We start from the raw sequence: 957650 nt of genomic DNA, 5'->3' as shown, positions 1-957650 counted from the left end.
AATTTCACAGTTAGTCCTATGATACAATTTTATAAACACATTGAAAGAATAATTCTGATTTTAAATCGATACATGAAGTGATTTATCCACTGTCCATTTGGCTTAAAGGAATTCAAGTTTTCTGAAGTGAGGATTTGGTCATTTGGACTGTAGTTAAATCTTCTAAATGTGCTTCCTTTATAGCTAACCCAACATGAGGAGATCACATAGTCTCTCAAGATCCAATAAAAAGTAACTTCTTACTTTTTACTTTCAAGTCAGACTAAAACATGTTACAGAAATTTTCCCAGAAGATTTTCTTTACAATTGAAAGATTGACTAATTAGATATCCTCTGCTTTATATAAACTATACATACATTTTCCTGAAAAAGGAATGATCACTCGTTAAAACCCTGGTTATTCTTCCTCCTTGTTCTCTACCTCTCTGGTTCCTTAATCTCAGGTTCTTTTTCTGCCTTCCCTGTAGATGGAATTTTAAAGGGATGCATTCTCAGCCTTTGCAGTTAACTTCCCTGTGGGAAATCTCAGTTTTGGCCATGGCTTTATCTAACACTTATTTGCGCATGACTCTAATGTTTACATCTAGCCAAGCTCTCCCATCAGAACACCAGAGCCAAATATCCAACTGCTAACTAGACAGCTCCATGTGGATGTCTTACTGGCATCTCAAACTTGAAATGCTCTGAAATGAATTCCCTATCTTCTCCAAACCTATTTCTATATTCCTGTCTCAAAGAATGTCTAATCAGGCATTATAATCTCACATTTGAGAATTGTGATTGCCACTAGTGAGTATCCTGCCTCCCATCTTGAACTGTTTTGACTGTAATTCATATTCCATGTGGCTTCTCTTCATTTACTCAAGAAATACTAAAAGAACACCAGCTATGTGCTGGGCAATATTTTAGGCATTGTGGATGCCTCCGTGAGTTATAACAACAAAAAGCCCCTTCTCTGATGAAATGTGTATTTTAAGATGGTAGACAATAAAATGCATATAGAATATGTCACATTCTGACAAGTCCTGTGAAAAATAATAAAGAGAGTATATTAGTTTGTTAGCACTAGCATAACTAAGTACCACAGACTGGTTTAAACAATAGAAAGTTATTTTCTCACAGTTCTGGAGCCCCTAAGATCAGGATGCCAGCAAGGCTAGTTCTTTCTAAGGCCTTTCTCCTTGGCCTGCAGATAGCTGCTTCTTGCTGTGTCCCCACAGGCCCTTTTTCTGTGGACATCCCCTTCCTGGTGTCTCTCTTCTGAAAAGGACATAAGTCCTAATGGATTAGAGGGCCACTCCTATGACCTCATTTAACTTTAATTGCTTCTTTATATAAAGGCTCTGTCTCCAAATGAAGTCAAATCAAAATGTAAATTTTAGGGGGATGCACTTTGGTCCGCAATAGAAGAATACATAGCATGTGACTCTGCTTCTCAAAATCCTTTAATTACTCCTTGTTGCCCTCCAGAAAAAATTAAGTGTTCTTTCCTTGGCATACAACATTAGCAGACCTATTCAGCTTCTTCCCTGGGTGGCATAGCTTGAGCTACATTAAATAAATTCTGCCAATGTGCTGTTTTCAATGCCTGAAATCTCTTCTTGCTCTTATCTTTCTAGAAAAGTATTTCCATACTCCATAACTAAGAGGAATCCTCTGTAAAAGCTCTTTCTCCTAGGCAGAATTAGATGTTCAATTGTCCAATAGCTCTTGTTGTATATCCTTATTATAATACTTAGGAATTCATATTTATATGCTCACTTAAATGTCTATCTCTCCACTAAACTTTCATTTATCTGAAGGCAGGAATGATGCTACTTTTTATTCATAGCACTTACTAGAGAACTTTGCACCTAATATGCTTTATTTTTTATTTTTTTGTTTTACCCTCATCTTGTGATTATACTAATATGCTTTAATTAAAAGACAAAAGAATTTTTGAATAAAGCATAAATCACATGTTAAAAAATCAAATGTTAGTTTTATTGTCCAAAAAGTAATTTAAAAATCCTATTGTCTTTTTGTAAACCCAAAAATTACAGCATATATTTCATCCTATTTGGGAATAGATATAAAATACATCTGTCATTTGAGAACAGATATAGATCTTTATCTATCTATCTTTAGATATAGATAGATATCTATCTATCTATCTTTAGATATAGATAGATATCTATCTATCTTTAGATATAGATAGATATCTATCTATCTTTAGATATAGATTGATATCTATCTATCTTTAGATATAGATAGATATCTATCTATCTTTAGATATAGATAGATATCTATCTATCTTTAGATATAGATAGATATCTATCTATCTTTAGATATAGATAGATATCTATCTATCTTTAGATATAGATGGATATCTGTCTATCTTTAGATATAGATGGATATCTGTCTATCTTTAGATATAGATGGATATCTGTCTATCTTTAGATATAGATGGATATCTGTCTATCTTTAGATATAGATGGATATCTGTCTATCTTTAGATATAGATGGATATCTGTCTATCTTTAGATATAGATGGATATCTATCTATCTATCTTTAGATATAGATAGATATCTATCTTTAGATATAGATAGATATCTATCTATCTTTAGATATAGATAGATATCTATCTATCTTTAGATATAGATATCTATCTATCTTTAGATATAGATAGATATCTATCTATCTTTAGATATAGATAGATATCTATCTATCTTTAGATATAGATATCTATCTATCTTTAGATATAGATAGATATCTATCTATCTTTAGATATAGATAGATATCTATCTATCTTTAGATATAGATAGATATCTATCTATCTTTAGATATAGATAGATATCTATCTTTAGATATAGATAGATATCTATCTTTAGATATAGATAGATATCTATCTATCTTTAGATATAGATAGATATCTATCTATCTTTAGATATAGATAGATATCTATCTATCTTTAGATATAGATAGATATCTATCTATCTTTAGATATAGATAGATATCTATCTTTAGATATAGATAGATATCTATCTTTAGATATAGATAGATATCTATCTTTAGATATAGATAGATATCTATCTGTCTTTAGAGATAGATAGATATCCAGATATGGATATACATATTGTTAGTTTTCAGATGGGGTAAAAAAATTTCAGATCATACAGATATATATTATATCTCATGATGTTCAATCTATTCCCATCTGTCATGAAATATAATGTAGAATCTCTGATTTTATTATTCTACTTACAAACCTGCCACAATGTTTTGGATGCTGGAGAAAAGCAGGAGACTCTTGGGACAGATACAAAGGTGATGCAAAAGGGCAGGTGATGCCTGTGCATGAGGTGGGTCACATTACAGAAGGAAAACCCTGAGTTTAAGAAGTCCTAATCTTTTATAATGGGCAGTAAGCAAGCTTGCCTGACTTTTGCCTTGAAGGAAGACATTATCTTTATTACACTAAAGAGTAAACAAACCTGCCTTTTGCTGCATCTTCCAAGGCTGTTTGCTGTACAAACATCCTTGGAAATATCATTGAGAAAAAGGTATAAAATACTACTCTCCAGGTGCTCACAAGAAGCGCAGGAGTGTGAGAGACCAATGAAGAATTGTCTCACACCAATAGTAAATAACTTCGCTTGTTGATTAGGTTATTTAAAAATGTTATTAATTAAGGTAGGTAGACAGGAATACTGACATAGATAAATGGCTTCAGAAGAGAACTTCCTACGATGTTATCCTAAGTTGCCTTCTTTACAAATCAGAACAGAGCCTGTTCTTTTCAAAGCAAAGACGCTCATCTATTTTCGTGCTGCTAATAAAGACATACCTGAGACTGGGAAATTTACAAAAGAAAGATTTGTAATGGACTTAGAGTTCCACATGGCTGGGGAGGCCTCACAATCATGGCAGAAGGCAAGGAGGAGCAAGTCACATCTTACATAGATGGCGGCAGGTACAGAGAGAGCTTGTGCAAAAACTCCCATTTTTAAAGCCATCAAATCTCATGAGACTTATTCATTATCACAAGAACAACATGGGAAAGACCTGACCCCATGATTCAGTTATCTCACACTGGGTCCCTCCCACAATATGTGGGGATTATGGGAGCTACAAGATAAGATTTGGGTGGGGACACAGAGCCAAACCATATCAAACATCTTTCAGGAGAGTTTTCTGAAGGACTCTATTGCCACTCTTGCTAAATGATTTAAGTGACCAAACATTAAAAAAAAAACCCAATAAACTGTCTATGATGGTTAATTATCATTGTTAAGTGTAGTGGCCAGTAATCAGGGCCCTGTAATTTAGTTCAGCTTCTTCCCTGGGTGGCATAGCTTGAGCTCTATTAAATAAATTCTGCCAGTGTGATGTTTTCAATGCCTGAAATCTCTTCTTGCTCTTATCTTTCTAGAAAAGTATTTCCATACTCCATTATCTAAGAGGAGTCCTCTGTAAACGCTCTTTCTCCTAGGCAGAATTAGACGTTCAATTGTCCAATAGTTCTTATTACATACCCTTATTATAATACTAAGAAATTCATATTTATGTGCTCACTTAAACGTCTATCTCTCCACTAAACTTTCATTTATCTGAAGGTAGGAATGATGCTACTTTTTATTTATAGCACTTAGTATGTTATGTTAGTGCAGACACATTAATAAATATTTAATTTAATTATTAAATCATGTTAAGATAAGTCTTAAGATACTGTAATCATATGACGTAATTAAGCATTACAGACTTGCAATAGAAACCCCAATCTTTGTTTCAAAAACTTGATTCTTTTAAAATTACGTAACAATCTTGTTTCTTAAACTTACAGTACCATATCCTCAATGGTTCTCATAATCCTTGTTTATATAGCATGCTACTAGTATACTTATAGAGATAGCATACCCATAAAATTGAAATTGTCATCTAATTATTATGTCGTTATTTTAAAAATTCAAAGTAATCTTTTTATATAAGAATGTACTGGCATCTATGTTTCCCCATTCAAAGATAAATTATATTTTTAAAAGAATTTTAGAAATTGTATTTCTGCTATAAAAGAGAGACTGCCTTTTATAAACTCATAAGCTAAACACTTATTTTAAGAGTTAGAAGTAGAGTAGCATAATTAATAATCTCAACATGGGACTAAGTCTTAGAAAGGTTACAACATTGTTAGGGTTACCAAATGTTGATCAAAGAGAAGGCAGGGATGGATGCAGTTGGATGGCATAATTTCAATCAACAGATTCAATGAGTCCTGTCTACTATAAGATATCTTATAAACATAGCAAAGTTGACATTCACAAGCTACAACCTGCAGGCCAAATCTAGTTCATTGCCTTTTTTTTTTACATAAAGTTTTATTAGAACATACTGTGCTCATTTGTTTATTATTGTAAACTGTTTTTGCAGTGCAATGGCAGAGTTGAGTAGTTGCAATAAAGGCCATATTACCTGAAAATGCCAACATATTTACTATCTGGCCCTTTACAGGAAATGTTCGCTGAGCCCTGGAGTAGAGAATAGTCACTCCAAATGTTTTATAAAGACTGAGACCAGTTAGCCAAGTTTCTAACAGTACTAAGCAGAAAAGAAGTTTATTAATGGCTACCGAGTAGCTTACAGACTCATCAGGAGGGTTAGAGAACTGATGTGAGGTACTCACACCAGGAACAATGTCTACAGTTAGGTTGTGGAACTGGCCCAGTGACAATACCACTGCTAAACATTAAATGCTGTGGCTTGTACCTCCAATACCATTAACACTGGTTGCTGGACCCCACACTTAACATCACTCCTTCTGTCCCAGGATTCAGTCCATCCCTGACTACTGCTGTTGTCAGTGAATCTCTGAGGCAGGACTGAGGAAATTTAGTTCATTTGCTTGTACATCAGCTGCAGGGAATCCCTGAGCAATAGTATCTAGCACTTTCTACTCCTGCCTTCCATGAAGATCATAAGATGGGGCATTCCACAAAGAAGGTATTCAAATATTGGATGGCCTAAATTAACGGCTTTAACTATAATACTCACTTGAAACCAACTGGAAATACTATAGCATTGAGTCAATTAGTAAACATTTATCATTGAATGGTATTACATGAAACAAATTAGAATTATTTAAAAAATGAGTAACGACTCAAAAGATTTATAAGAGCCAGACAGGTAAGATAGAGTAATGAGATAGAACAGGTTAAAAATTAAAATTGAGAGTGCTGATGACACTGGCAAACAGGAGACCATTAAGACCAGATTAAAGACAACTAGTGGCAATTGTTATTTTTTTAAAAACTTATATAAATGTAAAGGCTACAAGTGCAATTTTTGCTACATGGATGTATTTTGCAGAGGTGAATCCTGGGCTTTTAGTGGCGTCCATCACCCAAATAATGTACATTGTATCCATTAAGTAATTTCTCATCATCCACCCCACTTCCACCCTCCCACCCTTCTGAGTCTCCAATATATATCAGTTCATACTCGATGTCCACATGTACACATTATGTAGCTCCCACTTATGAGTGAAAACATGCAGTATTTGTCTATCTCTTTCTGAGTTGTTTCACTTAAAGGCCTCCAGTTTCATCTATGTTGCTGCAAGGCATGATTTCATCCTTTTTTATGGTTGAATAGTATTCCACTGTGTATATATACCACATTTTCTTTATCCAATCATCTGTCAAAGGACAATTAGATTGATTCTATATCTTTGCCATTGTGAATAGAGTTGTGATAAATATACAGGTACAGGTATCTTTTTTATACACTGGTTTCTTTTCTTTTAAGTATACACCCTGTAGTGGGATTGCTGGATCAAATAGTAGCTCTATTTTTATTTATTTGAGTAATCGCCATAAGTTTTCCATAGAGGTTGTACTAATTTAAACCCCCACCAACAATGTGAAGGCATTCTTTTTTCTCCACATCCTCACCAATATCTGTTATTTTTCATCTTTTTAATAATAGCCATTCTGACTGGTGTAAGATGATATCTCATTGTGGTTTTAATTTGCATTTCTCTGACAATTAGTGATAATAAGCATTTTTTTCATAGGCTTATTGGCCATTTGTATTTCTTCTTTTGAAAAAAATGTTTATTCATCTATCCATGTTCTTTGCCCACTTTTTAATGAGGTTGTTTGTTGTTGTTGAGTTTTTTGAGTTCCTTGTATCTGAGTATCAGTCCCTTGTCAGATGCAAAGTTTGTAAGTATTCTATCCCATTCTGTAGGTTGCCTATTCATTCTGTTGATTATTTGTTTTGCTTTACAGAAGCTTTTTGGCTTAATTAAGTCCTATTTGCCTATTTTTTAATTTTACTTATGCTTTTGAGGTCTTAGTCATAAATTCCTTGCTTAGAACAATGTCTGGAAGAGTTTTCCCTAGGTTTTCTTCTAATATTGTTGTAATTTAAGGTGTGACATTTAAGTCTTTAATCAATCTTGAGTCGATTTTTGTGTATGGTGAGAGATAGAGGTCCAGTTTTTAATTCCTCTGCATGTGGCAATTCAGTTTTCCCAGCACCACTTATTGAAAAGGGTGACCTTTCCCCAGTGTATAAATTATTTTGCACAATATTGCTATGTAATTTCTTCTGAGGGAATCAATTCTTTGAAACACAGAATTTGAAGTATAAGTCTGTAATGTGTAAGAACTAAATGACATAATTTGTGGAGGCTTATGGATTTGAATTTTTATTAATATGTCTACACTAATACACTTAAATAGAAGAGTTGTAAATATCAGCCAACGTGACTTATTGTGACTGTTTGCATTCATTCATTTATGCCCCTGAACTAGGAAGACCTACACTGAATGGACCCCTATGGACTTGGATTCTTTCAGGAAGAAATAAAAATATAACTAGAATATAGAGTTATTGAAAATTTATAAGTTAGCTATGAGTTTGCATATGGCATTCTCTAGCCATAAAGTTGAAACCAAAATTATAAAAATTAAAAGATCAATATAATCCAGATGTTTCCATAATCTAATATTTGATATTCTCAAGTGCGGCTCTTCTGTGTTTCCTTGTCTATGAAGCCAACGGATAAGAAGCTAATAAATGCTTGTTATATCCTATGGTCTCTATCTGATGATAATATACAGATAATTCAACTATGAACCTGAAAGCAGGCTAATAAACAAATGCTTCAATTCCATAATATAAATTTACTAAGTATTTTGAGAAAAATCACAGCCATCTGTAATCTGACATAAACAATAAAATCAAAGGTAGAAGAAACATATAAAACTAAAAAATCAGCTGAAAAGTTAGAGGGCTCATACCTATCACAGTCACCATGAATAAGGTTAGGTGAAGTTTACGTAGATTTAAAATGTTCCAGAATTCATTTAAAATAAATGTGAATTTTGGCAAAGCCTAACTCCACATGCAGTTTTTAAAAAATAAATTTGTCTTTTCCAGATTTTTTTCTGAAATCCATCTAAATTTATAAAGAGTTATCTCTATTCTGCAGTAAGTTTCTATTTGGAGTTTTGGTCTTTTGTTTTGTTTTGAAAATTACTGGAGAAAAACGTGATATAAAATATAGAAAACATTCTAGGTTGGAATGATAGCAATAAAACAGAAAAAAATGAAAAATCATTACACCATGTTAGTTAATGGAATCTTCAAGATAAACCTTGTTCCATTGATAATAAAGAGTATATCATCTATTTTTATATTTTCGAAACTAACATTTAAAGCTTATATTTCCCTGAGTAGCATGGGGGATATGAGAACTTTTTCTTCATTGCTTTCAAAACCAAACAGAAATCTTGTCTTGGGAACTTGTAGGTTTAACTATCTGGCATTAGGTATAGTCTACCTAATGAACATCTCTCACTGTTATAACCATTCCCAAGCCATGTGATACTAGGAAGTGTACACTGAGACCTGAGACCTGAATGAGATGTCACGTTTAGGATCTTAGAGGGCCCATGGCATGAGGCTTGAATGTCTCACCCTATGCCTCTATGATATCACATGAAGGGTGCTTTGACAGCTCCATAGAAAAGTAATATGTACCAAGTTCTCGGCTGATTATTGATCGACAAAGTTTCTTTTTGTTGTGTATCTCTCATCTGTCTGTTTTCTTCCTATTGATCCCATGAATTTTATAATTATTGCCTTTTATTACACTTGAGATGTTTTGATTCTTATAATTAAGACAGTTTTAAAGTATTCACATTTAAAAGGAGATTACAGGTTTATAAATAAAGCTTCAGCTTTATTTATAATGATATAAAATTAGAAACAAAAGAAGTCTGTCAATAGGGGACATTAACTAGGTAAATTAGAGAACATTAATACAGTAATATACTAAGTAGTTACCTCAGTGATATAACTTTAGATGTGTGGACTTAAAAGGTGTACATATTACCTTAAAAAAAACTTGCAAATCAATGTGTTTGGCATGCCCCTTCCCTTTTTTAAAAGATATATACATTTGTGTGTGTATGTTTGCATAAGCACAGAGAAAAAATATTAGAATTAAAGAGGACAAAGAGACTTTTACTTCAGAGCCCACATAAATTTTAAAGGGCTATGAGTGATTTATACTTTCTATTACATTTGTTTTTCTCTATTTTTCAAGTCAAACACCCATTAATTAAATGGTTGTATGCAAATAACTTTGCCAACCACTGTAAAATGCAACATCTATTGGGGAGTTTTAAATCTCTGCCTCAGGATCCTTTGACCCAAGTCAAAAGAAAATATGTTTCCTGTTCAGTTTTCATTTCAATATATGAGGCCTTGTGATTAAAAATAACAAACCTCCTATAAAAACATTGAATTACCCAGCCATCCCACATCACTAGATGATGTTCTATTCATTCTTGTTCAGATCTATGGTTTTTTAAAAAACTTGAATGCATTTTTTCTCTTCAATTTCTGTGGCTTTTTAAAAACTATTTTCTACACAAAAGTAAGAGCAGTAAATTGGCGTGTTCTTCTACCTTGAGGATACAACACTGTTATGAGAGGGTATGGAAGAAATGACCTCAAATTTTCTTGTGGTGCTTACGTATTAGTAAGAGAATGTGCTCTTTACATTTTCCTTTGCTCGTAATGTTAACAGGTTAATGTTATATAACATGTATTGGTTATGTACTTTCAAGGATAATACTTTTGAGTACTGCATTGCTCCAGGAAAGAAAATGTTTCAGAAAATTGGCTCTTCTTTCATTCATTCTCAAATCTCCATTGAGGACCTATTGTGTTCTTAGCATCCACACTATGTATTGCAGACCACCTCTTTTGCATAGTAGTGGCACAAAATCGTCTGTCATACTAAGAATTTTAACAATTGGGGTGAAAATGTGGTAACTTTAGTTAATATTAAATATCCATTCTGTTACTAGCCGGACCTGTTGTGACCCTATTTTTGGGCTCAGAGTAAGTGTGTGGCTGTGGAGCAATACTTCCTATAGGTAATGTTCAATGGCTTATAATGGAGATAATAATATGATGTGATGTTTAATAAGCAGACTCAACGAATAGAGTGCTGTTGGCCCTCCTTATCTGTGGGTTTCACCTCTGTGAATTTAACCAAACTTGGATGGGAAATATTGGGTAAAAAATGGATGGTTATGCCTGTATTAACATGTACAGAATTTTTTCTCATCATTATTCCCTAAACATGACAATATAGCAACTATTTACACAGCATTTACATTGTGTTAAGTACTATAAGAAACCTAGAGAGGATTTAAAGTATAAGGGAGGATGTGTGTAGGTTATATGCAAATACTACATCATTTTATATAAGGGACTTGAGCATCCATGAATGTTGGTATCTGCAGGGCTCCTGGAACCAATCCCTTGTGGATACTGATGGATGCCTGTAGGTGTTGATGAGGATGTGGAGAAATTGGAAATCTCACACACTGCCAGTGAGAATGTAAAATGGTGCAGCCACTGTGGTATATATAATTTTCATTTTATATAAGAGATTCGAGCATCTGTGGATTTCAGTATCTCAGGGAGTCCTGGAACCAATCCCCTGAAGATAATGAAAATGACTATATAGTTGTTATGTTAGTTGTAATTTAGTTTAGCTTTAATCACTTAGACCTGGCTACAATTACCACTCCTAACACAATGAGAATAATTTATTCTCATAAGAGTGATTTGTGCAAGGCAAAATGTCTAAGGGCTTTCTCCTCTCTACTGAAATACACGCCTCAAACCAATTTCAGAAAATTTTATAAAAATATTTGTTAGGGCAATACCAATTGCCCTAACCAATACCAATTGCCCAATACCAATTGCTTTGAGAACCACTTTCTTCTTTTCAATTAGAAATCATAGTAACTCCTGATGACAAGACTAACTGCAAATGATATATACCACAGAGGACATTGCAATTTATAATAGTGTTTCTTTTCTAATAAACGGCCTCATTGAAGAAACTGAAGTAAATCATTGAGAGTAAAACTGATTGTCTCTTTAAAAGGTGATCAATTAGCTCTCCAACAAATCATTCCTTGACTATAATTTATAATGCTATTTAAGTTATTGGTGATGTTTATCTTCACTCTTTTCTGGCCCTTTTACCATTTATTTCTGGTTCTCTCACTTTGGGCACAGGGTAGATCCATACTTCCCCACCTTCTTTGAAGTTAGGCATGGCCAAGAGAGTTGCTTTGGCCAATGAAATCTAAGCAGAAGTTGTTAAGAACCCAGTTGAAATTTGCCACACCTTCCTCCCCACTGTTGCAGTATAGTTACATCAGGAAGAAGCCTTTGTCATCCTGGGTCACTGAGTAACCAAGATGAGTGGAATCCCCCATAGACCTACATTGGATGGGTAATGTGCATGAGAACCAAACTTTTTGTTGTGTTAATCCGCTAAAATTTGTTGTTTTTTTTTTCTTAAGACAGCAAAATCTAATCCATTCTGACTAATACAACACCTAGATAGAGCATCCTCCTTTCAATTCTAGCACCTGTTTCTCCCTTTCTTTTATTCTAATTCCTTTTCATTAATAACATCTGTTAGGTCACATCCATGAAGACATAATATCCTTTGTGAATTTATGAATTTAAAGAATCATCAGGATACAGCCAACTCCAGTATTATCTTCTAGGAGAATGAGAATGATAGAGTGCAACACATATTTAAAAACAGTTCACTAGATGAAGTATTGTACCCTGAAGAAAATAGATACAATATACTTTCATTTCGTTCTCTTCTAAAATACTTAACAAACAATGTCTTATCATCCTATCTCATTCAATTTATGTGCATGAATACATTCCTGGCAAAATTAAACTCCTGTAATTCTTAAAAGTCTACCTCTGGGCAAAATATATAACAAACCAGAAGAATAAATCCTAGATTTTAAAAATGTCATTTATATCTTCAGTATTTGCAAAGCAATTACTAACTTCCCCTAGACTTAAGACAGCTAGAGTCTAATGTTGATTAAACTTGCCAAAATATTTTGCTGTAAGCTTAGAGAAAGTAATAAAACATTGAAGGAGAATACCCAACATAGCTGCAGTCTGTTCTGTTAGTTAACATTTTAAAGACCTAAGAAAAAGCTTAGATGGAGCCAAAAACCTGTATAATATCCTATGTTACCTCACCATTTGTCTTTCACCAAATGACTTCCCAAATGCTGTGAAGTAAAATTAAGTTTTGAAATTTTCTGAATCCTTTCAGTGTTTCATGTAAGAAAATGTTTATTATTCATAAGCCATCTTTAAGAATTTAATTAATTCCAATAAAAATGTATGCTTTGATCCTAATGATTGCATCTTAGTCACAGATAAGTAAGTAAGTCACAGAATCCTCTACAGACTAGACTACATGATTTGAAAATACAATACACACTATATAATTTGAAAATATAAGGAACAATATTTTCCTAGAAATAAATTTCCTGAAATTGTACTCATGTTTCCGCAAGTCTTCTTTTACCTTCTTTTGATATTTTGAACCCTAAACACCAATAGATTCATTTCTAAGACTAGAAGGCACATTTGAATCCAATGATTGGATGATTGGGAGCAGTGTTGGCAGGAATTAAAATGTTTTTCTTTAACTGTATTAAAACGTGTTTCTCTGCAACATGGACTTCCCTACTTGCAATTTTGAGTTTCTTACTGTTCAAGTAAGTAAATACTGTAGTATGTTCTTCTTGCAGCCTGATTTATAAAATCAAATAGAATAATGCAATAGAAAAAATCCAAAGCAGATTAATTAATTAAGATTATGAATACCAGGCAAAGTTTTTCTCAACTTGTATGCTTAATATAAGTCCTTGTATATTAAGAGGGTAAAAGTCTATTTATTTGACTTGGTAAAAAATGAAGAGGGGAGGCATAGATGAGTCTTGGAGAACATGGAAACCATTAGGTTTCTGCTTTCTGCTTTTTAGCTACATAGAAATTAAGGTCACAGGAAGGTCACCTGAGGAATTGGCAAAGGCCCATAAGAAAGATGGAACTGATATGTTCAAGTTGTTATTAACCGTTAATCGATCTAATTACTCAAGAGTCTATGTAAGGCATGTTTTTCTAACTACATGATAAAAACATAATTGTGATGGCAACTGCCAAGACCAGCTCAGTCGTGGAGACCCTAACCCAGCAGCGCTAGAGGAATTAAAGACACACACACAAAAGTATAGGGTGTGGAGTGGGAAATCAGGGGTCTCACAGACTTCAGAGCTGAGAGCCTCGAACAGAGATTTACCCACATATTTACTGACAGCAAGCCAGTGATAAGCATTGTTTCTGTAGATTATAGATTAACTAAAAGTATTTCTTATGGGAAACAAAGGGATGGGCTGAAATAAAGGCATGGGTCTGGCTAGTTACCTGTAGCAGGAACGTCCTTAAGGCACAGATCACTCAAGTTGTTGTTTGTGGTTTAAGAACACCTTAAGCGGTTTTTCACCCTGGGTGGGCGAGGTGTTCCTTGCCCTCATTCCAGTAAACTCACAACCTTCAGCATGGGCATCATGGCCATCATGAACATGTCACTGCTGCAGAGATTTTGTTTATGGCCAGTTTGGGGGCCAATTTATGGCCAGGTTTGGGGGCCTGTACCCTGCATGTCCCCCTTCTTTGTTTTGCAAAGCGATAAAAGCAAAGGCAGTTTTGTCACGTGAGCTACTTCTCACAGGAGTCAGGATCCGCATCTACAGACTATACAAAGACAAACAACACAGATTGAAAGCACAATCATCATTGAAATCACAGAGCCTCCAAGTGTTTTTATCCATTTTAATGGGTTACTAGCTGCTAATCTGTCTGCAGCTCCTTCAGGCACTCCAGTTCCTGGCATGAAGGTCAGGTGTGCCTGGGATGCTTTAAATATTTGTTCTTTTAATTTTGCAATGTCCAAATACAAGTTTGTAAAGTGTCCTTCTAGATGCCTTTTTATTCTTTCTTAAATTTTGCTCTCATTAAGAGCTATTAATAGCTTCCATATGTTTAGCTCCTAGAGCAGGCCATATCATTTGAGGTTCAGATGCCACTATACCACCATGGTTCCAGATAATAGGAACTCTTGCCATACTTCTTACAATTTCTACCATCTGACCGTTTTGTTCAGACCAGCTGAACATAGTGTGGCCATGGCATGCAGACTGAGAGGTGCAATTCAAGCCAAACATCCCCTTAGGGGACCAATTAACAGTGATTCCACAGGAATCGTATGCAGCACCTCTGCCTGTTCTACAATGCAAGCTTCCCAAACAAGTACACTCATTTTTTCTGGCCAGGTTCAATTTTGTTTACAAATAGGTTTTTGATGGCAGTATGCCTCAATTATAGGAGCAGATTCATTATGGTAAATACTGAGATCAGAAAGCATGTGTAACTGTGTCATAGAGTGATTACATCCAGGCATTATTGCCAGCCAAGATTGATAAATATGCCCAGTAAGTATAATTGTTCTCTGTGTCAGCCCTTGTTGAAGGAATACACATGGAATGGTGATCATCACCATCATAGCTATCATTAAATTATTCATTGTGATATAATGAATAATTATATCACATTCCAGTAAACTCATTCCAGTAAACTCATTCCAGGACAACCAGTTGTCCTGCTTTCCTCAGGTTTTCTTCCACCATCTGTGACAGCTTCTTGATCTGTCCCCAGGTGGGTGGCTGTTTTTGACAAGTGTTGCTTGTGACAGTTGGGGTCCTCCTCAGCATCAGTCTTGACATGGCTGCAACCGGGTTGTCCTCGGGATCCTCCTGGAATCTCTTCCTCAGCATCTGGCTCATGATAAGGTTTCAGATGTTTTGATAGTATCCAAATCGGCTGTTGATTCAGTCCTGCAGAAACACAAGCATAACCTCTAACCCAAGTTATTATTTTACCTATTTCCCAACTTTTTGTTATCGGATCTCTCTATCAAACAAGTTGTTCTGCTTCTGTCTTTGCAGCTGGTTTCTGTAGATGCTGTTCAGCTGCTGATAACATCTGGCCTTTAGGTAGGCTAAAAAAATTTAAAGTTAATAATGCTAGATTCAGTTGCATATGGGGTGTCCCATAGTCCCTATTTCTCCCCCTTTTTTGTTTTTGCAACTGCTGTTTCAGGGAGAGTTTCATTCTTTCCACTATGGCTTGTCCTTGAGAATTATATGGGATACCAGTAATGTGTTAAATATTCCATATGGAGAAAAATGTAGCTAGAGCTTGGCTAGTATAGCCTGGGGCATTGTCTGTTTTAATAGAAGCTGGAATGCCCATCACAACAAAACACTGCAAAAGTTGACGTTTAACATAGCAGAAGACTCTCCTGATTGGCATGTAGCCCAGACAAATTGAGAAAAGTTGTCCACAGTACACTTACATAATTAGTCTCCCAAATGAGGGAATATGTTTGACATACATTTGCCAAAGAGAATTAGGTTCCAATCCTCGAGGATTAACTCCTCCTGTAAAAGACGAGGAATGCACCATTTGGCAAGTTGGGCATTGCTGGATAATAGCTTTAGCTTCTTTCCAGGTAATGCTGTATCTGCGTTTGAGACCAGAGGCATTAATATGGGTTAAATTGTGAAAGTGTCTGTCATTAGATATTGCATTAGCAACTAGGCAAATAGCCATTTGATTCCCTGCAGTCAAAGGTCCTGGAAGATGTGTATGAGCCCTAATGTGAGTGATGAACTGCACATTTTCATTAATTGTTTGGAATGAACCACATATGAAGAATCAGAAATCACATTAATAGGCATATTAAAAGCAGTCAATACCTCAATTACAGCTACAAGCTCTGCTTTTTGAGCTGAAGTATAGGGCGCCTAGAAAACTTTACTTTTTGAAGCAGAATAAGAAGCTTTACCATTACTAGACCCATCTGTAAAAACATTCTCAGCACCTTCAATTGGTTTAAATTTAGTTATTCTAGGGAGGATCCAATTAGTTAATTTCAAAAATTGAAACAGTTTCATTTTAGGAAAATGATTATTGAGAATACCCACAAAGTCAGCCAAATGGGTTTGCTAAGTAAGACTATTTATAAAAGCTTGCTGTATTTGTGCTTTTGTGGGAGGGACAATAATTTTTCCAGGATCATATCCATCTAATTTAACAATCTGAGTTCTCCCATTACCTATCATAGTAGTAACTTGATCCAAATAAGGAGTTAGAATTTGTGAATTAGTATGTGGAAGAAAAAGCTGCTCTACAAGATCTTGCTCTTGAACAATAATACCAGTAGGTGAATGCTGAGTTGGAAAAATTAGCAAATCTAGAGTCTTCTCTGGATCTATTCTATTTATTTGAGCTTTATGGACTTGCATTTCTATTAGCTGCAGCTTTGTCTTAGCTTCTTTTGTTAATTGCCCAGGGCTAGTGAGACTAGCATCTCCTCTAAGAATAGAAAGTAGATCACTCATGGCATAGGTAGAAATGCCTAGAGCAGGCCATATCCAATTAATATCTGCTAGTAATTTTTGAAAGTCATTTAATGTTTTCAATTGATCCTTATGTATGGTTACTTTCTGTGGCACAATGGTAATGTCATTTACTAAGGTCCCCGAGTAGGAGTAAAGAGTAGTAGTCTGAATTTTGTCAGAAGCTATAATTAAACCAGCATGAGAAATCGAATTTTGCAAGTGATCATAACATTGGAGTAATATTTCTCAAGTAGGGGCAGCACAAATATATCGTCCATATAATGAATAATGTAACACCGAAAATTTTTTTATGAGTAGGTTCAATTGCTTGCCCTACATATGTCTGGCAAATTGTTGGACAGTTTAACATGCCCTGTGGCAACACTTTCCAGTGAAAGCACTTACCAGGCTGCAGGTTGTTTACTGCAGGAATTGTAAATGGAAACCGTTCACAGTCTTGCTCAGCTAAGGGGATAGTAAAGAAACAGTCTTTTAAATCTATGACTATTAAAGTCCAATTTTTTAGAATCATAGCAGGAGAAGGTAATCCTGGCTGTAATACTCCCATAGGTTGTATAACAGAATTAATGGCTCTTAAATCAACATTCTCCATTTACCTGATTTTTTCTTAATTACAAAAACTGGAGAATTCCAAGTGGGAAATGTTGGAGCTATGTGTCCGTTTTCTAATTGTTCAGTAACTAATTCCTCTAAAGCCTCCAGTTTCTCTTTACTCAGCAGCCATTGTTCTATCCCAATTGGCTTATCTGTTAACCATTTTAAAGGTATAGGTTCTGGAGGCTTAACAATGGCCGCCATCAAAAATAATATCCTAAACCTTGGTGGGAACTTTGTCTTTCTGCTTGAAGCTGTTCCTTCAAACCTTGCAAATGTTTTCCTAGTCTCATACCAGGGACATACCCATTTCATGCATCATATGTTGACTTTGAGGGCTATATAACTGCTCTGGAATTAGAACTTGTGCTCCCCATTGTTGTAATAAATCTCTTCCTCATAAATTTATAGGTACAGAAGTTATAATTGGTTGAATAGTCCCAGATTGCCCATCAGGCCCTTCACAATGCAAAATATAACTACTTTGATATACTTCAGGGGCTTTACCAACTCCAACTATATTAAATTGAGTGGGTTGCATTGGCCACATGGACGGCCAGTGCTGTAGAGAAATGATTGAATGTCCACTCCAGTATCTACGAAACCTTTAAATTTCTTTCCCTGAATAGTTATTTCCCAGGTAGGGGTTTATCAGTAATTTGATTCACCCAATAAGCTACTTTGCCTTGTTTATTTGTGCTTCCAAATCCTCCTGTTCATTTAATTTCACTTTTCCCCATTTCCACATACGGCACAATCAGGAGCTGTGCTATACACTCTCCTGGCTCTGCTTTCCAGGGAACAGTAGGTATAACAATTTGAATTTCCTCATTGTAATCTGAATCGATGACTCCTGTTTCTACTTGTAACCCTTTTAAATTTAAACTAGACCTGCCTAGAAGTAGTCCTATCGTCCTCATTGGCAAGGGTCCACAGACTCCTGTTGGACTTTTTTGTGGGGGTTCCCCAGGCAGAAGGCTCACAGCTTTTGTGCAGCATAAATCTACTGCAGCACTACCAGCTGTGGCAGGGGACAGACATTGTACAGGGGTGAGGGAATGGCCTGATCTGGAAATGCCCCAGTTTGGAATGGGTCCCAGGACGGGCCCCTCATGGCGTTTCCCGAAATGAGGTTCCCATCTTTATCAGACTTAGAGTGACACTGATTAGCCCAGTGTTTTCCTTTTTTACATTTTGGACATATTTCAGGCTTAGCAGTTTTCTTTTTTCCCCTACCTGGTGGCCTGACTCGCTGATTTTTTCTACATTCTTTTTTAGTATGACCATGCTTCCCATAGTTAAAACAAGCTCCAGGAAACCGAGTATTTCCTTTACTCACTTTCAGTCCTGCTATAGCCTGTGCCAACAAAGTAGCTTTATGCAGATTGCCTCTGATACTGTCACAGGCCTTGATATAATCAACTAAATGTGCTTTCCTTCTAATAGGTCGCAGAGCAGCCTGGCAATTGGGATTAGCATTGTTGAAAGCTAATAATGGCAACACGATATCCTGAGCAGCTGAATCTGCAATCACCTTATTAAGAGACTCCTGTAACCGAGCTATAAAATCTGCGTACGGTTCTTTTGGTCACTGCCTTACAGCACTAAAGGAAGGGTATTGCTGTCCTCCTGAAGTGATTTTTTCCCGTGCTCTAATGCACACTCCTCTAAGCTGTTCTATGGCTTCATCCTGCATGACCACTTGTGCATCTAAACCAGCCCAGCTGCCAGCCCCCAAAAGTTGGTCTGCAGTTATATTAATTTGAGGTTGGGCCTGGGTATTGCAAGCAGCGTGAATGGAAGCTTCATCTGCCCACCAAGTTTTAAATTATAATAGCTGAGCAGGAGTTAGACAAGCTCGAGTAAGAGCATCTCAGTCAGTAGGAATCATCCGACTGGAAACAGCAACATTCTTTAACTCCCATTACAAAAGGAGAACCTGGTCCATATTGATTAATAGCCTATTTAAACTCTTTAAGTAATTTAAAAGGAAAAGGCTCAAATGTAGCTATAATATTTCCCTGTTGATCTGGGGGGTGTATTCTAACAGGGAACTGCCAAGTCTCTAAATCACCCTCTCATCTAGCTTGCTGAATTCCTGCCTGATAGAACTGAGAGTGGCCGCTCGAGGCGCTGCTCAAACAGTCACTGGGGCAACTACTTTTTGCCCAGTGTCTCCAGAAAAGAAAGATCTGGAGGCTCAGGCCACTCTTTTTCTTCAAAATAAGGAGGGGGTGCAGAAGAGTAGGGATGAACCTCTTCCTCCTTTGCTGCTTTAGTTTTAGCTGGCAAACAAAACTGCTCTGTCACCTCTTCTGTTACTTCATTATACTTTCCTTCCTCCTCATCATCAGTGTGAAAAGTCTCCAAGGTGGAATGAACCAGAGCCCACACTTGTCTCATTGTTACTCTGATGCTTCCAAGCTCCCCTTCTTACTCACCACAGGGACTGCTTAAGAGTACTCGGGTGTCCTCCAGCTTAGTTCCACGTTCTCCAACCATCGCTCCAGAAGCCCTTCAACCTGGGTTCGAGCCTCCAGCTCAGTCGTGGAGACCCTAACCCAGCAGCGCTAGAGGAATTAAAGACACACACACAGAAATATAGGGTGTGGAGTGGGAAATCAGGGGTCTCACAGCTTTCAGAGCCAAGAGCCTCGAACAGAGATTCACCCACATATTTATTCACAGCAAGCCAGTGATAACCATTGTTTCTATAGATTATAGAGTAAAAGTATTTCTTATGGGAAACAAAGGGATGGGGTGAAATAAAGGGATGGGTCTGGCTAGTTACCTGCAGCAGGAACATGTCCTTAAGGCACAGATCGCTCATGCTATTGTTTGTGGTTTAAGAATGCCTTAAGCAGTTTTTCTGCCCTGGATGGGCCAGGTGTTCCTTGCCCTCATTCTGGTAAACCCACAACCTTCAGCATGGGCATCATGGCCAATGAACATGTTACAGTGCTGCAGAGATTTTGTTTATGGCCAGTTTGGGGGCCAGTTTATGGCCAGATTTGGGGCCTGTTCCCAACAGGCAACTTCAACAAATTATGTCCCAACGTAACTCTTAAATTTTCATTGAAAAGGTAATCAAAAGCAAAATGATTTACATAAGTGTACTCATCATTTATCCTCAATAGATTTCTCTCAAGCAATACAGAGTCATTTTACAATGGAATTTTGCACATTTTGAAACATGATTATGGAAACACCAAAAGTAACATTAAGACTCCATGAAATTGTATTTACTAGACTCCATCCCCAATTTACAGACATTCCCACTGAAACAATACCCAGTTTCTTCCAGAAGACCGAGTCTGTTGCAAGGCCCCTATTTTGCAGCCATCCTTGCTCCCTTAAAATACAGTGTTCAGAGGTGAGCGTTCCCTACTGTGAACTTCAGCCACAGACTTTGGAACTCATGCTTCCTCAACTCAATATTCCCATCCCTAGCAGTTCCACCAGGTTATATCCCAAAACTGAAACATTTTCATAAGACAATTATTTCATTCTCTTCTATGGATTCTTTGCTGACCAAAGCTTTCTTGGCACTAGTTCACTTTTTCTCAACCAGAGTATGATATAATTAAACACAGAGTAACCTATACTACACTGTCTTTGAGTTTCCATGAACACTAAGTTGAACTGAATTTCAAGAAACTTTGATTAATTAAAATCAAATAAAGAAAGTGAAATGATCATTTGATAAAAGATATGACAAAATGAGAACCTGATACTTTAAAATGGATCTAGTTTGTTTTACTCAATTAAGATAGGTAAATAAAGCAACAGGGCAATAAATCAATAATGAAACATCCTAAAACAAAATAAGTTGCATTCCTTATTGTTGACTATTATGCAAACTATCCTTCTCTCTCTGCTTCCTTTCCTGACATCTGCGTTGATATATCCTTTACTAGAATGAGTTGAATAGATAATGTAGAATCTGACAAGAAAAAAACATTATTTCTTTCTGAGCTTGATCTTTATACTTTTTTATAAAACTGGGATTTAGACTGATCCTCTCTAGTCTTCATTCAAAATTCTTCAGCAATTTATGTGGAGGTTATTTTCATATAGCACTTCAATAACAGTTTTTGAAAGATAAAAATAATTATTGGTACAGGACACTAAGAAGAAAAAAAAACCTCATTAATTGTATAAATTGCTTGATTTACTGTGGAAATTTACAAAGAAACCAGAGTATGGACAATGTTCCTTGAATTAGCTTATGTGAAAATAGTTCCCTGAGGTTCACTTGCTGTCTGTTAGGAAACAGTGACAACATTAGACTGAAATCATTTTTACAGGCAGAAGTAAATCACACACCCTTCTCTATAAACATTATGTTCCTAACAGGCATCAATGTTTGCTTATTCTTCAGAGTATGAAAAAATATGTTATTATAGACTTGCCTTCCACATACTTTAAACAAATTTAATATTTTTATTAGGGTATAATTTATGCACCATAAACTTCACCAATTGTAAGTATAACAGTTGGTGATTTTTATGAAATTTATACAAATGTGCAACCACTACCACAATATAATTTTAGAACATTTGTAGCATCCCCAAGGGTTCCCTTATGCCAATTGGAAGTCAATCCTGCTCCCTCTGCCGTCCTCAGGTAACTGCTGATGTGCTGTCTCTATAAATTTACCTTTCCTAAAAATTTTATATAAACAAATACACACAATATGTTTCCTTTTAGATCTGGCTTATTTCACTCAGCATAGTGTTCTTGAGGTTCATCCATGTTGTTGTATGAATCAGTAGTTCATTTCTCTTCGTTGCTAAATAATATTGCATTTTATGGATACATAATATTTTGTGTATTTATTCACCAGTTAATAGACATCAGAATTGGTTCCAGATTAGTGCCATTATCAATTATGTTGCTAGGAACATCCACATACATGTCTTTGTGTGGTCTTATGTTTTCAATTCTCTTGGGTAGGCAGGCTGCATCATATGATTAAGTACATGCTTAATTTTTAAGAAACTGTCAAAAGTATTTTCCAAAGTGATTAGAGTGTTTTCCATTCCCAACAGAGGGAATGTATGAGGGTTCAAATTTCTCCATATTCTTACCAACATTTGATGTTTTCAATATTTTGGATTATAATCATTCTAGTGGATGTGTGAAGTGGTATCTTGTGATTTTAATTTGCATTTTTAAGTGACTAATAATATTAAACATCTTCTCAGATCCTTGGTGGCCTTTTGATATCTTTTTAGTAAAATGTCTATGAAAATATTTTGATCATTTTTAAATTATTTTCTTGTTATTGAATTATAAGAGTTCTTTTATATTCTGAATATAAGTCCTCAAATATATGATTTATAAATATGATATCCAAGTGTATGTTTTGCCTTTTAATTTTTAATTATATTTTTGGAAGAGCAAAAGTTTTAATTTAGATAAAGTCTAATTGAGCAATCGTTTTCTTTTTTTTTTTTTTTTTTTTTTTGAGACGGAGTCTCGCTCTGTCGCCCAGGCTGGAGTGCAGTGGCGGGATCTCGGCTCACTGCAAGCTCCGCCTCCCGGGTTAACGCCATTCTCCTGCCTCAGCCTCCCAAGTAGCTGGGACTACAGGCGCCCGCCACTACGCCCGGCTAATTTTTTGTATTTTTAGTAGAGACGGGGTTTCACCGTTTTAGCCGGGATGGTCTCGATCTCCTGACCTCGTGATCCGCCCGCCTCGGCCTCCCAAAGTGCTGGGACTACAGGCGTGAGCCACCGCGCCCGGCCGCAATCGTTTTCTTTTAAGTAATTTGTTTTGGGTGTTATAACTAAAATATCTTAACCCAACCTATGGTTACAATACTTTCTTTTATGTTTTCTTCTAGGAAGTTTTACAGTTTCAGCCCTTACATTTAGGTTTGTAGTCCATTTTGAATTAATATCTGTGTACAGTGTAGGGTAAGGGTCTAGGTAACTTTTCTTTTATACATGGATATTCAATAGCCCCAGCAGTCTTTATTTAAAAGACTGCTCTATTGTTATGGAATTGTCTATGTACTCTTGTCAAAAAAAAATCAGTAAATGTAAGGGGCTTATTTCTACATTTTCTATTTCCACCTACTTTTAATAAGAAAAGTTCCAAAGCATTTGGTACACATAGAAAGGGACACATAAACATGGTGAATTGGTCATTGGTGCTAAATTATAGATAGTTTTCAAATTACAACGTTACCTCTGCTCATATAAATTTCCTTTTCTCTTAAGATGCCTTTGGGTTTTTCTTCTACTTTGCTACCAACTTTGCTTTTTGTTTTTTAACTACCTACTTTATTTAATCTCAATTCTTCATTGCTGAGAAACATCGCAATAGGTTAAGAGTGAGCTAGTAAATCAGTTTTCAGAGAAAGGAAGGGCATGAGTCAGCAAAGCCAAGAGCCTTTAGAAATCTAGATTCCAAAATAGCCTGGAACCTCACAGTACAGACCATTGCCTCGGAGTCCTGCCTTATTGATAGAAACAGGGGGCAGAGAAATTCTAGGCAGAAGAGGGCAGGTTCCCGGTGAAACTCCACCCTCAGGCCAAAAAGCCTGAAACTGCAGCCCGAAGTGAGAACTTATATCCCTGCTTACCTGCTTGAATGTTGCCTTTTCATAAAGCACCCATGGCCCTGCCCTACCCCATCCTGTATATATAGAAACCCCAGACTCAGCCAGTAGACAGAACTAGGGCTGGACATCAGAGAGAGGTGGCTTGACATTAGAAGGACAGCTTGAGGGCATAGTTTCAGAGTAGAATCCAACCAGAGATGACCGTACTTCAGGGGAAGATTACCTACCTGCCCCATCACCTTTTCAGCTCTCCTTCAGCTCCTCAGTGCTGAGAGCCACTTTCATTGGCAATAAAATCTCCTGCATTTACCATCCTTCAATTCATTCATGCAACCTCGTTTTTCCTGGATGCTTGATAAGAGCTTGGTTGCCAAGAGTGCAGATACAAAAGGCTGTCACACTGGCCCTTTGTCCTTACTGGCAGAGGGCAGCTGCCCACACAAAAGGCAAAGGGCTCACTGAGCTGGTCACACTTATGCTATCCTCAGACAGCAGAGCTAAAAGAGCACTGTAACACACCCTCTGGGGCTTTGGGAATCCCAGGCACCCCTGCCAGGACACTGCCACAGGGCCTGCATGGAGTTCTCCTGCCGGTGCTAAAGCATCTGGCCAGTTCCTGCACCTGCTCACCTGCATTCTCTCTCCCACGAGGGGTAGAATGCAGCGGGTCCAAGTCAGTGGAGTTTGATCCCGCTCCGCCAAAGCAGCCAGCTGGTTCCAGCGCTCCTTCACCCCAGTTCCCATACTTGTTTGCTTGAGCACTCTCTCCCACAAGGAGTTGAGACTGCGGGCTGAGTAAACAAGGCACCCCTGTCATCCCATGAAGGGGTCAGGGAAATATCCTGCTTCACTATTAGCAAATTTTCACTGACTAACATCGCTTTTACATGATCCGTTTGTGTGTTCTTAAATGACTAATAATGCCAACATGGGACCTAAGGCTTTTTGCTCAACAGGAAAAGACACTGTCACATCTGGAAATAAGATTTTGACTCAATTACTTTGGCTTTCAATTTAATCCCCACATTCTTTGTTATTTTCTTATAAGATTGTTCCAAATATGTAAAATCTTCATTGTATTTCACCTATAGCAATCCCAAAACGTAGTATCCCAGGAGGCTATTTTTGTTCAAATTTTTAAAATAACTTTTCTCAATAATTTTAGCACCTATAAATCTTTATTATTTCTCAGTTATAAGGTCTAGTTTGTGTAAAAGAAAATAGAATCTTGAGACCCCAAACTCACTATGCTAAAAGGAAAATTAAGCTTGGGAACTGAGTCATGCAATGCTGCCTCCCTTTTGTTCCCTAACAGAGAGATGTAATTTGACAACCCTGCGGCATAGCCCCTAAATTTTTCAGGAAACATATTTCACCCCCCATAAACTAGTGAGTTCCATTGAATCTCACCCTGACAATGTCAATTATCAGCTTATCTTCCCAGGTACAGGTTAAAGTCAAGACCAGAAATCATCCCTCCACCTACCCTAAGACGAATACATACTAGATTTTTTTCCTCTACTCCCTCTTTTCACATGTAAAATGTAGATTTACTGAGGCTCATCAGAACCTCACAACAATGCAACCACTTTCCTCACTACCTACCCTCCATCCCTTTTTTCCCTCCTGCTTGCTCTTTCCCTTTTAAATAACAAAGTTCCCAAAAGCCCCTTTGAAAAATGCACAGGTCACAGATGATCCTGTGACTTGTGTTTTTCTTCTCTCCCCTGGCTAAATAAACCTCTGCTAATTGAGACCTGCCTCAGTCACTTTCTTGTTATCATTGGTTTTTAGTTTTCCCTTCTGTCAATTTAGAATTTTTACATAAAAATACTTACTTCAAAATACTTTATTTATTTAGAAACTATTTTTATTTAAAAACTGTCTCGCTCTGTGACCCAGGCTGGAGTGCAGTGGCTTGATAATAGCCCACTGCAGCCTCAAACTCCTGGGCTCAAGCAATCTTCCTGCCTCAGCCTCACAACTAGCTAGGACTAGAAGCGTTGGCTACCGCACCCTGCTAATGTTATCATTTGTATTTTTATATTTATGTAATTATTTTTAAGTATTCTGAAATATACCATAGGAATTTATTTACCCCTATGATTTTGTATTTTTTATTTGGTCTAAGCTGAGCATTTAACACCATATAACAGTATAGGATTCATTTATATTAAAGTGGTGTCAGGAAATTGGCAACGTCTGTTCAGGTTGTGCATGCTCATGGTAAAGCCACAGTTAGAGCAAATGAAGCTAAAGAGAGGGAACGAAGGCGAAATTGCAGCAGCTTAACTCACTTAACCAAATCAGCAGACTTTTCTAACTGATCAAATGCCAACAGTACTTACAGCATTCTCCAGTTGCAAAAAAAAAAATAGAGACAGAAAGTAAAAGAAAGAGAGAAATGTTAGCAAATTTCTGATAGCCTTTTTGATTTTTAGTTCATAAGCCAAATGGAACAATTGAATCAGGGGAGGATATTCAGAAGTCAATAGGTCAGAGACAAATACTAAATGCAAAGGAGTGATTGCTCATAGCTAGGGTGCCTGAAAAATAGGCTCTGTGAACCCTTGCTTGAAAGTATGCGAAACTACCATGCCCTGCCCTTGGTGCTGGAGGTAAGATAAAGCAGCACCTAAACAGCATCTTTCAAAGGTCTTCATTTGACAGCATAGCTCTCCCTGAGCATTCTATCCTATGGCACTAATGGCCCTGGAGACTCTGCTAATATTTCTTTCCCCTTCAAAATTCACAGCCCAATATCATGTCTGGTTTATATTTCAATCTGAGCAATGAGTAGGGAGCAACCCACAGCCACATTGAGAGCCAGCCTTGAAAATCAGAGGGACCTCTTGATTTTGGACACGACTTTTCAGGATCCTTTTGAGAAAGTGCTGGGCACTGCAAGCAACATGTGAGACACCACGACGTCTGTTTTATCCATCGTGTGCCCTGTGCCTGGCATGGAGCCTGTCCCACAGTAAGCAGGCAAGAAATGATTTTAAGTGAAAGATTGATTGGGCTGACTGGACTCTTTCTCCATTCAAAATAACCTTTCATATTTATGCAACACATAGTTTACCAACTTCACAGAAATGAAAAACTTTGTGTGACGTGTTGGGGCTAACAAGATGAAGATGGACTCCTGCCATCATAAGGTTCCTGATCTAGGCACAGGTAAGAGCAATGTCCCATTCAAATTACATTACAATTCTGAAAATGAGTTTAAGGTTTCCCCAAAACAGTCTTATAGGCTGGAAAAACACCTTTGAGGCAGAAACCAATCCCAAATATAGCCATCTGGACATACAAGATAATTGGGTCTCTCCTCCCTATTGGATGTTACTGGCTGCCCAGGCAGAAACATGTTTTGATACAGATGCTGTCTCACAGACATCCTGAGATTTAACCTAGATAGCTGGAAACCAGACAAACATTCTCAATTTTACTATGATTACTAAAGTTTTTTTCTTTGGCAAATCTTAGAATAATGTCACAATTGAGCAAAAGCAGTCCGGTAGAATGCTGGTTTATGTTTGTAACACTTCAGCCCTAATACGCAGAACAAAGTCTATATTCCACAAGGAAAGACTGACTGCTCTATTAAACTGCATTCATATGTAATATAGACTAAGTAGAAACAGAACCATTTAATGAGATTTCTATATTCTCGATCTTCTCGGGACTATAGATAATCCTCTTCAAGTTAGTTGTTAAAATCTACTTTCAATATTTTTTTAACAAGAAAGACCATAAAGACAACTGGAATCTTGCCTAGATTCCACAGCTGATAAAGGTAGACTTGGACATTATTTCAAGAGATATTAGAAAATATTTAGAAATGTCAAGACTAAAAAGATGACTCCATAATTAATAATAATCAACTATTTTATTATAATCTATTATAGTTTAACGGAAAAAAATTAATAACCATTAACAAGGTTCTGTTAAACATCACACCATTTTTCCTAACATATTAGTTCAAGTATCATTTGTAGTTAGACAGAATCGCTATAATAAAATAGACAAAAACTAATATGTTGCATTTCATCACAATTCAATATATACTGTGAAATTTCACGGCTGAGTTTGATTTTGGGTGTAGTGTTGACCACTTGTGCCTGTGATTAAAACTATAGCATGTTTAGAGTACGTGGACAGCTAAGGGGTCTGTGAGTCACCCACTGTAACATTGAATGGAGCAACAGATGCAGAATAATTAAAGCACTGATTCTGTGATGCCTATTTAAGTTCCTCCTAGTTGATTTGGGCTGGACTTTGAGAAACCTCACATAAAATTAAGATATCTAAATATTAAAGACATATAGCAAGGACATCACAGTTGGCCCTCTGTATTTATGGGTTCTGCATCCGTGGATTCAACTAAATGGCAACCAAAAATATGTGGAAAAATATTGTGTCTGTACCGAACATGTACAGACTTCTTGTCTTTATTCTCTAAACAATACAGCATAACAACTGTGTACATAGCATTTACATGGTGTTATGCATTGGAAATAGTCTAGAGATGATTAAAGTATACGTATGGGAGGATGTGTGTGGATTATATGCAAATACTACACCATTTTATATCAGGAACTTGAGCATCCATGGATTTTTATATCCACAGGGATTCCTGGAAACAATTCCCCACAGATATCAAGGGATGATTGTATTCGGCCAGAAAGTACATCTCAAAGAGTAAGAATTAGGCAAGACATAGTTGGATGTTGGCACTCCGTCTAGCCTGAAAGCAGTTATAGAAGAAGGCTTTCTGAGAAGCGGTGCCACACGTCTTTTCAATGTCATCACAAGAGTGCCTGGTCTAACTCTCAGGGGATACGTGCTTTTTGCCTGCTCATTTATTGGGGAGTGTCTGGAAAGAATCTATTGTTCGTGACGTCGCCTATGTTCTCCTTTACTTCCCTATTCAGTCATTGGGTTGGAGCTACATTTTAAGGCAAATAAATAAATAAATAATTTTAGTAAAAGTTAAAGCATCTTGGAATTTTCCACTTCAGAAAGTTTATTAAAATTATATTTCTCTGGTGATGGCAACTCTTCTTCAGGGAACATGACGCCCCATTAGTTTCCTTTTATAACAAAATCAGAAAGAGCTGAGGAAGTTAGACAGTCAGATAGGCAGCTTATAGATTTGAATCAAATGCATTAATAGGTAAGAAAAAGTGATTAATGCCAGGTGAACTTTCAACACAGGTTAAGCAGTCATGTGTGAAAGTGTTGTTACATTATTTTCAATCTACTGCACTGAAAGAATAGTGAGGGATAGAAATGCATAGCGGGAAGTACTTAGGTTTTAGTATCAAATAAAGTTGAGTTCAAATTCTCGATCCACTAGTATGTAACCCAGAATAAATTATCTAGTTATTCTGAACTTTGGTTATTATACCTATTAAAAAATTAAAAATAAATACAAAATTTGAAAAAATAGTAAAACTGCATAGCATGATTGTGAGGATTGAATCAGTAAATATATGACTGATATATCATTAGTTACACTAAAGTACAATTATTATATTGAGTTATTATATAATTATCTTTATAAAGTATAAATATTATTGTATCTGCTTTCATTTTATTAAAATTATCATTTATTTTGTTTATAATCAGCAATGCATTATATTTTTGAACTATGCAATATTTACTTTATTTTTTTAGCAACTCCTTTTCAAGAAACTTTTTTTAACAATCAAAATACACAATATTTTAAATAGCAACTGTTATTCCAATATTCTATATAAAATATGTCACGTACACAAAAAGTCAGGTTTGTCAGATATTATGAAATCTGTATATAAAATATACACATATACATATATGTATACATATACAAGCATAAGTACTTATTTATTATAGCAATCTATGCTTTTTGAAAGACAGTATGGAAACAAGTGAAGCATTCAAGTGACATGGTATAAAAATTTCTGATAGTTGCCAGGCGTGGTGGCTCTCACCTGTAATCTCACCACTTTGAGAGGCCGAGACGGGTGGATCACAAGGTCAGGAGTTCGAGACCAGCCTGGCCAATATGGTAAAATCCCGTCTCTACTAAAAATACAAAAATTACCTGGGTGTGGTGGCGGGAGCATGTAATCTCAGCTACTCAGGAGGCTGAGGCAGGAGAATCGCTTGAATCCGGGAGGCGGAGGTTGCAGTGAGCCCAGATCATGCCACTGTACTCCAGCCTGGGCAACAGAGTGACTCCATCTCGAAATTAAAAAAAAAATTCTTATGCCATTATGACCAGTCAATTAATTTATTTATCTCTGAATTTAACACAGCTCTTGTAAAAGGGTTTTGGCAGTAGATTGCAAGATTATTCTAAGATTATATCCCAAATTAGATACTCTTAAGAAAGATCTGTGCTCCTTTGCACAACATCTTTTGGGATGACTTTATAGAGTGAAGTTTTTTAATCATGAAAAAAAAAACACCAAAATGAGAAATGTTATTTCATTTATGGACATACTTTTATACATATTAAGCTTTTCTGCCTAAAATTTCTTCAAACTTTGAGTGAGTTCATGATACCAAATAAAGAAAGATTAATTAAATTCATTCTTAACCTTTGTTATGTAATGAAATTCATGCAATATTATGTGTTTCATGTTTTGTCTCAATTGGAGGAAGTTTACAATTAAATTTTGTAAATAATGGCAATAGTTTACTCAACATAATTTTTTCTGTTAATGAGAAGAAGGAAAGATTAATTAAGCTTTGTCCTTTTATATATTGAAATTTATTATATCTGTGACTTTAGTATAAAGTGCTTCATACCAGCCTATGTAAGTGAAGCAAAAGTTATTTACTGAACTATCATTCACTGGCTACTCCATTTATTTCTTCTGGTCATGGTGATATAATCCAACTGAAAGATCTAAAATGTTTAGCCTGCTCTTCTGACATATCTGTTATACAAGTTGCCTGAGTTATGGGACAGTCTGAAACCACAGAACAGAATGAAGGAATCATAAGTGTCTATGAGTGACAAAACTTATAAACACAGAATCTTCTATCCAGCGGTCCAATTGACTGTTTTCACCAAATCAGTAGAATGGGGCTCTGGGACTTTTTGTCAGACAATAAAGAGAGTGCAGTTGGCCCTCCATATCTGCAGGTGAAAGATTCATAGATTCAACCAACCACAGATGAAAAATATTTGAAAAAAAATAGCAATACAACAATTTAAAAATATACAAATAAAAAAGCAATACAATGACAACAATTTACATGACATTTACATCGAATTAGGTACTATAAGTAACTTAGAGATGATTTAAAGTACACAGGAGGGCATGTATAGGTGATATGCAAATATTACACCACTTTTCACTTTTTTTTTTTTTTTTTAAAGATGCAGCTTTGCTGTTACCCAGGCTGGCCTCTCACTCCTGGGCTCAAGTGATCCTTCCTGCCCCTGCCTCCAGAATAATGGGACTACAAATAGTCCCATTGTGGAACTACAGCAAGCCATTTTTGCCTGGCTTACTACCATTTTATATAAGGGATTTGAGCATCCACAGATTTTGGTATCTGAGAAGGTTCCTGGACCTAATTTCCCCAGGGACACTGTTGGGGGGACTGTAGTTTATTTCCTGTGGGAGAGTCTAGGTTTTGCATACTTTATTTTCTCCAAATAAAACAAAAGTGGCATAGATAACCTAGTTAATAGACATTTACAAAGTTCTGATAAAATCCCTTAACCTAAATTTTGAAGAACTATTAATAGAAAAGTTACATTTTCCTTCTTGTTGCACAGCAGTTGAAGCTGCAAACTTTCAAGTCCTTAAGAATTCATATCAAAGAAGTTTCATGAGTAAAGTTATTCAGTAGGTCATCTTGCCCTTTGATGATTTGTATTTATATTAGACCTGGAATCATGCTTGCCTATTAAATAAATCAGTAGAGAGTGCCATTGTCCGCCAAGAAAAATGTCAGCCTGAATTATTCCATTGTATTCCTAATGCATAGAGAGCTATTAATTCAAAATATGATCCACAAAACAAAAACTAGACATGTTGGATATCTCTATGAAATAAATTAAGAGGCATAGTTATGTACAAAAGAAAATGAGAACAAATTGTTAACAGGAACTCCAAATGAGGGCTTTTTAAAAAAATACTGAAAACCCAACACTTTCTTGTCTGCACCCAGGTTTCATCAGCAACCGCCATTAGCTTCCATTACCTTTGAGTGGACATTCATATAATAGAAATCTGAGTCCAAGAGTTCATATCTACTCAAATATTGGAAGGCAAAGTACAATGAACCAACTGCTGAATGTGCCAAATTTCCACAGGAATTAAGCTTAATCCTTGTAAGCTTGCTTGTTGAAAAAGAAGAAACCCACCAAATTATGTGTTTAGAAAATTAATTTACACTTGGCAACATTTACCACCACATGTTACTTTTCTTGTTTCATTTGTTTTCCATTCTGCATAAGCCGATCCAGATACTTTTGCATGCACCATATTTTCAAATAAAAATAAATACATAAGTAAGATAGGCATTTCTTTATAGCATTTGTAGACAGCCTACAAACTAAAATTCCATTGTTTTTCCTTTTTGTTTTCTAGAAAACATTTTTAACAAAGTTTTATAATAAGCACAGTCATTGAAAACACAGTGTACATATATTTCCATGTGTATGTATAGTTTGTACGTATCTATTTCTTTGTAATACTTCATATATTTTCAAAAAGAGACCGGGTGCGGTGGTTCACACCTGTAATCCCAGCACTTTGGGAGGCCGAGGCGGATGGATCATTTGAGGTCAGGAGTTCGTGATCAGCCTGGCCAACACGGTGAAACCCCATCTCTACTAAAAGTACAAAAATTAGCCAGACGTGCTGGCACACGCCTGTAGTCCCAGGTACTCGGGAGGCTGAGGCAGGAGAATTGCTTGGACCCAGGAGGCGGAGGTTGCATTGAGCCGAGATCGCCCCACTGTACTCCAGCGTGGGTGACAGAGCAAGACTCTGACTCAAAAAAAATAAATACAAACCATTCAGAATTGCCAGTCTGTTTTAATGCTCCAAATTGTACTGCAGAACTTGAGAAAATGTACCACGTAGAGACAAGAACTGAGGGGCCATGTGTCATGCTGCTCTGAAAGCATCCAGAATGATACACAACAAATGATACAAACTGTGCTCAGAGACTAACGAGAACATTCGTGTGTTGGGTATAGGTCACATTGCTTTCCAACTAAATCTTCCAAAAGAAAATGCATTAAATTTAGTGACATTTAATCAATAAAATAAGCCATTTGATTTTCTAAGTTGTGAATTCACATCAGGTTGTGAGGTAGACAATGCCTTCCTTCACAGAGGAGCTTTGGGAAGACATAGAGCATTTATTACATTAGAAAATGATTATTTTGTAAAACAACGACAACTTACCCCACATATACAAATTTGTGCATTTTTCTTACCTACTGGGAAATATATCATTTGACTTTTACCTGTGACTAATATAGAACATGTTTTACAAATGAAATATTAGTCTGTTTTATCTTTTATTTACACCCGCTTGGTGGTGTTCTTGATTAAGATCTATGCCAGCAAAGGGACAGTGTGTCTCATAATATTGATTACTGGGGAGAAGTATGTGAGAGAAATAGCTGTAATCCTGGATATTTTTCATTTGGAGTTGGTTAAAAAATGTTATTTAATAAATGAATAGATGCAGATATGATATGGAAAAGAACTGGCAACTTTTTGTTTTCTTTGACCAAAGGCAAGTATTGCTCAAGCAAGAATTTGGACTTGAAAACTCAGGAGTGGTACTCGGTGTCCTGTTACTAAAAGGGAAGTGGCTGTTAATAAGTCAACCCATTTTTTTCCCATTAAAGCAGTATCCGTAATGTAGAAATTAAACATGTTTATGTTATCTGTCTTTGAAGCAATTACAAATGACTTCAGCATAAAATATCAGAAGCAGAAGATTTTAGTATAAAATATCAGAAGCAAAAGATTTTGGAATTAAGTTATTGTATACAGCCTTCAAATTTCAATGAAAGTATCTAGACTTTGAAATATTTCTTTTATTCCCCTTGAGATAGAAGTAAATGTAAAAGTACTTTACCTGTTTGCCAATCAGCTGAATAACTTCATAACATATGTTTACTTCAAAAACCTTTTCATGGGCTGAAAGACTAACTAAAAGATTCCCTGGATAGTCTCCAGTTATTTGAAATATCACAACCAGTTTTTAATACAACTTTGAAATAGTCCTCATATGAAACATTCTACATGCAAGCACATAATTTTTAAACTTGTTTCTTGTGTCATGAAAATATAACTGTCACCAGAGAACTGCTTTAAAAATCCCTGAGATTATAATGGTAGAAAATTTTGTAGTCTACTGGTTATCTATACTTTCTATGTATATTATTTTCAAGCTATTGAAAAATGAGATGGCTGGGTCAAATCAAACGAAGTCAGTTTTCATTCTCTTTCCCATAAGGCTACTTGTTTATTAATTTTCCTCTTAAGTTATCCTATTGATGTTTCACTGTTAGCTTCCTGACATTTTATAAACATTTGTCAAGGTGTTATTAAGTTTCAGGTAGTAGGCTCATTATCTGAAGCACAGAGCATATTAATTTCAAATGAGTATTTTCAGAGCAGAAGATTTTTTTCTGGGCTACCAACTTTACTAAGTCTTCCAGGTTTGATTTCTGAACTCCTTACAGAGCATATGAGCAACATCTATTCCCTCCCACTACTCACTTACCATGTGTTTCCTGTGTGGGAAAAAAGTGTACATTAACTTCTCAACATCAGTCCAATAGACATGGGTACTTTGTGACTCTTCATGAGCTGATTTTCCAAACCTGTGCTTTTCTTCCTCTATTTCTGGACTGTGGTCATTATGATCTGATACAGGTCTGAAGTGTCAAACTTAAGGGCAGTGGCTCTTAACCTGGGTCTGAAGTGTTTCTCACTTGGAGATCTGACAAGTCCGTGGACAGGATTTAGAAATTTCATGAACTTGAATGCAGGCAACAAACAACGATATTATAAGCGATAGTTTGTTATTATTGGAATTATTATTATTATATCATTACAGTGTTGTAGATCTATTGCCATATAGTTAGAAATTATTTGACCCGTCACTGACTTTTTTTATTTAATGTTGATGAAAGCACATATTTTACCACATTACAAATGAGTTTTTTTTTATTATTTTGATAACTGTATTTCAATGTAGTTGGTTTTCTTTTGTAGTCTTGGGTATTTCACTTTGTCAATTTAGGAACTTATTTTGAAAAGGGGCTTGTAGTTTTCACCAAAGTGCCAAAGGGGTTCATGGCATCAAAGTGTAAAACCTCCTGAGTTAGTCATTTAGAAGAAGAATTCTGGGAACAGACTGATGCAGATTTCTGTTTGCTGGTGGTGGCCCATTTCATTCAACAAATGTTTAATGAGCAAAGCACTATACTTGGCTTTGTGGGAATATCAAACTACTCTCAAAGAATAGTATTTCTGCTTTCCAGGATAGAATATTTGGAGGACAAGAAAAACTAATTCATTGTGTAGTCACATCAGGATACATACAGGGTGTGTGTTAAGATCCAAGATCGTGTATCAATTTAGACAAACTTATATACAGCTGAAGGCCTTAACAGAATACAGATACACCCATAATCCTATTATAATGATAGCAAATTGGTCCTTCTGCACGACTGTCTAAGAGTTCCAGCCCTTGCGATGGCATCCGAAAGCTCTCTCCTGCCATAGTGTCTCTTTTCCCCTCTGCACATTTGGTGCTCCTTTCCCCGAAAGACAACAGCAACAAATAAAACAAAAATTGAAGTGTGGTATGCAAAATACTACAAGGGCACTTGGCCACTGTAATTGTATTTCTGAAGGAAAGTAAACCATGATCATGAAATTAAAATTTTAGTCTTAGGTATTCAGTGACATCCTTTGCTTCAAAGCATTCACTGAATAAGGGCCCTAATAGCAACTGACAAAAGCAAAGAACTTCTACTTAATTATAGTACAGGTATGTCATATATCTACTGAGTATCTTCATATAATAGTCATAAATATATTTGTTCCAAATGAAGAAATGGATTTCAGTTGCTTATATTGCATTTCTGGGCCATGGACAAATTTGCTGCTTATAATAAAATTGAGTGCTTACCACATCAGTTACTATACCAAGAACAGATTATCTCATCCAATCTTCACTACAGCCCTATGAGAACAGGTATCATTATCTCCATTTTACAGAACAGGAATGTGACTCAGAGGAGGAGAGTAAGTTGCCTAAGGTCATACATCTAGCAAGAGACTTCAGCTGAGGATGTGTGTGTGATATTGCTATGTAAACAAATTATGAAAAACTTACTGATTTGAACAACACCCTTTTATCAGATCACAGTTCCGTGTGGCTAGGCTGAGTTCTCTGCTGAGGGACTCGCAGGCTGCCCTAGGGTGTTGGTGAGATTATGTTCCTATCTGGAGGCTCTGGGAACAGAATCGCTCCCAAGATCATTGGTTGCTAGCAGAATTCATTTCACTGGGGTTGTAGGGCTGAGGCCCCTGTGGTCTTGCTAGCTATCCACCAGGCACCACTTCCAGCTTTTAGAGGTCACTCTCAGGTCCTTGCCAGGTGGCCCCACCATCTCAGCAACAGAAAAATTTTCATATCACATCCCCATCATACTTTGAATTTCTCTCGCTTCCCTTTCTTTGACCATCGGGAGAAAACTCTCTGCTTTTAAAGAGCTCGGGTGATTAGGTCAGGCCCACCTTGATTATCTCTGTGTCTTTAGGTCTTTGAGATTTTAATGACATCTGAAAAATCCATCCACAGCAGTACCTAGATTAGAGTTTGATTCAATAACTAGGGGTTGGAAATCAGGGGGCCTTCTTAGTATTTCAGGGCTGGGCAAGGTAGCTCACATCTGTAATTCCAGCACTTTGAGAAGCTGAGGCAGGAGGATGACTTGAGCCCTGGAGTTCAAGACTAGCCTAGGCAACACAGTGAGAGCTCATCTTTACTACAAATGTTAAAAAATAAAAATAATAATGAAAAAAGTTAGCCAGGCATGGGCACATGTAGTCACAGCTACTTCAGGGGCTGAGGCAGGAGGATCACTTGTGCTGTGGGGGTCCAGGTTGCAGTGATCTGAGACTGCGCCACTCCACTCCAGCCTGGGTGACATAAAAACAAAAGAAAAAGAAAAAGAATTCTACCCACCACAGGTTGTACTGCATGAAACTTCCTGCCTCCTGCAGGAGAGAAGCCAGTGTAGGCCTCGTTTTCTGTTGGTGATATGTCTTCTACGTTTTACACAGAAGGGCAGCATAACGGCAGGACAAAAGCCACACTAAATGGAGATCCCCAAACAGGGTTCATGCTTAGTTTAGTTTGATTCTGATATTTGCTTATATCCTCACACCTTTGCCTGTGGCTGCCCATGGCTCTCAGGAATACAACCCAGATTTTACCATTGTTAATCAGCCTTGCATAATATATTCCCTGCTTATCTATCAAGTCTATTCTGGAACTTTTCTTTTTGTTCTCTGATTCTTTTGATTTCAGGAATATTCTATGATACATTCTGCCTCAGGGCTGTTGCATAGATTATTTCCTCTGGCTCAAACTCTCCTGTCTATACCCAGTCATGAAATAAATTATCTTTCAGAGAAGGGAAGTTTGTATGCTGCTACCTTAGATTTTTCTACTTAATGGATTCAGACACTACCCTCTTTTAGGTTGTAAGCAAGCAGAAAACAAAGATGGAGGTAGGCAATGAAAAATAGTGTTTAGCACCCATCCCACCCCTGATGCTAACAGCTATGGGGACAGGAAAGCTGGAGAAGGAATGCAGCCACCAATCGTGGTGTGGTGACAATGGTGAGAAAACCACCCCTGAGGGAAGCCAACTGAACTAGCCAGGAAACAGGGGGCAGTGTCCTAGACTTACTTTGGGAACCACACCTATGGCTATCCTTTCACAGGCCCATCCTAAATACTTGTTCTACTTCCTAGCCATTATTTTAAGGATTTACCCTGGAATGCTGTCTATTTGTGGTGACACTTGAGCTGAGCTAAAGGGATCCTGACAGCTGGCTCTCGGCCCAGCTTCCAGGCATTTGCCTCAAAGTAAAAGCCTCGTCGGCCCACATCATAGAAACTATGGGATCATCTTAGGTTCTAATACACAGATTGTCAGAGTTCGCCTGTACAAAAAGCTCTTGCCTACTGTGAAAGCTTACTTAGATGGGGCAAAATTTTATTTTTCTACTCATTTTAGCAAATACAACTGAACCTGCCTTTGTGAGGATTATGACAGGGAAAGAAGTCTAGCATGGCTGACTTCATCTGGCTTCCAGCCTCACAGGCTGGCTGTCCTCACTCATTCCTGCGCCTAGGCCAAGATAATCAGGAGAAGAATTTAACTATGAAGTAAGCATGATAGTAGTCTCTGCCTAAATCTAACCCCCTTGGCTCAGGGATCAAAAACCCCTTTTGTAAAACTAATGAAAGGCCACAAGATTAGGATTATAGGAGGGGCCTGAGTTCTATTAAGATGTAGGTGTAATGAAACGATAACCAGCCATTGTTCCTTAGGTTACTCTTCTATAATCCTCTACTGCCCAGAAGTCATATGGCCAGAGGTCGCAAGATTTGTGACTTCCCCAGTTGCTCCTATAGATACTATCACTATACTAGAACCTAAGATTGGTCTTTTGAGATGTTTTTGAGATTTTCGCATTCTGGCATCTGACTGACTCCACCCAGACCCTAGACTCATGACTCAACCAGTCCTGTGCCCTCCCATACTGGAGGTGAACTCAGCACATGAAGACCATTTTCCACACCCCTATGATTTCATCCCCAACCAATCAGCAGCACCCATTCCCCAGCCCTCACCCACCAAATTATTCATGAAAACCCTAGCCTCTGAGTTAGGAAGGCTGATTTGAGTAATAAATTTCACTTCTGCATGACTAGCCTTACATTAATTAAACTCTTTTTCTACTGCAATACCACATTCTCAGTAAATTGGTTATGTCTGTGCAGAGGGCGAGACAAACCCATCAGGTGATTACACAACCTTTTAATTTTATACTCAATGCATCTCTAACTTTTATTCATAATAGTCTTCAGACATAAATAATATTTTCACAATTCTATTAAACTAAAAGTTGAAGTATTGTATAACTCCATCAGTGAGATATTGGAAGTATGTGACAAATGGCAGTTTTCCTCAATAACCCTTCCCATTCATGGACCTCTCACTTGACCTTCAGATCTAAGCTTAAACATAATTTCCTCATAGGAAATCTTTGATAAGATTATCCTTGTGAACTATATTCTCCTAGTGATAGTTACTTTATCTTCATACAAAATACATTTATTTGGAAGTTTACTCTGCAAACGCCCATCCTTATCATATTGCAAGCTTCATACAGGCAAGAATGGTGTTTTTATTCATCACTGAATCCCTATACTAAGCAAAGTATCTACGGCATAGCTCACTCTGAATAAATATTTTTGAGTAAATAAGTGAACAGAACATGCATCTGCATTTTAAATTCAATGTTACTTTTGTCTGATGATCTCTTCAGTTCAACATGCTTTAGTTTACCTAGAGAGTATTTTGAAATATTATATTGACTGATTTTTTGCATCCATAAGTGGAATAGTGTCAACAAATTTAAATCAAAGCCTTATAATTCGGTAATTTCCATCATGCACAGTAGACTGAAATTGTAAAGTTATATTTACAAAAAGTACAACTGTCAATTAGACTTGAGTGACCAAAAGCCACAAAGTCAAGAAAATTCAAGTTTAGAAAAGAGTTTGCTAAGTAAGGATTCTTATTGGATTCTAAGCTGGAAAAGAAAGAAGTGGAGAAAGGGGAAGGGCTAAAGGATTCGGAAGAAATAAGAACTTTTTAGATGGAGATCTCAATATTCTCAAAGAAAGTTAGTTAAGGGGACAAATAAACAAAGAAACCATAAGTAAAGTTTCACTGTGGAGCAGTTACAGGCCTGGTGTGACTGTAGGACTGTTTGGCAAAACTGATCTGTACAGTGTGCAGAACTGGGGATCATAGGTGGGTCACGCATATGGAAATTGAAGTCACACATGGTGATAGAAGCATGTGAGTGGTAACAAAGACACTGCAAATGAGGGAGAAAATTGGAAAAGGAGATTGAGAATATAGTCAAATGACTTGTTGGGCTTCAAAGGCAAAGGGTTTTCGAAAGAGGATACAGTAATAAAAGTATATTGTTTAAGGAAATATGACATGGAATTTCATTGTGAAATGGTGTTGCTCGTCTGGGATGATACCTGAGGTTTGTTGTCTCACACTGAGGAAATTAAGAATGCAGATACACAAGGAGTGAGGTTAAGAGCAGAGGTTTAATATACAAAAGAAAGAGAAGAGCTCTCTCCTGCAGAGAGAGGGCTCCTGAACAGGTTTCTGGTCTGTGGCAAAATGCAAGGGGTTTTTATAGATGAGCTTGAGGAGGCAGTGTCTGATTTACATGGAACAGGAAAGATTGGTCAGACCGGGTGTGCCATTTGCATAAGGCATGAAAAACTGGTTAGGGCTAAGTGTACCATTTGCAAAGAGCATGAAAAGCTGGCCACCCCCCAATCATTTATGATGCAGATGGATTCTCCACCTGGTTGGTGCCATGTTGCCTGTTTCTTCACTGTACATGTGGTAACAAAGAAATGGGAAGAAGATAAGAGCCTCCATGCTGGACATGCCTGGCCCCAAGGTAGTCTTTTTCTATTGGCACAGTTGCCAGCATTCTCCCAAGCAAGCTTCCAGCTTGTTTATCTATGTTTGCAGCTCAATATTTCAGCCTACTCTTTGTTAGAAAAGAATAATTTCTTGGGCTGCATTTTTTTTAGAAGGGAAATTCCACCGAGGACTCCGTTGCCTGTACTATCTGCCTAAATTGTTTCTTTCTGTCTGCAGTATCAATTCCACATAGGGGGGATGAGGATGAAAGGGGTGTGAAGTAACACTGTGGGTAGTGTTTGAAGGCCCTAAAAAGGCCAGTTGAGGAGTTTTTTCATTTAATAAGCTTGGCCACTTGGCTCTGGAAGTGAGAAAAAGAGTAAGGAAGAGTATGAGCAACACATACTATGCTCTGCTCCTGGAGAGTCTTCACCTAAAAGGACTACATGTGATACTGGGTTTCCAAAGAATAAAATGCTTCTCACGTTTTCAAAATATAGATTTTCCAAGATACAACCAGAGGATAACATAATGGCAAGAGTATTTAAAAAAATTAGCATAAAAGTCCTGAAAATTTCAAATTCCAGGTATCACATGTGTCAAAATGATTTATAGATAACAAGAACTCTTCTAACAAATCCACCAACTACTGATTAAGTATTGTCTTTCTTGAGAGACAACTTCACATTATGCCTGTGTATGCAAACTAGTCCATATTTTACTTTTCTTACTTTGAGGAACAATCCATTGGCAGCACTTTTAAAAACTAGCCGTAGGTCCTTATGACCCAGCAATAAACGTGCCATCAGTCTGGGGAGAACTTTCTTGTCTGAAGAGGACAGAGTAAAATAAGTGCCTCCTAGTGGTCCCCAAACCTTTAGTAGAGTGAGGTCAATCGTATTCCTAGCTTAGGAAGACGATCTAAATGATAGCAACTTTTACTCAGCAATCAGAATCCATCACACACTCTAAACACTCATTTGGCAGCAATGAAGGACCTTATATTTATATTTATGGTTTAAAATGCTTATATTTCTTGTAGTTTATTCTAACCACATAAGATTATTAACACCAAGAACCATATCTTATAATTCTTTTGTAACCTGCATCAACATCTAACTCAGTGCTAGAAACGTACTCAGAACTCATGAAACCACTATCTGATTAAAAGTTACAAAGTCCCAGGTTAGAAAACCAATGATCATTCTTGCTTTATACAGCCAGAACTCCCAGGCCCCTTTAGCTTACATTGGATCTCCTGTTCTCTTGTAAAGGCTGCCTATCAAAGCTAACCAAATGCACACAGGAACCCCATTATTCCCAGCAAGGTTTTCCATTGCCTAATTAATTCAACCTTACTCTTTCAAGATTTCCCAGTGAGTAGCACTATTGAGTCCGGATGACTTAAGAGGCTGGCTCCCACAACAAGTAATTTTATGAACTGAGGGTGAACTAGAAGGAGTGATAAAATATTACCCGTCCCTATTGCTCTATTTGAACTAAAGCTGTTATTTTGAAATTGGCTATCCTTTCTAAATACCATTCACATAGAACTAGGTTTTAAATCAGGCAGACTTTCTAAGAAGCCAGACCTGTTAGATGGGAGAAGGGTAGTGATGAAGTAGAAACTGGTATTAAAATATCCACAATGCTTCTCCCTCACCCCAACACACACACCACACACACACACACACACACACACACACACACACACACACACAAAGGTTTAGAGGCTGTTCAATGTGGTGCTTCGTATGAGTTTAATTCTTGAAAGGCAAACCAGTGCTTTCTTATAAGAATAATAAGGAAGCAAACAAGGCTTTTCTTTTAGTGCATGGACTAAATCTGGAGCATTTACAGGTCCCCAGAGCCCAATATCCTGCTTGGCCAACAATTATCAATCCAATCCTCTGGAGAAGTTTCAACAGACTTCCTCTCTGAGATGATATTTATATCTTGATTCTCTTAGTCTCCTCTTTATCACATGTTGGCTGTTCATCTTCCTTCTCTCAAACACCCAGATTATAATACTTGGAAAATTACTTGTCTTTCCTAGTGGATTTATTATGCCTCTCCCTATTAATACTGGAAACAGTTAAGTCTAAGACTACGGTCATCCACTGATCTAGAATAGGCTGGAAGTTCTTCAAGAGGAGGTATTTATGTAGAAAGTAAACCAGTGAACAAAGAATAAGCAACCTCAGTTTGTTTTGTTTAGGTGTAGGAACAGGGACTATGGAATATAGTTACACATAAAGACATTTGAGAGCTAAAGAAAAACCTCTGGCTTAAATCGAAATGTTGAGTAAGATTTTCCAAAGCTCAAAACCAAACCTATTTCAATTTCACTGCTTGTTAAACTCTTTCATTTGAAATCCCTCTCAGTTGCTGAATTGTCTGCTTTTGTAGGAAGAAATTGTGATATTTTTTCCTTCTTGTCCTAGGTCAGTTTTAAAAATCAACTTTATTGAAGTATAATTGACATACAATAAATGACATCCATTTAAAGTGTGTAGTTCAATAAGCTTTCACAGATGCATACACCACAATCAAAATACAAAATATTTATATTCATCACCCCAAAAAGTTTTCTCATGCACCTTATTATCTATCCCTTTTGCTGTCCCTAGCACTGTGGGCCACCACTGATTTGCTTTTTGCTTCACAGAATAGTTTGTATTTTTAGTATTTTATATTAATGGAGTTATGCAGTATGTACATTTTTGTTTCTGACTTCTTTCACTCAGCTTAAAGATTTTAGATTCAGCCATGTTTTTGCATATATTCATAGTTTGCTCTGTTTTATGGGTGAGTGGAATTCTATTCTATAGATATATCACATTTTGTTTATTTATTCAACTGCTGATATGTGTTGGAGTTATTTCTAGCTTTTGAGTATAGTAAATAAAGGTTTGGGTGGACATGTTTTTATTTTTCTTGGTTAAATACCTAGAGGTGGGATTCTGGGTCATAAGGTAAGTACATGTTTTACTTTTTGAAAATCTGCCACAGAGATTTCCAAAGTGGCTGTACAATTTCACATTCTCACCAGTGATTTGTGAGTGTCAGTTGCTCCAATTCTTTATTCGCACTTGGCATTACCATTTTTAGTCTTTTTAGTTTTAGACATTCTAATGGGTAGGAAGTGACATTTTATGTGGTTTTAATTTGCATTTCCCCATGAGTACTTGATGTTGAGCATCTTTTCATGTGCTTTTTGGCCATTAATATATCTTCTTTTGAGAAGTCTGTTCAAATCTTTTATTCATTTTCATGGGGTGTAAGCCTTCTTATGATTGAGTTGTGAGAGTTCTCCATATATTCTGGATGTCATTCCTTTGTCAGAGATATGTATTGTAAATATTATTTCCCATTTGTAGCTAAACATTTCATTTCCTATTTCTGTCTTTAAAAGACCAAACTTTATTATTTTCATAGTCTAATTTATGAATTGTTTATTGTTTTATGATTCATATCTATTATGCTCTGTCTAAGCATTCTTGACCCTCTCCAAAGTTGCAGAGATTTTCTCGTGTGTGTGGTTTTTTTTCTTCTAGTCTTATTCAAAGTAAATCCCTTCTAGAATAATATAGTTTTGAGAATATCTCAAATACTATTTATTCAGTTTACAAATTTTGATATGTGTATCGGTAATGTCAGGGATCCTCAGCATTCCCAAATGGAATAAATGGTCCATAGAGTAATGCTGAACAGAAAATCAGGTTTTGGTGTAGAGCCATTTTTTTCATTTTCTTTCTTTTTTTCTTTCTCTCTTTCTCTCCTTCCTTCCTTCCTTTCTTCCTTTTCTTTCTTGCTTTCATGCTTTCTTTCTTCTTTCGTTTTTTCTTTCTTTTTTTTTTTTTGTAACTCTAGAAGCAGCTAAGATTCATCCATAGAATTTACAGCCAGAAGATTAGAGAATAGCGATATTTTCGTCTGATTGCCACCAGTTTGTAGATAGAAAAACTGAAGAGTCTAAAGGTTATGTGATTTTCACATGAACACATGATTAGTTCTTTTTTTTTTTTTTTTCTTTTTAAAAAAGACCAGGTCTCACTGTGTTGCCTAGGTTGGTTTCAAACTCCTGGGGTCAAGCAATCCTCCATCCTCAGCCTCCCAAAAGGGCTAGGATTACAGGCATGAGAAACGACGCCCAGCCCGAGTTCTTTGCTTTTTCTACAAAGTTGTCTTCCTTCCATGAGCAATAATCTGAACCCTCACATGCAGTTCTGAAGTAAGAGTCTTCATATTTCAACAAATATTGATTATGAACAGGAGATCATTACTGAGAATATGCCTTAATTGAAGTTCCAATCTCAAATATGCCTCAGAAGAACTACCTGAAAGTTGCTAATTTGAAATGAGAATTTCGTTATTCCCCAGGTAGCACCTTTCTAAATGATAGGATGTCAGAAAAACTCTTTCTCCAAATATTCCCTATTTATCCACTATATTTAGTTAACTATTGCTGTATTGCACATTACCACCAAAACTCAGTGGCAACATCTGGGAAAGAAAAGAGAAGGGCAAAATGGGGTGGTAGGAATGTCACTTTCTGGGATCCTTTGTCTGGAAGCAGCCCCACCCTCAAGAGGTATTAGGAAATACCTGTACTTGAAACAAAATTGTGAAATCCACTGAATTTGTTCTATTGAGTCCAGCTTGTAGAATGGTTATTTCGTAGACTGAAATTGCCACACTGACCCTCAAAGTTCCTACTCATGTGGGACTTTTCTATGGAGAGCAGGAATTCTGCTAATCTGTTCAGTCCTTTTGATGAGAAAAAACGCACCCCCTCTGGGAAAAAGCAGCCTCTGGGATTGTGGCTGGGTGCATTTTGAGACGAAATAGTCATCTTTGTCTCCTGTTGAAACAATCCTCTGGCACAAAGCTTAGAAAGGGGAGGATGCAGTGCCTTTCAGCCTAACTCATCTCCCTAGTTGGGAGCTTTTGCGCAGGGTACATACCACCTATCTGGATTCAGCAGCATAGATTTCTAGAAAGGAGTAAATTCAGCATTCTTTGTTGTCTTTGCAGTCAAAAGTTGAGCTTAAATTTGGAGGTAGAAGACCTGAATTTGTGTTTCAGTATTGCTCCTTACTTAGATAACAATCTAGGGCAAATATCTCTCAAAGTTTCAGTTTCCTCTTCTTACATGAGGCTCTATGTGACAGATGAAAGTGTACATGACATAATCCTTGTGGTAATTAAAGATAATAATATTTTGATGTTTTATAAAGTATAAGTTTTATGTGACAGAGCCAGTTTGGTTATCTTTTGAATGAGTCTATGATATGGATTCTCTATTCTTCAAAAGAGTTAGGGAGGCTGCAGAGTTCACGGCTGGCCCATAGACTAAAATTGTGGACCAAGTGATCTTCAAATCTATGTGTGTCCACAGAAATTCTCATTATCATAAACTTACTGGTATGCATAAATGAATACCATTTCTTGCATATATTAGTGGCCCATTTCTTGCATATATTAGTAAAGCTGTGTTTTAAAAAAAACACTTAATGGAGAAAGAAACAAAAGGATTACAAACACAAGTTAGAAGCGTGGCTGAAAATCATAGACATTTAATCTCTGTCTAAAAAATACAATAAAATTGTATGTGTGTTTTTTAATTTCTTAAATCTCCCCCGAGAGTAGAGAGCTATGGGGGAGTATTAAATGACAGGACTCCTTCAGTCTCCATTTTCTCACATAAATAAGTCCACCCCCTCAGTTATCTTTCTTATTTCTTCTTAAACATCTCCCCCAATCTTACCATTATCTTTACGGTACCAAAAAAAAAAAAAAAAAAAAGAAGAAGAAGCGGCAGCAGCAGCAGCAGGTGGGGGTGAGGAGGGAAGGACAAGCTATTGCAATTATGGCAACAACATGAAAAGGAAACCAGACACAGAAAGAAAGACTGCAAAGGGAAAAATTTAGTGTAGATGCAAGATAAGATTAAATACTTAAGTATTGACAAACTTGGCCCTGTTTATGGGTCTCGAAAAATTTATATGCTGGATCTTAGGGAGCAACAGAGGGCCGTGAAAGGCTTGAACTTTTTGCAAAGCAAGAACATCTGGCTCTGAGGAAGTGGCCCAGGCAGGAAAGGCTCTGCCTGTCTGGTCCTCCCTGGTTCCCACATCAATGTTGGACTGTTTTCCCCAGCTCAGGACCTTCCTGAGACTTCCTGTAAATAGGCCAGCCAGTCACAGCCAGGGAAACTGATCTCCCTCCCCACCCCAAAGACGTTGTGAGAAAACCCATTTTCAACCCACAGTAGCCATGAAATTGCAGTAAAAAACAGTTCTAAAGAAAAACAAAACAAAAAGCCCATAAAATCTTGTCGAACCGACCTTTCCTGAAAGGAAGCAAGTAGGAGAAACAGTGGGGTGTTTCTAAAACTTGAATCAAGTCCAGGCTTATTTTAAGGGAAAATATAATTCTTTCTGATCCCTGATGGTGTTTTAGGACACTTTCTTCTCCCATCAGCACTTCTCAGACCCCAGTCACAAAACAGTGACTTACAAAAAGACATATCCATCAGGGAGTGGTGGTTCAAGCCTGTAATCTCAACACTTTGGGAGGCAGAGGTGGGAGGATTGCTTGAGCCCTAGAGTTCAAGACCAGCCTGGGCAACATTGTGAGACTCTGTTTCAATAAATTAAATGAAATTAATAAAAAGATATTCAATGGAAACAGCTTTCGATTGTGAGTTGTTATTGTAGTTGGTATTTATAACTTACATGTTTTTGGAGTTCCAGAACATATCTGTGGCTCCCAGGGTTGAGAATTAACATTACAATGGAAAAGATGCAACTTAAATATGCCTGGTATTGAATCTCAGCACAAATACTTATCAGGTATATGATATTGAAGAACTTACTTAAATATTCTGTGCCTAATGAGGTTAATACAGGGCCTGGCACATAGCAGAAGCAAAACACGTGTTCCTAGTCTGTATTCACAAACGATGCAGAGTATGGGTTTTCTATTGTCCCTTGCTCTATAATCTAGAAAAACATTCATTGGCTGCCTCAGTTTGTAAGATATTTATTTCTTGGCTCTTTTTTTCCTTTTTTTTCTGGCTTTTATCATTACAAATTAGATTTCAGAAAAACATACTCAAACTTCTGTCTTAAGGAAAATTGGTGGTGCTACCATTTCCAGATCTCAGAGGAGCTTCACCTCTTGATTTATTTCCAGGCACTGTGGAAGTTAGGAACACATAGTTTAGCATCCCCTCCACACTCATAGAAATGTTGGATAAAATATAATAAGAAAGTAATTTTAAATACATTGTCAATTTTTAAAAAGAAAAGAAAAATCTCATTAATATACAAATAAAGAGTGTTTGCAAACCTAAAGCTAAAGCTGCAGAGGAATGGGATCTGGATAAAGTCCTCAGAAGAGCAGAGTTTTATGGCCTAAGCTGAGATAGAAGAGGTCTCATGGTTGTGTGAAGAGGGATAGGATAAATCACAGAGAGACCTGAATCAAGCCGGCAGGCCTCGGGGAACACACTTTCCATAATGCTGGAGCTGGAAAATTCTGCTTCCTGTCTAAAGAACCGGATATTTTAGGGGATTGCAGAGAGCAGAAAGAAGCACAAAGAGAAATTAAAAACCCAGGTCAATAACACATGCAGGAGTGCAATGTGAATTTATACTACCTTCGTGGTATGGGAGCCTATAACAGATAGAGAAAATAACACAACTGGTTTGGATCTTAGGGCCCAAGAAGTAAATGCAAAACTTAAAAAAAAGGATAGAGGACTGCTTTAATATCTCAGAGTTATGGGAGTTCTACAATAAGTAAACTCCACCAAAGTTAAACTCACAGTTAAAAAAATTATTAGCCATAGAAGAAAATGTACCATCAACAGGGAGAGACGACATATGCAACCAATAAGAAAATTTAAACCCCAACGTCAAGAAAAAATGCTAGAGCAACTGATATATAACTGTTTAAAAAATAATTTTTGACAAAATATCATCACATTGAAGTTGTTAAATATCATAGACAAAGGACTAATATCCAAAGTCCATGTTGATATATGTGTGTGTGTGTGTACTGAGTGTATGTGTGCATGTGTGTATATATGTGTGTTATTCTGATGTAGACTGGAGTAATATTGGAAGGAGATACACTTTATGGTTTGGGGTTAGAGTTTTATTAAGGCTGACAGACCAATCTTAGGAAGGAAACTTTTGCAGGAAACTCTGCATAGAGGTGGGGCCTCAGAAGATTTCCTTGGTTTTATTTAAGAGGAATTAGAAAAAATCCATACATCAGCTCAGGACAGCAGCAAAGGAATCTTGCCATCCACCTGAGACTTGCCTGAGACAAGTGAAACCCGGAGGCCCTAGTAGAATCAAAAGCAAAACTGCCTTTTGAGAACACAGTCAGAATCCAAGGGACACAAGCAACTCCTGCAGGAGGTTAGTTCCCAACCTAAATTCACAACCACAGAAGAAAACATGAGGTCAAATGAAAATGTGCTACAAGAGAATTAATGCCCCAAGGTCTGGCCATAAGAACAGTTTAATTTATACCATAACTATCTTTAGAACATTGAGAGTTGAAAAGGAAGATGAGGAAGCTGTAATGATTGCTGTCATGTGTACTAAAATACTTGTATGTTGGGAAAAGTGTAGAGATAATTCTAGACCAACTGAGATTTTAAGAAAAGCTTCAAAGGACAGAAATAGAATGGATAACTTCCAAACTCATGGAGGAGGGGAGAAGTAATAATAATAACAATAAATCTAGAATAACCCAATAGAGAAATGAAGAAGGGGAAAAAAGAAGCAAGGGGCAACTGTGGAAAAAAAACTGGTATAAGTAAGTCCAAATATATCAGTAATTACAAGTTCTTAAAGCTATATAATATCCTATTGTATGTATTTGTACATATAATACATATTAGGGACTTCTGAACTATGCCAACATTTTTGACACATGGTTGCAATCAATATCTTTGGGTCATTAATTGTCAGTGACTTCCCTTTGGCATCCTCCTTTGTCAATTCCACTCAACAAGCTTTTCCTTTTACTCACAGTACCGTATATTACTTAATAGTCATATCACCATACGCTATATAATTTACTACTTAACAAGTAGTGAATTTCTCCTCCTTGCCTCTCTACTATCTTCCCGTTCTTTATTATTTTTCTTGATCAAATTGTTACTTATTTGCATATTGATTTATAGAGCATTTTTATAATGAAAAGTATCATTTGATTGTTAAATGTATATCAGATTTTTTTTCTGAATTAGTCCCTTGGATTGTCATTTTTTAATGTAGTTATCTTTTGGTTTCTTTTTCAGTTTAGGACCAAATTTATTGATCTCATGGTTTCTGTTTTTTAAGTCATATTTTAAGAGGTCTTCCCACACATACACAAACACACACACTCACTCGTGCATAAATGTGCATATAGTGCCTATGCCTATGTAAGGGTGTATGTATATGTGTATATATAATGCATATAGACTTACATATATAATATCGCCTCTAATGTTGGTATGTTCAAATGTTTTCTCCTCATGGAATTTATGTTTGTGTAAGAGTTAAGATAGGAAATTGTCTTTTTTTCCTAAATATTTACCATAAATTTAAAAATACAACTCTCATCTACGGATATGCAGTGCCAGCTTTACCAAATGGTAAGTCCTTGTATATCTCTGAGTCTATTTCTGGGTTTTCTATTATGCTGTGCTATTCTGTATATCTATCATGTAATTCTACCCACTATTAAGTTACTGTAAATTTATAATATGTTTTAATATCTGAGCATTCAACTCAAAAACTTCTATGCCACTTTTATATGTATATTTTTCTACATGATCTTTAGCACCACCTTGGAGGGTTTAAAACACACACTACAAATATATAACACCCTTCATTCTTATTGATATAGCAGCTTTTATTTTTATTGATATTTATAGATAGATTTAGAGAAAAACTACTTCTTTGTAATTTTGATTTTTACTGTTTTAAAACAGGGTATGCTTCACTCTATATTTATCAAACTATATTTTTATACTCATGAATCAATCTTCTCCCCCTACCCTGGTGATATGGTTTGGTTGTGTCCCCATTCAAATATCAACTTGAATTGTATCTCCCGGAATTCCCACATGTTATGGGAGGCACCCAGGGGGAGGTAATTGAATCATGGGGGCTGGTCTTCCCTGTGCTATTCTCGTGATAGTGAGTAAGTCTCACAACATCTGATGGGTTTATCAGGGGTTTCTGCTTTTGCTTCTTCCTCATTTTCTCTTGCCTCTGCTATGTAAGAAAACCTTTCACCTCCCACCATGATTTTGAGACCTCCCCAGCCAAGTGGAACTGTAAGTCCAATTAAACCTCTTTTTCTTCTCAGTCTCAGGTATGTCTTTATCAGCAGCATGAAAATGGACTAATAACCTGGTAACCACCAATCTACTCTGTCTTCATGAGATACACTTTCTTAGCTCCCACATATAAGTGACAACATGCGCTATACATTTAATCTTCTTTTGTGTAAATTGGGTACATTTAAAGGATTTGGAAAGGTTTAAAAATGATGTAGATATTGCTTATTTCTTCTTCAGCATATTTCCAGATAATTTATACACTAAGTTGCTATTAAGAATGAGATTTTTCTTCCATTGTCTTTGCTACTGGATGTTATTAAGACATAAAAAAAACTTGATTTATATATGTTAATTTTAATTCAATCAAGTTCAAAAACCTTATTGAATTCACCGATTTTAATAAGGTTTAAGATTTGATGTTTTCTAGGTATTGCGTCATATTATTGGCAGTGATATTTCTTACTTTCTCTTGGGTTTTTCCTCCTTTTCTCTCTTGTCAGATATATCACTTACTATTTCCAAAACAACGTTACATAATAGTAATGATAATGAAATTCTTATTTGATTTTTGGTTATCATGGAAAGGCTTCCAATGTCTTCGGGTTGAGTTAAAGTATATATTTCATTATTTTAAAGTAGTTATATGTAAAGCATATATTTTGTCATATTAGTTTGCTTCTATTCCTATTTTACTTAGAGACATTTAAAAATATATATACATTTTTTAATGGAAAAAATGCCTTTCAGTATCTTTGGAGATCATGATATTAATAGATTTTTTAATATTGAGTCGTAGTAAAAATCTTTTTTTTTTTTAGGCGGAGTTTCACTCTTGTTGCCTGGGCTGGAGTGCAATGGCGCGATCTCAGCTCACCGCAACCTCTGCCTCCCAGGTTCAAGCAATTCTCCTGCCTCAGCCTCCCGGGTAGCAAGTAGCTGGGATTACAGGCAGGCTCCACCACACCCGGATAATTTTGTATTTTTAGCAGAGACGGGGTTTCTCTATGTTGGTCAGGCTGATCTTGAACTCCCGACCTCAGGTGATCTGCCCGCCTCGGCCTCCCAAAGTGCTGGGATTACAGGCGTGAGCCACTGCACCTGGCCATAAAATCTTTTTATGGCTTTCTCTTGGTCAGGTGCTATTCTCTTTGCTTATATTTTAAAATTTTAACTTAATATTGACAAATATTTCCCATGTGCTACTTTTTAAAAATTTGGGGATCAACATTGCACTGGTTTCAAAAAGAAGAACCAGAAATTGTCTTTTTTTGTCCATGTTCTACAACAGTTTATAAGGCTGTCTTTTTTCTGTTCTTTAAAAGTTTTATGTAAGTTTCTGAGCTAACTCTCTGGTTCTAATGCCTTAGGGGAGGCAAGTGGGTACCTTGTAACATTATTTCCTGTTTGGAAATTGGTCCTTTTGTGTCAGTTTCAATTTGTTACTTTTTCCTAGAAAATCATCTATTTTATGATTTTCAAATTTATTTTTTTGAGTTGAGCAAAGTTTTCATTCATAATTCCTTTTATTCTTCTGTGTCTGTGGCTATTTTCCCATTCTCATTTTTTACTTTTATATTTCCCCCTTTTCATAATTATATTTGCTAATAATTTTTTTACTATATGGATAATTATTTTTCAAAAAGATGACTCTTAGTTGTATTAGTTCTACCATTTTTCAGTTTTCTTATTTATTAATGTCTGTTTTTACTTTTTTAACTTATTTTCTCTTGTTTTTATTTTTCATCTTGTTTCAAATGTTTTTAGTTGTATGCATGATCTGTTAATTTTTAATCTTATTTGTTAATATAATTACTTAGGGCTTTTCTCTCAACACTGCTTACAGTGCAGCCACAGCTCTGATTTATTTTTATGCCATTTCTATCTTCTTTATATCTTTGTTATGAGTTCTTTATTTATTAGAGGTTTTTTCTTGCTTTTTTATTAGTATGCAGATATTTGAATTATTATCAGATTATATTTACAGTGCCATAAATCTTTAGAATTTACTGAGATCTCCTTGGTGGCCTAATATTTGTTTGATATGTGTTAATAGTCCTTGAAAATTTGAGAAGAAGGTACATTCTAAATTATAAAATGATATATATTATATGTAATTATATTTAATTTTAAAATCTAACATATTACTTAGGTCTTCTCTATCTTCATTCGTTCTTCACTTGACTTGTCAAAATTAAGAAGCAAAAGTCTTCTGCTCTTCATATGTTCAGTCTATTTATCTGTCTCTCTGCCTCCACCTCCCTATCTGTGTCTCTCTCTCTCTGTTTTACATATTTATATTTTAGATAATTTATATCTTAGATACTAATGAAATTTGGACGATCTGCATAAATTCTGCCCATTATTATTATAAAAAAAATCCTACTTGTTTTGTTCAGTCTTTTTACTCTGAATTCTACTTATCTAATATTAAATGTTATGACTACTAGTTTCTTTCCTCTTCAATTCTTGAAATGTTTTTTCCTTTTAAAAACAATTTTCCACTCTTTTTAGTCACTTTGTTTTAGATGTGTTCCTTATTTATGCTTTGTGAATTTGTACGATGACCTTTGTTATTATTCAGGAGGTTTGCCTTCTGCTTTTAGAAATGTTAGCAGTTACTTCTATTAATATAACTAGAACTTATTATAACATATTTAATTTTCTATGTCTATGAATAGTATCAACTAACTCTTAATATGAAGACACAAGAAATTAACATATTCCACAGCCTTTCAGTTCTTTCTTTCCTTTCTTCTCAGCATTGCCAATATAATACTTGATTATATGATTTCCATGGTTCTTGTAGTCTTTGCCTTTCTGACATTAAGAAGACAAACTTTAATTATCTGGTTTATCAGCTTTTAAATTAATAAATTAACTTGGCTATAAAGTGAAAAGTCAGTTTTATTTATACTACAAACTTCTTTAAATAATTTGTGTTTCTGTTGTGGGTATATATTCCAATGGTAGAACTACCTACACATCACATTCTTAACATTGGAAATCCAATAAGATTTTTATGTCTCTCTAAAAATAATTATAATTTTAAAAGCAAAGATTTTTTCCTATAGTCAACTGAGAGTTAGCTAGCAATTTTAAGAAGAAATTTAGATAGGACAAAGGCATATACAGCATAGAAAAGAATAAATCCAATGGCACAAGAGTAGTATAACTCAAGTTTGTTACCGAATATTTTAAGTACATAAATTTAAATCACATCACTATAGTACTATTTTGCATGTAATAATGTTGCAATAAAATATTGCAAGACAAAGATAATATTTGTGAAGTGAAATAAAAATGCTTTGTCTTAGCTTCACCTGCATGGTGCCTTATGTAAACACACTGCTGTTTGCTCACTAGAAAGAATTAGTTGAATATACATTCTCAGGACAGCTTGACATACAGTCAAGAGGTACAGACTGTACTACTTGTCTAACTATGCAAACTTTTCATTTTGAGTTAAGTAGAAGAGGCAGTTTCCAATGTGTTTGTCTTTTGCCTGAGAACCTCTTTACATCTCGTGTAACCCCAGGAGAAAATACCACTGGGGTTACTTAGAGGAATTCGGACTACTAGAATTGGATCTGAGTTTTATTTGCTGTGTCAGGAAAAGCCTACTTGTCTACAGGGTGACTGTTGCTATCTCAGAAGAAGTTCGGTCTTAGTTGTTTAGGAAGTCACATATGGGCAGTCTTCACATTGACTTTTTTATATGCCCTTAATCAGTTGCGTCTACCTTATACTGCCCCCTAGAGTACACAAAGTCCATTGACAAGCGTTATCTTCCACACATTTTGAGTGTGCCAATCACAAACTGCATCTTTAAGTCATTTCTCTATTGTTCATTCATACATGTATAACCGTAAATAAGATTTACAACTGACCTTTATTGTGAAGTACACATGCTATATCGTACTGCTTCTCTAACACTGCTCAAAAAGAATGTTAGATGTCAGTAGATAGACTCAACATACCTATCATCAGAGAGATAGACATAGTTGCATTAACTTTCATAGCATTGACAAACCTCAGCCTCCTTGCTTGAAATGTTACCAATACTAATGCTATTTACCCCAATCATAATCATCATCGTAAGACAGCAAGCCTCCCTCCTACACATTTGTAACTAAACTCAGTGCTTCCAACTCAGAGATGGTTTTCAATCAATATATCCATTGTGTGAAAGTAAATGCGACTTGGCCTTCAGCCAAGACTATGCCCAAGACATTAGTTCTGTGTTCCCTGAGTGAATTCAGCCTTTCTTATAGGATTCAGGTATTTAATCACTCCATGTCTACACAATATCACTGCGAGCCCTGGGAAGCATTACCACATTGCTGTTTTTATTTTGTCACTCACTCCCCTTACTGGTTTGTTTTTAGAGGTTTAACTGAGCCTTTAGCCTAAAGGCTATTTCCTTTACATGTGTTATACAGAAGTATGTAGGAATTTCGCCAAGAGGCAATATAATGAGTGTTGGAAATGGGACAGGTTTTGGGGTCAGATGGACCTGCATTTGAGATCTGGCACTGTCACTCACTTATTGAGCAACCTGGGAAAGTTTACTTAACGTCTGAAAATCTTATTTTTTCATCTGTAAGAATGCATACTACACTCCAAATTGCATAATTATTTTGAAAATTAGAAATAAAGCCATGTATCTAACAGATTTTTAAAAAGTAAATAGCTCAGGGGTATGTAATGTATTTAAAAGAAAGGATTCACAGGAAAATATGTGACTTCTTATCTCTACTATCAAAGAAAAGAAAAAAAAAGAAACATTACCCTAAGAAAATAAGATATCCTTGGGTTTTTTTAGTTCTAATGTTTAAATTAATATGTTTCACATAAAAAATCTTCTACCAGTTTTCGATTACAGATGACTTAATCTAACAACCACCATCCAGTAAGTGTGAGGACTGTGCTAAGTGCCATGAGAAACTCAGGACACACTGCAAGAGCCTGGCACTTACTGAGGCTCAGAAAACAATACCCCAAAGTCTGGCACTTTGGCATGCTGGGTACTTTGAACTAAAGGAGATTGGAAGGCCTGAAAAGCAGTCTCAGAAGCAGTATCTCTCTGACCTGTTCCTGCCTGCCTATCTCCCACCCCTCGTTTCCTCACAAAGCAAGCCATAGAGACTAGAATTCCTCTTTCTCAACCTAAAAAATACGTCTGTAACTTTCCCCTGCCTTTCTGTGTAAGATCTGGCCATCAAGACATTTTTTGACCTACCTTCCCTCATTCCAGGAAGGGTCCTGTCCTGTACCCGGGAGGAAGAAATGCTACACAGAGAAGCCAAGATGAATCTGAACAGACAGCCTTTGGTGAGTTTCTCCCCTCAGTTTATTACTATTAGATTATTCCCTTTTTGTCTGATCACATTTCTCCATGTCTGTCTATTCTTCCTGGAGCCTAACCATGAACAATAGACACTTTTCCCAAACTCTTTGGATATGTGTCTCTTCATTTGGCAATTTTGATTCATGTCATTCATAATAAAATTGTAGCTGTTAAGTGTAGCATTTTCCTATGTTGTCTCAGTCATTTTAGTTAGTTATCAACCTGATAAAGTCATGGGAACCTCTTAATTTGCAGCCAGTTGGAAAGACATGTGGGTGGTATGTGGGCCCTGAAGTGTGGCTGGTGTTTGCAGTAAGGACAGCCTTGTTGAGGGTCCATGACCTTTAACCTGTGGGTCTGGTGCTGACTCCAGGTGATTAATATTAGAATTGTATTACAGTATACCAGTTGGTATCAGAAGACTTGCTCAGAAAGTTCAAACTCAACTGGGGAGAAGATAATGATAAAACCAATACCAAAAATATAGAAATTATCTGGAATTGCACTAGGAGGTATTTGAGATACTCAGAAGATTTCCTGAAATAAAACACTGTATTAGTTTGCAGAGCTTCTAAAACAAAATACCACAGACTGGGTAGCTTAAACAACAGAAATTTATTTTTTCACAGTTCTGAAGACTGGAAGTGCAAGATTAGGATGTCAGCAGGTTTTGTTTCTTCCTGAAGCCTTTCTCCTTGGCCTCTAGATAGCCTCCTTCTTGCTGGGCCTCATGGACTTTTTTCTGTGTGTATGCACCCTATTTCTTCATTTTCTTATAAGGACACCATTTATATTGGATGAGGATCCAATCCTAAGAATCTCATTTTATCTTAATCACCTTTTTAAGGACCTTATCTTCAAATACAATTGCATTCTGAGATTCTGGGGGTTAGGAGTTCACATATAAATTCTGCCCAAAACATGTAGTATTTGGACTCATCTAATAAGGTGTCAGTCAAAAACATGGTAGTGGAGGAAACTGCTAAGGGAATGAGTATAAAGAGAATATAGATAAGAGCTAATAACAAAGTACTTGGGAATAGCACATAACAAAATTATAGAAAGTCAAAAGTTAGAAATCTAAAATACTTAAAGATCAAAGTGGAAAGAATGATGATAAATCATTCAACTATTATAATGCCACAAGTAGCTAATGCAATTAGTTTGCTGGTTACTCAACTAATAGGACTATATCACTGTGGCTACTGCAACAATTAATTAACTGGGGGAAGAGGAGAACCTGGAAGGCAATCTCCAAAACAAGTGGATGAGGACGGATAAAAGGAATAATGAATGTGGGCAGAAAAAGAAAAAAGAATAAATTACCAGCAGAATATCTGTGTCATGAAGCCTTTTATTAAAAACTAACCTCTGATCCATACTTGGAGGATAAGCTGATTTCCTCTTTGAGTATCTCTGATATCCTAGGCATGTAAAAAAAAAATGCAAAATCTTCCTCCCCTTCCTCCAAGACTGGGAAAAAAATCTCACTAATTTTGCCTGAACTCAACGACATTGCAAAGGAGGATAAAAATGAAATTTCTAATAGGTTAATCAGTTATATAAATTAATAGAAGTACTACTGACTTTTTAATATTTTAGTATAATATATATAGCAAACAATCTAGGAAGAAATGATTCTTTCATTTACTCCCTAGATGTTAGAAGACACTGAGGCATCAACAGGGTTTAATTCCATACTCTGTCATCGAATATAGCAATTGTAATTGCACCAATCAGCACTTTGTGTCAAGCTCAAGATTTGTAAATGCACCGATCAGCACTCTGTGTCTAGCTCAAGGTTTGTAAACGTAACTGTGTCTAGCTCAAGGTTTGTAAATGCACCAATCAGTGCTCTGTGTCTAGCTAATCTACTGGGGACTTGGAGAACTTTTGCGGCTAGGTAAAGGATTGTAAACGGACCAATCAGCTCTCTGTAAAACGGACCAATCAGCTCTCTGTAAAATGGACCAATCAGCTCTCTGTAAAATGGACCAATCAGCAGGATGTGGGTGGAGTCAGACAAGGGAATAAAAGCATACTGCCTGAGTCAGCAGGGGTGAGCAAGCAGAGGTGAGCCAGCAGGGGTAACCTGCTCGCATCCCCTTCCACGCTGTGGAAGCTTTGTTCTTCTGCTTTTTGCTATAAATCTTGCTGCAGCTCACTCTCTGGGTGGGGCTGCCTTTATGAGCTGTGAGTTGTAACACTCACCGCAGAGGTCTGCAGCTTCACTCCTGAGGCCAGTGAGACCATGAACCCACCGGAGGGAATGAGCAACTCCAGACACACTGCCTTTAAGAACTGTAACACTCGGTTTGAGAGTCCGTGGCTTCATTCTTGAAGTCAGCAAGACCAAGAACCCACAAATTCCAGACACATAATGACCATAGCAACTTAATCAGAACTCAGTGAGTAGTAGATTTGAACTTAAGAAAATGCAACAAAAACTAAAGTAGGTTTTACTAAAATATATGATTTAATAAACTCTAAATCTACAGATTTTGCTGAAGTTCTTATAATTGGGTCATAGCAGTAAATTCAATAAACGACTTCTAAAATGCTTTAATGGTGTTTGTGTCCTGGACATGATTTTCCCCAAGAAGAACTGTTGTATTCACCCTACCTTTAACTGTTTCTAGTCAGTTCCACAGATTCCATAAAAGTTAACTCCAGAGCAGAGAATGATGCCACAGTCGGGATAACATCCAATATTTGCAATCAGAAGAAATATGAGGTAACACCACCAAATAAATAATGTATTAACACTACAGAATTTCTTCACAACTAAAAAGAATGGACGTTGTTTATTGTACTCTACCAAAATACCTAGTGTTCTCTTTGAAAATAAGGAAAATAATCAAGACTCTCAGTTACTATTCAATTGTGTTGGTTAAGACTATTGCTAGAACACTACATATTCATTTCTATAGGTAAGAATATCATGATGAGGTAAAAACATCGAAGAGAGCCTGTATTCTAAGTTAGCTAGGAGATTAGACTTTTATTTTCTTCTTTGATAGATTATATAATTTTCCACAGCAGTGTACATAGAAACCCTAATATGTTACTACTTATAAAAATGAGACTTTTTGGCTGGATGCAGGCTCATGCCTGTAATCCCAACACTTTGGGAGGCCAAGGTGGGAGAATTTCTTGAGCCTAGGAGTTTGCCCAGCCTGGGAAACATAGGGATATTCTGTTTCTACAAAAGTAAAATACAAAATTAGCTAGGCATGGTGGTGCAAGCCTGTGGTTCCAGGTACTTGGGTGGCTGAGGTGGGAGGATCACTTGAGTCTGCAAGATTGAAGCTGCAGTGAACCATGATTGAGCCACTGCACTCCAGCCTCGGTGACAGTGAAATCCTGTCTCAAAAAAAAAAAAAAATTAATTAATTAATTAAATTAAAAAGAAAGATACTTTAGAAAAATGTCTCTAGTCCCTTCTATCTGGGGCATTTTATTCTTTGCCAAAAGCTGTAGCTCTTTGTATCGTTTTATATCCATAATCTGTCATCTGTCATGTACCGTGTTTATCCATGTACTTGATTTGTATTTATTCTCTCTTTTTTTTTTTTTTTTGAGACAGAGTCTTGCTCCATCACCCAGGCTGCAGTGCAGTGGCACGATCTTGGCTCACTGCAAGCTCCACCTCCCGGGTTCACGCCATTCTCCTGCCTCAGCCTCCCAAGTAGCTGGGACTACAGGCGCCCACCACCACGCCCAGCTAAATTTTTTTGTATTTTTAGTAGAGATGGGGTTTCACTGTGTTAGCCAGGATGGTCTCGATTTCCTGACCTCGTGATCTGCCTGCCTCGGCCTCCCAAAGTGCTGGGATTACAGGCGTGAGCCACTGTGCCCGGCCGTAATTATTCTTTTCGTGTTAAGCAATGGTAAAAGAACTGACTGAAAATAAGAATATTAAAAAGTTTCTCTGCTAAAAACAGAAAATTATGTTTGTTACCATTCCTACTATAACCCCAGTGATATGGCTCCGATGAGTGGAGGAACACCAGGGTTCTTGGTCTTCATGCCAGTTTAGATAAAACAACACAGACATACGTGGAGTGGTTTTAAGGAGCAGACAGTTTAATAGGCAAGAAGAAAAGAGAAGGCAGAAGGAAAAGGCTCCCCGATACAAAGACAGAGGGAGGGGGCCTCCAAAGCCAAAAGAGGAAATCCCAAGTGCAGTGGATACCAGCCAGGTATATGTAGAGGCTGGAGGAGGTGGTGTCTGATTTGCATAGGGCTCAGGGGATTGGTTTGACCAGGCCTGTAATTCACGGGGCCTGAAAAAGCTGGCCCTCCCACCCTAGCATTTAATATGCAAATGCAGGGCGCCACGATGTTCTACAAATGGTGGGTATATGTGGGAGCGGCCATGTTGCCAGGAACATGTGGGGCAAGGGCAAGAAGGCCACGGGAATCACCATGTTTGGGTAGACGCAGTTTCTAATGGCTTGCATTTGCCTATCAAAGGTTGCCAGCCGCTCTAAGAGCCAGGGCATTCCAATTCTGGAGCTGCTTTAAAAATGAAAACTTCCCAAGGATCCCTTTTCTTTTCTATCTGCCTAAAATAATTTCTTAATAACTCCTACAACACAATGATTTTCAGTGAAACAAAAGCTGCTGTTTTATTTTTGTTAAATTGTTTTTCTTAGCTAAAGAGATAAAAGTGAGGATGAGGGATTCAAAATGTGGTTTACTTTATAGAGCTTGCAAAACTCACAGCATTTAAAGCAGTTTTTAACAGGAGTATGGGGATAGGGCTTGAATGAACTTGGAAATGCCATTCAATTGCTAAAATCATATGCATCACATTGTGTTCGTCTGCACATACGTGCACTTTTCTGGTAAGAAGTTTCAAACTTACAACAAATTTTCAAAAGAGGTCTATACTTTTGAAAGTATAAGAAATCACTTAGTTTACTGACTTTCCTTATTTCAGGCCACATCCAAAAGTACAAAACAGCACATTTACATTTTGTATTTCACATTTTTTTCAATACTTACCTTGGGAGCCATAGGCCCTGCTAAAGTTTTGCTGAAAAATCATGGACATGATGCAGATTAATTAAGAGGAGAAAAGGCATATAGATTTATTTAACATGTATACACAGGAGCATTCAAAATGAAGACCCAGCTTCTCCATGAGTTACAGAAACTTATATACCATCTTGAGTTTGCAGAACGAATGGGGGCTTGCATCCTGGTAAGACAGGATATAGGAAGAAGGAGAAGAGAAATTCTATTGAGGGGCAATAAATGACTGTGAAGGAGAATGATTGGATCAGGGAACAGAGATTAACTTTGTAAATAGTTTTCTTTGAAATTTAAATGATCCTTGGAGACAATCATTGTTCTTATTAAAAGGTCTGTTCAGGTATTGGTCACATCTTGGCCTTCTTTTCTGCAATAGATAATGAGATAACAGAGATGGGAAGAAAACACAATAGTTCTCATTGGTAGGTCTGGATCCTAAGCAGATAAAGGAACTTCAGTTTATTTGGGAGAGACAGTGGTGGTGAGAGGCCAAAGAGATCTTCAGGCTTCTTCAGCTCAGCATGTCAAAATGCCATATTTTGGTATATGAATTTCTGAGCCCCAACATTCTCCCATCTGAAACTTCCCTAGGAGTTTCACAAACTAAAAGCTGAGTTAGTGGCTGTGGAAGAGAAAAGTTAAGCTAAAATATGAATGGCAAATAATTCTATTTAACCAATCTGTGAATAGGTCAATTAAACACCTCTTTCATTTTAGGAGATAGCATTGCAGATGGGCTTTCAAACAGAAGAAAAACAGGTTAATTTTGGAAACAGTCTATAAACCAGTTTCCTTACAGTCTGCAGGGCAGTCAGTTGAGGTGTCCAGATGTTAGACTCAAAGCCCAGTTAAAGAGGAAGCCAGCAATGGCAATCTGACAAGATTTTTTTTGCCTGTTTCAAAAAGTTTAAGCTTTAGCTTATAGGGCCTCAGGAAAAAGGTAGTAGCAATTCCATTGAGTCCAAGTAAGAAAAATCCTTTTGAATTTTTTATTACCAGATTTTAGTGAGGATAAACAGCTGATATTTCTGGCTTTTAAACATTTTTTTTTTTAACCAATGACATCCTCCCAAGTACCATAATCGAGGTTATAACTTAAGCATAAGGTGTCTTCAAAGAGGTGGCAAACACTTTTTACAAGATATAAAATTACCCCAAAGATAGCTCAAAGAAAGGAAAATTTTGGTAGCCATAAATGGAGTGTGACTCACATTTCTGTTTGGCCAGTCTCTGGAGTCTCAGCTGCTCAGCTCATTTTCTACATACAGAAGCCAAAATGCCTCATATGCCCCCACAGATGAAAGACAGGAAATCAAAATCTGTCCATGGAAGGGAAAATAATCAATAAATTTTGGGAAGGTAACACAAACGTCAATCCAGAAAGCACTAAGTCCCTTGCCAGAAGTTTAATCCAGGCTGCTGTGGTAAAAGGGCAGACCTTGGCTACTAGGTTACAACATGAGGTGGTCTTTATTGTTCTTCCCAGAAGAAATCCAGAGCAGACAGTTTCAATTTGCAAAGGATTTTAACTTTGTTTTAGGTCAGATTTTTTTTTCTCTTTTAATTTAGTCAGAGAATTCTCAAGGCTAACTGTGACACCATTATGTGTCCTTTTAAAATGTATTTTCCCATTAATTCTTTCCAATTAAAAAAAATCTCTAAAATCTTTTAAAATTTATCTTTTGGCCACTGACAATTAGAATTTTCAATGACATACTTAATTCCAATAGTGACTTTATCCAAAAGCCTCTTCATGTAAAGCCCAGGTGGTAATTTTCCAGGTTTTTACCATGTAAGCAACAGTTGTTCCCGGAGAGGGTGTAGAGGAGGCGATCCCCATGATCTCCACAAATTCATTCTCGGAAATAGACTCAACATAGCAAAGATGACAAAAACCCCATAGGGTTGGGACTTTTTAAGACAAAACTCACCTAAAAGCTTCATACATTCAGAATGAAGAGTGTGCTGCTTAAAATATTACATGCCTCGGTTTGCAATCTTTCAGACTGGCTGCCTAATGTGAACCTGAAAAATCACACCCTTTGGATGATGGAGACTAAGAGAGGACCCCCACTTAGTCAGTCATGCTCTCAAGGACATAAGACAGGATAAAAGGAAAACCTCATCTGTATTACAGGGACCCATAGCAAAGTTTGTTTTAATAGACACCCATCTAGCCAGAACCACCAAACCAGCCAATCTTCAGGGCTGGCTGAAACAATGGGCTTATAGGGGTTCTAGGCCTATGTTCTACACTATGGTACCCATCTTCACGACAGAACAACACAGAAAGACAAAGACAAAGGAAAATGGCAACAACAACAACAACAACAAATCACCTATTTCTGAGAGGAAAGGGGGGGTCGAAGAATGTGAATATTCATACCTCACAGTACTGAAAGTACACTGGAGTCACTATAACCCAAGACTCATCACACAAATCCTTTTTTCTCATTAATAAAATCATTGCAGATGAGACAAACAATGATTTTTTCCCATCCACTCAACTGGAATGCAAAGAGAGAGAGAGGTCAGGAGACTGGCTGGTAAGAAATTCTTATCCCTTTGCTGGCAGGTCAGGTTCCTGGGTTCTCTTTACTGCAGCTTATAGAAGAGAAGAGCAGCTTTGATTACCCTGCTCACTGCACTATACTGTGGTGGCCATAGGCTCTTGGTCCCTTGAAGTTTCACTGAAAAAAAAATCACTGACATGAAGCAGATAAATTAATAGGGGAAAAGGCATGTAAATCTATTTAGCATGTATACACAGGAGCCTTCAGAATGAAGACCCAACTTCTTCATGAGTTACAGAAACTTGAGGTTACAAAAGAATGGGGGCTCGCATCCTGGTAAAACAGGTTATGGGAACGGTGGAGGGGGAAGAGGAATTTTACTGATGGGCAATAAATGATTGCAAGGGAGAATGACTGGATTGGGGAACAGAGATTAACTGATCTGTAGAGACAGTAATTATCCTCATAAAAAGGTCTGTGCAGGTATGGTCACAGCTTCTTTTCTGCAGTAGATAATGAGATAATGGGGAGGGAAAGAAAAAGACAAATTATTCTCCTTGGTGGGTCTGGATTTTAGGCAGATAAAGGAACTTCAGCTTCTTTGGGTGAGATCATGTGGAGATTAGGTCAGAGAGACCTTGAAGCTTCTTCAGCTTAGCATGTCAAAACATCATATTTTGGGGTAACAATTTCTGAGCCCAACATTATTATGTCAACCCCTCCAGGAAACTGCAATTGAGCAGAATAGATAGTAATGATACTAAGGTTATAAGGGTGTTAAAAGATAACATTTTTTAAGGGTAAAAGCATTCTTCTCAAAAAATATAAAACACATGAAGATTCTATTAAATTCATTAATTAATAATGGAATCAAATGTTAGAACCAGTTCAGAGTAGTTCTTTTTAATGACACAAATGTAGGGAATAAGGAATGCTAAAACAAAATTTTAAATAAAGACAGAAGTGATCTATCTACAGGACAATAACCAACTGCATTCCACAAGGACCCAATTTGTTTGTATTTCAACTGAAAAGAATCATTCACATTATTATGAGTTTTAAATCCTTCAAAAACAATGACAAGCACAGAGATTGCAGATGGGTACACTATAAAGGCTGCCAGCGATCTCCCCCTCCCTCATTTCGAATCTGTCACAATTTTTCTGACATGCATTTGCAGAGAAATTGTGATGAAGTTTTTTTCTGTCACACAAAAGGCAAGCATCCAATTTGACTGAGGGAGTCAAAGGTAGTCCCCACAGAAGTGGTATTTAAATGAATGTTGAATGAATGTGCATTAAGTAAAGAATATCTATGGGGACTTAACATTTGAAAGGTTCTGGGGCATCTGAAAAAACAGAGCAAAGCTGTTGGATGACAATGGAATGCTAATTTAGAGTCGTGTTTGGAAGAACTGAGGTCCCAGTGGTGGAATTTGAGTTTATGATTTCCCAAAGTACGCCTCCTAGAGGAGGAAGTATACATCAGTGCTTGATGGCTTTGAGAGAGTCTTGAGAGTGTAGCCTGCAGCTTCTCAATGAAAAATGTCAAATTTATCTGCAATCATGTTTTATCTTAAAATTTCGCTTGGTTTTTAATATAACAATCTATGAGATTACAACTTATTGAGTAAAATTTATTGTGCTTAGTACATGAGAGGAAAGAAGTATATATTGGTTTTGAATTTTGGCTGAACTGACATTCCACAAAGTCATCCCAGGCTCTTAGCCAGACTCTCTGGGTACACTCACTTTGTCTCCGGAGATATGCAAGCTCCTCAAATTAAGGTGCAAAACATGCATTGACTACAGGTTACTAAAAGCTTTTATTGGTCAGTGAAGTCACACGGTTAGTTTTATTATGTTTGGGGAAAATTACTGCCAATTCCATGAAAGAAGATTTGACCCAGCACCAGTGGGAAGCAGTGATCAGAAAATGGGCTGCCGAAACAGGCTTGGACTGAGGGTGTGAATGGGAAGAAAAACGCTATCTTACAGAGGTAATTAAAATGTTCTGACCAATTATCTACAGGCGAGAAAAGAGAAGGGTCAGGTATAACATTTCTGGTTGTATTCCTGCAGACAGTTTGCTGGTAGAACTGGAGTTAGCAACTATGCCACTGATAGAAACAGGAGACAGCCAAGGGTCCCCGGAGAAACCCTGCCTTCAAGCCTAAAACGCCCTGCAGGCTGAAAAACCAGCTGCTGGTCCTGGATGAAACCCACAACCCAGAGGGAGAACTGCCCCTGTTTGCCCGCCCTTTCCCAGCCGATTCTTTCAGAATAAGGCCCACATGCGCACCGGGGAAACGGGGTCGAGCCACAGAAAGTTGCGCCTTGTTCAATGGGGAGGAGTCTGGTCTCTTCAGTTTTCCTGTGCGTGGCCTGGAATCAATCTGTGAGGTGGGGGCCTATTGGCAGGATCCCCTCTCGCTTTCTTGAGAGTTTTTTTCTTTTTTTCCTTTTTGCCCAGTAAATTCTGTTCCCCACACCCTTCAATGTGTCCACGTGCCTAAATTTTCCAGTTCTTGATATAAGAACCTGGATTTAGCTGAACTAAGGAGCAAAAATTCTCCTTAGAATTTTTGGAAGGTTGGTGTAAAGTTAACAGTTGCAGCCACCTGACGGTTTCTAAATCCCAGGTTTCTTGTATTACCCATTGCTCTTTTTCTCTAGCCTTTTAAAGCAGACCTGTAAGAGACCAGGCCAGCTTTAGCATTTCTTTTGTCTTTTAATCTGTAAGTTTTGTGCTTGAGCAGGAAGCAGACAGGTTACCTTTTTAAGACACTAAAGGAGATGAGATGAAATTATTTGTATGATCAAAATGCATATTTAGAATGTGCATCTGTAAGTTTTCCATGATTAAGTTCTTGGGAAAAAATTTTCATTTTCCTACTTGGGATTAAAGAAAATTCATCATAATAGCGTAGTTAGAAGAGTGAATGTGAGGATGCAAAGCCAAGCAATATTTAAATTTACCAATCTAAGAAGAAATCTTTAATCTGGCATTATGGCCAATGAATCTCATGTAAAATTTTCTTCCAGATGCCCACACAGCTTAACTTTTAGAAACACAACACAGGATATTTCAGAGATAAGCTGTGATGAGTTCAGGACACGCTACCCCCAAAATATGACACAGTGGCATATGTAATATTTTAGGTGGAAGGAATTTGAGAAATATCATGAGTGGGAAGTGTCTTCTGACCTTCCCATGAAGCAGATCATAACAACCTCATGTGAAAGGTGCCCTCCCTATACCCAGATGAAAGGAGCAGCCTTCTCTCTGAAGACACAGGGACACAGACAAGAACTGAATGAAGGGATTTTGCTCAGTTTTCCCCAGTTTACTCATACCCTTTATGCTATCACATTTTCCCATAACTTTCCACTTTTCATTAAACCTAGAATAAAAACTCTCAGGTTAAACTGTTTCTTTGCGTCTTCATTTCCTTATGAAAACTCCCATGTCACATAAAACTTAAATAAATGTGCATGCTTTTCTCTTGTTAATCTCTTTTGTTACAGGAGTACCAGCCAATGCACGTTAAGATGAGTAGAAGGAAAAGATGTTTTTCCTCCTCTATAGCTACATAGTCACAAACAAGGCTGTACCTGTATAAGGTTTCTTTGGATAGCAGTGAGTAAAACCTACGCGGAGAGGTTCTATGCCGAAGGAATTTTGCTTACTGGAGGACCAGAAACACACGCGCGCGCGCGCGCACACACACACACACACACACACGGGCAGGGGACAAGGGCGTGGCAAAGGGCTCAGAGTGATTAGGGAACATGAGCCTTATGGAAACCAAAGGATCCTGGAAAGCAGTAATAGTCATTGCTGACATTCATTAATAGCTTATTATGAGTGTGTGTGTGCAACACACACACACACACAGAGAAAGAGAGAGAGATTGATTCTGCTTTTTCTGGAACTAGAGCTAGAAATGTGGTTTAGGAGGGTTAGGATACAAATCCTATTCCTTTGGGATTGCATCCTTCAAAGGGTGTATGAGGAGAATTATCATTTCTTTAATAGTGCTTGGCCCTAAACTTTCCCACAAGTCTGGTCATGGAAAGCTTTCCCAAGGAGTTCTGCTTTGAGTATTTATATCCGTCTGACTTCTAGGAAAAAGCCAAGAAATAGACAGAGAGACAAAGAATACCCTAAAGACACTTAGAGATGTACCAGATTGTAATGTTGCAAATTTCTTAGGACAATATCATATATCAGAAGAGAGTGGGTTTACTTGGATAGGAGTCAGAAATTTGGGGAAATAATGGCTGTGTTAGCAAATGCGCCTTCACCCTACCAAGAAGGCTTGTTTTTCTTAGCACACAGTGGATTTAAAGTTACAGCCTGAGTGGATATTCCCAGCTCAGTTGATTTCTCATGAGCCACATATATTCACATGCCCCAGACAAGATTATTTCCAGTTTTCAGCACTCGTAGTTCTGGGAAGGGAGAGCTAAATTATGTGAGAGCACTCTCAGTGGGGGGACACATAGAGAGAGTTGTTCTAGCAGCAATAAAACTAGGGCAATAAGGGGAATTGAAGGTTAGGCAAGTCTGAGGCCTCAGACATGGTGTTCAATCAATTATAACAGAAGGACCTGCATTGATTCCAGCTGAAATCTTAAGTAGGTAGCAGCTAGATTAGCCTCAACAGAGAAAACAATTATTTTGGGGGCTACCTGTGGAGATGAACTCCCTAAAAAGCTCTAATTTTTAGAAAATATTTCTTATCGTTTCAACAAACATTATGAAGTATATTCTGGACACTGGGAATAGAAAAGTGAGTACGAAGACCCTTTCCTCAAAGGTTTTCTAGTCTTTTCACAAATTTCTTATGGGTTTGACAACAGAAATGATACTTGAGAATATTTATACCTATAATTAATAAATTAATTTTTGCCATGAAGAAGGAAGACAAAAGAACATCCAAAAATTCATAAAATACTCTCAACAAAGTAAAAGTTTATTCCACATTGAATCAAAGTATTAATTTCATTTTCTGCAGATTTTTCAAATTGGCACTTGCCGTTAATAAGAAACTTTTACTTTGTTTCCATGATTTATATAAGGTAATTTATATCATTCAACTTGCTGTAAAAGTTGAGACTGTTGGAATTTCTTCAGTAGTTCCACTTCCAACCTTGTGCAGGAACTATTTCTAACTTCCTATTTTCAGTCTCCCCATCTGCAAAATGGATTTAATGACACATTCACCCAATAGATTTTTAAATAAGTATTTAAAAAGCAAATATAGGGCTGGGTGCGGGGGCTCATGCCTATAATCCCAGCACTTTGGGAGGCTCAGGCGGGCAGATCATTTGAAGCCAGGAGTTTGAGAACAGCCCAGGCAACGTGGCGAAACCTATCTCTACTAAAAATATGAAAATTAGCCTGGCGTGGTGACACATGCCTGTAATCCCAGCTACTCAGGAGCCTGAGGTGGGAGAATCCCTTGAACCCGAGACGAGGAGGTTGCTGAGATTGTGCCACTGTACTCCAGCCTGGATGACAGAGTGAGACTGTATCTAAAAAAATTAGAATTAAAATTAAAAAGTAAATATATATATAAAGCACAAAAAAGAGTAACTTACTCATAGTAAGCTATTAATGAATGTCAGCAACGACTATTACTACTTTCCAGGGTCCTTTGGTTTCCATAAGGCTCATGTTCCCTAATCACTCTGAGTCCTTTGCCACGCCCTTGTCCCCTGCCCGTAGTGTGAAGTGCTATTCCCTATTTAGAGAGCAATAGCCACTGCTTTATGTTCTTCACCTGGGAAGGGCTGATCCAGCAACGATCCCCAACAGAGGGATTGGATCTTTTTCTTCTTCTTTCTCACAAAGACCAATGGGAGGCGGAGACCTAGGTAAGTGGGTCTGCTCTGTGTACTGGAATTTTCACTCAGGTGGGCAGTTCCAAGGTCTATATGGGAGGGGAGGGGAGGAACAAGCATATTTTCACTTTCATTCTCACTCTGGGCTAGGTCTCTTTTATACTTGATTTTGGTGCTCCATGTTCTCATGCTGTTGTCATATTTCTCACATTAAACAGAACCTGGGAGCAGGAAGCAGCCAAGGGAAGAGGTGATTTTTATTCAACCCTTCAAAATGCCAATGTTGTTAATAATATTGTAGCACTACTAATAATGCAGGTGAGCAAAGAATTAAGCTTTCCTATTTGTCAATATAATATTTGATCATATTATATATGAGGCAGACCAGCTTTTGTTTCCATAGGAAGCTTCCTCTAGCTGTATCCTGTGTCCTAGTTCCTGCAAGGTCTCTGCTGGTTGGCTATTAAATGGACTTACTTAAGGTTTAGTAGAAGCCATGACAAGTCTCTCTCTCTCTCTCTCTCTCTCTCTCTGTGTATGTGTGAGAGAGAGTGTGTGTGTGTTTATGTCTGTGTTGGGAGGAGTAGGAAGAAGCATGGAAGAAGGTATTTGTATCAATTTTTGCAGAAGAATGGATTCAAACCTTAGCATACATCAGAATCACCTGGGTTGGATCACTAGGATTCAACCTCAAAGTTGCTGACTCTGTAAGTCTTGTCAAGTATTGTGTGTGAATTTGAAATGAGAATAGTGTAATTTTTTCTCTATACTTTAAGGCTCAGTAAAATAGAAATTTTAGGATCAGAAAACACAATAACCAAATTTAAAAGCTCAGTGAATGGGCTCAAAAGTGGAATGGAGGGAACCAAAGAAAAAGAATCAGTGAACTGGAAAATAGAACGGAAATTGCCCACTCTAAACAAAGAGAGAAAATGGAAAAGATATTGAACAGCACCTCCAGGACATATAGTACTATAATGAAAATTTTTATGTTCATACCATCAGAATTCAAAAGGAGAGGAGAAAATAGACAAGGCTGAAAAAGTAGCCAAAAATTATTGACTGAAAGTTTTCTTCTTTTTTCTTAATATGTTTTGAAGCTCTGTTACTAAGTCCATAAACATTTTAGCATTGTTATATCCTCTTGATGAACTGACTGCTTTGTCATTATGAAAGGATCCTTTTCACCATTGGTAATTTTCTTTCTTCTGGAAGCTACTTTATCTGATATGAATATTACCATCCTGGCATTTGTTAAATTTAGGGTCAGCATAACAGATCTTTTTCCAACTTTTACTTGTAACTTATCATCTTTGTATTTTAAAGATTCTCTTGTAAGGAGCATGTACTCGGAGCTTGGCTTTTTGCCTAATCTGCAATCTAGCCCTTTTAAATCAGTTGTTGAGACATCTACGTTTAACGTAATTTCAATATGATTTATTTCAAATGTACCATCTTGCTATTTTGTGACCTATTGTCAATGTGTTGTCCATGTATTCCTCTCGTTGTGCCTTATTAGCGTTTGACTTTTTCTTTTAATGATTACATTTGCTCTCCTTGATTGATTGATTAATTGTAAGTCTTTTATTTTAGTGGGTCATTTTGGATTTATAGTATACATCTGTAACTGACCACTGCATATATTCAAGTTATTTTATATCACTCACATATAAGAACCTTAAAATTATATGCATTCCTTCTCTTTTTCCATGCTTTGTGCTATTGTTTTCCTTTTTTAGTAGACTTGTAAAGAACCGTTTTAGATTTACAGAAAATTAAAAAGAGAGTATAGACTTTTTAATACCCTGCATCCAATTTCCCCTATCATTAACATCTTACATTCATATGAGACATTTTCTATAATTAATGAACCAATATTCATACATTACTATTAACTAAGGTCTATAACTTTTGTTTATTTAGTTTTTAACTAATGCACTACCCAGAATTTCACATCACATTTAGCTGTCATGCTTCCTTAGGCTTCTCTTGGCTGTTGTAGTTTCTTAGATTTTTCTTGTTTTTGATGATCTTGACAGTTTTGTGTACTGCTGGCCAGATGTTTTGTAGAATGGGAAGATATTTTGTAGAATGTTTTCTATATGGGAGGGTAGTCTATTGAAGTTTGTCTAATGTTCTTCACATGATGAAACTAGAATTACAGGTTATTAGGACGAGGACCACACAGGTATAGTGCCATTTTCATTATATTATATCAACATATTATTAATATGATTTATGAGTATTGACATTGGCCTTGATCACCTGGAATCCTGGATAGTGTGTGAGTTTAAAAACTACAGATATACAAACTATAGACTTTATTAATAATATATTGATATTGATTCATTAGTTATAGAAAATATTTCATATGAATGTAGGATATTAATGATGATTGTGAAGTTTATTTACTGTAAAGTTACTCTATTTTTCCTCCTTTCCATACTGTACACTTTGAAAGAAAGTCACTCTGTGAGCCCACACCTAAGGAGTTGGGGAGCTATGCTAGTTGGGCAGTAAATTATCTGGAACTCATCTGCATGGTAGATTTGCCTCTTCTCTTCCATTTGTCATTGTATTCACTTGTATTAGTATGGACTCATGGATACTTATTTTATACTTTTGGCAATACTCCAGTACTTGTTGGTCGAGTTCTTCTTCTTATGTAGTTTGTTCTTCAAGTTCTTTGGCCAGTGCAAACTCTTTCAGCTGTCTTCTGGATTTCTTTGACATACCCCATCAGTGTGTGTGATTTTTTTTTTTTTTTAGCATGTCCTTACTCTCTGACATTACACAACGCTCCAGTTTCATCCTGCATGTAGTCAGCTTTATAATAGAATCAGCCATTTCTTCATAAAGCCCTCGTTTCTTTTGTTAGAAAATAGTATTAGAGACTAAGATCAGGTAATAAGTGTGCTCTTTGCTATTGGGATGTCACCTCTTTTAGGTCTTCTCAGCTGACAGAGCAAAAAAAATGTGTTTATACAAATATGTGTATATACACATATCTACAAATATTTCTATGTGTAACCCTATGTATACATCTATAGTAAATGACATGATTAGGCTTTGTATCTTCACACAAATCTCATCTTGAATTGTAATGTCCATAATACCCATGTAGTTTCCCTCATGCTGTTCTCATGATAGTGAGTGAGGTCTCATGAGATCTGATGGCTTTATAAGACAGTTTTCCCTGCTCTTGCTCACTTTCTGTCACCTGCTGCTATGTAAGACATGCCTCTTCCCCTTTTGCCATGATTGCAAGTTTGCTGAGGCCTCCCCAGCCATGCAGAACTATGAGTCAATTAAACCTCTTTTCTGTATAAATTACCTAGTCTCAGATATATCTTTACAGTAGTGCAAAAATGGACTAATACAGTAAGCTAAACATGAGTTCACACTAATGTCTCCAACTTGAATCCACTGCCATAGACATCATTCAGCCTCTTCCATTGCTTACCTGTAACTTCCCACTCTGCAGTGAGAAACCTGGATCTCGCCATTTGCCATTTATTTACTTAATTGTCCCATTTCATTATATGTGTATAACAGTATAAGGATTGTCAACCCATACTCTTATGGGAAACATCTTTATCAAGTAGAATACTCATGAGCAGTTCCTTTTGACTTTAGTCCCACAGACTGTACTCATTTCCACAGATACTTAGATTAGCATCTTTTCCCCTCATTCCCTAAGTGAGGTTGTTTCATACATTTGTAAAACAGATTTTGTTGGCACCATCTGAATTCCTTCCTGAATCCCCTAAACTCCTAAAAGAAACTTTTAAGTGTGTATACATTAAGGTTCATTATAATTGTATAGGATTAGAAAAATATATAATGATTTATATTTATAATTGTAGTACCATACAGAATAATTTTACTGCGCCCCAAATCTCTGGAGCTTCATGTATTCTTCCCTTCCTCCTCTCCCCTAACTCCTGGCAACCAATGATCATTTTTCTTTCTCTATAGCTTTGAGTTTTCTATAATATTATATGTTATTATATGCATCACATAATTGGAATTATACAATACGTCGTTTTTTCATACTGGCTTCTTTCACTTAGCAATATGCACTAAGTTTTCTCCGTATATCTTCTTGGCTGGATAGCTTATCTTTTTTGATTTCTGAATAATATTCCATTGTGTGGAAATATCACACTTTATCCATTCACTAATTGAAGGACATCTTGGTTGCTCCCAGTTTTGTTGATTATAAATAAAGCTGTTATCAACATTCACATGCAGGTTTTTGTGTGATCATAGGTTTCCAAATCAACTGGGTTTTTTAATGTTTAGTTTTTTAATAGGCTATGAAATTGTCTTCCAGTGTGGTTGTAGCACTTTGCATTCCTCCAGCAATGAATAGATTTCCATCTGCTGTGCTTCCTCACTAACATTTTTAGTATTGCCAGCTTTTTGCATTTTACCCATTCTAATAGGTGTGTAGTGGCATCTGCTTGTTTTAATTTGAAATTTGTGCCATTATTTACATATATTTAATTCTACAAATGGTATAAACACCGTGATACTTTGTTTTTATTTTGGTTTTAACAGTTGATTAACTGTTAAAGAGATCTAAGTAAGAAAATATATATATATATTACCCTTAATAGTTACCTGTTTTGATGAATTTTTCATTTGCATAAATCAAGATTTATATCTGCAAGCATTTTTTTTCTGCTTAAAGGACTTCCTTTAATATTTGTTTTAGTAAGAGTTTGCGGGCATTGAGTAATTTCAGCTTTTTTAGGTCTGAAAATATTTTTGTTTTGACCTTATTTTTGAAAGATATTTTTGTTGGTTATAAAATTATAGGTTGACAGACTGTTGGTTATAAAATTATAGGTTGACAGATTGGTTTGGGGTTTTATATTTCTTTTTTGTTGTTGTTCATTTTATTTGGTTTGATTTTTCAGTAAATCATATTGATCCACATTCTTCTGGCTTGCATTATTTCTCACAAGAAGTCTGCTGTCTTCCTTATCTTTGTTCTTCTATGTATATGTCTTTTTTCCCTGTGGCTTCCTTTAAGAGTTTTCCTTTACCACTCGTTTTCATCAATTTGACATACCTTGGTGTAGTTTTTTTGTTTGTTTTTTTTTTACGTTTCTAGTGCTTGGAGTTTATTAAACTTCTTAGATCTGTGGGTTTATAGTTTTTATACAACTTGGAAAATTTTCAACTAGTATTATTTAAATATTTTTCCTTCCACTTTTTCCTCTCTCTTTTTTCTTAGGGACTGCAATTATGCATATAAAAGCTGTTAAAATTGTCCCATAACTCAATACTTCTTTCTCCTTCTTTTTCTTATTTCTGTTTTCCTTTTTTTCTCTTCCTTTCCTTTTTCTTTGTTAATTCTTTTTTACTCTTTGTATTTCATTTGAAATTGTTCCTATTGCTATGTATTCAAGTTTATGAATCTTAATTTCTGTGAGTTTTCAAACAGCTATTAATCCTATTGTGTATTTTTTAATCTCAAACATTGTCATTTTCTCATCCAGAAGTTTGATTTTGGTCAGTTTCTGTATTTTCTAAGCCTCTATTTAACATTTCTATCTTCCCTCTAGCTTCTATTAGGTTTGTGCAAAAGTAATTTTGATTCTTGACATTGCAAGTAGTGGCAAAAACCCCAATTGCTTTTGCATCAATCTAATATGACATATGAGATAGTTATAATAATGGTTTTTATATCTTTGTCTATTAAATCTATAATTCTTCACTCAGTTTCTATTGATTGATTTTACTTCTCATTGTGGGTCACATTTTCCTGCTTCTCAGACATTCTGATAATTTTTAACTGGATAATAAATACTGTAAATTGTACCTTACTAAGTCCTGATATATTTGTACCCTTTAAATATTCTTAAACTTTGTTCTGAGACACAGTTATTTCCAAATAATTTGATCCTTTCACGTCTTGATTTTAAGCTTCAGCAAAAAGGATAATAGCAGTAGTCTTATCTTAATTTTTCCCCTCTAAAGAGGTAAAACCCTTCTGAGTGCTCTACTAATGCAGTGAATTATGAAATTTGGCACTCTGACTGGTGGGAACAGGAAGTATTCAAAGCCATATGGGAGCTCCAAATAATGCTCCTCTTAATCCTTTTGGATGGCTCTTTTCTTGGTCTTAGGTAGTTTCTTTACATGAATGTGCCGATAAGTACTCAGCTGATGACTTGAGAGAAGTATTCTGAAAATATCTGGAGTTCTCTCTTTCAAATTCTTCTGTCTGTTGTCCTTTGCCCTGTAAACTCTATCTTCCTTGACCTTGCTAGACTCTCAGCTCTGTCTCCTCAGTCCAGAGAAATGAGAAAATTCTGCCTAGGTTCTCCTTTCCTAGGCCACTGTCTAAAAACTAGAAACTTTTTTAGGCAACAGACTGAGACAATTGTAGGGCTCCCCCTGTTTGTTTCTGGCCCTCAGTGATCAGTATGTTTCATTGTCTAATGTCTAATAGCTTGAAAACTGTTTTGTTATATAATTCGTCCCTGTTTAGTCCTCCCACCTAAAAAATTAAAACAATGGGCAAAGTATATGAGCTCAACATTGGCCAGAAGTGAAAGTCTTATTACTCATTTTTAAATGGATGTAGTTCTATTTCTGCTATTTGCTCAAGAATAATTTACAGAGTAGCAGGAGAACTAATCTGGGGCTGTAGGCAATTTTAAATGAGATGTGTTTCCACAAACTCTTCATCATCATAAACTTTTCATCCTGTGCCTAGAGGGCACATTTCTACTGAGGTGAACAGATTATCCAGACAGGTTGCATAGTTCAAAATTAAGCACTGTGTTTTATTTCTACTAGGCTATTGAATTGATTTAATTTATGCTTCATTGATGTTGATCAGGAGCTAGTATTTTCTGTTTCTTGTTAACTTGACTTCACATTCAGATGATTTCTCCCATTTGGTAGCAAGGATTTAAAAGAAATCTACATCCCACAGGGATGTTTATTACTTCAGGCCACCCACACTCCCTTAGGACTCTCACTTTTAAAGAATTCTATACCTGACTTAAGATGTGAAGCTATTTGTTTATTTTGGCTTTTAGCAACCTTTTTCAATTCATCTGAATTACAGAGTATATGGCATACTCTTTACAGACCGTGGTTTGGAGAAGTAGCTATTTTCCATGTTCACTGCAAATAGAATTTTCTTTTTATATGTTTCTTGTTGTTGTTGTTGTTGTTGTTCTTTTGAGTTGGTTTCAGCAAGGGTCATAGATTTCACCATTACACTACCATCATTCACTACAAGCCCTGCTAATGAAGCTATATGTCTCTCATTCATCAAAGTGTGAAACCTCAGCCACCTTTCTAAATATGGGGAGCAAAAAAAAAAGAAGGATGTTAATCATTTATCTGCCAATAATTTTTAACAATTTTTCTTACATTTATCTCTTTTCACTGCCACTAAACACTAGTGTAGACCTTTATCATTGAATGCTCATCTACAGAAATCTTCCTTTTATGTGTTATTTAAAACCTTCATCTTTAAAAAGAATGTTCGTTTCGACTTACAATATGAGATGAAGGTATAAGTCTTGGCTTAGATGTTACCTTTTCTGTAAGGCCTACCCTGACTACCATATTAAAATCTTTTAAATTGTAATCTACTCTCTCCTGGCACTACCTAACTCCCTTTATCTTGCTCTACTTTTTCATTTTTTTCATAGAAATTATGAAAAAGCTCTGAAATATATATTAGAGGCATATTATAGTTATATGATATATAAGTCATATTATAGAGAGTCTATCATATGGTGTATAATTTTATATACTTCTAATATATGATATAGCTTATTTTTTATTATGTTTATTGTCTCTCTTTGTTGGAATATAAGCTCATAGAAGCAGGCTTTTTTGTTTACCTAGAATAGAGTTTGACATGTAGAAAGTTTTAATACACATTCATTGAATTAATTAATAGAACTATTAAAAAAGAGATAAGCTGTGAGAAACAAATGAAAAAAGGGAGCTAATTGCTGCATTTGTTGAGTTTCTTGGCAGAAAGGCAAAAATGTTACAAGCTACAAGGCTCACTTTTGATATAAATTGAAAATGTACATGGTTTGGCCTAAATTTGGGGTGTATAGCACATGTGTGGCCACAGGAGTTACTTACATCTAAGAGTTATTATTTCTGCTACCCTCTGGACTAGGGAACAAACCATAAATTAGCCCTGTTTTAACTTTACATGGTTCACTTTCACTGGAAATGTTTAACCAGCTTTTTAATAGTCATCCAAAGAAAGGAGTAAAGGCATATATTTTGATTTTCCTTTCATTTTCTATAAGCTGCAACTGTTAACCAAGAGACCACTGTGTTTGTAAGTGATCCCACAGATAAAATGTAGGTTGCATAGAGTCATGATGTTCTCCTCCCTTTTTTAGTTCTCCCCATTTGTCTGGTGAGAGGGGAAAGGAACCTAGTGTCTCTGTGTATCAGCCACACAAAGCCAGGGGCAATGTGAACAGTGTGCTGAAGCCAGCTCAGAGTACCTGGTAAGAGCCTATTATGCACATCTCTTGCCAATTGTATGGTCAGTGATAACCTCTTGGTAGCTTGGAATCAGCAATAGTTAAGATTACTTACACCATGAGAATGGGCATATACTACAAATCAGGGCTTTATATTAGGGGAGATAAGGTTGCTAAATATTTACTAACAAACCACTAAAACTGACCTTAACACATCCTTACCCCCTGGTACTTTTATCAGTCTAAGGATATTTAACAGACACGAATCTCAAATATAGACTGATTATGATTGAACTTTGATATCTATTAGAGGGAAAAGAACTAGTATGATATTCCACACTTTGTAATGCTATAGCTCTTGGATTATTGGAAGTATATTTACTTAACAGCTCTGAAAAAAAAAGAAAGGTTAACCCAAAAAATCAATGTCGCTGACAGATGAGTGAAATAATAAACACAAACTCTGCAAAGCTTCATGCTGAGAAGGCGCACACGTCACTCCAAACCTCTTTGGTCTGGCTATCAGGCTGGAAATCTCACAAACTTGAGCTGGCGAGGGAGATTTCCAATGTTTCTTGGGTTTGGCTCAATCAGGGACGCCAAAGGCTGGGTTCACTTTCTTCTGTGGTATTGCTTTACTTCCGATTCCACAAGAACCATGAAGTGAAAGGATCAGGCAAACAAAACAAAGTACATGAAAAGGAAAGCAGGAAGGGAATTTGACCAGTAACTTCAACTCTCAGCAAGGATCTGGTTTGATTTTTATGGCAAAGGCTCTTGTGTAGTTCAGACCAACTCGAGCTCCCCTGCGCCTTCTCATCCCCTCACATTCCACTCAGCAAGATTTCAACGCAGAGATACAGGGCCGATGCCATGAATTTATTGCTTTGGCTTGTGCCAGCTCTTATGAGGATCTCTGGCAAGAAATGAGAAACCTGCTTTTGGCACCAATCAACTTGGCAGATGAAGATCTTCAACTTGTCGTGAAAGCAAAGTTGGTGTGTTTCCCATACCTTGTATCAGAACATACACAGCATTTTATTTGTTCTCTGAAGATTATCTGCTCTGTTGAAATGAAGCTAAAAAATTAAAGGGACAACTTGATTATCCTGTCTTTGCCAAAGATGTTCATTCCAGAGCGGAAGCCCATCCAACAAAACAGAATGCCATTCCCTCTTCTCAGTTAAAGGTTCTTTCTAATGCAGCATTAACTTCCACATGGAAACAGAAGCACAGGAGGATTTTACTACAATTTTCAAAAGAAAAAAAAAATGAGGTGTGACTGAATAGAGAAAGCCAGGAATGTCAGGGAATGAGGTACTACGTTGGGAGGGGTGCCAGGATTAGCCATGGTCTCTCTTTCCTTAGACCCATCAATGTTCAAAGCTGCCTGCTATGGCTCCACGTGGGAACTCCCCTGCCCAGCAATGAGTTTGGCCTGTTGGCTTCCAGGAAGGCACCTGCCACACCTTTATCCATGGCTGGCCTTTGAATACCTGTGCAACTTTGGCCTCCCTGGAATTGTACATATATTTAAAGTCTGTTGAAAAGTCTGAATTAAGGAATTTAAAAAGGCCAGGAATTCTCTCTCTAAAGACCAGAGAACAATCATAAATATTTATTTTGAATCCTCTACTACCCAGCTTCGGCCTGATCAAAGGGAAAAATGGTGTAGTAGGCTCTTACAGAAGGGTGGAAAAACTGGGACCAGACATTTGTTTGCTATACATCAGATCACTTACTCTTTCTGGCCAAGCCAAGGCACTTACATGCACTAATGAAGGGGGCTAGACTTTAGTGGCCACATCCCTGGCTTCACACATCAGACAATTGGGATTCAAATTCCGGCTCCATCACTTCTTGGCTTGGGCATTACTGAGAAAGTGAAGTCTCAATTCCTTCATTCATCATATAAGGACAATTATAACAGATTGATTTTCTACAAGGAAATAAGTGAGTCAGTGCATATAAAACACCCAGTAAAAGCCTTGTCTCACAGTAAGCACTAAATATATGGGTAGCTTTTATTATTACTAAGCATATCAAATTAAGCCTCTCCCAACTTATTTTATAAAACAAAATGCCCCCAGGCTACAATGGAGGGTACAAGTCAGTAGAGGCCCTGGTTTCAGGTTGCCTGGCTGGACTCCTCTGTTTATGGACATCAGAGCAGCTTTCTCAGCATCATAGCCTGTTCCTTTTCTTGGTGCTCCGTTTGCTATACTGCCCAACTGACAAAGAGCAGCATCCCCCAGCACCACTTTGCAACTCTGACCCTTTGGTTTAATGTTATTTGTTTTTAATTAATGCCCAGAGTATTATGATTGTTATTAATATCCTTTTGTTTGTTCTGGTTGTCTCCAGTCTTTTTAACATCAGAGGTTGGGGAATTCCCTGGAACCGGTTGTTGGATTTTCAAGGTGGGAGGTTGAGGTAACCTCTCTTCCAAGAAGGGGAAACTCTTTCTTAATTGCTTCCCCAGGAAAGAGCCAGGCTTGGATATTCACCCAAAGTAGCTGGTTCTCTTTCCTATATATTTGTTTATTTACTGAGAGCCTACTATGTGAAAACATAGACCTACCCCTAAGGATACAAAAATAAGTTAGAATCCATCACGGAAGAGGTTTCTCAGAGCCAAGTGGCTGAGACTATCAGTTTATCATTGTATGTTACCCAAGGGAAGGGACAAGGAGCTAGAAACATAACTACTATGATAAGAGCAGCACAACATACTCTCCAAGTTCATGTCCTGAATCATCAGGTCATAAATCCCTCCATGACTACACATCATGAAGTTATAATAAAGTCAGCTCACTCTGGAAGACACACACCTGCCAGGTTAAAACACAGTACAAAGGCCTTTCAGTCTCTAGGTTCATGGATCTACCCTGAAAACTACTGCACCATCCCAGATAAGTTAATTCACATTTCTTTTTGACTGACGTGTCTCATCTATATAATGGAGATAATCATAGTGCTACCTCCAAGGGCCACCATAAAAATTAGATGAAATAATGCATATAGAGTACTCAGGGAAGTTGCTGATATTTGAAAAACCCTCAATACATATTACTAGCAAAGAAATAGTAATTTCACTAAAGGTTATTTAACAATGTGCAATTGCAAATTTGTTTCACAAAGAAAATTATAGGTATGTTTAACTTTTGCTTATAAAGCAAATGGAGTCTTTGAAACTCTTTAACTCACTGTATCACCATTAACAGAACTTCAAGTTGTGGTGTTTCTCATCCTTGGTTGCATATAAGAACCTCCTGAGAGGAATTTACAAGTACCCATGCCTAGGCTTCACCCCTAGATATTCTGGTTGATTACTCTGGGATTGGACCCCAGCTTTGGAAATGTTTAAAAAATCTCCCCAAGTGATTAGATGGTACAGTTAGTTTCTAGAACAACCTGAATTAGAAGAATGACAAGTAGAAGTTGATTCTTGTTAAGTTGAACCTGCATGCTCCAGTGTTATGTTGCTTTTGTAGTTTAGCTGCTATGGAGGACAGTAGGAAGTCACAGTCAAGTAGGGTATTTTGGAAAATGTGACACTTAAACCGAATTCCAATTTTCTGGTTAAAATGGTCATGTCTAATTGTTAGACCCTCAGAGAATGCTGAAGACCCAAGTTTCTAGATATCTGCATTTCTACAGTCATTTCTTAAGAGTATTAGGTACAAACACACTTCATTTTATTGCACTTTGCAGATATTGTGTGTTTTTATGAATTGAAGGTCTATGGCAACCCTACTTCAAAGCAAGTCTGTTGTCACTATTTTTCTAACAGCATGTGCTCATGTCCTATCTCAGTATCACATTTTAGTAATTCTAGCAATATTTCAAACTTTTTCATTATTATCTGTTTTGATGAGCTGTGATCTTTGACATTACTATTGTAATTGTTTTAGGGCACCATGGACCACACTCATATAAGACAGTGAACTTAATAAATGCTGTGTGTGTTCTGACTGCTCTGCTGAGCAGCTGTTTCCCCATCTCTCTCTCTCTCTCTCTCTCTCTGTCTCTCCTAAGACTTCTCTATTCCCTGAGACACAGCAGTATCGAAAATAGGTCAACTAATGACCCTACGATGGCCCCTACGTGTTCAAGTGAAAGGTAGAGTCACAAGTCTCTCAGTTTAAATCAAACGCTACAAATGATTAAGCTCGGTGAGGAAGGCATGTCGGAAGACAAGATAGGACAACATCTAGGCCTCTTGCACCAAACAACCAAGATGTTCATGCAAAGGAAAACATCTTGAAGGAAATTAAAAGTGCTACTCCAGTGAACACATGAATGATAAGAAAGAGAAACAGCCTCGTTGCTGACATAGAGAAAGTTTTAATGGTCTGGATAGTTGATCAAACCAACTATAACATTTCCTTAAGCCAGAACTCAACCCAGAAAACAGCCCTAACATTTCAATACTGCGAAGGCTGAGAAAGATAAGGAAGCTGCAGGAAAAAAAGTTGGATGCTAGCTGAAGTTGGTTTATGAGGTTAAAGGAAGGAGCTGTCTTTATAACATAAAAGTGCAAAGTGAAATAGCAAGTGCTGATGCAGACGGTGCAGCAAGTTATCCAGAAGATCAAGCTAAAATAATTGATGATGGTTGCTACACTAAATGACAGATTTTCCACGTAGATGAGACAGACTTCTATTGGAAGAAGATGCCATATAGAACTTTCATAGCGAGAGAGAAGTCAATGGCTGGCTTCAAAGCATCAAAGGAATGAAGCAACTGCTCAAACGTACATCTGTGGCAACAAACCACATGGTCTTATTGCTATAACACACTACCTCTGCTTTTCCCCTTCAAGTGATCTATGTCTTGGCACAATGACATTCCTTCTAATATGAAGGCTATATGTTTAAATTTGGCTATAATTGGGAAAGATTTCCTATGTAGACTTCATTTTCCAATGATTTTTACAACTGTCAGTACCAAAAGAGTTTCCTGAGATGTACAGTTCTGTTTTTGGAACACAAATAAACCAAAGATAGAAAATAAGTTAAAAACATATCAGTAATGCATATGAAATTATATAATTTGTTCCATAAAATGTAGGAGATATAATATCCTCTTTATTCCACTTGATAAACTTCACAGCCTTGAGAAGCTAACTCCCTTCTTTTCCATCTGAAACTTTCTTCTATCTTGAGGCTCTAGCATCATTCAAACCCAAACTTACAGATAGATTATGAAATATAATCCTAAATAAAATAATTGGACTATCTTGCCTAGATGTTAAGTACACAAGTGCTAAATTCCTTGAGATCATAAATAAAAAATCTAGACTAGGTATAATAAAGTCAAGGTGAGTCTTATTTTAGATGAACATTTTAATCTACCTTACAAATGTATCTAATTGCAAACTAGTTTTCTCAATGTACAACAGACAGTTTTTTAAAAAGGATCATGATCAGTTATATTTTCTCTAAACTCAAGAGTGTCTACAAAGCCTAAATTACATGACCTAGAATTGCCCTTTTTTGGATCCATCATTTAAATCAAGGAGAGAATTTGATCCAATATTACTCAAAATAAGCCATATTATGCTGCAGTAACAAATAAACCCTTAACCTTAGGGGTGGAATAAAGGTTTATTTCTCACTCATATTACCTGTTTAATACAGGTCAGCAGAGCTCTATTCTACACAACCATGAACCCAAACATCTTTAGATATTGCCATCTCAATTGGTAACATCCAGGATCACTGCAATAGAAAAAAAGAGATACAGAGAACTCACACTTCTCCTAAATGCCTTGGACTGGAAGTGATATATATGACTTCCACTGATGGCTATTGGCCAGAACTAGTAATGTATAGTTGCAGCAGACTGAGAAATCTTTCATGTATCCAGGAAGAAGAGGAGAATGAGATAGAGTGAACAATACTGATCTTCAGCACAAAATATTTCACAGTGAATTCAAACAACAAATATATAAAAGATGTTATAACCTTGGCTTATAACCTACTCAAGCTATACGAGATAACTATACAAGATGTATACTTTCCACACTGAAGCACACATTTTTGTGGCTCAATGTAATCTATTGATAACGTGATCCTGATTATGCTCTAAGGAAGTTTTCCTATATATGCTAATTACCTATAGCCTAAAATATTTTGCAATATCTAGTAAAAAGATTTCCACAAGCACAATTTTCCTCTTTTTCTAAGAATCCAAATGGTGAGGTAAACTTTGGGCTAATCATTACATCAAATACCTACTTATAAAGGGCCCTTCAGATATGGTTATAATGTCGGAAAACTGCAAGTTTACCAGATGAGATGCAAGCTCTTTTAGAGCTTCCATGTTTAAGCTGTAGGTTGGCTGTTTCCCCACAAGAAGCCATGTACACTGCACAGCCTCAAAGCCATGTGCTCCTGCTACCATTTGCTAGGCAATATTTTAGAGCAAATGTCTCTGTAATAATTATAGTTTTCAGACATGGGGTCACATTATTATTGTAGTTTTGCATGTAGCACTTGGAGTTTTTCAGGCATATTTTAAATAATTATAATAGTGAGAAGAGTTGCCAAATCATAACTTCCACCAATACCCAAATCCACTTATGTTAGCTCTCCAGAGACAGACTCTGTAAACATCAAAGACACAAATGGACAAAAAGCCACCATAGAAATTTTACAAAAACAAACAATCGGCAAGAGCAGTGGTAAGAGGGCCAAATGCATGTTGAAAAGCTAACACATATTTATAGTGTGGGCAAGCCACAATCTGCAGCATAAGAAGAGCTCTGTGCCTAGGACCAAGGGGATGCTCGATGCTCCTTCCTCTCCTGAAAAGTAGTGTCTTACAGGACTCCAAGTTCAGCAGCTAATAATAGTTATTGTCTTTATAACCAAACGAAAACATGTTTGATTAGTTGTAGACAAAAGGGAAGATAGATAAAAATGTTGCAAATTAAAACTACACTGAGATAAACTAGCAGGAGTCATTTGTAAGCTTAATCCTAAATGTGTTAGTTGTCCCTTAAACACTAATAACTAAAGAAAAAGGAATTCTCAAGCAGGTGCTTCCACACACTGACTGAAAAGACCCCAAATTGACAATTCTTTAGCTTTACTTTCTAAATAAGGGAAGTTCTAAGTTCTTTACATCCCCCTCTCCTACTCATGTATAGTTTTTTAAATTTCATCCACCCACAGGAAATTTCTACAGCCTCATTAAACCAGACTACTAAAGGTTGTTGAACAAACGAACATGCCTGTCTTTCCCCTGAAACCCAGCTGTGCTTACAGGAACCGGGGACCTCAAAGTGCAAGGATTTTGACCTTCCACTTACTAGAAACAGTGTGTGGGCCACCCACTCTATCAAGTGTACATAAAATCTTTACTCTTGAAATCACTTTTTCGGTCTCTTAAGTGCTGGTATGTTCATGAGACATCTCTTCACTGCAGACTCTCATTGGGTGATGTTAGCTATTGCCTTGATTTCTATTATGCACTGTTTGACTGTCTTTATGTTGATGACATTCAGAATCTTGGATATGGCTCCAGTCTCTTTAAATTTGAAATGTCCCAAATGAACTCAACATTTCCCCCTCATTCTAAATAGATTTCACTGCCAGGTGTCCTGGCCAGAAATCTGACCATTATCTGTGACTCCTCCCTTCTATCTTTAATCAATTCACTGCCTAAATTTCTCTATCTATGCAGTTCTGTGTCTCCAACATTGATTACTGCAAGAGTGTCCTAGCCATTCACCCTGCCTCTGATTTTGTTCCTTTACAATTCATTTTCCACCATGGAGCCAAGAATTGTCTTTCTAAAATGCAATTCTTGCTATTTACTTGCTTAAAACTTCCATGTGTTTCTCTTACCCTCTGAATGTAATATATCTTTTAACAGCCTTTATGGTTTGGCTGCTACTAACTTCTCACTGCATCATTTGGCAGCAGTGTGCATCTCCCTGTGTTCCAACCATATTCAAATGTTCATTTCAGCTGATATGCCATGCTCATCTATGTAACTGAATCTTGATATAGTCTGCTCTCTCAAAATATTCTTCATCTCCTTTCTTCAAACCTATTCCCAACTCTCCTCAATCTTCCTGAATTTCACCTGAATAAACCTCATTCTTTAGATTGAACAGGGTAACCAAAGCCCAAGATTCTTTATCTGCAATGCAGACTAGATGGTCCTCAGGTGTGGGTCCTCAGCATCCTGTATTTTGTTCTTAAGATTTACTGTAACTGACTGTCAGTGTTGTTCCCACACTAGCCACCTAGCTCCATGAATGCAAGGACTGTGTATGTCCTACTACTGCTGGGTCCCCAGAATCTAATACAATAGTAGACATATAGTGGCTGTTCAGTAAGTATTTGTTGAATAAGTGTTATATGAAGCAGGGTGGGGGATCTGACATTCTGTGGATGAGATATTCCCTTATTCTAAGGAAATGAAGGGCAATAGTCAGTTCATAAGACCTTTCTCTTTTCTCTGTCTGGGTGTACCCTGGTGGTGAAATCATACAAGGATAGTTATGGTTCCTGCCTGTCTCATTCCTAGAGGCTCCATCCAAGGTGAATATTTTCTTGGCCTTCCAGCTAAAGGAAGAACAAGCCACTTTTTTATGGGAGTATATTCTAGGAAGAATATAGTGCATATAGTGTCGGATGGAGATTTGAATCTAACTGGGAAAATTTCTATGAAAACAGCATAAAATCATGATTTTCTATTGTCTTACCAGCTGTGACAACCTCTCTTTTCTCTATTTTTCTGGAGATGTTTTTATTGGCTCTTTTCTGCCATTTCTTTTTGCCTGACCTCTAAACCTAGGTATTCCTTAGAGAGGCTAGATCTGTTCAAGCCATAGGCTTTCCTCAGGCAATGTGCATAATTTCATCATTTTCACAAACCCATATATGCATATGAATGACATGTCTGTATCTTCAGCATTGCACTTTGGCCCCCATATTTGCTGAACATTTTAGATCAAATGTCCTATAGGTAGCTCCATCTCAACATCCCTACATGGAAGTTAACATCTCCGGCACCAAATCTCCCTTTTTTTTCTTTTTTTCCTATTGTCCTACTGCCACTCCCAGTCCCAAGCCACAGACTGAAGAGGCACTATTGAAAACTACCTTACCCTTCCCTTCTATGTGCAACAATTCCACAAGAACCACTCTTAAATAGATTTTGGTTCTATCAGCTCCCTGTTTCTGGAATATCCCAACAACCATTAGACCTTTACTATCGTTTGCCCTAATAAAAACCTAAATAGACCTTCATCATTTTATGTTAACTCTTGCAATAGACTCCTAACTAGTTTCCCATTTCCAGGCTTGCCTATTTCTAGGCTTGCCCACTTCCTGTTTCACCTACTCCTGCATTTTTACTTGCAGCTACCAAGGTGAGCTCATCTAACTGTTTATCCAATAGTGTCACTCTCCCCTCCCCTGCTGAAAATCTTCAGTAGCTCTCTTCAGCTATGGCTCTCATCCTTGGCTATTCATTAGAATCAAGTGAGAAGCTTTTTCATAAATATGGATGATTGGCATCCCTCTCAGTCCAACTGAATTCTCAATCCCGGAGTGTGGGGCCTGAGCATTTGGGATTCTGCTGAACAGCCAGTGTTGAAGACTACAGGTGGCATATGAGAATTTTCTCATCCCAATCCCTGCCCATTTCTCTACCCATCAACTACCACATCGTATCACACTCTATCTGCACTAGTAATAAATATCATGCATTTATTGCACTCATTGCCATGCACACTCTGCCCACTCAGACTTCCGTACTGGGTTTATTCTGTTGCTCCCACTAAGACCTTCCTACCTACCTTTATTGCTCCATTGACTCTGTCTCATCTTTAAAGGACTTGCTGAGGCATCATCTCTTCCAGGAAGACTTCTTTGACTTCCTACACACCCCACAACTTACCCACTTCCAAGTCCAGGTCTCAGATATATTCACAACTGTTCTTTCATGCTCCCACAGTAGTCTGGCCTGTAAATGTTTTTGTCATTGCACACTACAACATGTTATTTAAATTATATGCTCATATGTGTGTTTCCCCTACTAGACTGTGATGGCCTCTATGTCCAGAAGGTCAGAAGTTACCTCAGCCCGCTCCAGGGACACACGGAGGCCATAGCATAACGTGGGGCCCAAAGCCATCTGTTCACAGCAGTGATACTGACGTATGGAATCTGAGGAGCATTTTGAGAAGCTCTTTTGGTGCAGGTTTTTCAAGCCTCATCATTGCAGTAACTCTGGAGCTATGTTAAGAAACCCAAAAGAGGCAAAAAGAGTAATGAGAGCCAAGAGGGGTGCCAAGAGATTCAGGTTTCATGTGTGACATTTGAAACAAAAGATTGGGAAGCGACCTGGAGAAATTTCCTGATTTGGTATTTAGCTGTTCACTGGCCTTGACCTCTGGCCTTGGCCATGAGGAAATGGTTAAAGTCATTGACAAAGAAAAGAGAGCAGAGAATGGTGTGTGTGTGTGTGTGTGTGTGTGTGTGTGTGTGTGTGTGTGTCTGTGTCCTGCCTCATAGCCGTTGATGAAGATTTTCTCCTTGACTAAACACCAGCCAAGCTCCTCTGAGTCCTCTTCTCAACTAACCCTCAACCTTGGCCTAAAACCACAAAATGTCAGCATAAACAATTTCATCCACCCCTGTCCCCCACTTTAAAAGACATGAACAAATACTAACATAGTTTCTAACAGCTCAAGGGCATATCCTTAGGATGATGACTCCAGCGCCATAAGTTCCTGACTGAGAAAGCTCAGGGTTGCAAAACAATTTACTGTTTTGTACCAGCCAACACCTGAATAGGGTCCCTGTCTCCCAGTCTTGGAGGGGGAGTAGGAATCTAACTTTGATAAATGCCAGTTTGCAAACCAAGGTAGCTCCACATGGACCAACCCCACTTTCTCACATTTTGTAAATGTCCACTTCCCTGATTCTGCTCAAGCCCCTGCTGTTCCCTGTCCCTAGCTCCTCATCCTTCCTCTATAAGGCCTAGCCACCTCTGCACAAATCGTAGTTCAGTTCAGTTCACACTGGACCTACTTCTCTATTGCAATTATTTATGACTAATGAAAATTTGTCTTTACCACTTCCCTCGGTGTCTGGTTTTCTTTATCTTTGACAGCACCTTCAGCAATACACATTCTGATATCCTGGGGGATCTGATTTTTGAGGCTGATGAGGCACTTAGTAGGGTAACTATTTCCAGGAAAAGCTCAGTGAGCAAGAAGAGGATGAAAACCAACCAGGCAATGGTTGGAGGAAAGCGCGGCTCAGATGAAAACATTAGGAGTGACATTTTTTAAAGAAAGAATATTTCTAATAGAAAAAGCATTTGGATCCTCAGTTAAACAATTTCGAAGAAATATTCCTCATGGCAAGGAGTTTTAAATAGAAGAACGTTCTGGTCCCCTAAACTTACTCTCTTGCCTTCTCTCCTTTCTGATTAAAAAATTTACTGTTTCTAAACCTTCCTTTTTTCTACCTATAAAACATACAAATTTTATTAAAATGAGTCACATGAGTTTCTATACACAAGAAAATGTTAATGTAAGAAAAATTATTATATTATTTGATTTAGGGAATTGACTTAATTTATACAATCTGAATTATTTTTATTCTTTATCCATGTTCTGGCCTTTAACAACATTTGTTTCCTTGATATAGTTCCTTGTTATATAGTTTTGTAATTTAACTTTATGTCTTAAAGGTCCAGAAAGCAAACTTAGATTAAGACAAATAAAATAAAACAGACAGTAGAGATATCAATAGATTTACTTAGATCCATTCACTTAACATCAATGCATAACACATTCCAAAAGCGAGCATATATTAAATTTAAAATGGATCATCTTAATTGGGTTCAATAATTGGATAAATGGTCAAACGATTTTCATTTTCTATGTTTTGGGCCATGCATTTCATTCCTTATTGATTTGCTTTACTTAATTAACATATCAATTATTCATTTTAATAGGAATAGAGAAAATAATCATGAGAAAGAGCAGTGGTAGAGAATATACTTCTCACTGCTGCACACAACATGTATGGCAGGTGATGATACCAAACAGCTAATTTCTGCAGAGACCTAAATGGCACATCTTGGCACATGTGGATAAGTAGAATGTTTAGTAATCTAAAAAATGAGAAAATATTATAAAAATAGAAGAAGTAGAAAACCCTAGACAAGTTAAAATACAGAAAAATTTTAAGCAAAGTTATTTGAATCAGGCAATATTTAATATATCAAATATTAATCTTAATAACTATTTATAAAGTAATCTAAACCCAGGACTCTAACCATGTCAAAAGGCAGCCGGCCTCCTGACCACCCCACAATCCTTTGCCAGGATTAGTGTTCTCTGATTACATACTTGGGCACCCCCTGGCTACGATAGTACTTGTTTATTATTGAGATTATAAAAATAACCATTCTCTAAATGATTACACATAGTAAATAAAATTAGAACTATACATAAGGATTTGAATAACTGCATTTCTTTAAGGACCACTTGCAACTTCTTCTCTCTGTTTCACAAACCTGCAGAGGAGAAATGAAACAGAAGAAAATGTGCTTAATAACATGTTTACATTATAGCATATTAAAAAGAAAAATTGTGATTTTAATGCTTTCCTCTATTCCAATGAACTTTTGAAAGGATATTGACATTAGAATACTACCTCTATTAATCATATTTGCAGCCAATATATCAATTTCTGATATCTGTGTAAAATTCTAATCACATTAGATGGTGATATGGTTAGGCTTTGTGTCCTCACCCGAATCTCGTTGAATTACAATCCCCATAATCTCAAGGGAGATACCAGGTGGAGGTAATTGAATCATGGGTATGATTTCCCCCATGCTGTTCTCAGGATAGTGAGGTCTCACAAGATCTGATGGTTTTATAAGGGGTTCCTCCCCCTTCACTTGGCATTTCTCCTTCCTGATGCCTTGTGAAGGTGTCTTGCCTCCCTTTTGCCTTCTGCCATGATTGTAAGTTTCCTGAGGTCTCCCCAGCCATGCTGAACTGTGAGGCACTTAAACCTCTTTTCTTTGTAAATTACCCAGTCTCAGGTATGTCTTTATAGCAGTGTGAAAATGGACTAATACAGATGGCAAGGGAAAATATTCATGTTTCTAGAATATTTTACATGTTTTTTCTGCTTTGTATCATAGTTATATTTAATATTTTTGATTCGCCAATTAGACCATAAACATTTTGAAGGAAGACCTTCAATCTCCATCTTACTCACATTACCTGAAGTAATGCTTTGTGTGTGGCATTGGCTTCGGAAATATTTATTTGATGAAAGAGAGGGAGAAAAGTTAGAGAGGAAGAGAAAGAGAGGGAGAGTCTGGTTGTTTTTGCACACACTTTTTATTTATCTGGAATGCTTTACTTACTCCAACTAACCCCAGCTAACTCTTTTATCAACTGCATATTACATTCCTTTAGGCCTTACCCTTAGACATTACTTTCTCTTGACCCTTTGACTACTAGTCAAGATAGAACTCTCCTGATATGCATACTTATCCTCATGCTTCTATAATCACCATCAGCGCATTTTCTGTAAATAGCTGTTCACTGTGTTTCTTCTCCACAATTTAGTAAGTTCCATGATAAGAAAACCTATGATAGGTGCTGTATCACCCATGATAATGACTTGTGCTATTCTCTGACAGTAGTTCCTGATCCATTATAGGTTTTAAATATGAATCATATGAGTGATTTACTTGGTTAGAGCTCTTGAACAGAACAGCAGTATGCCTGTATGTCATACAAAGCACACTTGATGGGCTGAGGAAGAGAACCACGTGATAGTTGTGTACCTATATCCTTAATATATATCTCATCCTTCATAATGGATTCATAGCTTTCTAATATACAGATTGCTATAGTTTTTCTAATCAGTCTCTTTTTTGGTTATTAGGTTGTTTCTATTTTTTACATGCTTTCCGTGTTCTCTTGTAAAACATTTTTCATGCTTTATTATAAAATGTATGGCAATGAACATAATATTCTGATAGCTATATCATAGTACATTGAAGAAATTATTTATTTAGATAATGTCCTAATGCAGAATTATTGACTCAAGAGCAATTACAGCAGAGCAAAATTAAATGAGCAGACAAGGGTAACAGTAAACTCCCCATTACTCAAGGTGTTTATGTAGAGTCTGGGTGACCATTTGGTAGGGGTATTGCAGAGAAAAGGCTAGCATTAAATTAGGGAAGGAGTAGCTGGTTCTAAGTTCTTTCCAGTTTGATATTCTGTGATTCTATAAGTGGTAAGGACAATCTCAACACCTTTGCTTTTCTCTGGAACATACTTAAGAGATGACAAAGTGTTTTATTTTTTATCTTTGTGTATCCAGTTCATAAAGTAGCCTCATATTCATGGACACGAAATTGTTCTGAGATCCTATAACTGCAGGGGATATATAATAGCATCATAGAGTCCATGGCCTGCATGTGGGAGAATATGTTTTTCAGCTCATATCTATCTAGAAGATATTATTTTTCCTGTCAAGGAGAAAGGGTTTAAAATCCCCATCCTCCCACCTTAGCAAGGGAGAGTGCAGACTAAATGAGAACTCCAAAACCTATAGAACATGCACACACACACACACACACACAGAGAAACACACACACACACACACACACACACACTCTTAGGAAATCTTATAATCTTATGCAGGATACTTGGAGAAAAACCTATTCTCATTAGAGGTCATGAGGACTACGTACTTTTTTAATACAAATCCTGAGCAGTTTTAGAAGGTACCCGCCATTACCCGACATCGATATTAAGTGCCCTGAGCAAACATACCAGAGTAGACCAGCGTAGGACAAGAAGAGCATGGAACGCAAAGAAGAAGATCAGCGGAACCTGCACAACAAAAGAAACAGAGATAATATGCCAGGCCAGGAAAAATCATCGATTAAATACCATTCCCTAGCGCTTTAGCCAATTTCTAGTGAAGATTAATTGAAATTAATATTAAAACTACATTTATAGTATGTACTGTGCTGCCATTCTGTATTTTAACTCCTTAGAAGTGTGTATATCTTCATTCCATTATTCAGTCATTTTCCACTTAAACCTCCGGTAATTTTTCCAATAAAATGTAAGGCAAAATGCCCCTCCAGATAGTGTTCTGGATATGTATGTAGTCTGTGTGAAGATCCCATATGAATTGCAGTCATAATTGTGATGCCCAAGGTGGATTAGGCAGGAAAGCCATGGTCTGCTCTGCAGACTGCTCCCCTAACACAGCTTATTCAGCCCCAGACAGGTACACGCTACTTATTGTGATGCTACAAAATTATAAATTAGTACCATATTATCAAGAAATATGATTTCATGAGGTAGTATATATATGTGTGTGTCTGTGTATGTGTATATGTGTATATATATATATGTGTGTACCCATATATATGCACACACACTATATTGTCTGGTTCATAGCATTATAGGCTAAATGTGATTCCTCTAAACCCAGCCCTGAGGCAGAAGAATATAAGACTATCTTTGAAGGAAGGGAAAAGTAGTACCTAGTGGGGAAATGGGGCATGACTATTCTAGTTCAAAAGAGTGACAAAATAAAACAGAGGGTGAAAGCAGATGAAATAAGAAAGATAAGCATTTCCACATGTCTCGAAAAGAATGGAAATAGATTAAGTCCAAATTTTCCACAGCATCTCTTGGAACACTAGCCCTACAAGATGTTAATCTAGATGATTCACAAACAAATGGTTCATTGGTCAAATAATTTTGGACAACATCATACTATATCTGATTTTTGAAGCATCGAAATATACAACAGCACATTTAAGATTCTTAGAAGTCCTACACTAAGGAAAATGATTTAACCTGATATTTAGCAAAGTTATTTTATAGTAGATTTTTATAGAACAATCACTTTTAAAAATCCTATAAAGCATTCATTGGTTAAGTGCTACTTCAACTCGAATGAAATGGCTTATTGATTTGGTTGTCATTTCATACATTCTGCAGAAAAATGGAAAAAAAGCATGGATTTTATATTAAGCTAGAACTGAGTTTAAATCTTATCTTCACCCTTTCCTATATATGTCACTTTGAGTAAGTTAGCATTGCTCAGCATCCTTCACAGAGGATGGTTCTAAGCAAAACACCTTTGGAAGTATCAAGTAATGGGTATTTAACATTTTTCGGTATTAAAATTTAGATGAATAGGAACTACAAAAAAATATTTGGATTGAAGGTGGAGGTTGTATATGGAAGGTAGATGCTGGATACAGCTGGAGAACTTGGTGAATTGTTAGAAATCTTATACATGGAAGGGTTTGAAATAAAATAATGATGTATTTTTGTTCTAGTGTTCTTTGCCACCCAAAGACATTAAAGGTGCTGGCAAGGGAGTGGTTGAATTCATGCTCTGTATTAGTAGTTCTTAAATTTTAGAGTGTATAAGAATCAGCCAGAGGGCTTTTTAAAACACAGGTTGCTGGGCTCCAACATCAGAGTTTCTGATTCAGTAGATCTGGGATGGAGCCCAAAGAAACTGTGCTTCTAGTAATTCCCAAGAGATGTTGATGCTGATACTGCTTGTTTGAGAACTTCACTTTGAGCATCACTGTTCAGTGTAGCACAGACCTTAGAGTGAAGGATGAAGCTAGCTGTGGTCTTACATACTTGGAGATAGATGAGTAATCAAGTGTCTGGGTACCAAAACAAGACTGAAGTGCAGGTTTAGTAGAAAATGAGGAATTGTAAGGGAAGGAGGTTTGTGACAGATAGCAGATTACAGTAATGTAAGACTTTAGAGTTGGATGCTATTTCACATTTGATAAGAAAAAAGTATATACAGCCTATGAGAATAACTAGATTTGAGAAGCAAGGAATTATAATGGCAGGATATTGGGTAAGTCACCCAAGTAGCAGTTAAAATTTTCTGATGAAAATAGTTGCGGTAGAGAGGAAAACAGTGAGCCCGATGGAAGCATCTCACAGGAATGAAGAAAAGTGATTGGTAAGACTATAGTGACCAGGATGAGAACAGAACAACAACAAATGTTAGGAGCCTTAAAAAAGGAATTTCAGGTAGAATGTTGATGCTATCTCATGGTGCTTGGCACAGGGCAATGGAGAGAAGCAACAGCTTCCTCTGGAGGAGGCTAACAGGGACCCAATGTTTTCCAGGAGGAAACCATTTCAAATAAGACCAAAAAAAAAGCATGTAAAGTATTATTTTAATACCACTGAAGAACAATCAATTTGCCAATCAAGTTCCAGTCCCATAGAGCATGGTGCAAAGATCTGGAAAATATTCAACAGTACAAGTGCAGGAGAAGACTTTATTTTGATTAGAGTGTGGGGCAAGGGAGGGTGGCCAAGGATAACAGAGAATAAAAAAAAAAAAACAGAATTATCTGATTTCAAGTTTCTGAAATAACCTTTGACATAATGCTTTTCTTGCATGGAAATCACTTAGGCATTCAGCCTGGTACTGCTTCCTTTTCTTTTGAAGTAGGACTCCCCCTATACTAGGGATAGCCCATTATTTCCTATACTTGTGGGAATGTAAGAAATGAAGCAGCTTTGATGGGGAAAACAAATAAGAGAGTGGCCATCAACTCTGAAAATAAACATAATATTATGGATTAGAACACTATTTCTTCTTGAGGATAACGCCATATGCTACAAGTTTTTTCAGAGAGAAACAGCAAAACAAATCACCTAAGGCAATACATGACAAAGCACGTGTTGGGATTAAAGTGAATTCTATGTTGATGCACCATGTTCATTGCAACTCTGATGAACTATGATTACTACAGAAGAACAGCACATTGAACATATGATATGTCATTAAACACATCCTGTTTTCTATCAGATATCAACAAACCACTTATTACACGCATGTATCTGTGTTTCTAGAGGTTATGACCTCCCTGAATAAACAGAAGATAAAGATAGAGACTGAGGTGTGGCCCCTTCTCAAGTGATCTTTAAAAGTTACGTAACCAATTTGAACTAAATTTATTCATTTATTCATTCATGAAGTTGATTCAATAAATATTTGTTAAGTAAAAAAATTATGAACGCATAAATATCTATTAAGTATATGTTGAACATTTACAATGAAAAATAGGGATTTTAAGATTAAACTTTTCTTAATAGGCTAATTTTTTATAATTAGGTAGAAGTGATGTATAAACTATAAAGCCTTATATAAGTGGTAGAAACCTTAAAAAAAATTTTAAAGTTTTAAAATGGATAATCCTATGTGTCCTAATATGGAAGAGAAAGTCACATATAATTTATGTCTAAGAACACAAGAAAAAGCTATGTTTTTGGTCTGAAGAATGTTTAATTATACTAAAGACGATATACAGTTTTGAGATACTTAGTCAACATTTCAAAACAAGTCATTTTGAAGTAATTTGGCAGCATGCTTTGAACAGTTGTTGTACTTTTAATAGCTTACCATGGGATTGAAAACATACTTAATGTAATTACTAAATGCTATTTATTTTATTCTGTCAAAATTCTAATTTTTATGTTTATCATATATGGCTCCCTTAATTTTCTGGATGACTTTGCTTGTAGATAATAATTTGGAACACTGTAAATATAACTACATCAAGTTGAAGTTTCTATTAAAAGCAGATTTTCTACTCAAATGTATTACTGCTTCAGTTTCTTTATATGTTGTTTTCCCTTATGTTCTTATTTTATAGTGTTTTCTTTATGTTAAAACTCTTTCAGTGCAGAGTGAGATCATTCCTCTCTTGATGTTATCTTTACACACATCCCTCCCACCCTGAAAGGATTATTTAGCTTTTAGGGACACAGTGAAATTTCGGAGTGGAGGATCTGGTCTTGGGTTAGATTCGAATTTAAATTGCACTTACTAATTCTGTATTCTTGGGAAAAAATATTTAACAAATCTGAGTTTGTAAAATCATATTAATAATACCCATACAATACATTGTCACAGGGATTAAATAAGATACCACTACATGGCACATAACAATCAAAATTTAATAAATGTTACTTCTGTCCCATTTCCTCCTCCTTCAGAAATGCATTTGTTTCTGTATAAGCTTTAAAACGTCAATGGCTCATAATAGGCTTTAAGGAGAAATGGAATGCTATGATTCTAAATATCTCTCCAAAAGAGATTTGGCGGATCTATTTAATGTTAGTGATTGCAGCAGTGGACCATCTGGAGCGGCTGCTGCGAAGACACCAGCTGTAGTAGGGGAGGCGTGGCCAGGGATGTGCACTCCATGGAGCCAATGGGAGCTGGGAAAAGGTGGAAGCTGCCTGCGTCTGAGTTGGCAGGGTGGGAGCCCCGCCCAAAGGGCACAGGTGCAGCTGTTCAGTCACGGCTTTGGACCCAGGCATCCTTGTGCTCTTGGGGGCCCAGGAAGATCACCTGCCCCTGCAGGCTCGGAAGTGACTGCTCCCGCTGCCTGGCCTCTCCCCTACTCCTGATGCCCACTCCGACCTCGGAGCAAAGTTGTGGCTCAGTTCAGGCACTGTCACAACCCAGCTGGGTGTGCATGCACTTGGGGCAGAGCTGACATGTCAGCCCCCTGCTGCCTCAGCCCCCTCCAGATTTTGAGCACCGACAAGCACGGGAGAAGGGTCGAGGGGGTGCTGAGGGCAGCTCAGAGCAGGCCTACAGGCGCCCTATGGCACAAACAACCTGGGCACCATGGGCACCGTGAATGGCAGGTTGATGGCGGCAGGAGGTAGACAGGCTCCAGGGCAGAAAGTGCTGGGTCCCCAGTAAAGCTCTACCTTTAAGCTGTGCATGGACTGAAGCCTGGGGGCTGGGCTGCCAGTTCTGCAGACCAGAGTGAGAACTTATGATGCTTCTCCTAGGCGCACGCATGGACCAGTCAGTACACACTTCCTCCCTTCTGAAGCCCATAAAAACCTGGATTCAGCCAGACTTGGTCAAATGTCGGGACCACCTGTCTGTGGAGAGGAGCTACCCACTGTGGGTCTCCTCTCAGGCGAGAGCTGAGCAGATGTCAGGATGACCTGCCTATAGAGAGGAGCTACCCAGTTGGAGTCTCTGGAGAGCTATCCTGGCACTCCATAAAGCACTTCTTGACCTTACTCACCCTCCAGTTGTATGCGTACCTCATTTTTCCTGGATGGAGGACAAGAACTTGCAACCCCCCAAACAGCAGGACTGAAAGAGCTTTAACACAAACAGGGTTGAGACATGCCCCTCACTCACCACCTTGCGGGCTACGAGAAGTAGAGAAGAGAGAAGGAGAGAAGAGCTGTGGCCCTTCAGGGACCCCAGAAGTAGGAGCTCCCTGAGCCAGAGCTTTGACACCCTCTTTGGGGCTCTGTGGTTCCTGGCATCTCCAAGATTACAGGCACCACCACATTCTTCACTGCCAGCAGCAGAAGCTGCTTGCAGTATGCCTAGTCCAGCCGCAGCCTCAAAGGAGACAATGTCCGTGCTGGCACCTGGAGCTGCCTGCCCTGCCGCAGCCAGCATGCCTGGCTGTGTGTAGTAGCCAGACCCTGTGCCCGCTCACTCACGCACCCCTTACTACTCTGTGCCTGGCTTGCCCTTGGCAGGCATGGGATCTGGGAGGGTAGCACGAGCCAAGCACAGCCTGCCAGGCCAAGCAGGCAGGATGAGACCAGCAGGCTCAAGCAAAACTAGGCAAAGATGCCACTGGCCACAGAGGTTTCCAGCTGGTGAAGCAATACCCCAAAGATCCCCAAAGATTGACATTAGGCTAGTGTCACTTTTCTCAATTTATTATTCAGTTAGCTCTCCATTAAAATATATGCTAACTCAGTAAGAAAAAAGTATTATGTCACACTTTTGGAGCTCTGTGCTTAGAGCTCTTCTTTTTAATCGTCACATGCCATCTTTATTATGCCTACACAAGTAGTTTCTTCAGCCACCATATCTATCCTCAGACTACCTCCAATGAGACCATGCCAGTCAACTTCTATACTAGCTCAAACAATGGAAATACAGTATAACATCTGCTCGAGGGAATAGTTTATTCATTGGTTTTCTTCACTTAAGTCTGAAGTGGAGGAAAAAGGAGGTAGGTTGGGATTAATGATGGTATAACACTGGGTCCCCCATTTAGGAGTATGAAATATTTACATGATGAAAATCCTGAGTAATGGGTTCTTTTTTGTTTTGGAGTCTCACTTGCTAAATTGCTCAAGCTGGACTCCAACTCCTGGGCTCTTGCCTCAGCCTCTCAGTAGCTGGGACCACAGGCATGCACCATGGCTGGCTCCAAAACCCTTTCCTCCAGCTTGGGAGAGCACCTAAGAGCATTGCATAAGACAAATATATCACCTATGAACTCATCTAATAGAGAGGTCACTCTTTTTGCCCCAAATTAGGACTATAAAACCTTTCCCCTGTAGTGCTAAATTGTATCAGAGGCATAAATTGAATGTAGAAGCCATAGAATAATTAAGAGACACAGAAAAATGAGCTCTAGTTTTACAGGTGAAAGAGAAATCATTTCTAGTTAGTAAGTAAAAGGCAGAAAGTATTTAGCAGAGAACCCTAGAGGAGAGCATTTGCCTTTACTATCATGTAGTTAGTATATCCCTTATAGTTAAAATCTGACAATTGGGCAACTGTAGATGCACTTGAGTGCAAGCCCTTTCTCTGCAATTTACTAGTCTGGGACCACCGGGAAGAAGCAAGACCTTAGCTGAGTCTTCTGACTTCCAGGTTTTTTTCCACTTCATGATAGCCTCCAGAAAAAGGAAATGAGCCTCCCACTGAGAAAGTTAAGTGGCAGATGTGTATGCTCACAAAAAAGGGTGAATCATTAGTAATTACAGTGAACACTTAAGTGGCTGGCAACAAAACTATATAAAGGAGTAAGAATATTATGTCAATAATTACATCAGTAAAAGTAAATAGAAACCTAATAATAAGCAAAAGACTGAAGTCCTTGTAGGAGAGCAGATAAACTAAATATAGTTGTCCTATGGGTTCCAAGACCCCTGCGGATATTAAAATCCAAGTCCCTTATAAAAAATGGCACAGTCCCTTATAAAAAATGCTCAAGTCCCTCATAAAAAATGGCACAGTATTTGCAAATAACCTATGCATATTCTCTCATATATTTTAAATAATCTCTACATTACTTATAATAACTAATACAGTATAAATGTTATGCAAATGTTTTTATTTTTTATTTCTTTATATATATATATATTATTTTTTGATCTACGGTTGGTTGAATCTGCAGATGCAAAACCCAGTAGATACAGCAGGCTGATTGCATTGACGCTCTTTTCATAAATAGAAACCATTTTATATGGTACATACTTAAAAGTAAAAACTTAGAACTAATATTTATCAAGCACATACTATGTTTGGCAAAAATAAAAACCATTAGAAAGTAAATATTTTCCTACTGCATGAAAACAAAATGCAATAATCTGAATATTTAATGGTTCTGCCCAAATTTATTGAACTATATTAGAGTGTAAAAATCCCTATCCAGTAACAGCAGGATAAATTATTTGGATAAAGCATTTCACTGAAAGTGCATAGAATAGCTGGATAAAATATTTTTTAAAAACCTGTGTGAAGGCACCAAACATCTATCAAAGCAGTAAAGTATTAAATGGCCAATATCCCAGATAATGAAGAAATAAAAAGAAATGAGCACAGAATTTGGAGACATGCTTCCTCTAAAGGTATCTACCAATTCCAGAGAGACTCCTGAGAGGCTGAGACCCTAAAGAAGGGTTGTAAAATCCTCCCAGGCTAAAGGAAAAAAAAAAGTGGAGTTGTAATCTTACTGAGAAATGTTACCCAAATAAATTCCCTAGGTTTTAAGCTTCTAGGCCGAAAGGCCACACTGGAGGAGTAAGGGTAAAATGGAAATATACCAGCCCTCTCAAGGAATAAAGCCCAACTTAAAATCTTTTTTCTTTTTTATTTAATTCAAATAATCTCAGATTGTTAGTTTCCCTGCACCTCTGCTAGAAGCAAGATAAAATACTCTCTAGAAGAAGATAACATCATCCTAGGCCTCAAATTATCTTTGCAACATATCATATATAATGCTCAACACTTAATCAAAAATAAGCAGACACACATGATGACAAGGCCATGTGTTCTAAAGCCAAGAAAAAACACCAAAGAATAGAAACACCCACAGGAATCACATAATGAACTTATCAAACATGGATTTTAAAATAAATATGCTTAATAAGAAAATTAAAGATAATATCTAGAATTTTAGAAAGAAGTAGAAACTACAAATGAACCAAATAAAAATGCCAAAATATAAAAAAACTACAAGTCAATGTATATATTAAACAGCAGATTTGATAGCATTTAAAGAGGGAAACACACTACATTTATTCAGAATTATACTCAGAGTTAAATGGATGAAAATATGTGAGCAGGAACTAAGGGGAATTATTTTGCATATAGTTAGAATGTCTAGCATATGTGTAATTGAAGGCTTTGGTGATTTTAAAACATAGTCTTCAAATTCTTTTGTTTTCCCAAGTGGTAGAACCATGTCCATTGACCTTGACTGTATTACCTACAACTGCTTGACCAAACAAAGATGGCAGAAGTGGTGCTGTGAGTTTCCAAGCTTAGGACTTAAGGAACAGGACTTTTCCACTTCCTGTCTTTATTCTTATAATCTAGCTACAATCATGTGAAAAAGTCCAAATATTTCATGGAGAGGTGCATGAGGAAATGTCTACAGGAGAGAAATCAAGGTCTTTGGCCTGCAGCCTTGAATAAACTCTCAGCCAACAGTAACCACCAATTCACTAGACATGAGAGTTAACCATCTTGCAAGTGTATCTCCAGCCCCAGGTAAATCACTGCAGCTGACACGTCATGGAAAAGGCATGAGCCTCCTTGTTGAGCCCCGCCCAAATTGCAGATATATGTACTAAATGAGTGAGTATTGTTTTAGACCACTAAGGTTTGGGGTGATTTGTTAGGCAGCAATAGCTGAATGGAAAAGGAACCAAAACAAGACTCAAAAGAGAACAAGGCACAATCCACAGCTACCAAACATATAAAAACGATAGATTTAGAAGCACTTTGCTCATCCAAGTCTAATACAAAGAACCTAGGATTAAACTGAGCTTAATAACATGTAGGCACACTATGATAAAACTGCTGCAAAAATAAAAGACAAATGGAAAATGTTAACATTTGAAGACGTAATAATCTAACAGGTGACTAAAAATATTATTAGTAGTAATAATCTACAGGTGAAAATAAAATGACAGATATCATTTTATCTTCTCAACACAAAGAAAAAATGATATCTTTGACGTGCTGAAAGAAAAAAAACTTTCTTGATTTTTATACTCAGTGAAAATATCCTTTAAAAGGAGAAATTGAGAAATTTCAGGCAAAGATAATTCACCACCAGTAATTACAAACTAAAACAAATCTTTTTTTTTATTTAGGCAGAAGAAAGGTGATCCAATATGGAATTTCAGAGATATTGAAAAAAAGGAATAGTGACAAACAGAATAAAACTGGGAAAATATAAATGGATATTGGCAATATTTAAAAATAATAATAAAGCCTTATGGTGTTTTAAAATATACAGGGGATTTAAATACATGCCAATACTCCTATAAAATTCGGGATGAAGAGATACAAAGCTAAACATTTTTTAAGTTTTACAAAGCTAAAATATAAAAGGACCAATTGACATGAGACTTTTCTACATTAAACAATACATTGTTGCAATCTCAAGAACAACTATCGAAAGAATCTTAAAAGAGTATATAACCTTCAAGCTAAAATAGAATAAAAGAGCAATAACAAAAAAATTATCCCAAAAAAGGCAAGAAAGAAGGAAAATGAAAACATAATATAGTGGAGAAAATAAAATATAAAGTATAAAGTAAGTTGGTAATATAGTAAATTCAAAAATAAGTATAATAATAATTACACTACGCACAAGTAAACTAAATGAGTTAAACAGAAAGGACTGCTAGAATTGATTAAACAAATAGCCTAACTACATGTTGTTTTTGAAGAGAATTGTCTGATATATGTGATTACAGAAATAATGAAAAGTTAGAGAATAAAAATCATATACCATACAAACCAATTTTTAAAAAGCTGGGGTACCAATGTCATAGAATGTGGAATTTAATGCAGAATTATTTGCTAGGGATACAAGGAAATATCTCCTAATAATAAAAAGTTCAATTCACCAGGAAGATACACTTTTAAATTTATATAAAACTAATATAGCACCAAAATTTATAAAGCAGGAACTGATACAAAGAGAAACAGTTAAATCCATAGTCATAGCAGGAGGTGTTGACACACAGCTCTTGCTAACTGATAAAACAACACCCCCCAAAACATACAGTAAGAAGACGGAATATTTGAACAACACAATCAGCCACCTCTACCTAATGGACACATAAAGAAAACTCCACCCAACAACAGCAAAATACATTTTACCATTGTTTTCCTAGAACTTGGTGCTTCTAAACATTTGCCCAAAGCTGGTCATTTACTGGATCATTAAGGAAGTCTCAACACATTTCAAATGATTTAAACCATCCATACAGAGCTTGTTCTTTCAACAAAATAAATGCAGGATGAAAACAAAGCTGGACTTAGAGGAAACATTTAAAACTTAAACCTACATATCAGAAAAAAAATGCAAGCCTGAAATTCAATGAGGCAGGCATCTGCCTTGTGCCAGATATCTTCTATTTTTCTGCCAGATATAATTTCTGTCTTTAATACCAAGTTCTTTGCTTCAGGGGACTGACGTTTGTGGTCTATATCAACAGAATTCCCAAACCCTCTCCTTATATGTAGGTTTTGCCATAAGGAGCCTCAGCTAAGAAGGAAGGAATGGAAGAGAGTAAAAATTGAGGGTATTTATTCTGCCTGAATCCTTCCTCATCTTAATCTAGCTTGTCTTTTAATATTTATTTATTTATTTGTTTGTTTGTTTATTTATTTATTTTGAGGCAGGGTCTTACTCTTGTCATCCAGGCTGGAGTGCCCTGGTGCAATCACAGCTCACTGCAGCATCGACCTCCCCGGCTCAGGTGATCCTCTTGCCTCAGCCTCCCAAGTACCAAGTAGCTAGGAATACAGATATGCACCTAATTTTAAAAGTACTTTTAGTAGAGATGGGGTTTCGCCATGTTGCCCAGGCTGGTCTCAAACTCCTGGGCTCAAGCAATCTGTCTGCCTTGGCCTCTCAATTGAAGGTTATAGTTAAAGTTAAATAGATGAATTAAACCCAGTTGTTTTTCTGAAATTCTATATGCAATTAATAAAGGGGATACTTAGCTCTACCATATTGACTGATGAAAATAATATTATATTTCTTCAAGGGTATTTATAAAATTCTTGCATCTGATTTGATTTATAAAAGCATGTTATTTAGCACTTAGGTATTAAATCTCTAGCCAAGATGCTCCGAAAAGTACAGAATAAGTAACATCTGCTATCTGTCCTCAGGGGTATTTTATTTTAATTGAGGGGAAAACATGAGCATTATAAAACAATTGCAAAAGTTTGAAGATGGCAGATTTGGCTCTTAATTGTTAAGTTTCAATACATAGGGCCTTAAATGAGAAAATGACAGCAAAGTTGAGGAAAATTGATTTGCAGTGGCATCAGTAAGGATGCTTTGTTAGACTGCAATTATTCTGAAACTAGATTCATTACCACTGCAGATACATTGAAGATGTTACTGATGATTTTTTTTTAAAAATTGTCAGTTGACAGTGAACCTTTCACGAACTACCAAACTAAATTCTCTACATAGAAATGTTTGTAATAAGTGTTCATAAGCAACACAAAAATATTATTCTAAGCTATTAGAAAATCAAGAACACTTTCAACACTGCCTATTTTTTAATTTGTGAAATGTAATATGCAAAAAAGTACTACAAAAAGTATAATTCAGTTAAAAAAAAATGACCCACTGATCACCATCTAAGTTAAGAAATATAATTCTGACAGCCCTGAAGCTCAATCATTATTACCTGCACAAAACTATCTATTATCTTATATGTACGCATTTACTTGCTTTTCTGTATATTTTAACAAGGTATCAAAGCATATTTAAAAACAATTGTTTAGATTTTTCCTGATTATCGTAGAAATTTTGGTCTCATTTGATTATCGTAGAAATTTTGGTCTTTTAGGTCATCCCTGACCTAAAAGAGAAATGCTTCAGTAATTCATCAAGTATGATGTTTGCTGTAGGATTTTTGGAAATACGCTTTTTTTTTAGATTAAGAAATTTTTCTTACGTTTCAAAGCCACTGAATTTTTTGTCATGATTAGATGTCAATATTTATCAAACACTTTTTATGCATTATTGACATTATTTATCTCATTTATTATGCTAGTGTGGCTAATTTCCTGATTAATTTTCAAAAATTAATCTGGTAATACATTTCTGCAATAAACTCAATGTAGTAGGGATGTATTACCCTTTATACATGATAGGAATTGGTTTAGTACCAATTTGTTTAGAATTTTTATATCTATGTTCATAAGTCAATTGGCTTATTTGGCAAAAAGTTTTTCTTTCTTATAATTCTTCTGTTATGTATTGGAATCGAGGTTAGCTAGTCTCATAAAATGGATTGGGAAGTGTTTCCTCTTGTATTCTATGGAAGTGTTTGCATAATATTAGAATTATTTCTTAAAAGTTTAAAAGAATTCAGGCCCCATATGGGCCTGAATATATTTTAATATGAGGTTTTTAAATTATTAATTTAATTTTTAATAGATATACGACTACTCAGATTTTCTATTTCCTGTGTGTCAGCTTTGGTAAATTGTATTTTCTAGAAAGTTCTGTGTTACATTTGAATTTTCAGGTTTGTCTAACAAACTTTGAAAATATGTATCACTAATACATGTAAAATTGAATGCACAAATATATTCTTCATGGTATTATTTAAAATGATTTTAGGCTGGACACGGTGGTGCATGCCTGTAGCCCGAAAACTTTGGCAGGCCCATTGCCTCCTAAAGAGGCAGATTGCTTGAGCTCATGAGTTTGAGACCAGCCTGGGCAACATGGGGAAACCTTGTCTCCACAAAAACTACAAAAATTATCTGGCATGGTGGCATACCCCTGTAGTCCCAGCTACTCGGGAGGCTGAGGTGAGAGGATGGTGTGAGCCCGGGAGGCAGAGGTTGCAATGAGCTGAGATCACACCACAGCTCTCCAGCCTCAGCAAGAGACAGAACTTGTCTCAAATAATAATCGTAATTAAGTTTTAAATGGCATATGAACTGTAGAAGAGTGATTAAATAAGTTATAGTACATCCAGATAATAAAATGCTATGTACTTATTTTAAAAATCATCTTACACCAGCTGGGCATGGTGGCTCACGCCTGTAATCCCAGCATTTTGGGAGGTCGAGGCAGGTGGATCACCTGAGGTCGGGAGTTCAAGACCAGCCTGACCAACATGGAGAAACCCCTTCTCTACTAAAAATACAAAATTAGCCAGGCATGGTGGTGCATGCCTGTAATCCCAGCTACTCGGGAGGCTGAGGCAGGAGAATCACTTGAACTTGGGAGGGAGAGGTTGTGGTATGCCAAGATTGCACCATTCCATTCCAGCCTGGGCAACAAGAGCAAAACTCCATCTCAAAAAAAATAAAAAATAAAGAAATTATCTTACAGAGGACTATTTGACAATATGGAAAATATTTATAATATAATGCTAAAGCCACTTTATAAAGCTGTATATAGAATGTATATTATCATATATTATTGTATGAATGATTGTATAGATGATCTCAGGTGTGGATATGTATGTACGCACATGCCTGTGTGAGAGAGAATGCACATGAGAATCTTTTTTTTTTTTTAATTACTGCATTAAAAACAACACAGTAATCACAGAGGGTATTTTGGGATGGTGAGATTATAGGTGATTTTAATTTTACTATTTATTATTTTTCCTTATTAAACATATCCCCTTCAAATTAAAGCATCGTATTTCCTCTTTCCATTAGATAGATTCTGAGAATTACCTAAATGCCATCAGACAAAACTAATTTACCTTAAGTTCTGAATGTGAATCTTTGTGGACTTAATCCTATCAACACTATAGAGTATATTTGTGAAAGAAGCTGCTGGTTAGCAGGAAGGATTCAGACACTGTTAACATTTTTTAAATGCAGTATGACAGTATGAATTGAAAACCCTTGGGCAGCTAGAGGGAAACAATTTTGGCTAACAAGGAAAACTTATTACCTTATCAGAGGGTAGAGATAGCAACCTTAAATTCTGACCAAGGTAGGAATGGAAGGTAAATGAATGAAACAAATTGGTTGGAGAACATTCTGGATTGGGAGAAACCATGGCAAACTGGACAGTATGTTCGGCTCAAGCTAATTCTTACTATGAGAGAAGGCAAGCCTAGTATTGCCGTATCTTCTGTTTTTCAAAGAGAGTATCCAAACTTTTTGAGATCTCCTAATTTTTAAATGTTAAATTTATTTTTGTTAAAAGATTGTTCTGGCCAAACAAAGCACATCTGCAGACACACCCAGCCCATGGGCTGGTAATTCATAGTCTCTTCTTCTTAAACATTACAATACAAAGATAAACAATCACTTAGTGCCTTTTGAAACCCCAGCCTTAGCTATCAGCTTGAGCCCTGGGAGAGGCTTTTAACAAAAGCAGTAAGCCATTCCAAAATAGCAGTTTTTCTCAAAAGTTATATCTAAAATTAAGAAAGAAATCTCAATTAGAAGAGAAAATATGTAAACATAGCCTCATAGACAATAAATTCCCTGAATATCCCTCCTCTGCATATGCATTTATTTTTCATTTAAAGAGGCCTAATCTGAATTCTTTATTTTGGATTCAGAACACCAACACTGAAGCAAAAGAAAAGCCGAAGAACGTAGAAAGCAGAGTGTGCTAACTTCTGTAGAATTTTATTTATTTCTGACCTCTTATCAACAAAGTAGCTAAAGAGCCCTGAAAAGTCACTGTCATTCTTTTGGGCTTCAGTTTCCTCACTTGTAAAATTAAGAGGTTGGGTGGATATTTCCTATCTTTAAAATTTTATGAGTCAATGAGACTACCTATACAGTGAGAAAACAGCCACATAAAATTTGCAATCCATTTATAGGAAGTAGTCATGTATACTTTGGAACTTCAGGTAAGGGCTTACTCTGAAAATTAATCAAGTTTTACAGAATTAAAAATATAACCCAGTTACATATATTTACTGTTGTTTAGATTAATAACTATACTCAGTAAAAGCAAAGTTTTAAAAAGCACTTCTTAAATTATTTGTTTCATCCTCCTATGAGCTAGGCTGCACTATTGGTCTAACTTTACTCTCTGCCTAATAAAGAAGATAGATAGCTTTCTTAAAAAAAACCCAAATTACTCTACAGTCTTTTGTACAAAAAATGTGTCTCAGGGAGGTGCTTACTCTTTGAGATAGGACTAGTGCAGAGGTAGTTTAGAACCCAGTTTTCTTCTCATCAATTCATGACATATGCAAAGAGCCAGACACCTGGGCCTCCTCAAGTTTTGAATTATTTGAATCCAAAGCTACAGATATAAATGCTCTCATTAGAGTTCTTCCCTATGCAAAGGTTTTCCTGCTATCTACTTAATCAATTCACACTTCTTATCTTTACAACCTGGACCCTCTCTGCTCTTCTCATGACTTAGTTTTCCAGGCATATTTCCTTCTCACCCCCTGTGTCTAATGTGTCTCCCCAAACAGTATTAATTGCTATGTTTCCTGGGCCATCAAGTGTAACCAGTATTCTTCCTGTCTTTGTGTCCTTGCCCATGCTGTGGTTCTTGCCTATATGACCTTCTTGTCCATCCCTGCCCTTCAAAATATTATGCATCCCTCAGTTCAAACACCATTTGCCTCATGAAGATCTCTCCAATCTCTCCAATCTCGTGTTTCTACTGTCAACTCTGTGATATTTCCTTCCTATGGTTTCTTTAACATTTTACTTCTCTTAAGAAACAGTGTGCCTAATGCTTCAGATGCTTATGGACTTCTCTATAACTTGATAGGGGAAACACACAAGAAAGCCCAACATATGGTAGCTTCTCAGTATATGTATGTTGACTTTTCAAGATCCACAAATATGATTGCTTTAAGGGGGTAATCTGGCCCATAGGGTTTATGAGACTCATTGGAAAATCTTAACTAAATTCCTGGTTTGGGATAAAAATCTCAGATCTGTTTAATTTGAGGAGGTGAAGCAGGTCAATGCTTCAAAAAGAGCCAAAGAAAATCATGAAACACCTTGGCTGGTATGAATATGCTCAAGTTCTTGCAGTGACAAAAAATATACAAAACAATCCATAGAGAAAAACAATAGGCTTTGCTTGCAGTCAGCCAATACATTCCTACTTGTGAAAGATATGCTCCATCTGATATAAGGCTGACCTATAACCTACGTCCATCAAGGTTAAAGAATGAAGTAGATTTTCTTTTATTTTGTAGTTGTAGGCCACACCTGGAGCAAATATAAGAATATTCCAAGACAAATAAAAAGTGTTTAATAAAATAATTAAAAACATGTGCCGCTCCTTTATAACTCTGATTTTTAAAAATAACAAAAATTTGGGCCATGCATCCCCTATTCTAACTTTTAAAGACTTCAACTCCACGCATTGCTCCAATCCAAATAATTATGCATTGTAAAAGAATAGTTCTATCATCTCATTGTTTAAATACAGCCTTCTCTGATGCTTGTTATGACATTTTCTGGTGAGTATTGCACATGACAAAGACATGTTAATAAACAAAGCAGGTAGTCTGAAGCATGTAACCTTATATATTGTTGAGCAACTTGACACATTTTTCCATTACACTTAATAATACTTTATGTGGTGAGATTAAGTTTTATATGTTACTAAATGTTACTCTTTAAATTTTTTTCTAGGGCCTTAGGAATCAATTGGACCTTTCATAATATCACAGTTTTACCACAAACATGGGGAACATTTCAAAATAAGAATAGCACACAAATGATTCAGAGGCATTTGCCCTCTAGAAACTGTAAAGAAGTTATTCAGATCCAAATAATTCTCTACAACCAGTATTATAATGAAAAATTGCAATTTGGCATTGGAATGTTTTGCTTTTAACAAATAATTGACAGTAATTGTTTTTACCTTATTTTTATATTTATGGGTTAAAGATCAATCCTAAAATATTTATGATAGTAGCATAACAAATATGCAGATATCTGATATACCTAATTTAGAGATTTATCATCTGATAAGAGTTTAGATGCCCTGAACTTTTTAGACGCTTTAGAACTTTCTGAAGCTCATAATATGTTGAAAATGAAGATGTAGGATTAAAAAATTATCAAGCCTGGGAAGGTCCAGGCTGCAGTGAGCTGTGATCACGCCACTGCACACTGCACTTCAGCCTGGGTGACAGAATGAGACTCTGTTTAAAAAAAAAAAAAAAAAAAAGCCAGACATAATGCTTCACACCTGTAATCCTAACACTTTGCAAGGCCAAGGCAGGAGGAGCACTTGAGCTCAAGGAGTTTGAGACCAGCTTGGGCAACATAGCAAGACCTTGTCTCTATTTAAAAGCTAAATATATAAATAAATAAACAAATAAATAAAATTTTTAAAAAGGAAAAATTATCAAGATTTCTTTTGATCTTCTGAAAGAACCTACTACAGACTACTAGAAAGTTTTGTCTTTTTTTCTTTAAGAGCTCATTTTTCTAGCTGTCTTCATGTGTTTTTATTGTACTACTATTGTTGTTTTATTCTTAGTTGTTTCCAGTGAGTGTTATGTCTTTTCTCTACAAATATTTGTGTTGTGTGAGATACCCTAGCTGACCTTTAAATACTAACAAAGCACCAAAGTCCTGTCTCACTTTTTTCCTGAGAAATGTATACCCAAATCTCTAGTGCCTATTTCTGATGCCACAATCCTCATGAAGCCCTGACACTTATCTGACCTAATTGACTATTAACTCATTTTAGCCTTTATATTCCATACAGTGCACACTTTCTGACCCATCCCTTTCATGTCGTCATTAGCTAGATCAATCTGTTAGTACCTTATCTTGAGCCTGGTGACATAATCAACTCTAACACCCCAGTACCACTATCTCAAATATTGCTCAAATACAAATCTTGGGAGACTGCCTGGAAACAAGTAACCTGAGGTTAGGTGAAGGAGAAGAAACTTTTTTTTTTTTAAAGGTGAAAAACCTGGCCACATTCTGGGTGGCCAATGGAATATGGTAGCTCCACTTATTGTACTAAGCTCTTCTGCTCTCAGGAGTCATAGCATCAACTGTGTCACTCCTAGTAATGAGAGGGGAAGTCATGAGTGAAGCATGGGTCAATGAAAATGAATAGGACTGAGCCCAATCAGGAGACCTTCATTCTAGTCCTGCCTCTGCCACTAATTAAGTGACATGAACAGGTCCACAGTCTCTTGGAACTTCAATTTCCCCATCACTAAATTGAGAGAATTAAGACTGAGATGATTAGATTAGATTAGCCTCTCCTAAGCGCTTAGAGCACTTCTTCTTCCAAAAATTAATAGATTCTGCAAATTATAGGCATTCTGAAAATAGACGTGCATAGGCATTCTACAAGAACTCAAATAGGCTGGGTGCGGTGGCTCACGCCAGTAATCCCAGCACTTTGGGAGGCCAAGGTGGGTGGATCACCTAAGATCAGGAGTTTGAGGCCAGCCTGACCAACATGGTGAAACCCCATCTCTACTAAAAATACAAAAATTAGCCAGGCGTGGTGGCATGTGCCTGTAATCCCAGCTACTCGGCAGGCTGAGGCAAGAGAATTGCTTGAATGCAAGAGGCAGAGGTTGCAGTGAGCCGAGTTAGCGCCACTGCACTCCAGCCTCAGCGACAGAGCAAGACACTGTCTCAAAAAAAAAAAAAAAAAAAAAAGAAGAACTCAAATATATTTTTCAAAAGCTGAACTAATCAAAGTCATGCAGATCTCATTGCCACAGGACTACCCAGTGATTGGATTATGTAAATATTTTAGAAGAGTCTCTGTGCCATTTCCTCAAGTCCAATAATGGACAACATTTCCCCCATTTTAAACCAGGATGCTTATTATATTTGATCTGTTCATTTAAAATTATAGAGTTGCTTTGCTCCTCTTGAAAAGCTGTTGTTATATCAATGATATGGTCTTACAATTATGAATTTCTCAAATATTGTAATATGCAGACTTTACCAAAACTTATTTTTCCACAGAATTGTTTTTAATAGCTTCTCATGAAACTAGGGCCCAAAGAGGCAGATTTAATCTGGTTCTATACCCGATTTTGAAAATATCATACTTCCATTCCTCAAATAAAGAGAAAACTAAGCTGATGAAATCAAGGACTATAGGAGTAGAGAAACACTTGCAGAAAGGTGGTATAGGAATCTCCAAAAATCAGGGGCTCCTGAAAAGCAATAAGAACAATGGCAAAAATAATCATCAAAATTAACTTTTTTCAGAACTCTGGCAATAAACCAAAGGCTTACAACAACCCATAGAACATTAACTCAAGAAAAACGGCTGAATCTCAATAAGAACAAGTGAGTTATGTGGGGTTTTAACTTGCCGTATGTCAATACACTTCTCTCTAGCTCTGCAGTAGCCTTAAAAATCAGCAGACTCACAATGACAGTGGCTGTGAACCAGGCAGCCTAGCAACTGTTAGAGAGGGAAGGATGTATTTGACGTTTTCCCAAATGCGGCACCCTCAGACAATTGTCACTCCTTGACTTATATGGAAGCTGCCTTAAAGGGCTGTTCTTTATTTCACTTGAATTAAAGCTCACTCAGTGAGAACCTCTGCCCTTAGGATGTTTGTCAAAAACAATCAGGGACAGTAGGGTTACATCACAGCTGTCTAAGGGAGTGATACCAGCTGGGCTAAACAAGAAGCTTACCAAAAAAGTTTAGAAGAAAATCTGGTAAATGAGACTTCCATGGAAGGCCACAGAGATGTGTAGTGCTGTGCACCTATTAGGAAAGACTCCATAAAGCTCTACATAAGGCTCTATCTCTCACCTCTGGTTGACATAGAGGCTCTGTGGAAGCAGAGTTAAAAACTACTTGAGTGTTCATAAAATGCCTTGACACCTGTCCAGTCATTAGCTGACCACTATGCTACTTAGCAGAGACTTCAATGGCTGAGTACAACAGGTAACATAGACTTGACCTGCATTACTTCACAGAAGTTGCTAGATAAAGAAACAGCAGCAGCAGCAGCAACAGCAAAACAAACAGCAGCAATAACAAACCCTAGGAGAAAGGGTCTGAAGTCCAGAGTTTCCACATTATGTTATATTACATGTCCAGTTTTCAACAACAAAACAAAAATAATAAATGACATGCCAAGAAACAAGAAATTGTGGCCCATAAATAGGAAAAAAAAAAAAAAAAGCAGTCAATAAAAACTGTCCATGAGGAAGTCCAGATGATTAACTTACCAGACAAAGACTTTTAATCGGGGCTACTATAATATATTCAAACAACTAAAGGCAATTATGTCAAATAAATTACAGTATGAGAATGATGGGTCACCAAATGGAGACCAGCAGTAAAGAGATACAAATTATAAAGGGAACAAACTAGAAATTCTGAAATGGAAATAAAAATCCACTAGAAGGGCTCAACAGCAGATTTTAACAGTCATAATGGAAAAAATAACTTGAAGATAGGTCAATGTACATTATGCAATCTGAGGAACAGAATAAAAATAGAACAAATAAAAATTAACAGTTACCTATAGAGTATATGAATATACATATACAGAGTATCCCTTATCCAAAAATCTGAAAATCCAAACTCCAAAATGTTCCCAAATCTAAAACATTTTGAGCATTGACATGACGTACAAAGGAAATGCTGATTTCAGATTTTAGATTTAGGATGTTTATGGGTCCTCAACTGGTATGTATAATACAAACATTCCAAAATCTGGCTAGGCATGTGGCTCATGTCTGTAATCCTAGCACTTTGGGAAGCTGAGGCAGACAGATCACTTGAACCAAGGGGTTCAAGACCAACCTGGGCAACATGGTGAAATATTGTCACTACAAAAAGTACAAAAACTAGCCAGGTGTGGTGGTGTAAACCTGTAGTCCCAGTGGGAGAATCACTTGGCCCCAGAAGGTTGAGGCTGCAGTGAGCTATGATTGTGCCACTGCAGTCCAGCCTGGGTGACAGAGCAAGAGCCTGTCTAAAAAAAAAAAAAAAAAATATATATATATATATATATATATTTATATTTATATACTGGGCACAATGATTCATGCCAGTAATCCCAGCACTTTGGGAGGGCAGGGAGGGGAGGATTGCTTGAGCCCAGGAGTTCGAGACCAGCCTGGGCAATATAGCGAGACCTTGTTTCTACAAAAATAAAAAGAATAGCCAAGTGTGGTGGTGCACATCTGTAGTCCCAGCTACTTGGGAGGCTGAGGTGGGAGGATCGCTTGAGCCCTGGAGGCAGAGGTTTCAGTGAGCTGTGATTGCCCCCCTGCACTCCAGTCTGGGTGACAGAGTGAGACCCTGTCACATTGTCTCAAAGAAATTTTTAAAAACAGAAAAAAAATTCCGAAATCAAAAATATCAAAAATCTGAAACACTTCTGGTTCCAATAATTTCAGATAAGAGATACTCAACCTGCATGCACCTATAAGTTTAAAGACCCTCATAGCTTATGAATATAACATTTGTTATGTTAATAATAAATGAAACTAGATTAAGCAGCACTTTCACATCACCATTTATTTATTATACCAGGTTTTTGTAATTATGAACTATTTAGACTTATTTATACCAATACATTTTTATACGTACCATATTTTTCTCCCCCTCATTTCCTGTTTTCTATTGGAAATTAATACTTTTTTTAATTTTTGCCAGTAATTTTTTTAATCTTCAACTTTTATTTTATTTCAAGTTCAGGGTGCATGGGCAGGACGTGCAGGTTTGTTACATAGGTAAATGTGTGCCATGGTGGTTTGCTGCATAGATTATCCCACCACCTATAGGTATTAAGCCCAGCATCCATTAGCTATTCTTCCTGATGCTCTGCCCTACTTCAGACAGGCCCCAGTGTTGTTCCCCTGCATGTGTCCATGTGTTCTCATCATTCAGCTCCCACTTATAAGTGAGAACACTTGGTGTTTGGTTTTCTGTCTTTGCGTTGGTTTGCTGAGGATAATGGCCTCCACCTTCATCCATGTCCCTGCAAAGAATATGATCTTGTTCCTTTTTATGTTTGCCAGTAATTCTTAAAGGTTGACAACATGTTTACCAGTTTTTCTTCTAATATTTGCTTTTTTAATACTTGAAAATCCTTCTGGAATCAACTATTTTTCTACTGAAATATAACCTAGAACAATTTCTTCAGTAAAGATCTGTGAGTAGTGATCACTCATACACAGTAGTTTCTCTGGGCACAAGATTTACTCTCAGCCTTTTGGAAGTATGTAGTTTTAACTGAAGAAAATTCCACTGTTTAACTTTACTATTTTTATACAATCTATGTGCTTTTTCTTGTTGTTTTTTAGATTTTCTTTCTTTGTGATATTCTGTATTTTTACAATGTGAATATCAAAATAAATAGAGTTTGTTATGCTTTCCAATTTGAGAATTAAAACTTTCCATTAATTCTGGAAAATTTTTTAGTCACTGTATCTTTCACTATTGCCTTTCTTCTATTTTCTCTTGTGGAGATTGTACTATATGCAGCTTATAATATATATGTATGTTTGTGTATGTATACATATACACATATATATTAAAAGCTGTATCTATATATGTTTGTAAGTACATGTATGTATTTTTATATATGCATACATACACACATACACACACACACTCATACACACACATATCACATGCCACTTAACCTGAAATTTCAATTTTCCATCTCTTTATATTTTTTATTGCTTTCTGGCAAACTTTCTATTTTTCTTTCATCTAATTCTATCTTCAGAATTTTTTAATGAGATATTTAAAACATTAAGTTTTTAATTTCAGTAACTATTTTTTTACTTGGAGAAGTTCTTGATAATCTTTTAAATATCTCTTTGTCTTTTTCCTTACTTTAGAATTCTTTCAGTATGGTTCCTTTTCCTTTTCTATCTTTAAATATCTTTTTTTTTTTTTTTTTTTTTTTTTTTTTTGAGATGGAGTCTCACTCTGTCACCCAGGCTGGAGTGCAGTGGTGTGATCTCGGCTCACTGCAACCTCCACCTCCCGGGTTCAAACGATTCTCCTGCCTCAGCCTCCCGAGTAGCTGGGATTACAGGCGTGTGCCACCACGCCCGACTAATTTTTTGTATTTTTAGTAGAGACGGCGTTTCACCGTGTTAGCCAGGATGGTCTCGATCTCCTGACCTCGTGATCTGCCCGCCTTGGCCTCCGAAAGTGCTGGGATTACAGACGTGAGCCATTGCGCCTGATCTATATCTTTAAATATCTTAAGCATACTTTTAATATGGTCTCTTTCTGATTGTCTTATTTCTTTCCTTTCTCATCATTCTAATTCTAGTGTTTTTAGCATTTGCTGACTCTGTTGTTTTACTATAACTTTTCAGGCAGCTTGTAATTTGATTGAGAGCTCGTCTTCAGCAGGAGTTGATATTTAAATCTTTGGGAGTTCTAAATGCCCCAGTTCTTACATTTACACATGAGAGGACCCTGTGAATTTTAATGAAGCTGGCCAATTGTTATTATAATGTGGGGTTTCTGACAATACAGATAGTTTAAGTTTGAACCGAATAACCAAAGTACAGAGCTGAGAGTTTGATTCCCTATGTGTATCTTTACATTTTTCGTTCAAAGTCTAATACCAATAGCAAATTTCATGGCTTGTTCCACAGTTAGAGAGTACAGGTATTTTATTTCCCTTTTTATACCTGAGTCAGTCCTTGCAGGTGACAGGCTCTATACCGTGTCATCATCTCAATCTCCCTGCCTTAAGGAGACCCAGGGCCAAATTACCTATTGTTACAGACATTAAGACCTCAGGAAGAACTAGGACCCAAACCCAAGTGGGGAAGTCTTAATGTTTTATGACAGCATTAGCTTTCATCTGTGACTTTGGCTATTATTTCTTTATTTGGGACATTTGTGTTGTTTTGTTGGTTTGGTTTGGTTTGGTTGTTTGTTTGCTTGTGTGTTTTTAGCTTATTTATTTGTGTTTTTAAAAATCTAAAATGTAATTAGAGGGTACTGGCTAAATTGATTCTAAATGTTTTGTGTTTTGATTTTGTAAGCATTGAACCCACAGTCTGGAGGACCTGTCTGATATTATTTGGCTCAGTGTCCCCACCCAAATCTCATGTCAAATTGTAATCCCCATGTGTCAGAAGAGGGGCCTGGTGGGAGGTAGTTGGATCATGGGGGCAGATATCCCCCTTGTTGTTCTCTTGATAATGAGTTCTCACGAGAGCTGATGGTTTAAAAATGTGTGGCTTTCACTGCTCTCTCTCTCTCCTTAGAAGAAAGTGCTTGCTTCTCCTTTTCCTTCTGCCATGACTGTAAGTTTCCTGAGGCCTCCCCAGACATGGGGAACTGTGAGTCAATTAAACCTTTTTTCTTTACAATTACCCAGTCTCAGGCAGTTCTTTATAGCAGTGTGAAAACCGACTAATACACTGTCTTGCATGTCTTCTCCATGTATATTTCTTCAAATTTTAGCCTTCCTTTTTCTCCAGACTCACATTTTATATTCAAACTTATTTATAGATGAGGAAAGAAGCCTAGAAAAAGAAGACCCAAAGTTTAACAATACTATGAAGCTGATTCAGAAAACATAACCCTCTGACTCATTGAAATTTTTCTTCTAGTTCTCAACTTTTAGAATAAGCAAATATTACCAAAGTATGAAAAATGCAGAATTCAGAGTCCCAGCCACAGAGATTCTGATTTAGTAGGTCTGAAATAGAGTCCCAGAATATGAGTGTTAAACAAGTACCCCAGTAGATTCAAATATTTGGAATTTGATTTGTTTAGTGACTTCAGACCATAATCTGAGAGATTAGAAAGAAACACAACCCTGACACAAGTTTTTTCACACTTGAATTTATACTTTTTAATTAAAAGCAAAGAAAAAAATCTATTTAATCAAGGGTTTTGCTTATCTTGCTTATAAAAAGTTTATAAAGCTCCCTATTTAATTGTTCACAATATCTTTTCCTAAAGGTGCTGATTTATAAAAATTTATTTGAGCTAAGTCTTATTTTTAAATGGTGCAATAAGAAATATGCATTACCCCTGACGTTATTTGGAAGCTATCTGCCAAGATGATCTTGTCTCAAGAGAAATTAGACAATCCCATAAAATTACCTAGGCATAATTTATAGAAAGCTGAGTCAAGAAACAGGTGTTGTTGAAATGATAAACTTGTCATCTTCCTCACTCATAAGTTTCTAGGATATGAGCCTGTAAATTCTAAATCAGATACTGGGCTCACAAAGATTTATGTCATTTATTTCCTTTTCCTGAGACAGAGGCAGATGATCTATGCATATCTAGCCAGCTGTTCTGCAAACCACATGCGTTGACTGAAAGTATCAGTGGAGATACCAATGCTTCAGTGGCTCCAATGTATACATGTCCCAGCACCTGGTTGATGGAAGCTACTCTTATTTGCATCTCTGTGCTGGGAGCTTGGCTACAATGCTAACTAGCATTCCATTTCCAGATGGCTCCCATTACTACCCAATTACTTTAAACCCTGATTTTATTTCAAGCAATTTACCATTGTCAAGGGTCATCTCCCAGTACAACATTGCTAAGATCAAATATTTTTGGTTCTAGTTCTATGGTTACAAGAGTTCAGGAATGGACTTTCTTAGAGTGATTGATGGACCATTTAGCAAAACCCATGGATAAACTATAAATCCAATATTAAAATTTTAATAAAAGTATAAATAACTTTTATAACAGTTATTCATAGTTATAATAGTTATTTTGTTTTATTTTTTAATTTCTAGCTGTCCTGATAAACAAGTTGGAAAAAAATAAATCCATTCATTTTCTCATTCATTTACTAATTCTTCTGATATTTATTGAAGGCTTATTTTGTGTCTCAATAAGATGAAAAAGGGAATGGACCCTTTCCCTCAAATAACTTGTACCCTAGTAGAAGAGAAGAAAATTAAAACTTATTGCCAAAATATTGTAAAAATATAAGCAGAAAGGCAATGCGTATTAGGTGACAAGGGTTGAAGAAAGTTCTGGGGATTTGCATATCCTTTACATGATTAGGCTATGTTTTCTACTCTTAATATTGATTGGAGATATATGGATTTAAGGAAAAGAAAAGAAGACTAAATTTGAAACTGGATATAATATACTATTTTGATGGATTATTTTCTTGTCTAAGTTTTAGTTTATTATAAAATATAGCACACTCATATAATTAACATGCTCTGCATTCTATAAGGATGTTGTTTACCAGTTTTGCCCACTTTGGGCACCTCTTGTAGGATCTAACAGTAAAACTAGCACACTTTCCCATATTGTGTTTATACAATACACACCCACAGTGCTTGAAGGTTTTTTTTAACATGAAATTTTCGAAGGCCTCAAAAGAATTGGTGAAAAACCACTACAGCCAAAATCTAGAATGAGAGATTATGTATATTTAAATATGTGGGAAGATGGGGGGATGTGGATATGTTTGCATTTTTTCATAAAACTTTTGGAGCACTATTAATACTTTCACATTTGGGGATTATTTTCTCTGTATCCCACAGTATTATATTTTCTAAACCATTTTACTTAGGATTCCTTGCATTAAGGGACTTCCAAAATACTCTTTGCTTTTGTACTTGCTTAAAGTACATTCTACTTTCTCCATCTTTATCAGTTGTTATCTTTTTTTTTTTTAGACGGAGTCTCGCTCTGTCGCCAGGCGGGAGTGCAGTGGCGCGATCTCGGCTTACTGCAACCTCCGCCTCCCAGTTTCAAGCAATTCTCCTGCCTCAGCCTCCCAAGGAGCTGGGACTACAGGTGAGCACCACCATGGCCAGCTAATTTTTGCATTTTTAGTAGTGACGGGGTTTCACCATGTTGGCCTGGATGGTCTCCATCTCTTGACCTGGTGATCTGCCCACCTTGGCCTCCCAAAATGCTGGGATTACAGGGGTGAGCCACCATGCCCAGCCTATCAGTTGTTTTCTATAGAAGATGGTTGCTGTTTTCCTTCAATAGAATCTATAAAGTACCACTGTGTTTTTTACTCTATTCCTGAATGTGACAGCTGAGTGAACCTTGGCCTCCATCCTCCTCCTCTAACCTGAGCACTCACTCTCATGCCTGTGCTCCCTCTGACCACATAAACCCACAGTATGGAAGTGGGGAAGTGGGATAAGAACATTTTAAAATGGCTTTTAACCTGGAAGTGTAATTTCCTGGATTCTCCAGATTCATGATTATAATGCTACCTATGTAACATATCAGTATTTCTCATGGTTATGGCTCAGGAGAATTATTTATTCATCACATCACACCAATTATCATGAGGGCTACATTATCACATACAATTGTTATTTTTCTCTGAGGGCTACCACTAGAAAAATAAATAAATAAAATTTGATACTAACTTCTCAACCAGATTTCTGGGCCCATATGTCTTACAATTTCAACAAACCCTGGAGAGCATGCACTGAGCCATGGCATTAGTATAGTGATTCATTCCTCATTATTATTAGAATATGGTGACTTGAACCAAGAGCCATTAGTCTACTTGTTTTCAGTTATCTTATAATATTAACTTGTTTTGTGAACTTAGAACAGTGTCTACATATGTAAATATCTTCATTTAACTAATGAGTATAATTTCATATATAATAATCAGCTGATCCTGACATACTTTGAAATTTTGAAAATAATTATAAATTATCACTGATGTAATCGTAGACTATTCATAGAAGATTCATATTCCAACTAGACAGTCTATGTTGGTCTTTAGAAAGAATTGCTTTTTTTTTCTAGAAAGTTAGTCTATGAGTCTCTGTACCATAATTAAGATGTTACTGAATGAAGACATAGACCTGAAGGATAGCTTGTCTTTACATGTTCTTCCTAACAGAGTCTGGATTTTTTTTTTTTTACAGAAGTTGTTTATTGCTATGAAAGTGAAATAGCTTTATTGTGGATTTCCTTCTGGTAAAAGAAATTTGTCAATAAACAATAGTGTCTACTCACGTTTCTCTTGTTCTGCTTCCACTCCTTCACTTTCTGTGTCACTTGGCAAGATCCATGGTTGATGAACTACCTGCAATTGCTTTAAGGATTCATCCTGCAAAAGAACACATTTATTTTAGATTAAACTCTGTTTTGATATCATGAACATTAATGTGGATAATCACTTCAATCTTTATGAACTGCATCTTCAAAAACCATCAGAATAATTTCCTCATTAAAAAAAGGAGAGCTCTAACTTTAAATTCATTTTCATGTCATAGACATACTACAAACTCTGAACTCATTTTTTACATTCTTCTTTTAATAACATTTAGAGTCAAGAAACACCTGAACTGTATTCCTTATGAATTAATATTTTTATGGAAATGTTGACACTCATTCTTGGAAACATAATCATGAAATATTCAATATAAAATGGCATAAAATGTGCCTCTTTGCCATCAAGGTTTCAAATTCCCTTTAATGAGAATGAAGATGAATGGGATTTAGAGAACATCTTCGATTTTACTCTCCTAGTATTACTTCACTGCCTCCTTCCTCTTCTCACTTTCTAAAGTTTGTTAACATATTTCTCATATACTTCCTTGCTGCTCTTTCCCTTCTGTCATTGAACTAAAGCAGACCCTCATTATCTCCCACCCTGACTGTAGTAATAGCCATCTGGGAAGTTTTCCAGGATCATGTATCATATCCTGTCTAATTCTCCCACCAGTCATCTGCCAGAGCACGCTTTTTAAGTTGCCATATGATGTAATCACTATGTTGCTTATAATTTTTCAGTGGCTCTATTCATTATTCCCTGGGTAAGATTTAAACTCAAAGCCCTGCATGATCCATACTTGTCTAACATGTTCTATCATACTATTCTCTCAATCCCACCTTGACCACTCCAGCTATAATTAACTGGTAGCTCTACAATGCATTTCCTTATCTGTCTTAAACATTAACACTCCTCTTCCAAGGCTCGGGAGTCACTTCTACTGGAAGTCTTCCCTGATCCTGCAAGGCAGAGTTACTCCTCTATTCCTTTATGTGCCTATTATACCAATAGAATCATACCATGTAATAATTATACTTTCATCTTTTCCGTCCTTAAAAATAATAAAAAAGGTCCTTGAGGTCATAAATAACTTTTTTCACCTATGCATTCCTAGCATCTACTATATCCCTTGCACAAGATAGGGACTTACTAGGTAAACATTCATATAGGAGGAGGTAACGAAGAAAAGAAAGGAGAGGACGAAGGGTAAAAAGGAAGGAGAGGGGAAAGATGGTTCTCCTCTAGAACAAAATAACGACTTTAAATTTATTGAGCCACGACTCAAGAACATGTTTTCAAACATATTTGGAAAATTAAAAACATAAAATCAGTATGATCTGTCAATTCACTCTTTATCTCTCAAATTCACTCATCATCTCTACCCCCTTTCAATTATATTTTTCTCCAATATGAGATATTGTGCTTTATTTTTATTCAGACAAATACTAACAAGGTAAAAATAAAGTTCCACAACCCTTGATACTTAAGAAACATGACACCACCAGTCATTAAATGTCCACTTTGCTTAAAACAGTTCCTTTATGAGATAAATATTCTATCTGCCACGGCTTTCATTTTGATGTCAAATTCTGGAGAAGTTCAGCCCCAATCTAGAGTTTCAAAACAGCACAATTTTCCAGAAGTTTGGAAGTGGAGTGGTGGGTTGGTTGTGTGATGCACAGGATATATTTTAGGGCAGTAAAACTATTCTGTGTGATATCATCATGGCAAATGCAAGACACTAAGCATTTGTCAAAATCCATAGAATTTTATACCATAAGCTTTAATGTATGCAAATGAAAAAAAATCAATTAGGAAGTTGGGGAATCCAAGAATGAATGGCAATATATCAAAAAAGAAAGAACATAAATGTGTTACAGATGTATGAAACAACCTCACTGAAGGGGGAGGAAATAAGGTGCTAACCTAACTAACTTTGAAAATGAGTGGAGTTTGTAAGACCAAAGGCTAAAGGAACTCTACATATGCACTGTACTCGAGATGATAAACTTGCTTTCCATAGGAGTACGGGTTAACAATTCTGAAACCACTATATATGTACTCTGGAAATGAACAAACAGTAAAGTAAATGGATGAGGGGAGCCAGGTTTCTCACTGCTGGTGTGGCAATTTACAGATAAGCAGGGGAAAGAGACTGGAATGATCCGTGCATAATGTATTAGAGTTAAAGACGTCGGTATGAATTTGTGTTTACCTTACTATATATACAGATGGCTACACACAGAAATGTTGATATGTATTTCTTTATTTATTTATTTTCTTTTTTTTTTCTGAGACAGACTCTCACTTTGTTGCCCGGGCTGGAGTGTAGTGGTGAGATAATGACTCACCTTAACCTCCAGGGCCCAAGTGATCCTCCTGCCTCAGCCTCCCAAGTAGCTGAGATTACAGGTGTGAGCAACCATGCCTGGCCCATATTCATATATACACATATGTTTCTCTACTCTGGCACCTGAGAAGACTTAGAAGCAATGACACTCAGTAGCAATTAACACACCTACGACCCCAATCTTGGTTTCTAAAATCATTCTCCAATGAAAGAACCAGGGTTTCTGGATAAATGATTGGACTCCCTAGGACTGAGGGAGGAAATGTACAAGATAAGCCGAACCATCTGGTAGTGCCAAAAAGCAAGAAAGTACTCGAAAACACACACACACACACACACACACATACACACACATACACAATGATGGAAGTATGTCAAAAAGATAAGGGACTAACTGAAAAAGCTGTCATTAGCCAAAGCTAGAACAATTTGAGTAACAAAACACATAAGCCAGTATTGGGTCATTATCCAAAATATGCAATAAATATCTGTAAGTCCATATAGATAAAAATAAATGTTCAAATAAATAAATGAATGGATGAGAATAGACAAATGTATATACAGGAGCATTTCAAATAATTTATGTAAATTCTCCACCCTTAAGGATGTGGGGAATAACTTCCCACTTTTTAAGTGTGGGCTGTGTTTAGTGACCTTCTTTCAAATAGTTCAGGAGGGATAGGGAAAGGATAAAAGTAACTTTACAGTGAAGAAACCTGACAAACCCTATCTCTAGCCAGGTGACCAAGGTCAACAGCAATACAGCATATTGATAGGATGTACCCTTGACAGGATGTGATGAAAATTAAATTTTACCTCTGTGGTCTTCCTCCTAAAAACACGTTAACCCAATCTAATTATGATGAAAATATCACATAAATATCAACGGAGGAACAATTTGCAAAATATCTGAGCTGTACTCCTGATAGCCATTGCGGTCTTTAAACACAGGGAAAGCTTGGTTGTGAGAAAGGGTCACAACCAAGAAAAGCCTAAGGAGACACAATGACTAAATGTAATGTGGATCCTGGATGCGATCATGGAAGAGAAAATGACAGGGAAAACCTGTGGAAAGCTGCACACAGTACAGATATGGTTACTAATAATGTATCAATACTGGTCTGTTAACTGTGACCAGTGCCCCATACTAACATAAAGTATCAGTAATAGTTAAAACTGAATAAGAGGCATAGCAACCTCTGTATTATCTATCTAATAATTCTGTACATCAAAAACTGTTCTAAAAAAGTTTATTTTTAATATTGAAAGTGTGAACCCCAAATATCTGAGATGGTTTCGGTTAATTTAGAAAGTTTTTTTTGCCAAAGTTGAGGATGCATACCTGTGACACAGCCTCAGTAAGTCCTGACGACATGTGCCCGAGGTGGTTGGGGCACAGCTTGGTTTTCTACATTTTAGGGAGACATGAGACATCAATCAATATATGTAAGAAGTACATTGGTTCCGCCCAGAAAAGTGGGGACAGCTCCAGCTTGAAGTAGGGAGGGACTTCCAGATCTCAGGTAGGTGAGAGACAAAAGGTTGCATTCTTTTGAGTTTCTGATAAGGCTTTCCAAAGGAGGCCGTCAGATATGCTTCCTTTTTTTTTTTTTTTTTTTTTTTGAGATGAAGTCTCGCCCTGTTGCCCAGGCCGGAGTGCAATTGCAATGGCACCATCTTGGCTCACTGCAACCTCCGCCTCCCAGGTTCAAGCAATTCTCCTGCCTCAGCCTCCCGAGTAGCTGGGATTGCAGGCACACGCCTCCATGCTCAGATAATTTTTGCATTTTTAGTAGAGACGGGGTTTCACCATGTTGGCCAGGCTGGTCTCGATCTCCTGACCTCGTGATCCACCCGCCTTGGCCTCCCAAAGTGCTGGGATTACAGGCGTGCGCCTCTATTTCAGTGAGCAGCAGCATGGCTTTGAACAGAGTGGGAGGCAGGTTGCCTTCAGCAGTCCCCAGCTTGACTTTTCCCTTTAGGTTAGTAATTTTGGGGCCCTCACGTTTTCCTTTTACAAAAGAAAGCAAAACCAAATTTCAAAATGATTTTCTTTTTCTTTTTTCTTTTTTTTTTTTTGAGACATGTTCTCTATTGCCCAGACTGGAGTGCAGTGACACAAACATGGCACACTGCAGCCTCGACCTCCTGAACTCAAGCCATTCTCCCCTCTCAGCCTCAGGAGTAGCTGGAACTACAGGCACGTGCCACTATGCCTCAATAACTTTTTCTTTTTTTTTTCTTTAACTCATTGTAGAGACTGGGTCTCTCTCCGTTGCCCAGACTGGTCTTCAATTCCTGGGATTAAGCCATCCTCTGCCTCTGCCTCCTAAAGTGATGGGATTACAGGCGTGAGCCACCACGCCCAGCCTCAAAAGTGATTTTCATTTTAAAAATAAAAGCACAAGATTTTTAGCACAAGCAGCTCTTGAAAATGGCCTTTTAATTGGATTAAAACTTAAACTCCTATCATAGGAGAGATGGGCTCCACAGCAGAAACTCACTGCCCCAGGGGTCAGAAGGCACAGCTTTTTATCCTGGTGAATCCAAGGCATGCTAAAGTCTCTTTTGGGATAGAATGGGATAGTTACTGGATTAGATGATCTCTTGTACTCATAAGTAGTATCTATCTAGGTCTAGATTCCTTTAGAGAGTAGAATGTGAGAGGCACTAGATGGCCTATTGCAGGGAAAGTCAGCAAAAAAAAAAAAAAAAGACACTCAATCTTGGAATATACCATTTAGGTATAAACCAGTGTTTATTGTAAGGACTTTAACTTGCTTTTTTTTAAATTTATGAATTATTAAATTTGATCTTGCTGAGCTACACCGAAAAACAGCATAAATGTAAAAAATTGTAGATTTAAAACTCCATAACTATGTAGAAGATAACAGAAGTAAAATTTCAGAGAGGGAAATCACACTGCTGCAGTTTTTAAAAAATGTGACATAGTCTCTGATGTTCAAAGAAGAAATATGAAAAATAGACATTTTGGATACATAAGGGAAAATGAAATTGCGGAAGTGATTCCTTTAAAACAGAAAAATTTAAAGTGATCATGAAAAAGTGTTTTTAATTTAAAAATATTTTGGTTATTTAGCTTTTTGATTGAAATACTAAAATTTGTTTTCATGAAAAAGATATGAGTAGTAAGTCAATTGTGTTATTATTTTCCCACAATAGTTCAGCATATCAAGCAATACTACTGATTGGTTTTTGGTTTTAATGGCTTTATTCCTGAACAGATAAGCAGCATTCAACTATTCTCTAATTAATGCAAATTGCCTAAAGTACAAATGGAACATTAGCTTGGTAAAATATGTAGTTTGGGAAGAACTTTAAAATGTTGAATTATTGTAATCATAAAGATAGTACAAATATTACTGTTAATAGATGATTTAAATGTTTTACTTTGGTTTTCCCTGGAATAGAGCTAGTAATATAACGCACCTGTTCACTTTATCAGTGCCAACAAGCACCACTATGTATGTCTAAAGCTCAACCCATAAGGCTACATATAATTCTTTTTGATGGGGTCAAAGAGCTAAAATCTTGAACATTTTAAAATACAAAAGCTGACGTGTCCCTCTTTGCCAACTTATTCAGATATACATTTTCCACAAGAATATTAAACTGTATCTGAGTGTAGTACAAACTTTTTCATATTCCCAAGAGCAACTTCTTTGTGTTACTTTTAGAAGAAATCCTATTCATTCTTTTTCTAAAACACTTTCACCATAATTACAGCAAATGTACAGGGACTAGGAGTGGTGGGAAATAGTGATATTTATCACATGGAACATGGTTGCTAGCTCTGAATCAATATATTATTCTATCTGCTAACAGAATAAGTGCTTTACAAACTTCAGCAGCATTGTTGATCCACATGAAGAGCTTATTTTTAGATTCTCTAAATGCAACCAATCAGTGATTTATCATATGTGGCCCTGAAAGTTCAGTGTATTTCAAGAAAAAAAAATTACTTCTTTGCTCAAACTTCTACCATTGGCTGTTTTAATTCTGAATCAACTAAGTATTTCTTTTCATTTGGTATTAATATGTCACTAACGCACAAAACATCAGTTTCTATCTTTCAAAATGGTTTAATCACTTTAATTTTACTTCCATAACCATGGAATCCCTGTAAAATAAGATTCCCTGAAGCATATTATAAAACAAACAAAGTCACACTCCACTCTGGATACATGTAATGGACTGCTTCCACTGACAAAGAATTAATCCTTCCGTTAAAAATCACTTCCGTTAAAATGAAATTCCCTTTATGTACACAGCTAAATTTGTAAAGTTTGTAAATAACTTTCTTGTTGCATTTGTTAATGAAATGGTTCATACTATCCATGTGGGGTGTGTATGTGTGTGTATGTGTGTGTGTTTAGCGATGGGGTTTCACCATGTTGCCCAGTCTGGTCTCTAACTCCTGGACTGCAATCTGCCCACCTCGGCCTCCCAAAGTGCTGGGATTACAGGCATGAGCTGGGCCAAAATCCACAATTTTTAAGTGAATTATACTTATGAAGCCCATTTATTTTGGGAATTGTAAAAGTTACTTAAGATTAAGAGCTATTAGTATAAATTAATAGAATCTGGGAAAATGAAAGAGAGAGAGTAATAACAAAGTCAGAAAAGTACAGTAGGTTGTGAAAAACATTACAAAGTAAATGCAAAATATTTAAATAAATGTACATGACTATTTTGCCATCCTACACTATACTTTGGGATTGTACTTCATCTTCTTTTCCAACTCATTCCACTTGGTGGCTTTTCTTTCCAAGGAAATTGTAGTATGAATTTGTAAAAGACTTAGGAAAAAAAACAAAAGATGATTGGGTGTATCAATGAAAAACAAGTCATTTTTCGAGCATGCCTGATTTTACAGAAGCTCTGGGACTTCATTGACTTCAGCTATTTTACAATTATGGAATTTGTAGAAAGTGGTAGCAGTGCAAATGCCTCTTGTCCATATAAGTGTAAATTGTGTCCATTAGAATGCGATAGAGTGTTATCCTATGGATAGTGATTAAATTTGCCAATTTTTCCATCGATTTATAATGTCATTTCAGCATTCCTTTATGACTATGTAAGTGAGGGTTTAATTCTTTGAAATCATTGGAATGCTTTATTTGTTCCCTCATTAATTTATCAGTTAAATAAATCTTTCACATGTGTTCATTTTACATCTGTCTGAGTGCCATGATTACAACTTTTTTAAAAATTATGATTTAGCATGTTTCTGTTCTTAATGAATGTTAATGATAAAATAGGATTTTCTTGAAAAAAGATCTTCATTTCCTAGTTTTCTAAGTGAAATAAAACTATGATAATTAATAATTATTTAAATTTTTAGAAAGTAAACCTTCGTGAATGATAAAACGTAAACTTTCTCTTATTGATTATAGGGAATAATGTCATACACTCTCCATCAGAAGTAGAATTGAAACTTCTTTACACCACAGAGAGCAGAATACTACACAGGAGAAACAAGACAAGCTGGCCAAAACTGGCATCCAAAGTGATTCCAGGATATTGTGTTGCATAGAATTGATCCCCTTTCTGGTTCAGATGGCACATCTGGCAAAGCCAACCTCAACAGATTTGAAAAGACCTGTCTCGTGCTTTTAATTCTGTTTGACACCCTAAGAGATTGTGAAGCTGCCACACTGCCAGTAAGTTCGCACTCCCATGTATGTTGCCTCTGGCCCTCACCAACTAACTTCCTAAGGGTGTTAGGAATCTCAAATGAAATCACTGACTTCAGTCTAGTTCTTTACGGCTTCTCAATCATTTGAATTGACAATACTTACCTGATGCATATATACTTAAATTACTACATTTCACTAATGATAAAGGGATTTTTAACCAGTATACTACGCTGCTTCCCAGTTATTCGTCTGGGTAGTGTGTGTGTGTGTGTGTGTGTGTGTGTGTGTGTGTGTGTGTGTGTGTGTTTCAGAGACAGGATCTTATACTGTCACGCAGGCTGGAGTGCAGTGGCGAGATCACAGCTCAATGCAGACTCAAACTCCTGGGCTCAAGCAATCCTCCTGCCTCAGCTTCCTGAAGAGCTGAGACTATAGGTGTGTGCCACTATGCCTGCCTAATTTTTTGATTTTTTGTAGAGACAGGGTCTCACTATGTTGCCCAGGCTGGTTTTGAATTTCTGGCCTCTAGCAATCCTCCTGCCTCAGCCTCCCAAAGTTCTAGGATTACAGGCATGAGCCACAAGCTTGAGCCTGGTAATGTGATATTGTAAATGGATTAAATTTGCTACAAAAATTATGATAATCCAGATTTGGAACTGATTGAATTTGATAAGTTATTTTAAATTATACTCTTTCTAAATGAACGTTAATATAATCCAAAAACTAAGATTTCTGTGATGTAAAATTATTCCCACCTTGAGTTATCAAGTATCTTAGATGTAAAAAGCATGTAATATTTTTAAAAATTTAACTATCAGAGCTATTTTGAGGACAAAGAAATGTAGGCAATTATAAAATATTTCATTTTTTATTTGGTCAAAACCACAAATCTTAGTCAAATAATACATTGAAAAATAGAAGATGTTGAATAAAAGCTCCATTTTAGCTTTACTTTTGAGAAGACCATATCATCTCTGTAGTTTTGATTCAGATCTAAACAAAATTGTCTAATTGCATGTGGTTATGATTCTGTCTCATTATAAAACTAGATGAAAAAAAGAGCATTTGATCTGCAAAGAGCTGTTCAAACTTTAGTAAGAAATGTTAAATATATTAAAAATGTAAACACTATGGTTTGAGTTTTATTGTGTACTAAATAAAAGCAAATGTTTGCTAGTTCAGTTTTAGCCTCAATGCTTCTAACATTTATAAATACTATTTTTTATTGTTTACCAATTCTACTAACATGAAGAAAAAAGAAAAAGTGAAATAAAAGCCTAAGTGAGAAAAGACAAAAGACTATCATTTTATGGCTCACATTCTAAACATGTTCTCAATGGAGAAGAGTTTAAGTACATATATATTTTCTAATACATAAATGGATTGTCTGTGAGAAAAGCCAACTAGTCATAAGTTAATAGTTTACTAATTAAGATCTTAGTTTTATTGTAAAGAATGGTCATCTGTTGGCTTAAGAAAGAGCTAAAATCTCACTATAAGTCAATAATAAATGAAAGTACTGAGTAATACTAAACCCCTAAGAAAGGCAGTTCACATGTTTTGCAAAATTCAGACTGAAAGTCAGTAATGGATCTCATAAACTGGAGAGATTTTATATATTTTATTTCAGACAAAAAATTATTATTGAGAGCAGATGAATAAGCAAGATATAAATTTATAAATAAAGGTTTTCTCTTTACCTATTTTATATAAAATTGGAGATTTTTAAACAAAATTGGGATTTTTCATGATGCACACAGTTACTCCCTAGAAAGAACGTTGGAAAAGACACTTTATGGCAGAGCATCTTGGCACTTTTAAGATGCATATAAATCAAATGGAGATCATGTTAGGATGTTGATTTTGATTATGTGGGTCTGGGCTGAGCCCCAAGATTTTGTATTTCTTACAAGCCCCCGATGATGGCAGTGTTGTAGTCAGAGGACCACAGTCTGAGGAACAATAGCCTTTAAGTACTTTAAGTGAAAAGGCATAAATTCTCCACCTTCTTGCCACATTGAGCATTTACACTTGTGTACAACATGTACATTTACATTGCACGTTAGTAATTATGAAGAAAACAAGCCTATTTTTCTTGGATGAGAACTACAAAATTAGAAGACTTATTCTTAAGTTCTATCATCAGCAGGCAGCCCATGTCTTGGCCCAGCACCTCAGTTCTCTCCAGGTGGGAACATGGGGTTAGACCTAGACAGGACATATTACAAGAGGCATCAGCTATCCCTCTTGTGGAGGTGGCCTATCACCCACAGATCCACTGTTAAGTGGGGAATGCTGAACCAAGAGCTTGGGCAACCACAAAATCCTTTTAGGCGGTTCTTAACATCACCAAACTGTTTCCCAGTTCCCTCCACCTGCAGTGGATTTAGACAGCTAATTTAGTGGCCACGGTGGTCTGGCTTCAGGCCAAGTTTTATGGGCTCTGCCCACTGGTTTATCTGAGAGTTCTGCAATAGTTTGCCATCAGTCCAAAGTTCCATGGCACAGAACACCCTTGGATATCTCCAAAAATAATAAATCTAGAAGTCTAAAAAGTTTCCAAGTGAAATCTACTATATATTTAATTGTTGGGATAGCCCTTTGCATAATGGCATGTATGAATATCATCCCTGATGACCATTTGTCCCATGAATGAATCCAGACCTAGTATAGATTGTTCTTTCAGTAGGAAGAGCGGTTGTGTCTTTTTTTGTGCACACTCCAATGTAAACCATGTTATTCTCATTTATTTGAATATCAACAAATATTTGTGTATAAAAATATATATTAGTACCAGGTTTACGCAGTTTTACTTTCATGTTCAGGATCACTGAACTGATACACAGTATCTTTCTCCCAATGAGGACCAAAACCTGTCTTGCTAACCTATTATTTATTATCCTGTTTTTGTGGACATGACCATTGAACACATACAGACTAGAAACCCTACAAGTAGATGGAGAAAGCCTAAGTGAGTGCTTCATCCTGTATCATAAACTGATTTCAGACTACATTATAAAGCAACCTTAAAACTCACTTCTTCCATGTAGTTTTTCAGTGAGTGTCCTACTCCACTGGAGGCTTCTCCCTAGAAGTAAAGAGGAAGAGAGGTTGAAAAGGTCAGGAGAAGGAGAGAAAAAGAATGAAAGAATCGTGGAGAGTGGGATCTGAGAGCAACACCAAATATTTGCTATTCTCCCACCTTTTCAGTTGATACTTGTGGGATTGTTAGTTTGCCAACTTCTTACTCTTTGAAAAAAAAGAAAAGAGTTTTTGCAAAACAACAATATAGCTTTCAAGTGGATTTTTAAAATATATTTTATTTTATTTTAAGTTCTGGAATACATGTGCAGGACGTGCAGGTTTGTTACATAGGTAAACATGTGCCATGGTGGTTTGCTGCACCCATCAACCCATCACCTAGGTATTAAGCTCTGCATGCATTAGCTATTTATCCTGATGCTTACCCTCCCTCCACCACCACAGCAGGTCCCAGGGTGTGTTATTCCCCTCCCTGTGTCCATGTGTTCTCATTGTTCAGCTCCCACTTATGAGTGAGAACATGCTGTGTTTGGTTTTCTGTTCCTGTGTTAGTTTGCTGAGGATAATGGCTTCCAGCTCCATCCATGTCCCTGCAAAGGACATGATCTCGTATAGATCTTAATTCATGTTAACAAATGAGCAGCTAGAGTAACTAACTAAATCTTGGAACAGAATGCTAAACAAATTGTGTAACATTTTCTGTTGTTAATGTTATAAATATAGTCTCATAATTAGGCTAAGGAAAGAAGTCGCAAATTCTATATTCTATAAATTTGTGTGACGATCTAAAACATGGACTTAAAAATATTTTTTACATAGAGGACAGACAATTAACCTTTATATCCAGACTTTACATTAAGTCTTTCTTAACCTATTAGTATGTAATTAGTAAATTCTCCGTCATCTGTGTCTTTACTAGCACTTCACTGAGCACTAGTAATCACAGATTCAAATTGTTGAAATTTATAAAATCAAATTAAACATATATCCCAAACTCATCTAAACATTGGTGGTCAAAATTGTCAAACAACTTGGTGCTTTGGATAAGTTATGCTTTTATACTCCATGACGAGAGACATTTGGAAATAAATTCTGAAATATCATGAAATTATAAATCCTAGGACACCATATGTGTTTAAAACATAATTAAATAAGTGTGCTAAAAGCTTACATTTGTTTCTACAGAATCTTTTTAACTTTCCCATGACCAACACATATATTATCTCATTGAGGGCAAGACAACCTCACGCCAATTTAATACTTGGGGAAACTGAGGCCAAGAGGGGTAGAGTGAAGTGCCCTAAGTCAAGGAGCAAGGAGAAGCATCGCTTGGACTGGATTCTAGTCTGATACTCTTCTTTTTTTTTTTTTTTTCCTGGGCTTACTGCAACTTCCGCCTCCCAGGTTCAAGTGATTCTCCTGCCTCAGCCTCCCCGAGTAGTTGGGACTACAGACATGTGCCACCCCGCCCAGCTAATTTTTTTTTTTTTTTTTTTTTTTAGTGGAGACAGGGTTTCATCATGTTGGAAAGGGTGGTCTCGAACTCCTGACTTCAGGTAATCTGCCTGCCTTAGCCTCCCAAAGTGCCGGAATTACGGGCGTGAGCCACCACACCCGGCCCAGGGTGACACTCTTCTATGTCACTGAGATACAACAATTTAAAACATACAAAATTAAATTCATTTTAGTTTTTTTTAAAAAAAATTGTGATGTATTCTTGCAAGTACTTGGGGAAAACATGAGGCATGCTCATGTCAAAACAAAAATTGAGCTAGAAATAGAATGCTGGTATTCCCCAAAACTTAGAAATCACAGGTTAAATCACAAAGGTGGTAATATTTCTTCCTAAATCATATTTCCACTGGCAAAACATTAATATGCCGTAGTTTAAATGTTTCCAAATGCTTCCAAACTTGTAGGATTTTCAATGGATAAGATAGTGAAAGAGATAAGGTAGTTCTATTTGCTTAAAGCATAAACTACTGGGAAAAATTAAGTTCATATAAATCCCTCAAGCTGTGAGGAATTTAACTCAAAGCACACAGAGAAAGCTGAGAACTTATTTCAGATAAACTGTTTATTTTTTTGTTTATTTTATATATATATATATATACACACACACCCATATTTTTATACATAGATAAACTGTTTCTTAGAGGTGAACTTCCCACACTATCTTACCCTCATTCGGACACTAACCTGGGAGTGCTATGGGCTGTTCCAATTTGGCTCTTTCATGACAGAACCAGTCAGTCCTTTATGTGCTAATCATCCTTTCTCCTTTGCCTGGGTGGTTAGGAGTAAGAGAACAATGTGGCAAATTGCTCAGAGTTACAAATGTGCTTTCTGGAGCAGCCAGCATGGGAGGCTTGCCTGGTTGGCCTCTGCACATTTGAGGGTTAACAGTGAGAGATGCTGGAGAGCAGTTTCTGGGCGCTCACTGAAGAGGGCGATGTGTTTCCTTGGAGCTGGAGTGTGTGGTTTTTCCCGTTTGTCTGGACATTTGCAGTCTTCTGCTAAGACCTGGTGATGACCGTGGGTTTTCTTAATGATCGAATATAAATAAAGCAAGCTTCTTGACAGCCTTGCTTCTTTCCTTAGTGTCAGTGTCATATCTACACCACAGGAAAGGAGAAACCTACACAATACCATTTGTTTCAAGGGCCATACAACGGGAGTTTGGTTGTAACTGCCATTTGTAAGTCACTGCAATGGGTGACACCAGTGAATGAGGAGCATAAAGCAAAAGACTCTCGGAGGGGCCGGTGTGGCGGCTCACACCTGTAATCCCAGCACTTTGGGATGCCGAGGCAGGTGGATTACTTGAGGTCAGCCTGGCCAACATGGTGAAACCTCGTCTTTACCAAAAAATACAACAATTAGCCAGGCTTGGTGGTGTACCTGTAATCCTAGCTACTCGGGAGGCTGAGGCAGGAGAATCACTTGAACCTGGGAGGCAGAGGTTGCAGTGAGCCGAGATCATGCCACTGCACTCCAACCTGGGCGACGGAGCAAGACTCCGTCCCAGAAGAAAAAGTAAAATAAAAATAAAAATAAAAAGATTCTTGGAGGAAAATACAGAGGAAACTAACATTTTGAAGAATGCAAGTGTGGTACAAGGCCAAGTGGACACAACGAAGAATAAGGCATCAGTATCTCTGATTCTGATGGGTCAGAAAAGATGGCCCAAGTCAAGAGGCTTGATCCAATACATCTATCTCGGGTTCCCCATTTCCAACACCAGACCAGTGAAATGCCAGCATTCCCTCCTCCCTCTCACTGGGATCGCTAATGAAATAAAATCCCCTTCAAAGCACAAACCTATGAGTTTCAGATGTCCTTTTCTTAATTTTAAAGAATTGGCATTTTAAATATCAAGTCATTCTAGCAACATAGTATTTTGGTAATTACCTGGGAATGAATAAAAAATGCCATAATGCAATTTCCCTTGAAAAACAAAGAGGGGGAGAGGATACAAGGAGAGGCAGACAGGAGCATGTGAAGGAGGAAAAGGAAAGAAAACATGGAAATTATGTCTTAGAAAAAAAAGAAAGAAGGAAGGAAGGAAGGAAGGAAAGAAGGAAGGAAGGAGAGAAAGAGAGAAAGAAAGAAAAGAAAGACAGACAGAAAGAAAGAAAGAAAGGAGGGAGGGAGGGAAAGAAAGAAAGAAGGAAGGAAGGAAAGAAGGAAGGAGAGAAAGAGAGAAAGAAAGAAAGAAAAAGAAAGAAAGAAAGAAAGAGAGGGAGGGAGGGAGGGAGGGAAAGAAAGAAAGAAGGAAGAAAGAAAGAAAAGGCCTTTCTGAAATGTGGTTTCACTTATTGTGAGTTTTTAATATAACCGCAGTTGAGATAAGTGTTTAAATGTAAATTAGAAAATTTAATATATTATAAACTCAGGGAAAGGGGCACAAAGAGGCTGATGTGATTACTGCTTAACGTATGGCATGGGACTATGCCTGTCAGAGATGAAGGCTCTTGTCGGTCCCCTGGTTATTTTATAGTTAAGGAAACATTCTCAGTGAGATGGAAAATCGTAGAGAGTGAGGTAGGACTAGAACCACACTGTCCTCAATCCATTGCCATTTTTATTATGCCATGCTTCTCTTGTTTCAATCAATAAGTATTTTCTATTCATCTTTCATTAATCCTTAGACAAAATGCAAACAGACTGGCACTTGTGTGTAGGGTACATTTATTCACAAACAGTATCTGTCTAAGACCTCTGATGTTAATTTTCTTTTAAAAAATTCCATGAGAAACCTACTTCTACCAGAATAATTTTTCTTCTCATCTTTTTCAAAGGAAACTAAACAATAATTCTAACCTACAGAGCATTCTCTTAAGAACTACCTGAGGTATTTGGAACCCATGGAAGAATGGGAGCTCGATATGAATGGCCAGGGCATTTCTAACCCAAGGGGCCCATAAAACTTCACCCATCATTTTTTCCATAGGTATTTATTAAGCACTTCTCATGTGCCATATACTGTGTTAGGTGTTGGGACAAAGAGCTGAACAAGAGTTAATTACTACTATAAAAAAGTTTACCTTGAAAAAACATATACAAGTGATTAGAATACAAAGCAAAAGTTATTTGCCACACGTAAGATCAAGATGCTATGGGAAAAAGTCAGAGGAAAGGCATCTAGTCTTTCATTTTTTTTTAAACAAACATGTATTGAGCACTCCCATGTGCTGGGAACTGTTGTAGCCTCTGCATACATGTGATGAAGGAGACGAAGTGGAAAGAATAGTGCTTGAGCAAAAAAATTAAAAAAACAATTTTTTTGTTTAGTCCTGAAATCTTAGTCATTAGTCCGGATAAAGGAGCTGCTTAAGGAGGAAGACTCATATTAGGAAGAAGGAAAATTTGGGGTAAGGGCCCAGACACAACAGAGGAAATATGTGAAACCACAAGCATTGCAATGAAGAGCACCAATTATACCACGCACTGAAATGTGTGCTGTATCTTCAGATACAGAGATATCAACATCATATATCACTTCCTAATTTCATACTATAATTTCCTGTAATGCAGCTGCTAATATGATGGCTACATGTTGTGTTTTCTCACTGCATTATTACACAGAGTTACCACATTTATGATAGTTGATGAAGAGATCGAAATTCAGCTTTCTGAACTCGACAACCTCTATAGGCAGCAACTACTATTCATGTCCAAAAGAACAGGCAGTGATTTATCCCCAATTAATGAAAAACTAGGTACAGTGGTTTAGAAACTCAAAAATTTTTAGAAAGCTCAAGTCTTTGAAATTATTGATGTATCCAATAAATTGTTATGTTTGTTTTCAGACCTACATATATGCCAGATGCTATTTCTGTTTAGTTACCTCCAATGCTTTTTCATATTGTTTACAGTATTTTTGAAAATTTGCCCACAATCTTCCAAATAAATACAGCATCAATGCAGACCACATTTCTCTGGAAATGACCCCTTTTACTGGTAGAGAAAATACTTGATAAATTTAGCATTGCTAAGGACAAAAACACAGTGGCATTTTAAGATAAAATGTTATGATTCACTCTGCAGTATCATTTTTTCCAAGATTTTTATGTTAAGATAAACAGTTCCTTTAGAGGTTAATGCCTTTGCCTTAAAAGGATGAAAATGAGAAGGAGCAATTATGTGACTAATGACTAAAATTTAACACTAAGAATGTTAAATTTTAAATGACTTAAAACATTTTAGTGTTCTTTCCTATTTTCTGAAAAGTGACTATTAGCTGAAAAAAAATAAAGCCGTTTTTATTTTTCTCTTTCCTTCACTGCCATGTGAAAAAGTGAGAGGGCAAAGCCAGGAAAAAGGGGCTCCATATTTGGAAGAGTGGTGACTTTTATCAGTGGATGTTGGACAAGAAAAGGGACAGAAGGAGAGAATGTAACTGTAAGAATGAATGGCTAGTATTAATTGTTTGTAATTGCATGGACTTAGAAATAGACTAAAGCATACATTATTGGTCAATTGACTCTAGAAAGATCCATTTACCATTGAACTAGTCATTGTGCCAACATGTATGTTCCCTAATATTTGTTGATTATGTCAATAAATAATATTATTTCACTATTACGTACAAAAAATAGTATTCATTCATTCTTTCTAAAATGCTTTAATGTGTTAACACAGCAAATTATTAGGCATGGTATCTTAGAGAGTTACAACTTTTCTTCTGAAGCTGAGTTTCTTTAGCTATGAGGTATTGACAATAGAACCAGAGGGTTGTGTTTTATATGACATAATGAATTAAAAAGAGTATTAAAAACTTGAAAGATTTTGGCAACTGGAAAGTATGGTATTATTATTTGGTAAATATGTGTATCTCTATTGACCTACTCATCACTGGTTTTTCTGTCTCCTGCCTTGGCAAACTATGTATAGCTCTGCAAACTTGCCAGATTTCTCTCTTGTCCCCCATCTACTTGGGAACTTCTTCCTTGTACTTCTACCTTGTCTTTCAAGTCAGAAAGCCATCCCCGGCTCCCCTCACTCAAATCTTCATGTGCTCCCTTGAGACTACGCCTATCCTTACCAAAGCACGTATCGCGCTCACTGGTTACTTTCTACATCTTTTCTACTTAACTGTGAGTTGTTAGAGGGCAAAAATTGTTTTTAATTAATATTTGTTTTCCAAATCCTGGAACAGGGTCTGGCAATATAGATAAAAAGTAAACGTCTGAAAAATAAATAAATGAAGGAAAACAAATTCTAGATCTTAGCTGACTCTGGATGTACACAGAATCTATACAAATCATAAAGTTTGTAAATAGTAGGAAAAAAGAGCTAAGTCACTTTTAAAACTGGTGAATAGATATTGTTGCTGAATGTGCAATAAACTCACTGAATTAACTGCTGATTACTTCGAGTTTGTAAGTAATTATTGATTATAACTTTCACCTTGAGCTGAGAAAAATACACATGAATAAGTATATTTTTATTATTTTTTGGAAATTTAGTGCTATGAATGAGTATTACCTTTGTAATACTAAAATATGAAAAGATTCAAAATGGCCTTTTAAAAAAAATAATAAAATATAGACTAAAAGCAAAAACCATAAGGAGAAACAAACAAAAATAATGCCTTAAAATCACTAGAAAGTGAAAAAGAGGGAAAGTTTAAAAATAAAAAAAAATTAAGAGATTTTTCTTTAGAAAAAATCTTAGGAAAGTGACAAACATTGAAGATTGGCAGAGGAGATCAAATATAAGGATAATAGCAGATCTTAAGGAAGAAAACAAAAAGCAAGGGAAAAGAATTATGCAAAAAGTTCTAATTCAAGAAAACTTTCCTGAAATTAAAAAAAAAGAAATTACACATTGCACTGCATGCCTGACAATAATGAATCAAAATGACTACCACATGATATATTCTAGCAAATTGATTGTATTTTTTAAATAAGAAAAATGTCTTTTAAGGATCTAGACAAAAAAGACCACACGATTTTTAAAGAGAAAATATTTATATTACCATCAGACTTTTATAGCAGTGCTTTATGCTAAAAGAAGAATGAAGTAATATACTTAAGATACTAAAAAAAAAAAGTGTGAACCCAGTGATCTAGTAGAGAAAACTCTAGAAAGCCAAAATGCCTAGGTATGGGAACTGGTGGTATTAACATGCAGTTGCCGGCACAAAGACCACGTGGCAGCTGAAGAGAATGTAGTATGCAGAGGCTATATCCTATGACATTGTGGATTTCATATGACTCTTACAAATTGCAAGAGAATGGTGAAAGCATGTGCAAATAATTTGTTTTCAGTATCCCTATTGTTAGATGTATCAGTATTTTTGTTCTGAGACTACCATGCATGTAATATGGAATAAAACAAATGAGTTATTATGAGATATTCTAATTCTAGAGTCACTTTTCATTGAGAACCAGAATTGTTGGTATGGAAAAAAGAGGAGATAAAGATACAAGAAACGAGGTTAAATGAAAGTCTTAGTATTTTCTAATTTGAATTAAAAGTGTTGATGAGAACTAACTGTCCACTGAAAAGAGATAGAAATAATGACAAACTCAGGGGCAATGAGCAGCCCTGGGGACCAGACTTGTCTTGAAATATCACTTCTCACTAAAATAAGCCAAGACTTTTAAAAAAATCAGCTATTTTCAAAACACGGCTGATTCCATGTGTAGGGCAGGAAATATACAATGTAAGCTTGGCACATCCTGTACCACCCAATAGCAAGGAAGCTATCAGAGACTACCAGGGGCATTGCAAAATGACTCATAAACAAACTTGAAGGAGCTCTCATGAGCCAAAGATGGGACAATTTGAGCTTAGCAATGATCATAATTGTCATGTGTTGCTATGTATCAAATACGTTTAACAAAAGTAAGGGTTATCTTCAGGAGCTATTAGAGAAATGATTCATTGTCTTGAACACTCATAAATAAAAAGGACAAATCAAGCAAGTACCCTACTTTCCTATCAGAACTGTATTACTGGCTCACCAAATAGTAAGTGAGGGAAAGGATTTCTTAACAAAAGTATTCCACCTAATAAATAAAAAATAAATGATAGGATAGAATATCATCAAATAAATAGATATCAGTATTTAGTATCACTGGCTGCTAAGATGATAAAATGAGAAACAATCAGATATTAAATAGCCACGCCAGCTAGGTGTGGTGGCACATACCTGTAGTCCCAGCTACTTGGGAGACTGAGGTGGGAGAATTGCTTGAGCCCAGGAGTTAGGGTTCAAAGTTACAGTGAGTTATGATTGTGCCCTTGCACTCCAGCCTGAATAACAGTGAGATCCCATTTCTATGAATGAATGCATGCATGAATGAATGAATGAATGGTCATACCAAAGAGGAGCTTTATCTTATTTCTGGATAATTTTCAGAAAAATATAGAGAACTGAAGGAGCATGTTGAATTGCACCAAGAATATGATGTTAGTAAAAGCCAGACTGTGGAAAATATTACAGGTCAAATGTCCTGCATTCTTTAACAGATAAACTGAAAGCAAATGCAAGGGATGGAGGAGGCACCTATAGACTGAAAAACTTAAAGGATGTGCCAGATTTTTTAAAGTTGGCAAGGTTAACTTTGGGGGACAATGAATGCATATTTAGGTGATAAAACTATTTTTTAAATGCAAGTAGTTTATTTCTGTAAAAGAATAGTTTTTATTTGCAGTGGGAAGTAGAGGTTGTGACTGGAATACTGATGGGTTTTCTTAGTTGTCTGGCAAAGTGCTATTTATTTATTTATTTATTTGGAGACAGAGTCTTGCTCTGTTGCCTAGGCTGGAGTGCAGTGGCGTGAGATCTCATCTCACTGCAACCTCCGCTTCCCAGGTTCAATTGATTCTCCTGCCTTAGCCTCCCGAGTAGCTGGGATTACAGGCACATGCCATCAATGCCATCACACCTGGCTAATTTTTGGTATTTTTAGTAGAGACAGGGTTTCTCCATGTTGACCAGGCTGGTCTCGAACTCCCGACCTCAGGTCATCCGCACACCTCAGCCTCCCAAAGTGCCAGGATTACAGACATGAGCCACTGTGCCCAGCCTCAAAATACCATTTCTTGGCATCAGTGGTGTTCTCATTATATTAAGTAATTAACCCATACATTTTATTTGAGTGATTTTCACTATTTGTGTTTAATCTTGCAATAAAAGATATTTAAATATAAACAGACAACTATTTCTAATATTAAACTACAGTTTTACCAGCATAATTGTAAAGTCCAAGTGAAATTTTAAAAAATTAGAGTGAAATTTTACAAATCTCCATTTGTTGTTGGCTATATCTCCAAGATATGTGCCTATTCCCTTTGATCCAAAGCTTTCGGTCTAGATAAAGTGGTATTCCTTATTGGTTACATATCAGCAGAAGTAGTTAAATGACATTCTTATTGTTTTGATTTAATCTTAAACTAATCTAATTATAACACTGACCTCATAAAAATCAGTTAGCAATTTTGATTTTTACTTTTTGAAATAAGCCTTTAAATTCTCCTCCATTAAGCTCTTTAAAAAAATCAATAGATTTCACTTTGGAATTTGTAAAGTACCTGTATAAATTCTCTAAGGTCCGTGAAATATGAATATGAGTCACATAATTTAAACCAAACATGTAATGTATTCTTTTAAAATTAAATCAACCTGTGTCTTTGCAAAATGACTAAACGGCTAAGGTGACCAACCTCCTGAACTGTGACTCAGATAGGAGCATGGAAAAAAAACTGATACCCAATGCCCATGCAATACCAAGGACTTTACGTCTCTCATGTTTTTGGCTCATATTTCCTTAACTTAAAAAAGTGATTGATTTTTCAGATAAGCGGTATTACTAGGAATTTCTCTATATTTAGGGAAACATTTCTCTAACTGATGCATGGACACAAGTAATTACGTGTTTGTTTCTTTTAAGATGTGTCTCTAATTTTTTTTTCATTCAACAACCAAAAAACCAGTTTCACATTTCAGAAACCTTTGCATTATTTAATACACATTAAAAGGTTATAGAACAATGTAAACTTCGTGAGAAAAATTATTTTTCACTGACTTGTAAACAAATTCAGGTCATATAATAGAGAAGTGCATTTAAATTCAAAATTATATTTTTAATCCTTAACATATTTAATTGAAGGGGCCTAAATTTCTATTTTTTAATTAATTACACAAGTGATTTAGAGAAAATGCTATCTGCAGAATTAAGGTTCCAACCAAATTAGCAAAATGCATGAATGAGCATCATCTAGTCTGTCATAAACTTGGCAGCTGATACCATTAACAGCGTCACTAGTAAAGTTGTGTCTTGCTGGTAGTAAATGTGTAGAAGCATAACCAATCGTCTAAGAAAAAGAAGTGACCTCCAAATATATAAGAGAGTGACTTGGAATCAGAAAATAGTGGGGGTTTTAATTTATTCAAATTATTATGATTACTAACTCTGGAGTTTTACCTACAGTCTCTAGGACACTTTGAAAGGTGATTTCCATTGGTGGGTCCAAACTCACCACCTGTGTTTATGTACATTATTTCTTTTGCTTAATGGGTGCTGGTCATTAGACTAAGACTTGGCCTAGACTCTACGTACTGTCAGAAGGTGCAAAGGTGTTACCTAGAAAAGTAAGAGGACAGGCTTTGGAGTCAAACAAAGGTGTTTAAACTCCAGTTTTGCCACTTATGCTTACGCACATTGGGCAAATTTACATAACTTCCCTGATTTCCATTTTCTCATCTGTAAATGGCGATAACACCACTTTCCTCAGGGGTTATTCTGAGAATGAAATGAAATACTGTCTATAAAGCAATGAGGACAAGGACAAATCCCTGGCTGTCATTATTATAAATCACTGTGATAAACGTTAGTACTAGTGTTTAGTTTATAATGAAAGGCAGGAAAAAACAACCTAATATTGTGAAAGGTACAAAAATGAGGGATATGCTTAAGACTTTAATAATATAGGTAGGAAGGAAATCAGATGCTACTTCTTCGTTTATCTCTTATTTTTGTGTTACTTTCATTAGAAGAATCTTGTACTTTCAGTGATAGGAAATTATCAAATGGCTTCATATACAAATAAGTTTTCAGGAGTAAATTCATGGATGAATGGAAGATTGATTAATAAAGGAACACTTTGCGAAATTGTTGAGACAAGGGAGTAAGACGGCATCCTTAGCAAGTCCTTGTTCCCGACTATCTATTCATCTCCATCTCAGGAAGCTCCCGGTGCTCTAGTCATACTGAATAAACCTGAGGCCCCCAAAGGCAGTGTCTCTTCTGTCTCTTTGTCTCCTTCCCCTCAACCTTTGGCATTCCTTTCCTCTTCCAGACATTCCTTTCCACATTCCATGCCCTTTTCCTGATGTCACATGGCAAGATTTTACACTTGGCAGGTCTCAGCTCCAATGCTACTTGTTCGAGGAAGACTCCCCCAGCCCACATATTTGTGTGGTCTTCACCCCACTCTGCTATGTGCTGTCTTGACTCCCCACTATTAGAAAACCTGCCCACTGACTGCACTGGTAGAAGTGCTCTCTCCTACATTGTTGACTCCACAGACCCAACCTTAATATTTGCAAGGCCTGGGCCAAGAGGTCAAACAGAGGTCTGCACCGCCAACAAACTATCACATAAACTGTATCTTGACTTTCCATCAGACTTAGAAGGCCGGTTTCAAATTTAGAATTCCTGTATTCCTTCAAGTTCTGCACCAGAATTTGGCAGAAAAAAGAAAGCAGCAGGTAGGTGCTAACCTCTAACTCTATCTCCCTGTCCCCTCTCCTCACACCCTGCACTGTACCACAAGGGGCTCTATGAGGACATTATGTGGATATCTGTACCTGTATGTCCAAGCTCGTCCACATATCCCCAAAACAGCTGCCTCTTGCCCACTCCTCAGACCTAGAGTTAGCTGTAGGGAATGATGGACTGAGGAAAGAGGCCAATGCAGGTCCAGAGAGCAGGCTTGGGATCTCTAGTGAAAGGGATTCTAGGATTCTAGTGCCTAGCACATATTCAGGCTCCAGAGAGATACATCTTGGTCCCATGGACTCCTCATCCATGGGGAGGGATACAGCCTTGGGCTAGTCTAAGGCAACCAGTGAAGCTCTTTTATGGTGGACATATCTATCTCTTTACCATTAATAGCACTTAGTGCAGGGCTTGGTACCTGAATCTCTCCAAAACAGTTCTTGAATGAATGAGGATTATTACAAGAAGCACAAATTTCTAATTTAATATACAAAAGATAGAAGATGTCATCAGAAGACATAAAGACAAAGACTTTTTGTAACAATGTTGAATATTTCAAAATGACGGGATCGGGGATATTCTAGTAGCAAGAGATGGGGGAAAAGTCATATTTTAGATCTATATAGGATCAACAGGAAATTGAGTATGAATATGAAGTAGAGAAAGACATTTTCAAAATTGACTACATTTGTTTTGAGTTGGAGAGTAACCCAAAAACACAGGTGAACAAAAATAAACTGAAGGTAGAATAGAAGAAGAAGAAAAAGGGAGTAAGATCCAGTTGAATTGCCTACCACAAAGACACTGTCAGACCCATCAGAGTAAATGGTCTTTTTGAGAAGAAATAAAAGTCAAAAGCTCTCTCCAGGGAAGGCAGCATCATTATCAAGGAAAATGGATAAAACTTAGAAAGGAAACAAAGTTAGGGAAGGATGTGAAATTACCTGCTTGCAGAAGATATCACTGCAATCACATTCCACTAACGAAAGATTATACCATTGTCTAAACCCCTTCAGCCTAGTCTTAAATTTTTGTTTACAAATTCATTCATTGGGAGTTTAGTCCAAGACTATTGTAGCATGAACTGAAAAAAAATAAGTCCATCTTACTCCAAGGAGAATTTATCCAGTAGGAATCTGTTTCACTGATGCCTAGGACAGACTTTATAGACCAATCAGTTAGGGCAAAACCACAAAGTGATACCAGACCCAGCAACTTAATGAACCACAATTCCAATGCTTCATTACATCTAAGACAGGGCACAGAGTGTGGGCCCTGCGATGATGTTCCTAGTCTCTTTGATGCAATACAGTCATTCCTTCGTGGTCTAAAACCCTTGCCCCTTTGGGGACTAGAAGAGCCCCAAGATGTTCTATAGGAAGAAATTTCTCTGTTAATTCTTAGTCCAAAAAGTGAATATAATGTGCCTTACAGAACAAAGCTTACTTTGAGACCCTGAGAAGGCCAAACCACATCATAGAGAGTAAGAGGATATCTTCTATTCTTACGAAGGTATGCCCATCTTTAGAACCCAGTTCAAAGCAAACATCTTTTGAGGTCTTACTGAACATGACTGAACACTGAGGTTTATTACAATGTTTTTGCATGTGTTTGCATTTTGTGAAAACAGCTAAAATCAGAAACAGAGGAGCCAAAAAGATTTCCTGCCAAGTCTGGGAATCTAAAAGCCAGAAATTTCAAGAAAACAGAATAATTCTTGTAACATGTATAGTGTAATTTTATGGACTTTCAATGTTAATTGAGATAAACACTTAAAATCTTGGGTACTTTTTGACAATAAACTTCAGAGCCAAACTATTTAGCCCCATCTGAAACCCATACCAATATTGCAGGTTGAAAGTTAAATGTAAATCATCTTATGGTCACTGCCAGTTAGTTAAATATATCAGTTTAATAAAGTCAAGTTATGAAACGGCAACCTCAATATTCTTAAAGATTACAAGTCTCTTGGGAGTTTTCTTTACTCTGGTAGGATACTCTTTGAAGCTCCGAGATGACACAAATCGAGCTAATCAAGGCCCCTTCCATACTTAATGTTACTTTAGAAAATTAAGAGAATCTTTAATCACTGACTTGGCCAAGCACCAGACTTATCACTGGCCACCACATGCAATTATGCAGTGTGCCACAGCCAAGGGGGTGAGTGAGAGCAGTGTTGGCCACTTTTATAAGAGCTCCAACAGTGATGGTGAGATTTAAAAAGTGTACAACAACACATTTTCAAAGTTATCAAGAAGCTGAAACTAGCCCAGTGAAATTAATTGCAAAATACTCTACTATGCTTTTTATTTTTTTTTAAATCACATAGACACGGGATTATAAAAACACAGCCACACTGTAGTGTTAAAGAAAAAAGGAGGCAGGGGAGAATTTTAGCTGACTACAACTTTGGTGTGCACCAGAAATGCAGTGGAAGCTACTAAAAAAGCTATTTCAAAATTAGACATCATTAGTAAAGGTACAGCAGACTTCTCCAGGCTGTTAGTGGGTGAACTGGACTTTGTTGATCAGGTTAGAGCACTGTGGTTCCATTTGGTGTGTTGGTGGCAAATAGAGAGGGGTCTAGAAATAAGGTCACATAAAGAATCGTTGAAGAAGTTATTTATTTTTCATCCGAAGGACAGAAGACCTAAAGAAAGAGTATTGTGTTTAACTGAAGATTTAAAAGATGGAAAGGAAATTAGACGGTTTTTTGTTTGTTTCAGAGAGTCAAATTGGGGCTTATAGATGAAAGTTTCAGGGAGACAATTTTTTTTTCCTCAAAATAAGGGAGCACTGCTCTAGAGGAGTAATAAAATATGAGTGGGAGCAGGAAGTTTCAGGAAAGAACTGTTGCCTGAAATCCTGAGGGCAAGGTACAGTAGTGAGCTACAGAAGGGGTTCCCCACTGGGGAAGAAGTGGCTCCATATTCTGATACCAAATTTCTGTTGTGGTCTCTTCCTAAAGTTCTAAAGCTGGGCCACCACATTGAGGCAGATTGGTAGTGAGGGGATAGAATTAGATTGTCCCTTGTTTCTCATAATTATAACCTTGTTGCATTTAATTTGGGAGAAGAAGGTGGAAAAGTATTCAGATAGCCTTGCTTTTGACTGTGTCATCATCTGAATCAAGGTAAGGAAATTGGCCTTTATCCAGTACCGGCTATAGACCAGGCATATGTACTGCTACTCTCAATATTCCTGCCAAGGAAATACTTCTATTTTACAGCTGTAGAAGCTGAGACGAAAAAGATTCCAAGGTAGAGCTAGGAATCCATAGCCTATGGTCTTCTAGAAGACAGGAAATGAAACCAACCATTGTATTAGTCAAATTAAATATTTAAACAGTGATAGAGGCTGATTTAAACTCACACACTGGACTCCTAATCCAGTTCTCCTTCCATTATCTCAGGTAGATATTTTCCACTTCTTAGTTTTGCTACTCCAGGGTCAACCCAACAAATTATTTACATTAAACCTCAGTGTAAATTATTATGGACAAATGAACTCCTTGAAAATATACATAAAGTCATTTAAAGGAAAAAAAACCTACTGTGAGTTATGAAATCCTTTGTTAGGCTCTTATGAGAATTTAATAAGTAATATTGCAAAGAGTCTCATGCTCAGATAAATTAGTTCATTTCTGCCAGGAGGAAGAAGTAGGCACAAGGGTTTGAATCATTCAGTGTCTCCTCCAAGCTTCCAGAATATAAACACATTATTCAACACTCCCTGGAAATCAAGCTCCAAATTGGATTTGGACATGAGATTGGGTCTGAATCCTTTTTTTCTGACACTCATTTATTAGGTATGTGTGGCCTCTGAGGCAAGTCACTTCAATTTTCCAAGTCTCTCTTTCTCAGTTGTAAAGACACTACAACTAAGAATGCTTTCGATTGAAAGAATTAGAGGCAATACCTATAAATCACAGAGCTAGGCACTGGAGAAATGATTCTCATTTTCATTATGACCTGCCACTCCAACATCACGGCCCCCCATCACCTAATTCTCCAGCTGTGCTGACCTGTGGGTGGCCTCCGCAGGCTGTCCTCCGCCTGTGTTGTAATGACTCTTCCCAGCAACTCCCTTCACTATCAAGCCACAGGCCAACTTCTCCAGGAAGCTATTTCTGATCATGCTCCACCCTGCAGCCTACTTTGTGTGCCTCTGCCTCTCCTAGGCATGCCATGCATACTTCTGTCACAGCACTTCCGTACTCTCACAAACATCTGTTCATTCAGCTGCCCTTCCTGTCATACTGTAAGTGCTTTAATGGCAATGAGTATATCTTTCATTTCCAGATTCCCAGTACCTCACAGGATTTCACCATAGAAAATGCTTAATAGATGTTTGTGGAATGAATGGATGCACTAAGCCTAGAAAGTGAATATAGCATGTTCTTTCAATGCTATACTAAATTATTTTTTGAAAATAGTTTTATCCATCAATCCATTCAAAATCCTACTTAAGAATTCAGTGAATTTTAAACAAACATGCATCCTGCAAGATAATCTGAAAGGTAGTCAGAAAAATCAAGGATAACTTTCTTTACATTTTTGACTAATATTCAAACAAACACACCACTTATTCATTCCCACATGTATATGTAAATTCAGTAGACCCCGACAAGGTACTTCTTGGCATTCTGTAATTCTTTCACAGCTAAGAAATCTTTTGAGAGTTCACTGTTGAGAAAGCTCTCACTTTTGGCAGGCTGGAAATATAAGTCCCACACCAGGAGAAACTGAAACAATGAGGATGAATGGGGTGGGTGTGTGAAGAAACAAGAAAACACAAAATTGCATTTTGCTAATTTCTGATCCTTCAGCATAAAGAAAGACTAGATCCTCTACTGTTGTTTTTATTTGAATGAGGATGGAATAACTTCTAGTTAACAGATGTTAACTTTAAATTAAATTGTAGTTAAATTTAACTTTAAAGTTAAATAGATGTTAACTTTAAATTAAGTTGATAATTTAATATTTTTTTCTTCCTGTAAGTAAAATGAATGTCTATATAATGGGTAAAAAATGTGACTTGGATATACATGTGCAAAGATTTGGTTAGAATGATTAAGAGGAATATGGTCTGTGTGTATATATTTCATATGTGTGTGTGTTTGTGTATATGTATGTATGTGTCTACGTATAATTTTTTAAGATCATTTCCTTTGAAAGTTCAGGTGCTCTTTTTGGAAATGCAAATAGTTAAAGCTAAACTAACTAGTTCTTATCTTTATCATAATTGTAAGAAATGACAGTAAGATCACAGCTGTGCCAGTTGCTAAGAATGATTATAGGAAAAATAAGTATAAATCCAATTGCTTTTACTGCTGAGTTTAGAACAATTTTTATCCATTGAGGAAAGTCCGGACCATTTAGTAAGGAAGTCTACTTATTAGATATAATACACTATTTAAATGGATATGCCTATAAGAATCATAAAAAAATAAAAACAAAGTCCAAGGGAATAATGTACAGTCTCTATATCATCTCTGCTTGAGATGTAAGAAGTGCAGTTCTGCAAAGCCCCCAGGTTCCCACGCAGAAAGCAAGCCGCCACGATCCCTTATAACTCTTCCTGCCAGAGTTTGGACTAAAGTTAGCTGACTTGAAAAGCTTAATTAGAGATAGATAGTCCTTAATGATGGGACTATACTCCCTGATTTCTCAGAACAAATGTAAATATGTTCATATATCACTTGTTTCTAGAGAGGATATTTTGGCCTGGTGTTCCCAGCCAAGACCACTGCAGACTAAGGAGTACGGCTTGACCTTAACTTCATAAAAGAACCATCCTGTGCTACTGACCTGATTCTGGCTTAGCTTGAGAATTTGCTGTTATACTACTATGGGGTGGACTACCAAAATCTACTGACCCACAGAAACAAAATAAACAATTCCACATGAGATGAGGAGAAGTTACTCAATTTTACTGTTTGTATAAAGCAGAGAAAATTTTTAAAAATATATGAGCCATTTGTTTTGCCTTCTTTGCTGCTGTCCTAGCAGTGGGCATCCTAGACTGGCCAAATTTCATGTTTATGTCATTATTTCCTCAAACAGAGTGGAAACTCATTATGGACAAAGGCGGAGTCTCATTGTAATTGCATCCCCGATGCCATCAGTGTGCCTGGCACACAGCAGGCACGCAGTAAATATTTGCTGACTGACTGAACGTGTACTTTGTTGGGCTATTCCAATCCAAGAATCCAGGAGAATCTGGAACAATTGTGAATGAGTTACATACCTGCCATTTTAAGCACTTTACATATCTCAATTAATCCTTCCTAGAACCATATAAAGTTGATGTTATATGTTTTATGAGTAAAAATAGTAAGCTCAGAGAGACTGTATTACTTGCCCAACATCTTAGAGCTAAAAAACCAAGCCAGATTTGACCATGGGTCTCTGGAACTCCACAGTCCACATTCTATCCATTGTACGTTATGTTTACTTCTCAGAAGAGAATCAAAATTCAGCTTGGCCTAAATGTAAATTTTGCACCTACTCTTTACATGTTCACCACAATATTCCCTATAAGCAACATTTTTGTGCTTTATTTATTTATTTATTTATTTATTTTTTTGAGACGGAGTCTCACTCTATTGCCCAGGCTGGAGTGCAGTGGCGTGATCTCGGCTCACTGCAGCTTCCGCCTCCCCGGTTCAAGTGATTCACCTGCCTCAGAAGCTGGGACTACAGGCGCCCGCCATCATACCCGGCTAATTTTTGTATTTTTAGTAGAGACGGGGTTTCACCATGTTGGCCTGGCTGGTCTTGAACTCCTGACCTCAGGTGATCCGCCCGCCTCAGCCTCCCAAAGTGCTGGGATTACAGGCATGAGCCACTGCGCCCGGCTAACATTTTTGTTTTTAATCTTTCGCACTTGTTAAAGTGAGCTGGTTAACATCCGTCACTGACCCACTGCCTCCAGAGTCCTCCATTAGATAATCTGGAGGGACACAGGACCTGCAGAGCTCTCTTGTTGAAAGCACATGGTTTAATCTTCATTTTGAAAGTTGGCTTGAAGGATCCTGATCATAAAAAAAAAATAAATAATTTTTAAAGTTGTGTCTTTTCTCAGTTGCACAGCAAGACTTTAAAACGGAATCAAATTTATTTTCAATCTAACAATGCCATTCAACTATGAAATGCAAGTGTGCTAAGATACCTTTTTTTATCTTGTGAAGGAGGAATTGTTTTAATTCATGAATAGTATACTTGGTAGGCATCTAATCACCCTATGTGTAAATCATTTATTAACCCATCTGTCAACTGTGTTTAACTAAATAAGAGTTCTCTTTCATCTTTAAGAAGAAATATCCATATGGGAAGCTCTAGATTTTCATAGAGCAACAAGCTAGTCCTGTTTAAAATCATATCAATCAACACAATCTAAATTATTGAAAATATTGATCAGAATATTTATTTACTGATACAGTTTTTGGCATGTTTTCGTGTACAGATTTACTCCCTTACCAGTCTTCTTTTGATGAACATACTTTAACATTTTTCCAATTTATAAATCAGTGATTTATAAATTGGAAATTAAATAAATTGGAAATTAAAAAGCAAAACTAAACAAACTCAGAGTACTTAAGTAACATATTATTTAAGCTTTCATACTTTTTTCTTTCTTTTCTTTGAGTACCTCCTTTCCATCCTTAAAGTTTCCATTTATAATTAAAATTGTCCTCCCACCCCCTACCCGTTACTTCAGAAGTATACACTTCCGATCAACAGAATGCCCAGCAGAGGTGCTTAGCAAATGCTGGTTGGATGAAAAATGAATGAATGAGTTAGTGTCACAGTGCATTTTCTAGAATCATAGGCCAGAAGTTCAGTAGAGTTACACTTTTCAAAATAGAGTGAATTAGTACATAATGGAATTAATTCTGTGTAAGTGATCTATAGCATCAGAGCATTTATATCCCTTTGAGGCTGCAAATGTAGGAAAAATAAAGTCCCTGAATCCTGTTTCCTCATTCAAGCACACATTCTGTGCCAGGGTACTGTATTCAGCACAGGGGCCATCAGACATAATTTAAAGAGCAAGGCCACTGGCGGCTCTCATATGCACTGTCCATCTACATTTGGGAGTCACTCTGGTTTTTTTTTTTGTTTTTTTGTTTGTTTTTTTTAGATAGAGTCTCACTCTGTCGCCCAGGCTGGAGTGCAGTGGCGCAATCTCGGCTCACTGCAAGCTCCGCCTCCCGGGTTCACGCCATTCTCCTGCCTCAGCCTCCCGAGTAGCTGGGACTACAGGCGCCCGCCATCACGCCCGGCTAATTTTTTTTTTTTTGTATTTTTAGTAGAGACGGGGTTTCACCTGTTAGCCAGGATGGTCTCGACCTCCTGACCTCGTGATCCACCTGCTTCGGCCTCCCAAAGTGCTGGGATTACAGGCGTGAGCCACCGCGCCTGGCCAGTTACTCTTAGTTTTAAGCCACAAATATATTTGTACACGAAGTGACTTCTTAGAATGTGAAGGATACAGTTCCCCCTAGTTACCTAGGTGGCTTGGACAACCATAGGAGGTTGGACGTCTACACAAGAGAAGGCAAGGTATTAGAATTAAGAGTGGAGGTTGTAGCACCATGTGACCTGGTGTCAAAACCTGGCTCTGCTCTTCCCTGGCTGTGTAATCTTCAAAGATTACTGAGCCTCCCGGCAGCAGTTTCTACAACTGTAAAATTGGTATCAGATATCTACTACATAGGATTGGTATGAAGATGTTACAAAATATCTATGAAGAACATAGCATAGTCATGAGCAAATAATAAATTTTCCATATATAAAAGGCAACACCTTTATAATGCTGGCTTATTACTCTATTACTATTATTACTGAAACTGCCATTATGCCAGTTTCTTCTGTTGGAGTCCACAGGGAATTAGAGCAGACTCAAAATTTTCAGTGTCAGGAAGACACTCACATAATCCGGAATACAACTTTCCCTCATCACTGAATCTTGACAGTTCTTCTAAGGTTGAACTTGGGCTTTAGTTTGAATGCAGTGGCCCTGTTGTCTTCTAGAAAGATCTTATACATGCTTAGTACAAAATATTTACTGCAAGTCGAAAGGAAGAAATTTGAAATAGTGTGAATATTTATAATGACATAGGACACATTATTTCATCAGAATAAGCAACCAAAAAAATGTGTCCTAGTTGTGCTATAAAATTTTCAGTTTTGTAGTGTCCAGAAATTTCCTACAAGGCTAAATATTTCTAAGCTTTTGAATACAGAAAAATATATAAGTATACTATTTACTAATCAAAGGTTACATGGCCACTAAAAAAAATTCCAATGTGTCTATCCTATGTTTAACCAAAGTTAATAGATATATATAGTACAGTTGCCCTGAAAAATTTGTTCTACCTCAGCTTTTCATATACAGGTAGACATTTTATATAAACAATTCTAAGTGTACTTTTTCCGTGACTGGTAATAGACTATGATACCCATGTCACCTTCAAAGTTTTATAAAGTAGAATTTCAGAGGTAGAGACTTTTAGAGTGGTCATCGTATTTCTGTCTTCTTAAAAATCCCAGAAGTCATTCATGCAAATAGTACAGCTTCATTTAGCTCAGACGTTAATTCACTGTGGCTGGGACAGCCTTGGGTATTCTTCCCAGGCTCTAGATTTATTCAAGGCCCAGGGAAATTTGGATGGGTTCAGTTTACTTAATGTCTTCTTTGGCCTCAAGCTTCCAACCTTCACCTGCTGTTTAACATTCCTTTCTAGATTCTTAAAAACCCTGTTTACATCGAAAAGGAATGTTATGCCTCAATACAAAGTAATCATGAAAGAACATACTTGTCAACTTCATTCCTGGTAGCAGATTTTGGCTTCTTTTCTCCACTTTGAACTAAGGTAGCAATTTTGCATAGCTTTAGAAGAAATGTAAAAGTAACGCTTTCAGGATACACTTTTTCAGGATTTTACTTTTTCTAAGGTCAACAGTATGTTTTATTAGTTTACAGTCTGATTTATTAGTTTGGTTTTTCTCATACCATAATGTGATCCATGTAGCTCTGCATTTTTTAAACACTTTGTTGAACTAAATTGCTCCCGGCCCTTTTTTATTTTTTAAGTGATTTTTTTTTCCAGTTAATCCATTCACAAAATTGCTTGAAAGAACATGGTAACCAAATGCTAGACATCAACTACAGATACTGGTACTTGCACAGAATGTGGGAGGTTCATTCTCAGAGCTTCTTGCTCCTGACTAGAGCATGACTTGACCTCTCCAGCAGCCACTGAAAGGGCTTGGCACCAATGACTGTGACTCTATTCCTGGCCAGGAGCAGAACACACACCAAGAAATGTCATGCAGGGGCCATGCATGACAGATCAAAGTGATTAGTCAATTTCAACAATATGGAGGATGTTATTCACACATCAGAATTCTCTTTATCATGTTTGAAACCACATTCCTCAATGAAAAACGGTTTTCAAAACATAATTTGTAGGACAGGGCCTATCTCAGTAAACTACATTAAATTCTAAAAGAGGGTCACATAAAATGTAACTGAGGCTGGACTCCTAGTTTCCTGTTTTCCTTATGCTGTTACTTTGTAAATCTAGAAGGAGATACTGTGCTACATTAACTAGTGAAACAAATGCTAAAAACAATTTCTGTGATAACAAAGATCAAGTTCAATCCTCCCTTGAAATCTTATCTAACTCTTCCAATCTATGGAAAGCTCTCCTATCTCTAAACTGACATTATGTATACAGTCTACATCATACAATTTACTTAATGGTTTTCATCTTAGTGCATTTAGATAATTTTCCTTAGAGAACCATTATGTTTTTAAGGCTAAAACCATTTCACTTTCCACTTTTTTTCTACAAGGCTTCATGCAATCGGTTTAGTGAGAGGGGCCATGTTAGCAACTTAATATTTATTATCTCAGTTGATTAAAAAAGCAGGGTCAAGTTGTGTATTAAATTTAATATTCAGCACTCACAATCACATTTATATGATCCAAGAGTGCTCATTATTTACAAAACAGTGATCATTTCCTTTATCTACGAGAACATGTTTTCAATATTGCTGTGTTATGACCATAAAATATGCTGTCATTTTCTTTTAAGCTTTCCTTCAAGGACAAAATAATGTGTGGCAATACAGAGCTTCACAAGATACTGCCTGTCATTTTTAAAAATCAACAACATTTTCTGGTGGATTGGGAGGAAATTAGAACCATACGATTCTCAAAAAGACCTACCTACAAATATATGGATGGTTTCTTGATATTCAAAAAAACACAATTCAAGAGCTAACTAGAGAGAAATCCTGGCCTAAACATAAAAAATAAAGTTAAAATTAAGAAACATTTTTCCAACTCAACCAGCTGGTCTCTGATCTATGAAGTATAGAATTCCACCGCTATTTTATACAAGAATGGGAGAAAAATTCCCCACATTAATTCAAGTCGGAAAATACCAGTCACCCATTATATACACAACCCTATGGAAAACTCTCGAAGGACACAAATTCCCAGTACTTCCACTGCGCATCCACAACGAAGCTTGCTGGTGAGGCCCTAAAAGAAGTCACTTGTCAGTTTTTATAGCATCATTTTCTATATTTCCTATCTGAATTCTTAGTATCAGTGGGACATGGTAAAAGTTTAACAACCAGTTCTCCAGAAGAAAATTAAGGCTCTTAAAGCATTTGTTGATTTCTGTGGAATAAATCCTCCCATAGGGCTGATTTCAAGGTACCAATGTGATGTCATTGTATAAAGTTGGGGAAAGATGGCCCTACCCAGCCAGGGAGCCATACCGCCTGGTTCCAGCACAGTAGAACCAGGTCAAAGGGAAGGTCCCACAGGATGAGCAATGAACTTACAAGTATAAGTCATGCCAGGGGACTAATTAGAAAAGTTTAAGGAGTTGTTGGCTCATAGAATTTGAAGGCAGGGAAATTTAATTTAATGAGACATCAGCACAATCTGTGGAAGGTAAAAGGAATCAAATTTTGATCACTCTAAATGAGGAAGAACTGGAAGAACTCTCTTACAAGTTTAACAGAGATACGTTCCCTCTCTTAAAGGAAGTCTTAGTTTCTTTTAACCTGGAGAAGTTAAGGAAATGTTGGAAGACTTCTTAATATTAGATGGTTGAGAATTCAACTGCTGTTAGAGTTCTCCACATTCTCTGAGCCTATGAGGCTGAAACTGCAATTAAACTAAAACATAAAAATCTTAATGCTTTCATCTTATGATCTGAAGAAAGTTCATGCACTGTGGGTATGTATATATAGATGAACTTATACAAGAGATTTTGAGTTTATTTGTAATATAATAATTTTTTAAAATTCAAATATATATTTTATATTTTATAAATATAAATTTTACTATTAATTTCCCAAACGTCATAATAAAATAATTCATATATTTCTTATAACCCCTATAGTCTATCTGCAGGCTTAGAAGTGGTTTTCATTAGTTTGTTTGTCATATTTTTTGTTTACTTCACTTAGTATGGCCAAATACTTCTCAAAGTAATTTCATGTTTTTCTAACAACTATTGGTAAATCTGTATTTCAAATAAATCCTAACCCACAGCATAAGAGGCTGACTGTAATTTAAGCCTCTTATCCCTCAATACTGTGTGGTGTATAAGAGTTTTAACTTACTATTGAGATTCTATAAAAAACCACTTCACGCAACCTACATTTTTCTATTAAGACTCACCAAGTATTAAGTCCTTTAGCCTTTGCAGTCTTTTCAAGCACAGGGGTGAGCTGGTCCACTTGGTCCTTAAAGTAATTTAAAAATAACAATCCTTCTCTGAAACTTGTTGCTGTCCTGGCAGTCAACTCTAATGCCACCCTTCAATATTAAGACAAGGTTCTACTTGAAATACCATGTAATTGAAATTACAAGCTCTGCGTTCTTCCTGGCAGTAAGCCAAAATATTTGAAATCAGCTTATAGTAAGCATATATTGAGCTAAGAACTGTCATGTTACAATATGGGATTCATTATGGTCATTGTTCCAGTTTACCCAGGGGTCCACTAGCGTTAAACACAACGTGAATTTCCTAAAACTCTGAGATATTCAATAATAGAGTCCCTCTCCAGGTCCTTCTGCCTTCTTTGATAATAATGCTTTGTTTTGCTATTCTTTTGTGCACGGTGCCTTCCAGCTAGAATACGCTCAAACAATTTTGGAACAACAAAATACAGTGTAAAATCCACAGGCTTTAGAGTAAAAGAGAATATCTCTTAACTCCCGGTTTCAGCATTTATGAGCTCTGTGACTATGAATGTGTTAATCTTTTAGAGCTTGTGTTTCCTAGTCTTAAAAATGGAATTAACAACACCTGCCTAGTTGGAGTACTATAAAAATTAGAAATAATGTCTGTAAAGCTCCTAGAACAATGCATGGACATGGTAGACACTGAATTCAGGAACTATGAGGATGACTAATTGATTCTAAGAAAGCATCATTTCCCTAAGCATTCTGATTCTCCAAAAGCAGTGTACCAAAGCAAATTAATCTCTATTCATGTGGATTTTAGACTTTCTGTTTGCGGATCACACACAGCTTTTTTTATTATGGTAAAATGCACGTAACATAACATTTACCGTTTTATATTTTAAAGTTAAGATTGAATGGCATTAGGTACATTCACAATGCTGTGCAACCATCACAACTATCTAACTATAGAAATTTTTCATCACCCCAAAAGAAAACCTCAAATCCATTAAATACTCACTTCCCTTTTTTCTTTCCTCCCTGGCCCCTAGAAAACCCTAATCTACTTTCTGTCTCCGTGAATTAGCCAATTCTGGATATTTCATGTAAATGAAATCATAGAATATGTAAGCTTTTATGTCTGGCCTCTTTTACTTAGTGTAATGTTTTCAATGTTCTTCCATGTTGCAGCATGCAATAGAACTCTATTTCTTATGACTGAATAACGTTCTCTCATATAGTTTATCCATTCATTAGTTCATGTATGTTGGGTTATTTACAGCTCTTGTTTATTATGAATAGTGTTGCTATGAACAGTTTTGTAAAGGTTTTTCCTCAAATACCTGTTTTCAATTTGTTTGGATATATTCCTAGGAGTGGACTTGGTAGACTATTTGGTAATTCTATGTTTCACAACATTAATTTTGTTCCCTTAAGAATTGCAAACTAGAAATGTTAAGTTAAATATAAATCTGTCATATGACCCAGCAATTCCACTCCTAGGAATCTCTCATGAGAAACAAAAACATGTCCACAGAAAGATTTGCATAAAAATCTTTATAGCCACACTATTAATACTAGCCCAGTATTAAAAACAATCCAAATGTCCACCAACTCATGAACAGACGTACAAAATGTAGTGAATCCAAACAGGGAGTACTAGTATTCATCAATAAAAAGCAATAAACTACTTTTTCCTATGTAACATGGTCATACTGCAACATGGCTGCAACATGGATGAACCACAAAAACATTATTTAAGTGAAAGAGGCCAGACCTAAAATAACATATACAGTATTATTCCATTTATATGAAATTTCTAGAATAGGCAAATGTATAGGAACAGAAAGTATATCAGTGGCTTCCTGGGTCTAAGAGCAGACATGGATATTATTAACTATAAATAGGCATGAGGAATCTTGCTGGGGTGATGACAGTGTCTTCAAACTGCATTATGATGATGGTTTCACAACTCAGAAATTTAAAAATGTTTATTATATACTTAAAATGGGTAAATTTTATTTTATTTTATTATTTGCTTTTATTTTGTGCTTTCTATTTGTCCTTTCTGTTCTGTGTTTCTTTCTGTCTTTTTTTTATTATTATATTTTAAGTTTTAGGGTACATGTACACAATGTGCACGTTAGTTACATATGTATACATGTGCCATGCTGGTGCACTGCACCCTCTAACTCGTCATCTCGCATTAGGTATATCTCCCAATGCAATCCCTCCCCGCTCCCCCCACCCCACAACAGTCCCCAGAGTGTGATGTTCCCCTTCCTGTGTCCATGTGTTCTCATTGTTCAATTCCCACCTATGAGTGAGAATATGCGGTGTTTGGTTTTTTGTTCTTGCGATAGTTTACTGAGAATGATGATTTCCAATTTCATCCATGTCCCTACAAAGGACGTGAACTCATCATTTTTTATGGCTGCATAGTATTCCATGGTGTATATGTGCCACATTTTCTTAATCCAGTCTATCATTGTTGGACATTTGGGTTGGTTCCAAGTCTTTGCTATTGTGAATAATGCCGCAATAAACATACGTGTGCATGTGTCGTTATAGCAGCATGATTTACAGTCCTTTGGGTGTATACCCAGTAATGGGATGGCTGGGTCAAATGGTATTTCTAGTTCTAGATCCCTGAGGAATTGCCACACTGACTTCCACAATGGTTTAACTAGTTTACAGTCCCACCAACAGTGTAGAAGTGTTCCTATTTCTCCACATTCTCTCCAGCACCTGTTGTTTCCTGACTTTTTAATGATTGCCATTCTAACTGGTGTGAGATGGTATCTCATTGTGGTTTTGATTTGCATTTCTCTGATGGCCAGTGATGGTGAGCATTTTTTCATGTGTTTTTTGGCTGCATAAATGTCTTCTTTTGTGAAGTGCCTCTTCATGTCCTTCGCCTACTTCTTGATGGGGTTGTTTGTTTTTTTCTTGTAAATTTATTTGAGTTCATTGTAGATTCTGGATATTAGCCCTTTGTCAGATGAGTAGGTTGCAAAAATTTTCTCCCATTTTGTAGGTTGCCTGTTCACTCTGATGGTAGTTTCTTTTGCTGTGCAGAAGCTCTTTAGTTTAATTAGATCCCATTTGTCAATTTTGGCTTTTGTTGCCATTGCTTTTGGTGTTTTAGACATGAAGTCCTTGCCCGTGCCTATGTCCTGAATGGTGATGCCTAGGTTTTCTTCTAGGGTTTTTATGGTTTTAGGTCTAATGTTTAAATCTTTAATCCATCTTGAATTGATTTTTGTATAAGGTTTAAGGAAGGGATCCAGTTTCAGCTTTCTACATATGGCTAGCCAGTTTTCCCAGCACCATTTATTAAATAGGGAATCCTTTCCCCATTGCTTGTTTTTCTCAGGTTTGTCAAAGATCAGATAGTTGTAGATATGCGGTGTTATTTCTGAGGGCTCTGTTGTGTTCCATTGATCTATATCTCTGTTTTGGTACCAGTACCATGCTGTTTTGGTTACTGTAGCCTTGTAGTATAGTTTGAAGTCAGGTAGTGTGATGTCTCCAGCTTTGTTCTTTTGGCTTAGGATTGACTTGGCGATGCGGGCTCTTTTTTGATTCCATATGAACATTAAAGTAGTTTTTTCCAATTCTGTGAAGAAAGTCATTGGTAGCTTGATGGGGATGGCATTGAATCTATAAATTACCTTGGGCAGTATGGCCATTTTCACGATATTGATTCTTCCTACCCATGAGCATGGAATGTTCTTCCATTTGTTTGTATCCTCTTTTATTTCCTTGAGCAGTGGTTTGCAGTTCTCCTTGAAGAGGTCCTTCACATCCCTTGAAAGTTGGATTCCTAGGTATTTTATTCTCTTTGAAGCAATTGTGAATGGGAGTTCCCTCATAATTTGGTTCTCTGTTTGTCTGTTATTGGTGTATAAGAATGCTTGTGATTTTTGTACATTGATTTTGTATCCTGAGACTTTGCTGAAGTTGCTTATCAGCTTAAGGAGATTTTGGGCTGAGACAATGGGGTTTTCTAGATATACAATCATGTCGTCTACAAACAGGGACAATTTGACTTCCTCTTTTCCTATTTGAATACCCTTTATTTCCTTCTCCTGCCTAATTGCCCTGGCCAGAACTTCCAACACTATGTTGAATAGGAGTGGTGAGAGAGGGCATCCCTGTCTTGTGCCAGTTTTCAAAGGGAATGCTTCCAGTTTTTGCCCATTCAGTATGATATTGGCTGTGGATTTGTCATAGATAGCTCTTATTATTTTGAAATACGTCCCATCAATACCTAATTTATTGAGAGTTTTTAGCATGAAGTGTTGTTGAATTTTGTCAAAGGCCTTTTCTGCATCTATTGAGATAATCATGTGGTTTTTGTCTTTGGTTCTGTTTACATGCTGGATTACATTTATTGATTTGTGTATATTGAACCAGCCTTGCATCCCAGGGATGAAGCCCACTTGATCATGGTGGATAAGCTTTTTGATGTGCTGCTGGATTCGGTTTGCCAGTATTTTATTGAGGATTTTTGCATCAATGTTCATCAAGGATATTGGTCTAAAATTCTCTTTTTTGGTTGTGTCTCTGTCCGGCTTTGGTATCAGGATGATGCTGGCCTCATAAAATGAGTTAGGGAGGATTCCCTCTTTTTCTGTTGATTGGAATAGTTTCAGAAGGAATGGTACCAGTTCCTCCTTGTACCTCTGGTAGAATTCAGCTGTGAATCCATCTGGTCCTGGACTCTTTTTGGTTGGTAAGCTATTGATTATTGCCACAATTTCAGATCCTGTTATTGGTCTATTCAGAGATTCAACTTCTTCCTGGTTTAGTCTTGGGAGGGTGTATGTGTCGAGGAATTTATCCATTTCTTCTAGATTTTCTAGTTTATTTGCGTAGAGGTGTTTGTAGTATTCTCTGATAGTAGTTTGTATTTCTGTGGGATCGGTGGTGATATCCCCTTTATCATTTTTTATTGCATCTATTTGATTCTTCTCTCTTTTTTTCTTTATTAGCTTGCTAGCGGTCTATCAATTTTGTTGATCCTTTCAAAAAACCAGCTCCTGGATTCATTAATTTTTTGAAGGGTTTTTTGTGTCTCTATTTCCTTCAGTTCTGCTCTGATTTTAGTTATTTCTTGTCTTCTGCTAGCTTTTGAATGTGTTTGCTCTGCTTTTCTAGTTCTTTTAATTGTGATGTTAGGGTGTCAATTTTGGATCTTTCCTGCTTTCTCTTGTGGGCATTTAGTGCTATAAATTTCCCTCTACACACTGCTTTGAATGTGTCCGAGAGATTCTGGTATGTTGTGTGTTTGTTCTCATTGGTTTCAAAGAACATCTTTATTTCTGCCTTCATTTCGTTATGTACCCAGTAGTCATTCAGGAGCAGGTTGTTCAGCTTCCATGTAATTGAGTGGTTTTGAGTGAGATTCTTAATCCTGAGTTCTAGTTTGATTGCACTGTGGTCTGAGAGATAGTTTGTTATAATTTCTGTTCTTTTACATTTGCTGAGAAGAGCTTTACTTCCAAGTATGTGGTCAATTTTGGAATAGGTGTGGTGTGGTGCTGAAAAAAATGTATATTCTGTTGATCTGGGGTGGAGAGTTCTGTAGATGCCTATTAGGTCCACTTGGTGCAGACCTGAGTTCAATTCCTGGGTATCCTTGTTGACTTTCTGTCTCGTTGATCTGTCTAATGTTGATAGTGGGGTGTTAAAGTCTCCCATTATTAATGTGTGGGAGTCTAAGTCTCTTTGTAGGTCACTCAGAACTTGCTTTATGAATCTGGGTGCTCCTGTATTGGGTGCATATATATTTAGGATAGTTAGCTCTTCTTGTTGAATTGATCCCTTTACCATTATGTAATGGCCTTCTTTGTCTCTTTTGATCTTTGTTGGTTTAAAGTCTGTTTTATCAGAGACTAGGATTGCAACCCCTGCCTTTTTTTGTTTTCCTTTTGCTTGGTAGACCTTCCTCCATTCTTTTATTTTGAGCCTATGTGTGTCTCTGCACGTGAGATGGGTTTCCTGAATACAGCACACTGATGGGTCTTGACTCTTTATCCAATTTGCCAGTGTGTGTCTTTTAATTGGAGCATTTAGTCCATTTACATTTAAAGGTAATATTATTATATGTGAATTTGATCCTGTCATTATGATGTTAGCTGGTTATTTTGCTCATTAGTTGATGCAGTTTCTTCCTAGTCTCGATGGTCTTTACATTTTGGCATGAGTTTGCAGCGGCTGGCACCAGTTGTTCCTTTCCATGTTTAGCGCTTCCTTCAGGAGCTCTTGTAGGGCAGGCCTGGTGGTGACAAAATCTTTCAGCATTTGCTTGTCTGGAAAAGATTTTATTTCTCCTTCACTTATGAAGCTTAGTTTGGCTGGATATGAAATTCTGGGTTGAAAATTCTTTTCTTTAAGAATGTTGAATATTGGCCCCCACTCTCTTCTGGCTTGTAGGGTTTCTGCCGAGAGATCCGCTGTTAGTCTGATGGGCTTCCCTTTCAGGGTAACCCGACCTTTCTCTCTGGCTGCCCTTAACATTTTTTCCTTCATTTCAACTTTGGTGAATCTGACAATTATGTGTCTTGGAGTTGCTCTTCTCGAGGAGTATCTTTGTGGAGTTCTCAGTATTTCCTGAATCTGAATGTTGGCCTGCCTTGCTAGATTGGGGAAGTTCTCCTGGATAATATCGTGCAGAGTGTTTTCCAACTTGATTCCATTCTCCCCGTCACTTTCAGGTACACCAATCAGACATAGATTTGGTCTTTTCACATAGTCCCATATTTCTTGGAGGCTTTGCTCGTTTCTTTTTATTCTTTTTTCTCTAAACTTCCCTTCTCACTTCATTTCATTCATTTCATCTTCCATCGCTGATACTCTTTCTTCCAGTTGATCGCATCGGCTCCTGAGGCTTCTGCATTCTTCACGTAGTTCTCGAGCCTTGGTTTTCAGCTCCATCAGCTCCTTTAAGCACTTCTCTGTATTGGTTATTCTAGTTATACATTCTTCTAAATTTTTTTCAAAGTTTTCAACTTCTTTGCCTTTGGTTTGAATGTCCTCCCATAGCTCAGAGTAATTTGATCATCTGAAGCCTTCTTCTCTCAGCTCGTCAAAGTCATTCTCCGTCCAGCTTTGTTCCGTTGCTGGTGAGAAACTGCATTCCTTTGGAGGAGGAGAGGTGCTCTGCTTTTTAGAGTTTCCAGTTTTTCTGCTCTGTTTTTTCCCCATCTTTGTGGTTTTATCTACTTTTGGTCTTTGATGATGGTGATGTACAGATGGGTTTTTGGTGTGGATGTCCTTTCTGTTTGTTAGTTTTCCTTCTAACAGACAGGACCCTCAGCTGAAGGTCTGTTGGAGTACCCAGCCGTGTGAGGTGTCAGTCTGCCCCTGCTGGGTGGTACCTCCCAGTTAGGCTGCTTGGGGGTCAGGGGTCAGGGACCCACTTGAGGAGGCAGTCTGCCCGTTCTCAGATCTCCAGCTGCATGCTGGGAGAACCACTGCTCTCTTCAAAGCTGTCAGACAGGGACATTTAAGTCTGCAGAGGTTACTGCTGTCTTTTTGTTTGTCTGTGCCCTGCCCCCAGAGGTGGAGCCTACAGAGGCAGGCAGGCCTCCTTGAGCTGTGGTGGGCTCCACTCAGTTCCAGCTCCGGGGCTGCTTTGTTTACCTAAGCAAGCCTGGGCAATGGTGGGCGCCCCTCCCCCAGCCTTGCTGCCGCCTTGCAGTTTGATCTCAGACTGCTGTGCTAGCAATCAGCGAGACTCCGTGGGCGTAGGACCCTCCGAGCCAGGTGCGGGTTTTAATCTCCTGGTGTGCCATTTTTTAAGCCCGTCGGGAAAGCGCAGTATTCGGGTGGGAGTGACACAATTTTTCAGGTGCCATCTGTCACCCCTTTCTTTGACTAGGAAAGGGAACTCCCTGACCCCTTGCGCTTCCCGAGTGAGGCAATGCCTCGCCCTGGTTCGGCTTGCGCACGGTGTGCGCACCCACTGACCTGCACCCACCCACTGACCTGCACCCACTGTCTGGCATTCCCTAGTGAGATGAACCTGGTACCTCAGATGGAAATGCAGAAATCACCCGTCTTCTGCGTCGCTCATGCTGGGAGCTGTAGACCAGAGCTGTTCCTATTCGGCCATCTTGGCTCCTCCCTTGTAAATCTTATAATACCTAAATTATGCCTCAACAAAGTTGTAAAAGCAATTACATAGGAGAAAATGAAAAATAAAAAAACATGCTATTCCTCCTTCTTATCCATTGCTACTCTAAGTCCATAAATTCATCATCATACTCAAGAAAAACAGGTTTCTAACAGGTGTCCTTGTCATCTTTCGAATTGTTCTCCACTCAAATTTAACTACCTCAAGTCACCACCAGATTATTCCTCCTAATAATAGGAGAGCTGGACTTAAATTCAATAGAAATCATGGCTGTGAATGGAATTAGTCAGAGAGAGTGTGCAAGATGAGAATAAAATAGGGACCAGAAGTATTGGTTAACGTCAAAATTTCAGGGGAAGACAGGAAGATGTCTAGCAAAGAAGACTAAGATGGATGGTCAGGAAGCCAGATGATCAGAAGGGAATGGGGTCTAAGAAGACAAAAGAAGCAGGAACTTCAGGAAGAAAAAGTGGTAATTAACCTTATCAATTTCCACAGAAGGATGAAATAAAATGAAGGCTGTAAGGAGTTCACTGGATTTTGATATGTAGAAATATATTTTCACTTTTGCAATGAATTAACTCATTAGTGAGAAAGAAGCTGTGTCTTTCTTTTCTAAGATGTTGGTGAAAGGGCAGAAGACAGGTAAGGGCAATAGTAGCTAAAGGTGGAAAATGAAATCATTTGTACATTTGTTTGCCATTGAAAAATGCTTGAGAATGTCCATAGCCTGCAGGAAAGTCGAAAGAGAAGTGTTAAAAATACAGCAAAAGACAAAGAAGTACATTTTTAGAAATGGGGAGAAAGGATTCTATCAAGAGCCAACCTGGAACACGATAATTTAAACCTCTTCTGAGACTGGATGAAAACAAATGAGAGGGGCTGCTTACACAGATGAATACAGGCTTATGGATGTTAAAGGACTTTACACCTGAGGGACCCAAGTTTTGTTTGTTTGGTTTTACTTGCTTGATAGTTTTATTTTTTCTTGAGAAGTAGGAGGCTAGGATCAGGTTTGGAATAATTGGTAGGGAGAATAAGATACATATTGAGGGCAGATTAAAACTGGACATTAGCAGCAAAGGAAGGCTAAATGGAGAGTCATTGATGAAATGCACTGTTCAGGGACTGGCCGGATAAGGCAGCCATAAGGAGGCAATGGCTTAGGGCCTGGAGTTCTTAGGGAAATCAAAGAAGAGGAAGAGTGGGACTGATGGAGTTAGAAAATGAAAAGGAGGGTATTACCACTGACACGCTGGAGTTCAAGTCCAGAAGAAGAATAAAACTAGGTTATGATAAGGTTACAGGTATGGCCACAGGCATGAAGTATTGGGTGGAAGGTATGGTAGAAAAACTTTGGAGATAGAATGTTGGATAGAATGTTGGATAGATTGGTTATGTCATGTCAAAATTCTCAGTGACTGAGGAGTGTGAGTGCTAAATTGAAATTCTATAAACCTAAATGTCAATCAACAGATGAATGGATAAAGAAAACGTGGTACATATAAACAATGGAGTACTATTCATCTATACAAAAGAATGAGATCCAGTCATTTACAACAACATGGATGGATCTGGAGGAGATAATGTTGAGTAAAATAAGCCAGGCACCAAAAGACAAACTTGGCATGTTCTCACTTATTTGTGGGAGCTAAAAATTAAAACAACTGAACCCATGGAGATAAAAGAGTTGAAGGATGGTTGCCAGAGGCTAGGAAAGTTAGTATGGGGTGGGGTGGAGGGAACTGAAGATAATTTAATGGGTTCAAAAATATAGTTCAAAAGAATAAGACCTAGTATTTGCTAGCACAACAGGGTGACTACAGTCAAATAATTTAACTGTACATTTAAAAATAACTAAAAGAGTATAATTGAATTATTTGTAACATGAAGAATAAGTGCTTGAGGTTATGAATACCCCATTTACCCTGATGGTATTAAGATGCAGTGCACACCCATATGAAAACATCTTATGTATCCCATAAATATATCCACCAATGTACCCACAAAAATATAAACAATTTAAACAATTTAAAATGAAATAAAATTGTTTATTTTTATTGGAAAAAAATTATATAAGGTAATATGAATGTCGGAAGAATTTTTTTATTTAACTTTTATTTTAAGTTCAGGGGTACATGTGCAGGTTTGTTATATAAGTAAACTTGTGTCACAGGGGTTTGTCGAACACGTTATTTCGTCATCCAGCTATTCAGCCCAGTACCCATTTTTACTGATCCTCTCCCCCCTCCCTCCCTTCACCCTCTGATAGGTCCCAGTGAGTGTTGTTCCCCCTCTATGTGTCCATGTCTTCTCATCATTTAGCTCCCATTTATAAGTGAGAACACACAATATTTGGCTTTCTGTTCCTGTATTAGTATGCTAAGGATAATAGCCTCCAGCTCCATCCATGTTTGCACAAAGGACATGATCTCATTCTTCTTTAGGACTGCATAGTATTCCATAGTGTATATGTACCACATTTGCTTTATCCAGTCTACCGTTGGTGGGCATTTAGGTTGATTCCATGTCTTTGCTATTGTAAATATTGCTGCAATGAACATATGTGTTTTTATGACAGAACAATTTATATTCCATTGAGAATATACCCAGTAATGGGATTGCTGGGTCAAATGATATTTCTGTTTCTAGGTCTTTGAGTAACTGACATGCTGTTTTCCACAGTAGTTGAACTAATTTACACTCCCACCAACAGCATATAAGCATTCCTTTTTCTCTGCAACCCCACCAGTATCTGTTAATTTTTGACTTTTTAATCATAGCCATTCTGACTGGTGTGAGATGGTATCTCATTGTGATTTTGATTTGCATTTCTCTAATGATCAGTCATATTGAGCTTTTTTTTCGTATGCTTATTGGCTGCATGTAGGTCTTCTTTTGAAAAGTGTCTGTTCATGCCCACTTTATAATGGTTTTTTTTCTTGTAAATTTGTTTAAGTTCCCTATAGATGCTGAATATTAGACCTTTGTCAGATACATAGTATGCAAAAAACTTTCTCCCATTCTGTAAGTTGTCTGTTTGCTGATAGTTTCTTTTGCTATGCAGAAGCTCTTTACTTTAATTAGATCCCATTTATCAATTTTTGCTTTTGTTGCAATTGCTTTTGGCATCTTTATCGTGAAATTTTTGCTGGTTTCTGTGTCGAGAATGGTATTGCCTAGGTTGTCTTCCAGAATTTTTATAATTTTGAGTGTCACATTTAAGTCTTTAATTCATCTTGAGTTAATTTTTGCAGATGGTATAAGGAAAGGATCCAGTTTCAATCTTCCGCATATGGCTATCCAGTTATCCCAGCATCATTTACTGAATAGGAAGTCTTTTCCCCATTGTTTGTTTTTGTCAGCTTTGTTGAAGATCAGATAGTTGTAGGTGTGCAGCTTTATTTCTGGGCTCTCTATTCTGGTCTATGTGTCTGTTTTTGTACCAGTACCATGCTGTTTTGGTTACTGTAGCCCTATAGTATAGTTTGAAGTCAGGTAGCATGATGCCTCCAGCTTTGTGGGGTTTTTGTTCGTTTGTTTGTTTGTTTCTTAGGATTGCCTTGGGTATTTGGGCTCTTTCTTGGTTCCATGTGGATTTTAAAGTATTATTTTCTAGTTCTGTGAATAATGTCATTGGTTGTTTAATAGGAACAGCATTGAATCTACAAATTGCTTTGGGCAGTAGAGCTATTTTAATGACACTGATTCTTCCTATCTATGAGCTTGGGGTGTTGTTTCATTTGTTTGTGTCATCTCTGATTTCTTTGAGCAGTGTTTTGTAATTCTCATTGTAAAGATCTTTCACCTCCCTAGTTAGCTGTATTCTTAGGTATTTTATTTTTTTTTGTGGCAACTGTGAATGGGATTTTGTTGCTGATTGGGCTCTTGCCTTGACTTTTTTTGGTTTAGGAGTGCTACTGACTTTTGTACATTGATTTTGTATCCTGAGACTTTGCTGAAATTGTTTCTCAGCTGAAGGAGCTCTTCCAGCTTTTATCCGTTTGGTATGACGTTGGCTGTGGGTTTGTCAGATATGGCTTTTATTATTTTGAGGTATGTTACTTCCAAACCTAGGTTATTGAGAGTTTTTAACATAAAGGGGTGTTGAATTTTATTGAAAGCCTTTTCTGTATCTATTGAGATAATCATGTAGTTTCTTGTTTAGTTCTGTTTATGTGATGAACCACATTTATTGATTTGCATATGTTGAACCAACCATGCGTCCCAGGGATAAAGCCCACTTGATTGTGGTAAGCTTTTTGATGTGCTGCTGGTTTCAGTTTGCCAGTATTTTGTTGAGGATTTTTGCATCAACATTCATTAAGAATATTGGCCTAATGTTTTCTTTTTTTGCTTTCTTTTTTTGTTGTGTCTCTGCAAGGTTTTGCTATGAGGATGATGCTGGCCTCATAGAATGTTAGGGAGGAGCCCCTCCTCATTAATTTTTTAGAATACTTTCACCAGGAATGGTATGAGATTTTCTTTGTACATCTGGTAGAATTCAGCTGTGAATCCATCTGATCCTGGCCTTTTTTTGGTTGGTAGGTTATTTATTACTGATTCAATATCAGAGCTTGTTATTGGTCTATACAGAGATTCAATTTCTTCTTGGTTTATTCTTGGGAGGATGTATGTATACAGGAATTTATCCATTTCCTCTAGATTTTCTAGCTTATCTGCATAGATGTGCTTATATTATTATCTGATGGTTATTTGTATTTCTGTGGGGTGAGTGATAACATCCCCTTTGTTGTTTCTGATTGTGTTTGTTTGGGTCTCTTTTCTTCATTAGTCTAGCTAGCCATCTATGTAATTTATTAATTTTTTCAAAAAACCAACTCCTGAATTCACTGATCTTTTGAATGGTTTTTCATGCCTGTGTTTCCTTCCTCTGATTTTTGTTATTTCTTGTCTTCTGCTAGCTTTGGGGTTGGTTTTCTCTTGGTTCTCTAGTTGTTCTATTTGCAAGGTTAGATTGCTAAATTGAGATCTTTCTAACTTTTCAATGTGGGCATTTAGTGGTATGATTTCCCTCTTAACACTGCCTTAGCTGTGTCCCAGAAATTCTGGAACATTTTATCTTTGTTCTCATTAGTTTCCAAAAACTTCTTGATTTCTGCCTTAATTTCATTATTTACCCAAAAGTCATTCTGGAGCAGGTTATTCAATTTCCAAGTAATTGTACTGTTTTGATTGAATTTCTTAGTTTGGATTTCTAAATTTGTTGTGCTATGGTCCGAGAAACTGGACCATATAAAAACCAAGAAACTGGTTTTTATGATTGCTGCTCTTTTGCATTTGCTGAGCAGTGTTTTATTTCTGATTATGTGATCAATGTTAAAGTATGTGCCATGTGGCAATAAGAAGAATGTATATTCTGTTGTTTTGGGATGGAGAGTATTGTAAGCGTCTCTCAGGTCCATTTGATCCAGTGCTGAGTGAGTTCAGGTCCTAAATATCTTTGTTAATTTTCTGCTTTGATGATCTATTTACAACTGTCAGTGCAATGTTGAGGTATCCCACTATTATTGTGTGGAAGTCTAAGTTGCTTTGAAGGTCTCTCAGAACTTGCTTTATGAATGTGGCTGCTCCTATGTTAGGTGCATGTATATATAGGATATTTCAGTCTTCTTGAATTGAACTCTTTACCATTATGTAATGCCTTTCTTTGTCTTTTTTTTTAATCTTTGTTGATTTAAAGTTTGTTTCGTCTGAAAGTAAGGTTGCTACCCCTGCTTTTTTCTGTTTTCCATTTGTTTGGTAGATTTTTCTCCATGCCTTTATTTTGAGTGTATGGGTGGCATTGCATATGAGATGGGTCTCTTCAAGACAGCATACCAATGGGCCTTGGTTCTTTATTCAGCTGACCATTCTGTGCCTTTTAATTGAGGCATTTAGCCTGTTACCAAAGGATTTTTATTTAGAGATGAAAATGAATGATCAGGAAGTTGCAGTGGAGAGCTATGATAAACAATACTGCCTCTCATAACTGTGGCATGAAAAAGTAATGAATATTTGCATAAAAGAACAAGTGATAAATGCCTGGGAAAAAGGTTTCTATTAAGGACAGAAAATGGAAGCAGCAATGGACAAAGAAGTTGAAGATATGGAGCAATTTATTTTCCTTCAAATAAGAATTTAAACTAAGAGTTTTAAGGGCATACTGCCTTAGGCAGAGCTTTCCAACCCTGTTCTAGAAGCATGTTTTAGCCATGCCTTGGAGATACTAAGACCTTATAGTTTCCAAAGCCATCCTGAGTTAAACTAAATCCTATTACTTATAGTTGTACTGACACTATGGCCACAATGATGATAATAATATTACAGCATACTCAAACATTTAATTTGGAGCTACTGTTATTTAGTTAGATAAAAACTTAAATTTCTAAAGAGATTAAAGGTCAAAAAATGAAAATTACTCAGATCCACATTACCCAATAACCTCAGCCTAATAATTGGACTCATGGGAGGTACCTAAGACACAGGACCTCCCTCTTTAAGTGCAGTTAAAAGAACTATAATGTGACGTTTGAAGTATACCATTATATTCTACTTATGACACTAACCATTTGGAAAAAGTGGCCAATGAATAAAAGGACACCTAAAAGTTCTCAGGATGATTTTTCCTCCTTCAGTTCAATCTACCAAGCATTTATTGAGTATCTCTTCTTCTTGACACTGGGCTAGGTACTGAATATCCTGAGATGAACATGACTTGTTACGATAAAAATTATGTTTCATTTTATTGTATTATATTGATTTATTATAAATATATTCTAGTGTTAATAATCACAGAATCTACATCATGGAACTCTCTGAACTCATATCAAACAAGGGTAAAGTAATTTGATTGAAGATTTTGCAAGCTACACTGCCACCTATTTGCTAAAATTCTGAAGGACATTCAGAATAAACCTAAAGGAATTCTAGTTCTATATGATTGGGGGTACCATTCTCTCTGTGCTTCATTTCACATCTTTAAAATGGAGATGATAATAATACTAACTTCTAGGTTTGTTGAAATAATAAAAAGCATTTTAGCAATGCACTTACAAATGTTAGTTATTGATTTTTGAAAACCAGCCACAGACCTGGACAGTTTGCCTTGCTACAGTCTATTTTACTGACAGTATGAAAACACATCAAAAGTCGACCATTTGACATTTGCACATCATGGCTGAGCAAAGGCTTAAAACCACAGATAAAATGAGGATGTTATGCTTTAACTTGTAATATACAAAAGATGATTTATTTTCTTTGCTTTCCTTTTATGTCAACAGCTGTATGAAAAAGCCATTGGTCTAAGAAATGTAGAACATCAGCTTTCTGTTGTCTAGCAGGAAACCAGTCAACAGTGGAATAAGGAGGCTTTCTGAAATGTTACTGGGGTGTTGTTGAACCTAAAGTCACAAACGAACTACATTCTTTAGAATCAGCCTTCAAAGACAGAATTTAAATTGGGCAGTTTCACAAAAAGAGGGAAAGAGGAAATTTGGTGTTTTACAAATTTGGGTCAGGACAAATATAGTTAAGATTTAATGTTCATTAAAAGAATAAGTGATAGAATTGGCTAGGGTTCACTCCTGAGTATGAAACAGTTTCTGATAAATTTCTGACTATTTTTACGTATTAATGACATTGGATTTATGTTTTTTTCTTTTCTTTCTCAAGTTAGACACACTTGCAAATCATTTAAAGTATAAAAAGTTATAACTGTGGCCTCCTCTATCAATTTTATGAGTCTTGAAAAAGTTTAATGACATTATTTAACATAAGTAAATGTTTTGTTACTTGACCAAAGCAAACATGATTTTTAGGCCCTTAAAGGCACTCAACATCTCCAATATAAATGTCTTTGCAAAGAAAATACTTTTATAATTCTCTAAATCATCAAGCCCCAAAAATGCTTACTAGAAAAGACAAAACATTCACATGATGCAGCTACGTGTTATCGTTAATGCTCCATAAGAAAATAGGATAAACATTGAAATTTCAGAACAGTTTGAATGGGTAATTTCAAAGTTTGTTTACAGCAGGGCAATTCTTATGTTCAAAGCAAACCTTACAAATAAATCTTGTGTATAAGACAGATACCATTGAAACTGCTCCCTGAAGTCCAGGTACATACTCCCTGGCCTCCAGAAACTAGTGGGAAAGTGATTATTTGAATCCCATTAGTGCCCCAAGATGGGCCACCAGGGCTTTGGAATGTGACAGATAGGTTCCAATCATACCTACACCATTAACTGTAGTTACTTACCTTCTCTAAAACTAAGTTTTTCCATCTAAAAATTAAGATAAACTTACCTCACAAAGGGGTTGTGTAATTTTAAATAAGTTAATGTAAGTAAGGCCTTAATTTCAATTATTTCATGTGATTATAGCAGAGTTCCTGCTCTTTCAGGGGAAGTATATAGTCTAGGAGAGCTGTGGGCCATTCACAATTAGTTTCCCCACCTGTATCTCTATCAATATCTACAGCAGTAAATCTCAAGAAAGGTCTGGCCGCCCAGAGTGGCATGTATCCCACTACCCGCCAGATGGGAACTCCTGGGTTGGACAGTCATGTGGACAAATAAGAGTGCAGCAGAGATGTTAACATGATGAGTGTGACCGCCTTAACCCAGGCTGGAAGCAGAAGGAGGGATGAAGGATGGTGTGCAGCTTCCTAGGTTATTAACTAGGAGAAACAGTGGTGATATCCTGTAGGAAGAGGTTTCTACAATAATGGCAATGAGGTGGGGCACTGGCCAGAAGACAGGAATGGAAACTGAAAGGGATCTGGAGGTGGAAGTTTTGTTGGGAATAGAAAAGACTACAAGCAAAATTTGAATTGAGCATGTTCATTCATATTGTCATCTCCCAGGAATGCAGTCTAGTGAGGCAAATCCACCAAAGTATTATTGATTTCCCCACGTTGATCACTGACTTGGCCTCAAGTGGTGGGGCCACAGGAACATACAGGTGTCAGGAAATGCACCCCTGGCAGAGGTTAATGACTTCCACTTCCAAGGTCTCCCTACTGTCTGCTTGCATTTGACTGTCCTTAGGCTGCAGGTTCTTCAGGCTGAGATATTCTTGTCACTTTCTCCTGGAACAACAGACCCTACATGGCCATTTCTCAACTTTTGTGATCTCCAAGTACAGATGTCTACTAGTTCTTGATTACCTTTTCTTGATATTATTTGAAGTTTGTCTCCTTAGCTAATAAACCCTTTATATTTCTTCTTCGATTAGGTGATCTTTCCAGAAATTTCTTTTTTAAAATATGCTTGTATTCTTACTACTGGAATGCAAATACTTTCTTGATAAACATAAAAAAAATTAGTGAAACTTGAAAATGACAAGTTTCAGAAATTCAGATTTAAGTAAAATAAATACAGACATCTGATTCACAATTCTTGAGAAATACTAATACATTTTTGTAGTTGTGACATCGTGGAGAGATATTTACTTACTTACTTACAAATTACTCAGCTTCCTTTTTTCCCAAGCAGTTTGTGTTATCTCTGAATCTAGATGTCCCAATATTCTGAACAAAATAACTGGAAGTTAAGATTTCAATTCTGTCTTCTAATTTATAAGATTCTTGTGAATATGATTTAAGCTTTATTTAAGAAACTCTATAAAAATCACTAGATGAAATACTTTCTGTATAAGCAAACTAAATAATCTCTAGAAGCTGATGAATAGTTTTTTGTATTCTGGGAAAAGGTCTCCCAAGCTTTTCTTGAAATATTGAAACGCTAAACCTGTTCTTAAAAAAAAAATCATATAAGAAGGCATGCTTTAGAACAGCTAGTTATTGTATGATGTAGTTAAACTCTTTGATTTTGCAAAAGAAGAACAAAAGGAAGGACTTTATCTACTTTAAACATGTAAAACTACAATAACTAAAACAGAAATAACATATGTTAATGGAGGCTAACTCTCCATTGCCTAGATGAGAATCGTTAACTTAGTGCAGCCTACATTTGGCGAACGTGGAGTAGGTACAATCCTGGCTCCCCAGGCTTACAAACTGAGGGATTTAAAGCAATCTATTACATCTCCCTCAATATTAGTTTTCTCATGTATAAGTTGGTTAATAATTACAATCTGCTTGCAAACAAAATGGGATGTTTGTACAATGCCTGGTAAAAATTAAAGATTTAATAAATATTAGCTGTGACAATATTATACATAGTAATTAAGATGAAAAGAAAAAGTTCAAATTAATAAAGAAGGGATGAATTATCAAAAACAAATGACACTAGCAAACTGTTTCTTTTTTTTTGTTGAGACAGAGTCTCACTCTGTTGCCCAGGCTGGAGCACAGTGGGGTGATCTCAGCTCACTGCAACCTCCGCCTCCAAGGTTCAAACAGTTCTCCTGTCTCAGCCTCCCAAGTAACTGGGGTTACAGGTGCCTGCCACCATGCCCAGCTAATTTTTTGTATTTTTAGTAGAGATGGGGTTTTGCCATATTGGCCAGGCTGATCGCAAACTCCTGACCTCAGGTGATCTGTCTGCCTCGGCATCCCAAAGTGCTGGGATTACACGCCCAGCTTCTAACAAATTTTATTTGGAAATACCTTGTTAAACACTTGCCTCACAATAACCACCAAAATAAACTCAAAATTGATTGAAGAATTCCAAGAGGAAAATGTGAAGAACTTTTAGGTAATATTTGTCTAATATTGGAGAGAAAAAACTGTATAAAATGAATGGAAGAAATTGGAAAGAGAAAAATATAGCTTCTCTGTAATAAAAAAGCTATTATAACATTAAAAGACAAGAGAAAAATTGCTAAAAATTATTTGCCACAATATGAAATGATACAAGTCATTATTTTTAATACATAATAAATATCAACAAGTCAATAGGAAAATAAACTCTCCGAAAGAAATATGGCCAGGAACACAAAAAAATCATTAAAAAGTCTAATAAATATATGTAAAAATTATTTATTAGTGATTAAAGAAATTCACTGGTAAACCAGGAAATCCAACTTCAAGGACAAAAAGTTTCATTTTATATTTATCAATATGATGAAATAATTTTGTGGGATTTTTACTTTTCATTTATAGATTTTAAGAGAATACTTAATTCTGGCAAGAGTTTAGGAGATTCCTGGTAAATATGCCTAATGGCCTTCCTCTGGAATGTATTAAGAACTTTAAAATAGTTCATATACTTTAACCCTTTAAGGACTTTAGCCTGAGGAAAACATTGAGACACTGACTGTGATTTTTGTTCTCCAAAGCATTACTCTCAAGCCTCAAATCTCAGACGCAATCTTAACCAGTGTGTCCCAACACCTTCACATCAAAACAAATAAAGGAAATAACAATATTTGTACAGTACACAGTGAACCCAGAATAGGCTGCTTGCACGGAATGAAAGTTCAACCAGTTACCAGAAGGACTGGAACGCTGAGGTCCCAGCATTTCTGTCACCAATCCCAATGATCAGTAGCCTGGGACAAACTATTTGGGAATATCCAACCTAAAAGCCTAACATTAAATCACGTATGGCAACTCTATGTTATGATTTAACACCAAAATTAAAGTCTTAAACTTTTAAAAGGTGAATAATAAGAGGCTACTTGGTCTAATTGGTACTAAAACAGATAAGGCTGCAATAATGCACAGCCATTAGAATTAGACTAATAGATAGTTTTATGTAAGAATATGCTTATTGCGTTTAGCTTGTAAGATAGATGTAATTTTTTTTTTAACTTTCAGAATAACAAAACCATAGTGGGAAAAAAGAATATGCTTATGATATAATGTAAATTAAAGAAAAGCAGAATGTAAGGCTTTTCATATTCAATTTTAAAGAGTTTAATTTCTGAAAAAGGAATTTTCATTCGATATAACCTAACAGTCAACATCCTTTCAATATAAACATATAAACATAATCATTTTCCAAATGTTCTTTTAATATACATATTAGGTCAACATAATATCAGGAATATAAAGTATTTTTTTGGTTTGTTTGAGTCAGCACACTTTTCAGATTCAGAACACAAATATGGTCACTTTTTACAATAAGCAGAAATATGATCTTGATTAGATGAATGTGGTTAAAAGGTAAAAAAGAACCCTGCAAATGTGTAAGCTTCTGTAGGGAAGCACTCAAAATCCACCATTTTATGTAATCTATGTAGTTTTCGTAGCTGAAGAAGGAGAGGAACATGTAAAGGAAATGCCCTTGTGGGTAATTTAATGTTTTTCCATTTCCACAAGGGATTGGATATTAATGTGTTTCCCAGCACACATCCTGCACAAGTCATAGTCAGAGCTATAAGGCTTTACCTCGAAACACAAACATAATCCATATTACTTTTTTTCTCTTCAGCCCATTTCTACTGCAATCTAATGAAATTTGCAGGAGGTGACAATCACTTTAGTAAAGAATTAGCAATAACTTCAAAATACCGAAAATGTAAAAATATAGTTTCCTTTCTGCTCATCACGTTCAGAACAGACTCATGACTGGGATCTCATGCTGTCATACATCTCCTTGGGTATTATTTGCCTAGAAATTAATTATACTTGCTCTGCATCAATGTATATTAGGCCACACTCCCTTCCCATTATTTTAAAAATTAAAGGCAGAATTTAACTGATACCACAAAATAATGTCATACTTTTATTAATGGAGAAACAGTAAAATTATGTTAAGGGATTGAATTAATTACCAAAACCATAATCAATGTTTAAACATTTATTAGATCACACTTTATCATCTCAGGCCATTTTTTCCCTATGCAAATGTAACATTTAGAAGTTACATTTTCAAACTCATAGATGTTTTAAAAAATAATATTTGCATAGGTCTGGGCAAATATTTTCATCCTTAACATGTCAGAAATCAACAGACCTGAAATGTCAAAAGGAAAAATCCCACCAGATCCCAAAATTTGGTTAGATAACTTGCCTACTATGGCACTTAATTTTGAGCAGCTTTATTGGCATCTTAGCTGATGAGTCATAAAAGCCAAGGGAAATTCCACAGGCCAGAAGGAAAAAGAAATAGCAAAAACCTTTAGGACTGAGCAAAATATGTACTAGTCACTGTTCTTTAACATAAATTTCATTGCTACAATTAGCCGCCAGCAATTTGCCAACACTATCTTTCAAGGGACAAAATTCATCATAATTTATTACTTCTATTTGGTGAGATTATAATGAACATTCATTTCTTTTTCATTTTGCAAGAGTCCAAGTTGAAACATGTTTAATCTTAATTCCATAAATGCTAGCTGTGTGCCTAGTTTTCCATTATAGATGGACATTGCAAGAAAAATTGCAAGTTGTTCATTAATTCATTCACTCAACTTTGCTTCTATTGCTCAACTATTTAAACCAATTTACATAAAATCACAAGCCCTCTAAAATATGTGCAACAATTTATGTACCATAAAATTATACTTGAGTATGAAAAATAATCTGGAACATGTTTTATTGGAAACATTTAAAATGTTAAGTTGTGAGTATAATGAAACAGACAAAATGTTTCTGTGGGCAGGGTTGCGTGTACAGTGTAGCAATATTAATAAGAAAGGAGATATAAAGCAGGAATATGTATAGGTAAATACATAATGTAAAGGTCCACTAAAGAACTATTCCTCACCCATGTTTTATACAAGAATTATATGAGTACAATTTTTTATGCTTCCTGTCAAGCCTAAGTGTGATTTTATAATTTTCTTTCAAGTGTATAGATTTTTAAAAATTATTTTTGACAAATCTCACCTGGAATCAAATGTATAGATCTTTTTATGCATGCCTTACAACAGAAGAGGTAAAGATCTGGGAAAGAAGAAATGCGATAGAGGAATGAATCTCCAAGAAGACACAGTATTTGGCCTGAAAGTAGTATGTATGTTTCTGGAGGAAAGAAATAAAAGGCATTTGTGCAACTTGCATATTGAGAAATGTCATATGACTTCAGCAGATTGCCAAAGTTTCTTTAAGTCTTAGCAGGCAATGTTCATTGTGTATAATTGAATTCCTCTTTTAACATAATTCCCAAAAGCATCCAGGATTTATTATAAGAGGATTCCACTCTGCTAATTAACATTCAGTCAGTGAATAGAAATACAGGAGGGACTCTGCTGACTTATGTACTGCATTGGCCAAATAAAAAAATTAAAAATTAACAAAAAGTAATTATCTAATTCTTTCTTGTAAAAAGAAATTCATTTAGGAGCAATGCTCTTGCTGTCCAATCTTTCTGAAATTATACATCAGTTGTATGTGTTAGAGAAGATATATGCATAGATGCTTCATCTTCATGTTTTCCAATTATAGTTGTGAAAAGAGTATATTTGCATCTTATCCAAATTCATTATTTTTTAAGTTTCTATCCATGGGACCTTGGGAAATATGGCATATGTGAGAAATTTCAATGTCACACAATCAGATCCAAACTTCACTACTTGTGAGTAGAAGTAGAAAGAATCAGGAAGAGTGAAAAGGGTAAAAGCCATTCATTTGTTCCTACAGCAACAATAAACAGAATGTTGCATATACTAATCAACAAAACACAATGATATGGTTTGGCAGTGTCCCCACTGAAATCTCAACTTGAATTGTATCTCTCAGAATTCCCACATGTTGTTGAAGGGATCAAGGGGGTGGTTATTGAAACATGGGGGCTGGTCTTTCCCATGCTATCCTTGTGATAGTGAATAAGTCTCATGAGATCTGATGGGTTTATCAGAGGTTTCCACTTTTGCTTCTTCCTTATTTTCTCTTGCCACTGCCATGTAAGAAGTGTATTTCACCACCTGCTATCATTCTGTTCCCAGCCTTGGTTATGTTTTTATCAGCAGCGTGAAAACAGACTAATACAGTAAATTGGTACCAGTAGAGTGGGGCATTGCTGAAAAGATACCTGAAAATATGGAAGCGACTTTGGAACTGGGTAGCAGGCAGAGGTTGGAACAGTTTGAAGGGCTCAGAAGAAGACAGGAAAATGTGGGAAAGTTTGGAACTTTCTAGACACTTGTTGAATGGCTTTGCCCAAAATGCTGATAGCGACATGGAAAATAAAATTCAGTGTGAGATGGTCTCAGATGGAGAAGAGAAACTTGTTGGGAACTGGAGCAAAGGTGACTCTTGTTATGTTTTAGCTAAGAGACTGGCAGCATTTTACCCCTGTCCTAGAGATTTGTGGTACTTTGAACTTGAGAGAGACTATTTAGGGTATCTGGAGGAGGAAATTTCAAAGCAGCAAAGTATTCAAGATGTAACCTGGGTGCTGTTAAAGGCATTCAGTTTTATAAGAGAAGCAGAGCATAGAAGTTTGGAAAATTTTGCAGCCTGACTATGTGATAGAAAATAAAAACCCATTTTCTGGGGAGAAATTCAAGTTGGCTGCAGAAATTTGCATAAGTAGCAAGGATCCTAATGTTAATCCTCAAGACAAAATGTCTCCAGGCCATGTCAGAGAACTTCTCGGCAGCCCCTCCCATCACAGGCCCCACAGGCCCAGGAGGATGGGCTGGGCCTAGGGTCCCTATGCTGTGTGCAGCTTAGGGACTTGGTGCCCTGTGTCCCACCTGCTCCAGCCATGGCTGAAAGGGGCTGATGCACAGCTCAGGCTGTGGCTTCAGAGGGTGGAAGCCCCAAGCCTTTGCACCTTTGTGGTGTTGAGCATGTGGGTGCACAGAAGTCAAGAATTGAGGTTTGGGAACTTCTGCCTAGATTTCGGAAGATATATGGAAACGCCTGGATGCCTAGGCAAAAGTTTGCTGCAGGAGCAGGGCCTGTATGGAGAACCTCTGCTAGGGCAGTGCAGAAGGGAAATGTAGGGGTGGAGCCCCCACACAGAGTCCCTACTGGGGCACCACATAGTGGAGCTGTGAGAAGAGGGCCACGGTCCTCCAGATCCGAGCATGGTAGATCCACTGACAGCTTGCGCCATGCTCCTGGAAAAGCCACAGCCACTCAATACCAGCCCATGAAAGCAGCCAGGAGAGAGGGTGTGCCCTGCAAAGCCATAGGGGTGGAACTGCCCAAGACCGTGGGAACCCACCTCTTGCATCAGTGTGACTTGGATGTGAGACCTGGAGTCAAAGGAGATCATTTTGGAACTTTAAAATTTGACTGCCCCGCTGGATTTTGGACTTGCATGGGCCCTGTAACCCCTTTGTTTTGACCAATTTCTCTCATTTGGAATAGCTGTATTTACCCAATACCTGTACCCCCATTGTATCTAGGAAGTAACTAGCTTGCTTTTGATTTTACAAGCTCATAGACAGAAAGGACTTGCTTTGTCTCAGATGAGACTTTGGACTGTGGGCCATCAGATTATTGCTGAAATTAGTTAAGACTTTGGGGCACTGCTGGGAAGGTGTGATGATTGGTTTTGAAATGTGAGGACATGAGATTTGGAGGGGCCAGGGGTAGAATGATATGGTTTGGCTGTGTCCTCACCCAAATCTCAACTTGAATTGTAAATCCCAGAATTCCCGTGTGTTGTGGGAGGGACCCGGGGGAGGTTATTGAATCATGGGGGCCAATCTTTACTGTGCTATTCTCGTGATAGTGAACAAGTCTCATGAGATCTGATGGGTTTATCAGGGGTTTCCGCTTTTGCTTCTTCATTTTCTCTCTCTGCTGCCATGCAAGAAGTGTCTTTCACCTCCCACCATGATTCGGAGCTCTCCCCACCCATGTGGAGCTGTAAGTCCAATTAAACCTCTTTTTCTTCCCAGCCTTGGATATGTTTTTATCAGCAGCATGAAAATGAACTAATACACACAACATCTGGCAAGATTAAAAATAACCAAATTTACCTCCAATCTAGCTCAGCAGACACTTTATCAAGGTAATTCCAGAATTACCAGAGTCTCTAACTTTTGGATTAAGCTTGTCACAGATATTTTTTTCTTAGACACATACATTTTTCCCTTTTGCTTTCTTTCTCAGTAGTTTCCCCATCCCAGGACCTCTTTCCATACTGCTCTGGTTTCTCAGAGTCCTCCAATTCCGAAAAACCTGAGCAAGGCTTATCTCTTATGCTGAAATGTACGGATCCCTTTCTCTCATGAAAAACTACCTGTTCTGATCCAGTCCCCTCAAGACTGTTGCTTTTCACTATCTACTTAATCTGGCGAATAATTCTACCTTTGATATTGGTGACCAGGCATGGTGGCTCAGCCTGTAATCTCAGCACTTTGGGAGGCCGAGGCGGGCGGATCACTTGAGGCTAGGAGTTTAAGTCCAGCCTGACCAACATGGTGAAACCTGGTCTCTACTAAAAATACAAAAATTAGCTGGGTGTGGCGGCGTGCGCCTGTAATCCCAGACACTAGGGAGCCAGAGCCATGAGAATTGCTTGAACCCAGGAGGCGGAGGTTGCAGTGAGCTGAGATCACACCACTGCACTCCAGCTTGGGTGACAGAGTGAGACTCCAACTTAAAAAAATAAAAAATAAAAATAAAAAAATAAAAAAAGATATTGGCTACTGATAATAGCCTAATACTTATCTCCTTTTCATTACAGGTGTTAACAGTGACTCAGTGCCTAAATACAAATTTGCAAATAAGTACCAATTGTACGGATCCCAACAAGTTCTATGAAAGACAGTTTGGGCACTGGGAACCATGAGTTTTTGTCCTGCCCTGTCTATGTGACCTGGGACAAATCACAAGATCTTTTGGAAGCTCAGTATGCTCATCTGAAGCTAAGTAAGCACTACTTCACAGCAAAGTGGTCAGGATAAAGTGATAAGCCACGGAAATGACAAAATTCAGACACCATTGGTATAAAATATGTGAAGCACTTAATAATTAAAAAGTGCTGTACAAATATGTGATATCATCCTAGTCAATTTTATGTATTTCCTCAAGTAGATAAAACTCTCCAGGAGGATAATATACCAAAAGCATAACTTTTAGTAAACCCTGGGCATTTTAGGAAACCTTTTTTACAGAAGACTTTTTAATTTTCTTTTCTACTTTAAGTAAGAAATGATGACCAGTTACATAAAATCTTATGAGAGTCAGATTATAATGAGCTAGTCATTACTGACTAATGAATACAATAACTTAAAAAATTTACAAGGAAAAAAGAAAAAAGTCAGTAAGACATTTACTATCAATGGTCTTTCTTAATTATCTTCATCTTCCCTTAACACCCATATGTTTATTTAATACTTTTACAGCAAAATAGATTTTTTTAAGATAAAGGAAGCTCATTCCTGTAATCCCAGCATTTTAGGTGGCCGAGGAAGGAGGATTGCCTGAATCCAGGAGTTCAAGAGCAGCCTGGGCAACATAGCTAGATTCTGTCTCTACAAAAAAATAAAATTTTGCCAGGTGTGTTGGTGCACACCTGTAGTCCCAGCTACCCAGGAGGCTGAGGTGCTGAGGTGGGAGGAATGCTGGAGCCCAGAAGGTCAAGGCTGCAGTGAGCTGTGATAGCACCACTGAATTCAGCCTGGGCAACAGAGCTAGACTCTGTCTCAAAAAAGAAAAAAAATAAGAAAGCCATAGAAATTATGCAATCCAAAATCATCGACATTAAGTGTTCATCAATCATTGATCTAAAATAATGTATTATATTTATGAAGCTAAGAGGTCATAATCAATACCTGCCTATTTGGTATTTTCTTTTCATGGTTGTCTTTTTGTTGGTTTACTAAATGGCTTTACCTGACAAATACAGTTTTAACCTGCATAGGCTGTATATATACCAAGAGGCAGTCCAGAAAAGAGAGAGCAGAGAGGGAGAGGGAAATTCCAGAAGAACGACTTGCTTATTTGGAGGAGGATAAAACTTCAAATATAAATGTTGCCTCCACGTCACTTAAATATTCACAAAATATTCAAGAAATATTCCAAGCACAGGGTAAGCCACTAGGAAAAAACAGTTTCCAAGAGTCTGTTCCTCACTTATTAATATACAATATTCAACATGGAAAGTTAGCAAATAGAGACAGCCTGTGTTGAAACTACCTTAAATGGTTTTCAACATTTGTGGCATATTTATATTTGTACAGGATATGACTCAAAATTTGCTTTGAAGTATTTTGTATTTCTTACGGTAATAAAGAAAAAGAGTTTCTTTGTTCCAATTCTTCATAATATTTAGATAAAATCACAATTTTCTTCTTGATTTACTAAAAATACTATCCCAAGAAATACTACAGAAGTTTTTTTTAGAAACTCTATATCTAAAATATCTTCATTTTAACAAAATTAACTTTTAATTTAACCCATGCTTTCCTCATAATAAAAGCAGCTACCATCTAGAAATTGTCTGCTTCAGGGTCCTGACATTCACTCATTTATTCATGTATTGTTTTATTCCACTTAATTCCAAAAAGATTTAAATGTGTAATATGATATTAACTGGAATTGGATAATTTTTAATGCAAAATCTAATGAATGTAAATAAAAACAAACAAAGTTGACCTATAACAAACTTTTGCATTGGGGAAGCAGTATGTGAACACAGTGGAAAAAAGCAAAGATCTCTAAGAACCCATTTGAAATCACTCATGAAAACTTCGGTCAAATAAAGCTAATTTCTTTTTTCTTTGCATTTTTATGTATTATTAAGGAAGCCAAATACTAAAGACAGGATATATCTTGATGGGAGAAAATGATTAGAAGAAGAATCTAATGGTATATGTTTAGGCCTGAGGGACAAATATGGACTTTGTGGAATTCACAGCTGATAAACCTTTGCAAAAAGTGAAGAATGACAGATTATTACAACCTGAAGGACAACATAACATCATGAGGTTATGGAGAAATACTAAAGTTTATAAATGGCAGAACATTTCTTAAAAAATAAAATTAATGCAACAGTAGGTTATAATCACCAAATAATATTTTTTCCAACCACATACTTCATTGTACTCTATGTGAGAACATTATTTGGAACCCTAGCTTTGGTTGTGGCATAACTCACATGTTACAGGGGACTTGGCAAACAAGGATATGTTCAGAGAAAGCATCAAGGTACTGAAATTTTTTGAAACTACACAATGTAAGCATTGGTTAAAAGAATGGACTATGCTTTGACTTAAAAATTTAAGTCTCATTTGGGACATGCTCGTAGCTTCTAATATCTGAACATCAGTTAATTGTAAAAAGGATTAGGTTTAAGCTATCACTCCACGAGTAAAACTAGGACCAATGTTTGTGAGGAATGGAAGACAACATCTAACAAACAGGAATAAACTGTTTCTACAAGAAACAGACAAGCACTAAAAATATTAAGGATGTACAGTAGAAGGAAAATTGACTAGTCCCCAACTCCTGATATCACTGTTTTTTAACTTTAGGACCTTGGTTTAGTTCCTTAGCTTCTCTGAATTTCTGTTTCCTTATCTATAGGTTAGATATCTCTGCATTGAATAGAGGAGTGAAAATATCCTGTTGAAAATGCCAAGGTAAGAGATGGGAAATGCTGAACTGGATGGTTACCATGGTTTTTTCTATTTCTAAGATTTTACCATTTTACAGTAAAGGAAAATATAATAGTTTTCATCTCATGGTGAGGAATTATTGCTAAACTATGCATTCAACATACATATATATGTATGTGTGTGTTTCATATTATGGGCCTACTGTGTGTAGGTACTCCTCTAGAGATGTGGAAGTGAAAAAAATGTACAAAAATTCTTGCCCTGCTAGACCTTATATTATAGTGGAAAGAAATGGACAGTAAAACAAATAAGTAAATTGTATCACACAGTAGAAATCATAAGTACTGTATAAAAAATAAAGAAGGGAAATGCAAAATTTTAAATAGGGTCTGGGAAAATAACATCTGAGCAACGATACATTGATTTTGTCAGTAATTTTAAAAATTAATTTTATTATGAAGTTCATTGGAAAACTTGGTGCCTTTTACCAAATCCTATGATCTGAATAATGTTTTAAATCATGTAATCTCGTCACAGAGTGTTATGGGTTGAACTGTGTCCTCCTAAAATTTCATATGTCGAATTCCTAGCCCAAGTACCTCAGAATGCATTTGGAGATAAGGTCTTTAAAGAGGTAATTAAGTTAAAGGAGGTTATTAGGGAGTCCCTCATCCAATATCACTGGTGACATTTGTGATGTATCACTGGTGTTAAGTGCTTAGGACATAGACATGTACAAAGGGAAGAAGCTGTGAAGACTCAGGGAGAAGACATTTATCTGCAAGGTAAAAAGGGAGACCTCAGAAGCAAGCAGCCCTGCCAACACTTTGATCTTTGATTTCTGCCTCCACAACTTTGAGAAAATAACTTTTTGTTATTTAAGCTACCCAGTCTTTGCTACTTTGTTATGGCAGCCCTAGCAAATTAATACAGAGAATATAGACACATACAAACCCAGTCCAAATATTACATTTAAGATAAAGCGATTGCATTAGCTATTTTTATAGAAACTAAAAAATTTTATGAACTTTAGAATTTGTAAAAAATTTATTTTTATTTAGAATTTATATAGAATTTCAGGTTTTTTCTATTTATTCTTTTAACCTTAAATTGCATTAAAAATCTTAAACCTAATGGTTCTCTCCCAAAATACTGTATTGAAGATATATAGTTTAACAAACATATTACAAGGACTTCACTACTAAGAATAGCATAAGTCACATATAAACTTTCAGGATATGCAAAATATTTGTTTTACTACCAAGGTAAGTATAGTTAAACTTATTGAAGTTTCACATGGCAGCTCATAACCTTTTAGCATGCTCACATGCACAAGCAAGCAGTTAATAACACCAGAACTTCACTTTTCCCATCTAGTTCAAGTCTTCTTCCCCAACTGTTGAAACAACTTAGAACAGCCTAATTAATCAGTAAGAAAGCTGGCTTTATTATATTTTATTTAGATTTACCTACTAGTAATTTAAATTAGTTTTAGCAATTAAAAAAAATAAGTCAATGAATATACTTACAGGTCCTGTTAGTTTAGATGCTTTCTCAAATTCGTCACCCTCCTCCATTAGTGCTTCTTCAGTCCCAGGCAAGGAATCTATTTTTATTTTTAAAAAATGAATAAATTATACTCACATATTGCTTATTAATTCTCTGATATATAAACCTGTTGTGAGAAGAATAAAATGATGGAATTGGGTGTTGAAAAAATCATAGTGTTTGTGAGTTAAAATAGAACGTGAAATAATATTTAGCTTAAAAACAACTTGTGAAAAATGATAAGTATTTTTAATTTAGAAGGGCACAATAATGTCAGGAATGGGCAAGAGCCACAGTTATCTTAGTTATACAAATAAAGCAAGATATTTTGGCATATTATCCAGCTAATTGTTGGAACATAATTATATTTAATGCCCTGTTTCTCTTTTATAATTTCATGATTATTTCTTTTATCTATCAATTGTCTCCTTTTGGGGGGTTACACAATTTGAGTAATATTTTGTGCTCTCTCTTTTAGATGGAATGGAACATTCTGAAAAAAGTTCAGAGAGGGGCGCATATTATTAAATGGTGATTGGTTTTCCATTTCAACGTATGAAGGAAGAAGTTGCAATTAGCCTGAATTGAATATATTGAGGGGTGGGTGAGTAGTGGCTTTCAAATATGTGAAAACAATGATGCAACCTTTTTCATATGTCTTCTGACATTATAACAACCACCAGAACAACAAGGATTTCTATGGGTTATAAAGAATTCTGTGATAGGGATAGGTAAATGGAGCAACTAGAAATAATCTGTGCTGAAGAATGTTGACTTCCTTAGTTGAGTTTGAACTCCTTCTTTTCAAATTAAAAAAAAAAATCAGTTAAGAGAAAGGTATTTTAAACCACTGGATTTAAAAATTAATTTCTTATATTTATTAATACTTGAGGGAGTCATATAAAGCCCTAAATATTTTCCTTTAGCTTTATGTACATATGGAGACAGATTTTTCTGTTGCATAAAATGTATACTCTGTAAAGAGAATTAGAGCATGAAATCTTTCAAACCCTTAATGGCCACTGAACACCAGGGAGATAATGGAAAGCTTAGCCCAAATCCATAATAAATCATAGCTTTTGAATCATGGAGTGCTCTCTATCTCTGATAACTCAGAATTTTACATTCAAGAAGACAAGTTTCTAAATTCTGGGGCACACAGTTTATGTAGATGTAAATGTGGATTTTGTTTTAAAACACAGAATACCTTCCACCATAAAACTGACTTCGGGAGAGACATATCATTCTCAAATTATAGGTGAATTTAAAGATTTTACTTACTACTTTTCCTGACAGAACATAGATATTAAAAATAAGCAAGTTTTAGTGGATAAAATCAGGAGAATTATACCAAATGCAAAACTATTAATCCACTTGTAAAGAATACTTGAAGCTCTAGCTCCCAAAACCCAATTGTAAAGCTGACAATAAATTTGTTAAATTAGGTTGTAAATTAAGCATAATTTAAGTCCTCCAAAACTGAATTATATTCTGCAGAACTGTGAGCAAATGCTACTATAATTTTAGTATTCACTCAGTATGTTTCTTGTTTTGCTTGTGTATTGAAGTTCTTATTTCAGTAATCTATTGACTTAATAAATAAATAACATTAAAATGTTCTATTCTACATTACACAGCAAATTATTTTCATATATAGGACAGTAAAATCCACCTTCTCATGGATTTGCTAATTTTTTCAAAGTTAGAAATACTATAAATAAGTTCTCAAGCTCTTCTCCATGAGTAGTTAATGGTTTTTAATAGATGTCATTCTGCTTGATTATTTATGTATTCATTCATTCATACATTTATTGTATTGTATATTTGTGTATTCATTTATTCAACAAATACTATATGGCAAGCACTGTATTAGGTGCTTTTAAAATAAGTTGAATATTTTCTATGACACTTTCTTTCATGAAATTTACTTGAACACATTTACAGGGCAGTATTAACTTTTTAACAAAGATGAACATTTATAAAGCAAAAGTATTAGTAACTTTGTATGATTTACATTTTGTTTGGTTTCATTTTTGTTGAATTCTCCCTGGTTATTGGTACCATATCCAGAAAGATCTATAATATAGTAATGCCCATTGAGCTTAGGATGAAGGGACAACTATAAGTACTGCCAGAACATTTGAGAGTTTACATAACTACCGTTTTTAAAAGTTATGAAGTCAAATGGATACTGCCAAATAGCCCAAATCTAATAATAGGGTACCAATCTAACAAGCTAGTAGGGACCAGAGACACCATGAAGGTAAAACCTTAGTGTTTAATGCTTAGAGCAGTAAATGCCATTGTTTATGTGTTCTAAGTACATCACTCATTAACAGTAACAGGTGAGTATATATGTGCAAGCTATTTTGCTCTGTCTATTCCAGAGCAATTTCTTTTATATATGATTTTCAAATGTAAGTAATTTTTTTAGCTATTTAAAATCACCTATGGATGGGTGGGAAATGAGTCCCTAAATTTGTCAAATATTACAGTTTATCTTATATCCTCATTTTAGAGAAGAAGAAACTGAAGCATGGAAAGATAAAGTAATTTTACCAGAAACCTAATAATCTGTGGCAGGAGTAGGACTAGAAATTCAGCCTGTGTGGTTGATTGGACATGTTGGTGGGAACCTAAAAATCTGTAGTTTATTGCAGTGCTTAGCTACATCCAACTTTTTTCAGCCATTATTTTTACTTTTGCTGCTTGTGTCACAACAGACTTTTTTATGCACAGTTATACCAATTTATAGAAATGTTTACGCTTCCCGAGCCAAGTTCAATGTGGATGCACAGTTGACATAAACTCACAATAGCACTTTTGGATACTATTCAATTATTGGATCTAGTCATTTGACTAATTTAAGTAGAAAAGAATGTACTAAATCAGAAACTCATATTCTGGAATTTGCAGATTAGGTATACTAATAATTGAATGTGAAGAATGCAGGATTAGGCATTTCAAGAAAGGAGCTTAAAGTATAATCTGCAACACATTTTTGATATATTATTTAATTTCCCAGGAAATTTGAGTCCTTATAATACTCAGTAATTATGTAAATGAGAAGCTGAAGGATATATATAGGTAAAGATTGGTAGGTTGGAGTTATTTTGATAAAATTTAAAAAATTAATGGCAAGTAATTAAACAGTATCTGTCTTGTGCCTGGTTTTGTATTGGGCACGATGGGTAACATAAGAAAACTTCAAGCAGCATATAATCCAATGGAAGTAGGAGAAACACACAGAAGAAGCAATTCAAAAACAATTTGGAAATGAGAGAAAGAAAACATCAGAGAGACTTTACATGATCTTAGAACAGGTGATCTAAATAGGCAGAGAAGGGAGGGAAAAGGCCTTATTGCTAGGCAGGGAAGGATGGCATAAGTGAAGGTACACATGCAAGAATATCTATGAGCAGAAACCAGGCTGACTCCAGAAACTATGCGAGTGTCAACGAATGGCCAGCCTGGGGCTTCCATGTTGCTAGTGACACATTACTTAATGTTCATTGTCAGGGTTAAAGGTCGATCATAAGAACATGCCATGTCATCACCATTATAATAGATTTGAGTATGCATTAACTATGGTCATTTCTTTCTATTATGCTACATTAACATTGGTTTATGTTCCCTTAGCAGTTTTTTTAATATTTATTACCTAATATTTGACTTATAAAAATGCAACATCTGTAAAACATTTATATAAATATAACATGTAAAATATATCACATCTATTAGTATATATGATCTATTTAAATTACAAATTACAAAGACAAAATAAACACCCCAAACCCACCACTTAATAATTAGGGCATTTTCAATAACCTTCATATATCCGTGGGCTCCTTCCTTATCCCATCACCCAGCCTCCTCTTACCTTGAGAATAACCAATATTTTGTGTTTGTCATTTTTTTTTTTTTTTGAGACAGAGTCTCGCTCTGTCGCCCAGGCTGTAGGGCAGTGGCACGAAATTGGCTCACTGCAAGCTCCTCCTTCCGGGTTCATGCCATTCTCCTGCCTCAGCCTCCCGAGTAGCTGGGACTACAGGCACCTGCCACCGCAGGTCGAACCCGGGCCCCGCCTGGGTGAAAAACCAGGAATCCTAACCGCTAGCCCGTGTGGGAGACAACTCCTGTCTTTAAATATAGTTTTGTCACTTATGTTTTCCTAAAGAACATATTATTTAGATTTGCTTTTTGGAGCTTTATAAAAATGGCATTCTGTGACTTGCTTTTGTTTAAGAAGCATTAGGCTTTTAAGACTCATTTAATGGTGAGCTGCAACTTGCTATACCAGAGTGGGAGAACCAACTGCCATTTCAGTTTGGCTGCTTGAAATCAGCCACGGTGGGAGTATTCACACCACGGAAATCTTCAATCTCTACAAATCAGGGCTTCCTTTTTTCAGGAAAACAATTGTTGTACATTTACACAGTAGAAATCTGAATGCCTTTCAACTACATACAGGGGATGTATTTGTACATCACTGATTTTATCCATCGCCTGTATGTAGTTGAAAGGCATTCAGGTTTCTACTGCATAAAAAAATTTCACAATTTATCCATTTCCCTATCCATGAACATACTAACAAGGGTTGTTCATATTTCATGCTATATGATACTTATTTCTCTAAGGCATTTACCTAGAAATGGAGTTTCTAGGTTTTAGATTATATAAATGCTCAAGATTTTAAGATAATGGAAAACTTTTCCAAAACTCATATACCTGCCTTATACGAGTTTCTTTTCATCTATGACTTCACCAGCACTTAGTTTTGTCAGCTTTCTTCATCAATGCCAATCAAAAGGTTGTAAAAGAAAAAAGATTGTATCTCTCCATGGTCTTAATTTGCTTTTCCCTGATAACTAAGATAATTTAAGTATTTTTCATCTGCTTGTTGGACTTTTGTGTTTCCTCTCTGTAAAATGTATATTCATACTTGTTACTTATTTTTCTGTTGATGTATTGATTTTTTATTTATTAAATTGTAGGTGTTCTTCATATTCTGAATATTAATCTTTGATCAGTGGCAATTACATTGCAAATATGTTTCCCTATTTGTGGCTTTTCTTTGGGCATCTGTTTTTTGATTTTTAATTTTTTTCAATAGGTTTTTGGGGAAAAGGTGGTGTTTGGTTACATGAATAAGTTATTTAATGGTGATTTCTGAGATTTTGGTGCACCCATCACTGGAGCAGTGTACACTGTACCTAATGTGTAGTCTTTTATCCTTCACCACCCCCACCCTTTCCCCCAAGTCCGCAAAGTCCAATATATCAATCTTATGCCTTTTCGTCCTCATAGCTTAGCTCCCACATATGAGTGAGAACATATGATATTTGGTTTTCCATTCCTGAGTTACTCTCCTTAGAATAATAGTCTCCAATTCTGTCCAGGTTGCTGTAAATGTCATTATTTTGTTCCTTTTTAAAGTTGAGTAGTATTTCATGGTGTATATATATCATATTTTCTTTATCTACTCATGGATTGATGAGCATTTGGGCTGGTTCCATATTTTTGCAATTGCAAATTATGCTGTTATAAACATTTATGTGCAAATATCTTTTTCATATAATGGCTTCTTTTCATCTGGATAGATACCTAGTAACAGGATTGCTGGATCAAATGGTAGATCTTCTTTTAGTTATTTAAGGAATCTCCACACTGTTTTCCAGAGTGGTTGTACTGGTTTACATTCCCACCAGCCCTGTAAAAGTGTTCCTTTTTCACCACATCCACACCAACATCTTTTTTTTTTTTATTTTTTATAGTAAAAAAATAAAAATGGCCATAGTAGGCCATTGTTGCAGGAGTGAGGTGGTATTGCAGGAGTGAGGTGGTATCACATTGTGGTTTCTATTTGCATTTCCCTGATCATTAGTGATGTTGAGCATTTTTCCATATGCTTTTTGGCCACTCATATATCCTCTTTTGAGAAATGTCTATTCGTGTCCTTAGCCCACTTTTTGATAGGATTGTTAGTTTTTTTCTTGCTGATTTGAGTTCTTTGTATTATAGATTCTGGATATTAGTCATTGTCATAAGTATAGATTATGAAGAATTTCTCCCACTCTGTGCATTTTCTGTTTACTCTGTTGATTATTTCTTTGGCTGTGCAGAAGCTTTTTAGTTCAATTAAGTCCCATCTATTTATCTTTGTTTTTGTTGCACTTGCTTTTGGGTTCTTGGTCATGACGTCTTTAAGCTAATGTCTGGAAGGGTTTTTCTGACATTATCTTCTAGAACTTTTATGGTTTCAGGTCTTAGATTTAAGTCCTTGATCCATTTTGAGTTGATTTTTGTATAAGATGAGAGATGAGGATCCAGTTTCATTCTTCTACATGTGGCTTGCCAATTATCCCAGCACCATTTATTGAATAGGGTGTCCCTTCCCCACTTTATGTTTTTGTTTGCTTTGTCAAAGATCAGTTGGCTGTTAAGTATTTGGGTTTATTTCTGGGTTCTCTATTCTGTTCCAGTGGTTTACGTGCCTATTTTTATAATACTACTATGCTGTTTTGGTAACTATGGCCTTATAGTATACTTTGAACTCAGGTAATGTGATGCCTCCAGATTTGTTCTTTTCACCTAGGATAGCTTTAGCTATGCAGTCTCTTTTTCGGTTCCATATGAATTTTAGGATTGTCTTTCCTAGTTCTGTGAAGAATGATGGTGATATTTTGATGGGAATTTCATTGAATTTGTAGATTGCTTTTGGCAGTGTGGTCATTCTCACAATATTGATTCTACCCATCCATGAATATGGAAAGTGTTTCCATTTGTTTGTGTTGTCTATAATTTCTTTCAGCAGTGTTTTGTGGTTTTCCTTGTAGAGGTCTTTCACTTCCTTGTTTAGTTATATTCCTAAGTATTTTTTTTTACAGCTATTATGAAAAGGGTTGAGTTCTCGATTTGATTGTCCAGCTTGGTCGCTGTTGGTGTACAGCAGAGCTACTGATATGCGTACATTAATTTTGTATCCTGAAACTTTGCTGAATTCATTTACCAGTTCTAGGAGCTTTTTGGATGAGTCTTTAGAGTTTTCTAGGTATACAATCATATCATCAGCAAACAGTGACAGTTTGACTTCCTCTGGATGCCCTTTACTCCGTCTCTTGTCAGACTGCTCTGGCTAGGACTTCCAGTACTATGTGAATAGAAGTGGTGAAAGTAGGCATCTTTGTCTTCTTCCGGTCTCAGGGAGAATGCTTTCAATTTTTCCCTGTTCAGTATAATGTTGGCCATGGGTTTGTCATAGATGGCTTTTTTACCTTAAGGTATGAACCTTCTATACCAATTTTGCTGAGGGTTTTAATGTTAAAGGGATGCTGGATTTTGTCAGATGCTTTTTCTGCCTTTACTGAGATGATTATGTGAATTTGTTTTTAATTCTGTTTACGTGGTATGCTATATTTATTGACTTGCATATGTTAAACCATCCCTGCATCCCTGATATGAAACCCACTTGATCATGGTGAATTATCTTTTTGATATTCTGCTGGATTTGGTTTACTAGTATTTTGTGAGGATGTTTGCATGTATGTTCATCAAGGATACTGGTCTGTAGTTTTCTTTTCGTGTTATGTCCTTCCCTGGTTTTGGCATTAAGGTAATATTGGCTTCATAAAATGATTTAGAAAGGATTACCCTTTTCTCTACCTTTTGATATAGTGCCAATTCTTCTTTGAATTGTCTGATAGAATTCAGCTGTGGATTCATCTGGCCCCTAACTTATTTTTATTGGCAATTTTTTTTATTACTATTTCAATCTCACTGCTTGTTGTGGGTCTGTTCAGAGATTCTATATCTTCCTGGTTTAATCTAGGAGGGTTGTATATTTCCAGGAATTTATCCATCTCCTCTAGGTTTTCCAATTTATGTGTGTAAAGGTGTTCATAGTGGCCTTGAATAATCTTTTGCGTTTCTGTGGTATCAGCAGTAACATCTGTTTCATTTCTAATTTGGCTTGTTTGCATCTTCTCTCTTCTTTTCTTGGTTAATCTTGCTATATTTATGTTTTCAAAAACCAGTTTTTTGTTTCATCTATCTTTTGTATTTTTTTTGTTCTTTCAGTTTGTTTTAGTTCTCCTCTGATCTTCGTTATCTCTTTTCTTCTTCTGGGATGGATAGTTCTTGTTTCTCCAGTTCCAGGAGGTAGGAGGTATGACCTTAGATTATCTATTTGTGCTCTTTCAGACTTCTTGATATAGGCATTTAATGCTATGAACTTTCCTCTTAGCGCTACTTTTACTGTATCCCAGAGGTTTTGATAGGTTATGTTACTATTATCGTTCAGTTCAAAGAACTTTTTAATTTCCATCTTGATTTCCTTGTTGACCCAATGATCATTGAGGAGCAGGTTATTTAATTTCCATGTATTTGCATGGTTTTGTGGCTTCCTTTTGGAGTTGATTTCCAATTTTATTCCAGTGTGGTCTGAGAGAGTACTTGATATAATTTTGATTTTCTTAAATTTACTGATACTTGTTGTGTGGCCTATCATATGGTCTATTTTGGGGAATATTTCATGTGCTGATGAACAGAATGTATATCCTGCAGTTGTTGGGTACACTGTTTTGTAAATATCTGTCAAGTTTAGGTCTATTGTTTCTTTGTTGACTTTCTGTCTTGATGACCTGTCTAGTGCTGTCAGTGGGGTATTAAAGTCCCCCACTATTACTGTGTTGCTATCTGTCTCATTTCTTAGATCTAGTGGTAACTGTTTTATAAATTTGGGAGCTCCAGTATTAGGCACATATATATTTAGGATTGTGATATTTTCCTATTGAACTAATCCTTTTAACATTATATAATGTTCCACTTTGTTTATTTTTAACTGCTGTTGCTTTAAAGTTTGTTTTGTCTGATATAAAAATACCTACTCCTGCTCACTTTTGGTGTCCATTTGCATGGAATACCTTTTTCTACCCCTTTACCTTAAGTTTATATGAGTCCTTATGTGTTAGATGAGTCTCCTGAAGACAGCAGAAACTTGGTTGGTGAATTCTTATCCATTTTGCCATTTTGTATATTTTAAGTGGAGCATTTAAGACATTTACATTCAATGTTAGTATAGAGATGTGAGGTAGTATTCTATTCGTTGTGCTGTTTGTTGCCTGAATACCCAAGTTTTTTTTCATTGTGTTATTGTTATACAGGTCCTGTGAGATTTATGCTTTAAGGAGGTTCTACTTTGGTGTATTTCAGGGATTTGTTTCAGGACTTAGAGTTCCTTTTAGAAATTCTTGTAGTGCTGACTTGGGAGTGACACATTCTTTCAGCATTTATTTGTCTGGAAAATACTGTATCTTTCCTTCATTTATGAAGCTTAGTTTCTCTGAATATAACATTCTTGGGTAATAATTGTTTTGTTTAAGGAGGCTAAAAATGGGTCCCCAATCCCTTCTGGGTTGTAGGGTTTCTGCTGAGAAATCTGCTATTAATCTGATAGGTTTTCCTTTATAGGTTACCTGATGCTTTTGCCTCACAGCTCTTAAGATTTTTTCCTTCATCTTGACTTTAGATAACCTGATGACTATGTGTGCAGGTAATGATCTTTTTGCAATAAATTTCCCAGGTGTTCTTTGAGCTTCTTGTATTCGGAGTTCTAGATCTCTAGCAAGGCCAGGGAAGTTTTCCTTGATTATTCCCTCAAATATGTTTTCTGAACTTTTAGATTTCTCTTCTTCCTCAGGAACACCAACTATTCTTAGGTTTGGACATGTAACACAGTCCCAAACTTCTTGGAGACTTTGTTCATTGGAGGCTTTGTTCATGTTTTTAAAATTCTTTTTTCTTTGTCTTTGATGGATTGGGTTAATTGAAAAGCCTTGTCTTTGAGCTCTGGAGTTCTTTCTTCTGCTTGTTTAATTTGATTGCTGATACTTTCCAGTGTATTTTGCATTTCTCTAAGTGTGTCCTAGATTGCCAGAAGTTCTGATTATTTTTTATTTATGCTACCTATTTCACTGAAGAATTTTCCTTCCATATCCTGAATTATGTTTTTGATTTATGTAAGTTGGACTTACCTTTCTGTGATGCCTGCTTAATTAGCTTAATATTCAACTTTCTGAATTCTTTTTCTGGCAATTCAGATTTCCTCTTGACTTGGATCCATTGCTTGTGAGCTCGTATGATCTTTTGAGGGTGTTAAAGAACCTCATTTTCTCATATTACCAGAATTGTTTTACTGGTTCCTTATAATTTGCGCAGACTATGTTAGAAGGAAGATGTAGGATTCAAGAACTGCTGTTCAGATTCTTTTGTCCCTTAGTGTGTTCCCCTGATGTTGTGTTCTCCCCCTTCCCCTAGGAATGAGGCTTCCTGAGAGCTGAACTGTAGTGAGTGTTTTTGCTCTTCTGGTTCTAGCCATCCAGTGGAGCTACCGGGCTCTGGGCTGGTACTGGGGAGTGTCTGCAAAGAGTCCTGTGATGTGATCAGTCTTCAGGTCTTGCAGCTGTGGATACCAGCACCTTCCCCGGGGGAGGTAGCAGGGGAGTGAAGTGGACCCTGTAAGGGACTTTGGTTATGTTTTTGTTTAGTGTGCTGGTTCTGTGTTGGTTGGCCTCCAGCCAGAAAGTAGTGCTTTCAAGAGCTCATTGGCCCTATGAGGATGCAAACTTGCCCTAGGAACACCTGGTTAAGTATTCAGGTTTCTCAGGTGGTGGGCAGGGCCATAGAGCTCCCAAGAAACTGTGCCCTTTGTCTTTGGCTACCACAGCAGGTAAAGAAAGACCACCAGTTGGGAGCAGAGATAGGTGCGTCTGAGCTCAGCCTCTTCTTATATGGGGCTTGCTGTTTCTGCTGTGGTGGATGGGGGTGTGGTTCTCAGTCCAATGGAGTTATATTCCCAGGGAGATTATGGCTGCCTCTGCTGAGTCATACAGGTCGCCAAGGAAGTGGGGGAAAGCCAGCAGTCACAGGATTCACCCAGCTCCAAGGCAGCCCATAGTCCTAAAGGCTGGTACACCCACCGTGCCCCCTCAACAGCAATGAGTTTATTTCCAGGCACACCCACTGTGCCCCCTCAACAGCAATGAGTTTATTTCCAGGCAGCAAGTGATCAGGGCTGAGAACTTGCCCCAGACCATGAGCCTCCTCATCTAGAAAGCAAAAAGACTCACAAATTTTCGCATCTCAGGGAGCCTGCAGCGGTGATCCATTTCCTTCAAATAGTCTGTGGATTCTCTCACCTTTCCTGTTATGTTCCTGCGGTACTTCTTGGAGCAAAAGTTCACGATGTGAGTTTCTACATGCTGCTCTGTCTGTCCGAGTGGGAGCCGCAATCTAGTCCTGCCTCCTGTCCACCATCTTAATCCTGAGCTTCTTTGGGCATATTTTGATAAACAGGAGTTTTTAATTTTCTACGGCTGAAGGTTTCAATTATTTCTTTTATGGCTGGAGATGTTTTTTTCCTGTTGAAGATGTCCTTCTCAATCCAGGTGTAAGAAAAATACTTTCCTATAGTTTATCTTCTAACTATCCAGGTTGAATGTATGGACTGTGTTTTGCTATTATGCTGACTGATGAAGACGTGATGTACCTTAGATGGCATTGGAGTGGCATTACCTGTACTTATTTACATATACAACAAACATTTTGAATTGCTCTGATATTGTTTGTTTGCTAAGTTAAGGAATTTCCATTTTATACTATAGAAAATGGAAATTAAATAAGCAGCTTTATTTTCAGAAAAACAATGAACAAAAGAGGGGTGAGATAGTCCGAGGAGGGCCAAGAAGGGAGTTGATGGAGAAAGAGGGAAAACACATAGACCAGGCAGTATTAGGGCAAATACAAAAGAGGCTGACTCAGGGAGGAAATTCTGAAGTGACATTGACATAATTGGAGACCAATTTAATACAGGGCTGGGAGAGAGGGAGTATGATATTGTCAAGTATGATATTGACATTTCTGCCCAAGAAGAATGACTGGATCAATGACGTGAGAATGGGAGCAGCACGTATAGCAAGTGACAAGGGGCAGAGAAACAGTTCCATTTTCTAGAAATCCAGCTGACAATGTGGGTTTCTAAAGACAAGTTTGAATTAGTGACATAGTTTAGGGAGTAGCCAACTTATAGTTGATCTGTTTGGACCTTAAACAGAACAGGCCTAAAGAGATTACTCCTCAGAATCCACACTTCTCAATTCCTTCTCTCCTTTGCTCTTATCCTGACACAAACAGCCCCAAGGAGTGTGCCAGCGGTAGATATGTGACGTGCAGCTGCAGTGAATTCATGCAAGGCAAGATGTTTGGTTTAGTTTTTTTCCTTTACTTCTTTAATCTTTAAGTGCCACTAGAACTGCAATAAATATTGTTGGACTTAAAACTTACCGAATGAATCTGGGATTTTTTCATCTGGAGAATGGAGTATTGGTAGTGACTCTTCTGTCCTTTCTTCCAGGTTGTCTCCTTGAAGCCTAAATAATTAAAAATGATCATTGAAACATCTCATAATGTTAAATTGTGAAATGTGAACTATGCACCATGGGGGACATGGCTGTGAACTTCTAGACTCTAAACTCAGATATGCATGTTCAAAATAGAAATACAAGTTCACTAAAGCCATTTTAATATAGGATTTTTGCTGTTCTAACCATTAAGGAAAAGTCTTCTATACTTCCTGTTACATACATACCAGGATTTATCTAGGTAGAATCTGCTTTTCTTCTCAGACTGACCGTAGAAAGGTTTAGAAGCACGTATTTTCACTTAAACACCAAAGGGGAATTGAGTGGAAGGAAAACAAGAGGCCAACACAGTGTGCTCACCTAACATCAGGGTCTGGGAGTCATAAAAGGATTTTCCTAATTCCACTGAGGTTTATCAAGCACAATCTTGCAAATCAACCAACCTAAGCTTCAAGGCCTGTGGGTCGAGATATGTCTCAGCAGTGGAGGTAAAGTTTCCTAATGTGTGACTGCCCAGACTTCTCATAGACACTGAGCCTTCTTCAGGAGAGAACAATAAATACAGGCATAATTTATAACTATACTGGGTTCAAATGTTATACTGTTATATAAGTTGTAATTTTTATAAATGTTATAATTCTCAGCCATTTTATGTCTTTGCTTTTATATACCACAGCAGAATCTCATATAATTTGCTTTTTGACTTCTACAAATTCAAGCATATATGCATATCTCTTGATCTTTTGTATAATTACAAACAATGTAAATTATATGTGCACCATAATTTTTATAATATTAAATTCTGCACATCCCTCTATTATACATTTATACTTACTTATTACCTTCTGTATATGAAATCACATTTACTGTATTGTATAAGAAAATTAAAGAATTCTCAAGGGGAATTTCCTGAAACTTGTAACATTTTTTGCTAAGCTTTGTGTGGTTTTGTACTTTTAATTAATTTTTTAAATTTTTTCTTGGGAAAAAGACCACTTTAAATAAATTAGCTACATATTTTTCAAATATTCTCTACTATTTCCTTTTTATTGTATTCACTTTGGATAAACAATTTTAATATTCAGCAATAGCAAATATTCTGTTTTGAGCTCTCTTTGTCCAGGACCATTCTATCAAAATCATATCAAAGAGAGAAGGTACAGAGGTGCATTAAATATTTAAAGGTATAAGTAAAAATTATTATTGAAAATTCACAATGAGCTCCAACACATTGGGATATTTAACATTAAGTTAAAACCCTAGGCCAGGTGTGGTGGCTCACTCCTGTAATCTCAGCACTTCGGGAGGCTAAGGCAGGTGGATCACTTGAGGCCAGGAGTTTGAGTCTGCAGTGAGCCATGATCACGCCACTGCACTCCAACTGGGGTGACAGAGTGAGCCCCTGTCTCTAAAAAAAGTAAATTTTTTTTAAACCTAAAAAGAAAATAAATCTCCAACAAAGACAGAAAGAAGCAAGATCTTAAAATAGTGCTGTAATTTTTGTTTGCTTGTTGTATGCATCAATAAAACTTTTGTTTTATTTAGCACTTATTAATATGCTCAAGCATAAACCAAATGTCATAGAGATGCAAAGAAATTATAACTGTTCCTGACAGGCTTTAATATAGCTCAGTTGAAGAGACCAATGGCTATGGATTAAAAACGCAACAAATTGGGTGGCCTTGCAGCTGGCTCGTCCTTGTCCACACGGTGCCCTCCAGATACCTTAAGAGCTGAGTTTACTGTGACTTGGCACCAATTCCATTGCGGAATGCTTCACAGTCCTGCCATCCTCGAGTACTCTGCCAATGTTTCCCAAGCTGTAACCCACACAGCACCACTTCTGTAAGAGGTTAATGGGTGCTATGCAAACAAGGGGTGTATGGGCAAGTCCGGGAAATACAGTCTAAATAAAAGTTAAATTGCTTTTTGTTTTTTTACCATAAGAGTTTTACTCCTACTCCCAAAGCTTTTTGCTTTGCTTTCTAAAACTCCTTTTCCATATTAAACAGACTCCCTTATATTTTCAGCCCCTAAACAGAATGTTGGCTGCTCCTCCTTTTCATATTGGAAAGTCTCACCTAAGAATATCACATCCCTTTTCTCTAAGGGTCTTCCAGGACCTCCTCTCCCAGGGAGGCTGCCTGACCCACCAAACTGAGATAGCACAGGATTATGTATAACTTTCTTCTCTCTGCCTGCAACAACTTGGGTCAGGCTCAGAATTTTCTTCTTCAACTCAAGTGTTATTTTTATCCTGAGTGATTTTGATATTCATGTGTATCTACCTACTAATCTTAAAGTCCCTTGACCTCCTCACATTTGGAGATCTTCCCTTCCACTTCACCTTCCTTAACCCAAGGACAGACAACTTGGAATTGTTTCATGGCAGATATCTGTAAGTCCAGTGTTCTGGTCTCCGAAAACAAATTCACCTCCTTCAGGCTCTTTCACAGTGTCACTCTCCTTAACACTTTCTACGCAACCAAATATTAACAAATCTCCATTTCCCTCTTCTTTCTCCTAGGTATCAGGGAGTGTCCCCTCCTGCTTCCCTGTCTCCGAAAACAAATTCACCTCCTTCAGCCTCTTTCACAGTGTCACTCTCCTTAACACTTTCTACGCAACCAAATATTAACAAATCTCCATTTCCCTCTTCTTTCTCCTAGGTATAAGGGAGTGTCCCCTCCTGCTTCCCTGCCTTCCCTGCTCAGTTGGGACTCATTGTCTCAGCTCCTCTGCACCCCTGTCCTCTGTCACTCCTGCGAAGGCAGACTCCAAACCTATATTAACCCACCATTTTCCCGCACATGTGCCACTGAACAATAATCGAGAAAATCATCATTCTAGGATTGGTGACTATAAATCAGTGGTCTCTAACTTTAAACTTGAACTTCTTGATTGTCTTTCTTTTTTCCATTCCTTTCAAAGTATTTTCAAAAATCTCACCATCAGCTCTCCTCTGTGTCACCCAGAACAATTATGTAATCAGGAGTACAGACCTCATCTTGCCCTCACACACCACCTCCAGAATTATTTTCACCCTAATCTGTATTCACTACCTTTCCAACGCGCAGAGCGCAAGAGGCCCTGTCTCCTGTGTAAGGCTGAGACTATCCATTATGCTGGAAAGATTTGGATCTCAATGTCTCATCAACCTATTTTATCCACTATCACCCCCCAACCAGTATTTTTTCTGTTTTTTTTTCCCACTATCATTTCCCACAGCATATGAACAAGCTCACTTCTCTTTCAGTCTTAAAAAAAAACCCACAAAAATTAAATACCTCCCTTAATTATATAAAATAACTAGCTGTTTCCTTTTCATGTTCAATCTTCTTTGAGCCAAACTCCCATATTCTTCATTCAATGCCTTTACGTCCACAGTTTTTATTCACTCCTACTCCTCAACCTGTTTTAATTTGGTTTCTGCCTCTACCACTGAGAAAACAGCTTATGCTGACTGTATGACCTCCTAATTGCCTTGCACAATGGGAAATTTGCATCTGTTGTCTTTATTTGACCTTGCGTTAACCTCTATTTGTTCTTAAGGCTGTCATTGCTTTTCTTCTGTGGCCCTTCTCTCTCCTGCATATCTGACTACCATTTCTCAGTCTCTTTTAAAGGCTTTCTCTCTTTGTAAACCCATAAATATTATATTTTCCCTCAGCTCTATCCAAGGCCCTCCTTTTCCCATTCTAATCATCCCCCTGAATCATCTCAACCACTTTGATAGTTTTATTAAGTTCATATAGGTTGAGATATTTTAAACCTTTATCTTAAACCATCAGCTCAAGATTGGTGTACCCAAATCCTTATAGGACATATTACTTGTATGCAAGATAAGCACCTCAAAGGCAACATGTCCAAAAGCAAACTCATCTTCCGAATCACTCTGCCTCTCATTGCACATGGCTAACCAATCTGTCTTGCTGAATCTACTTCTTAAAGAAATGTCTCGAATCTATCACTTCTTTATAGTACCACCATAGTGTGATTTCTCATCTTGATTTGTCTGGATTATTGTGTAGTTTCCTTACAGACAGCCATACTTAGAAACCCCTTTTCCATAAGGCTATCAGAATGTTCAAAACACAAATCCAGCCATATTTTTCTCATGCTTTAAATATTTTAGAGCAAGAGGTCTTCACATTATATTCATGTTAACATTATACTCATGTTAAGACATAAGTATACTCATGTTGCTCTCAATATTTTAGGAGTATAATGTCAAGACCTCTTGCTCTAAAATAAAGTATGAGAATAATATGGCTAGATTTGTGAGTAAGCAGTCTTAACATGAGTATATAATCACAATAATTCACAGTGGGTGGAATGAAGAGTTGTGGGTGGATGTGATCTTTTTTGGAGAGAGAGACAGTAATTTTAGCCAGCTTCTCAAAATAATCCTTGACTCACAAGGATTTTAGAACTACCATTTTTATTGGCTTCTCATTACCTACAAGATGAGTTATGGCTTCCTTCGTAAGTCATTTGAGTCTCTATATTGCATAATCCCTACCTGTGTCTGCAAATTCATCCTCTTGGATCCTCCACCATGGATTTTATACTCCATAAACTCCAAACCGCTTTTGCTTTTTTCAGGTGTTTTGTTATTAAGCCTCTGTGTCATTATACTATTACCTCTGGCAGAATATATCTACCCCTCCCCACCACGCCATCCCTCTGCATTTTACTATTTGGCTTATTTCTAGCTTTTCCTTCTAGATTCTCCTCTTTTCTGAAGGTTTTCTTCCAAAAGTCTTAGCACCTGTGCAAATCTTTACCATAGCTCTTACTTCAACTGTGACTGAATTATTTATGTAGATGTCTGTGTTTGCCAAAACACTGCAAGTGTCTTAAAGGAAAGGATTTTGTTTTTCCTATTTTTATGTAATTAAAGTCTAGCTTAGATAGAGCTTGGTATATTTTAAACTCTAAAAGAGATTTCTTAAGGTACTTCTTAGTGATTATTTCATCTTGGAGATAAAGAAAAGAAAATATGGCCCAGCCCTATATTGGGGATTTTGTATAGAATACTATAGTATACTTATAATTATATTCCCTTGAAAAGTGGTAAAAATCATGCTGCATATAGTTAAGGTTAAGTAGCTCTTAGCTTGGTCCTCCCCAATGCAGGGTGTGAGGCAGAGGCTTATGTGTGAGTGGTTGTTTGACCCGGGAGGCAGGAGTGAGGGACATGAGTATAAAACATGAAAGGAGGAAAGGCAACACAGCATGAGTCATTGAGCCAACCCTGGACAGGTGGCTGTTGCTCAACCCCACAAGAATTTTTGAGGAGCCTAATGAGGTGTGCCCACTGAAGGATGAAAGGACAAAGCATTTATTCATAGGCTTCTGGTCAAGGGTGGGCCTTGGGCACTAAAATCCCTGAGCATTTGAGTTGCACATATATATGTATTGAATGATTCCCATTGGCCATCCTGGGGCAGGAAATAAGATCTGGAAGAAACCTGGATGAGGCAAAATGCTGAACTTTGCATTTGCACAAAGTTGCTTGTCCCACCTTGAAGCATGGGAAGAAATAGTTGTCAAGAAGAGGTGAGGCAGAGAGTATTTGAAGTGGGATACAAGTGGGGCTGATAAAGATAGTAAATGTGATTGAATTTAAAATAACTGACTGAGATTTGATTTTATACTGGCCAGTGAGATCTTGCTAGAGGAAATGCTGTTATAAATATTAGTAAATTCTGTTCCAAGGTTTGTGTCATTAATCACCTTCTATTGACTTAGTCTTAACAGTGAATGAGGCAATGAAAGTTTGTATCCACAGAGATTATTGTACCTATCACAGAGCCTATGATAGTACCTAGTACATGTGCGTGATCAATAAATATTTGTTAAATAAATGTTGCTGAAAAGTCTCTGGCACTTACAAAATAGACTTAAGGAAGATGGACTAGTCAAGAGAAAAGAGGTCAGAGCTCATTAAGGGGATTGGTTGCGATAGCAGTAGTTACAATTTTGCTTGCTTGGTGATGTTATGAGATCCAACTGATCCTGATGTTTCACTCTGTAAGAAAAAGCAAGGAGACTGAAAATAGGACCAAGTAGCAGCCAATTACTGGGCTAAAAGGATCAGTAAAGATACACTCACAACAGCCGAATCCATAATGAGGAGGGAGTTTTAAATAATACAAACAGTAAGAGAATGGATGGTGATTTGTGCTATTTTTTATACTTTAAAAAACCAAAACACCCAATAAGGTGATATAATTCCCTTAAAAAATTCCCTGATGTCGAATGTCCATTCAGTTAAACCATGTAATGGATGAGAGAAGATTTAAATAAGCAAATTAACAATTTTTTCATGTTGGACTGGAATGGCATTCAGATTTCAGGTTCATGGGCAGTCATCCTTCTGTACATTATCATGGAAAAGCACACACACTCATACACATACATAAAATATTTTTAATCTTCCCTGAATACTTTCTGGAAGAAAACAGTATCTAACTAAAGAGTAGACATTTGTCAAATGTTTTTTTGAATTGAATAAGAATTGAATACGTTGCAAGTAACAAACAATATATCCAGATAGGTAAGATAAATTCAGATGCAGTCTTGCAAATCAAACAAGAGGAACTAAACTTCATGTAGAAGGAAGCTTTGAAAGTTTTCATTCATATGCCTCATAGGGTAAATGCACTACTAAAAACATAATATTCATCTTTGGATTGGTAAAATCTAGGAGGGTATTTGGGGAGCTTTTGCGATAATCCAGCAAGAGAAGAGCAGAAGCACGGAGTAAGGAGTATCTATGGAGAGTGCCCATGGTGGCTGGAGCTGTTTCAGGTGCTAAGGAGAGAGTAATAGGTAAAGCTGGCCAGCTTCCATTCTCATGGAGATTACATTATGCCGACTGGAGATGATGAACAAACAAGTAAAATATACAGAATCAGATGTTGATAAGAAATCTAGTTAAAATTAAAGGAAGGAAATGTAAAGCACAGAAGACATATAAGGAGGGTCTGGGGGAGGGGCAGTGTACAACTTCATAGTGTGTGTCTGGGGAAGGCCTTCCCTGAAGGTGATCTGTGAGCCTAAACTTGAAGAAGTGAGGGATTAAGTGACTTAGACCTCTGGGAAAGAGCATTACAGGGAGTGGGAATAGCAAAGAAAAATATATGGAGGCCAATGACCGGAGTGGCTTGAATGAGGGGAGGAATGGGAGAATATGCCATCAGTGTGATAGCTGCAACATTTGATGATGAATAATCTAGTCTTCTGATGACAATGGGAAGCCACTGGAGAGTTTTGAAACATAGAAGTGACATGATGGGACTTTTGCTTTAACCTGCTGTATTGATAATAGACTGTAGGAGCAAGCATAGGATCCAGGAGACACTTTAGGGGCTCTTGCACCAATCATAGTGAAAGACGAGTGTGGTCAACAAAAGGGCTGGAGGTGCTCAGAAATGGACTGGCTTAATTAGACTTCGGGGGTGAAAGAGCGGGGAAAAAAAAATGTGAATATTTCTGACCTGAGCAACAGAACTAATCCTGTTGTCATTTAGCAAAATAAGGAAAACAGAGAAATTTGGTAGGGATTAAGTGGAATTTTGTTTGGGATATGGTAAGTTTAAAATGCATTTCAAGGAACATTTATTTTACTTTATGGAATAAAGTATTATCTGATTCTAGAATCGCAATGAAGATAATTGAGATCTCTTTAAGCTAAAAATAAATAAGTAAACCAATAAAATGCATTTCAGACAGGTAGGTAGAGGTGTAGAGAGGTAGGTGGAAATCTGTGTGAAGATATCGAACAGGCTGTTTGAAGTGGTGGGGAGAGTTTTGCCTTCCCTGGATTCCAAAATTTCTACAAAGAACTTTAGAATATGATATATTACTATTTAATCCAGCTACTTAGAATATTATGATATTATATTTCACTGCAAAATAAATAGTAGATCCTGATAAATGTCAATTAGATCAGGGGAACCACATTAAACAGTTTTGGTTTTAAGAGATTTTGAGCCATTTGCTTCAAAGGGTTAGAAAATTAACCTATCTTTCTCGTCTAAAGTCGGCTTTTAATTCACAAAGCCTCTTTCATAACAACATTCATCAAGTTACTTCTAAGTCTCTTTCAAAATGTTAAATTTCCATTTTTAGAATTCCAGTATGTTTCTCCAGATTTATTTTTTTGAGGGAAATTCTAACAACTTATTGTCACTCACTCAATTTTGAAGCCTTAAAAAAGTCAAAACTGTCACCAACATCAAAAATTTATGGGGGACTTTCAAAGGCAGTGCTCTGCCTCAAGCCCTGAGTCTGTAATTTGGCATGAGACCACTTGTATTTGCATGATCTCCCCAATTACTTTGCAGGCTTCCTGAAGCCAGACACCAAGGTCTGATACTGTCCACAACATCAGGGCCTTGCACATTAATTTACACTTGTGGTCCCCAGAATAACTGTCTAATTCAAATGCTGTCTATCTGAATTCCCTCAGCATTTGAATGGTTCCCTTTTACCCCAGAAAAAAAGTCACTGCTGCCCTACAAAACCTTGCCTCTATCCTCCCCAAGTCCCAGTTCTTCAGCATGTTCTTCCTCCCATTCTCTTTGCCGAACCCATTTAACTCCGTCTCGCTCTTCGCTTTCATCCTTGATCATTCCAACTTGACACCTTGGTGAGCAACCTGCTTACCTTGATTCTGGCCCTTTCACACCATCTCTCAGATCCCTCCCAGATATCCCTGCATCCCAGACACAGCTCTACCTCCCCAAATCTTCTTTTCCAAGAAAAATTTCCAACACTACCTAGATTTCCTTTCTTATTTTAGTATATTCTTTTCTAGTTTTTTTGTTTGTTTGTTTTTGGGTTTTTGGTATTTGTCGGTAGGCACTCTTGCTGTGGCCTGATTCTTGCTATTGATGTCACACAGGAGGATAAGTAGCAATGCATGAAGATGATAGTAGAATGAAGTAGAATAGCAGAGGACTGCCCTTACATTCTGCTTCTTCAATTCTCTCTCATTCGCAAGAACCTCTGAACATTTGCCTCTAAAGTATAATGATTAATGGTGACATAGAGATAGAAACCATCCTCTTTCCTGTTAAATTTTCCTTGTAACTTCCTATCTCCTGAAAGTGAGATATGGGCCTGCAAACTATCTGTAACTTTCTAATCAAATTTATAGTTCCTTTTATATATGCATGGTGGCAGACATGTAGTTGGCATAGGTGCTGTCTTATCTGGACTGCTAATTACTTTCCTGGCAGAGGCTTAAGAATTTTAAAAACAAATCTAGAGAAAGAACACTTGGAGAATAGATATGTTTTGTGTTTGGTCTCTTCTGCTTTACCTCAACTCAAATGTAAAAATGTCAACACTAAATAAGGTAGAGAAGATGAAGTCTGGAGCAGGATTGATTCACGACAAAACCAGATTTTCCAGGCAGATATGACCAGAATGTGGGCCTCTGACTCACATACCTTGGCCAGGTTATTATGTGCACAAAGGACAACCCTGGGGACATTCCAATCTCCCTGAAACCTGAGGCAGCCCAAAGAAAGGATTATGTTCATATGGCCAGCATGCTCTGGAGCTAAGGAAACTCCAGGAGAAAGCAGCCAAACAGAATATCTGAGCTAGAGGCAGCCCTGGGCATTGGAATCAGCACACTTCGTTCAGAACAATTATTCATGTTCATTTTTAACAGGGTTTCATGTCTATAAAAGGATCTGGTGAAGTGTGAGTGTGCTTTCAGCCTGCTTTTATTCCTAGAGCCAACCTTTTAAAAAACCAATCTAAATGGACATAAGCAGTTAAGGCCTCCGTGGACTCTCGGTGGTTCTCAAATTTTAGGACACCTTGAAATCTCCAACAGGACTTCTAGAACACAGATTGCTGGGCTCCATCATAGACTTTCTGATTCAGAAGGTCTGAAGTAGAGCCCAAGAATTTGTGTTTCTAGTAAGTTTCCAGATGATACTGATATTGCCGACAGGGTATATTGCCTTCCGTGGTGCCTAATCTTTACAGCTTTATAGCTATGGAAGGAGGCCTTTCCCTTCCCATCCATCCTCATTGTGGTAGTTGTATTGCAACATGCCCAGAATTTCAAAAATGGGGAAGACTCTACCAGGGGATGCTGGTGTTTTTCTTTCTCTAACTTGCTGGGTATTGAATTTTTGCTGAACACTAAATTTTCTTCCCAAATATGAGGCTCAAAATCTGAGTGTGACTCCACTTGAGCCCAGGATCCTGCATACTTAGCCTAACAGAGAATTGCTTGGTCAGCAGACATCAAGTTCAGCAGCTGTAAGGAATCTTTTTAAAGCACTGATTTCTAGCAGGTTGAAAAATGGGATTGTGTGGGAAGCTAAAACATCCTTTTGAAAAATCGCCAAAACCTGATTTCTTCTTTTAATCATAGATCCCTTTATGGTGCTGAAACTGAAGGCTGCCTCACATATGTACGTGGTGAAAAACCAGCCCCTCTTCTGTATATTCCTTGGAAGCATCTGTTAGATAGCTGACTTCTTTTGTATATAGCCAGTCTCTCTCCTTCTCTCTGGTGGCTAAAAGCAAACTCAGCACTTCCAGGCTTTTCTGTGCTATAACATTGAAAGTGACAGTAGGTTTTGCTGCCTTGGTAAGACGGTTTAAGTTCCCTTCTTTGCTTTTTCCTTTTGATAAGATTTAGAATACTTAAAAATAAATTGTGATAACTAGTAAAATTAGAAGGTATACTGAAATGTTCAAGTATACTGAACATTCCAAAGTAATATTACTTTGTACCAGAGAAAGACAATATTTTAGTAGGGTTCTATCTGTCCGCAAATGGCAATTGGGATGTCACCAGTGATATACAGTATCACAAACATTGAGCAATTGCTACTAGACATGGAACCAGCAAGAAGAAATGAATCAGGGGTAGCCTCATAGCAACCTTCTTTAGAAAGTTGTAAATTGTTTTGAAGAGTAAATAAAGGAACTCCGGAAAACCCCACTGAGTTGTTTCTAACTAGGAAGGATGGGGAACAGAAGACAGGAAAAATCTGAGATTCCCGTAGAGTTCTAAAACAACTGTGTCCTGAGGTTGCAGCCTAAGGAAAGTGAGCTGTCGTGCAACACCAACAAACAGAAAGGCTCCCCCGAGGGGGAATTTTATAACTCATTTATCTGTGAAGGTTTAGGATCATGCCATGCAGGGATCACTTTCCTAAATTGGACGAAAGTTCCCCTAATCTGGAGCAGTGAGAGCAGTCCATGGGCTGGGAACTGCTTCACTAGGAGATACTCTGCCAAGAGTCAGGAAATCAGTAGCTCCAATACTGTACTCAGGAAATTAGTTCAAAATTCTACATCCTCCATCTGCCCTTACTAAAACCTTCCCTGTGGTGGCCCAAAGAGAAAGAATCAAAATGCAAAACTCATTCATAAGCAAGCATAACATTAGGGATGACTAGCAAGTATTGAGGTCATTTGAGTAATAGAAATAAGACTAAGTCTATCATTCTAACAACTATGGTTAAAGATCAGAATGCTCACACTAAGATTCTACGCAGAGAAGACACATGAGGGGAAAAAAATTCAATAGTCATTTAGCAATATTAAACTGCAAAAATCCTGAAAGTAATGGGAGGAAGCTGCGAGGAGTCTAGGTATATACCAATTCCTATATCTTACAGAAGTAAGAGATACTGCTTCTGATAATTCAATAAAGGTAAACTTAAATATATTCTCAATAGTGTAACAATAACTATCTGTGAAAATAAGCTATATAGCTTACAAATTATAAGAAGAAATACAGCAAATAAAAGGAAATATCAAGAAATATTAAAGTACCAAAAATGACTAGCAATTTACAAAATATACCCGATATAAAAATAAATTAGGTCATTTGTTTATTTAATATGCAGTGTGGGACAAAAATCTACCATATAGTCACTAAAAGAGGTATCTAGCACAGAGTTATAAAAAAAAGTTAAAAGTTAAAGGATGGAGAAAAATACGCATGAAAATGCAAAGTAATTAATCTGTCATAGGAGTAGAGTTGAAACAAAAGACAATGCAAAGTAAAGTTTAGCCATAGTTAATATTAATACTAGGAAAATCAAAATTAGAGGGGAAAAGAGATTAAATAGCAGTGAGGTCGTTAATTGTAATGGATTTCTATTAGCGAAATTATATAGCACTAAATTATATAAAGCAAATCAATTATAGCTAAAGGAAATTATAACTAATTTTAGTAAAAAGTGAAGCAAAGCAATTACAGCTAAGAACATTTTGAGAAAAAGTAAATGATGTAGAACTTTTTTATGTAGCAGCTTGGTAAAGATTTAAAAACATGATTTGGGGACAGATGAGTGCTTGTGAAATGGTGATGGAAGAGAATATGTACCACACTTTAAAAGCGTAATTTGGCTATCACTATAGATATAAACTATATATAGATATTGATTCATTAGATTTTGTATCTCTTCTGAATCATCAATTCCTTTTGAGGAATTTATCTGAAGTAGAAAATTTAGCAGTGTCAGAAAAATGCTCAGTACTGTGTTGTTTAAGGAACAAACTAAATATGAACAGTAAAGGACCGGTAATAAAAAATAGGGACTATGTATATATAAAATCTAGTTATATATAATCTCTCTATATAATCTATATATATAATCAATATATAATATAATCTATTATGTGTTTTGATTGTATGATATATATATAGTCCCTATTTTTTATTACCAATCCTTTACTGTTCATATTTATTATATGAACAGTATTTTATTATATATTTATTATATATTTTACTATATATAACATAAAGTATATACACATATTAGTGTCTTTTTTTTTCTCCCCTTGAGACAGGATCTCACTGTCACACAGGCTCAAGTATAGTTGCGCAATCACCGCTCATTGAAGTCCTGACCTCTTGGGATCAGGTGATCCCCTAACCTCAGCCTTTTGGTAGCTGGGAATACAGGCGTGAGCCACCAGGCCCAGCCTATAATAGTGTCTTAAACAATGAGAAAAGACAATGCAGGTAAATATCTATTGATGTGCCAGATGAGTCACAACAAATTAACTGAAAGAGCAAGCAGCAAAACAACATATATTTTTCTTTTACTTTTGGAAAACAATCAAAACACATGATAGATTAATGAATGAATAAATGGATGGATAGATGATAGATAGATAGATAGATTATATAGATGACAGAAAAAAGTACAAAGGAAATTACACTGGATTCAGTGCAAAGTGTGTCTCCCAAGCTCATGAGACATATGATAATTCTCCCATCCAAGTACTAAACAGGCTCAACCTTGCTTAGCTTCCAAGATCAGATGAGATTGGGTATGTTAAAAGTGTGATAATTCTGATTTCAGAATACAGAGCAACAATATTACCACGAAATCTGTACCTGTTTTCCAAATGCATGGTTCTATGTAACACTCTCTGTATTTCAGTAGCCCAGAGTAGAATGTCAGAAATTTAAGCATACAAAGTTAATTTGTTCTCCTTTTCCCCTGTGTTTTAATGTAGCATTGAAGATGTACTTATAAAAAGGAATAAACAGGCTGGGTGGGGTGGCCCATGCCTGTAATCCCAGCACTTTTGGATGCCAAGGTGGGTGGATCACTTGAGGTCAGAGGTTCAAGACCAGCCTGGCCAACAAGGTGAAACCCTGTCTCTACTAAAAATACAAAAATTTAGCCAGACGTGGTGGCGGGTTCCTGTAATCCCAGCTACTCGGGTAGGTTGAGGCAGGAGAATCGGTTGAATCCAGGAGGCAGAGGTTGCAGTGAGTTGAGATCACGCCATTGCACTCCAGCTTGGGCAACAAGAAAGAAACTCCATCTCAAAAAAAAAAAAAAAGGAATAAACAGTTGCTAATTGAGTAATTCTTACTTTAGCATTACCTGCCTGTGAGCTTAATATATTTTCTAGATATTAAGTTTGTTGTATGGCAGGAAACTTGGCTTGTTTAACTTTGTGTTTAACATAACCCTGCGAAATAAATATAAATTCGGATAGTAAATCGTTTTTTGAATGATCCAATATTAAATTGCTTCCGTTATTGGTATTTGGACATCATACTGAAATTTGTTAATAACAAATAAAATAAATAAAAATAAAATAAATAAAATCTTATGTTTGCTAGGGCTTATGCTCACCATTTAGGCACTGTGATCAAATTATAAGGATAATTACCATAGCAAGTAATTAAAAGTAATGGAAATTCCAATTTTACTAAAAAGTGAACCAGGGAGATCCAGAATGTTAAACAAATGAATAACTAAGAAGCCCCCAGATGTGGATAAAAAAGTGAAATATAAGCTTTCACTATTCGTTCCTATTCATTACATAATATATCTCATTTATGACAATAGGGAAATAAAAATGAGAAAACAAATAGGAAAAGTATTTAAATCAACATTTTCTTATTGTGACAACAAAATAAACTCTAACAGTGCTATTGCTGTTAAATTGTTAGAAAGGTTTTTAAGCAAGAATAGATATTAGGACATTTTCAAAAATTGTATTTTTTTTACTTCATAATTTATATTCTGGATATTTATAGAAAAACACACAAAACTGAGGAACTTAGACTTTTCTGTCATGGCAATTTCTATGATTATTTTATCTATAGAAGTAGCATATAAAGCAAACACTCTTTTTCAACCAAATTGTCATCATTTCCCAAATCACTAAATAATGTGTTTTTATTGTGTGTCATTCTGTCAAACACTTTTTAAAAAATATTCCCAAGGGGGGCATAGGGAAGCCAGATGCACTTAAGGCCTATTTGTTTCATTTTCCTAGGATTTTTGAAGGCAGCTTGTTTTCCTGGATAATTAATTTCCTGGATCAATCGCCCTCCTATTTTTAAAAGTAGAGCCCTTAGAAAACATTCCATAGAAATCCTAATAAGAGGTGCTTAGAGAAAGGGCCTTATAAAAGTTATATTTTTCGGAGCATCCACGTAGCAAATAAGTAGGTATTTGGGGATATTGCTTACATTGAGGAAGATTATTCATTTGAAAAGAAAATAGCAACTGGCACATTGCAATATTCCTCCACCCTTTTTGTGGTACCCCTTTCCTGTTTGCACCTCATTCTTAATTTATTATTAAAAGCCATCCACAACAGATGGGAGCTGCAACACATCCAGGGCTTACTTTGTACCAGACGCTGCAGGATTAAACAACCTGTCCAAGGACCCTAAGCTAGGAAGTGGCAGAACTGGGTCACTGTTAGATGCTGAAACTCAAATTCTTAACCATTGTGCTGTACTTGTTTTCACAGGCTCAACTGGTTAGATGGAAATGTCATTTTATTGGGTCACTTATCAAAACAAAGCAATTCAGTATGAAAATATGTTTTGGGTATCAAACCAGTACCTATGCATTTATTTTTAGTCTCCAGCATAATTAAATACTCTGTGCAAAACACTGCTTGCCTTTTCCTACTCCAGGAAAGTCTTTTGCTTTTATTCCACCTGATATTCCTCTCATGCACAAGAAACTTTCAAATCTATTTCACCTACTTTTCACGAGAACAATTTTCAGATTTTGAAAAAGCTGAGAGTAAGGAAGGTAAAGAAATTGTCCCCAAGTTATATACCTAGTAAGTAGTAAAATCAGAATGCATCCACATACATGTGTTTTGACTTTAGGGCTACTAAATCCTTCTATGGCATCACTTCCACTGGGCCCTACCAACAGAAGTCTTCCAGGCATTCTTCCTTAGTCACTTTCCACTATGCCTACCCAAGTCATTACCAACAGTACTTTTAATGCTGAGACCCACAGCCTTCCTTTACAGACTGATGCGTCTTCAAAACAGCAAGTACTTAATCGTTAAGATAGACAGCAAGATTCCTTGATCAGAAATTTAGGAAGGACAATTCATAAATTTGGGGGAAATCTAAGACTACAGGAAATGAAGAAATTATCATAAACCATGTCATTATTCTTTTTGACTTGGAGAAATTTAGCTCATTTATTCAGGTAAAGTTTTTAGGTAAAAAGTCTCTCTCTAGGTTTCTGCCTTATCTCTTTCTAGATGTCTGGCTCAATTAGTTAGCTCTTTATCTTTAAATCATATGCTGATAGTTTTATAGTCTAAGTAAAAATTTCTCCCTAAAACCCACTGTAGGGGACCAGAATATGCCACCCAAAATATAAGATTGTACACTGAAGGCAGTTAAGCAGCAGCAGATACAGAAAAGCTCTCTGACTTCCTTCTATTTGCCTAGTAGCAAGACAGATACACAAAGACAAAAGGTATCCTGCCTTCCTTCTACTAGAGAGAACAAAGGTAACACTAAAGACTTTAGATCCTTATTTTCTGGAGATGATGCAGAGGAATCTATATTAACAAGTTTTACTTATGAGCCTTTACCTGTCATTTATTTGCCTTTCCGTAAGTTTTTTTTCCCTTAGAAACTCGAAGTCTTTTTTTGTTATAACTTTTCTAATAAATGTGTCATTCTTTGTTGAAGACACTATATAAGCTGGAATTCAAAGCCACTTCTTTGTGAACTACTCATTCCCTGGGTGTCTCCCATGTACATATGAAATATACATGTTCATAAATGACTGTGACTGTTTTTCTCCTGTTAATCTGTCTTGTGATACAAGGGTTTGGTATTATTACAAAAAACTTATTATTGAAGAAAAAATTATGAATTTTCCCCTATACCACAGTCTAGTTATTTCTCATGTTTGATTTTTGTACTCAGCAGTCATCCTGAACCTATCTCCTATTCATTCACACAAGACGGTATACGTGTCCAAGAAAATCTTCTCTGCCTCCTTGTAGTTCCTTCTCTTCTGTTCTTTGTCCATTCAGCCATTCCAGATGGACAGTCCACTCATCATCTGCCAGCTTATCCTACCCTCTGATCTAATTTCAACAAACCTGGATCATCCCCGGGCTTTCTCATATTGCAAACATGAGTGTTTCTTGCCTTTTTTGCTACATAACCCTCCTCTCAAATATTTAATATTTGTCACATCAGTTGTTCTCTGAATCTCCACTCACAGAAAGAGTCTCCCCTCACATTTTATTCCGAGTTGCTCAGCTTTGTCTCATGTAATTCTTAACACAAACTTATAACCTAAAATATTATTACCATTATTTTTGCTAAAACCAAGTATGCTCAGAAAATACACAGTCATTTGACATTGATGTTGGTTTAGGAAGGATAAGAAAAAGGCACACATTTACCATTAAAAAGAAAAGGAGGACTCACCTTTATCTTTCAAGTAAATATTCTTTTGATAAGCTAATGCTCATGAGGACAAACCTAAATAGAATTTGAACTTTGAATAAATTCAGTAAAAATTATGAACAAGGATTATTTTCCCTAACATGAACCACAGTGATAACTAAAATCAATGTATTTTTGAAAATTCATAATGCTTTGAACTCCACAAAAACAACTAAACAATTTTACCTTTAAACATAGTTAGAAAAAAGATATTTAAATAATTCACTTATCAGTTTGAAGTCATTTGTTTAATAGGAATATTTTGTAGATAATGTGGGTTCTGTTCCAGACCATCACAAAACGAAAATCACAATAAAGGTAGTCACAAAAATTGTATTGTTTTCCAGTGCATATAAAAGTTATGTTTATACTATACTGTAGTCTATTAAGTGTGCGATAGCATTATGTCCCCAAAATGTACATACCTTAATTCAAATACTTTATTACTAAAAAATGCTGACACAGAGACATGAAGTGAGCACATGCTGTTGGAAAAATGGCACAGACAGACTTGCTCCAAGCAGGGCTCACACAAACCTTCAATTTGCAAACAATGCAGTATCTTCACAGCTCAATAAAGCAAAGTCACTAAAACAAAGTATGCCTGAACTACATTGAGAAGGGTAGCAGAATGTGCTACTCCAAAATATGTCACTTTAGTATAAAGATTAATTTGAGCTAAAAGTACTTAAAAGAAACCAGCAGGTGCAAAAAGGATACACTGACCTGGCCCCCTTTCTTCCTGAAAGCAGGAGTTAAAACTTCCATATGGAAGATGTTCTCCCTAGACCAGAAGGAAAGTAGCATTCTTCTTATCAAGGCTGGGAATTTGAGACTGAGAGAGTTCTATACAAACAGGCCTTGTTAAGTTAACTCATCTTTCTTTAGCCTCCCCACATAGTTAAGTTATATTTTCACAATTGCCTCTATTTGTTCAAGCTAACGTAAAAGCATTTAGGTTTTGATACTTCTTTGAGTCTTCATTTCCTAATGAGGGTTACCATTTCATTTTGCTGTGGTCTGAATGTTTCCCCCTGATAAAATTTATATGCTGAAATTTAGTCTCTACTTTGACAGTAATAAGAAATGGGCCTTTATGAGGTGATTATGTCATGAGGGCAGAGCTCTCATACATGAGTTCAGTGACCTTATAGAAGAGGTGGAAGGGAACTGTTGACCCCATTCATCATGTGAGTACTCTGCTAGAAGCTGTCTATGACAAATGGGCCCTCCCTAGACATTGAATCTCCTGGCGCCTTGATTTTGGACTCTCCAACCTCCAGAACAGTAAGAAATAAATATCTGTTATTTACAAATTACCCAGTCTAAGATATTTTGTTACAGCAGCCCAAACAGGCTAAGACATATGTCAAACTTATATTAAATAAATTTGTATGCTTTTCTCCTGCTAATTTTTCTTATGCCAGTTTAATTCTGATGTCCAGCTGAAAAATTCTAGGAAGGTAGAGGTGAAATGTTGCCTCCCCTACAATAGTTTTCAAATGTCCATTGTATTATCTGAACGCTAACACTCATATAAAAAAAAACTATAAAAACAGGATAATTATTTCACTCCAATAATATAGGCAGAAATGTATCTGTTTGCTTCATTTGAACTTTTATAGCCTAACACATGTTTTTAATTTCTTATAACAGGCCTGACCCCACCATATCAGTCCTTTATTCCAAAAAATGGATGAGGCAATATGATAAATTTGGAAAATGTGTCAAATTCCAAAATAAGACCAGCAATTTGACTACTTTAAAACTAGGAGGCAGCATTGCACAGTAGCAATTGGGGCTTTGAAGTCAGTCTAAGCCAGGGTTTAAATTTCCACCAGTGGCACCTGATAGGCTTTTGACCTTAAGCAGCTTACTTAGCCTCTCTAAACCTCACTTCTCATTTGCAAAATAAGACTAGGGAAGGCACCCAATTGGAAGAGTTTTTTTGTAAGGATTAGAGATAACTGAAACTTCAAGGAAGCAGATAGAACCCAAAACAGACCACTCAGGTAACATAATGCCTCCAGCTTTGTTCTTATTTTCTCTCTCTTTCATATATTTATTGCCAAATGCCTCTTGGGAGGCAGGACCACAACTAGATGAGGCCCACCTTTTAAAAATTGCATAGTATTCTATATTAAGTAAGTTCATTTATACTGATGATGAACATTTAAGTTATTTCTGGTGTGTTGAATGATATACCATACTTCAGGGAGCTTCTTGCAGAAAGGCGATATTGCAGAGAAGTTCAGAGCATGGGCTGTGAGGCCACATTACCTGGGTTAAATGCTGGCTCTGCTACTTAATTTTTTTAAGCGTTATTTTTCAATTTTTTTATTTCAATTGCTTTTGGGGTACAAGTAGTTTTTGGTTACATGGATGAATTCTACAGTGGTGATTTCTGAGATTTTAGTTTCCCCCATCACCAAAGCAGTGTACACTGTATCCAATATGTTGTCTTTTATCCTTCACCCACCTGCATTGTTCCCCAACACTCCCCCTCCATCGAGTCCACAAAGTCCATTATATCTCTCTGTATGTCTTTGAATCCTCATAGCTTAACTCCCACATACATTGGGAACATTGAGTATTTGGTTTTCCATTCCTGAGTTATTTCACTTAGAACAATGACCTCCAGCTCCATCTGAGTGGCTGCAAAAGACGTTATTCCATTCCTTTTTACGGCTGAGTAGTATTTCATGGTGTATTTATACCACATTTTCTTTTTTGTTGTTTGTTTTGTTTTGTTTTGTATTTTACTTTAAGTTCCAGGATACATGTGCAGAACTTGCAGGTTCATTACATAGGTAAATGTGTGTCATGATGGTTTGCTGCACCTATCAACCCATCACGTAGGTATTAAGCCCCAACTGCATTAGCTATTTGTCTTGATGCTTTCCCTCTCCTCATCCCCCAACAGGCCCCAGTATGTGTTGTTCCCCTTTCTATGTCCACGTTCTCGTTGTTCAGCTCCCACTTATGAGTGAGAACATGCAGTGTTTGGTTTTCTGCTCCTGTGTTAGTTTGCTGAGTATGACGGCTTCCAGCTTCATCTATGTCCCTGCAAAGGACATGATCTCATTCCTTTTTATGGCTGCATAGTATTCCATGGTGTATATGTACCACGTTTTCTTAATCCAGGCTATCATTAACGAGCATTTGGGTTGGTTCCATGTCTTTGCAATTGTAAATTGCAATTGTAAATATTGCTGCAATAAACATACGTGCGCATGTATCTTTATAACATACTGATTTATATTCCTTTGGGTATATACCCAGTAATGGGATTGCTGGGTCAAGTGGTATTTCTGGTTCTAGATCCTTGAGGAATTGCCATACTGTCTTCCACAATACCACATTTTCTTTATCCATTCATTGGTAGATGGGCTTTTAGGTTGGTTCCATATTTTTGCAATTGCGAATTGTGCTGCAATAAACGTGAGTGTATGTGTCTTCTTCATATAATTACTTATTTTCCTTTGAATAGATACCCAGTAGTGGGATTGCTGGGATCTGCTTTTACTTATTTAAGGAATCTCCATACTATTTTCCATAGTAATTTACATTCCTGCCAGCAGTGTAACTGTTCCCTTTTCATCACATCCATGCCAACATCTATTGTTTTTTGACTTTTTAAATATGGCCATTCTTGCAGGAGTAAGGTGGTGTCCCATCATAGCTTTAATTTGCATTTCCCTGATGATTAGTTATGTTGACCATTTTTCATGTTTGTTGCCCAAGTGTGTATCTTCTTTTGAGAAATGTCTATTCCTGTCCTTTGCCCACTTTTTGATGGAATTATTATTTTTTTGTTTTGCTTTGTTTTGTTTTTGCTGATTTGTTTGAGTCCCTTGTAGATTCTGGATACTAGTCCTTTGTCAGATGCATAGTTTGTGAATATTTTCTCTATTCTGTGGGTTGTCTATTTACTCTGTTGATTATTTCTTTTGGTGTACAGAAGCTTTTTAGCTTAATTAGGTCCTATTTATTTATTTTTGTTTTCTTTGCATTTGCTTTTAGGGTCTTAGTCATGAATTCTTTGCCTAGGCCAATATCCCGAAGAGTTTTTTCAATGTCATCTTCTAGAATTTTTATGGTTTTAGGTCTTAGATTTAAGCCTTTTATCCATCTTGAGTTGATTTTTTTATAAGGTGAGAGATGGGGATCAAGTTTCATTCTTCTACACGTGGCTTGCCAGTTTTCCCAGCACCATTTTTTGAATACGGTGTCCTTTCCCTAATTTATGGTTTTGTATGCTTTGTCAAAGATCAGTTGGCTTTAAGTATTTGGCTTTATTTCTGGGTTCTCTATTCTGTTCCATTGGTCTAAGATCCTATTTTTATACCAGTATCGTGCTATTTTGGGAGCTATAGCCTTGTAGAAAAATTTGAAGTCCAGTAATGTGATGCCTCCAAATTTGTCCTTTTTGCTTAGGATAGCTTTGGCTATTCAGGCTCTTTTTTTGGTTCCATATAAATTTTAGGATTTTTTATTCTAGTTCTATGAAAAATAATATATTTGAATAGGAATTGCATTGAATCTGTAGATTACTTTGGGACATATTGTCATTTTTACAGTATTGATTCTATCCATCTATTAGCATGGGATGTGTTTCCATTTATTAGTGTCATCATATTTTCTTTTTGGCAGTGTTTTGTAGTTTTGTTTGTACAGCTCTTTCACCTCCTTGGTTAAGTATATTCCTAGGTATTTTATTTTTCTTGAAGCTGTTGGTAAAGGGGGTTGAGTCCTCGATTTGATTCTTAGCTTGGTTGTTGTCGAGTGCTATTGACTTGTGTACATTGATTTTGTAACCTGAGACTACTGAATTTGTTTATCAGATCTAGAAGTCTTTTGGATGAGTCTTTAGGGTTTTCTAGGTATAGGATAATATCATTGGTGAACAGCACTAGTTTTACTTCCTCTTTTCCAATTTGAATGCCTTTTATTTCTTTCTCTTGCCTGATTGCCCTGGCTAGGACTTCCAGTACTACGTTGAATAGAAGTGGTGAAAGTGGACATCCTTGTCTTGTTCCAGTTCTCAAGGAAAACGATTTCAGCATTTCCCCATTTAGTATGATGTTGACTGGGTGTTTCATATATAAATTCTATTATTTTGAGGTAAGTCCCTTCTATGCCTAGTTTATTGAGAGCTTTTGATCATAAAAGGATGCTGGATTTTATCAAATGCTTTTATTGCATCTATTGAGATGATCATACGGTTCTTTAATTCTGTTTTTGTAATGTGTCACATTTATTGACTCTCATATGTTAAGCCATTCCTGAATGTCTGCATGAACCCACTTGATCATGATGTATTGCCTTTTTTATGTGCTCTTGGATTTGGTTAGTTGGTATTTTGTTGAGGATTTTTGCATCTATGTTCATCAAGGGTATTGGTAATTAGTTTTCTTTTTTTGTAAAGTCCTTTCCTGGTTTCAGTATTAGGGTGATAGTGGCCTCATAGAATGATTTAAGGAGGATTCTCTCTCAATCATCTGGAAGTTTCAGTACGATTGGTATCAATTCTTCTTTGAATATCTGGTAGAATTCAGCCGTGAATCCATCTGGTCCTGGGCTTTTCTGTTGTTGGTGGTGGTGGTAATCTTTTTTTATTACTGATTCAATCTTACTGCTTGTTATTTGTCTGTCTATTTCTTCCTGATTTAATCTAGGAGGGTTGTATGTTTCCAGGAATTTACCCATTTCCTCTGGATTGTCTAGTTTGTGCACATAAATGTGTTCATAGTAGTCTCGAATGATCTTTTGCATTTCTATGGTATTGGTTATAATGTCTCTAGTTTTACTTCTAATTGATCAGCATTTATTTATTTATTTATTTATTTATTTATTTATTTATTTATTTACTGAGATAGGGTCTCACTCTGTCACCCAGGCTGGAGTGTAGTGGCATGATCATGGCTCACTGCAGCCTCAACCTCCCCAGGCTCAGTTTATCCTTTCACCTCAGCCTCCTGAGTAGCTGGAAGTACAGGCACATATGTCCACGCCTGGCTAATTTTTGCTTTTGGGGGTTTCTTTTTGTATTTTTGGTAGAGATGGGGTTTCACCATGTTACCCAGGCTGGTCTCAAACTCGTGGGCTCAAGCAATCCACCTGCCTTGGCCTCCCAAAGTGCTGAAATTACAGGCATGAGCCACCACATCCAAACCCTGGATCAACATGCTTTTTAAAGCAATTTCCAAACTCATACCTCAACTTGGAAATTGTTTGAGTATTACATGTAAGGACGTTGGGTTGATCAATTTGGCAGGATTTATACACGGACAATTTTAACTGAATTGATTATGTTTTAGCATTTTGAAGACATATTACTTTGAGTCTTAGTTGTTCAGTTAATATTAATTTGGGCTGTGAATTTCTACATCCTTTATCTCCTTCTCCTCACCTTATTTATTTGTTTTTAATCATTTCACTTTGAGAAGTTAAAAGGTTACTGAATTTAACCTACTTGTTATGCCTCTGAATGCTATGGTGAACCCTTGTCTAAAGAGATAATGAAGAGGAGCTCTAGTTATCAAAAAGTAATAAATGATAGAGAAAGAGGAAAGTTTGAAATAACAATAGGTTCAAGCATTAAGTACATATATGTTACCGTAGTATGAAAGAGTTAAAACATACCTTAGTATGAAAGAGTTATACCTTAGTATAAGAGTTAAAACATCTGGTACAAATTTTTTATTTCCTTGAGATTTACTAATATTACCTATGTAAAGATTATGTTCTAATTTTACCTGTTGTATATTAATGAAACATAATTTATAATAAACCAAAACTAATTATTCTAAATTCTTATCACTTATTTCACCAAATTTAACTCCAACATAATTTTCCTTTTACCACACAAAAAGTTTTTTGCACTCCAGCCTGGGTGACGGAGTAAGACCCAGTCTCAAATAAAACCAAAAAGGGAAATTTTAAAAAAAATATTTTTTTTTTAATAAGCAGCCTATAATTTTTTTTCTAAAATTCTTCCAGAAAGCTATGTGAAATTAGATGAGTGTCTTAAAGAAATGAGCTCGATTTACATGCTTATAGCAGGATTCTTATAGAATATTAAAGGCTAAATATTATGCTAATTTAAAAATTATTCTCAGAAATCATATATAATGTCAGAGATTAAAGTCAGACAATTAATGTGGCACAAATTATTCATTGCCAACCCATTGTTAGAAAAGTTTAGAAAGATGTAATGACAATTAGTGATAAAAGGAGAATGGCTAGCTATCTAAATGGCTTGTCTCTTGTTTGCAGTACTTTGTACTCTACAGAATTTATAAATATTTCTTACAACTAGAATTTGTTGTGATCCCAATGTCCATCCAAACTGGCTCCTAAATCCTAATACTTTATGCCTGTTTAAGATTTCTTTTCTGTGATGTGAAACCTTTTCCATAGAATGTATTTAGGTCCTGTCTCGTTTTCTTCCTTTTCTGAACTGGGGATCCTGTGCTTCATGTTTGTCTTGAAGCAGACATCCCAGGCCCACAGTGATGCATGCTGGCTCTCAGAAGGAAGCCCCATCACACTCTGTATTTTTATGAGTTCATTAAACATTTTTAAATAAACAGGGTCCAGTTGGTGTCATGAGGCTTCATTCAGATGATGAAAGAAAAAGAAAGTAGAACAAACAAGATAGAGGAAGTAAAAGAAACAGAAGGAGAAATAAGCAAACTTAACCTCCTTTGGATGTTACACATAATGCTTACTATTTTTATAGGTTTTTTGTTTTAAAATCTGTTTAAAAACATGAGCCTATCTTGAGAAGAGTTTTGTGGGTGAGCACAATGTAGCTCCTTGTTGGCCATTACCATCTGGGAGTTACACTCACTGGGAACACAGTCAGCCAGATGCTGACTTCTATACATGCGGTCTGCCTCTTCCAACCCTTATGGGCATGGACTATTTTTCTGATTTGAATGTGAAAAATATCTCTAAAGGCCAGGTATTCCAAAAAATAATAAATGTGACTTTTTTTATTGTTATCTAGCTACCACCTTTTTTTCACATGATTTTTGGAAAGACTATGTACAGGTTCTGATATTTTACTCTCATGTATATTTAAAAGTTGTTGAGATACGTTTTTTCTTTCTGAAACTTATACCTTTTTCCAGACATCAAATTTGTCATTTTCATTTCTACCCATGTTTCAAATGTGTATATATCACAGTTATTTGTTTCTTTTTCTGTTTGGAATCAAGAGGAGTAAAGCAAAATAGAGTTACACCCCCACCAACCCTTCATGTTAGTTCTTCTGCAAGCACTTGAGACATAGGTAGTTGGTACAGAAACAGATCAGTACTCCCCGTTAGGTCAAGATGAAATCTTTGTTCCTCTTCACGGGAATCAATTTTAAGTTCCTCACCATCTAGTATAGGCTGACTATTGATTCTGTTTCTAAAACTTTAACAGTGAGCAAGACTGATAGTCTTATATGAATTCTAAGCCATAATTTTGTTAGAATCATATAAATATCTTTTTAAATAAAATCTGAGTTCCCAAAGCAATATTCTATATGACTTAATTGAAATTATTTGACACCAGTCAACTAAATAAGCCTGCAGTACAGGAGTCTGGGGGGTCCAGATTTCTCACTGTTCTCATGATTCTCAAATTCAACTATAAATCATCTCATTTCCTTCTGTTCAATATGACGAAACTCAAAAGCTTACTTGGGTCCAAAATCAGTGATAAATCTCAACAGCCACACTTGGCAGTCAATCTGCCTTGCTGTCACTTGGCAACAATGAGTCTGTGAGATGTGGAATCTCTAGGAGTGTCCTTCCAAGTACAGCCGCGCGAAACATTTTTTTCCTCCTAAAAACTCAATCGAAATGTAATAGTTTGCTTCCTAATTTGGAAAAAAGTAAACAAAATTTGAAAAGAATCCAATAAAGTTATTGTAAAATTCCTTTAGCCAGAAAATAATGTGACTATTTCTATGTTCTAAAGTTAATTTTTAAATTTGGAAATAACACTTTGGTGCACATTGATTGAATTCAACAAGAACTACTGTTGAAGAGGAACCAAAATATGTCACTCTGAAATATAACTTTAGGAGACAGGAATACACCACCACAAAATAAGATCGTAAGAGGTCAGAATATGGCACCTGAAAATGTGCCTCTTTGACATAGTATTATTTTAAGCTGATTACTTTAGTAATTGTAGACACAGGAGAATTCTGAAAACAAAGTATAAGTTGCCCTTTTATGAGGAAAATTTACACTTATAAAGAAATGTAAGGGAGTCTCCCTGTCTGCACCAGGAAGAGAAGGATAACTAAATTACGAGACTCATCAATGGAGAAGGCACCAATCTAAATCTGCATAACAAATCTTACCCTTAAAAAAATATCTTTTTAACTTTTGTGGGCACATAGCAGGTGTACATATTTATGGGGTACATGAGATATTTTGATACAAGCATAAAATGCACAATAATTACATCAGGTAAATGGAGTACCCATCACCTCAAGCAGTTATCCTTTCTTTGTGTTACCAAAATATCCAATTATACTATTTTAGCTATTTTTAAATGTACAACAAATCATTGTTGTACTACAGTCTACAGCAGTACTACAGTACTACAGACTACAGCACTACAGTCATCTTGTTATGCTGTTGAAAGCTAAATCCTATTTGTTCTATCTAATTATATTTTTATACCTATTAGCCATCCCCACTTCCCCCACCCACTTACCCTTTAGTCTCTGGCAACCATCCTTCTACTTTCTATCTCTTCATGAATTCAATTATTTTAATTTTTAGCTCCCACAAATAAGTGAGAATATGTAAAGTTTGTCTTTCTAAGCCTGGCTTATCTCACTTAACATAGTGACCTCCAGTTCCATCCATATTGTTGCAGATGATTGGCTCTCATTCCTTTTTATAGCTTAATAGTACTGCATTGTGTACATGTGCACTTTCTTTATCCATTCATCTGTTGATGGACACCTAGGTTGCTTCCAAATCTTGGTTCTTGTAAACAGTGCTGCAATAAACATGAGAATGCAGATATCTCTTTGACATACTGATTTCCTTTTTGTGAGGGGGTGGTATATGCCTAGCAGTAAAATTGCTGAATCACTTGGTAGTTTTATTTTTAGTTTTTCGAGGAACTTCCAAACTGTTCTCCATAGTGGTTGTACCAATTTACATTCCACCAACAGTGTGCAAATGCTCCCTTTTCTCCACATTCTCACCAGCATCTGTTGCTGGTATCTTTGGGATAAAAGTCATTTTAACTGGGGTAAGATAACATCTCATTGTAGATTGACTCACATTTCTCTGGTGATCAATTGTTGCGGGAAGTCAGGGAGCCTGAATGGAGGGACCGGCTGGAGCCACGGCAGAGGAACATAAATTGTGAAGATTTCATTTTAATATGGACATTTATCAGTTCCCAAATAATACTTTTATAATTTCTTATGCCTGTTTTACTTTAATCTCTTAATCCTGTTATCTTCGTAAGCTGAGGATATACATCACCTCAGGACCACTGTGATAATTGTGTTAACTATACAAATTGATTGTAAAATATGTGTGTTTGAACAATATGAAATCATTGCACCTTGAAAAAGAACAGAACAACAGTGATTTTTAGGGAACAAGGGAAGACAACCATAAGGTCTGACTGCCTGCGGGGTCAAGCAAAAACAGCCATATTTTTCTTCTTGCAGAGAGCCTATAAATGGACATGCAAGTAGGGAAGATATCACTAAATTCTTTTCCTAGCAAGGAATATTAATATTAATACCCTGGGAAAGGAATGCATTCCTGGGGGGAGGTCTATACACGGCCGCTCTGGGAGTGTCTGTCTTATGCCATTGAGATAAGGACTGAGATACGCCCTGGTCTCCTGCAGTACCCTCAGGCTTAGTAGGGTGGGGAAAAACTCCACCCTGGTAAATTTGTGGTCAGACTGGTTCTCTGCTCTCGAACCCTGTTTTCTGTTGTTTAAGATGTTTATCAAGACAATAGGTGCACTGCTGAACATAGACCCTTATCAGTAGTTCTGCTTTTGCCCTTTGCCTTGTGATCTTTGTTGGACCCTTATCAGTGGTTTTGCTTTTTCCCTTTGTCCTGTTCCCTCAGAAGTATGTGATCTTTGTTAGACCCTTATTAGTAGTTCTGCTTTTTGCCTTTTGAAGCATGTGATCTTTGTAGCTACTCCCTGTTTTACACCCCCTCCCCTTTTGAAACCCTTAATAAAAAACTTGCTGGTTTGAGGCTCAGGGGGGCATCACGGTCTTACCAATATGTGATGTCACCCCCAGTGGCCCAGCTGTAAAATTCCTCTCTTTGCACTCTTTCTCTTTATTTCTCAGCTGGCTGACACTTATAGAAAATAGAAAGAACCTACATTGAAATATTGGGGGTGGTTTCCCCTGATAATCAGTGTTGTTAAGCACTTTTTCATATGCTTGTTTGCCATTTGTATGTCTTCTTTTGAGAAATATCTATTCAGATCTTTTGCCCCATTATTAGATTTTTTTCCTATAGAGTCATATGAGCTCCTTATATATTCTGTTTATTAATCACTTGTCAAGTGGATAGTTTTCAAATATGGCCTCCTATTCTGTGGGTTTTCTCTTCACTTTGTTGATTGTTTCCTTTGCTGTGCAGAAGGTTTTTAACTTGATGTGATCTCATTTGTCCATTTTTGCTTTGGTAGCTTGTGCTTGTAGAGATAACTCAAGATATTTTTGCCCAGTCCAGTGTCCTGGAGAACTTCCCTAATGTTTTAGTAGTTTTATAGATTGAGGCCTTATATTTGAATCATAATTCATTTTGATTTGATTTTTGTATATGGCAAGAAATAGGGGTCTAGTTTCATTCTTCTGAATGTAGATATCCAGTTTTCCCAGCACCATTTATTGAAAAGATTGTTCTTTCCCCTGTGCATGTTCTTGGCACCTTTGTTGAAAACGAGTTCACTTTAAATGTATGAATTTCTTTCTGGGTTCTCTATTCTGCTCCATTGGTCTATGTGTCTGTTTTTATGCCAGTACCATGTTGTTTTATTTATTATAGCCCTGTAGTATAATTTGGAGTTAGGTAATAGGTAATATGATTCTTCCACTTTTATTCTTTTTGCTCAGGATACATTTGGCTATTCTGGGTCTTTTGTGGTTCCATATAAAAGATAGTGGTTTTTTTCTATATCTGTGAAGAATATCATTGGTATTATGATAGAGATTGCATTGAATCTATAGATTGCCTTGGGTAGAATGGACATTTTGCCAATTTGATTCTTCTAATCCATGAATATGGAATACCTTTCCATTTTTGTGTCCTCTTAAATTTTTTTCATCAGTGTTTTATAGTTTTTATTGTAGAGACCTTTCACTTCTTTGGTTAAGTTAATTCCTGGGTATTTTATTTTATTTTATTTTATTAATAGCTTTTGTTTTTTGTTTTTGTTTTGTTTTGTTTTTAGACAAAGTCTCGTTCTGTCACCCAGGCTGGAGTGCAGTGGTGGGATCTTGGCTCACTGCAACCTCTGCCTCCCAGATACAAGCGATTCTCCTGCCTCAGCCCCCTCAGTAGCTGGGACTATAGGTGCGTGCCACCATGCCTGGCTAATTTTTTGTATTTTTAGTAGAGACAGGGTTTCACTGTGTTTCGATCTCCTGACCTTGTGATCAGCCCACCTCGGCCTCCCAAAGTGCTGAGATTACAGGCAGGAGCCACCGTGCCTGGCCTATTAGTAGCTATTGTAAATGGGATAACTTTCTTGATTTCTTTTTCAGATTGTTCACCACAGGCCCATAGAAATGCAACTGATTTTTGTTTGTTGATTTTGTATCCTGCAATTTTACTGACTTTGTTTATCAGTTCTAACAGTTTTTTTTTTTTTTTTTCAGTTGTGGTCTTTAGGTTTTTCCAAATATAAGATCATATCATCAGCAAAAAAGGATAATTTAACTTTTTCCTTTCCAATTCAGATTCCCTTTGTGTCTTTTTCTTATCTGATTGCTCTAGCTAGGACTTCCAGTATGATGTTGAATAACAGTGGTGAAACTGGGCATCCTTGCTGTGTTCCAGATCTTAGAGAAAAGCCTTTCAGTTTTTCCCCATTCAGTATACTACTAGCTGTGGGTCTGTCAAATATGGCTTTTGTTTAGTTGAGGTATGTTCTTTCTATATTCAATTAATTTTTTCAGGATTTTTATCATGAAGAAAGATGTTGAATTTTATCAAATGCTTTCTTTATCATCAATTGAAATGATCGTATGGTTTCTGACTTTCATTATCTTGATATGGTGTATCAAACTGATTCATTTGCATATATTGAACCATCCTTGCATCCCTGATATAATTCCCATCTGATTGTGATGAATGATCTTTCTAATGTGTTGTTGAAGTTTTGCTATCACATTGTTGAGAATTTTTGCATCAATGTTCATCAGAGATATTGGTGTATAGTTGTTGTCATTGTTTTTTGTAGTTGTTGCTGTTTTCCTGATGTGTCTTTGTCTGATTTGGGTTTCAGGGTAATATGGACCATAGAATGAGTTTGGAAGTATTCCATCGTCTATTTTTTAGAACAGTTTGAGTAGGTATTAGTTCTTCTTCAAATGTTTGGTAAAATTCAGCAGTGAAGCCATCAGGTGCCAGGCTAGGAGATTTTTATTACAGCTTAAATCTCATTACTCACTATTGGTCTGTTTAGGTTCTGAATTTCTGCATGGTTCAATCTTGGTATGTTGTATGTGTCTAGGAGTTTATCCACTTCTTTTAGGTTTTCCAGTTTAAGGCATATAGTTTCTCTTAGTAGCCTCTAATAATCCTTTGAATTTCTGCAATATTGGTTGTAATGTCTCCTTTTTCATCTCTGATTTCATTTATTTGGGTTGTCACTCCTTTTGTTCTTAGTCTGGCTAAAGGTCTGTCAATTTCATTTTTGTTTTCAAACTGCCAATTTTTTGTTTTGTTGAACTTTTGTATTATTTTCTTCATTTCAATTTCATTTATTTGTACTCTGATCATTATTATTTCTTTTCTTCTACTATTTTTGGGTTTGGTTTGCTCTTGCCTTTCTAGTTCTTTAAGATGCATTGTTAGGGCCAGGCATGGTGGCTCATGCCTGCAATCCCAGCACTTTGTTAGGCAAGGCAGGTGGATCTCTTGAGCCCAGGAGTTTGAGACCAGCCTAGGCAAAATGATGAAAACTTGTCTACAAAAAAAATAAGACTTAGCTGTGTGTGGTGACACATGCTTGTAGTCTCAGTTACTTGGAAAGCTGAGGTGGGAGGATTGTTTGAGTTTGGGAGGCAGAGGTTGCAATGAGCCAATATCACACCACTGCACTCCACCCTGAGTGACACAGTGAGACCCTGTCTTAAAAAAAGAAAAAAAAAGATGCATCATTAGGTTGTTTATTTGAAGTTTTTCTACTTTTTTGATGTAGGTGCTTATAGCTATAAACTTCCCTCTTAGTACCACTTTCACTTTATCCCATAGGTTCTGGTATGTGTGTTTCCATTATCATTTCTTTCAAGACATTTTTCAATTTTCTTCTTAATTCCTTTATTGACCCACTGGTCAGTCAGGAGCATATTGTTTAATTTTCATGTGTTTGTATAGGTTCCAAAATTCGTCTTGTTATTGATTTCCCGTTTTATTCCATGAAATCTGATATAGTTTGGCTCTGTGTCCCAACCCATATCTCATCTTGTAGCTCCCATGATTCTCAGGTGTTGTGGGAGGGACCCAGTGGGAAATGACTGAATCATGGGGGTGGGTCTTTCCCGTGCTCTTCTCATGATAGTGAATGGGTCTCAAGACAGCTGATGGTTTTAAAAATGGGAGTTTCTCTGCACAAACTCTCTCTTTGCCTGCCACCATCCACATAAGATGTGACTTGCTCCTTCTTGCCTTCTGTCATGATTATGAGGCCTCTCAGCCACGTGGAACTGTGAGTCCAGTTAAATCTCTTTCTTTTGTAAATTGCCTAGTCTCAGGTATGTCTTTATCAGCAGCATGAAAACGAACTAATACAAAGTCAGAGAAGATACTTGATATTACTTCAATATTTTAAAAATTTATAGATTTTTTGTGGCCTAACATATGTCTATCCTTGAACTGAGGAAGGATATTTGGCCTAACATATGTCTTTTCCATGTGCTGAGGAAAAGAATATGTATTGGGCTGTTGTTGGATGAAATGTTCTGTAAATATCTATATTAGGTCCATTTGGTTTATAATGCAGATTAAGCCTGATGTTTCTTTGTTGATTTTCTGTCTGAATGATCTGTGCAATGCTGAAAGTAGGGTGTTGAAATCTCCAGTTATTATTGTATTGGGGTCTATCCCTTTATTTAGCTCTAATAATTTTGCTTTATATATCTGGTGCTCTAGAGTTAGGTGCATTTTTTTTTTCTTTTTGGAGAGGGTCTCACTGTGTCACCCAAACTGAAATGCAGTGGCAAGATCACAGCTTAGTGCAGACTCAACCTCCCTGGCTGAAGCAATTCTCCCACCCCAGCCTTCCAAGTAGCTGGGACTACAGGTGTATGCCTCCACACCTGGATAATTTTTCTGTTTTTTGTAGAGATGGGGTTTCACCATGTTGCCCACCTGGTCTTAAACTCCTGAGCTCAAGCAAGCAGCTAGCCTCAGCCTCCCAAAGTTCCGGGATTATATGCATGCTCCGCCATGCCAGGTGCGTGCATATTTATTTACAATTGTTATATCCTCTTGCTGAACTGACCCCATTATTATATAATCATCTTTGTCTCTTTTTATAGGCCTTGTCCTGAGATCGATTTTGTCTAAGTATAGCTACTCCTGCTCTTTTTTGGTCTCCATTTGCATGGAATATCTTTTTCCATTCGTTTATTTTCAGTCTGTGTGTCTTTACAGGTGAAATGTGTTGTAGGCAATACATCACTGAGTTTGTATTTTTATCCATTCAGCAATTGGATATCTTTTGACTGAAGAGTTTAGTCCATTTACATTCAATGCTATTATTGATAAGTAAGGACTTACTCCTGCTATTTTTTATTTGTTTTCTAGTTATTTTGTGGGTATTTTGTGTGTTTCTTTCTTCTTTCTTTCATTCCTATATGTCTTCCTTTTAGTGAAGGTGATTTTCTCTGGTGGTATGTTTTATTTCTTGCTTTTTATATTTTGTGTGTGTTTTTTTTTTATTTGAGATTACTATGAGGCTTGCAAATTCTAACTTAGAACCATTATTTTAAACTTTCGACAATTTGACACTGATTGCAGAAGAAAAGAAACAACCTAACAAACAAGCAAAGCAAAAACTAATAAAAGCTCTACATTTTAACTTTGTCTCTCCACTTTTTAACTTTTTCTTGTTTCTATTTATATCTTTTTATACTGTCTGTCTTGAAAAGTTGTTGTAATTATTTTTGATCAGTTCACTTTTTAGTTTTTCTACTCAAGATATGAATAGTTTACAAACCACCATTACAGTATTATAATATTATGTGTTTTTCTGTGTACTTACTATTACCAGTGAAGTTTTGTACCTTCAGATTTTTTGTTTGTTTGTTTGTTTTGTTTATTAACATCTTTTTCTTTCAGATTGAAGAACTCTCTGTAGCATTTCTTGTGGAACAGGTCTGGTGTTGATGAAATCTTTCAACTTTTCTTTGTCTATGAAAGTACTTATTTCTCCTTCATGTTTGAATGATATATTTGCCAGATATATTATTCTAGGGTAAAAGTTTTCACTTCAGCACTTTAAATATGTCATGCCATGGTCTCCTGGCCTGTAAAGTTCCCACTGAAAAGTCTACTGCCAGGGGTATTGGAGCTCCATTGCATGCTATTTGTTCCTTTTCTCTTGCTGCTTTTGGGATCCTTTCTTTATCCTTTGGGAGTTTGGGACCTTTGGGAGTTTGACTATTAAATGTCTTGAGATACTTTACTTTGGGTTAAACCTACTTGGGATTCTATAACCTTCTTGTACGTGGACATTGATATCTTTATCTAGGTTTGAAAAGTTCTCTGATATTATCCCTTTGAATAAACTTTCTACCTCTCTCTACCTCCTCTTTAAGTTCAATAACTCTTGGATTTGCCATTTTAGACCTATTTTCTAGATCTTGTAGGCATACTTCATTCTTTTTTTTTCTTTCATCTCCTCTGACCGCGTATTTTCAAATAGCCTGCCTTCAAGCTCACTAATTCTTTTTTCTGCTTGATCAATTCTGCTGTTAAGAGACTCTGATGTATGTTTCAGTATGTCAACTGCATTTTTCAACTCCAGAATTTTTGCTTGATTCATTTTATTTCAATCTCTTTGTTAAATTTATTTGATAGGGTTCTAAATTCCCTCTGTGTTATCTTGAATTTCACTGAGTTTTCTCAAAATGGCTATTTTAAATTCTTTGTCTGAAAGATCATATCTCTCTCTCTCTCCAAGATTGCTCATTGGTGACTTATTTAGTTCATCTGGTGAGGTCATTTTTCTTTTCTGGATGGTCTTGATGCTTGTGGACATTCATCAGTGTCTGGGCATTGAAGAATTAGATATTTATTGTAATCTTTACGGTCTGGGCTTGTTTGTATATGTCCTTCTTGGGAAGGGTTTCCAGGTATTTGAGGGGACTTGGGTGTTGTCATCTACATTTTTGGTCACTGCAGCCATATTTGCATTTAGGGGCACCCCAATCCCAGTAACACTGCAGCTCTTGCAGACTCATAGAGGTACCACCTTAATGGTTTTGGATAAGATCCAGAAGAATTCTCTGGATTACCAGGCAGACTCTTGTTCTCTTCCCTTAATTTCTCCCAAACAAACAAAGTCGCTTGCTGTGTGTTGAGCTGCCTGGAGCTGGGGGAGGAGTAACACAAGTACCCCTGTGGTCACCACAGCTGGGACTGTGCCGAGTCAGACGAAACCACTACAGCCCTAGGTCTTGCCCAAGGCCCAGGGTTACCACTGTCTTGCTACCATCTATGTTCATTCAGAGCTGTGGGGCTCTATAATCAACAGATGGTGAAGCCAGCCAGGCTTGTGTCCTTCCCTTTAGGGTGATGAGTTACTGCCAGTCCCATGAGGATCCACAGATGTTTTCTAGGAGCCAGAGCCTAGGGTTGAATAGGAATCTACTTGGTGCTGTATTCTACTGTGGATGAGCTAGCACCCAAGTCACAAGACAAAGTCCTTCCCAATCTTCTCTTCTGTTTTCACAAGCAGAGGAGTCTCTCCCTGTGGCCACCATTGCTCCAGGCTCGTAGCAAATACTGCCTGGCTACTGCTGATGTTCATTCAAGGCCCAAGGTCTCCTCCATCAGCTTGTGGTGAATGGTGTCAGGGCTGGACCCTCCTTTAAGGACAGTGGGCTCTCCTCTGACCCCAGGCAGGTCCAGAAATGCCATCCAAGAGCACACGCCTGGAATTGTGGACCCCAAGAGTCCACTTAGGGGTCTACTTGGGGTCCACAATTAGGTGTGGCTGAGCTGGTACTTAAGCTGAAAAACAAAGTCTCCTTTACTCTTCCCTCTCCTTTTCTTAAGTAGAAGTCCCTCCCATAGCACCATAGCTGGCAATATGCTGGTTCACAGCTGAAGCCCACACATATCTGAGTTTCATCTAAGGCCCACAGAGAGTACTGCCTGGGTACCACTGCTGGTTATGCAGGGCCCAAGAGCTCTTTAGTCAGCAGATGATTAATCCTACCAGAAGTAAGTACTTACCTTCAAGGCAGTGAGTTCTCTCCTGGTCCCAGGGTATTTCTAGAAATGTCATCTGAGAGCTAGGGCCTGGAATGGGGGCCTCAAAACCCTACCCAATGCCCTATCCTACTGTGACTGAGCTGGTATCCAAGATACAAGACAAATTATTCTTTATTCTTCCCTCTTCTCTCCTCAAGTGGAGGGGAGGTGTCTTTCCAAGAGCTGCAAGCTGCACTGCTTGAGGTTGGGAGAGGAATAGTGCAAGCACTCCTTTAGCCACCTGTGCTGGTGTCTCACTAGATTGCATGCCCCCCAAGTCCACTGCCTCTGAACCCAGCACAGCACAAGGACTTGCCCAGGAATTGTCATTCTTGTAGCCTAGACTGCCTTTCAACTTTATTTATGACCCTCGAGAAATTTAGCCCATGGAGGCAAGGCTTGCTGGAACTCAGGTTCTGATAGCTGGTATGAGTGATTTCCCTCTAGCTAGGGCTGGTCTAAATGCTCCGTCTGTGGGCACAGGCTGAGTTCTACCTGGTGTTGCTTTCCATTGTGACCGGGCAGCACTGAGTTTCAATGCAAAGTCCCAAAATCTCTTGAGTTCTCCCTCCCTAAGCCCACAGATTCTCTCTTTGTGCCACATGGCTACTGCCAAGGGATGGGTGTAGGGTGGCCTTGGCAATTGAAGACTCTTTCCTTCCCTCTTCAGTGCCCCTTTCAGTGATATGAAGTTAAAACCAGGTACTGTGATTGCTCACCTGATTTTTAGTTCTCATGAAGGTGTTCTTTTGTGTGTGGATAGTTGTCAAATTTGGTGTCCCTATGAGGAGGATGATCAGTGGAGGCTTATATTCAACCATCTTGCACTGTCTCTTAAACCCTAAATCCTTCCCCCTTGCCTCCATAACCAGACTTCCCTACACTCCTCTTTCTTTGTTTCAGCAGTCATAGTATTTAAGGTGGAATTCAAAGTAATATCTTTGAGATCTACTCCTTTCTCTGGGTATTTCTCATATATTTTATACATATATGGTTCACTTGTTAATAAACTTTTGGTTTTTTCCTCTTGTTAATCTGTCTTCTGTTACAGGAGTCCCAGCTGAGAACTCAAAAAGGATAGAGTGAACATTATTTTTCCTCCCCTATAATGACTTATACTGTATCTAGCACAAAGATTCTGTTTACTAAATGCACTAATCTACCTAAATTGCAAACCTCAGGAAACCCTTTTCGTTAAAGGAAAATAGTTCTTTAGAAGCCCCATATTGACTTATATTAGTTTTAGTGTTAATTTAATAAGAAATAAACCACAATTTTATACATAAATTCCTCAGACAACTCTTACCCGATTATAAAACTTTAAATTATAAATTAAATAAAAGCAAAATTATAAAATAAGAAAACTTAATTTTTTAGCAACAATTTAACACAACTACAAATTGAAACCAATTGCTAAGGTAAATGTGGTGCTGACAATTGCAATGTGGGCTCTTCTGAATTCAGCATTCCCATGCTAGTATTGTATTCTAAAATGTCGCTCTACTTCTCTCCATTAGAACTATTGAGACAACTTAGTTCTCAGAGTGAACCAAGACTTCTGTTGGCCTTTACTATTTACTTAGCTCTAACATGCCATTAAAGTATTAGATACAGCTGTTTCTCGTCTCAGTAACTTGCAACTAAGTGGCACCAGCACAATTTTCAACATCTGTGGGCACTAAAATCACATGATCGTTCTCAGTGATCAGATGGTTGTTCATATAATCCAGAATATGCTCATATTTTTCAGTTCATCTTTAACATGAAAATACAGATTTTGTAAAGCAATTATTAATAAAAATATGTGGATTCAAAAGGTCAAATTGAGTTTGAAAAATGCTGGATTAGTCCCTGAAACTTAACAGCTATCATATTTTCCGCCTTAACTCATTACCACTCATTATTTTAGAGATGGAGCCAGCAGTGAGCCCAGACACAGAAATTCAAATTTGAAAAGAATCAGTGTAATTATCTAGTTAACTATTCAAAACTATATTGAGTGCATAATATTCACATTAAGTTGTGCTAGATAGGGAGGATAAGACAGAGATTACAAGAAGCTCAGTCTATTTGTTACATGGACCTGTTGTCTAAAAGAGGAGAAAAATCAGATAATTAAATCACACAATTTATAATAATTTTCATAAGTGCTATAAGAAGTATTAGTGCCTTAGGGGCAGGGTGAAAGCTTCCTTTCTACTCATTGAAGGTTTACTGAAATAAATGACAATAGACAGATAAATAGAGAAAGAAGCCATAACAAATTAATGTGCATATGTATATTGGAGTCCTGCAAATATGAGACTCAAAGAAGGGCCAGATGGTTGAGGGTTGAATGCCTTCTTCACAAGGGAGAGGGAAATGGGGGGTGAGACAATTGCAAGGGGACAGTAAATGATTTTTAGAGGAATTAAATGAACCCAAAGAACAATGGTCTGGGACAAGTTTCCTCTGAGCTTTGCAGGAAATGGCAGGAAGGTGAGGGGTAGAACTTCACTGTGAATAAAGTTTGCCTTATTACACAGAGAAGGTCTTCCAGGTAATCTCTCAAAGTTGCCCTCAAAAGAATAGATGGAAAGGTTATCTGTGTATGGTGGCAGATTTTTAGTTTTTTATCTTCTCTGGTTGTTAAACGTTCTTGGTTATTTGATGAAATTCCTAGGGAAGGGATTTAAGATAATTCATTTCTTTTGGAAATAAGTTTCCTTGGTCAGATAAGGAAATTCCAGAGGGAGTCCTTCCCTGCATTTACTGAGGATTGGGGGGACATGAGAAGATTAGAAAGTCTTTCATTCTGAAGCCACTTCTGAGGCCTTCTTGTTTTAGTTCAAAGTGTTCAGAATACCAAAATGCCAAAATTTGGGATATCATTTTATGAGGCCCAAACAGTGCCAAGTCACCTAATATATCTAGGGATCTAACCTATCAGTATACTAAGATGAAAAGGCAGAATGCAGAGCTGCTGACCAGGGAGGCTAGCAGCATGCTGTTCATATAGAAACTCCATCATCATGAATGAGCCAAAGAAGAAAGATCAAATCTTGTGTCTGGGAGGTATAATTGCTGAGTGAGTAGGTTATTCAGCCATTCATGTTACTGTCTTCAACAACAAAAAAACATTTGGTCAATTATTTGGGAAATCAGAAATTCATCCCAGAGTTAGACAAAGGGGGCCTGAAATGACAGTGGCCTGAGATGAAAATTCACCTTGATGTAAAACTCCATCACTCCAATTTTCTGTTTGTAGCTCTTCCTTGGAACTCTGAAAAACTCCATTGACATACTACAAAGACCAGCTGATTGGACTGGAAGAATCAGCTTGGCAAGTAGTAGGTGTATGAATCCATCTGTGAGCTCAGAACTTTATTCATAGCTCAGAAAGATGGATGAAATATCAATATGAACATTACAATGGCTTACTTGCAAAAGCTGCTGGCATCATGCCCAATATTATTGTTTTCCTGATAATTTCCCATTTGTTCACCTCATGGGATTTTTATACTGCAACACAATAACATTCTTGTGAGCCATCCTACTCTCCTTTTGAAATAAAGTAGAATACGAATAAGTAAATGGGTACATAAAAACATATGAATATGTTGTTACTAATATCAAGTGAGAGCTCATTCCTGCTTAACCATTTTTGTTCTTGCTAAAGGATCATTTTTTTAAGACTCTAATATTTTTAGAGCAGCTTTGAGTTCACAGCAAAATTGAAAAGGAGGTACAGAGATTTCCCATATACTCCTGCTCTCCCCTCCAACATACATCACAGCCTCCCCCATTATCAACATCCCCCACCAAAGTAGCATATTTGTTACAATCAATGAAACTACATTGGCATTATCATCATCGAAAGCAGGATGAGTTTTTAAAATTTCAGAGTTGAAATGGATATTTAAGGTGAGTTATTCGTTTTTTATTCCTATATAACAAATTACCACAAATTTAATGGCTTAAAAAACACTCATTTATTATCTCACAGTTCTGTAAGTCAGGAGTCCTGGTGAACTTGGCTAGGTTCTCTGCTTAGCATCTAACAAGCCCAAAATCAAGTCATTGGCTGGGCTGGGGTCTTATCTGGAGACTCTAAGGAAGAATCTGCTTTCAAGCTCATTGGAGGTATTGGTTGAATCCAGTTCCTCCTAAGGACTCCTCTCCTTGCTGGCTGTCAGTCAAGAACTGCTCACAGGTCACAGAGGCTGCCTCCTTTCCTTCCCACAGGCCCCCTCCATCTTCAAAGCCAGTAATGACACCTTGAGCCCTTCTCTGCCTTCCTCTCTGCCCATCAACAGGAGAATGCTCTCTATTTGTAAAGGCTCATAGATTCAGTCTGGCTCATTAGGATACTCTTTCCATCTTAATGTCAGCTCTGTCATATAACACAACACATTTTGGGAAATTCTGCTTCTAGAAATTCTGCCTACCAGGTCATCTTGTCCGATCTTTTACTCAACACCAACTCTCCACCAGATAGTTACTTGGCATCTACTTGAATATTTCAAACAACAGAGCCTCACATTTGCTAGGAATCAGACTTTCCATTTTTCTACCATGTCAGTTGTCCCAGTGTCCCTTCTGAAGTTGAAGGAAAGCCTGTGTATTCTCTACTTTAGTGCCAGTCCTGCTTTTTTGAGCAACAAAAATAAGTATATTTTTTCTTCCATGGAATTGCCCTTCAAATATGCATAACTCTATTTATTCTTTTCCAATATAAACTCCCCTAAATCCTCCTATTTTCCTAAATCATTGAGCTAAGGAAAATTTTGTATTTCTCCTGTGTTATACAACTTGGTACTTAGAACCAAAGGCAATTTTGAATGGAGGCTCAAAATAAAAATATAATAATACGTTTTTAAGGTTAAATGTAGTAGCTATATATTGATACTTATAGAAGAAATTGATTTTTATATAAATTTATACTTTCAAAAGGATTTTTCTTGATTATTTAATATCTATATTATTTTCTAGAATTTCTGAGCTGTCAATTATTTCTAAATTATTAGATATCTGTCTTCCAAGATTTTCTGCTTTGCATTGTTGGATGTTTCATGGCAGAATTTTATTTTCTCCTCTGATTTTATTTTTCTGAATTAAAGCTGTTGGAAAATGATTCAGTTTCATATTTTTATGAAAACTCTTCCAAAGTGTGCTGATCAGTTGTGACAGACAATTCAGTTTCCTTCATCCTAAGCAGAAACATTTACCCTGAACTGTTTTATTTTTAGTCACTCGCTTAACCCTCTAGTGACTAGAAATTGGCTTAAATACAAGTATCTATTCACTTGTTAGGATAATTGACTAAAATATTGGTGTAAAATGCCTTGCAGTAATAACTAAAATGAGTTAAAATAGATCTAGAATACAGAATCTTAGGCCAGTTTTGGAATTATAGTCATTGACGTATTTATAACATCTAGCCTCTGGGAATGCAGCTTAGATGAAGTCTTATTTCTTTTGTTGCCCTGAGTTAGCACCACAGATCCTTGCACAGGGTAGGAATTCAAAAAATATTGATTGAATTTCATCAAGTTTCCATAACAGCTGCTGCTGGACTTAACAGGAAAATCTGGTACAGAAGTGAAAAACAATCTGTAGCCACTGAGATAATAATTAAACTGTTGACATTAATCTTTGGTTTAACGTGTCACTTCCTAAAACTTAAATTAAGGGTTTGGAAATCAGAGAAGATACCTAATTTGAGAACCTTTGATTCTTGTTTGATTTGATTCATTTTAAAAAGAAAAGGTAAAAAATATCTCCATGAAGCCTTTACTTTTCTAGCATACAGGCATTTGATAAACATTAAGTAATATACACATTTTGATGGACCAAGGGAATATAAACTCTTTGACTTCATTGTTTCAAAACTAACAAGGCTTTAAATAAATAGGGAGTGTCCTTTAATTTTCTTTATTTGCAAAAAAAATTAATCAAATTTTGGCTGTAGAAGGTTTTTCATATTTTGTAATAACTATCAGGGTAAGTTCTGTGAGTTCTCTCCTTCAGCGATTAGAATAATTTTGTTCTGCATGTAAAAGCAAATCTCTAAAAAATAGCAGTGTGTACATATTATAGTGATATAATAATCCATTTCATAAAAAAGATGCATTTTTATATGCAAGATGATAAGAAAATATTAATGAGGATAAAAATAGCACTTTGCTGATCAAATTTAAGCCACATCATTTGAAAAACTTTAAAAGGGCACTTGTGCTTTTAAATGCAAAAGAAGGAAAAATCAATTCATTTTTTCTAAATTGTTTCTTTTTGTATGTAAACAAAAATATAATTTGGAGTACACCTACACAAGAAAAATACACGCAAGCAAATTTTATTGCAAATCTAAATGAGACAAAAACAGTTCTGCAGGAGGGTCGATTTGTTATGATTTCCTACTCAGTTCATGAATGGCAGGCCACTTCCTTATGTTGTGTGGCTACCAAAACAATGTCTAGCATATTGAATTTGCAGATCAAAATGTGTTTTGTTTGTTTTTTGTATACACATCATTTGCTAAAGCAATTACAGTGAAGTAGTTACTTGGTTGGAAGAATTTCTGCCTTTTTAATAACTCTGAAAATCCTTTCATTCTCCTTTAAACAGCAATATCTACTTAGGTTGTCCACTCCAAAAGGGCAGACATAGCCACAAATTTATTCTCACTGCTTGTTAATGACAATGATAACAAAGACATGGGGTACTTTCTTATGGAAAATTCAGCTCATTATGCTAATATAATAGCCAGATATCACACAGCCACTTTCTTGGCCTCCTCCCCATCCCTACCTTACCCTAACATTGTTGTTAGCAGCAGAGAAGAAAAGAGCACGTGTTCTGGAGCAAGACTTCCTGGTTAATTTCCTCCCCCTGCTACTTACAGCTTGTGTGGCACTGAGTACCCAACCTCTCTGATGCTGTCAGGATTAAATGAGTTAATACATATAAAGTGTTTACAAAAATACCGGCCATGGGACACACTCAATAAAAATTAGCTATTATTCCTAATTTTTAAATTTTTAATTTTCCTAATGTGCCTCATACACTTGCCATTAATTTGTTCAATGATTTGGTAATTATATGTGTTTTGGGCACTGTCCTCAGTGCTGGAATTATAGCAGTGAACAAAACAGACAAGATCCCTGACCTCATGGAGCTAGTATTCTAGCAGCGGGGAGATCCAGGAGCATGGAGTGAAATCAATAATAAGTGACGATACTTTGAGAAAAAAGTGTGGTAAAGAGAAGGAGTGTAACAGGGTTGGGGTCATGAAAGGTCTCTCTGATGAGGTGACACTTGAAATGAAGGAACAGGACCTGAATAAATAGGTCTGTGTGGAGCCCACATCAGTCAGGAGAAACAGCAAGTGATGAAGAAAAGCAAGACTGGAATCTAGTTGACATGTTAGAGGAAGAGCTTGAAGGTCATTGTGATTGCTGGTCAGGTCCACGAGGAGAATGGTACGAAATGATGTAAGAGAAGAAAAGGGGCAGCATCAGCACCTACAGTCAGTTAAGCAGGATTCAGTGCTCTTGGTAAATGTGGGATGGGATCTTGGCTGCAAAAATCACACCCAACCACCCGTATGCAACAATACAGGAAAGCTGCAGCTGGAGGTGAGGTAGTTGTTGGGAAAGGAATGTTGCATATCTCATGAATTCCTTTAGGTAACGTAATTATAGCAGTGAACAAAACAGACATACACATACACAATAGCTACTTCTCTAAAATATTCACATAATTCTCATTGCTGCCTACTGCCTGTATACACAATTTAAAGTTGCCAATATTTCCATCTGTATTTTGAATCAAAATTGATCTATGAAGACATACTGTAAATATTTTTATATTGACTCACTCAAATAAATGGACTGTTCATTACACAAATGTGAATTTCATTTTGATGATTTTTTTCCCAAACTTCTGTCATCAATAAATTGAACCCAGATTTTTCTAGCTAAATCCATGGGAGAAGAGAATTAGCGTTTGCAACATAACCTGTTTCTTGAGTATCATGTAGTTGGATAATTCTTTTATAAATCTTTCCAAGTTCTAGGTATTCTTTCCACTCTAAAACATGGGATAATCTAAAATCTATATTAGAAAGTCTCTAATTCTAACTTTATCTAAACCATCTAAAATATGAATTGTCTCTCATCATATATTTTTATAGCAGATGGGAATCATGAACTGTAGTGAAATATGAATCTCCCAGGGCAGCAGCTACTCTGTCACCAGCCCATCCCTCTCATGAATGCAGCCAGACTTGCTGTGCTGTGGCTTCCCTGGTGTTCTCTCTGTGGATGAACTAGGGCACACTAAGGAAGGGGCATCTGATTAAACTTGTTACAAATGAATAGCAGATTACAGATGTTCCTCAGTGTTCAATGGGGTGACATCCTGATAATTTAGCTTCGCCTACCTTAAACATATTCAGAACACTTACATTAACCTACAGTTTGACAAAATCATCTATCACAAGGCCTACTTTATAATAAAGTGTTGAATAGCTCACCCAATTTATTGAATACTATACTGAAAGTGAAAAATAGAATGGATGTATGGGTACTTGAAGTATGGTTTTTACTAAATTTGTATTGCTTTTGCATCATCTCATGGCAGTGAAAAGGAGGCCTAGCATGACTAACTCCATTTTGCTCTTAACCCCCTTACTCCTTATGCCATTTAGGTTAACTGCTTTTCCTGATCTCTGCATATAGGCCAAGCTAACTACTGGAGGAATTCAGCCTATAGTTTAACTTTAAGGCAAGGATGATAATAGTATCTTCCCAAAACTAACCCCTGAGGAGACAAGGAGTGTACACACACAAGTGACAATATTATGTTAAAGATTTATAGGAGCTCTGTGACCTGACCAAGGAAAAGGAAGTTTCATAAACTCCATAGACCCTCACTGCCACCCAAATGTCTGTGCTCATTGGCTGTCTCTTGACCTCAACCCCACTCCTCTTTCCCCTTCCAGTAACAAAAGAGGCCTAAAATTCAACCCCACTCCTTTTTCCCCTTCCGGTGACATAAAAGAAGCCTAAAATTCACATTACAATGTTTTTTTAGGACACTGGTCCACCATCTTCTCAATTTGTGGGCTGAGTAAAAGTCACTTTCTTTGCCCCAAACACTTTGTCTCTAAACTTATTGTCTATTTTGCAGTGAGCATTATGAATTTTGGACTTGGTTACAATCATAAAATCAGAAACTCATAAGCTGAACCATCTTAAGTCAGGGACCATCTATCAAACAGTAATGCAATCTTTCATTTATGCTGAACAAAGAAATCTAAAAACCCTATGGTCCTAGTTATAAAACTTCAATTATCTGCTCTCACAAGGCACTTGTGAGGCTCCTGACACCTAAGTATCCTGATTTCAAACAACATAGCAGGGGTCCTCTGGCTCCAGAAGATTGTACCAGGGATGATGCCTGACTCAAATTCAAGGCACTGATGTCAAGGTGATAGAAAATAAGAACTTTGCTCAAGTTCAGACATGATATTGAATGTAACTGGTGGACTCCACTGGATTTTTTCTCCGGGATTTTTTAGATAAGATTTAGTGAGATACCAAGATGTGTAGAGGGGGAAAAATAATCTCTTCTACCTTTCATGAGTTCTGGGTCTTTTGCTAATTTGTAAGAAAACAAATTAACAAGAGAAAAACAAACAGAAGTTTAATAACATGTGTATCTTCTGTATAAATGGGAGCTAACCCAGATAAATGAGCAAATCACTTGAGCAGATCTCAGAGAGTTGTCTTAGACTTCAGGATTAAACAATATTCTTCTCTGAAACAAACAAAAAAATAAGGATGTAAGGAAAAGCCTAAGTTATGATGAGGTGGTCTGGACAAACAAGAATAAGCTTTGTTATGCAGATTGATGTAAATTCCATCTCTAGTAAGAGTTTCTATGATTTAGTCATATCCCTCTCTTTCTGGTACAGAGAGCAAGAAAAAGAGAGAGACCCTCACAAATGGAGATTTTCTTTATAAATGAAAATTTCAGTCAAAAAGGGTAACTTCCATTGTTTTCAGAACTCCTATGTTTACACTTTGTCAAAACAATCAGCTCAAAATAATCTCTATGCCAAAGAGGCATATTTGGGTGACATACTGTTAAGACTCAGAAAATGGTACTCCAAAGTATGGTGCTTTGACATGATGAGTGCTTTGAACTAAAAATGAACCAAGGTCCTCTGACCTCTTGTGCTATTGACTCTTGTTCCTCTTTCTACCCAAAAGTGAAAAAAAGGGGATTCCTATGAAGTTCCCTTATCTGTCTAAAGACAGATTTCCTCCTGTATCATCTGTTCTCATGCTGCTAATAAAGACATACCTGAGATTGGGTAATTTATAAAGAAAAGAGGTTAAATTTACTCACGGTTCCACATAGCTGGAGAGGCTGCACAATCATGGTTGAAGGTAAAGGGGAAGCAAGACACATCGTACATGGCAGCAGGCAAGAGAGCTTGTGCAGGGGAAAAACCATCAGATCTTCTGAGACTTATTCACCACAACGAGAACAGTATGGGGGAAACTTCCCCCATGATTCAATTACCTCCACCTGGCCCTGCCCTTGACAAGTGGGGATTATTATAACTCAAGGTGAGATTTCGATGAGGACACAGCCAAACCATATCACTTCCTAAAGGAATTCAATGTCTTGTACCCCCTTTCTAGGACTCTCATCAACTAGGAAAGACTAACTGTATCATAGCAGAGGAGACTAAAGGTTGACACACAGATTGTCAACAGCATCACCTGTTCTTCTGAGGGCTTCACCCAGACAACTTTTATTACCTGAGAGATTTTTTATCTACATAACAAAACAACTTTTGTTTGCTGTGCATTTCCTCCCAGCACCCTCCCATAACCCATTGCCACTTTCCCGCCAAAGCCCCAAGCCCTATTCCTGTCTGCAGCTCAGCATGTTGTAAAAACTTCAATCGTCTGGCTCTTCTTTGAGTTTCATATTTTGCGGGACTCCCAGGTATTTGCATATAATTAACATGGTTTTTCTCCTGTTAATCTTTCACTGTCAATTTATTTTATAGACTCAACTATTAAGCCTTCAGAGGGTAGAGAGAAAGTCTTCCTTCTCTCCTATAATAGTTTTTGTTCTCCTACAGTCATATTTTTGGGTGGTATGTCCTGAGCCCTTCACATTGAAAGGAATTAGCCAGCTTGCTTTAGGCAGACAGTAAGGAAAGGGTCCCCCGAGAACCTCCAACTACCCCACAAGTGCTTACACCAGATATTTTTTGCAGATAAGGGTTCTTGCACAACGGGCTTACCTAAACATGCCTGCAGCAGACTAAGGGCTCACATGAGCCCTAGGGGAATGGGGTAGAGTGACCAGGAATTCAAACTTTATACAAATAGGGAACCTAGTCCCATCAGCTTATATATAAAAGCCCTGGTATTCAGCTGGTAAGGGGGCAACCGGCAGCCTGCTTTTAGGACTCCTCTCTTTGCTAAGATCTTTCGTTTCCTTAGACCTTGTCTTCGTTTCACTTAATAAATTCTATTCCATTCACTCTTCAAGTGTCTGCATGCCTAATTCTTCCTGGTTGTGAGACAAGAACCCGGAACTAGCTGAGCTAAGGAGAAAAATCTTGTATCATTTTGGTGGCCCATATGGGGACCTAAGAAAAGGTGAGTAAAATGCAGACCCAAGAAGAAACCTCTTTCACTTTTTCATTTCCGAGCCTTCCTCTCAGACTTTTTCTGAAAACAAATGGAGCACCAGGTCTCTGTTAGCCAATTAAGAATGAATGGTACAGCTGCAGAGACTGCCATCTGCTCCCCATGTCTGCTACATGTGCATGCTGCGTCCAATGACCACGCTGGGTGGGAATGCACACTGGTAGCTGCCCATGCCCCAGGGCAGTCTCAGGGATCAAGGCCCCGGCGTGGCCAGCTGGCTAGCAATTCTCGCTCACTGTCTCCTCGCACCACATGCCCAGAGTCTTTCCTCCCCCAGCCAAGCCAAAAGGAGGGTACAACAGTTAAGAGTTTCTCTCCCTGTTGGAAGAAACTATTTGCATAATGCTATATATTTTCTCCCCCAGGCAGCTTCCCCACCCTGCACTGTAGCTGTTGTTTTTCCCCCCCCTTTTTGTAGCTATGTCAGGAGTTAACACATAGCCCTGTGAATACAGGGAATTTTTCTATGTGAGTGACTTTTCTTTTCCTTTTGGAAGGTGTCTTGCAAGGCCAGGACCCCGATTCATAGGACTCCCTTTTCTCTCCGTTGTTTGAGGAGGGCCACTTGGGACTTAATGAGTCCATGAACCCTCCTGAAGCACATTTTTGTCCCAAACACAACTCCTACCTTTGGCTTGAAGCCCTAAAAAGAAAAATTAGATCTGAGGGATCCAGAGGCAGGCAACAATGGAAGAAAAGGGGCACAGCACAGGTGAGCATGACTAATTTCTGCCAATTAGCCCTCCCCCCATTACGTGGGTAGGGGTCATGCTAGTATCCATGGCATAGACAAGGTCTAAGGAACTCAAAGGTTACGAGCAGCAGGGGAAAGACAGTGTGTGGGTAAATGTGGATAATTCTCACCCTCCAGACCCCCTGTTAACATGAGTGAAAAGCTGCATTGGCACCCATGGGCAGTACTCTGCTGAGGCCTCTGGGACTTAGGGATATAAGAATAAAATAAAGGAAGATGGACATTTCTTCTTTCTCTCCCTCACATACCCCTGGTATTCACTGGGAAGATAAAGTAACTAGGGACAGCTTGTTCCCCTCTTTCTAGGTGGGTAACAATAATCTTCAGTCTGTATTTCTCTTGAATGCCTCCTGAATCACTGGGATTCCTTTGAGGGAAAAAATGGCTTCTTTCTCCTTTTTCCTCCTCTGTCCTCTCTTCACAGATGGGTAACTGTGTCCCTGTACCACAGACACTCCCCTTGGATGAATCCCCCAGACTGGGAAAAGTTAATTTCCCCAAAACTTAAACTGCATGGCTTAAAATTGAGCTTGGGGGAAGGTTATTATGTTAAGCTACTGTAAACTACAAGAATAAAAAAATTTATTTGTCAATTGTGTTTTTGACTGTAACTACATTGGATATTTTGTCATTCGCAATTGTTGTCTTAGATCCTTTTCAAAGGTTGGTTTATAATCAGCTATAAGACTTTGACAGGTGCTCTTAAAGGTAGGTTTCTGATATCTTTGATGATTGTAACATTGGAATAGAGGAAAAATGTACAGGACTCATGAAGAGCTGAAATGTTCATGAATATCAAGCAGAACTAGAGTTAATGGAGTGGACTGAACTAATAGAAAACTGAAGTAATCTTTTAAGCTTTTTGCTTAAAATGTTGCTGATCCTTGTTCTGTTTTTCAGAGTCAAGGAAACTTATTTTGAGCTATTTATACTCTTTAGCAGTGGAGTAAGGTATACTCCTGTGAACAAAATTTGGAGCATATTTGTTTCTCTCTGCCTGGCTTCTCCAGAATTTGGAAACTATTTGTGAGTATGATATAAAATACACTGTAAAATGTACTTTAAAAGACATAACTATGATCAATTCAAGAAAAAACAGTCTTATGAACTGAAATAGACTCAAAATGGATTGACAAACAGGAGATTAAAAACACCACAACCTATTAAGTTCCCAGCATCAGAAGGAGGCAAAAGAGGCTGGAAAGAGTAGGAAATACCCTGTTCTTGAAACCAGGCTCACTGTGTGAGATGAGCCAAAATTAAGTGCTCCAATATTAAATCAAGGCTGGAAAAGAGAAAAAAATACTGTATATCTATAAAACCCAGGGATGGCTCAATGACACAGAAATAATCATCAACCAGAAACCCAAGCAAGCTATCTGCTGGCTGGGACTTTCAGGTCTCCAATATAAAATCTAGTATTATACTGGAAATCCCAGAGTGTCCTGGGTGAAATAAACTGAAAAGCCAGGAGACAGAAGGGGTTGAGGAAGGAAGGGAGGGAGGGAATCGAGGGAAATATCTCCCTTCCTGATGAGTTTACAAAAATTGTAAAGTACATGAAGAAAATACATGCCATGAAAGATAGCTAACCAACTGAAAGTAAAACGGTAAGATTACACCTATAAGGAGGTTATGATAGGTGAGCTAGCTTAAAAATGACTTTAAAGCAATATATTTTAAAACTTTAAGGAAAGAGAAAACAATGTTTTTCTAAACAAAATGGTATTGCATGGGGAAAACAAGATTTTACATAATTTAAGAACATAGAGATATTTAATCAAAATTGGACATAAAGGGATAATTTGGTTACTTGAAAGTAAGGTCCAGAATTTAAAACAGAACTTAGAAAAAAAAGATTCAAAACTATCAAAGACAATTTAGGAGACATGGAAAATAGATTGAGAAGCTCAATATTCATCTAAGAGAAAAGAATGAATATGTCGAGAAAAGAAGAAATAGAAGGGAATAAATTTTCAAAGAGAAAGTGGCAGGACACCTTACTAAAAATAGAATAGCTATGAGTCTCTGGTGGACAATAGTCATTTTGCTGCGCTTACATTAAGTGGGAATTTAAGAGCTGAATATCAAGCAAAAATAAAAGAACTTAAGAGTTTGCAGAAATAAAGGAAACATTACATATTAATGGCAAAGACATTGGGAATCCACCAGCAACAATGATGGCCAAAAAACAAAGGAGTAACCTCTTCAAATTGAATGGAACAGTAATGGATAGCTCAGTCATTATTCAAAGGGGAGGGAAATTTCAAGACATTTTCAGACATGCAAGATCTAAAAGTTTACTACCCATGGAGTATTTAAGAAACTACTGAATGGTGTATTACAGAAAAAACAAGTAAATTGTAATAAAAATATAGGTCTTAAGAAGCAATTTTTTAAAAAATGATAAAACCTCTTAACTCATTGAGGTCCCAAGAAAAGTGATTTGATATTGTTGATATGGAAAAAGTATATGTGGGGAAGAGGAGAAGGATTGTGTTGGCTGGATAACATGATCAAAATGCCCTTCTTGCTCATAAAGAAAAAACTGCTGAAAGCAGATAAATAAAAATGGTAAATATTTGAGACCATAATAAAAAAAAATTTAAAACCATCAGAGTAGAAATTTGTAATCACTAGGCCATCGAGCCAGGAAAACTGCTCAGCTTTCTGACTGCATAACCAATTTTTATTTTTTCCTGCCCTTAACCTTGGCAATAACTTCCCTATTCCCACCTTTATTAACCAGGCAGGCAATGAGGCAGGAATGATTTCAAAATATCCTGTAAAGTGTCAATGCCTTGAATTAGATACAAAGGAAGCAACAGATATGTTGTTGCCTTTTTATCTAGAAGAGGAAAGTAAATAACAGTGAGAAAGTAAACAAGGGTAGAAAGCAGAAAAAGATAAAAAATGAAGCTGAAAAGTAAAAGAAGCAATTGCTTTTCATTTAAAAGCATGGAGAAAACTGTCTTAGTCCATTCAGGCTGCCCTATAACAAAATACCTTAGACTGGGTAATTTATCAACAACAGAAATTTATTGCTCACAGTTCCGTAGACTGGGAAGTCTAAATCAAGGTGGCAGCAGATTTGGTGTCCAGTGAGGATCTGTTCCTTATAGAGAGTGCCTTCTGTATGTCCTCACATGGAAGGGTGGGCAAGCAAGCTTCCTTAGGCCTCTTTTATAAGGACACTAATTCCATGCATGAGAGCTCCACCCTTATGACCTAATTACCTCCCAAAGGCCCCACCTCTTAATATATACTGGGAAATAGATTTCAACGTGAATTTTGGAAGAATACAAACATTCAGACTATTGCAAGAACTTTACAGAAAAGGAAGCGAATGTGAACTGTGCTTAAACAGTGAGTATTTGGATACGTTTGTGGAGTTATAAGTAAGGAAGAAGTCCTTCCAGGCAGAATGAGGTAAGTTCATTTCAGAAAGGAAACCATAGGGCATATGAGGGACATTCATAGGAACTTTGTAAGGAAAAGGGAGAAGCTCAATTTACCTAGGGTTCAGGGCAGAAGATAAAAAATAAAAATACATCAGGACAAAATTATCACTATATGTGTATTCTCAAGCTGTTCTCCCAAACGACCTTTTACTCCTATTACCAAAATCTAAAAGAATTTCAACTTTTCAGGACTTAGCTTCTATCTCTTTATTATGTTGACTGGATAAATTATAGAAAATATCAGGACTGAAAGAATCTAGAATCACAGTTGAATACTTACATTGGAAAGGGAGAAACCTACTTGGGGTGAAGATTGGATCCAGGAAGGCAGAGGGATCCAGGGTCTCCAGGGACTGGGTTGGAGTAAAGGGGATAGGCATTGTGAGAGGAGGAGGAAAGGTGTCACCAAGGCAGCTGTGGGGCTGCAACTTCAGTGTTTGTTGGATGCACAACTGGAACCTATAAGAAAGGACTTATGCTTATTGATAATGCAATATTAATGGAAAGAAAATCATAAAGGACTTTTAATTCCAAACTAGAAAATTGAAGATTATGAATAGTAAGTTTCAGAATGAGTTATGGATACAGTGTGCTATGGCTGAAAGAACACTGAATTTTTATCAGAAGCACTGGGTTCATGCCTACCTCAGCCATTTATTACCTGTATGTAGACATTATTTAATTGGATCATATTTCTTCATACATACAGTTGATGTGAAAATTACAAGGACTGGAATTACATGAATTAATGTCTGTGAAAGTACTTTGTCTAATTTATTCTATAAATAAAACATTATATTTTTATTGTGGTGGTCATGCCATTATTATTTTCTGTGTTGAATCTCTTAAATGATCTTCACCAACTTCTTGGGATTCTGTTAAAATTATCAATTAAGGGGGTCTCTTTTGCTAGCATATGGTTGAGTCCATGACCAAAGATTAGTTAGAGATCTCATCTCTCATATGCAATACCTGATTTCTGGTAGGCACATAACCTGGAAGAGGAGAGCAGCATCACCAAGCACAGGGACCTTCAACATGGTTCTGTCTGAATACAATTTCTCAAACCAATAATTATATTTTACCGCTAGAATTTTTAAGGTCCAAAAGAACAATTTAACTTTGGGTTAATAAGAAAAAGTCACAGGCCAAGGAATTGAAAAGCAGTTTCCACCTAAAGTTTAGGGGCCTAAGGCTAGATATTCAGCATAATTACCAGTGCCTACATTCTAGAAAGATGGAAATAGGATGACTACCATCCTCCTTATAATTGATAAACACAGGGTTTTAAATCTTGCTATTGTTGTTGTGGGTTTCCCCCATCCCCTAAACAGATGCTCCTCGACTTACGGATGGGGTTACATACCTATTAACCCATCGTAAATGGAAAATATTGTAAGTCAAAAATGCATTTAATACACCTAACTGCTCGAACAAGCTTAGACTCACCTATCTTAATTGTACTCAGATCGCTTAGTGTGGCTGACAGGGAGCTAAAGCTTGCTGCCACTGCCCAGCATTGCAAGAAAGCATCATTGTACCATAAATCTCTAGCCTAGGAAAAAAATCAGAATTTAAAATTCAAAGTACAGTTTCTACTGAATGTGTGTGGCTTTCACACCATTCTAAAGTGAAAAATGGTAAGTTGAACCATCGTAAGTTAGGGAACTTCTTTACTCAAAATCAAAGATTTTGTATTAAATGCTTTCTAATTCATGACAGGAAAAAGTTAATATTTTATACTAAAACTGAGAGATTTATTGCCTTATTTTAATTTTAAAAAATAGTTATATGTTTTACCTTTTAGTAGCTGGTACAGCTATTACCGAATGTAATACTGAGAATGTGGGCATGTAATATGATTATTGTAAGAGTTTAGATTTTTGCACCAAAATTAAATCCAAAGCTAATTTATAGAATATGTAAATACCTAATTACATCTAAAGCTATTTACATATTCTATAAATATGATATAAATCCTGAGTTTTGAATGACATGTATTGCAACAAAATGGGTATTAAATGTAAATAAACGCCAGTGATTTTTATTAAAGCCTCTAGAAAATCCAGACAATCTAGAAATTAGATATTTGGAGGATTTTCCATGTAAATTTTTTGGATATGCACTAAAGGTATTATAGCTGACGCATTTCCCCATTATCTTTCAAAAGTGTAATTTTATTCTAGTTTATATATACTAGTTTCAAAATATTCTTGACACTAAGATACTTGAATTTATATTTGCTTTACAAAATAAAGAATGGCTTTTGACCTAGCAGTCAAAAGAATTTTTCAGGCAAAACTTCAAGTGCTTCAACATATTTTGTTTTGTTCTTTGTTATTTATATTAAAATGTAGAAATCATGTAGAAGTTGAGGTATTTCCTTTTTATATCCCCATGGAAGAATAGGAAGCTTTCATATGCAGGGCTCAAATAAAATTGAAAATAAATTAGATTAAATACTATGTATGTAAATCAATATATTTGATTATAATATACGATGTATTTGTAGGTCAAAAAAAGCAATAAAATTATAAATTTTGAAGATTATACCTGGATTTAGCAATGTTGAGGCCCTGAATTAGATACAAATGAATCAATACATATGTTGTTACCCTTTTATCTAGAGGAGGAAAGTAAATAACAGTGAGAAAGTGAACAAGGGCAGAAAGCAGAAAAAGATAAAAAATGAAGCTGAAAAATAAAAGAAGCAATCGCTTTTCATCTAAAAGTACTGAGAAAACTGTCTTAGTCTGTTCAGGCTGCCCTATAACAAAATACCTTGGACTGGGTAATTTATCAACAACAGAAATTTATTGCTCACACTTCTGTAGGCTGGGAAGTCTAAATCAAGGTGGCGGCAGATTTGGTGTCCAGTGATGTTCTGTTCCTTATAGAGAGTGCCTTCTGTATATCCTCACATGGAAGGGTGGGCAAGCATGCTTCCTTAGGCCTCTTTTATAAGGGCACCGATTTCATCTGTACTGAATGAATGCAGGTATCTTTATTCAAAATTATTAGAAATTAATAGTAGTATGAATAATAATATAAAGCAGAATTGTTTTAACCCAAACAAAATTATATATATGTTCTTGTCATATAAATATGTATTAAAACATTGTGGTTGGACCAGACAGTGCTGAAATAAAACCATAATATATAATTTTGGAGTATTTTTTGGTCATTTCTATTTAAAATCAGGCCCTTCTCTCAGTAGTTGGCAATATGCACCAAGAGAAAATTAGTAGCTATTATAGACGAAATGTATGTGTCAGCCCATTATGTGTGTGTCTCCCCTGAATTCATATGTTGAAATCTAATCTATAATGTGATGCTATTTCGAGGTGGGGCCTTTGGGAGGTATGTAGGCCATGAGGGAAGATCCCTCATGAACGCAATTAGTACTCCTACAAGAAGAGTTTAGAGAGCTATCCAGCTGTCTTTCCACCATGTGAGGATACACAAAGAAGTTTGCATTCTGCACCCTGGAAGAAAGTCCTCACCAGAGCCATGCTGGCACCCCAATCTCAGACTTCCAGCCTCTAGAGCTATGAGAAATAAATTTCCCTCGTTTATAAGCCACCAGTCTATAGTACTTTTTTTATAGCAGGCAAACAGATTAAGACAGTAGCTAAAAACAGGAGCCTTTCAGGATTTTAGAATGTAAATTAGCATTGGTCTCAAATTGAAGGTAAACTAAAATACAGGAACCGATTATTTACCAGACAAGTGTAGAAATTATATTGCTATACAGAGTAAGATACTGTGAATGACTCTATAAACTCTGAAACGAGTAACCTTGGCTACAAATCATTGGTGAAATCAATGTAATCTAAAAACAAAAGGAACCACATAGGATTTTAAAAAATTAATTCAGGAGTTTTATTGTTTGCATAATTTTCTATAAGGTATCCCAAAAGTTTACTGCGGTTTTAAATTTTAGTAACCTTAAACTGCACTAAGAATCTTGGGACCTCTTATGTTTTACTTATTACATATTTTCTTGACTTGAAAACAAATAAATAATTGTATTTTGTCAGAAATAAAGATCTTTAGTAGAAAAAGAATTTTCTGTTACAGAACCAAGAAGTTAAGTAGGAACACAACACTGTTATAATTTGAGTGGAAATATCAATATAAAGCCATGCCTTACATACATATTTATCTAATAAAGTGTATTTTTGCCCTGATCTTTTTCACTAAAGTAGATGAAAAGCAATGCCATTCCCACAATCCACCCTAATAAGCAGATTTTATTCTCTACTGTACATTTTTGCTAGTAGGAACCAGGGATCCTTGGAGAAATGTCTAATTCCAAGTTTGGCACTGTAAGGCATAAGATAAGCAGAAATTTATTATATTAGAAAGCACTTAAGATAAACCTGATTTCAAAAAAGGGTACCAAGACAATTCAAGGTGGAAGGAATAATCTTTTCAACAAATGGTGCTAGAACATGCAATGGATATCATGCAAAAGAATGAAAATGAATCCCTGTCTCACATCATAGACAAAAATTAAGTCAAAATACATCATAGAACTGAATATAAGTGGTAAATTTACAAAACTCTTAGAAGATCACATAGGAATAAATCTTTGGGAACTTGAATGAAGCAATAGTTTCTTAGATATGACACCACATGCCTAAGTGATAGCAGAAAACACAGATAAATGGGACTTGATCAAAATGAAAAAGCTTTGTGCTTCAAAAGACACCATCAAAAAAGTGAAAACCCTCAGAATGTGAGAAAATATTTGCAAACCATGTATCTGATAAAGGTCTAGATACATAATGTATAAATAATTCTTACAACTCAACCATTAAAAGACAATAGCCCAAATTAAAAATGAGTAAGGAATTGAAATAGATACTTCTCCAAAGAAGGTATCAACATGGCCAAATGTCAATAAACTAATAAGGAATAGGCATGGAGTACTGGCTCACCTTCCTCTCCTCTGTCAGGCATCTTGCTTAAGGATGTATTTTGTAAAGGAGGTGTGGGGGATCAACAACCTTATTGGTTCCTTGATTTTCCAATATGGTTATTTCTCATTTTGTGTGTGACTCTGTCTATTATAATGCACGGAACTCAGTCCATAGATATCACTTAGCACCCACTGGAAGGTTAAGACTCTGCCCCTACCTGAAAATTGAGTGCATAGACTTTCTCAAGACAATATACTATTTTATTTTATTTTAGATTCAGGGGTACATGTACAGGTTTGTTACATAGGTATACTGCATAATAGAGGGGTTTCGGCTTCTAGTGTACTCATCACTCAAATGGTGACTATTGTACCCAATAGGTAATTTTTCATCCCTCACCCTCGCCAAACCTCCCCACTTTTGGAATCCCCAGGGTCTATTGTTTCCATCCTTATGTCCATGTGTACCCAGTGTTTAGCTCCCACTTATAAGCAAGAACATGTGGTATTTTATTTTCTGTTTCTTAGCTATTTCACTTAAAATAATAGCCTCCAGCTCATCCATGCTGCTGCAAAGGACGAAAAGGATTTTATTCTTTTTCATAGCGGCCAGTATACTGTTTTCATTCCCTAATTGTAGGATGCTTATTCTCTGGGTGGCCTTAGGCTTTTCCTGAATTTCTCTTCCACATATCACAGATATTCTCGAACGTCCAAAAATCCTGGAAGAGAAAAGGAGTTTACCCTGAATGAAGGCCACAGCAAAGTCTTGAGGAACTAAATGGAGAAGTGAAAATATATCCTCAGGTCTGCTGGTATGAACTGGAAACCCAGTGGACTAGTACAGACTGCAGGATTCATAAACAGGCTTTCTTGCTGTCGTTTGAGCCGGCTGCTGTGACTAGGAAGATCACCTTTCCCTGCCTCTCACATCATCCATTTCCTTCACATCACAGTCTTGGGAAAAGGTTTTATGGAATAGATGGATGGATGAATAGGTAGATAAAGTAAACACATAGATTTGTACATCCATAGGGAGAATGATAAGGAAATCCGCCTCTCGATAATCAAGGTGATAGAGGAGCTAGAAAGAAATTTAGGCAGATAGAGAGGGTAAAAGGAGTCCTCAGCAAGGCTTCCTTTTAACAAAAAGCAGAAACCATTTCTTTTCTAACAAAGAGCAGCCTGTAAAATTGAGCTGCAAACATAGATAAGCAAGCTGGAAGCTCGCCCTGGTAAATGCTGGCAGCTGTGCCAATAGAACAGGGCTACCTGGAAGCCAGGTATGTTCAACATGGAGGCTCCCTTTTGTCACCACGTATATAGTGAAGAACCAGGCAACATGATGCCAGCCAGGTAGGGAACCCATCTGCATAATAAAAGACTAGGGTGGGCCGGGTGCGGTGGCTCACGCCTGTAATCCCAGCACTTTGGGAGGCCGAGGCGGGCGGATCACGAGGTCAGGAGATCGAGACCATCCCGGCTAAAACGGTGAAACCCCATCTCTACTAAAAATACAAAAAATTAGCCGGGCGTGGTGGCGGGCGCCTGTAGTCCCAGCTACTTGGGAGGCTGAGGCAGGAGAATGGCGTGAACCCGGGAGGCGGAGCTTGCAGTGAGCCGAGATCCTGCCACTGCACTCCAGCCTGGGCGACAGAGCGAGACTCCGTCTCAAAAAAAAAAAAAAAAAAAAGACTAGGGTGGGGCGGCCAGCCTTTTCCCGCTCGATGCAAATGACACACCTGGTCCGACCAATCTTTTGTGCCCTATGTAAATCAGACACCGCCCCCTCAAACTCATTTATAAAACCTCTGCATTTCACCAAGGAACTGGTAATGCATTTTCTCCAGGACCCCTCTCTGGACCCCTCTCTCCTCTTCCTTTTGCTTGTTAAACAAACTTCTGCTCTGATCCTCACTCTGGTGTGTCGGCATCCTAATTTTCCACGGCCATGGGACAACGAACCTCGGGTATCACCTCAGACAAACGATGCTGCTTCAAAAGTACTTCTATTTATTTAGTTAAAACCCAATCAGAATTATTCTTAATATTTTACTCGAACAACCCTTATGACTGTTTCACAGACCTTCAATTTAATATTTCTTTTTTTTTTCTAAAATATACTGTGACTTCTCTGAATTTAAATGTATATTTGATTTCTTTTGAGATGTATATCGCCAGTTTTTTCTCTTGAAATAGACTTTTTTTCAGAGTAGATTCTCTGCTAAAAACTGAAGTAACCACTCCATTCCACTATAACCCCATAGGCAAAAATTATCATCCCCAGGTTCATACAGAAAATTGAAGTCTACAGAGGTTTTTTTTTCCATACGTTGTACAGTGGCCAAGCTGAGATTTCAACCCTGATATCACTTGCTCTGAAGCACCAGCTCTTTGTCATGTAACAAGAAAGGCTTTGAGATGGTGTGTGTGAGTGTGCACACATATGCATAAAAGGCCCTCCCTCCCCTATGAATCACAAAACAGCTACCAGAAGGAGTGAGGTTAAGGAGAATTTTGCATTGATTTACAAGCAAAAGAAAAACCATGAAATTGATGTGGCCCCAGTTTCTGGCTGGCATTTGTTATTCTCATGTCTTCCTTCATGCAGATCTTGAATGAACAATGAGGGCAGTATACCAATATTTCTGAAGGTGAGGCTTTTTTCCACAGCAACAGCCCTCATGAAATTGCAACCAATCACATCTGGGATGACGTAGCCATTCTAATATGTTTTATTTTCTCCCATGGCACTATCGTCATCTGACATTTTGGGTTGCACTTGTTTGCATGTCTGATTCTAGCTGGTATACAAGTAAGTTCCTAGAAATCAGAGGTATTCATTTGTATTTCTAGAGCATATCACAGTATCTGACACAGAGTAATGCTAGATAAATGCATTTGGATTCAAATTAAATGTTTATATCTCTTGAAACATGGCAGTAGATGGTGCATTGTATACATGACTCAAATGGAATCTTTTACACCTCTAGGCCTGGGAGGTCAGCTTTATGAAAAACTTCAAAATTTAAACAAGTGATAGTAATCCTTTTTTGTCCTTATCCATTTTCCTTCATGTTTGTTTTGCTCACCATTCCTTCCCATGGGAAGCTGCTGAATATAAACGTGTAAAATAGTTAAGAAAAAAAATCATAAACAAAATGAAACCAAATACAATGTATGGTTATTTACATAGGTTTTCTCAAGTCAACTAATAAATAATATAGACAATTTGAAATGAGTTCACATTGATAAGACTTGACATTCATCTTTTTTTCCAGCTGTCACCAACAGTGATCTACTTGTGCTTTATCAAGACCACATATAACTAGACTCAATATATTAATCCCATGATATTTAGGAGAAATGAAGAACAATCTTTGGTTGAATTACATGAGACAAATCAGTTCAAAAACAACAAGCTATTTAGGAACAAGTTTCTCCTGGGATTCTCATGCTGTAGTTTCTGAGCCAGTATCAGTGTATGTTCTCTATAATCCAATTTCTTTTAAAATGGCTTTCGGCTCCCTTTTTTGTGCACTATTGATGTTAAGCATGAAGGAATGCAAACACTTGCACCATCAAAAGCAAATAGCATCTTACCACCCGGAATGCCCTGGCATGAGTCCACGCAAACAAGATTTAACTCTTGAGAATGGCAGTGGGTAGATAGAATTAGTGGGTGGTCTTTCCAGAAAAATGGCTTATAAACTTTATTGAAATAGTAATTTAGTGCCTTGGTATCAGCAGTTGTCTGCCAGTTATTGGTATCTTAACTGTTATATTAAAACAAAATTCAAGACATTAAATAGATAATCTTAATGCAATGCTCACAATTTTTCAAATTATAATTTTGTTAAGCCAGGAAAATTTTGATAATTACTGACAATTTGCATTACTGACCTACCAACACTTTACTTTTTTGATATGGCTTACTTTGTAGTGTGACTCCTAGGCAAGAAATGCAGCTTGTTTGGCCCATATCATTCGAGGATATCTAACTGTATTTGTGGAATCTTCTATAAGTCCAGCCAAGACACTCATTGACTATTTTAAACATCTACCTGATAACAAATAAACTCACCAATTATAAGAACCACTACTATATCCTACATAGTCAATGCTCTACTCAAAATTGCTGTTTTATAAAGGCTTATTTTACTCATGATCTAAGGGCGAAAATAAAATGTTCTGGATTAGATTCTTTATAAATTTTGATGGTGAGTTATCTATTAGCCATACATTTTCCCACTTGCCAAACAATGTCATTTCTCTGTTTAAATCACACAAATTGCAGCAATGTTCACAGCAGACTAAGTCTGTCAAGTGATATGAAAGTAACAGGATAATTTCCAGCTTAAAAACACAAGCTATTTTGCATTTTTCTAACGTCATGTGATATATTTATGAAAAAAAAGCTTCTATTTTTCTTTATTTCTTATAACTATGCTAAACAACAAACCTTGTGTTATATTCTCGATCCTTTAATCACTTTTTGGCACAGAACACTCTACAGAGCTATTTAACGTAGCCCTAATTTCTCTCTCCCTGATGCCTGGAAAAGTAGAAGTTCCTCCAGTGGTTGTGTATCTCTCAAATCCCTCAGTCATTCCCAGTACAATGTGTCAGTCCCATTACTGATCACATCTTCCAGTCAGGCTCTGAATGAGAAGAATTCTTTGCAGATATTTCTTTGGCATAATGATTTCAATTCCTTTAAATATATACCCAGAAGTGGGATTGCTGGAACATATAGTAATTCTATTTTGACTTTTCTACAGAAACTCCACGCTTTTCAATAATGGCTATATTATTTTTCCTCCAACAGTGCACAATTGTTCCCTTTTCTCTACATCCTCACGGGTACTTGTTATCTTTCCTCTTTCATCTTTTTGATGACGGCCATTCTATCAGGTGTTAGGCAATATCTTTTTGCGGTTTTAAATTGCATTTCCCTGATGATTAGTGATGACTAGCATTTTTTCATGTTATCTGTTGGCCATGTGTATGTCTTTTTCTGAGATATGTTTATTTCAATCCTTTGCCCATTTTTAAATTGGGTTCTTTGCTTTCTAGTTATTGAGTTGTTTGAGTTCCTTATATATTCTGGATATTAGCCCCCTATCAGAGTATGGTTTACAAATATTTTCTCCCAGTCTGTGGGTTGGCTCTATTCAGTGTTGCCTTTGCTGTGCAGAAGCTTTAGAATTAAAAACAGCATGTCACAGTGATATCTGCATTCCCAAGTTCATTGCAGCATTATTCATAATAGCTAAGTTATGGAACCACTGCAGGTGTCCATCATTGGATCAATGCATAAACAAAATGTGGTATATATATACACAATGGAATACTATTTAGCCTTTAAAAAGAAGAAAATTCTGTCATTTGCAACAATGAACCTGGAGGATATTATGCTGAAATAAATAAGCAGGCACAGAAAGACAAATAGTGCACAATCTCACCTATATTTGAAATCTAAAAAAGTCAAACTCATAGAAGTAAAGAATAGAATGGTGGTTACCAGAGGCTGGGGGAAGGGGGACTAATGAAGAAAGAGAATATGTTGGTCAAAATGTACAAAATTTCAGTTAGACAGAAGGAATACATATGTTTCAGTGATCTATTGCACAAAACAGTGACTATAATAAATAATAATGCATTGTATATTTCAATAACTAAAAAAGTAGATTTTAAGTGTTTTTACCACAAAAAAAGTATGATTGGTGGTGGATTTGTTAACTTGCTTGATTTAATCATTCCATAAAATAAAAATATATCAAAACATCATATTGTACCCCATAAATATACAATATATACAATTATTATTTGTTATTTAAAACATTTTTTAAATTAAATTTTAAAAATTAAATTGTATTTAAAATTAATTTAAATTAAAATTTTTGCTCTTATTGCTTGATAAAAGCAATAAGGTTCTGGATATACCATATGCAAACTCACTTTCAGACACTGTGACAGTAGGGGTCAAAAGATGTGCTACCTTTCCTCACCCATCATAAGGGCCACAGATGACACTCCTATAACAAAAGACAAGGTAACAAGAGAAAAGCATAACAGATGTATTAACTAAAATTTTAAGTGACACAGGAGCCTCCAGGAATAGAGGCCTAAAGACCCAGGAAGAGGAATTCTGGTTTCTGTGTCTTGCTTCAAGGGAGAAAGAATGGCAGAAGACAGGAGGAGGAGACAAGGTCAGAGAGACATTGCTTCTGAGGTTCTACCAGTCTCCTTCAGTTCAAAGTACCCAACATGCCAAAGCGCCCTATTTAGGGTAGCATGATCTGAGTCCCTATAACCCTATGAGTAGTTTACAACCAGTGGAGTATTTGAAAAAAAGATTAAGGAAAATAAAAATCTGAAGAGTGGACTCCACTTTTTACATTAACTAGGTCGTTGATGGGCTCTTTGGAGAAACCCTCAACATCACTTGAGTCTTATTGATTCTATATCAAGACGGTTGATAATATCTTAGCATTATAGTATTGTTTCAATTTCACAACACATTCATTAAGCTCACTTATTAAGTTCTATGAGAAAATGATTTCTTGACCTTGAAACTCTTAAGAAACAACAACAACAACGAGAAACAAACAAACAAAAACATTGCCACTTCACACGTTTCACTGAACACAGAAATCCTGAAAGATGGACCAGAGATTTCTCCCTTAGCCAGGCAGAAGTCTTAGGCAGAGAGAAAACACTCAATGTCAGGAAAATGAGGCTCTTTTTTCCTTAATATCTTAGCATTTTAATGTGAGTTTCTCAAAAAGATGAGGAAAAAAAGCTCAAAGCATTTTAAAATGCTCAAGTATTTACACAGTAATTATTCCAGCATGCGAGAAAAAGAGAAAACTGTGTTGTTTCTAGTTATTGTATCCAGCCTTCCCACTCGCCCTTGGAAATTATCTCCAAGGCGATATGAACTCCGTTTCACAGCTAAAAACCCAGCTTTTAAGAGCTTTCCCTAAAATGACATACCAGGTAATTTAGAGTGTGGATGTCAGATCCCTTTTGTCACACTCCAAAGCAGATCGTCTTTCTATTCTACCTTTGTGTAAACTCTTGAAAGGTATTGGTAAGTAAAGTGACATAATTTAACACTAATTATCCTAAACTGTCTTACTCATCTGCACCACACTGTCTCCAATCCTGCAATATTTGGAATTAAATCCTGATTCCAAGGCTAAAATCCAATGTATGGTTTTGCTCTATGAATTCTGCATTCTCCTCTCATCTGCGTCTTCCCCACAAAATACAGATGCCCAAAAAGAAAGCAGTGGAGATGGGCATAGTTCTCTAATTGAAGCAGTCATTTCTCTACATGTTGGTCTGATCTACAGCACTGAATTTCTGACTGGCTCACTCTGTCTGGATTCTGAGGGATTACCTGGCTCTCAAGACTGCAGGCTGCTTGCCTTAAACTCATGCCCATAACCTGGCCCTCAGAGACATTAGAATGCTGTCTGTATCTTCTTGGCACTGGATCCTTCTCCCACTGGCCTGGCCAGCCTCTTTCACCTGCATTCTTCCAGACCTGATTCATTGCTTATCCTTGTTCTAGCTGAAGGAGTTTAGAACATGCCACCCCAAAATATGCTGTTTTGGTATACTTATTACTTTGAGCTGAAGGCACTAGAAAACAGCAAATGCAACAAGAGGCTTTCTTTGAACTTCCCTCATCCACCTAAAGACAGATTCTCCAAAAAGAACTTCATCATTACCATCAGTCACCTCCCTGGAAGTTTCATTAACCAAGGAAGATGAACTTTTATCACAGGAGAGGGAGACTAGGAATTGACACCATGCCCAGGTAAACTTTCTCACAAACTATCATTGATTATCCTAAAGACCCATTCTTCTTTCCCCAAAATCATTCCCTCTCCCCTAAGTTGCCTCCATTCCCCTTACCCTCTCCCCTATGAAGAGGGTATATAAGCTCCTAAATCTCACTGGGTTTTTGAGTATTTACTTTTCTTTCCTGTGATGCCACTTAGTTCATAATTAATTTGTAGACCTTTTCTCCTGTTAAACTGCCTGTTGTGAGTTTATTTCATAGATTCACTTACCAAATGTTTAGAAGGTAAAGGGAGAGTCTTCACTCCTTTACACAATGTTTCTACAATTCAGAGGTTACAAACGCCTCTAGACTTTAGACAGATAGTATAAATGAATGAAGCTAAGCAGACAGACCAAAGTGCACTGGAGCATGACTGCTGGCCTCAGAGTCTAGAGCAGGAGGAAGCTACTACTGTGAAGTATTTCCAGAATATAGACCCAGTGTTATCAGCTGCACTGATTTTTAAGAGAAGATAGATATCCTGATTTTTTTTTATGTGAAATTGGTAACTAATTGGTATGGTCTGAATGTTTGTGCCCCTCCCAAATTCATATGTTGAAACATAACCCCCTGTGTGGTAGTATAAGGAGGTAGGGATATTGGGAGGTGATTAGGTCACAAGGGTGGAACCCTCATGAATGGAATTAGTGCCCTTATAAAAAAGACCCCAGAAAGCTAGCTCACCCTCCCACCATGGGAGGACACCATGAGAAGACAGCCATCTATGAGGAAGCAGGTCCTCCCCAGACACTGAATCAGCCAGCACCTTGATCTTGGACTTCTCAGTCTCCTGAAGTGGGAGACATAAATACTTGTCATTTATAAGACACAGTTTTTGGTATTTCTGTGTTATTTTATAGCATCCCAAATAGACTAAGACACTAATCAAGTGGTATTTCAAAGCATTATGTGGACACACAATACAACCAGACATTCCCCACCGTGATTCTGTTTATGACTTCTGCCTCTGATAATTGCTCAGCCCTGCTTAGAAAGTATAATTCTCACAATTTTAAATGCCTTACTTGCAAAAAGAGAGGTGAGACAATGACATGGATTGGTGTTGGAGAATTAATGATGGAAAGCTTTGATAATCACATCAACGTATGACAAAAGTAATCTACCCAAAGTAGCAATGGGAGACAGTTCTCCATGTGTCTCTCATATTTAAAGACATTAACAGCCTTTTTTGCAGATCACCTGTTCAAGAATATTTGTATAGCATGGGGGTCCCCAACCCCCAGGCCATGAACCGGTACTGGTCTGTGGCCTGTTAGGAACCTCCTGGCACAGCAGGAGGTTAGCGGCAGGCAAGGGAGCATTACTACCTGAGCTCCGCCTCCTGTCAGATCAGCCATAGATTCTCACAGGGGCATGAACCCTATTGTGAGCCATGCATGAAGGGATCTAGGTTGCTTGCTCCTTATGAGAACCTAATGCCTGATGATCTGAAGTGGAACAGTTCTATCTCAAAATCCACCCTATCAACCATCCATGGAAAAATTGTCTTCCATGAAACCAGTCCCTGGTGCCAAAACGGTTGAAGACTGCTGATCTAACACACAGCCTTGGAGGATACAGATGGAGGCCCTCCCTGGAGCAACACACAGGAGTGCTAATGGTCTGTTATGGAATAGTCACATTTTCTAAGTTCAGTTTCCTCTTACATAATATAACCTTTTGCACTATTTGTGTTACTCTGAGAACTGTGGCTCAGGAAACCAGTGAAGATGCTAATACCCTGGTTATTGTTATTGCTGTAAGTAGTAAAGTCCTTGGTCTCTGACCCAGGTGTTTCATGAGTTTTCCTAGTATGCATAAAACAGTGGTAGACTAATATATAAAGCTCCAAATGGGAAAAAATCTCAGATTCTCTATAGTTCTCGACAACTGATACTTGTTTTTTCTTTAAATTCTAGCTATAGTAGCTGCTCTAAAATGAACAGTCTAGAATCTTCTTCCATACTGTTTACCACATTTATCTGAATCAATATATTTCTCCTTTGCTTTTGAAAGTACAACAATGCCTTATTCTCCATCAAAACAGTCATGAACTTTCATCATTTCAAACACCTAAATCTCTTTCTATCTCATTGTTTTTATCTATTTTAGGCCTCCATCTTCACCTTCAGACAATAACTTGGTGCTTACCAATAAAGCAGAATGACTAGTAGGTAGACTGTCAACCTATGCTGCCTGAGTTTCAAACTGTGTTTTTCTACCTATTGGTTGTATTACTCTGGACAAGTTATTCAATCAATACATGCCTCAGTTTTCTTATCTATAAAATGGGGATAGTAATAGTAATTAACTCCGAGAATGATCTGCAAATTAAATCAGTTTACACATTTCATGTCTTTAGACTAGTATGTGGTTTATAGTAAGAAAGTAATACATGCCACCAATGATTATTCCGTTGAATATTTTTTGAAAAATTCTGTTAAGTTCTGACTTTAAATGCAGGTTGTTTGTGATTTACAGTCTATATATTAGGAAGCTGAATGATAATTTAGGGCTAAAAATGTGCTTGGTCCTTTCACAGTTCAAATCCTCAATAGATTAGAAAAACATTTTTTATAAACTTTCTGTTTTGAAAAAACAAACACCTCATATCCCAGTCTTCTACAAATGACATGAACCAAGCATCGACCCCTCTCCAGTCAAAATGTAAATATACAACTGTACTACAAAGTTTAAAACAAAGTATCGTATAACTCTTCCACTGATGACTGTGTTCACTCAGGATGCTTAAATATTATCACATAAATATTAGAAGTTCTCTTCACAGCCCTACTAAAAAAAGTCAATCCACCAAATATTACTTGTCTGAAGCAATGTTTCCATTGCGGTTTTCACTATGCTATGCCATGCCATTTCTCTTAGTGGCCTCAGATAACATCCCCTGATTTTCTAAGAGCTGTCCTTTCTATTTTTCTAAGCCTGTGAAAATTAAAATAAAACTTCCAAAGGGGTAAAGCAAAAGAGAAAAAGCTACAAAAATCTGGTTTGATTTTCCTACGCTTTCCTCCCTCCCTATATCCAAGCAGCTAATCTCCTCTCAAACACTACAATAGAGCAGCTAGACATAAAGAAAAGGAGATAAAATTGGCCAGCCAGTACATTGTTCTTGCTAATCTGGACCATTTACATAAGGGTTAGAAGGCTTGTTTCATCATTTAAACAGGCTTAAAAGCCTCTTTGCAAATGAGATTTAGTTCCTACAAAGGAATGAATTCTAGCTATTTGGTGAGTTTCTGCTAGACCAGCACTGGGAGCTGACTTGGCAGTAACTACAAGCTACTTCTTTGGCCACATACAGTATATGCAAAGATTGCTTCCAGCTGCCAAAACTGAAAGTGTCAAGCTGATTAAATTCTTTCCAGGAGGTGAACAGGATAAGGGGCAGGTTAAGAGGTCAATAATATCAGATCTTAAACTGTACCTGGCCAAACTCTTCCTCTATGCAGGTGCTTTAAAAGTGGCTTTGAATGTTCAGAGCTGTTAAATTTTCTTTGAAAGAGAACGGAATGGTGGACAGTGAATGAAATTCAGAGACAGAAGACATAAAATAGTCTCAAGCTGTGAAGTGAAGACAATCTAAACTCTTTGATTCATTGTTGGTCTGAGTGGCACTGGGCACAGGATAAACTGCATAACTAACTCCCTTGCCAATATTAGCACAAAAGATCGCTGGAAGGAAAAGATGTTCTTAACACAGAAGAGTACAATCTTTGTATCAAAATCTTAGATTTTAAAAATCAAGATCATGTTTATATATACTATACCTATTATGTCTTTTACCTGGCACACCTTGAACAGATGTTCAGTGTGACCTTGGCCTGAGGCTCAGCAGGGTAAGTAGGACGGCCTTGGTTAAATTTGCTCCCAGAAGGTACCAGGGTTGTTACTCCCTCCATTCTTAAATCATTAAGATCCTCTGTAACAACACAAACAATTACAGAGAAAAAAATTAACTCTAGTGGAATTAAGGAGAAAAATTCATATTTTCAGGTATCTGCCATTAGTTTGTTAAGCAAAACAATATATATCCCCTTTGCAAAAATCTAACTACATATATCAATTATTTTTCAAATTATTTCTAGACGTAGTTGGAGACAAATTATGTGTGAAGATTTACAAGAGACAAAACGGTGACAGACTGAATATATGGAGAGTGGGCAGAGCACTTATGACCACAGACCACTGACACACAAACTCTGCCATACCCACTGGGGAAGCCAAACTATAACCTCTGCAGCAATCAGCCCTAAATGGTCAGGACTTGGTCAATGACTGCCAGCTCTCCTATATTTTTCCTTTGTTCTCAACTCAGAACCAACCACACAAAACCAAATATGTTTCAAAACCAATTGCATAAATCCTCCGTTTCTAACGAGTCTGCTTCCAGCTTCCCCATCAACAACCTCCAATCAAAATATAACTGATGTCTTCCCCTTTTTCACTCTCAATGTTTGCTTTCTACCTTCACCTGGGGAGGAAAACAGTAAACCTGAATAGTCATGCTCCAAAGGTTTACTGAAGCCCACTTCTATTTTTCCCAGGTCCTTAATCAAGAATGAAAAGAACTAAATTTTCTCTTGAGATTCAGCTCTGTTACAATATGTATATGATCTCCTACTTTTTCAGAGAACAAGGAAGCTTGTAAAAAGGATTCCAATTACTTGCTCTCAGCTTTAGCACTAAAGATACATAAAGTTTCAAAAGATAAATCATAATTTTTACAAAAATCTAATTCATTATTGAAGGCATAACATATGTGAGGAGGAAAATCACCATCTTCTGATGACTAAAGATCATAAAAACATCCTAGATACCTCAAAAAACAATCAGGAGGATTGCACGTTTTAATTGGATATTACAAATGAGTGTCAAATAAATTGTTCCTGGGATGGTGACAACTCAGTCTAAATCATGAACCGGCCTTCTGGAATCTGAAGAAGCCTTGTCAACAGGCTTCTTCCATAGGCATCCCAAGTGAAAGCCTTGTTGTCCACTTGTACATAAGCAAACTGGAAAAACACTTAGGGTTTTAACTCAACTTCATGGGAGTCATCAAAAACTTATCACCTTGACCTGGTTACCAAGGCTTATTCCCCTTGTTTAAGAGCCTAGGTGCCAATTCAAAACCTGGTGCTTCTGCAGAGCTAATTACAGGCTCCTCCCTCTTGATCTCATGATTCCTCATGCAATACAGCCATTACTACTCCCTCTGAACACACACTTTTCAGCCAGCATTAAACACTCATGAGAGTCTGTTACTCTCTTCCTCTCACATTACTGTTCACCACTAGAACACCCTATTTTTGCTACTCTCCTGCCCCTACCAGAAGAAGTGAACCCGTGATTTCCCTACCGCAGTTAGGAAACTTTCTGCACTTCAGTATTTTTAAGAACTGCCATTGAAAACCGTGACCCAATATTATTTGTTGCTGGATCATATTTCAGAACTTTAAACTAGAGGTTATCAAGCAGAGTATGCTACCACTAATTTGTGTGACTATGAAATATAGTCCTCTATTGGAGGTAAAATTAGTCCAGATGGCAGAAATATTGTACGTACTCAACTTCATGGGAGTCATCAAAAACTTGTCCAGTTTGTTAACTGGACAACGACCTCAGAGTAAATATATATACAGGTACAATTAAAAAAAAATACATGACTTTGGCGTGCTCTGAAAACAAAGGGTTTCCTAACTCTGCTAGAACCTCCATCAAACATAGAGAAGATGTTTAAAACACTTTTAGATATACTCCTGCTCCATACAGAGGTAGTTTATTATAAAGATTGAAGCTAATGAAAATATAAACAATACAGAAGCTAAAAGAAATGTTCTAATGGAATATTTTGCTAAAGAAGCAGCCTTAATCAAGGTTATGAACCTATCTAAAATTTTAGAGAATAAATCTCTAGAGTACTTATAAGACACCATTATAAAATATCAATATTTAGCCCCTAATTCTGAAAAAAAAAAAGAAAAAAAAAAGTTCTAGCTTTACTCAGATAATCTCTGGCATTTTTGGTGGCACCAGATGGCTTCAAATGAATACTAATTAAATTCCTCCATGAAATGACTCATCATGGTACAGATAAACTGGTTACAATCTTAAATCTTCAGAGTAGACAGCTGACTGGAGACTTTCAGAGGGAGATAATGACCTCAGAGAGTAGACAGCTTCTGCCCACCATATTGGATCAAGATCCCTGGTGTAACTGCTATTATGTTTTTTATCTACTTAATTACAGCCATTCTCATTTTCTAAAGACCCCTGGTAGTTACCTACCCACAATGACTCTTTTTCTCTTTCATTTTATTCTTATTAAAATTTCGGATCAGAGCATAATCACTTTCTAACACTAATCTTGGATTATCCTAAATAGTAACCTTCAAGCTCATTGATTGCTGGATATGCTATCCCTCATGAGACTACCATAATCAAAAACCCTTGGAAAATTTCGGTCTCATCAAATGAGACCACAGGGAATTAAAGCCAAAGCATTTCCACTTGAACTTACATGGATAAATCAACCTGCGATTTTGCTAGTGTCCCTTTCTCACAAAAAAACCCTATTATTATAATCTACTAATTAGAATCTATGTAATTCTAAATTTGAATTCAACAGCCTTCATAGGAGGATGAGCCAATTACTTGTCACCTGGAAGAGATTAATAGAGATTCACATGTGTAACCCAACTAATGAACAGCCTTGATCCAACCTCAGGTCATGAACAATTTCTTTTTTCTGGATCCCTGTGTGTTCCTACCAGATACTACTTTCCTTGCATCTAGATAGCTAGTCCTGCTTGCTTCATGCACACATACATCATGCACTTTAAAAATAGCATTAGAAATCTTACTGGTACACAGACACCCTAATTCTATAGATCATCAAGGCTGGAAATTTTAACTCTGATGCAAGCTCCTAAATGAGGCCTCCCTTTAATATTCAGGCACTCTACTTGGAGGAGTTACTGATTCATTGTTTATACAAACAACCAAAGCAGTTTCCAGCAATAGGAACCATGCAAACAGAAGACTATAAGACATGTATCACTAATGCTGGCAGAAACTATAAGTGATACTACTTCTACCCTAGATAGAATACAGATCCATCTCAACTGTTGGCAAGAGAGTTGAACAATCTCATTCTTCTGGATTTTCTTTTCACTAGTCATGGTGGTATATGTACCATTGCTGATACTTCTTGCTATACTTGGATCAGTGAAACAGGTAAGGTAGAAAAGTCTACATGTCAGCTTGACAAAAGGCTACTTGGTTCTCTAAGTTTGGTCCTCATGACCTGTGAGATTTGTTTTTCTAGCCTGGGTTGGACAATTCAAGTTCTTGGTTCTGAAGAACAAAGTCAGTCACGCCATTGGCTCTGAAGAACCAGGTCAATATTAAATTGACTTAAATTGTTTTTGTTTTTATCACAGTGTCCATGATGCTGGTACATTGAATTCCATGTGGAGGCTTAAATGCTTGTATGTGGCCACTCTCTCAGCAGATGATTGCAATGATGATGCAACAAAAAAGATGAAAAAGATCTTGTGATATGATTGACTAAGGATACAACAGAACAATCATCAAGTAGTGAAGCTCGGGATCTCTCACCTTACCTTTTGACTAACATCCTTTTGGCAAAAAAGAGAGTGACCAAAGGAAGGGAGATTGAATATACATGCAGACAATCATTTATTTTTTATTGAGACAGAGTCTCGCTCTGTCACCCAGGTAAGAGTGCAGTGGTGCGATCTCGGCTCACTGCAACCTCCTCCTCCCAGGTTCAAGCAATTCTCATGCCTCAGCCTCCTAAGTAGCTGGGATTACAAGCACATACCACGACACCTGGCTAATTTTTTGTATTTTTTTTTTTTTTTAGTAGAGGCAGGGTTTCACTGTGTTAGCTGGGATGTTCTCGATCTCCTGACCTTGTGATCTGCCCACCTTGCCCTCACAAAGTTCTGGGATTATAGGCGTGAGCCACTGCACCTGCCCAGATCATATGCAGCATTAGAACGTTGACCCACAGTCTCTGCAGCCATTGCCTCAAAACATTCAGGACTTCATCAATAAAGATCAGTTTCCCTCGTTTCACCCCTATTTCCAACTCAGAACCAACTGGAGAAAGCCAAATGCACTCCCAAAACCAATTGCATAAGATAGTTTCTAGTCAGCCCTTCTTCAGTTTTCCCATGCCAACAACTTCCAATCAGAACATATTCAAAGCCTTCCCTTTAAAAATTATTATTATAAAGTTTTCCTACTCCCCCCGCATGCCTTTGGGTCTCTGGTAAATGCAAGTGATAGTGGCTAACTCCCGTTCTATAACCAGCTCTGAATAAATAGATAAATATTCTCTGCTTGTTTTCATTTGTGTAGTCTTCATTTATTTCCACAATGGCAACCTTCAAATATCTAAAGGTTTGTCATAGAGAAGAGATATTAGAGTTCCCCCTGTGCCTGCAGAGAAGAAATGTGCATAAGAGGAGAGTGTGTTTCTCATCAATATAACAACCTTTTAACATTTATAGTTGCTCAAAGGCATACTGTACAGTGCTGTGTAGGAGATGTGATTACCCCATTCCTGGAAATGTTAAAAGCAGAGGCTAAATAATTGTTTATAGTGGGCAAATTAGAGTTTTGCAGAAGCATTGTACTAAATGGCTTAATCCAAATCTAAGTTTCCCATACCTTCTCATCATACTTCTATGATTTAGGGTACATCTGTTAAAAAGAATATGTTGATTATGTAAAAGAAGAATGTTTGTTTAAATGAAGCAATCACCTTTTGGGGGCCATTTTGTTATGAATTAGAACTAAAAGTTGCTTTCTCTTTTTTTATCTTGGAGCCACAAAGCACACCACACTGACTTATTAATGTCTTTCATACTGATATGAAGAAATTGTGTGGTTAATTCTGGGCTAGGGAGCCCAGACATGCTGGCCCCTCATTACCTTTGAGGATATGTTCAAAGGCCAAAATCTTCAACTATCTACTTGCTTCTGTACCATTTTTCAACTAATAAGACACAGAATCCTGGTATGGAGTGCCATGGCAATTATCTAAGCATTTTTAGATTGTTTGACATATGTAAAGAAGGTAATAAGACATGAATTTTATGACTGCATTTTGATGAACAGTAAAAACTCCCTGCCAGAACTCTCCTTTCATGTGCAAATTTGAGTGTATTTAATGAGAATTTTTGAGGATTTCCTAGCAGATCCTCACACCCCATCTGGATAGCACCTCTTTTTTCCAGTTCAGAATAACTATCACAGTGTGGGAGAACAGAGAACCCTAGAGTCAGAAGCCTTCTGGAATTCATTTGCTGGTTCACTGGAGACTTCAGAGTGCTGTAAGCTGAAACTGCTTCAACAACTGCTATGGTTCTTGTAGTGTCAGATGTGACTGTGGTGATGGCAGTGAAATTGGCTCCTGCAGTCTTAGAAGAGGCCTCACTCTGAAAAGTATCCATTCACTTTTTCTTTCTTTACAAATACTCATTATTTTAAAGAAGATCAATGAGCTCCTAATAACTACTGAATACTTACCAAGCTCTAAAAGGTGACAGAACCATAAAAAATTTGGTTTGGTCATGGAAGGATACTAATAATCTATGCTAAATATACAAAGAACAAAAATAAAATAAAATACAATCTAGGTCTCACTAGTTCCATTTCCTTGACAACATTATTTAAGGGAGCAGGTGTCTAGGATTAAGTAATTAAGAAAAGTAAAACCCCAAAAATGCCTAAACCGAGGAAAATTTGGAAAGTTTATGATAATAGAAAGGGAGAAAAACAAATTAAGTAATTTAAGTAAGATTCTGTCTAAGGACTTTTCAATACTGCATAAGTCGAGGGAGGAAATACCAGGAACATATCCTAGATGTAGAAAACTGAGAATCTTTGAATACCAATGGTATTGAAGGAGGTAAAAATATGCCATTCTGGCATGTTGACTATTTTGAGTTAAAGGCATTTGAAATACAGCAGGTGCAAGAAAATTACTCTGACCTTCATTCTATTTCTTAAAAACACAAAAAATGAAATTCCAATGTGAAAGATGCCCACTTATGCCACAAGAAAAGCAACATTCTTATCATCAAGGACAAAAAAATTGAGACAGAGAGAATTCTGTACAGATCTTTAAAAATATCTCAACCTGTAAGCCTTCCCATATTATTTATTAGATTCTTCACAATTTACCATTCTTTGTCTGATTCAGTATATAAGTGATTGCCTCTGTTTTTTGGATCTTCATTTCCTTTTGAGGGCTCCCATGCCATGTAAAACTGTATTAAGTATTAAATAAATTCATAGGATTTTCTTCTGTTAATTTCTATTGTGTCAATTTAATTCTCAGGCTCAGCCAAAAACCAAAAAACAAAACCAAACAAAAATAAAAAAAAAAAACTCCTACAAGGGAAAAGGTAAAGTACTGCCTCTCCTATAGTATCAGAACCTTTCTGTCTTTTCTTCCTTCTTTTTTCTTTCTTCCTCTCTTTTTTCTACTCTTTCTTTCTTCCTTCCTATTTTGGGACTTCTTTCCTAAGATATTCTCCAAAATATTCTCTACAATATCCAGCCCAGTGCCATAGATATGGGAGATATACCATCTTTGGTTGCAAGTAGATAAAAATTTAGTTTGTTAAGAAGAAATTTGGTAAGCTGGAAATTTCTTAGAAGCAATTAGGAATAGTTTCCACAACAAAGAAATTTGTGATTCTTAAGATAACAGTGGTAAAGAAGGATAATATAAAAATCAACCGATGGGAATTTTAAAAAATATACTTGCCCTATTTTGATGCTTTGAAATTGAACTGTCTAGTAAGTGAGAGAAGAATGTTAAGAAGATAGATAACAAAATATTATGTGATCAACCCCATCCCAGAAGAAAAATAAATGTTTTAACTCTTATAAGAAATACATAAGAAAGCAACTGAGGTTGGGGGGAAAATGCCAGATATTGTTTTTTGGCACTTGGCCCTATTCTTACTAGCTTCCGTGCTCCCCTCTATTGGAGAGGCTAGAAAACTAAGAATTGCATTGATTATATTCTTTTACTATCTAGTTCGTCACATAAGTTTTAGGATTTGTCAAGCAGCTGCAGTAACTAGAAGATTTAACAGGTAGAAAAGAGGTAGAAACACTCATTTTCCTCTAGCAGCAACTCCAATTGGGTGGGCTGTGTAGGTACAAGGGCTGTTGGTTGATTATTTTTTAAAACTCTCTGTACTTCTATTAATATTACAGAAGATTTATGAAATCTGAAGCCATTTCCTGCAGTTTTCTAACTTCTGGGTAGCAATAGCCAATACCTGCACTGCTGTAGCAGAGGTTCTCCTTGAGGGCTCTGACCTGCAGCAGATTTCTGCTTGGACATTCAGACATCTCCATACATTCTCTGAAATCTAGATGGAGGCTCCCAAAGCTGAACTCTCGTCTTTTGCACAGCAGCAGGCCCAACACCACGTGGAAGCTGTAAGACTTGGGGATTGCATCCTCTTAAGCCATAGTTTGAGCTGTACCTTGGCCCCTTTTAGCCACGGCTGGAGCTGGAGTGGCTGGGATGCAGGGTACAATGTCCCAAGGCTGAACAGAGGAGCAGGGCCCTGGCCTGACCCATAAAACCATTTTTCCCTACTAGGCTGCCAGGCTTGCGATGGGAGGGGCTGCTGTGAAGATCTCTGACATGCCCTGGAGGTACTTTCCTCATTGTCTTTGCCATTAACATTGGGCTCCTCATTACTTATGCAAATATCTGCAGCCAGCTTGAATTTATTGCCAGAAGATAGGTTTTTCTTTTTTACTGCATGGTCAGGCTGCAAATTTTTCAAACTTTTACGGTCTGCTTCCCTTTAACTTCCAATTTCTGATTTTTTCTTTGTGAACGAATATGGGCATACACTTTTACCAAAAGCCAGGTCACTTCTTGAATGCTTTGCTGCTTAGAAATTTCTTCTGCCAGATACCCTAAATCATCTTTCTCAAGTTCAAAATTCCACAGACCTCTAGGGTGGGAGCAAAATGCCACCAGTCTCTTTGCTAAGATATAACAAGAGTGACCTCTGCTCCAGTTCCCAAAAAGTTCCTCATCTCCATCTGACACCACCTCAGCCTAGACTTCATTGTCCATGTCACTATCAGAATTTTGGTCAAAACTATTCAACAAGTCTCTAGGAAGTTCCAAACTTTCCCACATCTTCCTATCTTCTTCTGAGCCCTCCAAACTGTTCCAGCCACTGCCCATTACCCAGTTCCAAAATTGCTTCCACATTTTTAGGTATCTTTAGGCAGTACCTCATTCCTGGTACCAATTTTATGTATTAGCCCTTTTTCACACTGTATAAAAAACTTCCCGAGACTAGGCAATTTATAAAAGAAAGAGGTCTAACTGACTCACAGTTCCACATAGCTGAGGAGGTCTCAAGAAACTTACAATCATGGCAGATGGTGAAGGGGAAGCAAGACACTTCTTACATAGTGGCAGGAGAGAGAGAGCAAAGAGGGAACTTCCGAACACCTCTAAACCATCAGATCTCCAGAGAACTCCCTCACTATCAGGAGAACAGCATGGTGTAAACCACTCCCATGATTTAATCACCTCCCACCAGGTCCTTCCCTCCACACATGGGGATTACAATTCAAGATGAGATTTGGGTGGGGACACAGAGCCAAACAATATCAATAGTACTTTCTGAAATATTATGCATCTAATATGATGTAGCCTGAGATGTATAGGGATAGCAGAATGGAATATTAAAACAGAGTTTAGTCTTAGATGATAAAGGGAGATAATCAATGATTATAATAATTATGATATTATTATAATAATCATGCAGGAACATATCAATTCTGTGTTTCAGAAAGATAACTAGCTGGGCACAGTGGTTCCTGATTGTAATCCCAACACTTCTGGACGGAGGTCAAGGTGGGAGGATCACTTGAGCCCAGAAGTTTGAGACAAGCCTGGCAACATAGTGGGGACTTGTCTTTATTTACTTATTTATTTATTTTTATTTTTGAGATAGAGTCTTGCTCTCTTGCCCAGGCTGGAGTGCAGTGGCATGATCTCGGCTCACTGCAACCTCCATCTCCCAGGTTCAAGTGATTCTCCTGCCTCAGCCTCCTGAGTAGCTGCAGGTGCATGCCACCACCATGCCTGGCTAATGTTTGTATTTTTAGTAGAGATGGGGTTTCCCTATGTTGGCCTGCCTGGTCTCCAACTCCTGACCTCAAGTGATCTGCCCGCTTCAGCCTCTCAAAGTGCTGGGATTACAGGCATGAGCCATGAACCTTGGCTGGGGCCCTGTTTTTTAAAAAAAAAAAAAAAAAAAAAATAGCTGGGCATGTTGGGGCATGCCTGTGGTCCCAGCTACTCAGGAGGCTGAGGTGGGAGGATCACTTGAGCCCATGAGGTTGAGGCTGCAGTGAGCTCTGATTGTGCCACTGCACTCCAGCCTAAGAGACAGAGTGAGATCCTGTCTGCAAAAAAAACTGAAATATAATTGTAGGTATATTTATTAAAAACCAATTAAATAAATAAATAATTTGCTAAATTTATAAACATTAATTGTAGGACTTTTTTGGAATATAGTCAATATTACCAATAATATAACCACTATAAAATATTCCTCAATGACATAAATATATTCAACTAAAATATTCAGTGAATGAATTAATAAATATATTACCTATAAGTGCATTTCTTATTAAGATATTTGTACTTAAGACTATAAAATTATATATTCAACTAAATATCATGGATATAGTGTATATGTTGAATATATTCAATATACTGTAGAACTGTACTGTTGAATTCATGAGTCACTAGTTACATGTTATTACTGAGTGCTTGAAATGTGGCTAGTCTGAACTGAGTTATGCTGCAAGAGTTAAATATACACAGAATTTCAAAGAAATAATACAAATAAAATAATGCAAAATATCTAATTTGTAACTTTTCTGTTGACTACATGTTGAAATGATAATATTATGGATATTCCAGTTTAAATAAAATGTGCTATTAAAATTAATTTTACCTGTTTCTTTTTCCTTTTTTAATGTGAGTACTAGAAAATTTAAAATTATTACATTGTTTCAATTATATTTCAATTTGTAACTCATTATTTTTCTATTGGACAGTGCTATTTTATGATATATGTCATGAATATATTAATAAAAGTTATATTTTAAAATAAACTCTCCTATGTTCTATTGCTTTATACTAAATAAATATTCCTTAAATTGATACAAAGAAGAATACATTTATTGACAATATTTAAGAATAATATTCATGAGGTAAATGCAATCATATTATTGATTCTATTCAAAAGAATATTTTAAAATTATTTGCTATACTCTTATCTGGCTCTATTTTCTTTCTAAAGCCCTTATCATTACTTCACTTTGTACACACATACACACATACGCACGCCCTTATCATTACTTCACTTTGTACACACATACACACATGCACTCACTTAAACATAAACACACATTTACATACAGACACATATACACACACACACCTATTACATTTATTTTAAAATATCTTTTTCTTTTCTGACACCTTAGAATAGAAACTTGATCTTTCTCATTTATTATTATAATCTCAGTTTCTTAGAAGTATGTCTAGCACAGAGTAGGCATTCATTGATATTTGTTGACCATAAGATTTTGTATAATTTGATAATTAATTAATTGATCATCTGATAAATTATTCTTTACATAGGATTGACTTTTGGAATGTTAGTTTTTGGAGGAATACATTTGTTGCACTAAACAGCCACTGGAAAAACTTTAAAAACTGGAAAAGGGAGATGTGGCAGGAAGCAGTGACCAGGAGTAAGAAGAGAAAGAAATGTATTGAAACGTAATTTCAGAGGAAGATTCAGTAGGGTGTAGTGAACAACTGAATGTGCCATCTGAACAGGCTTCTCCATCTTACCACTTTTAGGGAATACAGGAAGAGATGGTGTTTTTGGTTTCACGCATGCTGAGATACAGCTATCTTCAAGATATACATATGGACGTCTGGTAGACACTCAGAGGGACAAGTCTGGATCTAGTGAAGGAGTTTGGAATGGAGCTATAGACCATCTGGCTGAGAAAACCTGGTATAATTATCATCCCAGTAGTTAAAGTTGAGTAGTGACACTCCTTGCAACTATTTTTACAAGTAAAATGTGTGCATTATATGAATGTTATATTTAAGAACTTATAAAGAAGAGAGTACTACATTTTTTTTTCTTTTTGTACTAGGAAGCTCAAAGCAGTAATTTGTTTTTAAACATACCCTTTAAAAGTGTGTTGTATTGAGGAAAATGAACCAATTTATGACCAAAGATATGTGAGCTTTTCATCTTTACACAATAGCAAATAACCAAGAATTAATCAAACAAAAAAAGTGTTTTGATTTAATTTAAGGAAATAACAGCTGCCTAGATGAAATAATCCCAGGACATTCATTCAAATGTAATCCATGAAATAATTTGCAGCTGCTTGAACTAGACAATGTGGGAGATGAGTGAATTTTCACATCTGTTTCAAGGAACTTTTTAACTAAAATTAAAAGCTTTCCAAACATTAGTCCCTTCACAGTGATTCAGCAATGGGTTACACAAGAATTTTATGGCAGTTTTTCCCTGAATTGCAATTGGTTTGTTGATTTATATCAATAAAGCTGATTTGGTCAAAGGTTTTAAGCAGATGTTATATATTCTGAGTGAATTATTAAAAATAAAGCAAATGTTAAGAAAACAGATCGGGACTTAGACAAGTTTAAAATAAAACGTGTATGAAAACATTTTTGTTATGTGAGACAGCTATAGTTCCTAAAAAGGGGAAAAGAAAAAAAGGAGAACGAAACATAATTCACTTTGTTGGGACATATTCTGGTTGAAAGACGAAGGAAAGATGTTCAGGCCATGTTTCTGTTGGTTCTCTATTTTTACACTCATACCTTAAATATGAATTCAGCATTCTTCTTTAGTACCTCAGAATAGTACAACTTCAAGCTCATAAATAATCAAGCTTATAAATAATAAGAACAAAATACATGTCAGAAATTATAGGTTTTAACTTTTTAGGTTAACCTTAGTTTAAAAACAATTTAAGTTAGAATTGCATTTGGAAAAAGAGGGTCTGGTGGAATTTAAGTGCTGCGTTGAAATTTTCCATTTTAATAACATAAGAGTAAGTAGGTTACAGAATATTTACTCTTCTTGACCACATGAGATCAATAAAGAAAGAAAGTGATTAGACTAATTAAGTTAGGGAAAATGTTTATATACATTTAAATTTACATATATTCCATGTCTTCTCTTGTTAACTGAAAAGAGTAAAAAACTTTCTGAGATTTTCTTTGTTACTTACCAGTTCCTTTTTAATTTCTTTGAATGTAACCATCAATAGCCAAACTCAATAGCCAAACCCAGGATGACCACAGAGTTTTGTAAAAATTAGTAGACTAGAATTTGTTTGCTTAGATTGCAAATGAATCACAAGACTTCTGCTAATTGAACCCCTCATTATTTAAATTGTGAAGGCTCTTCTGTTAGAAAAATAAAGACATCTGGGAGTGGTTTCCTTCTTCCAATCTGGAAGAAAATACCAGTTCAAGCAAATTCAAATCCAAACACTCCCCAAAACTGGGTTTCTGCATCAGAGTGCATCTTTATTATTCTCAGTTTTCACACACCACAAATACAAAAGATTATATTGCATACACTTTGTTTCCTGTAACTTTTGTCACCCTGTGAAGGTTTGACAGACAGAGGTTAGAGATTGTGAACAATTCTCTTTCATAAAAATCACAGAAATTCCTGGCATGTGAACTCATGTCAGGGGAGGGTTATGCCTTGCCTGGTGTAACTGAAAGCCCAGTAATAGCTTTAATTGAAGTGCAACACATTGTAAGCAACACAAAAATCTAGAGACAACGTCAGAGGAGGAGTTGTTGTCTCAGGGACCAGATTTTGAGGGGCAGTAGGAGAAGGCCATGGAAAGGAGACCAGCACAGAGGGTAGAAGGGTTCAGGAATACAACTGGAAATCAGAGTGAGGAAAGTCAGGCAGAACGTTCAGAGTGTCGACCTGGAGAAGGCAAGGATGGTACCTAGGTAGTCATCAGGAGAGGTTGGTTAACCTAAAAGACTAGGATTATGTAAATTATTGATTATTGTAAGATGATGGGTAAAAATGTGTAATTTTTTTCAAATATGAAAAACACTGCAAAATCTTGCAAAAGCTCATCATTTTAATTACCATTTTAAAGTATATTTATTCAATTCGAATTCTCCCAGGACACTTCTCTGGATAAAAAAATCTTATATATTTAATATTTCTTGAGAGTTAAGTCAGTCTTTTTGAAAAGCTTTTCTCACCCCAGCATTTTATTTATGGAATTTTTGCTGGCCCTTTTAGGTACCACTATATTACAGAAAGCATTATTTCAGTCACTATAAATGATACATCAAACATATTTATTCTTTTTAGTTTCTAAACTAATTGCTGACCCTATTTAATAGAATTTTTACACTTCTACAGCCCCTGTGTCAATAAATAAGATCCTATGTTGAGAACTTCCTATGTGTACTTTATTAATGTGTTGACTGCTCATGCATTTTGGCCATAAACCTAATAATCGAACCTTGTATCATAGTTGATGATATTTTGATTCTTAATCCAAACTACAAATATTAATTGAGCTCATTTTTATAAGTGCTTCTGCATTGGGTTACATAATATGCTAACTCAAAAAAGCCATTTGGAGAGACAAATGTATTATGTACTAATTGTTACAGTCCCTATTTTAGCAGTTAACTTTTCTGCATCCACGCTCTAAATTTGTCATTAGTAAAGTTGACTCTGTCTGAAGTCAGTTTACTTTATATACAACACAAATGCACAAAACTAAATTGACATATTAGTGGATTTCAGTTCAGGATTTAATTTTAGTTTATTTTGTCTTTGATTTCAAATGGAACAAGATTTGGATGGTGAACATCTCCCACTCTCCCATTCCTTTCTTTCCTTGTATTCTGTCTTTGTATTTGCTTAAGTCCTAAGCTCTGATACTACTGTTCCTTCACTAAACCCTTAATTTTGCATACCTCTTTTGCTTCAATTTTCCTCCATTTGATGTCCTTTCTACTTCACTTCCCTTCCTCTCTCTCATCTCCACATGGATTTTAAACATTGCTCTCTTGCAAAAAAATCAAACTAATATTTATAAAAGGTAAGTTGAACTTTGTGTTATTAATATTGAGATTTTCAATGCATCAAGCAACATTCTTAATGAAGCAAATTTTAACCAACTAATGCTCATAAAGTAAAAAATATATCATTACACCAGTCACATTTGTCAAGGTTCTAAATCCAATGTGGTTAATCTGAAATGACATTAAGTTTCATAGCTATCCTTATCATCTCCCCTCCAAACTTCCTTTATTTCTATCTCATGCTCAGCACTTTGGAATAAATTAAAAAAGAATCAAATTTGGAGACAAATTCAAAAGAAGACCCTTGCTGGCCATATACTAAAATTGCTGTTGATGTATATTGGCCATAGTTGCCAACTCACACTCCCTTGTGGTGTGCCACAGGGAGGAGCAGGCACATGACATACCTTTCCCACCGCTGAGATGCAAGCCACATGCCACAGGATGTTGCCTCCCTGTCTGACACATTGTAAATCCATTTTCCATTCTGTGTTGCTTTCTTGGAATTCACATGCTGTTCTCATCCCTTACACTTCAAGCCACAAAGCATCGCCACCCCAAGTGGAATTTTACAAGACCATTTTCAATTCTGTTTCATTTTCTTGGAGAGTTGCCTCTGTGAGCTCTTCCTTAATAACATCTCATGCAGCATTCTGTCACCTCACAACCTCATCTCACTTCCCACATTAGATACATATTTTGAATTTCCTAAAAGTGAGTATTTGGTGATAAGAGAAAACTTAAAAATTAAAAATATAAAAAGGTATCAATTAGCTACATAATATATTCCTTTTATCCAGCAGCCCTAGCCTCTTTCTATACTGGGAGCAGGCCAAGAATATTACGGCCCTGAGGTCTCTTGTACTTGCTCCCTTCTCAACCCCAGAAGCCTTTACCTAGCTAACCCATACTGTGTTCTCTCCCTACATTCATGTCTGCTCAAAGTTCACCTTCTAAGAGATCTCCTTGACTATTTTATGTAAGAGAGCAACCTCTATCATTCTTTATTCTGTTATACTTCTTTATCCCCATAGCATTTATTATCTCCTGAAATTACATTATAAATTTATTGTTCATTGTCTATTTACTAATAAGTTATCAGGAGGCAGCCTGGGCAATGTAGTAAATACCAGCTACACAAAAAAAAAAAAAGCAAGAAATTAGCTGAGCATGGTGGCACATGCCTGTGGTCCCCACTACTCGGGAGGCTGAGGCAGAAGGACCATTTGATTCCCAGAGGTCGAGGCTGCAGTGAGCTGTGATCGTGCCATTGCATTTTTTGTGACAGAGTGAAACCCTGTTTCAAAAAATAATAAATAAATAAATAAATTCCCAGGAGGGCAGGAACTGTCTATATTCGCTGCTGTATCGCTATTTCCTAGAATTGTCCTTGAAATATCAAAGCACACTAGTTATATATTGAATGAATGAGTGAATGATCACAACACCATGATATACATGTCATTATTGTCTCCATTTTATAGATAAGGCATATTATAGATAAGATCCCTTAGAAAGTCTAAAGGGTTTGCCTAAGGCACCCAAGTATTAACTGGAAGAGACAAGAATTGAAGTTTGATCTGTCTAAATTTAGAGCTAAGGGTCAGCTTTTATGTACATACCGCTGAAGTGTTATACATGCACCTTCTACAGATGATTTCTCAAACTAGTGTTTTTGTTAGTTAACATAATATTATTTGTCTTCTGTGTTTCAATTCATACCAAGTTATATCTACTTAACTCTGTGTGTGAGAAACTACTCTCCAATTTCAATTTTTTTTTTTTTTTTTTGAGACAGAGCCTCCCTCTGTCCCCCAGGCTGGAGTGCAATGGCGTGATCTCGGCTCATTGCAAGCTCCGCCTCCCAGATTCAAGTGATTCTCCTACCTCAGCCTCCCAATTAGCTGGGATTACAGGCGTGCACCACCACGCCCAGCTAATTTTTTGCATCTTTAGTAGAGACCCGGTTTCACCATGTTGACCAGGCTAGTCTCGAACTCCTGACCTCGTGATCCACCTGCCTCAGCCTCCCAAAGTGCTGGGATTACAGGTGTGAGCTGCTGCGCACAGCCCAATTTCACATTTTTAGAGGAAAAATATCATTTGTTGAGTGTCTACTGTGTTTCAATCACTCTCTTAGGTACTGCAATGGACTGAACATTTCTGTCCCTACCAAAATTCAGAGGTTGAAATCCTAAGCCCTGATGTGAAGGTATTAGGAGGTGGGCCCTTTGGGAATAATTAGGTCATGTGAGTGGAACACTCATGAATAGGATTAGTGTCCTTATAGGAGGGACCCCAGTGAGCTCTCTCCCCTTCTTTCTGCCACCCAAGGATTAAAAAAAAAGACAGTGGTCCACAACCCAGAAGAGGGCCTTCATCAGACCCCAACCATGCTGGCACCCTGATCTCAAACTTCCAGCCTCCACAACTGTAAGAAATAAATTTCTCCTGTTGATAAGCCACCCAGTCCATGGTACTTTGTTCAGCCAAATGGACTAAATGCTTTCAAATGTTACACCTTATTTTCTCCCATAAAACAACATCCAAGGCAGTGGTTGTCAACCACGGGTGATTTTTCCCTCCCCTTAAAACAAGGGAACATTGGGACAATGTCTGGAGACATTTTCTATTGTCATAACTGAGGGTGGGGTGGGGAGTGCTACTGTGATCTAGTTGGTAGAGGCCAGCCCCCCACAAGTAAGAATTATCCAGCCTAAAATGTAAACGGTGCTAGGTTGAGAACCACTGCTGATTGTCAAATGCCCTATTTATTGCATTACAGGCAGGTACTATATACGAATAAAATACATAGGTATAAGACAATAAAGAGTGTAAGCTGAGGACTGGGCAACTCTTTTGAAAGTGTTTAATGTGTGGGACAAACAACTGTGTAGGCCAGGTTCGGCTAAGCAATCTGACATTTGGTTAATAGAGTTTAATCTGATCAAGTTACACAGCTAGTATGTGGTACAGTCTGGATTTGAACACAAAGGCAATGTTCTTCCAACCATAACACAATAACCTGTTCACACTACGTTGCTGATTCACTCTACCTTACACAAAGAAGACTTGCTCCGCAAGGGTCTCTGCTTTTACCATAACACCAGTCCAGTATTTCATCAGATACCCCATCACAAATGATATATACGAACATTTTATGGAAAATGTCATGACACTATGAAAGAGACAGTTAAATTGAATTTTGCATAGCAAAACTTCCCCCAAATCATCTTTAAACATCTTTGCTCTTTCACCAATTTTTGTTCCCTGTGGCTACTCCATATTTTGCATCTCATCTTTTTTATTTTTTTGTTCTCTCAACTTTCCTAACTTCAGTTTCATCTCCAGTCCTTTTGAACTACAATTGATCTCACTCTGTTTACGCAGCCACTAAATACCATGACTAACAAAACAAAGATGCTATCTTGATATTTATCTTCTTTATGAAATATTGTCTCTTATGCTCACTTACTGCAATGCCTTTGCTATTATGAAAGTCTCAAGCTCATTGCCATACCATCGACCTACCACACTGCTATATAAGCAACACAAAAAGCACATATGTTCTGGTCCCTTTCTCACTTACAACTTTTATTTTTTTTTTCCTTTAAGAGCGTCATATGTCAGAAAGAAAACAAGAGGAAGAGGTTAGTAGATATTAATATGCTGAACACACTTGTGTCAGGATGACTTTAACATGGCCCCATGATCCCTGCTTTCCTCCCTCATTGAAAGTCATCTGGATGTAGTGATTTGCTTTTAACTGAAGAATGCTGTCAAGTTGATTGGACTTCACTTCTGTGATTCAGTTACAAGACACTGACTTCCATTTCTGCTGGCATACTTTATTGCTTTCTTGGCTTGCACACTTGTGTGAAACAAGTTGCAATACTGGGGAGGCCACACCACAAGGAACTGAAGGTGGCCTCTGGCCAATGATCAGCTAGGAACTGACACCCACAGTTCAACAACACTTAATGAACTGAATTCTGTCAACAACTGTGTGACCTTGGAGACAGATCCTTCCCCAGCTGAGTTTCAAAAGAGACCTCATGAGCCCTGGCTGGAATCTTGATCACAACCATGTGAGATGGCCTGAAGTAGAAGACCCAGTTAAGCTGTGCCTAGAGTCCTGACCCACAGACACTGTGGGATAATAAATGGGTGTTGTTTTAAGCTGCTAAGTATATGATCATTTATTACACAGCTATAAATAATGAATGCAACACTCAAGCAATTTTTCTTTTCCCCAAATTACTTAGAAGAAAATTCTTAGTGAAGTCTTGAAGAATTACTTCAGTGAGCAGTTTTGCCTTGACTAACCGAAGTTGAAGATCAGGTGAGACTTACATATAGAAGAAAAACAGTTAAGATTCCAAACCATCTTAAGACACCTGGGCATTCAAATTATTCCCTAAAATATTTTTCCTAGTTATAAAATGGCAAGCAAAATTATGAATTAAAGACTGACAGCTATCAAATGTTAATATTTGGCCAAATTTATGACATAACCAAGTTGACCGTAGAATATTTTATATAGAGTTTACAGTTTTGCTATTTTAAATTATTTATAAAAGTCTAAATTATTTATAAAGGCTGAAATTTTCTCTTTTGTGTTGTAGTGTTTATTACAGCTATGTTGTATTGATGCTGTGTCTTAAATTCAAACCACAATTATAACATCATTTGGGTAGGAAAAATATGATCCAGTTTGTGAGTCTCTGATCCAACATGTGGTTTTTACAAACATATTCTGACAAAAAGTGGAGTCAGCTTGTAGCAGCTTTTCATAGAAGACACACACACACACAAAGACTGCTGGAGCACCAAAGCACCACGTGCCCCACTTTGTCCCCACTGTCCCAGCTCAACATTTCTGGATGGACTCCAGCCATGGCTTAGATAAAGCCACAGCCAGAGGAGTACACATCTTGTACTTCTTCTGGGGTACATCTCCTAGAACTTTTGAAATTATGAAGAACACTTTTCATATAAAACATATTGAATAGATTTCCAGATCCAATTTCAATATATTGGTGTTCCCACATCTGGGCAAATATTTATATATTTCTAACTCTATGGATCACTATTTCCGCATATAAACAACTCCCTCCATTCCAGGAGGCTTGACTTATTTACAATCTCTAAAATACTTTCAGAGTGCCCCAAAACAAACTACAATTAGGATGGATAAAAAATCTAATTTATTTTCTAGAAATAATCTGACCTTGCTCTCAAACCTCCATCTTATTGGGTAATGGGGGAAAAAAAAAAAGCTAAAACTAAATTAATGGACACTTATATCTGCCATCTACAGTTATCTTCTTTTTCCTCTGGCTTAAACATTTTCTTTTTCTTTTTTTTTTTCCCAGTAAACTTAGTCTTTTTTTTTTTTGACACAGATATAGTTGAATTTAGGTTCAAAATCCCTAAAAAGACTCCTTTTCTGTTTTCAAGTTTCATTTTTCCTTCTTGCCACTCTAGGTGGCATCTGGCTGTAAGGGGAAGCGATGTGTCCTCAAGGCAGTAGACAGCAAGGGAGCTCCTCTCCGTGCAGGACCTGAGGCCATCTTTTGTGTTCCTTGCTCACTCTGGTAATACAGCTCTTCTCCCTGGTGACTAGACCCGGCCTGTCCTCAGCATGGCCAGGAGCCTGGTACGCATCCCTCTACCACTGACTCAGCTCCACCTTCACTCCCAGACCCTCTGAATGCCAACCCCAACCTCTTCCTGGACTCTGGCCTAGGCTGGGATGCCACACCCTCTGGTGTGAGGTCCCTTTGCGCCTCATTAAGTCAGTCCCATTATTCTCAATTTCCAGTTATCCTCCAGGTCCCGCTCAGAGCACACAGGAACTGGGGGCTCCTCCCTGTCACATAGGAGCTCAGGAAATGTTGGAAGTGCTATCCCTACCCCATCTGGCTAGTCTCTTTCTCTTCACCCCATTTCACCCTGCACTTCCGTGATGTGTGAATACTGAATGGAAATCAATGGCCCAAGAGCTCCCATATTTTCCATCAATCAGTCTGAGGTTTTTGAGTAAAGATTCTGTCACCTTCCTCTTCACTTCTAATCCTCTTCACTCTGACTATTTCTATACCCTACACACCCAGGTTTTCTATTCTGAGGAGTAAATGAGAACATTTATCTGTGACCTAATTTTGTCTTTTTACCTTTTTTCCTACTGGCCAGAAATTATAAGGGCTTTTGTCTTTCATTGTATCAGCTGGGTACCTTCCTTATATCCGTATTTTGCTAAATTGTGACTATGATTTATAATTAAACCTCTGAGGAGCTTTGCATTAGAGATACAAAGGGAGAACATGTGGAATTAGGAAAATTCCAAAATTCTCTCTCCACAGGTCTTTCTTTAAGATGAATATGTACCTGTGCCCTCAAAGAAGTTAGCTTTGAAACATAAAACTGACCAGTAAGTAACCTCCTTATTTTAGATGGTACCTTTTCTTCCTGGAGGTGATAGCTTCATTGTGGTCAAAATCAGCAGAGAAACATAATATAAAATTAAAACATGATTCAAAATTTAGAAAAATACATTGGTTCAAGGGCAAAATATTATCCCTATGGTTCACGATAACCAGGTTCCCTGCATGCCTTGTTTATTACAGCCTGCCTGTCCGTGCTCAGGTTTCCCTCTCATCTGCAAAAGCCTCTCATGATTTATCTGCCAATAAAAATTCAACCTCTCCTTTATTTATGTATTTATTTTTATTTATTTGATATAAGGTCTGTCTCTCACTCAGGCTGGAGTGCAGTGGCGTGATCTTGGCTCACTGAAACCTCTGTCTCCCAGGCTCAAGTGATCCTCCCACCTCAGCTTTTCAAGTAGCTGGGACTATAGGCACATGCCACCATGCCCAGATAATTTCTGTATTTGTAGTAAATGAGATTTCACCATGTTGCCCAGGCTGGTCTCAAACTCCTGAGCTCAAGTGATCCCCAGGCCTCAGCCTCCCAAAGTGCTGGGATTACAGGTGGAGTCACAGTGCCCAGCCCAACCTCTCCTTTAAAGTTCAGCTCAAACATCAGCCCTCCATGAAGACTTTTCCATCCCCCTAGCTCTCAGTAACTATCTCTTTCCATTGGTCTTCAGTAACACATTATCCATGGTATTTAAAACTTAATTAGATATTATATCTTTAACTATATATTAAAATATTTCATTTTAAATGTTTGTCTATTATTCTTTTACTCAAACATCCATTATTGAAGGCTGACACAAATGTGAGGACCATCTGCCTTTTGTCTGCTCCCCTCTAGATCCATTTGAACTCTCACTAGTTTGAGAAAAAGCTTTTAAGCTATTTGCTGATTTTATAGTTCTTAGATTCATTCACATTATTTTGATTTGTAAAAATAAAGTACTAGATAAAAGGCCAGGTAGAGTGGTGCATGCTTATAATCCCAGCACTTTGGGAAGCTGAGGCAGGAGGATTACTTGAGCCCAGGAGTTTCACTTGAGCCCAGGAGTTTCAGACCACCTGAGCAAAATAGAGAGGCCCTGTCTCTACAGAAAATTTAAAAATTAGTAGAGCGTTGTGTTGTGCATCTGTGGTTCCAGCTACTTGGGAAGCTGAGGTGGGAGGATCTGTTGAGCCTGGGAAGCAGGTTTCAGTGAGCCAAGATCACACCACTGCACTCCAGCCTGGGTGACAGAGAAAGACCCTATCTTCAAAATAATAATAAGATGTTCAACCTTTGGCAAAAGTAAAGAACTATATTTAGATAAAGAAATGGGAAAGAGGAAAATGGGAGAGCAAAATATCTAAAGAATAAACTAATGTTATTCTTACCATGGAATGAAAGGCCTTAAGTATTTATGTCAGTGGCATAACTTTTATCATTACTTTTGCAATTTTACTAAGAAAAAAGAGAGAGACCATGAGTTTAAACATCCCTTAAAATTATTTTAAGAAAATTGATATCCATTTGAGACATTCAAGACAAGATGATAGTAAGATTTGAAGATGAATTTTAAATTGGTAAATAGGAAGGGTATAGATGGTCCAAATAAAAAAACACAATAGAAAAAGGCATAAAAGAAAAAAGAATAAAAAGAAACGAACAAAGCCTCCAAGAAATATGGGACTATGTGAAAAGACCAAATCTACATCTGATTGGTGTACCTGAAAGTGACGGGGAGAATGGAATCAAGTTGGAAAACACTCTGCAGGATATTATCCAGGAGAACTTCCCCAATCTAGCAAGGCAGGCCAACATTCAGATTCAGGAAATACAGAGAACTCCACAAAGATACTCCTCGAGAAGAACAACTCCAAGACACATAATTGTCAGATTCACCAAAGTTGAAATGAAGGAAAAAATGTTAAGGGCAGCCAGAGAGAAAGGTCGGGTTACCCACAAAGGGAAGCCCATCAGACTAACAGCGGATCTCTCAGCAGAAACTCTACAAGCCAGAACAGAGTGAGGGCCAATATTCAACATTCTTAAAGAAAAGAATTTTCAACCCAGAATTTCATATCCAGCCAAACTAAGCTTCATAAGTGAAGGAGAAATAAAATACTTTACAGACAAGCAAATGCTGAGAGATTTTGTCACCACAAGGCCTGCCCTACAAGAGCTCCTGAAGGAAGCACTAAATATGGAAAGGAACAACCAGTACCAGCCACTGCAAAATCATGCCAAATTGTAAAGACCATCGAGGCTAGGAAGAAACTGCATCAACTAACGAGCAAAATAACAGCTAACATCATAATGACATGATCAAATTCACACATAACACTATTAACTTTAAATGTAAATGGACTAAATGCTCCAATTAAAAACACAGACTGGCAAATTGGATAGAGTCAAGACCCATCAGTGTGCTGTACTCAGGAAACCCTTCTCACGTGCAGAGACACACATAGGCTCAAAATAAAAGGATGGAGGAAGATCTACCAAGCAAATGGAAAACAAAAAAAGGCAGGAGTTGCAATCCTAGTCTCTGATAAAACAGACTTTAAACCAACAAAGATCAAAAGAGACAAAGAAGGCCATTACATAATGGTAAAGAGATCAATTCAACAAGAAGAGCTAACTATCCTAAATATATATGCACCCAATACAGGAACACCCAGATTCATAAAGCAAGTCCTGAGTGACCTACAAACAGACTTAGACTCCCACACAATAATAATGGGAGACTTTAACACCCCACTGTCAACATTAGACAGATCAATGAGACAAAGTTAACAAGGATACCCAGGAATTGAACTCAGCTCTGCACCAAGCGGACCTAATAGACATCTACAGAACTCTCCACCCCAGATCAACAGAATATACATTTTTTTCAGCACCACACCACACCTATTCCAAAATTGACCACATAGTTGGAAGTAAAGCTCTCCTCAGCAAATGTAAAAGAACAGAAATTATAACAAACTGTCTCTCAGACCACAGTGCAATCAAACTAGAACTCAGGATTAAGAAACTCACTCAAAACTGCTCAACTACATGGAAACTGAACAACCTGCTCCTGAATGACTACCAGGTACATAACGAAATGAAGGCAGAAATAAAGATGTTCTTTGAAACCAATGAGGACAAAGACACAACATGCCAGAATCTCTGGGACACATTCAAAGCAGTGTGTATAGGGAAATTTATAGCACTAAATGCCCACAAGAGAAAGCAGGAAAGATCCAAAATTGACACCCTAACATCACAATTAAAAGACTAGAAAAGCAAGAGCAAACACATTCAAAAGCTAGCAGAAGGCAAGAAATAAGTAAAATCAGAGCAGAACTGAAGGAAATAGAGAAACAGAAAACTCTTCAAAAAATTAATGAATCCAGGAGTTGGTTTTTTGAAAGGATCAACAAAATTGATAGACCGCTAGCAAGACTAATAAAGAAGAAAAGAGAGAAGAATCAAATAGACGCAATAAAAAACAATAAAGGGGATATCACCACCGATCCCACAGAAATACAAACTACCATCAGAGAATACTACAAACACCTCTACACAAATAAACTAGAAAATCTAGAAGAAATGGATAAATTCCTCGACACGTACACCCTCCCAAGACTAAACCAGGAAGAAGTTTAATCTCTGAATAGACCAATAACAGGCTCTGAAATTGTGGCAATAATCAATAGCTTACCAACCAAAAAGAGTCCAGGACCAGATGGATTCACAGCCGAATTCTACCAGAGGTACAAGGAGGAACTGGTACCATTCCTTCTGAAACTATTCCAATCAATAGAAAAAGAGGGAATCCTCCCTAACTCATTTTATGAGGCCAGCATCATCCTGATACCAAAGCTGGGCAGAGACAAAACCAAAAGAGAGAATTTTAGACCAATATCCTTGATGAATATTGATGCAAAAATCCTCAATAAAATACTGGCAAACTAAATCCAGCAGCACATCAAAAAGCTTATCCACCATGATCAAGTGGGCTTCATCCCTGGGATGCAAGACTGGTTCAATATACGCAAATCAATAAATGTAATCCATCATATAAACAGAACCAAAGTCAAAAACCACATGATTATCTCAATAGATGCAGAAAAGGCCTTTGACAAAATTCAGCAACCCTTCATGCTAAAAACTCTCAATAAATTAGGTATTGATGGGACGTATCTCAAAATAACAAGAACTATCTATGACAAACCCACAGCCAATATCATACTGAATGGGCAAAAACTGGAAGCATTCCCTTTGAAAACTGGCACAAGACAGGGATGCCCTCTCTCACCACTCCTATTCAACATAGTGTTGGAAGTTCTGGCCAGGGCAATTAGGCAGGAGAAGGAAATAAAGGGTATTCAATTAGGAAAAGAGGAAGTCAAATTGTCCCTGTTTGCAGATGACATGATTGTATATCTAGAAAACCCCATTGTCTCAGCCCAAAATCTCCTTAAGCTGATAAGCAACTTCAGCAAAGTCTCAGGATACAAAATCAATGTACAAAAATCACAAGCATTCTTATACACCAATAACAGACAAACAGAGAGCCAAATCATGAGTGAACTCCCATTCACAATTGCTTCAAAGAGAATAAAATACCTAGGAATCCAACTTTCAAGGGATGTGAAGGACCTCTTCAAGGAGAACTGCAAACCACTGCTCAATGAAATAAAAGAGGATACAAAGAAATGGAAGAACATTCCATGCTCATGGGTAGGAAGAATCAATATCGTGAAAATGGCCATACTGCCCAAGGTAATTTATAGATTCAATGTCATCCCCATCAAGCTACCAATGACTTTCTTCACAGAATTGGAAAAAACTACTTTAAAGTTCATGTGGAACCAAAAAAGAGCCCACATTGCCAAGTCAATCCTAAGCCAAAAGAACAAAGCTGGAGGCATCAGGCTTCCTGACTTCAAACTATACTACAAGGCTACAGTAACCAAAACAGCATGGTACTGGTACAAAAACAGAGATATAGATCAATGGAACACAACAGAGCCCTCAGAAATAACACCGCATATCTACAACTATCTGATCTTTGACAAACCTGAGAAAAACAAGCAATGGGGAAAGGATTCCCTATTTAATAAATGTGCTGGGAAAACTGGCTAGCCGTATGTAGAAAGCTGAAACTGGATCCCTTCCTTATACCTTATACAAAAATTAATTCAAGATGGATTAAAGACTTAAATGTTAGTCCTAAAACCATAAAAACCCTAGAAGAAAACCTAGGCATTACCATTCAGGACATAGGCATGGGCAAGGACTTCATTTCTAAAACACCAAAAGCAATGGCAACAAAAGCCAAAATTGACAAATGCGATCTAATTAAACTAAAGAGCTTCTGCACAGCAAAAGAAACTACCATCAGAGTGAACAGGCAACCTACAAAATGGGAGAAAATTTTCGCAACCTACTCATCTGACAAAGGGCTAATATCCAGAATCTACAATGAACTCAAACAAATTTACAAGAAAAAAACAAACAATCCCATCAAAAAGTGGGCGAAGGACATGAACAGACACTTCTCAAAAGAAGAATTTATGCAGCCAAAAAACACATGAAAAAATGCTCACCATCACTGGCCATCAGAGAAATGCAAATCAAAACCTCAATGACATACCATCTCACACCAGTTAGAATGCCAATCATTAAAAAGTCAGGAAACAACAGGTGCTGGAGAGGATGTGGAGAAATAGGAACACTTCTACACTGTTGGTGGGACTGTAAACTAGTTCAACCATTGTGGAAGTCAGTGTGGCGATTCCTCAGGGATCTAGAACTAGAAATACCATTTGACCCAGCCATTCCATTACTGGGTATATACCCAAAAGACTATAAATCATGCTGCTATAAAGACACATGCACATGTATATTTATTGCAGCACTATTCACAATAGCAAAGACTTGGAACCAACCCAAATGTCCAACAATGATAGACTGGATTAAGAAAATGTGGCACATATACACCATGGAATACTATGCAGCCATAAAAAATGATGAGTTCATGTCCTTTGTAGGGACACGGATGAAATTGGAAATCATCATTCTCAGTAAACTATCACAAGGACAAAAAGTCAAACACTGCATGTTCTCACTCATAGATGGGAATTGAACGATGAGAACACATGGACACAGGAAGGGGAATATCACACTCTGGGGACTGTTGTGTGGGGGGAGGGGGAGGGATGGAATTGGGAGATATACCTAATGCTAAATGACGAGTTAATTGGTGCAACACACCAGCATGGCACATGTATACATATGTAACTAACCTGCACATTGTGCACATGTACCCTAAAACTTAAAGTATAATAAAATAAAATAAAAAGAAAAAGGCATAAAATAAAAGATATTATAAAAGTCTTCTCCACAAGATAAATTCAGACCACAGGGCAAGAATTCCCATTACTGTCTCCTCTTGTACCATCAAGTTTAATTTCAACAATGTATGTTATTTCCACTTTCCTTTAATCTCACTGAAACCCACCAGCTATGTGTGTTCAGTAATACTGCATCTTTCTAGAAGAAAAATACATATTCTCAATGTTCCCATATGAGAAAATAGCCATACTTTGTATACTGCAAAACCACCAATATATATTCAAGTGGATGGAGCATTAATGGTGCTAGAAACAAAGCCAGCCAATTCTCGACTGGTCAGCACCTTATAAGATAACTAGAAATTACGTTTTTCTAAGCATGGGAATTTTAACCTGGATGTTGATTTATCATTTATCACTGTTATTATTTAAATTTATTAATTCAAACAGATCTATAAGATTCTCAAAAAGAACCATGTCAGCAAACAGTTCAGACACACATAGAGAAAAAATACATAAGTAATGAGGTAATGAGGTGAGGAAAGGACTAACATAATAATTGATCTATATGTCCATGTTTTCATTGATATTTTATTTTCTAAAAATCAGTAACTATAGCATATTTGTATGCCTAGTGCCATATTATAGGTCTTGGCATATGATAGATGTTTAATAAATGTTCATTGAATGTATAAATATGTAAAAGGTCCTGATGAGAAATACAATTGGATGAGTAAAGTGATATTTAACTATAAACAATCTTAAATGGCAATATAGTTTGAAATAATCAATCAAAAGGTTTTTCTTGAGCCGGGGCAAGATATTATTTCTATATTATGTCAGAATACTGGAAAGGTGATATGGTCTAGTGGTTCAGAGTGTCACCTCTGGAGCTAGACTACTGAGATTCAAATTCTGTTTACCCTTCTTGTTAGCTGTGTGATTTGGGGCAAGTTGTTTAACATCTCAGAGTCTCAGCTTGCCCATAAACAAAATGTGGAAAAGAACTGGCTAACTCAAGATTGTTATGTTGGTTGAGTGAGCCAGTGCATAAGAGGTGTGAAGTAGTGTCTGGCACATAGATAGCAGCCCATAAATGTTAGTGATATTAGTTTGGGAAGTGATAATGAATGAGAGGTGGAGGCAGTTGCAGATAATGATACGAGATGACCGTCCTACCTCCCTAAAGCTATGGGAAGAGCGTTCCATCATCCTGCATGTTCATTTCACAGATACCCTGCCCAGCATGCTTCATGTCCCAAGTGATCTTTCACAAGTTTGATTTTCTGAACTTTCCAGGAAAAGGCAACAGACATTAAACTTGGCATATGGTATTTGAAAACAAAGCCACATTAATCTAAAGTTAATGTGAAAAACAAAGCTTTTCTCTTCTGACTCACTGAGGTACAAGATTTCACTGTAGGTGTTTTCCCTCTTGGGGGCCACTGCTCACTGCTTGTTGTTTGTAAGTACATGGACAATTGAAGCTGGAGACTTAACTAACATGCATTTTCACTTTACCCCTTAATCAAAATTGTTAGCAGATTTAAACTCTATAAACAGTAGTTACCAACCATATGACAATCTATCTCAGAAGTGGAGGTTTCTATAAACTAGTTGATACTGACATAAGTTCATATCACTACAAAATAAAAGCTTATAAAACTTGAGGGAAAAGAGCATAATCTTTCAGCTTAATTTTGAAGACTAGCAACTACAAGGAGTGGTTTTTCTTCCTATCTGACTTAAATAATGCTGTGTATTAATTTCTATGACATGAATGCTTTATGGTTACAATATTAACTGACTCTAAAGGTATAAAAGTATTTATGAAATGCATCCATTTCTTGTGGGCTAACAATCCTAGAGAGGACCTCTTGAAATCAAAGTATTTTACCCAAGCCTAAGGATTTCTCTGATTTCCCTTTTTCCAAAAGAAATGCAGTTGAACTGAATTGACAACCAAGGAGAACAAATATAGCAGTCAGTCCTATGTTTCATGTAAAAAGCTCATCAGTTTTCATATTTCTGCCAAAACATTTCTTGCTTCCATCTCTACACCTTTGCTCATACGATTTCCCTAATGTCTATCTGAATAGTCATCCCCTTGAAAACTCATCTTAAGATTCACTGTAGGCTGGGCACAGTGGCTCACGCCTGTAATCCCAGCACTTTGGGAGGCTAAAGTGTGATCACCTGAGGTCGGGAGTTCGAGACCAGCCTGACCAACATGGAGAAACCCTGTCTCTACTAAAAATACAAAATTAGCTGGGCGTGGTGATGGCACATGCCTATATTACCAGCTACTTGGAAGGCTGAGGCAGGAGAATAGCTTGACCCTGGTAGGCGGAGGTTGCAGTGAGCTGAGATAGCACCATTGCACTCCAGCCTGGGCAACAAGAGTAAAACTCTGTCTCAAAAAAAAAAAAAAAAAAAACCAAAGATTCACTGTAACCAGAAAACATGAATTAATCCAATTTTTTTTCTAGTTAATCCTTGTTTTTCATCATTGGAATACATAAATAAAATGTACTTGACACTAACATTCCCTCATTAGTTACTTTTACTTAGTCCCTGACTGTTTTTTTATAGTTTTCAGGTGTTCCCAACTAACTTAAAAACGGAGAAAGGCATAATAATATCTTCCACCTCCTTCTATGGCTCTGGCTTAGTGGCTGCACTTCCTAAAGCTTAGTAGATACCTAAGACTTGTTGCTGAGTATGCAAATGAAGCCAAGAATTTATGAAAGTTTGCCTGTCTTTAATTATCTAAGTTCAAATATGATTACATTAGATTTTAATATCATGCAGATTTCTAAGGTCTTAATATAGGTTTACTATACTAACATGCATTCGATTATCCCCTAGGAATGAATCAGAGAGCCAGGTAGTACCTCATTTGAGAGAATCACTACATAAATAATATAACCACTGTTTATATAGAAGTGTCAACACTAACTCTTGGTACATGTAGTGCCACAAACAGTACATTCTCCAGTGCACTGCTCCACATAATTAGCTTCATGAATTACTCTTTTCCTGCCCACCTCCATTTCTCATGCATCCGCTCTTCCAGAGCTCCTAGAAATAACTGAACTGCATACTAAAAACTCTTGCAAAAAATTATGTTGAGGCTTATTTCTGTAAATTAAAAAATTCCATATTGCATATATCTCAAAATTACATAAGTATACTGCTGCAGACATCAGAAATTCACATGTGAGACTGGTCTTCAATTCTATATTCATTAGTTTTTCCTGAGTGAATGTGAGAGATAACGATGCACTTGATCCATGCTCAGCCTCAGCCCTTATCTATCCCTAATTGCATTTGGGTGAATCTTGGAATTGGCAGAAACTCCCTTCTGTTCCACGTCTTTTGCTTCATTCTTTATCTCCACCTGGCTCCACTTGCCTGGCTTTGTTGTGTTTGAACTCATCACCTCCCACCTTCCTGGAAACTAGTGGCTGGACCATAACTAGTACTTATCTGACTTGTTTCTCCCTTGAGGCCCACAGGCCTCCAAAACTAAGGAAGGATATTAATGGTACATGGAGAACTTCAGCATTTTCCCTGGAAAAGTCATCCAGGCTATCCAATGGAGTTTTCTCCATTTTCTTACCCACTATCAATTTTTCTATCTACTGCAAACTGAATACTGCCTTCAGCACACTGTGTTCTCAATAGAGCTAGTAATTTACCAAATGCCAAACCCAATGAGACTACTCAGACTCCATCTTAGTTTGACACCAATGATTACCAACTTCTCTTAAAACTCTTTATACCCTTGGCTTCTGTGACCACACCAATTTCTTGATTTCCTTGTAGCTCTTTGTGAATTCTCTTTCATGAAGTTCATTTCGAGATTCTTCAAGTTTACATTCTTAGTTTTCTTATTCTCTGTTCTCTCCTGGAAGATCATTTTCATTACCAAGGGTTTCAACTATCACGTGCATACTAGTAACCCCTAGATACACCTCCAGGGAGCTTAGCCCCATACAGTCACTGGGCACTTGAATATATAACACAGAAGTTAGGGATTGTTTTGACTCCTATTCCACTCTCAACTCTCCTCTCTCTTACTTCCAACCTATATGTCCAAAGTTTTTGTTTGTTTGTTTGTTTGAGATGGAATCTCTCTCTGTCATCCAGGCTGGAGTTCAGTGGTGCAATCAAAGTTCACTGCAACCTCAAACTCCTGGGCTCAAGCAATCCTCCTGCTTCAGACTTCAGAATAGTTAAGACTACAGGCCAGTACCACTGCACCCAGCTAATGTTTTATTTTTATACTTTTGTCAAGATGGGAATCTCACTATGTTGCCCAGGCAGATTTGAAGTCCTGAACTCAAGTGATCTTCCTCCCTTGGCCCCCCAAAATGCTGGGATTACAAGTGTGAGCCACTGTGCTCAGCTCCAAGTATTTCTTATAGTCACTTGTTTCACTTCATCCGTACTATTAACATTTTGGGTTGAAACATTCATCCTTCCTCTGTTGGATTGCTGCAAATGCCTTCAACTCTTCTCCTTATTTCTTATCTCATCCCCCCCATCAGACCTATCTTTGAGACAGCTGCCACATGATCCAAGGTATATGTGCATCTGACCATGTCATACCCAGACCTTCCTTGCCTACAGAACACATCTTAACTCCTTCAAATGTCATAGGAGGTGCTGCATGTTTCATACCCTGCCTGATTCTCAATTTCTTTCCCTGCTTCGGCCTATGATCTAGTATCATGGAGTGGCTACTTCCAATTTCCGTCCACACATCATGCTGTTCCTTAGCATTATGCCTTTGCTCACACTGTTCCCTCCACTTAAGAATTCTCTCTCCATCCTCTCATCATCTGCATCTTTGCCATCAGAGAAATTCTATCCAAAATTCAAGGCTCTTTAACCCTCTCCCCATAGCTCTAGAGTGGTTTGGCTCACTTGAGGTTCCTCAAGTTTACATGCTTAGTTTTCTCTTTTTACCCTCTGTCTCTCCTAGAAGATCGCTTTTATTACCACAGCCTTCATCTCTACATAGCTCTAGAGTGGTTTGGCTAATTTTCTCAATGTTTCTATTATACTCATTTCTTTCACATGGTATTATAATTTTTGCTTGACACATCTTTCTTTCCCACATACAGAGTACAGAACTTGAAGACAGAGTCCAAGTTTTATTGTTTTTTTTTCTGCATTTGGTGTCTACTTCTCTGCCCAGCACACAGTAAAAGCTTGTTGAATGAATGAGAGTGAATAAATTAATAAAAACTACTATATTGTTTCCTACTATCTGTTCATTTTTTGACCAGAAAGTTCTGTTTACCTCACTTTTAGGAACTTCACTGGCCTCTCTGACCACACAGACTTCCAAAGTCGCTCTATAATTCATCTTCATTAGAGTCTTGTTGAACATCTCAACCACATCCTTTTGAACGTATCTTAGCTATGACCTTTGCCAAAACATAATCAAGACTACACACATATGCTACCTTCTAAATGACATTAATCATTGCTCTTGTTGATGACAAAAGCAGCGGGTAAGAAATAATAGGACAGATTTCTCCAGATTCCAGATTTTGATATTCAACAGTCTTGTAGGTTCATTTACAAGGTACAAGAAATGATTTAACTTTACAATAAATCTGGATTTTTCAGGCCTCAAAGTGAACGTCAAGTAGGTGTCATGGGCTGAAAAATTTTTCCCCAAATTTCATATGTTGAAGTCCTAACTCCCAGTACCTTAGAATGTGACTGTATTTGGAGATAGGGGTCTTTGAGAAAGTAAAGATAAAATTAGGTCCATTAGAGTAGGCCCTAACCCAGTGTCACTGGTGTCCTTAGAAGAAGAAATGTGGACACAGACATCTGCAGAGAGAACACCATGTAAAGATATAGTGAAAAGGCGGCCACCTGTGGCCATCTGTGAGACAGGCTCCAGGAGAAACCAACCCTGCCGACACCTTGATCTTGGATGTTTATCCTCCAGAAATGTTGTTTAAACCACCCACCCTACAGTACGTTATTATGGCAGCCTTAGTGAACATATATAATAGATAATAATGTTAGTCTTGAATATTTTATTATTCATTGCAGGGAAACATAAAACTTGCTGCCAATGAAGCAAAGAAGAAGAAAATAATAATCCTTTTCTTCTTTGTCTTTTTTCGATGAACAAAGCCTTAGGAGACTAGCCTCGGGATACCTTCAGCTGTTGGCGATAGACTCTGATTGACGATAAGAAACACAGATGGGAGTTTTCATTTTTAAAACACTCACAAATGGTAAACATCTGGAGATATGTAGTATGTTGGTGAATGTTTCCTGAGAGATATCACTGTGCAACATTTTACTCCTGTGGCCAGAGTGCTTTGAGGATAGACACATGGAGATCTTAAATTAGTTTCACTAGTTTATTTGCATGTCAAAATATCCAATAAACAAGGAAAATCCAACCAAAAATATATCTTAATGCCAAGGATTAATTAAGTGCTATGGTACCAGAGAATTTTTAGTTTAATAGATTTTATGCATGACCTCAACTATGCCCTCCTTCACTCCCTTTCTGCCCTCCCACCCATTCCACAAAAAAAAATCCAGTGATCATTGCCTTTCCATTACAGCATTTTCCCAAAAAATAGTAAAGATTAGGAGGCAGGGTATCATGTTGCCTGTGTTGATTTAGCTACAAATTTATTGGATGACATTAATCTCACTAGATCCAAACCTAATACCAACAAGTACAATTTAGCTTCTGAGGTAATACAGTATGTGACATCAAATCTCTTAAAATACAGCAACCTCTGATTATTAGAAAGCCAATTAGTAGATTATAATATCCTTTATTCCATTACCTCTCTCTGTAAGTTATGGGCCAACTTTTATCCATAAATATTTTGTTCATTTATGATTTTCTTAATATTCAGTCAGGATATATGAGGGAATATCTTTTCCACCAACAAATATTTGTTGGATACATTATTCCAGGCACTGGGATGTAAAATAAAGTAAGACACAATTCCTGCACCCAGTTAGTAAGGCTATTTTTCTTCACAATATTAATATAAGCCATGTTACCAAATACTTATTAATTATGATAGTTTGCTTCCTAGATTTTTCTTAATGTATAAGAGAATTAATTACAAATGATCATGGTTTGGTTTTCCTCAATCCATCATTTATGCGTCATATTGCATTGGTTGAAAGTTGCAGAAAGCATAACAATTTTGCTTTATCCCTGACTTCATGAGGAATTTCACGTTTTTCATAGAATTTGTTTTTTAGAGCAGTATTATGTTCACAGCGAAACTGAGCAGAAAGTACAGAGATTCCCTGTGTACCTCCTGCCCCCCACACACACCACCTCTGCCATTATCAACATCCCCCAGGGGTTCATCTGTTACAACTGATGGACCTACATTAACACATCATCATCACCCAAAGTCCATAGTTTGCATTAGGGCACATTCTTTGTGCTTTTACATTCTAAGAATTTGGACAAATGTATAATGACATATATCCACTATTACAGTATTGAACAGAATTGTTTCACTGTCCTAACAATCCTCTGTGCTCCAGGGATTGATTCCTCCCTCCTCAAGCCCTGGCAAACACTGATTCTTTCACATTCTTTGTAGTTTTGCCTTTTCTAGTGTCATGTAGTTAGAATCATACAGTACCTAGTCTTTTCAGATTGGTTTATTTCACCTAGTAATATGCACTTAAGGTGTCTCCTCCTCTTCGCTGCCTCTCATCTTTTCAGGGCTTGCTAGTTCACTTTTTATAGTGCTAAAAAATACTCAGTTTCATGGCTGCACCATAATTTATTTATCCATTAACCTACTGAAGAACATCTTAGTTTCTTCCGAGGTTTGAAAATTATGAATAAAGCTGCTATAAACATCCATGTGCAGGTTTTTGTGTAGACATACATTTTCAGTTCATTTGGGTAAATACCAAGGAGTGCAATTGCCGAATTATATGGTAAAAGTATATTTAGTTTTATAAGAAACTGCCAAACTGTTTTCCAAAGTGACTGTACTATTTCGCATTCCTACCAGGAATGAATGAGAGCTGCTGTTGCTCCAAATCCTTGCCAGCATTTGGTGCTGTCAGTGTTCTGGATTTTGGCCCTTCTAACAGGTGTGTAGTAACATCTCATTGCTGTTTTAATTTGCAATTTTCTGAATGACAAATGATGTGGAGCACATTTTCAAGTGCTTATTTTCTATCTGTATGTCTTCCTTGGTGAGGTATCTGTTAAGATCTTTGGTCCAATTTTTAATTGGATCCTTTGTTTTCTTATTGTTGAATTTTAAGGGTTCTTTATATATTTTGGATGATAGTCTTTAATCAGATATGCCTTTTGCAAATATTTTTACCCAGTCAGTGCCTCTTGTCTTTATGTTCTCTTGACAATGCCTTTTGCAGAGCAGAAGTTTTTAATTTTCATTAAGTTTAGCTTCTTTTTCTTCTTTTCATAGATTGTGCCTTTGGTATTGTATCAAAACGTTATCACCAAACTCGAGGTGATCTAGATTTTCTACTATGTTATTTTCTAGTTTTACAGTTTTGCCTTTTACATTTAGGTCTCTGACCCATTTTGAATTAATTGTTATGAAGGGCATAAGGTATGTACCTAGATTTATTATTTTTAAATGAGGATGCCCAGTTGTTCCAGCATATTTCGGTGAAACTATGTCATACTATAATTCCATTATAGTGCCTTCACATCTTTGTCAAAGATCAGTTGATTATGTGGGTAAATTCCATATTTTTAAGCACATGAAAATTGTTGTCATTAAAAATATCTGCACTTATTGCTATAACTAATTTGTTGTTCATCTAGAACTTGTTTGTACTTTATTTTACTTGTTTTCTTACAGAATGATTTGCTGTCTATCTTTTGCTGATAAAGTAAACATTGTTTATCTTTTGTCATTTAAATCTTTTATTCCTGAATTTTATTTTAAAATGTTATTAAAATTTGACTTTTGGCTTAAAAAAAAAACAACTCAATGTTGAATGGTACATAGACAGCCCATTCATGTCTAAAGCTTATCCCAGCACCCCTGGATCTTTGATTCTTCTCTTCCATTTGTTTCTGGTCTCTTCTTCATGTCATATATCCTCTATCTTTACTTCTTCTATGACATCAGCTCTTTCATTGTGTTCAGTTCTTTTCTCATTTCCGCTTCATCTTGTGAAAAGCTTCTAAATAGTGCTTTCCATACAATAATTTGAATTTCCATGGTGTTTTTATCTTTATCTATTTCCAAGGCAAACTTTAATTTTGTAGGTTTACTTGTTAACTCTCATAAATTATATCTTAATCTTCTTTCACTTTCTGCCTTCTAATTTGATTATTAGTCAGAAGGATGCAGAAATATTTTTCTGTAAATTTTAGACCATGGATATTACTGTGTTGTGACTTCTTTTATTGAGGTTATACACAGTGAAATGCACAGATCTTTAGTGTAATTTGAAAAGTTTGGCAATTTATTCTCTAGCCAACAGTTCAATGAAAGTATACAACTTTTCTATCCCCTAAGGAAGTTCCTTCAGCCAATACCTATACTCATATCCCCACTGTGGTTTTTTTCGTCCACAGATTAGTTTTGTCTCTTCTTGAAATTTATGTAAATGAAACCATACAGTATGATTTCTTTTGTATCTGGCTTATTTTACTTAATATTCTGAGATTCAGCCATAATGCTGTATGTACCAGTAAGCAGATCAAAGATAGATAGATAGATAGATAGATAGATAGATAGATAGATAGATAGATAGATATATGTATATATACATATACATACACACTGAGTAGTATTCCACTTATAAATATACCATGATCTGGGTATATTCCAGATGAACAACTGGATTATTTCAGTTTGGGACAGTTATAAATGAAGATATTATGAATATAGTCAGGAGCATCTCATTTATTTCTTTTGGGCATATACCTGGGAGAGGAATAGCCTTGCCAAGTGCAAGTTTAGTTGTCAGGGTGATAGGGTAAGTATATATTTAACTTTATGAGAAACTATTAAGCTTTTTTCCAAAGTGGTTGCACCCTTGTACACTTTCAGCAGCAATGAGAGTTTTGGTCCTAGCCAAGGGGGAGTAGCTGCCTTCCTCCCAGGTGCTTCTTCTTGCAACAACAACAACAACAAACCCTGGACATAATCCCACGAACAAACTTAGGAAGATTTGAAAGATGAACAGAAGAGAATGGACTGATTAGGAACCTGAAGAATTAAGGGTGGCAAGGCTGTGATTTCCCTGGGTTTTCTTATTGCCTGCTATACATGCTGAATAGGGTGTTGCAGAAGCCTTGAACCCAGAACTGCCAACATGTGGAAAGAAAATAAGTTCCAAGAAAATCTTTCTTGCTCTAGCAAAAAGTACAGGAAAAGGGTGGTCTCATGAACAGAAAACATGGGGGGCAATACCTGCCCTACCTCAGCAAAAAGCCAACAGAACGACTTCCCCTCTCTGCATGGTTTCAGTGGGGCCAACGGGGAAATGGTCTTCCATTTCCCATTCAGCACCAGAGTGATGTCAACGATCTAGTACGAGCTGAGCCTCCATCCCACACATCTGGCAGCAATTAGACTTAATAAGGTGGTGTGAGACAAGGCTAGTCACCACTCTGCTTTACTTCCTCATATGGTTTGGCTGTTTCCCCACCCAAATCTCATCTTGAATTGTAGTTCCCATAATCCCCATGTGTTGTGGGAGGGACCTGGTGGGAGGTAATTTAATCATGGGGGTGGTTACCCTCATGCTATTCTCGTGATGGTGAGTAAGTTCTCAAGAGATCTGATGGTTTTATAAGGGGCTTCCCCCTTCACTCAGCTCTCATTTCTCTCTCCTGCCACCATGTGAAGATGGATGTGTTTGCTTCCCTTTCTACCATGATTGTAAGTTTCCTGAGGCCATGTAAAACTGTGAATCAATTAAACCTTTTTCATTTACAAATTACCCATTCTCTTTACAGCAGTGAGAGAATAGACTAATACACTCCCCAACAATGGTGTCAGCAGGGGCTGGGAGGAAACTGAACCTCCACCCCCATCGATATCAATGATTAGAAGGAGGTGGTGGGAGGTGGGATTAGTTGGCACTCCACTTCCACCCTTCCCTCTCCCGGTGTTAGCAACACATGGCAGTGGATTAACTCACTGCTCCCATCGTGTGGCAACAAGGCTTTTAAAGTCAGCATTCTGCTTCTCCCCTCCCTGGTGTCAGTAGGCCCCACGAGGCAGTGAGCTGGCTCTCCTCATTGGAGGCAATGAGATGACCTGATGGTGGGGGAGGGAGCTGAACTTCCATCCGTGAGGCCGTGTGAGAGAGTGCTCTAGTTTTCATCAAGGCCCAGTGGGAAATGGAACATCCACATCCACCTGGATCATGTGCTATTCCTAAACAGGGAGACTGCCTACCAGAGAAAGAAGATAAAATTCCACCTCAAATATTTTAATATAATATACAAAATGTGCAGTACACAATAGAAAATCAGTCTTCATACCAAGAATCAGGAAAATCACAACTTGAATGAGAAAAGACACCCAAGAGATGCCAATACCAAGATGAATTGGATGGATATTGCAGTTATCTGACAAAGATTTTAAAGTAGCCATCCTAGAAGTGACTCAATAAGAAATCAAGAATTGAATTGAATCAAATGAAAAGGATAAAATGAATCTCAGCAGAGAAATAGTAGTCAAAAGAGACTCAAGCACAAATTATAAAAGTTAAAAATATAATAACTGAAAATAATTTTTAAAAACTTACAGGATGGATTCAACAGTAGAGTGGAGATGACAGAGAATAAAATCAGTAAACTTGAGGACAGAGCAATAAAATTTAACTAATCTGAACAACAAAGAGAAAAATAAGACAAAAAAAACAGTCTTAGGGACATGTAGAACAATCACAAAAAAGTTAACATGTGTACCGTTGGAGTCTCAGAAAAAAAGAGAATGGGACTGAATAAAGTATTTGAAGAAATAATGCTTGAGAAACATAAACCTATGGATTCAAGAATATGAGCAATCCCAAATAGTGTAAACCCCAAGAAATCCATACCAAGACACAAAATAATTATATTTATAAAAACTAAAAAAAAGTATTGAAAGCACCACATGAAAGAGGAAGAAACAGCGCATGATTTATAGGGAAACACCAATTCAAATGATAGTGGATTTCAACATGAAGGCTAGAAGAATGGGACATACATTTGTCAAGTGATGAAAGCAAAGAATTGCCAACTATCAGCCAGGCATGGAAAGGCAAAAAATGCATGTTTTCACTTATATGTGGGAGCTAAAAAAGTTAATCTCGTGAAGATAGACAGTAGAATGATGATTACCCAGAGGCTGGGAAGTGTGTGTGCGAGGAGGAGAATTCACAGGTTGGTGAATGGGTACAAACATACAATTAGATGGAAGGAGCAAGTTCTAAGGTTTGATAGCAGAGTAGAGTGACTATGGTTAACAATAACATATTGTATATTTCAAAACAGCTAGAACAGAGGACTTAAAATGTTCCCAACACATAAAAATTACAAATGCTCAAGGTGATAAATACCCCAAATATTGTGGCTTGATCATTACACATTATTTGCATGTAGCGAAATATCACATATACCCCATAAATATGCACAAATATTATGTATCAACAAAAAATGTTTTTAAACCTGTCAACTGTAAAGCTATATCTATCAAAAATATGCTTTAGGAATAGAGGGCAAATAAAGACATTCTCAGGCAAAGAAAATTAAGAGAGTTTGTTGCTAACAAACCTATCCTAACAGAATGGCTAAAGAGATTTATTAAAACAGGAAGTAAATGATAACAAAGGGAACATTAGAACTTCAGATAAGAACTCTGGAATAGGTAAAAATGGAAGTACATGTAAAAAAATATTTTCATGAGTTTTAAAAATCATATATGATGTTTGAACTAAAAATTACAACACCATCTGATGTGGTGCTCAGTGCCGCAAGGGGAATTAAGTTAAGGCAATTATATTTTAAAGGTTGAAAGGATAAAGGGCTTGAATGAGAGTACAATTTCTACACTTGACTCAAAGTGGTAAAACATCAATACCTGTAGACTGTGATAAATTACATATGTATATTGTAATACCTAGAGCAACCGCTGAGAAGTCCACAAAAACAGATATGCTAAAAACCAATAACGATGGGAGTTCTAGTTACTCCACATACTTGTCATAATTTGGTATTGTAGTTATACTTTGCACTTTTGATGATTATATTGATCACATTTTTGTGTCTTTCTTATTGGCCATAGATGTATCTTCTTTTGTGAAGTGTCTAAGTTTTTTCCCACTTTTGTGGATTGTTTCAATTATAAAGTTTTCTAGAAATTCTTTTGACATATAGGTATGTATGTGTTTGTGTGTGTTTGTGTGTGTGTCTGTATACACACACATATACTTTTTTGTCTTTTCATCTTTTCAAATGTGACATTTGGTAAGCAAAACTTTAATTTTGATGATTTTCAACTTTCCAGTTTTTTACAACAGGTATATTTCACATCCTCTCTAATAAATCTTTGTTTTCTCCAAAACCTTGCATATATTATCCTCTGTTTTCACCTAGAAATTTTAGAGTTTTAGCATTTATATCTGGGGGTATAATACATTTTCATTTCATTTTTGTGTATTCTGTGAGGGAGGAATACAATTTAATTCTTATCAAGCAAAATTTATTTAACAGACTTTCCTTTCAGACTATGTATGTAAAGGTCCACTTCTAGACTTTTTTTTTCACATTGGCCTATTTTTATGTTCTTAGTTCAATACAACACTGTTTTGGTTACTGTAGCTTGTAAATTTTGATTTCAATTAGTATGAATCTTCCACTTTGTTCTTCCTCTATAAGATTACTTTCGGCTAAGATTTTTGTGTTTTCATACAAATTTTAGCAACTCCTTAGCATTTTTTATTTTTAAAAGCATGTTAGGATTTTCACTGGAACTGCATTATAACTATATTGAAATCTTGACAGGATTCATTTATCAAATTCATAAGCATGATATATATTATTTAAGTCCTCTTTAATATCTCTCAGAAACGTATATTTAGCATTTATGTAGACCCTCAATTTTGTTAAATTTATTTCTAAGTATTTTATGTCTTTAATGCTATGTTAAGTAGTATTTTGGGATTGTTTTATTCTGTTAATTCTGCTAATAGATGAAAGAAATATTGAATTTCTATATTAACTTAATCTTGTTTAACTTCTATTTTTTTTTCTTTTTCTACTAGAATTCCACTTAAATCTCACCATATTGTCATTTTCTATTCTCTTTTACCTCTGGTTTCATAAACTCCATATTTTCTCAATGTTGACAATACAAAACAAATGTCTGAAATTTACCTGTCTTTTATAGAGCACATCTTGTCCTCTCATAACAGAAAATCCTCTTCCTCGTCCTCTGTATCTTCTATTTATTTTACAATCTACAACATTTTCATTTTTCTTTAAGTTAACATCTTACAAATTTTCTATTCAGATCTGATATTTTTTCCTGAAAGAGAACTGACAAATTTTCAATGGATTCCTTCACTCTTCACCTAATTACTATTAGAATCTCTTCTCATGTCTGAAAAGGAAGATCTTACAAATGAAAATTTCTATTATCTATTCAACGAACGGTCTTCTTAGAATGGGGCAGAAGACAGAACAAGTAGTCATAATAGAGAAATCTATTTTTCATTTGGTTTCTGGTCTCTTCTTGATGTTTGTTGATACCCTAAAGCCATGATCCAGATTTCTGTCTCCATGTCAGCAAAGTTAGCTGTGCCACGGCCTCTTCCCACTGGTGCGCTTTGCTGTCTGAGGAACTGGACTTGCCACACCAGGCATAACATATAAACCTTGGGTCCCCAAGAACCCTCGGTACCCGTAGCTTTTGATCTCCATAAGCAAAAGTAGTCTCAAATGTTATGTCTAGAATATCGTATATCTCACAGTTCCTTTAGACATTTGGGGGATATGAATAGGGTAATGTATTGCTGACTACAAAGGAGAGTGGAAGCCCATCTGTACTGTCTTCATTTTGATCTGTGCTGCATTATTTCTAGCAGAAATGCATCAAGGATTATGAAAATTGGCCCATCTTCCTTGATTGTCACTAGTAAGGCATTGTTCATTTTCATTGATATGGGTAGGAGTGAGGAAGGAGGAAGTTATCCAAATATGTCCAAGCAGTCACCTTAGCTTAACATTACTTTTTAATTTTTAAAAACAATGATTAACATTGTTTTGAATTTGTAAATTATCATAGTTTCATCAAAATATTAATGTTCTTGAATGTAGTATCAAAAACAAGGTCACAATTCAAAAGTACTTTAAATCTAGCTAGTTGTAAGAAGGAAAAAACTTTCTAGTTTTAAAATAAACTATTCACCACCTTCATTTTTTTATCAGTATAAACAAAGTTACAACTAAGACATATGTGCTACTGGCTGTCAGACCATGACAAGAAGCAGGAATAAAGTTACTCTTTCCTAGTAGTTATATTACTTTAAGGCTTAACCTGGGTTTAAAAGTATTATCTGAAACATGAGAAAAACTTCTCTTACAGTATCAATTTTCTAGTAAAGATAGTCCCTTTGGGGTTCTTCCTTGGTCGCCAAAATAATGAGGGAAATAACCCACTTAAATTTCCTTCGTCCGTGCACACACACACACACACACACACACACCACCACAATGTGGCAGATGTATTACCTGAACTGCAGGATGAATGTATTTAAGTTCCTCTAATTTTCTAGGATTTGTTTTTAGAAAAATAGATGAGTTTTCAATGTAAAGTTCATGCTTTCTAATTTAAACACTTTTCTAAAAAAACACAGATGAGGTCCTTTGTTAAGAAGATGAAGACATTCCCTACAAAATCATTTTTAAAAATAAGTAACACCTTACTTCATACATATTTTAAAAATCCCAGCCATAAGAACAGTCTGAACACCAATCTGTAGGACACATGAGAATGCGCATGTGACCCACCCTTGCACATGAGACACAGGTGACTCTTGGTGTCATCTTCGCTGCTTGTTCCAAGGGGGTATCCTGCCTTCAGGAGCATGCTCAGGAGCATGAGAGGAGATTCGTCTGACATCCTGTCAAAAACCAGAAACTTCCCACCACCATGTGAAGTGTGGCTTTGAACATGCAAATGTTTCCCAGGGGCAATGTGACTGCATAACATTACTTTAATTAAAAATAAAGAAATCAAGTTTCAACACTCAGCTAAAAAGTAGAAAATTTTAAAAGTCTTTAATGATTCAAAGAAACCGCATGTACATGGAAGATCCATACTATATATACTTTGAGAAGTTCTTTAAATTATTAAAATAGTTTATCTTCCCATAACAGGAAACAGTTCTCTGTAGGTCTCTTGTGTTTCTGCATGCCTTGTCAGCCTTTTGTTCTGGACTATCTCTACATGAATGTTTGCAGAGTGGACAGCTTTGGAACTTAGAGTATCTTGCTAAGGTGCAGAAGGCAGGATTGTTTGGAGATAATGTCTACCTCCATGACAAAAGTTGTGCAGGTTTACTTCCAGCCCCTTATGAAAGACTGAGGTTTCCTAGGCTTGTGGTTAATATACTGCACTAACCCACAGATATGCAGGTGTCACCTGGCCCCATCGTGTACCCATTGGAATGGAGGTATGAGTAACCTGCCTAAGAAAAAGCTGATACTCTGGCTATGGCTGTTGCTGTGAGTAAAGAATTGGCCTTTGTCTCTAATACAGGAGTCTCATGTGTTCTGCGAGAACACACAACATTGTAGCAGACTATCTTATTGTCTTGCAAGTAGAGTAAAAATCTCATACTGTTCATAGTTCTTGACACCCATATATGCATTTAAAAATAATATATTAATTTCTAAAGGTAAATGTGTTCAGAGTAAGCATTATACTATTTAATCACAATGTGAAAGAGGCCCTAGGAAATGAAGTATCTGAGGAATATGATTATCCAATGGAGACGGAGAGAAAGGGTAGTAGTTGAGCTCACATTACTCCGCCAGAGGTTCTCTGTCTCACCTCCATCTCCAAGTTCCTAAACTTACCTGGAGATGAGAACTAGCCTTTTCCCTTTGCCCAGGGATCAGTCAAACTCACCAAAGGGAATATACACTAATAGAGAAAGAAATCCTAAGGCACTCGAGGGGCAAAAGTACAATAAAAAGAAACGCACAAACAGAATAGTCTGTACCAAAGGAAGTAGGCTTAAAAGACCAATTGAACAATAATCATAATGGATATCTTCAGAGACATAAAGGGTGATATTGGAAACATACAGCAAAAATGAGTAATTAGAAGAAAAAAGACCACTTGAAGATATTGGATAAGAAAACAAAACAGGCATTATTTGAAATAAATAACTGAAATTGTTAAATATAAGCATAGATACAAGCAAAAAAAATCACCTCACATTCTGGAAAATAATTTTAAGCATTTCTGCCTGAACATAGCAGGGAGGAATGAAGAGATGAAAATAATTTTTAAAAATTAAGAGAAAGATATACAGAAAAAATACACAAAAGTATTAATTTCTGTATGATAGATGTCTCAGGTGAAGAGAAAAGAATAAAAAATGGAGCCAATATTTGAAGAAATAATGCCTGAAATATCCCTTAAACATACAAGTCCTCAGATTCAAATGATTTATCAGGGGAATATCTAAAGAATGGATTAAAAGAAAGAAATTCCCCCCACATCCCAGAAGAAACATTACAGGGAAATATAAGAATCCTGAGAGCAAAGAAAATTCTAAAAGCATTGAGAGACAAAAAATAGATTATCTATAAAAACCAACCAAAACAACATCAGACTTTTCAATAGCAACAATATTTACATATTTTTGAAGAAAAATATTTCAAACTAGAATTTTATTCATCACTGCCTTAATGCAAGGGGAAAATTTTAAAATGATATTTTTAGACATATAAATAAGCCCTTACACTTGTATCAAAGATCAATTGACAATTGTTTAAAGATCAACAACTTTGAAAGAACTATTAGAGAAAATAGCCCATAAAGAGAAAAATGAATCAAAGAGGATGCTAAAAGTATTTGGGGGGTAAGTGTCAGTATATTACTTAGAAAAGTTTATTATTGTAAAAAAAAAAATTTTTTTTTTTTTTTTTACCATTTTTAACTGTAAAACCCCAGAACTAAAACTCTGGATGAAGTCAGCCAATGAATGCTGTTGGGCACTCAAAGGGGAGCGAGAGCAAGCAAAAACACTTGCCTTAGCTCAAAAGTGATAGGAAAAGATAAAAATATGCACTGATCTTAAAAAAGTAGGAGAAAATACCATAAAGTAAAAATAAATCTGTAAATTTTAAACCAGAAAGCCAGCAGGATTAAAATTGATCTATCCTATTAAAGGTATGAAAGCAGAAAAAAATGAAGCAATAAAGAACAGAACATTTAAAACAGAATAGCAGAAATAGTCCCTTATGGGAGAGTAATTTCCATAAAGTTACATGGGTTAAGTTCACTGTTCAAAAGTCCAAGACTGTCAGATTTAATTTTTAAAATACCCAGAATTATAATGTCTAAAAGCAATAAATATAAAACAGAAAAATGTAGAATAGTAGAACATAGAAATATAAAACTGATGAACCATGAAGATATAAACAATGAATTCTAGAACAGTTGTTTTAATATTTTTAGGGAGGGTTGAAAAACTACCTATTGGGTGCTATGCTCACTACCTGGGTGATGGGATCATCTGTACCCCAAACCTCAGTATCACATAATATATGCATGTAACAAATCTGGACATCTATCTGCTGAATCGAAAAAATGTTGGAGTAAAAATACATATTTTTTAGATAAAAGACAATTTAATATAGAAAAACATCGTAAGAGGAAAGTAGGAATCATATTTAAATAAAGGGAACACTAAATCAAGAAGCTATAACCATCATTCCCATATATGGATCTAACCTTGTCTTTAAAAATATAAAGCAACACCAGACAATTATAGGAAGAGTTAGATAAATGCAGATATCCATGGGCCAAGGGGACGAAAAATAAACAGAGTGCATTTGAGAACACCTTTACTATACCCAAGATCCAGCTATATAGAACTTTAGATGACCAATCAGAGACAGGCACAGTTTAACCATTCTAAAAAATATCCCAAGACCACAAGACTTTCACTAAATACCAATGAATACTCTATGGCCCCCAAAAAAGTATAACTAAAAAATTATTTTTAAAAAAACTTCTGTCTGTACACAAAATGAGTCAGTATTAAATAATCTCTTACCTTAAAAAGAACATTTGGGGAAATTTAAATAATAGCTAGGACTAAATTAAAATGAAAAACATATATCAAAATTTGTGGGACACAACTAAATCAGCACTGAAGGAATATTAGAGAGCTGAACATGCTTATTAAAAAACAAGAACTTTAAGGTAATATAGCCATGAATACTAAAGAAATAAAATGACAAAGGCTAGATCAGAAATAACTGAATAAAAACAGCAAACAATAAAAAAGAAATGATTAATAAAACTAAAAGGTACTTTTTTGAAAAGATTAATAGATAGCTAAATCTTTGGCAAGACAGAAAAAGAAAAATAAGAGAAAAGCTGTAAATGAACAAAATACAAAATGTGAACAGGAAAATATAAAAATACCAGAGGATTTATTAGCAAATATACACCACCAGTGAAAACATTTTTTAAAAAATTAGTAGAAAAAATTTTTGCTAGACCAGTAAGTGCTAAAAGATTGAAAAATATATTAATAAAAAAGTCCTCCATGCAAATGAGAACAAAAACCCCTAGACTAAGTTTTAAAGATGGACCCGGCATATTTTGATGGAACAATAAATAGCCTCTGTATTAAAAAACTGTCTCCAAAAATAGGAGAAAAAATTTTCATTTCAAGACCAATACTTAAAAACAGTGTCAAATGTACAATCTTTCACATATAGATATAAAAATACTCAATAAGTTAATTGATTATAACACTATACTAAGACAACCATAAATACATGATCAAATAAGGTTTAATTTCAATACTCTTACACCACAAAAATCTATTAGTGCAATTGATTTAATTAATAGACTAATAAGAGAAGATCACATCATCAATAAAGCAGACATAGTAAAAGCATTTGATAACATTTAGCAAATATTTCCAATTGATGAATCTCAGGAAAATGTAACGATAGATGAGGACTTCATGTCTTGATAAAGGTTAAACACCAAAAACTTACAGCAAGCTTCACATTTAACAGAGGTAACTTGAGATGCATTCCCTTTGTGACTAGGAGCAAGACAATGAAGCCCACCACAAAAGCCACTGCTCAACACATCGAATAAAAGAAGAAAAAGAACAAAAGATGGAAGGATTAAAAAAGAAGAGATACTTAGCACTTTGGAAGGCCAAAGTGGGCAAATCACAAGGTCAGAAGTTCGAGACCAGCCTGACCAACATGGTGAAACCCCATCTCTACTGAAAATACAAAATTTAGCCGGGTGTGGTGGCACATGACTGTAATTCTAGCTACTCAGGAGGCTGAGGCAGGAGAATCACTTGAACCTGGGAGGCAGAGGTTGCAGTGAACCGAGATCACGCCACATGCCACTGCACTCCAGCCTGGGCGACAGAGCGAGACTCCATCTCAAAAAAAAAAAAAAAAAAAAAAAGAAGAGATAAATTGATAAACTGCAGTTATTCAGCTGATATGCTACAGAAAAAAACTAACAGAAGTAACACAAAATTAGAATAAATAATAGAATTCAGAAAGCTTATAAGATAAAATATTAACTTATAAAACTCAAAACCATCCCTCTATGCTGGCAATAACCAACCAGATTTCTGAAAATAAGATACAATCACAATAAAAGCCCAAACAATACAATATCCAGGAATTAACCTAATGAAAAAGCCCAAGATCTTTATGAAGAAACATGTAAGAAGTCATTAAAAGTTATACATGAAGTTGAATAAATAGATATGCTAAATTGATTTACGGATTAAATATAATTCCAATCAAAATGCCATAAGGAATAAAAAATTAAATATATTACCATAGATGTCTATATGGAGAGTATGGAGAAAGAAAATGTGAATAGAGGATGAAAGAAAAAATATCTCTATAAAATAAATGGAGACATTGCAGGGACCAATGTTATGAGTGTGTTATAAACTGAAGCCAAAGGTCAACTTGTAAGTTTATACACTTGTAAGTTTATAAATTTTTTTAAAAGCGCAAATAGCTGTGATTTTACTCATAAAAAGATTATCTTATTTGGGGGGTTCCTTTTAATAATAATGTCACCCAGTGCATATATATAATTTCAATTTAAGAACAAACAAAATATCTTACTCATGAAAGACAGCGGAGTTCATGAAATTATACAGCATCTGAGGCCAGCCGTTAGTAATAGTCTGATCATGGGCAATTCATTTTAAGTCTTAAATTCCCCAAATCACATTTAATTTATCTGAGAAATGCAAAATATAGCATGTATTTTAAAAGTTAGTGAGAATATCACAAGCACATACATGTCATGTAAGAGCAGTTAAAGTTGTGCCTGTCACATGACATGTGTTTGGGAAATAGTATTTTCTCATAGACAATAGAATCATTCATAACGTCGAACGAGATAGAGTTTTAGTCAACTCAATTATCTCTGAGAATACATTATAATGTGTAGAGAAAGTATGTTACATTAGCCTGTAGTTTAGCTGCTTCTTCTCCCTCCCTACCAATTTTACAGGACCTACTGTTTATGAAATATTAAGCACGCTTAAACATTCCTTTTTCGTTGTCTTCTTTGTCTCACTACGAAGGTGAAACTAATTCCATGAGTAACATTAATGAGGTGGGGCTCAGTTACCTTTAAAGCAGCAATAAGAGATCTTTTCAGATTCCTATTAAATGGTTAAAATTTGACTTGATATTGCCCAAATATGCAAAGAAAATGTAGCTTCTGAATATTCTCTTAAATCTAATCTTCCTCTTATGGTCTCTACCCTACTAATGGAAGAAGCAAAGAAGCTATCAATAACATTATTTTGCCAAATAAAAGAGTTAGGACCTTTAGTTTGGCGATTTTCTTCTGAATGACTTAGACCCTTTCATGCCATATCTCAGCTTATCAGATTTTCCTCCCTTCCAAGATGGTGGCAGGGTATGCAGAGGAGTTCTCAAGACCTGACGACCTTGTGGCAGCAATAGAGGAAGGGCCTCAAATCGACATAGGTTTCTCATGCAGTGTGGCTGGCCTGATTCTGGCCTCCTTGGTGGTGAGATAGTCTCATCTGGGTTCTTCGGAATGCCATAATGGTGCCCATGGCCTCCAAGGAGAGCTCCCCCACGATATAGCATCTTCTCCTAACTCTGGGTCTTTGCTAGTCCATGTGTGGTCTCAGCTGGTCCAAGGCCCATCCCTGATATCGCTGGCCAGGGGAAGCCTCAGAGCTGTCTCAGTTCTCAGTAGACACTTGCCTCTGCCAGCGTAGCTCTGCTGCTCTCATATGACATTGATAAAGCTCTGAGCTAAACGCTGTGCGTCTCCTAGAGGCCTCAAGCTTCATACTGATTAGATAGACTCAGACTCAAATCTTGGGGGACTTCCACATGTAGTTAGATATTTTAAGAACTTCAACGATTTCATTTTTAAAAGTTTAATGATTTTAATATCTTGCAGTTGGCTTCGACAGGGGATAAAAATTAGGACTCTTTCGTCTACCCACTCTCTTCTCCTTTCCACCATCCTCCTCTGCCAAACATATTTAAATTTTCCTCCTGTTCCCGTACAACAGGAATTATCACTAGTTAATATCCTGAGTTCTCTGTACTTTGGGCTTAAAGTAAAACCCTATGACCTGCTTCAAAGGTCAGATTTGTTAGGTTAATGAAAATAAAAGGGACTAAGAAATATCTCTTTCTTAATATAATTGTTTCTGAAAAATTGAAAAGTTGTACTATAGATTTTTAAAGGTTTTCCTTTCCTCCTTTCTTTCCTTCCTCCATCTTTTGCTTTTCCCTCTCTCCCTCCTTTTGTTTCCCTCCTTCCTTCCTGCCCTCCCTCCCCCTTTCTCTCTTCCTTTCTTCCTGTCTTTCCTCCTTCCTTCTTTCCTTTCCTTTCCTTTTCCTTCCTTCCTTTCTCTTCCTTTCTCTTTTCTTTTTCTTCTTTCGTTCCTTCTTTCATTCTTTCCTTTCTTTCTTTTCTTGTTTTCTCCCTCCTTCCCTTCTCCCTCTTTCCTCATCCTTTTTTAAAAATTTTTTCTTATTTTTTATACCATGGATGCTGCTAAATGTCCTCCTTTTTTCTTTCTTCCTTTCCTCCTTCCTTCCTTCTTTCCCTCCCTCCCCCATCTTTTTCTTACTTCCTTTCCTTCTTCTTCCTTCCTTTCCTCTCTCCCTCCCTCACTCATTTCTCTCTTTTTCTTTTTACTTCCTTCCTTCCTTCCCCTTCCCTCCCTCCTTCCTGATTCCCTTCTCTCTCCACCTTCCTTATTTCTCTCTCTCCTTCCTTCCTTTCCTCTTCTCTCCCTTCTCTCTCCCTTCCTTCCTTTCCTCCTTTCTCTTTCCCTTGTTCTTTCTTCTTCCTTCCTCCCTTCTCCTTTCCTCCTTTCCTTCCTCCTCTCTTCTTCTCTCCTCCTTCTTTCTTCTTCTCTCCTTCTTTCTTTCCTTCCTTCCTTCATCCTTCCTTCCCCCACCTTTCTCTCTCCCTTCCTTCATTCCTTTCCTTTCTCTTCTTTCTCTCTCTCCCTTTCTCTCTCTCGTTCTCTCTCTTTCTTTCTTCTTTCTTTTCCTCTTTCTTCTTTCTTTCTCTTTCATTCTTTCCCCCTTCCTTCTTTTATTTTCTCTCCCACCTCTTATTTTCTCTCTTCCTTCCTTCCCCTCTTTCTTTTTCTCCCGTTCTTTCTTTCTCTGTATTCTTACTATATTAATCTTAGTATCCTTAATATAAACAAATATTTCTGGCTAAATAGAAGAGAAGTCAAACACAATGAAATATGAAAGAAAGGAATAGCTGAATGAACACACGGATGGATGGATAGACAGAAAGATAATATTAAATTAACTGTTGTTACTTCATCCTTGATTTTGAAGGAATCTTATGTCATATTCTCTAGTTTATCCTCAAAATCCCTGGTCAATGTGATTGATTGGTAGCCGATTTATTTGTGCCTGGCCGTTTGCTGTTCATAGCCTTGGGAATTAGCCTAGTCCAAGGGTGAGCAAATTGTGGCTTGCAGTTTAAAATTAACCTGTTGCCTGTTTTCGCCAATAAAATATTTTGGGAACACATTCACACCCACTCATTTACATACTGTCTGTGGCTACTCTGAACGATAGTAACAGGGTTGAGGAGTCTGCAACAGAAACCATATGGCCTGCTAAGGAGAAAATATTTAACTGATCCATTACAGAAAAAGTTTACTGACTTCTGACCTAGCCCATTGTTAGAGAGGACTAACTTTTAGTCTTGCTGAATTGTTCTTTGTGAGGAGATGGGATCGATATTTTACCAATTTTCTGTCATCAGTGTTAATTATGAGTGCCATGTAAAATGAAACTATCCAATTTTCCACTTCAAATGCATGAAGACCTATCTAATGACCCTAATGACCACACATTGGACTTTTGTCACATGAACTTAATACCTACAGTTCTTTTGGTCTTTCCTCATTCGACTGGGTTGCTAGACTTTTCAGTGTCCTGTTCTCCTTTCATTTTCCTGTAAATTTCTTTTCCCCAACATTCACAGAATATTTGTTTACCACTACATCTCCATGACATTAAATAGTGTCTGATGCAAATGCAATACATATTATTGATTAAAAGAATACAAGAAGATTTGTGTTGAAAATGTTAATATTTTAATGCATATTCCTTTATTCTTTAATCATGCATCAACACCACCCTATATACTATATGCTTTATACTATCTGCTTTATACTATTTGCTTTTTATCCTGATTTTTGCTGCAATATATTCATCTTTACATCATAATTATCTTTCCACATGAAATTCAGTGTCTTAACATGTAAAAGAAAAACAATAATACTTACTTCAGATAAATACACAGGTTCGAGCTAACAGACAACTAGATTTCCCTTAAATGCGCTCAAAATTTTGGATGGGGAAGGGCAGCTATTGTAGTCACCACATGTAAAGGCTATTAGTACAATTACCGGCATATGTAGGTATAGCTATAAGCATAAAAGTGATCTGAATAAATATAATTTGACTTTTCCTATTGTAGGTAAATGTCTCTTTAAAAATATGGCATCTAAAATTAAACAGAAATACCTAAAATATGAACTGGCCAGATTTGCATCCTTTGATCTGTACATACACTTTATGCTTTGAATGCAGTCTGAGACTGCATTCACATCTGCATTCACATTCTCTCTCTCTGTCTCATGACCTTTCTCACATTCTTCTCTCTTTCTCCTATTTAAACAGCCATGCTATTCTGATAGTTCTTTGTCCATGTAGCCATGTTGTTCAGTTAGTTATTCTTTGTCACACAAGCAGCAGTTGAATGTTGTTGTTATTAAATAAATCTTGTCAAAGAATAAAGGAATATGCATTAAAATATTAACATTTTCAACATAAATCTTGTTATTAAATATACTTTTTAATATATCTGTTAATTTCATTTTCTTAGTTTTATTTTATTAAGTTTTCTTGAATCTATATTTTTTATACAATGCTTATCTATCTTTCCTATCTTTGTGTCACTCAAAAAGATACTAAACTTGTCATCTGTCATTCAAATTTTGGCAAAATGTTCAAAAAGGGCCAGAGCCAATCCCTGAGAGCTCCACTTGAGGTCTAGATTGAAATCTATTAACCAACACAGATTCTATAAACTCATAACATAACAAGATGAAAAAGCAAGTTCAATGCTAATGCTCAAAGGTATTTGCATTGAATTTATTTATTTATTTCTATTACTTATAGATTATCTGTTCAGTAATATGTCTTAAAGCTTTGCCATTATTTAGTGCCTAAATATGGCACTGAATTTGGCAGTTTGACACATGACATTTCATCCTCAAAAAAGAAATCCTATGATAGATTACTGGAGAAGTGTGACCCCAAGAAATGAGTAATTGTCCCAAGGTCATCAAACCAGAGATGATGAGAAAAAGAGATGTGACTAACCAAAGTCTGTGCCTTTAATCACTAAGCTTTCCTGTCATCAAATTTACCTGAGTCTGAGGATTCATTTAAAGCCCCTAAAACAGGGGCTGTAAACTTTTTCTGTAGGGTTATGTAGTAGATATTTCTACTTAGCAGACCATAGAGAGTATTGCAATTAGTCATAGCATGGAAGTAGCCATAGAAAATTTGTTAACAAATGTCTGTGGCTTAGTTGAATAAAACTTTATTTGTAAAAACAGACAAAGAACTTAATTTGGTCCTTGGGCTATAGCTTGCTGACTCCTGATCTAGGTGGCATGTTCCTATTTCTTTGCTCATCAAAACAAAAGAAGTTTTGAGAAACTCCTTAGCCATCAAATAGAAGAAAATATTAAGCTTGCTATTTGTTTTCAAAAAAGGAAAGAAGTCGATCTTTATTTCATTTACAAACCAACATTGGTGCTCTCAATTTATCCCTGTATCTTATAGTCACATTTCAGGGAAAGAATGTGAGGTGCCTGAAGGGTTGAGTAGGATTTCCAGGAAACAGAGCAGTGTGTCTTTGTTCATCTGTTCTCAGTGAGCCGCACTGCATTACAGTTTATCTGGACTGATTAAATGGATTAATAGATTTTATTCTCCAGTTTTAACTAACTAGCCCTCACAAAGTAGAGAGATGGCTTAAGAGATTTCTGAATAGAAGCTACAGATTAAAGATAATACTAATAATGAAATCATAAGCAAACAACAAGGAAGTGGCCAAACTGGCCCTTCTTCATATATACAAGATCTTTGTCAACCACATTAAGCAGTAAAGAAAGAATCGAAATCACATAGAACAATAAATGCAGATTTTTGATGTAAGTGCATATTTTCTTTGAAATATTGATGATGGAAGATGTAGATAAGTTGTTAATACATACTAAATAAATATACATGTATTGAGGCTTTTTCTCCCCCTCTAATGTAGAAAGGTGTGTAATCAAAGCCAGATGTAGACTATATCTTCCTCTGTTTTCTGCTCATTTTTACATATATATACTTAGAATCAAAATCTCATCCTTCCTCAGTTCTTACTATTATACTTTGTATTAATAGGTGGTAACCAGCCTCCAAGATGGTCCCAAAGGTCCCCATCTTGGTATTTACACTCCCATGTAATCCCCACCTGCATTGTACCAGGGCTGGATTGGGTGACTGATAGAATATGGCAGAAGTGATGGTATGTTACTTCTGAGGCTAACTCATAAAAGACATTGTGGCCTCCGCTTGGGTCTGTCTGCCTCTCTTTCTCTTTCTGTCTCTCTCCTCCTCGATTGCTTGTTCTGGGAGTAGTTAGCTGCCATATCATGAGGACACTTCTGCAGCTTTAGGGAGAGGCCCATGCAGTGAGGAACTAAGGCCTCCTGTTAGCAGCCATGTGAGTGACCCTTCTTGGAAATAGACTCTCCAGCCCTGCCACGCCTGGCTGACCCACTGACTGCAAACTCACATGAGACCCTAAACCAAAGCTGCCCAGATAAGCTGCTCCCAAATTCCTGACCCACCCAAGCTGTGAAATAATAAGTATTATTTTAAGCCACTAGGCTTTAGAATAATTTGTTATGCAGCATAGATAACTAATATCATAAGTGACAGCAAAATAAACTACAAACTATTGCATAACTATCTCAATATTTTACCAAATATATGCCTCTTATCCAACATGAGAATCCAATCTTTTATTTAACTATATACTGAAAATGTCTTTTAAGCCATTCTTCACCAAACTAATTTGTAAATTATCCCATAAAATTCCTTCCTACCTTTCAAAGCTTTTTTTTGGTTTTTGGTTTTTGGTTTTGTTTTACTGTTTCATCACGCTGTCACTTCCAAGAAGCTATGTTTGTGGTTTTCTTTCTCTCTGTTCTACAGATGTGCTCACCATACTTCTAATTTTTTAACATTTTGCTCAGTGGATTGAAATGTAAGCATCCTAGGGGCAATCAAAGTTCACTTCTCAGACTGCCCAGTGCTGAGCATCAGCATTCAGTGACAGAATTTTATAACTAAAAAGGGCCTTAGTTTACAAGTCCTAATATTTGAGGTTCACAGAGAACAAGCAATTTCCCCAAGCCCACGCAGTGACCAGCCTGCCTTAGAGTCCAGGAATTCTAGTACTTCACATAGTCATATCACTACATTTCCATGGTAAAACAACACATGATATTGGTTCAACAGTTAATAGGCTGTGGAGCCAGAGGGAGAAGGGCTGTATCTAAGTCCATGTTCTTTATGGAATCCTTTCAGTCTCATCAAAACTCAATTCATGTTTATTATTTTTATCATGCCAAATATTCCATTTCTATGCAATAAGAACCAGGTTTTAGAAAAAGAAAATAAAGAAAACCAAGACCAGAGGAAGTTACAGTCATGATTTATTTTAAGAGCCATGTTTTAAACAATGTTTCTCTTTCCAGATTTCTGGACAATTTTGTTAACGAGAACACTCCACCTGCCGGGTTTTCCCTTGATCCTGGCTATGATTATGACTAATGATTCCCAGCTGTTCCCTTTGTGGTGCATTTGCTCTTTATGTGCATTTGGGGCCTAAGAGATACAACATTGAAGGTATGGACATGTATATATGAATATATTTCAAATATACATATCAAAATGGATATTTATATGCATACAAGACGGATTTCCGTAGAAAGCTATGTATCTCAGATGGTGGGACAAAACACTCACCTACTGAGGAGAGTGGATATCCATATGGAATGGAATACTGTTTTATTCATTTCTCCTTGTTTATAGTCATTCTTTGATCAGGTTCCATCCAACTTTTTTTTTCTCAGAGAACGCTATCAGGATGGAGGGCTTTTTGCAAAAATCTCAGTTGAGTTTGGGGGCAAAATGGAGTGGATCATTCTGAAGGTACCATTTCAAAGTTAGGGACAGATATTCTAATACTACCTGTGCAATGCATTATGAACAGTAGGCACATAAAAGTAAATATGTGTTGAAAAATAAAGAGAATTAATGCATCCATAACCTGTGAACCCACAGCTAGAGAGGAATTGTCCTCAATACTCTACATTAACAATTTTCAAACATTTTTCTTCCATGATAAAAATGTAATTTTTCACATGGCAGATAACATATATAGATATAACCAGACTTTTTTGAAAATTTTTGTGATTGCATAACATGCTTTAAGATTCATAACCATCAGTAAAATCCACTCACAAGGAGTACGGATTGGTTCAATAGGTGACAGTGTTCATGCAGCAGTCCCATGACGTCTATTTTAATTCTCCCTCACAAGAATATAAATTGAAATGAAAATGAGACCACGATATTATTTTAGGAAAACTTCAAATTTGCTCTAATTTGAAAAAAAAGCATTGTTTATACTCTTTCGCCATTTAAATATTTGTAGTTGAAAATTACAAGTCTTCACAGCTGTTGATGACATGAGTGTAGATTTACACCCTTGGTGAGAACAATTTATCTACATGACCTATTGACTTTTAAAGAAATGGAGGTGGATTAACGCAATGAAATATATCAGTCCGGGGATTTGAAAATGGGTAATAATTTAAGTAGGTATCTGGGTCATTACTTACCTGAAGAATTTGTTGAGATTAGCACCATAGAGTGAATAGGGAATACGTTTTAGATTCAGAGAGAATTGGATTCAAATATTAAATATTTGCTCTGTCATACAGTAGTTATGTGAAGTTGAACAAGTTACTTAAATTCTCTAAGCTTCAGTATAAGTGGAGATATTAATTAGTTGTTAGAAACATTAAATTAAATAAATAGAGCCCAATGAAGTTTTTCATGCATGGTAGTCATCTAATATATGTACTATTTATCTTCCTGCAAATCATTTCTTTTCTCTCCATGTTTGGCTATTATCTATTTCTGCTGTAGGAGATAAGAATATGGTACCCCAAAATATAACTGTAAAAGACCAAAATATACCACCCTAAATATGGCTCTTTTGCATAAGGATTATTTTGAGCTGATTATTTTGAGAAACAGCAGACACAGGAAAAGCTCTAAAAACAGTATACATTACCCTTTTGTAAAGGAAACTTACATTTATAATGAAAATTTCCATTTGTAAGAGTATCTCCCACTCTGTACAAAGAAGAAAAGAAGGATGAAATTACAAAAGACTCTTATCAATGGAGAAGGCACCAAAACCTTTATACCAAATATTACTTTTATCTACCCTGATTTTCCCAGTTATCTTTCCATAATCTGCCTCCTCACAGCCTTTCCTTGTTTTAGTTGAAGATGCTATGTAAGTCCAAGTTGGGTGTCTCCTATGGATGTATGTGACATGCATGTTAATCAACTTCTGTTTGTTTTTGTCTTGTTAGTCTGTCTTTTTTCACAGGGGCCCCAGCAGAGAGTTTAGAAATGTTGAGAGTATTGGAGCTCAAAAAACGAGTAATACCTAAAATATGGTGCTTTGGTATACTGAGTACTTTGAACTAAAGGACATTGGAAGGGCCTTGGAAGCAGCCTCAGAACCAAGGTCACTCTGACCTTCTCCTGCCTTTCTGCCTCTCACCCCTCAATCTTCCCTAAAGCAAGTCATAAAAACCAGAATTCTACTTCTCCAAGGTGGGTCATAGAAACTGGAAAGCCTTTTCCCCAAAGCCCACCATAAAAACTAGAATTATTCCTCTAACCTTCCCCACATTTCTGTCTAGGAGCTGGCCATAAAGAAATTCTCTAACCTACCCTTGTCCTATAGTAGATTATAAGACTCTTTTCCAGAGGGGTAATATCCTATACCTGGAGGGAAGGAAGGCCACACTGAGAGGCCAAGAAGAATCTGAACAGATGGGCCTTGCTGGGTTCCCCCACTTCAGTCTGTTGCATTAGGTCATTCCCTCTTTGTCTGATCATATTTCTACATAGCTCTCCGTTCTTCATTGAGTCTAACCATACAAATGAAGTTTTCCCTTGGGTCTTTGGGTGTTCATTCTGAAGGTTCCTGGGTCACATAAAACTCTGATTAAGTAAGATATGCCTTTCTCCGGTTACCCTGACTTTTGTTATAGGAGTGCCAGCTGTAACTCTTATGACTGATGGAAGGTATCACAACCTTTCCACCTCTACAGGGGAAAACAATTTTGTTTTTACCTCCTCTACACTGCTGAGTGCCAATTCCTATCCTTTTGTGTGTGTGTGCTTTCCCAAATATCACAGGAGTTGGAAGACTTAGAACTACTTTACTGAGACTCTCTTGCATCTAGAATTCTGGATGAAATTTGGTTCTGCCAACGAGATGTACTGGCAAGAAATTTGGAAGGTGAGACAATGATAAAGGATTCTTGCCCCTGCAACAGAAATGCCGGACAGCCTGTTTCAGGAATGTGAACTGTGGCAGTGGCTGTACTCCACTGCCTGCGACCAGCTTTGGGACCGCAGGACAGCTCTAACTTGGCAGTAGTTTCATGATGCTTCCTGATCATAGCAGAAGCTTCAAGAAGTCTGCACCACAGCAGTATGAGCAAAAATAAAAATACAAATAGACCTTGACACCCTGACTTTTGCTTTTCCATCTTTTCCAATAATTTTTGTTAGCACTCAATGGAGTTCAAGATGTACTACCCTAAAATATGGTCCCTTGTCATTGGAGAAAACAGCAGATTCAGAAAGGATACTCTCACCTTTCACTCACTCTTCTCCCCTGAAGCAGGCCATAAAACCTAAACAACATTTTTCTGACCTTCCCCTGAAGCAGGTCATAAGACCCTCATTCAAGAGTTGCCCTCCCAGTACCCAGAAGAAAGGAACATCTTTATTTCTAAAGACACATGGACACAGAGACAAATGTAAACAAATAGGCCTTGCTAAGTTCTCCCAAATTTATGACCATTAGATTATATTTTTTTATCCAATCATACTTCTCCACAACTACATCCACTTCGCCATTTCATCAAAACTTGCATAAGAAATACGCAAGTTTACCAGTTTCTTTGGGTCTTATTATGAAGGCCCTCGTGTCCCATAACACTTATTAAATAAATGTATATGCATTTCTCTTGTTAATCTGTCTCTGTCAGTTTTCCTTTCAGACGTAGCCAACACCCCTAAGAGATTTGAGGAAGACTTTTTCTTCCACCACACACTTAATTCCTGTATTAAATCACCCTGTACTTGAAATAGCTAGGGGATTTTCCATACTGAACCTTGAGTAATCTACCATGATGGGTTCCAGGCATGTTCTAGACACTGGGAATTAAAGTAGAAAAAGATTTCCTTTCTGATCTCAACAAAGTCAAATCCTAGGGTATAGGGAACTGCCATCATGAGAAAATCAGCATCTTTTCACTGTTCACAAGAAGAGCTATCTCTCTGGAGAATATTATACTTCATACTAAGTTAATAACTTTGGTACAAATTCTTTACTTTCTCATTTTCTCAGAAGTAATTGAGCTTATCTCCTATCTCCTTATGATTAGTAATAGGCATTGATTATACTTGTAGACAGAAGCTAACAACTAGAATTTTCTACCACTTAACAGTCTTATGACCTCCGTCCTCTACTGCAATCTACTTGTTACAGCTAGAACACACTTTGGACTTGGATCAACCTGATAGGGGCCATAAGTGTAATGTTATCATTGTACTGAGAGCATTCACTATAAAGTTTCCTGGGTTTTTAAATGACTTCCAATTAAGTTAAAAAACCCAAATCTAATGATTAAAGATTAGTATAATATAAACAACTATAACTACTAACACATTAAATAAGCATTTTAGGTCTCCTTTCCTTTTCTTCTTCTTTTACTCCTCTCTTCCTCCCCATCTCCTTCACCCCTGCCCCTTTCACTTCATCTTCTTTTCTTTTTATATATTTAAAAGACAGGGCTTTAAAAATGTATACCCCTTAAAGCTCTGACATTCTGTTCCTCTATTTAAGAAGAGAAATGCTCTTGTTCTGCAGAGATTTTGTCCAAAATCATCTTTATGGTTCTGCGAATGAATAATTCTCTCATTTACTATATATATGTATACTTTATTACTCATTATGTTTATTCTGTTTCTGTCCTTACTATGAATTTGCATTGTAATACCCCTATGAGCAGCCTTTTATAAAGTAATTCATTTGTCTTAGGTTTCTTTAAGAGTGAACAAAATTGATAACCTGAGCCCGGATGGCTTAGATAAGGTATAATGAATAGATTTAATCTGAATCTAGAGTAGAGATTACTCAGAGTGCTAAGTTGAGAATGTGTTTCAGGCAGTCTGAGATCAAGAAAGAAAAGTGACATTCTCATTTAACGATGACTGTTAAAACTATAGTTTGCAGTATAAGAAAGTAGCCGCACATATGCCATACATTTGGCATCCTTAGTCTAAAATTCATGCATTCTGTTACCCTCCCTTAGAAGGCACTTGCAGCTAGGCATAGCCTTTGGACCACAAATGGTGATGGGATGAAAGTGTGCAGATTTAGCAAGCTCCCAGGTGCTACTGATACTGCTGATCTGCAGAGCGCACTTGGAATAGGAAGGTAGGGAACATTTAAATAAAAAGAAATACAAAGTTTACTTTGCAGGTTTTCTCTACAGGGGTAAGATAAACCATCAGACTAGTTCCTTAAAGCAATAAAGGACAAAATAGTAGTCAAGGTTTAGTTGGCCAAGAGACAGGTATTGTCTGGGGAGCAGCAAAGCCAAGAGGGCCAAATCTAAAGGAGGATGAAATCCTTTGGAATTAATGTTTCTTTATATCACAATAAGAAAAATTAAGTTAGGTCTAAAAGTACCTGTTTGGTGTTTCTATCTGCATTTTAAAGAATGAAAGTGCTTTAGAAAAGCAAATTTTTAAATTCTGCTCCATCAATTATTTTCATTTTGTGCTTCTATAGAATTTGATAAAGGTCTTTTAGAAATATCGACTTCTCTCACTTATGTCAAGATGAACCGAGGAAAAGCAGTTTCTGTACCTGGGAGTATCAGGGCATTGTGCACAACTGTGGCCATTAAAAAAAAATTTTCAAAACTTTACAAGGACAAGAACTCAGAGGGACAGAGTCTAAAACAGCAACCATTTAAGTAGGTGTCACTCCTTAATTCTCATTTGGAAAATATGAAAAATTATTTTCTACTCAATTTTGGATAAGTTGTGCTGTGTTGAGCCTTATTTATTTTGCATGCTAAATCGCCGAGGATTGATACTTGTAAATTCTCCAAATTGGAAAGCAAAAGGAGTATGGCTAGGAATTGTCATTGTTTACTTTTAACTCTTAAACAATATAGTATTGTTTCCTTTTCAGCAAAGTTTTTGCCATAATTACAAGTGTAATAGACCACATTTTGATTAGAAATGGAACTGTTTGAAATTCACATATACTAGTTGCATTCAAGTATGTGTTATGTACTAGTGGCAAAATAATGGCAAATGAAGAGAAAACCTGCTAACTACCAGTTAATTTCCTCAGAATATAGATCAATATTGAAATATATATATATATAGTATTTAATCTGCAATGAACTATAGATATCTTTCACTAAATATTTTGCTGTAATTGGTTTTTATCTCCCTGGCCTCAATTGCTTATAAGCATATTAATGAATCTTCTTAAGAAACCCATCTCTATGGGCCACCAAGGCTGTTCTATATATAACAAGGCAACCCCATCAATGGTACCCTCCTGATCTAAAAGAATTTGTGTATTTTGCCAGAGGAACACATTTGTAGTAGTTTAGGCTCAGTTTCAATCAATAAGAAGTTCCTACTGAAATAATGTCTGATGTTAGACTGATTTAAGCAGGAAACAGAAATGAAGTCATGTTACTTTCCTTATAGCCTCATTATGAACTACATGAAGAAAGGAGGTTTAGAGTGTATCTTGGCATCATAAATATTATTTAATCCTATTCACAAGACATCAAATTCCATGTTTCTTGTACCCTAATATTTTAAAATCATTTTTAAGTCTATAGTAAAATGTATTAGCCCCAAAAATCTTGGCAAGTGAGTGCCTATTCCTTTCCTTCTCTCGCTTCGTTCCTTTCCTTCTTCCTTCCTTTATTTTTTTACCTACTTCTTGCCTCCTTCTTTTTTAAAGTTTTTTTTTAACTTATTATAAATGAAATCCCCCAAGACTATGGTGGAAAATGAAATGGAAAATACACATAAGTACACAGAAGAGGACAACAATCTCTTATAATGTTAGTCTCATGAGAGAGCCACTGTTCACATTTCAGCATTTTTTTTTTCGTGTTTGTATGCTAAATATTTTCTTTAAATTTCACAGAAAGTTTTTTTTTAAGCAGAAATACAAAAGTAAGGTTTTTAGAATTATTGTCTTTACATAAAAACATATTGTATACCACGTTTATTTTACAATCCAAGTTTTCATTTTAATAGCCTACATCATTTTTTTCTTGTGTGGGGTTTACTTATATGTTACTCATATTCATTTCTTTTCAAAAACTTAATTGTATCTAGATTTAATTTTTTGAAATTGCAAATCAAAGGCATTAGCACCCCCTAGTGGTATAACAAATTTTAAGCACAAATGAGTGCTATCTACATTTGGGTCAATTTTTCTTTCATTCATTCTCTTTTTAATAATGCATATAATAATTTTAAATATCCTACTGTAACATGTAATTTCAAATATATTCTGGCAATTTCCAAGTGCAAATTGGTAACGTAAGGCAATTAAAAAATGGTAAAAGTAATATGCAGATTTAAAGAGAACTTTAATACTTTTGTTACATATTTTAAATATCAGCACCTATATGATAATTCCTCTCTCTCCCTTATGATGATAACAGTCTATGTCTAAATCACTTAAATTAAATTTTAAGAAGCATATAGAACTCATTGAATATATGTATGAATCAGATGGGGTTTTGATAAAATGCTAGTTTTGGTTCAATGTGTTTGGGTGGGGCTCGAGAGTCTGTATTTCTTATTTTTTCTCAATTAGCAATACCTGCGCCTTGGAGAAACCTCATTGACTAGGTTACTGCCACGGCACAAAGCTAAGAGAGTCTGTATTTCTAATAAACGTCCTGAAGATATTGATATTGCTGATCGAAAAAAGCACACTTTGAGGAGGAGTAGTTAGGTGGAGAGGTATTTAAATATATTGTTTAAAGCATTTTCCAATATTTACAAATATTATACATAATCAGCTAAGTAATAAATATAAGGATATAAATGTTTTGGAAATAATTGCACTTTAAGAAGAGAAATATGTTAGCAAATTAATTGGTTTGTGTGCATTTCAATATGCTATTTTATATTAATAAATTCACTCTTAAATTTAATCTGTTTCTTTTATTCCCTTTTGATTTACAAATGTGGAAAGAAAAAGTTATGGTTATATATATTTTAAATTTAAATGTTTCTTACCTGACAGATTTTCACAGAAATCTTTGCTGTGTTAAAAATCAATTAGAAGAATGAATTTTGACCACAGAACTTTCATCAGCACCAAATTCCAAGGAGCAATGCATTTAGCAATGTGCTTGGCACAGAATAAGAACTGTAAATTTTCACCATTAATATATCATTCCATCAAATACAAATCCAAAGAAAGCCTTTACCTATAATAAATTTATTAATGATTTTATAGACAATAATATTGAAAGAATTGTAGCTGAGAAAAAGTAACTAAGAACTGGCGCTTCCTTCTGCAAAGGGGGCACTCTGCCTATTATCTGTGACATTAAACAGACTCTAGGTTTTGATAACTTTCCATTCCTAATTTTGCACCATAGTTGAAGGAAAAATCTGCTTGAATGTTAGCTGAATACGTTTATTGTTTGTGTTTTATTCCTTACCACAGAGTATTTGAAGTCCCAAATCCTCAGGGAAAGGTTGCTATTTTTTTAAAATACATCTACATAATTACAATGTTAGTCTAATAATCATTATTTCTAGATAAGCAGATGGATAACATACAGAATGATGATGATGATGTGTTTGTGTGGGTGTGTATGTGTGTGTGTGTGTGTGTAAAAAGAATATTTAATTGGTGGTAAGTAAATGATCTAGCATCTTGAATGTTGGGATAGGAATAAAAGCAAGACTATTGTACAGGTCCTAGAAAACTTTGTGATTGGCAGCCATTTCTGACGTCCAAATAACACAATTGTATTAAAAAAGGTAAGTAGCAAAGGCAAAAAAAAAAAAAAAAAAAAACAACCATCTACTAGCATTATGTCAGCTCATCATACCAAAAAGTAAGCATATATTATGATTCAACTTGTCCAAATTAGGAAATCAATCAAAGTTTAAACAGGTAAATAATTTACTTTGTCACTAGGAGCCAATGATAATACTTGATTAAATCTCAACAAAAATGATATGCTACTGAAAACCAGGAACCACAGCTCTTCAATGCAGGTAAGCCCCTTAGATCAAACAGAATACTGGCCCTGTTCACTCTCAACACAGGACTCCATTAAAAGCAGGGTCCATAGTAAGGGCTGCGGATATCAGCCTCCAAACAGGTTTAGGATGAGTTATCATTGTGTATGAGCTGTAGAGATTATACACCCTTATACTGACAAAATATATTTATTTTTACTTCAATTATTTTAGAAGATGAAAATCAAGTATCCATCTCTAATGGCAAACTCAACTTCTTACCCAATGTACCACTGCAATCTGTAGCACATACGGGTTTGAAAACACGAGTAGGCAGTAATGTAACACAAATACGTCAGGAAGTGACAGTATGAAGGATTAGAAAACTAGACGGTTTATAGAGCTAAATGTTGCAATATAAACTGAAGAATAACAGCCTGACAAAAAGAATGATTAGGAAATAGCTGGTATAAATTACTTTTAGCTTTAGATAATTATTTTTACACTGACTTAGGTATACAACAATTTTATTGGCGTTTTAATATAATTCACCCAGAATATGAATGCATCACGTTAGCTAAGTACAAGGTATATGTATAAGCAAAAATTATAAACTTATGACATCCTTGTGCTTTTCTCCTAATGACATTTCCAACTTTTAATGGTTTGTATTTCTTCCTCTGCAGACATAGGATAATTAATATAGATATGTCATTTTTGAGTTTATATTTTATATAAACTTATTATTTTACTTTAAAATAGTTTCTAGCCATGGCATTAATATTTATTAAAATTTCTGTACATATACAAAAAGGAATTTATTTCTATACATATGAAAGAAAGGAATAGGGAGTGTCTATAAATGAATGATTTTATAGACACTCCCTATTTGCTTTTTTTTAAAGAAGACATGTTTACTGAGAAAGCCCTAGCAAGCACAGAAAATCTTCCAATGTGGACTAATTTGGATTATTTTCTACTTTTGAAGAAACTACACTGCTATTAGATTTTTGACAAATAAAGCTATAAAATCTAGTAGAACTTCAAATAAGATCTTCCATAAGTAGAATAGTAACCTCTTATGCATGTGTTTCAAGTTTCTATGAAATGGAAGACAAATACATGCATTAAGTTACTACTACATGTGAGACAAAAACAGCAACTAGTGTCCTATTATGCTGGTTTCCATTATGGGTAAGATAATGCTTAACTAATTCTATATAATCTATAAGAAGTATTGTCTATTCTGCAGTTCCAAAAATTTTAAAGCACAATGAAGTACAGCAGAGATGACCTTTTCTATATGCTAAATTTTTAAAAATGGGAACATATACTGGTTTCAAGATACTAATCTTATGCTAATTTTGTGAGCAAAGTGAAATAAGGTAGAATAGATAATATGTCAGGTAGGTGAATAATTTCTGATTGAACAATGAGGTTCAGAGCATATCACATAGTCATGAGATAGACAATAAGCTAAGGTAAAATCTCTTGTAGTATCATAATACTCACAAAAGTTAATATTTTTGTCATTTTTTCTCAGTATTTGAATTAAGATAATTATTTCACCTATCAAATATTAATACTTACATATGTATACAGATGTTGAAATAGCAGCTAATATTATTAAAAAATTGAGTCAAAATCAAAAAGATCTGATAGACTAAGTTAACAATTCATAACATATGATAGTTTTATGGTGTGTCACTAGTATTACTTGAAAAATAATTTGGTAGTCAAATAAATTTGGGAAATGGGTAAAGTTTAAATCAGTTTCTTAACTGTAGAACTTCGCAAAACTTTTGATCATCTAATGCTCATTGAAAATGTGCAAGATAAGAATATGCATAAATACTTTCACAAATTTATTTCACCATAGATATTTTTTAAGGAACATCACATAGGACTAACATTTCATGAGATGTACTTTTGATAGTCTAATACAAATGCCAAATGACTAAACTTGAACAAAGAAAAAGCTAAATGCAACACTAAACAACATCCAAGATATGAACTCCACAATCCTGCTGCATTGAACAATTCCAGGGGAATTCACATTGTTGTATTCTATGTGGAAGCATGCCCTTAGATATTGTAAAAATGTGGTTATGCAATACCAGCCCTATGTGTTCAAAGAATAGAAGTAGATGCATTATATTGCTCAGGCCATCACGTTTTTTCCTGGACGCCACTTTTAACTAGAGTAGGCCTGTACCAGTCATCTATTATCATAACAAACAACCGCAAAATCTTATTAGTACAACGAATAAATCTCTCTCATGCATCTGCAGATCCATTGGGACAACTCTGCTGATCTCAGTTGGGCATAGCTGGGAGCCTGGCTCTAAGCTGCAGACTGGATCTGGGTTGGTTCCGTATATTTCTCATTCCTCCTTGGACCAGCAGTCTAGCTGGTGCACATTCTGCTTATGGGAATGACAGAGATGCACAAGAGAAGTAGAAACATGGTGACTTCAAAGGCCTCATCTCAGAACTGGCACCCTGTCATTTCCACCCACATTTCATCAAGTGAAGCAAGTGACAAGGCACAACTGAAATTCAAGTGTTGGGGGAGCAGTATACTCTGTTCAGTAGGAGGCACTATACAATAACACAGCTAAGGGTATGGATACAGCAGAGGGTAAAGACCCAAAATCAATGTTCAATAGACTACAATGTTTAACTAGAGTCGGTCATGAAGAGAGGCCAGGGATAGACAGAGCCTGAAAAACCAGGGCACTGTGGAGTAGTTGAAGAAAATGAGGATGTTTAGCAGGAGGAATGAAGATGGGAGAGCCATGATAACTCTACTCAAGTATTTGAAGAGCTGAGTGTGAAAGAGAGCTCACAATTATTGAGGGATGCCTCAGGACACTGAAATAATAGAAAGACAAATTCCAGCTCTAACACAAAAATAAGCCATGCCTTATCATTATCCATAATGATTTGAAACACATAAAATCTGTCTGTCAGATTCAAAGCAATGACCATCACACTCCAATCCTGCTAAACTTAGCACTTTCAAGAACTAAACACCAGGCATAAAACCCAAACATACTGTTTATGGGACACTAAAGCACAGCAACCAAATCTCGGCAAATAGGAGTAAAATACATTTAAGAGTCCCCCTAGGTATAGCTTCAAGCAGTGCAATACTTCTGAAACTTTATAAGAAACAAAAATACCATACACACTGATCAAAATGATATGGAATTTTATTTCTGGATCATCAGTATCAAGATTATAAATACTTGAGTATTATATATATATTCTGATAATTATATCATAAATTATATTAAAATATATATATTCTGGAAATAATAATTACAATAAAACTGCAACACAGTTCCAAAAATGCTTATGTATTCATGGAGTGTGAATGTCATATGGAGTGTGTAATATGCATAGGTAGTATGTAGTGTTAATAATGTCTTCAATAGAAAACATTAAAATGACAAGTAATTTCATTTAAGAAGACCAATTATTGAAAAACGTAGTTTGACAAATTTTTTGCTTGAAATACTGTGTGTGTGTGTGTGTGTGTGTGTGTGTGTCTATACAGTCATGCACCACATCCACATAACGTTTCAGTCAGCAATAGACCATATATACAGTGGTCCCATAAGATTATAATAATATATTTTTACTGCAGCTTTTCTATGTTTAGGTGTGTTTAGATACACAAATATTATACTTGCCATTATATTACAATTGTCTATGGTATTCAGCATGGTAACGTGCTATGCAAGTCTGTAGCCTAGAGGCAATAAGCTACACCTTATAGCCTACATACACAGTAGTAGACTGTAACATGTAGGTTCGTGTAAGTACACTCTATGATATTTGCATAATGATCAGATCACCTAATGACACATTTCTCAGAATGCATCCCCATTGTTAAGCAACACATAACTATATATATTATTTTACGTGTGTCATTATTGTTAGTCTTCAAAAATTCACATTTGGTTTTCATAGCAAATAGAAGGCTCAGTCACCGTGTTCATATTCTGAAATCAATGAAAGCAATGTAACTAAACTCCTATTTATCTTTGGCATTAAAATATAAAAAGAAGGCCATTTGCAATTTCTCTATGCTTCTTCCTACTTTTCTGTAAGTGCCACTTGTTTATAAGCCATAATATATAAGCTTGCACACCAAAAGAATTTTTCCTCCTCTTTTTTATACTTATTCACAGGCACCCACCTACAGTGAACTCAACCCACCAACAACACAATAAGCACAGCAGGCTTAAGAACAACTTTAAAAGTATCTTACAGACTGTGGGTTCTCAATACCTATTTTTGGATGAAAGGAATGATAGTTCCTGCTAGACTTGACCTTGTATCCTCTCTGAAGTTGTCTTGCTCCAAGTCATCTTCAACTTTGGAGCAAGAAGACTGAAATGGAATCTGCCTTGACTACAAAGTTCTCAATGGGTAATTTCCTTCTGGGGATTTACTTATGAACAAATTAAGCAGAGATTTTAAAAAGTGCCTTATTATGCAGGAAGGAGACAGGCCAGCAAATGAATTTGACACTGTAACTAAATGGCCTAGGAGTAGCTACAGGCAAAGAGCATTCCCTTTCCATGGAGGGAAAGGCTCACTGGCATGGCTTTCTTGAGATTGCTGAGGTTGGCTGTATGCGTGTTCTAGATGTTTTATTTCCAAGAATAGACAAGCTCCTTCCTCCAGGGTCCTACTCTCCTCCACGGAGGAATAGTGCCATTTCCCAGTGATTTCTTTCAATGGTCAAAGCTCCTTCCATCAGCTTCATGATAAGAGAGGAACAAAAGTGCCTATTCCATTTTCTTTAATAGAGGACACTCCTCTTACTCCAAGTGTCTGTACCAGACCCTTAACATGCACCATCTTATTTGTACTTTAGACCATTTGTATAAGTATTACACTATGATTTCCAATTTAATTAGAAGACTCTAGGAATTAAGTTGGTGCTTCTCGTACCTTAATGTGCACACTTATGACAATGGGATCTTGTTAAAATTTAGATTACAATTCAGCAGCTCTGGGGTTGGCACTGAGATTCCACATTGCTTGCAAGCTCCCAGATGATGGCTGTGCTGCTGGTTCTGGAACACCCTTTGAGTAGCAGGAGGTTAATGACTTATTTCACAGGGCTTTTACTTAGCAGGGGAAATATCGGAACCAATGTACTAGTTTTGAAATTTGTGCCAACGATACTAGGCCAAGTACATTTCAAGTTTGTAGAAATTAGATAGGGGAACTGCAACTATTATGATATTGGATACATCATACTCACAATGAGATTGGTTTACAATGTTTTATTAGCATAAGGAGTGCCTTTCTAACCACAGGAGAGCACCAAGTCTATGTTGTTGAATACTGACAATCACAATCACTGCATTACTCTATCTAGGTTGAACACGAGTTTCCTGTGATTGTTCCCATGGTTGACTGTGTTTGCACATTAGCTAGATTCATGAGAACAAGTGAGGAAGCTTTCTCAGGATGAGTAGGAAAGAGTAATTGCAAATATATATGGAAACAAAGATAAACAACGAAGATTATCCCCAAACTTAAATTTTCTTAATCCAGATTCGGCTTCAGATCTATATGCACTGGCTGGTAACTCAATGTTCAGGTCATGTTCAGGTGTGCCCTGTAGGAATGGTTTTGATACTCTGAAGAGAGAAAACTGTCTTCAGTATAGAAAAGTATGGGCTTCCAGCAAATTATTTTGAGGCTACTAGGGAATATAAGAGCATGAAAAAGAGAGGGAGTGTGCAATGAGAAGAGACTCAGTCTGGGGAAGGCTGAAATCAAAGAGCAGCCTGAAGAGAGACTTTGGTGCTGGGACTTCATCGATCACTTCACTTTTTCTTTTCTAGCAGTTCATTCAATTCTTCAGATAGGTTGTGAGTATGGGAAGAATGTAGGCACTCTACAGAGGTGGCTTCTAAAATATTAGTCCATAGTATTTGTCCTCAAGGCAATTTTAGAAGCTGAGGTAAACGTAGTATGTTTAAACTTTAATGACAGTGACATTGTCCTGTGAATTCCTTGACAGATGATACTCTAATTCAGCACAGAGTTTGTAGTACTCTGACAACTTAGCTAAACTATTTCCCTGAATTCCTTTTCCTGTAGCACTCAGGGTTAAGGATGACAAGGGAATTTTGCAGGTGATTTGGGAAGAGGATATGAAGCAGTAGTCATGTTTAGGCTGGGAGGTCAGGCAGTCACAGGTATGGTTTTGGTTGTCTGGGATCCACGCAGCTCCTGCAGATGTCTGCCATGGGGCAGTGTCCCAGCTACTGGGAGTCCCGGGCATCAATGAAGGTGGAGGCCTGGAGGTGGGGAGGGGCCGACAAGTGTTCCCTTGGTCTCTGTGGGTTCCTGTTTGTGTTTGCTGTCTCCTACTTCTTGGTCCCCTTTGCTTCTTCATTTCCTGCTCTGTGGACTTGAGCCTAACACCAGATGTAGAGGCGACAGCCTCACTCAAACTATTTAATTAGCTCCCACCACGTGCGTGGTGAATTCCCATAATAAATCCTTTATTCTGTATCACACAATATTTTGTTTCTTTAAGCAAATTTTTAGAGATGCTGGCTCAATTTTAAGGTTTCTTTTCTTAGTAAGGGAAAGTGTGTGAAGATTCAAGATTTTATCATAGAAACCCACACCTTACCTCTATAAGAGTCAATAAATCAGGAGGTTATTTATTTGGAAAGACACATGGGTGAAAAGAAGAGAAAACAGACAGTCTACAACGGGAGTTGACAAACAAAAGCCAAATTTCTAAGTTTGATCCAATGTCTGTTTTTGAAATAAAGTTTTATTGGAACAAAGCCATGCTTACTTGTTTCCTTATTATCTGTGACTAATTTCAAGTTTACGATGGCAGAGTTGTGCAGCGCAAGAGAGACGGTATGGCCCACAAAGTCTAAAATATTTATTATCTGGCTCTTGCCAGAAACAATTTTGCTTATCCTATTCTAGAACTTAAAGACAGGATCCTTTTTAGTGGCTCAGTTTTAAAATTTATCGATTTCTATTTTAAGAAGCCTTATATCATTAGAATTTCTTATATAAATATGTTTCAACAAAGGGTTATGAAAACTTATGGGCCTTCATAAAATCTACTGATCTAGTTATAATGTCAGTTACCATATATTAGTCATCTATAAGTATAGCTTACTTTATTGTGCTTTATTTTATTGCACTTCACAGATTTTTTTTTTTTCTAATTGAAGCTTTGTGGCAGCCCTGCATCCAGCAAGTCTATCAGCAGCATTTTTCCAACAGCATGGGCTCACTTCGTGTCTGTGTCACATTTTGGTAATTCTCACAACATTTCAAACTTTTTCAGCGTTCAAAAATACTGAAGTGTTCAAGTGAAAGGATGAGTTGCAAGTCTCTCACTTGCAAAAGCTGGAAATGATTAAGCTTAGTGAGAGAGACACAGGGAAAGCCAAGACAGGCAGAAAATTAGGCCTCTTCACCAGTTAGCCAAGTTGTGAATATAAAGAAAAAGTTCCTGAAGGAAATTTTAAGTCCTACTCTAGTGAACACATGAATGATAAGAAAGCACCACAGCCTTATTGCTGATCTGCGATCAGTGATGTGTGATCAGTGATGTGTGGTGTTCCTATTGTAATTGCTTTGGGGCACCATGAACTCTGTCCATATAAGATGGTGAACTTAACCAATAAATGTTTATGTGTTCCAACTGCTCCCCCAAACTAGCCATCCCCCTATCTCTCTGCTTCTTCTCAGTCCTCCCTATTCCCTGAGACACAGCAATACTGAAATTAGGCCAATTAATAATCCCCCAATGGCCTCTAAGTATTCAAGTGAAAGGAAGGGTTGCATGTCTCTCACTTTCAAAAGCTAGAAATGATTTAGCTTAGTGAGGAAGGCATGTAGAAAGCCAAGACAGGCTGAAAACTAGGCCTCTTCACCAGTTAGCCAAGTTGCGAATGCAAGAACAAACCAAACCCAAACCCAGCAGAAGAAAGCAAATAACCAAGATCAGAGAAGAACTAAATGAAATTGAAACCAAAAAAAAAAAATACAAAAGACTCGGGAGGCTGAGGCAGGAGAATGGCAAGAACCCGGGAGGCGGAATTTGCAGTGAGCCGAGATTGCACGACTGCACTCCAGCCTGGGCGACAGAGCAAGACTCCTCCTCAAAAAAAAAAAAAAAAAAAAAAAAAAAAAAAAAAAGATAAATGAAACAAAATTTGAAAAGATAAAATTGATACATCATTAGCAAGATTAACCACAAAAAGAAGGGAGAAAATTCAAATAAGCTCAATAAGAAACAAAATGGGAGATATTACAACTGACAACACAGAAATACAAAACATCATTCGAGGCTACCATGAACTCCTTTGCACACATAAGCTAGAAAAGCCAGAAGAGATGGACAAATTCCTGGAAAGGTACAACCTTCCTAGCTTGGAAGAATTAGATACTCTGAACAGACCAATAACAAGCAGTGAGATTGAAATGGTAATTTAAAAATTACCAACAAAAAAAAGTCCAGCACCAGATAGATTCACAGCAGAATTGTACAAGACATTCAAAGAAGAATTGGTACCAATCCTATTAACATTATTCCACAAGACAGAGAAAGAGGGAACCCTCCCTAAATCGTTGTATGAAGCCAGTATCACTCTAATACCAAAACGAGAAAAGGAACACAACCAAAAAAGAAAACTACAGACCAACATAGATGAACATAGATGCTAAAATCATTAACAAAAACTAGCTAACTGAATCCAACAACATATGAAAAAGATAATTCACCATGATCAAGTGAGTTTCATACCAGGGATGCAGGGATGGTTTAACATACGCAAGTCAATAAGTGTGATACACCACATAAACAGAATTAAAAACAAAAATCACATGATCATCTCAACAGATGCAGAAAAAGCCTTCAACAAAATCCAGCATCCCTTTATGATGAAAACTCTTGGCAAAGAAAAAATTCTTGAAGGAAATTTAAAGTCCTACTCCAGTGAACACATGAATGATAAGAAAGCACAACGCCTTATTGCTGATATGAAGAAAATTTGAATGGCCTGGAAAGAAGATCAAAGCAGTCACAACATTCCCTGAAGCCAATGCCTGGTTCAGAGCAAGGACCTGGTTCTCTTCAATTCTATAAAGGCCTAACTCTCTTCAATTCTATGAGGAAGCAGCTAAAGAAAAGCTGAAAGCTAGCGGGGGTTGGTTCATGAGGTTTAAGGAAAGAAGCCATCTCCATAATAGAAAGGTGCAAGGTGAAGCAGCAAGTGCTCATGTAGAAGCTGCAGCAAGTTATCCAGAAGATCTAGCTAAGATCATTGAAGAAGGTGGCTACACTGAACAACAGAAAACCAAATACCACATGTTCTCTCTTATAAGTGGGAGCTAAATGATGAGAACCTATGAACACAAAGAACGGAACAACAGACACTGGGTTCTACTTGAGGGTGGAGGCTGGGAGATGGGAGAGGAGCAGAAAAGACAACTACTGGGTACTGGGCTTAATACCTGGGTGATGAAATAATCTGTACAACAAGGCCCTGTGACATGACTTAACCTATGTAACAAACCTTCACATGTACCCCCAAACCTAAAATAGAAGTTTTTAAAAAGTGTTTGATATAATTATATCCAAAATTAAAAACACAACTTTACAACTAATTAACCATGGATGTATAATTGTAAATATCTGAAATGCTTAACATAGGAAATAAAAATATAATCAAAAGCCAGGCTTTACAAAAACAATGCTGTGATGTTTAATAACAGCATCTTGAGTAAAACTCTTGTTTAGCCAACTTCATTCTTACCTATTTTTGTATAATTTGTATCTTCCTTCAAGCGATTCCTGTTTCTTAAATGATTACCCATTTTGGATACATCTACATCTCTATTAAAATAAACCCTGTAGCTACATAGCTATGTTCCATTTAGAAAAATTTCTAGGAAGTCTAGAATTAGACTAGACTAGAATTAGGCAAACTCTCTAAATCTCATTTCAAACATTCTATTTAGAGGTGAAATAAAAGGATAAATCTAGACACACTGCCAGATCATATAATGTAATACCTTAAGCAACGTTATGATGAATTTTGCACACTCCATCACTACTTTTCACTGAGGTTAGAAAACTCTCAGCATCGCGACACAAAAGATGGACTCATTCTGCTGTCACCATTATTTTAGCTTCTAAAGGGCACACTGCATTCCTACGTTGTCTTTTAAATGCTCATTCCCTTTCTCTCTTCTCTTCCAGCACTGCTCTTTGCTTTTTCCTTCCCTCTCTTCCTTGGAAACAGGGGTGAAAAAAGGCCTGCTTTGCATATCCTCAGAGACAGCTGGGGAATAAGAGCACTGACTCATTTTAGCTTTACCCTAACCTGTAACCATTGGACAAGCAGCTTTATCTTCGGGAGGGATTGATTTGCTTCCTAACATGTAGTGAGAATAAGTTAACCAAGTGTGATCTAAGAAAGGCCTACACTGACAAAAGCCCATCCTTCAGGAGAACAACGATCCAATTCTGAAAACATCACGACTACAGTGCTAGAGACAAACCCAAAAAGACAGGAGCAATGATGCCAATCTGGGCAAAAAAGAACGAAGTAGAAAGGGGTTAGACATGATATAAAGCAGAGAAAAAGGTGTCTGAAAACTCAAAAAGAACTTAAGGAGGAAAAAAAGAGCAGTTCACTGCAATTGTTTCTACCTGCTCCTATGGGGCCAAATGGAAGAAAGAAGACACTTCAGATATTTTTATGGGAATAATTCTGATGCCTGGAAATGGCAGGCACCCTATTCTCAACCCAGCTCCAAGAGTATATGCACAGCAGAGTCGGCTTCCTCCTCCAGTAGTGGGCAGAGGGAGGATACCCTCATTTGTTCCTTGGCACTTTTGTCTTTTGATGTTCCTACTAAAATTTAACTCTCTCTCTCACTTCAGAAGAACAATCCAACCCTATAGATTCCATTAAATCCAAATATCTGGCTTATATTTTATAGCATCCACGAAATTGACATCTGGGAAATTGACAAACCTCTCTGTTATCTTTCCCGTCACCTGACATTGGCTCTCTTTTGCTCTCTGCCTTTGCCCTGGTGCCTGCAGATCACAAACCAGGAGGAAGGACAAGTGAGGTGGTTGAAAGTTGCTGCCACCCCGGATCTGTGCTGTGCTTGGGTAGAAATCTTCCAAAAAGCAGCAACCTAGTCCAGGGTGAGCCTTCTGTGTCCTACCCACATAGGACCAGGAGCAAAGAAGTTTATGCAAAAAGGGTGCAATATCCAGTTCTTCATTATATAAGGCCACCCATTTCAGGCTTGAATAGAGAAATAAATATGAACAACTCAAAATTATTTGCCAATGATATGACTAAGTATCCAAGTTGGCCTGACTAGAAAATTCCTCTCAGAGTTTCTCTCCCATCTTATCTGTTTCAATAAGCTGAAGTTACAATGATCAACTATATTTTGTTTCATTTTTGTTCTTTTAAAATAATATGGTCACTCTTTTTGGAGAAATATGTTGTTTGCAAATGCCGTTTTGCAAGATTTACAAAAACTGGAGGTTTTGTTCAATTGTAAATGTTAAAAATTTCAGAAATAAAGAGGTATATGGCATTTTTATCATGTTAGCAAATTTAGGGCATAAAGATATCTCCTTACTGAGAAACTATTGACAGCAAACTAATGTAGTTAAGGATATGCAGACTCTATAGTTATATAACATAGCATTTTTTATTTTGAAATTTAAATAAAGTACAGATATTTCTTTTTCAGACATGCTTTTGTCTTATCCAGTCATACTGAATATTGTGCAAAAGCTCCTAGTGATTTTCTGAAGCTAAATTGTGTTCAGTAATTCCTTTTCTTTTGCCTGATTTTGTTTCAATGTTATTTGCTCCTTTCTTTATTCTCCCTAGAAATTTGCACATGCTTCTGTTATGTCACTCAATAGAAATGTCACTTTTCGATTATATATCTCTTTCCTCACTAATCTATGAAAATTTTGAGGACAGAAACTTTGCTTTATTTATCTAAGTACCACTGCAACATAATACAACATGAGGGACAAACTGAGTGTTGATGGAGTTCATGTCTTTTTTTTTTTTAATCTTAACTCTTTCAAGCAGATAATCCCAAACTTGAAACATGAGCCCTCCAAAATCTGCTAGCTGGCTTTTATTTGAGCTCTCCTTCTCCCTTTGTAGCACTGGGATCTGTGGGTCATTCCATTTGAGAAAGAAGAAAACACCTTTTAAAAACCCTTTAAAAGTTGTGTTTTTATTTTAAACTTCCACTGGCTTTTGTTAAGGCCACTCACCATTTCTTATGATGATTCCAATGCACATAGCTTTCTGTTAATGCTTTATTTTCCTGACTCAGTCTGAACCTCTCTTTGCTAAACAGAGCTAGATATATTTAGAGTTATCACAACTGTAAAATCTGAAAGGACAGCTTTTCAAAATACAGAGAGTTAAGGCCCTAGGACACGCTTCATGTATCTTTGCATACATCCTTACTTTGAATAAGAAATCAATATTTTAATTACTGTTTTAAAAAAAATTGTAAGCATTTTCCTGGCTATCTAACCAGGTTAAGCAATTTCTCTGAAACTTTGTTAATTACTGAAAGTATCAAGGATGTGACAGTGTTAGTAATATTAGGAGGTTAATGGTGGTAGAATAAGGAAAAGAGTCACTGTAGCCTGAGATGGTGCATTCACATTCTATGTAGTAAACTGTGCCATTTAGATGTGTGTTTTAAAAAATTATAGTGCTGTGCCACAAAATATAGCTTTGGATACAGATCCAGGAATTATGGACAACTACCAAGGTTAAGGTATGAATAGAAATTCTAATTTCTTCAGGAAATATTAATGTTTCAACATTTGATAGACATTAGGAACATCAGCAACATTTTACATGTCATGTTAAATTACTGGGTATAAAAATAGCAAAGAACAAGTCGTACCACTTAAGGATCGCCCAATCTGATGAGAGACAGGTGCCTGTACATGTGAACCAGTAAGTTATGCAATATAGTTATGCATCAAGGGATTTTGCCCAAAATGCTTTTCTCTTCCTCTTCTTTGCCTTCATGCAATAAGTCCTTTTACAAACAACAACAACAACAAAATTGCTTACAATGTATCTCTATGATAATGTGTCTTTAGGACAAATCAGGCTGCATTTTCCTCCCATTACCCCTCCAACACTGTTCTAAGTAACTGTGCTTGTTGGAACTGTTGGAACACTTTCTTTCTAACTTCCAAATAATCTCAGAGGTTGATAAATGGTGTCTAACACAATGCCAGCTGTAGAGTCAAACTGCAGAAATGATTTGCTCAATGCTGAATGAAAATAAATCCCTTCTTAGACTTAGAGAGCAGCTAAAACAGATGAAAAGTCATACAAGATAATGAGTTTCCCAAGTATCAGATTCATTTTAGAATCATGATCTCACCCTACCAAATACAGATGCTTTGGTCAATGAGGGACCACATATACAACAGTGGTCTCATAAGATTATAATGAAGATGAAAAATTCCTATTGCCTAGTGACATCATAGCTGTCCTGACATTGTGCCACAACACAGTACTCACGTGTTTGTGGTGATGCTGGTGTGAACAAACCTACTGTATTGCCAATTGTATAAAAGTTTAGCACATACAGTCATGTATAGTACATATTAGATAATAAGAATAAATATTACTGGGTTATGTATCTACCATACTATACTTTTTATTATAATTCTAGAGCATACTCCTTCTACTAGTTAAAAAAAATTTACTGTAAAATAGCCCCAAGGTGGGATTTATTCCAAAAGAAGGCATTGTTATCATAGGAGATGGCAGCTCCATGTACCCACCTTCCAGTGGGACAAGATGTGGAGGTGGAAGAAAGTGACATTGATGATGCTGACCCTGTGTAGGCCCAGGCTAATGTGTGTGTTTGTGCCCTTGTTTTTTTGTTTGTTTTTTTGGTTTTGGTTTCTTTTCTTTTTCTTTTGAGATGAAGTCTTGCCCTGTCGTCCAGGCTGGAATGCAGTGTCGCAGTCTTGGCTCACTGCAACCTCCACTTCCCAGGTTCAAGTGATTCTCCTGCCTCAGCCTCCCAAGTAGCTGGGAATACAGGTGTCTGCCACCACGTCCAGCTAATTTTTTGTATTTTTAGTAGAGACAGGATTCCACCATGTTGGCCAGGCTGATCTTGAACTACTGACCTCAGGAGATCCCCCCATGTTGGCCTCCCAAAGTGCTGGGATTACAAGCGTGAGCTGCTGCGCCCGGACTTGTGCCTTAGTTTTTAACAGAAAAGTTTTAAAAATTTTTAAAAAGTTAAAAATTTTGTAAATAGAAAAAAAGCTTATAGAATAAGGATATACAAAGGAAAGATTTTTTTTTGTATAGCTGTATAATGTGTTTGCGTTTTAAGTTCAGTGCTATTAAAAAAGAGTCAAAGAGTTAACAAAAATTAAAAGTTGGGTTGGGTGTGGTGGCTCATGCCTGTAATCCTAGCACTTTGGAAGGCTGAAGCTGGCAGATTCCTTGATCCCAGGAGTTCAAGACCAGTCTGGGAAACATGGGGAAACCCTGCCTCCACAAAAAATACAAAAATTAGCCCGGTGTGGTGGCATGCACCTGTAATCCCAGCTACTCAGGAGACTACACTGGAAGGATCACCTGAACCCTGGAGGTGGAAGCTGCAGTGAGCTGTGATCACACGATCACACCACTGCACCCAGCCTGGGAGACAGAGTGAGACCCTGTCTCAAAAAAAAAAAAAAAATTAAATTAAAAGTGTATGAAGTTAAAAAAAAAAGTTATAGTAAGCTAAGGTTAATTTATTAATGAAGAAAGAAAAATTTTAAGATAAATCTAATGTAGCCAAAATGTAGAGTGTTTACAGAGTCTACAGTAGTGTACAGTGATGTCCTAGGCCTTCACGTTTACTCACCACTCACTTGACTCACCCAGAGCAACTTTCAGTCCTGCAAGCTCCATCTATGTTAAGTGTCCTGTACAGGAGTACCATTTTTTATCTTGCATACCATTTTTTACTGTACTTTTCTACGTTTAGATAAGTTTAGATGCACAAATACTTACCATTGCATTACAATTGCCTACAGTATTCAGTAGAATAACATGTTGTACAGGTTTATAGGAGCAATAGGCTCTGCCATCTAACCTAGGTTTGTAGTAGGCTGTACCGTCTAGGTTCGTGTAAGTACACTCTATGATGTTCACACAAAGACTAAATCTGGTAAGGATGCATTTCTTAGAAAGTGTCCCCATCGTTAAGTGAAGCATGACTGTAACCAAATGAAGGTAAATCTGTTGTCACTAATTTAAGTCCTGGTTTTAGAGCAAACTACGAAACAGCACAAGACAATGGAAGGCAAATACTTAGAGTAAAATGTTCAGGATGTGTAACTATAAGATAGTACATTCTTGATATGAAACTAAGTGAACAATAAAAAATGATCAGAAATGAAAACTCCTCCTTCTTTCCCTACTGCATGTGTGTGAACTGTCTCTCGGCACCTCTGTAGGTGCATAATGCTCTCCAATACATCTTCCAGTCTGCCACTCCGACACTGTTTCATTCAAAAAAAAAAAAAACACCAGAATCAGGTGACTCCCTTGCTTATCCTCTTCCATAGTTTTCCACTGATTTCCAAACCATTTAATATGGAATGCAAAGTCCCATTCTGACCTCAGCAGATCTTCCCAGCTTCATCACCCTCAGTATTCCGCCTCTGTCTGGTGAACCACCTAGTAGGAATGCTTCCATGTTCTCTGTTGTCCCCATCTGAAACCCAATGTTCCTCTCTGTACCTACTTGACTTTCAGGGACTGTGTTCCATCAACTCCATGGATCTTCTATTCACAGCCCACACTTCTACATTCAGGTGGAGCCCACCCACATGTCCCTAGGAGTCACATTCTTGCTACATCATAGCATGTACCACTGAGTATATTTTAACTGTTCATCTAACCGACTCCCTTCTCAAATTTTGAAGTTCCTGGCTACATGCTAATTTCATACCTACATCATGTTCAGATTTAATTTTTTAGGCTGAGGTGTTTTTCGACATCTATAAACAAAAGCAAATCCAGGTAATTTCTCCATGTAGATGAGTCTTCTGTATTAAAACAGGTCACACGTATTCTTATGACAACAAAAGAAAATGTTTTTTTGCCATAGACTCATGTGCCATTTCTCAAGTTTCCATCAGTATCCCTTCTGATCTTATTTTAAAGTTCTCTTTAATCAGTTTTAATTTGCAAAACTAAAATTCCTGTCCTGCCTTCTTCAGAAACTCCACCCTCAATTTACAGACTTACTCATACGTCTTATCATTTACAGGACATGTAAAAAAACACTCGCACTTTAAAAACTATACTAATATAAAGTCGTTTCTTATCCCAAAGCTGAAAATTATTTTTCCTGAATTCCTTGTCTATGTTGATGATACCAGCCTTCACTCAGGCTGGACACATAGAAATTACTTTAGGCTCCTCCATCTGTTACTTCCATAGCATAGTCATCATCTTCCACCTGTATTCCTGCAATCAGTGACCTCTGGTCTCCAAATCTAGGGATAACTCCCTTTCATCATTCCTACAACCAGCAGAATAACTTTTTAAAATGTAAATATGATCTTACCTTGTTTTATGTTCATGTTCACTCTCATTGGTTTCCTGCATCCCACTAAATCATCTCACAAGAAAACCCACCTTTCTAACTCAAGATCTTGTTAATCATGTCTTCTGTGATGCCTTCTGTGATTCTCCCAGTAATAGAATTAATCACCTATTCTCTCCCCTGCATGTCTTACTTTGTACATACTTTTAATGTTGTTTATACAACATGGATTTGTATTCGGTTTTTTTCTTCTTTGTTTCTTGTCTTTTTCTCTACTATTTGGGTAGTGACTGTACCTCATTTGGCTCTGTATTTTCCTAGTACAGGGCATAGCATAATCAATGACCTCAACAGCTAATCAGAAATGGAATCATAAGCCTCCACTAGCACTGATATCCTTCTACAATCACAAAAATAATTAGCCCATTTTTATATCTAAACATATTTTTTGCTAGAAGACCAGAAATTTCTTCCTGTGCTTGTGATCTCTCTCTCTCTCTTTCTCTCTCTCTTTCCCACTCGCCCTATCTCTTTCTCTCTTTCATCCTTTTCCTATTAGCATATTACTAACAATTATAGACATTTCTCAATTAATTAAATCCTCCATATTGGTACACTTTATGAGAAAAAAAAGAAACTATATAGTTAGAGATTTTCTTTTCTGTTTGGTAAAAACAATTTAATTTATTGTAAGAGAGGTATATTTCATTAATTTAAAAAATCAACATATATTTACTTTCCAACATTTTTAATGGAAAAATTTAAAATTATTTCTATTTAAGATTAGTAATCAAAGTTAGATTCAAAACCTAAAATGAGGTGAAGAATAGTTCGTTCTCCAATGCTATTCTTAAAATGGTGTTCACACAAGCTAGCTTCACTGCCTAATAGACCATTTTATTATGGCCTGTGTTGACTCAGAATAAAAATGCTGAGGGTTAATATAATAGTTTTCACCTATTATCCTATAACTTTTATCTATAAAAAGTTCAGAACTAATAAATGAGGATCAGCAGATGAAAGCCAGATGAAGTACCTTCTGAACCACAGGCGTTTGAGCATCTTTTCATATTTTAGGTGGAACATTTCCACGTTTTCTTTCTCCAGTTATAAAGGCATTTTTGGCCAAAAATCAGGGTAGAGAATGTTCTAAACTATTTCATTACTAACTCACATCTGTTCTAATTCTCAGCCTCTTATCTCTGACTGCCAATAACTGTGGCTGTCCATTATTCTGATGTTTATGCTATGGGCACCTGGTCTGGAAAGACTCCATCAGTCATATCCCTTATAATTAAACAGCATATAGAAAAACATCTTTGTTATTACAGAGTGAATGTTAAGTAGAAACCACAGTGAAAATCACCATATTCTCAGAATACCAAAACATCTCAACTACTCTTTGGGAAGGATGTTTATTCCCCATTGGTGTAGGGAGCTGATTTGATAAAGGCACATTTTTTGTTACAAGGTTGTTCTATGGCAGGCAATTTGTAGGGAAACCAAAGCACATTCTGATAGCTTACATGCAAGGTGGAGGTTTTGCTACTTACCTGCAAGATCTGGGTGGGCAGACAGCAAAGAAATAGCAATGAAATATAATAATGGTTTTGTTTGATGAGTCACTTAATTCCTGGGATAAGTAGCCTCATTATTGTCTAATAAACAGTAATTTGAATCTGGTATCTTTAGGAAGCAATTTGTAAGAGTTTATTTTAAAACTACAAACAGTTTTGTTAAGCTTTTGGGGCTCAAGTTTAGGATCAGTTTTCCAAAGGATTAGCTAATTAGAAAATTTAATTTACAAGAAAATCATTCCCCCACGGAGAAGGTTAATGGATTTTTCAGTGTAAAATTATTTGCCTAGAACTAAGTGCCAACTAAAATGCCAAATATAAATAGGTAACAAGTTAATTACAAAACACAGGAGCTAACAAACTTTATTTTACCCTCCAGGAAAATAATGTAGTCTGAAGCAATACTCAATCACTATGTAGATCCAGCAAGAATTTTTTCTGCTGTTCTTTTCATATACCAAAATTCAATAAAATACATATATTTTCACTGGCAATGTGAATAACTCAGGTTGTATGTATGGTAGAAATGATGGTCTGTAAGTAGACTCAGAAATAGGTTAAGAAAATTCAGGTTTAAAAAAATTTATTATAAGCATTCTTATTTCTTATTTTATGAGAAAGCAAATATGGTTTGTGAAAGAATGAAAAATTTAAAAAGGGAGTATATATGGCTACTAGAATCAACATTTGTGTTAGCTGTTAAAGGGAAATTCAATCACCATTAACTGCCATTTGTGGATGAAATCTATCATACCTACAACCTACATTACTACCAATGTTTTAAAATCCACAAGAACTTTGCAGTTCTTTCTAACAAACTTAAAATGCCATAAGGTCGACACCAGGGAGTACATCGGCCGAGGATCCCTGGGTAATGGTCTGATTCGCAGGGTCGTCCTCTCCAGCAGGCCTCAGAGGTGCCCTCGGCTCTTTATCACTTCCACACCTGCTCCTGTGCCCGGATCCTGGGGTTTGCTGAGTCAGGCTATGCCTCCTGACTTGTGCGCTACATACAGTCTTCAAAACAAGCTCACAATCTGCATTTCAAGCCTACAGAGTTTGCACTGTTAGCAAAATTATCAAGATACTAATCAGGGAAATGACAGAATAATCACAAAAAATTATTTAGAATAAATAATTTCATCCTAAAATTCATAGTAGTTTTAGTATCTTCTTCTTGTTTAAAATGGCTGTGTACAAAATCAAACAATAAGGAAGTATATAAAGCAAAAAAAAAAAAAAAAAAGATTCCCTCCTTCCTTAATACTGCTCCCCAAATTTAACTATAGATAGTAGCTTGGTTTACTAGATAGAGATTGAGATAAATATAAATATTTATATATCTATAGCTAATGAAATTTATATACTTTTTGGCCATAATTTTTTTTTCAAAAATGAGGTGACATACATAAGGTTTGCTACTTGTTTTTCAAAGCTAATAATTTGGATGTATTTCATGTACTAGTATGTGGATTTGATTAAATTACACAATGTAAGTTGCTACTAATGTGGCTGACTGACTGTCACAAAATGCTTTCTGCCATTTCAAATACAAAAGTGCTAGACACTCTCAGGTGTGAACCCAAAAGAAACTCAAACAAAGTTGCCCAAGAAAATAGGACAGGGATATTCATAGTGGTACCTAGGGTAATAGTGTAAATCTGGAAATTGATGAATAGAGAAATGGATAAATGCATTTTGGCATATTGATACAAGAGAATGCTAAGTAGCAGGTAAAGTAAATGAACTATACCTACATATACCTACATGAATAAATTTCTAAAACACAAAATTAATTGAAAAAGAAACTTTGAATTGTATGCATAGTACAATATTGCAGACGTAAATTTAAAAAATATATACATTATTATTGATACATCCCTGAGCATGTAAAACTGTGAAATAATAGAATAAAAACCAAAACCAACATCAGCATAATAATTACCTCTAGAGAAGGGAGGGAACTGGAATGATGGAGATAGAAGACTGAAATTAGGGAAAGGCAGAAAATTAATAGTATAAGAGTTTTCTAAAATCTTAGTCTTGCTAAGGAGAAGCCTAAAGCTGCAAGACATGTACGTTAAAAAAGTTAAAGAATGTAAGTAGAATGCATGAATCTCACCAGGGTAAAAGATAAAAGAACAAAAGAGAGGTGGAAAATAGCCAACACTCATAAAATGCTTCTTATTGCTATGCATCAAGCACTATTCTACATATATTTACTCTCTTAATCCTCACAACAATCCTCCAAATGGTATCCCAGTTTTGCAGATGAGGAAACTAAGAGAGAAGCTAAAATAATTGGCTCAAGGTTGTACAATTAGTAATGAACTTGAGAGGCTGAAACAATGGCTTTCTGTCTCCAATGCTTGTTCTCTTTACTATACCACACTATCCCTTTGGGCTTATTCAATAAAACTTGCAAAACAATAGAAATCAGTAAAGGAAAGGAAATAGGGTATGAAAACAAACAGAAACTTTTTAAAACATAAAAAAGTATTAAAAGTGTAAACATAAAAAAGTGGCAAAATAAAGCCAAGTATTTTCAGATCCACAATAAATGTAAACAGAGTAAAGCTACCAAATAGAGAGCATGTCTCTGAGGTTAATTTTGAAAAATACAAGAGCAATCTAAGGTTGTTTAACAAGGGACAAAACTAAAATATAATGGCACATAAAGTAATTTTTTTAAAAAAGATATGTGGGTGTGTATACACAATTCCATGCCATGTTTTGTTACACTGCATTTGAATTTTAGATCTGCCAATGACTAGACATTTGCCTTTGTCCAAGTCATTAAATGTCTTTGAGCCTCATTTGCCTTGTCTTTAAATGGGAGTGATATCAATCACACTATAGGGTTATTATGAAAATTAAATGTGATAATGCATATAAAACACTTACTATGGTGGCTTAACCTGTAGCAATGCTTAATAAACTATGAAGAAAACTAAAATCTCAAAGTTATTCTTTTAAACTATTGTATAATTATATTAAGGACCATGAATAGCAGCTGAGATAGGAAAAAAAGAGTGACTGTACCTCATATACAAAAAAGTCATTTAATCACATTTAACAAGTTTCTTTCTTTTGACTAAATTTAATCAAATATGATTCTCTGTTTAGATACAGGTTAATTCCATAATAGCTAAAAGAATTAAAGAAACTGTTAGAAATCAAATAAAGCCAGGGTCATCCACTAAACTTAATTCAAAGCAAAATTTCTCACAGAAGATCAGCTGCTACCACCACCTATGCATTAATAAATGGCTGCTTTACCTTATATTGTCAATAAAGGTAGGAATTTCAAGGAAGAACTTACTGAAAAATATAAACTAGAGTTGTAAGTATAACATACATCTCAAACTTTTGCTATATGAATGTGAACTTTATATAACAAGACTATAAAACCTTTAAAAGGTTAAATTTCAGATGATAAACCTGTAGATATTTTTATTGGATTTTTTTCAATTTGCTAACCAATTTGACTTGAGGCACACAGAGAAAAGAGCACATTTAAAAGTTTCTTGAAATATGATGTGTTATTAATTATACTATCTCATTTTTTGATTTTCATTGAATTTGAATTCCCCTCATTATTTCAACTTATTAAACTCAGAAGAGTTTTCCACAACTTCAAACTTCTCATTTTTTTTCATAAAACTTTTGTTGTGGCATAGAATAAACATATTTATTACTTCACAGTCAAGAATGTGAGAAGAGAAAAATCAACAAACCCAAAAGTTAGTTCTTTGAAATATTGACAAAAGTTACAAATCTTTAGCTAGTCTGACCAAGAAAAAGAGAGAGAGAGGAGGCTTAAATTACTAAAATCAGAAATAAAAAAGGGGGCTACTGACCATACGGATATAAAAAAGGAATGCTCTGAACAAGTGTACGCCGACAAATTAAATAACAGATGAAATGGACAGATTCCTAGGAATAAATAAATTATCAAAACTAACCCAATTAAAAAATATAAAATCTGAATAGGCCTTTGACAAGCAAAGGGATTGAATCGCAATTTAAAACTCCAGATACAGATGGCTTCATTGGAGAATTCTGCCAAACATTTAAAGAATTTGTACTGGTGTTTCATAAACTCTTCCAAAAAATGAGTGGAGGATATGTTTTTTTTTTTTTTTTTTTTTTTTTTGAGATGGAGTCTCGCTCTGTCGCCCAGGCTGGAGTGCAGTGGCTCCATCTCAGCTCATTGCAAGCTCCGCCTCCCGGGTTCACACTATTCTCCTGCCTCAGCCTCCCAAGTAGCTAGGACTACAGGCACATGCCACCATGCCCGGCTAATTGTTTGTATTTTTAGTAGAGACAGGATTTCACGGTGTTAGCCAGGACGGTCTCGATCTCCTGACCTCATGATCTGCCTGTCTCGGCCTCCCAAAGTGCTGGGATTACAGGTGTGAGCCACCATGCCTGGCCCCAGTGGAGGATATGTTTTCAGGCTCATGCTATGGGACCAGTTTTACATAATTCCAAAACCAGATAAAGGCATTAAAATAAAATAAAACAAAACAACAATATCTCTTATAGACGTAGATACAAAAGTCCTCAACAAAACACTAGTAAACTGAATTCAGCAACATATAAAAGGAATTATAGAAACAACAAATAAGGATTTATCCCTGAAATACAAGGTTGAGGTAACATATAAATAAAATATTAATACAAGATACCATATTAATAAAGAATAAAAACCACATGATCATCTCGTAGATGCCAAAATTTTGACAAAAATCCAACATCTTTATGATTCAACAACAACTTAACAAACTAGAAATAAAAGAGAACTTTCTCAAGTTAACAGAGAATCTACAAAAAATCCACAGCCAACATATACTTAATGTTGAAAGACTCAATGCTTCCCCCTAAATTACAGTACAAGGATGTCCACTCTGTTCACTTCTATTTTGGTCTTGTATATAGAAAATCCTAAATAACCACTAAAAAACCTATGATAACTGACAAACATTAAGTAAGACTGCAAAATAAAAAAATTAGTGTACAAAATGAATTATGTTCTACACACTGTCAATGAAGAATCCAAAAAGGAAATTAAGAAACAACTTCATTGACAATAGCATGGAAAAAACACTTAGGACTAAATTTAACAAAGGAAGTATAAAATTTGTACTCTGACAAACTAAAAAATATTCTTAAAAAATTAAAGATCTAAATAATTGGAAAGATATTGCATGTTAATGAATTAGAATAGTTAATATAGGTAATACTTCCCAAATTGATTTACAGATTTAATGAAATTTGTATTAAAATTCGAGGTGATGTTTTTGAGGAAGTTAAGTTGACTCTAAAATTTAGATAGAAATGCAAGGGAAATAAATTTGAAAAAGCACAGAGTTGGAGGACTTACTCATTTCCAAACATATCACATAGCTAGAGTAATTAGGATAGTGTGGTATTGTCATAAAGACAGACATGTACGTCACTGGAATAAAATTGAGAGTCCAGAAATAAACTCAAACATGTATGGTCAATTGATTTTCAACAAGAATACCAAGCAAATTCAATGGAAAAAATTCATCTTTTGACAAATTGGTGTTTTGCATGTGGGACTCCTGAATATCCACATGCAAAACAATGAAATTGGATTCATATTTCACACCATAAATAAAAATGAACTCAACAGAAATCATGGGCATAAATGTAAGAGTTAAAACTTTAAAACCTTTAGAAGAAAACATGAGTTTATTTTTAGACATTCTGACTTAGCTAAGGTGGGGCAGAGGGGAGTGGAGAGTACATATGAAGTTCAAAGTCTAGAAGCACAGACTCACTAAAAGACAGAGATGCAATCATGAGACTATAGAACACTTCTTCCCCCATCCCCATCTTACACATTGCTAAAGGCATATCTACAGCAGTTTCTCTTAACCAGTCCATCATGTCTGCCTATCAGGAAAGAACTACAAGACATAATAAAAGGCACAAAAAAGCCCCAAACAAACAAACAAAAAACCTCCTATAGCCTGAAGAGAGAGGAAACAAGAAGTAACCAGATTCAGATATAGTGTGGATGTTGAAATGATCAGTCTGAAATTTTTTAAAACCATGATTAATACAGTAAAGTCTCTAATGGATAAAGTAGATAGCATGAAAGAAAAGATGAGCAATGAAAGCATAGAGAGCAAAATTCTAAGAAAGAATTAAAAAAGAAATGTTACAGATAAAAAACATGGTAAGAAAAATGAAGAATACCTTTGATAGCTCATTAGTAGACTGGACATGGCTGAAAAAAGAATCTCTGAGCTTCAGATTATGTCAATAAAACTTTCAAAACAAAAAAGCAAAGAGAAAAAAAGAAATAAAAAAATCACATCAGCATATTCAAGAACTGTGGGGCAATTGTATAAAATGTAACATATGCATAATGAAAATACCAGGAAGAGAGGAAAGAGAGAAAAGAGAAGTAATATTTCAAGAAATTTTGACTGAGAATTTCCCCTAAGTTACTGTCAGACACGAAGCCACAGATCCAAGAAGCTCAGAGAACATTAAGTAGGAAAATGTCAGTAGAACTATACCTAGGCATACTATGTGCAAACTGAAGAAAATTGAAGATGAAGAAACTTTGAAAGAAACCAGAGGGGGGGAAGCAGAACAAACAAAACAAAAAAAAAAACTTTACCATTAGGGAGGAAACATAAGAATTACATTTGACTTCTCCTCAGAAATGATGCAAGCAAGAAGAGAGTAGGGTGAAATAGTTAAAGCACTGAGGGGGAAAAAAAAAACACAAAAACACCAACTTAGATTCCTGTACCATATGAAAATATCAAATCTCCTTTAAAACTGAAGGAGAAAAAAAGACTTTCTTAGACCAATTAAAATTGAGGAAATTTGTTGCCAGTAGACCTCTCTTTCAGCAAATGTTAAAAGAAGTTCTTCAGAGAGATAGAAAATGATGTAGGTCAGAAACTTGGATCTGTATAAAGAAAAAATGAGCATTAGAAAATAAACAAGTGAAGGTGAAATCAAAACTTTTGTTTTTCTTAATCTTAATTGATCTAACAGATAGCTGTTCAAAATAATAGCAACAATGTATTAAATTACACATGTGTGTATGCATATGTATATATGAAGTAAATGATGGCAATAATACAAGGAATATTAGGGAAGAATTAGGAGTATTTTGATATTACAAGGTATTTGAACTACCCATGAAGCAATATAGTATAATTTAAACATGGACTTGGAATAGCTATAAATATATATATTCCAAACTCCATAGCAACCACTAAAAAAAGTAAGAAGTATGACAGATATACTAAGAAGGGAGAGAAAGTTGAATTATATAAAATGCTCAGTTAAAACCATAAAGGCAGAAACAGGGTGGAAGACAACAGTAGGAACAAAGAACAAGAATAATACATAGAAAACAAGAAAAAATGGTAGATATTAATCCAGTTACATCAATAATTACTTTAAATGTTAATGGTTTAAATATGCTTATTAAAAGAGTTTGCCAAAGTGATCAAAGCCAAAATACGTACTGTCTACAAGAAACTCTCTTTAAATATAAACATGTATAAAGACTAAATTAAATGGATAGAGAAAGATATACCATGCTAACACTAATCAAGAGAGATGAAGTAGCTATATTATTTTCAGACAGAGCAAACTTCAGAGCAACAAAAACTATCAGGGATAAAAGAGGGGCTTAGAACAATAAAGGAGTTGATTAGTCAAGAATATATCACAATCCTTAATATTTATGTGCCTAACAACAAAGCATCAAAATACACAAGATGAGAACTGACAGAACTGTGAGGAAATATAGATAAATCTACTATTATAATTAGAGATCTCAATATCATCATTATCATTTCACTTCAGAAGCAAGACCAAATTTCAAGTTTAATTTTGACTCCTCAGATATTCTCATGATGTAACATTATGCAGACATGATTTTTATATATAAAAATCACTATTTTATTTTTTAGAAGTAAAATGTGCAGTGAAATGCACAGATACTAAGTGTATAATATTATGAGTTTTGGTAAATGTATGTATCAATATAAAATATTTCCATCACCATAGAAAGTTTCCTTATGCTAATATCAAGTCAATCCCTCACTCCCCACCTGTTCTGATTTCTATCACTATAGATTATTTTGGCCTGTTCTTAAATTTCTTATGATTAAATTAATATAGGATATAATAATCTGTGTCTAGTTTCCTTTGTGAACAAACATATTTATGAGTGTCTTAGTTAGCTAAAGGTGACAAAATAAAATACTGTAGATTGCCATAGATTGGGTGGCTTAAATGGAGAAACTTATTTTCTCACAGTTCTGGAGGCTGGAAGTTTCAAAATCAAGGTGCCAAAATGGTCAGTTTTTAATGAGGACTCTCTCCTTGGGTTATTGATGGCTGCCTTCTAACTGTGTCCTCACATCCTTTTATCTGTGTCCTCACTCCTTTTATCTCTATGTGTGCATGAAGAGAATTTCTCTCTGTTGCTCTTCTTTTAAAGGCTAACAACTCTATCAGATTAGGACCCCACTCTTATAACCTTATTTAACCTTAATTACCTCCTAAAAGCCCTGTCTCCAAATACAATCCCATTGGGGTTAGGGCATCAACATGAATTGTGGGAGGACAAAATTTAGTCAATAGCAATAGGATTCATCCATATTGTTACACGTATCAGTATGTAATTGATTTTTATTGTTAAACAGTATTCTATTGTATGAATATACAACAATTTGTTTACATATTCTCCTGATGATTGACATTTGTATTGTGTTCTGTTTGGGTTATTTTGAATAAAATTGTTTTCTTATGCAAATATTTTTGTGAACATATATTTTATCACCTTTTGGGAAAATATCTAGGAATGACTATGTCATAGAGCAAGTAGATATTAAACTTTATGAGACACTGCTAAACACATCATACAAAGTGATTGTAAAATTTTGCATTCCCATTAGCAATGTTTGAGAATTCCAGCTGCTCCACGTACTTAGCAACATTTAGTGTTGAGAATCTTTCATTTTACCAATTCTAGCTGGTAGGAAGTGGCATCTCAATGTTGTTTTAATTTTTATTTCCCTGATGGTTAATTATGTTAAACATTCTTCAAGTGCTTATTTCCCATTTGTTTATCTCTTTTGAGAAGTGCCTATTACATTTCCTTGCCTATTTTAATTAGGTTGTCTTTTTAAAAAACTGATTTGCAGGAGTTCTGTATATATTTTAGATACACATTTGTCAGATTTTAATATGTTGTATATATTTTATCTAAATCAGTGAGTGGAATGCATTTACAATTTTTCTTTTTATTTTTTGAGAAGCAATCTGTCATTTAATGAAGTTTAATTTATCCATTTTTTCTTTCATCTTTAGTGATTTTTGTTATTTCTAAACAATTTTTGCCAGGCCAATGTTTTGAATATATTATACATTTTCTCTGGAAGTTTCATAGTCTCTGCTTTTATGTTTGGGCTATAATTCATCTCAAAGTAATGTTTGTTGTGGCGTAGAGGGTCAAAGTTCATTCTCTTTCTTTACATTTATTCAATTGTTCCAGCACCAATGGTTGAAAATATTTTCCTTTCTGTATCAAATTGCCTTGGTGGCTTTGTTAAAAACTAATTGACCACATATGTGTGGATCTATTTCTGGACTGTAATCCATTCCACTAATCTGTTATTCTAGCCTTATGTCAATACCACATTGTCTTGATTATTATAGCCTTAGGGTAAGTCTTGCAATCAGATCCTATAATTCCACTGATGACATTGTTCTTTCTTCAGATGATTTTGGCCATTCAAGGTCATTATTTCCATATAAACTTTAGAATTTGAATGTCAACTTTCTAAGCCTATTAGAAATTCATTTGAGACTGTACTGTGTCATAGAGATTTAACAATATTTTTAAGTGTATATACTTATGTGTATAAGGGGTATTCATCTGTAATTTTCTTTTTTCTTTTTAATGTCTTTGCCAGGTTTTGGTATCAGCTATGGTGGTTTTCAAACAATCCGAGAAGTGTTCCCTCTGTTCTATTTTCTGAAAGAATTTGTTACATTTGGCATTATTTCTTCTCTAAATATGTGATTGAATTTACCAATGAAATCATGTGAACTGGAAGTCTTCTTTTTGGGAAGCATTTTGCTTACAAATTTAACTTCTTTAACCTACATGGGACTATTTAGACATACTTTTCTTCTTGTTTTACATCTGCTGTGATGTGTTTTGTCAGAATATTTTTCCTTATATCTAAGTTGGCAAATTTGCTGGCATACATTTGTTTGTAATAGTCTTTTGTTATCCTTTGTGTCTGTAAGATCTGTAGTAAAATCAGTTCCCGTCTTTCATTTCCAATACTGGTAATTTGTGGTTCTCTACTTTTTTCTTTGCCAGTACTACTAAGAATTATTCAGTGTTGGCATTGCTAATATTCTGTATGTTCACATATTTTGATTTCATTGATTCATTTCATCTGTATTTTTCATTTTTTCTACTTATTTGGATACAATTTGAATTTATTTTCTAGCTTTTTAAGATAGGAACTTATATCAATAATTTTAAAACTTTCTTGTTTAAAGCTCTGGGTTTCTCATTAACCACTGTTTTGGCTATATCTCCAGAGATTTTATGTGTTGTATTTTTATCATTTAGTTTGAATTATTTTCTAAGTTTTCTTTTTATTTTTCTTTGACCCATTTGTTATTAAAACTGTCTGATTTCCAAATATTTTGAAATTTTCTTAAATGTCCATGATGGATTTCTAATTTAATCATGTTGTTATAAAAGTACAGAAAGTTGACCCTGTATATGGACTATTTCTATAAACATTTCATCTGCACTTGAAAATAATTTGTATTCTGTAGCTGTTTGGCATATTGTACTATAAATTTCAATCTACTGTAAATGTTGATACTGTTATTCCAATCTTCTATATCTCTACTGATTTTTCTCTACTTTTCTATGAATTATTTAGAGAAATATGTTTAAATATCCATCTATGATATCCCATTTGTCTCTTTTTTTTTAGTTTTGTCAGTTTTTACTTTATGTATTTTGAAACTGTTTTAAATGCATATACATTTAGAATTGTTTTGTCTTCCTATTGAATATACTTTTTATCATTAAGCTATAACTCTCTTTTGCCTACTTTTTGCATATAATTCTTTTGCTAACTTTATACTTTGAACCTCTCTGGCCTTCAGAGTGTGAATCTTATAGTGAGCTTACAAGTTTTGCTCGTTTATCCAGTCTGACAACCTCTGCCTTTTAATTGGTGTGTGTAATTCATTTATACTTAATGTAATTATTAATGTGTTCAGGTTTAAGTTTACCATTCTGCTATTTTCTATTTGCCCCAACTGCTTTGTGTGCATTAGTTCCTCCTTAGTCAAATATATTTTAGTATTCTATGTGATGTTTTATATTAGCTTTTTAGGGAAAACTCTTTGTACTTTTTTTAACATTTTTAAGTGACTGCTCTTGGAATTAAAGAAATGCATTCCCAATTTATTATGTTCTACTTACAAAAAATATTATATCACCTCTTATAATAATGTAGAAGCTTTAGCACTGTAATTTCATTTACTATCATTCTTTGTGCTGTTTTATCACATAATTTTAATGCTGTGTTTATTATAAACTCTATACTACATTGTTTGTATTTTTGCTTTAAGCAGTCAATTGTCTTTGAAAATTAATGAAAAGTAAGATAGTCTTACATATTCACCATTTCAGCTAATCTTCATTCTTTTCTATAGATCTGATTTTCCCTCTGGTATCATTTCCTTCTAGCCTGAGGGATGCTTTAACAGTTCTTATAATGCAGGTCTGCTGATAACATGTTCTCTCAGCTTTTGCTTAACTATCTTTATTTTGCCATCATTTTGAACAATATTTTTACTGGATGTAAAATTTTGGAAGGCATTTTTTTGAGCACTTCAAAGCTATTATCCCATTGTGTTTTGGCCGTAGTTATTCCTGATAAAGTATCAGCTGATATTTCATCATTGTTCCACCACTGTACTATCTTTTTTTTCTCTGAATGCTATTGAGTTTTTCTATCTATAACTGAATTTTAGCAGTTTGACTATAATATGTATATTAGTCTGTTTTCATGCTGCTAATAAAGACACACCTGTGACTAGGTAATTTATAAAAAGAAAAAAAGAAGTTTAATGACTCACAGTGTCACCTGGCTTGGGAGGCCTCACAATCATGGAGGAAGGCAAAATACATGTCTTACATGGTGGCACACAAGACAGAATGAGAGCCAAGTGAAAGGGGAAACCCCTTATAAAATAATCAGCTCTCATGAGACTTATTCACTACCACGGGAACAGTATGGGGAAAACCGCCCCCAGGATTCAATTATCTCCCACTGGGTCCCTCCCACAACAGATGGGAATTATGGGAGCTACAATTCAAGTTGAGATTTGGTTGGGGACACAGCCAAACCATATCAATATGGCTAGGTGTATTTTTCTGATCCTGTTTTATCCAGAACTTCTTATGGATTCATGCTCGTAACCAAATTTGGGGATAAAATGGACATTATTTCTTAAAATGTTTTTTTCCATTATTTTTCTTTCATTATCTGCATAATTCTGATAAAATTTCTTATTATTTTGTATGTTGCACTGACCAATGAAGCTTGTTTTATTTTTTCTTTAATCTTTGCTTTTCAATTTGAATTATTTCTGTTGACGTATCTTCAAATTTGCTGATTTTTTTTCCGAATTATTTGATAAGCTATCAATCTTACAAAATGGTTTTTAAAATTTTGGATACTAAACTTTTCAATTCTAGACTCTTCTTTGGTTCTGTTTCTAGTTTCAATTTCTCTGCTGAGATTTTCCATCTATTTACTCCTTATGTTCTTTTCCATTAAATGCATACAATATGTACAATAATTCCTTTTTACAAGTCTTTGTTAGCTAATTACAACAGTTGCATATATTGAGGTCTGTTTCTATTGTTTACTTTCTGTTGATTCTTTTTAAGGATGCTGGCTTATGTGGTCTTCTCTAAAGGATGTTGAGTTTTGAGTTTTGTTCTGTCAGGAATTAAATTATGGACAGATCAACTTCACCTTTGTACTCATGGGTTTAGTTGGGTCTATTTAAACGCTTTCCTCATTCTTAGGCATGGCTGTCAATTCAGTGTGTGTCCCTAATATTTGACTTTTCCAAGGTTTCCTTTGAGTGACCAAGAAATTCAGGGAGATTTATTCTTTCTTGCTGGGTAAAAGCTCTACGATGTGTCCCAGCTCAGTTTGGTTTCTGTTTCTCTATTCACTTCTCAGACACAATAAGCATTCTCTCAGGTCTTGAGTGGTCCTGCTCTTGTAAGAGCATCCCAGTATTGAGCTACGAACCCAAGAGGAGCACCCCTGTAGACTATGTCCATACCCTCTTCTCAGCTTTCTTCTTTTGGTGTTCAACAAACACCAGTCACCTCAGCAATCCCAAATGCCAGTCTCTTGCTCCTTAGGTCTGTGGGATCACCACTCTTCATTCTACACCTGAGTTCCACTTTCAAACAAGTTGGCCAGGGGAGTGTCACCATGAGGAAAGCCGGGGTGAAACACAGAGCTCACCTTGTTTATTTCCCTACTCTCAAGAACCAAACACCTGTGCTGCCTTTTGTTCAGAGTCTAAAGAGTCAAGTTCAGATATTTTGTCCAGTTTTATAACTGTTCAATGTGGAGGGTTACAGCCAGTTATTACCAGTTATTCTGTTATGACTGGAAACAGAGCCCCTATATTAAATTCAAAAACTTTATCAGAAGAAAACTACATATATACTCATGTAAATATAAAATATTAATATGAATTTGGATTTTAATGTTTACGTGTTGCATAGTTAGTGTTTAATTGCAGGTTTTGGAATCTGACTCCTGAGTACCAACTATGTAATCTGGGTAAATTTTGTTTATCAAGAATCTGTGTCCTTTTCTGTGGTGAGAATAATATTGCCTGATCCACTGTATGTTTGTGATTGTTAAGTAATATACAGAAATCATTTAGCACAGTACATTGTATATTGTAAATGTACATAAATGTTAATGTTATTCTACACGCACTATATGCAAAAGCATCTAGAAAGCACATCACTAAAACATCAACAGTAATTATTCCAAGGTAATATTTATTTATTCATTTTGACTTCTGTATTTCTGTGCTTTCTACATTAAATATCTTTTCATAATCAAAATTAATATTATTTAAAAGGAAATTTGAATCTCAGATGATTTCACATTAAAAGGCCCTGAAATTAGCCTATATTGAATTACAAATGCCAATAGTTTTTTCAGAAAGCATCATTCTTTGTTCAAATGTCTAAACTTTTTTGCTTATTAGGAAGGTATTAAACCATGAAAGCATATTAATAATATGCATATTTGAATATCGAAGTGGCAGAAAGAACTAAGAATATTAAGATCCTGAAACAATTTTAAGATCAGTAATGACCATATATGGCTTTTCTCACTTGGTTTTCTTTGTTTATGGAAAAATTACTTAAACTGCTGCTTACTAGAGAAAGCAATAATACAACTTGGAAAATAAAGAATAAGTTTTTAAATATGTATAGTATGATGGTATTACTCTTTATGATTAGAGAGTATGTTTTAAACAAAATGGCATTTTCTAAAGGAACAATCAGGTTTGCTACTTGGCAGAAAAAGAAATAGCTCCATGAGCAAATAATCTAAACCTTATTGTAAAAGAAATGCTTTTGTGATTTTGGTGGGTTTTTAAAAAACGTATGTTCTTGGATAAGCAGAGACTGATTATAAAAATAAATAAATAAAATGTATGTTTTCAAGACTTTCTATCTCTCAGTTGAAAGCTTTATGTTGGAAAATAACTCCACTCACATTCTCAATTTTCCTTATCAAAATAGAGTTGCACAGAACTTGCTTGGCCCTTTTGTGTTTAGACTATATATATGAATAAAGATATCTTTCCTATCTTAAACTACTTTCTATAAAAGATGCCCTTAACTCAGCCACCAAGATGTAGAACTCAGATGGTATCAAAATATTACCAATGCTAACTGTGAAAGTTTCAGATCATAAATGCGAAAAAGTCCGTAAAGAAAAGATAAGCAAATCAGATGTAACCTGGGAGAAAAAAAGAAAAGAAAGGAAAAGTTTTGTCCCTTTTCCCTGACATCTCTTGATATATTTCTTATATTATTAGATGTGGATTCTCTGTATTGTGAGAAGATAAGAGAATGCATTGTAATACAAAGGTAGTGTATAGCCTGTATAAGCTTTGGAAAATGTTTATTTCTTTGAGGCAGGCTTGGAATTCTGCACATTCCATTCCCACTGTAAGTTGGAATTCATGGGGGCCAATCAAGTTGTACGTTTCTACAAGCCCAATACCATCTTTTCCATGCTACAGGAAAACCCCAGAGTGTCTATGACTATAAATCAGGGAGACAAGTAACCTTGTATTAGGTTGGTGCAAAAGTAATTGCCATTAAAAGTAGTGGCAAAACTGCAATTTCTTTTGCACCCACCTAATAACAAAAACAAATGCATATACATATAATAGAAAACCAGATATATCATTTTACCTTTTGATACTTTTTAAATAAAAAGCTTGAATATTTCAAATTGTTTAAAATAATTGGTTCAGTCAAACTACATGAAAAATTTGAACATGATAATGTTCTTTTATAATGAGTGTACTGTCTTTAAATAAGTGAATAGGCCAAGATTCATTCTAACACATTAGGGAAAATTCAAGTTCTATGCCATGATCTTTTCAGAAAGTTGTCTGTGATCTTTAAAAGAAGGGAAGAAATTAGAAGTAAGACTTAACTATCAAGAAGATGGTACTTGTTGAAATAATTTCTAACTATGTGGAGCATTTCTAACTGAGATATTTAGGATAAGACTAAGCATTTAAACCCCTAAGGCCAAACTTCTATGGTCTTACTTTATAACATGCACGAAACTTACATGCTAAAGACAGGAGAGGCGTTGGTATTAAAATGATATGAATTATAGTAACAAGTCTTTTCTCTATCTCTAATTCTTCTTTTTTTTTTCTTTCTGAGACAAAATCTCACTCTATTGCCCAGGCTGGAGTGCAGCGGTGCCATCATAGCTCACCACAGCCTCAACCTCCTGGGCTCAAGTGATCCTCTCCCCTCAGCTTCCCAAGTAGCTGGGACTACAGACGTACACCACCACACCTAAGTAATTTTTTTTAAATTTTTAATAAATATGAAGTCTCTCTATGCTGCCCAGGCTGGTCTTGAACTCCTGAACTCAAGCAATCATCCCACCTATGCCTCCTAAAGTGTTAGGATTACAGGTGTGAGCCAGCATGCCTGGAACTAGCTCTAATTCTTTATCAGATATACTGAGTACCTTCCATGCATGATTTTACTTCATCCTCACGAAACCCTAAGATATGAGTATTGTTATTAATTCCATTTTTCTGATAATGGACTGATACTTGAAGGAAAAAAGTTACTTTCCCTAAATCATATAATTAGGGTCGGTGGCGAAGCTTCAAACAAGGGCTATCTGAACACAAAGGTCACGCTATTATTACTTCTAATATTATGCTATTTTCTCTTCCATATAATTAATTTCCTGCAATAAATTTAAACTTTGTTTTACCATATTAATAATACTCTATTTTAAATTCTTTCTTTCTTTTTTTTTTGTTTGAGACGCAGTCTCGCTCTGTCGCCCAGGCTGGAGTGCAGTGGCGTGATCTTGGCTCACTGCAACCTCCGCCTCCTGGGTTCAAGCAATTCTCCTGCTTCAGCTTCCCGAGTAGCTGGGATTACAGGCATGCACCACCACGCCTGGCTAATTTTTTTGCGTTTATGGTGGAGACAGGGTTTCACCATACTAGCCAGGCTCGTCTCAAACTCTGACCTTGTGATCTGCCTGCCTTGGCCTCCCAAAGTGCTGGGATTACTGGAGTGAGCCACCGCACCTGGCCTCTATTTTAAACTCTTTAAATACAGAGTCCTCTCAAAATGTCTGTAATCAAAAAGTAACTATGACAGCATATGAGAGCACTTAAGAAGTGAAAAAGCGCTAGTCCAACAAATCCTCTTTTGACAATTCTTGAAAAAGTTTTAAAGAAATTAAAACTATATATGAAATTTTTTCTGTCATTAAGTGCCAGAGATAAAAAATAAATACATAAAATTGTATATGAAATTTTAAGTTCATACTAGATATAAGAAATACATCATTTATTAAAATAAGACCTTCAACTGTCTTTTGCAGACATAAACCAAAAAATTGAAAAGTAAAATAAAATCACTAGATTTTGATTTACCTTAATTAGAACACTTATATTTTTTCCATTTTGTTCTTTAGTGCTCCTCTATTTAATAGTTTCAGAGCAATTTAAAAAAATATTTAATATTGTTATGATTATTTTCTCTCTGAAATTGTTGAACATAAGACATTTTTAAAAGAAAAATCATAAGATTTTCATTTCAAAAATAATTCACACATAGGACTAGTTTACCATTTGGGATTTTGAAAATGTGTTTATAATATTCTTTTTAAAAATACTTGAATAAAACCTCATAAAAGCTGCCATTTTTTCAGATGTTGAAAATAATTGACAAGTTTTGTGCCCACTCTTCCGTTAACATGTATTTAGTATTAAACTTCAATAATTTTTTTTTTTTTTAGACGGAGTTTCACTCTGTTGCCCAGGGTGGAGTGCAATGGCATAATCTCGGCTCACTGCAACCTCTGCCTCCCAGGTTCTAGTGATTCTCCTGCCTCAGTGTCCCGAGTAGCTGGGATTACGGGCATGTGCCACCATGCCTGGCTAATTTTTTGTATTTTTAGTAGAGATGGGATTTTTGCCATGTTGGCCAGGCTGGTCTCGAACTCCTGACCTCAGGTGATCCACCTGCCTCGGCCTCCCAAAGTGCTGGGATTACAGGCGTGAGCCACCGTGCTTGGCCAACTACAATAATTTTAAGGTTTCTATTTAGAGATATTTTAATAAGTTGTTGGGAATATTGTGATATATGAAAATTTAAATGGATTCCTATAGTTATACATTTGATTTTTAATAAGTTCATCAAGAGTTTTAATGCTTCTTTAATATCTGTTGGTTTTGATGTTAAAATGCAACCAAGTGCTGAATTAATTACACTTCTTTGCACATTTTCAACCACGAATAAAACTACAATAAAGTTATGATTTTGCACTGCTTTCAAATGACTTTTAAATAGAGTACAAAATTTAAACTCAGTCAAGTTAGATGAAAATTACTACTATGGCTAAACAAATGATCTTGAAATATAGCATCACCATTTTATAAAGCATTTGAAGTGGGCAAGTTTATTTCAAAAGCAACAATACCTTAATAATATGTAACACTGCTTTTCAATTTAGTTTAGGTTTGTTTACACAGTGAATTAATGTGAAACCATCAAATTGTGCTGCTTCAAACATTTTCATATTTATAAATATAATTCAAGAAATTTTTAAGAACAGATTTTCAACACTTTTATAATTTTATTTACATAAGCATGTAAACATATAGTACAAATTTCTAATTTCTCTATATCTCCTTGTCTTTCCACCTTATTCCTACCCTAAGCCCAACTTTTGCTACTAGAGATACATATGTAGGCAGAAAACATTTTTCTTTTCCTCCTAGGAATTATACATTTACACAGAGGAAAATGAAAGACAGTAGAATAATTTTCTATACATCCTTAACCAAATCATCTATCCTTGCTTTAATATCCAAGTTAAAAATGAAAAATTTAGTGCTTTGTGTTGGTATAGCCAACATTTTGGCTTGCAAAAACATATAGCTTTACCTCTTATCTTTTCAAGCCTTTAATTTTATTGTGTTGTGGGAAACATACATTTTTGCTGTTTTTAGGCAACTTCCCAAAGCTAAAGAAAGCTTTTTTTTTCCTTTGTCTGTAGCATACAAAATGTATCTGGGTTCAAGGATATAAATTTATCTAGAAGAAAAGTTTTGTATAGAAATTCTATTGTCTTTTGTCAAATATTCCTGTTAGCCATGACAAAAAGAAAAAAAAAAAGCACTTTAGAGAAATATCTCATTTTTTTTTTATCCTCTCAACATCCCTGTTGAGTAGGAAGGTCATATGTAGTCACCAGCACTTTACAATTAATTACGTGTACCTGAGGGGACAATATTAGCAAGAGGTAGCATGAGGTCTAGACCTGGGTCATTAGAGTATAAGCTGGTGCTTTGGCCATATACCACTAACACCACCACATATGCCAATCACACTGTGTCTCATGCCTTTACAAGGTACTCAGTGAAAAGCTATAACATAAACAAGAAAAAATATATTATTCTATGTTATTGGTATGTGTCAAAAAACGTGGAACTTATTCAAAGTGATAAATAGGTTTTAAACAACTCTTTTCACAAATATATTGGAAATGGCTGTGTCTTATAAAGAAATTTTCCAATAGGTGTATAATTGAGATAAAAGGCATTTGTCAATAATTTGTTTATGGGTTTAGATTTCATTTTCAAACTATTGACGTTTATTCTACTATGTTGATTTATTTTTACCACTGGAAATTTTTTACAAGAAAATAAAGCAATATTTCTTACTAAACACCATAAAAGTAAATCACATAGGATGATGTATATATTTTGGTGGCATGCAGATTTGTATTTATTTAAAGGATAATCTCTACGATTTGCAAATGTTTTGATATTTTGCTGAAAAAAACAAAAGTGAAGAATGAAGGGTATGAAAAACAAAACAATTCTAAACACAAAACAAGTAAATCTAGAAGGTAATAAAAGGGACTGAGATACATTTAGCAAAAGCAAAGAAAGAATCCTAAATAAAGCTTTTTAACATGATAATATGATGAAAATGAATCATAAAGAAACCATTTTCTCAAGTCTATGCTAGAATTACTTTATAATTTATGTGATTTTTTCTACTCTAAGCAGTTCATTTTTCAAGTGCTCCTATAAAATATATCAGGAAGGAGGACATAAGAAAGTGATACAAACTGCATTAGCCAAAGCAAGACTTGATCTCTTTAAAAAAAAAAAGAAAATAAAAAGAAAGTCCTTAGATTTCTTATGAATAATCTTTTTTATGAAGAACATTCATTTTAAGGTGATAACTTTTCTGTTATCCTGATTACTTCCAATGAGCAATATTCTAAAGATCAAAAGAAACAAAGAGATAAAAAGAGTTTCTATGTATAGTCCCTTGTGTTTTAGATTATTTTACATACTTTATTAAAATATAGGTACATGGATAGGTAGGTAGATTTTTCTTTAAACATTTAGTGCTCCCTCTCTCTCCTTTTTAAAGAAATTTTACATCATTCAGTGACAGCATTCATTTCTCATTAGGCAAAATGCTTGTTCTTATTTTGCCAATGTGGGCACATTCTTCTTTAAGAAGCCTCCAATTTAAAAAACAGAACAAAGAGTGAATATTTACTTTATAAAAGTTGATCAGAATATAAGAAAGAAAGTGTCAAATGATCACCTTAATGTATTAACTCCTTCTAGTAAATTGTTTTTATTTTACAAAATTTGGTAACATATTGAGGTAATAGAAACTCAATGACTATATTCAGCAAAGAATCCCAGTATAATTACACTTGTTCTTGATTATTCATTTTAAAACAGATAAAATGTACTTGCAATCACCTTGTCGCAATGTAATTTTACTTTTGATTTTGGATTTTATATAATTATAGGCTAAGACCAAAAAGTATAAAACATAATTAATATTGTTTTCCTTTTTAGCATCTTTGGAATTTGATTTTTATATACTTGCCTCATCATCAATTCTGAGAAAGCATAATACATTTTTTATAAACTTTTACAAATTGTATGGGATAGTAATACCCATATTAGAATGTATAAGAAAAGTAGTTATATCTTTCAAATAATACTGATATTTTTAAATGAATATCAATCATAAAGAGAATAATCAAAAACGTGACTGAAACTCGCCTTTCAACAAGAATAAGATTAAAATGCATCTAATGTAAGAAAAATGGGCACATGTTTCCAAGGTGAAATATCTTTTAAACTAACGAAGTTCCTCAAATGTTCTCTGATAATTAATGTAGTAAAATATACAGGGATTTTTATAGATCTTTTCTTTTTCTTCTTTTTTTTTTTTTTTTTTTTTTTTTGAGATAGGGTCTCCCTCTGTCACCCAGGCTGGACTACAGTGGCATGACCACAGCTCACTGCAGACTCGACCTTCCAGACTCAGTCCAGTAGCTGGGACTATAGGTGCATGCAACCACACTTGACTAATATAAGTATTTTTTGTAGAGACGAGGTTTCGTCATGTTTCCCAGGCTGGTCTCAAATTCCTGGGCTCAAGCAATCCACCCACCTCAGCCTCCCAAAGTGCTGGTATTACAGGCTTAAGCCACTATGCCCAGCAATAAATCTCTCATTCTACCATTGTAACTTGTCATTCCATTTTTGAAAATCATTTATTTTATTAATTTTAAAAAATATGTGAAGATTTTCTATAACCTTTTTTTCATAGTGGTCATTAATTGCCAGAACGATTACTAAAATATTTGTACTAAAATATTTGAAAATATCTTATATTTGAGCATGAGATGACTTGGCAGATACTTTACTCAGTATCTTCTATAATTACAGCACCAATTTCAGAGGTGCTTAAAATGATTATATCTTAAAAATTCACAAGTTTGGCTGTTTTATTATCTGACAAGTGTTAATTCCATATTAAGTTACTTTTGCAATGTGAATTTATAAGGAGCATTTAAAGCAATCTTACAGAAAATATTTGATCTACTTAAAAATTACAGGTGTTGTACTATAATATTTTCATATGCCTAAAACATTTAGAAAAGAAATCCACAAATATATAATTAAACAACTGTGAATAATTAAATATTAATCAGTATATATTAACAATGCTAGTTTCCTTAATAAACAAAACAAGAGTCAATAGTTATTACTAACTTCTACTAGTTCAACTAAAAGGATTTTTTCCCTTCAAATCAACCAATTTTATTGAAGAATAATCCTTTTTTATATTAATGTCAACTAACAATTATACCTTTCACTTATTTATCACTTCACAAGGTTTACAGAGTGCTTTCCATGCATAATAAATATTTTTCAGCCAGTTATATCTTGGTATAGATAACAAAGACAAGTTAAACATTTACAAACACATAAGCTATAGCACACACATCTACAAAATGTAGATTCAAAAAGATTTTAAATACCAGATGTCTCTATTGCATCTTACAATGATTCTATATAAACTCTATAAAATTAGATTTCACATAAATTTCCAAGAACTTAGCATTTATATTTTTCTGAAATAGACACAATCACATACATTTTGCTGGAATCCATTTCAAAAACAAGAAATTGAATATGGCATTATTTTAAGATAAAGTCCAGTGGACTTGTAACATTCCAAGCTATAAGAGGATAATCTCATGACCTAGAGACCAACATTATTACACTGCTTGCCACCTGTGCTGAGATATGTGGAATTACATGAAGAAAGTCCAAACCTTCAACTATCTCTTATTATTAAACTTGCTCAGACCACAGGCTAAAATGTCTAAAAAAAGAATTAATGAGGACTAGTTATTAATTGCTCATCATTAGATAGTCTCCAAGACTCAATCCTCGGTCTTCAGCTTGGGAGACTAGAACCTTCAGTCAGGGCAGCTGAGATCTAGGGAGTACCAGCATGGAGTGGACAACTGCATCTCCTGAAAGAAACCCTGGATCTCAGTTGCCCCTTCCCTGTTACTGTCCAAAGCAGAGGAACCATTTACAGGTATAGTTATGGAGCACAATCGCAAAACAGCCCATACCTACGTGAGCAAACCTACAATGACCACACCCCACCTGCTGAGCTTACATCTATTTGCTTTTCAGGACTAGCCAGAGTAATCGGCTTCTCTAGGAAACATTCCTGGGTCACTGTCCCTTACCTCTGCTTTAGGTGTTACCCCTATACACAACTGTGTGCTTCATCCAATTAGCGCAGTTAGCACAGGTAGTGACGTATTGTATCTTGAACATTACAATGTAAAATTCCTTCAAACACAGATCACAATGATTTTATTTTTATGTTCCCAGACCCCAGCCAAGTGCTTAGCATAGAGTAAGTGCTCAGTAAATGTTTGTTGAATGAAGCTACCACTGCCACATAGGGCACGTCTGCCATGTTAATGATTTGGAGGTGAGGAAAAGACCCAATTGGAAGGGACCAACAGCATGTAATGAAAACGCCATGATACAATCTCCTTAATGTTAGCATGAATGCAGTTTTTACAGCATCAGAAAACATCTTTCAAACCTGTCACCATTGACCAAATAACACCTTTGTAGGCCTATGCAAAAATGATAAGCAATATATCATTTTTTATAATGATAGTATTTTACTGCCATAAACACTTAAAACCAAGGAATCTCATTTTTAACAAAAACTTCAGAAAATGGCCTATATTTTTCTGAGATTCCATATTCTATATGTAAAACGTGTTTAAGGCTTTCAAATAATTATATTATTTATTCTCTTTCTAAATAAAATACAACAGCATATTGTTATAAAGTATTTGAAAATCATACTCTTTATTTGTAGCAGAATAATTGATACCACTGACTTCAAAACTCATTGTTTTATATGTGGATCACTCTGAAATAACATTTCATTTTCTTTCTTCAGAAAAATGATGTTCCAAAGAGAAGTTCAGTTTAAAAATTTATATGAAGAGATTTCTGATGAAGCAAAAACATACATATACTACATTAAAAAATATAAAAAGATATCCTACATATACAAGATTAATAAGGTTTCATGAAAGTAACAGGCCTGAAGAAACTTTGAAATCTCTGCAAACTTTCCCGTCATTTACGGAAAACATAAAACCTGAATTTACTATCTGCCCCTTTCAACTTTATTCTATTTTTCTAAAGCATCCTCAAAATAAAAGGTAGACATTTTGGAGTGAGGGCTGAAATATGTACTTTGGGTATATTTTATAGACAATAGATGTAAACAAGGCAATTATTATCAGAGAATAAAGCAGACAGACTTGAATTTTGATCACAGTTGCACACAGAATAACGCTTCATTACGTAGTCAGAAGGTAAAGTGCAGCATACACAAAGCACAAAATACAGTCTAATAAATATTCATATGCTTAGGGTATTTCAATTTAGTTCTTACATGCAACTTTATGTGAGTCTAATGTAAATAAAATATGTACTAAATGGTTTCTTTTCCCTAAGACAAGGCTATTCAAAACTTTTAAAATCTCTTAATCACCACACGTTTTTTTTACAATGTCAAAGAAGAAAATGAGAAATTATTAATTTTTAAAATTACCCAGCAATTCCATTGCATCATCTTCATTATCAATATCTTCTTCTGTTACAGATGGGGTAGGGCTGTGGATGGACTCAAAAGAATCTTGAGAGAGCATTGCGGCCAGGAGTTTCTTATGTTGCTGTTGCTGCTGTTTTAATCCTTTGTTCTTAGGCTCCATCTTTAAGCTGAAGAAATATTTAAATGTTAATTAGCTGTGATAAGTAAAGAAAATCTACAAATAAATTTCCATTTGGTTATTTTATTACACACGTATGTGGACATGTTACTAAAGTTTTCCCCAAGGATAATGGAAATATCATCTTTCTTGGACACCCATCCGTACCTCACTAAGGAATTCCCAAGTGAGTATGGGGAAACTGAAATTTGGCTCACTTAAGAGGGAAGGTGCTAATTTACTCCTACCTATTGTTGCCATGTGGAAATTAAAGTCTACTCGATGAATTTTCTGATTTTTAAAGAAGAGCTAGAAGGTCCAGATTATTAGTCCCTGATTTACAAAGCAAATGCATGTTAAGGAAAACACATTCGATGGAATAAATATTTTATAATATTACATTAAGATGTTTTAAAATACTCAACTTTAATTTCTTTTGCATATGTGTATATAGTTGTCTGAACACCATTTGTTAAAAAGACTATTCTCTCCCTCATTGAATTGTCTTGCTTTTATTTATAGTGCTTTTGAGTCTATCTCTTTGTATAGTTTTATTAGTGACTGATCTTCCTGTTACAATATGTATATGTATATTGTACCACATTCAGCAGACTGTTTTATTAATATCAACATTTACCACTTGGAGTAAAGTATAGATACCTTACTTCCATTTTGGACCCTTTAGTTTCCCTACTTTTAAATATTATTGAGTATCAGATGGTGCTATAACTTTTGTTTCAATAGTTAAATAGCATTTCTAAAGCTCGTGAGGATAGTCCATTGTATATACCCATATTTCTGTTCTTTCTGTTTTTCTGTGTTCCTTCCTGATGTTTTGAAGTAGATTCTTTCTTGCCGCTGAGGTAGATTCATTGTCGCCACTCAGTTCTCCTAGCATCTTTAGTGGAGAAAGGGAGTCTCAAGTCTGGCAGGGAAGGAAAGCATGTCCCCTAACCATGTATTGCCAGTGAGAATCGTCAATTCCCCTGGCCTATGTCTCTGGCTTCTCTTGGTGTTGTTGGTGTAGCTACTGTTCAATCAGGGGAAGAAATAACCTACATGGGCCACCTTCTCTTGCTACTTTGGGAGTGAAGAAATGCTCCTTATTCTGTTAAGTGTGGAATTGCAAGGAGCCCTGCTGCTAAGCTGTTCCTCCAGCCCTCAGGTTCCTAACCATTCCACCTTCCTATGTACCCTTTTCACAGTTCTCTTTTGGTTCCTCTTGCTTTATTTCAGGGTTTATAGGGGTATGTATGAGGGACAGCAGAAAGTAATTAGTCCATGCCATCTTGTCCAAGCAGAAGTGACACGACTTGTTAATTAGAAAGGGCAACTGATACCTTTACACTGGAAAAATCTGGTGGACATCACCTTAACCAAGTGATCAAACTTAGCATCACCAATAATACTGGACAAATTGACATTATGTACTTCCTAATATGATATAATAAGAAAGTACATCCCATCAACTATGTAGAATTTTTTTCCAAAAATATCTAATCTGAATTTAATCAGAGAACAATCAGACAAACGCAGATTGGGAGAAATTTTTGAAGATAACTGGCCCATAGTCTTCAAGAATGTAAATGTCATAAAAAAGAAACAAAAGGCAGAGGACTGTTGTAGATTATAGAAGACTAAAAAGATTTGACAACTAGATTCCACACATGATCTTTTATTAGATGCTAGATAAAAAATAAATAAACAAGTATACAAAAATCCATAAAGGACTTTACTGGAAAAATTGAAGACATTTGAAAGTGGACTCTACATTAGATAACTTTATGGTGGGATTGGTTTGATATGATGATTATATTATGGGTACATAAGAAAATATCTTTATTCCTAAGAAATACACGCTGAAGAATAACAGAATTAACATTTTATAAAATCTGTAATTTATTTTCAGATGGTTCAGCAAAAAATAGAATATGATAATATGATAGATATATAGATAATAGGTCATAGATAAAGATGGTAAAATGTTCATTGGTGAATACAGGTGGAGGGTATGTGGATCTTGATATTACTACTTTTAAATATTCTGTGGTTTGAAACTTTTAAAAGTAAAAAGGTGAGGGAAAAAATAAGAACAAATATATGAAAACATACACATGTTGGCAATATTTATTTTAATTTTATCTTCTATCCCAACTTAGGTTCCCAACAGAAATAGGATTGTTGCTAAGATGTCGTAAAAATGCACCCCTTTTTAAGTAATTTTTTAATTTGACTAACCCTCGATATCATTCCAAATACTTAAAGAAAATCATGTTTACTCTTTAATAGTGGAAATAAAACATAAATATTCACTTGAAAATGGAAGGAAGAAGTTTATTTAGCTTCAGTCTCTTGCCATGGCATCTGTCCTCTGCATCATTGCATTACGTGTCTTCTAAACTGAGAAACAATGTAACAATGTTAAAGTCTTCCTTGACCAACTTTATTCATTGAGAAGTAAACAAAACCAATCAAAACAAAATTTTAATTTGGATTTCTTAGCTGATAGATCTAACATGTTAAGCTGAATTAACACCTAAATTATTTTATCTAAATTAAATTCATTTAAAATAACAATATTCATGTATTATTTTAGCCCCATTCGCTTTTGATTTTGACTACTAGAAGGGATATAGATACTGCTATGAATGACAATTGAACATAGTTTATTTACAAGATGAATAATTTGGGGCAAGTTACTTCTTTCTTTTCCTCAGTTTTGTTATCCATAATGCAGCTTACTGTAGTACTTCCAATATATTTAATAATCCAGTGGTTGGACTATTAAAAAGGGTTAATAAATGTAGAATAGTGCCTGGCAAATAGCTCTACTTAGGTCTGTTTAATAAATCAATTAAATTTTCCTTCATAACTTTAAATTTTATATTGTAAATTTAACAAAATGTAATAGAATATTATACTTTATAATATTCTATGCTTACCAAATATATTTTATGTTTTCATGTAAAAAGACAGTTACGGCTTTAAGGCGATTTTCCCCCTTAGGAGTTAAATAATAATTCACAAAGTATAACTGTTTGAAGCAGATGTTATATGTACATTCTGACTACTGCTTGTGCTTACTATGTACCTAAATATATATATAGGATGGTTAGATATTAAATATTTTATGCAAAATTAATATATACTGTATCTTGAAATGTTATTTTATATGAATAAGCATAAATCAAATGTCAGTTTATAAAACATAATATAATTATTTCTAAAAGGCAAACATATTATCAAAACATGCCTACTTACAGAAAAAGAGTGTTATCTAACCAATTGTAAGCTTAGAATTTTATTCCAGGTCCATAACTGTTTTTCTAGAATCCTTGAGGCTGGATGTGTTCTGTTGCATAAACTCTATATTATATAATACATTCCAGAGGGTCTGTGGCCTCACCCTGTTATCAAATACTTCAGTATTTCTACATCATTATGTATCAGCATTCCCACTGAGTGGGATAAATAAAGAATCTGCAGGGTTCAGATCAGGTTTTGCTATAATGAATTATGAAAACAACTTTCATTGTCAGAGCATTTTGAATTTCACAATTACAGATACGGATTGCGAGGAAAATATTTGAATAAATAACTGAGAGATGAAATCTCAAACACTGCTGTTTGGTCAAGTAAGATGGGGGCTGAGACTTGAGGTTGGAATTTCAGAAGGCAGAGGTCATTTGACTGACACTGGGTAACTTGGACAAGAGGTCGTCCTGTGACATTGACAAGGTTGCTTTCAATAGGTGGTGGGAATAACATTCTATTTGGAAAAGATTGCAAAATGAGGGGTCAGTGCACACAAGTAAACTACTTTGAGGAGCTTCTTTGTAAATTGAATGAAAGACAGAGAACAATTAATTGCTGGGGCCAGGGAGGCTTCACTTTTTAGAGAGAAGTTCCATCGTACTTTCATGCTGAGGGGAATGAGCTAGGAGAAAGGAATGGTGCAGGGAATGAAGAGAAGTGATGAGCTTACATGGGTGATTTAGAGTAAGGACCTAGCGCTGAGTGGAGGAGCTTGCCCTAGGCGGAGCATGAGTGACTCACCCATAGCCATAGGGAAGAGCAGAAAACCTGAGCACAGATAAGCCAGGTGCACAGAGAGTCTGCTGGAGGAAGCTTATGGAGGTTTTCTTTATGACTGCAGCTATTTTCTCTTTGAAATGGGAAACAGAGTCATTAGTTAAGAATAAGGATGATGGGGAAAAGTTTTGGAGATTGGGGGAGAGCAGGAAAAATGTGAAGTCATCATTGAGGAGAGTGAATATGTGAATGGCAGAGGCAGGTGCAGCTGCATTGCCGGGTAGCACCAGTGTGCCCCTGGAGTTTGGTGGTCGTGAATTCAGTGATACTGGCCAGTGTGGCCATGTGTCCTTCTCTAGCCTAGGTTGGTTCAGCCACAGAATAGGGAAACAATTAGATGTAAACATGGTAGAGTTTTTCCAGGAGAGTAAAACAGGAAAAGAGGAGCAGAAGACTTGAGGGCATATCCAAGGGACAAATTACCATGATGGGGCAGAGATAAACCTGACTAAGGAGAAAAATTAAGAACAAGGTGGGTGAGAAACAAGAAAACTTTGGCAGTCTCAGTGTTTTTGGGGTCCCAGTTAAAGCTGAGTGTCAGAGGCAATAAACTAGAAAGACGACAGGTGGTAGTCAGAAAGTGAGATGCCTGAAATTGACATCATGGATTTGCAGATAATGAGAATGAGAAGGTCTAGGATATGACAGAGGGAGTGATGGGGAGGTAGGGTGGAATTCAAGATACATGGCGAAGAGTAGGTAAAGAAAGTGAGAGGCCAGGTTTGGGGAAGGATCACCGATGATGTTGACGCTGACTTAACCAATGCAGCAAAGCTACTGGGGAGAGTTACAGGAGCCGGACATTTGAATGTTCAGAGAAAGGGGAATGGCTGGCAGTTAGCAAATTATTGCTAGAAGATGATGTGGGAAATTAACACACTGGGAAATTCAGAACAAGATGCAGAACTGGGGATTGTTTTAGGGAGGAGACAGCAAGATCTGGAAGCAGCAGACGATAAAGGATGACACCACCCTCTTCTCCAGCCCCACAGCCTGTGGATCCTACAACCATTAAGAAAAAATAGCTGCCTGCTGCAGGGATGCAGGAGTGTTCATACAGATGGTGTTGAGTGAGATCAGAACAAGAGGGGTTTTTCTAAGAGCACTTAGGGTTCCGAGGCCCCTCTTTCCCAGATTTGAACCTAAAGCTTAATAACAGGATTCTTAGAACAGCTTTCTGAAGAGAGACTGTAGAGCAAAGGATTTAAATGCACAGAATTTGAAGCAAGGCAGCCTAGCTCAGTGACCTAACGGCTATCAATCTTGGGATGGGGATGTAGCCACTCTGGGACTTAGTTTCCTCATTAATTTTTTATTTTTTATTTTTTTGAGACGGAGTCTTGCTCTGTCACCCAGCCTGGAGTGCAGTGGCACGATCTCAGCTCACTGCAAGCTCCACCTCCCGGGTTCACGCCATTCTCCTGCCTCAGCCTCCCGAGTAGCTGGGACTACAGGCGCCCACCACCACGCCCGGCTAATTTTTTGTATTTTTAGTAGAGACGGGGTTTCACCGTGTTAGCCAGGATGGTTTCGACCTCCTGACCTTGTGATCCGCCCGCCTCGGCCTCCCAGAGCGCTTACAGGCGTGAGCCACTGCGCCGGGCCTCTCATTTCTGAATAATAGTGTTTTCATAAGGATGAAATGGGTTACAATATGCAAAGCACATAGAGCAGCCTCTAAGTGGTAATTAATATCATTATGTGTTCAAAGAACACAAAGGGGGCATCCTGGACATGTGAACGCCTCCTCTTGAGCCATAATATCCCACATCAAGAGAAAGTGTACAAAAAGAGGCCTGATGAGAAAGACTAGCAGTTAATATTTCAATTTGGTGTTCATATACTCAAGGAATCCATTTTGCTTTGGTTTAGAAGAGTGATTTCTAAACCAGGATCAAATGGAAAGGAACAGTTTAAAGAGGTCACCCCACAGAACCTCCCCTGTGGGCCTGCCTGAGCAGGTGGAGCCTCCTGAGCCTTCATTCTGACCACTGGCCCTCCTCCTCCTGACTCCTGTCTCACTCGTGGGCCTGAGCTTGCTCCGTTTAGTTTCACGCTTTCTTTCTGAGCATAGGTTGGTAAACATTTAGTTTGATCTGATTCCATGCGTTCTTTTTGGTGAAAAATTGGATGATTTCTTGGACTATCTCCTAAGCTTGTTGAGTTCACCCTCACAGTCTTGTAGGCTGAACCTGTGTCCTTTTTTTTTTTTTTGACTCCAGTCATTAATTAAAGGGTGCCCTTTGCACTAAGGCCTTGGAAGTTGAAGAGGTCATGAAAAGTTTCACACTCAATTGTTGCATATAGATTTTTATGCGTAAGAGCTATTTTTAAGAATATATAAATATGATGTTTTAGAATCAGTTTAGCAGACACTTAAGTGCTTGTCATATACCTAGTACTGTGAACTGAGCAGTAACAAAATTTTTAAAAATCATTCTCCTCCACTTTTAAGCAATTCCTTTGAGTCTAGGATTTTTTGTCATGTCAGTCTTATCCAGTATCTAGCACATTACCTGGTATTAACATAAGCAAATGAATACTAAATAAATAAAAAGAAAACTTTCAACCTGTCCAGATGACTTCATCAATGATCTGAAATTAAATGCATGCTCTTTTGGCTTTAAAAAGAAATTTATCTTAAACAGGCATGGTGGCTCATACCTGTAATCCCAGCACTTTGGGGCCAAGATGGGTGGATTGCTTGAATCCAGGAATACAAGACCTGCCTGGGCAACATAGTGAAACCCCATCTCTACAAAAAATTTAAAAGAAATTAGCTGGGCATGGTGGGGCACACCTGTAGTCCCAGCTTCTCAGGAGGCTAAGGTGGGAGGCTCACTTGAACTGGGAGGGAGAGTCTGCAGTGAGCCAAGATAACACCACTGCACTCCAGTCTGTGTGACAGAGTGAGACTCTGTCTCAAAAAAAAAAAAAAAAAAAAGAAAGAAAGAAATTTGTCTCTTTCAGCTGCCATCTTTCCATGCTGCCACAATGGTGCACATGAATGTCTTGGTTGATATTCTCAGGAACATCCACAATGCTAAAAAGAGAGACAAACACCAGGTTCTTATCAAGCCATGCTCCAGAGTTATCATCCTGTTTCTCACTGTGATGAAGCATGGCTACACTGGTGAATCTAAAATCATTGATGATCACAGAGCTGGGAAGATTGTTGTGAACCTCACAGGCAGGCTAAACAAATATGGAGTGATCAGCCCCAGGTTTCATGTGCAACTCAAAGATCTAGAAAAATGGCAGCATAATCTGCTCCCATCTGACCAGTTCGGTTTCATTGTACTGACAACCTCAGCTGGCATCATGGACCACAAAGAAGTAAGACGAAGACACACAGGAGGGAAAATCCTGGGATTCTTTTTCTAGGGATGTAATACATACTTACAAATAAAATGCCTCAGAGGGAAACCAAAAAGAAATTTGTTTTGGATTGAACTTGTACTAAAAAAGAAATTAAGAAATTTATAAGTTATGAGGTATAATTTTTGTGTGTTTTAGATATTTCAAGCCTTCTGTTCTTTGATTTCTTGGGCAGATTACATATTAATCAATTACAATTATTTATGCTTAAAATTTCCATGTTAGATTATTTCTAAATTACTAAATTTGATTTATATTCCATCATACCTATCACTACTTGAATTTATGGCATATATTTGTATATTCACTTGTTTACTGCTTGTCTCTTTCTGCCAATAGAAAAAATTCTAAGAGGAAGGGGACCATTTCCAGGTTTTATTCACAGGTATGTTAGAAGCAATTATGAGCTTTAATGGAAAGAAAACTTCCTAATGGGAAGTGAATTTAGCTCTTATTTTAATATTTCATACACATTTCTAAATTATAAAATTTTCTCTTTATTTTGTGACCTATTTTCAATCTAACAGTGTTCACTTAAGAAAGAAAGCCAATTCACCAGATCTACAGTATTTATGGATATTATTTTTGTTTTAATAAGGTGATTCAGCTTTAGAGGAACTTCATTAGGCTTCAAGGCTTAATGAGCATATTTACAAATTCACATTACAATTTAATAAGTAATTTTAGAAAATCCATTACTCAGCTATTGCAAAGTTTAATTAAAATGGCTTAAAATAAGAGTATATAGGCTTATTAAATTCAATTTTTGTTTACATTTATATTATAAACATGGGATTATTTTTAATAACTCTAAATGTGCAATGAATGTATATGTTTTCCCACTAAATAGCTAGGCAAGTCATAGCAATTGATACCAATTGGTAGGATCTGACACTCACAGAAAGACTTCAATCATTTCCCAACACATTCACCTCTCTGTTCGGTGAATTCCTCTCACTTTTCTTACTCAAATGCTTTAATTTCTTTCTTAAGCACTCTTAATTCTGAACTGCTTTGAGAATCTAAGAAAGATGTGGCAGGACTCCATGTTAGTATCTCTTGTCTTAGTCTGCTAGTTTCCATTTATCACCCTCACAGTTTCTTTTCTAACCAGCACTTAATGCTTCAGGTGTCATTTGTATCAAACTATTTGTAACATACTTATTAACCTCTTCATACAATGTCATATTTGGGGGACCTAGGGAAAGAAGTTCACATACAGTACATCATTAAAAAAGGGGGTAAGCTTCTACGCATAAGACTCTCAAGGTTTATTATGCCATTTATTTAATTCCCTCTAATCTAATGGTGAAACTCTAGCCTATCATGTATCTATTATTCTGCATGAAAAGGAAAGCTGGCTATGTAACAAAGATGGAGTGTTGTAGTAGCCATTTGAGTAAGACTTAATGCACAATAGAGAAAAATTGAGATAGGAAAGGCTGCAAGAAATAAAGATAAGACTATAAATGGTTCTTCTCATCAATAAGCTTTATTTAGCAGATGCCTAGCGTCAGCCTGTGCCTTTGTCACTCATGTAACAGATGTCAAACGACAACAAAAATGTGCCAGCCCCAGTGGAGAGGGTGAGGTGAAAAATGGATGGAGTCATGCTTGAAAATTAAGTTTTCTCTTTCAGGAGTCTAGGATACGATTTTGTCAGTTGGTCATTAAAGTATAGTACAGGTTCATTTCTATTTAAGGGTAAAAGCTAATACTATAGTTACGGACTCTGGAGCCATTAAAAAATTTTCTCCAACCCTTTCTGCTTGATCCAAATCAAATCTAATGCGGTGTGAGTTGCTGGTATCAATTCAAAAATCCTATTTTGTATTAGAAGATGGAGAAAATATAGTTTCTAGCCCATGGTTTACTGCTGTTCCTGAAATTTAATTCAGATATGCATGTATTCTTTCTACTCTAATGGGGGCACCTGGGCAGAATTTCACCAGCTCTTTCTTGTCACAGTGTAATACCTCAATTTATAATTTAAAGACAGAGCAAAATAAAGCTGAAAAAAATTAAGACAAACATTTAAGAGACAGGTTCATGGACTGAGTTTTCTAGATAAGGGAGTCCGCTAGGATTAGAGAAGAGGTTCTCCCTTATTGAGTATTCAGGTGGGAATAAGAGCTCACTGAAGCTAGGAAGAAAATAGACTGACACTTGAGATAAATAGTTCTGATTATTATTATGACTAAATGAAAGTACAATGAAAGTTGACATTTCTCTATTTTACATTTAAGAACTAAAGATCTACCAATGAATAAAGATAAAAGTCTAGTAGGTTTTATAAGCCTGGTATTAAAAAAATTACCCTCATTGACAGATGAAATTGATCTGGCATTTCACAAAGAAGGTAAATGGATCTTTATAAATGGTTTTCCTCTCCTCACACAGGACACTTCAACTATTTAAATAATTTAAAAGTTATTTCTCATGGAAATAGAATCAATTTTCTGTAGGCCTGAAGCACATTAATGAGTATTCTGAATTTCCTTCCCTCCAGCCAAGTGATAAGTCACCGCAAAGAACCCCTGAAAGCTATTACATTGTAGAAAATACAATTTTCTCCTTGAGAAAGAACAGTTATTGGTTGCTGCTAAATTTAACATAGAAAATGCCAAGTTACTGTGGCTATGCTATGCACAGGAAAAACTCTTCTGTGACGGGCAGCTGGTAACACTCACAGAAAGCTTAAACTCCTGTCACATTTCCATTCATGAATATTTGTTTTTGCAATCTTGTCTAAGCCATGCCTCCCGTGATATTTTTCACCCCAGATACTTTGCAGAAATTTTCATTTTTGTTTTGAGTTTTACTCGTTGCAACTGGTATTACAAAAAAAAATTACTCTGAATATAGTTTTTCCAATAAATAAGATCTGGACATTTCAACATTAATTCACTATTACCAGCACATGGGCACGTAAAGTAAATCTCCTGCCACCATTTTGAGCATTAGGGGTCTAAGTAAAATCAAAGTATGGACTTTCACATTTACAAATAATAGCAGTTTCAAAAATTAAACAAAGAATATATATGTTAATAAATATATTCAATCATAGTTATCAACTCTAAACTTAAATGGTTCTAACTAAGGCTTCTCTTTCTTTATGGTCAATATTAACTTTGCCTCCTATGGTCTATTATACATTTAATAATTTTATTATCCCTGATGATTAACAATATCTTTCTGGTACATCAGAAGTCCCTCCTCTCCAATTCTTAACAGCCAGCCACTCTCTGTCCAATATTATAGTAGGTCTTGACTGGCAGCATATCTTGAAATTAATTCTCTATTTGGTTTTAGTAGCAAAGATATGGTGATCTAGATTTGAAGAAAACAAATCAACACCAAAACTCCAAAGCAGGTCTGAAACTCTCATTTTAAGAGACAGCAATTGATGTTTTTATCCTATGTATAGACTAACATAATTTTCTATAAAAAATTACTAAAACGGATTTCATAAAAACCATGAACTTGGGTTTATTTTCCCTTTACCTTTTAATGACTAGTAATATAGAATCTCAGCAGACAGCTCATCTCACCTTCCTGCAGGACTAGAGCCACTATCTTCACTTTCCCATTGGTCATTTTTGCTTCTTGGAATTGGAGGCTGTAGCATTTCAGCAGCTAGGGGATCAGCATCATTTTCTTCTCTACCAATCCATTCTCCAATCACACGGGGCCTCAGAAGAGAAGAATTAAATGTCACTGTTTCCTGAAGAGAAGAAAAGAATATGCTGTCTTAGATGGCTTTTTCTTATTAACAGGACAACAGGGAAATAAAGTTGCCTAGATATTTGACTGTCAAATGCTTTTTGTCTTTCTGAATTGATACAAAACTTCAGTTTCCTCCAACTCTACTAGATAGCTTGTTCTAGTGATTTATGCTAATTCCTAAGGTCACTGTGATAAAGGACCCAGGAGTGAAATCTTTGCTTTGAATTTGGAAGGCTGCAAGTGTGCTCTCAGGAAAGAGGTGTGGGATGAGCATTCAAGGCAGAAGGAAGAGTGTGTTGTAAACAGGGCGGCCCACATAGGCAGAGAGCTTGGTGTCACTGCTGGGAAATAGTAAATAATTGCCCAGGTAGAAACTGGGTTGGGGTCAGGGGATAGGGACAAGAAGAGATAGGGCTCGAAGGGTGTATTGCCTCCAACTGCAAAGCATTTTAGACATTTCAGGATCCAGTAGAAATTCGAAACACAGCACTATCAATGGCAGATATGTTATGCTAATTCAACAAATGTTAGTAATCTGTTTTCATGGACTCGGATATGATACAGCTATTAAAATACTATTGTAGTAGAATACTGAATACATGTATTGCTAGGGATTTTTTGTTATGTGAAAAAAGGGCAAGTTAAAAAGCAATACTTATAATCTAGATTTTGTTTAAAAAATTCATATCAGTGTATATCCGTTTCTTGTTCACTAATTCATTCATTTCTTCACTCTCTAATATTTATTAAGACTTGCTACAGGCAAAGAACTGCTTGATATGCTGAGGAAAACAATGGTAAAATAAAATCAAAATTTAATAGTGCCTTTATCTGAATGAAGGAACTACAGGTAATTTTAGTTTCTTCTTTTTGCATTGCAACATCATTTCTATTTGCTACAGTAAATATGTAATGAGAAAAATATATTTTTAATGCCTCTTCAGCTGAAAAATATAAGCCTTGCTTAAATATGTTTAGTGATAAATTTTACTATTACAATAGTCTTGAACAATTCTTTAAAAATTCAGAAGGTGGGCTGGGCGCGGTGGCTCACGCCTGTAAGCCCAGCACTTTGGGAGGCCGAGGTGTGCAGATAACGAGGTCAGGAGATCAAGACCATCCTGGCTAACACGGTGAAACCCCGTCTCTACTAAAAATACAAAAAAAAAAAAAAAAAAATTAGCCGGGCGTGATGGCGGGCACCTGTAGTCCCAGCTACTCGGGAGGCTGAGGCAGGAGAATGGTGTGAACCCGGGAGGTGGAGCTTGCAGTGAGCCGAGATCGTGCCACTGCACTCCAGCCTGGGCAACAGAGCAAGACTGCGTCTTAAAAATAAAAATAAAATTTAAAAAAAACAATAAAAATTCAGATGGTGTTCTGAGTCTTCAGACTTCACAACATATTCTACATTTCAGTACAGAATATAATACAATATAATCTTACAGTACATACAATGTAATATATAATCAACATACAAATATAATACCAAAAGCAACACATGAAATATGATTTAGAACATATTTGATGAGCATTTCTTCAAGTAATAGCAAGTGACAGAAAGGAATTAGATATCTTAATATTGATCCAGCCTACATGAAAATACAGCAGGTACATTTTAGGACCAGTGTTTGTAAAACTTAGCAAGTAATCTGAACTCTTTCTATACTTATATCCCTCACATCAGAAAATTAAAGCACTACAATGGATTTCAGCTGTAAAATAATGCAATCAAATGAATGTTTTCAAACAATCAGAAGGGCATATGCATCTGCCACAATTTAATATTATTTGAAGAACAGAAACTAAAGTTAACGATACTGTTCAATTTTAAATCTGTATTTACTTTTTAAAGCAGATGACTGTGAAGACATGTTTTTGAATTTAAAAATCTATAAACATTTACAACTTCAGAATACTTTTCCATCTGTGAGACTTTACAATGTTACTTATTCCTTGAATTTCATTTTCTCCAACTATAAAATGGGGATGATAAGAATTATAAAGCCTATTGTATCAAATGAATTAGTAAATAACATAGTTAAACCATAAAATTCTTCCCCCCCACCCCCAGGTGAAAGACCATTTTTTAAAAAATTTGTTTTGCTTTAATTTTCAAACCCTCAGGACTAATATTTTCATAAAAGACCATGAAAATCAATAATCATAAACAACAATCTTTACAAAACAAAGTCATATAAAATATAAGCCAAGGGTTATATTGAATGAAATGTTTTCATTCAACAAATATCAGATTGCTATAAAATTCACTAAATTATCTCAATTCCTATACTTCTTTTATTGGAGAATAACAAAAACAATTCAACTGGCTCTGCTTTGCAGGCTTTTAAAATAGAATTGCTGTGTGTCACTGTGTCTTAAATGTGTGTGGATGTATTCTTAGTGAGCTATGAGGTCTCTGAGAAAAAATGATTATATATACACACATATGTATACGAAATTTGTATTTTAATTTTCATAACTTTCCAAAAGTAATACAGGTGTGTTCTGCATCTCCTGACTGACCAGAAAGTAGAGTTGCATGATGTAAGTGCCCAAGTTTGTGTTTATGTTTACAATTAAGTTGACAATGAGCACTATTACTTTAAATGTCAAGGTCTCATACATAAAGACCAAAGGAAGCTAAAGAATCTGATACTTCGAACAGTCACTTCTATTAAATGGGAAAGCTAAGCCTTAGATCTGTGTCTTTTAATTCTTACTTTAATACGCTTGATCGTAGTTTTACAATAAATTTTTCATTTTGAAGCACATTTTATCATCGTACAATGTATGAGAAAAGAATAAAACTAGACCCTTGATTGCCACTGTTCTTTCAATCACAATTTATGTAACATATTCCCCTGTATCTACCACTTTTTTTTGCATACTTGCCTTTTTTTTTTTTTTTTTGAGTCTTGCTCTGTCGCCAGGCTGGAGTGTAGTGGCACGATCTTGGCTCACTGCAACCTCCACCTCCTGGGTTCAAGCAATTCCCCTGCCTCAGCCTCCCAAATAGCTGGGTACAGGTGTACACCACCATGCCCAGCTAATTTTTGTAGTTTTAGTAGAGATGGGCTTTCACCATGTTGGCCAGGATGGTCTCAATCTCTTGACCTTGTGATCCACGCACCTTGGCCTCCCAAAGTGCTGGGATTACATTCATGAACCACCGCACCCGGCCACAAATTTTAAGGCTAAATCAAAAGCCAACAACAGAATGTTCACAAAATCTACCTTGGACTATGAGTTTGGAGAGTTGGCGTCTTTTTCTGGCTTGATATACTAGAGGCTGTCTGTTATTTAGGGCCCTAAAGGGAGGGTCAGAGGAAGCACATTAAATGTATTAAGTCTATGATCCATATTCTAAAGGTTTTTCATTGCTATTCTGTTTATTTTGAGGGAAGAGATACAAACATGTAAAGTACAAAATAAGATTATATACAAATTTATATATATATAAATGGCCCCACATGTGTGTTTTGTAATTAAATATACTAGTTCAGAGAAGAGGAAGCTGAAGCTCAACATGGACTGGATTCAGCAGTGGTAGTCTCACCAAGGGACATGACCAAACTTCAGTATAAATTGTGCCTTCTTCCTTTTTTAAAATTTGGATTCAGGAGGTGCACATGTAGGGTTGTTTCATGGGTATATTGGGTGATGCTGAGGTTTGGGATACAGATAAACCATAAAATTCTGTGTATAAGCCAGATACAATTATTTAAGAGTGTGAACTGTATTCAAGTCATTTCTATATATTTGATGTATCACTGTGGAATGGACAAATTGAGTAAGAATAGATACATGGTAGTCAATAAGGGCAGAGAAACAGAACAGGGAATTGACAGTGCAGATTTTCATCCTATAAAGTTTCATTTTATAGATGTTATATTTAAAAGGTTGAATAATTAATTCAATGTTATTAATCTCATTTACATATGGGGCAGAATTGGGCTTGGAGATTTGTCTAGCTATAGGCTCAAAGTAGATGGTACTTGAAACAAAGAAATGAACAAAGAAATTGACCACTGGAACAACAGAAATAGATGAGTTTAGGCACTGTAAGCCAAAGAGTGAAAAAGGTTTTAGAGTTGGGTATAATCAGAAAGTGGAGAGCAGTAGAGAATCAGAACTAACTCCCTGGTTGCTTACTAGGAAATCAAATGCAATGGTAGATGTATTGCTATTGAAAAGTAGAGCACAGAGAGAGAATAAACAGTGTGATATTCAGGATGTTTAACTCCACCTGGTGTAGAAATTTAGTGAGAAATAGCTGACAAGCAAAGCAATACTAAGAGCTGCAAACAGAGTCAGAGGAGTTAGGAAGTGAATATTTTACAGGTGAAAAATGGGGCTCTACTATATTTTTCTAAATTCACAAAGCTCTTTATATTCCTCCCATTCTAGTGTTGATGAAAAAATGGAAGCAAAGAGCACTTTCTCCTTTTAAAAATGTATATATTTCTGAAAAATTTTGAATATAGCCTTTTTACACATAGTAGATCAAAGTAGCAGAGTTTTGGTTATATTATTTATATTTGATTAAGCTAAGTAAACATCCTTCCATAGATCTTTATGAAAGGGTTTTAGTGAAGACAGCAGTTCTAAACACTTCATATAACATAACACAGCAATCCATGGCAAAAGTAATTTAAAAATGTAAACGAATTAAAAATTATTTTGAAAATATTTTAAATACATGGGTAAAAAAACATTTAAAATTTCAGAGATAAACTTTTAAAATCCTAATTATTCTTTAGTAATGTAAAAATGCATGTTCCTTTGCCCTTTCAAGTATAGAGGTCCCTAGGTTTTGACGTTCTTAAGCAAGTCAGCGTAACTTTAATAAGAAAAGCAGGCAGGGTGTGGTGGCTCACACCTGTAATCCCAGCACTTTGGAAGGCCAAAGTGGGCAGATGACAAGGTCAGGAGTTCGAGACCAGCCTGACCAACATTGTGAAACCCCATCTCTACTAAAAATAAAAAAAATTAGCTGGGCGTGGTGGCACACGCCTATAATCTCAGCTACTCGGGAGGCAGATGCAGGAGAATCACTTGAATCTGGGAGGAGGAGGTTGCAATGAGCCAAGATCATGCCACTGCACTCCAGCCTGGGTGACAAAGAGACTCCATCTCAAATAAATAAAAAATAAATAAATAAATAAATAAATAAATAGCATTCCCAGTCAAAAATTCTCTCAAAGCTTACCAATTTCTGCAGTATGGCTTATCAGCAAGAAGCTCACCTATCCAGGAAGTAGTTACCTTGTCCTAGGCTCTCTCTCCAAGAAGTCTGCTTTCAGTGGTTATTCCAAGAGTTCAACTACTATGACCACTGGTTCTCAGCACAGCACTTGATTATACTCCAAGTTATGTGACTCTATTTCCTCTTGTTAATAAAACTGGATGTTTATGGAAGGCTGAGATCATATCTTAAACTCCTTTGCTCCCCTCATAATAAATAGCATAATTCTGATTTCATGAAAATAAACACGAAAAGATGTGTTGAACGAATTTTTAAAATCCTCAAGAATGAAAAACAGTGCATATGCAGTGAATTACGAAGTATCTCTACGTCTAACCAAAATCATGTAAATGATTCCCAGACAACACTGATTAATGTGCTTTTTAAGCCATATAAGAAGAATGTCTACAAGATGGTCATTTTTTTAAATGAAATATTTCTTATGAACTCTTAAGGTTTGGATAAATTATTTTGATCCTGCTATTTCAAAAAAGGAAGTTTTTGGAACACAATTCTGTTACACAAACACATTAGATGTTTGGAATAGATAATAAACATCTATGCACATTGATCTATACACATCAATATACACACTGAATTCAAGTTAGGGATTAAAGATGGTAATGTAAGCGGACTGTTAGCTCTTTTCCCACTAGCTCTTATTCTTTGTAATAATTAGTGTGAACTGATTCATACATAGTACAATTTGTGTGTACTGGCTGAAGGCCAGTACATCACATCAGCTGTTGAAAAGAGTATTCAAAGAATTTTTAATCTTTAATGATATTTACTTAACAGAATACATTCTTCCCAAAAACTTTATATTACATTCAGTGAAAAACCTGGAACCATCTGCATCTTACTAGTCAATACATTAAAACTGTAATATGAATAATGTAAAAGGAGAAAATTGCTTTTATTTTACTCAGAACATATTAATGAGATGATTGTGGCTCTCGAGTTTTGTTACTAAGTTTCAACTTTGTTTGCATATACTTTTCACAATATCAATTATAAATGGAGTGCAAGGACATAAGATCATTTGGGTTTACACTGCTTTAAGATGGTTAACGTTGGAAAGTTTATGAAACACAGGCCAATCTTGCTGATTTGTATCTACCCACACTTAAGTGGTGAAGATGAGAAATTAACTTCTATAAAAAAAAAAAGAAAAAAAAGAGAAATTATCTTCTATATCTCATAGCATGTAATTTACATAGAGCAGCTGGAGAAAGAAGGAAAAAAGGGAGGGCTGTAGGCATTACAGGAAAAAGACAAAAAAAAAAACTAAATAAGTGAGGTCAGATCTCAGAACTCAGGTTCTATTCCTACATTGTTTAGAAAGGCTTCCCAAATAATTAAACTACTTTTTGAAAATCGTATGACTGACAAAAATTGTATATATTTAAGGTGTACAAAGTGATTTTTTAAATGTACATATATAGCATGAAATGATTACAATAATCTAGCTAATTAAAATAAACTACTTTTTATCATGTGCACTTAGTATATTGAACACGTATACACTATTCAATTGTTTCAATGCCAGCTTTCTCATTCTGACTCATATCTGTTCCATTCCCCCCTGTTCATTTTGTTTGCTGATTCCCATAATCTCTTCCTTAAAATTATCTCCTACTATAAAATTGCACTCCCCTCCTTGATGAACTTCTATTTTCTTATATTTCTCTTATTGTGTTTCTGCCTGATCCACAAATACCCCAACTCCAACTATTTGGGTAACTGTTACACTGTTGAATGAAAATAAGACCAATTATAGAAAAAATTTTATGGACTACAAAAGCCCAGTCACAAAAGCCAGGTAGCCATGTCCTATAGGCTAGAAAAGCAAATTATACGCTATCTTAATAAATAATTTTAATAATTTTTGCACTGCTATTTCTCCTCATATTATGGGCTGGATATTCTGAAAACACTCACTCTTCAAAATATTTAATACTTCTAGCTGAAATGGAACAAGACATCATTTGAATGCAAAGCTTAGGAGAAAATAACCTGTGGGAAAAGAAGAGAAACCATCAGAAGGGAAATCCAAGTCCAGACTAAAAATGAGAGGGAGCTGATGCAAGCAGCTGCCCTGTACACGTTGACAGATCCCTGGTTGCCTTGCATGATAATACCATTAGTGGGTGGTAGAATGATAGACTTAATGGCCCTGATTCTTCACCTTCCTGCATCTGAGACAGCCAGGTGGGAGGGTATCCTTAGAGAAACCTCAACCAGCCTGAGCACTGAGGTGGAGACACAGAGGTTCACAACATTTGCAGCAGGGAGGAGCCTGTCCCCTCCTCATCCTGTGTGGAAGCTGGGATCTGAACTGTGAGGTGGGAAGCACTCTAGCAGGGACTCTGGCCTAGCGAGAGTCCCTGTTTCCACCTTTTACTCCTTTTTCACCCAATAAAACCATGTCTTACTCACCATTCAAATTGTCTGCGAGCCTGAATTTTCGTGGCTGTGGGACAAAGAACCTCATCTTTAACTGAACTAAGGAAAAGTCCTGCAACATTTTTGATGCCCAACATGGGGCTTGAGAAATGGTGAGTAAAATGGGGATTCAAAATCTCTTCCTGTTGCTTCTAAGCCTTTTCATCCTCAGACTTCTGAGGATAGCGGAAACCATACCCCCACCCCTCATCACTCCCGGGCTTTTTCATGGCCTTTTCCTTCCTTTTCTGGGACAGACCGGCAAGCAGCAGCTCCCTGCCACTCCCTGCTCCCTGCTAGGGCTGGGATCACATGGCCCAAAGGTCCCACACAGCCAACTGGCTGGTTCCCAGCCATGTGCTGCCACTGCGTTCCCCTTCCCTGGACAAGGGGTTCAGCTTCATTGGACAGTAATTAAGCATTTCTCCTGGTGGAGGAACCACTTGCATAAGAATAAAAGGTTCTTCACCAGGCATATTTAAGCTGTTTTTTTCTTCTTCTCTACCCCGTCAGCAGTTAACTTTTATTTTTTATTCCTTTTAGAAGACGTTTTTACTAGGCCAGGCCCCACAAGTATCACTGTTTATATTCTCTGCAAAGTTTTGATTGTGAAATCAAGCCTCTGTCTTGTTTTACATCCTGAGGGCATGGCTTGTAACTCCGGTGGCAAGGCTTTGTTTAGCAACCCTACCTTAGAGAATAAGTTCCTTTCTGGTTTGACATCTGCAGGTACCCCTAGCCCTGTCTTTTCAAGGATCCCACCCAGCAACTAGGTTTTCTTCTTCCTGTCTGTGTCTGTGCTGTGTATGATGTCTGTAATAAGAGCTCCTAATTAATTTGGCCTAAAGAAAGACAAGTGCTTGGATCAAGTATTTTTTCAAGGGAAGCTAAAAGCTGTGGTACCTTTCAGTTCATGTGACTTTAATCTTTCAGAAATAAAAACAGCCTTAAAGGTTATTGGTAAAATGCAGGGATCATTAAAATGTAACGTAGGTGAACTAAAATATGCAGGTCAGATGAAAGGTTTGCTAAGTGTTTTGAGGTTACAAACTGCTTTTTTGGTTTTGAAACTATTTGATGTGCCGGCTTCACAATTGGTAAGGCCTGGGGACATATGGAACTAATCACGCCCTTAATTATGCTGGAGTCAAACCTTGGCTGCACTTAGCACACAGTTAAAGCAACTTACCAAGTTTTACCTTGAAGTGAGAAATTGCTAGGAGTTACAATTATAACATGTAATTGAGACTACTGGAAATAGATTTACATGCAAGGTGTGTAAGAACAGTAAAATTTGTTGTTGGTGGTTTTTTTTTTTTTTGGTAAAAGGTTATAAGGAGGTATGGAAATGTAAATTTTTGCCTAGGGTTAAAGGACTGCTTTAAATTAGATAGGAAAAGCTAAAAGTTCAAACAAGTGGTGGAAGAATTCTGAAAATTAATCTTGCAGAAGAGGTTCTCTGTGTGAACATATTGACTAAATATGTTATATTTAGTTATAAAAGGTTATAAAAGGTTTTTACTTATTTAAAATTTCTGATTCATCATTTTGGCAAAATAAATAATTTATGATAATGTGGAATTCTATTTCATAATATCAGGTGTTTTAAATCTCGAACATATTTGACAGCCTTCCCCAAATCAAACTTCATTTTCAAAATTGTTTTCCCTGACACCTGGCTTTTTGAATGGTTCAAAGGGCCCCTGAAACATCCAGAAAGAAAGGTAAACAGGATTATTTAACATGTTTAGGTACACGGGATTGCCAAAATGATGTTCAATTCTTCTTTAGGTTATATTTTTGTGAATAACGCTAATGTATGTTCCAAAATTGTATGGGATTTCTAAAATTCTATTGTCTAAGTATATGCTATCAATCATAATTAACGTTGTTATGTTAAGTTATGGTAAACCACAAAGATAACCAAACTTCTTTGTCAGTTGTGTTTCTAACTGTAACTATCCTGGACATTTTGCTATTCACAGACAATTATTGTCTTGTTTTAATCCTTTTCAAAAGATGGTTGAGAATAAGCCATAGAAATTTAACAGGTGCTCCCAAATACAGGCTTCTGATAACTTTGAAGATTGTGACATTTGAATAAAGAAAAAAAACACTTCATAAAGAGCTGAAGTGTTCCCAAATATCAAGCAAAACCAGAGTTAACTAAATGGACTAAAATCAGAAAGCTGAAGCAACCTTTTTGACTTTTGCTTGGAATATTGCTGATCCATATTTTGTTTTTCAGAGTCAAGGAAGCTTATTTTGAACTATTTACAGCCTTTAATAATTGAGTAAGTTATACTCTTACAAACAAAATTTGGAGCATGTTTGTTTCTCTCTGCCTGGTTCTTCTAGAATTTGGAAACTATCCATGAGTATTCTTAACTTATGGCATTGTTAAATTTAGTGAACCCCAAGTTTCTCTTCAAAGAATCAGCATGTCAGTATGTTCAGCCCTCTTATTTTCTGTTCTCCATTTTAAAATTTAACTTCCTGGTTCTCTTCGCCCCTTGCCTCTAGTTTCAGTAAAAAAACTTTCCTGCCAGTTCTAATTAGTAATTCACATATGTTCCCCTGGTCATCTGCTTTGACCTGAGTCACCGCTGGTCACCTGCTCCATCCTGACTCATCCTGAGTCACCTGTTCTGTAACTGTCCTTCCCGCCAAACTACTCACTGCCCCCACTCCAACTAGTACCCCTGCTCTCTTTAAAATAGCCAGTGGAAATTAGCTTAGACTGTGCAGCCCAACCCTAGTCAATAGGGGAATGACACAGCAGTAGGGGCTACTTGCATCAGGAATAAAAACCCCTTCCCCTCCCTTGTTCAGGTGTGCTCTCACCATTGCTCCATCCACGAGGCGCACCATTCTATAGAAGTAAAAATTGCCTTGCTGAGAAAATTAAATTTATGTTTGAGTGCTATTTCTTTGGCAGCACCAAAAAATTTATTTATAACAGCAATATAGTTGTTTGCATCAGTGCCATAAGAATCCATTTTTCTTTTGCAACAGGACACAATTGGAGAAAGTGGTTATTTTACCAAGGCTTTGACTGGAAGAGTATGCTTCCCTTTAAGGAGTCAATCTCAACTTGCAGAGCCAATATAAGCCCACTGGGGAGACTGGCCTCATACCCTCATCTATGCAGTCCCTGTACAGGGTTCCTGACATATGGTCAGTGAAGAATGTCACTTTCTAACAGGCCGAGGAGATCCAAGTTTATCTTCAGACCTTAAGAGAAGAGGATCACACAACTCACAGGTATTGGAGAATACCCAACCCATGGCTTGGATGGGTTTTTAAGGCCTTATCTGAGATTCCTTGGGGGGAACAGAGTTCCCTCAAAGCCAATCCAAAAGGCCAATGTAGAAATAATTATTCTTGCTGTACTTTATGCAAATAATCAGGCCAAGTATAAGATTAAAGTCTATTTTGCAAACAACTCGGTCCTATTATGATTTTTTTTCTCAACATAAATGAGTACAGGAAAGACAGAAATCATGTTTCAAAACTTATCATACGTTTGTCATTAAATTCTAAACTCACTAGTTGTTTTTCAGTTTTTGCCTACATTTTAGACTAACCCTGCTTGTTCCTGTGAACCAACCAGCAATCTCTGGTGGCAGCTCCAAAAGAACAAGAGGAATAGCTAATGTAAAAACCTGGGTTAATATTCTAGTTCTGAGCAATTATCCTGCAAATCCTGCCAGGTGATGGGATAAATAGGATGCCTATCCCTCAGAGGTTTCCTTTTGGGAAAGTAAGACCAAGGGAGCTAACCAAAGCCAAGCACCATCCACCCAAATCCTACAAGCATAACTATAGTTACCAGTTTTCTGGGTATATCATAAGACATCCTTTCCTCTCCCTTGCAGGAGGAGGACTCAGTTCTGCAATTTCACCTTGGTATTTGGCTTACGATAGGGAGTGCATGCAACTCCCCAAGGCACATTTTGTCCCAGACTCAATTCCAAGCTTTGGGTCAAAGCCCTAAGAAAAAAACTGGATTTACAGGATCCAGAGGCAGACAACGACAGATGTTAAAAGGCACAGCACAGGTAAGCATGGCTGATTCCTGCCAATTAAGCCAAGCCCAAGCTTCCTGTTCCATGGATAAAGGCCACGTTAGTATCCATGGCATAAATGAGTCCTAGGAAATTTGAGCCTACCGACAGCAGGGGAGATAGGATGTATGTGGATAAAAGCAGATGATTCCACCCCTTTGGCCCCCTGCTTCATGGGTGCAAGTCACTTTGACACCCATGACAGCATCTGCCATGGTCTCCAGGATTCAGGCATGCAAGGATGAAAGAGGGAAAGAGGATGCTCTTCCTTCTCTCCCTCACTTACCCCAGGTATCTGCTAGGAAGAGAAGGGAACCAGGGATGCCTGCTCCCCTCTTTCTAGATGGGTTAGCCATTCATCTTCAGTCTGTACCCCTTTCAAATGCATCCCAAATCCCTGGGACTCCTTTAAAAAATGCCTTCTTTTTTATTTCTCCTCCGTGGTTCTCTCTTCACAAACAGGTAATTGTGTCTCTGTACTATGAGAACACACACCTCAGTGCATCCTCCAAACTGGGAGAAGTTAATTTCCCAAGTCTTAAATTGGTTGGCTTAGGATTGAGCTCAGGGGAAGGGAACCCAGAAGCCCAACATGCCAGCAAAAGGATAAAGCTTTTTTTTGCCAGAAGGGCTTTTGGCTTCCCTCTCCCTGTGCACACTGCTAAAAGGCCTTGGGATTTTTGAGCTGTCCTTAGCTCCCCTTGTTTTGCTTTGATACATGCTTTCTAATAACCCAGTTTGTCTGCTCTTGCCTTCAGGCAATCAAACTCCAGGCAGTCATGCAGCCAGAGCCTTTGACAATGGCCCCTTCTGCTGGAACCCTTAGATTGGCCTCTGAGGGAGCTCTCACTGCCATTTTCCCCCAACACAGTGCCCCCTGTCAGCAGGAAGCAGTTAAGATTGGTCTTTATCCTTATCCTTATTTTAACAGCAGTTAGATGTACTTCTTTAGAGGGGGGAATGAGAAAGCCAGGTGGGAGAGGGGTCCCCAGAAAAACTCCAACTGACCTGAGCACTGGGGTGGAGACCCAGAAGTTCACAACATTTGCAGCAGGGAGGAACCTGGCCCCTCCTCTTCCTGTGTGGAAACTGCAATTCGAACTGAGAGGCAGGAAGCACTCTAGCAGGGACTCTGGCCTAGCGAGAGTCCCTGTTTCCCCCTTTTCTTCCTTTTTCACCCAATAAAACCCTGTCTTATTCACCATTCAAATTGTCTGCAAGTCTGAATTTTTGTCGCCATGGCTTCCAGATGCCTTGCATTTTTTGACTTGCTCTCTTGCATTTCTGTCATCCCCTTGAGAAAGACACACCTATGCTTGTCCGCCAGTCTCAAAAGGCAGATGCAAAACATTTGGAACAGACTGAAGTCACTCTGGACAAGCCCAGGTTATATCAACTGACAGCCAGCCAACCTCTGGACACATGAGAGGGCCCAAATGAGACCTGTTGAGCTCATCCAGCCAAGAACCAGCCTAAATCAGCCAAACCCCAGGAAAGTAGGAGAAATATTTATTGTATTCAGCCACTGAGTTTTGGAGTAAATTAGTACGTAGCTATGGCTAAATGAGGTAGAAATTTATCCTAGAAGTAGAGTGTTGACTAATAAAAGCCCAAAATATATGCCATTGATTTTGGGATATAGTTGCAAGGGAGGCTATAAAAATGTAAGAAAATTATTATGAAAGTTTGGAAAAATGGAGACCAGTGTTATGTGCCATTAAAGTGTTTGGTAAAATGGTCATCTATGATAACTTGGAAGATAGAAAGAGAACCTAATAAATTTTCAGAATTGGGCAAGAAGGAGAAGTATTGCAAATATTATCCACTTGATTTTAGCTACATATGATGAGTGTCTTCAATAAATAGATGAGCTTAGAAAATAACTGGCCAATTTGCAAGCAAAACTCAGAAAAAAACATTAAGAGTCTGGATGAGTTTCTTATCTCTGGTCTTTCCAGACAAATAGTTTAAGATTAATATATATCTTTGTGAAAATATTAAATTCACGGCCTTGCCAGAAAGATAAGGCCTTAGGGTAAAGAAGAGATCAAGGATGTAACTATAAGACCCTTTATTAAGACCTCTGAAAAAAATTGAAATGGTGCCTATTCAAGGTGTTTCACAACACCTAAACTACCAGTAATTAAATCTAGAAAAATAGGCTTGTCTTAAAAATAATTACGGATATAGTTTTTCACATAAGAAGAAGAGAGGAATCAAACTATATAAAGGAAATCCATAAATTATTTGGGACAATTTGATTGACAAAAGCATCAGCCTGGAGTTAAAGGGGCTGAAACTGTTTCAGATATAAAAAGCCCTCTGGGCCCCCAGTTTTCTACAGTAAGTAAGTAAGCTGAGGAAGTTGCTCAAAGGCATATTTTCCAATGCCCTCTTAGAAGTGGCCAAAGAGGTTAACAAAAAGGAAAGAAACTTCCAGAGGGTAAAGCCAAGAGCTGCGGAGAACAATAAATGGAGACTCTCAGGGAATCCAGTTCCCACTCTCTAGGTGCAATTAAGAAATACCCCCACACTCCTGGGTAAAAAGATCTGATGACATTTGCCCAGCAAGATTTCAGAATTTCTATGAGCCAGTGGTTTGTATGAACCTCCCCTTTTCTAATGGTAGTGTTTAATCTGATTATCTCATGTCAGTCTCATCATCTAATGGAAACAAACAAACAAAAAACTGTCTTTTTTAATATAGAGAAATTAAGAGAATTCAGAGACAAGTAATAAATCAATGGGTTCAGAAAGTTTACTGGATTTAAGATAAAATTACAAAAATCATTTTTATTCCTATTTGCCAATAAATGTAACTTTTAAAACAGATAGCAAATTTATAATAATAGCCAAAAATACAAGATGCCAAGGAATCAATTCAATAAAAATTTGCATGACTTTATTGTCAAATCTTGTAAAATTTAATTAAATGGAATTATGGCATATTCATAGGTAGGATGACTCAGAAAGGTGAAGATGTCAATTCTCCCATAACAGTCTAAAACACAATGTAACTCCAAACTCAGTAGAATAACAGAAATAAGCAATTAGGCCAATGGAAGAAAACAGAGGGCTCAGAAACAATGTAAGTGGCAGAAAAAGCATGCGTATCAATGGACAAATGACAAACTTCAAAAACGGCTCTAGAAAACTTATCATCCATGTGAGGAAAAATATATTCCAACTTCTCACCATATTAAAAAAGAGATGTGGTAGATTAAAGACCAAAATGTGAAAAACAAACTTCTAGAAGAAAAGAAAAAACAGTATTTTTATGACTCCAAGTAGGAAAGGATTTCTAAAACAAAGCGTCAATACCACAAGTTAATGTTAAACATTTATATTAATAGAAGGCACTATTTAAAAAGTGATGACAATCCTCCAAATTAGGAAATAATTGAGACATGTATACTAACAAAGGTTGGCATCCAGGATCTATAACAAACTCACACAAACTCAAAGAAAAGAAATGAGCAATAAAAATGGGCAAAAAAAAATCAGGCATTTAACTTTGTTGTTAAAAATTAAGAAACTGCATAGCCAGATGCAGTGGCATGTGACTGTAGTCCCAGCTACTCAGGAGGCTGGGGCAGCATGATTGCTTAAACTCAGGAATTCAAGTCCAACTTGGGTAATATAGTGAGACCTCATCTCATAAAATAATTATAAAATTACTAATTAAATCTATGAGAAGCAATTTTCATTAAAATGTTGGATAACAGATAATGTTGGCCAGGATCAGGAGTTAAAAAAATTATGAACTGTTGGTGGGAGTATACACTGATACAATCTCTTTAGAGAGAAATTTTGCATTATCTAATAATAAAATGTACATGATGTAAATGCCATATTGCTGAGAAAGTCATCTTCTAATTTTGTATCTGAGTGTGTGTGTGTGCATGTGCATGTGTGTGTGTGTGTATGTGTGTGTAGTAACATAACAAAACCAAAAACAAAAAAAACAAAAACACTCCAAGGGGTTAAAGTTAAAATTCAGAATAGAGATGGAGTTGGCTACCATGCAATAGAGGTTGGTTTCACTGATGAGTTATTTTTAGCTACATGGTAGTTACCTAGGTGTTCATTATATTATTCTTTATATATTTTGATGCATGATACAGTCATAACAACTTTTGAAAGTAAAAAAATATATATTTGCTAGATTAATTGAATTCCAACTAGTTCAGTTTTTCAGTTTTGGTTCAGATATATTTTTATTCCTCAGTTAACTTCAATACCTCTCCCTTGCCTGATTCTCAGCCAGTCATGTTGCTCATTCTTTTTTTTTTTTTTTTTTTGGAGACGGAGTCTCGCTCTGTCGCCCAGGCCGGACTGCGGACTGCAGTGGCGCAATCTCGGCTCACGGCAAGCTCCGCTTCCCGGGTTCACGCCATTCTCCTGCCTCAGCCTCCCGAGTAGCTGGGACTACAGGCGCCCGCCACCGCGCCCGGCTAATTTTTTGTATTTTTGGTAGAGACGGGGTTTCACCTTGTTAGCCAGGATGGTCTCGATCTCCTGACCTCATGATCCACCCGCCTCGGCCTCCCAAAGTGCTGGGATTACAGGTGTGAGCCACCGCGCCCGGCCCATGTTGCTCATTCTTTCAGTGAGAAAATGAAAGCAATCAAAAGAGAATTTGTTCAACTTCTTACCACCAAACCCACCAGCTACTGGCATTCTTTGAGTGAATGAAAGAATGATACAAAATTCAAGTAATAATGATCTAATATTCAATAATACATTATCGACATAATTAGTCATTTAAAAATGTAAATAAAAAGTACAATGAAATACTACTTCACTCTCATGAAGATGGCTATAATTTCAAAGACAAACCATAACAAATGATGGCCAAGATGTGAAGAAATTGGAACCCTCCATACTTGCTGGTGGGAATGTAAAGTGGCACAACCCCTGTGAAAATCAATTTGGGGCTAGGCATGGTGGCTCACCATGCACTTTGGGAGGCCAAGGCAGGCAGATCACCTAAGGTCAAGAGTTCGAGACTAGCCTGACCAACATGGTGAAACCCCGTCTCTACTAAAAATACAAAACTTAGGCCAGGCATGGTGGCTCACGCCTGTAATCCCAGCACTTTGGGAGGCTGAGGCAGGTGGATCACCTGAGGTCAGGAGTTTGAGACCAGCCTGGCCAGCATGGTGAAACACCATCTCTACTAAAATACAAAAATTAGCTGGGCATGGTGGCAGGCACCTGTAATCTCAGCTACTTGGGAGGCTGAGGCACGAGAATCGCTTGAATGCAGAAGGTGGAGGTTGCAGTGAGCTGAGATCACACCACTCCACTCCAGCCTCGGCGACAGAGCAAGACTGTCTCAAAAAAAAAAAAAAAAATTAGGCATGGTGACACATGCATGTAATGCCAGCTATTCGGGAGGCTGAGGCAGGAGAATCGCTGGAACCCAGAAGATGGAGGTTGCAGTGAGCCAAGATCGTGCCATTGCACTCCAGCCTGGGTGACAGAGCAAGACTGTCTCAAAAGAAAGAAAAAAGAAAAAAAAGAAAATCAATTTGGCAGTTCCTCAAAAGTTTAAACACAGAGTTACCATATGACCTAGCATTCCCTATCCTCTGTATATACCTCAAAGAAATGAAACGACATGTCCATACAAAAACCTGTACACAGATATTCATAGAAACATTATTTATAATGGCTGAAAAGTAGAAACAACTCAAAGATCCGTCAACTGATGAATAAGAAAATGTGGCATACCCCTACAATGGAATATTATTCATCAATAAAAAGAAATGAAGTACTGAGACACAACAACATAGACAAACCTTGAAAACATTATTCTAAGTAAAAGAAAACAGTCACAAAAGGTCACATACTATATGATTACATTTATATGAAATTTCCAGAATAGAAAAATTTATAGAAACAGAAAATAGATTAGTGGTCGTCTAGGGCTGAGGAGTTGGAGGGACTGGGGAGTGAGAGTAACTGCAATGGATAGAGTTTCTTTTGGGGATGATGAAATTGTTCTAAATTTAGGTTGTGGTGATGATTGCACAACTCTGTGAATATCCTAAAAACTACTAAACCATATACTTTAAAAGGATGTATTTTATGATATGTGAATTATATTTCAATAAAGCTGTTAAAATAATACATGAAATTCATTTTCCCTTTTACAGTAGACTAATTAACTAAATCCAGATCTAACTGGGTCTAACACTATAGTATGGACTTGGAATGACACAAATGAAGGATCAGAACCCAAGAGGTGAACGTTTATTCCATGTCTATGAAGTACTAGTTTTGAGATCTTGAGCAAATCACTGAGTCACTTTGGCCTCAGTTTTCTTATTTGGAAAAAAAAAAAAAAAGAAAAAGAAAAGAGAATAACTACTCCATTGGACCGTTTTGAGAACTAAATTTAATAGCACATCCAAAAAGCACCTCATATGTTTCCCAACAGGTGCCCAATATTCTCTCTTCTCCCCTTCTTTCCTATCTTCTGCATCCTACCTATGATCTAAAACTTTTTACTCTTTATTATGAAAATGTTCATACAAATACAAAAGTGGAAAGATAAATGAATGCCTTTGTACCCACACACATTTTCATCAATCATTAATTCAAGGGTAAACTCACTTCATTTTTATCTGTGACCCCCACCCCACCTGGCACATCGCTTCTACATTCCCCCTTCCTTGCCCAGATTATGTCAAAGCAAATCTCATTCATCATATCATTTGTAAATATTCTGGTATGTACTTTTTTTTGGTAAACAAATGTAATAGTATTAACATAGATAACAATAATACTCTAATATAAACAAATATTTAATTAGTTTTCCAATATCCCTGTTTATCTAGGAAAATTATCTCTGGACAAGTCAGGCTAAGCAAGACTCCATACACTGCAACTGATGGACAGTCTTTTACATTTCTCTTAATTATTACATTTCTCTTAATCTATAGCTTCTATTCCTCTGCTTCCATTTTTCTCTTATGCTTTTTGTTGTTCAGAAAACCTGGGCCTTTTGAGCTTTTCATCTTGTAAGTTTTCCACAGTCTGTATTTTCCCCTTCACATTCTTGTGATGTGGTTTGAAACGTTCCTCTGCTCCTTGTAATTTCCATAAACTGGTAGTTAGATCTGGATTAAAGTTTTCTGTTGTTTTTGTTTTTGCCAATACTACTTGAGAGAGAATGGTTATCGTTTCATCTGGAGGCACATAATGTCCCACTGATTCTTCAGTGATGTTGGCAGCATTGATAATTATTGCTAGATCCATTAATGTACTACCATTGCCAAATGGTAATTGTCTAATTTCATAATTCTACATTCATTTATATACTGGAATACTTCCGTAAAGAGAAATTTCCTGTCCTCAAATATTTGGCTACCTTTAAGTGTAATTTGTATAGGAAAAGCAGATCAAATGTTTGATTTTTTTCCCTCCACTTTTACTAATTTTTAAAAATAAGAACTTGGTCCCCTAACCTCCCCCAAAAATGACTAACGATGGCTTTTTTTATGAACATGTGGATTTTAAAATATTTGCTATAACTCACTATATTGGGGTTATTATATCTTACTCATCTTTAAATCCTCAACTCTTCCCAGTGGAAGATTACTTATGCTAGCTCCGAGCTTTTTTGACAAAATCTTAGTGATCTTTGGTAGTGTTTTTGCCTTCTGGTACAAGATAGAGCTATTTCAGGCACTTTTTGTATATTCCTTGCTCCAGACCTGGAATCAACCATTATTCTAAGGGAACCTGATTCCTCTCAATGTGAAATGGTGAAACCCCATCTCTACTAAAAATACAAAAATTAGCCGGGCATGGTGGCGTGCGCCTGTAATCCCAGCTATTCAGGAGGCTGAAGCAGGAGAATCGCTTGAACCTGGGAGGCGGAGGTTACAGTGAGCTGAGATCACGCCACTGCACTCCAGCCTGGGGACAGAGCGAGACTGTCAAAAAACGAATAAACAATCAAACAAACAAAAAACATCCTTAAAGACGAGAATCTGAACACACACACACACGGAGTACTAATTCTATTGGGTTGGTAATAAGTGGATAAACTAAGAAATATCTTTTTTTTTGAAATGTCAAAATATTTACTTATTGAAGAAAGCAACATGACAACAAAATTGACTGATCTTTCCCTTCTACCCTTTGTACCTATGTGTATCTAGCAGAAAATTCTTAGCTCTGGCTATGGGCATACAGAAACTTCCTATTGATGATTATATTCAAATGTTTATTTACTTTCCCCAGAATAAATTGGGGGACTGGCATTGTCTGGATTGATCACGGGACAGATACTCACAAAGCTCCATCTTGAGTTTCATGTTTATGAGCAAAAAATGGACACAGTGGCTAAAAGAAATTTTGTTGTGTGTGTAGATATGGCACCTATCACTAACATTATTTAAAAAATGAAACCCATACCTATATCCAGGAAAATTCCCACTCTGTGCAACTGGGGACTCACCTCTAGAGAACAGGCAAAGGCATAGTGCTGGCAGCAAAGACCTTTCCTTTTCTGGAACCTACAGTCCAGAAGCCTTGTTCTGAAGAAAGTACAATGTCCCCTGTTGATTCACAGATTCCTTACAAATGCCCACATCCCATACTTTGCTGGTGCCCACATCCACCTCCCAGTAACAGTGGCTGGAAGTGAAGCCGGGGCGCCCAGGACACACAGTGCAGAGTTGAACCTCTCAGCTTGCTCCTTCCTATTCTGGCTGAAATTCCCAAATGGACACTACTTAGGTCTTCAGAAATGGTGAGATGGTTGTTGGCTGTGTCCACATCCAAGGTCATATCCACTTGAAACTTCCTCATCCTTGGGTTCATTGTTAGAATAGATTTCAGCTTGAGCTCTAGTTCCTTGATCATGGAAACCAGCGCCCTCAGCTTGAACTTGGGCTTGATATTACTCTTAGGAGAGACCACAGAGCAGAAGGGGCACAGTAAACCTTCCCCATGGGCTCCTTCTGCAGTGAATTGATGCATTGGAGGCAGAAGGCATATCCACATTTCAGTTGCACAGGTTCTTCAAGATCATTTGGACAGATGGGACATCTAATTATTTCTTTGAAGTGTTCAGCCATGGCAAATGTCTCTTATTCCCAAGCTTCTTCTGCCTCCCTGTCTGCAGTGGTTTGTGCAGACAGCTCAGATCGAGAAGTATCTATTTTAAAAATTTTTTAATATAATTCAGACTTCCAGAAAAGTTGCAAAAAGAAAAAAAAATTCTGTATACCCTTCCCCTGATTTGCCCGAATGTTAATGGTTAATGTAATAATGTCAACACTGTTGGTTCGTATTTTGAATTACTATTTTGGTTGACACTTTGCCCTACCATTTTTTTCTCTCTCATCTGTGTGTGTGTGTTGAGGGCTGGGTGGGTGTGAGTGTGGATGTGTGTGGGTGAGGGTTCTCTTCTTTACATATAAAATTTCCTCAGAACCACTGGAAAGTAAGTTGCAGATATGATGCTCCTTTGTCCCTAAACACTTTAGCATATAGGACATTTTCTTATATGGTCAAAGTATAATAATACAATACTAATGCACCAACCTTGTTTAAATTTCCCCAATTATCAGAATACTGTTGTTCATGGTAAAAGAATATCCTGGATCCCACGTGGCATTCAACTGTCATTTTAAAAAATCTCCTTTAACCTGAAAGTTTTCAGGCTTTCTTTGATCTATGACCTTCATGTTTTTGAAAAGTATGGGCCAGTTATTTTTTAGAAGGTCCCTCAACTGGTGTTTTCCAATGTTTCCTTATGATTATATTCAAGTATGCACTTTGGAAAGAATAACACAGAAGTGATATATTTCTGTTAGGCCATTTTTGTTACTATAAAGGTATACCTGAGTCTAGGTAATTTATTTTAAGAAGAGGTTTAATTGGCTCATGGTTCTGCAGGCTGCATAGGAACCATGGTGCTGGCATCTGCTTCTGGTGAAGTCTTCAGGAGTCATGGCTGAAGGCTATGCAGAGCCACCATTTCACATGGCCAGAGTGGGAGAAAGAGAGTGAGGAGGATGGTCGCACATACTTTTAAACAACCAGATCTCACATGAACTAACTGAACAAGAACTAACATCATCAAGGGAACGGTGCTAAACCATTCATGAGGGATCCGCCCCCAATCCAATCACCTCCCACCAGGCCCCACCTCCAACACTGGGGATTACATTTCAACATGAGATTTGGAGGAGACAAACATCCTATATCAATATTCTTTTCACATCAAAAGACACATGATGTTGATTTTTCCTCTCACTGAAGGTATTAACCTTGATCACCTGGTTCAGGTGGTATCTTCCAGGTTTCTCCAGTGAAAAGTTGCTCCTTTTGTTAATTAACAAGTATCTTCTGGGGAATATCCTGGAATTCACCAAAATTTTACCTACGAATTTTAACATCCTTTGCTGACACCTGACTGCATCAACTACTATGACGGTTGCCAATTTGTGGCTTTCTAATTCCATCATTCCTTCTAAATTTACTTGTTGGTAGTGTACTATGCATCCTCCTTCACCTAATGCATGGATGTACGGCTGTATGTATATCAGTATGGACATACGGATTATTATTGTATTTAATGGGCTATAACACATTTCCATTATTATTTATTTTTATGCTTGAATTTTCCCAGATTTTGCCAGGAGAAGCCAGGATAATCTGGCCCCTGTGTCCTTTTGACAAGTCCCATCATTATTTGAATGTATCTTTGATTTCTGGCACTAAAAAATATTCCAACTATGCAGCCATATAAAAGAACAAAATCTTGTCCTTTGCAACAACATGGATGCAGCTGGAGGCCATTATCCTAAGCGAATCAATGCAGGAACAGATAACCAAATACCACATGTTCTCACTTACAAGTGGGAGCTAAGCATTAGTCACACATGGCCATAAAGATGGGAACAACAGATACTGGGGACTATTAGAGTGGGGAGAGAAAGAGAGGGGCAAGGGCTGAAAAACTACTCATTGGATACTATGTTCACTACCTGGTTGATGGGATCTTTCATACCCCAAACCTCAGTTTCACGCAATACACTCACATAACAAACCTGCACATGTACCCCCTGAAGTGATTTTTAAAAAAAGATATTCCAGACTCAACTTGTGCTTTCTTAGTACAGTCCCAGATTCAGCCATTTCTCCAGGGAGACTTGATTCCTTTTAAAAGCAAATGCTATTTAGAAAACAATCTCTGGGCTCTAGTTGTGCTGACAGCCACTAGAATGTGCATTTTATTTTTTAAAAGAAAAAATACTGGGTTCTTAATGATATTTCTGATTTGAAATCAGGATTATAATATTTTTACTTAAATTTATGGACCTTACATTATATATATTTCTTTTCCCCATGCCAAAAATTCTAGTTCTTAAAGATACCAACATAATTACTTCTTCTGTATATCACGCAAAGCACACACAACAGTCTCATTATAATTATATCAGCACTATCATTAACAACACGATTACTAAAAACACTTTCAGACTGTGGTGCTGTTCTCCCTGTCCTTAGAGTACCTCCCACTAGAGACAATCAAATCACTATCGATAATGGCTTAGAGTAATTCATCTCAGCATGTTTATGCCAAAAAATTGAAATGCAGTTGTGCTCACTTGTTTCATTTTGTTTTGGATAATAATAAATTACTGTTTTAAGATTTAATATTTAAGTTGTTCCAAAGTCAAATATTCAAAATTCTAAGAGGGCAAGCTTCTATCCCTATCTTCTCCTCTCTTTACCTTTCTTTATTTCTACCCCCATACCATCTCTTCTGCCATAGGCAACTTTTAAAAACAATTTGATGTGTGTGCATATGCATGTGGGTGTGTGTATTTTACAATAGGGCAGGTTTTGCTATTGTTGTTTTAGTTTTCACAGAAGCAAATGTGAGCTGGGCACCGTGGCTCATGCCTGTAATCCCAGCACTTTGGGAGGCTGAGGCAGGTGGATCACCTGCGGTCGGGAGGTCGAGAGCAGCCTGACCAACATGGAGAAACCCCATCTCTACTAAAAATACAAAATTAGCTGGGCATGGTGGTGCATGTCTGTAATCCCAGTTACACGGGAGGCTGAGGCAGGAAAATCGCTTGAACCCGGGAGGCGGAGGTTGCGGTGATCCAACATCGCACCATTCCACTCCAGCCTGGGCAACAAGAGCGAAACTCCATTCCCCCCATCTCCCCCCAAAAATAGAAGCAAATATGTATCTATATTTTCATTGCACTTACTTAGATGAATGGTAGCATACTAAGAACACATTTCTCTCCCTTCCTTTTTTCATTTAGCAATATATTATCCCAGGGGTCATTCCTTAATCCATAGAGATATCCTTTCATTTGTATAGCTGTATAGTACTGTCTTGTATGGTTATACTGTAATTATCCAGTATTTTTATTTTAATGGACATTTTGGTTTTTCTACTCTTTTGTTATTAAAATAGTATGACAAGGTACAGCCACACATATAGGTCTTTTTGTATTTTTGCTAGTGTGTCTTTGGAATAGATTCATAGAAATAGGATCATTTCATCAAAGAATAATTGCACATATAATGTACTAGATATTGTAAAATTTCCCTGCATAGTGTTTGTAGCATTTTGCATTCCCACTAGCAATGTGTGAAATTGTCTGTGTTTCCAGTGCCTCACCAACAGAGTATCTGACAAATGGGGATTTTTGTTAATCTGCCAGGTAAGCAGTAATGTTTAATTTGCATTTATCTCATTTTGAGCAAAGCTGAGCATCTTTTTATGTAGTTAAGAGGATTTTTTTCTATAAACAACCTCCTTATATGGCTCATTTGGAATTTATATGGCTTATATGGAATTTAGGTCTTTTATTCTCTGTTTTTAGAAGCTCCCTACAATTAGAAATATTAAGTTCTGTCTGTGATATAAACTGCAAATATTTTTCTTGGGTTGTCACTTTCCAAGTTTTATTTTTGAGAGACAAACATGGGCCACATTTTTAAGACAAACATGGACCACAACCATGCTGAGAGAACTTAGAGTGAAGTTTACATGGCTATCTTTCTTAGTATTAGAAATTTTACCTGATAAACATCAAACATACGACCAACATAGCATATAAAGCAGCTCTACAGATATTTTCCTACTGCCCAAAATATCATATAATGCACATGTAGGTCACATGTGAGTAGGCAAGAGATTCTGGAACACAGAAGCAAGACAACAGGATCACAGCAATTTCAGTATGCTCTGCTTGTTATAGGAAATCCCCAGAACATTCTCCAATTACTGACCAAAAAAAGCAATAAAACTCAGATTTGTCTGCCTGGGGAGAAATAAACAGAAATAGAAAGTGAATAGCAAAACAAAGCTATCTGGTGAAAAGACATTCTTACTTGGAAGGAGTTAAGATTTTGCCCCTTCCATGGGTGTACTTAGTGAGGCAAGCGTCAAGCGGCCTGACAGCCCGTGGCACACTGTCTACAGCTGATGTCAATGGTACACATATAGCCAGTGTGAAGCAACTTAAAATAGGCCCTCCTTGAGCTTCCTAACTTTTTAGAAAGGCAAGATTACATAGCAATTAAGTAAATGAGTTTTGAAGGTAAATTTATGCTCAAATTTGAATTGTGCATTATATTACCTCTCTCTTAAATTTGCTCAACTCAGCAAAATCTCTGGGCTTTCATTTTCTTATGTGTAAAATGGAGATCATGAGAGCTTTCTCATGGGGTTGTTATGAGTATAAGTGAGAATGTGTCCTCAAAGCACTTAGCACACTGCCTGTCACACTACGTGCTTGATAAATACAGTCTTCATGAACTGTCTATTGAGTCTATTACATGGTCTCATATATATTTATCTTGCGTGGTAAAGCAATTTTTGTGAGCATGAACATTATACTATCTGAAGTCTATTTCTTAAGAGGAAAAAGTCTTCTTTTTAAGACATTATTCTGTCTTAACTCTCTTAACTACTTTATAAAAACAACCAGAGCTCTTAATGTAATAGAATAACAAAGAAAATGTCTTGTGGTAGGAAAACCAGCAAAAGGCCACAAAAGACAGAACAACATAAACAGAAAAATAAACTTTTAGTAATTTCTGGCTAGTTATTTACCCAGTAATTATTTACCAAAAGCTTAGCATGGGCTATACAATAGTACCCATTGTGGACAAAAAGTTTCTAGTAATAAACATAGCAATTATTAATTGAATAATTACTCTGCACTAGGCACAAAGATAGGAAATGTAATGACATAACCAATTGCACAGATTGAGAGTGTAGACTCTGGTCTGTTAAACTGCCTGGGTTTCAGTTCTAGCTCCTCCACTTACTATGTGACAAAGAGGAGTTTATAAAACTCCAAGTGCTTCTGTTATTCCATCTGTTAAACTGGTGAATAATAGCACCTGTCTCATAAATATGATATAATTGTTAAGAGCCATAGGCTCTGGAGCTAACTGGCTTTGATTTGTGCTCCACTTCTATTTTCTTTTTATGTGACTTCTGCTAAGTTTATTAACCTCTGGATCTTAATTTCCTCACCTGTCAAATGTGGATAATACTCCCTATTTCCCAAGATATTAGTAAATACTAAATGAGATAATGCAAGCAAATAATGTAGAATGCTATCTGGCATATAGTAAGTTCTCAATAAATGTTAACTATGTTTATTAAGATAAAATGGCATAATCTATATAAAATGCTTAGTCCAAGGTCTAGAATTTAGTATGCACTAAATAGTACATTGTTATTATATATATATATATATTATTGTTACATGTCTATTTAAAGTTTCAAGGACTAGAAACAGACTCACTACCACTCAACATGTAATAAGAGCTAAAGATAGCAGTATTTCTGATGAGTTATCTAAAAGATATACAGACTGCCTATTGCTCTAAGTACTCTAAAATATACCCCACACTAAAGCTAGAACATCAGGGAGGACTGTCCTGTACTTCGCTATTGAGACCTCCGGGGGAATTGTTCTAACTGAAGTTTACTTTTGCTTTATGACATCTGCCTAGGTCAGTAGACACTATTCTAAGAGCTCCTGTGAATGTACTGATGTTATAAAGAATATATACATATACACGCACACAAATATATATATATTTTTTGAGATATATATATATTTTTTGAGAGAGATATATATTTTTTGAGATATATATAATATATATATATTTTGAGATGGAGTCTCACTCTGTCACCCAGGCTGGAGTGTAGTAGCGTGATCTCAGCTCACTGCAACCTCCGCCTCCCGTGTTCAAGTGGTTCTCCTGCCTCAGCCTCCCAAGTAGCTGATATTACAAGTGCCCGCCACCATGCCCGACTCATTTTTTGTATTTTTAGTAGATACAGGGTTTCACCATGTTGGCCAAGCTGGTCTCGAACTCCTGACCTCAAGTGATCCACCTCCTCGGCCTACCAAAGTGCTGGGATTACAGGCGTGAGCGACTGCACCCAGACTAAAAGACTATATTTTTTAGTTACAGAAAAATCATAACATAAAATTCACCATCTTAACCATTTTTAGTGTACAGTTCAACTATGTTAAGTTTATTTATGTTGTTGTGCAGCCAATCTCTGTGCGAACCAATGTTGGGCAGACATCTTTCACCTTGCAAAATGAAACTCTACACTCATTAAACAATAACTTCCCATTTCCCCTTCCCCTCAGCTCATGACAACCACTGTTACACTGTTTCTGTAAATCGGATTACTCTAAATACTTCATATAAGTAGAATCATGCAGTATTTGTCTTTTTATGACTGGCTTATTTCACTTAGCATAAGTTCCTCAAGGTTCATCCATGTTGTAGTATGGAACACTATTACCTTCTTTTTGAAGGCTGAACACTATTCCATTGTATGTATATATGTATATACTGCATTTTGTTTATCCATTCATCTGTCAGTGAACATTGGGTTGCTTTCACCTCTTGGTCATTGTGAATAATGCTGCTATGAACATGGGTGTCCAATTATTTCCTATAAATCTTGCTCTTAGTTCTTTTGGATATATACTTAGAAGTGGGATGGCTTCATAATATGGTATCTTAGTTCATTCCTGCTGCTATAACAAAATAACTTGAACTAGGTCATGTATAAATAACATAAATTTATTTGTTACAATTTTGGAAACTGGGAAGTCCAGATCAAGGTGCTAGCAGATTCAGTGTCTGAATCTGAAGGTAAGAGCACGCCCTTTGTCTCTGAGTTGGTGCCATCTTGCTACATGCTCACATGGTGGAGAGGAAGCAGAAAAACCAAACAGGTTTCCTCAAGCCCTTTCATAAAGGCACTAATCTCATTTATGAGGGTGGATCCCTCATGGCCTAATCGCCTCCTAAAGACCCTGCTTCTTAATGCTCTTACATTGGGGATTACATGTCAATATGAATTTTGGAAAGATACAAACATTCAAACCATAACAGATGGTATTTTATTTTTAACTTTTTAAGGAACTGCTATACTATTTTCCATAGTAGCTGCACCATTTTACATTCCCACAAACAGTGCACAAAGTCCCACTTTCTCCATATCCTCACAAACACTTGCTATTTTTTCATTTTGTTTGTTTGTTTTCTGATAGTGGCCATCCTAATGGGTCTCAGAGGGTATCTCATCGTGTTTTTTTCCCTCTGGTGATTAGTGATATGGAGCATCTTTTCAGATGCTTGTTGGTCATCTGTACATCATCTTTGGAGAAATGTCTACTCAATCCTTTGCCCATTTTTAATTGAGTAATTAGTTTTTGTTGTTGAGTTATAGGAGTTATTCATATATTCTGGACACTAACTTCTTATCAGATGTGTAATTTGTGAGTGTTGTGTCCTTTGATGCACGGAAGTGTAATGATATTTTGAGGGTATCAATGCCTACATTATACAGCATCTTTTTCAGCAGGAGGTTATAGTGATCCTCCATTCTCTTCCCTTTGAAATACTTTCCCATATACTTCTTGGAAATATTTTATATTGTGGATATTTTAGTTTAAATTACTTTCCATGGGAAATTAACGTTAGTTTTAATAGTCACTAAAACCATCTACATTTTACAGAGAAGGTAACTAAATTTCAGCATCTGGAAGTAACCTCCTGAAGGCTATGTAGTTAGTAAATGGCAGGTGCCGACATTCAATCCAAAGCCTTTCTGTGGATTTTTTCAGAATACTGGGCTACTTCTTGAAGCAGTGAACAAAAACTCTGTCATTTGTGATGCAGTCACTGTGCTCGCTAAAGGATCTCGGTGGGTGAGCACACTTTCTGCAGGGCTGACTAGGGAGGCTGGAACTTAAAGGAGGGATCACAGCCAGAGAAAGAAAAGGGAATGACATGAACAAAAATGTGAAAATAAATAAAACTATGACCTAGAAGTACTGTCTTCTGGCTACTTTACCCTATTTCTTGTGGAGTGCAATACAGTTTGGATGGAAAAAAGAAGGAAATCAAGCATAAGAGATAGATGTCAGCCACAACATGGAGACTGTTAATTCTAGTCTTAGAAATCTGGACTTGAGCCTGGCATGGTGGCTCATGCACAAAATCCCTTGGGAGGCTGAGAAGGAAGGATTGCTTAAGGCCGGGAGTTTGAGACAAGCTTGAGCAACATAGTAAGACCCTGTCTCTAAAAAAATTAAAAAATTAGCCAGGCATGGTGGCACACGTTTGTAGTCCCAGCTACTCAAGAGGCTGAGGTGGGAGGGTCATTTGAGCCCAGGAGATCGAGATTGCAGTGAGCTATGATCGCAGCACTGCACACCAGCCTGGGTGACAAAGCGAGACCCCATCTCCATTAAAAATAAAATAAATAAAAGAAAAATGGCTAAAAAAGAAATTTGGGCTTAATTTGGTAGATACTAGAGAGTCAAGAAAAAAATTTCAATAAGATTTTGCTTTAGGAAGAATCTTCTTGTGGCATGTCTTAGGTAGGGTTCCCTAGAATGAGATGCTGAGAAAGTGATTTATTGAGGAGTTCTCTCAAGTGAAACCTATAAAAGAATGAGGGAGCCAGGAGAAGATGAGGAAAGAAGCGTGTAAACACCCAACACTCATAGCAGCTGAAGGATAGGTCACACCACCCTACTGGAGGGAAACTGGGCAGGCACCAATCATGTCTACTATGTGGCATTTTGAAGGATGAATTGGAATCATGGGAGCTTGAAGAACCACATACAGATATAAAAGGTACTACCATTTGAACTTGGATAGTGGCAGTGTGGGCAGAATCACGACTTCCCAGAGATGTTCATGTCCTAATACCCGAAACCTGTGAATATGTTCCATTACAAATGAATTAATATTTACATTTCTATATGTAATTAGTTTCATAATTACATTTGCATGAATATGCAAAAGGACTTTGCATGATTAAGATTAAAGATCTTGAGATGAAGAGATTATCTGCATTAGCCAGGTGGCCTCAACCTAACATAATTCCATAAATAGGGAGAGTTGTTCCTGGCTGAAGTTAGAGACAGAAGAGATGTTGCTGGTTTTAAAGGGATAACAAGGGGGCCATGCACTAAAGGAATACAGGCAGCCCTAGAAGCTTGAAAAGGTGAGCAAACAGATTTCCCCTGGAATGGAAGGAAGGCAGCCCTGATTACACCTTGACTTTGTTTAGCTCAGGGAAACTCATGTTCAACTTTGAAACTACAGAGCTGTAAGATAATAAATTTGTGTTGCTTTAAAGTGTCACAGCAGCAATCGAAAGCCAATACAGTAGTCATCGAAGAGAAAGAAAAACGTTAGTGACAAAGGAATTGATGGAATTCCCACAACTTAAAAAAAAAAAAGCTTAAAAAATAATAACCTCTGTTTCATTTTATTTCTTTATTTTAAATAGAATTAATGATTCTTATTACCTTTCTCAGAGTTCACAAAGTAATGTAAAAGGCCATGAAGAAATGATTTCAATGAAATTATAACTGAATTAGAAAATGATGGTTAAAAAATTCCATATTTTATAAAGGTTGGGAAAAACATATATTTAGTGAATCCCCAAAATTGTTAAGGGAAAAGTAAAAGGAAGAAGCTATATTTACTGTTACATTAAAGACATAGGTACCAGGTGAATACTAACTGCAAACCATTCCGATTGGCTGTTTTTCAGTGGCTGCCTCCCTGAGATTCACTTTTTCTTATTCAGGAAAATTCAGGACTGTGAGCTTCATGGTCACCAGAGGGTGCTATGGGACAGGCTCTCCTGCTCCTCCAAGGGTGACTGCCAGACAGGCAAAGAATGGTGGCAATGGCTCTGGAAGCCTGTGACTCCTTTCTGTTATCTAGCACTCCAAAAATCAGATGCAAAAGTGGGGTCGATTTTTTTTTTCACTGAAATTTTTTTTAAGTGAAAAGTTATTTATGACAACTTTTGGCATCTTCCTCAATAAAAATGAAAAATAATAAATGTGCAATAAAATTCAGCAGTTTCCACAAAGTCTTCAAAAAACAGGAATATTAGGTAAGTAAATGAAAATCAGCAGTGTCATACAATTTAGTTAAATGGATATTCCCCTGAGCTACTGCCGGGAAGAGAGAGGGTGTGAGGGAGAAGGCCATGTCCTGAGGCTGACACTTAACTGGGTGTCAGGGCATCCATAATTTATCCTGTGAGGGTTATATCTGTTTCAGTTCCAAGAACAGTTAAAATTCTTTAGCTCATCAACAAAGGTGTGGACACCAAAGCCGCTGCAAGTCAGAGCTCAGAAAAAAAGAGAAGGACAAGAGCCAAGCACAGTAACAACCGCATACGAGCTAATTTATGGCTCAGGCAGCCAGGGTTTTGCAGAATGTATTAGAAAGAGCAAATGAACCTAGAAATGGTGATGGTTATATCTTAGTACTTAAAATGAACATAGACCATAACTGCAAGAGGAGGAATTATTACATTTCTGCAAACTGTAAGGAAACTCATGGCATAAGAAGGAGACCAGCTGGGGTGAGACAATGACAGGCACACAGAGGGGGGACTAGAAAAGCAGAACAAGGCCGGAAAGCCATGCCTACCACTTATGCACTTGCCATTGAGTATGGTCAACATGGAGTTCTGCCTGGAGTCGGTACAGATGACAATGAAACTAATTCTAAAATATTATGATGGTTTGTTTATTAAAGGAAATAGATATTTAAGAATATATTCATAAATTATATTTTTTTAGTGAGTCAGAAATACATTCTTCTGGTACAAAATCCAAAAGGTGTTGTATTATATTTGGAATAGGATACTAGCTTTGTGGTTTTTGTAAAAATAATACAATTATTACAGAGTAGCTTATTGTTTTAAAATGTCAGGATTTATATGATACCATTTTTTGTAGAGGTTGAGCATCCCTAATTTGAAAATCTGAAATGCTCCAAAATCTGAAACTTTTTGAGCATCGACACGATGTCACAAATAGAACATTTTATACTTGACCTCGTGTGATGAGTCGCAGTCAAAATCCAGTCAAGACTTTGTTTCATGCACAAAATTACTAAGAATATTGCATAAAATTATCTCCAGGTGATGTGTATAAAATGTATATGAAACACAAATGAATTTTGTTTTAGACTTTGGTCCCAGCCCCATGATATCTCTTTGTGTATATATGAGTGTTCCAAAATCCAAAAAAACACCTGAAATTCAAAACATTTCTTGCCCCAAGTATTTTGGATGAGGTGTATGCAACCTGTACAATACTTTCTATCATTTTTTATGTATCTATCTAGCCCCCAAGCCAAATTTCAATATATTTTCTGTCTCAAAAGATATCTAGAGCAGTATTCACCAAATATTGATGATGGCTATTTCTATGTGCTTCTCTCTTTCCAGCTACACATCTGATGTTAGAGATTTTTCAGCCAAAACAACATATCACAACAGATTGAATGCAGAAGCAGATATGAAAATGTAGCAGTTTTCAATTAAGCCATACATTAAAGAGATTTTCAAAATGTAAACAATGCAAATTTCTTACTAACATCTTGTTTTAGAAAATAAAAGTATTTTTCCTAAAACTGTTATTTGTGTTAAGGTAATGGTTTAATCACTGCTATTTTAAAAAAAAACGTAAATTCGTTATCAGTTTAAATTTTTAACGTTTAGATATCTAATATCAATATATTATCAACACAAGAATCTAATATTGATAGATATAATCTTTATAAATCAAGACTCTTTGGGGTCCTCTCCAATTTTTAACAATGTAAAGGGCTTTTGAGACTAGAAAAATGAGAATATGTTTAGTTATAAATCAAATCTCTCTCATAAGCAACAACTCATATAAACATGTTTAATAGGCAATTCAAAATAAACAATCTAAATGAGAACTCTTAATGTTATCCAAACCTGACAAATTTGATTTTTTCCTAGTTTTTCTAATTTTAGTAAGCAGTACCACAATTGACCTAGTTGCTCATCTCCCAAACCTAGCAATCCATCATTGACTGATTTGTTCTGCAATTCCCCACATCCAATCCATTAGCAAGTTCCAGTGACACAACTATAGAAATATATTTCTAACCACACCACTTCTCACCACCATCATAACTACTACCCCACTTCAAAGTACCATCATAGTCTCTTGGCATCTCGGAAAATTAAAATAAACAAACAAAAAGCTTTATTGGTAAGGTTTCCAAAGAGGAGCTATCAAAAAATACAATGTTTTCCATATCATTATCATTTAGATACAAGTGGAATAAAATAATTTACATAATATAGTGTTATGAAGTTATTTTGCAATATAGTGATTCAGTGATTACAGTGATTCCATTTTCTCTAACCAAATTCTAAAGGCCTTGACTCAAAAGAGTAGGTGATATATATATTTAATGGAATAGCTTTCATAAAACAATATGCATTTAACTTTCAAAGTTTTAAAATGTTAGCCCAAATAAATTATACTTGAACATTTTATGTTTCAGAAAATTTATTTATGTTGAGACAGTGGAATAAAAGGTAAGTTCTACATTTTCTTTTCACCAGATGTATAGTTCAACTTACCTTATCGAGTTCATCTGAAATTGCAATACCTGGGATTTAAAAGAGATTTATAAAAAAAAGTTTTAGAAGCAATCTTTAGTAACCTAATGTTCAAAACAAACTTTCTATTTGTAAAAGTAGTGCATTTCCTATTCTATTTGTTTTCTTTTTATTAGTGCTTCAAAATAATGTGGCACATCCTTTTACCAATGAAAACAAATTAGGAATTTAAGTCAATTATGACAGCCATGAACTGCTGAAGCAATGCAAATGATGCAACAAAAACAAAGCAGCGCCATATTCCTTGCAGGTGGTTAAAGGCAGAACAAACTTGCGAATGTAATTGTAGAGATATCATTTTTATGTTATGATGACAATAAAGTATAATTTAGCCTGTTACTATTTTGCTCCTTGTTAAGAATTTAGATTCCCAGAATAATTAGATATTAAGGCAGAATGGTGGTCCAAGATGACTTATTCTAATGTCTTTAGTTTGTGGATGAGGAAATAGATGAGAAAGTTTAAGGAATTTTCCCACAGTCCCTCAGATTGACAGCTCCTCGAGCCAATGCGTAAATGATTCTTCATCACAAGTTCCTTCCCCCACCATCCACATATTTCTCACTGCACATCAGTATAATTTCTATCTTTATCCTTTCTCCAAAATTATTCTAAGTCAGCAATGTAAAAAGTTTAGTCCTTAACTTATTTCTCTGTGATGATACACTATCAATTCCACTTTACTGAAATGCTGTCCTCTCTTTTCTGTTCTCCTTTGTCTCCTTCACAGGAATTCCCTTTTTTGCAGGGATAGGGGTCCTTTCCTGAAATGGCAAGGGCTCTTTGTTGAGCTGTCTTTTCTTCTCATTTGATATACTTCTCTTGATAATCTACCCCATACCTTTGATATTTTTATTTCTCTATATGGCACATCTTTACTGCCAGCACAGACTTTCTTCCTGAGCTAATTGTTGAATTCTTGTGGGCATTCCATTATCAACTTGTCAGACTAAAGACATCATCCTCCTCAACTCACTCTGCGTTTTATTCTTTTGAACAATGGGGCTAAACTTCAGCACTGTGGCAGGGCGCTGGAGCAGGTGTGGCCAGCTCTCACATTCAGGGCACAGAGCAAAGGGGGGTTGGTGTCAAACCCCTGTAGGGAACGAGCCAAGAGATAAGGAAAGGTCTAAAGTTTGAAGCCCAGGAGAACTTGGAGAAAATAAGAATAGGAATTGAAGCTGAAGTTCAGCAGACTACAAAGAACAAGAAAGAATGAGCTGGGTTGGAAGAAAGAACCTGAAAGCAGCCTCAGGACAATGAACCTCAGTAGAAAGAGTGAGTTACAGGGTTCAGATCCCCTGCCTGCCTCGGGTATAGATGTGGAGGGTATAAATGATATTTCATTAGTTCTTATATCATCTCCCACACCACTAACCTAATGAATCAATTATACACAAAGCTGAAAAAGTACGCACAACTTCATCTCAGTAAATGACACCATTGTAGATCCCCTTGTAGATGACACTAGAAACACAGGTACATTTGGGGCTTATTCTTCAATATTTTATAAAATTCTTTTTTTGGTAGAAGTCATTGGTAACTAAGAATTTTTATGTGTCACATCAAAAGAGAGTCTAACTACCATTTCAGGGATTTGGGGTGACCAAAGCTTAACAATTATTCAAGGACTTGCTGTATTATGAAGGTAGTGCCTTCAAACAGTTAAAGGAGAAAAAGCTTTAAGGAGGGCTGGCATTGGAGCTGGGCTGTATCACTGCTGAGTGAACCGTGATGGAGAACTCAGATATGACAGCACCACAGTCAAGGGGAAGATGTGAGACTAAGAGATCTCAGAGTGCAATTATAAACATTTGTGAAGACCTAACATAAATCATACATTTGTGGAATTTTTGGGCTTAAAAAATATAGAGAATTACAAATGGTCATTTAGAATAACTCAGATGTTAAGAAAAGATAGGACATTTATGGGATACTAAATGGCTTATGTCACATTCTATAGATTTAAAATACATTATTACAATTTATAAAAATCCAAACATGTCTTTTAAATGCTTATATTTACATGTAATATAATTCTACAAAAAAAGTTCCTTTCCAATATGAATTCAAGATTAAGACTGAATATCTTAAATATAAAATTTTAAAGAGCTTAGTCTATTTTAAGAGAGCATAGATAATATGAAACAGAATTCTGTTTCTCACCCAAAGTCATAAAGCTTAGATATCTGAAATTAAATAATCCATAATTCAATTATTTGGGATTTTTTAAACTCTCTTAACCTCTTGATTTATTTTTATTTATTTATTTATTTATTTATTTATTTTTTATTTTTTTTTGAGACAGAGTCTTGCCTTGTCTCCTAGGCTGGAGTACAATGGCTGGATCTCGGCTCACTGCAACCCCCACCTCCTGGGTTCAAACGATTCTCCTGCCTCAGCCTCATGAGTAGCTGGGATTACAGGCACCCGCCACCATGCCCAGCTAATTTTTGTATTTTTAGTAGAGACGGGGTTTCACCATGTTGACCAGGCTGGTCTCAAACTCCTGACCTCGTGATCCGCCTGCCTGGGCCTCCCAAAGTGCTGGGATTATAGCGGTGAGTCACTGCACCTGGCCCGATCTCTTAATTTTTTTTTTAACTTCCTGCATCATGCTCTCGGGCTTACAAAACGAGTTTTCTCATTTAACTTTTAGAAAGCTACCAGTTGATCTTTAAGTTTCTTTTAGGCCTCATATTTATGAATCCATTATTCATAAAGATAGTGGCAATATATCACTGTTCCAGAAAGAAGCAAGAACTGGCAAGTAAGTAAAAAAGCCCTGTGAATAGTCAAAATGTGTGTCACACAGAACTGGCACATTACTCATGGGCTACCTCCTCTCAATTTTAGCAAACATATGAGCTGTTTTTCAGGGCTGGAAAATTTTAGCAGTTGAAAATGGAGATGAAGAGAAACATTGCTTTGAAGATGTATTTCAGTACTAAGAAGTAATGGACCCCAGAATACAACTCAAACTAGCTAAATGGAAAACTTGGTTTGGAGAAAGAATTATGCCTTTAATTATGCCAACTCTTTGGTCTGACCATATTTTGTTCAAATACTTATTATCATATTTTCTTAAAATTTACATATTTTGATGACTTTGCCTGAGAAATTATCCAAATAAATCTCCACTCTATTATCTGTAATTCTTTCAGCTTTCTATTATCAATGTCAAATTGCCTAGGGCATTTTTTTTAACTTCTTATTTCATTTTTAATCAAAGCTTATACAGATTAAAAGCAGATGAAAGAATTTTAATGAAACGCTTCACAGAGGCATGAAGCTCTAATGGGAACCATTTATACTGAGTGGCCAGGATATCTCTCCCAGTGTCTAGCAGAATATCCACAGCTATTCCCTGAGAAGAGATTAACAACTTTTAGGCATTTTATTAACTTTTAAAAGGTATCATATTTTAAATTGAGACTCTTTTTTAAGTTAATGAAGACTGGGGATCTTCAGAAAACAGAAAATATGCAAGAGAAAATGAAGTGGGTTGCGAAGATATGTTGGAAGAAAGAAAAGCCCAGGACTTGAGGGTAGGACTCTTAATGAGCACTGGAACACATGGTCCTTGTAAAAGTCAAACTAGAGCTTAAAGGAAATATCCTATCAGGGTGATATAGTTTGGATTTGTGTCCTGCCCAAATCTCATGTTGAATTGTAATCCCCAATGTTAGAGGTGAGGGCTGGTGGGAGGTGACTGGATCATGGGGGTGGATTTCTCATGAATGGTCCAGTACCATGTCTTTGTTGCCGCTCTCATGATAGTGAGTGAGTTCTCAAATGATGTGGTCCTTTGAAAATGTATAGAAAATGTGTAGCACCTTCCCCAACCTTGCTCTTGCTTTTGCTTTCGCCATTTGACTGCTAGTTCCTGCTTGGCCTTGTGCCATGATTGTAAGCCTCCAGAGGCCTCCCCAAAGGCAGATGCTGGTTTTATGCTTCCTGTACAGCCTGCAAAACCATAAGCCAATTAAACCCCCTTTCTTATAAATTACTCAGACTCAGGTATTTCTTCACAGCAATGCAAGAATGGCCTAATACACAAAGTAACCATTGCTTAGGGTAGCAATAATGTCTAGCTGTAGGAGTGAGCTGCCTGGAAGTGAAGGGAAAAATTAGTTCTTTCAGAAACTGAGCTTCTCTTCTGGATAAAGAAGCAGTGGCTCCCACAGGCATGTCAGAGGTAGACATGAATCAGGTAAAACTTTCTGATTCACTGTGGAGCAAACCTATCTAGATGGCCTCCATCTGTGTCATTTAATTTATAGGCCTTTCCATTTATTCTCAACTCCAAAGAGGTCTCACTGTGCGCAGGCTAAAGCAACTCCATCTTTGATGCTAATCTGCCATGTTGACTTCTGATCAACCCAGTTCTGGGAATGCCTCTAAGATTTCCCATTTATCTATTATTCCTTGTTTAAGAGCAGGTACTTACCATAAATCCTGCCATTAGGTCAAAACAACCTTGATGCTATCGTACTTCAGTTGTCCTACATATCCCTTCTAAATCACGTATGCCCTTTCCCTATGATATATAAGCCCTGGGTCTGGAAGATAACGGTGCAGGGAGTCACCTTGTCTTGCAACCTCCCCAGGCACACACGGCTTCTGATCATTAGTCCCTATTAAATGTTTCTTTCTAAATTCAACTTGCAGCCTCTTTCTTCAGCCTTTCAGCTTCCTCAGACTTTTGGGGGTACATTTGCATAAACCAGCACAGCACAAAACACATTAGTATCAGAAACTTATTTCAAAACACAGTTCTCATATTCTCATATTTGAGTTGCCTCCTATAAGCGAAATAAGAGCAATAGGTTTCTTCAAGACTTCCATCTTTCCAGGCATCTGCTCAGCCACAGAGTTAGAATTAGGTTGTAGTTATAGGAAACGGAAGTAGCAACTTTTCAAAATTCTCTATACCTTAGTGTAATTCATTTCACAAAAGTAGGTTCGATTCATATAGTATAAAATAGTACTATTTCTCCAAAATCTACTTCCCTACTGGAAAAAAATGCCAATTGTATTATAATGTAGAAAATTAGACTCCCCAATTCTTTCTTGTTTTAAGCCTTTTTTCAACTGTGAAATAAAATTCAATACAAAAATAGAGCATATAACTTGGAAATATTAGTTTTATGCTAGAGCTGGCCCATACTGGCTTCTGAAAACCAACTCCCCACATTCCTTCCCAACACCTCATTCAGTGATGTCACATAGGTAGCTTGAAATTAGCCATAGTGGGAATATTTACATCATGGAAATTGACAAATGCTGAAAATCAGGGCTTATTTTCAGAGTTAGCTTACTGGCATGCCACTGAGTATAAAGAGTAATGTTAAAGAAAATACCTGTGTAAGTAAAACTTTTATCAATAAATGGGTGATCAACAACCTCTGACAATTAGTCAACTAAAACACCCTTTAGACTGGGCACAGTGGCTCATACCTGTAATCTTAACACTTTGGGAAGCCGAGGTGGGAGGATCACTTGAACTCAGGAGTTCGAGACCAGCCTGGGCAACATAGTGAGACCTTGTCTCTACTTATATTTTAAAATAAATTTTAAAAAACACCCTTTATATAGACTGCTAATTGCTTTTAGAGCAAAGAGCATTCCTGCTAGAAGTTGAGGAATTCAATCCTCAACTGGTGTATTAGTTTGTTTTCACATGGCTGATAAAGACATACCTGAAACTGGGAACAAAAAGAGGTTTAATTGGACTTACAGTTCCACACACGTGGGGAGGCCCCAGAATCATGGTGGGAGACAAAAGGCAATTCTTAGAAGGCAGAGGCAAGAGGAAATGAGAAAGAAGCAAAAACAGAAACTCCTGATAAACCTATTAGATCTCATGAGACTTATTCACTAGCATGAGAATAGCACAGGATAATCTGGTCCCCATGATTCAATTACCTCCCCCTGGGTTCCTCCCACAACACGTGGGAATTCTGGAAGATACAATTCAAGTTGAGATGTGGGTGAGGACACAGCCAATCCATATCAATCCTTCCCTGGCCCCTCCAAATCTCATGTCCTCACATTTCAAAACAAATCATGCCTTCCCAACAGTCCCCCAAAATCTTAACTCATTTCAGCATTAACCCAAAAGTCCACAGTCCAGAGTCTTATCTGAGACAAGGCAAGTCCCTTCTACATATGAGCCTGTAAAATCAAAAGCAAGCTAGTTACTTCCTAGACACAATGGGGGTACAGGTATTGGGGTATAGGTATTGGTTAAATACAGCCATTCCAAAAGGGAGAAATTGGCCAAAACAAAGGGCTTACAGGGTCCATGCAAGTCCAAAATCCAGCAGGGTAGTCAAATTTTAAAGCTCCAAAATGATCTCCTTTAACTCCAGGTCTCATATCCAGTTCACGCTGATGTAAGAGGTGGGTGCACACAGTCTTAGGCAGCCCCGCCCCTGTGGCTTTGTAGGGTATGCCTCTCTCCTGGCTGCTGCCATGGGCTGGCTTTGAGTGTCTGTGGCTTTTCCAGGCACACAGTGCAAGCTGTTGGTGGATCTACCATTCTGGGGTCTGGAGGATGGTGGTCCTCTTCTCACAGCTCCACTAGGTGGTGCCCCAGTAGGGACTCAGTGTGGGGGCTCTGACCCCACATTTCCCTTCCACACTGCCCTAGTAGAGTTATCCATGAGGGCCCCGCCATGGAAGCAATCTTTGCCTGGGCATCCAGGCATTTCCATGCATCCTCTAAAATCTAGGCAGAGGTTCCCAAACCTCAGTTCTTGACTTCTGTGCACGTGCAGGCTCAACACCACATGAAAGCTGCCAAGGCTTGGGGCTTATACCCTCTGAAGCCACAGCCCACATTGTACATTGGCCCCTTTCAGCTATGGCTGGGACACAGGGCACCCCGTGCACACAATATGGGAACCCTGGACCTGGCCCATGAAATTACATTTTCCTCCTGGGCCTCTAGGCCTGTGATGGGAGGGGCTGTCATGAAAGTCTCTGACATAGCCTGGAGACATTTTGCCCATGGTCTTGGGGATTAACATTAGGTTCCTGGCTACTTATGCAAATTTCTACAGCCAGCTTGAATGTCTCCCCAGAAAATGGGTTTTTCTTTTCTATTGCAAAGTCAGGCTGCAAATTTTCCAAACTTTTATGCTCTACTCCCCTTATAAAAAACAGAATGCCTTTAACAGTACCCAAGTCACCTCTTGAATGCTTTGCTGCTTAGAAATTTCTTCTGCCAGATACACTAAATCATCTTTCTCAAGTTCAAAGTTCCACAAATCTCTAGGGCAGGGATAAAATGCTGCCAGTCTCTTTGCTAAAATATAACAAGAGTCACCTCTGCTCCAGTTCCCAACAAGTTCCTCATCTCCATCTGAGATCACCTCGGTCTGGACCTTATTGTTCATATCACTATCGGTATTTTTGTCAAAGCCATTCAACAAGTTTCTAGGAAGTTTCAAACTTTCACACATTTTCCTGTCTTCTTCTGAGGCCTCCAAATTGTTCCAACCTCTACGTGTTACCCAGTTCCAAAGTTGCTTCAACATTTTGAGGTATCTTTTTGGCAACACCCCACTCTCAGTAACAATTTACTGTATTAGTTTTCACACTGCTGATAAAGACATACCCAAAACTGGGAACAAAAAGAGGTTTAATTGGACTTACATCTCCACATGGCTGGAGAGGCCTCAGAACCATGGCAGGAGGTGAAAGACATTTCTTATATGGCAGAGGCAAGAGAAAATGAGGAAGAACCAAAAGCAGAACCCCCTGATAAACCCATCAGATCTTGTGAGACTTATTCACTAGCATGAGAATAGCACAGGAAAAGCTGGCCCCTGTGATTCCATTACCTCCCCCTGGGTCCCTCCCACAACATGTGGGAATTCTGGGAGATACAATTCAAGTTGAGATTTTGGTGAGGATATAGCCAAACCATATTAATTGGTTATCCTAGAACAAAAGTTGAAAACATTTTCTGTTACGGGCTAAATAGTAAATATTCTAGATATAGATCATATCATACTCACACATTCTTGTTCTTGCTTTATAAATAACTCTTTTAAAATGTAAAAATCATGCTTAGAACATGAGCCACAAAAACAAGCCACAGGTTAGATTTGGCCCATGGGCGAGAGTTTGCTGAGCCCTGCTCTAGAAGCACATACCAATTTTCATCCTTGATTAACCAGCGCATTCATTTCTCCAAGAATAGTTTCAAATGGTGTTGGTTTTCATCAGGCCCCTCTACCCATCTCTTCCTCCTTCTTACTGTATAGGACCTCAAAGTTTAATATCCTGAAAACTTGAAAACTATAAGATTTGAACTTCCTGGACTTCCTGACCCTTCATCCCCCTCAAAAAGCCATGGATGCTGTTCTCTTCAGTCTCAGAGGACAAAGTGCACTTATATCCATTTGTTTTTTTGGCTCCATCCCCAACCTCCATCTCTGGTATTTACTCCAACTATTATCTTCTCTCCCTCTCCTGAATCTGCAAGTTCTTTATCTTGGTTTCCACTAATACCCTAAAAACCATTAATTGTACACACAGACACATATTCTCTCTCTCTGTTGCTTTCTCTCTCTCTCTCTCTCTCTCTCTCTCTCACTGTTTCTCTGTGTCTCTCTGATACATGCACAGAAGAAACTAAAGGAAATCAGACCAAAATGATGAAAAAATTCCAAATTTCCCCACTAATTGCTGCCCCTTTTCACATCTTCTCTTCCATCATAACTTTTTGCAGGACGTACTCCTCCTTTCTCTACTCCTCATCTCTCTTCACTGCTGTCCATTCCTTCTTCCGTCCACTGCATACCAGCTTCTGCTTCCAGTAGTCTCTAAAAATTATTCTTTAATTATTCTTAAAATTATTCTTTATAAAGTAACTATACACATCCTGATTATCAAGTCAAATTGCATCTTTTCTCTTCTATTGCAAATATACACCCTTTATATTTCATTTTATCAAATGAAGACATGTTTAGCATTAAAAAATAGGGAAAAATAAAATAAGCCCCCAGTCACAGACAACTAATGACAATAACTTATTCAGTGTTCTTTCAAATAATATTGTATGCATATGATATGGTTTGGCTCTGTGTCCCCAACCAAATCTCATCTCAAATTGTAATTTCCACTTGTTGAGGGAGAAACCTGTAATCCTTATACGTTGGCAAAGGGAGGTGATTGGATCATGGGGGCAGTGTTCCACATGCTGTTCTCATGATAGTGAGTTCTCACAAGATCTGATGGTTTTATAAGAGGCTCATCCCCCTTCACTTTCATTCTCTCTCCTGCCATCTTGTGAAGAAGGTGCCTGCTTCTCCTTCTGCCATAATTGTAAGTTTCCTGAGGCCTCTTCAGCCATGTAGGACTGTGAATCAATTAAACCACTTTCCTTTATAAATTACCCAGTCTCAGGCATTTCTTTATAGCAGTGTGAAAACAGACTAACAGCAAATTGATACTGGGAGTTTGGGGCACTGCTATAAAGATACTTGAAAATGTGGAAATGACTTTGAAACTGGGTAACAGGCAGAGGTTGGAACAGTTTGGAGGGCTCAGAAGAAGATAGGAAGATGTGGGAAAGTTTGGAAATTCCTAGAGACTTGTTGAATAGCTTTGACTAAAATGATGATAGTGATATGGACAATGAAGCCCAGGCTGACGTGGTCTCAGATGGAGATGAGAAACTTGAGCAACTGGGAACTGGAGCAAAGGTCACTCTTGCTATGCTTTAGTAAAGAGACTGATGGCATCTCTAGGGCAGATCTGTGGATCTTTGAACTTGAGAGAGATTATCTGAAATTGAAACTTATGTTTAAAAGGGAAGCAGAGCATAAAAACTTGAAAATTTTGCAGGCTGACTATGTGGTAGAAAAGAAAAACCCATTTTCTGGGAAGAAATTCAAACCAGCTGCAGACATTTGCATAAGTAACAAGGAGCTGAATGCTATTCACCAAGACAATGGGGAAAATGTCTCCAGGGCATGTCAGAGGTATTCATGGCAGCCCCTCCCATCAAAGGTCCAGAGACCTAGGAGGAAAAATGGTTTCCTGGGCCAGGCTCATGGTCCCTGCTGCTCTGTGCAGCCTCAGGACATGGCATCCTGCGTCCCAGCCGTTTCAGCTCCAGTGGTGGCTATAAGGGACCAAAGGCTGTTGCTTCAGAGGGTGCAAGCCCCAAGTCTTGGTGGCTTCCATGTGGTGTTGGGCCTGTGGGTGCACATAAGTCAAGAATTGAAGTTTGGGAAACTCCACCTAGATTTCAGAGGATGTATGGAAATGCCTGAATGTCCAGGCAGAAGTCTGCTACACGGGTGGAGCCCTCATGGAGAGCCTATGCTAGGGCAGTGCAAAGGGGAAATGCAGGGTTGGCTCCCACAGCCTCAGGTATCCCTCCTTCATGGCTGGCATTGAGTGTCTGTGGCTTTTCCAGGAGCACAGTTCAAGCTGTCAGTAGATCTACCATTCTGGGATCTGAATGATGGTGGCCTTCTTCTCATAATGCCACTAGGCAGTGCTCCAGTGGGAACTGTGTGTGGAGGCTCCAACCCTACATTTCCCTTTTGCACTGCCCTCGCAGAGGTTCTCCATGAGGAGTCTCTGCTTTGTTTCAGGCTCTATTCATTTCTGTCCTTGCCTCCAGGCATGGGCCATGTCAACTCTGTCCCCATGTTGCCTCCAAGAGTGATTGGTAAAATAAAAATGCAAACTTGCTTAGGATCATAATCTACTGACAAGATTCCTGTAGCATAGAAGTCCCTACCCCTGATTCCTGACTTCTCTGTAACCCAGACTTCTAGCTTCATTCCCTTTATTATTTGCTTCACCCTTCATGCACCAATAATATGACATGTGATCTGAGAGATCAAAATAGACACCCCTTTATCAACTAGGATGGACCTTAAGGTTAAGGAAACAAAGGTTACCTAGGAGTTGAGATTTCAAGGCCCAGCTGACATGGCAACTTCCTAAATTCCTATGGCTACAAGAAAATCCATACACTTGCTAAACTCTCTAGGAATAAGGGCTATCAGGAAAATTATCATACTCCCTCCCTAACTCTGAATTACAACCCAGACCACTAAAGTAACAGGACCAGCCTTACAAACATTCTTTTGTGATAAGCAACTGCAGACTTTAAGCCAGTTTCAGCCAACTTATAGAGATTGTGAATAAACTGTCTTTATATCCTATGATTCACCTTTTGACATAGTGATATTCCACTTCATTTTAATGCTAAAACCACACCCCAAAGTGAACATAGGATATATGTTACATATATCTTTGCCCATTGTGCATGTACTCAACTGCCCACATAAATATGTATGGTTTTCCCCCAAATCTACTGAATATGTATGACATCTTTGTAATACAGACCCTGTAGGGCATAAAACCCAACTCGCCCTTTCCCTCTTCAAAAAGAGCACTTTTAGTTCATACCAGACTATCTCTTACTGGTTTGCAAACTGGTATCAGCAATAAAACTATCCTTTTTACTATTTAGTCATCCTTTTGGCCTTTTCAATGATAAAACTTCCTCTTTCTTTGAAATACATCCTTACACACATGCTTCTCTCTTCCAGGAATATCTGTCTCCACGACACATCTTGACTCTCCTCCTACTGTACCTTGACCTTTGGATACTTCCAAATTTGATTTGGATAACTTTTCTATCAAGTTGTCCCTAAACCCCTTTGGAGATTCTTCTATGACTCCTCAGCTCTTTTAAAGTACTTTGTACAAGACTTTGAAACTATGATTTCCAAACCTGTCTCCACTACTAAAATGTAAGCTTGAAGTCTAGTTCCACGTGTTAGTCATCTTTGCATTCCTGCATACATTCAATGAATGTGGGAATGAATGAACAAGTAATTGCCACATTATCCATCTCTATTTTCTCTCATGCATAGTTATTCTATCACTCCTTAGTCTGTTTGTCAGAAAAGACTTCTTGGGTACATTCCTGACTGACTCACTAAAAAAGTCCTTTGCTATTTTTTTCTCTTGGCTGAGTGCAGGTTGCTATTAGCAGTCACAGAGCATAAATATCTGTCCTCTGTTCCCCCAGCAGCTGGGCTCTCTTTTCCTTGGAAAGGCTCCAGCCAGTGTTTTCATATGAACTGAAATCCATGGACCAATGTCTGGATGGCCTAAAGATACTCATCCCACCACTACCTCACATCACAGGGAGCTGTCAGAAGCAGCAAAAGCATTAGACCCAGAGAACACTGGAAACCCTGCCACCCTGGGAATAGTGCCTCACGAAGTAGAAGGTTTTGTTGGCCAATTGCATGAAATAAAAAACTGCTGGTCTTTAGCTTTTAGGATGTTTATTTATTTGTTTACGTGCTTACTTAGCTATCTATTTATTTTTAAGCATCACAGTCAAAGCCAAAGATCCCAGCAAACAAGTCAAATCTACTAACAGCCAAACCCATGTCATCTTATCCCAAAGGCTCACATTTTAAAAAGCAGAAGGCTTGTTTAAGTGAAGAAAGCCTGACTAGGGGGAGGTCTCAGAAAAGAGGGATCAGGATGAAATGGAACCAGAGGTAGCCCTCTTCAAGCAAACCATAACCAAGTTATGTGCTAATCTTTGTGCCAAGTCCTAGGGAGTGCAAGAGCAAAGTGGCTCTGCCCTCAGGAAACTCAAGGTCCAGAGGAGATAAATAAAAACAGATCATAGCATATAAGTGTGTTCAGAGAAAAGTATAGAAGCACAAAGAGAGGGGATGCAAATCTACCCCAGAAGAGGACAGCAACAGAGAAATAATCTTGGAGGAAATGGTATTTGAGCTGAAGCTGAAGAGAAAAGTAAATATGGCTTGCTGAAGAGGGAAGCAGTGGAAGGAGCTGATGGTGAGACTTCAGGGCATGAGGACAACATAAGCAAAAGCATGGAAAGGGGGAACCTCGAGGGAGTGCGGTGCATAAAGAAAGTCATAAGCAATGGTACTGGAGACCCAATAAACGGCCAGATCCTGGAGCACTTTCTCTGAAGTTCTATGGAGGCACTGAATACCCGAAACAAGTGAATGTCAGGCTTTCACTTTAGAGCCACTACACTTATAGTGAAGGCTGATTGGCAGAATGGAGAAGCGAATCAATAGTGTGTGTTCCTTGCTTCTCCTGGGCACCAAGCTAGCCTACTTTTTCCAGCTCCCTTGTAGTTAGCTGTAGAATATAGAAAGATAATGTATGTCACTTCCATGATTTGCATTAGAAACCTGCCCCATGATCTTTTACAGGCTCTTTCTGCTTCCGCAGTGACCTTAAAAGTCAGTGTTGAAGATGGTAGAATGACAGGATGGAAAGCGTCTGCATTCCCAGAACATCACATGAAACTATTCGCTGAGTGAGAATATATTGACGTTGTATCAAGCCACAGAGATTTTGGCCATGAAACTCTCCTAAACATAAATTTATGACAGTCCAGACAGCCATAAGCTCAATAAGGGCAGAGGCTGTCCTCTTTTTTTTTCTAACACAGGGCAGGAATGAAATATCTTAAATGGATAAACCAATAATCTGGTCAGAGATGTTGAGAGAGTGAACTAGAAGATATTGATAGGAGTGAAGATATAAACTAGACTCAAAACATATCTTAGAGGAAAAATTAGCAAGATTTGATAACTAATCAGTTATGAACAATAAGGAAGAAAGAGGAATCTAGAAGGGTTCCAGTTTGGAAGGATAGGTAAGTTATGGTACCACCACCTAACACACAGCATGCAGCCGAAAGGTCACATTTGAAGAGGGAGGTGTGGTCCACTTAGATACATTGAGTTTAACATGGCATTGGGATAGCCAAGTGGAGATACGCTTTGGGCATGTTGTAAAAACACATAAAAGGTGTGGATGGAAATACACTCATTTGAGTTAGCTGCGTAGGGGTGATAAATGAGGAGGGTGAATGAGGTTGAATGGAGAGAGCACTTGAAAGAACAAAGGCAAAGGATCAATCACGAACCATAGGAACAGCATTAAGAGTGGCAAGGAAGAAAGATAAACTCCTGAATGAGGCCTACAGGAAGTGATGCAAAGGGCATCCAAAGAGGATGGAGGGCCAGCACCCAGAAAGGAGGTGAGCAGGGAGTCAGAAGAATGACAGCGTAATCAACAGGGTTACAACTACCAGAGAAATTTTGTAACATGAAGACTGGAAAACTGCTCATTCCATTTGGCAATTTGGAAATCACCTGGTGACCAGTGTGAGATAAGTTTCAGAAGTATAGGTGCGATTTTATAATTAGTTTGAGGAGTAGAAAGAAGATGAGCAAGTAGAGACAGTGAGCACTAACTGACATATGAGTTAAAAAGAAATTATTTAGGCAGGTAGTGAGGGTAAGGAAGCCCTCAGTAAGGTTTTCCTTTTAATGAAAAGCAGCCCCCAAATCATTTTCTTTTCTAGCAAAGAGCAGACTGTAAAATCGAGTTGCAGACATAGACAAGCAACCTGGAAGCTTGCATGGCTGAATGCTGGCAGTTGTGGCAATAGGAAAAGGCTATCTGGGACTAGGGATGTTCAAAATGGTGGCTCTGTCTTCCCTTTTCCTTTCAAACCACGTGTGCGGTAGGGAGCAGACAACATGGCACCTGCCAAGTGGAAAGCCTATCTGCATAATAAGATTAGGGTGGGGCAGCCAGCTTCCTGGTATGTTATGTAAACATCACACCTGGTCCAACCAGTCTTTGGGCCCTATGTAAGTCAGATACCACCTCCTCAAGCCTGTCTATAAAATCTGATGCACTCGGCAGTGGGCCAGAAGTCCCATTTGGGCACCCCTCTCTCTTACAAGAGAGAGAACTGTTCTCCTTTTTCTTTCTTTTGCCTGTTAAATCTCCACTCCTAAACCCACTTCTTGTTGTGTCTGTGCCCTCAGTGCCCTTGGTGTAAGACAATGAACCTCGGGTATTTACCCCAGACAACGATGCCGCTTCACAACTACTCTTTCAAACATTGTATGAAGGAGGAAGAAGGAAAACCAATGATGTCTGGAGTTAATCTCAAGGGAAGAGATTTTGTGGGGGTTTTTTTGTTAACATTAGTTAGAGCAGTGATGTCCAGTATGGTAGCCACTTGTCCTGTGGCTACTGACCAGTTGAAATGTGGCTAGTTCCAAAACGAGAGGTGCTGTGAATTAAAATTTACACTAGAGTTTGAAGACTTAGAATGAGAGAAAAAGAATATAAAATATCTCGAAAATTTTTTATATGGAATACAATGAAACATAATAATTGGATATATTGGGTTAAATACAACATTTTATTCCAATTGTTTTCACGTTTCCTTTTGCCTTTTTTAAATGTGCCTGTTTGAAAATACAAAACGTATACCTGGCAAACATTACTTTTCTACTGGAAAATGCTTAGCTGAAGCATGCTATAAGTGAATAAGTAGTACTAGCAATAATAATATCTATGGCAGGCAGAATTCTAAGATGGCCTTCAGGATTCACTTTTGTTGCATCTTTTCCTCTTTGAGTGTGAGTGGGCCTCCTGAGCATGAAGGGTTTTCACACCCTCAAATAGAATACTAACCAGGAGACTTTGAGTAAATCAGAATGGGGATTACTCTATATGGCTCTGACCTAATCAGGTGTGCCCTTTAAAGGAAGGTAAAGAATCAGACAGCTACTCCATCATGGCCTCAAAGAAGAAGCAGTAAATGACTATTGAGATGGGGGCAAACACTTGAAGGAATGGGTAAGAGCCCAGGCTCCTGGGAAGAAAAAAGTAATGTTTGAGGAAAGTATAGAAATGCTACAAAGTGAGGGCTCAAGGCACCAAAAACCCACTATGCCTACTTCGTCATGACTATGTGGCAATACAAGCCACTGTTGGAATCATTCTAACACGTCTGCCTTTCCAAGAGAGCAATATCATGCAGATTGCCACAGTTTATGATTGACTTTAAGATAAAATGTTACATTGAAAGGTTTGAAAAAAAGCCAGAAAAAGAGCATGGTACAGTTGTTACTGAAACAGAAATCATGTTTGCAAACTGAAGAGACTATCTAGTCTTTCCTGGTATTATTTGAGTTGTGTGTGTGTGTGTGTGTGTGTGTGTGTGTGTGTGTGTTCATTTAAGTCTCTAAAAGCTGGCAGTAGATAAGCTGAAATAACTATCATTTTGAGAGATATAAATGATTATTTGCTGTCAATCTCAACTAAAAAAATAATACTTCTAAAACATGTAGGATTTTTTTAGACCGTACAACCAAGATAAAGTGAATTCTCATCAGTGACTACATTAAAATTAGATCACTAAAAACTTTCAGCCTTTTGCATCAATGATTATGCCACTGGAAAGAAAGGTCCACAGTGTCAAAACATGGAATATTCCTTATGAAGGTACCTGGAGGAAAATCCCATCCCCTATGTCTTCCTAGTAATTAAAACAATGGGTAATAAAGTTACTATCATAGAAAAAGAGTTAACAAGCTGAAACTATTATAAGAGTCAAATAAAAATGAATTACATCCTGGTTCCAGTTGGAGGAAGTAGGAATGCCATTACATAGCTAAACTCTGGGCAACTAGACTGATAAACAATCATCAGCAAACAGTAAAGCTGCATTTGTATTCATGTGTACTGACCAGGGCAGGCATGTTGATAACTTGGTAGTAAACATGTTGTGCCTAAGACAATTCAATAATAAAGCTCAGATTCAGAAAATCATAGAAACTCAAGTCATTCCAAGAAAGTATAATTTTGCTCAGAAAAATAGTCAAAGAGCAATTCTTCCCTATGTAACCAACCATCCTCTTAACTCACATAAATCCCACCAGAATACCCTAAAACAGTAGAGTCCCTTAAAACCATTAAGTGAAGCCAAAAACAACCTTCTACTATATCTATAGGAGTTGACTATGACACTTCATTCTGGCCTCACTATGGAGTCACATATAGCTTTTCTGGCCCTTATTTTATCCCAAGAGTAATGTCCTATACCTGTATCTCTTCTACTCTGATGACCAAGGTCTGTCTTTATTGTTTTACTAGGCTGGCCTGCAAGTATTAAACATGGCCCCCATTAGCTTCTGATCATTGGACTCAGTTGTGAGGCTCCACCTGTGTTATGATCTGAATGTTGGTGTCCTCCCAAAACTCATAAGCTAAACTCTAATCCGCAATGTGATGGTGTTAGGAGGTGGAGCCTGGGAGGTAATTAGGACATGTGGGCTCCTTTCTCATGATTGGGATTACTGCCCTTATAAAAGAGGCCTCTGAGAGCTCCCTTGCCCCTTCCACCATGTGAGGACACAGCTAGGATATACAATCTGTGGAACCAAGAAACAGGTCCTCATCAGATACCAAAGGTGTCAGCACCTGGATTTTAGACCATCCACCCTCCAGAATTATAAGAAACAAATTTCTGTTGTTAATAAGTCACTCAGGCTACAGTATTTTGCTATAGCAGCCCAAACAGGGTAAGACAACCTGGAAGGCCACAGCCAGGTTTTCTTGGTCCACAGCTTGAACTCTGACACTTCTGCTACAAAAGTGGGCAACTACATAATTGAAATGCAGTCAAATCCCTATATTAAAAATTTGGGGGAACACAGCAAATACTATTTTACAAATTAAAAACAGTATAACAAGTGAAAGGCAGGTGTCACATTTTAAAGGACAAAAGTTGATTGACCATGTATTTGAAAATCTTTACAATGATCAGACACATTCTTCAATCATCCTTCTTTTAGTTCATGTTATTAGGTAAATTGAGAGACTATAAAGAGCCCTGAAGCTCTGCCCCAAATGGTAAGATTCATAAATACGAATATGTGCCTTTGCCATATGAAGAGAATCAGGCTCTTTTCATAAACATAATATAATCATAAGCCAAAAACTCACTTTACTCTTATTTTCTACAAAAGGAAATTTAACCAAACGTGGAGCTTCCTTGAATCCCATTCAGAGGGTTTTTACTAATGGCAAAGCATAAGATCCTGTGATAAGGTAGCTTAACTTCTGAAAGGGGTTCACTGCACAAAAATATAGAAGGGTCTAATGAAGAGCTGTGAAAAAACTAAAGCTGTACACACATACACACACACACACACACACACACAAAATACCAAATGTAAATATGTATAATTATAATTACATATATAAGCATATATATATATATAAACTTCTTTCAAAATATACCAAGACAATGTTTGCCTTTGATAAAAATAATGAAATTAGTAAGATTCTGCAATCTAAAATAAAAATAGAGATCCTAAAATATAATCCACTAGAATTTGCTAGTGTTCTAACTACTTTCCACTGAAAATTCTGTAGTATTCCATGGCAATAAAAGAAAATTTTGGTGAGGCCATGGCATTAATGTGCTTCTAAAGGAGCCCAATTTTTAAAATTGAGAAAAACTTAAGGGAACCAAAAAAATGTAGGAATACTTTTAACTCACTACTAAAACCATATAGTGTATACGTATGGCTGCATATATAAATGAATTTATTAAACCAAAATAATCATTTTATTGCCTACTCTTACAACAATAGCAGTTATTTAAAAGGTTTTACTTGAAATGTATCATTTTTAAACCTTCACACCTAGCAGAGGAAGGCGGCATAATCATGTCTTTCTGCTTTGGAGATGAGCGGACCAAGGCACATGGAGGGTAAATGATTTATCTGATTTATTATGAATTATGTCATAGATGGCAGAGAAAAACCATAACCTAGGCCCTCAGATTACAGAGATGTTGCTTTCATTAAAAAAAATAATCACTAGGCATTGTGCTAGGCTCTGAAAAGATTCTAAGAAGAATTTGGTCCAGTTACCATCCTTAAGAAGTTTAGAGACATCAAAAACTCACAGAGGCAATGGGTATGTTTATTAATTAGAAAGATGCAAAACAGTATGTTTCCAAAGAAAAGAATGAAGAAGCTACTATTAGGCACATATTTAAACTGGATAACAGAAACCATGTACAAGTGTTGGAGCCAAACAGCTATGAGGGGTTCTACAGCTCTTTCTACTCCATGTGATCAGTCTACCCAAGAATCTGTATAATATGCAAAATCAAGTTCCTTTCCAATCTCATGCCCTTAGAACTACTCAGCCTCTTGCAGAATTAGAATGAGGATGTTAGAAATGGGTTATTGGCACAAGTAATGAATGCTTCGGCTTTAATATTGGTTAGGAGTTTCAATTATAATCAAGTAAATGAACTTACTTCGAGAGAGATTCTCAAGGGCTTTCCCCAGCTTCTTGCTCTCCTGAAGGATGTGATTCAATTCATCAAAATCACGGCTTTGTGGTTTAGTCCTCCAGTTCCACTTTGGATGCTCTACTGACCTTGGCACTATGTTTAAAAAAAATGGTAATTTCATAAGCATGCTACATAATGACACAAACTGACTATTCATCATCACGTGAAAGACTGTACCAAGATCAATGTATAGAATAAAAAGTGTTTATCTTGAAGATGGTTTGCTTGTGAGAAAAAAGAGGGGAAGATATGAAGCCAGGCTTAAAGAAAATATTTTAACTGAAAAAGTAAAGGGAAGTGTGGTGGAGTTTATAGAAAAAAGAAAATTCAGGTATTAACTTAAAACTAATCATTTCTATAACACAGGGAGAAACACACAGGCAAAGTGTATTTTGTATTATGTCATCAGCCTAAAAAAAGCACTAACTCCCTCAACAGCAACTGGTAATTATTAAGTAAATATTTTTAGGACATTCATAGAAGGCTAAATATACGTATTTATCTTCATGTCCTCCTCAAATTCCCATTAAAATTACATTACAGTGAAGGGATTTTTTTCCTCAAAGAATTAGTTGAACAAGTGTAGAAGACATTATTAGGCAAGAAATAGCAATATATTTTGAGAGAAGATGCAAAATGGATGGATGAGTGGTAACTGGATTTTGCAAGGCAAAGAAAACTGAAACCTAAGTCTCTGAACAGAGGAATGCCAAGAAAATCAACATGTCACACTATTTAAATATTAAAGCTTCAATCCAGGAGAACAATGTCAAAGTAATAATAATATAAGAACTTAATTGCTTTTCAGATTTAAAGGGCCCATTAAATGTCGGGCACAGGTCGAGGCATATTTTTTTTAAAAAATGGTTTAATAGTGGCAATAAAGAAAACATTGTAAAACTTTTCAGGGGCAAAAATAGCAAATCAAATTGACACCAGACTTCTCAAAGGCAACACTTGGCCTAAGAAGACAAGAAGCAATTCCTTCTAAATTCCAACTATAGAGTACTTCTTAGAACTGTATACCCAACTAGGGAACAAATTAGGATACTTTGAAGGACTGAAAAATTTATCTTGCAAAAGCATTGTTTTTCAGAAAGCTCCTACTGGAGTTGCTCTACCAAAATGAACAAGTAAATCAAAAAATGGCAAGACTTGGATTTCAGGAAACAGGTGACCTCCCATTCTCCCAATATGGAAAAGGAACAGGGAATTCTCGGGAAGATAGTGAAAGACAGTCTCAAAAGGCAGTTGAGAAAAAGTCTAGAAACCAATGAGTCAAGCAGGGAGCAAGAGGACAGAGGGCTACAGAAGAGAAGTCTCTAAAAATTTTTAAAATAAAGGATAACTATAAAATAGAAGTTAAGTTTACTTGTCTCTGATCATATTGAGAAGGTTTAATTCTTTGGGCAGGGTTTGGCAAAGCATTAGTGATGGGTACATAGTAAACAAAGCAAACAGAAAAGCAAGAGAACTGTCAATTCTAGAATAGTTGGACATCTTATGGCTCAACCATGAACAATATTAATTAATTAGTCATAATAATACCAATGTAGAGTACATATTTAATCAACATTTGAAATAACTGCATTACTATAGGGCCAGGATGAGATGGGGGTTAGAGTTTGGAGCACAAGGTATGAAGGATGTCAAGAGATAATGCCTCAAATTTAAAAAGGAAGAGAACCTTATGTTTGATTGTGTAGATTTAGGAACCAGAAGCAACATCTAAAAGAGGTGAAAGTGATTGCAGGTTAGGAGCCGAGTTGGGTAGAAATCTCATAGTACTACTTAAACTTTTTTAAACCATGTACCATTATGTTTTGATAAAAATAAAATAAATTTTAAAAATATTTATATGGTAAGGACATAGGAAATAGTCTCCAACTAATGAAATATGTCATTCTGTCACCTTTTTAAAAAGTAATCTGGCAATATCTATTATGATGAAAAATGCACCGACCCTGTGACCTAGCAATCTTATGTCTGGTAAAGTCATCATAAAGAAATGAAAGCATCTATATATATATATATATATATATATATGTACAACGTTGTTTATTTTCACAGAAAGTGTAAGACTTTGTTTATTTTAGCAAATATTTCATGGCCGCAAAACCCTGTTAGTAATCTAAATGTCCTTCAACAAAGGAATGGCTGAATAAATTATCTCCCATTCACATTGTATACAATTATTTAAAAGGGCAAGTTAAATCTAAGTATATTACCATAAAGATACTTCCATGGTGCATTTTATTTTTATTTTTATTTCTACAAATATATAAGGTATACATGAAATTTTGTTACATGTATATAACACGTAGTGATCAAGTCACTGTATGGCTTGTGAACAATGTTAATTAATTAATCATAATAATATCAACATAGAGAACATATTTAATCAACACTTAGGGTGTGCATCTACTGAGTACAGTACACTCGTGTTAACTATAGTCACCCTACTCTTCTATCAAACATTGAGTTTATTCCTTCTATCTTACCGTATGCTTATGCTACCCTTTAGCCCACTTCTCTCATTTTCCCCCATGCCCCAATCACCCTTCCCAGTCACTGTTATCTATCTTTCAATCCCTTACCTCCATGTGATTAGTTTTATTGGCTCCCACATATAACTGAGGGCATGCAATATTAGTCTTTTTGTGCCTGGCTTATTTCACTTAAGATAATAACCTCCAGTTTCACCGTGTTGCTGAGAATGACATGATTTCATTGTTTTTTTTTTTAAATGACCAAATAGTATTTCATTGTGTATACGCACCAAATTTTCTTTTTTTATTAGAATTTCTTATTTTATTTTATTTTATTTTATTTTATTATACTTTAAGTTTTAGGGTACATGTGCACAATGTGCAGGTCAGTTACATATGTATACATGTGCCATGTTGGTGTGCTGCACCCATTAACTCGTCATTTAGCATTAGGTATATCTCCTAATGCTATCCCTCCCCCCTGCCCCCACCCCACAACAGGCCCCAGAGTGTGATGTTCCCCTTCCTGTGTCCATGTGTTCTCATTGTTCAATTCCCACCTATGAGTGAGAACATGCGGTGTTTGGTTTTTTGTCCTTGCGATAGTTTACTGAGAATGATGATTTCCAATTTCATCCGTGTCCCTACAAAGGACATGAACTCATCATTTTTTATGGCTGCATAGTATTCCATGGTGTGTATGTGCCACATTTTCTTAAACCAGTCTATCATTGTTGGACATTTGGGTTGGTTCCAAGACTTTGCTATTGTGAATAGTGCTGCAATAAACATACGTGTGCATGTGTCTTTATAGCAGTATGATTTATAGTCCTTTGGGTATATACCCAGTAATGGGATGGCTGGGTCAAATGGTATTTCTAGTTCTAGATCCCTGAGGAATCGCCACACTGACTTCCACAATGGTTGAACTAGTTTAGAGTCCCACCAACAGTGTAAAAGTGTTCCTATTTCTCCACATCCTCTCCAGCACCTGTTGTTTCCTGACTTTTTAATGATTGCCATTCTAACTGGTGTGAGATGGTATCTCATTGTAGTTTTGATTTGCATTTCTCTGATGGCCAGTGATGGTGAGCATTTTTTCATGTGTTTTTTGGCTGCATAATTGTCTTCTTTTGTGACGTGTCGGTTCATGTCCTTTGCCCACTTTTTGATGGAGTTGTTTGTTTTTTTCTTGTAAATTTGTTTGAGTTCATTGTAGATTCTGGATATTAGCCCTTTGTCAGATGAGCAGGTTGCGAAAATTTTCTCCCATTTTGTAGGTTGCCTGTTCACTCTGATGGTAGTTTCTTTTGCTGTGCAGAAGCTCTTTAGTTTAATTAGATCCCATTTGTCAATTTTGGCTTTTGTTGCCATTGCTTTTGGTGTTTTAGACATGAAGTCCTTGCACATGCCTATGTCCTGAATGGTATTGCCTAGGTTTTCTTCTAGGGTTTTTATGGTTTTAGGTCTAACATTTAAGTCTTTAATCCATCTTGAATTGATTTTTGTATAAGGTGTAAGGAAGGGATCCAGTTTCAGCTTTCTCCATATGGCTAGCCAGTTTTCCCAGCACCATTTATTAAATAGGGAATCCTTTCCCCATTGCTTGTTTTTCTCAGGTTTGTCAAAGATCAGATAGTTGTAGATATGCAGTGTTATTTCTGAGGGCTCTGTTCTGTTCCATTGATCAATATCTCTGTTTTGGTACCAGTACCATGCTGTTTTGGTTACTGTAGGCTTGTAGTATAGTTTGAAGTCAGGTAGCGTGATGCCTCCAGCTTTGTTCTTTTGGCTTAGGATTGACTTGGCGATGCGGGCTCTTTTTTGGTTCCATATGAACTTTAAAGTAGTTTTTTCCAATTCTGTGAAGAAAGTCATTGGTAGCTTGATGGGGATGGCATTGAATCTATAAATTACCTTGGGCAGTATGGCCATTTTCACGATCTTGATTCTTCCTACCCATGAGCATGGAATATTCTTCCATTTGTTTGTATCCTCTTTTATTTCATTGAGCAGTGGTTTGTAGTTCTCCTTGAAGAGGTCCTTCACATCCCTTGTAAGTTGGATTCCTAGGTATTTTATTCTCTTTGAAGCAAATATTCTCTTTGAATGGGAGTTCACTCATGATTTGGCTCTCGGTTTGTCTGTTATTGGTGTATAAGAATGCTTGTGATTTTTGTACATTGATTTTGTATCCTGAGACTTTGCTGAAGTTGCTTATCAGCTTAAGGAGATTTTGGGCTGAGACAATGGGGTTTTCTAGATATACAATCATGTCATCTGCAAATGGGGACAATTTGACTTCCTCTTTTCCTAATTGAATACCCTTTATTTCCTTCTCCTGCCTAATTGCCCTGGCCAGAACTTCCAACACTATGTTGAATAGGAGTAGTGAAAGAGGGCATCCCTGTCTTGTGCCAGTTTTCAAAGGGAATGCTTCCAGTTTTTGCCCATTCAGTATGATATCAGCTGTGGGTTTGTCATAAATAGCTCTTATTATTTTGAGATACGTCCCATCAATACCTAATTTGTTGAGAGCTTTTAGCATGAAGCGTTGTTGAATTTTTTCAAAGGCCTTTTCTGCATCTATTGAGATAATCATGTGGTTTTTGTCTTTGATTCTGTTTATATGCTGGATTACATTTATTGATTTGTGTATATTGAACCAGCCTTGCATCCCAGGGATGAAGCCCAGTTGATCATGGTGGATAAGCTTTTTGATATGCTGCTGGATTCAGTTTGCCAGTATTTTATTGAGGATTTTTGCATCAATGTTCATCAAGGATATTGGTCTAAAATTCTCTTTTTTGGTTTTGTCTCTGCCCGGCTTTGGTATCAGGATGATGCTGGCCTCATAAAATGAGTTAGGGAGGATTCCCTCTTTTTCTGTTGATTGGAATAGTTTCAGAAGGAATGGTACCAGTTCCTCCTTGTACCTCTGGTAGAATTCGGCTGTGAATCCATCTGGTCCTGGACTCTTTTTGGTTGGTAAGCTATTGATTATTGCCACAATTTCAGAGCCTGTTATTGGTCTATTCAGAGATTCAACTTCTTCCTGGTTTAGTCTTGGGAGGGTGTATGTGTCAAGGAATTTATCCATTTCTTCTAGATTTTCTAGTTTATTTGCGCAGAGGTGTTTGTAGCATTCTCTCATGGTAGTTTGCATTTCTGTGGGATCAGTGGTGATATCCCCTTTATCATTTTTTATTGTGTCTATTTGATTCTTCTCTCTTTTTTTCTTTATTAGTCTTGCTAGCGGTCTATCAATTTTGTTGATCCTTCAAAAAACCAGCTCCTGGATTCATTAATTTTTTGAAGGGTTTTCTGTGTCTCTATTTCCTTCAGTTCTGCTCTGATTTTAGTTATTTCTTGTCTTCTGTTAGCTTTTGAATGTGTTTGCTCTTGCTTTTCTAGTTCTTTTAATTGTGATGTTAGGGTGTCAATTTTGGATCTTTCCTGCTTTCTTTTGTGGGCATTTAGTGTTATACATTTCCCTCTACACACTGCTTTGAATGTGTCCCAGAGATTCTGGTATGTTGTGTCTTTGTTCTTGTTGGTTTCAAAGAACAGCTTTATTTCTGCCTTCATTTTGTTATGTACCCAGTAGTCATTCAGGAGCAGGTTGTTCAGTTTCCATGTAGTTGAGTGGTTTTGAGTGAGTTTCTTAATCCTGAGTTCTAGTTTGATTGCACTGTGGTCTGAGAGACAGTGTGTTATAATTTCTGTTCTTTTACATTTGCTGAGGAGAGCTTTACTTCCAACTATGTGGTCAATTTTGGAATAGGTGTGGTGTGGTGCTGAAAAAAATGTATATTCTGTTGATTTGGGGTGGAGAGTTCTGTAGATGTCTATTAGGTCCGCTTGGTGCAGAGCTGAGTTCAATTCCTGGGTATCCTTGTTAACTTTCTGTCTCATTGATGTGTCTAATGTTGACAGTGGGGTATTAGATTCTCCCATTATTATTGTGTGGGAGTCTAAGTCCCTTTGTAGGTCATTCAGGACTTGCTTTATGAATCTGGGTGTTCCTGTATTGGGTGCATATATATTTAGGATAGTTAGCTCTTCTTGTTGAATTGATCCCTTTACCATTATGTAATGGCCTTCTTTGTCTCTTTTGATCTTTGTTGGTTTAAAGTCTGTTTTATCAGAGACCAGGATTGCAACCCCTGCCTTTTTTTGTTTTCCATTTGCTTGGTAGATCTTCCTCCATCCTTTTATTTTGAGCCTATGTGTGTCTCTGCACGTGAGATGGGTTTCCTGAATACAGCACACTGATGGGTCTTGACTCTTTATCCAATTTGCTAGTCTGTGTCTTTTAATTGGAGCATTTAGTCCACTTACATTTAAAGGTAATATTGTTATGTGTGAATTTGATCCTGTCATTATGATGTTAGCTGTTATTTTGCTCGTTAGTTGATGCAGTTTCTTCCTAGCCTTGATGGTCTTTACAATTTGGCATGATTTTGCAGTGGCTGGTACTGGTTGTTCCTTTCCATGTTTAGTGCTTCCTTCAGGAGCTCTTGTAGGGCAGGCCTGGTGGTGACAAAATCTTTCAGCATTTGCTTGTCTGTAAAGGATTTTATTTCTCCTTCACTTACGAAGCTTAGTTTGGCTGGATAGGAAATTCTGGGTTGAAAATTCTTTTCTTTAACAATGTTGAATATTGGCCCCCACTCTCTTCTGGCTTGTAGAGTTTCTGCCGAGAGATCCGCTCTTAGTCTGATGGGCTCCCCTTTGAGGGTAACCCGACCTTTCTCTCTGGCTGCCCTTAACATTTTTTCCTTCATTTCAACTTTGGTGAATCTGACAATTATATGTCTTGGAGTTGCTCTTCTCGAGGAATATCTTTGTGGCGTTCTCAGTATTTCCTGAATCTGAATGTTGGCCTGCCTTGCTAGATTGGGGAAGTTCTCCTGGATAATATCCTGCAGAGTGTTTTCCAACCTGGTTCCATTCTCCCTGTCACTTTCAGGTACACCAATCAGATGTAGATTTGGTCTTTTCACATAGTCCCATATTTCCTGGAGGCTTTGTTCATTTCTTTTTATTCGTTTTTCTCTAAATTTCCCTTCTCACTTCATTTCATTCATTTCGTCTTCCATCACTGATACGCTTTCTTCCAGTTGATCGCATTGGCTCCTGAGGCTTCTGCATTCTTCACGTAGTTCTCCAGCCTTGGCTTTCAGCTCCATCAGCTCCTTTAAGCACTTCTCTGTATTGGTTATTCTAGTTATACATTCGTCTAAATTTTTTCAAAGTTTTTAAGTTCTTTGCCTTTGGTTTGAATTTCTTCCTGTAGCTCGGAGTAGTTTGATCATCTGAAGCCTTCTTCTCACAACTCGTCATGTCATTCTCTGTCCAGCTTTGTTCCGTTGCTGGTGAGGAACTGCGTTCCTTTGGAGGAGGAGAGGCACTCTGCTTTTTAGAGTTTCCAGTTTTTCTGCTCTGTTTTTTCCCCATCTTTGTGGTTTTATCTACTTTTGGTCTTTGATGATGGTGATGTACAGATGGGTTTTTGGTGTGGATGTCCTTTCTGTTTGTTAGTTTTCCTTCTAACAGACAGGACCCTCAGCTGCAGGTCTTTTGGAGTTTGCTAGAGGTCCACTCCAGACCCTGTTTGCCTGGGTATCAGCAGTCGTGGCTGTAGAACAGCGGATTTTCATGAACTGCAAATGCTGCTGTCTGATCGTTCCTCTGGAAGTTTTGTCTCAGAGGGGTACCTGGCCATGTGAGGTGTCAGTCTGCCGCTACTGGGGGGTGCCTCCCAGTTAGGCTGCTCAGGGGTCAGGGGTCAGGGACCCACTTGAGGAGGCAGTCTGCCCATTCTCTGATCTCCAGCTGCGTGCTGGGAGAACCACTGCTCTCTTCAAAGCTGTCAGACAGGGATATTTAAGTCTGCAGAGGTTACTGCTGTCTTTTTGTTTGTCTGTGCCCTGCCCCCAGAGGTGGAGCCTACAGAGGCAGGCAGGCCTCCTTGAGCTGTGGTGGGCTCCAAGCAGTTCGAGCTTCCTGGCTGTTTTGTTTACCTAAGCAAGCCTGGGCAATGGCGGGCGCCCCTCCCCCAGCCTCGCTGCTGCCTTGCAGTTTGATCTCAGACTGCTGTGCTAGCAATCAGCGAGACTCCGTGGGTGTAGGACCCTCCGAGCCAGGTGCAGGATATAATCTCCTGGTACTCCGTTTTTTAAGCTTGTCGGAAAAGCACAGTATTAGGGTGGGAGTGACCCGATTTTCCAGGTGCCGTCTGTCACCCCTTTCTTTGACTAGGAAAGGGAACTCCCTGACCCCTTGTGTTTCCCGAGTGAGGCAATGCCTTGTCCTGCTTCGGCTCGCGCATAGTGCACTGCACCCACTGTCCTGCGCCCACTGTCTGATACTCCCTAGTGAGGTGAACCCGGTACCTCTGATGGAAATGCAGAAATCACCTGTCTTCTGCGTCACTCACACTGGGAGCTGTAGACCGGAGCTGTTCCTATTTGGCCATCTTGGCTCTCACCCTGCACCAAGTTTTTATTATCCATTTATCTGCTGATGGACACTTAGGTTGATTCCACATCTTTTCTATTGTGAATAGTGCTGCAATAGACATGTGAATGCAGGTATCTTTTGGATATATTGTTTGTTTTTCTTTGGGTAGATACCCAGTAGTGGGATTGCTGGATTCAATAGTGGTTCTATTTTAAGTTTTTTGAGAAATCTCCGTACTGTTCTCCATAGTTGCTGTACTAGTTTACCTTCCTACTAACAGTGTATAAGAGTTCCCTTTTCAGCCGGGCACGGTGGCTCACGCCTGTAATCCCAACACTTTGGGAGGCCAAGGAGGGTGGATCACGAGGTCAGGAGCTCGAGACCAGCCTGGCCAACATGGAGAAACCCCATCTCTACTAAAAAAAATACAAAAATTAGCTGGACGTGGTGGCACGCACCTGTAGTCCCAGCTACTCGGGAGGCTGAGGCAGGAGAATCACTTGAACCTGGGAGACGGAGGTTGCAGTGAACTGAGACCATGCCACTGCACTCCAGCCTGGGTGACAGAGTGAGACTCCATCTCAGAAAAAAAAGAAAAAAAGAAAATGAAAGAGTTCCCTGAGTTCCCTTTTCTCTGCATCCTTGCTAACATCTATTATTTTTCTTTTTAATGATAGCCAGACAATGCATTTAAAAATAATAAAAACACATTGCTTAAGAATAGGTACAGTTTAAGGTCACTTTTATACAGCAAACCAACCCATCCATATCATATCTGCTAATGTGTACAAAGGAAAGAATATACAAAGACACAAACTATTTCTAGGGGAGTAGAATTTGATGGGAGACAAGTGAAGGAGACTATTTCTCTTTCTACAGGTCTGTATATTTTACATTGTCAAAATAAATAAATATTACTTCTGTGATTTAAATAAATCTAGAAATTAAAAATAAAAAAATGAACGCAGCTGCCTCATCTGAGCTTCTTGGTTTAAGGGAACCTGGGACAGGGATATCAGCTAAAATTACTAACATGCCAGTGTGCTAGCAGCAGAGAGTAGACACAGTAACCGTGATCAATCCAGAAAACACTTCGAGGCCCATGACCGCTACCTCACAGACCATTCCCCAGGGGAAGCCTATGGAGGAACCTAGGTTTAAGAGAGAGAAGTTCAGATGAGGGAGTGGAAAAAACAATATTTGTATCAGATTCTTCAAAACTTTGGCACTTTTGTTAACCCTCTTTGAATAATTTCTTTAATCTGCAATCTGTATCACTACATTATCTGATTTTCTGCTAATCACTATATGTTATCAAGGTCTCTCTTCATATTTTCTTTTTAATTTACAAAATAAGAACTCAGGTTTTTTGGTTTTTTTTAAATTCTAGTCAATATCCCTGGATATCTACCAGACACAGCCTAGGTTCCCATCATCCCAGCTGAGCCCAGCATCTGCAGACCTACCCACTGAATGCACCACATGGGCACGTCAGGTGAGGCCAGCAGGAGAACTGGCCAGTCTACATACAGAATCATGAGAAACCACAAATTGTTGCTGTTTTCAGCCACTGAGTTTTGGGAAAATTATATGCTGCACAATAGAGAACTAATTAATACCATACCCAAGAACATTTCCTTGGCGACTTTTGAGAGGAACTGAGACCAATTTCTTTTGATGTTTTTGTAGCTTGTGACAATTTGATACATGTAATAAATCTTGCCTAACTTATCATGGGAATCAAACGAGGACAATCAAAGCCATGGTATAATCAGGATCTAATCACCCATGCTGGGTGATTTCAAAAGCTGTTTTTATAAGTAATGGAAATAAATTTGGGAAGTCATTTGTCTGGTATGCCGTCTTTGGATGAGAACATCTCTAAAATTTTCTGATAGATTGAAAACATTATTTAAGTCATACTACACTAAAAAGTAAAGGGTTAACATTTAAAAATGTTTTAAAAAATATCCACAGGGAAAATGAAAAATAGAAGAACAGTGTCAACTACCTAATAAAACCTATAGAAGAAGATGACAGAATCTGAGATTAGGAAGAGTCTTTGGGGTCACTGACGCAGAGCTCACTCTAGTGCAGGTGCAAGGTACCCACAGCACCTTGCAAATAGCTTTTCCTCAGTCTTCGCTGAGGACACTATGTTACAAAGCAGCCTATTGTATATTAAGGAGTGCTAATTTTTGAGCAATTCTTTATTATAGTCATCAAATTCTAATTCAATATGACCTCCACCAATCGTTTTTATGAGTTTAAAATAAATTTACTGTTTCCTCCACATAACATTTGAGATACTGCCTATATATTTCCTTTGAACCAAAATAACTTTCAACCCTGTTTTCTAAAATTTAATAAATGCTAATGTTCTTATCTGAAAGTTCTCCCCAAGTACTCTACTTTCGTTTTAAATATGCCAGGAAATATCCCCAGTACTACAGTTATAATATACTGAAAACTGATTATAATGAGATAATTACTTCATGTCTTCTGCCTTCTGTATTTCCATATCATGATTTTTCAGCTATTGTACTTCTGTCTTCATTTTTTTATATTTATGTAGTTTATACTTTCTATACATATATGTACATATATACTCTCAATGACAGTCTATAAATATGCAGCTATTTATCTTTATATATTCTGTGCTAAATGCATCATTTAAAAAAATACCCTGAGAAAGCCTCCCTTAAATGCAGGAGCATAAACAAAACAACTGAGAGTTGATATCAATTTTTGGTTTTAACCTAAACCAACATATTTACCTCAATTTTCTCATCTGGATTATAAATTTGAAATGGTTATAAAGGATCAGCATTCACTATCATGCACAGAATATTGATAGACAATGTCTTTCTTGTCATTTCTGCCAAAATTCTGCTCATGATCTGCAACCATTCCATACAATAGGTAACCAGTGGAAATAGTTAATATTACAAGGCAAAACCTTCATCAAATCATGCTTATCTTATCTATGACACATAACTATTGAAGACTGATACTATAACGCTACCTTGCAGATCTTTGTCCCTATGCCAGCTTGCATTGTATAAGTGCTATTTTTTGGTTATTTGAAAATGCCAAAACATTACAAGGCAAAACCTTCATCAAAACCTACTTATCTTATCTATGACACATAACTATTGAAGATTGATAATATAATGTTACCTTGCAGATCTTTGTCCCTATGCCAGTTTGAATTGTATAAGTGCTATTTTTTGGTTTGTATGAGTGCATTTGAAAATGCACAATTTCTAAATTAATATTACATAAGGGCTAGAATACATTTTAGTAAAAATCCATCTTTACATTATCCTCATTTATTCATTTATTCATTCAACCTTTTATGCACTCATTCACATAGCATAAATTATGTGTTTGTCACTGTTCTATATAAATGGGGATTAAGGTAACAAAACACTCTGCACTGAAGATATTACATTCTACCAAGCTCACAATCTTTTGAATGGGCTAAGAAGTTGCTTTTTTCTTCAGAAAGTTCTTCTGATTAATATATAGTAGCTATTTTAAGTAAATTTTAGACAGAAAATTTTTTTTTTTTTCAGACAGAGTGTCGCTCTGTCACCCAGGCTGGAGTGCAGTGGTGCGGTCTCAGCTCACTGCAAGTTCTGCCTCCTGGGTTCAAGTGATTCTCCTGCCTCAGCCTCCCGAGTAGGTGGGACTACAGGCACCCACCACCACGCCCTGCTAATTTTTTTTTTTTTTTTTGGATTTTTAGTAGAGGCTGTGTTTCACTGTGTTAGCCAGGATGGTCTCAATCTCCTGACCTCGTGATCCACCTGCCTCCACCTCCCAAAGTGCTGGAATTACAGGCGTGAGCCACCACGCCCGGCTAGACAGAAATTTTTTTTTAATGAATTGATAACTGTTTTTTTCTACCCACAGAAGTTAATTACTATTAAAATATTTATGTCTTTTTCCTTTTTTCTTTAAAACATATGAACAATACTCAGAAATTTTTTTGGTTTTATTCTATAAATATTTATTCCAGGCAATATTTTAGTTAAGAAAATATCCTTCTATTCCTAAAGAGTTTTAACCTCATTATATTTACAATAAGAAATAGATGTAAATTTGTATCGAATAGCATTCAGTTATTGATTGAGTCAATAGTTTTTTTACTTGATCTACATGTATAATGTGCTGACATATAATGGTAATACTAAAAGAACAGAAGAGAAAGAATAATAAAGGAATAATGATCAAAAGATATTCCATGCAAATATTAATGAAAAGAGAGCTGGGTGGCTGCCCTAATATCAAACAAAATAGATTTTAGGACAAAAATCATTATAGGAGGCAAAGAAGGGCATTATATAGTGATAAAAAGGATAATCTATCAAGAAGATATAATAATTATAAACATATAAACACCTAGCTGCAGAGCCTTAAAATATAGGAAGGAAATATTGACATAATTTAAGGAGTTAGAGGGCACTATAATAAGAATAGTGGACTTTAAAATCCCCACTTTCGATAACGGAGCAAATAGAAGGAAGACCAATAAAGACATGAAGGACTTGAACAACACTGTAAACCAGTAAGACCTAACAGATGTACACAGAACATTCCACTTAACAAGAATACACATTCTTCTCAAGTGTGCATGGAACATTCTCTAGGAGAGATCTTATGTTAGGCAACAAAATAATCTCAAAAATTTTAAAGGATTGAAATCATACCAAGTATCTTCTCTGACAACAAAAGAATAAAACTAGAAGTCAAAGGAAAAAGAAAAATGGGAAATTCACAAATATGGGAAAATTAAACAATATTCTCATTTATAATGAATGAGACAAAGAAGAAATCACAAGATAAATTAGAAAATACTTTGTGACAAAAAAAAATATGAAAACAACATACCGAACCTTAAGGTATGCAGTGGAAGCAGTGCTCAGATAGAAATTTATAGCAGTAAATGTCCCCATTAATAAAGAAGAAAGATGTCAAATCAATAATCTAACTTTACACCTTAAGGAAGTAGAAAAAGAAGAGCGTAATAAACCCAAGCTACCAAAAGGATGAAAATAGTAAAGGTTAAAGCAGAGATCAATGAAACAGAATATAGAAAAACAATAGAGAAAATCAGCAAAACCAAAAGTTGGTTCTTTAGAAAGATGAAAAAGTTAAGAAAACTTTAGCTAGATTGATTGAAAAAGAAAACTCAAATTATTAAAATTAGAAACAAAAGTGAGACATTACTACAAACTTTAAGAAAATTAAAAAGTATTGTAAGAGAATACTATAAACAATTGTATGCCAACAAACTGGATGACTTAGAAAATTTCTAGAAACATGCAAACTACCAATACTGACTCAAGAGGAAATAGAATATCAGAATAGACTTATAACAAGTAAAGATTTTGACTCGGTAATAAAGAAATCTCCCAACAAGGACAAGGCCAGGATAAAGCGGCTTCCCTGGTAAATTCAACCCAGCATTTAAAGAAGAATTAACACCAAGTTTTATCTATTCTTCCAAAAAAATCTGAAGAACAGGGAACACATTCTGATTTATTCTAAGAGGCCAGCATTGGCCCAGTACCACAGATAAAGACATTACCAGAAAAGAAGATTACAGACCAATATCTTTTATGAATGTAGATGTAAAATCCTCAATAAAAGACTAACAAACTAAATCCAGCAGCATATTAAAAGGATTATACATCACGACCAAGTATTTATCCTAGGAATTCAAGGGTTACTTAAGAAAATTATAAAATGTAACACATCATATTAACGGAATGATAAGAAAAACTGCATGATTATCTCAATTGATCGAGAAAAAGCACTGGAAAAAAATGCGACACACTTCCATCATAAAAATATCCAACAAACTAGGAATAGAAGAGAACTTTCTCAACATGATAAAAGGCATTTTGGAAAAACTCACAGCTAACACCACACCCCATGATACAAGACCAAAAGTATTTCCCTTAAGATGAATAATGAGAAAAGGATACCTTCCTGCTTTCATCACTTCTGTTCAACCTTGTATTGGAATTTCTAGCTGGGGCAATTAGGCAAGAAAAGAAAAATAAAAGGCAACCAAATTGGAAAGGAAGAAGTTAAACTATCTCTATATTCAGATGGCATAATCTGATCTTTTGAGAGTCCTAAAGAATTCACAATAAAGTGTTAGAACTAATAAACTAGTTCAGCAAAATTTTGGGAAATAAAATCAAAATACAAAAATCAGTTTTATTTCTACACCCTGGCAATGACAATCTAAAAATGAAAATAAGAAACAATTCCATTTACGATAGCATCTGAAGGAATAAGATCCTCTGGAATAAATTTAACCAAGGACATGCCAGTCTTGTACACCAAAAACTACAAAACATTGTTTAACAAAATTAAAGGGGATCTAAATAAATGAAGACATTACATGCTCATGAATTGGAAACCTTGTTATGTTCCCAGTACTCTCCAAAGTGATCCACAGATTCAACGCATTTCCTAAGAAAATCCAAATGGCCTTTATGCAGAAATATTTTAAACAACTGACTCTAAAATTCATATAGAACTTCAGGGCACTCAGAGTAGCCTAAACAATCCTGAGAGAGAAAAAGAGAAAAATAAAGTCAGAGGACTCATACTTCCCAATTTCAAAACTTATCACAAAACTACAGTTATCAAAACAGTGTGTGTGGTACTCACAAAAGGATAAACATATAGCTTAATGGAATGGAATTGAGAGTCTAAAAATAAACCCTCGTATTCATGGTTAATCGATTTTCAATGGGGTGACAAGATTATTCAATGAGGAAAGAATAGTATTTTCAAAAAATTGGTACTGAGACAACTGATTATCCACATGGCAAAAAATGGAGTTGGACACCCATCATCTGCTATATGCAAAAATTAACTCAAAATGGAACAACTACCCACATGTAAGAGCATAAACTATAACTCTTAGAAGAAATTATAGAGATAAGTCATTATGACCTTGGATTTGGCAAGAGTTTCTTAGATATGACACCAAAAACACAAGCCAAAAAAAAAAGGAAAATAGATCAATTGAGCTTCATCAAAATTAAAAACTGATGTACATAAAATGACACTGTTAATGAAGTAAAAACATAATCCCCCCAAGTGGAAAAAATATTCATAAATCATATCTCTGATAAGGATCTAGTAGCCAGAATACAAAAAACTCTCATAACTCAAGAATAAAGAGTAACAACCCCCTTAAAAATGAGCTAAGTGTATGAATAGTCATTTTTCCAGAGAAGATATTCAAATGGCCAAGAAACACTTGAAAAGATGCTCAAAACTATTAACCTTTAGGGAAATGCAAATCAAGACAACAATGAGATACCACTTAACATCCAACTGGATGGCTGTAAATTTTTTTAAAAAAGGAAAGGAAAGAAAGGAAAATAACAAGATTTGGTAAATACATGAAGAATTGAAACCCTTGTATATTGCTAGTAAGCATGTGAAATGGTGCAGCTTCTTTGAAAAAAAGTTGGCAGCTCCTCGAAGTTACACATAGAATTATCATATAACCCAGCAAATCAAGTACACAGTAATATAAATTATTATATTATTTATATTATATAATATCAATTATTATCCAAATAATGAAAAAGGTAATAAAAATGCTTGTATATGAACACTCATAGCAATATGATTCAAGATAGCTAAAAGATAGAAGCAAACAAAATACCCATCAGCAGATGAATGGATAAACAAAATGTGGTTTAACCACACAATGGAATATTATTCAGCCACGAAAAGGACTGAAGTAGTGTGCATACCACCACAATGTAGATAAACCACAAAAACATGCTAAGTAAATAAGTCAGAGACAAAAGGTCATACATTGTGATTTCACTCGTATGATATACAGGAATACCTTGCTTTACTGTATTTCACTTTATAATGCTTTGCAGATAATTTTTTTGTTGTTTTTTTTACAAAGTAAACATTCGTGGGGACCCTGCATTGAACAAGTCTATCAGCTTAATTTTTCCAACAGCATGTGCTCGTTTTGTGCCTCTGTGTAATATTTTGGTAAATCTCACAATATTTTAAATTTTTTCCATTATTATTATATCTGTGATGGTGACCAGTGATCAGTGATCTTTGATATTACTATTGTAATTGTTTTCAGGTGCCACAAACCACACCCATGTAAGATGGTGAACTTAATCAATAAATGTGTGTGTTCTCTCTACTCCACTGACTAGCCATTCCCTCACCTCTCTCCTTCACCTTGGGCTTCCCTATTCCCTGAAACACAACAATTTTGAAATTAGGCCAATCTAAAACCGTACAATGGCCTCTAAGTGTTCAAGTGAAAGGAAGAGTTGCAGGTCTCTGCAAAAGATAGAAATGATTAAGCTTAGTGAGGAAAGCATGTTGAAAGACATGGTAGGCTGAAAGCTAGGCCTCTGGTGCCGAACATTTAGCCAAGTAGCGAATGCAAATGAAAAGTTCTTGAAGAAAATTATAAGTGCTATTCCAGTAAACACACGAATGATAAGAAAGTGAAAGAAGCTTATTGCTGATATGGAGAAAGTCTGAGTGGTCTGGATAGAAGATCAAATCAGCCACAACATTCCATTAAGCCAAGGTCTAATCCAAAGCAAGGTCCTAACTCTCCTCAATTCCACGAAAGCTGAGGAATCTGCAGAAGAAAATTTGAAAGCTAGCAGATGTTGGTTCATGTGGTTTAAGGAAATAAGCCATCTCCATAACACAAACGTGTAAGATGAAGTAGCAAGTGCTGATGGAAAAGCCACACCAATCGAGAAGATCTAGCTAAGATAGTTGATGAAGGTGGCTACACTAAAAAACAGATTGTCAATGTAGACAAAACAGTCTCATGTTGGAACAAGATGCCATTTAGGACTTTCATAGCTAGAGAGAAGTCAATGCCTGGCTTCAAGTTTCAAAGGATAGGCTGACTCTCTTATCAGGGGCTAATGCAGCTGGTGACTTTAAGTTGAAGTCAATGCTTATTCACCATTCCAAAAATCCTGGGGACCTTAAGAATTATGCTATATCTACTCTGTCTGTGCTCTACAGATAAAACAACAAAGCCTGGATGACAGCACATCCGTTTCCAGCATGGTTTACTGATCATTTTAAGCCCGATCTTGAGACCTACTGCTAAGAAGAAAAGCTTCCTTTCAAAATGTTACTGCTCATTGAAAATGCACCCAGTCACTCCAGAGTGCTGATGGCAATGTACAAGGAGATTAATATTTTCGTGTCTGTTAACACAATATCTATTCTGCAGTCCATGAATCAAGAAGTTATCTGGACTTTCAAGTCTTATTACCTAAGAAATATATTTTATACAGGTATATCTGCCATAGATATTGATTCCTCTGACGGATCTGGGGGCAAATAACTTGAAAAACTTCATTAAAAAGATTTACCATTCTAGATGCCATTAAGAACATTTGTGATTCATGGGAGGAGATCAAAATATTTATATTAACAGGAGTTTGGAAGAAGTTAATGTCAACCCTCATGGATGACTTTGAAGTGTCCAAGACTTCAGTGAAGGAAGTAACTGAATATATGGTGGAAATAGCAAGAGAACTAGAAATAGAAGTGGCATCTGAAGATGTGACTGAATTGCCACAATCTCATGATAGACATTGAATGGATGAGGAGATGCTTCTTATGGATGAGTGGAAAAAAAGTGGTTTCTTCAAATAGAATCTACTCTAGGTGAAGATGTTGTGAATATTGTTAAAATGTTACATCAGCTTAGTTGATAAAGCAGTGACTTAAAATACTGCATCAACTTAAAATATTGCATCAACTTAGTTGATAAAGCAGTGACAGGGTTTAAGAGGATTGACTCCAATTCTGAAAGAAGTTCTACTCTGTGTACAATGCTACCAAATAGCATCACATATTATGAATAACTTTTTCATGAAAAGAAGAGTCTATTGGCTCCATGAGTCCATTGGCAAACTTCATTGTTGTCTCATTTTAGGAAATTGCTAAAGATACCTCAACCTTCAGTAGCCAACACCCTGATCTGTCCACAGCCATCAATGTCAAGGCAAGGGTCTTCACCAGCAAAATGATTATGACTCATTGAAAGCTCAGATGATTGTTCGAATCTTTGGCAATAAAGTATTTTATTTAAAATATGTACATTGTTTTCTTATACATAATGTTGTTTCACACTAGACTACAGTAGAGTAGAATATAAATATAACTTTTTTATGTGCTGGGAAACAAAAAAAATTGTGCGACTGATATTGTGATATTCACTTTATTGCAGTGGCCTGGAACTGAACCCACAATATCTCCAAGTTATGCCAGTATCCAGAATAGATACATTCATAGAGACAAAAAGCAGGTTGCCAGGGGCTGGTAGGAGGTGGGAACGTTGAGTCACTACTTACTGGGTACATGATTTCCTTTTGGGATGATGAAAATGTTTTCAAACTAGATAGGGGCTAGGTAGCATAATATTGTGAATGTACTGAATGCCACTGAATTGTACATTTTAGGATGGTTAATCTTATGTTAATTTTATGTAAAAAAAAGTCTTGGCGTGATTTGTTATAAACCATAGTAACTGGAACATCTCTAAAAAGTTTTTGCCTCTCTTCAGGTATGATTTAAGGTAAGGATCAAAGTTGTGTTTGTTTGTTTGTTTGTTTTTCCATGTGACTAACTTTGTTGAGCATAGTGTTTATAAATATTAATTAAGTCAATGCAGTTGATAGTCTTGTTCAAATTGTCTATATTCTTACTAAATTTTTTCAGTCAATTTATTCTGTTTATATCTTCCTTTAGTTCTATAAATTTTTGTGTCATGTATTGAGAAACTTCTGTTATTGGGTGCATAACGCTTTAGTATTATGATGTCTTCTTAATTAAATAACCTTTTATGATTATGATATGGTCTCTTTATCTCTGGTAATATCCTTTATCTTAAATTTTTATTTGGTTTGATATTACTTTAGCCATATAGGCTTCTTTTTGTTGGAGTTTCAAACTGTTTGTATCTGCATGTTTTAAGTATGTTTCTTATATTTTAAAAAATCTATACTCTTTATTCAGTCTGACAATATTTGCTTTAATTGGAATGTTTAGTACATTTATATTTACTATAATTGTGGGCACGTCTGTACTTCAACTTACAATATTGGTGTCCAATTTCTATTTTTCCAATCTGTTCTTTGTTTCCCTGTTACTTTTCTCCTGCCTTTGTTTTGTGAGGATGAATACTTTTTTCACATCCTATTCTAATGTGTCTACTAATTTTTAATTTGAGCATTTTGTGCTAGTTCTTAGTGATGCTTTAGAGATGAAAAATGCATCTTTAACTCATCACAATCTACGTACAGAGATATTTTACTACTTCAGAAATAATTTGTTTTAACAAGTATTTCCAAAGAATAACCCTAAATCTGTTGTATTCTTATTGTCATATATATTAATTCTACATATGCTATTTTTTAAAAAAAAGTATGCTATTTTATTATTATTTTTGCTTTAAAAAGCTTGGTAACAGTCTAGTGAAACTAGAGGTTGGGAGTAGGTTACCTGAGTAAAAAGGAATATATTCAGACTCCAGACCACCAGCAGCACCCTGTGGCTACATAGCATCCTACAAAGAACACAGGACCTGCACAATGAGTGGACCTTTAGGCATTCTCCCTGTAATGATGAAGTGGTCAAATTCAGAACTGATTCTGTAATTTACTAATCTCCTAAGGTTTTGAACTTATCATTGGAAGAAAGCAAGAATAAAAAGAGAGAGAGGTAGGGATCCATGATGAAAAGGGATACTGAGACTTTATTCATTTTTTATTTCTTCCTTTATTCATTTTTATCATTTAGCATTTATTAATTGAAACAGGCACTGTGCTGGATATTACTGGCTATACTGTTGTAAAAAAGACATGCAAATTTTAAACTTGTATATTTTTTAAAATGTTGGGACCTAATTCTATATACCAAACTGATGAAGCAGGACAATTTGGTTACAATCACAATTTCTGAAGAACATTTTAAGTTGTTAACACTTCATATAATTCTCACAAGAACTTGGTGTGGTTAATGCAATACTTTTTATGAGTACCACTATGTAAATGAAGCTGCTCACAAAGTTAAATTTAGTTGCTTTCACAAATGACCCAGATGCAGATTCCAGTTAGCACATAGTGGTTTTTCAAACATTTTCAAACAAAGATAAATATTTTCTGCCTACTCCTTTCTCTGTTGAAACTAAAATCAAACATCTCACCCTGTAACAAGCACAAGGAATTGATGTATAAGAAGAACAGCTTGCAAGTTCTCTTTTCTTCCAAGAATAGCTGTGATTTGCTAGAGGCTCCTGAGATTTTTGACATGTTTATACATATGTGGGGATAGCAGAGCACTGGAGAATCCCAGTAGCTACCAAAGCAGTAGGCCATTGAGAGAGAAGGGATACTTAGGTGGTATAGCTTGGATATTTGTCCTCTCCAAATCACATGGTAAATTTGATCACCAATATCGGAGGTGGGGCCTGGTGGAAGGTATTTGGGTTATGGGGGTCAATCCCTCATGAGTGGCTTGGTGCTGTCCTCATGGTAAGGAGTGACTTCTCACTCTGTTGGTTCTTACAAGATCTGACTGTTAAAAAGAGCCTGGCACCTCCCTCTGCTATCTCTTTCTCCTTCCTCTCGCCATATGATGCGTGCACCCCTTCACCTTCTGCCATGAGTGGAAGCTTCCTGCGGCTCTCACAAGAAGCAGATGCTAGTGTCATGCTTCTTGTACAGTCTGCAGAACCGTAAGCCAAATAAACCTTTTTTCTTTATAAAATACCCAACCTCAGTCATTCCTTTGTAGTAACATAAAAACAAAGATATTACAGTAGTAGTGAAGAGAATATAGGGACTTCCATCACAAATTAATGAGTAGGACTTCAGGAAAATCCCAGATGAAATATTTTTTAAGAAATTTTATGAAATGTTTTGAATAGAAATCTTCTTTGCTTCTATTCTAAGAGATTTAATTTGCTTTTACATACTTCATTAAATATAGGTAGCTACTGCTTTCAATATGATGTAATGCTACAATTGGCTATGAGAAACAAGAGACCCGCTCCATGCAGTTTATATTCTTCAAGGAATATTATACTCAAAAGGGTCCAAGTGAATTACACATGTTTGAGAATATAAGCAAGCAAATACATACGTATGAATGAAGATCAATGTAAATGCGGAGTAAAAGTGAAATTCACTAAGATTAAAGGCCAGAAATATCAGATGAAAAGTTGGGCTTCAATTAATACCTTTTCTTCATTTTCTTAACAACATAAACTTACATGCTTTGAATAGCATTTGAATAAGAGACTTCCTTACATGATTTGGAGTCCGGTGATGGTGGAGAAATATTAGACACAGCAAGGTCACTTTTTGATTTTTTAGGCTTCTTTGCATTTAATTGCCAAGGTTTATCATAGCTTCTGAAATCCCTTCTTGTTCCTTTGGATTCTGTTAAAACAAAATATATATAAAATGGCAACAAAGTGATTTCAAGATTGAGCAAAAACCAAGTCCACGAAGTCATTAAATATACTTGACAAAACATATAGGTCACCTCATATCAAAAATAATGTACCCACGCAAAGGTATTACTTGTTTAATTTCATCTGTAAATTAGACTTTTAAATCTGATATGAATCAGTTTATATATGCATATGATTAAGATTATATCATATAAAACTATGAAATTGGCTGGGCGCAGTGGTTCATGCCTGTAATCCCAGCACTTTGGGAGGCCAAGGTGGATCACCTGAGGTCAGGAGTTCGAGACCAACCTGACCAGTATGGTGAAACCCGTCGTCTCCACTAAAAACACAAAAATTAGCCGGGCATGATGGCGGGCGTCTGTAATTACAGCTACTCAGGAGGCTGAGACAGGAGAATTACTTGAACCCGGAAGGCAGAAGTTGCAGTGAGCCGAGACTGTGCCACTGCACTCCAGCCTGAGTGATAGAGACTCTGTCAAAAAGAAAAAACAGGAAATTAATTTGAAATGTTTTTCAGGCGGGGGTTCCGATCAATTAAAATAACATTCTATGAATGTCATGGAATAAAGCATGGTATTCTGTTGTAAATAAAAATAAACATTTCAGTAAATTTCACTCACTTGATGCCACCTTATCTATCATGACAAGTAAAATCATTGATATTCACCCAAATCAATTTATCTTCTCTTGCAAGAAAGATAAATTTAAATCAACCAACATTGTTACTTTGAAATTCCCCTTAGAAGGTGGTCACTGTCTTGCCCATTCCACAATTAAAGGGTGTTTCAAGAGTTCATCCCTCTTGACTTCTTTTACAAGAATTTCATGTTTTTATACAGAACAATCTTTTTCCTCATCCCCATATCACCTGATAACTCTTTCTTCAACTCATTTATTCCTTCTTCATCTTCCATTCCTCTAATCTATGTGGCATTCTGTAGGGTTTCTTTATGCCTTCTTGTCTTAATTTACAAATTTAAAAACCACCCTAGCTTTATGGATGCCTCATAAGTCTTTTCTCTGGCTACTCACTTATAAATAACTAACATACACCATTACACATTAATGGATTCCTCAAACTTTCATGTTAAGGTTGTACTTAACTAGCTGTTACCCAATTTGTCCACCTCCAAAATCCCATTAAATACCAAAAAGGCATGAAAATTCTAAAGCATTAGGAACATAAATATTTGTCCACGGTCTGCTAGAACCCAGGAAGTATTTCCATAGATAAGGTTAAGACAGGATATAGGCCATTCAAAAAGAGAATGGAAGATTTCTAGGTGTCCACCTCAACCTTGGAGTCATCTCCTTATGTTGTTTTACAGTCTTTCAGAATTTGTCTTTCTATATCCATTCTTGGACTATAAATTCTTCTAATGCAACATAGGTAATGGGAGAAAAAAACCTTGGTCATAAAATATAGCATCTCTTTATATAAAGGAATATTAAAAGGAGCCAGAGAGGAATGAAATGAATGTTGTGACTTTCTTTATTCTCTGCTTCTAGCAAGAAAAAATCCATATTAATTCAAATAATTTAGCAATGATATTTTTATCCAGTTCATTGAAAAGAGATAAGAGATAGTAAGTCATGCATCAATTTTGCAGAAACTTAAAGGATTCAACTAATATTGAAAATTTTAATAGTAAACATGATTTCACCTCTCTAAAATTTTGAAAAGAATCCAAATAGTTCCAAGCTATATGGAGAGAGAACAAAGAAGAGTCCACCTACACTATTTGTTGATAAATCTAGAACTAGATAGAACATTCCTCATTGAAGTTTGAATAAAAAGAGAAAATATTATTTTAAGAATCATTTAATAAAAAACAAGAATACAGTATTCACAATGGAGAGGTAATCATAGTTTTAAAAAATATTTATAATGGAAAGCTATTAAATGTTGGAATGTGACTGTGACTATTTTGTCTTCTCAACAAAAATAAAAGAAAGTGGACTCAATGAAGCAAAAAGAAATTAGAGAGGAGATAGGCTAACCAACCTATGAATAAAAATATAACTGTGTACAGAAATAATAAAAAGAAGATGAGATAAAGAAGTAGCAACAGGAAACTAAAATGCAATACCAATATTTAAATTTGCATTCAAAGCCAGAAAGAGAAAACTGATAGTGTAGAAAATTGTATCAGTGACACAGAGAAAACACTTTGCTTGATACACCTCTCTAAAAGAGAGTCAACAAAGAAAAGCAAACACAATGCCAAATGAAATGAGAAAAACAGAGAACAGTAAATAAGACTCAACTTACACATAATAGATTTTCCCGAAAAATCATAGTTGACATTCCAGTAAAATTTGGAATATCAGAAGTAAAAAAAAATTCATAAGTATTCAAGAAAAATAATTTGTCTTTTATTCCCACAAAGGAATAAAAATAAGGCTGTTTTCAAGATTCTCCTCCACAATATTAAATGATAGACTTTTAAGGAGAAAATGTTGTGTCCCATGTTGCTAAATATATTTAAAGGCAACAAGAGGATATCTTCAGATATTTCTGAAAAGTATGATACCCATGTACTTTGAATATTGAGACGTTTTCTGGCTAATTAAAAGATGCACCAGGCTGGGTGTGGAGGCTCATGCCTGTAATCCCAGCACTTTGGGAGGCCGAGGTGGGCAGATCACGAGGTCAAGAGATCGAGACCATCCTGACCAACATGGTGAAACCCCATCTCTACTAAAAATACAAAAAAAAAAAAAGTTAGCTCGGCATGGTGGCTGGCGTGTGCCTGTAGTCCCAGCTACTTGGGTGGCTGAGGCAGGAGAATTGCTTGAACCCAGGAGGCAGAGGTTGCAGTGAGCCGAGATCATGCCACTGCACTCCAGCCTGGTGACAGAGCGAGACTCCATCTCAAAAACAAAAACAAAGAAAAGATTCACCAAAATCAAGAATTCAAAATTACAGTCAGGGTTTAAATTGGCATTATTTACCATCATTCAATTATAACCCCTTCAGTTTCATTAGTATCCAAAAATTCATCTATGCTTTTCTCTTCCTTCCTGCCATACGTTCCCTCTAAAATTTTTCCTCTTCCTCTGGGCCATTTCCTTCCACATAAACACTCTTCCATCCTCAAATATCCCGTTTCATGTCTTAGCACAGCCCCCATTCTTCCCACAATAGCGTTCCCTCCTCTGCAGCTTCCTGGGATGGTGGATGCTCTTGCCCCATGTCCCATGTTCCACCAACCACAGGCTGTGGAAGCAGGGCTGGATCTCCTGGTTCAGTGTTGCTTCTATGATAGAAGCCTCAACAGTAAAGTAAAAGTGTCTGTTCTCTTATGGGAAATGTCACTTAGCTATACTGCTCATTTCTCTTCATTATCACTCATTATCACCATCTTTTTGCCTCTGATTAATCTCACAGCCTTACTTCAGACAGTGGCATAGTCTTTTCCTGTCTCTTGTCCTTTCAACAACTTGAAAGAAACTATAGTGACCTCTTTATTCTTAGACAAACCATGCATTAAGCTTCATACTTCCTTGCCCTGCTCAACTCTGAAGAGCTTCGTTTCCCTGATATTGCTGCTACCTGCAAACTAAAGCTGCCCACAGGATTTTCTCATAATATGGAATCATTCCACATCAAACATCTTGATCTCAAATATCACAATCTCTCAGCACAGCTTGTATCCTTCTATATTGCTCATATTTTCACTATATTGATCTCCTGAAAGTTTTGATTGGCTTTCTCTGTCTGAACCTCTCCATCCACTTGCTCTCTGCTTCTCAGACAGCTTGATCACCTGCAGTTTGCTCACAAATACCCTCAACTCCTTTGGCAAAACTGTTCTCCCACCCTTGAGGTAGTAACACAACCACAATTCTCAAAGTCCCTCAAACTGTTTTCTCTCTTCCTTCCCAGAACTTCTGGGAACTGCTAGAGTAAATTAACAATCTTATTCATAGTTTCCATGATTAATTAATAATAATTAATTCATGTCCTTGACTTCTGTTAGGCCCCAGAACTGCGTGACAATCTTTTCTTAAATTTTCCTTTGCCAACTCTTTTTTCCTTTCTCTTGGTGACTTTCCATAATTGGTGCCCTTACTTCAATCTTCCCTATCTGACCCCCCAACCACTTGTCTTGGCAAATATCCTCACCACATAATAAATAGACAAAATTTAGGGCACCTGAAGTCATCTCACACTTGCCTTCTCCCAGTCCATCCTACACTCTAACTATAAATTTTACCCACATCTTCCTTTATTCTTTCACTCTTATTATTATCTGTATGATATTGAAGGTAACATCTGGGACTCCTGCTTTGACCCATCCCCAAAGCTTTAGACTCACATCCAATAGCCTGCTGTAATTATCTACTAAAGTGTGCCACAAGAAATTAAAATCATCAATAGGTACTAAGAGAACTGATAGAATAACATGGTAGTTCTTAAACATGATCTCTTTCCCATGGTGTTTCCTCCCACATTATCCCTACTCCTCAAATGCAGACAGGACTTTTAACTTGCTTTGAAACAGTAGAATATAGCAAAGGTGATGAGGTGTCAGTGTTATGATTACATTCTAGTATATAAGATCCATCTTAGTAGATTGGAATGAGAGAAATGCCCTTGTTGACTTTAAAGAAGTGAGTTGCCAGCAGGGCGTGGTGATTCACAACTGTAATCCCAGCACTTTGGGAGGCTGAAGCAGGAGGATCACTTGAGCTCAGGAGTTCACGGTTATAGTGAACTATGATCATGCCACTGCACTGAAGCCTGGACAATAGAGCTAGACCCCAACTCCATTTTAAAGAAGAAGAAAGAAGGAAGAAGGAAGATGAAGAAGATGGAGGAGGAGGAGGAGAATAAGAAGAGGAAAAAGAACAGGAGGAAGAATTAGTAAACTGCTGCTATGTGAGAGACATGTGGCAGGAACTCTGGGTTGCACCTAGGAGATGAGAGTAGCTCCTGGCTGAAAGTCAGTCAGAAAATAGGGACCTCAGCCATATAGCTGCAGAAAATTAGTTCTGCCAACAACCCAAATGAGCTTGGAAGCAGATTCTTTCCTAGTCCAGCCTCCAGATGAGAATGTAACCCAGCCAACACCTTGATTTGTAGCCTTGTGAGACTGGGCAGAAGACTCAGCTAAACCGTGCACAGACTTCTGACACATAAACACTGAGGTACTTAATGTGTGCGATTTAAAATGAAGAGTTGGCAGGGCATGGTGGCTCATGCCTGTAATCCCAGCACTTTGGGAGGCCAAGGAGGGCGGATCACGAGGTCAGGAGATCGAGACCATCCTGGCTAACACAGTGAAACCCCGTCTCTACTAAAAATACAAAAAACTAGCTGGGTATGGTGGCGGGTGCCTGTAGTTCCAGCTACTCGGGAGGCTGAAGCAGGAGAATGGCGTGAACCCAGGAAGCGGAGCTTGCAGTGAGCAGAGATCAGGCCACTGCACTCCAGCCTGGGTGACAGAGCAAGACTCCATCTCAAAAAAAAAAAAATGCAGAGTTTAATATGTTCCTTTCTCTCCAGATACTGATTTATAAAATATGGACTCACATGAGCTACAGTAAATTCACAGATGCTCAACTGATCTGCGTTTATGTGGTGGGTACCATCTTAGTACCTACAAACCAAAGCCCCTGCCTACCTACCCATTCTACTTAGAATCTAAACCCAAGAAAGTTAAGGCCAAGAAAAAGTAAGACAAGTAAGAGTTTCTTCTTTTTGTGCCAAAAGTTCATATTCTAACTTCCTATATGACGCAAATAACTTTTGTGTGGATAAATGACATCATAGATGTCTACATTCTTCAGAGGACACCCTACTCTCTACACACTTTAGTGTAGCTTTGGGACCTGGTATCAAGAAGGCATTCATATGAGATACAGCCAAAGAAGACCAAAATCCTTTCATGGGATCCCATAAAGCATGAAGAGGTGGAGAGAAGTGATAATGCCATCCAAGGAAAGTCATTTGGAGTACAGTTGGATTTCTACGGGAATCAGACAAGAAGTTAGTTACCCAAGCAATGGGCATGAGGGGATTTGGATTTGAAAGTAAATGTCAAACTAACAGACCAATGTGTAAACACATTTTATGAGCAAAGATTGAGTTCAAGTCTACTCAATTCTTTCACTAGTGTTTACTGGGGAGAGGAGGCTATGATACACTCGAAAAACTAGTTCCCTGATGTAAAGAGTCAGTGAATCTTCCTAAGGTTTACTACACAGGATAAAATTGGGGCATGGAGAAATAAAGAACAATCATCAGTTTGGGCAACAAGAAAAGTAATCCTGTAGAACTCTACTATTGTCTTTCTATATAGATAAGCTATAAGCATTTAATTCAAATTATTCATTAAAAAATAAGTTTAGGATAACTACTCTGAATTTATACAGGATAAAATCTTTTGATGCAAATCTGAATCTTATCTGTATTAAAATGCAAAATGCTGATTCTTGTATTTTGAGACATAATACATTACGATATATTCAAATTTAATAATTTATGACAAATTTTAGCATCTAGGTAAGGTCAGAGATGAACACATGAAACCTTTGGTAACTATCTATCTAGATTTATCTTATTAGTATCAAAAAGAGTTTTGAAATTTTGACATTAAATGAATCCCAAATTAACTGCATAGACATTCTTCATTTACCTGATTTTTCACTTTCTGCCCATAGAGCTGCAGATCCAGACAAAGTTCTTTGAAGTTGTCCACGGTTCCCTTGTTTAGACTGAAGATGGTCAATGAGAAATGGGATTGGCTGGTCAGGTGTCTCAGTTATTAACTTGGTCATTAATTCCTGAAGGCAGAATAGAGCACACAATTATAATTAATAATAACAGCAACAGTAATAGCAAGCACTTACTTAGCATGTAATATTGTCAGGTACTGGTCTAACTGCTTTATATACAGCAACTAACTCCATGCTTATAACAATCTTTTCAGACGGCTACAAGTTACTGCCCTCATTCTGAGGAAACAATAACAGAGAAGTAAATTGTCTATATTACACAGCTAATATGTGGCAAAACCAAGATTTATTTAGTTTTTATTTTGTATTATACTTAGCCAACAACATATTAAAAGTTTAATCTAAATTCCTTTAAAATTATAGCTTAAGAATTTTAAACTTCAGTTTGCTATTTTGAGAGATATCATTATAAACTAAACTTTTGCTAAACTTCACCATCTACCTTATATCAATATCATTTTTTTCTTCTTAATGTTTTAAAAATAACAAAAATGAAGAAAATTTTATTGGAATTAAAGGAACAAGTAATAAGTCACAGACTTACAGAAACCAAAAACTGTCTTAAAGTAGTCTCCAAGAAATACCGAATTCTGTTTTTGTAAAAATCCCTGTTACGTGTCCTTCCTTCTTCCTTCCTTCTGCTCTTTTTTGAGTTGAGCAATGTGAGTTCTCTATGTGCAAAGCAGGCTGTTCCATTTTGGACAGCTCTAATGATACTTTAAGTTGGGCTGAAATCTGCCCAAGGGTAATATCTACATATTTTTTTTTCCAGTCAGGAACAGCAAAGAGCAATCTCCAATATGTAGTCCATTAGAATCCCTAGATTTTTCTAATATGAACAGCTGTCAAGCCACGTGGATATCATTTTGTGCTGTGTAATTGGGTTTGTGAACTTATGTGCACCATTTATATTCATATCAGTCACATTTCATCTTGTTGGTTTTAGCCTAGAATTCTAGTCTGTTCATTGCTGTTTTAAGCTAGGATTCTGTGAGAGGCAGTGTTCTAGTGCTCAAAAAATCAGATATTAAGAGAGCTAACAAAAGTGTTACTGGAAATTCCCCAGTGCATCTTTTTTTGTTGGTGGTGGTCTGTTTCCTTTGCCTTGAATGATGTTCTCTCATGGTCAGATGGCTGGTGTGTCATCCTTCGGTCTCCAATGATACTTCTACAAGAGGTTACCCTAACCAATCTTCAGAAGTCTTTATTATTTTATCATTTTATCTTCCTCACAGTATTTAGCACTCTCTAGAATCATTTTGTTTAACATTTGCTCACCAGTTTGTTATCTCTCTCCTCCCCCACCCCTACTGTAGCACTTGGAAAAAGACTTTCTTAGTTTGATATCAGTTTTCTCTGTAGGGCCTAGAACTCTGCCTAGCTCATAGCTGGTGCTGAATCAATACCTATTGAATGAATCAATGATTCGATCAACCAATCAATGTTTGCTTTATTGACTACAGGTAGATATTAGTAACTAGAATCCCTTATTGTACCAATAAACAACAATTAAACCTTTTATAGCCCAGCAAAATATAGTGCTCAGACATGCTATATAAGAAACTGCTGTCCAGATTATCTAAGGGATATTTATTTACATTTTTAAGTGTAGGAAAACATGGCTTTACCTGGGCAGAGGATAAATGGATTTTGCAGATAACAAGATCCCAAGTTGATCATAGAGTCATGGATTAAATATTTCTGCATATTTAAAAAATGCGTTGATGGAACACAGAGTTAGAAGTAAAAAGATCAAAGGATTTTTACCATAAATACATTATGATGCAAGATATTTATTAGACAAGTGTAATACTTTTTATATTCTGAAAAACAAGTAAGCAAACAATCAGTTGTCACAGGTATTATTCATTTGTGCTATTTAATATTTCAATTATAATAATAAATTAAAAAAGGCCATCTGCTACTGTTGTGAAGGTAATTGTAAAGTAATGTAGAGTTCAGTTAAATCATAAGTATACATCTGTGGAATGCAATCTAAAACATTTTGGATTTTACCTCTATTATGTATTATGCTTTATTTGAACTAATTTTACATTATAAAGGGTTCCAGAAAATAAAAAGAAAAATAAATAGAAGGTACAACTGGATTGCTATTGTCACAGAATGTCTGGACACTCAGGTAAAGCAAAATTAAGTCAGGTAATGGAACTTTAAAGCCACAGCCATTTCTATCCTGACACCTCTGAAAATCTCATGGTTTTGTTTTGTTTTTGAATTTACCTTTCAGAGTAGATGGAAAGTTTCTAGATTTCTTTTTTAATAAACTGAAGTATTCCTACATTTTTCTTTAGAAGATGGATTATTTAGTCATAATAAACCAAGTAATTACTATTAAGTTTTAAAAATAGTATCAGTCTATTAACTATTTTGGATAAATTTGTATTGTATTAATGAATATATGAGATTAAAGACACAGGACAAGTTCAATCGTGAGCGAAATGATCATAGTCGATGTTTGCAATAGGGCATGTTGGGTGTCTTGGTTGGACAAGAGTCTAGTTTTAAATGATTGTATTTGCAAGAGTAATTACCCTGCTTCTCACTTAATCCATGTATCTGCTGGACTTGAATGATTCTGAGGACTTGAACTTGACAGAAACCCCTTTCCCAGACATGAAAATTTAAATCCTTAGATTTGCCAATCATGGCAATAAAAAGATTGATTTCTTTCCACCACTAGAAATTAGAGCCGCAGAGGTAGACCTGAGGGACTGATAGATTTGGAAAGGTGAGAATCAAGTTGCACAGCTAGTATGTTAATTTGGAGTAGAAATCAATTGCAGAAAGTTTTACAGGAATCATTCACCATAGGAAAAAAGTATTCTAGAACATCAAGTCAGTTTCAGGTACATAAGCTGAACACCAGTAGGAAACGGCACTTCCAGGGAGACAGAAGAGCCTCACCTTCAATTCTTACCATCAGTGCAAGGGTTGTGACATGAGATTCCCTGGGAGAAAAGGAATTTTTCAGGCTGTGGGTGTATATAAATTAATAGAACAACAAAGTGATAAGAGCACTCCTGCCCTGAAACAAAATGTTTGTGGACATTTTAGACTAAGTACTCAGGGATTGATAAAATGTAGGTGTTAATTTTAATACGATACTCTGTGCACTCACAGGCTAGTTAAACTGGGACATACAAGTCGCAAACAAAATATATTAGCAGCTGTCACCAACAGGAGATTTAGTTCATACTTATATCAATAAAATTAATATAAACAACATGCAGTTGAAGATACAGGAAACTAGTGATTAGACACTCAGTCTTTGAAATCTGATAGCCACTATTTTTCTTTTCTTTTCTTTTTTTTGATAGGGAGTCTCACTCTGTCACCCAGGGTGAGGATAGAGTGCAGTGGCACAGTCTCAGCTCACTGCAACTTCTGCCTCCTGGGTTCAAGCAATTCTTCCACCTCAGCCTCCTGAGTACCTGGGACTACAGGTGTGCACCACCACACACGACTAATTTTTGTATTTTTTGGTAGAGATAGGGTTTTCCATGTTGGCCAGGCTGGTCTCAAACTTCTGACCTCAAGTTATCCACCTGCCTTGGCCTACCAAAGTGCTGTGATTATAGGCGTGAGCCACCATGCCCAGCCTAATAGCCACTATTTGAATCCTTCATCTCCTACTTTAACATTCATATTCCATCTATTAGATGTGAAAAACAATAGTAGCTACATCATACGGTTGCCATGGAGATTAAATAAGATAACGACTACAAAGCACTCATTAAGTGCTTGAGCTATATGTAGCCTTCTGTGATGGACTAACACCCTTTCTAAGGCTGGGAATGAATTCTCAGAATCTCCATATGATCTGAGTTAGAGTTTCCCAGTGAAAGAAATGTGTAGGAGATTCAGAAAGCAGAGTGAAGCACAAAAATACTAATCTTCGGAGTTGAATGCAGGCAGATGTGAGAACAGATGAGAGATTCACAGCAGCTTCCTAGCAAGCTTGTGGAAACCTCCACTGCTGACTGAGATAGCTATGAGGGTTCCACAAAGACACCGAAGAATTGCCGCAGCTTCCAGGCAAGCATCTGAGAACCACATGCTTCCCTGCTGCAGGCTGGTATATTCAGGGTCAGCCCCTCTGACTTTTGGTGATACCCCCTCAAACTTCAGCAGCATTTCCATGTCCTCTGTGGCCCAACCTTCTAACTCTCTATCATAAACCCATTTTTAATAAACCCTATTTAGCACAGCTACATAGAGTGGTTTCCATTTTCCTGACTTAACTCTTAGTGATATACTCCCAAAAAGTCTTAGCCAATATTTTTATTTTTACTATTGTTTTTCTACATTTATATATCATATATTTATATATTTTTATTATATATTTATGTTTATTATTACTATGATTACAATATTTATCAATATACACTTGTAATATTATATATGAATAATACATATTTTATTGGGCTTATATTTTCTGATAATAAAATGAATCAATATTCTCTTTTTTTTTTTTTTGAGATGGAGTCTCGCTCTGTCACCCAGGCTGGAGTGCAATGGAGCTATCTCAGCTCACTGCAAACCTCTGCTTCCTGGGTTCAAGTGATTCTCCTGCCTCAGCCTCCTGAGTAGCTGGGATTACAGGCACATGCCACCATGCCCAGCTAATTATTTTTTGTATTTTTAGTAGAGATGGGGTTTCACCATGTTGGTCAGGCTGGTCTTGAACTCCTGACCTTGTGATCCGCCTACCTCGGCCTCCCAGAGTGCTGGGATTACAGGCATGAGCCACTGCGCCCAGCCTCAATGTTCTCTTAATATTGTTTTTTATCAACTAGAATCTTTAACTTCATGAGTATACTACATAGTGAGACAACTCCCTGCACTAATACCTGTTTCCTTTATTGTTAATTATAATTTTGTTGCTGGAACAAATACTTTTATTTTAAAATTATAAATGCATACAATTACAGCACTATTTACGATAGCAAAGACTCGGAACCAATGCAAATGCCCATCAGTGATAGACTAGATAAAGAAAATATGGCACATACCATGGAATACTATGCAGCCATAAAATAGTATGAGTTCATGTCCTTTGCAGTGACATGTACGAAGCTGGAAGTCATAATTGTCAGCAAACTAACACAGGAACAGAAAACCAAATACCACATGTTCTCACTCATAAGTGGGAGTTGAACAATGAGAACACATGGACACAGGGAGGGGAACACCACACACTGGGACCTCACATCACACACTGGGGGTAAGGGGAGGGAGAGCATTAGGACAAATACCTAATGTATGCTATGCGGGACTTAAAACCTACATGATGGGTTGATAGGTACAGCAAATCACCACGGCACATGAATACCTATGTAACAAACCTGCACGTTCTGTACATGTACCCCAGAACTTAAAGTAAAAGAAGAAAAAGGAAAGAAATGCATACAAAGACAAAATTCCTTTTTACAAATTTTGAAAAGAACTTAGAGAACATAAATCATTATGTAATTATTGAGTGAAAATGTATATTATGCAACATGTAAGGGCTACTGGAATTTAAGAGTCTAATAACCAGTAACAGATAACCTTGTAGTGCTATTTAGAAAATTAGCATGATTGAGCTGGAAAATGAATACTAACTAGTAACAATGATCGTCTCAAAATGCATTTTAATGTTAATTTTCATTAGATAAAAGCAAAGCCATAAGTAAGTTGGTAACTCATCATAGACTCACTTATTATTAAAACTGGAATGAGTCATTAAGCAACAGTAGAAATTATTAGTAAAAGATCCATTTCATTTGATAGAACATGTAAGATCCCTTGATTATAAAACAAAAGAGCACTTGGGCGCACAGAAACTTCGATTTGTACACAATATTCCTGGTGTTTACCCATTCGTGTACTGAGCCTCTAAGGTTTCAATGACTTCAGGTTAAAAACCCTGGCTCTGGGTACCACAGCACACACCCAGCATGGCACTCTGCCTAAAAATTTGTGACTTGGGACTAACTTACTTTTTGCTTCATTTCCCTAACAGGAAAGTAATGCTTGTATCCTTTTTAACCTCAGGGGAAAGTTATTAGGAAACAAAGTTAAAACCATTTCCAAATTCCCAGGAAGTTTTTACTACATGGCCTTTTTTGTTAAATCAATACATATGCAGGGCATTGTACTCTATTAATGATGGAGGTGGTACCAATCAGATATGTTTTTTATTCAGCACCCATAAATTATCTCAAATATTAATAGCATATGGCATGTTATCAGCTGTAGAATGTTATTTAGTTCACAACTAGCATTAAAATCTGATGACTGAATTTATTTACTCTAAATCTGCATCTGTTTCAATTTTCTGTTTTTATCAGGTCTCTATTAAAAATTTGCATTTGAGATCACGGCCTTCCAAACATTCACCCCCACCACCACTACCCAACAGTATTTCATAAATAAGCAGGTAATGAGCGTGGAATTGACAATGAATACATGAGAAATTATCCACTTGATGTTTGGTTGCCTCCAAAAATGTATTTTATTCTCAAATTGCCCCCATTTAAAATTGATGTCACCATTCCCAGTGAATGAAATTCTACTTGGTTTCCACCCGCACTCATAGCCCATGCATGCCTTTTCTCTCATTCTATTTTTTTTGAATGGCAGTAGAATGGTAAGCATGTTTTTCCTGCCTCATTACACCCCTAAGCTCTGTTACAAGTTTTGGCTTTGGTAAGAAACAGGTTCTAATGCAGTATCTAGGTTTCCATGCACAGTGAGAACAGGACAGACATCTCTCTGATCTCTTTCTGTCAGAGTCTTCCCTGACATTCAGAGATCTCAGACTGTCCCCTAGTGGTTCAACCTTCCTCCACCTCAGATCCACACCTGCCCTAAATCTACTTATCTTATTCCCAGTCAAAACTGTGATTTCAATGGAAGGCAGGAAAGCAATGTGAATAGTAATGATTTAAAATATCAGTCTTTTATTGAGCACTACTGGAGGCCAAGATAGGCAGATCACTTGAGTTCAGGAGTTCAACACCAGCCTGACCAACATGGTGAAACCCTGTCTACTAAAAATACAAAATTAGCTGGCCATGGTGGTGTGCATCTGTAACCCCAGCTATGTGGGAAGCTGAGGCAGGAAGATCACTTGAACCCAGGAAGCAAAGGTTGCAGTGAGCCAAGATCCTGCCTCTGCACTCCAGCCCGGGGCAACAGAGAGATACTCTGTTTCAAAAAATAAATAAAATAAAATATCAGTCATTTATTGAGTCTGATAGGCACAAGTATCAGGTATTTTACATAGATTTAATAATTCACTATACATTTAAGAATTGCATACAAGATGCATAATCCAGACAACATATATGCACTTTTACAACGGTGCTTGTTAAAAGTTGTTTCTGAACTCCTTGCTTATTCCAGATCACATCTGACCCTCACCAACAACCCACCAATGCACACAGTCATAGCCACACATCCACAGCTCTATAGGCCTCAGGAGTAAGATCTTTTGCATTCCTGATTTGAAAGACTCTTGGCTTTCTTAAACATGATTTAATGTAAAATTACGTTTATCATATCCATTTGTCATAAATTTTAAAAGCATAATTAGCCTTGTTGTATACTATGGAATAAAATCCAGAGATAAAGGTAGGAAAAATAAAAGAATAAATTGCTTGAATAATGAAGATTAGGAATGATGAAAATACCACAACTAAAAACTAAACATTCTAAATTGTAAAGCTGAATCATAGACACTGAATTCTCTCTACTTTCAATAATACAGGCAAGTAATAAATCTAACCAGCAGAACTATCCAATTATGACAAATGATGCAATATTTTGTCTGATGCCTACTAATACAGAGATGTCTTCTCAGGTTAATAATTGAACATTTAGTATGCAGTTTTAAACAGTCTTCATATAAAAGCACAAGCTTGTAGTTAAATTTCCAGGCAAACACCAAGGTTTCCAGTGAGAAATTAGCATATCCTACGGAAATACTTTCAGTTAAGGATTACACTCCTCAACTAATAGTCTATGGAAGCAACTGATTTAGTGTTAGGTAGGACTTCACACAGTCTTACTTGAAAATACCTCTGTAGGAGTACAATATAGGTGACAGTGGAAAGAGCAAAGCAGTTCAAAAAACTCAAATACATTAAATAAATTTGTGATGCAAGTAGCAGATGTATATAGAAGTTCCCATAAAAAAGAAAATGTCTTTCAGTTCAATAAAAATTACTTTATTTTAGCCTTTTATCATTTATAAAAAATGTGTACCTAAAATGAGGTGCTCAGAATGACAGAATAATGAGAAACTGGTGATGGATACACTGTACCATCAGAGCTGAACACTAGTACATACACAGACCTAAGTTTGATTCCATGCACCTTAAAAGAGAATTTGGGGTGACAATGTGGTTTAATAGGAAGGTACAGATTTTGGTGTTTGACCTGGATTTATAGCCTGGCTCTATCCCTTACTGTCCATATGAGTTTAAGCTACTCATTTAGTTCTCTGAGCCTCCATTTTATCATCCCTAAAGTTGGTAGGACAATATCTCCCTTATCAGTTTGTGGTAAGGAGTAGAAAAACTGCATAAAACATATCATGTGGGGTATATGAACTAGATTTCATAGCAATGTGTCTTCCTATTTTGTTTCCTATAAGGAAAAAAAATGTTTAGAGAAGAGGGGTTGCCTGTTTGGTCTCTCTCAATGTTATATTTCTCAAGATAAGGAAACGACTTGTCACATTGTCTTGCAAGTCATCCCCCAAGAGAATATTCAGCTACAGGCAATTGCATGATCAAATCTTTAGAGCTGCTAAGCTGGAAATAGCATGCCCTTCCTCATTCACAAGGACCATTTTAGTCTAAAATTCATCACTCTCCAGTTACGGTGGTCACGTTTTTTGCTTTGCATCCAGCATCAAAAACTAATTATCTGGTTTTCTGGATACCAATCATATGTCCAACAGTTCAATTCTGATACTGTGTATGTGTTGGCATCAAATCCTGCAAATTAAAGACTCAGTCTCACAAGATTCAGATGCCACTGAAAAGTCCTAGGCCACCCATATTTCTGACCAATTGGCTATAAGTAAGCAGTCCCTATGATCTCCTCAGGTTTGACAATTTGCTAGAATAGCTCACAGTACTCCAGAAAACACTTTACTTTCTATTACAGGTTTATTATAAAGGATACAAGTGAACATCCAGATAAAGAGATACATAGGGTGAAGTCTGGAAGGATCCCAAGTACAGGAGCTTCTGTCCCTGTGGGGTCGGGGTGCACCATCCTCACAGCATGTGAAATGTGTTCCCCAACTAAGAAGCTCTCTGAATCCCATCATTTAGGTTTTTTTTAATTTTTTTATTTTTTAATGGAGGTTTCATTACACAGTCATGATTGATTAAATCATTGGCCATTGGTGATTGGCTCAATCTCCAGCCTCTCTCCCATCTTAGGAGCTTTTGGGTTGGGACTGAAAGTTCTGAGCTTCTAATCAAGGTTTGGTCTGTCTGGCAAGCAGCCCTCCACCTGAGGCTATCTAGAGGCCTGACAAGTCACCTCATTCGAACAAAAGAAGCTCCTCTCACCCTTATCATGAGAAAATTCCAAGGGTTTTAGGTTCTACGTGTCAGGAACTAGGGACAAAGACCAACTATTTTTCTATGATACCATACCACTAAGCACCACAGTTCACTTTTGCCTGTTGTCAATGTTAAAATAAACAGGCACATACAATATCTATTACCTAAATCTTATTTGTTTTGCTCATTCCTGTGTTTGTGAGATTTACTCATTACTCCATATTTGCCCATGATATGTGCATATACTGCATATAGCTCTAGTCTGATTCATTTTCATTGCTGTTTAGTTTTCACTGTATGAATACACCGCAATTTATTCATCCACTCTACTATTAAAGGTATTTGAGTATTTCCATTTCTTGGTAATTGTGAATAGGGCTGCTATGATCAGTCTTGTGTGCACATGTGCACAAGTTTCTGTTGGACTTATCCCTAGCAGAGGGATTCATGAGTAATAACATGTTTGTCTTCAACTTTATTAAATAATTTCAGATAGTTTTATAAACGTGATTGTAAACAATTGTCTCCCACCCGCATTCCCATTTCTCTACATCTTCACCAACATGTTGTCACTTTAATTTTTAAACTATTCTGGTGGTATAAAAGAATCCCTATGATTTTAATTTGCATGTCCATGATTACCAATGGAATTTAGCAACTTTTCATATATTCAATGGTCCTTCAGATACCCTCTTTTTTGAAAGCACCTGTCTAAATTTATTTGCCATTTTTCTACTTAATGCCTTTCTTTTTCATAATGGTCTGTTGAAGTTCTTTGTGTATTTTGGATATAAGATCTGTATGGGGGGATTGCCTTTTCATTCACTTAATAGTTTCTTTTGATAAACAAAAGTTCTTTATTTTAATGAAGTCAAACTTAATTCTTCATTTTATGCTTTGTGCTTTTGGGTCCTATTTTTTAAAATCCTCTATCTCATGTTCATGCAAATATTATCCTACGTTATTTTCTAAAGTTTCACTGTTTTTGCCTTGCACAGGTAGGTCTGCAAAGCATCTAAAGTCAACATTTATTATGGGGTGAGGTAGGTGTTATTTAATTTTTCTTCATATGAATTTCCAATCATCCCACACTCATTCGTTTAAAAGCATTAACTTTTAGCTACAAGGACTGCCTTTGTCATGAATCAAGTGGCCATATATTCACAGGCCTATTTTTAGACTTTATAGCCTGTTTCATTAATCTATTTGTCAGTCTTATGCCATCATTACAACATCTTCATGACCACAGCTATACAATGAATTCTGGTACCTTGAGGAAAAAATTCATCCTAATCTTGTTTCTATCATTTTCTTATTTATTCTGCCAAGATTATGTTCATTTTTCTCTTATCTTTTTTGACTGAAATTTTTTCTGTTTTCTCTCATTAGTCTTAAAGTCAGACAGACTCTTTAATATTCTTTTAATGGTTATCCAGAGATTATAGACTAACACTTCATTTACCTACATGAAGTGTTTATTACTACTTTACCACCATCTCAGATTTTATAAGGATTTTAGAATACTTTGATTCCAGTTATCACGCATGGCTTGTATTTTTATTGTTGTGTCTTGTAACTCTCTCTATATATTTTAAACTCTGCAAAATATTTTTAATTTTTATCTTATACCATTAGCATGCATTTAGATGTACCCACGTATTTGCCATTTTTACTGCTCTTATTTTTTCCTTGATCTCCAACCATCCATCTGGGATCATTTTCAGCAGCATAAGGAAACCTTTTATTTTAGTGGTGACAAATTCTCTGTATTTCAGTTTGCACAGAAATATCTTTATTTGCTTTTTAAGCTTGAAGATATTTTCATTGTATCTAATTATATATTGAGATTACATTCTCTCCATTTTCTTTTGTTTCCTTTTTTTGAGAAATCAGCTATATTTCTTTAAAGAACATCTGACTTTTTCTAGGGAATATTATGATTTTTATTTTTTAAAATCTCATTTTTAATAATAGAACATAATTATATGAATACATTTTATATATTATATATTATATATAATAAGGATGAAATAATCTTTCTTATTTTGTTTGCATATAATAAAAAAACTTAGAAATTTTTAAAACATTTTAATTTTGAAATAACTATACAATCACAAGAAATTGCAAAGAAATGTGCAAAGGGGTTCCATATACATTTCAGCCAGCTTCTTTCAATGTTGATATCTTGAAAAATTATAATATGATATGAAAATTAAGAAACTGACATTGGTACAATCTGTAGAGCTTATTCAGATTTCCCAGTTTATATGCATTCGTGTGTGTGTGTGTATAGTTCCATGCAATTTTATTGTAGTGTGACTACCTGTAACCACTGCCACAGTCAAGATGATTAATTGTACTATCATCCAAAGACTCTCATGCTATCACTCTATAGTCACATCCACCCATTCTTCCCTCTATATCTAACCCCTAGCAACTGCTACTCTATTCTCCATCTCTATAGCTAGATAACATATAGTTATGTCATATCTTATATATTGAAGTATATATCTTTTTGATATTTGCTTTTAATATTAAGAATAATTTCCTTGAGGTTTGTCCACGTTGTTATGCATATAAATGGTTTATTCCTTTTTATTGCTGAGTATTATTCATGATATAGGTGTACCATAGTGTGTTTAACCATTCATTAATAACCTTTAAAGGACCTTTGGTTAGTTTCTCTGTTTTTAGTATTATGAATAATGTTGCTATAAACATTTCTGTATAGGTTTTTTTGTACACATGAGGTTTCATTTCTTTAGGATAAGTACCTAAGAGTACAATTACTGCATTACATGTTAGGGCCATTTTTAGTTTTAAAAGAAACCACCAAATTATTTTCAGAGTCACTATGCAATTTTACATTCACATCTGCAATATATACGTAATTTTGCCCATTCTTACATCTTTACAGTGATATCTCATTGTAATTTTAATTCCATTTCTCTAATGGATAATGATATTGAATGCCCCCTGATGTGCTTATCTGCCATCTATAAATCTTCTTCAGTAAAATGTCTATACTTACTTTGTCTATTTTCTAATAGGATTTTGTTTGGTTTGGTTTGGTTTGGTTTGGTTTTTTTTTAGACGGAGTTTCACTCTTGTTGCCTAGGCTGGAGTGCAATGGCGCGACCTCAGCTCACTGCAACGTCTACCTCCTGGGTTCAAGGGATTCTCCTGCCTCAACCTCCCGAGAAGCTGGGATTGCAGGTGCCCACCACCACACCCAGCTAATTTTTTGTGTTTTTAGTAGAGATAGGGTTTCACCATTTTGGTCAGGCTGGAATTGCTTTTCTTTTTTTTAATATGTTTTGAGAGTTCATTTGCATTATACTACTGCTTTGTTGGATATGTAATTTGGAAATATTTTTATTCATTTTGTAGTTTTCTTTTTTGCTTTTTTTCTGTTTTCTTTTTTTTTTTTTTTTTTTTTTTGAGACAAGGTCTTATTCTGTCACTCAGACTGGAGTGCAGCAGCAAGATCTCCGCTCACTACAACCTCCGCCTCCTAGGTTGAAGCGATTTTCCCACCTTGGGCCCCCGAGCATTTGGGACTACAGGAGTGCACCATCATGCCCAGGCAATTTTTGCATTTTTTGGTAGAGATGGGCTTTCACCATGTTGGCCAGGCTGGTCTTCAACTCCTGACCTCAAGTGATCCACCAGCATCAGGCTCCCAAAGTGCTGGGATTACAGGTGTGAGCCACGCACCCGGCCATTTTTTGCCCCCTTAACAGGATTTTTCATAAAGCTGAAGTTTTAAATTTTGATGTGGTCTTATTTATCAATTTTATTTATTAGTCATACTTTGGTAGCATATACAAGAGATATGAAGATATGTCATCTTCAGCAAGTCCTAGGTCCTGAAAATTTTCTTCCTAGTTATCTTTTAAAGTTTTATAATTTTATACTTTAAAGTCAATGACCCATTTTGAGTTAATTTTTGCATAAGACGCAATGTTTAAGGTCAAGAGTCAATTTTTCCCTACAAATGCTCTTTATCCAGTATCATTTATGCAGAAGAGTATCCTTTCTCCATTGAATTACTTTTGTGTCTTTGTCAAAAATTAATTCACATATCGGGTATGTATATCTATTATGTTTTGTTCCATTGACCTATGTATTTATCCATCTGCCAGCACCACTATGTCTTGATTTCTGTAGTCATATCTTATCCTTTGAAATCAGGAAGAGTGGTTTCTCCTACTTCCTTTTTTTTTTTTTCCTTCCAAAACTGTTTTGGCTATTCTAGGCTCTTTTCATATAAAGTATAGAGTAAGTTTGACTATGTCTACAAAAAGCCTTGATGAAATTATGATAAGAATGCTTTATACACATCAATTTATGGAGATGCTAAATGTTTTAACCAGCATTTTGTACTTTTCATCGTAAAGATCTGGTACATGATTTTTCTTTAGTTTTATAATGATTTTATTTTGTTTGAAACAATTGTAAGTTATATTATATTTCTAGTCTGGCTTTCACTTTTGTCAGTATACAGAAATTCAATTGATTTTATGTATCGATCATGTATCTATATTGAACTCACTTAGTTGTAGGAGTTTGTTGGGATCATCTCTGTAGACAATCATGTCATTTGCAAATAGAAATAGTTTTATTTATCCCATTCAAATCTGTATGCCTTCTATTACTTTTTATTGCCTTACTATAATGGCAAGAACTCCCAGAAATATGTTGAATAGCAATGGTTAGAGTGAACATCCTTGTCTAGAACTCAAACTTAGAGGAAAAGCATTCAGTTTTTCACAATTAAGTATAATGTTAGCTGTAGGATTTCTGTAGATGCATTTATGAGGTTAAGGAAGTTCCCCTCTATTTTGAATGTACTGATAGTTTTCCTCATTAATGGCTATTGGGTACTGTCCAATGATTTTATTTTTGCATCAATTAATATGATGTGACTTTTCTGCCTTAGCCTATTGATATGTTGAATTATATTAAATGATTTTCAAATATTGAACCAGCCTTACATGTCTGAAATAAATTTCACTCAATCATGGTGTATGATTATAATTATTATTATTATTATTTTTGGGATGGAGTCTCACTCTGTCACCCAGGCTGGAGTGCAGTGGCGCAATCTCAGCTCACTGCAAGCTCCGCCTCCCAGGTTCACACCATTCTACTGCCTCAGCCTCCCAAGTAGCTGGGACTACAGGCGCCCACCACCACGCCCAGCTAATTTTTTGTATTTTTAGTAGAGACAGGGTTACACCGTGTTAGCCAGGATGTTCCAGATCTCCTGACCTCGTGATCTGCCCGCCTCAGCCTCCCAGAGTGCTGGGATTACAGGTGGCTCTTTTTTACAATCTCTATTTCTTAGCTAAGATTTTCTATTTTGTATTTATCTCAAGAATATTTGTAATTGATTGTTTAACCACTTTTATGACAGCTGCTTTAAAATCCTTGCCTGATAATTTCAACATCCAATTCTTCTTGATACTGGTTTTTGTTGATTGTCCTTTTCTCATCCAAATTGTGGTTTTCCTATTTCTTGGTATGATAAGTGATATTTTTAAATATCCTGGGCATTCTGGTTAATATGTTAGTAGACTCAAAATCCTATTTAGTTATATCCTATCATTTATTTTAGTAGTCAGTTGCCCCGTTTAGGTTGAGCATGTAGGTTCTGGCCTACTTTTGTGGGCTTTAGTTTCAATGACAGCTTGGTTTTTAAAGCCCTTGCAATGCTATTCTGGTCTGCTTCACTTTTCTAGTACTGTTGGAACTCCCACTCAATATCTGCTGTTGGAATCACTGGGACTTAAAGTCCATTCCTGGGCAACTGGTATCAGTGGGTGAACATGGGCAGGGGGGAGGGAAGAAGCCTCTGGCCCTTGGTCTTCTTATGTCATTTCATGGAAGGCAGGGGCACAGGTGATATGGTGTGGCTCTGTGTCCCCACCCAAATCTCACCTTGAATTATAAACCCCATGTGTCAAGGGCAGGACTAGGTGGAGGTAATCAGATCATGGGGGCAGTTTCCTCCCTGCTATTCTTGTGATACTGAATGAGTTTCACATGATCTGATGGTTTTAAAAGCATCTGGCATTGCCCCTGTTTCCACTCATTCTGTTTCCTGCTGCCCTGTGAAGAGATTCCTTCTGCCATGATTGTAAGTTTCCTGAGGCCTCCCCAGTCATGTTGAACTGTGAGCCAATTAAACCTCCTTTCTTTATAAATTACCCAGTCTTGGGTATTTCTTCATAGCAGTGTTAGAGCAGCCTAATACAGTAAATTCATACCGAGATAGTGGGGTGCTGCTGTAAAGATACCCGAAAATGTGGAAGCAACTTTGGAATTGGGTAACAGGCAGAGGTTGGAACAGTTTGGAGGACTCATAAGAAGACAGGAAAATGTGGGAATGTTTGGAGCTTCCTAGAGACTTGGTGGCTCAGAAGATAGGAAGATGTGGGAAAATTTGGAACTTCCTAGATTCTCTTGTTGAATGGCTTTGACCAAAATGCTGATAGTGATATGGACACTGAAGTCCAGGCTGAGATGGTCTCAGGTGGAGGTGAGGAACTTGTTGGAAACTGGAGTAAAGTTCCCATCTTGCTATGCTTTGGCAAAGAGGCTGGCAGCATTTTGTCCCTGAATTAGAGGTCTGTGGAACTCTGAACTTGAGAGAGATGATTTAGGGTATCTGGCAGAAGAAATTTTTAAGCAGCAAAGCATTCAAGAGGAAACAGAACATAAAAAGCTTAGAAAATTTGCAGACTGACAATGTGATAGAAGGGAAAAACTCATTTTCTGGGGAAAAATTCAAGCCCGCTGCAGAAATTTGCATAAGTAGTGAGAAGCTGAATGTTAATCTCCAAGACAATGGGAAAAAATATCTCTGCGCATGTCAGAGACTTTCATGGCAGCCACTCCTATGGGAGAGAAAAATGTTTTCCTTGGCCAGGCTCAGGGTCTCCCTGCTCTGTGCTGCCTCAGGACATGGTGCCCTGAATCCCAGCTGCTTTGGCTCCAGCCACGGCTAAAAGGGGCCAAGGTATAGCTCGGGGCTTTGTTTCAGAGGGTGTAAGCCCCAAGCCTTGGCAGTTTCCATGTAGTGTTGAGCCTGTAGGTGCACAGAAGACAAGAACTGAGGTTTGGGAACCTCTGCCCAGATTTCAGAGGAGGTATGGAAGGGCCTGGATGTCCAGGCAGAAGTTTGCTGCAGTAGCAGAGGCCTCATGGAGAACCTCTGCTAGGGCAGTGTGGAAGGGAAATGTGGGGTCGGAGCCTCCATGCAAAGTCCCCATTGGGGCACTGCCTAGTGGAGCTGTGAGAAGAGGGCTACCATCCACCAGACCCCAGAATGGTAGATCCACCAACAGTTGGCACTGTGTTCCTGGCAAAGCTGGAGGAACTCAACACCAGCCTGTGAAAGCAGCTGGGAGGTGGGCTGTACCCTGCAAAACCACAGGAGTAGAGCTGCCCAAGGTCATGGGAGTCTACCTCTTGGATCAGCATGACCTTGATGTGAGACATGGAGTCAAAGGAGATTATTTTGGAACTTTAAGTTTTAATGACTTCCCTATTGGATTTCGGACTTGCATGGGGCCTGTAGCCCCTCTGTTTTGGCCAATTTCTCCCATTTGGAATGGGTGTATTTACCCAATACCGTATCTCCATTGCATCAAGGAAGTAACTAACTTGCTTTTGATTTTCCAGGCTGATAGATGGAAGGGACTTGCCTTGTCTCACATGAGACTTTGGACTTGGACTTTTGGGTTAATGCTGGAATAAGTTAAAACATTACAGAACTGTTGGACACACATGATTGTGTTTTGAAATGTGAGGACATGAGATTTGGGAGGGGCCAGCAGCAGAATGACATGGTTTGGCTCTGTGTCCCCACCCAAATCTCACCTTGAATTGTAATCCCCATAATCCCCATGTGTCAAGGGTGGAACCAGGTGGAGGTAATCAGGTCATGGGGGTGGTTTCCTGCATTCTGTTTTCATGATAGTGAATGAGTCTCAAAAGATCTGATGGTTTTATAAGCATCTGCCATTTCCCCTGTTTGCATTTATTCTCTCTCCTCCTACCTTGTGAAGAGGTGCCTTCTGCCATGAATGTAAGTTACTTGAGGACTCCCCATCCATGCAGGCTGTAAGTCAATTAAGGCTCTTTTCTTTATAAATTACCCAGTCTCATGTATTTCTTCATAGCAGTATGAGAACAGACCAATACAACAGGTCTTTGCTTCTGTTGCCACTGCAGACAGATGACTTCCTGCTGGTGCCCTATTTGTAGAGCCAGGGTTTGTTCAGCCTCAGGCCTTGCTGTTGCCACTGTGGAAACATCAGACCACCCACCAGTTCCCCAATTGTGTAGAAGGGGCTGAGTAGCCTAGGGTTTTTATGATAATACTACTGACATATCAAATGGCTCATGATGATGATACTACTGACATATCAAATGGCTTACATGTTCTCTGGATGTACAGTAGGAGTTGGGGCTTGCCACTAGGTTTTTTCTAGGGTTTCCTGGTCCTTTGGCAAGAGAAAGCAAGCTTTTGCTCTTGTTTCATTTTGTTTTGTTTTGTTTATCTATACCTGTTGGTAGTTCCAGGTTGTAAGCCTCTTTGGCTCCCAATCTGAGGTATAAGAGATATAAAAAGAAAATTCAGGAAATTCATCACATAGTTATTCTTTCTAGTCAGTCTACCTTCTTCTTTCTAGATTTCAGAGCTCTTTGTCATTTCCTGTTGAATAATGCCCAAGGTCTTTCGTTTTATTTAGAATAGAGGAACAGGGAAAGTGAGTCTATGCCATCTTGTTCAGAACTTGAAACACAGTTTTGTCTTGTTTTTGTAATTTGCAATTTTACCATATGTTTACATGTGGTTTTTTTAAGTTCCTTACTTATGGCTTATTAGGCTTTTAAATCTATGGGTTAACACCTTTCACAATTTGGGGATATCCTCAGCTAGTATCTCTTCAAATCATTATTCTGCTCCTTTCTCTTTGCTTTCTACTTCTGGGACCTCAGTTAAATTTTCTTACTGCATTAGACTTTCTCACTGCATCAACTCTGCTTCTATTTCTATTCTTTTTTTTTTTTCCATGATTTTGTTTCTATCTGCTTCATTCTGAATATTTTCTTCTGGTCTATGATACAGTTTCCATGTTTTGTCTTCAGCTATGTTTAATCCTGCTATTAAGCCCGTATTTTGAGTTCTTGATTTCTGTTAATGTATTTTTTATTTTAGATTTTATACAGAAATTATCTGTTGAAGTTTTAATATTGCCTCTATCCCCTGAACATAGTAAGCTGACTTATTTTAATGTCTGTGTCTGATAATTCTTATATCCCTAGACTGTCCTTGTTTAATTCTATTGTTTATTATTTCTACTGGCTTCTCTTGATGTTGTACCTGGTTTTGTGTATGTGTGTGTGTGTGTGTGCCACATGTTGCATTTCATAATTAGTTTTGGGGAATGATTTGTGGCCTAGGAGGATGCTACCTTCCTCCAGAAAGTAGAAAGTAGCGCCTGGTACCTGTGGATGCTAACAATCCACAAAATCTACAATCATTTTGAATCAATTTCAAAAAATTTACATTTTTTTTTCTGGAATTCCAGATGACCCAAATATAGAATGTAGCTTTTGTGAGAATTAATGTACTGTATCTTTATTATTAGTCTGATGTTCTTCTGGGTCCCAGTCCAAAGAGCAGGGCAGTTGCTGGTATCCTTACTCCTGACAGTCCCTAGTCTCCAACTGTTGCCCTTCTCCCTGGGAAGCTATAAAAAGCATCACTTTGCCTCTCGGTGGTCTCTTTAAAAAGGGTTAATTCTCTCAAGGAAAAAGTAGCCCCAAATGCAATGCTCGCTTTCCTGAATTTCTATCTTCTCCTGGATCTCAGGCCAGTCATCCTTCACTAACCTGTTAGCTCTTTGAAGCTCTCAGATAATTTCTTTTCTTTTTTTTTTGTCTTTTTTCTTTTTTTTTTTTATTATTATACTTTAAGTTTTAGGGTACATGTGCACAATGTGCAGGTTAGTTACATATGTATACATGTGCCATGCTGGTGTGCTGCACCCACTAACTCGTCATCTCGCATTAGGTATATCTCCCAATGCCATCCCTCCCCCCTTCCCCCACCCCACAACAGTCCCCAGAGTGTGATGTTCCCCTTCCTGTGTCCATGTGTTCTCACTGTTCAATTCCCACTTGTGAGCGAGAATATGCGGTGTTTGGTTTTTTGTTCTTGCGATAGTTTACTGAGAATGATGATTTCCAATTTCATCCATGTCCCTACAAAGGACATGAACTCATCATTTTTCATGGCTGCATAGTATTCCATGGTGTATATGTGCCACATTTTCTTAATCCAGTCTATCATTGTTGGACATTTGGGTTGGTTCCAAGTCTTTGCTATTGTGAATAATGCTGCAATAAACATATGTGTGCAAGTGTCTTTATAGCAGCATGATTTATAGTCCTTTGGGTATATACCCAGTAATGGGATGGCTGGGTCAAATGGTATTTCTAGTTCTAGATCCCTGAGGAATCACCACACTGACTTCCACAATGGTTGAACTAGTTTAGAGTCCCACCAACAGTGTAAAAGTGTTCCTATTTCTCCACATCCTCTCCAGCACCTGTTGTTTCCTGACTTTTTAATGATTGCCATTCTAACTGGTGTGAGATGGTATCTCATTGTGGTTTTGATTTGCATTTCTCTGATGGCCAGTGATGGTGAGCATTTTTTCATGTGTTTTTTGGCTGCATAAATGTCTTCTTTTGAGAAGTGTCTGTTCATGTCCTTCGCCCACTTCTTGATGGGGTTGTTTTTTTCTTGTAAATTTGTTTGAGTTCATTGTAGATTCTGGATATTAGCCCTTTGTCAGATGAGCAGGTTGCGAAAATTTTCTCCCATTTTGTAGGTTGCCTGTTCACTCTGATGGTAGTTTCTTTTGCTGTGCAGAAGCTCTTTAGTTTAATTAGATCCCATTTGTCAATTTTGGCTTTTGTTGCCATTGCTTTTGGTGTTTTAGACATGAAGTCCTTGCCCATGCCTATGTCCTGAATGGTAATGCCTAGGTTTTCTTCTAGGGTTTTTATGGTTTTAGGTCTAACGTTTAAGTCTTTAATCCATCTTGAACTGATTTTTGTATAAGGTGTAAGGAAGGGATCCAGTTTCAACTTTCTACATATGGCTAGCCAGTTTTCCCAGCACCATTTATTAAATAGGGAATCCTTTCCCCATTGCTTGTTTTTCTCAGGTTTGTCAAAGATCAGATAGTTGTAGATATGCGGTGTTATTCCTGAGGGCTCTGTTCTGTTCCGTTGATCTATATCTCTGTTTTGGTACCAGTACCATGCTGTTTTGGTTACTGTAATCCAGCATATAAACAGAACCAAAGACAAAAACCACATGATTATCTCAACAGATGCAGAAAAGGCCTTTGACAAAATTCAACAACCCTTCATGCTAAAAACTCTCAATAAATTAGGTATTGATGGGACGTATTTCAAAATAATAAGAGCTAACTATGACAAACCCACAGCCAATATCATACTGAATGGGCAAAATCTAGAAGCATTCCCTTTGAAAACTGGCACAAGACAGGGATGCCCTCTCTCACCACTCCTATTCAACATAGTGTTGGAAGTTCTGGCCAGGGCAATTAGGCAGGAGAAGGAAATAAAGGGTATTCAATTAGGAAAAGAGGAAGTCAAATTGTCCCTGTTTGCAGATGACATGATTGTATATCTAGAAAACCCCATTGTCTCAGCCCAAAATCTCCTTAAGCTGATAAGCAACTTCAGCAAAGTCTCAGGATACAAAATCAATGTACAAAAATCACAAGCATTCTTATACACCAATAACAGACAAACCAAGAGCCAAATCATGAGTGAACTCCCATTCACAATTGCTTCAAAGAGAATAAAATACCTAGGAATCCAACTTACAAGGGATGTGAAGGACCTCTTCAAGGAGAACTACAAACCACTGCTCAAGGAAATAAAAGAGGATACAAACAAATGGAAGACCATTCCATGCTCATGGGTAGGAAGAATCAATATCTTGAAAATGGCCATACTGCCCAAGGTAATTTACAGATTCAATGCCATCCCCATCAAGCTACCAATGACTTTCTTCACAGAATTGGAAAAAACTACTTTAATGTTCATATGGAACCAAAAAAGAGCCCGCATCGCCAAGTCAATCCTAAGCCAAAAGAACAAAGCTGGAGGCATCACACTACCTGACTTCAAACTGAACAGATATTTTCTTTATTTTGACCAGGTATTCTAGTTTTTCTTAGTTTCATTCTTGGTCCAAAGTTTCCAGTCCACCAATACTAAACTCTTCCAGTATTATTTATAAAAATGTGTTCAAGAATAATATAGGTTCTTATTTTCTCCTCTCGTTTTCATAAAAGTAATAATTTTATATACTTTACTTGTTCATTTAATAACATATCCTTTAGATATTTTTATATCAGGACATACAGTGAAAACCAGCAGTATAATATTCAATATTCTCCTGGGTGCTGTACAAGTTTATTTAATCAGTCTGACTGATAGACACTAAAATTAGTGTCTATCAGTAGGCACTAATTTGCTATTACAAACGGCAATATATGGTCCATTTTGCATATGTGCCAATATATTTGTAGAATGAGTTCCCTGGAGACTTAAAAGTAAACTTAAAATTTAATTTAAAAAGAGTATATGAGAATTTCTGTAATTTTTAATCTTTTTAGAAACCTAAAAATGCTCTAAGAAATAAAGCCCATTAACTTCTTAAAAATAACTTTATTTAGAAATATTTCAATTAAAGTATTTTGGTATCTTTAAAATGATGTTATGAATTGCAAGGTATATTGAAACTCTACACAATAGTTTTAATAGCAGTTGCTGAGAATCATGGGTCATTTTTATCAAGAGAGAAGCTCAACCCATATAATACCTAAATCTTCACTCCATCCTTTTCTCTTCCTGGGTTTTAAGAGGTGCTAGAATGTTTACTCAGAGGAAAGTAATGGTGTAATACTTAAATACAAAGGAGGAACATTTATAAATAATTGTTTTAGAAGTTTATGTGAATAAATATTTACAGATAATAGACATAATATTTAAAGATACTAATTCAGGTCAGGCATGATGCATCATGCCTGTAATCCCAGCATTTTGGGAGGCTGAGATGGGCGGGTCACGTGAAGTCAGGAGTTTGAGACAAGCCTGGCCAACATGGTGAAACCCCACCTCTACTGAAAATAGAAAAATTAGGCAGGCATGGTGACATCTACCTGTAATCCCAGCTAATCAGAGGCTGAAGCAGAAGAATCACTCAAACCTGGTAGGAGGAGGTTGCAGTGAGCTGAGATCGTGCCACTGCACTCCAGCCTGGGCAAAAGAGAGAGACTTCGTCTCTAAATAAATAAATAAATAAATAAATAAATAAATAAATGTATGTTTAATAAAATAAAATACTAATTCATATGTTTATTCAATAAATGTTTGCTGAGCATCTACTATATGCCAGTTTCTGTTCCAGGATCTTGGAATATGAATGAGAACAAAATAGAATTTTTAAAAATCTCTGTTCTAGAAAGGTTGTATTCTAGTGGTAGTGAGAATACATAAAATAATATGCAAATTATAGAACATATTGATAAATGATGAGTCCTATGGAGAGAAATAAATCAGGGAAGGGGATCAGATGCTGCCACGAGTGAGGATTGTTAAACATTGAAAACACTGGAAATTAATTAATTTTTAACCAGCTGGGAGTTGTTTAAAGATTACTTGTAAACCTAACATTGTTCTTCTTCCTAGTAGAACCCAAAGTCTATAAAACACCACCTTCTGCTCACATAGTTTGGTTAAGAGAAGAAAGTAAAATAATTAATCTATGACGCATAGTCCTAGGTGCTTTCAATACATTTTTTTCATGCTCACAACAACAATCTGTGAAGCAGGTATTCTTTTCTCATTTTAGAATAAGGAAATTGGGGTAAATAAATCTTAAGTAACTTTCCCAAGATCCACAAAATTGCCAAGTTCCTTCCATAAGATTTTAAATTTTAAAAAAGCAAGTCTTCTTAAACATAATCCAGGACTCCCTACGTATATAACAGCACAAATAGAGAAGCCATTTGGGGCAGACTTGGTGGCTGTAGACAGCATTTGCTGAACAAGTCTTCTTACTATCCCTGAAAGGAAGACAGATCAAGTCTCGGATTTGAGCATCACTCTGTGTGAAGTACAAACTAGAGAGGTGGAGAATTTTCAGTAGCTAATATTTTAATATGAATGGCTAAGTAATCTTCAGCTTAGGCAAAAATGGCACTATTGGCTTCTGGATTCCAGAGTGGGTTAAATAACTAATCTACACACAGTGGAGCAATGAGGCTGGATTTCAGAAACTACTGCATGCAATCTCCTGAACCCCATGTCTGTCTTTTATCTCTCCATACACTTTTTTTTTCTTTTTTTTCCTGAGATGGAATTTCACTCTCGTTGCCCAGGCTGGAGTGCAATGGCACAATCTCAGCTCACTGCAACTTCTGCCTCCTGGGTTCAAATGATTCTCCTGCCTCAGCCTGCTGAGTAGCTGGGATTACAGGCATGTACCGCCACACCCAGCTAATTTTTGTCCTTTTAGTAGAGACAGGGTTTTGACATGTTGGCCAGGCTTGTCTCAAACTCCTGACCTCAGGTGATCCACCCGCCTGGCCTCCCAAAGTGCTGGGATTATAGGCGTGACCCACCGTGCCCAGCCTCTCCATACACTTTTATCTTTCTTTATATCCAGTTTTCTCCATACGATGGAAAACATGATTCCTGTGGCTTCTGAACAAACCAGTCTCCAGGGCCACATTGCTGTCTGACCACACATGGCTGACCTACTTAGCTTCCACACCTCAGGTCAACAGGCAGAAATGAACTTTGACACTGTGGGTCTCAAATTTTAAGTTTCCCAGGGAGAAGACATAGTGAACATACTGATCAGGTGCCCAGCTGGAGCCATTGGCTGTAACTCAGGCAGTGATGCCATGAGGAACATCACAGCTTCTCAAGAGCCACATGAATGTTGGAATTGGCAGTTTATTAGAAGAAGAGGGAATGGTGGACAAGTTGATATCACAGGTGCCAACTATACAGAGCTTCACAAAAGAGATCATCACCATAGGAACCACACCTAATAAAACATAACTCTGATCATCTTCAATATTCTCAAGCAGAGTTAGTTAGGCATAATAAGTGTTTGAATAACATCATGAATAATTCTAGACAACCCTCATCCTACTGTAGGAAATCATTTTATTTTACCCGTGCAGTTCTCTGAGGAGTTCTTGAGGTCAGGAAGCATGTCTTAGACATCTCTGTTTCCCAAGATCAAAAAACAATTCCTGGCACATTTGATAAACGAAAGAATGAATAAATTATGTCAATAGTGTTACTAAAAGCTTTTTATAGATGTATATTACCTGAAAAAATTTCCTCCTATCATGGCATTTGAAACTAACTAAAAATTGTTCTCAACCTGCAGTTTCATTTCGTATGATAATATGCTGTACACTCTACAGATAGCAAAGGTTCCCTTGATACATCTTTCACTTTCATACAACATATTTATAGTAGTCTCTCATCTCATAATAAACAAGGCTGGCATGGTCTAGAGTTTAAGGAGCTCACATTCTTGGGAGGAAGCAGACAATAAATATATAATCAAATCAATCAGTAAAATAAATACATATTCTGGAAAGCACTATGGGAAAGAAGGCAGAGTAATACATTAGAGAAAAATGTGGATGGAATATATTACATAGGGTGATCAAGATAGCATCTCTGAGGGGGTGATATTTAATCTGAGGCCTCAAGGTAAAAACTAGAATCAGACATTCAAAAATTTGGCATTCCAGACAGAGAGAATAGTCCATGCAAAGGCTCCAGGGTATTGGAGAGGTTGATACATTAAAAAGAATTGTTAAAGTGCTCACAGGGATGAAATAGCATGTGAGCTAAAGAGGTAGGAGGATGTCTAACCTTGCAGAGCAAAGGTGTAGAGTCCAATTGTTGCTTTAAATGGAGTGCAAAGCCAATGAATGGTGTGAAGGAAGAGCTAGTGACATACATTTGCCCTTTTAAAGATGTGTCCAGGCTACTATATAAAGGTCAAGAGAGGAAGAAGGAAGAACTCTTCAGAAACTAGTGAACTATAGTGGTGGTGTAAGTGAGGGTGGAAAGCAGTGGCCTGACTTTACAAAAATTACAGAAGTAAACTTGACTGGGGAAAGAGTCAATAAAAGCAAGCTAAAGAATGACACCACCTAGGTGTCAGGCTTGAATGACTGGGCTGATGTTGATGCCATTCACCATAGCATGGGACAATGAGCAAGGGATTGTTTAGGGATGGGTACCAAGAGCTCCAATTTGGGCATGATAAGAAGAGCTGTAAAGTAGCCAGATAGATGAGAGATAAAGTGCCTACAGTAATTATTAAATTAATGTGTTTTAATGCTTCCTTTAGAATAACTGGTGCTTTTATTTGTTCAGTAGATATGTACTGAACACTCACATTATATAACTCAAGCACTCTGTGCTGCAGATAGTCAGTGAACAAAATAGAAAGATACTTCTGCTCTGCAGTTGGCAGTGTTTGTCTGCAGATTTCCTCTTCAGATTGCTTTGATTATCTCAGTAAAGTAGGAAACAATGGCAACAGCAGAAATAGTAGATGAGAGATGAGGACTGGGGGTTTTGAGAAAAGGGAAACGTGAAATAGTGATCCAGGGGTCTGCAAGAGCAATTGAACTAAGAATCTGATGATTGTCTGGCCACTTGAGATTTGTGGTCACAATTTTAAAGCAAGACAAGTTGTTATAGTAGGTAGTGTATTTTCCTCCCAACCGTGTTCAGCTGCACAGGTGTAGGAATGAAAAAGGCAGAAATGTGTATTTAGGTAGGGCTATGGATTAGCTAATTGAGTAGGATGAACTGAGAGAGGGGCAAGGAAGCTATTATAATGACTGGTCACTGACCACAGAGTTTAAGCTTGATAGGACACAGAGTGAGGACACTAAGGTGATAAGGGACAACGAAGAAGTGGTGGGATCAATGGGTGGGATGTCCAGGTAGGGTCGAAAAGTCGTTGGGGTTGGGATATTCAAGGCAGAGAGCTAGAGATAGGCCAAGATAGTCAGAGAGAAGGATGGCTGAAAGCGAGACTACAGAGGGTGAGAAAATGGAGAGAGTTATTGGTAACAGTAACAGGAGTGGCTGAGACAGGAAATAAGGTAAAAATCGCTGTATAAGAGGAGTTCAATAAAGAGGACAGGATGTTGGAAAGGTCATCTACCTGTATGCAAAAACTGCCAAGAATGAATATAGGTGTAGTATTAGCGGGTGAAGAGGGCAATAATTCAGAGTTAAAACTACTGAGGAATTTTGGAGAATGACCCAGGAGCCTGTAGAGAAAAGTAAAAATGAGGAGTGGTGGGAAATGTAATCTGATGGCATGGAGTTCAAAGACAGGTCTATTTTTAAAATATCTCTTACATCTAGCAAGTCTAAAATGTTTAAGAAGTAACCTTTCCTCTATATTAGAACTATTTCTCAGCTAGGAAAACTATACTACTATTACTAAAATAAAAAATTATAAAACATTACATTAATATTTAAATTTGCATATTCCTTTTCAAAGAGAAATTATCCCAAATATGCAGAGCACCAAGTCAGTGTGCGTAAATGGTTAACTGATGAGGTAGCTAGTCCTGTCTTAGTCTGTTCCGGCTACTATAAAAAATAACAGACTACCTAATTTATAAACACAGAATTTATTGTTCACAGTTCTGGAGGCTGAGAAGTCCAAGATCAAGGCGCCAGCAAGTTCAGTGTCTGGTAAGGACCTATGCCTCATAGATGGCACCTTCTATGTGTCCTCACATGGCAGGACAAAGGGGTTAAAGCTACTTCAGGTCCTTTTTAAGGGGACTCACTAATCCCATTCATTTGGGCACTGTCCTCATGACTTAATCACCTCCCAAAGGCTTCACATTCTAATACCATCACCTTGGTGACTAGCTTTCAACATATGAATTTTGGAGGGATACAAACATTCAGTCAACAGCAAGCCCTAAACACACATGAAAATAAAAGCCATAGCATTAGGCATAGAAAAAAATCTGTATAATTTAGCAGCATGCTGACCTCACATAGTCCTAGTGGTTTATTGAAAGTAAAAGAACATGTTGATGTAATTGCTGGTAATACAGTTCTAATTCACAGACAATGAATACCTCCTATTTGCAGAAGCTATATGCTGAACTCTGTTTGTATACACTTTACATAAGGTTTTGAAGATTTATATATGTTTGATAAAAACACAGTATCTGCTTAGTACCAAAATTATTCAATGGACAATACACAGCAATCACTTTAATTCTTTGATGGACAATAAATAGGAATCACTTTCTACAAACCCTTGCTGAGTCCAAATTGAGTTCACTGCAGCTAGTAAACCACAAGATGATTTAGAAAGATTCACAATCATTCAATAAAATCTAATTTCTGCTGAGGCAATGGACAATCCTATCTGCTTGTTTTCATGACTAGTTTTACATATGAAATATATTATATATGCTTATATTTGTTATTTGACCAAAAATATTTTTCTTCAACACTAAATAAAGACCAGAAATACTACTTAGAAACCATGCAGTTCATGATTCTTTAACATTTGTGCAACAAGCTGAATAGATATTGGCTTCTTATGTAATATAGTGGAATGATCTTACACATATATACATTGAATAGCCCTTCCTTCATGCTCCAAACTTCTACTAAAATAACAGAAAATGTATTACTTAAAGAATGAAAACACAATAGCATGGGAAAACAAGAAATTCTGACAAATTCTGGAAGTATGAAGAATGAAGCAGGTGAGGTAAGACTGACAGTTACATCAGAGCAGAAGAGCTGATACAGCCTAAGACACCAAAATTAGTTCTATTCTTACTACAAGGGTCAGAGAGAACATTCAGGCTAAGGAGCAGAACCAAGGGGAAGCCATCAGTGTTATTCATTGAAGAACTGCATTCTGAGAAGCTGGACTAGTTGGGATCCTATCTCCCTCTAGGAAGGGGTGCTGTTGGCAGTTGCGGCTTTTACCCACAGGAGAAAGTCAAAGAACCTTTCTCCAATGCCATCTGCCTGAGAATTCTTCTGGAATGGTATTGAACTCCAAGAAGCAGTAAAGCAGAAATTGTAATGCTGGACACCACATCTCCTGAAAGATGAGGACAGGTGCCTATGACTGAACTATAGTAAAGCGCTCTACCTCCAGAGGAAGGCCTTCCTTACTTTGGCACTTAGACTTTCTACCTGTGTACAGCTATCCCCCAGTATCCACACAGCATTGGTTCCAGCACTCCTGCCCCTTCCCAAATACCACAGTTTGAGGATGCTCAAGTCCTTGATATAAAACATTGTAGTATTTTTATATAACTTATGCACATCCTCCCATATACTTTAAATGATCTCTAGATTACTTGTAATGGCTAATACAATGTAAATTCTCTGTAAATAGATATAATACTGTTTTCATTTGTATTATTTTTATTGTTGTACTGTTATTTTTTATTGTTTTGGGTTTTCTTCTAAATACTTTTGGTCTGCTGATGCAGAGCCCACAGGTACAGAGGGCCAACTGTATTGTACAAGGAAGCCTGATTGCTAACCTCTCTACCCAACTCACCCAGCTTTCCCAGTCAAGGAAGACTTCAAATGAGGGTATCTATTCAAGTAGAGAGAAACCTAAACAAGCTACCTATAAATATATGCAACCTTATATTATATTTCTATGCAGTCACGTCTCACTTAGTAATAGGGATACATTCTGAGAAATGTGTTGTTGGGCAATTTTGTCATTGTGGGAACATCACAGTGTGCACTTACACAAACCTACGTGGTCTAGCCTACTACACACCTAGGCTGTATGGCATGGCCTACTGCTGCTAGGCTACTAACCTGCACAGCATGTTACTGTACTGAATACTTCAGGCAATTATTACACAGTGGTAAGTATTTGTGTATCTAAATCTATCTAAACATTAAAAAGGTACAGTAAAAATATGATATAAAAGATTTTTCAAATGTTCTCTTATATAGGGCACATACTATGAATGGAGGCTGCAGGACTGGAAGTTGCTCTGGGTGAGTCAGTGAGTGAGTGGCGAGTGAATGTGAAGGCCTAGGACATGACTGTGCACTGCTGTAGACTTCATCAACACTGTACATTTAGGCTATGCTAAATTGACAAAAAGGCATTCCTTTCTTCAAGAATTAAGGAACCTTAGCTTACTGTAACATTTTTACTTTATAAACCTTTAAGGATTTTTTAACTTTTTGACTCTTCTCTCATAACACTTAGCTTAGAAACAGATTGTAGAGCTGTACAAAAATATTTTCTTTATACCCTTATTCTATAAGCTTCTATTTTTAAACTTTTTAATTTCTCATGTTTTAAAATTTTGTTAAAAAACTAAGGCACAAACACACACATTAGCCTAGGCCTACACAGGGTCAGGATCATCAATATCACTGTCTTCCAACTCCACATCTTGTCCCACTGGAAGGTCTTCAGGGGCAATAACATACATGGGGCTGTCATCTCCTTTGACAACAATGCTTTCTTCTGGAATACCTCCTGAAGGACCTGCCTAAGAGTGTTTTCCAGTTAACTTTTTAAAAATAAGTAAAAGTACACTCTAAAATAATTATTCAAATATAGAAAATACATAAACTAGTAACATAGCCATTTATGATCATTATCAAGTATTATGCACCGTACAGAATGGTATGTGCTATACTTTTATAAGACTGGCAGCTCAGGCCGGGCACAGTGGCTCACGCCTGTAATCCCAGCACTTTGGGAGGCCAAGGCGGGTGTATCATGAGGTCAGGAGTTCAAGATCAGGCTGGCCAACATGGTGAAACCGCGTCTCTACTAAAAATACAAAAATTAGCCAGGTATGGTGGCGTGTGCCTGTAATCCTAGCTACTGGGGAGACTGAGGCAGGAGAATCGCTTGAACGCAGGAGGCAGAAGTTGCAGTGAACCGAGATTGCACCACTGCACTCTAGCCTGGGTGACAGAGCAAGACTCCGTCTCAAAAAACAAAACAAAACAAAAAACAAACAAAAGACTGGCAGCTCAGTAGGTTTGTTCACACCAGCATCACCACAAACACATGCATAATGGATGTTATGAGGGCTATGTCACTAGGAAACAGGAATTTCTGAGCTCTACGGGACCACTGTCATATGTGCAGTTCATCATGACTGAAACGTCACTATGTGGTGCATGACAATTTATGAATGGACAACCAGAAATCTGAGGAAAAGTTGTATGAGTGTATAAACAAAAAGAACACCTGAGCCAAGAAAAACATAGAGCTATTTCAGGAAAGTAATGAAAACTATGAAAATTGGGATCCTCAGTGGCAGCAGTCCCCAACCTTTTTGGCACCAGGGAGCAGTTTTGCAGAAGACAATTTTTCCAAGGACTGGGGGTGTGTGGCGGGGATGGTTTCAGGATGATTCAAGAGCATTACATTTATTGTGTACTTTATTTATATTATTATTACATTATAATATATAATACAATAATTATACAACCCATCATAATATAGCTGAACTTGTTTTCCTGCAACTAGATGGTCCCATCTGGGGGTGATGGGAGACAGTGACAGATCATCAGGCATTAGATTCTCATAAGGAGCATGTAACCTAGATCCCTCACATGCACAGTTCACAATAGGGTTCCTGCTCCTGGGAGAATCTAATGCTGCTGCTGACCTGACAGGAGGCAGAGCTCAGGAGGTAATGAGAGCAATGGGGACCAACTGTAAATACAGATGAAGCTTTGCTCGTTTGCCCACCACTCACCTCCTGCTGTGCAGCCCGGTTCCTAACAGGTCATGGACCTGTAACAGTCCATGGCCCGGGGATGGGGACACCAGCTCAGTGGGATGGGAATGAATGTTCCTTTTATAAAACAGGAACTTGTTGTCATGAAAAATAAGAAATCTTAGGAAAATAAGTAATCCATGAGGTTTAAAATATATTGCCAAAATCAAGATATAAGTGGAAGGACTGAGTAATAAATTCAAAGGATCTTAAAAATTTAAGCTGAATAAATCTGTTGACAAATGAAAATAACAAAAAAAATGGGAAAGTATAAATTAAGAGAAATGTTAGTGAGATACAAAAGGCCTAACATTTTTAAGAAGGATGTGAGATAAATTCAGTTGCCAACGCAGATGAGAAAATAAAAAGTAATAATAATTCCCTAAGCTGAAGAGATAGACCCACAGCAACAGACTGAAAGGGCTCAGAATTCACGAACAGACCCATGAGTAAACATCCTGAAGAAATGTTGTGAGTTCAAAGACAAAATAATATAATAAAATATTTCAGAGGGGAAAAATGCTACCTACAGAGTAAAAAGAATCTGATATATCAAATTTCTCATCAGTAAAACTGGATGTTAAAAAAACAAACAGCAGGACCTTTACTGTAGATCTTAGCCTGTAGGGAGCAGGCAAAATTATCTTACAGTTTTACGAATATGCCCCATTGTAAATCAAATGGGGGGCCAGGGAATTAGGATATTTTCAGACATGAACTTCGAAGACTTTATCTCCCTTACATTCTACTTGAAAAAAATATTTAGAAGAGATATTTTATAACGATAAAAAAAAAAGGAACCTTAGAAAAAGTAGCCAGGTATATGAAAATGTGGTGAAATGCTAGAAAAAAAATTGTAATATAGAACCTGACATTTTGTAAGTCCTTCAAGTGATAATACTTTAATAAAATGTTATTACTTTTCCAGTTCTATGGGTATGATTCCTCTATGTAGATCCATAGTTGCAAAGCTGAGGCAGATCGTATGCGTGTAGCTCATGCTCCAGCCACCTCAGCATCCTGCTTCTGAGACAGCTCCTGGCTTCATGCTCCTGGTTTACTCTCCTCTCTGTGAGCCATGCAGAGCACAACCCCACCAGTAATAAGAGGCTCTCACAGCATCACCTGTGCTTCAGTTTACTCAAGATAGCAGTCCTTTGTAATCCATTTAGGATCTGTTGGGGGAATAATGCTGCCTTAGAAGCTACTGGTCTAGGTCGGACGTGGTGGCTCATGCCTGTAATCCCAGCAATTTGGGAGGCCGAGGTGAGTGGGTCACTTGAGGTCAGGAGCTTGAGACCAGCCTGGCAACATGGCGAAACCCTGTCTCTACTAAAAATATAAAAATTACCTGGGTGTGGTGGCCGGTGCCTATAGTCCCAGCTACTTGAAAGGCTGGGGCCCGAGAATCACTAGAACCTGGAGGCAGAGATTGCAGTGTGCTGAGATCACGCCACTGCACTCTAGCCTGGGTGACAGAGCAAGACTCTCTCTCTCTCTCAATAATAATAATAATTAATTAATTAAAATCAATAAAAATTTAAAAAAGAGAAGAAACTACCGGTCCAGGGTGAGCTGATCAGCTCCCTTCACCCAACACACTCTTAGGAGGCTCCCAGAATGCCTCTTATCTCTCCCAACTGGGTCATCAACAGAAACAAAAGCCTTCTAGTACATCACTCAGACCCTAAAGCCCACAGTTCACAAATCCAATCTATCTTCAACTCTTGATAATTCCAAACCCTTCCTTCATATAAGAAAGACCAAAACTACGTGTATGTTTACTGAAACCAAAGCCCCCAGAGGACCAGCAGATCAACTGTCTGTCTACCGTAAGCCCTTCCATTTGTTTCCTCTCTGTTTCCCCTGCAGGCTTTTAGCCCCATGTTGGGTCCCCAGGCCAAATCCTGCTTCACATTTCAGGACCACACAACCCACCTCCTGACACTCAACTCTCCACCCTATAAATGAAAATTCCTTGTGAAAATCTTAATCTGTGCCTTTTATTTGGCGACATGGTTTTTGAATGTTCCCATACCTTTGTTTTCTTCCTCTAATAGCAAACTCTTTTTGTATGCTTTGTGATACTTTTTCATGGCCTAAAACACCAGAAAAATTCAGGAAATCTAAAAGTTGAGATTCAATAATAAAAGCGCTAAGTTTCATTATAAAGGAAAATAGTACAGAGCCTTTTAAGTAGTTTATTCATCTTTAGTTTCTCACAGAATTACGGGAGGGAGGTAGATTAGAAACAAAAATTAAGTGTGTATTTTCTTCTTAGTTAGTTTTTTAATAGTGGTAAATAGATTTTATCTTGTGTGTTTTACCTGTTCTTCTGTATGTCTGACACAGGCATTGTTTACCAGGAAGAGGAAAATAATTCACAACCATGTGAAATGGTGATAAAATGGATGCTGTCCGATATAAGACATAAGTGGATACTCCCTGGACAAAATCTTAAGTGACACAGTAACTGTAACCTATCCCACAGCTATGAGCTGTCTGCCAGTCCAGCTGAATCCACCATTTCTGGTGGGGAGTCCATGAGAACTGTCTTAATATGCAATGGTCAGCCTGGTCCACACCTATAAAATTACAATATCCTAGGGAGATCTGGCTGGGTAACAGATATAACAATATTTTATTTTAGGACTTAGATGAGTCCAGTGATCTGAGAATAAACCAAACTCTTAGCATTTGAGGTGGCTTCTAATATCTAAGGATTCAAGTACCCTAAAAGGCCCAGAATTCCTTTACTGTCTGTAAAGATCCAACGTAAGAGCCCTATGCCAAAAATGCTAAATCTAAGCTAACATTGATATCAGGCTCCAATCAACAAATGATCATCAAACCATCTTAAGAATGTACTCCCATTCACATTTGCTACAAAAAGAATAAAATACCTAGGAATACAACATACAAGGGATGTGAAGGACCTCTTCAAGGAGAGCTACAAACAACTGCTCAAGGAAATAAGAGAGGACACAAACAAATGGAAAAACATTACACGCTCATGGATAGGAAGAATCTATATTGTGAAAATGGCCATACTGCCCAAAGTAATTTATAGATTCAATGCTATCCCCATCAAGTTACCATTGACTTTCTTCACAGAATTAGAAAAAAAACTACTTTAAATTTCAAAAAAAGAGCCCACATAGCCAAGACAATCCTAAGCAAAAAGAACAAAGCTGGAGGCATCACACTACCTGACTTCAAACTATACTACAAGCCTACAGTAACCAAAACAGCAGATCCTGGTACCAAAACAGATTTCTAGACCAATGGAAAAGAACAGAGGCCTTAGAAATAATGCCACACATCTACAACAATCTGATCTTTGACAAACCTGACAAAAACAAGCAATGGGGAAAGGATTCCCTATTTAATAAATGGTGTTGGGAAAACTGGCTAGTCATATGCAGAAAACTGAAACTGAGCCCCTTCCTTACACCGTATACAAAAATTAACTCAAGATGGATTAAAGACTTAAACATAAGACCTAAAACCATAAAAACCCTAGAAGAAAACCGAGGCAATACCATTCAGGACATAGGCATGGGCAAGGACTTCATGACTAAAATACCAAAAGCAATGGCAACAAAAGCCAAGATTGACAAAGGAGATCTAATTAAACTAAAGAGCTTCTGCACAGCAAAAGAAACTATCATCAGAGTGAACAGGCAACTTACAGAACGGGAGAAACTTTTTGCAATCTATCCATCTGACAAAGGGCTAATATCCAGAATCTATGAGGAAAGTAAACAAATTCCAAGAAAAAACAAACGACCCTATCAAAAAGTGGGCAAAGGATATGAACAGACTCTTCTCAAAAGAAGACATTTATACGGCCAACAAACATATGAAAAAAAGCTCATCATCACTGGTCATTAGAGAAATGCAAATCAAAACCACAATGAGATACCATCTCACGCCAGTAAGAATGGCAATCATTAAAAAGTCAGGAAACAACAGATGTTGGAGAGGATGTGGAGAAATAGGAACGCTTTTACACTGTTGGTGGGAGTGTTAAACCATTGTGGAAGACAGTGTAGCCATTCCTCAAGGATCTAGAACCAGAAATACCATTTGACCCAGTAATCCCATTACTGGGTATATACCCAAAGGGTTATAAATCATTCTGCCATAAAGACACATGCACATGTATGTTTATTGTGGCACTGTTCACAATAGTAAAGACTTAGAACCAACCCAAATGCCCATTAATGATAGATGGGATAAAGAAAATGTGGCACATATACACCATGGAATACTATGCAGCCATAAAAAAGATGAGTTCATGTCCTTTGCAGGGATATGGATGAAGCTGGAAACCATCATTCTCAGCAAACTAACACAGGAACAGAAAACCAAACACCACATGTTCTCACTCATAAGTGGGAGTTGAACAATGAGAACACATGGACACAGGGAAGGGAACATCACACACCAAGGCCTGTCAGGGGGTGGGGGGCTAGGGGAGGGATAGCATTAGGAGAAATACCTAATGTAGGTGATGGGTTGATGGGTGCAGCAAACCACCATGGCACGTGTATACCTATGTAACAAACCTGCACGTTTTGCACGTGTACCCCAGAACTTAAACTATAATAATAATAAAAAGAATGTACAGAGACAAAAGGTAAACTGAATCACTCATGTGTAGTAACTCAAGGTTTCCAAGAGATGGGAGAAGAAAGCACAGAAGGTCAAGAGGAAGAGCCACAAATGGCAAGAATGAGCAAGACAGTAAGGGATGGAGCATGACACAGGAATCACTGCCAGTCCTCAGGCACCCCTGCCTTCCACTGGCCTCCCCTATGGGCATAAGTGTACATTATGGAAGAGTTGTCATATCCACTACTATCAACTTAACATCATAAAGCTCCTGCTGATGTCTGTTCTAGGTCAAGTTGGAATCCTCAAGAAGTAATTTGATATTTGGAAGCACAGCACTGCATGAATTTGAAACTCCAGTAACAGCAGGAAACATCAACAAGGAGTTTCCCTGCCTGCTGCTTCCCAGTGACTGGGGAGGGGTACAGTCACTGGGATGCATGGGGCTTCCTCTCACAGCACCTGTGGTAATGAAGATTTTATTTGCAATCATATTCATTGGCCATTGTTATCAAATGGAAAAGACTTATTCATATGGAGTTCTCACCAGCACATGAAACATTCTCCAAGATAGACCTCAAAATAAGTCACATTTTTAAAAATCAAAATCATATCAAATATCTTCCCAGACCACAACAGAATAAAACTGTAACTCAATATCAAGAGGAACTTTGGAAACTATACAAATATTGGAAATTAATAAATGGAAATTAAACAACATGCTCCTGAATAATCTTCGGGTAAACAAAGATACAAATGTTTAAAATTTTGAAACAAATGAAAATAGAAATGCAATATAACAAAAGCCGTGCAATACAGTCAAATCAGTGCTAAGAGGGAAGTTTATCACATTAAATGCCTACATCAAAAAAGTAGGAAGATCACAAATTAACAACCTAATGTTGCACTTCAAGGAACTAGAAAAACAACAGATCAAACCCAGAGTTAGCAGAAGAAAACAAATAACAATGATCAGAGCAGAACTAAATGAAATTGAGATGAAAAAACAATACAAAGGATCAATGAAAGAAAAAATTAGTTCCTCGAAAAGATAAACAAAATTGACAAACTGCTAGCCAGACTAACCAAGAAAAGAAGAGCGATGATTCAAATATACAAAATCAGAAATGAAAAATGAGACATTACAACTGATACCCTGCAAATACAAAAGATCATCAGAGATTGATATGAAACAACTATATGCTCACAAATTAGAGAACCCACAGGAAAGAAATAAATTCCTGGAAACGTACATCCCAGGATTGAAGCAACAAGAAACAGAAATCCTGAATAGTCCAATAACAAGTAACGAAATTGGAGTAATAAAAATCTCCCACAACAACATAAAAGCCCAAAACCAGGTGAATTTGTAGCCAAATTTTACCAAACCTACAAATAGCTAATACAAGTCATCCTGAAACTGTTCCAAAAATCAAGGAGGAGGGAATTCTCTCTAACTCATTCTATGATGCCAGTATCACCCTGGCACCAAAACCAGATACGAACACACACACACACACACACACACACAAAAGAGAACTGTAGACCAATATCCCTGATGAACATAGACGCAAAAAGTCCTCAATAAAACATTAGCAAACTGAATCACAACAGAATGTTAAAAAGATAACACACCATGATCAAGTGGGTTTTATATTAGGGGTGCCAAGATGGTTCCACATACATGAATCAATACATGTTAAACATCACATAAAACAGAATTAAGAAGAAAAACAAATGGCCATTTCAAGAGATGAAGAAAAGGCTTCATTTCAAGAGATGAAGAAAAGATAAAAATTCAGCATCCCCTTATGACAAAAACTCTCAACGAATGGGCATAGAAGGAACACACATCCAAATAATCAAGGCCATATATGAGAAACCCAAAGCCAACATTATAGTGAATAGGGAAAAGGTGAAAGTATTCTCTCTATGAATTAGAATAAGACGAGGATGTCCATTCTGACCACTCCTATTCAACATTGTACTGGAAGTCCTAGCCAAAACAATTAGGCAAGAGACAGGAATAAAAGGCATCCAAATTGGAAATGAGGAAGTCAAATTATTCCTGTTGGCTGATGATATACTCTTATTTTTAGAAGATCCTAAAGACTCCACCAAAAAACTCTTAGTTTTGATGAATACATTCAGTACAGTTTCATGATATAAAATCAACATACACAAATTAGTGGTGTTCCTATACATCAGTAATAATTCAGCTGAGAACCAAATCAAGAAGGCATTCACATTTACAATAGCTACAAAAAAAAAAAAAAACTAGGAATATGTTTAACCAAGGAGGTGAAAGATCTCTATAAGGAAAACTGCAAAACACTGATGAAAGAAACCGAAGATAACATGAAGAAATGGAAAAACAACCTATGCTCATGGACCAAAAGAATCAATATCATTGAAATGACCACACTGCCCAAGCAATCTACAGAGTCAATGCAAACTCTATGAAAACACCAACATCATTTTCATTTTTTAATAGAATTAGACAAAACTATCCTAAAATTCACATAGAATCAAAAAGGAGGCCAAATAGCCAAAGCAATCCTAAGCAAAAAGAACAAAGCTGAAGGCATCACATTGCTTCACTTCAAATTATGTTGCAAGGGTATAGTAACCAAAACAGCATGGTACTGACACAAAAATAGACACATAAGCTGGGCATGGTGGTGCACACTTGTAGTCCTAGCTACTCAGAAGGCTGAGGCAGGAGGATCACCTAAGCCCAGGAGTTGGAGGCTGCTGTGAGCTAAGATCGCACCATTGCACCCTAGCCTAGATGACAGAGCAAGATTCTGCCTCTAAAAAATAAAAATAAACAGACAAACAGACACATAGATCAACAGAACTGAAAAGAGGATTCCAGAAATGAAGCCACATACAACCAACTAATTTTTGACAAAGCTGAGAAGAACATACACTAGGGAAAGGATATCCTTTTCAGTAAATAGTGCTGGGGAACTTTGCAATAAATAGTGCTGGGGAAATTGGATAGCCACATGCAGAAGAATGAAACTAGATTCTTATCTCCTACCAGATACAAAAATCAACTCTAGATGGACTAGAACTTAAATTTGAGACCTGAAACTATAAAAATATTAAAAGAAAGCCTAGGGAAAACTCTTTTGCACATTGGTCTTGGCAAAGAATTTATGACTAAGACCTCAAAAGCACAGGCAACAAAAACAAAAATAGACAAATGGGACTTCATTAAACTAAAAAGCTTCTGCATAGCAAAGGAAAGAATCAACAGAGTGAATAGACAGCTTGCCAAATGGGAGAAAATATTTGCAAACCATGCATCCAACAGTAAACTAATACCTAGAGTTTACATGGAACTCAAGCAACTCAACCGCAACAACAAAAACCCCAAATAATTCCAGTAAAAAGTGGCAAAGGACATGAATATACATTTTTCAAAAGAAGACATACAAGTGGCCAATAAGCATATGAAAAAATGCTCATCATCAATCATCAGGGAAATGCAAATTAAAACTACAATAAGATATCATCTTACACCACTCAGAATGGTTATTAAATGAAGTAAAAAAATAAATAACAGATGTTGGTGAGGATGCAGAGAAAAGGGAACGCTTACACACTGTTGGTGGTGATGTAATTACTACAACTTCTATGGAAAAGAGTATGCAGATTTCTGAAAGAACTGAAAATAGAATTACCATTTGATCCAGCAATCCCACTACTGGGAATCTACCCAAAGGAAAAGAAATTATTATATCAAGAAGGTACCTGCTCTCATATGTTTATTGTAGCACAATTCACAATAGCAAAAATATAAAATCAACCTCAATGTCCATCAACAGATGACTGAATAAAGAAAACATGATATGTATACACAGTGGAATACTATTTGGCCATAAAAGAATGAAACCATGTCTTTTGCAGTGACATAGATGGAACTGGGGGCCATTATCTTCAGTGAAACAACTCAGAAACAGAAAGAGAAATACTGTATGTTCTTACTTTTAAGTGGGAGTTAAATAATCTGTACACATGGACATAAAGTGTGGAATGATAGACAACGGAGGCATGGAAAGGTGGGAGGGTAGAACGGGGGGTTGATGATGAGAAATTAATGGATGCAATGTATGCTGTTCTGGTGACAGATATATAAAAGCCCTGACTTCAACACAGCACAAACTATCCATGTAACAAAATTACAATTGTACCCCCATAAACTTATAGAAATGAAATAAACTCATATAAATAAATAAATTTTCACTATTATTAGGACTAACTGGCACTGACTTAAGGCATTCTAATAAATACAGTTTCATCCTGAAAAATATTAAAGATAGGATGGGTGACATAATTTCCTGGGTTCAGTACAAAATGAAGATGGGAGGTCCCTTGTTCGAAAATGATTAGGAATTTCAAGACAATAACAGCAGAGTATTAAATCAAGAAGGAGACCCTCTGAGAATAGTGGCCCGAGGGACAGCACAGGTCACACACCCATGAGACAGCCCTGACAAAAGGAATGTGAAGAGTTGCTGAGTAAGACACTGCTGCGCTGTCACCTGCTTTTTCAGTAAATTTCTCCAATGTTAAAATTGCATATTTAGCAAAACAATCCAAATATAGCATGAATATCTCAAGAGTACTTGAAACTTTTTCAAACTGCTATAAAATCATGTCTTTGATAAGGAGGCTGAGTTATATATGTGAATTCTTCTCTGTCCAAATAATTAGTTTTTTAGTGTATAAGTTAAAGTGTACAACATAATATGTACCACATAATACTTTGATATACTTATATTAATACATAGTGAAATGGTTACTATTGTCACTCAAATTAACATATCTATCATTTCAAATAGCTACCTTTTGTGTGTGTTTTTTTACCACACCAAAAAAAATACTTTATTTTATAACACTACTGAGTTTTCAAAATATTATGTTAGTAAACTGTATTTTGTCCCTGATAACTGTTTCATTACAAATTCCTTTCAGGCTTATGTAAATCAACCTATGAGCATATATTTAATAAAAGTGGGATAGCCTTCACAGATATTAATCACAGGTTCAAGTGTAAGAGAAATTTAATTAGCTTTATTTTAGCATACTTAGTAGGCTTTTAAATTAAGAGGCCCTGAAGACTTCTGTTGGCTAAAAGACTAAATAAAAACCATAGGATATATTTTAGTATCTTTGTGTTTCTATAATCTATGCCTCAGGTTGTTACATTGCTTTACTTGTGTTATGTATATTTTGCCCATCCTGAGAAGATATGTCATGAATGAAAGGAAAAAATAGACTAAAACAAATCAATAGAAAATAAAATAGAGACAGGCCAGGTGCAGTGGCTCACGCTTGTAATCTCAGCACTTTGGGAGCCCAAGGCAGGTGGATCTCTTAAGGCCAGGAGTTCGAGACCAGCCTGGCCAACATGGTAAAACCCCGTCTCTACTGAAAAGAAAAAAATTGGCTGGGTGTGTTGGTGCACACCTGTAATCCCAGCTACTTAGGAGGCTGAGGCAGGAGAATCATTTGATCCCAGGAGGTGGAGGTTGCAGTGAGCTGACATAATGCCATTGCACTTAAGACTGGGCAACAGAGTGAGACTTTGTCTCAAAAAATAAAAATTAAAAAAATAGGGTCAGTTCACAGGACAAAAGGAATGGCTTTCATGCAGTGCAGCACAATTCAACAGATTGTTTCAAACGTAAAAATGTGCATCCCAATCTAGCCACTCTAAAATGATAAATGCACAAGGATATAGTCAAGTGCTATTTATAATAACCAAGATTGGTAACCACCTAAAAGTTCAATGATAATATTTTGGCTGAATAAATTATTATACCATATACTTTGGAATATTTTACAATTATTAAACAAAATAAAGAAATTTATATATACTCATATAGATTTCTCTCCACATTAAATTGCTAAATGTAAAAATATACTTAAATAGTTAATTTATTAGTTTATGATTTTTAAGGTAATTGTTCACTAAAGTGGAAGTTGGGAGCCTAGTTAGGATAGCGTTTAGGAAAACATGGGAATTGAAACAAGAATGGAGAAATATTTTGGAGACTAGGAGAAGAAAGATTGCTTCAATGTAAAAACAATGAATGCCTGTAATCCCAGCACTTTGGGAAGCTGAGAGGGGTGGATCACCTGAGGTCAGGAGTTTGAGACCAGCCTGGCCAACATGGAAACCTTGTCTCTAATAAAAATACAAAAGTTAGTCAGGTGTGGTGGCAGGCTCCTATAATCCCAGCTACTCAAGAGGCTGAGGCAGACAATTGCTTGAACTTGGGAGATGGAGGATGCGGTGAGCCAAGATCGTGCCACTGCACTCCAGCCTGAGCAACAGAGTGAGACTCTACCTCAAAAAAAAAGAAAATAAATAAAATAAAAATTTTTTAAAAACAAAAACAATGAAGGGGTGTCTTAGTCCATTTGTGTTGCTATAAAGGAATACATGAAGCTGGGTATTTATAAGAGTTCAGTTGGCTCACAGTTCTGCAGGCTGTATAAGATACATGGTGTTAGCATCTGCTTCTCATGAAGGCCTCAAGCTGCTTCCCCTCATGGCAGAAGGTGAAGGGGAGCTGGCTGTGCAGAGATCACATGGCAGGAGAGGAAGCGAGAGAGAGAGAGGAGGCACCAGGCTTTTTTTTTTTTTTTTTTTTTTTTTTTTTGACAAGCAGCTTTTGCAGGAACTAATAGAATGAGAATTCACTCATTACTGGAAGGACAGCATGAAGCCCTTCATGAGGGATCCACTTCTATTGCCCAAACACCTCCCACTAAGCTCCACCTCCAATATTGGGGGTCAAATCGTAACAGGAGGTTGGAAGGGGACAGATATTGAAACTATAACCAGGGGTACAGGTGTGGGGAACAAGAGTGACAGTCTAAGACTGCTAGAACTGGAAGGGCCTTCAAAATGATGTGGTAGAGCTTTCTTGCTTTACAGGTGAGGGGGCTGAAGACCATAGGAATAAACTGACTTGCCCAAGTTTACAAAGCCTTAAGAGTTGTGCTACATATGGTACAAGATGGGCTTTATAATTAATTATAATGATCATTAATAATTAATTCCTCATTAAAATTTCAGGAAATATTATAAATTTTAAAACATGCTGGTAAGTTCAATAAACAAGCATTTAGCCATTTTTTAAAATCGTATGTCAAACTCAATGCTAGAGTCTAGGAGATACTAGGATGAATAAAATATGTCTTCTATTGTTTGGAGGTGGGGTCACAGTGTGCAGGGGTTGAGAAAAAAATATGCCAAAATATGCTTGAAGTGCTATAAATAAATGACTTTATTTTCTTTAATAACTGTAAAATATTCCAAAGTATGGGGTATAATAATATGCCATTTGGTGTAAGAGTTGCTAAACTTCTATATCTACTGCCTCCTTAGGAATAAGTTTAGAAAAAAAGTATTTGATTTTATCACATGTAAAGTGCCATCACTATGTACACTTACTTCCTCTCCCTGCCTTCAGGTTCTATAGGTTTTCTTACCATTGAACACTTCAGATAGAATATAGATGTTAGTCTTCTACCCCACAACGTCACAACTCCAGCATAGACACTTGAAGTTGATTTCGTTTCCTACTTGGCCCTCCCCAGTACCCATCTCCCATCAACCTTGACTGCCTTCTAGTTGTTCTTATAATATAGTTCTAATGTAACAGTTGTCTACGTGCCACTTTCTTCATAGACTATGAACTCCTAAACCACAAGGATCTTAGCTTTCATACATTCTAAACTTTCTATTGCCCATATTAATGATATCTATTGATGAAGTCAGTATATTTTCAATTTTATTTTTCATTGTTATTTGACATGGTGAGGCAGAAATAAGAAGTATAAAACAGAACATGTCCTTTGACATCAAGGATTTCACAATTAGTACTGACCAGTGATTCTCAATAGAAACAGGGGGCCCCATTCCAGATGTTTGGAATCTTGGACTAATGACAGCCAGAATGTGTGTGTGTTTGTGTGTGTGTGTGTGTGTGTGTGTGTGTGTGTGTGAGAGACACACAGAGAGAAAGAGAGAGTGCATGTGTGTAGCTTGCATTCAGAGAGGGGTGGAAACAAACATAATATATTTTGTGACCTTTCCCCAATAGTTATATGTCCAGGAAAAAAAAAACCCTTGTTCTATTCTTCATTTATGTCTCCCAGAATGTGACAATATTAATCCCTAGGCATGTCAAAGTTGCTCACTAGGGATTTCCATACTGATAGTTGTTTAAAAAAAATACTTTTTGTACTTTTTCCACATATTTGACATTTAGGAATGTTCTGTTACTTGACTTGGTATGGAGACATTCATATTACTGATAAATTTCTTGCTAAATTCCTTCCAAAGCTGCCAAAATAAACTGCTTAAAGTCATACTCTAGGAAAACTGTAGAATTTAAACTGCAAACATTGAACAGTATCCTCTCATCACTAGCACTCTACAAGGTATGATTCATTAAGTTAGAACTATCTCTAGAATTACCACATTTTTAAAGGAAGTGGTTTTATTCCTTAGTATTTTCTACAGTATAGTCTTTTGGAGTGAAATCTTGAGCACAAAATTAAATGAAACGCACCATCACTAATGGTGGCCACTAGATGGCAACAGCAGAAATGTCACTATTTTTAGTACTAAATTACGGAACTAGCTTCCTTCACTTAAGAAATTATGTGCTTATTATAAACCATATGACTCCAAATCAAGATGAAATTCATCATTAAAATCATAGAAAATAGTATAAGTTTAGAAACAAATTACTTTGTAAAATATTTGGCACTCAAAAACAAGTCAACAATTGCCAAAGGATGTATGTTTCCTCCCTTTTTATTGCAGCACTATTCACAATAGCAAAGACTTGGAACCAACCCAAATGTCCAACAATGATAGACTGGATTAAGAAAATGTGGCACATATACACCATGGAATACTGTGCAGCCATAAAAAATGATGAGTTCATGTCCTTTGTAGGGACATGGATGAAATTGGAAATCATCATTCTCAGTAAACTATCGCAAGAACAAAAAAACAAACACCGCATATTCTCACTCACAGGTGGGAATTGAACAATGAGAACATATGGACACAGGAAGGGGAACATCACACTCTGGGGACTGTTGTGGGGTGGGGGGAGGGGGGAGGGATAGCATTGGGAGATATACCTAATGTTAGATGACGAGTTAGTGGGTGCAGCGCACCAGCATGGCACATGTATACATATGTAACTAACCTGCACATTGTGCACATGTACCCTAAAACTTAAAGTATAATAATAAAAAAAAAATGGCATGCCTACCCACTCAATTTTGCTGCCTGTGGCATTATTCTTGAATTCTCCTCCACTCGAAGCCCCCAAAGGTATTTGATTGCTAAGTCTTACTGGTAACATTTCATTATTTAGTTTTGAATGTAGCCAGTCCTCTCTTCAGTTTTCACTCCCTGGTCTCAGCCACCATCATCTCTCCCCTAGATTACTGTAAGGCCCTGCTAACAGGTGTTAACTATCGTCAACCTTGTTTCTCTCCAATCCATTTTTCAAACTGAAGCAAGAGTGTATTTGTGAAGCTCTCACAACTTATTTCACTCCCCTGTTCAAAGCCCTTCAATGATTCGCTATCACCTTCAGAATCAAGTCCAAACTCCTAAAGATGATTATATGGACCTGCATGAACTGATGCTTGCTGAATTCTCTAATTTCATCGCTTGTCAGTTCTCTTTTCTCAAGTTCTATGTTTCCTTTAGTAAATCTTCTTCTAAAGCCTCCTCTTTCTCTATTTTTTTGCCATGGTGTCATTTTCTTTCCCCATGCCATTCTTAGGAAGCCCAGTGCAGAAAAAGCAATGCTAAAGCCTGACCTGGTGACAGAGTTTCCCCATCTGTCACTGCAGCCTAGTGCTGTTGCACTACACTGCTAGGAAGGTTGACTGTCAAATTCCTCATTATTCACTGATCTGTTCACATTCCTGTGCTTTGTTCTACCAAAATTATGGAATGTCCTCTATTTTTTTTGCTTCACAATGTCCTCCATCCATTTCCTGCAGCAGTGAACAACTCTGCCAAGAAGAGTGTGTCGATTCTCTACATTTTTATATTTAATCAAATCATATGAACATAGCCAACATTTTTTGTAATGTGTGGAAAATATTAGAAAAAGATTAAGACTTTAAGATAGTCTCACAGATTAAAACTCTCCCCTGGTTTCAGACCATCTAGACTTGACCAATCCTGCTTACACCTGAATTCACGTTATTCACAAAAAGCCTATTCAGTTTTATGAAATTCACCAAATACAAGCTATACATCCATTTCAGTCTTCAGCATTTCCTTCCTTCATCAGCCCCAAATAACTCATTTAAAGTATGAGTGAGAAGTACAGCACTGTTTTACAAATGAAATAAAATGTTGGCTAATGGATTAAACAAAATTCAAAAGAGAATGTGTTTTTCTAATACATTCCATTAGGAAACATTTCCAAGGTCAACATTCAATCCTTAGGCTTTTTCCAAAACATAGCCTTTATTACCTGAAGCCAAGAACATGATATTATCACTTTTCAAAATCATAATAACCTATGAAAGAAGAAAATAGGACTCTAGTCCCTACCATAAGCATATTCTTCAAACCAAGAATAGATTGAGAATGAACTGGGGTCACTCTCGTTTCAAGTGGATTCTTGGAGGCTATCCATTTTTTATATATTTAATCTGAATATTCTTTTATTAATATTTGTTAAAGCATATGTGGGTATAAAAATTATTTGGAAAGCAAAATTATTTTATAATAGAATTTTATCTGTAGTATCTACAAAAACTTTAAGAAAAAAATAATAGTCTAGGCAGAACATTTTTTTTATATTCTGAGAAAATATAAAAAAGTTACTAAGAATAATCCAGTAAACATTCTTGTATGTGCAACTCAAGGGTAACATATTATTTTGCTTCCAGAGTTTTTAAATTATAAAATAAATAGGACATTGCTAAGAAAATAGAAATCCTCTATGCTCCCAGTAAATACAGGAACTTGATATATATTAGCAACAGCTTTATATATCAAAGGAGAAGAGTAGACTATTTTATTAAGGGCATTTGGATGATTTTCTCTATAGACAGAAATAAAATAAAATTAGGTTCTTAATTCAAACCCATTGGAAAGTAAACTCCAGATTTATTAAAGGCCTAAATGAAAAAAAATTATAAAAAGAATATATAAGAGAAAACATTTTTGACCTCAGGGAAACAAAATATTTTGTAGATAAGAATAAAATTCATGGCAAAAAATGAAAAGTAATTTCAAAATCAGAATTTATATTCTCATAAAGTCAGCTACCCTTTACCAACAAAGGCATCAAAAGTATTTCCCAGGAGTGAAAAGTTGTATGAACAATTCAGCATTCATTAGCGATGTTCATTGGTTTTCCTAATGGTCCTCTTTCTGGGCATGTGGTGGAATTGCATTTTCCCAGTTCCTTAAATGTCTGAGTGACCATGTGATTTCTTTGGCTGATGAAATGTGTGCAAAAGTGATTTATGTCACTCTCGGCAGGAGTCTTTAAGAGCCAGAGCACGATCTGTCATATTCCGGTCCCTCTGCTGTGGTGGCTGGCCACATTTTAGATATGTTCTGATAAGACCAGAACTTACCACTGACTCAGATGGACATGGAGTGTGAGTGAGAAATAAACCTTGTGGTTTAAGCTACTGAGATTTTATGGGTTGTTTGCTGTCTGTCACTTGACAGCAATGTGACAGTATCTTGCTGGACTCTGATAGCAGTGACAGAACCTCAACACAAAATTGCTTAAGGAAAGAAGATAAATAATTAGTTAACAAGAACAAATCGCAGAAGAGGAAAGATATCTTGGACCATTCATGGTTACATCTATCCAACTTTCATTACAGCTTCTCTGAGCATGTTGGCTTCATGCTCTTAAACCAGCCTCCTTCATGGGGTGGGAGACATGGCCACCAGCATGTCAGTATAGCCTTGGGATCTGAGCTAGTAAAAAAAGGACAATCTCCTTCCAATTTGAATTTGTAAACTTTTGTGACAGAACTCTGGTTGTCCTACACATGGCTTGGCTCTTGGGCTTGTGTAAGTTACTGTGGGACATTGGCAAGTATCATCCTTTTTAGGATTATAATATCACCTCCTATGGTTTTATTAATGTTAAATGAAAGAATCCATGTGAGCATCTACTTACTACTCATGGAGTAAGTAAATACCAGCTATGATTAATATGATGACTATCTGATGGTTAGTTTTATGTGTCAATTTGGCTAAACCATAGTACCCAGTTATTTAATCAAACACTAATCTATGTGTTGCTAAAGACATTTTGTAGCTATGGTTAACAACTACAATCAGTTGACTTTAAGAAAAGTATATTTCCCTTAATACTGCAGGTGGGCATCATCCTACTAGTTGAAGGCCTTAAAAGCAAAAACTGAGCTTTCCTGAAGAAGAAGAAAGTCTGTCTCCAGGCAGCAACACCAACTCCTGCCTGAGCAGTTGCCGACCTGCCCTGCAGATTTCAGACTTGCCAGCCTCCAAAATCACATGAGCCAATTCCTTAAAATAACTCTCTATTGGCTCTGTTTCTCTGGAGAACCCTGACTGATACAGACTGTGACTACCCTCAAAGGTAACCTTCATCTCCATTTTATAGATAAAAATCTGAGCTTCTAAGAGATGGAACTTGATTCCACAGTCAGATCCCCTGTGTTCCAAAACCCATGCCTGGGGAATGTACACAGCCTGCACCATCCAAACTTGATAAAATTCCCATAGCCAAAGAAAAAAGGATAGAAGTAACAGAGATGGAAAGAAAGAGTCTGTTCTAGTTTTAATGAATTGTATGTGATACATAAACCATACATAGTCTGTCCTGATATGTACTAACTTCCACTTCCAAGGCATTTGTCATTACATACATTATCTTATTGCTAGCTACTTCCTCTTGACCCCTTTATGATATATTTAGAAAGCAAGTGGCCACTACCCTTTTGTTCAAAAGATTTCGTGAATTTAAACAGTTAATTTGATTCTCTCTCAAACTTTTCTTTTCTCAGGAAACGAAACTCAGTTCATGGAATTCAACTCAGACATGCAACCCAAGGCACTAACACATTAAGGGGCTGTCCAGGGCACAGAATGGTGGGCTGGACAGGGGCCCTCACGTCCTTCAGCCCCAATTAAGTGTATGCCCACTGCATCCTGCTTCTTTCTCCTTCTTTCCATGGCAAAACATCCCACACCAAAAGATACAACAGTGAGGGGAAAAGCAAAACACATTCAAATTTGAAATACGATTCACAAATCCAGGGTAATGGAAGAGTCACCTTTCTTCCAATAGTGATGGTGGTGGTGACCCCTTCAAGAGTAACTGCAGCTCACCAAAATGCTTACTCACATGCTTAATACATAACACCTTAGAAAAGAGGTCAAAAGAAAAGTGGTCATCGTTAGGATTATGTAAGCCTAAACATAATTTTCATCTAAAGAAACCGTCCTTGAACTAGATTTTGCTTTCTGTGAAAAGCAAATATATTTCTCCCCAGATAAGTTCACTAAGGCTTTCAAAAGTAAATAGAAAAGAAATCGTCAAATCATCTCATATATATCAAAAAATCACCTTCTTTTATTTGCTCGCACCTTCAGGTTTTTAATTTGTAACCTCTTGGCTGAAGAAGTGTCCAAGTGTCTAATAAATTCTGAGTTCCTAAGCAACAATTTGAAAAGATAGTCACCCATGCCCTTTACAATATGATAATTACAAATTAAATCCCTGCCTCTTAACAAGGGAGGCTAATGTACCATGTGGATAACAAGTATACTTAGGTGTTGTAGGTGCTTAAAATGTGCCCATAAGTAATCATCGCAATGCCTTCCAATCATCTATTTCATTCCATCTACCATGATCTCTCCTACATGCACTGGGATGATTCTTATTTTTTTGTACCTCACATTTGAGTAGCACTTAATAGCATACATAGCACTTATATATATGATGCCCCATTTAACTCTTGGCAACTATGCAAGTATTATTCTCATCACCACATCACAGATGTGGAAAGTAAGAGCCTGTCCAAGAACATAGATCATGAAGCAAAACTGACATGGAAACCAGGTCTTTGAACTTTATAATTGCCCACTTACTGTGCTTTTTATTCAATATATAACAGGCTCCATGAGGACAATATTTTGCTCACTATTCTATCTACATTTTCTAGCAGAGACAGGAGATTTAATGAATCTCTGCAAAATGAATGCATACAAAAATACGAATGCCAGACCCTACTAGCAATAATAAAGCTTCAATTCACTGAATACTTCCTGGGTAGCATACCTTGTAATCCATATTTTTGCACACATTCTTCATCAACTGACAATACAAAAGAGTTGCAGTACAGTTATGTGACAGAAAAGGCTAACGAGAAACTTATATCACTCATGTAAAACTCAGCTTAGGGCAGTTGTTCTCAAAATGTGATCCCTGGACCAGCAGCATCAGCATGTTGGGAAACAGAAATGCAAATTTTGGGGTACCACTTTACATCTACCAAATTATTTTTACTACTCTAAATAGTCTTAAACACGGTCTTGTTATTTTACCCCTCTATAACATGGCTTTGACTACTTTGTGTTTTGGCACTGGGCAACTGATCTGTATCAAGAAAGATCAACTTACAAAAGTAACTTGATGAATATCCACTTGTTCATTTCTTTTGATGAATATCCACTTGTTCATTTCTCATCAGATGAGTATCATGATGCCATATTGCCTCAGGCTGGCTAAACTATGTGTGTGAGTTGAAGGGGTGGGGGAAAAGTGGAGGAGAAGGGGAGATAAAAGTCCATATTCCTAAGGAGCTTAAGACTAATAGGAGATTTTTTAATAGAAGAGAAATTTTTGTATCAAAATGCATACCATAATGACATAGAAAGTGGTTACATGTACTTTACATGTCAGAAAAGGGGTGATTCTCAGCTAGCTGAGGTGATCAGGCAAGAATTTTCATGAACTCTAGAGAAGGAAAGCTATGTCAGACTCCACTGGGGCTCTGCAGAAATACACAGAGACTAAACAGCTTAAGGACTGAGTTTGCCAAATACAAAATATTAGTAATTGCACTTTATCCTAAAACTCTTCATACAGGCTTTGTGAAGAATATTTCCATGGAAAACAGTGAGTAAAGAGTGGGTAAACGGTAAATTGAATGTCTGTTTTATCTGGAATAAGACCAAAATTGGTCTTGGGAACAAAAACCAGAAGCAATCTTCATGGAATTCATAATTGGAAAAGATCAGTGGAAAATTACCACCAACAACAGAAGGCAATCAAGAACCACTGTAACACAACTACCATGAAATGCACACTCAGTGCTAATCAGTAAGTAGCTCCCTAAGCAGCAGTGAAGTCCTGCAACAAGAGAAGACAGCTCAAGTTTGAAAGCAAGTAAATACCTTTTACTAACTCAGGTGGATGAAGGGAAATAACATTATTTATCAAAATTTACATATATGCTAAATAAAGAAAAAAACACTGTAGAGTTGTCACATTCATGCTCTATTACCTATTTTGTATTTGTTTTAGATTTCAATAAATGATGAGATAGGTAGATCAAAGAATGAGCTATTTTGACTACTTTTGGCTCTGCACAAACATTAAGAATGGTTTTCTACGAGGTTTTTTTCTTTTTTTCAGACACACAGTGCTATGAAGGAAACTCTTTTGCCTATGGTAAATCTCCATCCATTTCTGTATCTTCTTCCTTAGGAACTTGGTGTCTATTCATGACTCTATCATCCTCTCCACCAGCATGGCTGCTCCTTCTTCCTCTATTTGTAAGGAAATTAACTTTATCTTTTTAATCCATATTTGAAACTTCAGGATCATCCTTGCCCATACCTCACACTCTATAACTATTCAATTATACTTCCTATTTAATAGTCCTCACCTGCTGCCTCCTTTCCCAGGTCCACTTAACCATCACCCTAGGTTAGGTCATCATCATTTCTCTGCTAGTAATAAATGCTAACTAATACCTTACACATCCCAGTCACCCCACACACCACCATAAGATGTATCTTCCCAAAGTGGCAATTTGACATGCACTCTCCTACCCAAATGTCATTAGTGATACTCACTTGCCTAACAAAGTTAGTACCCACTTCCTGCCTGACACTGAAGTCGGTCCATGTGCAGAATAAGGCTACTGCCCATCACCACCTTTCACCTTCCTCCCACACATGCACCATGAGCCAGATACACCAAACTACTTCTCCAAGAAAACACTGCATGTGGGTCTCCATCATGCCCATCTTTGTATCATGCCATCCTTCAGCTTGGAATACCTCAGTTAAAATACATTTGCATTTTAGCAAGAAACTTAATGCCTTTCCCTAAAGCAGTAGTTATTAATTTGTGGTGATTTTGTCCTTCAGGGCACTTTTGGCAATGTCTGGAGACTTCTTTCATTGTCACGGCTGGGGGAGGGCTATTTCTGGCATCTAGTTGGTAAAAGCCAGCAATGCTGCCAAACATCCTACAGTGCCCAGGACAGCTCCCACAGCAAAGAATGATCTGGTCCAAAATGTCAGCAGAGCTGAGGTTGAGCAACCCTGCTCTAATGCTGTACACAGCGTGGGCGTCTAAAGGTCTGCAGAAGTCCTAGTGGTAAAAGGTATTTTGAAAGAAGAAGAAAATCCCTTAATATTTCTCAAATCATAACACAGATCTAAGCAGAACTAGCAGTTACCCAAGGACAGCTTCTTATGTCATAGACACTTAGGAGGTTATAGAAGAAAAGACAACCCATGCAATGTTTAAACAGTTAATATCATTAGGATGGTATTACGTTGTTTCCACCTATAGATTCTAGCTTTGTCTCCTGAACAGATACAGAATAAATATATGTTTTATACAACAGCCTTTCATATATTTGAAATATATGTGCTATTCCCCTTAAGTCTTCCTTCTTAAGGTTAATATTGCTAAATACTTCAAAGCTTTTTTATTATGCTAGTCATTGTAGAAATGACCATTGCATTTGGAATATTCTAAATTAAATGCTGAACTTCAGATTTATCCCTATAAAGCTTCATATTATTCATGCCAAGTTCAGGCTCTGTTTTGTTTTGTTTTAATGTATTTCAAAATAAATAGGCCGGGTATGGGTGGCTCACACCTGTAATCCCAGAATTTTAGGAGGCCGAGGTGTGAGGAATGCTTAAGCCCAGGCATTCAAGATCAGCCTGGGCAACACAACAAGACCTCATCTCTATAGAAAGTCAAAACCTTAACCAAGTGTGGTGGACTAGTGGGCCATGCCTGTGGTCCCAGCTACTCTGGAGGTAAAGTAGGAGGGTCACTTGAGCCCAGGAGGTTGAGACCACAAAGAGCTATTACCACGCCACTACACTCCAGTCTGGGCAACAGTGAGAAATCCTGTCTCAAAAATAAGTAAATAAGTAAAATAAAGCTGATTTTTCATCATCTAGGTTTTTGGTAAAAATACTGAACAGGCCATGTTCTGGCACTAGCAAACAACTAGGGACAGTCCTCCAGGCTCATACCAATCATCAATCCATCCTCATGGGCAGGGGGATTCAATAAGATCCAAATGGCTGCACTATCACTAATTCCACATTTCTCCATCTTATACAAATCTGTGTTGTGTATATGAAAGGCTTTTCCAATTGTCTGGAAAAAAAATCTCAGATAAGCTATGTTTCCTACATGGATCTTATCTGTGAGCCTGGTTATCTTATCAGAAGCAAAGATTAAGCTGGTGTAGAATGATTTGTTCTCATTAAACTCACACTGGATTCAATGGAGCATATATCTCACTCACTGTTTTTTATTATTCAACATTTAATCACAAATTGTATAATTTTATTATAGGTCAATTAATCTTATCTTCTGTTGATTCCAGAATATACCTAGTTTTCTATGTTGAAAACTAAAAATGCTATTCCTGTTTCCAGTGTTTAGGCACATCTGTCAGCTTGGCAAGTATAGTGTGGGGATTGAGAGCATGAATACTGGTATCAAAGTATGTGGGTTTGCTACTTTGTTCCTCCATTTGTTTGGTGTGTGACCTTGGACAAGTTTCTTAACCTCTCTGTGCCTCCATGTCCTTATCACTAAAATGAGGCTGACAAAATTACCACATAAGGTTGAGGTAAGGATCAAATAATACCCAGTGCTTAGACCGTGACTGTCACATAGTAATTGTGGTGAGGTATTGGCTTATTAATTAAAGAGGACACTCCATGGTTCTGTGACCTCAATTCAAGTTGTTTACATTCACAAGGATATAACCACACTGAGCCAAGAGACTTTAAACTCATTAAAAGCATATTGCATATTTTTTTCGTTCCTTCGTTTTCAGCTTCTTCTTAATCAAGAACACCCTATTTTCTGGTGTGTAAAGTTAATCCTCTTTGATAGAAAATCTATCAGCAAAATAAAGGTTGAATCACTCTACACTCTCATGTCATCTGTTAAAATTTCACCATCTGCTCCCACCATGAGCTTGGTTCCATCATGTTATTATTAGAACCTACATTTCCAATCTTTCAAAATATATGCAGAGTGCAAGAGAGAACAAAACCTTTGGCTGAGTGGAGATAACAGTTAAGCCTGCACGTACCAACTGGATCACTTTTCTTGTCAAAGCATTTTATGTATTTAAACAACCAGTTTTAGCCTGATTAATCTGAGAGCAATCAGCAACAGCAGAGGGCAAACCATGCCCTTATGGAATAAACTCACCCTGGCTTTTACTATGCATCTCCTCACTTCTTAAAAACACAATGTTTGTTGTTGTACAATATTTAATCATACAGCCTAGAGTTTTACTATTAACCAATTAATCTTGTCTTCTTTTATTTAACAAGTAAAGCAATATCTTGGCAACAAAAGCGCAGACCCAGAAGCAGAGGCCAGCGCCATATATATCAAACAGACTGCCCTGCATTCCAAACATATTGTTGGGCCAGACAGCAAATCAAGAAGTGATGCAAACAGCAAGATATTAGTACTTTCAACACTAAACTGGCAAAAGCCATTGATACATGTTCTTTTGACCTACTGTTTTTGCTGTTGCTGTCATTTTACTCTCGAAGGAACCTATTGAAACTTCAAAGGAGAGGGTTGAGAACTCTATATTGACATTGACTTTAGATGTAAACAAAATTTAAAAATAATAGTCTTAGAAAATAGAATTGGAAAGAGCCAAATTTTCACCTCTAAAGCATTTCATTTTAGTTCATTTTGTTAAAAGGGTAAAACTTTCCTTCCTATCATGTCTTCTGAGAAAGGGTAGTGTGGTTAAGTATCTCCTAAATAGGACACACATCTGAATGGCAGACAGTTTGAAATTCACCAGCATCTATACCAAAATCCTGTATGTTTCTTTTGGCAGAACAGAAATCCTCTTCCTCCCACCCTATTAGGGAGATTACATTGTCTCATTTAGACTGCTTAATGATACAAACATGGGTTCTTTAGCTCAAGGAGTATTTTTTCAGCACCTGGCCAGTGCCAGGCTATTCTCCTGGACACATTGGCACAAGACAGTCATGGAGATGCCAGTGACTGCAGAGAGGAAATGAGCAATTCTCAGCACAAGTCAAAATAAATAATCAGGATGGGCTGCAGTCGAGGATGTAGTTTTTTTCTAATATTTTTCCAGAAGGGTGCACTATTGCACACTGTACAGCTCGAAGCACAAATTAGGATGTGATAACTTAGAAGCTTATTCATCATTCTTACACTGTAGATGCAGATGTATATACTGGACCTGAAACCTTAGAGAAACATTCTAGACCCGAGTATACTTTCTCCCAGCAGGGACCTTGAAGGGAATATGTATTTCAATCACATGAAAACTATGAACTTTAAATATTAATGCTGGAAGAAAAATTTCATGATGGGGAAATTGTCTGAACAAGCAAGACAGACCTATGGAACAGCTCATACATTACCAGTCACCATCACAGGGATCTGAAGTAGGAAATGGGGAAATGGGGCTAGAGGACACAGTTTTATGGTTAACATCATGGCCCAAATTTAGGCAAATGTTTCCCCTCTTAATGTGCTCTACATCGTACAGTTGAAGTAAATTCAGAATTTTCAATAAAATTTTACTAGAAACTAGGATGTAAATAAAGAATATAAACATGGCCATGATAATGACCCCAGATAATTTCACTCTCAAGTGTGTGCTGGACCTAGGATGACGGTCACATCTTCCTGACTTTCAGATTTCCTAATTCTTGGTCTGACATTATCTTTAACCTATGCTACAATATATAACCTCCTAGATATGCAGACTCAATGTCTAGGCCAAAAGAAAGACAGCACTCTTCTGATCATGAGAGTGGAGCTTTCATTTTCTAGCTCCTGTCTGAGGAACCCCCTTTCTCCCAGGAGGATGAAACTGGCATGGATGCCAGTGCACGGATGCAAAGTAGACCTATCAGAAGATATGATATAAATATAAATATAAATTTCAGAATTGCCAAATAGAATTCTATTCCAACCAAATAGAAAGTGTTGGAATCCATAGAATCTTTCTAAAGGAAAGTATAAAATAAAAAAAGAGGAGATCTAGGACTGAGTCCTGAGAATGTTCAACTTTTAAAGAGCAGGTGGAGGTGGAGGAGTTCCTAAGGGAGACTGAGAAGAAATGGCCTGAAGAGGCTGGAAGAAAACTAAGGGAGCATGGTGTCACAGGGGCCAAGGGATGGCAGCATCTTACTGTGTGGAATAGATGGGAGGCCAGGAATGATGGGAAATAGAAATGCTTCTGAACCTAAGGCCCATTGGTCCAGCAAAAGTATTCTGCAATGAGAGCAGTACTCTAGGTCTGCTGTGTTCAACACAGTAGGTACACGTTACTTTTGAACTCTTGAAATCTGGCTAGTGAGAATGAAGACTGAATTTCTAATTTAATTTACTTTAGTTCATTGTATAATTATTTCTGTATCACAGATGAGGAAACAGAGGCAAAAATACAGAGAAAAAAGCAACCTATAACACTGTCAAGATTGTAAACTGTAAAAATCTCTCTGGAAAGCATTTTGGCAATATATGTGAAATGTCTTAAATTGTGCACATCATTTTATATGCAATTTAATCAACAAGAATTACTAGGAAGTAATCAGATCTACGTATTTATCCACCACTACAATGGTTATAACTGCAAAGATGCAAAATATAAATATTCAATACAATAGGAAATAGATAAAATATGTTATCATGTACTTATGGAATACATCATGAATGGAAAACCACTAAACTTATCAATGAAATTTCTTATGTCCGCTATGTTTCTAATTGAAAATTTCAGGTTGCAATACTATTTGTATATGATTGAATTTTGTTAAGTACCAAATATATATGTGCATTAAAAGACTGGAAAATATGTATCAAAATGTTAACAAAAGTTATGTCTATGAAGGAGCACTGGAGAACTTTTACATTTTTCTTGATTATTTTTACTTTCTGTTTTTAATCTATAGGTATTTAAGTCATTTTAAAAGAAAAAATAAATGGAATGCACACACATCATCCTCAATTTGTAAGCCATTTAATATACCTATTTTTTTTTTTTTTTTTTTTTTTTGAGACGGAGTCTCGCTCTGTCGCCCAGGCCGGACTGCGGACTGCAGTGGCGCAATCTCGGCTCACTGCAAGCTCCGCTTCCCGGGTTCACGCCATTCTCCTGCCTCAGCCTCCCGAGTAGCTGGGACTACAGGCGCCCGCCACCGCGCCCGGCTAATTTTTTGTATTTTTAGTAGAGACGGGGTTTCACCTTGTTAGCCAGGATGGTCTCGATCTCCTGACCTCATGATCCACCCGCCTCGGCCTCCCAAAGTGCTGGGATTACAGGCGTGAGCCACCGCGCCCGGCCTTAATATACCTATTTTAAATGATGTGTGTTGTAAACATTAGATACAAGTGGTGGGAATCTTGTAATGATAACAGAGTACTCCAAAAGCAACATTTGCAAACCCGAAAATACAATACTAGCCATATATGAGATGTAAGCATCTAGTGGATTAACTAGAACATGCTTGAGTTAACCTCTATAGGTTCTTTGGAATAAACTTAGAGTAGAGCACTTGAATGCAGATCAATGAAGTTTACTGGTTTCCCTTTTTAAAGAAAAATAGTCTAGTCTTCCTGCTTCAGATAATACAATAGTCAAGCTTCTTGTACTTCTTAAAATATTCATGAAAAAATACTGAACACTGAAGTATTCCTTCATTAACCTTATTTTGTACAAAATAATTCAAGCTGTGCTTTCTGATGATTTCCTCTAGTATTCTTAATTGTAAATTCTGTCACCTCAAAGCTTCTTTTCTCTAGGACAACTTATCTCACTGTCATTTTTTTGCTTATATTTTATCATCTAACTTATTAATATGGACTCTCAATTAGAATAAAGCCTCAGGGCATAATGGAACACATAGAAAGGAGTTAATGTTTTCCCAAAACAATCTTCTGAGATACATGAATGTGTGGTAAATTTGATTGCCTTGAGTTGAATGTAATATATATATTAGCTCTTCTAAGCCTGAGTTTCAATCCTGAAGTTCTTTCCAAATTGTCTGCACACATAAAATATTTGCTGAGCTCATCATTGTCTTATGTATGTCTACCAAGTTGTACAATTGAATTCAGGTAGTGTAGCATAAAGAGTTTTTTAATGTCAATGCAATATTGATGCATTCAATAAATTCCAGCTAAGAACCAAGACATCTTGGGCCTGCATTCATCCAATCTAAAAAAACCTGTCAACAGTTTTGCTGGCTTGACAGCCATGGAGCCAAATACTGATAAAAGTGTATTACATTGGAAGCAGGAAATTATCCTAATCAAAATGTCACCTCTAAAAATATCTTTTTTAAAAATGACAATACTGTAAACAGTAATTTCCACAGTGACAATTAAGCATAATTAAATGCTAGGTTTCTCTTCAAGCCTCTTTTATTCCCTCCAATTAATTTTTCTGGCTGAACTCAGTTTCTCTTTCAAGTACATCTTGTTCCTGTCATGGCAAAATGGAGCTACCATTTCTTTTTAACTTATCAACTGAATTTAATTTAAAGGCATATTCAGCCATATTTAGAGTCTTAATGGCTTCAAAGACATTTTCTCTAACCATAAGCAGAGCCTGGGATTAACATGCAACAAGAAGGCTGGGTGTGGTGGCTCACGCCTATAATTCCAGCACTTTGGGAGGTGAAGGCAGGAAAATTACTTGAGTCCAAGAGTTTGAGATCCACCTGGGCAACACGGGGAGATCCTATCTCTACAAAAAAATTAAAAAATAAAATTAGAAGGGGGGTGTAGTGATGCACTCCTGTAGTCCCAGCTACTTGGGAGGTTCCAGTTGGGAGAATCACTTGAGCCTGGGAGGTTGACCCTACAGTGAGCCATAATTGTGCCACTGCACTCCAGCTTGGGTAACAGAGTGAGACTCTGTCTCGAAAAACAAACAAATAAACAAAAACCATGCAACAAGAAGCGTGACGATGTATACACATGTGACCAGAGGGTGTCCTGGCACATCTTTATCCGAGACAATGACATGATCCTGACTTTTTTCTTTTCTACAAAGTGGCCTACACTGGACAAGGTTTATTTTATTTGAGCTTTTTGTACACGTTTGCTTGTTTGAATAGGAATCAGTGACTTGTTGTAGGAATGAGATAATATTGCAAAGAGAAACAAAAGGAAAGTTAAAGCCATGGAAGCAATGAAAGGAATGAGAGATGAAGTTGTAACAACAGCAAGAGAGGAACCAAGTCAGAAAGAAAAACAAGAGTAGCAACAATAAATAAAATGGTATTTCAGATCATCTAAATGTCATCTCAGTCAGCGCTGCTGTGGAGCGGGGCATGAAGATAGATAAACTTCATGCTTGGTTAATGTACCTGTAGGAATGTGAAACTACATTAGACATTCTTTCTTTGTGGGAAAGGAAACAGATCCTTCATGGAATTTGTTCAGAAGACGGCCTGATTCTTGCCACCAGGAAGGAAGTGGACCTGAAATTAACAACCGAAGTAACACTGGAATTTCTTAAAGGTGCAAAAATCTTCGACTCTCAAATATCTACCAGTTGCTAAAGCATTCCATCATCTTTTCTCTCTTCAAACAATGATCTGTTATAGGTTGTTTACAAATAAATGCCATGTCCAATTGTAATTAATTGATTTATATATGTAGTTTATTAATATAAGTAATGTGCATGTAAATGTTCATTTTGTTCACATAGTAAGTCTTCTCTCTTCGAGATCCTAAAGAATGAGTTTGAAAAGCATTTAATAATATACAAATAATTCATATAAATGTTTGATGTTTCATTTTCCCTTTTCATTTCAAAGATATTCCTTCACTTTTTGGAAGTTATAATATTAGGCCTTTCTTCTTAACCGGATGTTTTTAATGTCAGACTTTATATATTGATTCAAATTTCATACTTTAAAAATAAAGTTACAATAGAGGCATTCAACCCTTCTATCATTTATCCTTAAATTTATGTATCTCATATATGTATTGTTTCAAGATGCTCAGGCTTACAAGTAACAGGAAACTCAATTCTAACTAGCTTAAATAAAAAAGAATTAATGGCTTATTTAGCTAGAAATTTCTCAGCTTGGACAGACTTCAAGTTGATTGGTTAAATTGCTCAGGAACATCACCAAGGACTTGGTTATTTCTGCTCTGTTATTCATGCTTTGGATCTCATCCTAAAATAAGCTCTGGGCCACACACAGTGGCTCACGCACGTAATCCCAGCACTTTGGGAGGCTGAGGCAGGAGAATCAGTTGAGCCCAGGAGTTCGAGACAAGCCTGGGCAACATGTCGACACCCCATATCTACAAAAATTAGCTGGACGTGGTAGCATGTGCCTATAGTTCCAGCTACTTGGAAGGTTGAGTCCAGGAGGCCAAGGCTGCAATGAGCCTAGATTGTACCACTCCACTCCAATCTGGAGTGAGACTCTGTCTCAAAAATAAGAAAGAAATAAAATAAAATAAGCTCCTTACATTCTTGTAGGAGAAACTTAAATTTAACCCTGCCAACAAATCAAGGCATGGGCAAGGAATTTTTTCTGAAGTTCATCATTCAGGCACAGAACATGGAAAATGGGGTTTTCAATATACATTTCTTGAACAAATTAATCAAGAAATAAATTAATATGATTCCAAGTGAGTTTTGTCAGGTCTCTGCCTGATACGGTTTGGCTGTGTCCCCACCCAAACTTTCATCTTGAATTATCTCCATAATCCCCCCATGTCGAGGGTGGGACCAGGTAGAGGTATTTGGATCATGGGGCAGTTTCCCCACACTTCTCTTGTCATAGTGAGTAAGTCTCATGAGATCTGATGGTTTCTGATGGTTTCATAAGCATCTGGCATTTCCCCTGCTTGCACTTATTCTGTCCTGCCACCCTGTGAAGAAGGTGCCTGCTTATCCTTTGCCTTCCACCGTGATTGTAAGTTTCCTGAGGCCTCCCCAGCCATGCTGAACTGAGTCAATTAAACCTTTTTCCTTTATTAATTACTCAGTCTTGGATATGTTTTCATAGCAGCGTGAGAACAAACTAATAAACTGCTTTAGCATACTCACACATATGACCTAGAAAAAAAATGAGATTGCCAAACCTTGAAAAAAAACTTTTGTTAAATTGCTTTACCCAAAAAAGTGGTCATGTGAATTGTTTCCTAATGATTCACATTTAATATAGGATATTGTCCAATGATGCTCAAAACATTTGATATTACTGAGAGTAGCAGAATCCTGCAAAATTCTTACTAAGATTATAACTGAAACCTCCACCTCTACCTTAACTCCTAACAGTAGGCTTACCACAATTCCCTTTTCTTCCTCCTCCCCCTCCTCCTCTTCTTCCTTCTTTTTTCTTCCTTCTCCTTCTCCTTCTCCTTAATTTGAGACAGGGTCTCCCTTTGTCACCAGGCTGGAGTGCAGTGGCATGAATATGGCTCACTGCAGCCTCAACGTCCTGGGCTCAAGCGATCCTCTCTCCTCAGCCCCCTGAATAGCTGAGACACCACAGGTGCATGCCACCACATCCAGCTCATTTTTTTTATTTCTTTTTATAGAGACCAGGTTTTGCCATGTTGCCCAGGCTAGTCTTGAACTCCTGAGTTCAAGTGATCCTCCTATCTCAGCCTTCCAAAGAGCTAGGATTACAGCTGTGGGCCACCATGCCCAGCCCCTTCTTGCTTCTTACTTCTGCTCTTCTCACATTCAGGGCTCCATGAAGGTTCCTCCTCTCAGCACTTACTGCCGACATTTTAAACAAAAACAAAACAAAACTAAACAGTGTATTTCCTGCATCCGTTGCTCCACTGGGAAATTTGGAACTCTGAGATCCAAATCCCTAGATTACAGACAACTTTTCCACTAGGCCTCTGTCCCTAAGGCAATGGCCCTTCTGTTGATATTTTCTCACTAGAAATTGGAAACAGAGGACTCTGTATAAAATGTCATGAGCCAGGTTGATCAGATTCTAGATGAAGGGTAGTTATCCACTGACTACTCAATGTCAGTGGATACAAGAAGTAACGAAGAACTCAGTATGGGTTTCCTTCAAAAGGCATACAACATACTGGACATAAAACAAAACTTTGTTTTGTTTTGATCTATTAAGTTTAAATATAGTTGAATAAATGGGCCTGGAGAGAGAGAAGTAAAATGATTTAAAAAAAAAAAAGGAGAAAGATGCACAGAACATAAAAGAAAAGGGAGGCAGGCAGGCCCAAGAGGAAGGAGTATAATGACTCTACAGGTTTCGGATTATCTGGGTCCGACTACAGTCCAGCCACATCCTATATCATTTCTCCCTTCATTCTCTACTTTCAAGGAACACTAATCTTATTCCCATTTCAATTAGGCCAAACATCTCCCCATATTAGGGAATTCTTCTTATGTTATTCCTTTGCCCAAATCCTGTGCTCAGCTTCCATCATTCTAAACCTATTTGTATCCATGCTCTGTTGGACTGCTTTCCTAGCCTATGTGGGTTTCATAAGACCCCCCATTTATAAGCTTTCAGAAGAGCTGCACTTTTTCTTTCTCTTCTCAATACAATCAACATTATTTATCAACTTTTATTTTATTTTATTTTATTTTATTTTATGTCTGCCTTTTCTGACAGGCCATATGATTATTCCTTCCTTCACTCATACAACAAATACATGCATTGTTCTAGGCCATGGAGATACAAATATGAAAGAACAGGAAAAGGACAGGGACATTGACCTTACCTCCCTCAGCATCATGTGTCCTTAGCATCTCAGTACCTAACCCAGTCATGGTATATTGTAGGCACTCCATGAAAGTTGAAGAATAGACAAACGGTTGGGTTGATGGAAGGAAGTAGAGATACTGCTTCCATTTCTTGACTTGATTCAAACCTATATACATGCCTGAGTCTAAAGCCTATATTTTAATGATTTTGGCTTCACTGCAATATGCATCTACGTCTTCAAGTCTAATCATACTTTTGGTACCACAAAACACCTAGCCCAGTTCTAGGCATATAAGTACTCCCTAAATAAATGCTGACTAATTGCTAGAGTACAGTAGGTCAAGGTAAGACACACACATATTTTAAGTAGTTTGTGTTTTGTTTTTCTAAACAAGGTAATATTCCCAAGGACCCATTCTCTAACAAATACTTCATGAATTGGTCTGTCATGATTGAAAGATTGTCTTGTCTTGGCTCATGCCATTGCTTTTTTCTGAGGTTTGAAAAAATTGTGAAAGGTGCCAGTATATGAATAAAAGCAGAAATACTTGAACATTCTATATGAGTTTCTATTGCAACGATGCTTGTGCATGTCCATTTAATGGTTGTGGCTGTGGTTTCTCAATGGGGTGTACATGACTATTTGTTAGGGATTATCAGAACTTTTACTTAGATTAATTTTTGTTTCAGCTTTTGAACATGCCCTTGTTTACATGTGTTTTATTATGTGTAAAATTTATTAATAGATTTATGCATGCATATAATTTATACATGCACCTAAATATTGTGAATAACAAAATGTTTTATAAATAGGACTGCACAATCAAAACATTTGGAAACTACTGAGCTAGAACATAATACAGCAAAGCCCATGTCAAAAAGTCAACTTTCTATGTCACTTTATTGCACATAAATTAGATGCCTCTTATATAGGGCATAAAATTGAGCTAGTCCAATAAGAGGATGTGGATAAGTAATCACAGATCCATCTCTGCTAAAGAATTAGGAAAACATCTCAGAGAATATTATTAATGTTGATTCTATCACATCTTTTCCTACATGAAGAAAGAAGTAAAAACTACCATTTATTGCCATCTTATTTTGCAGTAGTTGCTATGTCAAAACATAAATCCCTATTTAATCTTCACAACAACACATTAAGGTAGAGAATATTTACCTTACTTTATCATTGAGTAAATCAAAGTTCAGAGAGTTATAGAACTCCCTAATGTTACACTTCTAATAAAAAGAGAAACTGGTATTTGAATAATTTTTAATTGCATATTCCAAGCATTTTCCCCTAAGACAAAATAATAATTTTAGTACTTGGATGCAACCTTGGGCCAATTATTTAAACTGTTTACATTTTTTTATTTTTTGAAAGGAAATGATAATAATAACTACTTTCTGGTTGGTTAGTATATTTTACTTAGAGACTCTGTAGCACTGGGAGAAATACGTTAATGTTTTAGGAGCTATATGGTATCCACAAGGGTTCACTCTCCTAATTTCAAAGCTTGCGTTGAATAATTACAATGAAGTTCAAATATTTTCATTTGTGTTTGGTGAACAGCTGAAACCTCAAACAATATCTGTGTCTGGTAAGTTTGAACTACAATGAATCCTGTCAAATGCAAATAATAAAATTAATTTGCACCTACTGTGCCCTAGTCAGCATTGGGGAAAACTTTAAACTGGATTTAATGAGAGGAGAAGCTGAATATGAAGGGTTAAAAGCTCCCATCTTACCTTAGCTGTAGATGTATCCAAAACACACCATACGGGATACAAACATATTTTAATATAAGCTTCACATTAAAAAAAATTCTAAAGTACAATCATAGTAAGAAAGAATTATAGGCCAGGTGTGGTGGCTCGTGCCTGCAATCCTAGCACTTTGGGAGGTCGAGGTGGAAGAATTACTTGAGGCCAGTAGCGCAAGACCATCCTGGGAAAAATAGCGAGACTGCATCTCTACAAAAATTAAAAGATTAGGTGGGCATGATGGTGCACGCCTGTAGTACTAGCTATTCAACAGGCTAAGGCAGGAGGATGGCTTGAGCCCAGGAGTTCAAAGTTACAGTGAGCTATAATCATGCCATTGTGCTTTAGCCTGGGCAACAGATAAGACCCTATCTGAGAAATAAACAAACAAAAAAACATAAGAAAGGAAAGAACTAGAATATATCCTTTAGTTTTTGAAAATAATCAGGATGCCTTGTGGTTATATTTATTTTAACCACTTGTGATATGTAGTTACCAAGTCTTGGTATATGATATATCAAGTCTTAGTATGTGATGTACCAAGAGTCTAATTTGATAATAAACTCCAAAGTATTCACTTATTTCAAAATCAACATAGAGAAAACATACTTTATTTTTTTGGCCATATGCTGCTATAAATAAATATATAGTAACTTAAAGAAATAAATTTTACCATTAAGTTAACCATAGTAATGGGAAACAGAATGAGACAGTTCTGGCTGTCTCAGAACTCTTGGCTACAGCATTAAAGCTGAGAACAGAGGATGAGAAATAAACCCCATTAAATATGAGGCTCTACATACATCTGCACAGGGCTTGTTGGTTAAGGGGGACAAACCGGTTCAATCATCATTTCCACAGTAGCCGATATAAGAGAAAGAGAGGAAAATGCTTTGGAGAGAATTCCTATGAGTAGAGAGAGCTGGATTATTTCATCTCTTCCCTTTTCCCCCATCTGTGGTCATCTGCAAGTCAAGATGAATGTCTTTTTGACAGTTATGAAATTACCATTTCTGGCCAGGAGCAATGGCTCATGCCTGTAATTCCAGCAATTTGGGAGGCTGAGGCAGGCAGATCACCTGAGGTCAGGAGTCCGAGACCAGCCTGGCCAACATAGCGAAACCCTGTCTCTATTAAAAATACTAAAATTAGCCAGGCGTGGTGACGCACACCTGAATCCCAGCTACTTGGGAGGCTGATGCAGGAGAATTGATTGAATGCAGGAGGTGGAGGTTGCAGTGAGCTGAGATTGCGCCATTGCACTCCAGGCTGGGCAACAAGAGCAAAACTCTGTCTCAAAAACAAAACAGAAACAAAAACAAAAAAGTAAAAAGAAATGATCATTTCTTAACAAACCCATTCTTCTATGCTGTGCTTTGCAAGGAAGGGGCTGGTACTCTGCACGTTCATTTCCTTTGTCAGCTGACTTCCTGTTAAAGTTACATTCAGAAAACCAAACATCGCATGTTCTCACTCATCAGTGGGAGTTGAACAATGAGAACACATGGACACAGGGAGGGGAACATCACACACTGGGGCCTGTCGGAGGGTGGAGGACTAGGGGAGGGACAGCATTAGGAGAAATACTTAATGTAGATGACGGGTTGATGGGTGCAGCAAACCACCACAGCACGTGTATACCTATGTAACAAACCTGCACATTCTGCACATGTATCCCAGAACTTAAAGTATAATAATAGTAAGTTATGCTCCTAGGGAGAGTTGCAAAAATGGGAAAACAGGAAGAGGAGAGGAGGGACTTACTCCCTCTTGATTGCTTGCTATTCCTATTAATATAACCCCTTGGCCCACCAGAGAACCATCTCTAGCTTCTTTGGCATTGGAGAACCATTCTCATTACAAGTCCTCAGAGGGACCAGCAACATCTAGGCTAAGCTTTCTTCTCAGCAGGAGGGACTGGGTCTCTGAGATTTAAGTTCTGACAACCTCAGTTTCTTTCCTGTGTTTCCCTGGGCTTTAGGGGTAGCTGCTTCCTGAAGTTATTAATAACCTCATGTTATCCCAGTTTTTCCCTGTTTGCTTTTTCAGTCTTCCAACTCCTATGCCATCAATTCTCTGTAATGAATTATGTCTTTTGAACTACCAAATGTGGTTTCCGTTTTCTAACTGACTCCTGATTGATAAAGTATTTAGGATCAAGAACCTCAGAGATGGAACTTCATGATTAGCTTGGCCATGTTTGGCCTTGAATCACAATGTGAAACTCTTTGCCAGTGGAAATTATAATACTAACAATTATGTGACATGCAGAGGCTTCTTCATTAAAAATATTATAGCCTGTGTTTGATTGTGATGAAGTTCTTACAGAAGCCAGTATTTTGGAGAACCAAGTGGCTGTTACATTTGACCATTACTGTAGCATTGGTGACCATAAAGACTGTGAGGTAGGGTAGCTTATAGAAATAAGTGGTGCCTGTAATCCCAGCACTTTGGGAGGCTGAGGCAGGCTGATCATGAGGTCAGGAGTTCGAGACCAGCCTGACCAACATGGTGAAATCACCTCTCTACTAAAAATACAAAAATTAGCTGGGTGTGGTGGTGCATGCCTGTAATCCCAGCTACTCAGGAGGCTGAAGGAGGAGAATAGCTTGAACGCAGGAGGCAGAGGTTGCAGTGAGCCGAGATCATGCCATTGCACTCTAGCCAGGGCAACAGAGCGAGACTCCGTATCAAAAAAAAAAAAAAAAGAAAGAAATGAAGTAAGTGGCAAGCTCAGATCCTTAAACTCTCAGCCCAAGTCATAGTCAGAGAATTACAAAGCTTCAACACTAGTCATAAAATAATCTTTTGTTTCTTATAGTTGTCATATAGGATGTCATAAATAAAATAATCTTTTGTTTCTTATAAGATGTCATATAGAATGTCATAAAATATCTAACTTAAATTTTCAATTTGTGAGTTTGTGAATTCAAATTATGCTGCAATTCTATAATTTGCCAAAACTATGGAATTATTAAAAATTGTCAAATTATAGAATTGTAACATAATTTGAAATCACAAATTACATTGCAAGATTGTACCATTACAATGAAATTTGAATTCACAGGCTTCCCAAATATAAAAGTTATGGCATTGAGTGAGAAAGAATGGGAACCTGTTATTTGAATGAGGACAGCTAAATGGAAGTAAAAGAAACTGAAAATCTTGGACCCCAAGCTTCTTTGGGCTTCTCTTGCCAGCAGAAGCAGCTTGCTCTCCTATGTTGGAGGAGAATCACCTTCCCTTGATCAAGGGCCCTGATTAACCTCATCTGGGCCGTTGTTTGCAATGGGATACCTCTTTCCCTTAAGACCCACCCCCAGCCACCACTTTTTTTAAGAGTCAGATACCAGCTTGCTCCTGGAAGACATGTAAAAAATGTGACCCTGTAGGAGATAGCTTATACTCCGTAAAATTCCTCCAATTTTATTTTGACTTAAATCTGGGAAATATGTGCAGAAATGGATTCTAAGGATGTTAGACCAAAGTGAATGGAATATAACATTATATTGAGCTGGATATTAATATGGGAGAAGTTAGAGATTCTTCATGTAAAGTGTTAGCTCTCAGGTACTAACAGTTTGCTGTGTTGGAGGACTGAAACCTAGCCTCAGCAGAGTCCTGCAAACAATGAGGCTGACATGCCACAGTAAATCATGATACAAAGGAAAGAATCCAAAGACTTGGAAAGATAAGCATAGTGAAGTGAATTTATCATGTGCACACTGGACATTCACCCACTCCGCACTCTAGAAAGGCCCAGAGCACATTTCCCTCATGAAAGAATTTAAAAATACATTAGTGAGGAGAGCAAGACAGTCTCCTTGATAGGCTCCATACTAGCTGCCTTCTGAAGACCAGGGAGGGCAGTAAGAAATGTTGCCACTGGGATTGGCTCTTCTTTCAGCTGGGATGATGGATTCCAGAGAAGCAAAGTCCAGGTGGCAGTGCTTAATTTCCATAGGCAAAATGGACATATTTACTATCATGGGCAACAGAGACAAAATAATAAGCAAAATGTTTTGACCAACAGGAATATTTCATATTGCCTGATAATCAGTCAGGGTGTCTGTAGAAGGGGAATAGATGGGCAGCCTACAGAAATATAACTTAATCCATATCACAGGAAAAAAGCTAGGTCTGGTAGGCTAAAACCTGAATTGAATTACCACAAATGGAGAGTCTGCCCCAGGGAAAATTTAGGGGTCAGCCAAGTTGGTAAAGTTTCCAAGGGCCCATTAATCAGGATATCTTTCCCAAAGTTGCTGCATTTATGCCACCTAACACCACAAAGGAGCATGCCCTCTTTGGATTTTGGAGGCATTCTATATCACAATGTCCTGGACAACCCATAAAGCTTCCCTGCGTGAGAGGGGTCCAAAGCAAGAGAAGACTCTGCAGGCAGTACAGCTCAGCACATGCTGCTCTAGTGCTCAACCCTTATGCTCCAGTAGATCCAATGATACTCGAAGTGCCTGTGCCAAGGGGAATGCTACATTGAGTGGCTGGCAAGTGTGCAGAGAATTACAGTGCAGACCCCTGGGGGCTTTTAGTAAAGTCCTGTCTGCTTCTCCAGATGACTAGTTTTCTTCTGAGACACAGCTTCTGGTTTGCTGTTGGGCCCTGGTACAATGCCTTACTATGGGACATCAGTTGCTCATGAGACTGAAGTGGCTCACCAAACCATAAGATTGGATATGCAGAGAGGCAATCCAGAATGCACAGGTAAGTTACATGTCAGGTAGCTCAAACTCCTTCAGTACCAACTTCTGATACATTATATTCTTTCCTTCAATCCACACCTATGTCCTTCATGGAAAATTGATTACGACCAGTGACTAAAAAGAAAGAAGAGGCAAACAGAAAATGTGGGACTGGTTTAGACCTAGTCCGGCATGGCATTCTGTCATAAAATAGAGGTGGACTATTACAGCATTACAGTTCCACTCAGGCATCTGCTAAAATGGCATGTAGAAAGGCTCCCAAGAAGCAAACCTGTAAGCATATTTGGTTGTCCACTTGAGTGGCCTGTTGCCAAACGCAGGAATACAGTGATTTACGGGCAGTGAATAATGGAATGGTTCAGAGATTTGAAAAGAACAGAACTGGAAGATTGGTTTCAAGGATGTCTAGGAATAGTGATGTGGAAGCACTGTTTAAAATGTGCATAAAGGATAAAAATATTTATTACTTGTCTGCTTTTGAATCTGAACCAAAAGAAGATAGAATTGAAAATAATGAATAACAGCATATAAACTAGAAAAAGTGTCAGCTAGAGGCAAAGCGCTCTAAAATCCTTGCATTATCCAGGAGAAAGGTGAAGATAATGCTCAACTTCAGATTTTAAGTTACATATACATCTTACTATTTCTGGGATAACAACAAAAGAAAGAATTGAGTTTGAACCCTCCAAAAGTAGAGGGAAAAAAATCTTAAACCAAATGTTAGCAATCCAAATCTAGCAATGCAAAAACTAGATTATACATCTTAACCTGAATCAATTTCTTCCAGAAATGCAAAGTTGGTTTAACATTTAATAACTCCAGTAACATAATCTTTCCCATTAGCAGAATAAAGGGAAAAAAATCATATGGTAATCTCAATACATAGAGAAAAACCTTTAAATATTACTGGACTCAACTTTTAATTAAAAGTTTTAGCCAACTATTGAGAGAAGAAAACTTTCCTAACTTTATAAAGGTACCTAACACAAAAAAGCTAATATTGCAATGATCATTCTTCTTAAAATCAGGACCCACACAAAAAATATGAAGTTTACCACTCTCTTCAGCATAATATTAAAGGTCTTAACTAGCAAAGTAAGACTGGAACATAAATAAATAAAATCTGTAGAGAGTGAAAAGAAACAAAAACTGTCATTTTTCATATTTTTCATGAATAATAGCCATAATACAGAGCCATAATACAGAGCCAAAGAGGAAATAAAAGCTATAGCAACTAGACAGAAAGAAACAAAACTGCCATTTCTGCAAACAATATGCCTCTTTACACTGAAAATTCAAAATAATGTCTATCTAAGGAAGAATAAATAAGGGAATATAGCATGGTTCTAGGTGCACATTTAAAATCATTGAAAAACTTTCCTGCATCATAATTAAATCTACTTTCCGGTGCAATTTCAGAGGATAATCTGTGGTAAAACTTCCCTACAAACTGTGTTCACCTAGGAGGCTGGCATAATGACTTTGCTGAGCTGAAAGATCCTCCAACATCACACTTTTAAATACTTTAAAATACAGAAGAAAGTAAACTAATAGACATAGTTAATAGATTCTATAGCACCTTCACTAGTGCAGAGCAGAGTAGAAATTACCAGTTTATCTTTCTTCAGCTCAGTGATGTACTTTTTTCTTTTTTTTTTTTTTTTTTTTTTTTTCTTTTCTTTTTTTATTATACTTTAGGTTTTAGGGTACATGTGCACATTGTGCAGGTTAGTTACATATGTATACATGTGCCATGCTGGTGCGCTGCACCCACTAACTCGTCATCTAGCATTAGGTATATCTCCCAATGCTATCCATCCCCCCTCCCCCCACCCCACCACAGTCCCCAGAGTGTGGTATTCCCTTTCTTGTGTCCATGTGATCTCATTGTTCAATTCCCACCTATGAGTGAGAATATGTGGTGTTTGGTTTTTTGTTCTTGTGATAGTTTACTGAGAATGATGATTTCCAATTTCATCCATGTCCCTACAAAGGACATGAACTCATCATTTTTTATGGCTGCATAGTATTCCATGGTGTATATGTGCCACATTTTCTTAATCCAGTCTATCATTGTTGGACATTTGGGTTGGTTCCAAGTCTTTGCTATTGTGAATAATGCCACAATAAACATACATGTGCATGTGTCTTTATAGCAGCATGATTTATAGTCCTTTGGGTATATACCCAGTAATGGGATGGCTGGGTCAAATGGTATTTCTAGTTCTAGATCCCTGAGGAATCGCCACACTGACTTCCACAATGGTTGAACTAGTTTACAGTCCCACCAACAATGTAAAAGTGTTCCTATTTCTCCACATCCTCTCCAGCACCTGTTGTTTCCTGACTTTTTAATGATTGCCATTCTAACTGGTGTGAGATGGTATCTCATTGTGGTTTTGATTTGCATTTCTCTGATGGCCAGTGATGATGAGCATTTTTTCATGTGTTTTTTGGCTGCATAAATGTCTTCTTTTGAGAAGTGTCTGTTCATGTCCTTCGCCCACTTTTTGATGGGGTTGTTTGTTTTTTTCTTGTAAATTTGTTTGAGTTCATTGTAGATTCTGGATATTAGCCCTTTGTCAGATGAGTAGGTTGCGAAAATTTTCTCCCATTTTGTAGGTTGCCTGTTCACTCTGATGGTAGTTTCTTTTGCTGTGCAGAAGCTCTTTAGTTTAATTAGATCCCATTTGTCAATTTTGTCTTTTGTTGCCATTGCTTTTGGTGTTTTAGACATGAAGTCCTTGCCCATGCCTATGTCCTGAATGGTAATGCCTAAGTTTTCTTCTAGGGTTTTTATGGTTTTAGGTCTAACGTTTAAATCTTTAATCCATCTTGAATTGATTTTTGTATAAGGTGTAAGGAAGGGATCCAGTTTCAGCTTTCTACATATGGCTAGCCAGTTTTCCCAGCACCATTTATTAAATAGGGAATCCTTTCCCCATTTCTTGTTTTTCTCAGGTTTATCAAAGATCAGACAGTTGTAGGTATGCGGTGTTATTTCTGAGGGCTCTGTTCTGTTCCATTAATCTATATCTCTGTTTTGGTACCAGTACCATGCTGTTTTGGTTACTGTAGCCTTGTAGTAAAGTTTGAAGTCAGGTAGTGTGATGCCTCCAGCTTTGTTCTTTTGGCTTAGGATTGACTTGGCGATGCGGGCTCTTTTTTGGTTCCATATGAACTTTAAAGTAGTTTTTTTCAATTCTGTGAAGAAAGTCATTGGTAGCTTGATGGGGATGACATTGAATCTATAAATTACCTTGGGCAGTATGGCCATTTTCACAATATTGATTCTTCCTACCCATGAGCATGGAATGTTCTTCCATTTGTTTGTATCCTCTTTTATTTCCTTGAGCAGTGGTTTGTAGTTCTCCTTGAAGAGGTCCTTCACATCCCTTGTAAGTTGGATTCCTAGGTATTTTATTCTCTTTGAAGCAATTGTGAATGGGAGTTCACTCATGATTTGGCTCTCTGTTTGTGTGTTGTTGGTGTATAAGAATGCTTGTGATTTTTGTACATTGATTTTGTATCCTGAGACTTTGCTGAAGTTGCTTATCAGCTTAAGGAGATTTTGGGCTGAGACAATGGGGTTTTCTAGATATACAATCATGTCATCTGCAAACAGGGACAATTTGACTTCCTCTTTTCCTAATTGAATACCCTTTATTTCCTTCTCCTGCCTAATTGCCCTGGCCAGAACTTCCAACACTATGTTGAATAGGAGTGGTGAGAGAGGGCATCCCTGTCTTGTGCCAGTTTTCAAAGGGAATGCTTCCAGTTTTTGCACATTCAGTATGATATTGGCTGTGGGTTTGTCATAGATAGCTCTTATTATTTTGAAATACGTCCCATCAATACCTAATTTATTGAGAGTTTTTAGCATGAAGGGTTGTTGAATTTTGTCAAAGGTTTTTTCTGCATCTATTGAGATAATCATGTGGTTTTTGACTTTGGTTCTGTTTATATGCTGGATTACATTTATTGATTTGCGTATATTGAACCAGCCTTGCATCCCAGGGATGAAGCCCACTTGATCATGGTGGATAAGCTTTTTGATGTGCTGCTGGATTCGGTTTGCCAGTATTTTATTGAGGATTTTTGCATCAATGTTCATCAAGGATATTGGTCTAAAATTCTCTTTTTTGGTTGTGTCTCTGCCCGGCTTTGGTATCAGAATGATGCTGGCCTCATAAAATGAGTTAGGGAGGATTCCCTCTTTTTCTATTGATTGGAATAGTTTCAGAAGGAATGGTACCAGTTCCTCCTTGTACCTCTGGTAGAATTCGGCTGTGAATCCATCTGGTCCTGGACTCTTTTTGGTTGGTAAGCTATTGATTATTGCCACAATTTCAGCTCCTGTTATTGGTCTATTAAGAGATTCAACTTCTTCCTGGTTTAGTCTTGGGAGAGTGTATGTGTCGAGGAATTTATCCATTTCTTCTAGATTTTCTAGTTTATTTGCGTAGAGGTGTTTGTAGTATTCTCTGATGGTAGTTTGTATTTCTGTGGGATCGGTGGTGATATTCCCTTTATCATTTTTTATTGTGTCTATTTGATTCTTCTCTCTTTTTTTCTTTATTAATCTTGCTAGCGGTCTATCAATTTTGTTGATCCTTTCAAAAAACCAGCTCCTGGATTCATTGATTTTTTGAAGGGTTTTTTGTGTCTCTATTTCCTTCAGTTCTTCTCTGATTTTAGTTATTTCTTGCCTTCTGCCTGCTTTTGAATGTGTTTGCTCTTGCTTTTCTAGTTCTTTTAATTGTGATGTTAGGGTGTCAATTTTGGATCTTTCCTGCTTTCTCTTGTGGGCATTTAGTGCTATAAATTTCCCTCTACACACTGCTTTGAATGCATCCCAGAGATTCTGGTATGTTGTGTCTTTGTTCTCGTTGGTTTCAAAGAACATCTTTATTTCTGCCTTCATTTCGTTATGTACCCAGTAGTCATTCAGGAGCAGGTTGTTCAGTTTCCATGTAGTTGAGCAGCTTTGAGTGAGATTCTTAATCCTGAGTTCTAGTTTGATTGCACTGTGGTCTGAGAGATAGTTTGTTATAATTTCTGTTCTTTTACATTTGCTGAGGAGAGCTTTACTTCCAACTATGTGGTCAATTTTGGAATAGGTGTGGTGTGGTGCTGAAAAAAATGTATATTCTGTTGATTTGGGGTGGAGAGTTCTGTAGATGTCTATTAGGTCCGCTTGGTGCAGAGCTGAGTTCAATTCCTGGGTATCCTTGTTGACTTTCTGTCTCGTTGATCTGTCTAATGTTGACAGTGGGGTGTTAAAGTCTCCCATTATTATTGTGTGGGAGTCTAAGTCTCTTTGTAGGTCACTCAGGACTTGCTTTATGAATCTGGGTGCTCCTGTATTGGGTGCATATATATTTAGGATAGTTAGCTCTTCTTGTTGAATTGATCCCTTTACCATTATGTAATGGCCTTCTTTGTCTCTTTTGATCTTTGTTGGTTTAAAGTCTGTTTTATCAGAGACTAGGATTGCAACCCCTGCCTTTTTTTGTTTTCCATTTGCTTGGTAGATCTTCCTCCATCCTTTTATTTTGAGCCTATGTGTGTCTCCGCACGTGAGATGGGTTTCCTGAATACAGCACACTGATGGGTCTTGACTCTTTATCCAATTTGCCAGTCTGTGTCTTTTAATTGGAGCATTTAGTCCATTTACATTTAAAGTTAATATTGTTATGTGTGAATTTGATCCTGTCATTATGATGTTAGCTGGTGATTTTGCTCGTTAGTTGATGCAGTTTCTTCCTAGTCTCGATGGTCTTTACATTTTGGCATGATTTTGCAGCGGCTGGTACTGGTTGTTCCTTTCCATGTTTAGCGCTTCCTTCAGGAGCTCTTTTAGGGCAGGTCTGGTGGTGACAAAATCTCTCAGCATTTGCTTGTCTGTAAAGTATTTTATTTCTCCTTCACTTATGAAGCTTAGCTTGGCTGGATATGAAATTCTGGGTTGAAAATTCTTTTCTTTAAGAATGTTGAATATTGGCCCCCACTCTCTTCTGGCTTGTAGGGTTTCTGCCGAGAGATCCGCTGTTAGTCTGATGGGCTTCCCTTTGAGGGTAACCCGACCTTTCTCTCTGGCTGCCCTTAACATTTTTTCCTTCATTTCAACTTTGGTGAATCTGACAATTATGTGTCTTGGAGTTGCTCTTCTCGAGGAGTATCTTTGTGGCGTTCTCTGTATTTCCTGAATCTGAACGTTGGCCTGCCTTGCTAGATTGGGGAAGTTCTCCTGGATAATATCCTGCAGAGTGTTTTCCAACTTGGTTCCATTCTCCCCATCACTTTCAGGTACACCAATCAGACGTAGATTTGGTCTTTTCACATAGTCCCATATTTCTTGGAGGTTTTGCTCATTTCTTTTTATTCTTTTTTCTCTAAACTTCCCTTCTCGCTTCATTTCATTCATTTCATCTTCCATTGCTGACACCCTTTCTTCCAGTTGATCGCATCGGCTCCTGAGGCTTCTGCATTCTTCACGTAGTTCTCGAGCCTTGGTTTTCAGCTCCATCAGCTCCTTTAAGCACTTCTCTGTATTGGTTATTCTAGTTATACATTCTTCTAAATTTTTTTCAAAGTTTTCAACTTCTTTGCCTTTGGTTTGAATGTCCTCCCGTAGCTCAGAGTAATTTGATCGTCTGAAGCCTTCTTCTCTCAGCTCGTCAAAGTCATTCTCCATCCAGCTTTGTTCTGTTGCTGGTGAGGAGCTGCGTTCCTTTGGAGGAGGAGAGGCGCTCTGATTTTTAGAGCTTCCAGTTTTTCTGTTCTGTTTTTTCCCCATCTTTGTGGTTTTATCTACTTTTGGTCTTTGATGATGGTGATGTACAGATGGGTTTTTGGTGTGGTTGTCCTTTCTGTTTGTTAGTTTTCCTTCTAACAGACAGGACCCTCAGCTGCAGGTCTGTTGGAATATCCTGCCGTGTGAGGTGTCAGTGTGCCCCTGCTGGGGGGTGCCTCCCAGTTAGGCTGCTCGGGGGTCAGGGACCCACTTGAAGAGGCAGTCTGCCCGTTCTCAGATCTCCAGCCGCGTGCTGGGAGAACCACTGCTCTCTTCAAAGCTCAGATGGAAATGCAGAAATCACCCGTCTTCTGCGTCGCTCACGCTGGGAGCTGTAGACTGGAGCTGTTCCTATTCGGCCATCTTGGCTCCTCCCTCCATGGCCTTTGGAATTAATCGATGTACTTTTTTCATTGACAGTGGACTCTGCTAAATATTAAGCAAATATAATCTTGGTTTTAATGATGAAAACATCAAATTGAGAATGTGTATAAACTCTATGAGTTTAATAAATAATCTTCATTACTTAGCCAATAGTAGCCAACATGAAAAAGATCCCTTCATTGAAGAACCTCAAATTTATAATCTTTATAAGAAAGAAAGCAATCAATCAATTAAACAAGGAAATGCCATTCATTTTAACTACATCTTTCTTATTCTTGCCTGAATTGAATGGAGTCACATAAATTTGTACAATTCAAGAGCTCATTTTACACAGATCACATTTGCAACTACACAGATAACTTGGGACTCTTACGTTACAAATAAAAAATCCAAATCAGTTTGGCTTACACCTAAAAGAAGATCCATCAACTCACATAACTGACTATAGAGATTGTAGTTCCATGTACGTTAGTAGATCTTTAACCTTCTTTGAGTTCTTTGCCTATTTTTCTTTTGTAAAGCTTAGAAATCATGGAAAGGTTCAGCCTGCTTTGTGTACAAAACAAAAATTATTTCACAGTTCTGTAGACCATGCTATTTTGTATGCCTTTATTCACCCAACAAGTACTCAGTTAAATTCTTATGATGCATACATTTACTATAAATTAAATATTTGGGAGAAGTAGTAGAAAAAAGCCAACAATATAGTTAGAAAGACAATCCATAACCCAGAAAGTAGTTAAGTAACAATGTGGTTAACCACAGAAATGGGTGCAATAGCTCATAAGCACAACAGAAATGGAAAATGTAAGGAAGCTAGAGCAGTCAAAACATATTTAATTCAACAGGCAAAACATGAATTTTCCCCTAATGAGCGATAGTTGGATAGAGTAATGTGGTAGATATAGTGGCACATGTCCAGATCCTTCCTTCAGAGCTCATTGTGCCAGCTGCCAGGAATATTGGCTGTTGAAGACTCTCAGAGGCCTCCTCTAGAATCCTCCTCCCACAAAAGCTGCCTCCTCCGAGGTTACAGTCTCTCTCTGGAGGAAGCCTGCCTCTAAAGACTGGTCCATGCAGCGTACAAAGGCCTTACTCCATCTTCTGTTGGAGCAACCCTTCAGTGCTTTCCAGTTGCAGTGCTCCCTAGGTGAGCCTCTCTATGTAAATGGCTGTGGACACAACTGCAACTGCCTTATAGTTCAACATATTCTACCGAAACCTTCTTCCCTCACTCCTTTCAAGGTGCTATTCTCATGGGCACTCCACAATTAACCCTCTGCCTGCAAATCTCCATCTCAAAGTCTGTATCCCAAGAAACTTTTTCTAGGACATTATAGAAAAAAGGGGAGGCCGGATGCGGTGGCTCACACCTGTAATCCCAGCACTTTCAGAGGCCAAGGTGGGTGGATGACCTGAGGTCAGGAGTTTGAGACCAGCCTGGCCAACATGGTGAAACCCCGTCTCTATTAAAAATACAAAAATTCGCAGGGGGTGGGGTGGTGCACGTCTGTAATGCCAGCTACTCGGGAGGCTAAGGCATGAGAATCACTCAAATCTGGGAGATGGAGGTTGCAGTGAGCCAGGATCACACCACTGCACTCCAGACTGGGTGACAGAGCGAGGCTCAAGAAAAAAAAAAAAAAAAAGAAAGGAAGAAAAGGAAAAGGGAAATATTCCATGTAGAGACATTACCAAGCAAAAAGATGACATTATATATATTGGGAAGAACTGGACAAGCTGGTCTGGCTGACACTAAAGGCAGTGTGTGAGGACAATGTATAGTTAAGTAGATTTTGAAGGTCCAAGAATGCTGCCCTAGTTTGGAATTAATCCCATGATTCAGTGCATTCTCAGTGGCCCAAGGCTGTGAATTCCAGATGTCTGGAGGCAGGACTAAAAGTGATAAAATGCAACCATGAAAGTTTGATTATCTTTAAAATTTACATGAACTCTGCATTTTGTCTACAAGTATTGGCATGTGTCAAATAATGTATGCAGACTCCTGTTTAAAAAGTATAGCCACAGGAAGTGGCCAAACAGTGTATGATTATTTTTTTAGTAGAGACATGACATGATAAATATCACTGTTTGGAATGGTCAATGTATCAACCACACATAAAATGAATGGGGTTGGGACCATTTCATGGGGTTGGTTGAGTGTCAGGACTAATTTGGCAAAGACGAGAAAAGCAAGGGAAGGACACAAAAGACATTTCACAGAACTCATTAGAAGGATCTGATAATTTACCAGACAGAATTTTTGTTTAAGGAGAGAAAAGAAAGAATGGTAACTGGGCCCTGGGAAGAATTAAGCCACAGCTGAAACAAAGAGGTAAGGGAAGTGGAACATCTTGTGTTATTTTGGTTCCTTTTTGTCATTTTGAGTTTTGGGTACCTATAAGATCACCTCCATGAAATGTCCTTCAAATACTATTCACTCAAAAATATTTGTGAAATAGGCATGCTGTGAAGGCAGCTGCTGATACAATGATATTAGAGTAGATTCCAGCTTGGCTTTAGACATGTATGAATGAGGCTCAACATAATTCCTTCATAATTCTTTCAGTCACCTTCTTGAGATCACCTCAATTTTCATGTCCCTTTGTGCTTATGGTATTTCATTCCTTTACATTCCTACAAAGACCGAGGGTGCAGGATGAAATAATGCAAAACTTTGTGAACCCAGGTAGCACGCACTATCCACAATTCTCAATGTTTTTTCAGCTCTTTAAAAGAGAGCCTTAAAAAGAGAGAGGGGTGGGTATAGAGTGACAGGAGAAATGTATCTGAAAATGTTGGCTCACTCGTTCCACTTCCCCACCTGGCACTGTCTCAACTCACCTGATGCTCATTTCTATTCTACATACTACTGCCCTCTTATCACCAGCACTTCTGGGTTGGTCTCTTCAATTAGGGTTCTTCTCTCACCCTCTGCCAGAAATCCCCATTAAGGTTTTAATTGACAAGAGATTCAGTATTAGTATGCAAATACAGTACCCATGTAGGAGTCAGTAGGGGCCTCTCGAAGACTAAATCATCTAAAACAATGACTTAACAATACTAAAAGCAACAGTGCAGCAATACAGGCAGCTTGGAAAATTGAATGGGTTGCTCAGGAGCATAAATAGCTCATTATACAGTACGTTACATAAAAAATAGCTTGCTAACATAGTATATCACATAAAAGCTATAAATCATTCTTGTTTTCTGTTCTTTTTGCATACTTTACACAGCAATAATAATATTGTGCATATAATTTTGCACTCTGTCTTTCCACATTTTTAATGACTTCATTATCTCTCATCTGGGGAAACGTTTACTCCTTTTTAATGTTTGGTAAGAGAAATAAGAATGAATAGCAATATAATTTTTACTTGTCAATTTTTTTAAAAAATAAATATATAGGCCAGTTGTGGGAGTGCACGCCTATAATCCCAGCACTTTGGGAGGCCGAAGTGGGTGGATCACTTGAGGCCAGGCGTTTGATGCCAGAGTGACCAACAACAGTGAAACCGTGCCTCTCCTAAAACTACAAAAATTAGCCAGATGTGGTGGCGCACACCTGTACACTCAGGAGGCTGAGGCACAAGAATCACTTGAACCCGAGAGGCAGAGGCTGCAGTGAGCTAAGATCATGCCACTGCACTCCAGCCCAAGTGACAGAGCGAGACTCTGTCTCAAAAAAAAAATAAATAAATATGAATAAATCAATCTGTTAATAAACACCCCCCCTCCAAAAAAAAAAGAATAAATTGCCAATTGTAGAAATTGGCCTATGGTCCATGATGAAGATGTGTCAGAAACAAAGCTGGCAAAGTCCTGTTCTTAGTGGAGGCTCTTTTTAAGGAGGCAGAGCCAGACACTGAACAAATAAACATGGAAATGTCAGTGACTGATGAGAGATGTGGTGAAAATAAACTATTGTGGCATGAAGGAGGCTATTGGGATTGAGTCATCTGTGCGGGTCTATCTAGTATATATTTAACCTGAGATCCAAATGGCAAGCTGGAGCCGGCAACACAATGGGGAAAACTTTCAAGAGAAGAAAACAGACTGTGCAAAGTCTCTAAGGCTCAAATCTTGCCTTTTTTGGTGCTTCATCTTTGCTGTTCATAAGACTAATCCAGGGAGACATCATGTACAAATAAATTCTCACTAAGCAATCCAGAATGAGCCAAACAAATCTTTTTAGTAAGAAAGCCAGTTATAGCATGGATCAACAGGAAACAGATTATAGCTCATAATGTACCAAAATGATGTGGGCCGAAAGTGTGTTGCTTTACGATTTATTTAAAATATTTATATTTGTCCTTATTTCAGAAAGAATTTAAGGCATTTTCCAAGGAAGCATAAATTACGTTCAAATAGCATAAATAAACAAAGGAGTGAAAAAGATAAAGTAAAACAATGTGAAGACAATGTGGGAAAAAGAATGGGGGTATAAATGCCCATGATAATGGGCTAGAGTCTGGCTATGTCAGGGCCGTGAGTTTTCCAGAAGCCCAAGCAAAAAAAGTGGGGAGGAGCCTATTAGTTGCACAATTCAAAATATCTACGTAAATATTTTTGACAGTATCAAATTATGCAGTAGTTCTCATAAGTGTTTGCTACCAAATGTAATAAACATGTCCCTCAACATTCTTCCTTAGACAAAACTGCCATTTTAATCAGTGTGGTTCTTGTAATAAAGAATCATTCGAGAGGCTTCTTCAATCGCTCCACTGTACAACTCAGTGAAAGTAATTCCTCAACAGGCCAGCCTTATGCAGAATAGATATCCAGCTCATTGTTTCACAAAATTTATCCAAAAATATACTTTTTAATAACTTAGAAGTTGATGTAAATGAACCTCATAAATTCTTCCCTGAATATTATTTTTTAAAACTGAACCACTGATGAACCTAGTAATGTTGATCTCTGTGTTCCCTACTAATCTGAAGATTATAGGAGTGGAATGTTGCCAGTTGCACACAAACTTCAATGTCTTAGCCAAACATTTCATAAAGGTTATAATTAAAATCGAAAGCTGAAACTTTTTGTGAAGCTATGGAAAGTCTGAGAGCTTCCTCAGAGTAGAGTATTTATCATCTGCTTAACATTGTCACCTACTTAACATTATTGCATATTATATCATTACTATACAACTAAGAGCAAAGATACTAGAGAATGTCTCAATAAATATTTTCAGCAGAATAGAATATTGTATACCTAATAGGCTGTAGCTGATTTTAATTACCATTTTATATAATACTAAGACGATTATATTTTTTATACAAAACATATAACAGGAAAAAAATAAAATGACCAAAACAATTCCAACTTTTCTAGAGAGAATTCTTAGAAATAAAAGAAAATTAAAGATAATATCTCAAAAACATACAATTATGATAAATCTTATGAAATTCACTTCATACGAATAGATATATTGTTTCAATGTACAGACAAATAAAATGTCTTCTCACTGCAATCTAGCTTGTCACTATGAATTAGATCAATATCTCCAAACAGTGAAGGAACAGCAGGCGTTATATGCTCCTATATTCGCTGGGCTATACCTCAAAAGGAATCTTTTTTATATTAAAGGGAAAACTTCCAATCTAAAATTATCAGTATATTTCATGTAGAATACTACATATACCAATGAGATCATTTACATAATTTTAGTAATTTATCTTTAAATGTTTTTATTGTTGCTAAGAACTTCCAGGAACAAAACAACAGAAACTGGTTTATTTAATAAATCTTTTACCTTATCCAATTCACATACTTAATTTCATGGCAAATTTCTCAAAAATTAATCTCTGAATCTCTGAAAACTAATCTCCAAATCTAAATCATAATTTAAATATGAATTTCTTGCTTCTAATATTACAATGATGAAATGTATTGATGAGTATGAAAATTGAGCAGGCATATAAACAGAAAATCAAGGCAGGCTTTTGTGAAATTGTCAGGATATAATAGTAGGGAATGTCCCAAATATACCAGTAGTTTCTACATACATATGAGTTTTTGTGTTTATTTTTCTCGGTAGATAATATAGTACCCAATAAATATGTACCAATTGGTGTAAATGAAGTCTCCAATACCATGCACCAAAGAACTTAATAGCTGTTGAAAAGATATCCAAGTCTGAATGAATTTTCCAGAAAATAAAGTCTCCCATAAACTGCTAAGAATATTCTCAGACTTGTAGTGACAAATGATATTCACACATAAACCATACATTTCAGATTTGACAGGCTTGCCCTGATATTTTTCATTCATAAACGCATTTGACAACTCTTTAGAAGAACATCTACTGTGTAGCAGACATTTTCTGGTCATGAAGATACAAGCAATTTAAAAGACTGGCAAAATATCCACCTTGAAGGAGTTTATATTCAAGCAGGAATAAACAGAATATAAACTGTAATCAAAGGAATACATCCAACAAGATGATTTTAGATGATGATGTGAAGAAAAACAAAGACAATTATACTACAGAGAAACAGGGGAGTTGGAGTTGTGTGTGCTATTTAAGGGTGATCCAAGTTGCCTCTCTGAGATGATAGGACATATTCTGGATTGTTTTCTAATTATATGACATGTTTCCAAAGTTTGCCAAAGCATATTGTCACTGTGGAGATGCAGGAGCAAGCTAGGCTTCCTCTGCTCCCACTGACGAACACAGACACGTACACTTTGCCCTGCCCAGTACTGCTCTCTTTTACACCATCACCAAGATCTTTTCTATAGATACCAGAGCTACAACCTAAAAGAACAGATGCACACTCTGAGTTCTAATCTCAGGATACCAGAAGGCAGCCTTCAAAAGATCTCTCCACCTGTTCTGTCACTGGGCCATTAATATTAATAGAAGAGAAGCAACAGCATCTACTGTGTTGCTGGCCAAAATGTATTGGGTGTCCACCAAATGCCAGTCACAGAATTAGGCTCTTCAAACTGTTTTCACCTCATAAATTCCTCACAGTGTCCCCATTAGGTATTATTTTGCAGATGAAGACTCCAATGTTAACAGAGATTAAATCACTTGCTCAGGGTCAAGCAGACAGATTGCCAAACCTGAGTCATTCCCAAAGATTATCTCCCAGATATAGCTGTGTCATGCAACTTCCTCCCTATTAAAGGCAAATGCACTTGTTGTGTGTGTGTTTGGTGGTGGGGCAGGGGGGTTATACATTACACTTTGAGCTTCAGTTCAGTGTGAATTTATTTCTCAGCCCCTCTCTTGAAAGCAAATATTAAAAGAGAAAAAGACGGCTGAAAGCTAATTGTGTATTTAAGTATATAATTAAAACATATCCACTGTACATAAAGGTAACTTAATGGGATGGGGGTTATTTTTCTCTAGATCTTAAAAGAATAAATATTAAGATGCTATTTGCTAACTGGTTCTATTTTCAATGTTTTTTTTTTCCAAATAAGATGAAAGCATACACAAGTCAATGCTTGGTTTACTTCAACAGATATTTGCTGAGCTCCTGCTTTATGGCCCATGCTCCCCTAGACGCTACAGTATCTGTACACTGTGCATCTGTACAGGGCTATTGCACAGATGCACAATGAAGCACGAAGCAAAACACCTGTTTTCCACCCTCAAGACTTTACGATCTACTTTGAGATACAGGGCATGATATAATGTATGACCAAATATCTTTTGTCCGCAGATACCTGGTAATCACACACCCTTGATGGTAGGTAAGCCCTCTCTATCTCAATAGACTGTGACCTCTAGGAGACACAGAGAAATGGCATAGAAAGAGAAGCCCTACTTAGATCAGTCATATCCATCCACTAAACTCTGGCAGTCAATCAGGGAAGGATGATGCAGCCCCATCACTCTGAAGCCCAAGTGCCTTTAGCATTATTTTATTTCAAAATAAAAATATTCTCAGCTGGGTGCTGTGGGTCACACCTGCAATCCCAGTGCTTTGAGAGGCTGAGGCAAGAGAATTGCTTGAGCACAGGAATTCTAGTCTGTGGTAAGCTATTATCACACCACTGCACCCCGGTCTGGGCAACAGAATAAGATCCTGTCTCTAAAAACAAAAAAAGTCTGTAAGAATAAATTGCCTAGAATAGTACTATGATTATTAGGTCTGTTATCTTTCAAATAAAATTGGGTATAAGTTTTCTACAACAGTGAGTTCTACAGAATTGAACTATACTATATTATGGATAAAATATCTGTAATTCTAACTAATCTCATACTTTTGTTTTATTGAAAAATATACATGTAATATATAAATATTATAAAACATTGAAATAATTTAGCGCACAAATTAAAGTCACCCTCTGACTACTCCTCTCTCTCCTTACGTATGAGTAAACACTATAAACAACTTGATGTTAATTCCCCAAACAACAAGCACATACACAAATACAAGCACATATAGACATCTTGTTTTGATATATACAGTTGTCCCTCAGATGCAGAAGGGGATTGGTTCCAGGACCTCACTTGAATATCAAACCCACAGATCTCAAGTTCCTTATATAAAATGGCATAGTATTTGCATATAAACTATGCACATCCTCCTGTATGCTTTTAATCACCTCTAGATTACTTATATCAAACAGAATGTAAATGCTCTGTAAATAGATATTATACTATATTCTTTAGAGACTAATGACAAAGAAAAAAGTCTGTACATGTTCATTACAGATGCAATTTTTTTTGCAATATTTTCATTCCACAGTTGGTTGAATCCACAGATGCAGAACCCAAGAATATGGATCAACTATATATATATATATATATAATATATATATAATCAACTGTATATATATATGTGTGTGTATATATATACATCAACTGTGTATATATATATATGCACACACACATATGTGTATATATACATACACATAAGCATACAATACACATATATATACACACAATACATACATCCACACATCCATAACTTTTTATTATATTTGAGACATAAAAATATATAAATAATAATGTAACAATCATCTATGCATCACTCATAAAACTACTGGAAAATATTACCAAAATAGTTAAACTTCCCCCATCCCTCCAAAACATTATCACTTTCTTTAGCTGTATTATAGTGCTCATCCATTTATTTAGACTTTTATTATATATGTGGGCATCCCTTGTGGGGGAGTGCAGTTCTAATACTTCATTGTTTAGGTCCAAGGCCACATTTTCTGTCCCTTACATAGCCATTAAGACCCTATGCTCAAAATTCAAGAGATGAAGCACACATGCTCAGCAGGTGTGGATTCAGTGTCAAACTCCCAGGCTCATGACCCATTTCCTACTTATGTCTAGCCCATGGGTTTCCCTACTCTATTTTAAACTTCTGTACTTTCAAAAGGAGGTAATTTCTAAGTGATTTAATAAGGAATTGTTGTCAGTTATCTACTTCATTATGTTGCAAGAGATATAAGCATTCCAAGATTCAGTCCCTTAAAAATATAGACACCATTCCATGTCAATATAGGCATTGAGTATATGGATATTTATCTGATTCTTTTTAACAGCTATTTGTGTTCAAAAAGATGCTATTTTACTATCTGTACATACTTATTGTTCACAACTTCTGACCATCTTGTATAATTTGCAATTAATGTCCTTGTAAATGTTTTGCATGTGTGCAAATATTTCTCTAAAATACATTCCTACAATGAAATTGCTGGTTTAAAGAGTTCTTTTTCACTTTGATATATTTTAACACATTTCGAACCCAAAAGGCTCTTTCAATTTGCAATATTACCAAATTTGAATGAAAGTCCAGAATAAAAAATTGTAGGAAGGGTCCCTGAGACAATCATGTGCGTAAAGGAGTGCATTCATGAAAGCTGGATCACTTTTCCCCAGCAACTTGACAGCCAGGAGTGGAGGCTGCCTAACACAGCAAGTAAATGGAGCAGTTTCTGACTGAAATTTGAGGATAACTTTGCATAATGTCTATAAAAATTATTGTTTAGCAAATGTCTACATTTTCTAAAAAGAAAAAGTGACCAAAACAACATCTCTGCCTTAGCAAGAGCACATGTTTCCAGTTTCCGTGATTTGCTTTCAAAATGACATATCAGACATAGTTTTCACGTCTCTGAACTCTCAGTAGGCCCACATTTTAATATAATAATGTAACTTTTTTCAGTGAATTGAATAAAGAGTTACATATATGCTTCCTCTTCAAGCTCTGTTAATTCAGATTTCCTAATATTTTGAATACCAAAAATTATTCTTAAATGTTTGGTAGAATATTCAAGAGAATGAATAGCCAAGCCACAGAGTAGGAGAAAATATTTGCAAAAAAATGTATCTGAGAAAGGAATGTTATTCAAAACATACAAAGAACCCTTAAAACTCGACAGTAAAAAAAAAGTCTGATTCAAAAATGTTCCAAAGACCTTAACAAACAGCTCACCAAAGAAGATATACAGATGGCAAATAAGCAGATGAAAAGATGTTCAACATCATATGCCATTAGGGAATTATAAATTAAAACAATGAGATTCCACTACACACCTATCAGAATGGTCAAAATACAGAACACTGACAACACCAAATGTTGGCAAGGATGTGAAGCAACAGGACTCATTCTTTGCTGGTGGAAATTCAAAATGGCACAGTTACTTTGGAAGACAATTTGGCAGTTTCTTACAAAATTAAACCTATTCTTACCATATAGTCCAGCAGTCATGCTACCTGGTATTTACCCAAAGGAATTGAAAACTTATGTCCACAAAAATAAAGAAAAAAGAATGAGAGGAGTGAACAAAACCTTTGAGAAGTATGGGATTATTTAAAGAGGCCAAATCTATGAGTCACTGGCATCCCTGAAAGGGAGGGAGAGAAAACAAGCAATTTTGAAAACATATTTCAGGATATTGTTCATGAAAACTTCCACAACTTTGCTAGAGAGGTCAGTAGTCAAATTCAGGAAATACAGAGAATTCTTGCAAGATTCTACACAAGAAGATCATCTCCAAGATGCATCATCATCAGATTTTCCAAGGTCAAAATGAAAGAAATAATGTTAAAGGCAGCTGGAGAGAAAAGGCAGTTCACATACAAAGGGAACCTTATCAAGCTAATTGGATCTCTCAGCTGAAACCCTACAAGCCAGAATAAATAGGAGGCCTATATTCAACATTCTTAAAGAAAAAATTATTCAACCAAGAATCCTATATCCAGCCAAACTAAGGTTTTTAAGTGAAGGAAAAATAAGATTCTTTTCAGGTAAGCAAAAGTTGTGGTAATTCATTCCCACCAGACCTGCCTTACAAGAGACCTTGAAAGGAGCACTTAATATAGAAAGAAAAGACTGCTACCAGCTAATATAAAAACATATTTAAACACGCAGACCAGTGTCACTGTAAAGCAACCACACAAACAAGCCAACATAATAACCAGCTAACAGAAAAATGACAGAATCAAATCCACACATATCAATGCTAACCTTGAATGTAAACGGACTATATGTCCCACTTAAAAGGCATAGAGTGGCAAACTGGATAAAAAAGCAAGACCTAACGGTATACTGTCTTCAAGAGACCCATCTCAAGTGTAATGACATTCATAGGCTCAAAATAAAGGGACGGAGGAAAATCTACCAAGCAAATGGAAAACAGAATAAAAGCAGAAGTTACAATTTCAGACAAAACAGATTTCAGACAAAACTAATTTCAGACAAAACAGATTTCAAACCAACAAACATCAAAAAAGACAAAGAAGGGCATTACATAATTGTAAAGGGTTCAATTCAACAAGAAAACCTAACTATCCTAAATATATATGCACACAACACAGGAGTACCTAGATTCATAAAGCAAGTTCTTAGAGACCTACAAGGAGACATAGGCTCCCACACAATAATAGTGGGAGACTTCAGCACTCCACTAACAGTATTAGACAGATCATGAAGGTAGAATATTAACAAAGATATTCAGAACCTAAATTCAATATTGGACCAAATGGATCTGATAGACATTTATAGAAGTGTTCACACCCAAACAACAGAATATACATTTTTCTCGTCACCACATGGCACATACTCTAAAATCAGCTACATAATTGAACATAAAACAATCCTCAAAAAATGCAAAATAACCAAAATCATACCAAACACACTCTATGACCACAGCACAATAAAAAAAAAAGCAAGACTATGAAAATCACTCAAAATCATGCAGTTACATGGATAAGTAATGAAATTAAGGCAGTAATCTAGAAGTTCTTTGAAAATAATGAGGACAAACATACAACATACCAGAATCTCTGGGACACAGCTAAGGCAGTATTAAGAGCGAAATTCATAGCTCTAAATATCCACATCAAAAAATTGGAAAGATCTGAAATTAACAACCTAACTTCATAACTGAAAGAATTAGAGAAGCAAGAACAAGTCAACCCCAAAGCTAGGAGAAGATGAGAAATAACAAAACTCAGAGCTGAACTGAAGGAAAATGACTCAGAAAAAAACCTTTCAAAAGATCAACCAAACCAGGAGTTGATTTTTTTGAAAAAAATTAATAAAATATATAGGCCACTAGCTAGACTAATGAAGAAGAAAAGAGAGAAGATCCAAACAAACATAATAAGAAATGATGAAGGGAATGTTACTACTCACCCCACAGAAATAAAAACAACCATCAGAAACTATTACACACAAACTCGAAAACCTAAAAGAGATAGATAAATTTCTGGGCACATACACCCTCACAAGACTGAGCAAGGGAGAAATCGATTCCCTGAACAGACCAATAACAAGCTCCGAAATTGAATCCATAATAAACAGCCTACCAACTAAAAAAAGCCTGGACCCTGATAGAAACACAACCAAATTCTACCAGATATACAAAGAAAAGCTGGTGCCATTCCTACTGGAATATTTCCCAACAATTGAGGAGGAGAGAGTCCTCCCCAACCTATTATATGAGGTTAGCATTATCTTGATACTAAAACCTGGCAAAGACACAATAAAAAAAGAAAAAGTTCAAGCCAATATCCTTGATGAATATCAGTGCAAAAATTCTCAACAAAATACCTGCAAATTGAATCCAGCAGCACATCAAAGTCTAATCCACCATGATCAAGTAGGCTTCATCCCTAGGATGCAAAGCTGGTTCAACATATGCAAATCAATAAATGTGATTCATCACATAAACAGAACTAAAGACAAAAACCACATGATTATGTCAATAGACACAGAAAAGGCTTTTGATAAAATTCAATACTCCTTCCTGTTAAAAACTCCCAGTAAATCAGGTATTGAAGAAACATACCTCAAAATAATAAGAGCCTAAGAGCCATCTATGAAAAATGCACAGCCAACATTATACTGACTGGGCAAAATCTGGAAGCATCCACCTTTAAAACTGTCAAACGACAAGGATATCCTCTCTCACCACTTCTATTCAACATAGTATTGGAAGCCCTGGCCAGGGCAATCAGGAAAGAGAAAGAAATAAAATGCATTCAAATAGGAAGAGAGGAAGTCACACTCTGTCTCTTTGCAGATGACATGATTCTATATCTATAAAATGCCATAATCTCAGCCCCAAAGCTCCTTCAACTGATAAACAACTCCAGCAAAGTTGCAGGATACAAAATCAATGTACTAAAGTCACTAGCATTCCTGTACACCAACAACAGCCAAACTGATAATCAAATCAGAAAGGCAACCCCATTCACAATTGCCACAAAAAAAACAATAAAATACTTAGGAATACAGCTAACCAGGGAGGAGAAAGATCTCTGCAACAAGCATTACAAAACACTGCTCAAAGAAATCAGAGAAGACACAAACAAATGAAAAAACATCCCATGCTCATGGATAGGAAGAATCAATATAATTAAAATGACTAGACTGCCCAAGGCAATTTATAGATTCAATGCTATTCCTATCAAACTGCCAACAATGTTCTTCATAGAAATAGAAAAAACTATTTTAAAATTCATATGGAACGATAAACAAGCCTGAATAGTCAAGGCAATGCTAAGCAAAAAGAACAAAGCTGGAGACATCACATAACCCAACTTCAAACTATACTGCAAGGGTACAGTAACCAAAACAGCATGATACTGGTATAAAAACAGGCACGTAGACCAGTGGAACAGAATAGAGAGCCCAGAAATAAAGCTACATATCTATGACCATTTTATCTTTGACAAAGCTGACAAAAGCAAGCAATGGGGAAAAAAACTCCCTATTCAACAAATGGTACTGGGATAACTGGCTAGCCCTATACAGATGATTGAAGATGGACTCCTGCCTTACATCATACACAAAAATCAACTCAAGATGGATTAAAGATGTAAATGTAAAACCCAAAATTATAAAAATCCTAGAAGACAACATAGGTAATACCACCGTGGACACAGGAATGGGCAAAGATTTCATAACAAAGACACCAAAAGCAATCAGAACAAAAGCAAAACTTGACAAATGAAATCTAATTAAACTTAAGAGCTTCTGCACAGCAAAAGAAAATATCCACAGAGTAAACAGACAACCTACAGAGCGGGGAGAAAATATTTCAAAATTATGCATCTGACAAAGGCCTAATATCCAGCATCTATGAGGAAGTTGAACAAATTTACAAGAGAAAAATAACTCCATTAAAAAGTGGGCAAAGGACATGAACAGACACTTCTCAAAAGAAGACATAAATGTGGCCAACACATGTATGAAAAAAAAAGCTCAACATCACTGATCATTAGATAAATGCAAATCAAAACCACAGTGAGATACCATCTCACACCAGTCAGAATGGCTATTACTAAAATGTCAAAAAACAACAGATGCTGGTGAGGTTGTGGAGAAAAGGGAACACTTATACACTGTTGGGAGTGTAAATTAGTTCAACCGTTGTGGAAAGCAGTGTGGTGATTCTTCAAAGACCTAAGAAGAGAACTACCATTTGACCCAGCAATCCCTTGAGTGGGAATATGGCCAGAGGAATAGAAATCATTCTACCATAAAGACACATACACAAGAATGTTCATTGCAGCACTATTCATAATAGCAAAGACATGGAATCAACCTAAATACCTGTCAATGACTGACTGGATTAAAAAAATGTAGTACGTATACACCATGGAATGCTATGCAGCCGTAAGAAAAGAATGAGATCATGTCTTTTGCAGTAACATGAACAGAGCTGGAGCCTATTATCCTTAGCAAACTCAAACAGGAACAGAAAACCAAATACCACATGTTCTCATCTATAAGTGGGAGCTAAATAATAAGAACTTATGAACACAAAGAAAGAAACAACAAACACTGGGGTCTACTTGAGAGTGGAGGGTGGGAGGGGGAAGAGGAGCAGAAATGATAACTGTTGGGTACTAGGCTTAATATAGGCTGATGAAATAATATTTATAACAGCCCCCCATGAAAGATGTTTACCTATATAATAATCCTTAACAGGTGCCCCCAAACCTAAAATAAAAGTTAAAAATAAAATAAATAAAATGTAAAAAGCTTATGTCCATGTAGAAGCCTGCATATGGATGTTTATAGCAGCTTTATTTATAACTGCCAAAACTTGGAAGGAACTAAAATCTCCTTCATTCAGCAGGGAAATGGATAAACTATGGTATATCCAAACAATGAAATATTATTCAAAACTAAAAAAGAAATAAGCTATCAAGCCATGAAAAGACATGGAGGAACCTTAACTGCAAGTTACTAAGTGAAAGAAGCCAATCTGAAAAGGCTACATATTGTATGATTCCAACTATGTAACATTTGAGAAAAGGCAAAAATATGGAGATAGTAAAAAGATCAGAGGTTGCCAGGATTTATGGGGGAGGGAGAGACAGATAGGCAAAAACACAGAGGATTTTAGGACAGTGAAAATACTCTGTATGACACTATAATGGTGAATATACATCATTGTATATTTGTCCAAACCCATGGAATGTACACCAAGAGTGAACCCTACTGTAAACTACAGACTTTGGGTAATAAGGATGTGTCAATGTAGGTTCATCAATTGTAATAAATGTTACACTCTGGTGGAGGATGTTGTGATGGGGGAGGTTGGTGCCTGCATGGGGCAGGTGGCATATGAGACACTTCTGTAGCTTCCTGTTAATTTTGCTGTGAACCTAAATCCTAACAATATGATCTTTCTAAAAAAAAAAAAAAAAGGTAGGGAGATTATTAAAATATGTTTATTTCAATGCAGAGATTTGGGATTCTCAGAAAGTCTCTAATATGGGAAATTAGTATGTAAAATATATCATATTTCCAATCAACTAAGAAAGAATACACATTCAATCAGTGGTATTGAGGCAGTTCTACATACATATTGAAATAAATAACATATTCTATTTCATTCAATACAATTTCAAAACAATTGATTTCTTTACCAACATAGGACAATGTTAACATAGATGTGGGGGACAGGGTGGAGCAAGATGTGTTATTCAGGAAGGTGTGCTTTGGTTGTTAAATACAACTGGGCATTGTGGTCAGAAAATGTGGCCTGTACAGTTTTCTAAGTTAATACATTTGTTAGTATTTTCTTTGTGGCTTAAATCATGGTAAATTTTTTTCTAAATGCTATTGTGTATTTTTTAAATGTATAAATTTACTTGATGAAAATGTTTCTGTACCTTGACACATACACCACACACATATATATAATACACAAAAAATATATATATACCCACTTATATGTATATATGTATAAATACACACATGTATGTATATATGTATATATATGTATGTATGTATAATCAAGCTTCTAAATTGGTTATTCAATTCCTTTCTGTATTAATTACTTGCTCTACCAATTTGATAGGTGTACTCCTGAAAGGAATATTTTAAATTTTCCTACTATGAATATTGATTCTTCCTTGTATTTTTAAGCTTATATAGTTAACTGTCAGGCCTATAAATTGGTTATTCAGTTCCTCCTTATTTTACCAATTTAATGTGTACTCCTAAGGGAAATATTTTAAGTCTGCCTACTATGAATTCTTGCACTTTTTGGCTTTTCTATACATATTTCAAAGCTTTACTTTATGGGCATAAAAGTTTTTAAAGTATATCATGGAGTACTTATATATAATAAATATTTTTAAATCTCTGTAACAAATACAATGTACCTCACTTTAAATTCTATTGTTTCAGATACTAGCAATGCAATATCAATTGTCTCATTGTTATTTTATTAGTAAATATTTTTCCATTTTCCTTTGTGTTCACCATTCTGTATCATCTTGTTCCTGGTGTGTCTTTTATACAGATTACGCAAAGATTTTTAAGCCAATCTAGGAATCTTTGATTTGATAAAATAATTTAATACATTTATATTTATTAAAATTCCTGCTCTGTCTGGACTTGCTTTTGGTATCTCCTTTTGTTTTCCATTTCTCTTGCTCTCTCATGTGATGTCTTTAATGTGCTATTCTTGACTTGTTAATTTAACTAAATATTACTTACTTTTGGTATTATGTTTCTAATTATTTGGAAGCAACACACTTATATTCTAGAGATTACTCTTAAATTTTCAACACGTATGTTAATATTTTTCTATCAATATCACAGATCACTACCCATGTTACTCCCCCCCAATAAAAATTACAAAAAGTTTGCTTAACACATATTTTGCTCTTAGATTTTTCACTTCTTTATCTTTATCCAATCTATCTGTATATTCAAATTACTTTACCTTCCAATTAACTAATTCTCTAATTTGCTCTATTCTTTCTATTATGCAACCCTGTCTACTTTCTTGAAAGTTAAAAAACTATATTTTGGGCTGGGAACATTTTTCATTAAACTTTATATTTTGAAGTAATTGTAGACTCATATTCAGCTGTTAGAAATAATATAAAGAAATCCCATGTACATTTTATTCATGTTCCTCCATTGGTAATATTTTGCAAAACTATAGAAGAATATCATAACTGGGGTATTTATATTGACAAAATCAGGATATAGAACATTTTGATCACAATAAGAATCCCTGATGTTGTTACATTGTTTCATTCACTTTCCTCATTTCCCTACTCCATCCCTGACACCCAGAAATCACAAATAAAAATTTTGTCACTATTTTATAAATGTAATCACACAATCATATAATACGTAAACTTTTCATTTGGCTTTTTTCACTCAGCATATTTCTCTGGAAATTCACCTAGATTTTTGCATGCATTAATAGCTTATTTTTTTTAACTGCTGAATAGTATTCCATGTCATGGATGCCCCACATTTGTTTAATGATTCAGCCATATTTGGGTTGTTCCTAGTTTTTTTACTACTGTAAATAATACTTCTAGAAACATAATGTACCAGTTTTTGTGTTAACATAAATCTTCATTTCTCTGGGATAAATGTTCAGGAGTATGAACACTGATATTTGGTAGTTGCATATCTACTTTAAACAATATTGGCTCACACCTGTAATCTCAGAACTTTGGGAGGCCGAGACAGGCAGATTGCTTAAGCCCAGGAGTTCGAGACCAGCCTGAGCAACATGGTGAAACCCTATCTCTACAAAAAATACAAAAATTGGCCTGGCATGGTGGCTCACGCCTGTAATCCCAGCACTTTGGGAGGCCAAGGCAGGCGGATCATGAGGTCAGGAGTTCGAGACTAGCCTAACCAACATGGTGAAACCCTGTCTCTACCAAAAATACAAAAATTAGCTGGGCATGATGGTGCATACCTGTAATGCCAGCTACTCGTGAGGCTGAGGCAGAAGGATCGTTTGAACCCAGGAGGCAGAGGTTGCAGTGAGCTGAGATTGTGCCACTGCACTCCAGCCTGGGCGGCAGAGCGAGACTCTGTCTTAAAAAAAAAAAAAAAAAATTAGCTAGGCATACAGCATCATCTGCCTGCAGTCCCAGCTACTTGGGAGGCTAAGTTGGGAGGATCTCTTGAGTCCAGGGAGGTAGAAGCTGCAGTGAACCAAGATCATGCCACTGCACTCCAACCTGGGACACAGAGTGAGACCCTGTCAAATAAATAAATAAATAAATGTAAAAATAAAATAGAATAATTTGTCAAAGTGTTTTCCAGAGTGATTGGACCATTTTATATTCTCACCTGCAAAGCACGAGTGATTCAGTCTCTCTTCATCCTCACCATCATTTGGTGGTCTCAGTTTCATTTTAGCCATTCGGATAGGTGTGTAGTGATTTCTCATTGTGGTTTTAATTTGTATTTCTCTAATAGCAAATGGTTTTGAACATCTTTTCATGTGCTTATTTACCATCAGTATAGACCCTTATGTGAAATGTCTCTTCTTGTCTTTTACCCATTTTCTAATTGCATTTAGATTATTAGAGGGAGTGTTGGTTAATTTGTTTTGTTTTGTTTATACAAGTAGTCTCCCCTTATCTTGCAGGTATTCATTCCAAGACCCCAAATGGATGCCTGAAACTATATACAGTACCAAACTCTACTTATACACAAATTTCTTCTTTTCCTCTTCACAATTTCATGAAGCTTCATTATTACTGTATATTTTAGCAACCTCAGCCTATGACTTTTTTCTTTCCCTATTAAGGAGAGCACTTTCGCCTTTTCACTTAAGCACATTAAGGCTTCTCTTTGGCATATCTGAATTGCCAGAATCACTACTTTTGCATTTGGGGGCCAGTATTAAGTCAAATAAGGGGTACCTGAACTCAAGCACTGAGATACCACAAGAGTCAATCTGATAACTGAGACTGCTACTAAGTGACTGACAGGTGGGTGGGTGGAATAGACAGTGTGGGGACGCTGGACAAAGGAATGATTCACACCTCACCCAAATCGAGTGGGACAGGGTTAGACTTAACAATGCTACTCAGAATGATATGCAATTTAAAACTTATGAATTGTTTATTTCTGGAATTTTCTGTTTTGTATTTTTGGGCCATGGTTGACCATGAGTAACTGAAACCACAGATAAGAGGGGGCTACTACACTGCTGAGTTTGAGAGCTCTGTATTCTATAAATAGATCTTATCCATTTGTTAGATGTGTGCTTTGAAAATATTTTCTCCTAACCGGTAACTTATCTTCTAATCTTTTTAATACAGTCTTTCACAGAGCAAAAGTTTTTAATTTTGCTGAGGTCCAATTTATCAATATGTCCTCCTATAGACTGTGCTTATGGTGTCAAGTCTAAGTGTAACTCTAGATCTCTAAGAACTTTCCTTAGAATTTCCTTGTTTTTAAGTTTTGTTTTTTAAAATTTACATCTATAACTTTTATTGACAAATATTATGTTTATGATGTACAATGTGATATTTTGATATATTATACACTATGAAATGACAAAATCATGCTGATTAACATATCTGTTACCTCACATACTTATCATTTTTGTTTGTGGTAAAAATCTAAAATCTACTCCATTAGGAATTTTCAAGTATACAATACATAATTGTTAACTACAGCCACTGTGCTATAAAATAGAGCCCAGAGTTTATTCCTTCTGTCTAACTGAAACCTCATATTGTTTGACCAACATCTTCCAATCTTTCTCCTCACACACTCCACCCTCAACCCCTGATGTGTTAGGCCATTCTTGCATTGCTATAAAGAAATACCTGAAACTGGATAATTTATAAAGAAAAGAGATTTAATTGGCTTATAGTTCTGCAGGCTATACAAGAAGCATGGCACTGGCATCGGCTCAGCTTCTGGGACGGCCTCAGGGAGTTTTACTCATGACAGAAGGTGACGTGGGAGCAGGCATGTTTCATGGCAAAAGCAGGATGGGCAGAGGGGCACAGGAGTAGGTGCCACACCACTTAAACAGATCTCATGAGAACTCACTCCTATCGTGAGGCCAGCACCAAGCCATGAGGGATCTGCCACCAGGACCCAAACACTTCCCACCAGGCCCCACCTTCAACACTAGGGATTACATCTCAACATGAGATATGGAGGGGACATCCACACTATATTATCTGGTACCCAGTATTCCATTAATATTCTCTGCTTTTATGAGTTCAGTTTTTTTAGATTTCCCATATATGTGACATCATTAAATCTGTGGTATACTTTAAGTTAATTTTTGTACAAGGTGTAAGACTGAGGTCGAGCTTTGGTTTTCTGCCAATGGATATCCAAATGCTCCAGGAGCACTGATAATTGAAAAAGCTATCCTCCCTCCATTGAACTACTTCTGTACTTTGACAACCCTCATGAACGGGATTGGCATCCTTAGAAGAGTCCCAAGAGAGCTCCTTTGCCCTTTCCATGTGAAGACACACAGAGAAGCCACCATCTACAAATTAGAAAGTGGGCCCTCACCAGACACCAAATCTGCCAGGCACCTTGATCTTGGACTTCCAGCCTCCAGAACTATGAGAAATAAATTTCTATGGTTTATAAGTCATCTAATTTATGGTATTTTCATTATAGCAGCTGGAAGGTACAAAGACAGTTGATTACATTGATTTTCTAATTGGATTATCCTTGCACCTCTGTAAGAAACCTGACTTGGTCATAGTGCATAAGTTTGTTTGTTGTTTTTTTATTTCTGAATTCTGTTTGTTAATTTTGTTAAGGTTTTTTGTGTCTATATTCATAATGTAATGAATTTTATCTGTAGTTTTCCTTTTTTGTACAGTTTTTGTCTGGTTTTGGCAAAAGGGTAAAACTAGCTTCATAAAATAAACTGGGAAGTATTTCCTCCTCTTCTGGAAGACAGTGTATAGAATTAGTATTGATTATTTTTAAAATATTTGATGATAATCTTCATTGAATTGGTTTGGGCTGGAAGATCTTTTCTTGGGGAGTTTTCAAAATGTAAATTCAATTCAATTATATACTTCATGTTCCATGAATTGTCCAATTTGTATTTTCAAAGACTTTGTCTATTTCAATTAAGTTGTCAATTATGTGCATAGAGTCATCCCTAGTATTTCCTTATTATTCTTTTGATGTCTGCAGTCCATAGTGATCTCTCATTTCATTCCTGTTTTTGAATTGAGATTTCTCTCTTTTTCCTTTGTCAGTCTTGCTAAAGCTTGGTCAATTTTATTAATCTTTCAGAAAATAAATTTCTGCTTATTTCATCTCATTTTCCTCTGGCTTTGTTCACTCAGCATAATTCAGGATTCATTTGTGTTACTGCGTGCATCATTAATTCATGTTTTTATTTAAGAATAGTATTATATTATATGTATGTATGCAAATTTTTTATCCAATAACGTATCAATCCACCTATTTTCAATTTGGGGCTACTAGAAATAAACCTCACTTGCCAAACTTTTTTCCAAAGTGGTTGGACCATTTTGCATTCCCACTGTCAGTATATAAAAGTTCTAATTGCTTCAAATCTTCACCAATGCTTATTAAAGTCAGTCTTTTTAACTTCAGACATTCTAATAAATGGGTAGTGGGTTTAGCTATATTTCCCTAATGATATTGAGCAGCTATTCATTCCCTTACTTTGCCACCTATACATCTTCTTATGAAAAGTTTTTATTCAATTATGTTGTTTATTTATTGAATTGTTTTTTCTCTTCTTATCATAGTGTTTTAAGAAAAGTATTGTTTATATATAATAGGCAGGAGTCCTTTTTCAGATATATAGTCTATCTTTGGTTTGCCTTTTCATTTTCTTAACAATTGCCTTTTGAAGAACAAATGTTTAATTTTAAATAAGTCCATTTTATTGATTTTTTTACAGTTTATATATTTCTGTCATATTTAAGAAATATTTTCCAAACCCAAGCTCACAAAAATTATCTCCTACACTCTCTTTGAGAAGAAAAAAGGTTTTACATTTAGGTAATAATCCATTTCAATTTACACCAATACTGCACTGCCTTTTCTTTTACTTATAACTGATTTAATGACTGTTGAAGTCAGGTAGCATATATAATTCAACATATTAATAGTATTGAGTTTTCCTATGCATAAATAAGAATACAACTCTTCATTTATTTAGATATTCTTTAACTTTTTTTTAAGAGTTTTTATACTTTTTAGTGTAGGGGTCTTACATATCTTTTTAAAATTTAATTCCTAAGTATTTCATATTTTAATACCATTATAAATGGTACTTTTACTATTTTAACTTCTGATGGTTGTTTGCTTGAACATAAATATGTAATTGATTACCTATTACATAAACAGGTAATTGTAAAAGATACCTTGCATCTAAAACCTTAATAAACTTACTTATTATTTATTGTCTCTTTTTTGTAGATACCCTCTAATTTTCTACGTAGACTAAAAGTTGTTAAGATGTCAATTCTGCCTAACAGCACCTATAAATTCAACACAATCTGAATCAAAATTCCAGCAGGTATTTTTATATGAAAATTAACAAAATGATCCTAAAATTTATATGAAAATGAAAAGGATCTAGAACATATAATTCTTAAACCCCCAAAACAACCCAAATAAAAATGGGCAACATATTTGGACAGACACATCACCAAAGATATACGGAAGGCAAATAATCACAAGAAAAGAAAATTCATTGCATTAGAGATCAGAGAAGTATAAATTAATATAACAATGAGATATCATTACAAACCTATTAGAATGGCTAATGGGTTTCTGGCTAAAAAGACTGACAATACCAAGATTAGGTGAGGATATGGAACAACTGGAACTCCTATACACTGTTCACAGAAATGTAGAATTGTACATCCACTTTAATAACTAGTTTATTTAAAAATTTAACATATACCTACCATATGGTTCAGTCAATCCACTCCAGGTATTTACATAAGAAAAATGAAAGCACATAGCCATACGGAATACAACTCAGCAATAAAAGGAAATAAAAATTGGTAACATGCTGCAACATGGATGAATATTAAAATAATTAGGTTAATAATTATTAACTTAAAGATGTTAAAGAGGATATACCAAAAAATTTGCATAGTGTGTGATTTCATATACATGAAACTCTAAAAAATGAAACCTAATCCATAGTGACAAAAAGGAGATCAGTCATTGCCTGAAGATGCAGAAGGAGTAAGGAGAAGAGGAGTTACAAACAGGCTTCTAGACAGTAGGAAGGGCATATGAGGAGCCTGTTCCAACTGAGACAATGCATTTTAAGGTAATTTCCAGGAAATTCCAAACAACGTTTTCACTACATATGCTGTGGTTTGAATGTGGCCCCTTCAGAATTCATATGTTGCCAATCTGAAGGGGTTTATAAGTGAGGTCTTTAAGTGATGATTAGACCAAGAAAGCTGCTCCCTCATTAATGGGATTAGAGACCTTTTAAAAGAGGCTTCATACAGTGTTGGGCTAGCTTGCCTTCTGCCTTCTGCCATATGAGGACAAAGTAAGAGGGCCCTCACCAGACCAAATGCCAGCACCATGATCTTGGACTTCCCAGCCTCCAGATCTGTGAGAAATAAAGGCATTGTGTAATAGCAGCAGAAAAACTAAGAAAACACATCATTGACTCTGTGTCACTGACTATATATAGGTGCAAAGAAGATGCCACCATTTGTAATAAAGAAATTCTGTACACAAAGGAGAAAGTGTCTCCCTCAGCACTCTTTCTTATGTTCCAGCACTCTTGTGCATTTATTGTTTAAATATTTTTTTCAGATATTTCAAAATGATTTTGAGAGGGAGAAGAGGAAAATGCATATGCTTAGTTAACCAGAATTGCAAATTGTCTTTACTCAGATTTGTAGCTATTTATTGTATAAGCCATTTCCTCGTATAAACATTGATGAAATTCTGAACTACATTCACATAATTTACTGTTTAAAGAAACCCAATAGGTGAACTATTTTGCAAATACTGATTCCCTAGGTGCTCTTTAAAATTATTTTTAGTAATTTTTCTTTTAAGGTAATTTTAAATTATAGAAAAAGTATAGGAACAATACAAACAATTCCTTATTCCATTCACATAGAGACCACATTCAAATTTTGTCAACTTTCCCAATAATCTCTTTCATAACAGAAGTATTATATCTAGAACCATATTTTGCACTTAGTTGCCATGTCCCTTCAGTCTGAGGCCTCTCTTGACCCTCATGACTTTAACATTTTTGAAAACTCTAGAAAAGTTACTTTGTAGATTTTCTCTATTAGCTTTATAAGATATTTTCTCATTATTCAGTTCAGGTTATACATGATTGTCAGGAAAATCACAAAACAATGCTGTGTTGTTTTAAATGCATCCTATCATGGGCATACAATATTGCTTTATCCCATCACTTGAACGAAGTAGTGTCTGCCAGGTTTCTTTACTGTAAAGTCACTTTTTCCCTTTATAATTTACAAGTATTTTGTAGGAAGATACTTAGAGATTATGTAACATCTTATTGTTTATCCAACTTTTACCCATTAATTTTAGTACTGATTAATGTTTCTTGCCTGAATTATCTTTCAGATGGTTGCCAAGTAGTAATTTTCTAATTCCATCATCCTTCTACTTTTATTAGTTGGCATTCTACTATAAGGTAAAGTTTTCTCTTCTCCCCATGAATTAAGCACATTCCACATTCCATTAGATCCCAGTGAAGTAAAATATTCCTATTTTATTCAGTAAAATAATCTGTTACTATCATTCTTTATTTTGACCCTCAAGTTGTCTTAGGGGTAGGCACATCCTCTGTGTCCTTTGATACATACCTACTATTCTTTGAGCTCTTCCTTACTTTTTGACATATGATACTCCAAACCTTGCTTAGCCCCAAACCTGGAATCAACCATTTCTTCAAGGACACCTGGTTCTACTTAATGGAGAATGGTATTTAGAAACCAAAATGTGGATGCTAGGTGTGCTCATTGCTACCAGGATGTTGTTATTCCCAGGCCCTTCCAGTAGACAGAGTTGGGAAGTAAATGTAGGTATATGCACTTAAGTATATGTAAATACATACAAATCTATATTTGTTTCTATTACATCTATACCTGTTTCTATTATTGAAAGTCATGAGATCACACCAACACCTCCAATTTCAATCCAACACAACAAGGTTCATTCTAGCTTTCCCTATACTATCTCTGTGACTCCTATGTCCATCAGTAAGAAGGCTGACTTGAATATATATTTTTTCAATATATTTAATTATTTTCTGAATACCCTGCCCCCACCTTGTACGTAACAAATCTTCTGACCCTGCCAGGCCACTGCCCACTCAGCCCCTTTCTTTAATTGTGCTCTGATACTTTCCAGGTGAACTCCCAACTTAGCTCTCCTTGTCATATGGGTCTTAGCTGTAGTCTTAGCTGTTCTCTTTGTATGGTTCATGGCTTCTTAATTGAATTATGAAAAAAAAAAGGGAGGAAAGCCTATGTTATTTTTGTAGTCTCATATTTCCATTGATCACATTCTCTTAAGAGAGACCCACAAATATTAAAATACTATTTTTTTTCTTTTTTTTGTAATGGGGTCTCCCTCTGTTGCCCAGGCTGGAGTGCAATGGCATAATCTTGGCTCACTGCAACCTCCACTTCCTGGGTTCAAGCAATTCTCCTGCCTCAGCCTCCCGAGGAGCTGGGATTACAGGTGTGCATCACCATGCCTGGTTAATTTTTGAATTTTTAGTAGAGATGTGGTTTCACTGTGTTGGCCAGGCTGGTCTTTGGTCTCAAACTCCTGACCTCAAGTGATCCAGCTGCCTCAGCCTCCCAATGTGCTGGGACTACAGGCATGAACCACCATGCCTGCCCAAAATATTATTTCTTTTTTCAAATTTATTGATGCCATATTGGTATATGTACATATTACTATTTCTAAGGTTATATAGTGATTTATTGAATTGAATTTTGGGTCACTTTATTAAGCTATTTAAAAGCTGCATGAAAATAAAATACATTAAGGCAGAAATGAAAAATAAATGGGCTGGTAATAGAAACATGTTAATTAAAGTAACATTTTAAAAAACTGTTTTGAAGTAAGTCAATGACAACACTTAACTTGGACTCTAGGCAAAATTTTATAAAATGGAACTGCTTTGTCTTCTGCCTCCTCTAAATGCTCTGAGATTATAAAGATTAATGCAAATTTTGATATAGGAAAAGTCTTCATAACTTTGAGCACTGGGGAAGATCACCTGACAATCATTACTCCAAAAAATATATTTACAATATTTAAGTTGAACATATTATAACTACCAAGCTTATATTTTATTACTTCTCTAATAAAAGCATTTTCCTAATCATTTTTATTAAAATGACACTTTTACCTTTATTAACGACAAATTATTTTTAAACATTAAAATATCTTTCTGGAGGGGTATTTTACCTCTGGCCATAAGTGAGTAACTAGTATCCTTCTTATCCCCAAACAACTGCCCTAAACAATCATAAGCCTGCCTAAATTAGACAAAAATATTTCTTTTCATGTATTAAATAACAGGTAGCCCACGGCTGTGATCCTTATGAGAGGGGGAACAACGAAAGGAGATCTCCGCAGACACTACAGCTCTCTGATAAACGCAAGGAGCATTTTTTAGATATGATCAGGGAGGTCAATAAAGTGAAATAATGGGCTTGCTGAGGGTTGGCAGCAAATTGGAGTTCAGGGTTGCATACATGGCTGGAAGAAGTGCCGTGGGGTACCAGAGAAGAGCAAGCTGGGCAACAGCAAAATATATAAGTGATGCAGGCTTTGATCATAAGTTTGATAAGTCCATTTTATAACATATATGCCAAATCAGTTAATGCAAATTTACACCATGTGAGTAGAAGCACTTTGAGTGGAACAGAGAAGGTGATAGTGATTCCATTCTATTTGGAGTGGGTCATACCATACTTAGAGAAATGTAGTGACTTTTGTTTGCCACATCTTCAGTACACAAATTTAAAAATTCCATGGTGATTTTATGAAGATCCCCACTATTTGGCTTCTTAGTAACTTAAGATTTCACACTCTTGTGAGTGTGATCAGGCCTGAACCAAGATATATAACTGCCCTGAGCACTCTTCCAATCAATAATGGGAGAAACTCAAAAGTTTCTATTTCTTTATATAAAATGTGTGTGTACACAAACATACATGGAATATATATATTCCACTATATATAATATTTATATATATTACAAATATTTATCTTGTAAGATGTAAACCATTACATCTTACAAAAATTAGAAAGTTTGTGAAATGTATTTTTCATCTTACACCTTCATATTATCTAATCAGAATATCATTGTCCAGAATTCTAATGCAATGATTTTTAGGCATAGTTTTGTAATGCTCCAAAACATCTTCAATGAAATTTAAAAGTAGTACAAATTTATTCACCTGAGTCAGCTGGAAACAAAATTAATTTCAATTTAAAATAAATTTTGAAACACCATACTGCATGTAACACTTTAATAAGCATCTCAAATCATAAAATATTAGCAATAAACTAAGTAAGAAATAAACTAAGTGAACAAACTAGGTAAATAAGCCCTACAGGTAAAAAAGAGGATCAAGTATTCTCAATATCAGTGAATAGGTTACTTTTTGCTATTGTTTTAAAAAACATTCATAGATTATCTTTAAAGTATCTCATACCAATTAAGTTTTCTTAAAACATTCCTAACTTAAACTATCCACAAGGGGGACATATTATCAGATACCGCATATTTTCCAAACTGAAAGAAGCCTGTGTCAGCTACACTGACTCAACACAACAAAGCATAGATGACAAGACATGAAGCGGCCAATTTCAATTTGTGAGTGGTAAAAGGAGATTTTAGCTCAGTTTCTCAAAATGTGGCCCAGAAATTAAAATTGTAGCAAACATTTGTGCTGCTTCTAAATATGTTCAGATTGCTGGGCACCTCCTCTGACCCAAATCAATTCCTGTGAAAACTATTGAGTAAGGTCCTAGAAGAGAATGGACGGTCTCTAGGTCAACAATGTCCATTTCACAGGTGGCACTGGTTTTCTAACATGAAACAAGTAGGCTACACGCTAGTAAAATCTTCCAATTTTGTGAAATACGTATAATTGTACTCTCAAAGTCAAGCTCTATCATGATCAAAATTGTTGCATAAGGAACTGTGTTACATCCAGCTTTTATTAAAAGAGAATTTATTATCCATTTTTCTCCCTTCAATTATTTAAAGTGGACATCAAACCTTAAAAAATGCACTACTCATCACTGCAATCTAAGCTAATGCCAGTGTATGTCATATGTATTCAATAAAATACGAAGCATGGTGGTGCTTGTTTTTTGGTGAGGGGACCTAAAGCTTTTATGAGACACGTTGCTATCACTTAAAATTCTTCAGCGCATAACTTGCTGGTGAGCATCAAAAGGTGGGGGTTAGGGGGCACTTCATAAATATCCATTTGAGTTTATTTTCTAATTCTGCAGAAAGTTTACATATATTCCTAATTTTATTATTATTAAAATCTTGGGGATTTTAAGATAACAAATTAAAACAGTATTTATTAAAAACAATTCATTTATTCTCCCAGGCTAATTGTACTTTATACTCCAGGAGAGTAGAGAGAAAACACACACTCTAAATGTATGTATTTTATGATTCTTTCGATGCAATTAATACACTGCGTTGCAGAAGGTTTTAGGCTTCTGCCTTTAAAAAAATTATATAGGATTATGTATAATCAATAATCATTAAACTAAAGGCAAAGAAAAGAAATCTGGTAGTTCCATCAATTTTATTTCGCTCTTGCATGGATTGCCTTTGTTAACATTTTTGGCAGAAAAAAGAATCAAAGCAATTGTAGGACTCTGCACCCCACAATGCGAGCTTCAATTGAAACAATGGTCTTATCGTCTAAGACAGATCAACGTTAAAGTTGGGCAAAAAAACTTAGGAGATCTTGCAAATCTTGTTATGTGAAACCCGTCCTCCCAAAAGACCTATTGGACCACACCTTTGTCCTCCGCGCCCTTTTTTTGCAGGGTCATTAACTCGCATTATTTTTTTGTTCTCCACAGTTCTCACTTGCTTCTCTTCAGTCTTTGCTAGGTTTTCCGCGATCTCCAGTGCAGCCCCTTCCACTTGCCGCGATTCTGCCTCTCTCAGACACTGACACGTAACCTCCTCCCCATACCAAGCCCTCACCCCAAACCAAGCTGTTAAGAACAGCTACAACTGCTTCTGGGAGACGTGGGGGGCGGGGGCAAGGCGGGGGCAAGGCGGGGGCAAGGCGGGAGCACCTCGACCCTCCCGCGAACTCTCGCCGCCGGTCAGTGCCCCCTGAACTGGATGGGACCAAGGGAGTCCCTCCGCAAGGGCCTCCACTTCTGACTACGGTCCGCACGCCCCACCCCTGCTCAGCACCCTGGCAACCCGCGGGACGCTTTGCTGGTGCCAGGCTTCAATCTCTTGTTCTCATTTTCTCGTGTCCTCGCGCTCTTCCTTCTACTGTATTTTTGTCTTAAATTCTTTAATGGCGAGAGAGAGAAAAAAAAACAAAACCAGCTCAGAGCTATAGTCTTCTTCCACAAATACGTGTGTGCTTTTCAGAACCTTTCTCCGTCCCTTTCTCCTGCTAACACATGTGGGGTCTGCAGTGCAAAGGACTCTCCTTTCGTCCAGTGACCAAATGGCAGTCTCTCAGTTTGCCAATTTCATTCATCACGCCCGCACCGACTGAAGCCTACTCCTCACCAGTTCAGCTGTCTTCCAGTTAATTGTATTAACTGCTAAGCACCTCCTCCACCTTTTCGGGTTCTATTACCGCCCTCATTAAAAAAAAAAAAAAAAAAAAAAAAAAAAAGAAGGAAAGAAAAGAAAAGAAAAAAGAAAATCCAACACGAACACTCAAGATAGCGTGAATTCAAAAAAGAAAGTGTGCGTGTGCAACACAGTCTGAGTGTGTGCATCCGTATGCGTCGCCTGCCTCAGCCTGCCCGGGTCCTGAACATGTAGCTGAGAGGTGCAGGACAGTCAGAGGGCCAAAACTTCCCCTGCCAGGCTGAGGCTGGGCCCTCCCGAGCTCACCTGTCCGCGTTCAGGTAACTGGCTAAGTGCCCGCCCGGCCGCGTTCCAGGACACCTGGCCGGGACAGAGCGAATGCCAGTGAATCCCAGGGCGCCCTCTCCCGCGCGTTGGTTCTCTAGCCCTCCTTCCCTGGGAGGGGTGGGATTGGGAGTGTTCTGTTTTCATTACTGCACCCCTTCCCCTAAAGACAACGGGACTGCCCTCCTCCACAGCGCCTTACCTCAAACAGGGGACCGATCTTGTTCTTCTCCAGGTAAGCCTGGATCCGGGTTTGCGGATGAGACGCCATGGGGAACAGATGGGACCGCGAAGAGAGTGCAGGGAGAACGCGCGGCTGTGCGCCTCCGCTGGGGACAACCCTCCTTTTACCCGGACTGGGGCCGGGACAGGAGCTCCGGAGCCTCGGCTGCCCTGCGTGGCTGGCTCGGCCCCGGCCGCGGGCGTGGGTGGCAGCCCGGGGAGCCACGCGCGCGTGGGGCGCTGAGAGCCGGAAGCCTGGGCGCAGCGCCGCCAACTCAGACAACTCCGAGGCGAGGGGAGAACTCATTCATCGCGTTCTCCGCCTCGCGCCCACCCTCGCCGCTCTCCGCAGCGCCCGGCGCAGTGGGGAAATTCGAGGCAGAGGTTCCTTTCTCCTCTGGGCGGCAGCAGCAGGAATCAGGGGGCGGGAGGCGAGCTGTGTCGAGGGGCGCACGCGGGCGGACAGGGGCCGCGGGGCTCGAACTCGCCACCGGTGTGTGTGCGTGCGTGCGTGTGTGTGTGTGTCCGTGCGCGCGCGACTGTGTGTACCTCCTTTCCCCGGTGACGGAACAAACAGCCCGGGCTGCTCCCCGAGGCTGCTCGCCCTACCAGCCGCTCCCTAGCGACAGCGCCGCTTAAAAAGCCAATGGTGAAGGTGCTTCTTTCAAAGTGCACATAAATCTGGTGCTTGTTGGCTACTCCTTGGCAGCTACAAATGCAGTTCGAAAGGGGATCGTCCCCACCGCCCCTTCTGAGCCTCTCCTCAGCACCTTCTGCCCTGCCTACTCTAGCGCAGGGGTTGAGAAGGGCAGAGTTTTGAGAAGGTGCGTGGGTTTAAGGGTTTGCCGCGAAAAAGAAGTTGCCTTCCTTTTCAAAATCTGGTTTGGCCTGGAGCAAGTCGACGGGTGAACGCAGCCTGAGAACCCAGCTGAAAACTCTCAAAGTGCAGGAGCTCAAAGGCTGGAACCAGCCTTTCAGCATTTGACAGGGAGAAGAGAAATGAGCGAGCCAGCCCTCCCCTCCAAAGTTGGCCTTCCTAATCCACGCCTTGAGTCATGTCTGTATACCTATAACTGCATCTCAGACACCACACTATCCCACTTCATAATGTTTCCTCTAGATACTGCGTGAGCTGCTCAAATTTAGCCAATACCTTTCTTATTATGCAGGGATTTCCGAGTCGAAGGTTTGCAGATAGCCCAGGCTTCCTCACAGAGCTCTCTTTCTTGTGAAATACAATACTAAGGTCCCAATGACAATTTCCCTGGCTCCTAACCATGATGTGCTGCCAAAATTAGATTTATTTCTAATAAATATAAATTTTCAGAATGATGGAAACAGTTTTCCTAAAAGCTGACTGCAGCAGTATATATTTTTTTCTTTCTTTCTTCACTGTGTTCTGGATTTCTGTTACTCATAGTTTCTTTATTGGTGTTCATGTTTTCCTTCTGTATTTTAAATATGTGGAAACATGTAATAGATAAGTGTGGAATATCCCAGGAACTATTATTAATTTCATGCATTAAGACATAAGAAATCTGCTAGAATAGCTAGGAGCTTAACCATCCCTGATAACCTGAAATGGACTTGATCCAGAGTGGAAAGATGTCCACATTAATACTTTTACAATCGGACTCATATGATCTGCCTAGGGAGGGTTAAGTTAAATAGCAGTGAGGTGTCCAGGGTTGCCTCGTGCTTTCCATTTTGGTTCGAAGGTATATTTACTTATGTATTTTTTAATGTGTCCAGGAGAAATTAAATACACAGAGTGAATACCAACATTTCTATTTGCTAAAAGGTATAGCGTAGAGCCATAAGGAAGGCCATCTATGACCCAGCTAAAAAGCCTACTATTTTTGATACCACATAAGGTACCAAGATGGTACGCTTCCTGAAATCAAGAGTCTTTCTCTTTTAAGAGGCATCAGGAGGATGCTTCTTTAAATGAAATAAAGACACTTATTAAGTCTTCACCATGCTCAGACTATTGCACTTAGGGCTTTGAATAGAAGAGACAAAGCTTCAGCTGGCAAAATGTGTATGTTTTAAAGAGAGAATGAAGCCAAGTACAAAGGCTCACGTCTGTAATCCCAATTATGTGGAAGGATCACTTGAGGCCAGCAGTTCAAGACTGGGCAACATAAAAAGACCCCATTTCTAAAACAAATTGTTTTTTTTAATTAGCTGGGCATAGTGGTGCACACTTATAGTTCCAGCTACTGGGAAAACTGAGACAGCAGGACCCTTGAGCTGCAGTTTGAGGCTGCAGTGAACTATGAGTGTGCCACTGCATCTAGGCTGGGCCATACAACAAGACTCAGTCAAAAGAAAGAAAGGAAGAAAGAGAGCAAGAGACAAAGAAAGAAGAGCAACATGAGGATATGCATACCCATTTATGTATGTTAAAACTCTGAGCATCCCAAAATTGCACATTTAAAATTCAGGGAGTATTTTCAAAGCTTTTCAAGGCCAACATTAAATATCACCTCCTTCATAAAGCACTTCTTGGTTCTTTCTATTTATCCCTAAACATGGCTTCATTACTACAATAAACATTTATTGCATAGCTTCTCAGTGACAGACATTATGTTAAGACTGGGAATTCAAAGGTGAAAGGCTTTGTCTTTGTCCTCAGTTGCTTCGTCTTGTTGAGGCAATCGGCATATATATAAATAATGGCATCAGATGCTGGGCTTGGTGGCTCACACCTGTAACCCCAGCACTTTGGTAGACCAAGACAGAAGGATCACTTGAGCCCAGTAATTTGAGACCAGCCCGGGCAGGATAGCGAGACTTTGTCTCTATTAACAATAAAATAGTAGTCTCAGCTACTCATGAGGCTGAGGTAGGAGGATCTGTTGAGCCCAGGAGTTTGAGGTTGCAGTAATTGCACCACTGCACTCCAGCCTAAACAAAGCAAGATTCTATTTCTTTTTTAAAAAAGATAGCATGTACAGAGGCACAGAGACACCCAACAGGCTGGTAGTTAAAGATATGTAAAGTATATGTGGAGGAGTATTATTTTCATGTGAGGTTAAAAATGTAAGCAGAGTTCAGCTCATTGAAAGTCCTAAATGCCTTGTTAAGAACAATAGACTTACATCTTGTGGATAATGAGAAGTGACTTGTTAGGCTACAGAATCTGTAACAAATCATGGGGTTATTGTTAGGACTTAAGATATAGGGTTAACGGGGATGGGATGGATTCCAGACATAGTAAAGGACTAATGTTGATTAACTAAATGAAGGATGAAGTTAGAGGAGGAAATCAAAGATGACACTCTGATATCTGACATGAAGCTAAGAGATGACAAATTATTTACCCAAGTCACCCAATGTATCATTGGTAGGGCAAGGTTTTAGTTCAGGTTTTTCTAACTCTAAAGCTGAAGCTATTTCTGCTCTCTACCCTGTAACCTGGAAACTAGTCAAAAATTGAGTTTATAGATATTAGCACCCCTTTGTGGGAACAGCTATGTCTCATGACTTGGCACATAGTAGATACTCCAGAAATAGCAATTAAATGAATGAATTGAATTTTAGAATATCAATTCAGTCCAGCTATGTTCTTTCAGTCTAAACTTTGCCTCTGACTCATGGCATTTATACTCTGTTTTGTTTCCTTTAGTCAATTGCATGCATATTTTGGTCTCTCTTTTAAACTGCAAACTCTCTAAAATCATGAACTGTATCTTAATAATTTTCTTTTACTTTACAGTGTGTAACACAGTATATTTTCGCATAGTAGGTTCTTCATAAAATATCTTTAATTAAGGTACTATTACTATAAGTTTTAAGATTTGTATTAGGTAGTCCCTTTAAAATTGGCTGAAAGGTAACCATTGTCTTGGATTGAATTTATCAACTTTTTCTGCACATATGCCATGGTACCTTTAGGATCCTTTCGCCGTTTTTGGGTTGGATACAGCATGAAAAGACCATTTTCGGTGAGACTGTTTTGACCTCATTGTGTTATAGAAGTGCCTGTCAGCATAATTTACAGATGTACAGAATCCAATTTATAGAATTCACTAAAGCCATTGTCCAACTCCATTTGTAAGACACCTTGCACAGTTCCTTACACAAATAGGTTTCGGAGAGATGAGGGAACAGTGGTGAAGTCCAGTTGACCCAATTAGGAAGTATTAGCAATGTAATCCATTGAAATTAATTAAATGTTGAAGTCAGAGAGCAGAGATGTTCTATATGGATTTCTTGAATTTAGACTTCTATCCCTGAAGCATACTTATCCTCTTTCTGTTTTGGTTTCACCTTGCCACTTTGTAACAAAAAGGGAAAAATATCTTTCCAAGGAACCCAGCACATATGAATAATCTGGCCATAAAAGGGAGGTGCACATAGAGAGTTTTCTTCATTTTTGCCCGAAATGCCTCCCACAACTAATGCAAATGAGCTCACATACAGCATTTACTATGTACTAGGTATTGATAACAGCACTTTATACACTCCCTCAACTCATTTAATTCTCAAAACAACATCATGAAGTAGGTACTACTATTATTCCCATTTTTTTAGATGAGGAAACTGAGACACTTACCAGGTAAGTAACTTGCCCAAGGTCATAGCTAGTAAGTAGCAGAGTATCTTGAACCCCAGTGATGTATTAAACCCCCACTGTCAAGGTTGCAAGAGTACCAATTCAAGTACAAATCAGTCTGATTCCCTTTGCTTTGGATTAGTTCTGACCAAGCTGTGTTTTGATGACTAGTTTGACTTCCCCAGTGTGTGGGTATGGGAAGGGAAGTAGTATGGGTAGCAGATAACGGGGTAACTTTCTGGCTCCATACTAAATGAATATGTTGTCTCTTGTGAGTTTGAATAATAGCTAATCAACCACGTTGGAACTGATTTTTTTTTTCTTTTTTGAGATAGGGTCTCACTCTGTCCCCCAGGCTGGAGTGCAGTGGCACGATTATAGTTCACTGCAGCCTCGACATCCCAGGCTCTTGCAATCCTCCCACCTCAGCCTCCTGAGTAGCTGGGACTATAGGTGCATATCACCAAACCCAGCTAATTTTTGTATTTTTTGTAGATACAGGATTTCACCATATTGCCCAGGCTGGTCTCGAACCCCTGGCCTCAACTGATTGTCCTGCCTAGGCCTCCCAAAGTGCTAGGATTACAGGCATGAGGCTCTGAGCCTTGCCCTGGTTCTAACTGTGTGGAAAATATCAACTTACTGGATCTACTAAATTGACAACTCAAATGATGGTGCCAGCTTGTGAAATCCTGCCATTCAGCCTTCTGAAATTACATTTCTATCTCTTTAATTTCTGCCTTTACTCATTAGGTTTTAATATTTATTTTTTAATTTTTTAATATGTGGACTGTATATAAGCAATCTCCATCTAAAAGACTTTATGTAAATGCATTTTATAACATGTTAATTTTTGTTGTTATGAATCATTTAAAGGAAATCTATAGATATCAGACTATGTAGATACCCTTGATGTTAATTGCCCATAGTCTGTTAAACCTGATATGCTTTTTGCTTATAATTTCCGAGAGCGTATTGTCTTGATTTTTCAAGAGTCTTTGTTGGAAGGAAAAAACAAAACCTTGAGCCATGAAAACTGTTATAGGATACTGTAACATGATACTGAATTTATTGGAAAGGAGGAGGAAATAAGAGCAACTAAGCAAACAAAAGACGATGTCATAAGGCAAAACAATTCTACTCGGTGTGCACCCTGGGGAGCCCGACACTCTGCCTAGGACAGGATATACTATTGCTCTAGTCTCACTATCAAGGAATAAGCAACATGGGACCTATTTCTCAAACTCGGATATCTGTAAATGTCAGCTAATGCTTGTTCATAAGGAAGCACATTACAACAACCTCTGCACTAAGGGTTAAAGGTACTTTTAGCAGAATTAGTGGAACCACCATTACCTAGAGGAAATTTAAATTTTAAAAATAAAATAAAATAGAAGGATGACTTAGCTTTCTGCAAAAACACCCTGGAAACTATAATACTCAAAGTAGTCAGCAAAGCTCTTCTTCCAAAGCAGATGTCGTTAGCCCATTACCTATGGATAAGACCCACCCCTCAACCCTCAGATGGTCTCAGTCCTGGGAGAGAGATAATTTACTGATGTCTAAGGATACGCTAAGTTTCCACAAAGGTCAGGGAAATACACTTACTTATCATATATCTGCCACAAAAGATTTATGATGGGGTCATAAAGACCGGGAACTAAACTTACTAGCTTTGTCTGGGAGGATTAGGAAACCAAATATTCAATGAATGAATGATGAATGAGTGGAGAGATAGAAGAATAAACAAAGAAAGAATGAATGAGTAAAATGCTGGTAACTTATTAGGTAACTCAGAGGCATAGTCAAGTTCTCAGTCATTTATACTTAAGTTCCTTTTATATATGCATAATGAAGTATAATTAATTTTGTTTAAAAAAACCTAAGTATTTTTGAAGTACTTAAATATAGTAAATGTTTCAGTAAGATAACAGCATTGATTTGTCTTTATGTCTTTCTCTGAGCCTCTCCTCTTCAATTTGTCACTTTTCTCTTTCCTTCTCTTCCTTTATTACTTCCTTCCTGTCTTTTTTAAAGGAAGTTTCACTTACCTTGCAGCCTAAGCCTGAAACATTTGTGCACAATTGTGATGTCTAAAGACAAACTAAGGTTCCTACTGAAGTTGAAAAATGTTTTCTGCGACATTCAGTTTCTAAAACATATTCTAACATTCTTTTGTCTGTAATAGCTTACCCTTGACCCTTCATATTCCTAGGCATATTTTTATATCAAATCATTGTCACCAAACCCAAGATTTTATATACCTTAGGATGGGTATTTTCCACTCTCAACATATATTAACTCATATGATGTGATTTGCCAAAAGTATTATCAAAAGAAAATCATTTTTTCTCCTTTTCAATCATTAGCTTTCATAAAATGACATCACATTAAACATGTGTCTTTAATAAAACAATGACAGTAAGGATATTTCAGGATTCAAACAGGACAAGGTAATATGGTAAATCTTATACATTTCATTGATATTTAATTTCAAAAGTCTCCCTCCAATGATAAATTAAAATTAGGCAGCAATAGAATGGCATCCCATGGAATGAAATATATGAGAAAAGTTTTCTAAAGTGTGTTCTCTCTGCTCCCCACAACAAATTATCTTTCTTTACATTTGTTCAGAACTTGTGCTGATATTTAGGTGCCCTTTGACATTTTTAATCTCGCTTGGAGTGTAATTTTCTCTAAGACAGCTGAAATGGCTTTGGTGTGAAACTTGAGATTGAAATACGGGTCAGTTACTTGCTGACAAGTGTGTGACCCATGACTGCCTACAGTTCATTCTGCATTTTACAGATGAGAAAACTGAGGTCAATAGCATTCGATAACATATCAAACTAGTTGATGGAAAAGCCAAAATTCAAATACAAATCAGTCTGATTCCAAAATATATGTTATCTTATTACACAGGGCCAATTTCAATTGCTACTGTTTTGAATACTGTTTAAAACATTATTCATGACGCTTGTTAAAATGTAAAGTAGATTTTATTCAGGACTATTGCAATAAGTATGGGGACTACTGCTATGGGGTTTTGCAGTAAGGGACAGAGATTGGGCTCAACTCAAAACACAACAAGAAAAAGTGAGACTTCATAGCCAAAATAAAGAGTAGAAGTCATTGGATGAAAAATTATTAAGAGGAAACATTAGGGATAAGCGGGGGATTGTGGCTAAACCAATTTAGCAGAATTTTTGTTAAAACTGGGCGATGCAAAGGTGGACAAAGCAGCCCAAAAGTTGATATATAGTTGAGAAGAGTATTAAGAGGAGCCTGACTAAAGTATAGTCAAGGAGAGACTTTTTGTCAGGATCCAGTAACACTTCAATTTCTTTATATTATTGTTGTAATGTTTTTACATTCAAAGCTATTTGCATCTAGAAGCATAGTTAATAATGTTGTTTAATGGACTTGTAAAGCAACTGATCAATCTCATACATTTCAACAACATGAAAAGGTGTTTGCACATTGTAATATATTTTTTGTTACTAATTTCTCACTGACAATTTTTTTAGAATACAAGAAGTGATATTGGAGAATACTTAAAACTTATAGACTCTGGAATATAATGTTTTAACATCTTAAAACCTTTCTGGCTATGGAGACTGCCCCTTCCAGAGCTAGTCAATTTTTTTTTTTTTTTGAGACGGAGTCTTGCTCTGTCGCCCAGGCTGGAGTGCAGTGGCGCGATCTCGGCTTACTGCAACCTCTTCCTCCCAGGTTCACGCCATTCTCCTGTCTCAACCTCCCGAGTAGCCGGGACAACAGGCGCCCGCCACCACGCTGGGCTAATTTTTTGTATTTTCAGTAGAGACAGGGTCTCACCAGGTTAGCCAGGATGGTCTCAATCTCCTGACCTCGTGATCCGCCCGCCTCGGCCTCCCAAAGTGCTGGGATTACAGGCGTGAGCCACCACGCTCGGCCTAGTCAATTCTTAGAGACAACAAACAGCTCAGGAAGCATCGTCTTTGATGTAAAAAATAACCAGTCCAGGGTCACATCTCGTCTATCTGACCGGCACACTCCAGGAGACAATATTCCTCTGCCTCGATCATCCCAGGTTCAGATGCTAGGCTACTAGAGCCTACCCATATAAAGTAGGGTCCACTGATGAGTAAACATTACACAAAAGAACACAGAATAGACTTCCATGGATTTGAATCCTGGTTCTAGTACATACCAGCTTTGAATTTTGGCAAGTTCCTCTCTAAGCTTCATTTCTCTCTGACAGAAAATTAAACAATACTAATAGGCCTATACCAAGGAGTTGTTGTGAGGTTTGCTTGAGAATATGTCAACACGTAGCTCGATGCCTACCGAGGAGTAAATGCTCAGTAAATATTACCTATGTCATTGTTGACTACATTGGAAGATATTTCAGAAGTTATTCATATTTCCTCCTCTTCCTTTCCCCCAATTTAAAGGGAAGCAAAGTCTGGCCACAAAAACATTGGTCTGACTCTCTCATTTGTCTTATCTCTAGTCTAAAATAGCTTCCATTTCACCATTCTGCCACTCAAGAAAAACTGGAGATTTAAATGACCAGTTGAATAAAAGGTTATTATTTAATAAGCTGATGGCCTTCAAATGCCAATATCAAAAAAAGGAGAAGAAAAACAGAAAAAAAAACTAGTTTGAAAGTAATTGTTGACATGATAATACATTTAAAAGTGATGATACATATTTATTTCCAAACTCAAGAAAAAGACATTAACATATCACAAACTTCCTAAGCCTGGTTTAAAGAAATATATTCTTATAATTAAGATCATTTAATACCCAATATTGATGAATTTGATTTTTGATGTCCGTGGATTACATAAAAACAACCAACAAAAGTTTGAGGGTTTTTAATGATGTTTTTTCTCCAGCCCAAACTTCTGTGATCTAAACACCCTTGGTTGTGTGGTAATCCTGTATAAGTTGGTGCATATTCTAGAAAGAATCAGCTTTACACTTTAAAAAGGAACTGACACAAACTTTCATATTGTTAATTCTCAAGACCATACTTCAGGCTCAACCAGTCTCTGCACTCCTGTTGGTTTCTGAAAGAGGAGCCAGAGCCCCAGTTTGCTTTCCTTGCTTTCCTGTTGCTCATGGTGACCATTTACTCTTTCTCCCTTTTAACTTTTCTCAGACAGCGGCTGTAGAGCAGTGTGTGGTTTGCCACACTCATTCTTCTTTTACTGCTCCTAAGAAAAGAAGAAACAGCTCTTTTATTTTACTACCTTACAGCAAATCATAAGCAAGAAAATAATCTGGGAGAAACACAGGCTTAAAATGACATCTTACCACTTCTATTCAACATTGTATTAGAGGTTCTAGCCAGGGCAATTAGGAAAGAAAAGGAAATAAAAATCATCCTGATTGCAAAGGAAGAAGTTAAACTATCTCTATTTGCAAATGACATGATCTTGTGTATATATAATCCTAAAAAATCCATCAAAAAAAAAAAAACTATTGGAACCAATAAAGGAGTTTAGAAAAGTTGCAGGCTACAAGATAACATGCAAAAAGCAACCATATCTCTATACATCTTCAATGAACAAAAATATCCCATGAAATTAACAAAATGATTCTATTTACAACAGCATCAAAAACAAGTGAAAAACTTAGAAATATATTTAACAAAAGTAGCATGGACCGGATGCGGTGGTTTATGACTGTAATCCCAGCAATTTGGGAGGCCAAGGCAGGAGGATTGCTTGAGATCAGGAGTTCAAGACCAGACCAGACAATATGGCAAAACCTTGTGTCTACAAAAAATACAAAAAATTAGCCAGGTGTGGTAGGGCATGCCTGGAGTCCTAGCTACCTGGGAGCAGGGGTGGGGTGGTGGGAGATGAGGAAGGGTGAAGGGGACAGGGCACAGTGCTGAGGTGGGAGTATCGTCTGAGCCTGCAAGGTCAAGGCTGCAGTGAGCCATGTTTGTGTCACCGCACTCCAGCCTGGGCAACAGAGTAACATCTTGTCTCAAAAAAAAAAAAAAAAAAAAAGTAGTATAAAACTTATTCTCCGAAAACTACAAAACATTGGTGAAATAAATGAAAGAAGATCTAAATGAAAGATAAAATGTAGCCCTGTGTGGTGGCAGATGCCTGTAGTCCCAGCTAATTGGGAGGCTGGGGCAAGGCAATCACTTAAACGGGGAGGCAGAGGCTGCAGTGAGCCGAGATTGTGCCACTGCACTCCAGCCTGGGTGACAGAGCAAGACTCTGTCTCAAGAAAAAGATAAAATGAAAGATATTATGTGTTCATGAATTGGAAGACTTACTATTGTTAAGATGGCAACGCTCCCCAAGTTGATCTACATATTTAATACAATTCTCTTAAAAATTCCAACTGGATTTTTTTTTGCAGAAATTGGCAAGCTAATCCTGAAATCATATGGAAATGCAAAGACCCAGAATAACCAAAACAATCTTGAACAAAATTGGAAGACTCACACTTCCAATTTCAAAACTTACTACCAAGTTCTACAGCAATTAAAGCAGTGTGGTACTGGCATAGAGACAGACATATATATCGATGGAATAGAATTGAGAGTCTAGAAATAAAGTCTCACATGTGTGGTCAAATGATTTTAGATATGAGTATCAAGACAATTCAATAGAGAAAGAATAATATTTTCATCAAATTGTGCTCAGACAACTGGATATCTACATGTAAAAGAATGAAATTGAACCTGTACCTCACATTAGATACAAAAATTAACTCAAAATGGATCAAAGACTTAAATCTAAGAGCTAAAGCTATAACTCTTTTATAGGAAAAAAGAGGCATACATCATGGTGACATTGGGTTAAATAATGTTTTCTTAGATATAATACCAAAAGAACAAATGACAAAAACATAAATTGGATATCATCAAAATAAACACCTTTTTATGCAAAGAACACCATCAAGAAAGTGAAAAGAAAATCAAAAAATGGGAGAAAATATTTTCAAATCATGTATCTGATAAGGAACTTGTTTCTCCAATATATAAATAATTCTTATCACTCAATAATAAAAATGACAAATGGCCCAATTAAAAAAGTCAACGTGGCTGAATAGTTACTTCTCCAAAGAAGATATACACATGGCCAATAAACACAGAAATGCATGCCTAACACCATTATCCATTAGGGAAATGCAGATCAAAACCACAATGTTATACCACTTCACACTCACTAGGACAGCGCTACATAATAAAAAAGACAGCACTGGCAAAGTGTCCAAAAACTGGAACTCTCATAAACTGCTGGTGGAACTGCTTTGAAAAAGTCTGGTAGTTTCTCAAAAGGTTAAATGTCGACTGACTGAGTGATCCAGCAATTCCACCCCTAGGTTTATACCCAAGAAAAATGAAAATGCGTGACCACATGAAAACTTATCCATGAGTGTTGGTAGCAGCAATATTCATAACAGCCAAAAAGTGAAAACAATCCAAATACCCAAATATCTATCACTTGATAAAAGGCTATATAAAATGTGGTATGTCCATATAATGAAATATTATTTTGTGATTCAAATGAATGTAGTACCAATACATGCTACACCATGGATGAACCTTGAAAACATTATACCAAGTCAAAGAAACCAGTCACAAAAACACCATGTATTGTATGATTCCATTGATATAAAATAACCACAGTAGGCAAGTCTGCAGAGACAGAAAGTAGATTAGTGGTTGCCTAGGGCTGGTAGGAAGGCAGGAAAGTGTTGCAGGGTGACAGGTGTGAGGGCAGGACAGTAACAGGGGGAGGAATGGAAATGACCACTAATGGGCTTACAGTTTCTTTTTGGTGTGATGAAAATGTTCTAAAATTTATTTTGCTGAAGGTTGCACAACTCTGTGAATATACTAAAAGCTATTCAATTGTACACTTTAAATAGGTGACTTGTCTGGTATGTGAAGTATATCTCAACAAAGATGTTATTTTAAGAATTAACAAGGATGGGCATGATGGCCCATACCTATAATCCCAGCAGTTTGGGAGGCCGAGGTGGGAGAATCACTTGATCCCAGGAGTTTGAGACCAGCCTGGGCAACATAGCAAGATTTTGTCTCCACATAAAAGAAAAATTTAGCCAGTTGTAGTGGTACACACCTGCAGTCCCAGCTACTCAGGAGGCTTATATGGAAGGATCACATGAACCCAGGAGGTTGAGGCTCCAGTGAGCCATGATTGTGCCACCGCACTTCAGCTTGGGTGACACAGTGAGACCCTGTCTCAAAAAAAAAAAGAAAAGGAAAAAAAAAAGAATTAACAGTAATTGTTAATTTTTGTTGATTCTAAGGTCCTCTTGGATCCTAGATTTTTTTTTTAAACTGTGAAAAAAATATGTTGTTATGAAACACACACACACACACACACAATTATAAAAAGATTTCAAAAAGGAGCTTTCATTTAGTGAGCCACAAAATGGAGCAAAAATGCAAGTTTAAAAGCAAAGGGGAGTTTAATAACTATGCATTAGTTTGGAGCTATGTGCATCTGTGTGGCTTTAGAAAATGAGACACTGGGTGAGGCCAGAAAGCAGCAAAAATGCACTGTGAAGAGAAAGAGAGCTATGTTGAGTTGATTTGAATTTCGGTGAACTAAACAAGATATATAAACACAATTTTGTGTAATTTTTGCCTTAGTTTACTTCCCCCCTGTACTTGGGAAATATTCAGTAAGAACTCCTTCTGTCTTTCTTGCTATGCGTGGGCTCTGTGTTGAGGGTCTGCCCGTGTGCAGAGTGGGAGCTGGGCCAAAAGGAAGCCAATTACATCTGCAACACTGGTGTTGCTTTCATTTTTGAGAGGAGTAATTAAAAGTCCTTTTTGTTTTGTCCTTTCTTCCTTTCTTGAGGTTAAGGATTACATTTTTTAAAATTTCTTTCTGATCCTCTACAGTTCAGCATTAGGCTTTGTTGGGGTTCAAAAAATGATAATCCAAAGTATAGCACTTTGGCCTGCTGAGCACTTCCAACTAAAGCAGGGGCCCCCAACCCCCAGGCGACAGACCAGCACCAGTCCATGACCTGTTGGTGATCGCGCCTCACAGGAGGAGGTGAGCGGCAGTAAGCAAGCAAAGCTTCATCTGTATTTATAGCCACTTCCCGTCACTCGCATTACCGCCTGAGCTCTGCCTCCTGTCAGATCAGTGGTGGCATTAGATTCTCATAGGAGCATAAACCCTGTTATGAACTGCACATGTGGAAGGGTCTAGGGTGCAAGGTTCTTATGAGAATCTAATGCCTGATGATCTGTCACTGTCTCCCACCATCCCTAGATGGGACCATCTAGTTGCAGGAAAACAAGCTCAGGGATCCCACTGATTCTACATTATGGTGAGTTGTATACTTATTTTATTATATATTATAATGTAATAATCATAGAAATAAAGTGCACAGTAAGTGTAATGCTCTTGAATTATCCTGAAACCACCCCCTCCCCAGTCCATGGAAAAATTGTCTTCAACAAAACCAGTCCCTGGTCCCAAAAAGGAGAGGGACTACTGATCTAAAGGACATCTGAAGGGCCTCAGAAGCAGTCTCAGGACCAGGGTCACTCTGACCTTCTCCTGCCCTCCTGTCTCTCATCCTTGAGTCTCCCTGGAAGCAAGTCACAGAAACCAGAATTCCTCTTCCCCAAGGCAGGTCATAGAAACTAGAACCCCTATTGCCCAAGTCAGCCATGAATACAAGGAATAACCTACAAGGAATACAAGGCTAACCTTCTCACCTCCTACCTTTCTGTCTAGGAGCTGGCCATAAAGGAATTCTCTGACCTACCCTTGTCTGATAATAGGTCATAAGACTCCTACTGTAGAGGGTTCTTGCTTCATACCCAGGTGGAGGGAATGCCACTGAGAGGCCAAGAAGAATCTGGACATGCCTTACTGGGTTTTCTCATCTCAGTCTGCTGGATCACACCCTTTTTTCCAATGAAGTTTTTATACAGCTATTCATTCTTCATTCAACCTAAGCATAAAAATGGATATTTTTTCTTGTACCTTTGGATCTTCATTCCAAAGGCTTCCATGTCACATAAAACTTTAAGTAAGTCATTTTTGTATGTGCTTTTCTCCTGTTAAGTTGTCTTTTGTTATAGCAGTGTTGACTGGGACCCTTATGAGGGGTGAAGAAAGATATCACACGCTTTTTACCTCTACAGCTCAGTTCTGCAAATATCCTGCAGCTTGCCTTGCTTTTTCCATGAAAGTGAAGCTTTGAGAATTATCCCTGATGATACATGTCTATGGTACATTGATTTTCACTGCTCTGCATATTCCATTGTGTGATTAGAGCACAACTCATTTATCCATTCTCCTGTTCCAAGTTTTTACTAATGCAAACAATGCTGCAATAAAATTCTTGTTCATGTCTGAATTTTTGCACGGCCTAGAATTTCTCGGGGGTATTAATCTGCCAAAGGAATTGTTTGGTCATAAGGATGGGCATGTTCAAATTCATCAGGCATTGTCACATTGCTCTTCAAAGCAGTTGTATAAATTTATCATTCTTCCCACAACTTTTGAGGGTTCCTGTTGCTCAAATCCTCATACCAAAGAAAGAACACTCTAGAAGATGCGAGCCTCAGTCCCAATTCTCCCCATCTGTACACTGGTATTGTTTCAGCACCTATGTTACTTAGAGCAATAAATATCCCAGAGCAGACACAGCATCAGCTTTGCAGTTTGCTGTCCTGATTTTTAGTTTCTTCTTCATTTCTGGCCGAAGGCAATTTTTCTGCTTTTCTTAGCAGCTCAGCCCTGTATTTATAAGGATGTTAGTTATAATTTATTGAGCAATTCTTGGTGTTGGTAGCTGGAGGGTCTTCAAGTTATCTGTACTGCCAGGCCCTTAAATCCCTACCAGTGTTTTCAGCAGCTGACCACTCTTTAAACACTCCCCAAATGTTGGATACCATGAAGTAAGTGGAATCAAATTAGCAGCTACGATGAGCTATGAAACTCTTTTCCCAAATATTCGTTAGTCACCATTACAGCAGCATGGCATAACAATTAATGGTAAGGACTCTGCAGCCAGGTTGTATGGATCTGAGTCCCAACTCTGTTTGACTTTGGGCAATATACTTCATCTCTCTGGACCTCAGTTTCTTCATATGCAAGATGAGGATGATGACAACAGTACCTATTCGGTAGGGTTGATGTAAAGACTCAATGAGTTACTAGTGATAAAAATGCCTAGAATTGTATCTGACACACAGCGTATGCTATGTAATCAATTGATGCATGAATAAAATCGAATAATGAATATTAGACATACATTTTTGTATGGCCTGTATTATATATTATGTGAATATTTTAATAATGATTTTTCCTTCAATCCCCAGCATCAGCGATCTAAGGTTGGTAACATCATAGAACTACTTTTCACGTTTAATGATTCTAATGATAAATCACTTTTACCTAAAAGCATCTCTGTGTCCTTGAATACAAGCAAAATGGCTGATGTCCGTTGCAGAAGATTCTTTCCATTGTGGGAAGAATTCCCTGCTCAAACCAAGCTGTTATACAGCCTGGAAGCAAGAGTATTAGGAATGTAAGAGGGAGAAATGAATAAATATGAGGAAGAAGGACAAGAGAAAATACAGACTTGTTCTTCCTCCTAACCGAGTGGTGTCCAGTTGCCAGTGGCAGAATGCTGCCCAAGGAGCCTCTTCCCTCCCTTACTCTTCCCAGCTCCGCGCTTCAGTCACAGCAACTCTGCGCTCGCCACATGTGCCCCGCTGCTTCTCTAGGTTCAAAGAGACAATTGGGGCAAAATACTGCAAAAAGCTTTCTTTTTGTCTACAGTAGACAATTTCCATATTTGAGGATGTCCAGGCTGTGAGAAACCCATGCCTCAGGGATCTGACCCATCACAATAATGAAATATTGGAAAATAATCCATATGACTGTTTATTCTGCTATTGTGTCATGTATTGTCATTATCCTCTTTCCACCCTTTCAGGCCATACACACCTTAATATTTTGTACTTCACAGGTGTACAACATACTTTATTTAAACTGAAATGAACTTATTAAGGTTCACTACACAGCCCATACAGCAAACTTGATAATGCCTCACAATAATATGAATTTAGATATAACATGATAAGAAATTAGCTCCCTCCTCAGCCAGCACCCATTCTCAAACCAGGAAGGCCAAGCTCATTTCTCTTCCTGGGGCTGTGGAGGATGAAGTGATTACCTCATGACTGTTTTGGACTTTCTCATACACAGAGAGATGGGTATTATTCTAATAATATGCAAGTTTAACAAATATCATTTTCTTTCTTTTTTCACACCATACCTGGAAAACTGACTAGAAAATTTTGTTTGCAAAAATGGTTTGCAAACTGGGCTGGGTGTGGTGGCTGAACACTAATCCCAGCACTTTGGGAGGACCAGGTGGCAGATCACTTGAGGTCAGGAGTTTGAGACCAGCCTAACCAACATGGCGAAACCCCTTCTCTACTAAAAATCCAAAACAAAACAAAACAAAACAAAAAGCCAGGTGTGGTGGTGCACACCTGTAATCCCAGCTACTCAGGAGGCTGAGGCAGGAGACTCTTTTGAGCCCCATAGGAAAAAGTTGCAGTGAGCTGAGATCATGCCATTGCACTCCAGCCTGGGGAACACAGTGAGACTCTGCCTTGAAAAAAATATGTTTTCTTGCAAACATTGTTAGTCATTTTCCTTGACTAAACTTTTGGACCTCGCTTATAGTTTTACAGAGGGGTGGGGAGTGTTACTCTATTTCTTTATGAAGAGAAAAAAGAAAACTCTTACCAAGCAAAACAGAAACCTGTTTTGATTTATACGGTGGACCTATCAACCTCTTTTTCTATAGTTTTTCTGTAACTGCCCCAAAGGTTCTTCTTGCTCACTGCACAAACAAAATCATTTCACAGAGATCATGGCGTTGCAATAAAGGTAGAGTTTAATTGACGTGAGGCTGGCCATGCCACGTGTATTACTCAAATCAATCTCTTCGAAGGCTTGGAGGTTAGGGGTTTTTCAAAGATAGTTTGGTGAGCAGCAGGCTAGGGTATGAGTGTTGATTGGTCGGGTCAGGGATGAAGTCATAGGGAGTAGAAGCTATTCTCTTGCACTGAGTGGGTTGCTGGGTGAGGCCACAGGACTGATTGGTGGGTCTCAGTGGAGCCACTAGTCATTAAAGGTGCAAAAACCTGAAAAGACATCTCAAAAAGCCAATTTTAAGTTCTACAATAGTGATGTTATCTGCAGGAGTAATTGGGGACGTTGCATATCTTGTGACCTCCTGAATAATGAATGGCTGGCAATCATTTATGTCTACACCTTAGCAGAATTCAGGCCCCTCTAATCCTCCTAGCCCCGGTGGTCTCTCACTAGCTTTACAAGGTGGCTGAATTTTGGGGAAAGGCTATTATCACTTAAGCTATAAACTAAACATCTCCCACAGTTAGCTTGACCCACGCCCAGGAATATTCAAGGGCGGCTTGAATGCTAAAGGCAAGATGGGGGTTGGCTAGATCAGATCTCCTCCACTGCCATAGTTTTCTTGCTGTTGTAACTTTTGCAAAGTCAGTTTCATTTCTACCACACAGCATTCAGGATTCAGAAATACTTGGTTTCCCTATTATTCTAGGCACACAAGAACCTTGTGAGTCCTGGCCCTTTTATTATTTATTCATTTATTCATTTATTTAGATGGAGTCTCACTCTGTTGCCCAGGCTGGAGTACAGTGGCGCCATCTTGGCTCACAGCAACCTCTGCCTTCACCTCCGGAGTTCAAGCAATTCTCCTGCCCCAGCCTCCCTAGTAGCTGGGATTACAGGCGTGAGCCACCTGGCCTGGGATCCTGGCCCTTTTAAATCAAGTATGGGCATATGACTAGTTCTGGCCAGTGGTTTGTGGGAGGATGTGTTATGTGTCGATTCCAGGGTGGAACACTTAATTGTGGGAGCAAGATCTTTGAATTGTGCTCTTTATCTGCAGTAGTGATTGTAGATGGACAGGCGGAGATAGAACCTCCTTCATCTGCATCCCTGAAAGACTAAAATGAGGGGAGTCCTCACCCACACCCTATAGGTATGCAGATTACATAGAAAAGAAAAAGGTTATTTGGGGCTGTTTTTTTAAGCACAGCATAACTTAGCCTATGCTGTTAATAATCATGCTAGCTCATACATGTGGGAAATACTTTCCCTGTGATGTTGACCTGTCAGAGTGAAAATAATACTCTACATGTGAATCTCAAAACCTGAATTATATTCTCAGGTGTGCTTCTTATTACAGACACAGCCTTGAGCAAGTTAATAATTCATCAAAAAATGTGTTGAGCACCTACTGTGTCCCAGGTGTGTCTTTGTCACATTTGTCTCTGCGCCTTGGTTTTAGCAATTATAGAATTAGAGAATTTGACTAGATTTTTAATTTTGTGATTTTAACATTATTATAGTATTACTTTGTGCTCACTTGGCTTATTTCTTGGGCTCAAGTGTGTTTTCCAATGACACCTGTGCTCCAGATCTCCTTTTTTCTAATCTTTTCTTCTGGGAGAAGATAGTGCCTCTTATGCTTATGCTGCAATTAAGCAACTTGTGGAAGAGGCTTATGTGGTGACATTAGGAAAAAAGGTAAGCAGACTGTATCCTTTAAGCCAAATCTGTGTTTTACTGGTATACAACTGTGCTGTGCTATTTATTTATGTATTGTGCATGGCTGTTTTCACTGTATGCTGGCAGAGTTGACTAATTATGAAAGAAGTAGAATTCCCCACAAAGCCAGAAAGAAAGAAAGCAAGGAAGGAGGGAGGGAGGGAGACAGGGAAGGAGGAAGGGAAAGAAGGAAGGAGGGAAAAAGAGAAGGAAGAAGGGAAGGAAGGAAGGGAGGGAGGGAGACAGGGAAGGGGGAAGGGAAAGAAGGAAGGAAGGAAACAAGGAAGGAGGGAAAGAGAGAAGGAAGAAGAGGAGGGGGGAAGGAAGGAAGGAAGGAAAGAGGGAAGGAAAGAGGGAAGGAAGGAGGGAGCCTACCTAAAATCTGGCCCTTTACAGAAACGTGCTGACTGCTAGCCTGGAAATATCTGCATGTGTTTACTCTAATTTCTTATTTATCTCTTGTTACCTGTATAAATTTCTAGAACTCCAATGATACTGCTTTTGCTAAGGTGGCCTCAGACCTCCTAACTAAACCTAATAAACCTCCTAACTAAACCTAATAAACCTAACTAAACCTAATAAACATCTTTCAGTCCATTTGATATAGGAGTTAGAAAGAAATTATTTAGGCAGATAGTGAGGGTAAAGAAGTCCTCGGTAAGGTTTTCCTTTTAATGAAAAGCAGCCCCAAAATAATTTCTTTTCTAACAAACAGCAGCCTGTAAAATCAAGCTGCAGACATAGATAAGCAAGCTGGAAGCTTGCACAGGTGAATGCTGGCAGCTGTGCCAATGGGAAAAAGCTAACCTGGGGGCCAGGTATGTTCAACATGGGGGCTCCACCTTCCCTTTTCCTTGCCAACCATGTGTACAATAAGGAGAAGACAACATGGCGCCAGCCCGGTAGAAAACACATTTGCATAATAAAAGATTAGGGTGGGGTGGCCAGCTTCTTCATGAGCTATTACAAAAGAAATAGAATGCCCCACAATCCAGAAAGAAAGAAAGGAAGGAAGGAGGGAAGGAGACAGGGAAGGAGGAAGGAAAATAAGGAAGGAAGGAAAGAAGAAGGGAGGGAGAGAGAGAGAAGGAAGAAGGGAAGGAAGGAAGAAAGAAAGGAAGGAAGGAAGGAAGGAAGGGAAAGAGGGAGGGAGGGAGGGAAGAATGGAAGGAAGGAAAACGGAGGGAGGGAAGAAAGGAAGGAAGGAAAGGAAGGGAAGGAAGGAAGGAAGAAAGGGAGGGAGGGAGGAAGGGAAAGAAAGAAAGAAAGAAAACGTCACACCTGGTCCAACCAATCTCTGGGCCCTGTGTAAATCAGACACCACCTCCTCAAGCCAGTCTATAAAACCCAGTGCACTCTGCCATGACTGAAGTCTCATTTGGGCGCCCCTCTCTTTCCCAGGAGAGAGAGCTATTCTCCATTCTCTTTCTTTTGCCTATTAAACCTCTGCTCCTAAAACCATTTCTTGTGTGTCCATATCCTTGATTCCCCTGGTGTGAGACAGTGAACCTTGGGTATTTACCCCAGACAGTGACGCCGCTTCACTTTCAAGAAGGTATCTCTAAAAGATAAAAGATCAGATTATGGCTAAAAAGAGATGTAAAGTTAATGGACAGTTGATTTTTAATTCTTTTTAATTTTTAAAATAATTTTAAGACTAATTTCAAATACAGACAAAATATATTTAAATTTGATTTTACTTAATACTTTAAATATAAAATAATTTTAAGATACATTATGTTTTATGATAAAAGAATTTTTTAAATTATAATAGGAAAAAAGAAAAGTCCTGGAGGAGAGAAACAAAGTTTTGATTATGAGGAACTGCTGCAATCTCACTTTGATTCTATTGAAGGGTACAGCAAGGGAGAATGGCAATAAATTATTTAGGAAATATGTGTTCAGGGTAGAGCACAGATAGCATCATACATCAAGGAAAGAAGTTTAAGCTTTATTTTGTAGGCAGCGGGACAGAGTGATGTTTTTCAGCTTAAGGTGACCTGCTCAGACTAGAGTTTTATGGAAATCAATCCTGTAACAACTAATGTCCCTGATATATTTTGTTTGATCTATACACAACACAATATAGCACATTTACATTTCATTTCTTCTAAATAAATTCAGTACTCCATAAAAATTTATTCTATACTTACTTGTGTACTTTTCATATTTTCACTACTCTCAAGTCAATTCCTTGAGGAGAAAGAGATCTAGAAAATATCACTGAGTTTTCTTACATGAAAAAAATTATTATAAAATATACATTGCTTCACTTAACTTTATGCTTACAAGTTTATGACTAGTAGGCTTAACTTTTCCGTTGGAAAAAAATCAAGATTATTATATTTTATGACATGAATTTTGTAACTGCCCAATGGGTTCTTCCTCCCCACTGCACACACAAAATCAGCTCACTGAGACTATGGCATTGCGGTAAAAAAAAGAGTTTCATTGATGCAAGGCCAGCTGTGCCACACGGGAGATGGAGTTATTACTCAAATCGATTTCCCCAAAGGCTTGGAGGTTAGGGGTTTTTCAAAGATAGTCTGGTGGGCAGGGGGCTAGGATAGGGTGCATGCTGATTGGTTGGGTTGGAGATAAAATCAAAGGAATGGAAGCTGTCCTCTTGTGCTGAGTCAGTTCTTGGGTGGGGGCCACAGGGCTGGTTGGTGGGTCTAGGTGGGGCCGTCCAGTTGTCAGAATTGCAAAATTCTGAAAAGATATCTCAAAAGGCCAATCTTAGGTTCTATAACAGTGATGTTATCCGCAGGATTAACTGGAGAAAGTGCAAATCTTATGACCTCCAGAATAACGGCTGGTAATTATTGAGAATTTAAGCCCCTCTTATCCTCCTAACTTGGTAGTCTTTCATTTGTTTTATAAGAACAGTTTAGTTTCGGGAAGGGCTATTATCATTTAAACTATAAACTAAATTTCTCACAAAGTTAGCTTTGCCCACATGCAGAAATGGACAAAGAGAACCAATCTCTAAGGCTAGAAGCAAGATGGAGTCAGATGTCTCTTTCCATCATAATTTTGCAGAGACAGTTTCAATTTGAGCTAGAAGAATGAATGTTCTTTCTCAACAATAGAGAACATGCTTGATGGTATTCTTTAATATAACTACACTTAAATTTTATTTTCTTATTCATTAAACAGTTAAACAGCTTTATAAGACATGATGAAAGCAGCCATCCCCTAGTTCCTTCTTCACCCTGATCTGTGATCTCCAGAGGAAATGATGTTCAACTCATTTTTTTCTGGTATTTATTATCAAATTCCTCAACGATAATATAGAATATTGTTTCTTAGTTTTTTCAATAGTAGTATCTACTGACTTCATACTATGGAAGATGAGGATTGAGTTCTATAATGTACCCTTTCCTATAGTCACCCACTGTAGTTATTGATCTTTTTTATTAATATTCAATTTGACATTATGATTTGCATATAATAATCCATAGCTGAACCACACACTCATTAATGAAGGAGCCTTTTTTGTGTAACACTTTTGTTGCTTCACTTTAATCAAGTCCTATTGCTTGTTTAATTCCTTTCTTATGTACCTTCCACTGATTTTTGCCCAAACTCCCACCCATTCATCTAAATAAAACTCCCCACAACCTGTTCATAAACAACAAGCAAATGTGATTGTTTTGTTTCTTAGAACAATCCTTCTAGAGTCCTTGGATACCCTTGCTCTAATTGGGAAAATTTGCTTCCTGGGACAGCTCCTCTTCATTATACTAGGATTTCCTTTCACCATCATCTCAGGAATTCACTTCACTCCACTCTAAAGTCAGATTTCCTGTTTCCCAGAAAACAGTTCATATTTCTTTCTTTATTGGTTTACAAGTTTACTTCAGGTGAGCATCACAGTAAATTACTGACAAAGTGTGCATGAAAGATCAATTTTTTTGAGACTTTTGCATCTTTTTAAATGTTTTATTATTATAATCCCACCACTTGACTATTTGATAATACAATGCTAAATTGGAAATAATTCAGAATTTGAAAGGCATAATTCCATCATCTTTTGACAATAGTGCTGTAACACCATTCCAATCCCCAGTTTTTTGTTGACAACTTGCTTCCACCCCCTCCTCACCCACCCTCCCCACTCTGCCCTACTTCATCTTTCCATCCCCTACTCCATGTTCTGGAAGCTTTCCAAATAAAGTCTCTGTCCCTGGGTTCTGAAATGTCTTGGTAGGGGTAATATCTTTCCTCAATCACTGTGATAGTGTTAGAGTAGGTAGTTAGCCAGACATGAGCAGGACAGGAGAGGGCCCCCCACCTCACCAGGAATGTCAGGTGACTATCAGGTTATAGTCAGGTGGTTATTAAACTCTAAAATAATAAGTGGTAGCGGCCAGCACCAGGAAGAGCTGTCTCCCAATAGACAAAAAACACCTGAAGCTGGTGATCAGCAGCTTCCCATTAAGATCTTAGGAGTTGGGTGATTGGGCTCAAGCATGCGCACTAAGAGGCACAGTAGTAGAGTTTAACTGGTATATGACCTTCCTCTAGGAACACTTGACTGGTAAGGGAAAAACACCTCAAGTGAGCATGCGCACAACTTCAGTAAACACACTGCATATGTGGTGCCTCCCAAGTGCTGGCAGGCCACTGCACATGCAGACAGCCCATCCCAAGGGAAGAATCAGAGAGAAGAGACATAAAACCCTGGAAGCATGCCAACATATAAAACCCCACGTCAAGGACTAAATGGCACACTTGGATCTCTCAAGTCACCTCCATGGTCCTCTTCCAAGTATACTTAACTCTCTTTCATTCCTGCTCTAAAACTTTTTAATAAATATTCACTCCTGCTCTAAAACTTGCCTTGGTCTCTCACTTTGCTTTATGGTTCTCATATGAATTCTTTCCTCTGAAAAGGCAAAAATCAAGTTACTGCAGACAAATATGGATTCATCCCTGCTTACATACTTTGGTGCTGTTGTTACCAAAACACCAGGGGTTCGGTCTAGGTCCTGCTACTTGCCACACAGAAAGCCAAGCCCTAAGATGACAACTATTGACAAGGAAGAAGGCTTTAATCAGGTGCTGCAGCTGAGGAGATGGGAGCTCAGTCTAAATCCATCTCCCTGACCCACTAAAACTAGGGGTTTATATAGAAGGGAAGAAATGTAACAATGTAAGAGAACAGGAACTAGGGAGGGGCAAGGAAGCAATAATGTTGAATGATAGGTCCTGGCATCTGATTGTCTGGATGTGGTAATCTGGTGAATTTTAGTTCCTTGATATTTTTTTTTTGAGAGGCCTGAAAGTTGTTTCCTGAGGAAGGAACTCAGATAAAACAAATATAAGTTTTAAGTTTTAAGACCAAAAGTGTCAATTCCTATGTTTATCAAGAAGAACTGTCTATGGGACAATTGGGTCAGGTTCACCATGACTGGGATACTGCATGGGATGGGTTTGTGAGAGCACCAGGTATCCTAAGGGAAACTTTGGAGGGAACCAGCTACCAGATGGTTTGATTAGTCTTTTTTCCTATACCCAGGTTGGACACCTAATTTGCACATCAGGACTGCCATGGACCATGGTGCAATGAAGGTGAAGACTGGAGCACTCATCACCCACGGTGGGTTCCCAAGGACTCTCCACTCTACTGAGGGAATACCACCAGTCTACCACTGGTCTGTATCTCCTGCCACGCTGGGGAGGTGGAGCATGAGCACAGGTGTTAGGAAATGAAAGATTGTGAACTATGCCTGGGCAAGATGAAGCCAGAGGAAACTGGTGGAGGTCCGCAATGGTCCTGATGGGCAAATCGATTGTCCAACCTGGATATAGGGATGAAAGACTAATTGAATCATCTAGTAGCTGGTTCCCTCCAAAGTTTCCCTCAGTATAGCTGGTGCTCTCACAAAACCCATCCCATACAGTTTTATCCAAGTCACAGCACCAAAGTATGTTAGCAGTGGTGAATCCATATGAGTCTGCAGCAACTCAATTCTTCCCTAGTCAGAAGAAAGAATTCATCCGCAGAGCATAAGTCAGAGTGAGAGATGAAGGCAATTTTTACAGCAGGAGCGAAAGTTTATTTAAAAGTTTTAAAGCAGGAAAGAAAGGAAGTAAAGTACACTTGGAAGAGGGCCCACTGGGCAACTCCAGAGTTCAAGTGTGCCATTTAGTCCTTGACTTGGGCTTTTTATATGTTGGCATGCTTGTAGGGTTTTGCATTTCTTCTTTCCTGATTCTTCCTTGGGGTGGGCTGTTTGCATGTACATGCCAGCACTTGGGAGGGGCCCCATGAGTAGTATGTTTACTGGAAGTTGTGTGTATGCTCACTTGAAGTGTTTTCCCCCTTATCAGCTGAGTGTTCCTGGAGGAAGGTTATATGCCAGTTAAACTCCACCATTATGCCTCTTAATGTGCATGCTTGAGCACACTGAACTAACTCCTGAGATCTTATTGGGAAACTGCTGACCACCACCTTCAGGTGTTTTCTATCTATTGGGAGACTGCCTTTCCCCGGTGCCAGCAGCAACCAATTATTATTTTAGAGAAACAGTTTAACAACCACCTGACTAGCACCTGATGGTCATCTGACATTCCTGGTGGGGTGGGGGGCTTCTCCTGCCCTGCTCATGTCTGTCTGGCTGTCCACTCTAATAATAGACACATAGTCCTTTCAGTCTAGGAAAGTACATTCTTTCCTACCTGTTGTGGGACATTTTCTTCTGTTATTTCTTTGGTAATTTCCTCAGAAACATTTTTTCAATTCTCATCGTCTAGATTACTACTTAGATGATGTTGAATCCTTTTGCCTAATGCTATATTTTCTTATCTTCACTCTTCTATTTTTCCATCTCTTTGTCTTTTGGGCAGATTGTCTCAACCTAAACTTCCCATCCTCCTGTTGATTTTATGTGTATTTAGGAGATGGGATTTACTATTTGAGAGCATTTTGTTGTCATAAGGTTCCTTATTTATTTTGCCTTTTCTTTTGTAAATTGACAAATAAAAATTGTACATATTTATGATATATAGCATGATATTTTGATATATGTATACACTGTGGAATGACTAGTCAAGTGAATTAACATATCTATTACCACACATACTTACCATTTTTTGTAGTGAAAGAACATTTAAAATCTACTCTCTTAGCAATTTTCAAGTATACAATACATTCTTATTAATTTTACTCACTGTGATGTAGAATAGCTCTCTTCTACTTACTTCTGCTAACTGAAACTTTGGATCTGTTGACCAACATCTCCTCAACTCCTTCGTCCTTCAGCTCCTGGTAACCATAATTCTACTCTCTATTTCTTGTTTCTTTTTGAGACAGGGTCTCACTTTGTTGCCCAGGCTGGAGTATAGTGCCCTGATCACAGCTTGCTGCAACCTCAAGCTCCCATGCTCAAGCAAGCTTCCTGCCTCAACTTCCCAAGTAGCTGAGACCACAGGCATGCTCCATGACACCTGAACTCCTGAACTCAAGCGATCCTCCTGCCTCAGCCTTCCAAAGTGCTGGGATTACAGGCATGAGCCCCTGAACCCTGCCTACCCTCTGTTTCTATGTGGTGTTTGTCTTTCTAAGCCTGGCCTATTTCGTGTAACATAATTTCCTCCAGATTTATCCATATTGTCTCAAATGACCAGATTTCTTTCTTTTTTAAGGCTGAATAGTATTCCATTGTACATATATACTACATTTTATTTATCCATTCATCTGTTGATGGACACTTAGGTTGATTCCATATCTTGGCTATTGTGAATAAGCTGCAATGAACATAGGAGTGCAGATACTGCTTTGACATATTCATTTCATTTTCTTTGGATATGTATCCAGAAGTGGAATTGGGCTGGAATATAGGCAGTTCTATTTTTAATATTTTGAGGAAACTCCATATTACTTTCCATAATAGCTGTGCTAATTTACATTCCCACCGCCAATGTATAAGGGCTTCCTTTTCTCCACATCCTCTCCAACACTGGTTATCTCTTGTCTTTTTGATATGTTTTCTCTTCTCTGTAAAGCTATTGGTTGTAGCATTTTACTTTTTCCAAATTTTTTTAATCAAACTTTTGAAATGTATAGCTGAAATGAAAGAATTTTAGCATGAATGCTAATATACACTCAGCACCTATATTCTTGCTTTTTCATGTATTTACTCCTGAATTAATATATTACTTGTTATATGCTTTTGAAAGTAAACTGCAAACAAGTGCATGCTTCTCCTAGATCTTTCCACATGCTCTGCCATTAATTAGAGTTCAATGTTCAATTTTTTCCTTTTGATGTACAATTAATACACAATTAATTTACACACACATTTTACTTAGTTCTGAAAAATGTATATACTTTTATAACTCAAAGCCCATCATTATACAACATTACTATCACCCTAGCAAAATCTTTTGTGTCCCTTCTCAATCACCAATCCTGACCACACCCCAAGAAAACTACTGTTCAAATTTTTCTCCATCATTGATTGGCTTTGTCTGTTTTAGAACTTCATAAAACTAAAATACTGTAGTAAATTATGTACAATTTTATGACTAGCTTCCTTTGCTCAATATAATGTTTTCGAGATTTATTCATATTGCTGCATGTCAGTAGTTGGTTCTTTTTATTGCTGCATATTTCATTGAATAAAAATGCCAAAGCTTGTTTATTCATTCTTGTCTCACATCAAAGTATCTGGGGGATGTTTTCCACTTTTGGCTATTAGAAATGAAACAGATTTGAATATTGTCGTACAGGCTTTTTATGCATATATATGCCTTCTTTGAGTAAATACCCAGAAATTATGTTACTGGATCATAGGTTAATATATGTTTAGTTTTAGAAGAAAATGCTACCTCTTTTTTCCAAAATATTGTCCCATTTTACACTCCCAGCAGTAATGTATGAGATTTCCAGTTGCTGCACATCCTTACCAAAAATTAGCTTTTCTAATTTTAGTCATTGTAAGGGGTGTGTAGTGGTGGCTCTATGTAGTTCTAATTTGCATTTCTCTAATGACTAACGATGTTAAACATATTTTTATGTACTTGTTTCATGTACTTGTTGATATGTCTATTCAATTCCTTTCACCATTTTTATGGAGCTGTTTTTTTATTATTGAGTTGTAGGATTTCTTTATATATGCTGCATACCAGGCCTTTGTTATATACATGCTTTGCAATGTACATTGTCTTAAAATCTGTGGCTTGCCTGTTCAATTCATTAGTGGTGTTTTGTTAAGCAGTTTTTAATTTTGATGAAGTGTAACTTATTCATTTTTTATTATGGTTATTGCTTTATGTTTCAGGTCCCAAATTTTGCCTTCTCACAAATCACAAACATTATCCTATGTTTTCCTTCAAAAATTATATGGTTTTATGTATTTTCAATCTCAAAATATTCTCTAATTTTTTTGCTGATTTATTTACTAAAGAAATTTGAGGGATTTGCTATAATGTTAGGGATTTTTCTAGATGCCACATTGTTATTGATTTCTAATTTAATTATATTATGCTCAGAAAACATATTCTGTATGCTTTCAACACTTTTAAATTTATTGAGACTTGTTGGAGGGTCCAGCATATAATCTATCTCAGTGAACACACTGTATTTACTTGAAAAGATGTATATTCTGCAGTTATTCAGTGTAGTGTTCTATAAAATCATTTAGGTCAAGGTGGTTGATAGTTTGTTCAAATCCATCTACGTCTTCATTAATTTTATTTATCTGGCTCTATCAATTGCTAAAAGAATGTTGTTAAAAATTGTCAACTATGATTTTAGAATCATTTATTTCTCCCTTTGATTAATGAATGTTGTTTCATGAATTTTGAAGCTATTCAGAGACAAAAAAAAACTATTTATGAATATTGTCTTCCTAAATGAACTGATGATTCTTTTGGCATTATGAAATGTGTGTCTTTATTTCCAGTGTTAATTCCTTCCTGAAGATCAGCAGGGTGATATGTTATCATTTACCTAAAACGTGAAGAATTTCCGTTAGCATTTCTCAAGGAGATAGTCTACTGGTAAAGAATTCTCTTTTTCTTTTTCTAAAAATGCCTTTATTTTGCCTTCTTCATCTTTGCTGGTTGAGAATTGGTTGTTAGATTTTTTTTTCTGTTCTTTCAGGACTGTAATTATGGTGTATTGCTATACTGTTCACCTTTATTGAATGTGTTGTTTTTCTCTGGATGCTTTCAAGATTTCCTCTTTATTTTTTGGTATTCAGTGCTTTCATTAGGATGAGCCAAAATTTAGTTTTATTTTTAATTTTTCAACTTGAAGTTTGCTAATTTTTTAAAAAGCCTATTGAGAGGTAGATTTGACATACAATAAGCATCACATATTCAAAATGTATATTTGGATCATTTTGATACATATACACTCAGGAGATCATCACCACAATGAAAGCAATGAACGTATCTATTACCCTAGAATGTTTCCTTCTGCCTTTTAGTAATTCCTCCCACATTCCATCTGATTCACAGGCTCCCACTGATCTCCTTTCTGACACTATACATTTGCATTTCCTAGAATTTTATAGAAATGAACTCATACATTATGTATACTTTTTGTCTAGCTACTTGCACTGAGACTCAATTATTTCAAGAGTCATACATTATTGTGTGTATCAATAGTTCGTTCCTTTTCATTGCTGAGTAGTATTCTGTTGTATGGATGTACTACAATATATTTATCCACCTGCTGATGGACACTGAGATTGTGTCCACTTTGAGACCACTACAGACAAAGTTGCCATGAACATTCGTATACACTCTTTCTATTTTTCTTGGGTAAATGCCTACAAGTGGAATGGCTGGGCCATATTGTAGAAGTATGTTTAACTGTTTAAGAAATTACCAAACTGCTTCTAAACAGATTGTACCATTTTACATTCCCAAGAAAAGTGTTTAAGAGTTCCAGTAATTTCATATCCTTACCAGCATTTGGTATGGGCAGTCTTTCTCTTCACCTTGGTAAGGAAAAAATGAATTTAATAGTACTTAACAGTTCTATATGATTTTATCGCCAATGTAGTTTCATGTATTAAAATTGTTTTGTTTTCTGAGACAGGGTCTCATATTGTTGCCAAGGCTGGAGTGCAGTGGTGTAATCTTGGCTCACTGCAACATCTGCCTCCCAGGCTCAAGCAATTCTCCCACCTCAGCCTCCCAAGAAGCTGGGACTACAGGTGTGCACACCATGCTTGGCTGATTTTTGTATTTTTTGTAGAGAGAAGGCTTTGCCATGTGGCCCAGGTTAATCTTGAACTCCTAGACTCAAGTGATCCACCTGTCTCAGCCTCCCAAAGTGCTGGGGTTACAGGTGTGAGCCACTGTGCCCAGCCTAAAATTGTTTTTAATAACTTTAAAATTTGATCACAAAAATAATGTATTATAGAAAATTTCAAAAATATCAAATGATGCAAAAATACCTGTAATTGTGTCACTTAGTCATAATGCTTGTGAACATTCTAGACTTCTTATTTAGATATACATGTTTTTAAAAAGTGGATTCTAGTTCACACGCTGTTTTATAATCCTACTTTTTTCTTAATACTAAATCATGGACTCTTGAAGTCATGAAATATTATTCCACTATGCCTTATCTTTAGAGGACATAGAGTTTTCTGTCACATGGCAATGCCGTGTTTTATAATATCAGGTTCCTGTTTTCAGACATTTAGGTTGTTTCTGGGTTTTCACTTAAAAAAATATGGTAAAATACACATACCATAGTATTTACCATATTAACCATTTTTAAGTATAAAATTCAGTGTTAAGTATATTCACATTGTTGTGTAACCAATCTCCAGAATTTTTTCATCTTGCAAAACTGAAACTCTTTCCTTATTGAACAACTCCCCCTGTCCTCCTCTCCCCTGCAACTTAGGAAGACCACTGGGCCCAAATGGGTCACTTCTCCTTCACTGTAGCCTGGAAGTGCTCTCAAGTCAGTAAGCTGGAGCAATCATAGTACTGACCTCATTTCTTTTCTGTTATCATTGCCTGATTTTCAGTGTCTTAAAAAGTGTTGCCTTGCATATTTTATCTAATTTCGGGGGTTGCTTTAAATAAGAGGTAAATCTGGTCTCTGTTACTCCATCTTGGCCAGAAGTAGCAGTCACAGCCATTATTTTCCACATATTCTTTTCCCTGATTCTCTTTCCGTTCTTCTTCTGAGACACAACAATATACATATCTAAGACCTTTTGCTATTGTTTCATAGGTCCCTGAAATGCTAATCCTCTTTTTCTTCTATCTTTATCCTTTTCCTTCTTCTGATTAGATAAATTATACTGATTTATCTTCAGGGGTTACTTACCCTTTATTCTGCCATCTCCTTTCTGCTGCTAAACTTGCCCAGTAAATTTGAATTTCAAATATATTTTCAATTCTAGAATTTCCATTTGGTTCTATCTCTCTTCTAACAATTCCTATCTTTTTATTTATCGTGAGTGAGTGGATTTCCCTTCGTTTCATTCAGTGTAGTTGTGCATCCATTCTAAAATCCTATCTACCATTTCCAACATCTTGGTCACTTTGGGGTTCAATCCTTTTTACTGCCTTTTCTTTTGAAAATGGGTCATATTTTCCTATTTTGCTTTGGTAATTCTGGATTGCATTCTGGACATCATGAATTCTGTAATTTAGAAACTCTGGGTTCTTCTAAATTTCTCCAAAAGGTGTTGAGTTTTTATTTGCAGGGAATTGACTTGGTTTGTCTCAAACTGAACATATGCTGCTTACAGTTTTCTTTATGTATGCATGGATAGGGTGACCATAATTTTTTTTCAAAATTTATGTATGTAGAATTTGGGGTTCCCCTCCTTTACTCACACATTTCCAGGATTTTTCCTTCACTTTCCATTATCTCTCATATATCTGAACTCTGTTCTTTGTTTCTTCAAGCCAGAAAAATGTTTTTTTTTCTGATGTTTTAGCCACTCAGTATGTTGCCAACTTCTGATTACCCTTAAGTAAAAAACATTTTTAAAAAGGTAGAGAGGAGAGTCCCTTCTTCCAAATGTCATTTCTCCTGTGGAATCCACCTACTTCTGTTCACTCTCTACTGTTTTCAGGTAGTTGTTTTCCATATATTGTCCAAGGATTATAGGTATCATATGATACCTATCAACTACATTAACACATATAAATTATATATTATATGTGCTCAGCCTAGTAGTAAATTCCTTGGGCCCACACTGGAAGTGGTATCTCTAGTAATTTATTTTTAAAGTTTTCCACTACTCTGCATTCTCTCTCTTTCCTTTGAAAAATTTACCATATTTATTACTTTTGGACCCTCTTTCATATTAAAAACTTGATCCTGAGTTACCCTTTCATTTTCAAAATTAATGAACTAAGAGGCAGATTAGAAGGTCTGCCATGGTGACTAACCTGTTAAGTAAGTAATAAATGCAGTTCTGCTAAGACTTTCTGATTATTTTGATGGAAGGCCCTCAAATGTGCATACCTAGAAGTCCTTGGGTGGCTGGTCAGTACCTGGTCATGTATTTCCTGATACCATGCTTATACTGAAAATATATTAACTAAGGTGATTGCCAATCACATAGATACAGATCTTTAATGAAGTTCCTTCTTCAAATGTATTGCATATGCTTTGAGTACATATGTTTTTCTCTGTGAATACTTACTGTCGACTAAATTAGATATTTCAGTTTAAATATAAATCCTTCAAGTCCTTAAAAGTTGTTTTAAGTCTTAGGTGATGGCATGATACTCCAATCACCTTTATTTTCACTGGAACTTCATTTATCCTTGGTAAGAGAGGCTTCTTTCTTATATATATATCCGATGTTACAGTCATACCAAGTGACATCTACTTTGTCACATAGATCTTAGTTTTTCACACTTTCATTACATGACACAGAATATTCTTTCTTCCTAAAATGTCCCTTTCTTTCTCTATTTATTTACTTTCCCTACACTCATCTCCTCTTCTGTGAGTGGTTCTGACTTTTCCAGACAAACTCACTCTGACTCACCCCTTCTGTGCTTACCTCAAATAGTACATTTACCTCCAACAAGTATTTACTTGTTGTTTTGCCTTCTAATATTTTATATATATCTATCTCCCTTGCTAGCTTGTGAATTCTGTAAAGGCAGGGGCTAACACATTTTATGAAACTGCTTTACCAACTGAAAAAATCTTCAGTTATGACCAAAAAGATCCATACCAGTCACATTCCACATTCAATCTATCTGTTGCAAGAGTCAGATTGCCCCATTTCAAAACTTATACTTTTATTATTATAGAATAGCATTTAGTTGAAAAGTGTGTGTGTGTGTGTGTGTGTGTGTGTGTGTGTGTGTGTAGAGGGGTGCTCCTTATCAACATCTTGGGAAAGTAGTAACTAAAGTTATTTTATATTCAAGTATTTAAAATTCTAAGTTATGATAATTTAGAGCCTCATTCTGTAAACTCAAATGCATTCATTATAGGTAACACAGAGTCTGTTACCCTTTATGCTACAGTGATTTCTGTTGTGAAATTTAATATGAGTGAGATGCTTGTTTCTATAATGAATTTGCAAATATGTGTTTCTATTTCAAAAAGTAGTGTATTCATGTGTGCAGGTGTCAGCTGGATAAATATATATAACAGCTTTTTAAGTATTATAGATTTTACTTAATGATGGAGATGGAAGGAGTACTGTAATATGGGGAAGCTTATGCTTCAATTATAAGTGACAAACTCTGGGCCTGTTATATAGAGTAAGCCCAAATCTCTTCCAGATCTTCATGTTACTGAACTATTTGAAGGAGAATCCAGCAGCTGTTGTGTGAATCTGCTGAAGCATTAGAAAAAAAAATATTCTCCATGTAAATTTAACTTAAAATTCTATAGAATTCTTTAGGGATTGCAAATAGATACAATAAATCATAGCTATAAGAAACAACAAAATAAAGAAGTGCTCTTATGGCTATCATGAGATTGCCCTATGCAACAACTTCAGAGATCTGAAAATACATGCAAGTGTAATTATATGTGTCTGTCTTTATTTTAAATATGTCTAGTGTAAGTTTCATCACACTCAAATAAAATACATCTCCCAAAATTAGATGACACCAATTTCCTGAGAATTCTTACAAATTTACTCACCCAAAAAGTGAAGAAAATAAAAATTTAACCTTGAGAATGTTTCCTTAAACCAAATGGAGTCTGGAGAATCAAAGAATAAAGAATAAAGGGTGAAGCAGAATCAAAACAATGCTAGTATAATAAAGGTTTTGCTGGCAAACTTAATAAATTTTATGACAATTTAATAAATTGAAGGCAGGAAGACCAGGATACTTACTGTAAACCTTTTTTCACCTTCAAGTCTGGCCAGGATTACCAAACTTCTTTGATGACTAGAATGAGCCCAGGCACTTAACTATAATAACTCCCCTGGAAACCCTTACTTCAGTTGGCTTGGTGGCCCCTAGTGTAACCAGCAGTGAATCAGTACAGGTCTGTGGCAAACTCAATCCCTGCCATCTTAGAGGAAAGAACTCGGCTGAGGGGCAGAAGTAGGGTATAAGGTAGAGGGAGAAACTGAGGCAAGTTTTATAGCAGGCGTGAGAGTTTATTTTAAAAGTTTTAGAGCAGGAGCGAAAGGAATCAAAGTGGACTTGGAAGAGGACCAAGCAGGTGACTTGAGAGATCCAAGTGCCCTGTTCAGCCCTGGACTTGGGGTTTTACATTGGCATGGTTCCAGGGTTTGTGTTTCTCCTCCCTTGAGCCTTCCCTTGGGGCAGGTTGTTGCTTAACTGCCACTCGCACAGTGTTGGTCAGCATTTGGGAGGATGACTGTATGTGTAGTGCATTTACTGAGGTTGTGCACATGCTGTCTACGGGTGATTCACCTTTACTGGTCAAACACTCCCAGAGAAGGTCATACATCCACTATTTTGCCTGTTAGTGTGAATGCTTAAGCCCACTTGCCCAACTCCTGAGATCTTATCAGGAAGCCGCTGATCACCACCTCCAAGTGTTTTCCATCTATTGGGAGACTGCCTTTCCATGGCACTGGCTATGACCAATGATCATTTCAGAGACATAGTTTAACAACTGCCTGACCATCACCTAATGGTCACCTAACATTCCTGGGTGAGGAGCCCTCTCCTGCCCTGCTCATGTCTGACTAGCTACCTACTCCAGAGCCAGGAATCTGATTTTAATTAGTAATCCTGATACAAATTTACTCACCTGAAAAGTGAAGAAAATAAAAACCTAACCATTAGAGAAGTTAAGAAACATTGTGACATGCACCATAATTCTAGATGAAATTTAGTGGATGCCCATCATCTTTTCTTAAGCCAATTTAGTAAGTACAGCTCTCATGACTATCACAATAATGACATTTTGGACTTTAAAAGTTGAAAGTGGTCATTTATTTTCAGATGTGGAAGGTCCTAGATTTCAGTGCTCCTGGAAGCTCTCAGACTGTGGTCCCATCTTCTAGCCATAATCCATAAAACTAATTAAAATATCTTGTAGATAGACAGAGTGATAGGTGGATGTACAGATAGATAGATAGACATATAAAAGATTACTGGGAGGAACTGAGGACTCTATTTAAGTGTCAGGAAAGAACTGTAATAAGTGCTGTAGAGAGCCGTAGGTGTCAGGATGGTCAAATAGGTAACAATGAAGCCTTTAATCCCTTACTCTGACAGTGTAAGGACTAGATCAAAAGCAGAAAGTAGACAGTGGCTTTCCCAGTCTTCCATTTTTCCCCCCATGGAACAGCACCAACAGAGGAAGAGATGTATTGGCACAGGTGGGAGGAGTGGGAGCAGGATCCTTTCACTGCCCAGGAAGTTCTGGAAAAAAGGCTCCTGCCATTTTACAAATCCTGAGAAGGGAGGGCTAGGAGTACAAAAGTACTGAGTCAGAATAGAGAAAAGTTTCTTCAGGGCCTTCCCATAAGTAGGTCTCAACAGAGGTGCCTAATCAGTTTCAGTTGAGTATCCCTGCTGCCCCAAGTAATGTCTTAGAATGGAGACACCTAGGCTAGGAATGCAGATATAGTAAGGTTATGGTCAGCGGGAGGCAGGGGAAAGGGTGTTAAAAGGAGAGAGGGGAGTTGAACAGGAGCTGAGTCTCTGACTGCAACTCTCTCCAGAGGCTGCAATGCACTGGCTGTGCAGAAAGCCTAGGGTGAGAGGGGCAGCTTGCCCCAATGAGGAAGCCAGGTAAAACCTTTGTCATTGCCCATGGTTAGATCTGAATGATCACACATAAGATTTTGGCCTGGAGGCTGACTCCCAAAATGCCAAAATAAATCATTGGCATTTTCCTCAAATTGAAATGTTCTCTTCTAAGAAATAGATCTGTCTGACCTCATCTAGAAAAAAAATCAAATGATTTAATGAGTCATACAGATCACTTTATAGCCTTGTAGTTAATATTAAGCTAAATGAATCGTTGCCTTATTTGGAAGTAATACTGTTTTAAATATTAATTCACATGCACTCATCTAAATAATAAAAGAATAATAATGCTATACAAATATAGTCAACTGATCTTTAATAAAATTGCAAAAGTACTTCAATGGAAAAAGACAGCCTCTTTAATAATTTGTACTGCTAAAATTCCACATCTATATGCAAAAACTATAAAGCTTCTTGAAGAAAACATAGAAGAAAAACTTTGAAACCTTGCGTATTAGTTTGCTCAGGCTGGCATAACAAAATACCACAAACTTGGTGGCTTAAATAATAGATATTTATTTTCACACAGTTCTGGAGGCTGAAAGTCCAAGATCGAGGTGTTGGCAGATTTGGTTTCTCCTGAGGACTCTCTCTTTGGTTTGTACATGGCTGCCTTCTTGCTGTATTCTCATAGGGTCCTTTCTCAGTGTGCATTCATCTCTGATGTCTCTTCCTTTTCTTATAAGAACACCAGTCACATTGGATTAGTGCCTACCCTAAAGTTCATTAAAACTGGCTATACCAATTGCTAGAGAAGATCAGAGCAACAGATCTTTCATTCATTACTACTGGAAATACAAAACAGTATAGCCACTTTGAAGACCATTTGGCAGTATTTTTTACAAAGTTAAACACAGTCTTATCATATGATTCACCAATTGCACTCTTAGTTATTTACCCAAGTGATTTGAAAACATATCCACACAAAAACCTGCACACAAATGTTTATAGCAACTTATAGCTGCCAAAAACTGGAAGCAACCAAGATATCCTTCAATAGATGAAAGGATAAACAAATTGTAGCATATCCAAACAAAGGAATACTATCTGATGATAAAAAGAAATGCACTATGGCCTTTCCAACTTGGGCCCAGCAGAATGACTCCCACAAAGAAGGGTGGCTGGAAGAAAAAGGGCCGTTCCCCCATCAACGATGTGGTGACAAGAATACATCATCAACATTCACAAACACATCCATGGAGTGGGCTTGAAGAAGCATGCCCCTCCAGCACTCAAAGAGATCTGGAAATTTGCCATGAAGAAGACATGAACTCCAGATGTGTGCATTGATACCAGGCTTAACTAAGCTGTCTGGGCCAAAGGAATAAAGAATGTCCCATATCGTATCCATGTGTGGTTGTCCGGGAAAAGTAACAAATACTTTTGTTACCTATGTACCTGTGTACTGGGATCTTTGGGGTGTTGATTTTCTTCCCAGAAACCTCTGTGGCTGATGGCACCCTTGCCTGAGTTCTTGTCCTGTGTTCCGGAAGAATGAGGTATACAGACAAATGAAGGGTAAACAGGATGAAGATAAGCTTTATTAAGTGTTACAACAACTCGGAGGAGACATGCAGTGGGTAGCTCATCTCTGTAGGCAGGTCATCCGTCCAAGGTTCAGTTCTCAGCAGAGAGGAGGCCCTGGAGAGGGTGGCTCCTGTCCACAGGTAAGTCATTTGGACATCTCTGCAGGTCTCTGAAACTCTCAGCAGAGAGTAGCTCGTCTCTGCAGGTCTCTGAAGTTCTCAGCAGAGACAGTAGCTCCTCTCTACTGGTCTCTGAAGCTCTCAGCAGGGAAAGTAGCTCCTCCCTACCATCAGGTCATCTCTGTAGCTCTCAGCGAGAGGGTACTCCTCTTTGCATCTGGTTCTACTGTCATCTCTCTGCTGTCCTCTCCTCCGGCCATTGTCCTCTGCCCTGGACCTCAGAGGGGAGGAAGTGCCTGCCAATTGGTCCCTGGGCAGCCATAGGGAGCCCAGAAGAGGCACCATGAGTCCCCACTCAGGTCCACGGGACTGGCAGCCTAGCCCGCAGCCTGCAGGCCCTCCCTGGCCTGAAGGTGGGGCTTTACTGGGGACCTGCCCCCTTCATCCCAGGACTCTGTCTGCCTCCCGCTGCCAGTCAAGGCCCTGTGGCTCAGCCCAAGCCCTGCTAGGAGATTGGAGCAGGCACCAGAAGTGGAGAGAGGCCAGACAGTGGGAGCAGACACCCCTGAACCTGCAGGGATGGCGGGGCATCCTTCCTGGGGCCATTGAGAGTGCCGGCTGCAGAGACGCCCGGCTCCTCCGCCTGGGAGGGTGGCCGCAGCAGCACCGGTAGCGGGGCAGATCCTGCCTGCTCCTGCCCCTCCCATGAGAACACAGGGAGGCTCGGAGCCGTGGCTGCAGTTTGGGTGGTTGTAGCCCGCCCAGGAGGATGGGACTCCTGCCTCCTCCATAGAGCAAGACACCTGGGTCTGCAGCTGTGTTTCGGGTGGCTGCAGCGTCACCCGGGGAGCTCTCATCCCAACTGAGAAGGGGCGGGGCTCCCACCGGCTCCATGGAGTGTCCAGCCCCAGCCCCGCCTCTCTCCTGCAGCCAGAATGATGGCAGTGGTCACTTCCATCACGGGTAACCACTTTCAAAAATCTACAGTTAGTGTGGATGAGAACTAACTGCTGATCCTCAAATACATCAAATAAAGTTCTAAAATTACCTTAAAAAAAAAAGCGCACCATCAAGCCACACAAAGACTTGAATGAGTTGAAATATATTTTACTAAATAAAAGAAGCCAGTCTGAAAAGGTTACACACTTTGTGACTTCAACTGTATGATATGCTGGAAAAGATAAAAATATAGAGACAGCTAATAGATCAGTAGTTGGGTTGGATTAAGGGTTGGCAGGGTAGAATAGGTGAAAAACAGGATGTGTGTAAGGCAGTAAAACTATTTATTGTGGTGAATACATGATGCTCTGCATTTGCTAAAACCCATAGAACTTAGCTCAAAGAATGAACCTTAATGCATTCAAATTTTCGTTTTTTTCTTTTTTCCCCCGAGACAAAGTCTTACTCTGTCACCCAGGATGGAGTGCAGTGGTATGATCTCGGCTCACTGCAACCTCTGCCTCCCTGGTTCAAGTGATTCTCCTGCCTCAGCATCCTGAGTAGCTGAGATTACAGGTGCCCACCACCGCGCCCAGCTGATTTTTCTATTTTTAGTAGAGACAGGGTTTCACCATGTTGGCCAGGCTGATCTCGAACTCCTGACCTCATGATCTGCCCGCCTCAGCCTCCTAATGTGCTGGGATTACAGGCGTGAGCCACCATGCCCAGCCACATGCAATTTTTAATGAAATATTTTAGAAGGTTTAGGGATCACGGGATAAAATGCAGAACATGACAAAATAATCTAACTGCATTACATGTATATGAAACAACTTCCCTGATAGAGACAGGGTAAAGTTTCTGACCTAAGTAGCTGGAAACAGGGTGTCAGACCAAAGGCAAACGAACCTCTAGGAAAGCATTGTACTCTAGTTGATCACGTTATTTCCCACAGAGATACAGGTTATCAATTCTACAACATGTATAGATACTTGAACAGGTATATCACCAAAAAAAGATATAGCAAAGACAGTTACACACTTGAAACAATGTTCAACATCACCAGCTATGAGAGAAATAAACCATATCACACACAATAGAATGGCTAAAATAAAAGTTACTCACCATACCAAGTGCTGGTGAGAATACAGAGCAACTGGAACTCTCATATATTGCAGGTGGGAATGCAAAATAGTACAACTACTCCAGAAAACAGTTTGACAGTTTTTTTTATAACATTAAATATAGACTTACCTTATGACCCAGAATTCCCACTCTTTGACATTTACTAGAGGAGTGAAACATTATGTCCATATAAAAACCTACACAGAAATATTCATAGCAGCTCTATTACAATTACCAAGAACTAGAAACAGCTCAAACACACTTCATTGGGTGAATGGATAAACCAACCGTGGTCCATCCATACAGTGGAATACCATTCAGCAATTAAAAAATGGGGAATTTTAAAATACAATTTTAATTAGTGTAAATTTAACTCTAAAAACTGACATTTGATTTAATTATTGGAAAAATGTTAAGGTGTGTTTGGAACAAGTTGGATATGTAAATCTTCTTTCAACTGTACATCTTATAAAATCTAAATACAGATTAAGTGTATCTGATAAAATTTAACTTTCAAATTGAGATGCACTGTAAGTGTAAAATTATACACTAAATTTTGAAGACAGTTTAAAGCAAGCGTATAAAATATCTTTTTTCACCATTTTATGTGGATTATATTTTGAAATGACAATGTTTAAATTCATTTGGAAAAATTAAAATATTAAAATTTTTTAAAATGACATGAACAGTGTAAGTTGTAATGTAGCAAATATAAAGATGCAAGGAAGAATGAATAACAATGGAAATCACAGAATGCTAAAAAGCTTTGGGAAATACAGGAGACGAGAAAAGGATTTAAATGCGAAGATGATTCTGACTAGTCAATCACCGCGATGAAGTTGGTGCTGAACTGATTAGGCTCTGAGGTTCTACTCACCAAATATTAAACCATTTTATCTTTTAACAAATTGGCCTGTGTAGATCATTGAGATTAGCATCTTTTTAAAACTAATGAAAGGGAGTAATCTGAATGTTTCTGTATGCTCATTCAATAATTGCAAGGGGGCCGGGCGCAGTGGCTCACGCCTGTAATCCCAACACTTTGGGAGGCTGAGGCGGGCAGATCACGAGGTCAGGAGATGGAAAACATCCTGGTTAACACGGTGAAACCCCATCTCTACTAAAAAAATACAAAAAATTAGCCGGGTATGGTGGCGGGCGCCTGTAGTCCCAGCTACTCGGGAGGCTGAGGCAGGAGAATGGCGTGAACCCGGGAGGCGGAGCTTGCAGTGAGCCAAGATCGCAACACTGCACTCCAGCCTGAGCAACAGAGGGAGACCAGGTCTCAGAAAAAAAAAAAAAAAAAAAAAAAAAAAATTGCAAGGTCTCTTCAGAAGTTTTATTAGTTGAGATAATCAATTAATATTTTAAAGGCATAAAACCAATTCTTAAGGTGAATCCTTTGTTTTACATTGGTGGGTTCAATTTTTTTAATGTAAGAGAAAGAAAGAAATTAAGGTTACTACAATAAAAGTCTTAATACCATATTTGCATTTTCATTATATGAAATGTTATTTCTCATATGAAATGCAAATTCATATCATGAAAATGCAAATATGGTATGAAGATTTTTATTGTAGTAACCTTAATTTTATCTATATGTTCATCCCATTATCTCTTTATTTTCCTCGAAAGAGGCATTTGTGCTATTTGATAGGAGAATACACAATAGTGCAATACTGAAATCTCTTTTCGTGTATTACTTAAGTCAGAATGACATTCTGATAACTCAATTATTACGGGCATTCTTTTCCAGTGTATACAGTGTATCCAATGAGATTCCACGTTCAAGTCAAATAATAAAACGTGTGTCTTGGTCTATTTCTATAACAATAAGATAATAATTCTTTCAGATCTTTTTTTTAAATCAATGATTAAATCTATCTTACTTTTTCAGGTTCTGATAAAAGACATTCTGTGTCCCAGTCAATAGTGCTGGGAAAAAAGGAACGAAGAGAGTCCAAGTAGTGGATTCAGTATTTATTAGCCTTGTTTTCTCTATAACAAAATGATGCTTCTGCCTTACTTTCTCTTCAATGCCTCCTAGATCAGAACAAGGTTGAGGAGGGAGTAATACATATGAGGGAGCCTTAGAATGATTTATTTATGAGCATGTAATGTGACCCTGCCATTCTTGTGATTATATACGCCACATAAAAAATTTACTGGTTGTTTTTATTTTCCCCTGTAGAAAAGAGAGAGCCAAAGAGGCAAGCTCCAAGGATTACATGGCCAAAATATACTATTTTTTCTTTCATTCATTGAATATTGATAATAAGTTGCAATCTGATTTTATGAGAACATGTATTGCTAAAATAAATGAAAGAATTTGTGCATTTTGAGCGTTTTAAATTTTAATGCTGCTTGTTAAAGGCTGATGATTCACTGGGTTTCTAAAACTAAACTTCTAAAATTTAGTTAAATTAATTAAATAACAATGAAAAGGGAGATGACAGAAAAATAATATTCACAAATGTTTTATTGTTATTATTGTAACTGTAATAGCTTCGTTGACTGCACATGGCAAGTCAATATGCTGAGACACGGGATTGCAGCAGAGAAAGAGGATCAATCATAGGGCTGCCAAATGAGGAGATAGGAGAGAACCTCAGATTTGTCTCCCCCAAGAGTTTGAGGCTAGGGTTGTTAAGGGTTTTGGAGTAGGCCGAAGTGTGAAGATCCTTGATTGATCAAAGAGTGCAGGTGAAGCTGTGGGACAGGGAGTTGAAGAAACTATATTTACTGGAATTCAGAATCTTAAAAACACCTTAAGCAACTCTTAAACAAAAGCCTTATGATTCTAATGTCGGAAATCATATCTATTATAGGAACAATGAGGATGCAAATGGTAAATATCTAGTGCTACATGACTTCTGTGGTCAAGGTGCACCCTGTGAAGTCAAGGTGCACCCTGATTAATGATCAATTATAGCTATATTTCTGTCCAGAATTCTTGTTAACCCTGTGAGGACAGCTTCCTCATTCTTTTGGAGACATACACACACACACACACACACACACACACACACACACACACACACACACGGCAACGATACATGAGAGTACAAAATGAGCACAAAAGGAGAGTACAAATATCAGACCCTGCAATATCTGGACTCTAAACGACTTGTAAAAACTTCTCGTCTCCGATTAAACCAGATTGTTCTGCTTACTATTCTCCAGAATTCTCACCTCTGTACTTTTACTCAAATTATTTGCCGCAGTTAAATACCATCCTCCTCCCTCACCCCAACCTGAAATCCACAAATCTTTCAAGCCTGGATCAAGTGGCACCTCCCCTAACTACACAACTCTCTCTCCCTCTCCTGCCTCTGCACTCATGCCTCATAATCACTGGTGCACACTAATGCAACACCCCAGACAGTGCCCATTCTGATTGGTTAGCTATACTTTTCTTTCTTGTTGGTTAGCTACACTTTCTCACACTATACCAAATGTAACTTTTAACATATTCCTTGTGTGATTAATTTTTAATTCAATGAATATTCACTGAGCCTTTGCTCTGGACACTGAGGATAAAATGGAATAAAAAATCAGACATAGGGCATGATAGCTCATATCTGTAATCCTAGCACTTTGAGAGGCCAAAGTGGGCAGATAGCTTGAGCCCAGCAGTTCAAGAGCAGCCTGGGCAACACAGCAAAACCCTGTCTCTACAAAAATATAAAAAAAATTAGCCAGGCATGGTGGCACACACCTGTAGTCCCAGCTACTCAGGAGGCTGAAGAGGGAGGATCACCTAAGCCCAGGAGGTCGAGACTGCAGTGAGCTGTGATCATGTCACTGCACTCCAGCCTGGGCCAAAGAGTGAGACCCTGTCTCAAAAATATAAAAAATAAAAAAATAAAAATCAATCCAGTTTTTTCCCTCATACAGCTTACAGTCTAGCAAGCTTTTGTTCACATCATTTGACTATGATTCTATTCCAATAATATGCTTTGGATAATTATATTTATACATGTATTGATCTTATGTCTGTAATTATATTTCAGGCAGTTATAGTACAATCTCAACTTTTGCATCAGACATAACGCCCAGAATAGGACTTACAAAACACAGAGTTAAAGAAAACTGGAAGAACAATTACAGAACCATGAAAAAATAGTTGAATTATAAAGTAGGAAATTGACAGGGAGAAGATTGAAGGGTCAAGCCTAAAGTCACAGGGTGAGATATTCTGAGTAAGTGTTTATTGATTTGATGAACTTGAAGAGACCTCTGTTCAAAATCTCATGAGAATCTTTGCCAAACTATTTCCCTCATTTGCTAGTTTATATTTTCCATGTCATTGGTGGTTTATTTAGTAACAGATTTCAGAAACAAATTTTTGATGAATCTCCCTATTTTTACACATGGAAAAATAAGCCATAAAATATCATGAAATATCAGCTGAATATAGACAAGCAATAGCAGCAGCACCAGCAAAACTATACCTAAACTATAACTTGTTTTTTTATGGTGCAGTGAGCAGAGTTATAGTTTACACTGAAGATCAGAGACACACTTGATTAATCAAAACATAGAATCATGAAACAGAATAGAAGCCAGAAACAGACGCACACATGTAAAGTCATCTGATTTTTGAAGCATAGCACCCTCTAAGTTATAAAAATCATGTTTTTAGTTAGTTTAGGATTTCTAGCCTAGGCAAGATGTCATAGACTTCATTTCTCTCTACTCCTCCCAGCTAAGTATGACTACAAATGCTGGAAATAATACACTAGGCAACCAAAGGCAGGATTCTGAAAGGCAGTAAGAGGAAGGAGAACTGAATTGTGACCCCAGGAATGGAGGAACAACAGAGCTGCAAGGCATTTACATCTCCTGACCGCACCCCAACAGAAGAAAGTAACCTGTATTTTCTGACACACAACCTAGCAACAGAAGAGACAGCTCAGGTAGTTTCATTCCTCCCCTAAATCAAATGGGAGTCTCTCCAACAAAACCGGGAAAACTAGTCAAGCCCTGTGTCACTGGCAAATGAAATTCATTAGGAGCCTGGCGAATGAGAGTGGCCAGTGGGAGGACTCATTCCCTGACAGGCCTGGTTCTCTCTCACTCTCGCTGAGAGATTCTGGGTCAGTGGGGTGTCACCTGCAAGAAGAACCCCACCACAAGAAGTGTCCCAGCCCCAGGAGCCTCTTTGTTCCAAGGGACTCAAAACTCCCATTTCCAATCCAGACTCAGTAGGAGGCCCTGAGAGAATATATCTATCACAACAAACACCTGGCCCAGCAAACAACTTCATCATCAAGGGCCTAACACTTCCTTCTCCCATAAAAAGACACCAGGCATCTGGCCTGAGGCAACTCATTTTGTCCTACCAGGCAACACCAGCAGGGGCAAGTGGGGGCCCTAGTGGTACCAAAAGACCAAAAGAACACCACAAAGGCTCTGAAAATTAAAGTGTCATTGGAACCATAGCCTACAAAATTAGACTAGGACCTGCATGCTAAACCCAAACAAGATGACTGCCTGCTAGAAGAAAATATTTAAGGCCGGGCGCAGTGGCTCACGCCTGTAATCCCAGCACTTTGGGAGGCCAAGGAGGGCGGATCATGAGGTCAGGAGATCGAGACCATCCTGGCTAACGCGGTGAAACCCCATCTCTATTAAAAATACAAAAAATTAGCCGGGCGTACTGGCTGGAGCCTGTAGTCCCAGCTACTTGGGAGGCTGAGGCAGGAGAATGGCGTGAACCTGGGAGGCGGAGCTTGCAGTGAGCCGAGATTGTACCACTGCACTCCAGCCTGGGCAACAGAGCGAGACTCCATCTCAAAAAGAAAAAAAAAGTATATATATATATACTATATATATATATAATGTATGTATATATAATATATATATAATGTGTGTGTATATAATATATATATAATGTGTGTGTATATATACATTAAATATATATATATTTAGATAGGATCCAGAATCTTCTAACATAACCAAAATGTCAAAGATACAATAAAAAAATCACAACTTGAATAAGTAAAACTGTCAATGATGTAAATGTTGAGAAGAGTCAGATGTTGGAATTATCTGACCAAGGATTTTATTTATTTATTTATTTTGAGATGGAGTCTCACTCTGTCACCCAGGCTGGAGTTCAGTGGCGCACTCTCGGCTGACTGCAACCTCCCCCTCCTGGGTTCAAGCAATCCTCCTGCCTCAGCCTCCCAAGTAGTGGAGATTACAAGCATGTGCCACCACGCGGGCTAATTTTTATATTTTTAGTAGAGATAGGGTTTCACCATATTGGCCAGGCTGATCTCAAACTCCTGACTTCAACTAATCAGCCCACCTCGGCCTCTCAAAGTGCTGGGATTACAGGCATGAGCCACCGTGCCTGGCCTGACCAAAGCAGCCATCATAAAATCTCAGTGAAATAAAAGAAGTAAAAACAGAAACAAATGGAAATTATAGAAAAAAATAACAAATTAGTAAAAAAACTTATTGGATGGGTTCTATAGCACAGGAGAGATGACAAAGGATAAAGCCAATAAAGTTGAGGGCAGATCACTAGAATTTACTCCATAAGAACAACAGTGAGAAAATAGACTGAAGAACCAACCAACCAGAACCTTACAACCTGTAGGACAATAACGAAATTTCCTGTAGGACAATAACGAAATTACAACCTGTAGGACAATAACGAAATTTCCCACGTCTGTATCATCAAAGTCTCAGAATGAAAGAAAAAACGGAGTGAGGCTAAAAGAGTATTTGAGAATAAAATGACTGAACTTTGCCCAAATTTGGTGAAATAAACAAAACTACAGATTCCAGAAGCTGAATGAACCTTAATCAGGATAAACCCAAAGATTTCAAACAAAGATACATTGGAAAAAATTAAACAGAAGGAAGTGGCACATTTTTCAAGTTCTGGAAAAAAAGAACTGTAAACCACAAAATCTATATCCAATGAAACTGTCTTTCAGGAATGTAGGGGAAATAAAGACATTCTCAGAAAAAGGAAAACTAAAAGAGCTTTTGCCTGTAGACCTACCTTAAAAGGTGGCCCTAAATGAAGTTCTTCATACAGAAGGAAAGTGATAAAAAAGGAAATCTGGAGAATCTGGAAAGAAAGAACAATGAAAAGAACAGAAACATGGGTACATACTATATACTATCCCTTTCAAGAGTTATAGAAATCATGTTTAATGATTGAAACAAAAATTTTAACAGCATCTGATACTCAAGACAATGATATTTAAAAGTGAGGAAGGGAAATAGAAGTAAGGTTTCCATGCACTTAAAGTGGAAAATGTTCATCCAAGTTGACTGTGGTAAGTCACTAATGCATATTGTAATGCCCAAAGCAACCACTAGAAAAATTATACAAAGAGATGCTCTGAAAAACACTATAAATAAATAAAGGTGGAATTCTAAAAAATGTTTAAGTAATTCACAAAATGGCAAAAAAAGATAAAGAAGTGAGAATCAGAATGAACAAATAGAAAACAAATAATAAAATGACAGACTTCAGCTCTAACATCTTAATAATTAACTTAAATGTAAAAGATCTAAATATACCAATTAAAAGACAGAAATTGGCAGGATATATAATAAAATATGACCCAAGGATATGCACTTTACAAGAAACTCACTTTAAATTCAATGACACGGGTAGATTTAAAGTAAAGGGCTGGAAAGAATATACCATGCAAATATTAACTGAACAGAAGGAGAAGTGTCTATATCAATAGCATATTAAGTAGAAATTAGAACAAGGACAATTACCAGAGATAAAGAAAAATATCACATAATGATAAAAATATAAATTCACCATGAAGACATAAGAATCCTAAATGTGTACACATCTAACAACAGAGCTTCAAAATGCAGGAAACAAAATTGACAAAGCAGAAAAGAGAAATAGACAAAATCACAATTAAAATTAGGGGCCAATTATCCATCTTAGCAACTGATAAAACTACAAGGTGGAATATAGGCACAATTATAGGAGCTCTGAACCAACAGAATTCAATTCATATTTATAGAAGAATGCTCAATCCAACAAACACAGAATATAGATTTTCTCAAGTGTCCATAGAGCATTCGCCAAGACAGACCCTATCTTAGGCCATAAAGCAAAGCTCCACGAATTCAAGATTGAAATCAAACAGTGTTCTCTGGTCCTAATGGAATCAAACTAGAAATCACTAAGACACAATAGGAAAATCTCTGAACACAGTTGTATTAGTCCTTTCTCACATTGCTGCAAAGAAATAGCTGAGTCTGGGTAATTTATAAAGAAAAGAGGTTTAATTGGCTCACAGATCTGAAGTTTATACAGGAAGCATATACAGAACCAGCTTCAGCTTCTGCTTCTGGGGAGGCCTCAGGAAACTTACAATCAGGGCAGAAGGGGAAGTGGGAACATCTTACATGGTGCTAGAGTGGGAGCAAGAGGTGGGGGGAGGTGCCACATACTTTTACATGACCAGATCTCATAGGAATTCACTCGCTATCATGAGAACTGCACCAAGAGCAAAATCTTCCCCATGATCCAATCACCTCCCACCAGGCCCCCCCGCTCCAACATAGAGGATAACAATTTGGCATGAGATTTGGGAGGGGATACAGATCCAAACCATATCAACACTAAAATTAAACAACATGCTTCTAAATAATCTATAGGTCAAAGAGTAAGTCTCAAAGAAAATTTTACAATGTAGACCTGATCAAAAATAACAATACAACATATCAAAATATTGAGGATGCAGCTAAAACAGTCCTGAGGGGAAAATTTATGGCATGAAATCAGTACATTCGATATTAGAAAAACCTCAAATCAATAATCTAAGTTTGTACCTCAAGAAACTAGAAAAACAAAGAGCAAACTAAGCCCAAAACAAGTACAAGCTAGGGAATAATAAAGGCAAGAATAACAATTAATAATGTTGAAAATTGAAAGTAAAAGAAAAAAACCTGTTTTAAAAGTTCCTCAAAAAAATCAACAAGATTTATAAACCTCATGCAAGATTTACAAAAATAAAGAGAGAAGACACAAATCATCAATATCAGGAATAAACCGGGAGTATCACTGCAGATCCTAAAATTATTATACGAATTGTAAAGTAATATTACAAACAGTTTTACAATTGCAAATCTGACAATTTAATAGAAATAGACCATTCCTCAAAAACTATGAACTGCTTGTGGTAGTCCTAAAACTAAGGCCTAATATGTTGGCCTTAACATCTGCTGAAATTGGGAGGGCCCTGAGTGACCTACTTGCAATTTCCCCTCTACATTCTGATCCTGTGGATAAGGTCCTCTAACCAAACAACGCTTCTTATTAAAAGGACCAGGCATTGTACCTGTTTATCCCTGAGTTGCAGGTTTCCGTTTCCTGCCAGGCCACAGATTGTTCAAATGAGTCCATCACATCTTCTTGTGGGAACCAAGAAGTGCCTCATCCTCTTGAAATTATAAAGCCTGCCTTCCACGGCCCCTGGTTGTTCACTCTGTTCCTGAGTTCTATCCTGAGTCTCTGTGTGGCATGTGATATCCCCGTCCCACAGGCTGTGAGTATGTGTGACTAATGAACTGTTGTCAATCTCATCTTTCCAGTGTTGGGTGTTGTGTGGTTGGCCATCCCCATAACACTGGGGGGGAAATCTCCCTTTACCAATGGGGCAAATGGGAAGTGATGAAAACATTACCAAATCTCAACCAAAATGAAATAATCTATATATTCCCATAACCATGAAATAAGTTAAAATAATAATTTAAAAGCTCCCAAAAAAGAAAATCACAGGCCCAGATGGTTTCAATGGAGAATACTACCAAACATTTAATGAAGAATTAGCATCAGTTTTACACAATCTCTTCCAAAGAACAAAAGAAGACACGCTTCCCAATTTATTTTATGAGACTAGTATTACCTTGACACCAAAAATACAGAACTATCATGAGAGAAAGAAACTACAGGTAAATATATCTCATGAACTTAATCACAAAACCCTCAACAAAATTTTAGCAAGCTAAGTCCAGCAATGTATTAAAAGAATAATATAACATAACGAAGTGGACTTTTTCCACATGTGCAAGGTTAACTCCACATTGAAAAATCAATCCATGTAATCCACTATAGCAATAGGCTAAAGAAGAAAAAAATTTTTTGGAGTTTTCTTAAGATTTATATAAATTATATTTAGTCATAATGCATGAGAATAACGCATCGTGGCAGACATCTTGGCTGGTATATGTGGGAATTGGTGTTCTACTTGATTTATACCATACTTAATTCCATTTGGTAGATAATTACACATTTTATTTGCAGGTAATATCTGTTGCATAATTAAATTATTTTATTTGCATTTTATTTATTTATTTAATTTGAGATAGTGTCTTTTTTTAATTTTTATTATACTTTAAGTTGTAGGGCACATGTGCACAACGTGCAGGTTTGTTATATATGTATACATGCACCACGTTGGTGTGGTGCACCCATTAACTCGTCATTTACATTAGGTATATCTCCTAATGCTATCCCTCCCCCCAGTTGTGAATGGGAGTTCACTCATGATTTGGCTGTTTGTCTGCTATTGGTGTATAAGGATGCCTGTGATTTTTGCACATTGATTTTGTATCCTGAGACTTTGCTGAAGTTGCTTGTCAGCTTAAGGAGATTTTGGGCTGAGACAATGGGGTTTTCTAAATATACAATCATGTCATCTGCAAACAGGGACAATTTGACTTCCTCTTTTCCTAATTGAATACCGTTTATTTCTTTCTCCTACCTGATTGCCCTGGCCAGAACTTCCAACACAAGGTTGAATAGGAGTGGAGAGAGAGGGCATCCCTGTCTTGTGCCAGTTTTCAAAGGGAATGCTTCCAGTTTTTGCCCATTCAGTATGATATTGGCTGTGGGTTTGTCATAAATAGCTCTTATTATTTTGAGATACGTCCCATGAATACCGAATTTATTGAGAGTTTTTAGCATGCAGCGCTGTTGAATTTTGTCAAAGGCCTTTTCTGCATCTATTGAGATAATCATGTGGTTTTTGTCTTTGGTTCTGTTTATATGCTGGATTACGTTTAATGATTTGCGTATGTTGAACCAGCCTTGCATCCCAGGGATGAAGCCCACTTGATCATGGTGGATAAGCTTTTTGATGTGCTGCTGGCTTCAGTTTGCCAGTATTTTATGGAGGATTTTTGCATCAATGTTCATCAGGGATATTGGTCTAAAATTCTCTTTTTTTGTTGTGTCTCTGCCAGGCTTTGGTATCAGGATGATGCTGGCCTGATAAAATGAGTTAGGGAGGATTCCTTCTTTTTCTATTGATTGGAATGGTTTCACAAGGAATGGTACCAGCTCCTCCTTGTACCTCTGGTAGAATTTGGCTGTGAATCCGTCTGGTCCTAGACTTTTTTTTGGTTGGTAGGCTATTAATTATTGCCTCAATTTCAGAGCCTGTTATTGGTCTATTCAGGAATTCAACTTCTTCCTGGTTTAGTCTTGGGAGGGTGTATGTGTCAAGGAATTTATCCATTTCTTCTAGGTTTTCTAGTTTATTTGCATAGAGGTGTTTATAGTATTCTCTGATGGTGGTTTGTATTTCTGTGGGATCGGTGGTGATATCCCCTTTATCATTTTTTATTACATCTATTTGATTCTTCTCTCTTTTCTTCTTTATTAGTCTTGCTAGTGGTCTATCAATTTTGTTGATCTTTTCAAAAAACCAGCTCCTGGATTCATTAATTTTTTGAAGGGTTTTTTGTGTCTCTATTTCCTTCAGTTCTGCTCTGATCTTAGTTATTTCTTGCCTTCTGCTAGCTTTTGAATGTGTTTGCTCTTGCTTCTCTAGTTCTTTTAATTGTGATGTTAGGGTGTCAATTTTGGATCTTTCCTGCTTTCTCTTGTGGGCATTTAGTGCTATAAATTTCCTTCTACACACTGCTTTGAATGTGTCCCAGAGATTCTGGTATGTTGTATCTTTGTTCTCACTGGTTTCAAAGAACATCTTTATTTCTGCCTTCATTTTGTTATGTACCCAGTAGTCATTCAGAAGCAGGTTGTTCAGTTTCCATGTAGTTGAGAGGTTTTGAGTGAGTTTCTTAATCCTGAGTTCTAGTTTGATTGCACTGTGGTCTGAGAGATAGTTTGTTATAATTTCTGTTCTTTTACATTTGCTGAGGAGTGCTTTACTTCCAACTATGTGGTCAATTTTGGAATAGGTGTGGTGTGGTGCTGAAAAAAATGTATATTCTGTTGATTTGGTGTGGAGAGTTCTGTAGATGTCTGTTAGGTCCACTTGGTGCAGAGTGGAGTTCAATTCCTGGATATCCTTGTTAACTTTCTGCCTTATTGATGTGTCTAATGTTGACAGTGGGGTGTTAAAGTCTCCCATTATTATTGTGTGGGAGTCTCTTTTTGTAGGTCTCTAAGGACTTGCTTTATGAATCGGGTTGCTGCTGTATTGGGTGCATATATGTTTAGGATAGTTAGCACTTCTTGTTGAATTGATCCCTTTACCGTTATGTAATGGCCTTCTTTGTCTCTTTTGATCTTTGTTGGTTTAAAGTCTGTTTTATCAGAGACTAGGCTTGCAACCCCTGCCTTTTTTTGTTTTCCATTTGCTTGGTAGATCTTCCTCCATCCTTTTATTTTGAGCCTATGTGTGTCTGCACGTGAGATGGGTTTCCTGAATACAGCACACTGATGGGTCTTGACTCTTTATCCAACTTGCCAGTCTGTGTCTTTTAATTGGAGCATTTAGTCCATTTACATTTAAAGTTAATATTGTTATGTGTGAATTTGATCCTGTCATTATGATGCTAGCTGGTTATTTTGCTCGTTAGTTAATGCAGTTTCTTCCTAGTCTCTATGGTCTTTACATTTTGGCATGATTTTGCAGCGGCTGGTACTGGTTGTGCCTTTCCATGTTTAGTGCTTCCTTCAGGAGCTCTTGTAGGGCAGGCCTGGTGGTGACAAAATCTCTCAGCATTTGCTTGTCTATAAAGATTTTATTTCTCCTTCACTCATGAAGCTTAGTTTGGCTGGATAGGAAATTCTGGGTTGAAAATTCTTTTCTTTAAGAATGTTGAATATTGGCCCCCACTCTCTTCTGGCTTGTAGAGTTCCTGCCAAGAGATCCGCTGTTAGTCTGATGGGCTTCCCTTTGTGGGTAACCCGACCTTTCTCTCTGGCTGCCCTTAACATTTTTTCCTTCATTTCAACTTTGGTGAATCTGACAATTATGTGTCTTGGAGTTGCTCTTCTTGAGGAGTATCTTTGTGGCGTTCTCTGTATTTCCTGAATTTGAATGTTGGCCTGTCTTGCTAGGTTGGGGAAGTTCTCCTGGATAATATGCTGCAGAGTGTTTTCCATCTTGGTTCCATTCTCCCCATCACTTTCAGGTACACCAATCAGACGTAGATTTGGTCTTTTCACATAGTCCCATATTTCTTGGAGGCTTTGTAGTTTCTTTTTACTCTTTTTTCTCTAAACTTCTCTTCTCGCTTCATTTCATTCATTTGATCTTCAATCACTGATACCCTTTCTTCCAGTTGATCGAATCGGCTACTGAAGCTTGTGCATTCATCACATAGTTCTCGTGCCATGTTTTTCAGCTCCATCAGGTCATTTAAGGACTTCTCTACATTGGTTATTCTAGTTAGCCATTCATCTAATCTTTTTTCAAGGTTTTTAGCTTCTTTGCGATGGGTTCGAACTTCTTCCTTTAGCTTGGAGGAGTTTGATCTTCTGAAGCCTTCTTCTCTCAACTCATCAAAGTCATTCTCCATCCAGCTTTATTCCATTGCTGGCGAGGAGCTGTGTTCCTTTGGAGGGGGAGAGGTGCTCTGATTTTTAGAATTTTCAGCTTTTCTGCTCTGTTTTTTCCCCATCTTTGTGGTTTTATCTACCTTTGGTCTTTTATGATGGGGATGTATAGATGGGGTTTTGGTGTGGATGTCCTTTCTGTTTGTTAGTTTTCCTTCTAACAGTCAGGACTCTCAGCTGCAGGTCTGTTGGAGTTTGCTGGAGGTCCACTCCAGACCCTGTTTGCCTGGGTATCAGCAGCGGAGGCTGCAGAACAGCTAATATTGCTGAACAGCAAATGTTGCTGCCTGATCATTCCTCTGGAAGCTTTGTCTCAGAGGGGTACCTGGCCGTGTGAGGTGTCTGTCTGCCCCTACTGGAGGGTGCCTCCCAGTTAGGCTATTCCGGGGTCAGGGACCCACTTGAGGGGGCCGTCTGTCCGTTCTCAGGTCTCAAACTCCATGCTGGGAGAACCACTGCTCTCTTCAAAGCTGTCAGACAAGGACATTTAAGTCTGCAGAGGTTTCTGCTGCCATTTGTTCAGCTATGCCCTGCCCCCAGAGGTCGAGTCTACAAAGGCAGGCAGGCCTCCTTGAGCTGCGGTGGGCTCCACCAAGTTCGAGCTTCCTGGCCACTTTGTTTACCTATTCAAGCCTCAACAATGGCGGACGCCCCTCCCCCAGCCTTGCTGCCACCTTGCAGATTGATCTCAGACTGCTGTGCTAGCAATGAGCGAGGCTCCATGGGTGTGGGACCCTTTGAGCCAGGCACAGGATATAATCTCCTGGTGTGCCGTTTGCTAAGACTGTTGGAAAAGCACAGTATTAGGGTGGGAGGGACCTGATTTTCCAGTTGCCATCCGTCACTGCTTCCCTGGCTAGGAAAGGGAATTCCCTGACCCCTTGTGCTTCCCAGGTGAGGCAATGCCTTGCCCTGCTTCAGCTCTCGCTCAGTGGGCTGCACCCACTGTCCTGCCCCCACTGTCCTACAAGCCCCAGTGAGATGAACTCGGTACCTCAGTTGGAAATGCAGAAATCACCTGTCTTCTGAGTCACTCATGCTGGGAGCTGTAGACTGGAGCTATTCCTATTTGGCCATCTTGGGACCACCCCAAGAAGAAAATTTTTGTGATACTATCAGTTGATGTAGAAAAGCATTGACAAAAGTCAACCTTCATGACAAAAACTCTCAGCAAACTAGATATAGAGAGTAACTACCATCACAAAAACCCTACAGCTAGCATCAGACTTAATAGTAAAGCACTGATTGCTTTTCTCTTAAGAACAGGAACAAGACAAAAATATTTGATATCACCATCAGGAATCAAGCAAGGAGTATCACAGAAAGATCCTAAAGCTATTATAAGAATAATATGGGACTGCCACAAACAGCTTTTCACTTCGAAATCTGGCAATTGAGTAGAAATGGATGATTCTATTCACCATAGTGCTCTAAGTTTTAGATAGTGCAATAAAGTAAGAAAAATAAGTAAAAGGCATACCAATTGGAAAGAAAGAAAGAAAATTGTCCCTATTTGAAGATGACATCATTGGCTATATAGAATACTCTAAGAAATCTACAAATAAAGACATAGGGCTAATAAGTGAGTTCAGTAATGCTGCATGATACAAGATTAACACACAAACATTAAACACTTTTCTATATAGTAAAAATGAACATGCAGAAACTGTCATGAAAAGCATAAAATTACTTACAATCACTCCAAAGAAAATGAGATACTTAGGTATACACTTAAGAAAACATGTATTAGATCTGTATGCTGAAAATTACAAAATCCTGATGAAAGAAATAAAAGACCTAAATGAACAGAGATACAAATCATGTTCATGGAATAGAAGACTCAATGTAGTTAAGGCATCTATTCTCCCCAAATTAGTTTCTAGGTTTAATGTAATTGCTATAAAAATTCCAGCAGGGTTTTTTGTAGACATGGACAAGTTATTATAAAATTTAGTGATGCATGGTGGCGTGAGCCTGTAATCCCAGTTACTTAGGATGCTGAACTGGGAGGATCATCGGAGCCCCAAAGTTTGAGAGCAGCCTGGGCAACATAACAAGACTCAATTGCTAAAAAAAAAAGGAGAAAATTTGTATGGCAAAATATAGACTCAACAATAGCTAAAATAATCTTGAAAAATAATAAAATGGGCAAAGTCCCTATCCTGGATATAAAGTCTTACTATATAGCTATGGTAAACAAGACAGAGTGATATTGTTGAAGGAATAGACCCATAGATCAATAGAACAGAAAGGAGAACCCAGAAATAAATCCATACAAATATGCACAACTGAGTTTTGGCAAAATTGCACAAACAGTTCAATGGAGGAAGGATTTAAAAAAGAACTTTGACCAAAACTTCACACTTTATACAAAAGTCAACTCAAAATAGGTCATGAATTTAAGTATAAAATATAAGAGTATCTTGGGAAAAAGGGAGAAAATCCTCAGAATCTAGAGCAAGACAAAGAATTCAAAGACAAAGGGAAACATAATAAATTAGACTTTATAAAAATGTAAAGCTTTTGCTTGACAAAAGACCTTGTTAAGAGGATGAAAAGACAAACCACAGACTGAAAGAAACTGCTTATAAACCACATATCCTGCAAAAGACTAGTATATAGAACATAGAAAAGATTCTCAAAACTCAACAGTAAGAAAATAATCAACTAAGAAATAGGCAAAAGTCATGAAAAGAAAACAATTCTCCCAAATGATGTATAGATGGTAAATAAGATATTCAATATCAACAGCCATCAAGGAATTGCAAATTAAAACCACAATAAGATATCACTACATACCTATAAGAATGGGTAAAATTAAAAATGGTGGTAACATCAAACGCTGGTGATGATGCAGAGGAACTGGATCACACATACATTGCTTATCAGAATGGAAAATGCCACAGCCACTCTGGCAAATAGCTTGACAATTATAATATGATCCAGCAATTGCACTTCTGGGCATCTACCCCACAGAAATGAAAACTTATGTTCTCATAAATAATAAATACTTGTACATGAATGCTCATAACAGCTTTATTCATAATAGCCAAAAGCTGGAATCAACTCAAAAGTCCTTCAGCACTTGAATGGTTAAGCGAACTCTAAGTATCTCATGGGTAATACTACTCAGAAATAAAAAGTAATTCCTGATACAAACAACTTTGGTGAATTTCTGGGGAATTATCCTAAGTGAAAAATGCCAAACCTAAAATGTTGCATATTGTATGGTTCTATTTATGTAACATTTTTGAGATGACAAAAATTGGAAATGTAGAACACATTAGTGATAGAGCAGGGTACTAATTTCAAAATATTGGAATATGAGAAATCTTTACCCCCAAAACTATGAACTAAATAACTTTAAATAGCTCTTCATATAATTTACACAGCTTAGTCATATCCATTGTATCATCTGATTCTTATTGGCCCTTTGAGATAATGCTATTATTAATTCAGTTTTATAGTTGAGAAAACTTAGGCACAGAAAGATGAAAAGGCTGGACCGTCACAGCATTGTCAGTGAGTGGCCCAGTCAGTACTCTAAAACAACTCTTCTGGTTCCACATTCTATCCACTGTATCTCAATAACTTAATCACTTCTTGATGATTCAGAAAGACTTTCAGATCTTACATTGTGCCAGGCTCATCAATAATCACATTACTCATCATGAATAATATTATAGATGGAGAGGCTGTAAGAGACTTAGTTTGGATTTGTAGTGACACTTTTTTGATGTCAACATCCCCTTTGTCAATAAGACAGAGAATTAAAGTAAAACTTCTTTGAGCTTCCTGCCAGTTCGAATAAATAGGATTTTCCTAACTTTAAACCTTTATATGAAAAAGCTACCCAAATAAAACATACTATTGTAAAAGAATGAACAATTTTTTAAAGAAAAGGAAAGAAACATTACTGACCAATTATGTATGAAGGGATGCAGACTGACTGTGCAAAAATATTCTTATTCCTGTTCATTTGTATACTTGAACCTTTGAGTCAAAGGTGCTAATTTAATAAAAATGCACAATAATCAGTGAGTCCTCTTTGGATGTTATACATTCTGATAAAGGGTAATGAGCTTTTCACTATACTAACCACTGTTAGGATGTTATACTGTATAACATTCAGTCAAAATATTACAAACAAATGTCATCTAAATTTAACCCTGAGCCAGATGACATGATTTGATTTCACCCTTGATTGCTTTAGCTAGCAGAGATATCATAGTTTTGGAGAAACAAAACTCGAATTATGGCATTGAAAAGAAAATGACCACTATCAGCAACAATCTGAGTTATTTCACATTTGAATGGAATTCACACCTATTGACATCCAATAGAATAAAAAGTATAAAAATACTTTTATTGATTTGCGTATATTGAACCAGCCTTGCATCCCAGGGATGAAGCACACTTGATCATGGTGGATAAGCTTTTTGATGTGCTGCTGGATTCGGTTTGCCAGTATTTTATTGAGGATTTTTGCATCAATGTTCATCAAGGATATTGGTCTAAAATTCTCTTTTTTGGTTGTGTCTCTGCCCGGCTTTGGTATCAGGATGATGCTGGCCTCATAAAATGAGTTAGGGAGGATTCCCTCTTTTTCTATTGATTGGAATACTTTCAGAAGGAATGGTACCAGTTCCTCCTTGTACCTCTGGTAGAATTCGGCTGTGAATCGATCTGGTCCTGGACTCTTTTTGGTTGGTAAGCTATTGATTATTGCCACAATTTCAGAGCCTGTTATTGGTCTATTCAGAGAGTCAACTTCTTCCTGGTTTAGTCTTGGGAGGGTGTATGTGTTGAGGAATTTATCCGTTTCTTCTAGATTTTCTAGTTTATTTGCATAGAGGTGTTTGTAGTATTCTCTGATGGTAGTTTGTATTTCTGTGGGATCGGTGGTGATATCCCCTTTATCATTTTTTATTGCGTCTATTTGATTCTTCTCTCTTTTCTTCTTTATTAGTCTTGCTAGCAGTCTATCAATTTTGTTGATCCTTTCAAAAAACCAGCTCCTGCATTCATTAATTTTTTTGAAGGGTTTTTTGTGTCTCTATTTCCTTCAGTTCTGCTCTGATTTTAATTATTTCTTGTCTTCTGCTAGCTTTTGAATGTGTTTGCTCTTCCTTTTCTAGTTCTTTTAATTGTGATGTTAGGGTGTCAATTTTGGATCTTTCCTGCTTTCTCTTGTGGGCATTTAGTGCTATAAATTTCCTTCTACACACTGCTTTGAATGTGTCCCAGAGATTCTGGTAAGTTGTGTCTTTGTCCTCGTTGGTTTCAAAGAACATCTTTATTTCTGCCTTCATTTCGTTATGTACCCAGTAGTCATTCAGGAGCAGGTTGTTCAGTTGCCACGTAGTTGAGTGGTTTTGAGTGAGTTTCTTAATCCTGAGTTCTAGTTTGATTGCACTGTGGTCTGAGAGACAGTTTGTTATAATTTCTGATCTTTTACATTTGCTGAGGAGAGCTTTACTTCCAACTATGTGGTCAATTTTGGAATAGGTGTGGTGTGGTGCTGAAAAAAAATGTATATTCTGTTGATTTGGTGTGGAGAGTTCTGTAGATGTCTATTAGGTCCGCTTGGTGCAGAGCTGAGTTCAATTCCTGGGTATCCTTGTTAATTTTCTGTCTCGTTGATCTGTCTAATGTTGACAGTGGGGTGTTAAAATCTCCCATTATTATTGTGTGGGAGTCTTTTTTGAAATATGTTAGTAAACTGTGTATTAGCTAAAAGATAAAAGCAACATGGTCTCCTTTATTAGAAAATTTCTGTGGACTTAAAACTGAAGAGTGGTGTCATAAACTAGAAGTTTCAGTTCAACATATCAAAACCAAACTTCTTTCTATTCTACAAAATAGAAGTCAGTGCAACTATGTTTATTTTTGCTTACTGAAACCCAGCTCCTTCCAGAGGCATCTGAAGCTATTAGGTCTAAATAACATCTTTGCCTTTCAAGGGGCATTCAACCTCTTGAACTGAATAGATTTGAGCAGAGTAATAAAATAGGGTCCATGCCTGAGTTTACCAAATTAAAGTAGCTTTACTTGGCTACATTAGTACTTCATGTACTCGTGAAGCAAAACAATTTTAAATTTCATAAAAGTTTCAGTGGTTTCATTGCCATTGAAACCACAGATTTTGAATCTCAATCTTTTTTCTATAAATGCCCAAGTTAATCTACTCATCTCAATCACACCTTCTTCATAAATACTCACCCACCTTCCTGCCCTCTGCCGAGCTTTGTCTTCAATCTTTTCCTCAGCTCTACCAGCTCAACACTAGATCAACTTTAATAAAAATGAATTGCATTTTTTGCAGTTTATGTGCCAAGCACCATATTCACTTATTTTATTTAATTCTCAAAAGAATCAGATAAAGTACATATTGCAATTTTCAATATTTTGCTGATTAGCTAACAAAGCCAGTAGAGGTAAAGTGACTTTCCCAAAATCACGTGGAGAGCTTCATGTCTAGATTGGAACCCAGGAATATTTGTTCTTCAAACTTTGTTCTTAATTTCTGTCTCCTGAGCACAAGAATCTGTTCATCCATTGGTGTCTGGCAGGTATTCTAGTTTCCCTAGGTGTAGGGTCTGGTCTTTCAACTTCTTTTTTCACTGAGGTCTTTCTAGGAATTAGAGCCCTGCTACCTACTGCCAGATACCCCTAACAATAACTGCCCCCTTCCGGAACCACCCTACATGTCCATTTATAGAAACAGGGGCTTGTGGACCTCTGTGAAAGGCCAGAACCATATGGGTTCCTTGTAAATGAATCAGCACTGAGCTTTAGGGATTTGCATAAAGATTAAATATTCTTATTTTCCTTAGGTATACAAATTCAATCCCTAAATTTTTATTTAAGAATTATAGTTAGCTTAGTGAGTAGTTTCAGACACCATTGCTTTTTAGCAATTGCCTTAACATTGCTATTTGTTATATTGGATTACTTTTTAAAAAGTTGTCATATATGATTATTGCTGAAACATTAACATTCCTCTCTGGAATACCCAGGTGGAAAACTGGCTTCTTGATGATATTGTGTTCTACTCAGTCTCCTCATACTGTTCCAGCAGATCTGTCTTTTGAAATCTGCTCCTTCATCCTGTTCATTCATATTCTTTTAGCAGGAAAATCTGATCTGTTTTTTTATTAATATCCCAAGTCCAATTTTAAAAAATTCACAACTAGTATCAGGGCATATATTTTTGTTCATGTCTGTAAACAAGTAGCTTAACTGTTCAAGCTCAGAGACTATGTAATATTGCCTATTGAGCCTAAAATGAAATTTTTTTGTAAACGCAACAGCACCTACTTTAAGGATCAACATATAGCAAGGTTTTGGAATTGAGTCATAATGATTTATAATTGAATGCATGCTCTGTCAAATATCTTTTACTGCTCTGGGAATTTTAAAAACAGATATTATTTCAGGTGATGCCTCACATAAAATCACACGCATAATTTCAGATGAAAATATTTTTTAAATAATTGTATGTAATGGAATCTCATTGAAAAACTCAGAAGTTTTAATAACTACATATATTTAAAAAAACAGTTTAATTTAAGCTATTATCTCTAATTAAAAAGAATAGGTAATAGTTACTTAAAAATAAAACAAAACAAAAAGATTACTGAAAAAAAACAACAACAACACTAGACTAGGTGGTTAACCTCACAAATTTCCCAACTGTAAGAAAATCAACCAAAAAGCCTTAATGGTTTTGTAACATTTTTCCAAATTCACATGGCCATGATTCCTCTCACTGTATATCAGAAATAAATTATTTTATTGGAGGTTATTGAATGAGTACTCTACTTTTCTTTCCATATTTTAAGGCCTGTTTTGCTCTGGCTTTACTTGGGGGCAGCTGTAAACTACATTACAGATTTCGAAAACCAGTGGATTAAATCACCAATGATTGCTCAACAGGGAAGCCTCTCCCCACTCTCTCAGGGTACTCCTATATGGTGACTACCAGCACATGGAGCAAAGTATTGGATTTGCTTCTGTTGACTGCTGTGTTTCCAACATCATTATTTTATGAAACTGATGATTTGTATCACCACTATGAAATGCTGGCATAAAACTCTAAACTCTGTTGAGCCTACATTACATCTTATTGCATATAACAGAGGGATTGGCACTGTGACGGAGGACCATGGCAGGAATCAAAACTCGTGTGTTTCAAGATGTTCTTCCAGTGACTATGTGAAACTAACAGTTCCAAAGTCTTACTATCGGTAAGTGAACTTCTGTTAAATTTGGAGCGCATGTCCCTATCTTTAAAATTATTCTGAAAAAAAAAAAAAAAAAGAAAAGAAATGATGTGATTGTGTTTTACCTAAGTAATCCTAGAACTAGAAATGTATTATGTTGTGTGTATGTGTGTTCCAAGGATGCATATTGAAATGCATATCCAAGGATAACCACTAAAAAGCATGCAGTGTAGACCTAAAAACTTAAAAGAGAAAAAAAAGCCATAATAAGAAATATTTGACTAATACAAAAGAAGTTGGGAAACGGGAAAAAAAGAACACCACATAAAGAACAGATGGAACTAGTAGAAAACAAATAGTAAGGTAATAGAATTAAACCTACTGCAGCAGTAACTAATTTAAGTGTAAATAGACTAAACACTCAAAAGACGAAAATTACCACACTGGAAAGAAAAAAACAAAAAACAAAAAACCAAGATCCAACTATGCATTTTAAATACAAAGACACAGATGGTTAAAAGTAAACACATCACACAGCACTGGCATGAGGATGGGCAAGAAGGGGAACTTGAGGAGATCGTAATATTCAGAAAAAACATTTCTGAGGAGTAAGAGAGGGAATTTTCAAGAAACAAACAGAAGATTTCCACTTAATTGAAGGCCAGTTTGAACTTGGAGTTCACAAATTTTCAGAACTCAAGTCTTTAATAATAAGCCCAGTAGAAAAAAATATTATTATAAAGAAAAAGTGGCCAGGCACGGTGGCTCACGCCTGTAATCTCCGCACTTTGGGAGGCCAAGGCGGGCAGATCACCTGAGGTCAGGAGTTCGAGGAGAGCCTGGCCAACATGGTGAAACCCTCATCTCTACTAAAAATACAAAAATAAGCTGGGTAAGTGGTGTGCGCCTGTGATTCCAGTTACTTGAGAGGCTGAGGCAGAGTTGCTTGAACCCAGGAGGCGGAGGTTGCAGTGAGCTGAGATCTGCCACTGCACTCCAGGCTGGGCGACAGAGTGACTCTGAACAAAAAAAAGAGAGAGAGAGAAAGAAAGAGAAGAAAGAAGGAAGGAAGGAAAAGAAAGAAAGAAAGAAAGAAAGAAAGAAAGAAAGAAAGAAAGAAAGAAAGAAAGAAAGAAAGAAAGACAGACAGACAGACAGACAGAAAGAAAGAAAGAAAGAAAGAAAGAAAAAAAGAAAGAAAGAAAGGGAAGGAAAGAAAGAAAAGGCAAAGTTAAGACAGCAAAAATATTTTTGCTAAAAATCTAAAAGTGGAAGCTCAGGCTTCTAACTGATATAGAAGAACTTCTCCCAAATTCTCTCAATCCAAAAATGCTGTTCAAATATTTTATGATTTAAATGCAGAAACATTTCTGATCACATCTTCACACAATGCAACTTGTTTTTGTTTTTTTGTGGTTTTTTTTTTGTTGGGGGGAGGTGGAGTCTCATTTTGTCACCCAGGCTGGAGTGCAATGGTGTGATCTCGGCTCACTGCAACCTCAGCCTCCTGGGTTCAAGTGATTCTCATGCTGCAGCCTCCCAAGTAGCTGGGATTACAGGCGCATGCCACCAGCCCAGCTAATTTTTGTATTTTTAGTAGAGTCAGGGTCTCACTGTTGCCCAGGCTGGTCTTGAACTCCTGACCTCAGATGATCCACCTGCCTCAGCCTCGCAAAGTGCTGGGATTACAGGCTGTAAGCCACTGCGCCCAGCCCAACTGTTCTTAATGAAACTGTCTTCATGAGAAAACATAAAACAATGAGCAATTTATTCAATCTAGTTTTATAACTGCCACATCATTAAACACATAAAAGGGTTTTGCAGTTGCTTGATAATAAGAAATTTATACTTTCCTAGAGATAAAACCATTATCTGGATTTACATTCAGTTTTCCATTCTTCATTTTGTAAACAATAAAATATAATTGAATTATATTTCAGAAAATAGTTTAGTCTCGACTGCATTTTAAAACCTTCCAGCTAAAAGACATTACAAATTTTATAGTTTATACATGTAAGTTGCTAGAATTTATCCACATATCATATATTAATTAAATGATCATAGTCACATGGATTTTTGTATTGGTTGGAGGGAATAATACTGTTATATTTTCTAAAAGCTTTACATTCCTCAAATGAAGTGAGAAATTAGATAACTAAATCATTGTTTCCAGGAGCTTCAGATACATCTTACATGGAGAAGTAACGAAGAGAACATACTGAAAACTATCTCTATGTCGGACACTCTCTGTGTGCCATTTACTGAAAACCCTGACTCACCATCAGCTCAATTTAGGCTAATACCAAAAATTGACCTTGACCTAGGCTTTCTGTCATAAGAAAATGCCAAACACTCCTTCACTTCAGAGCATTTAAGAATGTTGCTTCTTTTTGTGTTTGGAAATGGCTTTTGACAGCAAAGTCAAAAGAACAGCTATAAGCACTATTTGTACATAGAGACTGTCTTCTGATTGGTGGCTAATGTACTTAGAGACTACCTTTTTTATTTTATCAGTTCTCAGTGCTGAACACAGTACAAATGGTAATAGTACACTAATTTCTGACTCTATAGTTTAGGATTATCTCCCTGAATTTGTTTTCTAGAACCCCATAGCTATGCCTCATTGATTACTTTTCTCCCTAAGATTCAGTCTCATCATCTATGAAATAGAAAAGTAATGCTGATTTCACAGAAAATTGCAAAGATTAAATATATTACTATATCTAAAATGCCAAGTGTAGATCAGAACTTGGCACATAGAAAAGAATCATTAAAAAGCAAATGATTTATTTGTTAAAAAATTGTTAGGAATATCTATATCACTTCTGGCTCCCAAATATTAAACTCTCCACTCCAACTCTTTGTCTCTATCCACCCTGTCTCCCTCAGTTTCTCCTTGGGATCCCATTCCTTCCTGAAGTGAACCTCTAGAATCCTTTCCCTAGGACTGAAAAATAAGGAACTGCTTAACATATATAAATGAAATTGAATAAAACATCCAAAGCAAATATTCAGCAGTAAAAGAAGGGCCTTATTGTCACAGCTGATAATCTGAAAGAGCAGCTCCAAGTGCCCTGGGAAAAGCTGCATTTGTGGGATTAGGGTCTGATATGGTTTGGCTGTGTCCCCACCCAAGTCTCATCTTGAATTGTAGTTCCCATAATCCCCATGTGTCCTGGGAGGGACCCGGTGGGAAGTAATTGAATCACAGGGATGGGTTTTCCCATGCTGTTCTCATGATAGTGAATAAGTCTCACAAGATCTGATGGTTTGATAAAGGACAGTTCCCCTGCACAAGCTCTCTTGCCTGATGCCAGGTAAGCTGTGATTTCTTCCTTCTTTACCTTCTGCCATGATTGTGAGGCCTCCCCAGCTATATGGAACTGTGAGTCCATTAAACCTCTTTTTCTTTATAAATTACTCAATCTCAGGTATTTCTTCATAGCAGTATGAAAATGGACTAATACAGTGTCCAGAGCACAACATAGTGATGGGTGCTTCTGGAGCTGCCAAATGAGGAAAGCAACTCTGACCCTCCAAGGCCTTACAATGTAGTAGTGTTATGGGATGTATGTAGCAATACATTTAAGGGAAGAGCATATAGTAGTGCTATGAAGAGTCTCAAACACAAAGCCATGGGAATTCAGAAGAGAAAATGACTGAAGGGAATTAGGAAGGCTTTGTGGAGATCGTGTCATCAACATGGTAGTATTATTTTAGGCAGAGAGCATGGGAAACACATAATGCCTAAGGGAATGAGGGTGGGAAAGCATAGAGCACATGCATCAAAAGACAGTCGACTTTGGTATCAGCATAGGATTTCTATAGAGGAGCAGTAGGAGATTAACCAAGGTAAAGCCAGTTAAGGATTAGAGAATGAAGGCCTTGAATGTCAGCATAAGTACTTTGATTAACTCAAAAGGAAAACAGAGAGCCATGGAAAATTTTTTACATAAGGACTACCAAGTGATCTTATGTGTTTTAGGAAAATCTTTTTGATAGCAATGTTTAAGTTTTAAAAAGGAAAATGACTCCAAATTGGAGATTTTAATAACTTAGGCAGAAACCATGAAGAGATTACACATGGAACCATGACAGGAGATAGAAAAGACATGGCTGAGACTTGGAGCTACATCTGTATCTGTTTTTGTACAGGTGGAGTTTGACTTGTTAAAGAGAAAAGTAAAGGAAGCAATTGGACTGAACATGAGGAAAGAATCATCTTGGAAATTGATTTGAATGTTTTCACTTAGGCAAAAGTTGAAGCTAAATACCTGGAAAGATTGGTGACAAAGTAATTTCAAAAAAGAAGCCACTCCACAGGGTCCTATGCCACAAATATCAGGATCAATGAAGACAAAGGCTGAAGTGGGATCAGGACAGTAGGGGTCACCTCAGAATGGGGAAAACCAGATTGCTATGGCAACATGGGACCCTCTCTGAGGACCTTGGGTTGAGCTTCATTTGGTTTCCATGGTGGTGCCATGCTCTGTGTCTCGGACTTTCGTGAAGGTCATGGTGTTCTTTGCAATTTGATTCCCAGCTCAGAGGAACTCTGAGCATTTCACAAACTGAGTAACAGTAATCAGTGTTGCTGCCCTTCACCCTCTTTCTAAGAAGAGAAGGCATAAGAAAGAGACCACCTCCTCACAAAGCGGCAAGGCTGAAGGAAAGTAACATCAGGCTGAACTCACAAAAGGAACATCCGCTGAACTGTCAGAAGACAAAATTACAACAAATTTAGTTATAAATCTAACTGGCTTTTATTTGCAATTCATGAATCGGGGTAGCCTTCATTCTACAAAATAGAATGAGAACTCCCACTGGGCAATTTCAGAACAGTGAGTTTGGAAGGTGGGAACAAGGAAACTAACAAAAGAAAAAAAGCTGATTGGTAAACGTCAAGTTACTTCAGGTTACTTTATGGTAAGGGTTTAAGCAGAGGGGACTTCCTTATTACACCTATTCAGGTAAACTGGGGTCTCCTGTTTCCAGACAAAAATTGATGTGTTTAGGGATCGATTTGATTCCTTGAAGTTTCCATTTGATTATGTGGCATTTAGCGTGAGTGACTCCATTTTGCTTCAGTTTGGTCTGTTGAGGCCTAGTGCAGGAGCTCAGTCCAAATGCCATGAATAAAATGAAACATCGGTTGGAAGTATTTATGGAAAAAGTTCTACTTGGCAATATCTTTAGGTGAAAACCAAGTGCCATTTCTTTTGTTCACCAGTTAGAGGTAAGTACATACTATGTGAGTTTAACAGTGATTTTAAAATAAATTCAAATTAACATGTGCATATATACAATAAATAAAGTGATTTTCCAGCAATGGATGCCCACGGAAAGATTCTTAGTTATGATACATTTTGGTTTTAAATTTGGTAAGTGTATTTTCAAACATTTCAAACATAAATTCAGTGTTTGAATTATATATGAAATATAATCACCACAGCTTTTTTTTTGAGACAGGGTCTCACTCTGTTGCCCAGGCTGAAGTGCAGTGATGCATTCATAACTCACTGCAGCCTCAGACACCTGAGCTCAAGTGATCCTTCCATTTCGGCCTCACAAGTAGCTGGGACTGCAGGCACACACATCCATGCCCGGATAATTTTTTAAATTTTTTGTAGAGACAGGTTCTCGCTATGTTGCCCAGGCTGATCTTGAACTCCTGGATTCAAGTGATCCTCCTGCCCCCCAAATTGTTGGGATCACAAGGGCTAGCCACTACACCCAGCCGTTTTTTTTTTCTGTTTTTTAAAGAAATCATTTTGTGAACCAATTAAATCAGATTTGTAATGCCTTAATAGAGAAAAATTACCTTTTAAAAAAATTCAAAAAGAAACAAACAGGCCTTCCAGTTTGCTAAATGTCTGACTCTGGATATGAAATTGAGAAGATGACAACAGCTAGAATATACAAACCATTGAATTACAGCATTACCAAATATTTTTAATAAAGTCGACATTCCCTTTCCCTTCCTAAAAATTTCTGAATGCTTATCTACTTTTTTTCTGAATAAATATAGTTTTTGGAAATGTAGTATCCTGAAAGATCAACTTTTATTTGCATATCACAGAAGATACAAGAACTAGACACTTTTTGCAGAGCACGATGCTAAAAACCCATGCTTGCTCAACTATTTCAAAAACAGATACTTACGTAATGCCTTATGGTTTTAAGCACTTTCATGTAAACTCTTATTTGACCCTTATATTAATCTTATATGCCAGTTCCTGTTGCAGATCTCTTCTAAAGATGAGAAAACTAAGATTCAAACACTCGTCCATGATCACAAAGCTCCGAAATATAATAGTTGAGATTTGGATTCAGTTTTTCTATTAACTCTAGTGCTCTTCAGGGAGAGTGACTGTTATGATGGAAATTTTTTGAGAAATTCCAATCTGTATTATGGAGCAGACATCAGTTCATATTGCATTCTTTACTTTGAAAAATGGAGAGATGTGCACCTGAAGTCGAATACATCTTAATAAAGAGAAATACAGTATCTTTCTACAGCTAAATTTGAATGCACAGACCCGTTATTAGTCTTGAACTATGAAGAAACATATTCTTTTGTCATCATTATCTTGCACACTGTAATTAGGATGGAGAATTCATTTATTTGTAAATTCCATGCTACATGAATCAGTAGTAAGGCTTTTCTGTATTGTGTAAGTGGATAACTAGAACATGAAGTGATAGATGCTGTAGGTGACTTGTGTATAAAGCAATAAAAGCATACAGGCACAGAAACAGAATATTCTGTTATGGAGACAAGGAAGAAAATTCAGGAAAGCCTATGGAATAGCTTGGCCTACACGCTCCAAAATAAACAAATGAAACCATCACTACTACAGACAATGTGCCTGAATCTGAAGCTGTGGCCCTCCTTTTCACTCTGCACTGAAGTGTCTGAAGGGAAAAATAAACAATGCCTAGCTATGCTGCTGTCAAGTATTTTTCAGAGAATCCTGAGAAACAGAAGATTTTGTGTGAAATATTATCCACAAAGTATTTTAAATGGAAGGGACCTGGGCTCCGTCACCCAGGAAACTAAACTGTCCTAGCAGCACTCTTCATACAATCCTAGGCCATTACCCTAGAGAAGGAACAAAGGAAGCAAACACACTCTGTTTTCAAAGCTATAACTTGCCTGTTGAGGCTTCCCTAGCTAGGTTCCACTAGAGCAGAATTTGGTGTCACTTGTATGAGACAGGTGACTAAAAACCAGGGTTTAGAAAATAATTGTCTCTTGCTCATGGCCAAGATAAATCACAGTTCAATTCAAACCCATTTCTACTAATGAAATCTTTATTTATTTACTTATTTTTTTTCTCATTTTTCCATTCAGCCAGTAAACATGAACTATTTCACAGTTCAAACAGGCTAATAAATTTAGGCAGAACTGGGTGATGGCTTTCATAAATGAAGGAAGGCATGAATAAATAAATACATAAAGTGGTCTTTTCTGAACCCCGCAGTTACACTTCATAAGAATGAAAATCTAAAGTGGCCAGAGTTGCACTCTCCAACTAGTCTCAGGGGACCAGCAGCATTGTTTTGAGACACAGAAAACATTTTCTTGTCACTTCAGAAATGAGAGGAATCAAAACTTGCCTGTGGTTCAGGGCCCACATTTATTCCACTAAAGTAAACACACAGCAATCAAGGCACCATCTGCAGGCAACATGACCATCCTGGGAAGTGGCCATGCAACTGCAGGCAGCTGTCTCTGATCTCTGGACTCAATCCCTTTGCTGGAGGATTTCCCTATGAAGCATAACATGTTTTGCATGGATTTAAATCAGCATTTCAAGTCCAAACTTGATTTCAAGTCCAAATGATTTTTAATAGACTTTTGTAAATGACATGGGAAATGGTTGCATCTGAGTATGGTAGAAGACTATAGAGGTTAGAAAGAAGTGGGAACGGAACTTATGGGGCAGAGAAATCTTTGGGGGTTTAAATGAGAGCAAAAGTCTTCAAAAGGGAAAAAGCCATAGGGAGAGACGGGAGGAAATACAGTAATGATGAGAAAATGAAACTAAGATCCCCTCGTGCTCACAACATAGAAATCGGCAACATTCTGTGGTATGTTAAAGTATTGGATGGATACTGCTGAAATCGATTAGAAACTGAATAGCTGTGTGTCTCAGGGGTCAGCGCCCTGGAGATCAGAGCCCAATACAACACAGGTAGATAACAGAAAGCCTGCAAAAGTTTAATAGAAAGCTGATCCTCATTTTCAGGAACCCCATATGATTGACAGGGCACCACAAAACCAAAAATCTTACTTCAAGGGAAAGGAGGAACAAAGAAAACACTATATAAACTTTGCTGAATTAATATTAAATGGCATATTGTGTTGATTATTTTTCTTTCTAGGTTTCTCTGCTCATGGCATTGATACTTGTATATGGGGCATATGCAATACCTGGTCATAGTGTAACACCACAAAATCTTGGCTTTTGAACTCCAACCAGGAAGGAGAGCAGTTAGGCAAAGCATGTAAAAGACAAAATATTCCACAGTTATTGAATGTGTCTTTAAGAATTATAAAAAATAAATCAGATAAATCAGATAAATCAGATAATCAGATAAATCAGAAATTCCTATATCCAACCAGTTGCCAATCTATTCCAATTCTGCTTTCAAGATGAATTTCCTTATTTTTTCTTCTTTTTCAGTTCTATATTTACTTCCCCAATTCAGGCTTTCATGCCTTCTGTCTTGAATTGTTACTTCTAGCTAATGAAGCGTGGCCTTACATTGAGCCTATATCTTATTGCCAAATGAATGTTTCTAAAGTTCTGATCTCATGTCCTCTTGCTCAAGACTTACTTTGTGTGTGCATTTCAATTGTGACAGAATAAAACTCAAATTCTTTATTGTCTACTTTTAAAACAGACCAATATGCCTATACACCATGCAGTTAATGTCCAATAAACATTTTTATTTAAAAAGAAGAAAAAATGAAAAAGCAACATGCCTTCCAGTCTACTTGTAGCAAATGAACCTGCTAGACTGAATTTGCTAGATTCAAACCAGCTTTGCTCATTGCCGTATTCCTGGTGCGCCATTGCCAACCCTCATCAGACTTTGCGTCTTCTTTGGCTTGCATTTCACCCTTTGGATTTGATTGTAGATTCTGCTTTTCTTAGCTCCGCCCTCATCATTTCCTAATAGAGCTCTTATAAATATTCTATTCTTTGGATTTGTCATTTTACAGAGTCACTTTTTCTATTCTGTGTTCATTTCTAAAGTTCTTACTGCATGGGGCTAGTTTTATAAGTGAAACTAAAAAAGAAAAAAAAAGTAATGATTACAACTGAACCAATATGACTCAATTGACATAAAGAGTTACCATCTGTTAAATGCTCACTGTGCTGCTGGGCTAAGTATTTTATATACTTTATGGTATTTTTTTCCTTGCCAGCACCATTGGATTTCCAATATTCTTTCATTTCTTTGATGAAGGAAGTTAAGATCAGGCAGCTTAGTAAATGAAAGAGAAAATATTCAAACCTTCTGAATGCAAAACCCCATGCTCTTAACTAATCCTTATCTGTATTTGTCTGTATAATTATTTTCTAAGTCCAAATGTGGAAAGATGTTTTATAATTGTGGAATCATCTTTAGAAAAGAGGTTAAGTGAGGATGGTGCTTCATTGGTTTGAATTACCCCCCTCTGTAGTAATAAATGGTTATAAAGTTCCCGGTATATTATTGAATGATTTTTATTGGGAAAAGTATTTCATGATTACTGTTTCATGGAGAAAATAATTCTTGGATAAAAACCAGGGTTTAGAAAATAATTGTTCTCCAAAAATCAACGCTTTTGCAATCCTAGCTTTAGGGCCTGGAAAACAGATGTCTGAGATCTCCAAAGACTTCAAAATAACTAGTGCTGTAAAAGGCAGATGAAAAACAAAAATGTATTATATAAAGTTTTGTGTCTGGTATGAAAATGGTTGATAAGAATCAACTACTTTTGAATATGGATAGTCACAATACTAGCTTAAATGGACTTTAACACACCAACCTTGAGAGCTGATAGAAATTGGAATTTATTTTCATTATTAAATTCCTAATTGACAGTATAAAAATGGAGACAGAGTAAGGCATCAAAGATAAATCAAGGTTTATGCAATAATATTTCATGTTGGCTAAGTTTCTCATTTGAGTTTTCATTCACATTACCATATAACTAATAACAACGAAAAGTTGCACAGCCTAGGAAAGAAATATTGTCAGGTGTTCCCTTTGTTTACTAATTACCAAAGTAGATGAAATGGGCTTTAATTGCATCTGGAAGGATTAAGTTAAAATGATCAAGAATAAGAGAAAAGAAGTCTATTAAATTAAATATAAGGAAAAATTTCCATATTAGATAAAATATATTTAACTTTATATATATAGTATATTTAAAACATTTCCATGGAAATGTTTTGAAACAGGTCATAATTTTGGTAATTGTGATTCTTTTAGATAAAATTGAAAATTCTGAAGTTAGACATTCACTGAATTTGGTGGCCAAGGACGTTTCTTGACCCAGATTCTCACTTCACTTTACTAAAATCCTCTCCTTTTTTCTTGTGAGAACCCATCTTAAAGGTGGCAGACGGGGGCTGTGTGCCATCTATCTTACAAGATGAGAGGACCTGGAAAATATGACATCTCCTTTAAGTGGTTTTCTTTGAGCACTTTCTCTTTCAGGTATTATTTTTAAAAGGAACAATATAAAATACTAAATACATTTTTATTATCATTGAAAAAACAAGCTTCATGCAGCTGTAATTTGAATTGAAATAAAAAAGCTATAAATAGACCCCAAAATGGGGACAATAACTTTATTCTGATATCAAATTTTGGAGTTTTACCATTACATTTTCTCGCCTACCTTTACGTACACTGTTTGAATAATACCTGAATAGATTACCACGCTAAATAACTGAATAGGTTTGGGAGAAAAGGCTACCATTGAGAAACAGAATTATGTACTCATCTTCTTGCAGTATGAAAGCCAAGGAAAAATCACTCCCTGCAAAGAAAACCTGCCCTATGTTCCCAGTCTGTTATGTGTATTATTAATGTCATGATGCCATTGTCCTCTAGAGGGTAACATTTGGTTGCTATTTGCATTGTTATTATTTAGCCTTTATACAGCACAGTCATCTTTTCTTAGTTTAAAAGGTCAATTGTGATCTGAGGTTTTTCCAGGTTTCGTTTTCTTATCTTTTGTTGAATTCAGTGAGACATTTGTTTGGTTTGCTGTAGTCTGAAAGATTCCATGCTGAGAGGAAAACTGAACACTAAGGATTCTTCAAGGATACATGTCTTGTTGGCTTGCTGTTTTATATGTTGAAAATACGTGCTTTGGCCAGGGGCCATGACACACACTTGTAATTCCAGCACTTTGAGAGGCTGAGGCAGGCAGATCACTTGAGGCCAGGAGTTCAAGACCAGCCTGGCCAAAATGTTGAAACCCCATCTCTACTGAAAATACAAAAATTAGCCCAGCATGGTGGTCTGCGCCTGTAATTCCAGCTACTCGGGAGGCTGAGGCATGAGAATCCCTTGAACCCTGGAGGTGCAGGTTGCAGTGAGCCGAGATCGTGCCACTGCACTCCAGCCTAGATGACAGAGCGAGACTCTGTCTCAAAAAAGAAAGAAAGAAAGAAAAGGAAATACATGTCTTCATCTATTCAGGACATGGCTCTCCCCTTTAGCGACTCACCACCAGCCTCTTCAGATTGCTGTTCTAAGGAGAGAGGAGAAACAGGTAGAATGTGTTCACTCTAGGTTTTGCGTTTGGCTGCGGTCAAGGGGGTTTGCTTCTCTTGAGTAGTTACAATAGTTTGTTGCTGACATTCATACACTGGTTAATAACTAATCTTTAAAGGACATGCACCTAAGTGGCTTAAGTTCTCAATGTGAATGTAGTCATGATTGTATCAGTTCATACCACTCTTTGTCCTGCTGCCTTAATCACATCCAGTTATGCAATCAAAGGACTGGGTAATGTTTTAGGAATTCTCGCCAAAAGTGACAGGGATCTGGTCCCAGTATTATGGCTTTTCATGGCTACACAGAATTCTTGTGCCCTGTGTGTGCAACAAATTGTAGGATGATTTATCTTCTCTTTCTACACACACCCAGCTCTCCCTTCACCACCTCCTGGTCCATTTGGCTTCCACTCTAGCTGCATGCTAAGAATGGCATCTGATCCTGAATCCGAGCCCAGAAAAACACATTCATTCCAGCTGATCCAGTGAATGCCAAACTGACCCCACTTAGTATTCTTAAATAAGGTGCCACTTCTTTATCCACAAACTTGTTTGTGTCTCCATAGACCTCTGAGTCACCGTGACTCTTGCCCGGCCATGTCCACCTTACCACATGAGGCAGCTCATCTTTTAAGACAGGAAGTCGGCCACAGGGCAGAGATCATTGTCTGGCTTCAGCCATAACTCAGTGTTCCTGTCTGGATCAACTGAGAAATATTTTTACCTCCAAATTCTAACAAGAGTTTTAAAATCAGCTAATTAACACCAAGACCTCTATCCCTGCCATCCTTCACCACTGTCGTTAGCTCAAGCTTTGCAGTTTTTCTTCTATTTCTGCATTACCATTCTAGTCTCTGGGTTCCCAAACCCATCTTTGTGCTTTTGAGTCTCTAGTCATTTATTTCCATTGTTCCCACCTTACCCTTTCAAGCCCTTCACTCCATATTCAGAAGATCTTTCCTTAAGTAGAACCCACCTCTTCCTCAGGACTCTGCCTCATCTTACCTCTTCGCCTCTACACATCTTCATCCTGGAAACAAGTGCCTATATTTCTAACACTCTCTATTCTTATTTCTAGACAATCTTCTTCTCCCTTCCCCAGGGGATTTTAGGCTGATTATCACATCTGATTCTTGCATCCTCCCTATTGCTGGGATTTGCTTACTTACTTTTTGGTTTCCAGTTGGAAGAAAATTGCCAGCATCCTTTGAAAATTCTCACATATGGCTTAAAGCTTTGACCCCACCCCTATTTCCACCATCATCTTGGATGACCTATTTATCCATGTAAGGATTCAGTAACATCACATCCTTAAAGCTACTTGCTGTTTGTCATTGTTTTCGGCCACCCACTCCCATGGCTTCACCCTAAACTTTGCCATCCCCAAGAAATGTCCCCTTCCTGACACTTTAAAGCTTAACATCCCACTTCTCGGCCACCTTCTCTGTTTATGCTTGTTTCTTATTCCTCTTGCTCTCTCTCCAACTCAATCTTCTCTCATTGAAATTGTTCGCTCCTGGATATCTCCTATTTCTCCCATGATATCAGCAACTCTCTGCCTTCCATCCTTTTCTATTTAGCCTAGATCCCTTCTTGCAATTGCCATCAATTCGATTTTTCCTGTAAAACTTTAATCTTAGATGAAACCAACCATCAGACTTTTCTCATTAGATACCCCAACTCTTAAATCTTGCTAAAGAAACTCACAACGTAAAATGGATAGCCTTCTACCTCTGGGCTCTCATTATGCACTGAAAACATAGTTAGAAGCTGCTTCACCACATAAGTTCCATATGTTAGTTTAAAAAACAAACTCATTTTATTAAAAATTGGCTAAGCTTAAAGAATTTGTTGTTGGCATTCTATTTGTTAACTTTAACAAGTACTGTTGGTGAGCCTTTTTAAAACCATAATTGTATGTTTTTGTGTATTTAAAAATAAAGAAATAACATGCTGTATCTGGCATAGTATCTCCTAGACAAGGGATGGTAAATACACTTCTTTTGCATGCCAATTTCAATTATTTGAAGGGCCAGAGACTCATTTTTACTGGCTACTTCTATTAGTCCATTTTCATGCTGCTGATAAAGACATACCTGAGACTGGGTAATTTTTAAAGAAAAAAAGGTTTAACGGACTCACAGTTCCACGTGGTTAGTAAGGCCTCACAATCATGGCAGAAGGTGAAAGGCACTTCTTACATGGCAGCGGCCAGAGAGAAAATGAGAACCAAGTGAAAGGGGTTTTCCCTTATAAAACCAACAGATCTCATGAGACTTATTCACTACCACAAGAATAGTATGGGGAAAACTACCCCCATGATTCAGTGAATTCCCACCAGGTCCCTCCCACAACATGTGGGAATTATGGGAGCTACAATTCAAGATGAGATTTGGGTGAGGACACAGCCAAACTATATCACTACTGGACATAAGGTGCAAAATTTGGTTAACAATATTTAGATATAAAGGGTTAAGTAAGGCAGATACTTCACTGCTTGGAATAGCTTTTTAAATAGTACCTGCTGACATGCATTCAACCTTTAGGTTTCAGTTTAAACAGGACTTCTTCAACGGCTGCCCACCTCCAGGCTTGATTAGATGTTCTTGCTGTATGTTCCTATCAGGGCTGTTAAACAGCCTTTCTTCTCCAATAGACTATGAACTCCCCTAAGAGACCTGCCTGTCATGCCCACCATGGTATCCTACGCTTAGGAGAGTGTTGGCACCAAACAAGTGCTTCATAAATATTTGCTGAGTAAATGAACGGTGTGGTCCCAACCTGCATGTCCACACCTGTTCTCTGCATATTCTTCCTGTTCTAGCCAAACTAGGTCACTTGCTGTTCCCCTAAAGGCTCCACGTTTCCCAACTTTCAGAGTTGTAGACTTACAGTAGATTGAACTGCTCTCCTGGAACACAAACTCAACATACCCATTTTGAGGATGTATCCTCCAATGTCCATTTCCAATTCTACTCTCTCCAGGAGGTGGTTCCTAATCTTCTTTTTCCATTTGGAACTCCTGAACATTTAGTCACTTCCTTGTATGTATTTTTTGAACTGGAAGAAACCTGGCATTTCATTTGGTCCAACTCTAATTCAACATATGAAAAAACAGAGTCTTACAGCATGTAGGACCCTCCCCAAGCTGATTCTACTCAGTTGAGGACCTGAGCTTAGAAATAATCTCCTGTGTTCTTTCCACTGCACAATGCCACCTTCCTAAAGTAGATGGTCCACCTTACCACTATTAGCCAAGAGCTCTAATTCATCTGATGGATGCATGGGTATCTAATACGTGTAAGTGATCACAGTAGGGATTCTCACAATTTAAAAAATGCTTTCCAACTTTTAGGAAACAATTACGTATGCTCCCTCAATATAATTTTTTGGTAAATTGAGATATTCGTATGTCAACATCTCATTTCATATATCAGAAATTTTCACAATAAAATGCATCCGTATTAATGAGTATAACATTTGAAGAGTATTTCTTACCTTCATGCAAGCTGAATATATTCACCCAGACTCTAGATTTTCTTTTTTAAAGAAGCACTTTAAAGCCAAATACATCATGGTGATATTAATCTCCAAAGAGAAGCTTTTATGAGCCCTTCAGCTAGAATCTAGAATTGCAATTATTTTCTAAACTAAACTACAGCTTTCAGCTTTTATGGTTGAAACATTTACCAAAGGTTGAAGAGGCGCTTGTGCTGTAGTAGATTTTGTCCATGACCTCCACAGTGCTCTGCTCATTCCCATTGCCATCCCGCTGCCTGATCTTTTGGTTTAACCTATTAATATGTGTTGTGGTCCCCATGCCCATTATTAGTAAAGACTGATTTGGGGCCTTTCGTAAAAGAGAACATAGTAACAATAGTCAATGTAGCATTGCTCTAGCAAAGCCCTGTTTTTTTTTTAATATATAATTTCTGGCCATCTTAGCACACACCCTGCCTGTTCTTCCTTACTAGCTCTATTTTGCAGAATCATACTCATCTTTCAAGGCCCAGCCAAGTTCATGGCCAGCTCGAGAGTTCTTACATCTGTCAGCAGTGATTACTCCATCTGCTGGATCCTAGAGACAGATAGACCTTTGGATCAAGAGCAGCATGAATACACATAAATATTTGGAGACTGGTGGAATCTGCTTTTGCTGCTACCTAGTTTGCTGAAATAGTAAGTGGAAAAAATAGAAGAAAATCTACTAATGCTGTATAACCAGCATTCCAAGATGAGAATGGTTGATAATCTGGAAATTTCTAATAATTATGAAGTTGGCAAGTAGCTGATATTAGATAAAAGTATGAGCTAAGAAAACGTAAAAACTAAATTTTGTAAAAACACCAGATACACAAGCAGGCCAACACAAGGATAAAGTAACATAAGGATGAGGGTTATTTTCCCAGAAGTTGACAGAAATGAAATTATCATGGAAAAAGGGAAAGGAGATATATCAGAGAAAATTAGCATGTATTAAATGCTACTGTGTGTAAGGAATTATGTTAAGAACTTTATGTCATTTTATTTAATTCATACAACCATAGGTGAAAGAGGGTGACTTGGCCGGAGTATCTGGCTAGCTGTCATTTGTGCCAACTATTTTTGTTATAGATATGTATGTTTATTGTGTCCACTACTCCCCACTGGCTGCATGAAGATGCAAAATGCACTACTTTTCTAGAAAACCAACAGAGACTATGTGGGAATTGGAGTGATGTGCAGGGCTTTTGCTATATGTTTGAACAAGTAGAGCAGTCACAACACAAGATTGTTACCCTGATGAAGAAGAATTGTTGGAATAATTTCACAAGCTTTTCGTTTAGTATTGATAGTAATAGTAACTAGCCTTTATTGCTTTATAATACCAACACTATTATTAAGCCAGTGTAAGCATAAAAGTAAATCAAAATTTATTTCTAATAGTAAATATAAAGTTCTGGAATTAAAACCTATCAAATGAAATACCAAGTAAGGCTATGAAGAACACATAGTTTTATTTGATGTGATTATAACTCCAAAAACCCAGAACATTTTATATGAAATAGTGGTTTAGGATAAATGGACACTGAGCAAATGTTAGAAGTATGTGGATGTCAGAGACTTCAATAGGTTATTACATTCATCTTCTTGTTTGGGGGAAGAGCTTATTTAAACTTATCCCAATAAACCTTTTCTCTGGGTTCTTCAGAGTCTCTAGAAAAAAGAAAGGAAAGAAAGAAAGAAAATGAAAGAAGAAAAGGAAGGAAGGAAGGGAAGGAAAAGAAAGAAAGAAAAAGAGAGAGAGAAAGAAAGAAAGGGAGGGAGGGAGGGAGGAAGGAAGGAAGGAAGGAAGAAAAGAAGAAAAGAAGATGTGTTTCCTTAGCAAAGCATTGATATACTTGATAAAGACTTAGAAATGGAAAATTTTCTATCATTTGGGCAAGAATTCACTTTTTGGGGCTGTTTCCAATCCCCATAATATTTTATTACTTGCTATGCATCTTTAGCACTTTGTAATCCTCTGCATTTGGAGGCTAAACCATGCAGAACCACATAGATTGCAGAACCCAGCAGCTCAGAGAGCTTGCTAAGCCCAGTGTATTCTACTGTTGGCCTTTGCTGGCTCTATACACCCTACCCCTCCCAGCAGCATGAAGTGACGATGTTGCCTCGGCCCAGTGCTAGAACCAGTCTGGTTGCAGATGAGCAGGGGACCACGATATCATGTATTGCCCCAAGACGTGTCTTCACGCTGGCTAATCTGGGTCCCAGCTCCAGTTCACTAAGTCTAGAATTGTATGTTTCCTATGGCCTCTGTAACAAATTATCACAAACTTGGTGGCTTAAAACAACAGAAATTTATTCTCTGACAGTTCTGGAGGACCGAAGTCCAAAATCAAAGTGCTAGCAGGGACTCACTTCCTCAGAAGTCTCTAGGGGAGAATCTTTCTTTGTCTCCTCCAGTCTCCAGTGGCTGCAGACCTTCCTTGACTAGCAGTTGCAAAACTCTGATCTCTGCTTCTTTGTCTCTTTATTCTTTCCAGCTTTGTTGAGGTGTAGTTGACAAAAGTATATATTTAAGGTAGAAAGCATGATGTTTTAATACATGTATACATTGTGAACCGATGACCACAATCAAGCCAATTAACATATTCATGACCTCATATACATGTTTTTTTAAATGGTAAGAACACTTAAAATCTACTCACTTGGCACATTTCATGGTACAATACACTGTTATTAACTACAGTTACCATGTTGTACATTAAATTTTCAGAACTTACCTATCTTATGACTGAAACTTTGTACCCTTTGACTGAAAGCCCATTTTCCCCATCCCCTTCCCACAGCCCCTGGCAACCACCCTTCTATTCTCTGTTTCTGAATTTGATTTCTTTAGATTCCACATACAAGTGAGATTATGCAGTATTTGTCTGTGACTGATTTATTTCACTTAGCATAAAGTCTTCCAGGTTCGTTCATGTTGTCTGTCTTCACATGGCCTCCTCTATGTCTCAAATCTCCTTTAGCCTTTTACTTATAATATAATAATCATTTCTTAAAAGAAGATATACAAATGGCCAGTAAACATATCAAAAAATATTGCAAATCATTAATCATTATAATACGTATAAGGGCATCTGTCATTGGATTTAGGTTCCATCCAGATAATCCAGGACAGTCTCATCTCAAAATCTTGAACTTAATTACATCTTCAAAGATCCTTTTCTAAGGTAATATTCATAGCTTCCAGGTGTTAGTGCAAGGACATATCTCTTGGGGGCTATTGTTCAACCCACTATAAGGATATTGTTTCAGTTGTGATTTCTTATGCCTGTAACTTGTTCCACTTACCTTCAGAGTTTGGTTAAGACTTTTGGGACTTCATCTCTGATACCACCCATCCCAACCACAAGTTTTTCTCCAACTATAAGACAGGGTGGCATTTTTGCAGGGGTTTTAAAAGCAGAAGGCCTAGATTCAAATAAAAATTTTACCACTTCATTCATTCATTCATTCATTCATTCATTCATTCATACGTATTTACACCTACTTATTGCCAGGCACTGTCCCAGGCATTGACAATAGAGCATTATAGAAACAGGCCAAGTCTGTCTTCTTAAAGGTAACATTTGAAAGAAGGAGGGGACAGGCAATAAATACATGCAGTATATCATATGATTTCAGGTACTGACAAGGTAAGGGGCACACAGGTATCACAAGGTAAGGGGCACAGAGAGCCATGGCTGGGGATAGAGTTGAAAAGGAGGGCTTCTCCTAGGTGGTCATGTTTGAGCAGACTTGAGCAAAGTGTCATACTAAACCACGAGAATATCTGGGGAAGTACCTAACTGGAAGAGGAAAGAGTAATAACGCCCTGGGACAAGAAAGACCTTGATGAGTTTGGTGCATTTGACAGTAGGCAAGAAGACCAGTTATGACACCCATGTTCATAACAACATTATTTGTAATGGCCAAAATGTGGAAGCAACCCAAATGTGCATCGACAGATAAGTGAATGCACAAAATGTGGTGTTATTCTTACAGTGGACTATTATTCAGCCTTAAAAAGGAAAGAAAATCTGACCCATGCTCAACATGGATGAACCCTGAAGTCACTGTGCTAAATGAAATAAGCCAACACAAGAAGTCAAGTACTGTGTGATTCCATTTAAATGACGTAATTTGAGTGATGGGGCTGAAAGGAGGGAGGAATAGGGAGTTGTTTAATGAGTATGTACTGTTAGTTTTGTGAGATGAAAAGAGTTCTGAAGATTGGTTACACAATAGTGTGAATGTACTTAACACCACTGAACTGCACACTTAAAAACGGTTAAGATGGTAAATTTTATGGTACGTATATTTTACCACAACTACAACTAAAATTTTAAAAAACACAGTTGTTAAATCTCTGCAAGCCTCAGTTTCTCCACTGTAGAATGAAGATAGCAATAGTAAATAGATCATACATTTGCTGTAAGAAGAAACAGGGTCATCCAAGTAAGAGGTATCCACATGGCTTGTAAAAACTGCTCCTCCCAATGTAACTGTTCTATTATCACCATTGCTGTTGTTGTTCTTACTGTTCTCCTCATCAGCAGTTCTCTCAGACACTATCTCTTTACTCTGCTTTATATTGTTTAAAGCGCTAATCAGCTGGGTGCAGTGCCTCATGCCTGCAATCCCAGCACTTTGGGAGGCCGAGACAGGTGGATCACCTGAGGTCAGAAGTTCAAGACCAGCCTGGCCAACATAGTGAAACCCTGTCTCTACTAAAAATACTGGGCGTGGTGGTGCATGCCTGTAATCCCAGCTACTCATGAGGCTGAGGCAGGAGAATCGCTTGAACCCAGAAGGCGGAGGTTGCAGTGAGCTGAAATCACACCATTGCACTCCAGCCTGGGTGACAAGAGCAAGGCTCCATCTTAAAAATAAATAAATAAATGAAGTGCTAATCTTCTATGAAGTATTTTATATACCATAAAGTTTATTATTTCATTTGCTATCTCCCTCATGAGAGCAATAATTCCTGTTTTAATTTATCACCGTGGCCCCAGGGCTGAGAACAGTGCTGGCACATAGTAGGTGCTAATATGCCAGTACATACCACTTGAATAAATCAATTCTATTATTGTTATTGTTAGTATTATATGAGAGTTGGGTATATTCCAGCACAACGAGTTAAGGACTCTGAAGTACAAGAGATAATGCTGATGAGCCCAGATGACCCCTATGGAAGTTTCTTCAAGCAGTTGAAAATGAGAGTCTTTCCCTAGGATGGTCACAAATTAGCTTCAGAGGTGATCTGACCATCCAATGTAACTTTATTGTTATATTCACAGATATTCTTAGAAGAAATTTACTCCTGCCCCCTTTTGCCCAGCCATCTGTGTTTTAAAATAGGTTTCATTATTTTTTGGTATGGTGGGGACAAAAGATCAGGAAACAACTGCCATTGAAAAGATGTTTGTTATGTACTCGCAGAGCCCAAGAGAAAGGGGCATGCCACACATAAAGGGCCCCACAAGTAAGCACCAGGTCAGGCAGGAGGCCAAGGGAGACGTGGGAAATGTGGACAGGAAGCTTGATTGTGGTTTCCATGGAGGGGAAATGGTGAGGTATGGTAAGCAGGCTTAAGATTAGCCAGTTTGTTTAGAGCAATCGGGCAAGAGAAAGAAATAAAGAGCATCCAAATTGGAAAAGAGGAAGTCGAACTATCACTGTTTGCCTATGATATGATTGTATAGCTAGAAAACCCTAAAGACTCATCCAAAAGGCTCCTAGATTTGATGAACAAATTTAGTAAAGTCTCAGGTTACAAAATCAATGTACACAAATCAGTAGCTCTGTTATACACCAACAAAGACCAATCTGAGAATCAAATCAAGAACTCAATCCCTTTTACATCAGCTGGAAATAAAATAAAATACCTAGTAATATATACTTAACCAAGGAGGCAAAAGATGTCTACAAGGAAAACTACAAAACACTACTGAAAGAAATAATAAGTGACACAAAAAAATGGAAACACATCCCATGCTTATGGATGGGAAGAATCAATATTGTGAAAACGACCATATTACCCAAGCAATCTATAGATTCAGTGCAATTCCCATAAAAATACCATCATCATTTTTCACAGAATGAGAAAAACATCCTAAAATTCATATGGAACCAAAAAAGAGCCCACATACCCAAAGCAATTCTAAGAAAAAAGAACAAATCTGGAAGCATCACATTACTGGACTTCAAATTATACTACAAGGCTGTATTAACCAAAAGAGCATGGTACTGGTATAAAAATATTCACTTAGACCATTGGAACAGAATACAGAACCCACAAATACTAAATACCACAAAAGCTAAATACTTACAGTCAACTGATCTTCAAGAAAGTATACAAAAACATGAATTGGGGAAAGGACACCCTATTCAATAAATGGTGCTGGGAAAATTGGCAAGCCATAGGTAGGAGAATGAAACTGGATACCCTTTTCTCACCTTATACAAAAATCAGCTCAAGATGGATTGTACACTTATACCTAAGACCTGAAACCATAAAAATTCTAGAAGACAACACTGGAGAAACTCTTCCGAACATTGACTTAGGCAAAGACATCATGACTAAGACCCCAAAAGCAAATGCATCCAAAACAAAAATAAATAAATGGGACTCACTTAAACTAACAAGCTTCTACACAGCAAAATAAATAATCAGCAGAGCAAAGAGATAACCCACAGAGTGGGAGAAAATATTCACGAAATATGCATCTGACAACGGACTAGTAGCCAGAATCTACAAGGAGCTCAAATCAGCAAGAAAAAAAAAATCCCATCAAAAAGTGGGCAAAGGATATGAATAATCATTTCTTAAAAGAAGATACACAAATGGCCAGTAAACATATCAAAAAATGTTCAAAATCACTAATCATCAGGGAAACGCAAATTAAAACCACAATGAAATATCAAGATATCATCTTACTCCTGCAAGAATGGCCATAATTAGAAAGTCAAAAAACAATAGATGTTGGAGTGGATCTGGTGCAAAGAGAACATTTTACACTGTTAGGGGGAATTTAAATTAGTACGACCACTATGCAAAACAGTACAGAGTTTCCTTAAAGAACTAAAAATATCTAAGCTATCCCACTACTGGGTATCTACCCAAAGGAAAAGGAGTCATTATGTGAAAAAGGCACATGCACACACATGTTTATAGCAGCACAATTTGCAATTACAAGAATATGGAAACAGCCTAAGAGTCCACCGAATAATGAGAAGATAAAGAAAATGTGATATATATACACCATGGAATACTACTCAGTTATAAAAAGGAAAAAAAAATGTCTTTTGCAGCAACTTGGATGAAACCGGAGGCCATTATTCTAAGTAACTCGGGAATGGAAAACCAAATACTGTACGTTCTCACTTTTAAGTGCGAGCTAAGCTATGAAGATGCAACAACAAACTGAGTGATATAATGGACTGTGGGGTGTGAGGTGGGGGTGATTGGGAAGGGGGTGATAGATAAAAAACAACATATTGGGTACAGCGTACACTGCTCAGGTGACAGGTGCACTAAAATCTCAGAATTCACTATGAAAGAACTCATTCAATAGTTTTGTATACCCCCAAAACTATTAAAATAAAAAATAAATTAATTATTTTTAAAAAAGATTAGACAGTTTGAGTAATTTCAGTGGGCTCTGGAGCAGAGGGACTGCCCCCTGTCATTTGGTAAGTGGCCCTGAGTAGGGCATCTGGACAGTGGCCTGGAGTGTGAGAGCCCAATAGAGGAGGTAGCCAGGAGTGTGGGCTCTGGATTGGTTGATTTCCATATGAAAATCACACTTGGGGGTGAGCTGTTTACTATCTCTATGGATAAGGTAGCCCTGGGAGTCCCTCCAAGATCAGCAATGGCCAGATGTCAAAGCATCAGAATACACAAAATAAAAGCCATGGTTAATACAACTCCCCCAGGCGCCATCACACTCTGCCAGAATCAGGAACATTTCTTTTGCCAATCATAGGATTGGTCCTGCCTTTTATAAAGAAAATACATCTCCTAGCTACTGCCTTTTATAAAGAAAATACATCTCCTAGCTACTGCCTTTTATGAAGAAAATACATCTCCTTGCTAATACCACCTCCTTCCTACTGGCACGCCGTTTTCCACTGTGTCCATATTTAACATAATGATAATTATGATTTTGTAAAGAGAGATGTGATTCAACTGTGACATTTCAGAAAATGCCACTCCCATGACTATTGGCAGGCGTTACAATCAAGGCTCTGTTTTTTAAGTTTTTTCAAAGAATAGACTTTTCCCAATCTATTCTCACTGATGCATGTCCATATACATGTTCATGTAAACAGATATTTCAGATCACTCTTCACTCTGCCTCTTCTCTAAAGGCAAAGTTGGCCTCACTTGTGATCCAGGGCAATCTGCTGCCTTGGACTTGGGCATCCAATAGGTGCCTGGTTTATGTCACCAACTTGGATGAAATGGTCCCGAGTAAAATGAAACTTAATCACAGTCCTTTCCCTTTTCCCCTCTGGTTGAGGACTAAAATAACAGTGGGCTAAAATCATGCTTGAAAAGTATGCTTCAAAAGATGCTTGAAATGTATCCTAGAAGCTCTAGAAAAGCCACAGGCAATGCTTCTTGCTTGTCTTTGCTGATTTATAGTGTCAGATGTGCAAACACTGAGTAATGGCTTTTGATCATCTCCTTTTACTCAGAATGGCACAAGACATTCTTTTAAGATTTCAGCTTTAAAGCTGAAGTTCAAAGCCACTGATATTTATTTTTTAATTTATGCAGCAATTACTATACTGTTAATAATGATCTAGTTAACAAGTTCTTCTACCTCTGAATTTTAACTTTATCCCAAAAGGAATGGTCAGGAAATAAGTTCAGAATTACACACTCCATTCATTGCTTAAATGTGAATTCAAAATAAATTTGCGAAAGACTTTTACTCTGCTTATTAAGAATACTTTTATTACATGTACAATAGTGGGTGCAACTTAAATATAAAAGCCTGCATCATTTCAATCATCTGCTTTTCTTTTCTATTTATTTATTTATTTATTTGTTTGTTTATTTTTTTGAGACAGAGTCTTGCTCTGTTGTCCAGGCTGGAGTGCAATGGCACAATCTTGGCTCACTGCAACCTCCGCCTCCTGGGTTCAAGCAGTTCTCCTTCCTCAGCCTCCTGAGTAGCTGGGATTACAGGCATGAGCCACCACACCCAGCTAATTTTTTTTTTTTTTTTGTATTTTCAGAAGAGATGAGAGTTCACCATGTTGGCCAGGCTGGTCTTGAACTCCTGACCTCAGGTGATCCACCCACCTCAGCCTCCCAAAGTGCTGGGATTATAGGCATGAGCCACCGTGCCTAGCCTGCTTTTCTATTCTTGAAGGATGCCTCATATAAAACATGAAACTCATGTTTGGATTGTCACTCTGCCAAATATGCACTGAAACCCTTAAACCCATTTTCCCACAAAATAATGGCCTCTACCAACGTTAACATCACATGGAAATCTACAGTTGTGTGATACATCTCCAAGGACCAAAGTCAAATACAACCGGGCAGGAAAAGAAATCTAAGACGTAAATATTTACATACCTTTATCATGAAAAGCATTTTAGGTAAAATAGCTACATGAAAAAAATATCTAAGTATTTTCATTCTTAACCGAGAAATCAATCTTCATTGATCCCTATCTGTAAGGTTAAAAAAAAAATCCTTTACAATGCCTTCTACTCAGACTACAGCTCCAGTTCTCTCCTTTTCAGGCAACTTTATAAGAAAAGTGATCTATAGTTGCTTTGCCTTCCTCTTCTCCAGCTCCATTTATAACCTACGGTAACCTGGCCTCTGGACCAAGTATCTTGTGTAAAGATAACAACTTTCCTGTTTGAGTTTTTAAAGATCAGAAAATTTGCAGAAGAGAAAATACACTGATTAGCATGTCAATGCAAGATAAAGGAGGTAATTAAGATTGGCACATAAATACACTGGTGCTACTCTCTTGGCCATCTGTTGTTTATGCCTGCTCAGAATCCATTCCTGCTTCTGGTAATACCACCCTGATTTTTTTTGAGAAACTTCTGACAGCCCCATGGTTAACTGGGCGATAGTGTAATCCAGGTCTGGCCAATAAGATACAGCTTGGCTCTAGTGATGATTGCTTAAGGGAAAAATCGCATGACTCAAGCTAGACCAATTAAAGCAATGCAGAGATTTTGCCACAACTCTTGGGACATTCTCTTTCATTGCACTTGGTGTATGAAATGTAAGTTTAGTGATGCTGGTTATGAATTTGCTACAAAAACAGAAGGTAGGAAAGTCAAGAGATAAGAAATGTCTAATGACATCATTTTAACCAAAGGAGCTGATCTTGCCCAGGAGATCCACTGACAGCATCTTATAGCTTTGTTACATATTTTTACCTTTTGTTCTGGTTGTTAAAGCCAGTCAGACTTTGGTTTCTAGCTTTCATTTATACTGAAAGAACTGAATGAACAGAGATATCATCCAGTGTTGAGCAATAGACAATCTAGTGGGATTGTTAACTGTTATTTTTTTAAGTTTTTAATCTTACAAAATGTAAAACTTTTGCATCTAAAAATTAGAGAAAATACAAAAAAAAGAAAAAAAAAAGCAATTCGAGGGTCAAATGTGCTTTTTACTTCTCAGTCTACTAACAATCACTGAATCATTATACGTTTCCCACTTTGAACTCTACTTTGTTGACTTCTATGACCACACAATTTCATGGATCTCCTCCCAACCACTTCCAATACTTCTTCTGGATTTCATTTACAGCTTCTTTTCGTTTGCTTAATTTTAGTGTTCCAGAACATTATCCTCAGCACTCTAGTCTTTTAACTCCATGTGCTTTTTGTGGGTGGCCTTAATTATTCATGTACATTTCCTAGATCTCCAGTCCCCATTTTTTACTTAAAGTTCAGACAGGATTTTCCTATAGGGTAGGCCTATTGGCTCCCTCCATCTGGATGTGCTCAAATTCAACATGCCCCAAAGGGCATCTATTGTCTTTTCTTCCTAGACTACAACTTCCTCTGCCATCCCTTTTTAATTGAACCAATTGTCCAAGCTAAAAACTTTGGCAGCATCCTGATTTTTTTCCTATAATTCACTTCCCCACATCCTATGGATTAACAAATTTTGTTAATTTACCTCCTAAATATTTCTTAAAACTCCTCCTCCTCTTTTTTCTGATACTCTTTTAAGAATTCTATTACTTCTCTTCTAGACCAGCAATTCCCAAACCCAAGTGTGCAAAAGAATCACCTAGAAAGTTTATTAAAAATAAAATCTCTAATTATAATTTTTCAAGAGACTGTGGTGGACTTGGTCTGAGAGATAGACTTGGTCTGAGAATCCCATTTTGAGAACACTATTTGGATTATTGCAACAGCCTTCTAACTATGCTGCTGTGGATGTTAACTATTCTGATAATTTGTTCACCTGCTTGAAACTTTGTTCATCTGCCCACAAAGATAAATTACAAACTCCTTAATATGGCATACCATGCTTTCAAACTGCAGCTCCAATCCCATCTCTCTACCCCTTAAGTAAGCCATCTGAAGAAAATGTCTCTGGAGAATAGGTCTTTTCTTCTACCTTTAATTCAGTTCAACTTCATAAGAACACAATGTGTTATTATCTAACGAACATTATAAAGTCCTTCTAGCTGCCAAGTTCAGTATTAAATTCTTATCTATATTATCTTATTTAATTGATGCTACAGCCCTATGAAGTAGGCAGCATTGTTATTACAATTTTACAGCTCAGAGGATCTGAGGCTCAATAACTTGTCTGTGGTCACACAGCTATTAAGTCCTGGAGTGGACTTTAAATCAGAGTATGGACATCTTGTTACAGGCTTGCCACTGCCTCTGAACTATGAGCTCCTCAGGAGCCCAACTGTCAGGCAGGGCCCAACTGTCAGACAGGGTTCAACATCAAGCCTTCTATACAGTGGTTGCCTAACTAACTTTGGCTAGTTAGGATAACTTTGGTTAGGATAACTAATGGTTATCCTAACTTTCCAATCAATGTTTTATATAATTCAAATAAGTTTTTCAGGAAATAATACGCACTGGAGTCTCAGAAAGATGGGAGGGTGGAAGGGAGATGAGGGATGAGAAATTACTTCATGAGGGATGAGAAATTACTAAATGTGATTTCATTTTCAGGAAGATATTTTCCTTATTAATAAAGCTACCTTTAAAACTTCCACTTTGAAAGGCATTAAAACTCATTCTATATTTTCAATTGATCTTCATTGACATAATTATAGATTCACATGCAGATATAAGAAATAATACAGAGAGATCCTGTATAACCTTTGTCTAGTTTCCCCAAAGGGTAACGTCTTGCAAAACTATAGGACAGTTTCACAACGAGAATGCAGTACTGACATGAATACCATCAAGATACAGAACATTTCCATCCCCACAAGAATCACTTCTGTTTCTCTTATGTAGACACACCCACTTTCTCTCCTGTCTCCTTCTCCCTAATCTGTTCTCAATTTCTATAATTTTGCAATTTCAAGAATGTTATGTAAAAGGAAGCAGACAGCATGAAACCTTTTGCAACTTTTTTTCTGAGTTCTTTACATGTTCTATGATGCTAATAATTTATGGGGTAAATAGTTTCAACTATTTTCTCCCAGTCTATAACTTATCTTCATTGTCTTCACATAGGCTTTAAAACAGAAAAAGTTTTAAATTTTTAATAAAGTCCAATTTATCAACTTTGCCTTTTATGGATCATGGTCTTTGTGTAAAGTCTAAGAACTCTGCCTAGCCCTAGCTTCTGAAGAATTTTAAAATATTTTTTCCTAAAAGTTTTGTAATAGTATGTTTTGTTTTATGTCTAAGTCCATGATCCTTTTTTTTTTTGGGTTTTGTTTGTTTGTTTGTTTGTTTTTGAGACGGAGTTTCACTCTGTCACCCAGGTTGGAGTGCAGTGGCACGATCTCAGCTCACTCCAACCTCCCCATCCTGGGTTCAAGTGATTCTTCTGCCTCAGCCTCCTGAGTAGTTGGGATTACAGGCGCCCGCCACCACACCCAGCAAATTTTTGTATTTTTAGTAGAAACGGGGTTTCACCATGCTGGCCAGGATGGTCTCAAACTCCTGACCTCGTGATCTGCCTGCCTTGGCCTCCCAAAGTGCTGGGATTACAGGCGTGAGCCACCGCGCCCAGCCCATGATCCATTTGGAGCTGATTTTTGTATAAGGAGCAATCTTTAGTTTGAGTATCATTTTTATGCCTATGGTTGTCCAGTGGCATCAGCACCAGTTATTGAAATTCTATCCTTCCCCCATTGAATTATTTTTGTACCTTTGTCAAAAACGGGAATCTACAATTGTCTCAAAATGAAAGTTTCATTAAAAAAAAAACTGAGGGTGATGAAAATTTCTCAGAACTTGATAAAGATGATAGTCACACAACATTGTGATTTTATTAAATGCCACTTAATTGCATACTTTAAAATGGTTAATTTTATGTTATATGAATTTCATCTCATTAAAAGAGTGGAAAAGCTTATCCTAACTTTCCAATTGATGTTTTATATAATTCAAATAAGTTTTTCAGGAAATAATACACATTGGAGACTCAGAAAGGTGGGAGGGTGGGAGGGAAATGAGGGATGAAAAATTACTTAATGGGCACAAGGTATACTATTCAGGTGATCGTTACACTAAAAGCCCCAACTTCACCACTACTTCACTACTGCATGTAATAAAACTGCACAGTAGCCCCTAAAGCTATTTTAAAAAAAGTTTTTCAAAGATCTTGTCTAAAATCCTCTAATATACTTTGGCTGTGCTCCCATCCAAATCTCATCTTGAATTCCCACGTGTTGTGGGAGGGACCTGGTGGGAGGTAATCATGGGGGCAGGTCTTTCCTGTGCTGTTCTTGTGATAGTGAGTAAGTCTCATGAGATGTGATGGTTTTATAAGGAAGAGTTTCCCTGCACAAGCTCTCTCTTTGCCTGCCACCATCCACATAAGATGTGACTTGCTCCTCCTTGCCTTCCACCATGATTGTGAGGCCTCCCCAACCACGTGGAAGTGTAAGTCCTTTCATTAAACCTCTTTCTTTTGTAAATTGCCAAGTCTCAGATATGTCTTTATCAGCAGAGTAAAAACAAACTAATACAGCCATTTTTTATATCATCATACAGCCTATTTTTTTCCTCCGTATTCACTTACAGCTTCCAGATCCCTCATTGCTAAAGTGAGGTAACATCCTAATGTCTAATCTCTGGGGTAAACATTTTTAAGTGAATCAACATGTGGGCAGTTAAGAGCAGCAGCAGTTTTTAGCAGACCTAACATTTCCTGGCAATCAATTCCTGCATGTCCTTAGTCATCCTCTGACCATTATTTATATCCTCACTTGTCTTCATCCCTCTGAATTAAAGTGCCCTAAACAGAACACTCTCTTATATCATGTGATGATCACTGCCTTCTTTCTCGGAGCACACAGCTCTGGAATAATTTATTTTATCACTTTCTGGCAAAGAGTTCACAGGCCTCTTCTGAATGAGAGCAACATAGTGAGTCAAGGGCAGCAAGTCTAAGAAGCCTCTGACTTGATGAATATCTAGAGAGTCTTGTACTGAAACTTCCTCCCATATATTCACTTTGATTAATAGCAAATGGGTCCACATTTCGATCTGGAAATGTCCTATCTCAAGGAATCTTGAGGCTGACCCTAGGTGAGACAAATACCTTTCCAGACCTGGAGGTCCATATCATCAACTGGCTTCGAGAAATCAATGAGCTGTTTATACCACTGCATTCAGATCATCTTAAAATGCCCAACCAGTGTCAGGCTAGAAAACTCCACACTTAGCATATATCTTTTTAATACTTTTTGTGAAGAAAAATCAGTCTTTTACCTTCAAGTTGTCTAACTCATGACACCCTGGTCATGGCCATCAAGCCTTACAAATTTAGTCCAGAAATCATGGTAAATTGGAGCCAAGTTTTGACACAATAAAGTGTCTTCTAATCCAATATGTCATCATATTAGAAGGCTGAAGTGATTAAAAAGGAGAGGAAACATTTCCATTTTTCTATGGAATATGCTTTTTGTGGCCTCTAATACCCTGAACCTAGATGAATGGTGAGAGAATAAAACTTACAGTATCACAATCTGCTTTTAATTCTATTTCACTGTTACTGTTCATTTATGCAAGTATTTGTCACTTCTTCCTTTAAGCCCAAATGGCACCTCCATCAGGTAAATACCCCACCATCTGTCAATGTGCTTACCATTTTTTTCTTCATGTTATGCAGTTTCTAGCATAGTTTTCCCATATTGTGCTTTGATGAATATTTGTATACCAAGGAAATCATAACAAATCTTCCATAAAACATGTCCTATATTCTAGTGCATTTGGGAAACATTGCATACCATCATTGTCCTCCAAAGTCACCATGGTTATTAGTATATTAGCAGGTTGGAAAAGTCCTATAATAGAGAAACCTGCTTGATTCTGTGTTTCTTAAACTCATTTTCACCACAAAATACTTGTATGGGGTATGTGTGTGTGTGTGTATGTGTGTGTGTATCTCACTGAATAACAACTCTGGAACATAAATGTCTGGAATGCTGTTCTGAAATAAAGAAGCTACACCTGCTGATTCTATTTTCTCACTCATATTACTGTATTAAATCTGCAATCTCGAAGTATACCAGCAATCTCCAAAAAGTAAAACCAGTTATTGATTTTGGTTTCCTCCAATTATTATTTGATTTGACTTTTTTGAAGTAGCCTGCACAATCAACAACGTATACATTCTTCAAACTCCCCACTTGGATTTCATAATTTTTATCATTATTATCAACTATTTATCTCATTTTTTGAATGCTCATAATGTCCAGTGTCCTGACTTCTTAGCCTGGCATTCCAGATCCAGCTGTATTTTCTATCCATGTCTCTTTCTAAGCACATCCACTGATGTTTATCATCTGTCCGGACTGAGCCACTCACCATCCCACCAAAATATCTGGTGCTTTTTCATCTCAGTGCATGTATTCATCCTGTTTTTGTTAACAAGGTTGCTGTTCCCTTCTTCTGTTGCTTAATCTTACTCATCTTGAATGCTGATGACCTTTCCTGACCCAGGCTTCTCTCATCATTTTTGTAGTTTTTTTTTTTTAATCAGTTTTCCTCATTTAGACTGTAAATTTCATAAAGGTAATGACTATACATGTGTTCCTACATACTAAATATCCATCTTAGTTCAGTGCATGACAAGTAATCTGTAGATGTTCCATAAACAGATGTTGGATTCAATCTAAATTTTTTGAATTCTATAGTCCATGTTTCTCATTGCCTTCTCTCTCATTTTGCATTAGTGTCCACTGCTTTGTCTTGGTAGTTGCCATTTTGGATTGTGTACTGCATTAATCATCTTAAATATACCACCCTCTATGACCCTAGAGTTTGGGAATTATGTGCATTTTTATACCGTTAGCAACTAGGATAGTGGCTGATACATAATAAGTACTAAATAAACCTTGATAGGTTGGCTAGTTAATTCAGGGGACAGTGTAAGTCTCTTTTCTCTCGTGAAGTTTTCCTATGCTGTGGCCCATATTAAGCTTCTCTCTCATTCCTTCCTAGCAGTTACTGTCCCTCCAGCTCATATTTGTAGAATTTGTTTCATACGTGTGTCAAGTTTCTTCTATCGAGCTTGTGAATGCTTGAAGGGTGAAAATCTGTGTTTAACGGTTTTTGTCCTCCAAATAGGTAAGAACATAATAGGAATTAAGTTTAAATGGAAAGAAGCTGAATTGGTCATACTACATTTCACTTTATTATTATTAACATTTATCATACACGGTTACTATTCCAATCTTTCATGCAGACAAAAATAAACAATATAAAATACATAATGCACTTTGATAATTTTAACCATACATAAAATATGGAGTAATGGAAGCTATGTTACATGGATATTTTACAAAGGAAAAAAAGATGACTTTTATAATAACACATCCAGATGAAATTTATCATTAAATTTTGGATTTCATATGATGTTAAGTATGGATATATTCAAAACAATTACTATTTATAGAACCAATTTGATATTTTGTCATTTAAAATAATGAATACTATGTAAATGAGTACTTATAAAAATATTTTTAGGCAAAAAGCTCTGTTCTACTCATTTACTTGCCAGTTACAAAAATATATATTCATCTGAAACTCTAATAAATTTGCTTGAGGCATTAGATATTCAAATTCAAATGCATATTTTCTAAAGCGTCTTACCAATTTAGTGTTCTTGGCTACATACAGTATATTTGTATATATGATATTAGGTTTGTGTTACAAATAATGCCATTTTAAGCAAAAGACACAGATGATCAATAACACACAGAGACACCACGAAGGTTTTCAAATCAAACATGTCCACACATATACCAGCCCCAACAGCTGTGCCTTGCACAAAGTGAATTCTCAAAAACATTTTTCGGATGAATGCTTGATCAGATAGCATTTATCCTGTTATTCGCACCTAAAATTAACTCTCCAAAGCTATTTCTAGTAGAAATGCAATTTTAAAATTTAACAATTTTGTTCTAAATTAGTTATTTCTCAATGGCAGAGCCAGGTCAGTTGATTCCAGATTGAACAGCAAAGTAGTGTCAGTGATCAAAAGACCAGGTACATTTACACATGGTTGGACAGCTCTGATGCTTACAGTAAGACATTCATTCAATACATTGAACAACTCGATTTGTCGTACATTCATACAAAACAAAACAATCTTATTAATTTTTATAACATTATCACAAACACTAGTAAATATAATAATATATATAGGCATATACATACACATATATATCTCATTTAGTAGACTTAGTAGACTTCAGGTATCTCTTCTCAGCGAGAGGAGCAAGCTATCCTGAGTGAAGCAGGCCTTGTGTCTACATAACAATTGCTCAATGATGCACAGACCACACTTTAACAGTCTTCCATGTATGACCAGCAGACTGTTGGCAGTATGAATGCTGACATCACTGTTAATGCCAAGCCTTTGAAGCAGTAACATTTTTGTGAAACCAAAGACTAACTGTAATGACTAGTATGGAGTTGTAGCACCTAGGAAGATAATGGTCAATATTTGTTCAATGGAATATCCTGGGGCCATTTTTGGTACAGACCCCTCTTGTAATTTTCCCCCACCTGTTCTGCTTCATGCAGGGTGAAACTTTGCTGAGGCTCATCACTAAAAGTTCAAACATTCGATAGAAGACAGATTATTTTTCTCAATCAAAATTCAGATCACTTTAAGTCATTTCAAAGCTTGGCCCTAGTACTTAAGCAGGACAACCGACAATTCATTTAGCAAATTGGTTAGTATATATATGTGTTAATGAAATTACTGCTATGAGAGAGTTCTTAAGTGATAATTTAGTAAGATAATTCACATAACAATGTCTTTAAAAATTAAACATAGTTTCCAAAAATTCACAAGCAATTTAGTCAAATATTAAAGGTTAGTTTCAATACCACTAGTGCATAAAGTCTAAAAACGACCTTTAAAGTAAAATGTAAAGTAAAAGTGACCTTAAAGTAAGACTATTCATTTTAAATTTCAATATTATGGCTTTTCAGAAGTATAAGTGAATAACTGCTCTGCATTAAATCATGCTACACAGGAAAAGATCTACTTCAACTAACAAAATAATACTTCAGTATTTTAAATGCAAAGGTATTAGTTTCAAAACACAGAGTCATTTACTCTCAATTGAACACTTCCAAATCAATAAATGCTAATTTTGTCTATAAAATGTACAAGCCCAAAGGACTGAAAATAGTGTGTTTTGTTAAATTAATTAACATGACCCTTAGGCTTTGTTTACCCATTCATTTTTTTGGCTCTCAAAGTTAGTATCAAGGTCAATTTCATTTCATTCTGAATGTAATGATCCCAAAATTTAAATTAATAGACTCAGAACCAATGTCATTTCAACGTCATATATATTATAGTATCATAAAAAGTTTACCTAATTTTAAATTGATTTAAAATTTGCTGCAAGAAGAGTGGCCAATGAATGCACAATGAACCCAAGCCACCAGAAGAATGTGTTTTAAAGAGACAGAAAACAGTATGAGACTTCAGATTTGCGAACTGATAAAATAAAGCTTATACTATAAATTCAATATTATATATCCAATATAAGTAAAACTAGCACAGAAATTATCTCCCCATTTTCTCTCTTTAAATAGGAATGGAAATACATGTAAAATTCTAATCTTCTCAAATTTTTCATACTTTAATATCACATTAAATTTTGTAATATTTGGAATTAATATTAGAAAAAATTATAGGAGATAATAGAATGCTTAAAAAGTATTGACTATGAATTTTTAGTTCACAATTATTTTTGAGTCAGGCTCTAAGTTAAAATCCAAACTTTCTATGCATGACCTTCCCTTTTAGGTTGGGGGGCGGTGGGAGTTGTCCATGCTCAGAACCTGGAAGAAGTTAGCAGGTTTTAGCAGTATTTGAAGGTGCACTGGTTATAGAGGAGCATGTAGCATTAAGGTAAACACATCCTAAAACCTCAAGGCCATTTAATGCCCAATGTCACATGGAGGTACATATGGCATTGAAAAAATTGTCATTATTCATTCATCCATTAGGTATGTTTTTTACTCTTACCACTGTGTTGGAATTATAATAAAGTTGTATGAGATGTACTATCTAAAACTGTTATTTTTGATGAGGAGGAACATGATACAAAATAGTTTTTCAGATTGCAACACTGTTGAGTTACCTCAAAATGTGCATCCAGAGTTGTAAAATGTCCAGGAAACACTATAATTTTCATATAATTAAAGCATTTACATATTTCCATTCACCGTTTTTTAATACAAGATGTATAATTTAATGACAACACATGCCGCATAACTCCAAATTTACTTACAAATCATCGTAATATTACAATAGTTCTTATATTGATAAGGAAAAGTAGCATAATGCATTAAGAAGGCAGACTTCCTGGGTTCAAATTTTGGTTCTACCCCTTGTCAATCATGTGACTTTGTGCAAGTCACTGGGTTATTCTTTGCTTTGGTTCCTCAACTCTAAAAATGGGCGCGATAAAAAGAGTACCATGTCACGTCATTATTATGAGGATTAAGTGAAGCAATAACAACAGAATACAGGCAAAGCATTTGGAGGTATTACTGGGCATGTAGTAATCCCTTAATAAGTGTTAGCTACAATTTTTATTACGATCAGAAGTTAGAGTGACTGATGTTAATATAAACCATTACTAATTTTTGAGCATTTAGTAAGTACCAAGCATGATAGACGACACACTTATGTTTAACCCTAAAAATAATATGAAGCACATTCTATTATGAAGAAAGTAGATCCTTAAAAATATAAAATATGTTAGCTTATAAATACCACAATATAGCTGATAATTTGCCCCATGAAATATGGCAAAGTACAACTGAAATCATTTTAATGACCCTTGCATGCCTCTAATGAGGATTACTGCTTCCAGGATGGTGATGAGAAAACAGTCATGACAATATGAAAGGACTTGCTAGCTAATCAGCTGTGTTCCTTTATTAGTCCTACAAATGTTAAATCCTTGAAGGTTATTTTTGTAAAGATATCTTTATTAAATTCAAAATGTTCAACTTTTTCTTGAAAACTCTGATGTTAGGTTCCTTGTTTTTCATTGTATATGGACTTCTCACAAAAGTCTCTAGAGCTTCTGTGCCAAATAACAATTATTATTACCTTACCTAGTAGTATACACATATTGCCTACACATGTAACATGGTATTTTTGTTATTCAATACATAATGGTTAATGATAAAGGTTTTAATAATAGTTTGAAAACCATGATCAAATTTCATAAATTAAAATTTAATAATGGGCCGGGAGCAGCGGCTCACGCCTGTAATCCTAGCACTTTGGGAGGCTGAGGTGGGTGGATCACTTGATGTCAGGAGTTCAAGACCAGCCTGGCCAACATGGTGAAAACACGTCTCTACTAAAAATACAAAAATTAGCTGAGCATGGTGGTGCACACCTGTAGTCCCAGCTCCTGGGAGGCTGAGGCAAGAGAATGGCTTGAACCCAGGAGGTGGAGGTTGCAGTGAGCCAAGATTGCACCACCGCACTCCAGTCTGGGTAACAGAGTGAGACTCAGTTTCAAAAAATAAAAAAAAAATTAATAATAGTTTGCACATAATTTAGATATGAAAAGCATTTCACATACTAAATTAGTGTAAACCCATATAATTATCACAATCATGAGTGTTTTGTTTGAAAATTATGGATTTAAAATAAATATTACTGTATTTACTATGCTAAAAACAATGTTATTGCATCAATGTAGAAATGATAAACATTACATATACTTTAGAATAAGGATAGAATACACCTTGTGCATCCATAAATTACAAGTCCCCTAATGGTCCTTTTAAAGTACAAATAAAGCCTTATTTTCATATCTTATACATATATCTTAACAGAAAAATTCTCATGATGGTGTATTCTTTGAAGAGTCTGACCTCTCATATGAGAGCCTTCATAAAATTAAGAGTTTTAGGTATCTAACTTAAAGGTTTAGTTTTAAAATAGGCTTACAGTCCCCTTCTTCATCCTGGTTCCCCTCCCTGATCCCCAGGGCACTTCCCTGATCCCCAGGGCCATTATGGCACAGCACCCAGTATTCATGGCCCAAGGAAGCCATGCCCATTGCAGACACCAAAAATAGCATTGATTTGCTAGAGCTGTCCACAAGAATAAAGGATGCCCAAAGGCAGCTAGAAGAAAGTGAGTCCTGCTGGAGGCCTTAGTCAGCTTTCTTCTCCTCTAATAAGAAATAAGCCCTTAGGAGAAAGAGTAAAGCATGCTTTTCCACCTTTTACACATTAATGACTTTCTCTCTTGCAAATGGGGGACTGAAAATGTATAGCACACAGTCTATATTGTCCTTAACATTTCTCATGATGATTTGCAAGATGTCGCCAGGTTTCTTCAATAATGGCCTTCTTCAAGAGGAACTCTCCATTATTACATGTGTCCACTTGGGAAAGATGAAAACAAGCATAATAAAACCATTTTAATGAATGGGAGAGGAGGCATGGTGGTTAATTTTTAAATCTCTAATATTTTTTTCTTTATGTCCCAGGGATGGATTTTACTCTAAAAGTGAATACTTAATGTCAATACAGAGAGACATCAGTTCGTGAAGCTGAACTGTCTGATTGAACTTCTATCCATTTCCAGCATAAATATCAAAGTATAAACTGATCACTACTTGTTTGCAATGGGAAGAAAGATTTACAGAAAAAAAAAAAAAAAAAAGCATTGATGTATCTTCAGTGGAGAATGTTTAGCCAGCATGTAGTTTGTCTAGTCCAGCATTCAGGAGCTTCTGCCTGCCTGGTTTCTTGGGAGTTCTTTTCATTCTTCTCCAGCTGGGGGAGGTGGCTCGCACAGCTTGTACAGCCTAGAAAAGGCATGGTAAAGTTTGACAGTGACTTAGTGTATTACCATTACATGAGGTGTCTTTATTGGTAGAACAAATACATTGATGATAATTTCTTGTTTCGTGAGTCATGATCGGATTGTCTATTTCACTAAAAATAACATATGAATTGGCAAACTCCAAAAATTAGATTCTATGATTTAGAAAACACCAGTGCCCCTCTGCATAGCTTGATGGCTGTGGATGAAGCAATCCTGAATTTTTTAAACCTGCTGCTTTTTCTCCAGTGCCAACCGCCCAGGCTGTTCACCACACTTGTGGTAAAACCTACTCTCTGGATTCCAGGAAATGATATTATTACGATAATTACCATCATGTCTATCATGATTATTTTGTAGCAAGATGGCACCTATCTCATAGGGGTCTACTGATTTTCTGACTTGTTTTAGAAATGTGCTTCATTTTGTACTATCCCCAGAGTGCAGGCAGTTGGCTGTGGATAGGCTGACATGGCAAGATTCCTGAGACCTAAATCTCAAAGGCACAATTGGCTAGAGTTTCCTAAGGATAAATTACCCAGCTCTGCCCAGGGCCCACTCACCCGACTGTGGGCTCTCCAAGTGGGTCAAGGATCCACTTAAACCATGGAGATGCCTGGAAATGCTTCCCATTGCAGCCCAGGTCTAGTTGTTCAAGACTATACAGCATTCAAGGAAAACTCAGGGGGTTTAACTACAGTCACACAAGTTCTGGTGCTCCACATTCTCCTCAGTGGTTAAATGATAACAGCAGAACCAAAGTAAAAGGGAACATAATAGCTGCTTGATAGCCCTAGTGATCTCAAGGCCATATGCATTACTTACAGCATATCCTGAGAGATTGATTGGCTGAACTAAAATGCTGGATTGGACTATGCCTGTTCTCTAAACAGCACCCATGGCCACACTGGTCCCACTGCAGAGCTTGGACTAATGATGTCAAAATATAAGCTGCAGATTTCCACATGGCATCTTTTCATAAAAGCACTACAACCCAGGACTAGCTGTGGTGATTCAATCCCTTTTACCGACTAAATTGAAAACAGCTTCAATGTTGTTGATCAATTTAGCAAATTATAAATTTCCTCTCCCTTTGACATTTAATCCCATGCTAATTATAGATCAAAGGAGAAGAATGAGCAAGATTTAATATTGAGTTATAACTCCTGGTTAACAAAATGAGCTTTCCTAGTATGAGAACACGTAGAAGAAGCTATTGACTTTGGAGGTTTGCAAAACGTATTTCAAGTCCGGAAGGTGGTTGATGCACTACATGTTATCTCCATGCAAGAGGCGAATACTGAAATAAAGACATCTCACATCAGAAGAAGCTTATTTCATCCTTCCCAGAGAAAAGAATACATTCAATTGACCCGATGTACTTCAAAGGTTCTTTTGCAGCTGAAGAATATGGTGTTACTTCAAATTGCATTCCCAGGGCTGGGATAATGAAAGAATAAGGAGGCTCTTTTTCTTCTTAATTTCCTTCCTCTTATTTCCCTGACAGTGCTGCCTAATGATTGAAAAGGCACAATGGGCTTAGTCACGTAGGACAGGAATGGGAAGATGGGTGGCGAATGTCCTGCCCCATGAGATCTGGGCTGAGCCATCACATTCCATTACCTTGCTCAGCACGTTTCCACATAATGTAACTAATAGCACTGGGTAGACGAGTCTTTGAAATGTCTGCCTTGCAAATTGAAGAAAAGGCTACTCCCTGTGATCACCTAATGAAATAGTAGCTCTGGGTATTGTGGAACTGGGCAGATTCAGCTTCTGTGAGGCTTCTTGGAAGTGACTCAGGGTTATTTGAGTTCAAACACATTTGTAATGGAAATTGCAGAGCTTTGGGAATTCAGAACAGGCAGATGAAATTTCTAAGTGAAATGTAATAGATAAGAGTTGGACTCTCATCCTGCACTGAAGCATTTATTTTTTGGCAGATAAATTGTTGGGCAGAGTGAGGCCTTGGTCTGCCCATCATTTGGGGCCCTTTTGTATACTCATTCCACTCACATCAGTGGCCCTGCACGAAAAAGGTTTGGTTTTGGCCTTCTTTCTCCTATTCTTGTTTGAGCTTAGGTAGCCCAAATTTCCTGACCAAATGCAAATCTGCCAAGAGCAGAACTTTCCAACTTCATGCTATAGATGGTGCCTTTCACCTTTCTACACAGCAACAATAAAAGTTATGTGAAAGGAGACCACAAAGTAAACGCCTCTTTCAAGGTTAAAGCATCAATCATACTCTGTCCCAAGGCAATTCTCCCCATCTCACAAATGAGAAAACTGAGTCTCAGACAGGAAAAAACTCCTGACTAAATAAGGTCACATAGCCATTTTTTTCTTTCTTTTTTTTTTTTTTTTTTTTTTTAAAGAGACAAGGTCTCACTCTGTCTCCCAGGCTGGAGTGCAGTGGTACAACCATAGCTCACTGCAGCCTCAACCTCCTAGGCTCAAGCTATCCTTCCATCTGTCTCCTGAGTAGGTGGGACCACAGGCTGACAGCCCGGCTTATTTATTTATTTATTTATTTATTTATTTATTTATTTAGAGACGGAGTCTCGCTCTGTCGTCCAGGCTGGAGTGCAGTGGCGCAGTCTCGGCTCACTGCAACCTCCACCTCCTGGGTTCAGGAGATTCTCCTGTCTCAGCCTCCCGAGTAGCTGGGACTACAGGAGCATGCCACCATGCCCAGCTAATTTTTTTTTTATATTTTTAGTAGAGATGGGGTTTCACCATGTTAGCCAGGATGGTCTTGATCTCCTGACCGCATGATCCGCCTGCCTCGGCCTCCCAAAGTGCTGGGATTGCAGGCGTGAGCCTATGCACCCGGCCATTTTTTATTTTTTATTTTATGTAAAGACAGGGTCTTGCTTTGTTGCCCAGGCTGGTCTTGAACTCCCAGTATCAAGCAATCCTCTCACCTCAGCCTCCCAAAGTGCAGGGATTACACATATGAGCCACCATGCTCGGCCAATTTTTTTCACTTTTAACCACCATAGAATGCCCCCTCCTGGTTAAGCAACTAAAGAAAATCAGGTTTTCATAGCACAAGAGTTCCAGATTTTGTGACATAACAAAAACTTTATTTTGTGAATAAAGCCAGTGTGCTGGATGTGCAATCCGACATCTGGAATGTAATATTTGGTTCCTGAGGAAGAGGGGCTTATTGCCCTGAAGAGCCAATGTATGAAACTGGGAGGGGGAAGGTCCTTTGTACTCCCTCCTCACATACCCATTCTATCCTATCACAATACCCATTCACTTGATTCTCTAAATTTATTTTGTCTTTGTATTCTACTAGGCTGCAAGCTCTTTGTGTGCATGAAGCATTTCTCATCCATCTTAATACCCCAATGCCAAAAGCAGTTCTGGACACATCTTTTAGACACAGATTGCTAAAGGGGAGAATGCAAAATGCACTGGAGCCAAGGGTGTCCAAGAAACATCCCTCCCCAGAGCAGGCTTTACCTACCTCAGAATTATTAAACTCTGATACTCTGCTTTCTAGCTTTCTGATTTCCTAAATTATTATATTCACTCTCCCAGTAGTGTGACTATGGCTGATTGCTCCTTTTTGAATGCCAGAACAACCATCTCCAGTCCATAGCTCACTTTAGATTCTGTAGCCCCGCTTCCTCTGCTTTCTCTTCAGTGCTGACATCCCCTGAGGGTGTCCTGACCTCCTCTCATCTCTCTTACCCATACATTGTGGTAACGAAATTGATTTCTGTGTCTTCACCTACCTCCTAAATATCGAAGACTCATAGGACTATAGTGCCACCTATTCTTTTCTCCTTGGCTTTTGACCAGTGTATTCCACTGTCCACAATGTCCTCTCCAGGGATGAGGATTGATGCTCAATCTCAGTACTACCAAGCTGAGCTCCCCATCTCCTCCCTGTGCGTGTGCTTCCCTTCTGCACCCACTGTCTCAGAGGAAAGAACCACCAGCACCTCATTATCCAAGCCAAAGATTTGGTGGTCATCCTAGAATCTTCCTTTTCCCTAAACTCCTTTATCCAATTCGTGTCCAAAGACTATTGATTCTGTCTTCTAAACATCTCTCTAACCCATCCTCTCATCTTGGCCTCAATACTACCATAATTTTTTTTAAGCTCCTGCTTCAGTCTTAGCTGTCCTCAAATGGGCCATCCTGATGTTGCCAGAGATAAATTCTAAAATTCAAATCATCCAGATAAGAAGATTGCTTATGCATGCCTCCCTATTGTCTTCAAGTTAAAATCAAAACTCTTCTGTACTCCTACAAGTCTCTCTGATCTGGCTCTGCCTATATCTCCAGTCTCACTTCACATCATACTTGAATCACATTCAACCACCAGTCATTGAGGTCTAGGCATAGTTCTCAAAACATCACTTCTTCTGTGGTCCTTGGTACTATTGCATCCCCAGTATGGGACATGCATTACAATGCTGACAGGCCCAGGAGTATTCTGTGACCTCTTCTCTCTGTCCTTAGGCTGCATTATGTCCCTTCTCTGTGTTCTCATGACAATCTATGCCTATTTCCATCACACACTGTGTACTATTTTCATTCTATTCCATTGTTACTCTACTACACTTCAACAACTGGTGGAGGACACTATGTCTTTAGTCCTCTAGCTTTTAGCAAGGGGCCTGACACCTATAGACACACAGCAGAAATTCAATATATATTGCTCTGAGTAAATTTTTTAAAACATCAAGAGGATGGTAAGAGGAAAACTCTGATAAGGATGGGTTGAGGATTTGAATCAAATAGTATCTCAGACAGAGATAGCAAACTTCAGCTCCATGAAGATGTTTCCAGAAATATTATCCCAGCTTTGCTCATGGATGGCCTTACCTTGACTGCCAAATGTGTTCTTCAACTCACTGTCTTTGGGGCTGGAGTCCAGGTTCTCAGCTGGGAGAGATCCCAGCCCCTCTGTGCTCCTTGGCATTCTCTCTGCACCTCCACAGGGTGATTCCTGTTTTCTACCTTTCCTTGTAATTATGCCTTCTTCACCTCATCTTTTTAATTGAAAACTGTGTGAAGGCCAGGGCTATTTCTAATTCAGGTTTATACTCTCCTTGGGGCATAGCAGAGTGCTTTGCCTTTCTGAGGTCCTCAATAAATATTTGCAGAATGAATGAAAGAATAAATAAAATAAATTTTAAAAATTACTCTTGCTTTCTCTCTCAGGCCTATTACTCCCTTGTAGATAATGTCAACTTTATGGCTGGCTCATTTTATTGCGTTTCGTTTCGAGTGTTTTTAACATCACCCAATAAAGAAAAAAAAAGCAAATTCATTGGTTTCTTTTCTTGTGTTCAGCTTGCACACTGGTTTATTGATCAGGGTGCTGAAGTCTGATCCCCACCCCACTGTTTATTAGTGTTTATAGGTCTAGCTAAGAACACCTTGCTGAGCCATGGTCTTGTTTTCTTATTGGAATTTTAACACTTCACTGTGTCTATTATCCAAATATACCATGCTTCCCAAGGTGCTGGATGGAGAATGCGTATGTAAAAATAATCCTTTAGCAATATAAAGCCTTAGATTCTAACCTAATCAACTGTGAAAGACGACATTAACAAAACTTCAGGATTAAATAGAGTTAGGAGTCAGCACTAAAAATAAGTGCAATTAGAACATGAGTGCTCCAACCATTTTCAGGGGGAAAGTTTGTTTTCCCTTTGAAAGCACTTTCACTACCCACATGGTTTTTCAGAATGAAATATTACTTCACAAATGCTGCAGCCATCATTCCCACTCTGGTAACTGCTCTGTGAAGAGAAATAGTGTTTTGTCTGTGGCAGTGTTTGGAAGAACCTATTTTTTGTTAAAATACAAATGTGTAAAAGCAATCAAATGTAAAAGAAATTATTTAGCTTTTCCCCCCTTCAAGATAGATGGTTGCCTACCCTCATCACCATGGAAATCAAAACCAGAGCATTTCTCTGATGGCTATTATTTATGTTCATTTATTTTAAAGTCAATGGGAGTCCTTTCTTATGATGCTGTGTGAACTGTAAATATTTGAGATAACAAACAAAAAAATCATTCATTTCTTCATTCAGACATTCTTGAAATCTGTTCAGATATTTGATGTTTACTATGATGAGTAATAAATAAAATCCAAAGAAATATGTCTGCCTCCAGAAAACTCATATTCAGGTTGGGCAAAGGAACATGTGACAATATATTGCAACAAGATATGATAAAGTTTATCATAGGTCAATATGACAAGATGCTAAGGGAGTACAGAGAGGAAGGAAACTCAAGCAAGACTCCAAGGAGAAAATGACATCTAAGCTAGGTTTTGCAGTGAAATAGGAGTTTCCCATACAAACACATATGGGAAAGGCAATCATGCTAGAAGGAACAGCATGTACAGTCACAGAAGTATAAATGAAAATGGGATTTTGGTTGTTTGTCACAGCTGGATTTCAAATTTTAGTAGTGCCTGTGTGAGCTTTTCTTTTTGAATTCATGATAGAACTTGCAAAATAGAATAATATCCATTTATTTCTGAGAGCATTTATGTGTAATCACACTTAGCCATTGGGTGTTTCAAGGGCAATCTCCGTAATTACAATCAGTACGACACGGGGCACATCCTAGATCAGTTGCATTAGCGGAGGGACACTGCCGGGGAAAATGCTGGCAAATCTTTCGGGCAAGGGCAGAGCAGGGGATGCACTTACCTTGGTGCAGACTGTGGAGTCCGGTCTCTGACTCCCAAATTCTTCGCTGTGTTCTGAACTCTTGCTCCCTGAAAGTCAGGAAAATCACTTTTATCCCTACAGTGTGTTAGTAATAATTTAACATACCATTAACATTTGTGTGTAGGATACTTATTCAAACAATGTCTTTAACATCAAGGGAGATTAGCTAAGAGAAAGACAGACATCGCTGTCTGAGCATTTTCAAAATCAATGCTTTTAATAAAAATGTGCTGTTATGTTGCTTTGTCTTTATTCCTAGAAGCGATCAATACTTCAGATGTTGAAAACAGGCCAGGCACAGTGGCTCATGCCTGTAATTCCAGTACTTTGAGGGGCCAACGTGGAAGGGTTACTAAAGCCTGGGAGTTCAAGACCAGCCTGGGAAACATAGTGAGACTGTCTCTACAAAAAATAGAAAAATTAGCCTGGCATGGTGGCACGCAATTGTGGTCCCAGCTACTCGAAAGGCTAAAGTGGGAGGATTGTTTGAGGCTAGGAGGTTGAGGCTGCAGTGAGCCATATTTGTGCCACTGCACTCCAGCCTGGGAGACAGAATGAGACCCTCTCTCACAAAAAAAGAAAAATAATAAAAATAAATAAAAATTTTAAAAAGATGTTGAAAATAGTAAATGAGCAGACTATAAATACCTGCTCTGTGTTACCACTTTTCTGGAACAGAAATCACAGTTTTATCACACCTGTGCACTTGTTTTTCTCTTACGTGAATCATTAAGTTTACTAGTATTTAGCAAAAAAATATTTTCTTAACTAATTCTAAAGCAATTTTTGGACAAGCTATGTCCATGTGGATCTATGAAATCTAGTAATTCTGCCTCAGAGTTTATAATAAAATCTACTTTGGCAATGAAAAATTCTTCACAGTCTGTCAAGTTCATGAATGAAGTTATAATCACTTTAGTTCCTCATGAAAATTACTTACTACATAGGACCAAAGACCAGAGTTTGGGGTTTGGAAAAGGTTAAGGAGAGTTGTTCAAAAACTCTGAAACTCTCTCTCCAGCTACTACATTCTGAACTAAGGAAAGAAACAAGATAAAAAGAAGGAAAAAAAGGACGTAAAATAGGAAAACAAAAAGGGAAGGGGGTGTGGCATCAAAAAGAAAGGTGGGAAGAAATTTAGGAATTGCAATTAAGGACTTAAGAAAAACTATTTTGGCTAATCCAAAAGCAGTTATCTCAATTGACTGTTCATAGGCAGTTACAGATCAATTGAACTCATTATTCTGCTCTTTCCCCACTTTTCACCACTGCACTTAACCAGTCTTTAAAAACAAAAACAAAAACAAAACAAACAAAGAAAACTTTTTATTTTGAAGTAATTTTACAGTTAGAGGAAAATACAGACAGAACTGAGACTTCACATACTCCATGTGGCTTCCCCTAACGTTAACCCTTCACTTAACCACAGTGTGATTACTAAAACCAAGAATTAACATTGGTACAATATTATTAACTAAACTGCGCATCTTGTTCAAATTTCTCCATTTTCTCCCACTAAGGTTTCTTTTCTGTTCCAAGATCCAACCTAGGATCCCATATTGCCTTTCGCTTACCTGTCTCCTCACTCCCCTCCAATCTGTGACAGTTCCTGAGGTCCTTCCTGCCATTCATGACCTTAACACTCTTGATAAGTATTGGTCATTACTTTGCAGAATGTCTCAGTTTGGGTGTGTCTGATGTTTGCTCACGATTAGATTCAGGAAATGCATTTTGGGCAAGAAAATCACAGAAGTGATGTCATGCCCTTCTCAGTGCATCCTATCAGGGGATACAGGATATTGGCATATCTTATCACTGCTGACATTAACTTTGATCACTCTGGTGTCTGCCAGATTTTGGAACTGTAAAGTTACTCATTGCTTTTTTTTTTTTTTTGGTAGTTAATAAATATATTTAGGGACATACTATGAGACTATGCAATATCCTGTTTCTCTTCAAACTTTCACTCACTGATTTTAGCCTCTGTTGGTGTATCTTGTCTACAACAATAATATTGTTTTGTTTATGGACTGGAATTCTGTTAAAAAGAGTAATCTCTTCTCCCCAAATTATTTATTTATTCAAGTATATATTTAAATCAGTGTGGACTCATAATTATTTTATTCCATGAGCTATAATCTAATACTTATATACATTTTTTTTTTTTTTTTGCTAAAATTGTTTCAGTTTTGGCCACTGGGAGCTCTTTCTGGTTGTTTCTTGTGCCTTTTTAATATGCTGCCATCATTGTTTAGTACTCCTTTATTTTCTGGCACCTCAAGATGTTCCAGACTTGTCTTCCTTTTCTCGTCTGGTAATTTACCAATTCTCCAAGGGGCCCTGGCTATTTTTATTGGAGAATGGTATTTAGAAGCCAGGATTTGGACACTGAGTGTGCTCTTTACTACTGGGAGAATAACTGCAACTAGGCCTTTCCAGCAGGCAGGGCTAATTTACAAATACAAACATACTCATACATCTATATTCATTTCTACATCTATCCATATTTGTATGTGTCTGTGTGTGTGTTTATCAGTTCATACTGATACATGTGATTTCAATCCAGTAGCATAGGGTTCATTCCAGATTCCAGCCTTCTTCCTTTCCTTATTTGTAACTTTTTTCTCAGACAGTGAGAAATCAGCCTCTCGTTATTTACAATATCTTATTTGTTCATTCTTAGTAACACATAAATTAGTTTTAGAATTCCCAAATCATACCCTATGAAAAATAGATTTACTAACTAGTGTGACGTATTTGTGTACAATGCTTTTTGTCTATAGTCTTATAATATTTCCATTAAGTAATTCCATTAAGAAAAATGTTTGCTTTCTTAAAAGGTTTCAAATAAAACTGATGCCTGTCATGCTGAAGACATCTATTGGCACATTTCACTTTAAATTCATCTATATTGTTCATAAACTCAACACTCCAGCTACTTGCATTTTTACACTCTGGCTTATATTGCCATTGCTCCCTCTACTTAAATACTCTTCCTGCCCCCTTCCCTTCCTGTCTGCATCATATTTATCTTCCAAGTTCCAAATCAAATATCATCTTAGTTAATAATTGATTGGTCACTCACCATATCAGGTACTGTTTTAAGTGCATTAAGTATATTTACTTACTTAATCCTCACAACAACACTATGAAACAAGTACTATTATTATCCTTGTTTTAATACTGAGGAAACTAAGTACCAAAGAGGCTAAGAATATTTCCCTGAATCACCCAGATAGCCAACACTGAAGTTGGGACTCAAACTGTGGCTGCTTGGCTCAAGAGTCTGTTCTCTTTTATTCACAATAGCAAAGTCATGGAATCAACCTAAGTGCCCATCAACAGTGGGCTGGATAAAAAACATGTGGTACATATACACCATGGAATATTATATGCCATAAAAAGGATAAAATCATGTTCTTTGCAGCAGCCTGAATGCAGCTGGAGGCCGTTATCCTAAGTGAATTAACACTTGAATAGAAAATCAAATATTGCATGCTCTCACTTTTAAGTGGGGACGAAACAATGAGTACACATGGACATAAAGATGGAAACAACAGATACTGCGGACTCCAAAAGGGGAGAGGAAGGAAGGGGGATAGGATTAAAAAATTACCTATTGGGTATTATGTTTACTGTTTGGGTGATGGGTTCAATGGAAGCCCAAACCCCAGCATTATGCAACGTATCCATGTAACAAACCTGCACACGTACCCCTTAAATCTAAAACAAAACAAAAACTTGTTCTGTGCTTTTAATCGCTATCATAAATTCATCTTCTGCATGAAGCCCTTCGCCAGCTATCCTAGTTAGAATGACATCATTGAACAAGTATCTTTTGGCATTTACTTTGTACTAGGTACTATTTTGGGAAACTGTGATACAAAAATGAGTAAGACTTATCCCAGCCAGGGAGGGGCTCAGTCTACTCATTTGCTCCCTGTTCTGAGTCTTGATACACTGAGGTTGGTTACCCTGGAGAAACTTGCTTGCTTGTGCCCGTGGCATGGTGATTTTCCTTTGGATGTGTCCACCATGAGATAAGGCAAGGAGCATGTCAACCTCATGTCTTTGTTCTTTGTGTCCAGTGTGATGCTTTGATACTGAAGGTAAGGGGTCAGGGTACTTTGGAATCCCAGTTTTTATTAAAAAGGTTGAGAAGACATTTCTTTCTAGGCTGCCAACAAAGAACACTAGGAATATATAATTATGGCATAGAAAACTTTAAATTTATAATGTAAATGACAGTTTCTACTGCAAGCCTTTTATTAATCAAATCAGCTGGTTACATAAAGTGCTGCCCAAGGTTGTTACAATCATTAGCAAAACATCATGAAAACATAGTACCCTTCTCTTCTGTCTTTTATCTTTCCTTCAAACTCAAGCAGTGAATTAAAATAACAACTGTATGAAAAGTATATACACAAAATCTGCAGAGGAAAACAATATTGAAATTATAAATAAGAACAATAAATCATGCCAAAAAGTTTCTTATTCCCAAAAAAATTAAAAAATCTTAGTTTTTTCATTATATTATTCATTTATATATTATAAAACTTTAATAGTAAATATTATTCTCTAATATATCATAATACAAATTCGATAATGCAATAATGCAAATACTTCAATATATACTGAAGATGACAAATATCTAACCACTTGGTCTCTAAAAAGCTGAGTCTAAATGGTTAAGTAATTGTCCCTGAGGCTGAAAGGTAAAAAGGAGAGAAAACCCAGGCTAGACCTTTGATTCAGACTTGCATTCTAACTGCTCAAATCATAGGTAGGTAAGAGTTGGCTTGTGGATCGGCCCTCAGCCACAAATCTCACTGTCTGCTACTGCTGAATACTGGAAGGAGAATCCGCGACAGGGGACTGTTGAAGAAATCTCTGGGGCCACCAGTCTGCCCAGTTTCCTTAAAGAGGGTCCCAGGCTCTATGATCTTTCACAAAGAAGTTAAACCTTATTTCTTTGCCTCTCATAGCCATTGGGACGTCACAACTTGGGGCAGAGGAACAAATAACAAAGGAAGAAAGCTACCTATTCCAAATGTATTCATTTTTTAAAAAAATTCGGGGGAAGAACAAGTGATATATACTGACAAAATAGTGCAGTTTATATACCAACAGGAATTTTATAAGGAACCCATGACTTTTGAGTTTTAAAATTATACTATACTTACATAATACACATCAATATAGTAATACTATATAAATATAATTTACATTGTATTTTAAAGAGCTTTACACCAGTTAAGTGAGTCATCGGGGCCTGCATAATATCAATATTACTTTTTCTCTATTTTCTCTATTTCCACTTTTAGTTTTAAGAAGTTAACGTATTTGATATAATTATGACTATTCAAATCTATACAGTAGAAATGGATATGTCACCAACTCATAACTACCTCCTTAGTGGAATATTCTAAAAGAAAGTAAATTCCAGTCTCTTTTGCTTGTTATAAGCTATAATTTTGAGATGGCGCTTCCCAAGTCTTCCTACAAACCTACTCTAATAAGCAACATAATCAAACAGAAAGGCAATTAATTTCTTTCTGTATTTCTTAGCAACCTAAATCTCAACTCTGATATGGATAATCATAAGTTTACCTGGATCTACTTTTTAAAACATAATTTGTATATATATCCAAAAAGTCCTTCCTAAACCTGCTGGCAAATCACATCTGTGTTTACCCTTTCCAGCTGGCCCACAGTATGTCACATGCTTCTTAGCTCTAAACTTTACTTAACAAATCTCTCTTGGACCTTCTAAGATCTTGGTTTTCAATCTTCAGCTCCTGAGCCCTAACCAGAAGTACCAATGTATATGCTCTCTCTGTGCCTGATCTTCGCATTGCAGACACCAGCTTGATGTTGGCCTCTTCATTTGACTTTTTCATGGGCTTTGTTGGCATTCTGCAATGCAGTCTTGGGAGCAAGCCCAGAGGGATTTATACGTTTGCCTGCGAGTTAGATACTAAGCTTCCAATAAACAAAGTAGTCATAATTACAAAGCATATCTTAAAAATTAAATCACTCACTGTCACTGGGCAACTCAAACCAAGTCAGCAAGTAGAGAAATTTGTTAAATCAATTTCTTGTGGTAGCCCAAAGAAAAGGTGGTAGAATAAAATATAAAATTTGTCTTTTGATTTCTTTTGTCTTTCTGTGGGTTAAGTATCTTTTCTGCTAGATTAAGCACATTTTTGTAATTAGTAAATTGGAGCTTAGTGCATTTTTTAAAATAACTTTAAGGGGTAAAAACTAAACCGCCACACTTAGAATACTATTGGGCTACTGTATAGAATAAAGTTCATTCTATTTATAAGAGAGTATATTCTCGCCTATAAGTACTCCAGTGACCCGAAGACAGTCCAAAGACTGCTATTTATCCCCTAAAGGAAAATTTGAGGTAAGTGCTTTATCCTCAGAAAAATGTACACACTGAGTATGGCATGAATGTCCCTTGGCAGTCACCAGGAACCAGCAGGACCCTCAATTCTTTCCTCTTCTTCCTTGCTGCTGTGCCTCTCCGTCCCAAGCTTTACCACTAACAATTGCCAAAAAATGCCATATGTCCTTTTACTTGTTCCTTACATAAACGCCAAATTCACTGCTGCCTTATTCCACTTAATCAAGTCCCTTTCTGCCTGCAGATTACTCCGTAGACTTCCCTTTTTCCAGAGTTGTCTAAGATTCTTGCAGAACCTCAGACTGGTGCCTGCAGCATCTTCTCCCTGGGAGCATTTCTCATTCATGAGTTACCTCTGAGCCTAGTAAACTGTCCATCACATCCAGGCACCTGTCAAACCCCTGATAAATGAACAAAGGAATCTTCAAGTCCAGGGCCTACAAAACAACTATTCCCAAGTCTGCATGAGACCTACCTGCTTCCGCATCACATCTGTAGCCTGCATGATGTAACGAGGTGGCAGTCCGTGGCTTCTGGCCAGAATGATGGCTTGCTCCAGCGTCACGCTCAGGGTGCACCTGTGGGCCAAGGCAAGGGCAAGTCAGACCCCATGGTTCCTGATACACCCTTTGAGATGATGTGGATTACTAATCACAAAATCAGAAAGCACCAGCCAAAATAAAAGCAGCTAGACAATGAACCGCTGATTTTTCTACATAAAATACCAGTTTAAAAATAGATTATAAAGGTACATTACTGGGGTCAGAAATTAAGTATTTAAATTTAAAACAATCCCATGATGAACTGTTTATAAGAGCACTTATCTACAGAAAATTAAATAACCAGAATTAGAACAAGTTTTATTACTAAATATTATTCTTTAATGATATTTCATGTAATTTAGAAGAAATGACTAAAGAATATTTATCATTAACTTCTACATATTGATAGTTAATAGATTTATACTGATTTGTGCACAAATATAGCAGAAGAATAAATGGTGAAATTACTATTTACTGAGGTCAGAATTGATTTTTTAAAATGTGTTTATTGGACTCAATCTAAAAGAGTATTTGTAAAAGTTCCAAAAGGAACTCATAACTGGTTATATAGAAATGTGATACCCAGAGTAGCCCTGAGAAAAGTGTTCTAACCAGCATTTAGTGACTGGTGAGCCTTTGTTCTTTTCCTTCTCTCTCTCTCTCTCATTTTTTTTTTTTTTTTTGTTTTTTTGAGATGGAGTCTTGCTCTGTTGCCAGGCTGGAGTGCAGTGGCGCATCCTCAGCTCACTGCAACCTCTGCCTCCCAGGTTCAAGCAATTCTCCTGCCTCAGTCTCCCAAGTAGCAGTAGCTGGGATTACAGGTGCATGCCACCACACCCAGCTAATTTTTGTATTTTTAGTAGATATGGGGTTTCACCATGTTGGCCAGGATGGTCTCAATCTCCTGACCTCGTGATCCACCAGTCTTGGCCTCCCAAGTGCTGGGATTACACTGTGCCCGGCTGTTCTTTTCCTTTTCTTTAAGGCATTCTTTTATGTTCTTCCACATTGATCTCTACAGTACCCCTGAAAGCCTATGTTTATTTGTTAACATTTTCAGGTGCTGGTCTCTGAATTGTTCTTTTAAAAGTTCTTTTGCATGCACTAAAAAGAACATTAAAAAAATGTTCTTTTGCATACATTTCATAAAAATTGTCAATTTTAGATGCTTCTCCTAAAATTGTATTAATGGATTTTGTTTTGTTTTTTCCAACATATTTGTATTTTAATTAGCCTTTTCCTTATTTTGCATTTACCTCCCTGTAGTTTGTTGTTGATTTGTGTATTTTCCTAGATCTGTCTAGTATTTTTCCCTGCAAATAAAAGTAAGTTCTACAATGCAATTGTTCCTATGGGAGAAAAATCTAACTCATTAGCTATGTGGCTGTAACACAGAAGTTCTTGGTTATGAGGCTCTAACACAGAAGTCCAATGCATTTGGTAGGTTTTGATACTGATAATTAAGAAAAAGAGGAGAGAGGGATTTAAAACATTCTTGTTGTAATATTAGAACCTCACAAAGTGCAACTGTGTGATTACATATAACTGCATTCTAAGGAGAAATATGTAAGTTCCACTGGCTGTTAAATGACTTGAGAGGCAGCTTTCTCATTACAGAGAATTCATTATTATTATTAACACATGTTCAAGTTTCATCATTAAGTTCTAGTTGTACATGATGTTCACAAACTTTTAGTGTGTGAGTCCGATAACAATGCATATTGTCTTACATGTACATGCAAGCTGCAGAACAGCCTATGCCAATGAAGGCCAAGCAGTAATAACTAATAGTTCATGTTTAAAAAATCAGTTTTCAGCCGGGCACGGTGGCTCACGCCTGTAATCCCAGCATTTTGGGAGGCCGAGGCGGGCGGATCACAAGGTCAGAAGATTGAGACCATCCTGGTTAACACGGTGAAACCTCGTCTCTACTAAAAATAAAAAAAAAATCAGCCAGGTGGTGGTGGTGGGTGCCTGTAGTCCCAGCTACTTGGGAGGCTGAGGCAGGAGAAGGGCGTGAACTCAGGAGGCGGAGCTTGCAGTGAGCAGAGATCGCACCACTGCATTCAAGCCTGGGCGACAGCGAGACTCTGTCTCAAAAAAAAGAAAAAAAAAATCAGTTTTCTACAAAGCATTTAACTGCCAGCTTACTCAACAGACCATAACCTTTTTCTCCTCATTAAGGTCTCCTCCACTGCGATTTTAAATCTTTATTGATCCTAACATTTTAATCAATAATGTTCATTACACCAGCTGAATGAAGCCAAGGGGAGGAAAAAAAAAATCTTTATCTGTTTCTAATCATGCTGAAATATGTCTGTGCTTTACTGATAAAGCAGAACTTGCTTTATCTCTCGTGTACTCACTTATAAACAAGACTTACACACTGTGAAGGGTTTTTAACAGACAGCCTACAATTACTACTCATTTTCTTAATCCTTTTAAACTGATCTCTTTCTCCCTACCTCAAGTTGTAGTAAGCAGCAGTACAGCAGCAAATTACCCGCCAGAGATTTTAAAAGATTTTACTGCAATCAGGAAGCGAATGTGCCCAGGAACATGCTCTCTGAAAGGATACCTCCAAGTGTGATTTGCAACCAATCACACAATACCTAAGAGAAAAATCTACCTTCAAATGGATATGTGTATTTTCTTTCCCCAGCATTTCCAAAACAGATGGCTGCACCTTTATTTGTCTTTTCATGCTAACCATTATGTATCTTCCAATTAGGAATCAAAATTAATTTGAAATTTTAAAAAAGTAAAAAGTGTTAAAAAGAGGCAATCACATAAAGGTGGGAAATATTGCCTGTAATTTGATTCATGGTTGATGGGTCCAACCAAGGCCTTGTATTTCCACTCACAGCATCACAGAATTCTATTTTCCTAAACTAAGCATGCGAAAGAAAGCCTCTCAGGAATGCTGCCACTTTTCTGTCACTTTTATTTGCCCCATAGCTTTTCATCTTCTCCCAACTATCTCAATTTGAATGTCAAGTGGAAAAAATCAGCATCTGCAAGAAACATTCTGATGCTGGCATTCTCTGATGGACTCCAGGTCCAGGAAGGTGGCACACAGTTTTTCAGTGGTACATAAATATATACTCAGAGTCAGGTTTACGAGAGCTCATTTGATTTTACAGGCACTTTCTGATGACCAGAGAGATTGATATGCTAGCCCTGGGCAAAAGAAAGAAAGGAGCATATTAAAGGCCAGGAACCCTCATTCAATAGGAGGTTTCTCTTTTTTTGGAGATAGGGTCTCACTCTGTTGCCCAGGCTGGAATGCAGTGGCGCCATCCCAACTCGCTGCAGCTTCGACTTCCTGGGCTCAGGTGATCCTCCCTCCTCAGCCTTCCAAGTAGCTGGGACTACAGGAATACACCACCACATGCAGCCAACTTTTGTATTTTTTGTGGAGATGGGTTCTCACTATTTTGCCCAGGTTGTCTTGAACTCCTTGTCTCAAGCGATTCACCTGCTTCAGCCTCCCAAAGTACTGGAATTACAGGTGTGAGCCACCATGCCCAGCCCAATATGGAGTTTCTTACCTGATGCCCCAATCTTCTTTCTAACATGAACTCTGTTTTACAATTAAATTAAAATGTGAATAAATCTGTATTTTTACCCCACCTGGAAAATATAGGCCTTCAATTTTTCAGCTCCTTCTACTACAACATCACTTAAAAAATATTCACACAATTCTTTCCCTAGAAGCCACAAAATAACAAAATAAATGTCACAGAGTAGTATTTGTCCTTCATAAAAAGGCAATTGTAACATAGGCAATGAAGAAAATTTGTCCTTAATTTTAGTAATAAGACATTCCAAGTAATGGCTCTGCTTAGAGTATACATGTGAGGAAGCACACTTGATAAGGTAGCAAAGTTATACAGAAATGTTTAATTTCCCCATAGGAAGAAAAAGGAAAAGGTCAATATATCTGTGCTTATAATTAATAAATCTCCTTGACATATTTTGTACTGAGAATAGATCCCAAATCACTCAGATATTTAGCACAGTTTTAATATGATAAATGTAACCTGCAGCTAATGGGTCCCATTTAATTTGAAGGACACTTTGATTTGGCAATGCTAAGGAAGATGTATTAAAATATATTTTATTGCATGATTCTTTCTTTCATTTATTCTTTTGCCAAACATTTTTTGCCTGTCTACTTTGTACCTACAAATACCACAAGTTGCTGGCAGGAGTGGATTTACTGTGGAGCTACAAAAGCTTGAGTTTCAAGGCCCCTTACTTGTACGAATCCCTTTCCAGGTTCTGGGAGGGGCCTTAGCACTGTGTTCACATAGTCACATACCTTTACAAATGTGCAAAAGCAAAGTGTTTTAACTGCAAATGATATGGCTGCTGTCTTCTTTACATCCCAGCTTCCTTCTGTCATGTTGGGTAGCGTTCAATTCGCTGTGGTTATTTTTGAAACTGAGCTAAAGAAAGTTGAGTTGGGATGCAGTCAGGCTAGGTTTGCTGGGATGTATTTATTGGACAATAATTACTTTCATTTATGGCTGGGTTATTGTAGTATCCTGTGTAGAAATGGCATCCAGAGTATTCCTACTGCCCATTGTACACAGTCATCCAATGCTGGAAAAGAGGTGCAGGGCCAGAGGTCATGATGTAATACGTCCATATCCTGAGGCCCCCAGGATGGGAAATATATATGTTTTGGAGGACAAAAAGGTTGGAACTGTATACAGCCAGAAACTACTCTGTGGCATATTCTCTCAAATTTATGGTTCATATGCTAAAGAAACTTAGAGAAGTTTTTTCTTTTTTTGCATTTGACAGCAATTTAAAAATGTATAAGACATTAGTAATAACTCATTTTGATGTTGGAAAGCTTTGATAAACTCTTAATAATTTAAATTTGATCATCCATGCTAGAGAAGAGACAAAATAATTGTTCTATTCTCTCTATAGAAAATTATATTGCAAAGTTGTTATAATTTGAAGAGGCAAAGAGTATGTTACAAAAATTGTGGAGAAAAAATGTACAGAAGTGGGGCAGTTCATAAAGTAACAAAAATTATTGTTTTGTGGATTTTATAATGCTTGTGTTACTTATCAGATTTTAAACATTGCAATTTATTTTTCTTACATTCTGAATATTAACTTTCATTCCTATTTTGTTTTGTAATTTTCTAAATTCTTTCTGACTTTATTTTACTTAACTTCAGACCCCCAAGTCTCCATTACTCCAGTGTGTAGGAGATGCAACAGTGAACAAAGCCAAGTCCCATCTCTTTTGATGATCAAATTTTAGTGAGAGGACAAAGAAAATAAAGAAGCAGATGAATAATATCAGGTGGGAATGAATTACCCATAAAAATAAATGTTGTGGCAGATTAGAAAGTGGAATGGTACTAGCGAAGGGTGTAATGGCAGAAGGAGGTACTGTTTTGGGGAAGACCATTTCAAGGAGAGTTAAGTGCAAAGGCCCTGAGGTTAATGCTGGTTCAGTCTGCTCATGAACAAGTGTGGAGCTCAATATGCTGGTGCACACAGGGAGAAGGAGATGAGGGTGGAGAAACAGCCTGGGCTCAAACATGCAGAGCCTTGGGCATCAGAGTTTAGGAGTCAGTGGGTTTAGTTACTTCTCTGGTTGACATGAAACAATTTCTATATTTACATTACATGATATCAAAGAACAATTTGTTACGTAAATTACCAAAGTAATTTACTAAATACCCAACCATAACAGTTTATCAACACTGTATTCAAAGCATCTTCAGTTGCTTTCCAGTGGCAACATTTTCAAAGGCAAACTCTTCATCCTCTCCCACTTTCCACTTCCTTGTCCCAGTATCCTACTTACTCCCCACAACCCACAACTTCTTTACGCTTTCAGTCAGCATCTTAGTACCATTGTACAAACCCCTCCCCCAATCCCGTGTCCATTTTTACTCTGTCTTTCACTACTTTCAAACTATCTTGGAACCTCTTTCTGAATGCAAAATGGCAGCTGACAACAGAAGGGTTTGAAGACAATCTTATGGAGCTGTACCCAGGTTACTTCGACTCTCAGGCTGCATCTCCTCTGTGAATTGAGGAAAGCAGGTGTACTGACCTCATAAAGTGCAGCAAGAATGACCTGAAGTGATGAGTGTGATACCTGGCCATGGTAAGTCTGTGTAGAGGAGCCTCCTCTTTATGGGCAGTACATTATTTGGAAAAACTTATGGAACACAAGTAAATCCCAGTTTCTCAGATCTCATCATATTTCAACTATTTAAAAGGTTTATACTTTTATAGTCCTTTTTATTCTAAAGAGATGTTCATTAAAGTAAACCTGGAGTAAATTATGATGTTATAAGATTATAATAATTACATGAAGCTAAAGACAAATGTATGCCAATATTTGTTTTATAAACTGAGTTCAGTTAAAGTAGAGTCCACCTGACTATAATTTGGGCATTTGCTGATAACATTCTTTGTGATTGTTTTTTCAGGTGTTTGTCCCAGTTGATCTTAGATATCAGATCTTGAGTTTATTTTACACAGCAAACTGTAGAACTAAAGGAAGGTCAGGAAAAGCATGTGAACTGGTCTCCTCTTTCCCAACTGTATTTCTAGATGCCAGAGGTGTGTCTCTCGTCCCCTCCTCAACTAAGTCTCAGAAGAGAGACAAAGCTTCGTTTCCTAAATTGGCTTACATGCAAAATATTGTATTTCAACCATTTCTAACTTAGGTTCATTACACTATATTTAGTTCACTTTTTAAGATATCAGTTCTTACCTAAAGTGGATATTGTTTACATGTTAACCCTCCCCTTTAAGATGACTCAACATTTCTATAATAAATTAGATGGAAGAGTCTCCCGAAAACTACGGGCCTCCTACAGTTGGTCATTTACCATGATTGCAGACAAAAACAACCATTTTATTCTAAAATCACTTCTATATTTCAAAACCTCCAGAAGCCTACTACTGCCTCATTTAATATTGATTCAAACTGTACTGAGCAAGGAAGCCAATCTCTCAAGGACTGAAATGCATTTTATTGAGCACTTGGGGAGATGTAACACCCCTTTTGGGCCACAAGGGTGATTCAGTAACTCACAATGAAATGACATGGGAAACCAGAACAATTCGAGGTTTATGGTTCTGAGCTCTGTTTTCCTACTGTGGATTTATTTGCTAGCTCTCAGCATGCCCACTGTCAGGAACACTGATATTTTGCTTGGTAGCCAATCATTATATTGCTATTTCCTGAGGGCAACCCCAAACGTTTGTATTACTAGTAGAGGAGGGTTACTCAGACCCTAACACATTAAATAAAACACATGAAAATCTAGGGTGATGATCTCTGAATTTGTAGTCATGACAATTTGCCATAAATTGACATTATGTAGATGTTGCAGTAAAAAAATTTTTTAAAGTAATTACAAATGGGAAATGTAAACTTTAGTAGGGGATGCTTTTTATTTCCCCACATTTTTAAAATCGAGGGTGGGATTAAACATTAATTTGAAAACTTCTATAGTTCTCAATAATGCTACCTACAAAGGTACCACTAAAAATTATCCCTGAAAGAAAAATACACTGAAATCACTGAATTTAGGGATACACGTTTAGACTTTGAAAGTTACTTGAGCGGCAATTTTTAACTCTTTTGTACAGTAATAACATAACTGAATCACTTGGATAAATATGATCTTGTTTTGTGTTAGTGCAGTTTTATAATTAGCAGAAGAATTTCCTGTTAGTAAACTATGATATTTGGCAAACACACTACAGGCATATGTCAGGGTTTTCTGAGTTGAAGGGATCATGGTCCAAACAATAGTTTGATCAGCTGTAGAAAGCGTGTACTAGCCACAACCCCTTGAAACTCATTTTGATTCACTTGCATTCTTATCGAGGTTAGTTTGATTTTGTACTAAATATAAAGGGAAATCAATATTTGTTAACGAATTTGAAATCAGTAAGTTTTTCCCCAATGTAGAATTGGGGAAATCAGATCACAATCTGATTTTGTTTTTTAGTTTGGACTTCCACGTACATTACCTCATTTTCACTGTTCTTTATAACTATGAGGCTACTTTTAGTCATGGAAACAAGAAGGATTCAATTCCCCTGGGGAAAATGCATGCTTCAGAGATTATGTATATAAGGACAGTCTGAGAAACCTACTAGTGTGATAATATTCTTCACATGAATTATGTCTTTATATAGCTATAGATTTATATTTAGAATCTTACAGATTTAGTTCTTAGAACATAAAATCATTTCCCCTACTTTATGAGGGTTCTCCTTTTTCCTTCTTTAATTAAAAGCCAGGTCATTATCTTTCTTCAAATGACTATAGCAAACAAGTTATTAGTAATCTAATCAGATGTGGTTGTCTATGATACTTTACTAAGCTGAAGTTACCTGGGCAGCATTCAAATTTTAGAAAGGAATAATGACTATCTATTTCAACCCCAAGAGAACTAAGTAAATGCAATAAGCTGGAACATAGCACAGAGCAGCTACTCCTCCTATTTGTACACCACTCTTTTTATAAGCAGAAGCTTCCTTTTTTTCTTTTTTCTTTCTTTTTTTTTTTTTTTTTTTTAAATGAGTCCAGGTCTTGCTCTGTCGCTAAGGCTGGAGTGCAGTGGCAGGATCATGGCTCACTGCAGCAAATTCTTGCGCTTAAGTGATCCTCCTGCCTTGGGCTCCTGACTACAGGTGCCTGCCATTAATTTTTTAAATTTTTTGTGGAGATAGGGTCTCGCTATGTTGTCCAGGCTGATCTCAAACTCCTGGGCTCAAGTGATCCTCCTACCTTAGCCTCGCAAAGTGCTGGGATTACAGGTGTGAGCCACTATGCCCAGCTCAGAAGTTTCTTTTGACAGATGCAAGACACTGCTGATCATGTGATTTTATGCACTCCAAAGCAACATCTGAACACCCATCCTGGAAAGCCTGAGGCAGATTAGTTTCAGCAATCTTTGAACTAAAGATACATTTCTACATGTCGGAAGAATGTAAATGATTCTGCTCAGTTTCCAAATGCTTTTTACCTCTTCCTCTGCTTTTCTCGTGGTCCCATTTTATTCAGCTATTAAAAAATAAGCATCTGCATGAAACAGATGTGTTAGAAATTCACTGAACCTGATAAGAGAGAAGTTAAAAGAAATGAGACATAGAAGTTATTTAATTTCTTACAAATTTCTGTACCATGATTTTTTTTTTCAGTGGCCTCAACCTTCCCATTTTTTAAAACCTTGCCAGAGTGGGTGTGGTCAGGATTAAAATTATTGCTTTCCAAAAATCTTTGTTTCGTGATTTATGACTTATTTCATGTCTAGAGTAAGAAATGTTATAAACCTCCAAGTTATCAAATTAAACTCATCCATTACAAGAGATTAATGCATGTGTACAGTTCAGTGTGTTAATGTATTCACTACAGCACATTTCATGCCTATTAATTTCATATTTTATACTATCTCTCAAATATCTCCTCTCTAGCTGCACTAATATCATCTCCTGCCTAGATTGGTGCAACCTCACTCTAACCTTTCCTGTCTGGCCTCTTTCCATTGGTCTTCCTCCATAGTGAAGGTGACCTTTTTAAAATGCAGATATAAATACAAACACAGGAATGGCTTCCCATTTCTTCACATGAAATACAAGATCTTCACAATATGGTCCCTGTTTTCCTCACTTCTACTCCATACTTAAATGATTTTGTAGTTTTCTGCAATCATCAACTATTATAGTTCCCATATTTGTATGATCTCATATGCCCTGGTTGAAGTCACACACAGTATCTCTTACCCCACTGTTTCATACTCATCTGGAAGGTGTAGGGATTAAGAACATGGGCAAGAGAGAGAATTTCCTGAGTTGGACCCTGGCTTTGCTAATAACTGTGTGACCTTGGGCAAGTTACTGAAGCTCCTCAAACTCTGTTTCCTCCTCTGTAAATTGAATTTAATAATAATATACAACACACAGTGTTGTTTTCAGGATTGTATGAAATAATTCATGCCTAATACTTAGTATGAAGTATAGCGTGTCATTTATTCTCAATAAACGTTCAAAATTTTCATTACTATTACCACCACCACCACCAGGCTGTACTGGTGTCTATATTGACTGTAGCTTTTCTAGACCCTAGCATACTTCCTAGGACTCAGTAAGCATTCAATACATACTTATTTTAAAAATTACATGAATTCCTAATGTGTGCCAATGATATTATATCCATGCCCCTAAAAGACTAGATTTATTTATTTATACTCTGTGCTTTCCAAGTATTTGCTCAAGAAGTGTTCACTAATTAAATATATTCTGGGAAGTGATCAATGCATTATGGAGATAACAAATATTAGCAAAAAGAAATCACAGATTCTCTTATGGCTTCTAAATGGGATATGATTCTTCTTTCACAACCATTGCCTTGCATTTCCCTTTCTCTGGATTTTAACAATTGCTCCTACCACATCTGCTGGTTAACAACTCTGTTTGAATTATGGTAATACTTGAAATATATATATATTAGAGCATACTGATTAGTCTTATAGTAATTATATTATTAATTGTTATATCATCAAAATTGTCCATTTATTTATCGATATTTTCCTAAGCCAGAAGAACATTTTTGAAACCTCAAGAGAATTGTCAAACTGACAAGTATATATTCTTCCTCTCCATTGTAGTTTGAAAAGTATGTATGCTCTCCTTTGGGTCACTTAAAACCCAATCCTTGGACTATATTTTCTTGTTTTCATTTTCATTATTAAAAAGAACTGACGCTACATACTACGGCTGTCTGGCTTCCCAATGCGGCTCCACTGTCAAGACATCAGACTCTAAGAGCAATGAGGCAGGCATCCTGGGGTCTCCCAGGCTGGGGTAGCAAAGTGCTTGACACATAGCAGTGCTCCACAGTTTTTTCTTGCTCAACAAATAAATGGATGAGCAAATAGATGAATAAACGTCTAATTCTTTTTAAATCCTAAACATTTGTCTTCTGCCATACGCTCTTGGGTTTTGATACTAGGAAATAAAACCCTAGTCTTGAATTCAAGGGTAGCTCTTCTGCTGCTCTTGAATGCCTTTTTCAAAGCTCTAATAGGACCCAGCACTTTGTGTACTCCATTTCTTACAGATCAGAAGAGGTAACTTTTGTATTTTTCATAGTCCTCCCTATCATTCTCTCTGGTGACCCATTACTGTGATTTTTAATAGCTCTTACAGGGGTTATCCTATTTTTAGTAGCTACAATCTCATTTAAAACAGATGTGCTTCATATTTCTAGCTCTGCAACGAGAAGATGGATTCGCTATCAAAAGCACAGATTTCAACTGAACATTCTGAGTAGTCAGGAATGCTAGAACTGTACTAGCTGTTTTCACATACGCTGCTCTTTTAATCCTCAAGCCATCATTGTGAGAAAGAAATCATTATTCCCATTTCACCGATAAGTCCCTGAGAGACGAGGTGATATAATCACTCACTCCCTTGCACAGCGAGTAAACAACAGGATTCAAAACCCATTTTTGGACTCAAAATCTAGGACTCTTTCTACTCTACCAAATTCGAATCACGTAGATTAATATATTTAGAGAATTCCAGCTCCCAACATCCATAATTCAACAATCACAAGCTTGGTCTCAGCATTTATATTTTAAATGCATTGTTTAGGTAGACATCAATTCAGGCGGTCCAAATTACTTCACTGTGAATGTAGACTTCATCATACTAAAATGAGTTCATGATTAAAAAGAAACTAGGTTTGAAGCATGCTAAGTAAGTATATTGATTGTAAAGTGATCAAGTAGTAAAAATAAATTGAAGGGAGAATGTGTTCCTTCTTGACTAAAGATTTGCGTTTTTCTGCATAAAATGCACCGTTCTGTGTAAAGTGTGTTCATTCCTGTAATGATCACATTTATTCTGGCTTCTAATTACTTTTACAGAGCACGACTGTGAAAAGTCTATTGACAGCTAGAATGAAGCACCTGATTGAAGAAACTAATTCTCTAAGGTTTTGCAGTTATATTTTCCCTGATCCCTTTCATTACCTTCCATGGAGGAAGAATTGTACATCTGAGGACTAATGCAGTCTGTTAAATAGTGATCAATCCCCACGTTGCTGGTACGGTTCTACATAGGCAGAGACTGCAAAATAAATACGGAAAAGCCTGCAGCTGACCTATTGACTTTCCCACCTTATTCACCCTGAGCAAGGCTTTGGTGACAAGCGAAAGTCTTGAGAAAATTGCTACAAGTCAGTGAGAATGTGAAAAACCCAAACACTTAAGTTATTATTTTCCTGTAGGACAGAAGCAGCTTTTAAATGAAACACATAAATACTTTTATGTGGAGAAAAAAAGGACAAACAGACTATTTGTTTCAGCAACAAGTTCTCTTATCTAAATTATTAAATATTGATACTCTCTTTTTAGGAAACTTTGAATGACAGGCTAACAACTGCAATTCAAAAGCCAGTAGTTACTCAGGCAAGTTTTTAGTATAATTTATAGAAATAACCTCCCAATATTTATTGATACTTTCAATATGATTGATCATTTGACTCTTGTTAAAAGGACAGCCCTGGTGAAATCTTCCTATGACCATACTGGGTTTCTATGAGTCATAGCCCGAGAGCTGGAAGACAAGGGTTTCCGAGTAGCTTAAAAGAAAGCAGAGGGGGCCGGGCGTGGTGGCTCATGCCTGTAATCCCAGCACTTTGGGAGGCCGAGGCGGGCGGATCACGAGGTCAGGAGATCGAGACCATCCTGGCTAACACGGTGAAACCCCGTCTCTACTAAAAATACAAAAAATTAGCCGGGTGTGGTGGCAGGCGCCTGTAGTCCCAGCTACTCGGGAGGCTGAGGCAGAATGGTGTAAACCCGGGAGACGGAGCTTGCAGTGAGCCGAGATCACGCCATTGCACTCTAGCCTGGGCAACAGAGCTAGACTGTGTCTCAAAAAAAAAAAAAAAAAAAAAAAAGAAAGAAGAAAGAAAAAAGAAAAGAAAGCAGAGGGAAAGCAGGCAGAAAGTAGCCCTGTGGAAAACAACTGAACAGAATGCAGCAGAGATGGGTAACAGCTGGGTAAGATCTGATCCTGGCCGCAGACAGAGAACTTGATTGAATACTCCACTCACTCCATCTATCTTAGGGCAAAAAAGCAATCGAATTGAAGGGATGCATTTTCAGCGCTGCACAGGGAATTAGCCATGAAATTCTCATTAAAGATAATGGGACTTTCTGTTACCACTTTCAGTACATTCTCTGAAAGTTCTCAGCATTTATCTTTAAACTAAGCTTAAAAATCAACTGCCAAGCAAAAACATTCCACATCCCTCGTTACTTTCTATGCAAGCCCAGTAAGGTATGTTTTTCTTTGACACAGTTTCATTGTGGAGGTTAGCATAGAGGTGATTAGGGACCTTCTGGGGTTGGGTAATGAGCATTTAGGCACTTGGAGAAGTATTTGCCATGCCAGGAATGTATATGACTATGAAACAGCAGTGTGTTAGGACCTTAAATACTGCAGCCACCAGGTTTGAATCTGCTTCTCCACATTTTAGATTCTTCAGCCTGGATTTAACTCACCAATTTATTTCATTTCTATTTTGGTGGGTGGGGCGGGGGGAATTTAACTGAATAGGTTGGGTACCTATCCCAGCTACCCGAAGTTCCTTAACATTCTTATTCGTTCTCTAGATCTCAAATTTGACTTTTGTCCTTACTCCTCATAGGTTCTCTGATGACATAAATACTTTAAAGAGATGTCTAGTATGTGGTTTTCATCCATATCTCTAGTTCTTTGACACTGGACCATCATTGTTTTCTCTTTGGCCTGTTTATCTGAGACACTGAACAGAACTTTGTGCATTTGACACCTTTGAGTGGATCCTTCTGTTTTACCCTGAGGCTCCTCATCAGGGTGCACAGAGGACGGGGATGTGAGGCACCAGGGAATATTAATACTCTATATGTGCTGCCTGGGGATCTTTCTTCTTTTCTCAACTTCTATAGTTGGCAGCTGATTATTCTTTTCTCACATTTCCATGCCTGCTCCTGGAATACCTGCTCCTAAAACCCAAAGTGTGTTCCCTAAAAATTCTTAGTAATGTTTTAAACCCAGCTCAAATATATCTCTGTAAAGCCTTCTCTGCCATGATCCCCCTTTCTCTCTCTGTACTAATCACCTCCACATTTGTTTTTCCATAGCCTCCTGATGGCTGTCCTTGTCAACTGTGAACCCATCAAAGGACATCTAAAATTCAACATGGGACAGTGTAACAGATTAATTCAACACCCTCTCCACAATCCCCTCAAAGATGAATGCATATTTTCTTCCTGTAGCAGCCCTCCATCCTGATTTATTTCCAAGCTGGTGAGTCAGAATCATCGATACTCCTCTGTGATGGTTGACTCAGGGTGTCAATTTGGCTGGATTCAGAGATACCCAGACAGCTGGTAAAGCACTAATTCTTTTCAGTGCTTCAGTAGGCACTGAGCCCGTTCTGCTGAGAGGGAAAACCATGTAGTGTGGCATTTGATTAGAATGATTGAGCTGTCCCAGGGGTGTCTGTGAGGGTGTTTCTGAAGGAGACTGGCATATGGGTCCATGGACTGAGTGGGGAAGATTCACCCTCAATGTGAGTGGGCACTGTGCTGTTGGCTGGGGACCCACGTGGAACAAAAAGGAAGAGGAAGGGTAAATTTTATGCTTTATCTCCAAGGAGTGTGACCGGTAGTTGGACCAGGAGTTTCACAGCATTGGCTTCCTTGGTTCTCAGACCTTCTGACTTGCACTGAGCCACACTACTGGCTTCCCTGGTTCTCCAGCTTGCAGACACCCTACCTGGGACTTCTCAGCCTCCACAGTGCAGTGAACCAAATCCCCTAGTAAGTCCCTTCTTCGTCTCTCTGTCTCTCTCTGTCCTATCAGTTCTGTCCCTTGGCAGAACTGTGACTGAACATTCTACCTCTCCCCTATTCTTTATTTCTCACCAATCACCAAGTCCTGTTGACTGCCATTTAATACCTTTCACAACTAGCCTTTCCCTTCTAACCTCTGTGCCAGTGCTTCGGTGCTAGGTCTCATCTTCTCTTGCTGTAATACTGTAAAATCCTGCTGTCTCCCTGCCTCCGTCCTTGTCCCATTACAGACCATGATAGTAATCTTTATTTTTGTTGATATTTTAAAAAATATCTAATCATGTTATTCTTTAGCTGAAAACCCTTCATTGGCTTCCTAAGTCCTCCAGGAGAGAGTCACAAATCCTTCACCCAGCAGCCAGAGCCTTCCACTCTCCAATCCTGTCCAGTCGCTACCCTTTCCTCTCAGCGCTGCTTCGCTCTCACTTGACCACCCAGCAAGAGCACAGGATTTCCTGTGTCCTCCAGCCATGTAATTACTTCTCCACTTTCATTGCCTGGTGAGGGCTGGTTATGCTTTAAAAATATGTGCTACCTGGCTGGGGGCAGTGGCTCACCCCTGTAATCCCAGCACTTTGGGAGGCCGAGGTGGGTGGATCACGAGTTCAGGAGTTCAAGACCCGTCTGGCCACGATGGTGAAACCCTGTCTCTACGAAAAATACAAAAAATAGGCAGGGTGGTGGGCGCCTGTAATCCCAGCTACTCGGGAGGCTGAGGAAGAGAACTGCTTGAACCCAGGAGGTGGAGGTTGCAGTGAGCTGAGATCGTGCCACTGCACTTCAGCCTGGGTGACAGAGCGAGACTCCATCTCAAAAAAAAAAAAAAAAAAAAAAAATAGGTGTTACCTTACTCCCTTCCTGGGTATTTAAATCTCACCCCTCTATACTCTTCCTGAATATGTTAGAAGACCTGGTGCCAGTTTACGATCAACATCACAAAGGCAGGAATGCTGCTTCCTTCCTTCAGCCCTATGATGGTTAATACTGAATGTCAACTTGATTGGACTGAAGGATGCAAAGTATTATTCCTGGGTGTGTTTGTGAGGGTGTTGCCAAAAGAGATTAACATTTGAGTCAGTGGACTGGGAAAGGCAGATCTACCCTCAATATGGGTGGGCCCCATCCAATCAGCTGCCAGCACAGCCAGAATAAATAAAAGCAGGCAGAAGAACGTGGAGAGATTAGACTGGCTTAGCCTCCCAGACTACATCTTTCTCTCATGCTGGATGCTTCCTACCTTCAAACATTGGACTCCAAGTTCTTCAGCTTTGGGACTTGAACTGGCTTCCTTGCTCCTCAGCTTGCAGACGGCCTATTGTGGGACCTCACCTAGTCGTGTGAGTCAATACTCCTTAATAAACTCCCCTTTATATATACATCTACCCTATTAGTTCTGTCCCTCTAGAGAACCCTAATACAAACACCCTCCATACTACCTGCTCTCCTGCTCTCTTAACATGCAAAAAAAAGAGAATCATTTACATCGGTGAGATACTCATATTTCTTCCCTCCTCTGGAAGATGGAAAATTTATCTTACGTCACTTATTAGAGTAGTTAAAAAACCCCTAACCACAGAGATCTCAGTAATATATTCCAGAAAATGACTGGAATTTTTATTTATAATATAATTTGGTAGACTTAGAAAAGACAATAACTTCAGTTTATTTGAAACAAATACAAAGAACTATGCTCTGTTTAATCGTTTTTAAAGTAGATACTGTATTTATCCCTATATCTATGCAAATAAAATGTAGTAATGTAAATACATTTTATTAATATGCTCAAATAGTAAAATTAGGTTTGGCAGATACAGATGAAATATAACTAATATTTATGTATTCATATGTTTGACATATTAGGACCTAGGTTTTTCCTATTCTAATAATGAAAGGCAGTCACATCCTCTCCTTTTATATGCACCAAAAGCAAGGCCTGTTTGGCCAATATCACCTGATTCCTAGATGTCAGAACTAGAAAACACTGCAGTAAGATGTCACCCTTTCATATACTGATTTATTAATCCTTGCTCACCATACATCTAATTTTAAGAAAATTATGTACATTTTAAAATAAAATGATTCAAGATACTAATTTATTAGGGTACATATTAATCAAGCAAAAAAAAAAGAGACAATGATATCACATGCAAATATGACCACCTTTTTAAGGATAAAGAACTTTTATTACAGATAATGGAAAAAAGTAATACAATGAAACCTTTTCATATTTACAATATTTGATTTCTTCCTATAATTTTAACAATTTACCTGTATTATTTATCTAGTTGACTAAATTAGAATAAATTTTAATGTTTATTTGCCTATTTTACAATTCAGTAAAATTTCAAATTCTGTACTTATTTATAATGAAGGGAACATCTGAGAGTAATTAAGATTTATCTTTATGAAAAGATAGTGGTACCAATTTATCATGAGTAGGATATATTTTGTCTTTCTGCCAGGCCCCTGTTATTGTAGTATTTTCTTTTTTCCATTCCAAAGGGAAATTAAAGCATATATTTTATAACTTCTTTTGGGGACTATATAATATCCTTGGGTCATAAGCTAGAAAAAATATTTCTTCTGATCTATTTAGCCATCTCTCTAGTGATATAAAATTCAGGTGTCTCCTCTAATCTTGTTACTGGGTCTTTCAAAACTTTTTTGCACAAAAAGTAAATAAATACATTTGAAAGCTTTATTGGCTTATTGAAGTTATTTTTTCTGTCCCATACATAGAATCTAACCTACATATAGAAATCCCCAGAGTAAACCTATTCCTTTTACTTAATACGTCTTCATTGTGCAGTAGAGAAAAGATGCAGCTTCATCGTCTGCCCTATGGGAACTCTTTGATTACCTAAGACAGGTTACCTTGAATGCTCTACTTTAAAAAGATTCTGCATTACCTAATCTGGGCCTATTTGTCAATTTGTCCTTTGATGTCAGGGTAATGACAGAGTAAAGTATTACAAAGAAAGAGTCCTTTAAAAGTTCCAACAAAAGTGGGTTTTTAAATTGTTAATTGGTAGTTACCTGAATAAGATTTTTTACATTGCTTATATGAAGTGAGAGTCATTATACTGTTCATCTTCATTTGAAATAAAAACTGTTCCATTAACCATATTGGTAATACAAATTTCTTGTTAGTTGTTTTTATATTTTCCCTTATAAATTTCACTTTTTTAACAAAGGCTTATAATCATATTTTAGGTCCTGTGTTCTAGTTAGAAGACAGTTTACATTAGTTTCTGTTAGTGGGAGAAGGCTCGGTAGAGCCTTGGTAATTCAACCCCAGTCTGCAGCATTGTTAAATGTGAAAATATACCCAGCATTGTTAAATGTGAATTTCCAAATCATCAACTAATAAGTGCATTTTGGGGAAAAAACTTTACATATGTTAAAGCTAACTTCTACTACATATTCAAGTAGCTGACACTGGATTACATGGACAGTAGCTAGCTTGATGGTCATCACTATTATGTGTTTTACCAATGGTAATGGGCTGGTCTTGCCAGACTTTCTCTCACACCTGTGTGGGGCTCTGCACACAGGATATTTATGATGCCACCTGGAACTGGGTGCTGGTGAACCCCCCCATGCCAATGCAGCAAGGCCTTCTTGATGGTGCCACTAACAACCCCCACCAGATGATGGACCACAGGGTATGCTAGTTAAAAATCCAGGACCCTGTTTCCTGGAATAGATTCACCCTCGTAACAAAGCACGAACATAAAAGGTAACTCATATATACAGATCTCCAGTGTTTTGATTTGAAGACATCACACACTATTCAGAGCATGAGGCCTGCACTCAAGTCACCCACCTTCCCACATGGCCAGACCAAGACTCTGACACCACTGATAACCTATTATTTAAAAATATAGAGTGAAGAGAATATGAAGACAAAAACTCTCTGGAACAAGTCATTACAGGGGAAAACTGTGATTCCAGATTTCTCACCTTCACTAGAAATTTCTTACACATATCCTTTATTCTTTCAGGTAGACTCTGCAAATTTCTACTCACTTGTTCCTACTGGCTAAGGAGGCCGAAATTAATGTGGAGGGAGGAAAATGGCATTTTTGTTTTTGGACTCAGTCAGACTCATGCTTCGGGCTTTATAACGTTTGCTGTATACTGATTTATATTGGTTAAAGAAAAACAGTCAGCTATTAAGCAAGGTGGGAATAAAGAACCAAAACAAATTAAAACACCACATTGAATGGAAGGATGCTGCAATAAGAAATAAAAGAAATTTAGAAATCCCGGTAGCAAGCTTTTTGATTGCCTGCCACAATAACTGGCATGGGTACAAAAGCAAATTTGAAAAGCCACAGTGCTGACTCAATATCTTAAAAAGATTCAATTTGGCAAAAAGTAACTCTGCCTACAAAGCAGGTATATAAATATAAATAGCACAAGTCTTAGTAGAGAAACAAATTCAAAAGATATTAAATACTTTTATTTGTTCATCAAAAAAGGACAAATTAAAGAACAAAGGAAATATAATTGTAAACCTAGTAAAGAAGTACAATATATAAATGGATTCTAATACCTTCTGCAGACATGGCAAGGGTGAAAGTGCCTCACAACTATCTATTCCACTGGTGTACTGTACATAAGGACAACTCTTTTGGGAACTTGAACAATATATTAACCAAGAAGGTTTAAACTCTTTGACACAGTGATTTTATCTAAGCGTTTGGCTTTTTTCTTTTAGATTAATGGAAAATAAAACTGAAATTTGAACAGTAACATATAGAAAGATGCCGCTCTGTAGTTTCTTATATACAATTGAGAAAGAAGATAAATCACCAAACTAATAGTTCAGTTAACTGTGGTATAAAACTGGTTGACATATTATGCAGCAAAAAAAAGAGAATAAGAAAGTCTATGTGCTCATTTTATATGTATATATGTAGCATATATATAGCATATATATAATATAGCATATATATAGCATATATATAATATAGCATATATATATAGCATATATATTATGTATATATAGCATAGATTATATATATATTGTATATATATAATCTGCCACAAGTATAAGGCAGATTATTAAACTATATGCTCTGGTCCAAATGTGTCCTTCCAAATACATACATTGAAACTTGACCACCAATGTGGTAATATTAAGAGATGGGGCCTTTAGGAGGTTGTATTAGTCCCTTCTCACACTGCTATGAGGAAATACCTGAGACTGGGTGATTTATAAAAGACAGAGGTTTAATTGACTCACAGTTCCACATTGCTGGGGAGGGCTTAGAAAACTTACAATCATGGCAGGAGGCAAAAGAGAAGCAGGCACCTTTTGCATAGGGAAGCAGAACAAAGTCAGTGCAAGCAGGGGAAATGCCAGATACTTATAAAAGCATCAGATCTCATGAGAACTCACTCACTATCATGAGAACAGCATGGGGGAAACTGCCCCCATGATCCAATTACCTCCACCTGGTCCTGCCCTTGACATGTGGGGTTTATGGGGATTATAATTTGAGGTGAGATTTGGGTGGGGACTCAGAGCCAAACCGTATCAGAGGTGATTTAGTCATGAGAGTGGGGGTCTTGTGAATGGATTAACACCCTTATAAAATAGGTTTGGGGAGCTCTTCCCTCCCTTTTGCTCTTCTGTAATGTGAGAATATAGGGTTCAAGGTACTATCTTGGAAGCAGAAACCAGGACTCTCACCAGACACCGAATCTGCCAGTACTTTGATCTTGAACTTCCCTATCTCCAGAACTATGAGAAAATACATTTCTGCTCTTTATAAATTACTCAGTGTGTTAGTCCGTTCTTGCACTGCTATAAAGAAATACCTGAGACTAGGTAATTTATAAAGAAAAGAGCTTTAATTGGCACATGGTTCTGTAGGCTGCATGGGAAACGTGGTTTCTGCCTCTGGGGAGGCCTCAGGAAACTTACAATCATGGTGGAAGGTGAAGGGGAAGCAGGCGCCTCTTACACGGCTGGAGCAGGAGGAAGAGAGAGTTGGGGGGGGGAGGTGCCATACATCTTTAAAGAAGCAGATCTCATGAAAACTGGGGATGGTGCTAAATCATTCATGGAGGATCCACCCCCACGATCCAATCACCTCCCACCAGGCCCCACCTTCAACATTGCGGTTTACATTTCAACATGAGATTTGGGTGGGGACATAGATCCAAACCCTATCACTCAGTATCACATATTTTCTTAAAGCAGCACAAGTAAACGAAGACACTATATATATGTACATATATATATATGTACATATATATAGTGTCTCCATTTTATTAAATATATAAAAAAATATATAATTCATATATATAATATATAAAGCTATGTTCAGATGTGTGTTGTTGATAGAAGTTACTAGAGATAATGCAAAATGAAAATGAAAAAGGATGTCAGAATAGAATGTTTTTCTATATATTTAACTACCTTTTAATCGTATTTATACGATTAAAAAGCAAAAATTAAATTATATTATATTAATTAAAAGGCAAAAATCTGATCAACTCAAAAGAGTCCAGCCTACTCCTCTGCCACTATTTAATAGCAATGATGACATTAAACTTAAGCGAAGTTGAACAGAGTACAGACAAGGAAGTCCCTCAGGAGACTTGTCATTCACACAAAAGAGTACTCCAGAAAAGATAATTTACTAAAAACAAAACCAGGCTAAATGCTTTGGGAAGATTTTAATAATTCATCCTGAATTCTATTCCTACTAATCTCATATTCACTGTTGTATGTAGCTCTGCCATCTGATTCAGATTGGCATTAAAACATCTAGACATTAATGTTAATTAAATCTGCCTTTTCGTTCCAAAAAGCCACATTCTTCCCTTTAATATCAAACACATACAATATAATTCAATAGTTTTAAAAAACATTTTAGATCCTATTTCTGTCCAGTGAAATCAGAAAAGGCAGGAAATTGACTATCTAATGTAGATACCACATTGTTGACTTTTTTCATCTTGATTTTAAAAGTAAATGATAAAAATGGCTTGTGTAATATTTATTCTGATTCATGCTGTGAATTTCTCCCCTCTGTCAGAACCTGAGGGTAAACCTCCGTGTTTAATGTTGCTTGCAGGTGTGGATCTGGCTTGGGTTCCTCTCTAGCTGTCTAAATTAGAATTACTAAAGGACTATTTTAGGAACAGCCTTCTGTGGGGTTTTGGATCCTAATATAAATTAACACATATCTTATCATCATGAAAAATCTAAGCATAGCCTTCACTGAAAAATTAAAGAGTATTTTACATTCCCCATTTTATTCTGCATAATGGAAAAATAAAACTATACAATTTTCAAATAGTTTTGACCTTAAATTCAGCCCGTTATGGGGCATTGGTGTCTACAGCTTGGTAAATGTCTCGTGAAGTGAATTAACTAAAGCTATATTTATTTTGAATTGTAGAAATCAAGAAAGTTAAAGTATTTTAAAATGTCAATGTCCCTTGTAATTCTAACACACTAATCAATGCATATAGTAAGTAATAGCTGTGGAACATCAAACTATTTCTCTTATACAATACCAGTCTAATTCTAAAATTGCTCGTGAAACATCTGAGAGAATAATTTGGACAACTTAGTCATGGTCTCTAGGGTTAAATGGCAGATTTAACTGAATTACCTTTCAGTAAATTAATGTGGAGTTAAGAGTAGGTGCTTATAGTTTCAAAGTCTGAAGGACCCCCTTGGTTCCAGTGTATCCAGACCTCTGATAACTATGATCTTGTACCAGGGTAAGAGAAGAGCACAAATACTCAAGGCAATGATGCTTTGTTGAGGCCACAATGGACTCCTTGTTGTTGCTTGAACACACTGGGCACTTTCCCACTTGAGGACACTCAAGCTGCTGGTCCCTATGGTCTCAAAGCTCTTTCTCTGAGATATCTGCATGACCCACTCCTTCATATTTTTTTTTTTTTTGAGACACAGTCTCGCTCTGTTGCCCAGGCTGGAGTGCAGTGACATGATCTCCGCTCACTGCGACCTCCGCCTCCCAGATTCAAGCGATTCTCCTGCCTCAGCCTCCCGAGTAGCTGGGACTACAGGCATTTGCCACCATGCCCGGCTAATTTTTGTATTTTTTTTTTTTTTTAGTAGAGATGAGGTTTCACCATGTTGATGAGTTTGCTCTCGAACTCCTGACCTCCTCAAGTGATCCACCCACCTGAGCTTCCGGAAGTGCCAGGATTATAGGCATGAGCCACTGCGCCCGGCCACTCCTTCATTTTATACCAGTATCTTATGAAATCCCCCATCACAAATCTCCCCATCTGATTCAGGTTGGCATTAAAATATCTAGATATTAATGCTAATTCAATCTGCCTATCTTTTCTCTACCCTATCTTCCTTTATTCCTTTGAATTCTGTTCTTTTTTGGATTTATTCCACTTGCCACATTACATATTTATTTGTTTACTTTATCAACCGTTTCCCCCCAATGCAGTACGTACTATATGAAAGTAGGGACTTTATTTTCTCAATGCTGTATCCCCAGCAACTAGAACAGTGCTGGCACATGATTGGTGCTCAATGCATATTTATTGAATGAATGAATAATGAATGAATGAATAGGAACAGACCATATGAACATAAGCTTATCAGAAGGAAGATATTATTTCTTTGCTAGCAAAAAAACTTTCAAAGCTTTGATCCACTCAGATACAGATGATATTTTCAATTAAGCTTTTAATAAGCTTGCAATAGAGAGCAAAGTACACAGCAATGAAAATTAAAGTGAAAAATTCTGCATATTTTGCCAACCACAAAAAATTAATGTTCTTTTAAGAGAAATACTCTTGCCATTTTTCATAAGCACATTCATGCTGCATAGGGCCTGAAAACTAGAATGTGGCCATCTCAAGGCAAAATGGAGTTTCCCAGATGGAGAGGCTGCTGCCTTCAATGACCTTTCTTTCTTTTCTGCCTCTATAACCTGATCCATGAAAACCCAATTCAAACATAACTTCCTCCATGAAGAGTTCCCATATCTAACCATCTCAAAATCTATTCTCCCTCTGAATCCTACTCTTTAGCTGTAACTTTCCTAGACCATTTATGTCTTCTTGTTCTTGAGTTGTGTGGGTTGTATGTGTGTGTACTTTTATCATTATGTTATTTTTGTTAATATTTTTGAAATTTTTTTTGCTTGCTCTTCATCCTTTATGTCTCTGACATGAACACTTTATGATATTACACAGCCAACAGCACTGACTGCAATCCTTTGCATGGATTCAGTGCCAAGTAAATTTGAATAAATAAGTAAACACCATCCTCAAAATCAAACCGACCTAATGTAGGTGACGGGTTGATGGGTGCAGCAAACCACCATGGCACATGTATACCTATGTAACAAAACTGCATGTTCTGTGCATGTACCCCAGAACTTAAAGTATGATAAAAATAAATAAATAGAAGAAGAGGCTGTCTCATGACAGACTAGCTCCCTACTTAGGTTAAAACAAGGACTAAAATTCTCTTCTATTATTTCCATTTACTTGATTCTATTTCCTTGTGGCAATGGAGAGGCGAAAGCATATGATTATGAAGAGGGACTTGACTCAGGGATTCCCACTCGCACTTTTGAGTCTAAGTCTGATGTATCTACAGGAATTTTTATGCCTGTCATCTTGGCTGCCTCAGACAGACCACAGTTGCCTAAGATAAACCACCTGAAAAGAACCCATCAAATATTTCCCCTTACATTTTCTGGAATAGCACATTGTGTGAGCTCCTGGACCATAATTTCACCAGTAGTTAGAAAGCAGTTGCAACTCCAAGCAGCATCTAGCTCACAACACTTGGGTTGTAAGGATTGGAACCACTGAATAGTGGAATGTCTATCAAAGGCAGTGAGAAAACCAGTTTTGTTGAGCTAGTTGAGTCAGCTCCTACTAATTTCTCTAGTGAATAAAATGAATGCACATTTTTCCTAAAATGTAAGTATGTTAATATAAATGCAACTATGATAAGATTTTGGGCCACAATGATATAAACGTGGGATTGCCTTCATGTGTATGACTAAATAGTCACTGAAAATACAAGAATTAAAACCAGAAAACGTCCAAAATCTTATTCCAAATACACCTGAGTCTTTGAATGTTTCCAGTTTTAATTTTGTGAAGCCAAAATGTAAACAAAAACCATCAAATAAAGTGTGATCTAACAAAGAGGCAAGCAAGGCGGGAGGGTCACATACCGATGCACACCGCTGCTGCACATGATGATGTGGCAGGCGCCCAGCCTGTTGCACAGCTCCGAGGAAACTGACAGCAGTCCAACCCCAGAAGCACTGCAAGCTGTGTTTGCACAGGCAGCTGTGCGCTTGGATCTGATAAACGAGGCTACCAGTCGGTAAAGTTCATCCAAAGCGTTGAGAGGCCTCATTAGCTGCAGAAAAAAAGTGATGAACGTCAAGTTCAACATGTTTAGTAAAATTCTTTTAGATAGGTTGGTATAGCTGTTAAAGAATAGTCTAAAATTTTATTTCATTTTGGTGGTAATGGAATTAGAGACTACTAATATTTATAATTACTCATATGTCTCTGACATGAACACTTTATGATATTATACAGCCAATAGCACTAACTGCAATCCTTTGCATGGATTCAGTGCCAAGTAAATTTGAATAAATAAGTAAACACCATCCTCAAAATCAAACTGACCTAATGTAGGTGATGGGTTGATGGGTGCAGCAAACCACCATGGCACATGTATACCTATGTAACAAAACTGCATGTTCTGTGCATGTACCCCAGAACTTAAAGTATGATAAAAATAAATAAATGAATAAAGAAGAGACTGTCTCATGACAGACTAGCTCCCTACTTAGATTAAAACTACTTAGATTAATTTTTCTGCAGAACAACAGCAGAAAATTAAAAAGGGAGATATTTAAATTAAAAAGCACCAATAAATATAATCATCTGTTTTTACCTTATCTACATAGGCAGCTTTGGATGTGGAGTTTGGTGGTGAATTTGACTTGTCCAAGTAGAATGCCCTGTAAGAATCCAAGAAATAAATTATCATTTGTTGTTAGGAAAAGACATAATATGCATGAAGATGTTCAAGAATCACTGACTTTTTTTTAAAAACAAGTGAATAAACAAAAGCATTGAACATTAGAAGGTTGGGGTTGCACAAATGTCAAAAGGTTTCCATTTTAAAAAGATGGATAAAATTACCACCGGGTCTATTAGAAACTGTGTGGTCTTGGAGAAATCACTTGTCTATGCTTAGTTTTCTCATTTATAATTTGAGGAAAGCATTAGCTTCTACTTCATAAGACTGCCAAGATTAAATGAGTTAATGCAGATAAAATATGTAGAACAGTGCACAGCACAGAATAAGTGCTTATTAATATTTATAATGATCAATATTATTAAAAAGTTGAAGAAATACATTTTTGTGACTATTGAAGAACGTTATCCAATTTTCATTTATTGTGAGAAAGATTATGGAACGAAGGCTCATAAAAACCTAACTTTAAACAACACTGAGGCGATTCTTTCCAGCACCAAGTTATGCTCCGATTAGAAGTGAAACTCTCTCTAAGGGTTCAATGGCTCTTTTTTATTACCAGGATACAATATGGTAATGACTATTTCAACACACAAAGTGGAATCCTAGTGGCCTAATACACTTTGTGCAAAAAACAAAGGACACACTGCAAAGGATATGATCTCATTCTATTTTATGGCTGTATAGTATTTCATGCCATTTTGTGTATTAAAATAGCCATTTTAATATGCAAAGTGGAATCCTAGTGGCCTGCAATAATTACAGCAATTTCCAAATAATTATCGCTGTGTTTGCTTTGCTTGTGGCTCGATACTAAACAGAAATTTTAAGGGAATCATCTATGGAGATAAAATAGTTACATTTTATTTGATCTAGTATCTATTTTTTTTAGTGATGGTAAAATGTATACAGTATAATACAAAATTTAGCATTTTAACCATTCTTTTAATTTATTTTAGATTCAGAGGGTATACATACATGTTTTTTACATGGATATATTACATAATGGTGGGATTTGGGCTTCTACTGTACCCATCACTCAAATAGTGACCATTGTACCCAATAGGTAAGTTTTCAACCCTCATCCCCTTCCTACCTCTCCACAAGTGGGAAGAGGTGGGAAGGGGGTTGTGAAAAGTGTGTATTGCTTTTCAACCCTCAGTATCTATTGCTTCTATCTCTGTGTAAGTGGGAACATATGGTATTAAATTTTCTGTTTCTGAGTTATTTCACTTAGGATAATGCCTCCAGCTCCATCCATGTTGCTACAAGGCACATAATCTCATTGTTTTTTACAGCTGCATATTATGCCGTTTTGAGCATTCTCAAGCATACAGTTCAATGGCATTAAATACATTCAAATTCACCATCTAGTATCTATTTTTGATGAGGTGACAAACTTCACATTTCTAGAATGTGACATTTTAATGTCGGTGGAACAAAATAAGTCCCATGATATTAGAGTGAGTTGTCATATTAGATATTCAAATAAAAGCTGATTATATTGTTGTTTCAGAGCATCTGTAGGACTTCAAAGTGTTGGTAAATTATTATCAAATTCACAGTATAATTGGGCAAAATCAGTGAGCGACAACGCTATACCCTGTGTGGGATTTTTGAGTCCCACTGAACATATGTGTTCACACCCACACACAGTGATATTCCCATTACTAGCAATAGTGTTTTGTCTTTTTAAAATAAAGTAACATGGATTATTCAAGCTTTACACTTTAAATTATGAATGCTTTAGCTCTAAAGACTAATTTCCAAAATGACAATTATGCTCATCTTTATTGAGAAGCAGTTCCTTCTTGTCTAAAATACATATTGAATCCTCCTCAAAAAGTTTTGTAAACAACTCAGCATCCAAGATTGGCTGTTACTCATTATAACTCTCTTTGCATTCCTAAGAGATTTCCAGGTACCATCTGCAGTTCCCTCAGCCTAAGCACATAACACTGATGGGAGTGTGGGGGCTACAGCAACCCCAGGCAGCAACCCACCAGACTGGGTCATGGTGACATGAGCCACTGCAAAGTGGAACATCCATCAAGTGCCATGAAATACAGTTCTAACTAGCTGAGTGAATTAGTGTCTATAAAAGCACTAGATCAAGAGCAAAATAAAAGACTGAGGGATTATTTCCATGATGAAAATCAAAGGTCTCATTTGAGACATCATTTTAAAATTTTCAAGATTTTCCCCAGTATCTGAAAGAGATATAATCTGAGAGGAGTGCTGTCATCATAAAAGGAAATGAGCTTGAATTGTGTGAGGAACATGCAATGGGGCAGGAGCTGGGGCAGAGTGAAAGAGCAAGTTAGGCCAGAGAGGTAGACCCCAGGACCTTACAGGCCCTGATAAGGTTTTACCCTAAGCAAGTTGGGAGCCACAGAGGTAAATGGCCATGGAACTTGCCTCATTGCCAGAAGACTGGACGTTTTAAATATTATTGCTATGTCCAACAATTCATGTTCTACTGAAAGGTCTGTGTGTCCTTTCACGTCAATTGTACAGGTACTTATGTAGGATTAAACTGTGAAAACCCACTTATGCACCATGCTTTAACAAGTCTGAGCATTTTGTTCTTTTGCTTCACCTTTTAAATAAATAAAATATTACAAATACAGTGGAAGCCTCCTGTTCACCTATTCTTATTTCATTTCTGCCACTAAAATGTAAACTCCCCACTAGAATGCAAATCCTCTAGTAGCTAAGGATTTTATTTATTTTTATTCATTTCTGCATCTCTAGCACCTGTAATAGTATGTGGAACATAGTATGATCTTAATAAATATTTGTAAATAAATAATAACTTGACATTTTTGTTTCTTTATGGATGGCTGATATGGTTTGGCTGTGTCCCCATCCAAGTCTCACTGAATTGTTATAATCCTCACGTGTCAAGGGTGGGGCCAGATGGAGATAATTGAATCATGGGGGTTGTTTCCCCCATACTGTTCTCCTGGTAGTGAGCAAGTCTCACAAGATCTGATGGTTTTGTATATGAGAGTTCCCCTGCACAAGCTCTCTTGCCTGCCTCCATGTAAGATGTGACCTTGCTCCTCATTTGCCTTCAGCCATGATTGTGAGGCCTCCCCAGCCACGTGGAACTATGAGTCCATTAAACCTTTTTCCTTTATAAATTACCCAGTCTCAAGTATGTCTTTATTAGCAACATGAGAACAGACTAATACAATGGCATTCCTTTGGGCATCCAAAATAGACTTTGCAAGCCTGTTTCGATCTATTAAATCTTCTGGGGAAAATTCATTTTAATGGTCCATTTTGTTGGCTGTCTTTCTTACTGCTAGGTTTCCTCATGTGCTTTGGAATTATGTTTTGTAAGTTCATTTGAAGTGGGATGGTTTTTAAATTATTTTTATTTAGTTTTTTTGATATAGCTCCATCCTCTCTCTCTCTCATCATCCTCTTAAAAATGGTTTTGTGCCCAGGATCACACATTTGTAAGCAGTTGCATATCTGATCTATGACATTGTTTTGACATCTGGATTATCACCAGTCATGTCCCCAAACTAGTGAGTGATTTGGTTGAGTTTGGTTCAGTAGTTCAGGGCCATGCCTAAAACAACTTCCTCTTCCCATCTTAAACACCAAGCATCACAAAAGCTAGTCTCAAGCAACAGTGATCAGCAGATTTTTCATACTTTCATATTTCATTCAGAAGTGGAGTCCTCTACTACCTGGTTTCAAATGGTGAGGCTAGCTCTGGATTTCCACCTAGTGTACAATAACATTCATGTCCTATTGCTCTGCAAACGCTGTCCCAGCCCCCTCTGTCCACCTCCAGAGTCCAGCAGGCCAGAGGCCTCAGTGTAGCCCACAACTCATCACTTGCATTTCATCTCCATTCTTGGGCCACAGAGATAACAAACTGTTTTTGAGCCCAGCTGTGATTTTTGCATTTCCTATCCTCATATTTTATCTAGCATTTGTTACATGCTTGGAACAGAGGCGGCATCTCAAAGCTGGAACGCACAGAAGTACCTCGATCAGATGTCTTCATGCCTTTTCTCAAGTAAACTTGGTAGAAAAAGCAATGTGGTAAAAAATAGTATACAAGTCACAGTCAAATTATTTAGCCTGTCATAGGGTCAGTTTTCTTATTTTCAAAATGGATATTAGAATTGCCTGACATAGCATGATGTTGAAGATTAAATTAATGCATATGAAATGATCATTAGTGTGATAAGCATATAGGACTCATTCAATAGACAATAATAACTATAACTCAAGTACACACAGTGGGAAGCATCATTGGACAATTTTTAGCCATGATAAGGCATAATATTAAGGCCAAAGCCTTCCTGCTTTCCGTGGAGGTAATCTAAAATATTTTATGACACATGTTAAGAAATAAAAATTAAGTAGATATTTGGAATCTATGTAATTTCATGATCAGTGTGCAAGTAGAATTTAGGCCTAAAAAGAAAAGAATGTTTTTCAGGGTAAAGGAAAGAAGACTGTCATTTAAACGGCTTAACTAGGTGCAGCTCTTCTAAACCTTGAATTATCTGGGAAGAAAACTATTCTGTAAAAGCAGCCCATAGCTCATCAGTACCACCTAAGGGAAGCATTGCTACAGAAACAGCTGGTTGCATGGAGCACTCTGTTCTTTCTGAAAAAGATGTTCCTTAAAAAAAAAAAAAAGTTGTCATTGATTCAGCCAGTTAAGAGCTGTTTAGATCATGTTGATCTGATTCTGCGACATTCACTTAAATTGACTTGATACAAGTCTTCAACTATTCAATGGTGCGAATGTTTAAAGGAAAAAAATAAGTTACAGAAATAACTTTTAAAGGTCTAAAATGTAGCCCACATCAAGTGAAACTTTATTTAGCAACAATCTGCCTTTTTAAAACTGCTATAGGCTGGGCACGGTGGCTCACACCTGTAATCCCAGCACTTTGGGAGGCTGAGGTGGGTGGATCACGAGGTCAGGAGTTTGAAACCAACCTGACCAACATGGTGAAACCCTGTCTCTACTAAAAATACGAAAATTAGCTAGGCGTGGTGGCGAGTGCCTGTAATCCCAGCTACTCAGGAGGCTGAGGCAGGAGAATTGCTTGAACCCAGGAGGCAGAGGTTGCAGTGAGCTGAGATCACACCATTGCACTCCAGCCTGGGCAACAGAGCAAGACTCCATCTAAAAAAACAAAACAAAACAAAAAAACCCTGCTATATAGCAGAACTAAGATAGAAAAACATCCAGTGTTTCTTAAGCTTTTTTTACACATTTTTTAAAACATTTAAAATACTCTTAAAAGACAAACGTTTACTGAAAATTTAGAATTAGATATATTGGCTCATCCAGACTTGTGCTAGCAGTTAAGATTTGTTAATCCATGGTAATGGAAAGCAATAAAATATTATAAAGCATATCTATGCATGGATGAAGTCCAGAGAAATAACCAGAAAATAAAGCCACTTTGATACTCCTATGTAATATAAATAGCCAATAATTTTTTAATTCAATTATTTTTTAAAATAAGAATTTATACTTGAGGCTACAACTAATTTCAGGTATTTCTCATCAGAAAAAATTGTTCAGATATTTTACCAATCATAATGTTTACAGGTATCTGAAGAACTTCAGTATCTTTCAGAATTTGACAAACTGTGGACAGGACATAAATATCCAAAGCACTTTCCTTAATTAAAAAAGTCTTGCAATGCTCCTTAATCAAATTTTATGGGAAAAGTTAATGGCAAAATTTGATGAATGCCAAAACTAACCATATTTTATTATGCTTCTGAGGTTAGTAAGAATGACATCATGGTCCTTTGTCTGAGTATAGAAAATCTTATTAAGACATTTTGAAAGTATGGCTACTATTTTATATGGGCTGCAGAGTATGTTTCCTTTCATGCTGGCATACAGCAGGCCTCACTGTCATAACTTCGTCAGTTAACTCTGCCATGTAAAATAAATATATTATGACACTATTTCTTTCATTTAGTCCCTATAGGATAAAATACCAATGAGAGAGGTGGTAAAATGTAAGTTATAGTAAGCAGTGGTATAAATATATCCAGTCAAAAAACTACAATGAAAGAAATCTTGGCATTTATTGCATACCATCTAATCAAGAAGACAAATACACAGGTATTTATAATGCAAGACAGGGAAGTGATAGGTGAAATTAAAGGTATAAAGAGTCATTGGGTCTACAGAAGGAAGGCCACATAAGAATATGGCATAGGAGTTAGACTTTGACGCATGGGTAGAATTCTGACAGGTCAAACTGGGAAAGCTGTATTTCAAGTGGAAGCAATGCCCTAAACAACAGAGCAGGTACAGAATGAGTGGAGCCAATGTGACTGAAGACTGGGTTCATGTAAGGTAGAGAGAGAGAGAAGGCTGGCTAAGTAGGCTGAATCCACATTATAAGGAAATTAAATATCAAACCAAAGATTTGTAATTAACTTGGTAAGCAGTGAAGAAGCACTACAAAATTAACACTTAGCTATCAGCAGAAAAAGGAAAAACAAAAGGATGAACGAGAGGAAATACATGACTCATCAAATATGAAAATTGAGAGAACTGAATGCTGCGAGAGACCCTAAAAAGGAAAGAATCATTCAGCATTCAAAACAAGACTGTGGTAATATAAATAGGGAACTGATGTTTGCCGTGAGACAGAGTAAAGGAGTCTGAGGAACGCTGAGATTGGTTTAGACAGTTATGTAAGTTAACATACTAATTTAAGAATCAGGAAAGTGCTTTATCAAATGGGTAAGTAATGAGAATCCTAGCTCAATAGGGTTAAGCTGGTGCTCCAGGGATGCTCACTTTTTCACACAAGGAAAGATAATGCAATTGCCTTATTTAAAATATTTAAACCAATTTATTTTGTCATAGGAAATATACAGAGGTTAAATCAGTGACAAAAATGGCATTCTTCTCATCTGGCAAACTTTTTCCCCCCGTTTCTTGGCATGATGGAGGATATCCAATTCTTAAGAGAGATGATTAAGGCCTAAGAGCCTCGTGCTTTGTAAATAAGAAGGAACTATACTATTCAGCCCAGATTTCTGCTATACTCTTGCTTCTTCTCCAGACCATTGCTTATGAGATATTCTCCATATTTATAATCATTTACAGAAAGTTCTCACTTGGTCAGACAGATATATACTTCTCCTGATATTGCTTCCTATCCCAAAATATTCTAAACGGTATTAGGTTGCTTTTATGCATTTTACAAGTATTTTGGATTTGATCAAGTGTTCTGCATTTCAGAAAAGAATGGTAACAGTGTTTAATCAATTACAGATATCATTTATAGACATGATTAGATATGTCATTATAATGGTACAGCAGTTGACTACAGGTGTGACTGGGTATCTCTATGAGTTTCACTGTTAAACTGAACTTTACTACTACAGCACCTAAATTAGGAAAATATAAATCTATAAAAAATTCTCATGAAGAGACACTGATCTCTTGTATAAATGAAAATCACCAGACAGGTTCAACCTGCGGCCACATGTGGTTAAAGAATACACGACGATGAGTGGAAAGGTGGGAGAATATTAATTTGCACCTCTATCCCACCTACCTTCCCCATGCCCATAAGCATCAGCATTGACTTCTCTGGTATGCATTTTACTTAAAGTTACGTGAAGAGAAATTCTGAATAATGAGATAATCTTCTATTTGCCTGGATGTCTTTTGGCCTGACAAAAATGGAGCACCTAGGGTCACAGTTGTCATTGAACTGCCTATTACCAATTAACAGCTTCATTTCTACTTGAGTGTTTAAAAAACCTGCTAGAATATTAACAAGACAAGACAATAAATGTGACTATAGAAAGTAAGACTTTACCATATTTTTTAAAAAAGCATTTCCCTGACTTCTTTTATCCCCTGAAAATGTAATGATGTTGTGAGAGGTAGTGGAGACACACCTCTCTACTCTTCACTGCTGTCAATACTCTCACTCTTCTCCTTTTTGAGAAGCCTCCATTAGTGACCTGACTAGGTTGAAATCCTATTCTCTGCTTTCCAAATGCTCCGTCACTCCACTTTGATTTTTGCTCTCTTTTTTATGATTCTGCTAAGGTGACATTCCTTCTCCTGCTCCTGCGATATGTACATATCACTGTGGATGCCACCTACTGTTAAAATACTGCATATACACATATTTTCGAATGGCAACACAATGTCCTGCCATTAGGGAATATTATCTCCATGGAAATGGACAGGAAAAGAAGCAAATCCTTTCAAAACATCTCATTATACCTAGGAAAAACATTAAAGGCAAGTCATATACAAAAACATTAAAGTCAAGCCAATTATTTCAAAATAATTCTATTTCATTTGATAATTGTGTTTCAAGATAATTCTGCATTTTCATACCAAAGAATAACTTTTTAGGTTCAAAATAATAAAATTCTTACAATGACACTATGAATAGCAAGTTCATGGGTTGGATCTTTTTCCACCATGTCCTTTCTCTGTATACCCTATTTAACTCCAATCTATCTCTAAAAATACCTTTGTAAAGCATAAATACAATCATTTCATTACCTTGCTTTAATATCATTTAAATTTCTCCGGTGCCAAAAGCCTCACATTTTAGCCAAGCATTCAAGGGCCTTCCTAATTATTTGCCAACAAACTTCCCATTCCATCTCTCAACACCGTGCCTTGCCATGTCCTTACTTGATCTCCCCCAACACACCATCCACATGCAAGTTTTCCCACCTTTTTGCATATGGTTCTCTCCTGCCTGGAATTCCCTCTCACCTCCTTCTGCTTGGCAAAACTCTACTGATTCTTCAAAACTTAGCTCAAATGTGACATCTTGAGAACTTCTCCACTGAAACAAATTTATCCAGCTCTATTATACTGAGTTGCACTCATCCTGTTCCTTGTGCTAAATTATGCACTCTCAGTGGGCAGAGACCCATTTTTTAAATTTGCAATCCCATAATGCAAGGCAATGAGTGCCTGAAACATGGCATGTACCTAATACTTCTTAATGTAGTATTGAACTGAATCGAACTTTATTTCATGAGAGCTAGAAAGGGTTGAAGTTACTATACTTACACTATGAAACTATATATATACATAAAATCTAACAGAGGAAAATGTATTACAGAGTTTAATTTTAAAGACAGATTAAATCATTATGTACATTTTTAAGAGGATTCTTTATATGCAGGAGGAATTACTCTTAAGCTTATAAATATTAGCTACAACTCCATTAACATTGAAACATAATACTTAAAGGAAAGTATTTAACAATCATCAGAACTTAAAATTAGAGAGTGAGTATGCTTACCAATCTCTCCTTCAGTGAGAGACAACTATAGTCAAGAGAAAAATATTCTCAGGGTCTCCCTTGCAAGTCACACAATAAGTGTGATGACAATAGCACCGTTTTACCTATAAATTACTCTAGCAAGAAATGACACAGCAAAATTCTTGTTCAGTTCTAAGAAAAGACTAAACATGGTTGCATGCTATTATACTGAGATTTTAAGTGCTTAACTCTTAGCTTATATACTTTTGCACTAGAATCAATAAGAGGCTGAGCTTTCCTTTATTTGGCAAAATTCAAGATCCTTAAGTACAGTAAGTCACTCAACATTGCTTATTATTATTATTCATTCTTCCAGACTCATCTTCCACATCACCTCCTCACTCAAACTTTGCCTGTATCTTTCAAGTCAGTAGTTTTTCCCTATACCCCAGCACCTGGCACATCCCTTAACTTCAGTATCTGCTGCTTCAGTATCTGCTGTGACGTAAGGATTTGTTGACATTTTTATTTCCCCACTAAACCATAAGTACCTTGAAAACAGAGACAATGTACAGTTTCTCTTTTATCCCAACACACAGCACCAGGTACACAGTGAGTGGTCAACATATTTTGGTTGAATAAATAAATGTATAATTAATTTCCAAAATTTATTGATGAATAATAGCTCCAAACAATTTCCAAGGACAATGTATCTTCTTTCAAGTAAGATTTCATATCAAAAAATACTGAAAATTATCCATCATGGATGGTAGCTGTTGCTCAAGAAAAAAACCTGCCAAGCATAATAAATTTTCTCCATCACAAAACATACATCCCTTTTCACTATTTATCTTATAAATTGTAGTTATAATAGGAAAAAGATAGCTGACTGAGAAAGACAAACCAGGTCTCTACCCTATTTTAAACTTCCAAAGTGCTTAATTCAAATCAACTGAAGCAGTATGGAATTGTCACCATCTTCTAAGATATTAAGGCAGACAATTCAGGAATGAGTCTCATCTTATAAATAGCTGTAGACATCTGCTACAGAGGGAAGGCCAGGAAAAATGGAATATGGCTAGAATTATAGATATACAGACATTAGAAAGATGTCACTAGCAGTATTTAGAGACATTGTGAATACCGTAAGAGAAATATATCAAATAATTGAAGCTTCCTTTTGATACCCGTTTGGTAACTTCACTCCTCAGATGAACAGACCGATCAAAGGTGAATCTTAAGGAAATAGCTGGAATTGAACATACTCTGCATGAGGACATGGACTTTGTCATGTTTATCGCCTTAAGCTCAATACCTAGGCAACTAACCGACAGAGAGCAGTTGCTCAGTAAATATTGTTAATGAATCAAAAGTAAATAATTTAAAGACAAAATGAAAATTAATAATGAATAACAAGGGACAATCTCATGCAATATTGAATCTTCCCTGCAAAGAAATGTAAGCTTGACCAAGTTCATTCTAGTGAAGAAATAAATATTCATTCACTCCCTGCCCCTTCTAGACATAGTCCAATAACTCCTCTCCTTTTCCATTCAAATTTCTCCTGAAGAAGTCCAATCTGCTAATCCCACTTCCAAATCTTCAACCCACTCTCCTCAGCGGACTGTCATCCTACGAGAACCATTCCCTCTAAGGACGCCAATGACTGCATTGGTCCAATCCAGTGGATACTTTCTAGATATCAAGTCCTGAATCTCTTCTTAAATGTAGCACCCACTCCTTCAAATTCTCTATTCCCTTGCCCTTTTGACTTTGCCCTGGCACCTTGTTGGTGCTCACCTACTTTCCCTGCTTTACCTACTCTGTGTCCTCTTCACTGCCTATCCCATAAGCATCTGTTTTCTTAGGTTCTGCTTGCCTCACTATTCACACTTTGAAACTTTTCCCAGGCCATCTTGTTTTCCTCTTAGGGACCCAAATCTGTAAACTCATAACTCTGAACTCCAGATTTGTGTATTCACTTATTTGTTCATAAACAAATAATTCATAAATCAGGCAGCACCAAGTGCTAGGGATAAAAAGGTAAAAATAAGACAATATTCATCTGTAAAGAACCAATGGTGTGGTTTAGAAAAGAGGAAAATAAAGATATAATTATAATCCAGTGCAGTGAGTGATCTACAAAGGTTTAGCAGAGTGCTGGAAAAACACACTAGGACAAGGATGTATTAGAGAGGCAAAGTGAATGAAGAGTCTTTAAGACATAAGGAGAATCTTAAGGGTGAGAAAAGGAATGTCCCATTTTGATCATAGAATTTAAGTCTGGAAAGGTATTTAATTCCCTGAAAAGAGGGGGAGGTATGAACAATAGAAATAGCAGTTGGGAGATTACTCAGCAGATATGAATAGTAATTGAATGAAGGAAACAATTGATGAAAGAAGAAAACAGAGGAGGAGAAAATAGACAAAAGGTGGGAAGAGGAGAAATAGAGACAATCTTATTTATCATTGATTCTGCCAGCAGTGAGGAGGTAAATGATATGAGACTTAAGAGATTTTTTTTCACTTGTTCTTATTGTTGATAAACTATGTAAAATCTGTCTAACCTTCCTGAAACCCTGTGGCATTCAACAATAGAAACATGAGAATAACAAAAAATACTAATCACACATTATGAATTCTGGACATAAGGATGTGTTCTTAATACTTTCAGTCAATTATTTCAACAAATATATTTTGAGCATCTATTAAGGTACAAAGCAATATTCTGTAGAGCAGCAGACAAGAGACAAAGCTCCTTCCTGCAGGAAATATGCATCTAGTACTCAGGAGTCAGGGGCGTGTCCTTCTTTGCCTGGCAAGTGTTGGATGAACCCAACTTGTGCAGCCTTTCCTTTATGGGAAAACAGAAACTGCTAACACTGGCTCTTTCTGAACCTGCTTTTCTACTATAGGGTGACCCCTTCCCCAGTGTTGTTTTCAATGACATTTTTTCACCTGGGCGTAAAGCAAACTTGCTCTCCCTCTTTCAGAATCTGCTCTCAGCTCAATTTCCAATTTCCTTCCCTGTTTAAAGAACACACACAGATATATAATAGGCCAAAGCTACATCTCTCAGCAGCTTTAAAAAAAAAATCCCAACCTATGTCCCCTAGCTCATTGTCACTCAAAATACAGCTTGCAGCCTTCAGTAAAGAAATTGTAAGTGAGAATTTAGAAATTAGATTTCTAAAAAAGTCTAAAATTGAATTTAAAAACTAGATTTGGTCAATGCAAACTGTGTAACAATTTATACTGCCCTGACACACAAACATTCAAAAGCCTTTGTCTTATTCACCAGAGGAGAGACTAGAGCAACAAGTCACATGCGGTTGCACCATCATCATGCACAGTAGGGCCACATCACAAGAAGTAATGTTTGTTAATTATAAACCAAAAGTGTATAAAAACTGAAAAAAAACTTAAGTAGCCATCTTTATTTAAAATCTGTCATCTCTGCAATATTTTAATTTTTAATCAGACTTTTAAAAATGATAGTTTAACATTATTAACTAAATTAGAGAAATAAAATTGATGTTTTTATATGTAATTTATTGATTGCAATACAACTTCACTGGGATTTTATGGAGAAATTGCTTTGAAATCTCTTCCTTCCTTACTGTAAGCATATCTCTATGAGATTTGTTTTCTTCTACCAAGAGCGTTATTAAAGCAAACACAAAAGTTTAAATGTCAACTTTTCCCTGTAAACTATGTTGTCATTCCAACCTGGATTAGATATATTACCAAGCAAGAAACTAGCTATTAGTTTCTCATATTAAAAACTTTAAATATTGGCATATGCAGTGTTTATTAAAATACATGGAAAGAGCTTCCACACAGCAAAAGAAATGATCATCAGAGCAGACAACCTGCAGAATGGAAGAAAAATTTTGCAATCTATCCAACTGCCAAAGGTCTAATATCCAGAGTCTACAAATTTAAAAGAAAAAAAAACAAGCAACCCCATTTAAAAATGGGCAAAGGACATGAACAGATAGTTCTCAAAAGAAGACATACATATGGACAACAAGCCTATGAAAAAAAGCTCAACATCACTGATCATTAGATAAATGCAAATCAAAACCACAATGAGATACCATCTCATACCAGTCAAAATGGCAATTAAAAAGTCAAAAAATAACAGACGCTGACGAGGTTGCAGAGAAAAAGGAAACACTTTTACACTGTTGGTGAGAGTGTAAATTAGTTCAACCATTGCGGAAGACAGTATGGCAATTCCTCATAGACCTAGAGGCAGAAATACCATTTGACCCAGCAATCCCATTACTGGGTATACACCCAAAGGTATTATAAAGATGCATGCACATATATGTTCATTGCAGCACTATTCACAATAGCAAAGACATGGAATCAACTCAAATGTCCATCAGTGATAGACTGGATAAAGAAAATGTGGTATATATAAACCATGGAATACTATGCAGCCATAAAGAGGAATGAGATCATGTCCTTTGCAGGGACATGGATGACGGTGGAAGCCATTAGCCTCAGCAAACTAATGCCAGAACAGAAAACCAAACACTGCATGTTCTCACTTGTAAGTGGAAGCTAAACGCTGAGAACACATAGAGCAAGGGGGTGGGGGGAACAACACACATTGGAGCCTGTTGTATGGTGTTGTGGGAGGGAGAACAGCAGGAAGAATAGCTAATGGATCCTGGGCTTAATACCTAGGTGATGGGATGATCTGTACAGTAAACCACCATGGCACACATTTACCTATGTAACAAACCTGCATATCCTGCACATGTATCCCAGAATTTAAAATAAAAGTTGAAGGAAAAAAAAGTACATGGAAAGATGTTGAGTTTGGGGAATTACTATTTCATTTACAACTTCTTTAAGAGACAGGGCCTTACTGTGTCATTCAGGCTGGAGTGCAATGATGCAATCATAGCTCGCTATAACCTCAAACTCCTGGGCTCAGGTGATCCTCCCACCTCACCTACCTGAGTAGTTGGGACTATAGGCATGTGCCCCCATGGGGCTAATTTTTAAAACATTTTGTAGAGATGAGGGGTGAGGGTCTCTCTATGTTGCCCAGGCAGGTCTCAAACTCCTGCCCTCAAGTGATCCTATTGCCTTAGTCTCCCAAAGCTCTGGGATTACAGGTGTGAGCCACCGCACCTGGCCACAACTTTTATTTTTGATTGCAAAATAACAGAAATGACTTAATAGCCATTCTTTATTAACTGCCTACAGAATCTGGTAGCATTCAAGGCATAGTAAAACAGACCTGACTGTGATACTTTTCAAATAGCTTTCAATTACACATTGCATAAAAAGTTCCTACTTCAAATACTCCCATTGGAGGTACTTGTAGGCCTTTTGTATCATTGTTCTCAGCAGATCTGGGCAATTATCTTTTCTGTCTTTGGGCTAAATCCAGGACTGGAAGCACAGCTGAAGCTGTACATTCTTCTGGATAGTTTTTTTTTTTTTAACAATTGTCTCTATCTTTATAATGTTTACTAGTGTGAAATCAAATGCAGTATCTACATTATTCTCAGGAACATGTCTGCGTGCAAACAAGGCTCTTCCAGTTGCATTTTGCATAGCTATTTCATGCAAGTTACTTCTACGTCTTTTCTACTCAGTGGGGCCTGTTGCCTCAACACCAAGCACCCTGGAGAAACTCTTGATGTTAATTTTGTTCTCTGAATAAGTTGCTCTGCCGAAAAACTCACGAAAGCTACCTTCCATGAAACCCATCTTCAGATACAAATCTCTGTGGTTAGCCATTCTATAGGTTAGGCAAATACTGAGGATAATACATACCTCTTCTCAGCTAATGCTCATGACAGTCTGTGAAGCATCAGTAGCCTGAATGGACAGATTAGAAAACAGGCTTGAAAATATTAATATCAAGCCTGTTGGGGGCAATTTCTTAATATTTTCAAGCTAGTCAATGGAAGGGTGGGGATTGGAATCCAAGTTTGGCCAACTCTCCATCTTCCAGTATATTAATGCAGCAAATTCCACATCATTAACTTTCTGTGTCTTCTCACTCACCCCACTGCAGAAATTTCATATTTACCCAAAACAAACTGAAAACTTTCTCCCCATAACCTAAATGTCATTTGGTCTATTAAGCATATTTCTATATTTTTTCATACCTGGCTCAGAAGATATGCAATGAATGTCATATTAGATCTACTGAAAATACTTCTCCTTAAGACTAGAAAGGGATTTGTTCCTCTGTCATCTCTCATTGTGTTTTCTGAATGCATCTAATTTTACATCTGAGTTCACTGGTATCTCAAGTACATGAAGTTCAAAGTTTACAGAAACTGAAGCACATCCCAGACTTTTTTCAAATATTAATGTGTACACAATCTCCCAAGTTCTGGGATTATGAATTAATGTGTATACAATCTCATAAAGTTCTGGGATTTCCTTTACAATCATATGAAATATATTATGAATGGAATAGAACTATAGGCTTTCAATTCTGCTTGACTGAAATGTCTTAATATTTAAATAGACAAAAGAAAATATACTAAGCTCTGCTTTATTCTATTAAAACATTTTATATTTAAAGATATATATTTATCATTATACAGTTAAAATTATATGTTACCATATATAATATTATGTACTATATATTTTGATACTTTTTTGGAATTTGATACAAAGAATATGGCTGCTAATGCATTTTGATGGCATTTAAAATTGATACAGATGAATCCTTCTTCCCTGACCATGTGAAATATTGCATGAGGAACATTCATTATGAGAGCAGGAACACTTTAGTGGGCCTGATTCACAGTCTCACACCAGAAATACTTTCTTTTGTTTTCAAGTAACAGTAAGACTCCAACTATTTCAGTTCCTTCTGCCTTTTTCTTCCACTCCATCTCCATTTGTATCTACTTAGGGTTCTCATTATCGCTTGCCTGAAATAGTTTATGTTTCCTAACCAGTATCTCTGGCTCATCTTCTCCTCACCCCTAATTTGTCCTCAATGGTACCACAGGGTGCACAGTAGAATATGCATCCTCTCCGACCCCGGCCTGCCCCACTTAGAAGTCACAAGCCAGTTGCCTCACTTACAGGCTTCTGCTGAAGTGTCTCAGCTGGCATCTGAGGTCCTCTGTGGCCAGCTCCTGCCCCTCAATCCCCCAACTTCACTTTCAGCCCCTTCCCACATATTATAGTCCCACAATGCCTTGGATTGTATTGTTTTCTCTCTCTGAAACAGCTTCTCCACTGCTCTCCGCCTGGCCCACCGGTAGTCATCTGTCAGAACTGCCCCCAGTCCCTGGACTCCTCAGTGTTTCCTAAATGCTCCTGTTCTGTGCTCCTCGGGCATCTCAGGCATCCTGTTACACCAGCCATGGCGTTCGGTAGAGTATTTCAAAATAACCTGTTGGTTTCATTGACTCTTCCTTTTAAAATTCTCAAGAGCATATTGTCCGGTTCATCTCTGTATCCTCAGTGCTGTGCACATTCCTGCGCTTGCATACAGGTGCACAATATTGTTAAGCCATAAAGAATAGTTCACAAAACAGAATGGAAGGAGCTAGGAAGACCCGTCTGCTAAGTCATCATGATGTGAGTCAAGAACCTGCCTCTGTTTATATCTTGTGTCCTGGTTTGGTTGCTCTGGCTTTTGAGCATTCACGTACATACAAACATTTATTAATAATCATCTATTAGTAGCTGCTTTGTCAACAAGCAACAAACAACAACAACAAAAAAGACAAGGTGAAAGGAGAAACAGACACAAAAAGTATATAAAGCATAATGGGTTAAGTGTTACCATAGAATCATGGAATAGGATTATTTTTAAAAGACTGATATAGGGGAGTAGGAAGACCTCAGTGGGGAAAGTGGTGGCAAATTTAGGGGCATGTGAGAAAAGATGGGTAGGAATTGGCCAAGGAAAGTGAAATGGATGTCATTCTAACTAAAATTATGAAAAGCCAAGCCAAGCCAAAATGTGTTGATTCTTTTCCTAAATGACTGACAGAATTTCAGAAACTTGAATCTACATAACAGAGAACTGTGCCCCTACTTGAAGTTTGGTGTTGGGGGGAGGTAGGGCAGCATTTAACCAGGCAGCTAATTTTATAAATCTAAAGATCTATTCTTTACACAAATCATGAGTTTCAGTAAATCCATATTAATTTCTTCTAAGTTAAAATCATGGCTTTTCTATCAAAAGTTCTGGCTGCAAGCTAAATTTCCTGACAGGTGCAGGGATAAAGCTTTGAAAGTATAATTTTTAATCACTCATTCACCTGCATGGTACATCCACAAAACAAAAGAAGTCTGAAATGTCAGCAAAAAGGAGCTGAGCAAAAGCAATAGGAAAAAAATCACTGAAGGAGCTTGACTAAGATGCCTTGAATATATTTTTAAGATGGATTGTCCTTGTGATCAGATAGAAAAGTCAACAGAGTTAAAAATAAAAATCAATCTTGCTTCCATAAGCACTGACAATTTTTCCTCACTGAGTATATTTCCCTAACTATCTTTTTGGGGTATGCTTATTTTTCCTTTGACACTTCCAACTTTCATTTATTTCCAAAGGAAATTCAGAGCACAAATACTTTGATCTTCCCTTTGCTTTGGTGAAAACAATAGCTTGTATTAGCTTTGAGACAGAGGAGGTTCTCTTCAAAGAATTCTTTTTGAAGATGATTTCATCTGCTCCTACTTGTCAGCCAGAATATCTATTCATCCTTAAAAATATTATCACAACGAAGGACTTATCACAAAAATAAAAAACCCATAGGTAAACAATTCTAATCTCATTTGTTGCCCTTACCTAAAAATTGCATTAAAAATTTCTAACATGAAAGTAAAATAGATATTAGTTATAATTACAACTTCTTAAGGTCAAATGAATTAGTCTGAATTAAAATAAGAATAAGTCCAGTCCAGGTAAGTTACATAATACTACATGCATAAATGTACGTGCAGTTATATCACATTCTCAGTAAAGCAATGGTGGCAAGGTTTCATAGAATTATACTATTTTTCAAATTAAGACGATATATATTGTTTTCAAAGTGTCACTACAATTTCAACTTTATCTGATCTTGCCTCATGTGAAATTTATGAACCTTGGCTATGCTGATGAATTTTCTTGAGATGTCTCCAACAGAGTCAGCATCTGCACCTTTCAAATGGCCTGGAATTTTTTGGATATAAAACAAAGTAGGCTGGATACTGGAATAAATTCAATAAAATGATAATACCACAGAAAAGATGGCCAATGTGTTATGACTAATCTGGTTTCCAATTCAATTCAACTATTTTTATGGTACTAACTTTGTACCAAGCACAGTGAGGAACTAGGACATGGTTGCCTTCAATATGTATTGAGGAAGTCAGACAAATAACCAACAAGTCCAATTAAAACACATGAAATCAAAGAGGTTATTAGGTTTTAAAGAAGAGAGTGATTGATTAATTCCAGCTGAAGCTATAACTAAAGGCATTCTGCAAGAAGATACATTTGAAATCAGTCGTAAATAATCACACTATTTGAGCAAATAGAAATGGAGCTGAAGCATGTCCTGGGTGAAGGCTGGGTTAAAAGGAGTTGAGGAAGAGCTGGATGCAAAGAAGGTAAAAGAAAATATGTTGATTCTGGTCACAAGTATGTTCCAGGTCCCTCTTCCTCTTGAATCCCAGCTTCCATAACTACAATTTCTCCTTTCCCCTTTAGGATTTTCCCTCCATGCTGTTCCCTCTGCTAGAAAATATCCCTTCTCCCCCAAATACTATAACCTTAACTCCTCTTTCAGATCTCAGATTAAAGATTGGTTCCTCTAATTCATTCCTGAAACCTTCAAACATCACCACATCCCCAATGGCTTAAGATTGATTATCTTCTTGTACTCATGCATAGCACTTTACACTTCCCCTACATAATTTGTTTCACATATTGCTATAAATTATTAGTTAAAATTTTGTTTAATATTTATCATAACCTACAGACAAAATGTTCTTGGCAAGCAGCAATTTAACTCTTGTGAGGCTCTCGGGCACGAGGTGCTGTCCTTGGTACTTGACAGGAGCACAGTATTTGTTGAATACATGCAAGTACCCGCAGTTCTTTAGTTTTACTTTGTGCAAGAATTTGGCATTTGAGTATAACATATTTTGTAAATGGTAGATCTTTCATAAATTTCATGTGTAGGAAAGACATCCACAAAACTTTCAAGCATTATAAACTAATTCAAATACTTTGTAGATTTAGTTGTTTTCTCCTGCCAGGGGAGAATCACTTCTCAAATAAAACAAAACATACAACTATGACAACTCTGATTTCCAAGTCTGCACACAGAAATGAATTGAATATGAATATACACATTTGATTTACAGCTAGTCCTAAAGAAAGCAAAATATGAATGCATCTTAAGATATTAAAAAATGAAATTCTGCTAAAAGAGAGAACAAAAATAAAACTGCTATAGAGGAGATAAATATGCATCTGGAATGTTTCTCGTTAATTTAAAAAGAAATCACATCACGTAATATCTCTAATAGCTGTAGCTCTATAAATAAAAAAAATTTAAGGACAAAGGCATTCTTTACATGCTAATTAATATTCTCTTTCTCCCTCTCTCTTTCTCTCTCTCTTGTTCTTGCTCTCAGATTTTAAGCTATACTCTTGTGGTTTCAGGTAGTTTCCAAGATTCTTATGAATAGAACACAAAATCTTCTATTTCTATATACTGTTTGTTGTCAGACAAGGGATGTGACACACAGCTGAGGGCTCAGGGAAGAAAGAGAAAGGGATGGGGAGATGTGCCGACACTCAGAGACAGGGCATGGAAGCTGAAGTCCCACTGTCCCTTCACTTTCTCATGCTGTTCCTCAGCTGTACTTAAAGACATGAAATGGCAGTAAGTCCATGGCATTCTTCATATTCATCGCATTTCAGGGGAGCATAGCTACCGATTTTTTTTTTTCCTGCAGAAGTAGTGAGAAGTGACACATTTCATAGATACACTATCATACGAACAGTGAAAACACACTTCTGGCCAGACATTTCTCAGTTGAAAAAATTGTCCAAAATACATGGTTCTCAGATTAGTATTTGTGTAGCACTTCTTGTTAACATGAATAAAATATCTATCTTCCTTCTACTTATTACATAAAATATATTTGGCTTTTAAAACTTTCTTTAAAGAAAATGTGCCATTCTTCATTGATGAAGGCACACCATCAGAGAATACTTGCTTTGAAAAAGTTTCTTCTTTCCTTTCAGTAAAGATGATGAATTTACATTCAGATATGCCAAATCATAAGCCCCCAAAATTCATTATAAAGTTGTCACTTCATGCAAAAATAATCTCAGTAGCTAACATATAACTTGTTTCTCTTTTTGATTTTTATCTCATTTTACTATTTTATACTGAAAATAATATTCTAAACATAATAATCTAAACCCTTCAAATCTGAAAGGAATACTTTGACACGAAGAACACTGTTCACATTTACATTTTATCTGTAAATGTAAATGCAGTTGTGCTTTTACCATGCATTGATGCTTCCTGCCAATAAGCAGAATACATTAAAATGAATGGGTTTGGTAAAGATATATTACCTTTAAGTGGGGCAGGGAAAAATGAGGCTGATAGGGATGATAGCTCATGGCCAGAGAGACTAAAAAGGAAAGACTTAGGTAAGAGAGAAAAGAGAAAACAAAACAGGGTGAGAATGGTGAATGGAGGGGATAAAAATGCCCCATCCCCTGAATTTCTTCGTCAGAATTCCAGAGTTAAACACTTTACATGCTGTTACTCTTCAATAAATAGAAAGAAATCAATCAACTGACTTGGCCCAGGAGGAGGTTATATTGTGGAAACAGCTGTTAAGCATTTCTGCTAGCTCAGTTTATTCACTGGGGTCAAAAAGTAAACCAGGTTTTCTCCAGGCAACTAGGATGAAGGCTATAATGCATGTGGCAAAGGCTCTCCAGGTGCCTGTCTCTGTTCGTGTTTCCACAGGAGACCGGGGGAAAATGGTCAGGCCAGCCATGTGGCCTTGGCCGGCTTCACTACTGCCTTGTGCAAACTTTAACTATTTTCATGACTACTGATAATCGATGCATGAAATACAAAGGGACAGCAATAACTCAATAAAACCCTTCAGTGGCCTCTCCATTCTGTTTACAATAAAATAGCAGCTTCCTACAATGGCCTACATACAGCCCTACATGACTGGGGCTCTGTCCATCCCTCTCAACACACACCCTTCTACTCAATGTGCTGGACTCCCACTGGCCTTCTCTGTCTTCCTCAAACATGACAAGCTTATTCCTATGACTTGAGTGCATCCATTCACTGGCTCTGGGAAGATCTTACCCAAGATTTTAGAAAAGCTGTCTCCTTATGATTCAGGCTAATGTTCAAATATCACCTAGTATTTAAGTCATCCTTAACCACCTCCTCTGAATTACTAACCTCCTAGTAGATCAGCTTGTTTTATATTTTCTTCACTGCATTTTCCACCATCTAAAAGACTTTGTTTATGGACTTGTTTACTTGTTCATTTTCTGTCTTTCTCATTCTCACAAGAATGAAGATCTCCTGAACATCGACTGGATAAATAAATACCTGATGGAACGGAATCAGGGCAGTTGGGGGCAACTGATAATATCTGACACCAAAGGTTAGTAACACAGAATTTGTTCTCACCGTCTACTGTTCACTCCATTGACTCAGATGGCCTAATACAGTGTAAACAATATGGATAATAAAGAGAAAATGTCTTTGATTTAAATTCTGATTTTCCCACTGATTATCTGGGTAACCTTAAATTCCCCTTAAAAATGGAAATAATAATATGGAATTCACTGGGTTTTCAAACAATCCATATAACTCACCTAACATTGTGACTGATTCTTAATATGTTCTTAAAATTTGGTAGGTATTGTGGTTATCTTTTTCTTTTAAGTATAAAATGACTTCTACCTCTTTGCTGTTCTGGAACAGCGTGCCTGTTCCACGTCTGTTCCATCTCCAATTATGGAGTTTGTTCCACATCTCTGGAACAAACTCCATAATTGTAGTGAAATTCATTGACTTTGCTTGTCCAGCATTCTGACCCTCACTCTTGGTGACAGTCCCTTGGTGTTATCTAGTGCCAAGCCCACCCAGGAATGGGTGCGTGGCCTGGGTCTGGCTGATTGCCTCCCCAGGTCCTTCACTGGGGCTCTCAGAAAGGAATGGTGGTTTCACCTTCTCTTCTTCTTCTGAGAATAGAACACTCGTTTGTAGGAACCATCTTTACCCCAAAAGGAAGGCCACACAGAGGAAAGAAACTTCAGCAGATGGAGAGAGAAATGGTATCTTCAGGACCTGTAATCCCCCTGGATAGAGCTGTGCCTGAAGTGGCCACAGCCTGGATATCTCTGTTAGACGAGCCAAGTCAGTATTTTACTTATGCCAGTTTGAGTTTGGTTTCTGAAACTTATAATCTAAACAATGCTTTCTAAGACAATGATAAAGAGTTTGTTGTAAGTTAAAAAAAAAAAAGTCATCTTCTGAGGTCCAACTAGTAAGTAAACAAATTACTTTCCAGAATGAAATGGTTTGAAGTAAAAGTGTGAAAAAGGCACTCGGTTATTAAGGAAAGACTGACACCTCAGGGTGACTTTTTAACACAGGCAGTAAGAGCCCCTATAAAGAATTGGTCAGTGTGGGCTTGTGGCCCGTAAAACCAAGAGCAGATTGCCCAAAAGCAATTTAGGAGTATTTGTGGTTACAGATTAACAGGAAAAATAAAGGAAGAAATCAACACCTTACCCAAGAAGCAAGCAAAATGAGAAGGCATTATTGAAAGTCAAAAGGAAGATAATTGTCTTCCTGTGCAAAGGAAATCTAATACACAACAAGGAGGATATACAGCAGGTAATTCTGACAAAGGCACCTAATTTGTACTGGAGATTGTACATTTAAAAATGCTTTCTCCAAGAAAGAGACATTAAAATGTTTTCTTAGGAGAACAGGGTATCATGTAATTAATGCTCATGCTATTTTCTTAATAAAGTATAATTATTAAAAACATCTTGTCAGCTGTCTGTTTGATATGAGTATATATTACATTTCTGTTTTTTAATAAAAGATCCACAGGAGTGTGACTGGTATGTCACATTCCCATTTCTCCCTGCTAGTTATACCTAAAAGCTTTAATGCACTACACATATATTTGTGGAGAGATTCTTAGGCAAAATACTTTGATAAACACAATGGGTGATACCAAGATAAACGTAGTACATGTATCAAAGAGCTTATACTAGAATAAAAAGATGAGAAATCCGTACACGTAGCTGTATCATTTTCGAGGAACACTGAATTCTGTAATAACCATAAATAAAGCACATTTAAAGACTAGTAGAATGATCTGATATTCATTTTGGCCAAGGGCAATGGTTCTGAAATTTGAATGTGCATAAGAATCACCCACCAAGTTTATTAAAACAAAGGCTGCTGGGCCCATCCAAGAGCTTTTAGCAAGTCTGCAGATGATACAGATGATGCTTGTCTCGGGATCATATTTTAAGAACCACTTTAGGGGATTTGTTTCCAATTTGGGGTGCACAGTAGAATCTCCTAAGAAGCTTTCTAAAATTCTAGTGCTCAGCTTTTATTCCAGTCCAATACTAAAAGAAAAATATTTTACAAAGGGAACTATACTAGAACTGGACATTGATTTACACCAAGAGTAGTTTTATAAACAGTTGGAAGCAGATGCTAAGTGAGAGGTGAAAAGTCATGGAAGAAGGCAAGTACAGCACATGATTAGAAATGAGGGTCAGACAAGGTGTCTCATGCCTGTAATCCCAGCACTTCGGGAGGCCAAGGTGGGCAGATCACCTGAGGTCAGGAGTTCAGGACCCATCTGGCCAACATGGTGAAACTCCGTCTCTACCAAAAAATACAAAAATTAGCTGGGCATGGTGGCATGCCTATAGTCCCAGCTACTGGGGAGGCTGGGACAGGAGAATAGCTTGAACCTGGGAGGCAGAGGTTATAGCGAGCCAAGATTGCACCACTGCACTGCACTCCAGCCTGGGTGACAGAGTGAGACTCTGTCTCCAAAAAAAAAAAAAAAGAAGAGAACACATCATTGCTGATGCATCCATAGACAGTAGACAAAAGCAATCTTGGGCCAAGTCATGAAAGATCCCAACTGCCATGCTGAGGAGTTTGTGACTTTTTTAGGAGGTGGGAATAAGACATCACTAAAGCGCTTTGAGCAGGACAGTGACACAGTGTGAATCGTGGCTTAAAATTATTATTTGGAAGCAAAATTCTCAGTAAATTCAAACAACTCTGGTTCTTCCCAACAAGGAGATTAAATTGCTACAGCAATGATGTAGACCCATTTTCTTAAACTGGAGTCAAGAGTTATATTCTCAGAGCTACAAGTTCTCTACAAATGCTTTAATTTTGCATTTTGTTTAAAACTAACGCAAGAATAAATTTTTAACTTTGATTTTTTTTCTCTGTCACCCAGGCTGGAGTGCTGCACTGTATGATCACAGTTCACTGCAGCCTTGACCTCCACAGCTCAAGGCATCCACCCACCTCAGCCTCTGGAATAACTGGGCTATCACACCTGGCTATTAAAAAAAAAATGTAGAGACAGGGTCTCTCTATTTGCCCAAGCTGGTCTTGAACTCCTGGGCTGAAGTGATCCTTCTACCTCAGCCTCCCAAAGTGCTGGGATTATAGGCACAAATCACTGCATCCAGCCACAGAAGAATATATTTTGTCAGATATCAAGGCAAAATTTCTCTTGTGATGACAATTGACAATTGAAAGATTTTTGCAAGATTGGACTTAAACTTCTTAAATCAATGTTTCTTAGTCAGTAGACATACTTCTTAAGAAGTCAAGATTAACTCCCCATCCCCCTTTCTTCCCTTTAAAAATCCACTCCTAACTGCTGCTAATCAAAGTGTTTATTCAGGGCAACTTGAATCCATGCTCCTAGGTTGCAATCCTCAAGCTTGGCCCAAATAAACTCTCTACTTATATTAATTTTGCTTTCGTTTCTTCCTTTTAGGTCGACATATTTGGCATAACTTGGCAGATTTCAGAGTGACTCCCCCGGACCACCTGGTGTTTTTCTCTGAAAGCAGGGCTTGGTACCAGCACAAACATTCCATCTTCAGAAGTCCTATTGGGTGTTTCAGGTGAGTTCACCTGAATTCAGACCTCCCAGTCTTTGGTCAAAGGTCTATACTTTATTTGGGCTGTTTTTCAAACCCTCTCTCTTTCCTTTACGAATGAGGGCTTCAGTCTCTGTCTTTAGACAGATGATTCAGGCAAAGAGCTCTGCAGAGAACTGCCTCCTTCAGCCTGTCTCAGGACCAGGGTCTTCAGGTCAAAGTTTTCCTGCCCCTGTCTATAGCAGAGGTTTGGGTAAGGATTGCCAGTTAGGCACCAGTGGTCTGGTTTTACACAGCATGCTTTAAAACATTGCAGATACTTTCCTATTTTTGAAATTTGGGCTTCATTTTTCATCTGTGACCAACTCCTATTAAACATCAGCTGAATTTATATATAACACTATGGACATCTTCTTGTAAATATCTAGGAAAGTGGACCCACCTAACATAGAATAGTCAAACAATAAACCTTGCCAAAACTGGGGATCTTTTGAAATACCTAAAATAATTTATTTTTGTGCACAATAAGAAAAAGCTGGTTTTGGAACCAGATAATTAAAGACCTACTTCCAATGGTACTGAAAAAAAAACTTCTAAAAGAAATCCTGAGACAATTGCCTCCATTCAGGAGGTAAACAGTACATACCCATCACCACCACCACAGGGAATTCCCTAGGTGTTTGACTCCCTCCCTGAAACTCCTCTTGTGACATAGTGACTCCAGTCCTGGAGTCGCTGTGAGCAACTTCTGGTTCTGGGGAATGCCTGGTTCTCAAACTATTCTTTGCTCAACTAAAAAACCCGTCCGTGAAAACACCGAGGGGATGGGGGATAAAAAAAGAGAAACTTAAGTAAATAAATAAATGAATAAAAACACCACCCAATGAACAAGATGGGTCTCCAAAATACACCTTTGTTGCCTAGCTGACAATTGCTTAGGTCGATATAACAGGTAATTAAAAGACTAATAGTCTAAAATGGGGAAATGAATGAAAATAAAAGTACTGAGATTATAAACATGTAGATCCGACCATTTTCTTTAAACCAAGACGAATTATTGATGCTGATGTTGAAATGCTAACATCCAGGGAATGAGCTGAGGCAGCACTCCTGCTGAGATTACATCTGAATCAAGTTAAAATCCTCTAAATGCTCAAACAGGCTGCTTTGAATACCCAGCAAGATTTAAAAACCAAAAAAAAAAAAGGCAAAAGTAAGAAAGCCTTGTACTCTGTGGTCTAGTGGCTATGATTTTGTGCTTTTACCACCAGGGCCTGGGTTTTACTCCTGATTAGGGAATTAGCTCCTTTTGGTTTAATATTTTTGTGACTTTTGACTTTGCTACTCAGGAGAGTGCCTTTGGTAAAAAAAAAAAAAAAAAGGTTTGGCCGGGCTCAGTGGCTCACACCTGTAATCCCAGAATTTTGGGAGGCCAAGGCGGGCAGATCACCTGAGGTTGGGAGTTCGAGACCAGCCTGACCAACATGGAGAAACCCTGCCTCTACTAAAAATACAAAATTAGCCTGGCGTGGTGGCACATGCCTGTAATCCCAGCTACTCGGGAGGCTGAGGCAGGAGAATCATTTGAACCCAGGAGGTGGAGGTTGAGGTGAGCCAAGATCGTGCCACTGCACTCCCGCCTGGGCAACAAGAGTGAAACTCTGTCTCAAAAAAAAAAAAAAGAAAAAAGAAAAAAAGAAAGAAAAAAAAGCCAGATCACCAGCTGTTTTTCTTGGCTATAATCTGATAATAAAAGATTTATTAAAATGTATTTTTTAAAAGGATGCTATGGTCAGAAGTCAGCTTGACTAAAAGCTGATATTCAAGTACACACACACACAAACACATTATATACATATATTAATATATATAGTGTGTGTGTATATATATGTGTGTGTGTGTATATATATATATATAATACATATTAAGGCCTTTCTGCTTTTTCTCTTTGGATCCTGTTTTGGGGACTACTATTTTCCTGTGGATGGAAATCCTTCATTAATTATCTGCTGGTTCCCTCTGCTTACTTTCTTTCTTAAAAATTGTTCTATTGTTTACTTCTATTCTTTCCTGACTCCTTTTTCCTCTTTGCCATCTTAGGTACCACATAAAATGATCTGGGAGAGATATCTAATGACTCAGACTGTTTAAGAAACACAGAAAAAGGTGCCACTGACCCCTTTTTTGGGTCATCTGTCTTCCTGTAAAGTCTAGAGAGTCATGGACAGATTCGTCTGAGGTCTCATACCCTACCGCCGTCTTTTGTACTGTGTTACCTGATCTCGTTGGCTTTCAGGACTACCAGAGATTACTTTGTACTAAGAGAGAACTTGACCTTGGTGTATGTGATGACTGGAGAGTCACTGGCAGAACTGCAGTTTTGGAGGTGGCTGAGGGCTATTGTTTACAATAAATGGTTATTGCTACAGGACACTACTCATTTCCTTGGGAGTTTAGATGAGACAGGTGAGGTTTAAACCTTGGAGAAATGTCTTTGTAGCACAGTGCACTGTAGAAGCATTGCTTGGCCTGGTCCCATGGTGTTTCCCTTTCTTTGTGAGGGGAGAATCCAGGATTCAGTGCAAAATTAGAATGCTTGATTTAAAAAAATCTAATTGCTCTGCCTTCCAACTGTGACTGCTTTTCACGTATTTAAATTATTCAGCTTTAAAAACTGCAAATACTTTGTTGACCCTGTTCCTTAATGGGCTCCACCTTAAGCCCATTTGGAAAACAGACACTAAATTAAAAGCTACCTATCTAAATGAAATTGGCCTCCTTATGAAATTCTATGGTAAATTCCTATGATTTTGTGTTACCTTGAAATTCATTTTTAACCTTCCTCTAACATACCCAAATTCATTCTTTAAAAATATTACATTTTCTATCTTTGATTTGAGATGCAAATTTGCTACCCTGTTTCTCTAAAATTCAGTAAGGGCTTCAGCCACATGAAACAGATAAACTTTAACCTTTTCCATTTACAAAGACACAGTTTGAATACAACTGTCCTTTTAAACTAGAGAGTTTTATCTGACTCATGGCTAAAGTTTTAAAACTAAACCTATAAGATCTTTATGACTGCCTGTATTTTTGTGTATACATGTGTACACATCTTTTTTTTGTATGTTGTCTATAACACCAAACTGGCTTGTACATAAGTGTACCCATAAATTAAATAACTAGACCAAATGCTTTTCAAATTCACACGATTTTAGTAATCTTTGGTAAATAAAGATAATTTAAAAATTGTTGGTAAAATAAAATAGGAAGAGCTTCATAATTTGGACATTTTTGTCTGTGTTTGCTGGTCAGACAAGTTTATACTATCTCTGCTAGATATTTTAAGGTCATAAAACTGTAGCTTGTATGATATTTTAAAATATTTGCTTAATTTGTCTGTGAGCTTATGTCTTTGGATTTGAGCATGTAGATCTGGGATCTGGACAGATGGCCACAGTGAGGTCTGGGGACAAGTCCTCAGAGCCTAGACCACCAACTAAAATGCAAAATAAAGCTTAACATGGCCTCTTTCTCCCTGGCCCAGCTTTTCCTCCTGGCCATGCTGGGAGGGGTCCGATCCTCCAATCATACTCTTCACAGCTCTCTCCTCTGTTCTGAGCTCTGTACTTGGTGTGGAAATTCAGGAACCAGGTGAGCCATTCTCTTCATTGCCATCTTTGGATGCCATGTAAATATTAGGGACCTAGGACAACTGGGGAAGACATTATAGAGGGTACCTGTTTCATAATTTCCTAATTCTTTTCAGTAATTTAAAAGTCTTAAGATTGTGTTATGTTAAATTAAGTAATAGCTAATCATAAAATGTCTGAGTCATTTCTAAGTAAGTTAAAATACTGAAACATTAATTGTTAAACATAAATTCACATTTATATACTTTAATATCATATTTCTATATGGCATAGTAAAACTAAATATATTTAGATCTGTTAGTAAACAGAAATTGAGAAAACCTCTTTCTAAGGAATTATAAAATGGTTTTCATCAAAAAATACTAGTATAAAATCGTTCAAAATTACTTACTTTTTAGGTTTTTCACTGAAAATTAGTGACTAGGTTAAAACTGTGATATGGTTTGGCTGTGTCCCAACCTAAATCTGGAATTCTAGCTCCCATAATCCCCACATGTTGTGGGAGGGACCAAGTGGGAGGTAATTGAATTATGGGGGTGAGTCTTTCCCATGCTGTCCTCATGATATTGAATAAATCTCAAGAGATCTGATGGTTTTCTAAATGGGGGTTCCCCTGCACATGCTCTCTCTCACTTGCCTGCTGCCATGTAAGATGTGACTTGCTCCTTCTTGCCTTCCACCAGGATTGTGAGGCTTCCCCAGCCATATGGAACTGTGAGTCAATTAAACCTCATTCCTTTATAATTACCCAGTCCTGGGTATGTCTTTATTAGCAGTATGAGAACAAACTAATGCAAACTGTAATCAGTATGTGTAACTAAAACTACCAGATATAAGAGAAACATGTCTATATACAGAACATATAAAGAAAATACGATGTAAAGAAAGTTGAAAAGATAGAGTAATTTTTTTTTTTTACTTGAGAGAGAACTTTATATGGTCACAATAAGGGAGAAGGGAAAGTAAATTTTTGTCCTATGGTAAAATGTAGGATACAACTGATGTTTTAAGCAAGCTGTAGAAGGTTTGCGGAAGATGGATCTTGTGAAAGAAATTTTGTGTGTGATCAAGTTGGCTGAAATTAAAAGGGGATTATTTAGTTTTTCTAAAAACTTAACATTAATATTAAAAGCACACTGATGCAGGGTCAGGATCTGGGGCGTGCTATTAGAATAACAGGGTTTTCTTAGAGCATTGTTCTGCTCTCTAATAGAAAATTTTAGGCCAGGCATGGTGGCTCACGCTTGTAATCCCAACACTTTAGGAGGCTGAGGTGGGCAGATCACGAGGTCAGGAGTTCGAGACCAGCCTGGCCAACATAGTGAAACCCCATCTCTACTAAAAATACAAAAATTAGCCGGGCGTGGTGGCAAGTGCCTGTAGTCCCAGCTACTTGGTAGGCTGAGGCAGGAGAATCATTTGAATCCAGGAGGCAGAGGTTGCAGTGAGCCAAGACTATGCCATTGCACTCTAGCCTGGGCAACAAAGGGAGACTCTGTCCCCCCCCCAAAAAAAAAGAAAGAAAGAAAGAAAAGAAAAGAAAATTTTAAAAGGTTATAAAAGGTTTATGAAAATCTTATCTTGTGTGGTCAAAGCTGATTAAGATTGGATGGATTTGTTTATAAGGTTTTATTAAAATAACTTTACCATTAATAATACACTGATGCAAAGGTAGAACTTGGTATTTTCTTTTGAATAGGATTTTTACACAATATTAATGAGATAATAAAAATCTTTTGTTTACCTTTTGAGTAAACTGTCAAAAAAGAGAAAGATTCTGTTGGTCTCATACTGTCTTTATTAGGTATTTTGATTTTTTGAAAAACTAAGTCTTCTCTCTATCAAAGAATAAAGATTTTTGCCTTTTGAAATCTTGGAATTATCATTTTGGCTAAATGAATCTCATTTTGTAGTTACTTATGATCCTATTTTGAACAAATGTTTTAAACCTTTAATATTTGACATACTTCCTCAAATCACATTTCAAATTCTAAAACTGTGTTTCCCAAAGTAACCCCTGTAAGTCCAAGACAGACATATTAGGCTTATTTGGTATATTACATTCATACAGGAAGTACTATCAAATAAGAAATGGTGTTTAGCATTCTTTGGGTATATTTATATAAATGTGTTAGTAATATGTGTCCTAAAATTATATGAGCTTTCTAAAATTCTGGTTTGCCTTGATATATGTTATCAGTGATAATTATGCTTATTATGTTAAATTATTATAGGCCACAGACATAAACAAATTTACTTTTCAATTGTATATATAACTATGATGATTTTAAGTCATTTGCACAGTTAATTACTTAATTCTGATGCATCTTCTAAAAGATCTCTACAAGCAAGTAAAATTCTAAAGTGTTGTGTCTTCAAAGAAGTTCATGCAAGGATGGAAAAGACTGATGTGAATATAGGTTTCTGATTACTTGGAGATCATACCATTGGACTAAGAAAAAACTTCCAGGATTCTAACTGAAGAGCTGATATGTTCATGAGAATTGCTAACCCAACATCAAGTGGAACAAGAATTAATTCCATGAGACTAAACTAATAGAGGACTAAAATAATTTTTAATGATTTTTTTGTTTGAGATATTGCTGATGCTTTTTATGTTTTATTTTCTAGAGTCAAGAAAACTATTTTTTTTCTTTGTGAGCCATTTACAGCTTATAGCAATTGGGTGAAGTATACTTTTGTGAGTAAAGCCAAAACAATTGACTTTCTCTGTATCACATTTCTCCAAAATTTGGGAACTATTTGTGAGTACTCTTAATTTCTAGCAATGTAGTTGTTTATATAAATTCAACAAAAATCTGTATTCTTTTTTAAGATACATAATTAGATATACTGGTTCTTTTACTGAAACTTTGACTGGAATGGCATAGTTTCAGATATAATCAGACTGCTTTGAGGAATTGATGTGGACTTTATAGAGCCAATTAAAAAAACCCTTGGAAAGACTGGTCTGGTACTTTGTCTGCACAATTCCTTTATAAGGTTTCTGTCCTCATGGTAACTAAAGAATGTCACTTTCTGACAGGACCAGGAACTCAGGTTATTTTGGGATCTCAAGAAGAGCAGAGTTCACCCATTTTTTACAAGTACTGCAGACAGTCTGAGGGCAAATCCTTGGATTGGCTGGCCTTGGGGCTTTTAAAAGCTGAATCTAAAGCTACTGTGGAAGTCCCGGTAAAGCCAACTTAAAAGAGACTATATGGCCATTCACTATTCTTCTTGCACTTTATGCAAATAAGTAGGCAAAGCATCATAACACTAAAACTTATTTTGCAAATAAATTGGTTCAACTAAGATTTGTCTTTGGTAAAAATGGAGAACTGGATAAAGAAAAAATGTTTCAGAAAAAAACTATAGTATGCCGGTTATTAGATTCTAGTCTTGTCCATTGTTTTTGAGTTTTATTATTTGCCTACAATTTGGATTAAATCTTGAATTACTTCCCAGCTATGAGTCTCTAAAGAAGAACCTGGATTTAATTTTCTTCATGATATTTTTAGTTGACTGCCTAATGGAATAGTTCTGTCTTTGTTGCTGTTCTGGCATTCAAATTTTATTTTTAGTTATAATCCTTACATGGATTATATTTCCACTATCTCTTGTTGTTTTCCTTCTTCTGATGAAACTAAATTGACGATACTCTGAAGTCTAGCTACGATTCAACAAGCAACAGCAGCCATAAATCAATGACTTTGACAGAACTACTTGGGAATGAGCCTTCCTGATGATGGACACCTTGAAACTCAAATTTTGATCATCAATGCTGTTAAGAAGAAAGATTTTTGATCAAAAGGGGGAAATGAGAGAAGAAAATAACTTTCATCTGAGGAATGCAAGCTATTTTAATTAACAGGCCCAGAGAGACATTAAAATGAAACAGCAATTACATCCTCCTAGTCCCTTTGCGCTATGTATTTATCTCTTGAAACTGCTGGCTATCACCATAAGTAGCTGTAACTTAACATAAAGATGCCACACTTGATGCTACAACCCACACCCTAGAGCTTAACAATGCATAGCCAACCACTTGTCAATGTTATTTCTGTAAATCAGTGAGAATGCCTGACAAACAACTTTGTATCAGCTCACTCCTTGTCTCCCATTTTTTCCTTTAAAAATCTATTTGTAATTGCTGCTAATTTGAGTGAACATTCAGAGCAATTTGAATCTATGCTCCTGGCTTGCAATTCTCAAGCTTGGCCCAAATAAACTCTCTACTTATACTAATTTTGTCTCAGGTTCTTCCTTTTAAGTTGACAGGACAAAAAATTAAAAATGTCAAAATAGTATTTTTGATTTATTAAGGCTCAAGATAGAACAAAAATATTTTTTCTTTTAAAAATAAAAGCCTTAATTTGTTAAGTTTTTAAAAGTGATCTGTCAACAGGGTAATTCATAAGATAAGAAGGAGATATGTGTGTGTGAATATATATACACATATATATTCATATATGTGTGTATATATATATACATATATATACACACATATATATACACATATATATGTGAATATATATATACATATATATATTCACACACACATACACTAATAATTTGTTGACAAATAAAGCTTTTGAATTATAACACATTTCTTTTCACTTACTGTGGTTAATTTTCCCTGTCATTTATCATTGTACCAGTAACACTATTTTTTGGGGGGAAAAAGACAGTAAAATGCAAGCATTAAGGGACACATTTGAAAGTACATATTTTTCCAATACCAAGCACATGATCAATCATATCTTCCATGCTGAACACATATTCTTCTCTCTGTGTGGGGGTGCCAGCTATTTGGTGGTACATAGAGAAACCTGTTTTACCCTTAATCCAATAAATCTTATAGGGGACACCACTATAACATATGTCAGTGATTTTCTTTCTTGGAAACGGTCTACTACATATTTAACCCCTTCTCTTTATCTCTTCAGAAATTTTTAAATTTGCATAAAAATGCCAACACACTTTTACTTAATTATTTTTACTGGGAAAAAGTATAACAAATTAGAATATTTAAAATATTAAACCCTAAATCCGAGGAATTTATATCAAAAGAAATGTCATTAATAATCTAATATGATAAATAGCATCAAAAGTCCTATTAATACATTTCTATCAAAATATAGACACTCATTATTTTTCAGTTGGATTGTTACATACCTGAGCTTCTGGTTGTACTGTTTGACCTTTTCCAGTGAGGCTGCATTTATCTGAGCTTGAAATTCTTCCACAGAAACATTGTCTCTGTAATAATATCCTTCCATGCTCTCTAGTGCTGTGTAAACAAGTAAACATATTTTACAAGCAACTTTATAACTCAATTTCTCCACGTGTAGTATAATTTTATTGATTATTAGTAAATTTAGCAAATAGGACCAATTATCAACATATATGCAAAAAAACTATGTTAGGTCCAAAAATGAATGAAAACTGTTCTGCTCTCAAAATAAATATCAAACATTTGGTGATTTTTCTGTCCAATGGGCAAAGAAAATTTCTGGTTTAACTGTCCTCTATTTTTAAAACATTTTGTATATGTTGTGGGAGCCCAAAATATGCCGCTCCAAAATATAACTGTAGGAGACCAGAATATATCACCCCAAAATATGCCTCATTGGCATAAGGATTATTTTGATCTGGTTATTTTGAGAAACTGCACGCAGACACAGGAGAAACTCTGAAAACCGAGTAGAAGTTTCCCTTTGATAAGGAAAATTTACATCCATAAAGGAAACCTCTACTTGTAACAGTGTCTCCCCCTCTGTACTAGGAAGAGAAGGAAGATGATCACAGATAGTTTTATCTGCACAACAAATCTTACCCTTTTTTTTATGGTGCTTTCCTGGTCACCTCCCCATAACTGGGCCTTCCCTAGACCCTTCTTCTCAGTAGAAAATGGTTATATTTAAGCCTAAGTTCAAAGCTACCTCTTTCAGATTTAGTCACTATTCCTTAGGTATCTCCCATGTATACATGAGGTATACCTGTTATTAAACTTCTGTTTGTTTTTCTCTTGTTAACTTGTCTTTTGCTATGGGGACCATCCCAACGAAGAACTATGAAAGGTAGAGAGAAAATTATTTTTCCTCCCCTACAACATTCTTTGTGAAGCTAAACTCACACTTCCAATGTATTTGATATTTATACACACACGTCTATTACATATGACACATATATGTACATATTCGCAACATATGTATGAGAGGCAGAACTGTGCATTAACGTATGTCAGAGGCCTGGCACAGTGGCTCATGCCTATAATTCCAGCACTTTGAGAGCCAAGGCTGGTGGATCATTTGAGGTCAGAAGTTCAAAACTAGCCTAGGCAACATAGCGAGACCCTGTCTCTAAAAAAACAAAGTTAAAAAATTAGCCTGGCATGGTGGCATGCACCCGTAGTCCTAGTTACTCAGGAGGCTGAAGTGGGAAGATAACTTGAGCCCAGGATTTTGAAGCTGCAGTAAGCTAGGATCGTGCCACTGGACTCCAGTCTGGGGGACAGAGTAAGACTCTGTCTTCTAAAACAACAGTAACAACAACAAAAACATGTCAGAGTAAAAAAATGGAAATTTTCACTCCCCATGCATATTCACATTCTTGTATAACCTTCATTAAGAAATATTAATGTAATAAAAAGTATAAATTGAAATCTTAGAAAATCACCTCTACTCAAATTGTCAATTTAGTTATAATATCTCACTAATTTTAAATGTATTTTGAAAAGCATATAAATTTCCTTTTTAATAACATTTTTGATTCAGTATTTTTCCTTTAACCCTTATGAGGTATCATTTAAAAAATTTTGGAGAGGAAATAAATCACAGGACAAGGGCCCAGATATACAAGATTTCCTGTGGAAAGGTTGCCAGTAACAGGAATGGCTATGGATCCAAGTTGGAAATGTAAATTATTTTCCCTTGAAATGCATCACTACTTATGAGCCTCAATTTTTAATAAACAATTTCAAAATTCAAAACAATCTTCTTTCAAGACTGCTAAATGCACTAGTTTCTAAACTAAATCACGAGATTTCTTTAAAGTGAAAGAAACTATCACCATTTTGAGGGGGGGAAATAGGAAACTGACTGCTCATTTTAGCTGTGCTATAGTTTTATTAAACTAGTCAGAATTCCAGAACACTGAAGAAAAACAATAAAATTTTAAAGATCCATGTCAAATTTGCAGATTTTTTTTAAATGGAAATTTAAAAAACCAGTTTATACTTGAGAAAAGCAATTGTGGAAGATTAGGGAGAAAACATACTACATTTACTTCAGTACAGAAAATGAAATTTGTGTGCTTGTTTCACAGATTTTTAATTTGTTTATTTCTTATGGCTTCTGGGAAGGAGCCCAGGAAACTTTACCCTTAAAATATGACACTTTGGTATACTGATTACTTTAAATTAAAGGCTTCTGCAAGTCAGCAGATATTGGATGAGGCTTTTCTCTGATATGCCCTATCTACCTTAAGACTAGACCTGCAAAAGAAAACACAATTGCTTTCCCTACCCTCCCTGGAAATCTCATTATCTATCCTAGAAAAGAAGACTGTGGAATGTAACCCACCTAGAAGGACTTTTCCCACAAGATAATATCTATTTCTCCAGCTCATTCAAATTCCAAGACAATCATTTACAAGTTAATTTCTGTCTCTTGGGCCCATTCATTCTCCCTAATAAACATTTTACTGCCTCCTACATTCCCCACCTCTCCCATCGCCTATGAAGAAGGGTATATAAGTATCTGGACCTCACTGAATTATTGGGTAATCACTCTCCCATGATTTTGCCCCGTGCACATTCAATAAATTTTGTATGCTTTGTCTCCTTATTAATCTGCCTATTGCAAGTTCATTTTCAGCAACCCTTCAAAGGGAAAAGGACAGGCTTTCTCTCTTAGAGCCTACATCTTCGTTAATTAGAATAGTTGTAACTGGCTCAACGAAATTCTGGTCCTGAATACACACAGGAAATAAAAGAAACTCTCCCTGATAAAATAATCCTTAAATACATGCCATGTTCACAAGCTGCTATTTAGGAAAGGTAAATATCCCAGGAGGATTCAGTCTGTCAATAGTCATACTTCAAGATAAATTACTCTTAACAGCTGGAAAGCTGATGTATTAGAGTAAAATTCCAGTTTCTGCTGTGTGACTTTGGTCAAGGTAATTAATATCTGAGATTCTCAGGTTCTGCATTTTTGACTTGCAACATAAAAGTACCTACTAATTATGGTTAATGAGAAAGAATTTAATTAAATACTAGTATTAAGACAGCTCATGAGTATTCTTACTTATTGAATGAGTTTTATTTACTAGGCAACATGCCAAATGCTGTACAGGTATTACCTAATTTAATTCCAAAGAGATACTGATTATGCAGAGTGTGCTTAGCCAAACACAAAGTTTGTAGGACTAAGAGAAGGGTCCATGCAAAAACACTTTGATTTGTGACTTAAAACCAGAAAGACAGGAAGGAGAACAGTGGGATGGCACAGCAGTGGAACTGTGAGGGGAGAGGGCTTGGGGGAAACCACCTGGGAACTAATTTTTGTAAAGATCTTGATGGTTCAACTTTGGCCAGAATGGCCAGTCCTGTCCCAAATTTTATATAAGAACAAGTATGTAAACATAATTTAATATAATTTTAATGAATACTTCTACAATCTCATAAATTTCCATTTTCATTACATTTTTGACAATATTATTCCAAATTAACAAGGCAGTTAAAATTCACAATCACATAACATTTTTTAAAAATTGGAAAAGTGCCTAACAATTTTGCCAAGAGTCTTAGTAAGAATTCTGTGTCACATGTATAGGGTTGTGGGGAATGAACAAAAAAAGATGAGTTTTATATTTAAAAACTAAAATTTGTATGACAGAGAAGAGGAAAGATGACAACATTCCCTATTTTAGCTAAACAACTTGTTTATTTATTGTTATAAAAAACCCAGAATGACATTCTACCAAATTAAATAACATGTTAATTTCAAACATGTTAAATTTGGCATTTCCTTGTCTAATTTCCTTAGTTCTCATCCATAAAATAATATATTTCTCAAAAGCAGTATCAACATACTTGGTTGAATATTTAGTTTATTTACTTCTACTACTTTTCAAGTAGAGGAAGAAAAACATTCCATTAAATTTAGGTAGTCAGCAAAAAAGGAAAACCTAATGAATGTTAGAGAAAATTAAAGATTAAATTATTCTTAGACTGAAGCGGGCTACATTTCCACTTACTCAAAATACCTTTCAAGGCTTTCCCAAGAAAGAGATTAATCAGGAAAAACATAGAATCTCTGAAGAATAATTTTAAGAACAGTGTCAGTCTGCTAACATTCTCTTTTGATAGCACACTTGTTTGGTTAAATAAGACACAGCACACGCACTGCTAGAATTCCCCAGAAATGGTCACCATGGGTCATAATTCCTCAGAATTGGTCCCAGTTATTGGGAGAGAAGCAAGATTTGTTGATCCCATTATGACATGTGAGAATGGCCGTGTGATACATAATAATGTTTTGTGATTCTAAATGTCTTGAAATGGAGTCATTTATGACAAGTCACTCAGCCCACAGTGAAACTGCTGACCCTTCAAAGTGATAAGCACATGTATGGTGGACTGAGGTGATAAGATGACACCTCCCATGGCCAGGCACCTCAGAGACACCACAGGAAAGTGAAGCTAAAGGGGCTGAGATGATGACTACGGACACACTCCTGTGGAGATCCATAAAAACAGCAAGAAACTGACAATAGTTGAGATGCCTGCAGAAGCTTTGCCAGGAGAACTCTGAGGCCTCCTCGCCATTGGTAGTGGCTGCTAGAAGCTCTGCCAGGAGATGAGCAGGGACCCCCATCCCCTTGCTGGTCAGTGTTTCCAGGGAAATCCAGGCCTTCCTTGTGCCTCAGTCAGCCTGCGGGCCTCCTGAGCTACTCACCATGGTTTGTTCCCCCTCTCTTTTATGTCTGCCTGTGTGCATTGAGTATATTTGCATGATTGTTGGTGTGTGAAATCCTTGCAATAAACTATGAATTTGAAAGCATTTAATTGGCCATTGAGTCGTCGTGAAACCTCCCATCCTCCTCCAATAGGAGCTGGCACAACTAGGCTGATTGGAACCGTGCTGTCTGAAGAGAGGTGGGTTTACACCTTCCCACAGACTCCTAACATTTTGGAAATCTCCATCCTGGAAACGATTTCTTCTTTTGTAAAAAAGCTATATTGTTTCAATTATAAATATTGTGTAAAACCCAAATGGAAAACTAAAAGATTTATCTTTTTTTTTTTTTTTTTTTTTCTCTGAGAGGGAGTCTCGCTCTGTCGCCCAGGCTGGAGTGCAGTGGCGTGATCTCGACTCACTGCAAGCTCTGCCTCCCGGGACACCATTCTCCTGCCTCAGCCTCCCCAGTAGCTGGGACTACAGATGCCCGCCACCAGGCCTGGCTAATTTTTTGTATTTTTAGTAGAGACGGGGTTTCATCGTGTTAGCCAGGATGGCTACGATTTCCTGACCTCGTGATCCACCCACCTCAGCCTCCCAAAGTGCTGGGATTACAGGCGTGAGCCACCACGCCTGGCCAAGATTTATCTTTTAAAGAGCCTTAAGAAGAGTTTAGGAGAAAAAAAATTGAATAAAGGGCACTTAGAAAATGACAATGTTTATAACAAAACGTCCCCTTTCATTTAAAAGAGAAAGCACTCAAGTTTCTATGTGATTTTTATTATTCTCAGAGCAAAGAAAGATACCTTGTCAAGAGGTAAGACTTAGGGGTGGTTGGTTTGGGTGGCAGCTTTTTTTTTTTTCATAGGAGGTTAAAAAAAAGAGAATACTCAAGAGCATGCTGGCAGAGAAAAGACCAGCATCACATATCCTATTTGGTTTAAGGCAAACTACCATCAGGAGACCCAGGAAATAGGTATTTAACAACACTTTACAAGGAAGGGATGCTATACTTCAGGACACTTTATATTCACTATATATATTCAAAGACCTGTATATGATGCCACATTCCTGAGAGGTAGAATACCCAGGTCCAGGAACCAAGGGTGAAAGCAGAAATGACCGTGCTTAACATCTGTCGAGGTTTGTATGTGCCCACAAAAAGAGATGACAAAGTCCTAACCCCTTGGGGCCTACAAATGTGGCCTTATTTTTGGTTTTGTTTGTTTTGAGATAGGGTCCCACTCTGTTGCCCAGGTTGGTGTGCAGTAGTGCTATCATAATTCACTACAGCCTCGGCCTCTTAGACTCAAGTGATCCTTCCACCTCAGTCTCCCGAATACGTAGGACTACAGGTGTGTGCCACCAGAACCAGCTAATTTTTTTTTTTAAGAGATGAGGTCTCACTATGTTGCCCAGGCTGGTCTCAAGTTCCTGCGCTCAAGTGATCCTTCCATCTTGGCCTCAGAAAGTTCTGGGATTACAAGTGTGAGCCATCACATTCAGCCCTGACCTTATTTTGAAATAGGGTTTTTGCAGATGTAGCCAAATTAAAATGAGGTCCTACTGAATTATGATAGGCCCAAATCCAATGATTGGTGCCCCTATAAGAAGAGGGCAATTTGTATGTAGAAACACAGAGACAGACACACACAGAGGGAAGAAGACCGTGTGAGGATAGGGGCAGAGATTGTAGTTATGCTGCCACAAACCAAGGAATGCCAAGGACTGCTGGAAGACACCAAAGGCCAAAAGAGGAAGGAGGAGGCATGGCCTGACAACATCCTGATTTCCAACTTCTGACCTTCAGAACTGTGGCAGAATACATTTCTGTTGTTTTAAGCCACCGAGCTTGTGGTAACTTGCTAGGGCAGCACTGGGAAATGAACGCATCATTTCCAATGACTCACTTGGGTAATGTGAGCTTCCAATCCCTGAAACACTTGGTCTGTGGGTTTCCAAGGCACCCACAGCCAAGAAGATCAATCGCCACCTTGGCAAAGCTGCTCCACCCTAATCATCAGAAGCAGGTAGGGCTATTGTTACACAATGGGAGCCAGAAGGAATACGTTTGGCACCCAGGTATCTACTGGGGTCCCTCTTAGTACTTCCTTGCACAAATTTGATGATAAATGGACAACTGCAATAATCCTGGTCTGAGAAGGGTAGAGTAATCAGAGGATCAAGCCCCTCCGGGATGAAGGTATTGGTCATGCCACAGCTTAGCCACAGAGACCAGCAGAGGTTCAGACAGAGGGTGAGGCTAATCTACAATGGGTAGCAGAAGAGGGAAAGTGAGACTCTGTGGCAGCTGTAGACAAGCTGGGGCTGCAAGGGCTATAGCGAATCCTTTTAATTTTTCTCTCCTAAATTATCCCCTCCCCCATCCAGAAAGGAGGCCCAGGGGAGTCCTGGAAAAGCCTCTCCCAGTCCCTACACAAAGACATGGGTCTGACAGGTGCAAAGCATGGACTACAGAGGATGCTCAAAGAGCCACTGGCTCAGATCCTCTCTCAGAAATGATGGGCTCATTGCCCGGCTGCTGTGATAGCCGCAGCAGACATCTCTCAGCTGTTCACTCTCCAGCCTTTGCTGGAGAAAACTATCCCACTAAGATCACACCTCCTCCTAAGGACAGCCTGCATCCTAACAACCTAACATGCAGAAATATTTTATATTGTTCCTGGACCCTTTGCTTCAGCTCCCCAGAATCTAGACATGCTGAACATTTGTAAGATGAATTAGTCTAATTAAATAAAGATTAGCTGGATAATTGCACAGCGTTTCATAATCCACACAGACCTAGAGTGGTTTCTCACTTTTGGTGGACTCCAGAATCACCTGGAAAGCTTCTAAAATATCCTGGTATTTGGGCTCCACTTCTCAGAGATTCTGCCTTAATTGATTTTGCATGGGGCAGAGCCTGGGTATTCTCTAAAACCTTTCCAAGATCATTAATGTGCAGCTAAGTACTGAAAACCACTGACAGATCAGGAAATTTAGTCAGTGGGGAGCGTGTAGAGAAGTGGCCCTGAATATTTATCCTCTTTGTACTCTCATTTTCTGCCAACTTATAGTTGCTTGCTTTATCTCACCAAGGGCTGAGGGATCCCAACAGCATTCCCTGTCCTGTAGGAAGCACTTAGGAATACCAGCCAGAAGATTGTTTTAGTGTGATTGGCACACTCTAGCAGTTTGGTTGGTTATGCTTTGCACTTACTTTCCTGACCAGCTGTTTCTGTGTTCCTTACCTTGAAAATCTGTATCACTTTTGTCTGCCTAGGTTCCTGTTCTTCCGCAGTTCTTGCCTTCAGCAATACACATTGGCCGCCAACCCTGCTCACTTCCAACCCTGAAATTCCTGATCTAATAGCTGGTCCCATCTCTGAAGGATGCCCCATCAACTACTGTGCCCTCCTTTTCCCAGTGATCCATGGAGGCAAGGAAAATGAGAAAGGGGTGACGCATTTGCTTCCTGTTCTACTCTGAGTATATGGTACCACAGACAACTTTAGGAGGGTTGACTTTAGTAAATTTCCTAGGAAAATTTCAAATTCATCCATTTCTTCTATTTTTTTGCTAGCAAAGAGTCATGTATATACAAAACTAAAATGCTTTAAATAAACTTTCATTCCAGGAAGAGATGACATTTGGAATCTCTTTCATTTACCACTGCCTTCAATTACCAGATGGTAATCTCTACTCAAACTAGGTCTGATTTTCCTGTACTTCTCTCAATCTATGAATACTAAGCTACTAATGATTCCTCATGGGAGTTTTATAAAGGCAGAAGAACTTCTGCACCCCCGTTAAATAAACAACTTTATCACTGACAGATTTTTAATGGTACAGAATGTTTTCCATCTTGTTTACCTATCTGTGACCTCAACTGTAGAAGTATTTCTACTGTTACTTATTCAAATCATTTTTCATATTTTGCTGCTGTGAGCATACCAAAACCTAATGTTTGCTATAGCTTTTCTTTAAATTACATTTTAAAAGCTATAGTATATTCACTGAAATAAGACATATTTAGGGATTATTTTTAAATTGGCTTTTGCCAAAGTTATAAAATAGAGGTTGCTTGCAAAATAATTTTTTGCCTATGTGTACATTTGCTGTTGGATATGATTATTCAGCTATTTATGGCTGATGTGTCATAGATGCAATAATTTTTTTAAAGATGCTTAGTGCCATCTGTCATCTCAGTAATAATTTCAAAGTCAAAATTTTTAAGAAGAGAGAAATAAAGGAAAAGAGAGAAATAAAGGAAAAGAGTCTTTAACAATTGTAAGTCCTGGCTAAACCCTGTAAAAGTTAACATTCCAGACCAACGTCCATCCCTATCTTCTCAAACTATCTATCCCTGTAGTGGCTATTTATTTATTTATTTATTTATTGAAGCAGAGTCTCACCCTATTGCCCAGGCTGGAGTGCAGTGGCATGATCTCGGCTCACTGCAACTTCTGCCTCCCAGGTTCAAGCAATTCTTGTGCCTCAGCCTCCCGAGTAGCTGGGATTACAGGCGCATACCAACACACCTGGCTAATTTTTGTATTTTTAGTAGACACAGGTTTCCACCATGTTGCCTGGGCTTGTCTCTAACTCCTGACCTCAGGTGATTCACCTGCCTCGGCCTCCCAAAGTGCTAGGATTACATGCGTGAGCCACCGCAACTAGCCCAACATATTTTAGATTAAATTATTCTTCTAACTTGTCTCCAAAGGTCCATTTTTGCCCACTGCTTCTTTTTTTGTTCTCTTCCTTTTCATTATAGAATCTGGATTACCTACACTGACCCTGTCTATAAATCACAGTCCTCCAAAGAGAAATGAAAATACCTTCTAGTAACTCCTAAAATCATCTCTTCACTGCAATCTTCATCTGTTAAAATGTATTCCTGCCAAGTATATTTGAGGTACTCACAGTTTTTAAACTATGGTAATTGAATTCAGGGTTTTAAAATAATATGCACGTGGTATGTATTAGTCTGTTTTCATGCTGCTGATAAAGACATATCCAAGACTGAGCAATTTACAAAAGAAAGAGGTCTAATGGACTTACAGTTCCCCATGGCTGGGGAGGCCTCACAATCATAGTGGAAGGTGAAGGGCAAGTCTCACATGGTGGCAGATAAGAGGAGAGGGCTTGTGCATGGAAACTTCCATTTTTAAAGCCATCAGATCTCGTGAGACTTATTCACTATCACAAGAAGAGCATGGGAAAGACCCACCCCCATTATTCAATTACCTCCCACCAGGTCCCTCCCACAACACACGGGAATTCAAGATGAGATTTGGGTGGGGACACAGCCAAACCATATCATGGTATAATGCAAAATTTTCATTTAGTAGTGAATTTAGATTTCATATGCCTGTCCATTCTTTAGTTATATAGATAGATACATTTTATTCCCTCTACTCTTCTCATTTTTTATTAGAGCATTGAAATTCCACAGCAAAACCAATGTAGTTCTTGAAAACTCAAAAGAAGAAAAAAATAAAATTCCCTATGGTATCATTCAGAGAAACTGATACAATCTTGTGACATGACACACATTTTTTTTAGAATGTGGAGGGAAATAATAGACTAGAGGACACGCCACAATAATCAAGACTTCTGATCTTTTTTAGGTAGCATTTTATGACCCCAAAATAAGAAAGATTCAAGACCTTCCCTCAGAAACAGAGCTCACTACAAGAATTTTCTTGCTCATGCTAACCTTAATTTATTCTACTGCAGATGTTGATAGTCACTCTTGGAAAAAACAAAATGACAAAGGAATATATATTTTCTGACCAAAAAGAAAAGTTGACATAAAGAATTTTAAAAGCATCAATTTAACCACCCATTGATACTGAAAACATTTAACATACATATATGTAGGTATAGACATACATGTGTGATATAATTGAGACTAAAGTATAAATTCTGTTTAATAATCTGCATGCATATATTAACTTTTTCTATCTCATAAAATATTTTAACCATGAAACTGTAATGATTTTACCATAATTTAACTTACTTAAGCAGTTTATTTAACCCAAATTATTTTATCTTTATCTACACCACTCATGTCTTATTTCTCCACTATAAATAATGCTGCAACTGTATTTGGTAAATATTTAAATCATGCATTATTTCCTTAATAAACATTCCCAGAAGCAAATATATTGGCTAAATAATATTTTCAAATTAATTTAAAAATCCCAACTGTTAAAATCACATTTATAAAAGCATTAATAAAGATAAAATAATTAAAGTATAGCAGCCATCAAAAGAGAAACAGTTTACCTTGTGCAAAAAGAACAGGATGAATTTTAAACCCTCCTCCATTTTTCAGCCGTTGAGGAAGTTGTTCAAAATGATAACTATCAATGTAGAAGTAAACTTTCAGAGCTTGCCGACTTCCTTCTGCTTGATATGTAAGAGGAACATCTAAAATGATATTTAATAGTATATTACTTCCTAAAATAAGGATATGCTAGATGGTACTTTTGTTAACTTTCAGAAAGAATCCTGAGAATTACTCGACACCAATATATTAAACGTGATCATGTTTATCAAGTTGGGATTCGACATACAGTGCTATTCAGTGAAAGTATTAAATCAGTTCTCAATAGTTAAAGCAATGGATGTGTTACTATATTATAAAAATTCCATAATAGGAAACTTTGTTACACTTTGACATATCAGATGTCTCACTTAACTAAATGAGGTGTTTAGCTACACATAGTTTGGAATCAAAATCTCCCAGGGCAGCTGCTTCATTCACATTTTAGTCAGAATGAGTCCTTGGGGTATACTTCTTAAGTAGTGTGCAAGAAATTGAGTACATAGCAACCACTATCAAAATTAGCATGGGTTCTGCAAGCTCTATTCCCTGAGCACCAGATCGGAAATATATTAGCCTTTGTTGATGCCCCACAGTCATTAAAAATTGTCCCAAGTCTTGTAGCTATTTTCAAAGATCCTAAATTTAATTACTTAAAAAAAAACCAATCAACTTGAAAACTAAATTTCAGTCGGAGTATTTCACAATGCTACCATAAATCCTCTCCATTTGATGATACTTATCCATGACAAATATTTCTGTCTCACTAGAAAAGAATGTAAAATCATCCTAAAAGGCTGAATAGTCATAATAACCAGTTAAAAATTAAGGACAAACAAATGTAATCGGCATTTAATACATGTTCCTCACTCAGTATTTATAACTTCTGACCTGCTTCTTGAAATAAAACTGTATATAAAAGTAGAGTTCAAGGTTAAATGGCATTTATGATCACAGATTCCAGGCTCCTTATTAAATCTATCTATTTAATTCTGCATACCAATATGGGAAACATGACATTAACATCTATTTATCTCCTTTATGCCATATAAAGTACTTATTTTATTTTTGTTACTATTTTTTAAATGAAGACATGAAGCATTCGATTTAGAAAAGAGAATGAACAGATTTCTCACCCAAAGGGTTGAAAATTAATAGCATTTGAATAATTGGGAAAATCTTTTTTTTCTGATTTCTAAAATAAAGACTAAAAGAACTATGGACACTAAAGAAAATACAGATTTATACCTACTAAATATCCGTATCCTCTAGTTCCCCTTTTCACACACTGTCTCACATATATATTTTAATTTGTGTTAAATTCCATACCCTTCATCTTTGGCATCAATATAGGCAACCTCTATGCTAACAAATGGATAATGTTATTGAAAGAAAAATAGTGATAATGATACAACAGTTGGAGTTTCATATTATAGAACTAACATAGAACAAATAAAGATGTTATATTAGGAATCAAGGAACTAAAACTTAATGAAAATTATAAAGTATATTAATTTAAAGTGAAGTTCAAACTAAGAGCACTAAAACTCCTGGGATCAAGTGATCCTCCAGCCTTGGCCTCCCAGAGTGTTGAGATTACAGGCATAAGCCACCACACCCAGCCCATTACCACTCCTCTCAACATCATACTGGAAGTCCTAGCTATTGCAATAAAACAAGACAAGAGAAAAGAAACTATAATGATTGGGAAAGGAAAATATCAACAAAAAACTGCTCCTGGAACTAATAAGCAATTATAGCTAGGTTTCAGGATACAGGTTAATATAAAAAAGTCAATTCCTTTCTTATATACCAGCAGTGAACAAGTGGAATTTGAAATTAACAACATAATACCATTTATATTAGCACCTCCCCAAAATAAAATACTTAGGTATAACTTTAATAAAATATTACAAGATCTATATAAGGAAAACTGAAAAACTGATGAAAAAAATTTTTAAGAACTCAGTAAATGGAAAGACATTTTATGTTCATGGATAGGAAGACTCACTATTGTCAAGGTGTCATTTCTTCCCAGCTTGATGAACAATGTCAGTGAAACACCAAGTAAAATCCCAACAGGTTATTTCTTGGATAGTGACAAACTAATTCTAAAGTTTATATGAAAAGGCAAAAGACCCAAAATAGCCAACATAACATAGAAAAAGAAGAACAAAGTTGGAAGACTGATACTCCTTTAATTTAAGACTTACTATAAAACTACAGTAATGAAGACAGCATGGTATTGGCCAAAGAGCAGACAAATAGATCAATGAAATAGAACAGAGAGCTCAGAAGCAGTCCAACATATATATAGTCAACTGATCTCTGACAAAGGAGCAAAGATAATACAATGGAGCAAAGATAAGTCTTTTCAACAAATGTTTCTGGAAGAACTGGGCATCTACATGCAAAAACATAAATCTAGATACTCACATTATATCCTCCACAAAAATTAACCCAAAATGAATTATAGACTTAAATATAAAATGAAAAACCATACAATTCCTGCCAGATTATGTAAGAGAAAACTTAGATGACCTTGGAAATACTGATGACTTTCAGAAAGAACACCAAAGGCACAATCCATGAAAGAAATAATAAGCTATATCCCATCAAATGTAAAACTTCTGTTCTGCAAAAGACATTGTCAAAAGAATGAGAAAACAAGCAACAGACTGGGAGAAAATATTTGCAAAAGACACATCTGATAAAAACTGTCTTCCAAAATACACAGATAACTCTTCAAACTCAACAATAAGAAAACAAACAATCAAAGTGTGTTAATCCATAAAAATGTCTGAGTGAGTAATTTTTAAAGAAAAGAGGTTTAATTGGTTCATGGTTCTGCAGGCTGTACAGGAAGCAAGATGCTCACATCTGCTCAGCTTCTGAGGAGGCCTCAGGAAACTTATAACCATGGCAGAAGACGAAAGGGGTAGCAGGCACATCATATGGCAAGAGCAAGAGAGCAAGCTGGGACATGCTACACACTTTTAAACAACCAGATCTCATGAGAACTCATTATCATGAAGACAGTACCAGGGGGAAGGCACAACATCATTCATGAGAAATCCACCCCCATGATCCAATCACCTCCACCAGGCCCCATCTCCAACACTGGGGATTACAATTAAGCATGAGATTTGGGTAAGGACACACATCCAAACTATATCACCAATTTTAAAAATAGGCTAAAGACCTCAACAGACAACTCTTTCAAGAAGATATAGAGATGGCAAATAATCATATGAAATGATGCTCTTATCATTTGTTATAAGGGAAATGCAAATTAAAACCGTACTGAGCTACCACTATACACTCATAGAGGGGCCAAAATCCAGAACACTGACAACACCAAATGCTGACAAGGATGTGGAGTGATAGGAGCACTCATTCATCACTGGAGGGAAAAATGCAGATTTTCCACAAAATAAATTTCATGATATAAAATTTAATCCTTTAGCTAGTTTAGTCCTCTCTCACTAATTAAATAATATGATATGGGAGTACCTTGTAGTTTCCTTATCACTAAAGTGGTTAAATTGCCCATTTATGCCTTTGTATTTCTCACCAGTCTCCATGCACATAGCCACTCTGGAAAACAGTTTGGCACTTTCTTGCCAAACTAAGAAGCTCTTAACATACGATCCAGGAATCATGGTCCTTGGTATCTACCCAAAAGAGCTGAAAACTTATATCCACAGAAAAACCTGCACATGTGTGTTTATAGCCACTCTTCATAATTGCCAAAACTTAAAAGCAACCAAGATGTCCTTTGAATGGATAAACTGTGGTACATCCAGCCAATGGAATTTTCTTCTGTACTAAAAAGAAATGAACTATCAAGCCATGAAAAGACATGAAGGAAGCTTAAATGCATATTCCTAAGTGAGAGAAGACAATCTGAAAAGCTACCTACTGTACGATCCCAACTATATGATGTTCTGAAAAAGGCAAAACTATGGAGAAAGTAGAGAAAATCAGTGGATGCCAGGGGTTGGGTGCAGAGTGGGAGGGAGGAGGAATGAACAGGCAATCCATATGGGATTTTAGGGCAGTAAAAATACTCTGTATGATACTATAATGGTGGATACATGTCATTACACATTTGTCCAGATCCAGGGAATGTAGAGCTCCAAGAGTGAATCCTAATGTAAACTATGAACTTTGAGTGATTTTGATGTGCTAATATAGGTTCACTGATTTTAAGAAATGTGCCTCTATCGTGAGGGCTATTGATAGCTGGGGAGGCTGTACATGTGTAGGGACAGGGGTATGGAAAATCTCTGTACCTTCCTCTCAATTTTGCTGTGAACCTAAAACTGCTCTAAAAATATAAAGGCTTTTTAAAAAGTGCATAATACTAATGTGGAGTTGAAAATTGTTGCCTTTTATTTGTGGAAATTTATTAGCTATAAAAAACAAACTTGATAATTAGGACTATATAATATTTAAAAGTTTCAAAAAATTGCAAGAGGAAAAGGTCTCTGGTAGCATCCTATAGAGGGATTCATCCCACAGAGGAGTTTCAACAGTGCCATCCCATCCTTGTAAACATAGCCTCTAATCATTGAATGGGCCCGTGAGTTTCAAAATAAGTCTTTGACTAAGAAGCTGTTAGTTCCCTCTGCCTTGGTTGCTCTTCCCTGACTTTCTGCAGGGTTGGGTCTTTCTTATGCTTCAGATCTCAGCTTAAAAGCTACTTCTGCAGAGAATCCTCCACCAGTCACCCCTTGAAGGGCTGCCTCGCCTTTTTTCTTTATGCATCTGCTTATTTCCTTCATAGGATTTATCACAGTTTTATTTTTATATTGATTTCTTATTGATTGTTGATTATTCATTCCTCATTCATTATTGATTCCTAATTCCTTATTCCCAACTAGGCTGTCAGCTCCATGAAGACAGGAACCATGCATGTCTCATCCATGATGGCACCCACACCTCCAGGCACAATGCCTGGCCCATATAAGGATAGTGGGGACTCAAACATATTCATTCTCCTAATAATGAACTACTATAAAATGACCCATATGACCATTGAAAAGGAGAAGACCTGCTGTCATTACATTATTCTCCTAAACTGATGCAGATTTTCCACAAAATAAATGTAATTATAGACAAACTTACCATTTAGCTAGTTTATTACTCCTTCACATTGTGTGAAGCACCTCGTATTTCCCTTATTACGAAGTGGTCAAATTGCCCATTTACTTCCTTGTATCTCTCATTAGTGTCTAAGTTCCATGCCAAAAAAGCCTTGTTTAATTTGCACACCATGATATCCCTAGAACTTGGTTCAGTACTTAGCATGTTATATATATTTAATAATTATTTCTTCAATGAAAATGAACTGTCTTTAATCAAGATATTTGACTTCTACTTGCTTGGCATGCCATAATTCTTCAGAATCTCATTATTCTTTTCATGCAAAAGTGAGATTATAGGCGATGCTATAAATATAGCTTTTGAGAAGAATGCAAAGTAATAAAGTAAGAAGGATGAATTCAAATACTTACTGAATACTAGTATAGCCATATGTAATGCTAGAGTCTTTCAAATACATTATCTTATTTAAGTCCCTCAACCCTGTGAGTTAGGGAAAGCTATAGTTCTCATGCTTAAAGATAAGAATGAAGCCAAGATTCGGACCTGGATTTCTTGACTTCAAAGCCAATGGTGTCTTTACACCTTCATGCTTCCCCATCTCTGTGCTTAGTCCTCCCTCAAAGGCATGCAGCCAACTAGTCTCCATCCCAGTGATACAGGATTAGTGAATCTGACTTCTCCACATCTAAGTAACAGAAAGATCAAACTACATGCAATGCATAATAAAGCTTCATTTTCTTACACCACTTAAATAAGATGTGATGACCTCTGAATACAGAATAATTCTCTTATTTCCTGCATCAACTTAAAATAAGAATTATATTCCTATCTTCGCTGTTTTTAGTGTTCAATAGTGCAGCATTGGAACCAGCCCCTCACTAGAGAACTATTTTCAGAAGTTGAGGTTACGCTTTGAAGAGACACATTAAAATGTATTGCCAAATATATTCAGAATGCCTGTATCTGTTATAGTGACATCTACATTTACATACTATTATTGCTTACATGGTCCCAATTATTTTTTATATTTAGTGTGTGTTCCAAAGTTAAGTCTTTCACAGTAGATATGCAGTAAGGAAGTATTTTATCAAGCTTATGATATTGGTTCTTCTCCTACTTGTTCAACAGACCATTTGCCAATAATGTCATAGGAGAACCATGGAAAACAGTACTCCTATGAACTTACAGTTCCTCAGGCAAAACTTTAAACAACATATCAGGTTATATCACAAAAATAGAGTTCTCTCTGCCTTCAGCAAAACTATGCCCACATTATTCAAGTAAATGAAAATATATCCTATTCTATACATATCCACAGAAAACCACACAATTTGTTCAAATAATATTATCCTTATCAAATACCCTCTGCCAGAAAAATTCTTGAATAAATATAACCTAAATTTCTAACTTTGTGCTTCTTGTTCTCTTCCTCATTCATCAGAGGAAATGAAACTTTAATAATATTCTGTTCTATTTTCATAAATTAAACAGCATTGACATTGCTTTATTTTTAAATAATCTCCACAGCTACCCTCCAGGCCAAGTCACCATCCTCTCCCACCTGGGAGAGGTAGCTTTCTAACTGATCACTGGGCTTCTGCCCTTGGTCCTAGAATAGTCTATTTAACACAGCAGTCAGAGACAGCCTTTTAATATGGAACACACATCCCGTAATTCATCAGTTCAATGTCATGGTTAGGAAGCAAAGCTCTTTCAACAGCTGGCATGCCCTTCATAGTCTGGCCTCCTTGCTGTTTCCATCTCTTTTTCTGTTCCCCTCACTTGCTCCACTCCACCTATGCAGGCCAACTTCCTATCCTGAGAGCATGCCATGTCTGCTCCCAGCCTCAGAGTCCAGTGAGCCTGGGACACTGCTCCTCCGATATCGCCATTACTCCCTCAACCTTTTCAGGGCCTGCTCTCCTTTTAGGTAAAGATTCCTTGCTACCCCATTCATTATCTGCAACCTTCCATCTGCCCCTTCATTGGTATCCTTTGCTCTCTTTTGTTTCCCTATATATCTTTCACATAATTGCCTTCTAATTTATTATAAAATTATTTTGCCTATTATTTATCTCTCCTCACCTTAACTTAAGCCCCATAAGAGATATCTATCTGTTTAGTTCTCTACTGAATCCAACACCAAGAATAGTCTTGGCAAGAAGTAGGCATTTAAGGAGCTTTTGATACATGAATAAATGAGTGATTATCATCTTAAGTCAGATCATGGATCAAATGAAAATGTATGGAGTCCTTATTTATTGTACTGGACATTAGGAATGTGAGAAATAAAACCTGAAGAAGCTTACACCTTCTAGCCTAATACACACGATACTCATACTTTTGAAAAAACAAGAGACATATAAAAATAATAACAAACTACTGAAGATTTCTTAGACTGATAGATATATTTTAACTATATTTATGGGAATGTGGAAATAGTAGATAATGATAACTTGCAGAAAGTAAAAGATATGGACATTAAACCATACATATTGCTACTTATCTGAATATATAACTTTTAAAATACTGCCTTTGTCAGATTAGTGATGGAAAATTTCTAAATCAAAAGGATACATTTCAATCATTCAGTTCATAAAATACTTATCAAATATATTAATACCAAAGTTATATCATATATAATTATTTGATGCCAAATAAATTTTGTAAATACCTAATTACTTACTTGCAACCAGAGGTTCCTCTTCTGATGGTTTAAAGTAAAAGGAAACCTTTTCCAAATCAAATAGTGCAACCAGTGTATCTTCTAACATGGCTTGTTCATCTGTCTACAAAGAAAGAAAAACAATATATAATACAAGATGATATAAAGCAATATAACGTAACATGACATAATGTAAATTCAGACCAAAACAACTTTGCTGTGTTTTATTTATATACAGGTACAAAACAAAATTATAAAGACTTCTGTAATAATTTACTGCCCAAAATGAAATGAACAAATCTCTTAAAGTTACAAGTTTCTTTTATGGTTTTATATTTTCCCTTTTCTCTATTGTTTAAATGGTTATGTTATACACACATTTTTCAGTCTATTATGTAGCTGGATTCTAATCATATTGATTTCATTTATTATTTACAGAACACAAAAAGCATGCTATTTGCATCTAAACTTCTAAAATCTTATAACATCTGAAAAGCAAAAATGTTGTTTTATTTAAAAGACAAACTACATAATAGCTATCCTATTTTATAATGAGATAACTTATTCATATTCATTTGCTATATTTAGTAACTGTGATTAAAATCAATTTTAATGTGTGATTATTTGGCTTCCAACGAGCTTGGGAGCAAGAATCATTTTCACCTCACTTGGCTTTATGGCGTCTTAGTCTAGAATCTTGTGAGTAACAGATCTGGTTTGTTTTAATCATTCGTCTCATTCTTATAGCATATAGTTTTATAGCTAAGGCAAGTAAGGCCCAGACATTAAAAAAGTTAGTGTGTGTCTCAGTGATGTCATCTTTCTGGTACTAGCTTCTGGCCTTCCTATTAGGAGTTTAATGCATTATTTACAGGGTCTTTTAATAGTTTTATCATGAAAATATAATTAACTTTGTCATACATAGCTTATCTTCTAAAGGTAATATTTGTTTCCTTAAGAATGTCAATGGTCAGGCACGGTGGCTCACACCTGTAACCCCAGCACTTTGGGAGGCCGAGGCAGGAGGATCACTTGAGCCCAGGAGTTCAAGACCAGCTTGAGCAACATAGTGAGACACTATCTCTCAAAAAATCAAAAAATTATCTGGGTATGGTGGCATGCACCTATGTAACCTCCCAGTTACTTGGGAGGCTGAAGTGGGAAGATCACTTGAGCGCAGGAGGTTGAGGCTGCAGTGAGCCAAGATTGCACTGCTACACTCCAGCCTGGGCGACAGAGCAAGACCCCATCTCTTAAAAAAAATAAAATGTCAATGATCCTTTTAAACAGTTAGTTTAACATGTTGTATACAGCATTTGTAAAAGTTGCTGTAGGCCAGGCATGGTGGCTCACGCCTGTAAGCCCAACAGTTTGCGGGGCTGAGATGGGTGGATCACCTGAGGTCAGGAGTTCAAGACCAGCCTGACAAAAATGGTGAAACCCTGTCTCTACTAAAAATACAAAAATTAGCTGAGCATCGTGGTGCACACCTATAATCCCAGCTACTTGGGAGGCTGAGACAGGAGAATCACTTGAACCTGGGAGCCAGAGGTCGCAGTGAGCTGAGATTGCGCCACTGCACTCCAGCCTGGGTGACAGAGTGAGACTCTGTCTCAAAAAAAAAAAAAAGTTGCTGTAACCTCGTAGCCAAATCTGGGGGCAGCATCAGTAGAAGATGAAGGAGGTGGTAAAGAATTTCCATTCTGTGAAAAAGAATCAGTGGAGGTAGCCCCAGACCCCAAAGGAGGGCAGCGTGGAGACACAAAGAGGTTGGAAGAACTGTCACCTTTGTACCTTGGTGTGATGTTTAATATAGTGCACAGTACACAGTAAGTACTGGAAAAATGTTTATTAAACCATTATCTTAAAAAAATCCTTTTGAAGCAGCAAAAAAATGTCATGACCCTAGAAAGAAAGGACAGGACTGAAGAATCAGTGCATTTTCCGGTAGACAGAAATTCACAAAGCAAGAAATGTTCCAGACAGTGTGGCCTTTGAGAGCTACAGCACAAGCCATGGTGTTCCAGCAAACATTGCCAAAGCCAGGCCCAAGTGACCACTGGCTGTGCCTCGCACTCAGGGGCACACAGACCACCAGAGCGCTGCTCCTAGAGCCATTCACATTCCTGGGTGGATGTTTTCTTTCTGCCTTTGTGACAGAAGCAGAAAGACTATGGGTTTCTTGAATTTTTCTTTCCTTAGCAACCTCTCTATTTTCTTTTTAAAATCAATTCCTTAAATAAATTTAAGGGTTTCACAAGACCAGTTGAAAAAAAACCACACCGCTTCATTGAGATATAACTCACATACTGTAAAATTCACCCATTTAAAATGTATAGCTCAGGGGTTTTACTATATTCACAGAGCTGTCCAGCTAGCACCATTGTCTAACTTTAGAATATTTTTATCAACCCCCAAAGATAACCAATACCCAATAGTATTCACTCCTCATTTTCCTGCCCCCAACCATCAGCTGTAGGCAACCACTAGTCTACTTTCTGCCTCTAAAATGTACCTAGTTAGTACATTTCACCATAATGGAATCAAACTATATGAGGTCTTTTGTGACTGGCTTATTTCACTTAGTATAATGCTTTCAGTGTTTATCCATGTTGTAGCATGTATCAGTACTCCATTCCATTTTATTGCTGAATAATATTCCATTATATGGACACATCACATTTTGTTTATCCATTCATCAGTTGATGGACATATAAGTTGTTTCCATTTTTTAGCTACTATGAATAATCTTGCTAGGAATGTTTGCATACAAGATTTTGTGTGAATGTAAGTTTTCATTTATTTTAGATATTATCTAGAAATCCTATTTCTAGGTAATATGGAAACTCTGTGGTTCATATTTTGAAGAACTGCCAAACCAGTTTCCAAAATGGCTGTGCCACTTCCCACAAGCAACTTAGGAGGGTGACAAAATTTCTCCACATCCTCCCCAAAACTTATTACTATCTGTCTTTTGTATTACAGCCATCCATATCACATGCATTGTGGTATTTCACTGTGGTTTTGAGTTGCATTTCTCTAATGGCTAATGATGTTGATCATCTTTTCATGTGCTTTTTGGACATTTTTATATCTTTGGAGAAATATCTATTCAAATCCTTTGTCTACTTTTTAATTGGTTATTTGTCATTTTACTGTTGAATTTTAAGGGTTCTTTATATATTCTGCATATGTCACTCATCAAATATATGATTTGTAAATATTTTCTCATATTCTTTGAGATTTCCAATAAAATTAAAGTAAAAGCACCGGCACTTGATTAGACAATGGCAGTTTAAAAGTAAGGAAAATAGAATAGAAATAAAATAAAGCCTTACTCATTTACACATTCATTCAACAGATAATTGATGCCTACCATGTGTTAAAAAGTAGGCTTCCTATCATATGTAATTCACACACACACACACACACACACACAAAATTTGTTTTTAAGCTCAAACATGTTACTTGGTAGCTACATTTTCTATGTGTACTTTAACAGATGAAATAGGCTCTCATGTTTAAAATCACAGTTCTATTCAGTGATCACCTAACATTTATATATTAAAGTGAACACATTTGCTTTTAAACATGATGATAACTATCCAAACCACAGGAGGTATACGTGAAAAAACTCTTAAGTTCACCACAGTTTTATTTTTCAAATATTTCAAGATGCTTTCATCATATCCACTGTGGAAACCCAATGCATAAACATAGAATATTCTACAGTAATTAAGGCAATGCTCTTCGATTTAACAGGACAAACATGCATACAAAGAAAAGAACTAAAATTATTTAACATATGCAAATTTTAAACAGATTGTCAGGCAGTATGGTATTTGAGCTCTCCAAGCTTGGCTCTCAAGCCTGCTCCAGGACATCCATCTCAATAGGAGCTTTGGTTTCACAGCAGCCTGTGTCCTTCGACTGGGAATAAGGAACAGCAGCAGAAAGACCCTTTTTCTTCTGATGACCTTCTCCAGTCAGCGTGTAGGGATACAAGAATTAGTAACAGATGGAGGCTTTCTCAGCTTTTAGCAGCCACAGAGAAGAGATACAAATCAGGAAAGAAGGAATACATTCTACATACTTATTAAAATTTGAAGGACCACAGAAAAATGTATATTTTTAAAGTAGCTGAATGCACGCACATTCATAGAGATAACCAGCGGGAAAGAAATAACTACTTCTTATTTCAAAACATGTTACAGTGCAGGTTACAGTTGACACAGACAGTGGGAGTCATGTGATTTCCTTACCAAGTTTGGTGACAGAAGTGACTGAAAGTGAAAAAGAACACCTGCATTCGCTATCTGGTCCAGCCACCTCCTGCTGGCTTCCCAAGTTTCCATCTCATTTTCCTTGCTGTTGTCAAACATCTGGTTCAAGGCCGCCATGAGCTGCTCAGAGAAGGCACAGACAGTGGCCACAAGAGTCTGGCAGAAAACCATGTCTCTACGGAGCTGTGTCTCACTATCTGTGATCAAAGAGAACATAGAGAATGCTTCGAAAAATGTTGCAGATGGTGAAAACCAATGCGTTCAGCATCTACATTCACTAGCATTTCATCTTTTCACTAAACTCACGCATGTGAAAAATGTGAATTTGAGCTCTATAAATGACCACACACATTCTAGCAAATATGCTTTACAGAAAACACTAAACACCAAAAAACGTTAGAAATATTAAAATATTTTTTCCTAATCAATATTGTGACTCTATTCTAGAATCATTAAATTGTTTGATAAAATCTGAGGGAGAAAAATAAGGCTTCATTTATTTATATTTTCTATACCTGATGGGACACAATTTGCATTTGCTGCAATGACATTTTCCTAAACAAAACTCAAAGTCCAATTCGTCAGTTTTTGTTGGCAAATTAGATACAATATTATTAATACAATTTTAAAAATTAACAACTAAACCTACTCAAATACTAATGTGAAATACACATGGGGAAAAAGAGTATACGATGTTCAATTGTTTGCAATTATAAGCAAATCTGTCTCTCCTGAATGGAGTTATTAAATTTCATGAGCTATAAGTATGTTCTAATATATAAGAATATGAATTCCTATAATTCTTTCAAATAAGTAATATATTTATAGTTTTAGTATGAATTGATTTGTATATGTTTACCAGGATTCTTATCCTGCAATTGACTGGAGTTTTGGTTAACCCACTGATATGGTTAGGCTTTATGTCCCCACCCAAATCTCATCTTGAATTGTAATCCCCAGGTGTTGAGGAAGAGACCGGGCGGAAAGTGATTGGATTATGGGGGTGGTTTCTCCCATGCTGTTCTTGTGATAGTGAGTGAATTTTCACGAGATCTGATGGTTTTATACATGGCAGTTTTTCCTGTGTTCTGACACACACGCTCTCTGCTCTCTCTTGCCTGCCGCCATGTAAGACATGCCTCCTTCCCCTTCTGCCTTCTCCCATTCTAAGTTTTCTGAGGCCTTCCTGGCTATGCATAACTGTGAGTCAATTAAACTTCTTTCCTTTATAAAGTACCCACAATCTCAGGTATTTCTTTATAGCAGTGAGAAAATAGACCAATACACCCACTTTGAAGATATGTTTACACTGTGAAATTCTGAACTAGAGATTTTTCAAACGGAAAGAAGCTAACACACAGAGTTCATTTCTTCAGGTGGTTGGATATATACAAACTACAGAAACACAAAGCCACACATTCCACATATTGGAAAATCACTTCCACTAGAAGTGGAAACAACAAAGGGAAAAATAACCTCCTCTCAAATGTGTACTAAATATTTCAAGGGTTCATAGACTCTTCTGGAATAAAGAAGCATTGTCAATATTAGTGTATAACACAGAGATAAATGCTGACTTTATTCAGTGGTGAGCTCCTGTTTTATTGACAAAAAAGGCATAATTTTTAAGATTTACCAAGAACACTGAACATCTGTTTTTAATAACCATCAAAGGCATGTGTACACATAATTTAGTTTCTATGATACTCGGTTTCACTGTAAAACCTACTCTTGAAAATTTTATTAGAAAGATAATTAAATATTTAAAATATTTAATTTTGTATCTGAATATTCACTTATTAGGCTCAACTATAGAAACATGCTGCTTTGGTAGGTTAAAATGGTGGAATGTGGCCATTCCATATGGCTCAATTTACTAACTTAACCAACAACATGTGCCCCATGCTACTAGATAGGAAAGGGCATTTATAGATAACTATAAAATCTCTAAACTGGAAATGAACTTTGTCCAATCCTCAAGAAAAAAAACTAAACACCTATTTTGTTGTGCACAATTTCTATCACAGTAGACATTGAACAAATGTTTACTAAGTCAATGATTAAAATAAAGAGTCAGTGGCACTAAAAATAAATAAAAAAGTGAAATGAAAAGACATGAGTTCATTCTCTGGTTTCTTGAAATATCTGGATTTAATTTTACTTAAGAGGCTAATTCAGATAGCTTGTTAGCTCCAGTGTGCACCTAGGGTACTGAGGTTCACGACAGAAACTAAATAAGTAAAATAAATTGCCCTACATCTTTGTTGAAAATTATTACTTTGTTTTTCATATGTTCTATAGTGAAGCAGAAAATCTGGGTGAATTTTTAAAAATACTTCAGTAGATTTGGCAGAAATACTCCCACCCATACCTTGAAAATGATTTAATAAAAATCTAATTGGAAAGAAATTATGGATATTGAGTGAAAAGCAAAAATCTAGAGAAAGAAGGATCTGCACTGTAAGCTTTCACAAAAATCACCAGGATTAATAACTTTGCCACTGGTAGAAATAATTATTTCCAAGTTTCTTTTGTGAAAAAGTTCTTTTCTATTTTTATCCTAAAAAGAATACTTAGATGTTTATTCTATACTCTGCTACTATATACTATTTGCATTTAAGCCAAAATAAGATTTTTCCTTCAACCTCTTTATCAAATCAGAACTGATTGCAATTAACGTCAACTTTTCAGTGTGCAAAACCAAAGCCTGTTGATAACTTGTAGTTATTTTCATTCACCAATTCAAATGTTTAACACTGAATGAATACCCTACAGGAATTGACAGCTGCAACAACTACTAGAGGATCCAAGCTGGGGCCTCAGCCATATTGAATAAAAATTCATATTTCATGAGATAATTTTCTGTTGCCACCTTCCTATTTTCAGCAGAGAGTAGATGAATTGTTCGCACAGATTCAAAATGTACATATTATATCAAGAGCTTTTCAAGTTAACTTTTTACAAACCATCATCTCACAGTGAATAACAAAGTTAGAAAACAGTGGCATAAGCGGGACCTTGTGACCTATCCCCTATTTATATTTACAGCTTCTCAACATACCACTTCCCTCCATTCATTCCACACTACAGCAACAATGTTCACAGAATTATTGGGAGAGCACATTAAAACAACATATCTGAAAGCAGTCAGAAGTGTGGGGTACACAGACCTGTCCTCTTTGAGCCACACAGTACCGCTCAGCAGTCCTCAAATACCAAATGCCCTATGGCGTACACTGGGCCTATACCTTTCTTCCAGATGCATTGCATGCCCTTGTCCTTCTCCTCTGCCTAGCAAACTTTAAATCAATCTTTAAGAGTCAACTCATCAAACTATTGAAACTCATTGAAAGATTATCTCCCCTTGTGAAATTCCCCTCTCCCCAAGGAAGTACTGGGGCTCTTCTTCTGGTCACCATAGACCTGGGGGTATCCTTCTACTGGAGGGCTAATTATATAGCACAGTGGGCATTCATTTATGAGTCTGTGTTCCCAAGCAACCATCAGTACATCAAGGCCAGAGAAGTGGCCTGTGACTTAGGCTCACCCTCCTTAGAGGCATATCATCTGCTTTCAACCAACCATTCTAAGCCATATTTTAGGTATCAGATCCCCATGTGGAAAATGGGGTTCATTCCTCCTTCTTAGGTCTACAGTAAAGATAAATGAGATAAAAAGTATTTAAAGCACTTAACAAAGTAAAGTGGTGTAGCATTATCATTGTGATTCTTCTTTTTGTTTAGCATCTAGCACCGTGTCTGGCACTGAGTAGGTGCTCAGCTTTATTGCTCATGGAGAAGGAGCAATTTGTTACATAAATACAACAAAATCTACTAACTCTCAGCAAAAATATCCAGGTCTTTTTCTTTCAATTATGCAACCATTCAAAATTTACAAGTATCCATCCTTTACCAAAGGTATTTTTGGGTTTTTTGTGTGTTTTTGTTTCGTTTTGTTTTGTTTTTTAAGAGAGCATCTTGCTCTGTCACCCAGGCTGGAGTACAGTGGCACGATCATAGCTCACTGCAGGTTCAAACTCCCAGGCTCAAGAGATCCTCCTACCTTGGCCTCCCAAATAGCTGGGACTGCAGGTGTGTGCCATCACATCTGGCTAATTTTTAATTTTTTTTTTTTTTTTTTTGCAGAGGCAGGGCCTCACTATGATATCCAGGCTGGTCTCAAACTCCTAACCTCAAATAATCCTCCATCCTCAGCCTCCCAAAGTGCTGGGATTATAAACATGGACCAGGGCACACTGCCTTCATTTCCTATTTTTTATGAATAAGAAAGAACTACAGCAAAAATCACATCTGCTTTCAGCTACTAGCAAAAGAAGAAAAACAGAGAATTTGAGGGTTTTTTTTTTTTTGCTTACTATTGTTGTAGAGTAAGATTTTTATTATTTATTTTTATCATAGAGTAATATTTTTCTTATAGTGAGAGTACACTCAAAAGAAATGGTTTTTGTACCTATCAAAGGCTTCGGTTTCATTTCAGTATTTAAGCACCTATTTAAACTCATCTTCTAACACATGTTTTAAATTACACTATTTAATCTTGGCTGTTTAGAAGTTTAAGATCTGTAATTAGCTAGCTGGTCTAAAAAGAATGAGATGGTTTCTAGACACACAAAAGCAATCTCAGAAATTATTCTAGCACAGAGATTGCAGGGAAAATAAAGCAAAATAAACAACAAAAAAGGAGATTAGAAAAAGAGAAAGGTAGAAATAAAAGGAGGTTAAGAATATTTAAAAGACACAGTCTACCCTTTTCAAATAAACATAATTTCGCAGCCAAAAATATAAAGTATTTTGGCTCCTGTTTTGGTGTCATCCTATATAGAAGAGGGGAGAGAGGGTGAGCAAATAAAGCAGGAAAATAAAGAATCATAAGAGGAATAGAAAAATAAAATTGAAATCAAAATAAAAATCTACCAGAGCATCCATTTGAGCATTAATGAATAAAACGAAGCATCCCAGAATCACCTCCGGAATTGGCAAACCTAAGTTTGAATTTCAAAACTGCCACCTACTATTTATTCATTTATTCAATAAGGCATCAATATGCCTAACCTTCTAGATGCTCCAACGTCAGTGTTGACTGTATACTATGTGCTGGTTATTATTAATCTGCCAGAATGTCAATTTCTTCACCTTTAAAACTGTGGAAACAATAATATTCTCACATAGTGGGTTGTGGGGATCCAGTGAAATCCAAGAAAATGAGGTCCATGAATTGTGTTATTAGTAAAGCTCAGAAACTCTCAGATATTTTTGTCATTATTATTACTCAGTCAAAAAGCAAGGCAAAACCTTTTTTCATTAGGGCAAAAAACCAATGGACAAATAAAAAAGCCTTGTTGGTTAACTCGGTCCATTCATAATTTAAAATTTCCAAGTGTGGTACTTTGGAAAAGTGGTCACAAATTCTTTCCCTGCCTGTATCCACACTCTTGTAATGTAATTTTGAGACCCTTTCCTTCAAAAGTAGAATCTATGTCTCTACCCCTTAAGTCTGGCCTTGCCAGTTACATGCTGGGGCCAGTAGAAGGTGGCAAGCTCTTCGACATTCCCACTGTCTTCCTGGAACCCTGCAAATCCACCATGTGAACAAGAACAGGCTAGCCTCATAGATGATGAGAGACAGGCAGTCCAGGCAGCCCTGTTACCTCAGCTAACAGCCAGCCAAATGTTACATATGTGAGCAAGGCCACCCTAGATCACCTGTGCCTAGCCAACCCACCACCTGACTGCAGACACATGTGCAAACCCAGCCAAGATCAATAAAACCTGGCACAGACCACCAGAAATGGCCAGATGACACTAGACAGGTAAGCAATAAGAAATGGTCATTGTTTTATGCCAGAAAGTTTGGGGAATTTTTTTAAACACAACAAAAGCTAACTGCTATCACAAGTAATCATTCAGGTTATATTTTTTAGGAACAAATCCCTATCAACATCTAGTTAATGTAATAGAATTTCTGTGTATACACATACACATACTTTATGGGAAATAGATTAAAATAATAAAAGTAACTCATTCAACATATCTATATATCTCTGAATCTACAGAAAGAGACGCACAGCAGGCTAACATCAAACTGTTCACTGTAATTAAATGGCATGTAGTTGAGTTTTCCCAATCTTTACGATCTATTTCCTTGTAAATGCATTTTGAATGAAAACCTTGTTGAAATATTTCATACATTTTTCCTTTTTTCATTCATATAATTTTTCATTCATTTTTGCCATAAATATTTGTTGAATATCTATATGCCAGCCACTATTTTAGGCATTTGCTGATGAACAAAATAGACATAGTGCCTGCCTTTATGACATTTACAGTCTATCATCTGCAATTTAGAATCTCATCAAATATTTAATTGTCCTTTAGTGTCATTTTCCATTACCAATATTTTTTGAGCTCCCACTAAGTGCATGGTAAAAGTGTTTTAATGTAAGATTTGTAAAATGTTTACATACATTCATTCTTGCTCATAAACAAAATTTAGACACAATTAACTTTAGCAAAACCTACTCCCTTTCTCCTGTTTAATAATATTTTGTTTAAATCTATATTCATATATGTTTTCATGGTTTTGCTTATAAGAGAATACAAGTATGTGTGTATATATATATATGTATATATATATATTTGCATTTTTATTAAAATGATGTGAGTACTTTTTCTAATCTTTCCAAAGCTTTGGAGAAGGTAGGGATCATATTTCTATTTTGTAAATGGTTGAAGGCGTTGTCCTCAAATTTCAAGGCCTTTATGATCCTGGGCCACAATCACTTAAATAGTAAAAAAAAATAAAATGCAAAATGTTACCTGAATATTCAAGAAGAGCCAGGAGTAGCCTACACTTTACCTCTGCAGAGAAAGAAAACACATCAGTTAATTGTTCACTCTTTCTGTCACAAATACCATATTTTAACTGTGTAGTCAAAATTAGTATGATCTTATTGGACTAGGTTCATGCAAAAGTAGTTGTGGTTTTGCCATTACTTTCAATGGATGGCAAAAACAGCAATTACTTTTGCACCAACCTAATATTAGATAATAAAAATCAATTCACTTGACATGCTACGCTTGCCTGTTTGCCTACACAAATTCTATCCATTGTTCAAGATCCTGAAATGTCTCTGAATTATATCAGTCAATGAAACACCATTCAAATCCTGGCAGCTTTTTAGGTCATCCTTAGCTGTTTTAGCCTGCTTGGTGTTCTGCAAGCTACAACTGTTGTAATCACTAGCAATAAACTGTCAAACAATATTTTTGCTACTGTTATTTAAACTTTCAAAGTTTACACATGTGTGTATATATATATACACACACACGTATATATGTATATATATATTACACACATATATATACACACACACATACGTGTGTGTATATATATACTCTTCTTCCAACTCCAACCCACACAGGGTCAATCACAGATGTTTGATAAATGTGTATGAATTTCATACGAATTGCTAGGTGTCCAATGAGTTACATGTCCATTTGTTTCCAACTAACAAATAATTATAGTTTATGTGCAATAGGTAAATTTAAAAACTTACAAAGTTCCTGCTAAATGCCCAAGATTATGGGAAAAAAAAGATTAAGTTATATCCTATTCTAGACAGATTCACAGTAGAGTCAGAAAGACAGAATTGACTGAAAAGAAATGCAGGAAATACTTCAAAGGGCACCACATTTTACAAGTGAGACTGAAAGCAGAAAAGGATTTCAGAGGCAGCAAAGTACAATAAGCTAAGAGTCAGAAGACTGCTGTTATATACTAGCTTTGTGGCTTTAGAAAATTGCTAAATTACTTTGAGTCTCAATTAACTCATTCATAAATGAAGATAACATCTGCCTTATCTATTTTACAGGTCTGTGTAAAATATAAGTGAGAATATGTGTGAAAAGTCTTTGAAATTTGTTTAAAATCCTATATACAGGTGAAGACTGTTATTATTGTAATCTGAATCTGGCCAAAGTTGGTATAGAATTCTAAATGAGACTAGAAAATATTTCATAAAACTTTAAATTATCACTGTCAAGAAAAGAGATACATATTCTAAGATTGAGAGATTTTGCTAGCAAAGGAATATAGTAGAGAATGAATAACAATTATCTAACAATCTAGCCTACAGAGATTTTATTATATCATTAAGAGACTGAGATTGGGATATGATTAGAAAGCCCCACTGAAAAATGGCTTCTAACAGATCAATGTGTTTAGTCTTACCTAATAGAAAATCACCGCAAGACTCTGTGACACAGTAGTGAAATTATGAACACGATATTTTAGGAAGATGAATCTCGTAATGGTTTTAAGAATCATAAAAAGATAGGGAGAGGGACGTTAGCCAGAAAAATCATTGTAATTACTGAAGTGTGATGAAAAAGGGAAAAACTGAAGAGACACTCTTTAGAATATTGGGACAAATGCAGGGAAAAAACTTTCTAAAATATAGGTTGCTAAAAAAAATATGAGATTTAGAATAAAGCATTTTTCTTTATAGGGAACAGAAAGTTGAAAATGTGTTCACTAATAAACATCTGAATTTAAGGTGATGGTGGGCTACTCAAATAAAAATCTCTTCATTCAGCTGATAATATGAGGCCATAACTTACCTCAGAGGTTAAGCAGGAGATAGGCATCGTCTTAGGGACACCATATAATTAATCTGTCCTCACTTAATTCACTATCTTCTCTGCTCTCTTCTACACACAGTTTAATCTGCTATGAATGGGTGAGTATATAATGATACAATTTTTGAATAGCACTGCAACAGTTCTAAATAAAGATCATAGAATTATGACACCTTGATATCACCTGTGGTATATAACAGATGGGGTATTTTGAAATCGGAGACTAGGAAAAACATTAGAAATGGGGTCATCCCAGCTGCTTATATAAACCAAGAAATTCTGGCCTGGTAGCACCAGGTTAAATTAAGTTCCAAGATCTAACCTTTCATTAAGTCATTCACTATATAAAGACAGTCTAGGAAGTAGAATGAAAATGACTTAAGTTGAATAGGATAAATTCATGCTGAACTAGCAAAGTTACTCAGAGTGCCTCCACATAACAAGCAACTGATTTCAATGATCCTAATGCTTTTTTAACTCCTAACAGGACCGGACATCACACAGATTACCAGGAAATGGTAGCATGCCCTCTCGCTTGCATAGTCCATTGAGATGAAGCAAAATGTAATCATTTTTAAAGACTCACTTAACATGGTGACAATCACAGCTGTTACCCAAACAGCTCACTGAAACTCACTGAAATTTGCAACCAGAGATGCAACTAAATTCTACAGAGAGCCCTCCCCACACCATTGACTATAAGACTCTCAGCCCATCCAACCACACTCAACTAGCCATTGGACTCCCATGACCAAGAGTGGCACCCAAATTCACAACACATATCAATCAATCCATCAATCAGTATGTATATAGTTATCATTCCTATAGCTGCTTATTGTGACATGAGTTACAGAGAATACAAAAGCAGGTCTTGAAATGAAAATGTAAGATTCTTAAAATGAGTACTTTTTGAAAAATTAAACTTTTTATCCTGCATTAGAAATATATTTTTTTAAACTTTTAAGTTCAAGGGTACATGTGCAGGTTTCTTATATAGGTACACTTGTGTCATGGGGGTTTGTTGTACAGATTATTTCATCACCCAGGTATTAAGCCTAATACCCATTAAGTATTTTTTCTGATCCTCTCCCTCCTCCTACCCTTCACCTTCTGATAGGCCCCAGTATGTGTTGTTCCTCTCTTTGTGTCCATGTGTTCTCATCATTTAGCTTCCACTTATAAATGAGAACATGTGGTATTTGGTTTTCTCTTCCTGTGTTAGTTTGCTAAGGATAATGGACTCCAGCTCCATTCATGTTTCTGCAAAGGACATTAGCTCATTCTTTTTTATGGCTGCATAGTATTCCCTGGAATACAGGTACCACATTTTCTTTATCCAGTCTACCACTGATGGGCATTTGAGCTGATTTCATGTCTTTGGTATTGTGAGCAGTCCTGCAACGAACATACGTGTGCACATATCTTTATGATAGAATGATTTATATTCCTTTGTTTATATGATGAACCACATTTGTTGATTTGAGTATGTTGAACCAACTTTGCGTCCCAAGGATAAAGACTACTTGATCATGGTAGGTAAGCTTTTTGATGTGATGCTGGATTTGGTTTGCCAGGATTTTGTTGAAGATTTCTGCATTGATGTTCATAAAGAATACTGGCCTGAAGTTTTCTTTTTGTTGTTGTATCTCTGCCAGTTTTTGGTATCAGGATAGTGCTGGCCTCCTAGAATAAGTTAGGGAGGAGTCCCTCCTCCTCAATTCTTTGAAATAGTTTTGATAGAAACTGTACCAGCTCTTCTGTGTACATCTGGTAGAATTTGGCTGTTAATCTCTCTGGTTCCAGGCTTTTTTTTTTGGTTGGCAGGCTATTTATTACTGATTCAACTTTGGAGCTTGTTATGGAGGTCTGTTCAGGGATTCAATTTCTTTCTGGTTCAGTCTTGGGAGGGTGCATGTGTCCAGGAATTTATCCATTTCTTTTAGATTTTGTAGTTTATGTGCATAGAGGTGTCCATAGTTATGGTATTTATGTGTAAATGCACATAACATGATAGTTATGTGTATTTCTGTGGGGTCAGTGGTAATATCTCCTTTGTCATTTCTAATGTGTTTGTTTGGATCTTCTCTCTTTTCTTCTTTACTAGCCCAGCTAGTGGTCTATCTACTTTATTAATTTTTTCAAAAATCAACTCCTAGATTCATTGATCTTTTAAATGGTTTTTTGTATCTCAATCTCTTTCAGTTCAGCTCTGATTTTAGTTATTTCTTGTCCTCTGGCACCTTTGGGTTTGATTTTCTCTTGCTTCTATAGTTCTTTTGGTTGTGGTGTTAGGTTTATAAATCAAGATCTTTCTAACTTTTGGATATGGGCATTTAGTGCGACAAATTTTCCTCTTAACATTGCCTTAGCTGTGTCCCAGAGAGTCTGGTATGCTTTACCTTTGCTCTCATTAATTTCCCAGATTTATAAAGCAAGTTCTTAGAGAACTTCAGAGAGTCTTAGACTCCCACACAATAATAGTTGGAGACTTCAACAACCCACTGTCAGTATTAGACAGATCATCAAGGCAGAAGATTAACAAAGATATTCAGGACCTGAACTCAGCACTGATCAAATGGTCCTGATAGACATCTACAGATATCTCTATCCCAATACAACAGAATATACATTCTTCCCATCACCACATGGCACATACACTAAAATCGATGACATAATCAGACATAAAACGCTTCTCAGCAAATGCAAAAGAAGTGAAATCATAACAACCACTCTCTCAGACAATAACACAATCAAATTAGAAATAAAGATTAAGAAATTCACTCAAAACCATACAATTACATGGATATTGAATAACCTGCCCTTGAATAACTTTTGGATAAATAGTAAAATTAACGCAGAAGCCAAGAAGTTCTTTGAATCTAATGAGAGCATTAGAAATTTCTATCTGAAAGATAAAATTGTTCAAAACAAAAAAGTGGGGGAGATGATTTAAGGATTTCTCCATTCCTAGCCAATATGCATTTACCTTAAAACAAATATAAAATCTCAAAGATGATGAGAACAACTGCAGAATTATAGTTTCTAGTAGTGTCATAATACTGGCATCTATTCAGCAGAAATGTCTTTTACTCAGTAAAGTATATACTTAAATTTCTAAAACATAATAGTTTTTCAAAAATGCATTTAACATTTATGCTATTCATATTTTGGGGAATTTTAAATTCAGACTTTTCATTAAATATTATGTTATAAAGTATCACAGATAAACATTACATTAGGCCATAAAATAAAAATATAGCCAAGAAAACCAGCTGTCAAATACACGATTTTATCGCAAGATAGAATCACTATGATTTATTTGGGGAAGTATTCCATATCTGTACAAATTTCCTTTCTACTAATCTCTAAACATAAGTTGTTATATTTGAGTATAAGTCTATGCAGAAGACTTAGTAATCACAGAACATTTAAGCCATCTCTGTCATTTAATAAATGTGGAAGTTGAAGCCTAAAAGAGTTAAGTGACTAACTCAGACTCCATTTGATATAAGGGGTTGTCTTTTGTCAGCAAAATTTACAGCTCTCTTTAATTTACCCCACTTAAGGTAATAACTGCAGTTACACTGTAATTCTGTTAAATACCATTGAATACTATTGACCACAACCAACTGACAAACAAATGACTGAAGAATAAAAATGTAAACACAGGAATAGTATTTATTGTGTGGGTTTCTCGACCTTAGCACTATTAACATTTTGTATCAGAGAATTCTTCCTTGTAAGGAACTGTCTCATACATTCTAGAATGTTCAGCAGCATCCCTGGCCTCTATCTAGAGGTCAGTAGCACACCCACAATTGTGACAACCAATACCTCCAGATGTTGCCAACCACTGTTCTAATCACTGGGAAGAAAATTTCTGAGTTATATATTTTTACAACTAGGTGAATTCTCATTTTATCTTTTCCACCATAATCATTTTTGAAACTCTCAGAATTTTCACTTAATCACACTGATTCTAAACAACATGCAATCTATCTCAATGAAGTCGTCTCAAAGTCATATATCTCCAATTTACAGGTTTTACCAATTATAGAATGTCATGTAAATAATGTTATGGTAGTTAATAGCAATCAACTTAGACAAACACTTCTGATATAAAAACTTAAAAATCAATGATGCAACCTATGTGATTATTTTGATTCTCATACAGCTTCACAACTGATTTTTTTTTTGTGGATAAACTTTTGCTTCATGCCTTTTTGTAAATCCTTCAGAATTTGTTTATGATATTGTCTCCTTTTATAGAGTCTTAAATTCTCTTCACGTTCTATTTGTCTTCATAACTTTGAGCCCTTATTTTATTCACTGAGAATATTCTCCATGATGTTTATAACCTTGGGACACAAGACCCTATAATCTTATTCCTTCTTGCCCTCTTCCTCCCTCACCATTTTCAGTACTTTTATTTTCTTCACAAAAGGAAACACTGCAAAAAATAATCAGGCATTACCAAACTTTTGGTTTTAGTGGGTTTTAAATTGATTATTGCTAATATCATGCAATGTTCTTTGCTTTTCATGCTGACCTTCAACAAATTTCCTGATGTTCTGAGCAAGAGTCCGGACGCTGCTGGGAAGATTCCAAGGATCTTGCTTGATATGAAGCCGTAGCCTTTTTGGACAACTCAGCTTTGGTTCCATTTCCTGTTGAAATTCTAAATAAACACAGAAAATCTCTCTTAAGTCTCAAATAATTCCTAAACAATGAAGCCTTTAGGCTTCAAAACCTTCTTCTGTCACTGTTGTCCTAGACTATTGACATGGTGGTCATTTCTTTTGCCACACCATCAGAAAATCCGTTAAATGTAAAAAGTCAAACCTTCATGTTATTTTCTTATAAATGTTTAAACGAAGCAAATTTAGATGAAAACTCTACTTTCATTATCCCAAACTAGTTACTTGTCAGAGTGGCAGCTCCATCCTTTCCATTCATCAACTCTCATTCCCCACACCCTTTCCTCACCACTGGGAAACAGCCAAGAAGACATTACGCTTGGTTTCAGCAAAATCAACTTCATGTTTATGTATCTTCAATTAACTTATTTTTGCTCAGCCTGGCCCCTATAGGCATTAAACATTTTAAACTTTCAAAGAAACAGACATGTAAAAATTCCTATGCTGACTTTTTTACATATTCAAAAATTATCAGAATAGAAGTAGTGTTTGGTGAATTATGAAACATGAGTAACTGGAATTGTTCCTCTTATGCAATCTGCTTGCTTCATGACTATATTGTCTACCACCTTGTTTTTCTCAATTGCTTCTACTAGTTAATTTTTCAAGGCTTACCTTGCAATCCTCGGCCTGGAGTGAGATACTTGGTTTGGTCAAAGGCCCTCACAACAGCCTGCCCTTTTAGGAGATTGGTAATTGAATCCACCTATCAATAGTAGAGATTTCCGAGTTACATATTTCTCATAGTACATGATACGTATTTCTAAAAGTAAATCTTATAAAATATTTTTTCTTAAAGCAACAATTATTTTTGAAACCCCATGATGCTTGTGAAATCGATCTTTACATAAAATATTGAAATAAATGCACCTGATAACATTTGCAATGACATTTCTTACTATCTTACCATATATTAACACAAAATATAAATTTACTGTATAAGTTATTGGAATCCTTTTCAAAGTGGTAAAATCTTCTACTACAAATTTTGGTTATGGCTATAAATTTTGTTAATGTAAAACAACAAAATTAGCATCCAAGGCAATATCTTGTGCTTTTTAAAATTAGAAATAATATTGAGCAAGAAATATCATAAAGCTTTCTGAAAACAAAAAAACAAAAAAAAATACTAAAAAGGGTAACTCCTATGTGTATAACAGTAATTTTCCCAGGACTGTAAAATACTTGATATTCACAAAAATCCTTTAGGTTAGTTGGCTGAAGGAATGTTGATTCCTAGTTTAAATGTCAGAAATTGAGGTAAAGGAGGTGGAAGGACAGATTGAGGCCTTTCTGTTCTAACTCTGAGCTCCTTTTACTGCATATGAAAAAGGGACTCCTCACAGTTTAGTTGTGGAACAAAAGCCCCACAAATGCCCGATTGTACCTGGCTGAAAAGATGCTCAAGGCAACTATGTATCTTGTCCTGTTTATCATGAGATATGCGAACACTTAAGGGAAGTTCATCACCTAGATGTCAAAACAAAAACAAAACCAAAAACCAAAATCACTCATCTTATGTTTAACGTACCAAAATATTGTAATATTCAATAAAATGTAAAAATTAAACACAAGCTGTTATTCCATGCACAGTTCTCATGTTCAGAGAAAGAGTTCCAAAAGATTTCATAGCTCCTGGGATGTTACTATTTCTTCTGAAGGCGGAGTGCCTCCCAGAAAAGATACTTGTTAAAGACTCTTTCAAATGATGTTCCTCCAGTGGTTGAAGAGTTGACATAAACTGCATAATCAAAAATTAAGATTTTCCCTAATTGGAATGAAAGGTCTTTGTTCTTAACACACACAAGATAATATATTTATAAGATAATTATATCAATCTGTTTCTCTCATTACCCTCAATCCTCAACATCCACATATAAAGCTAGCTCAGGTGAACCTGCTGTCTTAAATGCTTCAAACTCCACACCTGCCCATCCCCATCAACCATGCCTAATACTTCCAGTATATTTCCTGTGTACCTATAATCCTTCATAGAACCATACAGAGATAATGGAGCATATCTGAAGATTACAATTAGTTTGCTTATTTCATTGCTTTTTAACTCACTCCCTTTAAAATGGGATTGGGAAATAGACTATCAAGCTCATAAAACTGAAATGCAGTATGTGTGGCCACAGAGAGTGACTGATAAAAGGTAAAAATAAAAATTCATATGGATCTACGAAATTAAAACCTTAAAGTTATCTCCTATAGGACTAATATCAAAAAGCCCACAGGCCTTCACCAACGAACACACCTGAGTCCATTTCATCACTGTGGAAATACGAGCTGCACTGGCTGCTGCAGATGCTGGTGAAGGAGGCGATGGAATTCCTATTGCTGTTGCAGTCACTGAAAACAACAGGTTTCATGTTACTGTAAGAGTGCATCTGCCCAGGTGTCCCTGCAATTTCTTATGACATAAACTTATATCAGTTATATTTATTAGTATGTTTTAGAGAAAACTATGAGAAAGATAAACTTGTTCAACTCAGTCTATCTTACTTTTTAAAGACGGCATATTTTCTGTCTTTTTTTTTTTTTTTGGAGACGGAGTTTCGCTCTGTCTCCCAGACTGGAGTGCAGTGGTGCGATCTCGGCTCACTGCAAGCTCCGCCTGCAGGGTTCACGCCATTCTCCTGCCTCAGCCTCCCGAGTAGCTGGGACTACAGGCGCCCGCCACCACACCAGGCTAATTTTTTGTATTTTTAGTAGAGACAGGGTTTCACCATGTTAGCCAGGATGGTCTCCATCTCCTGACCTTGTGATCCGCCCACCTCGGCCTCCCAAAGTGCTGGGATTACAGGCGTGAGCCACCACGCCCGGCCAAAGATGGCATATTTTTGATTCAATTATATTTCAAATTTTCTTGTATCATATAATCTAATCCTAAATGATTTTTTAAGGGCAGTTAGCTATAAAACTAGGAGTCATGCCAAACTTAAAATTCTTTATAATCTGTTTCATGATACATGCCAGTAATTAGATAACTTGCTAATAGAGACAAAATACTGTTCTGTGATTTCTGTCCCTTTCTGGTGGCTTAAATCATAACTTATTGGTTACACTCTGAGCTTCCTTAGGGAGGACAGGAAACTTGTCTGTCTCCACCTCAGAGCTTTTAGCACAGGGAAGTGCTTGATAATGATGAATGCCCAAGGAAAGAAAGGTTCAATATGTTTGTGTGTGAACAGGGACAAATTTCAGAAATAGTGCAGGAGATAAAGTATTTTCTTTCCTCTCAGAATAAGTAAAAAGGACGTCCTTAACTTTAAATTTACATTTAAAATTTCTATCTTAGCCTAGAGGGAAACTGTCAGGGTAATTTTAATTATCTGATAACTAGAACTTGAGGTAAGAAAGTATTTTTAGACATGTAATTTCCCACTGGGAAAAACTCTACAGATTCCTATTAAAGAGCAGGTTGGGATGCTTAGAAGTGAAAAGTAAATGAAGTGATAAAAGTGGTTAATCTGTCTGATCTATTATTAAATCTCTAGAATAATTCTTATGTGTTCATTAAGATCCTTTTTGGAAACATAGAAATTGGAATAGTAGAGTGGTTAAGAGACAAACTGGGAAGCCAGACCACCTGGTCTCATAGGTAAATGATATCAGCCCTCTGGGCTTCAGCTTCCTGATATGTAAAATGGAATTCCTATCAGAACCTGCCACCGAGGCTTGCGGTGAGGATTATGTAAAATCTTCCTCTTTCCCCCATGTGTTTGATAAAAGTATATTTTTAATGTTAGCTCCTAGTTTGTAGCTAGTTATACTCTGATGAGAACTTTGATTACTATTTAATCAATATCTTTTCATTGCAAAACACTGCATAATAAATGAGTGAAGAAGATAGTTTCTGCTTTCAATTAATATAAATGAAAAATATGTTGAAGTTGTATACACAGCTTATGTGGCTGGTTATGACAGTCCTCAGTGAGGTATCAGGTGATACATGGATTCAAGGAACAAAAAGTAGTTTGAATTAAGGAAGTTCACGTGAGGAGACATCATTTGGAAGTCTAGTAGGAAGACAATAACAGAGTTTGGAGGGAAAGTATTTTGGGTTGAACTAGGTCTCCCAATAAAATTCATATGTTTGAAAAGTGATCCCTAGTACCTCAGAATGTGACTTTATTTGGAGATAGGGTCTTTACAAAGGTAATCAAGTTAAAATGAGGTCATTAGGGCGTGACCTTAAGCCACCCTATAAAATGTCCTCATAAGAAGGGAAACTTTGGACACAAGACACATATGGAGGGAAGATGACGTGCAGAGACACAGGGAGAAGATGGCCGTTTACGCGTCAAGGAGCCACGCCTGGCACGGATCCTTCCTCCACAGCCTTCAGAAGGAGCCAACACAGCCCACACCTTGGTTTCAGATTTTTGGCCTCCAGAACTGTGTGATAATAAATTTCTGTTTTTTAAGCTGCCCAGTTTGTAGTAATCTGTTACAGCAGCCCTACAAAACTAATACAGAAGGTATCCAAGAGAGTAAAAACCACAAGCCTTGTCTCCGAGGTAGGCAAGGAACATTAGTCCAATTAGGTTGGAACATAGACAATGAAAAGAAAAGAGAGAAAAAAGAGCCAAAAGAACTCCTATTCACTACCCAATAAACCAGTGACAGAAACAGATAGTTGAAAACAATGTTAATCCTGTATAGGCACAATTTTCTTACCAGCTATCTGTGTTACACAATCCATATACAGAACAACTCTCCCAAATTAGGCTCACACAACCAGCGAAAAAATGCTTTTTCCAAGCTACTCATATTAGAAAAGGGAAGGATTTGAAATATTACATTGTCCCACTATGCTTTGTCTGAGGTCGGTAGTAACAGGTGATTATTGTGAAAGACCAATTAAAAGAAAAACAATCAAAAACTTTTTTCAAGATCTTTGTGGAAAATCCAGCATCATATTTGACTTTGTTAAGAAAATGAGTTTGAGGAATTAGTGAATTACCTGTAAGAGTCTCTGTTGCTGATGGTGTCATGACCAGAATCTTCCTGTTCATCTCCTGCTACATTAAAACATACCCGTTTGCTGTTTCTTTCTCCCTTCTCATTGTCACTGTCTGTTGGTATTATGCCCTCTGATGTCTTACGTTCTAATTTAGGAGAATATGTTATTGAAGACAGAAGGCTGCAATGTAATATTAAAAAAAAATGCACATTTTCAAACTGTCTGCTATATATAACTACCTTATTTGCTGAATACAATAGGCTTACAAATATTTCTAGAGTGCTTCAATGTTTCATATCAAGTAAATATTCTATTGCATAAAAAGCATGTCATTCAAAGTTCTCTTGTTCTTCACAAAATAAGTCATACAAACAACATACAATTTAGACCAGAAAGCTTCATTGAAATACAGGTTGTGCCATGTATGACTATAGCTAAAACAAAGCTGTGATAGTTTTGTTTGACACTTGTGAAATGGAGATAATGAGAATAACTGGCTTCCATGACTGCTGTGAGAATGAATATTCCTGGTGCATAATGGGTGTCACCTCTAGCCCCTGGCCATTAGCACAACCATCACCACCTTATGAAAATACTCGGTAATCAGCCGGGTGTTGTGGCTCATGCCTGTAATCCCAGCACTTTGGGAGGCCAAGGCAGGCGGATCACCTAAGGTCGGAAGTTCGAGACCAGCCTGACCAACTTGGAGAAACCCCGTCTCTACTAAAAAATACAAAATTAGCCGGGCGTGGTGGCGCATGCTTGTAATCCCAACTACTCAGGAGGCTAAGGCAGGAGAATTGCTTGAACCCAGGAGGCGGAGGTTGTGGTGAGCCGAGATCGTGCCATTGTACTCCAGCCTGGGCAACAAGAGCGAAACTCCAACTCAAAAAAAAAAAAAAAAAAAAAAAGAAAGAAAAGAAAAGAAAGAAAAGAAAAACAGAAAATACTCAGTAATCTTTAAAGTGCTAGCCAAATATTAAACCCAAACTATAAATGGGCCTTCATGTCCTCACTGGCTCATATTCAGTATTAAAAACCCACCTACCCTCTATCTATGCCTTGGGTTTTGCCCAGGCATTCCCTATTTGGCAGGGAGAATATTGGATTGTCTATCCGTCTCCCTGCTCGTACAAACAGGAGTCTTGGCCTTGGGGATTACAAGACACTAAACAGAGTTACATACAATGTGAGGATGGGGTAAATCTGCAAGCCAGCCAGGATGAAATGTCCCAAATCTGCCCACAGAAAGAGCTCCTCCACCTGGCTCCAGGCTAAAATGCCGCAGTCAGACTGAACTGTGTGAAACCTGCTGAGGACTTTGAGTAGCTGCTGACTCCAACACTCTAGGCTTGAACATTTGGCTGTGGCATGTTTCTGTTACAACTAACTCAAAATTAGGCAAAAATGGAATTGAACTTTATTATCAAAGAGCATGCTAAAAAACTTGCAAAATGAATTAAACCATGTATAAACAAAGGACCCATATAGGGCTTCTCAAGCCAGCAGCCATCTTCGCATTTACTAAATACCTGTGATTTTCAGTTCCAATCAGTAGCACATATCTTGATTCTCATTTTTCCATAGCAATGTAATGTTTGTTATTTCAAGACGGTGACGATATCTTATACCTCTTACGCATATTCCATAATGTCAAACCCAATGCTGTGCATTGAATAAATACCTATTAAGTGATTTCACTAAACACATTTATTATACCATGCACTGTTCTTGGTGCTGTGGATATAGTAGTTTATAAAACACACAAAAGGGCCGGGCGCGGTGGCTCATGCCTGTAATCCCAGCGCTTTGGGAGGCCGAGGTGGGTGGATCACGTGAGGTCAGGAGTTCGAGACCAGCCTGGCCAACATGGTGAAATCCCGTCTCTACTAAAAATACAAAAATTAGCTGGGTGTGGTGGTGGAAGCCTGTAGTCCCAGCTACTCAGGAGACTGAGGCAGGAGAATCGCTTGAACCCTGGAGATGGAGGTTGCAGTGAGCATAGATCACACCACTGCACTCCAGCCTGGGCAACAGAGTGAGACTGTCTCAAAAACCAACCAAACAAGCAACAACAACAACAAAAACAAAATACAAAAGCCCCTGCCTTCTTGGAGCTCAAATTCTACTGAGAGAAGACAAGTAAAAACAAGTAAACTTTCTAGTATATCAAATGGCAGCAAATGGTAAGGAGAAAAAGAAAGCAGGGAAGGAAGCGTGAAGCTGCCACTTCAAACAGTGGTGCAGTCAGGTCAGGTCTCACAGCGAGGTGAGATTTGAACAATATTTTGACATTTTATAGGTTTTAGACACCAGTGAAAAATTGAAGGAGCTATGTTACATTGCTTGAGGCCCTGTGAACATTTTTAATAACCAAAAGCTATGGATGATTTTAAACACAGTTTTTCTCTTTGGAAAGATACTTTTATGTCCTGTAAGACAGATTGTCTATTTATTCACCCTCTCCACCCAAAAGATTAAAACATTAGACTAACTCCAATTATCCAAGCTCCATGCTGCACAGACAGATGAACTCTGAATACCAAAGAGGGAAAAAATGCAGGAGTTCTCATTTTGCCAAGAGGCCTCTGTGCTTATGTATCTTTTAAATTAGAAGTCATGGGGCTAAGCATAATTTTTTTCAAAGTTATATGAATTGTATTCAGATATTTGCTTTTTATTTAAAACAGCTGCAATCATGCTTGCATTGACCCCGTGGGACAAGTGTTAGGCTTACAAACAAATGATAGAAAAACTGTATTTTTAACACCATGTTTTGCATAAAATTTCTAGATTCTGAAAAGCAACAAGGCATCAAACCATAATATTTGTGCTTGCAGAAATCCCTTCACTTTCATTGGTATAAAATATTAAGTTACCTACTAGAGGTCCATTAATTAAAACCTTCAGCAGCATGCAATTCCAGGTGAATCTTCTCCTTGTGCCATTGATAAGAAAGATTTTTGTATACAGTATGTTGCAATGACCTGTGTGTTTTTAAACATCATCATCATTGCTAACATCTGTTCAGCTTTCATGACAGTCACGATGCTAAGTCCTTAACAGGTATGAATTCATTTAATCTCTAAAACCACCTTATGAAGTAGGTATTATTATTTTCCCCATTTTAGAGGTGGGGTAGGCAAGACATATTGTTACATACATATCCTGTGCAAATTAAGCAGGATTTCCTCTCCCTGCATCTAACTTGCACACTCTGGAGGGAGTAGGGTGCATCCCGGTGTTTCATAACTCAACTCACAGAAGTACTGTGAGAATGAAATAAGCCAATGTATATAATAATGTAATCTTGCCTGGCAAATAAGCATCTATAAAAAAGTTGGCTTTTATGGTGTGCCCCTCTTGTTGTACATTTAGTAGCAAAATGCTTGGGGAAACCTCAGTGATTACTCTACCACCACCACCACCACCACCACCATTCCTATCTGTAACCCCCGGGTTACTAACTGTCTTAAAGTGTGGTTTGTTCACCACTCAATCCTGAGGCGTCTGGCACCTGCAAAATGAAGTCTGTTCTCAAATCCCCTATGTCTACCAGTCCCCTTTCCTCCCTGTGAGAATACACAAATCCTCTATTTAAAAACCCTGTCAAAGGTTTTGGACATTAATTATTTTTCCTTTTACTTATTTCTTGTACCTAAGTGTCATTACCCAGTAAATAGCCCATTGCAGGGCAAAAGTCTTTAACTTTCCAAAGTGAAATTGGAATCACAAATCCTTGATTAAATTCATTACATCATCTTACCTCATGTTACTAGACAGCAAATTCATCTCTAATTCCATCTTTGGCTCTGAAGCTAAGTAGGAGGATTTAGTGAAATGCCTATGTGTTAAAGGAAATTTCATTTCTAAGAGAGGTATTCCCAGGTGACAGAACAACCAGACTTTATGATAAGACAAGCTCAACCCCAGGACCTTTCACAGGGATGAATAACTTCTAGAAAAGCTAACACTGAGGTGTTATCAGGCAGTTTCTCTTAAAAGTTGGCAACACATCCGAGATCTGCTTCTTCACTTGCAAAGACATCTCTGACCAGGAACAATTACTATAGGGTGAGAAAATTGTTCAGATACTAGATTTTTAAATAATGTGTTAACCTCGACTGCATGGCAGCATCTCTGAATATTAAAGGCAAGGGGGAATCCAGGCACTTAAAATAATTGTACTGTTTTACAGGGATTATATTGCACATTAAGTTGTGTGGAACCTATTTATACTTAGAATTACATGATGTGGTGTACCCAAAGAAGACCAAGGTGGTTTCTCCAATCATTTGCTCACTGTGTGCCACTTTTCTAATAAACACACTCAGTTGGGTAGAGGTTTTTAGAATAACAGGGTGGGGAAATCTTCAGTGAAAAACAATCATTTTAAGTAGTTTTAGTTAATAAAAAATAACTAGTCTGAAACTAGTGTCTTAAATATAAATATTTTAAACCAAGTAAAAGGAGCTCCTTGGGTTTACATATTTTTCCTAAAAATATTTCTACATTACCTGAACCTTAAAAAAAAAAGTCAATAAATTAACAAAGACAAAGTCTGGAGGATTGTGAGGCAGTGCTAGATCGTCAATGCAGTAAAGATTAGTCCCTGAGCAGTGTCAGCTGAGGCACATCAATAATCTTGCCACTGACAAGACTCATCCCAAAATAGCAATAACAACTCTTGGAACTGGAAGTATGGGATTGGTCCAGATGTTTTCTTAAAATCCCTTTGAAGCCTAGGAGCTATGATTCAATGCCACTATTTATTGCCTTATTAATAAAAATTCTATATACTTCATAAATACCTCTGGGAGACAATAACTGGTTTCTAAAATATATCATGCAATAAAATCTCATTTATTAAATGAAGTAAAATATCATATCCTAAAATATAAACTGCTGTCACAAGGATTCCAACACAATTCAAAGATGTCATGCAATTGCTTAAAAAAATACTCTCCTTTTCTCTTAGCAATCTTGAACGGTTTAATTCATCTGTAAATGGGAAAAGTCACAGTATAATATACAAAACTAGCATATTAGAAATAGAAAAACAAAATCTTAATTCTAAATCACTCATAAAACTTCAGAAAATTAGCAAAGTAAATACTAAATATTGAGGATAATTTTTAAAATATGATGCATCTAATGTGATTTTGATCTCTAAATTTCAAAAATGTGTAAAATGAGAGATCGTGTCAATTATGACTTCATCCGTATAATGTCTAATTACAACAAAGGCTTGGAATAAGTTCTAAATATTTTGTGTCAAAACTGAATTATCCATGAAGTACAGGATGATAGGTGTGTGTGTGAAGTTAAAAGAGTTCACATCCGTAGCCATTTAAATCAACAACTTCACGAAGAGAGTACAATAAAAAGAAGATAACAGTATTTCTATTATTTTCAGAATCTGCCAATTTGGGATATATTCAATAATTTCCATCCCTTGAATGGATGAGCAAGCACTATATTAGGCAGTGTGCTGATTACTTTCTATATTAATTTGTATAATTTTCATGACCACAAACTTGTAATTCATTATTATTACTCAGTCACTTCTGTAGATGAGAAACTGAGCTACCTCAAACCCCATGCTGTTCTGACTATACAGAGCTGTCTGGACTAGATGTGAAGCATCGTCCTATACCATGATATGACAAACCATCCTACCAAGCTCAGGCAATTCTCCAACCATCATATTCTTACATAAGAATTAGAACTGATTTATTTGGAAAAGTGCTCATTAACTGCCTCCACCTTCTCTTGGTTAAAAATACTGGCACAGGTATTTGGGTTATTGCTTAGCAGGCTGTCAATTCAATCAGAACAGAAAAAAAAATTCGTCCTAGAGATACATAATTTTGCATTTACTCATTTAACAAGTATGTTAAGCATTTATTATACTTTATGTCTTTTATAAATATCTATTGAGTGCATATTCACCAAAATTTGCACCCTGAACTACAAAGAATACAAGGAAATCCTCATACAAAACTGGTATTCTTTCAAATATATCTTTCAAGGTAATATTTTTACACTGAGACTCATTTAGTATCCTTGTATAAGACAGAATTTTGTCATTCTCTTCCCTAGTATTAAATGCTTACTTAAAATATATACCTATATGTATTTTTTCCATTAAAAAACATTTTTAAGGTTTTGGAATGAAGAGGATCTATATAATCAGCACAAATCTCCTAAATTTCCAATAACTAAAGAGAGAATGATTGAATTTTTCTAAGCCACATTTTTATGGCTATTTTATTTGGCAAACTTAAAAGTGTAGTACAAAACACTTACTCATCTATTTGACAAACACACATCTCCACCTCTTTCAGTGCAGTCTGAAGTTTGCCCAGCAGTTTCTGATAGATGTCTTGGGTTTCTAAGTCTTCTTCTTTTAGCAGATACCTGAGACCATGGCCATCCTGCTGTCCCAGAGACAGACCTGAAGGGGCCGCCATGGTTGTGATGGTGTGCTGAATGTACACCATAGGGCTCAGTTTCCCTGAGGAATTAAAGTCATTCCTTAGTAATATGTATCACCTTTAACTTGCGATAACAACCCAGTCCAATTAATTTCATTTATTTTTTAATTGACAGATAAAATTATATGTATTACATGTACAACCTGATGTTTTGACGTATATATGCATTATGCAATGACTAAATCTAGGTAATTAACATATGTATTACTTCACATAGTTATCATGTTGGTGCTGAGAGCACTTTATACCCACTCTCTTAGGATTTATCAAGAATACAATATGTTAACTATACTCAGCATGTTATACAATATATCTCTTGAACTTATTCCTCTTATCTGATTGAAATTTTATATCCTTTGACCTTCATCTTCTCAATCCCCCACCCAACCACCCCAGGCCCTGCTACTCACCATTCTACTCTCTACTTCTATGAGATCAACTTTTTTATATTTCTCATATAAATGAGATCATATAGTATTTGTCTTTCTGTGTCTGGCTTATTTCACTTTAACATAATATCTTCCAGGTTCATTTATGTTGTCACAAATGACAGGATTTACTTCTTTTTATGGCTGAGTGGTATTCCATTGTGTTTATATACCCCATTTTCTTTATCCAGTTAAATTAAATTTGAGATTCCATAAAATAAAATGCTGATCCAATGCTGAATTTAGTTCAGAAATTAGAGCCCGTGGGGAGCTGTAATTAAAAACTAGAGGATAGTTTGATCCCTTGTCCTACTGTGATGGTACAGAATGGCACTGTGCATTGCTGCAGCTGTTCCTCAGGTATTGTCCTCAAAGTTTCAGGGCCATTTCAGATCAGCAGCTTTCACAGCAAGATGAGCTGTGCCTATCATATGCATAAGGAAAGCAAGAGCAATCATCCTTCTTAGAAGAAAAATAACAAAAATGCCTAACTCCATTTTCATTCAGTATACACTTAGGCATAATTATCCAAATGATTACAGCAAGAAATCCTTCCTTTATAAAAGTTCATGCTTGTTTGCACACCAGGTATCTATTGAATTTCAGGGATGCATGAATAGCTATGATTGCCTAAATTGCTTTTCATGATTTGATAAAGTTGCAAAAGCTAGCATACCTTGCTCCGAAGATTTGTTTTCTTTATCATGAGAATTATGCTTCCTGCTATCCAACTGAACACCAAATGCACTTCCCAAAGAGGTTGATGTTTTGGGATAAGAAACTTCCATCACATTGACATGGCAGTTGGTAGGGCAGAAATCACTGCTGTGCAGTGGGGAGATTTTAGATTTGGCCTGTTTAAAAGTAGGCCAGGCCCTATTCTTCAGTACACGAGAAAACTGCAAATTAAAGAAAACATAAAAAGCAGTTGAACACACAGTAATAACTCAGGCATCTTTTTTTCACTTGCATCATTCACAACAAAATCAAAGGCAAATTAAATCATGTCAACTGGAATGAGTGAAATAAATTATATGTTGTTAGAAATTCCATTGTGATTTCAAAACTGAAGCATTCTTAATAAAGCCAAGCAATATAAGCAGCAAATGCATATGATTCCTTTGAAACTGTGATTGCAACTTAGGTGTTAAAAGAAATGAATTTCTGTGGCCAGCACAATATACTTGGACTCAAATCCACAGGCTCCCAGCAGCTGAAAGAGCCTGACAGGGCAAGTGGCATCCCAGGACACCAGGAGAGAATGGAGATCTTCCAAACAAGGCAAAATGGCAAAACAGGGTAGCTGCCAGGTCAAGGGTGGAGGAAGATGGGATGTCCCAAACACAAGCATAAAGCTAATCCAAAGCACTAGTCTGTGTACAGGTCAGACAGTAGGGTGTGGAGGCTGAGGCCCAGAATGGCAGGACAAGTCTGTTTCCCATGCCTCCTGCTAATCATTGAGTCAGGATCAAACTGAAGACTAGTGTGCACTCTGCCTTTATGGTTTGAGAATAAAGTGATACTCACATGATTTATATGACTTCCAAGGTAGCCACTCCACTGCTTCAAACCTTGCCATGGGTTTCCATTCAAATGCATCTACTCCTCGCCAAGGTCTCCAAAGCAGCCCAAGTCAGATCCTCACCTAACTTCTCTATCTCAAGCTTTCTTCCCCTTGCTCCCTAAGCTCCTTCTGGCCCTCACTTAGTTCGTCTCACACACTATCTACTCACTCTGACCCTTTCTACAGGCTGTTCAGTGGGCCTAGAATGTTCTTCTTCCTTCATTGCCGAACTGTTTCCTTTGCAACTTCAATTTCTATCAAATCATCAGGAGGCCTTCCCTGACTCATAGTCTAGGTTCAATTTCCCTGACTACTGCTAAGTTCCAGCACGCTGTAACCTTCCTATTATATAGGTATAAATAATTGTCTTATTTCTAGCTCCCCCGGCAGATGGTAAACCCCATGAGGCTAATACATAGGTCTGTTCTGTGTACCATCAGTAAGAGTCTCATAGAGTTAGACTGAATTGTAGTCTCAAAAGCAAAGGATTCAGAGTCACTAGCTACCATGTTTTAGTTACAGCTGTCACAATAACTGATATGATGTTAGGCAAGTCAGTGTCTTTTTTGCATTCTTCGTAACACAATGGACATGGATTAAATAATGTCTATATTCTCTTCTCCCTTGAAAACTATAACCATGATCCTATCTATTTACTCTACTAGTAGAGTAATAATTTTGGCATGAATAAGAATAAAAATTAAGACTATGACTGGTCATTATCTAACTTTTCTAGATTAAATTCAAGAATAAATATCAAAATTGACATTGCATAAATATAAGCTCACCATTAGAACAGGGACTCTCTTATATGTATACGTGTAGATTATATATATATGTGATATATATACATACGCATGTATAATGTGTGTATTAAACTATGTCTTCAATTCACATGTCAGAAGCTATGTAGTTCAGCCATGTGCCAGCGCACAGTAGGAATCTAAATGGAACTGAATTGAAATGCAGGAAATTATTAACAAAATGATGAGCAAATTTAATAATAATGGATAGTGAAAATTTATCCTAAACATTTTTTGAAGAAAGGAATTTAGAGAAATCCTGACCTATCCCATCACTTTACTAATAAAGAAACGGTGACTTGGAGGCTTATATGGGACATAGAGTTTAAGGCTAGATGCAAAAAACTTTCAGTCAAAAGTTCTTTCCCACTGTTATTGCAGGATAAAAGTCTCACAAGGCACCCATGGCACAAATAAAGGCACTGAAATCAATGTTATTAGGTAACAGCATCCACCATAATAGGAAGTTATGCTTCTCTTGCCTTCTTCCATTTTAAACAATTATCCATCCATTCAAAAGCAAGAAGAGAGGCATCTATTCCAGACTCTGTGCTCAATGCTGGAGATATAGCCCTTGCCCTCCTGGAGTTCATGGTCTAGTAGGCACCACAGGAAAAACAATGCAATAGTATTGCTATATACAACAATTGTTTATTGCAATTACTAGGTTGGAGCAAAAGTGATTGCGGTTTTTGCCATTAAAAGTAACGGCAATGTGCCATATATATAATACATGTGCCATATATATAATACAGTAATGCATTGCTTAACAACGGGGATGTATTCTGAAAAATACACCAATAGGTGCATCTATCTGAACATAGAAAAAGTAGAGCCAAAATGTAGTAGTATAATCTTATGGGACCACCATTTTATATATATATACATATATATGTATATATATATATATGTGTGTGTATATATATGTGTATATATATCCATATATATATATATATATAATCCATATATATATGGTCTGTCATTTACTGAAATGTTATGCAGTGCATGACTGTATATATACAATTATATAATGCACGTAAAAGCCAGATAGTTAGAAATTTTGGTACAAGCTGAAAAGGAAATGAATAGGGTGATGTCAAGAAGTGTTAATGGAGTAATCGGGGAGAGCTGGCAGAAGATTCTCTTGCTAGGGGGACTGGCTTTCCAACTTGTAGCTCAATACAAATGCCTGTGAATACAGGATGTCCCCCTGCCCACATGCTAGGAAGGGCTGTGTACTGTGTCTAAGGGTGCCTGAACTGTTCCAAAGGGTAAGAATCAGACAGGGGCCCTCTCTGCTAAGAGCATTTCTTGAGAAGGAAGGTCCTCAGGAATGCAGTGCTGTCTTCCATCCTGGGATATTCCTAAGAGAGGAGGAGGCAGCAGGAGGAACTCCATAGTCACAGGTACTGGAAATGTGCTGCTTACACTGTGAAGATCAAAACTGTGCTCCCAGACAGCATGCCGTGCTGTGAAATTGTAAAACCTTTCTGAAGCTTGAACCTAAAATATGGAAGGTACAGTTCTTGAATTGATGGTGGTTCATGCATGAGAACATCCTGATTGTGCAAATGGCCCTGTAAACATCAATCTGCCTATCTTTTTAGCAACATCAAAGGAAACACTGAACTCATTAATCTGCTTTGGAGAAACTCCCAGGGAAAGGTTAACAAAACAAAAAGGTCTTATCCCCAAATAAAAACTGCAATTTTGCAATAAAGAAATGCACAGGGTGGGTGTGGAGAGAGGTGTATTGGGAGGGACAGGACTTTAGATCTACTATGGATACCACAAGCCCAAACTTACTGCCACCTTTATTCATTTACCCAACAATGACTTGTGGAAGGCTCTCTGTGCATCAGGTACTGCCCTCAGCATGTTGGGGAACATCAGTAAACAAAACAAAGATTCCTGTCTTCCGGGAGGTTACATTCCAGTGAGAGGAGAGGTCAACAGTGAATACAGTAAGTCAATTATGTAATGTTGATAGATGGTAAATGTAACTGAAAACAAAATTGAGCAGTGTAAGAGGGTTGGAAGTTTCAGAGGTGAACTGAAGAATGGATTACCAGTTGTAACCAGGATGATCAGAACAGGCCTCACTGAAGCTGGCATTTAAGCAGTCTGGAAGGAGTGGAAAGTTAGAAATGTGAGCATCTGGAAAGGGGTCATTTTTGGCAGAGGGAAGAGCCAGTGCAAAGCCACAGGGCTGGTGTGTCCAAGGAACATCAAGAAAACCAGTGTGACCAGAGCGGCAGTGAGAGGGAGGCAGAGGAGGCAGGATTGGAGAAGCAATGCAGGCAGGGAGGGCACAGATCCTGAAGGCCATTGAAAGGATTTGGCTTTGACCATGAGTGAAGTGTACAGCCACTCAGGACAACTGTGGGTTGGTCGGTAGCAGCAAAGATACCACTTACAGGAGAGATGGCAGTGGCTCACCCAAGGCCACCAGCAGTAGAGGTAGGGAGGAAAGGCTGCATGTTTGAAGGTAAAGCCACAAGAATGGTGTGAGAGAAAGGGAAGTGAAGAGTGTATTCGAGGTTTTAGGCTGAGCAATGGGGAGGATGGGCATAAGCCCGAGATAGAGAAGACAGCAGAAAAGCAAACTGCAGGAGCACTGGGGTGGGGCAGGGGAAGGATCAAGAGCTGATTTGGAACATGTGAAGCGTGAGATATGGATTAAACCCAGTTGCAGAGGTCAAACAGGCCAGGACCCTGAATGAGATCGCCAGAGGATTGAAAATGGAGAGAGAAAAGGAGAAGATGGAGTCCTGAGTCCTGGAGCTTTACCAAGGAAAGGGAAGGGGAGAAAAGGCGGAGTCAGCATAGGATACCACAGAGGAGCCCCCACAAGAAAGGACAAAAACCAGGCATATGTGGGGTCACGGAGAACCACCAAGTAGAGGTTTACGGTCAACTGCATCAGATCCCACTAAGACAAGGAATGCTATCAGGATAGTCAATAGACTTTGGCAAAATACAGCCATTTCAGTTACACAGAGGGAAGAAGAGGCCCACTGGAGTGTGTTGAGGGTAATGAAGGTGAGAAAGCAGGTATAGACAGCCTTTTCCAGGAGAAAGATCAAAGAAAGGGAACAGTGTGGGGTAGGGGAGGGCTATTTCTTTTTAATGTAGGTGATATAAAACATATTTGTACGCTGACACGAATAAACAATTTCTGAAGATGCAACTTCAGGTTTTTAATGCATTGGTAGCTAATTCGTGAATTATTGACTATAGCAGCACATTTTAATCCAACTATAGTCACTTAACTAAATGAAATAATACAATGGTAAGCTACTATTTTGCAGATAGCTTCCTATTTCAATTAAGCATAAAATCTTTTTGGCATGGGGTTATAGAAGTTTTGTATTGTACCCTTTTGAGGGAAGGGGACACGGGGAAGATTTTTTCCTGCAATTTTCCCAGTCCATATATCAGTGTGAGAATTACATGGCATTAATAAGTAAGGAGGGACTTCAGACATTCAAAGGAAGACTTCCAGTTCCTGCAGGTAATATTTTTGTGTAAACAGGAACTATCTCTTGAATATATGTTAAATATTTCTATCTAGGAAGTACTCCCAATACCCAAAATAAGCCCAATTATGGAATTATTCTAAAGCAGAAGAACAAATGTAAAACAAAGAAGCGTTTCCAGGACAATTTAAGGAGAAAGTGTTCCTCCCAACAGGGCATAATTTTACTTCCGAATTGTCCCCAAATCCTGCTCCACAGAGAAAAACATCTCGCTTAAGATTCATCCAGGTCATCAGTAAGGTCTGACCAGGTTTCACACATGTGCCAAAAAACATCTGTGGCCTGTACAACCAGCCAGGAAATCTATTATAATTGCAGCAGTCTTACTACAGAAACTATAGCAATCAACTGGTTTCTATTTTTAAAACCTAAAACTTTCAGAGTCAAAATAAGGTAAAGCCAGCATCTTTGAGATTTTAGTTTCTATGGATACATTTTATTTCACAAAAAGAAGAGTGTTAAAGCCTTCATCAGGAAGAAAAATATGTTGCTAATAATAGTTTTAAAGTATATGTGTGAAAATTAAAAATCTATATTCGCAAATGCTATGGGTTCTGTTGACATGCATTTGATACATAAATGGAGCTAATCTTACATGACCTATTAGGGCTACCATCTTAGACACCTAAATCTTATTCAAATTGAAAAGATCCTTGCAGTGTTTTCTTGCTAACCTTGCTTCTCTATCTAATGAGAAAACCAGTTATTTTAAATATGTTTATGGCCAAATGGTATGATGACAAGGAGAGCTTTTAAAGCACATAGGCCCTAGGTGACTACATGTCTCTTTTTTATTTCTAAATTAAATTAAACACAAGTGAGACTACATTCCATAGGAACCTAGTCTGTTAGTTGCCACCTACGTGACCTTAAGCAAATTCTTAATCTCCCGAAGAAAGAGGCAGGATGAGAGAAGAGTCCATACACATGGCTGTTTTGAGACTCAACTAACAATAATGTACATAAAAGAGCTTTCCATAATTGGGTGACATTATTTTTATCATCTAACATCATTGCCCATTAGCCTGCCCATCTGCGCCTTAAAAGCTTCTAGGATCTCAGTTACCTATGAGTAAATGGAACATACTTCTCACCTTCCAAGGTGACTATTGAGGATCTCCGACATTTATTTAAGCCTGTGTTCTCTTGGTCCTTATTCTTAAAGCAGCTGCATCAATTTGCTACCTAATATACCCTGATCCTAAGATTATGTTTGTTTATATAGTTTACCATTTTCCATGTATACTTCTTTAAGCTACTTCCACTTTTTTGTTGTGTGAAAGAATGAAGAGAGGAAAGCAGGAAGAAAGCAAAAGAGAAATGTCCCAGGCACGGTGACCAGTTTGACACCCAGAATCTGCCTGAACCTGTATCACACCTTCTTGTACAGATCCATTTCTAAAGTAGAACAACTCTCTTTTTCAAAACTTCTTCGAAAGGAGAATACTGATTTGCATTTGTTTAGCATTTTCGTTTGCATTTGTTTAGACCTTTTACTTCAATTTTACTTCAAAGCACGGTCATGTTTTATAGAGAAAGGAGAAGTAAGAAAAGAATCTTCTGTCCTTCAACTCCAACAAGGTACATTCATGGAATCTTCCCCAAACTCAAGTAGGTGAACTGAACTCAGCAGTCATGAAAAGCAGATTAACAAATGTGGCAGGTAACCAGCAACCCTGAATATTAGTTTTCTTCATGTGAGTAACTTTTTAAAAGATACAATAGTAATGCAAACTCAACTCAACAACCCAAACATTACAGGAATTGTTTAAAGGAAAAAATCATGATCTCTTTTCCCTTGACTCATTTAGTTTAGGTAACCAATGTTGTGAGTCCCTTGGGTATTAATTTACACACATCCCTATTCTCATGCAGCCAAATATAGACATATATGGGCTTATTTTAATTACCATATCAAGAACATAAAACACATATACTTAACACATATTCATATATATTGAGATAAAGAATATTATCTAGTACGGCTGCACCAAATTTTAAGCAACCAACTTCATTTGGATGGAAATAATTTAATCAATTAGTCTTCTATTGGTATAAATAGAAACAATTTTTAAACTTGTTTTAGCATGTGTTTTGGAGATGAATTCCCATTAATTCTACCTTTAAAATACGTCCCCAAATTCATCTAATGTTTTTTGTCTCCTTCATCTTCAATGTAGTCCAAGCCATCAACATCATTCAACTGGGCCATTGCAACAGCTTCCTACCAGTCTCTATTTCTCCATTTCTGCCCCCTTGCAATCCATTCCTACAAAAGCATGATCTTTCAAAAGCCTAAATCAGATGAAGTCATCCCCCTGCTTAAAACCTTCCAACTGGTTTTCATTAATATAAGAATAAAATCCAAACTCCTTCCCAAGTCCCAAAATGTACAGGAGCTGCCACAGCTCTTCACAGTTGGCCCCACCTAAGCCTCTGACCTTAAGCCCGGCCACCAACCTCTGGCCACCCTGGCCTTCTTTCTGCTTTGGGGCTTCAGTACCAGCTGTTCCTTCTCCCTGGAGGCTTCTCTCTCCAATTGAAAGGGAGAGTTCTACTTGTCAAGCCTTCTCAAAGGGGCTTTCTCTAGCCACAGAGTCAAAAGGATCAACCTGGCACTTAAACCATACTTCCCTATTTTGATTTCCTCATAATTCTTCTCAATATTTGATTCCCCTCACTTTGCAGGGATTTATTTACTTACTTGCTGTCTCTCCCACTTGAATGTGAGCACCATGAGAGGAGAGAAATTGTCTCCTTCCCTGCTATATTCCTGGAACCTAGAACAGTACTTGGCACATAGAGGGTGCCTAATAAATATATGTCAAATGAATGACTTAATCAATTAATTTTTAAAAGCCCACAGTCTATGTACTTTCTGATTGAGAGTTTTCATTCTCTTAGTTGGGAGAAAAGAAAAGAAGAACTATAGTATAATTTTAAATTTTGACTTCAGAATTAGGTGGTCTGCACTCAATGCCCAGCTCTATCTTTTACTAGAAAATAATTTAATTCTTTAGGCCTCAGTTACTATATTTTGAAGATGTGGGACAGTAACATAACTTACAAGTTTGCAAAGATCAAATGAGGTAATGGATGTTAAGCCATTTCAAAAACTCTAAAATGTTATATAATGTTATCATCTCAGTAAAATGGTACCTAACAAATATGTAAAGAAAATATCAAAAATTGATTTAAATTTGACATTCAAATAATAATTTCAACAATAATTGTGTATAAAATCAATAGAACACTTACCTTTTTATAACTGGATATTCTCTGACATAGGTGTTCAATTCTTTCACTGCAAAGGGCACTGAATTTACTCTGAAGGTCAGTAGGAATCACTTCATTTAGAGAATTTAGGCTGGTACAGTTTTGTACAAAATGCTCATCACTTTTAGCCAGGGCTTCAAGAATCTGCAATGACAAACACACACGCACACCCACACACACAAACACACATACAGACACACACATAGAAAAACAAAACGAAACAAGAAGAAAAACTTCAAAAGTAGCCATATCAAATTTTCATTAAGTTAACAATACAGGGCAACTTTCCTATTTTGTTCTCTGGGTAGCTGCCAGGGAATTTCTACCTTCAGTCAGGAGGCGCTGTCAGTGAAGTGATCTGACTTGTCTGTTTGAAATTTCAGGTTTTCCTTCTGCTAACTATAGGAGCCTGCTTGGTGAGGTAACTGGACTTCAAAGACTCCCTGCTGGATACATCAGTACATTCTGCTGTGGGACACTTCTATATTTTAGTCAGAGTCACTCAGAACATTTTTTTTTCTCAATTTGGTAGAACAAAAAAACATAAAGGAATCCAATATCATTCTTACTTGTTTCTTAGAGTCTGGCAAGTGCAAAAAGAATATATTTGACAACTGCTTGCTGAAGAAATGAATAAATGAAAAGTTATTTCAGTAAGGTAGAAATTAATGTTACTTGCAGCATCTGAGCTCTTGCTGATAAAAGCATTAGATAAAAGTATTTATGTGATGTTTTCAATTAGTAAGTTCTTTTGACTATTTGAATCAATTGTAATAATATGTGTTGATGGGGAAGGTGTACCATCAATCACTAAGAATTTCCAATGACCTGAGAATTAATTATGTGAGATATATATATATATATATATATATATATATATATATATACACATATATATGTAGCATTTCTGATTAATCAGACATTGCAAGAATTGATTATACCCATAATCAATATTTTATAATATTCTGTGAAACATAAAATGTATATATGTTCTGGTTATCTGAGCTCCCTCACCACCTCCACTTCCCTTTTATGCAGACTATGGAGTATGAGTTTTTATTTAATCACTAGTCTAGAACTTAGAGTTAACTTTATCATTAGCAGGGTGACCTTGGCTACATTTCTTTCTTGACTGTTTTTTCTTCATGTGTAAAATCCAAGTGATATTTGTAATACTAGTTCATATGCTGTCATATATAGAATAATCCATGTAATTCTGCAAACTTGAAATAGCTGGAAAATGAGAAAATAATTATAATAACCTGGTTCCAAACTTTTACATGGATCCCATGAATACTATAATGTAGACGGGAAGAGACTGCATTTTAAAAATATATATTTTAGATATCAGTAGATATATAGAGAGGTACAACATCATCAGAATGATGAGATTTTTAAAAAGCTAACTTTCAGAATATAAAACCAAAAGATAAAATAATTACTTTTAAAATAGTTCATTTAGATGTCTATATTACTTCCTCCCACTAAAATTTTAAAAATACATGTTAGAAATGCTACATCTATCTCAACTATTCATATTTTAAACAACAATTCAAACAGAGACATAAAGGTAGGAAAGCTACATCTCATTTTTCTTACTTGTGATATCTGAATTCTCATAGAATATAGAGCAGTATGAAACACTAAATCCAACACCTGTGGAGGATACAGTAGGAGTCTGATGGATTTACCTTGTAGGCAGGCCATGAAAAGCCAGCAGTTGCCTCTTTACCATGTATTTTATTAATTTGGATAAAGGCTCCCTTCCTTCCTCTCCATCTTGTTTCAGCCTAAAGACCTCTGCAAAGGTGATGTCCTTTCCAAATGAGAATTACATAAATATCAGAGGATCTATTCATAAACTGATCTCTACAGTTCCCGAAATTTTATGAAATAAACATGGCACTTGCCAAATTTGAAATTTCTTATAATGTATTTCACGACTTTGAATACTCTTCAGAGGATTATGTACATTTAAGAAAAAGTAGCATCTGTCATGAAAACCATCTGAATTGGATTCACAATAATGAATTCACAGACACAGCAAACTTAAATGCTGTGAAGTCTTTGCCATATCAATGAACACCTGCCTAAGCAAGGGTTTCATCTAACTTAACACTGTGCTCCAAAAGGATCAATAAAAGGAAGTTGTATGCATACCAAATAGTGGAGGAGGGGGAGAAAAATAAGAAATTGAATGAGGCTGGGCACAGCGGCTCACGCCTGCAATCCCAGCACTTTGGAATGCCAAAGTAGCTGGATCACTTGAGGTCAGGAGTTTGAGACCAGCCTGGGCAACATGGTGAAACCTCATCTCTACTAAAAATACAAAAATTAGCTGGGCATGGTGGTGCATGCCTGTAATCCCAGCTACTTGGGAGACTGAGGCATGAGAATTGCTTGAACCCGGGAGGCAGATGTTGCAGTGAGCCGAGATCACGCCACTGCACTCTCACCTGGGTGACAGAGTGATATTCTGTCTCAAGAAAAAAAAAAAAAGAAGTTTGAATGAGCTGACAGCTGCAACATGTATAGCTATTTTTATTTTTTTAAGTGAAGGAGAGGGAGGATTTCAGTTCCTTTATTTAGAACAAAAAATCTTATTTCTTCAGCATCGCTCCTACCTTGGCAGTTAAGCTGAAGAAACCTTTGGGCTCAATCATCTTTTCCACCACATTGCACTTGATGCCAGCTGTGCTGTCGTACTCATACACGACACCATATTCCAGGTGGACATTGTCCACTGTCAGACTCACATGCTCCTTCTTCCCATCAATGATGGCCATAGTGTTGAATTTGTCAATAACCTCTGGAACAAAGACAACTGTAACTCAGTAAATTCATGAAGGATTTGTTAATCTCCTCAAATAATTTTGTGTCTCTTTAAATAATTTTTAAAGAGTTCTTTAAGGGATGGTTAAATCTGATGTGTTAAATGAAGCATCTATTCTTGTTAACATTTTAAAAAATAACATTTCGAGAAAAGCATATGCTTGAGTGATCCAAACCTCAGCACTCTAACATGACTAGTCTTATCTTTGCATATCTACTTCAATCTGTGGACCATATGTCTACCTATTTATATCAGTATAAATACTATACCTAAATTTTTTTTATTAAAGACATGTATGACTTAAAGTCAGGATTTCTAAAACTGCCTCGAATGTTGTATGAATATTTTCTTAAAGCAGGAAAAAAATCCATAAAGAAGGCCATATTGAAGAAGCAGAAAGGAGATGCAAGAATCATTTTATTTTGGCAGACAGGGTGCCTGCAGTTTCCCAAACAGCAACTTACAGAGAGGGCTCATTGAGAAAATTTCTCATTGTTCACTATAATAAAATTTCCATCTAAAATGTCTGCCTATAGTTTTTTAGCCTACATATGGTACGTCAGCTGGTGAAAAATACCTAAAATCTCAAGTAAGAAACTCCTGGGAAACCTAATAGTAATTAAATAAACAAAACTAGAATATTAGTTTACTTAGAACAACAAAGCCCAAAAATAGCATAAACAGTAAATATTAAATAGGCAAAAGTAGAATATTGATTTATCTTAAAGTAACTAAGTCCTAGAATAGCTACAAATCAATTTCCAGAGCATTATAGGAACCAATCTACCTTTCAATGTGGCACCAACGTTGATTTATTCCAAATTAGGAATACAAACCTCAGAATAAGGTCCTGAGATTTGTCCTGTTTTGGATAAATATTATGTATTACCATAACAACCTTATTGCTCCAATGAGTTGAGATGTTTCTGATATTACCCATGATTTGGGTAGCATCCAACCAAGTGGCCTTCCAGGAGTGCAGAGAAAACAGCTTTTCCTAAGTACCCCCCATACGATCAGTGTGTATAGGGAATATACAGTAAGAAATACAGGCTAGGCGCCATGACTCATGCCTGTAATCCCAACAGTCAGGGAGGCCAAATGGGAGGATCACTTAAGCTCAAGAGTTTGAAACCAGCCTGGGCAACATGGCAAGACCTTGTCTCTATCAAAAATTTAAAAAATTAGCTGGGCATGGTGGCATGTGCATGTAGTCCCAGCTACTGGAAGGGGTAGGGAACTGACGGCGGATCACTTCAGCCCAGAAATTAGAGGTTGCAGTAAACTATAATAGTACCACTACACTACCGCACTCTAGCCTGGGTGACAAAGAAAGACTCTGAAAAAAAAAAAATGGAAAGGAAAGGAAAGGAAGGGAAGAAAGAAAGATATATATATACACACACATATACACACACACACACACACATAGATACACACACACACACACACACATATATGTATGTATGTATGTATGTATGTATGTATGTATTTGGCCCCGTTCCTGAAAAAAAGCTTTTAAATCCTTGTGATTTACTGAGTGATAGAGGTGACAGGAATGTCTTTTGTTATTTATAACAAGCCCCTTTAGAACATAACGGAGTTTATGTGAATGAGGTGGCACTTGGTGAGCCCACAGCTAGTGTCAGGATGGGGGCTGGTTGTCAGGGGAACCAACCATGCGATTAGGGGGTAGGAGCTTTCAGACCCACCCCTGGACCTCTGGGGAGGGGAGAGAGGCTAGAGTTCAAGTTTAGTCACCAATGGCTGATGATTTAATGAATCACGTCTAAGGAATGGAACCTCCATAAAAATCCCTAAATGACAGGAATTGGAGAGCTTCTGAGTGAGTGAACACACCCACGTGTCTGGAGGGTGGCACACCCCAACCCCTCACAGAGCTTCCCACTACACAGCTCGGTGCTCAGCACTCTTCCAGACATCGCCCTATTTATCTCTTCATCAGGCTTTTCACTTCTTATCCTTTATAATAAACCAGTGATTGTAAGTTTCTGGGTTCCCTGAGCTGTTCTAGCAAATAACTGAACCCAAGGAAGGGATGTGGGAACCCGCTGAATATATAGCCAGTTGGTCAGAAATACAGGTGAAAGCCTGGGACATGTGACAGGCGCCTGAAATGGGGGCAACCTTGTGGGGCTGATCCCCTAACCTGTGTGTCTGTGCTAACACCTGGCTTTACAACTAAATTGAATTGTAGGACACCCAGTTGGTGTTAGGAGATTTGGGGAATTGGTTGGTATGGGGGAAAACCCCACACATACAGGATGTCAGAAGGGTTTTGAATGAAAACACCTCAGAATAGGGAATTATTCTCCAGCTGTGCTGGTTGGGAGGAACCTAATAGTGTAACAAAGATATCCAGAGACATCCACCAATAATATGAGTGGAAAGACACCAAGAAAATATAAGAGGTGATTCATGGGCTTCTGTGAAAACGTTTTGAAACAATAATTTAAGGTATTTGTCAATTGCAGACATAAATGTAATTGCCTCTGTCGCCCTTGGCAAAGAAGCCACTGAACAGAGCCATTTGCTGGTTTACTCCATTGAGGAAACAGAAATGATAACCGTCCTTATCAAAAGATCTCTCTCTCCCTCTCTCTCTGTTTCTCTCTCATTTTCACACTACTAGTTTGCTCCTTTCCTTACTGTCAATGTTAGAATACAGTAAAAGTAAAAAAGAATCTTCTAGAGCAGGGCTTCTCGAATTTTAATATGCATACAAATCAAATCTAGTTAAAATGAGAATTCTGACTCAGTAGATCTGGGGTACAGCTGAGATTCTGTATTTCAGTCTAGCTCTCAGGTGATGTTGATACTGCTGCTCTGTGAGGCACACTGGAGGCCAGGTCTAAACAACACTGAAACTCCAAACAAGGAAACACATTATAACCTGGGTTTGAATCCTCACTCTACTACTTAACTAGTTTGAGCAAGTCCCTTAACCTATATAGGCTTTAGTGTTTTCTCCACTCAAAAAAGAATGATGATATTCATTTCCATTTTAGGAGATTTTCTTTTTTGATGACTAAGTGAGATAGTCCACAAAAACACTTCATAAAATGCCTAACAAATAGAATTTGCCAGCTACTAGCTATTATTACTTATGCATTTGACAGACATCTGTTTGGTGATAACGACTTAAGAATGTGGCTTCAACATGTACAGGACCTTCAATATTTGGGAGTAGGCACATGCACAGTGGAAAAGAATACTATAAGCACATGAAGAAGAAAATAAGAAACCTACCTTCTACTTTACAGTCAAAAGCATCCCCTGCTTCATCTCCAGGGGGCTTGGAGTGAGATTTTTGAAGGTCTTCTTGAGCACTCTCAATGCTATTATAAACCCATTGTATGGAATCTTGCTGGAAATGAGGGGGGAAAGAAACCTCAGAGGTATTAGTGCTTCCTAAAATACATGCCCATTTGGAGACTTGGCCTTATTTATTCCTCTAGATTCTTTAAAATTAGTAAAATTTGAAAGAGAGATACAATTAACATCAGAAACTAATAAAAACTCAAGGACAATTATATTGTTTAACAAACACTCTTTCTTTCTTTTTTTTTTTTTTTTTTTTTGAGATGGAGTTTCCCTCTTGTTGCCCAGGCTGGAGTGCAATGGTGCAGTCTCGACTCACCAAAACCTCCGCCTCCCTGATTCAAGCGATTCTCCTGCCTCAACCAACTGAGTAGCTGGCATTACAGGCATGCACTACCATACCTGGCTAATTTTGTATTTTTAGTAAAGACAGGGTTTCTCCATGTTGGTCAGGCTGGTCTCGAACTCCCGACCTCAGGTGATCTGCCTGCCTCGGCCTCCCAAAGTGCTGGGATTACAGGCAGGAGCTACTGCGCCTGGCCTAACAAACTGACTTTTTAAAGCTTCAAGTTTTATCTTCTAAGATATGTTCCAAAGATGTATGTTTTTAAATAGGATATATTCCAAAATATCTTACTTAAATGCTTCAAGTATATCGTAAGTAAGTTATAAATCACATTTTAAAATAATCAAATGTGGCTGGGCATGGTGACTCACACTTATAATCTCAGCACTTTGGGAGGCTGAGGTGGGAGGATCGCTTGAGCCCAGAAGTTCAAGACCAACCTGAGCAACGTAGTGAGACCCCATCTCTTTTTAATAAGACAACAAAATAAAACAATTGTGAGAGGGACACTTGTCTGATGAATCAATTATCTATAATTGTACAAATCATTTACATGTTCCCCTAATAGTCAGATATATTCTAATACATTTACTGCTATTTTAGAATCAAACAAATATGAAAATTGGAAGGACATCATTCATCTCATTGGTCTCCCAAGTAATGTAACTATCTTTTAATCCCTCCAAATAAAAAACATCCTATTTTTAAGGGCGATTTCCTTAAAAATTATCCTATATTTTAACAGCAGTTCCAGTCTTATTTAGAGAAATGAGAGAGATGAGATGACTACCAAACAAATGCTTCAAGGGTTGCATTACTTTAAGGGTTATAGATTTTCTAGATAAGATGTTAAATCAAATTAAACTGCATTATTGAAGTATGATACAATATGTATTATCTATTTTTTGTATTCGATTCTCAAGTGTGTCTAATTAATATATTGCTACAAATCATTAAAATGCTAATTAACATTTGATCATTCCATTACATCTTGGTGCCCTGTTGTGGCCACCAATGAGCCGCACCGCTTAGTTTCCCACATTGACCCTGGGCTTGGCCACGTGATTTGGTTTGTCCAAAGGGATACTAGCAAGTACAATCTAAGTAGAACATTTATCACTTGTAATGTTCCCTCTTAAAATTCAGACACACACTGAAAAGAAAACCCCGTTAGAGACTGGAAAGAGAGGCCATGCAAAGGTGCTCTGGAGGGTGACCTGCCACATGGAAACAGAGGCCACGAACAGGGGAAGCAAAAGTCGGGTCCCAGCAGAATGCAGCCACGTCAGTAACCTCATAGGAACCACCCCACGGCCGCCCCATAGAATCAAGACAAATAGTCAATTATCATTGTTTTAAGCCACTAAGTTTTGCAGTGGTCTATTTTGTGGCAATGGATATCTGGTAGAGCATGTTAGTGGATTTTTCTGCCCATTTATTGCTTTTCTTTAATTATTTCACTGATCAACACCTCTATAAGAGGGTAGGCAGGGAAAATAAAAAGAAATGAAACTCAAATCGATTTCTCTGCTTATTAACATTCTGGTAGAAGAGAAAAGATTTGATCATTTCCGATGAGACTTTAAACATTCATTCAATAATACAGTTCAACAAATATTTATCAAGCTTCTATCAACCAGAGTAACCTATGAGCCTATATATAACTTCCAATTTGCTATGCTAGGTCTGACCTTCTCATTAAGTAAAACTGATCAGTTATTTTCATGTAGATTCAGCATTTTGCAGGCCATCAGCCCTGGCTTATGAGAAAATGGCCATTCATCTTCCAGGTTTGGACATAGTTGCATCCTCAAATCCAATCCAGAAATGAGTACTTCATTATCCATGACAGGAAAATACAAGGCTTCTCCTGTAAAGTTCTGCCTGCATCTAGCTAATTACATTGCAGGAGTTTTCTTTTATATGCCAATACTCACATTTTCTTCATAATAGCTTTGCTTATGAATTATGATTCTAATTTTAGTTTTTTGTGGCACTTGTAGATCAAAGGATAGTGTTCTACAATTTTAGATAACGCCGAGTACATTTTGGTATTTTCTTTTAAGACCTAAATGCAGTTACCTAAATACATTTTGGTATTTTCCTTTAAGAGCTAAATCCAGTTACCTAAATAAATATACCTCAAAATCAATCATGGACCTTATAAAACCCACAATTTTTGCTTTTTCACAGAAGTTTTCTAATAAAGAATATAGGTATTTATAGTTCATACATACAGACACAGACACAATGATCATTACATATTCTAAAGCAATCACAAGGGCCAAGAAAACAGTTCAAACCTTTGGATTTCAATTTGATAGAACTTGTATCTCAATGAAAATGAAAATACCCCAGATCACTTTTTAAACAGATGGCGGTACTGTAATACTAAAATGTAACCATTTAAACACAATCAATTATAATTAATTATGCAGATAAAGCAATCATTATGAGATTTATAATGCTGTGTTTAATTTTAAACTTAAAATTGGAAACCACAAATATCTCTGGCACTATCCCACCTCAACCCCTTAGGTCTTTATGCAAGTAGTCACTCAGATCCAGATTATCTGAAGGGCCACTTACCTTCGTTGGCCGCCTGTACTTCCTGCAGGCTGTAACGTGTGCAATGACACTGGCATGTGTCTCTTTGCTGACATTGATTCCATTCACCTTGATAATGCACTGTCCAGGGTGAAGACCAGCTGCTGCAGCCACAGTTCCTATAAATACAAATGAGAAAATAACCAAAAACAAATTTCAGGAATAAGATTCATTTGTATGATATATACAATTATGGAAGCAATTTTAAAATATGATCAAAGTCTAGCTAGTATAATCTTGATAAACTTGGTTCTGAGAGCAATGCCCACTCAACACTTTTCTGCTTTTTAACTTAACTTTCAAACTGTGATCAATAGAATATTTCTCACCTCCCTAAGAATTAGTTTGAAGGGATGTTGCAAAGTGACCTTTATAATACTAATCAGTTCTTTTTCCTTCCAAATGTCTAGTCAGTCTTTCTAAATATGCATATATAATGGCAAAATGAGAAGACCAGAAACATATGCCTTACTTACCTTCCTTTATTCTACAACATTTCTAAATATTCAAATAGTATTCACTTCTGTTTTTTAAAATGACAACAATTTAACATGCACATAAAAAAGAAAATCCTTAAGAGAAAAATCAAGTCAATGAGCAACTATGATTGGACTGGTTTTTCCAAGAAAAATAAGAGTTTGACATATATACAAAAAGTCAGAAAGATGGGAATTTGTAGAGAACAGAATTAATGAGATAGCATCACTCATCCTGTCATTTTGTTTGCATTGATATAGATTTAAATATGAAAGTAACATATCCTAACCAGTGAGCTAAGATTTCTCACAACCTTCCAATTATTGTTATTTGATAGTGTGATCAAATCAATATTAACAAAATACCATTAATAAATACATGTAATGAATACAATGCAAATAATTAATACAAATGATTATAAACTTGTAAATATATTAGAGGAGACTTCTTTTGTGACCAATGTCTCTCATAAAGAAATTATTAAACATCTTTAAGAAAATAATTTACATTCAAGAATATATCTTTGCATTTCTTCTTAATCCCCATAAAATTCACTCCTAGAAATGTTAAGTGGCTTTCTGCATTGAATTGAGTCTTAGGGGAAAATGGAAAATTATCAGCAGAAAGAACAGCCTGAAAAATGGCCTTGCTTCAAGAAATCACCTGGCCACTTGGAAGCATCCAAGCTGTTCTGTTTGTGTGAGCTTAGAATGGGAGTGGATGGAAGAGACAGGATTGGAGAGTTGAATAGAGCCAACTGTGAAGTCTTTGCCTTGACTAAGAGTCTCAACCTTGCTATAAATGGAAGACTCCGAGGGCTTCCTGTCTGAAAGGCTGAATTTGTCTGTAACGTAGGAACAAGTTCATCTTGGGATATAGGAAGCAATTTTGAGGAGCAAAAAAAACTGATCAAGGACACATTTTTAAAAATGCTGAGTAGTAATACGGGCCCAGTAGAAGACAGTCAATTGGGAGACACTAATTCAATAACCATGACAGTCTTTTCCAGCTACAAGGGAAAAAGAGAGAAGATGTGGTTAGGTTGATCCAAGGCTGAAGTGCAGTAGCTAGAATGCAGCTGAGGGTGGGAGGCAGGGGAGCCTGGGGATGCTGGCAAGCGTGACTGCAGTGACCCACACGAGAAATCTCTTTTTCTTGTGGCAAAATTACAGTGCCAAAAAATAACCAAATATCTTTCCATTTCATACACATCTGAGAGAGAAAGCACTTGAGCATTTCTGTCTTTTACTCTTCAGAAGCAAAAAGCACAGAAACCAGACGTAGGCCAACCCCACCACTAAGCTCCAAAGATAGAACCTTGCTCTTTAAATGACATTGTAATAAGGGAAGAGGTACAGCTTGATTCACTCAGGCTTTAAGCTATTTTATAGCACTATTAATGTGAATTATTCCTTTTTGTCTTCATGAAAATGCAGAAGATATTTGGTGCCTCAATATCCCATTTTAGTTTGACAATATTTAATGAGTTATTGGGAAGATTTTAACTGTCTATCCATCTATATGTTTTAGAAATCTGAGAGAAACACAGCTTTCTGAAATCAGATGTTTTTATCATACATACAATAATGAAAGTAATGTTATAATAAAGGTCTAGCTAGTATGTCCTTGATAAATTTGATTCTGATAAAAATGCCCTCTTAAAATTTTCTTGCCAAATTTTTGGGTGATCACATCAAGATACTTTACATTCTTTAGTAATAAAAAGCATGTATGTCTCTTGTTAGATAAACACATGACTTCTTATGCTAATAGTGACACTTCTTGCTATAGGCGCAAGTTACTTACTATGTTTAGTAATGTGGGATCTGACAGTTATTTCCTTCAATTGTTGCTAGTGTCAATTTAAAATTTAAAAAATACATATGATAAGAAGAGATGTCAATAATCAAACAAAAAAGAATAAGTGTAAACATAACTTTTTAGTCACTAAAATTATTGAATTTAAAATGCATCTTATGATGGGATTTAACCACGGTTTATAAAAGTACCCGAAGGAAGTATATAGCAATAGGTTATAAAGTCCACAGATCAACTTTAAACCTAAAAACTCACAACTTTGGATTACTGACAAAGAAATACAATTACTTGAAATCAAGAAAAATACAAATAGAAAATCTTAAATTTATTATATTCTTTGGATAAACTGAAGGATGCAGAAAAGTGAGATTTAGGCATAATTCTTATATCAATTTTTTAACAATGATAAATATGGCTTAGAATTTTTTCGTTTTTTTAATGTTTCTGGAATGTGCTACCATTGAGTTAATACAGTGAAAATATAATTGAGAATCATCACAGCATGGTTCTGCCTATTTTAAACACATTCCTGTTCCATCGGGCACATCCCAAACCTGCTGGAAAGCTGTTTCCCTGCAAGACGAATTTCCTACCTCTTCCTACAGCATGCACAACAGAAGGGCCAAATCCCCGGATCTGGAAGCCAAGTCCATCAGCTGAATCTGGAATTTTCACTGTCCTAAATCAATCAGAAAATAAGGTAAGATGAAGCGTAAGAATCAAAACTGGTTGAAATAATCGTCGTGTACAGCTTTACACCTCTCAATAAATACATATTGAGGATCTACAGTGTGAAAGATGTTGGGCTAGAAATCCTTGGAGACGAACATGGTCCCCAACCTCATGCAATACAGTGTTTCTAAACTGAACACAGTCGTTACACAGTAAAGCCTGAAAAAGGAACATTGGAGTGTAGTGGCTTGATTACTGCTCACTGCAGCCTCAATCTCTCTGTCCCAGTGATCCTCACATCTCAGCCTCCCAAGTGGCTGGGACTACAGGCACAAGGTGACACCATGCTTGGTTATTTTACCTTATTTTTTTCATAAACACAGGGTTTCCTACATTGCTCAAGCTCATCTTAAATTACTGAACTCAAGTGATCCTCCTACCTCAGTCTCCCAAAGTGCTGGGATTACAGGTGTGAGCCACCATACCTGCTTAAACGTAGCCTTGAATCTTCAAGTAGTCAGTTTGTAGGTGGATAACTTAGATAAGCTCCTTAACTACTCTGACACAGAAAGATAACATTGTTAAAAGTTATTTTGCAGGGTATCTGTGGCAATTAAAAAGAAATAACCTTGGTAAGTTGCCCTGTACTGTGCTATGAGCTATACAGGTACTTAATAAAACAGAAACTTTTCTCCTTAGTTTACTGTTACAAAGAAAACAATGAGGGACCTATGAAATTCTTTATAAAAATTAATGTAACAGAAATACAGAGTTAATACATTTCTACCTATTGGGAGCTTTATCAAAGAACAACAAAGAGCTAGTTATAAAGAACAGATCTGTCAAACGTGGTATCAAAATATTTTAAGAAAATGATTCACTTTAGTATTTATGCAATGAAGGTTTAAAAGAATAATACATCAGAAGGCAAACCTGAATAAGAGAAGAAATCATTCCAATGAATCTACATTAAAAAAAGAAAAAAGATTATGAAGAGATGGGAAACTTGAGCAAGCTGTCACGGCAAACCAGTCAGGGGTGTCCAATTTGGCACTCATAAATAAGATACTCCACTGAAGAAAGCCAGAAATCAGATAGCAACAATGAAAAGCAGAGAGTGCAAGATGCGAGGGAACATCATAACAATACAAGTATGATATCGCAGCCGGGAACAAAAACAAATGAATACAACGCAATAAATTGTGATAGATAGCCCTTGACGCCCAAGAAACAAAAGTGTTTCCCAAAAGATGAGTTAATCACAAAGCAAATGTCAGCAGCACTTCAAGGGCATATTAAACAGAGTCTGAAGGTAGATACAGCAGGACTTATCTGCAGTTTATGAAATTGCTGTGGGAGAGTTTGAGCAAAACTAAGGGCTCAAACACTTCAGAAAGCCATAGGCTACATTTAGGCCTAAGGCAGAGAGGCTGGCACTGCAATCTCAAATATAACCTAGGCAGGCATTCAGGGATAGAAATGAAGATTTTCTGCTCTCGGAAAACTTGAAAGTATTATTATAAATTAGGTTATACACTATGAAGTTATCTGTATGTATGTGGGATAGAGGTCACAGAATTAATGTATCCTTTATCCTTAATTAAACAGTTTTTGGTGTACAGGGCTGTATTCATTTCCTTTGAATAACACATAGTTATCAGTGTTTGTCAAAGTTTCACTTGAAAATGAAAGATAACTGACCAAAGAAAGAAAAAGGGAATGAATACATATTTTGGTGAGCCTGAAACAAAATCAGAAGAAGTTCATGCTTCTATATATTACGAATGAGAGTTCACTTCTGCTGAAACAACATAGAACTTTCAGGCCATGGTGAATTATTGTTGCTTTTGGATTTTGAGTAATTCACAGTGGCCTCTCAATCTTACTGAGCAAGGCTTTTCTATCCTTCTAACACTGCTATGGAAGGTTGACTCTAATCTTTAAGAGAATTATTTTTTCCTTAATCGAAATTGTACAAAACACCATGACATGCATTTTGGTCCAAATGTTGGAAGCCCCTTAGTAAAATGATCTTTAGAAAACATGTTTCCCTGGTGAGAACATTATATTCCCTATTAAAAAAGAATTACGTTTATACAAGACGGATGTTCTATTTCCTACAGAAAATAAGTGTACTAAATTATCTGCTACAAAGTCTTTTGAAAAATCCCTTGATGCTATCAAGTATGAAATATAGCTAGAATCAAAAGAAAATTCTTTTGCATTTATCTCTCATATTTTTCCCTTTTCCTCAAAATGGGATACTACTTAAATTCCAAGAAGCTATTGTAAGAAAATATGACAGTGATTTATAGAACTCATACATTAGAATAAGGACATAAAGGAAAAGTCATTTATTTCAAACAAGTTTTTTAAAAATGAGTATGCCATCTTCAAAAAAATGAGTATGCTATACAATGTAAAATATGCTCTTGATATAATAAAGTAGCAATGAAACATAATAAAATGAGAAGACAACAGCATCATATATAACATCACTGGGTACTTACTATGTACTGGATACTTCACTAAGTTCTTTACAAACCTAGTTTTATTCAACATTCTTTGCAGTTCCATGGCACAGGTACTCTTATCCCCATTTTATGGATGAGGACGTGAAGTTATACACTTAGCTAGCAAGTAGTGGAAGAGAGGCTTGAACCTGTAATCTAGAGTTCTAGACACAGCGCAACGAACACTAAGAAGAGTCAGAAGACACAGATTGCTATTCTGCTCATCTAGCAACTAAGTCTATGACTGAGGATTTGCTCCTATTTATTCAGTTTTGAAGTTGATGACCTCAAAGTCTCTAACAGTTGGAATGTCTCTGATCAGTAGATCAGTATTTGTAGGGTTAAATCAGGGGGCCCTAGGGAGGACGTAATGATTGCTTTCAATACTACTCCCTTATTCCTTTCCAGTCTGTCTTCTTCCTTTTAAATGCCCTCAAAGTGTCAGGAGGTGGGCAAGCAGGACAGTCTTCTCCTAGACAGAGTTGAATAAAGGGAGAGGAACAGACCATAATTAGGTTTAGAGGGAAGACATTGCTGTGCTTCTTTCCTGCCCTCTAGCCCCGTCTTCCTACATTAGTAAAAAGTGAGTGTCAGGCTCACTCTTTCAGACCTCTTGGTAAACTATTGGTAGAAGCTAAAGCATCTAATTTAATGAATTCGCACTGCCTTGAAGAGACTCACTAGGGAGAACCCAGCCCACTGCACTGCACTTTGACTCTTAAGATACTTAACACTGCAGAAGTACATCCAGCTATTCCTGAATATATATAACATATAAACATATTACATATAAATATGTATTTTTACATATTAAAATATATTTAAGGCAGGGAAGAATACTGCATGTACTTTTAATAGGTAGTTAAAATTTAAAAAATCTTATTTTTGAAGTGCTAAATTTCATTTGCTTTAAAACTAATGAAGTTGCTTATCATGATTGACAAATGATACAAGTAAAATTTAAACAATAATTTTGATATATTATGCTAAATAGTTTGTACAAATTATCTCAATTAATTAAGTGGTTAAACAATTCAAGGTAAATATGATAAGGAAATACTAAACCATTGATGGAAATGATTTGCACAAGAAAAGCCCATGTCTTGCAAGTATATGCATGGTATGTTATTAAAAAGTAGCATACAGAGCATGCTCTCATTTTGTGGGTACCTGATTGTGTATATGTGTACCAATACTTTAAAAACTTTAGTTAATACTTAATTTCAAAGGAATAACAATGGCTATTTATGGGTGATATTGCAAGAAAAAAAGTCTCCCTTTAGAAACATTTGTATTCTCTACATTTTCTATAATAAACATAACTTTTTTTCTAATCATAGGTAGATAGTTAATAGAATTTTTTAAAGAAATGGACAAATTACTAAGCACATGCAAGTATGGATTATCTTTCAGTCTTTTTTGCATCTCTTATGAGTGTTAAATTATAAATGGTATCTGGTATCTAATCATCTGATAGCACCAGAAATTCTTATAGCCGAACATGGAGAAACACAGTTCCTTATTCTCAAATGTTCTACTAGTTTTCTTCACTCATAGTAAAACCCAATTCAACCCAGACCAGGAAAATGTGGGCAGCAAAAGAAAAGCATTGTTTCCACTAAAACTACATGATTCAAGTAACAAGTATGTCAGCATCACAAGCGATGTAGCTTCTCCCATCATCTGTAAACCAGTATTAATGATACCGGTGAGGTTCAAGCGTTCCAAGCAATGAGATGCTTAATTCTAAGCATTTACTTAGTTATCTTTTCTGTGTTACTTATCTATGTATAACTTTTAAAAAATCACACATAAATCATACAACTTACTCTCTTGGCTTTGTGCTCACAAGAACTCTTAGAGGTTTTCTGCTGTTTAAACACGATTTCAGGAAGCAATCCACTTCATTGAAAGGTCTCATAAAAACTAGGTCACCATTAATAGCAAAAATCTTTTTCCCGACTTCCATGCCAGCCATCTAAGAGAGAAATTACAAAAAATAAGTCAAAGTATATTTTAATAAGAAATTTTGAGTTTTTCACAAAATTGGAATATGAAAAGTTTCAGAGCTTATAGATATTGACATTTTAACACACCTGCCGTGTTTTTATACAAATTCACAAAGCAGAACTGTAGATAACACAGTTATCATTCTCTTTGGCATAGTTTTAAATTTGAACACAGAACTTTACCAAAATTATCCCCATTTCCCTCCCTGACTTAACATCCTACTCCCCTCTTCTGTTATATTTTACTGTTCTTTAGCTTATTTCATCCTTTTAACTATAATCAAATCCAAAGTTAATTTTTTTTACTGTGTTTTCCACCTATAGCCAATTAACTCAGAAAGTGTCAACTTCTGTATCTACATCAATGACACCCAAATATGTATCTCTAGCCTGACATAGCTCAAGCGGCTCCAGTGCAGGAGACAGAGGGAGCCTGGAATCCAAAGAAGAGAGCTCCAACCAGCATAGAGTTGTCAACAGTGCAAGCTGCTGAAAAGAGGACAAGGAAGATATTATCCCTCCACGCCAACCAGCATGCACTTCTCAACCAGCCTTACTGCCTATAAACTACCGCTGTTTTGACTGTCAGCTAAATGATGAAAGCCTGAGAGAGGGCATTTTATTAGTGGCATAGTCAGATGCAGCTGTGCTCTAAGACCATCCTCTGAAAATGCCTGGGAGAAACTATTTCCTTCTCATTGACAATTACTAAAAATGGTCATTCGTTGGCCAGGTCCACTAAACAGTGCATACGTTGATCAGAGTTATTTTGTTTGAAATTAGTGTGCTGTACAGAAAGCTTTGTCTTGCATGAACCTGTGTTTTGATAAAACAGAGACCTTGGGCATTAGCAGATAGGAGGATGGGTGACAGTTTACCACTAACTTTAAACAGGTTCAAAGGTAAATACCATATTTTGTTAATTTTCATATTCATTAAAGATCTAAATATTGAGAAGTTTGCTTGAGGATTAAGTATCTTCCAACCAGGGGCACCAAGGTGAGGACACTTTAAACTAGATATACCTGGGCTACAGCACTGAAAAGTAGGGCCTATGAGGGTGGGGGATTTTGTGTCTTGTTTGTTGCTGTATTCCCAGAGCCTGGAACACTGCTGAGTATATAACAGGCACTAAATAAATACTTCTAAATGAATGAATGAATGAATGAATGAATGATCAGAAGTTTTTTTTGTTTGAAAGGCTGGTAAAGTTGCTGGGTGCAGTGTCTCATGCCTGTAATCCCAGAACTTTGGGAGGCTGAGGTGGGCAGATCACTTAAGGTCAGGAGTTTGAGACCAGCCTGGCCAACATGGTAAAACCTGTCTCTATTAAAAAAAAAAAAAAAATCAGCTGGGCCTGGTGGCATGGGCCTGTAATCCCAGCTACTCTGGAGGCTGAGGCAGGAGAATCACTTGAACCCAGAAGGCAGAGGTTGCAGTGAGCCGAGATCATGCCACTGGACTCTAGCCTGGGCAACAGAGGGAGACTTTGTCTCAAAAAGGCTGATGAAGTGAGAGAACATCAGGAGCATTAATCCAATGAGAAAATAGTTAAAGCATGTCCTTTGGTGATGAAAGTTATACTCATATAAAACACTATCAACGGTGATGGGAAAACAGAAGACACAGCTCTTGACAGAAAGGAAGAACCATCTGCCGTGCATAATACAGTGCTACCCTATGCAGTCTCCACGGGGCTCCAGGTTGCAGTCTGTGATTAGTGAAGCTCCAGGGACAAAGAATGAGCCACTTGGCCTCCCAGAAGGTCAAGAAGTTCACAGTTGAAGGACTCTAGGACAGGGGTCCCCAATCCCAGGCTGCGGACCAGTATGGGTCCAAGGCCTGACAGGAACCAGACGCACAAAAGGAGGTGAGCGGCGGGCGAGTGAGCACAAACCCTGAGCTCCACCTCCTGTCAAGTCAGCCGTGGCATTACATTCTCATAGGAGCGCGAACCCAATTGTGAACCGAGCATGCGGGGGATCTATGTTGACCATACCTTATGACACTCTAATGCCTGATGATCTGAGGTGGTACAGTTTCATCCCAAAACCATCCCCCACCCTCCGCCTGTGGAAAAATTGTCTTCCACAAAACCAGTCCCTGGTACCAAGAAGGTTGGGGACGGCTGCTATAGAATACCCACCACCTCCCGGCCCCTATTATCCCTGAGTGGCCAGACAGGACTCAGCTGCTGCTAATCCCAAAGGTATTCAGTAGAACCTGTGAGTAAGATTATCCAGAGACATTATGTTTGATAAAGATAATTTCAAGGCTGATTATCTTTAAAGGCAGATTTCAGTTTGTTTAGAATTTCTCTATTTTTATGTCATGATAACAAATTTAAATTAAAACGCTAATTTACATTACCTCAGCATTAGATCCCTTTTCTACCAACTTTATTATTGGAACTTTATTTTTGTCTTCTAATCCAAAGCCATAGCTGCCTTCATTGGATTTAATCTGAAATGCAAAATATTAACATTATTGATAAAGCAACTATGAAAAAAATTACAAGTCAAACAGAACGAAGTAATGTGCATCACCGTCAAACATGTTTAACGCAGTCTTCTGCTAGTGTCTAATCAAGAAGAAAACTTATATAACATATCAATAAACTTACCAATAATGACTTAGCTATAACATTTTCCACAACTTTTAAGTCATGTTTCATAAGTCGATGTTTCATATTTGATCCCTCCATTTCCTCATCCGAAAAAAAACGGAAAAGTAGGGGTTCATCTTTGAATTCGCTTTTTTCAAGGACTACAGAAAAAGACAGATGCAAATTATTTCAGCTAATTCAAAAATCGCACTCATTTTCAATAGCAGTGACATTTACAAATTAATACCTGCACCCATAACCTCAACTTTATACTCCTAGGACTAGTTACATTCACAAGTAGCCCCGGGTTTTGTTTTTTTTCTCTTTCTATAATTTCGAGCCAATGTCTCCTTTCAATTACTTTTACCCACAGGATTTTGAATTTTTTAAAACAAATAGTATTTCTTCTAAGGCTAACTTTTTAAAATTTAACCAAGTCCTTCGCTTTCCAGATTAAAATCCAAATTTAAATAAAAGATTATAATGAATCCAAAAATGCGTGCCTCCAAAACATAGAAATTTATGGTGTTTTCAATTTGTAGTAAACACTTTAAACATGTTTTTAATATCCCACACAATTATGGGAAAATTCAAATGGGTTAAGTGTTGCCTTCTTGTGTGAACAACTCTCATTGTGTTCACTTTTGTTCCAATACTTCAAACCAGAAATATGCCTTCTGGGTTAAATGTGATTTCAGTTTCCACGAATTCCTGTTTCTTTTCTGTTTAAAAGCAATATTCTCAAATAACCTTATTTCTAGAAAGGTCTGTTTCTTCCCCCTTATCTGAACATTAGCATTTCCCCCCAAATCCCCTAAGATTCTTGGAATGCACTGATGAAATAAAGTTTATGTTTTGTTAGTATTTTTAAAAATAAGGCTAAATACTGATATGAAGAATTTGTATTCAGTGAGATCCTGACAGCTGTCAAAATACTTTACAAAAAAAAGTTATCTATTTCTTATTTCTCTGTCCTTAATACCTTGAAGGTTGATTCATTAAGCCAGAGACTAAAAGAAAGTGATCCCAGGGCACAGCAGAAAAAGTTAGGTTTTGTGATGAGACAGGCCTGAATTTAACTTCCAGGTCTGGAAATGAGATAAGAAAGTTACTTAATCCCTCTGAGTTTCAGTTTCCTCATCTGTAAAGTGGGGGCAATAAAACCTTCTACATATTGTTGCTTAAAACCAAAATGAGGTAATAAATATAAATAACTTGGCATATAGTAAGCAGTCAAAAGGGATAGCTATTTGGTTTCATTATTTTTACAGAGCTCCAACAAATAATTGTTGACTGGATGAATGGCTTTATTGATCTTTGGTTGAAAGACTGGATGGCAACTTGAGTTAACAAACGAAACTATCAACCACAAATTTGAAAAACAACGGAAGCCATAATTAGCAACAGAAGTGAGAATCTATTTTATTGTTACTATTTTAAATTTCTGTAGAGACGGGGTCTTGCTATGTTGTCCAGGCTGGTCTCGAACTCCTAGGCTCAAGCAATACCTCCCACCTTGGCCTCTCGAAGTGCTGGGATTACAGGCATGAGCCACTGCGCCTAGCTCAGAACCTATTTTAGATTGACTTAATGATCTAAGCAGTTTCCCAAAGTTCACACAATATTTCTGCTACAGCTGTTTCCCTCCACCAAATTGTCTTTTAAAAGGAGCATGATAGGGCATCAATAAAGCCAGGCATGAGCTACACTGTTCATGCTTTACTGTCAGACTTTGGTATGAAAAACTTTTGATGTAACTCAATATTTTATAATAAACGCTTAGATAAAATTACTGTGTTGGTGCTTTACTTTAAAGAAAAAAAATTGAAACTTTTGAAGGTTTTCAGCTTTATATTACAGGTTTAATCCCCTAACATGATGTAATTTCTTCCGTTCATAGTTTGTTCTTCAAGGACCAATATTTCTCCACGACAACTCACAGAGTGATCTGGAGATAGGGAAACAGGATGGAATTTCCCCCAAAAAAATGATAACCAAGGACCTTCTCAAAATCACTGTAACCTTTGCTGTACTTCCTTCTTCATAAAAATGTAAAGATATTCTGAAAAAGTAACTGACAAACAGGTATAAGTGCTATCAAATATATGTTTATAAGCATATTATATTAATAATTAAAAAGAGGCCAGGCATAGTGGCTCACGCCTATAATCCCAGCACTTTGGGAGGCTGGGGCAGGCAAATTACTTGAGGTCAGGAGTTCGAGATCAGCCTAGCTTGGTGAAACTCCATCTCTACCAAGAAAAGCAAAAGTTAGTTAGACGTGGTGGCATGCACTTGTAGTCCCAGCTACTCCGGAGGCTGAGGTGGGAGAATCGCTTCAACCCACGAGGCAAAGGTTGTGGTGAGCTGAGATCATGCCACTGCACTCTAGCCTGGGTGACAGAGTGAGACCCTGTCTCAAAAAATAAATAAATAAATAAAAAGAGAGAGACTACTGTTTGGGTTTATGGATTCTATATGATGTTACGAACAGGAAAAGCTTGCTATCATTACCCTGATAAATCTAAGAACTTTATTTAAAAATTATTGTTTGATGACTTACTTGAAGTCATCCCAGGGCACAGCAGAAAGAGGTTTTGTGGTGACTTACTTGAAATCATCAGACAAGAAAAAAAATTAACATTTAATGATTAAAAATAATTTTTTTCTAGAGATCTATAATTTTGTTCTCTGAGGTAATTTTAAAAACATTTTTCTTAAAAATAACAGTAGTCAACCACATATGCTGTCATTTATTCATTCTAATATATACTGGCATTCAAAATAAAACCATAAGTCTAATCTGAAATAGTCTCAAAGAGGTTTATGAGCTTAAAAACAAGACAAAACAGAAAAACTTCTAGCTCAAGCCATTGTTCTTCTAGAATCAGCATAGTCTAGAAAAATAGGATAGTAGTCATGGCAATTGGTAGGTAACAGCAATTAGACATAGGGATGGCACCAGCAGTAAAACTGAATGCAGTTGTGGTGACCCAACCTGAACCCATGGCAAGACCCAGACAGTCTTGCTGGCTCATCCCTAAATGACCTCACTGCAGCACTGGGTGTTGCAGTATCCTAAGAACCAACGTGATGAAATACATCTGTAAGCTCCCAGGGTAAAAAATCCCTACCATGGTGCATAAATCCATTGTCACAGAGTCCAACGCCAAATATCATTGCCTCTTCTCTGGTGCGGCAATCTCCCTGTTAACCAAAAAAGCACTGTGGGAGTTAATAGGCAACTAAAGGCTTTGTGGCAGCTTTGCTCCATTTAACATTCCCAGCACCAAATTCAGACAAAGCTTCGCTTATAAAGCATGCATTGCTTTATAAGACAGAATGCATCTAATTGTTACAAAACATTCAGTTGATTATGAAAACATTTTCTTTTGGCATTAAGTAAAACAAAGATTTAATATTTCTTGAGAAACAAACATACTTTATTGTACACAAAACTATGTAACAAAAATTTATTGCTACCATAAATGATGCCTGTTATTTCTTAGATTAGATTTCTTAGATTTTATATTCCAATTATGCAACAGGGAAATATCCTGTAAATTGACAACACTCTAATTAAACAATCATTATGTATGACCTCAGTCACTAACTATTCCCTTCCACCAAATGGCCTTGCCCTGTGAGGACCCCTGAAGAAACCTATTAATCTACGATGACTTGTAAGACCTTACAAGTAAATCGTTTGGCTGAGCTAGCAAATACAAGCTTCTCTTTCATTATTTTGCCAAAAAAAAAAATCAGATCATTTAACTGAATCCAACAAAAGCGCCCAAAGCAACCTTTTTCTTTTGGTTTTCATTTAGAAAACACCTATTTTATGCCTTTAAGTATGGATCCATGTATATGAACATGCATGTGTGTGTGTGTGTGTGTGTGTGTGTGTGTGTGTGTGTGACCTTAGAGTTGTATTGTTACAGTTCAAGCAGCTTTTTTCTCACATATTATCTCATTTTTCCCCAGTCCTATCTTTTAGCACTTAGGTATGTTACCAAATCTACTCTCTCCTCTCTGGCTTCTATTCCATTTCTACTGTCAATACCTTCATATGGTGTTTCTTCTTCTCCCTTCTAAATTACCATAATTTTTTCTGGACTCTTTCTAACAATTAAGCTATTTTTTTTTTAAGATGGAGTCTCACTCTGTCGCTCAGGCTGGAATGCAGTGGCTTGATCTCAGCTCACCGCAACGTCCGCCTCCCTGGTTCAAGCGATTCTCCCACCTCAGCCTCCCGAGTAGCTGAGACTGCAGGTGCATGCCAACACACCCGGCTAATTTTTGTATTTTTAGTAGAGACGGGCTTTCATCATGTTGGCCAGGCTGGTCTCAAACTCCTAACCTCAGGTGATCCACTCGCCTCAACCTCCCAAAGTGCTGGGATTACAGGCGTGAACCACTGTGCCTGGCCAGAATTAAACTTTCTTACACAGAAACTCGGTTCCAAAACTAAACAGACTGTTCTTTTAGAATCATAATGTATCAAAATTCTCTGTTGGGCTTTTGAAACTTTCCATATCTTGGTTTTATGCTATCTCTCCAGCTTCACTCTCCAAAGCTCAATACCATACCTCTTGCTGTAGGCAACTTGGCCTCCCTGCTGTTGCCTGAAGTCTGTGCTCGTTCTTCTCCTGCTTTCACTCATGTAATTGTTCATAGCTGCAATGCCCTTCTCTTTACCCTCCACTCACTCACATTCTACCTGTCTATAAAGGAGCAAAATAAGGGTCCTACCTCATGCTGTGACAAATCCAACCCTCATTAATCCTCCTAAGAACTACTAAACACATAATCTGTAACTTCAGACTCTGCATCTGGCCCTCTTCAAAAATCGAGCTGTTTTGTAATTTTTATGCATTCATTCAAAAGATACTTATTTTTTCTACATATTGTGCCAAGTGATAGAAAAAATATATTAAACCACTCAAGCACAAAATAATTCCCTGCTCTGAGGTAATGCAAATCTAGGGTAGGATTTGGTCATTAAAAGGTAAGTACTTTACCAATAACCAATTTAATCCATATTCCCAATGAGGCAGATATACCTGGGGATCTGGGACCACAGAAGGTGACCCTGAGCCTAGGCTAGAGGATCTGGCGAGGCTTCCTGGGGGTGATGACGCTGCAGCAGAGCTTTAGAGGGTACATGAAAATTAGCCCAATTGACCAACATCACTTCAAGGCAGAAATCATGATTGCTTCCTGCTTTGTTTGTGTATTCTATCATCAAAGCACTTGCTTGAACATTAAGCTTACAAGAAAAGCTTGTTTAATAATCACTGACATTTGATTGCTTTATTTGATTGATTATTCAAATGAAACACTGGCCAGACTAATATTATTGAACATAATGGTGTAAAAAACATAGCCTAACATGTTCTGGGTTTCCTATGCTCTTTTAAAATCCTCCTTGTGCCATATGCACCTGGTGAGCATTTAGAAAAAGCACAGTAAGACCGCATGGATGTGAAGAAGCAAGGCATTATTTAATTATGAACTATGAGTGATCCATACCCAAATCACAACGTACAGGAATTGAATGATGTTTTAAAGGTATATTACTGCACATGCCAAATAAGAATTTAACTTTGTGAAACAGGGTATTTTATTACAAACCATTATACTATAATAGAAGCAGCACAACAACAGTGAATGAAAAATGTACTCAGAAGAACACAACACTCATTTTGTCTTCCAAGATGACATCGCACAATATATTGCAGAATAAGAGAAAAACTATAGGCTCTAGAATATACTCCAATCATAGTAGAGCCAGTTTTTTTACTCTGTGTTCTAAAACCGTCCAAATCAATTCAGTGTCTCAGTCCATACTGGACATTCAATATTATCATTTCAGAGTCTTGGAAGAAAGAGACCCTTACATGAAAAACAAAAAACAAACAAACAAACAAAAACCTCTTCTTCATGTTAGATTAAGAACTTTAACTTGTTGTTCTCTTATCCTTCCATTACTATTTCTGCCTTTTCCAAGGCAGCCTATGTGGTCCTAATCAGAAGTTAAGCAATCAGAGTTGATTATGTTGATACTTACATTAGGATGTTTTACAATATCAGAATCATAAAGTTTCGGTGATAGAAAAGAGACGGCATGTACAGCTATTGCAGTAAGCAGTAAACAGTTGTAAAAACTAAAATCTATAGAGATTGAGTGACTTGTCTAAGTTTATATAACTAGTTACTAGCACAGCTGGCATCAGACACTAGGTTGTGAGTCCCAGCCAATGCAATTCCTATTATGTACAATTTCTGCAGACATTGTCATAATAAACCACGAAGAAAAACTGAAGAAAAAAAAATTGCGGCTGGGCGTGGTAGCTCACACCTGTAATCCGAGCCCTTTGGGAGGCTGAGGCAGGTGGATCACTTGAGGTCAGAGGTTCGAGCTGCCTGGCCAACACAGTGAAACCCTGTCTCTACTGAAAATACAAAAATTAGCCAGGTGTAGCGGTGCACACCTGTAATCCCAGGTACTTGAGAAGCTGAGGCAGGAGAATTACTTGAACCCCAGAGGCGAAAGTTGCAGTGAGCCGAGATTGAGCCACTGCACTCCAGCCCAGGCAACCAAGTGAGACTCGTCTAAAAAAAAAAAGGCAACTTGGCCGTTTTTGAGCACCTTAATATATTCTTCTAATGTTAACCCTTGGAAAGTAAAAGTGCCAAAAAAAAAAGTTGATACCTGATTTCCTGAGCTAGAACTTTAAAGGTTTACTCAGCATCAGTTTTTGCTTCAGATAAATTTTCTTTAAGTTTCTCACGTAATCAACACATCATACAAGTTCACATGAATTCTAGAACTGTATAATTTCTATGTGAAAGTCCAACTCCAATAATGAACATAGAAATCAGCTCGAATGACACACATTGCCCACAGTGTTATGAAAGGCTCTGATGCTAGAAAAGCCACTGAAAATATAAATTGATGTTTTATCTAAAGGTAATTGTTTAGTTTCATCTAAAAACTTCTAAATGTAATAAATGTAAGTGCTATGAAATATAAAAATAGGTGTTCTTGAACAGCCTAAAAATAATATTAACTAATATAAATTATCAAAATATGTGTGTACAGATGAACCAAATGTGGATTAAGTATTAACAACTGAAACAAAAAATAAACATTTTATGACAAACTATCAACTATTATCTACTTGAAACAAAGAAAGCAAGCCACCCTTAAGAAAAAGTAAAGGTGTGTATGAAATTGACTCACATAGCTAAACATAGTGACTTGCATTTCAACCAAGCAATATCCCCTCCCCCAAAATAGTAAGTTCAGTTACAGTGGGTATCAGTTTTCTTCATCTTTTCTTTAATCAGTGAAACACATTTTATCATTTACTAGTTGATCTAGTATGATAAAACATTTAAATATTTGAATACCAATACTTAAACTTTTGAATATTGGAATAATTTATGGTTGAATGTCTCTTATGATGGAAAGGATGCCCTAATTTTTTTTACTTATAAGCGAATGACATTTTCTCAATTCTAGCAGTCAGCATCTAAATCTTGAGAAGCAGGTCAACAATAACAACAATAAATTCCTTTCTTTTTTAAAATGGACACAGGCAGACATTAAAGCTCATTATCAAAACACAATTATTTTCTAAAAGGGAAAAAGGCACAGGGAGATTAGAATAACTTGCTAGCATTAATAAACAGATACTTTAAAACAAAGTGTAAAAAACATAAAAATATTTTAGTAAATGAGCATAGCTATTCTTCAGATTCTCAAATTAGTGTTTTTTGATGGATCATCTGATATTTTAAAAATAGGAACATCTTCCTTTTGAGAAACAGGATAACACAAAAGTGAAGTTTGAGGACTCTAAAATTGATCATCTAGGTTCAAATCCTAACTCTGCTTCCTATTAGTTGTATGTACTTCTTTTTTTAAATGCCTGCTACAGATGAAAAAGAATAAAGGTCCTAATTCACACACTCAGAGTTTAAAGCAGCAGCAAGTGAAACTCAGCAACTTCTATTTGTCTATTTACCTGTGCAATTAACCAGTCTATCAGTTTGTTGGCCATGACCACAGATTTGTAGGTCCTTAAATGGTAATCTTTATCTCTATAAAGGAAAAAATAAAAACAAACAAACAAAAAACAAAAATTAAGCAAGAGGGTAGGTAAGCACAAGAAAATATTTTCATTTAGTATCAATATGCAACAGAGAAGTTTACCACTGTAACCTGAGTTAGTTGCCCAAATTACATGCAAATAAGAGAAGTTTATTATGCATGTAAAACACCTGAAAAATCCTCCACCAGCTTATACCAAGGGAAGAGACTCACAATGTTACCAAAACAGGACATCTCTTCTTTCACATTGTCTTATATCCAAATAGATTATTACTGCTATATTAGCTGGAAATATAGTAAGTCCACACTTAACATTGTGGATAGGTTCTTGGAAACTGCGACTTTAAGTGAAATGAAATACTGGATGCTGTTGGAACTTAACTCTTATTTATGTCAATTAGCCTATGGCAAAATTGGTTTCATTATATGTCATTTCATTTAAAGTTGCAGGTTCCAGGAACCTATTGATGACATTAAGTGAGAACTTACTGTACATCGTATTAATAAAATAATAAAATAGAATTTCTTCTCTTTAAATCACAATAGATTATACTAAAAATCTCAAAATCTGTAGAGTAAAGAAATGCCTTTTATTCCTGCTCCTGAATGCTCCAGGAAGGCTGGATTTGCACTACAGTATTATTCTCACAGCTCTGCCCTAGTGGAAAACAAGCAGGTCTGTCCTGAAGTAGACACACTAAGAACCTGTTATTCTTTTTGCCTGATTAGATCATGGACATAGTGATACTACATCCCCAGAGAACCAAGAGGATCAACTGGCTCTCCACCTCAGACTCTCCGTTCAGTAGATTTCCCAGAACTGAGAAACCATTCAAAGTTCTGTTGGATACCAACCAAATTTCATGATCAGAACTGAATACCCAAGGGCAGAAACCTATAATTCATTTATTTTCCAAACCTGGATCATAAAAAAATGAAAAAGTGGCAGTCTTTATAAAATGTCAAAAATTCTAAACTGCAAAAGACTTGAAGTGACTAATAATTACTAGCTATATTCATTGTTCTTTAAATCTATCTCCATGTTTCTGACACCTCATCACCCATTTCATCTTGTTTTCCATAAGCATCGTAAGAAGAAAAAGCGTAGTCTATTACAGACCATATGCAAGTCTACGGCTCTTCATGCTAAGTAACTTTTCTTTTTATAAGCTGAGTTCACACATATTAAAAGCCTGACTATCATACATTCCTTCTGTTTTATGGTTTTTTCCCATAAATTCTCTCTTGACAACTCAAAAACAATTGTCATTTTTAGCCAAAGAAAAATTCCTTATCAGCTCTTACAGATGCAGCTTTCTTGATAAGAAACCTCACATGACTAAAATATATTTTCAGAACACATTTTTGCCCATATAAAACCTACATATACACAGGTTACATGGTACATTAAACATTATTGTTTTATCTTAGTTTAGCAGAAAAGAATATTTAAGTACCCAATTGCTATTAAGTACTTAATATCAAGTTATCCAAAATATTTATGGGTATCTGTGAAAGAATTATGGCAGAGTCAACAAATATTTATTCTTTTTCATCTTTTTCCACTTTGTGAAGTCTACTTGTGAAAGTAAATAGGGCACTTTCAGGATTGTGGGTAAGATCCTGCTTTCTCCTCCAGGACCTGCAAACAGTGTGTTCTCTTTGCAGTATAAGTGGGCATTCCAATATACTTAGCAATATCTGCAATCTTTATTTTTTTAAGCTTCGCATTTTCTTGGAATTACAAACCAAAGTGAAAAATAGAAACACTAAACATTTGGATTTTATAGCCAAGATTGAAAAGCATTTTTATTTATTTTGAAAATGGTACAGGCATATTTTGTTGCGGACTATGATTTAGTCAGTAAATTCCAAATAATATCTGACCATTTCAAATTAGTTTAACATTCTATCAGTTAAGGTATATCAGTGTATATTGCAAAAGTACAATTTCCTGAAGATCTACTCTGTTAGTAATCATAATACAAACCTCAAAGTTTTCTATTGCCTTTCTAAAGAGATAAACTAAAAATTAATCCTGATTCCTCTTTTAAAACAAGTGTGCCTCTTCAGAAGGAAAAACATGATAAAGAATAAAATTATAAAATTATACTTATTAACTTCAAAATAATTCTTAATTTCCAAGTACAAAATCTTTTCTTGGGAAAAAAGATTATGAGAAGAAAAATTATAAAATAAAATACATATTCAATATTTGATTATACAATTTAATGTAGAAAGTTAATATACAAGTAATAATAATGGCAAATATGTAAACAGTATTTCCAAATCCTCTCCCAATCAATCAACTATAATTTATTAAATATTAACTGAAAGTGGATTATTTCAAGTGTATAATTTACTATGAACTAATGGCAAAATAATTTTAGAAATCATAATAAAGAGTGGAAAACACTATATAATTAGAATCTTAAGAAAATGTAGGGATATTTTACAATAAATTATTCCTTAAAATAATATTTTAAAGTAAAGTGAAAAAAAACAAAATAAGCCAACAAGTTCTGGCTGAATAATATTTACCTAAAACATAGTACAAATATTTCCATTTAAGTTTCCCAGAACTTAAAAACCAGACTCACCTTATCACTGGAGTAAAAAGGCTATGAAGACGACAATATAATCTTACACCCTACGTAAAATAGAGATATATCAAAAACAAGTGAGATTACCCAAGGGACATTTCAATGAAATTTTGAAGTAACAAATTAATTCACTGTCAATATTTTAGAATCATCACAAAATCTAAACCAATTTAAAAATTATTCAAATATCATGATATATCATAAAAATAATATGATTTAAATCATTAAAGAATAGGATTAAAATTGTGCTATAAATTCCTCATATATGACATACACACATACAAAGATTTTTCTAAATTATGTTTCTTAAAATATAAAATTTCTAACGTAAATTAAACAAAATATACCAATACAGTAATACATCTATAATACTTGTTCATCATATATCAACAAAGTATTGTCAACTGTACAAAATCTGACATTACATTTATTTTACACATTTGTATTTTTTTTAATTCAAGTATTTTGACAACATGTTGCTACATGTAAAAGGGTTTTCCATGGATATAACCTGGTGAGTGATGCAGCAGTACTACTACCATTTAGAATTAGGTAAGAGAATGAGAAAACAATTGAACGTTAGAATTCTTGAAATACCAAAAATAAATAAAGAGGCTTGCTTGTATATATAGTCGAAGAATTTTCTAAACTAGAAAAATCTTTTATGTTTCTCAACTACCTTTTATCTTCTGAAGAATGACAACATGCATTCTACTATTGGAGAGGTTGTGGGAGAGGTCGTTACCTTTGAAATCACGTCCTGCATCTCATTTCTTGGATAAAATGTTCCATCATCATAGCGAAATCTATATAACATCTGTTCTGGTTTGAATTGATGTTTATCAGTAACTAAGAACATAGAAATACTATATTAAAATAACGATACTCTAAAAGGGGGCAGATAAACAGCAAATAAATTTATTAAATACTTATTCCCAAATACTAAAACTTTTAGTTTTACAAAAGGCATTTGCTTTTCTAACACAGCAATACCAATTGAGTATTTTAACAGCAAGATTCATGATAATATTTTATTTAAAAATATTACAGTTTCCATATAACGATTTGAGAAATAAACTGACGTTTGCAACATTCAGCTAGCATAATATATGTATTTATATATGTACATGAGTATATAGTATGTATAAAGGTATACACAATGTGTACATTTATATAAATATATGATTTTGTGTTTTCTGTTTCTTCACAATGCTACAAAGCTGAGCAAAAAGTGCCCCTCAAAGAGCAGATACTCAAACTAGTGCATTGTGATTTGATTCTCGGTCTTGGAAATGAATTTTACCACGTATCTGTTTTATCACACTGTGATCAGGCCAAGACCACACATACACCAATCTTGACCACTTATCCTGTGTTTGGACCTCCAGAGTAGCTTAAATCAATTTAGTATCTAACTGATGCCAAAATTGTAACTGTTCTTACATTAAGAATTGCTTTTTTACATGTCAGTTAATTTTTTTTCTTATTGGAAAACAAGACCGTTCATTCTTTATTACCATCCTCAAGATAAGACTTTCATATTAATAAAGACTCCTATTCCCAGGACCTGATGCCTTCACTGATGAATTCTACCAAATATTTAAAGAAGAATTAATGCCAATCCTTCTCAGACTCTTCCAAAAATAAAAGATAAAGGAACACTTCCAAAACTTATTTTACAAGGCCAGATATGAATACTACAAGAAAAGAAAATTACAGACCAATATCACTGATGAACATGGATGCCAAAATCCTAAACAAAATACTACCAAATCAAGTTCAATATCACAATAAAATGATCATATGCCATGATCAAGTGGGATTTATCCTTGAGAACTAAGGGTGGTTCAACACATGCAAATGAAAAATTATGATGCATCACATTAACAGAATAAAAGACAAAAATCATACGATGATCTCAATAGAAGCAGAAAAAGCATTAGTCAAAATTCAACATCCTTTCATAATGAAAGCTCTCAACAAATTTGGCATAGACAAAATGCACCTCAACATAATAAAGATCATATATGACAAGCCCACAGCTAACATAATACTCAATGGTCAAAAGCTGAAAGCTTTTTCTCTAGAATAAGACAAAGATGCCTACTTTCTCTACTTCTGTTCAACATAGTACAAGAAGTCCTAACCAGAGCAATTAGGGGAGAAAAAGAAATAAAAGACATTCAATTGGAAAGAAGTAAAATTGTCTCTATTTGTAGATGGCATGAACTTATATATAGAAAACCATATAACTTCCACCAAAAACTAATTCAGTAAACTTGCAGGATACAAAGTCAACATTAAAAAAATCAGTAGTGTCTCCATATACTAACAATGCACTATGGAAAAAAGAAATGTTAAAAATGATCACATTTAAAATAGAATAAAAAAATAAGATGTAACACTTAGGAATAACACAAGAAGGTGAACGATCTGTACACTGAAAACTATAAACCATGAAAGAAATAATAAACTACAAACTATGAAAGAAATTAAAGAAAACACAAATAAATGGTAAGAAATCCCATGTTCATGGAAGGGAAGAATTAATATTGTTAAAATGTCCCTGCTACTCAAAGCTGTCTACAGATTCAATGTGATTTCTATCAAGATTCCAAAGGCATTTTTCACAGAAATAGAAAAAACAATCCTAAAATCTGTGTAGAAGCACAAAAGACCCACAATAGCCAAAGCAACCTTGAACAAAAGGAACAAAGCTGAAGGCATGACATTACTGACTTCAGACTCTACTACAAAGCCACACTGATAAAAACAGCATGGTACTGGACATATAGACCAATGGAACAGAATAGAGATCAGATCCCAGAAATAAATTCACAGATTTATGGTCATTGCTCTTCCACAAAGGTGCCAAGAACACACAATGGAGGAAGATAGTCTCTTCAATAAATGATGCTGGGAAAACTGGATATCTACATGCAAAATAATTAAATGGGACCCTTTATCTCACACCACATATAAAAATAAACTCAAGTAGACTAAAGATTTAAACATATGATGTAACACTATAAAACTACTGGAAGAAAAGATTAGGGAACAGCTACTTGACATTTGTCTTGGCAATAATTTTTGGAGAGGACCCCAAAAGTACGGGCAACAAAGGCAAAAATAGACAAATAAAAATAGACAAATGCAATTGCATCAAACTAAAAAGTGTATGCACAGCAACTGAAAGAATCAATAAAATTAAAAGACAATCTATGGAATAGGAAAAATATTTACAAACCATATATTCAGTAGGAGGCAAATATTCAAAACATATAAGAAATTAATTCAATGCAATACCAAAAATACAAATAACCCAATTAAAAATGGGTGAAGAACCTAAATAAATACTTCTCAAAAAAAGAAATAAAGATGGCCAACAGGCATATGAAAAGTTGTTCAACATCTCTAATCATCAGGGAAATGCAAATCGAAACTATAATCAGATATAATCTCACACCTCTTAGGATGGCTATTATCAAAAAGACAGAAGTGTTGGTGAGGATGTGGAGAAAAGGAAACCCTTGTACACTGTTGGTGGAGATGTAAATTCATATAGCCATTTTGGAAAACAGTATGAAAGTTCCTCAAAAAGCTAAAAATAGAACTACCATATGATCCAGCAATTTTACTTCTGGGTGTGTAACTCAAAGGAAATAAAATCAATATGTCAAAGAGATATCTGTACCCCCATGTTCACTGCAGCATTACTCACAATAGCAAGATAAGAAATCAGCCTAAGTTTCCATGGATGGATGAATGGATAGGTACAGAAAATATGATATAATGTATTCCATACTTGAAAATTGCTAAGAGAGTAGATCTTAAATGTTCTCACCACAAAAAAGTGATAACTATGTGAAGCGATTAATACACTAATTAGCTTGATTGTGGTGATCATTTCACAATTTACACATATTTCAAAACATGTTGTATACCATAAATATTTGTCAATTATACCTCCATAAAGCTGGAGGGAAGGGGAGGGAATCTCCTACTAAATCTCTACGCTTTCTCTTTTTCAGGCTAAGTTGTTTTATACACAGTCTAATAAAAAATGTCTGTTTTAGAAAGTAAAAACCTCAAAGTAAAAGTCAAAGAGTTTATATTTAAATATTTTCTTTACAGGGAATGCAACATTTGTAGAAGAGATAATTTGCTGCAAAGAGCTATATTTTTATGATTAGATGAAAGACTTTGACCTTTATTTTTTTGCTAGAAATGTTGAAAGAGGAAAGAAAGTTGTCAGAATTCTCATTAACTACATTTGATGCATCCAGAAGAAAGTCAAAAGACTTGTTAATACACATAAACACACACATACATATGTGAAGTTTCAGCTCTTTTACCCCAGCCTATTCAAACGTTCTACATGGCTTATGACCAAAAATTGTTCTTTTTAAAAAAAGATAGACAATACAGCTTTTTGGTATCTTTTCCCCAAGCCAAGTCATACGTAAAAAAGCCTGTATGAAAGAAATATAAAATCAAGAGAAATAACGTGAAACTCTACAACTTGTTTTAAGATGACAATTTTTTTCTCCTATGCAATCTACCTATTCCCATTTTTATACCTTAATAATCATTGAAATAGATTGTCTTGATATTCCAAAACTCAAGAAGTTGAGCCCAAATGTTTTTGCCACAATGAAACAAGTGGTAGTCTAACCTATTCGACAGGGAGAGCCTAGCTGTAAGGCAAATGCTTCTGCCTTTGATAATGAACCTTGGGTTAATCTGCAACTCTTAGCTGTTGCCTTAGAAAAACGCTGAACTGTTCTGCATTCAAATTTGCTCTCCCAATTTATCTAGCATGGAAAATGGGTGTATAAACTACAGTTCGGGTCCTCTAGTGAAGAAAGCTGCTTAATGCAATCTTTTAAATAACTGTGTGAGAGAACCAGGAACATAGTGCAAATGTTTAACAACTGGCTCTCTAGGTGGTGAAGGTAGGGGGTGTAGAGGAGAAGTTCTGATTTGTAGCATTTGCCCATTTCTGTTGTATAAATATTCCCACTCTGGCCAATTTCAAGTTTCCAACCTAAAGTCACTGAACACGGAGTTAAAGGTGCGGTGGCACTCATTACACAGTATTTCCACTATACACAAGCAATAGATACAAATAACCTCGACAGCATAGATAATAGTAAAACATTGTAAAATAATGAGAAGGTGACACATTTTAAGAATGTTTTACAGGTCCGGCATGGTGGCTCATGCCTGTAATCCCAGCACTTTGGGAGGTTGAGGTGGAAGGACTGCTTGAGCCCAGGAGTTCAAGACCAACCTGGTCAACATAACAAGACCTCATTTCTACAAATTAAAAAAAAAAAAAACAAATTAGCTGGGTATGGTGGCGTGCACCTGTGGTCCCAACTACTCACAAGGCTAAGGTAGGAGGATCGCTTGAGCCCAGGAGGTTGAAGCTACAGTGAGCCATGATCGCACCACTGGCTGGGTACTCTAGCCCGGGCAACAGAGCAAGACCCTGCCCCCCAACCCCCCAAAAGAGTGTTTTACCCTTTTTGCAACATAATTTATGCACTTACATGTTTATATAATTGAATTAATAATAATTGTGTTTAAAAACTAATCAGCCTACAAAATGTATTTAATTATCAGCTCTCAGGAGCTTGTATGAGCCAACTTCAGCACACCATGGGATATAATATTAATAAGATATGAGGTCTCTGAATTCTCACATAAGCATTCCTACTACAAAAAGTAGCACTAGACAACATGTATATTGTCAGCATACCACAGAGAAAGCATACGCTGCTTTCTCTCAACCTAGAGTTCCTCAACGCTAGAGTTCCTGCTATAGCAAGGCTTTGCTGATGGTGAAGTTCTCAATCATATTTGCAATGTCAATAATAGCAATAATAGCCAACTTCTTTTTTGCTTGCTCTGTTTAAAACAGATGGTTCATTCAACTTTATTTTAGGAATTCTATTTTCACCAAAATGCAGCTGGAACCTCATACTAATGATACTAGCACATTTGGCTCATACCTCTTCATTCTAATAGAATTATTCTATTAATGTGAAATTGCATAATATGTTCTCTCACCCCTAGTTTGTATGTCAACATGAACCAGCAACCTTTATTTCTTGGTAGTTTAAGTCTGTCTTTTTACGCTGTCCATCAAGAAACCCAGCTGCTCTCATACTTCCTTCTAGAAAGGCAGAAATACGCTAGGATAGGATGGGATAAGTCATTTTTGCAGGAAATATTGGGAAGAAAACCTAGCTGGTTTTCCACTAGTTAACACTAGCTACTGTAACAAACAAACCTCCCTAATATAGTGACTTGTGTTGTAGAAGCTAATTTTTCACTGAGGTAAAATCCAATCCGTGGCAGAGGATGAGTGATGGTGCTCTCCTCATGCAGGGTCTAGGGTCTGACAGAGGCTCAGCCATCCTTAATGCATGGCTCCCAGGGTCACCTTGTGTTTTGTGTTTTTTTAATAGCCTGTACACTTCCCTTGTGCACCACTTTTGTGTACATGTCCTTGGCTGCAACTCAGTTTCACAGCCTCCCCTTGACTGCAAGGAAAACTAAGAAATGCCATGTATGCACACCCACGAAAAACAAAAGCTAAACCAATTTGGTAAACAACTACTCAATTTCTGCCACTGAGGCACAGTTCCCTGGTCAATATAAGATCTATGCGATCCTATTAAAGACAGGGTAATTATTATATATGCTTGTTAGCATTTTATGATGTTAGTATATAATAGTCATAATGTTATTTTTACTTTTAAGTTTTTAAATGATGCTTTTAGCCTACCAGATGCTAAAAGCAGCCGTATAATGCTTTTAGATGTTTTAATGATGCTAATGAAACAAGCGCAAAATCATATACAATTTATAAGTATCATCTGTTCACTCAAAATATAATTATTCATTCATTCAGCAAATATTTATTGAGCACCTGTATGGGATGGGAATGCCAGGCATTTGCTATATAATAACAAGTGAGGCTCTTGTTTGGATGGTGCTTATATTTTTATTGGAGGCCAGGGAAGGGATAGGGAGATAAAGAGGTAATAAACAAAGACACAAGTAAAACAACATAATAATTTCAGAGTGATAAATACATGAAGAAAGATTTCAAAGTAAAAAAAAAAAATAGGACATTGGAATCACAGGACAGGATGGGCTTCTAAAAGTCAAAGGGTCATGGAAGACATGAGTAATGAATACAAAGATTTTTGTCTTTTCATTCACAGCTCTGTCTCTACCACTTAGAAAGGCTCCTGGCATGTATTAGGGATTAATAAATAACTGTTGAATGAGAAGAGCAAAAGCTAAGGTCCTAAATAGGAAGTCATCTTGGAGCGTTGAAGAAAGAGACAGATGGTCAGGGTGGCCACAGTGCAACAAGTTAGGTACAATGCGAGGTGTCAGGCTCTGAGAGGAAGTCAGGGGCCTTATCTCATCGGATGTTGTAGGTCATGGTAAGAAGTTTAGGGCATGTAATAGGTCTGAACTTTTCTTTAAGTTTGATTGTAAGCAATTAGATGGTTATAAACAGAAGGATGCTTTGATCATATCCCCGTTTTAAAAGGTCTCTTTAGCTGTGACCCGGAGAGTGTACTACAGGAGTGGAGAACAAAAGTGGAAGCAAAGGAGGAGATGACGGCGACTAGAAAAAAGGTAAGGATGCTGAAAGGGACAGAATTCATTGTTTAGGGACTTAATTTGGTGGTAGAGCTCACAGGGCTTGACGGCATGAGGGAGAGAAAGGAATTAAAGATGATTCCTAGCTGGGTGGATGGTGGTACCATCACGTAGGCAACACCCAGTGTGATAAGAAAAGATGGGAAATATCTGGTTTGTTTGCACAGTATCTAAGAAAGGAAATGAACATCAAAATACCATAGCCAAACATCCATATTTATTAATAATTCCCTGGCTTTTTCTCCTCCCCCACAATTTACCATAGAAATTCTTTAAACCTTTGTCCTGAGTCCCATTAACACTGCTTTCTTGGTTTTTGTCTGTCTGTTCATTGTCAGTGTTCCCAGGAGTCTAGTACTCCCTTGAAATGATTCCAAATGTGTTTCTCACCTTATTTCTATCCTGAGCTTCACCCCAAACTCTCAACCGCTTGCTGGCCACTCCCCACTGGCTGGCCTACACGGTCCACAGCAAAGCCTGCATCTTCTCTTTCAACCCTGATCCTCCTCCTGAATTAGCTATCTCAGTCATTCAGAGAAGAAGGCTCAGAATACTTTAATCTCTCTCTTCATTCTTCATCACCCACATCCAGAGAGTTATAAAATATGGTATTGTAGCTTTGCCAGCATCTCCCCATGGGTTTTTTCATGCCCACGGAGGCAGACCTGCTGAAGACCTTGTCCCGCCACTCCTGGGTGCAGCAGGGCCCCCTGAGGGGCCTAGTGCTCGCAGTCTTGAACCTCTCCACTTCAGGCTCCGTGCTGCTGCACCTCACAGCTGTGGACCTGAGTTCTGATCATGGCTCTGCTTAAAAGCATTCATCAGCTCCTGGCCCCCCTCGGAATAAGCCCACATGCCACAGCAGGAGACTTCATATGTTCTGGAATCCAGGCTCTGCCTGCCTTTTTGCCACACCTCCCCTCGCCAGTATGTTCATCCATGGACCCACGTGAGGCTCTGTGCCGGTGCCCAAAGAAGCCACCACAAACTCACCCGCCACCGTGCCGGAGTGCTGTTATTTCCTCCGGGTGGAATGCCCTTCTGCCCTGCGGTCCCTGGCAGAGTTCTATTCATTCTGCAATGCCCAGCATCACTTGTCATGTCCCGTCCTCCATGAAGCACTCCCAAATACTCTAATTACTATAGAACTAACCATCCCTTCCTCCACAATCCCACTTCTCTATTTTCTAACACTTGCCTGTATTGAAGCTCTTCATTTTAAGGTTAACAAATATAGCCCTATAAACCCACACTCCCTGAGACACTGTTCTACACTTATTAGGTACTGAAAATATTGTTAAAAACAACAAGCATCCTATAATGTGGGGAATTGTAAACTAAACTGATAAATGGGATTAAGATACATATGGCCAATAAATGCATTAAATAAGTAATTAATAATAAAGTAATTACCATGGTGAATGATTCCATTTTCTAATAATGCTTGTCCCAAGTGCACGCCTTCCTCAGGCCTGTGAATCTCTCCAATTTCCAACAGCCATGACACAAATTCGCTGCAAGAGAAAGTCAGTGAAAAAGCTAAACGGTTAATTTTTTCCCCAGCAAGTCTTTCTATACCATCCAGTCATGAAGCAATGATGAAAGGAATCTCAAAATATAAAGGAATATTTGCAACACATTTCAACAGATTATTTTTTCACATATGTAAGGCCTACAGCCATTTAAGTTGAACTCTATTCTAGAAAACCCATGTCTGTACATTCTGACATTACTAAACTATACTTAGTTTTAAACTATTCAACTTGTTGAGGCCTCTAATAAACACAAAGTGAAAATTTTAGAGTAGCTTTAATTAAAAGGTTACCATTAACATAAAGGCAAATGTGGGACTAAAGGATTGCAACAGATCCTAAAGATAGCTAAAGTCAGAACTGAATAGAGTAGTAATAACTTAATATAAAGAGCTAAACTGTCTTTAATGTGGTTCCCAGGCACAGAGAACCAGTGAGTTTAAAGATCCAGGAAGGAAGAACAAAACAAAACCACATGTACCATGTGGTAGGTAGGATTCTACAGAAATCTTCTCACTGCCCTCCCACCACACCAAGATTCCCTCCCCTTGGTTTTTCAATTAAATTCTAATCTAGGTATTGCTCTGAAGGGAGTTTTGCATATGTAATTAAAACTCCAAGTCAGTAGACTTTAAAATATGTAAATTATCCCAGTGGGCCTGATTCAGGGAGTGGAACCCTTTGAAGCAGAGTTTTCTCAGGCTAGTGGCATGACAGGAAGTCAGAGAAATTAAAAGCATTAGAAGGATTCAATGTGCAACTGCCAGCTCTGAAGATGGAGAGGACCTGGTACCAAGACATGCAGCCTGCAGAAGCTGAGAGCAACCCTTGGCTGACAGCAAGGAAACAAGGACTTCATTCTTGCAGCCTCAATGAGGAGCTGATTCCTGACAACCACCTGAATAAGCTTGGCACTGAACTTTTCCCCAGAGCCTCAATCTAAGAGCCCCGTCTGGCCAGCACCTTGATTTTGGGGTCGTGAAACCCTAAGCAGAGAACCCACTTGAGCTCTCCTGGACTTCTGACTGGTGTTGTTTTAAGCTGCTAAGTATATGTTCATTTGTTATACAGCAATAGAAAACTACTGTACACCAAAAGACATAGAAAAGTTCTACTACATTGTTTTGAAAATGTTAAATTACTTGGTAAATTCATTATTGTATCTCATCTGTCATCCATAAGGAATACTCCAGCACAGAACCATCCATCAGAACTGTCTACCACACACTGCTGTGGCTGTGAAGGCCACAGTGGATTATAGGTTACATCTGTCACCACTGCAGGGCAGCCCCAGGCATCATAGATAATAAGGATGATGTTTTGTATCACTTAGGAGAGCCTCAGCTATGTAGCGATTTAAAAAAAAAGGTCACGTGGTATCATTAAGAGAACACTAAATACAGAGACATTTTACAAATAAAAAATATTATATTGCTCATGTTTTAAAAGTCTAACATTTGAACTTTTATATAAACTATTGAATTTGTTGTAGACTAGTTTTCTTTTTTTGGCTAGAGAAACAAAGCTATGGACTGCATCAGGAAATTATTTCTTCATTAATTTCAAAAACAAAAGCAAGAAAAATGGCTAATGTCAAATAATTGAGGTTAAAATTCTAAAAATGGGTTGTCTAGACTACAAAAATACTTTAAGGCAGAAAAAGTTGTTAATTTTTTTTTATTCTTTTATTAAATGAGAACCATTCAAAACCATTCGTTTTCTATTGCTGCATAACAAATTCAGAAGAAAAATATAAGAAAAGGTGAAACAAAGTGTAGCAGTTAATATCATGTACTTTGCCATAAGACAACGGGGACTCAAATCCTGTTTCTGTTTCCACTACGTGCATGACCATGAGTTCATGAATTTAGCTCTTTAAACTCCAGCTTCTTCATCATTAACACAGAGATAATATTAAGAATGTCGGGCCGGGCAAAGTGGCTCATGCCTATAATCCCAGCATTTTGGGAGGCGGAGGCAGATGGATCATTTGAGGTCAGGAGTTGGAGACTAGCCTGGCCAATATGGTGAAACTCTGTCTCTACTAAAAATTTAAAAAATCAGCCGGGTGTGGTGGCATGCACCTGTAATCCCAGCCACTAGGGAGGCTGAGACAGGAGAATAACTTGAACCCGGGAGGCAGAGTTTGCAGTGAGCTGAGATCGTGCCACTGCACTCCAGCCTGGGCGACAGAGTGAGACTCCATCTCAAAAAAAAAAAAGAATGTCAATGTCATAGTGCAACCAAAGGATTAAATGAGATGACAGATGTCAGGAACTCAGCACGGGGCCTGGCACATAGTGAGATTTACTAACTCAGTGGTTGACAAGTGGGTTGAGATAGTTGTTATGTAACTAAGACATAATTCTCTAGTCTGATGGCACTAGATTCCTGAAAATGTCATATTACAATGAGGGAAAGAGCCAATTTAAACATTGCTATAAATTGGAAATATTTTTAAGAGTGAGAGGTCGAGAATAAAGGAACCCAATGAGTGGCTTTATCATTGGGCCTACTCAGGGAATGAGGAAATTCCATCAACACTCTGCTAACGGACAAGGATCCACTCAGAAATGATCTCAAACTTGCGCTGTAAGCGGCAGTAGTGTGCTGTTATGGAAAAGGCCGCAGTAATCTAACATTTACTGAGTCTCTCCTACCTATCAGGTGCTCTGGGAGAAGCTTCATATAGCATCACAATGAACTTGCACTATTCCCATATGACACAGTGTAAGTGAAGGGTTAGCAAAACCTATTCTTCTTCAATAAGAACAAACTTGACCCTGGGCTAACTTTCTATAATAGCTATGCTCCCCTAGACACCTGAAGAAGGCAGGGTGTCAACTGCTAAACTAGGCAGCATTGCAATGGTAAAAATGACCCCTGGTGGCTAATTTGCATACCTATTAAAACCTACTGGGAAGCCATAACTTGAAGTCACTCTCTTGCAAATGGGCATATCCCAGTGAGGACCCTGAAAGTTATGCCCATGGGGTGGGTACAAGAGATACTGTCGTTTTGCTGCACAGGGCTTCTTTGCCAAGATAAACTCACATCTTCTCTTTCCCTTGCACAAGAGCTGCTACCAGCTAAGAGGTACCTACAAGCAACAGTATAGCTCACTGGCAGATGTGTAGCCTGGTGGGAGGATCACTCTTAGTGAAGAAGAAAGCCAGATGCTGCTCTGCAGGCAGAGGGTTTCCTGGCCTATAGATTTCTGAGTTGGGGGTTGGGGAGCGTATTCGCCCTTTTTCATACTGCTGTAAAGAACTTCCCTGAGACTGGGTGTATTAGTCCATTCCCACACTACTATAAATAAGTACCCACGACTGGGTAATTTATAAAGAAAAGAAGTTTAATTGATGCACAGTTCTGCATGGCTGGGAAAGCTCCAGGAAACTTACAATCATGGCAGAAGGGGATGCAGGCACACCTTACACGGCAGCAGGTGAGAGAAGGCGAGTGAAGGAGGAAGAGCCCCTTATAAAACCATCAGATGTCATGAGAATTCACTCACCATCATGAGACCAGCAAGGTGGAAGCCACCCCCATGATCCCATCACTTCCCACTAGTTGCCTCCCCTGACACGTGGGGATTACAATTTGGATTATAACTCAAGATGAGATTTGGGTGGGGACACAGCCAAACCATATGAGGGAGGCAGAGGTAGCCTATGATTATGTTGTGTGTTCCCATCGCTGGTTAAAAAGGCATCCCAGTGAGCACTGTAGGTAAACTCTACCATCATCTCCATGTTTTCAAAGCAAATGGAAACTTAGCTATCCCAAATCACACAACAAATTGGTGGTACTACTAGGAAGTGAATAGATAAGTTTGATTGCAGTCTAGACTGTAAACTATGACTCCAGTCTACTTTATAAACTTGGGCATTGGTATTCACTAACCATATGAAATTGTTAAGCTCCCTGATCCAGAGTTTCTGTATCTTTAAAAAAGTATAATGGTATTTAACTCCTACCTAAGTATGTATTCCAGCATTAGAAATAATGTATAGGAAGAAGCCAGCAGAGTCTGGCCTAAAAAAGAGCTACCTGAAGGCAGCTAACCTTCCTTCTGGCCCTGCACTAATTAAACCAGCCAGGGAATCCCACTTAATGTTGTCCAAAGGAACCAAACAACACTCAGTCACTCTGTTCTACTCCAAAAACCAAAGTGACCTCTCTGCCTATTGCTTGCTGCCTGTCTCTTCACATGACCCACATTTTCAGACTCTTTACCTACACCCTTTATCCTGAGCCCAGCTGCCTAAATTCTAAATTAACTGGTAGTTCAGACTGTCTCTTATCTTTCCTTTCTTTCTGATTCTGACTTTCAGGCCCATGTGTATACATGTCTGTGCCCAACCAGTCATCCTGTCCCCTGCAGGCAAACCTACCTGCCTGCCACTCCCTGCCTGGCCCCAACCTCACTTTCCCCCGGGATCATGACATATCAGAAATCTCAGAAGTCATGAATGAATGGACGGATGCCTTAAGTTTCCTGGTCATGATCCTGGCTCTCTGTCCATTCCTTCATCCTGCTACCGCCCAGGAAATGGCAACTGTAAAGAAGTTTTCAAAAGTGCCTAAGGGAATATTTTTAAAGGAAAACTAATTGAAGGAAAGTTAACAGGTGAGACAATGAGAATGTAAAAGAAAGTCATGCACCCAAACTCCCAACCCTACCTTCCAAGAAAGCATTTAGGGAACGTAGTCAGTTTTCTCTTTCGGTCTTTGATCAGATTTCCTTGTCTGCACATCATTTTATAAAGTTTCTCACCCTGTTCAGAGATCATGACCCAGGTATCTTGCTCCATTCCTAATTTTAAACCTATCAAAAATGAAAGAAAGGAGAGGTAACTGAAAATTCTCTTCATTCATTCATTCAGTTATGGCTTCATTAAGCAAGCATTTGTTGCAGGTCTACCATGTGCTGGGGGTTGTGGATACAGATCTCTGTATAATAGTGCCCTGGTGTTCAAGAAGCTCAGGGGCTAGGGAGACCTGCAAGGCAAGATCCCCAGGGTATATGTCACCTTTGTGCAAACTGTGCCCCAAAGGCATAAAGCTTTAGCCAGGGGAGTAAGAAGAGCAGCTGAGTCTCAGCTTCCATTGAGCCCTGGACCAGGCACCCTTGCTCAGAGTTAGATCCGCAGAACTGGACAGAGTAGCCCTAGAGACAGTTCTGGTAGAAAAAAAATAATGCAATATAATAGAGGCATACTCAGCCTACCTCACCTCTCCCTGAGAAATGTTAAGAAAGGTTTCACAGAAGGGACCTGTCTTGAATGCACAGGTGTGAATGGAGATTTCTAGAGAAAGCAGAGCTAACTCATTTGAAGCAACTTGGAGGCCCGGAGCCATGGGTTTTAAGAGAAAAGATAGGAGATGAGCTGGTAGGATAGCCAAGATCCTTGCTCAACCTGCAGTTTCAATTTATTTCATTCCTTAGGTATTGGGCATGCAGCTAAGTGTTTTAACCAGTGGGAGGAGAAAGGTAGGGTAGTGCAGGAAAGAAAGTTGTGTTGCTTTGGAAACAAAGCTCAGAGGACAGTGCGGGGAACAAACTGAAGAGGGGAAGATTTTAAAAGAGTGACACTGTTAGGAGAAACCTCAAAAGTTCAAACAAGTTCAACTCACTGCAAATAAGGGTAGGGCCATAGGGCAAAGAGGATGAAGTTGAGAAATAGTTAGGAGGCACTATTGATAAGATATTGGTTAAATGTGGGCATGGAAGAAAGAGAAGAAATCAGATGCCTTCCGGGCCTCTGATGAGAGTGACTGAATGGAAGCAGGGAGGTGTATTGGGCAAAGGCATCCAAGTAACCAGGAGTCCGGTGGGCACCAAGTATGCCTAGTGTGGACATTCAGGTGGGAGTCCAGGACTCAGGTGAAAACACGAGCATGCTCAGGGGAGAGGGCAAGGCTGGACATAAAGTTGAACAAATCGGCAGTGTAAAAGTGGGAGTTAATCTGATGGAATAGATAACCCAGGCAAGGAATCTAGTTAGAGAAAAACAGTGCCAAGCTAAAATCCTACGAACACTGGCACTTAATCAGGACTGATGACGAACTGTTGAAGGAGCAACATTGTATTATTTTTAGTCATCTAGCTGCAAAATTTCCTACCAGATTTTTATTTTTGACAATGCTGGAGCCATTATCATTTGTCTTTATTCATAAATAATCCCTTAAGACTGCAGTCTAATAAAGATAAATATAAAGATAAAGATCATAAGCAGTTTTAGAGAATGTGCTTCTTCTCGTTTGGGGGTTTTTATTTTGTTTTGTTTTTTTCTCTTGGGTGCTTAAGAAAAAGGTTCAATTTGATTGAAAGTTTGATTCACCTTTTAACTATTTGTTTGCTATTCGAATTGACTGCTACATTCAACAAAACTTAGTCAGTCATATATTCATAAACTTTGTTTTAAAATTTTCTATCTGGTTCTTCATCCAAGATCAACCAAAGGAGTATTTGAAAATGTTTTGGAAATTCTACAAGTATGTACCATGAATATTTCAATCAAGGTAGCAATGTTGCATATTCTTCAGGGGAAAACATCTGAAGATGGAAGAAAGAGTTCTTTGTGTTCTGAAATTTCATTACCAATGAGGTGTTTTATTCTTGGGTCTCCAGAAGTAATCAACAATGTCATGCTTCTTAATTAAGAAATCAATTGTTAATTAGTAGAAATACAAGCATTTCTATTTCTGAGCTGAATTATAGAAATATGCCTTTTTGCAGATAAACTTCACACAAGTGAATACAGCCAGGCCAAATTCCTTTTGCAAATTTTTCTAAAAGCATAAAACAAATTGGAGCTAGGCCTCCTCATATGAACAAGCAACTAATTGGGTTACATTATACTATATTCAAAGACCTAACAATTTTTAAAAGTTTGTATAAATCCAAAGTGCTTTAATCTATAATTAGGAAGCTAACATATTGGGTCTAAGAAATTTTAGTGTTCTGTTAAGTATACTGAGAACAATTGGAGGCTTTACAACACTGCATTATGTTATTGAAGCTTGTCACTTAAAGAAAAATTTGGCAATGCTGCTTTAGAAATAGCAAGAATAAAATGCAAAGAAAATTGAACAAATTTTCTATTTAAAAAAATTATTTAAAAGACACTACCAGCCATAACATAATTATTTTGCTAACTATATAAGTATTACATAACAATTTTGTAAGTATCAAATAAGTCTTTTAGTATGAGGCTCACGTCACATAGTATTAGGTTGGTGGAGAAGTAATTGCTTTCAATGTCAAAACTGCAATAACTTTTGCACCAACCTAATAAATCAAGTGACCATCATATACCTTTCCATTTTCTCATGTTTTCCCATTATCTGCTCCTATGCTAAGTTAGAGTCTTCACAAAGTGTAACAGCGCCCAATTCATACACCCACCTTTCCGCCGTTCTCTTTCTTTCAAAATAGCTTCAAACCATTCATGCTTCTCTTCAGGTGTTTTTGCCATACAAACAAACCATTTATTTTTTGCTGTGTTATGTATCTTCCATCCATTAACAACAATGTGTCCACTGCTATGGAAATCAGCTGTAAATTAATGGGTAAAGGCAAATGAACAAAATGTAATACACAATATTATTATATCCACACTATCATTCAATACACAAAAGTTCCAAAACCACTGAATTGTTCAACATCTCTTTGCTTTACATATGTATATTGAAAAACATAAACATTTAAAAACTTTAAGAATGCTTTCATATTGGATGCTGTCAGTGCTCAATAATGGACATTTCTAGCTCAGAGTGTTAATACATTACATGAAACTAAACACTACAAACTAATTAACACTTACATGCTCTATGCACAAAAATATTGTCAAAGTTTCTAAAGCAATAAAAGAATAACATGCAAGGTGTTTTCTTCTCAAACATTCAAGATGTCTTATTTATTTTATCTTTCTAATGTTTCTTTGAAATAGCATTCTAGGTTTCAGAGACAGTCTATGCCCCATGGAAAAATCTTCTATTAGTTAATGAACTGCACACTAAGGATTGACCAATGGAACACACAAAGAGTGCAATTACCTAAAATTGCAATAAATGGAAACATACAAATGCCAAAGCATTATCATCGTAGATTGTCAAGACATACACTCTTTAAAGCCACTTCATTCCATTTAAGTCACATAAATAGAAACTTATAAAAAAATTTTTGAAGATAAATTGACATTTAATTGTCTTTTTTGATACCTCACTATAATTTTAGGTAAACTGTCATGCTGGGTTTGAAAATGTCAACAGCAAACCCTATACAGTAGCTGTCTGCCTAACAGCGGGTAGAGAATAGTGACATAACTTGCAAACGACCTTTACTGGCATGACAGTCCCTGCAAAGCAAAGATCCCAAGATGGAAAAACCTACGACAGAGGCCTGAGTCAGCACCTGTACCAATTAAAGTGACCCTTTTCATGTGTCTCTCCTGAAAGTCATTCAGCAGCAAAGGCCAGTGTTGAGGAGGTAAGCCACAAGAAAGTTAAAGGTGGTTTAGAAAATGACTTTGTGGCACTTTGCTTGTTTTGTTCTTTTTTTTCTCAGATGATCTATTTTATTAAGTTTTTGAGTAGAAACAGATGTGCTTGGCACTCATTCTCCCAAAATCTGGTTTCCATAGTCTTTTTCGTTAGCTCCAAAATCACTACACATTATATGAGGTCAGACTAATAATACCACAAATCCATTATCAAATGATGCTGTTCAGTTGTGGAGTCTTTAAAGCTTCCAGATTACTTTTGAGTCAAAATAGAATGACATTAGACATTAGTCTGTATTTTATATAGGTGCCATAATCCATGAATAATCAAAAATGACTTCTGATAATATAGAGATTTAAACTGGCCAATACTTCCCTCCCAAAAAATTACAAGCAATTTTTAAAAAGATTTTTTGTACTTTTATTACCTTTATGTGTTTAATTCATGTTCCCATCCTACACAAAGTAAGAGAACTTCATAATTCATGTCAGATAAGTATTCATGGGCATTAGTAGGAAAATAAGAATATTACTTCATAATTACAGTGCAATCCCTCCTTAATATCTATAAAAATAACCAACTGAGAAATTACAATAAACTGGGGGAAAAAATTCAGAAATTCTCAAATTCTACACGTTTAAAACTCTTCCCCCAACCCTAACCACTTGTAACCTAACAAGACCAGAGTCACATACAAGCCCAAGCTTTTTTTCAGGCTGTCTTCTCTCTGTTCAAGTCAGGCCATGATTAGCTAAGTGAACCTTGCACCTGCAGCTTAAAAGATCCCACATGGCCACTCATGTTATTATACCTTTAACCATTACTCTGGATAAAGAAAACCAGAGTAGCCAAATGTAGCCTACAGTCATAAACACTGGACTTACTCTAAAATGAACACAGTGTAGCCCTCCCACAGAGCACAGGGAACACAAGTTCATGTGCCAAAATCATTCAAGTCATGCTCCTGCCACCGCATAAGTGTACCCCGGGGCCAGCCATCTCTATAACAGGGAGTTTTCCTTCCTTTCTTTCCTGGATTGAGTCTGGTCACTGGCCTCTTCACACCCTGCTGGCCCTCCCTCAAACAGGCCACTTCTTAGCTCAAAAGCCACCCATTGGGTGTCTCACCACTGAATCAAGTCAAAACTACATGTAGACTTCGCTTTAAAGATTCTTCCCAAAATAACTCAACTCTGTCTAAACACTCGTTCTATTTTCCACTATGTTCTAATATGTTCCCACCATGCTTTTCTTGTCTGCTGCTCTCCTGGCTGTCCTGTGAATACTTATATATTCCCCAGACTGAGTTTCTCATCAAGCTACCCCACTCTCCTCTCTGCCTCACAGATTCTTACTCCTCTTGAAAGTGGACCCATCCCCTCCATGAAGCCTGGCCTGACCAATTGAGCCTGTGCATACAAATCTCTTTTGGAAAGCACATAATTCAACTCAGAATCAGATAAGTGAGCATGTGATTGATCACATGTGGCTATTGTTTCAATGTACAGAAACCAAGATCATTAGCTGACTGTCAAATCTACTAATATGGTTTGGGTCTGTGTTCCTGCACAAATCTCATGTCAAATTGTAATCCCCAAAGTTGGAGGTGGAGCCTGGTGGGAGGAGATTGGATAACGGGGAAGAATTTCCCCTTTGGTGCTGTTCTCATGATAGTGAGTGAGTTATCGTGAGATCTGGTTGTTTAAAATGTATAGAACCTCCCCCACCCCTCTCTCATGCTCCGGCCAGGAAGACATGCCAGTTCTCCTTCACCTTCCACCATGATTTTAAGTATCCTGGGGCCTCCCCAGCCACATGAACTAAACAGCCCACAGAACCGTCATCCAGTTAAACCTCTTTTCTTTATAAATTACCCAGTCTCGGGTAGTGATAGCAGTGCAAGAATGGACTAATACCTCCACTGTCTCAAATAACAGCTTAATTGCTGCACTAGTATTTTAAAAGAACAGCTTGTGTCAAATAATTTTAAATGAAGAAATAATGTTCCCTTTTAAAGTTTATATGCTAGCTAATTTCTATCACACCAATTTAAAAATAATAAGTAATTATAAACATATATATATATACACACATACATAAACACACATATACAATTGAATATACATACCACAGGCCTCAAAATGTAGTATACATACTTCATAATAGCATCAAAATTACCAAATATTATACAAAATAAGCAATTGCTTCTCATTTTTTTCAAAAGATACAGTGACATATAATAGCTTCACAATTTTAATCATAGCACATTGTTCAATATCTTCATATATCAAAATAAAAATTAAACTTATCCCTAAAGAACACCCTCACTAAAGCCATTAAAAAGTCCAACACTGCTTTGTGCTTAGTCAGAATTTTGTTTAAAAAATTTAAATGGAAAAATAATTTATTAAATGGCAAACGCAGGAATTTCCAAGTTTCAATGGATCTAAAATGTTAATTTTATAGGAAGAATAGGTTTTAAATTGCCATTCTTTAAATGTGGAATATCCAAATTCAACAGTCTTTAGTCACTGATTTCTTCCAAAAACAGAAAAATCCAAGGGACAGACCTGAACAAGTCACTAATTACTTGAAGCTATACAGTTTGCAAATTCCTTGCTCTTATTTCAGTACAGTTTCATATAATGAGATGGGATTTTTCCAAAACTGATACACTGTAAATCTCAGTGGATGTGCCAGTATTCTTTCAATAAATTTGCATTTCAATAAGATGGAAAATATCCAAGTATTATAAACAGGCTAAGAAACAGAAGAAATTGCCAGACTATATTACTGAAAACATCAAGAAACTGATGTCTAAATAATGTATTCAATCCTTGTCCTGGAGATCAACACTGTGGATGCATAAATTTCTAAGGGAAACTTTAAAACTTATAATTTCTTCATAAATATTTAACATTGAGAAAAATTTTTTGAATAAATCTTTGATTTTTATCAAATAATAGAAGAAAAATTTCCAGCATCCCAAATAGCATATGATATTATTTTTGGCAAAAAAAAAAAAAAAAAAAGATTCTAATTGACTTTTCCTTTTAAAAATCTAAAAAGTAGTTCATCCCTTGACCTTTCTGAACTCCCAAATATACTCCCTTAAATTAAAAACATTGAAAATGTATTAGAAAAAAAAACTATTACATTCTTATATTCTTTTCAACATTGTTAAGCCATTGTTACGTTTTAATTAAGAACATACTCAATCCAGCTTATGCAACAATACTACAGTTGTGAAAGTAACTGGTTTATCTAGTCAGTCGACTGGTATGCAACAATAAATGCTATTTTTGGTGATAAGGCATGAAGATAAAGATGACGATCATTGAGATAATACAGGTACTTGATTTAAGTGAAAAAGGATACAAAATTATAAAGTTCACATTTTCAAGCATTTTTAAATCTATGCATTAAAAGGAAAATTGCAGGAAATAGTTTTTATATAGTCTTATGTGTTTGCCTTTGTATGACATTATTATCTACTGTTTTTTGCCTTTCTATTTTTCTGCAATGTCCAAAGTTTCTTTAATAAGCACAATTTAATTTTATAAAAAAAATGTATTCAACATATTAGAATAGTTTCAAATATTTATATATAAAGGGAGAGCTAAATTTTTTTAATTGACTTACTTTTAAAGAACACCTTAAGAATAAAAATTTTTCATCTTATCCAGTTCGAATTTGACGAATATATTGAAATCTATGGTATGCCCAACACTGAACTACAGACCACATTTTCTAAAGGTCAACATTCTTGCCCTCTGTCCTACCATAGAAATAAACTAGTGCATAAGAGAGAATACTAATGATCTGATACTACTTTCCGAATGGCTTTCCAGTCATGCACTATAAAAATTACCATGAAAATTAATTCTAGGAAGTTCAATAGCTTTCCAACTATTGCCTTTAAGCTGAATTTTCTTTATAGCATCATGATCAAACTAGTAGACCCAGAAAGAATCTTCAAAGAATAACTTAGATTCACTGAGAGTTGAAATCTGAAGAATGGTTGAATGGAAATTTGGCCACAAATGCAAAGGTCAACATCTGCCTTGAATATAGGAATTAATTAATAACATGGACAGACTTAAATAAATATATATACAAATTTTTGCACTTTTGCACATCATACCATCATTTAAATTTCTTTCTATACTAAGATATAACTATGATATAAACCAAGTCATTAAGTATTATGAATAAAATTACAATAATATTATTTATCAAAAGATTTAAGATGTTTACATGTTGGCTGAAAACTTTTGTCTCATCCCAAGTGCAATTATTTTTTCTGCAAGTTTTGAGCTATATCAATGAAATTAGTCATCTGATAGAGCTTCTTCCTTAGAAAACTATTTTATCATACATAGAGTATAGAAAAATACTCAGGATTTGCATAATTCAAATGGAAGAAAAACTTTTCCATTCCATTTTCCATCACAAGTTCTAAGTGCCAGGCCCAGTGTTGCATGCCTGTAGTCCCACCTACTGAGGCTGAGTTGAGAGAATCATGGGTTCAAGTCCAGCCTAGGCAAGATAATGAGACTCCTCACCACCACCCCATCTCAATTTAAAAAAAGGAAAAAGTTCTAAGCATGCTTAAAAAAATACATATATATATATGTATGTGTATATATATATATATATATATATATATATATATATATAAATTCATCCATTTTATTATTTATAACTAAATATGGTATAGGTGCTTGTTTTTTCTTTTGGCAATGACAGATGAGCCTGATAGTATCTGTTTATCCCTCATTTAACTTATCCAGGGCCAAGTATGGGGAGTACTTGGCATAGGGACATTAATCAGCTCTGCTGAGATCCATCTGCATCAGAGCTTCATGTGTAAAGTAAAAAATATAGCAGACTTAAAACCTGAGCTCATCAAAAAGAAATGAAGATGCTGTGCTGGAAATGACCAAGGAAACAACAAAGGAAGAAAGTTCATGCAGCACCCAGATCATTTCTGGGTGCAACCAAACCCAACCTCCATACGCTGATGCCTTGTTCCTTCACTGCTCTCCACTTGGTCCTTCTCTATGTCACAAAACATGTACATGGAAGCCCAGCAAACTTAACTCTAGCTCCAGCTCTGTCCTGGTCAGCTTGGTAAACATGGACAAGTTAGTTCTTAAACCTGGCCTCATTTCGATCATCTGAAATGCTATTGGGGTACATTAATTGATCACCAAGATCCTATCCTTCTTCAAAATTTCTATTATTCAATTCCCCAGGAACCTAGTGGATATAGCCATGAGAAAACTAAATTGTACTTGCAGGAAACTAGGGTATGGTATCCAGTTGCAGGCTGAAAATTCTTTAAGTGACCTTGTAGTGACCAGGTACAGCCAAATTCCTGCTACATGCTGCTTATATACATTCAAGAAAAAGTAAAGAGGGGGAAAGCCCCAGTTGAATAATACAAGATGTAATAAATGTTTTCATCTTACTTTAAAGAAAATCAAGCCTGCGAATTTGTGTCAAGAGGTTCCATAGGACAACTAATTTATGACAACTAAATATCCTGCAATTTTGTGTCTTTCTTCTAATTCATACACAACAAGGTCTTAGGCCCTGCCTTCCACAATGCTTTTGCCCTCAGGAACTGGGGACCTGTAGGCTGGAATCTTACTAGCATCAACAAAACTTTCAGGTCGAATTGAATCCAAGAACCATCTGTGCAATTCAAGTCACCCTTCATAGGATCTCATTCCCTTACAATCTGGCCCAGATACACGGGAAGACAGCATTTTATGGCCATGCCTCCAAAGGTCCTGGGCTCTTACATCTCTTTATCTAGTTCTCCAGCTGCCCAAAAGCACAGTAATCATAGTAATCACTATCACAACTCAGTCAGATCACCAATGCAGATGGCACTAATAGTGGCACTGACATCACGGGGAGTAAAGGGAGAAAGTGGGACATAAGGGGTGGATATTCAATCTCTCAGGAAATAAGGCCAGGGACTCTATGCCCATGGGAAAGCCAAAAATGGAAGAAAATAAAGGAAGCGCCTAAGCAACAGTGGAGAGATGGTCCCATTATGGGTAATCAGGTCCAATAAAGAACAGAGTAGAAGTTTTTAGTGTTCTTCTTTTACTATCTGACTTCCTCCCAACTCAGGTTCAAAGTTGGGCATTTGGGTAGTCTCTTGAACATGCAGGTTACAGAGGCAAGACAGCTCTTAGCATGTTAGATAACATTTCTAAATGTCACTATATAGTCTTCTTAGAAAGCACAGAATAAATTACTGCTACCTTGTAAAAAATAATGTGTACATCCTGCTATGGAAAGATAGCCGACTAGGTCCCACATGTTAGCACGGGAGTATCTGCAACTGCATTACAGTCTGTAGCATAGAAAGGGATTTGAAATGAGATATCTACCTCTGCCAACTGTCTGGCAACTCCACACCACCCCACAGTTAGCCACTGAGGAACCTCTCTACTGGATGAACACAATAGCATGGCTCCAAAGCTGAGTGCTCAGTCTCAGGCACCACCTGAGTTTTGCTCATTGCATTCCTTTTTCCCTTACCTACAGCAATCACAGTTCATTATTTTAAGTACCTGACAATTTATTCGGATGCTAACAATGGTATTGAGAAATTGCCTACAGGTGAGCATTTGAAATTCTGTGCTTCTGACAGATTATAAATATTCTTCTCCCCTCTGGGACCCCAGAGTGACAATGAAGGTATGTGAGAGGTGGAGGGAGCTGATCTGTGTCCCAATCCCACATGTATAACGAATATCACTAAAATTTAGCAACAGTTAGTATACTGCATTTCATCTTGTCTTTTCTCGTAGAAGCATATTTTTTAAATTCTAACTAAAATCATTGGGGAAAAATGGAATTCACTTTACTAAGTATTTATTTTAGAGACAACTTTTTTTTTTCAAATAGAAAGTGCAATTTATTTTAACTTTACTTAATGTTTGTGACTAATCATGATTTCATAAATTAGCTTATTAAATCCCACACTTTCAAATCTATGAAGCAAAAAGTTACTACCTTTGAGTAATAAGATATTTAAAACAAGAACTTAAAATTACACAAACCACCTCCATTCACAATTTGCTTACAAGAAAATTGACAACCTGTCTATATGAAAAACAACTACATAGCTAAGACAAATCTATAGTTTGCTATATTTTACAGTGAATATATTATAGGAACAAAACATCACTGATATGCTTATAAAACAGTATAACTAAAGAAAATTCATTCATTAACTCTTTTCTGCACAGTGCTCTCTGTTTCAGTCCCGTGAATGCCATGGGACACTACTCGGCTATTTCTCTGTATCTGTGTTTCATGTTAGTGTGTTTTGGCTATATATAATTTTCCACTTTCACAGTAGTCCTCCCCTCCCTTATCTCACCTTTCTCTTTTCTCTACCCAACCACTTTACCTAACAAAGTATTTCTAAGCTCTAATACATGGCAGGTGAATTATCCAAGTGAGAAATCTGTCTTACAAAGGAGTTTTCTATTTACTATTGGCATCCCATTTAAAATCTACAAATCACTTACCGGTGCCATCATCCACATTCTCCACTTCCATCACCTCCGTGTTGATCCGGCCACGAAAAAGGTACCGATGTCCATCTGTAGATGCCTTGCTGTTCTTCAACCGTCTTAAGATGGAATTAAATCACAAAGACTTTGTTACTAAACAATGTAAAACAATGTCAAAACAATATATTTTAGGCAATTCTTTGAAAAAAGACACCAATTCAATCGACAATATCAAACATTAGACTCCTGGAGATCTTTCCATTTGTCCTCCCATTCATAACAGCACTGGTTGCTTTAATGAAGTATGCAACTTGCATACTAATTTTTAAAAATAAATTCAAGTTTTAAGCTAAGGATAGTACACAGGTGGGAGAGTGAGTATGTGCTTTTGCTCAATATAAGACATTAGCGGTGCCCAATCAGACTCTGACAGACACTAACAACTGGCCATTTTAAAATTTCATTTGAGTTTCTTTCACCTTCATGACTCATTTTTCAGTAACTAACTGGTAATTTCCAGTTATTACTTATGATCCCTCTTCAAAGAATTGGCTATGCTGGAGGTTCTTAAGCTCAGTGATATCCAGCTATAAAAATATTTCTCCTATCATATTTTTATAATATAATCACTGTATACTTGTTGAACAAGTCTCTTAATACCTTTGCAATCCTTCATGAAGGCCTTATTTATTTCTAAAATACCCAAAACATTTCAAAACTGTGTGTATATTACATCTAGTGCCAGCTTTTAATCTTAAAAAGTATGTAACACAAAGTCAAAAATCCAGCTTTACAGATGACCATTTCTAACAATGAATTAGGAAGTCATATATGTTTGTATTTGAATCATTAAGCACACAGGAAAAATATTTTTTCAATGTTTTTCTTTCATTAAATTAAACAGGAAAAATTCTAAGAAATGATTCAAGGGGATTAAAAAATACCTAGTCACTCAAGAGATTTCCATTGACCTAGACTATTCAATGGGACTCAGTGACAAAATCTGGCTAATAATTTTATATAGTCAAATAATGATTAATGTGTTGTGTTATGTAGACACACCTAGCACAAGTTAAGATGTAGCTGTACACAAACTGCAACGCCCCCTCTTCCTATCCCGTGCAGTTAGATACCTGCCCTGGTGTGGATAGGGTAGGCCAGGGACATATCTTCAGATGCTATCACACTCTCTGGGCTCCTTCCTTGGAAAAAAATTGCATATTCCTGACTTAGCTGTCCTCAAGCCTCATCCAAACTTAGTAGTCCTTCATCTCTATAAAGAAAACTAAGCAAATCGATTCATTAGTCTGACTGGACAGTTTGTCAGCCCCAGACCTTCATCACCTTGCACTCCCCATGTTCATTTTGAAAGCAACCTCTAAATGTTCTTCATTAGTAAGCATAAATCAATGCTATAAATTAGGAATTCATCCCAGGTAGCTATGAAAATTGGCCTCACAGGAGGTTGACTATAGAGAGGAATGCAGATCAGACTAATATGCAGGTAACTAATATGCAGGTATTATTTCCAGCTGGAAAATAATATCATGGTGTTTTGAAAAATAGAATTTCTTGTAAGTTGGTACATCTAACTTAAAACCAATCATATTGAAAAGACTTAATATCCTTAACAGTTTTAGTCACAGGCAAAATAATCATGGATTATATATAAGAATCCATCACTTAGTTCTATTTTCAATATATCAATTTTTTATGATCTTACTGTGAACTCTGTATGGGTTTTGTATATTTCTCTTAGGCTGCAGATATTAATATTCAACACAAAATTCCAGTAAGTGTTTGATCAATTCTATAATTCTTAGCTCAGATAGATTTTGATCTCTTCAGAAAATGACTCTACTGAAGCTTAAAGACTGAAAAGCCTATAGTTTGAAAATAATTATGCTGCATATTATAATATTGCAAATTTAAATGTATTGATTCTATTATTTAATTCCTAATTATGTGTTGCAATGGTCACCAGGACACATATACAAGAATGTATACAATAGTAGAAAAATTCAGGACAACCCTAAAGCCCATTGATGAGGATGAATAATTAAATTGTGATACATTCAACTAATGAAATATTATGCAGCAGGTAAAATGAATAAATTTTTGCTACACACAAAATGGATATATATTTTTAGAAACTATGTTGAATACAAATTATAAATTGCAAGAAACTAAAAACGCTATGATACTATTTTTTAAAACTCCTAAACAAGCCAAACTAAGCAATATCATGTTATACGTATCAAATACTACATCATAACTTTTTAAAAAACTAGTTTCTCCTGAGATTAATAATATTAGAAATATCCAGAGCAAGGATGCCTAATCTAGCACTCTGTTATTTAAAGAATGTAATTCTAGAATTAAATTCATCAAGTCTCTAGTTCATATAATTACAACATTATGGAAGTTTGTAAAAGGCTCCCTTTACTCATATTTTCTGAAAGATCTCTATATCTTAGAAAGCATATGCTGAGGTGAAGTTCATAAAGGAGTGAAGTATTCTAAGTGAAGGGAACAGATGGAGAAGCAGCTTCTCCAGTCCTGGAAGGGAATGGACATGTTGAACTATTTTGTTATTTCCATTTCTAACCACTCTGTATTTGATCCACATAATACATTCATTAAGGGCATTTGCTAAATAGCAGGATTTTAATTTTGTTAAACTTTTCCTGTGTTTAATGTGCAATTCCAGTCATAAGACCATATAATATCATGATTTGTCCACTAATGTTAATTTTGCAAAAGATTTGGGTCTTGATGGCAGGCATAGATAAAGATGGGATCAATTTTAATGAAAAAAGATTTCATTCTCAAATGGGGACCTTTAATAATTGCACTAAAACACCTTGATTCACATTACAGTTTCTTAACGAGTAACACACAAGTAAAATAACAACCTCTCCTACATCTTCCAAAAGCCAATTTCTATCAATCTCAATCTTGCTATCAAACACAGAGAACCTAGAAGAGCATAATAAAAGATTCATTTTCACATGTGGTAAAAAGGAATTTTAAAAAACTCATTAGAATAGAGATGTCAACAATTTAATTATTTTTTGGCTCTAATCCTAATCTGTTCCCTCTCATGAAGATACATGTTGTATTCCTATGTTTTCTCGGCTTATATAATTGCATTTTTGAATTAGTGTCTCTTACTAGGGAATTCTAATACTACAATCCACATGGCAGAATTACCATATATCATCATCATAGCTACCAAATGTTTGCTAACTTGCTCTGGGCATCTTGATAACTGATTTAAGAAGACTCATTATAAGAGACGAAGAATAACTCTCCCTTAAGTCTGTCTTATAAATCAATCGGTTTTGTGTCTCTAATTCTCACTCTACCAGAAAATATTTGACTATAGTTTTCTAAATGCTGAACCTGGAATAAACAGTCATTTAAAATCCTGTACTTTCAACTACTGCTTTACCTTTAAATTGAATGAACCCATTGGTACCATTTCACTAAAACAAATGTGTCCTATATATGGTTAGGGTGAAGTACATAAAGGCTCAGGAAACTTCTCAATTAAATGTCACTCTACTATTTTGCTTAAAATCAACATGCAAAAAAATTTTCCCAAGAGTTTAAGGAAACATCCCATAAAGTAAGAACATTCTCAAGAAAAAAGTATATTCATGCTTTAAAACAAATAGTATTATGTCAATAACATTAAACACAAATTATTTACATTAATGATGGCTAAGCTCTACAGGGGACTAGTTTGTGTTCCATTCACTCATTCATTGATTCTGTGTTTCTTAGCTGTCTATCACAGGTCTGCTCCAATTTCCAGAGAAATTGCATTGAAGGAGCAGTAAGGCCCCTGTTCTCATGAACCTTGCAGTCTAATCTAGTAAAGGTGGCAGGAAGTAAACAAACAAATAATGAAAGAAATAGCAAGTGACAAGTGCTTTCCCGATATTGATAGTGACTGGGAGGCCACATTAGATGGGATGGTCAGGGAAGACACTACAGAGGGAGTGATTTTTAAGTGAGATCTGAAAGCCACAGAGAATCTGGCCATGGAAATCTCAAAGGACAGGGCACACTGGGAAGGGAAACAGCCAGTACAAAGGCCCTGAGAAGGGAGCACATGTGGCATAATCAAGGGATGGGAGAAAGAGAAGGCTAAAGGAAGGAGGGAGGTATTGTGTTTGGAGAAATGGGATGTGATGATGTGAGAGGCAGGCAGGAGCTGGACCAGGCAGAATTTTGTAAACTAGGGTAAGGAGTGTGAATTTTATTCTAGGTGGGGCCAAGCACGGTGGCTCACGCCTATAGTCCCAGCACTTTGGGAGGCTGAGATGGGAGGATTCTTGTGGCCCAGAGTTCAAAACCAGCCTGGGAAATACAGTGAGACCTTGTCTGTACTGAAAAACAAAATCAACTGCATGTGGCAGCATGCGCCTATAGTGCCAATTACTTGGGAGCCTGAGGCAGGAAAATTGCTTGAGCCCAGAAGTTCAAGGTTGTAGAGAGCTATGATCATACCATTGCACTCTATCCTGCCTGGTCAACAGAGCAAGACCCTGTCTCAAAACAAAACAAACAAACAAAAAGAACTTTATTCTAGGAAGCCAATGAGGGCTTTGAGCAAGGTGACAACATGATCTGATTTGTTTTATAAAAGGTGCTCTGGTTTCTGTGGAGAGCATAAATTGTGGAGGCATAAGAAAAGATATGGTGGGTCAGTTAGGAGACAACTGTTGTCACCAAAGAGGGATCCTGGTGGCCTGGAGCAGAGTAGTAATGATGATGGAGAGATGTGGAGAGATGTTTGTAAGTTTTCAATGCAGATGCAGGAAGATTTTCTAATGGATTGGATGTGGGATGTTGAGGGAAAAACAGGAACCAAGGCTAACTCGTAATTTTTGGAATTGAGAAAACAATAGAAAGGGAAAGCTGGGAGAGGAGTGACTTTAGGAAGGGGAACCCAGAATCCCATTTCTTCCATGCTGTGGTTGAGACTCCTCATGGCCATCACAACAGGCAGGATGTAGGAGTCCAGAATGTTGGGCTAAGGATAGAGATTTGAGAGCAACTGACACAGATGTGGGACATGAGTGATGGGACTGGATAAAATCAGCTGGGAAGAGTCTATGAATATGAAGAGGGAAAACGAGTCAAATGCAGAGCCCCACAGCACTCCAATATCCAGCCAAGAGAGTGGGGTATAATAACATTAAAGAGAAGAGAGTGTTTTGGGAAGGTAGGATTGCTCAGCTAAGTTACAGGCTGCTACAAAAACAAACAAAACCTTAAAGAGCAGAAAAGTGACCACTGGAGTAAGAAGCACAGTAGTGCTTCTTATGGAGATTCTGATAGGAGTAGCTCAGTGGAGGAGAGTGAACAAAGATCTTGTTGAATGCTGCTCATGCCAGAATAGCAAGTGAGAAAGTAGAAAAAGTGACAACATAAAACTCCTGCAAGAAAGTCTGCTATGAAGGGTGACAGTGTGACACAAGATAAAGGACTTTTAAAATTTGAGATAAGAGATCTTCGACAATGTTTGGAGTCAGAATAACTGAAGTGACAATACCAGAGGAATACAGCTAGGAGGATAGAGGATGATATTCAGAGTAGAATGCCTGAAATGGAGATTTCAATTTTATGACTGTTGGTATTGACAAGGTAAAAGTATGGCCCTAGGACAGGAGACTCAGGTGTAATGGCAGAAAGACTCATTGCAGGTGAAGAGAAAGTGGGCTTTCAGGTCCAAAATTCTGGATAGATCATCCATGTGAGTTTTGAACACCCCCAAAATGGCAACAGGAGTAAGGTAGAAAGAAAATGATGCAAGAGCTAGAGAAATCACTAAATTCATGTGTGACAGTGAGATATTACGTGTTCTATAAAGGGGAGATGAGGGAAAGGTAGTGGAGAGGAAAGACTCATGGCATGAACTTCACATGTGCTGGGATTCTTGAAGGAAGAGGGGGAAATGATTGGGAAACAAGATTAGGAAGCAAAGAAGACACACCACCCTCTCCTCCAGGGCCTGAGATATGTGGGTTAGGAACAAACCGCACCTCTCCTCAAGAGGGCTCTGAGGACCCAGCATCATCAGATGACAGTGACATTTCAGTTTAGGTTTTACAAGAAGGTGAAGTGAACAACCAGTGAGCAGACTGAATATATGTGAAGAAATGCACTGATGGATGATGGGCTCTGGGAAGCACAGAGAGAAAGGTAGAAACTGTGAGCTGGATAGATGAGTTCTGGGAAGCACAGAGGGAAAGGTAGAAACTGTGACCACTTCTGAAGTGTGTCCTGCTTAGGATCTTACCTGTGTTTTCTTTTGCAGTACACCAAAAGATTATCGAAAAGAAAAAACACCCGTTCTTGAATATTTCCAGAAGAAATTTTCAGTAAGACTCCACACATTAGCATTTCAGTGCAGGTGTCAGTGATGTTGGACCCCTAAGTCAGGAGAAATGCAATTAATGTCTGCTTACTTGGTTGACACTTCTGTAAATAATTATTTTTCGACTTACAATTATGGTTGTTTTTATTTTAAGAAGCAAGCTATGCACAGGCTAAAGTGCAAGCAGTAGAGATAGTTATACACTGATTGGAGGGCCCCTAACCCCCCAGTTTCCCCCGATCAGTCTGAGCAGACAGAACCACTGTTAAGAGATTCTGTGTCTCCTTCCAGGTGTGTTGTGTACATACACAAGCGTATAGAATACATGTCACCTATGTCATGTTGAAAGGAGATGACTTCAAATTAATTCATAATGTTAACAATTATAATTTCTCTTTCTTTGTTCTCTTTTTCCTCAGTATGTGGGAAAAACAGCCTCCACAGGCACAAAGTACATGAAATTGTCTAAATTTTTAGCAGGTCTCAATTTATATATCCACCCCTAGGATGGAGAAAAGAAAAGAAATAAAAAGAGAAAAATTATTTAAAGGGAGCAACTTTCCACAGAGCCTTTCACCCTATTTATTAGAAGTTGGCAAAGGCACTCTAGCTAATTAAATAAGTGTTTATAGCATGCCCATCAAGATTATACAACTAGTGACAAAGGCAATTCTTAACACAAGCACTGGCCACTAGAACTGAAGAGGAGCCACAAGATGGGAGGAGCCTGGGCCCTGAATCATCAACAGAGGAAAGCTGCCCCCTGAGTTGGACACGAGTATCGGACTGTGGTGGGAGATGCACAGAAATGTCTATTTTGAGCCATTATAAATATTATAGTCTATTTGTTTTTACAACCTAATCTATCATAACTAATGCACTGAGTTGGACCAAAAAAAGAAAAAAATGAAAAAGGACGTTTTCCATAAAGATCTATATGTGTGCTCTGCAAGAGACTTTCAGTTTCAATTATATCAAGATTCTTTAAATCTGGAGTAAATTTCTAATTTTTGTTTAACTCAATGCTTCTAGTTTTAATGTTTCATATTTAAAATTTAGAACATTAATTTTAAATTTCATATTTCCACAATAATCACTGATAATAGTTTCTCTGGTCAATTGTAAAAATTTAAATTAAAATGACAACTAACACCTACAACGACAACTCAAACTTCCAAAATGGGGAATTATTCAGAAAGTTTTTTTATATTAATTTGATTATCTTTGTATTGCAAATTTTAGACATTTTCCTTTATTATTTCTTCTTTTTTTTTGAAATGGAGTTTCACTCTTCTTGCCCAGCCTGGAGTGCAATGGCACGATATTGGCTCGCCACAACCTCCGCCTCCTGGAAAGCGATTCTCCTGCCTCAGCCTCCCGAGTAGCTAGGATTACAGGCATGCCACCACGCCCAGCTAATTTTATATTTTTAGAAGAGACGGGGTTTCTCCATGTCGGTCAGGCAGGTCTCAAACTCCCGACCTCAGGTGATCCACCCACCTCAGCCTCCCAAAGTGCTGGGATTACAGGCATAAGCCACCACACCTGGCTGTTCCTTTATTATTTCTTTTTATCCTGAAAGTGGATATACAAATGAAGATTTGGAGAAAAAAAAAATTACAGAATTTCATGTACTTTATCATGTGTTCATTAAGCAAAGTGGTATTAATTTATAGCAATTTCACAAAATGTACAGAATAGCCCTCCCTTAGACCATTTCTTATCATGACCCATATAAGCCAACCCTGGATGATAAGTTGTTGCATTATGAAAGGGTTACTGCAGATATCATCTTAATTTTCACATTAAATAAATCACCCGAGTACCTCAAATTAACATACACAGATATTAGTAGATGCATTCTTAACAAAACATTTCCTGACTTCTTGATAATTATCTTTCTTAATAAATGCAAGGAGTATTTTGTATAAAATTGAGCTAACTATTATGACATCGTTATCTTACAACTGATTGAAAGTGCTGCTACAATCAATCAAACCGCTAGGTCTTTTTCCTCCATCCTGTTCGTTCGTTTGACTTTTTGAATCACCTGTCCAAATTGATACAAGAAACTCTCAAGCCCCTTGCTAATATACAGACCTATTCTATCTAAGGCATTATTATAAGTCCCCATCAGCTCCTCACTCCTGATCAAAAAAGAGTACGATTGACTGACCTCTTTAAGGTCAACATTTCTTTTCATAAGCAACCCAAACCATCAGTTTAGTCAATTATTAATCAAATTTTTAGTAAACAAGGACAAGCACAACCACTGACAGCTTCTAGAATTCATGGTTATGCCGCAAAGTGTATCTCACAATATACATATAACTTCGGTCAGATTGTGTTTTACTGAATCTGACTGAAATGCTTCTGTCACTGAGATGATGTACCTTTAACACTTAAAGCAGGCTTCAAGAATTAGTGCAATATCACCTTTCACCATCTTCTACCACAGTAATCTACCATCATGGCATGAAATATCTTCCTTGAGTAATTAAATAATTCCCTAAGAATTGTTAATGTACTAAAGGATTCTATGTCAAAATGTGCAGATTTGTCTAAAAATATTATCCTAACACAGCAGCTTACAGCATTTTCCTTTATACTGCATTTATCTTTTAAACTCTGAAGAACACCCACCATGCTGCTGATTTCCCATGATTTAAATCTGTGCATTATCTCTAGGATAATGGCAGGCAAAAATCATTAAGAACTGTTTAACCACATATATGTATGAACTGACTGCAGAGAGAAATTACAATCTTGGAAAAGATGAAAGATGACAGGAGGCCTTGAAACATCCCCACTCGTATACAATGCATCAGCAGACAAAGATCTAACCGAGCTAGATGCATTCACAGTGGAAGAAAAGAAAATTGACAAGACTGACAACTAGAATGTGCTTCAAAGAGAATAGTTTTGATATCAAAGGAGTCTCTTAAAAAATTGATGAAGCATTTGAACATTCTTACAAAGATAAATCTTTAAAAAATACTATGAAAACAAACATAAGATAAAGAATATTATATTGTCTTATCATAAAATGTTTGACCCTCCCCAAAAAAGACTCAGGATTTGATTTGCTCTTTTTGAGGTTAAAACTATTAACTAAAATTATAATCTGATTTCTGTGACATACAAAACAAATAACATAAATTTTCATTTTACTAAGATAAAGTCCCATCAAACCTTCCCCCCTTCCACTTCATTGAAATTTTGCGCCTCTTTTAAACTGGATTCATTTTCAGTGGTCTTTTTCCAGAACCACTTATCCTCAAATAACAAAGACTATATGACTATATATAAATCAATTCTATCTCAAGGTAGAAGATGAATTTGTATCTGCCAAATCACCTCGTACAGAGGACAAAAAGAAACAAGTCCCAGCACTAAGCTCTGGAAGACTCACATCCATGAAATAACAAGAAACATGACTTGAAGTCAATACACTGTCAGGCACAAACTCAATCAAATGGAAGCAGCAAACAGATTCCAAAACCAACAAGAAGTAATTTTTAAATGGTCCCGTAGCACTGTATTTTTCCATGTAAAAAGGTAGTAAAGAAATGTCCAATTTCTTTCTGTGTCTCTTTACTTTCTAAAACACAATGCTTATCTTGAATCTCATTTATCCCAACACCTTCATATATTAATAATTCCTTCTCTTATCTTTTATCGTAATAGTGTTTTCCATATTTGAGAGATCAATTCCAAACAAGCGTATCAAGGACTTAAAGCTGAATTAATGACAACGTAATGTTTATTGATACTCCCTTTTCAAAATACTTCAGTATAGCTCCAAAGGCTACAGTTATCATTACAACATAATCAATCAGCCAACACACAGACAGAGCATGATCCTGTTCTATGAAATGAATCAGTGACTCTGATTAAACAGCTAATAAACTTCTCTTCCAAGGCATATTAATCAGTGCTCCACAATTACCTTCAGTAGACTATCTTGTAGAATGTTCTGAATGTTGCATAACTTATATGACCGAGATATAATAAATTATACTAATAAAAGGCATAACTTCAAAAATGAACAAATAAAACATACACTATAGATTTTCTGTGGTGGCAGTTACCACATAAATGCTGACAAAAACCTAATTTCGATAATCAACTTACTTTTAAAACACAAGCAGGAAAACAAACTTAATCCAAAGAATTTGCCAAATTTGTATCTGAGTGGATATAATAGCACGTAGTAAGGAATATAAGCTTTAGAATCAAGCTGCCTGTTTTCAGCTAAATGTTTTCAGCTAAATGTTGTCACCTGTTATTTATAAGAACTCGTGTAGGTTAAATAGCCTTCATTTTTTAAATCTGTTCAATGGAGAGTACAGCATCTCAGCCAACTGTGGAGATGATTATAACTCATTGTATGTGATTATAACGCATACAATGGAGAATCAGTATTTCCCCAAAAAGAAACTGGAGGACTGGCAGTCAAGATCCTCTGCCCTTCCCTTAGCAAATTTACCCAAGCAAGATTAGTTGAATCTTGGATTTTGATCTTCAGTCTTGAGTGTAGTCATATAAAGACGGAAAAAATTATTTGAGCTTATTCACTTTAGCTAGGGCATGGATGAGACTGTCAAATAGTTTCAGCTGCCTAGACACCCTTCTCAGGTCTGACACTGTAGCTTTTGTATTGACTCTGCAAGCTACCCAATCTTTTAAACTAATTTTTCTTTTAGTTTCTGTTGCTTAGAACCATATAACCCTAAGTACTATACTACCTTCAGTAGACAGGTGCATATATTAGACAAACGAGGGAAATTTCTTAAAGCTTTAAAATACCACTTCATATTTGCATAGCATTTTACAGTATTCAAAGCACTTTTACTTATTTCATTTGACTTCTGCAATAATCTGCACTCTGTGTAGGAGAGGTATTATATATCATCCCCAAACAAAGGGTTAGAGTCCAGACTAAAAACCAACTCTGCTCAAAAGCCACCCTTTTCTCACTGTCATATGTTTTGCAAACAAGAAATTTCAATTGCTTGTTTACCTAAATTCAACATTCAGGAATGTAAATAATTTAGTAGAACAAAATACTAGATAGGCACATTGTGCTTAAGAGATTTTATTGTTTAAAACAAAAGCTTTCATTTGATTAACAGTGAAGCAAGTCCCCAGATAATTAAGTGAGAGAATAATCCACCCATAATAGAAACAATGCAAATTCACGGTGTATCAGACTTGGATTCCATCAAATAGAATTTTAGTTACTGAAGGAACAATGTCCTCCCTAAGGAGGCCCTGAAGGTGGTCTGCAGGAGGCTGTGGAAGGAGCTGGAGAGGGAGCTGTTTCCTAGCATAAGCCCAAGACTCCTAACGTCAAAAACTTGTCAGGGAACTCTGCATTCTGTAACTGTCATGCCACCCTACGTCTGAACTTCTCCCTGTCCTAACGCTAAGGTAGCCTCTCCACAGACACACAAAGCTTCTGCAGGCTGAGCAAGGATCACCATCAGCAAGTCAAAGACAGCTCTTTAACTCATTACAGCTTCCTCCCAGGGCCTGAATTCAGCCTGTGTGACTCTGCGTCCTTACAGAGAGTCCTATGAGACTAGCAATTTCTCCTGAACTCCCCAGAAGGGACCAGGCCTGAAAACCAAGTTCCCCCCTCGATGGGGTGGTGGGCTGGGACAGGCAATGGGGTTCTTATCACAAATTGCCAAACCCACTGACTGGGCCCTGCTCCAAGCTGCACTCCCTCAAAGTCCCAAAACTCCCAATCTCTGTATGGCTGTCTTTCGCAATCATTGTCAATTCCTACTCAAGTAGAATTTATGTTGCCACTTCTTCTTAGAACCACTTTCTTGGAACCCAACTTTCATATTATCTCCCCTGTGCCTCCTGGAACTCTGACTGTAGAATTTAAAAACGACAGCTATTTAACTTACCCAAGTTCTTATACCTAACAAGTGGCAAAATTCCTCTCTAATTTCTCTGAATACACAACAGAATTCCTTAACTCCATCCAGTTTTCTCTGTCTCAATGCCCCATTTTCTCTTGCACTCAGAATTTTGTAAAACCACGAAAGCTGGTGAAGTCAGGCACCCTCGGTTGTGGGCTACATATGATATAGTTCCACCTACATTCATTCTTCCTTTGAGTAACTGGTGTATACTGTATAAACAATATCAATAACTTTTAAGGAATCTCTCATTTCTGCAGTACACTCAATTTTTAGGATATACACCAGGATGAAACAAAATTATGACAGATTCCATTTCCCTAGAGTGCTGAAAAAAATCTCTGAAGTTTTTGTTTTAGTAAAAGGCCTGGCACATTTCACTGACAAATTCTGCAATTTAAAGCAAGTTCGGTTTTTCTTCCAGTGTTTGAGTGACAACAGAATTCCAAAAGCAAACTTGAGTCCATTCTTCTCATCACAGCAAGACAACAGCTCCCCAGGAAAGAAATTATCATCATGAATCAACTGTAAAACACACAACCATTTTAGCCGCCTGAAAGAGGCAGCATTCATGCTGAATATGAGGGCACTCCGGACACTTGAAATGGAAAGAGTTGGACAAAGAAGCAGCTAGGTCAACCCCAGTTAGCATTTTAAAAGATTCACAGGAGAGAAGGGACAAACGGAAGAATTCTTTAAGGTCAATGTTTGAGGTTTCTTTGCATATCTGGGTGAACATAATTTTAGGTCCAAATGAAAAATACCATATCAAAGGTAAGAAACAAATTCATCTAAAGCCTTAAAGATAAAAGCAATCCACTTGGTTTTATGTGATACAGTATTTGGCTAGGAGCATTTTCAATCTTTCCTACACTTAAAAATTATCTTAATTGCTTACTTTATAAAAAGAAAAAATTTAACCTAGTCCAAAGCTTATACTCATATAAATTAAGGCAATGTAATGACAGAATTTTAGTTCATTCTTTGCATAGTGGTAAAGTAACATAGGACTCCAACCGCATGAAATAACTGGGAATCAAAGTTACCATTAGCTGAAAACATTTTACAGATTTTGAACTATACTCTTTTTTTGGCATAAAAAAATTTCCTTAGTGACTCAGGAAGCCATAACATTTTCATCTTGAATAAACCTTAAAAATAAGATCATAGCCAGTTCCTTCAGTTTATAAATGAAGAAATCAAAACAAAGAGGTTAAGTGAACACCTAATTTAGAGTCTGAAAGTAATATCACAGCACACCTACTGAACTTTCCTTCCCTTCTTCACTCTCCCAGGATTCAGGCTATGTACTTATGGCCAAAGTTGAGAGAGGAACAGGATCATCATGATGCATAAATGCTAAAATATTAAAGCTTATAGCCCACATAGTATCTATTGGCTCCATCACAAACTTATTGGGTCAAGGTTAACTCAATTAACCACCACCTTAAAGATACTTTAAAATAATGATGAAAGTGAGCACTTTTCAGAATTGACTACAGTCCTCAAGTAATATCTGAGAAAATGACCATTTATGGTTCCATCCAACGCCAGTAATTCTGCACGAGGCCTGCAACATAAAACTATCTTAAGCTCGATTGTCAAGCAAAGTGAATGTACCTCCCAGCCTTCAATGTGAGACTGCCATTCCTCTAAAACTTCTAACTTCTCCATCTGTCTCTTGGCCTCGTTTATGTTGGAACAGACAGCTTTCATGGCTTGGAGGGCTTCCATCACTGCTGCATAGTCACTGTGTTTCCGTGGAGTCCGCTTCAGCAACTCCTGTTTATACACAAAAAAACAAATCGCCCTTTGATCTTCAGCTTTCTGGTACAGCAGGTTCAGACTGACCAGGAAATGAAAACTGCAAAGATCATGAGAGCCACTTCCATAAGTGACATCACAAATTCCTCTAAGATCAAAAATAAAAGTTTGAATCAATGAGTAAGTATAACCCAAATGCACATTTTTGCAGTCACTTTAATTTTTCCTCAAACTTACTTTGTTTTTAAAAATTAAGTTAGGTTCCTCCTTTCGAATGGTCAAATATCTTACTGGGAGGATAAATTTTTATGTTTTTAATAATTTGACTTTTGTTCTAACAGAAGCACATCTTTATATGTTAATTTCATTTTTCTAGGGTCTTTAACAGAATAACAAATCTTTAAGTATGTCATAATTTCAAAAATAATTTAGAAATCCTATTTTCTAATATTTTTGAGAAACTATAAAACTATGTCATAAACAAAGTAAAATTTTAAAATAATGTCTTATACTACAACAAGGTAATTTAAAACTTCTACAATACTCCATCATTAAAGGAGCTATTTATGCTGTTTTCCCCAATTACTCAGGCTTATTCTATGTGACAAATGAACTGCCATATACCCCTCAATAGCTTCCTTTTTTGTTTTTGGTATTTAGGGGATTTGGAGGGTCTTTTTATTTATATTTTTCCCATTCATCAAAACTAGAATAATCCTTAATCTCTTAAACATATTGAAAGCCCTTGTTAGTTGTTTAAAAGCACAAAATTAAACATCTTCACCCACTGTCTAGACAGTTGGGACCACATTGCTTTTTAATTAGTCATGTGTTTCCTTACTATGGTTGCCATCATCACGTAACTAACACAATTACAGAAATCCTGAGGCAAGTCTTGAAAAGAATTTTCTAAATTCTCAACAAACAGTGGGAAAATATGCAGTTGTTATATTCTTTTGAGTTCTGTTATTGTTGAAAACTCTGCCATAAACTCGGACCCTAAATTCATTATGTTCACACCTTGTTCTGCAGAGCTAACACCAGAGGAATACATATTATATCACTCCCAAGACAAGGTTTAAAAGTTATGCTGGATCACAAATCCATAAGTGAGACATGCAGGCTTCTCCAGAAACTCTAAAGAGTAGAGGCACCACAGGTGCCTCTATGTCAAGTGGTCAAGTCAGTCTGCAGGCCATAATTTGGAGTCCAATTATCTAAGGAGTTGAATATGAATTTACATAATGTGAAATAGTGAGAGAAAACCATCACTCACAATCCCTTGGCCATTACTTGCTAAGAACCCAATGTTGATTGACCAACTCAATAATTTCAAGCTCCACAAATAACATCAATGTATCTTTTCCTAACACTACAACCTAATCCATATAATATCTTTTCTGAATAAACAAAACCACCCTAAATCAAAGAAAATCCCAGCAGAATTTTTCAGCTGATGGTACAACACAGACAAATATCAATGCCAATGTATCTACTACATGAGTTAACAGTTTTTTCATGTTGCTTTGTGGAGATAATCTACCAGAAAACGGAAAGGAGGTCATCCATCCACTGCTTGAAGGGGCTCTAAACTGACCTTCTGGCTAAGAAAGGATAAATCCACGATGCTTTCTTTTGGGAGGTCAGTTCAAATACCTGAGTTCATCCCTAATCAGAAATGAGTAATTTAGAATAACCACTTTGTCATGATGTAACCTTTTAATCTCCCTATCCCTTCTTAAATCCCCTGGGATTCCAAAATCAGGGTCAGGAATAACTGCAGTTATGAGTACACATGCAAACTGAGTCAAGTCAGAGGTCTGTAGGGATTCTCAGAAAAAAAGGAGACACATTTGCAACAATACTCCCTCTGCAGAGCTGGGGACTCCTGTGTCAGCCTCTCTGTGGCTTTTTATGGCTTAAGCAAGCAATGCTAGACTCTTATTTCTTTAATAAGGAACAAATATTTTCAAATAAAATTTACGCAGATACCCAATTTATGGAATTGACAAGAGTTGTATTAAACTATATTTTTAGTTCAAATTCAACATTTATTTCTTAAAAAGCAAATCAATAAAAATACTAGTTAATATGCCTCTAGTATTTCTGAGTATTTTGTGAAGTTTAGATGCCAAGTAGTAATTTATATATTAAAATAAGTCGGAATCAAATAGATATGAATAATAATGGCTAATACTTATAAAGCACAGACTATGCTAATTGATTTATATAAAATAGTTAAATTAATCATTATCATTATATAATCCTATATATATGCATATATATATATATGTATTCAGAATACACATGCATACATACATACACACATTCCCATAGGTCTGTGCTATAAATTCATCATCATCATAATCATCATCTCTATTTCATAAATGAAAAACCAAGGCATTAAGAGGTTCGATTACATGCCCTGTAAGCACAATACTTGGGATTTAAACTCAGAGTTCATGTGCTTAACCACTATCCCAGGCTGCCCATCCTGATGTTATGGTTCCAAAAAACGCAGTTTCAAAAATTGCCATCTTGACCTATTCATAGGTCCCTTGCAGTAAGGGCAGTAGTTGGCACCTTACAGTGTATTTTTCATAATAAAAATTGTGGTTACTATAATGAGGCAACAAACCTACAACCATTAGTAGGATGTTTTACATCTTCTAAAGGCAATGTTTTCTTAGCAATCTCATTCCACATTCTATCATTTATTGTCTCATGTGACCCACACTATTCCCTTGAATAATAATTTTAAATCCTAGTTATGCAATTATATAATTTTGACCTTAATTTCATTAGCATCACAAAGTCATCAAAGTTTAAGGAAATCAAAAATATACCAGCAGTGGATTTATTTAAAATAAAAGGCTCTGCAAAATGCTATATAAACTAGTCATAATGAACTTAATGGGATCTATCTTGAAGCTAATGCATTTCCTCTAAATGAAACTTAAACAAGTATGTTTTATACAAAGAGCACCAAAAGCTCTTTCAGTGGCTTTTCCACTGAACATCTGTTTCCTACACTATATATAAATTTGTGACAAAATGGCCACTTTTTTCCAATACTTATGGTCTACGCTTCCTTTAGAATATCAGACTCATTAAAATAATTTTTTAAAAAGATCATCAGCAAAATATGTAGATACAAGAAAATGGCTACAATGAGGTAGCACATAAAATACCTTCAAAATAAGAGGGTACTTGCATATTCTTTGTATTGGTGTTACTAAATATCCTTCCAAGGGAACATCTGTGTTCTTCCGTCCTCCAAGCAGCATGCAGTTCTGGGGTGAAAATAATCAAAATTAATTACATCTTTAATAATCTCACGCTGTGAAACTTTCTTCCACCATAAAATGCTAAAAACTAGTGAAAGCATATGTCTTCATATACTTTCTTTCTCTAAGAAGAGCATATTCAGTCACAAACACTCACAGAGAGACAAAGAGAAACACTAGTTACAGAACTGTGTTTTGAATCTGTATCTTAAAAATTAATGCACCTATATTCTCCTGAGTATGAAGTCTGAGGAAAAAGAGATGGGAAAGAGATGGAGAGATGAATGAATGGATGGATTAATGGATGGATAAGTGGTGGATAAACAGATGGTTGACACATAAATAGATAGATTGATTTTGCTTATAAAGAAAGGTATATTATGTTGTAGAAGGGCAAGTATCAAGACAGTTGGGTTCTAACTCAGGCTCTGCAACTGACAAGTGATACAACTTGGGTTGATTTCAGAATTCTAGTTTTCCTCTCCATAAATAGGACAGGTTTTAAGCAAGTGATCTCTGAGTCGCTTTTTTGCTATCACACTGCACCAGACACTGGAAAGCCAGTGTCAGAGAAGGAGGTCAGATAGGATTTCCACAGAGGCAAGATGAATGAGGAAATCTCAAAATCAGGAATCAGAGTGGGGTGAAACTGAAGCAGCTTTCATTGATGATAAAGTGGTGGTCAAGAGAAAACTGACTCTGATAAAAAAAAAGCCTTTACCTTCATAAACAACATGCAATGAAACAGACTTGAAACTTGCCCAAACCTTCTTTCTGCAGTGCCTACAACAGACAAACTATTTAATAAATATCTAACAGAGGGAAGAGAGAGCCCCTCAAATATCAAACTAAGTTAGCAACTTTCATACTACAATTTTTAAAATACTGTTTCAGGTTCACTGAGAGGAGAGGCTGAGTGTTGATCAGTAAAGGATGCAAAAGGAAGACTGATAGTAGCAGAACAATTTTCTGCTGTCCTGAGCAACTGCATATCAGCCTCAATATGTGTGTCCAAGTCAGCAAAGTCAGCAAAATCAGCACTCTGAATGTAACTTCACCCAGACACCTCAGAAAGCATAGCAGCAAATGCATGCTCTTACGCAAGCATGCTCTTTGGGGGTTTCACTCCCTACTGCAATCGGGTTATCAAAATATTCTTTCAAACTATATATGGTATTTTCCCCCAGAGGAATCCTATGAAACACAACTATCTACATCTCATTATATTTCCAGTGATATTTCCATTCCAGTATGTTAGCATCTCTGTAAAGCAGCCATCCCCTCACCTACCTCTGGACTGAAGTGTCCTAAAATCACTCAGGGCTGTCTAGCCCACTTTTATTGCCTTGTGTATTAGTACTGTATAGATTGCGAACTCAATTCATAATACCACAGGTTGGCTACCACTTTAGACTGGCTGACGAGAGCCAGCTCCTTATACATACATGAAGAATATGTTTCCTGACCAGGCACAGTGGCTCACACCTGTAGTCTCAGCACTTTGGGAGGCTGAGGTAAGAGGATCGCTTGAGCCCAGGAGATTGTAGAAAAATGAAAGCACATCAGGAACCAAGAGGAAACATTAAGCTTACCAATATGTGTGTAACTTGGGGTCACTGAAGAAGAAAACAAAGGGTCAGATAAATATTTCTAAAATAATGGCTAAAAACTTCCCAGATTTGATGAAAAATTAATCTATAGATTCAAACAGCTCAACTATAAATAAGAAATGTACAATCATCCCCACACATAAACACATCATTGAACTACTGAAAGAAAAACACAAAGAGAAAATCTAGAAAGCAGCAAAAAAGAGAAAAATGACCCATCATATAAAGTATAACAACCATACAATTATAGCAGATGCCTTATCATCAGAAACAATGGAAGCCATAAGGTAGTAGAATGACATATTCAAAGCGCTGACTGAGAAAAAAATCTACCAGTCAAAAAGTTCTATGTCCAAGTAAAACTATCCTTCAAAAATGAAGGCAAAATAAAGACATTCGCAGATTTAAAAAAAATAAAAAAAAAGACTGAGCAAAGTTATTGCTAGTAGAACTGACTTACAAGAAGAAGAAGTACTAAGGGCTGAAAAACCTAATATCAGAGTCAAATACACAGGAAGAAATAAGAGCACCAGAGATGGTAAATGTGTACATAACTATAAAAGACTGTAGAAAAATATAGAAAGCAATAATTGTAACACTGTGTTGTGAAGTTTATAACATATATAATGTAATATATATGGCAATAATAGCACAGTAGAGGAGAGATGAAATGGAACATTTTCCATTTCTACTCAGGAAATATTATAGCCAAATGTCCCCTACTTTTAACTGGAATTAGGTCAGCATTAACCTAATATGGATTTGATATGTTAAGATGCATATTGTAGTTCCTAGAGCAATCACCAAAAACACTCCTAATGATATAGTTTAAAAATTGAGAGGAATCAAAATGGTACATAAAAAATGCTTGATTGACACAAAAGTAGGTGGTAAAACAGGAACAGAGAAACAAACAAAAAAGACATGTAGGAAAAAGTAATAAAATGGCACATGTAAATACCATCATATCAATAATTACATTAAAAACAAACAAACTGAGGACCCCAGAGACTGTCAGACTGGACAAAAAGTAGACCCAACAATATGCCATCTTCTAGAGACATTTTAAAGATCATAAATAGCTTGTAAGTAAAATGACAGAAAAAGATATACAAATAGTAAGAGAGCTATCATAGCTATAATATTATTAGGAAAAATAGACTTTAACAAAAGAAATGCCACAAGGACAAAGAAGACCATTTCATGATGATAAACAGAAATATGAATCTAACAATTATGAATGCGTGCATATCTAACAGAGTCCCAAAATACAGCAAACAAAAATGGACAGAGTTAAAGGGTAAAATAGATAATTTAATTATACATGGAGATTTCAATATCTCATTCTCAATAATTGAATCATTAAACAATATGAATAATATGAATAGTAATTCATAGCATTGTCAATGCATGTAATTCATAGCATTGTCAATATATATGAATATTATTCACATCATATCATATGAACTAGAAATATAATAAGTTACTAAACATAAGAAAGAACATCTACTAAAAAAATCAATAGCAAACATCATACTTAATGCGGAAGGACTAAATGTTTTCCTACTGAGATCAGAAACACGGCAGGTGTGCCCACTCTTACCACTTTTATTCAACACTATACTGAAGGTTCTAGCCAGTGCAATAAGGCAAGAAAAAAAATAAGTTATCCACAATGGAAAAGAAGAAGTAAAATCATCTTTATTATCAGATAATTGATCCTATATGCAAAATACCCTAAGAAGCTACAAAAGAACTACTTACCAAATACATAAATTTAGATCACAGGACACAAGATCAATAAACAAAAGCCAGTTAAATTTCCATATATTAGCAATGAACAATTTTAAAATGCCATAAGATAATTTCAATCACAATAGCATCAAAAGTGGGAAAACAAAGGAATAAAAAGTAAGTACAAGACCTGAATACAGATTTCTTATATATGACCAAAAAAACACGGTCATAACAGAGAAAAATGTAATAAATTAGACTTCATCAAAATTTAAAACTTCTGATTTTAAAAGATGATACTTTAAAAATGAACAGACAAACAACACTGAGAGGAAATATTTGCATATTGTATACCTGATATAGGACTTATATCTGAAATAACAAACATTTACAGCTCAATATACAATAAACATCCCAATTTTTAAATGGGTAAAAGATTTGAATAAACATTTCACTAAAGGAGACATGAAGAGTTAATAAGCACATGAAAGCATGCTTAATGTAATTAGTCACTGGCAAAATACAAATTTAAACCACCATGAGATAGCACTACACACCCACTAGCATGGCTATAATCAGAAAAACTGAAAATGCCAAGTGTTGGCAAAGATATAGAGAAACTGGAATCCTCATGCATTGCCAGTAAATATGGCACAGCCACAGTGACAAATAGTTTGGCAGTTTCTTAATTAGTTAAATATGAGCTTATCATACAACACAGGCATCAATTCCACGTTTAATGTCTACCCAAAAGAATAAAAACATTAGGTCCATTCAAAGACTTGAACATAAATGCTGATAACAGCATTATTTATAGGAGCCCAAACTGGAACCAGACCCAATTTTCACTAACTGGCAAATAGATAAACAAAATACAGCATATCCATACAATGGAACAGTATTTTGCAATTAAAATGAAAGAAAATGGATACATTCTATAGCAAGAATGAACTTCGAAAACATTTTACTAAGTTAAAGAAGTCAGGCACAAAAGATTGCATTGTATGAGTCCACTTCTATAAAATATCCAGAAAAGGCAATCTATAGAGATGAAAACAAATCAGTGTATGCCTGGTGCTAACGGTGGGTACAGAGATAGGCTGTAAAGGGACATGAAGGTCTTTCTGAGGTGACAAAAATGATCTAAAAATGAATTTGGGGGATGGCTGTGCAACTCCACACTCTGCTAAATATCACTGAATCGCACAATTATAATCTGCTCCTCACTAGCGATTAGTTTGCCCGTGACAGCCAAAATATGCATTTGTTTCTGCTAACCTAAAGAAATTAAACACATATTCTTGTTGTTTTTATGAAAACAAAATAAGAAATGTATGTAGGAGAAATGTTAAATTTTACACTTATTTTCTACCATATCCACGATTTTCTTCCTTCCTGTTACTGCCCTACTTACAGCTCTGTCAGCAGAAGTAAAGGACACCCTAGGGAACTGGGGCTATAAAGCAGTGATGAACTCTGGCAGAAGCTCCTCTCTCGCTAGGAACCTGTGGGGTCTCACAGATAATTCATAATCAACCACGAGGGGGCATTAGCAGTACTTCCCCAAACACAAGCTGATCCCAGCTCTCACTTTTATTTTCATCAAAGGACTCTTGCTTCCTCGCCTGGGGATGCTAACAGAGGTATCCCACAGATTTTTACTCCATATTGATGCTATTCCTTGGCTCTCACTGGATCTAGCAACACATATCAACATACAGTAACACATAAATATACACTTACCAAAAGAAATGTCCGGATTGTTCTTATTTTGTTGAGTTCAAGAAGTAATTTTTGTGCCTTCTCATGGTTACTACAATATTCATCATAGATACGAAACTTGTCTTTCTGTGAATTCATGTAAGAATAAATTAGTCATTTTATTCACCATTCTGCAATTTTAACCTATGTGATATGCTTAAAGAAACTTCACTGAGTGTTTACTACGTTTTAAGAGCTATACTGCGTGTATACAGCTATATATAAATTTTGTTTATTTTCCCTGGCCCATGAAGAACAGCCTAAAAAGGGAGATAGACGTATATCAGTTATACTCCATTGTGATGAATTCAAGTAGACAAATGAACCAAAGGGTGGCAAAGCACAGAAAAGAGAGGGCTGAGCTTTGCCATGAGGATTCAGTTACAGCTTAAAAAGAGGAAGAAATTACATACATATTCTTGCTGTTATTTATGAAAACTGAATAAGGAATGTATGTAGAAGAAAGATCAATCAATCTGAGCAAGGTCCAGGTATATGAATCCATGATTCCTAGGCAGGGAGACGGAATAAAGTCATTTAGATGAAGGCAAAAGGAAGTGCCAGATCATATAGAAATAGAGAAACACAGGACCCTGCAGTTCATATACACCAGTCTAGACAGTTGTGCTTAAGAGAGACACTGACAACCTGAAGAATATCTAGCAACAAGCAACTAAGAGAATGAGAGACCCTGAGGACACCACATCTGAGAGGTTGTTTCAGAGAGTCATATTTGTAGGTATAGAAAAGTCAGGAAATCATGAATACTTTCAAACAGCGTTATGTTGTAAAGGACTGACAGTCCTATGTAGCTCCAAATATAAAACTAGGATCTTTAGGTGATGTCGCAAGGCAGTGGTGGATGTCGCAAGGGCAGTGATGGGCAGATTTGGGATCAACACAGAGATTTTCTAACAGTTAGAGCTGTCACTAAAGTAGGAACAAAATAAACAGCCTTCATAGATAAATAGGAGATATTCTTTTAAAACAAGAGGATTTGTACCATCATGATCTCTAAGCTCCCTTCTATTTGTAAGATTTTCTCAAAGTGCCTTATCACCAAAAGAGTACCAATAAAAGAAAGACACAAAAAATTTACTGATCAAATGTTAGAACAAAAGTGCGCCCATTGAAATTTTGAAGGCATGCATTTAGAAACATTAAGTGCTACTTTATATAACCAGCAGAAAATGTATTGAATCACTTATCTCAAGAAATGATATGAGCCAGAAAAAAAATAAACTTCAGAAATAGTTTAGCTAAATTCAGGGATGACAGATTCATAAGGTGTTACTAAGGAAATGGATGTCAGGGTGCAAGATTCCCAGGCACAGCCCTGGACTGAGATAGCAACTACTCCAGCTGGCAGAAGATTCTGATCCTTTTGATTCTTTCGTGAAATAAAGCAGGCTTAAGTGAGTGGACACAAACACCCGTGGCTTCCAGCTGTGCCCAAGAAAAACACAGCTTGATCTTCCTATACCCAATGAGACTCTCCTTTTAATATAATTATTTTTTGAAATATTTTCTGACTATAAAAAGAACACAGAGTCTGCTCACTACATAAAGACAGATTTTGAAACTACTATCAAAACCTTTCTAAAAGACTAGATGGAAAATTAAAAATATACAAAATTTTATTTCTATCACTAAATACGCTTACACATTTTTAAACAAAACATTAATTGTCTAGCATTTTGATAAATACATGGATTCATACTGGTATTCTCAAAATTAGCATCAGCGTAACGGTATACGTAGCAGCATACTTTTTTTTTTTTTTTTTTTTGGTGTGAATGCCCTTTAGTTCTGAAAACAATTTTCATTACACAGTTGTCTTTTTATTTTGCAAATTAATTGCATAAATAATTTCGGGCATCATTTATAAAGAGATGAAAATGATCATACAGGCACAGGATGTGTAATTTGAAACAACTGAGTACTGGCTGGTTATTGCATCTGCACTGCTCAGTACAATCTTCTGAGAAACCATCCTTGGGGAAAATTCCTGCTACTGGGTTTATTCAACTCCAGGTTTGTCACAAGTTGATTAACAAGGGAACATTCTGACTAATAAAAGGCTCATCGTGCCATTATAGGAATGAGGATTTTCTGTCTCAAAAGAAAAATGCTCTATGTTTGAGAGAAACATAAAAATTCATTCATTATGAACAGCCTGAATATTCATTAGAATTCAAAGCTACAGAGGATGCGAAGAACTAACTTGTCGGGGAAAAGAAAAGGCTGTTTATTCTTCAGTAAAATGGATGATGTGAGGCACTCTCCCCTTTTCTGGCTCTAAGTGGAAGATCTCATTGGCCTTAAAAGACCTTAAACTTTTGGTGTCAGATTTTACTTCTAATACTGAATTCACACATACCACTATGCCAAGAGCTAAATCTCAAAATCTAGGGGAAAAGAACTTTTAAAATAAAAAGAAATTTATCCTACAAAGTGAAGAAAGCAGGTTCCCACTTCTTGTTGAGCATTAGGTTCGGGGTGTAAGCATTCTTCCACGACTTTTAAGAATTCTTTATGTACTGCAAGGATGTCTTCAATGTTTGAGAACAACATCTGTAAATAAACAAATGTGTAAGTAAGCTCAGTAGTGAAGCAATTTTTTTAAGTCTATGATAGCATAGTATTCTCTCTCCAACCTGAAAACCATACATCCATGCCTTCCTCCCACCTTGCCGACAGAGCCTCAATTTTGTCTGGACTTCCCCTTCACGCCGCCGACACAACTCTGGGAACCAGAAGCCCATGGCTGGCTCTCAGGGCAAGGCCTCGGTTGCCCAACCCAAGCCAGGTATCCCACTCCCTTCTCAAAGCTGGGCTGCATGGAAACCAGCAGAGTTGCTGGCAGGCTTTTCTGGAAAGGGCATCTATGCTCCTAAGAAGGGCATACCAGAACGGACAGTCCTCTTTTCCCTCTGGAAGGTGCCACATGTAGAAGTAAAAGCTGGGACAGCTCTGCAGCTACAGGAAGAGCCAGCTTGAGCACAAAGCTGATAACCTGGATGGCAGTGATTAGCTGGAGAGGATGTAGCGACCTTGCTGGCCTCTCTGGGTCACAGGTGCTAAACCTTCTCCTCTGTCTGGAGTCCCTGATATGTGAGCCAAAGTGTCTTCAATTCAATTTCAGTAAGAGGATTCTTTAGCTTACAACCAAAAGCAAGCTAACTAAAATACTCTCCTGGGAGGAAAATTTTAAAGTTAGTTATTTTACTCATGGGGAAATAGAGTCAGAAGAACCTTTAAAAATCCTTAGAATGTTTTATATTTCCAGCAAAATAAAACAGTAAGTTAGCATCATAAATATCAGGAATAGTACATACAATTTAAATGACTAATCATTATAGTATAATTAATTTTCATTTACCATCCTTTTTTTTCAAGACTGTTCACAGTTTTCCTTCCTTTCAGTTTAAAAGAAACGATTATATGTCTGTTTCTGAATTAAGGATATTATGTGGAGTGAACCATTGAAATATTTGGTTCTTCAGTGATCACAGAGACTGGAAGTCACGTTTGCCCACACCCTGCCTTCCTGAGCCACCTCTAACAATCCTCTTATACGGCTCAGCTCCCTCCTTCTCCAAAACATTGAGGTTCTTAGCCTCCAATTCATTTTATTTATTTATTTATTTATTTTGAGACAGAGTCTCACTCCTGTTGCCCAGGCTGGAGTGCAATGGCGCCATCTCAGCTCACCAACACCTCTGCTTCCTGGGTTCAAGCAATTCTCCTGCCTCAGCCTCGAGAGTAGCTAGGATTACACGCATGTGCTACCATGGCTGGCTAATTTTGTATTTTTAGTAGAGACGGGGTTTCTCCATGTTGGTCAGGCTGGTCTCGAACTCCTGACCTTGGGTGATCCTCCCACCTCGGCCTCCCAAAGTGCTGGGATTACAGGCATAAGCCACCACACCTCCAATTTATTTTTCTTCCTCTGTTCAAATGTTCCCAAGGCCTTGGTTGAAAAAAAAAACAACTCTATGACTTCTCTGCCATTCTCTTAATCTTCCATCTCTTTTCCTAAGCCCTATTTCTCCTTTTTAAAATTATTACCAATACAACTGACTGGAACAGCAACTTGTAGTGGAACTGCCGATCAACTGAAGGGCTGTGAAGTACCATGGCACCAGCAAAATTTATCTATAGGAAACTCATGCTCAGGTTGAAGGCCAGTTGTACCTCCTCACCTTCACTGTTTCTTCTGTCACATTTTTGTCAACTTTTGATGCTGCACACTGGTTCATTCTGTGTAAGAATGCCTGCATGAAACAAGAAGACATTATGAAGGTAACATTAGGTTAATAAAATGACTGGGTGTTGAGTAGAATTAAACTAATTTCTTTACAACAAACCAAAGTGTAAAACTCCATTTGTTGAGTATAATAGTTTTGTTGTAACACAGAAACCCTTGTGCATTGCTGTTCCTCTCTGGGAATTATACTTCCATTACCATGTTGGGGTAGAGCCAGAAATCATCAAGTATATGTAAGTTAAATTTATCCACCAGGATCTCAAAGTTGTGAAGTAAGCATTTAGAGTCAGATGTTTCCTAAACTTCTAAGACTTGCAAAGCACAAGACCAAAATTTAATGGAAAATGGCATTTCTAATAAAACAACAAAAGGGCCAGAGATTCTGAAGTGATCCTCTTCGAAATTAGAGATAGATAAATAGATAGAAGATAGGTAGGTAGGTTGAGTGATTGATAAAATAGATGATAGATAGATAGATAGATAGCTATCCCTGCCACTATGTCCCAGGAAGACATTTCAAGAAGGAATGAAAGAATTTCCTTTCCCCTCTATTGCCCACCCCCAGCCTTTTAAGAAGCCAGAATTTAAATTTCTGGGTTCAGGTCCGGGCTCTCCATACCTCTATGGTAGGCAAATAAGCCCTTTAGTAATTCAAAGATTTGGACTCTTCTCAGTGGTCATTAAGTTTTGACCAATGGCTAAACAGGCTATTATTTTCACAAATTAAAAAAGAGTAGAATAATTTCATTATATTGAGCCTTGAAAAAGAAAGTTTAGGGGAGAAAAAGGAGAAGAGAATTTCCATCTAGCAAATTTCATTTATGTCCTCAAGACACCATCCATTATCACCCTCAGGACATGGCTAATAAGAGTATAAAATGGTACAACATTTCAGAGGGCAAATTGACAATATATCTCAAATTTTTAAATGGGTATTTCCAGCCAGTATGGTGGCTCATGTCTATACTCCTAGCGCTTTGGGAGTCCCAGGCAGGATCCCTTAAGGCCAGGAGTTTGAGGTCAGCCTCGGCAACATAGCAAGACCTTGTCTTTACAAAGATTTTTAAAGTTTGCTGGGCGTGGTGGCACACACCTGTACTCCTAGTTACTTAAGAGGCTGAGGTGGGAGGATCACTTGAGCCCAGAAGTTTGAGGCTGCAGGGAGCCATAGTCACACGCACCACTATACTCCAGTCTGGGTGACAGAGTAAGATCCTATCTCAAAAGATAAAAATAAAAATAAATGGGCATTTTCTTGAACCCAGAGATACTACTTCTAGGACTTTATTCTAAGAAAAATATTCAAACAAGGGGATTCATTGTATTGATTACCAAAATGGAAAAATTGGAAACAATCTAAATGACCATCAATAAAAGAATCACTAAGCATATTATGATATATTCAAATTATAGACTACTATAGCAAAAGTGCAACCATAAATGGAATGTAATGAAAACTATATATACACATACATGTGTATACGAGATGTCTATAAAATACTGTCTGGTGAAAAAATTTATTAAGTGGCATATTTGCTACATACATACATATATGCAGATGCATAAGAATATATACAGATATACAAATGGATAATATTGGTGTGTGCTAATGTTGAAAAAAAAGTAGGCGGCATTTACCAAAACGCAATGGGTAGTTCCTTTTAGGTAATAGGAAATTGACCTTTGTACACTTTCTAATTTTTGTAATATTTAGCTATAAGCATGTTATAACTTATATCAAAAGAGGAACAAGACTATTTAAAATAAAACTAATGAGCCACAAGATCTCGCTCCTAGCATGACCTTCAGAACCACATTTATTCCTGATTCAACCAGTTCATGTTTCAGATTCTGTAACTACAATGTCAGATCAGAAGGAATAGCCTCAACTCTTCAACATCAGCTGAAATAAATAAAATGAACATGTATTGGATATCAATCTAATTTGTCTATTGGGAACAAGTGATATAATTTTTGAACTCTTATCTAAAGTTAAGGATAATTGGTGAAAAAAATTAGAATTTTCTAACTTTTTAAGTACTCAATTTATTAGTATTATTCTGTTTAATTTTTTGCTTTAGTTTTGTTTTTCTTGAATATTTTCCACATACTCATCGCAAAAATGTTCTTTAATCTCATTCCATTTGCTCTTAAAATAACATGGTGGTTTATTTGCCTAGTTTACATAGTTTACATTTCATATTGACCACATAGTAAACAGGTAACCTCTCGTGCAAGCAAAGCTTAAACTTCACCTCTACATTTATAAACCTTTTCTTCATAAACTGAACTCAGTCACATTCTGAAATGGATAAATTAAAGTGAGGAAGTAGTAACAATGCATCAAAATATGAGTTAGAATGGAACATACAAACTAAGAAAGTAAACCATGTCTTTATCTGACTTTTTATCTTCTTATCCTCCGTGACAATATGGAACTTTTTGTTTAATTGTATATGAAAGGAAATCTGGAACTTGTTAGCATTTCTGACCAAGCATTTCTTTTTCCCAAGGTCCTCATTTTATACAACAGTGAAGGCAGATTTTAGATGTTTGCTGAGAACGCAAAATCGTGAAAACGATTTGACATTTTTTATGAGAGGTTTAAATCTTCCTTCCTAAAGCTAGGAATAAATAGGTAATTTCAAAATCATCCTTTAACAACCAGCATCTATAGTGTCCTTTCAGACTCTGTTGTCATATTTAATCCTTCTTATATCAATCAAGGAAGCATTAGTAGCCTAGTCACAAAAATACATGAAGGATTCTACACATTGTTTTATCTCTGTATTCATTCCCACTTGTCCAAAATTTCATCAGAATCAGATAATCTTCATCTTGACACACATATATTTGAAATCAAGCAGTGGAAAATAGCTTTTTTATGCTAGTGGGTTTCAAACTTTTTCTTGTGTTTAAGACTTGGAGAGTTACTTCCAAATGCAGATTCCTATCCCCAGAGGTCTGACTCAGCAGATTAATTTAGGACCCAGAAATCTACATTTTGAGCAGGACCTCTATGCGATTCTGATGTAGTTGGTCCAGAGATCATCTTCTGATGAACAATTCTTTATGTTTATTCTTTCAAAGACTAAAACAAAAAGCAGACTTTGAGAAATAAATGAGTCTTAACAGGAAAATCGAGTTTACTTATTTCACTTTGACTTTCAATTCAGTGTTAAACAGTGGTTGTTTCTATACAACACCCTCTCACCCAACCACTTGGGGATGCTGGCACCCCGCAGAGGACGTGCCTCCCACCCATGAAAATCACAATCAAAGCTGCATATAACAGGTCACAATAATCTCTGAAGGGTAGGGAGATGCAGACACTACACAGGTGAGTCAAAGACAGGCTAAGTTGCATTCAGAGGAAGTGAGGCTCTCACATATGCCGCCCCCCCCGCACCCCGAGGATCTTTCAGCTTGCATGTGTGTGAACATGTGCTCCACTCACCAGCATTCCCCTAACAATGGCTCCACAAAAAATATTCCTAGATATCACTCTAGTTATGGGCTTTTTCCCAGAGTACTCTTTATTTTCTCTTTAACTTGCTCCATATTATCTTGTATTTTTGGTAAATGCATATGATAAATATTATCCACTAATTAAAGTTTAATAAAGCTAAAAATGTCACAAATTTGCTATCAAGAATCAAAAGGAAGAAACTCATTAAGATGAAATAAGATGACAGCAATCTCCTTTATCCGTGTCTGCCCATTTATGCTGTTGCTAGTTCAAAAGTAAAGCAAAGCTCACCATGGGCTTCATTCTCAGAATGCATTTTCTTATTTTATAATTTCAACATACAAAATGATCTCTTTCAACATATTTTTGCCCTTCCCACTCTTTTCATCAGTCCAGGCACACATAGTAGATCGTTCTCAAAAGTCCGGCAGATTTTAACAATTTATACTTTTAATTCTAGATACCCGATGCCAATCTGAATTTTGTATCATACAGCACTAAACCTTATTACTCCAACAAATATTCTACATTCAAAATTCTGAAAGTAGACTATTTAGCAGCACCCTGTCACCTTAAAGATTTGGCTATTTAATATGGTTACAGATAGGTAAATTGTATATATAAAGGCAAAATAGGAAAAATTTAAGACAGACTCCACTGTTGCAGGAAAAAAGACTGTGCTAATTTCATGAAAATAAATGAGAAAAAAACAATAAGGGTAAATATTTTCCTTTTACCCTTTAACTTAAAACAATAATATCACATCACAATTCTTTGGAAGATAAGGGCTTCGTTTGGTCCTAATAAATGAAAGAAGTTTGTCATTTGGGTTTGCATGAACACCTGGTTGGTAGTGGCATCACTGGAATGGAGAAGACTGAAAGTGAAGAAGGTTTTGGGGTGGGAGAATCAGAGTTTGTTCTGGACCTGTTGGGTCTCAGATTTCTATTGGGCACCAGTGTGGAAATCATGAGCAGGGAGTTAGCCATTCCAATCTGAGGTTCTAAGGGAGGGATCAGGACTTACAGTAAAAAGTTGATTGTCACTGGCACAAAGATGTAACTTAGGGAAAGCATATATATAGAGAAAAAATGACCAGCCCCAGTCCATTGGAGACAGTGTAGAGATGGGGAAGACAAAAGGCACAAGGACAGAATCATTTTATCTATTTGTTTACTGTCCGTCTCCCACATTTGGATAGGAGCTTCATGAATGCAGAGCCTACCTGCTTTGTTCACTGGGATATCCCCAGCACCTACAGCAATATCTGGCACTTGGTAAGTGCTCAATAAACTTCTGCAAAGACTAACGACTTTTGTTCTTAACTCAATGGTTTTCATTTATGAAGACCACCAGACTGCACTGCATTAATTTCCCTAGTGTATTAGCTTCCCAAATATTCATTAGCAACTTGGAATATAGGATAGCACATACTCTTTTCCTCTTCTATCACCATATGACATGGTTTATCAGTCTTGACATTATTGACATTTGGAGCTGGATTAAACCTTTGTTTAAAATAAACCTTTGTAGTGAAGGACTGTCCGGTGCTCACAGGATGTTTAGTAATCTCTTTCCCACTCGGATACAATGAACAATAATTATAAAATGATGTTACTTTGTTCCTACAGAATATGAGCAGCATCTTTTCATCTTTGAAATAGATCGTGGTTTTTCCTAAACTTCCATGACAACATTCAATCCACACAAAACTCCAGAAACTGACAGAATAATAAATCATTTGTTAGTAGTCCAGTAGTATCTAAGACTCAGCCTCGTGGGCATTGATCACTCTACAAATCATTAAAATATCCCACACCTGAATTACTCAAATAAATGTCTAAAGAGATTGCAGTGATTCCCAAACAGCATGTCTAAATCCTCAGTGAAAGCCTCTTGATTGTTGCTGTTTCCTTGTGATTCAGAAACAAAAGGATTTTTTGTGTCAGTTATTGAGAGTCTTTTAATATCTGCCTAATTTCCCAACAAAAGATGTTTTACTCTTTTTCAGACCAATTATTAATTCAAAATGAACATCACTATCATCTCAGAGCTTAGGTGAAGATAATTTGTCATTATACCATCCAAATCAAAAAATAAAAATAAAAACCTCCCTTGGCTGGAACTTGACCAAGATGTGACGATAATTACCACATTGTTATAGTGTATTCTATTTGACCTCAAAATAACAAAAAATAAATATGAAAGAACTGCGTTCTTCAGGAATTTTCAGGGGAAAGAATTCATCATTTGTCAGCATACGATTGGTATGTTACATACAAGGCACAGAGTTTTGAAGATATTTAATACTTGGGTGACAGGAAAGTCAAGAGTAAAACTGGACAGAAGATGAAGCAGAAATCAGGACCATTATTGACAGAATTACAATTATGCGTAAAATTACTAAAATTAAAGGTGAAAGTTACAAAATTTATTGAGATGACTGCAGTGAAATACTATAATAAATGCCATCTTTTCTTAAGTGTGTTTTTGTGAATTTCTTAAATGTTTAATTTTTTTGTTGCATTTAACTTCTAGTTTGTTTCTGCAGTCTTGATTCCCACAAACTCATCTCACAGCTCAGCCTACAAAATTATTATTTTAACAGGATATTTAGCTTCCATTGGCCTAAGGCAATGAGTTGGTCTAAAGCAGAGGTCAAAAACAGTAGAGGTAGGTTTTAACACAACACTATGTGGTTAAAACATTGACTCAATTGCTAACATTAAAAAAAATAAGAGTATTCATATAAAAGTCAATAATTACAGCCTCTCTTCAAACACTTGGAGAAAATTAACACAGGGCCTATCTACCTGAATAACAGTAAGTTAGAGCTGAAGAAGCCACATGTTCCCTTCATTTTGCCACAGTCACCACTACTCCCTATCATCATGTACACCAAAGCTGAATGTTAATTGCCATGTATTCTAATAGTAATGTTGTTTTTTTTTAAATACAAAGCCCATTTTACTCATTTTTTTTGACTTGGGAATCTTTGTAGCCGTAGCCATTTCCATTTCCAGCCACACTCTTAAGGTTTTGTCAAGGTCCTTTTGACTCACAACTTTTTAATACTGATCATTCCAGAGTTCTAAGTTTTAAAATAGCATTTGTTCTTGAAGTGTTTGAGCGAAAATGTACTCCCATGATCAGAGAAAAAAAAAGCTAAAACAAAAATACTTAAAAATAAACCTAAGAAAATTGGAGCATGTTTTACTTAACTCTTAGTTCCCCAAGGAATCTAAAATTAAGCGAGATATTTACTCTTAGAAGTGATATCTTTTGTTAGAGATAGCTCTGGCAGGCATGTATACAGCTAGTTTTCTCAAGGATTGAAACAACTCCATGTTCTTTATTTAAAATTTGTTTTAATAAAGTAACTTTTTGGCAATAAATTCTTATTGGTGTATTCATTCCAAGTATCATTTGATTCATGAAGATCTTGTGTTCCTTGTATTGTTTCGGGTCATTGATGTCTCTTTCCTGAATGGTCAGGGATACACCAAACCCTAGGGAGAAATCAGTTTCAAAAAGAACGAAGATTAGGAAATGTATGATGTTTATAGTGGGCTGTTTGGAAGCCTTCAAAATTAACCCACCACCTTCCTCCCCTACACACCTAGAAATACGCACTCAAACACATACAGATACAGGATGTCTCCTCAGGGTGGAGTTCAGCTCTGTGGTGAGCATTTATGAGAGGCCAGCTGCTTTTAAGTCTCAGTTTCCTCACCCATTAAATCAGGTTAATAATCATATGTGCCTCACAGAGAGGTGGAGAAGATTACATGCAGGTAATGAAAGCCCTTTGCAAAGTGCTAGCACACAAATAAGGCCCAGTAAATGTTATCTGATATTTCTGCCACTGCGCCTATTATCACTATCCACTATTACTACATCCACAGCCTAGTCCCATTACTTCTACTGTGGTTATGATTATTATTAACACTAGAGAGAACAGAACTAAAGGGTAAGTTAAGGGCCCTTTCTCCTCCTCTCTGCTCCTATATTAACAGTAAATCAATCCAACAGACTCTACTTTCTGGAGAAGTCCTTGATATCAGAACAAGTATTATAATTCAAGGTATCGAGGCAAAAATTCTGTTTATTTTTTAACTATTGGATCTTCCACAATGTAGTGGATCTTTTCTGCTCAGGATCCCAGGCTAGCTCCCAGTTGTTTGGTATACATGTCAATCTCTCTAATCATACATTTATCTTCCACCCATTGCAGAAATTTGGAGATTCACAAAGAGTAGAAGATAGAAAAAGTTTATTGAGGATCAAACTCTAAGGTGCTAATAGGGATTGTTGTCTATGTCCTCAATCCTTGAAACAACTTAGAGCACGAGGTATTAATAAAAATGGAACAATGCAAGTGAAGTTTGGTCAGACCACAGCTTTAATTTCAATGAGATGTCACAAGATCAGGGCATGGACCAGAAGCACACAGGCTGGAAGTAAAATGACAGGCTGATCTGACAAGACCTCTACAGAAAAGCCAGGTTCAGAAAAGAAGACTGTTCCTTTGGAAGCTGCCTTCTTCTAGGTGCTACCAACTCTTTACAGCACCAATGGAACACTTAAACAAAAACAATTCATAAGACTAGTTTATAAAATTTAAATTAAAATGTATTTATGTATCATAAGTCATTATATTTGTAAACAAACTTAATGTCAGATGGAAATAAACTTTTAATGAGGTTCAGAATTACAACAAAGAAAGACATTTCAAATATCCCACCATTTTTCTGGTATCATTTCATATAAAAGTATGTTTCATGGTGTCAGCTGGTGAAAAACACGAAATAAAACGGATTTCTAAATGCAGTTCAGAAGCTTACATGAATATATTTGTCAACTTTTTTCTTAATGTCTCTATTAAATTGCCTTATTTTTAATATTATACAAATACTTATATAGAGATGCCAGTAGACTATTATGTCTCCCACATAATAATACTTCATATTGTGCTGGTCAGGAATTTACGTTGATATCAGATCACTTGAACAACACAGCACAATGAAAGAAAAGGGTAAGTGGGAAGTACAAAGTACATTGTATAGATAATATTCTCAAGCACATATTTTTCTCTGGCACAGGAAACTGGTCATTTCCCGAATTTAAAGTGCAGAACACTATTCCTGTTTTAGTCGTTATTCAAGAATGCAGTTCCGATGAAAAGGAAATGTAAGCAGTGTAGAAGGAAACGTATTTAGTGCTGGAAAACCCAGAGAAATGAATGAAGATCCCAACCTGAAGATCTGTCGCTGCCCGACGGCTACTCCCCTCCTTCATCTCATACTCTGATCTAACTCACTGTGCAATCCATGAGGTATAAAAGAAAGATTTATAAATTGGTTTCATATTTATTTCAATTAACATGAACTTGTTTTATTCTTTAAACACATTTATTTTGCATGTCAGTCCGTTTTCATACTGCTATAAAGACATACCGGAGAAAAGGTAATTTACAAAGAAAAATAGGTTTAATGGATTCACAGTTCCACACAGCTGGGGAGGGCTCACAATCATGGCAGAAGGCGAAGGAGAAGCAAAGACACATCTTACATGGCAGCAGGCAAGACAGCATGTGCAGGGGAATTCCCCTTTATAAAACCATCAGATCTCATGAGATTTATTCACTATCACAAAAACAGTACAGAAAAGACATGCCCCCATGATTCTATCACCTCTCACCAGGTCCCTCCCATAACACATGGGGATTATGTGAGCTACAATTCAAGATGAGGTTTGGGTGGGGACACAGCCAAACCATATTAACTTGTCTCCAACTTTTATACCTCAGAAACGTAGGCACTTACTTTACCTTTTCTTTAAAACTGACTTCTAAAATTGTCCACCATCATCCTTAAAACACACATGACTTAAAATACATGTCAGTATCCTATGGCCCTTTCTGACTCACCATATTCTCTCCTTCTCTCATGACCAAATATTGTCTTTACCCTCTTCATTCAACATATCACCCCTTCCTTAGTCTGCAATTTGTTTCCTTTCCTTTTCCATTTGACTCATACTCTATTCCTAAAGGGAATTCGTATAAAGTAACTAAAACGGTTAGTGCTGGGCTGATACGGACAAGTATTAATATATCAGTGGCACAGAAACAGTCCAGAAAATATCCTGAGTATTTAGAATTTACTATTTGAAACAGGTGGCACTTCAAATCAGTGGGGAAAGAATGCCAGGTTTTGGGACAACAGGCAGTCCAGTTTCTAGTCTTTACCAAAATATGACAGAAGTCAGCAACATGAAGTGGTGAACAGCTTTCTGGAGCCACTCTGCCTGGATTTGAAACCCAACTCTGCCAACTACTAGATGTGTGACCATACAAGTAACTTTACCTCTCTGAGGCAGAGCTTCCATATTTGTAAGATAAGAGTAATATGGTATCTACTCCTATAGACTTGCTATAAGCATTAAACAAATTAATATATGTGAAGTAACTGAGGGCCGGGCGCGGTGGCTCATGCCTGTAATCCCAGCACTTTGGGAGGCCGAGGTGGGCGGATCATGAGGTCAGGAGATCGAGACCATCTTGGCTAACACAGTGAAACCCCGTCTCTACTAAAAATACAAAAAATGAGCCAGGCGTGGTGGCGGGCACCTGTAGTCCCAGCTACTCAGGAGGCTGAGGCAGGAGAATGGTATGAACCTAGGAGGCGGAGCTTGCAGTGAGCCAAGATGGCGCCACTGCACTCCAGCCTGGGCGACAAAGCGAGACTCCGTCTCAAAAATAAAAAAAAAGTAACTGGTACATCGAGTGTCAATGTCTACGTTTGCTGTTATTACTATTTTTTCTATTTCTTATAACCAAATATACTTCTTCAATGCTGTTTTCATTAAATAACAGCAAAACTTCTGAAGGAAGACCTTCAAAAAGGAGAACCATTCTATTTTACATCACCCACATAGCAAGCTATATCAATGACAATAACCAACTAGGAGGAACAAGTATTGCATATGTATAAATATGTAAAACATTTTTGAACTGCTTTTAAGTCATTCATGACTTTTTATTTATAATTTACTTTGTAAAAATCTGTGTAAGTGGTCAAATATCTGAAAGCATTTTCTTACAAATTCAAGAAATATGAGAAAAACTAAATAAGCTCAACTGTGAAAACCTAGGATAACAATTATTATCAATAATCCTTTTATGTTTCAAAAATCAAGAAAAAATAAAATATGAAATATCATAAATACTTCTACATACTTCACGAATCAAATAGCTGCCAACAAAATGCTCCTAATGAGTTCATTTCTATGGATATTGGCTTGCAGCTCCATCGACAGCTGAATATTCATGAGGCAAATTAGCTGCAAATAAACAAGGAAACTTTCCTTCCACAGGACAAAGAAAAGCTATGATAATTAAAAAATATTTTAAGAAGTTTTTTTCTGACCTGGGTTATGAAAATTAACCATCAAAAAAATATAGTGTCTGTCTATATAGCTTTGTCTATGAGTTTTGTTACATAACCACAAAGATGCATATTTGTTCAACTACTGCAAAATCCCAAATATCCCCTAACATCAATAGTTTTCTTGTTTCACGGGATCTGAATAACCTTAGGTCCTCAAGAACCAACATTTTGGGGATGTAAATGAAACTGTCCTAGGCTGGGTGTGATAATTAATCTGGTTTAGGGCAATTATTTGCAGAGCTTAAAGCTTGAACGTGCACATAATATGTAAAAGGTCATGGTAAATTGAAATCTGAACTAGGTCCAATATTGGGGGGTGTAGTCTGGAGGCCCCAAGTGGCTCAGCAAGTAGACTCCAGGCAACAGTGACAGGATTCACTCTAGGGAGATGACATATAGTAGCTGATCACTGGTCTAAAGGTGACCCTGACGGATGCTGCTTGAGGTGGAGTAGGAATAAAAATGGTTGTGAAGAAAGGTTAGCATCTAATAGGATATAACTGACTTCTTCCAAATGCAGTGGGATTTAGGTTTCAGCCCCAGGCCTAATAAAAAATGGAATAAAAATCAAGACTGAGGATAGAATCTAATTGTATAGAGTGGATGTACACTGTTGAGACAGGTTATACTGCATCTCAGCGGGGAAACTGGTGCCTCCCTTCATCCCAGGATACCTAATTTAGGACAGCAAAACTAATTCCAGACCATGCCTGCTGGGGAAGAGGAGGCTCCTCTTACCCTCCAGCTCAGCCAGGGCTGCACCAGGGCAGTTGGGGAGGCTGAACATACAGGAGCTTAGGGGACCAGCAAACTGCTAATGAGCTGCTCTCTGCAGGTCAACTGTAAAATTGTACATTTTGGTCAAAGAATAATGGCAGGAATTGAATTTCAAAACACATATTCAACAATATATCCCAAAATCAACTGAGGGCAAGTGTCCCACTGGGAAACTAATGCATATGTCCTGAAATTATCTGTATATTTTTACCTCTTGTCATTAGACAAAAAGGAATAATATCCTTATTGCATGAGACAGTCACTGTGAACCAACCCACTCTATGACAGGCTCTGTTCTCAGCGCTAGGTGAATAACAATGGAAAGGCCAGTTCCTTGCCCTCAATGAGTGTGCATTCTAGGGAATGGATGTGCCAAAGATGAATAAACCACTAAATAGACAAAGCAAGTTCAGATGGTGGTACATACTACGAAGAAAAATAAAACAAATGAATGGAAAGGCTTCTTAGAAGACACATCACTTCAGGAGAGACTTTAAGGAAGTGAGAGTACGATGCATGGGAATATCTAGGAAGGATCTGTGGACAAATGCACCAACAATTGGAGTGAAAGAGGGGTATGTACGACCCAAAGGAAGGAGAGACTGTGTGTGGCAAAAGGGAGGAAAAGAGCCATTTGAGAAGTGGTTGTTAGGTGAGGGCAGGTCATGGATGGCCTGGGTGATGGCAGTGGAGAGTTCATTTTATTCTTAGTCTGATGGGCAGCCATTGAAAGTTTGTAAGCAGAGTTGGTGTGAAGCTCACTCCAGCTACTTCGTGGAGAACTGGCTATGGAGGGGCCACCTAGGTTTCCACTGAAATAAGACAAGTGAAAGACGATGGTGCTGTGGGTAAGGTGGTGAGGAGCAGTCAGAATCTGCCTACGTTATGAAGTTATTGCTGGCAGGGTTTGTTCATGGATTGACTGTGAATTGTGAGCGGAAGAGAGAAATCAAGGTTGCTGCCTACATTTTGGGCCCGAGCAACTGCATGAATATCAGTGCATTTACCGGTATGGGAGAGACCCTGGGGAGGACAGGGTTGAAGGAAACACAGCAAAGGACCTTATCAAAGCAATACATAAAGCAACAGGACAGGTTCAATCAACACAAAAGCAATTTCAATCAATAAGGAATCCCCTCTTATCCAAAGAATTCTTTTCCATTTCTCAAAATTATTTAAAACACCATTTACGGGAGAGCTGCATGGCTATTTCTTCCATTTCCTGTTACTTCATTAAAATCTCCCCTTCTGTGGGCTGAATTAGGAAAGCCGTCAAAAAATATTAGCAGGAAATAATGTCAATTGATTTTTTATTATGTTCTATTTAATAAATTGAGAATAAATGAGATGTGGCCATGCTTGGTTTCTAATTCTTTTTTATTCCAATGTGACACAAATAAATGAAAACCTCTCAATGTCAAATGCCCATACCTGACGGAATATGGATTCAGACATTAAAAGCATTATATATTTTTAGAGATGACAAATGTTTAAGAAAAATATTAAAAAGTATTTTAAGCAAGAAATTACTTGCATCAATACTAAGCTTATCTAAAGTAAGGAGAATGTTTCGTATCATTTGACATGGTCCTTTTATCAGTGGCAAGAAATACAAACAGTTTTGATTTTTCAAGAGTCTAATTCAATAAGGATGCACACAGGTGTGATGCCCATTGACTAAATAGTAAATGAAAGCACACAAGAAAGAATGAACTTGAAATAACTACCCATTGCCAGAAGGTCAGTGAAATCAAGAAAGGCAGAGAGAGAATAATGAAGGTCACCATTCAAACTTACTTTTTCTATCATAAATAGTCATAGCAAAGATGATAAAGTATTCATTTTTTCACCAGCCATACAAATTAACTCAATTCATGCTTCAGTAATCCTGTGAGGCTGGGAGTAATCTTAGCTTCATTTTGGTAATGGAGAAACTGAGTCTGAAGGAGATTAAGTAGCTTCTCCAAGGTGGAACAGTCAGGAAATGAAGGAGCCTGGATTTAATCCTCACTTGACTCAGCTCCAGCTCTCTCACTGCCAAGCTGCATATATTCTGCCCACACTTCCCCACAGGTGAGTTAAAAGAGTCAGGCCAAACATGGTGAAGCCCTGTCTCTATTAAAAATACAAAAATTAGCCAGGTGTAGTGGCACGTGCCACACGCCTGTAGTCCCAGCTACTTGGGAGGCTGAGGCAGGAGAATCGCTGGAACGGGGGAGGCAGACGTTGCAGTGAGCCGAGATTGCGCCACTGCACTCCAGCCTGGCGAGAGGGTGAGACTCTGTCTCAAAAAAAAAAAAAAAAAAAAAAAAAGGTCAGGCCAGAAGACCTCCTGTGGAGGCTGATATAGGAACCAAATTAGTCAGTTTCTAAATCTGATATCCAAAGTTTCCATTCTTGCCTTGGAAAAGGATTATTTCATATCTTTTAGCAAAGAAATTCTCTTCTCTTTAACGTTAACTCGGCTAATGGTACTGACTTTTTCCCAACTGAATAAAAATCACAGAATTTGAGTAATCTTATATCTCTGTAACAGAATATTGCTCCTTGAAGAAAACTCTCCAGAACTCGTTTCCTCTCATCCTAATTACAGCAAGTAACTTAAGATGACCACATTACAGAACAGGATACAATTGAGCACCCACTTTCAGTTAACAAGTTCCAGGTGTTACCAGGGCCCAGCTAAAGTCTTCCTGGTCTATAGTACTCACTAGCTCCACCCAAGAAAGGTGGCCCCAGACCCTTAACCTCCAATAATCTTTTGCCGTCTGAGATATTTAGATACTGAAAGAGTCACATTGTTTTAATCAGAAAATACTATACTAAGAAACTATTATACAAGCCAGGCTCAGCAGCATTCACCTATAATCCCAGCCACTCAGGAGGCTGAGGTGGGAGGATCACTTGAGCCCAGGAGTTTGAGTCCAGCCTGGGCAACAAAGAGATACATCACCACCTTAAAAAAAACAAAGAAACTATTACATGGAGAAATACAGGGACTTATAAAAGTTTAGGATTTAGTTAGAATAAATCCCAAACCCTGAAACAGTCTTCAGAAATCTTTTAAAAATAATGTACAAATCAATAAAAAGTAGCATAAAAATCTCCCTTGAAACTGTCCAATGAAGTTAATGATAAAAATTAACTGTAATTATTATAGTAAGCACCAATCCTCCAGAGAGCTTTCTGTCCCCTGTACAATATTGAAATATGAGTTCCTCAAACAGCACAACTTCCCTACTACCACAGCTCCAAAGTTCATGATTCAAACAGCCATATAACTTGATTTAACCAGTCTGCAAACTACAATATCTATACTTTTCTGAAGCTCCTGGGTCAACAAACTCTGTTTTCCACCATGTAGTAGGCATTATAATTTTAAATGCATTAATGATGTTTCCCAAACCTCTTAAATTTAGGAAGAACCACTCACATTTTGCAGCTTGAACCACTCACATTTTTAAGGAAATGCTGCTCTGAAAAAAAAAATGATTAAGAAGCAAATAAAATTAATTTGGATGATGTAAGCATCAACCTAAGAATATCATCTGAATTTCTTAAGTTCCCATATTACAAAAAATTACCAATAAGTTCACATACTACAAGGGGTACACTGAACGCTTCTATTAGGACAAAGAACTACAGGGACAATCATATTAAGAAAATTAGTATCTTCCAGCCAGGCACAGTGGCTCACGCCTTTGGGAGAGCACTTTGTGAGATGGAGGTGGGAGTAATCCCAGCACTTTGGGAGACCGAGGCAGGAGTATCAGTTGAGGTCAGGAGTTAAAGACCAGCCTGGCCAACATGGCAAAACACTATCTCTACTAAAATACAAAAATTAGCCGGGTGTGATGGCACACACCTATAATCCCAGCTACTCAGGAGGCTGAGGCATGAGAATCACTTGAACCTAGGAGGTGCAAGTTGCAGAGAACCAAGATCATGCCACTGCATTCCAGCCTAGATGGCACAGCGAGACTCCACCTCAAAAAAAAAAGAAAGAAAGAAAGAAAAAGAAAAAAAGGCAAAATTAATATCTTCTCCATGCACTTTCTTTTTTTTTTAAGTTTATTTTACATTCAAGGGTACATATGCAGGTTTGTTACATAGGGAAACTTGTGTCACAGGATTTGTTTTACAGATTATTTCATCACCCAGGTGCTAAGCCTAGTATTTTTTCTGCCCCTCTTCCTCCTCCCACCCTCCGCCCTCAAGTAGACTCCAGTGTCTGTTCTTCCCCTCTTCGTGTCCAAGTGTTCTCATCATTTAGCTCCCACTTGTAAGTGAGAACATGCGGTATTTGGTTTTCTGTTCCTGCATTAGTTTGCTAAGGACAATGGCCTTCAGCTCTATCTATGTTCCTGAAAAGGACATAATCTCATTCTTTATGGCTGTATAGTATTCTGTGGTATGTGTGTACTACATTTTCTTTATCCAGTCTACACTTGATGGGCATTTAGGTTGATTCCATGTCTTTGCTATTGTGAATAGTGATGCAGTGAACATACATGTGCACGTATCTTTATGGTAGAATGCTTTATATTCCTTTGGATACATACCCAGTAATGAGATTGCTGGGTTGAACAATGGCTGTGTTTTTAGCTCTTTGAGGAACTGCCACACTGCTTTTCATAAGGGTTGAACTAATTCACACTCCCACCAACAGTGTGTAAATATTCCCTTTTCTCTGCAACCACAACAGCATCTGTTATTTTTTGACATTTTAATAAGAGCTATTCTGACTGGAGTAAGATGGTAACTCCATTGTGGTTTTGATTTGCATTTCTGTAATGATTGGTGATGTTGAGCTTTTTTTCACATGCTGGTTGACTGCATGCATGTCTTTCTTCTTTTGAAAAGTGTATTTTCATGTCCTTTGCCCAGTTTTTAATGGGTTTGTTCATTTTTATTGTAAATTTAAGTTCCTTATAGATGCTGGATATTAGACCTTTGCCAGATGCAGAGTTTACAAATATTTTCTCCTATTGGGTACGTTGTCTGTTTGCTGATAATTTCTTTGGCTGTGAAGAAGCTCTTAAGTTTAATTACATCCTATTTGTCAATTTTTGCTTTTGTTATGATTGCTTTGGCATCTTTATCATGAAATATTTGTGAGTTCCTATGTCCAGAATGGTATTGCCTAGGTTGTCTTCCAAGGTTTCTACAGTTTTGGATTTTACATTTAAGCCTTTTATCTATCTTGAGTTAATTTTTGTATATGGTGTAAGGAAGGGATCTAGTTTCAATCTTCTGCAGATGGCTAGCCAGTTATCCTAGCACCATTTATTGAATAGGGAGTTTTTTCTCCCATTGCTTGTTTTTGTCATCTTTGTCAATGATCACATGGTTATACGTATGTGGCCTTATTTCTGGGCTCTTTATTCTGTTCCATTGGTCTATGTGTCTGCTTTTGTACCAGTACCATACTGTTTTGATTACTGTAGCCCTGTAACATAGTTTGAGGTTGGGAACTGTGATGCGTCCAGCTTTGTTCTTTTTGCTTAGTATTGCCTTGGCTATTCAAGCTTGTTTTTTGGTTCCACGTAAATTTTAAAATCATTTTTTCTAGTTCTGTGAACAATATCATTGGTAGTTTAAAAGGAATAACATTGAATTTGTAAATTGTTTTGGGCAGTATGGACGTTTAAATGATATGGATTCTTCCTATCCATGAGCATGGAATGTTTTTCCATTTGTTTGTGTCATCTCTGATTTTTTTGAGCAGTGGTTTGTAATTCCCATTGTAGAGATCTTTCAACTCCCTGGGTAGGTGTATACCTACGTTTGTTTGTTTTGTGGCAACTGCAAGTGGAATTGCATTCCTGATTTGGCTCTCTCTCGCCTAACTGTTGTTGATATATGGGCATGTTAACAATTTTTGCACATTAATTTTGTATTCAGAGACTTTGCTAAAATTGTTTATCCGCTTAAGGAGCTTCAGGGCTAAGACGATACGCTTTTATAGATATAGGATCATGTCATCTGCAAATAGGGATAGTTTGACTTCCTCTCTTGCTATTTCTCTTGCCTAATTGCCCTGACCAGGACTTCCAATACTGTGTTGAGTAGGAGTGGTGAGAGAGGGCATCCTTGTCTTGTGCCAGTTTTCAAGGCAAATGCTTCCAGCTTTTGCCCATTCAGTATAATGTTGGCTGTGGGTTTGTCACAGGTGGTTTTATTATTTTGAGGCATGTTCCTTCAATACTTAGTTTATTGAGAGTTTTTTAACATGAAGCAGTCTTGAATTTTATCAAAAGCCTTTTCTGAATCTATTGAGATAATCATGTGGTTTTGGTCTTTAGTTCTGTTTTATGTGATGAATCACATTTATTGATGTGCATATGTTGAACCAACCTTGCATCCTAGGGATAAAGCCTACTTAATCATAGTGGATAAGCTTTTTGATGTACTGCTGGATTCAGTTTGTAAGTATTTTGTTGAGGATTTTTGCATCAATGTTCATCAAGAATATGCGCCTGAAGTTTTCTTTTTTTGTTGTCTCTCTGCCAGGTTTTGTTAGGATGATGCTGGCCTCATAGAATGAGTTGTGTAAATGTCTCTCCTCCTCGATTTTTTTGGAATAGTTTCAGTAGAATGCTACCAGCTCTTCTTTGTATGTCTAGTAGAATTTGGCTATGAATCTGTCTGGTTCTGGGCTTTTTTTTTTTTTTTTTGGTTTGTTGGCTATTTATTACTGATTCAATTTTGGAGCTCATTATTGGTCTGTTTAGGGAATCGATTTCTTCATGGTTCAGTCTTGGGAGAATAGGTGTGTCCAAGAATTTATCCATCTCTTCTAGTTTTTCTAGTTCACATTCACAGTAGTCTTTGATGGTTGTTTGTATTTCTCTAGGTCAGAGGTAACATCCTGTTGTTTCTAATTCTGTTTCTTTGAATCTTCTCTCTTTCCTTCTTTATTAGTGTACCCAGCAGCCTATCTATCCTACTAATTTTTTCAAAAACCCAACTACTGGGTTTGTTGATCTTTTGAATGGTTTTTGTATCTCAATCTCCTTCAGTTTAGCTCTGATTTTTCCTCCATGCATCTTAAGTGAATATTTTTAAAAGCTTTACCCAGAATTTATGTATTTCAATTGAGATGTAGAAAGTTGCAAGAGACCATTGCTCCCACTCTAACAAGCAGAACAAGCTACATAAGTTACAAAATCGCTCTCTTTCAGAAAGCTAATGATGCAAAGAAACCTAAAGGAAATAAATTCCAGAAAGTGTCAAGCCCTTCATAAGTGAAAAAGGACCTATGGCTCTTCTCAAACCTGCAGCAGTAGCTGCAGTAGGAGTGTGAATTCACCATAGATCAGAGCACAGAGAAATCAGCTAAAGTTTTCGGGAATTTTAAATTTTTGTTTGTTTGTTTTTGTTTTAGAGTCAGGGTCTCAATCTGTCACCCAGGCTGGAGAACAATGGCATGGTCATAGCTCACTGCAGCCTCAAACTCCTGGGCTCAAGCAACCCTCCCACCTCGTCACCACCTGAGTACTTAGTACTATAGGTATGCACCACCGTGCCTAGCTAATTTTTTGTTTTTTTTCTAGAGACACTGTCTCACTATGTTGCTCAGGCTGGTCTTGAACTCACCTCAAGCGATCTTCCTGCCTTGGCCTCCCAAAGTATTGGGATTACAGGCATGAGTCAACATACCTGGATTCAGGAACTTATAGAGGCTGCATATGAAATTAGAATTCCAAAGAGTCCTAGATATAAGCCAAGCTTACATGTACCAGCCAGTAAGCCTTCACCAAGTGCTAAAGCACGCTGAAGGTTGGGGACAGGGCAGGAGAAATAAGAAAGGTCCCCCATGGGGCACACAGAACTTTCCCCACTATAAGGCAGGACTCACTAAAAACTGGAGGCCAGGCAGAGGAGCTTAGAGGCATCCTTCTGAGACCTTCCAGCATTCAGGGTGGCAGGATAGAAAGAGAACTTCTGAAGTGTAGAAAGCCAGGATGGGACTAAGGCACTAAGAAAACTCCTCAGCAATGCAAAAATTTAACAACACAGCTGCAGAGCCAATGAGATCTCTCACAGTTTGACAACTAGGCTATAAAATATAAAAAAGATTTCCTGATCCTCAGCAGTACTCCAATCCCAAGCCCAGCAGAAGGGTAAGTCCTGCTCCCTCATTCAAACATTTGAAGCTAGTGGTGAACAAATGAATAGAAGGTAAAACTTTTTAAAAATACCACGATAAAAATCTTAAAATAATAATATTATCATTTATAATAGCATCTAAATGGAGAGCTACCACGTTCATGGATTGAAGAGCTCAATATTTTTAAGATATCAGAAAGAAATGATAGAAAAATATATCATGATCTTGGGAGAAGTAAATGTTTTTTATGACAATATATATTTTAAGATATTGAGAACTGATATCAATTAAGATATCTTAAAATACTGAGAACTGATATCTTAAAAATATTGAGTTTTCCAAAATTGATCTATAGATTCACCACAAGCCCAATCAAATATCAGTATTACATTCTTTTGAAAAATCTAACAAGCTGGTTCTAAATTTTATAGAGAAAAACAAAAGATTTAGAATGGGCAAAACAATCTTGGGGGAAAAAAAGGAAAGTTAGACAACTTATATTCCCTGATTTCAAGACCTGTTATAAAGGTACAGTAATCAAAACAAATAGAATGAGCATAAAATGGACAAATACAGTAGTCCCCCTTTATCCCTAGTATAACTGTTCTATTTTCTTAGTTATTGTTATTAGTCTCCTACTGTACCTAATTTATAAACTAAACAATCACAGTATGTATGCACAGGGACAGGGGGAAACAGCATATAGGGTTCAGTACTATCTGCAGTTTCAGAAATCTGCTGGGGGTCTTGGGACGTTTCCTCCATGGTTAAGGGGGGACTATTGTAGAGCTAAAAAAAAAGAAGAGAGAAACAGACTCAAACATGAGGGTTAACTGAATTATTACTATTAGGTTGGTGCAAAAGTAATTGCAGTTTTTCCCATCAAAAGTAATGGCAAAAACCACAATTAGGAGCTCATTAGGAGCTATAAACACAATGGGCATAGCAATACTTCCCATAAATACCACCCATTAAGATGTATTTTCAGTTAAAAATGATGAAGTAAATATTTACATATCTGATGAAACAACTCAATAGTTTTTCACTCACGTTGACTGCAGTTTTTGCCATCAAAAGTAATGGCAAAAATCATAATTACTTTTGCACCAAACTAATAAGATGCCAGTTGAATTCAACAGAGAAGGAAATATCATTTTAACTATGTTGCCAGAACCATCCATCCCTATGGAGAAAATAAAACAAACCTCAACTCCTATTTCACTCCTTACAGAAAAATTAATCCTAGTTTTATCAATAGACATATATGTATAAGGTAGAAATAGAGAACTTCTAGAAAGAAATGATAGAAAATTATATCATGATCTTGGGAGAGGCAAATATTTTTTAAGATAAAATGATATATTAACCATAAAAGTAAAAAATGTAAAATAGATTTTATCGAAATTGAAGACTTTTGTCCCCATCAAAAATACAATTAAGGAAATTAATAGGTGAGCCAAAGACAGGGAAGCAATATCTACAATACATACACCTGACAAAAGGCCCTTATGTAGAATATATGAAGAACACCTATAAAACAATACTAAAAGGCCAGGTGTGGTGGCTCATGCCTATAATAGCAGCACTTTGAGGGGCCAAGGCAGGAGGATCACTTGAGGCCAGGAATTTGAGACCAACTTGGGCAACATAGTGAGACTCCATTTATTTAAAAAAAAAAAATTAGCCAGGCATGGTGGTGCATGACTGTGGTCCCAGCTACTCAGCAGGCAAAGGAAGGAAGATCATTTGAACCTGGGAGGTTGAGGCTGCAGTGAGCTGTGATCACACCACTGCACTCCAGTATGGCTGACAGAGCAAGACCCTGTCTCCAAAAAAATAAATAAAAAATTAATACTGAAAAAAGAAAAACTACCCAATATTTTCAAATGGGTAAAAACTTGGACATAACAGAGATAAAGAAATGTCCATTAGTACATAAAAGGGTACTTAGATCTTTAGTTATCAGGAAAATACAAATTAAAATTAGAATAAAATACTATTAACTAAATATCATGAACTAAAATTATAAATTCATAATTTATAATGACAATACCAAGTATTGGTGAGGCTATGAAACAGCTGGAACCCTTATGCATTGCTGAAGAGAATGTAAAATTGCAAGCACAGCTACTTTGAAAAATAGTTTCTCATAAAGTTAAACATACATTTGCCATATGACCCAACTATCCCAAACCTTGGAATTTGACCAAGAAAAATGGAAACATATGTCAACCCAAAGACTCATGTTGGAACATTCATGGCCACTTCATTCATAATAGATACAAATTGGAAACAACCTAAATGACTATCAAGTAGTGAATGGATAAACAAATTACGTTCTCATTAGGAGCTATAAACACAACGAGCATATCAATGCTTCCCATAAATACCATCCATTAAGATGTATTTTCAGTTAAAAATGATGAAGTAAATATTTACATAGCTGATGAAACAACTCAATAGTTTTTCACTCACGTTGACAATATGAAAGTTTTCAACGTAAATATAGTTTTTTCAAAATAAATAAGTTCAACATGGTGTGGTATCTTGATTAATGAAGTACACTAAAAGGATGAACTAATTCTGTCTCTCTGTTGGGCAAAGAAAACTATTTTCAAATTACAGCATTACATAATCAAGTACATATATCTGGCTTTATTTAGGACTACAAATGATAATTTAAAAGTAAGTTAAAGTGCCCATCACTTATCTTCAAAACAGGGATTGATATCATATGTTGTTTGTGATAACATACTAGTGAAAATAAAAAATTAAAACCAGTAATAAAAAGATATAAGAAAATGCTATTATCACAAAAAATGTAATCATGAAAACTCAAGTGATTCTATTATGTGGCTTTACAATAACTCTAAAACGTATACTTTCATTATTAATAGAACAGTTATTATTTACCAGTATGTATGAAGGGCAGTGAATATAAAGGTACACCATGTAGTCTTAAAAAAGAAAAGGAAAGTAGAGAACAATACTGTGGAAGAGAGAAAAAGAAAATAGGAAAGAAAAGAATAAAAGGAAATAGAACTTCTCTCCTAAAAATGCTTAAAATTTGGTTTTAGAATAGAAATATAAACGTCCTGAATTATACTAAAACCATGTAGAACTCCTTAGCATAAAATGTCTTATAGGATCTAACCCCTGCCTCCTCTCCAAGTATATTTCTTGGATTTCATATTTCCCCTGGATTTTACACTTCCTGGCATACAGCACTAGGTCAATAAATATGTGTTAACTCATTGCCTGGACCTCATGGTGAAGTCATTCTGAAAATTTAGTCAGGAAAGCTGGTTGTTGATAAAATTCTTGAAGACCAGGTCAAATATGTTTCTCTGATTCTCCCATGGAATCTAGCAAAGGACTAGATTCATTACATATTATATAGATGCTTAACAAGGCCTGTTTAATTCTTAGGATATAACTTTCTTTTCTCCACTGTTCTTTTATGAATTCATTTTTTTCCAACAATTGTTTATTATTATGGGAGAATAAATCAGCAGCTATATCATTGTCTTCAAGTACAAGGAATCTATTTAAGATTTAACAAAACAGTTGACATCAAAAGGCTGCAATCATTGAAAGAACCCCCGTCTTCTCTTCTCTATCCCCAAAGTTAGAATACACAGTAACAATACAATATTAAGGTGATTCCAACTGAGGTTTTGTTATACTGTCCATGCCAGTGTGAAATGCCTGTCAAACGCAAACAAGGTGACTCTTGGGCTGGACTAATATAAGCTGTCTCTTCTTAAGCGTTAGCTGTGATCTCAGCCAGCCCACCAGCTGATGACCAGTGGGACACGTTTCTGAGAATTAAGTTTAGCCTATGACCTTGGACTGGAACAAAACATAGCCTGGCTTCCATTAGACGTGTGCTTTAACCAATGGAATCTCCTAGGACCAGATAACAGTAGACAGGTAACAATCATTTTAAAGTTACATATAATTATTATGCATCATTCCTGCAGAATTTACTTTTTAAAATATTATCTCTCAGCTATTTATCTTCCTATAGTTGCTCCAATTATTGACTCCAATCACTTCTCTCTTCAATTATCAGTGTTATTAATGATGAGAACTTCATCTGCCTGTTTACAAACATTCAACCTATCCTTCGAATCCTAGATCAAAGCCCACTTTCTCTATGAAGATTTCTTCCAATCCTTTGGCTCATATATTTTTTTCCTAATTAGATTGCCGATAGAACGTATTGGATAGAATGCTTGACATTTAATATGTATATGTGGTGGGTATTCCCATGGTGATTGGCCCTGGATAAAATACTCAATAAATAGTTAATGGACTGAAGTAATATTGTAAGGCTAGGGGCTGTGGCTCATGCCTGTAACCCCAGCACTTTGGGAGGCCGAGGCAGGTAGATCACCTGAGGTTAGGAGTTCGATACCAGCCTGGCCAACATGGTGAAACCCCATCTCTACCAAAAATACAAAAATTAGCTGGGCAGTAGCAGCAGGCACCTGTAATCCCTGCTACTTAGGAGGCTGAGGCAGGAGAATTGCTTGAGCCTGGGAGGCGGAGGTTGTGGTGAGCTGACACCACACCACTGTACTCCAGTCTGGGCGACAGAGTGAGACCCTGTCTCAAAAAAAAAAAAGAAAAAAAAAAAGACTGAAGTAATACTGTAAAATTTTTAAAAGTAGTTGCAAGACATAGTATTCTCTCAAAGAAACTAGAATTATAACTACAAATTTGACATTTCTTCTTCAGTCATCTTATGATTTCCAAATGGATGCTATTATCTGGAAAAGAGACACAGTTTAATAAAACATCCTGTGAGTATAGTCAGATGATACAATTGAAGCAAGGTTTTAACTTGAGAAAACTATTTATATTTAAAAGAAACAGACACAAATTCTTAGAAAATAGAATACCACCTATAAATACATCTAAATCTACAGCCGTTTAAAATAACCATTTCTTCCTCATTTAAAAAATAAGAACATTTTGAAATCTGCTTACAAACGTAAGCCAAGGATAGTTTCAAGTGGTTCAAGTTATAAAATAAGCAGTTTGTAATCTTCAAATATCTAGTTTTAAGTAAAAACTGCAATTTCTAATAATCTTAGAATTTCCCATTGAATTATGTTCAGCTGAAGTTTTTCCTTAAAAATTACTAACTACATTTTCCCTGTTTTTGTTGGGTACTAGTTATGACCCCCTACGCCCTCTGAAAGAACAAAGCTTGGTTCCTCTAACAAGAAGACAGTTCCCATTATGTTCAGATGAATAACTCAAACTAAAGGAATCTGCACCGTTGCTACAGAGGCTATAGAAATTAAGCTTTTGGCTGCTTCTAAGTCACAGTGCCAATATTCAGATCCTACAGTCATAGTGCCATTGACAATGATGTTTCTCGCAACACACTGCACTGTTTTAAGAATGCCTAAACCACTGTATGCTGTACTAGAACATCAAAGGAGAAATCTGTGTCTTAAAAATCACTTATAATTCCTTAGTCTCACTTTTTTTAAAAGGTTCAATATCTGATCAAGTCAGATTTTAAGTAATATCCCATAGAATTATAAAATGCTCTATTTCTCTAAGTTCTTAAATGGTTCTCAGCCTAAATGCTTGTTGAATGAGTAAATACTAAAGAAATGTTAATTACACTTCTCAACTGAGACTAATTAATACATACAAATTAGACATTTATCCATGAAAATAGAGAAAAACCAGAATGTTAAGTTGATTAGGGGGTTGTGTCTTAACAAATGGTCAATCTATGACATCATACTACCCATATCCTTGCAGAACCACAGAGATAGCAAGAAAAGTGAGCAGACATCCTTGATTGAACCTTAAGACCAATATGGCATTCCAGCACTCGTATCTTAGCTTTGGCTTCACAGAAGAGCGGTATATACTAGACAAAGAGCAAGTGTAGGCCAACACAGGACTGTCCAAGGGAAAGACCAGAGTCCTTCACTGAGGGAATCTACACGCTCCCTCTTCAGTACTTAATGCATTGCTTGGGCTATCTTTTCAGTACCTCTGTCCTGACTAGAGCTCACGTGAACAAGGATGAAAAACAGTGAAGATAGTATAATTTGTAATGAAGGTTAAATGACTTCTATGATTTAAAAATCGAGAAGGATTCCTGTTTAAAAATATAGCTTTATTAGGTTATTTTTTGAAACATCAAATATCCTGACTGTACTGGGCCCACATTCCTGGCTGGCACCAATTGGCTAAAGTTGAGTGTCAGTGGTCATCTGTGTTCCTCAGTCATCGCCACTCCCTAATGTTTACCCCTGAACAGCTCTGCTCATTGATATGGTTAGACTTTGTGTCACCAGCCAAATCTCGTCTTGAATTGTAATCCCCATAATCCTCATGCTCCCCACGTGTCAAGGGAGAGACCAGGTGGAGGTAATTGAATCATGGGGGTGGTTTCCCCCATGCTATTCTCATGATAGTTAGCGAATTCTGATGAGATCTGATGATTTTATACGCGGCTCTTCCCACTTCGCTGGGCACTTCTCCTTCCTCCCACCTTGTAAAGAAGGTGTTTGCTTCCCCTTTACCTTCCGCCATGATTGTAAGTTTCCTGAGGCCTCCCTAGCTATGCTGAACTGTGAGTCAATTAAACCTCTTTCCTTTATAAATTACCTAGTCTTGGGTATTTCCTTATAGCAATGTGCGTATGGACTAATGTACTCATTTTTGCTCTCTACCTTGCCCCATGAGTGTTTTATTTGAACCTCCAGGTATGAAGATGAAGCATATGAACTCTGGAGTCTGAGTGCTTGGGTTTAAATTCTACCACTTACTTAAGAGTTGTATGAGCTTGGGTGTATTCTTTCCTTCTTCTTACTGCTCTTTTGTTTTCTCCTAATAAAAGTATAATAACTAGTTTATGGGGTTTCAGGGAGAATTAAACATGATTCTAAAATCAAGCATATAGCCCAGTGCCTCCATAAATATTACTATGATTAATGAAAACTCACCGACACATACAAATCGGGTTAGCTGAGAATCCCTCCATGGCATTGTGTGTATTGAGCTGTGACCTCTGGGAAGCTCTCAAATCAAGTGGATGGCCCAAGGGCCCAGTAGCATGATCTAGGTAGGCTGCTGGGGATCTTGGGTGAGGTGAGCTTAGTGCTGAAACTGACACTGTATCACTAATGTCTAACATTCTCCTTTAAGGCTAATTATGGGTCTTATCCCTGGCGGCACATCAAAACCACCTGGGAGGCCGGGCACGGTGGCTCACGCCTGTAATCAGCACTTCAGGAGACTGAGGTGGGCAGATCACCTGAGGTCAAGAGTTTGAGACCAGCCTGGCTAATTTGGTGAAACCCTATCTCTACTAAAAATACTATAAAATACCACCTGGCATGGTGGCGGGCACCTGTAATCTCAGTTACTCGGGAGGCTGAGGCAGGAGAATTGCTTGAACCCGGGAGGCGGAGGTTGCAGTGAGCTGAGATCATGCCACTGCATTCCAGCCTGAGTGACACAGCAAGAATCAGACTCAAAAAAAATTAAAAATTAAAAAAAAAAAAACCACCTGGGAGCACGTTTTTAAAAGGCAAAATGATTCCCAGGCCCTATCCAAGACCATGTAAATCAGAATCCATTGGAGTTGACCTAAGTTCTTTTTTTTTTTAATCTCCCATGGTGATTCTAATACACAGACAGGCTTGAGAGCCACTGACCTATGGCACAGACAGCATCACCCATATCCAGCAACACCAGGACTCTTAAGATTCACTCCAGGCCTGGGGCAGTGGCTCACACTTGTAATCTCAGCACTTTGGGAGGCCAAGATGGGCAGATCACTTGAGGGCAGGAGTTCAAGACCAGCCTGGGCCACATGGTGAAACCCCATTTCTACTAAAAGTACAAAAATTAGCTGGGTGTGGTGGTGCATGCCTGTAATCCCAGCTACCTGGGAGGCTGAGGCACAAGACTCGCTTTAACCCAGGAGGGAGAGGGTGCAGTGAGCCAAGATGGTGCCACTGCACTCCAGCCTGAGCAACACAGCGAGACTGTCTTGAAAAAAAAAAGATTCACTCCAGAGGTTTACATTTTTACAGATGAGCAGTTTACAAAGCCTTAAAACTCAGAAATTATTGGTCCATCTAGCAGAAAATATTTTGTTTGTAAACATGCCTGCATTTTGAATCTATCAGCTGCATATTTAAAAACATATGGAGACAATTGTTTACAGAAATGTGACATTTCTTCAAGTGTGTCTCTAGACAGGTTATTTTAAATGCTTATTTAGATACACTTCCACAGCCTAGAGGATAATTTTGAGTCTTCAGAAGGTCACTGAATTTAGCAATAACACATTGAATAATTAAAGAATAACAAAGCTATTTTTACGTAATACTGAGACAACTTTAAATCGCTAAGGTAAAGTCATAAACTTTCTACTTAAAGTGGCAAAATCATCAATAGTTTTGTATAAGTATAGAGAAACATTATTAAAAAACACTACATATATGTAATCTCGGCTAATTTGGCTAAACAGTTCAAATACTTATCAAATTATAGTAATGTATCAAGAATGACAAAGTAACAAAAACACAAGTCATTCATTCAATGTTGAGAAGATAAATGGTATTATTATTTAGTAACCTAATATTTCATTTAACCAGATCTGAAAATTTTAAATTCTTAGAATAGTTAAGATTTAGAAGTTTTAAAAATACATTTAAAACCATTCTTAAGCAAAATTTAGGTAGAAAAAAAGAACTATTTAATTCGAAAAAACTATTATAAGGAAATCTATTATTCTTTCTAGTCACTAAATTATAATGTCTTTTGTATTTAAATATAAATTTGGAACTTTTTCTACTTATTTTAGCATCACTTTTTTCTATTAAATATTAGCTTTCTTTTCCTATCTTTTTTTTCACATCCATTCCTCATTAATTTTTCTCTCCTTCTCCTAAACTGGGGGTCACATACTCAGATGGCTCCAGAGCAGACAGACACAATGAGCAAAGTGACAGCAGGTACTCATGTCCCCAGGCAGAGGTCACAAAACAGTGGCCTGTGAATCTGGCCAATACACGTGCTTGGTTTGCTTTTAAAAACATTTAGAAAACTCTGATGAAAATATAGAATTCCAACTTACTCTGGAAAATCAGGTGTTCTAGGATCACTACGGCCATGCTGCCTCTTGGCGATAGTTGGCTGGAGCTGAGTCTCACAGTCCATGGGGTGGGGCACAGGCTCTCTCCACCTTGTCACCTTCCCCACCACCTTCTTGTCATGTACGCGTGACCTGTCAAGCTTCTGGGAGCTTCCCAACTTTCTCACAAAAGGCTGAGCTGGTCAAGGAGAAGGCCCCTAACTTACGCCCAAGACTCCACAGGTAGGGTGGGGGCCTGCAAGGTGAAAGTGAGCAGTGGGCACCAGCCTTGGGAAACAGAGAAGATGGGAAAAGTCTCCTGTGTCCATTTCAGGCATTCAGGAGCCAGTGTTCTATTATGAAAGAGAAGAGTCAGGTAGACCTGAGCTTCCATCAGGGGCTCAGCCATGGGACTCTCAGTTGTAGGACCTCGGTGGATGCCTGGCTTCCCTGTGAACAATGGCACTTTCATTCATCTCTGGTGAGGACTGTGAGGAGGACTAAGTAAAGTGATGGATGCATTGTGCCAGGCACATGGCAGAGCTCACCTGACTCAGGGAGCAATAGGGACTTTGGTTAGAGAAATTGGTTTCAAAGTCCAGTTCATAAAGGTTTCAGCAGAGCTTCAGCCGTGGTGTGCAGTCACACTCAACTTCTTACCACTATCAATTCTACTGTTCTAAGCCTGGTTCCATGCCAGAGTGAGGGAAGAGGCTGACCAGAATTTAGGAGAGGCAGATAGTAAGGTAACTGTGGGCTCTGGCATATTTTAAAAACTAAAAGAATAGGAAGAGAGGCAATCCAAAAGTCTATGACTAGAAGGTAGAGGTGTTCAGATATTTTCTATGGTACAAGGATGAGGCATTCATTTTGCGAGGGAACAAAAATGAAACGGGTTATTCACACTGAAAAACTATCTTTGCATACCTGCTCTTCTACCTATGGGGACTGCAAAGACACTGCGTGTATTGCATGTGTGTTCACACACACACACACACACACACACTCCCTGGCTGCCACAATTCCTGAGGAAGACAGACACATCCACAAATACCTGATGTGGGGCTTGTCTTAGCAAGTGAAAGTCTAGAAATGGGAATTTACAGAGCACAGAGAAGGAAGATATTAAATGGAACTGGAGGGTATCCTAGACAGATGCTTAGAGAAGATGGAGTGTGAGCATTACAGACCGAGAACGGCTTCAGCAGGCAGGCGAGGTTGCAGGGGAAAAGGCGCTTCTAGCAAAGGGAACCACTTGAGGCCAGATCCAGAGGCAGAAGCTACCAGATCTGTGTGAGGACAGATGATCAGTCCAGCGCACGTGATGGGGACATGGGGGAACAAGGTAGGAGATGAATCTGAAATGTACCTGGAGAGGAATGGTGGATGCCTTTCAATGCCAGCTGCAACTTCATGCTGGACACACTTGGTAACTGAAATTTTGCCCCAGTGCACATCAATCTCCCCACAGAAAGACAACCCCTGGACCTGTGCAGAAATCCAGCCGATTGAAGAGGAATAAGAATTATTCTAAAGGTGACCAGACAGTACAAAGAAAAAGAATTAAGCTTTATGGTGCTAATAGTGGTTCTGAATTGATTTATTTAGCGTTGATAGCCAAATACCTTGCTAGCTTAACTTTAAAAAAGAGTTGACTGGCCTTATATAGCTCCAAAAAAATGAAAACAATGACTTGAAAAAGGAGCAAAGAAATACATCAGAAATTAGTTAGTGGTGTTCTTTTTTTTTTTTTTTTTTTTTTTTTTGAGATGAAGTCTCACTCTGTCGCCCAGGCTGGAGTGCAGTGGCGTGATCTCTGCTCACTGCAAGCTCCGCCTCCCAGGTTCACACCATTCTCCTGCCTCAGCTTCCCAAGTAGCTGGGACTACAGGCACCTGACACCGTGCCCGGCTAATTTTTTGTATTTTTAGTACAGACAGGGTTTCACCATGGTCTCCATCTCTTGACCTCATGATCCACCCACCTCAGTCTCCCGAAGTGCTAGGATTACAGCTGTGAGCCACCATCCCTGGCCAGTGATGTTCTTTTTTAAAACATCTTTAAGTTTGGTTTTCGTGAATTCCAAATTGCAACACAAGACATTATCTCTATTAGTACTGACAAGAGCCAAAAAGAGTCCTAGAGATCACTTGAAGCTCTTGGCCTTACTGTTACTCTCTGCCCCAGGTTGTTGGCACTGTGTTCTTCAACTCCATAAGGTTCTCGAAAGAAAGGCACCATGCTGGGTGCCAGCAACTCATAATCAAGCCCCTGCCATTAGAAGTTCACTATATGATAGAAGTGATACACATGTAAATCTATGACTTAAACCCAATGAGATAAATCTCCATGAAAGTATTACAGAGGACTCAGAGGCCAATCCAGCTAAGATGTCTACATGTAGCAAGCAAGCACGTCATTTGCACGTAGACAAGCCACCTGTAGTCAAGCCACCTGCAGACAGGATGCCTGTAGACAGGATGCCTGCATGGATGGAGCAGCCCTACGCTCCCGGCATGCCCAGGCAATGTAGTGTACTGGCCAAGAGCAGGAACTCCATCACAAGACTTCTTCAGTTCAAATCCAAGCTCTGCTACTTCCGAGCTGGGTGATTCTGGGAATTTCTCTAATTTCTCTGTACCTGAGTTCCCCATCTATAAGAGTGCCTACTCTCTGGGATTACGGTGGAGATTAAAAGAATTTATATACACACACTGTGCCTTGTACATAAAATCATTTTCATCAATATAACCTGGTTATCCCAAAAGAGATAGTAGAAAGGCATATTAATTTTTCCCCCATTTTTCCTGTCTCCAACCAAAAGAAAGATTACGAAAACCAACTTTTCTCTCAAAACGCTTTTGCCAGTCAAGTGAAATTAACCTTGAACTTCCATCTCCCAAGTGACAGCTGGCCTGAGATCTTTCTACAACTATGTGTGGCTTCCTATTCATAAAGTTTCCTTAAAGCTTCAATTAGATCTGTGTTCCCTGCTAGAAACCACATGGTCTGATAATAGAATTAAAGGGACACCACTCTGGATAGCTCTGGTGGGGAACACAGGTCGCTTGCATGGATGGAGCAGCCCCATCGCCCACAGGGAAACAGTTGCCCCTAGGACCAGCCAAGCCCAATGGCCTGCCCAACATCACCCTGAAACTGTCCTCTGCAACTGTGTTTGGCCATGCAGGGAAGAGTATCCTTCTTAGTTCCCTTACAGCCTACTGTACTCAGCGGCCCTCCTGGGGAGTCTCTGCCTCTGAGTTCAGGATTCACCAGCTGCCCTACTTAACAATGAGAGCTTGGTGTCCCAGAAGAAATGATCATTTTCCTATCTCCGACAATAAGAAAAATTAAGTGCACGGTAAATCATCACACTCACAGCTCTAATATTGACATTTAGACCAAAGAGAACTACCTTTTCCATATTTCATTAGGTTTTTAAAAAGAAAACTTGGGTAAAATCCACTGCAACTATATTAGCATCAATGTTAAGTATAATCTAAAAACTGCTTGTGTTAAAATTAAGACAAATATGGTCATTGAAATTAAATATTATATTATATCAAAAAAATTATAAGAAACAATCCTTAGAGAAAAATCAAATTTCCCACGAAGCTACTACTTTACCAAAAGCATCCCCTTTATTCTCATCCCTCTAAACTGAAATCTGTTAATTAGGTTGGCAGCAAAGCCTACCAAATGCTGATGAGTATTCACGATGCTATTGTGTTTGGCTTTCAAAACAAGTCATGGTTAGGAAATCAACATAGGAAGCATACTTCAAACATCCAAAAGCGTTTTTCTCTGCCTAGCAACTGGCAAGAACTTGGTATGTTTTCTCTGCTTCTATGTCATGTTGCTCTGGTCACTGGAACAACGTAGTCGCTACAAAAGGCAAGAAAAAAAAAAAAAACTTGTGTACTTAAGCACAGCCCAAAGTCCTAACAGGGACCCGTGCGACTGGGCTGGGTGCCTGGGCTGGCTTCCTTGCCAAGGAAAGGGGAGGTGGTGAGGCCCCCTCTCCCTCTCCGTCCTGGTTTCCTCCTCACCCCACATCGCAGCTAGGACCTTCAGCATTTCCTCTTCTGGGAAGGCTGGGAATTGGCTGTTTTTATGAAATGAACATGACCCAGAAAAGCATTCAGCATGATCAGCTTGTGCATTCGAGAGTCCTCAGCTGTACTTCCCATCATGAAGTGTTTGAGCTCCTGTTTATTAAAGCACAGCTGGAACCGGCAGACCTGCAGTCTTCCAGGCTAACAGTAACAGATCTTTGGCACTGAATTGCCACAAGTCCTGGCTTGCATTTCTACCTAGGAAGTTGAAGAAATTCCTTTCTTATAAACTACCAGAAGTAGTTAAATAAATGAACAACTCACAGTAATTATTTTCCTTAATCAGGCATGTACTAATCAAACCACAGACACATACATACACATGCATGTATGTATGCACATCACCATGACACTGCGATAACATACTCTGGATTTCATGCCTAAAACATTAAGTGATAAAGTGCTTTCCTGTTCAATTCAAAAAGCACAGTTCAACAATTATTTATTGAATACTATGTGCCAGGCACTGAGCTAGCTTCTAAGAAATCAATGTTGAATAAATCATACTCTTCGTTCTTAATGAGTTCATGATCCAGTAGGGGACACGGATGTGTATATGAATACTTGCATGAAAGTGTGCTGCACAAATATTTATTTTCAAGGTTCAGAAGTAGAAGAGAAGATGGAGTGATCAGTTCTTTCTGAAGGTGGAAAGGGTGATGTGGAAAAGCTTTACTAAGAAGCTGACACCTTAGAACGATTCTAAAGAATGGACAGAAATTCAAGTTGGGGAGGAAATGCGGGGAACACTCAACATAGGGAGAATAGCAGGATCAGAGGCATGAGAATACAAATTCCCAGAGCAGTACCAAGCACGGCATTAGATTGATGTGCACTACTATGTGCCAGGCACTGTCCTACACTCTTTACAGGTATCACCTCAATCTTCACAGCAACCCTATGATGCTGGGACCAATATCATCCCCATCTTACAGATGTGAAAATGGAAGGAGACAGAGATTAAGAACTTCTAGGATCACACAGCTTTGATCCCAGCCATGTGGACCCAGAGCTCACGAAGAGCTCACAACCCTAATCACTACTAAGGAAGCACTCAATAATAACAATAGCTAATGGAGAATCAAAGAGTGGTCAATAAATGAAGAAAACTAAACACTCAATTCTGGAGCAAAAATTTCATGAAGTCTGGCAGAAGGAAGAGGGCAGGAAGAGGATACTGCTGGAAATTTGGGATCCTGGAGGCCCTCATGGGCAGCTTAACTGCTTGGAACTTGCCCTGTGGCCATTGTGGGTGACTGAACTATATAGGAAGTTCACTATCATGGCACAGTTGGGAACTTATCTGAGTCAAGAATGAATGGAGGCAGGAACCTCAATTAGGAGGCTATTCTGATAACTCAGGTGAGAATCTTAGCATAAAAACTAAGTAACAGGAGGATGGAGAGATGAAGGAAATGAAAAAGTGCTTACATATTCGAACATCACTCAGCCAGCACAGCTGGGCAATGCAGGGAACAACCTGCATCTGCAGGTCTCTTTTCATGAATGCCTTGTGGGGCAGGGCCAAGGTAAAACATAGTTTGTTTCTTTCACCATTGATCCATCATCATCAGTATGCAGATACCAAACAAAGGTTCAAAATCTGTTTTCATCACAGTAATGTTGGCTTTTGAGGAAGCACACAAACTTAAAATTTTAGAAATTAGCATATCTGCTTAAAAAAATACCACCACCACTATGGCCCATATAAAGTAAATGTTCTGCCAATGTCTTTCAATATTGTGTAAAGGAATCAGGAAAAAGAGATAAAAACTAAAGCTTAACAATGTGGTTCAACTAAATCAAATAAAGATTTGAGGACCTGCATACCGAAATTGAGGTATTCCAAGACATACCACAAAGAAGATGCTAAAGGCCATGCCAGAATGAGCATGAGGTCTATTGGAGAGGGTCAGACAATTGAACAAGTAAATATAATGTTAAGGCGGGAAATCATTAATGTCATAGACAAGTCAGAATATTCTATGACAGTTTAAAAGAAACTGTAATCCCATTCCATCTTGAGGGTCAGAAAAATTTTATAAAGTAGGCAGCATTTTAGATTGGCTTTGAGAGGCTGTATGCATAAAGAAGGAAATATAAAGGCAAAATACTATCAGCTGTTCTTATACATAAAAATACATCTATGCAAGTGATCAGCAGCTCTCATTAGGCTCTCTACCAAATTCCCAAATGAAATACATATATTTTTTAAATATTTTACCCATAAACAATGACAATTCTAATACATGTCAATGTATCTTTTATTAGTGATCAAATTCCCTCCCATCCCTTACTACCTGAGGGGGAATCCAGGTATTACAATTGCAAACAGCATGGCAGGCATTATTATTTTCCACACTTTTAATTTTTTTTTAGAGACAGGGTCTTGCTCTGTTGCCCAGGCTGGAGTGCAATGGCATGGATCATAGCTCACTGCAGTCTCAACCTCCTGGGCTCAAGCTATCCTCCCACTTCAGCATCCCAAGTAGCTGGGACTATAGGCACACACCACTATACCAGCTTTTTTTTAAATTTTTATAGAGACAGGGTCTCACCATGTTGCACAAGCTGCTCTCAAACTCCTGGCCTCAGTGATCCTCCTGCCTCCCAAAGTGTTGGGATTACAGGTGTGAGCCACCGCATGCAGAGGCTATCCACACTTCTAAATCAGGGAATTGGGACAAAGCTATTACATAACTTTCCTGAGGTCACACAGCTAGAAAATGTTGCAGCTGGACTCAAGTTATTTAAGTTCTACTTGTTCACTGGTAAAAGGAGACAGGGGATTAAAACAATCCAACTATCCAAGTCTGTTGTGATGATTAAACCAGATAGAGTATATAGAGTGCACAGCTGAGCATCAGGCACTAACAAGCACTCAATCCCTGATAGCTGCGATTCTTATGGAAGCCTCTCAATTGAGCAACCAAGTCACTTCCCAGTAGTAAAACCACTAAGAAAACCTCACAGCACATAGTTCTTACCTCATGCCCAGGGCTCACTGGCTTCAGAGCTCCTAAGTGCATGCAGCTCAGGCTGCCTGATTAATATATATTTTAAGGATATCAAGAGTATCTGTATTTTACACTCAGATGTCTTCTAGTGGTGTTAAAGTTCATTGAAGTAAAACTCTGACAGCTCACGGTATCCCTAACAAGGTAGCACCACCCTTAGCTGAAACACTCCCAGTTACACAGCGAACTTGTCACTTAGACATATTTATTTGGTCTTGTTTAGTTTCCTGTTCACAAGGAAAAGCATTAGAAGGATCATCTCATCACAGAGCTAAACCTACCTCCCTGGACTTCTATCTAGTGGTTATTGTCTCCCCTCTTGCTCTCAACAACTGTGATGTCTCCTTTACTCAATTAGAGGGTAAATAGCCTGTTTCATTACCTGTTTTGCCTGCAATATTGTTCTCAGACTTCCACTACATTGGTTTCCTTCCTCTGGCCATTCTTTTCTCTGTAACTGTCTCTTTTAAAAGATGGCATCCAGAACAAATTGCAATCCCTTGACAGAGTGTGGAGCAGTGCTATCACCCTCCTTTATCCAGGTCTTCCTGACAAGACATTCGCTTCTTTTATCAATGTCATAAGGCTGTTCCCTTATATTAGGCATTTGTTGGAAACACCCAACATCTTTTTCCCAATAACTGTGAACTATAGGACACTGTATTTATGCTTTAAATTGTACTTTCCTATTTTCAGGCTATTACACTTCCTATCAAAAATAATTATGTTGTTTGCTCCTGTTATTTACCACATTTGCTGCTATTCCATCCAATTGCCCCCTAGATTACTTACACCAGGTTGTTGAATGGACAAAGTGATGAAGAAAGCCACGCGCAGTTGTATTAGTCCATTCTCACACTGCTATGAAGAAATACCCAAGACTGAGTAATTTAAAAGGAAACAGGCTTAACTGACTCACAGTTCAGCATGGCTGAGGAGGCCTCAGGAAACTTACGATCATGACAGAAGGCAAAGCAAACAGGTCCTTCTTCACATAGCAGCAGCAAGAAATTCAGACTGAAACAAAGGGGGAAGCCCCTTATAAACCATCAGATCTAGTGAGAGCTCACTCACTATCATGAGAACAGTATGGGGGAACCACCCCCATGATTCAATTATCTCCACTTGGTCCCACCCTTGACACATGGGGATTATGACAATTCAAGATGATATTTGGGTGGAGGCACAGCCAAACCGTATCAGCAATGTTCTGCAGTACTCTAATGGAGGTTCCCTCCAAACACTGTTCCCACTTAAACTGTAGCTTCTCTCCTTTAGGAATGGCCAACTGAACTACTTTTTGTTCTGAGAACATGTTGCCGGCCCTTCCCCCTCCATTTTGCATATCCTTTTTGTTTATTTTTGGAACATCCAATCCTATTCTTTGTGCTGCTCAAAAGTCTACCTTTTCTTCAACTCCTATCAATTCCACAAAGGGTTACCAGTCCCAGGTTACTGCAATATTCCAAGTTAAAAAGTAGAGTGGAGACCCTGGGGGAAGGCTAGGCTCTTAGTTTCTCACAGTGAAAATGGTAACCTACTTCATCCCCACTCTTCCCCTCTCCTCTTTACCCAACATGCCCTAAGTTCTGAGCAAAGGGAACTTGCCACTGATTTCTGAATATGCCAAACCTTTCTCAGCTCTGTGCCTTTGTATCACGCTACTCTTTTGCATAGAAAAACTTTTTCACCTCTTTGCTCAAATTCCTATACTTCTTTCAAGTCTCAATTCAAGTTTTATCTGTGCTGTAAAACTTCCTGGACTCCCCTAAGCAGAAGGAGTTGCTCTGAACCTAGTTTGCTTGTCTGTCTATGAGATGGCATATTGTAAGTGTCTGTCTACATGTCTGGTATTGCAGTAGACCATGATCTCCTCCAGGGAAGAGTTAGGTCTATGAAACTTGAAGTACTCAGAGTAGTATCTGCTCCACGGAAAACACTCAATAAATATTTACTGCATAAATAAATGAATGGGAAGATGTAAAAGACATCATAGTATTTTTTTTAAAAGCATGCTAGTAACTAAAGAAGTAAGGATAAATCAAGATAGAAAGTGTATGGCATTTGTTTGTAAACATACATATTTTAAGCTTAGTAGCTGAAAGACTCTTTAATCTTTTATATGTCCTGATTCTTCAGAGTTAACAACCACAAACACAAACCACAAACCATAAAACCATCTGACATTAATTTGAATTTCCATGTCATTTATTTTTGTCCAAGAGCTACACTTTACCAGAAAAGAGAAAAAAAGAGTCTGGCGTTTTGGAGTCAAACTTTTCCATATGATATTGGCATTTAAGTAAGTGTGCTGGGATTGAAAATAATCAGACCTGGCTTATTTGGAACAGTTTTTTCATTGCGATTTTTAAAGTAAATAGCCCCAGTGATACACCAAAAAAGCAACAAAAAGGGAAATTCCTCAAGTTGATTAGATGTGAAGAAAATGTAATTTTAGTACTCATTAATTTACCTTACAGTAAATGATATGATAGAGCTCTAAGGACATAACTCAACAAAAGAAGAATAGTGCCCTAAGATGCTTTTCAGTTGTACACACCAACATAATTTGTTACTTCTATCCTAACAAGTGATTCACTGAAGCTTAAACCCCTTCAGTATAACAGTACACAGAAACTTCAGCTGTTTATTAGTATCCTGTCTTTTATCACTGTAAGAAACAAAGTGATTTTCTTTCTCACGCTATTTGCAAAACAATAGCTCTGAGCAGATGAAATGTTTTCCAATAAGCTGTTATTAATTCAACAAGAATGTCTAATTGAAAGGACATTTCCTATTTTTTATACTTACATACTGTAGTGTAAAGTGCATGATTAATTTAGAACTTCTTTTTAGAGAACCAAGCATATGTGCTGTAAAACTTCTAAGTGATCAATCAGCATATATTTCTTGAATAACTACTCTAAGCTATAAACTCTGTTTACTAGGCATTATCATAAGAATAAATATAGATATATATGTATAAAACCTAGCCATTATACTCTAGAGTGGCTTATAGGCTACTTACAGATATAAAACTAACAAGTTCAAAGGCAATCATAAAACCATTGAAAAACCACCCAAGAGAAAAGTGTGCATACATTTACCAAAGACATTTAGAAGACTGAACTATCCACAATAGTCGACAACTGGAAACTACCCAAATATCCACCAAGAGTAGAATGGATGAAGCGTATTACATTCATATAATGGGATACTACATAGCAATGCTAATGTTTTAACCACAGCTCCAGTCAATAATACGGATAATCCCACAAACATAGTAAGTGAAAAGAGTATATAATGGATTATATAATGGATAAGTCTATTCATACAAAATTTTAAAACCAGACAAAACAATCTATGGTGCTGGAAGTCAAAGTGGTTGCTACCCTTGGAGATGGCTGTTGCTGAAAGGGAACACAAGGATGGCTTTTGAGGTGCTGGCAATATTCTGTCCCTTGCTCTGGATGTTAGTTACACAGGTGTAAGGATATGGGGAAAAAAAACTCAGTTTCTCCTATGATACTCTCACAACACAGAAGGCTTCTGTAGCCAAAGGTGTATGTGCGGGGGGAGAGGAGGGGGGAGATTTCCCCACACACCAAGTAAGCAATCAATTCTGCAGTGGACACCAGGTGGACAGATAGCGTCAGATTCCACAGGTTGAGGGCTCGGTCCCACAAGACTAACCCCCACTTCAGATGCCAATCACATGCCCCGGGTTGTGACCTGTGTTTCTGATCAACCAGCTAAAAACCGGGGTTCCCCTCACCCTTCCTTGGGTATGATTAGTTTGTGAGAGCAGCTAACAGAACTCAGGGAAACACCTACGCTTACCGATTTCTTATAAAGAATATTACAAAAGATACAGGTAAACAGTCAGAAAGAGATGCATAGGGCAGGTTTGTGCGAGGGGATGCAGAGCTTCCATGCCTTTTCTAGGCATGCCACCCTCCAGGAAACTCTACATGTTCAGCTATTCAGAAGCCCCCCAAACCTAGTACTTTGGGGTTTTTATGGAAGCTTCATTATGTAGACACAATTGATTAAATCATTGGCCACTGGTGATTAGCTTAACCTTCAATTTCTCTCCCCTCCCCAGAGGTTGAGTGTGGGGCTGAAAAGTCCCAACCCTCTAATCATGCTTTGGCCTTTCCTTTCCTCATTCTACCTAGGGGATTCCAGCCATCAGTCAAACCAACAGCATACAAAGGTCACTCTGTCACTCCTGGGATTCCAAAAACTGTAGGAGTTGTATGTGAGGAAATGGGGATGAAGGCCAAATACATCTATGTTATTATAAGAAAAAAAATCACAATATCACGACAGGTGTGTTTAACTGGTGAAATTTATTAATAATTTACACATGTTCCTGTATGTTGTTTCAGTTATCTGTCACTGCATGTCATAGTTCAGGCTGCTAAAACAAATTACCATCAACTGAGTGGTTTGTAAACAACAGAAATTTATTTCTCACGGTTATGCAAGCTGAAAAGTCCAAGACTGGGGTGCCAGCAGGCTATGGTGAGGACCCTCTTCTGATGATTTCTCCTTATATCCTACTGTAAATGAAAGACGGGGAGAGAGCTCTGTGGAGTTCTTTTTATAAGCGTACTAATCCTATTCATAAGGCCCTACCCTCATGACCCAATGGCTTCCCAAGGCCACATCTCCTAATCCCATCACATTGCGGGGTTAGAATTTCAACATATACATTTAGGGGGGAGACAAACATTCAATCCATTATATTGCATAACAAACTATGCCACACTTAGTGGCTTACAATAACCATTTATTTTGCTCACAATTTTGTGAATTAAGAATTTGAGAAGTGTTCAGCTAGACATTCTGCTACATGTGCTACCAGCTGGGGTGGCTGGAGGATCCATTTTTAAGATGGCTCCATCACTTCATCCCTCACATGTCTAGTGCTTTGGTGTTACCTTGGCTTCTCTCTCTCTGTCTCACTCTCTCTCTCTCTCTCCCCTCTCGCTCTGTCTCTGTCTCTGTCTCTCTCTCTCTGTCTCTCTCGCATCTCTCTCTCTCTCTCTGTCTCTCTCTCTGTCTCTCTCCCGTCTCTCTCTCTCTGTCTCTCTCCTGTCTCTCTCTCTGTCTCTCTCCCGTCTCTCTCTCTCTGTCTCTCTCCCGTCTCTCTCTCTCTGTCTCTGTCTCTCTCTCTCTGTCTCTCTCCCATCTCTCTCTCTGTCTCTGTCTCTGTCTCTCTCTCTCTGTCTCTCTCCCGTCTCTCTCTCTCTGTCTCTGTCTCTGTCTGTCCCTCTCTCTGTCTCTCTCCCCTCTCTCTCTCTCTGTCTCTGTCTCTCTCTCTCTCTCTGTCTCTCTCCCATCTCTCTCTCTGTCTCTCTCCTGTCTCTCTCTCTCTCTCTCTGTCTCTCTCCCTCTTTCTCTCAGTGTTTCATATTCCAGGGTCTCTCCACATGGCTGAGGCATCTCACAGCAAGTTGGTCTCAGAATAGTGGCACTGCTTCTATGGCAGCTATCTTCGAGAGAGCTATTCTAAAAGCACATTTTCCAAGAGATCCAGGGATAAAATTTCAAGAGCCCTTAAGACCTAGTCTTGGGAGACATTGGTCAATTGCAAGTTTCAGAGCTAGCTCAGAATCAAAGAAAGGGTGCTGCTGGGGGTTTGGTTCATTACGAAGACAACTTTGGGGACTAGTTGCAACCGTGTGTTATAACTTCATCAAAAGCCTAAAAGTATAGAAGAATCTATGCATTTTTTTAAATCAAAAATCAGTTACTATCCTGGCCAGGCATAGTGACTCACGCCTGTAATCCCAGCACTTTGGGAGGCCAAGGTAGGTGGATCACCTGAGGTCAGGAGTTTGAGACCAGCCTGGCCATCATGGTGAAACCCCGTCTCTACCAAAAATACAAAAAAAAAAAAAAAAATTAGCCGGGCATGGTGGCACACGCCTGTAGTCCCAGCTACTCGGGAGGCTGAGGCAGGAGAATCACTTGAACCCGAGAAGCGGAGATTCCAGTGAGCTGAGATTGTGCCACTGCACTCCAGTCTTGGCGACAGAGCCAGACTCCATCTCAAAAAAAAAAAAAAAAAAAAAAAAAAAGAAAGAGAAATCAGTTACTATCCTGATAAATATTAAGTATACTAGCTGAAAAAGACATGCTAACATAGAATACTTAGGCACTGCTTCCCTGCCACACTAGCTATTCATAGTAATATTTGTTTGCTGAATTCTGTTGCTCTCGTTTTCTTCTTTGTTCAATGTATTAAGATATTACTACATACTTGGAAAGGTAGGCAATAAAAAAAGATACATAGTAACATTTGTTTCACTTTAAAAGCATGTATTCACTCATTCATTCTTTAGGTTCACTATAGGCCTGGCACTGCATTAGAAATTAGTTATAGAGAATAAAAATGTGAAAAAGGCCCAGTTCCTGCCTACAGGTACTTATATAGCAACACAATGAATAGGACACACACACACAGACACACACCAAAAAAAAAAAAAAAAAAAAAAAAAAACAGGCCGTGTGCAGGTAACATCAGCCAGATCCATTGGTTCATTATAATTTCAAAAGACTGAGAGGCCCCGACTAGAGGAGACCATGAACTTTGGTTGGTTTTCAGTAGGTCAGGGTGAGCTACAGTTTTGAGAAAGCGAGGGACAAAATAAAAATCATCCATTCATTGGGAAAACTAGTTTCTTAGCAGTGCAGGAAGGCTTGAGAAGAAGAATAATAAAGGCAGAAGCCAGAGCTCTCCAGAGAGAGGTGCACAAGCCCACACTGAGAAGTGGTATGAGGAACACACAGCAAGGATGGATTCCGGAGCTAATTCTGAGTCACCACAGTCAGGATGCAGCAGAGACTGGATGTGCACACAAAAACTGTCCATTTTCCTACATGGTCTTACAACTAACTTAATATCCAATTGTTTATATCCTTACATGAAGAAGGTAATAAAACTGCAAGAGACCAAAGCAATAAATGAATTTGAAACAAAATTATTTCTAAAATGATATCACTGCATCATCTCTAGGTTAGGAGGATCATCATAACTATTCATTCCAGTAAAAGTTAAGTAACTTTTTCTTAATATTAGCTTTGTACAATGAGTTCCAAATAAATTCTCAGAATTTGCATGATAAATAGTAGGAAAATGTTCTCACCCTCATACTTGGCCAACCCAATTATTTTAATCTACCAAAAACAATAAAAATGTCAACTCCCTTTCACGCATCCTTTGTTATCCCTTACATGGAAAAGTTAGCTCCAAAATGTAATGAACTAGCATATTTCTAGGTAGGATTTTAGCTAATTGATGTCATGTTATAATATATAATACCTATTAAAATATATTTTCAGAACATGAAGAATGTTCATCAATTTTCACTTTTAAAATCAAGTTTATGAGAATGCTTTTTAAAAACTCCATAGATTTTTCTTTTACTTTTTTTCTCTCTTTTCTTTTTTCATGGCAATCATGTTGTTTCTTCTCAACCAAGATACTGGCAAATTGTATCTTGTTAGTCTAAGTCCAAAGTAGTACACCAAGGCACCACTGAAAGAAAAGCTTTCAAACACGAGGTTCCTATAATTCACATTATCTTAAAAAAGCTGTTTATCAGAACACATCAAAGCAATTTTTAGTAATAATTCACTCTTTCTCCAATTTTCAATCTAAGTGAAGAAAGGTATATAGCACATTTTTATAATTCATAGAATATTTTCTTATTTATAGCATATACTAATCTACTTCAGCCAATAAGATACTTAACACCTAGTATGTAATAGACATATGCTAGGTTCTATAGAATATATGAAGGAAAAAAATGTGCATTAAGTTTTGCAATAAGTGAAAGGACCTTGAAAGTTAGAACAGTTGAACTAGCACTGTTCTTGATGTTAACTCTTAGATTCCACTTTCACATTTTACATTTAACTCTTGGTATCCATGTGTTCTGGGGCTACTACTAATACAACTGCTCCCAGCTGTAAAATGTCTGACTTGCTTTACTATCAGGCCCAAATATGATAATGTTTTATAAACTGTGATATACCACACAAAAAAATTATCACAAAACCCACATACATAGTAATGCAAGACCAATAACACTGAAGTGCTAAGATATGCGTTACCAACAATAAAACCTATAGTTAGTAGTGACAAGAACCTATATAGGAAGTGACAAGAAGATAAAAGTGGTATGAAACAGACTAGGAAGAGATGTCATTACAAAAAGGTGATGTTTGAATTGGATCCTGAGTATGGATATTCAAGAAGAAAGAAGAAAAGATATTCAAGTATGGATATTCAAGAAGAAAGAAGAGCATACATAAGTAGAGGCAGAAAGGCAGATCAGCAAGATGTTTGATGGATCACTTGAGAACCCTATCGGAGAGATTCTTCAGGAGTAGCTACAGCAAGTTAATTTGACAGATATGCCAAAGGCCCTTTTTTGTAAAAAGGCTCTAGAATGACAAGTTGATAAATTAGGATGTTTGAGCATCAAGGAGGCAAAGTTTATGATAAAATGAAATAAAAAGATGAAAACATTCTTTTAGGAAGATTAATCTGAGAATGTTTGTTGGACGGATATCAGTCTGCCCATACTTTTATTGCCGTATCACCCCTAAAGTAAAGGAGACTACTTCAGAGAAGAAGCAGGGGAGGCCTGGAGAAAGGGGTATATCTAGTGACACTTAGAAACAGAAATCAACACGGCATTGAGAGTGGCTGAACAAGGGATGAAAGATATGGAGACAAAGATGACACTGAGCCTTCCAGTCCAGGGAGACCAGAGAAGACCAATTACAGAAAAATAGGGGAGGGACAAAGAGGAGTTACATGTCCTCTAAGGGAAAATGATGAATTTAGTTTTGCACATGTTGAGTTTGAGGCAAAAGTGAGACATACAATGGAATGTCCTTATATAGAAGACATGATTTTGGGATTCAAAATCTTCACTGGAGCAATATAATTTAATCTGGTTTATGTAAAGGTAATTGCAGAGGCCATGGTCAGTTGATAAGCTTACTGGAAGGGATTAAAGTAGGTAGAAAGGGATGCAAAGGTAAGAAATGAAAGTTAGAAAAAAAGTGGGTAACTGTAGAGTTTCATCAGGGAACCTAAGGGAGGCCCTACAGGGAGGGAATTTCAAACAAGTAACACTGATGAACAATGCCGGGGAAGTGAAGGGAGCTCAAAACTGGTGACAGAACTAAGAGGTATGGTTAAAAGATAGTCACGGGGAACCTTCAGGAGCCTAGCTTCTTAAAAAAAGGGTCTGAAAGGCAGGTTGGGAAGCAGTTGAAAGAGGAAGAGAATGCAGTAAATTCAGCAGTAAATACAACGATGTAGTCAGGGAACCTGAAAGCTTTGGGACAGAATTTACACAGGAGCTGCAAGAGGCAATGAGATTCAGAAGAGGTTTCACATACTTTCAACACAGAATACATGACTATATCTGATGGCATAAACAGGAAGAAATCAAAGTTACACTTTTGTTCCTTACTCATATGTAGAGGTAATAAGTTTTATGGAGATCACCAATGGGCTTTATTACAGAAATTACTGCAATCAGAAATCAAGGGCGATTACTCATTCAGCCAAAAGTAAAGACACCTGAGCCCCTCACGGCAGTGAACTTTAATTATATCTTTAGACATAAGGGAAAATATGAAAACAAAACAAAACCATTAAGGACATCACATCAAACAAGTGGCTTTACAGAAATCAGTTTCTTGCACTTCAAATCTCCCTTGGCATGCATATGCTTATGTTCACAAATTGGCACTTAGAAAATAATTCTCCATATCTCATCACAACAAAGAACTTTGGAAAATACATCAGTCCTCCATGGGAATTCTCCAAAGACTTTAAAATATTAATTTCTACAACATCCTTATTTCCCAAAGTAGCATACTTCCTTTCCCACGTCAGGAGTACTTCCCACTAATCACTGTTGTCTTATTGCCTTGCTCAGACACATGGAAAATGATTTGTTGACTGCTTTCTACCTAAGTTAAATCAAAACTTTAACTATATCTTTTCCACTAACAGTATTTCTCATTACTATTGCAAAGTATTAATGGATAACTATATCTCCAATAAATGCAGCCTCCTAGCTAATTTCATTTCTTTTTAGTTTCCTCTTCGATGTTGAGTTACTTCTTAGTTTTATAAGTGGATTTTGTCAGTGCATCTCTTCTCATCATTCATTCTATTATGATATTACCTATTTTTTAGGGGCAGTTTGGAAAGCATGTATCTCAATCCTTGATTAATATATATATTAATGTCATGTATTCATTTCCTTGTATTTCTGAACCCTACTCCCACATTAGAATCACCTGGGGAGCTTTTTAAAAATAGCAATTCTTGACTTCCACCCTCTCTCCCCGCACCCTGAGATTCTAATTAAGCTGGTCTGGACCGAGGTCCAAGCATCAGCAATATTCCTCACCGATTTAGTCTTTCTGACTTTTGTTGAGCTTAATGAATTGATCTCTCTCAGGTCTCACCTGTGCCCAACAGAGCCATTCCTGCACTCTGGCTAGAAGCCGGCCTCCCAGACGACGCTTTCTGAACCAAGGCCCATTGTTTTGACTTCCTTGCTCAAAAATCTCCCCTAGCTCCCACACTGTCTACTAATTAGTCCTAAACTACCTCTACTGTTATTCACCATCTGGCCCCAAGCTACCTTTATCACCCCCTATACCACTCTACACCCCTGCACCTACTCTTCAATGGGACCACTTTAATCACTGTTCCACAAAAGCAACACCATGAAATGGGACAACCTTTTCAACAGTTCCTGTGAAAAGTAAAATCTAGCCAAAAGCCTCAGGCATTTACTCTTTGTTACTAGAACGACAGATGAAAGGGAATCTGTTTGCATTGGGTAAATAAATATAAGAATAATAATTGCAAAACAGCTGCACATAGCACCTTTCTGCTGCTATGTTAGCAGGTGGATGAAGTGAGCCCTGCATCCCCAGTCTCTGTCCTGACCCTCAAGCCTCCTGACATGCACTTGGAATAGGCTCCTGTATGATAATCAGTTGTTTCACAATCACAGAAGAGGAAAATGATTTTCTCCTGATTTATTTCATATTTCTTACTCTGAAGTTGAAAGAGGATTACCTCTTGATCAAGAAAACATGAGTCTGTAGCTATTAGTGTGAGAACTCTAACTCCAAGTTATGTTTGGTATATTTTCCCAAACTAGCAGCCCAACAGAATCTCTGTAGGAGGTTGTTGGAGCTGAGAACTGCCAAGTAAGTGATTAGGCTTTATTTGAAAATTAGTTCCATCAGAGACATAGGACCATAAAAATAGATTAGGGGTATGGTTATTTTTGCTGGCATAATTAATACCATGTTGTTGAAAGGCTGATGGTCATTACACTATTTCTTCATATGAATAGGAATAGTTCTCATTTTAGGTTTGGTGGTTTGGGCCTTTTTATTTATTATATTTTTTAGTGTGGGGCGGTAGTTTGATGATTAAACTGTATCTGAACTTTACACTGCTTTACATGAAATTTAGAGGCTATGACTCCAAGGAATAGATTTCGATCTGTTTAGATTAACAGATCGAGATTAACTCACCTTCAACAACTGTTACACAAATATACACCATCAGGTCAATAAACAAAACAACTTCACACTTTGACTTCCCAAAATGGAGATAGCTGATTTCCCTCTTACTATTTCCCATACTTACGGAATCTCTAAGCAGATTATAACTACAGCATAAACAACCAAGAGGAAAAAATATGGAAGGTACTAGGAATTAGAGCAAATTGAGCTATAGAAATTTTAGAAATTATAGAAATTTTCAGACCGGAGTGAGACTCAGATGATGGGCATAAGATTCTCTAACTCTCTTCCTTTTGTTTGTAGCAACACATTTCACCTGTGCTCACCTGGGAATGTATGTGAGCTGAAGGAAGAGACTTCCCATTTTTACACAGCGGTAGCAAAATGAACCCACTCACCAAAATAAATGGCAACCTTCGAACAAGCTGTCAGGAAGAATTTCAAGTTTTTCCTGAGGGTTCCATCTCCAGAAGAGACCAGACTTGATGTATGAGGAAGGTCCCAGCAGCTGGTAAATATTCTTCTAAATTATACAATAATCATAAAACATTAATAAACCTTCCTAGGTGGAAAATGGACTTGAGGGAGTAACTACAAACCAACTGTCTCAAATGTTACTCTAATCATCTCAGGAAGTAAGTTTAAAAGCAATCAAAATCTACCTCTCCTTGGGTTATAATTTTGGTCCTAATCCTTATTATTATGGGATGGTCCATCCCTCAGAGTCATCACAAGCCTAAAGGCCACACTCAAAGCTACACAGTCAGTGCCAGAGGCTCCTGCATGAGAAAAGATACAGGGGGTGATGAGACCAGAATACCTGAGAGTGGGCTCAGCAACAGCAACGACATTTCTCTAAAAGGTAGCAGAGATCTCTGAAGCTGCTGCTTTGGCTGTGGCATTCATAGACCACAGAGAGAGAACTGAGCTGGGTTAACCCTTGTCCCCGGTTCCTTTATGACCCCCTGCCACATTCAGACATTGTCTTAGACCAAACTCTAAACGCGGCCTCACTCCCCAGTGATAACCCCAACCAAACACTGTGCTCTTGATAAATGAGCACTGTCAGCACTCAGGGCCTCCAGGTCAGGCTCTGGCATGGTGACCCCAGCCACACGACAACCTGATGACTGGCATGAGCATTAAGACGCTGAGCAGAGTGCGGCAGAAAATCTCAAAGCCTCCAAGTAAGAGCTACTGATGGATTGAAAATTCTGTTACAGAGTTCAAGGAGTTTTACATATCTGATTTCCTTCCTAGGCACTGTATCTTGCATTATTTCCTTAGGCAAGTCTTGCCTTTAAAGTTCACCCGTATCCTTTGCATTCTTGTGGGTTAGTTTGGTACAACGGCTATTAGGTTAAGGCTGATTGTCTCCATTTTGTCAGATTCAAACCACAGTCAAAACCAGTTCCCCTGAAAAGCATAGATAAGAAACCCAGGATTTTCCTTACTTTGAAACAATCAGGCAGACAGGTCACAAATAGCACAAAAGAGAAGTGGATGCGAAAGATTTCAACTTTCTGTGGTAATTGTGTTTGCACTTCCTTTTAACTTTTATGATGTATGAGCCACAGAAAGGTCTCCTTAAAGAGAAACAGGAAGAAGAAAGCACATAACCTTATCAAAAAAATACAGACAGCTAAATTCCTTCCCTTTGGTTATACTTTTTAAAAGCCCAATATAATTATTCACCCATTCCTATTCTGAAGTTGGTAATGATGATGGTAATAAAGCTATTTCCTTTTCTTTGTGCTGCGAATTCAGTGAACCAAAGAATGAAGCTCCGCAAAAGGCTGCTTAAGAAATATCATTTCTAGAACTAACCCTGAAAAAAATGTCAGCACCAGAATCCGAGCTCCCAGATTCTATTAACAATTTAGTCAAGAGCCGACGTTCCAGGATGCTAAGGAGAAAGGGAATATTTTCCACAGTCCTCAAGTGACCTTTCCCCTCCCCAGTCGCTGGCAGATGCTTCCAATAGCACTTTACAGGCCACATAGGGGCCTCTTCCAGCTGTCCACAAGCCTCAAGGGAGTCATTTCTATAGGGCAATCAGAGAGACAATACCACAGGAAGAAAGCCGGGGAGGGTTTGCAAGGTACTCTTTTTTTTTTTTTTATACTTTAAGTTCTAGGGTACATGTGCACAACATGCAGGTTTGTTACATATGCATACCTGTGCCGTGTTGGTGTGCTGCATCCATTAACTCGTCATTTACATTAGGTATATCTCCTAATGCTATCCCTCCCCCAACCCCACGACAGGCTCAGGTGTGTGATGTTCCCCACCCTGTGTCCAAGTGTTCTCATTGTTCAATTCCCACCTATGAGTGAGAACATGTGGTGTTTGGTTTTCTGTCCTTGCAACAGTTTGCTCAGAATGCAAGGTACTCTTGATCCTTCCCATCCCCTTTCAGGGAAAGGCCTTAAATAAGAAAAATGTATGAAAGCACCTCATACCTTAGCTTTTAACTCACGTCTGGGATTATCTAAGGCAATGGTCATAAAATGGCTTTTAGAGCCTGCTGCACATTCAAGATCTCCAATTCCCACCCCTGCCCCACTTGTTCAATGCTTCCATCCCCTCGCTGCTAAAGGATACTTCATTTCCAGCAGAAGCTTTTCAGCCTATGGTGCCCCAACTGCACAGCGTGCTGGGTTCCCATCCATGATGAATTTGAATGTTGGCTGCAGTTCCACTAGACATGGAGCTGCTGGGCATGAAACCTTATTGACAAAACACTCCACAAAATAAGCTCCTCAATGGTATAAACACAGAACAGAGTGAGGCAGTGGATTTTAAAGATTGCACCTTTAAAAAATATATGCCTATTATATTAAAGTCAATAGACTGAAAAATGACAACTAAAGAATGACACTAGTTAAAGCCTTAAGTCTTAGTGTCACCATGCTTTTTCTAATCTGTTCTATTAACTTTATTTATTAGCAATGTACATCTGGGTTTAATCTCACCTCTGAATTATCACTACACTGAAGATTTAAACAAGAAATCAATTGGCACTTTCCTCCTGGATATTGCCTGTTAAGGTTAACAGTAAAAAATAAAAATTCTTTCAAATATTTTTAGAGATTTACAAAAAAGAAGAGTGACAGAAAAGAGTGAATGCCTGCTTTTTCATCTTACATAAAATGTCAAAACACATGCACACTTATTCCTCTTCTCTGCTTCACTTATTCTCCCAGGCACTTAGACTAGCTAATACATCATATATTTTACTCATTTATCTTGTAGCTCCTAGGTTAGAGTCAGAGCTCCATGAAAGCAGGAATTTGTAATGCTTGTCAGTGCTATATCCTCTGAACCTTGAATAGTGATTGGCAGACAGTAGGTGCTCAAGAAATATGCCTTGGACCATGAAGAATAAAAATATCTGGATTTTGAAAGCAATCATTGGAGAGAATCAATCACAATGCTTAGCATATTAGGGGTTATTTTTTAGGTTGCCTGATTCATTGCTGAAAATAAGTTTTTTCACTTAATAAAGTTGGTTTTGCACATTAATTTATAAATAGCTCTGGTTGCATTTTCTTTTTGTTGTTGTTGTTGTTTTTTGTTGTTTGTTTGTTTTTTAGAGACAGAGGTCTCACCATGTTGCCCAGGCTAGATTTGAACTCCTGAGCTTAAAAGATGCTCCCACTTCAGCCTTCCAAGCTCTGCCCAGATTGATGCATTTTATGGTAATTCCTTTTTTCTCTTTTACAGATTTTTTAGTTCTGTATTATTTGGAAAAAAAAAAACCTGTAGATTTTACTTAACACATATTCAGTACTAAGGGAAATTACAGAATATCATAGAGGAGTTGGAACTTTGAATTGTGACATACTGGAAAAGAAATAATTTGTAGGAAGGATATATAGTACAACATAGTAAAACTATAGGCAATTTATTTTCTTTAAATGTTAGCAGACATTTTCTTTTTAAAAAATTTATTCAAATATCCTAGCTGACTACCTAGATCTCTCATTACGGTTTGCTTATATTTTCACAACATCATCAAAGGTGAATCTGACCCAAATCCTCATCTATAGAAATACATATATTTAAAATTGAAGATCCAGTCAAGTACTAAGCTCTCAAATTTTCTGACAATCCAACTTATCATGTTCCTCATAATGAAGTAAACCATAAGTAGAAATTTTTTAAAAATCTTAAATCACAAAGAATATTTGCTACCCTCAAAACATTTAATGATACAGAGAAGACCCAACTTACATGTGAGAATTATTAGCGCACTAAAAATTATACAGGAGAAACATCAACTTCTCCTATTTTAATTGAAAGCTATGCTCTTCCATGAATAACATGATTCCTTTTTGGACCCTAAAAATCATATGGTTGTGCTAATTGTCCTTGCTAGAAACTGAGGAAAATGTCTCTAGCTATGTAACATGACCCATTTACCAAACTTCATTCTATGACTACCAGAAGGCCGTTTACTCTCCCTCCTCTATCCTGTCAAACAAAGTAGGTCTGGCAAACAGAACACTCTCAAGAATAGTGATCATTTTTAACAATGGATTCATTTAATATATGTTTAAACTACATTAATGCTTTTCACCTAAGCAATCAATAGAACATCCACTGAATGCAGACATACACACATTTTGGACAGTGTGTGTGTATATATATACATATACACATATATATATATACACACACATATATATATACATATACACTCATAATAATTACATATGTTAATTATACAAACTAATTTTATATCTTTGCCTCAAATGTCTTGTGATTTGATCATATATAGGATAAACACGAGCTATATTTAAACACAAAGCCAAGGGTTCAAACCTGTTAGGAAGCACTGTAAATACACAGAGATCCAAAATGATCCCAGAGGACTTAAATTAAGCTGAAAATAGCATCAGTACCAACATATATTAACAGATATGCCAATGGGAGAACTAAGGTTTTCTATTTCTGAAAGTTTCATGTGTTTCCTTATTTCTGTGAGGGAAACTCCTGACTTCTGGGTAATCTTTGGCTCCTGAGTGCTTGCCTGGCTCTAACCCTGTCTTGGATTGACCATAAGCTCCTGTTGCTCTCTTGCGCTTGATGGTTTGCCTGAAATGAACTACTGTTCCTTCCTGATTTCTAGCTTCTGTGTACTTCCGGAGTCAACAAGTTCTGCGTCCCTACTCCAGCAACTGCCTTGGTTTTCCTAGTCCTGATTAATCACACCATTCCCACAATCCAGAAGAGTCCGGGCTGTGATTCATCAGCAGAACATCTTGGAAGAGCTATATAACTTTTGCAGTGGATCTTTTCAGAATCCCCACTCTCCCAAATAGGAACTGACCAAAATGTCCCCAGGTGTGAGTTTACAATGATCCGAGGCTTGAAGATAGTTCTAAGTCGTGAGTTAATGAATATGCAGTGCCTAACACATAAGAAACACATAACAAAAACAGAATTTCCATATTATCTTGGAATTTTTTTTCTGGAAACTTCCACAAAATTTTAAAATTACATAAAATCACCAAATACCCCAAAGCCTTTCTGTAGTGAAAGCCAATGGAAAAAAAAACAAAAACAACCTTGAGAGCTCTGGAGCTCTTACAAATATATCTGAAGAGAGAGATAAATGTTAGATGGATTGCTATGTGGGAAAGAATATATTATTTTAGAGGGAAATAATCCAAATTATATTTTAAATACAATAGGTTCTTACAGTAAAGGAATCCAATAATTAATATAAATGATTTTCTGAGGACAGGAGACTAAAGTATCAATGGATTCAAAATGTGGCAGAGATGACCCTTTGCCCCTCAATATTTATTCCCATGTCATTATTTCAGTGTAGAACTCCCTAAGTTTCAGCTGGGCACATGGCTGTCCAGCCAGTCAGCGTATTTCCCAGTCTCCCTTAGAGCTGGATTAGCCATGTTACAAAGATCTGGTCGTGGGGATGAGAGTGAAAGTGATGTGTGTCATTTCTGGGTCATATCCTTAAAGGGAGTGCTTGCCCTCCACTTTGTCTCCCACCCTCTGTCCCCCTAGGGCTGGAATGTGAAAAGTGTAGTGGTAAGTCAGCTTCAACCATAGGGAAAAGGACAACACCCTACTATACTGGTTCCCCCACCTTCTCTAACCCATTGGAAACACCTAGAGAATCTACATAAATACTGAGGCCTGGCTCTCACCCCCACATACTCAGATTTCATTGGTCCTAGGGGCTGGTAGAGCAATAAGATAAAAGAAGCAGGAGTCTCTGAATAACCTGATGTGGCTGAGCGGCTAACCCCACTGGAACACCACTGGGGTATATTTAATTTAAAAATTAAATAACCAGAGTTCTAAGAGAGAATGCAAAAAAGGCCATGTTGATTACATATGGCTTTCCTAGCCACAAACAATCCTTCTGCATTGTTCAAACTATTGTTATTTGGTCTCAGTTAAGGCAGCTGAACAAATATCCTTACGAATAAACACAAAATTCTGGCCTTCAGGAAAAAAAGAATATGTTAAGTACAGGTAAAAAAAAAATACTATTCTTTTTCTAAAGGAAAAACTAAAGTATAATTATTGAAAACAAAAAAGTGCAGTTTTAGCGTAATCTGGGGAAATTATGGCTGAACTAGAGATTTATTAAAGAAAAAACAAAAAATAAACTAAAAATATTAGACAAAGACAGAAAAAAGATACTAAAGTTGGCCAATTCATTAATGATTTGCATAAGTCAATGAGGCCTTGGTATCAAAATGTGATGATTTTAGGACAGAGTTAAATAAATATTGATTTCTCTTATAGGCCCATTTTTGACAGGACATAGGTTAGCCTGCTTTAAGACATGGTCTTAATAAGAAATAATAAAGATATAGTCTCCTTCTATTTTGTTGCTCTGTCACCCTGAACATGTACCTTCCATTTCATGTTCTAAAATTGCTGCCCCATCACCTGCCATCACATCCTCATACCAGCCAGGGAGAAGAGGGAAAGGAGAAAAGAGAATGCACACTCTTCACAATAAGGGCACACTGCAGAAGTTACCCAGGCCACTTCTGCTCACACCCCACTACCCAGAACCTTTACATAGGCCCACACTTATCTGCATGGGAGGCTGAGAAATGTAGTCTTAAGCTGGACCTAAAACTTTTATCACTATAGAAGAAAAGAACATTGGGTACTGGGGACACTTAGAAGTCTCTGCCAGAGGTTTCATTATGAAGTGGTACAAGAAAACTTGAGATAAAGTTGTGTCTAGAATATTCAAAATACATTTTGTAAATATATAAAATATATAAAATTGGCCAGGCATGGTAGTTCACACCTGTAATCCCAGCACTTTGGGAGGCCGAGACAGGTGGATCACCTGAGGTCAGGAGTTCGAGAGCAGCCTGGCCAACGTGGTGAAACCCCATCTCCATTAAAAATACAAAAAATTATCCAGGCGTGGTGGCAGGTGCCTGTAATCCCAGCTATTTGGGAGACAGAGGCATGAGAATCACTTGAACCCAGGAGGCAGAGGTTGCAGTGAGCCGAGATCATGCCACTGCACTCTAGCCTGGGCAACAGAGCAAGACTCTATCTCAAAAAAATAAAAAAAAAAATAAAATATATAAATACAAATATATTTATATATAAAATTATAGAAAGCCAAATTTGACATAGTTATACAGTATAGAAAATGAAAGCCCCCTTCATCCACATACCTCTGGGAAAATAATGAATTCTTAAAATAATCTTGGAGTATGTGGGTGCGGGACTAACATTTAGGTCAATTAATAGAATATAATAATGCCTTTCCATAGATGGTCTCCTAGTGCTACTGATAGAAATAAGGCTTTGGAATGAGAGATGTTATTTCTGGAATCCTAAAATTTCTTTCTTTGGGGCAACAGTCTCAAATAAGAAAAGGCTGGAACTCCTAGGAAGCATGAAAGCAAGGCCAAGCTGAGGCATTACAAGGCACCAAGGGAAAACATTAGCATTTCTTGCACAATCTCTGAAAATGTGTCACCATCTATAAAGCCTCTCCTACTGGCAAGAAGGCAACTTAAATAGATAATTAAAATAACAAAAGTGGCAAGCCAAAATCAAACATAGATATCAATCCATATTTGACTCTTTCCGAGAAACAAAGTTTTCAGATGAATAAAAATGTTTATCCATCTATATTCTATATTGTGATATTTTCACTGTAAGACCAGAGAATATTTTTATATCAGTATTCTAAATTTAATCAGATGGAGTCATTTCTTAAGTACTATACAATTTAACCTTTCAAATGAAGGGCTTGCCTTTTAATGGAAAATATGCATTTCACATTAATAACAAAACACAATGTCCTTGGCTAAGATACTCTCGAGCAAAATAGATCCCTTTTTGTACACTATGCTCCGTTATATGTAAGGCTATACAACAAATTTATTCAATAAATCAAAGTCTGAAATCACCGATACTAATTAGAAGTGCTTAAAAATCATAACTTCAAATTAACATATCATTTTCTTAAAATTTCAATCATTGAACTCTTGGATCAAATGCAATAGTTTATGAAAATGGGGGAATATTTTTTTAAGCAGTTATTATTAGATGTATCATCATGTGAATAGTTATGTTCAATACCAGGGAAAAAGTGACCCAGCCACACTTTTAATCAATGAAACATTTACTACAGGATGCTTTTCCTGAATTTTTGATTGTTTGAGGCAACTACAATGTTATAAATCAAAGATGATTTTAATATAGCTAATATAATTTTAATAAATTGTAAATTCTTCAATTTACAATTATAATTAAATCAAAGATCTTGATTTTAACATAGCTAATAATATAATTCTAATAAATTCACATTTGAAAATTTTTAATAAATTTAATAACACTTTTAATGAAGAACAAAAAATCTATCTCATGAAAAGTAAATATAAATAAAATGTTTAAAGAAATAATGCAAACTAAAACAATTATTTTTAGGTCAAACCAATAGTGCTGAAAACACAGACATAATAATTTTATTTGGTATGAAAATATAATACCAGGTATATACTAAAAGAATTGTTAAGAAAATGCTGTTTAAAACAAGTGCTGAGGAAACTATAATCACACTAAAATGTCAGATAAATCATTTTCTTTTTTTTACATGGCTAATGACTGATATGTGCATCAAATGTAAAATAGAAGTTTTATACTATTTGCACCATGGTTTAAAAAATGGTTGTCATTATCTCTGAGATTTGAACCTATTCATACTAGATGTAATAAACCAGAAGTGCTTACGTCTCTACTTGAGCTCCTAAATTTGTATGTTGTGTTTAAGAAAATCACATTTAAAAGAATAATTGAACAAAGCCTATCATACATCCACCCTCAGATGTCCAAGCTCAATTCCCTTTTCTATTCCTGAAAGTGTGTGTCCAAATCATTACGGTTCTCTTCAGGGCACTGCCCTCTCAGCAACAACAAACAACAAAACAAGAGCAAAACAAAACAGAACATCAGACAGAAAACCAGAGTTCAACTTCATAGAGGAAGAACGACCATCGGATAGCAAGCAACCTCCATACTTGCCTCTCCCCTAAAGTGGCCCTTGTCCTTACTCATAAGTTCCTTCTGGAGGAAAGCCATCCCTCCCTGGTGGCTCCCGGAACACTCCCTCTCCTGCATTCCCTAGGCCCCGCTGGAGTTCTCAGAACCTTCTTCTATTAAACTTGTCCTTATGCCTCCAGGCTTGGAAAAGACAGGGTGACTGACAGACCAGGCTGGTGACTCTCAAGCTGGTCTGAGCACGTGCCAAGCTCAGTCTGTGGATAGACAAGACAGAGGAGAGGGAGATAAGCTTGGAGTTTATGGAGGGGAAAAAAAAACCACTTCCGGCCGGGCACCGTGGCTCACGCCTGTAATCGTAGCACTTTGGGAGGCTGAGGTGGGGGAACTTCCGTAGCTCAGGAGTTTGAGACCAGCCTGGACAACACGGTGAAACCCCGTCTCTACTAAATTAGAAAAAGTTAGCTGGGCATTGTGGCATGTGCCTGTAGTCCCAGCTACTCAGGAGGCTGAGGCAGGAGAATCGCTTGAACCCGGAAGAGGGAAGGTTGCAGTGAGCCAAGATCGCGCCACTGCACTCCAGCCTGGGCGATAGAGTGAGATCAATAAATTAATTAATTAATTAATTAATTAAAAAGAAAAGAAAAGGAAGAAACACTTCCTACCTATCAGGACTTTACCTACAGAAGCTGATTTGAATTTCAGGCCAGCCCTGTGAGGTATTATCAAATGTGTTTTCCAAATATGAAACTGAGACATACAGAGGCTGTGTTGTTTGCCCAAAGAGAGAGTTTGTAAGTTTCAGTGCGAGGATTTTAAACCAGTTCATCAGATTCTGTGCCATGCAGTTCACCTCACTGTCCCAGTGTGGGAGGGAGAGCCTCTGGTATGTGTTCACAAGGGGCCACAAAGACCATCCCAGGCAGTTCCACTAGCTGTACACTGGAGAAGCAGCAGAATTTGTAAAATACACAAGTGACAGCTTGCCCATTCTTAGTTTTACTATGTTTTACTATGGGTATGTTACACAGCAAGATGGCTCAGAAAATTTCAGAAAATTTTGCCTTGTCTTATCTCCCAGTGCCATGGGGGTGCTTGCTATGCTTCCCCCAAAGATGCCATTTGCCTTCTGCCACTTTCTGTTTTCACTGCTTTAGTTCCCTTTTTATTGTCTCTCTACCCTTGGCTAGGCTCATCTGCCTTACCCATCCCTAGACAAAATCATCCCCTTCTCTCCTCGCAGTTACCACCAAACTCCTTGAATAGTTTATCCATCATCCTTCACATCCTCAGCTTCCACTCGTGTCTCAACTGGTTCTGACAGTCTGGCTTTTGCTCACACGCTCTACTGAAGCTAAAACCCCAATGACATTCTAACTGCCAGATCCAGCGACCTCTTCAGTCTTCACACACCCCACTTCCCTCAAGTCCTGCCACTTTAAAGAGACCTTTCTTTGAAAACTAGATCCTTCCTTGGCTTTCAAAGTATCAACTTCTCCTAGTTCTTTGTTTCAGCCTTTGATAGCTCAAAGTCACCTGCACACTCTACTCTTCCTCTATCCTTTAAACATTGACTCTCCAACATCCTACCTTTTGTTTGTGTATTTTCTTCCTCTAATTGCTCTCCTTATGCCATCTCACTCAATTGATGGTTTCAAAATACATGATTAGTTAATTTTTAGATCTCTCACTTTTGGCCCAAATTATTTCTCAAGTTCCACATTCTTATCTTCAAAAATCATAGTAGTATTTGTGGCTCAGCTCAACATGTCCAAAAGCAAATTCATTTTCCTTTTCCTCCTAGTGCTGTTCTGTCCCCTGCATTCCAATTCTCAGTCAATGACACTACCCATCTAGTCTTCAAAACTAGAGACTTAGCCCCATCCTATGTTCTCCATTCTACTTAAACCTCCACTTCTGAGAGTATACAAAATATTAAAGCTTCTACCCAAAAAAGCCCTCATAGTTGGGCGTTTGATTTGTTTGTGGTTTGGTTTGGGTTTTCTGCTGTTACTGTTCTTTTATATTTTCCAATGCTTCTACCCCAGATCAGACTTTCCACATTTCTTACCTGGACTAATGCAATGACAGACTCTTAATGGGTAACTAGACTTCAATCTTTGTTCCTCAACCTTGTCAACAGAATTCTCTTGCTAAGAAACAAATCTAATCGCAATAGCTACTATTTTTATATTAAAGTAATTGGTATTATAATAGGGTATAATTACAAGACTGTTTCAGACCCCTAAATGTGAGGATCTGCCACGCTGAGGTCACATAACACATGCAGCACTTTGGGGATGGATAATTCTCCCAGTATAGCACATTCCTCCTCCTCCTTTAGGAGCCAGCTCTATCATCACCTCTTTCCAAAACTTTCCTTGACTCCCCAACTGAAAGAATCTCTACTGCCTCCACGTGACTTTGCTTATGGCTCTAGTGTCGCAGCTCCCATAGAGTATTGTGATGACCCAGCACCTAATATAAGCTGCGTTTGTCTGCACAGGCTGCCATAATAAAATACCACAGATTGATGGCTTAAGCAGAAATTGATTTTCTCACAACTCTGAAAGCTTAGAAATCTAAGATCAAGGTGTCAGTAGGTTTGGTTTCTCCTGAAGCTTCCCTCCTTAGCTTGCAGAGGGCTGCCTTTTCCCCATGTCCTCCCAAGGCCTTTCCTCTGTACACCACAGTATCTCTCTGTGTGTCCAAATCTCCTCTTCTTTGAAGGACTTTAGTCAAACTGAATTAAGGTCTACCCTATGACCTCATTTTAACTCTATCACCTATTTAAAGGCCCTATCTACAAATACAGTCCTATTCTTAAGTATTGGGGATTAGGACTTCAACATATGACTCCTGAGGAGGGAAACAATTCAGTCCATAACATAAACCTTAAGCATAATGTGCTGAATCAATCATCTTTGCCTGGAAGAGTCAGGTCATGACTTAAAGAGTTTGATTTCAGATGCATTCAAATTCTGCTTTGTTTGCTTTTGCTTTGTTTGCCTGTTTGTCTGTTTTCTTGAGCACCTGCTATTTACAAAGCCCTGTGTTTAGGCCAAGAAAAGCATACATAGGAAGTAAATGCAAACCCCCTTTTCTCTGGGAATTTGCCATGTAGACAAATGTTTTTTCTAACTGCTTTTACGAAAGCTCAAATCTGAGAAAGGTTGAGCCATGCACAGAGAAGCCAGGGTGACAATCCTGAAGCCATAAAATCTAGCTCTCCAGCAGCCCTTGCAAGGGCCTCTGGAGCTCCAGGGAGCACAATTTGAAAGAGCTAAGAGACATGCATATATTAAGCTGAATAATAGAGTGAGGATGCAATTGTTTAAACTCCAAGGCGCCATACTAACTGTGGTTGTTACCTGGAATATAAAGTTTTCTCACTGTCTTAAAATCAACTAATGAGCATTTATAAGAATATCATTAAGAAGACTACACTAACAAAAGGAAAACAAAGAAGGAGGAAACGAAGAGAAGTGGGGACATACAGAAAGGGTAGAAAAGGAATATAACAGAAACAAAAATTCTATCTAATGATGATCATAGGCATGGCTCTTTATAACAACTGTAGCATCAGCAAAATAACAGTAACTACTTATAGGACCCTCTTATGAGCCAGATGGGCCAAGCCCAATGCATATATCTCATCATCCTTACAATACCCCTGAGAAATGCTATTGTTCTCCCTTCTACGAATGAAGAAAAAGGGGCATGAAAAGTTAGGAATGTGTTTAAAATCACAAAGCAAATTAGAGATGGGACTCAAATACCAAGGTATCCAAGATCAAAGCCTGGACAGGCAACAAACTTGAAAATATTTGGTTTATGACAAGACACATAGCTTGAAGTCATTGTTTTAATATGCCCACAATGTGGACTAGCCATGCATTCTGGTTTGCCAGGAACAATCCCAGTTTCCATCTGTTTCCCAGTGTCATTATTAATAGCACTCCCTTTCACCCTCAGAAGTGTCCCAGTTTAGACAGTAAATTATATGGTCATCCTGCCTCATTGCCACTGACCCACAGTTAAATGGCCTACACAATTTTCCAGGCCCAGTGCAAAATAAAAATGTGAGGTTTCTTGTTCAAAAAGCAGGGGGCTGTGGGGGAATGCTATTAAAGGTACTGAAATATAAAGCTTTTTTCTTTCATGTATCTGCTCTGCTCATGTCCACCGTCCCATCAGACTTCATTTGCAAAACACAAGGTCAAAGATAAAATTGGCAAGAATTTCAAGATGGCAATAGCAGAGCATTAAAACAAGCTGGGCATCCTTCTCAGCTCAGAACCCTGGGCCACTGCACAGGATGTGCATCCATGAAGCCAGCCCTGGGTCTTCCTTTTCTCTGTCCACTCACATGAGTCTGTCATCTCGGCAGGCTCTGTCACAGGTTTGCAAACAGGAAACAGGTTGTAACTTACTATTGTCCAGACTTTGGATGTTAAATACTGGATGTCAGGTTCATGTAATCATTTATTTAGAAGAAATGTTTGAAAATATTTTAATAAAGCACAAAATTTCATTTCCCAAGCAAAACAAGAACATAAATTCAAGCAAATTATGTCACTCTCTACCATTTTATCTGTGACCTAAAAATAATTAATCTAGATAGTGTAACCTATCCATGATCTCAAACAAAAATTTAAAATATATGAAACAATAGTGCATGCAAAGTCTTTAATACCTCAATACCTGATTTAAATCATGTTTCTGTTTTAAAGGCAGGTACCACATGTTTAATTTGAAATTTTTGACTGCATAAATTCATATGTGCCTGAGCAAAACTGAAAATTCTACTATCTATTTTGACCAAATGGAAGAAAACAGGAAATCAAAATGTTCAGGATGATTGAGGCACTATCCTTAAAAATGGAGTGGGAGGATAGAAGATGGGTCAACTCATTGATTCATGCATGCACTCAGCAAGCATTTATTGAGGACCTACAATGTCACAAGCACTGCACACAATTATGGAAAGCACAGGCACACAAGGTGGTATGTCCCTGTCCTCAAGGAGGTCTAACAGAATGAGGACCAAAGTAAACAAATGCACACATCAACTACTTTGGGTACTATGGAAGAAGGAAATGCAGGGTAGAGTGGATACAAAGCAAGGAGCACCTGGGAAGAAGGGGCTAACTGAGCCTTGAAAGCCCAGTAGGAATCCACCAGGTACAAAAGGAAGGCCCCAGGAAGAACAAAGGCAGAGGCCTGAGGAAGCACAGCCCACCATGGAAAGAGTAGCCAGCTGAAGACACAGAGCTTTGTTCAAACAGCGGTGTGTGCCTGGGGGCAACTACAGAGAAGATGCAGATAGACCCATACCTTAGCTTAGAGAAGAAAGGCAATGCTCATGGGCTGTCTTGGGGATGGCAGTGGGGGAAGATGCTCTTTCCTTAAAGGCCAAAGTGTGGGAATTGAGGAGAGAGAGGGCTCAGAAATAGGAAAGATTTTAGAAAAGCTTTTCCCTCTAGCCATATGATTTCTTTTTTTTTTTTTTTTTTTTTTTTGAGATGGAGTCTCGCTCTGTCATCCAGGCAGGCTGGAGTGCAGTGGCATTATCTCGGCTCACTGCAACCTCCACCTCCCAGGTTCAAGTGATTCTCCTGCCTCAGCCTCCTGAGTAACTGGGATTAAAGGTGTCCACCACCACGCCCGGCTAATTTTTTGTATTTTTAGTAGAGACGGGGTTTCACCATGTTGGCCAGGCTTGTCTTGAACTCCTGACCTCAGGTGATCCACCCGCCTCGGCCCCCAAAAGTGCTAGGACATATGATCTTTTTATAAAGCTAGTAATACCATTTTGTTTGCTTATTTATAGGGCAGTTAAGTAAAAATATGTTCTTAGTAGAACTAAAAATATGTTTTCTACCTCTTCTTCCTCTTCCTAATAAAGATTAGTCATCCTTCATCCATGTTAATGGCTTAAAGCAATAATAGAAATGATTAATGACTAATCTAACAAATATTTAATTTGACTTAGGAGTAAACTATCAATTTTTGGCAACAAATTTACCACTCGACTTATTTAATACTATGGCTAACTTTTAAAAATAACTTCTATTGCTTGTTTCCATCTCTGATCATTCCCTTAGGATAGGTTCCTAGAAGAGGAATTACCAGGCCAAAGGGTTTGCATAGATTAAAAGCTCTTGGTACATATTAGCATAGTCTAATATCAAAACCAGAGTGACTACATCAACTTCAGGTAACCAAGAAAACTCCATGGGGAGTAAATGTTGCTATAAATAACACCCTAAAAAGAAAATCTAATAATCTATTATAAATAGATCTTAGGCTTTGTAAGCCAGAGTAAACTTTTATTTAGGATGGCATTCAGACTAATTAGTGCATTTGTGCATATAAACATAAACAGGCACAAATGATGCACAAAGAAAATGAAAAGTGGAAGAGCCCATAAATTCTGAAAGAGATAAAAAGAAATCATGAAATGATGTTCTCCTTATAAAAGGGGAAAATTTATTTTATACTTTCCACACTTTCTTACCTAACTCTATATACTAACAGTAAGTTTTCTGTTGTAATGATCAGGTTTAAGATTAGAAGAAAAACTGATATTTTAAATAAAGATCAACAAATTGGTTTTTAATATAATTAGATTAACTGTCTCTGCAAATTAGCATTCTGCACAGTACTTTGTTCACAGATCTTCAGAAAGAGTAATTATGTAAGAAATGACTCAGATTCTTCAAAAGACAAAGAACTTTGTTACCAAAAAAGTTTCATGAAAGCCAAATTTAAAGCTATTAAAAATCAAATCTTAAAAACATACTTTTTTGACAATCTTTGTTACAAGGAAGTATATAATAATTCTATAAACCACCAGTTACCAGGATATTCTCAAATACCTGTATATTTGCAGAGAATGTGGCCCCTGGAAGTCAAGTATATTGATTTTGAGAAGTCAACCATAACGCAGCCTGTACATTTTACATCACTTGAGACATTTTTCTTTCCTTCTTGCCACAGCCAAGAAGTGAATTTTATCTGTCATGATTATAAGCAGAAAGTTGACAGATTTCAGAACACTAAGCAGGAAGTTTGGCACCTGAAATATTTTCCTTCAGACCAAGGGGGCATGGAATTGGTTGTTGGAAGGAGAAGGATTTGGATGAGATCACAAAAACTAAAGCTCCTGGTTCTTTGAATGATGCTCTCCCAGGAATCTGGGTGGAAAGAAGCCAAGGCTCAAATTCTTTGTCTTTTCAGCAATGAATAGGAAAAATTCAACTTTTGAGTGTTATCTCAGCAGTTACTTTCACTCAGTTTTGCCCCTTCGGCCCTAAAATGAATGAGACGTTTTCAAAGCAGATGGCAGTGAGTCAAGCAGAAACGTGGAATATAAGTACATCCCCACTTCCACGAAGTCCCGAAGCTTGATTACAGCACTCTCATGGGCCATGTAAACAGGGGACCAGAAACTGAGCAGAAGACAGATTTAAGCCGGGGCGGGGGGCGGGGGGGAGGGAATTGTAAGACTAGGACAGGGTGAGCGCCACATGTGGCTTTAATATCCAACAGCTGCTAGAGATCATCACCCCGCTGCTCTCTCTGTACCCCTACACCAGAATCCTCTGTCTCAAAGACCATAACTAAAGCGGCCACTGCCATGTTATCTGAGTAACGAACTCAAGCTCGAGCACATTCAAGGATTTTTTTTAACTTAGTGTACCTGGATGTAGCCGACTGGACCTTTAATCACAAAACCAAAGCTTTAAAACAAAGTCTCCAGGAAAGAACAAGAAGGAAAATCAATTACACAGTGCACTTGAGCAGACTGGGGAGGCGGGTAAAAGAAAAGTGAGGGAAGATAGGGCAGCCGGGATTCCCTGGACTGGAGCTCTCTTCTCTAGAGCTAACTTTTCAGACCTGGAGGTCTCCAAGGCCCCCGCAACTCAGTGAGTCTCGGGGCACCAACAAATCCCCGCGGGGGTCACCGCGCCCGCGAACGCAGAGTCCACACGTGGATTCCCGCGCCTGTGATGCCCCGACCCGTCCCGGGTCCCCGCACAGACAATGCCGCGCGTCCTTCCCGCAGCCACTCCGGGACCCGCGCCCCGCGCCGCCCGGACGTCCCCCTGCGTCTGCCGGGGACACTCACCGACACCAGGAACTCCAGCGTGCCCACATAGTCCCGCTCGGTCTTCTGGAGCTCGCTGAGCACGCACACGCGCAGGCGAAGCTGCTTCTCCAGGTCCTTGGCGCTCTCGGCGCGGCTGTCTCCGCGGCTGTCCTCGCTCATGGTCGGCGGCGGTGCGCAGCGCGGCGCTGCCCGCCGTGCTGAGCGCTGACCCGCGCGCCCGCTGCTGCCCGGCCCCCGGCGGCGAGAATGGAAAGTTGCCGCCTCCGCCAACTCCGAGGAGAGACAGAAGACTTTACATGCTGGGGAGAGGCTGGGCGCAGGGAGAGGAGGGGATCGGGCTGAAATCCCGGCGCGGGGGGCGCGGGGCTCTGCAGAGGAAACTCCTGGGAGTGGGGGCTCCGGCCAGGCCCTGCGCGCCCGGCCCCGCTGCTCTGGCCTCACACGGCCGGGGCTGGAGGGGAAGCGGCTTCGGCAGCCACAGCAGTGACTTGGACATTAATCAAAAGCTTTGTATCCATGTGACTCCGACCCTTTACCCTTCGCCAAATCTCAGGAAAAAGGAAACACAACCCTGGGGAAGTACTGCGTACTGGCTAATCACACACACGCGCGCGCGCGCACACACACACACACACGCACACACACACACACACACACACACAGCAGCACTTGATATGGAACTCACAGGAGGTTCCCAATCCCAGGGACACACACTCCAAGGCGCAGCTCGAGGGTTACTCCTAAGCCTCCGCTATTGTTTAACTTTAATGTGTTTCGTACAAATCCTGAAAGCAAAGAAACAAGTCCCCACGGTTACATAACTGGATGGGAACAAAAACAACCACGGTATTGACCCTCCCTCTTTGAAAAGAAACACATTGATTTTTTGTTTCATTCAGGCACAAAACAGGTTTGCTTTTAAAACCCTCCAACTGAGAATAGTTCACAGGGCAGACACCCTCCAGTCTGAGCTTGGAAAGTCAATTAGCATAATAAATGAAGACACTATGGGAAA

The 957650-nt window shown here is 37.0% G+C and overlaps 2 protein-coding genes, 4 long non-coding RNA genes and 4 pseudogenes across 21 annotated transcripts, besides 15 other annotated features; 6 read left to right on the top strand and 4 right to left on the bottom strand.

Annotated features, from left to right (window-relative positions):
• Positions 24641 to 24935: a silencer, noted in NCBI's record as "tiled region #891; K562 Repressive non-DNase unmatched - State 24:Quies". NCBI's record gives its function as "represses a minimal TATA promoter and a strong SV40 promoter by Sharpr-MPRA in K562 cells {active_cell/tissue: K562}" and the evidence as "EXISTENCE:reporter gene assay evidence [ECO:0000049][PMID:27701403]".
• LOC107986951 (uncharacterized) lies at positions 51070 to 60452 on the top strand. Its single transcript, XR_001745953.2, has 4 exons — positions 51070 to 51151; positions 56412 to 56488; positions 59144 to 59238; positions 60091 to 60452. It is a non-coding gene; the product is annotated as an uncharacterized LOC107986951 (long non-coding RNA).
• Positions 64922 to 65673: an enhancer, noted in NCBI's record as "OCT4-NANOG hESC enhancer chr8:69755751-69756502 (GRCh37/hg19 assembly coordinates)". NCBI's record gives its function as "activates a minimal SCP1, AML or CMV promoter by ChIP-STARR-seq in primed H9 embryonic stem cells {active_cell/tissue: H9 hESC(primed)}" and the evidence as "EXISTENCE:reporter gene assay evidence [ECO:0000049][PMID:30033119]".
• Positions 90166 to 578816, bottom strand: C8orf34 (chromosome 8 open reading frame 34). 13 transcript variants are annotated; one of them, NR_146187.1, is made up of 14 exons: positions 577850 to 578816; positions 469543 to 469690; positions 462729 to 462860; positions 421138 to 421166; positions 387218 to 387390; positions 378510 to 378596; positions 376040 to 376206; positions 268678 to 268813; positions 200110 to 200195; positions 187752 to 187828; positions 132740 to 132790; positions 121653 to 121746; positions 93244 to 93303; positions 90166 to 90950 (listed from the first exon to the last, which is right to left on the bottom strand). NR_146187.1 is itself a non-coding variant. In NM_001349476.1 (14 exons), the coding sequence occupies exons 1-14, from the start codon at positions 578174 to 578176 to the stop codon at positions 90943 to 90945; spliced, it is 1608 nt and encodes a 535-aa protein (NP_001336405.1). In that variant the 5' UTR covers positions 578177 to 578816; the 3' UTR covers positions 90166 to 90942. The 13 variants fall into 13 exon arrangements, 11 of the variants coding, with proteins under 11 accessions (NP_001336405.1, NP_443190.2, XP_047277284.1 ...); NM_001349476.1 differs by lacking the exon at positions 378510 to 378596 and adding an exon at positions 440369 to 440497 and having other exon boundaries at positions 268687 to 268813; NM_052958.4 differs by lacking the exon at positions 378510 to 378596 and adding an exon at positions 440369 to 440497 and having other exon boundaries at positions 577850 to 578234.
• Positions 149001 to 149502: an enhancer, noted in NCBI's record as "NANOG hESC enhancer chr8:69671922-69672423 (GRCh37/hg19 assembly coordinates)". NCBI's record gives its function as "activates a minimal SCP1, AML or CMV promoter by ChIP-STARR-seq in primed H9 embryonic stem cells {active_cell/tissue: H9 hESC(primed)}" and the evidence as "EXISTENCE:reporter gene assay evidence [ECO:0000049][PMID:30033119]".
• Positions 164935 to 165493: an enhancer, noted in NCBI's record as "NANOG-H3K4me1 hESC enhancer chr8:69655931-69656489 (GRCh37/hg19 assembly coordinates)". NCBI's record gives its function as "activates a minimal SCP1, AML or CMV promoter by ChIP-STARR-seq in primed H9 embryonic stem cells {active_cell/tissue: H9 hESC(primed)}" and the evidence as "EXISTENCE:reporter gene assay evidence [ECO:0000049][PMID:30033119]".
• Positions 213410 to 213546, bottom strand: RNA5SP269 (RNA, 5S ribosomal pseudogene 269; annotated as a pseudogene).
• Positions 267595 to 268580: an enhancer, noted in NCBI's record as "OCT4-NANOG hESC enhancer chr8:69552844-69553829 (GRCh37/hg19 assembly coordinates)". NCBI's record gives its function as "activates a minimal SCP1, AML or CMV promoter by ChIP-STARR-seq in naive H9 embryonic stem cells {active_cell/tissue: H9 hESC(naive)}" and the evidence as "EXISTENCE:reporter gene assay evidence [ECO:0000049][PMID:30033119]".
• RPS15AP25 (ribosomal protein S15a pseudogene 25) lies at positions 383250 to 383706 on the top strand (annotated as a pseudogene).
• Positions 397297 to 398496: an enhancer, noted in NCBI's record as "CDK7 strongly-dependent group 2 enhancer chr8:69422928-69424127 (GRCh37/hg19 assembly coordinates)". NCBI's record gives its function as "activates an origin of replication core promoter dependent on BRD2, BRD4, P300/CBP, MED14 and CDK7 cofactors, with strong dependence on CDK7, by STARR-seq in HCT116 cells {active_cell/tissue: HCT116}" and the evidence as "EXISTENCE:reporter gene assay evidence [ECO:0000049][PMID:35650434]".
• On the bottom strand, positions 407393 to 408281 carry RFPL4AP2 (ret finger protein like 4A pseudogene 2; annotated as a pseudogene).
• Positions 448366 to 448865: an enhancer, noted in NCBI's record as "H3K4me1 hESC enhancer chr8:69372559-69373058 (GRCh37/hg19 assembly coordinates)". NCBI's record gives its function as "activates a minimal SCP1, AML or CMV promoter by ChIP-STARR-seq in naive H9 embryonic stem cells {active_cell/tissue: H9 hESC(naive)}" and the evidence as "EXISTENCE:reporter gene assay evidence [ECO:0000049][PMID:30033119]".
• On the top strand, positions 577698 to 605721 carry C8orf34-AS1 (C8orf34 antisense RNA 1). The gene is made up of 3 exons (NR_038877.1): positions 577698 to 577882; positions 602591 to 602671; positions 604388 to 605721. It is a non-coding gene; the product is annotated as a C8orf34 antisense RNA 1 (long non-coding RNA).
• Positions 602716 to 602916: a silencer, noted in NCBI's record as "peak7063 fragment used in MPRA reporter construct". NCBI's record gives its function as "represses an SCP1 promoter by STARR-seq MPRAs in K562 erythroleukemia cells {active_cell/tissue: K562}" and the evidence as "EXISTENCE:reporter gene assay evidence [ECO:0000049][PMID:32103011]".
• RPL31P40 (ribosomal protein L31 pseudogene 40) lies at positions 615373 to 615652 on the top strand (annotated as a pseudogene).
• Positions 669588 to 669788: a silencer, noted in NCBI's record as "peak7062 fragment used in MPRA reporter construct". NCBI's record gives its function as "represses an SCP1 promoter by STARR-seq MPRAs in K562 erythroleukemia cells {active_cell/tissue: K562}" and the evidence as "EXISTENCE:reporter gene assay evidence [ECO:0000049][PMID:32103011]".
• PREX2 (phosphatidylinositol-3,4,5-trisphosphate dependent Rac exchange factor 2) lies at positions 672157 to 957143 on the bottom strand. Of its 4 annotated transcripts, none has more exons than NM_024870.4 (40): positions 956654 to 957143; positions 891272 to 891343; positions 889518 to 889640; positions 887049 to 887153; positions 881866 to 881967; positions 878531 to 878692; positions 870897 to 871030; positions 864599 to 864702; positions 855943 to 856092; positions 853215 to 853359; positions 848410 to 848510; positions 840053 to 840156; positions 839305 to 839354; positions 836619 to 836694; positions 831720 to 831792; positions 828604 to 828746; positions 828351 to 828443; positions 825801 to 825949; positions 821380 to 821465; positions 818474 to 818610; positions 815467 to 815584; positions 811988 to 812172; positions 809346 to 809507; positions 800858 to 801080; positions 799566 to 799773; positions 793257 to 793436; positions 790545 to 790639; positions 789675 to 789757; positions 788903 to 788993; positions 788140 to 788268; positions 781770 to 781811; positions 774913 to 775130; positions 770672 to 770774; positions 762837 to 762980; positions 751753 to 751867; positions 717401 to 717467; positions 716664 to 716854; positions 691471 to 691573; positions 684563 to 684630; positions 672157 to 677856 (listed from the first exon to the last, which is right to left on the bottom strand). In NM_024870.4, the coding sequence occupies exons 1-40, from the start codon at positions 956792 to 956794 to the stop codon at positions 677811 to 677813; spliced, it is 4821 nt and encodes a 1606-aa protein (NP_079146.2). In that variant the 5' UTR covers positions 956795 to 957143; the 3' UTR covers positions 672157 to 677810. The 4 variants fall into 4 exon arrangements, with proteins under 4 accessions (NP_079146.2, XP_047278223.1, XP_047278224.1 ...); XM_047422267.1 differs by lacking the exon at positions 956654 to 957143 and adding an exon at positions 928361 to 928438; XM_047422268.1 differs by lacking the exons at positions 672157 to 677856; positions 684563 to 684630; positions 691471 to 691573; ... (7 more) ...; positions 788140 to 788268; positions 789675 to 789757.
• Positions 679239 to 679818: an enhancer, noted in NCBI's record as "OCT4-NANOG hESC enhancer chr8:69141606-69142185 (GRCh37/hg19 assembly coordinates)". NCBI's record gives its function as "activates a minimal SCP1, AML or CMV promoter by ChIP-STARR-seq in primed H9 embryonic stem cells {active_cell/tissue: H9 hESC(primed)}" and the evidence as "EXISTENCE:reporter gene assay evidence [ECO:0000049][PMID:30033119]".
• LOC124901957 (uncharacterized) lies at positions 705573 to 707141 on the top strand. Its single transcript, XR_007060955.1, has 3 exons — positions 705573 to 705904; positions 706254 to 706419; positions 706747 to 707141. It is a non-coding gene; the product is annotated as an uncharacterized LOC124901957 (long non-coding RNA).
• Positions 706488 to 707096: an enhancer, noted in NCBI's record as "H3K27ac hESC enhancer chr8:69114328-69114936 (GRCh37/hg19 assembly coordinates)". NCBI's record gives its function as "activates a minimal SCP1, AML or CMV promoter by ChIP-STARR-seq in naive H9 embryonic stem cells {active_cell/tissue: H9 hESC(naive)}" and the evidence as "EXISTENCE:reporter gene assay evidence [ECO:0000049][PMID:30033119]".
• Positions 797029 to 797229: a silencer, noted in NCBI's record as "peak7061 fragment used in MPRA reporter construct". NCBI's record gives its function as "represses an SCP1 promoter by STARR-seq MPRAs in K562 erythroleukemia cells {active_cell/tissue: K562}" and the evidence as "EXISTENCE:reporter gene assay evidence [ECO:0000049][PMID:32103011]".
• On the top strand, positions 814108 to 826937 carry LOC105375888 (uncharacterized). The gene is made up of 2 exons (XR_929024.3): positions 814108 to 814200; positions 826305 to 826937. It is a non-coding gene; the product is annotated as an uncharacterized LOC105375888 (long non-coding RNA).
• Positions 849669 to 849869: a silencer, noted in NCBI's record as "peak7060 fragment used in MPRA reporter construct". NCBI's record gives its function as "represses an SCP1 promoter by STARR-seq MPRAs in K562 erythroleukemia cells {active_cell/tissue: K562}" and the evidence as "EXISTENCE:reporter gene assay evidence [ECO:0000049][PMID:32103011]".
• Positions 937957 to 938458: an enhancer, noted in NCBI's record as "NANOG hESC enhancer chr8:68882966-68883467 (GRCh37/hg19 assembly coordinates)". NCBI's record gives its function as "activates a minimal SCP1, AML or CMV promoter by ChIP-STARR-seq in naive H9 embryonic stem cells {active_cell/tissue: H9 hESC(naive)}" and the evidence as "EXISTENCE:reporter gene assay evidence [ECO:0000049][PMID:30033119]".
• Positions 953361 to 954031: an enhancer, noted in NCBI's record as "OCT4-NANOG hESC enhancer chr8:68867393-68868063 (GRCh37/hg19 assembly coordinates)". NCBI's record gives its function as "activates a minimal SCP1, AML or CMV promoter by ChIP-STARR-seq in primed H9 embryonic stem cells {active_cell/tissue: H9 hESC(primed)}" and the evidence as "EXISTENCE:reporter gene assay evidence [ECO:0000049][PMID:30033119]".

Source organism: Homo sapiens, chromosome 8 (assembly GCF_000001405.40).
Source record: "Homo sapiens chromosome 8, GRCh38.p14 Primary Assembly".
NCBI lineage: Eukaryota > Metazoa > Chordata > Mammalia > Primates > Hominidae > Homo > Homo sapiens.
This window is presented reverse-complemented; position numbering and strand designations above follow the sequence as displayed.

Bases quoted from the DNA above. Each gene is read 5' to 3' on its own strand.
- C8orf34 (NM_052958.4), bottom strand. From the start codon at position 578,176: ATGAGTTCTCCCCTCGCCTCGGAGTTGTCTGAGTTGGCGGCGCTGCGC. The intron at 421,167-440,368 runs GTAAGTTCATTT...TTTAAATCCCAG, and splicing joins CCTTGAGAATCTCTCTCGAA to GTATTGCAATTTCAGATGAA. The intron at 376,207-387,217 runs GTGAGATGAGCT...ATATTTCTTCAG, and splicing joins GGCTCTAGTCCTGCAGGAAG to CTTAAAGATGGAGCCTAAGA.
- PREX2 (NM_024870.4), bottom strand. From the start codon at position 956,794: ATGAGCGAGGACAGCCGCGGAGACAGCCGCGCCGAGAGCGCCAAGGAC. The intron at 809,508-811,987 runs GTAGGAGCGATG...TTGTCATTGCAG, and splicing joins TCTTCAGCTTAACTGCCAAG to ATTCTTGAAGCCCTGGCTAA. The intron at 793,437-799,565 runs GTAAGTGTTTTG...ATTACATTGCAG, and splicing joins TGTGTTTGTCAAATAGATGA to CCTTCTGTCTTCAATAACAT.